This window comes from Schistocerca gregaria, chromosome 5, assembly GCF_023897955.1.
Source record: "Schistocerca gregaria isolate iqSchGreg1 chromosome 5, iqSchGreg1.2, whole genome shotgun sequence".
Lineage (NCBI taxonomy): Eukaryota > Metazoa > Arthropoda > Insecta > Orthoptera > Acrididae > Schistocerca > Schistocerca gregaria.
In genome coordinates, this window is record NC_064924.1 from 492,131,056 (window position 1) to 493,094,228 (window position 963,173).

The 963,173-nt window shown below is 42.2% G+C and overlaps 3 protein-coding genes, 1 long non-coding RNA gene, 3 other non-coding genes and 1 pseudogene across 17 annotated transcripts; 4 read left to right on the forward strand and 4 right to left on the reverse strand.

Moving 5' to 3' along the window:
- Positions 1-101,539: 101,539 nt before the first annotated feature.
- LOC126272719 (zip homologous protein 2-like) lies at positions 101,540-238,506 on the forward strand. Of its 5 annotated transcripts, none has more exons than XM_049975764.1 (10): positions 101,540-101,636; positions 102,407-102,471; positions 103,623-103,742; positions 104,469-104,551; positions 122,982-123,096; positions 177,503-177,660; positions 219,361-219,438; positions 224,173-224,280; positions 233,789-234,037; positions 237,885-238,487. In XM_049975764.1, exons 1-9 carry the CDS (start codon positions 101,615-101,617, stop codon positions 234,024-234,026), a joined length of 987 nt encoding a protein of 328 aa, XP_049831721.1. In that variant the 5' UTR covers positions 101,540-101,614; the 3' UTR covers positions 234,027-234,037; positions 237,885-238,487. The 5 variants fall into 5 exon arrangements, with proteins under 5 accessions (XP_049831721.1, XP_049831717.1, XP_049831718.1 ...); XM_049975760.1 differs by lacking the exon at positions 101,540-101,636 and adding an exon at positions 101,663-102,043 and having other exon boundaries at positions 237,885-238,506; XM_049975761.1 differs by lacking the exon at positions 101,540-101,636 and adding an exon at positions 101,663-102,043 and having other exon boundaries at positions 237,891-238,498.
- A 44,200-nt stretch (positions 238,507-282,706) lies between these two features.
- On the reverse strand, positions 282,707-283,363 carry LOC126272720 (uncharacterized). Its single transcript, XR_007549252.1, has 3 exons — positions 283,298-283,363; positions 283,029-283,139; positions 282,707-282,850 (listed from the first exon to the last, which is right to left on the reverse strand). It is a non-coding gene; the product is annotated as an uncharacterized LOC126272720 (long non-coding RNA).
- A 39,546-nt stretch (positions 283,364-322,909) lies between these two features.
- LOC126272722 (V-type proton ATPase 116 kDa subunit a 1) lies at positions 322,910-933,686 on the forward strand. Of its 7 annotated transcripts, none has more exons than XM_049975767.1 (19): positions 322,959-323,170; positions 446,669-446,738; positions 604,918-604,982; positions 662,997-663,175; positions 781,710-781,839; positions 816,957-817,133; positions 832,921-833,150; positions 845,936-846,062; positions 847,160-847,336; positions 863,167-863,379; positions 877,082-877,232; positions 886,842-886,981; positions 891,788-892,021; positions 895,131-895,243; positions 901,544-901,668; positions 902,408-902,646; positions 910,931-911,159; positions 911,844-912,015; positions 931,613-933,686. In XM_049975767.1, the coding sequence occupies exons 5-19, from the start codon at positions 781,723-781,725 to the stop codon at positions 931,707-931,709; spliced, it is 2,541 nt and encodes an 846-aa protein (XP_049831724.1). In that variant the 5' UTR covers positions 322,959-323,170; positions 446,669-446,738; positions 604,918-604,982; positions 662,997-663,175; positions 781,710-781,722; the 3' UTR covers positions 931,710-933,686. The 7 variants fall into 7 exon arrangements, with proteins under 7 accessions (XP_049831723.1, XP_049831724.1, XP_049831722.1 ...); XM_049975765.1 differs by lacking the exon at positions 662,997-663,175 and adding an exon at positions 373,487-373,521 and having other exon boundaries at positions 323,024-323,170; XM_049975772.1 differs by having other exon boundaries at positions 323,024-323,170; positions 910,934-911,159.
- On the reverse strand, positions 354,385-377,349 carry LOC126273395 (ring-infected erythrocyte surface antigen-like). The gene is made up of 3 exons (XM_049976947.1): positions 377,308-377,349; positions 362,384-362,934; positions 354,385-354,400 (listed from the first exon to the last, which is right to left on the reverse strand). The coding sequence occupies exons 1-3, from the start codon at positions 377,347-377,349 to the stop codon at positions 354,385-354,387; spliced, it is 609 nt and encodes a 202-aa protein (XP_049832904.1).
- On the forward strand, positions 461,398-461,472 carry Trnat-ugu (transfer RNA threonine (anticodon UGU)). The gene has a single exon. It is a non-coding gene; the product is annotated as a tRNA-Thr (tRNA).
- Positions 626,042-626,159, reverse strand: LOC126274575 (5S ribosomal RNA; annotated as a pseudogene).
- Trnaa-agc (transfer RNA alanine (anticodon AGC)) lies at positions 791,074-791,147 on the forward strand. Its single transcript has one exon. It is a non-coding gene; the product is annotated as a tRNA-Ala (tRNA).
- On the reverse strand, positions 920,984-921,056 carry Trnat-agu (transfer RNA threonine (anticodon AGU)). Its single transcript has one exon. It is a non-coding gene; the product is annotated as a tRNA-Thr (tRNA).
- Positions 933,687-963,173: the final 29,487 nt, after the last annotated feature.

Consider the following 963,173-nt stretch of genomic DNA (forward strand, 5'->3'; position numbering starts at 1 on the left):
TATCAGAAAACCGTTTAACAGAGTGTATTCTTAATTTCTCACAACAAATACCAGTTGTTGAAGGTAATAGCTACAGAATCTTTTGGTGTCTAATATTTTGTTTCTTTAAATTTAGTAAATTAGTTCAACCGTTACTCTGATTACGTATTCATTGGAGGTAGATTTTAAATCGGAGGTCTGAATGGGATTATATCATCTCTCCTGTTTAATGGTTTCAATGTTACCAACCTCTGCAGACTAAACGCATTACTTTTTGGATGAATAGCGACATCAAATTAAGGCTGAATAGGGACAACACATTTTGTTGAGTTATTTTGTACTGTTATCTCTCAGATCGGCATTGATAAAGTTGGTTGGACTGAAGATGCAGTGCGATTACCGCATACGTCATGCTGAGGAGCTATTTCGGATGCCTCGAGCATGTCGTCTACAAAGTGGTAATGATGATCAGCTGAAGGATAAGGTTGGACGACACATTGTGTTGAACTATTTTTTACTATTATCTCTCAGATGGGCATTGATAAAGTTGGCCGGATTGAAGATGATTACCGTCAAAAAAGTAAAGCAATTAGGAGAAAGGATGCTTAGGTTGTCGGCTTGTGAGCTCTGACTGGAATCCAATGTTGCAATGAAAGCTGCCTTTTTTCTTCGCAGAGCTAAATGAAATCGAACATAACTTTTCGCAATACCATGAAATGGCAGTAATCGACTGACCAGCTTTTCGTAAGTGCAGTCCAGAATTAACATCCAGAAACGCTGAAGGTCTGTCTTCGTGTATTTGCAATGGACTTAAAGGCACGGCGTTGAGCAACATTGTACATTATTGGGTAAACCCGTTTATTTATTTGATAACCCATAACTGATTTAGAGATGTGATGAATCAGGCTGTCAAATGGATACTAAACCAAACAGGAACATATTTTCAGCGAAATACAGCAAAACTTTCTACCCGCAGAGAGAGGGGTGAAAACTGAAAGACTGGATTCAGTACCAAGTAAGGGAAAAGGAATGGTACTGTGGAAACTGTGGAGGGGCTCAGAGAAAGAAGTTTGTTTTTGGTAGATGTGTATTTACAAAATGACATTCAAAAGTTCGAAAGTTGTCTTGAGACACTCAGTATATTTCCTTAATACATATGTACAGTATATGATAATTAAAAGAAATTGTAACGCTTTCCGGATTAGTCTAGACGAGTGTCCCGATTCAGCCTCACTGGCAAGAGTTCAAAATGGTGCAAGCACTATGGGACTTAACTGCTGAGGTCATCAGACCCCTTGAACATAGAACTACTTAAACCTAACTAACCTAAGGACGTCACACACATCCATCACATCCATGCCCGAGGCCGGATTCCAACTTGCGACCGTAGCGGCCGCGCGGTTCCAGACTTAAGCGCCTAGAACCGCTCGGCCACACTGGCCAGCTCGCTGGCAAGAGTAAATAGGGACATGTGGTACCTAACTGTGATCTTTGATACATTGTCTATGTATTTGATCACGAAATCAATATGCCCTGTAATTTGTTCCTTAAATATTATGGTAAAGAACGAACTAGAAACTTCACAGTTTCTATTCATAATAAATAGAGTATTCTAAACTTTTGTCCCGATTCACCCGAACTTACCCTAAATGTAGATGTAACTTCGGGGAAAAAGAATGGAAATACAAGCAACGTTAATAACACAAAATAGCAGAAAATGGGACCCTATAATTCGTTATGAGAACATCGGTACATCTAACCTACAGTTAGCAGTTTTGGAAATTTGTGGTAAGGTCTTATGGGACCAAACTGCTGAGGTCATCGGTCCCTAAGCCTACACACTACTTAATCTTTGATTAACTTACGCTGTGGACAACACACACACACACCCATGTCCGAGGGAGTGTCCATGATACTCGTGTCACATGGCGCCTGGACTGGAGTGAACTGTTCTCAAGAAGCGGGACCGTTAAATGCTGCTGTTTGAGCACTAAGTTTCTAAAGTCATTTTCTGACACACAAGCATAAACTACGATTCTATATAGGTCTGCTAGCGGCCTCAGCGTTCGGCATCAGTTCACATTACCGTCTCCTTCATACCTTTATACACACTGTCAGCTATCGAAGTTTGGCATATTCAGTTTGCTCTGTTTAGAAACCAACATATGGTGGCAACAATCGCTATCTTTTGCTCTCGGCTCCTGCGCAAGCATCTGGCCAGCGTTTCTCACGAAGAACTGGCTCAGAGTCAAGCGATCGTGAAGCTAAGCTAATGGTAACACGTTGCAACCATCAGATGCACTCGTGATCCTGTTATTTCAACAGTTTCAGAAAATATCAAGAATTAAAATAATTGTAAGCGATGCCCTGACCAACTGTACACTGATATAGTTCTTGATTAATGGAGTAACTGGTGAGAGCATAAGCCTTACGGTTATTAACAGAAGTAGGTTATGGCAAATTGTAATTGTGTTAGACAATACTTGGAATGTTTAACAGAAAGGACAATGTCTTGAAAAGAGCTCATAAGATGGAAAGCGAAACAAGGGTAATGGAATGTAGCCGAACCACATGAAGAGATCCTTAAGGAACTAGATTAGAAAATGATACATTAAAAGGAGTAGAAAAATTTTGCTCGTCGAGCAGCGAAATAATCGCAGCCGAAGTATATATGAATTAAAATGCAGACTTGATATGGCAAAAAATGCATGTCTCAAAAGGAGAAATTTGTTATTGTCGAATAGAAATTAATATTTTAGGAATTACTCGTGTGCAGAACTTATGGGTGAAACGATATTTCACATGATCTGTCAGAGCCAAGTAACATAGCTCGATTAAATTAATTTTTTATTTGAAGACAATAGTTACAGTGAAGTCACAGCAATTTCTGATGGTTCAGTGGATGATAAAAAACGCATGCGAGATATGGTTCTTAATAGGGTATGTGATCACCATGGACGGTGGTGCATGCTCTGCAATGTGCCTCCATACTGACCACAAAGGTGGTAAACAGTTCATGTGGTAAGGAATTCCATTCTACCACCAGCGTGGTTGACAAATGGTCGTTGGTGCATCTGGACTTGCTGCAATGCATCTCCACAACACATCCACACATGCTCGATATGACATAAGGAGGGGAGCGGGCTTTCAATTATTAAATGAAATGATGTGTGGTGGCCCTCAACTAAGTACCGTCAGATTCAAGAGTTGAAATATTAAAGGTTTTGGCTGATTTCGTTGTCTAGGGGCTGGGATACGTAGTTGCTGCATTACAAGTCAAATACCGCTGAGTCTACAGTATACAATATGAATATACACATGAATCGAATGGTCGAAGGTTCCTATCACTCGGCAATTGCGAATTTTTAATGCAGCATAGTATTTTGTAAATGAAAGATTGCAATTAAATAAAATCTACAGGTACTATCTTAACGACTTTAAATGACGAGTACTATAGTAGAAGTACTTTTGAGAATGTGGTATACTTCTGCAAAACACTTATTGGTGTCGATAGTCCAGCAATTAAATAAAATACGTATAAGTTGAATAACAGGGAAACAATAGATTCCTACTGCACATAATTAGTTATGAACGACAACATAGCTCGTGAGACATTCACTTCTAAACGGATATTTCGGCCCCACTGTAGAAGCCACGGAAATCTCACAAGTGCAAAAGTCGGCACTACGAAATATTTCTATCTCCCGTACCATGCATCCGTCGTGCCATACTGCCCAGCACTCTCTCCTGTCCTCTCCCATATCCTTCCTCGTGCCGCACTATCCAGAGCTACACCCTCCATTCACTTCGGTAGTGGCCTCCCTTAGTAACGAGCGCTGTGATTGGCGATAGCACTCCCGTCATGTCTCCAAGCCAACACACACTCACAGACATTTAGAAATACATTCGAGGTACTGGATTTACATTTAAATAACTTGAAATTAAATAACTGTTCTTATGGCTGGACCGTAAACACGCTCTAACACACAATATTAAATACATAAACAAATTAAATAAACATATATCAAGGGAATAGAAACAAAAGGTAGGCCAGTAGCCTAATGTCTCTGTGCTTCCTAAAACTCAGTAAATATTTAACCAATTTCTTCATGAACAGTGTATATCTTCTTCATGAACAATGTATATCGGATATAAACAAAGACATAGACGAATAAATACATTTATAAGCATGCTGCTACCGTTTTTTCGTGTAACTGTGGAGTGCTTATGGCCTGGCGCGGTCGATAGTAATCGGCCACTTTGACCTCTATATACTATTCAAGCTATATGCCTGTAATTTATACCAATTTAGGTTTACACTAATAGCTTTCTAAAGACACATCGATCGACAAAATCGGATGAACCGTTTAGATTTTGGAAATTCGTTGCTGAGTGTTAGTTGTATAATTTATCGCCAAATACTAAACTTTAAACTAATAAAGATATTGAAAATCTGATTACACCATCAGAATCGTCATGCAAATAATGATAATGTACATGTTTCTTTTTGAGGTATCATGATTCATCTGGCTACTATTAACTTCTATACAAACTATGAAATGTCTGCAATTAAGGTTTCACAAAGTCCGCCATCTTTGGCACTACTGGCATGTCTTCTTCATCGACACAGCGTCGCCATGGAATTCCCAGCCATGCGGTCGCTGGGGCTACCACTCTTGTCTAGCACCATGCGGTCGGCCTGCCGAGCAGCATGCACGGCCACGCCAACTCCGAACTTAAAATATTTCCAGAGCGCCACAACTCGCCCGTTACATCACAGGGGAAACAGGTAGGCCAATCCATTCGCCGAATATCCTCTCGAGCTTTTCCATCTGAGGTGGAGCATTTTCATCCGTAAAAAAATGAAGCAAGGAGCGAATGCGCCGCGCCCCTGAAAAGACGCTCACAGGGAAGGTGTCACATTAACGTTTAACGGCGAGCGTACGGTGTTCCATTGGCGGTCAGTGCACCCATAAAACAGTAGGCCTCCCACAGCGCAACACCTGGACTACCAAAACGATCACCAAAAAAATGGCTCTGAGCACTATGGGACTCAACTGCTGTGGTCATTAGTCCCCTAGAACTTAGAACTACTTAAACCTAACTAACCTAAGTACATCACACACATCCATGCCCGAGGCAGGATTCGAACCTGCGACCGTAGCAGTCGCACGGTTCCGGACTGCGCGCCTAGAACCGCGAGACCACCGCGGCCGGCAAAACGATCACGTTTGACAATGTTCCTTGGTGCATAACGTCGTTCCCACCTCTCGCCATACGAGGGTACGTCTAGAATTACTACTGAGGCTAAATCTGCTCTCTTTCCAAACTCAATACTGAAACTTCCTGGCAGATTAAAACTGTGTGCCGGACCGAGACTTGAACTCAGGAACTTTGCCTTTCGCGTGCAAGTGCTCTACCATCTGAGCTACCCAAACACGACTCACGCCCCGTCCTCACAGCTTTACTTCTGCCAGTACCTCGTCTCCTACCTTCCAAACTTTACAGAAGGTCTCCTGCGAAACTTGCAGAACTAACACTACTGAGAGAAAGGATATTGCGGAGAATGGCTTAGCCACAGCCTGGGAGATGTTTCCAGAATGAATTTTCACTCTGCAGCAGAGTGTACTCTGAAGTTTGGAAGGTAGGAGACGAGGTACTAGTGGAAGTACAATTATGAAGATGAGTTGTGAGTCGTGCATGGGTTGCTCAGATGGTAGAGCACCAGCCCGCGAAAGGCAAAGGTCCTGAGTTCGAGTCTCCGTCCGGCACACAGTTTCAATCTGCCAGGAAGTTTCATATCAGCGCACACTTGCTGCAGAGTGAAAATCTCACTCTCGAAACCTCCTCCAAGCTGTGCCTAAGCCATGTCTCCGCAATATCCTTTCTTTCACGAGTGCTAGTTCTGCAACGTTCGCAGGAGAGCTTCAGTAAAGTTTGGAAGGTAGGAGACGAAGTTCTGGCAGAAGTAAGGCTGTGAGGACGGGGCGTGAGTCGTGCTTGGGTAGCTCAGACGGTAGAGCACTTGCCCGCGAAAGGCAAAGGTCCCGAGTTCGAGTCTCGGTCGAGCACACAGTTTCAAACTGCCAGGAAGTTTCATATCAGCGCACACTCCGCTGCAGAGTCAAAATCTCATTCTGGAACCTCAGTACTGGTTGGTCCAGTCTGTACGCTCTTGGCACCATCGCAAACGGTGTCGTTGATGCGAGGTTGTCAGCGGAGTACAACATGGTAGTTTTCGAGGAAAGAGACAACTCCATTGAGTCGCCGTGTCACTTTGGTCAGACAGATTGCGTTGCAGTCCTGTTAAATGTGGTTTCAACTGCATCCGCTGTCTGATGTGTTCCCTTATTGCCCGTTGCACAGTTTAGCGGTCATATGTTGCTATAGTTGACCTCCTCTGCCTCGGGGAGCAGTGTTGTAATGAAGAACAGACAAAGTGCACAGTAAATGCTCGCTGATTGACACATACCGACTTTTATCGCTCCTTCAACTGCCAGCTATATTTGGCGCTATCGTCACTCTGATCTCACGCCACGGGACGTCCATTTTTCTGTACACGACAATGAGATCTCTGGTAACACGCACTTTGATTAACTTCCACGGAGTTGTTAATTCGTTATGTTACTCTATCTATCTCTTCCTTACGTTTTGCAGTAATGTGTATATGTCCGGTTTCTAGCCTCGTACGATATGTTAGATCATTAAAGACTAGTCGTACGTTTACAGCCGCATTATAAGCACCTCTTATTCCCATAAATAGTATCGTAAGACACGTTGTCAAAGTCCAAGATTAAATGAGATTAGTGGATTAGTCATTATGTAAGATTCGTTGCCGGCTAATACACGAACTTCCTAAGTACGCGAATTGCCCACGAAAAAAGTTGATAAACTGTTCAGATAAGAAGAGAAAAGCAGCTTTTGAAATGTGATATTACAGAAGAGGTCTGAATATTAGGTGGGTAGATTGGGCTACCAATGAAGAGGTAGGGAATCGAATCAGGGAAAAAAAGAACGTTATGATACAAATGCACTAGAAGAACATCCTGAGGCATCACGCAAGCTTCAAATTGGACGAAAGTATTGGCGGGGAGGGGGGAGGGGGGGGGGGGGAGCGACCGTCGAGGTGATACGAAATCTTCGAGTACATTAAGCAGGTTCAAGTAGGTGGAGAATTACAGCAAAACCTTCGACTGGAGACCACAACAACAAAACAGCGGAAAGAACGTGGACACGCCTACTGCTCTAGTTCCAGACGACTGAGTGTATATTATTCACGAGTGGACCGCCTATAGGGCGAGCAGTCATTGATCGTCGCATTGCGACTGTAGTTCGAACTAAGACCATTGTTATACGCACAGTGTTCCTCTCGACCCTTAAGAATGGTTTGCTGGAAGTGCAGCTACGAACAATGATTCTTCTTGAAAGCCTCCGTTTTACATCGGATCACTGTCCTCCCGATCTCCGACATCGTCGCAAAAGACGCAAAAAAATGGCAATCACGTAGTAGACGAAGTGAAGGAGCTACACTAATTCAGGAGAACAATGACGCATTACGAATGAAGCGAGGAGGACATACGAATCAGATTAGCACAAGCAAAAAGGGTATATCCAGCTAAAAGAAGTCTGGTAGTAAAGAACATATGATTCAATTTGAGAATGAAATTTCTGAGAACATAATTGTGGAATACAGCAGGTAGGTAAGTGAATCATGGATAGCAATACTATCGAATATTTTGAAATGTCAGACGAAAATTAAATGTACTGACAAATTCTTCCGCAGAATCGATGAGGAAAGAATATGTGAAAAACATTGAGAATAATGGGACGTTGGTTTAAAGATCAGCGAACAAGTCCCACAGAAAACATGTAAAACACAATAAGTACGATATGTAATTCAGGACGTTGAGTGTAAATCATTCTCTGAGACGAAGAGGTGGGTACGGAAAAAGGGTCATGGCGGCAGTCATCAAACAAGTTGACGACTTATGAAAAAAAAGTACCGTAGTCTCTGGGATTCATCTGGCCCCTACGCGAAGTATACAGTAGTATTGATTTTGGAAATAATTCCACACTACACTGTTCTTATTTTATTTATTTTTCACTTATCTCTCGTTCTTTGCTGCTAGTTTTGGGGTCTTAGCCCCACTCCCAAGCAATTATTCCTACCATCAGTGAAGCCGTCAGGCTAAGATCCGGATTCGACACTGAATTGCACAACCGGTAATTTAGACTGCTGACATTACATGTCAGACGTGTTAAGGCCAGTGACTGCGTTCTGTATTCGAGGCATTTGTGACGTTCTGTCAACAAGATAACGCAAGACCGCATGCTGCCTGTGCTGTCCGGATCAATCTCGATACAGAGGGTGTTCGTCTGCTGCTTTGTTGAGCGCTTTCTCCAGATACCTCACAAGCTGAAAACGTCTGGTCAAGTGCTACAGACAGACTGGCTCGACAGCCACCACGACAGACGAACATCTATGGAATGACGTAATTGTGTATCTCTCGTGCAGGCTGTTCTACTCCATGCCAGCCACACTAGAACTGTTGTTGCTGATGCTAGACGTAGCAAAGTGTATCCTCAAGTAAGCTACAAATTCAATAATGCGCTCTTACTACATACATCAAAAAAAGTTTTACATCACCTCTGTTCCGAGAGTGTCGGAACCTGAACAGAAACTTGGAATAGAGGTCAACATAAACATCATTTCCGCCCTTTTTACTGCTCATTAAAATCACACATGACATGTTGTACCACCATACAGCGAGATCTTCAGAGGTGGTGGTCTGGATTGCTGCACATACCGGTACCTCCAAGCCAGTAGCACGACCTCTTGCATTGATGCATGGCTTACTATCCACAAATTCATCAAGAGATTCTCCCACTCATCAGCAGCGTTTCGGCGTAGATCCCTTAGAGTGGTTGGTGCGGCACGTTGTCCACAAACAGCACTTCTCAGTCTGTCCCACGCATGTTCGATAGGGTTCATGTCTGTAGAACATGCTGGCCACTCTAGACGAGCGATGTCGTTATCCTGAAGGAAGTCATTCACAAGATTTGAGCGATGGGGACGCGAAATGTCTTCTATGAAGACAAATGCCTCCCCAATATGCTGCCGATGTGGTTGCACTATCGGTCGAAGGATGGCATTCACATATCGTATAGCCGTTATGACGCTTTCCATGACAACCAGCAACGAACGTCGGCCCCACATAATGCCACCCTCAAACAGCAGGGAACCTCCATCTTGCTGCACTCGCTGGACAGTTTGTATAATGCGATCAGCCTGACCGGGTTGCCTCCAAATACGCCTCTGACGATTATCTGGTTGAAGGCATATGCGACACTCATCGATGAACGGAACGTGATGCCAGTCCTGAGCGGTCCACTCGGTATGTTGTTGGGCCCATCTGTACCGCGCTGCATGGTGTGGTGGTTGCAAAGATGGACCTCAGCATGGACGTCGGGAGTGAAGTTGAGCATCATGTAGCCTATTGCGCACAGTTTGAGTCGTAGCAGGACGTTCCGTGGCTGCACGAAAAGCATTATTCAACATGGTGGCGTTGCTGCCAGGGTTCCTCTGAGCTATTATCCGTAGGTAGTGGTCATCCACTGCAGTAGTAGCCCTTGGGCGGCCTTAGCGAGACATCTCATCGACAGTTCCTGCCTCTCTGTATCTCCTCCATGTCCGAACAACACCGCTTTGGTTCACTCCGAGACGGCTGGACACTTCCCTTGTTGAGACCCCGTCCTGGCACAAAGTAACAATGCGGACGTGCTCGAACCGCAGTATCGACCGTCTAGGCATGGATGAACTACAGGTAACACGATCCGTGTACCTCCTTCCTGGTGGAATGACTGGAACTGATCAGCTGTCGAACCCCTTCCGTCTAATAGGCGCTGCTCATGCATGGCTGTTTACATCTTTGGACGGGTTTAGTGACATCTCTGAACGGTCAGACGGACTGTCTCTGTGATACAATATCCACAGTCAACGTTTATCTTCAGGATTTCTGTTAACAGGGGTGATGCAAAACTTTGTTTTATGTGTGTATTATACTGTTTACACACAAAAAGTAAAATTTCGTCATTTACTTCAGATTTACATATAAGTTACTTCCGGATTGGATCTTCTTATAACTGATCATTTAACGCGTTCCATCAGTCATCGTAATGACAAAGGACCACCGAGGAGGCGGTACGTTCTATAGCGACGATAAGTGGCACTATCTGTCCCGAGAAACAGCTTCGTAGGCAATTCACGATACTTAGCAGATACATGTATTAGCTGACTTCAGTTCTTAATCAGATAATGACTAATCCACTAATCCCACTTAATCTTGGACTTTGACAACGCCGCTTACGATACCTTTTATCGGAATAAGAGGCACTTACAGAGCTGCAGTGAACGTAACACTAGTCGTTAATGATCCCACATATTTCTTCACTTGACTCCAAGCTACCTTGATCTAATTAAGACCACAAATGTACAGCAGAAACATGTGGTCTCGACTCGCAGTCTTCTGGCTGAGCGTATTTGTGTGAAGCGTGCACATTATCAAGACGACTCGTTAGAAATCATGGAGTGTCTTGTCAACAAACCAAGCATTTCTCTTTTTGGTGAACTTTTCGAAGGTAGTTTGTCGTCCAGGATATCAATAATTACAACAAATTGCGTTTGAAGTTTGCCTAGACTGAAACTGACTTTCTCCTTCACTTTTCGAAATTAGCTTAGTTAATCTGCCCATTCATTGGCAGTAGCTGTTCCCGCATTCAACAAACCCTGAACGTCATCTAAACCAACAACAATCACAGATCCTATAAAGTTACTACGTTCGTGACACTATCTGCTACTTAAGTCTCCATCAACACAAACCTCAACGACCTAAAGTAGTACCTACTGTCTCCTTTTAATTTCCATGTCTTCTGCAAATACATTGCTGGAAAAAAAATCAGTACACCTACACTACTGGCCATTAAAATTGCTACGTCATGAAGATTACGTGCTACAGAAGCGAAATTTAACCGACAGGTAGAAGATGCTGGGATATGCAAATGATTAGCTTTTCAGAGCATTCACACAAGGTTGGCGTCGGTGGCGACACTTACAACGTGCTGACATGAGGAAAGATCCCAACCGATTTCTCATACACAAACAGCAGTTGACCGGCTTTGCCTGGTGAAACGTTGTTGTGATGCCTCGTGTAACGAGGAGAATTGCGTACCATCACGTCTCCGTTTGTGTAGGCATATTCAGAGGGATACGTGGATACTGTCTGCAAAATGTGTTACGAATAGAGTTAGTAGCAAAGAAGTAACACATTTAAACACACATTGCCGGAGGTATGGCCGAGCGGTTTTAGGCGCTTCAGTCTGGAACCACGTGACTGCTACCGTCGCATGTTCGAATATACATCGAGCATGGATGTGGGTGATGTCTTTAGGTTAGTTAGGTTTCAGTAGTTCTAACTGTTACTCCATTGTATACCTTGCACCCTTACAAAAAAATAAATTGCATTTTATGAGTAATAAATATTAGTTGTTCACGTAACTTCTGCGTTTTCATGTAACCAAAGCAATTACTTTTGACGCAAGTATGGTTTACATGCTGAAACATAAAAAAATTACATAATTGTTTTCTCGTCTTGTACACAACAGGATGCTCTTGATCAAAAAATTGTTCAAATGGCTCTGATCACTATGGTACTTAACATCTGAGGTCATCAGTCCCCTAGACTTAGAACAACTTAAACCTAACTAACCTAAGGACATCACACACATCCATGCCCGAGGCAGGATACGAACCTGCGACCGCAGCAACAGTGCGGTTCCAGACTGCAGCGCCTAAAACCGCTCGGCCACAGCGGCTGGCACTCTTGATCAAAGCCATGAGTTTTCTGTTATTATTGATAAGTGCAAAAGTTCTTTATGAATAACAGAAACATATGAGATCAACAAGGTACTGAAGTGATGTTTGACATGTTTTGTTTCGCGTTTTTTCTTTTTTAATTTTACATTTTTTAGGAAATTTCGTTTTCTAGCATTATAGGATAAATCTGATTTTTTTTTATTACACCATCCCTCTGTTTCACATTACCAATCAACAGTTTTCGAATAAAACCTGAATTAAACAATGACAGTTTCAATTTTTCTATTAATACTGTTTATTTTTAAGTAACAGAGAGGAGGAAGAAAAGTATTCCATACGCTATGCAGGCCTTTATACATCCTCACTCAGTTTCTAAGCGGTTCACCACGTCTGTTTTCTAGGAGAATCCAGTAAGACACTGATCGCATACGCAAACAAAGGGATCTAAATGACATAACGCCTGATAGGTATGCAACACACGTAACGTACAGGTAACGCGGTTACCATCTCAATTGACCGAGGCTACTAGGAAAACTACGGTATTCTACGATTACTTTACGGTAGCCTACAGTAGTTTTACAACTCTAGCAAAAAGTTTCGAGCGTTAGAGTTTAAACATAAAAAGGTTATGGAAGAACGAAGTTCTTTCCGGGTCATACTGAGACGGAGATAAGGACAGGGATAAATGAACGTCGAGGAACAAACGTGAAGGGGCCGTGGCTGCATCAGGAAGTGCGGGCAGAGGCGGCGGCCTATCAGCAGCTGGGCTGCGCCTGCCGACTGGCCCGCGTTGCCCCGCCTTATCTCGGCCGCGCCTGACTCAACACGCCGGCGCGTGTCCCTGCCAAACCGACAGCCGGCGCAAGGAGGCGGTCAGTGGCGCCATCCCACACGACACGACACGGCACAGGCCGCACTGCAGCCCGCCACACCACAAACGACTGGGCGACGCCGGCGCAATCTGGAGCAGCTGTCTGTCGCCACCGTCGCCCCAGGTGTGCCGAATGCCGCCAGGCCCTCCCGCACGGGAGGAAACAAACCCAGCGTCGAACTACACATGGACCGGAATAACAAAGTGATTGACAACTGCTTGTTTACAGGGCAGCTACTACCAGTAAACTCCAGGCTTTTTAAATCACGGTTGGGCAACCCGTGGCCCGCGCGCCGGGTCAGGCACGCGACGAGTTTCAATCCGGACCGCGGAAGAAATTCTTGGTACAGTATACTCCGCCCACGACGCGTTTCGCATATTTGCATTTTTCCAATTTGAAGTCTCTATAATATATTCGATTTATATTAAGTACAAGCAATTTAAACTTCTATAAAAAAAAAAGCACTCCGTCTTCAGGCCACCAGTGGCCTACCGGGACCATCCGACCGCCGTGTCATCCTCAGAGGAGGATGCGGATAGGAGGGGCGTGGGGTCAGCACACCGCTCTCCCGGCCGTTACGATTCTATTCTTGACCGAAACCGCTACGATTCGGTCGAGTGGCTCCTCGATTGGCATCACGAGGCTGAGTGCACCCCGAAAAATGGCAACAGCGCATGTCCGCCTGGATGGTCACCCATCCAAGTGCCGACCACGCCCGACAGCGCTTAATTTAAACTTCTATACGTTTTGAAATGAACAAAGAAATTTTGTCTTCACAACCCACGCTTACGTAGTCAGTCATTAAAACTACTTTCGGAGAAATGATTAAAAATTGTTTGTTAATACTGCTTGTAGAAAGTCTGCGTGTAGCCAAGTTACTCCTTGTCAGCTGGGACTGCCTGTCTGATTGTCGTATTTTGTTTAAGTGGTTCGAATGGCTCTAAGCACGCTGGGACTTAACATCTGGGCTGGCCGGTATGGCCGAGCGCCTCTAGGCGCTTCAGACTGGAAACGCGCGACCTCTATGGTGGCACGTTCGAATACTGCCTCGGCCATGGATGTGTGTGACGTTCTTAGGTTAGTTAGGTTTAAGTAGTTCTAAGTTCTAGGGGACTGATGACCTCAGATGTTAAGTCCCATAGTGCTCAGAGCCTTTTGAACCATTTTTGAACTTCACAGCTGAGGTCATCAGTCCCCTAGACTTAGAGCTACTTAAACCTAACTAACCTAAGAACACCACATACATCCATGCCCGAGGCAGGATTGGAACCTGCAACCGTAGCAGCAGCGCGGTTCCGGGCTGAGGCGCCTAGAACCACTCGGTCACAACGACAGACCCGTATTTTGTATTTCTGTTCTTTCTCGTATTAAAATTATTAAATAATTCTCGTCCATTTTGGACGGATTGCAACACTGCAAACTGAAGGTAATTTATAGTAAACCAACTGCAGTCAGTTGCTTTTATACGCATTTATATTACCATGATTACTCTTCACGATGCTTGGCATCCTATCTTCATATGTTTACATTTATTTATGTGTCGTGGACATTGATTACTAAAGGAGTTTCAATGGAATTCTTTAAAACACCTATTGTAAACCATCGTGAATAAACAATGTTCATGACGCGTAAAGAAATGTAGACATACGAAGAAGGGATAAACACAAATATGAAAGCACGAGTTTGAGGCATAGAGGCATAATTTGTTGGCGTGGCGTGTCGGAAAATGGGTACCATCCATGTTGATTCGTTACCCCATTAATATCAACGTCGACCGAGCGCAGTGGTTAGCACACTGGACTCGCATCTGGGAGGACGGCGGTTCAAACCCGCGTCCGGCCATCCTGACAGATTTTCCGTGATTTCTCTAAATCGCTTCAGGCAAATGCGGGGACGGTTCCTTTTAAAGGGCACGGGCGATTTCCTTCCCCATCCTTCCCTAATCCGATGGTACCGGTGACCTCACTGTTTGTTACCTTCCCGCAAATCAACCAACCTACAATGCCAACTCACAGGCGGTATAGTTCTGACTTCATGTGGTAGGAACGCTACTGTAGCTTCACGTGACCATCCAGCCCACGAGTTTAAATTAGTATGCAAATTAGGTCCGCACGTTACCAAAGGCTGCCCATGCCTGCTTTAAATAATCGAATTCCCATGTATAAAACTGCTTCAGGCGTCTGATTAAAGGTATGTTAATGTGTTAAATAGTTCACTTTAAGCACATAAGCGATAAAAGGTTTCAAATTATGCACACTGGGTGATTATATTCCGGTAATCTGCGATCCATTTTCATCAAAAGCTGGGTTCTCACGCACCTCCTTGTTAATGATGGCATATCTCTTCAACATACGCGTCGTACAATGATATTACTTTGCAAGTATATTTAAACATATATTTAGATATTTTGCTAAGTTTGTGGTCAAAAGAGTTAGTAGTAAATAAGCAATAAATTAAACGTCATGCATGATGTTGAAGTTTTACTGCACACCATTTTAAACAAACACTAGTTTTTCACGCATCTCAACGATTATGACTTCATGTCTTCTGAGCTGTGTGTCATACTGTGACATATTTTGCAGCTACTTACAGTGGTATATGTGGATACCCTCTGCAAACTGTGTTGCGGACAGAGATTGTGGTAAAGCAGTAATACATACATCAAAAAAAGTTTTCGGTCACCCCGGTTCTCAGAACTCCTGAAGATAGACGTTGACTGTGGATATTGTGTCACAGACACAGTCCCTTTGACTGTTTGAAGATGTAAACAACTATGCATGAGCAGCGCCTTTTAGACGGAGGGGGTCCCACAGAAGATCAGTTCCAGTCATTCCACCAGGAAGGAGGTACACGGCTCGTGTTGTCTGTAGTTCAGTCATGCCTAGACGGTCAATACCGCGGTTCGATCACGTCCGCATTGTTACTTTGTGCCAGGAAGGGCTCTCAACAAACAGTCGTCTCGGATGAACCAAAGCGATGTTGTTCGGACATGGATAAATACAGAGAGACAGGTACTGTCGATGACATGCCTCGCTCAGGCCGCACAAGGGCTACTACTGCAGTGGATGACCGCTACCTACGGATTATGGCTCGGAGGAACCCTGACAGCAACGCCACCATGTTGAATAACTTTTTTCGTGCCGCCACCGAACGTCATGTTACGACTCAAACTGTGCGCAATAGACTGTATGCTGCGCAACTTCACTCACGACGTCCATGGCGAGGTCCACCTTTGCAACCAAGACACTTTGCAGATGGGTCCAACAACATGCCGAATGGACCGCTGAGGATTGGCATCACGTTCTCGTCACTGATGAATGTTGCATATGCCTTCAACCAGACAATCGTCGGAGACGTGTTTGGAGGCAACCCGGTAAGGCTGAACGCCTTAGACACACTGTCCAGCGAGTGCAGCAAGGTGGAGGTTCCCTGCTGTTTTTGGGTGGCATTATGTGGGGCCGACGTACGCCGCTGATGGTCACGAAAGGCGCCGTAGAAGCTGTACGATACGTGAATTCCTTCCTTCGGCCGATAGTGCAACCATATCGGCAGCATATTGGCGAGGCGTTCGTCTTCATGGACGACAATTCGCGCTTCCATCAGCACATCGTGTGTTGACTTCCTTCAGGATAACGACATCGCTCGAGTAGAGTGGCAGCATGTTCTCGCTTATTGACGAAACTGGAGGCGGCGGCAGTATACAAGACAACTGTGACGGTCATATGCAGGCGCACTGCTGTAGGTTGGTTAGGGCCCACTCATTTTGTGAACTCAGTAGCTTCATACATCTCACAATAAATAACTGCAGTGAGCTTTTACTTTCAGTACTTGCATGAATTCTTTTGCCCATGCTTTAAATCTGTTACTCTGTCCGGGGTAATAGTAAAGAGCATAAACCACGATAATTTTCAAATACGCAGTGCTTTCCTAAAAATCAGATAACCTCCTTTCACAGACTCAAGAATATTAATCAGAATCGTGCTACAATGCACCTAGAAGGTTGTCTTTGAATTTAAGAGTTATTTTAAGCCATTACAGTACACTTAACGTAGTTGTCACTCGTTCTGTATCATTTCGAGCATGGGAATGAGTGTATTTGTGTAACACGAAGGCATGAATGATTGTGTTTCTGTCTTTTGCTCTGATTGTTGTGTTTTTTTCCCGAGATACAGAGTGAGTAACAACAGTATTCGGGCGTTATGAGATTTTTGCTTTGTAGCATCATAACGTTAATCTTAAAGAGAGAAAATAAAAAATAATCAAGTTTTATATTAAGGTAGATGTCTAGTAAATAATAGTCTAACATTCTGCGTGGTGTCTGTTCTAAGTTGTGTCTCCCTACCACTTTCGCGCAACGACGCTCTGAGCGTGTTTTTTAGGGAACTGACTAGTTTGAACCTGGGACCTGTTGCTGGTAAGGAGACGCCATACCACACATGACATGTAGAGTTCAGTGAGACTAGCGACGATATAACCAAATACTTAATGATTTCAGCGCCAGCTCCACTGCACTCCTTGTAAAAGAATCTTAATACTAACTAAATTTAGTGGAAGGGGTTAAAGGCTTTCCTATTTTTAGTTAGCTGGTAAAATAACGTCGAAAAGGCAGTTAAGTTTACCATTGGAAATTTTATTCTACTCACAAAACATTGTTTATAAATGGCACTATTGATAAAAGGAAATGTTTTAATACAGGATGATAAAAACCAACTGCGTTCAACAAAAGTGTGAACGAATATTCCCTGAATGGGTTTCCAATTTCTACAATGGATCGAAGGATGACCGTGTGGGCTGCAGATTCCTCGGCTTGCGCCATAGGGTGGTGGGGTTTCGGGTTCCGCTGGATAGGTCATGAGTCCACTACACGCAACAGGCGGCTACACGGGTAGCACAGGTTGTGTGGCGTGGGCTGGGCGGTTTTTTAGGTTAGATGGCCTTGGGCAAGTACAGAAAGGGCAACAGCCTCAACGGGTGCGGGGCAAAGTCAGGACATGCGGGGACTAAGCAGCAATCGGTATTGTAACTGTAAACTGTCGAAGCTGCGTTGGTAAAGTGCCGGAACTTCAAGCGCTGATAGAAAGCACCGAAGCTGAAATCGTCATAGGCACAGAAAGCTGGCTAATGCCAGAGATAAATACTGCCGAAATTTTTACAAAGGTACAGACGGTGTTTAGAAAGGATAGATTGCATGCAACCGGTGGTGGAGTGTTCGTCGCTGTTAGTGGTAGTTTATCCTGTTGTGAAGTAGAAGTGGATAGTTCCTGTGAATTATTATGGGTGGAGGTTACATTCAACAACCGAGCTAGGTTAATAATTGGCTCCTTTTACCGACCTCCCGACTCAGCAGCATTAGTGGCAGAACAACTGAGAGAAAATTTGGAATACATTTCACATAAATTTTCTCAGCATGTTATAGTCTTAGGTGGAGATTTCAATTTACCAGATATAGACTGGGACACTCAGATGTTTAGGACGGTTGGTAAGGACAGAGCATCGAGTGACATTATACTGAGTGCACTATCTGAAAATTACCTCGAGCAATTAAACAGAGAACCGACTCGTGGAGGTAACATCTTGGACCTACTGATAACAAACAAACCCGAATTTTTCGACTCTGTATGTGCAGAACAGGGAATCAGTGATCATAAGGCCGTTGCAGCATCCCTGAATATGGAAGTTAATAGGAATATAAAAAAAGGGAGGAACGTTTATCTGCTTAGCAAGAGTAATAGAAGGCAGATTTCAGACTACCTAACAGATCAAAACCAAAATTTCTGTTCCGACACTGACAATGTTGAGTGTTTATGAAAAAAGTTCAAGGCAATCGTAAAATGCGTTTTAGACAGGTACGTGCCGAGTAAAACTGTGAGGGAAGGGAAAAACCCACCGTGGTACAACAACAAAGTTAGGAAACCACTGCGAAAGCAAAGAGGGCTTCACTCCAAGTTTAAACGCAGCCAAAACCTCTCAGAAAAACAGAACCTAAACGATGTCAAAGTTAGCGTAAGGAGGGCTATGCGTGAAGTGTTCAGTGAATTCGAAAGTAAAATTCTATGTACCGACTTGTCAGAAAATCCTAGGAAGTTCTAGTCTTATGTTAAATCAGTAAGTGGCTCGAAACAGCATATCCAGACACTCCGGGATGATGATGGCATTGAAACAGAGAATGACACGCGTAAAGCTGAAATACTAAACTCCTTTTTCCAAAGCTGTTTCACAGAGGAAGACGGCACTGCAGTTCCTTCTCTAAATCCTCGCACAAACGAAAAAATAGCTGACATCGAAATAAGTGTCCAAGGAATAGAAAAGCAACTGGAATCATTTAACAGAGGAAAGTCCACTGGACCTGACGGGATACCAGTTCCATTCTACACAGAGTAAGCGAAAGAACTTGCCCCGCTTCTAATAGCCGTGTACTGCAATTCTCTAGAGGAACGGAAGGTTCCAAATGATTGGAAAAGAGCGCGGGTAGTCCCAGTCTTCAAGAAGGGTCGTCGAGCAGAAGCGCAAAACTATAGACCTATATCTCTGACGTGGATCTATTGTAGAATTTTAGAACATGTTTTTTGCTCGAGTGTCATGTCGTTTTTGGAAACCCAGAATGTACTCTGTAGGAATCAACATAGATTCCGGAACAGCGATCGTGTGAGACCCAACTCGCTTTGTTGTTCATGAGACCCAGAAAATATGAGAGAGAGGCTCCCAAGTAGATGCTATTTTTCTTGACTTCCGGAAGGCGTTCCATACAGTTCCTCACTATCGCTTGATAAACAAAGTAAGAGCCTACGGAATATCAGACCAGCTGTGTGGCTGGATTGAAGAGTTTTTAGCAAACAGAACACACCATGATGTTCTCAATGGAGAGGCGTCTATAGACGTTAAAGTAACCTCTGGCGTGCCACAGGGGAGTGTTATGGGACCATTGCTTTTCACAGTATACATAAATCATCTAGTAGATAGTGTCGGAAGTTCCATGCGGCTTTTCGCGGATGATGCTGTAGTATACAGAGAAGTTGCAGCATTAGAAAATTGTAGCGAAATGCAGGAAGATCTGCAGCGGATAGGCTCTTGGTGTAGGGAGTCCCAACTGACCCTTAACATAGACAAATGTAATGTATTGTGACTACATAGAAAGAAGGATCCTTTATTGTATGATTATATGATAGCGGAACAAACACTGGTAGCAGTTACTTCCGTAAAATATCTGGGAGTATGCGTGCGGAACGATTTGAAGTGGAATGATCATATAAAATTAATTGTTGGTAACGCGGGTACCAGGTTGAGATTCATTGGGAGAGTCGTTAGAAAATGTAGTCCGTCAACAAAGGAGGTGGCTTACAAAACACTCGTTCGGCCTATACTTGAGTATTGCTAATCAGTGTGGGATCCGTACCAGATCGGGTTGACGGAGGAGATAGAGAAGATCCAAAGAAGAGCGGCGCGTTTCGTCACAGGGTTATTTGGTAAGCGTGATAGCGTTACGGAGATGTTTAGCAAACTCAAGTGGCAGACTCTGCAAGAGAGGCGCTCTGCATCGCGGTGTAGCTTGCTGTCCAGGCTTCGAGAGGATGCGTTTCTGGATGAGGTATCGAATATATTGCTTCCCCCTACTTATACCTCCCGAGGAGATCACGAAAGTAAAATTAGAGAGATTAGAGCGCGCACGGACGCTTTCAGACAGTCGTTCTTCCCGCGAACCATACGCGACTGGAATATAAAAGAGAGGTAATGACAGTGGCACGTTAAATGCCCTCCGCCACACACCGTTGGGTGGCTTGTGGAGTATAAATGTAGATGTAGATGCCATATCACATCTATAATCTAGGTTTAAATTAAGTTTCACAAAAGAGAAAACTATCAAAATGGTCTACAGTGACCCTCAATTATCTTTAATTACTTATCTAAGTTGTCGTAAATTACATTGGCTGATGTGGCTTCTCAATAATTATATAACAGAATAATCATCGCGTTTCAGATTTTAACTTACGTAGCAAATGTGAAGATCATGAGCTTTAATTGACGATCGACACTAGTATTACGCAAAACGGGGATGTAAGACTTCTGCAGTTCTGAGTGAAGCTTTATGCGCTGTTATGTGGCATTGTGTGCGTTCATTACCTTGTCGTTGGTTAGGCAGCGTCACGAGGCGTCGGTCGGCTCAGCTCCACGCACTTCGCCGACTCGGCAGGAACTCACTCCTAACTTCTCCTTACCACCATTTACCGAAGTTGGTTTTAAAAAAACTATCTGGCTGTGTTTTCATCTGACCAATCAAGGTCTCAATGTTAACCTTAAGCTCCGCCTACTAAAATTCTGTCTATCCAATGAGAAACGTTATACTTTTCGTGGTGGGGGATTTTTTTTTAACGTTTGCCACTTGTTATCGTAAGATCTATACTGTTCTTCTGGAGGGCTCTAGCTTTTAACATGGGCTGGGGGGTGGTCCTGGTGGTTAGCTGGTAACGTGGGTGTCCGTCCCTTATCGTAGGGCCTTCTTGCTTAACACGGTTCTGCTCTCGGCTTCTGTTCTCGTTTCTCCCCTCGGGACTGCGTCTGTCTCACAGTGGGAAGGTATGATATGCATTTAGGCACTCTTGTGTTAGTCTGTGGTATTCCATTTGCTCACTCGTTACTCGTATTACTTTGGTTAATTTAATGTCACGATTTATTCGGAACTATGTGACACACTACTGGATTTGCTTATCATGTCAGGGTTTTCACGGGAAGTGTTGGATTTGCCTGACACCTTACAATAGTATGACCGTTTTTGTACAACTTATAACAGTTCCTAAACAATATAACTTAAATAAAACACTTCGATTTTCACTTTACTCTGATATTCGGACAGTCGACAGTGTAGTACTTGTATTTACTGCCCCCGCCAATTTATATATTGTGAGCTAGAAGGCAGTGTTTCAGTGTTTGTTTGCAAGAGCGGACAACTGTCCAGACCGTACAATGTCGCGCAAAACTAATACCAGTTGAAGCACACAACTAGTGGTTCAAATGGCTCTAAGCCCTATGGGTCATCAGTCCTCTAGACTTAGAACTACTTAAAGCTAACTACACTCTCAACAGGGCAGTTGCTAGGTGTTTTGCTGCCTTAGGCGACAGCTGAAAAATAACGCCCCCCCTCTTTTTTATTATCATCGGTCTTATCGATATCTCCCCCTCCACTAACACAAACATCGAACGGCACAACAATGCAAGTCTCCTATTATCCTTTTAATCATTAAAGTAAGATGACCAGACATCCTCATTTTCTGGGGACATTTCTCAGTTTTCATGCTCTGTTCTCAATTTCTTTAAAACTGATTGAGAACAAGAACTGTCCTCAGTTTACTATTTATTGTCCTCAGCTTTTGATAGTTTCCAAAATAAGTGAAATAGGAAGAACTAGTTGAACATTTTAAACTAGAAGCCAATCGAATGTAACAGTGCAACCAAATCTGGCATCAATTACTTGCAACAAAATCGACTGATACAGGTGTGGAACTATTTTAAAGCTCGAATTAATTTTTCCTTGAATTTAGAAATTACGCTATAGTACGTGAGACATTCCAAAGCTTCAGACTTCGTCAATTGAATAATCGTGGTGTTATTTTGTTTCTGTTTTCCCTTAAATAGTTTTACATTGAGGAATAACTCATCTTTTTCAGCATCTTCTTTCTTTCAGTTATATAAATAAATGACGTATTGTCTGCATTTTTTATTGATAGTTCTAGAACTTTTATTAGCAGCTCCGTTTGTGCAGTGGTCCAAGTGATTGGCTTTTGATCATTCGTCTGAGATAGATCCGGGTTAGAATCCTGGCATGGATGTTGTGTTTGTCTAAATGCAATGGTTATTTCCCTCCCCTGGAGTTAGTGCCCCTAAGTTAGAGACGAGCGACTGCTTATAGCCCATTTAGTTTCTCACGGTCGTTAAACCCTAAATCAAAAGTCTCAGTAGCGGCTGCTTTAATTTCGAGGTAGGCAGAGGGAATGTGTTTACTTTCGTCAAAGTGATCTAACTAATTTTTCCGTATGCTTCGGTGTTTTAATTCTTCCTCTTTTTCATTTTTCTCCTCGTTTGATCAATTGTTTTCACTGTTTGTTTCGAAATTAATTTTTCTGCCCTTTGCCGCCCCTAAAATTATGCCACCATAGGCGCGCACCTGATCTTACCCAATGGAAGAAACGGCCATGTCGCTCAACTGAACATCTCTTTCTCCGTTTCTGCCACATTCTTCGCCCACATTACATTTTCGTTTTGATTCTGCTTGCTAGCAGTCGGACAGAGGCATTCAGTAGCAGCAAGGTAATGAGAGACTGCCGTGCATTGCAGATGGGAACGCGCCTGCTAGTATCATGATAGAGAACCGCACAGACAGCAGGGAATCACAAATACAGCGTGACCTGAAGCAATACAGTATTTTCAGTTAATATTTGCTATTGAAACTCTGCTTTGCTCTTCCAGCCATAACGAGCGAGGCAACACGTGTCGGGGCGGTCACATGGAATACGGTACCGATAATTATTCGTCGCAATTAACAGTGCCTCTGAAACCGTTTGTGTGTAACAGCTCACTAGAAGCTTTGTATGACGTACGAACAAATGCAACAAGCGTTTTCGACAGTATAGTGTAAAGAGTTACTGAATATCGTTTGTCGTGTTGAACAGTGCGTTGGTGAATGATAGGGCGAAGTTTTGAACATATTTTAACAATGAGAATCATTATATCGTGTCGTGTTGCGGTGCTCTGAACATAGTTATCTTTCCGGAATTTGATTTAATGGAAGAATACAATCAGGCTCTTACTTGCGATTCTTGATAATCGCTAAACGTTAAGGGATAAAAATAAGGCAGTACCCTATCTTTTGGTAACTTTGTTTAGTAGCACTGTATTTTCTACCACTCTGCCAATCGAAACGGGATCTAAGCGATGTAAGCAAACCAAAGTCATTGGTGCTAGGAAAGCGAAAAGACATACCCTCATTAATTGTACTATTGATAGAACCTGGTAACTCTACAAGGTGGGTAGAGCATTTTATGAAACGCACCATTTAATGTTTAGGTAGGTGAACACTGTAACGATAGTCCACCGTCGCTAGTCTTACTTTTTATAAAACGTTTCACTCTCTTCTCAACCAAAAGTATGAAGCTTGTCGAAAGGTCTTACGATACGAAAGTATTATTCGCCTGATTTCCAGGGAAAAATTCATCAGAAAAGTCAATGCAAATGATCCAATGTCGCAACGAAGATTGTCTGTTACGGTGGCCAGTAACTGCTTCTGATTTATGGTAAGTAACGAGCAAAATATTATGACACACATCCCCACAGAATCGCCTTTAAACGAGTCACACGTGTTTAACAGCTGAGAGTGACTTTTCTGAATAGGTAAGGAGTGCCTGCCTTGCTTGTAAACGACGCAAGAAACAGCATGTCCTGTAAGCATATTCTACACGTCATGCATACACAACAGACATTCAAGTCGACGTGAATGGGCCACTTTTACAGACGGCGTCTCAGCCGACGTTACATAACGCAACGCCTCATATGGTTAAAGGCGGTGTTACCGGGCGGCGTGACGAACCGCTTGAACGTTGATCTTTTAGAACAAATGAAGACGGGATCAAAAACTCCTTCGCTGTCCCTGCACCATATCCATGGTTCCGTGATATTCATGTACACTGAGCAAGTTATGAAGGAAACCAAGGAAAAATTTAAAACGGGGATTAAAGTTCAGAGAGAGGAAAAAAGACTTCGCGTTTTGCAGATGACATAGTAATTAGATTTCCGGGAGGCTTTTGACACTGTACCACACAGGCGGCTTGTAGTGAAATTGCGCGCCTGTGGAATATCGTCTCAGTTATGTGACTGGATTCGTGATTTTCTGTCACAGAGGTCACAGTTCCCAGTAACTGACGGAAAGTCAGCGAGTAAAACAGAAGTGATTTCTGGCGTTCCCCAAGGTAGTGTTATAGGCTCTTTGCTGTTCCATATCTATATAAACGATTTGGGGGACAATATGAGCAGCCATCTTAGGTTGTTTGCAGCTGATGCTGTCGTTTATCGAGTAGTAAAGTCATCAGAAGATTAAAACAAATTGCAAAACGATTTAGAAACGATGTATGTATGGTGCAAAAATTGGCAATTGACCTAAATAACGAAAAGTGTGAGGTCTCCATATGAGTGCTAAAAAGAAACCGTTAAACTTCGGTTACATCAGTCAAATCTGAAGCCCTTAAATTCATCTAAATATATAGGAATTGCAATTACGGACAATTTAAATTGGAAGGAACAAAGAAATTGTTGTGAGGGAAAGCTAATCAAAGATTGCGATTTATTGGCAGGACACTTAGGAAATGTAACAAATCTACTAAGGAGACTGACTACACTACGCTTGTCCGTCCTCTTTAAGAATACTGCTGCCTGGTGCGAGATCATTACCAGATAGGATTGACAGAGCACATCGAAAAAGTTCAGAGAAGGGCAGCACGTTTTGTATTATCACGAAATAGGGGAGGGAGTGTCGCTGAAATGATGGAGGATTTGGGCTGAACATCAATACAACAAAGGCGTTTTTCGTTGCGGTGGAATCGTCTCACGAAATTCCAGTCACCAACTTCCTCCTCCGAATGCGAAAATATTTTGTTGTCACCGACCTTCATAGGGAGAAACGATCATGATAAATTAAGGGAAATCCGAGCTCTTACGGCAAGATACAGGTGTTCGTTCTTTCCGCGCGCTATACGAGATTAGAATAATAGAGAAATGTGAAGGTGGTTCGATAAACCCTCTGCCAGGTACTTAAATGCGATTTACAGCGTATCCATGTAGATGCAGATGTAGATGTAATTGCATCACAGACCGTTTAAGGACTTGGAACATCAGTCGAACGGTGTCTTGGAAAGAGGCTGTAAGATGAACATCAATAAAAGTAAAAACAAGATAATGGAATTTAATCAAATTAAATCACTGAATGACATACTAAATATTTCCCGTCTTCTGCCGCACGATGATTTCTTTAGCTTGTTATGTACATACACGACGAGTCTCATTTTGGCAGTTTGCCATTTTCAAGGAATTCTACAATATACAACACAGTTGTTTTCGCATAAAATTGTAAAATATCACATACATGCCTTACGTCTATTTTTGTAGATACTTACGTTTTTATGCGTCACAATACAGTATTCCGTATAGTCTATTCAGTCTGCTTCACAGTTTATTCATTGCGGTTCCTTTAGGTACACAATGTATTTTCAGGCTGTTCTGCTTTGCGTTAATTGTCGCTTAAGTGTACGTAAGATGTGGATTGATCACTTTCACAAATTCGCTTGTGTTCTTTAACTCTAATTGAGAAGTGTCCACCTGTTTGTCCAGAGTTAAATTAGTTAGAATTATTGTACGATATTTTATAAAGTCTTGAGCTCGAGAAAATTGAGATTTTTCTTTTTAGTGATTGTATTTTCGTTTGTGAAGGGTGTGGTACGGAGCGGCATGATCGTGAGAAATTTTACTTACAACGCACAACAGGTAGGAATAAGCTTCGACAGCACGTAAACTAATAAAAAAAAATCTCAATAGACAACCCAAAAACCGCATCGTGACACATAAAAACGTAAATATCTACAAAAATAGACGTACGCCATATAACATATTTTACGATTTCATCCTAAAAACTCTACATTGTATAATGTAGAATACTTGAAAATACAACTACGGAAATGAGACACGCCATGTATGTAAACAGCGATTTAATAATATCATCGTGCAGCAACAAATGGAGAAATATTTACTATATCATTCACTGACCTAATGGATGTTGCGGGCCCATCGGAAAAGAATGATTTCGAATTAAAGTGGGTGATGCTGAGGGAATTAGATTAGGAAATGAGATACTAAAAGTAGTAGATGAGTTTTTATTTGGGCACCAAATTAACTCATGATGGCCGAAGTACGGAAAATACACAATGCAGACTAGCAATAGCAAGAATAACATTTCTGAAAAAGAGGAATTTGTTATCATCAAATATATATTTACGCGGTAATAAGTCTTTTCTGAAGGTATGGTTTTCTGGAATGTAGCTGTGTATGGAAGTGAAACGTGGACGATAGGCAATTGAGACAAGAAGAGAATAGAAGCTTTCGAAATGTGGTGCTATAGAAGAATGCTGAAGAATTGGTCGGTGGATCTTATAACAAATGTGGAGGTATTCAACCAAATAGGAGAAAAGATAAGTTTATAGCACAATTTATATAAACGAAGGCATCGGTTGAAGAACACATGCTGAGACATTATGGAATTGTCAATTTTGTATTGAAGTTAAGTGTAGAGCTAAAATTGAAGAGGAGGAGTAGGGCTTCAATACCGTAAGCAGGTTCACGTGTATGCAGGGTGCGGTAGTTTGGTAGCAATGAAGAGGCTTGAACAAGATAGATTACCGTCGCAAGTTGCAACAAGCCAGTCTTAAGACTGAACACAACAACAATTCCCATATTTAAACTTAAACAAGATTTTTTCCTTGTCTTGTGAAAACGGATGCAGTGTCGGCGCATTCAACAGGAATTTAGCCCTGGGCCGATCACTTGGATTTAACGTCCCTTCGATGACGAAGTCATTAGAGGCGCAGCACGAGTTCGGATTGTGGAAAGACAGGGAAGAAAATCAGAGGAGTCCTTTACGAACAAATCACCATAGCATTTCCCTTAGCGGATTTAGAGAAACCGCGAAAAACGTAAATCTCGCTCGGTAGGGAGCGAGAACAGTGACATAACGACTAACAAGGCAAGCACTTACCCAAAGGGTCACGGGGTTTTGCTCATATTACGCACGACTGCGGAGCACACTTACCTTTAACGAATGGTGCTCTAGTACGATGCGCATCTCTTGTGCTTTCGAGGTTCAAAGTTTTACAGACCTGTTGAATACCGAAAGAACGCCAGCAGTCCAGCACCGGCCATAGCATAGCCGGCTAAGGCGAGTGACGAAGTCTGTCCGCACTGCGCTCGAGTCACACCAGTAAACACCCGTATCTTTAAAGAACCGAACTCTCTTCAGACGTGTGGATACTTAACAAATGAATTAATGCGTTAAATATTTGTTTTAAGGACGTAAGCGAGTTAAAGTTTACGAAAGGTTTGAAATTATACACACCGGATGATTATAGCCTGGCTAATTTGCGCTGTATTTTAAGAAAACTCTAGTTTCCTGGCGGATTTAAACTGTTTGCTGGACTGAGACTCGAACTCGGGACCTTTACCTTTTGCGGGCAAGTCTTCTACCAACTGTGCTACCCAAGCACGACTCACAACCGGTACCCACAGCTTCAGCTCGGCCAGTAGCCCGCCTCCTACCTTCCAACCTTCACAGAAGCTCTCCTGCGAACCTTGCAGAACTAGCACTCCTGGAAGAAAGGATATTGCGGAGACATGGCTTAGCCACAGCCTGGGGGATGTTTCCGGAATGAGGGTTTCACTCTGCAGCGGAGTGTGCGCTGATATGAAACTTCCTGGCGGATTACAACTGCGTGCCAAACCAACGTTCCACACGACTCACTAGAGTTCGAGTCTCGGTCCGGCACGCAGTTTTAATCCGGCAGGAAGTTTCATATCAGCGCACACTCCGCTGCAGAGTGAAACGCATTCTGAAAATCTAGTTTTTTACGCATCTAAATGTTTATGACGTCAAATATGGTTCAGATGACTCTAAGGACTATGGAACTTAACATCTGAGGTCATCAGTCCCCTAGAATTAGAACTACTTAAACCTAACTAACCTAAGGACATCACACACATCCATGCCCGAGGCAGGATTCGAACCCGCGTGGTTACGGACTGAAGCTCCTAGAACCGGTCAGCCACATCGGCCGACTTATGACGTCATATCTCCTGAACTATCGGCCATGCAATGATATAATTTTGCAGGTGCAGTCAGTGTTCCATATAGATACTGTTTGCAAATTGCGTTGCGAACAGATTTAGTAGTAACGAATTAATAAATTAAAACGTCACGCCTTTCGCTGAAGTCTGCATGAACGGCGAAAATATAGTAAGCGATAAAGTTTTTCTTTGTTTCATCATTTAGTGGAGTTAGCCAGCGAAAAAAGTTTCGAAAAGGTTTGAAATTATGTGCGAAGTTTGTTGAAAGTCGCTAAAATTCTTTCAGTCTCAAGCGCTCTGAGTATACTCAGTCCGGGTATTTGCGCTCCGTCACCTACGCTGCCTCAAAGCAAACACAGAGTTTCTAACTCTAATATCTGTCTAGTTGTGCGGAACGTTTGACGTAAGATCGACAGAATTTTATTTCTTTTTAATTTTGTCAATTACACAAAAAACTGAGATCAAATATTTGTTGTCTCTGGAAGTCGTTAGAAGGCATCTTGCAACTAGTATCGAATTCCCTAATAGTGATATAGTAAAATAGATCATTTTCGTTTTCTCTCCTGGTTTCCCAACAAACACATGTATCGCTACAACGAAGCATGTTTCTTCGGAAAGGAACAACAACAACAAGGGCCAGACGTAATCGAGGAATAATAAATAATCGTGTTGACGTGAACATTTGAAGAGCGAAATATCGAACGCTCTAAGTGCCATGTTTTTCATTAACGTGTTGTGTACCTTGTATTCTGTTGCATGACCCTAGACTTGGTGCAAGTGCTGTATAATGGCCAAAATGCTTCAAGCATTCATTACTAGATGGAGCACGAATTTAAAGCTGTTTCTTTCTGGGTTTCTAAGTGCCATGTGTTAAGGTCTCCTCCATTACCTGATGCACAGTTTGTGTGGTAGACAAAATGCATGTGAGGTTTTGTTGTATCAATAAAATAAAGAGATAATTTGGATTTCAAAATAGTAAAAGAAACTGGAGAAGTGAACAAACAAAACAACGTGTGTTTGTAAATTCTTGTGAACGCTAAAGCTATGAACTCATCCATGCAATTCCAATGATTTCTCTGATTTTAAAGATAGTGCTGAAACATTGTTGCCAGTGCAGGGGTGTAATATCTCCAAATACAGTATGATTAAACAGCTGTTCCTCTGAAACAGCCAATGAGTTCGAAAGAGGGAAGACCATGGCTGATGTACTGCAAGACGTGTTTTATTTGGTAAACTACCCATGTTTATCGGCTGCTAAATAGAAAGGCCTGTCGTCGACGTTGCTATTTCGACCTCAAGAGCACAGGGAGTTTCATAGCAAAAGTTGCGGCACCTGACCCCAAGAACGGAGTTGTTGTTGTTGTTGTTGTTGTTGTAGTCTTCAGTCCTGAGACTGGTTTGATGCAGCTCTCCATGCTACTCTGTCCTGTGCAAGCTTCTACATCTCCCAGTACCTACTGCAACCTACATCCTTCTGAATCTGCTTAGTGTATTCATCTCTTGGTCTCCCTCTATGATTTTTACCCTCCACGCTGCCCTCCAATACTAAATTGGTGATCCCTCGATGCCTCAGAACATGTCCTACCAACCGATCCCTTCTTCTGGTCAAGTTGTGCCACAAACTTCTCTTCTCCCCAATCCTATTCAATATCTCCTCATTATTTATGTGATCTACCCATTTAATCTTCAGCATTCTTCTGTAGCACCACATTTCGAAAGCTTCCATTCTCTTTTTGTCCACACTAGTTATCGTCCATGTTTCACTTCCATACATGGCTACACTCCATACAAATACTTTCAGAAACGACTTCCTGACACTTAAATCAATACACGATGTTAACAAATTTCTCTTCTTCAGAAGCGCTTTCCTTGCCATTGCCAGTCTACATTTTATACAGAACGGAGTTCTGTAAAAAAAAAAAAAAACAGAAGTCTATACTGTGGGATCTTTTTCCTTGAGTCTAATTTTGTTCTTCTCTTGCAAAAAATTTAAAAGAAATGAAGAATGATTTTTGCTGACTACAGTTCTACCCGTTAAAACATTGCTCTATTACTGTACTTGTATTATCAGAAATAAAATATAATGCCTCAGTATTATTGGCACCGGAAACAAAAACTTCATTATTGGCACTTAGAACCAATCAGTTCCCTGGCATGGCACCTACAATGGTTTCAATAAATTATTTTCTAATTTGTCAAATAATTTTTTGCAATGTTGAGTCAAACAGCATAATTCTATAGTATTAGAATACCTTCTCAGTTTTTTATATAGAAATGAGTTATGTACAAAAAGACAGACATTGTTTTTTGATTGTCCGGCAAAATTGAGATTGGCACTTACAATGTTTGACATTTCCACTCCTCATTTATTTATCAACACATTTATGCAGTTCAGAGTTCGTCAATCAAAACAGTTGTAGCCCAGTATGAATTTACTGCAGTACTTACGTACAGGATGTACATCCATGCATTCTTGCACGTATCGCAAAGACAGTGTACTTCATTCAAAGCAGGTGTAGCCCGATAAGACTAAATCTATCGATACATTCATGCACGTATCGCAGTTATCATTTCATCACGATTCCTTATTACATCATAATTACAGGTCCTAAATAGTGCAGCACAGTGATTATTATTATTGTTGTTATTTTTGTTTCTTTCCAAAGAAACATAACTGCGCTGTAGCGATTCAAGTGTTTCGTGCAAGATTAAAAAAAAAAAAAAAAAAAAAAACAAGACAACGTGACCGGAACGTACAATGGCGCTTGCGAACAGGTTTGTAACACTTTGGATCTCGATATCTAGAAAATGCTTGAGAAACCTGTTGTACTACGTCAGCACTTGCAACATCTGAGAACGTGCTGTAATCGTGCAGAACAGGAGCAAAATCAGTAATCCACTGGCCATATGCTTTCCTTTTGAACCATCTCTCTCGCATGTAGGCAATAGAATTCATTACTGGAGACTTAGCCTCGAACTTTGTGCGCATATAATTCCCAGGAAATTTGTCAATTCCCCAGTGTCATAAAGACTGCGTCATGTTTGCTAATGTGCTCTGTGACAGACAGAATTTGTGCAAGATGTCTACGACTTTTCCGATAACCCACTTGAAATATTACCATGACTAATAAATGACTAATAAGAAGAGTGAGGTGACGTTCCTTACTTTCTGACTGTGTAAATGCGGCTGTTTAAGAGAGCAATCTTTGCAGTCTTTCCGCAATGCTTACTTAACTGCGGAACATTATCGTTACTTCCGGATTGTTATCGCCATGCGCTATCGCCACGCAAGTAACTGAATGATGCAATATATACGACCAGAAGCGGTGAAGGAAGGCCAAGGATACAACGCAGTAGCTTGACAGGTTGGTGATTCGATCATATTGGGACAACTTGTATTGGTAAACACAAGTCTTGCGCCATTATGGTTTCAGAGACGTAAGAACAATTACGCACTGTCAGTCACAATTGAGAAACTGTAGGCGCAAACGCACCGCGAAGCTGGAAAGTAAGTCTTATTATCAGACGTGAAGAGAGCTTGTCATCCAAGCACGTAAGTATTAGCTATTTAACAACTACTCGATAATTTTCGAAGAATAGCCAGCATCTAATTGTAAATGAATGCAAACGATGTTTGTACAGAATGAGTCCAAAAACCATTAGCTTAAAAACGATTACCCTGGCAGTGTACTTAATGAACTTTTATACACTGGTTGGTGATAATCCTTTTCAATATTTCAGTTTATTTATTGGTGTGGTAGATCCCAGCAGTTTAAAACATATGTAAGGCGCAGGCTTTCGTGACCAAAGTCACACATAGTAGCTAATTTAGGACCGGCTCGGGAAACACTAATGAGACTGATAGTTAATGTATCATCTTTGAAGTCGATTTTAATGGGTTGCAATAACATGTGCACTGTCAAAATACGCCAAATGTACTTTAATCCTAACAGTCATATTTATAAAGTGTTTTTAAGTGAGCGAGCATCGTAATGCTATGTCAACTCGCATTTGACAGCAATTGTAACATACCACATGTCTTAGACGAGGCCCATGTGATGCACATGGAGAACAAGACTAGTGCAATACTTCAATACTTGTTTCAGAGATGAACGTAATTTGATCTTTTCTATGATGGGTTAAGGAACATCGTAATTGTAGGAAGGATTTACAGCTTATATATTCAAGCTTAGCTGTTATTCTCGATCCCTCTACTACATAGGGCCCACAACAAGAAATTTTAGTAGCCGGTACAGGTGACATGCAGAAGCACTAAGATAAAAACAAACCCTAAGCAGCTTCCCATTTGGCTGCGAGTAAGCATACAAGTACCGGTATTCGAAAGAGCAATGCAATCCAAAAAGACGGATTTGTAATAAGAAATTGATTCTACATAGCCAGATGTTCAGCATCATTAGTCTAAATGAAAGAAATAGAGCTAGCGATCAAAAATTACATTCGTAACTTTCAAGATGTTTACTTTAAAATATAGCATCGCTTCTTGAAAAAAGGAAAATAAAATCTAGTAATCGATATTCAGCGACAATGAAAGCGCTATATGTGCTCTTAGGATTGTAACAAGCACTGTCTTTGCCTCGTAGTATGTAAGAAAAGAACTTTCGTTTCTTTGTGTTCTGCTTCTCATTCGTCTTCTTGGTTCTGACGTCCTAGCTGAAGGTCGCATATAGATCGCGGTCTGTGATTAATTTAAGTATATATACTGTAATTATAATTTTTGTTAAATATATACATCAGTATCCTATGTAGCACGTGTTTTTGTTAGTAGCAAGGTAGTATCTTCCCTACCCCTTATTTATTTACGTAACAATTAAATGTTGCCCTGGCCATTTTGTGTAAGTGCATTACTCAACCGACGCCATTGGTGTTAAAATGATACAAACTTCCTTAATAGTCATTTAATTCTGATAGTATTGGAAGGATTTAATCTCAATAAACAGAAAACGGCGTCTTATAATATTTTCTTTTCATTTTAGGCCAGAGGTACAGTTTTATTAAAAACAATTATTTCAATAGTATACGCTGCCATTGCACCATAGGCGTCTATAATGGGGCATCAAGTCCCACAGAGAAAAATAAATAATTAATTGAGTGTTGTGTTTAATTTGCTTATTGCGTAACATTAAAGAAAGACTTTTTTATCCATCGTAAGACGGATGTCTTCACGTTGGAATACGCATGATATTTCTGGCGACAGCGCACTGAAAAAAATTAGCACTGGCTTTTAACGAACATAAATGAGATTTTTTAACAAAACATTCCATTCCAAATTTAACAGAATAATTTACTTCATTCATTTTACAAAAAGTTCGCGATAAAAGGAAACAAATTGCCCGGTGCAAGTAGGACTCACACTCTGAAGGTTCCTTAACAAACTGAATTATGCATGTAGACAGTACATCCATCACAGGAATCGAGAATCTCGACGATTTTTCTCGTTATCGACATTGGTAGTGGCCGGATATCGATCCCGGGAAATCTAAGAATTTCGAGAATTTTTTAATTTTTGAGTCGGATAACAAATCACGAAAAATGTTCTCATGGTATATTAACTATATTCGGATTTTTTTTTCCTTTAGTTGTATTGCGAAAACTTGCTTCCTGCCAAATTCCATTAGTCTAGGCCAGCGGGAAGTATCATATAGGTTTTGATGAGTGTATCTGCGAGTATCAATATATTTTACATAAATGGCCGTACCTTATGGTTAATTGACTTACAAGCTTAAATTTTCTACGTTGCCAAGGAACCGGATAACTTAGGCTGCTATGTGCTATAAATTTCAGAGGAAACATCTACCTGTTCCTGATGAAACTGGTTTTTAACCGTCGGACAGACAGACAGACGGACAACAAACTGATCCTACAAGGATTCCATTTTTACTGATCGAAATAGCGCACGCATGCACGCACGTACGCAAACACACACACACACGAACAATGGCGCGCGCGCGTTTGATCTAGCAATTCAGTCACCATGTTCATCAGCATGATTTCAGTGTCATACACTTGAGCTTACAAAAGATATGGGATACCTCATTTCTCCCGGTGTAGTGCAGCAACTCGACGTGAAAGTCAGCTGCAGAAATATTGAGCCATTCTGCCTCTACAGCCGTCCATAACTGAGAAAGCGTTGCCAGTGCAGGATTTTGTGCACAAACTGATCTCTCGATTACATCCTATAAATGTTCGATGGGACTCGATGACTCCCAAGTAGCCGAACATAACCGAGAACCCAGTCCATTCCATGTAAACACGGCCCACACAATTATGGATCCACCACCAGGTTGCACAGGGCACTGCTGACATGTCCATGGCTTCGTAGGGTCTACGCAACATTCGAACTTTACCATCAGCTCTTACTACCCGATATCGGGACTCATATGACCAGGCCACAGTTCTCTAGCCGTCTAGGGTCCAACCGATATGGTGAGCCGCTGCAGGCGAAGTTGTGCCTGCCGAGAATTCTTCCGGGTTATGTGGCCGTGGTCCACGGAACCACCGGCGAAACTCACCACAACCAGGAGCACCTCCGAAGATGACCAACGTAGCTTTGGACGAAACGTCAGCGATAGAAGAGTACCATGGACCACGGCCATACAACCCGGAAGAATTCTCGGCAACATCCGGTCGTGAAAGCCTTCATTGTATGATTAAACGTTGTGTCTGTTGGCAAAGGCATTCATATCGGTCATCTGCCGCCTCAGCCCATTAACACCAGATTTCGCCGCACTGTCCTAGCGGATATGTTCGTCGTGGCTTATGAGGTTATTTCACGCTGTGTTGCTTGTCTGTTAGCACTGACAACTCTACGCAAACGCCACTGCAGTCCGCTGCTAAACGAAAGCCGTCGGCCACTGCGTTGTCCGTGATGAGAGGTAATGCCTGAAATATGGTATTCTCACCATAACCGTGGTATTGTAGATGTCGAGACACTGAATTCACTAACAGTTTCCGAAATGGAATGTCTTGGGCGTTTAGCTCCAACTACCATTCCGCGTTTACAGTCTGTTTATTCCTGTTCTGAGGCCGTAATCACGTCGGAAACCTTTTCACAAGAATCACTTGAGTATAAAAAACAGCTCCGCCAATCCACTGTCATTTTATATCTTGTGTACACAATACGCGATGAGTACGACACAGCATGCGGACGCGTGTGTAGATCGTAGAAGCGGACCCATCCACTATATTGGAACCCGGCTGTTTTATTCTTTAAAAAAGAAAAAAAAAACTGTTATGCGACTTAATATCTGAGGGCATCAGTCCCCTAAAACTTAGAACTACTTAAACCTAACTAACCTAAGGACATCACACACATCCATGCCCGAGGCAGGATTCTAACCTGCGACTTTAGCAGCAGCGCGGTTCCAGACTATAGCGCCTAGAACCGCTCGGGCACACCGACCGGCCTGTTTTATTCTATTGCATACCGCTTTTTAACGGTGTTTTGTTCTCACCGACACCGAGTGTTGGGTGTAAAGTTCTGAGCTTTCCCGCTCTAATGTTTTAGTTCACCTGAAGATGTGGCTTTTAGTGACAAAAAGACTAAATACAGCTGGAGCGGTTTGTTAATATCCACGATGACTAATCATGGCTGTGGTTGCCTTATCTACAAGGTTGTCTGCACTCTCCTTTCTACTATATTTGCATTTCCCCAGTATTGTACGAATGAGCGAAAGTCTTCCACTAACTTTGCATACGAATCATCATCTTCGATCATGCCATCGCATATTCCTACAAATTGTTACAGCCAGGTAATTCTGTGAGCTGACTGCAACCAAATGTGGTTCATCGATAATGCCGTCAGAGCATACTACGTGTTTTGATTTTGCGAAGTGCAAGGTTACACTATTATTAATGTTTGAAGCGAGTTCTCTTGCTATACACTACTTCGAGATCTTATAATGATCCGACGGAATATTTGTTCAAGATTTTTCACACGCTTCTTTATTATACACAGCGCAACAAAATTAAAAGGTCACTTGTTTGAAACCCGGTTATGGTCTACCATTGCGACGCAAAAGTTTGGAATCGGGGTCGGAGGTGTCTATAACCTTCCTCTGTAATTGCGCAAAAATGTAGCGCCCTGAGATTTCACCCTCTGGCTAGGCATCTCTTCAGACAACAACGTGTCGACACAAGCGACAAAAAGCCCAGAGCTCTGAAATTCATGTGAAATGCCGTTGTTGTTGTTGTGGTCTTCAGTCTTGAGACTGATTTGATGCAGCTCTCCATGCTACTCTACCCTGTGCAAGCTTCTTCATCTTCAAGTACCTACTCCAACCTACTTCCTTCTGAATCTGCTTAGTGTATTCATCTCTTGGTCTCCCTCTACGATTTTTACCCTCCACGCTGCCCTCCAATACTAAATTGGTGATCCCTTCTTCTGGTCAAGTTGTGCCACAAACTTCTCTTCTCCCCAATTCTATTCAATACTTCCTAATTAGTTATGTGATCTACCCATCTAATCTTGAGCATTCTTCTGTAACACCACATTCCGAAAGCTCCTATTCTCTTCTTGTCCAAACTATTTATCGTCCTTGTTTCACTTCCACACATGGCTACACTCCCTACAAATACTTTCAGAAACGACTTCCTCACACTTAAATCTATACTCGATGTTAACAAGTTTCTCTTCTTCAGGATCGCTTTCCTTGCCATTGCCAGTCTACATTTTATATCCCCTCTACTTCGACCATCATCAGTTATTTTGCTCCCCAAATAGCAAAACTCCTTTACTACTTTGTCTCATTTCCTAGTCTAATTCCCTCAGCATCACCCGACTTAATTCGACTACATTCCATTATCCTCGTTTTGCTTTTGTTGATGTTCATCTTATATCTTCCTTTCGAGACACTGTCCATTCCGTTCAACTCTTCTTCCAAGTCCTTTGCTGTCTCTGTAGAATTACAATGTCATCGGCGAACCTCAAAGTTTTTATTTCTTCTCCATGGATTTTAATACCTACTCCGAATTTTTCTTTTGTTTCGTTTACTATTTGCTCAATATACAGATTGAATAACATCGGGGTGAGGCTATGACCCTGTCTCACTCCCTTCCGAACCACTGCTTCCGTTTCATGAACCTCGACTCTTATAACTGCCATCTCGTTTCTGTACAAATTGTAAGTAGCCTTTCGCTCCCTGTATTTTACCCCTGCCACTTTTAGAATTTGGAAGAGAGTATTCCAGTCAACATTGTCAAAAGCTTTCTCTAAGTCTACAAATGCTAGAAACGTAGGTTTGCCTTTCCTTAATCTTTCTTCTAAGATAAGTCGTAAGGTCAGTATTGCCTCACGTGTTCCGATATTTCTACGGAATCCAAACTGATCTTCCCCGATGTGGGCTTCTACCAGTTTTTCCATTCGTCTGTAAAGAATTCGCGTTAGCATTTTGTAGCTGTGACTTATTAAACTGATAGTTCAGTAATTTTAACATCGGTCATACCTGCTTTTTTTGGGATTGGAATTATTATACTCTTCTTGAAGTGTGAGGGTATGAAATGTAAGCCGCGTTAATGATGATACTTTGGCACCCCGTAATTCTGTCTAGTGCCACCGTGAATGCGTCACAAGATTGGAAGTCGTCACGCCCCTTATTACCCACATTTCACCCCATCTTTTGACGCATCTTTGATGGAAGTCAGAACCGCGGCGCCCAGCGTTCACGTCACGTAGTTATCTTGTGGGTGGCAGTGGAAAACTTTTCAGACACAACGCTGCTCAGAACATACACAAAAAGTCTCTGGAGGTGGCATAAGGGGTGTCAATGAAACCACCCTTTCCTTGGGGCGATGATTCCCAAACATTTCACAATCGAAAACGGCAGTTTGCAGTGAGATGTGCAACAGGACGACGTTCTTGACAACGTTCGCCACTGCTGAGACCACCCGGGCAATTCAATCTTTCTCTAAGGACGTCGTGAGGCTGCAACCCTATTGACCGGTGTGTAGTCCGATCGCGATTTTTGCTCTATTGCACAGAGTGGAACGAATCGAAAATTGAACGTGATCCCAAATGTTCAAGCCGGCAGTGTGGCCGAGCGGTTCTAGGCGCTGCAGTCTGCAACCGCGCGACCGCTACAGTCGCAGGTTCGAATCCTGGCTCGGGCATGGATGTGTGTTTTGTCCTTAGGTTTGTTAGGTTTAAGTTTTTCTAAGTTCTACGGGACTGATGACCTCAGATGTTAAGTCCCATAGTGCTCAGAGCCATTTGAAACATTTGATCCAAATGTTAAAATGTGTGAGATCATCGGACCCTAAGCTTACACACTACTTAATCTAATTTACGCTAACAACAACACACACACGCATGCCCGAGGGAGGACTCGAACCTCTGGCGGGAGGGGCCGCGCAATCCGTGCATGGCGCCCTAAACCGCGGGGCCACTCCGAGCGGCAACGAAATACGAAGCAGCAAAAGGTGTTTATACTTTTTCAGCCCTGCTGTAGCATGATAATGACAACGGGTGGTGCGGGGTGGAGGCCGGGGGGGGGGGGGGGGGGGGGAGGGAGGGGAGGGTAGGAGGCAGGAGGCGTAATCCTGTGCAACACTTGTAAGTGGGCTGTTTACATCTTTATGTTGGTAACGCCACGTAGCGCTCTGTATGAAAATCATTGTCTCTGCTGTGTGCAGTCTGTGGCTGGTTGGCATTGTTGGAATATTCACTATTGTAGTGTTGGGCAGTTGATGTGAATAGCGCGTGGCTTTGCGCAGTTGTAGCCGCCAGAAGTGGTGCATGTGGAGAGAGAGATGCCAGAGTTTTGAGAACAAACGATCTGGACGTGTGTCCGCCAGAAAAAGGAAATTTGTAAAGATGGATGTCATGAATTGATTGATACATTTGAACACTATTAAAGTAAATACATTGTTTGTTGTCTATCACAATCTTTCATTTGCTAACTACGTCCATCAGTAGTTAGTGCCTTCAGTAGTTAGAACATATCATTTAGCTGGTAGTATTGGCGTTCGCTGTATTGCAGTAGTTCGAGTAACAAAGATTTTTGTGAGGTAAGTGATTCATGAAAGGTATAGGTTATTGTTAGTCAGGGCCATTCTTTTGAAGGGATTATTGAAAGTCAGATTGCGTTGCGCTAAAAAAAAATTGTTTGCCAGTTTATTGATGATCAGAATAAGTAAAGAGAGAAATGTCTGAGTACGTTCAGTTTTGCTCAGCTGTTTGAAAATCAAATAACGTACGATGTTTACCAGCACAGGAATTCACAATTTTCCAAAGGGGATGTTTCACACTGACACATACAAGAGTTAAAGAATACAACGGCAAACAGTCCCTCTAAGTGCCCACCAGTTCGGAAGCATCCTCCGTGCCACCCGCGGATGTTTGTTGACCGCCTTAAAAATGTACGTGCACAGTGACTTCCACTCACATTCAGCTGAGTGGCGCTCCGGTGCCACTCCAGCGCCTGCGTGCAGGCATGCGGATTCCAAACAGTATCAAAGGGATCACCTGCCCTCATAAAGAGGTCAACGACATCTAACACAGAAGAATTCACAAATAAAAGGAAAGAGGGCGCCGGAATCGACAGAAGAAAGAAACGAGAAGCAGAGAAGAAATGGATTTCGGAGCCATGAGGAGAATATAACGACTCAGAAATAAGAAATTCTACGAAAGAGTTCAGGAACTGAAGAAAGGCATTCAGCCACGTCATGCATTCCGCAGGGATGAGGAAGGAAATGATACAGAGGAAAAGAGATTCTACACCTGAGGGCAGAATACTTCAGCGAACTGCTGAATGCTACTGAACCCCTAAAGCCCTCCCCAACAGGCCACGAAAGACCAACGGTACCAACCGGCCGCCGTGTCATCCTCAGCCCACAGGCGTCACCGGATGCGGATATGGAGGAGCATGTGGTCAGCACACCGCTCTCCCCGCCCTATGTCAGTTTCCGACACCCAAGCCGCTACTTCTCAATCAAGTAGCTCCTCATTTTGCATCAGAAGGGCTGAGTGCACCCCGCTTGCCAACAGCGCTCGGCAGACCAGATCGTCACCCATCCAAGTGCTAGCCCAGCCCGATAGCGCTTAACTTCGGTGTGTTACTACTGCGGCAAGGCCGTTGGCGCTGAATGCTGCTATGGAGACCATAATGCTGGCAAAAAAATGAAAGAGAGCGAACAGCTATGACACAACGTTAGCCAGGATGAAATAATTGTACTTACACATGTAACAGAGGGATTTTTAGGTTGGTAATCAAAAGCCTGACTCCAGAAAACGATAGCACTTCAGCAGAGATGATCAAGTGTGAGTATTTCCCCATCTGTAGCCCATATCTTTGCTAGGGTGATCCCCCGTTCGCTTCGCTTACATACTTTTGCTACCGCGTCATTGACCGCAATGCGACCAGGCGGCATACAACATAGCGACGGGCAGCGGTCATAATGTTCTGGCTTATCGACGTATAATGATATCGCTTTTACATAACTACACTAATATGTGTCACTAATATTCAAAATATAATACCTTTCATTAACAAATATTCATTTACTTATTTCTCCATTACTATGTTACCTACTGGTCACTGATCAGGATAGAGTACGAATTATTTGCACGGGTCATCAGTTTAAATTATGTCCATCAGCTAACATGGCGTAATGTAAACCGTAAACAGCATCGATTCCTGTTTATCGATATCACCATATGGAGACTGGCATGGTGGAGACGTTGCTTATCAACACCAAATCACTTTGTTGCGGAAACCTGAAGAGCATTCGATGCCACATTTCTGTTGCTAATTACACAGTTACAGTCTTAACGCCAATATTTTTATTTGAATATAAATACGGTAAAACTAAATATAAGGATGATTGTAACTGATAGCTTTGAGTAATTTAAAATACTCATTTGCACTATAGATACAATGTCATGGTACACTACAGAATCAATATGGTATATTAATTCTCCGATTTTTCCTCATCTTGTGTAGTCATCTGCACGGAGATACACCACGTACAGCCGACTCCTAAAAAACCGGCAATCGAAGCTCAAAAACTATCAGTGTTACCGATTCACAAAAATTCTGTGTTCAAGAACGCAACTGTTTGCACCGTTTAAATAATCTCCTGTAACTAGTTAGTGTAATGGGATACAATAAGGAAGGTCACACCTTCGCAAAGTGTCGCTCGCCTGTAGGTGTCACAGTTTATACTCTGTGTGCGAAACCACGTTGCGTAATTGCCGTGAGATGACATATTGAGCCATATGGGAAGTCGTAGAAAAGACGTCAAGTAAGCTAGTATTCAATATATTCTTTATTTTGCGACCGGTTTTGGTCAGAGATTATTATCCAACACCTGTCATACACACGTCCAGGTGTTTGAAAATTGTAGTAAAAAATCAAGCAGCAAGTATTTGTTACCAGCAAGAGATGAAAAAAATACAGTGTAAAAAATTCCAAAATGAGAGAAGGCAGTTACTGGTTCGTGCAACACATCTACAACTATATCTACATAGATACTCTGTAAATCACACTTAAGTGCCTCGCAGAGGGTCCATAGAACCATCTTTACAATTCTCTATTATTCCAATCTTGTATAGCGCGCGGAAAGAACGAAAGCTTGTATTTTTCCGTACGAGCTCTGATTTCCCTTATTTTATCATGGTGATCGTTTCTCCCTATGTAAGTTGGTGTCAACAAAATATTTTCACATTCGGATGAGAAAGCTGGTGATTGGAATTTCGTGAGACGATTCCACCGCAACGAAAAACGCCTTTGTTTTAAAGATGTCCACCCCAAATCTTGAATCATTTCAGGGACACTCTCTCCGCTATTTCGCGATCATAGAAAACGTGCTGCCCTTCTTTGAACTTTTTCGATGTACACCGTCATTTCTATCTCGTAAGGATCACACACTGGGCAGCAGTATTCTAAAAGAGGACGGAAAAGCGTAGTATAGGCATTTTCCATAGTATATCTGTTACATTTCCTAATTGTCTTGCCAATAAAACGCAGACATTGGTTAGCTTTCCCCACAACATTTTCTATGTGTTTCTTCCAATTTAAGTTGTTAGTGATTGTAATTCGTAGGTATTTAGGTTAATTTACGGCCTTTAGATTTGACTGATTTATCGTGTAACTGAAGTTTAACGGATTCCTTTTAGCATTCAAACTTTTCGTTGTTTAGGGTCAATTGCCAATTTTCGCGCCATACAGCTATCTTTTCTAAATCGTTTTGTAATTTGTTTTGATCTTCTGATGACTTTATTAGTCGATAAACGATAGCGTCATCTGCAAACAACGTAAGACGGCTTCTCTGATTGTCTCCCAAATCCATAATATAGATAGGAACAGCAAAGGGCCCATAACACTACCTTGGGGACCGCCAGAAATCACTTCTGTTATACTCGATGACCTTCCGCCAATTACTACGAACTGTGACCTCTCTGACAGGAAATCACGAATCCAGTCAAATAACTGAGACGATATTCCATAAGCACGCAATTGCACTACAAGACGATTGTGTGGTAGTGTCAAACGTCTTCCGCAAATCCACAAATACGGAATCAATTTGAAATCCCTATCAGACTGAGCGCGCTTGGAAGGCGTTCTAGAGGCAGCAGTAGATTACAGGTGGCCGAAGTTGAATGTCAGCCTGCGGCCCAGAATCGGTGTAAGGTGTTATAGTTGAGGAAATGTCTGGTGGATTGAAATGGCGGGAAGTATCTTGAATAGAGAATGTGTCTATGAACACGCGGAAGAAGATTTTTGAATTTATAACTGAAGCATCTAAAATTATGAGTAGTAAAAGATCATGCAAAGCGGTAGCCATTGATGACGTACAGCAATTTGAATATTTTAAAAGTCGCAGAAAACGTAACTGGGTATCGGAAGAAGTCAAATGGTTCAAATGGCTCTGAGCACTATGGGACTTAACTTCTGAGGTCATCAGTCCCCTAGAATTTAGAACTACTTAAACCTAACTAACCTAAGGACATCACACACATCCATGCCCGAGGCAGGATTCGAATCTGCGACCGTGGCGGTCGCGCGTTTCCAGGAAGAAGTCATTTAACTTGTTGAACGAGCTAGACACACAGTTAAATCTTTCTGAATGTAAACTGCTTGATGAATGTTTTCGTTGTGGCTAGACAGAAGGAGTGACGTACGACTGTGTGACACTGACTTGGGACCGTATACTAGTCTCAGGGGTAAATAAACTGTATTAAAGTTGAGTGACTTTCATAATTCTAGTATTGTCGTTAATCGTAGATCCCTATATGCACAGGAAGTAGTGGGTATGACGGTTTAGGGACACGATAAAATGCAGTAGCTACCAGGATGTCTAATGTAGTAGCCACAAGTTTCACTCGTCCGATGCCCACAAAAGTACAGTAACCTATCATTAATAAAATAAATACAAAATTGAACAGAAAAAGAAACAGCAGTCGATGTAGAAGAGATAGGAGGTCCAGTACTAGAATCAGAATGTAGAGGAGCTTTGGGAGAAGGCTTAAGATCAAATGTGGCGTAAGAGATACATAATTTTCCGTCAGAATTTCTAAAACGACTTGGGTGCGTCACAATGAAATGTCTACTTACGTTGGAGTGTGGAATGTGTGAGTTTGGCGATATACCATCTGCCTTTTGGAAAAAAGGTCAACCTCACAACTCCGAGCTGACAATTGCGAAAATTATCGCACAATCAACTTAACAGCTCATGCATCCAAGCTGATGACGAGAATAATGTACAGAAGAACGGGAACAAAATTTGAAAATGTGTTATATGACGATCAGTTTGGCTTTAGGAAAGGTAAAGGCACCAGAGAGGCAATATTGATGTCGCGGTTGATAATGGAAACAAGATTAAAGAAAAATCAAGACACGTTCGTAGGATTTGTAGATCTGGAAAAAGCATTCGACAGCTTCAAACGGTCCAAGATGTTCGAAATTATGAGAAAAATGGGGGTAAGCTATAGGAAAAGATGGGTAATATATAACATGTACAAGAACCAAGAGATAACAATGTCACTGTAAGATCAAGAACGAAGTGCTCTTGATTAAAAAGGGTCTAAGACAGGGATGTAGTCTTTCACCACTACTGTCAATCTATACATCGAAGAAGCAATGACGGAAATAAAATAAAGGTTTAAGAGTGGAATTAAATTCGGGGTGATACGATATCAATGATAAGATTCGCCGATGACATTGCTATCCTGAGTGAAAGTGAAGAAGAATTACATGATCTGCTGAATGGAGTGAACAATCTTAAGTGTACAGAATTTGGACTGAGAGTAAATCGAAGAAAGACGAAAGCAATGAGAAGTATCAGAAATAGCTGAAGTTACGGAATTCTGCTACCTAGGCGGCAAAATAACCCATGTCGGACGGAGGAAGGAGAGCACAAATAGCAGACTAGCACTGGTCAGGAAAAATCCACTAATATCAAAAATCGGTCTTAATTTAAGGAAGAAATTCATGAGAAAGTACATTTGGAGCACAGTGTTATGGAAGTGGAACACGGGCTGTGGGAAAACTGGAAAGGAAGAGACTCGAGGCATTTGTGATATGGTGCTACAGAAGAACGTTGAAAATAAGTGGACTGATAAGGCACGCGATGAGAAGGTTCTCCGCAGAATGGGCGAGGAAAGAAATATGTGGAAAACACTGACAAGAAAGGACAGGATGGTAGGACATCTGTTAAAACATCAGAGGCGATACCTGAGGGAGCTTAGAGGGTGAAAACTGTAAAAAAAAAAAAGGAATACATCCAGCAAATAGCAGAGGTCGTAGGTTTAGAGTTGTACTCTGAGATGAAGAGGCTGGTACAGGTAAAGGTTTCGTGGCGAGCCGTATCAAACCAGTCAGAAGACTTCTGACCTAAAAAACAATAAATAATAAGGGAAGCGTTTTACACTCTACAGGCAAGCACATGAACCGGCAGCTTACAACTGAAACCAATGCAGAAACTTAGTTTCGATACGTAAGTTACAATTTACCCAAAGTTCTACCTTCATTCGTGTAAATGATATATTCTCCTGAGATGAGATGAATCTTTTTGAAATTCGCTGTAGATCTCCCGCAGTTTTCACGAAATAGGGCAGCGGTTGTCACGAAAGTAGTAAGTGGGTTGGGATGTCAATAACTATACAAAGCTGCTTTTTGTTGCGGCGAGATCTTTTCACGAAACTTCAATTATCAACTTCCACTTCTGAATTTAAAAATATTTCACTGTAGCCCGTAAACAAAGGGGGAAAAGATCATCATGATAAACTAGAAGAAATCAGAGCTCGTACAAAAATATTTAAGGATTCTTTCTTCTCGAGTGCTCTTCGAGAGTGGAACGGTAGAGAAATAGTCTGAAGGTGTTTCGAGGAACCCTCTGCCAAGCTCTTAAGTGTGAATTGCAGAGTAGTCATGCAGTTGCAGACGTAGATGATGTTAAATGAATATTTCGTCGGTTTCTTGTAGAAAAACATTAAAATAAATGAAATGTGCTAGTTTGCTTTTGTTCTACAATACTTCATGTATTGTGTTAACCAGTTTTCGGCTTACAAGATCATCTTCAAACATTTATTAACTATTGTCGCCAATTTTACAATGTCGTTGACAAACATTGCAACTTCTTTGGCAACAATAGTCAGTAAATGTCTGAGCATGGCTTTGTAAGCCGAAAACCGGTTAACTATCGCTTTTCATTTATTAGATGTAGATGCAGACGCTCTAAAGTTCGAGAATTCGTTCCGGCGAACCTTCCGCGAATGGTGCAGAAATGGGAAATTACTCTGGTAGTTAAAATATCCTCCGCCACACACAATGTATAATAGCTTGCAGAGTACAGACGCAGATGTAATTAAAGTGTTGATCAGAAAGGCTCCCTGTGTGTTTTAAGTTAGTGTACTAAATTGCCGATACACCAAACGCCACTCTAATCGGAAACGATTCTTTATCGGCAGTTCTGTCGATGGCGTTTCGGTAGGATAAGCTGCGGCAGTAGCTCCGCTCCCTTAATCTCCGGGGAAAATTGACATTTCGGCAGTAAAACATCGAAACGAACAGGCAAGCTCTTCGTCAGTCACTTCCAGAAGCCGACGTCAGGCAGCAGTCGATTCTTTACTCTTAGTGGAAAGTGTCACGAGCTGGAAACATTGGCAACAGCCAACTCGACTACGGTGAGATGGAGAAAACTAATGCCTGCATAATAGTCAGTATTTGGTAATTGAGCAGAGCAGAGGAAATGCCGAAATTACGTTGTCTGTTCCATTCCTTATTTTTTTCACACACGCCTTTGTAAAGTATGGTCTCAAGGTTTAGTTGTGTGGCAGTTTCTTAATTGAAGTCGTCGGCAGTGTGTAGTAGGACAGTCGTTGAGAAACAGAGTCGTTGCATGTAAAAAGGGGTAGCTTATGTGCTTTGTTCATGTTAGTTGACAGTTCCTTGATAAACGAAGAAATGGAAGTTCTTTCACGAATTTCACATTTTCACTAATAGCGACTTCGTCAGAATGTGTGTGAGTAAACAGTTGTAAGTCACGAATGTAAGGATGATGTTGAATACTACAGTTCAGATCAAGATCCTAAATACGGCTCTAAACGCAAACGTGCTTCAAAAGGTGTTGCTTATCAGGTAAATGTGAATATTTATTTCAGCAATTAAGCAATGTTAAATTGCATCACTTAGGACCGTTTGTGTGAATTTACGTGACCGGGTAATGGTAGAAATGTTAGGGGCCATTCCTAACATTGTTTCGAGCTGCAGTAGGGTGCTTGCTAAAACTAATTTTATTTTGAGCTACCCACTGACTAACTTCTAAGAATAAATCGCGAAGATGGGCTAAAACTTACAGACGCGCGAAATTTGGCACGTACTTCGATGCGAGATACCTTTAATAGGTTCCACAACGAAACATTGTCTCGAAATTTGGTAGAAAATCCGAAGAAATTCTGGTCGTATGTAAAGTACACAAGCGGCAAGACGCAGTCAATACCTTCGCTGCGCAGTGCCGATGTTACTGTTATCGACGACTGTGCCGCTAAAGCGGAGTTATTGAACGCAGTTTTCCGAAATTCCTTCACCAGGGAAGAGGAATGGAATATTCCAGAATTTGAAACACGAACATCTGCTAGCATGAGTTTCTTAGAAGTAGATACCTTAGGGGTTGCGAAGCAACTCAAATCGCTTGATACGGGCAAGTCTTCAGGTCCAGATTGTATACCGATTAGGTTCCTTTCAGATTACGCTGAGACTATAGCTCCCTACTTAGCACTCATTTACAACCGCTCGCTCACCGATAGATCTGTACCTACAGATTGGAAAATTGCGCAGGTCGCACCAGTGTTCAAGAAGGGTAGTAGGAGTAATCCATTTAACTACAGACCTATATCATTGACGTCGGTCTGCAGTAGGGTTTTGGAGCATATACTGTAATCAAACATTATGAATCACCTCGAAGGGAACGATCTATTGACACGTAATCAGCATGGTTTCAGAAAACATCGCTCTTGTGCAACGCAGCTAGCTCTTTATTCGCACGAAGTAATGGCCACTATCGACAGGGGATCTCAAGTTGATTCCGTATTTCTAGATTTCCGGAAAGCTTTTGACACCGTTCCTCACAAGCGACTTCTAATCAAGCTGCGGAGCTATGGAAAATCGTCTCAGTTGTGCGACTGAATTCGTGATTTCCTGTCACGAAGGTCGCACTTCGTAGTAATAGACGGCAAATCATCGAGTAAAACTGAAGTGATATCAGGTGTTCCCCAGGGAAGCGTCCTGGGACCTCTGCTGTTCCTGATCTATATAAATGACCTGGGTGACAATCTGAGCAGTTCTCTTAGACTGTTCGCAGATGATGCTGTAATTTACCGTCTAGTAAGGTCATCCGAAGACCAGTATCAGCTGCAAAGCGATTTAGAAAAGATTGCTGTATGGTGTGTCAGGTGGCAGTTGACGCTAAATAACGAAAAGTGTGAGATGATCCACATGAGTTCCAAAAGAAATCCGTTGGAATTCGATTACTCGATAAATAGTACAATTCTCAAGGCTGTCAATTCAACTAAGTACCTGGGTGTTAAAATTACGAACAACTTCAGTTGGAAGGACCACATAGATAATATTGTCGGGAAGGCGAGCCAAAGGTTGCGTTTCATTGGCAGGACACTTAGAAGATGCAACAAGTCCACTAAAGAGACAGCTTACACTACACTCGTTCGTCCTCTGTTAGAATATTGCTGCGCGGTGTGGGATCCTTACCAGGCGGGATTGACGGAGGACATCGAAAGGGTGCAAAAAAGGGCAGGTCGTTTTGTATTATCACGTTGTAGGGGAGAGAGTGTGGCAGATATGATACACGAGTTGCGATGGAAGTCATTACAGCATAGACGTTTTTCGTCGCGGCGAGACCTTTTTACGAAATTTCAGTCACCAACTTTCTCTTCCGAACGCGAAAATATTTTGTTGAGCCCAACCTACATAGGTAGGAATGATCATCAAAATAAAATAAGAGAAATCAGAGCTCGAACAGAAAGGTTTAGGTGTTCGTTTTTCCCGCTCGCTGTTCGGGAGTGGAATAGTAGAGAGATAGTATGATTGTGGTTCGATGAACCCTCTGCCAAGCACTTAAATGTGAATTGCAGAGTAGTCATGTAGATGTAGATGAATAAAATTTTGGGTAGCATTTACCATTTTAAAAATATATCTTTACTGTAAAACAAAGACCAATCTTAATAAAAAAATCATACTGAACGTACTTGAAATATCATATTTATGAGACTTAATTGACACTTTACTGTGAAGTATCTCAAAACAACGAACTTGTCCCTCACCAGTGTTGACAGCTAAGGTATTCGTTTATTTGCCTAGAATATCCCTAGTCAATAAAGCGATCTTGGCACACTTCCCTCAGGCACTCCTAAGAAACCTTGTTTCTAATGGACACTCGCCGTCGAGGATCTATTACTTCAAGCCACTCAAATATCTGGGAACCTATTCCGTATCCTCGTTCCTTTGTTAAAAGTCGGCGGTGAGGCACCATGTCAAACGCTTTCCGGAAATCATACAATGTAAGCTCTCACGGCCGGTATTGTCTTCACTTAAAACTTCCGGGCTGATAGGCTGTGGTCGAAGTATAAAGCTCTCTCCTGACGTTTCGTCTCCGACTGCGGGAGACATCCTCGGAGGTAAAGTGGCGAACTGCGAAGAGAACTCGAGGAAGCGCTGATTATATAGGCAGTACAGAGGGCTTTCAGGAAACTTACGTGGGGCGTTCGATAAGTAATGCAACACCTTTTTTTTCTTGGCCAACTTCAGTCGAAAAAATGAGGAACGTGTTGTGGGAACATTCCCGCTTCAGCCTACAGAGTTTCGTAAAGTTCCCATCGGTGGGGGCACTACACACAGCCTTCAAAACGGCATCTGTAACGGATGTGCGTTCCAAGCTGAGAGCTGTCTTTGAGGTTCTTTTGGTGGAAAAAAGAGTATCGCAGATATTTATAGACGCTTGAAGAATGTCTACGGAGACCTGGCAGTGAACATAAGCACGGTGAGTCGTTGGGCGAGGCGTCTGTCATCATTCAATCAAGATCGCGCAATCCTGTCCGATGTCCGGCGTGCCGACCGGCTGCACACACCCTCTGGAAATGGAAGAAACAAATACAGCGTGTTCGTCGACACAAGAATGCAATTGAACTTTTCCTTCTCTATGACAACGCAAAGCCTCACACAGTGCTACGAACCCGAGGGGAACTTACGAAACTTCATTGGACTGTTGTTCTTCATCCACCCTACAGCCAGGATCTCGCACCTTCCATATGTTTGGCCCAATGAAGGACGCACTCCGCGGGAAGCAGTGCACGGATGATGGGGAGGTTACTGATGTTGGCTCTGACGTCGAACAGTACAGTGGTACCATGCGGGCATATAGGCCCTCCCGGTAAGGTGGAGTATAGCCGTCGCACTGAACGGAGATTGCGTGGGGAATAATACAGTGTATTGGAAATCTGAGTAAAACAAACCTGCTTTCAGAAAAAAATGTACTGCATTACTTATTGAACGGTCCTTGTAGGAATAGGGAAGCGGCCTGTTACCCATCATCTACGGTTCGAAAGATCAAGGTGAGTTTCGCACGAGCGATACATTCTAAAGCTAATTCTTGCTCCAGTCTCCTCACTCACAAATAAATGAAAAAGCTGCACTCTTCAAGCAAAGATATTGGGAGAATTATGACATTACATGATATGGCTCAGAAACACAGGGAACAAACTTACTAATTTAAATAGAGATGACGTACGGGTTGAAACAGACATTTTACAGTTGCATTACTTCAACACACTGCACTTTGAGCACTTAGGTAAGAAACAGGAACAAAGCAAATACACACACCAAAAAAAGTTTTGCATCACCTCGGTTCCGAGAGTTCCAGAAACTGTTCAGAAGATTCGAATAAAGATCAACATCAACATCATTTCCGTCGTTTTTACTGCTCATGAAAAACACACAACGCATGTCGTACCACCATACAGCGAGACATTCAGAGGTGGTAGTCCAGATTGCTGTACACACCGGTACCTCTAATAGCCAATAGCACGCCCTCTTGCACTGATGCATTCCTTTATTCGTCGTGGCAAACTATCCACAAGTTCATCAAGGCACTGTTGGTACAGATTGTCCCACTCCTCAACGGCGATTCGGCATCGATCCATTAGAGTGGTTGGTGGGTCAGGTCGTCCATTAACAGCCCTTTTCAATCTATCCCAGGCTTGTTCCATAGGGTTTTTTGTATGGAGAACATGCTGGCCACTCCAGTCGAGCGATGTCGTTGTCCTGAAGGAAGTCACTCACGAGATGTGTGCGATGTGGGCGCGAATTGTCGTCCATGAAGACGAATGCTTGGCCAATATGATGCCGATATCGTTGCACTATCACGTATTGTACAGCCGTTACGACGCCTTCCGTGACCAGCAGCGGCATACGTCGGACCCACATTTTGCCACCTCAAAACAGAAGAGAACCTCCACCTGGCTGCACTCGCTGGATAGTGTGTCTAAGGCGTCCAGCCTGACCGAGTTCCCTCCAAACACTTCTCCGACGATTGTCTGGTTGAAGGCATATGCGACACCCATCGGCGAAGAGAACGTGATGCCAATCCCGACCGTTCAATTCGGTATGCTGCTGGGCCCATCTGTACCGCGCTGAACTTCGCCATGTACGTCAGGCAACGCGGGATTAGCCGAGCGATCTAAGGCGCTGCCTGCAGTCATGGACTGTGCGGCTGAGCCTGGTGGAGGTTCGAGTCCCCCCTCGGCCATGGGTGTGTGTGTTTGTCCTTACGATAATTTAGGCTAAGTAGTGTGTAAGCTTAGGAACTGATGACCATAGCAGTTAAGTCCCATAAGATTTCACACACATTTGAACATTTGAACATGAACATCGGGAGGGACGTTGCGCATCATGCAGCCTATTGCGCACAGTTTGACTCATAACACGACGTCCTGTGGCTACACGAAAAGCGTTATTCAACATGGTGGCATTTTTGTCAGGGTTCCTCCGAGTCGTAATCCGTAGGTAGCAGTCATCCACTGCAGTAGATCCCTTGGACGGCCTAGCGAGGCATGTAACCGACAGTTCTTGTCTCTCTGTAACTGCCACATGTCCGAACAACACCGCTTTGTTTCACTCCGAGACGCCTGACACTTCCCTTGTTGAGAGCCCTTCCTGGCACAAAGTAACAATTCGAACGCGTCAAACCGCGATATTGACCGCCTAGGCATGGTTGAACTAAATACAACTCGAACCGTGTACCTCGTTTCTGGTGGAATCGCTGGAACTGATCGGCTGTTGGACCCCTCCGTCGAACAGGCACTGCTCACGCAAAGTTGTTTACATGTTTGGGCGGGTGTAGTGACATCTCTGAACAGTCAAAGGGACTATGTCTGCGATACAATATCTACAGTCAACGTCTATCTTCAAGAGTTCTGGGAACCGGGCTGATGCATAACTTTTTTTTGATGTGTGTTCTTCTTTGTGCTATACGAATGTTGAGTTCTCTAAGCAATTTTACACACCTACTACTTGCATGAGTCAGAGAGAAGGTTTTATAGTCCATAACTGTGATATTTTGAGTGCATTACAGTTCACGGCATCCTGCATACAAGTTGTGTCTAAAAAAAGTCTAGTGAGTTCTCAGATATACAGATGGCAGCAGTACTTAAATATTCGTGCGTGCTTGCTTATGCTTATGCAAAGGCATGTCTAGTAATGACACGTAGCACCGAACGAACTCCTGTGTCTGTGTGATGCGGTCAGTCGAATGTAGCGAGTGTGGAGTACGTGTCGTAGTCCAGTAGATCAACACAGAACATCAAGGTTTTTTTGCAAACAGAAAAACAAAACAAACGCAAAGAAAACGCAGAGATGTTAGTGCAGGTTTACGAAAAGTTCCTGCAGCTAGTTCAACTGCTCTAGGGATGGTAACCCCAACTTATTTTTGATTCACCACGGAACTGTCGCTGGTCAACCGGCTTTATCAAAGGCAAATCAAGATACTGAAACAGGTGCTGGCACAGCGACTGTCTCTGGGATTGGTCTCTAATGAACAGAGAAAAGTATCTGGATTCTCAAAACTGATTACTCGCACAATGTATCTATTTAAAAATATCGTCTTCTTTTTCTCCTGGCCTTACAGGTTCATGCTAATGTATACGCGAACGACTGGCAGACCTCGGGGAAAATTATTTTGACGTCCGGAGAAATGACATGAAGAGAATAGAAGCGTTTGAAATGCGGAATTACAGTGTAATGCTGACGGTTGAACGGACCGGGAGGACTACGCTTCGAATCCACGTCCAGCCATCCAGATTTAGGTTTTAGGCGATTTCCCTGAATCGCTCCAGGCAAATTCCGGGGTGGTTCCCTTGAAAGGGCACGGCCAATTATCTTACTCATCCTTGAAACATCTCGAGATTGTGCTCTGTCTCTAGTGAGGTCGATGTCGACGAGACTTTAAATCTTAATCTTCTTTTTTTTTTACCGATACAAACTGAGGATGAAGGAAATTTATTGCACTAATTGACTAAAAGAAGGCATCAGTTGATAGGATACATCTTGTGGCATGAAGCAACAGTAAAATTGATTGTGGAGGTAAGTGTAGATGGCAAAAATCAAAGCGTTTGAAATGCGGAATTACAGTGTAATGCTGACGGTTGAACGGATCGGGAGGACTACGCTTCGAATCCACGTCCAGCCATCCAGATTTAGGTTTTAGGCGATTTCCCTGAATCGCTCCAGGCAAATTCCGGGGTGGTTCCCTTGAAAGGGCACGGCCAATTATCTTACTCATCCTTGAAACATCTCGAGATTGTGCTCTGTCTCTAGTGAGGTCGATGTCGACGAGACTTTAAATCTTAATCTTCTTTTTTTTTTACCGATACAAACTGAGGATGAAGGAAATTTATTGCACTAATTGACTAAAAGAAGGCATCAGTTGATAGGATACATCTTGTGGCATGAAGCAACAGTAAAATTGATTGTGGAGGTAAGTGTAGATGGCAAAAATCAAAGCGTTTGAAATGCGGAATTACAGTGTAATGCTGACGGTTGAACGGATCGGGAGGACTACGCTTCGAATCCACGTCCAGCCATCCAGATTTAGGTTTTAGGCGATTTCCCTGAATCGCTCCAGGCAAATTCCGGGGTGGTTCCCTTGAAAGGGCACGGCCAATTATCTTACTCATCCTTGAAACATCTCGAGACTGTGCTCTGTCTCTAGTGAGGTCGATGTCGACGAGACTTTAAATCTTAATCTTTTTTTTTTTACCGATTCAAACTGAGGATGAAGGAAATTTATTGCACTAATTGACTAAAAGAAGGCATCAGTTGATAGGATACATCTTGTGGCATGAAGCAACAGTAAAACTGATTGTGGAGGTAAGTGTAGATGGCAAAAATCAAAGCAGTCATTGTACTAGAGACTCCAACAATTATGAGGTGATGCAGTTCTTCGAATTCTTTTTTCTTAGGCTGTAAAACATAGTCACTGTCACTCTCACGCTGATGTTCGATGAGAATTCTCATCGCGTTTCTCTTGTTGGTGATTACGGTGAAGAGGGTACGAACAAGCCTTCACCATTCCTCTGCCGATGCTGCAGTGTGGAGCACGGGTTCGTCTGCTGCCCCTGACGGGATGCTGTCCCGCCAGGCCAGTGTCTCGCTGAACCCTGAGCGCTCTCCCGCCATTTGCGCCATTGTCTGGTAAGAGTGGGATTCGTTCGCTACAGAGACTCGTCTGCAGCCGCTGAGTCGGGTAACATCTTTGAAATGGTACAGAGCGTCAGAGGGGAGGGCAGCCGTGAGACTGAAACTATAAAAATTAAGGACCGTTTTAACAAAACTCAAACTGGAGGGAAGCAGACAGCTGAAACCATTTATGAGGTTATTAAAGATTACTGAGAGAGTAAAAAAAACCACCGGACGACTGGAAACAAGTCATAATCCATCCACTACATAAGGGTGACAGGACAGACAACAACAATTACCGAGGCATATCTCTAGTTCCAGCCACCTACAAAATTATGTCCAAAGCTGGCGAGAACCAAGCAAGGTTCAGAAAAAATAGATCGTGTCTAGAGCAAATTTTTAACCTGTAAACAATCGTCAGGATGAGAACAATGTGGAATATTAGCACAGTCACATTCATTGATTTCAAAAAAGCATACGATTCTGTAGACAGACAGACAGTATTCCCAACACTGGAAAATGCAGGTATCGACAAAACCACCAGACAATTAGTCGAACAGACGCTCACAGACACAATTTCAAAAATTTAATTTCTAGGAGAAGTTTTTTCTGAACCCTTCAGAATTAACATAGGCGATCGATAGGGCGATGGGCTCTCACCGATTCTCTTCAATCTGGTGTTAGACAAGGTCATTAGAGAGTGGGATAAAGAACTACAACAGAAAAACATCGAAAGAATGCACTAGGACAAGGAAGAGGAAGATCTGAGGTGAAATGTCTCGCTTTTGTGGACGATATTGCAGTAATTTCTAAGGACAAAACAGATGCAAAGATAATGACAGAAACACTTCACAAAACTGCAGATTATCAATATAATATGAGAAAAACGGAATAAATTGAACGTAAACACAACAGAGGAAAATATGTACAAACGTGGAAACATCAAAAGAGTTGATACGTTTAAGTGTTTGGGAGAATGAATGCAATGAAATGGGTTACATAGCACCACAAGTAACGAAAGAGCGAAGAAAATGGAATTAGCGTACAAACTCAGCCAAAACCGATGTAATAAAAGATCAGAAACACTACGCAACAGTAATTAAACCGGAAGCATTGTACGGATCCGAATGCCTAACCCTGAATAAAAGAGGTGAACAAGAAGAACTGGAAATAAAGAAAGCACTCAGAAAAATTTTAGGACCGCAAAAGAGCAAAGAAAACTGGACGAAGAAGAGAAATGAAAACCTATTTAGAAGCATAGAAACTACCATAGACACAATAAGATACAACAGATTAAAATTTTACGCTCATACACTAAGTGATCAAAAGTATCATACCCTCAGAACATACCTTTTAATTGTTAGGTGTATTATGCAGCCGCCTACTGTACGGTACTCTATACCAGCGACCTCAGTAGTTAAATATCTTCAACATTTCGCGTCCCTGTCAGCAACTGTATAAATTTTAATATTAATTTTAATAATCAGCGGCCTCAATTGCACCGTTTACCTAGAATTTACCTAGGTTTCAGTTGGGATAACGCAATCTTCTGCAGAACAACAGTAACCACCGTTTGTGAAGTCAGTTCCAGTACAGCACTCGTGGCTGCCGCATCGTGGTCGCGAAGTGGGGCCGACGCAGTTCCAGATAAGTTTTACCGTCTGACGATAATTTATGAATTTGTAGTTTTTGCTTGACGATGTCCAGTATGGACAAACGGTAGTTACTGTTATTTTGAAGAAGGTTGGGCTATCCCGACTGAAACCTAGGTAAATTCTAGGTAAACGGTGCAACTGAGGCTGTTGATTATTAAAATTAAAATTTAGACCCAAGTAGCCATTAGACATCGTGACAGAGCAGAAGGGGCGTTCCGCGGAACTCATGAACTTCGAACGTGGTCAGGTGATTGGGTGTCACTTGTGTCATGGGTCTATACGCGAGATATCCGCACTCCTAAACATCCCTAGGTCCACTGTTTACGATGTGACAGTGAAGTGGAAACCTGAAGGGACACTTACAGCACAAAAGCGTACAGACCGACCTCGTCTGTTGACTGATAGAGACCGCCGACAGTTGAAGAGGGTCGTAATGCGTAATAGGCAGACATCTATCCAGACCATCACACAGGAATTACAAACTGCGTCAGGATCCACTGCAAGTACTATGGCAGTTAGACGGGAGCTGAGATAACTTGGATTTCATGGTCGAACGGCTGCTCATAAGCCACACATCACGCCGGTAAATGCCAAACGACGCCCCGCTTGGTGTAAGAAGCGTGAACATTGGACGATTGAACAGTGGAGTGACGAATCACTGCACACAATGTGGCGATCAGATGGCACGGTGTCGCTCTGGCGAATTCCCAGTGAACGTCATCTGTCAGCGTGTGTAGTGCCAACAGTAAAATTTGGAGGTGGTGGTGTTATGGTGTGGTCGTGTTTTTCACGGAGGGGGCTTGCACTCCTTGTTGTTTTGAGTGGCACTATCACAGCACAGGCGTACATTGATGTTTCAAGCACTTTCTTGATTCCCACTGTTGAAGAGCAATTCAGAGATGGCGATTGCATCTTTCAACACGATCGAGCACCTGTTCATAATGCACGGTGTGTGGTGGATTGGTTACACGACAATAACGTCCCTGCAATGGACTGGCCTGCACAGAGTCCTGACCTGAATCCTACAGAATACCTTTGGGATGCTTTGGAAGGCCGACTTCATGCCGGGCCTACCTCTCCTCAGTGCAGCACTCCGTGAAGAATGGGCTGCCATTCCCCAAGAAACCTTCCAGTACCTGATTGAACGTGTGCGTGCGGGAGTGGAAGCTGTCATCAAAGTTAAGGGTGGGACAACACCATACTGAATTCCAGTATTACAGATGGAGGGTGCCACGAACTTTTAAGTCATTTTCAGCCAGATCCCCGGGTACTTTTCATCACTTAGAGTATCTATAGCCTCCTTGTGTCGCCCACCATGTGTTATTTGGCTTCCAAGGTAGCAGAGTTCCTTCACTTCGTCTGCTGCATGATTCCAAGTTTGTATGTAAAGTTATTCAGTGATATGCAACTTCTGCTTCCCCTCATTACAATCGTTTTTACTCTGTCCATACTCTGTGTTCATCAGAATGTTCAGTCTATTCACCAAAGTGACTGGACAAAATAATGTTGCGTTCATCTGTTATACATGTCCCTATTATGAACAATTTTCTTGTTGTGTTCGTGGAGTCGTAGTGCATGCTCCGTTTACAGCCACCATCTACCATCATGGTGTGAGGTCTGAAGATGGACTAAACAGAATGAAACCGGTAACCTCACACCAAAAAAGCTTATTTCTGTTTGACGGTGCACGTTTATTTCTAAGCAGTAAAAAAAAAGCTGAACTCCAAGCTAAATGTTTTCAAAAATACATCTTTTTCTTATTGTTACTGTTATTATTATTATTATTATTATTATTATTATTATTATTTCTTTCTTATCTAAGACGTTATGTCTGGTCAGAAGTAGAAAGTGACGCGGACCTTGATCAAGCGTGACTTCCTTTTAACTGTACGGTATATGTTATATTGCATTTAGGAACTTCCGGGTAATTGAACATGTATCAATAATTACGGATTTCTGTAGTTGTATATATAAGTTTGGATGTAGCTGTATTGCATTGATGTACTGGTGGATATTGTGTGGTATGACTCCTGTAGTTGATAGTATAATTGGTATAATGTCAACTTTATCCTGATGCCACATATCCTTGACTTCCTCAGCCAGTTGGACGTATTTTTCAATTTTTTCTCCCGTTTTCTTTTGTATATTTGTTGTACTGGGTATGGATATTTCGATTAGTTGTGTTAATTTCTTCTTTTTATTGGTGAGTATGATGTCAGGTTTGTTATGTGGTGGTGTTTTATCTGTTATAATGGTTCTGTTCCAGTATAATTTGTATTCATCATTCTCCAGTACATTTTGTGGTGTATACTTGTATGTGGGAACGTGTTGTTTTATAAGTTTATGTTGTAAGGCAGGCAAGCTGTTGATGTATTATTTTTGCTACATTGTCATGTCTTCTGGGTATTCTGCATTTGCTAGTATTGTACATCCGCTTGTGATTTGATCTACTGTTTCTATTTGTTGTTTGCAAAGTCTGCATATATCTGCTGTGGTATTGGGATCTTTAATAATATGCTTGCTGTAATACCTGGTGTTTATTGTTTGATCCTGTATTGCAATCATGAATCCTTCCGTTTCACTGTATATATTACCTTTTCTTAGCCATGTGTTGGATGCGTCTTGATCGATGTGTGGCTGTGTTACATGATACGGGTGCTTGCCATGTAGTGTTTTCTTTTTCCAATTTACTTTCTTCGTATCTGTTGATGTTATGTGATCTAAAGGGTTGTAGAAGTGGTTATGAAATTGCAGTGGTGTAGCCGATGTATTTATATGAGTGATTGCTTTGTGTATTTTGCTAGTTTCTGCTCGTTATAGAAAGAATTTTCTTAAATTGTCTACCTGTAGTTTTTTATGTCGATAAATCCCCTTCCTCCTTCCTTTCTGCTTAATGTGATTCTTTCTGTTGCTGAATGTATGTGATGTATTCTATATTTGTGGCATTGTGATCGTGTAAGTGTATTGAGTGCTTCTAGGTCTGTGTTACTCCATTTCACTACTCCAAATGAATAGGTCAATATTGGTATAGCATAAGTATTTATAGCTATTGTTTTGTTTCTTGCTGTCAATTCTGTTTTCAGTATTTTTGTTAGTCTTTGTCTATATTTTTCTTTTAGTTCTTCTTTAATATTTGTATTATCTATTCCTATTTTTTGTCTGTATCCTAGATATTTATAGGCATCTGTTTTTTCCATTGCTTCTATGCAGTCGCTGTGGTTATCCAACATGTAATCATCTTGTTTAGTGTGTTTTCCCTTGACTATGCTATTTTTCTTACATTTGTCTGTTCCAAAAGCCATATTTATATCATTGCTGAATACTTCTGTTATCTTTAGTAATTGGTTGAGTTGCTGATTTGTTGCTGCCAGTAGTTTTAGATCATCCATGTATAGCAAATGTGTGATTTTGTGTGGGTATGTTCCAGTAATGTTGTATCCATAATTTGTATTATTTAGCATGTTGGATAGTGGGTTCAGGGCAAGGCAGAACCAGAAAGGACTTAATGAGTCTCCTTGGTATATTCCACGCTCAATCTGTATTGGCTATGATGTGATATTATTTGAATTTGTTTGGATATTAAGTGTGGTTTTCCAATTTTTCATTACTATGTTTAGGAACTGTATCAATTTAGGATCTACTTTGCATATTTCCAATATTTGTAGTAACCATGAGTGGGGTACACTATCAAAAGCTTTTCGGTAATCAATGTATGCATAGTGTAGCGACCTTTGTTTAGTTTTAGCTTGATATGTCACCTCTGCATCTATTACCAGTTGCTCTTTACATCCTCATGCTCCTTTGCAACAGCCTTTTTGTTCTTCATTTATAATTTTGTTCTGTGTTGTATGTGTCATTAATTTCTGTGTAATGACTGAAGTTAATATTTTGTATATTGTTGGTAGGCATGTTATGGGGTGGTATTTAGCTGGGTTTGCTGTGTCTGTTTGATCTTCAGGTTTCATGTAAGTTATTCCATGTGTAAGTGTATCAGGGAGTATGTATGGGTCTGCACTGTAACTGTTAAATAATTTAGTTAGATGTGAATGTGTTGAGGTGAACTTCTTTAGCCACAAATTTGCTATTTTATCTTTTCCAGGGGCTTTCCAATTGTGAGTAGAATTAATTGCTTTGGTGCTTTCATGTTGCAAAATTATCACTTCAGGCATTTGTGGTATCAACTTGTATGTGTCTGTTTCTGCTTCTATCCACCGTGCATGCCTGTTATGTTGTACCGGGTTTGACCATATGTTGCTCCAGAAGTGTTCCATGTCTGTTATGTTTGGTGAATTGTCTATTTTAATGTGTGTGTTATCTACTGTCTGGTAAAATTTCTTTTGGTTTGTGTTGAATGTTTGGTTTTGTTTCCTTCTATTTTCACTTCTTTTTATATCTTCTAAGTCGTTTGGCCAAGGCTTGTAATTTCTGCTTCTTTTCATCTAATTGCTCTATCGCTTCTTGTTGTGAGATTTTACCTAACCTTTTTCGTTTTTTTCTGACATTTGATGTCTTATAAATTGTGTTAGTTGTCCAATGTCTTTTCTCAGTTTTTCTATTCTGATCTGTAGCCTGTGTTGCCATGCTGGTTTTGTGGGTTTCTTATGTGTTTTGGTTTGTTTCTGATCTCTGCCTAGTGTGTATATTTAGTGTAGTGAGTGCTCCTATATAAACCAGTAGTTGTAACTCTTCCATAGTTGTGTTTTCATTTATTTTGTTGTGTATGATTGTGTTGACAGTTTTTATTGTTGTTTCGACTTGTGGGTTATTTGGCGGTCTATGCAAGAATGGTCTAATGTCTGTATTTGTGTCTTTGTATTCTATATATGTCAGCTGAAATTTTTCTTCTACATCTAACATGTGTGTTATTTGTGTGTTCTATTTGTACTTGTTCTGGTGGCAGTCTTAAGATTTCGTTTTCCTTTGATTGTTTAATTGATGTGTGTTGTTCTTTGTTTGTTTGCTCTGGGATGTTTGGGTCCATTACTGTATTTTCTTCTTCTTCTGATTGCACATTATTTTGTTCCAGTATTTGTTGTACTTGTTGTTTGATGTTTTCTAATTCTGACTGGGGTATCCTGTTATTTTTTATTATTACACGTATCTGATCAGCTAGTCGTTGTTCTGTTAAAAATTTTAATTCTGGGTATCTGGTAATAAATGTTGTGCAGACTTGTGATCTGTATCCAGTTGTGTTGGTTTCCTAGGTTTGTTGCTTGGTAATAACAGAACATGAGGTGTCGATTAACTTCATATGACCATCTCATCCTCTGTCTTTGTTTTCCTTCTAAGGTGGTTGCAGGAAGCATATCCTGCAAAAAAATCTATTTGGATTTAAATCATTTTCCAGTTGGCTAGCAGTGTCGTTACCATTGTTGGCGGGCATAGGGTTCAAACGTCGTCCCAGACCATAACAGCGCTTGTCTGAGGCTTCTTTAGTTCTGTCCTGAACCAACTAATCACACTAAAAGGGGGGTTAGCCCTATTAGTGGTTTGTTCTTTTCGTCGCCTTTTACGACTATCAGAACATACCAGAGGCCTATTCTTTTCCCGGGCCTCCAAGGGGTTTATTATTATTATTATTACTGTTACCTACGATTTTCGGAGTATGTAATATATTTTTGACTTGTCTAAAGACTTACGCCCTCTGAATCTAACTTCAAGCCTTTTAAGTCTTCCCTGCGGCGACTCCGACAGGAGATCGTTTCGTGTGGCTGTAACAGTCTTGCAGAGACTAATGAAATCCATCACAAATCGTGCAGCTATTTTGGAATCTTCTCTGTCTCTGTTGTTAACATAAAACGGTAGAAAGTCCACACTAGCGAACGACATTTAGCAATTGGTCGGACGATTATTTTGTAAAGTAGCTCCTACATAGCTGAACTGGACTTTCTTCCAATGAATTCCACCCACTTTCCCCACAATCAGAAGAACATCTTTGGCTCTCATTAAATCATCAGTTACGGTTCTATAAATTAATCATTCCCTATATAATATTTTCCCCGATTTATTACGTTGAGAGTCAGTTGACAATCTACGACCAAACGTTGAACATCGGCAGGTCTTTCGCTGTTCCATAACTTTCTGGTGACGCTAATTCCCTGTATACAACAAAGCTCTACAACATTATCTACCAGATCATGTAGCTACATAGCAGTAACGGTCTTATCACAAATCCTTGGTGTATGCCAGATACCATCTTCGTATAGGACATGCGTACCGACTTTCTCTCTCTCTCTCTCTCTCTCTCACACACACACACACACACACACACACACACACACACACACTATTAAAAAGATAATGAAAATTAATTTCCCGCTATTGACAACGTTATTATTTAATATGTTCTGTGCACTTTTTAGCGTATTTGCTTACTTCAAAGTGTACAACGTTATGTGACATTGTATGCGATGTAAACACTACGAGAAGAGAAGTGATCACTGAAGGTACTTAAAGTTATATTACTGTTTATCTTTGTAATCAAAGACTTCCACAAACTTTGAGCGTGGTTCAAATGGTTCAAATGTCTGTAAGCACTATGGGACTTAACATCTGAGGTCATCAGTCCCCGAGACTTAGAACTACTTAAACCTAGCTAACCTAAGGACATCACACACATCCATGCCCGAGGCAGGAATCGAACCTGCGACCGTAGCAGCAGCGCGGTTCCAGACTGAAGCGCCTAGAACCGCTCGGCCACAGCGGCCGGCTGAGCGTGGTACCAAAGTCATGTTTTCTTTTATTCCGTTATCAGACAGTGCCACAGATTACACGATAATCGTACACACAACTCATGCTAGTCCCATTAATTAACATAAACACACCTCATGCTGGAAGTGAAACGCGCAGTGGGAATAAAAACAAATTTTAATTGGATACAACAACTTGTAGTTTCAATTAATATTCAATTAAGAAAAGTCTCCACTTCAAATTCCTGGTATGGAATTCCTTTCTTTTTTCTAGGCGCCCGACAGGGTGAAATTGTATGTACGGCTTTTTGAAAATCTAGAAAGGTTTCACATATTGAGGAAGCAGTTACTCGGTCAGAAGTTAAACTTCGTATTATTCGATGCGCATTCAATGCTACTACTATTTTACCACTACTTCCATCACAGAATATCTTCCACGAAGTCAAAAACATTGCTACAATTGCTGCACGTACACATTACACTATAGATAATTGTGGGGCGAACCGTGTGACGTGGATGCTAGTAAGGTAACATGCGAAAGAAATGACAGAGGAGAAAAAAATTCTGTTCTTCTGCATGTCACTTTAGCAACAGCCACGTCACACGAATAATTTCAACGCAAAGTTGCCGCTGCCCTTTGTTAAGTTATCTCGCGGTGATGAGAAAAGTCCATACGAAGAAGGGCCCTCGACCTAACCGTAGGTTACCTCCCGGCGCCACGGTCTCTGTATATTCCAGTGGTCATGATTTTTTCCAGTAGGTCGCCCTTTCCTCTTTGCTCGTCGCTCCGGCAGCGCCTTCCCTCCCCGTGTATACCCCGATAAAAGAGCGCAGCTCCTTTCTCAAACTCGAATGTTTACTTTTTCGTTCGGAGCGTGCTCCCGCCGACGTTGCTGCGATTCCTGCCATCGCCTGAATTAATATCTTTCACCCTGCAGCTTTTCTTCTTTTCTTTCGTGCCACGTTGCGATTCTTTGTCATACTGGCATAAAGGGTCTACTTCTCAATCAAGTACAAGCACTGCCTTCTCCTGAAGTCATTTTGTTAAGTGCCACATGCAGTTAGAAATCTCTGTTTCTATAAGAGTGAACACTTGTAAAATCGACAAACTGCGGGGACGGATTTCAGACTGAAAAAAGCTGTTATGATCATGTGTCCGGGAATGAACGGTGTGTGTGCAAAGACAACAAATCGTCCCAGAACACTGTAGAAAGCTACATCGCATCCAAGTCACGACATATGTTCAAAGTGTCCGAAATGACATGCAATGCACACGTCACATCATAGACTACCGGACTCTTTCGCATGTTCCGGCCTCTCGTCGAATAGCGTCACAGCCGTCGTAAACACGCTGTGGAATGGTTTGCATATTAGTAACTCGTTCATGATACACAACGATTTTCAGATGCCTCCAGATGCAAAAATTCAGGGGGGTTTAATTCCGGTGATCTAGCAGGCCATGCTTCAGGGCCTCCGCATCCTATCCAACGGCTGGGGAAGATGATCTTAAGGTGTCGGCGAACTGTAATGCGGAAGTGGGCTGGTGCTCCGTCATGTAGGAACCACATAATCTGTCGTACTACTTAAGGCACATTATCAAACAGCCCATGCAGAGTATTCCGCAGGAAGTCCGAGCACGTTCCACCGTCGAAGCGTTGTGGAATAATAAATAGTCCAAGTACGTGGTCGGCAAGAATACCTGCCCTAGCCGGCCGGAGTGGCCGAGCGGTTCCAGCCGCTACATTCTGGAACCGCGCGACCGCTCCGGTCGCAGGTTCGAATCCTGCCTCGGGCATGGATGTGTGTGATGTCCTTAGGTTAGTAGGGTTTAAGTAGTTCTAAGTTCTAGGAGACTGATGGCCTCAGATGTTAAGTCCCATAGTGCTCAGAGCCATTTGAACTTTTAGAATCCCTGCCCACACACTAATGCTCAACCATTCTGCGAATACTGTCTGTAACCCACGGACGACGATTATGCAGATTGATGTTGCCAGTTCTGATAAAGGCTGCTTCGTCGGTAAAGAGAACTGAGGGCAGAAATCTCATAAAGGTGCTGGTCTGGTGCAACAACCATCGACAAAATCCGTCCCGTAGGGGGAAATCCGCTGCTGACAATCCATGAACTTGTTGCAGGTGGTAGGAACAGTAGCGATTGTCAGGCAGGATACACGTAATCGTATTTTGGCTTACACCATGTCGTCAGGCAACTTGCCTGGAGCTTGTACTAAGGTTCATCTCAAAATCTTCTACAACCCGGTTCTCGAAATCTGATGCAGACACAAAAAATATGGTTCAAATGGCTCTGAGCACTATGGGACTTAACATCATAGGTCATCAGTCCCCTAGAACTTAGAACTACTTAAACCTAATTAACCTAAAGACATCACACACATCCATGCCCGAAGCAGAATTCGAACCTGGGACTGTAGCAGCCCCGCAGTTCCGGACTGCAGCGCTTTTTTTTCTTTTTTTTTATCGTTCATTGTTGATCGTTGTGTTTGTTCGTTGCGGACGTCACATGACATCCGTTCAAGTTCGTTGTTGATCCTTTACTCAGTTTTTTTTTTATTACAGAGGCCAGCCAGCTCTCTGACCGAACACGCTGAGGTACCGCGACGGCATGCCTAGAACCACACGGCCACCGCGGCCGGCGATGCAGACACAGTCCGCCACCTCCCTGCATTTTCGTCTGTCTGAAAGGACCCACTATCACACAAACGCCCGAAAAGGGTATAAAATGTTGTGTGTTGTGATCCGTATCTGTGAGGATACTTGTTTTGGTATAACCGTGCTGCCTCTCGACTGTTCCCACATGCTTGATCACACACAAACACCGTATCGGCTTCTTCCCGACATGAATTTCGGGCCATTCTGATGTTTACAGTACGCTGCGTCAATCACACAGCGCCCACCACACAAGTAATGCACGGCACGTGGTCAGAGGAACTTTCATCCCGTCAACGCCATCAAACGTGGCACCGACGCATTTCCGACACATGTTCAACATACCTTTCTTCCTTCATTTGCAGTTAGGAATCCGCCTCTGCTGTTTGTCGGTTTTGTTAATGTTGAACCTGTACATGTAAATCAAGCCACTTCCTCGCGTCTGTCTGTACGTGCAAATTAATCTGAGGACCTTCTGTAGGGACTTTGATCCGGTTTGCACTAATAGATACATTGAAATACGAAGAAAGTTTTTGTTTATAATTTATGATGATTTCGTACAAATTTTCAGAACATTTTTTTTATTTCTAAGCCAAAAGTCTTCTGACTGGTTCGATGCCTCCCACCACAATTTCCTCTCCTGTGTCAACCTCTTCACCTCAGAGTAGCACTTGCAACCTACGTCCTCAATTATCAGCTGGATGTATTCCAATCTCTGTCTTCTCCTACAGTTTTTCCCACTACAGCTGCCATCTAGTGCCACGGAAGTCATTCCTTGATGTCTTAACAGATGTCCTGTCATCCTGTCCCTTCCACTTGTCAGTGTTTTCCACATATTCGTTTCCTCTCCGATTCTGCGCAGAACCTCCACATTCCTTACCTTATCAGTCCACCTAATTTTCAACATTCGTCTGTAGCACCACATCTCATATGCTCAGATTCTGTTTTTTTTCGGTTTTCCCACAATCCATGTTTCGCTACCATACATACAATGCTGTGCTCCAAACGTACGTTCTCAGAAATTTCTTCCTAAATTTAAGGCCTGTGTTTGATACTAGTAGACTTCTCTGGGCCAGGAATGCACTTTTTGCCAGTGCTAGTCTACTTTTTGACTTTCTTGCTCCTTCTCCATTGGCTATTTTGCTGCCTAGATAGTAGAATTCCTGAACTACTTCTACTTCGTGACGTTCAATCTTGATGTTAAGTTTCTCGTTTTTCTCATTTCTGCTACTTCTCATTACTTTCGTCTCTCTTCAATTTAAAAATTTTGAAAACATCATGAGTCATATTTTAAAATCAAAATTTAAAGATTAAAAACGGTCTTGATCGCAACTTTTTATTTTTATTGGAGTGGCCGGTTTCGATTCTATTTAAGCACCATCTTCAAACTATGAAAACACATATTACCAGATAGAGTCTAATTTCTGACGGCATTATAGACTGCCACACTGAAATAGGACGCCGTTGCCACAGCAACCCTCGATGTATCTTTGCTACTACCGTCTTCCTTTTGATTTAGCACTCTTTGGTGCATCTTCGCATAATAGACGTTAGAGAGCAGCATACTTTTAGTAGATTTTAAACCAAGGAACCTTTATATTTTATGAAGAATAATCACTTATAATGATGTTACGATGTAATTTAATTATAACTCACTTTTTAATCTACTTCTTGTGTTTACCTAATCATAAACGTCTTTCTGATTGGCTAGAAATGATGTCACACTCACGACGGTGGGCGTGACCAAGCCTATTTAATAACCGTTCCCTTCTTGTCCGATTAGAAAATTCCATTGTGGAAGGTCGGCGCAACTTGCTCCACGGAGTCCACATACCGCTATGGGTATATTTATTTATTAGTTCTACATTTTGCTATATATTCTTACTATTATAACGATCCCTCTATCTGTTAATATGTTTTTTTTCAGAGTCTGAAGATGGTTCTTAAATAGAATCGAAACCGGTCACTCCAATAAAAATAAAAAGTTGCTATCAAGACTGTTTTTAATCTTTAAATTCTCTCCAATTTATTCTCAATCCATATTGTGTACTCATTAGACTGTTCACTCCATTCATCAGATCATGTAATTTTCTTCACTTTCACTCAGGATAGCAATGTCATCAGCGAATTGTATCATTGATTCCTTGAATTTTAATAACACTCCTGAACCTTTCTTTTATTTCCATCATTGCTTCTTCGAAGTACAGATTGAACAGTAGTGGCAAAAGACCACGTGCCTTTGTTACACCCTTTGTAATAGGAGCATTTCGTTCTTAGTCGTCCACTCTCTTCGTTCCCTCTTGGCTCTTATACATATTGTATACTACAATATTACCAGTCTTTCCCAGTAGTTTAACTATGTTTCTCAAAATTTCTAATACCTTGACCCGTTTTACATTGCCGAACGCTTTTCCAGGTCGACAAATGCTATGAAAGTGTCTTGATTTTTCTTTAGTCTTGCTTCCATTATCAACCGCATCGTCAGACTTGCCTCTCTGGTGCCTTTGCCTTTCCTAAAGCCAAACTGATCGTCATATAATACATCCTCAGTTTTCTTTCCTATTCTTCTGTATATTATTCTTGTCAGAAACTTGGGCGCATAAGCTGTTAAGCTGATTGTGCTATAATTTTCGCACTTGTCAGCTCTTCGGAACTGTGTGGATGACATTTTTCCGATAGACGGTATGTCATACATTCCAAACAGCAACGTAAATAGTCGTTTTGTTGCCAGTTGCCCCAAAGATTTTAGAAAGTGTGATGGAATGTTATCTATTCCTTCTGCCTTATTTGATCTGAAGTCCTGCAAAGCTCTTTTAAATTCTGATGCTAATAGTGGATCCCCTATGTCTTCTAAATCGACATCTGTTTCGCCTTTTATCACATCAGACAAATCTTCCTCCTCATAGAGGCCTTCAATGTACTCTTTCCACCTATCCACTCTCTCCTCTGAATTTAGTAGTGGAATTCCCGTTGCACTCTTAATGTCACCACCTTTGTTTTTAATTTCACCAACAGTTATTTTGACTTTTCTATACACTAAGATAATCTTTCCAGCAATCTTTTCTTTTTCGATTTCTTCGCATTTTTCTTGCAGCCATTTGGTCAGAACTGTGACGAATTAAGTTAAGTTGTGAAAACAATGCCACTGCCAACTAGCAAAAAGCAGCCATAACTCGAGAGAGCAGCATTGCCTTGGTTTAGCAGACAGACTAACTAATTATTCATCTGATGTGATGGTCTAGTTGTTTGGCTAGAAACCGAAAGGGTGTAGAATCGAATCCCGGATGGGTTACTTTTTTTTCAGTCTGCCTTTTAACCTAGCACAGTGGATCATTTTCTTGGACTGCGCCTTTTAATCTAGCGTTCATCTCTCAATGATGTGGAGATTCGCCAAAACGGATTCCCCGTTACAGTATAGGCCCCCTTTCCGCTGTTGGATAACTAGTTATGGATATGCAAGTCGCCTAAGTGGCATCCAATAGACTGCAATTATTGCAGTAGAACTTCATAACGAAGAAACAAGAGAGTCCAAAATAATTGGTTTTCAGTAGTTCATGCAGAGCGTAAAACGCAGCATGGAATGCAGCTTTACTTAGTTTATGTAACGGAAGTTTTGTAGCAGCGCAGCAGGCAACTCAACCCGCGAATGGCAAAGGTCCCGAGTTCGAGTCTCGGCCCGGCACACAATTTTAATGTGCCAGGAAGTTTCATATCAGCGCACACTCTGCTGCAGAGTGAAAATCTCATTCTGGAAACATCCCCCAGGCTGTGGCTAAGCCATGTCTCCGCAATACCCTTTCTTTCAGGAGCGCTAGTTCTGCATGGTTAGCAGAAGAGCTTCTGTAAAGTTTGGAAGGTAGGACATGGGACACTGGCAGAAGTAAAGCTGTGAGGACGGGGCGTGAGTCGTGCTTGGGTAGCTCAGTTGGTAGAGCACTTGGCTGCGGAAGGCAAAGGTCCCGAGATCGAGTCTCGGTTTAAGCACAATAATTATGTTGGTTACATTGGTAAGATTATAGATAAATAACAATTTTGATTCGGATTCAAAGATAGGGATGAGAGGCTGCAGTCAGAAGGGGACGAAGAGGAAGAGAAAGAAAGAGGGAGAGAGAGAGTGGAAGGAATGATTGGATGAGAGCAAACCTTTCAAACTATGTGGTTCTAATATTATATCTGTTATATGTAACTAAAGGTTGCGGTAATACATTGGTTAATCCTTTAAAATATGCAGGTAGTTGTACAATTTGTGCCATTATTTGATGTGCGTACAGTGTCAAGCTGGTAGGCAGTATAAGACACACACACACAAATTGTAAATTTAATAACGTAGGCAGCTGCTGAAAACAGAGACGATACTATTGAAAATATTGTCATTTTCGTCATTTAAGATTGATTCAGGTTCTTTGGTTTCACGCCTTTTCTAGACTTTTTCTCGCTTACACGCTTAACGTCAAATATTTAACACATTAATTCTTTTGTAAAGTAATCAGAGAAGTTTGAGGCTGTTTTATACAGAAGAGTTCGATTTCTTAAAGAATCGAGGGTTTGTTGGTTGCTTTATTATATGGAAAGAAGCACTGTGGCGGCATTGAAAAGCGGGTGACGTTGAAGCATAACTCAGGAACACCTGGGGAAATTTGAACCAAATTTGTTGCGTACATGTCTTACTATTGGTATAAGAGTATTGTGTAAGATTCACACTACCACTACGCGTGGGGATGTGAATGAGAAGGGGTGACAATATATTCGAAAACGACCGGTTGGTATTTGCTTCCTGTATTTAGTTGAATTAGAATGTTGTTATAAGCTGAAGTTCAGTTTATCCCTCGTTCGACGGAAAATCCGTATGCAAATACTGGAAAGTTGCACAGATCACACCAATATTCAAATAAGGAACACAATCCACTAAATTACAGGCCCATATCACTGACTTCGATACGCAGCAGGATTGTGGAACATATATTGTGTTCGAACGTTATGAATTACGTCGAAGACAACAATCTATTGACACAAAGTCACGCGGATTTAGAAAACGTCGTTCTTGTGACACACATATAGCTCTTTATTCACACAGCGTTTTGAGTGCTATTGACAAGGGATTTCAGATTTATTCCGAATTTCTAGGTTTCCAGAAGGCTTTTGAAACTGTACCTCACAACAAACTTGTACTCATACTACCAGGTTATGGAATATCGTCTCAGTTAATGTGACTGGATTCGTGATTTCCTGTCAGAGAAGTCACAGTTCGTAGGTTTTCGTTGTCTTGCATTCTCTGTAGAGCTGTACCGTGGTAGCAAGGAGATTATGTTGTTTGGTGGCCGGTATCCTCTTTCTGTAACACAAACTGCACGCAATTATTGACTGGGTTCTTCATTAACATAAACAAAGAGCTCCTTAACTTAGGCTTCCATGTGCTGCTCTATGTTCTAGTGCACTTTAGCCTCGTGGCTGGAGAAGTTCACTATAAGGTTGTTACGTGATGCCTTCTCTGTGCTAGAGGCTAAGACTGCGGCTCCGTCTCAGCGACACGCTCTATTACAGACTCGAACTAACTGACCCTCCGGTCCAAGGCAGCTATCTAAATACTGGCGGCCGAGAGGGCGTTGTCAGCGTGTTACCTGCGAGGCTGTTTTTGGGCTCTGTCGATCTTCTTGTAACCTCTGCGCCGCATGGTGTGCTGGCGCCAGCTTACGCCAGCACAGTAGAAATTGAAAGTCTTCGAGTAAAACAGAAGTGATTTCTGCCATTCCCCAAGGTCCTGTTCTGGCCCTCTGCTGTTCCTATCTACGACGATTGGAACTTTAATAGTGGCAACTATTTATTTACAGCTCGTACAAAATAGATACGTGTTTCAAAGTTTTACTGACCATCAGAGTAGTCACCAGATTTGTGGCTAACCTGTTCCTAGCGATGTGGAAGTCGTAGGATACTCTTAGCGGTGTCAGTTGTGTTGACAGTTCGAGCGGCGCGGTCTACTGCCCGACGAATTTCTAGCAGTTCTGAAGAGAATTCCGTTAAGTGTTCCCTACAATTTAGAAATCGAGTTGAACTTAACGAGGGCTTAAGTCAGGGGAGTGCAGTAGGTGGTATAGCATTTAGCAGCCCCATCAGTCAAACAAATCAGTTACAGCTTGTACTGTACGTGCTTGAGCATTGTCCTGCAAAATGATGGTCAGGTCCTACAGAAAGTGTCATCGCTTCTGTCTCCATCTGTTCATTTTTAGAACACTATCTACGACCAGAACAGAGACAGAGGCGATGACACTTTCTGTAGGACCTGACCATCATTTTGCAGGATAATGCTCAAGCACGTACAGTACAAGTTGCTACTGATTTGTTTGACTGATGGGTCTTCTAAGTGCTATACTACCTACTGCACTCCCCGGACTTAAGCCCTCGTCTGTTCAACTCGATTTCTAAACTGAAGGAAACACTTCACCGCATTCGCTTCAGAACTGCTATAAATTCGTCGGCCAATAGACCGCGCCGCTCGAATTGTCAACAGAACTGGCACTGTTTACAGTATCCTAAGACTTCCACATCGCTGGCAACGGGTTATACACAATGCCGGTGACTACTTTGAAGGTGAGTAAAACATTAAAACGCGTGTCTATTTTGTAGGAGCTGTAAATAAATAGTTGCCACTATTAAAGTTACAACCAACGTATATAAACTATTTAGAACACAATCCGAGCAGCCACTTAGATTGTTTGCAGATGATACTGTTGATTATCGTCTGGTAAAGTCGTCAGAAGATCGAAACAAATTGTAAAACGATTTATAAAAGATATCTGTATAATGCAAAAAACTGGTAATTGATCCTAAATGCCGGCCGGAGTGGCCGTGCGGTTCTAGGCGCTACAGTCCTCGAACCGCGAGACCACTACGGTCGCAGATTCGAATCCTGCCTCGGGCATGGATGTGTGTGTTGTCCTTAGGTCACGTAGGTTTAAGTAGTTCTACGTTCTAGGGGACTGATGACCTCAGAAGTTGAGTCCTATAGTGCTCAGAGCCTTTTTCATCCTAAATGATGAAAAGGACGAGGTCATCCGTAAGAGTGTTAAAAGAAATCCGTTAATCTTCGGTTACACGATAAAACAGTCAAATATTAGGCCTATAAACTGAGATAAAGAGCTAAGTATTACAATTGCAAGCAACTTAAATTGGAAAGGACACGCAGAAAATGCTATGTGGAAGGCGACCCAAAGACTCAGTTTTATTGGCAGAACACTTAGAAGATGCGACAGATCTACTAAAGAGACTGCCTACAATACGCTTATCCGTTCTCTTTTGCATTACTGCTGCGCGGTCTGGGGTCCTTACCAGATAGGATTAACGGAGTACATCGAGAAAGTCCAAAGTAGAGCAGCATGTTTTCTATCATCGCGAAACACGGGAGAGAGTGCCACTGATATGATACAGGATTCGAGGTGGACATCGTTAAGACAAAGGCGTTTTTCGTTGCGGCGGAATCATCTCACAAAATTGCAATCATTAGTTCTCCTCAGAATGCGAAAATATTTTATTGACGCCGACGTACATCAGGAAAAATCATCAACACAATAAAATAAGGGAAATCAAAGGACCCACGGGTAGATACAGGTGTTCGCTTTTTCCGGGCACTGTTCGAGATTGGGATAACAGAGTAGTATAGTGAAGGTGGTTCGATGAACCCTCTGTCAGTCACTGAAGTGTGAATTGGTTCAAAAATGATTCAAATGGCTCTGAGCACTATGGGACTCAACTGCTGTGGTCATCAGTCCCCTAGAACTTAGAACTACTTAAACCTAACTAACCTAAGGACATCACACACATCCATACCCGAGGCAGGATTCGAACCTGCGACCGTTGCAGTCGCACGGTTCCGGACTGCGCGCCCAGAACCGCGAGACCACCGCGGCCGGCTAAGTGTGAATTGCTTAGTGTCTATGCAGATAACTTGTAGATGTGGATATTTATGCTGTTCAGTGTATCAACCAATTCGCGAGAATGAGCACTGCAGCGTGTTTTGAAACCTAATGCCGAATGCGACAGATAAATTTAACATCTCTCTGGAACACAACAGCAAAGAATCACACAAATGTCCGCAAGAAACGTTACGCACGCATATGTTCAAAATCACCTCCTAAGACCCTGGATCGATTTAAAGCAAACTTGGGACATCTATTACTTACTACCTGAAAGAAATACTTTGGGAGTAAAAGCCACCAACCTCCCATGAGGAGGAAATGGGCCAGCAGCGAAGGGGTCAGGAGGAGGCAGCAGAGAGTGAAGGGATGAGGAGATGGACAGACAGAGAGGGACAGAGGGGTGGAGAAAATGGACAGAGAGAGGGGGACGACCACGTGGGGAGAGAGAGAGAGAAAGAGAGAGAGAGAGAGAGGAAGAAATGGATGCACTTATGTCCCTTATGTCAATCATTCGACCTTCCTCGAAGTCCAAAATACGGCGATAAACTGCATCTGCACATCCTCTGCATTCTCCACCTGAAAAACTTCAGAAGAATTCAACATCGCATCCTCACCGGACTCATCAGGCATAATTTTCCCAAGTGAACACGGCATCGGACTTACGACACCGCACCCTCAGTCACAACGATTAACTTCAGTTATTATCTGTATTCTATTAGCAGCTCATTTGTCTCTAACATTCAGTAGAAACTTCACTACTTGTATCATTGGACAGACCACGTCTTGTTCTTGATCTTGCAGCAAAGGTTCGGTCACTCACTCGGACTGATGTCTTTATTTCCTTCAGAGTTTGTCCCACATATGACAGGATCTACTAACTGCGTGCAATCGTCCATCAACAATCAGTTTGAAACTTCCTAGCAGATTAAAACTGTGTGACGGACCAAGACTCTAACAGAGTGAAAATTTCATTCTGGAGACATCCGTGGAAATATCCCTGGCTGTGGCTGCGCAGAAGCTTACTTCCAGGAGTGATGGTATTGTAAATTTCGCAGGCGAACTTCTGTGAAATTTGGAAAGTACGAGAATACTGGATGAAGTAATGCTTTCAGGATAGGTCGTGCATCGTGCCCCGAGCTCCAGCCTCGGTCCACCGCTTAGTTTTAATCCGCCAGGAAGTTTAACTGCAGAAGGGTTGTTCTGCAATCTTACACTGAAATGTGAAAAGGTTACTATCTCACGAAAAAGTTTTCGCAAATTTTCTATGACATTCTAAATGATTTTGCTGCTTTCCGTATATGCTTTGCATCACAGGCTGATAAGACAAGTAGCTGTTTTCCCCTTCTAATCGTTTACCTTTGTGCGCACAGTCAGTGTTTCTCCGCGGCTCGTTGTTGTTTTCTAGTTTTCATTTTAGTGATTTGTAATTTGCGTCACCTGTAGTGCCACAGTAACGTTATTTGATCTTGTTGTATGGTCTATTCAGGGTTTGCATTCAGCACCCGATTCGTGATCATACATGCCGACCACAAATTGATATTCATACAGATACCGTCGGAAAATGGAAAATTGTAAACTTTGGTGGCCGACAGGTGAATGCCTGACGCTGCACTGCAGTTTCACCTCGCAGCTGGCTAGGGTATTAAACAGAGGCATTTCGATACAGGGGCATAAAGTCTTCGTGAATTTTATTCCGTGTTTTGAGGTGGACAGTAACTACACGTCGCAGACAGGTGCGAGAAATATATACACAGATTTCAGCATTTGAGAGAGGATGTATAGGTGAGCTCGAAAAAGCTAGTTGGTGTAATCGGTGAATCGTTCGACATTTTAATAGGAGTGATACCACTATTCGACCGGGTTGACAGGAATGGGTGAACCATGCGTCAAGAAAGAAGCGGTCGACCTACGAAGGACATTTGAAAAGTCCGTGCAATAATAAAAGCTACTTACGTGTTTGAGGTAAACCTTTATTTTTGGACATATTCTCCTTTTAAACTTATACACTTCGTCCAACGCTATTCTAATTTGTTGATCCCTTCCGAATAATAGGAATAGTGCAAGTTTGCAAAATAGCTATTAGTTGCTGCAATCACCTCCTCGTTTGAATAAAATCTTTGTCCCGCCAGCCATTTCTTCAAACTGGTGAACAAATGGTAGTCTGAGGGAGTCAAGTCTGGAGACTAGGGGATGTGAAACGAATTGGAATCCTATCTCCATTAATTTTGCGACCACAACTGCTGAGGTGTGTGCTGGTGCATTGTGATGAAAACTACTACACTCCTGGAAATTTAAATAAGAACATCGTGAATTCATTGTCCCAGGAAGGGGAAACTTTATTGACACATTCCTGGGGTCAGATACATCACATGATCACACTGACAGAACCACAGGCATATAGACACAGGCAACAGAGCATGCACAATGTCGGCACTAGTACAGTGTATATCCACCTTTCGCAGCAATACAGGCTGCTATTCTCCCATGGAGACGATCGTAGAGATGCTGGATGTAGTCCTGTGGAACGGCTTGCCATGCCATTTCCACCTGGCGCCTCAGTTGGACCAGCGTTCGTGCTGGACGTGCAGACCGCGTGAGACGACGCTTCATCCAGTCCCAAACATGCTCAATGGGGGCAGATCCGGAGATCTTGCTGGCCAGGGTAGTGGACTTACACCTTCTAGAGCACGTTGGGTAGCACGGGATACATGCGGACGTGCATTGTCCTGTTGGAACAGCAAGTTCCCTTGCCGGTCTAGGAATGGTAGAACGATGGGTTCGATGACGGTTTGGATGTACCGTGCACTATTCAGTGTCCCCTCGACGATCACCAGAGGTGTACGGCCAGTGTAAGAGATCGCTCCCCACACCATGATGCCGGGTGTTGGCCCTGTGTGCCTCGGTCGTATGCAGTCCTGATTGTGGCGCTCACCTGCACGGCGCCAAACACGCATACGACCATCATTGGCACCAAGGCAGAAGCGACTCTCATCGCTGAAGACGACACATCTCCATTCGTCCCTCCATTCACGCCTGTCGCGACACCACTTGAGGCGGGCTGCACGATGTTGGGGCGTGAGCGGAAGACGGCCTAACGGTGTGCGGGACCGTAGCCCAGCTTCATGGAGACGGTTGTGAATGGTCCTCGCCGATACCCCAGGAGCAACAGTGTCCCTAATTTTCTGGGAAGTGGCGGTGCGGTCCCCTACGGCACTGCGTAGGATCCTACGGTCTTGGCGTGCATCCGTGCGTCGCTGCGGTCCGGTCCCAGGTCGACGGGCACGTGCACCTTCCGCCGACCACTGGCGACAACATCGATGTACTGTGGAGACCTCACGCCCCACGTGTTGAGCAATTCGGCGGTACGTCCACCCGGCCTCCCGCATGCCCACTATACGCCCTCGCTCAAAGTCCGTCAGCTGCACATACGGTTCACGTCCATTCTGTCGCGGCATGCTACCAGTGTTAAAGACTGCGATGGAGCTCCGTATGCCACGGCAAACTGGCTGACACTGACGGCGGCGGTGCACAAATGCTGTGCAGCTAGCGCCATTCGACGGCCAACACCGCGGTTCCTGGTGTGTCCGCTGTGCCGTGCGTGTGATCATTGCTTATACAGCCCTCTCGCAGTGTCCGGAGCAAGTATGGTGGGTCTGACACACCGGTGTCAATGTGTTCTTTTTTCCATTTCCAGGAGTGTATTTTGCGGTCCAATCGCCGGCGTTTTTCTTGCAGCTCAGTTTTCAAACGGTCCAATAACGATGAATAATATGCAACTATAATAGTTTTCCCCTTTTCCAGATAGTCGATGAGGATTATCCCTTGCAAATCCCAAAAGGCACTCGCCATTACCTTTCCAGCCGAAGGAATGGTCTTCTCATTTTTTGGTGGAGGTTCTCCCTTTGTAACCCATTGTTTAGATTGTTGTTTGGTCTCAGGAGTATAGTAATGCATCTATGTCTCATATACAGTGACGAAACGACGCTTAAAGTCCTGCGGATTCTTCCTGAACAGCTGCAAACCATTACTGCACACTTCATACGATTCCGTTTTTGGTCAAGTGAGCAATCGCGGAACCCATCTTGCGGAATAGCTTTCTCATGTCCAAATGTTTATGCAAAATATTATGTACCCGTTCATTCGAGATGCCCACAGCACTAGCAGTCTCACGCACCATAGATCTTCTCTCATCCATCGCCATATCATGGATTTTATCAATGATTTCTGGAGACGTAACCTTCACAGGGCGTCCAGAACGTTCAGCATCACTTGTGCCCATATGGCCATTTCGAAAATTTGAAACCACTTACAAACTGTTCTAATCGAAGATGCAGAGTCACCGTAATGTTTATCAAGTTTCTCTTTAGTCTCCTGCGGCGTTTCGTCTTTCATAAAGTAATGTTTAATCACCACACGAAATTCTTTTTCGTCCATTTTGTTTTGACAATCACTCGACGTACTTAATTGACACGAATGCCAAACACAAATACATAGACCAATAAGGTTGAAATTTGGTGTGCGTTCTTTCCAAAGATGATACTAACTAAACATGACCTCCATACGCGTCGATGGTGCCATCTCTCGGACTTAGCACGTGCTTGCCAAACGCCCTTCGTAGATTGACGACAGACGAGAAGATGAGCAATCGTCGGCGAGGCATTCACAGCCAAGGATTCATCGTTCTCATCGATCCGACGCGCAACTGGTGCTTCAATGGCCACGGACCGTCAATAGGTGGCTCATAGAAAGAGGACTGAGTTACACCGACTGCCATAGAACTCCGTACACCAACAAGCCGGCTTGAAAGGAGGATGTAAGATGAACATCAACAAAAACAAAACGAGGATACTGGAATGTAGTCAAATTGAGTCGGGTGATGCTGAGGGAATTAGATTAGGAAATGAGACACTTAAAGTAGTAAAGGAGTTTTGCTATTTGGGGAGCAAAATAACTGATGATGGTCGAAGTAGAGAGGATATAAAATGTAGAAATGGGAAGGAAAGCGTTTCTGAAGAAGAGAAATTTGTTAACATCGAGTATAGATTTTAAGTGTCAGGAAGTTGTTTCTAAAAGTATTTGTATGGAGTGTAGCCATGTATGGAAGTGAAACATGAACGATAAATAGTTTAGACAAGAAGAGAATAGAAGCTTTCGAAATGTGGTGCTACAGAAAAATGCTGAAGATTAGATCACATAACTAATGAGGTATTGAATAGAATTGGGGAGAAGAGGAATTTGTGGCACAACTTGACAAGAAGAAGGGACCGGTTGGTAGGACATGTTCTGAGTCATCAAGGGATCACAAATTTAGCATTGGAGGGCAGCGTGGATGGTAAAAATCGTAGAGGGAGACCAAGAGATGAATACACTAAGCAGATTCAGAAGGATGTAGGTTGCAGTAGGTACTGGGAGATGAAGAAGCTTGCACAGGATAGAGCAGCATGGAGAGCTGCATCAAACCAGTCTCAGGACTGAATACCACAACAACAACATCCCTACAGTTGTTAAAAATCAAGTACTTGTGTGAGTTTAGTGATTGTAACATCTACTTCTATGTGATTACTCTGCTATTCACAATAAAGTGCCTGGCAGAGGGTTCAATGAACCACCTTCGAGCAATCTCTCTACCGTTACACTCTAACGACACGCGGGAAAACGAGCGCTTAAATTTTTCTGTGCGAACCCTGATTTTTCTTATTTTATCGTGACGATCATTTCTCCCTGTGTTTTCGCAATCGGAGGAGAAAACTGGTGATTGAAATTTCATGAGAAGATCCCGTCGCAACAAAAAACGCCTTTGTTTTAATGACAGCCACTCCAGTTCATGTATCATGTCTGAGACACTAACTCCCCTATTTCGCGATAATACAAAACGAGCTGCCCTTCTTTGTACAGTTATTGTAGTCATAAGATACTACTTTTTTCGTTGTTTGTAGTGCATAGTTTTACATTTCTGTATATTTAAAGCAAGCTGCCAATCTCTGCTCCACTTCAAAACCTTATAGAGATCTGATTGAATATTTCAGCAGTTTTTCAGTCAGAACTTCATTACAGATAACAGCATTGCCTGCGAAAAGTCTGATGTTACCAGTAATACTTCATGCAGGTCATCAGCGTACAACTCGAACAATATTATGTGACAACAGTTCAGAAGCCTGAATAACCAACTTTTGCAGCACTAGACGTGGAGGATGGAAGTCTGGAAGGTACTGACAGGGATGTGGAATCATTCCGACTCCAGTGCCGTGACCAGCTGCGTTGGATTTGTGGGCTGAGGATCCATGGCCCCAATAGCTCGATCGAAATGGTCCGGCAGATTATCGATTGGGCTTAAATCGGGGATGTTTGGTGGCCATGGAAGCACGGCAAACTCATCCTGGTGTTTTTCAAACCACACACGTACACTGCGAGCTGTGTGTCACGTTGCATTGTCCTGCTGGTAGATGCCATCGTGTCGAGGAAAAACAAACTGCTTGTAGTGCTGAACATGGTTCCCAAGGCCAGATTCTACTTGTGTTGATCCAGAAAGATGAGATCACCCAGGGAATGCCACGAAAACATGGCCCAAAGCATAATTCTCTCTCCTCCAGCCTGTACCCATCCAAAGATTGTTTTAGTTTGCTTTCAGACGTTGCTCGCCGTAAACCCAACAGCCATCTGTCATCTGGAAAGGCCACCTGCCACCACGTCTGCTTGTGGAACTGGCGTACATATTACAGCCTTCGTCGCCGGTGAACAGCAGTCATCATGGCCGCATGAACCAGGTGCCTACTGTGGAGGCCCATCACAGCGACTTTCGCTGAACGGTCGTTGAGGAAACAGTGTTAGAAGACTTGTTTCATCTGGACGGTCAGTTGCGCGTCTATTCGCCCGTACATATTTCCGCAGCCGTCGTTCACCCCTGTCATGTATGGCCCGTGGTACAACGCAGTTCCCTTGGTGCCGGTTTTGGATAATGCCATTTTCCCATGTACGGTATACTTTAACCAGGGCGGCACTTCAACATTTTACTAACTACAGCCGTTTCAGAAATGCTTCCGCCCTTGGCACGATAGTGATCATGCCCTATTGGACTTCAGCCAAATCCTACGTTTCCACATGACGACACGACTGCAATGTTTTCCGCGTTCTCCGACACTCGTCGTACCCCTCCACTGCCAGCTGTAATGGTACTTGAATTACGCAACCATTACGGCACCTCACCTGAACCTCTCGATACCAGTAATATTCTACTGTGTTTCTGTTAACTACTTAACATATTTCTGAGACAACAATCAGATTTGATTTCATTTGTGATACATCGATATGTTTATATTCCAATGATATTATTCTTAAGTGTATTCTTCCTTTGTCACCATGATCTTTGACGTACTTGTAACTCTGATTTTTGGGCGCGTAAGCGATTATTAGTTAGTTGTTAAAGGGTCGGACCTTGAGAAGGTAAGTCTTGGACATCATGTTGAAAAGACGTATATTGTAGTCAGCTTATAAAATGTGAACTTTAACAGCGAGGAAGATGTTTTCAATTATGTTTTGTATTGTGAAGTGATGTTTTGTGTGTTACGTGATATTGCAATAAAAGCAATTAAAAGGAAGTGTAACTTAAATTAGGAGCGCAGATTTTTTTTTTTTTTTTTTTTTACATCACTATTGTGCTAACTTTGAAAGGTTTAAACTTCAAGAATGGTTTGTGAAGCGCATCTACCAAACTTTTGAATATAGCAGAATAAAACCTAGGCCTCTTTGCATCCGAGCTTGGAATCATCACCACCTATATTTTCGACGATTGGGCCATGATTTTACAACGAGACCAGCGTGGGAAACACGAAAAGATGAGTGCCTAGTTTATTGAATATTACATGAAATGACTTTATTAACTGTGCTCTAATGACACCTGCCACATAATAACTTTGTTGTTGCCCGAAAATGCAGTATTTAGCAGCGTGAGCAACACCACAACCATTAAATTTTGACCTTTGTTGTGGTAGGGTTGATAGACAGCACAGCCACCGGGCGCCTGCGAGTGGTTGTTACACGTTGACGTCGAACACAGGCGGTGGTTACATTAATATCACTGGACCGCGTACTTCTGCCGATGACTCTTGAGCCAAGATAATATGCTGCGCGTCTCCACTTCAGCCTACCCAAATAGTTCTACTGACAAAAGGGGATCTACGGTTAATCGTCGAATCTGAACCACGTGTCGTTCCTGGCTTAACTTCACACGACTCAGAAGTCAAGCTGAGAGTAAAAACAGTTTGAAAAATTCCGATGTCCGACCGGCATTTGGTGCAGCAACCTTATGCTCTCCATGTATGCACTTTACCACTGGAACACCAAGCCCGGCCTCGCCAATATATCCTCAATCCGGACACAAATTTTGTTTAACACCAAATATAAATGAACTATTATTAATAAGCGTTAATGTGTGGCCGAGTCAGTGGAGACTATTGGTGATCACTCACTGAAAACAGTAACAAACCGTAAAATGTGTAGACGTTCCCATCAGAAGGAACAAGTGGAAAGACCATGTAAAAGTAATTGTTTGAGAAGTTCAGTAAACGGCCGGCGGTTCGTTCAGTAAACGTGAGTGTGTCACCAAGATGTTCATCCAACTCCGTACCTAAGTTACAAGACATGCGTTGCGCATCACGGAGAGATTCTACATCCACATCTACATCTACATAAGTACTCCGCAAGCCACCGTACGGTGAGTGGCGGAGGGTACCCTATACCATTACAAGTCAGCCGGTCGGTTCTAGGCGCTACAGTCTGGAACCGCGCGACCGCTATGGTCGCAGGTTCGAATCCTGCCTCGGGCATGGATGTGTGTGATGCCCTTAGGTTAGTTAGGTTTAAGTAGTTCTAAGTTCTAGGGGACTGATGACCACAGATGTTCAAAAAATGGTTCAAATGGCTCTGAGCACTATGGGACTCAACATCTTAGGTCATAAGTCCCCTAGAACTTAGAACTACTTATACCTAACTAACCTAAGGACATCACACACACCCATGCCCGAGGCAGGATTCGAACCTGTGACCGTAGCAGCGCCGCGGTTCCGGACTGCAGCGCCAGAACCGCACGGCCACCGCGGCCGGCATACCACAGATGTTAAGTCCCATAGTGCTCAGAGCCATTTTTGAACCACTACAAGTCATTTCCTTTCCTGTTCCGCTCTCAAATAGACCGAGGGGAAAACGACTCTCAATACCCCTCCATATGAGCCCTAATTTCTTGAATCTTATCTTTGTAATCAGTAATGCGCAATGTATGTTGGCGGCAGCAGAATCGGCAGTCAGTTTCAAACGCCGGTTCTCTAAATTTTCTTAATAGTTTTTCTCGAAGAGAACGTCGTCTTCCTTCCAGGGATTGGCATTTAAGTTCGCGAAGCATCTCCGTAACAGTTACGTGTTGTTCTAACCTATCAGCAACAAATCCAACAGCCCGCCTCTGAATTGCTTCGACGTCTTCCTTCAATCCGATCTGGTACGGATCCCAAACACTTGGCAGGACTCAAGAATAGGTCGCACCAGCGTCTTGTATGCGGCCTCCTTTAGACATGAACCACTATTTCCTAAAATTCCCCCAATAAACTGATGACAACAATTCGCCTTCCCTACCACAGTTCTCACATGCTCGTTTCATTTCAAACCGCTTTGCAACGCTACACCCGAATATTTACCCGAGTTGACTGTCAAGCAGGACACAAGTATTACTGTAACCAAACAATACAGGATTCTTCTTTCTACTCATCCGCATTAACTTACATTTTTCCACATTTAGAACTACATCTCATTCATCACACCAAATAGAAATTTTGTCTAAATCGTCTTGTATCTTCCTACAGTCACTCAACTTCGACAGCTTCCCGTACACCACAGCATCATCAGTAAACAACCGCTGATTGTTGTTCACCCTGTTCGCCGCCAAATCATTTATGTATATAGGAAATAACAGTGGTTCTAACACACTTCCCTAGGGTACTCCTGGTGATACCCTTGTTTCTGATGAACACACGCCGTCGAAGACAACATACTCGGTTTTGTAACTTAAGAAGTCTTCAAGTCACTCACATACCTGTGTGCCTATACCTATTCCACATGTTCATGCCTTCTTTAACAGCCTGCAATGGGGCATCGTATCAAACAGTTTCCGGATATCTAGAAGTATGGACTCTGCCTGTTGCCTTTCATCCACAGTTTGCAGTGTATCATGTGAGAAAAGGGCGAAGCTTTTTAAAACCACGCTGATTCGTGGACATAAGCTTCTCAGTCTCAAGAAAGTATATTATATTCGAACTGAAAATATTTTCAAGGATTCCGTTGAAATTCCGAGAGCGTGCATTGAAGACTGAATAATCTGGCAACATACTATTTCTTCCCTCATACGACTCGTAAAATGACCATGACGAGAAAACCAGATAAATTCATCGTTCTACGCAAGTTTTTCTTTCCGCGCACCAGTCACGAATGGAACGGAAAACAAGTAACCTCCACCTCACAACGCACGGTGGCTTGCGGCGTATAGCTGTAGATGGAAAGAGATAATGGCGAAAGCATAGAGATGACAGCTTCCTGTGCGGGCAGCTGAGCAAACGCAACAGGCGATACTGAATTATCCCCTGAATCCACCCGACCGTGAAGATACAGGTTAAGCCAAGAGATTAGGAAACAAATATGTACACCTAGCGATGTATTGCCGTCAAGAACACAGATCTTCCTTTATTGTGTGTAGGTGAACCTCGCCAATAACTGAGTAAATATGTCAGTTACACTTCGGCTTCTAGATGTGGAAAAAGTGTACCAGCTTAGCGAAGATGAAGAATACACGGCGGATCGTAACCGTTTACTTCAACAGCTGACGTTGTTCTGTGATGACAAGAGACCACTTTATCACTGGAGAAATTAAGTCTCGCCCAGTGAAACTGATTTGAGTCCAGTGCTATCGAAGAAAGGGAGGTTTGGGTTTGAAGCCTACTCAGAAGCGACGTCGTTAGAGATGGACGTCGGTCTGCGTACTCGATAGCCAGGTGTTTAGCACCCGTTGTATTATCTCTTATTAGGCAACTGTTTAAAGTGAAGCGCCACCCTAAAACTTCAATTTTTTTCCAAAAAACATTTAATTGCTGTTTCACATCTTTGGAGTGTTTACTCTTAGAAAAATGGTTCAAATGGCTCTGAGCACTATGGGACTTAACATCTGAGGTCATCAGTCCCCTAGAACGTAGAACTACTTAAACCTAAGTAACGTAAGGACAACACACACATCCATGCCCGAGGCTGGATTCGAACCTGCGACCGTAGCGGTAGCGCGGTTCCAGGCTGAAGCGCCTAGAACCGCTCGGCCACTCCGGCCGGCGTTTACTCTTAGATCTTTTAACGGTTTGGCTGTATTGGAATTACAAATACGTCTAAAAAATATTTGTAATATGGACCGTGATAGGGACCGTGGCACACCGATAGCTGCCAAAGTAGTCAAGATAGTATCTGTCTATCAGAGACTTGCGTCTGATGCGCTACTGGCAAGATGCACCGACGGCAAAACATGAAATGCAAATTAAAGTTAGCGCAGTGCCCTTTGATCCACGTGTCCCAAAGAAAAAAAAGAAAGAAAAAATACTTTTGCGTCTTGTAGAAGCTGTATCTGAGTTCGATATGAATGGTGCTGGTGAACTTCAAATGCGTATGTGTCTTGCACTAGCATTCATTTTTTAATAAAATTTTAAAATCAATTTTCCTGTAAGTTCGTTTTTCTAAGTTGAATGTCAAATTTTTTTCTCCTGAATAGTAACCCATCTCAATGAAATTTTTGTATTAATATTGCATTAATATTATCGAAAATGTGCTGTGACTATACTATTATCACATTTACCTGCCGATAATTAAAGAAAATTTAAGTTTTAAATTTGAAAATAATACTGAAAGTAAATAATGTCTCATAAAATTAATGTGCAGAATTGTTGAACAATGTCCTGTGGATGTAAGCCTACCTAAAAATCTGGAATGTTAAAATCGAGATCTGAGTACCAAAGGTTGGGTTTCAAAAATACCATTAAAAATCTTATTAAAAATTCGGACCTCATAAACCAATGACGTTATGGGCTTCAGATATTGGATATTGCTACATATTTAAATGATACACATGATTTTAAAATCCAGTCTCTCGCATCAACACAAACACACACACTAAAATTAAGTCAGCTGTAAAACTTTCGGAAAAAAAACAATTTCAGTGAAAAGATATAAAATACTACAACAGATAAATAGATTAGATTAGATTACATTAGATTACATTAATACTTGTTCCATAGATCATGAATACGACACTTCGTAATGATGTGGAACGTGTCAGGTTAATAAAAGATGTCTGTACAAGATATTGCATTACACAAAATATTGCATGACACTAATGTTTAAACTATTTTTTCCTTAATTTATATCTAAAAATTCTGCCAGTGAGTAGAAGGAGTTGTCATCTAGAAATTCTTTTAATTTATTTTTAAATGTTGGTTGAATATCTGTCAGTCTTTTGATGCTGTTTGGTAGGTGACCAAAGACTTTTGTGGCAGCATAATTTACCCCTTTCTGTGCCAAAGTCAGATTTAACCCTGCATAGTGAAGATCATCCTTTCTCCTGGTGTTATAGCTTTGCACACTGCTATTACTTTTGAACTGGGTAGGATTATTGACAACAAATTTCATAAGTGCCTGGCCGATCACGGTACTAAATAAAGCATGAGAAGTCAGCAGCAGTTTCATCATGGCACCGTTCAACAATCGTCTCAAACAGTTTTTCGGATACGAGGAACATTGCATATTGTGACCACCGGAGAGGGAGTGGTTTCAAACCCTGTTTCTAAAAAGTCTGTCCGGTGCCTTAGTTACTGTGACTCTTCTCTTGGCAATAAATTCCGCCGAGTTGTTTCAGGTTACAGGCGATAGGGCATGAGAACAACGACGTTTCGTGGCTTCTTGCCAACTACGATACAGCTTTTCTGTCTCAGTGACTAATACAGCAAGTCCCATAAATGCCACAAAGGAACAGAAAGGAACGCGAAGCTACCTTACTAAACAGAAGATATTACGACCAAAATCTGTTTGTATATTCTAAAAAATCGCTACTTCGAAAAAGCTGTGGGCTTTGCAACTAACCTGATGTGTTACCGTTAACTTGCTGCAGAGTAAACGAATTTTTACGAGTATATGGATGATTTTCGGGAGAATACAATTATATACATACAGTATAAACGAAGATAGCTCAGTTACACAAGTATGGGGAGGATTTAGCTATTCGCAAAACGGCCATTTCGTACATCGACAATACAACTGTGAAATTATACAATGGATACAATAAAACAAACAGTTGTGGCTTACAAATCGAGATACATTTTTATTCAATACACACGCAATCGTAACAAATAAGTAACAGCTTTCTTAATCGTTACGTCCTAAGAAATTTACCAGTGAGCGGCATTCTGTCGTTTTATTTTTGTATTGGAAGATTCACCTCATCGTTCTGTCTTACATTACTCTGAACTATCGCGTTAAGGGATACGAACGAAGTCATGCTCTAGGGATTAATCTGTGTAGCATCTCTAGAGTTCTGTTCTACTAATGGACTGCACCACAATTGACAACTACAAACAGCGATATCGCAGTTTACTGAGCCACATACCTCCAAATGCCACATCGTGTGTTCTTGAACCGTTGACAATACTGTCCATTTCCAGGTTGTATGCTTCCGCCAGTGGTAGTTTGGACATTGATTCCCTGACATTTCGTTCTCTGTATATCGATCGACGCTCACAAATGTCAAAAATATGATTATGATCAGTCTTGCTCTGTAAGTTCGCTTAAAAACATTTTTTTTCTCATTGCCAAATACTCCCATGCTCATAAATTAAGGATAATGCTGATACATGGTGAAACAACGCTCTGGTGGGCGATTTGCGGGTGTAAATCACCCCGGGGTATGGCCATGCGGTGCATCTGACATGCAGTCGTCTCCCGGTGGCTCTGGCAGCAGTCCACATACGCAGAGGTGTGTTGGTGCATGTCAGAGTGCAGTACAGCGAGTAAGTGTACAGACGTTTTCAGACGTGCTAATGGTGTCTGTGTGTTGAAAATAGCTAAAAGAACACATATTGATAACGTTATGAAGAGTAGAATGCTATGACGACTGAAGGCTGGTCAAACACAGCAGGACGTAGCACAGGCTCTCTATGTGCCACAAAGTGTGATCTCAAGATTATGCCAGCGATTCCAGCAGACAGGAAACGTGTCCAGGCGCTACAGTACGGGACGTCCACAGTGTACAACACCACAAGAAGTCCGATATCTCACCATCACTGCCCGCATACGGCCACGGAGTACTGCAGGTAGCCTTGCTCGGGACCTTACCGCAGCCACTGGAGCTGTTGTCTCCAGACACACAGTCTACGGTTGACTGAACAGACATGGTTTGTTCGCCTGGAGACCTGCAAGGTGTATTTCACTGACCCTTTGTCACAGGAGAGCCCGTAGAGCATTGTGTCAAGAACACAGTACACGGTCATTGGAATAGTGGTCCCAGATTATGTCCACGGACGTGTCCAGCTATAGTGTGAACAGTGATTCACGCCGGGTTTTCATCTGGCATGAACCAGGAACCAGACATCAACCCCTTAATGTCCTTGAAAGGGACCTGTATGGAGGGTGGGATTATGATTGGTGCACGTACACCCCTGCATGTCTTTGACAGAGGAACTGTATCAGATCAGGTGTATCGGGACGTCATTTTGCACCAGTGTGTCTGCCTTTCCAAGGGTGCAGTGGGTCCCACCTTCCTCCTGATGGATGATAATGCAAGCCCTCACCGAGCTGCCATGGTGGAGGAGTACCCTGCAACAGAAGATATCAGGCGAATGGAGTGGCCTGCCTGTTCTCCAGACCTAAAACCCATCGAGCCCGTCTGGGATGCTCTCGGTCGACGTATCGCTGCACGTCTTCAAACACCTACGACACTTCAGGAGCTCCGAAAGGCTCTGGTGCAAGAATGGGAGGCTATACCCCAGCAGCTGCTCGACCACCTGATCCAAGAGTATGCCAACCCGGTGTGCGGCCTGTGTACGTGTGCATGGTGATCATATCTCATACTGATGTCGGGGTACATGCGCAGGAAACAGTGGCGTTTTGTAGCACATGTGTTTCGGGACGGTTTTCTCAACTTATCACCAATACCGTGGACTTAGATATCCGTGTCATGTGTGTTACCTATGTGCGTGTGCTATTAGCGCCAGTTTTGTGTAGTGCCACGTTCTGCAATTATCCTGAATTTATGAGCATGAGTGTAGATATGGGTCAATGCTGTGAACACGTGCCTTTCGCTGGAACGGTCATATCCTACGGCAAGAAAGCAATGAAAAACGAAACGTATACATAGAAACAGTATCTACAAGACTGGTGCAGTCATTTTCACTGCGTCTCACCTCCAGTCCGCAACCGTTGATGAACATCTTGGGTTATGGTAAGACTTCGTACCACTCGCCACATACAATGGCCTTCTATCGATATAAACCGTCCAGGCGACAGCAGCGTCACCTGGCGAGGAATAACTGCTAGGCTGACACAAGCACGTGGCATGTAGTATCACTGAAAGTACCGTCCGTGTGTAGAAAGGCGAAGGCACGTGATCTATTTGAGTCTGACCGAGGGTGGATTATGATGGCTCGGAGGCTCGGCACGAGCATTTCGGAAACTGCACAACGTTACTGAGTGCTGTGGTGAGCGTCTTCTACACGTGGCGAAACCAGGGTTAAACCACGTCCACACGTCGTGGTGGCCACCCCTCATTACAGGCGTCGGACGTTGTAGGCTGTGCAGACTGGTAAGACGGGACAGCCGGCTAGCTGTGGCGGAACTAATACCAAACTTTAATGCTGGGCAGAGTACAAGTGTGTCTGAACACACATTGCTCAGAACACTCCTAACGATGGGCCTCTGCAGCCGACGACCCATACATGTGGCCATGTTAACCCCACGACATCGTCAGCTACTACTGAAATGGTCACGTGACCATCGGCACTGGACGTTGGCGCAGTGGCAGAGCGTTTCATGGTCTTCACCATGCCGATGGGAGGGCGCTACTTCGTCGTCTTACAGGGGAACAGCTCCTTAACACCTGTACAGCGGGACGGAGACTAGCTGGCGGCGATACCTTTATTTTCTGGGGAACATTCACGTGGGCATCCAAGGGTCCAGTGGAGCTCATGCAAGGCACCTTGACGACCAAGGAGTAGCGTACACTAGTTGCAAACCACGTACATCCTTCATGATGATCATGTTTTCCGATGGCGGTAGCATTTTTCATCAAGATAATGCGCCATGTCACAAGGACTACTTAAACCTAACTAACCTAAGGACACATGCATGCCCGAGGCAGGATTCGAACCTGCGACTGTAGCAGCAACGCTGTTCCGGACTGAAGCGTCTAGAACCGCTCGGCCACAATGGCCGGCCGAAGAACACAGTGGTGAGTTCCAATTGATGTACTGGCCCCCCAACTTGGCAGATCTGAACCAGATGGAATACATCTAGGATGTGACTGAATGTGGTGTCAGAGCTCACCGCCACCTTCCGTGGAATTTACGTGAATTAGGTGACTTGTGTGTGCAGATGTGGTGTGACTCCCTCCAGCGACCTACCAAGGTCTCATTGCTTCCATGCCACGACGCGTCGCCGCTGTTATCCGTGCCAAAGGCGGACATACCGGCTATTGGGTAGGTGGTCTGATCAGTGTATGTTCTCAGCTGTACTCAGTCACTGGCACGTCATTGTTTCAGCTGAAAAATTACAATAGGCTCCTATCCTACGTTCTCACCAAAAATTTCTCAAGCTTAAGTTGGCTGCAAGGCAGATACCAGATCTGCGCATCCGTTCCCACACTGTCCCAACTCAGTAACTCGGTCTCCCCGCTGCTCCAGTTCGCAGAGCAGTTACACACTGAACGGTCTTGAATTTCCGTAACCTACAGTCCTACACATTCGCATGGGGGAGGGGAGGAGGAGTTAGTTACTTGCCCCAGTCTGGAAGACTTAATTCTTTATAGAATGCTCTCCAATTTCTAGTAACCAAACGAAGGCTTTTCACTGCGTGAATCACAATATTCTCCTAGATAAAGTGACGTTTTATGGAACTGACTGTGTAACCAAGCAATGGATGACACAACTAACCAAAACTAAAACTTAGTAAAACAGACAATGTAAGCAGCGGAGATTCTTATGATTGTGGTGAAGTCGCTTATGGAGTTCCATAAGACTATCTTAGGTCCACAATTGTTTCTCTTAATTATTTGTAGAAGACCTCCCGTCAAATACGCAATAAGCACAATTACTTCTTTTTGCGTATGATGATAGGATTATAATCAGTCCAAATGTACATATGGCAACACATATAATGATAAATAATGTTCTTAACCCTCCGTTACTCGCGCGTTAATCCCCAACATGTTCACTCACATGGATCCACAACACAAACGGTGTATTTGGACACTTGGAACGATGTATATGAATGATTTTAGGAGCTTTTATAAATTTAAATCTAAATATAATACACCTATTACACAAATACAGTAAGGAATATACTATGTGATAAATATTTTTGGCAACTGTTCTAGTACCTCTCTGACAGCAGTCAATTTGTCATTTTCTCTGCGAGGACCTCTATTAAGTGTACTATGAAACGTCAGTCATCTAAAGTTCAACTTGAATCGGTTTTCACTCGTAAGTAACATGATTCTAGTTCGTTGCCCTTTTATTTGCCGGCCGGAATGGCAGAGCGGTTCTAGGCGCTATAGTCCGGAACCACGCGACCGCTACGGTCGCAGGTTCGAATCCTGCCTCAGGCATAGATGTGTGTGATGTCCTTAGATTAGTTAGGTTTAAGTAGTTCTAAGTTCTAGGGGACTGATGACCTCAGATGTTAAGTCCCATAGTGCTCAGAGCCATTTGAACCAACACTTTGATTTGTGGGATAACTTTGATAAAATCTTTGTAGAACGTCTCAAAAAAATCGCCCTGAGCACTATGGGACTTAACTTCTGAGGTCATCAGTCTCCTAGAACGTAGAACTACTTAAAGCTAACTAACCTAAGCACATCACACACATCCATGCCCGAGGCAGGATTCGAACCTGCGACCGTAACGGTCGCGCGGTTCGAGACTGTACCGCGTAGAACCGTTCGGCCACCCCGGCCGGCCAGAACGTCTCAAAGATCCACACAGATATTACAAACCAATGAAAGCTCTGATCTCTGTAACAGTTTCCTTAGCATTTTTTCCCCAGGAAAGTTACCACGAACTTCAGGGACGTATAAACATTAGTACATGCTGTACTAAACGGTATGATACTGTCATCCAAAAAGTACTTAGTAATATCTCTTTGTGTCTAGGTTTTGCGGGGTTCATTTCTGGGTCTAGGTCAATGCTCCTATAATTTTACAAGACCTTGTTCTAATATTGGTAGGATATTTAGTTTTCTTCCATTTAGCTAATTCATCTTCTCCTAAGAGAAATACGTCCTCTTGAATTACTTCTTCCTCTGATTAATATTCATCATTTTCTGACACTTTTTGTTCTGTTCGTGAATCATGAACACTTTCATGCACATAACCATCTTTCTCTGAGTCAGCAATATCACTAGCACGATCTTCATCACTCAGCTCATGGAATCATTCCAGCCATCTCTCACCAATTGAAAACGTCTGGTCAATGGTGGCCGAGCAACTGACTCGTCACAATACGCCAGTCACTACTCTTGATGGCCGGCAGAGGTGGCCGAGCGGTTCTAGGCGTTACAGTCTGGAACCATGCGACCTCTACGGTCGCAGGTTGAATTCTGCCTCGGGCATGGATGTGTTTGATGTCGTTAGGTTTAAGTAGTTCTAAGTTCTAGGGGACTAATGACCTCAGACGTTGAGTCCCATAGTGCTCAGAACCATTTGAACTACTCTTGATGAACTGTGGTATCGTGTTGAAGCTGCATTGGCAAGTGTACCTGTACACGCCATCCAAGCTCTGCGCTAGTTCTTTTTTTCCTTTGACATTTATTCCACAAAACAAAAGTATAGATAATGTTTACTTTTCGTAGGTGCATATTCTAGGTAAAGAGCAAGAGCAAATTTAATTGTAATTGGTTTCGATACGCCTAAAATTACGCATATGAAAGTTGGATCGAATCTAGGAAAGCAGTAAAGGAAGATCCAATTACTTTGTTTCGGATTGTAGGACTAGTGCTCCGGTGGATGACCAGTTCCTCCAAGCTACAACAATGATTCATAACCAACGCAATCCTGCTTAGCTGAAAGCCAATGACGGACGAAGCTAACGCATGGAGAGTTGAGGAAAGGTAATGGAAATGGCGCGAACTCAGTCCAGCCCAGTCAGACATAATACAGCGGGAAAAATCACGTGGAGGACAAGTGTCTCAAAATCAGAATCGCACAACGTATTCAGTTCTGCACATCTAGAGGTACTACACCAATGAGACGTGTAACACAATGTAAAGAAATAACAAATAGGGTGGAAACTTCCATCATGTTTAGGCCTCCATAATAATGGGAATTTCAACTGAAAAGAAAAACACTTTTTCAACACCCAAAACAACTTAATTCAGCCACATTTGCACTTCGAACCGTTGCCGCTTGTGGAAAGGTAAATCAGTAAGTTGAAGTATTTTCATTCATGAATGTCATATTGAATGATTTTCTGGGGAACTCATACACTACTGGTCATTAAAATTGCTACACCGCGAAGATGAATTGCTACAGACGCGAAATTTAACCGACTGGAAGAAGATGCTGTGATATGCAAATCATTAGCTTTTCAGAGTATTCACACAAAGTCGACGCCGGTGAGGACACCTACAACGTGCTGACACGAGGAAAGTTTCCAACCAATTTCTCATACACAAACAGCAGTTGACCGGCGTTGCCTGGTGAAACGTTGTTGTGAAGCCTCGTGTAAGGAGGAGAAATGCGTACCATCACGTTTCCGACTTTGATAAAGGTCGAATTGTAGCCTATCGCGATTGCGGTTTATCGTATCGCGACATTGCTGCTCGCGTTGGTCGAGATCCAGTGACTGTTAACAGAATATGGAATCGCTGGGTTCAGGAGGGTAATACGGAACGCCGTGCTGGATCTCAACGGTCTCGGATCACTAGTAGTCGAGATGACAGGCATCTTATCCGCATGGCTGTAACGGATCGTGCAGCCACCTAACGATCCCTGAGTCAACAGATGGGGACGTTTGCAAGACAACAACCATCTGCACGAACAGTTCGACGACGTTTGCAGCAGCATGGACTATCAGCTCGGAGACCATGGCTGCGGTTACCCTTGATGCTGCATCACAGACAGGAGTGTGTACTCAACGACGAACCTGGGTGCACGAATGGCAAAACGTCATTTTTTTTTGTTTTTGTTTTTTAGAATGAATCGAGGTTCTGTTTACAGCATCATGATGGTCGCATCTGTGTTTGGTGAAATCGCGGTGAACGCACATTGGAAACGTGTATTCGTTATAGGCATACTGGCGTATCATCCGGCGTGATGGTACGGAGTGCCATTGGTTACACGTCTCGGTCACCTCTTGTTCAAATTGACGGCACTTTGAACAGTGGACGTTACATTTCAGATGTGTTACGACCCGTGGCTCTACCCTTCACTCGATCCCTACGAAACCCTACATTTCAGCAGAATAATGCATGACCGCATGTTCCACGTCCTGTACGGGCCTTTCTGGATACAGAAAATGTTCGACTGCTGCCCTGGCCACCACATTCTCCAGATCTCTCACCAATTGAAAACGTCTGGTCAATGGTGGCCGAGCAACTGTCTCGTCACAATACGCCAGTCACTACTCTTGATGGCCGGCCGTGGTGGTCGAACGGTTCTAACCGTCACAGTCTGGAACCGCGCGACCTCTACGGTCGCAGGTTAAGTCCTGCCTCGGGCATGGATGTGTGTGATGTCCTTAGGTTAATTAGGTTTAAGTAGTTCTAAGTTCTAGGGGACTGATGACCTCAAATGTTGAATCCCATAGTGCTCAGAACCATTTGAACTACTCTTGATGAACTGTGGTATCGTGTTGAAGCTGCATTGGCAGGTGTACCTGTACACGCCATCCAAGCTCTGTTTAGCTCAATGCCCAGGGGTGTCAAGGCCGTTATTACGGCCAGAGGTGGTTGTTCTGGGTACTAATTTCTCAGGATCTATGCACCCAAATTGCGTGAAAATGTAATCACATGTCAGTTCTAGTATAATATATTTGTCCAATTAATATCCGTTTATCATCTGCATTTCTTCTTGATATAGCAATTTTAATGGCCAGTAGCGTATTTGCGGAAAAAAGCTTTTCATTGTTCGTAAACCAGCCGCAAGAATAATATGTAGTGTTCACCCACGATCATCTTGCAGACATTTGCTTAAGGCGTTATGCATTTTGATTACTGCATTACAGTACATTATCCCCTCATTCAGCTGTAAATATCCACTGCAGGAACAACGAAGTACATAATTACAACACCAGAAGGAAAAAATGACATTCAACAGTCCACACTGAAGCTGTCTTTAGCACAAAATGGGCTGCACTATACTGCAACTGGCATTTTTTTCACTTACCCAGTGACATAAAAAGTCTGATAGACAGCGAAATTAAATTTGGAAATAAACTGAAACAGGTTCTCCCTGATAATTCTCTCTATTATATAGAAGAATTTCTATTTTTGTAATCGTGAAAAGTAGATGGAAAGTAAGTACTGACTCACATCAGTATTTAAAAAAATTGCAAATGTTCAGCATGTAGACATAAGTGGTACCACATCGTTACGATTAGTCGTACAAATGATACCAACCACCGAACTAACTTAATGTCTGCACATGTTACTAAACCGCATATTTAGCATTGCTGGGCGGAACGGGGAATGCTGTGACTGCAGAATATATAACTTGGGTTTGTTTTCTCGTCAAGCTGCTCAGGAGAATTTGTGCCCTGTCCTTGGCATCGCTGTTTTCCAATTAATGCTGATATGAATCTTCATAGAACAGTGCCGGAGTAGTCCCCAATCCTTTTCTCTGTCGTTTTCGCCTCCTCATATGCCTTTTATCGAATTGCAGGAAAAGACCGGTCCAACGCCCTGATACCCAGAGCCTGTCCCAAATTCTGAAGATACTCCCCTCTTCGGTCAACAGCACAACAATACACGAACAGGACTGTAGTACACCTGGCCAACATGTGTCTCCGATTTCCACAAAGACGCTCCAGCTCCGTGCTGCACAACGAAATCCTTCCTTCGTGATCAAACACTGCCTGTGGTGGTTTCGTGAGACAAGACTCAGTCTTATACGGTAAAACGACTTCAGTCGATCTAGTAGAAAGCTGTCAGTGTATACAGGTGGGTGTGCTGCTCATGCTTCATGTGTGGATCCAAATGGAATGGTTGCAATAGAAAAGAGAAGAAAAGTGTGAAATTTGGAGGTCGAAAATATATCCATTCCTACAGAAGGCATCTTCTCGAAATCTTTGGAGCGCGACACAGCAATACAAAACAGCGACGCACGTACGAAGTTTGTAAGCGATTTAGCATAGTTGCAGAATAATGGGCCACAGCGAGGATACAAGGGCCATCTTGTTTCAGCCCTAGGCTGTTAGGTCAGTTCTGTCTAGGGCCGTTGCTAGGTGTTACAGCGCAGTAGGCGAGAACTAAAAAATGACGCCCCCTCGTTTTTACTATCATCGGTCAGTCCGATAACACCCACCTCTTCATTATCATCGACATCCCATGACAGAGTAATACAAGTTTCCTATCATGGTTAATCGATGACTAATGTGCCCAGACGTCCTCATCTTCCTGGGACAGTCCTCAATTTTCACGCTTTGCCCTCAATTCCGCTAAAAGTGACTGAAGACAAAAACGTTCTCCGTTTTTAAAATATCCCAAAATAACTGAAATAGCGATTAAATAAATGAATGACGCCTTGCTTGCATTTTCTATTAGGAGTTCAACAATTTTTTTTTTAGCCCTCGTGGTGGTGCTGTAGTCTAAGCCATTGGCTTCTTATCAGTCGTCCGAAATGGGTCGGTGTGCTAATCCTAGTAAAGGCATGGACGTTGTGTTTGTCCAAAGTTTCTGGTTCTTCCCTTCCCTGCAGTCAGTGCCCCTAAATTACGGACGAGTGACTGCTTATAGCCCTCTGAGTTTCTCATCTTGGTCATTAAAACTTTAAAAAAAGGTTGTGAATATAGGCTTTCCCGGTGTGTACTGCTGGTGAAACCTTCTCGGGCTTCCATCCGTTTAGCTGCGTCGAAAATCCGCGACATTGTGTCATTCTCATCATCTTCTAGAAAAGATGAGAATGACACTCATCGAAACGTCGCGAATTTTCGACGCAGCTACTCTGATGGAAGCCCGAGAATATTTCATCCAAAAAAAAAGTTTGTTTCCGTTTCGTAGTCACTAGCGGCTGCTAGAGGTAGGTAGAGCCAATGCGTTTACTTTCGTCAAAGTAAGTAAAGACTTATGAAGTAATTGTTCCATATGATTTTGAAAACAATTCGATGTAAATTTTCATCATCTTCATTTTTTCTCGTTCGCTCACTTTTTTCTCTGTTTGATTTGAAATTATTTTTTTCCGCCCTTTGCTGATCCTAAAATTTTGCCGCCCTACGCGGCCGTTAGTCTTGCATAATGGTAGAAACATCCCTGGTTCCGTAGGCCAATTTCAGTATGGTTTTGGAAGGTTTCCCACATTCACCTAGTTGGATGCTTGCTATGCGTTGCACTTTACGCAAACAACACAAAATTTTAGGTTTTATAACACATTTTGTTCAAGTTACGCCAGTTGACACTGAAGAACAGATGACACGAAAATAATATAAGAAATTTTTTAACATAATGCGATGTTATTTTCATAAGCAAATTAAGTTTTATATATAGCATCAAAGTACTGGAAAATTTTCAAATATATTTCTTTTTTTCTCTTTGTTTTTCACGCTTTGCCCTCAATTCCGCTATTCGGCTGCATATTCTCTATTCGGTAACTAGACAACAAATGCGTTTCTTTCATTTTATTTGAGGAAAAGAGTAAATAATACCACAGGTACACTAATTTATTCTGAAATGAAATATCTACGTTAGGTTGTGGTTATACGTGGTAATAGAAACTCAGTTACATGTCCAGGTTACAGTGTCTTAAGAAGTTCGTGATGATCTTCATGTTTCATTTCCTGACACGAGGACAGTGGCAATTGTAGGAGGCACGAACAAGACTGAAAGTTTAACCCCCCGACCTGCGAAGTTGTCTAGGCAAGTTGCCGTGAAGTTTCACGTGTTATACGCCCTAGTTTTAAGTTTGCAGATGTAGGCGGATGTACTGACGTGGGGGTTAAGCAAGTGTTCGCTGTGTCCCCGACTAGTCATTTTGTTGAATGCCTTGGCATGCTGGTATCCAGAGAAATCTCACCGAAGTTGGATACCGCTGTAGCTCATCCAGCTTCTGAATTCTGGTCATCAGGTGAACTGTGTTATCTCTTAGGATTTGTAGGGTGTTGAGAGCTAAAAATAGAGCTGACGAGTCAGATATGGTAAGGATTTCGTCCAGTTCTACTGGCCCGACGAACTGATGGGTTTGCGTGGTGGCCACTGTCTCTGCCGTGGACGCTAATCTCTTCTGAAGGAGACAAAATGGCCGAACTGCTTGATGAGAAGGACGAAAGAAGGCGTCACCCACAAAAGTCTGATGAGTACATCCGGCACGTCAGTAAATCTTTATTCGAATCTGGCCACTGCTTGTGTACATTTATAGCGTATCTGTTGTTAGTGTCACTTGTAAGAAACAGATGGACGTGTAGGAAGCGAGTAACTGAGAAAATGTTTTTTAAAGCGCTCATTCTCCGTGGAGTTGCTTCGTAAACAAACGTTCCTGTTAAGTAATGGCTACTACTCTGCACCGCGCTTTTTGTTTCAACAGCGAAACGATCATGAGACGCTCCTACAGATCTGTTAATACCTGAGCAACCGTGGTGTCCAGAGAGCGACTGCTTCGTTGGTAGGAACGCAAACGATTCCATCAATCCTTAGAAACTTAGTGATCTCGCTGTTAAGAAGAAAGATCTCAACCAAAACCTTCTTCTTTCTTTCTCCTACAAGAGTTGATCGCAATCTGTACAAAGATGTAACACATAACGTTTTCCGGAAAATTATTTTCTTTCTGAATCCACACACACACACACACTTGGTGAACCGTTACTAAGTACCTTGGTTCAGTTTATTCACAGTATGTCTTGTCTACGCCTTGAGACTAGGCATCCATATTCCAAAAAGTCAGTTCAGTGCCTGGCGCTTTTTATTTTGCAGGCATTTTTAGGCTCTCTCGAAGCTGCCACATCCGGTTAGTTGACAAAAAGCAGTTATTTCGGAAATAAATTCCAACAACGTTTATATTCTTAGCGAATCTGCAGATTTGCTACCCGTTTTTTTTGTTTTACTGAACAGAAAAGTGCACGTACTTTTCTTCATCCAAGTAATCCATCGAGATACTTGTTTCCCCGGTGTGGTCCTGTCAACTTTAAGAACTCTGCGGATAACTATCAAGAGCCAGCCATAATCTCTCCTACCAGTGGACCGATATGCGCCTTCTTTGCAGTCGGGTCCCTGAGTGTATTCGGTGATTGTTTTCTGCTATCAGAAATGTTACATGACAGTTCTCACAAAAACTGAGAAACATATGACGGTGTTTTCTGAAACAGGCATTTGCCGCCTTACACGGTAAGTTCCTGTTGCTACTCTGTCAGAAAATGGGTGAAGGTTTTTTTTTTTTTCTTTTTTAAATATTCGTCTACAGCTGGTTGTCATTACAAGCACCAAGTGGCTCCGTAATCATATCGACGTCCAGTTTTTCTATTAGTGTATCAGCACTTTTTCAACATTACCTACTTTCATAAACCAGTTTTTCTATTAGTGTATCAATCCTTTTTCAACATTATCTACTTTCATAAATTCATTGAACTATGAACACCTTTAGAAACAGTTGTGCTAATTTGAAAATTCCAGAAACTGTAAAGATTACTTGTGAATCGTTCTAAGGTGTGTAAAAATAAATGAGAAACACATTTAACTGAAACCAAGTGTAAGCTGAGCCTCCTCTGAGTGAGGGTAGCTTCTAGGTCGTTGTATGAGAGAAATTTTTTTTTATTGTGCTTGAACTTCTCCGTGAGCGTTCCCCAACACATCAACGTGCGGCTTCTCAGATTACAAAAGTCCAAAACCATGCAACCAACGGACAACCTCAAGATAAATAAATAGACGTACTTTACAAGGAAGTAGAGGAATTCTGTATCACACTGGTAGACAACTGTAAAGTGACAGTACCATTGTCTTTTTTGTCAACGTTAAAGGTCGGTAAATTACTTATACTAAAAATGTGTAGTCTGCAACTCGCTTGTTCTAAGCTACACTGATATGTTTTATTGTGGATGATAATTTTTCGGTAAATGGTCCTCGGAAACACAGAAACACATTACGTGCCGCTACCTCTTTGTTTGAACAAGAAGTACCGACTGTGATTGTCACTAACAGTATGATGAAAACATTACTCGAGCACCTGTATTCAGTTTCGAGAAGACGTGTTGCTTTTATCTTGGCCCAAAATGTATTAGTATCCGAATGTATTAGTATACTTGGTACTCGAAGCGCCCAAGTATGTGAATCATACAGACGGTCCGTGTAATTCGCATTTCATCTAAATTGAAGTATCTCGTCCGTAATTTAACTGAAGACAACGTAGAACCTCTCAACTTTATCTTCTTTTCAAATTTTTATTATGTGATTAAACTCACATGCCGGTATAGCTGAACCGATGTAGGTGTTCGTTCGTTCTATGTGTTATAAAACATTCGAAGATTGATCTTAATGAACAAGAACGATGTACAAAGTACATTTCACGATCAAGTTAGGTAGAAGACAAAAATTTTAGGAAACTCAGTAAAATAGCAAGCGATGCGCTTTCAAGCCTACTACAGCTTTGTAAACTTTAACAAAGTTCCACTCAGGAAGCACACATGCTGAAATTGAACCTGAGATACATCAGAAAACACTAGCATCAAACCATGCAAATTGACATTGCCATAAATGTATATAATTTTTCTTTCGTGTGGCGAATCCGCAGCTGCATCATTTGCCGGTGGACGCTAGGAAGAAGCGCTACATTCAGTTTTGGCGGGCTACGCAACCCGCCGCTCAAAATGAAATGCCACAAGCAAAAGAAGAATTTTTTTACAGAAACGTTAATAATTATGAGCATGCGATTAATAGCGAATATGTTCGTAGGAATAACGAAGAGGAGCAAAGTGAAGGCGAAAAGCAAGAATGAAGTACAAGAATCTCTACACAAAAAGAATGAACCTGGTAGCAACAGGAAACAATATAGACTCAAAATTCTAGTTTTTTTCTCCATTTCAATAGTTTTGCTCCTACCGATCGTTTCTTCCGCAGAACTCCCTTGCTGTTTGACATCTGAGCCGCCCGCCAGCTTACCATGAACGTCGTCTGCATCTACACCTGTGGTAGCGCCGTAGTTGGGAAAAGTGGTCGGGTCTTCCGACTTCGTCACTTTGAATCGTTCCGACATTTCTGTACGAGACTATTTACGCGATTACAATGTCGCACACACGAAGCTCTCGCGAAGAAGACGCACATGCAACTTCACGCCGCTCTGTTGGCAGCCTTACACCGGCTAAGCACAGTGGCGATCTGTGCGCCACTAGCGCTCCTGGTGTCAGCTGTGAACATACATCCCCACCACACTCCGTGACGTTTGTTAGCAACACTTTTTTTGAATTTCAAGAGATGTGCCGTCGTGGTGATGGACAGATATGCACTGTATATCGTTGTATGGTAAAGTGATGTTTTATTTAATCGAAAATACACATTTGACAGGTTAATTTTAGTTCTAAGGACAAAGACGATTCTCTAATGCAATAAGCAAATCAGAGATTTATCTACAAGATAATGTGAATTATCTGTGTGATTACTCTTTGGCATGTGTTCTCGTCCGAAAAAGTGTTGGAGGGAAGTTTGAAGTGTTATAAACTTCGTCATTCTAATACAGCTGTTCTTTCAAGTGTGCAGGCTGTATAAACTAAAGAGAAACCCTAAATGTGCTTTAAATCGTTCTCTCTAATCGAAGAAGATGGACTGGATACACTGCAATTCTTGTTATACACAGCCGTCAGAAATTCGTGAAAGAAAATTCTTACTAACTAGCTGTGGTCACATCTATTGCAGCGAGTGTTTAAAATCGAGTAATTACGAAGTTTGTATTTAAATGAATAGCGTCACATTATTGGAACTTGAGTAATCTTCCTATGATTGTAGTATCGTGTTCTGAATCAGAATCAAAAGAGAAACTAGTTTCCTAGTTTTCTGCAATTACTTACTAGAAATACAGCATTTGTATATATAAATCATTGAAAACTGAGTAACTATTTGATATCACGATATTTCGGTTTGACATTTTTGCAAAGTCATCAGCAGTAGTTTTGCACATTATCTACTTCATTCTGCCATTTCTTGAGTTAGACCTATGTGGAGCGACTGTGAGATTTATCTATATACTTAAACCAGTGTGATTAAAGAAATAATGTGATCTCCTTTATTAATTACAGCAATTTTGCAACAGAAATGTGGCGTATGTGGCAATCAGTACACAACAACTCAGTTAACATCGAAAGTAAGTACTTGCGTCAGATTTAAAACATTCAGTTACGTAAACAAACACCAGATATATCTTGTACGTATTTCTCAACCATATATGACAACATTATTCGAAAATCCTGTTTATCACATTTAACTTAAGTATTAGTTGTTTTCCTTTACTTTATTCATATTTAGATGACATTGTACAATCACTCATTGTATATTAGTCTGTACAGCAACAGAGTGAATAATCCAAACCAATATTTACAAAATGTGTTGGGTACTTCCAATATTGTATACAGTAGGATAGCTAATAAAGATTTAGAAAGGAGAAAGCAATGATGCTCTGGTTTACTTCTCATGGCCTGTTGAACCAGGCATGTCATTAGCAGATGGCAACAACAACTGAAATATTGTTGAGCAATCTAATCATCATATTCCTGGAACATTCAAATGCATTCAAAAAGTTAGTAGGCCTGCACAAGAAGAATTTCACTCTTAAGTAATATATGATAATGTGCCTAGTATCTGCTCATTGTGGTATGATGAAGAGGCTGGATGAAATGTGAATACCTCTCACAGAAACAAACAACAAGAACATTGCAGATATTGCTGTTCTCCCATAGCAAAATTGTCACGTGTGGCTAGCAGAGTATGTAGACCTTTCTGCTGTGTATACTACGTTTTTAAAATAGCAGTTGCTGTTGCCTATTTTTCTGTGACTTTATATATGATTTTGTGTGTGTGTAAAATGTATAGTTCATAAATTTTTAAAGTAAGATAGAAACACTGAACCAGACAGTTTGTTGTGATAACATCTCAAAACTATAAGTTCTTTACCTTACTTTCGGTTGTATTTAGCAAAGGCAACTTACTGTAGCTCTTTGCTGCATGTTTGTGAACATTCTTCTGTAGGCTACTCCATTTCCTCAGTACAAATGCAAAAAACGTAAAAATAATATATTTTTACAGTTCCTCTTTATGTATTTTCATCACTATAGCCCTGTGTTTTCTCTACCTCTACAGTTATTTGCACAATTTTTAAGTTACTCTATCGATCTGCAGAAATTCAGTCACATTAATGTTTTATTAATATTTACTCATCTGGTCACAAAATTTAGTCACCCAGGTTAACTGCCCTCGTAGTAACAGTGCCTCATTTATTTATCACAATTTCTGTTGCAGATGAGACCAGATGTGCAAGAATATTTTACTTCACCTGATGAATTTCTAAATAAACTGATTCAAATACTTGCATTTCAAAATGGGCACCGTATGCGCATGATTGCTCATCTTAAGGCTCTGGTAATACAACTGAAGCTACAACTCATCCTGTTTTTAGTACTTTATATGAAATTCCATTCAATTTAGAAGCTTTTAATTTATGATCACAGTGTCAGATAAAATATTAAAAGCTATAGTTACTGACAACATTGAGGGAGGAAATGTTGAATTGTCCTGTATGCAAACCCTTCACAAAACACAATCTATTCAGTAATCAATGTTGACATAGAATGCTTTACAAAAAAACAAAAAAAAAACAAAAAAATCAACTTAAAGGCAAGTTGTCCATAGTCAGACTCATTTAAAATAGCCTAGCAAATTTCCTTTCATGGTTACTCAATTAGTCTTAAGTACTCCACTTCCCATACCAAAGAATACCATCGCAATACTTAGCAACATTGTTATACTTATTCTGCATCTATGTAGGGAAATAGTTCTACTTAAATATAAATACAATGGACACTCCATTGCAAGTTTTGTTGATGTATTATCATTTTTAAATATAATCTACCAACAAACATTTTCCTCCAGACATTCAATAAATTTGTATTTCAAAGCTATTTACCCTGAAAGACATGTCTTCAATGAACATGGCACCATGGAGAATACATCACTATTATAATTATTTCTCATGCCGAAAGTTGAACGCAAGGCACACTGTATCTTAAGAAACACTACATTTGTTTGAAGTAATTAGAAAATAAGACATACACCAGAAAAAAGTAATAGCTTTTTCCTTATCTACAGGATCTTAAGTATAAAGCAGCAAAACAAGAAATCAAACGACTGCATGATATCATACGATCATTCCAGAAAAAGCTGAGTAATATGTAAGTATTTTACATCTCTGTGCAACACTTTTATTACAGTGATGATTGTTGGAGGAAATCAAGGATTGTTTGTGTGTGTGTGTGTGTGTGTGAGAGAGAGAGAGAGAGAGGGAGAGAAGGGGGGAGGGAGAGAGAGAGAGAGAGAGAGAGAGAGAGAGAGAGAGAGAGAGAGAGAGAGAGACCACTGGTGCAGTTACATTATGAGCTTCACAGAAGTTATCAGCGGTTGATTACATATTTCCTATTCCTGTTTTGAATACTAAGATTTAAAAAGTAATAAAGCAAGCACTTTAGATAACATAAAACTGATCAGTATACCTGAATATTGTCTAACTATCATTTTTGTCTGCAGATGCTCTTGTAAGGCCTTCTTTAAACATTGTAATTAATAATTTACATCATAATTTGAAGCTGTAGTCTGGTAATAGTTACTGGTTGCTGTTAAGAATTTATATACATACATGAATGTGGAACATAACAGTGGTAGATAAACAGTAGCACAGTAGTGTGAAGTCCATGCTGAAGTCATTCAGCTGTTGGTGCCCATATGGTATCCATTTAGATGGGTTCTTTTGTGAGGGAAATATGGAAAAATATGTACTACTCGCCATCCTACACAGCATACTGTGAGGTTGATCACCATCAGTAACCCTCCAGACTGAAATGCTGTGAATATGCCTTGACGCAGCATAACTCATGTTGCACAAATTCCATAGACCATAGTCATCGAATATTTAAGAATGACAACATTAGTGACTTACAACAGACTTAGTACAGAGTTTCAAAACTTTATGAAATTTTATTGTTTTCCTTGCTGACACCATACTAATTGGTGAAAGAAAATATGTTTATCTCTTACTACATTCTCATTGTTTATGTAATAAAATGGCAGCACCAGGCATGACTTTTAATTTATTGCTTCTTTATTACCAACTCTATTCACAACACATTTGCAGATGTTATCAACATATACCACAGAATGTCACTGAATAATTGTATCAATGGATGATGCAGAGGTTTGGAGATATGACTTTTTTTACAAGTGTGAGTTCAGTTCTCAAAAGGAATGGGGGTTGTAGTTTACTGTTACTCTGCTATCTGAGTATCTGCTCTCATTTTGTGATGCATTCCTAAACTATTGAAAGTGGCTTTACAATTAGCCAAGTGTTAGCAGAAGTCAAGGAATCAACATTCAAGACATTTAATTCTAACTTGTAAAAAAATTATAAATAGGTAAGTTCTAACAACCAATCTATTGAACTTAGACCACATCTGTTAGTTTATCAGGACTGAAGGATAGACCCAGTAGCATACTAAGTGGGAAGATATCTTGCTTTAAATTTTCTGTAAGGTGCCTATAATTTTCTATTGCAAATGACTATCTGTTATTTCAACTCACTCCAAAGTTTCATGAATACAGCAAATCTCTCAATCTAATACTCAGTAGAGTGTATGTTATCAATTTTGTGAAGCAGACAACCAATGTATTTTACATCCAATAACATCTCTAAAACTTTTTTTCTATTACATAACTGCTTTGCATGCTCAGATATATTGATCTATGAGTTATGTTCATACTAAATTTCACCCAGTAAACTCCTTTACTCTTGCATCAGCTACTGTAACAAATTATACAATTTCACAAGCTTCAGAATGGTTGCAAATTGAACAGTGATCCAGAAAGTGTAGAATGTATTTCTTTATTTTCATCTATGATCGCAAAGTGTTAAGTCCTCAGACTACCAGTTTCGGTCATCAATGACCGTCTTCAGATAAGTTTTAAAAACATGCCCTAATGCAATGGAGCCATAGTCACATCATAAAAAGATATATCCAGAATCAGCCCAGTATTATCATACATAAATGAAATAACGTATATGCTAGAGTCATTTTGTTAACAGTGCTAATATGGCAGTTTGTTTTGAACAGAAGCAGTGGTAGTAGAAGTATACATTATATTTCATTTATGCTGAGTTGACGTTATATTTATCTTTTGACAATGCCACTATGGCTCCATTATATTAAAACAAGTGTTTAAAACAAGTCTTAAGATGGTCATTGCTGACCGAAACCAGTAGCCTGAGGACATAACATTTTGTGATCATAGACAGAAATAAAGAAATTCATTCTAAATTATACAATAATTCACGGCAGCTAAGAACTCAAGCTACTCTTCGATGAGTGTTTTCTCTTTGCACATGGTTGGAGGACCCCTGCCACAGGTGGACAATGAATGGCCAGCAGCAGTAGCTTCGCATCAGTCCCACCATGCATTGCTCCTCCCTGCTCTTTCTCCAGATCTGAACTGATACAAAACATCACAAACTACAGCAAAATATTGCTATACAAAAATATAAGTATTGCATTGTTCCACCTGTTTGTATATGAAAGGAAAATTTCTTGTTCTAATCACTGTCAGAAATTCTGTTCTTTGATATATTTCTCTGGTATAAATTAACATATGTTCCAAGGCACATCAAAACATGAGTTAAATCACATAACCCTTGAGTTATAATAACCTTTAAATTCTAACATAGTAACTAAGGGAGATGATGAAGAGACTGAAGAAATGTATGATGGGATAAAAGAAATTATCCAGATAATTAACGGAAACAGAAATTTAATAGTCATGAACTGGAACTCAGTCGCAGGAAAACGAAGGGAAGGTCAAAGAGTAGATGAATATGAACAGGAGGGAAAGGAATGAAACAGGAAGCCACCTGGTAGAATTCTGCAGAGAGTAGAGCTTACATCATTCATCCAAGCCTCAGGCCTCAGTGGCGTGCAGTTGGAGCTGTAGCGGTTATAATGCTAAGTACTGACAAAGTTATTTGTGCATTGTTATACAGTTATTAAATTTAATAGTTTTCAGCAGTGTTTTGTGCTGTTTGTGGTGAAATAATGATTTAATAATATTTTGGAAACTTATGTTCACTGTGTGTTTTAGAGTTTTCTATATTTTGAAGTCATTTAGTAACTTTCTAGCTTTAGTTTTCAACTGATGTTTTATTGTTTCTAGTGAAATATTTCATTAAAATTTTCATTCATGTTTTAACCTTGTTGAGTGTTCTAGTGGCTGCCTGAATTTTTGGTTTTAGCTAATAATTTTGTTAAGTTTTGTTAGTGTTGGTACCAGCTGTGGTGTAGTAGTATAATACAATTAGTTGCTTTCTTAGTAGACAGAGAATTTCGAGATTGTTATTGTTAGTTCTATAAATACTTCTGCTGGTATAACTGAACTTAGGTAATGTAGACATGTAGGTTTTTTTCAGTAACTGTAAAAGTTTACTGTGAATGAGAAGCGTGGGCTCTGTCATATCCTTGTGAGTAGTGGGTTACGGTGTGGGATTTGTTCAATGTATTTTCATTGGGGAGAATGCAGTGGGGAAGCCAGTGGGCATTCTAACAAAATCCTCTCATAGGAATGCAGAATCTGTAGTAAAAACAAGTTGATAGAGGAGCAGGGGCATAAGATCTGTGCTCTTCATGTGCAGTTACAACATGCAAAGGAGGAACCAGATAGGTTGAAGAGGGTGAAAGGTGGTGGGCAATGGGAACTGGCAGTTGGCAAGAAGGCAGCTAGTAAGAGGAGGTATTCAGACAGTCATACTTTGTGTATATGCAATAGATTTGACCAGCTGTCAGATTTGCGTGGAGAGCAGCCTTTTGTAGCTGTAGATGTAGGTAACATGCAGCAGTCCTCAGCAGTTAGGGGGCTTAGGTCAGTTGCAAAGTCTAACAGAAAGAAGAAGGTTCTGCTGCTAGGTAGTTCACACGGTAGAGGTGTGGGCCAGCAGTTGCAGGAAGTGTTGGGGAGTGAGTATCAGGTCACCAGCATTGTGAAGCATAGTGCAGGGTTGACTCAGGTGACTGATAGCATAGGGAAGCTACGTAGGAATTTTACAAAGGAGTATCAGGTACTGACGCATTCCATGACCTTGGAGATTTGCTCCTCAATTTGGTCCTGTGGAACTTGACGTGTAAATAAATGAAAATAAACATAATTTAATCATTGCTAACACTTGGTTTAAGAATTATGAAAGAACGTTGGATACATGGAAGAGACTTGGAGACACTGGAAGCTTTCAAATTGATAGAGTTATGGTAGGACAGAGATTTTGGAACCAAATTTTAAATTGTAAGACATTTCCAGTTTCAGATGTGGTCTCTGACCACAATTTGTTGGTTATGAACTGTTGGTTGAAACTGAAGAAATTTCAAAAATGTAGGAATTTAAGGAGATGGAACCTGGATAAACTGGAAGACCTGGAGAATTTTGAGTTTCAGAAGGAGGATTAGGGAATGGTTGACAAGAAAAGGGGAAAGAAATGCAGTAGCGAAATAATTGGTAGCTTTGAGAGTTGAAATAGTGAAGGCAGCAGAGGATCAAGTAGGTAAAAAGATGAGAGGTATTAGAAATTCTCAAGTAACACAAGAATTATTGTCTTTCATTGGTGAAAGGAGAAAATATAAAAATGCAGTAAATGAAGCAAGTGAAAGGGAATACAAACATCTAAAGAATGAGATCTGCAGGAAGTGCAAAGTGGCTAAGCAGGAATGGCTAGACGACACATATAAGGATTTAGAAGCATATATAACTAGGGGAAAGACAGGTATCTCCTATAGGAAAATTAAAGGGTCCTTTGGAGAAAAGGAATCTACCTGTATGAGTATAAAAAGCGCAGATGAAAAATAGGTCCTAAGCAAAGAAGGGAAAGCTGAAAGGTGGAGAGAGTAGTATATAGATGGCCTATACAAGAGAGACGTACTTGAGGGCAATTTTACAGAAATGGAGGAGGACGTAGATGAAGATGTGATGGCAGATATGATACTGTGTGAAGAATTGGGCAAAGTGCTGATAGACCTAAGTCAAAACAAGGCCCAAGGAGTAGACAACAACTACTGAGCCAGCCACGACAAAACTCTTCCATTGGTGGGCAAGATATACAGAATAGGTGTAATACTCTCAGGCTTTAAGAAGAATATAATGATCCAACTCCAAAGAAAGCATTTGATGTCAGGTATGAAAACTATCAGTTTAATAATACATGGTGGCAAAATATTAACAGAAGAATGGAAAAACTGTTGGAAGTTGGCCTCAGTGAAGACCAGTTTAGATTCTGGAGAAATATAGGAACACGTGAGGCAGTGCTGACTCTATGACTTCTGAAAGAAGATAGGTTAAGAAAAGGCAAATCTATGTTTATGACATTTGTCGACTTTGAGGAAGCTTTTGACAGTGTGGACTGGAATAATCTCTTTGAAATTCTGAGGACAGAAGGAGTAAAATACAGGAAGAAATAGGCTATTTACAATTTGTACAGACACCAGACGACATTTATAAAGAGTTTGAAAGACATGAAATGGAGGCAGTGGTTGAGAAGGGAGTGAGGTTGTAGCCTGTTCCAGATGTTATTCAATCTGCACATTGAACAAGCAGTAAAGGAAACCAAAGTAAAATTAGGAATAGGAATTAAAGTTCAGGGAGAAGAAATAAAATCTTTGAGGTTTGCTGATGACATTGTAATTCTGTCAGAGACAGCAAAGGACTTGGAAAGACAGTGTCTTGAAACAATGATATAAGATGAACATCAACAAGAGAAAAAGAAGGATAATAGAATGTAGTTGAATTAAACCAGTTGGTGGGAATTAGATTAGGAAATGACATGTATAGCAGTAGATGAGATTTGCTATTTGGGCAGCAAAGTAACTGGTAATGGCCAAACTAGAGAGGATATAAAATACAGACTGGCAATGGCAAGAAATGCATTTCTGAACAAGAAAATTTTTTTAACATTGAGTGCAGATGTGTCAGGAAGTCTTTTCTGGAAGTATTTGTATTTAAGTGTAACCATGTATGGAAGTGAAGCATGGGTGATAAACATTTTAGACAAGAAGAGAATGGAAGATTTTGAAATGTGCCGCTACAGAAGAATGCTGAAGATTATATGGATAGATCACATAACTAATGAGGAGGTACTGAATAGAACTGGGGAGAAAAGAAAAATTGCCGTAACCTGACTAAAAGAAGGTATTGATTGGTAGAACACATTCTGAGAAATCAAGAGGTCACCAATCTGTTACTGGAGGGAAGTATGGGGGGGGGGGGGGGGGGGGGGTGATCATGGAGGGAGATCAAGAGATGAATTCAGTAAGCAGATTCAAAAGGATGTGGGTTGCAGTAGTTATTCAGAGATGAAGAGAAATGCAAAGTATAGAGTAGCATGGAGAGCTGCATTGAACCAATTATGGATGTAACAGGTAATTAACTGAAGCTGAAATTTGGTCTGAGAAAAAGGGAAAAAGACTTGAACCACTGTCACTTAATTTTGAAAATCATACACAATTTGTGTATGGCAGTGGTGTATCAGTAATCATTTCTAAATATGGAACTGGAATATCTGAACCTTCCAAAGATGACAGAAGAATATGAAAAACCCCCCATTAAAATATATTTGAGCTGGGGCAAAACAGAGCAAAGATGGGATACCTCCTACCACAGAAATATCCCTATCTCTTATGGCATAGTGGTCCTGTTTTCCACATGTTATATTTTCCAAACCTACTGGACAATAGACTGGTGCTCCCCAGCAATGCTGAAGAAACTTCAGTCCACTGCGTGGAGCACACTAAATCCAACATGCAAATGGTTTCCCTAGTTACTTGGATAACCTTTCCCAAAGGGCCAAATCTTGCCTGTCTGCAACATGACGTGTTGTCTTTATGGTAAGTAACTATCTGTCGTTTCCTACATTGTTGATTTTCCTACTGGGCCATAATATAATCTCTGTAGCTGTTAATACTTTGTTGTCTTGCATCCACTTGCAGCAGTTTAGGCAGAAAGTTATAATGTAGCAATAATCCCACATGATTTCTTTTACATTTATTGTTGCTAATTGATATGAATCTAATCCACCAATGCAAACTTTAAAAATGAAACTTAATTTCAGACATTAATAAAATTATACAATCATCAAAATTTAACATCTAATCCAGGTTCTGGAAGCTTAGCTTGAACTATCCAGAAGATAAATCACTGCAAAATGTAAAGCTTCATTCAAAACAGCCTATTAAATCGTTAATAATTTACAAAACTATAAAGTCTTTAAGTCGTCTAGTCTCGATGGAATGCTTCATGTGAAGTCAGTTTGGGTATGTAATAAACTGACAGTAGGGAGGAGATTGAGCTACAAGATCTATAAGTAAGCAGCCATTATGGTCAGTTCCTTCACTGATCCCTTGATTTTTTTGCTTTGCAAGACTTCCTCCCATACTAATGTGTATGTCCGCACTTTTTCTGTACTATATATATCTCCTGCTTCCCTACAATCCCCATTTCTGTCAATCAGTGGGAGTTGTTGTCCAGTCCTCTTTACTGGAATTTGATCCGAGCATTTCCAGTCTTAAGCTCTTAAGCTGCTGACTAGAGTTGGTTTAGGCTCATAATTTATTTATGTAAAAGCCATTTACAACATGGTACTGCCCAGAGAGACTTTTACATTACGCCAAAGATTTTATACACAAGGCTTACAAAGTGAATAAACTTTAAAATATAAGGAGATGAACTTCTGTACCTTTTAATTTTCAGTTCTTGATGAAAATTACAGTGCTGGTATTTGATGTACAGTACTCACAACAACTCAGTAAATTTGCAGTCTTGCATTCAGAGGACATTACAAACTATCCTTCGGAAAACTGGAAATTATGATTTACGCATCTGTATTTGTTGATTAATGTTTAATGTGCATCACAGAAAAAAATATACAGATATAATTTTTAAATATGCAAGCAGCACCACAGCATGAGGAAACAAAATGTAGTCAATTATTCACTATTTATAAAAAATTGAAAACAATAAATTTTCACATTTCCATGCCATAAGACATTACAGTATCAAAATATGTATTTTGCAGTATTTAGAAAATTTTTAGCCTTATAACAGTGTTGCCTGAGCTTAATAAAAGAGAGAGAGAGAGTACCAGTCTTGTGCTGTGTTTCACATATTAATCCTTCTTCAAAAGTAACATGTTTTTGTCAGTCATGGATACTTTATGCATAGTGAACCACTCTCCAAGAAATCACAGTTGTAATAGCAGTGAGGAGTGAAGTCAGGGATGAGGAGGTTCTCTGCAGAACTGGCGAAGAAAGGAACTTATGGAAAACACTGACAAGAAGAAGGGACAGGATGGTAGGACTTGTGTTAACACATCATGGAATAACTTCCATCTTACTGGAAGGAGCTATAGATGAAGACAAAGATTGTAATATAAACAACAAATAATTGAAGACATAAGGTGCAAGTGCTGCTTTGACATGAAGGGGTTATCTGAAGAGAGGAATCTGTGGTGTAGCACATCAACTCAGTTTGAAGATGGATGACAAAAAAAAAGTATATCAACTGGAACAACTTACACACTTAGCAATATAAACATACCAAAGGAGCAAAGGTTGATATCACTTGTGATGATAACAATGGCTTTTGGAAGCAAAACACTCATGTAGATATAAATTATGTTGTGCAGGGTAGTCATAATTAAACTTTTGCTACTTGAGCCAGTGTAGATAAAAAAATAGTTTACCATAGGGGTACCCAACTTTATAGGAACAATGTTGACGCTGTGCACTGCAGGAGTGGCATTCTAAGGAGTGTTAGTGTCTTGATTTGGCATTGCCAGAACACTAACACACATTGGAGGTTGAAGATGAGCACAAGGGGGGAGGGGAGTCAACACCCCATTGGAGACGATTAGGGTATCATTAGAGGAATCTTTAGTGTGGTTCCAGGCTGTCATGGATGCAGGTGGTAATCTCACTGCAATGTAAACATGTTCTTACAAAAATTTCCACAAAGTTTCATTGTCCTGTGATCAATTGCTTTTTATGGGGGCGCTCTTAAGCAGTGAAAGTTTAACTGTAACTATCCTGTATTCTGAATGGTTTGAAAGTTAAAAGCTTGTACATGTTTTTAATTTTATTTATTTGTTTGTCAGGTTACAAATTCATAAAACATTTTGAACACTTCACAATAAATTAATAACAATTCATGGTACATTTTTGACAGTCATTTTTTAATCTTAGAAGAATATGTCATATTATTTGTTTTAGCGCATCTTTACAGTCCATTAAGAGAACAGTAGTGACTGCGATGTGACCTAGCAGTTCATCTCACATATGTATCTATGTGTCTGTTTTCATCCAACCTCAAAACTGAAATTTAATTATGTTAAACCACAGTCACAGGGCAGGTATGACTGGCATTAGTTTTGGACATGTGCTGTTAGAGATATCATTGCTTCTATAAAACAATCCTCAGTGGAGAATTTTGTGCTGTTGTGGTTGTCAATGATTTGCGTAGCACGTAATGAATACACAGATACACTCATGCTGGTTAGGTGTTAATGGCTTCTATAATGATACTACTATGACCGCTCCATCGATTAGGGAAAGTGCAGTTGAGGTGAGAACTCATATGATTTGTAAAATGTGGAAGGATCCATCATTCTGTAAGTTCATTGCCATTTGTATGGCCAACACATAATCCTCTAGCCAATTAATAAATTTATTTTCTTAAATAATTGAACTGAATGAAATTTATTGTCATTTAGCTATTACAGCAATTGACAATACAGCAGTTATTGGGGAGCAAAATAACTGATGATGGTCGAAGTAGCGAGGATATAAAATGTAGACTGGCAATGGCAAGGAAAGCGTTTCGTAAGAAGAGAAATTTGTTAACATCAAGTATAGATTTAAGTGTCAGGAAGTCGTTTCTGATAGTATTTGTATGGAGTGTAGCCATGTATGGAAGTGAAACATGGACGATAAATAGTTTGGACAAGAAGAGAATAGAAGCTTTCGAAATGTGGTGCTACAGAAGAATGATCAAGATTAGATGGATAGATCACATAACTAATGAGGTACTGAATAGAATTGGGGAGAAGAGGAGTTTGTGGCACAACTTGATTAGAAGAAGGGATCGATTGACAGGACATGTTCTGAGGCATCAAGGGATCACCAATTTAGTATTGGAGGGCAGAGTGGAGGGTAAACATCGTAGAGGGAGGCCAAGAGATGAATACACTAAGCAGATTCAGAAGGATGTTGGCTGCAGTACGTACTGGGAGATGAAGAAGCTTGCACAGAATAGAGTAGCATGGAGAGCTGCATCAAACCAGTCTCAGGACTGACGGCCACAACAACAACAAACAGCATATATATATGAAGATCAGTGTGTCACTATTGGTTTTCCATAAAATACAATATTTAAAATCAAGTAAGATGAAAACATTGCATCATAAATTACTCAGTTAAAGAAATTATGCTGTACTCTCCAAACCGGTACCACTATATTTTAGTCATAAAATTCCAGAAGTGAGCAGCAAGGATTTGCAACTAACCAGCTGAATAATTTGTCTTTAAATAAATCAAATGGAGCTTCTACCCATTCTAGTGGCAGTTTGTTAAACATCTTCATACCCACCATTTCGTAGCTGTTCAGTGACTTGGATAATCTGTAGTAAGGTACGTCAAGAAGTCTACTATTTCTGGTTCCATGAGAGTGTACATCTCTTCTATGCTGGTATTCTGATAAGTTGCTCTTTATATGCACTAGGGCAGTGTAAATATACAAGTTTATAACAGTTAATATTTTTAAGTTGATAAACAGTGGTTTGCAGCCTGCCAGTTTATCAATGATAATTTGAATTACTTTCTTCTGAAGTACCAAAATGTGCTGAAGGTGTGATCTATTGCCCCATATTAAAGCCCATAAGATATAATGCTTTGAAAAAAAGCAAAGTAGGCCGATCTTACATAGGCCACGGGTACATGGTTTTTTTTAAATTCCTTAACAAATACACCACTCTAGACAGCCTTGCACTAATGTATTTAATATGTGACTCCCAAGTCAATTTACAATCTATAACAATACCTAAGAACTTAAAACTATCCATGAAGTCTACTACTAGCAGATCTCTTAAACTAAATACAATCTTTTGAGTTTTACTCTCATTAAGCAGCAACCCATTAGCTCAAAACCAGACTGATGCTTGTGATATTGTGTCATTTGCCACAGTTTGGAGCGTATCTATGTCTGAGCTGATATTGAAAAAAGTGGTATCATCTACATAGAGAATGGAGTGAGTATTTATGTAAGATGGTAGATCATTTGTCATTAGGATAAATAGCAGAGGTCCTTATACTGAGCCTTGTGGCACACCGCACTTAACCTCAGCTAACTGTGATCTCTGTTTAGCAATACAAACAATTTCTTTACGCTTGCTGAGGAAAGATTCGAAGATGTTGTCAACTTCAATGTTTGTGATTCCATAATAAACTAGTTTTTTGAGGGGTGAAATATGCTCCACACAATCGAAGGCTTTGCTAAGATCACAAAAGGTAGCCTGAGCAAAATTTTTTCCTTCATAAGCATTAAGCACTTTTTAAATTGGGGAGTCAATGGCATGGACTGTGGATTTGCCCTTCTTAAAGCCAATTTGTACCGCAGTAATAATGTTATTACATGTCAGATAATCACACAACTGGGAGTTGATGATGGATTCCAAAACTTTAGATAAAATAGGTGTCAGAGATATTGGACAATAGCTAGATGGGCAATTTTTGCCTCCTTTCTTGTAAATAGGCACTACCCTGGATAATTTTAATACCACTGGGAATATTCCTTCAATTAGACATCTGTTTATACATTTAGTAAGAGGATATACTATGTGCCCAATTATCTTTTTTAATATATTGCAAGAATTAGCATATATCTTCACTATCAGAGGGCCTAATATTATTTACAATAGTTAAAACAACATCTGGTGTGACCTCTGTTAAAAGGAATCTGTCTTTCAGGGTGTAGTCTACATAATGATATTTAATGAGATCAGCTACAGTTTCTTGCAGCCTCCCAATGCCTTCCCTAATTTGGTTAACAGATTTTATACAGAAGTTATTAAATTCATCTGCTGAAATTTCTACCTCAGCTTTCTGCTTGCTTTTGGCCACTGAATTTATGATAGTCCATACTTTTTTGCATTTATTTCATGATGACTCAATGCTGACAAGGTTATGTAGTTTGTTGGCCTTGTTTGAAGCATACTTAAATTCCTTTTGTGCTATTGAGTACCTTTGTTTAGACATATCAGTTTTCTGAAGTCTGTAAGAATCTCTATACAACAACAACAACTTCCTTTTCATATTGGCTAGTTGAGCAGTATACCATGGATTCCTATCCATATGTCTATTATCGTTACTTTTAGGGTTAACTTTAAATTTGTATTGAGGGCAGTTGTTCTTGAATATATTTAAGAAAGAATGAAAAAATCTATCGAACAATGTATTGGCAGAGCCCTGGGCATTATTTTTAAACATATGTGTCCAGTCATAATTACTGAGTAAGACTATGAAATTAGACAATTTTTCTTGCATTATTGGTCTTGTGATGACTATTTTAGGCTCTTTAAACTCCTTATAGTCCATATTAGGCCTATCTGTACCTATTTTTACCCAAACTGCATCATCGTCTGAGAAATCGAAGACGGCTACATCTGAAGACAGTAACTCTCTATTGACATTTGTAAGTATGTTGTTGAGACAAGCAGACTGCCTCGTGGGTTTGGAGTTCTTAAAAATGAAGTTGAATTGTCATAACAGGTTTTTAAATTCATTTACGGTGTGCACGTCTTTGTTTACGTCAAATGCGACATTGACGTCACCACCAATCACTATACTATGTTTCTTCCACTGAGAACTAAGAAAGAAATTTAGTAAAGTCTCAAGTTTTTCTAAAAATATTAGTGGACTTCCGTCTGGTGATCTATAAAGAGATACAATAGCAATTTTTAAATTATCCAGATATACACCTGTGGCTTCAAAATGTATCCCACTGCACAAAATCCTAGATCTAGTTCATTACTACAATTTATTAATTCTTTCTTAATGTAAATTGATACACCACAATGAATATGCTGCTCTCTGCTAAAGCTGTTTGCTAAGTGGAAATCATCTAGTACATGAAGAGATATTTCATTTCCTTTACACTAGTGCTCACTTAAGTATAATGCATCAAATAAATTCTCATTTGCAAATTCATTTAAAATTATGTGTTTTCCACTTATACTTTCAATATTGAGATAACCGATCTTGAGAAACAAAGCTGGTGAGGACAATTGTCATTACTGCTATATTTCTCTCTAGTGTTAACGACATTTATTATATTATTCTTATCTTTAATCTGGTCATCCAGTGTGAATCTGGGCAAACCTGTTAGTTTCAGCCCTTCTTTGCTACCTCTAAAAAAAGAGTTTTCCCTAAATCTAAGTGGTATTGACTCAGAGCTATAGATTTTTGCTATGCCTAACTTATTGGCTACTTTTATGATTTCATTACTCACGCACTTCTTTCCAAGTTCATTCAGATAAAGACCATGAGCAGTGTGGAATCTTGTACCTAAGTTAATATATAATAGCAAGTAATTGTGTCCTATTAATGATTATTCTCCTCCAACTAACATTACTACTAGGAAAAGCATTATACTGGAAGTATTGCTAATACAGCCCTTGTCCATATGAACTCCTTTGCTTCAGATACTTTCATCTGTAGTGTCACAGTGTTGGAGAGAGTATATAGGAAAATGGAACAGATAAATGTAGCTATTAACATAGGGAAGCAGCTATTAGAAAGCACATTAATTAAGAACTGTTTTTAAACAGCGGCAATGTGTTTGTGTTTATTTGGGCTAAATTTAACTTTGTATAATCAGCTAGACAGGCACTACTTTTTGCTGCCATATATCTTCTGCTACCTGCTGTAAAATCCTGGCAGACATACAAACACTGGAAATAGCAACAATAACCACTAACTATAAAGTGCAAGTATTGAGTGGTAGACGAGCACCTAAATAAGTATGTGTTGTTTAGATATCAGACAGTTTTCTTCAAAGATAATACTGCAATGCATTGGAATTTCATAAGGCCACTTCTCACAGCAGCACATAAAGGCAACATGAATGGTCACATGTTTATCTGACCCATGTGAAAGTGTCACAGAAATACTGAAAAACCTGAACTTGGAGACACTCAAAGATAAATGTCAACTGTCCTACTGTTTTGAGAAACAGTATTAAGTGAGTAATTTAGAAACTTACTACAGCTCCTGACATGCTTCTCCTGTAGGGACTGTTTAGACAAGATTGGACTAATCAGAACACGCACAGAAGCATTTAAGCAGAAATTACTCTCACACTTCATATGTGAATGGTGAAGGAAGAAACCGTAAAGTACAGTACAACAGTACGTACCCTCTACCATTTACTTTGTTGTGTGATTCTTGAAATTTTCCCAACATAAAGAGTAGTTCATGAAGGTTTGGTATTGCAGCTCTCTTGGGTAAAATATTCCGGAGGTAAAATAGCCCCCCATTCGGATCTCCATGCAGGGACTACTCAAGAGGACGCCGTTACCAGGAGAAAGAAAACTGGTGTTCTACGGATCGGAGCATGGAATGTCAGATCCCTTAATCAAGCAGGTAGGTTAGAAAATTTAAAAAAGGAAATGGATAGGTTATAGTTAAATACAGTGGGAATTAGTGAAATTTGGTGGCAGGAGGAACAAGACTTTTGGTCAGATGAATACAGGGTTATAAATACAAAATCAAATAGGGGTAATGCAGGAGTAGGTTTAATAATTAATAAAAAAAATAGGAGTGCAGGTAAGCTACTACAAACAGCATAGTGAATGCATTATTGTAGCCAAGATAGACACGAAGCCCACACCTACCACAGTAGTACAAGTTTATAGGCCAACTAGCTCTGCAGATTACGAAGAAATTGATAAAATGAATGATGAGATAAAATAAATTATTCAGACAGTGAAGGGAGATGAAAATTTAATAGTCATGGGTGACTGGAATTCGAGAGTAGGAAAAGGGAGAGAAGGAAACATGGTAGGTGAATATGAATTGGGGGTAAGAAATGAAGTGGAGCCAGGTAGAATTTTCCACAGAGCATAACTTAATCATAGCTAACACTTGGTTCAAGAATCATGAAAGAAGGTTGTACACATGGAAGAAGCCTGGAGATACTAGAAGGTATCAGATAGATTATATAATGGTAAGACAGAGATTTAGGAACCAGGTTTTAAATTGTATGACATTTCCAGGGGCAGATGTAGACTCTGACCACAATCTATTGATTATGAACTGTAGATTAAAACTGAAGAAACTGCAAAAAGGTGGGAATTTAAGGAGATGGGACCTGGATAAACTGACTAAACCAGAGGTTGTACAGAGTTTCAGGGAGAGCATAAGGGAGCAATTGACAGGAATGGGGGAAAGAAATACAGTAGAAGAAGAATGGGTAAGTTTGAGGGCTGAAGTAGTGAAGGCAACAGAGGATCAAGTAGGTAAAAAGACGAGGGCTAGTAGAAATCCTTGGGTAACAGAAGAAATGTTGAATTTAATTGATGAAAGGAGAAAATATAAAAATGCAGTAAACAAAGCAGGCAAAAAGGAATACAAATGTCTCAAAAATGAGATTGACAGAAAGTGCAAAATGGCTAAGCAGGGATAGCTAGAGGACAAATGAAAGGATGTAGAGGCTTATCTCACTAGGAGTAAGACAGATACTGCGTACAGGAAAATTAGAGACCTTTGGAGAAAAGAGAACCACTTGTATTAATATCAATAGCTCAGATAGAAACCCAGTTCTAAGCAAAGTAGGGAAAGCAGAAAGGTGGAGGGAGTATATAGAGGGTCTATACAAGGGCGATGTACTTGAGGACAATATTATGGAAATGGAAGAGGATGTAGATGAAGATGAAATGGGAGATATGATACTGCGTGAAGAGTTTGGCAGAGCACTGAAAGACCTGAGTCGAAACAAGGCCCCGGGAGTAGACAACATTCCATTAGAACTACAGACAGCCTTGTGAGAGCTGCCCTGACAAAACTCTACCATCTGGTGAGCAAGATGTATGAGACAGGCAAAATACCCTCAGACTTCAAGAAGAATATAATAATTCCAATCCCAAAGAAAGCAGGTGTTGACAGCTATAAAAATTACCGAACTATCAGTTTAATAAATCACAGCTGCAAAATACTAACACGAATTCTTTACAGACGAATGGAAAAACTAGTAAAAACTAGTAGAAGCCAACCTTGGGGTGGGGGTTAGTGTTTAACGTCCCATCGACAACGAGGTCATTAGAGACGGAGCGCAAGCTCGGGTTAGGGAAGGAATGGGAAGGAAATCCACCGTGCCGGCATTTGCCTGAGACAATTTAGGGAAATCACGGAAAACCTAAATCAGGATGGCCGGAGATGGGATTGAACCGTCGTCCTCCCGAATGCGAGTCCAGTGTGCTAACCACTGCGCCACCTCGCTCGGTACAACCTCGGGGAAGATCAATTTGGATTCCGTAGAAATGTTGGAATACGTGAGGCAATACTGACTTACGACTTATCTTAGAAGAAAGATTAAGGAAAGGCAAACCTACGTTTCTAGCATTTGTAGACTTAGAGAAAGCCTTTGACAATGTTGACTGGAATACTCTCTTTCAATTTCTAAAGGTGGCAGGGGTAAAATACAGGGAGCGAAAGGCTATTTACAATTTGTACAGAAACCAGATGGCAGTTATAAGAGTCGAGGGGCATGAAAGGGAAGCAGTGGTAGGGAAGGGAGTGAGACAGGGTTGTAGCCTCTCCCCGATGTTATTCAATCTGTATATTGAGCAAGCAGTAAAGGAAACAAAAGAAAAATGTGGAGTAGGTATTAAAATCCAGGGAGAAGAAATAAAAACTTTGAGGTTCGCCGATGACATTGTAATTCTGTCAGAGACAGCAAAGGACTTGGAAGAGCAGCTGAACGGAATGGACAGTGTCATGAAAGGAGGATATAAGATGAACATCAACAAAAGCAAAACAAGGATAATGGAATGTAGTCGAATTAAGTCGAGTGATGCTGAGGGAATTAGATTAGGATTGAGACACTTAAAGTAGTGAAGGAGTTTTGCTATTTGGGGAGAAAAATAACTGATGATGGTCGAAGTAGAGAGGATATAAAATGTAGACTGGCAATGGCAAGGAAAGCGTTTCTGAAGAAGAGAAATTTGTTAACATCGAGTATAGATTTAAGTGTCAGGAAGTCGATTCTGAAAGTATTTGTATGGAGTGTAGCCATGTATGGAAGTGAAACATGGACGATAACTAGTTTGGACAAGAAGAAAATAGAAGCTTTCGAAATGTGGTGCTACAGAAGAATGCTGAACATTAGATGGGTAGATCACATAACTAATGAGGAGGTATTGAACAGGATCAGAGAGAAGAGAAGTTTGTGGCACAACTTGACTAGAAGAAGGGATCAGTTGGTAGGACATGTCCTGAGGCATCAAGGGATCACAAATTTAGCATTGGAGGGCAGCGTGGAGGATAAAAACCGTAGAGGGAGACCCAGAGATGAATACACTAAGCAGATTCAGAAGGATGTAGGTTGCAGTAGGTACTGGGAGATGAAGAAGCTTGCACAGGATAGATTAGCATGGAGAGCTGCATCAAACCAGTCTCAAGACTGAAGGCCACAACAACAACAACTATTGGACATTAAAACCATTTCCATTCAACAGTTAAAATCAAGACTGTAATTGTGTTACTCAAAGATCATAGGGCTATTTGCATCTAGCATCTACAGCATCAGTAACAAGTGTGGTATGCAACTATACTTGTTGCAGCACTGTTCAGAAAATGTGAGGAGCATTTGCCTTGGCCTTAGTCATAATGACAAGTCTGCAGTGGGAGAGCACAGCACTCCACATCCCCAATGGATAAAAGGATTGTGGTGCACAAATGCGTTCTGGAATTTGGTCGTCAAAGAGGCAGTGGAAATAAGAACACATAATAGTCTTGTCAGTCAGTAGTGTCTAATATGATCTGTATGAATTGTGGCATTAGCAAACATATACTTCAGGGATGTTCTGATGCAAAAGCAGCAGAGGAGGCAGGCAGAATAGAGAGGTAGCCCAACAGAAGGCCCACCTATGAGCCCTCGGCAGAGGTTTCTGCAGTCCAGTGACTGGGAAAGAATGAACTGGACATGAAAACAACACCCTAAGATGACAAGTAGGATGCTCAACTGACTGATAACCAGAGGAGGTTTCATCAATGATATTGTGCAAGACAGCAAGCACTCCCATTGCTGTTACTGTGTTACTAATCACACCAGGGAGGATGCTGCTGGACCTATCTCTCTGTTTCATTTATCACTTATACAGTTTTTTAAATGTGGTCTAAGTCTAAATCCATGTGGGTCATACTTTCTGGATTGTGCAATTTTCACAAATGTATGTGTATATCATTACAAATGTTATAGCAGTAAATATGAGATTTATGTACAATAAAGCTGACTAAATAAAGTATAAAATACTTTATTTTTCAGGGAAAAACATATTGAGCAACTGAAACATGGAAGCCCTACATCTCCTACTCATTCCACATCGCAGTCTTCACTTTCTGCAACTACTCCACAGCAAAGATATTCTCAGCCAGTACAGGTAAATGTCAATCTTTTTAGTGGATTATCCATTCTCAGTTCAACCCAGTGATTCTCAACCTGTGGTGTGCACCCCTTTGCAGGCTGGGGGCATTAAATGGTGGGTACAAGCACAAAAATAAAAACTATGAGTAAAAAAATGATAAATATACTGAAAGAAAGCAAAGCAAAATTCATTCTGACATTTAAAAAAATTGTGGTTCCACTTATACAAGCAGTTATAAGCAGGACTGTATTAGTACTGCACAATGCATTTCTTATTGACTTTTCAATATTAAATTAAAAACTATGAGTAAAAAATTGATAAAATATACTGAAAGAAAGCAAAGCAAAATTCATTCTGACATTTAAAAAAATCGTGGTTCCACTTATACAAGCAGTTATAAGCAGGACTGTATTAGTACTGCACAATGCATTTCTTATTGACTTTTCAATATTAAATTAAAAACAAGTTTATAATTAAGTTTTCAATTCTAAATTAGAAACAAGATAGGTAATTAACTTTTCAGTAATTAAAGGAAAACAAGTTTCATAATTATTGTGACTTCTTTGGGCCTGTCTTGCACAGCAAAGTTTTTCAAAGGAGAGTTTAATGTTACAAATAGACACTGTGAGTTCTTTTTTTATGTTTGGCTGAGACATATATTTTGTATTCAAACTAACCAAGACAGAAAACCCAGTTTCGCAAAGGCAGGATGTTGAAAATGGTAACAGCATATGAAATGCCCTTGTTTTAGTGCAGAACACTAATCATCCATTCCTGCCAAAAATTCAAAGAGCACTAAATACTAAATTCTCTTCTGATTTCGCCATGTGCTATGAAGTCCATCAAGATATGTTTTTAGGCAGCCTTCAGGATTATTTTAGAATGGATCCCTAACCCACATGTAACATTTACCAAGTTTTTGTCAGCAAGGAAAAACTTTTTAAAATTCTTTTCCAGCTTGATTAAGTGGTTTTCAATGGCTATAAAACAATAGTTTTGACATTATTTTCTTCGGCTGGTAAGTTTATACATTTTCATCTACATTTATGAACAGTTCTAGGATTTATAAATTTCTGCTCCACAACTTAAATTTTCTACAGAAAGTATCAACTTTATCACTCATTTCCAAATATGTGTATTTGCCTCTTAGAGTTGAAGGTTAAAGGCATTTCCTCATTAGTAAATCATCTCAGAAATTCTCAGATTCAGGTTGGTTTTCCACTTGTAGAAAAATGTTGTGAAACAGCGATAAATTCTTGCCAACTTGTAATATTTGCAGGTTTGTAGCTTTAGCATTAGTACTCAGAATACAGCATTTTTAATGTATTGTTACCACATGAGGAAGAGAGGGGGGGGGGGGGGGGGTGCAATGATAATTATGGCTGAAAGGGTCACAACTAACTCTCATAGTCAGCTACTGGGAAATGATGCTGCATAGCATCAGAGCCTATATCTTACACATTATAAGTACAGCAAAATATGCTTATTTAAAGTTAAAATAACCTCAGATTAAGCTCCTGATAATCTTAACTAGATGATTGTTATTAACATAATGAACTGGTTATAAATATTTTATGATGGGAAGGAAGGAGCAGTATGAATTTTCAGAAAATTAGCACACTCTCAATCCAGTACACAGAAAAAGATAGAAAGCCTTCATGCTGTGAAAAAAATTGGTTAGAAGTTGGTAAGGGTGAAAAATCCCATTTCACTGGACATGCTTGGTTTCAGTTACGGAAGATCAACAACAATACTAATTTTCATCATGTAACAAGGTAAGCTAAATAACAATATTCACATTCTTGTCTCTGTGGTTGTATGGATTCTGCACCTATTCTGGATGTTGACTCATTATAATATCAATAGGCAACTTGTTATCATCTCAAGCTACTTGTTCATAAGTTTTTGAATTTATGGCAGTTGAAGACAAAGCTAGGGTGGGCAGCAAATAATAATAATAGTAATCTTTATATATAAAAGGTAATGTCCTGACTGACTCATTCACTCACAGACTCATTGTTGCCCAGTCCAAACCGTTAAGGGTAGAAACTTGAAATTTGGAGAAGGTGTTGATCTTGTACTGTAGACATTATTTAAAACGGGATTTTTCTTAATTCCACCCCTTAGGGGATGATATGTTTTTCGAAAATATGTTGCTGTTAAGGTAATTTTGAAGCCAGACCTATGAAAATTGGTATTTGGTTTCTTGACCAAAAATAAAGAAATCCATGTTTCAGCATTTTTGGAAATTTAACCATTACGGGGGTGAAATAGTGAGTGAAAGATTTTTTTTTTTAAAAATAAATCATTATTGAAGACGTGCTAAAGTATTTTTAAAACTACATCTATGAAAATTGGTGTTTGACTTCTCAGATGGAAATAAAATAATATGTGTTTCAGCATTTTTAGAAATTCAATCCCTAAGGGACTGAAATGGGAAAAGAAATGTTTTATGAAATATTTCATTGTGTATTAATTTTCAAAGCTAAATCTATGAAATTTGCATTTGGCTTGTCAGTTAGAAATAAAAAATTGTTTGTCCTTGTTTTGGAAATTCAGTCCCTTAGGGGGTGAAATGAGGGTTGAAAATATTTAAGAAAATAGTTTCTGCGTCAAAAAATTTGTAAAGTTAAATGTACAAAAACTGGTATTTCTCTTCTCGGTTAGATATAAAGAAATACTTGTTAGGGGATGAAAGTTCCTGTTGAAATATCACCACAAGAATCCACAAGTCATGATTAACAAAAACTTTGGACTCAGCTACCAGAATTGCTTTTTGGTCAGAAGTGCAGTTGGTGAACAACACAAGATCTCGATTAAAGAAAAACAAAAAAAAAAAAAAAAAAAAAAAACCTCACAGACCACATAGACTACACGAGTGAGGCAGTGGGTGCAAAGCTAGTAAATAAATAAGTAAACAGAGAAGTAAAAATTATGTGGAATCCTTCCAATAAATTAAAAAAAAATCAGAAGTGAGGTCCCATTGTGTCTGAAACAGTACATTTATAATTACTGTATGTTACCAGTTGTGACTTACAGCAGTGAGACACAGATTTTTAATATAGATACCATTCAAAAGCTGAGTGTTGCTCAGAAAGCAAAGAAAGGTATCATTCTGGGAATATCTAGGAGAGATAGGCAAGTTAACAAATGGATCAGAGTACAGATTGGATTGCAAAATGTCATAAAGGAAATTCTCTTTCCACATTACAGAAGATATGAAAATATGTAAGTGAAGCTGGACAGATAGTATTATAAAATCAATAGGTACAACATGGTTGTGTATATCTGAAGACTGCAACGAATTAATAAGGCTGGAGGAGATGCTCAACCAGCGAAGAAAGCTGGATGTACGATGTTAATGTTCATCATTACAGTCATCTCAAGCTCAACACAAAGCAAATCATGCAACTTAAGAATTTCTGTCTTAGACAATATTGGCTGTTTTATCCATGGAAGGAGTATTAATATAAAATGGACTCCACATTATAATTCATATGATGTTTATTGTATTTCGCACACAACATTAATTTTATGCATGTATTTCAATCCACGTTCTAAAGTCAGAGGAATGTAAGCCAACTCTTGTTGAATTCTTTTTAAAAATACTTGGTATTTCAGAGTGATTTTCTATTAAAGACCCCAAAGACACTAAATGGACAATATTGTAATCCAAATGATTCACATGACATTACTTGAAAGTGGCATTTCAAACCATCAAAGAAGTAGCAGGATGATGGTTTTGTAAACAATCTCTCGCCTGTGTGAATTTCACTTTGGATTTTCCCAATAAAACCAACTTGGCACCTGCCTGTCCTAAGGCTATATTCATGTGGTCATTCACTATTAAGCCTTTTCAAATGCATATTCCTAGATAAATACTAGATTACGGTAACTTTTTCTGGTGACTGATTGTTAATCATGTAGTTAAATATGAGCTCTTTTTCAAGTCTCTCTGCACTTACCAACAATTTCCTAAAAAATGTCGCTTCCCTATACACAGCTGTCATCTGCAAATAGCCTTGTAGAGTTGCAGATATCATCTGTCTTGTCATTTGCATAAACAGGAACACCTTCAGTTATTTATTGCAGAAGAACCAAACATTGTACAGATATCATACATATATCATTTTGAAGAGAAACTTTGATTTTTTTTTTCTTTCCTTTCTCTCTCTCTCTCTCTCTCTCTCTCTCTCTCTCTCTCTCTCTCTGTCTCTCTCTCTCTCTTTGTCTCTCTCTCTTCCCCCCCCCCCCTCCCCCCGTGTATACCACCACAGTGTAGTTTGCTAATTTGCCAATACTCAGTGCTAGTCACAAACACGGCGAGTTCAGGTGCGGAGCGAGCTTTTTGCGTGTTGGAGCTTGACAAACACAAGTGTGCTACAGCTGTTCAATGGATGTTTAGAACCATGTATGGTAAGAAGCCACCAACAAGGAAGACCATTTACCACTGGCACAACAAATTCATTATGATGGGTTGCTTGTGCCTGGCAAAGAGAAGCGGACATCCCAGTGCGAATGAAGTGAATGTGGAGCACATATGAGAGACATTCATAAGGAGTCCAAAGAAATTGGTGTGTCGTGCTTCCCATGAACTTGAAATGTCCCCAGTGACAGTGTGGAAAGTCCTATGACAGAAGCTGTCTATGAAACCATTCGAATTGGAGCTAGTGCAGAAGCTCAATGACAATGGCAAAGACAAGCATTTGGAGTTTTGTTTGTAGTTGCAACAATTGAATGAGGATGGGGATCACATTGTTGATCGCTTAATTTTTAGCGACGAAGCCACTTTTCACACTAATGGGAAAGTGAATAGGCATAACTATAGAATTTCAAGTACAAAGCATCCACACAAATGCATTGATTTTGAGCATGATCCCTCAAAGGTAAATGTTTTTCGTGCCTTGTCACATCAAAATCTGTATGAGCCATTCTTCTTCACTGAGAGCACTGTCACTGCATATTCCTACTTGGTCATGTTGCAGCAATGGCTGATGTCTCAAATGCAATTGAACTCTCCGCTCATCTTTCAGCAAGATAGGGCTCCACCCAATTTTCGTCGTGAAGTTCGTGGGTTCCTGAATATGGAGCTGTCGCATTGTTGGATCAGCCGTGCTACAGAAGGGGACTGCGGTCTCATGAAATGTCCTCCCTGACCACCAGATCTCACTCCGTGTGACTTTTTTCTGTGGAAACACATCAAAGATCTGGTGTATATACCACCTGATGTAGCAGAGCTCCGGGAGAAAATATGGGACTGCCACAGTCAATGATGCCATGCTGGGGTGGCAAGAATTCGATTACCATATTGACATCTGCCAGGTCACTCATGGTTTGCATATTGAATGTTTGTAAAAAAACTTTCAGAGTTCATCTTCAATATGCAATATGTATGACTTCTGTACATTGTTTAGTTCTTGTGCAATATGTTGTTGTTGTGGTCTTTAGTCCTGAGACTGGTTTGATGCAGCTCTCCATGCCATACAGTAAAGCTGCATGCCCTCGGGAAAAATTACAGCTGTAGTTTCCCCTTGCTTTCAGCCTTTCGCAGTACCAGCACAGCAGGGTCGGATTGGTTGGTGTTACAAGATCAGATCAGTCAATCATCCAGACTGTTGCCCCTGCAACTACTGAAGAGGCTGCTACTCCTCTACAGGAACCACATGTTTGTCTGGCCTCTCAACAGATACCCCTCCATTGTGGTTGCACCTACGGTATGGCTATCTGTATCGCTGAGGCACACAAGCCTCCCCACCAATGGCAAGGACCATGGTTTATGGGGGGTGGGGGCGGGGGCCTTGTGCTATAAATAACTGAACATGTTCCCGGATATTATCTACACCCTATATTGTGACCAGTAGCTGTCCTTTCACATTTCCTTGAAGTGCATCAGACACTAATTTTACTTCTGATCATTCTTCCTTATTAAGAACTATGTACTTGGTTTTCTTAGTTATGAAGTATCCATTACTGTCACACATCAATTGAAGATATTTTGTGCACTCTTACTCTGTTTATTATATAAAACTGTGGAACTGTATGAAAGTATTTCTGGCAGTGCAGAAATGTGATATCAACCTAAGCTCTACTATCTGCTGTCCTCTAGATCTCATGAACAAACAGAGCAAATTAGTTTTCAAATATTCTTGATAGTCTGCAAATATGAAATATAAGATGTTGTGACCATTTTGCACTTCAAAACTTCAGTTATCACAGCCACATCTTTTCCAGGATGAAAATCCTATGTCTCTGGATATTACAGTATTTTCAGCAGCAATTTAGCATGAAGATTTTTTTTTATATTTTTAAAAATTTGATAAGATTTCTCCATGAACTTTAGTAGATTCATTGTGACATTTTGGCTTGTATTGTTAGCCAATAAACAGATTGTAATAATACTTTGAAAGTGTATTTTTCTGTAAACGTACACTTTTTAAAATGGAACAATGTCTATTGACATTAACAAACTAAAAGTAGGGTACATTAGAATATCAGTTGTGTTTGTTGCAAGAGTCTAGTTGGAGAAGTCATTTATGAGCTACTGTATATTCAAAGTTTCCTACACACTGACACTTTTTCATGTACTTCAACATGTGTAGTTGCTGGGTACAATGTTGTTATGTTTGCTTATAGTGTGCTAGCGTATCCCTTGAGTGCACCACGACTTGCTAGGCAGTTAGTTTGTGACAGTCCAAGCAGTTGGTCATGAGTGGATGATGGGATTCACCAATATAGAAAAAGCCAACATTCTCATGGTGTATGGATAGTGTAGGAAGAATGAGTTTCTTCATGCATGGTACATGCGCGATATTTCCCAATAGACATCAACGATCTTGGCAATTAGTTGTCAATCTCTTCAACCAGTTATGTTAAAGTGGTAGTGTAACAACTACACAATGTAACAGAAGGAAACAAGCAATGACAGGAGAGAGGGAACAGTGTTCTTACTGGTGTTGCAGCTGATCTGCACTTTAGCTCCCATGCAATCACATGATGAAGTAGACGACTCAGGCAAGTGTCCTACACATTCTCCATCGACATAGGTTCCATCACTATCATATCTCTCATCATCAAGAGCTCCGTGGAAATGATTATGAAGATCATGTTAACTTCTGTACATGGGCATTAAGACATGATACTCCAGATGTATCATGTATCTTGTTCAATGATGAAGCCACATTTAGCAATCGTGGCCAGGTAAACCGTCGAAACATGCACTATTGGTCTGTTGACAATCCCCACTGGCTTTGTAAGGTGAACATCAGCTTCCATTGCATGTAAATGTGTGGTGTGGGATAGTGAAGCACCAGCTCATACTCACTGGCCTGTTTTTCATAGATCGAACACTGAACATATGTAAATGCTGCTACCTCCTAATGGACCATCTTCCATGGGTGCTAGAAAATGTTCTACAGCAGGCTAGCAGGAACCTGTGGTACCAACATGGTGGCTGTCCAGCACATAATGCATGAAGTTTTCACAAATTGTTTCCAAATCGTTGGACAGGACACAGAAGACTTGTTTCTTGGCCAGCCTGTTATCCATATTTGATACCTGTAGACTTTTTTCTGCGGGGGAAGCTGAAATACGCTGCTACAAGTATATACTAACTACACTCAATGATATGCAGTTACATCTTACTGCAGCCTGCTCAGATATCTCCTCTAGATATATGCAGCAGCTGTTCCTCACCAGAGTGGAAGCATGTATTGCTGCTGCCAGTGGTCAATTTGCGATGGTCAGTCGTCTTGTTAGTGGTCAGGATCTGTGTAACTAGCTTGTGCCCTTGTATTGTTCTTTAGTGTGTGCTGCCACTGTTACTCTACAAGCCTCATGTGGGAACTTTTCAAAATACGATATCTCATAAATGGCTCACACTAGACTCCTGCAACAGACACCACTGACATCTGATTTATCCTACTTTTAGTTTTTTAATGTCAATAGACATTGTTCCATTAAAAAGTGTATGTTGGCACAAAAAAATAAAGTTTCTAAGTATAATTACAATCTGTTTGTTGGCTAACAGTATGTGACCCTGACTACCAATTCGTTCTGTGAAAACTGCACACCAATTCCTGCAGTATTTACAGTGTAAGTTTTAGGTGATTCATCTGTATTCTTCTTTGTGCCTTTGAAAATTATGTAATATTGAAATGCACAAGGCAATTTTCATACATTGAAAAGGGTGTCTGAGGCAAGTGAAATTTTCAAATAATTAATGTTGGCAGAAATCATGGTGATCCCTATAGAGGACTTGTTTGTTGGCACAGAAAAGATATCATACATATTCACATAGTACATGCCATAATACTACAGCATAATTACATCAGTGAGATAGATCAAGACCTGCATCTTTTCAAGTCATGTGGCACATTTCATTGGTCTAGTCACATAGCATAAACTGTTGCTTTTAGAGGGACAAATTATTAAAAAAACAGACATCACATTAGAACCAGTGGCTCTTAACAAAATGACTTTATTTAATTTTTTAATTCCCATTCACTTGTTTACACATCATTCATTTTTGCATCTGTGTACCAGCTGAAAGCAAGAAATGCACACTGATCTTCTTCAGTGAAGCAATTTTGGGAGGTATACTATAATCTCTCAACCTACATAATGATAAACTGCATGTAGACATCAAAACATCCCAGAGAAACAGTCACTGGAATGAAGTAACCTATTGCCTCATGGTGTCAATCAAAAGAAAAGAATTAGCCCTTGCCGGATTTGGACAAGCCATATAATCCTTCCATAACAGAGTATCTAAAACACACCATTACCTGACCATTATAGGCATTAATTGTTTCTTCACAGAAAATTTGATTAAGTTCATTACAATGCAGATTAATCTATACATAGACCAACAAGAGAATTTTTACATGTTACCTATGATGAAGTACTCACTGTGGTAGCTGTCATGCTTTCACCAGTATATTATGAGTCCCTAATATGTGAATGTATCAACAGACTGTAACATAAAAATTGGGAGTGATGCCATTCATATATGGAGGTTTGAAGAAATTCTGAAAGATTTGCATTTAAATGATGACACACCATAGACTGATTATAAAAAGATCTACTTCTCCTAAAAAGTTCTATTTTCTCTTTGAATTTATCAATGAGGCTTTCAGATTGATGCTAAAGGGCAAGGAATTGTCAATGGATGAAAGTATAATACCATACTATGGGCATCACAGAGCCAAACAGTCCATGGGAAGTAAACCTGCTAATTTCAACCTGTGGATGTTGGCCGATTCAAAAGGTGATGTATTCCATGCAGAACTTTTCTGTGGAGACTAGATTTGTTTGGGGCAACATACAGAGTGCCCATAATTAAAGTTCCAATTTTAAAATGCTGTACAACGAAAACCATTACTAAGAATGGCATCAAATTTGAACAACATATTATTGATACAGGGGGAAAGGCCATGGAACCAAAATAAGATGTTAACGAAACTTGTACCTATTGATGGTGCTGTAAGTGTCTTAAAGTAAGTGGGTTTAGCTACAAATGACAGATGAATTGCAATATCATGGCTATGGTTCAATTTGCATATTACGCCATCCATGCTGTTCAGTATGCATGACTGCACAAGTTCAGCCGTCAACAGTAGTAACACTATTAATAGATAGGTCCACCCATGAAAGCAAGATCTTACCACACTGGGTGGGAAACATCAATTTTTAATTGTCCTGAGGCAAAAAGATTAATCAAAAAGCAAACTGAGACCAGCTTTTAATTGTCCTGGGGTCAAAAACAACATAAAAAAGCAACATGACATGGGTTTTTAATTGTTTTGGGACTAAGAATCACATAAAAAGTGAAATGAAATCAGTTTCTAATTGTCGTGAGACTGACGCACAGCATGTTCCACAACAGAACAGTATCTCAGGGGTCACATTCAGAATGCATTGCACTATGTGTGTCTTCAATTCAGCTACATTCATAATTGGAGCGCTGAATACATCTTTCAGATAACCTCACAGCCAGAAGTCATGTAGAATAAGATTAGGTGATCTGGATGGCCAGGCTGTAGGGAAATGACAGCTAATAATTCTGGCATTTCCAAAATGCCTGCACAGCAGCTGCTTCACGGGCTGTGCAATGTGAAGTGCCAGCTTGCATAAAAATGATTCTACCCACACATCTGCACTGTGGAAGGTATGAAATGATGTTTGTGCAGAAGAGACACTCTTAGTGTTTATCTGTGATAGTATAGGTAACAAGACCTGCAGGACTCCTCCTTGGAAAAAAATGGCTCTGCCACAAACGGTGCCGTCAACTTGTACACAGTTATCTTGGCAGAATGAAGTAGTATCAGTTGATGTGAGAATGGATTTTCTATCACCATATTCTGCACTTCTCTGGATCGACATGTCCTTGAAGGTGGAAATGAGCTGTTTGTCTACAGAGTATTCCAAGACCATTCATTATCCACATCATGTGAGCAAGAAATACTAGAACAAATGTTTTTCTTACTTGCAGGTCAGCATGAAGCAACCACTGAACTTGGGTAATTTTTTATGGATAGCAATGCAGTATGTTTAATAGAATTTTGTGCACCATGCCCACGGGTATGTCTAAACTCTGGCCAATTTTCTGTGCACTCTGTGCTCTGCATGTTTGCACACTGCCACTCGATCCCTCTTGTAGTGTTGTGGCCACATCTTCTACTGATGCTGGATCAATTGTTTTCCTCCCTCTGCCACATTGCACTTCAAAAGCATCTGTGTTTTCAAACTCTGTAATAATTTTTGGCAGCCCCTTAGCAGACAATGGGCCAACACCTTTCATACCCCTGAATGTCTGGAATTTCTGCAGAGCCTCTTTCACACATTCATTGTTCTTGTAAAAGAGCTTTACCAGTGATGGTTGATCATGCATTGAGACAGTCAAGCCAAGCACCTCAGACAGAAACTAAGGTACAGTCGTGTACCCTGCCTCTTTTGTTTTGTGTATTCTTTTGCTTACAGCATCACCTAGTGGTCAATTTTTGTTAAACATTTTATGTTCCATGACGTTTCTCCTTGCACCAGTAATATAAAATTCAAATATGATGTCATTCAGAGCAGTTGTTCTCTTTCTATTGTAGTTTGAAACTGGAACTTTAATTTTGGATGCACTGCATAGTGACTGTTCTGACTAAAGTTCAGATGTTCCTAGTGGTTTCAAGCTATATTTTGACAATTTATTTACATATGCTCCATTGCAGGAGAAATAGTCCAGATGGAACATAGCTGGAACTGGCACTCTAAAGGATAACAATGCCAGTAAAGCTATAAAATGTGCCAACAGCACAGCAGTTCCAGAAATCTAAAAGAGAGAGTGTTTGCTATTTAATACCCCGGTTGCAACTAACCTGTGTAATGACAATACTAGTGTCACAGTACTTTCTAACTTTGATGGAAATGAACCAAAGGAAAGTTGAAAAACAGTCTGTGGAGCTGAAAGGAAGAAAAGGAGCAGTCACGTGCTGAGTGTGTTTGCACTGTGCATTACACGGGAGTAGTTAATCTGAACAATCAATTTACAGTTCAGTACTGGACAAAAATTCGAATAAAAAAAATGGTGGTGGAATATTTTTGCCAGGCTGTTGATGCATGTTGTGTATGAAGTTGGTTAGTTTTTAGACAGATAGGATATGAAATTCTGAATCTTCAGTTCAGAAGACAAGTGTGTTCCAAATTCTGACAGTCCATGACCCCAAAAACGCGAGACCTGAACCATCACTCTTACCTTTCCAAACATCACTGAGTGATGTAGGGCAACTCAGAACTGATGATTTGATAGAAAAATGAGTAATGAAATACCATAGGTGAAAGATCTGCAGTACCTACACAATGTAAATACGTATGAAATGCCAAGTTCCATTTCATCTGTATTGCATTCAGACATCTCACAAATTTCCAAACTGTTGTGGGCAATTTGTCATACATTTTTTCTGTTTTCTTATGTAACAAATGAAATAACAAGAATTGCAATAGAAAGTATTGGAATTATTTTCTCATCGTTGAAACAAGTGCTCAATGGCAACTAAAGTGACCATAAAAATTTGAAAATGTTGTGCTGTGCAAACAATTTTCACATACAACATTCATCCAGTCATGTTCCATTGATCCCATTAAGAAAGGGAACCTTCAGAGATGTGGAATGATAGACAAAGACATCATAGAGAGTTCATCTGCATGCTGTATTAACAATAAAGTGTCACTATACTGAACTACACTGCTATTCACACTTACGCCGTCTAAATTTGAGGAAATAAGTAAGAAAGCCGCTCCTTCAAAAAACTCTGCTGCCTCCCTAATTTTATTGTATGCTGCTGTTTTCCTGCTGTTTGTAGCTTAATATTTACTTATTACAATAGTATTTTTCAAAGAAAATATTCCGTCATACAGAGATGTGGATATCTGTAATTGTTTTGAAAACACAACATTTGTGACATATACATTTCAGGGAAAAGTTTCCTCGCTACACATGGTTTCCACATAAATAGACTAGGAAAAAAATGTTAAAATAATGAAAATTTTAGAAATTGTAAATAAGATCTCAAATGTGCTGAGTATGCTGCAGAGATCTTACCCCGCATGAACAGAAAGTATGTTTACCTGGAGAATAAAATTTAATTTCTGGTGCCACACTGCTCCAAGCCTACTGTGAGATTTCACTAAAGGAGGTAACATCCCAAATGACACCAGTTCACACAGAAGAATCAGAACAACAAGATCAGATAAAGTACCTAATACAACATATAATGGGCTACTGTTTATTTTTCAGCTTCCATAAACATCTCAAAGAAACACCAGAAATTCACAGGAGAACACCATAGTAGTGGCATATCAAGCACCCAAAGTATCTATAACAGCAGCACCATCATCAGCAAAAACAAATATTGGAGAAACAGCAGTGGGAGCAAGCTACTCACCTCAGCATAGGGAATGAATCATGAGGTGCAGAAAACCTATGCTTCTCAAGGATTTTTGGAATCTCACCAGGACACAGGATAGAACATGACACTGAATACTGTAAATATGACGAAAAACATCCACATATTAATGTGATGCAAGTGAATTCATGTAACACTAAGAATAAATTGTTGGATGTGGAGCATTTGTGCAGTAATGAGAAAGTAGATACTTTGTGTGTATCAGAGCATTGTCTGAGAAGTAATGAGATAGATTTCTTTATTCCTCAGGTATATGTTGCTGCAGATGTAATGCGCGGGGAAGTGAAAAAAAATGTTGGGGCATGCACATTTCTTACAGAGGATACAAGATTCACAAATGTGTCAAAAACCAAAAAAACATGTTGGGGCATGCATATTTGTTAAAGAGGATACAAGATTCTCAAAAATTGATATTAGCACATACTGTTCTGAAATAGATGGTGAATTCAGCTGTGTAAATCTTGTGTGTCACAATCTGGCCATTGAAAGTCTCTACAGCTTCAAAACAGACATGGAAAACAAGAGTGAGCAAGTCACTACATCATGATTCAACCTCCTTAGAATGTTCCTTCTATATTGTAGCAATAGAAATGTTACATGAGGTGGAGCAGGTATAGATAACATAATTGTTAACTTTAAAGGGATTTGCTCACTATCAGTATCATTGATGGGGGATTTGCAGGCCGTGATCCAATACTCCTTATGCTTAACCAAAACAAAACTGAAGGACTCCCCTCTAATGCAGATGCCACCACTAAGGAAGAGGTGACATGGGCTATAGCCAGAAGGAAGAAGTCGTAAACCAATTCATTAAGAAATTTAGAAATATTAAGTGGGACTATATATACCAGTGTCAAAGGGACTACATGAAACTGAAACTGCTATTGAGAACTTCATTTAAATTTATTATTTATTTAGATTGTGGTATACTTTTTCCAATCCTATAAAAATCAGTCCTAAAACCAAACCTGTAAGGAAGAACATTAAGTATACACATATGAACTTACCAATATTAGGCAAAATATGTTATCTTTGTACTGTATGTAACTTTTCCTGAGTATGTAAGTGAGCAGAAAGATGAATTGTACAAAGCTTATCGTGAATGTAAGAGAATGTATGTAACTAATTTTAGAATAGCAAAAAGAACAGTGTATGAAAGGTAGACTGAAGGTGTTCCTAATAAGTGCAAAGCTGCCTGGAATGTTGTTGCACAAGAGCACCTATCATGGACGTAACACAGCTCTTGATCTGGATAAAGTTAATATTTCTTTCATGGATTCTGTAAGTGAAATTAGGAACAAAATTAAAACTATAAGTACTAATGCAACATCAACATGAAACTATAACTTTAAACAGAGGACAATCACATCCATTGAGACTACAAAACTAGTGACAAAGTTCTCAAATTTCAAGAGCATGGATTACTCCTGGTTGACTAGTTATCTTATTGGAAAAACAATGCATATACTCAGTGCACCATGGCCCTGTCATTTTAACAGGTGTCTAGAGTTTGGAGTATTTCCTACAATACTAAAAATACTGTAAATTATTCTAGTGTACCAAGAAGGGGCAAACATGGTCTCAAACATTACCAGCTAGTTTCAGTAGTTCCTATTTACTCCAAAATATTTGAACTTCTTATTTATGACCAACTAAACAACTACTCTGAGTTGCATAATCTACTTTCTAATAGTCAGTTCGGCTTCTGCAAGGAAAGAAATACTGCCACTGCTGTTCCCTCAAATGTGAATTAAGTAGTAATAGTCTTTGAGAATAAAAATAAAGCTTCACTTCTTTTGTGTGATTTAAATAAGGAATTTTACAGTATTTCTCATAACACTGTGCCTAAATAGGAAGGGGAGAGATAAGTTAGCTTCTCTAGTAGCAGATACTGTAAGGGGGCCACAGTCACACGAGGGGTGATCCCTGTGCTTAATGGGAGCAGGCTGAGAGTATTTTTTTTTTAGGTTAAAACCAAAGTCCAGACAGAAAACAATCAAGAAAAATAGAATAAAAGAAGCTTCATGTACACTAAATAGGGATATAGCTAAGGTTAGTATCAATTTGCTTCATCAAAATACCAGTGGAATAAAAAATAAAGCAGATGAGCTGTTAGTGCGTTTAGATGATCTCAAAAATATGAATGAGATTGATATACTTTGTCTGTCTGACCACTAGGTGACTGTAGGGATGGAAAGTGTCAGTATAAGCCGGCTGGGGTGGCCAAGCGGTTCTAGGCATTACAGTCTGGAACCGCGCAACCCTTACAGTCACAGGTTCGAATCCTGCCTCAGGCATGGATGTGTGTGATGTCCTTAGGTTAGTTAGGTTTAAGTAGTTCTAAGTTCTAGGGGACTAATGACCTCAGAAGTTAAGTCCCATAATGCTCAGAACCATTTGTCAGTATAAATGGGTATAATTTAGTATCATACACTTGCGGATCTAGCATGTTATAGGAGGAGTTACCATTTAAATAAAACAAGGGTATAAGTAAAAAAAATTCTAAAAATAAGCAAATTTTTTGTTGATCAGCACTTTGAAGTTTGTGCATGTGAAATACAGCTAGATAATGTAGTGTTGATATTATCAACAGTGTACAGGTCCTCGTTAGGAGATTGGGAGCAGTTTATTAAAAACTTTGACTCCCAATTATTTTGTCTGTCAGACAAAAAGAAGTAGTTATTAATCTGTGGTGATTTTCATGTATACTTTCTAAGTGATTCTGATAGGAGAAGTGAACTAGAAGTTATTAATGACGTATAACTTAGAATCAGTGATCAACATTCCTAAACATACAGCTGAAGATAGCACCACTCACATAGGTAATGTATTTGTACAGCAAGAGATTGTAAAACTAACACATGCTTCCCCTGTGATAAATGGATCATCAGACCATGATGCATAATTGATTAATTTACAAAACATAGCAGAGTGTACAGTTCAGAAACCATATAGTAAAAGTGTAAGGTTGGTCGACCCGGTATCTATAGAGCACTTCAGAGAAAGTTTAAGAAATGTTAATTGAGGAGATGTATATACTGAGCCAAATGCTAATGATAAATGCAACATATTTCTTGATAAATTTATATCCCTTTTTGAACACTGTTTCCCCCTAAAAACTACTAAATGTAATACAAACAGTTTTCAAAGAAACCTTGGATTACTAGAAATATTGAAGTGTCTTCAGAATAGGGAAACATTCCACGTGGGAAAAATATATCTAAAAACAAAGATGATGTGACTTACCAAACAAAACAAAAGTGGTGGCAGGTCGATAGACACACAAACATACACACAAAATTCAAGCTTTTGCAACCAACGGTTGCTTCTTCAGGAAAGAGGGAAGGAGAGGGAAAGACGAGAGGATGTGGGTTTTAAGGGAGAGGGTACGGAGTCATTCCAATCCATGGAGTGGAAAGACTTACGTTAAGGAGGAAAAGGACAGGTATACACTTACACACACACACACACACACAAACACACACACACACACACACACACACACACACACACACACACACACACACACATCGATCCACACATACACAGACACAAGCAGACATTTGTAAATGCTAAGAGTTTGGGCAGAGATGTCAGTCGAGGCAGAAGTACAGAGGCAAAGATGTTGTTGAATGACAGGTGAGGTATGAGCGGAGGTTGAGGCCTGGTGGGTAACAAGAACTCCAGAGATGGGAACTTGCCCTTCAGTATATCCTCTCTTCTTGTTACCCACCCTGTTCCACAGGGTTCTATCATGGGTCCCCTTCTGTTCTTGATATATGTGAACGACCTCCCTTCTTATCTGAAACAAGAAGCTAAACTGACACTGTTTGCTGATGATACAAGCATCATTATTAATCTAGTAAAAGAAACTCCAATAGAAAATGATACAAATAATGTCTTTCAAAAAGTTATTGATTGGTTTTCTGTGAACGGGCTTGCTCTGAACTTTGAAAAATCACAGTACTTCCAATTTTCTACTGCGAGGACTACAGTTCCTCCAATAAATATAACATATCAATAGACGTCAGTAGCAACAGCAGAGCATACTAAGTTTTCAGGTGTACATATAGATGAGAATCTTAATTGGAAAATTCACACTTTGGATCTCCTAAAGTGACTAGGCTCAGCAACTTTTGCAATCAGAATAATTGCTAATTTAGAGAACTTAGAAATTAGCAAGCTAGCAAACTTCACATACTTGCACTCTCTGATGTCTTATGGAATAATGCTTAGGGGTAACACAACACTAAGGCAAAAAGTATTCACCGTTCAAAAGAAAGTGGTTAGAATAATGTGTGGAGATCATAGTCGCACATCCTGTAGGCATCTGTTTAAAATGTTAGGAATTCTTACAACAGCCTCACAGTACATTTACTCAGTATTGAAATCATATCTCCTTGACAATTCCTTCTGTACCATTGATGAATTCTTGAATAGGAATGAATAAATCTATAGGTGTACCTTACGCATTTTGTACCATTTAAGGAAATGGAGTAGGTAATAAAAATTGAATATTTTAATTAAAAAACCTTGATTCATTTGTGCATTTCTTATGCACTTGACACATTCCACATCATAATGGTTTCTGTGAGACTGATCTATGGATCATGTAACTAACCAACTAAATAACTAACTTGCAAAACTCTTCATCAGCAACAATTGTATCATACCTAAACAATGGGAAACAGTTTGTCTCTGTCAGAAACAGGCACACACAGGTGCAAGAAGTTAAAACAAGGGTCCTCCAAGTTTTTTTCCTTGGGCTCTTCTTTTTCATAACTGCAGCAGTCAATGATTTCACTGTGTTCCCAACTCTCTTATTTGATATGCCGATGACACTATTTTGATAGCTGAGCATGAAACACATTAGTTCTGCGAGATATTATGCAAGATGGCATGGAAGCAGCATTAAATTGGATCTCACAAACACACTGCATTGCAACCCTGATAAATGCCAATAGATTAATATTGATTGTCAGAAGAGGTAGAAGAGAAAGCAGTTTAAATTCTAGGATTTCACTTGGGAAATACACATTAACCATACCTGTACAAAGTTATCCCAAGTCACTTATTTAGTGTGGAAACTGAAAGGCTTAATAACAAAAGAATATTTAAGAGTTATTTAATTTGGACTATTTAAGTCACATATAGACTATGGGGACATTCTCCTCATATCAGTTATATTCTGTAGATTCAAAAGAAGGTGGTCCTGGCAGTGAAACAATGCCAGCAGCTAGAGCACTGCCAGCCACTGTTCATAGAACCAAAATATTAACTGTCATTAATCTCTCAATAACTGTCTCAGCACATTATGGGAAATACACTCCTGGAAATGGAAAAAAGAACACATTGACACTGGTGTGTCAGACCCACCATACTTGCTCCGGACACTGCGAGAGGGCTGTACAAGCAATGATCACACGCACGGCACAGCCGACACACCAGGAACCGCGGTGTTGGCCGTCGAATGGCGCTAGCTGCGCAGCATTTGTGCACCGCCGCCGTCAGTGTCAGCCAGTTTGCCGTGGCATACGGAGCTCCATCGCAGTCTTTAACACTGGTAGCATGCCGCGACAGCGTGGACGTGAACCGTATGTGCAGTTGACGGACTTTGAGCGAGGGCGTATAGTGGGCATGCGGGAGGCCTGGTGGTCGTACCGCCGAATTGCTCAGCATGTGGGGCGTGAGGTCTCCACAGTACATCGATGTTGTCGCCAGTGGTCGGCAGAAGGTGCACGTGACCGTCGACCTGGGACCGGACCGCAGCGACGCACGGATGCACGCCAAGACCGTAGGATCCTACGCAGTGCCGTAGGAGACCGCACCACTACTTTCCAGCAAATTAGGGACACTGTTGCTCCTGGGGTATCGGCGAGGACCATTCGCAACCGTCTCCATGAAGCTGGACTACAGTCCCGTACACCGTTAGGCTGTCTTCCGCTCACGCCCCAACATCGTGCAGCCCGCCTCCAGTGGTGTCGCGACAGGCGTGAATGGAGGGACGAATGGAGATGTGTCGTCTTCAGCGATGAGAGTTGCTTCTGCCTTGGTGCCAATGATGGTCGTATGCGTGTTTGGCGCCGTGCAGGTGAGCACCACAATCAGGACTGCATACGACCGAGGCACACAGGGCCAACACCCGGCATCATGGTGTGGGGACCGATCTCCTACACTGGCCGTACACCTCTAGTGATAGTCGAGGGGACACTGAATAGTGCACGGTACATCCAAACCGTCATCGAACCCATCGTTCTACCATTCCTAGACCGGCAAGGGAACTTGCTGTTCCAACAGGACAATGCACGTCCGCATGTATCCCGTGCCACCCAACATACTCTAGAAGGTGTAAGTCAACTACCCTGGCCAGCAAGATCTCCGGATCTGTCCCCCATTGAGCATGTTTGGGACTGGATGAAGCGTCGTCTCACGTGGTCTGCACGTCCAGCACGAACGCTGGTCCAACTGAGGCGCCAGGTGGAAATGGCATGGCAAGCCGTTCCACAGGTTTACATCCAGCATCTCTACGATCGTCTCCATGGGAGAATAGCAGCCTGCATTGCTGCGAAAGGTGGATATACACTGTACTAGTGCCGACATTGTGCATGCTCTGTTGCCTGTGTCGATGTGCCTGTGGTTCTGTCAGTGTGATCATGTGATGTATCTGACCCCAGGAATGTGTCAATATAGTTTCCCCTTCCTGGGACAATGAATTCACGGTGTTCTTATTTCAATTTCCAGGAGTGTTCAATACAGCAGATTTCGATATGAGGGAAGACCATAACACCAGATAGAAAATGAAGTCAGTGATACCTAGACACAGGCTGGCAAGAACAGGGAATTTCCATCTAATCAATAGCTTAAGAATATTTAATAAACTTCCATTTTCTGCTCAGTCAGCTCACATAAATAGTGTCTGAAGCAAGCTATTAAACTGGTTACTTGTAAATCCTTTTTATGATACAACTGAATATATGAATGTAAAAAATCATTTGACATTAATTTTTTATTGTTTTGATTGTGTGATATCATTGATTGTATTTATTTATTATTTCACTGTGCAAGGTGTCATTTCTAGGTTATGTTTGGAATATGTAACGCTCATTTAGTTTTAAGGCACTATTGAAGGAAAGTGTAACATGCTATCAATGTAAAATGCCTATTTCACCTTAGCTGGTCAATGATAAATAAGGAATCTGAATCTGTAAATACTGTTTATAGTACATCATTAGTTGTTATACACTTTTATAACAAAGACTGCTACTTGTCATGTAGCTAAAAAAATTTATATCCCTGTCTCTAGGTATTCAGGTAACATGGCTGATGAGATGTTTTTTCTTTTCTTTATGAACTGGTAAGGATTCCCATTTTCTTGCTTTTTGTTATACAGGAGCTTGTTGACTCTCTTTCTACAGTAGCACTTTTCTTGAAAAAAATACCAGTTTTTTTGAGTAAGTGCCAAACTACCATAATGAGCAGTTATTTTGCATAATTGGGGAGGCAGGAGGATATCCCCCTCCCCACCAAAGTAGCTGTTTCCCTGCTAATTGCTGGATCACTTAAGTACTATAAGCACAAATAGTATTAGCACTATAGCGATAATTTACTTTCCATAATGTGTACATGAAGTTATTAAAATTTGCCTTTTTCTTAACCTTGACTGATTTCACATCCCTGGAGGTTCTCTTGCTTGTTGGAATCTACATGACACAATGAATAACTAAAAGTAGTTGAACTATTGTACACGGCACTTCTAAGATCTGATGCATCACCCTAATCCTTGTAAAGTAATCAAACAATAAACAATTAGAAAGCTCTACTGAACACAAACAAAAATCTTTACAGGATATTTCCACACAGCAGCACAAAGTAAAATGAATAAATTAAACACTGTATGAACCAAAACCATTGCCTGCTGATTACTGATTCATGCTTCTACAATGTAGAAGTCAACAACCTGGTGCACCATTGGATATGTTGGTGTATTGGTGCCTGGCATTTGATGGATCGTGCGAACATATGAAACTTCCTGGCAGATTAAAACTGTGTGCCTGACCGAGATTCGAACTCGGGACCTTTGCCTTTTGCGGGCAAGTGCTCTACCATCTGAGCTACTGAAGCACGACTCACGCCCGGTCCTCACAGCTTTACTTCTGCCAGTATCTCGTCTCCTACCTACCAAACTTTACAGAAGCTCACCTGAGTCGTGCTTTGGTAGCTCAGATGGTAGAGCACTTGCCCGCAAAAGGCAAAGGTCCTGAGTTCAAGTCTCGGTCGGGCACACAGTTTTAATCTGCCAGGAAGTTTCACATCAGCGCACATTCCGCTGCAGAGTGGAAATCTCATTCTGGTGCGAACATACATTTACAGGCTATGTAAGACCTGGTTGGTAGGTAACCAGAGAGCACACAGGATAAGTTTAAGTTTGTGGATGGGGCCGTAAACAGTTATTGTGCAAATCAAACACACAGTTTTATTTTCTAAGAACCACTTATTCCCACATTGGCTTAAGGATCACAATTAAACAATGCAGATGAAGGCCTAGTTAAAGAAAACTTGAGATGCTTTCTGGGCTGAAGGCCCAAAACCACACAGCGAACGCAAGAACAGCTGAAGGCCTGGCTTATAAATCAGAAGCAATTAAAGTTAGAAGGTAAAAATTAAAAAAAATTATGCAATGAAAACAATTAGCGGCTGAAGGCCTACACTACACATCTGAAAGACAAGTATAATTAAAGCACATTCATAAACAATTTTTCTAACCAAGAAATTTCTTTTTGAACTTACAAAAGAACGGCTGGAGCCTGATTAAGGAAATATTAACTTATTGCACATCTGCAGGCCACAAATTTGAAACAATGGCTGAAGGCCTGGGCAAGTTAGATAAATAATTTTGAATTATTAAAAACATTTTCCTTCAAAGAATACACACGGCTGAAGGCCTTATTAAGGGGTTCACACAAATCCACGACTGAAGGCCGCACAGAACACATGCAACAACTAATGGCTTAAGGCCTGGATTACAAACAATTTCAGATTTAACAAGAAAAAAAAATCTAAAAGAATCAATGCCCAAAATTTTAATTTAACGCGGCTCAAGGCCTTTATGTAAAATTTTACAAAGCTGAATTAATACATGGCCAAAGGCCTCACAAATACTTCAACTAAAATGAAAATCACAGCTTAAAACAAACAGAACGAGTGGTGTTCAAAAATGATCCAAGCGTCGACCTGGGACGGTAGCTCAAATGTAACATGAGGTGAGACAGGCAGCCAAGAGTTGAAGTTAGGTAATCAGATGGCAACCCAAACTAGGGACGGCCAAAGGGCCGACCAACAATTTAACCAATTCCCTTCCATCTGACCAATGGCACAACGATGGAGAATATTGGCGGAGGATGAGAATTTGAACAGCACTATGCCTCCAGAAATCGGCATGTAAAAACAGCTAGGGAAACAATAGCCACTGTGCAAAAACATTTCCACAAACAACTCGAACAATACTAAAACCAGTGACTGTGGAACAACAAGGACAAATCACAATTCAACACACACAGGTAACCCAGAAGCAGTTGGCGACCAAATACACATCATGTGATGAGATGAACAACCAAATGACCAACCAAGATCATCCCCACTCAAGTTATGTTTTTTGGCAATGGTCAGGTGAGTCATGGCTAAACGGACCTCACTGCTATTCCGTCCCGACTCCCTTGATGTCCATTCGCAACTTGGACACCCAATGACCTGAAGACATTGACTTGGACCCAACCATGCAGAGGGAACACTTGCCCATTGGCCAACCAACATCTCTGCACAAGGGAGGAACTGACCCACATCCCTATAAGGTGACCAATTGAAGGGGCCCAGAAGCAGTTGGAAGACCAAATACACGTCACCCAATGAGACAACCGTCTGAACGACCAACCAATGGTCATCCCTGCTCAAGTCTCCTTCTGTCGAACAGTGCATGTGTTTCGCCAGTGGTCAGGTAGTACTGGCTGTGCAGACCTCACTGGAGCTCCATCCCGACTCAACTCACCACACACCACGACCCGGAAATACTAGAGGTCGCTCCAGAGATAGTACAACAGTGCTCTTATCGATAGCACTGCTGCTGCCACTCACAGGCAGGCAGGCCAGCAACTTAGTGATGCCAGTAAATCGAATAAGAAACGGGACAACAATACCACAAAGACAAGATGTCCAATAATAAACGGCATGAACCCAAGTCGTGCACGGCTCACTATGGAATGCAAGAAGGAACATTTCCATCAACTTATGTTGTTTTACTTTTGTAATGGGAAAACCACCTCACAATGCTGGCAGAGGCTGCATGCTTTATACGGGGATCATGCAGTAATACCTAGAGCATGTCAAAAGTGGTTTAGTCAGTTTCAAGCTGAGAATTTCACTCTAACAGACAAACCTTGATCTGGATGGCCATTGGTTAGGGATGTGGATTAGCTTAATGACAAAATAGTCAACAACCCATGAATAGCAATGCAGTGGAGGTGGAACTCAATGTCACTCATGTGGTTGTATCCAGGAACTTGAAGAAGCTTGAGTTACATAAAGATGCATGCTGTAGAAACAGCCGGATTTGGGAGACATGTTGTCTTTCATCACAACAACGCCACACTGCATGCCTCTATGGTGACCCATCCAAAGTTGTGTTCTTTTGAGTGGGATGTGTTGCTGCAACTGCCGTATTTGCCAGACATTGCCCTTTCAGCTTCCATCTATTCCATTCCCTGCAGAATTTCCTGAATGGGAAATGCCTCACCTCCTTGGAGGACTGCAGACTGAACCTCAAAGAGTTCATAAACCTGAAAACCTCCACAATTTGGAAGAATTGCATTTATAAGCTTCCAGAGAAGTGGCAGTATTTTGTCGACAGTAATGGTGTCTACTGCAGGAAATAAAAGTGTATTTACAAAACCATTCCACCTTGTTTAGTTACATTGTGCACGTCCTTGTGTATGAAGTGTGTAAGCAGACAGGATGGAAAACACAGTGTCATAGCTGTGCTGTGGGTAGATGTGTCCCAAGACATTGTTTGTGATTGCCCTGTAATGAAAAGTAAATGTACTTATTAGGCAACCCAATATTTGTAACCACTCAAACTATGTATAACATAGCAAAATTCAAACAAAAATACTTTGGTTTAAAAAAGTGCTGTTGATTTCTCATCCAATGGCTAAAGGAAAATACATTAGGTGGAAGTTAGAGGGAAATGGAGTTATGCACAAATATTAAAAATAATTGGGATTAATACAGAGCAATACTCCAATTTAGGAAAGAAAGTGATAAATGCAAAGAAACATCCCAAAGTAGAAAACAAAAGGTTTAGAGATATTGTAGTGGAAGGGTGCCAGGAGTTTCCACATTAAAACTTGGCAAAAACTTTGCACCACAGAGCTTCGTTCACCTTGGTCTGCATCACAGGCCCCGCATTGCTGAGCAAGTACCCCAGCGGCCTGTGCAAGGCAACGCTGTATCGTGCCAGCCTTGTTCGCCAGCTGTAGAGTTCCGATTACTTTAGGATGGCTGTGCCAGCAGCCGACTCAGCAGCCACCATCCCTGTTGACTCCGCGCTGCTCCGCCGGGAGCCTTAGGTAGGCCCCACTGCTGCTTCTTCTTTAGTTGGCATAGCTGGGAATGCGGCGGCAATGACCACCTGCGATACGGTATTCGAGCTTGTGGCCCTCGTCTCGGGAGTCTCCAGCGTGTGTCGGGAGCAGAGATGACTGCCCACAGTAGCGACCAGAAGAGTGGCCTGCCCTGGCTGGCTGCGGACCCTGCGTCAGCCTCGAACCAACGACCCACCGCGGACTGGGACGCTGTCGCCCCATCTGTTGCTGCTTGTAGCCCGGCAGTGTGATAAGTGTCGCCATCCAGGAGAGCTGCCACACTCGAATGAACTCATTAGAAAACAACACCTATTTATATTCGACTGCGCACCTCTGTTTTGCTAACCCATCGCTCCAAGTCCCGTATGCCCCACATTCCAGTTGCGACAGTGGGCCTCTTCTTCCTGTAACTTGCGACATGCAAACCTCTGCGTTTACACTTTTCAGTGGTTCGATGGCCCCTGTGGCCTCCATTCCACTTCGCAACCACTGGTCAGCGTAACTCATTGCAATCTGGCTTGCATCTGGCTGTAACATGTGGTCAGAATATCACACAACACTAACTTTCCCTATCCTAAATGGTGGTGCCATTACATTATTCCCCTCTTCAGAAAGACCTGGTCGCCGGTTCGTCCATTAACTAATTTGTTTGGATAGGCGCTTATGACATGCTTACTTACTACTAGAAAAGTTAATTGAGGTCTAGTGCTCTTTTAAAACCATGAAATGAAACAAAACATAAAAATTCCTTACTGGACGACCACTGCTTGGTCAACCCATTACCTACTCATTTCACACCCTCAGTATCCTATCCACTGGGACTTGGACCACCCTCGGATCCCTCTTGGAATTAGCTCTCCACCTGATCAAAAAGAAAACAACACATAAAAAAGTTAAGGCTGCAATGACACGTGGCCCAGAAGTGCTCAAAATGATTGTTATTTGCCGTTGCCTTTCCCTATACTGCACGACATGTTGAACAAGCTGTTCAGCTGATATATGCCCCTCTTGCTCTATAACAAACTGGTTTACGGATCTCAACAGACCTGGCTAGAGAGTTTGATTTAATAAGGTCAGATTCTGCCTCAGAAAAACTATAAAGTGGTTTCTGGCCAGTACAGCTGTGGCTGCGTAACATTCAATTGTGTGTCTTCTGAAATTGACGCTGGCAGATGGAAGGTTGGCCCTATTATGTTACACTTAATTTCATTGATAAAAATTCCACTTCCTTCGAGTTCTACACGTTTCGCTTCCATAAACACTCCTTGCTCAAAAAAAAAATTGCTACCACTACCAAATTCCCTTAGGTGGAGAAGATACAATGCATCCCGACTCGTTACATGCTCAATTTTGGCTACACAATGTCATTGAACAGTCTATTCCTTTCCCCCTGGCTAAAAAATAACTGCACCAGGCATGTGTTCCATATTTGTAGCTTCACAGATTTTCCTCCAACATTAACCATTTTTGATTGAAACTCATCACTGATTGTGTGACTACTTTTATCCTTAAATTTACATCATATGAACTGGTGCAATAAACACAAATTTTCTGACCCAGCACAGTCGATAACAAAAAATTTAAACAAGAAATCGTATGACTCTGACATCGTTCAACACATATTTATTACAGCTTTGCCACAAAATTTACTCTGACGCACTTATTTCACAAGAACTGCATTTTATTTCTCCTCCAACAACACTCCACATACATCAGACGCTACACTTCCCCTTTCAGTAACCTGAGGACAGGGATCACCATCACTCTTCCTCCCTCTTCAAAAAGACTGCTGTCCCTAGCAGGCTCCCAATACTCAAAACACATACAACCCATAAAAACATACTGCCTAATGAATCTACACAAACCTAACGATACATGACACAAAAACAAACAAAAAAAAAAAAAAAGAAACTACAAATACTCTTCTATCTTATAGATCGCAAAGCATCTGGTACTTCATGTTGTACTCTATCTTCCTGGTTTTCTCTTTGCTTAGCACCTCTCTTTACTCTCTCTTTCGTCCTCTTTCCTTCCTGTGACATGCCTGGAATCACATCCGGGCAACCCTTAAATGGCCGTAAACCCCCAAAGTGTACTATTGTTGTTCTTGTTGGCAGCTGAAGCTTTATATTAAAGGGAGATGTAGTTTCAACAACTTGGTATGGCCCTTGATATCTCGTGAGGAACTTCTTCGTTTTCCCTGTTTGCGTATAGGGGCTGGACAGCCTTACCCACTGCCCCACCCTGTACTGCGGTAAACTTCCTTTCCACTTTACTGTGTCTTCCTGCCTTTCCAAAGCCTTTGTATTCAGCTTTTGTACCCGTTTCCAAACATTCTGAACTGTTCTAGTGAATTGATGTGCAGATTCACCAGTGCTTCCTTTCTATAGCTTCACTAAATCAAATGGTGACAGAATTTTTCGCCCGTACACTACCTCATATGGAGACAAACCAGTATTTGTATGGATTTTTGCATTGTATGCGCATACAATGTGCTTCAAGTGATGAGAATCAACATATAAACTCAGTATCTTCCCGATTGTTCTGTGTACCCGTTCTGTACTTCCATTGGCCTGTGGATGCAATGCGCTCATCCTCAACTTCTTTATATTCAACAATTTACATAGTTCCTTCATTAAATCTGACATGAATTTGGTCCCTTGGTCAGTAATTGTTTTCTCTGGTACACTAAACTTCAAAATCCAGTTATTTCCTAACGCTTGTGCGACCATTGCTGCCTGTTGATTTGTCATAGCCACCGTCTCCACATACCTTGAAAAATCGTCTATTATTGCCAGAACAAATCTGTTCCCAGATGGTGTTCGCCTAAAAGGTCCTAAGACATCAATCCCCAGGAAAGAGAATGGACATGTTGCCTCCGGTAATTGTTGTAGCTGTATCTGTTTCTGACTCTGTGCGCACATGGTATGCAATTCTTGACATACTGACACACATCTCCTTTCCTACCTCTCCGCCACTCTCGTGTTTGTCACTCTACACCCTCCATAACCGGATAATACGTGATCATGTGCTTTCTTTAAAACCTCATCCCTCAGTTTCGCTGGCACTACTACCCTTGGCCCTAACTTCATTTCCCTGCACAGAAGACCATCATACAGATTAAACTGTGGCTGTGTCTGATACAATTGAAATCATTGTCTGCATCCTGTAATTTTTGCCATACTGCTAGGTCATAACCTATGACTTCTACTTTTGCCACCTTCCTGCTTCGTGCATCCGCATTACCGTGTTTCTTCCCCAGCTTGTGCACCACTTTGTAATCGAATTCACTAAGCCTCACAGCCCATCAAGCGAGTCTAGTAGATGGACCCTTCAACCCCAACAACCATTTGAATGCAGCATGGTCTGTCATTACCCAAAATCTTCTCCCATATAAATAACATTTCAAAGAAGTGATTCCACAGATTACACTAAGCATCTCCCTCTCTATTGTTGAGTAATTCCTCCCTCCTGCATTCAACTGCCTAGACACATAGGCTACAGGATGTTCTTTCCCATCAATTTCCTGATTAAGAACCACCCTAATGCTTGATTTGATGCATCACATGCTAGTATAAACTCCTTTTCAAAATCTGGAAACACAAGAACCGGACTTGATGTTAACACTTCTTTCAGTTTGTCAAATGTTTTCTGACAGTCTTCTGTCCACCCAAATTTCTCACCCTTCCATAACAATCATGTCAACGGCTGTGCTAAATCTGCAAAACCCTTCATGAACTTTCGATAGTAATTGCAAATTCTGATGAATGACTGTACTTCCCAAACTTTTTTTGGTTCCCGGAAATCCCTTACAGCCTGTACCAACCTCAGATCTGTTTGCACTCCGTCCTTACTGGTCATATGACCCAAATATTTTACTCCTTCTAACACAAAATACACTTCTCCAGACTCAACATCAAACGAGCTGCTCTTAACCTCATAAAGACTTCCCTTAACCGCTGTCTATGTTGCTCCATACTACTTGGAAACACTATAATGTCATCCAAATAGATAAGACACTGACGTGGTTTCAAACCCCTCAAGACACTGTCTAGCAACCTCTGAAACATTGCCGTAGCATTTTTCAAACCGAATGGCATTCTAATGTACTGGTAATGGCCTCCATGTGTAGAGAAAGCAGTTTTTGGACGATCCTCTGGAGCCACCTCTAACTGATGATAACCACTTCTCAAATCCATCGTAGAAAAGTATTGGCATTGTCCTAAGTGATCCAAAGTCTCCGATATGTTTGGAATGGGGTATGCGTCCGTTACTGTCTTGTTATTGAGGTATCGGTAGTCACAACAGAGCCTGTATTTCTTAGTTCAATCCACAGATTTTTTAGGCACAATGACAATGCCTGCTCCCCAGCACCTATTACTATGATCTATAATACCGTCAATAAGTTGCTGATCAATAAAATCCTCCACTGTCGGCTGCAAATACCTCGGTATTCTTTATGGTTTATGGTAAACAGGTGCATCATTCCATGTTGGCATCCTATGTTGAACTAATAGAGGTGCTGGTAATGGCCCTTGTGGAAAAAACAACTCCTTAAACTCCCACAATAATTCTTCCATCTGCTCTCTTTTTCCTCCTTTCAAATACTTAATTTTATCATGCAATTCAGTTCCATTGGCAGTTAGTGGTTGATCACTTCACCTACCTCTTGAACACCAGTCTTCATCATCTGGCACATACTAATTTGCTACTAAAACTCCTTTCTTGAAATTCGCATCTACAGCACTAAAATTATCCACATTCACGGGAACTACTCACCCGTTATTCCCCTCCTGTATGCGTACAACACTATGTTTCACAAAACAACCCAAAGAACCCAAATCTTCATTATCCCCCAGTGGTTCAATAACACATACTGTACCCACAGGTAGATTCGACTCCACACTTACCCAAATCGACTTTCCGGTGCCACTAGATACACACTCATGCAAATTAAGCCTCAATACTAATGTACGTGGTTCAATTGGGTTGTTCATTACATTGAACGCCCCTCGCGACAGCTCTGCATTGACAACAGTTTCCCCTAGTGGAAATAACATTCCACCAAGTTCCACAGTTCATTGTCCAAGGTCAATTGTGGCATGATGTTGATGCAAGAAATCTATTCCTAGGATCATGTCGTAGCCCTCGCTCACCCATGGTACTACCTCCATACATGCATTAAATCGGACTTCCTCTAAGCGAAAGTCAACTGTCACTGATCGCAAAGGTGTGACCTCTAACTTTTTAGTTCCTACAGATCCTACCACTGAACATTGCACCTCTGAATATGTATTCGTAAAATTTAAATTAAACGGGAGCTCCTTTAGGTGGGTCTTGGACTGCCTCTACCATTTAATGCTTGTCCAACTCTCCTATCTCCATTTCTCCATCCTCCTTGCTGCTGATTTCCACCCCTTCCTCTATTCCTTGGTGACTGGGTACATTGCCTCTGGACATGTCCCGTGCGACCACACTAATAACATTTTATACCTGCTGCAAATACTGTTTGCTTCTCACATACCGCTGTTACCAAGCGTATTTCCTCACACTGAATTGCCAGCTGAATGGCCAAATACAAATCTTTCGGAGTCCCTTCACGCACTTTCCGTGACATATGCACTGGTAACCCTCTCAAAAATACATGAAGTGCCCTTTGCTCGGCCTCCTGCAACAGAACACTATTCGCTTCATCGCTCTGACCCAACTCGTAAGTGTACTCATTAATTTCCCTTATCCTGTCCACAAATTTCTCCACCGTCTTCCCCTGTCTCTTTGCCATTGTACTGAACCTCTCCCTAAAGTACTGAGCACTATTCTATTCTAGTACCTTTGTAAAAGCCCTTCCTTTAACTTCTTTAACTGTCCTGCCTTCCTTAAGGCCTCATAACGCCTTACATATGCTTTCGCTTCACCTGTTAGTCTAATCTTGGCTACATGTAACAACTGCTCATCAGACCAACCATTCATCACCATTGAAGTCTCCAAGTCCTCCAGAAACGAATGCACATCCTCAAATGCCTTGCCAGAAAACGGAACAATCAAACTCATGGCGGCTGGATCAATCTCCTGCTCCCTAGGCAACAACGACTGATGAGATGCGGTTTCCTGCTCACTTCTAGATGTTAATTCATTTCTCAACTGCGAATTGTCCGCTGTCAAATGTGCTATCTTTTCCATTAAAATCCGTACCGCTTCTGGTTCCAACACACCTTGAGTCCTTGACTCTGCCATTGTATTGCTTTCATTCTCAGTTAGTCGTTTTGTTTTGGGACTAAGTACAAGAATAATCTGACTTCCTACAACTCCATAATCATCATACTCAGTAACATCATAAACCAATACAAAGTATTCAAATACCATGAAAAACAATATCTTACTGTCCCAGTTTTGCTGGGAAGCCCTTGCACATCCACCATACAGTCACTATCTGTCCCATGTGATTTCCATATTTTTGGAGTCCTGAAGAAAGACATTCATGGCCATTGATTTGTTTCGAATGAAGAGGTGCACATCTGGGTCCAATCATGGTTTCCTGGGCAACTGCAAACATTTTTCTATGAAGGTATTACCCATGCAGTTTGGGAAAATATGTCAAACTGTAAATCTCAATCTGGTGTCGGGTGACAAAGCCTTAGACAGAGTGACATTCACAAAATTGCTGGGGATTCATGTAGATGAAAACTTAAATTTTAATGACCATGCAATAAAACTTGCACAGAAACTTAATTCAGCCTGTTTTGCCCTCAGAATTATTGCAAATGTTTGTACCTCAGAGGGTGCCAGAATGGCATATTTCAGCTATTTTCAATCTCTTGCCACATACGGAATAATATTTTGGGGTTCCACAACGGGGCACCTAAAGCAAAGTTTTTTGATGCAGAAGAGGGCCATCCGAATAATAACTCACAGTCATCCACAGACACACTGCAAACCCATATTCAAAAAGCTTAGAATACTTACTATACCATCATTATACATATACAAATGTGTATTGTATGTCAGGACCCACGTTGCAGATTTTCAGACAAATGCCAACTTTCATAACTACAATACCCGTAATAGCGCAGCACTCCATACTCAGCAAACAAAAAGAACAAATACACAAAGGCATGTGAGCCATATCGGTGCAAAACTGTTCAACGCACTGCAAGTCAACATCAGGCAGTTAGAAGATAATAACAAATTTAAAACAGAATTTAAAAAATTTCTAGTAGAACAATGTTTTTATTCTGTAAATGGCTATGTAGGTCAATAAATTTTTTCTGATGATATTTATAAAGGCAAAATGGAAAATACTCTATCTGTACCTAGTCATTTATTACATTTACATACTTAAAGGACAGCTGTTGTGTGATGTAAATATATACTTAAGCAGTGTTGTGTACATAAGGACTTGCCGTTTAGGGAGGACAAAACTAAAGCCTTGTGAAAAACAGACTATGCATTTGAAATAACAAGCAGGGATGTATATAGGCTATATTAATTTCATTGTATTATTATTAACTTCATTTTATTATTTTGTGTTGTACTTTGTTACGTATATATTGTTTGTGTCCCATTTCTTTAAAATGGCTTACATGTACCCTTGACAACATCCATACAATATTTATTGTCAACGGATGGATAAATGAAATAAAATAAAATATATCTTGTCTCACAGAAGGATTAATGTATTAACAGATGTGGTGATTACTTTTGAACTAATAAATAGTTTACTTACTTTTTTCCATCTTTCCTTTTTCCATTTGGCTGCTTCTTATACTGCAGAGGGTCAATTGTACTTGAAATTTCAGGACAGAAGGTGAGTACTCAACATTTTTTTTATCTCTTCTGTGGGAGAATATAACTGTTAGGAATCCAAAAATGTTGTGTAACATATTAATAACCATGTCCTCAGTTATTCTTTTTAGTACTTCTTCATTTCATACTTTACCATTCCACTTACTTTCTGACATTCTTTGGTAACACAGTGTTTCAAAAGCTTCCAGTTTCTTGTCCTCTGGATTTCTGGTACAGAAGAACATCTTCAGTACTTCAAGCATCCAGTTCATCATGCCAGAAAAAATCTATGAATTCTAAATTAATTTTCCCAGATGCTTTTGGTCTGTATCACTAATGTTAGGTGTCACATGAGCCAACAATGAAAGTGATTCACGCTCTGGTTGGTCTTGCTTGCACAAGTTCTGTCTTCGTTATGCTGTCATGCCTTGACTCAGATAAAGATAGCTGATTTCTTATAACCACGCTTCTTATTGTGTTCACAGCTAGAATATAAGTGGCAATGAGAAGATTTTTTTGTGTACACAACTTCTGTGAATGTTTCTTCTTGTAATTTCTCCATGGAAGTGGTGCTTCAGTCATTTCTTCACCAGCAGCAACTTTCTACAGCACCTTGGAAAAACTCGTGGCTACATTAACTGTTCAGACTCCAGTGTCTCAGTTGTATCTGCTGCCATTTGCACCATATGGGTACTCTGCTGAAGATTGGGAAGCTTATGAGAAATGGCTCTACCAAAATTCCGTTGCAGTTAGGGTGCAGAACTAGGACATTTGTAAGGCTTTGTTTTTGTCGTAGATTTACCTGCACATGTATCAGTTATTGTGTCAGCTAGCCACCTTGCAGTAACTGGCCTCAGTTTTGTTTGATGAAAGATTTAGTTTGTTGTCTTCTTATCGTTGCAAGTGCACCTATGTTACTGCCACTTGCATGGAGTTTTACTAGTGCCTCGAGCAACCACAGCAGTCACATCGGGCTTGAGCAGCAGAGCTCCAGGGTCTAAGCTGTAAGTGTCACTTTATTGGTAAGAACTCCATGGAATCCCATGCCGACTCCATGGTTCATGACGCAGTCCTCTGCCTCGCACCCAACAAGGAAGTAGGTTATAAGACCCTTCAATCTGAAGTTCCATCCCTGAACAAAGTGTTGCACATTGCTCAATCTTTCGAGGTCTCCTGCATAGCGGGCCACAAAATCAGAGCATTGGGTAGATGTCACTGTCATTGGTAGTGAACTACAATGGTGCATAGCAACTGGCACACTGAGTGAAGAGGAAGTTGATGCCGTGCAAACCAGTAAACCTGGCCACAATGGTCAAACAAAGCAGCAACCACAACAACAAGGACTAAATGCAGCCCATCAGTCCAGTCTTTCTTGCTTTGTGCAACATAAGAGATGGCATGTGTGATATTGTTATATTGGCTGAAAAATGGGGGGGGGGGGGGGGGGGGGGTGGAAGTTCAACACTGACTACTGTAAATGATGTAGCTGACAGTTGCACAATCATTTTTCACAGTTCTTTAGTTTCACTGCTCACAAACCCCCAATATTACACAATTATATGGCCAGTGCCCTGTTGGTAAATGTTGATAAGCCTCATTAATAGGTCAGAGGCAACATTAGTATGGTGCTACAGTAGTTTGCTGTTGAACATCTACGAGCAATAAAAACTTAACAAGAGAGTTCACAGTTCTTGCATAATAATATGGTACGTGTAACACATTTATCAAGTAAATTAAACAGACATTGTCATTAATTACCTATTTGTGTAACACTTATTCCACTGTTAAGTTAATCCATTGTTTTTAATCTAATCAATACATTTTTCACATCTGAAAATCAGCTGTGGACTGACTGTCTCATTACCAAAAATTGGTTCTTTATACATGGTGGAGAAAAATTGTGTCTCGAAATTTTAAACCTGGATAGATGATGCCAGTAGGAACCAAAATTATTAATGTTGTGTAGGTCGACAAAGCACAACTTTTAAACTACAGAAACTTGGTGCAACAAGCTCCAATTGGGCATGGGGTTGTCCTGCTGCGAAGTATCCAAGGCGGCCCGCACGCTCGGTGGTAGCTCACCAGCCTTCCACTCTGGGGGCCTGGGGGCAAATCCGCCAGGGTACCGACACATCTGTTGTAGTTTCATGATAAGACGTACTGGGAACAAACTCATCAACAGCTGTTAGTTCGCATACTGGAAGTCTTTTACAAATTGTGTCAGCCCTGAAAAGGGCCTTTTTTGTAGCTATAACATTGTTTACTTAAAGCTGGTGCTCAAACTGGTGACCCCTGATGTGACACAAGCTTGGTAATGTCAACTAATTTCACAGCACTTATCATGCTTAAACCTCCAGCTTGGCCATGATTTTTGCAGGTGCAGCTCTCACCTGTGTCTTTACGTGACCGAGTTAAGTCTGAATTGGATAACCTGATGCCATTCAGCATCAGTCAATTGATTTACATGAGTGAATGGGCTGTGCCATGAGTGATTGTAAAAATGCCATCAAGTCAGCTCTGGCTTCATGGAGACTTTAAAGTTATCATAAATACACAGTTTGTTATTGACACATACGCCATGCCTCCACCAGATGAGTTACTTGTGAAACTGGCTGGAGGCCAATTCTTTTCCTAGGCTGACTATGCTGAGGCCTTCCTGCAGTTTCCGTTAAATGACAACCTGAAACAATTGCTAGTTGTGAAGATGCCTTTTGATCTTTATCAATGTCAACATTTAATGTGTGGTATGACCAGTGCCCCAGCTATAATTCAACAGTTTTTGGAACAACTTACAGCTGATGTTTCTGCTGTACCAACTATCTTGATTATGTCATCACTGGTGCTACATTGGAAGAACATCTACATAACCTCTGTCCTCTCTTTATTGTTTTTCACATCACAGACCTTAAGTGTAATTTTAATAAGTCACAATGTTTTCAATCCTCTGTTGAGTATCTCAGTTATGAATTTTCCTGTCAGGGTGTTCGACCCACAGAACAGCATGTCGTCACTATTGAGGCTTTGGCTCATCTGTCCAATTTGCAGAAACTGCAGGTGTTTCTCAGTAAGGTAGCTTACTATCACATGTTTCTTCCAGCTGCAGCCACTCTGGATCACCCTCTGAACCATCTGCTTTGTAAAAATGTTCCTTTCTAGTAATCACCAGCTTGTGAGCATTCATTTGCACAACTCAAACACAAGTTACTCTCTGTGTCTTGCCTTGCACTCTTCCCACATGGTAGACATTTAGTCTTGGCTACAGATGCATTCCAGTATGGGATTGGTGCGGTTCTGACCCATCATCATCCAGATGGCTGTGAGCAATCTATTGCTTTTGTGTTCAAAATGCTCACTGCAGTTCAGCAGCACTATTCACAGGACAAAAAAGAATTTTTGTCAGGATATAATTATGAGATCCATTTCAAACCCTATGTCACAGAACGCAAATGCAGGCACATTGTCTTGGCTGCCCATGAGCACCGACATGTTGTTTGATCAGGAAGAACTGTGATGTTTTCAACTTGGCACGGAAGCTCAACAGGCCATAGATTGTTTCCCCAGATCTAGGACTGTATTGTCAGTAGCTGCAGATCCAGTGCTTAAATAAGTTGTGCACCTGATTTGACATGGGTGCCCTGGTCGTCCACCGGGCAGGACATTCCATTCATATCAGACCTTCTACACTTTCCATCAACACCTTTCCCTGTTGCTTGGTGTCTCTCACTAGTTGATGGATGGGGCACACCCCAGGTTGAGATTCATGTGCTGCTGCACGGAGAGGTTTTCATGCAGTTACATCAAGGACATTGGAGAGCTTCCAACTCCAACAGGTAGCACATAGTCATGCGTTCTAGCCTGGTGTTGACTGTGAGGTGGTTTGCATGGTCATGGCCTCCCGCCAGTGTTTGAATGTACAAGCAGCACTGTCCACTGTTTTTTTTCACTGGGTCAGTGCCCATGCTACCTTGGGAACACTTCCTGGCTGCATGTTGTCAATGCCATTACCAAGTTTCCTATGTTGTTCATTGTCTGTGTAACATGGCAGAAGCAACAGTCAAGGTGCGGTCAGCAATTTTTTTCTATCGAAGGCCTGTCCTTTAGGGTGGTTTTGGATGATTGTCCTCAATTTATGGCTCAATCCTTTAAAGATTTTTGCTCCCGCAATGGCATACACCATGTCAAGGTGCTACCTTTTCATCTGCAAACCAATGGCAAGGCAGAATGCCTTGTGCAGTTGTCCAAAATGCAAATGCCTAATTACGTCATGGACTTCCTGGCAGAAGAGGCTCTTACATTTGTGCTCAGTTCTCACAGGATGACTCTAATCAGAATTAAAAGCCCAGCCGAACTGCACAGCTGGTGACACATGAGCAGCAGGGTTTGGCCTCACATCAACCTTCAGTGCCACTAGCGGAGGGGGAGGGGGGAGGGGGGCAAGCAGAGGGCTAGCCAAGGCTTCATCAATGCACCCACAGGTGCCTCCTACGCTGCCATGGGCAGCTTCTCCACTGGTGACAGTGCCACCTCCCCTATCCCCCCTTTCTATGTTGCCTCTGGACACCATGGCTCTCTAGGTCTCAATCCCCAATCCTCACCTCTGCGTTTGTCGCCAGTGTGTCTGCTGGCTACGAGGAGCCAGGCCCCTCTGCGTGCTCTTCAGATGGGGGTAATGATGCATATGTCCACACTCACACCATTTCTACCCCTACTCCATGCATTCGTGTGAATTGGGACCTGCTCATGCCTAGGATGGATGCACTTGACACCATGGACTTAACAGACGTCAGAGTGTCATGGAGGAGCCAGCATCTGGGCTTTCTCTCTACCACTATAGCCATGGTGTGCATTTCATTCAAATAGCATGCCATTCAGCAGCTCGAGGCAGTTCCACCAGAGGCCACCAACCATGGACCATGACTCAATTATCAGCGACAGGAAGCCAATGGCCCCTGGCAGGCAAATACCCATTATAATGTCTTTCACCAGCTTCAGCTGACCTGTCTTGTACTACACTCCTGGAAATTGAAATAAGAACACCATGAATTCATTGTCCCAGGAAGGGGAAACTTTATTGACACATTCCTGGGGTCAGATACATCACATGATCACACTGACAGAACCACAGGCACACAGACACAGGCAACAGAGCATGCACAATGTCGGCACTAGTACAGTGTGTATCCATATTTCGCAGCAATGCAGGCTCCTATTCTCCCATGGAGACGATCGTAGAGATGCTGGATGTAGTCCTGTGGAACGGCTTGCCATGCCATTTCCACCTAGCACCTCAGTTGGACCAGCGTTCGTGCTGGACGTGCAGACCGCGTGAGACGACGCTTCATCCAGTCCCAAACATGCTCAATGGGGGACAGATCCGGAGATCTTGCTGGCCAGGGTAGTTGACTTACACCTTCTAGAGCACGTTGGGTGGCACGGGATACATGCGGACGTGCATTGTCCTGTTGGAACAGCAAGTTCCCTTGCCGGTCTAGGAATGGTAGAACGATGGGTTCGATGACGGTTTGGATGTACCGTGCACTATTCAGTGTCCCCTCAATGATCACCAGAGGTGTACGGACAGTGTAGGAGATCACTCCCCACACCATGATGCCGGGTGTTGGCCCTGTGTGCCTTGGTCGTATGCAATCCTGATTGTGGCGTTCACCTGCACGGCGCCAAACACGGATACGACCATCATTGGGACCAAGGCAGAAGTGACTCTCATCACTGAGGATGACACGTCTCCATTCGTCCCTCCATTCACGCCTGTCGCGACACCACTAGAGGCGGGCTGCATGATGTTGGGGCGTGAGCGGAAGACGCCCTAATGGTGTGCGGGACCGTAGCCCAGCTTCATGGAGACAGTTGCGAATGGTCCTCGCCGATACCCCAGGAGCAACAGTGTCCCTAATTTGCTGGGAAGTGGCGGTGCGGTCCCCTACGGCACTGAGTAGGATCCTACGGTCTTGGCGTGCATCCGTGCGTCGCTGCGGTCCGGTCCCAGGTCGACGGGCACGTGCACCTTCCGCTGACCACTGGCGACAAAATCGATGTACTGTGGAGACCTCACGCCCCACGTGTTGAGCAATTCAGCGGTACGTCCACCCGGCCTCCCACATGCCCACTGTACGCCCTCGCTCAAAGTCCGTCAACTGCACATACGGTTCACGTCCACGCTGTCGCGGCATGCTACCAGTGTTAAAGACTGCGATGGAACTCCGTATGCCACGGCAAACTGGCTGACACTGACGGCGGTGGTGCACAAATGCTGCGCAGCTAGCGCCATTCGACGGCCAACACCGCGGTTCCTGGTGTGTCCGCCGTGCCGTGCGTGTGATCATTGCTTGTACAGCCCTCTCGCAGTGTCCGGAGCAAGTATGGTGGGTCTGACACACCGGTGTCAATGTGTTCTTTTTTCCATTTCCAGGAGTGTAGTTACTAAACGATTATGTTTGTTATGCTGTCATACCATAACTCAAATAAAAAATGTTGGTTTCCTATAACTGCATTTCTTATTGTGTTCAAAGCTAGATCACCAAATAATGGGTGAAACCATGAACTATGGTAACATTTCCAGAACTAAATGCATTTTTATCATCACTGCATTTGCTTTTTCACCTATTCTCCCAGCTGAAGTTGAGCAATGGGAAATTGAATTCCATTTTATTTAACTGAAAAAGTAAGACATGGCTGCTGAGCAGCTGCAATATGGTCTCACTTAATTCAGTAAGTTGTTTCAATTGCTGTATCATCATCTAGTCAGCATGCTGGCAAACTGTGGCAATCTGCTGTCATTATAGTAAGTAAAACATTATAAATGATTGTGTTAGTGCCAGAATATCTGGCATAGTCTTTGACGTTACAATAAACAGGTTCAATGTTCAAAAATCAAAAAACCTTTTTAAACTGAGAGTGGAAAATAAGTAAATAGCTTTTCGGAACCTTGCTATGAAATGCCTTGTGGGCCATTAACAAACTTCATCATACACATTGTGTGTTGAGTTTCAGTCCACTGTTGCTTTAGTAATGTGATGGTAGTCACATGATAAATAAATAAGTCTGTACACAGCTGCAAACATTTTTAACACTTCATAGAACTATTGTACCACAGTGCAACAGTAATCTTTAATATCGGAAGGAATGCAACTGATTTGCACAACAAAGCAACCAGGAAAGATCTTATGGTATTTATGCAGATGTATTGTGCATAAAAGGACATCATTTGGAAGTCACTGTAATGTATCAGAGTACCATAGGTGGATGTAATGCAATATCATGTTACTGTCAGCAAAATGAAAGGAAAGAGGAAGTGGCCCTACACACAAAAAGTGGAATAAAGTCACAGGCAACAGACCTAACTGAGCACTGCACTTCAGTAATATACTTGGAAATATAAAAGATAACAATTCTTACTCCTTTTGAAAGACTGCATACTTGCCATCAAATATAAAAATTAATTATATTCACTTTTGCAGTTTCTGCCTTATGGCCATTCTCAAGTGGTGAACTGCAGAAGCTAATGTAAAAGGCTTCATATAAATGTCTGAAAGGTACAGTATGGCGAGGTTTCCTTATTGGTTTCATCTTGGATTGTTTTGATGAAACACATTAGAGCTACTGATGTGCAGCTTTCGTTTGTTCCTCGCCATAATGTTTACAATGAGAATTAAATGACATAGTGCCACAATGATTGATCATTTATTTCTAAATCCAACTATCTTTCAAGAGACGGGTGTGAGGCCCATAATAAATGTTTCATCCAACTGTTGTGGTCAAATGACAGCAATTAGGCATCTGCAGCAGTCAGATTTCACTAAGGAGGGAAAAGTACAATTTTGGAGAGTAAAAAATGTTGCTCCACCCAGAGGGAACTAAGAGGATGAACAGTTCAAAGAAGCTAATCAAGAATACACTGCAGATGAAGAATTTAATTATTTTCTAAAAATATTCTTACAACACTATGAATCCAATTTCCTTTACAAAGGGTCACAGCAATTACAGTGCCCAATATTTGGAACCAGAGTATGGAATGTCAAGAAAAGAGAGTTCTATTGACTACAAATGACTAGCTCCAATCAAGTTGAGAGCACTACAAGAAGTATTGCAAAATTCTTCTCCATGCTATCAAAAAAGTTAAAACTACGCCCTGTGCACAAAAATTTCAAAATTCTAAGGACAAAGCAAAGTCAGCTGGGAGCACAGTTAGGCTCAAAAGTGAAGAAACATGGGAAATTTAAACAGTTAGCTGCAAAATTCAATGAATGCTTCCTAACTGTAATTAAAAACACAGGGTCATTAATGAACCATCAAGATCAGATCCATTAGACATACTTAAAAAGTCTTTGCAAACTCCACCACCAGTCATTTGTTTTGCCAAATCAACTGATAGATAGATCACAAAACCATAATTTCACTTAAAATCAGTAACTCCCCTGTCTTTGATGCTACTTCAACTAAATTGTTATGCTGATTTGGAAGGATTCTGTTTTGAGCTCCCTATGTAATCATTTGATGGTTAAGACACTTCCAAGACATAAGTATGCAATAGCAACACTCATTTCTAAAAGAGGAGGTAAGAAGATGATCTCTAATTAGACATCCCATGTTGTCAAAACTTGATGAAAAATTAGCTTACAATAGAATACTGAAACTCTGCTCTGAGGGTGAAATTTCAATAATAGCTCAGTTTGGTATCTGTAAGGGCTTCTGTGTTGAAAAAACAATAGATGATGTAACAAACTCATTTCTCATAGAATTAAACAAGAAAAATTATGCTGTTGGGGTTATTTGTGGGCTTGCCTTGCCCTGCAGTTTTGTAGATCACAAAACTCTACTATATAAACTAAAAACACATCCCCCTTGCAGAGGATAACATTAACAAGTGATGCTAGAGGAAACAGACTAAATTCGAATAGGGATAACATTAAATATGGTGTCCTGCAAGGTTTGCTGCTTGACCCACTGTCTTATAGCTTTTATTATTGTGGTCTTCAGTCCTGAGACTGGTTTGATGCAGCTCTCCATGCTACTCTATCCTGTGTAAGCTTCTTCATCTCCCAGTACCTACTGCAACCTACATCCTTCTGAATCTGCTTAGTGTATTCATCTCTTGGTCTCCCTCTATGATTTTTACCCTCCACACTGCCCTCCAATACTAAATTGGTGATCCCTTGATGCCTCAGAACATGTCCTACCTACCGATCCCTTCTTCTGGTCAAGTTGTGCCACAAACTTCTCTTCTCCCCAATTCTATTCAATACTTCCTCATTAGTTATGTGATCTACCCATCTAATCTTCAGCATTCTTCTGTAACACCACATTTCGAAAGCTTCTATTCTCTTCTTGTCCAAAGTATTTATCGTCCATGTTTCACTTCCATACATGGCTACACTCCATACAAATACTTTCAGAAATGACTTCCTGACACTTAAATCTATACTCGAAGTTAACAAATTTCTCTTCTTCAGAAACACTTTCCTTGCTATTGCCAGTCTACATTTTATATCTTCTCTACTTCGACCATCATCAGTTATTTTGCTCCCCAAATAGCAAAACTCCTTTACTACTTTAAGTGTCTCATTTCCTAATCTAATTCCCTCAGCATCACCCGACTTACTTTGACTACATTCCATTATCCTCGTTTTGCTTTTGTTGATGTTCATCTTATATCCTCCTTTCAAGACACTGTCCACTCCATTCAACTACTCTTCCAAGTCCTTTTCTGTCTCTGACAGAATTACAGTGTCATCGGCGAACCTCTAAGTTTTATTTCTTCTCCCTGGATTTTAATACCTACTCCAAAGTTTTCTTTTGTTTCCTTTACTTCTTGCTCAATATACAGATTGAATAACATCGGGGAGAGGCTACAACCCTGTCTCACTCCCTTCCCAACCACTGCTTCCCTTTCAAATCCCTCGACTCTTATAACTGCCATCTGGTTTCTGTACAAATTGTAAATATAGCATTTCGCTCCCTGTATTTTACCCCTGCCACCTTTAGAATTTGAAAGAGAGTATTCCAGTCAACATTGTCAAAAGCTTTCTCTAAGTCTACAAATACTAGAAACATAGGTTTACCTTTCCTTAATCTTTCTTCTAAGATAAGTCGTAAGGTCAGTATTGCCTCACGTGTTCCAGTATTTCTATGGAATCCAAACTGATCTTCCCCGAGGTTGGCTTCTACTAGTTTTTCCATTCGTCTGTAAAGAATTCGTGTTAGTATTTTGCAGCTGTGCCTTATTAAACTGATTGTTCGGTAATTTTCACATCTGTCAACACCTGCTTTCTTTGCAATTGGAATTATTATATTCTTCTTGAAGTCTGAGGGTATTTCGTCTGTTTCATACATCTTGCTCACCAGATGGTAGAGTTTTGTCAGGACTGGCTCTCCCAAGGCCGTCAGTAGTTCCAATGGAATGTTGTCTACTCCGGGGGCCTTGTTTCGACTCAGGTCTTTCAGTGCCCTGTCAAACTCTTCACGCAGTATTGTATCTCCCATTTCATCTTCATCTACATCCTCTTCCATTTCCATAATATTGTCCTCAAGTACATCACCCTTGTATAGACCCTCTATATACTGCTTCCACCTTTCTGCTTTCCCTTCTTTGCTTAGAACTGGGTTTCCATCTGAGTTCTTGATGTTCACACAAGTGGTTCTCTTATCTCCAAAGATCTCTTTAATTTTCCTGTAGGCAGTATCTATCTTACTCCTTGTGAGATAAGCCTCTACATCCTTACATTTGTCCTCTAGCCATCCCTGCTTAGCCATTTCGCACTTTCTGTCGATCTCATTTTTAAGACGTTTGTATTCCTTTTTGCCTGCTTCATTTACTGCATTTTTATATTTTCTCCTTTTGCCAATTAAATTCAACATTTCTTCTGTTACCCAAGGATTTCTACTAGCCCTCGTCTTTTTACGTACTTGATCCTCTGCTGCCTTCACTACTTCATCCCTCAAAGCTACCCATTCTTCTTCTACTGTATTTCTTTCCACCATTCTTGCCAATTGTTCCCTTATGCTCTCCCTGAAACTCTTTACAACCTCTGGTTCTTTCAGTTCATCCAGGTCCCATCTCCTTAAATTCCCACCTTTTTGCAGTTTCTTCAGTTTTAATCTGCAGGTCATAACCAATAGATTGTGGTCAGAGTCCACATCTGCCCCTGGAAATGTCTTACAATTTAAAACCTGGTTCCTAAATCTCTGTCTTACCATTATATAATCTATCTGATACCTGCTAGTATCTCCAGGGTTCTTCCATGTATACAACCTTCTTTCATGATTCTTAAACCAAGTGTTAGCTATGATTAAGTTGTGCTCTGTGCAAAATTCTACCAGGCAGCTTCCTCTTTCATTTCTTAGCCCCAATCCATATTCACCTACTACATTTCCTTCTCTCCTTTTCCTACACTCAAATTCCAGTCACCCATGACTATTAAATTTTCGTCTCCCTTCACTATCTGAATAATTTCTTTTATTTCATCATACATTTTATCAATTTCTTCGTAATCTGCAGAGCTAGTTGGCATATAAACTTGTACTACTGTAGTAGGTGTGGGCTTTGTATCTATCTTGGCCACAATAATGCGTTCACTATGCTGTTTGTAGTAGCTTACCCGCACTCCTATTTTCCTATTCATTATTAAACCTACTCCTGCATTACCCCTATTTGATTTTGTGTTTATAACCCTGTGGGCACCTGACCAGAAATCTTGTTCCTCCTGCCACCGAACTTCACTAATTCCCATTATATCTAACTTTAACCTATCCATTTACCTTTTCAAATTTTCTAACCTACCTGCCCGATTAAGGCAGGTAGAACACCAGTTTTCTTTCTCCTGATAACGACATCCTCTTGAGTAGTCCCTGCCCGGAGATCCGAATGGGGGGCTATTTTACCTCCGGAATATTTTACCCAAGAGGATGCCATCATCATTTAATCATAGAGTAAAGCTGCATGCCCTCAGGAAAAATTACATGCGTAGTTTCCCCTTGCTTTCAGCCGTTCACAGTACCAGCACAGCAAGGCCGTTTTGGTTATTGTTACAAGGCCAGATCAGTCAATCATCCAGACTGTTGCCCTTGCAACTACTGTAAAGGCTGCTGCCCCTCTTCAGGAACCACACGTTTGTCTGGCCTCTCGACAGATACCCCTCCGTTGTGGTTGTACCTACGGTACGGCTATCTGTATCGCTGAGGCACGCAAGCCTCCCCACCAACGGCAAGGTCCATGTTTCATGGGGGGGTTTATATCTAAACAAAGTAATTAACCAGGATAGTGGAGAATTCTTAAAAAACTTTAAAGTTTAGCTCTTGGCGCAATTTTATAGCTAAAGGGGAAAACATAACCAACCATCACTCAGCCAGGAGAATAATGGAACAGGCTCACAGCAAACAGCTTAACCCTTAATCTTCTAAATATCCATACTCTCATATTCCAAACAAACAAAAGTGGCTTGCTGGCACCAGAAATAGAGATAAATAGGCACACACTGGATAGGGCACCATGTGTGAAGCTCTTAGGCATCATAATATATAATGACTTGAAATAGCACCAGCATATGGGTAAGTGAATCAAAAATCTCAGTTCTGTTTTCCACATGGAAAGTTCTCTCTCATTGTGTGCACATAGGATTGTACTGCATGTACTTTCACTCAATATTATCCTATGGCATATCATTTGTGGCAGTGCAGCTAATGTCAAAAAAGTATTTGTTCTACAGGAGCCTGCTGTAAGAATATTGTGTCATTGATGATTGTTGTTTCAAGGGTATTAGGCCATGGTCCAATGCATGTTTCTGTGCTTGTATTGTGTAAGAATTTTGTATTAACTTGATAACTGCTCATCTTCAGAAGTCTCTTGAGTGATCAGGGGATTCTTATACTTACATGCCGTACACGTGGTCTACGGTACTGGTGCAAAACTTTTTGAAAAGTTGCCTGTGGGCAACAGATGGCAAACAAAAATCAATGTCGTTCAAAAACAAATGAAAAGAATTCCTCATTAGCTACTTACAAAATTTATTAGAATATACAGGTTCAGGAATATAAATCCTGTTTAATGATTATATTAAACAGGTTTACACTTTGCCAGTATTTAAATAGCTGATGGTGTCAAAGTTACATAAATGCTTTATTTGGAGTAACAGAAAAAACAGCAGCTGAGTTGTATAAACAGAGGAGCAGTGCATCTTTTTTTTTAAAAAAAAATTAGATTAATATATGGACACATAGACTAAGTTATCTCCATAATTATCAGTGTAGATAGATTACCATTGGCCATAATTTGTTGCTAGTGCACTTTGTGTAATTAGCCTGCAGTGGCTGTTCTGCCTGCTAATGTAAAGTGGACATGTTGCACATCTCTGAAGACTCTCCTTCATAACTAGATTTACAAAACACAGGGTATGAATGAATTGTGGAACTGACAACAGATTATGGAGCAGAAATGTATTTAAAACAAAGATTTTCTGTTGATCTTATGGTGGGTCAGATACTGGTGCTATTGAAAGATCATGCGCCTTTCAGTGGTGAAATGTTCTGATAGATAACTTGTACTGTTCTGTGTATTGCCCTTCAAAGGATCTGATTGAAGTAGAGTAGAGAGTATCCACCTGGTATGTGATGCTTTGAAGTAGGATTGGCAAAGTGCTCTGTTCTGAACATGACAGAGGACTGAAATTTTTAAAAAATCAGATGATGTTTGATGGCTCTTCTTTATTTCTTCATTTGTTGTCCTTGGTGTCAACGTATTGCATTGTGATACTGACTGAAAAATGGGGTGTGGAAGTACAACACTGACTACTTTAGATAATGTAGCTGACAAATGCACAGTTGTGTTTCACAGTATTTTACTTTCCCAATAATACACAGTTATATATGGCCTGTGCACTATTGTTTTAACTTTCCATAAGCCTTACAATAGTTTTCTACTGAACATCTATGAGCAGTAAAAACCTAACCATAAAGTTCACAGTTCTTGAAGAACAGAAAGGTACATATGGAGCAGACACTGTCATTGTTTTAACACATGGTCTATTGTGTAATACTTATTTCACACTTAATTTGAAGTGTTGTTGTTGTCTGAAACTTGGCCATGGACTGACTGTCTCGAGACCAAAAATTGGGCCCTTATATATCCTCACAATAATAGGTACTGAAACTATACATTGTTCGAAGTTTAATTTACAGAAGTTACAATTAAAACTTAACTCATTAAATTAACAGAATACATAGAAAACTTCCTTCTTTTTAAAAAGTTTCTTCTACTACAAGAGTTAAGGCGAGTTATTTGTTTAAATCATGAAATTAACAAATATAGTTACACAAACAATACTTTTGACAAAACTGTTAATTTCTTGGGAATTAATAAAGGGCTAGCTTTGCTAACTTGTTTTCGAACAGAGCCAAATAGATCCTTTAAGAATATTATTAGTTGTCCCTCCAAATGTTTATAATTAGTACAGGGTTTATATTTGTTTATATGTCAACAATAGAATTTAAGTTACGAAACAATCGCTGATTTCACCCTGTAATGAAAGTATTAACTAGGAATAGTCAAAATAAATTATAAAATCAATTACATGCATAAAACTAAGCACAAAATTAGATTTGGTGTTATATTCTTTAAAACTGAGGTCAACCTTTCTCTGTAATGGAATTGCGGATTATACTTGCTTATGTTAATGGTAATTAGTTAAAAATGAAAAAACGAAGTTAAGAAGGCAGATGGCAAAACAAGAGGGGAAGTAAAATTAACACGGCTTGCTTTCTCACATCATCCCCTCATTGGATTGACCAGATAGATATTGCAAATAACTAACTGGGCAATTCAGTGACCACAAGTGACCCTAGACAGTGGGTTAAAATTCTACACACACACAAAATCTTATCAAAACTACAACACACGTTTTTTTTTTCCAAATTCATACTTATATGAACTGGCCATATGAAAATCCCCATACAAAATATTTACATACAGTGTATTGCACAAAATATCCACAAGTTATACTTTTACAAAAAATTATGCATCTTCATCATAAGTGATGTCCTTTTTGGGTAAACAAAGATTACATTCAAAGATACATTTCACTTCATACATGTCCTGTCTTGCAAACAAAGTAAAATCCTCGTGGGTTGCAAAAAAACTATACAGTGCACATTGCATCCTCTTTTTTTAAAGGAAATTTCACTTGCTCAATGTTTAGTATTTTCCACAAGCACTTTCACACTTTTAATGAGCTTCAACAGGTCCAAGTGGCAGTTAGTAAGGAAATGCACTGCTATCAGTTCCCTGGGAGGTGGCTCTCCTCCGTCACAGTACATGAAAAAAATCAGACAAAATATCCTACTTTAGTACACTTATTTTTACTTCTAACTTGAATATAAGAAAAAAATTGTTTAACACTAATGGCAAATGATAGACATTACATCATAAATAAATACATTACATAGTTCTCATAACATTACAATAATTAGCATTAAATTTGACTGTAGTACGAAAGGTGAGGACTAGAAATTTTTTTAAATCAATTGCACATTACACAACAAAGCATTACTCTAAGTCATAACTGTCTGAAACTGGTTAAACTTGAAAGATTTGGGTTTATTTACCATTTGCGAAATAGCAAAAACTCAAGATGTGCAGTAGCATAAATATACTAATCATTATGTTATGAAAAAAAGAATAGTCACCATTACATAGCTTAATTACTGTTCAAATCAAAATTGGGCACTGATGACCTAGCTGTTTAGCGGCCTCCACTATAAATCATCATCATCATCAAATCAAAATTAAGGGGATGGAATTTGTACCAAATCATTGCCCCACTTCTTTACTCCACTCTGATCACTACTCTCATTCAACCAGAAAATTAAATCCTCACAAAATGTTACCAAATGGTTGACCTGTCAGAATATCCACACCAGTTTAGCAACACAGTTATCAGTTAATCAGCAAAATTACTGTTCTTTGTCCCAGTATTGCCACTTTAAGCTCATAATTCCTCAGAAAACAAATAGACATTTTCAGATAACCTATAGAGATCCAATGATGCTGCATTATATGACTTGTACCTTATTAAGACATTGCTCTTTCTGCATTCCAGCTGCAGTGTCATGAATTGTACAATATAAACAGTACCCAATGTTGCCTAATTCAAAAAGTAGATCATCAATACAGTTACACCACATTTGTTTGTAATAATGTCTGTTAGCACATTACTTTACTTGCCTTTCTTACCTCATTAGCTAGTGGAGTGCATTCTCAAAAAATATACCTACTGCTGAGACAGGCTCCTTAACCATTAAGACCCTAACATTATACATTATTTCATTATAGTTTTATTATCTAATAAAAAAACACCTGCTCTGCTTATGTAACGTACAATTGATTCTACTGAAAAACACTCCCCAGTAACAGATCCTTATGCTAAGGCAAACTTATCTCTCATTACCGGTCAGACAAAATTATCACTTAGAGAAACTATTACTTCACTGTATTCCATCTAATATATTTGCCTTTACAAATGTCTGCTTGTGTGTGTGTATTACAAGACTTACCAAGCGGGAAAGTGCCGGTGGATAGGCACAATAAAAAAATACACACACAAAATTTCAAGCTTTCGCAACCAGCGGTTGCTTTGTCAGGAAAGAGGGAAGGAGAAGGGCAGATGAAAGGATGTGGGTTTTAAGGGAGAGGGTAAGGAGTCATTCCAATCCTGGGAGCGGGAAGACTTACCTTAGGGGGAAAAAAAGGATAGGTATATACTCTCTCTCTCTCTCTCTCTCTCTCACACACACACACACATATCCATCCATACATATACAGACACAAGCAGACATATTTTTTTAAAAAACAAGAATTCCAAGACTTACCAAGCGGGAAAGCGCCGGTAGATAGGCACAGTAAAAAAACACACAAAATTTCGAGCTTTTGCAACCGGCGGTTGCTTCATCAGGAAAGAGGGAAGGAGAGGGAAAGATGAAAGGATGTGGGTTTTAAGGGAGAGGGTAAGGAGTCATTCCAATCCCTGGAGTGGAAAGACTTACCTTAAGGGGAAAAAAGGACAGGTATACACTCACTCACACACACACACACACACACACACACACACACACACACACACACACACACACACACACACATCCATACACACAGACACAAAGGACTAATTCACTATGATCCGAAATGTGGTTCTCAACAGTTCCATCTACAAGGTCCTCCTTACTTAAGTTTGTAATAACATGGTCAGTACATTTGTGAGAGTCACCTGTAATTCTTGTTGGTGTTGAATTCACATGGTTGTAATTATAGGACTATAATCTATCAATATATCTAAGGTAACTTACACTATTAGTTAAGGAGTCAATGTTCACATCCCCTACTATTATAGTCTGTTTTTTATGAGGTGAGAGTTTATCAATAAGTTCCTCTAAATGGCAAATGAATTCTTCCATGTTACTGTTAGGGGATCTGTACAGGCTAGCTATTATTAAACTGTTATATCTGAGCTTTATTCTTACGGTACTCTTTGATAGCTTGCCAGTAGCATCAATAATATTTATTCCAGAAACATGCATCACTACTTTACCCTCTGTTTTCTTAATAGGTTCAAAAAATGCCTGTGAAATGCCATTCAAGTCACTACCAATGTCCAGTAAACACTTAACATGTATACATTGTGCACTTGCTGTTATTACAGGTTGATACCCTTCAGTACACTTTTTTTTACTTATCATGTGATCTTCTTTGTGAAACAAATCCTCATTAATCTTTTCTCTGGAAAAACTATCATCCTGCTTACCAAAATGATTATCAGACTTACTTTTTCTGTGCTTTAGATTTTGTACCTCTTCCAAGTTTTTCTCCATTTCTGTCAATTTTGAATCTACATTTTCATTTACTTTTACCAGTTTTTCCTCTACCACTACTGCACACTTGGTTTCTACATCCGTTTCAAAATCATTTTTAACCTGATCAATTTGGTTCTCAAGTGTAACCCTATTTTCAGCACATTGTTTCTCAAAAACCTCCACCTTCCTACTACTGTCATCACAAAGTTTATCTCTCTCTTCTACACATTTACAACTCAATGTTAATTTCTTATTAGTATTGAGTATTATTTTCTTTATCTTTTTGTCACAATCTTTCCCTAATGCCTCAACTTTCTTATTTAATTCTCAAAGACTAGAGCTAATTACCTTAATTTCCTTTTTAATTTCAGTTCATCTTTTAGGCTAGTCATGTCAGTCTTAATACTACGAATGTATCATAATATTTTCAACCCTACTAATGTCTTTTTTCATACTACTAATGTCTTCTTTTGTACTAATATTATTCAAACTAATCATAATTTGCCTTAACATCGCTTCCAAATTTTCGTCTGCCATAAACTTTTGCCCTTGCTGACTTTCGCTACTAGGTTCCTCCTCCTTAACCTTAATGATTTCAACCACTTCAGTACTGTTTTTGTCCGTTTTCCTCACATCACCACACACTTTAGATGACGCTTTTATCATTTCATCTACAATACGACTTTTGTCCCCATAATTCAAAGTTACATTCATGTCTGATTTATGAGCACTGTTGTCTACTGAACCAAGCCACTGCTGTGCCTTGCCTCACATCACACTGTCTTGTACATTAAGGCCACTCATTATGTATCACTTAATATGAAATGGCTTTTGGTATGAAATTACCTTGTTTTTAAATCATTCGGCTGCTGCTGCTGCAGTTGTCATCTTGATTTGTAGTCTGCTGCGAGTTGAAATTCTCTTGGTGAGGCATCTTGTTTATCTTGGTGAGCTGTATCCACCTGCATGCTGCTTGACTGCTCCTGTACTCAATAGCTCCTTCCATAGAACCCGCTCACTGATTGGTTGCTATTATACTGTGGCGATGAAACCCATGCACTGATTGGCTGTTGCACCACTGCACTGTAAACCGCTGTTGAGTTCACTGTTCAAAATTCGTGAGTCGTCTTTTATAGTGGCTACCTACAATATTCCTCACATTGGGGCACGATATGTGACAGTTCTACTTCTTTATTTCTTCATTTGTTGTCCTCAGTGTTGACATACTGCATTGTGATACTGACTGAAAAATGGGGTGTGGAAGTACAGCAGAGACTACTTTAAATAATGTAGCTGACAGGTGCATAGTTGCATTTCACAGCATTCTTACTTTGTCACAGATGCAAGAGTCATTGTGGAAGACATGGACTCTAATGTAAATAATTTAGCAAATAGGGGATTCAGTTTGTGACACAAAACTCTTTATTATCAGGAGATAAATCTCAAATCTGATCACACATTTTAAAGTCTTAGCACATAAAGTAAACAAATAGCTTTCTTAGATACATCACATTAATACTCTACAGAAGAAACCCCATGCTTCAGTTTTTTGTAAGAATAATCACCATTCTCTCTGATGTTGAAATGTGAATCATCAATGGCTTTGCTTACTTTCACTTTATTATCTCCTGTGGACTATGTTTTGGCACAACTCTTTGCCCTTACATAAAAATATTCTCACCTCAAGACATTTTCTGGTGTCAGTTCATAAACTTCATGCAGACCATTGTTTAACTGTCTTGGAATTCTAACTTTGCCATTTCTGACACATACATGTTCATGGGCCTGTGGTTAATAATTTAGACATATTCAAAAATAACTACACAAATCAGTCATTGAACATTCAACACAAAAACAATGTACACTTTCATAACACTTCCTTAACTTTAGTAATACAGGTGTTTACTATTTTGTTTGTTATGCTTTCAGTAGATTTCCTGGAGACCTCAAAAAATTGAGAGATAAACTTCAGATTTTAAAATATAAGTTGAAAAGCTTCTTTCTAATAACATTCCTTTTCTTTTGTAAGGAGCTGTTAATAGTAATTCAAAGCATTTTGGTGTAATGTGTTAATCATTTGTGCATATTATCACATGTATTTAGTTTTCTTATTTGTTTTTTAATGTTTTGAAGAATTATGTATTGTCGTATTTCATGACTGAGATATTTTGTCTAACTTACTCCCAAGGAACATGAGACAAATAAATAAGCTGAGAATGAAATATAGTGTATGAGAGGTGGAATTAAGTTGAATTAAATGTCTCATCAACAATGTACTACTGGAGTCATGATACAAAATAAACTGATGGACAGAGAAAAGCTTATCACTTCCTAAATTCTTGCTGCTCATGCTGCCACACCAAGCATGACCTTTTAATTAATTAGCTTTTTACTAACATTATTTCCAATACCTTTTTCAGACAATATTCACATATACTGCAAAATGTACCTGCAAAAATATAATTGTGTGACACATAGCTCAGGGGATATGACTTCATAAACACTGAGATGTATGAAAAACTGCTGCATCATGTATTACATTTTGATTTATTACTTCTTTACTACTAACTTTATTCACAACACATTTTGAAGACATGCTTCACGTTCACCATTGGATGTACCTGCAAAATTATATCATTTTATGACACTCAGTGCAAGAGATATTGAGTATAAACATTGAGCTGTGTAACAATGGAACTGCAGGGTGAAATTCACAAGAGATAGACCATAAATGTGTGTACAAATATGAGTGAAATATGTTAAATATATATGTGACAAGTAAGTAGATAATAAGAGCTGTGTGTTTGAGGTGGGGTTGGGGGGGGGGGGAGGGGGGAAGTTCCTTCAAAACCTCTGGATCGATTTGAACCAAGCTTGGTATTCTTATTACCTGCTGTCTGGAAAGTAATATTGTGGCATAAGAATGAGCAACCTCCTATTGGGGTCAGGGGTGATAATGTGGAGAGAGAAAGGGGAGAAAGAGATGGAAGGGTGGGGAGACAGACAAACAGAGAGGGGGAAGGAGGAGGTGGGCACAGATAATGGGGAGGGGAGGTGGGACGAGATGGACACAAAATGAACTGAGAATGGAAAGTGGAGGAGGTGGACAGAGAAAGAGGAGGAGATGGTCAGGGGAAGGGGTTGGAGGAAATGGAAAGAGAAAGGAGATGAGATGGACTGGGAAGGGGGGAGAGGGGGTGGATAGAGAAAAGAAGGAAGATGAGATGGACAAAGCGAGGGAGATGAGAAACTGAACAGAGAAAGGGGGAAGGAGGAGAAGGACTGGGAGGGAGAGGAGGAGATGGACAGAAGGGGAAGGAACAGATCGACAGATGAGGGAGGAGCACAGATGATATAATAGAGAGGGAGGAGCAGACGGACAGAGAGATGGGGTAGCAGATGGACAGGGAGAGGAACAGGAGGAGATGGACAGAGAGTGGGAGCAGGAATAGACAGACAGGTGATGAGTGATGAACAGGGAGAGAGGGGAAGAGTAGGTGAACAGGGAGGGGAGGTGGAGGGTATAGTCAGAGAATGGTGGTGAGGAGATAGGAGAGAATGAGATGAGCAAAGGGGAAGGAGCACATGAACAGAGGGAAGAGGCACACATGGAAGCAGAGAGGAAAAGAAGCAGATGGACAGAGAGAGGGGCGCTAAGAGATGATTTCTTACAGTTGGGGATGGACAAGGTGGATAGAGACGACGGAAGGAAGAGATGGACAGATAAAAGGAGGAGGAAGTGGGCAGGAGAGAAGGAAGGAGGAGGTGGATTAAATAGACATCAGGACACTGCCTGGTATTCGGCTAATAATTTTTTTAAACTATAAGGTATCAAAACCAGAAAAGCAAGTTGAAGAAGTGAAAATGTTTAAAGCATATTCACTCAGTCAATTTTCAGTTTTAAGTGATAGTTCATGGCTAATACAAAGGGATAACATATAAATCTAAGTTACTTTGCTGTGTCAGGAGAATGTAAATTTGTGTAAATACATGTGGATATGTATGCTCTGAGGAAGAGACAAAATTCATAAGCTCAGCTACTATTTTCTTTTTGTTAACAATAAGCATAACTATCATCCCACATATCCACTATACTTCCATATATACACTAATTTAAGTCCTTGGACATGATTTCTTACGTATCCTTCAACTATTGTTTTCCTGAATCCTTCTACATTTTGATTTATATTTAGTACTGATTTTTAGGCATCACAGCTACAGAGAACCCTCATGACAACCAACAGGATTTCTCTTCCACGAAATTTGTCTCCAAACACGTCATTGCCTGAGTTTTCACCTTATAGAATTGGTACACTTGCAACATCCACGCCAGTCAGCAGAATCAACTGTGGTTCTGCAACCAGGTAAATCTCTCCAGCATCAAACCAATCTAAAAAAGGACCAGTTTTCACTTGTAGTATATATTTCTATTTATTTTTAATATTTGGAATAAAAATCACAGAATTGGTGCAAATATATTGTTTTTACAGAAATCCATCTCATTTACATAATGTTTCGAATGACACTTAAACATTGCTGTAACCTTTAATTAAAGGATTAGTGAAACTGAATTTTAAGAAGCATCATACAAATATAAGAGAGTACTAACATGAGAATACATCACATGGGCAGGTAACACTTACTTCATTATACATAGTACAAATAGCATACCTTATTTCATTAACAGAAAATTAGGAGTTGCTAATTATTTGTAAAATTGTTTATGAACTGAATACACACACTTAGGTTGTAGAATAATAATTCAATGTGTGAGGTTCTTCCCAGATTGCAGTATTTTAGGGGTAGTGACCATGTAGAGCTGGTGACACTCTTGGTATACAACAGAGTTAAAAAAGTAATAAATAAAAGTACATACTAAAACAACAATGAAATTATCTTGTGAGTGCTTATAAAAAAGGCAATATTGCAGCATAGAACCTAGAAATATTTTTCTTTTGTCTCCTACTATTCAAATGTGAATTATAAAAGAAAGATTTCCTGCATTTATGCCCAGTCTATATAAGAAATAGGTTCTCCAAAATTAAATTATCTTCATATACTGGGACAATATCCAGTAAAAGAGAGGACCAAAATGGAGGAAAATCACAGTGCGGTAGGACAATATGAAAAGCAACAATCAAATGGTGAAAATCAACGAGAATAAAAAATGAAAAATTAGGTGTGGCATTCAGGACAAGAGAGATCAGTTAAGACAGGGCAGTCTGAACACTGCAAACAAAGATGAAGGATAAACAAGTAGTAATGAATAAAGAGAAAGATGAAGTAAATGGTATTACTTTTACAGAGATAAGATCTAACAGACAGCATCAAAAACATTCCATAATGCAGACATAAGCAAAATTATGCTAAAACAGTTCTGCAATTAAGCTATTTATATTAACACTAAAAGAATTTTTTATAAATAAAAATATTTTTAAACTTCTATTATCTACACAGAATTGCAAACAGCCATTTTTTCACTCATCCCATATGCTGAGTCTTGTTACCACACTTTTTCTTTCTATCTCTTATGAACAGAGTGTCACTTCTCCCAAGCATTTGAAAAAAGAGAAACACCAGCAGAAAAATTCTCAGACAGCTCATTGTGCCTGTCAGCATCTCATCGTGTTATCTTTACGATGACTATGGGGAAGTTATTGTGTGAAATGCAACATGCAATTACAAGCACTTTGTTGGTCAAATTAAGCTGTTTTTCATGTGCTAGTGATTCTTAATTCTTGGAATATAGTTACATATATCACTGTTCAACTATGCAGAACAATCAATTTTTATATGTATGATTTTTGCTAGTACTTCAGAAAAAAAAAATTTACTCAGAGAGTTCTGATGATTTGAGATATTCACACACTCTTCAACATCAATGATCTCAGTGGAGGATTTGGAAAACTGAGCCAGTAGGAATCTGGAAATTTTAGAGAACATAATTTATTGATCAACAGGAAAAAAACTAGGTGTACCAAATTTTGAAGCAAACAGAACTAATAGCTCAGAGGAATTTCTTCTGAGCATTGTGATGCAGACTTAGAAGAAGTAGACTCTAATAGGTTTCTGAGAATTGAGGTGGACGAATTTCTGGCATGGGAAAACCAAATTGATAAGATCTGTTCAAAAATAAGTACAAATATATTCTTAATGAAAAGAATATGCTACATGGTGAACACAGAAACCTTGCTAAAGTTTAGCAAGGACTTATCTTCCCTCACTAGACCAGTATGGGGAGGAGCAGCAGATGTACACATTCAGATAATCTTAAAACTTCAAATGAAAGCCATCACATGCGTATCTAAGCTAATGCCATGGCAATGCTACATAAACAAATTCAAATAATTGAAAATATTGACTGTGCCAACTTTGTACATACATGATACAATACTTCTTTTAATGGAAAACTGCACAGCACCTCTAAACAGAGATTTACATGACCACAACACAAGAACTAGAGATAACTACTATATTTGCAGCAAAAGTTTGAAAATGACAGATAGAGACCCTATAAATGCAGGAAGCTTATTTTATAACAGATTGCCACTTAGCATAAAGAGCATAAAGGAAGTGAGCACCTTCAAAAGAAAACTGAAGGAACGTCTCATCTCTGGATGCTGGTATAAGGTAAAGAAGTACTTGCAGGCAAATCCATGTGACAAATGTTAAGTTGGAAATGGAGTAAAACACTTTCTTTTTCTGTGGAAACAAATTTCCTGGAAGAAGGAAGTGGAAAACAAAGTGTGGTGCAGAAAATACAGGAGAGAACATAAAGACTAACTTTATTGGTGCAGATATAATTTAAGTGAGTTTTCTCTATGTGTACATGTCAAAATATTTTCTGCAATGTAGCTATCATATATGACCTAAAAATTAGTTTTTATTTTGTCTAAATATGTTAGTATTTTTCAGCAGTATGGCAAAAAATATGTAACTTTGTAGTCTTTCCTTAAGTATATAAGACTGTTACATAAATTAATGTAGACTGTTAGTACATTTTGTCATTGTATGTTAATATTGATTATCTATGACACATTATTACACAAAAATTGTTTTTGTGTAAATGACAAATTTTAGAGAAATTTGTTTTATTTCTGTATAAAACTGCTAACATGACATGTCTAATATCATTGTAAAATATGATTTATGGACAGAATAGAAAAGAATAGAATAGAAACTTTATTATCACATAACATGTCATATAAAATCAGGTGATTGGAACATAGGTGACTCGTCATTTGAAGCTACTTCTAATTGTAAGTTTACAGAATAATTACAGGTATTCTGTAATTTTAAGTACCACAAAATCATTTAAAATAATCATGTTGAAAACAAAGTAAAATTAAGAATAAGTATTAAAAGTACTTTTTTAGCCTGACAGAATAAAATGTAACATCAGGCACAGTTATTTGTGACAGTCAAGTCATAAATTCTACTACACTGTAATAATGTTTACTTGCTAGGTATTTTTTTAAGTTATGTCCAAATTCTACTGGTTCATATTTTTAAAATTTTTCACAGACTTTATTTCCCAGTGTCATATCCATATGGTAAGATGTCTTCTCCAGCAGTTTTAGCCTGTGAGTTGGTAACTTATTCTGTATTTGTTTCTTGTTTCAGAATTGTGCTTAAACAGGTTATCCTCAAAATGTTGTGGGTTTTATTTAGAAAACTTAATTGTCTCATAGACATATAGCACAGAAACATTCATAAGATCAAGGGCCTTGAACAGATGTCTGCACAATTGTCTTTTTTCTGCACCTGCCATGGCTCTGATGATTTTGTTCTGTAGCTTAAAGACTCTCTGTAAGTTTGTTTTCTCTGATCCCCCAAAAATTATACCATATCTAATCATAGATACAAAGTATGCATGATACACAACTTTTTTGACTGGTGTTTCTGTTATACTGCTTATAACATTCATTGCAAATATCAGACTATTTAGACAGTGACACGTGGCATCTATGTGGTCTGTCCATGATAAATTTTTGTTCAGCATTACACCTAGAAATTTGGTACACTTTGTGGTGGTGAGATGGTTGTCCTCATATGGTATTTCTAGTATATCCTGTAGAGCTCGTTTTGTGGTAAAGTGAATGATTTGTGTCTTTGTTAGATTTAATTTCAGACCATTATTTCTCACCCAGGCTTCAATTTGAGCCAGAGATTGCTGAAGATTAATTTTCACTTTGCTTGCAACAGACTATTAAAAAGTAAACTAAATTAATCTAAGTTAAACTGGACTTCAGGAGTTGGATTTGCTGTTCACAATAAAATAATGCTGGCTGTGGATAAATGGTCTCCACTAAATGACTACATCTGCTGGATGATTTTAAATGCTAAACCATACAGGACCTGCTCAGCCAACTGTCATGCTCCTTCAGAGGATGGTGATGAAAAAACAAACAATATTTTCTACCTTGAGCTTGAGAATGGATTACCATGACAATCAATCCTGTTGGTAATAGAAGACTTTGGTACCCAAGTGAGAACAGAAGATGAGTATTGTCCAACAGTTGATCCTGACTGTATCCATGAAACAAGCAACGAAAATGACATCAGGTTGAGTAACTTTGCCAAAACAATGAGAAGGGCCGTTAGAAGCATGTACTTCCCTGAAAAATAGTTCAGGAGGTTACCTTGATGTCCCCAGATGGGAATACAATGAATGAACTTAACTATGTTCTAAATGATGAAGGACATTGTACAATGAACGAACTTAACTATGTTCTAAATGATGAAGGACATCATGGAAGTGTTGAAAATGTAGAAACCTTCCTTGGGGTATATATGAATTTGTCTTTCTTGGTGGCAGTCAGACAGTCTGAAACTGTTTATCAAGTGGCAAAGTAATGCTGAAATTATGGTCTGCTTTGAAAAAGATAAATTGGAAGATGTCAAAGTGTGATAGCACTATGAAGATAAAATCGCACAACACCAAACAATGTCAGAGGATCCTAACAATGTCAAGGGCACAGGGTTGGTATTGTGAAATGCAATGTCAGTGAGTGCACATGAAGAGTTCATTTGCAATCCAAAAAGCAGAAGCAAACCTTGGTTCAAAGAGGAATGTCAGGAATCTGTAGAGACCAGAGCAGCAAACAAACCAAAATAGTTGATTGTAGGGGAGGCATAATACAAATCAGTTCATAAGGAAGAAGGAACAAGAACACCGTGAATGTCTGTTGATAGCAGTTGCAGGAATTAGTCATCATGTTCTTATTTCTAGGCCTGAAGATTTTCCAGAGGGGTCTACTGACAATATACTGTTGGTTCTAGAGAATGAGACCAGTGAAGTGGTATGACCATCAGAGCAGGCAAACTTTTTTCGAAACCATTTTGAGAAATTACTGAATCATGACATTTCAACAAATGTGACAACTCAGATGTGGGCTGAGTTTGATACAGTAAAATTCTCTGAACCATTAGAAGAAGGAATCTACAATATTATGAAATGGATAGACTACTACTCACCATAAAGATGACATGTTGAGTTGCATACAGGTACAACAAAAATACTGTTGTTCACTTGGATTTCAACCAAAGCCTTCTTCGGAAAAGAAAAAAAAAACACACACACAAGCAAGCACACCTCACACATACATGACTGCTCCCCCCATTTGCAGTGGCATTTTCAGTCAGCTTTCTAACACATCCTGGGAAAATGTCTTCTCTTGCAAACTGAAAAAGTGCAGTTTTTTTTCTTTTCAAAGTTGCATTTTTTGGGACGTGCACTTAGCAAACCCTCATCCCTGCAGGTGACCACATCAAAGTCATCATTAACCTGCTGGCGCCCAAGGACTTGAAGGAGCGAACTTTACCAGGAGGGCATTAAGTTTTTCTGGTATGTGGATTGTCAACAGGCTTTTCAGTCCCTCAAGCAGTGCTTGTGCTCTGCTCCCTATCTGGCTTCTTTTACACCAGGTAAACCTTTAACCTTGGGCTTCCATGTGTCCCAGTATGTCATTGGTGCAGTCGTGACACAACAGAATCCAGATGGCTCTGAAGACCCCATAGCTTATGTGTCAAAGATCCTATCTACTAGGCAGCATAATTATTGACTTTGTGGAAAAAGGGTTGCTAGTAATTATGGTTGAAGTTAAAAAGATTCCTCCTCATCATTGGCGACAAGCTACTGGTTTCCTTATATGGCCCTTTTTCCAAGCTGCCAGATAGTACTGCTCACTGATTGCAGATGTGGGCCCTCTTACTCAGTAGTAATGATATTCAATACCACTCCACCACCTGGCATATCAATGCTGATTAACTCTCACAGCTACTAGTTGCACCTGGTCTGGTGTTTGATTGGTAGGAGGCTCTAGTGTTCACATTAGATGATACCTTGCAGCAAAATGTTCAATTTTCTCTTGACAGCTCTTGAGGTCATGACTACCATGACCACTGATCCGCTTTCCTGGACAATTGTTTTGGCTGTCCAGAGTGTGTCTCTTTTGGTGCAGATCCGGCATAGCATATGTTTTTTCTCCTATGAGATTGACTCAATGTTGCCTAGGGGGTCTTCATGCTTGCCATGGAAACACAATGCTGCTCAGTGATCATCCCCCAGAATTGCGTCCCTATGTACTCCAGGTCTTGAGATATGACTCGCATGAAGATGTTTGTGTGACATCACGTCTACTGGCTGGTGATTGATCATGACATCGAACACCTGGTGTGGGCTTGATGGGCCTGTGCACAGTTTTCTTTTTAATTGATCCAGGAGCACCTTAGGACAGAGTGCATGTTGATTTCACAGGTTCAAATTTGAGCAGCATGTCATTTTTGGTTTTAAATGCAGTATCCAATTTCCCGTGCATAGCCAGGCTGTCCTCCACATTATCGACTGCCTCTGTACATATGTCATCAGTTATTTTTGCCATCGAGGGACCCCCAGGAACCTTGTATTTGATAACGGTAGGCAATTTGTGTGATGAGAGTTTGAAGACTTTTGTGTTTGCAGTGATAACCAGCATCTGAAATCTGTCCAATTTCACCCAGTTTCTAACTTGGACATGGAGTGCTTCTTACCTACATTCAAAAGACCCAAAGAAGAAATCTATGTCTGCCTCTTCCCATAATGATGCAATTGTTGAAAGTTTGGCAGAATGTCTACATGGGAGCCAGACACAGCATCTCCTGGGTTTGTTGCATCACTAGTTGCATGCTATGAGCCACTGAGGCCTCTCATATTTTTCTTTCAGGGCTACAATTTAGGCCTGGTCCTTTGGCAAGCAACAGGAGTGACTGCAGGGTGTTGTGATCCATCACAAAGGTTAGCAGTTGTTTGTGATGGATGTCAGTAGAGAGCAGCTAATCCACAATGAAAATTAGTTGTTCCTGCACCCTATTAGGGCATCACCACCATAGTCTTGCATTGAGCTGGGACATAACTGGTCGTGATGTTATTCTGGGGGCAGGCTCCCACTTGCAGTGTTGTGCCTCCCTGTTGCTGCCAATCTAGCACCCACCACAGTCCTCCCACTGCCTGAAGCTTTGGTCCCCAGTGAGGCTCATGTCTGTGCCTGTCAACGTGGAGCCCATGGATTTTGACCATTCTCCTCCCTCTCTGCCTCATCCCGAACCTCATTGGTGGAGGTGGCCTCATTTCAACTGCTGCTTGTGGGCCCCATGTTGCCCTAGACCCTGTCCTTCCAGCAGAGCCAGCGGCACCAACCTTACTTCCATTGGTGATCAGTCCACTGCCGGGTTCTCTGGTGGCCTTTACAGTCCTGCACCACAGGTTACACCTCAAGACTGGTAATTTTTGGCCCTGTGGCCATTTCAGGAGAGAGGGACTTAGTATCCCTTCCAGTAGACATAGTGTTGGAAGTAGATAAGTTGCAAAGGGTATCACAGCGGAGTAGTGTGGAAACCTGCCATGGTGGGCACATGTGATGTGTAGTATGGGCAGAACTGCTGACAACAGTGTTTATCCACATGCAGCAGTAAGCTGAGCAGGCCAGTGCTAATGCTGAGTTCAAACACCACGGAACTCACTTTGCAGTTCACGCTGAGTGTTGCTGAGTGATCAGTCGTCCACTGCCCATGCCAGCTGTGTGTTTAGTTTTTCCCCCTGCACATCTCTAAGTGGCTTCAGATACTCTGCTTCCCCATAGATTGACTCACACAGCAAATATTTTTCCCTCCCCAGAGTTCTGTTCCTCAGTTATTGTCAAGTCATCATTGGCCAACAATGTACCCACCCTGACAGAAATGTATAGCAGTGTTATCATGCCTGTGCAGATACTAAAATTCAAATCATGTCTGATATCACAGAAGAATAAGATTGAGCTGTACATAACACCAGTACAGCCAGTACTTTTGTATGGTTATGAAACCTGGGCAATATCAGCAGTGACTGAAGAAATAGTGTGCATCTTCAAGAGGAAGTTCTTTTAAAAGATCTATGGAGGGAAGGGGAAGGTAAACAAGAATGAAGAATGAAAGGAAGCCACACAATGGCTGACTATTAGGTCAGAAGAGGTTACAGCGATTTGGCCACATCTTTCAAGCTGATGGATTCCTCCCTCAGTCGTCCCTTCTCAACATGCTGTGAAAGGCCCAAGGGATCATCCTTAAACAAGTGGAGCTGATAGTTGTGATAGATTAAGCTTGAGGCCGGCAACAATAGACTACCTTTTGCAGTAGATATGTTCGCTGTTGCAACTGGCTGACATTCCTTCTTTATTGTGCTTTTTCTAATGTATTCTTTAATAATATTTTTCATAGTGCACAGTTTATTAATTTCCTTCTGTAGAGTTTTTTCTTTTGTTTTCCTGATGATGCATTGATGCAATAAATGGTGATGATGATGCTGAAGGTGTCTGTTTCCAATACAGGGTGATTATAATTAAAGTTCCAGTTTCAAAACACCATAAAAAAATTGCTGTTCAGAATGACATCACATTTGAATGGAATATTGTCAAAGAAGGGGGGAACATTGTGAAAACAAAACAAAAAAATCCCACTAGATGGTGCTGTAATCATCATAATGTAAATTGGTTCAGTTACAAAATCGTAATACGAAGGCTATGGTGTGAGTTGCACATTAAACCAGCAGTACTATGCAATGTGCATGACAGCGCATGTTTGCCATTCAATGGTTGCTGCGCTGTTAGATAGGTAAGCCCTTCCACCATAGCAGGATTGTGCCACATCAGATGGGAAAAATCAGCTTTTTAATTGTCCTGAGGCAGAAAACTTTATAAAAAGCAACCATAACATCAACTACAAATTTTCCTGAGGCCTGAATATAAAGCAACAATAAGTTGCTAGTTGTCATGAGAATGGTACAAGACATGGTCAATATGCCATCTCCGTTTTCTGCCACAAATTGCAATTGAGAAGCAGCACGCTCCACAACAGATCAGAGTGTCTCATGGATGATATTCAGAATGTGTTGTGCAATTATTTCCTTCAGTTCAGCTGCATTTGTAATTGGAGCAGTGAACACAGAATCTTTCACGTAGTCTCGTAACCAGGAGTCACAAAGCTTAAGATCATGTGATCCAGACAGCAAGGCTGTAAGGAAATGATGGCTGATAATTCTAGCATTTCTAAAATGCCTCTACAGCCGCTGCTTCACTGGCTGTGCACTACAAGGAGGAGCATCATCTTGCATAAAAATCATTCTACCCACACATTCGCACTGTTGAAGGATTGGAATGATGCTCAGGTGCAGAAGACTCTCATAGCATTTAACAGTGATAGTACAGATAACAGGACCTGCAGGAGCCATTTCCTCTTTTTTAAAAATCCAGAATGGAGCAATACTAAATGATGTGATGGCAGATTTTCTGTTGCCCATATTTTGCACTTCTCTGTATTGACATGTGCTTGGAGATGGAAATGAGCTTTGTTTTGTCCACAGAATATTCCATGGACATACATTGTCCACTTCCATATAAGCAAGAAATTCTAGAGCAGACATTTTCCTTACTAGCAGGTCAGCATGAAGCTAATTTTGTATGGATAGCAATGCAGGATGTTTCATAGAATGTTCACAGGTAAGTCTAAATATTAGGCAATTCTATGTGTACTTCATGTTTGCACACCACCACTCGATCCATCCTGCAATGCCCCATTTTCTACTGACATGAGATCAGTTGTTTTCCTTCCTCTGCCACACTGCACTATGAAAGCATCTGTCTTTTTTTAATTTTGTAATTAATTTCTCCAGTCCCTTGGCACACATTAGACCAATGCCTTTTTTCATACCTTGAGTGTCCAGAACTTCTATAGAGCTGCTGTCCCACAGTCACTGTTCTTGTGAAAGAACTTTACCAGCAACATATGATCATCAGTGAGACAGTCAAGCTAAGTATCTCAGTTGGAAACTGAGGATCAGCCATGTACCCTGCATCTTCTGTTTAGCATATTCTGCCACTTATTACTCCATCTAGTGGTAACATTTTCGTTAATTATCTTTGTTTCCATAATGTTTCCCCCTTCTTCAATAATATTCCATTTAAATTTTATGTCATTTTGAACAGTAGTTCATTTTTAAAGCATTTTGACATTGGAACTTCAACTGTGTAGTATGTATGTAATGTACCTACAGTGGTGGAACTGTTAATACATTTGGTTCTCTGTATACTATGTTGAAGGATTGTCATGGTGGCAAATCAGCAATGAAACTAATCACTTTCTTTTGTAGTTTAACAAATTGTTGTATCTCTTACATGCTGTGATTTGTTATACTAGAATAATAATGCAGTTGATGTGGTTATTAATGCCACAGTACTATGTCTACAACGGTTCAAAATTTTCTTAAAGAACCACTCATTTTCATGTAATTTAGAGTAATTTTTATTTTATAACTTCATTGCTTTAGGATTCTTCATACTTAGTAAGTTTTTGTAATGAAATACTATGAAATACACAGTAAAAGTCTTAGAAAAACCCAGAAATAGACTACGTACCATGGAATGTGATTGGGGAGTTGAGGGCTGGATTTTACTGACTTATAGTCAGTTGAGCTGAATATTCTTTTTTATTTAAATGTTTAACAGAAAATATGTCAACCTGTGTCTTCGGGACTTCTGCTTCTTAGCCTGTGGGGGCAATGATGGGCAAATGCAGAAAGGCTGCAAATGGGTGGAATGCAACCAGACATGACAAACACTTTCCTCTGAAACAGTGAACTGTATAAATAATATGCCCATTTTTAACTGACACACACCTTTAGGCGACACTGATGATCTGACAAGTGACAATATTGTAAGTGATACCGTAAAAGAGATGTAGTCCATGAATTTTAACGTTTTAAAGAATTAATTAAAATTTTTCAATATCCTTTAAAACAAACAAATTTACATAAAACATTAAAAATAACTGCCTTTAACAATGTAATTGAATTTTCTGATGGATGGCATCTTTGAACACTTAATAAATCATTTCCAACCTCTCAAAAATTTGCAAATCAGCACACGCTGCCACGCACAGACACGCACCCAACACAAGGCAGCACAGACAGATAATCAATACATTTAACCACTGGCCAAACCATCAGTAATAAAGTTCTGCCAAACAATGTGAAGTCCATGGTGGAATAATGACAATATTATAAAACAAAGGATAGATTGCTACTAACCGTATAGCGGAGATACTGACTCACAGACAGGCACAACAAAAAGACTTCTAAATTTGTAAGCTTTCAGCCAGAGGGCCTTCTGAAACAGACAACATACATACACACATTCACACAAATGTAGCTCACACACATGACCACTGTCTGTGGCTGCTGACGACAGATTCTCATCAATCAGCTCTAAAAACTATTAACAGTTTAGAAGCTTCATCTAAATGTATCAGATAATATTTATTTATTTAGCATTCATGTCATCGTACAAATGATATTGGACTTGTCATACATAGAAATTAACAATATAGAATATACTAAATGAAATTGTCTACAATTGGATTTGTCACACACAGAAATTAAAATATAGAATGTACAAAATTAAATTGTCTATAATAAATGACAGCAAACTTACAGTTTCTTTCCACATGAATGGTTTATAGCAGTTTGTTTCTCAGTAACAATATATAACTAGTACTACAGATGGTAAAGTATAATAAAAGCTGAAACAAACGAAGATAGAAAATTTTGGAGGTTAGTTTGTAAAGTCATTTTCTTGGTCTTCAAGATATTCATTTACTGAGTAGCAACATTTATCAATTAAAAATTTTCTAAGTTCCAATTTAAAATTCGTATTGTCCTTTAAATCTTTAATGTACTGAGGCAGTGCATTATAGAGTTTAATGCCCATGTGGCTTACATGCTTCTGAGTCCGTGTTCTTCTTACTTGCTCTATGTGGAGATGATTATTGTTCCTTGTGTTATAGTTGTGACCGTCTGCATTTGTGTGGGGATTGCTTAGATTAGCTTTGGTTAAGAGGGCACATTTAAGTATATAGACTTATGGCAGAGTAAGTATTCCTAACTTTTTGAAAAAGAGGTCTGCAGTGAGCTTGTGTCGGACTGTAGGTAATTATTCGAACACCACATTTTTGTAAAATAAAAATGTCTTTCAAATTAGATTTTGAGCTGGCCCAGAACACTATTCCAAATGAAGCAACAGAATGAAAGTATCCGAAGTATGCCATTCTGTTGCCTTCTAGAGCGCAGACATTTGCAATAACTCTCAGTGCAAAGCAAGCTGAGTTAAGTCTGTGTGTAACAAATTTTACATGGTATTTTCAATTCATAGCTTCATCTATATGCATTCCTAACACTTTTGCAAAATACACTCTCTCTATTAGTCTGTCATCCAGTTCTAGATTAATGTCTTCATCCTGAATTATTTCACCAAACTGTATGTACTTTGTTTTCTTTGCACTGAGTTTAGTTTATTTGCACTGAACCAAGTCTCAATACATATTAGGATTTTGTCAGTAGTTGACTGTAATGAGTTTTTAAAGTCGCTCGCTATCAGACTTGTGTCATCTGCATATAGTACAATTTTGGCTGTATCATATTGTAACTGTAAATGATTGACATATATGAGAAAGAGTAGTGGCCCTAAGATGCTGCCCTGGGGTAATCCTAAAGGAACTTCTTTTGCTACTGAAACTAACCTTATTTTTTTATTTGAATTTACAGTGGTGAGCTCTACAATCTGAGATCTGTTTTTGAGATATGACTCAAACTGCATTTTAACTCTTCCTCTAATACCTGCTGCTTCCAGCTTATCAAGGAGGATTTCATGGCAGACCATATCGAAAGCTTTAGATAGGTCTAAATTGATTCCTACTACACTTTTGTTTTTCTCCAAATTTTTAATTACTTCTTGGGTGTAGTCTATGACTGCAGCTTCTGTGCTTTGTTTTGCATGAAAATTATGTTGATTACTATTCAAAAGTTATGCTTAGTTCAAATTCAGAGTTGTAAAACCACTGGCCCCTGTGAACTAAGCAAAAGATGAGTGGAAATGTGGCAGAAGGAATAAATGCAAAATGATCTTTCTGTTGAGTTTGTGGTAATTAACTTCACCTTGTGGCTTATCTACAGTAAATATCAAAGCTGAGTACAGTGATGATGATGGGAAAGTTACCCCTTGCTGAATAATCTTTTCAATCATTTGCTTTAATTAGTTCATATGTGGCAGGGATAACTCATAAGATTGTTTCCTAACTGGTATGGAATGTTTCACTTTAGTTTTATACTTAATAAGGTGTTTGAGGCCATCTTTGGTCATCATGTGTTACATCTCGAATATGTCAAATTAATTTGTCTAGTTGTTGATACGTAACTGGTATTGGACATAAAACTACCATTTGCCTATAAGTAGGTTTCAAACCTTCCACAGCATGACTGACCACTTGTTGTTGTTCACTATAAACTAGACTGAGGGTTCTAACACTCCATCTAATACTAAGGACATAATCTCCTGTAGTTTCATTCAAGCCTTTCTCTTGTCCATGATGGAAACATCCTAGCTCTGGCAAGGCTCACCAAGGAATCGTATCCACAACAACTTGGCAAATTACTTGCTCTAATGAATCACCCATGGCTATTTTTAATACACTGGGGCAAACCTAACTTCAACCTTCATGGCAATTAATGCTAGAAAATCCTTATCATTGACCACAGGAACCTCATCTTTATCCTGTAGATCTACCAATGTGCATAGAAACTTAACAATAATCATAATGAAATTATCACAAGAGGGAACAGTGCTTTTAAAGAAAGAAACTATGCAGAGTATTTGTAATTTTAACATAGTATTAGCCTTTTGCAGTCACTTGCAGCTGTGTATCAGTATTCAGCTTCTGTCCTACCTCACGCATTCTACCAATACCTTCTTCCATACATACATTTAATCCATCAATTAAATCACTCAAACATTATTCCAACTGTGCTTGGTGAAGCACCTGCCGCCCCCCCCCCACCCCCACCCTTTACTATATCCTGTAATATGTTTCGATAATGCATGATTCTAGCTTTTAACCTTCTCTGTTAAACTATTGACATGGGTACTCCAGCAAATAACTCCATAATTGCCTGTATTTCCACAATGACCACTTGGACAGGCACCAGCACCTTATTCACATTTTGAAGAACCTTTCAGGATTCATGATCAGAGCTTTTATCAGCTGTCTTAATGTTTTTTGTTGTTTAGCTATGGTACCACCATAACAGCCTCTCCTGCCGCCGTTGGATAAGCAGCTGCAGCAGCAAGTCGTATAACCCTAGCTTACTTATTTGTTACATAGTTTAATTAATTTCTTTGCGTGTTTTGGGTACTTGCATTGTTTAATTCATACACTCCTGGAAATGGAAAAAAGAACACATTGACACCAGTGTGTCAGACCCACCATACTTGCTCCGGACACTGTGAGAGGGCTGTACAAGCAATGATCACACGCACGGCACAGCAGACACACCAGGAACCGCGGTGTTGGCCGTCGAATGGCGCTAGCTGCGCAGAATTTGTGCACCGCCGCCGTCAGTGTCAGTCAGTTTGCTCCATCGCAGTCTTTAACACTGGTAGCATGCTGCGACAGCGTGGACGTGAACCGTATGTGCAGTTGACGGACTTTGAGGGAGGGCGTATAGTGGGCATGCGGGAGGCCGGGTGGACGTACCGCCGAATTGCTCAACACGTGGGGCGTGAGGTCTCCACAGTACATCGATGTTGTCGCCAGTGGTCGGCGGAAGGTGCACGTGCCCGTCGACCTGGGACCGGACCGCAGCGAAACACGGATGCACGCCGAGACCGTAGGATCCTACGCAGTGCCGTAGGGGACCGCACCGCCACTTCCCAGCAAATTAGGGACACTGTTGCTCCTGGGGTATCGGCAAGGACCATTCGCAACTGTCTCCATGAAGCTGGGCTACGGTCCCACACACCGTTACGCCATCTTCCGCTCACGCCCCAACATCGTGCAGCCCGCCTCCAGTGGTGTCGCAACAGGCGTGAATGGAGGAACGAATGGAGACGTGCCGTCTTCAGCGATGAGAGTCGCTTCTGCCTTGGTGCCAATGATGGTCGTATGCGTGTTTGGCGCTGTGCAGGTGAGCGCCACAATCAGGACTGCATACGACCGAGGCAAACAGGGCCAACACCCGGCATCATGGTGTGGGGAGCAATCTCCTACACTGGCCGTACACCTCTGGTGATCGTCGAGGGGACACTGAATAGTGCACGGTACATCCAAACCGTCATCGAACCCATCGTTCTACCATTCCTAGACCGGCAAGGGAACTTGCTGTTCCAACAGGACAATGCACGTCCGCATGTATCCCGTGCCACCAAACGTGCTGTAGAAGGTGTAAGTCAACTACCCTGGCCAACAAGATCTCTGGATCTGTCCCCCATTGAGCATGTTTGGGACTGGATAAAGCGTCGTCTCACGCGGTCTGCACATCCAGCACGAACGCTGGTCCAACTGAGGCGCCAGGTGGAAATGGTATGGCAAGCCGTTCCACAGGACTACATCCAGCATCTCTACCATCGTCTCCATGGGAGAATAGCAGCCTGCATTGCTGCGAAAGGTGGATATACACTGTACTAGTGCCGACATTGTGCATGCTCTGTTGCCTGTGTCTATGTGCCTGTGGTTCTGTCAGTGTGATCATGTGATGTATCTGACCCCAAGAATGTGTCAATAAAGTTTCCCCTTCCTGGGACAATGAATTCACTGTGTTCTTATTTCAATTTCCAGGAGTGTATATTTCGGGCGTATTATAGTATTTGAGGGTTGTAGCATCGCGCCTTAGTACCTGAATATTGTAAATTCGCGTAGTCGTCTGTCTTCTCTTTTTGTTTTGAACAGCCAGTGTCGGTTGGTCACAGCCATTGTGCTCCCTGCCGCCGTTGGATAAGCAGCTGCAGCAGCAAGTCGTATAACCCTAGCTTACTTATTTGTTAGATAGTTTAATTAATTTCTTTGCGTGTTTTTGGGTACTTGCATTGTTTAATTCATATATTTCGGGCGTATTATAGTATTTGACAGTTGTAGCATCGCGCTTTAGTGTTTACTTGGTAGATTCTTATTTAAATTGCGTGTGAGTTTCGTATAGGAGGTGCAATTTCGAGTTTTTGTTACTGTAATCGTAAATTCAGCAGATTGTAGCGCAGTCGTTTAGGCATTTGTACAGGTTAGTTGATACATTCTTTGCGTGTTTCACTTGCGTTATCTAGGCACGGACTCGTGTTTCAGTAACTGTTGTTCAACATCGATTAGAATGGACAGGGACTGCAATTGCTGTGTTCGGATGAGGGCTGACTTGGCATCCCTTCGCTCACAGCTGCAATCGGCGCTGACTTCGGTCGTGCAGCTGTCCCCAGATCGGTTTGCCACTGTGGTTGCCCCGGTTGCTGCCCGCAGTGGGGCTGAGCCCTCGCCTGTGGTTGATTGGGAGGTCGTTCCAAGGCGTGGCAGGCAGTGAAAGGCGTCCCCGGAGGCTGATCAGAAAGCCTCCCCGGTGCGTCTGACAAACCGGTTTCAGGCACTGTCTCTGGCTGAGCCAGATGCAGCTGCCTGCCCTGTTTCACAGGATCATTCTCAGCCTTCAAGGTCCGGGCAATCGCAGAGGGTGGGCTTACTGGGTAGTTGGGAGCTCCAATGTTAGGCGCGTAATGGGGCCCCTTAGGGATACGGCAGCTAAGGAGGGGAAGAAATCCAGTGTGCACTCCGTGTGCATTCCGGGAGGAGTCATTCCTGATATGGAAAGGGTCCTTCCGGATGCCATGAAGAGCACAGGGTGCAGCCAGCTGCAGGTGGTGGCACATGTCGGCACTAATGACGTGTGTCGCTTTGGATCTGAGGAAATTCTCTCTGGATTCCAGCGGCTATCTGATTTGGTGAAGGCTGCCGGTCTTGCTTACGAGATGAAGGCAGAGCTCACCATCTGCAGCATCGTTGACAGAACCGACTGCGGACCTTTGGTGCAGAGCCGGGTGGAGGGTCTGAATCAGAGGCTCAGACGGTTTTGCGACCGTGTTGGATACAGATTCCTTGACTTGCCCCATAGTGTGGTGGAGTTTCGGGTTCCGCTGAATAGGTCAGGAGTTCACTACACTCAGCTGGCGGCTACACGGGTAGCGGAGGCTGTGTGGCGTGGACTGGGCGGTTTTTTAGGTTAGAAGGCCTCGGGAAAGTACGGAGTGGACTGCAAAGTCAAAGGGTGCATGGCAATTACAGGACGTGCTTGGATCAAGGAATAATCGGAATTATAGTTGTAAATTGTTGTAGTTGCGCTGGAAAAGTCCCTGAGCTTCAAGCGCTAATAGAAAGCACAGAAGCTGATATCGTTATAGGTACAGAAAGCTGACTAAAGCCTGAAATAAGTTCTGCAGAAATTTTTACGAAGTCTCAGACGGTGTTCAGGAAAGATACATTAGGCAGAATTGGTGGTCGAATGTTTGTGTCTGTCAGTAGTGGTTTATCTTGTAGTGAAGTCGAAGTAGATACTCCGTGCGAATTGGTATGGGTGGAGGTTATACTTAACAGCCGAATTAAGTTAATAATTGGCTCCTTCTACCGACCCCCAGACTCCGATGATACAGTTGCGGAACAGTTCAGAGAAAGTTTGAGTCTCGTAACAAATAAATACCCCACTCATACGGTTATAGTTGGTGGGGACTTCAACCTACCCTCGGTATGTTGGCAAAAATACTTGTTCAAAACCGGTGGTAGGCAGAAAACGTCTTCCGAGATTGTCCTAAATGCTTTCTCCGAAAATTATTTCGAGCAGTTAGTCCACGAACCCACGCGAATTGTAAATGGTTGCGAAAACACACTTGACCTCTTAGCCACAAACAATCCAGAGCTGATAGAGAGCATCATGACTGATACAGGGATTAGTGATCACAAGGTCGTTGTAGCTAGGCTCAATACCATTTCTTCCAAATCCATCAGAAACAAACGCAAAATAATTTTCTTTAAAAAAGCGGATAAAGTGTCACTAGAAGCCTTCCTAAAAGACAATTTCCATTCCTTCCAAACTGACTATGCGAATGTAGACGAGATGTGGCTCAAATTCAAAGATATAGTAGCAACAGCAATTGAGATATTCATACCTCATAAATTGGTAAGAGATGGAACGGATCCCCCGTGGTAAACAAAAAAGGTCCGAACGCTGTTGCAGAGGCAACGGAAAAAGCATGCGAAGTTCAGAAGAACGCGAAATCCCGAAGATGGGCTAAAATTTACAGACGCGCGAAATTTGGCACGTACTTCGATGCGAGATGCCTTTAATAGGTTCCACAACGAAACATTGTCTCGAAATTTGGTAGAAAATCCGAAGAAATTCTGGTCGTATGTAAAGTACACAAGCGGCAAGCCGCAGTCAATACCTTCGCTGCGCAGTGCCGATGGTACTGTTACCGACGACTGTGCCGCTAAAGCGGAGTTATTGAACGCAGTTTTCCGAAATTCCTTCACCAGGGAATACGAATGGAATATTCCAGAATTTGAAACACGAACATCTGCTAGCATGAGTTTCTTAGAAGTAGATACCTTAGGGGTTGCGAAGCAACTCAAATCGCTTGATATGGGCAAGTCTTCAGGTCCAGATTGTATACCGATTAGGTTCATTTCAGATTACGCTGATACTATAGCTCCCTACTTAGCACTCATATACAACCGTCCGCTCACCGATAGATCTGTACCTACAGATTGGAAAATTGCGCAGGTCGCACCAGTGTTCAAGAAGGGTAGAGGAGTAATCCATTTAACTACAGACCTATATCATTGACGTCGGTTTGCAGTAGGGTTTTGGAGCATATACGGTATTCAAACATTATGAATCACCTCGAAGGGAACGATCTATTGACACGTAATCAGCATGGCTTCAGAAAACATCGCTCTTGTGCAACGCAGCTAGCTCTTTATTCGCACGAAGTAATGGCCACTATCGACAGGGGATCTCAAGTTGATTCCGTATTTCTAGATTTCCGGAAAGCTTTTGACACCGTTCCTCACAAGCGACTTCTAATCAATCTGCGGAGCTATGGGGTATCGTCTCAGTTGTGCGACTGGATTCGTGATTTCCTGTCAGGAAGGTCGCAGTTCGTAGTAATAGACGGCAAATCATCGAGTAAAACTGAAGTGATATCAGGTGTTCCCCAGGGAAGCGTCCTGGGACCTCTGCTGTTCCTGATCTATATAAATGACCTGGGTGACAATCTGAGCAGTTCTCTTAGATTGTTCGCAGATGATGCTGTAATTTACCGTCTAGTAAGGTCATCCAAAGACCAGTATCAGTTGCAAAGCGATTTAGAAAAGATTGCTGTATGGTGTGTCAGGTGGCAATTGACGCTAAATAACGAAAAGTGTGAGATGATCCACATGAGTTCCAAAAGAAATCCGTTGGAATTTGATTACTCGATAAATAGTACAATTCTCAAGGCTGTCAATTCAACTAAGTACCTGGGTGTTAAAATTACGAACAACTTCAGTTGGAAGGACCACATAGATAATATTGTCGGGAAGGCGAGCCAAAGGTTGCGTTTCATTGGCAGGACACTTAGAAGATGCAACAAGTCCACTAAAGAGACAGCTTACACTACACTCGTTCGTCCTTTGTTAGAATATTGCTGCGCGGTGTGGGATCCTTACCAGGTGGGATTGACAGAGGACATCGAAAGGGTGCAAAAAAGGGCAGCTCGTTTTGTATTATCACGTTATAGGGGAGAGAGTGTGGCAGATATGATACATGAGTTGGGATGGAAGTCATTACAGCATAGACGTTTTTCGTCGCGGCGAGACATTTTTACTAAATTTCAGTCACCAACTTTCTCTTCCGAATGCGAAAATATTTTGTTGAGCCCAACCTACATAGGTAGGAATGATCATCAAAACAAAATAAGAGAAATCAGAGCTCGAACAGAAAGGTTTAGGTGTTCGTTTTTTCCGCTCGCTGTTCGGGAGTGGAATAATAGAGAGATAGTATGATTGTGGTTCGATGAACCCTCTGCCAAGCACTTAAATGTGAATTGCAGAGTAGTCATGTAGATGTAGATGTAGATGTAACTCATAATACAGTTCCTCTTGCCTGCCCATGCCAGCCACATGATGATTTCAGGTGAGTGGGCATGCTGCCTCAATTACACCACAATTTCATCTTCACATAATTATCATTTTTAACCAAACCACAGGGTAAAAGCTGAACAAAACAACTTTTCATTGCATTAATTATTTATTTGAGATGAAAAAGCTGCCACATTATAAAAATAATTCACTTTCTGAGAATTGATCCACATGATTTTATGCCTTTCTTCCTCAGTAGAATGAGAGGAGCTGCCTTTTGCACAATCCCAGGAGTAAACACGCAAACTAAATTTGCAATCCAGACAAAACATGTAACTTAGTTATATCAGAAGGTGCTGGAAAATTATCCTCTCTGTATCTATTGACAAACCTTCTGAAGAGACTACATGGCCAAAAAATTGCATCAATGGGCTCTATTCAGCAGTGATAGAGGAACTCCCTTCCTCAGCAGAGTCTGTTCACAACTCTGGGGACATGGGCATTAGGATGTGCCACAGCTGTCAGCAGTGCTGCACATGATTAGCAGTGGTAGGTCAAATTCCTGCAGACATTGAGCACTTGTCTCAACTACAATTTTTCTTTTTTTCTAGTAAAGTTTCTGCAGTACAAATTAAACAGTCTCCTATTGTTATGTTCGCAGGTCTTGCTTGCTTGTACCATAGTGTGTCTCATTTAAAGTGCTTTTCTTTTCTATAACATATACTAATATATGTCGCATTACAGTTTCATTTATTTTTGATATGACACTGATAGTGGCAAGCACGAGGACAATGCTTAATTTTCTGAGTAGATATACAGTCCACTTTTAAAGTGTTTTTGCAGTTCAGACTATGTACTGGTTTTGCTACCCAGATAACAGAGCACATTAACATGCATGCTTCTCAGATGTGAGGAGATTGAATCCACCTCATGGATTAACAATGGAGACCAAAACGCCATTCTGTCAGGAAATGGTTTTTAGGGGGCTTTCCATATCCATCTAAGTAAATGCTGTGCTGATTCCCAAATCTGCCCCCACATACATAATGCACAAACATTTTCAAAAACTATGTTACATTTGATTGTGGGATTACACTAGCTGTAGACAGAAGGGGTAAAAGGTGTACACTGATTCCTTCCCTAGGGGTGGGAGGTGGGGGGGGGGATGGAGGAGGGAATGAGCAGAACAGATGTAGTTGGTTCTCCACGAAATTGGGGACAGATTGTGCCAGTCATGAGCCAGTATTGACAGGAGAAAGGTCACTGGAAAGGGAGGAAGGATCATTTTTTCTATCTGTAATATTTGTATTTGGAACAACAAGAGCCATTTTCTCACAGGGGGGATGTTGTGTTATCTTTTAACTTCTGAATTACAGTTATTTATGAATTTGTTTGCTACCTCCGCACAGTACTGTTTACAAGTATTAGTACTCCTTTTAAGTCTCTACATTGTTTCCTTCTTTATTCTGTATTATGTTTCAGTTATCTGTACTGTTTCAACCTTTTCTATTTTTACTTATGTGAGACTGTATTCTCTTAGAAGCATATTTTGAAACAACAAATTTCATTCTTGTAGAAGTAATACATATTTTCTATTATCAGTATAGTGTTTGTTTGCATCATTTCTTTGTAAGCATCACAGCCTAGCCTTTGATTTGTTTGTTGTATTTGCCTTCTCAGTGCAATTCAGAGCTCCATTACTGTGTACAGTTGGGCATGTTATATTTTCTAATACATAAAGTTGAACAGAAATATTCCCAGTTTGCTTCTGTATTTTCAGCTATGTACATAGGTTCCCTATCCGCACACCCTAGTAACACTTCTGTATTGCCTAAGTGAGCGGGTTTTATTCTCTTGCCTCTATAAAGTACTTCCATTAGGCTATGTTCTTTTACGGTATTCCAGACATTTGTCTAGTGACACCCACACTAGATTTATCCATTTGTCGACTATAAGGAATATAAGTTATTCAATGATATAACAGTGTGTTTGATTTTTTTATTATAAATTGATGGACTCTTAATTCTAACTTCAAGCTGTAAATGTTGAAAAACAATCACAAAAAATCTTTTAACACAACTGTCTTTCATTGTAATTTTTAATATTTATATCTCAAACCAAAAATTACCACTTAAATTAATCTTCTGCTAACTTTAATGAAACACATATTTTGCTCTACATCATTAAAATCCAGTATGCTTGTGAGAAAGACAAATGGGTCAATTCTGAGAAATATCCCTTGGCAACTCTGTTTATGCATCATGTAGCCAGTCTACAACCAAAAATAATACATTTTTATGACATTCTAGGCTGTAAAGGGGAATGGGTCTTCCATTGCAATCTTTTTGTTTGTTGTTGAGCCTGACAAGAAGGCCTACTGCAGTTAGGAGAGGGTCAGTAATAAGGCAGAGGTCAACATTGAGTTTCAGAAGAAAATCATGTGAATTTTATATGAGAACAGAGAACAAAATTTCAATTAATGTATTGGAAGCAATTGATTGACTAATGGACACCAAAAAACACTAGACTCACACTAATCCAGCCCTCAGTAGTTCAGCCTCTCAGTAATCCAGCACACATCCAAAAACATGTGCACAATGAATTATCATGTGCAACAATGCTTTATATACTGTACTGAAATTGTGGCTTTCTTTACAGTTCGGAATCATGCCTTCTAAAAGGAAACATGTTATGCTAGACCTCAAGCAGAAACTCGAAATTTTAAATTGAGGTTCTTCGCAGAAAGCCATTGATGCTGAATTAAATGTTGTATGAGCAACTACACTCCTGGAAATGGAAAAAAGAACACATTGACACTGGTGTGTCAGACCCACCATACTTGCTCCGGAAACTGCGAGAGGGCTGTACAAGCAATGATCACATGCACGGCACAGCGGACACACCAGGAACCACGATGTTGGCCGTTGAATGGCGCTAGCTGCGCAGCATTTGTGCACCGCCGCCGTCAGTATCAGCCAGTTTGCCGTGGCATACGGAGCTCCATCGCAGTCTTTAACACTGGTAGCATGCCACGACAGCGTGGACGTGAACCGTATGTGCAGTTGACGGACCTTGAGCGAGGGCGTATAGTGGGCATGCGGGAGGCCGGGGGGACGTACCGCCGAATTGCTCAACACGTGGGGCGTGAGGTCTCCACAGTACATCGATGTTGTCGCCAGTGGTTGGCGGAAGGTGCACGTGCCCGTCGACCTGGGACCGGACCGCAGAGACGCATGGATGCACGCCAAGACCGTAGGATCCTACGCAGTGCCGTAGGGGACCGCACCGCCACTTCCCAGCAAATTAGGGACACTGTTGCTCCTGGGGTATCGGCGAGGACCATTCGCAACCGTCTGCATGAAGCTGGGCTACGGTCCCGCACACCGTTAGGCCGTCTTCCGCTTACGCCGCAACATCGTGCAGCCCGCCTCCAGTGGTGTCGCGACAGGCGTGAATGGAGGGACGAATGGAGACGTGTCGTCTTCAGCAATGAGAGTCGCTTCTGCCTTGGTGCCAATGATGGTCATATGCGAGTTTGGCGCCGTGCAGGTGAGCGCCACAATCAGGACTGCATACGACCGAGGCACACAGGGCCAACACCCGGCATCATGGTGTGGGGAGCAATCTCCTACACTGGCCGTACACCTCTGGTGATCATCGAGGGGACACTGAATAGTGCACGGTACATCCAAACCGTCATCGAACCCATCGTTCTACCATTCCTAGACCGGCAAGGGAACTTGCTGTTCCAACAGGACAATGCACGTCCGCATGTATCCCGTGCCACCCAACGTGCTCTAGAAGGTGTAAGTCAACTACCCTGGCCAGCAAGATCTCTGGATCTGTCCCCCATTGAGCATGTTTGGGACTGGATGAAGCGTCGTCTCACGCAGTCTGCACGTCCAGCACGAACGCTGGTCCAACTGAGGGGCCAGGTGGAAATGGCATGGCAAGCCGTTACACATGACTACATCCAGCATCTCTATGATCGTCTCCATGGGAGAATAGCAGCCTGCATTTCTGCGAAATGTGGATATACACTGTACTAGTGCCGACATTGTGCATGCTCTGTTGCCTGTGTCTATGTGCCTGTGGTTCTGTCAGTGTGATCATGTGATGTATCTGACCCCAGGAATGTGTCAATAAAGTTTCCCCTTCCTGGGACAATGAATTCACAGTGTTCTTATTTCAATTTCCAGGAGTGTATTTATGATATCAAAAAGAAAGAAGATGTTATTTGACAGTACCCAACACAAACCGATAATGAGTTGGGAAAACAGAAGGTTATGCGAAAGAGTGAAAACGAAGAACTGGACGTAGCTGTTTATAGATGTTTCATACAACAACAGAGTAAAGGAATTCCAGTCAGTGGCCCTATTATAAAGGGAAAAGCAGTGTATTTAACAAACAGTTTGGTGGTAGTAACTTGTTTGCAGTGAGCAAAGGTTTGCTATCAAATTGGAAAAAATGACATGGCATTCAGCAGCTGATAGTCATAGGGGAAATCCGCTAACAATAAATATGCTGATGGTCCTGTAAGCAAGATACAAAAGATAATAGAGGAAGAAAATCTAACTACTGATGCTTTGCATAATGCTGATGAAACAGGGCTCTTTTACAAGATGCTACCTTCAAACACATTAGCTGCCAAGAACGAGAAGGAAGCTCGTTGTTTCAAGCAAGAGAAACAGTATGTAACATTAACGGCATGTTGTAATGCAAATGGGAGTCATAAAATACTGCTTATGGTGATTGGAAAATCCCAACATCCACATTGTTTTCAACACACTGACATAAATACTCCACCAGTGCAGTACTGCACTCAGAAGAAAGCGTGTATGGACAGATAAATATTCTCTCAATGGTTCCATGAAACATTTGTACCAGCAGTGAGAAAAGAGCTAAAAAAAAGGAAAAGCTTCCAGTCATCCTTCAGATTCTTTCTCTAAAGTCCAATGATATACAAGCACCCAATGTAACAGCCCTAATTCAGCCCATGGACTAGGGAATTTGGGGATCAGTTAAACATCATTATCGACATTCACTTCTCATCTCCTTGCTGAACGAAAGTGAAAACAACTCTATTGAGACTATGCTGAAGGCAATTAACAAACCTGATGTAATTTTCCAAGCAGCTCAAGCTTGGGATAAAGTGGAGAGCGCTACCATAATGAAGAGCTGGAGAAAATTATGGCCATCCATTGATGCCGAGTTGGATCCAGTCGTGAGTGACAGCGATGAGCCAGTCAATTCGGAATTATCAATTACTTTGTACACTGACACGTTCCACAACGTTCCAGGAGGAGAAGAAATTGATGATGAAGATGTTACTAAGTGGCTGAATGAGGAAAACTGTGATGTGGACCAAACTTTAACAGATGAAGAAATAATCAAAAGTGTGCAAAAAAGTAATGATGAAAGTGCTGAAGAAGAGGACACAAGAGGAGAGAGCATGAAGATTTCTCACACTGCTGGTGCTGAAGCTGCTGAGGTCTTCCTGGAGCACATTACACCATAACCAGATACATGCAGTACCAAGGTAATTCTTGTAAAGTGGTTGCGTGATAAAGAATGCCATCGTCGTGTAGCACCATTACAACACTTGAAAATTAGTGACATGCTTCATAGTGAGTGGTATGACTGTATAATGATTACAGAATACACTTTGAAAATTAATGTATTTTTGGATTTAATAAAGTATATCCTCTATGTTTTAAAATAGTATTCTTCAGTTTAAGAAGCACAGTACACTATATCCCCTATGTTTTAAAATAAATGAATAAAATAAATTTCAGGGACTCAACAGTCCGGTGCTTCCATTAATCCAGCACCCTTATGTGCCAGGAATGGCCAGATTAGCAAAAGTCTAGTGTATTAGTAAAGAGGCAACTTCATTTATGAATGCTGTGGTTGGAAGTGGATGAGACCAAGTGCAGTTTTTACAGACACTCCATGAAACATTTAGCATTTTTAAAATAAGAATAAAATACCCCAAATATTTCACGGACTACATGAAATCTGTCTCATTAGTATTACACACAAAAACACAATCAGACTTTCATTAACAATCTTCTGGAAGAGTAAGAAAATTGTATGAAATGTGTGAAACTACACAGGAACAAAGCTTTATGGAGCTTTGGCAATTGCACTAGTTGATGATAAGTATTTTAGTTTCTTTTCCTTTTTAATTTTTTGTTTATCTTCTGGTTATATAAATGAAAGTCAGAAGACTAGTTATAAGAATCCACAAAATGCTGTTTAAATAGTACATTAATGAATAAATAAACAAACTAAGGAAGATAGAGACAAAGAAAATAACTTGAAACCTGGAAAGGAACTAAATACACTAACTGTTTAAAGCATACATAAATCACTTAGCAAACCAGTTTCCATATGGACATAATGATACTGGGGGATGAAATTCTTTCACTCTTAGTGGAACACACCCTGTGGTAATCATTGGCTACAAGGTAAAATTGTGTTCCAAATTGGAAATCAGTCCTAGACATCTGCCTTTTGCTGGCAGTGCTCTTCCAAATGAGCTACTGGAGTATACCAGTATCTCTTGAACCTGATTCAAAGCTGCAGTTCCTCATTTATTACTCTATATTCCATTCAAGCTCCAAACAGCTCTACCTTAATCCACCGCACAATACAATTAAAGGATCTTTTTTTCAAAGCCCAATACTTGTCTCCCAGTGTGACATAGGAGTTTGAAATTTGGCTCAAAGGTGCCTACAATGACCTTTTGTAATGGTGCAATAGTGTGGCATCCTGTGACATCACCCTCAGGATCAGCAATGCTTCAAACAGCAAAGTGTTCACATATGAAAAAAAAAAAAAATAGAATATGAGGTGGATCGGAGGGGGGTTGGCAAAGCTCAAATGAGGTGTTACACCAAATGTCATTGCAATTCTGCCCAACATCATTGTGGAGGTGTCATATGATATGAAGGTCATTACACTCACTTATGACCACATTTCACCATTTCTTTTGACGCCACTGTGTTGAAGGTAGAACCACACAGTGGTGAAATCATGTGGTTTTCTTTTGGGTGGATAAGGAAAACATTTCAGACACAACACCACTCAGGATCGACACAGGAAGATTCCATGGAATTGCATGAAGCATGTCAGTGAAACCATCCCTTGTATTGTATACTGGGTGGAACAACTAGGATCCTCTGGTAATAACTCCCTCAGTTTGGCAGAGCCTGCTGTGCCATCCACTTACCTTTGTTGAGCACTTTAAAAATGTACCTGTACAGAGATAGCCAGTCACTGATTACTATATGCTTGTGTGAACAGTTGTCTAAACACTGCTGAGCTGACTGGCACTATGTTTCTGAACTTCTGGCTGCTGTCCCCAAGTGAAATCTAAGGAATGTCAAAACGGGTGTCTGTCATGCTCATGCTTAGTAATCACCAACAGGCTGTCTCTGTACAGATAAATTTATAAAGTGTTCAACAAAGGTACACAAGTGGCACTAAAGGTGTTGCCAAACTGAGGGAGTCAAGGGCTAAGAAAGCATAAACATCTTTTGTTGCTTCAGATTGCATTCATATTTCATTGAATTGGTTTAATGGTCCCTAGTGGATTCACCCTGTACACCAGAGCAAACATTGCAGTCACTTTATACTCCAAAGAGATGTGATCACGTTCAGTGAGATTGCAGGCCCACAATGTCATTAGGGAAATGTTGAAAGATTAGATTAAATTAATATTAGTTTATAACTATGTGCAACCCATTAGTTTGACATTGCCTGCCATAATTCCATAATTTGAGTTCTCCCTCTCTATCTCTCTTTTAAGATTACTAATTTATGTTGAAAAGTTCATCTATTGAGTATAAGGACTTGTTATTCAGAAATCTTTTAATTTCTTTTTAAGTGTTGATTGGTTACCTGTCAGACTTTTGATATTATTTGGTAGATTACCAAAGATTTTTGTGGTAGCATAATTCACCCCTTTCTGTGCCAGTTATGGAAAGCACAGGCCAAACTTTACTAAAATGCTCCAATATACATGGGTACGCAAATCAACCCTTGCTGAGGTGTCCTATTAATTAGAGTTTGGAACTAACTGTAAATGCCCCTGGATACCACAGTATTTACGTTTGTATCTCAAGGTTTGGGATCGACTATCTGTTTGTTTATGCATGCACAATTACTTCCCTCTCCCCCTTCTGTGCACTGTGCCATACCAACCTCACAATCAATTACAAACGTGAAGGCATCAGGGCAGAGATTACACTAGAAGAATACACTGACATGCACTTCACATATGGCAAAGCTAACTGCAGTGCCCTTGAGGCTGCGTGATTGTATGAAGAAGCTTTTCCTCTCTCACACAGCCTGACAGGCATACATTTAGCCAGTTACATCCATGCCTTACAGAAACTGGGTGTTTTGCACACCTTGCACGAGAAGAGTGACCCAGATCCATAACACCTGATGTTGAGAAAAGGGTATTACGCATTGTACACAAACGTCCAAGTACTTCGGAAAGGAGGATTGCTACCTAAGTGTGTCTACTGAGTAATAGCATTTTACATTGGCAAGTACTCTGCCCGTATCATCTCCAGCGAGTGCAGACTTCTCCTCGAGGGAATTTCTGCCAGTGGGTGCAACAACAGTGTACTCTGAATCCCCTGTTAAGCAGTATTCTGTGCACAGATGAGGTTGGATGTAGCCATGATGGTATTTTTAACTACCATAACTTTCACATTTGAGCTGATGTCAGTCCTAATGCAACACATATATCATGACATGAGCAGCATTATTCATTGCATGTCTGGGCAGGACTGCTCAGAAATTGCATAACTGGACCACACTTCCTACCACAAAGACTGACCAGACAGCAATATATGCTGTTTTGTGGTATGTACTTCCATATGTACGTGGTGATGTCCCACTGATCCAATGCCTGCACAAGTGGTTCATGCATGATGGTGCTCCGGCATTTTTCATTTATGAGTGCTTTGGCTTCTAACTCAGATGTATGGTCAACATTGGATAAGTAAAATAGGGCCTGTGCCATGACCTCCAATGTCTCCAGATCTAAAGCCCATGTATTTCTGTGTGTGGGGTTATGTCAAAAGCCTGGTCTATGTTCTCAATTCTGTTGAGGAATTACGCTTGTGGATCGAAGCAGTCGTCCACTGTTTACAGAATTTCCCATGACTGCCTGAGAGGATTCACAACTCATTTCAGAGATGAGTTCAATGTTGCATTCAGATGCATTGACAACATTTCAAACACCTACTTTAACGTTTAGAGATGCCATGAGTTCCTAGAAACTGATGAACTACAACAGAAAATGTGTTGTATATTGACAACGGTTGATTTGTGGACCCATGTTTACTGGAGCTTCTTAGCTACTTTTGGTGTGTACTTTCCATGTGTGAATTGTTGACCATAATTCGTGAAACACCCTGTATATATACCGGGAATATACCTAGTTCCATAAATAAATGTCTGCAAGATGATCTAGGCTGGGCTCCAGCTATTATTCTGATTACATGCTTTTGTGCAGCGAAAACTTTTTCCTAAATGATAAATTATCCTGAAATATAATGCCACACAAAAGCAGTGATGAAAATAGGCATCATAAGCTTATTTACTTATATATTTATCACAAAAATTTGCAATAACCCTGATAGCATAAATAGCTGAACTCAGACGTTTCAGCAGATCATCAATGTGTTTCTTCCAATTCAATCTCTCATCAATGCTCACACTCAAAAATTTGGAATATTCTGCCTTCACTAAAGACTTCTGTTAAAATTCTACGTTTATTAACAGTGTTTTGCCATTTACTGTATGAACTGTATATACTGTGTTCTACCAAAATTTAATGAGAGTCCAATTTTCTGAAAAACATTATCTTCAGTTTCCTCAGCTAATTCTTGCTAGTTGTGTGTGATTGCTATACTTGCATCATCAGCAAAAAGAACTAGCTTCATATCTTAATGAATATAAAGTCTAAATCATTAGCATATTTCAGAACAATAAGTGACTCAAGACTGAATCTTGTGCTGACCCATACTGGATTCCTCGCCAGTTTGAGGAATCTGCTGATTTTCACACATTATGTGAACTCTTTATTTCAACCTTCTGTACTCTTCCAGTTAAATATGAATTAAACCATTTGTCCACTGTCCCAATCATACCACAGTACTTAAGCTTAGCTAGAAGAATACCAGAATTTACACAATCAAAAGTCTTTGACAGACAGGAGAAAATCCCAGCTGGTGATGTTCAGTTATTCAGACCATTTTCAGGGTGTATACGTGGACAAGGAAAAAAATTTCCGGATTTTTTTCCCGATTTCTCGTTTAAAAATACTGTTTCTTCCGGGTCAAAATACACTTTTCCGTGTTAAGTGACAGTATACACTTCCTTGCCACTGTAAAACTCACCAGTCCTTTTGATTGTTTATGGTTTCATATACCGACGTAGAATTTCCTGGCACTTTATAAAACGAAACGCAGGGAGGGGGGCTAAAAAAACGTTTTGCCAGAGCTTTCATGTGCACCAACATGTACGCTGCATATGTTCGTATTAAGAAGGTATAAATTCGGAGTCCACCAAACACCGCATCTTACTTTCCCGAAGCATTGAAATCGATTTGCGCTGCGCATTTGTAAGCCAGTCATAGCTCATGTCACGTGATCTCATCAGCTGATGACAGTACGCGACACGTGATGTAGTCAGCCAATAGCAACATCACTCTTAAGTAGCGCGAACACACAAACAAGAAAAGTTAATATACATAGCATTCACATACAATATTGGTCTCGAAGATTAATAATCTGCAAGAGAAGCTAAGTTTGCACATATAATGTTGATCTTATTTGCGCGTGTTATACTTTAAGACACATCACACAAATGTGCCAGTAAAATGTTTAATACCAACACAAATCTCTGATCTTGTGTGCTCGAAATTTTTCTTAATGGCTTGTCATCAAAGAGTTGATTTTTAAATGAGAGTCAAACGCTATGGGATTTAAGAAATTGATCGTAAATATTTGCACATAGTTCATCTTGCGTAAAAGGAAATTGCTTTGAATGTAACGCTTTTAAAACCACCTTTTGCAGTATTTTCCCGCGTCCTGTTAGAAATAGGTTCGTTTCGGCAGTTGGCAGAGAGCGCCAGATAACAGGCATCACTGCGCTTGCGCAGCCACGTTGACGCATGAAGCCCGATATTCCCGCGTGTAAAACATTAAAAGATCTTACATTATGTCATAAAAGAAACAACACATCAGGGGATACTTCAAGAGCATCGAAATGTCGTGCACCATACTAAAATGCATAACTCAGCTTAAAGTGCACATTCGTTTGTCCAGATTCGGATGTAAATTTTCTTGGAGCACCCGTACTGTATTATCTCATGTTCGGTTCTTTATTATGGCGTAATGCCATAAGTGTACTTGAAATACAGCGAACAGTTAAAACTAGCCAATAGTGTGAAACTAAACACTTCGTTTCAAATAAATTGACTGCCTCAGCAGAAAAGATTAATAAAAGCCAAATCTCTTTAGCAAACATTCAAAAATAACCTCATTGTTCTGCAAGGCAGTTAATGCTTCACTGTCAGAAAGGTGGAAATAAAATCTGAAACTAATAACATATTTTAGCCTTCCGTAATTATGCGAACGTATTTTAATTCATTTGATAGCTCCCGATCACAAAAATCCGTTTTGTTTTCATTTAACGTGAGAGCCATAAACGAAGAGGAAACAATAAAGTCACTGAACGTATACACAGGTCACGTCGAGACGACACACCTCCCCATCACAACTCAGACTGCCCTGTGTATCAGTCCCGGATCTATGATATTTCCGAACTCGGGCAATATTAGATAGTGGCGGCCAGCCACACTTCTGTAAACAAAAGCGGGAGAAGGTATTACTCATACGCGACTCAACTGCGCATGCGCAAGAGCCCGCCCGCAACAGCTCAAACGAATTTAATTTAAACAGTTATCACGTCACGCTCATCGGAGGCAGTTTGTTGTTATAAAGCATTGCATAGTCTTCCCAAAGCCTTTGACACACGCAGACGCTTGTATGAGCACTGTCTTTTGTTGGTGTATACGGCGCATTTCCTTTGCAACTTAAGTTTCATTATCGTTTACTTTTTTCCCTCGTTCATGTTTAGTTGCTGCAGTATTATTCTGCAGTAGCGGGTTACAATAATATCTTTTGTTAGAGTATTGGTTCTTACCAATCAAAATCACAAAAATTTAACTGAAAACTAAAACAATGAAAAATATACGGAATTCTAAACAATTCCCGGCTTTTTCCCGGTTTTCTCCCGGGTGAAGAAAGTCCCGGGTCGTATACACCCTGATTTAATATTTGATCAGTGAAAGCACATGCAGCATTTTCTATTGAAAAGCCTTTCTGAAAGCCAAACTGGCTTTTTGTATTATTTTACTTTTTACAAATATGTGAAGATACTCGTGAATACATTACTTTTTTAAGAATTTTGGACAAAGCTGTCAGAAGTGAGATATATCCCCCTTTTTATGCAATGATTTAACAGTAGCATAATGCAGTATATCAGAAAAAATGCAGTGTTTCAGTGAGCAATTAAATATGTGGCTGAGAATCCTATTTATCTGTTGGGAACAAACTTTTAGTACTTTGTTGGAGATGCCATAAATTCCATGTGAGATTTTAACTTTTGAGCAAGTTTATTTTTTTCCTAACTTCAGGAGGAGCAATGGGTAGAATTTCAACTTTATGAAATTGCATAGGTATTGCCTCTTCCATATACAGCTTTCTCCTTTCTAATGGACATCTGGATCCTATTTTCAACGTCTGGCATTTTGTTAATAAACTTTTGATTCTGTTTGATGGTAATACAGTCCTCCTGTGCTCTTGGTTGACCTGTTTCCCTTTCAACAATATTCCAAATTGTTTTAATTTTATTTTCAGAGTTGCTAATCTCAGACATAATACACATACTTCTGGACTTTTAACAACTTTCCTTAATATAGTAGCTTTTATAATATTTGACTCTTTCTGGGTCGTTACTCTTTCCTGCTGTAGATTCAGCTCTCTTTCCCAGTTACAAGGCATTTTCATCACTTTAGTAACCCATGGCTTTTTAGGTGGTTTCTTACAATTGAATTTAGAAATAATTTATATTTTAAATTAGTGTCAGGTTCCTTGAACACTTCACCCAAGTCTAACTACTAGAAGCTTTTCCTAAAATTTGCAACCACTAAATAGTTAATTGAATGCACCATTTTGGAGGACTGTTTTCCGTTACTGTACAGAGCTACGTCATCTACTGTAACTACGTGTAGATAATGAGAAGAAAGACCATTCTTAATAGGATAAATGTTTATTTGATCAGATTCATCTTTGTCTGTGAAAATATTATCTATCAGTGCGCTTCTTTCCTGTACTACACAAGTAGGAAAATCAGTAACTCACGTCATATTGCAAGAAGTAAGTATTACTTGAAGATCATTCTTCCTACCTTTCAGAAATTCTACATTGAAATCCCTACAAATAATAATTTTGCTTCCCTTTGTCTGATAGATAACACAACAAGGAATCAATTTTTTTTCAGAAATAGTTTATTTATTTATTTATTTATTTATTTTATCCATCTTTCAGCATTAACATGCAATCGATGTTGTCAGAAGAGTTACAGCTATTTGTACATTATGTTATACAAACTAAAATATTACATAGTAAAAATATAGCAATGTTGCAAACTATTGGCTTACAACAGCCTCTACACCTAGATCTATACATAACAGTAAGCCTTTTTTTATCAGCATTAACATGCAATTAATGTTGTCAGAAGTATTATAGCTATTTGTACATTATATAACAAAAATATTACGTGGAGAAGAAAAAAATGACAGTGTTGTACCCTATTAGCTTATAGCTAGCTGCCTCTACATCCATAACTATACATAACAGTAAGCCTTAGTTTATCAATAAATTAGATCATCTTTACAACTATTCTGAAATTCTTCTATACTGTAGAAAGTATTTTTCTTCATCCACACTTTGGTTTTAGTTTTGAAAATATCCATTGAAACTAATTGAGCCTGTACAGATAAAGTGTTGAATAATTTTGTGCCTATGTATTCATAGCTAGATTGGGTTTTCTTAACCCTGGTTGTGGGTATATCAATCATATTTGTTTGTCGAGTATTGTGTTGATGAACTGATTTCCTTATAGTGTAGTGGTTTAAGTTTTCTTTTATGTTTAATAGGCAACAATATATGTAAAGAGATGGGACTGTGAGAATATTTAAGTCTTTAAAATAAGGTCTACATGAGGTCTTGTTGTCAGTGATTCCGTAAAGACGTCTAATTGCTTTCTTCTGCCAAGTGAAAAATTTTTTGGCTCCTGGAGAGTTACCCCATAAAAGAATGCCATATTGTAGATGGCAATGAAAGAAGGCATAGTATGACTGAAGCAATAAATCTTGTGTAACACATGTGTGTAGTTTGGCTACTAGGTAGATAACTCGTGATAGCTTTCGACATACATAATCTGTATGTGTGTCCCAAGTTAATTTTAAGTCAACGTGTATTCCTAGTAGTTTAACAGGTGATAACTCCGTGTTACTGTTTGATAAACTGAAGATTATCTTGACAGTCTTTTCATGGTTCATAGATAAGTCATTAGCTTTAAACCAGATATTAGACATTTTTAGACACTCTTCACTTTCCTCCTTCAATTTGTTTATATCCTTTCCAGAATTAGCTAATGTTGTGTCATCAGCATAGAGGATAGATTTACAGGGTAAGTTATTCGGAAAGTCATTTAAAACAATATAAATAGTAGAGGGCCAAGCACTGAGCCCTGCGGAACACTTCGTTTTATACTTAAAGTCTGTGACTGTTGGTCATTATGCTTTACTATTTGTTTTCTATTGCTGAGGTATGATTCAATTAGTGAGAGTTCCAAGTGTTTGATTCCATAGCAACACAGTTTATCTAATAATAATTTGTGGTTAACTGAGTCGAAAGCCTTACTCAAGTCAATTAAAATGGCTTCCGCAGATAATTCTGACTCAAATGCGCTTAGTACAAAAGAGATAAGGTTTTCAACTGCTTTGACTGTTGATAAGTTTGACCTAAATCCATACTGAGAATCATTTAATATATTATTGTCTGATAGGTGTATGCATATTTTCTGCAGTATGCAATGTTCTATTATTTTTGAGAGAATAGGCACAAGTGAAATTGGTCTATAATTATTGATACAGGACTTGTCACCCTTTTTGTATAATGGTATGACAACTGTTTTTTTTTAGACATTCTGGAAAGTGTCCACTCGAGAGCATCCAGTTTATCAGTATGCAAAGAGGATATGGTATGAGATCTACAACTTTTTTAATTACATAGTTTGACAGGCCATACACATCTTCAGATCTAGAGTATCCTAATTTAGAGGTTGCTTTAATTATATCAGTTACTTGTACTTCTCTCCATTTACAAGCTGACACTATGTTTGTAATGTTTTGTTGAAAATTTCTGCCAGATATGGGGTGAGAAATAGGTGTATGCGTTGAATTGGAATTCTGGTTGCTGTGGTTTGGAAGGCTAAGATTGGCAGAGTTGACAAAATAGTGATTGAAATCATCAGCAGTGATGTTAGCAGCATTTGTGTTGTCTTTGTAGTTTATATCCATACCTAGCTCTGCTTTTATTACTTTCCATGGAGCCTTTACATTTATTGTGTGATTTTCTAATGAAATCACCATTTGCCTTACACTTGGCTATTTTAATTTCAGATCTATATTTTCTTTTCAGGTTTTTGTAAGTTTCTTTATCTACTGCTCCCCTTTTGACCTTATCATGACAAGTAATTACCAATAGTCTCAGTTTTTGTAATTGGGGTGAAAACCACTTCTGTAAAGTTGAGTGGCTAGGTTTCCTAACTTTCTTGTTTTTTAACCAGTGGACAGCATACATGGAAGATTTCAGAAATGATTTTGAGGAATGTGCTGAAGGCTTCATTAACATTTCTGGAGGAATGTATAACAGTATTCCAATCTATAGACTTAAGTTCTTCTCTACACTTGCTAATATTTGTATCTGTCGATAGTCTGACACACTGAGTTTGTTCCTCGTCTTCTTTTGGTTTTTTAGTAATTAGTTTCACCCATATACCTCTATGGTCTGACACGTAATCGACATTAAATAAGCCTAGCTCTAAATCACATTTGTTATTAGATTGTCAAGACAGTAGGAATGCCTTGTAGGATTTTCATTAGCACAAAAGAGATTATAGGATCTTAACATGTTTACTAAATTAACATTTCTGGCTGTCATTTTCCTAATGTCTATGTTTAGATCCCCAAAGATTAAAATTTTTTATTTAGTATATTTTTGTATACTGATCACAAGTTTTTCTAAATGTTCTATAAATTGTTCTACATTACTTTCAGGAGTGTGATATAAAGACACAGTTATGAGCTGTATACTAGATATAATAAAAGCAGCTGCTTGAAAAACACCTTTATTGCATAGGTCACTAACTTCAAGAACAGATAACCTTAAGTCTAGATCATTGCTAATATACACTCCTGGAAATTGAAATAAGAACACTGTGAATTCATTGTCCCAGGAAGGGGAAACATTATTGACACATTCCTGGGGTCAGATACATCACATGATCACACTGACAGAACCACAGGCACATAGACACAGGCAACAGAGCATGCACAATGTCGGCACTAGTACAGTGTATATCCACATTTCGCAGCAATGCAGGCTGCTATTCTCCCATGGAGACGATCGTCCAGATGCTGGATGTAGTCCTGTGGAACGGCTTGCCATGCCATTTCCACCTGGCGACTCAGTTGGACCAGCGTTCGTGCTGGACGTGCAGACCGCGTGAGACGACGCTTCATCCAGTCCCAAACATGCTCAATGGGGGACAGATCCGGAGATCTTGATGGCCAGGGTAGTTGACTTACACCTTCTAGAGCACGTTGGGTGGCACGGGATACATGCGGACGTGCATTGTCCTGTTGGAACAGCAAGTTCCCTTGCCGGTCTAGAAATGGTACAACGATGGGTTCAATGACGGTTTGGATGTACCGTGCACTATTCAGTGTCCCTTCGACGATCACCAGAGGTGTACGGCCAGTGTAGGAGATCGGTCCCCACACCATGATGCCGGGTATTGGCCCTGTGTGCCTCGGTCGTATGCAGTCCTGATTGTGGCGCTCACCTGCACGGCGCCAAACACGCATACGACCATCATTGGAACCAAGGCAGAAGGGACTCTCATCGCTGAAGACGACACGTCTCCATTCGTCCCTCCATTCACGCCTGTCGCGACACCACTGGAGGCGGGCTGCACTATGTTGGGGCGTGAGCGGTAGACGGCCTAACGGTGTGCAGGACCGAAGCCCAGCTTCATGGAGACGGTTGCGAATGGTCCTCGCCGATACCCCAGGAGCAACAGTGTCCCTAATTTGCTGGGAAGTGGCGGTGCGGTCCCCTACGGCACTGCGTAGAATCCTACGGTCTTGGCGTGCATCCGTGCATCGCTGCGGTCCGGTCCCAGGTCGACTGGCACGTGCATCTTTCGCCGACCACTGGCGACATCGATGTACTGTGGAGACCTCACGCCCCACGTGTTGAGCAATTCAGCGGTACGTCCACCCGGCCTCCCGCATGCCCACTATACGCCCTCGCTCAAAGTCCGTCAACTGCACATACGGTTCACGTCCACACTGTCACGGCATGCTACCAGCGTTAAAGACTGCGATGGAGCTCCATATGCCACGGCAAACTGGCTGACACTGACGGCGGTGGTGCACAAATGCTGCGCATCTAGCGCCATTCGACGGCCAACACCGCGGTTCCTGGTGTGTCCGCTGTGCCGTGTGTGTGATCATTGCTTGTACAGCCCTCTCGCAGTGTCCGGAGCAAGTATGGTGGGTCTGACACACTGGTGTCAGTGTGTTCTTTTTTCCATTTCCAGGAGTGTATATGGATGAACCCCCATAGGATTCACCGGGTCTGCAGTAGTACGTAGCTAATCTGAAACCGATGGTATATACAGTTTTACATCCTCTTCCTTTAACCAATGTTCGTTTGGACATAAAATCATTCTTTTGTTACTTTTTAATAGTATACCAAGCTCATCAGCTTTATTTTTCAGAGACCTGACATTTAAGTGCAGAAATAAGATAGAGTTACTGTCACAGGAGGGGAGGAGTACAGTATTATGGGGCGATGGAGAACATTTAATTGTTTTTTCAGCCCTGGAATCTATGTTAGGTGGCGTTTGGACTTCATTGGGATAAACCATAAAAAATCTTCATTTCTCTTTGGTAATTTTTTGGGTCTGTTTGAAACACGGATGGAAGTTTGTTTCACTTCACTGTCCACAAGTTTTATAGGAACATGTTTTCCCAAATCATTTGGTATCACTTCATCATGAGACAAATATGATACTTTACTTACTGCGACTGGTCTATTCTTTTCTGCTACTATTGAAGGTGATGGAGGAGGAGCTGGTACTGTTTCTGCTCTTGGTGAAGTTGGTTTAGTTGCTGCTGGTGGAGGAGTTGTTTCTCCTATTACTGGTAAAGGAGTTGGTTCTGCTACTGCTGGTGTGGGAGATGGTGCTGCTGCTATAGGAACTGGTTCTACTGCTGGAGGAGTTGCTTCTGTTGTTGCTGATGGTGTTTCTTCTGCTATTGCTGGTGGAGAAGTTTGTGCTGCTACTGCTGGTGAGGGAGATGGTGTTACTGCTGTAGGAGCTGGTTCTAATGCTGGAGGAATTACTTCTGCTGTTACTGAACGTGGTTCTTCTGACGCTGTTGTTGATTCTACTTCTGTTAGTATTGCTTCTTTGGGTACTTCTGCTGCATTTTCTGTTACTGTATCTGATTCTGCATTAGTCATTCCTAGAGATAATTTCTGTGATGATGATACAGATACCACTGATGATGTTGTTGGTAAGTATTGCAGTCTCTGAATAATTTCCATTAGCTTTAATGTAACAAGTTTCTTTCCAAGGCAATTTAAGTGCAGCCCGTGAGTAGTGTGGAATCTGCGTCCAATGGTATTAATATTAACAACAGAAACATTTCTATATTGTTTGCATATACTGGAAAAAATTTCATTGATGGCACTAATTTCCTTGTTTACACGTGACCAGGATATCAACTCGTACCTTGTGGTATATTTATGAGGATAACGTTTGTATGACTTAGTTCAGATAAACACTTGTTTAATTCGCAGCAGGCTTTAGATGTATCATTTTGATAAATGTCATTAGATCCACCAAAGAGGACAACAAAATCTTTCGAAGACAGATTTCTTATTTCTTCAGAAAAAACTAGTTTTCTTATTTCTCAGAGGGGCGCCCCAGGCTTTACAAAGCTCGCCGATTTCACATTTGAAGCTTTATTTATGCGTGAGACAATAACGCGGCTGTGGCTATCGCCTAAAATATAAAGTTTTGGAACATGGTCGGGAGTTTTAGACTGATGTTTTCTTTCGCACTCGCAACAGGTTACACCACTGTTTGTGTTTTTCCCGCACTTTCTACAAACATAAACAACAGAACTGTTATTAACAAAGGTTACATTATCTTGAGGTAAAACGCTAGGCCTCTTTGCTTCTTTTTCATACTGTTCGTGTTCGTGATGTTTTATAACTGAAAACTCTTCCAGTAGAGCACTGATAACTTCGTCTTTGGTGTTTCTCATATTAGGTTTTTGGCCTAAGTCTCCTTTGAAACAGCTATTGCAGAACCATAGTTTCCTTTTAGGATTGACATTAACACACGAATAATGAAAAACCGTTTTACAATTTAAGCACATTATACCTTTTACAACACGTTTCTTGCAATGGCATGTTGTATCACAGTTCACCATTTCCCACGAATGAGTTGGAAGTGCTTGCTGCACGAGATGCCTGATAATAACATTTTTCTGTTACCAGGTTTTTTTTGGCGTCTACTTTTGCGATAATATAACATGGCATACATGTACTGTCATAATACACACAGAATTTGTTGCATATCGAACACTTTTCCTCGTTATTTTTTAACTGTTGTACGGGACTAACATACTCCCGATCTACACTAGGCGCCATCTTGAAAATTTCCCAGTGGGGACCTATACACAGTTACAAAAACTATAAAATTACCATTATTTAGTTGAAGTTCACAGGCACTTGCTTCTATGTGTTGCTATAAACATTTTTTTATTTCTAAGTTTTTCACACTGTGATAGCTTTTAACCTATATGGCTACTCCTCCTTTTTCCATATCATCTCTACTTACATGTGCTGAAATCTTATGTCCACTTACATTTATTTTTCCATATCTGTGACTGTATGATGTTCAGACTGGCATAGTACATCTATTCCAGTCTTTGTTTCTAAATCTTCCAAACAAAAAAGGAGGTCATCTACTTTGTTTTTAATCCCCTGATATTCTGATGCAATGTACTAACAGTATTTATTATTTTTCACTGTACTGCTATGAGAATATTGTGATATTTTAACATCTCTAATCTGAGCTACACATTATGCTTGATTCCTTTCAATGTTGTATCACTAGTGAAATGTGTGTGGGTGGGTGGGTTAGTATGGGGGAGCAGTGTCAAAGGTCGTCAAGCACAAAATATCAGGTGTCAACGTCCCAAGTGAAGGAACAGATTCATTATACCACCGCCTGAGGCCTTTCCATGTTGATACTGAGTAGTGGTGTGTCTGAAATGTTCTCATCGACCACCTACAAGAAAACTATGTGATTTCAATGCTGGGCATCATGTTTCTGACCTCGATCACAAACAAAGCGATGAAATGTGCGTAAGGCTAGGTGTGATGGCCTCCCTATCAGGTGACACATGCACGGTGGCATTGGGCAGAATTGTGCTGAAATTTGGTGCCCCTGTAGCATCATTAAGCGACCTTACATCTTACGTGATGGTTTGACTCTAGGCCTTTTTCTAACATGTGTTGAGGCCTCCCTGTTCGAAGCATCACTGAGCTCAAGGCTGATGCCACGCTTTTGCTCAGTTACATAGGAAGATTGTAGACACCTTTGAGTCAGATTTCAAATTTCTGCAACATAACTGCATACAGTTACAGAGTTTTGAAAAAGTGACCCTTTAATTGTGTTGGACAGTGTACTAAGGAAGTGGCAATCCCATGGGAATGGGTACAGAAGGGAGTTCCAACTTCACCACCGCCTTATGATTTTTACTGAGGATTAAATTATTTTATTTTTCGTGGAATGTTCACTAAATATGAAAAGTTCAAATTATGTCATGACTGGGACTTCAACATGGATTTCACAGAAAAAATAAATTTAGAAATTATTTGTATGTAATTAGAGCTAAGCTATTTGTTTAAGAGACAAATTTAAATACTGAATTCTGGCTTATACATCTAATAGTCCTTCAAACTTATCTTGAAATAATATACTTATTTTATAGTAGAATTGTAATTTTTCTTCCTTATAACCAATGATATTTTTTAGTTTTTTTTATAAAAATAAAAATTCTTTTACTTTAAATTCTTTTAAATTGTAATTCATGTAAACCAATGTAATCTTTGCAGGAACTCAGGTCATGGACCTGGAGATTTTAAATCCCCTGTGTCACCTGTTTCTCCTTCAGATGTTTCTACACAATACAGGTAACAGATGATATATTTAATGTACCTTTTCTGGGTGTATTCAGTTTAATATTGGGCACAAGTGCTGATGATGCCTCTGTTTTTTCAGTTAGACCCCTTCTCTGGGACTATGTGAGAACTGCAGTGTATTCTAGCACTGTAGACCCAGAGAAGGAATTAGATTACAGAACATGCCACACATTTTCCTTTGAACATGACTAACCTGCCATGCAGACACTGGCTCTTCAGTTGTTCAAGTTGATGGTGCTCATTTTGAACAGTCTTTTGTAATATTTATCAGAGCAGCAAATAACTGAAACACACTGTTTTATTGTCAATCACACCCATTGGTCTTGAGGATACTCCAAACTCACTTAGCATTCAATTTTATGGATGGTTGTTGAATGAGATACATATCTTGTTCTCTCCATTATCATGTACTTCAGTGTGGGCATTGAATTTTTGAAGCTTGTATTTCAATCATAGATTAAAAACCTTGACTTGGATCTTTTGAAGACGAAGTATTAAAGTTTTTTTAAGTTATTGATGCATTAGTAAAGTTCTTCTAATTAATTGATATTAATTGAAGTATCATTTTTTGGAATAAACAATTTACATGCATCAAGGTCTTTGATCTTTTGGATTGACTTTGGCACTTCAGTTGTTTCAGAATAATTTTGAAAGAATGTTTTGAAAAGTAAGTTGAGCACTGCTTAGATTTAAAGTTTAGTGAGATTGGTTCATAGAAGGTCTCTGCACAAAACCTATTACATCACTGGAAATAAGATTTGGTTCTGACTTCCAATGAAATTATTAATGCCATGGATAATTTTTAAAAAGAAATCTAGTATGAAAACTTGATCACATGAAGAAAACTGATAAAGAAAATATAAGTGAAAAGATCTATTTGGAAAGGAATCAATGTCATGTTGTAGCCAAAAGGGTTGTTTATGTTAAGAGTCCACATTTGCAATGGGGAAACTTGGGTTATGATGAACAAAGGGCCTTCCTTCTGGAGCTGTTGATTAGGTATAGATCTAGTGCTTGCTGTTAGAAAATATATCTATACTATTAATTAACAATAAATTATCATTTCACTCCTGTATACTTCTTCCAGGGGCTGATATTTTTAGGAATCTACAGTTTTATATCACAGTAGAAATGACAGATTTGCTACTTTGAGAAATCTCTGGCTACCTATTTTGTATTAAATACCTGTTACTTATCTTCTGTTACTGAAGTCCTTGATGGAGTAATACATAAAATAAGGAAAAGACAACCACTCACCTGTAGTGGCTTGATGCATGGAGCACAGAAACAATTAACAGAAAACAACATTCATGTTAGCTTTCAAAGCTTGCTCTTTTTGTAGCCATTCACACACATAACAACACAGAGGCCCAAATGCACACTCCTAAGGTCATGAAAAACTGATTTTAGTGAATGTGAATGTTTTTTGGGAGTCTGTATGTTTGTGTGTGTGAATTTGTGTACTGTTGATAAAAACAGAGCTATTGTTAGTGTGAATGCTGTTTTCTATTATGTGTTTCTGTGTGACATACATCAATCCACTAGACGTGAGTGGTTGCCTTTTCATTATTTTACTGTAACATAACATTTTCATAACCACATTGCTATTTATGAGTATCAAATTCCTAAATCATTTCTTTGATGATATTCTCTAGAAAGCCTTAGAACTAGCTGTCTCATTAATTTAACACCATGCTGTTACTGTAATTATAAAATTAAATTCTTCCAGAATCTATGGCATAAAATAAGGCAATTTCCATGTACCTTAAGACTCTGCTTGATACAACATTAATTACTTCTCTGGGAGAGGTGTCAGATAGTTATTATGAATAGTGTTTTTCTCTCTTATGCTGGTACATAGTAATCATTTTATTCTGATGTCAAGCATTTCTTCAGTAAACTTTCCTCAGCGAATTACATATTGATGTTTTCCATGTTTAATTTAAGCAAGAGAACTGGTTAGTAAAAAGAATTTTCGTCATTGCACAAATAATAAGATTCCTACAGTAGTTACAAGCAATTACATTTTATTACTATTGTTTGTTATCTTCCTGTACCTTCATTTTTTCATATGACAAGATTACTTGTTTTGAAATACAGAATTTCAGTTGCCACTACTAATTTGAACTCCATTGTCCATTAAATACACTCCTGGAAATGGAAAAAAGAACACATTGACACCGGTGTGTCAGACCCACCATACTTGCTCCGGACACTGCGAGAGGGCTGTACAAGCAATGATCACACGCACGGCACAGCGGACACACCAGGAACCGCGGTGTTGGTTGTCAAATGGCGCTAGCTGCGCAGCATTTGTGCACCGCCGCCGTCAGTGTCAGCCAGTTTGCCGTGGCATACGGAGCTCCATCGAAGTCTTTAACACTGGTAGCATGCCGTGACAGCGTGGACGTGAACCGTATGTGCAGTTGACGGACTTTGAGCGAGGGCGTATAGTGGGCATGCGGGAGGCCGGGTGGACGTACTGCTGAATTGCTCAACACGTGGGGCGTGAGGTCTCCACAGTACATCGATGTTGTTGCCAGTGGTTGGCGAAAGATGCACGTGCCCGTCGACCTGGGACCGGACCGCAGCGATGCACGGATGCACGCCAAGACCGTAGGATCCTACGCAGTGCCGTAGGGGACCGCACCGCCACTTCCCAGCAAATTAGGGACACTGTTGCTCCTGGGGTATCGGCGAGGACCATTCGCAACCGTCTCCATGAAGCTGGGCTTCGGTCCCGCACACCGTTAGGCCGTCTACCGCTCACGCCCCAACATCGTGCAGCCCGCCTCCAGTGGTGTCGCGACAGGCGTGAATGGAGGGACGAATGGAGACGTGTCGTCTTCAGCGATGAGAGTCCCTTCTGCCTTGGTTCCAATGATGGTTGTATGCGTGTTTGGCGCCGTGCAGGTGAGCGCCACAATCAGGACTGCATACGACCGAGGCACACAGGGCCAACACCCGGCATCATGGTGTGGGGACCAATCTCCTACACTGGCCATACACCTCTGGTGATCGTCGAGGGGACACTGAATAGTGCACGGTACATCCAAACCGTCATCGAACCCATCGTTCTACCATTCCTAGACCGGCAAGGGAACTTGCTGTTCCAACAGGACAATGCACGTCCGCATGTATCCCGTGCCACCCAATGTGCTCTAGAAGGTGTAAGTCAACTACCCTGGCCAGCAAGATCTCTGGATCTGTCCCCCATTGAGCATGTTTGGGACTGGATGAAGCGTCGTCTCACGCGGTCTGCACGTCCAGCACGAACGCTGGTCCAGCTGATGCGCCATGTGGAAATGGCATGGCAAGCCGTTCCACAGGACTACATCCAGCATCTGGACGATCGTCTCCATGGGAGAATAGCAGCCTGCATTGCTGCGAAAGGTGGATATACACTGTACTAGTGCCGACATTGTGCATGCTCTGTTGCCTGTGTCTACGTGCCTGTGGTTCTGTCAGTGTGATCATGTGATGTATATGACCCCAGGAATGTGTCAATAAAGTTTCCCCTTCCTGGGACAATGAATTCACGGTGTTCTTATTTCAATTTCCAGGAGTGTAGATCTACAAAGAATGAGGTTTTTCCTCCTGTTTTCTCTGATGTCATTATTTTTAAAATATAGTTTTATAGTTTATTTAATGAAGAGCTGCAATCTCCTCTACACTTCTCAGACATCTTGAAAACTTATAAATTTATTTTACAAAGGTAGAGGTGGTATATATGAAGGAAACAATACCCTCATATATCTTTTAGAGTCATAGATTCTTTTCAGGTACTTATTTCTCACTACTCTTCAGTTCTCATCTTTTTTTGTAGTAGCGCATTTTCATACCCCTGCTTCAGTATTAATAATGAGTCATTTCCTGTACATTGTTGAAATGTTAATTAGACCAGTATTACAAGCTTGTAGCAAGTTGTATCAACTCAAAAAGATTCTTCACTACTCACTTGGAAGAAAATATAGTTTATATTAATAGGCTGTACAAAATTATTACTTATAAATTTTGAAGAGTAATAGAGAATGTCTCGAAGAATAAATTCATGTTCAGAAACATCATCTAGTAACAATCCAGAGCATAGAAGGTATAGGTTGCAACACCTGCCACTAGGTCAATCCTTCTTCATCAAACGTGCATTTCAATGTTAGTAGATCAGAATCATAATTTGTCACAATGGGGCTGAATGTTAGATGTCATCAAACATGTTCATGCCTGTCATAACAACACTGTAGGGACTGCTAACTGAAATCATAGTGCCGGCTGTGGTGGTCTCACGGTTAAGCCGCTCAGTCTGGAACCGCGCGACTGCTACGGTCGCAGGTTCGAATCCTGCTTCGGGCATGGATGCGTGTGATGTCCTTAGGTTAGTTAGGTTTAAGTAGTTCTAAGTTCTAGGGGACTGATGACTGCAGATGTTAAGTCCCATAGTGCTCAGAGCCATTTGAACCATTTTTTTGAAATGATAGTGGAGACATCAATGTATAAAATCACATTTATTGGAGAAGAAGTTACCTAGAGGTAGGTGTTAGACACCATAAGTTTGGCATGCTATTGTTATGTTACATGATGTTTCTGGACAAGGGTTCCTAACAGTGACTTCTTCCCCACTACCTCCTCTACAGCCTCTAAACATCTTTTGATGTTGTTTTGATGCACCCTATATCTAAAAACAGTTTCCAATCACATTCTTCATTTCCAATTGTGCTTGGGTTTCAGAAAACCAGGACATTATTCATCTCAGTCAACGACTCCTGGAACACCAAAAACTCCATCCACTCCAGGATATTCCCCACATCTGCCCGAGCCTGCTAATCTTATGAACAGGTATTAATCTAGATTTTTCCCTGACTCACTGGAGATTTAGTATTTGTTATTTATTGGTTAATATTTTCAGTCAGTGGACATAACTTTTTACTTGTAAAGCTATGAATTACTGAAGTAATACTGATTAAGCTTTGTGAATTGGTATTACAAGCACTGCTCATCGTTTCTTACACTATTATTGTTGTCATAATTCGTATCACTGCTTCAATGTAGGCTCCATGTTCCAGTGAAAACAATATATTTAAGGGAGAAAACTCAGTGCTTATACGTATATTGTCTCAATACTGTGAAAACAATTGGGATTCTTCAGATATATTTAAAATTCATTAGTTGCTGACTTTAGGGGTCTATAGCTCTTGTACCTTCTGTGAAGCCTGTTGTGAAGGGAAATAGGAAGCAATTTTGGACTGGCAGACTTATGAAGTTCTGTCAGTCTTACAGCATTTTTATTTGTTCTTTTGTGTTGGGTATACTCTCTTACTATCATGTAGAATGATAGTTCTTCTATTATTTCACTATTAGAGTTCCCATGTAGAACTTTGACATTATCCTTGGATCAATTTTCATTGATTTGTCCATGGTAGTTGACAAAAGTGAATGATTAAGTATCATTTACTAAATTTGTAACTGGTTATCTCTCAGATGGAATTGGTAGTGGAGTTTGATATGTTTCTGTTTATGTAGAAAGCGGTGCTAAACAGAGAACTGTTTCCTGTTAGCCACTTGCTGCCTTCTCATTTGAAGTCCACTGCTCTTCACCACATATACTATTTCCTTCTGTGAGTCTTTTTTTATTGAATTGGTGGTATTGGATTTCTCTTTTTTGCAGTATTAGCTATAATTTTTCCGCTTTGAGCTTCAAATAAATATTTAATCCAAAAACATGTTTTTTTTTTTCTTTTTGATTTTAAGTTTTTTAAGAAACTTCAATTCATATCTGCTTTTTGTTTTGGCATTTAAGAGGACATATGTACAATTGTGTTGCCTTTGGTAACAGTGGATGTTTCAATATATTGCTGTATTTCCTTTGACAGTTTTTATGATAAACATTTGTTTTGAGTTTTAATTTGGAGATAAAATCAAAGAACTGTGCCTTGTTTCAGTGTTACAACTACTTCTTTACATCCTAGCACAGAGATTTTATTTTTTATTGTATTCTAGAATTTTGCCCTCCTATATGTCAAGCAAGTCGTGTAATACATTTGTAAAATTGAAAATTCTCTACAGGATTTTGCTTTTTTTCCAAAAAATCTTTATCATATAGTGCAATAATAAATATTTTATGTTATGCAATGTAAATTAACAATAAGTAAATATGTAAAACATTTCGTGTCCAGCATGTGTAACATCTTGGTTACAATTCCACAAATGTTGTAACAATTTTGAAGAAAATGTCCACATCAATTGCATTATTCGTCTTATTTTAAACACCAACCGGTTTTTGTCCCCTAGGACATTATCTAGTGGCACATGTGAGGCATCCTGAGAGGGCACAGGAAGGGATCATCCCATGCGCTGTCTCAGGATGCCTGACCTATACCATTACTTAATGACCTTGGGGGTCAAAACTGGTTATGGTTTTCAATAAAATGGGCAGAAGACGTCCTGTGCCCTCTTTGGACACCTGACGCATACTGCTAGATAATGATATTGGATTTATTTAAGTAAAAAGAAAAGTGCAACTGTGCATAATTAATTAGACAGAACATGAAATGAAATCAGCTGGAGAAATGAGTGTATCAATTCTTCTAATAAGAATTTCTCTTGCTACTCTTTGGACAGTAGCTACTTTGGTACGTCCAAGTAGCCCTGAGACTGAAATATTTATTTGTTATTAGTGTATTTGGCCCTTATTATCTGTAACTGTAGCTAATCTCCCTGACAGGATACCTTTCTTTAGGACCAGGTGAATGCTTCTCATCGGACATTACGCCTCTCCATCCCCTTTTCTCATTTACGTTCAAACTGTGGGAGATAATGTACAACTTAATATTATAAAACATGTAGTTTTGTCCATTTGAAATTTCAAGTATTAGTGCAGAAGTGATATACACGTTAAACAAAGAGAAATTACATCACAATAGCCAATCTCCACAACAAAATTAACTTAGAAAGATATTATTAATAATTATTATTTTTGTAACATTGTTAGACATAGTTTCTGGTCTATACTTACCTTCAAGAGATAATTGCTCCACTATTGAATTGCTCAGCATCTACACTGACATCATGTCCCAGGATTTTCTCTCTGGCAAAAAAATCTCTTCTTGTTCCTGGCTAGTACAGCTCCCACATCCAAAAAATCTGAAGCAAGCCCTTTGTCTCTCAGCATAATCCAGACCTCGAATGCCTCAGTGTAACACTATTCCAATGCTCTGATTTTCTCAAGTCAAGCCTTGAAATGAGACTCTCTCTCCCACCAGCTGTCGCCTTCCACCACCATTCTAACTTCCTTTAAATCCTTGTCAAACATTCTAATGTATGCATATCATGATGTTGACCAAAAGCCCCACCACTGATAAATCCTACACAATCAAAGGCAGAGCAACTTTTGAAACCACCCATGTTGTTTACTAACATGTATCTGCTGCACAGTGTTTCATAAGTGAATGGTAACCACTAAAATGGCTGAGTGGAGTGATGGTCATAGAAGAACTGCCCACCCTGGGAATACTCGCGACTCAGTTGCTGAACATCCTCTACAGTATGACTCAAGGGACCTAAGTGCCTGCTGTGTCATGTTGGCTATTTGGATCCTCCCACCAGACATCAGTTTCTCAGAAAACCAGATGGGAACTTGTCCTTCAACGTATCCTCACATCCTATCACCTTCTTCATCTTAATCACTATTTATGTACAAATCTCCTTCTCTTTTTGACTGTTTTTATTGTTTTATTATATATTATTTTTGTTTGTCATTTATGTCTTTTTAATTATTTACTTTTTTTCTCATCTATGTTCTTCGCCCTCTTCACCCCCAATCCCCCTGATGGTTCATTTCATGTCTCCTTTTCCTCCTGGTTCTTAATTATACTACTTGTTTCATTTCTTGTCCTGTTAATCCATCTTTACTTACCACTTTTGTCCACATCATCTCTGGACTGAAGAAAGCACAGGGCTTACCATTGTACTATCTTTGACCTCCTACTCTCTCTGACCTTCCTACTCCTACAAGCTACAGACAATACTGCTAGCTTATTTTGCATACTTTCACTTGTTGTACTATAGAATTATCTCCTGCAACAATGTTACTAAAGCCAATAAATATTTATTCTGCAAAGTTGATCAATTAAAAAACTGTATAAAGTAGATAAACACAGAGTCTGTTGAGGTCTCTGAAATTTTTTTCATTTCTCATGTTCACTATCTAACATATTTACTCTGTAATGGTTTTTGTGGCTAACAGTGATTACAAAAGAATCAATTTCAAGTTAGTTGAAATTTACTCCATGAGGGTACTGGGTACAAAAATAATGTTGATTGACTAAAACTGAGACTGAGATTCTGTATTCTATTTCAGACATCCTTAACTACCTGTAAACAGATAGCAAGAGGCTGAAGATTCTTGAACAATAGAAGGAAAGTGGGAAGCATGTTTCATTAGGTACTCCCTGTAGGAATTATCATATCATCTACATTTTTAACAAAAATCCCTGTTGGACACATTGTTGAGTTATAATCCTCATTAAAAATAGGTCTTTAATCTGACTGCAGAGATAGATGATTGTCATTCTTTGACAGTTACCAGAAAACTAATGAAATAGTAAGAAAGAAGTAAGAGATAAACAACAGCTATGTAATTGCTGTCAAACAATCAGCATGGCTTCACGCAATCTAGAGCCACAACCACAGCAGTCTATGAATATTTGTACTTCAATCTAAAAGCTGTATATGAAAATGAAATGGCTACTGGAATATTCCTGGACCTATCCAAAGCATTTGACATTTTAGATCATGTTATTCTAATATGTAAGTTGGAAAGAAAGGGAATTAGAGGTATTCCAAATGAATGGATTAGATCATATCTTACTAGCCGGCAACAAAAATTTGTTCTCAAACGAGACACAATAGCTGATAACATTTCAAGAACAACAACATACACATAAAAAACTACCATCAAATATGGTGTGCCACAAGGATCAATATTAGGTCCTATCCTCTTTGTTATGTATACTGATAACCTGAATGACACTGTCCATGCCAAAGAGAAAACTTCATTTGCGGATGATGCCAGTATTTTGATTACAGGGTCAGACCACAAAGAACTTTAATTAACTACAGATGCATCATTGCGGAGCTAACACACTGGTTTGAAAAAAATAAACTTATAATGAATACTGGAAAATCGATGGCCATGAACTTCCATATATACCCCTATAAACAACAAAGTTGTAAAATTAGTTGATGATGTTAAGTTCCTAGGAATATATCTGCAGAGTGATCTCAAGTGGAATACACACATTAAAGCTCTTACAGCCAAGCTATCATCAATCTGTTACATGCAATGGATACTAAGCACAAGCTGTAATAGAGAAATAGTAATACAGGCATATCACACACATTTCCAGTCAGCAATACGATATGGAATAATATTTTGGGGGAATGCACCCTGTAGTCAATCTGTTTTCAAAACGTAGAAACGAGCTATCAGAATAATCTGCAACATAAAGAGGCAAGGTTTATGTTGTTCTCTTTTTCCTACTCTAAAGATACTGAAACTTCCATGCCTATATCTATTTGAAACAATAGTTTTTGTAAGAGAATATTTAAGAAACTCCAATGGCTATCAGCTGAACAGCTCTGTGCACAATTACACAACAATAAATGGCAATAACATTCATGTCTCATATGCCAGAACATCAGCTTACCAGAAGAGTGTCCTTCATAGAGGCACACAATTGTACAACCATCTTCCTAACAACACCAAGTTGGTAAAGCACGACAGCTTCTTAAAAAAAAGCTGAAGTCATTTCTGGTGGACCACAGTTTCTACTCTGTATTCCAGGGGCAGATGTGGACTCTGATCACAATCTATTGGTTATTACCTGTAGATTAAAACTGAAGAAACTGCAAAAAGGGGGGAATTTAAGGAGATGGGACATGGATAAACTAAAAGAACCAGAGGTTGTACTGAGTTTCAGGGAAAGCACAAGGGAGCAATTGACAGGAATGGGGGAAAGAAATACAGTAGAAGAAGAATGGGTAGCTTTGAGGGATGAAGTAGTGAAGGCCGCAGAGGATCAAGTAGGTAAAAAGACGAGGGCTAGTAGAAATTCTTGGGCAACAGAAGAAATATTGAATTTAATTGATGAAAGGAGAAAATATAAAAATGCAGTAAATGAAGCAGGCAAAAAGGAATACAGACGTCTCAAAAATGAGATCGACATGAAGTACAAAATGGCTAAGCAGGGATGGCTAGAGGACAAATGTAAGGATGTAGAGGCTTGTCTCACTATGGGTAAGATAGATACTGCCTAGAGGAAAATTAAAGAGACCTTTGGAGATAAGAGAACCACTTGTATGAACATCAAGAGCTCAGATGGAAACCCAGTTCTAAGCAAAGAAGGGAAAGCAGAAAGGTGGAAGTAGTATATAGAGGGTCTATACAAGGGCAATGTACTTGAGGACAATATTATGGAAATGGAAGAGGATGTAGATGAAGATGAGATGGGAGATACAATACTGCGTGTAGAGTTTGACAGAGCACTGAAAGACCTGAGTCGAAACAAGGCCCCCGGAGTAGACAACATTCCATTGGAACCACTGACGGACTTGGGAGAGCCAGTCCTGACAAAACTCTACCATCTGGTGAGCAAGATGTATGAGACAGGCGAAATACCCTCAGACTTCAAGAAGAATATAATAATTTCAATCCCAAAGAAAGCAGGTGTTGACAGATATGAAAATTACCTAACTATCAGTTTAATAAATCACAGCTGCAAAATACTAACGTGAATTCTTTATAGGCGAATGGAAAAACTGGTAGAAGCCGACCTCGGGGAAGATCAGTTTGGATTCCGTAGAAATGTTGGAACACGTGAGGCAATAGCGACTTACCACTTATCTTAGAAGAAAGATTAAGGAAAGGCAAACCTACGTTTGTAGCATTTGTAGACTTATAGAAAGATTTTGACAATGTTGACTGGAATAACTCTCTTTCAAATTCTAAGGGTGGCAGGGGTAAAATACAGAGAGCGAAAGGCTATTTACAATTTGTACAGAAACCAGATGGCAGTTATAAGAGTCGAGGGGCATGAAAGGGAAGCAGTGGTTGGGAAGGGAGTGAGACAGGGTTGTAGTCTCTCCCAGATGTTATTCAATCTGTATATTCAGCAAGCAAAAAGGAAACAAAAGAAAAATTTAGAGTAGGTATTAAAATCCATGGAGAAGAAATAAAAACTTTGAGGTTCGCCGATGACATTGTAATTCTGTCAGAGACAGCAAAGGACTTGGAATAGCAGTTGAACAGAATGGATAGTGTCTTGAAAGAAGGATATAAGATGAACATTAACAAAATCAAAATGAGGATAATGGAATATAGTCGAATTAAGTCGGGTGATGCTGAGGGAATTAGATTAGGAAATGAGACACTTAAAGTAGTAAAGGAGTTTTGCTATTTGGGGAGCAAAATAACTGATGATGGTCGAAGTAGAGAGGATATAAAATGTAGACTGGCAATGGCAAGGAAAGTGTTTCTGAAGAAGAGAAATTTGTTAACATCGAGTATAGATTTAAGTGTCAGGAAGTCATTTCTGAAAGTATTTGTATGGAGTGTAGCCATGTACGGAAGTGAAACATGGGCAATAAATAGTTTGGACAAGAAGAGAATAGAAGCTTTTGAAATGTGGTGCTACAGAAGAATGCTGAAGATTAGATGGGTAGATCACATAACTAATGAGGAAGTATTGAATAGGATTGGGGAGAAGATAAGTTTGTGGCACAATTTGACCAGAAGCAGGGATCGGTTGGTAGGACATGTTCTGAGGTATCAAGGGATCTCCAGTTTAGTATTGGAGAGCAGCGTAGAGGGTAATAATCATAGAGGGAGATCAAGAGATGAATACACTAAGCAGATTCAGAAGGATGTAGGTTGCAGTAGGTACTGGTAGATGAAAAAGCTTGCACAGGATAGAGTAGCATGGAGAGTTGCATCAAACTAGTCTCAGGACTGAAGACCGCAACAACAACAACAAATTAAAAAACAGTTTATGGCAATGATTTGTATATTAAAGTGTAATAGTTGTACATGTAACATTGTATTAATGTAGATATTTGTAGTCCACAGCACTGTATTTATCTATGTGTGTGTGTGTGTGTGTGTGTGTGTGTGTGTGTGTGTGTGTGTGTGCTGTATCATTTATTGATCTGTCCTATAAATATATGAGAAAGTATCATCATTTTTCAGTCTTGAAGATTTCTTTTCAGTATTTATAAGTAAAAACTGAGTATAACACTTTAATTTTTGTTACTATTTACTATAACAATATTTTCCAACAAATACTTTGTTCTGTTAATGCACACCTTGTTTCATTAGAAATGCCTAAAGGGTTTTTCCACATGATATGTTTTACAGAATAGACTTCTTTTCTTATTGATCATTCAATTTAGTATCTACCTTGTCTCTTATTTGTTTTTTAATCTCCTTTATTACATGTTTAATTATTATCTTGGTTTCTCACCTCAAAACACTCAAATAAAAGTATTTTCTGTTTCCATTGATGTTGTTAAATTTAATTACCATTTATTTACTTTTCTTGATCCTCCATAATTTATGGGCTGCTGTATGGCGAAATATCATCGTACCCTCAAACAGTACACCATTCACATTTTGTATTTTGCATTGTACTCAACACTGATTACGTGTACTAGTAGGTAATTAGATGATATCATCTAGAGCAGGAAACATATTACTGAAAAATTTGTAGTTAAAATGCTCAGTTCAAGGTGTCCATTTTTGATATTCAGTTTAAAACATTATCTTCATTCACCGCAGGAAGTATTTAGGTGAATCTCTTGGAGTTCTGTTGCATTTCTACAACTTAATAAATGATTTTCCCATAAGAATTACTGTTTCTCACTGTCAATGATTTATTTGTAATTTTGTAACTTTACATTTACAAACAGTAATTATAACTGTCACAAAATGTGCAAAAACTTGACAGAAACTGAATTGAAAACTGTACTGCCCTGAGTAGAAACTATTGTGGTTCTTTAAATAATATTACTGTAATGAACGTAGGTGTTGTTAACATTTACATGATATTTTAATTACAATGGAAAGAGAACTAAACAAGCAATTTCACACAAGACATCAAGCTCAACAGAGAACAAAGACATATTTTAAACAAGATTTGAAAGATCTTTGAGTATAGAATATTGCAGTATGAGTGCCTATAATAGTTAATATCACATATACATTTTGGTGTTGAAGTACATAATTATTTTGATCACTGTCAATTACAGAGACTTTGATACTAAAGTTATATTATGTGGTACTGCCAACTTTAACTAATCTCTATTAAAGATTATTATTTACTGAACAGTTTCAGTAATGAGCCACAACATTACAACTTATTTTTCTAGATTTTCTCTCCATTAGTTGTAGAAAACTGTATTATACAAGTGAACCATCATCTTTCTGGATTAGAAATTATTGTTTCAACAAAATGGAAAACTGCCTAAATGAAATTCCAAACTACTGTAATTTTGTGAATGAAATAATATAACTAACTTTTCATTTACAGAACATTTAATTATTCCAAATAGTGTTAGATAAAGAATAATAACTGTAGAAGGAATAAATACATTTGTAATTACAGGGTGCAACTTAATTAATGGTGTAAATGTAAACAGCTGAAATTACCTGACAATAGAAGCAAAAAGTCTCACTAAATGTGGGCTCTAAAATGCATATCTTAAGAGCCATATGCACTTCTTCATCTTTTACTATAATCTCTGTGCTCTTCAGAATCTGAGTGGTAGCAGTGTGAACAATATGGACTGAGACAAGATAAAATTGTCCAGTAAATATGTGCTCTAAACCCCATACCTTACGAGTTACTGTGAAACACATCTCTTGTACTGAAAAACTGCTCATAGTTGTAGAGCCCAAGTTTACTGGACATTTTGTTCTTGTTTTGGTCCATGTTACCTCCTCCCAAAATATTGAAAGCAAAGGGCTTGCTAGAGAAAATATTTGTTTCAATGTATTGAAAATGAATAAATGCTCATAGCTCTTCATGTATGCATTTTAAAGCATGTAATTACTAAGACATTTTTGTTCAAGTATTGTATAATTCACCCTGCATAAGTTTATGCAATAAAGGATATAACATATCAAGTATTACACTAAATACCTTGTACTGTGATGATAAGTAATGAGATGTATTGTATATTACTATATGTGAGTCTTTGGCTGTTACATTACAATGGGAAGGAGAGTACTTAACTACTTTTCAACAACTAATGTCAGAATCTTTTCATTTTATGATGCAAAAATTTGTTATAGGATGGATCACATGACAGAAATGACATTGAATCAGAACACCTTGCTGAATGCCTTAAATAATCCAAAAAGAATATCTCCTCTACAAACTAGAGTATCTCCACAGCAAACAAGAATATCTCCACATCAGACTATGAGAATATCACCTTTGCAAAGTCTCAATGCCAAAGGAAGCCAGTCAAGTATTTATTCAAGCCAAAATGTTTCACAGAGATCACACAGGGGAAGCAATTGCTCATAGACATGATCAAGGTACTGTATTGTAGTTTTCTTAATTGCATCAATTTCTTTTATTAGGGAAGAGGTATTGATGTTTACAATACTCAAGACATGGATTTAGTATCACTGTATCCTGATATATTTTTGTACATTATTGAAGCTGATGTTCTGGCCGTCATTGTGAGGACTAGTTTGGTGGAGCCCTCCATGCTACTCTGTTCTGTGTGATCCTCTTTATCTCTGAATATCCAGTGCAACCTACATCTTTCTGAATCTGCTTACTGTATTCATCTCTTCGTCTTCATCTATGTGTGTGTGTGTGTGTGTGTGTGTGTGTGTGTGTCGCAGCACTTTCATCCAAGGCTAAAGTGGTAATTCCTTTATGCCTCAGAATGAGTCCTATTAACTGACCCCTTCAGCGGTCTTGTCACCCCAAGACAAGACTCTTCAGTACATACTCATTATTTACGTGATGGATCCATCTAATCTTCATCATTCTTCTGCAGCACCATATTTTGAAACCTTCTATTCTCTTCTTATCTAAACTTTTTATTGCCCATGTTTCACTTCCATACATGGCTATACTCCAGACAAGTACCCCCAGAAAAGACTCTAACACTTAAATCTATATTCACTGTTAACAAATTTCTCTTCTTCAGAAATGATTTTCTTGCTATTGCCAGTCTACATTTTATACCCTCTCTACTTCAGCCATCATCAATTATTTTGCCACCCAAATAACAAACTCATTTACTACCATCTCATTCCCAATCTGATTCTTTTACTGTTACCTGATTTAATTTGACTACATTCCATTAGCCTCGTTTTGCTTTTGTTAATGTTCATCTTATATTCTCCTTTATTTATACTGTATGTTGAAGTAATTCATGCTCACTGACAAATCTGATTCCTTTCATGCTCTTAGTGAGTGAAACAAAAACAGTTACATTACTTGTTTTGAAAGTGGTCCCATTATATGATCATTCTGTGTTACTTTGTGTGACATATTCTCCTTATTATCCATCCATTTTTCCAACAGAATGTATGTGGTAGCAGTAAGTCTAGAATTCTTACACCAAAAGTCAGGTACTGTAAGTGTTGTTCTCCCTTGGTGTCACCAAGATGTTAAACACTAGAAAATTAGAAAATTATGTCATACTTTTTACTATTATTTAACTAAAAATTTACTCGCCATTTATGCAACAGAAAATCTGCTTTTACCTTAATCTATCATATGACGAAACAAATACTTCATTTGTACATGTTTACTCACTACACACATTCAGATTCTGGTGGAAATATCATCACTTATTATGTAAAATATCACAGTTATGTTTTTGCTTTAAATTATTTTTTCCACACTTTTTGTATGTTTTTTTTTTAACTTTCCACCAGACAGTCACAACAGGAAATGTTGCTCTTTTCTGTCAAATATCATCAACCTCATAGTACAATAAATGAAAATGATAGTTGTTACTCACTACATAGCAGAGATGCTGAATCACAGAGAGGCACAACAAAAAGTTAATCTCTTGCCAACAAGGCCTTTGTCAAAAATAGGGAACACACACACACACACACACACACACACACACACACACACACACACACACACACACACACACACACAACACACATGCACACACACACGCAAATGCAACTCACACATGCATGACCACAGTCTCTGGTAGTTAGAGTCTGTCTCTTAGTACAAATATTCTGCATCAGTGAGAAAAGTGCCATGTTCAGTATTGTGGCCTTGCAACTGGATGATGTTCTCTCATACGAAAGCTCTACAGTTCTGATAGCACTGTATGATTTTATGTTTATCGCATCTTGTGTTCCAGTCACATTCAACAGTTTTTCTGTTACTTGAGTTCCAAAACTGTGGTTATTTACAAGGGAGATCTTCTTATGCATAATCCTAATGTAGTGATAACTGATCTCAGATCTAATTAGTGTACGTATCTTTATGTTATTGGCAACGAGTGTTATTTTCTCCAAATTTCCTTCAAACACACTTTTCAAACCTAGATAATCTCTAACATTCAATATTTTACAAATGCTTTTACTACAAATTTATTAATAATTTATTAAACAATAGAAAAGTCAGGATGGAACATTACAATTTTATGAAGACATTACCTCCAAACAAATACAGGGTATGGCTATGGGCAGCATCCTATGCCAACCTATTCGTGGGTATCTAGAGGAATACTTCGTAAACAGCTATAATCCTAAAACCCTTACCTGGTTTAGATACATTGATGGTATCTTTGTGATCTGGACTCAGGTGAGGACATCCTACACATTTTCCTCCAAAACCTCAGTCGCTTCACCTGGTCCTACTCAATGCAACAAACCAACTTCCTATATGCTGACCTCCATCTCAAAGATGCCTATATCACTACCGCTGTCATATCAAACCTACTAAACACCAGCAATAACTCCACTTCAACAGCTGCTACCCGTTTCATACCAAGAAGTCCCTTCCATACAGCCTAGCAACCTGTGGTCATCGCATCTGCAGTGACGAGTGGTCCCTCTCGAAATATACCATGGGTCTCACTGAGGCCTTTACAGACCATAATTATCCTTCAAACCTAATAGAAAAACAAATCTCCAATTCCTTATCTTTCCAGTCACCCACCACCTCCCAGAGTCTCACCGAGGACTGGAGCAACTGAATTACATTCTCCGCCAGGGTTTCAACTACCTCTCATCGTCCCCTGAAATGAAAAATGTCCTGCACACTATCCTTCCTATCCCTCCCACTGTCCACCAAACCTAAACAATATGCTTGTCCATCCCTACACAGTATCTGCTTCCAAACCCTTACCTCATGGCCCGTATCCCTGTAATAGACCTAGATGCGAGACCTGTCTCATATATCCTCCCACCACCATCTACGCCACTCCGGTCACAAACATTATCTATCCCATCAAAGGGAAGGCTACCTGTGACACCAGTTATGTGATCTACAAGCTAAGCTGCAACTACTGTGCTGCATTCTATGTGGGCATGACAACCAACAAGCTGTCTGTCCACATGAAAGGCCACAGACAAATTGTGGCCAAGAAAGAACTCGACCACCCTGTTGCTGAGCATGCCGCCCAACATGACATCCTTTATTTCAATGACTGCTTCACAGCCTGTACCATCTGGATCCAACACCAGCTTTTCTGAATTACACAGGTGGGAACACTTACTGCAATATATCCTATGTTCCCGTAACCTTCCTGGTCTCAACCTTCATTAGTCAATGTCCTCACCCGTCAGCCCCTTCCTTGCTCCCATTCCAGCACTACACAGTCCTCTAATACAGTAAAGCACTTTTTACTTCTCTCCTTCTCTGTTACCCCACCTCTCCCCCCACTCTCCATCTTATCTGCCAAATGCACCTAGCTGCTCTACCCCCTCTCCACCTCATCCCTGCACACTCCCCAGCAGCACATCACTGTCCGTCGTCCCTACACTGCTTTCCCACCCCCTCCCCACCCAAGCCTCCTCCTTACACCCACCCAGTTGCCTCTGATCATGCACTGCTGCTGCTGCTGCTGCTGCTTATAGTGTGGCTTCAGCTGCCACAGACTGTAGTCATGTGTGTGAGAGTTGCACTTCTGTGTGTGTGTGTGTGTGTGTGTGTGTGTGTGTGTGGGGGTGTGTGTGTGTGTGTGTGTGTGTGTGTGTGTGTGTGTGTGTGTGTGTGTGTGTGTGTGTTCGTGTTGTCTATTTTTGACAAAGGCATTGTTAGCTGAAAGCTTATTTTTTGACAGTCTTTTTGTCGGCCTATCTGTGTTTCAGCATCTCCTTAATAATTTGTTATTACTTTGTAAATATTTGCCATTCTTTGTAGAAAATTTTATTAGTAATCCTGCAGTTACAGGGTTCCTAATGTTGTGATTATGATGAGCCAACTTCGTATGAATGGTGTGCGGCTTCTGAAGCATCTGGGCTAGTTACAAGAAGTTTGGTGACACAAGCTAATTTCCATTCCAATAAATGCAACAATTCTCATTTTATTTCAAAGACAACCACATCAGTTCTAATGGTACATTTGGGCACTTGACATACACATTGTGAACTGTCCAATGTGATGTGTAGCATAATATATGTGCAATGACACATTGTAAGCAAAAGATAACAGAACATGTGTTTTATGAGAAGCATTGTTCTCCAAAATTCATTTGTCTTCCTTTTGTAATGGGAATTCTGCAATGGCTTCCATATAGGTTAGTGTAATAATAGCCAATGAATAAAATTCAAGTAATATATTTGAGTGTTTCTTTAGCTCTCATAGGACTTCTTTTCCAAAAACCAAAATGAGAATTTAAAAATATGTTAACTTTGAATGAAGTTTTGTATTATGGTATGTAAGTGAAGTAACAGATACAGAACAAATCTTTACAGACTACTGTTTTATACAAGAAATTGCCTCATTATGTATTAAATGGTTAAAATGTTAAATATATTGGCTGAAGAGCCACCAAATGATATCTAGACTATTGGTATTTAATTTATTTTAGGTGCTGTCTTTGATGGCAGCAGGGCTGATATGTGCCTTCTCATATTTTTTGTCACCTACAGTGACACTTTATCCACAGCTGTGATTTCATGGTTAAATTAGTAAAAATTCAAGGGACAGCATATATTTTAATCCAGGGAAAAGCAAATGAAAGATACAAATGTATCAAATTGCAAAACATCACCCACGTCTGAGTAGGGTACCTGCAGTGGGAACACCCATGATGACAGGCTGTTCACACAAGCTTCCATAATGGGAAAATCTATGGCAATCCATTGGTGGATTTGTTTTATTCAACTTTCGCTATAAAAGTGAACTGTTATTGCTACTGCTGCTTACTAGGACCATTTTGGACTTGTGGTATAATGCTTTGGGCTGATGAGTGCGTGGCTTCTACCACCACAAGAGTTAAGTGGAACTTTGCTTAATATTATTATTTCAATGTGTGTCCATAATCAAGTAGTAGTGCTTGCACTTATATCAATTTTAGTCAGGTATTGTTGCATATTTGTTTCTGTAAGGTTCTATAGTTTACATCAATTTCCATCAAGAACTGATATTATCTAGTTTCATGAATTACTGGACCATTTTAATCTGCTGTAGCAGAAGTTTATTTGTGTTCAATAAATATTGTCGCCCCTAAAATGAAAGTTACAGTATTGGTGACAAGATAGCTGTGTGTTTGGATTTTCCAAGCTCTATCGTGGAGGAAAAATTGGTTTAGCTTTCACAGCAGCATCTTAGGCAGCATCAGGAATCATAAAGAAATTAACTAGTTATATACTGCAGCAGTCCCAGGTGCTGCCAGTTATCCCAGCATTTCAGCCATTCAACGAGCTCAAGAAGGTTGGTAAGTACATCAAAAACACCTCCTGCCACACTTTGTGACAAATGATATCAAATTTCCAGATCATCAATAGCATTTTTGTTGTCTACAAATCCACAGCTACATTCTTTGGTTCAAAGTTGGCCCTACTGTCTGATCATCTGTGTTACTGTTGTCTGACATATTCTCTTTATTATCCAACCATTTTTCCAACAAAATGCGTGTGGTAGAAGTTACTCCTGAATTCTTACAATACCACAAGTTAGTTGCCATATAAGTCACATATTTTGCATTGCAGATTCGAAGGGCTTCAGTAGAAAATATAAATTCACACTTTTCTGTGGTAAATCACATGCAGAAAATTTGATATACGATGTAGTAAGTACTTTAGCTCCAGGTAAGGAGATCTGCACACAAGCCTTAAGACAGTCTGACCCGTTCTTGGCTGAGGTACTACGAATTGTGCATGCATTTGAGATATTGCATTCTGCATGACAAACATTTTCAGCACACACTGACATTTCACATGTGACCCATAGTCATAGTCATACACTGCAGTGGCTTCTATAACAGTCTCTCATGTGGTAAAGAAGTTCATTACAGTGGTGACCACCCACTTGGATATCTGCAACCCTAGATCAGCATCAGGCAACATTTGTGTTGATACACTTTGTTCCCAACTCGCCCAGACTGTTTTTCCTTGCATCCCAGATGGAAATGACTACATAACGAGGATAAGTGTTTATACAGATGTCACATCACGGAAGTAAAATTTTGTTACATTCAACAGTCCATGACATTCCAGTGACTTTTATTTTTTATTTTGGCACATCAGTTTCAGTCATTAACCAGTCTATATACTTTAGTGCTGGTGATCCTTCCTCAGCAATGTTCAGTCAAAGTTTGAGCATAAGTCACCATGAGGTGCCACTTTTATGTCATGTATACCTGATGGTCACTTCGAATCAGTGTCTCAAATGTTGTCATTTTTGCATGCTGGATCCACTGATCAAGAAAAGTTTTAGCCTCCACATTCCACATTTGGATTTTCATTACATCATAAAGGCACTCCATTGGCTTGTCGATATCAGAGATCTGCACAGAGCGTTTATGCTCGGCCAAATTACTCAGTGAGTGTAGTTCCACGAAAGTCTAACTGATGTCAGTACAGCCACTTTGAACGTGGCGAGCAACTGCACTCTAATTCCTCCCCACTCATTCGAGCATCCCACCCTCGAAAGCCCCAACTGTCTACTCTAGTTACTCAAGTGCCGAACATTCGCCCGTTTCCGGGTCATGACACGTGAATGATAGATGAAGGAGAGTGTGAAAGTGAAACTTGATGCGAAATAATATATCCCAATGCGAAAGGCGCTGTTTGTAGCTGTGTTTGAGAGAGGTTTGCTTTAATGGCTAATAAGGATGGGAATCAGTTATGTTTACTGTGGCAGGTGCTCTGCTCTCCTGTCTTACAGGCCCGCCACCAAATGAAGACACATATCTGAAGAACATGGAAAAGAGTAAGTCCGGAACCGAGTTTCACCGAAAGATACGGCAAGTAAAATGTGTCTACTAATGTGAGCCAGATATCTTCGTCCTTTACACTGATATCAGGTGATGGATGAAGCATTGAAAGACAAGCCAATGAAATACGAGCTCTATGGTCCCCAACACTGTACAGGCCATAGGCGTGAATGCATTATGCATGCAGTACACACGTTTTGAACACAGTCGCGAAACGACGCGATCATTTGAAACCTGAGGTTGTAGTGGTTTATTCCGTGATTTATTTTCCCAAAGAAACTGTCCATTACAAATTGGTGACGTAAATTAGATACAAACATCTAGACACAAGAGAGCATGTGGTACAGCTGACTTGTTTAAATGCTATAGTTTGTAGTCAGGCAGTACGATGAAACCGTGGAAATTTTCTGCCGAGAAGGGCATCTCCAAAAAGTGTTCTGGTTACGACAATAACATTTTTAGATCTATTCAAATAAGCAACAGAAGGCGAGAAGTGTCTTACAATTCAATCTGTTATAGGTGCATAAAGTAAAAAGTCATTGTAAAGCAGGGCCCGAAGACACAGAGGTACGTTTAAATTACGACAGACCTAGTCTTCTTGTTTAATACAAGCTGTGTGTCAAACAAATGAAAACTGTACTTACAGCAGAGCATCGATTATCCGAACGTCGGTCAACCCAACGACCGCGTACGGCTTAACCGAACTGTACTTGTCTGTAAGATCACTTGAGTCAATGCTAACGGCGTAAAGTAAACTTCCGATATAAAATGCCCAAATGTAAATTTGTGTCCTTCCTATGAGAGGTAAATACGAGATTATTAAAAGGTTAGAGGTAATTATATAATAAGTACAAGGTTGGTAAGTCGGCAATTACGGATATATTAAAAAAACGACAGAAGAACAGCATCACAAATTTTATATCTGGGCTTCATTCTGTGGTTGGATCGGCAAGTCGTAAAATTATGAAGCTCACCATGACACGGATCTAGATGATGCTGTTGCCGTTACACAAAAAGACCACAAGGAGAACCCATCTCTGGTCCCATTCTGCGTGAAAACAGAAATCAATTTAATGAAAACCTTGAAGGGCCATCGAATAGATCATGAATACAACGTTTCGTAATGATGTGGAACGTGTCACTTTAACATAAGTTTTCTTTACACAAATTCTTTTTTTTTTTTTAGTACTTCATATCTAAGAATTCATCTATTGAATAGAAGGAGTTGTCATTCAGAAATTCTTTTAATTTGCTTTTAAATGTTGGTTGGCTATCTGTCAGATTTTTAATACTATTTGGCAAATGACCAAAGATTTTTCTGGCAGCATAATTCACCCCTTTCTGTGCCAAAGTGAGATTTAATCCAGAATAGTGAATATCACCCTTTCTTCTAGTGTTGTAGCTATGCACTTCGATGTTATTTTTGAATTGGGGTGGATTATTAACGACAAATTTCAAAAGTGAATATATGTTTTGTGAAGGTACTGTAAATATCCTGAGTTCCTTAAATAAATATCTGCAATGTGATCTTGGGTGGGCTCCAGCTATTATTCTGATTACGCGCTTTTGTGCAATGAATACTTTCTCCCTTAACAACGAATTGCCCCAAAATATGATGCCATAAGAAAGCAGTGAATGAAAATTGGCATGGTAGGCTGATTTAATGATATGTTTATCACCAAAATTTTCAATAACACTAATAGCATAGGTAGCTGAATTTCTTCCAATTCAATTTCTCATCTATGCACACACCCAGAAATTTTGAGTATTTAACCTTAGAAACAGACTTCCATACATAGTCTTTATTTGTCAATGGCGTTATGCCATTTACTGTACAGAATTGTATAAACTGTATTTCTCATAATTTAGTGAGAGTCCATTTGCAGAAAACCACTTAATAATTTTCTGAAAGACTTATTTGCAATTTCCTCAGCTGATTCTTGCTTCTTGGGTGTGATTACCATACTTGTATCATCAGCAAAAAGAACTAACTTTGCATCTTCATGAATACAGAGTGGCAAGTATTTAATATAAAGAGGGGTCCAAAAAATTTATCCACTGTTTAAAAGTCTATAACTGGCAAACTAATTGACGGAGTTGTCTCATCTTTGGTAGTGTAATAGTTTGTAGTTCCGGCAATCGCCACACAAGCGTTGTATTGCGTTGTTTTGTTTTGTCAGATGACGGTCGCCTGATAGTCAGTGTTCTGTTCTTAGTTGCACCTAGTTACTCAAGTAACCATGGCTGGTGCAAGGCTTACATTCGATGAAAGGAAGTCAGTTTTGAAGTGATATTTTAAGTACGAAAACACTAATGAGGTTCAACGGCAACTGCGAAATGAGTATCAAACAGAGCCACTGACACGTTTAATGATACGTCGCATTTGAGACAAATTTGAAGCCGAAGGCTGTGTTAAAGATGTACACAAACAACGATCTGGACGACCTGTAACAGTAACAATTCCAGCTAACTCCCGTCGTGCGTTACAACCATTCATCGCTCACCACAGAATTCTGTGAGACAGTGTGCTCGTGAAACTAGAGTGAGTCGCTCAAGTATGTGGCGAATTTTGAAGACAGCAAAGTGGAAGAGCTACATCCCATGACTGCTACACACAATGAACGAGGACGACTCAGGTCATAGAATTGAGTACTGTGAGTATTTTATTAATATGGTGTGCAACGATGAAGAGCTTGCATAGATGATAGTGTGCTCTGATGAGGCACAGTTCAAACTCAATGGTACAGTAAATCGCCACAATTGCAGCTACCGGGCCGAAGAAACTCCGAATGTCCATGTAGACAAAGTCGTGAATTTGCCAGGAGTAAGTGTGTGGTGCAGGTTGTCTTACCGGGGCTTAATTGGGCCATTCTTCTTTGACGGTACAGTTACCGATGAGGTGTACCTTCAGAAGCTTCACACATCCGTTTTACCTGCTATCAGAGACTTGTATGGAGACAGAAGAGTTTACTTTCAACAAGATGGTGCCCCAGCTCACTACCAAAATCGTGTTAGGGCGTATCTCGTCGAAAATCTACCAGGAAGATGGATAGGCCGTAGAGGTGCTGTGGAGTATCCACCACGTTCCCCAGACCTAGCTTCTCTGGACTTTTACCTGTGGGGAACACTAAAGTAGTTCGTTTATCGACAAAAGCCATGCACAATGGAAATCCATCGTACATTCATGTGCAAATATCCAACTGAACAGTTACAGTCAGCAGTTCGTGCTGCAGTTCGGTGGCATCGTTTGTGTGTGGATGTTAATGGTGACCATTTCGAACACCTACAGTGATATCTTTAAGTTGGACTTTAAGCTATACTTTCACTAAAAGTGAGACAACTCCGCCAATTAGTTTGCAAGTTATGGACTTTTAAACAGTGGATACATTTTTTAGACCCCTCCATATATTAAGTACAATAAGGGACCAAAGACTGTACCCTGTGGGACACCATTCTTGATACCTCCCCAGTTAGAGGACTCTGCTGGTTTTTGTAGACTATCTGTACTGTTAATTTCAACCTTCTACATTCTTTCAGTTAAGTATGAATTAAACCATTTGTGCACTGTCCCAGTCATACCACAATACTTAAGCTTATCTAGAAGAATTTCATGATTCACATAATCAAAAGCCTTTGAGAAATCACGAAACATCCCAATGGGGATTAAGTCAATGCACAGCATTTGTGAGCTTCAAATGTGTGGAGACAAAGTGTCTGCTGATTTTTCAGCAGCTGGTTCTTCCAAAATCAATCTAAGGGATGTATTGAGGGAAGAAGATTATGCTTTACGTTTACAGTGACAACGAAAATGGGCTCAAGTAGAAAGCTTTGCCAAGAAAACTGTTGCTTCACGTTGTGAATTAGCAGCACCTGGTCCGAAAATAAGAGCAAGGATCGTATTATTGATATAGCTTTTGCTAATGTTCCTGGTAGCCACCGATTGCCTATAGTCGTCAATGGTAAAAGTAAGAAACCGCGTTGTTTCAAACACATAAATATGTCTACGATGCCCATTCTTTGCACCTCACAAAAGAACACCTATATGAATAGATCGATTTTCACGGAATGATTTATGGAAGTTTTTGTACTCTCTGTAAAAGCTCACCAGTTAAAGAATGGCAAAACGGAGAAAACATTACTGCTCGTTGACAACGCACCAACTCATCCACCATGTGATATCGTAAACGAATAGGTCGACTTCATAAAAGTGATATTTCTTCCACCTTAACGTACAGTAACCTTATTACAGCCCATGGATCAAGGTGTTACTGAGACTTTCCACGATATTACGGAAATGAATTTTAAGTTATTGTTAGAAAGAGAAAAGGAGGGAGAAGAAAATCCGTTAAGAAATCATAAAAATATTGATTTGAAAGATGCGTCCCACATTATCGAAGCAGCATTGGATAGCGCAAAGAAATAGAATATGAAAAAAAACTGGAATAAAATTTCGGGTATGGCAGAAAGTTTCCAAAGTCTAATTGAAAATGAAGAAGAGAATGATACGTCCACAATGCACAGTGTGCTACAAGAACTCAGTTGCCATGAATGTGATTGGAGAGTTACGTTCAATAAAGGATGAGTGTCGACGATGCTGAACCAGGGCACCAAATCATACAGGATAGCGAAATTGTAAACCACATCAATGATAAAACTGATCCCGCCAGCATCTCATCAACTAGTGGTGCAAAAAATTAAGGTGAAAATATACTGGTTGCTTCTGAAAGCATTTACATAGTTAGATACTGCCTTGCGATTTTTTGAAGCTCAAGATGAAAGTGACCAGTATCAGACATCCGCCCTGAAAAATGAGTGTGACTTAGCTGCTCATAAGCGGGTAGGCTTGCTTAGACAGAGCAAAGGATTTTTTAAGTGTTAATTCTACACACATGTACTGTACATGAAAAATGCATATTTATTTCAAATATCTTATTTAATGAGCTGTACTACATAGATTCCTACTGTACTTGCCTTTGTAACAAGAGATTATTATAAATACAGGATGGTCAGAAATAAGATGAAAAGCTTGTAATGCTGTTGCAGGGTAGGTTGTGCTGGTAAGTAATTGTTAAGAAAAAATTCTATACATTTCACCGTTTCCGATTGGGTTAGCACTGAAGTTAGCCAATCAGGTGGTTGCGCGCAAACTCAGTGGCCCGCCAGAGACGGTGTCACCAAACGTGTCGTTCATTTGGTTTCCTAAAACCTAACAAGAGAGAGATACAAAAATTACACATGGGATGGTAGTAAGGATCGAAACCGAGCCAAAGGCTAAGCAGTCACGTGCGCTATCACCTACGCTATGAGAACAATATAATAATTTTATCTGGCGTGCCGCTTGAATTTTCGCTATTAACTCGGAAACGGTGCAAAATGTCGATTTTTCCTAGCAGCTATTTCTCTGCACAACCTACCCTACAACACCTTTACAAGCTTTTCAGACTGTTTGTGATCACCCCGGATATGTAGCTGTTATTGGTAAATAAAAGTATACCGTTCAATTATCCGAGTGAACGGGTTTCCGAACATGCATGTCGCCCAATTAGTTCGTATAATCGACGCTCTACTGTAAATGTTAAACGCCAGTTTCGTTGGCACGGGCAGTACAACTGCCGTATTAACCGTAAATGAAAGAGCGCTGTCTCCGTTTCGTAGAGGAGAAAGTCGAAATTCGGATGGTCCACTGAATAGTAACATTTCCGTGAGTCCCTGTCCTATTATTATAAATAATGTCCGTTTCTGACAAAGAGATCTTTGGAGAAAAGCGAACCCCTTGTATGAATATCAAGAGGTCAGATGGAAACCCAGTTCTAAGCAAAGAAGGGAAAGAAGACAGGTGGAAGAAGTATATAGAGGGTCTATACAAGATCGGTGCACTTGAAGACAATACTATGGAAATGGAAGAGGATGTAGATGAAGATGGAATGGGAAACATGATACCGCGCGAAGAGTTTGACAGGGCACTGAAAGACCTAAGCCGAAACAAGGCCCCGGGAATAGACAACATTCCATTAGCTGATGCCTTGGGAGAGCCAGCCCTGATAAAACTCTACCACCTGGTGAGCAAGATGTATGAGACAGGCGAAATACCCTCAGACTTCGAGAAGAATATAATAATTCCAATCTCAAAGAAAGCAGGTGTTGACAGATGTGAAAATTACCGAACTAGCGGTTTAATAAGTCACAGCTGCAAAATACTAACGCGAATTCTTTACAGACGAATGGAAAAACTGGTAGAAGCCGACCTCGGGGAAGATCAATTTGGATTCCGTAGAAATGTTGGAACGCGTGAGCCAATACTGACCCTACGACTTATCTTAGAAAATAGATTAAGGAAAGGCAAACCTACGTTTCTAGCATTTGTAGACTTAGAGAAAGCTGTTGACAATGTTGACTGGAATACCCTCTTTCAAATTCTGAAACTGGCAGGAGTAAAATATAGGGAGCGAAAGGCTATTTGCAATTTCTACAGAAACCAGATGGCAGTTATAAGAGTCGAGGCACATGAAAGGGGAGCAGTGGTTGGGAAGGGAGTGAGACAGGGTTCTAGCCTCTCCCCGATGTTATTCAGTCTGTATATTGAGCAGTGAAGGAAACAAAAGAAAATTTCGGAGTAGGTGTTAAAATCCATGGAGAAGAAATAAAAACTTTGAGGTTCGCCAATGACATTGTAATTCTGTCAGAGACAGCAAAGGCCTTGGAAGAGCAGTTGAACGGAATGGACAGTCTCTTGAAAGGAGAGTGTAAGATGAAAATCAACAAAAGCAAAACGAGGATAATGGAATGTAGTCGAATTAAGTCGGTTGATGCTGAGGGAATTAGATTAGGAAATGAGACACTTAAAGCAGTAAAGCAGTTATGCTATTCGGGGAGCAAAATAACTGATGATGGTCCAAGTTGAGAGGATATAAAATGTAGACTGCCAATGGCAAGGAAAGCGTTTCTGAAGAAGAAATCTTTGTTAACATCGAGTATAGATTTAAATGTCAGGAAGTCGTTTCTGAAAGTATTTGTATGGAGTGTAGCCTTGTATGGAAGTGAAACATGTACGATAAATAGCTTAGACAAGAAGAGAATAGAAGCTTTCGAAAAGTGGTGCTACAGAAGAATGTTGAAGATTAGATGGGTAGATCATATAACTAATGAGGAGGTATTGAATAGAAGCGGGGAGAAGAGGAGTTTGTGGCTCAACTTGACTAGAAGAAGGGATCGCTTCGTAGGACATGTTCTGAGGCTTCAAGGGATCACCAATTTGGTATTGGAGGGAATCGTGGAGGGTCAAAATCGTAGAGGAAGACCAACAGATTCAGAAGGATGTAGGTTGCAGTAGGTACTGGGAGATGACGAAGCTTGCGCAGGATAGAGTAGCATGGAGAGCTGCATCAAACCAGTCTCAGGACTGAAGACCACACAACAACAAGAATGAGACGTTAAACAATGTGTGTCAAATTTGTGATGAAATATTAGTTCTAGATAAGGTACAATAAAATTAGCTATAACGTGATAGTAACATCTGTAAAAAATTATCTAGGGTGGCTTGGAGAATGTCAGACGCAATTACCAGCCAAAAAGTGGAGTCTCTGTTTTTTCGGAGAGATAGCTAGACTGTGGACCACGTCATATTTAATTTACCGAGGAGATTGACTGGTGTTGAATTCGAGTGGATAGTGGTGGCGACGACGATGCGCTTGAGAGACGGAAGCGTAACTGCAGTCTCTTTCCCAACCTTTAACGTTTAGCGAGAAGAATGTTTTGTGTTTCAGGCTCATTGTGGCTAGAGAAAGAAATTTTGGTCGGCATTCAACCGTATCTCAGACAAAGGGCCGGTTCGAGAACATTTTTCGACACAAGCGAGTTTTCATTTGGCGCTGGCACTCCTTCTCCCCCTCTCCCCCCTCCGTCCCTCCTTTCATCACCCTCGTACACTTTCACCAATGTCCGTTTTCGCTGCTAGTTGTGGTATGTGCTTATAAAAATCATGCATTTGGAACGTCCTGTATAAAAATCTTACAATATTGTGGAGGGTTTGGCGGCTCTCTCAGCTTGGAGCCCCAAGCGGCAGCATGTGTGGCTTGAGCCATAAACTGCTCCCTGCTCAGACAGACGAGTCGATGATAGATCACTCTAACTACAACGGTACAAGAGAACTTTTGGAAATAATTTTGTTCATGTTAGAGCCTAATTCCTTAGGTGGCGAAATTCACAAAAACAATAAACCATATGGTGTTATAAAAAGCAGCTATGTGGTTTTCCTAACTTTCGTTAGCGTATTAAACATCAAGAGATACCGCCTGGATCAGGAACTGTGTTGGTAGAGCGCTTCAGAGAGAACTTGCAAAATATCGTTAGTAACTTTCCTAATCATGGCGTTGTAAAAGGGGGTGACTTCAAGTTGCCAGGTACAGTACGGGGGAGTCGGACTATCAAAACTGGTTCCATAGACAGGAATATGTGTGACATTACTCTGAATGTCTTGCCTGAAAATTATTTCGAGTAAATAATTAGAGAATTAACTCATGAACGTAACGTCTTAGACATAGCAACAAACAGTCCTCGTATTACCGAATCAGTTAACTTACAGGAAGGTATCACTGACCATAAGGCTGTGATAGCAACTACGACTGCGTGTATTGCAAGGAATGTTAAGGAAGCTAGGAAAAAATTTTTGTTAGCAAGAGTGACAGGATACAAATTGTAGAGTACATGAGTAGTCAGTATCAAATATTCAGCACTGAGGATGAAGATGTGGAGCACAAATGGAAAAAATCTCAAAAGCGTCCTTTAATATGCCTTAGACAATTATGTCCCGAGCAAGGATTTTAGACATGGGAAAGATCCAGCGTGGTTTAGTAGCCGTGTTAAAAAACTGCTACATGAACAACGAAGCGAGAAATGAGTGAAAACAGAGCAATGAGAGATGCGTTCAATGACTTTGGAGGTTAAATTTTGTCAAAGGTTCTTGGTCAAGAACCGTTCGAGATTTCTGTCTTACGTAAAATCAGTAGGCAATTCGAAATCCTCTGTTTAGTCATTCAGTGACCACACTGGCACCGAAATGGAAGCTGAAAGAGACAAGGACGAAATGTTTCACCGCGGAAGATCCTAGTGAGATCCTGTCCCTCCTTTCAATCATCGTACGAACATCGAAATGGCAGATACAGAGACAATCAGTAACGGAGTGGAAAAGCAACTACAGTCGTTTAGTAGTGGACACAAGTCAGAACCAAATGAGAAACCTGTAACATTCTACAAATTTTATGCGAAAGAACTTGCTCCACGTGTAGCCGTAGTTTATCGTATGTCGCTGGTCCAACGTAGGGCACCTAGCGACTGGAAAAAGTGCAGGTCATTTCCGTTTACAGGAAGGGTCGTTGGACAGATGCACAGTATTACAGCCCTATATCGCTGACGCCAGTATGTTGTAGAATTATGGAACATGTTTTACGCTCATCATTATAAAAATAACATGGATTTCGCAAACAGAGATCTTCCGAAACTCAGCTCGTTCTGTTCCTCCAAGAGACGCGTAGCGTGGTGAATAACGGCTCTCAGGACGACGCCGTATTCCTTTACTTCAAGAAGGCAACTGACACAGTACTGCACTACCGCTTAATGAAAAGAAGTACGAGGTTGCCGAGTATCGGACCAGAGTTGCGACTGGATTCAAGAGTTTCTTGCAGATAGAAGTCAACACGTCGTCCTTAGAGGAACAAAAGTGACAGATGCACTTAAATGTAGTTTCGCGAGTACCCCAAGGAAGTATGGTAGCAATGTTACTGTTTACAATGTATATAAATGATCCAGTAGAAACCGCCGGAAGCCCTTTAAGACTGTTCGTAGATGATGTGGTTGTCTATAAGAAAGTAGTCTCGTCAGGAGACAGTACCGTTTGCAGAATGCCCTACAGAAGACTTGTGAGTCGTCCAGATTCTGGCAGTTGATTCTGAACTTAAATAAATGTAACGCACTGCGCATACATAAAAAAGGAATCCACTGCTGCACAACTACCAACAGTTACATTTCCATCACATTCTGCAAGCCACCTAATGGTGTGTGGAGAAGAGTACTTCTGTCAATACTAACTGATCCCCAACTACCCCTTACCACTCGTGAATGGCGTGTGGAAAGAATGATTCTCGGTAAGTGTCTGTACTGGCTCTAACTTCCCGAATTTTCTCATCGTGGTCATTATGCGAGATGTATGTGAGAGGAAGTAACATGTTGTCTGACTTCCCAGGAAATGCTGTCTCGAAATTTGAATAGCCTGCCGCTGTGGCCGAGTGGTTCTCGGCGCTTCAGTCCGGAACCACGCGGCTGCTACGATCGCAGGTTCGAGTTCTGCCTCGGGCATGGATGTGTGCGATGTCCTTAGGCTAGTTAGGTTTAAGTAGTTCTAAGTCTAGGGGACGGATGACCCATAGTGCTTAGAGGCAATTGATTTGAAATTTCAATAGTAAACCTCTTCGTGCTGGACAGCTCCTCTCTTGTAACGTCGGCATACACGATCCCGAGACGAAACGCACAGCTCTTCGTTGGATCTTCTCTGTCTCTTCTACCAATCCTACCTGGTAAGCATCCCAGATTGATGGACATTATTGAAGAATCAGACAGCAATAACCTTCGTGGACTTCACAAAGGCATATGACCCCATCGACAGACAGACTCTTGTTAGGATCCTGAAGAACAGAGGACTTGATGGAACTACACAAGAGCATATAAAAGAAATTCTGACAGACACGAAAGCAAGGGTGAGATTCAGAGGAGCACTGTCAGAAGAATTTGAGATCAAGACTGGTGTTAAACAGGGAGATGGATTGTAACCATTGTTGTTCAATATAGCACTTGACGAAGTGATCAGGCACTGGAGAGCAATACACGTGGAAATGGGAATACCAAAGACCCATGTGGGGGACAAAAAGGACAACAGGGCTCAAGTGGACCGCCTAGCCTTTGCAGACGACATAGCAATAGTAAGTGAGACGGAAGAAGACGCAAAGACACAACTCGATAACTTAAGTTAGGGAGCCAGAAAGGTGGGTCTAAGGTTCGCGTATAACAAGACAAAGACATTAAATACCACTGCAGACTGGGAAACACCGGAAGCCACTGTGCAAATGGTGGATAAAATTAAATACCTGGGAGAATTGTTAACAGGAAGAAACAGGAGCAAGGAGGGAATAACAGAGAGGATAAAGAAGATGAGGTCAGCCTTCTGCATGACGAGAGACATATACAATAAAAAGAATATATCCACAGAGGCAAAGATAAGCCACTACAGGGCAACAGTTGCTGCTGAGACGATGACACTAGGAAGAAATAGGGCAGAACAGCTAGAGAAAGAAGAGAGAAAAATACTAGGTCCCAAAAGAGGTGGCGAGAGATGGATGCGAAGACCTAGGGAAGAATTGTACCGGAACATGAGAACAATATCCGGGGAAAGGTTTGCTGGACATGTAGTTAGGATGAGTATGGACAGAATGATGAAGAGAATGTGGACAACAACAGGGAGGACAAGGGGAAAGACAGGAACCAATGGGTTGCTGAACTTCGGAAGGACTGGTTGGAATTGGGGACCAAGGTCGAAGGAAAGGAGAATTGGAGGAACAAATATACACCGACCAATATGCCGGAGATCAATGACAGAGAAGAATACAGGAAAAGATTAGAGTGTCACCAGTCTAGCCAACAGGAGAAACGGAAACTGAAGATCTCGGAAGAAGAGCGGGATAGAAGAAGAGAAAGAATGAAGAGGTTCTGGGAGAAGAAGAGGAAAGTGCAGTCCACGAAGGGGCTACCCGTGGCCCTACAGAGGCCGTAACGCAAGAAGAAGAAGAAGAATCGGTCGAACAAGGGCCTTATGAGCCACTCCCTTCGTGAATGAGTTACATTTCCTCAAGATTCTCTTTATGACTGAGACTGACATCTGCTTTACCTACTGTTTGTTTTACGTGGTTGTTACTTAAGGTAGCTCTGGATAGTTGTTGATGACAAGCTGCTGGAAGCAATACCTACATAAAATATCTAGGAGAAAGTATGCAGTGCGACCTTAAGTGGGATGACCACATAAAACAAGTCGTAGGAAAAGCAGATGCCACACTGAGATTCGTACGAAGAATGTTAAGGAAATGTAAATCACTCACGAAGGAAGTGGCTTATACGGCGCTTGTTCGATCGATTCTTGAATATTCTTCGTCAGTCTGGTATGCTTACCAGATAGGATTGACAGAAGAGATAGGGAAGACACAGCGAAGAGGGGCGCGTTTCGTCTCGGGATCGTTTGGTCGGCGCGATAGCTTTACAGAGATGCTCAACAAGCTCTAATGTCAGACGCTACAGGAGCAGTTAGGCATAACTCAGATGTTTGCCACTGAACTTTCGAAAGAGCTATTTCTGGGAAGAGTCGGACGATATATTATTTACTTCCACTTCTCGCTAAATGATCATGACGAGAAAATTGGAGGAATTAGAGGCAATTCAGAGGCGTACCGACAATCATTCTTCCCACACACCATTCGTGAGTGGACAGGGCGGAGGGATCAGTTAGTGTTGTCAGAAGTACCCTGCACCACACACCTTTAGTTGGCTTGCCGAGTATAATGTAGATGTATAAAGCAAGTTGTTGTCTCATATCGATCATAATGACGTCGCAATTAGACACTACCATCCAGTAATGCAAGTCCACAGAATTGGTTCCCAAACAGTGATCCGAAAGAGCTAATTATGGTCCCCCAAAAATTGAAAATTTCAAACTTCTTTTCGTTTTACATAATTATTAACCGCTTCTTGCACAGGCATATTAGCCCCGAGTGACTTGAGTATCTTATAATTAATGTAGAAGTACACATGTTTCTATGTTAAATCTTTTAATCAAAAGTGAGCAAAAGGAAATACAGGTGTGTGTGTACGTACGAGGGTGTATAAAAGGTAAAAAATAAATAAATAAATAAAACATTGCCGTAGGTGGAGCTTGTGTAGTACGCATTTCTGCCGCTACACGTATATCCTGTATCTAACATCTGGATCTCTGTGTTCGTCTGCAGTGATTGTTTTTGCTAGCTCTGTTTTGTTCTTGTTTGATTTTTTATGATGGCAAGTTTAAGTGGCCAATATACAGATTTGAATTTTTTTCTACATGGTAAAAATGCTGCTGAAACTGCAATGTCGAAAACAGCTTATCAAGCTGACGCTATTGGAAAAAGGCAAGTGTACGAGCGCTTTGCTCGGCTTTAAAACAGCGACATGTCGAGTGATGACAAACCTCGTTCTGGAGGTCCATCAACTGCCCGAATCGACGAAAATTTGAAGAAATTCCAGAGCTTGTGCTCACAGACCGTCGACAGACCATTGATCAATTGTCAGAGATTAGAGCGTTATCGTGGGGCTCGGTTCAGCAAATTTGTGGCAGACAGGAAACCTGTTCTTCCACTACGATAACGCACCTGCGCACACAGCCATTTCCGTTAGGCAGTTTTTGGCAAAAAATAGCACGATTCCGCTGCCACACGCTTCTTATTTGCCTTGCCTTGTTCTGTGGGACTTTTTCTTATTTCAATGAATGAGAAGCAGCGTAAATGGACACCGATTTGACAACACTGAAAGAGTAAAGAAAAAAAGGAGGGAGGAGCTGTCAGCCATTTCTAAAGATGACTACAGAATATGTTTCTAACAGTGGAAGCACCGGTGGGAGAAATGTATTAGCTGTAATGAAGAGTATTTTGAAGGAGATAAGGTTGTTTAGCAAACAGTTTGGAAATTTATAGCTTTTCAGAAGTAATTCCGGTTTTTTTTCTTTTGGATACCCCCTCACATGTGTGTATTGCAAAAAGTTCACAACAGTCAGAAGCATTTCGTTGAAACCTAATATGAGTCTATAACGATATGTTTACGTAATGTGTATACATAAACATACGTTATAAACGTCCCCGTTCGTAGTCGCTAATTATAACAATATGTTTCTTTTGTGCTGCAACATATAGCTATAATCGGCGGTGGAAATATATTTGCGAACGCGGACCGTGTGCGGCTGTCTCTTGTTGGATCGTCTGATCAGTCGGAAGTTGCATTGCAGAGGAGAGTAAATGCCTATTCAAAATATAATTACTTTTGGACAGCTCAACACGAATTTCCTAAGGGACCGTAGTTTATCATGCATTTACTAGTAGAATGAGGCGCGGAAAAAATATTTCGCCGCATACAACTTCCGTCCGATTTCGACAAAAGAATTCGAGACTGTGAACTCTCTATTTGGCAGAAACATAAAGAAAATTAAATAACTTAATGAAGGAGTGAAACATAGATTCTACACTAAATAAATAGTCCATACACCAATTCCATTTAAATCTGAATTTATGGCAATTAATAGATGAACTTACACTACAATGAAGAATTTTAACATGGATGCCGTTTTGACTGGCACTTCACTTCTCGTAATGACAATAATTCCTTTGACGTTTTCACATACACGTCGCACAATAAATTTACTGGTGTGCAGTATTGCACTTTTACTTTACACTAAAATAATATTATTTTTAACGATAATAATAATACGGCGCCAAGACATGCGCGTCCGACACAAGTTACAAAAGACAAGTGTTGCTTCTAATGGGAAAAAATGGAAGATTTACTAGAGCAGTTTTCTAATCTGACATCTCAGATATATTTGTGTTGTCTTGTGGATATTTTCACACAGTTGAATAAGTTTAACTTGCAATTGCTAGTTTCCAGAAACAGACATTTAAAAGGCGTTCTAAATATATTTATCATTTGTCTTTATACGCAAACTACAATTATGAAGAGGTAAAATTGGTGAAAACAATTATTCTCCATTCGTACCATTAAAAGCACCTGTTGATGATATAAAGTATGACATGATTAGGACAAACATAAAGAAAACATCGAGGGTCGTCTGCAGGTACAATACCGAAGCATTTTTTTCGCGTAGGCTCAATCTGAACTTCGTGATGTTGCCTTTCTCGCTACGTCCTTGTAACTACTGTAATATTTACAATGTTTGCTTCTTCTTCTCAACTTCTTTCCGCCAATTCTGGTGTTACGAGGGTGAGCTGGAGGAAAGGCAGGGTGTAGCAGGAGACAGTAGCGGATTCAGGGCAGGGGCTAAGAGGCCAAGCCCCCAACCCCTACCCAGAAAGCATCTGGATCCACCCGTGACAGATCTCAAATTAAACTTGATATTATCCTACTGTCTTAGTACTATAGTACCCACAGTGCAATTTTCATCACTTGTCCATTTTAAGTAGATGCAGTATGGCTTCAAATGGCTCTGAGCACTATGGGGCTTAACTTCTGAGGTCATCAGTCCCCTAGAACTTAGAACTAATTAAACCTGACTAACCTAAGGACATCACACACACCCATGCCCGAGGCAGGATTCGAACCTGCGACCGTAGCGGTCGTGCGGTTCCAGACTGTAGCGCCTATAACCACTCGGCCACCCCGGCCCGCGATGTAGTATGTTTTCAAATTTTACATTTTTCTAAGAAGGTGCTTACGCGACTAGTTTTTAAATCGCACGCCACCTATTCAGAACTCAGGTGCATACATACTCCACTGTCACCGCCACCCGCCCGCCCGATACGAGTGTGAGGTTTGCGAGTGCGCGCGCCGCGCTGCTGTACACATAGGGCATTGTTGTATGATTTGTCAAATCAGACACAACAGAATGCGCTGTCCAAGTAGTTTTTAATTGCAATCAAGGAGTGCTCTTGTTTGTATTTGTCAGATTTTTAAAAAAAATGACTTCGAAACGTAGACAAGGATTTTTTTCTGAAAAGGATGAGAGAAGAGGTAGAATCGAGCGAAAATGACCCAGTATTACCTCGAATCAATCTCGGTGACTTCATTTTCGCCTCAGCGTTCAGTAGATACATCTTTCTGATTATTCTGTATGTACTTAATGAAATTCATACGAACACTATTAGTCGACTTTGTGACTTTTTATTGGGTTGTGTTCGTTGATCTTTTGGTCGGTGTGGCGTGTGTGGCTGCCGACTGGACTTTTAATCATTACTGCGAAGTTAGTGATTTTTCCCACTAAATTTGGTGATTCAATACCTCCTCATTAGTTATGTGATCTACCCATCTAATCTTCAGCATTCTTCTGTAGCACCACATTTCGAAAGCTTCTATTGTCTTCTTGTCTAAACTATTTATCGTCCACGTTTCACTTCCATACATGGCTACACTCCATACAATTGCTTTCAGACACGACTTCCTGACATTTAAATCTATACTCGATGTTAACAAATTTCTCTTCTTCAGAAACGCTTTCCTTGCCGTTGCCAGTCTGCATTTTATATCCTCTCCACTTCGACCATCATCAGTTGTTTTGCTCCCCAAGTAGCAAAACTCCTTTACTACTTTAAGTGTCTCATTTCCTAATCTAATCCCCTCAGCATCACACGACTTAATTCGACTACATTCCATTATCCTCGTTTTGCTTTTGTTGATGTTCATCTTATACCCTCCTTTCAAGACACTGCCCATTCCGTTCAACTTCTCTTCCAATTCCTTTGCTGTCTCTGACAGAATTACAATGTCATCAGCGAACCTCAAAGTTTTTATTTCTTCTCCATGGATTTTAATACCTACTCCGAATTTTTCTTTTGTTTCCATTATTGCGTGTTCAATATACAGATTGAATAGCATCCGGGATAGGCTACAACCCTGTCTCACTCCCTTCCCAACCACTGCTCCCCTTTCATGTCCCTCGACTCTTGTAACTGCCATCTGCTTTCTGTAGAATTTGTAAATAGCCTTTCGCTCCCTGTATTTCACCCCTGCCAGTTTCAGAATTTGAAAGAGAGTATTCCAGTCAACATTGTCAAAAGCTTTCTCTAAGTCTACAAATGCTAGAAACGTAGGTTTGCCTTTCCTTAATCTATTTTCTAAGATAAGTCGTAGGGTCAGTATTGCCTCACGCGTTCCAACATTTCTACGGAATCCAAATTGATCTTCCCCGAGGTCGGCTTCTACCAGTTTTTCCATTCGTCTGTAAAGAATTCGCGTTAGTATTTTGCAGCTGTGACTTATTAAACTGCTAGTTCGATAATTTTCACATCTGTCAACACCTGCTTTCTTTGGGATTGGAATTTTTATATTCTTCTCGAAGTCTGAGGGTATTTCGCCTGTCTCAGACATTTTGCTCACCAGATGGTAGAGTTTTGCAGGACTGGCTCTCCCAAGACTGTCAGTAGTGCTAATCGAATGTTGTCTACACCGGGGGCCTTGTTTCGGCATAGTGCTACATAGGGCAACTAAAATACCATTGAACCAAGAAAACATGCAACAAGAAATAAACTCAGTGAAAAATATTGCAGATTAAAACTGTGTGCCGGACCGAGTCTCGAACTCGCGACACATAGTTCCATGGTTGACACAATCGTAGACAAAGTGAAGAAAGAACCAGGTACAAACTGCACCACAGAAGAAAAAGAGAAAAAATGTATATCAAGCATCCCATACATTGGGAATGTATCATTCCTGGCAGATTAAAACTGTGTGCCGGACCGAGTCTCGAACTCGGGACACAGCCCGAGTTCGAGTCTCGATCCGGCACACAGTTTTAATCTGCCAGGAAGTTTCAAAAATTGGGTTTTCTACATCTAATAAACTACAACAAAATCTAATACACAGTAACAAGTGCAAATATGATTCATACTCAGACTCCGAAATATTCAAGGTCACATGCCAGGAATGCTCCATGTTCTACCTAGGACAAACAGGTCGAAATTTCAATACCAGGTACACAGAGCACATAAAAGCCTACACACACAACAGACACACTACATCAACCATAGCAACACATGTACATAATACAGGACACCCATTTGGAAAAATCGAGCAAAATGTGAAAGTACTCCACCGACTTAATAAAGGATATAAAATGGATTTACCAGAAGAACTCGAGATATATTCACATTACGGAAAATATGAAGATAAAATATTAAACGAAAAACTTGAAAGTGAATCAGTGAATTTCTTCAGAATTTTCGATAGTGTACTTAAATAAAAATAGTAACACATAGAAACAAGTACAATTGTAAAATTATGAGCCAAATTGTTAAGGTAAATAACCTCTGTACAAACGCATATCATACTCTGTAGAAGACCTACAATGTCATCTCTGTTGACTACTTGTAAGAACATCTGTGTCACTGTTTTGTTTATGTAAAATGTTTTCGATGTTTAAAAGTGTACAACAAGTTGTGTGATGTTTAGCCTGTGTGTGAGACTCTGCACAAATGGACCATAAGGAAACGGTAAGTACAAATTCTTCTAAATTTCGCCACTAACTTCACAAAAAAATAGACAGCCAACTAAAAATCGCCTTTTTTCTTACATATTGCAGTAAAGTCAACGAAATGAAGCAGAATCTCATGCATCGACAACATCACATAGGAATGACGTATAAACACAAAAAACGCACTTGAAAATGGGAATCGTTTCCCGAAACGCGTCGTGCTAAAAATAAAATAAAGAAATACGTGACTGGTAGCATATGACTTCTTTATAAACTAACCTATACGGTGTTAGCGAGTTACAGGTGGAACTTGCGGGGGTGAGAGTTGAGTTGTATTTTAGAGAACACGAATATGTTCGCATGCCAAAATATTTGGAAAATTTTTTAAAGGTGCTGAGGAAGGTAGAATGAGGCAGCTGGTGCCCCACTTTTGAGCCAGAGTCTATTTTAAGCAGGAGCATATTCGCCTCTTTCGTGCTCCGACATGAGCATTTCACGGTGGTTCTTAACGGTCAGGAAAAAAAAACATGTGAATTGCGCAAATGTTTTCTGCCATGCAACCAGTGACTAGAATTTCATCAAGGTAATTCACAAATTATCGAATCCCTAAAACAATCACTATCAACTTCGAAAGACAGCTTCTTCAATTAATACGATCGAATCAGTGCGGTCACGACTAAAATCTACCTTGAGTCATCGCCAAGAGACAACTGAAAATATGCTTCCACTAGATCAGTTTTAGAAATGAGTTTTCCTTCTGTAAATTTTAGAAAAAAGTTCATCTCGATAAGTAAGGCAAAATTATCAATGCTTGAAGTCTCCATACAACCAAAGAGAGCACCCAGGCTCCCAAACCACCATTAACGGCAAAGATCACTGACTGCAGGGAACTGTGACAAAAGTTGTTATTGGTCTTGTCTGTCTAGTTCAATGTTAACAGAACTGATGTGGAGCCCAGCTACGGGATTTGGCCCGTTATTTTACAAGTAAAACTAAAGAAAAAAAATTCATATAAACGTAGGTCCGCAAATGTTTAGTTACTGGGTTACGGCTAATTAAAAATTTTGCAACTTCGGTAATATGAAGCCATCGCAAAATTATACGAGGTTAAAGTAAAGTATGATTTCCAATTATTTTGTTGTTATTGATCTGGTGAATCTAATAAAACATTTCCCAGACATGTATCTGCAGTAATTTTCCGGAACATACAGAGAAGCAAAGACATAATTTCGTAATATTTTTAATTTATTAACTACTTGGCCCAATTTTTTTTAATTCCATCCAATTGTACAAAATTTTCAACAGAATTTGTAAAGAATTTAATCTTGTAAAATGTTGGTAATAACGTTAACTGAAATTGTATGAATGTGTCAGATAATCTGCTTTTATTAATACCATAGCAAAGGTGAATCCATGTTAAGCCGAAAAAAAAAATAAAGTTCAGTGTTAAGGAAGCTGTGCAGTGTACAAACAATTTCACAATACATTCACAATAAATGTTCAAAAATGCCTCCACCGAGTTCAACGCATTTAGCTGCATGTATAGAAACAGATTTAGTTGTTCGTTTCAGTTTCACAGGGTTGTTCTTAATTTCGTCTATTGCATTCATAATGCGAACAAGTAGTGCCTCACGTGTATTGACTTTGTCCTCATAAACTATGTACTTCATCCATCCCCATACATAAAAATCCATTAGTGTTAAATCGGGCGATTTGGGTGGCCACAGATGTGTAGCACCACGACCAATCTATTTCTGGGGAAAATGTTCATTTAACCCTCTAACGGTAAGCTTGGGGTTGGATCCGACGCCAGCGAGTCTGTTTTGCTTATAACTCCCCCACTCCCTTTTCTGAGAGCGCTGTGGTTCCAGCTACCCTACCAGCCAGTCGTCCCGAGAACGCCGAGGAGGCCACGTCAGTTTGGTAAGTGGCCTGCAGCTACCCTCTCTATCCGAAACCTACATTACCCTCGCTCGGGTTGGATCCGACCCCACCTTACTGTTTACATCACACTTATTAGTTTCTTTTGTGGGGAGGATTCAACCCCATATTGATGTTTATATTACATCTAAGTTTTGTTTTCTCTTCTAGTATCTTCCTAAAAGGCGAACCAACTCCTTAGAACTCTTGAGGAGATATACAACGAGTTTCTCCGACAGGAGACTGAGTCAGAGGATGGCTACAATACCGATGCAGAAAACTGTTCAGAAACCGAGGATGATACTGATGACGAGGATGAAGTATTTCATTGTGTGGCAGGAGCAGTCGAGTTTGATAATTCTCAGTCAGATGTAGATGGTGAGAGAAATTTTGAGCTAGGCAAAGACTTCGAGACAATATGGACCAACAAACCCATCCATTCAAAATTTTCTAGGACACCAGCGTCAAATATTATTACTCTTCTCCCTGGTCCACGTGGGGAAGCAAGGGGGGTCACTAGTGAATTGGAAATATTTTTGTTACATATAGATTCGAAAACTATAGAAAAAATTGTTTTGTACACAAATCTTGAAATCGAGAAACCTAGGCAAAAGTACAATATAGTCCAGTGGTTTCATTCACCAACAGACAGCGTTGAAATAAAAGGGTTGATGGGCCTTCTCTTCATAAGAGGTGTCCTAAAAAATTCTATGCTCAGTGTAGATGAGATGTTCTCAGCAACCTACGGACCTCCGGTATTCCGTTGCACTATGTACAAGGAAAAGTTTGCATTTCTTCTAAAAACCTCCGCTTCGATGATAAAGCCACCAGAAAGGCAAGAAAAATCAAAGACAAATTTGGGGATTTCAGAGAAGTGTGGGACATGTTTGAATCTAACAGTGAAAAAAATTATAGTGCATCTGAATATGTCACACTAGATGAGACTCTACTGAGTTTTCGGGGTGCCTGTCCATTCAAAATGTATATATCATCCAAACCCAACAAATATGAGTTGAAAATAATGTCACTATGCGACGCAAGGACATTCCATTTTTTGTGTGGCTTTCCATACACTGGCAAGGACAACAGAATAAAGAGTAGACCTGGAGATTTGCCTTTACCTGCCTAGTATGTTTTGCGCCTGACGAAATCTATCAGGTGTTCTAATAGAAACATTATAGCGGACAATTGGTTCTCCTCACTGAAGGTGACTGACGCCCTCCTCCAAACGAAACTCACCTTTGTAGGTACATTGAGAAGGAACAAACCGCAAATACCACCATCAATGCTGCTTTCCGCTCCAGTAGGCTCTTCAACATTTATGTATCAGGACGACAAAACTTTGGTGTCATTTACCCCGAAGAAAAACAAAAAAGTTTTACTGATATCGTCTATGCAATTCTCTGGAGAGATAAGTGAAAAATCAAATAAGCCAGAAATTGTGGAGTTCTACAATCTAACTAAAGGAGGGGTCGATGTATTAGATATGCTTTGCCACAGCAGGACCACAAAAATAAAATCGAGAAGATGGCCCATGCGGTACTTTTATGCTATTTTAGACGTCGCTGCTATAAATAGTTTTATCATTTACAAAAGCAATAGCAAAATGGACAGCATTTCAAATGACGCGAGACTATCATTTCTCAAAAATCTTGCGCTCTCTTTGACAAAACCTCTTATGGAAAGAGGTTGAATAACACACATCCTCCCCGTGAGCTCCGTTTGTCTATTGGAAAACTTTTAGAAAAGGAACCAATAGAATTAGACAAGCCCACCCAAGCACAGCCACTGAAGAAAAGAAGATGCGATTTGTGTGACAGATCAAACGATAGGAAGGGGAATGCTTTTTGTAGTAAGTAAAATCGTTCTATATGTGGGGAGCATAGAGTTATTATATGCCCTGGCTGTAAAGGAACTGAGATGTGATAAATTGTGCCAGATATGTATTTTCATGGCTGTATGTGATAGTTTCCAGGATAACATTATACATTTATTATTTGTTCCTATTACATTATGTGTACAAAGACATTTATTATTGAGAACTTTATATTTCGAAACTGCTGAAACTATAATTATTTTCTACAATTAGTAAGAGGTGTTCCTGATTTAGTTCCTATCTTTAGAATTTATAAGGGTTTCTATCTTTAGAATTTATAAAGCACTCAAGTTCCTAGTTGATGACTGAATCTATTGATTTGTACTATGTTTTCAATAATTTTATAGAGCACATCTCTATTAAGGTTATTTTTTGTAATCAAGTTCCTATTTTTTTCCAAAGTACTTTACATTCTTACTTATTAACTATAAAAATAAAAAAACTTGTTGTTATAACAAATATTATGTGTGTTTAATTGATAATAAAACTTTTCCCCATTACTCATATTTTATTTTACCCCGAAAAATCGATATTTGGAGGGTGGCGTCTCATCCAACCCCACCTTACCGTTTATGTTAGGAAACTTCACCTTACCGTTAGAGGGTTAAATGTGTAGTAACGGCATCGGTGAAATTTGGAGACTCGCCGACATGTTGAAAATACATTTGGAATCGCGTACGAAGTGGAACAACGAGCAAGCGGGGAATATCTTCTCGAAGGAATTGTAAGTACGATGCGCCAGTTTGGAAACATTTTTAAAACTGCTGAGAAAGATAGAATGGGGCACCCACTTTTCAGTCACAGTCTTTTTTAAACAGCAGCATATTCACCTTTTCTGTGCTCCAGTAGGAGCATTTTTATGCTTGTTCCCGCCTTTTCCCTGCTACAGCAGTGCATGTCTCTTATATGAAGCTAACAGTGTGGGTCAGTGAAAAGAAACAATGTGTGTGAATTCCTAAGGGACCAAACTGCTTAGGTCATCGGTCCCTAGACTTACACACTACTTAAACTAACTTATACTAAGAGCAACACACACACACTCATGCCCGAGGGAGGTCTCAAACCTCCAGAGGGAGAGGTTGCGAAGTCCGTGACATGACGCATCATATTTGGCGGCCAGTCCTCATGGCCGAGTTGCGAAATTTTGATATTTTACTTATGTAAAACTGAAATAACACAAAAACTAATTTTACATCTCAGGCCAAATTTTAAGCGCAAAAGAATTTTGCTTGTGCTTCAGTACCCTTCTGATGATAATGGAGACACTTTACAGCATATTTCTCCGTGCTACGCTACTTTATAAACTACATTTTCACCTCACACCGGATTTTACGAGCCTATAAGAAAATTTCAAATTTTTCTGAGGTCGGGATCTTAGGAACATATCACAAAAATTTCAGCTGTTTGTTGTACATAACCATCTTTGAATCTGCGACCCAGTTTTGGTACCCAAAAATCACGTTTTCAGAATGTTTTTCGATAACGGATAATGATTTTTCAAAATGGGAAAATGGCACTCGCAGATAAATGTCTAGAGAATAAACCGTTAAAACCTGAGCAATTTGCCGCTGTTAGCTGTTGGGATATCCACTAATGTCGGTGTGAAATGGTGAAAAACGCTTTTTTCGGGTTTTCTCAGAAACCGTCCATGAACAAATGTTGCCTTAATAAGCCGCTTAAGGTGTATCGTAGACCACAACTAATGCAAAGAAAATAAAAAAATAAAACCAACTGATTTGCCTAAGCTGGAGGAGTGTGTAATATTCAACCTTTGACCCTGTACAGGAGAACAGTTACAGTAAGACGATTCTTCAGTTTGATATACAAATGGTCTGTAGCCCTAGGCCTATCGAAAATACTTGACACTACCTCTCTTTCTTCAATAGAACTTGGGTATGAACTTCAGAAAAATCCCGTTTTAATGTGCAGTGTTTTGGAATGTGTTGGTAATGCATGTGACACTATGTGCATCGATTAAATGAGTCTTCCAACAACTAGGAGTTACTTGTTGCTTATATCATGAGACGTTCTGATGCAGTGGCGAGATAAGACGCCGCAAGGGCGGAGACACAGAGAGGGGGCAAAAACTCACAAAAAAGGATGTAATGCCCAATTCACACGGAAATGGCGTGGTGCGGACTTGGCACTGTTTCGCACCACCTCCACGTTAACAATTGGAGCAGTTCACTCAGAGGTAGCGTGGCGGGCACACGCCACTTCATGGTCCACGTCACGTCCGTTTGTCGCCACGAGCTGCCCGCCTAAGGGGCGCGTGGCGGAGACGTCCAAGTATCGCGCTGCTGTTTCATTAATTTGAAGTCATCCACTGTTTCTAAAAAATCACTTTATGTAGATGAAGCAACGACTTCTCAAGCCTTATCTTGTGATCCATTTGATTAATGGTTACTCACTTATTCTTCCTCCAACAGAAAACAACAAAGACCATGGTGGAAGTCTTTGAACACATCTACACAACAGAAGTTGTCATTCCACACGCTGGTGACCGACAGTAGGCCCAAGTCGCAGTGATCGATTTCAAAGATTTTGCATCCGCAATGGAATCAAACATTTTACGACACCTCCTTGCCTCCCAATCCATGGGCTAGTAGACTGGCTTGTGTGTACATTCAAGGTTCAAATGTTAAAATCCTTAGGGTCTAATAAATCAGCTGCAGCACTAAACGCTTTCGTAGCTTCTTGCAGAACCATGCCCATCAATGGTTAAATCTCAGTGGAGCTCCTTCAACGGCTGCTTCGCGGAACACTTCTGGATCTTATGTCTCCACCTCTGGAACACGAGGTAGACACATCAAAACCAGTCTGTGTAGGTGTCTCGGTGTGGGTACACTAATTTGGGTAGAATCTGGTTGGATCCGGGTATCTGTGACAGAACAGCAGGGGCGCCAGCTGCTGACCCTACATTCAGGTTCAAGGAGGATTTAATAATTCACTCAGATGCGCAAATGGAAGATAGAAATTTACTGGTCTGCATAACATCGCCCGCATCCGGCGAGGGCGCCTCAAAGATGAACACAGTTGATATCAGATGGTGGTGGAACATGTTCCTGAAGCATTTTGACTACCGTTAACAGTTACATCGAGGATACTGTTAAAAAGTGGCTGATGGTTTTTGTAGACTGTCAGCTGGTGGGAAATGTGTAGGAGACAAGAATAGGAAAAAGAGACAGTGTCAATGAAAAGGCCCTAAACGTGGTGTGCAAGGGTATAAACAGATCACAAAACTGTGATAAAATATCCATTTAATAAATAAATATTTGGTGACCAAACAGATGGTTGCATTTGTGATAAGGGATTTTGTTCAGTAAGAAGCACTAGGATAATGAGGGAGAGATGTTGTTGTTCTCTGATGGTTATGTGAATCAGTTACTTGGCTATATCAATTAAAGTTACAAATATTATTTTCCACAGAAGAGAAATTGAACTCTTGAAAAAAAAGATAATCTTCAGTAACATGGCCAGGACAGCTAAGAAATAACTTGGAAGCTATACTAAATACCAGAGAGTAAACGAATCCACAGCATATAAGCCGAGTATTGTGCTCGAAAAGTCCAGTAGTTTAGTGGCAGTTGATGTATTTGGTCCACTGCCAAATGGCAAAGGAACCTGTACATACATATTCGTAGTAGTGAACAGTTGTAGATGTATTCGCACTGCTGACAGCATTAGCTTCTTCTCAAACAACAGTCAGTAATTTTGTTAGGCTGTACCCCATTAAGCATTTTACCATCAGATGTTTGATATCAGTGTTTGACCAAGATTACTTTGGTAACCAACGAGTAGCTGAATCAGTGCTTCCAATAAAAGGGAACACAGTTGATCTCATAGCAGCACACACACAGAAAGCATCAAACACATCAAGATTTCTGTATATTGTCCTGCTAGCAGTGTTGCCGAGTGATATGTGACAGAGACTGGCAGCCTCTCCTCAACATAATGTAATCACAAACATAACTTCTAGGAGCACCACTTAGATAATTTTGAAAGGTATGGGAAGGAAGTAACACAACATAATTTGCATGCAGTTTAATATGAGCCCTCATAACCTCATGGCAGAGTATGTAGAGTTTCCACCAGAGAAGGAGTGGTGGAGCCATTCATAGAGAACAGAGCTGCAGAAAGGAGGACAGTACACAATAAAAAGATAATACACGTTAGTTTCGTATCAGTGTTGTAGAGTTATAGTCTGGTCAGAAGGTGCATTGGATCTTACAAAAGGTGTGAATCTTATGGACTTTTAGTATCGTATGTAGATGACGTGTCGTGGAGAAAAAGCTTTCGATAACGAGAATCCAGAGCTAAAATGGGAGGAGCCGAAAAACCGCGAAACTAGTCATTTTTTCAGTTTTTTCTCTAAAATTTTTTTTCCTAAGGTCTTCTGACAAAAAGTACTGTGACCTTTCTCGTAGAGCATAAATTTTCTACAATTTTCACTGCTGAAAAGTAACCTTTACAACTTACAGTAACCTCGATACAACGTTTCAAAGAAACAGCAGAATTATCATATTATCAGAAATAGTGCGCGAGGCACAGGTTTTACACTATAATTTTAACTATGTAACTTTTTTAAAAGGATATTGGTAGATGTCTCTCATATTGTGATATCAGGTGTTCCCCAGGGAAGTGTCCTGGGACCTCTACTGTTCCTGATCTATATAAATGACCTGGGTGACAATCTGAGCAGTTCTCTTAGACTGTTCGCAGATGATGCTGTAATTTACCGTCTAGTAAGGTCATCCGAAGACCAGTATCAGCTGCAAAGCGATTTAGAAAAGATTGCTGTATGGTGTGTCAGGTGGCAGTTGACGCTAAATAACGAAAAGTGTGAGATGATCCACATGAGTTCCAAAAGAAATCCGTTGGAATTCGATTACTCGATAAATAGTACAATTCTCAAGGCTGTCAATTCAACTAAGTACCTGGGTGTTAAAATTACGAACATCTTCAGTTGGAAGGACCACATAGATAATATTGTCGGGAAGGCGAGCCAAAGGTTGCGTTTCATTGGCAGGACACTTAGAAGATGCAACAAGTCCACTAAAGAGACAGCTTACACTACACTCGTTCGTCCTCTGTTGGAATATTGCTGCGCGGTGTGGGATCCTTACCAGGTGGGATTGACGGAGGACATCGAAAGGGTGCAAAAAAGGGCAGCTCGTTTTGTATTATCACGTTATAGGGGTGAGAGTGTGGCAGATATGATACACGAGTTGGGATGGAAGTCATTACAGCATAGACGTTTTTCGTCGCGGCGAGACCTTTTTACGAAATTTCAGTCACCAACTTTCTCTTCCGAATGCGAAAATATTTTGTTGAGCCCAACCTACATAGGTAGGAATGATCATCAAAATAAAATAAGAGAAATCAGAGCTCGAACAGAAAGGTTTAGGTGTTCGTTTTTCCCGCTCGCTGTTCGGGAGTGGAATAGTAGAGAGATAGTATGATTGTGGTTCGATGAACCCTCTGCCAAGCACTTAAATGTGAATTGCAGAGTAGTCATGTAGATGAATAATCACCAATTCATATAAGTAATCTCCTACTCCCACCCTCACAATCAATGGCATGCTTATTTCTGGTAAGGCTGCTTAAAAATGGCAGAAAACGCAATTGTTTCATAGTAGGTGCTTCTAATTGTCAAAGTTTATCAACCTATAGAACAGCTGCCCTCCTCCTAATTTCTTACCAACTAAATGTACATTTAAACAATAATTAATACCCAAAATTATTTTATTCAATATTTTTTTATTCTTCCCACTATTTCACAAATAGATTTTTGAGAAGAAGCTAATGCTGTCAGCAGTGCGAATACATCTATGTCTTCAGTTGGAATGGTAATACTTTAAAGCAAACTTTGATATAGCAGTGCTCATTATCGTCACATTGATATCTTCAAATGCTGTTTAACCACAATGCCCTTTGCAGCCATTTCAGTCATCGACATTGAAATGAAGTTCCTTTCCTTAGTTTCGTTCCATAAAAAAACTTTCTTGTGACACCGTAACGGTTTTAATTTTGAAGAAGACTAATTTTGTGGGTGGATGCTATGCTGCTTTGACAACTGGCGTCACTGGTACACCCAGACACCGTTGTCAGTGAAGAGACACTTTGGAAAGGTTATAAGCTCAAATTTGAAGGATTCTTTCAGGCTATCATCAGACTGTTTGGCAAGGAAGAGAGTAAAAAGACCGACTGTACCTTTTTGTCTGGGATGTGCAGGGAACATGAAACAGAGGATAGAGTAGCAAGCTTAATGTTTCCATCGAACTTCAAATCTTCAAAATTTTCTCTCGCCATATGCTTCGTGCAGTTGCTGCTAGTTCCTTGAACTAAAGACAGTTTAGATTAGTACTTCTACCATTGATCATGAATACGACACTTCATAATGATGTGGAACGTGTCAGGTTAATAAAAGGTGTCTGTGCAAGATATTACATTACACAAAATATTACATGACACTCAATATTTTTAATTTTTTGTGGGGGTAGGGAAATTACCCACTTACTATATCCAAAAATTCATCTAATGAGTAGAAAGAGTTGCCATTAAGAAATTCTTTTAATTTCCTTTTAAATGCTATATGGCTATCTGTCAGACTTTTGATGCTATTAGGTAAGTGGCCAAAGACTTTTGTGGCAGCATAATTTACCCCATTCTGAGAAAAAGTTAGATTTAACTTTGAGTAGTGAAGATCATCCTTTCTTCTAGTGTTGTAGTCATGTACACTGCTCTTACTTTTGAATTCGTTCGGATTGTTAACAACAAATTTCATAAGTGAGTATATACACTACTGGAAATTGAAATAAGAACACCGTGAATTCATTGTCCCAGAAAGGGGAAACTTTATTGACACATTCCTGGGGTCAGATACATCACATGATCACACTGACAGAACCACAGGCACATAGACACAGGCAACAGAGCATGCACAATGTCGGCACTAGTACAGTGTATATCCACCTTTCGCAATAATGCAGGCTGCTATTCTCCCATGGAGACGATCGTAGAGATGCTGGATGTAGTCCTGTGGAACGGCTTGCCATGCCATTTCCACCTGGCGCCTCAGTTGAACCAGCGTTCGTGCTGGACGTGCAGACCGCGTGAGACGACGCTTCATCCAGTCCCAAACATGCTCAATGGGGGACAGATCCGGAGATCTTGCTGGCCAAGGTAGTTGACTTACACCTTCTAGAGCACATTGGGTGGCACGGGATACATGCGGACGTGCATTGTCCTGTTGGAACAGCAAGTTCCCTTGCCGGTCTAGGATTGGTAGAACGATGGGTTTGATGACGGTTTGGATGTACCGTGCACTATTCAGTGTCCCCTCGACGATCACCAGAGGTGTACGGCCAGTGTAGGAGATCGCTCCCCACACCATGATGCCGGGTGTTGGCCCTGTGTGCCTCGGTCGTATGCAGTCCTGATTGTGGCGCTCACCTGCACGGCGCAAAACACGCATACGACCATCATTGGCACCAAGGCAGAAGCGACTCTCATCGCTGAAGACGACACGTCTCCATTCGTCCCTCCATTCACGCCTGTCGCGACACCACTGGAGGCGGGCTGCACGATGTTGGGGCGTGAGCGGAAGACGGCCTAACGGTGTGCGGGACCGTAGCCCAGCTTCATGGAGACGGTTGCGAATGGTCCTCGCCGATACCCCAGGAGCAACAGTGTCCCTAATTTGCTGGGAAGTGGCGGTGCGGTCCCCTACGGCACTGCGTAGGATCCTACGGTCTTGGCGTGCATCCGTGCGTCGCTGCGGTCCGGTCCCAGGTCGACGGGCACGTGCACCTTCCGCCGACCACTGGCGACAACATCGATATACTGTGGAGACCTCACGCCCCACGTGTTGAGCAATTCGGCGGTACGTCCACCCGGCCTCCCGCATGCCCACTATACGCCCTCGCTCAAAGTCCGTCAACTGCACATACGGTTCACGTCCACGCTGTCGCGGGATGCTACCAGTGTTAAAGACTGCGATGGAGCTCCGTATGCCACGGCAAACTGACTGACACTGACGGCGGCGGTGCACAAATGCTGCGCAGCTAGCGCCATTCGATGGCCAACACCGCGGTTCCTGGTGTGTCCGCTGTGCCGTGCGTGTGATCATTGCTTGTACAGCCCTTTCGCAGTGTCCGGAGCAAGTATGGTGGGTCTGACACACCGGTGTCAATGTGTTCTTTTTTCCATTTCCAGGAGTGTATATTGTGAGGCTACAGTGAAGATTTCTAGCTCTCTAAATAAGTGTCTGCAGGATGATTTGTATGAGCTCCAGCAATTATTCTGATTACACGCTTTTGTGCAATGAACACTCTTTTACTCAATGATGAGTTACCCCAGAATATGATGCCATACGAAAGCAGAGAATGAAAATAGGCGTGGTAAGTTAGTTCACTCAGATGTATATCGCCAAAATTTGCATTCACCATAATAGCATAAGTAGCTGAACTCAAACGTTTCAGTAGATCCTCAGTGTGTTTTTTGCAGTTCAACCCCTCATCAACACATACAGCTAGAAATTTTGAATATTCTACCTTAGCTACCGATTTCTGATCGAAGTCTATATTTATTAGTGGTGTGATTCCATTTACTTTGTGGAACTGTATATACTGTGTTTTGTCAAGCTTTAATGAGAGCCCATTTGCACAGAACCACTTAATGATTTTCTGAAAAACATAATTTACAATTTCACCAGTTAATTCTTGGCTGTTGGGTATGATAGCTGTACTTGTATCATAGGCAAAAAGTACCAGCTTTGCATCTTCGTGAATATAGAATAGCAAGTCATTAATATATATTAAGAACAGCATAAGACCCAAGACCGAACCTTGTGGCATCCCATTCTTGATTGTTCCCCAGTTTGAGAAATAACCAGTTTTTTGCATATTGTGTGAACCGTTTATTTCAACTTTTTGCACTCTTCCAATTAGGAATGATTTAAACCATTTGAGCACTGTCCCATTCATACCACAGTACTTGAGCTTATCTAGAAGTATTCCATGATTTACATAATCAAAAGCCTTTGATAGATCACAAGAAATCCTAACGGGTGACTTCCGATTACTCAGAGCATTTAATATTTCATTAGTGAAAGTATATATAGCATTTTCCGTTGAAAAACCCTTCTGGAAACGAAACTGACATTTTGTTAAAACTTTATTTTTACAAAGGTGTGAAGCTACTCTACAATACATTACTTTTTCAAGAATTTTGGATAAGACAGTCAGAAGAAAGATTGAGCGGTAGTTGTTGACATCAGACATATTCCCTTTTTTTATGCAGTGGTTTAACAATGGCATACTTCAGTCTATCTGGGAAAATACCCTGCTTCAGAGAGCTATTACATATGTGGCTAAGAATCCCACTTATTTCTTGGTAACAAGCTTTTATTATTCTGCTGGAAGTGCCATCAATTCCATGTGAGGTTTTATTTATGAGAGATTTTATTATCTTCCTAATTTCAGAAGGAGAGGTGGGTGGAATTTCAATTGTATCAAATGGTGTGGGTAACTGCCTTGGTTCTTCTAATGAACATTTAGATCCTATTTTGTCTACAACATTTACAAAATGATTATTCAAAATATTTCCGACTTCCGGCTTGTTGTGTATCAAGTTTCCATTCTCTTTTATGGTGATGTCGTCATCCTGTACTCTCGGTTGCCCTGTCTCCCTTGTAGTAATATTCCAAATAGTTTTGATTTTGTTATCAGAGGTATTAATCTCAGACATGATGCACATGCTTCTGGACTATTTAATTAGATTAGATTAGATTAGATTAATACTTGTTCCATAGATCATGAATACGACACTTCGTAATGATGTGGAACGTGTCAGGTTAATAAAAGATGTCTGTACAAGAAATTACATTACACAAAATATTGCATGACACTAATGATTAAGTTTTTTTTTTTTTTTTTTTTTTTTTTTTTTTTTTTTTTTTTACTTTATATCTAAAAATTCAGCCAATGAGTAGAAGGAGTTGTCATCTAGAAATTCTTTTAATTTATTTTTAAATGTTAGTTGGCTATCTGTCAGGCTTTTGATGCTGTTTGGTAGGTGCCCAAAGACTTTTGTGGCAGCATAATTTACCCCTTTCTGTGCCAAAGTCAGATTTAACCCTGCATAGTGAAGATCATCCTTTCTCCTGGTGTTATAGGTATGCACACTGCTATTACTTTTGAATTGGGTTGGATTATTATCAACAAATTTCATAAGGGAATATATATACTGTGAGGTTACTGTGAGGATCCCTAGATCCTTAAATAGATGTCTGCAGGATGACCGTGGGTGGGCTCCAGCAATTATTCTGATTACACGTTTTTGTGCAATGAATACTTTTCTACTCAACGATGAATTACCCCAGAATATGATGCCATACGAAAGCAGTGAATGAAAGTAGGCATAGTAAGCTAATTTACTGAGATTCTTATCACCAAAATTTGCAATAACCCTAATAGCATACGTAGCTGAACTCAGACGTTTCAGCAGACCATCAATGTGTTGCTTCCAGTTTAACCTCTCATCAATGGACACACCTAAAAATTTTGAAAATTCTACCTTAGCTACAGACTTCTGTTCAAATTCTATATTTATTACTGGAGTTTTGCCATTTACTGTACGGAACTGTATATACTGTGTTTTATCAAAATTTAAAGAGAGTCCGTTTGCTGAGAACCACTTAATAATTTTGTGAAAAACATCATTTACAATTACATCACTTAGTTCTTGGTTTTTGGATGTTATTACTATACTTGTATCATCAGCAAAAAGAACTAACTTTGCATCTTCATCAATGTGGAATGGTAAGTCATTAATGTATATCAAGAACAGTAAAGGACCTAAGACCGAACCCTGTGGGACCCCGTGCTTGATAGCACCCCAGTTTGAGGAATCAGCTGTTTTAACATTACACGAACCACTTATTTCAACTTTCTGCATTCTTCCAGTTAAGTATGAATTAAACCATTTGTGCACTGCCCCACTCAAACCATAATGATTTAGCTTATCTAAAAGAATTCCATGATTTACACAATCAAAGGCCTTTCTTAATGTAGCATAGTAGTTTTTATAATATTTGGCTGTTTCTGGGTCATTACTCTTTCTTGTTGTTAGATACAGTTCCCTTTTGTGGCAACAAGATATTTTTATTCCTTTAGTAAGCCAAAGTTTTTTTACATGGTTTTTTATAATTAGATTTAACTACTTTCTTGGTGAACAGTTTTCAAATTCTCTTACAAGTGTATCATGAAATAAGTTATATTTTAAATTAGCATCGAGTTCCTTGTACACCTCATCCCAGTCTAACTGCTGAAGATTTTCTCTGAAATTTCTAATTGCTGAGTCATTAATTGAATGCTCAACTTTGGAGGGTAGTTAGAATTACTGAATGGAGCTATGTCATATACTGTAACTAGCTGAGTATCATGATCAGAAAGGCCATTCTCAACAGGACAAGAATTTATGTTTTAAACATATCTTGGTCTATAAGAGTGTTGTCTATCAATGTGCTGCTGTCCTTTACTACCTGAGGAGGAAAATTAAACACAGATGTCAAATTGAAAGAACCGAGAAAGGCTTCCAGGTCATTCTTCCTATTAGACTCTTTCATTGAATCAACATTGAAGTCCCCACAAATAATAATTTGCTTTCCCCTATTTGACAGATAGCACAACAAGGCATCCAAGTTTTCCAGGAATAAATGAAAGTTTCCTGAAGGGGACCAATATATTGTTACAATTATAAAAGAGCCCTCCTTCAGATTAAGTTGACAGGCACGTGCTTCTATATGTTGCTCTAGATAAAACTTTTTTGTATCTAAGCTTTCTACACAGTGATAAGTTTTGACATATATGGCAACTCTTCCTCCCACCTTATTGTCTCTACTCATATGTGCAGCTAGTTTACAACCACTGGTATTTACCTTTTCCATATCAGACACAATGTGATGCTCAGACAGGCATAGTATATCTATTACATTATCAGACTCAATGTCATGTAAACAAACCAGGAGCTTATCTACTCTATTTTTCAATCCCAGAATATTTTGGTGAAAAATGGTAACATAATTTTTTACTTTACTTTTGTGAGAATCTACTTTTTTCTTAATTCCACCAATATTTTGGTTAAATATGGCAACATTACTATTTACTTTCCTGTTGTCAGAATTTTGTGAGTTTAGGACCTCTTTAGCACCTGGCTGCCTGAACTTCTCATTCGACATTATATTCCACTCCTGGAAATGGAAAAAAGAACACATTGACACCGGTGTGTCAGACCCACCATACTTGCTCCGGACACTGCGAAAGGGCTGTACAAGCAATGATCACACCCACGCCACAGCGGACACACCAGGAACCGCGGTGTTGGCCGTCGAATGGCGCTAGCTGCGCAGCATTTGTGCACCGCCGCCGTCAGTGTCAGCCAGTTTGCCGTGGCATATGGAGCTCCATCGCAGTCTTTAACACTGGTAGCATGCCGCGACAGCGTGGACGTGAACCGTATGTGCAGTTGACGGACTTTGAGCGAGGGCGTATAGTGGGTATGTGGGAGGCCGGGTGGACGTACCGCCGAATTGCTCAACACGTGGGGCGTGAGGTCTCCACAGTATATCGATGTTGTCGCCAGTGGTCGGCGGAAGGTGCACGTGCCCGTCGACCTGGGACCGGACCGCAGCGACGCACAGATGCACGCCAAGACCGTAGGATCCTACGCAGTGCCGTAGGGGACCGCACCACCACTTCCCAGCAAATTAGGGACACTGTTGCTCCTGGGGTATCGGCGAGGACCATTCGCAACCGTCTCCATGAAGCTGGGCTACGGTCCCGCACACCGTTAGGCCGTCTTCCGCTCATGCCCCAACATCGTGCAGCCCGCCTCCAGTGGTGTCGCGACAGGCGTGAATGGAGGGACGAATGGAGACGTGTCGTCTTCAGCGATGAGAGTCGCTTCTGCCTTGGTGCCAATGATGGTCGTATGCGTGTTTGGCGCCGTGCAGGTGAGCGCCACAATCAGGACTGCATACGACCGAGGCACACAGGGCCAACACCCGGCATCATGGTGTGGGGAGCGATCTCCTACACTGGCCGTACACCTCTGGTGATCGTCGAGGGGACACTGAACAGTGCACGGTACATCCAAACCGTCATCGAACCCATCGTTCTACCAATCCTAGACCGGCAAGGGAACTTGCTGTTCCAACAGGACAATGCACGTCCGCATGTATCCCGTGCCACCCAACGTGCTCTAGCAGGTGTAAGTCAACTACTCTGGGCAGCAAGATCTCCGGATCTGTCCCCCATTGAGCATGTTTGGGACTGGATGAAGCGTCGTCTCATGCGGTCTGCACGTCCAGCACGAACGCTGGTCCAACTGAGGCGCCAGGTGGAAATGGCATGGCAAGCCGTTCCACAGGACTACATCCAGCATCTCTACGATCGTCTCCATGGGAGAATAGCAGCCTGCATTAGTGCGAAAGGTGGATATACACTGTACTAGTGCCGACATTGTGCATGCTCTGTTGCCTGTGTCTATGTGCCTGTGGTTCTGTCAGTGTGATCATGTGATGTATCTGACCCCATGAATGTGTCAATAAAGTTTCCCCTTCCTGGGACAATGAATTCACGGTGTTCTTTTTTCAATTTCCAGGAGTGTAGTTTAAAAAAGAGGTACATCCATGAGTGCTAGTGTCCCCCCTTATGGATTTCGCTAACAACCCTGCCAGTTTACCCTTCCCTTTCCTACTGAAATGTTCACCTCTTAGCGCTAAGTGTCATTATCCCTCTAGTTTCAAGAAATGATGGCTGCTTAGAGAACCATGGTTACATGGGAAGGTCTCATATCTGCACATTGTTCAGGTGTTGTTGAATGTATTTGTTTACAGGAGTGCTGGAGGCATACCACACCCAAATTCTATTGAGACCACATGTTGTTGTTGTTGTGGTCTTCAGTCCTGAGACTGGTTTGATTCAGCTCTCCATACTACTCTATCCTGTGCAAGCCTCTTCATCTCCCAGTACCCACTGCAACCTACATCCTTCTGAATCTGCGTAGTGTAGTCATCTCTTGGTCTCCCTCTACGATTTTTACACTCCACGCTGCCCTCCAATACTAAATTGGTGATACCTTGATGCCTCAGAACATGTCCTACTTACCGATCCCTTCTTCTGGTCAAGTTGTGCCACAAACTTCTCTTCTCCCCAATCCTATTCAAAACTTCCTCATTAGTTATGTGATCTACCCATCTAATCTTCAGCATTCTTCTGTAGCACCACATTTCGAAAGCTTCTATTCTCTTCTTGTTCAAACTATTTATCGTCCATGTTTCACTTCCATACATGGCTACACTCCATAAAAATACTTTCAGAAACGACATATTCGATGTTAACAAATTTCTCTTCTTCAGAAACGCTTTCCTTGCCATTGCCACTCTACATTTTATATCCTCTCTACTTCGACCATCATCAGTTATTTTGCTCCCCAAATAGCAAAACTCCTTTACTACTTTAAGTGTCTCATTTCCTAATCTAATTCCCTCAGCATCAAACGACTTAATTCGACTATATTCCATTATCCTTGTTTTGCTTTTGTTGATGTTCATCTTATATCCTCCTTTCAAGACACTATCCATTCCGTTCAACTGCTCTTCCAAGTCCTTTGCTGTCTCTGACAGAATAACAATGCCATCGGCGAACCTCAAAGTTTTTATTTCTTCTCCATGGATTTTAATACCTACTCCGAACTTTTCTTTTGTTTCCTTCACTGCTTGCTCAGTATAGAGATTGAATAGCATCGGGGAGAGGCTACAACCCTGTCTCACTCCCTTCCCAACCACTGCTTCCCTTTCATGCCCCTCGACTCTTATAACTGCCATCTGCTTTCTGTACAAATTGTAAATAGCCTTTCGCTCCCTGTATTTTACCCCTGCCACCTTCAGAATTTGAAAGAGAGTATTCCAGTCAACATTGTCAAAAGCTTTCTCTAAGTCTACAAATGCTAGAAACGTAGGTTTGCCCTTCCTTAATCTAGCTTCTAAGATATGTCGTAGGGTCAGTATTGCCTCACGTGTTCCAACATTGCTACGGAATCCAAACTGATCTTCCCCGAGGTCGGATTCTACTAGTTTTTCCATTAGTTTGTAAAGAATTCATGTTAGTATTTTGCAGCTGTGACTTATTAAGCTGACAGTTCGGTAATTTTGACATCTGTCAACACCTGCTTTCTTTGGGATTGGAATTATTATATTCTTCTTGAAGTCTGAGGGCATTTCACCTGTCTCATACATCTTGCTCACCAGATGGTAGAGTTTTGTCATGACTGGCTCTCCCAAGTCCGTCAGTAGTTCCAATGTAATGTTGTCTACTCCGGGGGCCTTGTTTCGACTCATGTCTTTCAGTGTTGTGTCAAACTCTTCACGTAGTATCGTATCTCTTTTGTAGCGACCAGAAGACAGTCTTCCATAACCTTCATTAGGATTTTCCAGCATGACTAATGGTGAAGTAGTCATCATCGTGAATTTGTGAAATTCTTCAGGATCCATTTTGTCGTTTAGACTGATTATGTCCTTGTTCTATAGATGTGAATTGTAGGGCAAAGTTTATACAGTCCCACTCTGCAGTGTTGCCAAATTTATTCAAGATGGCGGATCCAAAATCGAGGCCACAGATGTGGCAATGTTGCAGTGACGCCATGGCAGGAAGTTCAAATGTTGTTGGGAAAGTAAGTCACCCCCTCCCTTCTACCCTCCTCACCCCTCCCCATCCAGAAATTGGAGGGAAAAAAGAGTCAGCCTGTGCTGGCCTGCCAGATACAATGGACCTAAGTGCGCATTGTTTATTTAAACAATTTGAGTTTTTGTAGACAGTAGCTCCATTCGGTGTGTTCACCATGAGGTCTGAAGTCCAACTGACCTAGTTGACAACATCACCACCAGAGGTCTCTGTCAGCCCTCCCCCTCTCGCCCTCCATGACGTAATCCAAGATGGCGAACTGGTGAAAACAATGGTGGGAAAAGGACTCTGTGTCTAGATGCTGGCCTGGAAGGACGAATATAATTGTTTACTGTCTTCAATGGATGAGATGTCTGTGCCGGATAAGGAGTGTATTAGCTGCAACCATGCATCTGAAGACAGCATCAATAGCAATGATATTCGTTGCATAGCACACCATCTACTGTAATGTGTTAATTCTTGATCAAACATCGGCTATAACCCAATGGATATATCGTAGAACCTGTGATACGGCATTGGATTAAAATGCATTACAAATACTGGAGAAATATCTAGTGACAGCATGAGGGAGTTGCAAATACCAGCTTCATACGATGTTCCTTAGGTGTATCACTTTCTAAATTCGGTGGTTTTATTACGAACTTACACTGCCTGCAACATTTCTCATTGTCAAACGTTGTCAGATTGAGACTGCAATCATAATATTTAATTGTAAGTACAGTGATAAAATATATGTGGCTGGTTTCCTAGGACGATTCTATGTGGGGTGCGGCACCGTGGATTGCGGCGGTAGCCTGTGGCCAGAATGATTGACATTTCCAGCTTATGGCAGGAGCCATCCGAACTGGAGAGGGCAGCTGGAGTACAGCAGCTGACCTAACCGTGTCGCCCTCTAGGCAGGTGAATAGCGAACTAATACAATGTGTTGGGTGGCCTTCGTGATCGCATGTGTTCTCTGTGGAAATCTGAGAAAATTCAATACGGACGTGTGTTTGTTTGGACCATTATTCCCTCCTGTGTAAATTGTCCGGTTGACTGCCCCTGTACATTTGCCGTCTTTATTTGGTTGAGAGTACATCGATTTTTGTGTGTTGCGTGCATCTAGATGGTGAACAACGGGTGGATGACATGGCTGTTGGTTCTCTAGACATGAGAAACAACTGAGTTGACTTTGTAAGGTAGAAGGATGATTTGGCATCTGTTATATCATTGAAATAGGTATTTCTTTAGAAAATAGGACTGGAACTACCAGTTTCCTCTTTTTTTCGAATTTTCACATAAAGATCTTCGTAGATGAGATAAGTTTCTAGTTACTCAATGATTTGCAGCACATCCCATTTCATTGCAACTCGCTTAAGTTTCCAGTTTCTTGAGAAACAACTTCTACTCTTTATCTTAGGAATTATACTATGCAAGTGATCGGTAGCTAAATGGTACGACATCGAGAACTATCGCGTAAATGGTATGACATTCTGGCAAAGCAAGTGAAAATACATATGTTCTTGTAATCCCAGAGCATGGAGCAAAGTTATAGAGAAAAAAATTGAAAATTTTTCGTTTTACCCCAAGGAGAAAAAGTGTTGGATTCTACACTATAGATAAGTTACATACAACATACTAATAAGGCAGAAAATTAGGACTTTTAGAGTGCATGCCGACTGAAGAAAAGCCATGTAATTTGATAAATGAATCAATAATATTTTAACCTCACTAAGAACGCAATGCCTACAATCTGATTAACTCTCACTCCAAGAGGCTGTTAGGTTTGAGAACTATTTATGACCCTCTTGTTTTGAAACCTGAACGGATGATGTTGTGTGAGAGTATAGACAAACCATATATGAGCGATGATTAACGAGACTTTATTATTTATATATCTTTGTTTGATTTCTAGTTTTATTAAGTGATTTATTTTGCAAAAACAGACATAATGTCTTATGGGACAACAGCAATCAGTGAAATTGTACTGTTACTTAAAAAACGTCTTGATTGCAAATATTTTTATTCATATGACCGGTTTCGGTTCATTCAGAACCATCTTCAGATCTGATTTTCAGTTACAGGAGTAACCCGTCCAAGTCCAGCAGTTTTCACATGCTATGTCACATGTGAAAACACATGTGAAAACTGCTGGACTTGGACGGGTTACTCCTGTAACTGAAATATCAGATCTGAAGATGGTTCTGAATGAACCGAAACCGCTCATATGAATAAAAATATTTGCAATCAAGACGGTTTTTAAGTAACAGTATGATTTGTTTTGCTTCACTGGGAACGTTCACTGAAGAAATTTATGCTCAAATAGATATTTTCAAGTAAAAAACTTTTAATCCTTAGCTTTAGCCTAAAATTCAATCATCTGATCTAGAAAAACGTCTAAGCAAAAGTTTGCTATTTTTAAAACGACCTAATATTTCACACATTTTGCCATTCAGTCAGTCGTGCATAAGAGTTTACGATTATGACATAGCGAGTAGAAGAGAAAGATTACTGACACCACGCCTGGAAACACAGGTAGCATAGGAAAGGTGGCGTGTAGTGGTGGGCAGGAAATCACGTATCTGTTAGAAATCACAGTGATTGAGAAGTCACAGATATCACAGTAACAACTTTACAAAATCTAACTGCGATTTCAGTCACAGTTAGCAGTCGCAAGTAGCATTTCACAATAAAAGCCATGAGCCATCTGTTGGCCCAATTCCATACTGCTTTCTGCGATTTCAGTGACAAATCGCAACTAAGAGTCGCAAGTAGCAACTAAAAGGCGCAGTTAACAGTGCCATCTGTTGGCCAAAGTTTGTACTACGCTCATCTCTGCGACACGCTATCGAGTGTAACTGCGATTTCCGTGACAAGTCGCAAGTAGCAACTAAAAAGCGCAGTTAGCAGTGCCATCTGTTGAGCAAAGCTCATACTATGCTATTCGCTACCGAGTCAAACTGCGATTTCCGTGACAAATCGCAACTAAGAGTCACAAGTAGCAACTAAAAAGCGCAGTTAACATTCTTTTCCTACCGCCATCTGTTGAACGACGTACATACTTCGTTATAAGAGCCTTGTGACTCACGAGATCGGTGTGCTGTGTGTGCGTATGAAGGACTTATTTCATTAGTGGTACAAGTCCATTTTTGTTAATTTTGAGATACGGAGTCGTAAAGTTAAATGAGCGCTGAAAAATCTACAGTTGAGACACCAGAAATATTCAAGATTATGGCTTCTTGCTAGAAATGAACCTTTATTAATGTTTGTTTGGATCATTAATTTCAGAAGCATTATAGACAGAAAAGTGGAGGTAATGGACTTGTACCACTATTGAAATAAGCCCTTCACATTATATGACGACATGCACATTCAACATCAGTTATGATTGGTCAAACACAGCTGTGACTCTGAATGTATTACAGTATATTAATAAGAAGCAACATTGCCCTTTTCTCCTGAAAATATCAAGTAACGTAACAAATGTGACTCTGCTTCCAATATGACAATTTTGGTTAATACTCCACATGTCTACAGGACTTTGCAATGTTAACACAGCAGAACTCAGACATCTGTATAAGTGTAGTGAAATAAAAACAGAATTATTCCGGCACAGTTCAAGACTCGGGATAAAAGTTTTGCCCCTGGTGCTCTACATGGCAACTTCACAAACACGAACTTTTTGCCGACACTACAACCACCTACATAAATAAGCTTTTCGTGTGCTACTTTCAAGTACTGCACTTAAGCTATTCCTGATTTAACTGGAAGATCTGTACTTCCCACTTTCATATCAACAGCCTCAAAATGCATATTCTATACCTCGGGCTATGTTACAGGTCAGTGTCACACCAAGATAGTGGTGAAAGGGGGGGGGGCATGTCACTCTTCAACTAGTGTTTACCAGTAAATATGTGGCGGAAAATTATGGGTATGGGAAGGCTTAAACATGTGGAAAATGAGATTTTCATTATTCACTCACTGTATTTAACATTTATTATTCCTTTAAAATCGCATAAAAACTTCAATAAAACACAATTTAATCACTCATCTGCACACTTATTTCACAATTATGTCACTTTTAAACTGCAAATCCTCTAAGAGCTGTCTTGAATCTTCACGAGTCTCTCTCAATAGCCTTGATGTGGATAGATACGTACAGCAACCAGTAATCAAGAGTCAGAACTGTGTCTGCAAAATCACAAGGATTATTAAACAATTTTTGCTGTCACTAATTACAAGCAATATAATTGACAGAGTAGATTGCTAATATTTGCTGTAATGAAAGCCACTCAATGGGGTATATTTCACATTTGCAAGAACGATCTCACTGAAGTAATTAAGCCCATCGAAACACTTAGAAACCAACCTCTCGTCTGACGAAAACGGTCTAAAGACGCAGTGGCAATTTCTCCAGATCTGTTGACAATGATATTTTGAGTTATCAATTTACTGAGTGACTGAAATGTAGTTCGGGTACCTGTGAACATAACAATATTTTAGAATTCATTTTCTAAACACGAACTATTACGCTACTGTATGACGACTTACATATTAATTACACTATTAATATTTTCACAGTTGTTTCTTTAATACATAATTAAAGCCAACGGAAGAACAAACGTAAAACTTACTTACCAATGACAGATTTGTTGAGATGCAATTTTCTGTGTGGGCAGATGTAACTTTTTCATATGGTCGTAAGTCGCAGAAATCGCAGAAGTCACAGAAATCGCAGAAGTAGCAGAAGTCACAGAAATCGCAGAAGTAGCAGAAGTCACAAAAATCGCAGAAGTAGCAGAAGTACCAGAAATCGCGGAAGTAGCAGAAATCGCAGAAATAGCAGTGGCGGAGGGATACGCGACCTAAGTTCCTTAACTGCGACTCTTAACTGCGACAAATCACAGTTAAGAATAGCAGATACTGAAAAGTAGCATTCACAGAAATCACTGATATCGGAAAATCACAGTTTAGCCCATCACTAGTGGTGTGTCTGCGAACTACGAGCAGCACTGTCGCTTGAGACAAGTTGAGGTGCAGTCGCACAGTTTTTGTTGCTTTTGTGTACATTTAACTTTGTATGCTTCTAAAGGTGTAGTGAGTGAAACTTTAAGAGCTGAAGGCTGCGATGACGAAGAGGTGTTAAAAGTTATAGTTAGTCATGTTTATAGAAAAAAGAACACAAAGCGCCCATGGTTTTCGTGCAGCGTACGCATCTGTCTGCAGAAAAAATAAAGGTAAATATTTTTTAGGCTTCTAAAAAACGAAGTAGAATTTTCAAAATGGGGACGATTTTTTCCTCGAAAAGATAAAGATCTGACTCACAATAGTTTAGTGTGAAATTCTCATTTCTGTGCGGAGAAACATCAGCAGACTTCTTTAATATCGATAAACAATTTGAAATTCCTTGACAATGGTGGAACAAGGAGCGGTCCAGCGGTTACTCATTTATTTCCCAGTTTACTGAAATATGTATCAAAAATATTACGCAAAACCGCCAGTAAAACACTCGCAAAGAATCTGAGAAAAGAAGGTGGTAAACAAAATGAATTTTGATGTCTTCTGGTATTTCTTCTGTCGAGAAAAATGTAGAGAACGGATCTGTACCGGACGGAGCAGTTATTAAGAACAGCATCGAAGAGCAAAACTGGAAATTTTTATTATTATCTATGAAATTAAGAACAGCGAATGCCGAAACCAATTTCCTGCGTAAGCAACTCAGATGAAAAGCGCAGGACAGCCCAGTCAAATGTCCTAAACCATTGTAAACTTAGTAAGAGACAAGAAATCGTAGTTAACACTACGTTAAGGACGGAGTGCTCTTAAAATTTAAGTAGCCCAAAGGATGCAGACGTTGTTTGAGGTACGGATTGTTGCAAGAACTTTCCGAATGAAGTCCTCGAAATTTAGTAAATGATCTCAAATGCTCATGTAGTATTAAAAACAGGCTGTGGAATCAATTAAGAATTATTTCGGGAAGAGCAAGATGAAAACAAAGGTGTGCTGATTTTGATGAAGTTAAGCTCCAAGAAAAGCTGCATTTCAATGGTACATCGCTGAAATTTGACGGTTTCGTCGATTTAGGGGAATATATTCCAGAGGATTGTAATAATAATCTTGCAAATCACGCTCTGGTGTTCATGTTTGTTGCTCTGCTGCATAATTAGATTTAACCTCTTGCTTTGCGTGTACACCGTAACGCCGCTCCTAGTGAAGTTTTGTTTATATTGAATCAAGTAATTGATCAGTTAAAGCAAGCCAGAACGAAACTTATTGCATTAGCTTCTTGTGGTAATCAGCTAAATAAAACAGTCTGGCAATGTCTAGGAATTACTGGCATAAAATTAGTTACCTGCTTTATATCCAATCTAGTTGACGAAACCAGTAGAATATGGGCATTTCCAGGCGCTATTCATGCCAAAAGTGCGTAAGAAACAGTTGATGTTATAAAATTGATGTACTTTTCAACGATGACATCATCAACTACGATTTTGACCAACAAGATACTTGCTCATAATTCGCTGGATTGGAAGTTTGCCACAAGTTAACTTCCACTCACGTGGATCCAAAGTCATTTCAGTGAATGGGCGTAAGATTGGCCCTGCAGTACTCAGCAGCCAATGGCATAACATTAAAAAAAAGGCTCAAATGGCTCTTTTTTTTGTGGTTTTAGGGCGCACAGCTACAGTGGTCATTGGCGCCCATAAATGGCTCTGAGCACTATGGGACTTAACATCTGAAGTTATCTGTCCTCTGCAACTTAGAACTACTTATACCTAACTAACCTAAGGACATCACACACATCCATGCCCGAGGCAGGATTCGAACCTGCGGCCGTAGCGTCGCGCGGTTCCTGACTGAAGCGCCTAGAACCACTCGGCCAGACAGGCCGGCGGCATAACATTCTTCAAGGAATTTAAAGCAATATGATTCGCAGATAGCGAATCAACGGGACCATTCATTAGATGTATGAACAAGTTGGTGGATGCACTTTTATTTTTGTAATGTTGCTTTGTACACACAAACGCAGAGGCTCACAAAACGTGAATGGAATGGAGAAGCATTCTCGCCGATACAAGTAACAGCTTTGCTTCTGACAGAACTCTCCTACTTCTAAAACTAATTACCGGCACTACGACTGGAATAGCTCAGTACTTACGAAAAAGAGGTATCATCTGTTTCCTGACAGCAACATCAAATTTGCCAATGGTTTCCCAATGCACCAGTTAGGGGTGGATCGTGATACACTAGTAAAGAGCATCCACACTAGAGTTGGTCGATCCATTCCTAAAATGACTCGAAGAGATGGATCATCTAAGTAGTGAGCAATCAGTGATTCAGAAAAGAAAGGAGCAGTCACTCGTCTTATCTGAAATGTCTCTCTGGTAACATTAGTGACCAGAATATAGGTTCTACAGCAGGCTGCTCCATATCTTACTAATGTCTGCAGCTTTTCACAGTCATGAACCGAACAGAGAATAAATATAGATAAGTTCTTCAGAACACTGCATTAACACTGGAAACACTTTGCCATTTTATACTGTTTACAGCGTATCGCAGTGGTGTAAACGAAGCCGAGATGAACAGTTTGATATGGGACACTTGTGGCCTACCACGTCGGGAAATTGCCTCAAACTGACCTACGATGACTACCTGAGCTATGTTGTACAAAGGGCGTTCAAAAAGTTTTGCACGGTCGTCTCTCATTTTTTATCTTTTCCAGGAGGAGAAAGAAATTTTTTGTGAACATACTTGGAACATTTGGCTATACATTGAGCCTACTCAGTGTAGCCTCCATCAGCTGTGACGCATCTGGCCCAACGTTCTTTCCATTATGTAAATGCACTTAGGTAAAATTCTGGGAATTGACTTTCACACCATCGCTTGACACAGGAAATAAGGTCTTTCTCACTATCAAATGTTTTACCGCGCAGGTGGACCTTCAGACGACCAAAGAGGTAAAAATCAGACGGAGCCAAGTCTGGACTGTAGGGAGGATGAGGAACAATTTTCCAACCCATTTTCCTGATTTTCTCTTGCGTCATAAGGGCTGTACGGGGTTTGGCATTGTCATGGTGTAGTCTGATGAGCTGACCCTGAAGCTGTGGTCTGTGGGTCTTGATGGAACGTTTCAGCTTATCCAGTGACAAACAGTAATGGTCCCAGTTAATTGTGGAGCCAGGTTCCAGTCAATGAAAATAACATCACACTGATCCCAGAGGAAGGAAGCCATCACCTTTCGCTCTGCTGTTCGTGAAAGTCTTGGTTTCTTCTTCCGAGGGGAACCGGGATGACGCTACTCCATGGATTGGGTTTTGCTCTCAGGTTCGGACAAAAACAACCCTGCTTCATCCTGGGTAATGACGTCATCTAAACACTGTTTCCACTCTTCAGCAAAGGTCTCCATGAGGCCCTCGCAAACATTCTTCCTTATCGTTTCCATTTCTCTTGTCAATAATCTAGGCATCCAATGTGCACAGATTTTTCTGTACTCTAGTAACTGTACCAGTGATGCCACACTACCCAATGACAAACGAGTCATTTCAGCAAGCTGTCGTGTCGCCACACATCTGTCATTATGGATGATCTGATCAACGGTCTCCTTATTCACATCACTCACTGCCGTCAATGGTCTACCGCATTGTGGATTGTCCAGTAAAGAGAAATCACCTTCTTTACACCTCTGCAACCACCGCTGGATACTGCTGCGATCCAGTGTGTCCTCCCCATAAACAGGGAGCAATTTCCTGTGAATCGATGTGGCAGAGTCATAGCCGGTCTTGAAGAGGAACTGCATCACCAACGTTGTCGCAAGCTGACACCTACTTCACGGTCCATTATGGCTCACCTGTAAATAAAAGGAAACACTTTTATACACCAACTTGTAGCTAAATGTTCCAAGTATGTTCACAAAAAATTTCATTTTCCTCCTGAAAAAAATAAAAAAAATTAGAGACGACTGCAAAACTTTTTGAGCGCACTTTGTATGCTGTAAATATATATACCTTACACCCAGTATTTCCGCTCTTTGTTTGAAAAGAAAATCTCAGTTTTCAAAAGCCCAAACGTTTACATACTTTCGAATGAGTTGTTACTTCTTACTCTTCGATGTACCATTACATTAGAAATATGTCGTTGGCGATCAAGTGAGTCACAGGAGTCTTAAGCCAGTGCTTCCCTGGAAAGGATCACAAAGCGACTCAAGAGTCTCTCCGCTCTCTGTGCTCTTGGCTCACTCACTGATTCAACTCACAGCTCCCTTTTTTGACTCAGTGCCTCTGGCTCAAATGGATATTGTTCTTTGTAGTAATAACTAATGTATACTACACAATTATTTTTCCATACATGATACTGCATGTATATATTATTTGTTTTTATTTATTGGTTTATTAAGCTAACCTTTAATGCCTTCAGAACCCTCTTACATTGATTTAAGGTTTTATACATAATTATAACACTTACTAGTGAATCCGGCAACGATTCACAATTGATAATGATGTATGGGAATAGGACTGATGTCCTAATCTCCTCCTCCCCCTCTCTCTGTCCATCTCCTCCTCCTCACCCTGTCTCTTTCCATCGCATCCCACCTCTTTCTGTCCACCTGCTCCTCTTCCTGTCTCCCTCAAACTCCTCCTCCTGTCTCTCTCTGTCTGTTCATCTCCTCCTTCCCCCTCTCCATGGCCTTTCCTCCCCACTTTGTCCGTATCTGCCTCACCCTTCTCTGGCCATGAGCCTTCTTTATTGTTACTGCCAATTAAATCTTGATTGGGAACTCAAGTTACATAAAATGTATGGGTAAATCGTTCAGGAATATTGGTCTATGGGATATGAGAGACTTCTCCAAATGTTAGATCTGTGATGGTGGCAGCTTCAACAACAGTATCTTGCGCATAGTTTTAATCTCCAAAGGGGTAGGATTACAAAGTTTTGGACAAATCAGATTCTGTATTAGAATTTTATATATATATATATATATATATATATATATATATATATATATATATATATATATATAAAACAGAAAGAAACTTCCACATGGGAAAAATATATTAAAAACAAAGATTCCAAGACTTACCAAGCGGGAAAGCGCCGGCAGACAGGCACATGAACAAAACACACAAACACACACACAGAATTACGAGCTTTCGCAACTGGCAGTTGCTTCGTCAGGAAAGAGGGAAGGAGAGGGAAAAATGAAAGGATGTGGGTTTTAAGGGAGAGGGTAAGGAGTCATTCCAATCCCGGGAGCGGAAAGACTTCCCTTAGGGGAAAAAAAGGACAGGTGTACACTCGCGCACACACACACACACACATATCCATCCGCACATACATCCTTCCCTCTTTCCTGACGAAGCAACTGCCAGTTGCGAAAGCTCGTAATTCTGTGTGTGTGTTTGTGTGTTTTGTTCATGTGCCTGTCTGCCGGCGCTTTCCCGCTTGGTAAGTCTTGGAATCTTTGTTTTTAATATATATATATATATATATATATATATATATATATATATATATATATAATAGGAATTGTCTAAATATATACATAAAGCTGATAAGCCATAAATGCAACTTTCCTGTTTTCTCTTAAAAACAACTGCGAGGAAAAAAATAAAACAGTACATAGTTGTGTGTATTGTTGTTGTGTGAACTAATTTATAAGGAGAAGTAGTATGTGTGGAAGAAAAATATTTCTAATGGTTTAAATGACCTATTACCATAGTTAAAACTAATTGTGAGAAAGAAAACAAAACCACACATTTTTACAGCAAAACATAGCACAGCGTTTTTTTTTTTTTTTTTCCTCATTTGGCTTTAGAAGTAAAAGCCTTCATGTATTCGTTCACTTCCCAGTGGCGAAGAGATGAGCAAAACAGTTCTTTTCAGAGATGAGATCAAAAGTGCTTAGTCAGTGGAATGAACTAGCTTTTTTTATGACTCACCACTCACTAATCACTCGCAAAAATCAGTTATAAGAAAGGCATCTTCCGTTGTTAATTTCGGGCACTATGTCTGTGTTTTTATCTTATTTGGGCGTATTTTGAAAGAAATTGTAAAGAGGAGTTATAAGTTTATGTTACATTACTAGCTGTTTTGAGATATAAAAGTTACATATTTCGTCTTCTGTAAAAATTCAAAATGTTACAACAAAATCCCAAATATTTTAAACACATTGCTGAAGGTTCCGACTGACGCCTGAGCGCGTATTTCAAACTCCGTGTAGCAGTCTGGACTCACTTATATGAAATAACTAAATTAATTCAACACCAGAACAATTACGCAGAAAGGAGGTAATGGTACACCTCATCTAATTCTGATACACCCCGCTACATTAATTTCGATTATTAATGTTTCTTTCCTTATACTTTACGTTAAACGATTCGATCTTCCTTTGCAGTCAAAGTTCTCCAGAATTAGTATCTCCTAATCCTCGAAGTATCAGCTTGTCTTATTTTAGTGAGATTACTATTCGCTGAATGTCATTAATTTCTTTACGTTGTAGGTTTGCTCTGATTTTGTATATATCACGTCGTTGTAATTTCATATGACCAAAGAGGCTATTTACTTTTCTTTCTGCATTTAGGAAATAACGAACATGATAATTTCTCTATATACGATTTCACAGATAATAATGCTTACAGTGTATTACTTCTCTTCAATATACTTCAAAATATTTGTATTCACTTGTCATTGAACAAAATGTTCACAAGTTATTCTGTCACCTACTCAGAACTTTAAACTGAATTTCTGTATATGGAAAACATATATAGGGTGTCCCAGAAATGTTGCGACAACAGCGCCTGTCACCACAACACCCCTTCAGCAGCAAACGTGACTTTGTAGACTGATGGACATCTGTAGATGGAAACCTGTGTCCGAAACCTCCATCCACCGAGGCAACAGAGCATCGCGTCCTTAGGAGACAAAGCCTTCTCACCCAGCAGCTAACTCGATCATCTCCACTGGCTGTCGTGGCACTCAGCCAGGATCACTGCAGAACAAACAACATTGCGAGACGTTCCGCCTACAGTCCATCAGTCTACAAAGTCACGTTTGCTGCCGAAGAGGTGGCATAGTTGGATGGCGTTGGCGCCTGTAACTTTGACACTCTGTGGTGTCGCTGGATGCCATTTCTGGGCAAGGGCTCCTACCTTCGATTTGTTCCTCAAGACACCCTCTATAACATGTCGAAGTTTGTTACACCATTTATGAGACACTATGTACAAACTTGTGTGCCATATTCTAATGCAATAATTCACAAACACAGAAAACTCAATTTTCACAAAGTTTTAAGCAAATAATCATCGCGTGAGATGTGGCAATGCTTCCAGCATCCCTCTGCACTGGATAGGTCGTCCACTAAAGCGGAAACCACGCCTGCCTATGATAACAAAATACTGCATGAATTAGTTGTCAGCACTCTCAAGATCTCTACGGTGTACATGCAACGATAAAAACATCCATTTTTTGTTTTAAATAAAACGAAGTATGGTACCATAATCATCTCAACCCATTAATTCTGTAAGTTACCGTACATCATGCAGGCGACACGGTCTTCTGTGGTTCTGTTCCAATGATGTATCACAGCAGGGGATGGCCACAGAGTAACCGATCCAAGCACTAGCCACAGTAGATACGAGGGTATGGAAAGGAGGAAAACTTAGTCTTCCTAGATTGCAATACTACTCACTTCGAAATGAAGGAACAGGCACAGATCTATCGATTCGAACACCAGCAACGGAAGAGGTGAGTGCACCAACTAAAGGACTGCCTAGTCGCCATCAACTGCCACCCAACGACGTTCCAACCGACGAGAAACGCGCAGATTTACCGTTTGGAACAACAGCCCCAGGAGGCGTGAATACATCGACTGGAATACTCCCTAATTTCCTTGAACTACCATCCAACCGACCTCCAGATACAAGACAGGCTCCGCTTTACCGCCTCAAATACTGGCAGCTATGGAGACGACTGTGCAACCTGGAGAAAGCCCGCGTCTCCTTGATCTCCCACTAGACGCGCTTCGGACTGAACGAATAAAGTCAAATAAAAAATTGAAGACTGCACTGACATTCGAGCCAGCGGCGTACAGAACACACGGTTACCATAATCCTACGCAACCGATTTAGACACGCATCTGTTAATAATAACGCTTTAACTTTATGTAGTAAATATCACTGGAAAACGTGAAACCTGGATTTCTCTGTAAACTGGTGAAAAACATGAACAACGTGCTTGTCGCCGTTTTTAACGGTGTTCTAAGTGCGTGTTTCACTTTGGAGCAGGAAAAACCGTTAGCTGTTTTCACAGTACGTATTAACAACGCGACAATCTGGGCAGAACTAGCGCTTACAGAGAGTACGACTGTACGATATTTTCTAAATAAAAACTACATAGCTAAAGCATGATTTAGGAAAACTTTGGTACTGCGTTCATCATAAGAACAAACCTGATGTAAACATTACACTATGTGATCTTCAGCGTCCCCTGGGATCTCATTGGATATTGGTTCACGCGGGGCAGAAGCCAACCTGTCATGAGTACAGTCAAGTGCGGTAATAATGATGCATTTTATGCTGTGCAATACGCCCACATCGATTCAGCAACAACACAGGACAACAGATTTACCGGCGAATTTAACTTGGAAGCACAGGCCAGCAAGCTGGGCCAATCAACCTGCAGTGATGTGAACAGTTGCAGTTAACTCGTAAAAAAAGAGACGAGCAGAGAACTAATATATCTTCGAATGTCATTTACTTTGTAAACAGAATGAAATAATATCTGGCAAAACTCCGGCAATACGCATCTGAGGCTACCAGATGGGAAACATAACACACTCCCGTTCTTAACTGACATAGTGCTTTAATTAAAAACAAGAGTAACGAAAGTTCCTAACTTAAACACGGGGTAATTTTTCTGCTTGGGCTATTGTGACGTAAAAGCACATTGCAGGGATCCACCATACAGTTAAATATTGAAGCCACTGACGATATTACTTACAGTTGGCCATCTAGTAATCTCTGAAGTTCTTCCATTTCCGAATCCGAGGAACACATTTGAGTACTTTAATTGTGACCTGTTACGTTGATAGCGAGGCGATCAACAACAGAATCCAAGAAGCCACGCAAGAGCCACATTTTCCTCTCTTCTTTTATGACGAGCTCTTATGCATCCCGCCAATTTCGGCATTGACGTGTGACAAAGCTTCGTACATTAGTTTCAGTCAACCTGGCAGCTTCAATGTCTTGTTATTTCTTGCGAAAAATCCATTAACTTGGATCCAAATCAGTTTTATTGAGTTCAGATGGCAATGGTACGGTAGCAATCGTAAAACCGCAACGTTTGTGCGGTGTACTCGAAGCCGTGAAAACTGTTTTCCATGTTTCTACGACGCTTATCACCCTGGCTTGTACGAGAACTCATCTGTGGTGAGAAACAAACGGACATAGTCCAAATAAAGAGTATTTGATTCTTCATGTTTGTCGAAAAAAATTAATTTGTGATGTTTTCTTAATTTAAACTATATTTATGAAGACTTTTATAAAACATCGTTAACTAAGAATTCACATTTGCGATGAAAGCTGGAATTTTGGATGTGATATATAGAAACAAGAGGACGTGGATGTTTCATAAAAGATGATGTCAGATACGGATTAATTAACATATATTTGATGAATTTTTATGTTTAGATGATGTAGGTATTCGAACTGAACGAATAAAGTCGAATAAAAAATTGAAGACTGCACTGACATTCGAGCCAGCGGCGTACAGAACACACGGTTACCATAATCCTACGCAACCGATTTAGACACGCATCTGTTAATAATAACGCTTTAACTTTATGTAGTAAACATCACTGGAAAACGTGAAACCTGGATTTATCTGTAAACTGGTGAAAAACATGAACAACGTGCTTGTCGCCGTTTTTAACGGTGTTCGACGTGCGTGTTTCACTTTGGAGCAGGAAAAACCGTTAGCTGTTTTCACAGTACGTATTAACAACGCGACAATCTGGGCACAACTAGCGCTTACAGAGAGTACGTCTGTACGATATTTTCTAAATAAAAACTACATAGCTAAAGCATGATTTAGGAAAACTTTGGTGACTGTGAATACATTGGAATATCTTAATGTTTCATTTACATTAACGTAGTAACAAGATATGTAACACATAAATAGGGCCTGCTTCCCAGAGTATAATAACACCAGTGTACGTGTGCTGCTGTTCACCAATCATCGTGTTGGTGTTTGTTGATACCAGGTTTTTTTTCTTACGATGAACGAAGTATAGCCAGTATAGAGGTGACTACATCGATTTGTGGACTGCCTGATACCCTTGAATGGCCATCCAACGCACAAAGTCACCAATTTACAGCCACAAGTAGTACCTGCGTAGGGGCGAACGCATCAACTGGAATACCGCCTAGTTACTTGCACCACTGCACAATGTACTTCCAAATGAAGATAGAGGTGCAGATTTACTGCTTTATCAGCTGTCACTGTCGAAGCAAGTCCATGAATTCAAGGACTACGTAAACAGCTTAAAAATGTGCCCAAGAATTCTGCAAATGAAACTCAGGCCCAGGCTGACCTTCTCAAACACTATTCGCTACAGAAACGAATATGTTGATTCGAAATTCATTTATACTGCTCGAACAGCTACCCAGCGCAGCCCCAAATGAAGCGATAGACACATATTTACATTAATTTATCCATTTTACTTGTTATTGTGTTTACTTTGAGAAATATAATAACCAACCATTTTTATGTATTTTTATAGACACCAATATGCGTTCCGGGCTTTGATCGAATTACAGTTTACGTCATACATATTTAACTCTTCAATTAGTACAGCGTTAAAAATGAGCTTAGTTACCTTATGCCAAATAACAATTTGGTTTCACTACAACACTTCTTGAGCTCTATATTTACAATACTGGGTGATCAAAAAGTCAGTATAAATGTGAAAACTGAATAAATCACGGAATAATGTAGATAGAGAGGTACAAATTGACACACATGCTTGGAATGACATGGGGTTTTGTTTGAACCAAACAAATACAAAAGTTCAAAAAATGTCCGACAGATGGCGCTTCATCTGATCAGAATAGTAATAATTAGAATAACAAAGTAAGACAAAGCAAAGATGATGTTCTTTACAGGAAATGCTCAATATGTCCAACATCATTCCTCAACAATAGCTGTAGTCGAGGAATAATGTTGTGAACAGAACTGTAAAACATGTCCGGAGTTATGGTGAGGCATTGGCGTCGGATGTTGTCTTTCAGCATCCATAGAGATGTCGGTCGATCACGATACACTTGCGACTTCAGGTAACCCCAAAGCCAATAATCGCACGGACTGAGGTCTGTGGACCTGGGAGGCCAAGCATGACGAAAGTGGCGGCTGAGCACGCAATCATCACCAAACGACGCGCGCAAGAGAGCTTTCACGCGTCTAGCAATACTTTTTTTTTAGGTTCTAATAAAACCCCATGTCATTCAAACATGTGTGTCAATTTTTACCTCTCCATCTACATTATTCCGTGGTTTATTAAGTTTTCCAATTTATACTGACTTTATATATTACTTGTAAGCTGCACTTACAGGTCGTCGACAATAATATGGAAACACCAAAACCGTAACACATTACCATGCCTAACATGGTGTAGGAAACCCGTTGGTATTCAAAACCGCTTCCAGGGATCTCGGAATGGAAAAATACAGGTCATGTATTGTTTTCAGTGGAGTCTTATACCATTTTTCCTGCAACGTAGAGCAAGTTCAGGTTGCGTTACGATCAAGCAGCTTTCTCTGCAAAGTAGATTAAAACGGCTCGATAATGTTGAGAGCTGGTGACTGGTGACCAAGGGAGATGCTGAAACTCATCCTCATGGTCACCAAACCAATCCTGCACGATGTGAGCTGTGTGAACAGGTGCTCAGTAGTCTTAGAACACAGCATCACTGTTTGGGAACAAGCATTCTACCATCGGATAGATCTGATCAGCCAAAATGGTCACATAAACCTTTGCAGAGAAACGATTGGGCTCACGAAATACCATGGAATGGTTGCCTACCATAGTTCGCTCTTTGGACGTAAATTCAACCAGAGGGTGGAAACAGTGTGAAACAAGACTCATCCGCGCAAACGACTTTCTTCCATTACTCCACAGTCCAGATTATATGGTTTCGGCATCATGTTTTCCTTTGAAGGACATTTGCATCACTGACGAGTGGTTTTGGAATTCCAGCTCGCCCTCAAATTCCCTACTTACGGAACTCCCCTCGTGTTTTTTTAGATCTGACAGGATTTGCAAGTGCGACTTTCAGTTCTGCAGCGACTGCTATAGCTGCCGTCCTCTTATTTTCCGTTAGTTAAGCAATGTCGTGTGTGGTCACTTTTGGATGGGTAACTGTCTGGGTACGCCATGATCTGTTTGCAGCTTTCCCTTTGCCTTTCCGGAAGAGGAGGTGAGGGGGGGGGGGGGGGGGGGGAGGCGGATGGCGTATAGTGAGGAATAGGCTACATGCCAGAGCTGGGTTTCACCTTCTCCTTTCTTCATCATACAACACAAACGTGACACCACACCACGCAGCCCATTACAGTAGCTCCGGCCATGGCGTGCCAAACGGCAAGCAGTCCACACGTACAGGCCGAGGCTCGGCCTATCTTTAATTTGCTCGGTCCATCTAGAAAGTGGCAGCGGCCTTGCCGCAGTGGATCCACCGGTTCCCGTCAGATCACCGATGTTAAGCACTGTCGGGCGGTGGCCGCCACTTGGATGGGTGACAATCCGGGCCGTCATGCGCTGTTGCCATTTTTCGGGGTACACTCAGTCTCGTGATGCCAATTGAGGAGCTAATCGACCGAATAGTAGCGGCTCTGGTCAAAGAAAACCATCACGACTGGGAGAGCGGTGTGCTGACCACACGCCCCTACTATCCACATCCTCAGCTGAGGATGACACGGCGGTCGGATGGTCCCGATGGAACACTTGTGGCCTGAAGACGGAGTGATTCTAGGAAGTATGCGGTACAGCGCGACATTTTAATTGTTAATGCAGTGTTTCATTTTTCGACGACAAGACTGTCATCAGGTTCGACAGAAACGTGGTGTCAGTGTTGTTTGTACTTCGCTATTTGTTGGTCGCATGACGGATTTCAACAGGCCCAGTGGCTCTTTGCGCAGAAAGAGGCAGACTACTGATCTACTTCAATAGCTCGCACGAATGGGTGTGACTGGAGAGAGGTATTGCAATTCTCAATGTGTGTTATACAGGTGCTTAGTCGACGAGGGCTGCAAATTTGCTTCGGAACGTCATGCAGAAATAATTTAAAGACTTGTTTGACAATGAAAGAGAAAAAATTACAATGATCAATAGACAGTGTTCATTGTTCTATAGATCAAGGAGCTCTTTCTGTTAAATTTGTAGGCATGGAACACGTCATGAAAGTGAACCGAATTTCTGAAGTCGCATGCATTATTCCACTGTCTATTGCAACGGTTTTCTTTGGAATTGAACAAAGAATTTGTGGAGTTTGTACAGGGTGATCATTAATAATACAGACAAACTGCAGGGACGTATTCCTGACTGGAAACGGAGGAAAAAATGTCCTATGAACATGCGTCCGGAAATGGACGGTTTGTGTGCAACGACAACTAGTCGTCCCAGAACACAGAACAGATCCGCATCGCATCCGCGTCATAACATAAGTTCAAAGTGGTCTCCATGGGATGCAGCGCACGCGTTCACACGTCGCATAATGGACTGTCACACTCTTTCCATGTTCTGGCTTCTCTCCGAATAGTGTCACAGGCACCGTGAGGGCGCTGTTGAAGGGTCTGCACATCAGGGACTGGTTCTCCTATACAACGCTCATATGCCCTCGGAGGTAAGAATCCAGTGTGTTCGAAAGTCATGTGATCTAGCAGGCCATGCTACAGGGCCTCCGCCTCCTATCAAACGTCCGGGTAAGATGCTGTTGAGGTGCTGGAGAACTGTAATGCGGAAGTAGGATGGTGCTCCGTCATGCAGAAGCCACATAACCTGTCGTATTACTAAATGCACATTCTCAAGCAGACCAGGAAAACCAGGTACATTCCTTGGTCGAGGCGTTGTGGAATAATAACCGGCCCAAATATGTGGCCACCAAGAACCTCTGCCCACACATTGATGCTGCACTGATGCTGATAAGAGGCTCAATCTTTCTCCAAGGATTGTCTGTAGTCCACAGATGGCGATTTTGCAGATTTATGATGGTGGTTCTGGTAAACGTTGCTTCGTCGGTAAAGACGTCTGATGAGAGAAATCTCATAATTGTGATGGTCTGGTCCAAAAATCGACAAAATCCTCCCGTAGAGGGAAATCAGTTGTTCATAATCCTTGCACTCGCTGTGGGCTATAGGAATAGTAGCGGTTGTCATGTAGGGTACACATACATGATCGTACTTTGGAATTCACCATGTTGTCGGGTCACTTGCCTGAAGCTTGTACTAGGGTTTGCCTCAATATCTTGTATAACAATGTCCTCCAAACCTGGTGTACGCACTGCCCGCCGCCTTCCTGCACGTTCTTCCGTCTGAAAGGACCCATGATCAAACAAACGCCCAAAAAGAGCTTAAAATGTTGTGTGATGTAGTTGGTGACAATGAGAGTGCTTGTTTTGGTGTAGGCGTGCTGCCTCTCAGCCGTTTCCATATGCTTGGGCGTGCATAAAGACCATTGCGGCTTCATCCCGACATGAATTCCAGAGCATTCTGTTGCTTACAGTATGCTGGGTCAACCACGCAGCCTGCAACGCGCAAGCAACGAATGGCGCGTGGTCTCAGGAACTTAATTCGCCAGTGACATCTAGCGTGCCAACGATGCATTTTCAGACTCATGTTCATACGACGTTTTTCCCTCCATTTCCTATCAGGAATCCGTCCCTGCTGTTTGTCGGTTTTATTAATATTCACCCTCCATACTGCTGCAACGTACGTTGTTTAAGTCAAGGGGCGTGTCTGGAAGGACTTTTCGATTTGAAACCTGCTCTTCTTGAATTTATGAACGAAAAAGAAGTGCAGGAACGAAAATTAGAACATTCGGAAGGGATTGCAGGCCTCGCATTTTGAATGGACTTGACTGCACACTGCGCACAGTGCGACATTGCAAGGCTAGAAATAACTTATTTCTTGTTTGATGAGGACGAATTTAAGAAGATAATCGAATTGTAGCAGGGACAAATTCTGCAAAAAATACAGTCTAATTCCCTAAGGTCACTGGCGTTAAAGAAAACATTAGGTTTGAAGAATTCATTATGGTCAAGGAAGACTTGCAAGGATAGTTTTCTCAACGTCTTACGTCCGTGTTTTCTAGACTGTTTGCCGTTTGAGCTGAAAACGCCCTTAAGCATGTGCAATGATTCATCTGATTCTCTGCAATGTAATTGCCGTTTTACAGATAAACCCTTTTATGTTACTGAAATGCCCTGCTTAACTCGCAGGACAGGACAGATAGAATAAATTGTGGAAAGGGGCCAAAATAAGGGGCTGTCAGTTACTCTTGAACATAGAACTTTATTATTTGATCAAACATTACAAGAGCCCAAAGAAATTTTTAAACACACAGCTTTAATCTTTGGGACTTAATTATCGGCTGCAGGCCAATAACTTAAAACGCAAGCATAATCAGAAATTTTAAAAGGCAAGCTTTATCTTAAAACAGTTCTTTAGTTAGGCTTAAGTAAACAAGTTAAATTCAAACCGGCTGAAGGCCGAAGACTTAAAATTTCCAAAAAGTATTAAAATGCCAAAGGGCTTACGTGAAACAGTACTTTATACTAGGCTGAAGGCCTTAAGAGTAAAACAAGTCTAATTTAAAACACAAAACCGGCTAGAAGCCATACAAGTATCAACAACAAGAACAATTTTTTAAAAAAATAAGGCAGTACACACAAGGGCGCCCAGATGTTCGAGGGTCGGGCTGTAATTCAAACACTAACGCTCGCTTAGTTGAGACAGGCAGTCAGGCCAACCATTCACGATCCGACGACAACCCAACCGACCGACAGTCAGCGGACCCACCGACAAGATAACTTCCACCTCACCCGACCAGGGCACAACAGGCAGTTCAACGGAACATTCTAGAAGATATTGGCGCCCACAGCCAATCATACACGGAGCTGTCAAACTACACCTCGTGCTAGACAGCAACTACACGATGAGGAAACTACACTGCCTCAAATTTACTTCAACTCCCAGGTCAGGTAACCGGAACGTTACCGGCCCCAAGGCAGAAGATACCGCTGGTGCACTTCAATTCAAATAACCAGATATCATGAAACTCCACCGGAGGGTGGCTAGAATTTTCCAACTTGAAAACCACGTTGTTGATCGTTGGAATATCCCAACAGCCGACAACGAACTCCAAACGACACAAGGTGAACAGTCTTGAGTTGCTGGTAGGTTAAATCAATACTTAACTTTCATGTCCAGGGTCGGTGAGCGAGTGACCTCGTAGCAATGGGAACAGCGCCACACTCACCGACACCGCGTGGAGACCGCCAGCGGGCCCCGGCCAAACTACGCTCCGCCGAGAATTCCTCGCTGCTCCACGCCAACCGACCGACTGCTCAGAGCCAGTACGCCGACAACATTTAAAATAACTTTTCAGTCAAAATACACACAGTTTCACGAACACTTGCACGAAGAACTAGTCAATGCTAACGGCAGTGACTGTACAGTAACAGGTACGAATTACGCGTCGGCACGCACAGCCAACCCATAAGCGATCGCCGTCCAAATACAGGTCGTCCGGCAAGACGACCAACCGACGACCAACCAAAGTCGTCCCCACTCCAATCATGTGTGTTGGCAACCGTGGGGCGAGTCATTGCGGTCTGGACCTCACTGCTGTCGCGCCCCTACTGAACTTGTGCTGCGTGCCAACTCAAACACTGCCAGGTCCGAACTCACAACACACGACGACCGGGAAGTAATAGCAGTCCAGCAAAGATAATACGGCACGGCCTATACCGATAAGCGCTGCTGCTGCCGCTCACGGGCAGGAAAGGCAGCAACTCAGTGACACCAGTAATTGAAAATTAACATAACGAGGTGGCAGCACGGTAAAAACAAAATGTAAAATAAGAAATGCCACGAACACCAGCCATGCACCGCTCAGTTACAGCTGTCAGTCAACATTGTTTTGCTTAGGAAGAGTCCCCACGTCTCCATAGTGAACTCGCGACTTGACAAAATATTTCTATCAACATTGTGTGAAAGGTTTTTCCTGGTTATGAAACCAAATAAGTCTCGAATACACGGCAACCTGAGTGCGAAAATCTGTGAAATAGTTTATGTCTGTCCATATGCCGACAGTTTGTAGCAGTCAGCCGGCCGCGGTGGTCTCGCGGTTCTAGGCGCGCAGTCTGGAACCGTGCGACTGCTACGGTCGCAGGTTCGAATCCTGCATCGGGCATGGATGTGTGTGATGTCCTTAGGTTAGTTACATTTAAGTAGTTCTAAGCTCTAGGGGACTAATGACCACAGCAGTTGAGTCCCATAGTGCTCAGAGCCATTTGAACCATTTTTTTGTAGCAGTCAAAAATTGTATTATGTCTTCAGAATGCCAAAAATAACTACGTAATGCTGAAAATTTGTTTCGTTTGTACAACTCTCACACTCTGCAGAGAAAAGGTGCATAGTGCGCCTTGCCAATTAGGCGACTGAGCCTGCCTAACAATGCCATACGTCATTACTTTATACTTTTATGTCTCAGCACAATGATTTTTCCTAATTTGTATTTTTAAGTGTTTGTAGTTGTGTTAAAAAATAATGCAAAATCGTTGTGAAAGCGTTTTCTTACCTGCAAAGCTGTAAATTTCTTCACATGTTTCAGGTATAATTTTTCAAGCGCGTGAGATGATATCTCAGGTCCTCCAAAAGCCATAGCTAGGAACCTGTGTTGCTGTAATTCATTGATGGGAACAGATCACATTTCTCACCATCGTATTTTTTCTCAATTATGTCTCCACTAATGACAACAGTATTTGTTAATATGTACTTGCATCCATTTGTAGTTGTACAAGTCTTCTGAAGCCAGATTCAGTTTCTTGAGAAATTCCACATCTCTTCTACAGCCATTTTTTACAACAAAGGTAACGTATTTTCCTTCTTTTTTTTCTTGTTCTGCAGTGACACAAAACTACACATACTGCCAAAAAAGTGAAGGATCTAGAAGACAGGATCTTTTGTCAATGTAACTTCGTACAGCTACACTACTGGCCATTAAAATTGCTACACCACGAAGATGTGCTACAGACTCGAAATTTAACCGACAGGAAGAAGATGCTGTGATATGCAACTGATTAACATTTCAGAGCATTCCTACAAGGTTAGCGCCGGTGGCAACACCTACAACGTGCTAACAAGAGAAAAGTTTCCAACCGATTTCTCATACACAAACAGCAGTTGACCGGCATTGCCTGGTGAAACGTTGTTGTGATGCCCCGTGTAAGGAGGAGGAATGCGTACCATCATGTTTCCGACTTTGATAATGGTCGGATTGTAGCCTATCGCGATTGCGGTTTATCGTATCGCGACATTGCTGATCGCGTTGGTCGAGATCCAATGACTGTTAGCAGAATATGGAATCGGTGGGTTCAGAAGGGTAATAGGGAACGCCGTGCTCGATCCCAACGGCCTCGTATCACTAGCAGTCGAGATGACACGCATCTTATCCGCATGGCTGTAACGGATCGTGCAGCCACGTTTCGATCCCTGAGTCAACAGATGGGGACGTTTGCAAGACAACAACCATCTGTACGAACAGTTCGACGACGTTTGCAGCAGCGTGGACTATCAGCTCGGAGACCATGGCTGCGGTTACCCTTGACGCTGCATCACAGACAGGAGCGCCTGCGATGGTGTACTCAACGACGAGCCTGGGTGCACGAATGGCAGACCGTCATGTTTTCGGATGAATCCAGGTTCCGTTTACAGAATCCTGATGGTCGCATCCGTCTCTGGCGACATCGCGGTGAACGCACATCGGAAGCGTGTATTCGTCATAGCCATGCTGGCGTATCACCTGGAGTAATGGTATGGGGTGCCATTGGTTACGCGTCTCAGTCACCTCTTGTTCGCATTGACAGCACTTTGAACAGTGGACGTTACATTTGAGATGTGTTACGACCCGTGTCTCTACCCTTCATTCGAGCCCTGCGAAACCCTACATTTTAGCAGGATAATGCTCGACCGCATGCTGCAGGTCCTGTACGGGCCTTTCTGGATACAGAAAATGTTCGACTGCTGCCCTGGCCAGCACATACTCCAGATCTCTCACCAATTGAAAACGTCTAGTGAATGGTGGCCGAGCAACTGGCTCGATACAATACGCCAGTCACTAGTCTTGATGGACTGTGGTATCGTGTTGAAGCTGCATGGGCAGTTGTACCTGTATACGCCATCCAAGCTCTGTTTGACTCAATGCCCAGGCACATCAAGGCCGTTATAACTGCCAGAGGTGGTTGTTCTGGGTACTGATTTCTCAGGCTCTATGCACCCAAACTGCGTGAAAATGTAATCACATGTCAGTTGTAGTATAATATATTTGTCCAATGAATACCCGTTTATCATCTGCATTTCTTCTTGGTGTAGCAATTTTAATGGCCAGTGGTGTACATACCATCTCACTGGTACGTATGTAAATGATCTGAGTTGCAATTCGCTCTGACAGTTAGGACAGTCTCTAGGATGAGCTTGTTTAGTTCGTAGTCAGTGTTGTCAGCAGCTCTGATAGGGTATGTAAGGGGCATGAACAGCGTCGGATGTTGAATTGACACAGTGAAAAAAACCGAGAAGCTACAAATTCATTTGTGACAGCGTTATCGGTATCTGAGACAGAATGGACAGCCATTTGGCCAGCTGGTCAATCGAGCAGTATCCAAATGGGTGGGGCATTCGGATGTAACAGTGGCCCAACGTCGGACTGAATGGGTACGTGAGGGTAGACATATCGGCCGTGAAGCTTCCGAACGACCACGTCTGACCACTACGAGGGAGGATTGCCGATTGTACCCCAAACACACCGTAACTCCTTTGTATCTGTGCCTGCCTTCAGAGAGCAAGTAATGACTGCCTGCAATATTCTGCGTCATCCCGCAGGATTGGTCGCAGACTAGCAGGGGCTAGACTTAGAATTACCGTCCCATGCATAGGCTGCTGTTAACAAAACACATGCGGAGGTCCCATTCTTCCAATGTTTTGGAGAGGTGTACCAGTGTGGCTAGCTGGTAGTGGGAACTCTGACATCACAACTGTAGGTCACGGACATCCTTCGTCCTCATGCTTCCCTTTCGTGAGACAGTACAGTGATACCATTTTTCAACAGGCCGATGCCTCTCCACAATGGCGCATGTCTGTATCAGCTGTCTGCTTGATGTTGAGGTTCTCCTGCGGCCAGTACTATCTCCAGATCTGTCCCTGATAAAATATCTGTGGGACCTTCTGAGACATCAGCTCTGTCCCAGCGCCAGTGTCCAGGATATCAAGGACCAGTTACAACAGTAGCCGGCCACCTTGTCTCAAAAATGGATGTAACAGCTGTATGACATCCGAATTAGTGCATGCATCCTGGCTGATAGGTGGACTCATACCGACAAGTTCTCCGAACTTTGCCTCGATACTGTAGCCACTTCAGTAACATCAGATACCTTCTAAACCCGCGTTTCTCTTTGTTGTCAGGCAGTGTAGAGCTGTGAGCGCATCTTTATCGGTGTGAGACATGACGACAGACGATCTCGTCTGCTTGCCGGCCTAGGTTCAACTGAAAGTTTGTGCTGCGGTCAGTTCGTCGGGCCGCCGATATTCCGGTGGACTGTTCAGGCGTAACAGAAAATGCCTGACGGTGCTTATGAGGCGGCCCTGTAGTAGCTTCTAGTTTTTAAACTATGGTGGGTCCTTCTCGCGTCTCTAGCAAATCCCCGTCGGGCCGTAAAAATTTATATTTTCTGTGATTTCACTAAATTACTCCGAGAAAATGCTAGGATGGTTGTTCTAGCTTCCATCAATTGAATTTCTTTGCAGTATATACAGAGGGAATTACTTAAGGATACAGGAAGATTTTCCGGCTCAATATTATGTAAAAATCAACACCAACTTCTTTTTATAATGTACATGTTTTACAGGTTTTTTGTTGATATCAAGTGATGCAGCACACCTTCTAAGCAAATCGGAAGTATTTTTAATATTTTTGAACCTGCTTAGGGTTATTAAAAATTACAAAGAAATTGATGCAATTGTTTTTCCAATATGATTCCTGAAATTGAGGTACCATTTAAATCAATGTTATACATTTGAAGGAGACCAAATTTTCACCAGATATGCATGACATGATGGCTGAGGTACTAGACCTATTTAATTCCACCTATTGTGTATGTTACAAGGATAAAAAGTATCACATCTTACTTTTAATTTTTATATATTTTTTCCTAATAAAATGTCATTTTTTCTATAATTTAGTTGATTCTGCAACAAAGCTTAGATCTACTATTGCAAATTACAGAAAAAATTAGCGCAATGCTTTATAAACTTTAGGAAATATTTGTACATGAGTTCTGAAAAACACAACTCGTGGGAAATTGAGAATGAAGACATGAATCCAATTAAGCTGTGCATCAGAACATTCCTGAAGCATAGTCTTCATCCTGCTGCATTTCTTTGTCTTCAAGCTTCCTCTTGGCATTCCTCTTAGCACTTCTTGCTTCTTTGGTAACTTGAAGAGCGAATCTTTCACTTTCATGCTCCCGTTGTCTGTCACATGCAAGCAATTGATATTCCATATTAGAGCTACATTTTATGCCTAAATTTCTCAGGACTTCCAACCTTCTTACCACTTCATCATTGAAACATATCACTGCATGTAGTACACCAAATTTTAATGTATTTGGACCTACAAAAACATTCTTGGGTAATCTTTCCCACAAGCAATGTTTTAAACTTTCATTTGTATTCTGAGTGCCCCCATGAAGACATTTACTAAGCAAGACAGGGTCACTCAGGTCTCTAAAAATTGGTTTTATTTCATTCATAACAGGAAGAGAATGTTTATGGTGGTATATTTGACCACTTTCTTTTGATTTTTAGTAATCACACCAAGTATCTGCTCCTTTACGGCAAAGTCTGTGAAGTAGGTGACCCATACAGCTTTTCTCATTGCTGTAACATCATTCACAGGTGCAGTTCTTCTAATGGCCAGTCCATAATAACTCTGAAGAAGGTCATTTCAGTTTCTGTCAATCTGCCTCGGCCAGTCAGAGATTTTCCACCAGATAGCAACTTTCCTTTCATTTCTTTTCGTAGCTTCCTCAATGTAGCACCCATCCTCTTTTGCACATGTCCACAACTCATCAGTTTTGTTATCAAGGTATGACCATAAACATTGAACTCATTAATTTTATTGAACGCTTTAGAGTCCCCATCACCTAGATAGTTCGTGTATCTAACGTTATACACGGGCACCTACCTGTGAAATATTTTTAAAGCTCCATCACACCCCATAGCTCTACTGTAACCATCATAATTCTTAGAACACTGATGTTCACTATGTCCTTCAGTGTTACCATGGCAGGTGTGGCAGTACTTAGATAAGCACTCAACACCAACAACTTTTCCATTCTCCAGAGAAGTAGCACAAGGAACGATGTCCTCGACGTTGCCATGTCCCACCAAGTGCAACAGCAATGTCCCTGGTTCCACTAATATTTACAGTTTCTTCTACTGCGTGTTTCATAGATGCTTTACACACATGGTTTAGTCAAGGCAACTAAAAGTATTTTTATGTTCTTGCTGAGCCTACTGCGAGGAGAAAGGTCCATCAAACCACAAAACGTTTGCGCAGCCTTTTTTTTCCTTTTCCTATTGCACGCATTGAATTCACTATCTTCAAATTCACATCATATGAATTATGCATAATGCTCGAAGTCATTTTCGAGGTAGATTTATTGCAGGATCTACACAGAACAACTAATTTTGACGTTAAACCTTTCCTGCTACTTCGTTGTTCGATCATTTTCAGACAGCCTACACCATCACATTGTTTACATTTCGCCACTTCCTTTATCAAAGAAGATAAGATGCCCATATCAGCAACAACAAATCCACTACAAACAGTTTCATTGTTAACACAAAAAAATTGAATCACCAGGAGCCGTGCCATGTGGGAATATCTTTCAACAGTGTGACTTGCTTTGTTTGTGAACCGGTTACCACGGAATTTCCTTTTATTGAAATTCTTGATGCGTGGCATAGTTCATATTTATTGCACACTAACGGATATGTATTTCCACCACTCGGTCAACAAACATTCAGTAACAAGTGAACGAACTGCTTCAGCGAAACAAAAGTAAATACTAGCAAAGGTAATTATTTACAAACAATAGAAACCTGCATTATTACCAACATATACAATGTATCATACGTATAATCGCTGGAAAGTTCACAGTTATTTTCGAAATAATACTGATTTGTGTAACAGAAATAAAGGGGGCGTGCCGGCATGCATAACTGTAACTTTAAAAATTGGTATATACAGAGTGGTCCATTGATAGTGACCGGGCCAAATATGTCACGAAATAAGCGTCAAACGAAAAAAACTACAAAGAACGAAACTCGTCTAGCTTGATGGGGGAACCCAGATGCCGCTATGGTTGACCCGCTGGATGGCGCTGCCATAGGTCAAACGGATATCAACTGCGTTTTTGTAAATAGGAACGCCCATTTTTTATTACATATTCGTGTAGTACGTAAATAAATATGAATGTTTTAGTTCGACCACTTTTTTTGCTTTGTAATAGATAGCGCTGTAATAGTCACAAACGTATAAGTACGTAGTATCACGTAACATTTCGCCAGTGCGGACGGTACTTGCTTCGTGATACATTACCCGTGTTAAAATTGACGGTTTACCAATTGCGGAAAAGGTCAATATCGTGTTGATGTATGGCTATTGAGATCAAAATGCCCAACGGGCGTGTGGTATGTATGCTGCTCGGTAACCTGGACGACATCATCCAAGTGCCCCGATAGTTACGTTATTTAAGGAAACAAGAAGTGTTCAGCCACATGTGAAACGTTAACCACGACCTGCAACAAATGATGATGTCTAAGTAGGTGTTTTAGCTCCTGTCGCGTCTAATCCGCACATCAGTAGTAGACAAATTGCAATGTATGCTGATTTCCTACGCAATGTTCTACCGGTGTTACTACAAGATGTTTCCTGCATGACAGAATGGCGATGTACTTCCAACATGATGGATGTCCGGCACATAGCTCGCGTGCGGTTGAAGCGGTATTGAATAGCAAATTTCATGACAGGTAGACTGGTCGTCGAAGCACCATACCATGGCCCACACGTTCACCGGATCTGACGTCCCCGGATTTCTTTCTGTGGGGAAAGTTGAAGGATATTTGCTGTCGTGATCCACCGCAACGCCTGATACATGCGTCAGCGCATTGTCAATGCATGTGCGAACATTATGGAAGGCGAACTAATCGCTGTTGAGAGGAATGTCATTACACGTATTGCCAAATGCATGGAGGTTGACGGACATAATTTGGAGCATTCATTGCATTAATGTGGTATTTACAGGTAATAAATGACAAGTTCACAAAGGTACATGTATCACATTGGCACATTGGAACAACGGAAATAAAATGTTCAAACGTACCTACGTTCTGTATTTTAATTTAAAAAACCTACCTGTTACCAACTGTTCGTCTAAAATTGTGAGCCATATGTTTGTGATTATTACAGCGCCGCGAAAATAGTGGTCCAACTAAAACATTCGTATTTCTCTATGTACTACAATACGTAATCAAAATGGGGGTTCCTAAAAAAAAAAAAAACACAGTTGATATCCGTTTGACCTATGGCAGCGCCATCTAGCGGGCCAACCATAGCGCCATCTGGTTTTCCGCTTCAAGCTAGACAAGTTTCGTTCTTTGTAGTTTTTTCGTTTGACGCTTAGTTCGTGAGATGTTTGACCCGGTCACGATTAATGGACCACCCTGTGTAGATCATTTTTCATTTGAAACCCTATAATGTATACATCATTGTAATAAGGAAAGACTGTAGAATTTACTAAAGTCATAAAAATTTGGATTTTTCCACCATTTATAAGTACCCTGTATCCATAATACTTTAACCGCAAATATTACGGAGGTGTAAAGTGCTACTGATAGGCGGTTTTCACAGAATAGACTGGTAGTCAGGACCTCATATTGTTAGCCAGTAAACAGTTTGTAGTAATACTCTCAAAGTGTACTTTGTTGTGCAAACATACACTTTTTCAAATGGAACAATGCGTCTTGACATTAACACACTAAAAGTAAGGTGATCTAGAATTCAATGGTGTTTGTTGCAGGGGAGTAGAGCGAGATGTTTACGAGCTATCGTATTTTGAAAAGCGTCCACACTGACGTTTGTTTGCGCCTGTTGCTGGTAAGGAGACGCCAGACCACACATGACATGTAGAATTCAGAAGAGTTCAGTGAGACTAGCGATGATATAACCAAATACTTAATGATCTCAGCGTCAGCTCCACTGCAGTCCCTGTAAAGGAATCTTAATACTAACTCAATTTAGTGGAAGGGGATCAAGGCTTTCCTATTTTTAGTTAGCTGGTAAAAATAACGTCGAAAAAGCAGTTAAGTTTACCGTTTGAAATTTTATTCTACTCACAAAACATCGTTTATAAATTGCACTATTGATAAAAGGAAATGTTTCAATACAGGATGGTAAAAACCAACTGCGTTCAAGAAAAATGTGGACGAATATTCCCTGAATGGGTTTCCAAGTTCTACAATGGATCGAAGGATGTCCTATGCTATATCACATCTATAATCTAGGTTTAAATTAAGTTTCACTAAAGAGAAAACTATCAAAATGGTCTACAGTGACCCTCAATTATCTTTACTTACTTATCTGACTTGTCGTAAATTACAGTGGCTGATGTGGCTTCTCAATAACTACATAACAGAAAAATCATCGCGTTTCAGATTTTTACTTCAAGTGGCAAATGTGAACACCATGAGCTTTAATTGACGATCGATACTAGTATTACGCAAAAAGGGGGTTAACAGATGAGACTTCTGCTATCCTGAGTGAAGCCTTATGCGCTCAAATATGCGGCATCGCGTGCGTTCATTACCTTGTCGGTGTTTAGGCAGCGTCAGGGCAGCGGCGGTCAGCACAGCTCCGCTCACCTCGCCATCTCGGAAGCAACTCTCTCCTAACTTCTCCTTACTACAATTTACCGAAGTTGGTTTAAAAAAAAACTATCTGGCTGTGTTTTCATCTGACCATTCAGGGTCTCAATGTTAACCTTAAGCTCCGCCTACAAAAACTCTGTCTATCCAATGAGGAACGTTATACTTTTCGTGGTGGGGTAATGTTTTTAAAGTTTGCAATGTAACAGAGACACGAAAAAGTCTCACGCTAAAACCTGCAGCTGGTGTGGTCCTTTTAGCGTTATCGTGAGATCTATACTGTTCTTCTGGAGGGCTCTATCTTTTAACATGGGTTGGAGGGTGGTCCTAATGTAATAGACACGCGAAAAAGTCTCACGCTAAAACTTGCGGGTGGTAGTGGCCCTTTTTGTGTTATCGTAAGATCTATACTGTTTTTCTGGAGGGCTCTAGCTTTTAACATGGCCTGGGGCGTGGTCATTGACGTAACAGAGACGCGAAAAAGTCTCACGCTAAAACGTGCGGGTCATAGTCTTAGCGGTAGGCTGGCGACGTGGGTGTCCACTCCGTCCCTTATCGTAGGGCCTTCTAGCTTAACACTGTTCTGCTCTCGGCTTCTGTTCTCGTTTCTCCCCTCGGAACTGCGTCTGTCTCATGGTGGGAAGGTATGACATGCATTTAGGCATTCTTGTGTTAGTCTGTGGTATTCCATTTGCTCACTCGTTACTCGTATTACTTTGGTTAATTTAATGTCACGATTTATTCGGAGCTATGTGACATACTACTGGATTTGCTTATCATGTCAGGGTTTTCATGGAAGGTGTTGGATTTGCCTGACACCTTACACAATCTCGGGAGATATTTATCAACTTCTTTAACCAGTCACGCGAAAGCGATAGTGTGACACCTAGACAACATAACAGAAGAAAACAAGTGTTGACAGAAGAGGGGAAGCTACGCTCTTTCTGCTGTTGCATTTGCTCCGCACGTTAGCTATGGTTTCCATCCCTATCACATCTCTCTCCATCAAGAGCTGCATGGAAACGATTATGAAAATCGTGTTCCGCAAGGGCATTAAGACGGGATTCTCCAGATGTGTCCTATATCTTGTTTAGTGATGGACCACACTTACCAATCATGGGCAGGTAAACCGCCGAAACATACACTATTGGTCTGTGGACAATCCCCGCTGGTGTAACGTCAATGTCCATGGAGTGTAAACGTGTAGTGTGAGATAGTAAACCATCAGTTCATAGACCTGTTTTTCATAGACGGAACGCTCGTCCTAACAGACCATCTTCCATAGATGCCAAAAGACGTTCCCCTGCAAGCTAGCAGGAAGTTGTGGTACCAACATGATGGCTGTCCGGCCCATAGTGCACGAAATACTACAGCATGTCTTCACCAGTTGTTTCCCAATTGTTGGACTGTACTCAAGAGGACCTGTACCTCGATCGGCCCGTTCCCTAGCTTTGAAGCCTGTGAACTTTTTCCTGTGAGGAATGCTGAACGACTTTGTCTATAGGGATATACCAGCCACACCCGATGACATGCAACGACATATTACTGCAGCTTGCCCTACGGTCTCGGCTCAAATGTTAGCACGTATGCAGCAGTCGTTGCATACCAGACTGGAAGCGTGTGTTTCCGATGCCGGTGGTCATATTGAACACAACCTATGATGCTCATTTGTCTCGCTACTGGTCAGGAGCCACGCAACTAGTGTATGCACGTGTGTTGTTCTTTAGTGTACATTACCGCAGATATTGTACAAGTGTCGGTGTGGGAACTTTTCAAAATACGATATCTAGCTAGCAACCGACTCGCGCTAGAACCCTGCAACAAACACCGCTGACATTCTAATTTACCCTATTTTTAGTTTGTTAATGACAACAGGAACTGTTCCACTTAAAAAAGTGTACGTTTCTACAAAAAAAATACTTTTTGAATAATATTACAGTTAGTTGAATCGCAATAAATACGAGCCCCTGACTGTCGATTCATACTATGAAGCAATAGTTCTTACCAATTTCCGCAACATTCGCTGTGCAATTTTATGGGAATCATGGTGTATACTTGTTGCGTCTGGCTGTCTATATTATATCCGAAAGAACTGATGGTTATCCACTAAGTAAAATAAAATAACTGTGCTCCAGATTTCAAGGTGGGGAGGGGCAAGTCCCCATATCTTGGTGCCCTCCCCCTCCCCTCACTTGCGGATCCCATGGAGTTCTTGCTGCTACATCGTTACAGCGTTGTAGCATGTCTGTCTGAACAGATACGATACATACACTCCTGGAAATGGAAAAAAGAACACACTGACACCGGTGTGTCAGACCCACCATACTTACTCCGGACACTGCGAGAGGGCTGTACAAGCAATGATCACACGCACGGCACAGCGGACACACCAGGAACCGCGGTGTTGGCCGTCGAATGGCGCTGGCTGCGCAGCATTTGTGCACCGCCGCCGTCAGTGTCAGCCAGTTTGCCGTGGCATACGGAGCTCCATCGCAGTCTTTAACACTGGTAGCATGCCGCGACAGCGTGGACGTGAACCGTATGTGCAGTTGACGGACTTTGAGCGAGGGCGTATAGTGGGCATGCGGGAGGCCGGGTGGACGTACCGCCGAATTGCTCAACACGTGGGGCGTGAGGTCTCCACAGTACATCGATGTTGTCGCCAGTGGTCGGCGGAAGGTGCACGTGCCCGTCGACCTGGGACCGGACCGCAGCGACGCACGGATGCACGCCAAGACCGTAGGATCCTACGCAGTGCCGTAGGGGACCGCACCGCCACTTCCCAGCAAATTAGGGACACTGTTGCTCCTGGGGTATCGGCGAGGACCATTCGCAACCGTCTCCATAAAGCTGGGCTACGGTCCCGCACACCGTTAGGCCGTCTTCCGCTCACGCCCCAACATCGTGCAGCCCGCCTCCAGTGGTGTCGCGACAGGCGTGAATGGAGGGACGAATGGAGATGTGTCGTCTTCAGCGATGAGAGTCGCTTCTGCCTTGGTGCCAATGATGGTCGTATGCGTGTTTGGCGCCGTGCAGGTGAGCGCCACAACCAGGACTGCATACGACCGAGGCACACAGAGCCAACACCCGGCATCATGGTGTGGGGAGCGATCTCCTACATTGGCCGTACACCTCTGGTGATTGTCGAGGGGACACTGAATAATGCACGGTACATCCAAACCGTCATCGAACCCATCGTTCTACCATTCCTAGACCGGCAAGGGAACTTGCTGTTCCAACAGGACAATGCACGTCCGCATGTATCCCGTGCCACCAAACGTGCTCTAGAATGTGTAAGTCAACTACCCTGGCCAGCAAGATCTCCGGATCTGTCCTCCATTGAGCATGTTTGGGACTGGATGAAGCGTCGTCTCACGCGGTCTGCACGTCCAGCACGAACGCTGGTCCAAGTGAGGCGCCAGGTGGAAATGGCATGGCAAGCCGTTCCACAGGACTACATCCAGCATCTCTACGATCGTCTCCATGGGAGAATAGCAGCCTGCATTGCTGCGAAAGGTGGATATACACTGTACTAGTGCCGACATTGTGCATGCTCTGTTGCCTGTGTCTATGTGCCTGTGGTTCTGTCAGTGTGATCATGTGATGTATCTGACCCCAGGAATGTGTCAATAAAGTTTCCCCTTCCTGGGACAATGAATTCACGGTGTTCTTATTTCAATTTCCAGGAGTGTATATACACATCAAAATTTTTTTGCAGTACCCCAGTTCCCAGAACTCCTGAAGAGAGACGTTGACTCTGGATATTGTATCACAGACACAGAGATGTCACTAAGCCGGCCGCTGTGGTCGAGCGGTTCTAGGCGCTTCAATCCGGAACAGCGCGACCGCTGCGGTCGCAGGTTCCAATCCTGCCTCGGGCATGGATGTGTGTGATGTCCTTAGGTTAGTTAGGTTTAAATAGTTCTAAGTCCTTAGGCGCTGATGACCTCAGATGTTAAGTCCCATAGTGCTCAGAGAGATTTGAACCATTTGAAGATGTCACTAAACCCGCCCAAAAATGTAAACAACCATGCATGAGCAGCGCCTATTAGACGGAGGGGATCCGACAGCCGATCAGTTCCAGTCAGGAAGGAGGTACACTGTTCGTGTTGTCTGTAGTTCAACTATGCTAAGACGGTCAATACCGCAGTTCGATCGCGTCCGCATTGTTACATTGTGCCAGGTAGGGCTCTTAACAAGGGAAGTGTCCAGGCGTCTCGGAGTCAACCAAAGCGATGTTGTTCGGACATGGAGGAGGTACAGAGAGACCGGAACTGTCGATGAAATGCCTCGCTCACGCCACCCAAGGGCTACTTCTGCAGTGGATGACCGCTACCTACGGATTATGGCTCGGAGGAACCCTGACGGCAACGCCACAATGTTGTAGTGCAGCCTCAGGACGTCATGTTACGACTCAGACTTGCGCAGTATGCTGCATGATGCGTAACTTCACTCCCGACGTCCATGGCGAGGTCCATCTTTGCAACCACGACACCATGCAGCGCGGTACAGATGGGCCCAACAACATGCCGAATGGACCGCTCAGGATTGGCATCACGTTCTCGTCGCATATGCCTTCAACCAAACAATTGTCGGAGCATATTGGCGAAAAATTCGTCTTCATGGACGACAATTCGCGCCCCCATCTTACATGTCTTGTGAATGACTTCCTTCAGGATAACGATATCGCTCGACTAGATTGGTCAGCATGTTCTCCGGACATGAACTCGATCGAACATGCCTGGGATACCAGAATGAGGTTTTTACCCTGAAGCGGAGCGTGGGCTGATATGAAACCTCCTGACAGATTAAAACTGTGTGCCGGACCGAGACTCGAACTCGGGGCTTTGCCTTTCGCGGGCAAGTGCTCTACCAACTGAGGTACCCAAGCACGACTCACGTCCCGTCCTCACAACTTTACTTCTGCCAGTACCTCGTCTCCTACCTTCCAAACTTTACAGAAGCTCTCCTGCGAATCTTGCAGAACTAGCACTCCTGAAAGAAAGGATATTGCGGAGACATGGCTTAGCCAGAGCCTGGGGGATGTTTCCAGAATGAGATTTTCACTCTACAGAGGAGTGCTAGTTCAGCAAGAGTCGCAGGAGAGCTTCTGTAAAGATTCGAAGGTAGGAGACGAGGTACTGGCAGAAGTAAAGCTGTGTGGACGGGGCGTGAGCCGTGCTTGGGTAGCTCAGTTGGTAGAGCACTTGCCCGCAAAAGGCAAAGGTCCCGAGTTCGTGTCTCGGTCCGGCACACAGTTTCAATCAGTCAGGAAGTTCATGCCTGGGATAGGCTGAAAAGGGCTGTTTATGGACGGCGTGACCCACCAACCACTCTGAGGGATCTACCCCGAATCGCTGATGAAGGAGTGGGACAACCAACAGTGCCTTGATGAACTTGTGGATAGTATGCCACAACGAATACAGACATGCATCATTGCAAGAGGACGTGCTACTGGGAATTAGAGATACCGGTGTGTACAGCAATCTGCACCACCACCTATGAAGGTCTCGCTGTATGGTGGTTCAACATGCAACATGTGTTTTTCATGAGGAATGAAAAGAAACGGAAATGATGTCTATGTTGATCTCTATTCCAATTTTCTGAACAGGTTCCGAAACTCTCGGAACCGAGGTGATGCAAAACTGTTTTTGATGTGTATAAAGCATTCTACAGGTCTGGTTGCTATCATATCCTCAGTGTGGATGTACAACAGAGTCCGAACCTATCGCGAGAATACAGAAAGCGATGCGAGTAAATGGGGGGTACGTGGCCAGCGACTCTGCTTCGTAGTGTGCGAGAAGTCGAGAGTTTGGTTCGGATGAAAAGAGTGCTCAGATAGCCGAAACGGTTAAAGTGGCCATTTGTGTAAAGCGAGAAAACTGGGTTTAAGTCCCGATCCAGCAGTAATTTTCAGCTCTCGTCACTGAATTGTTTCAATGCCCGATTGTTGCTGACAACAGTACCTACCTCGAAAGACTGAAATTCTGTCAGTGATCCTCCATATTCTCTCACCCACAGCTGACCTTTTGTTGCTGACTGCTGAAGTAGTTTCTGCTCATTTTGCTATTACATCTGTTAATCAAAAATATCTTTCACCCTTTTTCAACTTTTATTTCGCGGATAACTAGTGGTCAATGATGCTGTGACATCCATGCGCTCGCTGATCGCTAGCTCTACATACATTGAATCGTTAACCTCTGGCCTGTTCGTTGTCAACAGATCTCTTTCCTTCCCTGCCAGATGGGCTATCTAATCAACTGCTGTAGTTTTCGAAAAATATATGTATGCGGCGCTTCAAGACTCATTGTGCGTGCCTTCCATTCTAAACGTGTCCGTTTCCCAGTTTGTATTTGGCAGATCGCAATATTTACGATCAACATTCTCCAGGATTTCCATGAAGCGTTCCACCATTCCGATACTTAATTTATAAGGACGATAGTAACATACGATTACTATTTTACACCCGTCTTCGCACTAAAGGTCACCGAAATTCTCTCTCAGTCTGACTCCGTATGTATCTAATGAGACATTACAGAGCTGTTTCCGGCAGTAAATACGTCGCCAACTTTACTATGTCTTTCCTTTCGGTACTGTATATAGTTCATTCTGACGTTCATAGTTCACTGTTATTTGATTATAGTTTCGATCGAATTTCTTTCCAGAGTAATATATGTATCCCACGATTTTTTTTCTGCCTCCAGTACTGGACTGTTGCATGCAAATAGTACCTTGCACTTAGCCAATTGCACTAGCAGTGTGACCAGTACATTGTGATAACACTTATATGGATAGCTTGACTATGGAGTACGGTCCGAAACAGGTCGCTATTTAAATTAGAACAAACTTCTGAGCAACTTGACGGTTGTACTTTCATTGTATCGTATTTGATTCCAATGTTCTGAAAATGAGTATTACATGCGTGATAAATGGGGTATGTTTTGATAATTCTGCTTCGAGCAAAAGGCAATATTTTGTTCCTTTGTCCAGCCAAACATGTTTTTGTATATCTGTACCATGCTAAGTAGATTACCCTTGATGTAGCTTAACAGCACATGTAGTTTATATCGCTGTCTGTCTTCTGCGCGTACAGCAGGTATTTCAATGAAGTTTGTGATTTTTGTTCTTGAGGTATCAATTTTCAATATTTCGAAACTGTACATCGCCCAAATACTCAGAGGTGAAGAAAAAAATAAAAGAATTTTCCAGGCATACTTATTTTTAAAGCAAACACAGACACAAATAATGAGCATTCATTACACACAAAAAAACGTGAGATTTATATTACATGTGTGTTTTCACTGTTAATGAGTGACAGGGACTTGGGGGCCCTTAGTCTGGACGCTTCTGCTACAAAGTAACATTACATTTTAATTTTTTTCCTTGCCTACAAAACTTTTATTCCACATTATTACTTCAGGTAATCGGCACATGGCATGCGGGATATGTACCCACTAACACAGAAAAATCTATGGGCCTGGAAGGCATAAGCTGGCCGCTGTTATCGAGCGGTTCTAGGCGCTTTAGCCCGGAACCACGCTGCTGCTGCGATCGCAGGTTCGAATCCTGCCTCGGGCATGGATGTTTATGATATCGTTCGGTTAGTTAGGTTTAAGTAGTTCTAAGTCTAGGGGACTGATGACCTCAAATGTTAAGTCCCATAGTGTTTGGAGCCATTTGAACTATTTTTGGAAGGCATTATAAGAATGAGACGGAAATCGGTAGAAGTGAAGTAGATGTACAAACAAATAAATATATACAATTTCAGGAAAAACTGATGATTTATTCAAAAGAAAGAGCCACACAAACTAAGCATGTCAATAACGCCTTGGTCCACCGCTGGCCATTGTGCAAGCAATTACTCGGCTTGGCATTGGCTAAGAGATTCTTAGATGTCTTCCTGAGGGATATTATGCCAAATTCTGTCCAACTGGCGCGTTAGATTGTCAAAATCATGAGCTGCCCATAATGCTCCAAACGTTCTCAACTGGGGAGAGACCCGGCGACCTTGTTGGCCAAAGTAGGGTTTGACAAGCACGAAGACAAGAAGTAGCAGCTCTCGCCGTGAGCGGGCGGGCATTATCTTGCTGAAATGTAAGCCCAGGATGGCTTGCCCTGGAGGGCAACAAAACAGGGCATAGAATATTGTCGACGTATCGTCGAGCTGTAAGGGCGCTGAAGATGACAACCAGACTGATACTGCTATGAAAATTAATGGCACCCCAGACCATCAATGATTCAAATGGCTCTGAGCACTATGGGACTCAACTTCTGAGGTCATAAGTCTTCTAGAACTTAGAACTACGTATACCTAACTAAGCCAAGGACATCACAACATCCATGCCCGAGGCAGGATTCGAACCTGCGACCGTAGTGGTCTCGCGGTTCCAGACTGAAGCGCCTAGAACCGCTGGGACACCACAGCATCAATCCTGGTCGTCTGGCCGTATGGCTGGTGAAAGTCAGGTTGGTATCTTACTCGTGTCCGGGGCCTTTCCAGACACGTCTTCGGCCTGGAATCTTATTGACTGGAGTAGAATTGTCTTCAGTGATGAGTCGCACTTTGAACTGAGCGCCGATGACCAACAATGACGAGTTGAGAGAAGCCCCGAACAATGGTGGGATACCAAACTGACTGTCGCTCGCCATACGGCCCAACGGCCAGGAGCGAATGTCTGGGATCTACATCTACATCTGCATGGATACTCTGCAAATCACATTTAAGAGTCTGGCAGAAGGGTTCATCGAACCACCTTCACAGTTCTCTATTATTCCACTCTCTTATAGCGGGCGGAAAGAATGAATACCTGTATCTTTCGTTCCGAGCTCTGATTTCCCTTATTTTATCGTGGTGATCGTTCCTCCCTGTGCATGTCGGTGTCAACAAAAAAGGAGAAAGTTGGTGATTAGAATTTCATGATAAGTTTCCGTCGCAACGAAAAACGCCATCCCATTAATGACGTCCAGCCTAAATCCTATATCATTTCTGTGATACTCTCTCCCATATTTCGCGATAATACAAAACATGCTGCCCTTCTTTGAATTTTTTCGATGTACTCCGTCAGTACCACCGCCCATCAGTATTCTAAAAGAGGACGGACAAGCGTAGTGTAGGCAGTCTTCTTAATACGTCTGTTACATTTTCTATGTGTCTAGCCAATAAAACGCAGTCTTTGGTTAGCCTTCCCCGCAACATTTTCTATGTGTTCCTTCCAATTTAAGTTGTTCGTAATTGTAATACCTAGGTGTTTGATGGAATTTACGGCTTTTAGATTAGACTGATTTAGCGTGTAACCGAAGTTTAACGAGTTCCTTTTAGCACTCATGTGGATGACCTCATACTTTTCGTTATTTAGGGTATACTACCACTTTTCGCACCAGTCCGATATTTTTTCTAAAATGTTTTGCACTTTGTTTTGATCTTTTGATGACTTTATTACTCGTTAAACGGCAGCGTCATCTGCAAACAACCGAAGACGCCTGTTCAGATTGTCTCCCAAATCGTTTATGTAGATAAGGAACAGAAGAGGGCCTATAACACTACCTTGGGGAACGCCACAAATCACTTCTGTTTTACTCCATAACTTTCCGTCAATTACTACGACCTGTGACCTCTCTGACAGGAAATCACAAATCCAGTCACATAACTGAGACGATATTCCATAAGCCATGTCTTTTCATAGAAGGACCCCTTTGGATGCCCCGCCCGCACGCTGTAAGAGTTCTACGGTCGCAGGTTCGAATCCTGCCTCGGGCATGGATGTGTGTGATGTCCTTAGGTTAGTTAGGTTTAAGTAGTTCTAAGTTCTAGGGGACTGATGACCTCAGAAGTTAAGTCCCATAGTGCTCAGAGCCATTTGAACTTTTTTTTTGCTGTAAGAGTTACTGTTGCTTGTTTTCGTGCTTAACAAACTCTACCTTGGCCAGGAAGGTTGCCAGGTCCTTCCCCATGGAAATTGATCGGCAGGCCCCTCCAACCAGCTTGGAATTTTGATGATCTAATGCGCCAGGCGGTCAAAATTTGGAACGATATCTCTCCGGAGGAATGCAACAACCTTATCAATCAATGCCAAGCCGAGAAACTGCGTGCATAAGGGCCAGAGGTGGACCAGGGCTCTATTTGTGAAGCTCTTTCTCTTGAATAAATAATCCAAGTTTTCTGAACTTGTAATCGTATGTTTCTCTGTACCATACATGTACGTAACGTCTACCTTTTTCCGTCCCATTCGGATAATTGCTTACTATTGCATCTTTTTTTTTCGCGTGTATGTAAATGCAGGGCCGTAACGAGAGCGCCATTGGTGCAGGGACAGTGTGGGAGCAAAAATACCAAGGCAGAAAAACGGTTTAAAAACTTACCGGGAGTGGTAGACGTGAGTTCTCCTACCCCACGTGTTCCTACCTTTTCCCAACGCGTAGAAGCCTCTCCGTCGGCCCACGGCAGTAGGCACACATTGGTGTCACAGTATCATTTTGCAGTGCGCTTTCCCCCAAGCAGCATAATAAGGAAACGACTACTACAGTACAGAGCCTGGTCGCTAACATGGTTTATGTGGCAGCAGTGCGCTTGGTTCACACAGCTGCGTCCTACTCAAGTCTTTCATATTCGACAATAATGCAGTCATGAGCGTATGCAGAAATTTATCCGCGAGTAGGGTAGGAAAGATTCTATAATTTGCACTTATTTTATACAGTAGTTGGTTTCGGGACGTATAATGCCACAAGAACTAAGTTTTATAGTTGACACAAAAAACTTATTGTATCCGAAAGAACTGTACGTCATCCAGTCAGTAAAATAAAAAAAATCTGTACTCCAAATTCCAAGGGGGAGGGCAGCAAGTGCCCCCTTTTGCGCTCCCTCCATATCTCCTTCCCTTATTTGCGGACGCCTATGGAGTTCTTGCTATTTCGCTACGGTATAACGTCTCAAAGGTTGTTGAGCGAGTGCTGAAGCCGATATGCTATTTCATCGAAGGTTTCCGAATTTTTCCGATTTCTGCCGACTGAGAACTGTTGCGACACCATTTGACCCACCATGGCCCGAAGTAGTGTGTTTCAGCTTATTTAACAGAATATTAAGTGAAATGGAAAATATATATCGCAAGTTTTCATCTGAATTTTCTGAACTGCCAGGAAATGCCAAGTTTAAGCTCTGTAACTCGTAAACTGTGCAATTTTTTTTAGTGCCAAAGGTAATAGAGAATTTGATACAGTAGTGCTGCTTTCAACTTCCAGGTGAACAGCTTCCCATTTGGCTATTTTTCGATGTATAGGTTAAGAGATGTTTATTCAGACTTCGATGTACCTTTGAGGATATTTAAAGGAATCTCAGTGACTGCAACATATTGTAGAACACAGTTTCAGCAAATTAAAAAAGATATCTAAACGTCGAGTGAAAACAGACTACTAGATTTGACTACCTTGTCTATATGATATGATACAGCTGCTACTAGACTTCAGTGATACAATCAATAAGGTTTTTTCGCTCGAATCAGGAAAATTCACAGTCAGATTACAGACCTCACTATATTATTTCTAATTGGTAATTATGATTGCGGAACAAATAAAATATGTTCTTTATGATACTTCATGTTAAAGCCAATTTTTAGTAACTGCAATTAACAATAACATGTAGATTTCATTTTATTTAAAAAAATTGATTTACTTACAGTATTGATGAATTTAATTTGCTGTGTGTAATATTTTATACCAACGTCGCTAATTTAATTAATGTTGTTGTTTTTGTTGTTGTCTTCAGTCCTGAGACTGGTTTGATGCAGCTCTAATATTTTTCAGTAATTCGTGATGATTATAATAACTATTTACAACTCTACAAAATGTGCTATATCTGCATAAAATATTGCGCTAATATACCGGGTGATCAAAAAGTTAGTATAAATTTGAAAACTTAATAAACCACGGAATAATGTAGATAGACAGGTAAAAATTGACACACATGCTTGGAATGACATGGGGTTTTATTAGAACCACAAAAACCCATATTCGGAAAGATCTCTTGCGCGCGTCGTTTGGTGATGATCGTGTGCTCAGCCGCTACTTTCGTCATGCTTGGCCTTCCAGGTCCCCAGACCTCAGTCCGTGCGATCATTGGTTTTGGGGTTACCTGAAGTCGCAAGTGTATCGTGATCGACCGACATCTCTAGGGATGCTGAAAGACAACATCCGACGCCAATGTCTCATCATAACTCCGGACATGCTTTACAGTGCTGTTCACAACTTCCTCGACTACAGCTATTGTTGAGGAATGATGGTGGATATATTGAGCATTTCCTGTAAAGAACATCATATTTGCTTTGTCTTACTTTGTTATGCTAATTATTGCTATTCTGATCAGATGAAGCACCATCTGTCGGACATTGTTTGAACTTTTGTATTTGTTTGGTTCAAACAAAACCCCATGTCATTCCAAGCATGTCTGTCAATTTGTACCTCTCTATCTACATTATTCCGTGATTTACTCAGTTTTCAAATTTATACTGACTTTTTGATCACCCGGTACTTTTGGGGAGAAAGAGTGGGAGGTGGGCTGCATCTTTCTCAGGTCTGCCGGAACTCTGGATCAGCTCACTACGGCTGCGTGTAAATATAGCGTATTATGACTTAACTTGTTTCGGATAATTGACGATTTTGTACATAGGAAGAATACAAGCACGTAACGTTATTTTGTAGCTAATTAGTTGTTGCAGTTTTCAACCCAAAAAGAAGATATAGCGTTTACAGTAGCTATATTCAATTTCATCTTCACGTTCTACAATGAATTTAACACAACACGTTCTCTTCATTCTTCGTATGTATTGTGAACTCAGAGAAAGAAATACGATTGCATAAAGTTACCAGTTTGTACATTACTTTCATAAGAGTTCTGGGGAGACTTTACGCCACTGCAAAAAGTTACAAGTGTAAATTGTGAGAACAGTGGAAAATTTTTTCCTTGGAACAAGGGACGTAAGCTGACCGTTGAGACGCGACCTTCGGTGGTGAATGTGGTTCCACTTGTTGCCGGTAGGCGCGCAGCGCTAGACGCGAAAGGCAGTTGGGCGACTGTGGCGCTGCAGCGGCCAAGGGTGTAAACAGCTGGAGCGCGGGGTCCTCAGTTGTGATGTGGGTACGGTGCTAGACGTTTGGCCACGTGCGTACGCCGCGTGTGTTCTGTTGTGTTTATATTTTGCTCCGTTACTGCATTTGCCATCAGACCGTGATTAAGAGAGCCGCTGCCCCCTGTCTCTATTACAGTACAACACGGGTGAGTGTACTTCTTAATGTCAATTGCAATTGTATACGAGTCACAGCGAAGATTCAGGTAGCACAGTACAGTAAAAGTGTTTGAAAATATTGCTCAGCACTTACCATTCAGCTTATAGCAGTGATACATTCAAATATTTTCTTTATAGTTTATAAGAATCGACAAAGATATTCCAAATTTTATTCAAAGCACTGTCATTGGGATATAAGGGATAACATAGCGCAAGGCTCGTTCGTTATAGCTTTGTTGTTAAAGGAAAATACCCTTACTTCATAACTGCTCCAAAACACCACCGTGTAAAGGTTTTCACTGTTTAAAGCAGAGCAGAAGCTTAAGGAACTTTGTCAGCTGCACGCCGGATGACCGCCGCAAAGCAATTGGGAGACAAAACTACGACAGTTTTCTCTGATTTAGTGAGACTTGTGTGTTTACATTTGCATCAGTTTCACATAAAGCTGCTCGAATGTTTGGTTTCGCACTGGCGGGGCTGTTCTCACACGTACATCTAAAATCAGCGCACACGCACTACTTTAGGACGTTGACAGACAGATGTATACATTCTGAAGACAAGCTTTACCGCTGAAAGTATAAGATAGCAGACATGTGCAAGTTGTTCAGAACCGTAAATAGTACGTCTAAGAACAAGGATCAAGATCTGTTCACGGTTTGCTAGATGTAAGTCACTCATTCGTGGACAGTAAATAATTTGTTGCGATCAGCTGGTTTGCGCGATATTGGCGGCCTTTAACTGTTCCACGGAAATTTGGCGTTCGCGAACACAGCGCGCGCGTTTGTGTGTGTCTGTCTGTGTGTGTGTGTGGGGGGGGGGGGGGGTGTAAATCACGTTACTTAGGATATAGCAAGGTAGTGGAAACTGAGATGTCTCGTACAAAGATTTTTCCCTTTGCGGTGATGATACACTTGCAGTGTTCAGCAAGCTTTGTTATAAGAACGACGTAATGCTACAGCCTCTTTAATAATTCGTGACGCTATAATTGTTTAGGAAAGGTTCCGTCATTAGAAAAAGTTCGGCGTCGCTGATCTTCACTTCCCTAACGACACTGTACACCATACTAGATACACGAAACAAAAATGTTGCACCACATTAACTCTCATATTTAGAACTCTTACGTTTGTCTTACGACGGCAGTGTCATTAGGGACGGCTCACTCTATACATTGCTTGAAATGGAGATGGTGTCGCTGAAGTTGAGAAAGATACAAGAACCAGTGAAATTTAAACAGCGCATGACGTAGAATATTAAAGTGACCTAGAAGTAGCCGCTGCAAAAATTTGCAAGTTTTGTGACTCGTGTTCACAATGATCCAGGATCACACAACCGTTTGACGTTACCGAGTTTATTCTCGTTCTGCTAACCATCACTTCGGGCGACAGCAGTTTACTATGACTTTCCTCTCGCTTGTAAACAATGACTTTGCCAAAGGTCTTCGAAAGTCCGCCTTATGTATATGCATGAAAACTGTTTCGTGTTACAACTATCTCAGTCAGTCACCAAATGACTCGAGGCGCCACAGAGATAAGGGGGAAATATACTATGAGAGGTACGTACAGATACATACCTTCCCAAGAGGATTTAGAGAAGTGTGCAAGACTTATCGCTCATATACACTTTTTACGTGAAAAATAAACATTTTAAAGGCTCCCATTTTCACTTGTTACTACGAGTACGCGTTTTGGAGAGAAAATTTCACTAACACCTTTTTCGCTGTCAACGACGCATAGCCCGAGGTTCATGACATCTGCTGATTTCCAGTCTTCCAGTAATGGCTGTCACATACAGACCGTGCGACAAGAGGGGACGGGGGCGAGCGGAGGCGATTTCACCCTAGTTTTTTGGGGGAGAAGCAGGTCATTTTTAATAGTAGTAATTGTTGTAATATTAATGATTACCATTGCCACAAGCAGTTTCCTGCTGTCCCCTATGTTAGTGTACCCTGTACAGATTTTTTTCCTGTCTACGTAACTTCTCTACACTCCACATCCATTTGAACGTGCTCTCTACATTCAAGCTGTGTCCGCCTCCTGAAATTTCCCCCTCTCCAGCCACCTCCTTCCATTACCAAAATAAGTATCCCTTCGTACCTCAGAATATGTTTTATCAACCTACCGCTTCTTTTTGTATGTCCATCCTTGTGATTGGAGGTCTGCGGGACTTTTCCCGTTCACTTATGTAAGAAAATGAAACACTTACAGCCGTCCTTATGATGTCGTTTATTGTATGGCTACAAGATTTGGTGCTTCAGTGCAGCATCCTCAGGCCTTAGTTGATGCCGAGAGGATTAACACCATCCGTATACACGATGTGTCAGAGGCCAACATCTATAACTGGTTTTCGCAGATTATCTGTAACTGCAATATTCTCTCTCCAATCATCAACTATCAACTTGATAATATATCGCCTGAGAGACAAAATTGCGGTTACAGGTAATCTGCGAAATCCTGTTACAGATGTTGGCCTTTGACACATGATGTATACGGATGGTGTTAACCCTTTCGGCATCAGTTAAGGCATGAAGATGGTGCACTGATGCACCGAAACTGGTAGCCATACAATAAATGACATCATAAGGGCGGCTATAGGCGTTTTGTTTTCTTACATACATACTCCTTTGTTTTGTCTAGTTGCGCCGTAAAGACGTTTCCTCTCCAAAAATGTACGCTCTTATTTAATTAATCTATCTGCCCATCCAAATCTACAAGGTATGCTGACAACTACGTTGTTAGGCGCCCTGAATCAAGGTGAATTTCCCCATCTCTAATGACCTCGATATCGACGGAGAGTTACTGGTTTTCCTTGGCTGAATTTAGGAGCCTGTCTATAATAGACTACTTCCAATGTATTACATTTATGCAAAATTGTCGAAAGTCATATGTGCCACCATCAACTGCAACGAAAAACGATTATCAGTTTCGATACTCACAAATAATCAGGCACGAAATGACCTACATTCACTGTATATGTCTGGGTACAAGAGCAGTTGAACAGAATGGGTGATCTCTTAAAATAGATTAGGGGATGAATATCAGCAGAAGTAAAACAAGGGTAATTGAATGTAGTCGAATTAAAAAAGGCGATGGCTGGCAATTATTTTAGGTAATGAGACACCCAGCCGCGCGGAGTGGAGGTGCGGTTTGAGGCGCCCTGTCACGGAGTAGCAGACGAGTTTTGATTTTTCTCCACCAGAAGCACTGATGGTCCGAATAGAGAGGATATCAAATGCAGACCGGCAACAACAGAATTGCATTTCTGAGAAAGAGAAATTTCTTAACAACAATTATAAGTTTAAATGTTGGCATGCTTTTCTAGATGTATTCGTCGTTAGTGTAGCCTTCTACGGAAGTAAAATGTGGATGATAAACAGTTCATAAAATAAGATAATAGAGGCTTTTGTAGTTTGGTGCTTCAGGAGAATTCTGAAAATCAAGTGGGAAGATCGAGTAAGTGATGAAGAGGTACTACAGGGGGAAAACTGGCCAGATGCGAATAGGACTAGTGCACTGAGGGTTCCGTACAAACTTAATTATGTACATAGACAGTTCAGCCATTCGGGCAATCGAGGAGAATCTCCATCACTTTCACCCGTTAGTTATTAATACTGGCAGGATATCGGCCTCAGGGATTTAAAATTTCTCGATAATGTTTTAATTTTAATAATATTATCGTGGCATACAGTCATGCAGGAGGTAGGCAAATGTTTATTATAAAAACCAGTAGGTCTCCATTCCTGCTGACCGAGTCGCAATGGTAAAACATCAGGCAAGAGATGACTTTTATTGCTCGTATGATGCGTTGGGGAATTCGGCCATCATAAAGTATCTAGAAGCGATTGCTGCACGTTGATATGGCGTTTCACACACAATTTGAAATGGCATGTCTATTTACAGTAATCGCTCCTGGATATCTGATGATTTAGATACTTTGAAATGTGTTACGAACAATAGTCATTCCTTGTCTGATGTTTGACTTTCACGATTGCGATCCGGTCAGCCTAATTGCAGAACTACTGACTTTTTAAATTTCAAGTTTTGCGTCGGACAACAAATGACAAGACATATCTTTCCTTGTGATATAATTACAAATTAACAATTATCGGATGTTGTCCATCACTTGTACTGTGAAACCTTACTTCTTGACAAATGTCATTTAAATCAAGAGGAGGTAGCCCGTAGGTTTTTATGAGTGAGAGTATCAAAGTATGTGACGTTAATGGGCCAATCGTTTGATCGCATTGTCGTATAAATTGACGTTTATTATACCGCCAAAGGCCCAGAGCTCAGTATGTGGCCTAATTTCAACTTGATACTCAACCTATTCCTTAGAATAAGGGGTATTACCAGACTACGAAGAGACAGAATGTCCGATGAGCAATGACAAAAAGATTTTTTTTCGTTTGATATAATTTCAAATTTACAGTTTTCTGGGTTTTCATTTGGTTCCACTGTGAAATGTTGCTTTTTGCCAGATTTAATGATTCTAGGGCAACGGGAAGTACTGTGTAGGTTTTTATGAATGAGTTTGCGAGTATCAAAATATGACATACATGGATCTTTTGGCTGCAGTGACTTAGAAGCTTCAATTTTGTACTCAGCCAAGGGACAATAGACCTCAGTATGTGACGTACATTTCAACTTGATCCGTCTATTTGTTGCTGAGAAGAAGGATTTTTAACAGTCGAACCGACAGATGGACGGGCAACATAACGATTCTGGAAGGGTTCCGTTTTTACCGATTGAAACATGGAACTCTAAAAAGAAGTGTTACACACCTGTACTAAAAGAGGGGATGTGTTGGTAGAACACATTATGTGACATCAAGGAATCGTGTGTTAGTACTGGAGGCAAGTGAGCTGGGTAAGCATTGAACAGGGAGACCTAACAATACAGGAAGCAGGTTGTATCAATCCAGTCTACAGATAGACCATAATAACTGTATACATAATGTGCAACACCGTTGTACGTAACGTCAACAGTGCAGACAGAACGTTAGAATACGGTAATATAAAGTCTAAACGCTGCAAGGTTATAATGTTCAGTTTGCTAGGACCATGCCTAGTAGGGTACAGCTATGTTCAAGACAATCCTCGGGATGAGAACAGCTTTACTTATCACATACAAAATGCAAGGCAAGGGCACCATGTAACTCTTACCGTAGTTGTGCGTATGCAGAATGATTAGCTCTCCTAATTATTTCAAGTAAATAGTAGATCCTCCCCGCCCCCCCCCCCCCCCCCCACACACACACACACACACACGGAAAACAATGTGATCCTTTCGTGTGTGAAAGTCGTCGACTCAACACTGCTCCTACTCGGTCAGTGGTCTCCGTAACACCTAAATTACATACATTGTGCCAGAACTTTCGTTACAAGATTTACTGTGTTAAACTTTTGACGTTAAGCATTTTAGCGAGAGAAAGTTTAGAAAAGGTTTGAATTTGTTTGAAGTTTGTTGGAAGTAGTTAAGAGCTCCCATTGTCATATACTGGATGAATTTAGTCTGGTTAATTTGAGTTAATGCTGCCTCAAGACACACATGGTTAGTAACTGTAATGTTTGTCATAATGTGTTAAGGTTTTTAAACTCGGGGTCCCAGAAATGTTGCGAGAAGCTTCTAGGGGTTGTAGAGGGTGGTGTCTCTAGGAAAAATCGAGGATGGGGTTTCCGGAAAAGTCGTGCAACGACGCCTGTAGAGCGTCGAAGCAACAGGTATTGGCGGCTGCCACTACGCCACGTTTCGGCAGCCAACCTGGTTTTGTGCGCCGGCGCGCCGTATTCGGAACGTCTCACAAGTTGTTTGTTTTTCATTGATCCCGAATGATTGCCACAATCGCCAGTGACGTGGATGGAGCTACCTGCTGCGTGGGAACGTCTTGTCCCCTGTCAATGTGATGTCCAGTTGCCTCAGTGGATAACTGTTTCGGACACGGATTTCCATCTGCAGTTTAATTTTCTCCTGTATATAAAAATTAATGGACATTTTAGATGGTTCCAGGAGAAAAACTTCAGATTGACAAGTGTCCGAAACTGTGATCAACCGAGGGAACTGAGCTTCGGGTTCACAGGAGACTAGGCATGTCTACGCAGCCGCTAGCTCTATCTTCTCCAATGGCGTTCGTGACAATAAGTCACGATCACTGAATAACAACCAACATTGCAACACATTCTGTCTAGGGCAGTGGTTCCCAACCTTTCGTCGACAGTTACTCGTGAGTGCAATTAGACATTAGTTAGTTCCCCCCCCCCCCAAATTGTCACATAATTTAGCATCTGACTAAGCTGTAAAATGAAAGACTTTTCTTGGAACACTTTAATTTTTTAAATTAGAATGAATGACAAAGGAATTCGTGGTGCATCGCAAGTGCTACCCACAACTCCTTCTCAGATACGAAAGGTAACTATCCATACTGAGGGTTGACAAAAAGTCTTCCCCCGCATTACTCCTGTCCATTGCGGGGCTTACACACTGCAACCCCATTTAAAATCAACCAGGTTAAAATGTATGCACTGTACTCAGTGTTCGTAACCATGTGATTGCTCCACTCCTTACTTCTGAACTTGCAGAAATTGGAAGACTTCAGACTGTTAATGGTGTGTCTGACCACAGCCACTAACAGTAATAATAATAATCCGCCAGATGTTCGAGTCCACCCTCGGGCATGGGTGTCTGTGTTGTTCTTAGCGAAACTTGGTGTACGTTAGTTTAAGTTGTGTGTAAGTCTAGGGAATGATGACCTAAGCAGTTTGGTCCCTTTGGAATTCACACAAATTTGAACATTTATTATTGTTATTGTACAGCACTATAGTAGCCCTTATGTAGTTGCTGCCGTGTAGTGCTGTCAATTCTTTTATCTGTTTCGAAGCGAGTACTGAAACAATTTCTGGACTATTGCCGGTACTATCTGCAACTTCCAGAAGATATTTTCTTGAGATATTTATTATAATCAATAAGTCCTACAAAATTGTGATAATAGTAATGATCATTTGAAAACAGTTTAGTTTTGTGACTGAAACAGAATCGAATAGTGTGGCCTATTGACAGGCGCCAGCGCCTGTAGGTTCAACACTCTGTAGACGTCGTTGGTTGACGTTTCTGGACACTGTTCCTGCCCTCGATTTATTCCACAAGACACCATTTACAATTCCTCGAAGTCTGTCACAACATTTCTGGGCCACTCTGTATATGAAACACCGGAAAACAAATTTTTGTTGTCCCTGGCAACTGTTACATACGCAACCTGCAACTGGGTACCGTGCACGATGCACCGTGAATTGCGTCAGCGGTTCAGTAAACTCGTACAAGGGGTGGGGAAATCCAAACCGTTAAAGAAAAGATCGCCAGTTCATTAACAAGCGGCAATGTGAGAACAATGTAAACGAACTAATCTTTTGCTTAGCTAGTAGTTCACTTAAAGTCGCATGAGAGAGTGAGTCTGTCCCAAAGAAGAATGGAATGATCATATAAAGTTGATTGTCGGTAAAGCAGACGCCAGACTGAGATTCATTGGAAGAATCCTAAGGAAATGCAATCCGAAAACAAAGGAAGTAAGTTACAGTGCGCTTGTTCGCCAACTGCTTGAATACTGCTCAGCAGTGTGGGATCCGTACCAGATATGGTTGATACAATAAATAGAGAAGATCCAACGGAGAGCAGCGCGCTTCGTTACAGGATCATTTAGTAATCGCGAAAACGTTACGGAGATAATAGACTCCAGTGGAAGGCTCTGCAGGAGAGACGCTCAGCAGCTCGGTACGGGCTTTTGTTGAACTTTCGAGAACATACCTTCACCGAAGAGTCATACAGTATATTGCTCCCTCCTACGTATATCTCGCGAAGAGACCATGAGGATAAAACCAGAGAGATTAGAGCCCACACAGAATCATACCGACAATCCTCCTTTCCACGAACAATAAGAGACTGGAATAGAAGGGAGAACCGATAGAGGTACTCAGGGTACCCTCCGCCACACACCGTCAGGTGGCTTGCGGAGTATGGATGTAGATGTAGAAGAAAACACACTAGTCCTAAAACATCAGTCCCTCATTTTCTTGAAAGAGTAAAATGTTATTTGGAAATCTAACACCAGAAACTGATGTTGCTTTCCTCCAGTTACACAGAACTTCCTAGAGGCAGAGCTGACCTTACATTATTGGTGCTGTCAGACTGCTGTATGTCTGGCCCTAGCAGCAAGTCCATAAGCGTTAGAGTTCTCGGTAGTGTGTTCTATTCTTCTTTGCTCTCGATTACTTGAAGTTTGGCGGAAGTACTTCAGAACTGCAGAGAGCGTGACATAACGTGCCCTACTCGTACCCGCGCTGCTTTTCGGTTACGACACTTGCAACGTGCTAGCGAGCCTTGTCTGCGAGATCTCGAGCGGCTGAGGTCATGTTTTTTTGTACTCCGGCGCTGATTTTGCTCTAAGTCACGATACTAAGTTCGTGTGACACTTACTACACACCCAGTTTATCACGGTGGTTCCTCGGTGACCATAAACACATGTCATAATTTTCTTTTATCTCTTTCAGGGCTAGTCAAAATTTCCTAAGGTCATCTCCATCTACGTTCATACTCCGCAAGCCACCCAACGGTGTGTGGAGGAGGGCACTTTACGTGCCACTGTCATTACCTCCCTTTTCTGTCCCAGTCGCGTATGGTTCGCGGGAAGAACGACTGTCTGAAAGCCTTCGTGCGCGCTCGAATCTCTCTAATTTTACATTCGTGATCTCCTCGGGAGGTATAAGTCGGGGGAAGCAGTCTATTCTATACCTCATCCAGAAACGCACCCTCTCGAAACCTGGCGAGCAAGTTACACCGCGATGCAGAGCGCCTCTCTTGGAGAGTCTGCCACTTGAGTTTAACATCTGCGTAACGCTATCACGGTTACCAAATAAACCTGTGACGAAACGCGCCGCTCTTCTTTGGATCTTCTCTATCTCCTCCGTCAACCCGATCTGGTACGGATCCCACACTGATGAGCAATCCTCAAGTATAGATCGAAGAGTGTTTTGTAAGCCACCTCCTTTGTTCATGGACTACATTTTCTAAGGACTCTCCCAATTAATCTCAACCTGGTACCCGCCTTATCAACAATTAATTTTATATGATCATTCCACTTCAAACCGTTCCGCACGCGTACTCCCAGATATTTAACAGAAGTAACTGCTACCAGTGTTCGTTCCGCTATCATATAATCATACAATAAAGGCTCCTTCTTTCTATGTATTCGCAATACATTACATTTGTCTATGTTAAGGGTCAGTTGCCACTCCCTACACCAAGTGCCTATCCGCTGCAGATCTTCCTGCATTTCGCTACAATTTTCTAATGCTGCAACTTCTCTGTGTACTACAGCATCATCCGCGAAAATCCGCATGGAACTTCCGACACTATCTACTAGGTCATTTATATATATAGTGAAAAGCAATGGTCCCATAACACTCCCCTGTGGCACGCCAGAGGTTACTTTAACGTCTGTAGACGTCTCTCCATTGATAACAACATACTGTGTTCTGTTTGCTAAAAACTCTTCAATCCAGCCACACAGCTGGTCTGATATTCCGTAGGCTCTTACTTTGTTTATCAGGCGACAGTGCGGAACCGTATCGAACGCCTTCCGGAAGTCTAGGAAAATAGCATCTACCTGGGAGCCTGTATCTAATAATTTCTGGGTCTCATGAACAAATAAAGCGAGTTGGGTCTCACACGATCGCTGATGGTGAATACAGACCCAGCCACTTAATTACAATCCGCAAAGCAACAAGCAACCAAGATTTTTCGCGTCATTGCTTAACCAAGCAAATGCTACTGCTCATCAGTATCAGAGGACTGAAGTCGATAGACGAGAATGCAGAAAAGTTGTGGATTCAGCAAGAAGTGTTTACAGTACGGAGGTAGCATCGTGATCATAACCATATTGTATTCTACTTCTAGTGCCGCTTCTAGCTTCCCTTATTCCATATCCTCCGAATACGCCAATCGCCTCCTTGTAGTCCTCTGGCATCCATCGCGTCCCGGACATCTCGACCCCGACTCCTCCCAGGACGGCCAAGCTTTGCTGTTTCCGCTGATGTTCGCTGCCACACTTTCTTTGGCCACAGCCTATCGTCCATTCTTACCAAACGTCTACACCATTTTAGACGTTTCGCTTCTACGCTGTCTATTATTGATTTATCGATACCCATTTTCTCTTGTTTAGTATTTGGTGCACGTCCAGCTTGAAGATGCCAAAACTTCGCCCTCAAAAACCCATACCTAGTGCAGGCAACCTGTTCCTCCAACGCTGGTTTACTATCTACATTTCTGCAATAACAACTGAACGATTTTTTCAACAACTGAACGATATTTCAACCGTCTAGTCCTTTTTGTTATTCCAAAGGACCGAGTTGTTATACGGGCCTCTTGCCCTGCCCTATTTTATCATCTATGTCGCCTTCATTTCTTCTGTTTAATAATATCATGACTCCCTGGTTACTTGCTCGAGTCTCCAGATCCTCTATGGTGTTATATGCCAATTTAGACTGTCTCGGCGGAAGATGTCAAGTGGGAAAGTTGTTGAAACGTTGCTGCAGAACGACACCTTGACTCGGCTGATAACCCGTGAAGAGTTCATCACCTCTATGGTATTGTCGCCAATCTTCAGATATTCCGTTTATGTCAAGCTAATTGTGAGGCCCCATCATATTCATCTATAACTTCAAAAGCATATTATCACGATCATACAGGTCTCCTGCTATGATGCCTTGCTCATGGGCGAAGAGAGGTGTGTACTGAATTTCATCTCCCAGGGGACTCCCATGCCATGGCTTCACATTTGGTCCTCCAGGCTTTAAGCGCTCCATCCACATAGATTTTAAATAGCGTCAGTTGTACAGCATAACCTTGGCGTAACCCTTTTGTATCATAAAACTACGGTGACACTGAATCTTCTACCTTGAAAACACTCACACCGCCCTAACAGAATTGTTTAACTGCTTTAATGTAATACGTTAAAATGTAATTAATACGCCATTTATTCCTCAAACTGTTCCACAGATTTTTTTGTGGTACTGTATCAACAGGCCTAAAATCCACGAAGAGTGGTAAGGTGTATCCCATGAGCGGCTGTTTCGTCTATTAGATTCAGTAATATGAATATTACATCAATACGTGTGCGCCTTGGACTACAAGCAGTCTGTTCTTCGGATATTATAACCTCCGTAGCTATTCTTTCTTTTAAGCTCATCCCATATACTCCTACTAGTAATCAACATCTACATTCATACTCCGCAAGCCACCTGACAGTGTGTGGCGGAAGGTACCTTGAGTACCTTCATCGGTTCTCCCTTTTATTCCAGTCTCATATTGTTCGTGGAAAGGAGGATTGTCGGTATGCCTCTGTGTGGGCTCTAATCTCTCTGATTTTATCCTCATGGTCTCTTCGCGAGATATATGTAGGAGGGAGCAATATACTGCTTGACTCGGTGAAGGTATGTTCTCGAAACTTTAACAAATGCCCGTACCGAGCTCTCCTGTAGAGTCTTCCACTGGAGTTTATCTAACATCTCCGTACCGCTTTCGCGATTACTAAATGATCCTGTAACGAAGCGCGCTGCTCTCCGTTGGATCTTCTCTATTTATTGTAGCAACCCTATCTGGTACGGATCCCACACTGCTGAGCAGTATTCAAGCAGTTGGCGAACAAGCGTACTGTAACTTACTTCTTTTGTTTTCGGATTGCATTTCCTTAGGATTCTTCCAATGAATCTGTCTGGCATCTGCTTTACCGACGATCAACTTTACATTATCATTCCATTTTAAATCACTCCTAATGCGTACTCCCAGTTAATTTATGGAATTAACTGCTTCCAGTTGCTGACCTGTTATATTGTAGCTAAATGATGAGGGATCTATATTTCTATGTATTCGCAGCTCATTACACTTTCGCTGAGGATAGCAGCGTCATGAGGCAATCTTTTCATTGATATCCTTTCGCGTTTAATTTTAAACCCAATATTCAGACTTCCTGTTATTTCAATTATTGGTTCTGCGATGTGTAGATTGAAAAGTGGGGGCGAAAGGATGTACCTGCCTTACACCCTTTCTAATATGGGCACTTCGTTCTTGGTATTCTACTATTATTGTTCACTCTTATTTTTTGTACGTATTGTATATTAACCGTCTTTCCTAATAGCTTACCCCTATTTTCCTAAGGATTTGCGACATCTTGCAGCATTTTACATCGTCGAACGCTTCCTCCCGGTCGACAAATCGTATGAACGTTTCTTAATCTTGCTTTGGTCTCGTTTCCATTATCGACTAAGTCAGAACTGGCTCTCTGGCGCCTTTACTTTTCCTGTAGCCAATTGACTGTCATCTGACACATCCTGTTTTCTTTCTCATTCTTGTGTATATTAGCCTTTCCAGCAACTTGGATGCACTAGCTGTTACGCTGATTCTCTCACTCAGCGGCTCTTTCTGGCATCGGAATTATATGGATGAAGGTTTTTCGAAAGTCAGATGATATATCGCTAGACTCGTACATTCTTCACACCATCGTGGATTACGGTTTTTTCGCGACTTCCCTCAAACACTTTCTGAAATTCTGATATGGAATGTTACCTATCCCTTCTGCCTTATTCGATCTTAGTGGTCCAAATCTCTCTTAAATTCTGCATTGATTATCTCTTCTGTATCGACTCTTGTATCTTCTTCTATTACATCAAATTTTCCCCCTTATAGAGGCCTACAACGTATTCTTTCCATCTAACCGCTCTTCTCTGCAATTGCCAATGGAATTTCCATTGCACTCTTAATGTTACCACCTTTGCATTTCATTTCACCCAAGGTTGGTTTGATTTTATAAGAGGCAGTCCCCCCGACAGTCACTTGTTTTTCGATTTCTTCATATTTTTCATGTAGCCATTTCGTCTTAACTTCTCTGCACTTCCTGTTTGTTTTACTCCTAAGTAGTTTGTATTTCTATGCTCCGGAATTTCCCTGAACATTTTTGTAGTTTTTTCTTTCATCAATCAAGAAAAGTATTTCTTCCGTTATCTACAGTTTCTTCGCAGTTACCTCATTTGTATCTATGTTTTTCTCTCCAACTTCTGTATCCGCTCTTGGATACGCCCTACAAACCAATATCTCGTTCGGATTCCATGACCATGATATTATCTCACTGGAATTTTCCTGTATCTCCCAGCGTTTTCCAGGCACACCTCCTGTTTTTGTGAGTGTTGAACAGAAAATCCGCTATTACTAGCTGAAATTTATTGTAGGACTCAGTTGTTCTTCCCTGTCATTCCTACCACAAAGCCGGCCGGTGTGGCCGAGCGGTTCTAGGTGCTACAGTTGGAAGGACACACTTAGGATAGCGGAAAAGGATCAATAGGTCGTTGTGGGACCCATTTCGTCTGGCTTCTCCCCTTGGGTGACCCTTCTGGCAGCTAAGCTACCGCCGGCATAGGTCTCCAGATCCATAGCATGCATTCCAGTTTCTTTTGTTTCCTCGTATTTTGTTGAGAATGTTAAATATTTTCGTCTTCTTTAAACGTAGCGGCTCATGTGCATCCCTTTACTGCTCTTACAAACTCCATCTCCGTGCTTGTATGCGACGTCTTTGACGTTTACTTGTAAACATGTTTCACTTCTGTAAACAAGCACTGGAACAGCCAGTGTCTTGTCAAATTTCAATCTTCATTGTTTCCTCATTTTATTTTTTAGACAATTGTTTATTCTACAGATATCTAAAAAAATAAAACGAGGAAACAATCAAGATTGGAATTTTATTAGACAGTTCCAATGCTTGTTTACAGGCGTGAATCGTCGTTACAAGTAAACGCCCAGAAAGTCACAGACAAGCAACGGAGATTGGGTCTCCAAGAGCAGTAAAGGGATGAGCCTACATATTTCGAAATACGGAAGAGCTGAACATCTTTGACAAAATATAAGAAATAAAATTAGAAGGAAGGTCAGCGTTGGCCGTAATTTTGATGATTTATTAACAGCAAAATCTATTTCCGATCACATAATGATATCTTCAGGGCTGGAAGTTAAAAATATAAGAAAAATAGAAGAAACTGGAATGAACATCTCGAAAGAATGGATGGAGGAATCCTACCTCTCCAGATAAGAAGATTTAAGCCAGTTTGGAGAATAAGTCAAGGAAGAAAGAGGAAGCGATGGGTACGGCAACATGAAAAACAAAGAAACGGCCTAATGAAGATGAAGATGGTGATGATGGTTTGGAGAACATTCTGGGCAATTCGAGTGAATGATTTGACGACCGAAATCGCCCGACATGAGCCCCATCGAATATTTATGGTAAACAGTCGAGAGGTCAGCTGGTGGACAAACACTTGCAGCGGCAATACATTGCAATTATGGACGGCTGTAGGAGCACCATGGCTCAGTATTTCTACAGGAGACTTATTGAGTCCATGCCACGTCGGGTAGCTGCACTAATCCGTCCAAAAGGAGACCCGACACGATATTAAGAGATATCCCATGAGCTTCTGTCACCTTATTGTGTAAATGTATAGTGGATTCTTCAAGGAATATAAGTAGTGATGGCGAATTGTATCAGTGCCATGTTATAAGCCTTGTATCATCACGTAGGGCTTCTTTACTTTTTCTGTCCTATCATTGTAGCACTTTTTCTAACCAATGTTTTCTTTACTCGCTTCCCTCAGTGCAGTGCTCCCGACGCACATCTCAGAAATTTCTTTCTAAAACTGAAACCTATGTTTGATACTAAGTAGGCTTCTTGCGACGAAGAATGCTGTCTTTACCTGTACTAGTTTGCTTTGTGTGCCCTTTTTTCGCCCATCAAGCGTTATTTTGTTCCCAAGGTAGCAAAGTGCCTTGATTTCGTCTCTCTGGCGCCGTCCTGAATTCTGATTTTGTTTAATGCGACGTTAATAATTTTTCTGTCACTCCTCAGCACTTTCGTCTTACATTAGTTGTTCCTCAGTCTACATCCTTGTGCTAAGTAGAACGGTCAGCAAGTTCAACAAACCGTGTAATTCTTCGTTATTTACGATTGCAAAGACATCAGCCAATCTTTTTATCTCTATCTTTTCAGCGTATATTTTAGTCTCTGTTCTCAAACGTTCTATTCCCGTAATTGATTTTTCAATATGCACGTTGAACGTTAGAGTGGAGTAACTGCTCCCTGCTTTAACTCCTTGCATTCTTAGTTAGTTTCAAGCGCGAAGGCCTATTTGCACTATTATCGTTCTCTTTTGGTTGTTTCAAATACGTGTGCAAAGAACAACACGTACAAGGTCGGTACACGACGCTGTTCTAACACCAGTAAGACGTGTTTTGTAATTAGTAATTTGGAGATGGTGAATAGATACTTCAGAAACATGTTTCTAGAAAGTGACGTGTTGTCAGTTGGTTGTCCTGATATCGAAAGGTAATCAAAACACTATAGTTTTCTGCTATTGGTTCAAATGGCTCTGAGCACTATGGGACTTAACATCTGTGGTCATCAGTCCCCTAGAACTTAGAACTACTTAAACCTAACCAACCTAAGGACATCACACACATCCATGCCCGAGGCAGGATTCGAACCTGCGACCGTATCGTTCGCGCGGTTCCAGACTGTAGTGCCTAGAACCGCTCGATCACTCCGGCCGGCTTTCTGCTATTGGCGTTCCATATGGCAGCACTTCGGCCCTCCCAAACCTTCTTGTTCACGTCACGGGTTCGATTCCCAGCCAGGTGGGGAACTTACTCCACCCGGGGACTGGGTTTTTGTGGTGTCCTCATCATCTCATCGTAATTCGGGAAGTGCCGAGACGAAATGGAAAGCTTTGAACTTATACGGACGCTGAAGAATCATGTTGAACGCCCCCAAAATCACCACCACACACCACCACCACCACCACCACCACCACCACCACCACCACCACCTGTGGACCACTGAGTCACAACGGTAGAGTTTGTGCAACGGTACAGCATGTAGTTGCCTTGAGTAACATACTTTTGTGGACTGATGCAAGTATTGTGAATACGAAATAAGCAAAGGCATTGGCTGTGCCAAGCGCAATTATTTGTATGTCTGATGACTATGGTTGAGGGGAACGTATTACCATGTTTGTACAGAACAGGTTGTGAGGTCACAGGTTATAGCATAAAGGTAGCAAACTGTAGGCGTAGTAACAGTCGAGAGAACAACGTACAGCACAATAAGCGACGATACAGCCGCGCTGCGGCTTCCTTTGAGAAGTGTTGGAAGCTACGCGACTTCCTGCGTATATAAATGCCGCCCGGGCGTTGAACTGACTCAAAGGAAACAATACGTTACCTGCTTTATAGCCCTTCCCTAAATAGGTAAAATAATCTCCTACTTCACAAATACATAATAAAACTAATAATGCCGTATTCCCGGCTCATACGGGGATATGCTGCGCCTACACTCGTTACGACAAGTCCATTGCTTCATAGGTTGTTAGAAACACGAGCTTACCCAGGATATTAGCTAGGAGAAATTCAGAGGGAGTAACTAAGGCCAATTACGCGGTGAATGACGAAATTTCATGAAAAACAGCTGTGGGTGCACTTGTTCCGACGTGGTCGTGCGGTATCGTTCTCGCTTCCCGCGCCCGGATTCCTGGGTTCGATTCCCGGCGGGGTCAGGGATTTTCTCTGCCTCGTGCTGACTGGGTGTTGTGTGCTGTCCTTAGGTTAGTTAGGTTTAAGTAGTTCTAAGTTCTAGGGGACTGGTGACCATAGCTGTTAAGTCCCACAGTGCTCAGAGCCACACTTGCTCCGATTCGACGTCAATTACGCGTTTTGGCCTTCTTTAGACACCTGTTTCGGCAGAATGCTAGTTCTCTTTGCGACTTCCTTCTATATTCGTGGAAACCGAGCAGCGCTTTTAACTCCCTAATATGTTGCTATAAGGGGAATGATACCTGTCGAGTGAAACCGGCTGTAAAGAGTCAAATTGCGCGTGTCCTTTAGCTGTTCTACGAGGAGACTTCAAAAAGTAAGTTACTCGTTATTATGACAAGCCAAGTAACTTTTATTAAATGCTGCACTAAACTCCAAAGTTACTCGTATGACATATTTTTGCGACGTAGTCTCCAACTCTCTGCAAACAACGAACGAAACGTTCTATCACGTTAGCGACTGGTTTCGGCCCTTTCCTCAGACCATCTTCAGGCTTTTCTCTGTTTTTATTTGATTTTTAGCTTATTATACCGATCGCTGCTTAGCTCCAATTACATAACGTTCCCTAAAATTTTAATTTTGTAGTCAGTGTTGTGACTATTTCTCTACGGCTGGTCACATTAGATGTAGTCCATATACCGCCAGAATTTCACGGTGAATCTGTGTGCGATTTATACGTTTCGCTCTCAAGAATCGTACTGTTCTGCGTACTTCAACTTTGGAGTACGTTTCCACTTACCGCAGCATTTCACTCGGTGTTGTGAACCTGCTAACCTTGCCGCAGCAGAACCGAGGAAAATTTAGAACATGTACTGTCTTCTGACAATGTGTCACTGTTGTTTCGCAATTATCTTGTGTAACTCATTTTCTGAAGTCTCTATGTAACTGAAAATTAATGAAATGTAAATTTTGAGACTAGAAAAATTGTGAAAATATTTATCTCGTGCTATGAACGCGAAACTTGGACAATGGAGAAGACAAATGAAGCAGTTAGGAAAACACTGAGTACAGGCGTGTATTAAGATAAGATTTTGCGAACGTGCAAAAGTCTCAGAAGGAAGAAATCGGAGAGAGGTAAGCCGAGGTATGAATTTATACGGAAGACGGTTGACGATATGGGATGCAAAATTCAGACCAAGATGAAGAGGATGAACGCCGGGAATGAACAATTGCATCACATCAACCTTAGGATTGATGGACAAAACAACAAGTGAGTATAAAAATACTGTGAAGTTCAGGTATGAATAAAACAAAGGCAAAATGCCGAAAATTTGAAGAAAAGCACTTGTGTAGTGGGCACTCTAGCAAATGAGAGAGGTGTATCCGAAAGTAATTAAAAGTTAAGAAATGAAATGAATGCGAGCATGTATGAACGAAGAACTAATTAGGAAAGCCATAAAAAGATGTATAAAAGAGTGAATTAATAAATTTTTGTTGAGGTGGTGGAGAATAATGGTTAAAGAAGAGACCTTACGACTTGAAATATGGAAGCAATTGCAACGCCATGTAGATCGTAATCAAGCAGGAGGAGGCGAAAACAATATTTCAGCGATCAGTTATTGCCAAAAAAAAGTAGTTTCCTTCCGTTAAATATCTAGAATCTGCAGAATAAAACGCTTGTAAGTATGTTTTGTTGATAAGAGCTGCTAGTGATGAGTAAAGCGCACATAACATTCATGAATTACTAATCAGTGGTTCCCGTCGACATGTCACTACAGACGAAGCAGCATTAAAGTACGAAGTTAGGTGATTAAGAGTAGGTAGAATAACAATTAGATGCGGAGAGTCTACAGAAGTATTGAAATATCAACTTCAACTTAAGGAGTGGGGAAAGATACTGGTCTATTGGCATCGCAGCTACATTGAAGTAAAAATATTTTAGAATGCGAATCGTGTCAGTGCACTAATTCCAAAAATGAAAACCCTATGTTCACGCAAAAAATTAAATCGCAAATGCAACACGCAAGGAAATCAGCTTGACGTTGATCGTGGAATAAACTACGAAACCTGTAGTGAGCGAAGATGAAGGCGAGCGACGGAGATAAGTGCTGTTTCATAGTTCATAGTGAGCTCAATTTCACCACACGCTAAAGGCAGCGCTTATTGCTCTTTCTCAACGAAACGTTTCAGTAGAATGCACACTTCTCAGTTGTTTTCCCTTGTTCTTAACATGATAGTAGAAAATTATTGAATCATGTTTCAGAAGTATGTTCGGTACAGTCAAATGATGCACACAAACATTGAACACCTTACGTTATCAGAAAACGTTAGTGCAGTGCGTATCTACATCTACATCTACATCCGTACTCCGCAAGCCACCTGACGGTGTGTGGCGGAGGGTACCCTCAGTACCTCTATCGGTTCTCCCTTCTATTCCAGTCTCGTATTGTACGTGGAAAGAAGGATTGTCGGTATGCTTCTGTGTGGGCTCTAATCTCTCTGATTTTATCCTCATGGTCTCTTCGCGAGATATACGTAGGAGGGAGCAATATACTGCTTGACTCTTCGGTGAAGGTATGTTCTCGAAACTTTAACAAAAGCCCGTACCGAGCTACTGAGCGTCTCTCCTGCAGAGTCTTCCACTGGAGTTTATCTATCATCTCCGTAACGCTTTCGCAATTACTAAATGATCCTGTAACGAAGCGCGCTGCTCTCCGTTGGATCTTCTCTATCTCTTCTATCAATCCTACCTGGTGCGGATCCCACACTGCTGAGCAGTATTCAAGCATTGGGCGAACAAGCGTACTGTAACCTACTTCCTTTGTTGTCGGATTGCATTTCCTTAGGATTCTTCCAATGAATCTCAGTCTGGCATCTGCTTTACCGACGATCAACTTCATATGATCATTCCATTTTAAATCACTCCTAATGCGTACTCCCAGATAATTTATGGAATTAACTGCTTCCAGTTGCTGACCTGCTATTTTGTAGCTAAATGATAAGGGACCTATCTTTCTATGTATTCGCATCACATTACACTTCGCTACATTGAGATTCAATTGCCATTCCGTGCACCATGCGTCAATTCGCTGCAGATCCTCCTGCATTTCAGTACAATTTTCCATTGTTGCAACCTTTCGATACACCACAGCATCATCTGCAAAAAGCCTCAGTGAACTTCCGATGTCATCCACCAGGTCATTTATGTATATTGTGAATAGCAACGGTCCTATGACACTCCCCTGCGGCACACCTGAAATCACTCTTACTTCGGAAGACTTCTCTCCATTGAGAATGACGTGCTGCGTTCTGTTATCTAGGAACTCCTCAATCCAATCACACAATTGATCTGATAGTCCGTATGCTCTTACTTTGTTCATTAAACGACTGTGGGGAACTGTGTCAAACGCCTTGCGGAAGTCAAGAAACACGGCATCTACCTGTGAACCCGTGTCTAAGGCCCTCTGAGTCTCGTGGACGAATAGCGCGAGCTGGGTTTCACACGATCGTCTTTTTCGAAACCCATGCTGATTCCTACAGAGTAGATTTCTAGTCTCCAGAAAAGACATTATACTCGAACATAATACGTGTTCCAAAATTCTACAACTGATCGACGTTAGAGATATAGGTCTATAGTTCTGCACATCTGTTCGACGTCCCTTCTTGAGAACGGGGATGACCTGTGCCCTTTTCCAATCCTTTGGAACGCTTCGCTCTTCTAGAGACCTACGGTACACCGCTGCAAGAAGGGGGGCAAGTTCCTTCGCGTACTCTGTGTAAAATCGAACTGGTATCCCATCAGGACCAGCGGCCTTTCCTCTTTTGAGCGATTTTAATTGTTTCTCTATCCCTCTGTCGTCTACTTCGATATCTACCATTTTGTCAACTGTGCGACAATCTAGAGAAGGAAGCACAGTGCAGTCTTCCTCTGTGAAACAGCTTTGGAAGAAGACATTTAGTAATTCGGCCTTTAGTCTGTCATCCTCTGTTTCAGTACCATTTTGGTCACAGAGTGTCTGGACATTTTGTTTTGATCCACCTACCGCTTTGACATAGGACCAAAATTTCTTAGGATTTTCTGCCAAGTCAGTACATAGAACTTTACTTTCGAATTCATTGAAAGCCTCTCGCATAGCCCTCCTCACACTACATTTCGCTTCGCGTAATTTTTGTTTGTCTGCAAGGCTTTGGCTATGTTTATGTTTGCTGTGAAGTTCCCTTTGCTTCCGCAGCAGTTTTCTAACTCGGTTGTTGTACCACGGTGGCTCTTTTCCATCTCTTACGATCTTGCTTGGCACATACTCATGTAACGCATATTGTACCATGGTTTTGAACTTCGTCCACTGATGCTCAACACTATCTGTACTTGAGACAAAACTTGTGTGTTGAGCCATCAAGTACTCTGAAATCTGCTTTTTGTCACTTTTGCTAAACAGAAAAATCTTCCTACCTTTTTTAATATTTCTATTTACGGCTGAAATCATTGATGCAATAACCGCTTTATGATCGCTGATTCCCTGTTCTGCATTAACTGATTCAAATAGTTCGGGTCTGTTTGTCACCAGAAGGTCTAATATGTTATCGCCACGAGTCGGTTCTCTGTTTAATTGCTCAAGGTAGTTTTCAGATAAAGCACTTAAAAATATTTCACTGGATTCTTTGTCCCTGCCACCCGTTATGAACGTTTGAGTCTCCCAGTCTATATCCGGCAAATTAAAATCTCCACCCAGAACTATAACATGGTGGGGAAATCTACTCGAAATATTTTCCAAATTATTCTTCAGGTGCTGAGCCACAACAGCTGCTGAGCCCGGGGGCCTATAGAGACATCCAATTACCATGTCTGAGCCTGCTTTAACCGTGACCTTCACCCAAATCATTTCACAATTCGAATCTCCGTCAATTTCCTTCGATACTATTGCACTTCTTATCGCTATAAACACGCCTCCCCCTTCACTGTCCAGCCTATCTCTGCGGTATACATTCCAATCAGAGTTTAGGATTTCATTACTGTTTACGTCTGGTTTCAGCCAACTTTCTGTTCCTAGTACTATATGGGCGTTGTGACCGTTTATTAATGAGAGCAGTTCTGGGACCTTTCTATAGACGCTCCTGCAGTTTACTATTAGCACATTAATATTGTTATTCCTTGTTGCATTTTGCCTACTCCTGCCTTGCCGCGTCTCAGGAGGCGTCTTGTCGGGCCTAGGGAGGGAATTCTCTAACCTAAAAAAACCCCATGTGCACTCCACACGTACTCCGCTACCCTCGTAGCCGCTTCCGGCGTGTAGTGCACGCCTGACCTATTCAGGGGGACCCTACATTTCTCCACCCGATAGCGGAGGTCGAGAAATTTGCACCCCAGCTCTCCGCAGAATCGTCTGAGCCTCTGGTTTAAGCCTTCCACTCGGCTCCAAACCAGAGGACCGCGATCGGTTCTCGGAACGATACTACAAATAGTTAGTATGGAGTCAGTAGGCTAGAACTCGGGGCATAGTTCTTTGATCTTCATTTGTTTGACGAATCTTTCAGAGATATACAGTCTGTATATCGTAAACTCACTTCGACAATATACGCAATCTTTGTATTATCAGCATACTGATGGAGAGTTAACATACATTGATGCCGACATTTGGCAGTTAGGTGAACGTTTCTGTGTAACGGAGCATTTAGCTGATGAGTGATTCAGTACGTGCTCAGGAACTTTCAGTGTAACCTAGTTACATCCGTAAAACTGTTTGTTCACCAAATACGCAGAGCCGACAGGGTTGGGACTGACGATTGCTATTGTTTCCCAAACACAATGAAATCGAGGCCAGAGAAGTTACATAATGTCAAATATTCAAACTATCTCGGTTACGTTATTTCCAACAGAAAACGAAAGCTCCCGTGTAGATTACATACAGCTGTAATGGTGACTCCCATCTATGGACGTTACAACGTTCGCGTGGCGAAGAGCCTTCCCCTTCGGACTTCATAAGAGTGACGTCGACCGTGTATCGATGTACACGGTATAGGTGGATGCATGCTTATCGTTGTGTGAAGTCCTCTTTTTAGAACAAGCTAAGGTCCCACATCCATGGCCTCGGCAGATTTTCATCCTGGAGAGCTGATAACATTGCCGTTGAATTTCCCTTCAGCAAAAAGCAAATTCTCAACTTCCGTTTCTAACAGTCCTCATGAAACAGATCGCTACGAAATGCAGTATTGATTGCCAAAGCAAAGCAACCAGACAAAAAATAAAACCCCTCAAAATATGCTGCTATCTTCTTGGTGTATTAATGACTTCATAGTCCGCCCTGGTAGCTGAGTGGTCAGCATGACGGAATATTATACCTAATGGCCCGGGTTCGATTCCCGGCCGGGTCGGAAATTTTCTCCGCTGTCCTTATCATTATTTCATCCCCAGCGACACGCAAGTCGCCGAAGTAGCATCAACTCGACAGATTTGCACAGGCGAACGGTCTACCCGACGGGAGGCCCTACCCATAAGACATTTCCATATACTGACTGCATAAACTGCGAGATACTTTTAGATCAGAGGAGAGGGCCAGAAGAGAAGACCCAGTTGATTACCACGAACGCGTCGCTTTCTAGACAATAAAATTGTTCTATCGTCTCTCTCTCTCACACACACACACACACACACACACACACACACACACACACACACACACACCAATGGTGACTTACGATCAAAAATGTTTATTGGGTGCGTAAAATAGATTGCACATCGGTTGAGAGAGCATAATTAGCCGTTTTGAATCTACACTCTAAGACAAAAGAAAGAGGCACCACAGAGGAGTTGCGCAAATTGGTCACATACTTATACAGATATCGAGGAAAATGCACAATTGTAAACTGTGGCGGCCGATGGATGAATGTGTGACGCTGCAGTGCAATCTCATCGCGAAGCTGGCAAGGACAGTGAACAGGGGACAATTGGTTACCAGGGAGTCTACGGTAGTTTCATTCCGTGTATTCAGTTGGACAGTAAGTATGCCCTGCAGACAGACGCGTAAACAATATACGCGGGTATCATTAGAGAGAGAAGATGTAGTTGAGCCCTAAGAAGTCGGTTGGACTAATCGTCGAATCTCTCGATATTTGAATAGGAGCGATGCCTCTATTCCTTGAGCCGGCCGGAGTGGCCGAGCGGTTCTAGGCGCTACAGGCTGGAGCCGCGCGATCGCCAATGTCGCAGGTTCGAATACTGCCTCGGGCGTGGATGTGTGTGATGTCCTTAGGTTAGTGAGGTTTAAATAGTTGTAAGTCTAGGGGAATGATGACCTCAGATGTTAGGTCCCATAGTGCTCAGAGCCATTTCTATTCGTTGATGTTGGCTGGAATGCATGAACCTTGGCTGAACCCAGCGTCAAAAAGGAAGTGGTCACCTAGAGAGGCGACAGAACGAGAAGACCGAGCTATCGCCAGAGGGGCACCAAGAGCCACGGATTCATCATTACCATCGATCAGACGTGTATCTAGTGCTTCAGCGACCACAAGGATCATCAATAGGTGGCTCACAGAAAGGGACTGAGCCCACGGCGCTCTTTGCGCCGGATACCATTACCTGTATACACCAAGCAGCCGGTTGCAGTGATATCGGACACATTCGTCCTGTAATAGCAGCTAGTAGCGTAACAGTAAGTGCTGTGCTCCGTAGATAAGATGTCGTGAGTTCGAGTACATTCACTGCTGCATTTATTGCGAATACATAGAAAGAAGGATCCTTTATTGTATGATTATATGATTATATGATAGCTGAACAAACATTGGTAGCAGTTACTTCTGTTAAATATCTGGGAGTATGCGTACGGAACGATTTGAAGTGGAATGATCATATAAAATTGTTGGTAAGGCGGGTGCCAGGTTGAGATTAATTGGGAGAGTCCTTAGAAAATGTAGTCCATCAACAAAGGAGGTGGCTTACAAAACACTCGTTCGACCTATACTTGAGTATTGCTCATCAGTGTGGGATCCGTACCAGATCGGGTTGACGGAGGAGATAGAGAAGATCCAAAGAAGAGCGGCGCTTTTCGTCACAGGGTTATTTGGTAAGCGTGATAGCGTTATGGAGATGTTTAGGAAACTCAAGTGGCAGACTCTGCAAGAGAGGCGCTCTGCATCGCGGTGTAGCTTGCTGTCCAGGTTTCGAGAGGGTGCGTTTCTGGATGAGATATAGAATATATTGCTTCCCCCTACTTATACCTCCCGAGGAGATCACGAATGTAAAATTAGAGACACTCGAGCGAGCAAGGTGGCTTTCAGACAGTCGTTCCACCCGCGAACCATACGCGACTGGAACAGGAAAGGGAGGTAATGACAGTGGTACGTGAAGTGCCCTCCGCCACACCGTTGGGTGGCTTGCGGAGTACAAATGTAGATGTAGACTGGATTGCAGTTGTTTTCAGTGATGAGACCCGCTTCCAAATGATCCTCCTCCTACCGCCCGAAGATCTGCCTTGGGATTCTGCAGACAATGGTGGACTGTCGCCCGCTGTATGGCTCGCCATCCAGGAGTGGTGGTCTGGGATGCCTTTTCATTTCATATCAGGACTTCACTCGTTGTCACCCGCGTCATCCTTACACCTCAGCGGTACGTCGACCATACCCTACGCCTCGTTTTGCGGCCATACACGGCAAGCCATCCGGGGCTTACATTGTAGCAAGATAATGCCCACCCGCTTACGGCGAGAGTTTTACTGCCTACCTTTGTGCTTGCCAAACCCTACCGTGGCCAGCAAGGTCGCCGTTTCTCTTCCAACTAAGAACATTTGGAGCATTATGGGTACGGCCTTCCAGTCAGCTTTTGACGATCAACGCACCACTTGGATACGATTTGGCACGATAGCCCTCAGGAGGACATCCAGCAACTCTGTCAATGGCAAGCTGGGTAACTGCTTGCATAAGAGCCAGCGGTGGACCAACGCGTTACTGACTTGCTCAATTTGTGAAAATGTTTCTCTTGAATAAACCGTCAACCCGGCCGCTGTGGCCGAGGGTTCTAGGCGCTTCAGTCCGGAACCGCGCTGCTGCTACGATCGCAGGTTCGAATCCTGCCTCGGGCATGGGCATGTGTCATGTCCTTAGGATAGTTAGGTTTAAGTAGGGGACTGATGACCTCAGATGTTAAGTCCCATAGTGTTTAGAGCCAATAAACCATCCAGTTGTCCTGAAACTATAATCATTTGTTTGTCCGTAGATGTATATCACATTTAAAGGTCAAATTTCGGTCCCATTCGGATGTTTCCTTCGTGGTACGTCCTATTTTTCTTCTTCCTTTTTTCCTTTTTTTAGGTGTCTTGCGGTCTTTAGCGATATGCATCCATGTCTTCTGTCTTTTGAATAATACAGAAAAAGAAAGAAAACCGGGTGACGTGACGTACTGCTAAAAGCTTGTTCCTGTAAGGGCACTGGAATGCATTGTGCGGGCAAACAGTTTCCATCTGTATCATGTCACTCAATCAGCAGGTTAAGCAGCGGTACTGCAGAAGGAAATAAGAGGAGGAGGAGATTAGTGTTTAACGTCCCGTCGACAACGAGGTCATTAGAGACGGAGCGGAAGCTCGGGCGAGGGAAGGATGGTGAAGGAAATCGGCCGTGCCCTTTCAAAGGAACCATCCCAGCATTTGCCTGAAGCGATTTAGGGAAATCACGGAAAACCTAAATCAGGATGGCCGGAGACGAGATTGAACCGTCGTCCTCCCGAATGCGAGTCCAGTGTGCTAACCACTGCGCCACCTCGCTCGGTAAGGAAATAAGAATTCGGTCATCTGTTCTGATGCAATAGTATGGAAACAGGTTCTTTCTTCAAATGTATCTGTTTACGTATCAAATCACCTTTACACACTATCGAAACCTGAGTGAAACAAATACACATTATTAGGCCAGCTAGAATCTGAGGGAGGTTGAACATGTGTGGTAATGATGTGTGAACGTTTAGTATGAGAGTGTCGGAGTGTGTGTGTAACTTGCCCTTCTCCTTGGAGAAACCTATACGGATAACAGATACCTTACCTCTTCATCAAAGTGCTACTGGCTCTCCTAAAAGGGCCACATGAAATACCTAGATCGTAGCAGCATGATGGGCGCCCTTTTAAATTCTCCCTCGTGGCTGTCAAGATGGTCACCCTCTCTTTGCTGCTCTCTGGGTAGAAGGTGAACAGGCATTACAAGATACCCTATAATTTCGCCTGATTTGACGCAACTGGACTTTTCTCTGTAGGGAACTCAAAGATGAAGTTTCGATGGCCCAATGGGATTCAAAGAACAGCATTATCGCAGCGTATATAGTGATATCGAAGGAATGTCTTCAGTCTGACCCGAAGTCCTTGCACCAGAGACAGACGGTGGGCATTTCGAACATTTGATGACATAAATTACATGTTAAGGAAATGTTTATGACCATGTTCTTTTGTGATTTACTTTTTGCTGTTGATGGAATTCTTCGGTATAAATATATATATTGACATTAAACTCATGGTCTGAAGTTAGTATTTAACAATATTTTTACTCAGTCATTGTTTAACGAATCCGTTCGATTTCTGACGAATACCTTTTTTCAAGATTCAGGCGGAAACAAGATGAGAACTGGAATGTAACTCTCGCTCTGTAGCGAATGTGCGCAGATGTGAAACTTACTGGCAGATTGAAACTGTATGCCGGACCGAGACTCTAACTCGGGACCTTTGCCTCTCGCGACCAAGCGCTCTACCGGCTATTTTTTTCGATGTAGTGAAGAGGCGCAACGATCATCAGGGGGTAGGAGGCTGAAGTGGTCAAGGGTCGCAACCCGAGGCCTCGCCACGACATCCTCATTACCAATGGCGAGCGCTGTGTCAAGTCAGGAAATGAACAGAATTTTTCTTTTTTCTCTTTTATTTATTTTATTTATTGTGACCCATCTGTGCTCAATAAGGGCAGCCCTAACGGCTTGAGGCCCGCAAGCTTTTTGAGCATGACAAGGAATAGAAACGAAAGGGAGGAATAAAGGAGGAAATAAAGATAAGTTGGGAGGCATAGCACGCACTCCTTTGAGCGCGTCTCCCGCTCAGTGGCTGGACTTATACTGGTACACGGTACTGTATCGAAAAAGTGTGCCGTGAGGTGTCAGACACGTCGAATCTCGGATGTCGGATGTACCCTAACTGACGGAGGGAGGAGGGGGGCAGGGGGGGGGGAAGGTCGTAAATTACAGTGTATAAGTAATTAACAAATGGAGGCTGTAATATAGCGTTCGTTAAAGTGCGGTGTGAGCATCCAAAACATGGTACCAGAAGTCGATCTTGGAGTGCGCCCGGTCGCTGAAGAGGTATGCAATCGTCAGGTCCTGGAACCATGTGACAGCGTGATGCTCGGTAAGTGGAAATGTGTCTTCGGAAGAAGAACGAATTGCGGGCTGACTGTCATTGGTGGAGCACGGAGGTAACATACCAGTATCCGTTGCACGAGTTGCCAGACATGTGAGAAGATGCTCATAAGTATCTTCACTGTCGCAACGGTGATTCGGCCAGTTCAATACTGTGAGGACGCTGGATTGTCGGATATTGACATGACTCGCTACCCGACCTCACAACTTCACTTCCGCCAGTATCTCATCTACGTTTTTTACAGAAGCTCTCCCGCGAAACTTGCACTACTGGAAGAAAGGATGTTGCGGAGACAAGACTTAGCCACAGCCTGGAGGATGTTTCCAGAAAGAAACTTTCGCTCTGCAGCAGACTGTGTGCTGATATGCTGTCAGGCCGGGTCGTGGATCGTGCTTGGGTAGCTCAGTCGGTAGAGAACTCGTGCGTGAAAAGCAAAGGTCGTCGGTTCGATTCCCGGTCCGGCACACAGTTTTAATCTGCCAGGAAGTTTCAAGATCAGAACTGTTACCGTACTTAACTAGTGTGTCATCCCTAGATGCTACGCCTGGCCGCTCTGGCCGAGCGGTTCTAGGCGCTTTAGTCCGGAACCGCGCTGCTGCTACGGTAGCACGTTCGAATCCTGCCTCGGGCATGGATGTGTGTGATGTTCTTAGGTTTAAGTACTTCTGTCTAGGGGACTGATGACCTTAAATGTTAAAGCCCATAGTGCTAAGAGCCATTTGAACTATTTTGAACCTAGATGCCACGCTCCTACCCTCCCAGTTAGTGTGTAGGTCCAGCGACACATAGCCAGTTGTGAACAATTTGAAGTTTTGAATTAAACTCTGATCAGCAGTTCCGATTTTGTATTTGCCGCCGCTTAATTCATTCAAACTCCAGCTCTCTATCGGTCGCGGACGCGAAGTTCTACTTGATAGCGTCCGCCTAAGATAGCTATCAGTTTGATGCTCAGGGCAGGTAGATCCTATATTCTAAATATACGATTAGCTATGGTGATTTTGGGGAGGAGACCAAACAACAAGGTCGTCGGTCTCGTCGGATTATGGAAGGATGGGTAAGGAAGTCGGCCGTCTCCTTTCAGAGGAACCATCCCAGCATTTGCCTGAAGCGATTTAGGGAAATGACGGAAACACAAATCAGGAAGGTCGGAGGCGAGAATGAACGGTCGTCCTCTGGAATGCGAGTCCAGTGTGCTAATCACTGCGCCACCTCGCTCGGTTTTAATGCTACCTCTGAAACTACTTGTCTGCTTTCGGAGGACGAGGTGCATTTGAGGTCCTCTCTTTGAAATCTACAGTACTAGCAGCAGAAACTACTATAGACTATAGTTGTTAGAAAAAGCGAACATGATACCGATACGTCTGTAAGTAATACTGCTGTGGCAAGAGCCAATATTGTTTTGCGAGGAGTGTCTTATAATTCATCTGGGTGAAAACAGAAAAAGATATTTTAAACCAGGCCTGTTCAGGAGGCGGCTAGGCAAGTACGAACGCTCACGCTCGCTGTAATATGTGGCTGTCAGACGTCATTATGTAGAGTGGGGGAAGCACAAACTGTGAGTTGTCGTCAACCTTCATACTTAATGGTGCAAAGCTTAAAGTTGTGAGTCACTCATTTAAAACAGATGAAAAGCAGCACTACGCCCGGGTTAGGATCTTCAAAGCCAAGGTCAGACCCACCAGTATAAATTTATAACAAGTCAGTAGAGGACGTCTAGCTGCAGTTACAACTTACAGACATGCATTGTACAGTCAGTTGCATGAAAATAATAGAACATCCAGGGAAATGAAACTTCCTGGTAGATTAAAACTGTGTGCCCGACCGAGACTCGAACTCGGGACCTTTTCCTTTCGCGGGCAAGTGCTCTGCCAACTGAGCTACCGAAGCACGACTCACGCCCGGTACTCGCAGCTTTACTTCTGCCAGTACCTCGTCTCCTACCTTCCAAACTTTACAGAAGCTCTCCTGCGAACCTTGCAGAACTAGCACTCCTGAAAGAAAAGCTCAGATGGCAGAGCACTTGCCCGCGAAAGGCAAAGATCCCGAGTTCGAGTCTCGGTCGGGCACACAGTTTTAATCTGCCAGGAAGTTTCATATCAGCGCACACTCCGCTGCAGAGTGAAAATCTCATTCTGGATCCAGGGAAATATTTCTGCCGGCGGCCGCATTAGGGTATGATGCGAGGTGAAAATCTGTGTATGACTGGGAGTCGGTACTCTGCTTCTCTAGAACGGTTGCTTCATCTGCTCTACCATCCATACAAGCGTCCCGACTGACACAGATTTCCAACTCGTCATACTATGTACCCCTCGATCGCAGTGCGACTTGTATTCTCCCGAAAGGAAACGAAACCTGGAGTGCATCCGCACTGAAGAAATCATGTTTAGGCTGTCAATTGTGAACAACGCTGCACAAGAAGACGTTTATTTGGTTTCCTTTACCGGTTTCGACAGCGTAAACTGTCACCTTCAGAAGTTAAATTGGCTCAAGTCATTGATAAGCCAACGTTAAAATAAGAATCGGACGGTAGTGCCCTGTGATACAGAACCGCTAAAATAGTGAAATCGCTAAAAATATGATACGATAAGCAGCAAACAATACTGTATCAGTATATTGGTAGACTGTCGTCGCACGTATTAGGTACGATTAAAAGCTTATGGTCGAATCAGCAGTTCAACGAAAACAGTACCAGACATTGATGCTTTAGTGAACAGCAAAATAAGTTCATAGTATTCTTTGACATGAATTTATTCTATGTTAAACGCGTGAGTAAAATACTGACGAAAAACATGTTGAAACCAATTTACACGTCGTCCGAAAAAGACATTCATCGTAAAGTTGCATCGATCGCAACAAATATCACGTTTCGTATTTATCTTTCACATGTTCGTTACCTCATCAATTAAAAAAATGTCTCATTTCATTGTCATATCTCGTCAGTGCAACAGTTTCAGGAAATAAATTTGCCACGAAAGACATGAATTTGACGCCATGAAGCGATACGTCTCCGTCTCCGCAGGACTATGAACGACCGTAGAATAGACTTGAAAAAGTTTCTTGTGCCACGCTACGTCGTTCCAATTCTTGCCCTTCCATTTCTCGGAGTGAGCCAGCGGATTGCTCACTGCTGAGGCGTGAGCGCGATCCAGCTAGCCCGAGCTGATACGTAGAACAGGCCGGTCTTAAACGGTTCCGGAAATATTTTACGTGAACAGTTTAACAATCTCAACTTCTGCAGTAGCTGTAAGAATTTTTCACCTCTTAATTATTATATACAGCATTCTTTCTTTTACGACACCAGGAAGTTCTGAACCTGGTCACGAAGGTAACGACGTAGCGTGTCCACCATTCACGAAAGCGCTGATAGCGCACTGTGTGCGACTAAGGTCTTTGACCGAACGGCGTCGTGTTGGTCAGGGTATATCGAAGTTCCGCATTCACTGGACTGGCGGGTGAGAAATCAATGACCTCAGTTTTCTGTTTAGAATGATTCTACAGGAACGATGCAGCAGAATAAGAGAAGAGACATTTGGTGCAGATGAGCCAACATTCCAATCTAATTGCTTGGGTTTTCTAGCCCCTAACAGTTTGTTGTGAATTACACGTGTATGTAAACTTTTAGCTCCACAATAATGGCCTATCACAATTTGCTCTGCAGTTTTGGAAACAAATGGTTAGTTTGTAAGCTTTCTAGATAACTTAATCTCTCCTGAAATACTGAGTTTTCTTAGAAACTTTCTCCTCGTGTAACGTGTCCTGTCGTATTCAGCCGCTGAGCTATACTGACTGTTCATTGGCACGTTACTGAGCTTGTGAACAGTGCCATGAAACAAAACTGTAATATCTGGGCAATGCTGAATTTGACATACTGAAAATAAATCCGAAAAGAAATTAATTTTGTACTCAGTGATAACTATTTAACGGAAATGTAATACTGAAATGCGTTGTGAAGGTTACATAACATGAAGTACAATGTCTGACTTGAAATACCCACAAAATAAAATACTGCTCAACTCTTAAGATAATATCTGTTTAAGGGTGCTTCACTGTTCACTGTAAATTAGCCTGCTTACTAAGCACAAGACCTGAAAATTCTTACTACGTAGTACGTACCATCTGCTCACGATAATGCAAGGAGAGATTTGTCCTGAAAGCAAATTAACTCACCTCATTCTCAGTATGGTATTTTGTTTCTGCTATACTGACGCTCTCGAAAGCAAATTGAAATCGGCAAATGCAGCAGCCAAAGAAAAATAATTTACTCACTACTAAATTTTTCTTTGCTCGTTAGAATCAACCTGTGGCTGCATGTCGCGTAAGATGCAATGTACACACGACAAAATATTTCTCACTCCGCAAAGAATGAGAGTAGAACGATTTTACTTCAAATAAAATCGCTCTTGAACAATTCAAACTCTAATTACGGTCAAAAACAATTTACAACATAACGTAATACTAATAATTACGAAAATCATTCGTTACAAAAATTAGACATTTAAAACAAGTACATTGTCTTCGACATATCGGAAACAAATAGATCAAATTAATACCAATCATGAATGTCACTAGTTATCTGAAGGACAAAGATTGCGTTCAGTTAATAGTTCCGTCAGTTCCTTCACACAAACATTTCATCCTTGGGCATGTATTGGTTGCCTTGAAATATTCCTCCGAAAATCTTCTCCAACCATACTGTCAAGAAAACATCTTAACAAACAAGTTTTCATCTCCATAATAAAATATTCCAGATAACCTCTCCAGATCCACACATATCAGATCTCATTCTCTAAAACTCAATTGCTCACTGCTATGCATCAAGTAAGAAAGTCTTAGCGCACCACAGATTACATTAAAGACATGAGTCAAAGATCTTAAGCCCTACTCGTGCAGTGCGTTCATGTATCTTTGTCCCAGTAACAGTCATAGGCTAACATAACCTGCGACACTTCGCCTCGTTTTTGCTAGCTGCAGTTACCAAGCAAACGACACTTCTGACTATGAAATCGGATGTGCGCTAATACTAACATTTACACTGATTTGTAACACAGTTTTTAAAATAGGGAGTGTATGTAGTGCCATAAAAATCGCCAATAACAAAAAATGACAAGATTTTTCATTCTTTGGTTTGAGGTACGAAACGGTAGATTACAGGACAGTTTATTTATGATTCTCTTGTAACGTAGACTGCAATGACGGATAGAGCAAGAACGGGACGTCAAATGCGAACCAGCAATGGCAATGGCTACACTAGAGAGCCAAAGAAACCGCATTCCATACCTAATATCGTTAGGGACCCCCCGAGCACGCTGAAGTGCCGCAATACGATGTGGCAGGGACTCTGCAAATGTCTGAAATAGTGCTAGAGGGAACTGACATAATGAAACCTGTAGGTCTGTCCCTAAATCCGTAAGAGTACGAGGGGGTGGAGATCTCTTCTGAACAGCGCGTTGCAATGCATCCCAGATATGCTAAATAATGTTCCTCTCTGTGGGGGTTGGTGACTACCGGGAGTGTTTAAAATCAGAAAAGTGTTCTTGGAGCCACTCTGTAGCAATTGTGGACGTGTGTGGTGTCGCATTGTCCTGCTGGAATTGCCCAAGTCCGTCTGAATGTACAATGGACATGAATGGCTGCAGGTGCTCAGGTATTATGCTTCCGTACAAGTCACTTGTCAGAGTCGTATCTAGACGTATCAGGTGTCCCATATCCCTCCAACTGCACACCCCCCACACCATTAAAGAGCCTCCACCAGCTTGAACAGTCCCCTGCTTTCATGCAGGGTCCATGGATTGTTTAGATACCCATCCACGTCCAACCGCTCGGTACAATTTGAAACGAAACTCGTTCGACCAGGCAACATGTCTGCAATTATCAACAGTCCAATGTGGATGTTGTTGGGCCCAGGCGAAGTGTAAAGCTTTGTGTCGTACAATGATCGGCTCCGAAAGCCCAAATCGATTATGTTTCGTTGAATGGTTCGCATGCTGACTCTTGCTGATGGCCCAGCATTGAAATCTGCAGCAGTTTGCGGAAGGGTTGCACTTGTCACGTTGCACGATTCTCTTCAGTCGTCGTTGGTCCCGTTCTTGCAGGATCATTTTCGGCCGCAGCGATGTCTGTGATTTAATGTTTTACAGTATTCCTGATATTCACGGTACACTCGTGGAATGGTCGTACGGGAAAATCCCCACTTTAACGCTACTTCAGAGATGCTGTGTCATATCGCTCGTGCTCCGACTATAACACCACGTACAGAATCGCTTAAATCTCGATAACTTGCCATTTTAGCAGCAATAAGCGATGTAACAAGTGCGCTGGAACTTGTTCTCTTATACAGGCGTTGCCGACCGAAGCGCCGTATTCTGCATGTTTACATATCACTGTATTTGAATACGCATACATATACCAGTTTCTTAGGCACTTCAGTGTATCATCAATTATTGCCCGTAATTTGACGAATAAATTTATGAGAATGTATGTTTGGAGCACAGCATTGTATGGTAGTGAAAAATAACTGCGGAAAAGCGGAACAAAAGAAAACCGAAGCATTTGAGGCGGGGTGCTGCAGACGAAATGTTGAAAATAGGTGGACTAATAAGATAAGGAATGAGGATGTTCTGCGCAAAATCGGAGAGGGGGAAAATATATGGAAACTACTGACAAGGAAAAGGGATAGGATGATATGACATCTGTTACACGAGGGAATGACTTACATGGTACTAGAGAGAGCTGTAGAGAGTAAAAACTACAGCGGAAGACAGAAATTGGAGTACAGCCAGCAGATAATTGAGGACGTAGGTTGCAAGTGTTTTGCTGAGTCTGAAATGAAGAGGTTGGCACAGGAGAGGAATTCTTGGTGGGCCGCATCAGTAACAAGACATACGACGACAAAAAAGACAGGTTAACCAGCCATCAAGGAACGGGACGTTAAAACATTCCACAGTGACCTTCAAGTTGCATCTGCACAGACCATTGATGGAGATCAAAGGGGTGGAACTGGATGTCAATGTCAAGGATTCTGGAGATGTAACTTTCGACTCTGACCTGGGCCGGAGGAAAGTGCCGGAGTCTTAAGCTATTCTCGCAGCGCTCGCTCACGTTTTGGTTGTGGAGTTGCTTTTGTGTCTTCTTCATCCTGCTTGCTTAGATTTCATACCACATTGTGGAAGTTGCATGTGACTTAGGTTTTGTCCTTTGGGCGTTCTTCCGCAAAAAGAGACCTAAACTCTGAAAGCTAAAAATAATGTAGGTTTTAAAATTCATAGATAAAACATACACTTTGCATAAATATCATAAAGAGATAAACAGTGGTTATTAGAAGGCTTTGAAACAATCAAATTGTCATCTCAGTTGAAGGAGAGAAATAGTTGTTTTTGATACTGGGAAAGTCTGCAAAACACAATAGATGCGGTAAAAAGGCTCAGTGTGTTGTATTTCGTTGTCCAGTGGGAATCTACCTTGACTGCTGTACTTAATTACAAAAAGGTAGTTAAATTTTCCACTAACATAATGAGAGAGCGCTGTGGTTAGTGCACTGAACTGGCATGTAGGATGACTTGGAATCAAATCCCTGTGCGCCATCCAGATCCAGGTTTCTAGTGAATCATGTAATACCTTTAGAAAGAAGCCGTGCATTTGTCCACGGCTATTTCGGAGTCATCAGTCATGTAACTGATTTGATGCGGTCCGTCACGAATGCCTCTCCTATGCCAATCTCTTCATCTCGGAGCAGCGTTGCGACCTATGTCTTCATTTATTTTCTGGATTTGTTCAAATTCTTGTCCTGCTTTGTAGTTTTTAACCTCTACAGTCTTAACAGGCGTTCCATCAATCTATCCCTTCTTCCTGTCAGTGTTTCTCATATATTCCTTCTCTCTCAGATTCTCCGGAGAACCACCTCATTCCTTATCTTATTAGTACACCTAATGGTGTACCATAGAGCGCGGTGCTCCAAACGTACATTCTCAGGAATTTCTTCCTCAAATTAAGGCCTATGTTTGGTGATACCAGTAGACTTCTATTGGCCAGGATTGCCCCTTTTTCGTAGTGCTAATCTACTTTTTATGTCCTCCGTGCCACGTCCGACATGGGTTATTTTGTTGCCTAGCTATAAGAATTCGTAACTTAAACTACTTCGCTATCACAAACCCAGATGTTTAGTTTCCCTTTGTTCTCCAATTCTGCTACTTCTCGGTGCTTTCGTCATTCTTCGATTTACTCGTAATCCATATTCTGTATTCATTAGACTGTTCGTACCATCTGGGAGATTTTGATAATTCTTCTCTACTTTCACAGGGTAACAGTGTATTCAGCGAATCATATCATTGCTATCCCTTCACCTCGAATTTTCATTTCAAGACTATAAGAGTACTCAAAGAAGGGTACATATTTAGCAGCCTCAAACATATTCTAAATAGAATATAAGGAAAGGTGTCGCCACGTGAACAAGACAAGGAGAAAGACCCCACAGTGAATGCGAGTGAAGTGGGAATATGTTGTCTTGTATATGTATCATTGGCAACACTCTCACTTAAATGCAGCTTAGAAGTCAGTCCGAGGAGAGTGCGCAAATAGCAAAGTGGTGAAGGTGAGCGCTCACCATAGGCAGGAAATACAGGATTGAGTCCCAGTCCAGCACTGATCATCTCTTATCACTATTGCATAGTAGAACTATACCTTACACAGCAAGGAAGTAGCAGTCAGCGAATTAATTTCGAAAACAAAAAAAGGTGTGGTCCCCGTGGTCTAGGGGTAGCGTCTTTGATTCATAATCATAAACGTCTTCGGTCCCGGGTTCGATCCCCGCCACTGCCTAAATTTTGATAATCAGCGTTGGCGGCCGAAGACTCCCGGCATAAGAAGTCAGCCTCATTCTGCCAACGGCCTTGTCAAAGAGGGCGGAGGAGCGGATAGAGGTTCAGGGAACTCTCTTGTCCTAGGGGTGGGAAATTGCCCCTAAAGGTGGAAGAATCAGCAATGATGAACGACATGAAGATGCAGAAGGCAATGAAACCTCTGCATTAAAGACGTAACGTGTATCCACAGGACATGTGGTCTGTAGTTGAAGAAGTGTCATGATGATCTCTCCATTGGCAGAAGATTCCGGAATAGTCCCCCATTCGGATCCTGAAAGAAAGGATATTGCGGAGACATAGCTAGTGCTAGTTCTGCAAGGTTCGCAGGATAGCTTCAGTAACGTTTGGAAGGTAGGAGACGAGATACTGGCAGAAGTAAAGCTGTGAGCACCGGGCGTGAGTCGTGCTTGGGTAGCTCAGTTGGTAGAGCACTTGCCCGCGAAAGGCAAAGGTCCCGATTTCGAGTCTCGGTCCGGCACGCAGTTTTAATCTGCCAGGAAGTTTCAGATCAGCATTATGTTCCATAGTGAGTACTAACGAGAGCTCTGTAAGCGAAATAAAGGCTCTACGTCTTTCTGAGCCAATTGTGCTAGACCGCACAGAAGTGGAAACAATAATGGACGCCACGTATATACCACGACCATTACCCAAGGCTTCTGTGGTGGGGCCTTTACCATATCCCTCCTTATTTTCTATACGTTTTTCCTTCTTAACACATTTCCTTTGTTTTCAGTTTCTCTCCATTGAGTATATCTTTCGTGTGAGGTCATGGTATACCTCCTAATATCCTGTTGGACCTCATTTTCCTCGGCGTAGTGCAGCAAATGAACGTATCAGACATATGGAGCCATGATGCGTGTACATCCTTCTACAATTGCAGAAGTGTCGCTGGTGCAGAATTTTGTGCACGAACTGATCTCGCGAATATGTCCCATAATTGTTCAATGGGATTCATGTCGGGTGAGCTGGGTGGCCAAATCATTCGCTCGAACCCTCCAGAATGTTCATCAGACCAATTGCGAACAGCTGTGGCCCGTTGACATGGCACATTGTCATCCATAAAAATTACATCTTTGATTGGAACAAGCAGCCGAACATGACTATTTCCAGTCAATGATCGGTAAAATTGAACCAGAGGACCCATTCTATGTAAACACAGCCCACTCCACTATAGAGCCACCGCCAGCTTGTACAGAATCGGCCGGCCTCTGTGGCCGAGCGGTTCTAGGCGCTACAATCCGGAACCGCCTGCTGCTACTGTTGCAGGTTGGAATCCTGCCTCGGGCATGGGTGTGTGTGATGTCCTTAGGTTGGTTAGGTGTGAGTAGTTCTAAGTTCTAGGGGACTGATGACCTGAGATGTTAAGTCCCATAGTGCTTAGAGCCGTTTGAATCATTGTTTGCACAGAGCCTCGTTGACAAATTCGATCCATGGATTCGTGCAGTCTGTGCCACACTCGAATCCTACCATCGACTCTTACCAACTGAAACTGGGGCTCGTCTGCCCAGGGTACGGTTTTCCAGACGCCGGGGTCCAACTGATATGTTCACGAGCCAAGGAGAGGCGCTGTAGGCGATATGCTGTAACCAAAGACACTGGCGCGGATCGTCTGTCACCATAGCCCACTAAGGCCCAAAATTCGCCTAACGGATACGTTCGTCACAGGTCCCACATTGATTTCTGCGATTGTTTCACACATTGTTGCTTGTCTGCAACGCAAACTCCGTTGCTTACGGTCGTTAGGTGAAGCCCATCTGTCACGGCGTTGTCCAAGGTGAGAGGTGATGCGTGAATTTTGATATTCTCGCCACTCTTCGTGACACTGTGGACCTTAGAGTACTGAATTCTCTAACGATTTCCGAATTGAAATATCCCTTGTGTCTAGCTCCAACTACCATTTCGCATTGAAAGTCTATTAATTCCCGCTGTGCAGCCATAATCACGTCGGAAGCCTTCTCTCACCTGAGTACGAACACAGCTCCTCCAATGGAGTGCCCTTTTGTAAATTGTGTACATGATACTACTGCCATCTGTATATGTACGTATTCCTATCCCACGACTTTTATCAACAGATCTTCAGTCTGAGTCGTATGTGCAAGACTGCAGTGATATAAAAACAGTAATCCAATGTATGTTAACTAGCCGTGGCGTGTAGACTCGACGTGTATTCCAATGCCACAACCCAATGGTTGCTGCGATGGGGCCTTGACCACATCTTTCTGTCATCTATTCGTTCTTGCTTCTTTCCGTCCAATAGTTTGTAATTAGGCTGTTTCTGTTTTTATGTTGGTAACGCCACGTAGTGTTCTGTATGGAAATTGCTGACTGCGCTGTGTGCAGTCTGTGGCTGGTTGGACTCGATGTTGGACTCGATGTTGGACTCGATGTTGGACTCGATGTTGGACTCGATGTTGGACTCGATGTTGGACTCGATGTTGGACTCGATGTTGGACTCGATGTTGGACTCGATGTTGGACTCGATGTTGGACTCGATGTTGGACTCGATGTTGGACTCGATGTTGGACTCGATGTTGGACTCGATGTTGGACTCGATGTTGGACTCGATGTTGGACTCGATGTTGGACTCGATGTTGGACTCGATGTTGGACTCGATGTTGGACTCGATGTTGGACTCGATGTTGGACTCGATGTTGGACTCGATGTTGGACTCGATGTTGGACTCGATGTTGGACTCGATGTTGGACTCGATGTTGGACTCGATGTTGGACTCGATGTTGGACTCGATGTTGGACTCGATGTTGGACTCGATGTTGGACTCGATGTTGGACTCGATGTTGGACTCGATGTTGGACTCGATGTTGGACTCGATGTTGGACTCGATGTTGGACTCGATGTTGGACTCGATGTTGGACTCGATGTTGGACTCGATGTTGGACTCGATGTTGGACTCGATGTTGGACTCGATGTTGGAATATTCACTTGTGTAGTGTTGGGCAGTTGGATGTGAACAGCACGTAGCATTGCGCAGTTCAGGGTGTATACGACCCGGGACATCCGGGAAAAACCCGGGAATTTTATCGTCTGGGAAAAACTCGGGAATTTTTCAGAATTCCGGGAATTTTTCATTGTTTTAGTTACCGTTAAATTTTTGTGATTTTGACTGGTAAGAACCAATACCCTAACGAATGATATTACTGTATCCCGCTTCTGCAGATTAATGATGCTGCAGCAAAACAAAAGAGAAAAAAAACGAAAATAAAACTTAGGTCGCAAAGGAAATGCGCCATATACAACAACAAAACACAGTGCTCATACAGGCGACTGCCAACCAAAGTGTGTCAAAGGCCTTAGGAAGAATATGCAATGCTTCCTAACAACAAATTGCCTCAGATGAGTGTGACGTGACAGCTGTTTAAATTAGGTTCATTTAAGCAGTTGTGGGCGGGCTCTTGCGCATGCGCAGTTGAGTCCCGTATGAGGAGTACCTTCCCTCGCTTTTGGCTACAGACGTGTGGCTGGGCGCCACTATCTAAATTTCTCCGGTTCGGAGATCTGGGGCTGATACTCAGAGCACTCTGAGTTGTAGTGGGGCGGTGGATAGTCTCCACGTGACCTGTGCTTACGTTTAGTGATTCTGCTCTTTCCTCTTCGTTTATTGCTCTCACATTAAATGAAAACAAAACGGATTTCTGTGGCCGGGAGCTACCAAATGAATTAAAATACGTTCGCATAATTACGGAAGGCTAAAATACGTTGTTAGTTTGAGGTTTTATTTCTACCTTTCTGACAGTCAAGCATTAATCGTCTTGCAGAACAATGAACTTATTTTTGTCGGTTTGCTAAAACGATTCTGCTTTTATTAATCTTTTACGCAGAGGCAGTCAATTTATTTGAAACGAAGTGTTTAATTTCACACTGTTGGCTAGTTTCAACTTGCATTTCAAGTGCACGTTTTCCATCGTCCAGCTCGTATTGCATTATGCCATAATAAAGAACCAGACAAGAGATAATACAGTACTGGTACTCAAGAAAATTTACATCCGAATCTGGACATAACGATTGTGCACTTTAAGCCGAATTGTGCATTTTAGTATGGTTCACGAAATTCCGATGCTTTTGAAGTATCCTTTGATGTCTTGTTTCTTTTAGACATAATTCAGGATCTTTTAACGTTTTACTACGTACGAAGGTGCGGGCTTCCTGCGTCATCGTATCTGCGCAGGCGCAGTGACGCCTGTTATCTGGCGCTCTCTGGCAACTGCCGAAACGAACCTATTTCTAACAGGTCGCGGGAAAATATTGCGATTGGTGGCTTGAAAAGGGTTACTTTCAAAGTAAATTTCCTTTTACGCAAGATGAACTATGTGCGAGAATGTACGATCAATTTCTTAAATCACAGAGCGTTTGACTCTCATTTAAAAATCAACTCTTTGAGGACAACCATCTAGTCGAATTTCGAGCCTAGAAGATCAGACATTTACACGGACACATTTGTGTGATGTATCATAAAATGTAACACATGCAAAAAGATTAGCATTATATGTGAAAGCTTAGCTTCTCTTGCAGCTTATTAATCTTCAAAACCAATATTATTTATGAAAGCTTTGTTTTTGTTGTAGCAATACTGTGTGTATTATTTCAAACTATTAACTTTCCTTTTTTGTGTGTTCGCGCAACTTAAGTGATCTTGCTATTGGTTGACTACATGAAGTACATAAAGTGTCCTGTGATCAGGTGGTGAGATCACGTGACATGAGCCATGACTGGCTTACAAAAGCGCATCGCAAACTCGATTTCATTGCTTCGGAAAGTAACATGCAATGTTTGGTGGAATTCGAATTTATACCTCCGTAACACGAAACAATGTAGCGTACATGTTGCTGCACATCAGATATTTCCAAAACGTGTTATTCCTTCTGGGTTTCGTTTTCTAAAGTGCCGACAAATTCTACGCCTGTGTAGAAAACCATAAACATTCTAAGGACTGAGAAGTTTTACAGTGCCGAGGAAAAGTATACTGGCACTTAAAACGGAAAAAGTGTATTTTCACCCGGGAGAAAGCGTATTTTCAACTGGGAAATCCGGGAATTATTTTTTCCTTGTCCATGTATACACCCTGGGAGCTGGAGGTGAGCCGCCAGCAGTGATATATATATATTATTATTATTATTGTGCTTTTACGGCCTCTTTGGACCACTTCAGTCAATTTCTTTCCGGTCTTACTAAGATTCCTCATTGTTTTTTCCTTCTTGGCTTTCCAGTATTTCTTCATTCTATCCTATCTTTGTTTTCGTTCCTCTTCTGAAAATACCCTTTTAGTTTCCTTTTAGTTGTTTCTCTTTTATCAAATATTGGCAAGAATCTAATATTTCTATTTTTTAATTTATTTACTTGTTTTGATTTGGTTTTCAAGTCCTCCAGCGTTAAGTCTAGTTCTTTCATGTCTTTTATTTCCTTTATTCAGACAAGTTGTTGTTTTTGTTTCCAGAGATTCTCCAAAATTTTGATTATTAATCTGTCTTCAGGTGTTCTCAATAGATGGCCAAAAAATGATATTCTCTTCTTTCTCATGGTATCCGTTACCGGTTCTATCTCCTGATATACTACTGCATTTGGGACAATACGCCATTCTCCCGCTTTTTGGTACTTTTTATTGATGCATGTTCTTATTATTCTTCTTTCTATTTTTAGAATTTATTTGTGTTGTTCTTTTGATTTAGCTTAAACAGGTTTTCACTTCCATAGGTTATTTCTGGTTGGACAACAGTCTTGTAATGTTTTAATTTTGTATTTATTGACAAACATTTTTTGTTGTATGTGTTTCTGGATACTTTTTGGGCTCTTGATAATTTATTAGTTCTCTCTGTTCAGGACATTTTTTTCATTTAAGTTATAGGTTACATTTTCTCCAAGGTACTTAAATTGTTTTACAATTTCTATATCAGTCCAACACATCTGTACACTATTTATTACAAGGGGGTATGTTGCCATTTTTGTTTTTTTTCAAATGAAATTGTTAATCCCACTTTTCCTTATATAATATACTCCTGGAAACTGAAAGAAGAACACCGTGAATTCATTGTCCCAGGAAGGGCAAACTTTATTGACACATTCCTGGGGTCAGATACATCACATGATCACACTGACAGAACCACAGGCACATACACATGCAACAGATCATGCACAATGTCGGCACTAGTACAGTGTATATCCACCTTTCGCAGCAATACAGGGTGCTATTCTCCCATGGAGACGATCGTAGAGATGCTGGATGTAGTCCTGTGGAACGGCTTGCCATGCCATTTCCACCTGGCGCCTCAGTTGGACCAGCGTTCGTGCTGGACGTGCAGACCGCGTGAAACGACGCTTCATCCAGTCCCAAACATGCTCAATGGGGGACAGATCCGGAGATCTTGCTGGCCAGGGTAGTTGACTTACACCTTCTAGAGCACGTTTGGTGGCACGGGATACATGCGGACGTGCATTGTCCTGTTGGAACAGCAAGTTCCCTTGCCGGTCTAGGAAAGGTAGAACGATGGGTTCGATGACGGTTTGGATGTACCGTGAACTATTCAGTGTCCCCTCGACGATCACCAGAGGTGTACGGCCAGTGTAGGAGATCACTCCCCACACCATGATGCCGGGTGTTGGCCCTGTGTGCCTCGGTCGTATGCAGTCCTGATTGTGGCGCTCACCTGCACGGCGCCAAACACGCATACGACCATCATTGGCATCAGGGCAGAAGCGACTCTCATCGCTGAAGACGACACGTCTCCATTCGTCCCTCCATTCACGCCTGTCGCGACACCACTGGAGGCGCGCTGCACGATGTTGGGGCGTGAGCGGAAGACGGCCTAACGGTTTGCGGGACCGTAGCCCAGCTTCATGGAGACGGTTGCGAATGGTCCTTGCCGATACCCCAGGAGCAACAGTGTCCCTAATTTGCTGGGAAGTGGCGGTGCGGTCCCCTACGGCACTGCGTAGGATCCTACGGTCTTGGCGTGCATCCGTGCGTCGCTGCTGTCCGGTCCCAGGTCGACGGGCACGTGCACCTTCCGCCGACCACTGGCGACAACATCGATGTACTGTGGAGACCTCACGCCCCACGTGTTGAGCAATTCGGCGGTACGTCCACCCGGCCTCCCGCATGCCCACTATACGCCCTCGCTCAAAGTCCGTCAACTGCACATACGGTTCACGTCCACGCTGTCGCGGCATGCTACCAGTGTTAAAGACTGCGATGGAGCTCCGTATGCCACGGCAAACTGGCTGACACTGACGGCGGGGGTGCACAAATGCTGCGCAGCTAGCGCCATTCGACGGCCAACACCGCGGTTCCTGGTGTGTCCGCTGTGACGTGCGTGTGATCATTGCTTGTACAGCCCTCTCGCAGTGTCCGGAGCAACTATGGGGGTCTGACACACCGGTGTCAATGTGTTCTTTTTTCCATTTCCAGGAGTATATAATATGAGTTTTTATAGGTTACTATAAGCGGACGATCTGGACGTGTGTCCGCCAGAAAAAGGAAATTTGTAAAGATGAGTCATATATAAAGGCTTTTCAAAGCCTCGCATTACCAAGCAGGGTATTCTGACTACCCCAGGTTGATCTTACATTCTGACATTACACGAGTCAGTATTTCATCAGCAAGTATGGATGTCCAAAGAACTTTCTAGCAAAGAGTTCATGGAAATTCTATACAATTCTGACGTCAGTGACGAAGAAAATTAATGGGACATTGATAATGAACTGAATGAATTTATAGAACCTCTTGACAAAGACCAGACCATATCATAGCATCAGATGAAGCTGATGATGAAATATCAGAAGAGACTACTAATTCACGTGAACAAGCAGTAGTAGTAGTAGTAGTAGTAGTAGTAGTAGTAGTAGTAGTAGTAGTAGTAGTAGTAGAAGAAGAAGAAGAAGAAGAAGAAGAAGAAGAACTGGAGATTTGTTTGTTTCTAGAAGTGGACTACAAATTTCTAGTGAACCACCAAAAGGTGGGCACCATCGACGTCACAACATTTTGAACGTAACACCTGACCCAGTGGATGATGGAAAAACAATCAAACAATAACAGACATTTTTAATATTTATCTCACCGGAAATCATGAGCATCATTGTAGAACAAGCGAACAGGGAACTCAAACGAGTAATTTCTTTGTGTAATGCAGCTCATTCTTCGAACAAAATGACATGAATGACATGGAGAGATATAAATGCAGCTGAAGTGTACGCTGTATTAGCAATTCCTTCAGGAGCTGGTCGAACTCATGGACATCGCACAAGTGCTTCCGATCTGTGGGGAGGTAATGTTGCCTTTCGGCAACCATTCTTTTCTGCTGCCATGTCAAGAAACCGACTTTGGATATACAGAAATTCTTGCGATTTGACAACAGAGGCACAAGAGCATAGAGAATTAAAGAAACCAAGGACAAGCTACAAGCCATCAGGGTAGTGTTCAACAAATTTCATTCTAACTTGTGCAACAACTTCTATTCTTAAGAATACGTGACTATTGATGAACGATTAGCAACCTACCGATGAAGCTGCCCATTTAGGGTTTATATGAAGATAAAGTCTGGCAAGTATGGCATTAAAATTTGAGTTGGTGCTGATGTGAAGACATCTTACCTATTACGGATCCAGATTTACGCAGAAATGGTGGACAATACTCGGGAAGTGAAACAAGGACAGAGAGTTGTTTTGGATCTGATGGAACCGTTTCTGAATAACGGTCATGGTGTAACAACTGATAATTTTTTCACCAGTTTTCCATTGGCTGTTGAACTAATAAAACGAAACACACTGGTTGGTACCTTGGGTTCCAATAAGAAAGATTCCGAAGGAATTCTTGCCAAACAGAAAGAGAGTTCACTCTTCAATGTTTGGTTTCACAAATGACTTGACTAGTTTCCTATGTTCCAAAGAAGGGAAAGGCAGTAATACTACTCTCTACTCAGCACAATGAGAGACACTTGAGTGGTCAAGAAAGTGAACACAAACCCGACATCATACTTCACTAAAACAAAACCAAAGGTGCTGTAGATAATGGGGACAAAATGACAAGAGAATACAGTTGTTAGAGGAACGAGGCGATGGCCACTAAGAATCTTCATGGAAATGATGGATATTGCAGAACTGAATGCATAGATTCTGTACACTCAAAGATTTCCTGAATGGCAGAAGAATAACCGAAGCCGGAGTAAACTTCACGGCTGAACTGGCATTTGGACTCAGCAAAGGCAACACGGAAGAAAGAGCCAGAAATATCAACGGTCTTCATAAAGATGTAAAAGACGCACTGAAAGCTTGTGATATTGCAATTCCTACAGCAGTGATCCAGACCCAGTGTCCCAAGTTACCAACGCCACAACGATGTCAAGATTGCAAGAGAAACGATGATCGTAAAACAAGATTCTGTTGTGTAATGTGCAAGAAACCTGTTTGTAATATACACAGAGAAGAAACTGTTACTGCGAAGTGCATGCAGTGCAAAAATGTACTTGACTGAAAAGTTGAAAAAGTCTTGTGTTATTTTACTGTAGCGACTGTTGAGGTACATAGATTATTAATTTTCTGTTCGTTAAGTACTAAATCTAGTGAAAGACATAATTTTTTTGTACTTTGTAATCTGATTAAATACTTCTAATAACCTGAAAAGCTGTTTTTCAATACTAAATAAATCCATTCAATGGAAATAGCAAAATCTGAGAAATATTACAATGAAACACACAACTCTTTTGGGGTAGTCCAAATACCCCGCTTGGTAAAATAGAGGTGTGAAAAAGCTTGGTAACGTGAGGGTTAAGGTAAATACATAGTTTGTTCTCTGTCTAAATCTTTCCTCTGCTAACTATGCCTATCAGTAGTTAGTGCCTTCAGTAGTTAGAATCTTGTACTTAGCTGGCAGTATTGGTGCTAGCTGTATTGCAGTAGTTCGAGTAACGAAGATTTTTGTGAGGTAAGTGATTCATGAAAGGTATAGGTTATTGTTAGTCAGGGCCATTATTTTGTAGAGATAATTGAGTCAGATTGCGTCGCGCAAAAATATTGTATGTCAGTTTAGTGATGATCAGAATAAGTAAACTGTTTTGAGTACGTTGAGTTTCGCTCAGTTGTTTGAAAAGCAAATAACGTAGAAGTTTACCAGCATAGTCATTCATAATTTTTCTAATAGGATGTTTTAAGTTAAATGTCCCCAGTTTTGCTGCATAGTTCCTATAGTTCGAATTAAGTGGTAACAGGCTGCACAAAACACGAACTGAGCTGTCACTGATTCAGTTATTGCACTATAAAATAACATAGAATACACAAATAGTTAATGAGTGTATTTATGATTTTCACTTCTGTAATTAATGGAATGTAAGAGTCCGTAATAGTATCTAACAGCTGGTCTTGAAGTTAATTTGAAAAACAAGCTAGCCGGCCGGAGTGGCCGAGTGGTTCTAGGCGCTATATTCTGGAACCGCGCGACCACTACGGTCGCAGGTTCGAATCCTGCCTCGGGCATGGATGTGTGTGATGTCCTTGGGTTAGTTAGGTTTAAGTAGTTCTAAGTTCTAGGGGACTGATGACCTCAGAAGTTAAGTCCCATAGTGCTCAGAGCCAAAAACAAGCTCTTACTCCTTCAGTAATGACATTGTTATTGACGAGACGTGTAAGCGTAACTATCTCCCGTTGTTCCCTTGGTGTCCAAGAATAGTACAGCGTTTATGTAATCGGCAGCATCGCTAGGCGTTAGTATTTGAAAACAGCGTGGTATGTTGGTTCTTCTGTAGCGCCTGTTGCTTTCTGTCTCAGGCTTGGTGGGGAAAGGAGCATCCGCTGCCTTGAGCAGCTCAGAGTGGAGGGGGAAAGCCGCGCGTCTGCCCTAACGGATATTCGAGTCTGCAAGGCGACCGCCGGAGACAGGAAAGCGCATCGCTCTAACCTGAGAGAGAGAGAGAGAGAGAGAGAGAGAGAGAGAGAGAGAGAGAGAGAGAGAGCGCGAGCGGTGGGGGGGGGGGGGGGGGGGGGGAAGAGCGGTGTTATCTTCCTGTGTCAGCCTACTGACAGCGCTCGTTTGCGAGATGAAGACATTCGCCTTTCCTATTCTCTCTTTCGCAACGTTTTGAGCTGTATAAGCCTTTACAACTCCAACTCGTTAAACGCTACATCGCCGAAAGTCTCCAGGCACTCCTGACAGGCTGTGTGTGGCGTCAGTCTACGCGTCTGACAATACAGCAAGCACCAAAATAGTACAACGTCTCATGAAAAGCATCTGGGCGGCATATAGCGTATTGTGTATGGAACCGGGGACCTAGAAACGGCCGAGAGGCTTCGCCCCGGCGAAGCCCTCGGTGGTAAAGAAAATAAATTGTAAAGAAAATAAATTGCGCATATCCGTGAAGCTCCCTACGAGCTAAGCGATATCTAAATTTATTATGCAGTAGAGAAATTAACAACCACCATTGCACCCAGAAGCTCCGACGTCACTGAATGGATTGGTGCCATGCGGTCATACAGGCACTCCCATTAAGGTGGCGTAAGGCCATCGCATTGAACGGAGATCACGCTGAAAAATAGGATTTGTAGCCAAAAGAGCTGGGAAGTAATATCGCGTACTGTAATCCAGAATGAAGCCAACCTGCTTTTTGAAGGAAAAAAAATTGTTGCATTGCTTACAGAATGCCCCTCGTAGGTCCCATTTTCCTTTCAGGTATTAGGTCTTTCATGTGGCCGAACACTAGTAGGAAAAACTCCAGGCTCTTCTGGAACCCCCGCAGTGTGTCGGTGTGTCACGAAAACAAATCAAAATAATGATTAATAAGACGTAAAGGCACAAGATAAGTTTCTGTAGTAGGAGTGAGCTCGGCGAGAATGGATCAAGTTTCGTTGTTAGCAGACGATGCCACAGTCGCTCGCATCTGCGCATTCGCAGTGTTCAGCATAGTCAAGATTTAGAACTCTACACTCTTCACAGTCAATTGATAATAGACGCCCTGACCCACTCGCGACGTGGTTGGCCGCTGATCTACACGTTAGCAGGTGACGCGCATCCGCAACGAGTCACTTTTGTCTTCAAGGTTGTTCGTGTCAAAGGTTCTCTAAGGCGGACCATACAAACCAGTTATCAGACATCCTTCTCAGCTATTCATTACACATCAGGTGGAGAGTTCAATGACAGAATCATTCATAGACGACTACAGTGTTCCCGTGGTCGTTCTAAGCAGATGATCTACAAAGACGAATGAGCAACGTCCCTTATCTAGATCTACAGAACGATGTCACTGGTTTGTGCAGCGCTGGAAGGCACCGAGTTCGAGTCTCGGTCCGGCACACAGTTTTAATCTGCCAGGCAGTTTCATACCAGCGCACACTCGGCTGCACAGTGCAAATTTCATTCTAGAAACATCCCCCGGTCTGTGGCAAAGCCATGTCTCCGCAGTATCCTTTCTTCCAAGAGTGCAAGTTTCGTAGGAGAGCTTCTGTGAAGTTTGGAAGGCAGGAGACGAGGTAATGGCGGAAGCAAGGCTGCGACGACGGGTCGTAAGTCGTGCTTGGGTGGCTCAGATGGTAGAGAACTTGCCCGCGAAAGGCAAAGGTCCCAAGTCAGAGTCCCTGTACGTCACACAGTTTTAATCTGCCAGGCAGTTTCATACCAGCGCACACTCCGCTGCAGAGTGAAAATTTCATTCTCGATTGTCGGATATGATCAGTCTGGTGGTCTAGATGTTATAGTAAGGAGAAGCACAATGTTGCATGGGCGTACTGATCTCCATATCTTTGAGCACGGTACAATCAACAGCGTTACTGCGACACTTTACTGCTTCCTATGTTCAGGGGTGCACTCGGGAATCGCTTCATTTTTACGCTCCTAGAATAAAAATCCGCTTCAGTTGTCAATAATTTTCTTAATTTATTCCACGACCAGTGTCACACTTGGAGATGAACCTTTAAGCTTCGAAACCGGCCGTCGAATAAACTAAGAAAATTATTAGCGACTGAAACGGATCTTTATTCTATAAATACGTTTCTCAGTTTCCGATGTCCACCTGATCAAATATTTTGTTCTATGGATGACAGCACGGGATCATGTCGAACTGCACAGGTGAAGCAGCTCGTAGAACGAGAGGATATTTGGCGAATGGCCGCCTGGCCTTCCCGTTTTCCGGACTGAAATCACGTGTAGCATTTGCGGGGATGCGTTGGAGAGAAACACTGTAGCACTTCAACATGCACAAACGACCATTCGACAGTTGTCAACCGCACTGGTGGAGGAAGGGGACGGCCTACCACGAGAACACCTTAACCAGTCTTGCGGCCATGGAGCCACGTTGCTGAGCATGCATTGCCGTCCGTGGTAATCACACAACCTATTAAGAACTATATCTCGTCTATTCTTATCTTTGATTAGTGTCTTTCCTGTTCATCCCATTGCATATGTCTGTCAGTTATTTTCTGTATTATATTTTAGCATTTGTTTCTGAGTGGTCCAAGTTTTATCTAGTTATGTTACTTTGCAGTGACGCATCACGCGGAAGCTACTCTCATCCTTAAGGTTTGTACACCAGTACTATACTTCAGATGAATGTGTAAATCTCAAAATATTTATAAATGTTCATGTGTCATCACTAAAAAAAAGAACAGAATAATAATGGGAAACCGCTTATTGCAGTCACTAGTGCGCTTTGCTTCAAAATGGTTCAAATGGCTCTGAGCACTATGGGACTTAACATCTGAGGTCACAGTCCCCTAGAACTTAGAACTACTTAAACCTAAATAACCTAAGGACGTCACACACATCTATGCCCGTGGCAGGATTCGAACCTGCGACCGTAGCGGTCGCGCGGTTCCAGACTGTAGCGCGTAGAACCGCTCGGTCACAACGGCCGGCGCTTTGCTTAAAGTGTTTCTGAAACTGGCCACTAGATTGCAACACCGACCAAGGAGCTTCAGCTCGATAGCCGCGCGGTTTCAGGCGCCTTGTCACGGTCCGTTTGGCTGCTCCGTTCGGAGGTTACAGTTCTGCCTCAGGCATGGGTGTTAGTGTGTTGTCCGTAGCGTAGCTTAATCTGTTAGTTGAAGTAGTGTGTAGGCTTAGGGACCTATGACCTCAGCGGTTTGGTCCCATAAGACGTTGCTGTTGTTGTTGTTGTTGCTGCTGCTGCTGCTGCTGCTGCTGCTGCTGCTGCTGCTGCTGCCTTCAGTCCTGAGACTGGTTTGATGCAGCTCTCCATGCTACTCTATCCTGTGCAAGCTGCTTCATATCCTAGTACGTACTGCAGCCTACATCCTTCTGAATCTGCTTAGCGTATCCCTCTCTTGGTCTCTCCCTACGATTTTTTCCCTCCACGCTGCCCTCCAATACTAAATTGGTGATCCTTTGATGCCTCAGAACATGTCCTACCAACCGATCCCTTCTTCTAGTCAAGTTGTGCCACAAACTACTCTTCTCCCCAATTCTATTCAATACCTCCTCATTAGTTATGTGATATACCCATCTAACCCTGTCTCACTCCCTACCCAACCACTGCTTCCCTTTCATGTCCGTAGAGTCTTACAACTGCCATCTGGTTTCTGTACAAATTGTAAATAGCCTTTCGCTCCCTGTTTTTTACCTCTGCCACCTTCAGAATTTGAAAGAGAGTATTCCAGTCAACATTGTCAAAAGCTTTCTCTAAGTCTACAAATGCTAGAAACGTTAGGTTTACATTTCCTTAATCCAGCTTCTAAGATAAGACGTAGGGTCAGTATTGCCTCACGTGTTCCAATATTTCTACGAAATCCAAACTGATCTTCCCCGATTTCGGCTTATGCTAGTTTTACCATTCGTCTGTAAAGAATTCGTGTTACTATTTTGTAGCTGTGGCTTATTAAACTCCTACTTCAGTAATTTTCACATCTGTCAACACCTGCTTTCTTTGGGATTGGAATTATTATGTTCTTCTTGAAGTCTGAGGGTATTTCGCCTGTCTCATACATCTTGCTCACCAGGTGGCAGAGTTTTATCAGGGCTGGCTCTCCCAAGGCATCAGCTAATGGAATGTTGTCTATTCCCGGGGCCTTGTTTCGGCTTAGGTCTTTCAGTGCGCTGTCAAACACTTCACGCAGTATCATATCTCTCATTCAACTTCATCTACATTCTTTTCCATTTCCATAATATTGCCCTCAAGTACATCGCCCTTGTATAGACCCTCTATATACTCCTTCCACCTTTCTGCTTTCCCTTCTTTGCTTAGAACTGGGTTTCCATCTGAGCTCTTCATATTCATACAAGTGCCTCTCTATGATCCAAAGGTCTTTCCACAAATTAAAAAAAATGCAAGTAGCTTTATGCGTTTCTAGGTACATTATTCTCAAGGTAAATACGAGAATGAATTGTATCCGCTGTTCTGAAATTTGCTGTCAGATTAAAACAGTGTAGCATCGGGAAACAGAATCTGAACCTTTGCTTTCACGGGCGAATATTCTAATGTTTGAACTATCCAGGAAAGATCGCGACCCGCCCTCGCAGATATGAAAGCTTCCCTAAATTTTGCAATATGATGAGTCATGTGTGGATAGCGTAGTCGGTGAGAGCACGAAACGCAAGGTTTTGGGTTCGTTCTAGGTCCATCAAACTGTTCTAATGTCAGCATGTTTCCTATAAGTAATTTAATCGTTTCAAAAAGTAACGTATGTTAAATTCTTCTTATGAAATGCTGAATACAGTACAGTAGCATCGTATTTTAACGTACGTCCAGTGTTCGTCAGATTAAGTACTTCAGTGGCAGACAACGCTGAAATCAGCTAGGACACAGCTTGGGACATAGAGCAGACATACTAGCAGACCAAAGTGTTTGATCGATTCGTCAAATGTGACTGTATACGAGGTGAGACAATAAAGTAATGAGACTGATTTTCTTTGCAAGATGTGGCAACCCTGCAGGCTTGCGTAGGCACAATATCTTTGACCTTGGTCTATAAGCTTCTTCTAGTCCAAGCAGCACGTCGATGCAACTGCTCAGTCGTGAGTTGTGCTGTAACAAGTTAAGACGTGTTTGTGTGTCTCATCATGGAAATGGAACCGCATAATATTGCGCAACGATATGCCATTGCTTTTTGCGTTAAATTGGGTGAAAACGTGATAACGTACAGTAAGCCTCAGAAGGCTTTTGGAGAGGAAGTTGTCAAGAGCTCAAGTGTTTCGTTGGTATAAAATGTGTAGTGAAGGCTGAATGAATGCTGAAGATGGAGACCGCAGTGGACGACCATCAACCTCATGGACGGGTGTCAATTTGGCCAGGGTGCGTGTGAACTCGTATGATCTGATGGAAGATTATCCGTGAAAATGATTTCAGAACTGAACATTAATCGAAAAACAGTTGGTTTAATAATAACTGAAGATTTTGGTATGAGAAAGGTTTGTGCAAAAATTGTCCCCAAAAATCTCACACCGCCACAGCGAGAAACACGGAAAAATGTGGCAGCCGATCTGTTAGAGCAAACGGAAATCACTCCAGAATTATTGAGCCGTGTTATCACTGGTGATGAAAGTTGGTTTTTTCAGTACTATCCAGAGACAAAACGCTAAAGTTCGCAATGGCGCTGAAAGGGATGACCCAGACACAAAAAAGCTCGCATGTCAAAGTAAAAAGTGAAATGTATGCTTGTGCTTCTTTGATTCGAAGGGAATTGTTCATAAAGAGTGAGTTAACCAAAGAGTGGGTTAACCAATATTACTACAAAGGAATTTTAGAAAGAATTCATCTTCGTGTCCGGCAACATTGCTGATAATTGGATTCTGCATCACGATAATGCGTCATCCAATACTGCTCTGTCAGTACAGCAATTTTTAATCTCGAAACAAATTTCAGTACTACCACAGCCACCTTATTTACCAGATACCGCTCCGTGCGACTTTCCTCTATTTCCATGAGTCAAATCGGCGGTCAAGGGACACCATTTTCAAACATGATGTCCAAAAAGCTGTAAAGGGTCGTGGAGGATATTACAAAAGATGAGTTCCAGAAATGTTACCAACAATGGAAGAAGCGCTGGAAAAAGTGTGTGCAATCAGGAGAGAACTACTTTGAAGGAGACAACACTAAACTTGACTAAAACGGTAATCAGCATTTTTTTCCACATCAGTCTCATTACTTCATTGCCGCACTTCGTAGGTTGGTTGGTAACAGAATTTCCTTCGAGAGGTAAGATTTGGGTTAGAGCTCTGTTCAGGCTTACGGTTTTGATCCCTTGGGACTATTCATAGCTGCACTTTTGCTTTTCCACCCGGTTTCCATGGTCTTTGGAAAGGGAGGTTATTATAAAAAGGCGGAGAAGAAGCGGAGACTAAAAGTATTACGTTCCGCTGTATCTGGATCAGTTTGACAATAGCTGCATGCATGTTTGAGAGCGGAAAGCGCATTGGTTTCTGTCTTGTTTCTAGTTGCCGTCCATTAACGGCCACCGCCTCGCGGCTGGTGTAGTAGTGGAGTGAGCTTTTTAACGGTCAAACCCGACCAGGCGTGTCACAGTGTGCAGGCATTTTGCAACCGGCATCTCCAGCTGAGCGTAACTGTAGAGCAACAGCGGAGAATGTGGCGCACAATAGCGTTCCCACCCACGCGGGCCTTTTGCGCCGCTGCTGGCAAAGCCGCCACAGAAACCCCGCTGCGATCAAATCACTTCAAGCTTACATAGACAATGCAGTGCTCACACTCGTGCAAGGAACGACCGCTACTTCAGATGAAAACGGTCACTGGTTACAATGCAGAATATGCAGCTGATCTTAAGTGAATCTGTTGTAGGAGAATATTGATTTTATTTTCTTTACATATCTCTGCCGTGGGTCACACAAGTGGTTTTGACTTCATAACAGGTCTCCATCATATGGTGTATTGAAATGAAAGTAGCAACTGAGAGTAAATGAAGAAAAACTAAAGTAATGAGAAGTAACAGAATTAGAACAGCGAGAAAACATCATGACAGATGATCACGAAATAGATGAAGTTAAGGAATTTTTCTGCCTAGGCAGAGAAATAACCCATTACGCACGGAGCAAGGAGGCCATGAAAATAAGACTAGCAGTAGAAGTCTACTAGCATCCTAGGTCTCAGTTTGAGTAAGAAATTTCTGAGAACGTACGTTTGGGACACTGCGTTTTACGGTATGAAACTGTGGGAAAGCTGGTACAGAACAGAATCGAAGAATTTGAGTTGTGGTGCTGTACAAGAATGTTGAAAATTAGTTGGACTATAAGCAACGAGGTGATTCTCCGCAGAATCGGTGAGGAAAGGAATGTATGGAAAACACTGAGAGGAAGAACGGCCGGGGTGGTAGGGCATCTGGTACTAGAGGCAGGTGTAGAGGATAAAAACTAGAGGAAGATAGAGATTGGAGTACATCCAGCAAGTAATTGAGGACGTAAGTTGTTAGTGCTACTCTGAGGTGAAGAAGTTGACACATAAGAGGAATTCCCGCGGGAGTGCATAAAATCAGTCAGAAGACCGATGGATTTTTTTTTTTTTTTTTTTTTAAAGGGGATAGCAATAGTCATCCTTTCGGAGGCTAGTTCCCTTGTTGAATGGCTAGTTAGGCCTACGCCAGCTTCACTTTCAGCCGACAATTTTCAGTGTTACTACTGGCCCTCAGAAATACTGTATCGATCCCGGGGCACTCAGTCCCCACTGTACTTCACCCCCGTAAGCCATCTTCTGCTTTGCGGCGTTGCCCGCCTCCCGCGACTTGGACGAGATGTCAGTCTTCTTAGAGACCAGACCGGAGTGAACACAGAAATACGGTGCGAAAAGAGGGCCTATGTTCCAATCAGATCCAGGCTGGGGCTGGAAACTGTTCAAGATGACGATTATGACAAGAAAATACTAGGAAACTGAGTTACGGACCAAAGTTATTCACATAACCATAAGCACTTGAATACCTTGCATAGTTTGTCGTAAACTGAAAAAGTAGAGAGGTGCGCCACTGTGTGAAAGTACCTGTGCTCTGATTTTTGGAACTGGAGGCTTCATTGATTACATAATAATATAAAGCTGGTAACTCTCAAATCACAAGAATAAAATTAAGAATAGAATACAATTATTGCGAGAGTACGCCATCTAAAATTGAAAAAAGTGACCAATGTTGTAGAGAAGCTAGAAGTGCACTAGAAACTAGAAACATCACGGCAGTTTGCAGTGGAAAATTACCTGGAAAATAACAAAGAAATAGGGCAAAAAATAGAACGAAGAGACTTCTTAGGAGATCAGAAGATTCTCCGAAAAATGCCTTGTTACTAAAGCCTACATATTTATGTAACAACTAAGAGTATTTCTTCTTAAATTAGTAAAGATTCAAACTCATACTCCCAGATCTCAAGACATTGCTCTTAGCGTCCGACTATATTTTTAAAAATGAGAACCAAAAGTTGCCCTATTACTGCCTACGTTTTAGTGTTCTCTAACGCGAACAACAAAAGATCTGCCAGTTCGTCTACACCACGCGTCGAAGACGTTCCAAGCGTGTTTCTATTCCCGGCATACAAGCGACGTCAGTGCAGTGACTGCGGTGGCAGCTTGAACTAACAACTGTAAACAGCAGGTGCGCATTTGACCAGTCAGTTGCTTACAGGCAGTGTTAAGGAGTGGATATGTGGCCGTAATGTGTTTTATGTTGTCTTGTCACAAATCGCAACTGAGCGAAATTTGTAAATAAAGTGTTCTAGACATTCTCCAGAATGTTTTGAAGAAGAATGCCCGAACGAAAGCAACAATGCGTGGACGCCTGCCGCGGCCTGATTGAAATGCGGACAGTTCTTTTCTCGAAAATATCATCGCGGCTCCGAGACTTGGTGTTACTAATACGAACTCCCCACAAAACGACAGGGTAAAGAATCGCTCCCCGATGGTTAGCAAATTCTGAACAAAGTTCGAATGTGACGCGGGAGTTATACACTCCTGGAAATTGAAATAAGAACACCGTGAATTCATTGTCCCAGGAAGGGGAAACTTTATTGACACATTCCTGGGGTCAGGTACATCACATGATCACACTGACAGAACCACAGGCACATAGACACAGGCAACAGAGATGCACAATGTCGGCACTAGTACAGTGTATATCCACCTTTCGCAGCAATGCAGGCTGCTATTCTCCCATGGAGACGATCGTAGAGATGCTGGATGTAGTCCTGTGGAACGGCTTGCCATGCCATTTCCACCTGGCGCCTCAGTTGGACCAGCGTTCGTGCTGGACGTGCAGACCGCGAGAGACGACGCTTCATCCAGTCCCAAACATGCTCAATGGGGGACAGATCCGGAGATCTTGCTGGCCAGGGTAGTTGCCTTACACCTTCTAGAGCACGTTGGGTGGCACGAGATACATGCGGACGTGCATTGTCCTGTTGGAACAGCAAGTTCCCTTGCCGGTCTAGGAATGGTAGAACGATGGGTTCGATGATGGTTTGGATGTACCGTGCACTATTCAGTGTCCCCTCGACAATCACCAGAGGTGTACGGCCAGTGTAGGAGATCGCTCCCCACACCATGATGCCGGGTGTTGGCCCTGTGTGCCTCGGTCGTATGCAGTCCTGATTGTGGCGCTCACCTGCACGGCGCCAAACACGCATACGACCATCACTGGCACCAAGGCAGAAGCGACTCTCATCGCTGAAGACAAGTCTCCATTCGTCCCTCCATTCACGCCTGTCGCGACACCACTGGAGGCGGGCTGCACGATGTTGGGGCGTGAGCGGAAGACGGCCTAACGGTGTGCGGGACCGTAGCCCAGCTTTGTGGAGACGGTTGCGAATGGTCCTCGCCGATACCCCAGGAGCAACAGTGTCCCTAATTTGCTGGGAAGTGGCGGTGCGGTCCCCTAAGGCACTGCGTAGGATTCTACGGTCTTGGCGTGCATCCGTGCGTCGCTGCGGTCCGGTCCCAGGTCGACGGGCACGTGCACCTTCCGCCGACCACTGGCGATAACATCGATGTACTGTGGAGACCTCACGCCCCACGTGTTAAGCAATTCGGCGGTACGTCCACCCGGCCTCCCGCATGCCCACTATACGCCCTCGCTCAAAGTCCGTCAACTGCACATACGGTTCACGTCCACGGTGTCGCGGCATGCTACCAGTGTTAAAGACTGCGATGGAGCTCCGTATGCCACGGCAAACTGGCTGACACTGACGGCGGCGGTGCACAAATGCTGGGCATCTAGTGCCATTCGACGGCCAACACCACGGTTCCTGGTGTGTCCGCTGTGCCGTGCGTGTGATCATTGCTTGTACAGCCCTCTCGCAGTGTCCGGAGCAAGTATGGTGGGTCTGACACACCGGTGTCAATGTGTTCTTTTTTCCATTTCCAGGAGTGTAGTATTCCATACAAGGATTTTTATGCCAGTTTCACATGGTGGTATGGAAGTTTTATGCGTTGTACTCAGAGGGGGAGACTATGTAGAACACACAAAGCATTAAAGCCATTATTTTAAGGTTTCTGTGAATTTTTATTAATGCCTTCTCGAAACCTTTTGGACTGAGAGGGCATGTAAAATTCCGGACAGGCGCCAGTTTTTCTCACACTCGCACCTGGCGTAAGACGATGTGTAGTACCTACTCTTTGCAGTTTTATGCCAGAGTTCGTTGTCTGCACGGAAACCTACGCTCATTGTATTGTTAGGGAAACAATGATAAATCTTTTCAGATGTTTCAAATTTAATTTTCGTTCTTGTTCCACCAAGACACGACGAATAGTGGGCTCATGGATGACTCTGGACATGGCGCAGGTCGGTGATTACGGCTACCATGGAAGCAGAAAGAGGTTAAACGTAATAACAAGAAGTGAAGCAGCTCTGATCTTGAAATACCCTTAAACATCACAGATATCTTTCACATACGAACCGATTGAAGTTGGTACGCACAGTACCCCGCTCTGAGGCACATCGTCAGGATTTCCCATTGTATGCATACGTACGACTACTTTCCCAGGGGCTACACACTGCTGGAGACTAAAACTTCACAATAGAAACAATACCAAATACGGTGAAGAAGTTTCCCGAGGGTGTGCTTCCGAATTTTTATATGAAAATTCCTAACGCTTTTAAAATAAAACAAACGTCGTTAACATTCTACATCTTTATGCTTCATGTCTGTGTATTTGTTTCTCACCATAGTCAACCTGTCGACGAACCCATTTCTGGCTCTGCCATCGAGAGACCTGTTTGTTGATACCGTGACAGTGGAATGTTTCAGTAAGTTCAGAGCCACAACCTCAACTCTGGTTGCACCGCTTCTTCACTATCAAAGTGAAATGTTTTCTAAGTTTGGGAAACAGATGAAAATCGGATGGTACCAAGTCGGAACTGTAAGAAGGGTGATCGATGACAGTGAACCAAGGCGTCGGATTGCCAAAGACGTCGCAGCGCTCGTTTGTGGTCTCGCATTCTCATGCTGAAAGAGAGGACGTTCCACATGGGGACGAACTCTCAGAATTCGAAACTCGATTACAGGATGGTGTTTGTCACGCAGCGCTTTAGTTACGTTACACAGTTCGATATTACACGCTACAATTCGGAGCCATCTAGGGGCAGAGGGCTGCAAATATGTGGACACGAAGTCTAAAAATAATGAATGTTGATAATGTTTCTTTTATTTAGAAAGCTTTAAGAGTCGTTACGTTTCAGCAGCCCCTCTTATTTATTGTGCAGATAAAGTATTGTAGGAGGAATATGTGATTACAGTTTTCTAAGTGATTTGGGAGAGGGGGGTATACGAGTGGAGAAATTTAGTACACAGAGATACCACCTTTGACAGCAAAAACAGCGCTAGGCCGGCTGGACGTAGAGTCGAACTGAACCTGGATGACACATACAGGTACGTCATTGCAGGCCTATGTTGTTTCCACACGATTCCAGCGTTCATCGATTATAGTGCCTGGCGAGTGGTACCATGTGAGTCTCTGAACAGCTCACAGCCATGCTTTCAGTGGATGAGATACCTGGGGAATGGCAACAGGCAACCTCGTTCTTGATCGAGGTGGGTTAGGACAGCATACCCAACATCCGCTTTTGAGTTCTGTTGAAAAATATCATTAATACCTCAATTACAGGACATCATCAGCCTTAACACATCAGAAATGTAACGCCAACAGCTCCCAAATAAGAACCATAGTTGATACAAATAAAATATAAAGCGTAAAAAGCACCTTCAGCTGTCTATATTTCGAATGTAATTTATTTATGGGACCAGTTTCTGCGTTTCACAACGCCGTCTTCAGGTCCGCTGACCTCATGTGCTACTGAAATAGGGGATAGCGTTCGGTAACTGTTTGGTCATGGAGCCTGAAAACGACTAAGTGAAACGTCGAAACTGGTCCCGTAACTAAATTACATTCGAAATAAAGACGGCTGAGCTGTTTTCGATTTCATGTTTTATACTGAATAGCCGAAGTCAGTATAACGCTAACAACAGCGACACCCAACCAAGACCGTAATAAAATGAGTAGTTAAATTCAGTTACATTTTCACATTGGAGTTTATCGTTGCTGTATTGCGAGTCAAAATATCATGTTATATACGTTTAGTGTCATCTTGTCCGCCTCCGTAGCTTAGCGGTAGCGTTGCCGCCTTCCCGGCACGGGACTAGGTGATGTCTGTCCATCATCAATTTCATCAACATTGACTCGCAAGTCGCCGACGTTGCGTTACCTAAAAAGAAAAAAAGTGACCTGCAATAGGGCTACCGAAATTCCCCGAATGGGGCCTCCCGGCCAACAATGTCATACGATCATTTCCATTTCCTGTGTCACCTTACTCATTGTTCAGTTAAAAATATACCACGCCAACGGAGGCAACTGGTCAACAATGACGATACTAAATTAAATGAAACAACAAGTTCACTGTTACCAGTCACCGTTTTATTTATTTCCACGACGCGTTTCGAAGGTTTAAACTCCCATCATCGGGTGGATTTAAATTAGTAAGTATTAAATTTGTATGTGTGTTGTGTTACAATTTTTGGAGGAACTTGTGACACTGCCTTCAGTTTTCACAGGTTCCATTTGCTGTCGTAACACATCACGTGTATACTGAATAGCCGAAGTCAGTAGAACGCTAACAATAGCGACACCCAACCAAGTCCGTAATAATATGAGTAGTTAAATTCAGTTACATTTTCACACTGGAGTTTATCGTTGCTGTATTGCGACTCAAATTAAAATATCATGTTATATACGTTTAGTGTCATCTTGTCCGTGTGACCTACTCCTGCATTACTCCTACTTGATTTTGTATTTATAACCCTGTATCCACCTTTTCTAACCTACCTGCCCGATTAAGGGATATGATATTCCACGCTCCGATCCGTAGAACGCCAGTTTTCTTTCTCCTGATAACGACGTCCTCTTGAGTAGACCCCGCCCGGATATCCGAATGGGGGACTAGTTTACCTCCGGAATATTTTACCCAAGAGGACGCCATCATCATTTAATCATACAGTAAAGCTGCATGCCCTCGGGAAAAATTACGGCTGTAGTTCGCCCTTTCTTTCTTGCTCAGTTTTTTCACGCTTAATATGTGGTCTCTGTCAACTTTCTCTAGCACTCATATTACGGTGCCACATTTTTTTGTAAATCGTTTACTTAATACACTTCCTCTCTCCAAAGTTTTCTCAAAAAATGAATAGAACAAACTTTTTTTTCTAAGGTAACAGCCTTAAAACAATCATAATACATTTTAAATATACTACATGAAACTATATGCCAACAACGACATACTTAAAGCTGTGTTACTATGAGTATTAGTACGTCAGTCTAAATAGGTGAAGTAATTGATAAAATTAAATTCCATCTGTATACTACTGCAAAATATGTAAGTGTTAGAGACATGACCACTAATTTTGTCTTGCTTGAGCATTATGTAATATAATTTTTAGTTATAATGCAACCTCTTCTTTGTTTTGAGCTAACCATCCCATTCAATGTGGTAAGGTGTTGATTCAGCTTTTTCAGACGTGCCAACGGTACAACATTAAGAACGTACGAGAGGCGTTTGAGAAGTCTGAGCAAAGTCCGAGAGATGGCACCACCGGCGCGTATCGAGATCATGTTTAGTTAGTATAGTCTGTCTGTAAACTGAAGAGCGAGCAGCGCTTTTGGTGGGGGAAGTGGCCTTTCCCGGAAGAACCCTGCCACTGGCCTACAGGGCAACCCAAAATCAGTTGCCCATTACCTATCTAGCGGTGTAGTTCGGCGTGCAGTGAGATACGTCGTTTCTGTTCGTGGGATCTTAGTTGCCATCTGAGTCAGTTGACTCTGAGTACTCACTGATATACTTCAGTATCCGGAAGTGATGGATAATCGCCCTGCATTGCAAGAAAATGTGCAGAATACGAAGGAGATATTTGCGCAGAACGAGCGTTCGATCGTCTCTAACGTCATTACAGCTTGTGTTAAGGAGGCTACATAAAAAGAGCTGTTGGCTAATAGTACCAGTCCCAATCAAAGGGCTGCAGTTTATGCAAACTTCAGCCTCGCCAAAATAGGACGCATAAGGAAGGAGCGCGAAAACAAGGCGCATGGTTTACTGAAATCGCCGCGAAGAAAAACTAATAATTCAGGTAGGGAACCCATCGTTAGACAGTTTCACAAAATCGGTCATTCGACATACTATGGAGGACTTCTACATAAACCAAAAAATAATGCCCACGTTACGGAAATTACTCACTGGCGTGAAACAAAAAATACATTTTCGTTGAAAAAAGATGTTTTACACAAGACATTGCGTGAAATGGGATTTACCTGGAAATACTTTTCACACATGTTTACGAAGGCAATGCCAAAAAGGCAGTGCGAATCGAACTAATACAACACACGTAATTATAATTTTCTGATTAATTTTTGAACACTCTTCGTGTTGCAAGAATTATTAAGTTTTAATGCAGCCCTTCAAAGAAAACTTTTATCTTTTAGTAGAAACACATAGTAAGAACAAGCCTTAAATTTTACAGACTGATTGCACTATATCTGGTTCGTCTTACGAATAGAGGAACATATATTCATATGAATACGCATTCGGTTCTATGTTTGTAGTAGAATCCTGACTTCCGTTCTTATGTTAATATTAGCCTATAATGTTTTGTTCCGAAGAAGCTATCGTCTTTTGTTTTCCTTATACTTTTAACGCATTTGTCTAAAAATAAACGCAGACGGGTCGTATCTGTACACGGCGTAGCCACAGATTTAAAGCGCGCGCCGCGGCAGGGACTGTACTACGTTGTGTAACAGCCTGTAGAAGCGCCCTGTGACGTAGCAGGGCAGGCAGAGTGGCGACTCGCGCGCCCGCTCTTCAGTTTACCGACAGACTTACGTAGCAGCTTTGGAAAGACCGCACACCAACTTTCAGCCATATTGATCAATTTCTTTGTGTTTGGCATTCGTGTGACTCAAGGAAGTCGAGTGATTGTCAAAAAAATGAACGAAAAAAATTTCGTTTGGTGATTAAACATTACTTTATGAAAGGCAAGACGCCTCTGGAGACTAAAAGAGAAGCTTGATAAGCATTATGGTGACTGCAGCTTCGATTAGAACAGTTTACAAGTGCTTTCAAAATTTTCGGAGTGTTCATACCGAAATTTTTGGAGTGTTCATACTAGCACAAGGGATGCTGAACGTTCTGGACGTCCTGTGGAGGTTACGACTCCATAAATCATTGATAAAATCCGTGATGTGGTGATGGATGACAGGAGAGTTGAGGCGTGTCAGATTGCTAGTGCTGTGGGCATCTCGAATGAGCGGGTACATAATATTTTGCATAAACATTTGAACATGAGAAAGCTATCCGCAAGATGGGTTCCACGATTGCTCATGCTTGATTAAAAATGGAATCGTGTGAAGTGTTGCAAGGATGGTTTACAGCTGTTCAGGGAGAATCCGCAGTACTTTAAGCGTCGTTTCGTCACTGTGGATGAAACATGGATACTTACTACACTTCTGACACCAAACAACAATATAAACAATGGGTTACCAAGGGAGAATCTGCACCAAGAAAGGCGAAGACAATTCCTTCGGCCGGAAGTTATGGCGACTGCCTTTTGGGGTTCGCAAGGGATAATCCTCGTCGACTATCTGGAAAAGGGTAAAAGTATTACAGGTGCATATTACTCATCGTCACTGGACCGTTTGAAAACAGATCTGCAAAAAAAACGCCAGCGATTGGACCGAAAAAAAGTCCTTTTCCATCACGACAATACACCATCAAACACCTCAGCACTTATGGTTGAAAAATTAATGGAAACAGGATTCCAAATCGTTTCACATCCCCCTATTCTCCAGACTTGGCTTCCCCAATTTGAAGAAATGGCTGGTGGGACAAAGATTTTATTCAAACAAGGATGTCATTGTAGTAACTATTAGCTTTTTGCAGACTGGGCCAATTCCTATTATTCAGAAGGGATCAGCAAATTAGAACAGTGTTGGACGAAGTGTGTAGTCTAAAAGGAGACTGTCGAAAAATAAAAGTTTACCCCAAACACAGAAGTAGCTTTTATTTTTGCACGGACTTATCAAACGCCCCTCGTATAATGATTAGCCAGAACATTATGATCACCTACCTTTAGCACGGATAACAGCGACGACGCGTCGTGGCATGGAAGCAACGAGGCCTTGGTAGGCCGTTGGAGTGAGTTGACACCACAACTGCAGACGAGTCATCTAATTCTAGTAAATTCCAGGCAAGGGACAATGTACTCTTACGCCGTGTCCCAGGTGTGTTCGATTGGGTTCAGATCTGGCGAGTTGGGGGATCAAGACAATTGGAACCCGTCACTATGTTCCAGGGACCACTCCATCACACTCCTGGCCTTCCAACATTACACGTTACCTTCTTTAAAAATATATCTGCCGTCAGGAAACGTGCTCTGTAACCAGTCTGCGCTACTCCTTGGTCGCCATGGTGCCTTGCACGAGCGCTACTGTGCTCATGGATGCCCATGTGAATGTTCCCCAGAACATAATGGAGCCGTCGCCAGCTTTTCCCCATCTGGCAGCAAAGTTGTCAAGGAGCTGTTCCCTTGGAGACGACGGATTGGCGCCCTCCCATCGGCACGATGAAAAAGATGTCGGGATTCATCAGGCCATACAACACTGCGCCAACTTGTAATGCCAATGGTCACGTGCCAATTTTAGTTGTAGTTGCCGATGTCGTAGTGTTGGCTTTGGCACACGCATGGGTCGTCGACTGTAGTTACTCATCGTCTGGGGTGTTCCATGCACTGGATGTTCAGATGCGCTTGTGCTCTGCCCACCATTAAAGTTCGCTTGATACAATGATTTACCAACAGCCGTATGTATTGTAGAAATTTATTTTATAAACATGTTATATGTACCAGTATCGGCGTCACACTGATGACCATCTTCAGGCCCCAAACGTCGTAGTCGTAAAATCGCTGTACATGGAAGGAGCCATATAACTGGATCCGTGAATCACAGTCCGTGTCGCCTGGCCACCAAGAGCTGTTGCATAGCGATTTGATTCACGGATCCAGTTATATGGCTCCTTCCATGTACAGCGATTTTACGACTACGACGTTTGGGGCCTGAAGATGGGCATCAATGTGACGCCGAAACTGGTAGCATATAAGAATTTCTACAATACATACGGCTGTTGGTAAATTATTGTATCAAGAAATACATGCCAGCCGTTGTCTCACAGTCCATAATGGATCAACAAAGATTAAAGTTTGCAGTTACTTCCGCCACAGTTCGCCGCTTGTCCTGTTTTGCCAATCTGCACCGCCTATGACGTCCGACCTGTGTAATGAGGGATGGCCGCTCAACCCCACAACGTCCGGACGTGGTTTGACCTTGGTTTCGCCACGCGTTGAAGACACTCACCACTGCACTTCACGAACTCACGGCAAGTCGTGCAGTTTCCGAAACGCTCGTGCTGAGCATCTGCGCCATCACTATCAACCCTGTTTCAAAGAGAGTCGCATGCTTTCCCCACTCTACACACGAACACACGCTTACTGTTGCTACAGGCACCGTGCGTGTGTCTGAGTAGGGGTCAAGTGACGACGTTATCGCCTGGATGGGTTTATATCAGTAGTAGGTCATAGTATGAAAATGACCTGTTGTGACAGACTAATTGATTTGTCCTATTTTCTTGCGACAACAATCACAAAACCATTTCCGATCTAGTCAGTGGTCTTCGCCAGACGGTCTAAATGCAGTGCAATGCTGCAAATGATGGCGTAACGTTTTCGTTGCGTTGAAAAGAAAAGAGACGTACGTTCTGCCTGTGCAACTCAAAAACAAGCAGCTCAGGATCCTTGCCTTGTTTTTCCAAATATTTTTGATGCACTATATATATTTTTTTCCAAAATTTGAAACTGTGCTCCGTTTCTCATAAGCTCGTCGCGGACAAAACGTTAATCCTCAGCCTTCCTCATCGAACATAAACTGGACCTAAGGTCGAATTGATTTTATGCCAGGATGGACATTCTGTATGCACTCCTATCAAATTCTGTGGAATGTTGATAATGATCCCACTGACATGCACGTAACGCCGTCACCGTAATGAAATGCTGTCGCATTGTGCTCAAGTTCTTCAGTAACAGCCTTTCTGTTATCGATATCTGATAGTGCGCAGTTTGAACTTGTCTGCGTCCAGTTGCTGGTGACGCAGTGTACAATAGTCAGCTGTCGACTGTGTGCCAGCACTGGAGTGAACTGCAAAGAACCAAATGTTGATTTGTGGAAATTGACGTAATAGGGGCTTCCCGGAAAAGCCAATTACATGCTGAGGAAGTGGTACGCCGGCCGGCGGCGTCTTCCGTATCAGTGAACTTGAGGAAAAGACGCGTCATACAGAAGTGAAACGTACGGCAGATATGATTGGAAGCATTTTGTTGCGGACGGAACAAGAGCTACGTAGCGAACTTGAAAACGCTGAGGTCTAAAACATTGCGTATTATCTTTTGCAGATCTATTATTTCCATCACTTAAGTAGGATAGCTAACACATTAATGCCGGAACGGTGTCGATGAGTACAGATGTGCAAGTTTCAGGTAGGGACGGCAAACATTTTGATCGATATGTCGATTTCCTGAAATCTTACGAATGATATCGATGCTGGAGATACAATATTACGACATTAATTTTTCGTTTTATAGGATTATGGAATATTGTCTGTTATGCGACTAACGGGTGTCCAGGAAGTAAGGTCGAATTTGAATTTTGCTCCATTTTGTCGTGGTTGGCAACCTTGGTTTTTTTTCATGTTTATCTGCGGTCCTTCCCATTAGTACCCTGATAGACTGAATAACCAACGAAAGGATAACGTTCTACGAGTGAGGGGTCGAATGTCAGAAGCTTAAACCTCGCAGGGAAGCTAGAAAATCTGAAAAGGGAAATGCGATTGCTCAATCCAGATACAGTAGGGGTCAGTGCAGTGAAATGAACAGAAGACGAGGATTTCTGGTCGATGTGTATAGGGCAGAAAATCATATAATGGGAGTAGGATTCGTTATGAATAGGAAGGTAGGGCAGAGAGTGTTACTGTGAACAGTTCATGACAAGGTTGTACTTATTGGAATCGACAGCAAGCCAACGACAGTTCAGGTACTCATGCCGACGTCTCAAGCTCAAGATGAAGATATATTTGAGGATATTGACAGCGTAATACAGTACTTAAAGGGAAACGAAAATCTGATAGTTATAGGAGACTAAAATGCAGTTGCAGGGGAAGGAGTAAAAGAAAAGGTACAGGAGAATATGGGCAAGAAATGAGAGAGGAGAAAGACTAAGTGATTTCTGTAACACGTTTCAGCTAGTAATAGCGAATTAGCTGTTCCAGAATCACAAGATGAGGTGGTATACTTGGAAAACGCTGGGTGATAAAGGAAGACTTCAGTTACATCATGGTCGGTCAGAGATTCTGAAATTAGATATTGGATTGTAAGGCATTCCCAGGAGCGGATAGAGACTAAAGTCAATATATAGTAGTGATGGAAAGTAGACTGAAGTTTAAGAGACACGTCAGGAAAAATCAACACGCCAAGAAATGGGATACAGAAGTACTAAAGTAAGACGAGATCTGCTTGAAGTTGTCTGAGGCTATAGATGCAGCAATAAGAAATAGGTCAGTTGAAGAGGAAAGGACATCTCAAAGAAGGGGCAATCACACAAGCTGGAAAGAAAAACACAGTTACAAAGAAGGTAACTGCGAAGAAACAATGGGTATCAGAAGAAATACTTCAGTTGATCGATGAAAGAAAGATGTACAAAGATGTTAAGGAAAATTCAGGAATACGGAAATACAAGTCATTAAGGAATGAAAAAACATGAAGTGCAGCAAAGCTAAGACGAAATGACTGCAAGAAAAATGTGAAGAAATCGGAAAAGAAATGATTGTCGGAAGGACGGACTCAGCATACAGGAAAATCAAAATAACCTTCGGTGAGATCAAAAGCAAGGGTGGTTAACATTACGAGTGCAACTGTAATTCCACTGTTAAATGCAGAGGAGAGAGCGGATAGGTGGAAAGCGTACATTAAAGGCCGTGGGGGAAGATCGGCCTGATGTTATAGAAGAAGAAACACGAGTAGATTTAGAAAAGATAGGGAATCTGGTATTGGAATCAGAATTTAAGAGAGCTTTTGAGGACTTACGATCAAATAAGGCAGAATAGATGATAAGATTCCATCAGAATTTCTAAAATCAATGGGGAAGTGGCGTCAAAACGACTATTGACGTTGGTGTATAGAATGTATGAGCCTGGCGACATGTCTTCCGATTTTCGAAAAATTATCATCCAAACAATTCCGAAGACTGTAAGACCTGACAAGTGCGAGAATTATCGCACGATCAGCTTAACTGCTCATGTTTCCAAATAGCTTCAAAGGATAATGTACAGAAGAATGGAAAAGAAAATTGAGGATTAGTTTGGTTTTAGAAAAGGTAAAGTACGAGAGAGGCAATTCTGACGTTGCCGTTGATAATGGAAGCAAGACTTAAAAAGAAAAAGCATACACCTTCATAAGATTAGTCTACCCAGGAAAAACATTCGACAATGTAAAATGGTGCAAGATCTTCGAAATTCTAAGAAAAAGAGGGGTAAGCTATAGGAAGTTTGTAGAAGAGCCAAGAGGGAATAATAAGAATGGGAGACCAAGACGGAAGTGTTCGGATTAAAAAAAGGTGTAAGGCAAGGATGTCGTCTTTCGCCCCTACTGTTAAGTATGTACATCGAAGAAGCAAGGAAGGTTCAGTAATGGAATTAAAATTCAAGGTAAAACAACATCAGTGATGCGATTAGCTGATGACATTGCTATACTAAATAAAAGTGAAGAATTACATGATTTACCGAATGGAATGGACAATTTAATGAGTACAGAATATGTATTGAGAGTAAATCAAAGAAAGACGAAAGTTATGAGAAGTAGCAGAAATGCGAAAAGCGAGAGGCTTAACATCAGGATTGATGGTCACGGCGTAGATGAGGTTAAGGAATTCTGCTACCTAGGCAGTAAAATAACCATTGACGGACGGAGCAAGGAGGAGATCAAAAGCAGACTAGCATTCTACTAGTATGAGACATAGATCTTAATTTCAGGAAGAAATTTCTGAAAATTTACGCCTGGAGCACAGCATTGTATAATAGCGAAACATGAACAGTGGGGGAAATCGGAACAGAAGAGAATCGAAGCATTTGAGATATGGTGCTACAGGCGAATATTGAAAATTAGTTGGACAGATAAGGTAAGGAATGAGGACGTTTAAGCAGAATCGGAGAGGTAAGTAATGTGTGGAAAACACAGACAAGGAGAAGGTTCAAATTGCTCTGAACACTATGGGACTTAACATCTAACTTAAACCTAACTAACCTAAGGACATCACACAACAACCAGTCATCACGAGGCAGAGAAAATGCACCCCTCCGGGAACCGAACTCGGGCGCGGGAAGCGAGAACGACCGCACGACCACGAGCTGCGGACCAAGGAGAAGGACAACTTTTACGACATCAGGGAATGACTTATATGGTACTAGAGGGAGTGTAGAGGGCAAAAACTATAGAGGAATATTCCTAGTAAATAATGGCGGACGTATGTTGCTAGTGAGGTTGGAACAGGAGGGATATTCATGGCTGCTTGCATGAAACCAGTCAGAAAACTGATGACTCAAAGTTTTTGCGTCGTGACTATTGTCGTTCGCTTATTTTCGTCATGGAGCAGATGCCAATTGAACCACGTATCCAAGTGATAAAAAGTTACTACAAAAACAGTAAAAGCCCCATTGTGTACCGTTCGTGAAGTGCGTGTGGCACTCGGGCGTAATGCTACTCCAATCGAATCATCAGTTCGGAAGTTGATCCGGAAGTTTGAGACGACGGGTTCTGTTTGAAACACAGGACGACCACATTCTGTTCGAACACAAGAAAGCGTTTCTGTCGTGCGTGATAATGTGATGGTAAGCCCCAGAAAATCGGTTCTCCGACGAGCTCAACAATTGATTTTATCACAAAGTTCACTGCATGGAATCCTTCCAAAAGATCTGCAAATGCATAGATACCAGAGTCGATGTAGATAAGAGTTGAAGCCTGCAGATCATGAAAGAGACCTCGATTTGCTCAGTGGGTCTTGGCTCGATAAGCGGAGAACGAGAGCTTCACAAAAAGAATAATTTTCTCAGATGAGGCGCCCTTCCACCTCAGTGGGTACGTCAGTAAGCAGAACTGCAGAATTTGGGGTAACGAAAATCCAGGAGTTACTGTGGATAATGAGATACATCCATAACGCGCGGCTGTGCGATGTGGATTCTGGGTAGGAGTAGTGATCGGCAAGTACTTTCTTTCAAATGAGCGAGTTGCCGTCACTGTGTATGCGGCCATTGCCGATACATACTATCTGATTCGTTTCTCCCTCTTATTGATGAAAGTAACGATTTCTGGTTTCAACAAGATAGTGCGACATGTCACACATTGCGTGAAACAATTGTCAGCTTAATGAAAAGTCTGCTCAAAAAATTTTCCCTTTGCGTGGCAACCAGTAATAGCCTGACACATCATGCTATCTTAGGCCTTGTGACTTTTTTTGTGGGGATTTGTGAAGTCGAAAGTGTACATGAACAAAAAATACTCCAATTGAAGGATGAAATTGAAAGGATTATTAACGGCATCCCACTAGATGTTTGTGAACGTGTTATAGAGAGCTTCAATCAACGCATTGCTCGTTGCCGCGCGGCTTTAGGTGGCCACATGGAGGATATAATTTTTCGTACATAAATCGCAGAAGTTACTTAATGTGTTTGTAAAACAAATTAACATTTTCAATAAATTTTGTGTGTACTATAGCACTTCAATATCCGTTCCTACTTCCCAGACACCCTCTATATTGATTTCCTGTCGGAGAGACCACTAATTAGTAGTAATCGACGAAGAGTCATCGAGTAAAACAGAATTGATTTCTGGCGTTCCCCAAGGTTGTGTTACAGGCCCTTTGCTGTTCCGTATCTATATTAACGATTTAGGAGACTATCTGAGCAGCCGTCTTAAGTTGTCTGCTGATGATGTTGTCGTTTGTCGACTAGTGAAGTCATCAGGAGATCAAAACAAATTGCAATACGATTTAGAACAGATATGTGTGGTGCAAAAGTCGACAGTTCATCCTAAATAACAAGTGTGAGGTTATCCACAAGAGTGCTAAAAGAAATCCGTTAAACTTCGGTTACACGATAAATCAGTCAAATCCAAAGGCCCTAATTTCGACAGAATACCAACGAATTACAATTACGAATAGTTTAAATTGGAAAGAACACACAGAAAATGTTGTTGTGAAGGCGAATCAAAGACTGCGTTTTATTTCAGTTCACTTACAAGACGCAACAGAGCTACTTTTTGGAGACTGCCTATACTACGCTTGTCCGTCCTCGTTTTGGAGAACTGCGGCGTGGTCTGGGATTCTTACCAGACAGGATTAACCAAGTACATCGAGAAAGTTCAAAGAAGGACAGTACTCTTTTTTTTTATTATCGAGAAATAGAGTTAGTGTCACGAACATGATAGAGGATTTGGGGTGGATATCGTTAAAACGAACGCGTTTACCGTTGCGGTGGGGTCTTGTCAGGAAATTTCAATCACCAGCTTTCTCCTCCGAAAGTGAAAATATTTTGTTGATATTGACCTGTCCAGAGAGAAACGATCATCGCAGTAAAATAAGGGAAATCGAGCTCACACGGAACGGTTAGGTGTTCTTTTTTTCCGCGCGCTGTTTAAGGTTGGAATAATAGAGAATTAGTGCAAAGGTAGGTCGATGAACCATCTGCCAGGTAGTTAAGTGTGATTTGCAGAATAGCCATGTAAATGTAAATTTTTGATCTATCAGAACGAATGATTCTTAGTTGAAAAATATTACATTAGAAACGGACGCTCATTCTAAAGGGTAAAGCTCACACAGGATACGGTGGCCGATGCGCAGTGATCAGTTTTCGTCCAAAGCGATGGGCGAGTTCATCATTCGTTTATGTGGAAGGGGAGGCTGACAGTGTCGGAGACCTTTCGGAAGGTCGGCTATGACAGATCGAGGTACACGCCATGCAGTCTTGAAAAAGATTTTACAGAAACTATTCAGTAAAAAAGAAAATTTTTGCTTTACTTATGACTTTGTGTCAGGTTCATGATGACATCCTCGTTATTTCGTTAATGGTCATAGTTATTGTGATATTTACATGGAAGTAATACACTATGCGAAATTCGAAAAAGTTTGCAATGCAAAATAGAGGTCGCTATGATTTTGTGTTCGGTGCATATTACACAATACACTACTGGCCATTAAAATTGCTACACCAAGAAAAAATGAAGATGATAAACGGGTATTGATTGGACAAATATATTATACTAGAACTGACATGTGATTACATTTTCACGCTATTTCGGTGCATAGATCCTGAGAAATCATTACCCAGAACAACCACCTCTGGCCGTAATAACGGCCTTAATACGCCTGGGCATTGAGTCACAGAGTGCTTGGATGGCGTGTACAGCTAGAGCTGCCCATGCAGCTTCAGCACAATACCGCAAGAGTAGTGACTGGCGTATTGTGACGAGCCAGTTGCTCGGCCACCATTGACCAGACGTTTCCAGTTGGTGAGAGATCTGGAGAATGTGCTGGCCAGGGCAGCAGTCGAATATTTTCTGTATCCAGAAAGGCCCGTACAGGACCTGCAACATGCGGTTGTGCGTTATCCTGCTGAAGTGTAGGGTTTCACAGGGATCGAATGAAAGGTAGAGCCACGGGTCGCAACACTTCTGAAATGTAAAATCCACTGTTCAAAGTGCCGTCAATGCGAACAAGAGGTGACCGAGACGTGTAACCAATGGCACCTCATACCATCACGCCAGTATGGCGATGACGAATACACGCTTCCGATGTGCGTTCACCGCGATGTCGCCAAACACGGATGCGACCATCATGATGCTGTAAACAGAACCTGGATTCACCCGAAATAATGACGTTTTGCCTTTCGTCCACCCAGGTTCGTCGTTGAGTGCACAAATGCAGACGCTCCTACCTGTGATGCAGGGTCAAGGGTAACCACAGCCATGGTCTATGAGCTGATAGTCCATGCTGCTGCAAACGTCTTCGAATTGTTCCTGCAGATAGTTGTTGCCTTGTAAACTGTTGTGGTTGGCAGGAGAGCCAACTGTGTTCCTAAAGGAGGCCGAAATGCACGCGTTTTATCTCACGCAGTCTGGCGTGAGGTCTGGAACATGACAAGGGAATTAGAATTGAGAAAAACGGACGTAGCTGGTAGAATACTTAACTTTAATCCATTAATGACGAACGTCTCTCTTTATGGTACATGATTAACAATATCAATAGTGCGGATACCGGCGCCTTGCTAGGTCGTAGCAAATAACGTAGCTGAAGGCTATGCTAACTATCGTCTCGGCAAATGAGAGTGTAGAAGTCAGTGAACCATCGCTAGCAAAGTCGGCTGTACAACTGAGGCGAGTGCTAGGAAGTCTCTAGACCTGCCGTGTGGAGGCGCTCGGTCTGCAATCACTGATAGTGGCGACACCCGGGTTCGACTTATACTACCGGACCGCGGCCGATTTAAAAGCTACCACCTAGCAAGTGTGGTGTCTGGCGGTGACACCACAAAAACGTCCCCATCTTTTGACTCAGGGATCCAGACGTGGCTGCAAGATCCGTCACAGCCATGCGAATAAGATGCCTGTCATCTCGACTGCTAGTGATACGAGGCCGTTGGGATCCAGCACGGCGTATCCGTATTACCCTCCTGAACCCATCGATTCCATATTCTGCTAACAGTCATTGGATCTCGGCCAACGCGAGCAGCAATGTCTCGATACGATAAACCGCAATCGCGATAGGTTACAATCCGACCATTATCAAAGTCGGAAACGTGATGGTACGCATTTCTTCTCCTTACACGAGGCATCACAACAACGTTTCACCAGGCAACGCCGCTCAACTGCTGTTTGTGCATGAGAAATCGGTTGGAAACTTTCGTCACGTCAGCACGTTGTAGGTGTCGCCACCGGCGCCAACTTTGTGTGAATGCTCTGAAAAGTTAATCATTTGTATACCACAGCATCTTCTTCCTGTCGGTTAAATTTCGCGCCGGTAGCACGTCATCTTCGTGGTGTAGCAATTTTAATAGCCAGTAGTGTATTTTGCAGTGCATGAAATTTAACTAACATATTGAATTTTTCTTTAGACTTGTGTGGAGGTGACTGTCACCAGACTCGAGAAAAGTGATCGAAGGTAGCACACTCGTTTGCTATCGCGCAGCGTAAATCCTGACTGTAATATCGACAGCATTCCTTTTATTATATAAACGGTTTCAAATATCGAAATGAGATTTTGCCAAATGGTATCAAATAAAGAGGAGAGTATTTTGCTACGTGGTTATTATGCAAAACTTCATTACCTACTTTGTTATTCCACTAACTACACACTTTTTCGATGAAAGAATGCAGTTTTTATGGGCCATCGATAGCTGGTGAAATGAGAAATGCTATGAGTTTAGGAACAACGTAAGTGAAGATATGACACTTTTATTTTGTACCGAGAATGCACTTTTTCATAAGCTACAGACCTTACTTTTCCTCAGTTCCTCTCTTAATACGAGGTGCTATCCAAAATTTTCGGGACTGGGGCTGCCATCTGTAGAAAACCGTATCTTTGGACTAATGGTCACCATCACCCTCGAAGTAGTTCCCGTCCGCACGTACAACTGGTCCCAGCGCTTCTTCCACTGGTCAAAAGTTTTCTGGAAATCCTCTGAGAGTGTTTATCACCGCCAGCGATGCTTCTTGAATCCTCTAGAGTGTCGGACCAACGGCCTTTCAACTTGAGCTTCAGTTTTGGGAATAGCGCCTAAGTCGCAAGGTGCCAGATCTGGCGAGTGCGGTGGTGGTGAGCGAGGACGTGTGACAGGGCGCGTTGTGGTGATGCAGCAGCCAGTTCCCTTGGCGGCAGAGTTCGGACCGTCGTCGCCGCACGTTTTCACGGAGCCGTCGCAAAACGTCACAGTAGTACGCGGAATTCACTGTTGGGTTGCGTGGGGCGGATTATTTGTGCACAGTTCTCTTGGTATCAAAGAAAACGATGATCTTGCTCTTCACGTGTCTCGCTTTTTTGAGTCTTGGACAGCCCGGGCTCTTCCATTGGGACGATTGTTGCTTTGCCTCTGGGTCATAACCGTATATCCAGCTCTCGTCGCCGGTGATAAGCCGTGACACTTTTCCCGAGATTTGCACAGAATTGCCGGCCCTGGTGGCCGAGCGATCGCAGGTTCGAATCCTGCCTCGGGCATGGATGTGTGTGATGTCCTTAGGTTAGTTCGGTTTAAGTAGTTCTAAGTTCTAGGGGACTGATGACCTCAGATGTTAAATCCCATAGTGCTCAGAGCGATTTTTGCACAGAATTGGATACACACTAGCATTTCTTTTCGCGGATCCATCGTAAAATCGCCACACACCAAACACACAGTATTACGGAAATCACTGTGGACACACGTCTTCCCAGCTGAATGCCACTCCGCACAGACTCATCAGATATGCAGCTCTCGCCACCTAGCGGTGCAAAGATCTGCTACTCCTACTTTCCAGATGGCAGCACCAGTCCCGAAAATTCCAGTTCGTATACTTAATAAACCACTTTTTCAAAATTCTTTTGCAGCTGTGTGTGCGCAACATGTTAATGAGATGAGACTGTCTAAACTCCGCTGTGTTACGGCAAAAGAAGCAAATTCTAGCATGATTATTAAAGAAATGTGCGGGTGTTGATCAAAATTCGCCACTCACGACGCTTCTATGAAAGTTGCAAATGGTTAACAAGCCAGGCGAAAATAAATCGCTGCAGCTTTAGCGAAATTCATTTTAGATACTAACTAAAGCATGGGTGTCAGATGATTTGAATGGCCACCATGCAAGTGTGGGCATGAGGGCTCCCACTTAATATTTACAGAATATGTGAGTGTAGGTTTCAGTTTAGAACGGCACTTCTCCTCCAGCACTCGGCATTTCACCTACAGTGCCTGCCACCTAACTCCCACCACTACCACACTCCGAACGCATGCTTTGCCGTCTGCGCATCCGCTGGCAACACTATTCTGTGTGCACTACAAACCCTTGTCGATGCAACAATTCTCTTTTGCCATTAGCTGTTCGTTTCAGTTCCATGTAATTGTTAACATCCTATCCTCTTCGAGATGTCTTCCAAATACTTCAGCCTAGATCATCATTTTCCTCTCATTGCAGCACTTCACCTTCAAGAATGTTACTCATGAAAGTTGTGTGTCTGATGACATTGCTAGTAAATTTTATTTTCCTCTTTTGCTTTTCCTTTAATAATCTTTTCTCTTCATTCACTTCCAGGTTGGTTTTCCTTTTCGTACAGCTCGTTCTTGCCATTTTCAGCTGCTTCTTAATTTATCCTGAGTCCAACTTCCACTTCCTTGTAGCAGTGTACACCGCGTAAATGATTTTTCAGAGAATTTTCTGACATGTACATTGTTATGTTTGCTGGTTAAAAAGTGATCATAAATGGCTGTTTCACCAATGCAGTCCTTCCTTCACTTCCATTAAGCAGTCGGCGTTTCTGTTATTATACTACCGAGACAACACAATTGTTTTACCTGCTAAGTTCTGACGTCATCAACTTTTATATTGGTTCTAATATCTCCCCTCTTCTTCTGTACTGCCATTACTTTCGTTATCCATTTGTTCACTTTTTATTTCCATAGTTTCAGTGTGCGATTGGACTTGGAGCAGTGTGTTCATTTCTTTTCCGGAGTCCGCTACTGTTACGATGTCATAAGCAAATCGGATACAATGTATCCTTTCACCATTTACTTACATTCCTTTTGTCTTTGAAACAGCAGGTATTATTATTTTAATTTTTTTATAAGAAGTCTGCTGTTAACTTGTACAAAATTTCTCTCAAATTTATTACTTTTCATAAAGATGTTTCAGCGTTTTCAGTGTTAAAGTTTTACCGTTTTTTTGTATCTTTGTACTTCAAATTTAAGGGCCACACACCACAGGGTACACCAGACACTTGAATGGACAACCGAACTGAACACATGGAGAGCATTACTGGCTTGAGACAACTGATGCACTTACGAAAGAGCGGACTTAAACAAAGAATTCGTAGACTGGGCTGTATCAAACACATTGGGGGACCGACAGAATTGTTCAGTGTTTGTATAAAGTGACATCCAACGTATATGTGATACACTAGCTGAACCCAAACTGATCTGACAGTTTCGGAGGTTGTTCAAGAACATTTTCTGAGCGTTTTACAGTTAAGTTCGGTTGAGTTCAGCGTCAGTATTGTATGTGAATTAGCTAGACTGCGAAGAAGTCAAAATGAATTAATTAAAAACAACTAAGCACTTAATCGTCTAGTTTAGCTGAGGCATAATGTAGGACTAGGGACCCGCCAGGGTAGCCGAGAGCGCTAACGCACTGCTTCTTAGACTCGGGTAGGCGCGCCAGCCCCGGATCGAATCCTCCCTGCGAATTAACTACGAGGCCCGGTGTGCTGGCCAGCCTGGATGTGTTTTTGGGCGGTTTTCCACATCCCGCTAGGTGAATACCGAACTGGTCCTCACGTTCCGCCTCAGTTACACGGCTTGCAGACATCTGGACACATTTGCAGTATTCCATGGATTACACTAGACACAGACAGTTGGGGTACACTATTTCCTTCCCCAAGGGGGGGGGGGAGGGGAGGAGGTGCGGGGGTGGCAACAAGGACATCCAGCCACCCCTTCAAATTAACATGCAACATCCGCTTAACCAGCAGACCCCGCAAGTCGGGATTAAATGCTAGGAAAGAGAGAGACAATGTGGGACCAGGAATAATGAATCATTATTTTGTCAAGATTTTTTAAACAGTGAGAAAAACTGTGATTTATTATAAAAAAAGTATTCAGAATACAGAAGGGAGGAAGCACGATTTGTTGGGGACATGTACTGATATGTTTAATATTTGCAATATATATGTGCAGTCCTAAAGCATCGACTTCACTCCGACTACCGCAGCGCCATGAAACGGCATCAAGGTGGTGCTGACCGGCGCGCCAATGGAAGGAGCAGCCAGCGCCCCACCTCCAGGAAGCCATACAGCACCCGCTGATTTAACCAGCCGCCCACCGCTGGTCGGTCCCAGTTCGGTCGCAGACTTAGAGAGCATCAGTACTGAGCAATAGGAAGACGATACTTAGCCTACGTTGAGCGAGTAATAATAGTGTAATCCTGGAGCTCTCGTAGTTCTGCCTAAATATGAGCCCTGTTCCTCTTTGATCTTACGTCGTATTCTTAGCAAAGCCATTAGGGCTTTCTTTTTTACTCAAATATAATAATTGCGAGTTTGTCGCTTTAAATGATGACGCATTTTACACATTTCAATGTAGCTATAAAAGAAAGGGGGGGAGGAGTTACCCGCATAACGTCCGCATTCCACGTTGGTGTATATTTTTTAAGCCTAATAATTTTACTTGTATTTTATAAAAAAAAAGTTTTCTTGCTAGACGTTCTAGCTCCGAATGACGCAGTATTGAATGTTGTATGGGCGGCCTCTTCATTTCAAATTATGGTCCTGTGTTTTTAATGTTCTTGTTCTAGTGGTATATGTTACGAAAAATCTGTTTATGTACTGCATCTGTGTGTTTATTATACACCTTGTTTTCTCATTTAAATTTTACCGCCTTCATTTATATTTTACTTCGTCAAAATTTCAGGATAAGTTAAGATCAGGTGTTGCCCCTAGTAATTCCATCTTATCAATGTTTTATGTGGATTACATTTATAAAGTTTTAGTTGGTATGTATATCCAGTTTATGATCTCTCATTTTTAATCACTTGCGTCGGAGCGCCACCTCTTGAGGTGATTCTGTATTAGAGGCTTCAGTACTGGCACACGACGCTATGGCGCATTATGCTTACTACCTGAGCCCCATCTTACTGTTACAGGAACGCGTTACGCAGATCTTGGTGCCTCTCACGTCCATCTCGAAAAATTACTTACTTTACTATTTTATATTTCTAGTTTTTACCGAGTTTAATGAAGGCAATGTTGGCGTGATATATTCGACGATACCTTTGGCTACACTGACTAAAGGATTCTTAAGAAATACCAAATTAAGATATTTGCTCTAGTTAGGTTTAAGTAGTTAGGTTTAAATAGTTCTACTTTCTAGGGGACTGATGACCTCAGATGTCAAGTCTCATAGTGCTCAGAGCCATTTGAACAATTTTGAACCAGATACACAGCCGAGCAGAGGGGTGTCACTTATGTGCTAGATTGGACTGCCATTGTAAACTTTGTAGTTAAAGAGAGGAGTTTAGTAAATGTGTGTGTAAGGTGAGCTTTAATATTCAAAGATTGTCGTAAATTTTCGCCACATTCCTGTGCCAGCGGACTGTATGAAGTTAAGAAAATCTTCTTACCTTTCTTGTAATAAAGTGAACTAATATTTCATATGTTTAGTTCCATTGCTTCATATTCGAAAGCAATCAAACAACCAACAGCTGTAATGCACGATTCTACTTTGTTTCGTCAGGCCATAGCAGGTAATTCTCATATATTCTTCCGTCTCATTTGCACGTTTTAAATTAGGTTACATGTTTCGATCCCTTTGCATTATCTTCAAATGTAAGTACACTGCTGGCCATTAAAATTGCTACTCCAAGAAGAAATGCAGATGATAAATTGGTACTCATTGGACAAATATATCATACTACAACAGACCTGTGATTACATTTTCACGCAATTTGGGTGCATAGATCCTGAAAAATCAGTACCCAGAACAACCACCTCTGGCCGTAATAACGGCCTTGATACGCCTGGGCATTGAGTCGAACAGAGTTTGGATAGCGTGTACAGGTACAGCTGCCAATGCAGCTTCAGCGCGATACCACAGTTCATCACGAGTAGTGACAGGCGTATTGTGACGAGCCAGTTGCTCGGCCACCATTGACCAGACGTTTTCAGTTGGTGAGAGATCTTGAGAATGTGCTGGCCAGGGCAGCAGTCGAATATTTTCTGTATCCAGAAAGGCCCGTACAGGACCTGCAACATGCGGTCGTGCATTTTCCTGCTGAAATGAAGGGTTTCGGAGGGATCGAATGAAGGGTAGAGCCACGGGTCGTAACACATCTGAAATGTAACGTCCACTGTTCAAAGTGCCGTCAATACGAACAAGAGGTGCCCGAGACGTGTAACCAATGGCACCCCATACCACCACGCCAGGTGATACGACAGTATGGCCATGACGAATACACGCTTCCAATTTGCGTTCACCACGTTGTCGCCAAACGTGGATGTGCCCATGCTGTAAACAAACCTGGATTCATTAGAAAAATGTGACGTTTTGCCATTCGAGCACCCAGGTTCGTCATTGATTACACCATCGCAGGCGCTCCAGTGTATGATGCAGCGTCAAGTGTAACCGCAGCCATAGTCTCCGAGCTGATGGTGCATGCTGCTGCAAACGTCATCGAACTGTTCGTGCAGATAGTTGTCGTCTTGCTAACGTCCCCATCTGTTGACTCACGGATCGAGGCGTGACTGCACGATCCGTTACAGCCATGCGGATAAGATGCCTGTCATCTCGACTGCTAGTGATACGAGGCCGATGGGATCCAGCACGGCGTCCCATAATACCCTCCTGAACCCACCGATTCCATATTCTGCTAACAGTCATTGGATCTTGTCCAATGCGAGCAGCAATGTCGCGATACGATAAACCTCAATCGATCTTCTTCCTGTCGCTTAAATTTCGCGTCTGTAGCACGTCATCTTCGTGGTGTAGCAATTTTAATGGCCGGTAGTGTATGTATTTTGACTTTTTTTTGTATTACCATTTTGACCTTCTTTTTTTGGAATTACGATTTTGACTAATTTGATGACGACGTCAAAGTGGATCCCGCCGCGCCCGAAACTGATAAGTAAAGAAGTGAAAGTTGCAGCTGCGGCTGGTTTTCCGTTGTACTGATCACCAGAGAAACTGCTGACCTGAAATTATTCCAGCATCCTGGGAGTTCGTAAAAATTGGGTCACGTTTTAAAACAGATCTGAAGGTGGTGATTGTTCACCGAAACCGGTAGTCTAAGAACCTGCTAATTCTGAGACTAAAATAAAGGAACTTACTCTACACTTTCGGGATCAATGTTCTATCGGCGATGTCGCAGCTTGTGAAGCAACAAGAAATTTCGTTCATCCGATCAGGTTACCTGATGTCCAAACGCGATGATACTGTGCCCAGTGCAATCAACATCCACATAGATACTCTGCAAATCTCATTTAAGTGCCTGGCAGAGGGTTCATCGAACCACCTTCACAGTTCTCTATTATTCCAATCTCGTATAGCGCGCGGAAAGAATGAACAACTATGTTTTCGTACGAGCTCTGATTTTCCTTATTTTATCGTGGTGATCGTTCCTCCCTATATAGGTCGGTGCCAATAAAATATTTTCGCATTCAGAGGAGAAAGTTGGTGATAGGAATTTCGTGAGAAGGTTCCGTCGCAACGGAAAAAAAACGCCTTTGTTTTAATGAATTCCAGCCTAAATCCTGTATCATTTCTGTGACACACTCTTCCGTATTTCGAGGGTAATACAAAACGTGCTGCCTTTCTTTCAACTTTTTCGATGTATTCCTTCAGTCCTGTCTGGTAAGGATCCCACACCGCGCAGCAGTATTCTAAAAGAGGGCGGACAAGCGTAGTGTAGGCAGTCTCCTTAGTAGGTCTATTACATTTTCCAAGTGTCCTGCCAATAAAGCGCAGTCTTTCGTTAGCCTTCCCCACAACATTTTCTGTGTGTTCCTTCCAATTTAAGTTGTTCGTAACTGTAATACCTAGGTATTTAGTTGAATTGAGGACTTTTAGATTGGACTGATTTATCGTGTAACCGAAGTTCAACGAATTTATTTTAGCACTCATGTGGATGACCTCACACTTTTCGTTACTTACGGTCAACTGCCAATTTTCGCACCATTCAGATATATTTTCTAAATCGTTTTGCAGTTGGTTTTGATCTTCTGTTGACTTTATTAGTCGATAAACAACAGCGTCATCTGCGAACAACCGAAGACGGCTGCTCAGATTGTCCCCCAAATCGTTTACATAGATAAGGAACAGCAATCGTAATTAACGCTCTCGTTGGCTCAGTTTGGAGCCCCGTGTTCATCAACGTGTGCTGAACAATGTGACCTGAAACTCTGGTGCCTGCACGAGCATTATGCTCTGGTGTCAGGTCTGCCACACGTGGCCACGTGTACCACTGTACAGAGCCGGCAAACCTACAACCTTCCTGTTCTGTGATGAGGCGTGAACTTACACCGTTCTTCATCCATTTTCTATAGACGAAACTTCGTTGAAGACTAAAAATGTGTGCTGGACCGAGACTCGAACTCGGAACCTTTGCCTATCGTGAGCATGTGCTCTATCAACTGTGCAATCCAACCGCGGCTCACGACCCGTCCCCATAACTTTACTTCCACCAGTGCCTCATCTCACTTTCCGTAGACGCTAGCGATAGTAGAATGCGATCATCCCACCAGCTTCGTCGATTCAGAGACGCTGGTTCCCAGTCGGCCAGGCCATAATAACCTGCCACTTGTCAAAGTCGAGTTCCTGTTTGCTGCCCGCGTCAGTGCCAGAATGGGGATTTGTCTCTTCTGTGCTCATACAGGCTCAACGTTAATAAAACAAACTGCAGAGACGGATTCCGTAGACGCTAGCGATAGTAGAATGCGATCAGCCCACCAGCTTCGCCGATTCAGAGACGCTGGTTCCCAGTCGGCCAGACCGTAATAACCTGCCACTTGTCAAAGTCGATTTCCTGTTTGCTGCCCGTGTCGGCGCCAGAATGGGGATTTGTCTCGTCTGTGCTCATACAGGGTCAACATTAATAAAACAAACTGCAGAGACGGATTCCTAACTGGAAATGGAGTAAACAAGGTCCAATGAAAAGGTGTCCGCAAATGCGTCGTTGCCACAGTAGACGGCGCTGACGAATGAAAGTTCCTCTGAGTACGTGCCATGTGTTCCTTGTGCGTTGTAGGCTCTCTGATCGACGCATCGTACTGTAGGCAGCAGAATGGTCCGGTATTAATGTCGGGAACAAGACGAAATGGTGTTTGTGTACGGCAGAAGGCAGAACCCTGTACTCAAAATTGCTTAATTTTTACCCTATACATAGTGGTCCATTGATCGTGACCGGGCCAAATATCTCACGAAATAAGCCTCAAACGAAAAAACTACAAAGAACGAAACTTGTCTAGCTTGAAGGAGGAAACCAGACTTCGCTATGGTTGGCCCGCTAGATGGCGCTGCCATAGGTCAAATGGATATCAACTGCGTTTTTTTTAATAGGGACCCCCATTTTTTATTACATATTCGTGTAGTACGTAAAGAAATATGAATGTTTTAGCTGGACCACTTTTTTCACTTCGTGATAGATGGCGCTGTAATAGTCACAAACACATGGCTCACAATTTTAGACGAACTGTTGGTAACAGGTAGGTTTTTAAAATTAAAATACAGAACGTAGGTATGTTTGAACATTTTATTTTGGTTGTTCCAATGGGATACATGTACCTTTGTGAACTTATCATTTCTGAGAACGCATGCTATTACAGCGTGATTACCTGCAGATACCACATTAATGCTATAAAGCTCAAAATGATGTCCGTCAACCTCAATGCATTTGCCAATACGTGTAACGACATTCCTCTCAACAGCGAGTAGTTCGCCTTCCGTAATGTTCGCACATGCAATGACAATGCGCTGACGCTTGTTGTCAGGCGTTGTCGGTGGATCACGATAGCAAATATCATTCAACTTTTCCCACAGAAAGAAATCCGGAGACCTCCGATCCGATGAACGTGCGGGCCATGGTACGGTGCTTCGACGACCAATCCACCTGTTATGAAATATGCTATTCAATACTGCTTGAGCCGCACGCGAGCTATGTGCCGGACATAAATCATGTTGGAAGTACATCACCATTCTGTTATGCAGTGAAACTTCTTGTGGTACCATCGGTAGAACATTACGTCTGAAATCAGCATACATTGCACCATTTAGATTGCCATCCATAAAATGGGGGCCAATTATCCTTCCTCCCATAAAGCCACACCATACATTAACCCGCCAAGGTCGCTGATGTTCCACTTGTCGCATCCATCGTGGATTTTCCGTTGCCCAAAGTGCGTATTACGCCGGTTTACGTTACCGCTGTTGGTGAATGACGCTTCTTTACTACCTAGAACACGTGCAAAAATCTGTCATCCTTCCGTAATTTCTCTCGTGCCCAGTGGCAGAACTGTACACGACGTTCAGAGTTGTTGACTTGCGACTCCTCGTACGTAGAAATACGGTACGGGTGCAATCAATGTTGATGTAGCATTCTCAACACCGACGTTTTTGAGATTCCGATTCTCGCGCAATTTGTCTGCTTCTGATGTGCGGATTAGTCGCGACAGCAGCTAAAACACCTACTTGGGCATCATTTGTTGCAGGTCGTGGTTGACGTTTCTCATGTGGCTGAACACTTCCTGTTTCCTTAAATAACGTAACTATCCGGCGAACTGTCCGGACTCTTGGATGATGTCCAGGATACCGAGCAGCACACACAGCACACGCTCGTTGGGTATTTTGGTCACAATAGCCATACATCAACACGATATAGACCTTTTCCGCAATTGGTAAACGGTTAACCCGGGTAATGTATCACGAAGCAAATACCGTGCGCACTGGAGAAATGTTACGTGATACCACGTACTTACACGTTTGTGACTATTACAGCGTCATCTATCACAAAACGAAATAAGTGGTCCAACTTAGATATTCATATTTCTTTACTATACGAATATGTAATAAAAATTGGGGTTCATGTTTAAAAAAACGCAGTTAACATCCGTTTAACGTATGGCAGCGCCATCTAGCGGGCCAACCATAGCGTCATCTGATTTTCTCCAAGCTAGACGGGTTTCGTTCTTTGTAGTGTTTGCGTGTGATGCTTATTTCGTGAGATATTTGGCCCGGTCGCTATCAATGGACCACCCTGCATACAAGGTGATTTACATGCTAGATACAATGTATTCAATAATACATTGTTATAGAGACGACGGTCTACTACCCGCTGTACGATGCAGCCACAGTTACAGTATGTGCTGAAAATGGCTTCCATGTGCCTCAACGCATACGTGTATGCGCTGTATGTTATGTCTCACACGTTCAGATCGGCCAGGCTGCATACGAACAGTGTCAAAGGCAGCTTGAATACGCTGCTCCAGTGTTTCTACATGTGATATGGGCTCTGCATACACGATACCTTTGACCTGGCCCCTTGACCAGAAATCGCACGAGATCCGGTGAGCGAGTACACCATGCAACTGGACTCCCTCTTCCGATCCATCGGCCAGGGAAGACAAGATGGAGATGCGTCTAGATTTTAACGGCGAAGTGTGCTGGAGCACCATCTTGTGGCAGCCACATAACCCTTCGAATCATCAGTTGCACTTCTTGCAGCAGGGGAGGCAAAGTCACCCGCAAGAAACGTCGATAGTTCCGCCACGTTACACGAGGTGCAAGGAAGACTGGTTCCAAAATACGGTAACCAGTTATCCCGACCCATACATTCCTGTCGCAACGATGCTGACGATTCGCTGTCACCATACCATAGGGGTTCTGCATACTATACCACAGGTGACTGTCATGAAAGTTGAAGACACCACTCCGTGTAAAGGTGGCCTCATCTGTGAGCAGGATGGATGACACAAATCCCGGAGTCGTGGTTGCCTGGTGAAGAACCTTGAGACAAAACTGCTCCCGATGCGGAAAGTCTGTCGCCAGTAAGCCCTGCATAAGCTGCAAGTGATACGGGTAGTAAAAACTGTCATGGAGAAAGTTCCACACGGTCGTCTGGCTTAACCTGTGCTGGCGGCCAACTGCCTGGTAGTGACACGCCGGTATCCTTCCTCAGTGTTAACCTTATTATGCTCCAATTTCGAGTACGTCCTTCATGATTTCCTGCTTCCTGAAACGACTCTGTCTCAAAGGGGGGAGACACTGTTACAACATCGACTGCTGAGGTTGTTGTTGGCGGGGATATGTGTGCTGATCCAACCTCAGTACCCACCGCCCGCTGTCATTTGTCTCTCCGTAAGTAAATACCAAGCCGGCAAGCTCTAGATTCATCATATCCACTGCAACGTTAGTCAACAAGAGAAGCGAGTCGGACACGTTACCAACTGTAATGGGAGGAGAGGGCGCTGGGCCATGACGTATAAGGAACAATACCACACTCTAGGAGGAAACCATGCATACTGTAATAGTGATTGCATGATACAGTCATTATTAGACAGCAGTCACTGCAACAAAGTATGATTAAATAAATGGTGTCCATTATGGAAGCCACGCATTTCCGTTCGTAAGTTCACTGGACCTTTTCTGTTCGCTTACCTCTCATCGATCAATCCATAGAATTTGTATGCAGTGGAAAAAAATCACCCTGTATTTTCCTAATCGCTTCACGTGCCTGCAACGCCACCTAGTGGCACACAGTTTCGCGGTGGGTATTGATAACAATGTTTTACTCATCTGTGTGTGTGTGTGTGTGTGTGTGTGTGTGTGTGTGTGTGTGTGTGTGTGGTGTGTGTGTTTTTCGAACATTGTCAAGAATAAAAACTACATGTAAAAGATTTAAGCAAATAAAAAAAAAACGTAACCTCAGAGTAGTGTATACGATCATCAGTTACCAATTGGTCAACATACTGCCAAAATCTCGAAGAAAAAGTTTATAAAGGTCGTAAAAATGGTAGCGTGACATCGTTAACTAACAAGACGACCACAGTGCAAGTGTTGCACCTTGACTGTCACCTAGGGAAGTACTTATATGGATATGGTGTTTGTTCTTTCGGACATGTCCGATGACCTGCAGCCGTCTGGAACGAAATTAGAATTATATATTAATACTACCTTCAGTTGCTGTCGGTGATGTATATCAACGGGGACAGGTTGAAATGTATGCCCCGACCGGGACTCAAACCCGGAATCTCCTGCTTATATGGCAGAAGCTCTATCCACCTTTTTTATCTCATTTTCTTCTATATTGTTCATTGAATTGGTTCGTGGCGGACGTCCGATGACACCCGTTCAGGCTGTTCGTTGATCCGTTCAGTCAGTTCATCTGAGCGACCGAGGGCACAGAAGTTCAGTGCGACTGCAGGGACTATCTCGCGCGCACCTCCCGCGAGACCTACATTCTCACCTGATACGTCCACACACTACATTCGTAGCACACTCATCACTCGTGGAAGACATTTTTACAAAGTCCCGTAAGAGCGGATGCACACACAATACCTGAGCTATTACGGGACTTGCTAAGGATGTCTTCCACAGGTAATGTGTGTGTGGGTAGGGACACCATGAATGTAGTGTGTTAACATACAAGGTGAGAATGTAGGTCACGCGGGAGGTGTGCGCCGCGAGATATTCCCTGTAGGCGCAGTATCCTCTGTGCCTTCGGCGGCTCAGATGGAGCCTGCACGGTATATCAGCGTGTTTGGTCAGAGAGCTAGTTGATCTCTGTAATAAAAACTGAGTGGAAGGAGCAACAAACGAACTTGAACGGATGTCATGTGACGTCTGCAACCACCAAACACAACGAAAAAAAAAAAAAATGGATAGAGCGTCTGCCATGTAAGCAGGAGATCACGAGTTCGAGTCCCGGTCGGGGCACACTTTCACCTGTCGCCGTTGATAAGTATCAACGCCCGTCAGCAGCTGAAGGTATTAATATATAATTCTAATTTCAACCTAGGAAAGTGTTTGATAGAAGTTGAGATACCAGAAACTGTCATTCGTCATCGTTGCAAACTTTTAAAAGGAACCGAATTAATTGCGTTTTCTTTTATTACTGTAAAGGAGACGTGGGCACACTGCTTAATGACAGAACTGGAATGGAAAGAATTAGTTATATCGCTGTGTTCGCTACTAATATTTACATAAAAATAGAAATTAAATGTTGCAACACGGATTCCTTCATGTTTTGTCCTATAATACGTCTAAGCAATTAAAAATACGGATTCCCATTAAAAACTGAGTTCTCATCTACTTACCCCACAACAGCGCAAACTAAAAGTGGATATTTTCATCTCGTTCGCTCCTTTCATTCATGCGAGTTCAGTTTCCATTATTTCCGTTTACGATGCGCAGTTCTCGATATCTTTCGATGTATACGCTTAAGTAAAAATCCTCTGCATTAATAACGAACAGTAACGATTTATCTAATAAGGAAGCTTAGAGTCCAATTACCACCGTGGTCTGATACTTTGCAACCACAAATTCTGTGTGATAGTTTGTAGTGCGAAACCGTACCGAAGACTACATTGAATCAACAAAATTCGTTACCACTTATTTTCCGGTTTTCGCGTTGAAAAATCCTCAAAGCTAAGTTTTCGGAGTTGAAGGTATCGAGGGTTCGAAAGCGTCAAACAAGAGAACTGCTTTGCAAGGAACTCCGTGTTATTTTCACAGAAAAGTTTCTCTTTATTAACGAAGAATAAATTATGTGGATAGCACATACACTTGCTTACAAGAACAGGTGCATTTTGAGTTGTTAGTGCGTTTCTCTGTTATGAGCAGTTAAACGTAAAACGCTGTCTTCTTCGCTGTCGTGACAGTGACTCACATTGCTCTCCGCTTATGTAGGCAAGCATTTTTGTTTGTGTAACGACGGGCAGACACCCATGATAGCTTGTGCGCCTGCTGTTGTTGTAAAATATAATTTTTCAATTCTTATCGTACTGTTGAAAGAAATTCTGGTTGTTCATTTGTGTGAAAGTAGCGTTGCCGTAAAGGCAACGTTGTCAGTCATTGTTTTCTACTACTTTTTCTGCCGCTTTCAGCTATACGTTACGCAAACCTATATTGTTATACCTGAAACTCGTTGACTGCAGTGTCAGACCTAAGTAGTTCGTAAACCAACATCGAGGCTGGTTGTCAATCTGTTAAAGTTCATGACAGATTTATTGCCATCTAGAGAACAGTTTAACAGTTTCCTCACATCACTTTTTCTTATGTCCGACCACATTCTGATCTGTATTACATTGCGTACGTATGTAATACGTTAGTTTCGACATTACCTGCAAATGGCGGCACATAACTGCCAATGATACACGGCTATGAAGAGACGTGAAATTGTGAGGTAGACTATACAAGAATGTAAATGGTTGCTAATCTCAGACAGACATTATGTCAACGTTCGGACAAGTTATTCGTTCGTTTGTACGTAAACAAACATCCGGATCAAACAGAGTCGGGCTTGAAGTGTCAGAAAGCTGACTGATAGCGCTGTTCCGGTGTATTGAGGACGAATGGGAACCGCTAGGCTGTTCATGTTCGAAATAGGTCGCGGGAAACAGACGGAACTTGAGAGGCGAGAAGAACATCACCGTCTACCAAATACAGACGTCGTCGCCAGAGCCGAATTTCTTTCTGATTACTATTGACCTCATACTCTGCAGCCGCGCCGTTCAAATTTCCGACATCCCTCCTTTTTCACTTTTTCCGTGGTTTCCCTAAATTAATGCAGACGAACGTTGGAGCTGTTGCTCAGGATACGGCCCTTCTCGTTGTGCCTCCGTTCAATAAGAGCGAGAGCGTTCTCAGCATACGGTTTGTGCATCACGAAGTGGATTGCTATTAAAATTACTAGGGCGGACGCTTCAAGAACAGCCAAGCAGCATATTACACCCTCCCACCTATATACCAAGGAATAATCAATACTAGAAAATCAGATCAATTGCAGTTCAGGAGATACTTACTGACGGTAATTCTTACCGCACACCAATCGCGAACGTTACGGGGAATGGGGTGCCACAAGTACCCTTCACCACACGCCATTACATGGCAAGGGGAGTATGGACAGAGATACCGCTACGGTCGCAGGTTCGAATCCTGCCTCGGGCATGGATGTGTGTGATGTCCTTAGGTTAGTTAGGTTTAAGTAGTTCTAAGTTCTAGTGGACTGATGACCTCAGAAGTTAAGTCCTATAGTGCACAGAGCCATTTGACCCACTTTACAGGATGTGCATGTTAGTGACCTACTACATGATGCATGTCAAATTGCGCGCAAGGTACAGTGGATTACAATGACTTCAAGGAAAACCGAGCGAGGTGGCGCAGTTGTTAGCACGACGGTTCAATCCCGTCTCCGGCCATCCTGATTTAGGTTTTCCGTGATTTCCCTAAATCGTTTCAGGCAAATGCCGGGATGGTTCCTTTGAAAGGGCACGGCCGATTTCCTTCCCAATCCTTCCCTAACCCGAGCTTCTGCTCCGTCTCTAATGACCTCGTTGTCGACGAGACGTTAAACACTAACCACCACCACCACTTCAAGGAAAGCAGTGGATTGTTGCATAACTTCAAACAGTGGAGCAGAACTGGAAGATGTAAGATAAGGAAATTTCAAACAAAACGTCAAATTGGCGATGCACGGTAAACGACGGAATCTGCCCGAAATCTTGTAGATGGGATAAACAAACTTACCCCATCGTTCAATAAGGAATTTGTTTTCAACTCCGACCAGTCGGGATTTCAAGAGGAGATGCATTGAAAGGAACGCTGGAAATTAGAGGCACCAAGAGAGTCGTATCAAGATCAATTCTACTAAATAACATAGGAATTACAATTACGAGCAACTTAAATTGGAAAGACCACATAGATAATATTGTGGGGAAGGCGAAACAAACACTGCGCTTTGTTGGCAGAACACTTAGAAGATGCGACAAACCCACTAAATATACAGCCTACATTACACTTGTCCGTCCTCTGCGGGAATACTGCTGCACGGTATGGGATCCTTACCAGGTAGGGTTGACGGAGGACACTGAAAAAGTACAAGGCCAGTTCTTTTTGTGTATTCGGGCAATAGGGGTGAGAATGTCGCTGATATGACACGCGAGTTGGGGTGGCAGTCATTGACACGAAGGCGGTTTTCTTTGCGGCGAGATCTATTTACGAAATTTCAATCACCAACTTTCTCTTCCGAATGAGAAAATATTTTGTTAACACCCACCTACGTAGGGAGAACCGATCATCATAATAAAATAACAGAAATCAGAGCTCGAACGGAAAGATTTAGGTGTTCCATGTAGATGTAGAACATCAATGCTTTAACGCATTCGTGTGGCCGAGCGGTTCTAGGCGCTTCAGTCCTGAGCCGCGCTACTGCTACGGTCGCAGGTTAGTTAGGTTAGATAGGCTTAAGTAGTTCTAAGTCTAGGGGGACTGAAGACCTCAGCTGTTAAGTCCCTTAGTGCTCAGAGCCATTTTAGCCATTTTTTGCATTTGTGTGCAATTATGCCGACTGTTAATCTGGATGGTAAATTGGCTGGGAAGTTCTTTTATTCGCTCCGGGAAGTTGGAGGTGTTCTGCTCCCCCCCCCCCCCACCCTCCCCCCTTACGATTCTTTCTCGTGTACGGTATTTTTCAAGGGCAGTACGGAATATTTGTCACAGCAAGCAAGGGTTTGAATACGGGCTTAAAAGAACAACAACAACAACGGTATGAACGCTGCTTTTGACCAGTAGCTGATCAAAATAACTTGCTTTTGCGTGATTTCTGGCCTACGTATAAAAATCATACTACTCTAGAGCCAACTATCCCTCCCGAAAAGTGTTGGCTCTGAAGTTCAATCCACCTGGAATCACTGGACAAATTCGGGTTCTGGATGTTTGCTTTTCCCGTGTCTATAAAACGTACTATCGCGCTAGCTACACCGAAAGAATAGCCAGTTACACGACAAGCTCCACGACAGACTGTTTCGTGTTCCGTTGCATGGCAACACGTTCCATCAGTTCTCATCACCCCGTACACCAATATGATTCTATATGAATTCTTTAAGAGTGGCTACCCAGCTGAACGCACTGCACGATTTGTAACTCCCAAGGATTTCGCCTTCGATCTAGATAGTACGAAGCTTTGTCATGACTGTGGCGCGCTATTTTTCGTTCGTGTTCATGGTGCAAGATAATGATTAGTTTTGAACATTTCCTGAATGTCGACGATGCCCATTTAGAGAAGTGCAGAACTTTAATCGCATAGAAGGTTGATCTCTGCACCCTCCGGAAACCATTTTCTGTCGCCCTCGTGGTGCACATGGTGAGTCATTAGTAGCTGTATTCTTCCGGTCATAACTTTTAAGACAACACTTTAAATTGAGCCTTACTAAAGATTGAGACCTTGCACTTAAGGGGTTCCTTGTATGACATCCGACAGTGAAATACTACACTACTGGCCATTAAAATTGCTACATCACGAAGACGATGTGCTACAGACGCGAATTTAACCTACAGGAAGAAGATGCTGTGATATGCAAATGATTAGCTTTTCAGAGCATTCACATAAGGTTGGCGCCGGTGGCGACGCCTACAACGTGTTGACATAAGGAAAGTTTCCAACCGATTTCTCATACACAAACAGCAGTTGACCGGCGTTGCCTGGTGAAAAGTTGTTGTGGTGCCTCGTGTAAGGAAGAGAAATGCATACCATCACGGTTTCCGACTGTGATAAAGGTCAGATTGTAGCCTATCGTGACTGCGGTTTATCGTATCGCGACATTGATGCTCGCGTTGGTCAAGATCCATTGACTGTTAGCAGAATATGGAATCGGTGGGTTCAGGAATGCCGTGCTGGATCCCAAAAGCCTCGTATCACTAGCAGTCGAGATGACAGGCATCTTATCTGCATGGCTGTAGCGGATCGTCCAGCCACGTCTCGATCTCTGAGTCAACAGATGGAGACGTTTGCAAGACAACAACCATCTGCACGAACAGTTCGACGACGTTTGCAGCGGCATGGACTATGAGCTCGGAGACCGTGGCTGCGGTTACCCTTGACGCTGTATCACAGACAGGAGCGCCTGCGATGGTGTACTCAACGACGGACCTGGGTGCACGAATGGCAAAACGTCATTTTTTTCGGATGAATCCAGGTTCTGTTTACAGCATCATAATGGTCGCATCCGTGTTGGCGTCATCGCGGTGAACGTGCATTGGAAGCGTGTATTCGTCATTGCCATACTGGCGTATCAACCGGCGTGATGGTGTGTGGTGCCATTGGTTACACGTCTCGGGCACCTCTTGTTCGCATTGACGGCACTTTGAACAGTGGACGTTACATTTCAGATGTGTTACGACCCGTGGCTCTACCCTTCATTCGATCCCTGCGAAACCCTACATTTCAGAAGGATAATGCACGACCGCATGTTGCGGGTCCTGTACGGGCCTTTCTGGGTACAGATAGTGTTAGACTGCTGTCAGCACATTCTCCAGATCTCTCACCAATTGAAAACGCCTGGTCAGTGGTGGGCGAGCAACTGGCTCGTCACAATACGCCAGTCACTACTCTTGATGAACTGTGGTATCGTGTTGAAGCTGCATGGGCAGCTGTACCTGTACACGCCATCCGAGCTCTGATTCAATGTCCAGGCGTATGAAGGCCAGAGATGGTTGTTCTGGGTACGGATTTCTCAGGATCTATGTGGCCAAATTGCGTGAAAATGTAATCACATGTCAGTTCTAGTATAATATATTCGTCCAGTGAATACCCGTTTATCATCTGCATTACTTCTTGGTGTAGCAGTTTTAATGGCCAGTAGTGTACATTGTTTGATCAGAGGAGTAGACAGGAAGAATAGGTCAAAATCAGACGCCTTCTACCTCTGAAGGTTTCTAGCGCAGCACTGGACGAAACGAGACTTTAGGGACGAATAAGTTTCATAGACCACCACTATAAAACAGCGAAGGTTCATCAGCGGCTAATGATTCCGGGTGTTCCAACTATAGTAGCGAGCAGTATTGACAGTACAGTCCTGGTTAGTGGGTAAATGTTGAAGCATTGATGTGACTGCTTCTCTCTCTCTCTTTGTTTGCCAGTCTCCCAGACAGTGGTTAACGTTCGGAAACCCTTGCATTGGCAAGTGTCCGCTTGAACAGCGTTCTGCAGTCCCGCAGCAGCGGGCGGGTGTGCCGCTTCGCGCCTCAGTGGTTAGCTCGTGTAACTGTACAGGAGCTGCTCGGTATTCACGGTCTGTTTCCGCCATTACGGACGGACAGCGCCGGGCGTCGCGTGTCGGGCAACCTTGTTAATATTTATGAGACTATTAGTTTCGGTAGCGTCAAACGCGTCCACAGTAACAAAAGTACACCTTCACAAACACCGGGAGCCGTGCGTCAGAGGTCATTGCTCGCGTCGTAGTTTGCAAACTACAGAAAATGACTGCTGTTTAAACAGAGTACTATATTATGTCACTGATAAGTCCAGATCACAGTTGTGTTCTTTCTCCATCATTCTTCTAGCTGGTTTTGTGAGGCCCGTCTCAAGTTACTCTCCCGTGCCAGCCTCTTCATCTCAAAGTGTCACTTCCACCCATCGTAACTACTGGTTGTGTATATTCAGATCTCTGTCTTCCCCTACTGTTCTTAGCTTCTACACCTTTCTCATGTATCGTATCTGTTGCTCCAAGGTGTCTCTTGTATCATGTTGCCCCTTCTTCTTGTCAATATTTTCCGTAAGTTTCTCTCCTCGCCAATTCTGCAAATTACCTCTCCAAATCTTACTAGTCTACCTAATTTTCAACATCCTTCTATAGAACCACTGCTCAAACGCTTCAATTTTCTAGTTCTATCCCAATTCATGTTTCGCTTTCATACAGTACTGTACTACAAACGTACATTCTGAGACATTCCCTTCTCAAATTAAGACTGCGGTATTTTACTATAAAGAAAAGACCTGATCAGCTTCAAAAGTTAATTTTGATAGCACGGTGCTGTATTAGCGTGGTAGTTGTATGTATGTATTGAACTGGGGATCTAGACACGACGGAGAGGCTTCGTCCCCGCCGTAGCCCTCAGTGGTGCACAACCCCACAACAGGCCACAGCAGTCCACCCACCCCACCGTCGCCCCTCACCGAACCCAGGGTTATTGTGCGGTTCGTCCCCCAGTTGACACCCTCCACCCCCCCCCCCCATCCCCCCTCGCCCCGGGAACGTCTCATTCCCGGACGAGTGTAATTGCAATGTTTGCGTGGTAGAGTAATTATGGAATTATAGTGTACGCGTATGTGGAGACACTGTTTGCACAGCAATCGCCGACTTAGTGTAACTGAGGCGGAATAAGGGGAATCAGCCCGCATTCGCCGAGGCAGATGGAAAACCGCCTTAAAAACCATCCACAGGCTGGCTGGCACACCGGACGTTGGCACTAATCCCCTGGGGGGATTCGTGCCGGGGACCGACATGCCTTTCCGCCCGGGAAGCAGTCCGTTAGACTGCACAGCTAACCGGGCGGGCTAGAATGGTAGTTAATAGGGATTCTTCAGAACGAATTTTCACACTATCCAAGAGAGTGCCTTGACCGGAAACTTTTTGGCGGATTGAAAGTCTGTGTCGCAATGACATTTGAACCCGGAACCCTTTGCATTCCGTGAGCAAATGCACTAAAACTGTGCTATTGAAGCACGACCCACGACCCGCCCTCATAAGTGGTTTACCTATACTCCACTAGCCATTTAAAACCTGGTGTCAACTGGGGCGATAGAAGCTAACACAACCGAATGCGCATTTGCAGACTGTTCGCCAGTTGTCACTACCGTTTGCTCATATCTATGAACAGGCGTTTGTACGTGAGACTGGTAGAGAACGGGCGTTCCATATGAATGCTGCATCAGTGTTTTTTGGTGCTAGGGAACCGCACATCGGATAACAGTCTGTAGGGAAGCAGCCTACTCACGCCTTATAAAATTCACACCAGTCTTTCCATTGTGTGCCAGCCTAGTCAGCTGTAACTAGCTCTGACGTCATAAATAATGCGCAATACTTTAAAATGAAGTAAATAACCTGAAACGTTTCTAGCATGTCAGGAGTAATACTAAATCAATATGTGTTGAATATCAGTTCATTAACTTTAACCATTTTCGAAAATTGGATGTTTTTCTGTAAAAATCATTGGCGCAACAGAAAAGAGCTAGAAACTTAAAAATTTATATTTAGATTCCTTTTGCCTAATAATTTAGTAGAAACAGTATTCTGGATCTCACCAATTATAATTTTAGTTGAAATTCATGATTTTCTGGTTTTTATCTCAAACAATTAAGGAAGCAAGATAGATTAAGTAGGCAAATAAATAAAGCTACGATGTTTAAATTTAAGTAAAAGGGAGATCAGCTTTGATCATAAAGATGTGAGAAGTTTCAACTGAATAACTATAAAACTGTAGCGATAGCGTATCTCCAAAGGGCAAGTTCAGAGCTCGTCTACTGCCTGTAGTGTGATTACATTAATTATCTCGCCCAAAATATTTGACTTAGCCACGCCAGACTTGTATTATGATTACTTAACCGTGTGCTGATTGCACATTTAAATTGAAAGCTTCATCGGCCATCAGCAAAGGAAGCAATGATATATTCGATAACTTAAAGTGGTGCATTACTAGCCCAGCGGCTAGTCGGGAGAGCCGATTTAATCAGGCGTTCCCTTAGCCGTCCGCACCGCGGCTTTATATATAAGAACGCTGCGCGAGAGAAAAAGGCCCCAGTTCTCCCCAGACGCTTATTAGCGCACCACCTATGCCGGGAGTCGCGTCGCGTCGGTATCGTTCATATAAACAGCCTCGGATGCAGTTATAAGTTACTCGGGATACGCGTAACCATGAAATCGTTTTCGAGTGAAGTGTTAATTCTGGGATGACGTTAATGATCTATCTTTAGTTTGCGTATGTCATATTTTCACGTGCCGCCGCAGGACAGACATTCTACCATTATTTAGCGTGACGTTTGATGGACATTATCATCTAATTATGGCGAGCATTCACTTAAACATTTAATTTGAACTGTTATAGTTGCATCAGCGCATTAGACTCTGAACTGCTCTGGTAGTTGGATTGTGTGGATTCTTTTTGGTCTGTGACTTTCAGAATATAGTGAACATCTTATAGAGAATGGTTTTTGATTATGAATCCCAGACAATCTCCTAATTCCTAAGAGCTATAATCTGTAGCTATAAATGTATTTCTCAGATGAAGTGGGCACTAGGAATTCTAATTACAGGCTTCACGTTTTGCTAATCACTTTCTGGATGCTAATATTGTAGTTAGAGACCCAGTGTGGAGAACGGCAAACAGCATTAAATAAACAATAGGAACATTAACAATTATTCCACCCGCCGCCCCACAAGTCGGTCAAAAGGGTTAGACGGGGGGGGGGGGGGGGGGGGGGGAGGCAATGGAATATCGCTTAACAAAAGGAGAGTTGGCAGTTCTCCACCTACAGATTGATAAAATTTGGTCTTGCTTAAAGTAGTTTTTGGTAACTGTTTCGGAATTCAGGGTAAAAACGTGTCTACAGAATGTTTTTGTCTGGGGTCAGAAATTTAAGTGTTGGTAGGCATACCCGGCATATTTAGCTTTCTTGGGTATTTTAAATGGTACTCGTACATAAATATACATCCAATGTATATTAATAAATTATAAGATGTCCATTTTAAGTTAAATGTTATTTATTGGTTTAGATAGTAAACTATTTGCCTCTCTTATTCTTTTGTTAAAATGAATTTGAAATACATTGCAACCTATATTATACATAATTATAAAAAAGAGTAGATCTTTTGAAGTAATATTTTCGCTGATTTCTGGAGTCATTTTATCCATTGTAATACGATACTCCATTTGGGGGGGGAGGAGGGGTGCTATAGTCCCCATAGCCCTTCCCCCCCCCCCCCCCCCCCTCTTGCCATCGCCCCTGAATAACACTCTGTAGTTACAGACACTATTCAAAACTTCGGTATTTACAGAGGAAGGCGATCGCACTGGTTTTGACGAAATAAATGGTTCAAATGGCTCTGAGCACTATGGGACCTAACTGCTGAGGTCATCAGTCCCCTAGAACTTAGAACTACTTACACCTAACTAACGTAAGGACATCACACACATCCATGCCCGAGGCAGGATTCGAACCTGCGACCGGAGCGGTCGCGCTGTTCCAGACTGTAGCGCCTAGAACCGCTCGGCCACCCCGGCGAAGACGAAATAAGTAAAATGGAGTAGGATAGGAAGAATTTGTGTGTAAACATGAAGTGCGTGGAAATAGTGCACTCAGCACTGAATTACAGCTCCAATTTTTATTAACGTTACTGCAAAATTCCGTACATGTGGTGTTTTTGTTTTATTTGGATTCTGATGGGAAGGGTGTCACAAAGCCGTTCTATCCTCTCCTGTGCCAAGCTGGCTCACAACCGATACACTTCATATTCTGAATACTGGCATTCCGACGGATTTGATGTCCGTGACAAGGCGCCACAGACCTCGCGGCTATCATGTGGTTGAGAGTTAGTTTTTCGCCATCTGATTGTTTTTAGTAATTTGTGGTAACGCATGATGTGGCAGGATGTCCGTGCTGTACTGTTACGCTGTCAGAGTTCTCTCTGTCACTATCAGCTGTGACCTGAAGTCTTAACCGATGGCTCCCCACACATGGCGCCAGAAGGGAAATCACAGTGCTTCTACTATGCATTATAAGTATTACCATCCGAAGCGTAGGCTGCCGTTACCACTACGGTTGCGTCTGGAGTGGCGTTGCGACTGGGAAGCATGGACTGCTGATCAGAGAGATATTGTGCCCAGCGAAGAATCGCGGTTCTGCACTTCCCTGAATGACTATCCTCAGTGTAGCCGTAGACATCCGGGGTAGTGCACAACGGCGATTCTTCGCTGTGTCCTACCATGGATACATCGACGACAGTCATCCGGGGTAATGCAGAACCGCATTCTACGCTGGGCACAGTACGTCTCTGATCAGCAGTCCATGCTTCCCAGTCGCAACGCCATTCCAGACGCAGCCGTAGTGGTAACGGTAGCCTACGCTTCGGATGGTAATTTCCTAATTTGGCTGCTCTGCTAGTCTCTTGTCAGTGGTGCAAGATGACACAAAATATTGGAGAGAAATGCATTACTTGTTCTCACATGACAGGCGCAGATGTGGACAGGTTACGATGTCCTTGATGGACAATCAGGCGATCTTCCTGTGTTGTGGTCAGACGTTGTTGACAGGAACCTTGACGATGAGTATGCTACCCTCGAATCCCTTTGGGGTCCGTATCGGACCACTGTCACATCAGAGTGCCGCATAAATCTGAATACTGCCCGATTCGACTATCCGGCCAAATGGCGACGCTCAATGGGATTGCTTTCAAAACCTGTCAGGTACTGACAGCGCTGTCGCACTATCCGAGTACGTCGCATATCCGTGTGGTTCACAATGATCAGGCAACATCTGTCGCTGTTCATACTTTCTATATACCCTACAAGACCTGCTAACAACACGAACAAAACTAATGCACTTCGAGCGCCGTTGTACCTGTCACAGAGAATTGCAATAAAAACAGTGTTGGTTACAACAACGCCTTTCGCCTTCGTGGGCCATCTTCAGATTATCTATAGGAATGACAAAATAAGCAAAAAATAAGGTACGTTCCTAGTTTGCACGATAGAGTACTTTTCTGTGTTCAAAACATGGTTCGGATTGTTGTTATTCTGACTGGTTATAACACTTGAACAGCATTTAGGTCAATATTGTCTCACAATTTATTTTTATGTAATTAAAGCTTAAAAATCATTAATCATCAATATCTGGGCACGTGATCGAAAACGCTCTGTTAGTGGCTGACGCTTTGATGACGTCACAGACAAGCGGTACAACTTAGTGGAAGCCTTGCGAAACGAAAATTGATGCGTTTATGCTCCCACATTCTTGATTGAAGCAGAGCGGAAATAATTTTACATTATGAGCGCTCGTATGGTCTGTTCAGTTGCACTTCGACGAGTTAAAGAGTTCAGTGGCGTTTAGCTGCATGTAGATGATTATTTGAGTTTGTAGTTCTATTTCTTGTATTATACTAGCCCCTTACTTTCGTTGTTTTCAAGTCAATACCGATCTTGGCATGGCTTGTGAACCAGAGGCTGGAAAAGTCAATAAAATAATTATGTTTACAAGACGGTCTGTACCCATTGGACACCATGGACCGGCAGGAAACCCGTGGACTGTTTGAACATGAAAGAAATGTGTTGTGATTCTTTAGTTTCTCCTGGCGTATTTGTTGATATAACAGTCCACGGGATTTCGATTCACCGCACTACAAGACGCGCTGAATCATTGCTTCAACTGCGCTCTATCAACAGTTGCAACGGTTTGGCGCTGAAGGTAACTTTCTGATGTTAAAAGTTACCTCATCCTTCCCTAGTCTCCAGTTTCTTATGCGAGGTGCAGTCCACCAGTGCTTCCTGCGTCTACTGAAGAAATACGTTTTCAGTGGCTGGAGGGTGTTACATCACTAATCTACATTTACATAATTAAATTACATTTAAGTATCTGTCAGAGCGTTCAAATATCCACTGTGACTATTTCTCAACAGTTCCACTCTCGAATATCGCCCGGGAAAAATGTACACCTAAATCTTTTCGTGCGATCTCTGATGTCTCTTGTTTCATTACGATCGTCATTTATTTCTCTACAGACCGGAGTTAACAAAATATTTTGGCATTCGAAGGAAGAAATAGGGCGTCGGAGTTCCTCGCCCCCCAATGAAAACACCTCTGTGTTAATGATCGCCACAGCAACTCGCTTATCACATCTGTCACACGTTCCTCCCCATTACGCGATAATACTCCTGGGGGTCTTTAAAGTGACAACGTATAATCCAAGCGGCTGTTGTCCTCACTACAAAATAGTCTGTATTTAAATCTAATTTCCATGTTAACAAACTTCTCTCATTTAAAAACGGTTTTCTTGCCATTGCCAATCTACATTGTATAACTCTCTACTTCGTCCCTCATCAACTGTTTTGCTGCCAAATAGGAAAATTCATCTATTATTTCATTCTTAAGATAATCACGGAATTTATAGAGACCTGCTATTGGACGAGTGATTGCACACTCCATGTGAGGAATCAGTGCATTAGAAAGTACCAGTGATATATCTGTATTTTCACACAAGAAATTGTAAATAAACTATGTTGGCTCCATTACAGAAGGAATAAAAAGTATGAACTTGCTAAACTTCCTGTGATTTCCTTGAATGAAATAAATTTTCTTTTCGTCTATTTGGAAACATTCTAAAACGAAAGCATATGTGTTTTTTAACACAAACTTATGCTTTTTTAAATGGACCTATATTTTTTCTTCAGCAATCCATAGCATGACAAAGCACATACACAATGGCGTTGATTGCAACGCAATATTCCCATTACACCCCGAGATATTGAGACGCGAAGTTGACGCTTGAAACACCCGACATGCGCTGCTAGCGCACGTCCTGAGGCTCAGGCGTGAACCCCATGCTGCCCGTAATCGCGATGTGATTGACATGCGTAATCGCACTTCAATACTTATCAAGAGGTCCGAAACGAATAATACGGTCTGCTGCCATCCTGCATTAACGTCGTACATTCCAGCAGGTATTTATCCCATAGGCTAGGGGTGATGCGGTTCTGTAACATATCTGTGTACCGCAACGTTAGTCACAAAGTTAACTTCGCTTATCGTTAATCCGTTACTAAAAAGGTAATCCCGTTCAACGTTAAAACTTTACTTTACTGTAGATCTAGCGCAAGTGACAGTTAATCATTCACTCGTAATAGTAAAATTCATGTTGATGGTTTTAGTGAAACGAGCAAGCGGACTGAGTTTTACCGTTGTTTCGGACCTCTTGATAAGTATGGAGGTGTGATTACACATAATCACATAGCGATTAAGGGCAGCACGGGGTTCACGCCTGAGCCTCACGGCGTGCGCTAGCAGCGCATGTCGGGTGTTTCAAGCGTCAACTTCGCACCTCTGTATCTCGGGATGTAATGGGAATATTGCGATGCAATCAACGCCATTGTGTATGTACTTTGTCATAATATGGATTGCTGAAGAAAAAATATAGGAGGTTCATTTAAAAAAACATAAGTTTGTGTTAACACATATTATTTCGTTTTGGAATGTTTCCAAATATGTACATTCATGGGCCCCAGCCCTACATTGATACCGGTGAAAGTCGTTTTCCAATAGCTGTTATTGTTCCAGAGATATTTTGGGTGGACAAGATAGCTGGGACACCCTGCATATAATGAGCACGTGCAGGAGGAGGAGGGGAATAAAACTATCTGCATATGTGTTTATAGAGAATAGAATGGACAATTTCTAAAAACAAAGTTCTTACAACTATGTCTTCAGTTCGTAGTGGGTTTAGATATTTGGCAGTTGTACATTGGACAAAATTCGCAAAAAATTCTTGAACCAAGCAACTGATGCAGTTACAATAGTAATAGGAATAATTTCCTTTTTGAAACCTCACTACATACTACGACGCACTTTCCAGCTCTCTTTCCCACGCGTAGCCCATCTGTGCCTGTGCAGCCGCTATAAATTGCGTCTCCACACGAACTTTTTAACTCGATATTGTAAACACATCCACCTCTCTAGATCAGTGTTCCTAAAAGAGTTTACACGAAACCACCGACGCCGCTCCTGAAAATAAGATAAGCTGCAACGGAAGATACAGAATCGTTGGGTTGCGTGACATCATTTCCGCTGGCAGATATCGCACGGCCACGGTGCTCTGTGCGCAAAAAAGACGTGCTTAGCCAGTCGAAACATTCTACTGTTATTGGAAAAGAACCCGTATTCGGAAAGAAAATCAGCCGTGGAGGAACGATCCTGGCAACTGAGTTACGCCATTGACGGAAGTCGCGAAAAACACATGAGAGGTGTCGAACTGGTATAAGAGGCCAATGTCTCAACCACTTTGCCACATCGCTCGGTGCTGGCGGTGAGGGGCACATTGTGTTGTGATAATATTGGAAAAAAGGACAGATGGAACTGCTGTTGTGAAAATTAAAAAAGGGTACCCGTATGGTCAAGTCGTAAAATCGACATTAATTCAGGGAGAGCCAGGTAATGTAGGGGGTAACGTCTTTGACTACTAATCGAAACTTTTTGAGTAAAAATAATCAGGAGTGTGCGGCCGTAGTCTTACTCTTGCGGTGTAAGTTATAACCCCCATTCTGTCGACCTGCATGTATACGAGAGCGGTTTTCTTGAGTATGATAAATCCCTTCCCTCGAAAATTTCTTCTCTTCATATCTCCTCCGTGTTGGATGATATGTCATAAATCTCATTTGTACTAAGACTGCACTACACGAGAGGTGCCTAGTTGCTTGCACTGTCGTAAGTGGAATGCGTTAAGTTCTGCATAGCGTTCACCAACCGTGCGCAGAAAACACGTGAATCCGTTTCGTTGACGCTGCAGTAAACTCTTAGCGAGAAACTGGTATTGTACAAATAATTAAATTTTCAATTTGTTTATATGGGATGCCACTCGCTTCTTAAAGGCAGAATTCAACTTCATGAATCACAAATAATTTCCATTCTTCACACTATCATCGAAAATAAACAAAATAATGAACTGCATACTTGCGTAATTACTATCAAGCTGTTCTTAATTACATGTCCAAATAATCAGAGACGGCTAATTACGTTCTTAACCGATGCGATCAAGACAGACAACATGTCTGTCCTCCGAAGTTGCCGAAACCGCTCTGATCATACAGCCGAACCGCTTCGCCCACCATCCAAGATAGCTGCGATCTGAAGATATCCTGAGTGCTTCGTCTGCCTTCTGGTTTAGCAGTTGTTCATTATTCTACTAGTTATCAAAACGTTTGAAATCATTGAATGATAGCCTGCCATTGAGAGATGCTTTTACTAGAAACGCAAGAAAATTCCCTGGTTCAAAATGGCTCTGAGCACTAAGGGACTTAACATCTGAGACCATCAGTCCCCTAGAACTTCGAACTACTTACACCTAACTAACCTAAGGACATCACACACATCCATGCCCGAGGCAGGATGCGAACCTGCGACCGTAGCAGTCGCGCGGTTCCGGACTGAGCGTCTAGAACCGCTAGGAAAATTCCCTGTTTCGTTTTTCTAATATTGGTAAAAGTAAACATTTCGGTGCGCTACTTCCGAAAGCAGTAGCCAATCACGGAGGAGGACCACCATTTAGACGGTCTTTCTCACGATACCCGCACCGAAAAAACTATCTGTCATCGGTACTTCACGCCATATACGTCATCTTTCCTGCTGCCTTCTCAACTGCCCTAGGAAGTACTTAGTGTAGCTGAATATGATGGCTGTAAAGCCATAAATATTACACGTCGACAGAATGAGGGTGACGACTTACATCCGAAGTCTTCGGCCGCACACTCCTCATTTTTACTCTAAAAGTTTCGATTAGTAGTCAAAGACGTTACCCTCTACACTACCTGGCTCCCCCTAAATTGATGCCCATTTTACGATTAGACCTTGAGGGCATTTTTTTTTAAATTTTCACAACAGCTGTTCCATCTGACTCTCTTCCACCTGCCGTCGGCATTTGTCAATTTTTGAGAGCTCAGAATTCGACAGAAGTGAAACGTGAATTGTGGGGAAACTGGGAAGTAAGAGAATGGAAGCCTTTGCGGTATGATCCTATTGAAGGATGCTGAAAATTGAGGTGGTTTTCCAGAGAATCGGTGAGAAAGTAATACACGGGAAACAATGACAGAAAGAAGGGAGACGATGATAGGACACACATTAAGAGATCAAGAAACATCCGTAGTAGAGCAGAGTAGAGCAAAAAACGCGGGGCAGACTAAGTTTGGAGTATGTCTAGCAAATAATCAAGGACGCTGGGTGTAAGCGCAACTGTGCAACGAAGAGATGTGGACACACACTGTATGCTGGGACATCAGCACAACATGTGTATGTTTTGGATGTGAGATATTTTGTGACATGCTGATGTTCCTCGCCATTTTTAATTACAATCTGACACATCACTACGTGACTTTGTGTTGTAAAAAGCATGAGTATCTAATAACGTTACAAGATCCGATGATGACAGATCAGATCTGTCGAAATCTAAAATAGTAACAAGAATTACAAGCGATATAAATGAAATATTGACTAGTTTAGATAAAATGAGAATAGAAGTTTCCGAAATGTGATGCTACACAAGAATGCTGAAGTTTAGGTGGGTGGATCGCGTAACTACTTGGTGGTACTGCGTGGTATTGGGGAGAAAATAAATATGTGGCACAACTTGATCAATAGAAGACATCGCTTGACAGGAAACAATCTGAGACGTCAAGGAATCAACAGTTTAGTATTGGAGGGATGTGGAAGGTATAAAAATCTAGATACAAAAAGCCGTAGACAGCAGTAGTTATTCGAACGTGATAAGCCTTGCACACGATAGAGTAGCATCGAGAGCTGGAACAAGCCACTCTTCGGACGAAGACCACAACAACAACAACAGCTTAAGAATGTTAACATTTTTTTAATTGGTGTGTAATTTGTGCGCGAGAGATATTAGCTATCACTGGACTAGCATTCGGCCGGTTCGAATGTAAGTTTTTCATGTTTTTTGTCAGGACAAATGCTAGTGTGTTTACCCTTAAGTGGCCAGGCCGATTTTCCGCACGCACCAATGTCAAGTCATCTCTTTAGCGATAGGACATTAAAACCTAACATTCCCCTTCCTGTAGCACTTCAGGTGAATCCCATAAAACCCAAATATATCACAATCTTACGTATGCAGTACTGTGGCACGTAAGTCTACATATGCATGACTACTCCACGATCAACCGTCCCACTCTTGAGTAGTATGTAGGAAAAATGAACACCTAAATATTTCCTTCCGATTTCTCTTATTGCATTACAGTGGTCACTTCTCCCTATTATATCTATGTCAACAAAATATATTGGCCTCCAAACGAGAAAGGGGGTTATTAAAATTTCGGAACTTCTCGCTGCAAGAGAAACACGTTTATTTAATTATTGCCTCCCCAACTCGTACATCGTATCCGTCACTCTCTCCCCCTATTCTGCGACAATATAAAACGAGCTATCCTTTTTTGAATCTGTTTAATGTGATAAACATCCCATACCGCTCAGCAAAATTCTAGAAGAGGACGGAAAAACATAGTGGAAGGAGTCTCTTCGTCAGTTTCGTTGCATCTTCTGAGTGTTCTGCCAATAAAACGTAGTCTTCGGTTCGCCTACCTTACAAAATTTGTGCAATGGTTCCAACATAAGTTGTTCGTAACTGTAATCCTTCAGTATTTAGTTCACAAATTTTAAATATGGGTCGTCCCTCGTGTTGCAGAAATTTAATGGATGCTTTTAGTATTCGTGTATTGGATCTCAAACTTCTTTGTTTTACACTGAAGAGCCAAAGAAACTGGTACACTTGCCTAATATCGTGCAGGGCGCCCGCGAGCACGCAGAGGTGCCAAAACATGACGTGGCATGGACTCGCCTAATGTCTGAAGTAGTGTTGGAGGGAATTCACACCATGAATCCTGCAGGGCCGTCCATAAATCCGGAAGAGTACGAGGGAGTGGAGATTTCTTCTGAAAAGCACGTTGCAAGGCATCCCAGAAATGCTTAATATTCATGTCTGGGGAGTCTGGTGGCCGGCGGAAGTGTTTAAACTCAGAAGAGTGTTCCTGGAGCCACTCTGTAGCAATTCTGGACGTGTGGGGTGTCGCATTGTCCTACTGGAAATGTACACCGGAATGCACAATGGACATGAATTAATAAATGAAGATTATCAGACAGGATGCTTACGTACATAGGCATATCAGAGGTCCCGTATCACTCCAACTGCACATGCCGCACACCATTGCAGAGCCTTCACCAGCTTGAACAGTCCCCTGCTGGCATGCAGGGTGCATGGATTCATGAGGTTGTCCCCATAACCGTACACGTACATCGGCTCATTACGATTCGAAACTGACTCCTCCGATCAGGCAACAGGTTTCCAGTCATCAACAGTCCAGAGTCGCTGTTGACGAGCCCAGGCGAAGCGTAAAGCTTTGTGTCTTGCAGTCATCAAGGGCACACGAATGGGCCTTCTGCTCCAAAGCACACATCGATGATGTTTCGTTGAATGGTACGCCCAGCATTGAAATCTGCAGCAGTTTGCGGAAGGGTTGCAATTCTGTCACGTTGAACGATTCTCGTTAGTCATCGTTGGTCCCGTTCTTGCAGGATCATTTTCCGGTGGCAGAGATGTTAGGGATTTGATGTTTTATCGGATTCCTGATATTCACAGTACACTCGTGAAATGTTCGTACGGGAAAATCCCCACTTCATCGCTACCTCGGAGATGCTGTATCCCATTGCTCGTGCGCCAACTATAACACCACGATGAAACTCACTTAAATCCCGATAACCTGTCATTGTAGCATAAGTATCCTATCTAACAACTGAACCAGACACTTGTTGTCCTATACAGCCGTTGCCGACCGCAGCGCCGTATTATTCCTGTTTACATATCTCTGTATTTGAACGCGCATGCGTATACCAGATCCTTTGCCGCTTCAGTGTAGATCAATTTGCACTTTTCGCACCATGCACAAATCCTCTCTGCATCATTTTGCAATTTGTTTGGCTCTTCTGATGAATTTACTAGACTGTAAACGACAGCACCAGCCGCAGCCAGTCGAACAGGACTGCTCAGTATGTCTCCTAAATAGTTTACATTGATTAGAAACAGCAGGGGACGCATAACACTTCCATGCGGGATCCCAAGTATCACGTTTCACCCAGTGAATTGCGACCTTTGTGATAAGAAATCACGAATCCAGTCGCACAAGTGAGACGATACTCCATAGGCACGCAGTTTGTCTAGAAGCCTCTTTCGTGGAATGTTGTCATAAGCCTTCTGAAATTCTAGTAATTGGAATCAACTTGGGATCCTCTATCGATAGAACTCACTACTTCATGCGAATGAGGAGACAATTGCGTTTCACATTAACGTTGTTTTCTGAGTCCATGCAGCAAACTGAGGTACCATAGATATAGGATAACTCTTGTCGGATCTTTTTTTTGCACGAGACAGTGCAGCAGCTCCACGTGGCATGGACTCAAAAAGTCGTTTGAAATCCCCAGCAGAATATTGAGCCTGCTGCCTCTATATCCGCCTATAATTGTGAGAGTGTTGCCGGTGCAGGATGTTGCGCAAGAGCTGACTTCTACATTATATTCCATAAATGTTCTACGGGATTCATGTCGGGTGATCTGGGTGCCCGAATCATTCGTGAACAGTTTTGATCCAGCGGCATGGAACATCGTCATCCGTAAAAAATCCATCATTGTTTGGGAACATGAAAACAATGAATGGTTGCAGATGGTCTCCAAGTAGATTAATATAACCATTTCCAGTCAATGATCGGTTCAGTTGGAGCCGAGTACCCAGTCCATCACAGTAAACACAGCCCACATCATTATGGAGCCACCACCAGCTTGCACAGTGCCTTGGTGACAACTTGCGTCCTGGGCTTCTTGGGGTCTATGCCACTCCCGAACCCTACATAAGCCCTTATCAACTGAAATCTGAACTCATCCGACGAGGTCACGATTTTACAGTCAAGTCCAACATACACTCCTGGAAATTCAGCAATAACACAGGACAACAGATTTACCGGCGAATTTAACTTGGAAGCACAGGCCAGCAAGCTGGGCCAATCCACCTGCAGTGATGTGAACAGTTGCAGTTAACTCGTAAAAAAAGAGACGAGCAGAGAATTAAAATATCTTCGAATGTCATTTATGTTGTAAACAGAATGAAATAATATCTGGCAAAACTCCGGCAATACGCATCTGAGGCTACCAGATGGGAAACACACACTCCTGGAAATTGAAATAAGAACACCGTGAATTCATTGTCCCAGGAAGGGGAAACTTTATTGACACATTCCTGGGGTCAGATACATCACATGATCACACTGACAGAACCACAGGCACATAGACACAGGAAACAGAGCATGCACAATGTCGGCACTAGTACAGTGTATATCCACCTTTCGCAGCAGCAATGCAGGCTGCTATTCTCCCATGGAGACGATCGTAGAGATGCTGGATGTAGTCCTGTCGAACGGCTTGCCATGCCATTTCCACCTGGCGCCTCAGTTGGACCAGCGTTCGTGCTGGACGTGCAGACCGCGTGAGACGACGCTTCATCCAGTCCCAAACATGCTCAATGGGGGACAGATCCGGAGATCTTGCTGGCCAGGGTAGTTGACTTACACCTTCTAGAGCACGTTGGGTGGCACGAGATACATGCGGACGTGCATTGTCCTGTTGGAACAGCAAGTTCCCTTGCCGGTCTAGGAATGGTAGAACGATGGGTTCGATGACGGTTTGGATGTGCTGTCCACTATTCAGTGTCCCCTCGACAATCACCAGAGGTGTACGGCCAGTGTAGGAGATCGCTCCCCACACCATGATGCTGGGTGTTGGCCCTTTGTGCCTCGGTCGTATGCAGTCCTGATTGTGGCGCTCACCTGCACGGCGCCAAACACACATACGACCATCATTGGCCCAAAGGCAGAAGCGACTCTCATCACAGAATACTACACGTCTCCATTCGTCCCTCCATTCACGCCTGTCGCGACACCACTGGAGGCGGGCTGCACGATGTTGGGGCGTGAGCGGAAGACGGCCTAACGGTGTGCGGGACCATAGCCCAGCTTCATGGAGACGGTTGCGAATGGTCCTCGCCGATACCCCAGGAGCAACAGTGTCCCTAATTTTCTGGGAAGTGGAGGTGCGGTCCCCTACGGCACTGCGTAGGATCCTACGGTCTTGGCGTGCATCCGTGCGTCGCTGCGGTCCGGTCCCAGGTCGACGGGCACGTGCACCTTCCGCCGACCACTGGCGACAACATCGATGTACTGTGGAGACCTCACGCCCCACGTGTTGAGCAATTCGGCGGTACGTCCACCTATCCTCCCGCATGCCCACTATACGCCCTCGCTCAAAGTCCGTCAACTGCACATACGGTTCACGTCCACGCTGTCGCGGCATGGTACCAGTGTTAAAGACTGCGATGGAGCTGCGTATGCCACGGCAAACTGGCTGACACTGACGGCGGCGGTGCACAAATGCTGCGCAGCTAGCGCCATTCGGCGGCCAACACCGCGGTTCCTGGTGTGTCCGCTGTGCTAACCACAGCGCCACTGCGCTGGGTACTACCAAACGAGTTCGCGTCGGTCGTCTGCTGCCATAGCCCATTAACGCCAGGTCTCGCCGCACTGTCCTAGAGACTATGTTCGTCGTACATGCCAGACTGAATTCTGTGGTAATTTCATACAGTATTGCTTGCCTTTTAGTGCTGACAAATCTACGCAAACGCCGCTTCTCTCATCGTGCGACCATAATCACGTGAAAACAAGAGTACAGCTAACAGCTCTGCAGATGGAGTGCCCTATTATACCTTGTATATGCGATACTACCGCCATATGTATATCTGCATGTCGCTATCACATGACTGTTGTCTCCGCAGTGTATGTCAATAGATAGCTTTCTTCGAGGTACTTCACAATGTTCGCGAATGCATGTCAGTGATCTGGATCTATTATCAGTAGACTACTAGCTTTAGTCTTGAGGTACCGATACAAACTTTTTGTCTCCGGCGTAGAAGCCTGTTCTCATGGCGGTGGTGACGTTAGCGCTACCCAAACCGACCAGTCTGGCGAGAACAGTGTTGCTACATTCGTATATTGCGGCCACCGTTTATTTATTACCCTGAGTGGGGCTATCCGGGGATTAGGCCTTCCACGGCTCTGCTGTCTCCCTCCGGTGGCCGAAGATCGTGACTAGTCCACTCCAGTTTATTCCGCTCCAGTTCGTTCTCCTTACGACGTTATCGTACAACCCGCTAAAAGCTTTCACTATGATTCTCTGGTATCGTACCTACGACCCGTCTTGTAAAAGAGTACTGTCGCAATATCATTGTGAATTTCTCATGTGAGAAACTTTTTACCTGCAGCAATTACGATTATCTAACATGTTTACAAACTTGTTGCAGAACTTTAAAAGAGAGTCTCTACCAAGTTCTGTACGACCTGACCTGTTCTGAGTCAGAGAAGCATGGACCACAAAGGTATTGTTTCGGAGCGTCAGGGATTTGAAAGGTCGTCTTTAAGGTTGTAATTGTAGTGGGTACAGGTAACCACTAGCTGTTCCATTTGTCCAATACATTATTTTCTCAGTGAAGAGACAAATTCTCGAGATTTCTGAGACGCTGCAAAGCTTACATATCGCTCGCTCTGTATCTTCAAGACTATAGTTATTCTCTGGTAAACTATCACTGTCAACCAATCTGATTCTTTTGGCTTTCTACGCGAGACTGTTAACTTAACAGTTTTTACACGACATTCCGACAACGTGCCTAGCTGCTGTCTTCGTCAGGTGTCGAGTGCAGACGTGGCTGCTCGCTCTTCGAACGATACTCGTTGCGGAACGCGGCGCCTTCTTGATTGCTGCCGGTGACGTTAAACAATAAGACAACAGAAATTCCTAACCGACAGATGAGGCAAACTAAAATGTACAGAAGTTTAAGGAAAACATCGTAGCTGCCTGTGATATGATTCGAAACACACCAGGGATATTTGTCAGGGACAGAATCTTTTTCGCCGATGTCATGCTTGCACTGAGGTTGCTGACGTCAGTTTCAGCACATTTTGTAAGACACAGAACAAATGTGTCAACGGTGGTACGTACATTCAGCTGTAACTAATGTTAACAACAGTAATGTGAGTTCATTCCTATTATCTCCTTAAGCTGCTTTCTCCGACCTGAGGTTGCCTACCTCAAATTATTCAGTGGAGCATCCTCTATATCCTGTTAAATTTTATGTACGCTCTTAGGGAAACACCCTGTATAGAGAGACCTGAAGACGGCGTAATGCATCTCAATAAAATAACAATTATTGGAAACTTAGACGGCTGGAAGGTGTTTTCATTCGACATGCTGTACTGAACAGCCGAGGTCCCGTAACTATCTGTATAAAGATGGACATACAGAGACTTTCAGGAGTTTGTTTCCCGAAGTGTATTAGAAAAAGGCAGCCAGCCAGTGGGAAATACCCACCTCTGAAAATGGCCACGTCTAACCAGGTCACAACGCTTTAGCCGGATTAAGCAAGGACTGGCGCTGTCATTGAAAATAGCGACCAACACTCACAGACGGTCCCGGACTAGAAGTGATACGTATTACATCTTTCACTTTTTCTTCATGTTACGGTCGATATTTGCTATGAGCAGACTTCTTTTGGCCAGGTCTGTTATTGCTAGTATGTAATTGGTTTCCAAGGTGATTGAATTCTTTCACTCCTTCCAATTTGTGACTACCAATTTTAATAACCTCGATTTACTCTTAGTCCATGATCTTTCTAAGATGTTCAGTCCATCCAGCAGGTCCTGTATTTCCCCTTCGCTTTCACTGAGGACAGCAGCGTCCTCAGCCAATCTTACCACTAATACCTTTCACCATGAATTATAATCCCAGTCTTGAACGTTTCTTTTATTTCCATCATTGCTTCTTCGATGTATAGATTGAATAGTAGGGGCGTAAGACTGCATCCCTTTCTTACAAAGTTTTTATCTGAGGATTTCGTTCTTAGTCTTGTATTCTTAAGTGTTTCCTCTTGGTTTTTGTAATCTTATTTACTTCAGATCTTTACACTACACTCAACTAAATGTTCGGGCGGGCCTAGGGTATATATATCGACATCAGTGTACAGGTTTTCCGTTAAAACCAACCTTTACTAAGCTCTGCTGAAAACAAATTGCTGTTTCCAGAATGAGATTTTCACTCTGCAGCGGAGTGTGCGCTGATATGAAACTTCCTGGCAGATTAAAACTGTGTGCCCGACCGAGACTCGAACTCGGGACCTTTGCCTTTCGCGGGCAAGTGCTCTACCATCTGAGCTACCGAAGCACGACTCACGTCCGGTCCTCACAGCTTCACATCTGCCAGTATCTCGTCTCCTACCTTCCAAACTTTACAGAAGCTCTCCTGCGAACCCTTCAGAACTAGCACTCCTGAAAGAATGGATACTGCGGAGACATGGCTTAGCCACAGCCTGGGGGATGTTTACAGAATGAGATTTTCACTGTGCAGAGGAGTGTGCGCTGATATGAAACCTTTGTAATCTACCAGTTCGCAGATCAAAAGTATGTAAAATACTGTCATCGAAGCTACTATCCTCACAGGTTCAACAGCAGGGAAGGTGTCTCATACCAATGATCCCAACCGATTTACCCTTTTATTTTAAGCGACTCCCATTCTAATCCAAGGTATCGGATTTACAACACCAATAAACAAAGCTCAAGGTGAAGAAAAGGGGAAAGAGTAGGTGGACAGAGAGAGGGGGAAGGAGGTGGGGAGAAAGACATAGAGAGAGATAGAGAGACAGAGGAGAGGAGGAGATCGACAGCGACGAAAATCCAATTTTCATATATATTTAGGTATAGCGAAGCCTTGCTGTGTTCGCTAGTATTTTGTATTGCCCGTCTGTCCCCATAGATTATTTCTGTTGTTCTCAGAATTTCAAACATTTTACACCATTTCATATTGTCGAACGCTTTTTCAAGGTCTAGTGAACACCTAACCTAGGATAAAGCATCTGTCCATGTGAATTAAATTAACTGCCACACTAATTCCACACCAGGGCACTATCATGGCATTGTTTGAGGCGGTATATCAATACTCTTAGATTTGTTAGTCAGTATTACACTGTATTTAAATACTATTAAATTTGCTGTTAATTCACAAGTCAGCTACGATGACACGAAATTTTGTCTCGTAGGCGAACTTTTTTGAGCGTGTTTAGCAATCCGGTTTCTTCAATGATAATTTTGTAGCCATGTTGTAGGCAGGGATTTTAAGCATCTGCTGTAAAAAGGTGAAGAATTTTAGTTCGTTTTATTTTTCTCGATTGATTTACTTTATATTTACTAATACTTCTAAGAATATAAGTTCACTCCGGCTCTCTGCACATTAGCACTAATAAAATTGTACGTCCTTTAGATTTTATTACTAATGGTATTGTTGCACCTAAAAGTATCACATCCTGCTGCTGTCCTGTTTCTGCATTGCATCTAATTATATTAGAAAATTAATGACGTTAAGGTACTTTTCGCATCAGGGATAGCCAAGCGGTCTAAGGCGCTGCAGTCATGGAGTGTGCGGCTGGTCCCGGCGGAGGTTCGAGTCCTCCCTCGGGTGTGTGTGTGTGTGTGTGTGTGTGTGTGTGTGTGTGTGTGTGTGTGTGTGTGTGTGTGTGCGCGCGCGTGCGCGTGTGTGTTTGTTTGTTTGTCCTTAGGATAATTTAGGTTAAGTAGTGTGTAAGCTTAGGGACCTTAGTAGTTGACATTTTTGGACCGTAATGGATTTTACAGCCAAGCTATACCTAGTAACCACAAAAGAAAATTCTCATCTAACATAACCAGTCACAGATAGCAATTTAAAGTTGCGTATCTTTTTTATTTATTTATTGGCTTTCGGGACGTGGCCATACTGTCTTCTCATTTATGACGATGCGAAAGTAAGCTAACATCTAGTACCCGAGCGGAGTAAATGCCGACCCGGCTGAGACTCGAAGCCGGCCCGCTTTGGTTAGCAGTCCCCCGTGCTGACTGCAGTTGCCGAGACGGACGTCGCCTGTCCTTGATGACTCACCTGAAATCATCATCTTTGGCTGCTTTAATTAATAATTGCCCTCTAGCTGTTGCAAGGCAGTGTAAATGAAGACATTAAGCCAGAGACATTGCTGCTTGGCTGTCTTTTTACGGCCATAACGCCACAACGGTGCGTTTGCCACATGTGGTATACTACAAAATTTTGCGCGCGTCGATTTCCTCTGCTCTTCATACTCCTTATTAAAAGATTACACTGTCTGATCAAAAGTATCCGGACGCCGAGTAGTGAAAATTAATACGAGGTTTATCCAGCCTTCCTATTTTATAACGACGTGAACTATGCTGAGGACACTTTCAATACATTGTCCGAATGCCTGTCGAGAAATGGACCCACTCTTTCTACAGAGCCGAAACCACTGAAAGTGCTGAAGCTGGACGCTGGGATCTGGAGCGAAGTCACCATTCTATTTCATCCCAAAAGGGTTTCGCTGTGTGCACCTCGGCTCTCTGTGCAGTTCAGTGGACTTCCGGAATATTATTGTTCACAAACCCTTGCTTCAAAGATGCTACTTTATGAAACGGTGTATTGCCGTTCTCGTACAGTTACCATCTCTGCACTATTCCTATACTGTACGTAGTACACAATGTTGCAAAATGTGTTCTTATCCTTCCACAATTAAGCGCTATAAGGTGACCACGAGAAGCCCCGCCCATACGCTAACAGCACCTCCACTGCACGTGACTGTTGATGCTACAGTAGACGGCAGGTAGCGTTCTCCAGACATCTTCAAACCCAAACCCTTTCGTAGGGTTGCCACAGGGTATGGTGTGGTTCATCAGTCCAAATCATTCGTCCACTCTCCAGTGGCGTCGCACTTTACACCACCCCAAGCTTCCAGTTCACTGCAGAAATGTGTGGCCTACGAGGACCTGCCCGACCATTGTAAACCATTCCTTCCAATTCCTGACGCCCAGTCTGCGAACCGGCCTACTGGTAGCACTTCAGAACTCGCAAGTGACTCCTTCCGCTGATTTAATGAGATTTTTGCTACACCCTCGACCGTCATTGCGTGGCGGTACATTATGCCTGCCTGATCTTGAGTTAGCTGTAGTTATTCCTTCGCGTTTCCACTTCAAAGACGCATCACCAACAGTCGAACTGGGCAGCCTTAGTAGGGCTGAAATGTCACATGTGTTTGTGTACATCCATTTTCGAAGTCTACTCACCAACCCATTCTGCTGTTAGAGCTTGTAATCTTACGCTCCCACACATAACTATTAAAATTCTCATTATTTATACTGATTATGAAAGCTTCGAGTGGCGTAAGATATACAAAAGAATAACTTTTTACTTATCTTCATTATCTCGTTGTTGTTGTTGACTAGGGCTCAAAACCTTGTCTAGGGGTACATTCTTGCAGCTGAAATTTCGATTTTGTAGGTTCTTGATGACTAAATAACTGATGAAGATTTGCCTGTATTATTATTGAATTTTATTCTTTGTCGCGTCTTTCAAAATCACAGTTTTCACATTTTCCACATCCAAAAAAGCCTATAATTACATAGTTGCTGACAAACTTAGAAGACGTCTACTTCCATGAGAGTCATGCCCACCACTACTCAAATTCTACACATTATTCCAGAGAGTTTACAAAGCAAGAGAGTTTACAAACTTTCTTTAGCAAAGAAGAATCTTCCCTAAAATATATCATTATTTTGTAAATCAATCTACAAATAAATTTAAGAATTAGCGTTAGATTGTGCAGTTAATAGTATGAATTTTAAGTGTGCCACAAATTTTGTAATTTCAATTATTTTTAAAAGAAAATTAAATTTAACTGTCAGTACATGTCGATTGTCACACATTGATTCCTTTTTTTTATACATTTTAGCATGAAATGTAATACATCGTATACAAAATCATATGAATTCTTTTAGTGAAACCGCTGAGATAATTTTGACCTATGCAAGAATCGATAGTATACATGGTATCGGTTATCTCTATAAAAAAGGTTAATGTTACAGGAGGATGATACATTATAAGCTTCTCTGCGGCAACGTAATTCCCTCAGCAAGCCTTTATACTGGCCGCGTCGCCTCTTGTGACATCTAATGGTCAATTAGGTATCAGAACACAGTACTTTGTCCTCGTCGGCGAATGTCCACCACAGATGGTCAGGAGTGCCCCAGGGACGCCACTTGGACGACTTGCGTGTCGATGGTCGTGATGTGATAACGAAGACAGCACAACACCCAGTTCCCGAGCGGAGAAAATCTTCAACCCAGCCGGCAATCGGACCCGGGTCCTTTGCATGACATTCTGCCGCGCTGAATACTCAGCAATCGAGTGTGTAACAGGACCGCTTTCATTCTCTGTACACATAAATAACCTGATGGACAGGGTGCGCAGCAATTTACTCCAGTTTGCGGATGACGTTGTATCGTACAGAAACCTGTCATTGTCGATTGACTGTAGGAATATACAAGATGACTTACATAAAAATTTCTAGTTGGTGTGAAGAATGGCTGCTTGTTATAAGTGTAGAAAAACTGAGGTTAAGGCGGATGAGTAGGAAAAACAGACCTGTTCAAAAATGGCTCTGAGCACTATGGGACTCAACTTCTGGGGTAATTAGTCCCCTAGAACTTAGAACTACTTAAACCTAACTAACCTAAGGACATCACGCACATCCATACCCTAGGCAGGATTCGAACCTGCGACCCTACGGTCGCAGTTCCAGACTGCAGCGCCTAGAACCGCACAGCCACTTCGGCCGACCAGACCTGTTCAAATGTGTGTGAAATCTTATGGGACTTAACTGCTAAGGTCAGTAGTCACCAAGCTTACACACTACTTAACCTAAATTATCCTAAGGACAAACACACACACACACACACACACACACACACACACACACACACACACACACACACGCGCGCGCGCACGCACGCGCGCGCGCGCGCGCGCGCGCGAGGGAGGACTCGAACCTCCGCCGGGAGCAGCCGCACAGTCCATGACTGCAGCGCCTTAGACAAAACAGACCTGTAACATTCGAATGCTGTGTTAGAAGGGCGCAGATTGTGACAGTCACTTCGATTAAATATCTAAGTGTGATTTTGCAAAGCGATATATAATGGAATGAGTACATTGGGTTGGTAGTAGGAAAATCGAATTCTTGACTTCATTTTGTTGGAAGAAATGTCTGCCAGCGGTAGCTGAATGATCAGCGTGACCGCTTGTCAATCCTCTGGATCCAGGTTCGATTCCCGGCTGGGTCGGGGAATTTTCTCCGCCCGGGGACTGGGTGTTGTCCTATTATCATCATCATCATCAAATCATCCTCATCGATTGCAGGTCGTCGAAGTGGCGTCACATTGAAAGACCGGCACCCGGCAAACGGTCTGCACGACGGGGGGCCCTAGTCATATGAATAAATAAATAAAATTGAAAGAAATTTGGGAAAGTCGACCTCATACATAAGGGATACGGCGTATAGAACGCTAGTATTAGTGTTTGGTCAGATTAAAGGAAAACATCGAAGCAATTCATAGGCAGACTGCTAGATTTGTCGCGCAGGTAGGTTCGATCAGCACGCAAGTATTACGGAGGTGAATACAAATGGGAATACCTGGAGAGAAGACGTCTTTCCGCAAGGCACTACTGAGCACATTCAGAGAACCTATATTTGAGGGCGACTGCACAACCATTCCATTGCCGACATAACACATTTCGCATGAAACTTCTCCCTTTGTATGTAATGAATGACAGTGCTGGAAAAACTCGTACGTTATTTGATTTTCAAACAGGTGAACAAAACTGAACGTACTCTAACAGTTCTCTCTTTACTTATTCTGATCATCACTAAAGTGACACACAATATTTTTAGCGCAACCAATCTGATTTTTAATGATCCCTACAAAAGAATAACCCTGACTAACAATAACCTACACCCTTCATGAATCACTTGCCTCACAAAAATCTTCGTTATTCGAACTACTGCAATACAGCGAGCGCCAATACTGCCAGCTAAATAAAAGATTCAAACTACTGAAGGCACTAGAGATCAAAAAGTCACTATAAATTGGAATGACATGGGGTTTTATTAGAACCAAAAAATACAAATGTTCAAAAAAGTCCGACAGATAGCGCTTCATCTTATCAAAATAGCAATAATTAGCATAACAAAGTAAGACAAAGCAATTATTCCTCAGCAATAGGTAGTCGAGGAATAATGTTGTAAACAGCACTGTAAAGCATGTCCGGAGTTATGGTGAGGCATTGGCGTCGCATGTTGTCTCTCGGCATCCATAGAGATGTCGGTCGATCACGATACACTTGCGACTTCAGGTAACCCCAAAGCCAATAATCGCACGGGCTGAGGTCTGGGGACCTGGGAGACCAAGCATGACGAAAGTGGCGGCTCAGCATACGATCATCACCAAACGACGCGCGCAAGACATCTTTAACGCGCCATCTGTCGAACATTTTGTAAACTTTATTTGTTTTGGTTGTAATAAAACCCCATGCCATTCCAAGCATGAGTGTCAATTTTTACCTCTCTATCTACATTATTCCGTGGTTTATTAAGGTTTCAAATTTATACTGACTCTTTGATCACCCTGTATATATTCGTGACATCCATTTTGACAAATTCCCTTTTTCTGACGGACACACGACCAGATCGTCCGCTCATATTAACATCTCAAAACTCTGGCATCTCTCCCCCCCATATCTACCACTGCTGGCGGCTCACGTCCAACTGCCCAACGCTACACATCTACCTGCCCAACATTACACAAGCGAATATTCCAACTATGCGTCCAACCAGCCACAGACTGCACATAGCGCAGTCAGCGATTTTAATACAGAGCGCTACGTGGCGTTACCAACATAAAAACCTAAACAGCCTATTTACACGCTTCACGACCATGAAGATAAGATGAGAGAATTTAAGGCTCTTAAGGAGGCGTATAAACAGTCGTTTTTCCCTCGCTCTATTTGCGAGTGGAATCGAAGAGGAAATGACTAGTAGCTGTGCAAGATATCTTCCACCATGCACCGTAATGTGATTTGCGGAATATGTATACTGATGTAGATGAATTCCACACAGTATGCCCAGATATTTTCAACACGATAATGTATTCGAGAGAAAGTTCTCTCTGCCAGATGGTGTTACGCGTCAATTAATAAGACCCCATGTCTGATCCCGCACTTCAAGGTGAAACAGGAAGGCGAATTGTTGACAAATGTTTCGACTGATTTGGCTTTCAAAATGGCATTCACATTTTTTTGGGTCACACGGTAGTTGGATCTCAACTAGCGGCTGTTGGTGAATGAGTCGGTAGAATCGCCGAGCCATTCACGCATCTGGCCACATTCGCAGCCATAGGCGTAATGAGGCAATAAAGCGAGTACGCTTTCGCAAGCCGAGCAGCGCTAAGCGCCCTCCCATTCAGAGCGACATACTCGCGCCACGCTAGACACAAATCTTCGTACGTCGGCGAGAGAAAGCGGCCAGACACAATCTGTAACGACGTGTCGTGTCCTAGATTCGCACACTGGCCTCATTCAAATACCCCGACAACGAGCAGCAGGTTGCACTTTCGAAAAACATTTTTCATCGCAGCAGAGATCGAGCGATAAAGTGTTCGTTTACTCTGTCCCGCTTCCATCTCTTTTTGTTTTCGTGGTACCCAACTCGCGTATTCCCCGTAAGACTTACCAATGGACAGAAAAGGCGGTGGCTGGCAGATTAGATTGGTTGCCAAATGAAACAGAGATTGATTCATGGTCCGGAAATTCTGCGTTTACTTTCAGTTCCCTTAAACTAGATCTGCAGACGACGAGAGTTCTCTTTATGAAAGGCTTTGGACAAATTCTTCCCTCTTTAATCATCATCTGACTTGATGGTTCGTCACTTAACACACTGCCATTGTCATGCAGTTGACTTCGTAGCGCCGGGTCTTAGCACGTAATCCGATCAAAGAAGAGCACAACGTCGGATGCGATCCTGTACTGCTTTTACTCCTAGTTCAGTAAAACTATTTTTATTGAGAAGTGAGGAATCAAGCTTCTGAAACAAACTAACAAAAATCTACATTCAGATAAGACACCAGTGTTTTTCTAAGTCTGAAGACAAAGTCCATTTTATCGGTCACATTGATTATATCCAGTGCTTACTGGGACGTAAGAGGCTTTCTTCTTACCAATTGACTTTCAAAGGGTAGACCTAAAACCGTAACTGTTGGATACTAGGCAATGCTTGTGGACCGACAGGACAAAGAAATATTCGAGGTGACAGTTGCAGTGGGGAAGAACAGTGCTTTATTAGGACAGTTATTCATATTTCCAATGCGGTGTTTTGGCAATGCGAAAACTGAAGGAGTTAAAGTAACTACATATTTTTGAAACTTTGACAATGTTCACCAGAACTAGTATGTTTTCATCTCCACAAATTCCACAAGTGCATGTATTTGTGGCTGGAAAATTGTTTTTTGAAACAAAAGGCCAAGTATGGAATCTCCTTAGTGGGACAAAGTTTGTCGAAGTGCATTAACCGGTGACGGGAACACCTGTCGAGGGATTACTGGCAATTGTCGGGATATGCCTGATGGGGATCGTGGTACTTTACTGGGGAACGCTATATTTCTTGGGCCGTGGACCATACGATCACGTGTACAAGATCACGGGGACTCATACTAATGATAAGACATTTACGAGCCCAAGCCTGGGAGTCAGATGAGTGGCAGTCTCATTGGGACACGAGGCACTGCAAGGCAAGTTTACAGTAGTAGATTCCCAAGCATCAGGGACAGACTCAAAGTACGCGAGTTACGGTGCATTTATTAACGAGTCACGGACCCGGAGAGGAAGATGCCGCTGAATATGTCGTTTTCAATTGTCCCCTTTTCCAGACACAGAGAGAATGCAGACAGCTTGGTTGCGATCCGCAAACAGTTGTAAGTGACGGAAACTTGTGGACTACAGTTAATGATAGCGCGTAAATTATCTAAAAGACAACTGCTTAACTCTGTAAGATCAAGTAGATGTTCTGAATATCAAAATAGCGTTAACAGATAACAAGAAGCGTTTCCATATATATATTTTTTAAAAAACGGCATGAATGAATGCTGTGGCCACGCACATAATTATGCGGAGACTCGAGGATTCGTCGAAGATCGCTTGTATCAGAGTGGGCAATGTAGAATAGAGCAGCAACAATAGATTTACGAGTAGGTATAATTGTAGTTAGTCCGCAAACGTAGTTATTACGAGGTTTCCAGTACTGTATCCAGTAATATACGCTGGAAGTTCTTCCCCTGGAACTTGAGTCAATTCCTTTTATGTTGTTTAATTGATTCTTGTTTTCAATTTCGTGTTTAATTTTTACATTAATAATGGGAACTGTTGCCGTTAACATAATTTATACGTGTGAATCATTGTATGTAATCATGATTATTGAATATGTACGACCTGTTCAAAGGAAATTATCCGCTTTCGGCTGCAAAATCTGTATTGCGTTGTGTTATCGAAGGACCTTGGTAAGGTTCCACCTCTGGTGTTTCCACGTATTCTCAAGTGCTTTAGATGCCAACATAGCGTACTGCATCCTATTATGTATCAGCGGAGATGGTGGGTGCAAAATGGAATATATTACATGTTGGCACCTACAGCACTTGAGAAGGCTTGCAAGGCCAAAATTGGCCATTCCGGTGAAGTTAAATAAAGCAAATACGTTCAAACAACAGCTGAAATACGATCTTCGCAATGTCCTTCGACAAATAGACGGCTGTGGTAGCTCATATGAAGAAAATTGTGTTGTCGCTCGATTCCGACCAGCTGATTTCCATCATGCGAGTATCACAGGTCACGTAATATCGTCTCATCTTCCTGTTATTTTTCAAACCTCAGACTAAAGTCTCTTAATGAAATTATTACGTTTACGGAGCGCCATAACAAGAAAACGTTTGAAATTTCGTGTGTCAGAGGGTAGAAGTGGCTTATTTCCGAAAGGCATAGAGGAAGTGTTCAAATATGATAAAGTCGTTTCTCGCTCTTTATTGTTCACTCCACGTATTACGAGGTAACACAGAGTAATTTTTCATTGTCAACACTACTTAAGAGCCAAGAGTGCGTCGTCGCTCTTGCATACCGTGGACCAAATCTTTTCTTCTGCAAGCTATTTGCTTTGCGTATTGTGGGAGGAGGTAGTATGGACCAAACCAAGAAATAAATGTCTAGTGAACATGGATTATAAGAAATATGAGCACTTGTTCAGTACAAGAGGGGTGTTACCCACTATCGAAGATGGAGCAGTGCTTATAGTTCTCGAGGTATGCATTTTAGAGCTCATGTTTAGTCGACTTCCTTGCTTCGAATAATCGTTCCTAAATTTCGAACATTCCTCCTGGAATACTCTCTGTAATTCGTCCCACTAGTAGTACCTATCTGCGAAGCGTCTTTTGTTGTTACTCTGCACTATTTTGTGTGTTTATTGTAGAAGCAACACTTAACTTGCTTCTTTCCTCTTGAATGTACAGGTATGCAAAATAAAAACGTAATAATTAAAATTTCTGTTTGTGGTTTATTTCGTTACTTAAATTAACTTTTTTCCACAGGTTTCGAATGTAACGAACGGGGCCGCGTCACTTAACATCACTCTACCTAATTCTTGATCCAAGCTCGGTGGTAAGTATGTTCTGTTTGTGCAGCGATATTTTCGTCAATCGTACGTTTTATACTCTTGTTGTAAGTAAACATAAAAATTAATTTGGTGCCTGTGCAAGAAGCTCCAAAAATGTATCGCCAGTCGCGAACAGGAAATTTTAACACGTTGAATGCATTTCACGTTTTCTTCGGCACATTTTGTCTGCCTTATCAGGAGGAGCATGGTTATGTGGAAAGCTACTACAAGAGATCAGTTTCGCATTTTTTAGAAATTTGCTTAAAGTAAGTAATAAGCAAAGAAAACGACAAATTAAATAATTACTTAAATGTGTCTCCTTACATACTTACTACACGCTGCACAATATTTCTGGTGCAGTTTCCGCTTAACTTTCTAATGATTCGCAACGAGCTCATTGCAGAGTGCATACGCATTTAAATTACGACTATTTCAGAGTAATAAATGGAACATGTTGGTAGAATATCTGACGCGACGAATCTTTCGGCTTTTTAGACTGGTCTGAGAAGCTGGTAATACTTACGTAACTCTATTCACAGGATAAATCAGGAAACTGTTCATTTTATGCTCTGAATTAAAAAATAATCCAAAAAAATTGTTAACGTCGGTGTCCGTGTTGCAACCTTTGGTCAGACGTGGAGGAGACGTGGCGGAACGCTAGAAATGAGCTGTCGTGGTTGGACGTGTTGAAGTTGTCCGATTTGTTAGATTGTCCTATGTCTACGAGGAATGGTGCATCTCTCACAGTCATGTGGTGTAATAACAGTAGTCCCAGAGATCCTAACCAACAGGAATCCAGATGAGCGTAACGTCTTGTCGGCGACGGTCGACTTAAAACTCGACAGAAATTATTGCTGTCAGAGGATGCAGTTTTCCAGTGTACTTTGCAAAAGGAACCACATGCAATGGACATTTGAATTCGGGTATCTCGCAGAAGGCCATTGCTTACAACGGCACATAAATCTGCACGCCTTCAGTGAACCAAACAACTCAGAAACTGGACAGAAATTCACTGCAGATTTCAGGTGGGGTCGTGATTATTTCTCTATGTTCGAAGGCGTCAAGCTAACTGACGACCCAATGAGAGTTCAGCCCTCAGTACTCGGACGTTGTGGTTCAGGCCCTAGGTGGTATTGTTTTGTATGACTTGGGGTTGACTTGACTTCAGCTTATCGAGGGTTGGCTTGATTTCAGCTTACCGAGAGCGTGGACCAGGATGTTTATTTTACCATTCTTCGTGACCAATTGTTGCCCTTTCTTCTACCCCTTGTGGTGACTTACTGTGGACACTCTGGTGTTCCAAGATGACAATACCGTTTAATGTATGGCGAAAACTCAAGCATCTTAATGAACTTCGACTGGCCTATTAAATCACGCGATCTTAACCCCACAGGAAATGTCTTGGACTATTTGAAACTGTGTGTAACGTAGCAGTCAACATGCCGGCTATTTCGCTGCTCTACGAGATGTAGGCATCAGTGAGTAGCTTCATCTGGAAAAACTTTGGGACTCTCTTCCTCGCCGGACGCTATTGTTGAGATTAAGGCGGTGTTGTGTGTTAGAGGTGACTAAATTATTTGGCCGATATGCTTACGAAGTGTGGAAGGGGATTTGAAAGGTTTTTGGACGGTCATATCGCAGTATTCAATCGTTGCTGCGGGCACACTACAAGGAAATACCTAAGATTTGTGAACACTTCGAATGTCCATGTTCATTCCGCGACAGAGGCTGTATGATCGAAGACGCTCCGGTTGGAATGTTATTGCTCTTAATAATAGCGCAGATGAACTGCCATCCAAAAGGGTAAAACTTCCAGATTTGGATCTTAGCGGAACACTGTGGTGTATATTGTAAGAAAAATAATTAAGGAACATGTATCTTCATGCAGTACCTCGAAGGAATAGAGCAGTCCTTTTGCGAGAAAAATCCTATTCACGACCGTTCCGGATGGCCTACTTTGTTTCATACAATCCATTCTTTCCACTTCTTACGTCTTCAGTACGATGGTGTACCCAAAAGAAACAGAACTTATTTTTTATGTTATTCACATTTTAAGCACAAAGCTTCAACCCCCTTGAAAGTTATCTACACTTGTGTAATCCTTTATTCCATTTTTCAAATCATTATTTAAAATCATCATTTCTGATGCTCGACAGCGCCCCCGTCGTTTTTTCTTCACTTCAGCAACATCAGCAAAACTCTTTCCTTTCATGTCCGTTCTCGTTTTAGGAAAAAAAAGAAGTCGCAAGGACAAGGTCGGGTGAGTATGGGTTGAGAAGTAAGGGCCATACCAAGTTTGGTCAAGAATTGTCGTACAGACATGGCAGTGTGAGCAGAGAGATTGTCATGATAGAAAAACCAGTCGCCAAACTGCCACAAACCAGGCTGCTTCCTCCGCACACTACTGCGCAAATTTTGCAATACTTCCAGGTAGGAAGCCTGGTTAACTGTCTGAAACTAGGTAGCAAACTCTGAATGAAGACTCCTCTCACCTCGAAGAAACAAATCAGCATTGTCTTATTGTTTAATTTCACCTGACGAACTTTCATGGGGCGAGGCGAACTTGATGTCCTCCACTGGCTACATTGTTACTTTGATTCAGGACCGTAAACATAGCACGAAGTTTCATCACCTGTGATAGTTTTTGAATAAAAGTTTGGATCATTTCGGGGCTCGTCTTTCAAAGCACAGCGCACGCGGCCTAATTTTGTTCAGCCGTCACCAGTCGTGGCACGATGTAGGCAACCACCCTTTTCATTCCTAAATCTTCAGTCTCAATTCGCTGCACTGAATTCCAGGTTACTTTAAGCATCTCCACAATTTCTTCAGTGAGCCATCGTCGATCTTCGTTGATGATTGCACTGACGTTTTCAGCGTTTTCGTGTGTTCGGACTGTGGGAGGATGAGCAGAACGAGGTTTGTCATCAATTGTCATTTCATCGTTTTTGAAACTGGAAAACCACTCGCACTAAAGTTTTCCCCATAGCATTGTCCTTGTACGCCGTTTTAACATTTCTAGAGTTTCTGCTCCACTTCTTCAGAGCAAAAAGCAGAATTTCTCTGCCGCACTATGTTCACGAAAATCTGCCATTTCAAAAACGACAATCACACATAACAGTTGTCACTCTAAACTTAGCCTCCATCAGCAACGGCACTCGGCTTACTGACTCTAGAATGTTCACTTCATGAACTGCCAGCGGCAAAACGTGGTACTACAAAAGCTCTGCCAAAAAAAAATTGGTTCGAAATCTTTTGGGAAACCCACGTACCCGAAAGATATAAATAACTGTATGATACATGCAAAAAATCCATCTCAAAATTTGCATATTTCTCATTTCTGAAGCCAGTTTCTGTCATTACTTGATTGCTGTCGCTGTTGAAGACCACGTGCACGGATAATATATCTGTAGGTGTATTTGGCGCCGGTCTGATTATAGCCGAACCTGCGATAAATTTTATTTTTACCCTCAAACATCTAGTCTTACTAGAGGCATTCAGAACTGTCTGTCGAGTGCTGTATTTCTTTGGATACACTACATTAAAGCAAGCGACAGGAGGTTCAGCATACATAAAAGTACACTTTTCGAGATTCTTTGTCCTGAACTAGCCCGTGACCAAAATGCAACTGTAGGTTCCGTTCGATTCACTGATAGCGCTGAGAAGCCGGATTAGATCGACGATGTTCGAAAGAACCAGCACCAAAGAAAGCTATGCCAGTAGTCCTGCAAGTACATAGCGTACAGTCAGGTCTCATTATTAATTATTAAATGATTCCGAGGTCCATTAGATAGCGGATGTCTGGAGATGCGGCATGACCTAGAGATGCGTCTTTGCATCTTCATGAATTGAGACGGAGCTACAAAAATGGTTCAAATGGCTCTGAGCACTATGGGACTTAACATCTATGGCCATCAGTCCCCTAGAACTTAGAACTACTTAAACCTAACTAACCTAAGGACAACACACAACACCCAGCCATCACGAGGCAGAGAAAATCCCTGACCCCGCCGGGAATCGAACCCGGGCGCGGGAAGCGAGAACGCTACCGCACGACCACGAGATGCGGGCGGAGCTACACTTCCCAAGTCTCTCTCTCTCTCTCTCTCTCTCTCTCTCTCTCTCTCTCTCTCTTTCTTTCTTTCTTTCTTTCTTTCTTTCTTTCTTTCTACGGACGTCTCATTCAGATTTATCAACAGACTACCTGTAGGAGGCTGATTGCGTCATTTTCTCAGTAGTATATATAGCTACTTTTCAGTGCCTCGATAAAAGGTTAGGCGTTACTGAGGATTCAGACCTCGTCAGGATCGTTTGTTTGCATGGGAATGAGCATAAAAGGATTTCTTAGAAGATCGCCGTGATGCCAACGTTACTGCCATTAGTCATCGTAAGGAGAACTGTGTTCGGTGAAAGAAGTTACGGCGCAGGAAAGTAAAGTGGATGGAGGAGTGTAATTAAAAAACGAAGACCTGTTTTAAACACCACTACTTTATCTTTCGTAAGGCTGCTTTTTCTCGCGTGTCCTCATCCGTAGTGATAAAATAAAGAACTTACAAACCGTTAACTCCACATGTGGTGTCTGAGTATAAACCTAAGAACTACATTGGTCTGCGTTAATTATAGCTAAGCTTCAGTCTGCGGGACACGTAACAGCCCAAAAGCCCAATGAACCTCAAACATGCAATCAGTAGCTATGTCGGTCGCAGACTTGCGGTGTAAATAATCAGCCTAATAATGGTCTTAATAAAAGAAGCGAAGTATTGGATAGAGATTGAGGAACAGGTCCGGTTTAAGATAGCAGCGCCGGCCGATGTGTCAGAGCGGCTCTAGGCGCTTCAGTCCGGAACCGCGCTGCTGCTACGTCGCAGGTTCGAATGACGCTTCGGGCATGGATGTGTGATGTCCTTAGGTTAGTTAGGTTTAAGTAGTTCTAAGTTCTAGGGGACTGATGACCTCAGATGTTAAGTCCCATAGTGCTTACAGCGCAAGGGGAGTGCAGGACGTTGGGATCACTGATCTACTTAAAACTTCATACACATTTAATAGACCATACCCATGCATAGGGGCTGGATGTTGAGTTTTTGGTGGTCCAGTGGCTAGCGTTCGAGCTACGTGAGACGAAAGTATGTAGTTCACCTCCCGCTCACACATACTTTTTAATTTATGTTTTTATCATCACTGGTCATGTGATTTAAATTATATGGCATATGAGAGGTAATATGATTTAAAAAAAACACGTGAACTTGCAAGGTCTAGTGAATTTGACTACTTATCACATTTAATTACATTTAATTATTAGTCCAAACTTACTTATAACTATCGACAAGTAAATGAAGAAACGCATAGAGGTTTCCTGAAAATGCATGCATGTCGTGATTTTCGAAATCGCTTGTACGAGTAGTCTGGTAAGGTACCCGGACCTGCTTTGCACCTCGACGCTTTGAGCTGCAAACACAGACGCTGGCCCCATTTGGCAGTTAACCTGCGTAGCGGTGAGGCGTTGCTAATGTAGCAAGAACGAGTAGTGTAGATGCAATTTTTTTTAAAAAAAATATGACAGAATTCACGCTAGTACTACAAAAATCAGGTTTCAGCTGGAGTCGAACCGTCGCCTCATACACATCCGTCTTATGAAGTTCGAACGCTAACAACTTTTTTTTTTTCGTTCTGTTCGGTATTGTTGGTATCTGGTCATAGCAGGCGTCACGTGACATGCCTTGAACTTCGTTATTCATCTCTTCTCTCTCTCTCTCTCTCTCTCTCTCTCTCTCTCTCTCTCTCTCTCTCTCTCTCTCTCTGTGTGTGTGTGTGTGTGTGTGTGTGTGTGTGTGTGTGTGTGTGTGTGTGTGTGTGTGTGTGTGCGTGTGTGTGTGCGTGTGTGTGTGTGTGTGTGTGTGTGTGTGTGTGTGTGTGTGTGTGTGTGTGTGTGTGTGCGTGTGTGCGTGCGCGTGCGTGCTTTTTTTATTTTATCACAGAGACCACCCACCTCTCTGACCGAACACGCTGAGCTACGATGCCGGCTCCACTTGACCACCAAGAACTGAAACGTGCGGCATTAACACGCACAAATAAATCAGCACATAACAGACGCGTAAAGCTTCTCTTACCATTTTCTCGGAATTGCCAGAGTAGTGGACCTTACTACTTGCACATTATGTTGTTCTAATAGCCTATTAAAGGCGTACAAAGTTTGAAGTGACTCCGTCATCCTTTTCAGCACTGTAAGAGGATTGTCCAGAAAGTAAGTTCCGATCGTCTGCGAAATGGAAACCACAGTGAAAACCAGAAACGTTTTACTTGCAACAGTTAAGTACACTACCACCTAGTTCTCTACATAGTCGCCGCTCCATCTTCGAGCTATGTCGTGGTGATGCATGAACTTTCCAATATCAGCGTCATAGAAAGCAGCCGCCTGTGTTTTCGGCCAGTTACCTGCGCTGGTCTGCAGCTCGTTGTCTGTGGAAGAATGTTGTCTTCATAGTCAGCGGTTCTTGTGAGCAGAGATGACTCAGGGGGAGCCAATTACGGACTGTATTGTGGGTGATGAAACACTTCTATTCGGAAGCGCTGCAGGAGCGTCTTCACTGCCCCTACAGTGTGCGGCAGAGAATTGGCATGAAGAAGGAACTGCTCGACAGTTGCGTTATCCGGGCTGCATGACACAGGCGAAATCTCTAACCAGGCCCTCATACTTGGCGGCAGACACTATTCTCTACGCATCTTCACGTGCTCACTGCTCACTCAAAACTGAAAAGAGCGAAGCGACACGATCGACGGGCATACGAGAGAGACTGCCCAACACATCTGAGCAGAGCTTTAGCGGAATTTCCCAGTGGTTTCCATTTCGCAACCGATCGGAATTTACTTTCTGGAGAACCCTCGTAGGTCCTTTTTCAAACTTACTTTACTTCTGCGTAACACGGAAGGTGAGTCAGAACAATAGGTGCATGTTTTGATGGTGACTGTATTGGTGATTCTGAACAAAAAACGTATTATGGACATAGTCCCTCTTCCGAATAGCTTCTGAGATAGAACACATTTAATATCACTTGTACGTTTTTCTTGAATAACTCGAAAACCACCCGCACGCTCCAACGAAAACTTGTTGCACAACAAAACTGAACTACATTCAATCTCGTACAAAAAAGGTTCTAATCACTGTTTCTCTAGGATTAATAGTTTGAGCGAAAGGAGCGCGAGAATATTGTAGGTTAGGTAGTTTTTGTAGGCCAATTTCAGGTTGTCTCCCGACTTAATAGACCACAGTGTCCTGTATCAAACTGTTCGTCTCAACTTCCTCTACACTAATGACAGTGTTTGAATAATACAGAAAATAAATAACGATGTACATTTAATGTGTTATCCCGGAAAGCATTTGGAGTGGGATATATGCCCATACGAAGTTTTTTTTGTTCAGAATCACTAATTCTAATTCCTCAAAGCATGTACCGTTCTTCCTGACATATAGATGTCTTACAAAATGTTATTTCATTGATTCAAGCACGTGCATCTGCTATACATGTCGGGTTTTGAACGATTACCTCAGCATAGTCATTGTGATTCCGAATCATTAACGGACCTTATGGTGTAACTGTGAAGCGAATGTCTGGAAACCGAAAAATCGAAGGATCGAGTCCCGACGACATCACCGATTTTTTTACAGTTTTTAATCACGACTTCAAGTCTCACCGATGTGCTGATTTACCAGGAACCATACTTGGTTCGGATTCCACATTAAGCTGTAGGGCCTCTTTCCCCAGTAGGAGGGGGGTGGGGGGGGCGGAGAGAGGGGTGGGGGGTCTCAGGAGCACCTTAATCGCCAAAGGGACATCTAATTGAAACAACTGCACTAGGCCATTGAATCATGCGAAATTAATAGGGCTATTCAGAGCGTAAGGTCCGATCGTTCGCAAAATGGAACAATAGTGAAAATGAAAAATCTTTTATTTGCAACTGTAAGTTATACCTTTTAGCTACTTCTCTACACGTGCTCCGACTTAGACCTTTGTCGTAGCATTGTACGAGCTTCCCAGTACTCCCATCACAGAAGGCAGCCGCCTTTGCTTTCCGCCTTTTCTCTTTGCTGGTTTGCAGTCCACTGTCTGTGCCAAAATGTAGTCTTCATAGGCAGCGACTCACGTGAGCAGAGATGAACGTCGGAGGGAGCCAAGTCGGGGCCGTATGCTGGGTGATACACACTTCACATCGTAAACGCTGCAGCGGCATCCTCGTTGCCCCTGCAGTGTGTGGCCGCGAATTGTCATGAAGACAGCTACGTTATGTGGGGTAGCATGAAATCAGGCGCATCCACACTTAGCGCGAGACACTGTCGTTCTAGACATTTTTACCTGCTCACTGCGTGCTCAGAACTGAAAAGGGCGACATGACCTGATTGACAAGCATACTAGACACAAAACCCTGCACATCTTCGCAAAGCTTCAACGGATTTTCACTGTCGTTTTCATTTCGCGACCTCTCGGACCTTAGTTTCCGAATAGCCTTCGTATTATTATTATTATTATTATTATTATTATTATTATTATTATTATTATTATTATTATTATACACTCCTGGAAATTGAAATAAGAACACCGTGAATTCATTGTCCCAGGAAGGGGAAACTTTATTGACACATTCCTGGGGTCAGATACATCACATGATCACACTGACAGAACCACAGGCACATAGACACAGGCAACAGAGCATGCACAATGTCGGCACTAGTACAGTGTATATCCACCTTTCGCAGCAATGCAGGCTGCTATTCTCCCATGGAGACGATCGTAGAGATGCTGGATGTAGTCCTGTGGAACGGCTTGCCATGCCATTTCCACCTGGCGCCTCAGTTGGACCAGCGTTCGTGCTGGACGTGCAGACCGCGTGAGACGACGCTTCATCCAGTCCCAAACATGCTCAATGGGGGACAGATCCGGAGATCTTGCTGGCCAGGGTAGTTGACTTACACCTTCTAGAGCACGTTGCGTGGCACGGGATACATGCATTGTCCTGTTGGAACAGCAAGTTCCCTTGCCGGTCGAGGAATGGTAGAACGATGGGTTAGATGACGGTTTGGATGTACCGTGCACTATTCATTGTCCCCTCGACGAACACCAGAGGTGTACGGCCAGTGTAGGAGATCGCTCCCCACACCATAATGCCGGGTGTTGGCCCTGTGTGCCTCGGTCGTATGCAGTCCTGATTGTGGCGCTCATCTGCACGGCGCCAAACACGCATACGACCATCATTGGCACCAAGGCAGAAGCGACTCTCATCGCTGAAGACGACACGTCTCCATTCGTCCCTCCATACACGCCTGTCGCGACACCACTGGAGGCGGGCTGCACGATGTTGGGGCGTGAGCGGAAGACGGCCTAACGGTGTGCGGGACCGTAGCCCAGCTTCATGGAGACGGTTGCGAATGGTCCTCGCCGATACCCCAGGAGCAACAGTGTCCCTAATTTGCTGGGAAGTGGCGGTTCGGTCCCCTACGGCACTGCGTAGGATCCTACGGTCTTGGCGTGCATCCGTGCGTCGCTGCGGTCCTGTCCCAGGTCGACGGGCACGTGCACCTTCCGCCGACCACTGGCGACAACATCGATGTACTGTGGAGACCTGACGCCCCACGTGTTGAGCAGTTCGGCGGTACGTCTACCCGGCCTCCCGCATGCCCACTATACGCCCTCGCTCAAAGTCCGTCAACTGCACATACGGTTCACGTCCACGCTGTCGCGGCATGCTACCAGTGTTAAAGACTGCGATGGAGCTCCATATGCCACGGCAAACTGGCTGAACTGACGGCAGCGGTGCCCAAATGCTGCGCAGCCAGCGCCATTCGACGGCCAACACCGCGGTTCCTGGTGTGTCCGCTGTGGCGTGCGTGTCCGGAGCAAGTATGGTGGGTCTGACACACCGGTGTCAATGCGTTCTTTTTTCCATTTCCAGGAGTGTATTTAAGCACCATCAACAATAATATAAGCTCTCTATCATCGACACAAAGGATAGGTTTCGAGTTTAAGCCAGGACAGTGGTAAAATCTGTTAATATGGTGACCAGGAATTTTACGTTACCAATTCGCCTCGCCTTATCAGTCAAATATTGGCAATCAGGATTTCTTTCTCCACCAATAATCATACCAGGTACATGCGAGTGGGGAGCCAATGCACAATTGCGCATTAGTGGCTGTAGCTATGCAGGCAGGTAATATCGCATACTTGGATAGAAAACGAAAATCACCGTAAATCCGCTGTTCGATTTAGTTACGTCATCATTAGACTTGAGCTACGACTGCAGTAGCGTAGAAGGAAGAGTTGCTAGTACCGAAGCAGGGACTATCCTTTACTTACATCTTCATCTATCCAAGTACATGACAGAGGTACTTCTCATTCGATCACGTATCTCGGTTTCTTTCTGTTCCATTCACAAATGGGGCGCGGGAATGAGTGCATTTTGGTTTCTTAAGGAGCCATTCATAGGGGTCTCTAGTGTCTTCCGCAGTCTTTGGTGTTTCTTCAGTCTCTGTAAGCAGGTCTTCGCGGGATAACTGACATGTGTCTTCTAGTGCCTGTCGAAGTTTTTTACCAATTCCGGGTCGCTCTTACGTGACGTAAACTAATCTTTACCTACGTAACCATTTCCGAGAAGGTGCACGTATTACTACAAATTCTATAGTACTGTTTCTCCAGCATTCGGGTGTTTATCAGGTAGGCCTTGCAGTGACAACGAATTCAGGAAGATCTTCTGGGGTTGGAATAGGTCAGTGGGGTCCGTATGAAAGGTAATGGAGATGAAGTGGAACTTTAAATGGTAATAAATGAAAGAAAAATGACGTTGTTTTTGCGAACTTTGTTGCATATATATATACACACAGATACAGTGTTCGAGAAAGATTGTACGAAAGTATTGTTGATTCTATCGTCTATGTCGCAAAGGAATAGTGACAACGAGATAACAGTGATTAGGGCATGTTATGAGATCCACTGGGGTGACAAAAATCAGGGATAGCGATAGTTGTATACATATGGCAGTAGTGTCGGTGCATAACGTATAGACTGGCAGTACATTGGTGGAGCTGCCATTTGTACTCAGGTGATTCATGTGGGGAAAAAAGTCCTACGTGATTGTGGCCGAATGATGGGAATTAAGACATTCAACGCGGAATGGAGTATGGAGCTAGAGGCATTGGACATTCCATTTCGAAAACCGATAGGGAATTCATTATTCTGGAATCCACAGTGCCAAGAGTGTACGTAGAATACTAAAATCCAGGCATTCTCTCACCACCGACAACGCATTGGCTGACGGCCTTCACTTAACGACCGAGAGCAAGCGTTTGTATAGAGTTGTCAGTGCTAACAGACAAGCAGCACTGTGTGAAATTACCGCAGAAATCAGTGCGGGACGTACGACGAACGAGTCCGTTAGGGAAGTGCGGCGAAATGCGGCGTTAATGGACTACGTCTGCAGAATACCAACGCGAGTGCCTTTGGTAACAGCACAGCAGAGCATTGCTTGCAGCATCTCTTCTGGGCTCGTGACCATATCAATGGGCCGGCCTTTGTGGCCGAGCGGTTCTAGGCGCTTCAATCCGGAACCGCACTGCCCATACGGTCGCAGGTTCTTATCCTGCCTCGGGCATTGATCTGTGTGATGTCGTTAGGTTAGTTAGGTTTAAGTAATTCTACGTCTAGGCGACTGCTGAACTCGGATGTTAAGCCTCATGGTGCTGAGAGCCATTTGAACCATTTGGACGATATCGGTGGTACCCTAGACGACTGGAAAAGCGTGACGTGGTCAGATGAGTCCCGGTTTCAGTTGGTAAGAGCTGATGGTAGGGTTAGAGTGTGGTGCAGACCCCACGAAGCCGTGGAGCCAAGTTGTCAACAAGTCACTGTGCGAGCGGGTGGTGGCTCCATAATAGTGTGGGTTGTGTTTTCATGCAATGACCTGGGTCCTTTGGTCCAACTGAACGGATCAATTTCTTGGTAGTCGTTGTGTTCGGCTTCTTGCAGACCGTTTGTTCCCAAGCAACAATGGAATTTTTATGGATGACCGTGCATCATGTCACTGGGTCACAATTGTTCGCGATGGTTTGAACAACATAGACAGTTCCAGAGAATGGTTTGGCCACCCAGATCGCCCGACATGAATCCCATCGAACATATATGGGACGTAATCGAGAGGTCAGTTCGTGCACAAAATCCTGCACTGAGAACATTTTCTCAATTATGGACTGTTTTGGGTACAGCATGGCTCATTAATTCTGCATGGGACTTCCAGCGACTTGTTGAGTTCCATGACTTATGCCACTTCAGGCTGTGTAGGTAATGTTTTTCCGCTCGCTCCACAGGCGATTGGGATAGAACAGGGAGCCACTGACTTTAGTACAAAGTACCATTCGTCTTGCATTGAGCATTCTCTTGTAGAGTATACATGCACATTTAGTTACAGACATCCCAGTGGACAGTCAAGAAAATCGTCATGTGTATGATACGACGATGAAATCGAAATCTATATTACCAACCACATGTCCACTGGGAGGTCTCTTTCTAAATGACGAATATTTCCTTGACATCAAACAGGCAGTTCGAATCTTCTGCGTCTGGCTGGTACATGGAATGAACGCTGTTGAATTCTGGGTTATTTTTACACGGAAAACTTTACAGTCCTATTCTGTTAGTAATCAGGGCCTGTGAAATGCAAAGAAACTTAGGAACGATGGTTCTTTTTTGTGTCTGCGAATTAATATTACATTAATTTGTCTAGCAAACTATATTTTGATGGACTTTTTTTAGGTAGTCACAAACTGCCGTTCGACGTCACTAGATGCCGGAGTTTCGCAGTGAATGTTTGTCACAGATTTGTGAGGGAAGTCAAAATAGAATAATGGCTTCCTTGCAAGATTCGTTACTGGGGACGAAATCTGGGCTCACTTCCACCAACCGGAAACGAAGAAATCGAGCAAGGAATGGCGCCATTCCTCGTCACCAAAACCAAAGAAGTTTCGAACAGAACCATCAGCAGGGCAGGTTATGCTGCCTATCTTTTGGGACGAAAAAGGCGTCATTTTGGAGCACAACATGCCTAGAAGGACCACTGTCACCAGTGCATCATACACAGATCTCCTAAAATATCATCTGCGGCCTGCAATCAAATCAAAGCGACGTGGATTGCTGTTAGCAGGTGTCCTTTTGCAACATGACAATGCAAGGGCCCACGCTGACCGTACAACAGTTGCAACAATCACAGACCTGCATTAGGTGTGTCTTCCTCAACCACCACACTCACCAGACCTTGCCCCCAAGTGATTTACATACGTTTGGACCACTCAAAGACGCAATGGGTGGAAAGTAGTTCCGTTCTGATGAAGTACGCCACGCGGTGCGTGAGTGGTTGCGCAGACTACCAAAAGAATTTTTTTCTAAAGGAATTTATGCACTTTGTGAGCGCTGGAGGACTTGCATTGAGCGTGGGGAGATTATGTTGAAAAGTGATACAGCTTTGCACCACTTCTGCACAATAAATAATATTTTAAAAAATATTTAAGGTTTTCATTTGACTCAACCTCGTCTAAAGAAATTATACACTTGAAAATGGGAATCGTTTCCCGAAACGCGTCGAGTAAAATATTAATAACAGAAAACTGTGACTGTAGCAGTAAAGACTGTTGCAAGATTGATAATAAAAAGGCAGTCTGATGAAAAATGGAAAAATATGAATGAGTGCTTGCTGAAGCGTGATTATAATGGGGCGCGCTCCTCTCCATCTGAAACAATTCAACGGCCACAATGTCTTTCTTCAGTGCGGGCCCACATGTTGGTTGGCTTGTTTCGACTACGCTGCAGAACTTTCCCTGGAAAGTCCTTACAGATCTTCCGTACAGTCCAGTTCTCTCCTCATGCGACTTCCATACTTTTGGAGCCCTGGACAAAACGTTCGTTGCCGTCGACGTGCTTCGGACGACGGGGTGCACGCCTGGGTACCATCATGGTTTCTTAGGCAACCGCAAACATATTTACATGAAGCCATTGATCGTCGTGTGTCACAATAGAATGAATACACTGTAACGCCAAAGAAATTGGTATAGGCATGCGTATTGAAATACAGGAATATGCGAACAGGCATAACACGGCGCTGCAGTCGGCTACGCCTGTATTAAGACAATAAGTGACTGGCGCAGTTGTTGATAGGTTCCTGCTGCTACAATGGCAGGTTAACAAGATTTAAGTGCGTCTGAACGTGGTGTTACAGTCGACGCATGAACGATGGGGCACAGCATTTCCCATGTACCAATAAAGCGTGGATTGTCCTGTACGACCATAGCACGAGTGTACCATAAATATCGGGAATCTGGTAAATCATCAGATCTCCGACATCGCTGCGGCCGGAAAAATCCAGCAAGAATGGGACCAACGACGACTAAAGAGAATCGTTCAACGTGACAGAAGTGCAGCCTTTCCGCAGATTATATATGAAGGTAATAACTGTTCCCGAAAGAACAGTTACCGTTGATGGCCATGCAGCTTTCGTTAGAATGAAATGATGATTAAATGGACACCCTAGTTGCAGGCGTTGATATACTTTATTGGGGACATGCTCAAAATGTGTGCCCCGACCGGGACTCGGACCAGGGATCTCCTGGGATTTCCCTGCAGGCGAACTGTGCTCTGTGCCCTCGGTGGCTCAGATGGATAGAGCGTCTGCCATGTAAGCAGGAGATCCCGGGTTGGAGTCCCGGTCGGGGCACACATTTTCAACATGTCCCCAATGAAGTATATCAACGTCTGTTTGCCGCTAGGGTGTCCATTTAATTATCATTTCTTTCCGCAGATTGCTGCAGATTTTAATGCTGGGCCATCGACAAGTGCCGGCATGCGAAATATTGAACGAAACATCACCGATATGGTCTTTCGTAGCAGAAGGCCGACTCGTGTACCCTAGATGAGTGCACAACACAGAGCTTTACGCCTCGCCTGGGTCCTTCAGCACCGCCATTGGACCCTCGATGACTGGAAACGTGTTGCCTCGTCGGACAAGTCTCGTTTCAAACTGTATCGAGCGGATGGACGTGTACGGGTATGGAGACGACCTAATGAATCCATTGACCCTGCATGTCAACAGGTGGCTGTTCAAGCTGGTGGAGGCTCTGGAATGGTGTGGGGCCCGTGCGGCTGGTGTGATGTGGGACACCTCATACGTCGAGATATACTCGAGGCAGGTGACTTATACGTAAACCCCACACGTCCCGAATTGCCACAGTGTGGCTTTACGGAAATACTGTTCTGAGTTTAAACACTTCCGCTGGCCACCAAACTCCCCAGGTATGAACATTATTGAACATTTCTGGGATGCCTTGCAATTTGCCGTTCTGTAGAGAGCTCCACCCCTCTCGTATACTCCGGATTTATGGACGGCCCTGCATGTTTCATGGTGTCAGTTCTACTCGGCACTACTTCAGACATTAGTAGAGTCCCTGCTACGTCGTTTTACGGCACTACTGCTTGCCGAGGGGGCCCTACACAATATTAGGCAAGTGTACCAGTTTCCTTGGCTCTTCAATGTATATTAACCAATATGGTGATTACTTTTGATATAATGAAGTTTATTACTGTCTTCTATCTGTCTCGTTTTTATTTCACTGCCCCTCATACTTACAAAGAACCTTTTATCATCCTTGTCGTAGACGAACGCTGGTTGGGAGTGTGAAACCTTATCTCCAGGTCAAAGAAAATGCTAGTAACCCTTACAGGAAATAAGTGGTTCAGTTCACCATTCGCGAGTGGAGTAGATGAGTGCAACATTAAATTATCAGCGTCTATATTAAATTATACGAGACACTGCGAATGGGTATAGGAAAACCGAATGTTGGGGAAACTGAGCCATAACCGCTAAATGGCACGTGTTTTTGTACTTTTCCACTGTAGTGGTCAGAGAGACCTTGCGTTGTGGGGCCTTCCCACAGTCAGTTACGCAATCGCTGTCGTAAGAACTGTGTCGGGGAAGAACAGTTCTTTCTCATCTTGCTTAATTAAGACAATAGTGTTTATCCTGCATTAATTTTGCTTTGTGTTTCACAGACGTATGTAACCGAGATAGTTTTCACGATAAAATTTCTCATCAGGCGTTTGATGCGTCTGCTCACGCAAGATTACTAAAATTTGGTTTTAACTAGAAATCGAAATAAATTACTGGAAGGAAAACTGTTAAAATTAACTGGAGCAGACGGCCATTGTTGACGGCGGGTGCATTTTCGTTAGTGACCAAATTAACTTCTAGAAAACTGGTGTGAATTTTAGAGAAGATTACCTCTTTTAATACCAACATCAATTTTGCGGGGGCCGGAATCTGTAATTCAGGAGCGAAATGGAATCATAGCTTGGAGACTGTGGCCGGATCATTTAAGGCTCCGCGCTTGCATTCAAGTCTGCAAAACGCTTCGTGATGATCGGCAGCTAATTTCAGGGACGCTGTAGCAAGTTTCAAATGAATGAGTGGCAGAATACTAATCCGTTAAGCTCGTATTGGTCCTTGGATCAGATTTGTCTGCATAAAAGGAGGATTAATTGCTGATACACACGGAACGCATATACAATACCCTATATCAGTCTAAAGGCTAACAGATAATGGTGAGGGGGGGAGGGGGAGAGAGAGGGGGAGAGAGAGAGAGAGAGAGAGAGAGAGAGAGAGAGAGAGAGAGAGAGAGAGAGAGAGAGAGAGAGATATCCAAGTACAAATGCTGTTCACTTACAAAAAAATGGCTCTGAGCATTATGGGACTTTAATGCTGTGGTAATCAGTCCCCTAGAACTTACAACTACTTAAACCTAACTAACCTAAGGACATCACACACATCCATGCCCGAAGCAGGATTCCAACCTGCGACCGTAGCGGTCACGCGGTTCCAGACTGTAGCGCTTAGAACTGCTCGGCCACCCCGGCCGGCTGTTCACTTACATTCTATATATATATATATATATATAGTCGATCGCAATCAGCCACACGCTGACTGACACTATATCTCTGAAACATTACTTATGAAATAATTACATTTCACAAAATAGACGTAAGTCATTTACCTTGGAAGTTTTTACAGAAATAGACGAGTGCACATTTTTGTGCTTCTCGTCTTTTTTGCGACGTTAAATCTACATATTATTACGTGGGTCTGTCCATAAAATGCTTTACATTTCGCAAGATCCTGCTTCGCACCTTTATCTTGGCCTGCACTCTGTTTCTCTTCATACAACCGCTGCTACCTTTGTTTACCCAACCTAACGAACGTCACTCCGCAGATCCTTAACGAATGGGTTCCGTTTAACTGCCGCGTCATGAAGTTACGGAACTCGCCTCTGTGCCTGTTGATAGTAACTGGCTCCACTGGACCGGATCTAGGTAAACTTCTTCGAGAAACGTGAGCTGTTACTGTCTGCTTCACTTGTCTTACACATGTGGCACCGTAACAGCAGGAACACCACAAGGAAAGTAGAGTTTTTTCACACCAGCGCCGTTGATGAGTCTCTACTGTGATGAAGCCTACATTTATATTCCTGTCAGTTCGTTCCATCTCGTGGTGCCACCACCACCACCACCACCACCAGCACCACTATCACCTCCTCCACCACCACCACCACCACATATCCAAAATCTTTCCTTTTGTAGCTGCTCCCGTTTTGATTATTAACGGTCTCCTGCGCTACCGCTATTGCCGATGCTTCCGATAATGGCGTGGGAATAAGTCAGAAAACGCACGGAAACTGTACAGGAAACATTCTCTTCATAGCCTAATTAAGCTTTTGGCACTGAAGCTGCCGTCTTGCGCGAAATTTAAATTCTCTCTCTCTCTCTCTCTCTCTCTCTCTCTCTCTCTCTCTCTCTCTCTCTCTCTCTCTCGAGTGTAGCAAGTTCATACTTCATTCGAAGTACGATTCACTTATTAGTATTGATACGTTAAGGCTTGATAGTTGGTGTGTTATTACCATATTAAAATTAAATGTTGTAGTTACGAACGGTTCTAATTACCTAATCACAACTGCGCTCCTTTATAAAGCTCGTTTTTAAAGCATTAATCGCCCTCCGTGATGGTGATGTGCTAGCCCTGGTATTACACTGATACACGTAACTAAATTGCAATGGTCAAGAAAGATTATTAGCGCTATCTGACTCAGAATGAAGCATTAAGAGTGGACACCAAACGCACAGTAACATTTAATTAAGCGCAAAGGTTAATAAAGTTAGCATAACTCGTTACAAGCTCTAATACACAAGTAAACAGATTCCGCAAAGCAACAGGTGTGACTATCTCGTGCCAGCTTCACGCTTGTTGCGATCCGCACTGCAATAGAGGTGCTTCCCTGGCTACTCTTCATCTACTCACAGTGAACACAGTAGCTAAACTTTTGAATGAAAAAACTCAATAATACATCCGAATTTATTATAGTAAAACGCTTATAATTCATCAGGTTACCTCCCATTCAGAAGGCTGTTTCATGCAGCGACTTGACTTGTAAATAATAGATTTCAGCTACCAGTCGTCCTTTTTAAATTTTATTGGCACATCTAGATTTCAGCTAGAAACTAGCCATTCTCCATGCACTATCATCTTTGATCAATGCATGTAATACCTCTTGGTCGGGCTTCATCCATAGTTTATTGAACTGTGGATGAAGCCCGACCTACGGGCATTACACGCATTGATCAAAAATGATAGTGCATTGAGAATGGCTAGCCGGCCGCGGTGGTCTAGCGGTTCTAGGCGCTCAGTCCTACGGTCGCAGGCTCGAATCCTGCCTCGGGCATGGATGTGTGTGATGTCCTTAGGTTAGTTAGGTTTATCTAGTTCTAGGGGACTGATGACCACAGATGTTAAGTCCCATAGTGCTCAGAGCCATTTGAACCATAGAATAAACTAAAAAAAAAATGAGTTTAAAGAAATTGTAACCCATCAGTACACTTTGTGCCACCTTAAATTATCTATTTCCACCCTTACCTCATGGTACCTTCTCCTAATCACCAGTCATAATGCACTGTATCATGCAAAACATGAACAAACGAAGTGACCAGGTTGGAAATAACTGTTCACTATGTACAACTAAAATACATCAAGCTTCAGCTAAAAGGCAGTGTAAAGCTACAGTTTCATAGTGAGAATCGTCAGCGTGCTAATCTTTAAACACAATCTTGCAGATTGGAATCACAATGCGATATCATTTTCAGTCAACTGAAATAAACCTGAAAAATGAAGCAGCAACCAGCTTTTCGATATTCTCTCATGTTCTATAGTACTGCATATAAATACGCGTTCGCGAGAACCAGTCGGCACATGGACACAAGTTCAAGTTCTCGGCATGTCTTATTTATGCATTCTTCCGTAGCTTCTTGGCAGAACAGTTCCATATTTGAGATTGAATAACAAATGCATTGTTTCTGCCAATAATCCGAAAACTAGTTTGAAATAAACAAAAACAGTGGATTTGTTATTCAGCCTTCAAAATCTCGCCCTGTTGTTTACATCACACGGTGGCACAGAAACAGGCCACCTGGAGTTGTCTTTCCAGTAGTCAAAAGCATCTTAAAGTAATTAAGCATCATAGCTCTCCGACGGAACAATAATTTCATGAAAGTAGTGTGTTCTTCAAATATAGTTGCAGTATAAAACATATCTCATGGCTCCAAGATACACAATATGTCTCTCCACCTATAGGACCACTACCAGGAAGAAATAAAGAAGTGCTGGCATTCTTTTCGAAATAGAACACATGCCGTCAGCTATAGCCAAGGTCTGTGATTTGTTGAGAGCCAGTAGAACACCAAAGTTTCCGATGCAGTCATCATGCACAGAGTTTACGAATGATGGTTCAAATGTCTCTAAGCACTATGGGACTTAACATCTGAGGTCATGAGTCCCCTAGACTTAGAACTACTTACACCTAACTAACCTAAGGACATCACACACATCCATGCCCAACGCAGGATTCGAACCTGCGACCGTAACAGCAGCGCGGTTTCGTACTCAAGCGCCTAGAACCGCTCGGCGACAGCGACCGGCTACCATGCGGGCATACGGGCCCTTGCTTCAGGTAAATGTGGAAGGTTCCTGTGAAAGAGCACGTCCGACTTCCTCTCCCATCCTTCCCTAATCTGATGGGAACGATGACGTCGTTGTTTGGTCCCCTCCAACCAACCAACCTCCTACCTTAGCCACGTGTAATTTTTTACTAGCAGTCTTCTGAAATAAACATATATCTCTTACCCATCTCCGCGTTGGAAAATGAAATGGCAGGTCTTACCTTTAATTTAAATAACTGTACATTACCTTTCACTCCCGGAAAAAGAACTCTTAGCTGAAAGACTAAAGAGAATGGCATACTTTTTTAGTTTCATCACTTATTCAGTCGTCAAGTTACTCTTTCAGCATTCAATTACCAGCAGAAAAACCGTTGAAGCTGCTATCTCATCAGAAGTATCGGAGCAAACCAAAATAATGGAGAATTGATCACTACGAGGGGCGTGCAAAAATAAAAACTACTTCTGTGTTTGGGGTAAATATTTTTTTTATTTTTCGACAAAGTCTCCTTTTAGATTTACACACTTAGTCCAACGCTGTTCTAATTTGCTTAGCCCTTCCGAATAATAGGAATTGTCCAAGTGTGCGAAATAGCTATTACTTGCTGCAATCACCTCCTCGTTCGAATAAAATCTTTGTCCCACCAGCCATTTCTTCAAATTGTGGAACAAATAGTAGTCCGAGGGAGCCAAGTCTGGAGAATAGGGGGGACCTGAAACGAGCTGGAATCCTATTTCCAATAATTTTGCGACCACAACTGCTGAAGTGTGTGCTGGTGCACTGTCGTGTTCGAAAAGGACTTTTTTGCGGACCAGTCGCAGCAGTTTTTCTAGCAGCTCGGTTTTCAAATGGTCCAATAACGATACTTAATATGATGTTTATCCCTTACGAATCCCAAAAGACAGTCGCCATAACCTTTCCGGCCGAAGGAATGGTATTCGCCTTTTTTAGTGCAGATTCTCTCTTGGTAACCCTTTGTTTAGATCAGGGGTCTTCAAACTTTTTAGTCCGCAGGCCACATTGATTCCTCCACGAAGTCCTAAGGGCCCAGATCTACCTAGTGGGATTAAAGAACCCTAGCACCCCATGATCACCGTAATGTAAGGCTAAATGAAAGATGAAATCACACAAATCTAAGGTTGTGGGAATAGCTAGCACTGATACGAACTAAGATTTTTATTTAATTACATAATTTTGATTGGTGGACGTAGCTGATCGAATTTCTGGCATATTTTATTCTGGCGTATTTCACCGACAAAAAAGTATGTTACTGCATATTCTTCATGAAAACGTCCTGCAAAGTTAACGAAATCTCAATCTTTGTTAGCAAACACTATTACTACAAGACGTAACAGAGGTAGAGTATGTCAACGTATTGTTATTTGAAGCAGCGCAACAATAAGTTTAGTTGCGTAGTGTTGTAGCGAGCAGCAGAGCCGGAGCATATATTTGATTGTTCTGTTGCTTGATTGTGTCTATGTTGCTAGTGTCTCACGAGTTTTCTAGTGTTTCATGCGCTGTACTAGTTGGTGTGGGACAACTCAGAGTTTGAATTCGAAGAGACAAGGGAAATCTGAAACTCGAAATACGTAAAGAAAGTGAAACCTTGCTTAAGAAGCATCTTCCATAATGATTGATTACTAAGGCTAGTCGCCGAAGTCGCATCCATTTGATAGTCTGTTAACAGTTTTTTTTTTCTTCCCGCTATCGCACGGAGAATGGTCTGTCTGTTTATTGTGGATAGCCACAAGGTTAACCATGACCTTCCGCTATGTAAAGATCGAGCTCCGACAATGTCGCGGTGTATTGCTCACGATAGGCCTCGAAACTCAATTGTTGGCAGTATAGGCACCACCTCAAATATTTGGGGGGCCGGATACTAGGGATGTTTGTCCAGCTAACGCGGGCAGGTTTGCCGGCCCTCACGGGCCGGTTTCGGTCCGCGGGCCGTAGTTTTGCAGACCGCTGGTTTAGATCGTTGTTTGGTCTCAGGAGTATAGTAGCGTATCGATATTTCATCCCACAGTGACGAAACGACGCTTAAAGTCCTGCGGATTCTCCCTGAACAGCTGTAAACCATCCTTGCAACATTTCACACGATTCCGTTTTTAATCTAGCGTGAGCAATCTTGGAACCCATCTTGCGGATAGCTTTTTCATGTTCCGATGTTTATGCAAAATATTATGTACCTGCTCATTCGAGATTCCCACAGCACTAGAAATCCCACCCACCTTAACTCTTCTGTCATCCATCACCATATCATGGATTTTATCAATGATTTCTGGAGTCGTAACCTCCACCGGGCGTCCAGAACGTTCATAACTTGTGCCCATATGGCCACTCGGAAATTTTTGAAACCACTTATAAACTGTTCTAGTCGAAAGCTCAGTCACTGTAATGTTTATCGAGCTTCTCTTTAGTCTCATGAGGCGTTTTGACATTCATAAAGTAATGTATAATCACCACACGAAATTCATTTTCGTCAATTTTTTGACAATCACTCGACTTCCTCGATTCACATGAATGTCAAACACAAAGAAATACACCAGTATGGCTGAAACGTAGTGTGCGTCCTTTCCAAAGCTGCTACTAACCAATCATGACCTCGATAAGCTCCGGTGATGGCATTTCTCGGACTTAAGACGGACTTTTCAAACGCCCCTCGTAGATAACATGATCCTTATGTATAAAAGGAGGCGGGACGTATTGTGTTGGCTCTTTTTTGCTTCTATTTCGCCTTTTTTTGTTTCTATATTCCGCCATGTTATCTCCTTACACCGTTTTTAAATGTCTTCCTGTGTATTTATGCCTCTTGGCTGAAGAGCGGCTCTTACGCTGCTGCCAGCCCGACGCTGATGGGGAATGGAAATGACAAATTTAAAAAAAAAATTGTGTTGGCAATGGAGGCGCTGTAACAGCAGAATAGGGAAGCTCGGTGACTTCTAAAGTGTGCTAGTCGCTTGACTTATAGAGCAGTCCAGCTGGCTCAGTGACTTGCGTGTAGCGCAGTGGTCGGGCACCTCCTCGTGAGTGACACATTTCAGTAGTTAGTGCTGTGCGACGCTTGACGTTGTGTGTGCGGCGACGCTTCTGGACAGCGGATAACCGAAAACGAATAATTTGGAGTGATGAATCAGTCTCTAGCCTGTTGCAGTTTGATGGAAGGGTTACGTTTTGGCTAAAGCCTGGAGGAAAGTTTCCGGCGCGGCGTCTGAAATTCTTTTAAAAATGATGGGACAAGCAAACGGAATATGTGGTGCAGGTTACAGTTAAAATTAACAATAGCAGTACTTCAGATAGAAACTGGAGCTCACTGCTCAAATAACAAAACATATACGCACCTTACTATGTAGATAGCGCACAATGGCGTCCTATCCGAACAAGACAAAGTAAGAGAGAGACTGGCGATTGTTGTTCCACGCCGATACCAAGAACAACAAAGATAATAATACTTACATTACAGATAATAGCTTTTCCTTATAATCTCATCATTCCTTGAGTTTCAGTAGAGATTCTTTTACATATGGCAAATGTTGTTGTTGTTGCTGCTGCTGCTGCTGCTGCTGCTGCTGCTGCTGCTGCTGCTGCTGCTGTTGTCTTCAGTCCAGAGACTGGTTTGATGCAGCTGTTCTTGCTACTCTATGCTGTGGAAGCTTCTTCATCTCCCAGTACCTACTGGAACCTACAACCTTCTGAATTTGTTTAGTGTACTCACCTCTTGGTCTCCCTCTACTATTTTTATCTTCCACGCTGCCCTCCAGTACTAAATTGGTGATCCCTTGATGCCTCAGAACATGTCCTACCAACCGATCCCTTCTGCTAATTAAGTTGTACCACAAATTTCTCTTCTCTCCAATTCTATTCAGTACCTCGTCATTAGTTATGTGATCAACCCATCTAATCTTCAGCGTTCTTATGTAGCACCACATTTCGAAAGCTTCTATTCTCTCCTTGTCTAAACTATTTATCGTCCATGTTTCGACTTCCTGACACTTAAATCTATACTCGATGTTAACAAATTTCTCTTCTTCAGAAACGTTTTCCTTGCTATTGCCAGTCTACATTTTATATCCTCTCTACTTCGACAATCATCAGTTATTTTGCTCCCCAAATAGCAATACTCATTTACTACTTTAAGCGTCTCGTTTGCTAATCTAATTCCCGCAGCATCACCCGATTTAATTCGACTACATTCCATTATCCTCGTTTTGCTTTTGTTGATGTTCATCTTATATACTCCTTCAAGACACTGTCCATTCCGTTCAACTGCTCTTCCAAGTCCTTTGCTGTCTCTGACAGAATTACAATGTCATCGGCGAACCTCAAAGTTTTTATTTCTTTTCCATGGATTATAATACCTACTCCGAATTTTTCTTTTGTTTCCTTTACTGCTTGCTCAATATACAGATTGAATAACATCGGGGAAGGCTACAAACCTGTCTCACTCCCTTCCCAACCACTACTTAACTTTCATGTCCCTCGACTCTTATAACTGCCCATCTGGTTTCTGTACAAATTGTAAATAGCCTTTCGCTCCCTGTATTTTACCCCTGCCACCTTCAGAATTTGAAAGAGAGTATTGCAGTCAAATATGACAAATATAATTGGTTAATGTCATGGAAAAATATTTGATAATTTATAGTTCTCCTGATCCGGGCCATGGGACGTCATAGGGTGTGGGCGTCTTACCGCGCTTAAGAAAGCCCTAAGTACGGATCGATCCCTCACCCCTCGCAAGCCTTTAGCCAGCTTTAAGCGGCGAACGCAAACGAGTGCAGGCGAAGTAGTAGTCGTCTATAGCGCTGCGACGCCACTGGTGCGTTGCCATAGAGACGTTGACAAAATCGTCATTAGTTGGGATAAACGCGCAAAGCAGTCGCCACAAGTGCAATGCAACTGTCAGCCCTCATCTTTCGCTGTCTACTATATAGTATGTTAAGGGTTAGGGTGCGGTATTAAAAAAAAATCCGGTGTCTTCTTATAAAAAACCACTTCACAGACAAATCTTTAACCGCCTATTTTCTATCGTGCCTCATATCACTATTAGGTGAATAGTAGAAACCACATAATCGCTGCAAGTTGTACCGCTCCGTCCTGCATGTTCTCCTCCCAAAGAAAGTGGCATCCGAGTGCAGGTGAGTGTTTTAGAATTCAAACCACGCAGATGATAGTGTCCAATTTCAGGAAATATCTGTGATGATACTCCTCTTTGAGAAGAACCAGATGTTTGACTCTGGGGCATTTCAGACATTAGCATTGTTTGTATTTTGTATTACTCATCAGCAAGAAATATTCCCCTTGGCCCCAAAATTACATGTTAGTCATCGAAAGACTACATTTACACATTACAAGAAGAGCATGCCACATAACGGCAAACTACGGTTAATGAGTCCGTGGTATCTTACATGCCGGCCGGAGTGGCCGTGCGGTTCTAGGCGCTTCACCACGGAAACGCGCGACCGATACGGTCGCAGGTACGAAATCTGCCTCGGGCGTTAGTTAGGTTTAAGTAGTTCTAAGTTACAGCGGACTGATAACATGAGCAGTTAAGTCCCATAGTGCTCAGAACCATTTGAAACACTTGTATCTTACATGGTCATTTTTAATGGAGGTAGTCAAATGCGCATACACGTGCTCTTAGAAAAGCCTACTAGACTATACCAAACAACCGTAAATAATCCAGCTCAGCACAAATGCTGAAAACTATCGGTAAATGCTATTCTAAGGATGCTTCATAAGTGAATATATGTGAACTACTAAGACATTCGCTTAAAAGCCTTATTTAGTGGTAAAGTCTGCAACATAAGAAGAAAATCGGATTTTGAAGACTAATGAATGATAGTACACACACAAAATGAGTTTCGCTGTGGTGTACTACAGAGCTGCGCCACTTCCAGAAAACATACGCTCTTCTGTCGTTTACTCCGTGCTTACTAGAGGAATACACTAATTCTACGACATGACACGTAACATGTTAATATTGTTAATTTACCCCTCTTTTCACATTTCTTGGAACTTTTAATATGACAGCTTTTTGCAGAAGTTAATACCTCGCGGACAGAAAAATTACCACAATTCTGGGCTAATAACAGAGTAATCAGAGAATGGAAATACATACAGTTGAGTGTTCATGATACCCTGAAGCGCCAACGTAACTAGTACAGGAATGTGTATTAAAATACAGAGATACGTATACAGGCAGAATACGGCGCTGCAGTCGGCAACGCCTGTTTTAAGACAAGTGTCTGGCGCAGTTGATAGCCCCCGTTACTGTTGCTACAATGGCAGGATATCAAGATTTAAGTGAGTTTGAACGTGGTATTATGGTCGGCACGCGACCGATGGGAAGCAGCATCTCCGAGGTAGCGATGAAGTGGGTATTTTCCCGTACGACGATCTCACGAGTGTACCGTGAATACCAGGAATCCGGTAAAGCATCAGATCTCTAACAAAGCAGCGGCCGGAAAAAGGTGCTGCAAGAATGACGCTGACGTGAATCGTTCAGCGTGACAGAATGGCAACCCTTCAGCATATTGCTGTACATTTCAATGCTGTGCCGTCAGTGTGTGTCAGCGTGCGACCATTCAACGAAACATCATCGAAGGAACATTTGTGTACCTTTGATGACTGCGTTACACAGTGCTTTACGCCTCGCCTGAGCCCGTCAATACTGACATCGAATTGTTGATGACTAGAAACATGTTGCCTGGTCGGACGACTCTCGTTTCAAATTGTATCAAACGGATGGATGTGTACAGGTATTGAGACAACCTCATGAATGCATGTATCCTGCATGGCACCAGAGGACTGTTCAAGTTGGTGGAGGCTCTGTAATGGTGTGCAGCGTGTGCAATTGAAGTGATGTGGGACCCTTGATACATCTAGATACGACTCGGACAGGCGACACGTATGTAAGCATCCTGTCTGATAACTGGCATCCATTCATATCCAATTTGCATTCCATCGCTCTTGGGCAATTCCAGCAGGACAATGCGACATTCCACACGTCCAGAATTGATACAGATTGGTTCCAGGAATACTCTTGAGTTTAAACACTTCCTCTGACCTCCAAACTCCCCAGGCATGAACATTATTGAGCGTATCTGGTATGCCTTGTAATGAGCTGTTCAGAAGAGATCTCCACCCCCTCGTACTCTTACGAATTTGTGGGCAGCCCTGCAAGATTCATGGCATGAGTTCCCTCCAGCACTGCTTCGGACATTAGTCGAGTCCATGCCACGTCGTGTTGCGGCACGCACGATATTACGCAGGTGTTCCAGTTTCTTGGATCTTCAGAGTATATGCAAGACGACAGAATGAAGAATACACGTTTTGTCATATCAGCCATTCCTCACCCCTTTTTTCCACAAACGGATAGATTTAACATCTTCTTGAAGTGGAACATCTTTAGTTAGGTTTCTCGCTAGGTAGATCCTTTCATTTTGTGATTGTCTCTAAGCGCTAGAAGGTATTCTTTTTTCCATTGACACCAAACGTCATAATTGACATATTTGCCTGATATGGTTCTTGACGAGATCTTCCCTTGATACAGATCCTGCACCATACTTTTGAATTTCCACTATTTATGAAGTGGGCTGGTGTGATCTGCCCATCATTCTGTCCACCTTGAGCGACCGACCTTGAGTTCACAGTTGCATACAACGTGACGTGCAACATGCTAGTGTAGGCACTAACCGAAGTTCATAATCTCCTGTAGCCTTGCAAATTTAAAGTATTCCATGTTTCCCCGAAATAGGTTAAAGCTAATTCCATACATGCCTATTCTCAAAAGGATATGAACGATTTATTTCACTCTCCTGAGATCACATTCCATTACTAATGACACTGTCGTCGAGGGATGTTGGAACTTAATCTTAATTTCTCCCTTTTTTGGGGCTACACATTATAGAGACCTATTTCTGTAGCCATAAACAGGTCCGAAACTAAGCTGCTGCGTCGTTCAGCCACCAATGGATTCAAAAATTCCTTTTGCAACAGTGTCTTCAACAGAATATTGTCGAAATACATGTGTAACGGCCTCGGTAAAGCGATTTGTAGCGGGAATCATGAGGAACCAGTCGCTAATTCAGGCACCAGCCATATACGTATTGGCGTATGTTCAGTTTAGCGTCCTGCCAACCAGATTTCATTGTTTTCCCTGAATGACTTACGCCAACGCCTGGAGTTTCATTTTAATAGGGCACAGTCAACCGTTGCTTAGCTGTCGGTGTCGTCCCTAATGACAACGCCATCAACTGGATTTTTCTCCCAGTCAGCAGCTGACTACCTGTGTTCATGTGTTTTACAGTGAGCAAGGGGCATTTTGATTGACTTTCCTGACAACGGTTGACACTAAATTGAGGAATACATCGTCACATCTGTGTAAAAAAAAAAAAAAAAAGTTCAAATGGCTCTGAGCACTATGGGACTTAACTTCTGAGGTCATCAGTCCCTTAGGACTTAGAACTACTTAACCTAACTAACCTAATGACATCACACTCATACATGCCCGAGACAGGATTCGAACCTGCTACCGTAGCGTATCTGTGTCACATTAGATTCCAAAGGTAACCACGCCCTCCCGAACTGCAAGTGAATGAGCCCTCTGCCAACGCATTTCGTGGTCCACTCTTCCAACCGCCCATCTACCGCGGTATTGTGCGCTGTAGTGTCAACGCACAGAATTCCTATTCACGTGGGCACGGCGTTCGTCTCGGTCATATCTTCGTGGCTTAGCAGTACGTCGGCCTTTGCCGTCGGGTGCTGTGTAAAAGTTTAAAACTTGTTGACGTCTCTACGGCGCTTCAGAGACTCAAGTAAGCGCAGAACAAGGCGGTCGGAAAACCCAATGAAAGCTACTCATTTTCAGTCTCCCTATGTTCTTCTCTGCATTTCCCTTCCACATCTACATCTATACAGACTGAAACCGGAAAGCACCAGTAAAATTCCAGAGGTTGCTCACGAATATTTTTTGAGCATTTCGATGTAAGTTATCTGTGGTCTCCAGTGTCTGGTAACAGACTAATGATTCAGTTACGATTTATTCTATTTGTTATCCTAATAATCTTCGTTTCTGTCAAAATACCTTCATACCAGTGTAAAAGCCTGTAATACACTGATCATCCAGAGCATTATGACCACCGATCTAATATCGATATAAACTCGTCTAAGCTATAGCAGAGTCACATGGCGAGGAATGACTACTAGTCATATACAAGTACGGTGCATGTAGTATCAGTTAGCATGCTGGCGTGTGTAGAATGGGGAAGGCGTGCGATCTGTCGAGGTTCACCGAGAGCAGATTGTGATGACGATGGCCTGGAGACTCGGCACTGAATTACCCATTCAGTATACTCATATGTTTTCTCTCCCTGTTCATCTTCTACTGACGACGTCGCCATCTATACCCGAACTCTCGCAATCCAGATAAATCCCCTCTCGGGTGAAGGAAGGATAACGCTTAAGTCACGCTGCACCTCCAGCAGTTGGCACTTAGCATCGTTGACCCTAGATTTGCACTTAGCTTAGTCTGCAATCTGGCGTTTTCAGCAATTCCTGTAAATATTCCTACGTGGTTGGAGGAGCTTGAATTTTTCTCACGACTATGGTTTGCGTAATGTGTGAAGTCGTCTCTGAGTCACTAAAGTCTGCGAGAGAATTCTCTGACTGGTGACCTTGGTCGTCGGCCACGCGCAAAACACAGCGCTAAGTAAGGCTGTTCCTCAAGCATTAAAGCCTTCCGCCAAACGTTATGGACGGTGCATTTGTCGCTACTGCGGTGACTGTAGGATCAGAGCTACCAATGAAGACCCTTCGTTCCTCGTATGGAACAAGTTCTCGTTAGTATGTGCTCCCCCCCCCCCTTCTCTCTCTCTCTCTCTCTCTCTCTCTCTCTCTCTCTCTCTCTACACACACACACACACACACACACACACACACACACACACAGTTTTTATTGTAGACCAAGACAACACTACACTTGAAACCGTCTCGCTTAACGTACACCAATCACGCTACTCAACGTTGGGTGCAACGTTTCGTCGTCACAGAGTCTCCTTCATTAGAACTGGGAAATGAACATTATTCTGTGGCGTGATATTCGCGATCATACGAGATACATCATTTCCGTGATGTTCCTAAATATACGCAGAAAGCAAGAGGGTGGAGGGGGAGCTTAAGATATGTCACAGCTCAGCCTGGCGGTGGAAAAAGCCGCTAAAGCTCCACTGGAGAGTCATGCTGACAGTGTACTGTGAGGATGTGACGCGACCAAGGATGTAGGTGATGTCCCTTAAAACCCTCGCAGTATACTGGCAGCATGACTCTCCAGTGGAGCTTTAGCGGTTTTTTCCACCGCCAGGCTGAACTGTGACATATCTTAAGCTCCCCCTCCACCCTCTTGCTCTCTGCATTGCCCTTCAATAAACTTGGTTTCCAGCAATGCAAACCCTTGCCCATCGTGGCTGTTGGGGTGTTGTAAGAATTGCGCTGACTATGATAGATGTCAGGTGGAGTTTGCACATATTTTCTGGACTGGATATACAGTGAACTTGGCCCTCTCAAACCAACTTACGAGGCTGTGTCTGTCGCCATTCAAGTAGGGGCATCTCAGGATTTTACCATTTGAAATTTTTATCTTCCTCCCAATGGTGAAGTGCCTCGCAATTTATTGTCTGCATTGGTTTCTCAGCTCCACCCACATTTCCTAATCTTGGGCGACTTTAGCGCCCATAGCCCTTTGTGGGATAGAATCACGTTCACTGGCCATGGTAAGGACTTCGAAAACTGATGTCCCACACATTTCCTTGTGGCATATGGGAGTTAATCAGCCATTGACTTGCGTGTTTGCAGCCCTGGTCCCATCCAGTCACTGGAGCGTCCGCAGTGACCTGTGCAGCAACTAAATTCTCTTTTTCCTGTCCTTCCCTCAGCGTTATTCCCCTGTGCGCCCACCGCCCCCCCCCTCTCCCGCCCCTCTCAGCTGGACTCTCAACAGTGCCGACTGGGATGCTTTAACCTCCACTGTCATTCTTAACTCGCTGCTACACGTAGATATTGACACAGATATCCAGAGCACAAAAGCTCTATCCGCAACTGGCTTACTGATCCGCTGTTCTTTGCTCCATTCACTAAATAGGAATTCTTCAGTGCCCTAACCCGTTGTCCTGATACTGCATTCAGTGCTCGAACACCTGTGATGGATTTTCAGTCATCACCTTACCAACTCCAACCATATCTGGAATGAGGGGGAATTCCCATCTCAATGGCGAAAAAGCATCATCCCATCATTGAAACAAGATACGCAAGCCTACAAATTGACCAATTTGTCTCTGTAAGTTGCTCAGATGCATGTTGAGTTGGTAGCTGTGCTGGGTCCTTAAGTCTTGGGGCGTTCTGGCTTCGTCCCAGGGTGGTTTTTGGTAGGCCATTCTACTGCTGATAATTTAGTTCACCTGGAGTCTGCCATCTGGACAGCTTTAGATCGACATCAACACCTTATGGCTATCTACAAAAAATGTATGATTTCAGATGGCGACACCACCTACCTACAGTGAGTCAGGTCTCCGGGACCCACTTCAGATTTTTGTCCAGAACTTCATGTCGCACCATACTTCCCAGTTTCAAGTTGGTGCTTCCCACAGTACCCTCTATATCAGAGAGATTAGGATCCTGCAGGTTATGTATTGGGTACCCCTCTTTTCCTAGTGTCCATCAACGGTCTGGCGACAGCTGTGGCGTCTTTTATATTGTCCTTTCCTTATGCCAACTATTTTTGCTCTTACTATTGCTCCACTAGTGTATGTGTTACTGAACGCTGACTGCACGTCGCCATTCGAAATGTGAAAGCATGTACGCTCGCCTATGGCTTTCAGTGTTCAGCTGCCAAGACTTACATTATGCGCTTCTGTCGATGGTTGTACTGTTCATCTACAAGCAGAACGTGACCTTGACGACCAATTAGAGATTGCCTTTTGGGGCTGGTCTTCGATGCCAAGTTGACGTGGCTTCCCCATCTTCATCAGCCAAAGTTGGTGGCTACACCTTAATACAATTTGCTTCCCGAGTAATTCCCCAGCAATACGATCTGGTGTACAGAGTGCTCTGCCATTCTGTGGCTTTAAAAACCCTGTTCCATCTTGATTATGGAAGTCTGGCATATAGTTTAGCATCACCCTCAGCATTGTGGTCACTCGACATGATACAGCACTATGGGGTCCAACTTGTCACAGGAGCCTTTCGAACTAGCCCAGTGAATAGTTTACTAATGGAGACTAGTGTCCCTCCACTACAGATCAGGCTCCAACAACAGTACTAAACTATGCTTCACAAGTTCTCAGCTCCCCTGAGCATCCGAACAACCATTTCATTTTTCCTAGTAGGAAGATCCACCTCCCTTAACAGAGACTTAGAACTGAGGTCACAACTGCAGTTAGACTAAAACTTCCTCCACTGTCGTCTCTTATCAGGGAGCAATTGCGCATGCTCCCATTGCATGTATCTTGACCTCGGATCTGTCTTGATTTATACTTTGGATTGAAAGATTCAGTTGATCCCATGGATTTTCGCCACCTGTTCCAGTCTGTACATTTCTGGGTTCAGAATGATATGCATTCAGGGCTTAACAGTGGATGGATACAGCAGGTTTTGCATGCACACACGCAAGGATCTGTGAACTACACTCCCTGCCAAATTGATGCAGTATCTGCTCTGCTGATTTGGTGGCCATCAAACGAGGCTTAGTCTTTGTCGTTCTTTTGATCTGCAGCGACTCCACAAGTTGTCTTCAGGCTATAGACCAGAGCTTCCTCACTACCCATGAGTCACGACTATCCATCAAGCTGGATGAACAGTCGTCCTTGTTTGGACCTCCCGACAACTTAATATCTCAGGGAATTAACATGCAAACCAATTTGCATAGTTGGCTACCAGGATGCAGAGCTCGGAAATGGGGGTTCCAGAACTGGTCCTGTGGTCGACTTTAGGCATCAGTTGTTGGAGGCTTGGAGTGGTCTGCCTTGGGCTCACAAAACAACCTTAGGACAATAAATGAGACCACGACCATGTGACAGCCTTCCCTTTGCGCTTTTCAAAGGGAAACCACAATTCTTTGTCAACTACACATTGGCCACATTCTCTGACATGAGGACCCACCTTACTGCAAAGAAAGTGCCCGGCTGCCAGTGGCCCACATCCTAACAGATTGTCCAAATTCGGTTGCTTGCGACCTCTTAATCCTCCTGATACGCTGCCTCTGGTGATACCGGGCGACGCCAATGCGGCTGATCTGGATGTATGTTTCACCTGCGAAGTGTGGTTTCTATTCGTCTCAGTGAGGTGGGGCACTATGACCTCATTGACCGCCTAAGAGGTTGGAGGAGAACTCGTCTGCTGTCGCCCAGGGAACCCACGACGGCAAATGCTCGGTGGTCTGGCCTGGCTCGTACCCTTCCCACCTTTTAATTCTCTTTATTCATCTATATTTGCCGTTTTTAATGTCTGTCCTAAAATTTATCTTTTCCGAGTTGCTCTTTTTCTTAGGGTAACGGAGGGTGAGATAGTGCTGATCAGACACAGAGGGCGCATCTCCCATCGCATACCATGCCCCAGGACCTTCAACTGCATTCTGGGCAGAGCAACTCGCCCACATTATTCCCTCACCCCTCGCCTGCTCCTCCTTGATTCTGCATCAGTATCATGTCGTCTTTGGAAACCTAGAATCTACTCTGTAGGAATCAACATGGATTCCGGAAACAGCGATCGTGTGAGACCCAACTCGCTTTATGTGTTCATGAGACCAAGAAATTATTAGATACAGGCTCCCAGGTAGATGCTATTTTTCTTGACTTCCGGAAGGCGTTCGATACAGTTCCGCACTGTCACCTGATAAACAAAGTAAGAGCCTACGGAATATCTGTGTGGCTGGATTGAAGAGTTTTTAGCAAACAGAACACAGCATGTTGTTATCAATGGAGAGACGTCTACAGACGTTAAAGTAACCTCTGGCGTGCCACAGGGGAGTGTTATGCGACCATTGCTTTTCACAATATATATAAATGACCTAGTAGATAGTGTCCGAAGTTCCATGCGGCTTTTCGCGAATGATGCTGTGGTATACAGAGAAGTTGCAGCATTAGAAAATTGTAGCGAAATGCAGGAAGATCTGCAGCGGATAGGCACTTGGTGTAGGGAGTGGCAACTGACCCTTAACATAGACAAATGTAATGTACTACGAATACATAGAAAGAAGGATCCTTTATTGTATGATTATACGATAGCGGAACAAACACTGGTAGCGGTTACTTCTGTTAAATATCTGGGAGTATGCGTACGGAACGATTTGGAATGGAATGTTCATATAAAATTAATTGTTGGTAAGGCGGGTACCAGATTGAGATTCATTGGGAGAGTCCTTAAAAAATGTAGTCCATCAACAAAGGAGGTTGTTTACAAAACACTCGTTCGACCTATACTTGAGTATTGCTCATCAGTGTGGGATCCGTACCAGATCGGGTTGACGGAGGAGATAGAGAAGATCGAAAGAAGAACGGCGCCTTTCGTCACAGGGTTATTTGGTAACCGTGATAGCGTTACGAAGATGTTTAGCAAACTCAAGTGGCAGACTCTGCAAGAGAGGCGCTCTGCATCGCGGTGTAGCTTGCTCGCCAGGTTTCGAGAGGGTGCGTTTCTGGATGAGGTATCGAATATATTGCTTACCCCTACTTATACCTCCCGAGGAGATCACGAGTGTAAAATTAGAGAGATTTGAGCGCGCACGGTGGCTTTCCGGCAGTCTTTCTTCCTGCGAACCATACGCGACTGGAACAGGAAAGGGAGGTAATGACAGTGGCACGTAAAGTGCCCTCCGCCACACACCGTTGGGTGGCTTGCGGAGTATGAATGTAGATGTAGATGTATCTCGGTTCCAATCTGGCTTCCCAGGATTTGCCTTTTGTGTGCTTCCTCTGAGGATTATTCCTAATTCGAAACACATAGAATTAAGTGGCTGGCGACCTCACAGATAGGTCCCTTTAACTCCAAAAACCAACAAACGAACCAAAGCGAACACAGATCGTGTATATCCGCCGTTTGACAGCAGGATAACTGTAAACTGAATGCTTGTCAAAAACAGCCAAGATGGAAAAATTCAAAATGGCCTTTTTTGATCGGTAATGAAACCAGGACTTAAGAAAACTCATAACACTTCCATAGAACTTGTCGGCGTAGAAGAAGTGTTTGGTTACGTAAAGAACGGCAGTAAATTTGAAATACCCATAAAAATAAATGTGTGCTTTAGAAATAGACGGTTAATATAAAAATTTTATGAGAATCTAGAGCAGGGCTTCCATAAAGTTTCCTCTGACGGGCCTCATAGAGAATTCAGATACTTCCATGGAACACCTTGCTTATTTTGAAGTTTAATAAAACTTTTAAAAATGTTCTTATATGGATATGGTGTCGCTCACATTTTCACGTGTCTCTGTTTATACATATCAATGCCTGCCAGCAGCTGAAGGTATTAATATAATTTCGTTTAGGAAGCTGAAGGTCATCAATGGTGTATGTTCTTTCGGACATGTCCGAAAGAACAGACACCTATGACCTCCTTCTGTGCAGATGCACACATATTCCCTGAACTCTTACGGGACTTGGTAAGAATATCTTCCACGAGTAATGAGTGTGTTGGGGTGTGACTCTACGAATGTATTGTGTGGACATACAAGGTGAGAATGTGAGTCTGGCGCGAGGCTTGCGCGAGATAGTCCCTGCAGTCGCACTGTCCTCGTCGCCCTCGGTAGCTCAGCGAGTTCGCTCAGAGAGCTGGTTGGCCTCTGTAATAAAAAACTGAGTGGAAGGATCAACAAACGAACTTGACCAGATGTCATTTGACGTCCGCAACGACCAAACACAAGGATAAAAAATAGATTGATAGAGCGTCTGCCATGTAAGCAGGAGATCACGGGTTCTAGTCCCGGTTGGGGCACACATTTTCACCTGATCTCATATATATCAAAGCCTGTCAGCAGCTGAAGGTATTAATATAATTCTAATTATGTGACAGACTTGTTTTAATCAACGATTACTTAAATTTTAAATCATAACTAATAACTCATGAGTTACAGTTAAATACTTAAAATCAATTAGCATCATCAGACTGTCGAAAGAGAGAAACCCGCCATGTAATCAATAGTTTTTCGTAGAGTACTCACTTCCCGCGGAAACCACTCATCCGCGGAACACATTTTGGGAACTCCGATCTAAAAATGCACAACAACAATGTGACACAAAGAGGAACGTGCTAGCCTTAAAAAAAAAAAAAAAGAGATATGCTATGTTCAGTGTTTCTCCTCTGCTATGCAACCTCATACCGTGAATCAGTGAAACAAATAGAATCAAATAAAATACACGTTTAGTTGTGGATTTAAAATGCAGAATACAGGATATTACTGATTCGCTGATGATATTTTTATGCTCTTTGAAAATAAGGAAGAATTACAGGATCTGTTAAGTGAAATGGGCAACCTACTGGGCAAAGAGTACAGATTGAGAGTAAACGTAACAACGACGAATCCACAAGCAGCATAAAATAGCTTAGGAGCGAAGTTAACGTCAGATTGTAGGGTTACTGAACAGACGAAGTGAAGGAATTGTGCCACATTCGAAGCAAACTAACATGACAAACTTAGGACGACGACATACGAAGCAGACTGAAGAATTTGACAGGAGACGATAACAGGAAGTCGATATAAGTGGTCAGTAGTGGATGAAAGAATTTGCAGCGGTAATGGCCACGTTCGATCCAACAGACCATGCCGCCTTTTGATATTGGAAAGGAAATATTGTGTTTATTCGGGCTTTATATGTATAAAGGAGTTTCATTTTTGTGTCTGACAGCTAAGTGTATTATCGAAGACATATTCAGAAATATTTGTTCGTTTTCACATATTCTGAATGGACGTAAATGATTTATAAGTTAGTGCCAGTGGCTCTCTTGATTATTCGCTCGTTAGTGTTTTTACTTAATACGCCTATCTGAATGGAGCCCTCCTTAAATGCAAGCAAATGCGCGCTAGTACGTAGAATGCTAAAAAAACCGTGATAGGATCAGAGGGCAACATTAGCAATAACTCTTAAAGCATGTCACGTGCTCTCTGAAATAGCAACTTAAAACGGTACGAAGTCATATGGAAGTGAACGAATGTGTGAAATTATTTGTAGAAAAGGTGGGTTCAGGAAATTTCGGCAACATCCATAAAGTAAACCGCTGCGATATACTCTAGTGTATTCCAGATTTCGAATTCCAAGTCAAGCACTCACAACAGCATACGCGGAAAGTATTTAGAGACGCGCTGCAGACATCGTGATAGGTATGTATAGCCCATACGGAAGTGTAATGGAGATCCTGGGGAAACATAAATGAAAATCCTTGGAAGAAAGCCGACTTCATTCTCATGAAATTTAGAGAATGTTAATTCGATGTACGTCATCGGGAATACAAGTGTGCCCACGGTGAGTAGGAGGCAAGAATCTTTGCATCGTTCCTTGCACGCATGGAACAGACAAGAAAATGTATAATATTGGTCCTGAGTACCCTTTGCCATTCATTCACGGTACAGTGACTAGCGAGTGAGTATATAGGTGCAGATTCGAGGCCAGATATCACCAATGTCTGTAGGTTTTACGGAAAATTATCGTGGCCCTTTATGAAGAGGCGGACGTTCCATATCTATTCCTTAAAGTGAAGGTTGTGATAAAACTGCCTCGTGTGAAAAAATTCAAATATTATTAGCTGTTCTACCGTGAAGCATCGTAGCATAGTGACGGATTGCAGGAGGTGTGTGTACCGTATTACATGAGTAATGAGGAGTACGTCAGCATTCATTATCAAGATTTGTCAGATATGGGGATCAGTGTTCATCATGTTATGTTTGTAAATAGTTTTTTGACGTAAGATAGGGCATTTTTTGGCACCATGGTTGAAATCAAACACAAACGTTGATACATTTTTTTCGTGTCTGATAATGGCCTGTTATGGTTAAAACTGATTGTAAAATAAAATGATCTATCATAGTAACTGTTAGTGGTCCAATACGACGTTCCATATGTACTTTCCAAACTTCTGAGAACCCCCTGCTGAAAGATACTATGGGTAAGGACCCCGAAGTGGAAACTACTACTACTACTACTCAGGATTTGACGACGCTGTGCCACAGAGATCGGTTTTCAGTGAATTCTCTCTATATTTCACTTCCGTATTTTTTTGGCTCATTTATTGAATAAATTTTCTTTCGCACTATGCCAATCTTCTTAAATATTGTGTTTACTTCACACACATAGACTTACTTCCTAATTACCCCATTTGGTCTTAGGTAATGTTCATATTTTCTAGTAACTCTGCATCAGCATCATTTTGTAAAATCAGGAAGCAACGTTTCAACCTGAATTGCAAGGCGTCTTCACCAAGATAGGTAACAGGACAAGAGCAGTGCAGCATGCATTCTTATATACCTATTCTTGGATTGCAATTGAAGATGGACTTACGTTGGTTGGCCTTGGCAGATCGTAGCTATTTTTGTGACGTGGTGCTTCTCCCATGTCGTTAAGAGACGCTTATTAGGCTCTACAGCCAAGAACATAGAAAAAGAGGAAGTAAGTTGGACTCGAGTAGTCTTGCAGCACAGTATCGCTGAATGCCTCAACAAATTTGGATAAAATCCCAAGCTTTCCACGATTCCCTCGTTATCGGAAGAAATACGCCAGCTAAATCTGTTTTGAAATTGGCAGAGATCCCAGTTTTATGCCCATGGACTAGAGGTAGCCTTCTTGATTACTAGCCCTGGGTCCTGAATAAAGGTTGCAGAACGCAGTGGTAGCCACTGCATTAAAGACTTAAAATGCATGCCCAGGGATATGGAGTGTGTAATTGAAAAAGTGTAATGATGACCTCTCCATTGGCAAAAGATTTCGGACTAATCCTCCGTTTGGGTCTCTGGGAAGGGGCTGCCAACAGGGAGGTGACAATGAGAAAAATAGGGAACAACCAACGCAAGGGTAACTTTCTACTAGTCATTGTATGGAATGTCAGAGTTTGAACACAGTAGGGAAGCTGGAAAAGCTGAAAAGAGTAACACGAAGGTTCAGTCTAGATAAATGGTATCAGTGAAGTGCAATTGACAGAATATAAGGAAAACTTTGCGACTATCCTACTGTCACCATCGTGTATTTCGCGCGGAGATCATGGGAATAATACGAGGGAGATTAGGGCACAAACAGGAGTGTAATAGACTCACTTTTATCTTGCGCAACGCGCCGTTGGCTTAGGAAACAACATCCATAATATTGGTACAACTAGTTTTGTCCCCTGCAGTTTCGCCCGCATTTGCGTTGGACACATGTGCTGGACACACCTCCTCTTCCTCCATGCTGTGTTCACCTCTTCTTGCCTCTGTCCACCTCATCATCCCATGTCTATCGCCTCTGTCCCACTTTCTCTGCCTCTTAATCTCGTTCCTCCTGCTCTATTTTCTCCATTCTCTGTCTATGACCATGTCTTCCATCTGAAGTATCTTCCTTCTTTTCCTCCCCCCTCCCTCTGACCATATTCTCCTCTCCTCCCCTCTCTCCATCTCCATGTCCTTTCTTTTCTACCTGGCCACTATCCCTCTACACCTTCCACCTGCCTTGTCTTTCCTCCCCTCTCTTTGTCCATTTCCTCCTCCAGCCACACACTATCGATCTCCTCTTCTATCCATCTCAACCTGTCTGCAGCCATGCTCATTAGCATGTGTAGCCCTTGCAGTACAATCCAATAAAGTAGGCCAATACAACAACAACACAAGAAACTTGTCATGCAGGGCAGTCTGTATGTTGGGGCCCAGGAAAACGTTCCTTTGCTCCTAAAGTATAGGCTGCGCGTCAAAGTGGGTTGATTTGACCGTTCTCACAAAATATACCTGTGGTGAAAGGCAGCCTGCCGGATGGTGTAGCCAAGCGGTTCTAGGGCTTCAGTCTGGAACTGCAAGACCACTCTGGTCGCAGGTTCGAATCCTGCCTTGGGCATGGATGTGTATGATGTCCTTAGGTTAGTTAGGTTTAAGTAGTTGTAAGTTCTAGGGGACTGATCACCTCTGATGTTAAGTTCTTTAGTGCTCAGAGCCGTATTTGTGAAAGGCAGCCTATTTGCCAGGGGCTGGTGAAAACTTGTTTTTGCTCATTTCTCTGTCTGCAACTAGGAGTTTATAAACCCCATACTCACAAGGCGTGCTATTGCAGTGACAAATTTGATTGAAATCAATCCACGTATTTGGGAGGATATCCCAGACAGCCACATATACACTTTGAATTAATACCCAGTCTGAAGTTAACGAACACTGCATTATTAAATTTAACCATTTGTAATGAGTACAAATTGAATTTCTCCTCGATATACACTCCTGGAAATGGAAAAAAGAACACATTGACACCGGTGTGTCAGACCCACCATACTTGCTCCGGACACTGCGAGAGGGCTGTACAAGCAATGATCACACGCACGGCACAGCGGACTCACCAGGAACCGCGGTGTTGGCCGTCGAATGGCGCTAGCTGCGCAGCATTTGTGCACCGCCGCCGTCAGTGTCAGCCAGTTTGCCGTGGCATACGGAGCTCCATCGCAGTCTTTAACACTGGTAGCATGCCGCGACAGCGTGGACGTGAACCGTATGTGCAGTTGACGGACTTTGAGCGAGGGCGTATAGTGGGCATGCGGGAGGCCGGGTGGACGTACCGCCGAATTGCTCAACACGTGGGGCGTGAGGTCTCCACAGTACATCGATGTTGTCGCCAGTGGTCGGCGGAAGGTGCACGTGCCCGTCGACCTGGGACCGGACCGCAGCGACGCACGGATGCACGCCAAGACCGTAGGATCCTACGCAGTGCCGTAGGGGACCGCACCGCTACTTCCCAGCAAATTAGGGACACTGTTGCTCCTGGGGTATCGGCGAGGACCATTCGCAACCGTCTCCATGAAGCTGGGCTACGGTCCCGCACACCGTTAGGCCGTCTTTCGCTCACGCCCCAACATCGTGCAGCCCGCCTCCAGTGGTGTCGCGACAGGCGTGAATGGAGGGACAAATGGAGACGTGTCGTCTTCAGCGATGAGAGTCGCTTCTGCCTTGGTGCCAATGATGGTCGTATGCGTTTTTGGCGCCGTGCAGGTGAGCGCCACAATCAGGACTGCATACGACCGAGGCACACAGGGCCAACACCCGGCATCATGGTGTGGGGAGCGGTCTCCTACACTGGCCGTACACCTCTGGTGATCGTCGAGGGAACACTGAATACTGCACGGTACATCCAAACCGTCATCGAACCCATCGTTCTACCATTCCTAGACCGGCAAGGGAACTTGCTGTTCCAACAGGACAATGCACGTCCGCATGTATCCCGTGCCACCCAACGTGCTCTAGAAGGTGTAAGTCAACTACCCTGGCCAGCAAGATCTCCGGATCTGTCCCCCATTGAGCATGTTTGGGACTGGATGAAGCGTCGTCTCACGCGGTCTGCACGTCCAGCACGAACGCTGGTCCAACTGAGGCGCCAGGTGGAAATGGCATGGCAAGCCGTTCCACAGGACTACATCCAGCATCTCTACGATCGTCTCCATGGGAGAATAGCAGCCTGCATTGCTGCGAAAGGTGGATATACACTGTACTAGTGCCGACATTGTGCATGCTCTGTTGCCTGTGTCTATGTGCCTGTGGTTCTGTCAGTGTGATCATGTGATGTATCTGACCCCAGAAATGTGTCAATAAAGTTTCCCCTTCCTGGGACAATGAATTCACGGTGTTCTTATTTCAATTTCCAGGAGTGTATATAAGGACAAGAGAACAGAACCGCAAAATTACGGATCAGTAAACTTGACACTGGTTTGCTGCAGAATGCTTGAGTGTATTCTAAGTTCGAATATAATAAATTTCATTGAGATAGAAAAGCTTTTGTTCACAAAACTGCACAGATTTATAGAGCATCTCTCATGGGACACAGATTGTATATTCATCAATTTCTGGAAAGTATTTGGCACAGTGCTGCACTGTAGACAATTAACGGCAGTCCGAACGAACAGAACACATTCTTGGCCATATGAGTGGATGAAAAATGCCTTACATATGACATGTATTCATCAAACACAAGAGTATCGTCAGGAGTTCCCCAGGGAAGTGTCATATGACCGCTGCTATTCTCTATATACATAAATGATCTGATGGACATGGTGAGCAGCAATGTGTAGCTGTTTGTTGTTGATGCTGTGGTACAGACAAAGGTGTTAAAATTGAGAGAATATGAGATAGATAGAATTTCTATTCGGTGTGACGAGTGGCGGCTTGCTCTGAGTGGAGAATAATTGAAGTTAATGCGGTTGAGTAGGAAAAATAGTTTCACAATCTTCCAACAAATCATTCGTAGTGTGGTGGTTGACCCAGTCGCATGGAAGAAATATCTAGGCATAACATTGCGAAGCGATGTGAAATGGAATGAGTGCTTAAAGGTGGTAGCAGGGAAGGGGAATGGTCGACGCCAGTTTTTTGGGAGGATTTTAGGAAAGTGTAAATCCTCATCTATAAAGGAGACCGAGTATGGAGCTCTGGTGCCACCCGCTCTTTAGTACTGCTGGAGTGTATGGGATCCCCAACAGGTCGGATCAGATTAAAGGAAGGCATAGGAGAAATTCAAAGACATGCTGCTAGATTTTTTAGCGGTAGGTTCGATCAACGGGCGAGTATTAGAGGAAATGATCAGTGAATTCCCTGGAGGAAACGCTTTTCTATCACGAAATACTGTTAAATTTATAGAACCAGTATTTGACGTGAGTGCAGAACGATTCTATCGCCACCAACGTTCATTTCGCGTAAGGAGCCCGAAGTCAAGAAAAAGTAGATCTCGTACGGAAGCAGGTAGATAGTGTTTTTTTTCCTCGCTACATTTACTGGCGGAACAGGAAAGGCACAAAGTAACCTCTGCCATGCACCTTGTAGAGGCCTGGGGTTTACGTATGTAGATGATGACGTAGAAATACTCACAGGCTTGGGGAATAGCATACTATTCCTGGTAGGGTCTCAGTATTGTACTGGACTGTGAATATGTTCCAGAATTCTTCTACAAATAAAGGCGAGTGGTGCAGGACGGTTGTTTATAAACTTTCTTCTCTCTGCAGTATGCTAAAATATTAAGGGTACAATTAATTCGCTTGCACATTCTGTTAGAGCCTGAAATGAAGTCACACGTTTCCTTGAGCCCTTTCGAGTTTTACCGGAGACAGCTGCTTTAAAAACTGCAGGTTTTTTTGAAACGGAGTAGACGATTTATGGCAGCAGAGCAATAGATGTCCTTGGCGACCTAGTGCCGTGGTAAACGTGACTGTAAATCAGTGCGGAGAGGACGACAAATCACTGTTACGGGAGCTGTCAGGCGCGCTTCTGCTGACGTCAAGGCGCCCTGAAAGAGCAGAGCAGGCACCGCACCAGTTGCCAGAGGAACCAGCGCACTACTGTCTGAGCTCAACAATTCTCCCCTTATCCGATTTTGATGGTAGAAAATGGAAAGCTGAGGTACACAAAACGGAAATCAAACATCGTCTCTATGGTTCTCATGTCAGCTGATAGTGCGTGCAGTGTTATATTAGCAAACTTTGTATGTATAGTGTGTGCAGTGACTGGGAGTGAGAAAATGGACAGAGCAGCCCTAGCCTTTTACATCACTGAATACAGTAGAAGCCTGATACAATGCTGTTGTTGGAGGACATGCTTTTTACTACCGCCTTACAGCATACTCGCAGTACATCGAGAGTGAGCCTACTGACAAACTACGAGAGGCGTTTGAAACGTCCGTGCAAAAATAAAAACTACTCATGTGTTTTGGGTAAACCTTTTTTATTTTTCGACTTAGTCTCCTTTTAGGCTTATACACTTCGTCCAGTTTTTTGATCCCTTCCGAATAATAGGAATTCTCCAAGTCTGCAAAATAGCTATTCGTTGCTGCAGTCACCACCTCATTTGAATAAAATCTTTGTCCCGCCAGCCATTTCTTCGAACTGGGGAACAAACAGTAGCCTGAGGGAGCCAAGTCTGGGGAATAGGGGGGATGTGAAACTAGTTGGAATTCTATTTCCATTAATTTTGCGACCACAACTGCTGAGGTGTGTGCTGGTGAAATGTCGTGATGGAAAAGGACTTTTTTGAGGTCCAATCGCCGGCGTTTTTCTTGCATTTCGGTTTTCAAACGGTCCATGAATAATATTCACCTTTAATAGTTTTACCCTTTTCCAGATACTCGACGAGAATTATCCCTTGTGAATCCCAAGAGACAGTCGCCATAACCTTTCCGGCCGAAGGAATACATATATCCATTCATTGGAGATGCCCACAGCACTAGCAATCTCAGGCACCTTAACTCTTCTGTCATCCATCACCATATCATGGATTTTATCAACGATTTATGAAGTCTTAACCTCCACAGGGCGTCCAGAACGTTCAGTATCACTACTGCCCATATGACGACTCCGAAAATTTTGAAACCACTTATAAATTGCTCTAATCGAAGGTGCAGTCACCGTAATGTTTATCAAGCTTCTCTTTAGTCTCCTGATGCGTTTTGCCTTTCATAAAGTAATGTTTAATCACCACACGAAATTATTTTTCGTCCATCTTTTTATAATCACTCAACTTCCTTGATTTACACGAATGCCAAACACCAAGAAACAGACCAATATGGCTGAAACTTGGTGTGCGCTCTTTCCAAAGATGCTACTAACTAAAAATGACCTCGATACGAGCCGGTGGTGCCATTTCTCGGACTTTACATGCACTTTTCAAACGCCCCTCGTATGTCTGGAAAGTTAGGAAGAACATAAATGCAATATTGTGTGTACTGTACTACACTGTTGCCACCGTCCCCACATAAGCGGGACTGTCACCTTTATGGACCTTCCTGTCCCGACATGACCCAGTTTTGTCCCGATTTTGGAAAACGCTGTTACGAGCTTGGCTCAGCTATTGAAGTAACGCCATATGTTAGCGCAACATGTAAATGCAACCTCAGTTTTATATATCTCAACAAGTTTGTTGACAAGGTCTTCTACATCGAGAGCCGTCATTCCAGAAAATAATGTCCACAGTTGACAGAATATTTAAGATTTGGTTTCTATTACAATAATTCTTTGACGCCGAATTCAGGCCACCTAAGTTAATTTCAGATTTTTTTCAGTAGTCCCATCAGTGAAATTTACTTTACGTGTCTGCAGTCAAACTTCGCTCTGTTTGAAAAAGATATAAAAAGCGTGGAGATTTAAAATAAGAACTATATTAATCGGCACTCAAAGATGTCGTGATCAAAGGAAGACTGTCGATTTTATTGGCATGCAAACAGAGATAAATTTGAGCCAATTAAAGAATGACAACGTTAACCAAGAAATAACTAATTTGATTTCGGAATTTGCGAAAGAGACAATGGCTTTCTATACCATATCATTTGATTACTTGGAGAAATGGCCGATTTCTTTTAATAAATATCAGATATTTGATTGGATGGCGCTATCTGAAACCCCAGATTGGGTGGTGATTGGAACACTGTTATATGTCGGATTAAAATGGTGTGAAAATTTCTGGCGACAATAATTGTCTTCAGGAATGTGTGTATCTGACAACTTTTTAGAAACCAAGCATGACTCGGAAGAATGGAAGTCTAAACACTCCTTGGAAGAACGAAGGCGGTTGTATTTTCTTAAGGAAACGGAAAATCGTGAACGCAGTTGCCAACTGCTAAAATTATGCGAGTATTTTTGCTTTTCAATTCCCGCTTACAACGCGACTGTGGAAAGAGTATTTTCGCTGATGTCGGCCCCGTGGACTGGTGAAAGAAATCTTACAGTGCCAGTTTAACTTCAAATTGACTTGAATGGAGCTTTATAATACGTAAAAGGGAAACAAGAATTGCTGAAAAATGTGAAATCTTCCGAAAAATGTCCTGTATCAACTTCTTCTGCCACTAGTTCTATGTAATTGTGTTCTAAATAAATAGTATAGAAGTTCGGATAGTTGCACTACGTCTTGTCGATGGTGTTAGTACGACAACGTGCTGAAAAGTAATGTCTTCGAATTTTTATGTGGAAACTCTTAAAACATTTTAAATGAGAAACTTTATTAACATTTACATATTTATTCTTCAAGTCTACATCTTTATTTCTCATCATAATCATCCTGACGACGAGGTCATTTCTCCCAACGAGAGACCGGTTTGTTGATACCGTCTCTGTAGTGTGTTTTACGTTGTTGACGGAGCCAGAACGTTGAGGTTAGCGCCACCGTTTCCTTCATTACGAGCACGAACAGCTCAAAGTCGCACATTATGTAATAAATTAATGTACTTCGCTCTGCCAAAGATCAAGTCATAATCTGTATACTACAGTTTGGCAATAATTACTGTAATTTACTTTTACAATCTATTTAAACAACAGACACTAAAAGTGTCCTCACTATTCCATTTTCTTTTCCATCCATTTCCATGCAAGGACGTATTTCTTTTTTACTTTTAACTTTAGCAACAATAAGAATGATATTCGAGTTCATTATGATTTTATTTAGTACACAGACGGCAAAAATTCCTTTTGTAATATATGTAGAATTTGTTTATCTTCCAGCTATTTAACTACTTTGGGATGCGATTGGTTTGGCAACGTGTAAATTTCGCGCCACCGTGTGCAATATACGCTTTTTGCATGTCTATCCTTAAGTTTCTCATTATGAAGTCTGATTACTGTTTTGTGTTACGCAAACCCTTTGGGTAAATTACATTTCATACTGCATGTGACGTTCTACACTGCAATATTCATCTTGAAGCCTAGAATCGTTGGGTAATCGTCGTCGATTTAGGAGATCGTAGATGAAAACGATGTTTTTGATGCTGTTGGAGGTGACAGTAGTGTGACGACGAAGTCGACCAATCCAAATTGAGCTATTGCACCTGATGAACGTGAACCATTGCGCACTAAAGAAACTGCGTGATATGACCCCCAAAGAAAGCTGACTTCTTTAAAGCAGCAGAATAATGACGTACAGTAGCTTTCAGGCAGTGTTGCAGATTATCATACTGCATTTGACAGTGTACTTCGCGAAACACACTCCTGAAACTTCGTGGTAGATGTCAGCCTGACCATTACTCGCACCTGGGACCTTTGCCTTTTCGCGGCAAAGTAATCTACCTACTGAGCTTTTCGACACACGAGCCACACTCCCAGATTCACCTCTGCCTCTTCGGAAGCAAATGCAGCATTTTACTTAATCGTTACGCCGCTTCACAAAAACTTACGGTTGGTGCCATTCTGCAATACAGCGGATAAGAAACAACCATATAGACTAGATGGGGGCAAGACTTGCACACTGGACGTAACGGCATACCTCAAGCCACGATACACGGCGAGAGCGTCATAATTGTCTTAGCATTATTGTATCAATTCTTATACCACGTGTTTGTTGCTCGTTCCTGTCGGCATTGTTATTAAAATAGTTCTGATCGCATTTCTTATATCCATAATAACGCAATGTTTCCAACCAATGCAAGCTTTACTAATAAAATTTACTCTATTTTAAAAAAAAGTTAATTTAAAAACGAATAGTTTCAGCACTTGTGTTATAGCTAATTGATATTTTTGTTTTTTACTCGTTTATTAGTGAAAAATAAAATATACAGCTTTTATAACCCAGACCAAACAAATACAGCAGAATACCTGTTCCTCAGAACTAAAATACGGGTATTGGTTTTAACCGGTCGGTTTTTCCCCGTCCCTATTTTAGACAGCTATTGTTTCCCCTATAGGCGTTTGAGCTTCACGGTTGAAAATCGTCAAAAACGCAGCCGGATGTCAGGGATTTTCTTGAGTTGACTGGACGGTAGGAGTGCCTTCGTCGTAAGGAATAACTCTACAGAAACTTCATTCATGATACGGCAGTTTTTCTCGAATCTCAGTATTTATGACGCCGTATTTCCTTATCTATGATAGGCTTACCTCCACAGCAAATGTTGCCTGACGGTAAGGGGAATATGTACGAAGTTTGGTTGAAATCAATCATCCGGTTCCCAGAACTCCTGAAGATAGACGTTGACTGTGGATATTGTATCACAGACACAGTCCCTTTGACTGTTCAGAGATGTTACTAAACCCGCCCAGAGATGTAACAACCATGTATGAGCAGCGCCTATTAGCCGGAGGTGGTCCGACAGCCGATCAGTTCCATTTATTCCACCACGAATCGTGTTGTCTGCAATTTAACGGTCAGTACCGCGGTTCGATCGCGTCCGCATTGTTACTTCGTGCCAGGAAGGGCTCTGAACAAGGGAAGTGTCCAAGAGTCTCTGAGGGAACCAAGCGATGTTGTTAGGACATGGAGGAGATACAGAGACACATGCCTCGCACAGGCCGCCCAAGGGCTACAACTGCAGTGGATGATCGCTATCTACGGGTTATGGCCCGGAGGAACCGTGACAGCAGCGCCACCATGTAGAGTGATATTTTTCGTGCAGCCACGGGACGTCGTGTCACGATTCACACTGTCCACAATAGGCTGCATGATGCGCAACTTCACTCCCGACGTTCATGGGGAGATCCATATTTGCGATCACGACACAATGCAGCGCGGTACAGATGGGCCCAACAACATGCTGAATGGACTGTGCTCACGATTGGCATCACTTTCTCTTCACCGATGAGTGTCGCATATGCCTTGAACCAGACCATCGTCGAAGACGTGTTTGGAGGCAACCCGGCCAGGCGAGTCCAGCGAGTGCAGCAAGGTGGAGGTCCCCTTCTGTTTTGGGGTGGCATTATGTTGGGCCGGCGTACACCGCTGGTGATCATGGAAGTCGCCGTAACGGCTGTAACGTGAATGCCATCCTCCGACCGATAGTGCATCCATATTGGCGAGACTTTGGTCTTCATGGACGACAATTCGCGCCGCCCGCCCCCACCGTCCACATCTTGTGAATGACTTTCTTCAGGCTAACGCCATCGCTCGGCTAGAGTGGCCTGCATGTTTTGCAGACATGAACCCTATCGAACATGCCTGAGATAGATTGAAAAGGGCTGTTGATGGACGACTTGACCCACCAACTACGCTGAGGGATCTAAGCCGCATCGCCGTTGAGGATTGGGACAATCTGGACCAACTGTACCTTGATGAACTTATGGATAGTATGACACGACGAATATAGGCATGCGTCAATGCAAGAGGACGTGCTACTGGGTATTAGAGGTACCGGTGTGTACAGCAGTCTGGACCACCGCCTCTGAAGGTCTCACGGTATGGTGGTACAACATACAATGTGTGGTTTTCATGAGCAATAAAAAGAGCGGAAGTGATGTTTATGTTGATCTGTATTCCAATTTTCTGTTCAGGTTCCGGAACTCTCGGAACCGAGGTGATGCAAAACTTTTTTGATACGTGTATGATCTTCCGTGGTAATACTTCTCAATTTCCTGGGAAATCTGATTTCTGGTGCTTATAGTTTTATCACTTCAAGTATCCGTGACTAAAGTCCATAGCATGGAGTGCCGATGATCTTCTATAATTTCAATTTTGTTTCCTTCCGTATTTTGGCTTGCAATGTTTTGCTTATCATTCCACATATTGACAGATGTTTGTTAACCTAATTTTCTATATCTGTGTCCATATCATAGCTTATATTACATCCTACAAAATTAAAGCTGTGTATGTGGAGTATTACCTGTAGTTGTTTTTGAGCTATTGAGGTATTTCCCAAGATGAGCCATGATTTTAGTTTCAGTTACGAACGTTATATTCCGTTTTCTCTAATTAGTGTACTTTATACACTGTATTTTGTAGTTCATCTTCAGTTTCTGCCGAAATTGTGACATCATCTGCGTATATAAAGATATTAACACATTTATTTCTGTTATTCTTTTCGCTTGGATTTACGTCCTCTCTCCAGTTCTTAATCAGATAATTTTATAGAGAGTTGGCGATACGCTACAGCCATATTTACGTCCCACATTGATAGTGGCTTCAGTATTGCCAACTTTTATTATTATTTTTAAGTCATTGTATAAGCTTTTTACAGCTTAAACAAAATGTATGAAATAGCCAGCTTTAGTCATTGTCTGATTTTCGTATCACTTCCTCGACACCTCTCTTTCAAGGTTGAGTACTCGCTGGAGCACGTTATATTTGGCTTGTAGTCTCAATTAAATAAACTCTTAATATATAAACACCTCTAAAAGTTAAAGCGTCACTGTGCATATAATTAAGAAAGATTAACAGGCACACAAGGGATTAATTCTGTCTCAGAATGAGTACGCAAGCACCAAAATGAATGACCACTAGCTGTGAAGCGTGATGCCTTCCCAGTCGAATATATCTGGTGTCTGTAGACAAATTAGTGTGACTGTGGCTTTCGTTTGTTTATATGTTTATTTATTAGTCGTTCAACATGTTTACCGTGCAATCAGCTTTGTCAAAATACATTTTACATATTCATAAAAGTATAGTTGTTTCTAGTTTGTTTATATGTTTATTTATTAGTCGTTCAACATGTTTACCGTGCAATCAGCTTTGTCAAAATACATTTTACATATTCATAAAAGTATAGTTGTTTCTAATTTTTACACTATACATTATGCATGTACATCTTTTTAGTAGTTAATAATTTTAACATTTTACACACATCACCATTTTATACACTCCTGGAAACTGAAATAAGAACACCGTGAGTTCATTGTCCCAGGAAGGGGAAACTTTATTGACACATTCCTGGGGTCAGATACATCACATGATCACACTGACAGAACCACAGGCACATAGACACAGGCAACAGAGCATGCACAATGTCGGCACTAGTACAGTGTATATCCACCTTTCGCAGCAATGCAGGCTGCTATTCTCCCATGGAGACGATCGTAGCGATGCTGGATGTAGTCCTGTAGAACGGCTTGCCATGCCATTTCCACCTGGCGCCTCAGTTGGACCAGCGTTCGTGCTGGACGTGCAGACCGCGTGAGACGACGCTTCATCCAGTCCCAAACATGCTCAATGGGGGACAGATCCAGAGATCTTGCTGGCCAGGGTAGTTGACTTATACCTTCTAGAGCACGTTGGGTGGCACGGGATACATGCGGACGTGCATTGTCCTGTTGGAACAGCAAGTTCCCTTGCCGGTCTAGGAAAGGTAGAACGATGGGTTCGATGACGGTTTGGATGTACCGTGCACTATTCAGTGTCCCCTCGACGATCACCAGAGGTGTACGGCCAGTTTAGGAGATCGCTCCCCACACCATGATGCCGGGTGTTGGCCCTGTGTGCCTCGGTCGTATGCAGTCCTGATTGTGGCGCTCACCTGCACGGCGCCAAACACGCATACGACCATCATTGGCACCGAGGCAGAAGCGACTCCATTCTCCATTCGTCCCTCCATTCACGCCTGTCGCGACACCACTGGAGGCGGGCTGCACGATGTTGGGGCGTGAGCGGAAGACGGCCTAACGGTGTGCGGGACCGTAGCCCAGCTTCATGGAGACGGTTGCGAATGGTCCTCGCCGATACCCCAGGAGCAACAGTGTCCCTAATTTGCTGGGAAGTAGCGGTGCGGTCCCCTACGGCACTGCGTAGGATCCTACGGTCTTGGCGTGCATCCGTGCGTCGCTGCGGTCCGGTCCCAGGTCGACGGGTACGTGCACCTTCCGCCGACCACTGGCGACAACATCGATGTACTGTGGAGACCTCACGCCCCACGTGTTGAGCAATTCGGCGGTACGTCCACCCGGCCTCCCGCATGCCCACTATACGCCCTCGCTCAAAGTCCGTCATCTGCACATACGATTCACGTCCACGCTGTCGCGGCATGCTACCAGTGTTAAAGACTGCGATGGAGCTCCGTATGCCACGGAAAACTGGCTGACACTGACGGCGGCGGTGCACAAATGCTGCGCAGCTAGCGGCATTCGACGGCCAACACCGCGGTTCCTGGTGTGTCCGCTGTGGCGTGCGTGTGATCATTGCTTGTACAGCCCTCTCGCAGTGTCCAGAGCAAGTATGGTGGGTCTGACACACCGGTGTCAATGTGTTCTTTTTTCCATTTCCAGGTGTGTATATACATATAAATACATAAACTTCTTACTAATCAGAAGATTTCAGTAATAATCATTATATAGTTTCAAATGTTTTTTTAATCCAGTCTTTTATCACAATATCATTTCTTTTGACGATGACCGGTTTCAGTCAGTAATGACCATCCTCAGATCTACAGTATACAAATATATACACCTAGTGAGCAGTGTGTCTTTGAACACAATACAGCATTACGTATCACAATATACTATCATACAACCAGGGAAATGTATATATAAAATATGGTAAAACGTACCTTTTCTACACCATGTCCTAAAGTGACAGGGCTATATGTATTTCACCTAATGTGGTCTTATCAGTTGATGTTTCTTACGTAAGCGATGACTGCCCATAGTAGCGACATCTGTGTAGGATGTGGCAAAATATTTCTGGTAGCTAATGTACGTAAGCAGCCAGTTGCAATGATGACTGTGTGGACCATGTGGCCTATTTTACACCTTATTTTTGATCTATGTGACGATGCTGTGCTGAGTATATGTTTCGACGCTGCCATTACGGTTTTTCGCTTTAGGACATGGTGTAGAAAAGGTACGTTTTAACGTATTTTATCTGTACATTTAATCACTGTTCACATACGTGACTAGATCGCAGCTGGTGATTATATAGTTTACATTCGAGAATTAATTGTACAGTTTTACACATTTAGTTAATGATAGATTATTTTATTGTTTATACATTCCTTCCAAATTACTGCCAAGATATTCTTCAGTTGAGTAGTATGCTTTATTTTTAAACCACATTTCTAATAACTCCTTAACTTTAAAGAGGGTGAGGGGGTTGACTGATTCTGGCAGTTAACTTTAGACTCGCACGTTTGTGACCGTTGTTTGTCAGTGACAGCCTAGAATACGGTATATAACGCATGCAGTTGTTTGTAGTGCTGTGCAAATGTAAATTCATCCTCTGTGTAAATAGTTTAATATTTTCTTTTACGTATATTAAGCAGTCATACATATACAGACTTGGGAGGGTCGTTTTGTTTAATAGGCTGAAGTGCTCCTTTCAGGTTTCTCTTGGACTCAATCCTTTTACGCATCTAGTTACTTCTATTTGCCATTTAAATACACAGTTTGTATCTGTTGAATTATCCCATAACAGAATCCTATATTGCAGCTGTGACTGAAATAATGCATAGCAGCAAAGCATCAGTAAACTTTTACTGACAAAATATCTTAGTTTATACAGCAGGAATATCACGCGTGCAAGTTTGCCTGTCAGATAGCTTACATGGTCATCCCATGAGAGCCTTTGGTCTATTTTAGTACCAATAGTTTGACACTGTGATTCTCTTCTTTCCGTACCTTCAGATTAAAATAAATTTTCACCGTTTTTGTGTTTATACGACAGTTATCCAGAAAGTAAGTTCAGATAGGTTGCGAAATTGAAGCCGCAGTGAAAATCAGAAACATTTTATTTGCAAGAGTTAGCTACACTTTCCAGATACTTCTCTACATAGTCGTCGCTCGGACTTAAACATTTGTCAGAGCGTTATACCAAATTTCCAACATCATCTGCTGTGCTTCTCAGTAATTCTCTACGCTGGTCTATAGTACGTAGACTGGGCCCAAGTGTTGTCGTCGCATCCAGCGTTTCATGTGAACAGAGATGATACTCAGGACGAGCCATTTAGGGCTGTGTTGTGGGTGATGTAACACTTCCCATCGAAAAGGCTGCAGAGTGCGGCTGAGAATTGCCATGAAGAAGAAAGTGCGTGGCAGTTGTGTTAGGTGGGCTGCATTCATTAAGGCGAAGCCTCTCAGCAGGCCCTCCTACTTGGCGGGAGACATCGTTGTTCTAGGCACCTATACCCGCTCACAGTGCACTCACAACCGAAAAGAGCTTCTTGATGCAATCGACAGTCATACTAGACACACTACACAACACATTTGTGCACAGCTTCATCGGGTTTTCACTGTGGTGTCCTTTCGCAACCCAGCGATACTTACTTTCTGGACAATCCTCGTACATAATTGGTTAGCAATACATCACACGCTACATTTTTCAAAAAGTTCATTATTTTTGTTTACGACTTCTTGCACACTCTCACCTGTAGAGATCATGGTCATAGACTGTAATTTTGTTTTGCCAGAAAAACAAGGTAAGTGTAACAACAGAGCAATGAGTTGTCATTAAGTTGTGCATGAAACATGGAAAAACTAATAAAACCTATCTTTCATTAAAAGAAGTATTTGGCGAATACTGTTTATCACTTACGAAAGTTTTTGAGTGGTTCAGGCGTTTGCAAGTTGGAAGAGATGATGTTGAAGATGACTCCTGCCTGGGACGCCCTTCAACACCAAAAACAGATGCAGATATCGAAAAAGTACGTAATGCGATTCTATCTTACGGTCTGTTGAGTATTCTACCGATTCTTGAAACTGAAGGAAGTGACGAAGAACGGGTAAGGCAAATTTTACATAACCAGTTTAAAGTGAGAAAAGGGTATTCAAAACTGGTACCGAAACTCTCGCAATCGAAAAAAAAGAAGCTCGTGAAAATGTTTTTACTGACAGTATGAATACCACTGGAAAAAGATCCCAATTTCTTAGGAAGAGTGATAAGAGATGAATTTTGGTTTTTCACTTATGATCCTGAAACTTAGGATCAGTCCATGCAGTGAAAGGGCCCAGCTTCACCTAGAGCGAAGAAAGCTCTAAAGGGGATACCAAGATTCAAAGCGTTGATGCCTTTTTTCGATATTTATTTTTGGGTTCCTGAAGATCAAACTAATAACCAGCATTACTACCTTAAGGTTCCTGCTCAACTCCGTGGAAACATAAGAAGAAAACGACCTGAATTTTGGAAGAAAAAGTCATGATTGCTGCATCAGGAGAACGTATTGACTTAAACAGCATTGTCTGTTAACGACGTACAGCATCCCAGTATTAGCCCACCCACCGTACCCGCCTGAACTTGCACCATGTGACTTGTTTCTGTTCCCCAAGGACAAACCTGCATTAAAAGGACCAAGATTTCAGTCCGCCGAAGCTGTGAAAGAAAAAGGGCCACGCGTCATCAAGGAACGCACAGAGGAAGACTTCCAGCACTGTTTCAACCAGTGAGAAAGTCGCATGGAACCTTGTAGAAGGTAGTGTATTGGAGGTGACAGTAGCTAAATACGAGGGTGGTTTGAAAAGTTCTCGGAACGGAATAGAAAAATTATTTTTCAATGTAGTATCCTTGTAGATTAATGCACTTGGTGCAGTGATGTTCCAGTGCCTTGATCCCATATCGAAAATAAGTTTCCTTTCCTCCAGGACTGCAAAATAGTTGTCAATTCCAACTATCAATTCTTCGTGTAAAGTGAATCTTCGTCCACCAAGAAACATTTTCAGTTTTGGGAAGAGACGGAAGTCTGAGGAAGAGTGGCAGCCTGACGGAGGCATATCAGGTGAATAAGGCGAGTGTGACAACAATTCATGCCTTACTTCTTGTAATTTTGCCATGGCGACGGTACATGTGTGTGGGTGCGCATCAAGAGTCGCGGCACCCATCTTGCAGATCATATTTTCATTTCTAATTCTTCAGTTAAAATGTAATATACATTTTCAGATGACATCTGGCAAGTGTGAGCAATTTCACGCACTTTCAATCGGCGATCCTACATGACCATTTTGCAATGATTTCTGGGGTAGTGACGCATCTTGGTAGACCACTGCGCGGATCATCATCTAAGCTCTCTCGACGGAACTTAAATTCATTTGCCTACTTGGCAACAGTTGAACATGAAGCAGCAGAGTCCCCCAGTGTATTCTGAAAATCTGCATGAATGTCCTTTGCTGTCATACGGTACCTTTCTTTACGAAGTACTTAATCCCTGCCGGCCCATGTGGCCGAGCGGTTCTAGGCGCTTCAGTCCGGAACCTCGCTGCTGCTACGGTCGCAGGTTCGAATCCTGCGGATGTTAAGTCCCATAGTGCTCAGAGCCATTTCAACCATTTGAACTTAATCGCGGCTCGAATCTCGATATTTTTCCAGCTTCGCAAATTACTTCGGGGGAACGACAGAGCCACATCACCGCCACAGCTCTCTTCCAAGAGCACTGACGTGACACGTGTTTACCGGCAACAGTCCAGCGAATATCACGTGAGCAACTCGTTGCGCTAGCGCTGACCTCTCGTGGTGGTTCCGAGAACTTTTCAAACCACACTCGTATATATGTTTCTGAAATGAAATGTTTTACACCAGTAGTTTCCTTTTCTATAGGGACATATCGTAACATTTTGGCGCTCAAAGCGACGGCCGAGACGTATTTTGACAAGCGTGAGGCAGAGAGAGTACAGCGTTGTAAAATGAGTTTTGTAAAAAGTCATAAATTCCGCTTACGTAATTTCGTTGAAAATGCGAGATATTATCGTCACATTTCATACAAAATGGAGTAAGGTTACACCAGATTTCTTTCGAATGTCTTCATCAGGATTAGGCGTGTTGTAGAATTACCAGGATCTGTGTGAAATGGGGAAGATGTAATGCGTAATACAGTAGAATAGATATGGCTGAGCCCAGGCGCCGTGCCGCTAACTAAGGGATTGCCTTCGGTGACATCTTTTGCAATAACAACTGCGCGAATCGACGGTATCTCGTAAGATGCTGCTGTGGATTCTCTCCCGAGCATTTCCGATGACTTCTTGAGCTCTTATTCGTCATGCCATTCAGGCAGTCAAGGGTGCTATCGATTGTTGCACACGAATGCAGTGTGCGTTTCCGCAAAGTGATTTTTACGCCACAATGCCGATCGTCCTAGAAGTTGTATCAGATGTGGAGGGCAGAGCGTTGCAGTTTCCGTGGTGTAGCAGTTATAACGTCTCCCCAACACGCAGAAGTATTTGTATGGAGTGTAGCCATGTGTGGAAGTGAAACGTGGACGATAAATAGCTTAGATAAGAAGAGAATAGAAGCTTTCGAAATGTGGTGCTACAGAAGAATGCTGAAGATTAGATGGGTAGATCACATAACTAACGAGGAGGTATTAAATAGAACTGGGGAGAAGAGGAGCTTGTGGCACAACTTGACTTAGAAGAAGGGATCGGTTGGTAGGACATGTTCTGAGACATCGAGGGATCACCAGTTTAGTATTGGAGGGTAAAATCGTAGAGGGAGACCAAGAGATGAATACACTAAGCAGATTCAGAAGGATGAGGTTGCAGTAAGTACAGGGAGAGTAACATGGAGAGCTGCATCAAACCACTCACACTGAAGACCACAACAACAGATACGGCTACGCGGTGAACTGGAAACAGCTTTGCCGTTCGGTAGAAGGTCACAGGAAGAGCGACACTGGGACTTATCGCTGCTCGCCATTCGCGCGCCGGTCTGCGGTCGCCGAGGTCAGAAGGAGCAGCGGAATTTCGCCGCCGAAACGACGCGCGAGAACCGGCTGCGCGTGCGCTCGCATCGTCAGGCCACGGCGCAGACGGTTGCATCCCCCCCCCCCAACCCCCCTCCAAACCCCCCACCATCCAGCTGTCTGCCGCTTCCCCCTCTCCACACTACACAGCCGCCGGCAGTCCGGCGCACCGCCTGCTTCGTTGCTAGCTGTGACGCAACAGCGCCGGCTGCCCTCGACCTGGGCGAACTGGTTGCTTCTTACGCTCGACCGAAGAGCCGCGCCGCCTCTGTGCAGACTTTTTCAGCCGGCGTGCGTGAGAGCGCGCGACTTCGTGCCAGTGACCCGAGTCGTGTAGTGCCCTGTTGGGGATTCACTTCGTGTCTTCCTCCCTCCTACTCAAGACGAAGGTTTTCTGTTTTCAGTAAGTGCCGTTTGTCTATGGCAGACGTTCATTTCTTCTTTTCCTTCTGTTCTGTTTCAGTCCGTTCATCGCTCCGCATCCAGTTTTCTCCTCAGGTCTCTGGGACTTAACTTTCTTTTTATTGAAATTCTGTAAAGCGGGTGAACAGCCACTGCAAAATCTTCAAATAACATTTGTCGCTTTAGGTTGCAACTGTTTTTACTAATTGGTTACAGTGGTTTGTAGATAGTAGGGCGCCACCTAAACACGGAATGAACACTTTGGCGAGGCATCTCTGCCAATAACTAGATTGAGGTCGTCTTATACAGTCACGGAAAAAAGTATTCATACACTGTTGCTCACGTGCAAGAACTGTGCTTACCAGGACTGAAGGTCACAACCAGCTTAACTAAATATTGAGCTGGATTCCACAAACATTCAATCCACAGTGGTGGAGAAATTGTGGTATGAGCATGTATGGCTGCATCTGGTGTTGGGCATCCTGCTCTTGTTGAACATAACATGGAAAGATGTCAGTATTTAAATATCCTAAATGCAAATCAGTAAAAATAAGTTGATGACTTGTATAGGCACAGATTACTACTTTCAACAACACACAGTCCCTAAGCATACAGCGGAAATTGTTTGCCTGTGGGTGTTGTACCATTCGCCCCATGTTCTCACGTCTCGAGCGCAGGGCAGTGACCTTAATCCACTTTAACATTTGGGTTGTACGCTTGAAAGAATGGTCAGAAAACATGACATATTACCTCTGACTACCAAAACATGTTCAGTCCATTGGCAAAGAATGCAACAGAAGTGATACATAAAAGAGGAATTACTACAAAGTACTAACACTGTCATTTTATTTGTATTGTAATTTTCTTTGCGTATATGAATACTTTTTTCCCCACTGTGTGATGCCAGCCGGTAAAAAATATTTAATCACTTTTTGCAGGCGATTAATTCACTTAATCCTTTTATATGTACAGATTAGGAAGGAACCCCCCTCCCCGCCTCTTACAGTTAGTTGCCCAAATAACATATCTTGTGTGTATGAATACTTCTTTCCGTGACATTGCCAAGAATAAGAATCGCTATCGTGTTATGATATATAAACTGTTTAAAGAGACTCGAGTAACGCAGATCTACCTATCAAGTTAACCCGTATCATTGATAACAGCCCTTGACTGTATTACCATAAAGGAAGGCACAAACCTACAAGTACATTATTTTATTCTTTTGTTTTTATTTTTCGTGTCTTTTAAAACGAAACTGAAGAGTAAATCTTCATGGTCATTACATGAAATTAACACAAATAGAATGTAGACAAATCATACGCAAATGACAAGCTGCGAGTATGTATTACCATAGTCAACCATGTAACACAGGAATTAGTTTAATTTTTCCAGAAAGTCCCCCATAGGATAGGAGTGATCCACGATGAAATTCTTCAGTTTTGACTTGCATGTGCGAGGATTATAGCTAAGATTTTTTAATTCCTATGATAGCCGACTGAAAATGGTTGCAGCGAAATACTGCAAGCTTTTCTGCGGAAGAGTCAAGGAGGCATTATCCAAATGCAGACTGAATTTCCTCCTAGTTTTAACCGAGTGAAAGCTGCTAATTATTGGTTCAAAAATGGTTCAAATGGCTCTGAGCACTAAGGGACTTAACTTCTGAGGTCATCATCCCCTAGAACTTAGAACTACATAAACCTAACTAACCTAAGGACATCACACACATCCATGCCCGAGGCAGGATTCGAACCTGCGACCGTAGCGGTCGCGCGGTTCCAGTCTTCACAGCCTAGAACTGCTCGGCCACTCCGACCGGCGCTAATTCTGGGAAATAACCTCATATTGTTAACAACAAACGAAATTAAACAAAATGTATATTGAGTGGCGAATGTCAGAATTCTCAGACTCCTAAACAGGGGTGACATATTGCTCGAACTTTACGTTTCTGAGCCCAAAGTACCCTTCTTCAATGGGACGCGTTACCCCAGAAGATAATACTGTGTGTCAGAAGCGAATGAAAATAAAGAAAGTAGACTAATTTTCTTACAGGTCCCACACTTACTGCAGATAAAGTTCTAATAGTAAATATAGCAGCATTCAGTTTTTGAACAAGATCCTGAACGTCGGCTTTTCATGACCTAGAAGTCTGAATTGTTCAGATTCGTTGATCATATGTCCATTCTGTGTAATCAAAATGCGGTTTTAGTTTGATAGTGTGCCTTGAACTGCAAAAACTGAGTCGTACTGTGATCTTTCCACAAGCCATGAATATACACAGAAGTACCAAAGAAACTGGTATAGCCATGCGTATTCAAATACAGATATATGTAAACAGGCAGAATATGGCGCTGCAGTCGACAACGCCTATATAAGACAAGTGTCTGGCGCTGTTGCTAGATCGGTTGCTGTTGCTACAATGCCAGATTATGAAGATTTAAGTGAGTTTGAGCGTGGTGTTACAATCGGCGCATGAGCGATTGGCCACGGCATCACCGAGATGGCGATGAAGTGGGGATTTTCCCGTACGACCATTTCAAGAGTGTACCTGAACAACAGGAATCTGGTAAAACATCAAATCTTCGACATCGCTGTGGCCGGGAAAAGATCCTCCAAGAACGGGACCAACGATGACTGTAGAGCATCGTTCAACGTGACAGAAGTGCAGCCCTTCCGCAGACTGCTGCAGATTTCAATGCTGGGCCATCAACAAATGTCAGCGTGCGAGTCATTCAACGAAACATCATCGATATGGGCTTTCGCAGCCAAAAGCTCACTCGTGTACGCTTGACGACTGCACGACATAAAGCTTTACGCCAAAGGGGCGCATCGTCACCGATATTGGGCTGTTGATGACGGGAAACATGTTGCCTGGTTGGACGAGTCTCATTTCAAATTGTATCTAGCGGATGGATGTGAATGGGTATGGAGACAACCTCATGAGTCCATGGAACCTACATGTCAGCAGAGGACTGTTCAAGCTGCTGGAGACTCTTTGATGCTGTAGGAGTGATAGGGAACTCCTGATACGCCTAGATACAACTGTGGAAGATTACACGTACGTAAATATACTTTCTGATCACCTGCAGCCATTCATGTCCTTTGTGCATTCCGACGGACTTGGCCAATTGAAACAGGACTATGCACCACCATGTACGTCCAGAATTGCTACAGAGTGGTTCCAGGAACACTCTTCTGAATTTAAACAGTTCCGCTGGCCACCAAACCCCCAGACATCAACATTACTGAGCGTATCTGGGATGTATTGCAACGTGCCGTTCGGAAGAGATCTGTGCCCCCTCGTACTCTTACCGAGTTATGGACAGCGCTGCAGGATTCATAGTGTCAATACCCCCCCCCCCCCCCCCACACCCCCCAGCACTACTTCAGACATTAGTTGAGTCCATGCGACGTCGTGTTGCGTCCTCGCGGGGGCCCTACATGATATTACACAGGTGTACCAGTGTCTTTCGCTCTTCAGTGTATGTTTTGGTTTTCTGCATTTGATGCACTGCCTGTGCTGCGTCACTTTTCACTTCGGGAAATGTTTGCTGATGCGAAAAGTGTCGGGTTGCACTGTGGTTTGGAGTCCACAATAGATGGTAAGTCGTCCTATAACTGGATAAGTCAAGTCGGAGGAAACCGACGTATCTCCTCGAACAAGACCATATGTAAAAAGCACTGTATTGTTCAAACTAATCTTCAGAATGGTGACAATTTTACCTTTACGCCGTAATATGTCGTCGAATCTTATGCTTCACAATAAGCTGCAACAACACAGTTACAGTCTGAAAACAGAAATTAACGCCATTTGAAGTTTTCTTGCTTTAATTTCGTTTCAGACGAAATATAGACCACGTCAACAGTACTGTTTATTTCTCCTTTCCGTCACCCTTCTCCAAAAAAGTCTTGGATTTTCTCATAATGAGCTCTGTTCCTATCATCTAACCATTTGACGCCTGTGTTTCATCTGTCTGTTTTATCACCGTGAAAAGTTTTGAATGTTTTGGCTTCTAGTCTGAATTCGTGTCTGTTGAGGAGTGTCTACTATTCAGTCAGCATTTCTTCAGATCTTTTTTGTCTTACTTCCCTACCCATTTTCTTTGTTTTCCTGTTCTGGAAGAATATGCGAATCTTCTTTGCTAAACTGTCTTCTTTCATTGTCTCTGGATGACAATAGAGTAATACTAATTTTCGTGGTTTCATCGCTTATTTCGGGCCAGAATGTGAGTATACTTCATTTGTTACCAAAACACAATTGCTATTTTTGTCCTTGATTGTACCCAACGGGGAGTGGTGAAAAAGGGAAACAAACTAAATATTATATCTTTTTTTCTCAAATCACAGTTTTTACAGAAAATGTTCGACATTGTCTCCAACGTCGCTTCAAAGTTGAATCGTCGAAATTGTGATTGGCGCGACCTCTAGCGAATGATTGCCACAACAAGCGTTCTTGCGATCAGCTCTTTATACGTCGTGGTTTTTTTCCACAAGGTTCTTTTGCGACCTGTTGTTACGCTACCCTGCTATGACCTTACCACCAGGCTGTTTTTCTTCATCCTATGCATTTAGTTCATTTCTCCTAGCAACAGTTCTGATTCCGTTACTTCGTTTTCTTTGCTAGATACTTCACAGAAAACCTATCTTCGTCCTCTGCACACGCTTTATTGCATCTTGTTTATTGCTCAGTGATTGACTTTCAGACGAATATGATAGAGTTGTAGCTAAGCCCTCTTATAAAACTATAATCACGTGTTTTGGCGATAACTGCTTATTGTTTCACAAATAATACTAAACATAACTGCTCTAATTTGTTTGTCCTTAACGTAATCAGAAGTTATATCACAGCTATTTGAGTTTAAGGTGCGGCGTGAGGTCGCACAGGAGGCCTGCGACCATGCAGTTAGCTGACAACAAACAGATCAGGAGGTTTTTTGAAGCATATGTTTGGATTGTGGCACTGTATGGCTGAGACCGCGCCTCTGGGATCTGAGGGAAAGAAACGACAGAATTCTTGTGATATGTAGTGTCACAAGCGCATCTTTAGAATCAGATGTATTAACAGGTTTATGGACGACGAACTCCTTAAAAGAATGAGAGAGAACAATTCATGGAATATGCAAAAAGAAGAGTTCAGATCTGAGAAATTTCTTGGCAGATTAAAACCGTGTGCCACGCCGGGATTCGAACCTGCGACCTTTACCTTTCTCTGACATCTGCTCTACGGATTTCGCTATCCAAGCAAGATTCACTACTCGATCTCACAACTTTGCTTCCTCTAGTACTTCTCTTGACACTTCGAAGATAGGATAAGACGTTATTGGCGGTAGAGCACTTGCCCACGAAAGTCAAAGGTCCTAGGTTCCAGGACCAGCCCGGAACTCAGTTTTAATTTGCGAGGAGGTTTGAATAAAGCGCACAGTCCATTGCACGGTGAAAATGCATCAAGGGCTTCCAAGAGAGATTCTTTTTAGAAATTAAGATTCTTTTTAGAAATTAGCAGCTATTAAAAACGATAACAGAGGGGTATCTCAATGAGGATGAAGTCAGTGGAAGATCACGATTGAACTACGTAGATCATAAAAGATGTCGGATGTAGTTCCTAGACATAAAGTAACAAAAAGGCAGGCTGGATTTCTGCTGCCAACCAATCGTCGGATAGAGCGCTAAAGGAAGAACGGTAGCAATTCCAACGAGCGAGGTGGCGCAGTGGCTAGCACACTGGACTCGCGTGTACGACGGTTCAAACCAGCGTCCGGCTATCCAGATTTAGTTTTTTCTTGATTTCCCTGAATGCTTACAGGCAAATGCCGTGATGGTTCCTTTCCAAGGGCACGGCCGATTTTACCTCATCCTGTAAGCGTACTGTCATATCGCTGGATTAGTTGTGGAGTATCTTTGCGGCAGAGTCGAGCATGGGACACGGAACTGTTAGGTTGTGCTGTGGGTAGCTCTACATGTGAAAAGTATTGTTGTGAATGTTCGGGTGTTGCTGTAAGTGCTATTACAGTGAAGTAATGAGATATGGAGGTGAATTCAGTGAAAATGGTCGCGAAGCAGTAATGAAATACGGGCAGTGCTACCGATAAAGGGTTTGAGTATCCGCTCGTTGCGTGTCGTAGCATACAGCCTCAATCATCTGCGCCGTGTTCGGTCTCCCAGAATGAATTAAAGTAAATCAGTAAAACTTAGTTACTACCAAAGAGTACAATCAAGTGCTAATGTCTAAATCTACATGTATACTCCGCAAGCCACCCAACGGTGTGAGGCGGAGGGCACTTTACGTGCCACTGTCATTACCTCCCTTTCCTGTTCCAGTCGCGTATGGTTCGCAGGAAGAAAGACTGCCGGAAAGCCACCGTGCGCGCTCGAATCTCTCTAATTTTACATTCGTGATCTCCTCGGGAGGTATAAGTAGGGGTGAGCAATATATTAGATACCTCATCCAGAAACGCACCCTCTCGAAACCTGGCTAGCAAGCTACACCGCGATGCAGAGCGCCTCTCTTGCAGAGTCTGCCAGTTGAGTTTGCTAAACATCTCCATAACGCTATCATGTTTACCAAATAACCCTGTGACGAAACGCGCCGCTCTTCTTTGGATCTTCTCTGTCTCCTCCGTGAACCCGACCTGGTACGGATCCCACACTGATGAGCAATACTCAAGTATAGGTCGAATGAGTGTTTTGTAAGCCACCTCCTTTGTTGGACTACATTTTCTAAGGGCTCTCCCAATTAATCTCAACCTGGTACCCACCTTACCAACAATTAATTTTATATGATCATTCCATTTCAAATCGTTCCGCACGCATACTCCCAGATATTTAACAGGAGTAACTGCTACCAGTGTTTGTTCCGCTATCATATATAAAGGATCCTTCTTTCTATGCATTCGCAATACATTACATTTGTCTATGTTAAGGGTGAGTTGCCACTCCCTACACCAAGTGCCTATCCGCTGCAGATCTTCCTGCATTTCCTTACAATTTTCTAATGCTGCAACTTCTCTGTATACTACAGCATCATCCGCGAAAAGCCGCATGGAACTTCCGACACTATCTACTTGGTCATTTATATGTATTGTGAAAAGCAATGATCCCATACACTCCTCTGTGGCATCCCAGAGGTTACTTTAAAGTCTGTAGACGTCTCTCGATTGAGAACAACGTGCTGTGTTCTATTTGCTAAAAACTCTTCAATCCAGCCACATAGTTGGTCTGATATTCCGTAGAGTCATACTTTATCAGGCGACAGTGCGAAACTGTATCGAACGCCTTCCGGAAGTAAAGGAAAATTGCATCTACCTGGGAGCCTGTATCTAATATTTTCTGGGTCTCATGAACAAATAAAGCGACTTAGGTCTGACATGATACGCGAGCAAAAAAAAACGTACGTTCGATCATCGCGTTTCCGCGTTATCAACAATCAGCCGCCCGCATCTCGTGGTCGTGCGGTAGCTTTCCACGCCCCGGGTTCGATTCCCGGCTCGGTCAGGGATTTTCTCTGCCTCGTGATGGCTGGGTGTTGTGTGCTGTCCTTAGGTTTAAGTAGTTCTAAGTTCTAGGGGACTGATAACCATAGATGTTAAGTCCCATAGTGCTCAGAGCCAAAAACAATCAGCCGTGCCGCGACGGTTACTCGCGCACTCGTACAAGTGAGAACCGAGAGTTGAAAAATTAACTTTATGAGCAGTGTTGTATCATTACTAAGATCAAGGAAGACTGGTACAAAATATCTGTGTATGCGTGACGAGCATAAGAACTTTCGTTCGATCAGTGGGCTTTTGCATCAGTAGAGATCACCCGCGTCGCGTCATTTACGCTCGTCTAAGTGATATTGAGGACAGATAATCATCTAGAAGTTGGCATCAAAACTTACGACTTAAGAGTGTAAACAGTGCAACCTGCTATTCTTCTTATCGTCTCACAATACAGTTGTTCATACCAGCTAGACAGTGTTGTTTGATGTTGAGTGGCTTCCCTAAACCCGCTTGCATATTTGGATTCATAATTTCAGGCAAGCCAGCGGCAGTGTGGAGCAGAACAATACGACCGCCGCGGTATAATCAGGTACGTGGCGTGGACAGGGCGCACGGTCCAGAAGTGAAAAAACAGTTTAAGGGTCCCCCGCCATTTGTACCCCCAGGCATGTTACAATCCCTGCAACAATCCGAGCTTGAATTCAGTCTCGAATGACCTTGATGTCGGTAGGACGTCAAACCTCAATTTCCTTCCAATAGAAAGTCAAATTAAACTCTTGTAGTTCACTCTACTTATTATGTCGTGTGTCAAGTTCTCCAACTTAGTATTAGTGAAGAATGGGTAGCTGTTGGAGTATTAAACTAAAAGCTGACGTTATGTCGGAGAGTCTTCAGTTTGTCCATAATTTGAGGAGTAACGCGGCACGAGCACACCTCAGCTACGAAAAGAGATAGGGAACTGTAGTAGTAGCAGTGCAGTCTCCGCAACCTTTCTTCGCGCTTCTGCTTCAAGGCCATTCTTTAAAGTGCACTGATTCAGTTTTTGGTTGTTGGACGAAGGCAGGGATCCGGCCAGCGGTCGCTGCAGGCTGCAGGGAGAACAATGGAAGGCCTTCGAAACGGAAAGGGACGCCATGCAAGGTCAAGGTCCAATACCAGTGTCGTCGCGCTTTTCAGACCGAACAGGCCACTTGATATTAAACAATCGATTCTAGCTGCGTCTCTCTTAAATTCTCACACTTCAGAATGTTATTTGAAACCTTCTTTACGTATAAAAGACATTTTACGTTCACCGCCACAAAGCTGCTACCTTATTTTGCGGACTATAAGACGCTACAGACTATAAGACACTTCAGTTTTTAGGCTCTTTTAAAAAAATAACATTGTACCATTTTCAGTATTAGACTGCATAGCCAGACAGAAAAATTCTGAATTTAAAAAGCGGAACTGACCTTTACAATCCCTGAAAATCGTCATCTATACTTCCTTCTCCTTCATCGTCATCTCCATATATAAGATGGTCTTCACTGTAAACGAGAGCAGTATTTATGCCCTTCGAAAATTGTGAATGAATGTGCTGGTAAACGTCTATGTTATATGATTTTCAGACAGCTGAGCAAAACTCAACTTACTCAGAAAGATTTCTCTTTACTTAATCTGATCATCATTAAACTGACACACACTATTTTTAGCGCAACGCAGTCTGACTTTCAATAATCCCTACAAAAGAATGGCCCTGACTAACAATAACCTATACCTTTCATGAATCACCACATAAAAATCTTCATTACTCGATCTACTGCAATATAGGGAGCGCCAATACTGCCAGCAAAATAAAAGATTCTAACTGCTGAAAGCACGAACTACTGATAGGCATAGATAGCAAACGAAAGACTTTAATAGAGAACAAACATTGTATTTACCTTAATAGCGCTCAAAAGTTCTGTGATATCCAATTAAACAAATTTTCTTTTTCTGTCCAGATCGTCCGCTCTCAAAACAATGCCATCTCCCCACATCCACCACTTCTGGCGGCTCACCTCCAACTGCCCAACGCTACGCGCTGTTCACACCCAACACTACAATAGCGAATATTCCAACAATGCCAACCAGCCACAGACTGCACACAGTACAGTCAGTGATTTTCATACAGACGCTACGTTGCGTTACCAACATAACAACCTAAACAGTCCACTTACACCACTTCTTGAAAGATTTAACAATAATGTCTTCTCTCACTCCAGGCGTCGATTTAAAGCTCACTTAGCGTGAATTCGTGGTTTTCATCCATTTGTTCCATTTGTCTCTCACATATGTTGTAAATGGTTTATTTATCGAGACATCAAGAGGTTGCAATTGTGATGTAAGCCCTCCCGGCATAATAGCAAACTCTGTTTTTCCCTGTCTGTTTCTCTTTCGCAGAATTTTTCAGATGACTGCTAGATTGATTTAGCACAAGAAGAGAACTCATCTTCAATGAAGCACCTTCTCTTCCCTCCCACACTCTTTTAATCCATAATTTTACACCGCTGTCGTCCATCCAACCCTTGTCCTGTACGTGAACAACCTCCAACACGCGGTATTTCAGAAAGTTTTGCATTGTTTTGTTCTTGAAAATGATCATTGGATTAAGCGTTGCATCGTCAGCACAACATGAGAGGACAACAGTCCAATGCATTTTTTTCATGGCCACTTTTTTTATATTCACAGTTTTAGCACCTTTCAAGGCATCAGTTCTGTTACTTGACACATCAAATGCCAGAGGAGTGTTTCGTCCATATTCACTATTTGGCTGAGTGCCACACTTTCGATGCTGAATAATAAAGCGATGGAAAGATAATATTTTCTCTTCATACTCTTGTAGCATTTTCTGTGGTATTTTCGTTTTGGTTCACATGCTAAGTCCATGACGCTTCATAAACTTGCACCAGCCAACACCACCCTCAAAGTCTGTTAAGCTCCACTGTAGCCCTGGCTAAGGAGTATGTATTTGAATCATTTTTGGATTAATTTCAGTGCCATTTTGATGGTGTCCTTGAATCCATTTCCGAACACCATCTTCTAGTTTTGGCCATTTTGCGTTCAGTCCTCCATCTGCATATTTAATCTTCCTCTTTTTTTTCAGTTTTTCTTCACAAGCTCGCCAATCGCGAATCGTTTTTCTTTTGGTGGAATGCCGAAATGCCGTCCATCTGCCCTGTTTCCATGTTCTTCTGCATATGCAATTACTTTCAACTTATAGCTCGCATCTTTTATTTTTTCCATTACGAAGCTAGTTTCTAACAAAAATATTGTACTCCTACCTATAACACAGACCACTTTCAATTCAGGTCCACTAGCATCATAGACTGCAATGATGCATCATAGGCTAGACAGTGTTCTAGCTTCTCTTAAGGCAGGTCAAGTGGGACACAGTGTTAGCAAGCTTGTGAATCCCCGCAGCTCATGTTCGTCCCATTGACCTACTGCCGTTGCCAGTTGAATCCAATGATGCCAGATAGACAGATTTCCCACGGAATCGAATATATGACCCTTTTTAAGGCAAGTGGAAATTTTAAACCCGAAATTACGATAAAAATGTCCAGCGTTTAAGACGCACCTGAATGTTAAGAGTCAATTTTTCGAAGAAAAAAGTGCGTCTTGTAGTCCGTAAAATACGGTAAAATATTTATTACACTGCGACATGTTTCGACGATGTACGTTCTCATCTGGCAGAATTTAGAGTTTAATTTGTTGTATACCGCGTGTAGAATTTAGTATACCGCGTGTAGAATTTAGTATACCGCGTGTAGAATGGACATAGGTTAAACACAATTTTAATCTCTAAAATCTGCCGATGGTAACATAAATTGTCGGAATATGTGGCAGCATAACAGACGTTTTATTAGCTTTGTGGTGCACACAAACCCATTTAGAACTTTTTTGTGATGAAAAATCGATGAGACTGTGCGGAAAGAATAAATGATATGATGATGTACGGATTTATCACGGAAACTTCGCTGTGTTTTGTTCTGAAGTCAAGGCTGCAAAGAGCGTAGAGTGAGAGTTGTTCAACATATTAGGATAAAGAATAAGGAGAGTTGATTGTTTAAAAGCTTCAAATGGTCATCCAGTGCAGAGACTATATCTTCCTGTCACGCATTTAATGATGGCTTCTCGTCTTATTTGACCAATTATTCGTTGAAAGTCGCATGTTATATGTAGCTAGCTTAGTTTATATTCATTTATAACGTTTCAGCTACTGCCGTCCTCAGGTCAAAACTTACAACTCGCGGAACACTGTTCAGAGTCAGTTGCAATAAATGTATAGTTAGTTGAGGATGTAGGGGTCAAATGCGAAGGTTTTATAGCAGCTGAATAAGGACGTTGTTTTACGCGTTCTGATTTTTGATCTGATGATGCCAGTAGCCTAAACATCGTGCTAAATGAAAATACATGAAGCGGGCCTGGATGTCGTTAATCTAAAAAAATCTACGATGATCGCAGACTCATTTAATGAATTTATTTTCTTTTATTAATAACTGTTGCAGAATGAGGCAATGCGTTTTGTGCTCGCGATCATGATACACTCTAGGGGGAAAAAAAAGGAATGCGACGGAAATTGGTATATGTGATGTACATGTTCAAACAACTGATTACAATTTCAGAAAATTTCATGACTTGCTCAACAGAAGAACTTAACACATTGAGAAAGTCAATACGAGTTGGTCCATCTTTGCCCCTTGCGCAAGTAGTTATTCGACTTCGATTGATAGAGTTATTGCGGTATCATGCCAAATTCTGTCCAATTGGCGCGTCAGATCGCCAGAATCCCGAACTGGTTGAAGGGTCGTACCCGTAATGCTTCAGACGTTCTTAAGTGGGGAAAGATCCAAAATAATATCTTGCATTCGTGCTGGCAAGGCAAGGTTTGGCAAGCATGAAAACAAGCAGTACAAACTCTCGCTGTGTGCGGTTGTGCTTTATGTTGCTGAAATGTAAGCTCAGGGTGTCTTGCCATGAAGGGCCGTAGAATATCGTCGTCGAACCGCTGTGCTGTAAGGGTGCCACGGATGAAAACTTAAGGTGCCGTGTTGTGGAGAGAAATGGTAGCTCACACTCTCACTTCTGGTCGGGCCGTGTGGTGGGCGACAGTAAGTTTGGTATGCCAACTGCATCCGGGGCATCTCCAGACACTTCATTGGCCTGGTGTCTCATTGACTGGAGTAGAACTGCCGTCACTGTGGAGTCCCGCTTCGAAATGAGCCCCGTTGACCAATGATGACTTGTCTGAAGATGCCCAGACAGCGGTGAGATTCCAGCCCGACTGTCGCCCGCGATACGTCCCGTCATCCAGGGGTGATTGTCTTGGATGCCATTTCGTTTCATTGCAGGACACCTTTGAGTGTCATCCGTGGCACTCCTACAGTACAGTGGTACTTTGACGAGATTCCAAGCCCCGTTTTCCGTTTTGTTGCCCTTCATGGCAAGCCATCCTGAGCCTACACTTCAATAATGCCCACCCGCACACGGCGAGTGTGTCCATTGTTGTCTGCATGCTTAACAAACCCTACCTTGGCCAAAAAGATGGGAGGATCCCTGCCTAGTTGAGAACGTTTGGAGCATTACAGGCAATGCCGTCCAACCGTCTCGTCATTTTGACAATCTGACTCACCAGTTAGCCAGACTTTGGGACGTGATCCCTCATGAAGTCATCTGTTTCAGTCAGTGCCAAGCTGAATAACTGCTTGCAGAAGATAAAGAGGTGAAGGCAAGCGTTATTGACTCACTCAGTTTGTGAAGCTCTTTCTGTTGATAAATCAATTTTTTATGAAATTGTAATCCTTACTTTTTCTGCACATATACATGACAGCTACCGATTTAGATCCCATTCGGATAATACCTTCGTGGCGCGTCGTTTCTCTGTCTTACAGTTTATTTTCAGAAACCGAAATGAACCTTATTTCCAGAGAAGGTCAGCTCACGCTGTTCTTCCATTAAACTGAGAGCAGTGGAGTAGTAGAGGTGCGGAATAGTATACAGCACGGGCGATGTTCACTGCAGTGTTCTTGACTTTCTAAAAGCTTGCTATACAGTCCCGCCCTGCTGCCTAGTGGGGAAAAGAAAGATACGGAGCATCGGACGTGGTGGTGATCGAATTTTTCCTAGGCAACAGAACTCCGCAGACTTACTGAACGGGACGTACAGACAAATGTGAAAATTAGCTTCGGTGTGACGCAAGTGAGTGCTATAGGACTGTTACCGTCACGATGTAAATAAATCACCTGATGTATAGTGGTTCAAATGGCTCTGAGCACTATGGGACTTAACTTCTGAGGTCATCAGTGCTCTAGACTTTGAACTACTTAAACCTAACTAACTTATGGACATCACACATACATGCCCGAGGCAGGATTCGAACCTGCGACCGTAACAGTCGCGCGGTTCCGGACTGAAGCGCATAGATCCGGCTTCTGATGAATAAAGTAGGAAAATCCACAAAAATGCTGACTAGTGGTTGAGTTGTGCACAGAGAAGTAGCAACACAGAAAATTGTACCGAAATGCCAGACGAGCTACAGACGACGGACCCTTTGTGCAGAGATCTTAAGTTCACCATCGCCATGTACCGTACTGCGCATAATCAGGTGGAGAGTAAAGGTGGCAACATTGAGCAATGGGAATTCCTCTGGTAAACGGAGCGGAGAAAGCTGATGGGTGGAAAGAGTACACTGAAGGCTCCTACGAGAGGGAAGAGATGTCTGATGACATGATTAAAGAAGAAAGGAGAGTCGATGTGGAAGACATGGGGAATCCAGTCTCAGTTTAACAGAGCTCTGGAAAGCTTGCAGCCAATTAAGTTGAAAGGCATAAGTCATGAAATACTGAAATTTAAACGACAACTCAAGTTGGCACTCTGCAGTTGACTTAGTTTTACGTTTTTATTCGTGCAGGGTGTTTTTACCCCAGTCTTTGAGAGAGAGGGAGAGAGAGAGAGAGAGAGAGAGAGAGAGAGAGAGAGGGAGGGAGAGAGAGAGAGAGGGAGGGAGAGAGAGAGAGGGAGGGAGAGAGAGAGAGAGAGAGAGAGAGAGAGAGAGAGAGAGAGGGGGGGGGGGGGCACGTAACCTGACCGGCCCACTGAGTGATTGTCAGAACATTTTGTGGCCTCCTCTGCCCAGACAATGGTGCGGCTTTATGGGCTTCTTGGTCCAGCCCGGTCCTCACCTACCTGTTCTTCTACTCTTCCTCCCACCCTCTCGCGTGTTCATCTCATACATGAAATGTATTCGCAGTTGCGAATATGGACTACCATCAGCTGTAGTCCACATTCGCAACTGCGAATACATTTCATACACAGGGTGTATCAAAAACAATCATCCGATTTGGCACGTCTATATTTCTGAAACTAATAAACTTGTTTTTTGATGGACGGGAATCTCTAAAAGTTTCCTTAGGTCATCAATATGCCTCCCTTTAGATGCACGGAATACGTCAATGCGGTATTCCCACACTGCAGCGAGCATGTCGAGTTACATTTTCCACAGCTGCTGTTACGCGATGTCTCAGTTCATTCATTGTTGTCCGATGACCCGTTGTATGGCTGAGTCATTTGCTCCAGTGCGACCGACCCATCGTTCTGTAATCCTTTTCTCATGTCCAGATGTTTATGCAAAATATTATGTACCTGCTCATTCGAGATGCCCACAGCACTAGCAGTCTCACGCACCATAACTCTTGTCATCCATCACCATATCATGGATTTTATCAATGATTTCTGGAGCCGTAACCTCCACAGGGCGTCCAGGACGTTCATCATTACTTGTTCCTATATGGCCACTGCGAATATTTTGAAACCACATATAAACTGTTGCCGGCCGCAGTGGCCGAGCGGTTCTAGGCTCTACAGTCTGGAACCTCGCGATCGCTACAGTCGCAGGTTCGAATCCTGCCTCGGGCATGGATGTGTGTGATGTCCTTAGGTTAGTTAGGTTTAAGTAGTTCTAAGTTCTAGGGGATTGATGACCAAAGAAGTTAAGTCCCATAGTGCTCAGAGCCATTTGGACCATTTTATAAACTGTTCTATTCGAAGTTGCAGAGTCACTGTAATGTTTATCAAGCTCCTCTTTAGTCTCCTGAGGCGTTTTGCCTTTCATAAAGTGTATTTAATCACCACACGAAATTATTCGTCGTCCATTTTTTGACGATCACTCGACTGCCTTGGTTTACACGAATGCCAAACGCAAGGAAATTGACCAATATGGCTGAAACTTGGTGTGCGTTCTTCCCAAAAATGCCACTAACTATACATGACCCCGATACGCGCCGGTGGTGCCATCTCTCGGACCTTGCACGGACTTTTCAAAAGCCCCTCGTGTGATATTTTCTTCTCCGTGTATCTCGCGTTATGTCCTACAGTGTAAAAAATAATAAATTTTCGAAGGAACTACGGCTTAATGTTCAGATACAGCAGGATTGTTATCAAAGTTGTGTATCACCACCAGTTTATCCTCTTAATGACCATAGCATCTATTGCTGTGGCAACTACAAGTGTGTCAAATGCATAAAAAGTGGAAGATGAGGGCGTAATTGCTTCGGAATCATTGCAAGTAAATTGAAGTACTGATGATGAGTGGTATTATGGTAACAGACTATAATTAGTCCTCCACAAGAAACTGTTATACAGCTGTCCATGAGTGGTAGTATGGTAAGAGAATACAATTTGTCCTCGACAAGAAACTGTTATACAACTGATGTCTCCAATTTCCAGCGTCATGGAAACAAATGCAGACGATAAGACAGCAAGCAGTTCCCGAGAATCGGTTAGACGAATTGAAATTCTAGTATTCTTCTTGTGTCTGTCTAATATGTCTTCCCCACAATTTGATATCTGTGGTCGTTCCACATAAAGTTATTTGGAATATATTTAACGATTGCGAGTGATTCCACCTGAAATAAACCTGAACAAGGGCCGACTTGTCCCAGGTTAATACACTATTCTTGCGCGAGTAACAGTTAGTAGAAAACACTCATCTTCTTTTCATTGGCGAACTGCGGGGCTACAGTGGCTGTACAATTGTGTCCCTTCCACCAAATGTTCTGACACTAATCGAGCTCTTCACAGCGTTGCTAAGGACTGCGTGTGCCAAGAGATATTTTAAGTAATCAGGCTGGAATAAAGTTTCGCTTTTACAATTACATATTTTTTCGTCGATTGGTACAGCTTTCCCGAAAAAAGGGCTGTTAAAGAAGTGTCTTATTCATGAGTAATTCACGACTGCATATATCTGCTTATACATCCGTTTCAGTAATTACAGTTGCCGTCATCCATTATTATGTTGTCATCCGCAAACTGATAGCAGAATATTAAACAGAAATTTGTTCCCTTTTGGTTCGATTAATATGTATTTCCTGATTCTTAGTTTTTTAGTACCGAAGTTTACAAATGCATTCGCAAACAATCACTTATGTCATGAAAGTTATTTGCTGAAAAATATCTGGTGTTAGGTATAGACGGAAGGTACCCAATAATATCATCCGTTTCCTTGCAAGGAGTCTTCAGATCATCCTCCATCTGCGAGCGGGAGAGATGGAAAAGCCCACTGAGAGCAGTTGCCGACGCAAAGGAAATGACAAAACGCATCCTGATTTTAGCCGCTTATAACCAGAAGCTGCTGCTTGTGGTCGTAACGGGGTACTTGGCAGCGTTGTAAGGGCAAGAGAGGAAAAAAACCCTCTGTAAGTGCTACGTATGCCAACGTATCCGTGTGCAAAAGGTGCTTTTTAACCGCAAATGGTTTTACTGTCGACAAACTTGTGTATTCTGTGCTGCATTTATCTATCATATTGACAACGTGGCATGCAGTACCAACTCACAATGAAATGTTTAATAACAATTTTTTTTTCAAAATCGGAAGGTGACAGTTACAACCGTCGAGAGCGATTGTCAACAATAATAAAGACAAATTAATGCGATCTTAGCTGGTGAAAGTTTTTCCCCATGTAAAACATAGATCGCTCCTTCTAAATTCTCAATATAAGAAAAACCAGAAAAAAGTGCTGCACGCTGCGGGATTCTCGTCGTTGTTTTGTGTTCAGTAGACTTGTTTGCCAAATCTTCAAGCGGCTCACAAGTTGAATCGTAAAACTGTAACTTTGATACAGGAAGGTAAATGACTGAATACGAAATAACAATGTAACAAGCTACCACTACCAACGATTTGACTGCTTATGTAAATAATTGGTCGCACATGGTTCATTAGAGCTGTACAACTGTTGGTCGAATATGATCTGCGGTCAAATTCAATGTATAATCATCAAGCCCACGAATGAATCATTGTTTCCTTGTTCTTGTTACATAAAAGAAACAACCGAATTCTCTACAAGAAGTTTTAATAATATATCACGAATATGAATAAGGATGTAAGGTTTCATAACGACACACCCCTTACCTCTGAAAAAGATTTCGTCTTAGAGAGCTGAATATATGTAAAAAATTAGATGAAATCAGCACGTAGATTGTGAAGAATAGACCTTACAGTTTTTGCACATTTCGTCAGGTGTGTAGTTTTCATAACGATCATAGATAACAGCTACACAATACGCTTTACTTAGTCGCATACTTGTCCTGAAAACGAGCGTAACTCGGACTTTTCAATTTGCAATTCTGGGGAATTACTAAAAACTTAGTTTGTCAGCAGGAGATGTGGCAAATATTTTTCCTACAGTAAACAACGGCAACACCTATTGGTTTTCGTTTGCGCTGATGCAATTACTGAAGCTATGTAGACAGTTTGGTTAATGTTGCTATTGATATATTTCATAGATTGATATCCATAGTAATCATTTTTCCACTTGGCGTTTCGGGCCGGGCTTTATGACCGAGCGGTTCTAGGACCTTCAGTCTGGAACCGCGCGACCGCTACGGTTGCAGGTTCGAATCCTGCCTCGGGCATGGATGTGTGTGATGTCCTTAGGTTGGTTAGGTTTAAGTAGTACTAAGTTCTAGGGGACTGATGACTTCAGATGTTTGGTCCCATAATGCTCAGAGCCATTTTTTTGTCACACGAAACGTAGAAAACTTAAGATATTTGTGAAAATATTTTCTAAAAGGGGCATTTATCCTGTAGAATCTGGATAAATGTGTCTCAACAGAAATACGTATTACTTCAATATATATAACTAGAAATCAGGGTTTCAGCCTCCTACAGACACTGGAATAGATCAATAGTGAAGGTTGAAAATTTGTGTGCGACCAGCACTCGAACCCGAATGCTCCGCTTCTCCAGAACGGTTGCCGTAAGTGACTCGGCCATCCGGACACGGTTCCCGTCCAACCTAAATTTCTCGCCTTGCCACGCGCAAGTAGCGTCCCCTTAACATTCGTTAAGTTTCACAGGGATTCGGAAGGTATAGTGCGTCCGCCAGGTGTGTGTGTGTGTGTGTGTGTGTGTGTGTGTGGGGGGGGGGGGGGGGGGGCGGGCGGGATCTCTGTTCTGTCCTGTCACACATGTCCGACGGAACAGGCACCAGCTAGGTATAAGTACTGAAGAGCCAAATAAACTGGTACCTCTGTTCAGTATCGTATAAGTGCCGCAACACGACGTGCCATGGACTCGACTAATGTCTCAAGTAGTGCCGGACGGAATTGACACAAAGAATCCTACAGGGGTGTCCATAAATAGGTAAGAGGGCGAGGGGTTGGAGATTTCTTCTGAACACCACGTTGCAAGGAATCCCAGATTGCTCAGTTATGCTTATGTCTGGGAAGCTTGGTGGCCAGCGATGTGTTTAAACCCATAGTGTTCCTGGAGCCACTGTGTAGAAATTCTGGATGTGGGGTGTCGCATTGTCCTGCTGGATTGGCCAAAGTCGATCGGAATGCACAATGGACATGCTCAGACAGGATCCTTACGTACGTGTCACCAGTCAGAGTCGTATCTAGATGTATGAAGGGGTCCTATATTACTCCAACTGCGCACGCTCTACCTCATTACAGAGCCTCCACCAGCTTGAACAGTCCCCTCTTGACATGCAAGTTCCATGGTTTCATGGGGTCGTCTCCATACCCGAACACGTCCATCCGCTCGATACAATTTGAAACGAGACTCGTCCGACCAGGCAACATATTTCCAGTCATTAATAGTTAAATGTCTGTGTTGACGGGCCCAGACGAGGCGCAAAGCGCTGTGTCGTGCTGTCATCAAGGGTACACGTGTGGGCTTTCGGCTCCGAAAGCCCATATAATGCTGTTTCGTTGAATAGTTCGCACTCTGCACTGTTCATGTTCCAGCATTGAAATCTGCAGCAATTTGCGGAAGGGTTGCACTTCTGTCACGTTGAACGATTCTCTTCACTCGTCGTTGGTCCAGTTCTTGCAAGACCTTTTCCGGCCACAGCGCTGTCGGAGATTCGATGGTTTATCAGATTCCTGATACGGTACACCGGTGCAATAGTCGTATGGTTAAATTCCCACTTCATCCCTACTACGGAGATGCTGTACCCCATCGCTCGTCCGACGACTATACACCACGTTCAACTCACAACTTGATAAGCTGCCATTGTGGCAGCAGTAACGGATTTAACAACTGCGCCAGACATTTGTTGCCTAATGTAGGCATTGCAGACCGCAAATCCGTATCGTATTGTGCCTTCTTACGTATCTCTGTATTTGAATACGCTTGCCTAGACCAGTTTCTTTGGCGCTTCATTGCATTTACTGTACTAGTATTTTGCAGCGGGCTTCTTTAAGTAGAAATTGCTACTGGCCATTTGGAAATTACAAATCCATTCTTAGTTGTTCCTTCGTATAAAATAACTAAATTTTTACTTGTTTGCGAACAGTATAGCATCAAGAATACATGACTTGGGGTATACAGGTTGCGAAAGTGAGCTCACCTCTGGTAGTAGCGTTCCCTCTTAATGTGTCAATTAGACCTGTTCGAGGGAAAGGGGGGAGGGTGGAGCGAGGAAGACGGGACCCCAAAAAAAGTAGATTGTGTGGAGAAATGTTCACGAAGCGGCCCTGAGAGGAAACGTAAATATACTTTGGTGCTTTCAACATGTACTCGCACCAGTGGTCAAGCGGTAGCATTGTTGAGCAGTAACCAAAATATCTTCGGTCCCCGGTTCGAAACACACCATTCCTTAAATTTGAAATCGAAATGATGAGCAGTGGCGTCCCAAGACTTCCGGCGTAATAAGTCACCCCATTTCTGCCAACGGCATTTTCAAAGGGGGCGGAGCGCAGGAGCAGGCGGGGATTCTGGCACTCTCCTGCCCTTGGGGTGGGAAGCTGCCCCTAGAAGGCGGCAGAATCAGCATTGATCAACGGGATTAGGATGAAAACCACTGCATTAAGGAAAAGTCATGTGAATCCACAGGACGTGTGGCCTGTAATTGGTAAAGTGTCATGATTAACTTCGCTGGTAAGATTCCAGACGAGTCCCCCGTTCGAGTGTCTGGCAAGGGACTGCAAGAGCCAACAAGCGCGAGAACTACAGCACAGTCAGCTTAAAGCTCATACATCCAGGTTGTTGTCAAGAATAATACACAGAAGAACTAAAAGGAATGTTGTGGACGATCTGTTTGGTTTCAGGAAAGGTAAACGCACCAGAGAGACAGTTCTGACGTAGCTTTTGATAATGGAAGCAGACTGAAGAAAAATTAAGACACGTCAGTAGTATATGTCGACTTAAACCGTTCGACAGTGCAAACGTTTGAAAATTCTGAGAAAATAGGGGTGTGCGATAATGTAAGAAAGTTAATATACAATATGAACAAGAAACAAGAGGGAAAAACCAGACTGGAACACAAAGATCGAAGTGCTGAGATTGAGAAAAGTTCTATAACCGGCATGGAGACTTTCTCTGCTACTGTTCAATCTATACATCGAAGAAGCAATGAAAAAAAAAAAAGGTTCAAGAGTTGGGGAAAAATCCAGCGTCAAAGGATATCATTGTAAAGATTTGCTGATGACATTGCTATCCCGAGGGAGAGTGAAGACGAATTATAGGATTTGTCGAATGGAGTGAACGGTTCAAAGGACTGAGAGTAAATCGAAAATAGACGAAAGTAATGAGAAACAGCAGATGTGAGACAAACGAAAGACTTAATATCAGAATTGGTGGTAACGAAGTAGATGAAGTTAAGGAATTATGTTGCCTAGACAGCAAAATAAACCATGACCCACGGAGCAATGACGACTTCAAGAGGAGACTAGCACAGGCAAAAAGGCTTTACTGGCCAAGAGACGTTTACAGTATCTAACATAAACCTTGATTTGAGGAAGAAATTTCTGAGAATGTACGTTTGGAGAGCAGCATTGTATGATAGTGGAACATGGACTGTGGGAAAACCGGAACAGAAGAGAGTAGAAGCATTTGAGAACGTTGAAAATTAGGTGAACTTATAAGGTAAGGAATGAGGATGTTCTGCGCAGAATCAGAGAGGAAATGAATATGTGGAAAACACTGACAAGAAGGGACAACATGATAGGATGTCTGTTAAGACGTAAGGGAATAACTTCCATGGTGTTAGAGAGAGCCGTAGAGGGTAAAAAGAGCAAAGGGAGGCTGAGACTGGCATATATACAGCAAATAATTGAAAACGTTGGTTGCACTTGCTGTTCTGATATGGAAAGGAAAGGAATTCGAGGCGGGCTGCATCAAACAAGTCAGAATCCTGCCTCGGGCATGTATGTCAATGTGTATTTAGTATGAGTGAGTTTCTGCGTAAGTGAACGACAAGAAAACTTTAAGGGTTTTTTTTTAAATTCATTTTTAAATTCATTGCTAACTGTACATAAAAACCCACTACTTATTAGAAAAAAAGATAAATAAAAAATCGTGACTGGCACATAAACGCATTGTTTATACATTACTGGCCATTAAAATTGCTACACCACGAAGATGACGTGCTACAGAAGCGAAATTTAACCGACAGGAAGAAGATGCTGTGATACGCAAATGATTACCTTTTCAGAGCATTCACACAAAGTTAGTGCCGGTGGCGACACCTACAACGTGCTGACATGAGGAAAGTTTCCAACAGATTTCTCATACACAAACAGCAGTTGATCGACGTTGCCTAGTGAAACGTTGTTGTGATGCCTCGTGTAAGGAGCAGAAATGCTTGCTATCACGTTTCCGACTTTGATAAAGGTCGCATTGTACCCTATCACCATTGCGGTTTACCGTATCGCGACATTGCTGCTCGCGTTGGTCGAGATCCAATGAACGTTAACAGAATATGGACTCGGTGGGTTCAGGAGGGTAATACGGAGCGCCGTGCTGGATCCCAACGGCCTCGTATCACTAGCAGTCGAGATGACAGGCATCTTATCCGCATGGCTCTAAATGATCGTGCAGCCACGTCTCGATCCCTGAGTCAACAGATGGGGACGCTTGCAGGACAACAACCACCTGCACGACAGTTGGCAGCAGAATGGACTAACAGCTCGGAGAACATGGCTCCGGTTGACGCTGCATTACAGACAGGAGCGCCTGCGATGGTGTACTCCATGAAGAACCTAGGTGCACGAATGGCAAAACGTCATTTTTTCGGATGAATCTAGGTTCTGTTTACAGCATCATGATGGTCGCATCTGTGTTTGGCGGCATCGCGGTGAACGCACATTGGAAGCGTGTATTCGACATCGCCATACTGGATTATCACCCGGCGTGATGGTATGGGGTGCCATTGGTTACACGTCTCGGTCACCTCGTGTTCGCATTGACAGCACTTCGAGCAGTGGACGTTATATTTCAGATGTGTTACGACCCGTGGCTCTACCCTTCATTAGATCCCTGCGAAACCCTACATTTCAGCAGGAAAATGCACGACCGCATGTTGGCAGGTCCTGTACGGGACTTTCTGGTACAGAAAATGTTCGACTGCTGCCCTGGCCAGCACGATCTCCAGATATCTCACCAACTGAAAACCTCTGGTCAATGGTGGACGAGCAGCTGGCTCGTCAAAATACGCCAGTCACTACTCATGACGAACTGCACTATTGTGCTGAAGCTGCATGGGCAGCTGTACCTGTACACACCATCCAAGCACTCTGTGACTCAATGCCCAGGCGTGTCAAGGCCGTTATTACGGCCAGAGGTGGTTGTTCTGGGTACTGATTTCTCAGGATCTATGCACCCAAATTGAGTGAAAATGTAATCACATATCAGTTCTAGTATGATATATTTGTCCAATCAATACCCGTTTATCATCTGCATTTCTTCTTGGTGTAGCAATTTTAATGGCCTGTCGTGTAAAAGGAAAGGAATTCGTATCGGGCTGCAACAAGCAAGTCAGAAGACTGATGAATCAATGTAAATTGGCTAGGCGATGTGTACCTTAATATGTGAGTTTCTGCATGAGGGGACGACAAGAAAACCGCAAGTAAGGGTTTTTTAAATTCATTGTTAACTGTATATAAAAACCCAGAACTTACCAGAAAAACGATAAATAAAAAAATCGTGACTGGCAGATAGACCCATTGTTTATACGACTGCAGACTTCCGCCATCTCTATTGGATAAAATTACTGTGGAAGTATTTGCGGTATGTAATGAGCTACTATTTTCTGTTGATATTCCCATCAAGTGGATAGATCGTGCAGGTCTGTTGTGAAATTCGGATATTGAAGAGCTCGTTTCGGAACTGTAGAGCATATTTCTTTCATTGTGGTCCATAAATGTATGTATATTTTGCACGTGAGTCGGCACTCTCATATCGAAGGCTATTTGGTTGACTTTGTAAGTGGCTGATCTACGGCAGTGATCGTCCAATTGAGGAATTTCGCGAAACTACTGAGCAAGTAGCGAGCGCGTTCGCCTTGGCAGGTGGCTGCTTACGTCACGCGGCGGCACCATTTGGCATGGCGGTCGTGAGTCGACTGAGCCCCTGCGGCCGAGGTCGCCACTCTTGTAAAACGCGGCCTGGATCTGTCCGACCGGTTCTGCCCGGATCTAGGCTGCTGCCCATCTGCCGCTCGATTCACTACCGTGCACGAGGTCATCCTGTATTGCCACTAGTCGCTCGGTCCAACTCTACGTACAAACTCTGCTGGTGTGCTGAACCAGGTGGCTCTAAGGTTAACATACGGACTAGATGTCTTCCTTGAGTTGTCAGTATTCAAATGGTTCAGATGGCTCTGAGCACTATAGGACTTAACATCTGAGGTCATCAGTCCCCTAGAACTTAGAACTACTTAAACCTAACTAACCTAAGGACATCACACACATCCATGAACGAGGCGGGATACGAACCTGGGACAGTAGTGGTCGCGCGGTTCCAGACTGAAACGCGGACAGTATTCTGGCTGGTTTAATGCTGCCGACCACGAGTTTTTCTCCTGTGCCAACCTTCTCAACTCAGAGTAGCAATTGCAACGTACGTCCTGCATTACTTGTTGCATGAATTCCAATCTCTGTCTGCCTCTACAGCTCCGTCTAGTACCATGGAAGTTATTCCCTGACGCCTTACTACATGTCCTATCACACTTCATTCTTTTTGTCAGTGATTTCCACGTAGTACTTTCCTCACTAATTCTGCGTAAAACCACGTCAAGTATTACCTTACCAGTCCATCTAACCATTCTTCTGCAGCGTCACATCTCAGTTGCTTAGATTCTGGTTTCCCCCACGATCCATATTTCACTACCATACAGTGCTGTGCTCCAAACCTACCACCCTCCACTTAAGTCCTATATTTGATTCTAGTAGACTTCTCTTGGCCAGGAATGCCCTCTTTGCTACTGCTAGTCTGCTTTTTATGTCCTCCTTGCTCCATCCACCATGGGTTACTTTACTGCCTAGGTAGCAGAAATCCTTAACTTTGTGAACTCCAGTTCTGATGATACATATGTCGCGGTTCTCTTTTCTGATACTTCTCATTTCTTTCGCGTTTCTTCAATTTACTCTGTCATATTCTGTACTCATTAGACTACACGTTCCATTCAACAGATCCTGTAAATCTTCCATATTTTCACTAAGGATAGCAATGTCACCAGCGAGTCTTATCACTGATACCCTTCCCCACTCATGAAAATTTCTTTTATTTTCGTCATTGCTTCTTTGACGTGTACGAGGGCATGCTGAAAATTAATTTCACATTTTATGTGAAAACTCTAAAAGCATTTAAAATAAAACACACAATATTAACATTCTACATCATTATTCTTCAAGTCTACATATTTCTTTCTCAGTCACCCTGGAAACTAACACGTTTCAGACCAGTTTGTTGATACCGTAACTGTAGAACGTTTGACTTGATTGACGGAGCCACAGTCTCACCTCTGCTTGCACCGCTTCATCACTATCAAAGTGAAGTCACCGAAGGTGTTCTTTAAATTTTGGAAACAGATTAAAGTCGGATGGGGCGAAGTCGGAACTATGTGGAGGATAATCGATGCCTGTGAACCCAAGACGTCGGGTTGTTGCACATGTCGCAGCGCTCGTGTGTGTCCTGGCTTGGGCAGTGCTCCATGAGTGCACGAGTACTTCGAATTCGAAACTCAGTTGCTGCTTGCTGTTCTCACACCACAGACATAGTTACTTTACACACGACCGTGCTACAAGCCACTATTTGGAGCTCTCTAGCGGCAAAGGGCTGGAAATATGCAGGCATGAAGAACAAAGATCTAGAATGTTAATATCGTTTGTTTTATTTCAAAAGGTTTAAGAATGTTCTCATAAAAAAGTGAGGAAGCATTACTTTTCAGCATTCCCTCGTAGATTGAACAGTTGGGGCAGAAAGCTGCAGCCCTGTCTTACACCCTTTTTAATCCGAGCATTTCGATCGTACTCCTCATAAATTTAGGAAAATGCTGATACATGGTGAAACAACGCTCAGGTGGGCGGTTTGTGGGTTTAAATAACCTCGGCGTAGGACCATGCGTTGCATTTGACCTGCGGTCGTCGCACGGTGGCGATGGCAGCAGTCCACATAAGCAGAGGTGTGTTGGTGCATATCAGAGTAAGGTGCAGCGAGTAAGTGTGCAGACGTTTTCAGACGTGCTAATGGTGACTGTGTGTGGGAAATGGCTCAAAGAACACACATTGATGACGTTATGTGGGGTAGAATACTAGCGGACTGCAGGCTGGTCAAACACAGTAGGTCGTAGCACGGGCCCTCCGTGTGCCACAAAGTGTTATCTCAAGATTATGGCAACGATTTCAGCAGACAGGAAACGTGTCCAGGCGCTACAGTACGGGACGTCCACAGTGTACAACACGACAAGAAGACCGATATCTCACCATCAGTGCCCGCAAACGGCCACGGAGTACTGCAGGTAGCATCACTCAGGACCTTACCGCAGCCACTGCAACAGTTGTCTCCAGACACTTCGTCTACATACGACTAAACAGACATCGTTTATTCGCCCAGAGATCTGCAAGGTGCATTCCACTGACCACTCGTCACAGGAGAGCCCGCAAAGCCTGGTGTCAACTACATGGCCATTGGGACAGTGGTCCCAGGTCATGTTCACAGACGAGTCCAGGTATAGTCTGAACAGTGATTCTCGCCGGGTTTTCATCTGGCGTGAACCAGGAACCAGATACCAACCTCTTAATGTCCTTGAAAGGGACCTGTATGGAGGTCGTGGTTTGATGGTGTGGGGTGGGATTATGATTGGTGAACGTACACCCCTTCATGTCTTTCTGACAGAGGAACCGTAAGAGGGTAGGTGTATCTGGACGTCATTTTGCACCAGTATGTCCATTTTTTCAGGGGTGCAGTGGGCCCCACCTTCCTGCTGATGGATGGTAACACACGGCTTCCACCGAGCTTTCATCGTGGAGGGGTACCTTGAAACAGAATGTATCAGGAGAGTGGAGTGGCCTTCCTGTTCTCCAGACCTAAACCCCATCGAGCAAGTCTGGGATGCTCTCGGTCGACGTATCGCTGCACGTCTTCAAACACCTACGACACTCTAGGAGCTCCGACAGGCACTGGTGCAAGAATTGGAGGCTATACCCCAGCAGCTGCTCGACCACCTGATCCAGAGTATGCGAACCCGTTGTGCGGCCTGTGTACGAGGCTATACCCCAGCAGCTGCTCGACCACCTGATCCAGAGTATGCGAACCCGTTGTGCGACCTATGTACGTGTACATGGTGATCATATCCCATACTGATGTCGGGGTACATGCGCAGGAAATAGTGGCGTTCTGTAGCACCCGTGTTTCGGGTCGGTTTCCTCAACTTATCACCAAAACCGTGGACTTACAGATTTGTGTCGTGTGTTTCCCCTACGTGCCTATGCTATTAGCGCCAGCTTTGTACAGTGCCACGTCGTGTGGCACCGGTTCTGCTATTATCATTAATTTATCAGCACGGATGTAGAAACTACTCGTGCCTTTATTCAATAGTTCGTAGGATAGCGTGTGAGAAAAGGGCAGACTGTGTTGTGCTTGAGCGGAAAATTGAAAATTTGTCGTAAGATCTTATGGGACCAAACTGCTGAGGTCATCGGTCTCTAAACTTACACACTATTTAATCTAACTTAAACTAATTTACAGTTAGGACAAGACACGCACGAACACCCATGCCCGAGGGAGGACTCGAACCCCCGACGGAGGGAGCCGCGCCGACCGTGACAAGCCGCCTGAGACCGCTCGGTTACCCCGCGCGGCTTGCTTGAGCGGTTCTTTCTAAATTTCATCATAACGAGTCCGAGTGCACGACGGACTCTTCTGGTGAGAATTACAGGGTGAAATTGTAGAACTATACGAAAAGACGTAAATTAGCCGTAGCTACAAACTACGGCGGGCACACAGTTTATTCAACATGTAAACGTCAGTACATGTTCGATATGCTTGCCATCATTGGAGATGATGTCACGCAAACGAATAGCGAAATTCTGGATGACCCGCCTAAGTGTTGGAACATCGATGCTGCCGATGACCTCCTGAAAGGCTGTTTTCAGCTCAGCGACGGTTTTGGGGTTATTGCTGTACGCCTTGTCTTTAATACAGCCCCACATGTGAAGATCCGGAGAATATGGCGACCAATGGATGCTCATGCCAGTGGTCTCTGGGCATCCCAGAACTAGAATGCAGTCCGCAAAGTGTTCCTCCAGGACATTACACTCTCGCTTCGACGGGGTCGATCTTGGCCTTGCATGAACCACTTCTTGTCGAAATCGGGTTCACTTTGGATAGTGGGGATGAAATCATGTTCCTAAACCTTCACGTACTGTTCGGTGGCCGGCCGATGTGGCCGAGCGGTTCTAAGCGCTACAGTCTGGAACCGCGCGACCTCTACGGTCGCAGGTTCGAATCCTGCGTCGGGCATGGATGTGTTTGATGTCCTTAGGTTAGTTAGGTTTAAGTAGTTCTAAGTTCTAGGGGACTAATGACCACAGCAGTTGAGTCCCACAGTGCTCAGAGCCATTTGAACTGTTCGGTAGTCACCGTACGATCAAGGAATATCGCACCGATTATCCCGTAACCGGACACTGAAAACCACAGTCCCCTGTTTAGGGTGAAGAGACTTCTCGATCGCGAAATGCGGATTCTTAGTATCCCAAATGCGCAAATTTTGCTTACTGAAGAACCCATCCGAATGAAAGTGGGATTCGCCGCTTAACTAAATCATGCATGCACATAATAATTCCCATCATGCTGCGCGGCCAACCGTGAAGTTGAACATCCTAATGCAAACTGTTCAAAAGTTAGGACGATTTTATTTCATGTAGTTCAATAATTGTCACCCTGTAGAAAGAACCGTTCTTGCAAAGCTCAGTTTGTACTTTTCTCGCATGCTATCCTACGAACCATTGATAAAAGGCAACAGGTAGTTTCCATATAATAGTTTCCACATTTTTTGATTTTCGGAAAGTGACGCAGTGCTTTGCTTAAGGCAGTAAACGCATATTCGAGTATAGAAAATAGGTTCTTAGATACGTGATTGGGTTGGCGGCTTTTTAGTAATAGGGCCTAGTACATTATCTCTGATGGCGCATGTTCATTGGAAACAAAGGTCTCGTCAGGAGTGTCCCATGGAAGACTTTGACTGCTCTTGTTCTTTATATAGAAAGATGACCTGACGGAAAGAGTGAGCAGGAATCTGCTACTGTCCGCTGATGACACTACACTGTACGGGAAAGTAACGGAAGAACACTTCACAATCTAAGACGGCTAAAAAAGCATTTTACTGGATGACCTGTTTCGACGGAGCTATGCTGCCATCATCTGAGCTTAGGCTTAAAACATATTGTCCACTGTAATATTTTAAAACACAAGATGACACCATAGATCTGTCGAAACCGGTTACCCAATACAATGTTTTTTTTTTTTTTTAGCGATCTTGGATTATAAAGTTTTCTTCAGTTACCATGTATTGTAGATCGCCCCCATATTGCAAATGTGAGGAGTATATGCACGGGCGAGCGTCGCCGCTGATGACCGTAAAAGGGGTCAGAATTACAATTTGGAGTGATGAATAGCAGATTTCTCTAAAAGTGGAGAAATGAATGTTAATGCAGAAGAGCAGGAAAAATAATTGTTTATTTATCGTGTATGGTATTGGTGGTGTGCTACTTGGCATAGTTATGACTACTAAATATCTACCTGTCGCGTTGCAAAGCTGTGCGAAATGCAACGAGCACGTGAGGTCTGTTGCAGGGAAGGCAAATGGTCGCCAGGTTTATTTGACGAATTGTTGGGGAGTGTAGCTCATCGACGGAGAAGACCGCGTACGGGGCACTAGTGCGACCCACTCTTGAGTATCGCTGAAGTGTCTGGGATCCACACGAGGTTGGACGAGAGGAGGACATCGAAGCAATTTAGAGGCTTACTGCTAGATTTTTGTTGCTGCTAGGTTCGATCAACACGCGGGGGTTACGGAAGTGCTTCGCGAGCTTCAATGGGAAATTCCCGGGAGGAGGAAGGTGTTCTCTTCACGAAACAGTATTGAGAAAGTTCAGAGAACTGTCATTTGCGGTAGACGACAGAATGGGTGTACTGTCAACAACGTACACCGTCCTGTCAAAAAGTTCCAAGACTGATTTTATTCCTGGCGTATAAGCGACGTCAGTGCAGCAACTATAGTGGCAGCATGAACTACCATCTATAAACAACAAATGATTGCATGTGCATTCAACCAGTCGGTGGTGAGCAGGCAGCGTTAAGTGGTGGGCGAGCGGCCTTCGTGTGTCAACGTTGTGGTCACAAATCGCTCCCGAGCAACGTCTCTGCATCAGGTGCCCAAGACATTCTCCACAATGTTTTGAAGATCAGAAAGGTGTGTGCAAAGTTTGTCCTACACACACACACACACACACACACACACACACACACACACACACACACGTCACAACGAAAAATGACGACGCGTGGACGCCTGCTGTGAAGCGGTTGAAATGCAAAACGCGTACCGTTATTTACCTGAAAAAGTCATCATATGTGACAGGACCTTGTGTTATCAGTCAGAACCTACCACAGAACCAAAAGTTCAGAAATTCATAAGAAGGGTCATCGCTTTGACGACATTGCCGACATTCAAGCCAGTGTGGCATGCGAGCTGTGAACAACATCCCAGAGGGGGACTACTCTGGCAGATTCACATGGTTGTAAGAGCATTCTGCGCGTTACACTCAAATGTGCATTGACTATGTAGAACGTTTGAAGCATCAAAAGCGGCATCTTAACTTTTCTGTGCTTTTTGTTAATTGAATCCCTAAAACTTTTTGACTGACGTACGTGTCGCGGTAATCACCGCGAAGACAAGATGTGAGAAACCAGGTCTCGTACGGAAGCGTATAGACTGTCGTATTTACCCCGCTCTTCTGCGAGGGGGGCAGGAAAGTGAATGACTGACGATAGCACAAGGTACCCTCCGCCAGGTAAAAGACGATAAAGTAATAAAATCTTTTCGAAAAATCATGATTTGGGGCAATAGTTGTATGTCAGTTGCCAAACAGGCCATCATGCAATGGATGAGGTCATCGTTAGGCACAGTGATAACACATCAATGACAGTTACCATACGCCCAGAAACATTCCTCACATTAACTATACTTACAGAGAAGATACATTAATTAAAACTTCCGAAATAATAGACACCACGTATATATAATTAAGGCGAGACGGCCACTCATCCTTTCAGTGTAGATGCACCCACTCTCGAACTCTTACGGGAATGCGCAAAACCCCGCAAGTAACGAGAATAATGGGCAACGGGTTCTATATTACTAGTGTGTGGATAAGCTGAAAATTTGGGTCTTACGGGAGGCACGCTAGGGTAGTCCCATTTGTAATGACCACTGTGTCTGGATTACTTAGCGTTCAGAGCACTTATGTAGTAAAAAAGGAGGCCCCGGTTCTAATCCCTGTTCGGCACAAATTTTCAACTCCTGGATTTTCGGATTTTTAGCCCGGCACTGACGCATAGTCACACGGGGGTTAGATATTAAAACGGACAAAAACATGTTCGGCCAACGCTCCGTACGCGGTTCCCAATAGTGTATTGTAGCACTGGTCTTTCCCTTCCACTGTAAGCACCGCATTTCAGTCTTGGTTTTTTTTCCGTTTGTTGTCCAATGCTCGCCTTACGTGGGATCGGCATAAATACACATCCATTATAGGTGCGGCCTAAATGTGCGTTCCCATCTTTTTTCAGTCTCGAGTTTCCCTCCGATATGTCACCAAAAACAGATCTTGTGACACAATTACAAGAGACAGAAACTCGGCAATTTCTGAGTTACATACAGGAGAGCCCTTGTTTTACGTAATGTTTTTGGAATGTGAAATAAAAATTCCTGTCTCCTCAAAGAGTCTCCTGGTGCTAAATAAAGACATACGCAGTTTCGATTTTGCTCTTACTACCAGTCTCACATCAGTATCTGATTTAGAAATCAATAGTGAAATGCAATACAAAGAGAAATCAAATTGAGGCACTCTTACGAAGGTACTGAAATGATCTGGGTAAGTACGTCTGAGTTTCATGTCAACCAAATCATATAGTCCTGCTATTTTATTTATAATGCACATCCTAATCAACTGTTTTCTTCAGATTCCAGGGTCGGTTTATGCTCTACGCTAGAAATAAGCAAAACTGAACTCATTAAAGCTACGGATAAGGAACAAGCTCACCATCGTCATCTGCGATCAACCGACCCACGCCTTCGGAGGCACATCAGTCAGTGTAAACTACCGACGACACACAAATCCACGATAGCTAGCACGGAAGCGTGAGACGCTTTCGCATCCACACCCCGTGGGAATGTAGCTCAACACTGGTTCGTTGCCGGCAGCAACTGCGCAGAGATTCTTGCGTCCGGACGACGCGGTTAGGTTACGCGGTCTGGCCTTGATGGCAACCGAGCCGGGGCCGTCTTCGCTTCCCAGCCTTCATGGCGAGCCCCATGTTCCATTCCGTCAGAGACGAGGTCACTGCCGGCCGATAGGCGCGCCTGCCTTGACACCGTCCTGTCGTGGCTACAGTGACACGAGAGTTCTTGTAGGCCGCCTTCACTATCGAATGCAATCCCGGTACGCAGTCACCCACATCCATATTATACCACTCGCCGTTGAACAGGTTTTAGACGGCAGGTGCGACTGTTACGTTGTTAATCGCACCCTTGGAACAGTTTCCATTGTGTGAGGGAAGGAATATTCTATGTTGTTGTTGTTGTTGTTGTTGTTGTTGTTGTCTTCAGTCCTGAGACTGGTTTGATGCAGCTCTCCATGCTACTCTATCCTGTGCAAGCGTCATCATCTTCCAGTACCTACTGCATCTGCATCATCTCTTGGTCTCCCTCTACGATTTTTACCCTCCACGCTGCCCTTCAATGCTAAATTTGTGATCCCTACTAACCGATCCCTTCTTCTAGTCAAGTTCTGCCACAAACTTCTCTTCTCCCCAATCCTATTCAATAGCTCCTCATTAGTTACGTGATCTATCCACCTTATCTTCAGCATTCTTCTGTAGCACCACATTTCGAAAGCTTCTGTTCTCTTCTTGTCCAAACTAGTCATCGTCCATGTTTCACTTCCATACATGGCTACACTCCAAATAAATACTTTGAGAAACAACTTCCTGATAAATAAATCTATACTTGATGTCAACAAATTTCTCTTCTTCAGAAACGCTTTCCTTGCCATTGCCAGTCTACATTTTGTATCCTCTCTACTTCGACCATCATCAGTTATTTTGCTCCCCAAATAGCAAAACTCCTTTACTACTTTAAGTGTCTACTTTAAGTGTCTACTTTAAGTGTCTACTTAACAAGTCATTGGAAGTCTCCTGCAGAAATACTGAGCCATGCTGCCTCTATGCCTGTCCATAACTGAGGAAGTGTTGACGGTGCAGGATTTTGTGCACGAACTGACCTTTAAACTATGCCCCATTATGTTCGAGGGGTTTCATGTCGGGAGATACGGGTGGCCAAGCCATAGCTCGAATTGTCCAGAATGTTCTTCAAACCAGTCGCAAACATTAAGTCCACAAATGGCTGCAGACAGTCTCAAAGAAGCCGAACATCTAGAGGACCCAGTCCATTCCATGTAAACACAGTCCCCACTATTATGGAGCCACCACCGGTTTGCCTTGTTGACAACTTGGGTCCATGGTTTCGTGTGGTCTGCGTCACACTCGAACTCTACCATCAGCTCTTACCAACTGAAATCGGGACTGATCTGACCAGGCCACTGTCTTCCAGTCATGTAGCGCCCAGCCGATATGGTCACAAGCCCAGGAGAGGCGCTGCGGGCGATGTCGCACTTTTAGCAAAGGCACTCGCGTAGGTCATCTGCTGCCATAGCCCATTAACGCCAAATTTCGTCGCGCTCTCATAAGGGATACGTTCGTCGTACGTCCTACGTTGATTTCTGTAGTTATTTCGCGCAGTGTGGATACCTTCGTCGTACGTTCCACATTGATTTCTGTGGTTATTTTTACACAGTATTGCTCGTCTTTTAACACTGACAAAGGTACGCAGCTCTCCGTCGGTCGTAAAGTGAAGTCCATCGGCCACTACGTTGTCCGACACTGTGGATGTCGGAATATTAACTTCCCTAACAATTTCTCAGATTAAATGTCTCGTCGTCAAGTTCCAACTACCACACCGCGTTCAAAGTCTTTTATTTCCCATCACTCGGCCGTAATCCCGTAGCAAACCTGTTCACATGAAATCATCTGCACACAAATCACACTTTCGCCACTGCACTGCCATTTTATACCTTGTGCACGCTATACTACCTCCCTCTGTATATGTGAGTATCGCTATCCCGTGACTTTTGTCACCTCAGTATTATCTGAAATGGATGGCGAAAACGAAACTTTGCGCGTTGACAGGATATGTGATTTTGTTGCAGTGATCACAAAATCGAGTCAAATATACAAATAACCTAGCAGTATGAGCCCACTCATTCGTGTAACGTGGCACCCTCTCTGCCGCGGGTACATGCACTAATTGCGATGGGAAGGTTCCCATACAGCTGTTGTATCCTGACCACAAAAGTTGTATGTGGCGCTTGATATTCTTTATGGTGGCAATGGGATGGAGTTAAAATCCAAATTGGTCCTACACATCTCTGCTATCAGGGACAGCTTTTGATCGTGAGAGCCGGCCGTTGGTGGCCAGCGGTTCTAGGCGCTTTCTGGAACCGCGCGACCGCTACGGTCGCAGGTTCGAATCCTGCCTCGGGCACGGATGTGTGTGATGTCCTTAGGTTAGTTAGGTTTAAGTAGTTGTAAGTTCTAGGGGACTGATGACCTGAGATGTTAAGTCCCATAGTGCGCAGAGCCGTTTGAACCATTTTGATCGTGAGAGTAACTCAGTATGACGCAGAGAATTCATAGAAACTCGTCCCGTGAGTGGATGAACATTGGACTGTTGAAGAGTGGGAGGTAACACATCAGGACACAGGGTTCGCGTCACGTACCGTTGTGTAGTCACGTTCCCACAATTTGTAGTAGCTGTGACGCCAATAGTAACACCTCTGTGCCTCTCCAAAACATTGGAAGGATGGGACCTCTCCAAGTCGCCGCCATAATCGCCAACGATTGTCTTCCGGGACAGCGTAGAACCATGGTTCATCGCTAAAAACATTGAGACGTCATTTGAAGGGCTTATTTCAATAGTGGTACAAGTCCATTTCTGTTCATTCTGAGATACAGAGTCCTAAAGTTAAATGAGCGCTGAAAAATCTGCAGTTGAGATACCAGAAATATTAAAGTAGAGAATGAACAAAAATGGACTTGGACCACTATTGAAATAAGCCCTTCATTTATCGGTAGTCTATTTGTCCAGGTCGCGGCATCATTCCAAACGCAGTCATTTGTGTTGTGGTGTAAACGACAGTCTACGCATGGGACGGTGATTTCCTAGTCCTGCAGCAAGGGAGAATTCAGGCTGTTGCAGGCTGCCAATCTCTTGTTCTCGGGTGGCAAGTGCTCGTGTGAAGGAGTTACGGTGTGCATGGTGTATAATATGAATATCCTCACGTGTGGTGGTCAGACTTTTTTTTTAGTTGTCAGTCTTCTGACTGGTTTGATGCGGCCCGCCACGATTTCCTCTCCTGTGCCAACCTCGAGATCATCAGTCCCCTAGAACTTAGAACTACTTAAACCTAACTAACCTAAGGACATAACACACATCGATGCCCGAGGCAGGATTCGAACCTGCGACCATAGCAGTCACGCGGTTCCAGACTGTAGCGCCTAGAACCGCTCGGCCACCCCGCCCGGCAGTAACACTTGCAACCTACGTCCTCAATTTTTGTTGAATGTATTCCAATCTCTGCCTTCCTCCACAGCTCCCTCTAGTGCCACGGGAGTCATTCCCCCATGTCTTTACAGACGTCCTATCATACTGCCCTTTCTCCTTCGCAGTGTTTTCCACATATGCCTTTCCTCTCCGATTCTGTGTAGAACCTCCTCCTTCCTTAACTTATCAGTCCACCTAATTTTCAACATCCGTCTATAGCACCACATCTCAAATGCTTCGATTATCTTCTGTTCCGGTTTTCCCACAGTCCATGTTTCACTACCATAAAATGCTGTACTCCAAACGTACATTTTCAGAAATTTCGTCTTCAAATTAAGGCCTATGTTTGATACTACATACTCGTCTTGCCCAGGGAAATCCTTTTTGCCAATGTTAGTCTGCTTATTATATCCTTCTTGCTCCGTCCGTCATTGTATATTTTGCTGCCTATGTAGCAGAGTTCCTTAATTTCATCTACTTCTTGCTCACTAATCCTGATCTTAAGTTTTTCGCTGTTCTCATTTATGCTACTTCGTCTTCCTTCGATTTAATCTCAGTTCACATTCTGTACTCATTAGACTGTTCATTGCATTCATCAGATCATATAATTATTCTTAACTATCAGTTACGATCAGCTCATTGATATCCTTTCACTTTGAGTTTTACTTCCACTCGTTAACCTTTCTTTTATTTCCATCATTGCTTATTCGATGAACAGCTTGAACAGTAGGGGGGAAAGACAATATCCCTGTCTTACTCCCATTTTAATCCGAGTATTTCGGTCTTGGTCTCCGCTCTTATTATTCCGTCTTGGTTCTTGTACATGTTGTATATTACTCGTCTCTCCCTATAGCTTACCCCTGTTTTACTCAGAATCTTGACCCAATTTTAAATTGTAGAGCGAAAACCCAACAAATCTGCATAATGCACGATTCGACCAACCGGCCACATGCAGAATCACAATGCAGCCTCTTTAAAACCGTCGGGTACTGATAAGGATGTCTCCGTGTCCTTCACAACGAAACTCAACATCTGACGCTGTTCACTTCCCTTATACAACGTATTAACTGGTAGCAACCATAAACACGAGCAACACTACTATCACTCGGGTGGCCGTTTCACGTGTCAGAGAGGATTGCAAGTCTGATAATTTACGAGGGTGGTTCGGAAAGTAAGTTCCGTTTGGTAATAAAAAAGAATCGAATACAGATAACGAAAGCAGTTTATTTCGCAAAAATCTGTAACAGTTACACTGCTTTTTAACATGGCCTCCGTAATTTTCCGGGCATTTCTCATAGCGTGGTACAAGTTACGTATGTATTCCTTCGTCATAGATGTTGCCGCTTGTGGCAAAATGTTCTTTTGCCTCATCATTGTTGTTGAAGCGAGATCAGAACTGAACGGAGGATGGCCAAAAACGTCCAGTCACATTCACAACGTGATGGAGCGTTTTCGTGAATGAAAACCATAACTTTTGAGAGCATTCCTCTGCGCTTGTTCTGTATTGCAAAGCACAGAATCTTAAGCGTCTCGCAATGAACACCCTTATTACTTGTGTCCTACTTGTTTCACTTGGTGGTAAAAATCGGACAGTAAAATGCACGTCGAACAGATGTGCAGAACTATAGACCTATATCTCTAACGTCGATCAGTTGTAGAATTTTGGAACACGTATTATGTTAGAGTATAATGTCTTATCTGGAGACTAGAAATCTACTCTGTAGGAATCAGCATGGGTTTCGAGAAAGACGGTCGTGTGAAACCCAGCTCGCGCTATTCGTCCACGAGACTCAGAGGGCCTTAGACACGAGTTCACTGGTAGATGCCGTGTTTCTTGACTTCCGCAAGGCGTTTGATACAATTCCCCACAGCCGTTTAATGAACAAATTAAGAGCATATGGACAATGAGACCCATTGTGCGATTGGATTGAAGAGTTCCTAGATAACAGAACGCAGCATGTCATTCTCAATGGAGAGAAGTCTTCAGAAGTAAGAGTGATTTCAGGTGTGCCGCAGGGGAGTGTCATAGGACCGTTGCTATTCACAATATACATAAATGACCTGGTGGATGACATCGGAAGTTCACTGAGGCTTTTTGCAGATGATGCTGTGGTGTATCGAGAGGTTGCAACGATGGAAAATTGTACTGAAATGCAGGAGGATCTGCAGCGAATTGACGCATGGTGCACGGAATGGCAATTGAATCTCAATGTAGACAAGTGTAATGTGATGCGAATACATAGAAAGATAGGTCCCTTATCATTTAGCTACAAAATAGCAGGTCAGCAACTGGAATCAGTTAATTTCATAAATTATCTGGGAGTACGCATGAGGAGTGATTTAAAATGGAATGATCATATAAAGCTGATCGACGGTAAAGCAGATGCCAGACTGAGATTCATTGGAAGAATCCTAAGGAAATGTAATCCGACAACAAAGGAAGTAGGTTACAGTACGCTTGTTCGCCAACTGCTTGAATACTGCTTAGCAGTGTGGGATCCGTACCAGATAGGGTTGATAGAAGAGATAGAGAAGATCCAACGGAAAGCAGCGCGCTTCGTTACAGGATCATTTAGTAATCGCGAAAGCGTTACGGAGATGATAGATAAACTCCAGTGGAAGACTCTGCAGGAGAGACGCTCAGTAGCTCGGTACGGGCTTTTGTTGAAGTTTCGATAACATACCTTCACCGAAGAGTCAAGCAGTATATTGCTCCCTCCTACGTATATCCCGCGAAGAGACCATGAGGATAAAATCAGAGAGATTAGAGCCCACACAGAAGCATACCGACAATCCTTCTTTCCACGTACAATACGAAACTGGAATAGAAGGGAGAACCGATATAGGTACTCAGGGTACCCTCCGCCACACACCGTCAGGTGGCTTGCGGAGTATGGATGTAAATGTAGATGTAGATGCCCGTCCCAAACAACGTGTACGTGACTTTTGGAGGTGTCAAGAGTTGCTTGGGTTTAACCTTTCCTGGGAACGAAGTGTGACTCCATTCCATCGATTACCGTTTCTTTTCAGGGGTGTCACAAGGAACCCCCGTGACTATTTGGGATAAGAATTTCTCGCCATCGTCACTGTAAGTTGACAAAGAATAAAGTGCGCTGCCCTTCCTTTATTGTTTGTATTGTTCACTAAGAAGCTTAGGCACCCAACGTACGCAAAGATTATGAAACCCAGTTTCTCAGTAACAACCTTGTAAACTACTGTTCGTGAAATTTGTGGAAATCTATGAGCAGTAGCATTAATCGTAAACCTACGGTTTTTCTTAATCATTTCTTCGATTACACTAACGAGTTCATCAGAAACGGCAGATGGATGTCCACTTCGTTCTTGTCAAGCACTTGATCACTCTATGCCTTAAATTGCCGGACTCATCTTCTCACCACTGAAGAACTCATTGCATTTTCTCCGTAAACCTCGCAGATTTGTCGATGAATGTCACTTGGATTAACGTCATTCTTAGCATTCAGAAAACGAAACAAAGACCTCAGTTCGGCGGGATTTTCGATAAACGATGCCATCACGTATAAACAATGACTACGAATCACACACAACACAGGGCGATCTCGAAATGGCGGCATTTCCTTCTACATGAACCAGAGATACTACTGCGCATGAGCGAACTGTGATCGTAGCAGTGCCGCAGAGAAAAATCGAAACGGATCTTACTTTCCGAACTACCCTCTTATAAACCCGTCTATGGTGTGTACGTTTATGAAGTTACTTTGACAACTGGCCATGTCTTCTGGGTGCTTCGCATTTTTTGTCAGGCAGTTTACACATTTGGAATATTCCACTCAACGGTCTTTATGTAGCATATTAATACACTCCTGGAAATTGAAATAAGAACACCGTGAATTAGTTGTCCCAGGAAGGGGAAACTTTATTGACACATTCCTGGGGTCAGATACATCACATGATCACACTGACAGAACCACAGGCACATAGACACAGGCAACAGAGCATGCACAATGTCGGCACTAGTACAGTGTATATCCACCTTTCGCAGCAATGCAGGCTGCTATTCTCCCATGGAGACGATCGTAGAGATGCTGGATGTAGTCCTGTGGAACGGCTTGCCATGCCATTTCCATCTGGCGCCTCAGTTGGACCAGCGTTCGCGCTGGACGTGCAGACCGCGTGAGACGACGCTTCATCCAGTCCCAAACATGCTCAATGGGGGACAGATCCGGAGATCTTGCTGGCCAGGGTAGTTGACTTACACCTTCTAGAGCACGTTGGGTGGCACGGGATACATGCGGACGTGCATTGTCCTGTTGGAACAGCAAGTTCCCTTGCCGGTCTAGGAATGGTAGAACGATGGGTTCGATGACGGTTTGGATGTAACGTGCACTATTCAGTGTCCCCTCGACGATCACCAGAGGTGTACGGCGAGTGTAGGAGATCGCTCCCCACACCATGATGCCGGGTGTTGGCCCTGTGTGTCGCGGTCGTATGCAGTCCTGATTGTGGCGCTCACCTGCACGGCGCCAAACACGCATACGACCATCATTGGCACCAAGGCAGAAGCGACTCTCATCGCTGAAGACGACACGTCTCCATTCGTCTCTCCATTCACGCCTGTCGCGACACCACTGGAGGCGGGCTGCACGATGTTGGGGCGTGAGCGGAAGACGGCCTGACGATGTGCGGGACCGTACCCCAGCTTCATGGAGTCGGTTGCGAATGGTCCTCGCCGATACCCCAGGAGCAACAGTGTCCCTAATTTGCTGGGAAGTGGCGGTGCGGTCCCCTACGGCACTGCGTAGGATCCTACGGTCTTGGCGTGCATCCGTGCGTCGCTGCGGTCCGGTCCCAGGTCGACGGGCACGTGCACCTTCCGCCGACCACTGGCGACAACATCGATGTACTGTGGAGACCTCACGCCCCACGTGTTGAGCAATTCGGCGGTACGTCCACCCGGCCTCCCGCATGCCCACTATACGCCCTCGCTCAAAGTCCGTCAAGTGCACATACGGTTCACGTCCACGCTGTCGCGGCATGCTACCAGTGTTAAAGACTGCGATGGAGCTCCGTATGCCACGGCAAACTGGCTGACAGTGACGGCGGCGGTGCACAAATGCTGCGCAGCTAGCGCCATTCGACGGCCAACACCGCGGTTCCTGGTGTGTCCTCTGTGCCGTGCGTGTGATCTTTGCTTGTACAGCCCTCTCGCAGTGTGCGGAGCAAGTATGGTGGGTCTGACACACCGGTGTCAATGTGTTGTTTTTTCCATTTCCAGGAGTGTATTTACATTATATTATTGATGTAGGGTATAATGGTGTGGGGTGACGTTTGGAATAGATTGGCCCGTTCTTTCTGGAAGATGGCACCACGGGGCAAAGCTGCCTTAAGTTATTGAGGAATACTGTCATCCCAGGACTTCAGACTAAAGTGAACTTTGCGAACTGTGGTGTCAGCGAGATAGTGCTCTCGCACACTTTGCCGCCATTGTTTGGGAGTTATTGTATTGTTTCCTGAGTGCCCAGCCCCATCGCCAGACGTTGCCCCACCGTATTTTTTTCTGCGATGTTACCTTAAGGATAACGTGTACACTGATCCCATTGATAGTAAGCAGCATCTGCGTGAGGTGACAGTTCGGGAGTTGAACAGTGTGAACATGTGAAAGAAGGCCCGTAAAAATGTTTGTGCGTTTGCAAGACTGTGTTAACGGTAGAGGATGGCCCGGTCGACCACTAGATTGAAAATCGGTAGCAGTGTCATTACAATTAGGCAGCTATCCTTTGTGGGTTATCCCATTTTTCTAACTGTTACTGTCGTTTGTCTGTATTTTGCTTTACACACACGGATCTGTCGATGAATAACTGTGGACTTCAGCTTGATAAATTATTGTTAAAATGTCCAGTGTCTATGCACTTATCGCTGTAAAGTCATTGTGAGTTACTCTTGCTTCGAATAACGTACACTGTTTTTGTGTTGAGCATATAAATATATCAATATATAAATATTCCTTCGAAGACAGCTCCTGACTATCTCACCACGAGTATACCACTGTGACTACCATTTATATCGTTGTTTCTTTCCGAAGACACGTTGTTCGTAGTAGGGAAACATGGCTGGTTGGTTGATTTGGAGGAGGGGCCCAACAGCGTGGTCATCGGTCCCATCAGATTAGCGAAGGATGAGGAAAAAAGACGGCCCCGCCCTTTCAAAGGGACCATCCCCGCATTTGCCTGAAGCTCTTTAGGGAAATCACGGAAAACCTAAATCAGGATGGCCGGACGCGAGTTTGAACTGTCGTCCTCCCCAATGCGAGTCCAGTGTGCTAACAACTGCGCCACCTCGCTCGGTAGCAAAAGATGTGTTTGGTGGAATTTCAGAAAGGAAAAAAAAGAGGTTCGAACGTCGCAGGCGCACACATGTTGTCTGGTGCCTTTTAGCCCGTTGTGCTCAAGCCGCAGCTTGTTTTTCTCGAAAACTCATAATAGATGAGCACTTGGATGTAACAAGTTTGTACTAAAATTCTGCAAGAGATGAAAAAAATACGTGACCAGTTGGATACACAGGGTGGCGCACGAAATGTTACCAATTGTTTCTTTCGCAACTTACGACGCACATTAGATATCACGCTGGGATCTCTGCAGCAGTACCAGCAGAGTATGGAAAAACAAATGAGTTGCGAAATGACGTTAATTCAGGATACTGCCACTAGGAGACTAGTAAGCAGCAATTTCTGAAATGGAAAACCGGCGACGCAGCAGCGATCGGCAATGGTGTTACTTTTTCATGAAGCGAAAAGCCTTGTTGTGTCTCAGACGCGTTTTCGACAACAGTTTACCACACGATGGGTCCCTTGTAAGAAGACCATCCACAGGTTGTACGATGAATTTGTACAGGAAGGAACAGTATTTGAAGCGAAGCGACCTCGACTTAAGCCTGTTTGTTCGCCGGAGAATACTGAAGCGGTACGAGTTGCTGTAGAGAGAAGTCCCGGGAAATCGTGTAGAAAGGCAGCAGTGCAGCTGGGAATATCCAGACGCTCCGTTCAACGCATTCTCAAAAGTGACCTCCATATGTACCCATACAAGATGACCTGTGCACAGAAGCTCACTGAAGAACACAAGCAGCAGACACTACTGTTTGCTCAGTGGGCGGAGGATAGGGAAGAAACTCTCAACAATGTTTGGTTTTCAGACGAGGTGCATTTTTATTTAGACGGTGTGGTTAAAAAACAAAATGTACGCTTTTGGGGCACTGAAAACCCACAAGTGCTTCATGAACGACGACCACAGTATGCTCCGAGGATTACAGCGCGGGCAGCAATTTCCAGTCACGGACTTATTGGACCATTTTTCTTTGAAGAAACTGTGAACAGCGAGCGTTATTTGAGCATGCTTCTTGCTACTGCCTTGCCCTTCAACACGCAGTGGTTCATGCAAGATGGAGCAAGGCCACATACTGCAAACACTCTGTTGTCGTTTTTACACGAGCATTTCGATATGCGGATCATTTCACTCAGGCTTCCAGGTCGCTTCAATGACGGACAAAATTGGCCCCCAATAGTCCAGACCTCAATCCATGTGACATTTTTTCTATGGGGGTACCTAAAGAAAAAAAAATTCCCGAAACGTCCACGTGATTTAATGGAGCTCAGAAAACTTTTTCGTCAAGCTGGCAGTGTAATACGGAAGACATGTGCCGCAGGGTAATCACTAACTTTTCAGTGTTCGTTTGAAGGAAGTGACGAAACGAAATGGTGGACATATTGAGCATGTGCTGAGTTAGAACAAATCTCCATGGATGGCTCTTCATGGTGGTATATGTTCCTTTCAGAATGAGATTTTCACTCTGCAGCGGAGTGTGCGCTGATATGAAACTTCCTGGCAGATTAAAACTGTGAGCCGGACCGATTCTCGAACTCGGGACCTTTGCCTTGTCTCCTCATGTCTCCGCAATATCCTTTCTTTCAGGATTGCTAGTTCTGCAAGGTTCGTAGCAGAGCTTCTGGAAAGTTTGGAAGGTAGGAGACGAGGTACTGGCAGAAGTTAAGCTGTGAGGACGGGGCGTGAGCCGTGCTTGGGTAGCTCAGTTGGTAGAGCACTTGCCCGCGAAGGCAAAGGTCCCGAGTTCGAGTCTCGGTCGGGCACACAGTTTTAATCTGCCAGGAAGTTTTATGTTCCTTTCAGATTGTATTAACAATACAGTTTATATTCAAAAACAAAATGGTAACACATTTCGTACGGCACCCTGTATGTTTCCAATGTAAAAGGCAACACGAACATTTTCCTAGACTTAGGCTTGCCGTATTTTCAGAGATGATGAGAGTGAGATATCACAACGATACACCTGGCTCGGTGGCGCCGCGCGTGATTTCAACAGCTGACCGTGTGCGGGAGCCCCTCGCTATTGGCGCAGCTGCCAGCCGTCGCGAACACCTGTCCCCACTGACACCGCCTTGCAGCACAGTTAGCTTCTGGAACTAGGCAGAAAGTTGTTCATTCACACTGCGGTCAAGGCACGCGAAGTAAGCAACGCTTACCCATCAGAACTAGGGAGACAGTCTCTGAATTATTTTTCTCTTCGTCTTATTTAGATAGTCAAGAGGAGCGGAGTACCATCGAATTACCGATGTAACGTTCGTTTTCCGTCCCGATACCGTTGGGTCGTAGGAGTTGTTAATCGATCCGGGTTTCAAACCGGAGATTAATCTTGTGTCCTTAGGGTCCAAGGGAACAGAATGTGATTATCACTGAGAACAGGGCAGGGACCCGCGGGGAAATCAGGAAGCCTTTTCAAGCTGAACGAAAATTTCGACGCTCACTCACTTTGCCAACAGTCTTAGAGGGATGGAACACTTTCCTCCAGCCTCAGTCTAGTGTTATGCTCTTTAGTGTACCAGTATTCAGAGGCTTGCCACTTTATCATATTCGTTTACGAGTTGCTCATTTCAAGAGGCAGCACGAATATAGTGTTTTCTTGGGTGAAGATGGGACTGAAGATAGCAGGTTTAAAATAAAGCGAGCAGGTTATCCGCAACTGATAGAAAGACCAGATTCAGATCAACTATACTAATCTTGAATAATGACCATCTCTTTTATATGGCCCGTATTGCTGGATGTTACAGATTAGATGTAGACTTGTTCATAAGTTCATTCACGACCATTTGTGTGCTAATTCAGTAGGATGCTCATGCGTTGTAACCGTAGCTAAGCCAATGCTTACGTCTCAAATTTTTAGACCTATTCATAATAATGACGATGTTAGCTTTATATTATCCTTCCTACTCCGAAGTTCTTTTTAGGTGATTAAACTTCGTGCTTAAGCACAAAATTTTCCGAGACAGGCCATACGTTGTAAGCACGTGCTGTCTTCCTCATATCATGACCAACTAATACTTCATAAATGTTAAGACAGTCGATCTAAGTACGTTCTGCACCGGATAACATATACGCCCTTTTCCTCACCTGTACCTTTCTTTTTATTTCACTTCACTAGTAAATCCAAGGTCAGGAGTTAGGTTCGCGTCTTGTCCCAACAAGTACCCATCACACAGTTCATGCGCAGGCGCAAGGTATTGTGTCCGCCTAGGCGGCTCCAGTCGTACAGCACTCGTGGCTGCCGCATCGCGGTCGCGAAGTGGGGCCGAGGTAGTTTCAGATACCTTTTTACAGTCTGATGATAATTTACGGATTTGTTGTTTTAACTTGACGATGTCCACTATGGACAAACGGTAGTTACTTTTATTCTGAAGAAGGTTGGGTTATCCGGACTGAAACCTAGGTAAATCTAGGTAAACTTTGCAACTGAGGCTGTTCGTTTTAAAAATTAAAACTAGATTGCAATTGTAAGAACAGAAGTACGTGAAAGGGAAGCAGTAGTCGAAAGGACTGTGAGAGAGTCGCGGTTTTTACCAATGTTGCTCAGTCTGTGCATTGAGCAAACAGTAAAGGAGACAGGGGGAAGTGAGGTAAGAAAATTGAAGTTCATAAGGAAGAAATAAAAACATTGTGTTTACTGATGAAATTGTTGTTCGCCGATAACCTTGTAATTCTGTGTGAGGGACCTGGAACAGCAGTTGGACACAGTGGAAAAGTCTTGAAAAGAGGTTAGAATAATTTCAACAAAAGCAAAGCAAAGATTATGGAATGTGATCAAAGTGAACCATGCGATGCTAAGGGAATGACAGGAACAAATGAGGAATGTAATAGGTGATGTTAGTTAAGCAGCTAATAACTGACGATGGCCGATAGGATATAAAATGCCAACAACCAATAGCAAGAAAAGCGATTCAGAAAAAGATAATTTTTTTAGGAAGTCATTTCTAAAGGCATTTATTTGATGGGAATTTTAAAAATTTCCCTGCGATGTTGAAAGAATTTTTGGGCTTGCAGCCGGTTATCGTTAACTACACAATATTTCGACAAGGCACATGTGAGTCATCCTCTGGTGAGCCATCGAAGACTGACGACGATTTCCCAAGTTTCGCAATTTATTAGCGAGCTATGAGTGTTTCGCGCATGCGTCAAGATCGCGGTGGCAGACTGACCACAGTATTCACACCCTCACTTAGTACAGTTACGGAATTCAGCTGTCCTTAAGTTTGCCGGTTGCCGCTTCGGCGTACTATGATGTATCCGATTAAAGCAAATAGTAGAAAAATGGTGTTTTTCGATATTTCTATACTTTTTTTTGTATATGCTTTGGTTGGTTCTGGACGGCCTTCAAAGTACGAGCTGTTACCGACACAAAAGGTCGTTTGCTCGTTATTAAATGTCGACAGCTCAGAACAAAGTTACACGAATGCAGCTCTATTTATTCAAGTCAGTGTATTGATTCAGCAGTCTTTGGACAATGTATAAAAAAATGGCTCGAAGATCGTTTAGCCCCACCAATTACAAAGCGCGAGCTATAATTCCATTTTCGCGTGCAAAAGGATCTACATCTGCTGAAATCCGTCAGGAACTCTCCCGTTTGTTGGTTCGACGACGGTGTTGAGACTTTAAAAAGTGGCCGTGCAGATGTCCATGACGAAGAGTGAGGTGCCAGATCCAGTATCCAGATCGTTGAAATAATGCAATAAGTGGATAGGAAAGTTGCAATATCAGCGGAGATGAGCTAATGCTGATGGATTTCTTCATGTTGGACACACCAATCACGACTGTCACGGAAAAACTCGGATATCAAATGTGTGCAAAGAGCGTACTGAAAACTCCTATCGCTTTCCCACCATTATCTACATCTACATGGATGCTCTGCAAATCACATTCAAGTGCCTGGCAGAGGGTTCATCGAACCACTTTCACAATTCTCTATTATTCCAATCTCGTATAGCGCGTGGAAAGAATGAACACCTACATCTTTCCGTACGAACTCAGATTTCCCTTATTTTATCGTGGAGATCGTTCCTCCCTATGTAGGTCGATGTCAACAAAATATTTTCGAATTCGGAGGAGAAAGCAGGTGATTGGAATTTCGTGTACAGATTCAGTCGCAATGAAAAACGCCTTTGTTTTAATGATAGCCACTCCAGTTCACGTATCATGTCTGTGACACTGTCTCCCCTATTTCGCGATAATTAAAAACGATCTGCCCTTCTTTGCACTTTTTCGATGGCATCCGGCAGTCCCACCTGATGCGGATCCCACACCGCACAGCAATACTCCAGAATAGGGCGAACTTGCGTGATGTAAGTAGTCTCTTTAGTAGACCCGTTGCACCTTCTAAGTGTTCTGCCAGTGAATCGCAGTTCTACCCACAATATTATCTATGTGATCGTTCCAATTTAAGTTATTTTTAATTGTAATCCCTGAATATTTAGTTGAATTTACAGCCTTCAGATTTGTGTGACTTATCGCGTAATCGAAATTTACACATGTGAATAACTTCACACTTTTCCTTATCCAGGGTCAATTGCCACTTTTCGCATCATACAGATATCTTATATAAATCATTCTGCAAGTCGTCTTGATCATCTTATGGCTTTACAAGACGGTAAATGACAGCATCACCTGCAAAAAATCTAAGACGGCTCCTCAGGTTGTCTCCTATGTCGTTACCATAGATCAGGAACAATCGAGGGCCTATAACAGTTCCTTGGGAAACTCCGGATGTTACTTCTGTTTTACTCGATGACTTTTCTTCTATTACTACGAACTGTGACCTTTCTGACAAGAAATGACGAATCCATTCGCCCAACTGAGGCGATACTCCGTAGGCACGCAGTTTGGTTAGAAGACGCCTGTGAAGAACGGTGTCGAAAGCCTTCTGGAAATCTAAAAATATGGAATCAATTTGACATCCCCTGTCGATAGCACTTACTACTTCATGAGTATAAATAGCTAGTTGCGTTTCACAAGAACGATATTTTCTGAAACCATGCTATGTGTGAATAAATCGTTTTCTTCGAGGTACTTCTTAATGTTCGAATACAGTATATGTTTCAAAACCCTACTGGAAATCAGCGCTAGTGATATACGCCTGTAATTCAGCGGATTACTCCTACTTCCCTTTTTGGGTATTGGTGTGACTTGAGCAATTTTCCAGTCTTTAGGTACGGATCTTTCTGTGAGTGAGTGGTTGTATATAATTGCTAAATAAGGAGGTACTTTATCAGCATACTCTGAGAGGAACCTGACTGGTATACAATCTGGACCGGAGGCCTTGCCTTTATTAAGTGATTTAAGTTGCTTCGTTACTCCGAGGGTATCTACTTCTATTTTTCTCATTTTGGCAGTTGTTGTTGATTGGAATTCAGGAATATTTACTTCGTCTTCTTTGGTAAAAGAGTTTCGGAAAACCGTGTTAATAACTCTGCTTTAGTGGCACTGTCATCATCGACTTCACCGTTGTCATACCTTAGCAAAAGATCTTGCCAAGAACCCGAGAAAATTTTGGTTCTTCATAAAAACAGTAAATGGGTCTAAGGATTCTACCCACTCGTTCGTTGACCTGTATGGTACGGCAGTACAAGACAGCAGAAGGAAGCTGATGTTTCAACTTTCACATTTGAGAATTCATTCACGCAGGAAGATGGTACAAACATACTGTCATGCGACCGTCGCACGGACTCCCGCAAGGGAGACAGAGAAACAACTGGAAGGGTTCAAAAACGTATAAGTCTCCAGATCCAGATGGAATCGGAGTTCGGTTTTACAGAGAGTACTGTGCGGCCTTGGCCATATACATAGTTTGCATTCATAGCGGATCTCTCGCCCAGCGCAAAGTCTTAAGCGACTGCAAAAATGCACAACTAACTCCTGTACATAAGAAAGGTAAAAGAACGGACCGGACAATTACAGACCATCATCGGTTTTCTGTATAATTATTGAACGTATTCTGAGTTCGAATGTAATAGATGTCTTTGATATGGAAAAGATTTTGTCCACAAATCAGGAAGAATTTAGGAAGCATTGTTCGTGCGGAACTCGCCTTGCCCTTTTCTCACATGATGTACTGCAACTATGAATGAAAGACCACAGTAGATTCCATATCCCCGAGATCTACGGAAGGCGTTTTACACGGCACCGCACTGCAGACAATTAACGATGGTACGAGCATATGAAATAACTTCCCAGACATGGGACAGGCTCGAAAACTTCTTACTTACGTACGTTGTCCTCGATGGTGAGTGTTTGTCGGAGACAAGGATATAATTAGGAGCGCCCCAGGGAAATGTGATAGGACACTTTCTCTATATACATGAATGATCTGACGGACAGGGTTGGTGGCAATCTGCGTCTATTTGCTGATGATGCTGTGGTGTACGGGAAGTTGTCACTGTTGTGTGACTGTTGGAGGATAAAAGATGACTTAGACAAAATTTCTAATTTGTGTGATGAATGGGAGTCTGCTCTAAATCTAGAAAAATGCGTCATACGGTGGCTTGCGGAGTATGTATGTACATGTAGGAAAAAAAATGTGCAGCACTACATCTCAAACGCTTCGATTCTCTCGGCGATTTTCCACAGCTGTAATTTATTTCTGTACGATTCTGTAAAGTTTGTGGCACAACTTGACTAGAAGAAGGGATCGGTTGGTAGGACATGTTTTGAGGCATCAAGGGATCACAAATTTAGCATTGGAGGGCAGTGTGGAGGGTAAAAATCGTAGAGGGAGACCGAGAGATGAGTACACTAAGCAGATTCAGAAGGATGTAGGTTGCAGTAGGTACTGGGAGATGAAGAAGCTTGCACAGGATAGAGTAGCATGGAGAGCTGCATCAAACCAGTCTCAGGACTGAAGACCACAACAACACGATTCTGTACTTCAAACGTACATACTCAGATTTTCTTCCGCAAATTAAGGCCAGCCGCGCGGGATTAGCCGAGCGGTCCGAGGCGCTGCAGTCATGGACTGTGCGGCTGGTGCCGGCGGAGCTTCGAGTCCTCCCTCGGGCATGGGTGTGTGTTTGTCCTTAGGATAATTACGGTTAAGTAGTGTGTAAGCTTAGGGACTGATGACCTTAGCTGTTAAATCCCATAAGATTTTACACACATTTGGAAAAAAGGATTATTTTTGGTAGTTTTAGTATCCTCCTTGCTTCATCCGTCATGTGTCATTTTGCTTCCAAGGTAGCAGAAGCCCTTCATTATTCAAATGGTTCAAATGGCTCTGAGCACTATGGGACTTAACATCTATGCTCATCAGTCCCCTAGAACTTAGAACTACTTAGACCTAACTAACCTAAGGACAGCACACAACACCCAGTCATCACGAGGCTGAGAAAATCCCTGACCCCGCCGGAAATCGAAGCCGGGCGCGGGAAGCGAGAACGCTACCGAACGACCACGAGCTGCGGGCAGCCCTTCATTTCGTCTACTTTATGGTCTCCGATTGCGGTGTTGCGTTTATCGCTAATTTCATTTCTCCTATTTGTTATTACTTTCCTCTTTCTTCGGCTCCCTGTCTGTCCATTTTCCGTGCGCATTAGACTGTTGATTCCATTCAACACGTCCTGCGATTCTGCGCATTCACTAAGGATAGCGATGTTCTCAGCGAATCTTCTCACTGATATCCTTAGACATTCAATTTTAATACCACTCCTGAACCTTTGTTTCATTTCCGTCATATTTGCCTCGATATCTACATGGAATATCAGTGTAGAAACATACAACTGAGTAGTTTTCCGCTGCCAGAGTCAGTCAAGATCAAAGTTTTGTGGATATGCACAGGCCATGAAGGCCCAAAGATACCGACTGGCAGCCGTGTCATCCTCAGTCCACAGGCGTTACTGGATGCGGATACGGAGGGGCATGTAGTCAGTACACCGCTCTCCCGGCCGTTTGTCAGTGTCCGAGACTGGAACCGCTACTTCTCAATCAAGTAGCTCCTCAGTTTGCCTCACAAGGCATGGTCACCCATCCAAGTGCTAGCGCAGGCCGACAGCACTGAACGTCGGTGATCTGACGGGAGCCGGTGTTACCACTGCGGCAAGGCCGTTGTCGGATATGCACCTGTTCTTATTGTAAATATCTGTCACTGGTGAAACCAGTGAGTCAGCTGCGGCTGCAGTGGCCTCCTTCTGGGTTTACTGGTTTCTTTGCTGTATTATATTTAATTGGTGCATAGATTCGTAGCGTTTTTCCATAAGTTTAATAAGCAGAACAAATACACAAAACACCGTCATCAGTCATCAGTAGTGTATTCTGCTTCATTATTTACAAGTCTGCCAACGCTGAGGTAACTTTCTGATACAACGATTGTAGAAATCACGTGGTTTTGAGACGACGATCTCGTCGCGGTGTGTTCGGAGTGTCTTTTCATACAAAAAGGGAGTTCCTCGAAGGTTTTTCGATGCTTTGCTTGGGCTCAACAATTCGCTTCTTCTCCTTACGTTAGCATAAAAACACCATTTCTCGTCGACAGTAACGATAGAAGAAAGGAATGGTCAGTGTTGTTCACGAGCCAATTGATGACGAGCAACCAGAGATGTATGTAAGGCCACCCGCTGGTTTTTGTGATTTTGGCTTAGAGCATACGGTATAAACACAGCCGATTTTTGAAGCTTCCCCCACTGCATGCAATTGTCACAGTTCATCACATTCGTCAGTTCTCTAGTACATTGACGTAGATCACTATGGATTAATGTGTTTAAACGATCTTCGTCAAACCTCGAAGGTCTTCCTAAACGTGGAGCGTCATTAATATGAAAACGATACTCCTAAATGTAAATGTCGTGTGACTAGGGGTTTTCCACATCCTACTAGGTGAATACCGGGCTGATCCCCCCGGTTCCGCCTCAGTTACACGACTCTGACATTTGAAACACATTCACACTATTTCAAGATTTACACTAGACGCAGACAGCTGGGGTACACTAATTCCGTCCCAGGGGGGTATGGGGTCGCGGTAGTAAGAGCATCCGGCCATCTATTACAGTTAACCATACCAAATCCGTACGTAACCATGCCGATCATGCGCACAGTGCGGGATACAGGCGGTAGCAAAGAAAAAAAAGAAAATAAGTATCAGGGCACTACAAATAAAAAATAAGTCGATAAATAAAGCCATAGCAACCGGAAAAACAGCATGCGAGGCTAATTAAGCTACGAACCTATACACCAAACCTGTATTTCGTCATGACTGCTCTACTGAGCACGACAGTATGTCACAATTTTAAGAACTTTGATATAAACATTCTCGTATATTACGCCATAAGATACCAATAACATCAAAAGGAGGAGGCCACTGTAGCCGTAGTCGGAACGTTAGTTTGATCATTGTTATGTACAAAATGATACGGTACCATATCCGGAAAACTTACATCGAAATACGACATCCCTGTCTTATATATCCCTGTCTTATATATCCCTGTCTTATATATCCCTGTCTTATATATCCCTGTCTTATATATCCCTGTCTTATATATCCCTGTCTTATATATCCCTGTCTTATATATCCCTGTCTTATATATCCCTGTCTTATATATCCCTGTCTTATATATCCCTGTCTTATATATCCCTGTCTTATATATCCCTGTCTTATATATCCCTGTCTTATATATCCCTGTCTTATATATCCCTGTCTTATATATCCCTGTCTTATATATCCCTGTCTTATATATCCCTGTCTTATATATCCCTGTCTTATATATCCCTGTCTTATATATCCCTGTCTTATATATCCCTGTCTTATATATCCCTGTCTTATATATCCCTGTCTTATATATCCCTGTCTTATATATCCCTGTCTTATATATCCCTGTCTTATATATCCCTGTCTTATATATCCCTGTCTTATATATCCCTGTCTTATATATCCCTGTCTTATATATCCCTGTCTTATATATCCCTGTCTTATATATCCCTGTCTTATATATCCCTGTCTTATATATCCCTGTCTTATATATCCCTGTCTTATATATCCCTGTCTTATATATCCCTGTCTTATATATCCCTGTCTTATATATCCCTGTCTTATATATCCCTGTCTTATATATCCCTGTCTTATATATCCCTGTCTTATATATCCCTGTCTTATATATCCCTGTCTTATATATCCCTGTCTTATATATCCCTGTCTTATATATCCCTGTCTTATATATCCCTGTCTTATATATCCCTGTCTTATATATCCCTGTCTTATATATCCCTGTCTTATATATCCCTGTCTTATATATCCCTGTCTTATATATCCCTGTCTTATATATCCCTGTCTTATATATCCCTGTCTTATATATCCCTGTCTTATATATCCCTGTCTTATATATCCCTGTCTTATATATCCCTGTCTTATATATCCCTGTCTTATATATCCCTGTCTTATATATCCCTGTCTTATATATCCCTGTCTTATATATCCCTGTCTTATATATCCCTGTCTTATATATCCCTGTCTTATATATCCCTGTCTTATATATCCCTGTCTTATATATCCCTGTCTTATATATCCCTGTCTTATATATCCCTGTCTTATATATCCCTGTCTTATATATCCCTGTCTTATATATCCCTGTCTTATATATCCCTGTCTTATATATCCCTGTCTTATATATCCCTGTCTTATATATCCCTGTCTTATATATCCCTGTCTTATATATCCCTGTCTTATATATCCCTGTCTTATATATCCCTGTCTTATATATCCCTGTCTTATATATCCCTGTCTTATATATCCCTGTCTTATATATCCCTGTCTTATATATCCCTGTCTTATATATCCCTGTCTTATATATCCCTGTCTTATATATCCCTGTCTTATATATCCCTGTCTTATATATCCCTGTCTTATATATCCCTGTCTTATATATCCCTGTCTTATATATCCCTGTCTTATATATCCCTGTCTTATATATCCCTGTCTTATATATCCCTGTCTTATATATCCCTGTCTTATATATCCCTGTCTTATATATCCCTGTCTTATATATCCCTGTCTTATATATCCCTGTCTTATATATCCCTGTCTTATATATCCCTGTCTTATATATCCCTGTCTTATATATCCCTGTCTTATATATCCCTGTCTTATATATCCCTGTCTTATATATCCCTGTCTTATATATCCCTGTCTTATATATCCCTGTCTTATATATCCCTGTCTTATATATCCCTGTCTTATATATCCCTGTCTTATATATCCCTGTCTTTTATATCCCTGTCTTTTATATCCCTGTCTTTTATATCCCTGTCTTTTATATCCCTGTCTTTTATATCCCTGTCTTTTATATCCCTGTCTTGTATATCCCTGTCTTAGATCTCTTCTAAGGTGGCGTACTGTAAATAGGAAATACGTGTGACTGGCGTGCTAGTTTCCTTCACAGGGCACCTTCGACAGGCGGCCAGCGGACGATGAAAGCTGCGAGCCACTTCAGTAGGTCAACAGGCAGGGGTATCGAATCAGCCTCGCGGGTCGAGGCTCGGCGACTGCGTGCGTTGGATGCGCAGCAGCCGGCGGTGCGTCAGCGCGCGAAGGTCGTCTACACACACGGCGGGCCAGTCCCACTCATTGGACGCGCCGCCACGTTCTGCCCGGCGAGTCGCGCACGCGTGACGCTGGCGGTTACGTGGGGCCCGCTCACTATCAGCTGACTGCTACGCTCGCTGCGCCTACCTACCATTAGAAAAGTGTTTTTTCGCCATTGCTGGCCTTCAGCTGTTTACATTGCACAAGAGCAGAGGCAACATCACGTAACGTTCCAACTGTGGTCCAAAGTTCAAGAACAGTAGATACGACTAAGATTTTGTATAGGTATTTATGTAGATGAACTCTGAGGCCTTTACCAAAAAGGATTGAAACCTGGCAGTCAAGGGAAGGCAGGATTCGGTTACGATTGTGGACGGGGCCGTAATCAGTTACTATTGGCTGCCTTTTTCAGTTACACACAATTTATTTTAAATCAGTAATTCCAGACTCAACAATAAATAAATACCACTCTTTTTTAATGAAGGGATAAACAACAGTGTAAATAATAGTGTTTTCAGTGAGTTACAATTTACCAAATCACCATTAAATACAGATACAACAGATGTTTTAAAAGCAATCCACTGTGACCTGGGCAGAAGGCCTTACACGCCAGGAATGGCAATAAATAAAGAATTTTTTAACAACTCACCGCAATTTACAACTTACAGGTATTGAGATTTTAACGTAAGTCGCCACAAACACAGCGGAAAGCATAAGACGCCAGGAATGGCAGTAAATAAGGTCTTAAGGCTTACTGCTAAAATATAAATACAAAGTTAGAATTTTAAAGCAAAGGACCACAATCACGGCTGAAGGCCTTACACGCCAGGAATGGCAATAATATAAAAAAAATGATATCTGCTGTAAAACAGCAAATACAATAGCAAAAGTTACAAGAAAAAAAAGCAGCTGATGCAGATGGTGCTCCAGGAATCGACCCCTGAGGTCTGGCAACAAACACTTTCGCGAGCGATGAGATAGGCAGCCAAGAGTTGCATTCACTTCACAATTTGGTAACACAGACTAGTGGCAGTCTAGCGTATGACTAACGATTATCTTGCTGAAGCTACCTGACGCCCGATAAACCAAATGCAACGATGGAACAATACGCCAAAGCCGGAACCGGCGCTCTGCACTATGTCCAGAATACTGTGTTTAGAGCCCCCAGAACGAGAAAGGAATCACTACCAGTAGAGTAGAAGAATCTCCAACCGGCCTGCAATCAAGAAATCTGTCAAAACTACACGCCTTACCAGGCAAAAGAAGTTGAAGTTAACAAATAGTAACAAGTTGAACGCAGTAAATAGTAATAGGAAGTCTAGGAAAACTAATCAGATCCGCCTTCCCCAAGAGCTCCACTCGCTGCTCTCCGCCTCGGCGACACTACGAGCAGCAACACGAGCCCAAGTCACGGGAGAATCGCGAGCTGTCACAATGGTGGAGGTTTCTCTACTTGGTTTGAAATGCACTCATCTTAAAGCTTGCTGGATCCGATTTTGATGAAGTCGTGCACCTCATGACCACAGCCCTTCCATCTGGCAGTCCATGAGCGCCGCCAGCGGTCTGGGCGTGTTCTCACACTGCGTGGACCTCGCTCCCCCTGAGTCCCCAACCGACCTCGCACACACACTCACACGACCCGGCAAAACGCCGACGTCGCCCCAGACATAAGGCAACAGTTACTGCATATCGAAAACCGCCGCTGCTGCCACTGGCGGGCAGGCAACGCTTGCGAAACCGAGTGGCGCTAGTCAACACGAGAAGAAGACAAACAACCGCAACCATGGGGCGGAAACCTACAAACAGCACCAACGCGAGTCGCATCACCGCTCAAGGATCATTCCTTTCTTTCATAGTTAGGAAAAGGTAGTGCATAGTTGATGTATCTTTACGAAATCTGACGTTAGACTTTTTTAGGGTCACCCGTGATATTTTACTCGCTGTTTTCACAGAGGTGACTAAAGTCATGGTATGGCGATATGCACATCTACAGATAGCAACAGCATCGCGTACATGACGTGTAAGAGGCCAGTGCATTGGGCGGAGCCGTCATTTGTATTCAGATGATTCATGTGTCAAAGTTTCTGACGTGATGATGCCCGCACGACGAGAATTAACAGACTGTGAACTCGGAGTAGTAGTTGGAGCTAGACGTGTGGGACATTCCATTTCGGAAATCCTTAGCGAATTCAATAAATCTCACCACGGACAACGCAGTGGCCTAGTGACTTCACTTAACGACCGAGAGCAGCGGCGATTGCGTAGTGTTGTCACTGCTAATAGACAAGAAACTGCGTGAAATAACCGTTGAAATCAATGAGTGAGGTACGACGAACGAATCCGTTAGGACAATATTGCGAAATTTGGCGTTAATGGGATTTGACAGCAGACGACCGATGCGACAGTCTTTGATAATAGCACGATGTCGTTTGCGGCGCCTCTCCTGGTCTCGTGACCAAATCGATGGGACCCTAGACGACTGGGAAACCGTGACTTGGTCAGATGAGTCCCGATTCCAGTTGATAAGAACCGAGTGTGGCGCAGATCACAGGAACTCATGGACCCAAGCTCTGTGCAAGGCATAGCGAAAGCTGATGGCGGCTCCATAATGGTGTGAACTGTGTTTACTTGGAATGGACTGCGTCCTCAGGTCCAACTGAACCGATCATGACTTGAAGTGGTCACGTTCGGCTACTTGGAGACCGTTTGGAGCCATTCATAGGCTTCATTTTCCCAAACAACGATGTCATGTCACTGATTGTTCGCGTTTGGTTTGACGAACATTCTGGACGATAAGAGCGAATGATTTGGTGACCCAGATCGCCCGGCATGAGTCCCATCCAATATTTATGAGACATACTCCAGAAGTCAGTTTGTGCATAAAACGCTGCACCGGCAACACTTCCGCCGGCTGTAGAGGTAGCGTGGCTCAGTATTTCTGCGGGGGACTTCCAATGTCTGAGTCCATACCATGTCGAGTTGCTGCACTACACAAGACAAAAGCAGGTCCGACACGATATTTTATCACCTCTGTGTAATGTGTAAGTCCTTAGCTTTACTGGATAAGCGGTTTCGAGAGAATGACGTTCCAGTGTGTTGCCACCTGGAGGCGGTCATATGGTTGCGTTCCAGCTTCGTAAGCGGTGGGTCGCTGGATCGAGTTCCGCTTTTTTTTTTAATTTAATAGTTACACTATTTCGTTCATATTACATTTGAAAGGTAATACTATGAAAAGATACGTTTATTTGCATGAACTTCTATTAGATTTCCAGTATTATATGGCTTTTTGTTAATTTTTATTATTATAACATATGTAACATATGATGCGACTCTTATTTTTACTGGCAACTTAAAAAAACTATATCAGGTGACATCAAGATTCTTCATATTTGATTAACAACGAACAAGAAATTGCTTCTCGTGAAGATGCTATTAGAATACATTCAGTCGTACATCGCCAATTTTCGGCAAAGGTTATGAAAACGTTGCGTTACGCAGTAAATTGTTTGCACCCAAATTTTCGGAAGAAAGAGTTTTTTTCAAAATGTCAACGCGCTTTCATTTTCCGTAGAAACTCTGAAGATCCCCGGTCACTGTCCGCGCGGCTCCCCCGTCGGAGGTCGAAGTCCTCCCTCGGGCATGGGTGTGTGTGTGCAAGTTAGTTAGGGTAAGTAGTGTGAAAGCTTAGAGACCAATGACCTCAGCAGTTCGGTCCCATAAGACCATACCACAAATTTCCAAATTTTCTGAAGATCCCTTCAGCATGCGGGAAAACTGCATTAATTCGATTTAGTAGATGCTGTTTTAATTTATGTTTCTCGTTTCTGTATGAAAAACGTGATCTAGTATCTTGTAATGTCGAAAGCACATTCGCCGACTAATCGAACATTGCCCTCATATTCTGGCATGTTTTAACACACTTTTTTTAACGAATAAAGTTATTTATGCATCGTCTATTTATCAGCGTTTGTCTTGGGCTCTCCAAGCTTTAAGCTTGTCCTTGAACCTGTGTCTGCAGATCGACGAGTCCAGATCCAAAGCAGTTTTCGTTATCTTACACGATTGCAGGTATAAGTCATTTTCGGATGTCTCATCAGGTACACATTTTCAGGAAAACTTCAAGCTTTTCGTCGTTTACTTTTCGATAGAACTATAATATTCGTTGTGATGATAAAAATTAGTAAACAGCCAGGACCATTGGAAACTCGGTAAAAGTTCATGCAGGTACACCTGTCTTTCCATCATATTATCTTTGATACGTAATATGTACAAAATAATGCGACTAGTGTTGGAAGAATATAAACTGGAAAAAAGGAAAAATGAGGGATACGAACCAACAACCTACCTAATGCGAGCCGGCCCCTTTGTGACCGAGCGGTTCTAGGCGCTTCAATCCGGAACCGCGCTGCTGCTACGGCCAGAGGTTCGAATCCTGCCTCGGGCATGGGTGTGTGTGATGTCCTTAGGTTTGTTAGGTTTAAGTAGTTCTAAGTTCTAGGGGACTGATGACCTCAGATGTTAAGTCCCATAGTGCTCAGAGCCATTTGAACTACCTAATGCGGAGCTTGAACGCTAATCACATGACCGCCACCATCTCGTGCTGTGTCGCAACGCACTAGTACATCAGTGGCGCGTAAAACTTGTCATTACACTGCCCTAATGGACTACTAGAAGGGTACAAACGTTGAAGTGAAATAGCCATCTAATTGTCTTGGTCTCGCCTTGTGAGATGCTAAACGCTGTTACGGAATACAAAAAGTCACAGAAGAACAGCGTAGGCTTCTAAACTAAAGGCGAGATTAGAGTCGATACGTTGCGGACAGGTGCTGTTGGAGATAGGGTGCACAACGAAACATCTCATGGTAAGCTTACGTCAGCCTTAAGACTCTTCGATAAGGGAGTTCAGCCTACTGCATGAATCTCATGTGGTCAACACTCTCAGCAGTCGATGTCTCGAAGTCGGAGTTGAAGATACGAAAGACATTCCACTGCACACTGTGCATTCTTCCAATAGTTTTATGGAACCATCCACGACATCATCTCCTGTGCAAGTCTCTTGCCCTCTGCTTTTCCCTCCGCTGCCATGGAAGTACACTACTGGCCATTAAAATTGCTACACTAAGAAGAAATGCAGATGATAAACGGGTATTCATTGGACAAATATATTATACTAGAATTGACATGTGATTACATTTTCACGCAATTCGGATGCATAGATCCTGAGAAATCAGTACCCAGAACAACCACCTCTGGCCGTAATAGCGGCCTTGATACGCCTGGGCATTGGATAGCGTGTACAGGTACAGCTGCCCATGCAACTTCAACACGATACCACAGTTCATCAAGAGTAGTGACTGGCGTATTGTGACGAGCCAGTTGCTCGGCCACCATTGGCTAGACGTTTCCAGTTGGTGAGTTATCAGGAGAATGTGCTGGTCAGGGCAGCAGTCGAACATTTTCTGTATCCAGAAGGACCCGTACAGTACGGACCGGCAACATGTGGTCGTGCATTATCTTTCTGAAATGGTTTCGCAGGGATTTTCGCAGGGATCGAATCAAGGGTAGAGCCACGGGTCGTAACACATCTGAAATGTAACGTCCACTGCGCGAAGTGCCGTCAATGCGAACAAGAGGTGACAGACGTGTAACCAGTGGCACCCCATACCATCACGCCGGGTGACAAACCAGTATGATGATGACGAATACACGCTTCCAATGTGCGTTCCCCGCGATGTCGCCAAACACGGATGCGGCCATCATGATGCTGTAAACAGAACCTGGATTCACCCGAAATAATGACGTTTTGCCTTTCGTGCACCCAGGTTCGTCGTTGAGTACACCATCGCAGGCGCTCCTGTCTGTGATGCAGCGTCAAGGGTAACCGTGGCCATGGTCGCCGAGCTGATAGTCCATGCTGCTGCAAACGATGTCGAACTGTTCGTGCAGATGATTGTTGTCTTGCTAACGTCCCCATCTGTTGACTCAGGGATAGAGACGTGGCTGCACGATCCGTTACGGCCATGCGGATAAGATGCCTGTCATCTCGGCTGCTAGTGATACGAGGCCATTGGGATCCAGCACGGCGTTCAGTATTACCCTCCTAAACCCACCGATTCCATATTCTGCTAACAGTCATTGGATCTCGGCCAACGCGAGCAGCAATGTCGCGATACGATCAACCGCAATCGCGATAGGCTACCATCCGACCTTTATCAAAGTCGGAAACGTGATGGTGCGCATTTCTGCTCCTTACACGAGGCATCACCACAACGTTTCACCAGGCAACGCCGGTCAACTGCTGTTTGTGTATGAGAAATCGGTTGGAAACTTTCCTCATGTCAGCACGTTGTAGGTGTTGCCACCGGCGCCAACCTTGTGTGAATGCTCTTTGCATATCACAGCGTCTTCTTCCTGTCGGTTAAATTTCGCATCTGTAGCACGTCATCTACAAGGTGTAGCAATTTAATGGCCAGTAGTGTATTTCCCTGGTTGCTAAATTAGACTCCAGTCCCTCTTTGTAGGGTTCTGCGGAAAATCACATTTCTTATCAATCTACTTAATTTTCAGCATTCTCCTGTAACATTACATATCAAACGCCCAATACTACTGTATTCAATTTTGTCGACAAGCGCGGCAGTATCCTGTCCCATTGCCATAACCCTTCTAAGTAAAATGGTCCTTTTTCATTCTGTATTCCATTTCTACCTTTCTCGCCACTGTAGCATTCTGGCTTCTCATTAAACTGGAGCTCGTCTTTAAGCCTCAGATGTTCTCTTTAACATGACCTACAGTGGAGTGCAAAACTCGTTCGAAAGAATCTTTGGCATGACGTATAACATTGCTCTATGAAACTTGGACTCCACATAGATAAAACAGTTACTGCATAGTGCAGCAGGTAATTCTAAGAAATAAGCGATGGGACGAACAAAATGACTCTTTCATTCGAAGACAATAACTGCACTGGGGTCACCGCAATTTATGACGTCCTCATGGAAATGTCAAAAGGTATGACATGGTTCTTAATAGGTGTGGGATCACCACACACGACAAGGCCTGCTCTGTAATTTGGTGTCATGCTAGCCACAAGGCTGAGGAGGAGTCATTGTGATAGGGCGTTCCATTCCTCCACTGGAGCGGTTGGAAGCTGTTGTAGGGTCACCGGTGCATTTGGACGTCTCTCCGACGCATCCCACACGTGTTTAAGGCGGGAGAACCGGTAGGCCAGTCCATTCCCCAAATATCCTCTCGTCCCAATACCACCTCCACCAGCGCTATTCGGCGTGGCCACGCGTTGTCATCCATAAAAAAGGGTCAGGGTCGAGTCCAAGCCCGAAAAGACTCGGGTCGGGAATGTTTACAGCGTCACAATAACAGTGACCGCTGAGTGTGCCACGTTTAAAGATTTGCAGACCATTGCGCCCATGCAACATCATGACTCCCCAAACTATCGCGCTTGGACCATCAAAACTACGACGTTCGACGTAATGTTGCGGGGTGCACTACGTACGCTCATGTGGCGAGAGATGGAAAGAAGGCTGATTTCAGCCCCCATTGAGCACACTTCATGGCTATTAGTACGGCTAAAACGGTACATGGCTCTAGTTACGGCTTGCATATCTGATAATGGATTCCAGGAGCAACAGAAATGTTTGTTTTCAGTATTTCATAGATTTGTTGATGGAAATTAAAGATTTAAAATTGCGCTGTAATTCTCTCACTAAGAGATATAGACTTATCCTAAGGGTTTAAGACAGAAAGACAAGTATTGCATTTAGAAACTGTCTACATATTTTTGAGACAGCGTAACTAATGGCGCGCAAATTATCCAGACCATATTCATCCACTCTTTGACAATGATAGCACTTCGCGACTCGAACAAACTTGACACATAATTTCAATTCTTTTCTAATCTTTCTCTCGCTGACACCCCCACGTGATGAAAGGAAAAAAAAAGATTATCGCTTACTACATTTTCTTTATTCATGCTGTAAAACTTCATCAGCATCAGAGATTACGTTTTGTTACTACTTTACTACCGTAAACCAAGTACACATCAACCGATTTCCAGAGTCAGCCGGCCCCTCTGGCCGAGCGGTTCTCGGCGCTTCAGTCTAGAACCATGCTGCTGCTACGGTCGCAGGTTACAATCCTGCCTCGGGCAGTTCTAAGTCTAGGGGACTGATGACTTCTACCAATACGTCCATACTCCGCAAGCCACCTGACGGTGTGTGGCGGAGCGTACCTTGAGTATCTTTATCGGTTCTCCCTTCTATTCCAGTCTCGTATTGTTCGTGGAAAGGAGGATTGTCGGTATGATTCTGTGTGGGCTCTAATCTCTCTGATTTTATCCTCATGGTCTCTTCGCGAGATATACGTAGGATGGAGCAATATACTGCTTGACTCCTCGGTGAAGGTATGTTCTCGAAACTTCAACAAAAGCCCGTACCGAGCTACTGAGCGTCTCTCCTGCAGAGTCTTCCGCTGGAGTTTGTTTTTTGATCTCCGTACCGCTTTCGCGATTACTAAATGATCATGTAACAAAGCGCGCTGCTCTCCGTTGGATCTTCTCTATCTCTTCTATCAACCCTATCTGGTACGGCGAACAAGCGTACTGTAACCTACTTCCTTTGTTTTCGGATTGCATTTCCTTAGGATTCTTCCAATGAATATCAGTCTGGCATCTGCTGTACCGACGATAAACTTTATATGATCATTCCATTTTAAATCACTCTTAATGCGTACTCTCAGATAATTTATGGAATTAACTGCTTCCAGTTGCTGACCTGCTATGTATTCGCAGCACATTACACTTGTCTACATTGAGATTCAATTGCCATTCCCTGCACCATGCGTCAATTCGCTGCAGATCCTCCTGCATTTCAGTACAATTTTCCATTGTTACAACCTCTCGATACACCAGAGCAACATCTGCAAAAAGCCTCAGTGAACTTCCGATGTCATCCACCAGGTCATTTATGTATATTGTGAATAGCAGCGGTCCTATGACACTCCCTCAGGTGTTAAGTCCCATAGCGCTAAGAGTCATTTGAACCATAGTCAAATATGATCACGATTGTTTTGAATTTCTGTGAAATTTATTTAAAAAATGGTTCAGATGGCTCTGAGCACTATGGGACTAAACAGCTTAGGTCATCAGTCCCCTAGAACTTAGAACTACTTAAACCTAATTAACCTAAGGAATCACACACATCCATGCCCGAGGCAGGATTCGAACCTGCGACCGCTACGGTGGCGCGGTTTCAGACTGAAGCGTCTAGAACCGCTCGGCCACAACGGCCGGCGTGAAATTTATATTAATGACGTTACGGTCTTGGATGAAACAGTTACATACTAGTTAGTACAATACGTTTTCTAAAAGCAGATAAAGTAATGGAAAAATTTTCGATGGTCAAAGACGACGTGAGTCTGGAGATAAACTGATCGGCCTGTGCTGTCATTGGCATCAACACAGTTTAATAAATTGTGTATCTGTAAGCCTGATGTAAAAATAACCAGAGGTCAAAACCCTAAAACACAAAAATTACGTACATGACATCGGAAATCGTAATATTTTGACTTTCGTAAATGTACGCCGAATGGCGCCACGTAGTGCCGATTTTCTTGCGCAACAGTTAGCGAACACATGTCGACTTATCATTGTGTTAAAATCTGGTAGTTCAAAACCCACCGATATCATTCAACTGCAACGTGATTGGTGTTCTCAACTGTGTCATAGATATTACCCGAATATTTCTTAAAAAAAAAAAAAAAACACTGATAAGTCTATGTATATGTATTGAATGATAAAGAACCAGATTTTAACACACTTTTTCGTATACAATTATAAGTCGACACGTGTTCGTAACTGTTGCGCAAGAAAATCAGCACTACATAACGCCATTCAGTGTACGTTGATGGAACTTTGAACTTTACCACCATACAGTATATACTAAGCAACCAACTTAAAGAGCCCACAAAAAAAGAGAGAAATGGTAGCTGAGTGGTCAGCGCGACGGACTGTCATACCTGACGGCCTGGGTTCGATTCCTGGCTGGGTCGAAGATTTTCTCCACTCAGGGACTGGGTGTTGTGTTGTCCTTATCATCATTTCATCCCCATCAACACACAAATCGCTGAAGTGGCGTCAACTCGAAAGACTTGCACCAGGCGAAAGGTCTACCCGACGGGAGGCCCTAGCCACACGGCACTTGCAAACAACAGAGCTGTAAAATTTTCGATATACGAGTGGTCAGATTAACTACAACTGTCAACGTATAGGGACGGTATGGACTCGATTTCAAACACATTTTGCAGACAGTATTGACGCATATCACCGAATGTACTTGCAGTATTATGTCACTGTGCGTCAAATAGTTCAGGAGATAACACATTTTATACATAGCAGTTCGATTCATTAATGAATCGGAAATGTGGTTCAGGAAAGTGACTGGCTACTGGCGCGTCGTATCATTTGTCTTTTGAAGAGCTACAAAATGTCATTAAAATCTGTTGAAAATAGAAACATCAGGGTTGAACGTCACGTAACCCCGAAGCACAAGTTCGGTTTGGGGAAGTACGGTAAAAGAAACCGTTCCTCTCCGTTTCAAAGGGTCCATCCTGATACTGGCATTAAGCTACTTTTGGAAGAGCAAATCGTAGTTTCTGCTTGTACTGTACTCCTATACTATACAAACGTTATGACTGGTTTGGTTCTATTGAACAATCTTCAGATCTGAATATGTCAGCTAAGAGTGTAACCCGTTCATTCCTAAGAGCCGTAGCAGATAGGATTAGCAGAAAAAATAGAGAAGATACAAACAAGAGGAGCACGTTTCGTTACGGGTTTATTTTGTAATCGCGGAGATGTTCAGCTAACTCTAGTTTCAGACGCTCCAAGATTGGTGTTCTGCATCCCGTTGTGTTGTACTGTTAATGCTCCGAGAACGTATGTTCCAACAGGAGTCAAGCAGTATATTGCTTCTTGCCACGTATATCTCGCAAAAAGACCTTGATGAAATGGTCAGAGAAATTTCGAGTTCGCATGGAGGTTGACCAGCGATAGTTCTTTCCGCGATCCGTTCCGATTAGAACAGGAAAAGGTACACGAAGTGCCCTCCCGCCACACATCGTATGGTTGCTTGTTGTGTATGGATGTAGATACGACGCAGAAAAATACAATACTTCTTGTTCTACGACTTAGCAAGCAAATTGCTTGTAAAAACATCATACATTACTCTTGAAGATAGGTGGAACCGAAAGTAGTCACATTGGTGGAAATATGTGCGGTGCTGACAGACATTAAATTTGTTATGTAACCGTTTACTGCGGATTTTCTCAACCAAAAAGATATGTCAATTTTTGTACTATTTCGGGAGGCCAAGAGAAAATGAAATCCGACTTTGTGCTGCTGTCCTTTGGACACGTCGCACGATCCTATCAGAGGTGGGAGGGTTAGAGACAGGAAAGAAGAACGAGGTGGTACAGGACGAGTAATACGATCTTTTCGAGTAGGAAAGAAACTATTTGAAAGCAAGGAAAGCTACGAGGAAAGCAGGTGGACTCAACAACTTTGGAACTTTGCCTGCTTAACTGTAGTCCGATTACAATTACTTAATAGTTGACACTTCACGTGTTCGAGCGTGTTTCCGCCAAAGAGAGCGCTCAACGTTATGCCCGAACTGTTCGCCGTTAGCGAACTGCCACAGTTCACTTCCAATTCCTTGTGCGACGTTTTTTCTTGATGTGTCTGGGTTCCGCATCATGGGTTTGGCACCTTTATTTCGTATTTCATCGCACACGATATCACACACACACACACACACACACACACACACACACACACACACACCACAGTAATGAAATACACACGTATTATACACAGGACTAACCAATCTGGACTCTTGAGGGCAAGACGCGATTCAGCGTCACACATACAGTTATCATAATCAGAGAGATCTGCTTACATTGGATAAGCTTCACACTATAAAGCTTCGATGTGAAGCCTAATTTTTTAAGGGTGCAATTTGAAGGAGCAATTCGTCATTGTGAGTTAGTTACCACAGTCATGAATACAAATACCTTATGAACTGTTGCGGCGTAGCGTAATTGTTAGCGTATGAACGTGACGAGTAGGAAGCTGTAGGTTTGAATCTAGTTATATGTAGCGATTTTTTTTTGTTTCTAAATCCAGCCGAAAGAGTTTTATTATAATTTTCATCGTTTAATTGTTTTAAATGTAACTCCTTTTATTTCTAATTCTTTGTTGCGTCGTTTTTGGTCATCCTACTTACTTCTTTTTGCTCCTACTTTTCTTCCTATACTTATTATTTCCCCTGTAATCTGTGCCAAAGAGGACTGCTCATTGGTTGGTAACACAGTGGCTCGTGTAGACACTGTGAGAACAGTTTCAAATAAACAATTACGGCGAGAAATTAGTTAGTTTTTTAGTGATGAACCTGATTATTTTTTATCTTGCGTTTGCTCGTAGAGGTTAGCTTTAATCGACGTGAACAAAGCGATCGCGATTACAGTTCTGCCGCGAGACTGTCGACCACCGTGTTCTCGGGTACATTGTGCATCACGAGGTTGTGGTTAGCTTTGGAACATGAGTTTAATTTCAGGACTTTAAGACGCGCCGTCTGCTGCAGTTTTGTCAGTTATCCTCAGAGCATCTTCCATTTCCGTTACACCCTGCTGCAGCCGCTTCCAGCATTGCTCCGCTTACACATTGTCATCATTTGTGAAGTGACCCTCCGTGTTCGTATGTAGCCTATAACCGAACGGTAGCCGGCAGCCGATATGGCAAAACAGTAGCGCAAGTGGCAGATGTCAACTATCAAGTAATTTTATCGGACTATAGTCCGCACGCTTTTTCACATCTACTGCTAAATCTCACGAGGCATCGCAGAAGCTCGCATTTGTGTGTGGTAGCGATGAGCTGTGTCACCGTTAACTACGAGGGTTGGAACTTAAATAGTGGCAACTATTTATTCACAACCGATACAAAATAGTTTAATGTTCACACCTGTTACATCAAAAATGGCTCCGAGCACTATGGGACTTAACATCTAAGGTCATCAGTCCCCTAGAACTTTGAACTACTTAAACCTAACTAACCTAAGGACATGATACACATCCATACCCGATGCAGGATTCGAATCTGCGACTGTAGCGGTCGCGCGGTTCCAGACTGAAGCGCCGAGGACCGCTCGGCCACAACGGCTGGCTTCTCACCTGTTACTGTCATTCAAAGTAGTCACCAATGTTGTTTCAACCCATTGCCGGCGATGTGGAAGGCGTAGTTTACCGTTAGCAGAGGCTGTTGTGTTGATGGTGCGAATGGAGCGGTCTACTGCCTGTCGAATTTTTGGAACAGTTCTGAAGCGAATGTCACGAAGCTAAAGCTGAAACGCCAATCCAACAAATGGCGCCAATGTGGGTCGCCGCGAAAGACGAATATGCGTCAGAGCCGCAGTATGGTGAAAGTTACGTTGATTCTCGTGTACGACTGTGATGGTGTTACCCTAACGTATTACGTTCCTCCACGGCAGACCGTCACTGCACAGTATTACTGTTCTTTTTTGGAGCATCACATGAGAGCAGCTTTGCGAAAGAAACGGCGACACTTCCTGCGCAACCCACCCATCATATTGCACGACAATGCGCGGGCGCATACAGCACAAGCTGTGACTGCTCTGTCCGGTCAATGAGACTGGGAAGTACTGTACCATCCGCTATACTACCCGGACTTAAGTACTTGTGACTTTGGTTTGATTCCGAAGGTGAAGGAACCACTTCGTAGCATTCGCATCAGAACTGTTCCATTCGCACCTTGACACAACAGGCTCTGCTAACGGTATTCTACGCTTACCACGTCGCTGGCAACGCGTTCAACACATCGCTTGTGACTACTTTGAAGGACATTATCAGGCGCAAACATGTACCTCTGTTGTATCGGTTGTGAATAAACAGCTCGGACAGGAAGAGAATAGAAGCTTTCGAAATGTGGTGCTACAGAAGAATGCTGAAGATTAGATGGGTAGATCACATAACTAATGAGGAGGTATCGAATAGAATTGGGCAGAAGAGGAGTTTGTGGCACAACTTGACAAGAAGAAGGGACCGGTTGGTAGGACATGTTCTGAGGCATCAAAAAAGGTTCAAATGGCTCTGAGCACTATGGGACTCAACTGCTGTGGTCATTAGTCCCCTAGAACTTAGAACTACTTAAACCTAACTAACCTAAGGACATCACACACATCCATGCTCGAGGCAGAATTCGAACCTGCGACCGTAGCAGTCGCACGGTTCCGGACTGCGCGCCTAGAACCGCGAGACCACCGCGGCCGGCTGAGGCATCAAGGGATCACAAATTTAGCATTGGAGGGCAGCATGGAGGGTAAAAATCGTCGAGGGAGACAGAGATGAATACACTAAGCAGATTCAGAAGGATGTAGGTTGCAGTAGGTACTGGGAGATGAAGAAACTTGCACAGGATAGGGTAGCAAGGAGAGCTGCATCAAACCGGTTTCAGGACTGAAGACCACAACAACAACAATTTAAGTTCCAACCCAAGTACAAAGCCTCGCCACTTGCAGTAGTTGAGGGTACAGCGCCGCCTTTGAGAAGCTTACCCAGCACGTGTACGTCATTGATTCTCGATGAGCGGTGGAGTTGTAAAAGCGCTTTGAGTCCGCACAGTCCACTTCCCAGTCCGCCGTTTCCAGTAGAACCGCTGTTGAGAATATAAGCCAGCAGACGTTGCATCATTCCGTCCTGAATTCAAGAGCCTGTCGAACGGTCGATGCTAGTCCTAGGTAGAGTGAGGCCCCGTTGCCCACATAACCCAGTGACGAGACACGCAATCATGTTTACAAGTGAGTCAATCCGTTTGCTCGAAATGACGTCGCTTTGAAGTCACTGTGCAATTTTTATGTGTCTTCGTCCGCAGCAGCTTGCGCCTTGTAACATCGCTTTCGTGTGAAAATTGCATGCTTCTTCGCGTACTGCTACGTGCGTGGCACTGCCGCTACGCAAATTTCATTACAGGGAACCTTTCTCATTCTCATGACTCATTCTGTTTTTCTCTTAACCTCACTCTTTTCTGGTTTCACGTTCCCTCTCTGACAGTATCCGCGCAGACAACGACAATATTTAAACTTCGCAGTTCATTTAGTGATGTTATTGAGGTCTACAGTCCGAAGAATGGAGAAGTCGACCTGTTCGCACACGTCTGTATTGTGACAGCCTCTCCAAATATGCAAAACTACTACAACCTATATTAATTTGAGCATGCCTTGCTCACCCTCTACAATCTTTACCCTCCACACTTCCCTCCATATAACACAGAACTCTACACAGACATCCAGCAGGCTTTCGATAGTCTAAATAGGAAAGATATGTTAGAAGATATAAAACTGCTTAACACACTATTCAAATATATTTAGATTATTAAATCAACCTTGGCAGGTTCCAAGGCAGTGGTGAGAGTGGATGGGGAATCAACCGACCGTTTCGGTATCAATAAGAGTTAGACAAGTGTGATGCTCCTTGCACAGCGCTTTTCAATTTGACCTTGGAAGCAAAAATACGGAACTGCGGATCTCTGGACACACAAATATAAGAACGGCATAGTTGGCTGCATATGCTGGTGACGTTGCGCTTATTAGCAAACGATGGATTTTACTGGAGAGAGCAATGGTAGAATTGGAAAAAGCCGCATAGAAAAGGAGACTGGAAATTAACGAATCCAAAACTAAATACATGACGCTTAATAGAATAGGGAACAAAAATTACCTGGATAACTTGTCAGCAGCAAGTTTTAATTTTCAGCATGTAGAGGATTTTGAATACCTTGGGACTAACATTTAGAAAGTAAATTCCATAGCCACTAAAATAAAATCCCGCATTTTGAGTGGTAATAGCTGTTGTTATTCATTTAAAAAGCTAGTGACATGTAACTTGATAAACCGAGAGCTCAAAATGGCTATATACGAGATTACGATTAGGACAGTGGTTGCATATGGGTTTGAATCGTGGACGCCAATCAGCAGTGATGAACAAATCACAGTACTTGAACGAAGAACACCACGAAAATTTGTGGAAGATCCGAAATAATCATGGTACCTAAGGAGCAAGAAACAATTATGAATTGGATCATCTCATACAAGGAGCTGATTCTGTAAAGCTAATTAAGAGTTAAATAATGGCCTGGCTGGGACAGGTCCTATGGATAGAGGACACAAGAACTACAAATCAGGTCTTCCAGTGGAAACCGAAAGGAAGGTGATTAAAAGGAGATCACGCAAGCGACGGCGGGACGGCGTGGAACAAAACAGCAGAGCCCTAGGAATCAGAAGAAGAAGGTAGTAAACGAGAGGGCAGAATGGAAGGAAATAGTTAAGAAGACAGAGACCCACGCAGGGTTGTGGAGCCACAAAAACAACTAAAAAACTTCCCTCCATTACCAAACTATTTTTTTTATGCCTCAGGATGCTCGACTGCTCGCTTCTTCTATTCAAATCGTGTCATAATTTTCTTTTTCTCTCACTTCGATTCAGTACCTCGTTTGGTACTGGTTCTACCCATCTAATCTTCAGTGTTCTTTTATAGCGCCACATTTCAAGCAGCTTTTATTTTCTTCCTGTCTGAATTGCTTTATTTCACATTTCACTTCCACAGAAAGCTATATTCGTTAGAAACACATTCAGATAAGACGTCCCAACACTTGAATTAATAATGGATGTTACCAATTTATTTTACAAGTGCTTTTATTGAAATTACCAGTCTGCATTTTCTATCCTCTCTACTTTGCCGATAATCAGAAATTGCCTTGCCCTATCAGCACGACTTCTACTACTTTTTTTTTTTCACTCGGACAAACAGAAAACAATTGGTCCTCATATGACGTGCGTGTGCCACAGGCCACTCGCCTTCTAAAAGTCACTTCCTTTTCCGTTCATAGTCTTGTAAGAGCATTTCCGTGAAAGATTCCTGCTGGAAATTCAGAGCGACGCTTTCAGGCGTAGATCTGTGACACCATTTTGGAAAGGACTACGGAGGGCTGCAAAAAAAAGCGGCCATACTGAATATATTTCAATTTTCAATCATTTACTCATGGTTTCCTTTCCTCCATGTTTTTGTGATGTTTTGCGAAACTAGTAGCGTCATCTGTCAAAACTGTGTGTGTTGAACATGTCGGAATTCTTTCCTTGGGATGATTTACGCCACAGAAATCAGTAAACAAACATTTAAAAAGGTCTACAAAATATTCTCTTTAGAGGTTCGACCTAAGATTTTGAAATTGTAGTTACGATCTCCCATATATGTGCGGTTCTGGGCATTTGACATCGTAATGAATGTTCTTACATAAGAGCAGGAAGCCCTGATGATGCTTTGACTTCGAATTGTAGATTGGAATAAGAATTTTAAAAAAAACTAGCTACTAACTTGCACTCGACGCTGACATATTACTAATTTTATTCTACATTCAAACAAGGGCAATAGATACGTTTCGTGCGACAGGCTCCCAAACATTTATGACACAAGTTTAATTCAGCCTTCCCGTAAGCCGAATGGAAATGAACACCATTGTCAAGCATTTTACAAAAACTCAAGCTCGGAAAGTAGATTTTTTTTTTCTCTCTCTTATACAACTGAATGACTAATTATATTGTTTGGTTTTGAGGGGATATAAAGAACGAAAATTCTGCTAAATGTGTATCTCTGTAAATCGTAAAACAAAAATATTCCGATCTATTTTAGCTGTATTATTTAATCAACGTACCGGCAGCCGTGATGCTGGGTGCGCCACAGTAGTACTCGAACCCCGACGACGTGGAGGCAAGGGCTGTTCCAGTTACTGGCTGTTGTACACCGAAAACGGAGAACACTGTGTGACAGCTAGGAAATAGTTGTACCATGAAGTTGATATGTGAGAACAGTTAATTGACATATTTTCATGTAAGTGTTCAGAACTCGAATGGTGTTTTTGACCCAGAACTTTAGATGTATATGGTGTTTCTGAAGGTGACGTCATCAAAAAAGATTTTGTTGCCTGCTAGGCACGGTGCTCATGAAAAGCTGATAAGGGTCGCTAAGGGCGACTACCTTGTCGTGAAACTTAAAATGCTTCGTGTCTTCCTGTGGCAGTTGCATCCCGCACATTTTGCTGTCTGTTGATAAATATATCTCTCTCTCTCTCTCTCTCTCTCTCTCTCTCTCTCTCTCTCTCTCTCTCTCTCTCTCTGTGTGTGTGTGTGTGTGTGTGTGTGTGTGTGTGTGTGTGTGTGTGTGTGTGTGTGTTTGTGTGTGTGTGTGTGTGTGTGTGTGTCAAAGAGCTGCTGAATTCACAACGACTTCGTGTGGCCGTTCGTTTGAAGTCGCACAATTCTGTCTGTCGGTACTAGATTGCGACACCTGGCATTTAAAGCTCGTCTGATGCGCATTCGTGGAGCATAAACACCATTTCGTCGGTAACGGCTAGCCGGAAAGACTTACTTCTGACGTCAGTCTGGTGTGGCGTAAGACGTCTTTCTTTTGTTTCTAATTTTACACGGATAACCAACGAATGCGCTCTTTCGAGGTTTCCTGAACTGATTTCCGAAAAACTCCGAAAAAAGAAGCCCTTGGAAATACAAATACACAACAGTTCGGTCTCAGTTATGTTGGGGATCGATACAAGAAAATGAAGAAACGAAATAAAGCTAGAAGGTATGAGAAAGATGATTTTTCAACTCACAAGGGCACCGTTCGATTTTCCACTTTTCGATTTGATTCATATTGATGAGCTGTGTAGGACACGACTAGGACTTCAATGAATGTAAATAGCAAGATGCAGCTCTGAACCGTTTCACAGAAAATCGAGTTTTAACGCATGCTTGCATACTTACTTTTATCGCTAGTAACCAAGGATTCAACAGCCAAGGGAGTAAGCCCTTAGTTTCATAAGCGCGATATCTGTGGATCGAATCTCGCTTCCGGTACTCTATTCAAGTCCCACGTAATTCTAGAAACACTCATGCATGGTGCACAACGAAACTGTGTACTGACCGAGAACCGCTTACGAATGTAACGCAATACAGAAGTTGAAAAAATATTCATATGTGAAGATTCGACATTCATTGCAAGTCTATATGTCGCAATACTTATTGTTTCTCGTGTTTGGACTTAACTTATGAGGTAATCATTCCCCTAGAACTTAGAACTACTTAAACCTAACTAACCTAAGGACGTCACACACATCCATGCCCGAGGCAGGATTCGCGCGGTTCCAGACTGTATCGCCTAGAACCGCTCGGCCACCGCGGCCGGCTCTTTAGTATCAACCTGAATCGTACAGTGCTCCATAGGTTACACATTGCACTTGCTATACATGTAGATAAAATAAATAAAATGAGTATACTGATTCGATTGAAAGTTCTTGTGTATCCATTTTTTTTCAGTCTCATTACGAAAATTTTTTCTCCTTTTTTTTCAGGATAGATCATGAAAATAATAATGAATCATTCAATAAGTCAATTATAATTAAGTGGGAAGAAAATAAAAGAATTACAGAGAGAGACATTCGATCCATGGATCTTGCACTGCTGAAACTAACCGCTTAACACGCTCGATTGCGGGTTCTGGGAGTACTAGTGACCATATGAAATATATAAATACGCCTAAAATTTTCAAACTCAACTGAGTGTTGTCTCTTTCTGTTTGCTTGTGTTGAAGTCGTCGTCGTTCCCTACACATCCTATCAGTATGAATCAGATCGGTGAGGGGAAGCTCGTACGGCCCCCTTGCCAACAGCAGAAACATGTAAATTAAGAAGTACCGCGGAATTTAAACGTGAAGAAATTTTACAAGTTGGAGAAGTCAGAACTTATAGCACTTTTATGCTCCCACAACAAAACAGACAAGTAGATCTAGGGGTATTCTTTACAGCTTATTCATGGGTACAGTGTATACTATTGAACTTACTACACTAGCTTCCGCGTCTACCGTCGCTGTCCACTACATATTAAGTTACGTCTATACCTTCCGCAAGCCAGCTTACAGTATGGAACGGAGGGTAATTCTGGTAAGCCCATCATTATTAGCTCCGATTTCTCTGCTTTTCTCTTCACGTCGTGAGATGTATATTGGAGGAAGCTCTCTCTCGGAATTAGTGATAAACCTCCGCGTGATGCGTAACACCTGTCTTGTAGTGTCTGCCTCTGGAGTTCGTTGAATATCTACGTATCCCCCCTCGTACCGACCAAACGATTCTGTGACGGAACGCGCCGCTTTTCATTGGTCTCTCTCTCTCTCTCTCTCTCTCTCTTTCTCTCTCTCTGTCGCCCGCGCGCGGTTCTCCAACCTGTTACGGCTCCCAGACCTGATGAGCAGTACTCGAGAAAAAATCGAGCAAGTGTCTCGCAAGCCACATCTTTCGTTGTTGAATTACATTTCCTTAAGATCCTTCTTGTGAATCTCTCTTGCGTCTGCGTTTCCTACAAGTTGTTTTATGTGATCACTTCGGATGGTTACTCCTGTACATATTACGGTGGTTATTGTTTCAAGCGATTTGTCACCAACAGTGTTATCGTAGAGTAATGGATCTCCTCCCCTGTTTGTCAACACGCTACATTTATTTACGATCATAGTCATCTGTCAGTCCCTGCAGTAATCAGTTTCTCTCCAGAGCTTCGTGCAGTTTGCTGCAGTCTGCTGCAGTCTGCTGCAGTTGCTGTCTGCTTATAAGTCAACAGAATCAGCTGCGAGCTACTCCCGAACACGCCATGAAGGCCCAACGGCACCGACCGGCCGCCTTGTCATCCTCAGCCCATAGGCTTCACTGGATCCGGATATAGAGGGGCATGTGGTCAGCACACCGCTCTCCCGCCCGTGTGTCAGTTTCCGAGACCGGAGCCGCTGCTTCTCAATCAAGTAGCTCCTCAGTTTGCCTAACAAGGGCTGAGAGCACCCCGCTTGCCAACAGCGCTCGGCAGATCGGATGGTCACCCATCCAAGTGCTAGCCCAGCCGGACAGCGCTTAACTTCTGTGACCTGACGGGAACCGGTGTTATCACTGCGGCAAGGCCGTTGGCTGTATATGACCTAGTGGGTATAATTAAGGTGCAGCTACTCACGGTGGTCCAGTGAGAACCGTAACTATCGTAGGGCAGCGAAACTTAGCAGATATGTTAATGTGTTAATGCGGAACCAATTTATGGTGGAAATAATTAGTTTCAGCTTTGGACACCACGAGCAAATCGGGCGCTGTACATCTACATGACTACTCTGCAATTCACATTTAAGTGCTTGGCAGAGGGTTCATCGAACCACAATCATACTATCTCTCTACTATTCCACTCCCGAACAGCGAGCGGGAAAAACGAACACCTAAACCTTTCCGTTCGAGCTCTGATTTCTCTTATTTTATTTTGATGATCATTCCTACCTATGTAGGTTGGGCTCAACAAAATATTTTCGCATTCGGAAGAGAAAGTTGGTGACTGAAATTTCGTAAAAAGCTCTCGCCGCGACGAAAAACGTCTATGCTGTAATGACTTCCATCCCAACTCGTGTATCATATCTGCCACACTCTCTCCCCTATAACGCGATAATACAAAACGAGCTGCCCTTCTTTGCACCCTCTCGATGTCCTCCGTCAATCCCACCTGGTAAGGATCCCACACTGCGCAGCAATATTCTAACAGAGGACGAACGAGTGTAGTGTAAGCTGTCTCTTTAGTGGACTTGTTGCATCTTCTAAGTGTCCTGCCAATGGAACGCAACCTTTGGTTCGCCTTCCCGACAATATTATCTATGTGGTCCTTCCAACTGAAGTTGTTCGTAATTTTAACACCCAGGTACTTAGTTGAATTGACAGTCTTGAGAATTGTACTATTTATCGAGTAATCGAATTCCAACGGATTTCTTTTGGAACTCATGTGGATACGGTTTGTACGGCGGCATGACAACCACGCTGTCATTTAACAAGCCTAACGTGAATGAATAGTATGTCTTTAGAGAATAGAGTCCGTGAGCTGTTAGTCAAACTGTTTTATGTGAACGGCAGCATCTACAGCGCTGCACTGAGGGCGTATCGCCGACTAAAAGGTCTGATGAGAGGCCCGATGTCGTTACATGGTTTAGAGATGAGGAAGGCTTCCTATCCCGGTGGAAGATACTGATGAGGTTGCTGTTGCTGTAACAAGCGCTAGTGTTCGAGCAGTGTCGCGAGAATTGTCCATCACATGGTCAATAGTATGGAAAGTTTTGCGGTCTACACTGAACCGCCAAAGGAACTGGTATAGACATTCGTATTGAAATACAGAAATACGTAAACATGCAGAAAAAGGCGCTGCGGTCTGCAACGCCTATATAAGACAACAAGTGTCTGGCGCAGTTGTTACATCGGTTACTGCTGCTACAATGGCTGGTTATCAAGATTTAAGTCAGGTTGAACGTGGTGTTACAGTCGGTGCACGACCGACGGTACACAGCATGTCCAAGGTAGCGCTGAAGTAGGGATTTTTCCGTACGACCATTTCACGAGTGTAAGGTGAATATCAGGAACCATAAAACATTAACTCTCCGACATCGCTGCGGTCGGAAAGATCCTGCCAGAAGGGGACAAACGACGACTCATCCAATGTGACAGAACAGCAGCCCTTCCGCAAATTGCTGCGGATTTCAATGCATCAACAAGTGTCACGGTGCTAACCATTCAACGAAACATGATCGATGTGATCTTTCGGAGTCATAGGTCCACTCGTGTACCCTTGATGGCTGCACGACACAAAGCTTTACGCCTCGCCTGGGCCCACCGATATTAGACTGCTGCTGACTGGAAACATGCTGCCTGGTCGGAAGAGTCTCGTTTCAAATTGTATCGAGCAGATGGACGTGTTCGGGAATGGAGACAACCTCATGAATCCGTGGGCCTTACATGTCAGCAGGGGTCTGTTCAAGCTGGTGGAGGCTCCGTAATGGCGTGGGGAGTGTGCAGTTGGAGTGATACGGAACTCTTGATACGCCCAGACACGACTTGGACTGAGACGTCACATAAGCATCCTCTCTAATCACCTGCTTCTATTCATGTCCATTCCGCGTTCCGACGGACTCGGCAAATTCCAGCAGCACAATGCCCCACCCTACACGCACAGAATTGCTGCAGAGTGGCTCCCAAGAACACTCTTCTGAGTTTAAACACTTCCACTGGCCACCAAACTCCCCAGACATCAACATCATTGAGCGTATCTGAAATGCGTTACAACGTGCTATTTCAGAAGAGGGCTTCACCCGCTCGTACTCCTTCGGATTTATGGACAGCCCTGCGGGATTCATGGAGTCAGTTCCCTCCAGCACTACTTCAGACGTAAGTCAAGAACATACTACGTCGTGCTGCGGCACTTCCGCGTGTTCGCGGGGGCCCTATACGATATTAGACAGGTGTACCAGTTTATTTGGCTCCTAGGTGTATATTACACCACTACCCGTACAAGATTCACACGGTACAGTAACTGAAACCATACGACCCTTGCAACGTTCTGGATTTGTTCTTCGGTTTCTGACACGGATCGAAGTTGATGACATGTGGCCGGGAAATAGTCTGTGGAGCGACAAGGCACATTTTACACGACAGAATGCAGCGAACACACGGAACTATCGAATTTTGGATACTGTAAAGCGCCTGTTGTTCACGAAGAGCCATTGCACTCGCCGCCTGTGATTCTGTGGTGTGGATTAACAAATACTTCTATTCTCGGTCCGTTCTTCATTGAAGAGATTATACTCAGAGAGCCTGTCAGGTGTACCGTGACGTCTGCGCGTTATCGAGACCACCTTGTACAGCATGTGATTCTCGGTTTGGAAGAGAGCAACTTTGTGGAAACTACTCATTTTATGTAAGATGCTTAATAATAAAATCAACATTGTCTTTGCGTATGCCTCGCATTCACTGTCCAGCTTTGCACCTCGTGGCCAAAAGGGAACTAATTTTTTTCCCGCGCGACTGTTACGGTCGCAGGTTCGAATCGTGCCTCGGGCATAGATGTTCGTGATGTCCTTAGGTTAGTTAGGTTTAAGTAGTTCTATGTTCTAGAGGACATGACCTGAGATGTTAAATACCATAGTGCTCAGAGCCACTTGAACCAATTTTGGTACATGCAGCAGGCTTCCCCAGTATTCGAACCACGAGCCACGCCTGCCTGCGGTACCTCCTCAAATTAAGAGGGACGTTCATTGTTTCCTGAAAGCAGGTTGGTTTTATTCAGGATTCAAATAAACAATATTATTCCCCAATCTTTTGGCTACAAAACCCTGTTTTTCAATGCGACGGCCTAACGCCACCTGTATGCCTGCATTGTACCACTCTAGTGCACGCCCGGCAGATTAGCGGCGAGGTCTGGTGTGCCGGCCAGCCTGTGGGTGGTTTTTAAGGCGGTTTTCCATGTGCCTCCTCAGTTACACTATGTCGGCGACACCTGCGTAAACACTGTGTCCACGCACGGGTACACTATCATTACTCTGTAGCCTCCCCACAGATAACAAATATAATCCAGAATGAGATTTTCACTCTGCAACGGAGTGTGCGCTGATATGAAACATCCTGGCAGATTAAAACTGTGTGCCCGACCGAGACTCGAACTCGGGACCTTTGCCTTTCGCGGGCAAGAGCTCTACCAACTGAGCTACCGAAGCACGACTCACGCCCGGTACTCACAGCTTTACTTCTGCCAGTATCCGTCTCCTACCTTCCAAACTTTACAGAAGCTCTTCTGTTCTGCATGTTTCGCAGAAGAGCTTCTGTAAAGTTTGGAAGGTAGGAGACGGATACTGGCAGAAGTAAAGCTGTGAGTACCGGGCGTGAGTCGTGCTTCGGTAGCTCAGTTGGTAGAGCACTTGCCCGCGAAAGGAAAAGGTCCCGAGTTCGAGTCTCGGTCGGGCACACAGTTTTAATCTGCCAGGAAGTTTCAACAAATATAATGATATAATAACCTCCCAGCAGTAATATATAATTCACATTCAGCGTGACCTCCAAACAGATAAATTCCGTAATCTACCAATAATAAAAATGTGACTAACCTCCTAATTAAAAAATGTGACTCATATACAGGGTGAGTCACCTAACGTTACTGCTGGATATATTTCGTATACCACATCAAATACTGACAAACAGATTCCACAGACCGAACGTGAGGAGAGGGGCTAGTGTAATTGATTAATACAAACCATACAAAAATGCACGGAAGTATGTTTTTTAACACAAACCTACGTTTTTTTTAAAAATGGAACCCCGTTAGTTTTCTTAGCACATCTGAGCATATAAACAAATACGTAATCAGTGCCGTTTGTTCTATTGTAAAATGTTAATTACATCCGGAGATATTGTAACCTTAAGCTGACGCTTGAGTACCACTCATCCGCCCAGTGCAATGCTGGCCGATAGATTTGTCATGTATAAAAAGACAAGAATCGGTATGACGATGGATTGGAGAAATTAGTAAATTCTTTAAATTGAGATGAATGATTGTCAAAAGTTAATTTTTATAAGAAAGATTATTATTAAAAGATTTTTAAAAACATTTACGTGGGACTTGATATAACAATAGTACGTAAGCGCGAGGCTGCTTTTACCTTATACTACAAAGCTCAGGCACCGCCAATCGCTCCCCACGACCGGCCCAGCCAACTCGATATACATGACTGCTAGCTACAACTTATTCCTACAGTACGAACTATGTCACAGCTGACAACACTGCTCTGTGGTCTGACGTTCTCTTATAGCTTATATATCGCAGGCAGCGCGTGAGCAATCCATCAAAATTACATCTGCTCAAGTGCGCTTACAACAAATTCCTTAGTCATGGACCTCATACTACTCTACCACGCAAACTTTGGGGTTGCACTCCTTTGGTGTGAAGTGTTCCCGGGGGGTCCACTGGGGGCCGAACCGCACAATAACCCTGGGTTCGCTGTGGGGCCGTGGTGGGGAGAGTGGACTGCTGTAGCCTGTTGTGGGGTTGTGAACCACTGAAGGGGGGACGAAACCTCTCCGTCATTTCTAGGTCCCCCGTTCAATACAACACAATACAGTACAGTACCACTCTGCTGGTCGAAGTCGGAGCCAACTTGTTGCTGCATCAGTAACCTCCCCATCAGCTACGTAACGATCCACTCGGAGTCCATCCTCCATTGGGCCAAACAGATGGAACTCAGAATATACGAGGTCCGGGTTGTAGGGAGGATGAGGAACAACAGCTCCATGACGTTCTGTGGGTTCCTCTCGGATGCGCAGACTTCTGTGAGTCCTTGCGTTGTCGTGGAGAAGGAGAAGTTCGTTTGCATTTCTATGGCCACGTAGACGCTGAATTCGTTTCTTCACTTTCCTGAGGGTAGCACAATAAACTACAGAGTTGATCGTTGCCCCATGAGGAAGAACATCAAAGAGATGAACCCAGGTTTCATCGCCTGTCACGATCAGCTTCGTAACGCGCAAGCAGTTCCACACAGATGGTCCTTCGTTGCTCCTTATTGTCTTCTGCAACGCGACGAGGAACCCGGCGGAGGGACACCTTTGAGTATATAAACTGGTGGACGAGTGTGTCAGCACTACTAACACTGACGTCGAGGTGAGCAACGAAGTGTTTGATTGTGGTCCATCGATCATCTCGAATGAGAGTACCCGCACGTTCCAACATTGCAGGAGTCTCAGCTGTTGTGGGACCGGCCGGTACTTGGGAGACCGGACATGTTTGCGCGACCATGGCGCGATGATGACACGCCTCGCCCAACGACTCAGCGTGCTTTTGTTCACTGCTAGTTCCCCTCTAGATTTTCTGCAAGCGCCTATGAGTATCTGCGATGCTCTGGTTTTCCGCCAAAAGAAACCCAGTGACAGTCCTCTGCTTGGAACGTAACTCCGTTACAGTCGCCATTTTTAGGGCTACGTTAACGCTACCACCTATAATGTAAGTATGGATGTTCAAGCGGGAATATTCCACTATGTCCCATAGCAAATTCCGCATTTTTTCAACTGAAACTGCCCGAGTAAAAAAAAGTGTTGCATTACTTATTGAACCTCTCTCTTTTAGTTCTGTCGATTTTGTTTTGTTACGAGCGACGTGTTTTCTATCTGTAAGGAAGTACTGAATCTAGTCACAAATCTAGTCACATACTCCGTAAGCTTGTATTTTGTTCACTAATCGGCAGTTCGGAACTATTTCAAACGCGTTTCTGAAGTCAAGGAAATGACAACGAAGTACATACGTCTGTTCCGTAAAATTGTTCTGCCCCACTGATTGCTTCGATTTAGGTTCCTGTAACAACTAGTGGTTTGACCGATCACAAAATTCAGGGTTCTTTATCTTCTTTCGCGTTCAACAGGCTATTGAGCTGAGGCTATAAGATACCATTGCAGTTGCAATTCCTCTTACTGTCAGTATTAATCAGTTGTAGCGGCTGACGATAACGCCACGAGTCGTGATAGAACAGCTTTCCAGCGTGGTGGCACGGATTTCGCCCGGAACTTCGGCTTCCGTGGGAGCCTAATCTGGAGTGCTCACGAGGTCGCTTGGCTCTTGTCAGTTGCTTACAGGTAAACAAGCGCGCGTTTATTTGGTCTGGTAAAACGGGCCGTGGTGCAACCTGGCTACAGTTAAATCTGGAGCGCGCAGGTAGGAGGTGGGTGGGTGCGTTCTGTACTAGCCCTTCCTCGCGCCGTCTGCTCTTTCTCAACTGGGCACAGCTTCCCGTCCAGATCGTGACCTAGGCATCAGCTTCCTCTCCTACTTGCATGCGTAATTAATATTGGCCTCTAGCTTAATCTGCATCTAACATTTTAAAGAACAAGTTCTTATTATAGGAAAGAGCGATGTGTAATTATTATTAATAAACTGGCAGTCTTGATAGCATTTCTTTTTCTCTTTTTAATGTGGTCACCGGTTTCGATCTTTTTATAAGAACTGCACTTGGCAGTACACCACCAGCCACAAGCAAGAGGGTTGCCATGTGCCTTCCCCTCCGGCAGACATTTATGGTCTGAAGTTCTTATAATAAGATCGAAACCGGTAACCACATTTTAGAAAATGCGATCAAGACTGCTTCCAGTTTATTTATAATCTGCATCTATTACAATAAGACTACTCTGCAATTCAACACCAAGAGCCTGGCGGAGGATTCATCGAACAACTTTCAGATCATTTCTTACCTTTCCAATCTCTAGTGGCCCATAGGTAAAACGAACTCGTAAATCTTTCAGTCAGAGCTCTAATCTCTCTTACTGCATTGCGTTGGTCATTTCCCCTTTTGCTGGTGAGAGACCATAAAACATCTGCCCAGCTAGAGGAGAATGTTGGTGTTCCAAGTTTCTCGCTGCAACGAGAAAGACCTGTGTTTCAATGATTGCCACCCTATCTCGCGAATCGGAAGCATTCTCTTCCCTATTTCATCTGCTCTTATTTGAACCTTTTCGATGTGCTCCATCATTCCTGTCTGGTAAAGATCCCATACCGCGCAGTAATACTCCAGAAGAAGACGGACAACATATTGTAGGCAGTCGTTTTGGTATACCTGTAGCATTCTGTTCTGCCAATAGAATCTTAGATTCGCCTTCCACACAACTTTTCTGTGTGATACGAAGGTGAGGCAAATGAAATCTTTAAATATTTTTTAAAATATTATTTATTATGCAGAAGTGGTACAGAGTTGTATCACTTTTCAACATAATCTCCCACACGCTCAATGCAAGTCCTCCAGCGCTTACAAAGTGCATAAATTCCTTTAGAAAAAAATCCTTTGGTAGTCCGCGCAACCACTCATGCACCGCGTGGCGCACCTCTTCATCAGAACGGAACTTGTTTCCTCCCACTGCGTCTTTGAGCAGTCCAAACAGATGGAAATGACTTGGGGCAAGGTCTGGTGAGTATGGTGGAAGAGGAAGAAACACCAAATGCAGGTCTGTGATTGTTTCAACTGTTGTACGCGCAGCGTGGGGCCTTGCATTGTCATGTTGCAAAAGGACACCTACTGACAGCAATCCACGTCGCTTTGATTTGATTGCAGGCCGCAGATGATTTTTAGGACATCTGTGTATGATGCACTGGTGGCAGTGGTCCCTCTGACATGAAATGCTCCAAAATGACGCCTTTTCGTCCCAAAAGTGTGTCCGCATAAGCTTCCCTGCTGATGTTCTGTTCGAAACTTTTTTGGTTTTGGTGATGAGGAATGGCGCCATTCCTTGCTCGCTCTCTTAGATTCCGGTTGGTGGGAGTGTACCCAGGTTTCATCCCCAGTAACGATTCTTCCAAGGAAGCCATCACCATCTCGAACAAAGAGCCGAAGTAGTTCTCCCATTTCAGGAGTCAGCTGCCTTGGCACCCATCTTGCAGACACTTTGTGGAACTGGAGCACATCATGCATAATGTGGTGTGCTGACCCATGACTAATCTGTAAACATGCTGCAGTGTCATTCAGTGTCATTCGGCGGTTTTCCTTCACTGCGGTTTCAACTGGTGCAATGTTCTGTGGAGTCACAACTCGTTGTGCCTGACCTGGACGAGGAGCATCTTCCACTGAAGTCACACCATTTGTGAACTTCCTACTCCATTCGTAGACTTGCTGCTGTGACAAACATCCATCACCATACTGAACCTTCATTCGTCGATGAATTTCAATAGGTTTCACACCTTCACTACGCAAAAACCGAATAACAGAACGCTGTTCTTCCCTGGTTAAAGTCGCAAGTGGGGCGACCATCTTCATACTGACACTGCGACGGTATGTGTGCATCTGCACTATGCTGCCACCTAGAGGCCATTCTGCACGCTGTTTATAGCACGCTTACCAACTTAAAGGATATCGGCGCTAAATTTCTATTTGTTATTACAAATTTAATGTTTTCATTTGACTCACCCTCGTATTTCTAATTTACATTTCTCGTTACTTTAATCCTTAGGTATGTAGTTGAATTGACAGCTTTAAGATTTGTGTGAATTCTCGTGTAACCGAAATTTAACGGATACCTTTTAGTATTTTCAGTACATTATTTAGATTCAGTTTCCACTTTTCGCAGCATACAGATATCTTGTCTAAATCATTCTGAAATTGATTCGATCTTCTGACTACTTTAATACACTCCTGGAAATTGAAATAAGAACACCGTGAATTCATTGTCCCAGGAAGGGGAAACTTTATTGACACATTCCTGGGGTCAGATACATCACATGATCACACTGACAGAACCACAGGCATATAGACACAGGCAACAGAGCATGCACAATGTCGGCACTAGTACAGTGTATATCCACCTTTCGCAGCAATGCAGGCTGCTTTTCTCCCATGGAGACGATCGTAGAGATGCTGGATGTAGTCCTGTGGAACGGCCTGCCATGCCATTTCCACCTGGCGCCTCAGTTGGACCATCGTACGTGCTGGACATGCAGACCGCGTGAGACGACGCTTCATCCAGTCCCAAACATGCTCAATGGGGGACAGATCCGGAGATCTTGCTGGCCAGGGTAGTTGACTTACACCTTCTAGAGCACGTTGGGTGGCACGGGATACATGCGGACATGCATTGTCCTGTTGGAACAGCAAGTTCCCTTGCCGGTCTAGGAATGGTAGAACGATGGGTTCGATGACGGTTTGGATGTAACATGCACTATTCAGTGCCCCCTCGACGATCACCAGTGTTCGGCCAGTGTAGGAGATCGCTCCCCACACCATGATGCCGGGTGTTGGCCCTGTGTGCCTCGGTCGTATGCAGTCCTGATTGTGGCGCTCACCTGCACGGCGCCAAACACGCATACGACCATCATTGGCACCAAGGCAGAAGCGACTCTCATCGCTGAAGACGACACGTCTCCATTCGTCCCTCCATTCACGCCTGTCGCGAAACCACTGGAGGCGGGCTGGACGATGTTGGGGCGTGAGCGGAAGACGGCCTAACGGTGTGCGGGACCATAGCCCAGCTTCATGGAGACGGTTGCGAATGGTCCTCGCCGATACCCCAGGAGCAACAGTGTCCCTAATTTGCTGGGAAGTCACCGCAGTTCCTGGTCTGTCCGCTGTGCCGTGCGTGTGATCATTGCTTGTACAGCCCTCTCGCAGTGTCCGGAGCAAGTATGGTGGGTCTGACACACCGGTGTCAATGTGTTCTTTTTTCCATTTCCAGGAGTGTAGATCGTAACCGACAGCGTTGTATGCAAACTGTCTTAGAGGGCTTGTCAGATAGTCTCCTAAATCGTTCATACAGGGCGTGTCAAACCTTTCTGGTCTAATTGAAACAGAAGCTAGTTGCTCCACAACCGATTATATGGAGATAGAGAACCAATGGTCGGAAATGCATATTTATTGTGTTGCGCACATACACAGTTCATAGGGAGCAACACGGACGTAGCTTATAGTAATTGTGTTGAGACCGACGACCGCCAGTTTCTGTGCATCTATCGCAACGGCTCACGCAGTTCTGCCGCACTTTCGCAAAGATCCGGGGTGCCTGTTGTACACTGGAACAGACAGCGAGTGATCAACTGTGCGCGTCCCTGATCACGAGACAGACGTACTGTGCAAAGCTTAGCTCATGGCATATGTGTCATGTGGCGACGCATACATCACACCAGCGCACTGACCTGTTCCGCTCGCACACCACTATTCCTGCTGTCAGTTATCCTTTGCAACAAACAGCTTTCAGTGTGCCTATGGTGAGGTTTGCTACTGCATACACTGTATGATGCGTCGTCAAAGATCGAATTTTACTCGCCACGTGAGTTGGCTGCCATGCATTTCATGTACGATGCGGCAGGATGTAGCGCTCTTTAAGAATTCTTTCCCAACAGGTGTCGTCCTAATTGGAAGAGGTTTATCTCTGTGGATATCATCTTACGAGAGACTGGGTCGTTCACGCCACAGAGAACCGGTTAAGGTTTCATCCAAAGACTTGTCCGAATAGCAGACTTCACTTTGAGGAGATGGTGTTTGATCGCATGGCTGATCACTCAACAATAGGCACCCGTCAGCTTGGCCGTGAAACGCCCACCTCGAACGATGCTGTATGGGGAGTAGTGGAGGAACAGGTATTAAACCCGTCATAAAGAATGTGTTCAAGGGCTGTGACCAACGGATTTTAGCCCCGCGTTCACTTTTGTCAGTGGTTTATCCAATACAGCTGTAAACATTCATGGTGGTGTCTGTCTGTACTATATCGTGTCTCCCTACCACTTTCGCGCAACGACGCTCTGAGCGTGTTTTTTAGGGAATTGACTAGTTTGAACCTGGGACCTGTTGCTGGTAAGGAGACGCCAGACCACACATGACATATAGAATTCAGAAGAGTTCAGTGAGACTAGCGATGATACAACCAAACACTAAATGATCTCAGCGTCAGCTCCACTGCACTCCCTGTAAAAGAATCTTAATACTAACTAAATTTAGTGGAAAGGGTTCAAGGCTTTCCTATTTTTAGTTAGCTGGTAAAATAACGTCGAAAAAGCAGTTACGTTTACCATTGGAAATTTTATTCTACTCACAAAACATTGTTTATAAATTGCACTATTGATAAAAGGAAGTGGTTTTAATACAGGATCGTAAAAACCAACTGCGTTCACCAAAAATGTGAACGAATATTCCCTGAATGGGTTTCCAAGTTCTACAATGGATCGAAGGATGACCTATGCCATATCACATCTATAATCTAGGTTTAAATTAAGTTTCACAAAAGAGAAAACTATCAAAATAGTCTACAGTGACCCTCAAGTTGTCTTTAATTACTTATCTAACTTGTCGTAAATTACAGTGGCTGGTGTGGCTTTTCAATAACTATATAAAAGAAAAATCATCGCGTTTCAGATCTGTTCTTAAAGTGGCAAATGTGAACACCATGAGTTTTCATTAACGATCGACACTAGTATTACGCAAAAAAGGGGGTGTAACAGATGAGACTTCTGCAGTTCTGAGTGAAGCCTTATGCGCTCAAAAATGCGGCATCGCGTGCGTTCATTACCTTGTCGGTGTTTAGGCAGTGTCAGGGCAGCGGCGGGCAGCAAAGCTCCGCTCACCTCGCTGTCTCGGAAGCAACTCTCACCTAACTTCTCCTTACTACAATTTACCGAAGTTGGTTAAAAAAAAACTATCTGGCTGTGTTTTCATCTGACCAATCAGGGTCTCAATGTTAACCTTAAGCCCCGCCTACAAAGATTCCGTCAATCCAATGAGAAACGTTATACTTTTCGTGGTGGGACAATGTTTTTAAAGTTTGCAACGTAACAGAGACGCTAAAATGTCTCACACTAAAACCTGCAGCTGGTGTGGTCCTTTTAGCGTTATCGTAAGATCTATACTGTTTTTCTGGAGGGCTCTAGCTTTTAACATGGGCTGGGGGGTGGTCCTTGACGTAACAGGGACGCGAAAAAGTCTCACGCTAAAACGTGAGGTTGGTAGTCTTAGAAGAAGGCTGGCGACGTGGGTGTCCAGTCCGTCCCTTATCGTAGGGCCTTCTAGCTTAACACGGTTCTGCTCTCGGCTTCTGTCCTCGTTTCTCCCCTCGGAACTGAGTCTGCCTCACGGTGGGAAGGTACGACATGCATTTAGGCATTCTTGTGTTAGTCTGTGGTATTCCATTTGCTCACTCGTTACTCCTATTACTTTGGTTAATTTAATCTCACGATTTATTCGGAGGTACGTGACATACTAGTGGATTTGCTTATCATGTCAGGGTTTTCATGGAAAGTGTTGGATTTGCCTGACACATTACACAGCGCTGTAGTGCTGAACTTCGTACAGTTTGTATTGTTCTGGAATGAGGCCTTATTCACCTGTAACTTTGTTTTCAACAACCACATATGCTTTGAGGACAATCGCCACGACGGATACATCGGTGGCCACGAGCAACGATTTCCTGTTAGCGACAGAGGGGGAGCACTGTTAAAGATCGCCTTATAGGACCACGCCGTTTCACTCGTCCACCTTACTTGATGTTCCTGCGAGGTGTGCTGCCACAGTTCTTGGAAACTGTACTCCGTGTTGTTTGCGAAATGATTTCAACGCGACGGTGCACCAGCCTACTTCGACATTAACGTCCACGAGCACCTGAACAACAGTTATTGTCGTCATTGGATTGGAAGGGGAAGTCCCATCTCATGGCCAGCGTAATCGGCGGACCTCACACTCCGGACTTTGTCCGCTGGCGTTACGTCAGCTCGTACGTGTATGAAACCTTCGTAGAAACGGATGAAGAACTGTTTGCTAGAGTCCAACCTGGCTGTGCCCTGGTAAAACAGACACCAGGGATCTTTGGGAGAGTGTGACAGAACTTCATGCGTCGTTGCCAAACATGCATGAGACTGGCGGTCGTCACTTCGATCAGTTACCATGAGCTTCGTTGCTGTTACGAGTTGTACGCTGTGTATTTCATGTCCATCACATAGTCACTGCTGCGCAAGTTAGCCGCGCGGTCTAGGGCGTCTTGTCACGGTTCGCGCGGCTCCCCCAGTCGGAGGTTAGAGTCCTCCCTCGGGCGTGTGTGTGTGTGTGTGTGTGTGTGTGTGTGTGTGTGTGTGTGTGTTGTCTTTAGCGTAAGTGAGGTTAAGTTAGTTTAATTAGTGTGTAAGTCTAGGGACCGATGACCTTAGCAGTTTGGTCCCATAGTCCTTACCACAAATTCCCAAATTTACATAGAGACTAAGCATTGCTCACCATATGTCAGTAACTCTATATAATCACTTTTGGACCCTCTATCGCCTGTTAAATTTGACCCAAAAGGTTTGAGACACCGTGTATAGATTACGAACAAAAGAGAGCCTGTAACACTTCCTTGGGAACGCCGGATATCGCTTCTGTTTGATTCGATGACTTTCCTTCAAATACTAAGAACTGTGACCTTTCGGACAGGAAACCAAGAACCAGTCGCACGACTGAGACGATACTTCACAGGCATGCGATATGACTAGAAGCCATTTGTTAGGAATGATGTCAAAAAGCTTTCTAGATATCTAGAAATACTGAACCAAGATGAGCTACCATGTCAATAGCAGTCATTATTTCATGAGAATAAAGAGCCAGTTGTCTGAAACAAGAATGATATTTTCTGAATGCGTACGTATTACATGTCAGTTAATCGTTTTTTAACGTAATTCATAATGTTCGTACGCAGTATATGTTCCAAAATCATACTGCACATGGAGGCAGTGGTATGAATATGTAAGTCAGCGGACTAGTTGTTTCCTTTATTCTGTATTTGTGTTACCTGTGCAGCTTTACAGTCCTTAAGTTCGGATCTATCGACGAGCGAGTAGTTCGATGTAACTTCTAAATACGGAGGGCTTACATCAGCGTACTGCGAAAGGAACTTAATTCGTGTACAATCTCGACTAGAAGATTCGCCCAGTTAGGAAAAGGTGGGGAGATTTCTTAGCTAAGTAAATAAGTCATTGAAATAGCATTAAACCTTGATACCATAATATCACTTAATTAATTCGTGGTACTACTTAAATGAATAGCACAATGCATTTAAACTTGTAGAGGACCACAAGTCACGGCTCGATCGACAGAAGAAAATCACACAGGATAGTTACTGAAATATTTGAGAAATATATGTACCCGTGGTCTAGGGGTAGCGTCTTTGATTCATAATCAAAAACGTCTTCGGTCCCGGGTTCGACCCCCTCCACTGCTTAAGTTTTGATAAATAATCAGCATTGGCGGCCGAAGACTTCCGGCATAAGAAGTCAGCCTCATTCTGCCAACGGCATTGTCAAAGAGGGCGGAGGAGCGGATAGAGGTTCAGGTCACTCTCTTGTCCTAGGGGTTGGAAATTGCCCCGAAAGGCGGAAGAATCAGCAATGATGAACGACATGAGGATGCAGAAGGCAATGGAAACCACTGCATTAAAGACACGTAACGTGTATCCACAGGACATGTGGCCTGTAGTTGAAGAAGTGTCATGATGATCTCTCCATTGGCAAAAGATTCCGGAATAGTCCCGCATTCGGATCTCCGGGAGGGGACTGCCAAGGGGGAGGTTACTATCAGAAAAAGACTGAATAATCAACGAAAGGATAACGTTCTACGAGTCGGGGCGTGGAATGTCAGAAGCTTGAACGTGGTAGGGAAACTAGAAAATCTGAAAAGGGAAATGCAAAGGCTCAATCTAGATATAGTAGGGGTCAGTGAAGTGAAATGGAAGGATGACAAGGATTTGTGGTCAGATGAGTATCGGGTAATATCAACAGCAGCAGAAAATGGTATTACAGGTGTAGGATTCGTTATGAATAGGAAGGTAGGGCAAGAGGGTGTGTTACTGTGAACAGTTCAGTGACCGGGTTGTTCTAATCAGAATCGACAGCAGACCAACACCGACAACGATAGTTCAGGTATACATGCCGACGTCGCAAGCTGAAGATGAACAGATAAATAAAGTGTATAAGGATATTGAAAGGGTAATGCAGTATGTAAAGGGGGACGAAAATATAATAGTATGGGCGACTGGAATGCAGTTGTAGGGGAAGGAGTAGAAGAAAAGGTTACAGGAGAATATGGGCTTGGTACAAGGAATGGAAGAGAAGAAAGACTAATTGAGTTCTGTAACAAGTTTCAGCTAGTAGCGAATACCCTGTTCAAGAATCACAAGAGTAGGTGGTATACTTGGAAAAGGCCGGGAGATACGGGAAGATTTCAATTAAATTACATCATGGTCAGACAGAGATTCCGAAATCAGATACTGGATTGTAAGGCGTACCCAGGAGCAGATATAGACTCAGATCACAATATAGTAGTGATGAAGAGTAGGCTGAAGTTCAAGATATTAGTCAGGAAGAATCAATACGCAAATAAGTGGGATACGGAAGTTCTAAGGAGTGACGAGATAAGTTTGAAGTTCTCTAACTCTATAGATACAGCAATAAGGAATAGCGCAGTAGGCAGCACAGTTGAAGAGGAATTGACATCTCTAAAAAGGGCCATCACAGAAGTTGGGAAGGAAAACATAGGTACAAAGAAGGTAGCTGCGAAGAAACCATGGGTAACAGAAGAAATACACAGTTGATTGATGAAAGGAGGAAATACAAACATGTTCCGGGAAAATCAGGAATACAGGAATACAGGTCGCTGAGGAATGAAATAAATAGGAAGTGCAGGGAAGCTAAGACGAAATGGCTTCAGGAAAAATGTGAAGACGTCGAAAAAGATATGATTGTCGGAAGGACAAAATCAGCATACAGGAAAGTCAAAACAACCTTTCGTGGCATTAAAAGCAACGGTGGTAACATTAAGAGTGCAACGGGAATTCCACTGTTAAATGCAGAGGAGAGAGCAGGTAGGTGGAAAGAATACATTGAAAGCCTCTATGAGGGTGAAGATTTGTCTGATGTGATAGAAGAAGAAACAGGAGTCGATTTAGAAGAGATAGGGGATCCAGTATTAGAATCGGAATTTAAAAGAGCTTTGGAGGATTTACGGTCAAATAAGGCAGAAGGGATAGATAACATTCCATCAGAATTTCTAAAATCATTAGGGGAAGTGGCAACAAAACGACTATTCACGGTGGTGTGTAGAATATGAGTCTGGCGAGAATTATCGCACAATCAGCTTAACAGCTCATGCATCGAAACTGCTTACAAGAATAATATACAGAGGAATGGAAAAGAAAATTGAGAATGCGCTACGTGACGATCAGTTTGGTTTTAGGAAAAGTAAAGGCACGAGAGAGGCAATTCTGACGTTACGGCTAATAATGGAAGCAGGGCTAAAGAAAAATCAAGACACGTTCATAGGATTTGTCGACCTGGAAAAAGCGTTCGACAATATAAAATGGTGCAAGCTGTTAGAGATTCTGAAAAAAGTAAGGGTAAGCTATAGGGAGAGACGGGTCATATACAATATGTACAACAACCAAGATGGAATAATAAGAGTGGACGATCAAGAACGAAGTGCTCGTATTAAGAAGGGAGTAAGACAAGGCTGTAGCCTTTCGCCCCTACTCTTCAATCTGTACATCGAGGAAGCAATGATGCAAATAAAAGAAAGGTTCAGGAATGGAATTCAAATACAAGGTGAAAGGATATCAATGATACGATTCTCTGATGACATTGCTATCCTGAGTGAAAGTGAAGAAGAATTAAATGATCTTCTGGACGGAATGAACAGTCTAATGAGTACACAGTATGGTTTGAGTGTAAATCGGAGAAAGACGAAGGTAATAAGAAGTAGTAGAAATGAGAACAGCGAGAAACTTAACATCAGGATTGATGGTCACGATGTCAATGAAGTTAAGGAATTCTGCTACCTAGGCAGTAAAATAACCAATGACGGACGGAGCAAGGAGGACATCAAAAGCAGACTCGCTATGGCAAAAAAGGCATTTCTGGCCAAGAGAAGTCTACTAATATCAAATACCGGCCTTAATTTGAGGAAGAAATTTCTGAGGATGTACGTCTGGAGTACAGCATTGTATGGTAGTGAAACATGGACTGTGGGAAAACCGGAACAGAAGAGAATCGAAGCATTTGAGATGTGGTGCTATAGACGAATGTTGAAAATTAGGTGGACTGACAAGGTAAAGAATGAGGAGGTTCTACGCAGAATCGGAGAGGAAAGGAATATGTGGAAAACACTGATAAGGAGAAGGGACAGGATGATAGGACATGTGCTAAGACATGAGGGAATGACTTCCATGGTACTAGAGGGAGCTGCAGAGGGCAAAAACTGTAGAGGAAGACAGAGATTGGAATACGTCAAGCAAATAATTGAGGACGTAGGTTGCAAGTGCTACTCTGAGATGAAGAGGTTGGCACAGGAAAGGAATTCGTGGCGGGCCGCATCAAACCAGTCAGTTGACTGATGACAAAAATAAAAAAATAATAAAAAATAGTAATAATTGAGGCGGGTGAAAGAGAGATTCTGTCATCTGTCAAATGACGATAGGGCGGCAATATTAGCCTTACCTGATCGACTGCGTGGGTGACTGAGAGATTCGGTGGCAATCCGACCTAACGTTGTAACGTTCATTAGTTTATCGAGGTGAACGAGCAGCAAGAGGTTTCATAAACTGTTGATTGAAAACAGCCTTCCCTAAACGTCTGAGGCTTCAGCATCCAAGTATACTCGACAACATGAGGTTCTTTGACAAAACTAGCACTACCTATTTTAGACGGAACGTGCAGCTGTTTACGCAAACTTCTAATAATCCAGAATGCTAGTTTTTATACAGACGTCGAATATTCCGGAGCATACGAACACTATAAACAAATATATTTCAAGTAGCTTCCAAAAACGGCAAGTACCAGACCATTGTGGGTGGCCAGGCTTGAAATGACGACCCGCAGCACGGCTGATCACTACGCCTCAATCGGGCATCACAGGTATATCAGACATAAAAAAACCTTGTAACCGAAGTAGGTAGCGTAAAAAAAGTAAAAACACAGTAAAACGATGACAAACACGAAGTATTTGTAGTGTAGGTATTCTGATGGAGACCGAATGCTATGGCTCATTCTTGTTTATCACAGTCTGGTATGTTTTAAATTTGTTGTCAGTGCCCATCTTGGCTAAAAGTTGCTTTATTTTTTTTATATATTACAAGGTTATGGTTAATAAGTATTGCGCAACACATTTTATTGCCGGCCAGTTTCGGTTGAAAAACAGCGGAGCTTGCTGTGGGACATCGCAGAATATTCCCGCTTCAGCCTTTAAAGTTTCATGAAGTTCCGATAGGTGGCGGTATGTAGCCTTCAAAATGGAGGTGCGTTTCGAGCAGTGAGCTGTCATTGTGTTTCTTTTGGAGGGAAACGGGAGAACAGCAGGTACTCATAGGTCCTCGCAGAACGACCACAGAAACCTGGCAGTGAACGAAAGCACGTTGAGTCGTCGGGCGATGCAACTGTCATCACCACAACAAAGTCGTGCAAACTTGCTCGATCTCCTGCGTGCCATGCGGCCGCACACAGCTGTGACTCCTGCAGTGTTGGAACGTGCGGACACTCTCATTCGAGGTGATCGACGCATCACAAACAAACACCTCGCTGCACAACTGGGCGTCTCTGTTGATAAGGCTGACCAACTAGTTCACCAGTTCGAGTAGTCAAAGGTGTGTGCCCGCTAGATTCCACGCCGCAGAACAAAAGACCATAGAGAGCAACGAACAACCATCTGTGTCACGAGGGTGACCGTGACAATTTTTTGTCGAACATCGCCATATGCGACGAAACATGGGTTCTTCGTTTGGAACCAGAAACAAAACTCATATCCAAGAGGTAACGCCACATCACCTCTCTCCCTTACCCGGTATAGTCATTGCGACGGGCTGCCGGGACTCTGAAGGGGTTATTCTGTTTGTCTTCTTTCATTGTGCAAAAATCACCTCTGAAGTGTATTGTGCAACTGACAGAAAACCGAAGAAGAAAGTTCAGTGTGTTCGTCGCCACAAAAATGCAAACGAACTTCTCCATGGCAACGGAAGGTTCACAGAAGTGTGCGCACCCGAAAGCAGCTCACAAAACATCATTGAACTGTTCTTTCTCATCCATCCTACAGACCGGCTCTCACACCTTCCGAGTTCCATCTCCTTGGCCCATTCCGCAGGCCATGTGAATGATGGGGATGTTACTCAAGCAGCAAGATGTTGACTCCATCGGGGTCAGTACAGTGGTGCCATGTGAGCATACAGGCTGTCCCAGCAAGGTGGCGTAAGGTAGTCGTAATGAATTGACATTATATTGAAAAGTAGGGTTCTGTATCCAGAAGAGTGGGGGAATAATATGGTGTATTGCAATCCCGAATAAAACTAACCTTTTTCAGAAAAAAATGTGTTGTTGTTGTTGTTGTTGAACACCCTTGGTATTTACAGAAGATATATGAGCATGATTATAATGATCATGACGATGCGCCATCATACAGAAAAGAACAGGTCATAAAATAAATAATTTTGTAAAATGATAGTAATTGAAGCCCTCAGCTGCCGACAGGTGTTGTTGATATACCTCGATGGGGACAGCTGAAAATGTGTGCCCCGACCGGGACTCAAACCGGGGATCTCCTGCTTACATGGCAGACACTATATCCATCTGAGCCACCGAGGACACACATGAATAGCGCTACTTCAGGGACTTATCCCTTGCACGCTCCCCGTGACATCCCGGGTTCGAGTCCTGGTCGGGGCACACGTTTTCAGCTGTCCCCACCCAGGTATATCAACACCACCTGTCGCCAGCCGAGTGTTTCAATTAATTACCATTTTATTCCATAGAAGCTGCACGGTCATCAATGGTATCTGTTCTTTCGAGAACAGTTACTATCTTCATATATTAACAGTTCTGTAATTATTGGATTTCTTAAATTCTAAAAATTCTAACTATATTGTACAGCTACCGCAAGAGCCACCGGTGACTTCCAATGGCAACGACAACTAGTCAACTGTACCTCTGTGTATGAATGTGGTGAAGTTCCTACATAAACTTGAATTTCCATTAAGTGTCATCTCGGCGACAATAATTTTTTAAGTAAATAGGTGTAGGGCTGCAAAAAATCTGGGGGAGAAAGTCTGTACCTGTGTATTACATTTCTGTATGTATCATTCCTTGGCAGCAATTTATCCTACATCTAAATCACTGAAATTCGTAAATGATTTATTTTCTTTAGCGTAATTGGTACAACCATTATATACATTCTGCAAGTAAAGCTTGGCAACGGATGTGAAGTAAAGCAAATCCTATGGGTTTGTGAAATGATAGCATTTTCGGTAGGCGACTGTCTCTGGTGTGATATTCAATATATCCCGCTATAGATCTCGGTCAGCAACCATTAACAGGTGGTTTTGAAGCGCCTTCCGCTTTTATACACGAGAGAGAATTTTTGCCTTGCTATGTAATTTCCAGTAAGGTATACGGAACGTTTCCGACAAGGGCTCAGTCAGACAGCGTATCAGCAACAGAAAGTAAATTGAGGAGGAAGTTCTGTCGCCGGCGATAACTTTTGGGTAAGCAACAGAACTCACAATGCGAGCAGTGGCGTCGTTTACATGGCGCAACTCATCATTCACCAGATAAAGGGATTTTACCAGTTGTGTGACTACCGACTACCTAGGAAGGATACCTCAAATTGCTCCTCATCAAATTAATATATTTGGCTTCAGAGTGTTTTTTACCTTTATATTTTTATTTTTTGCTATGGTTGAAAGATTTTATTGATTTCATTTATTTGGTGAAATTTTTCGACAATATAGATAAAGCTATCGAGTGGTAAGAAGGCACTGAATCATTGGAAGATGTTGTTAATTTTTTATAATAATTAATAGGGGAACGTTGCAAGGAATCTATTCTTAATATTTTACGACCAAATGTCACAGTTGCTAGTGGGTTCAAGAAGAGGACACAAAAAAGCCTTTTTGAAGACTGAAGCAATGTGCCCCAGACTTTATGGCGTACCCAAAATTCACAAAATTGATCCTCCTCTGCGACCGATTGTTAATGCAAGCAATTCGCCAACATATCAAATTGCAAGATATTTGACAACTCGTATTGACAAAACTGAGTTCTTGAGAAACTAAAAGGACTAACTTGGGCTCCTGAAGATGCTCTTTTAAGTTTTGACATAATGTTTACCTAGGTCCAGCGATCGCTCATTTTTATAAAGGAAAATTCGAAGTCAGCTCTAGGTAAAGCAAATACAAAACCATTGCAATGGTATCGCTTTGTGCATGATAAATTCGTGGTATGATCATGTGGTTAAAAGGCTTTACAAGAACTGTTTTATTAAATTCGTGGTATGATCATGTGGTTAAAAGGCTTTACAAGAACTGTTTTATTACCTAAATGACATAAATTCAAATATCCTGTTTACCATGGAAATTGAAAAACACAACTAAAACATACAAGAAGGATATTGTATTATGAGACATATTGATGGAAGTCTCAGAAAGCCACACATACAGACAGATAATTGCATAAGAACTCCAACCATCATCCACAGCAATAAAGAGTTGTCATTAAAAGTGTTGTTGGCAGAGCCAAAACAAATTGCACGCTGGAACACCTGGACGCAGAATTACAACAAAAGAAGCAGGCTTTAGAGGAAAATGGCTGTTAAGGCAAAATTAGTGTGGTCCTGCGACCAAATAAAACAAGGCGATTGAAGAACACAGTTTCTCTCCGCTTTATCAAAAAAGTAACATTTTACAGGAACATGACATCAGACCGGTTTTCAGACCGCCGCCGCCACCACCACCACCACCACCACCACCACCACCATCATCCTTTCAAGAATTAGGTTGTTGCCTGTTCCAGACAAACAAACAAAATCATTTCCATATTTTCGAGCTCTTTCAAAATCTCATTTTATCATTCGGCTTGTAGTTGAGGGGGGAATCGAATCTCCGACGGGGAGAGCTGCGCGAACCGTGGCAAGGCGCCATAGACCGCGTGGCTATCCCCCACGGCTTGGCTCTGCGAAATCGATGGATAAGTTTTCGTCCCTGACGGGCGAAAATCAATATGAAGTTTCATCTCTGACAAGGATTATCTCTGCTGATCACGTGTAAACTAGACCATACCCGTATTAAACAGTTTTTAAGTCGCTCTCCGACGTCCGACTCTGTCATTGTAAAAAAAACTCGGCGTCGCCATAGGCATCTCCGTAGATGTCCAGTGCAGCTCTGTATAAAAAGTAAGGAACCGAAAAGTTTCATGGACCATGGCCATACAACCAAGAAGACACACCACCAACTTTAGTACTTGGCCACGTAAGAACGTGACAAGTTCTCTTGCATGAATGCGTGTTGTGGGTGTTAGGATGACTGCGGCTCCCTGATCGCTCACTTGTCACTATTCTGTGTTGCTGTGTGGTCTACAAAGCGGCAATGGGACTCAAGGAGACTAACACGATATTCGAATGTCGACAACTTGTAATCATTTTCTGTGCTGATAAACTGTCGTAGAACGGTTGGTAGTTTTCTGTGTATTCCCAGAAGTGCGATTTTTTTATGTTACGTGACGATATGAGAAAGAAGGTCGCCTAGCATTTATACCTCAAAAAGAGCTGCTCTGGAAGCTACATATTAGAAAAGGCGATCAAACAGAAAAATTAAGCGTAATCCTCGATTAAGTGTTCCTAAACTGCAATTCATCTACTGCAGGAATGTGGTAAGCAAATACGTGAACCAACTGTCGAGATGCTTGTCAGAAAGAAAAGGTGCGATGGAAAACTGGCACGGAAAAAAGTGAACCAAGGGAAACTGCAACACCTTGGAACAGACCGCGTATACAGAGGGTCAGGAATGATCGAAAGGTGTTGTTTATTGATAAAAGTAGATTCAGCGTCTTTTTCCAACACAAGGAAGATCTATGGCGTGGCGAAAACCAAATGACGATCTGCAGGCAGAACGTTAGTAATCCAACTATAAAACATGGGGGGGGGGGGGGGGGGTGTTTTGGCATGGAGCTGTATTGCGTCATTTGGTGTAGGAGTGAGAACTTGAAAAGACAGCACGTTAAAAAAAGTGTTATCTCAACGTGCTGAAGGAAAATTACACAGACGTGCGAAAAAGTAGGGGATTAGATCAACATTGATACTTCAAAGGGAATGATTGAAAGCAAAATGATACTTTAGAAAAGAATGGTTTGTTCATCACTGTCCAAAAGCTATTAAAGTACCATCTAAGTCGTTAGACTTTAGCACCATAGAAAACTCATGGCACGCACTCTATAAAAGAGCCAGGAGATCTCCAGTAAACTCTAAAAGAAGACATGAAATAGAAGCTGAAGCAAGAATGAAAACTAATTATGCCTGAGTTAACAACGAAACTGTTTGGTAACATCCCCTCTATTTGGGTCGCAATAATTTTGCTATTACTTTTTGTCTCTAATTTTCACTTAGCGTATTAAATAAAATTTTAACTTTCGGTACTTATATAAACTGCCAAGTATGTGTATTCTTATTTTCGTAGCTTAATATTATTACCCACGAGACATGGCCGCAGGCTACATTTATTTGGTGTTTCGCCTGTCACAAAAGGCTTAACTTGGAGTTTGTATAATTGCAGCACGTTCACCTCCATTCTCGAGTGCATACTGTCTTCTGTTGTATTCACACCAAATACGTTTTATAAGTGTTGTTTTTAACTACTACTACTTGTATAATTATAACAGCGTTGATATTTCTAGATTAATTATTGAGTTGTTGTCTTACCTGTTTGTTTATACCAAATGTTTAATTTTTTTCAGGTGATAGAGAGGTCTCGACGGCAGTCCTTGGTGTTGCAACTGTTTGTTGTCATAACATCTGAAGCGTAAGTACTTTCTAAACGACTTACTATTCACGTTTTTATTTTGATAAAAATGCACATATCGCAAACGCAAAGTCCAAGAAGTTCAAGAACTGCACTCGGGCTGTAAATGAATCCGTAGGTATAGAATATTGTGGAATAAGAAAGAAAAGTAGGTTAACGCACCGTCGACATATAGGCCATGAGAAGCGAAAAGGTGGTTCGCCACTTTGCAGTTGGTAGAAGGTATGGCAGAAGGGGGATTTTTGGTCCTGCTACTCCAGAATTCGTAGAGAAGTGGTTAAAAAAACTGCGGCGCATCACAAGATTCACTGCGGAATATTAACCAGACTGCTTTCTGTAAGTGGGCCAGAAGTCCAGGAGCTGCTCGTCGCTCTCAAACGACTGTAGTAAATTTCCCCACAGAATTTTGTGGTGAGTGGAAGATACTAGCCAGTACTTTCGAGACGTTTTCTTTCACGAAAATGACAAAGGTTACTTATTTCTGAGGATAAAGTAAGCAATCAGGAGATCCGTACAGTTAAATTTTAACCATCTGTCACTACCAACTGATCGTACTGTTGGTAGTCAATGGAGAAAGCATATGTACACCTCTTCTTGTCGGCAGACAGAAATACACTGCCTGACAAAAAAAAAATGAAGCACCCGTAAGATAAGGAGGGGAGTTCAGTGGTTCTTATTTCAGTGATAAAAAGATCGTGTCAAAGAAAGAGACCACCTGTCAACACGAAGTAGTTTATCCTCTGGCCTGAATGTGTGCAGTCTTTCGATTGGGGAAAGTGTCGTAAAGTCATCCTAGCCTCTCCAGAGGCAAGGTGGTCAAGCAACTGACGTCCAACCTGGTCCCATACATTTTCCACTGGGCACATATCAGGGGACTTCGTTGGCTGCAGGAGTACTTCAAAATCACTCAGATGTCCATAGACACACATGCCATGTACAGACGATCAGTGTACTGTTGAAAAATAGCAACACAGTGACGTCGCGTGAGTAGAAATGGTAATAAGCGTACGGCATCGTGGGCCGGGAGTCCCCCATTCGGGGCCGGCCGTAGTGGCAGAGCGGTTCTAGGGGCTACAGTCTGGAACCGCGCGACCGCTATGGTCGCAGGTTCGAATCCTGCCGCGGACATGGATGTGTGTGATATCCTTAGGTTAGTTAGCTCTAAGTAGGTCTAAGTTCTAGGGGACTGATGACCTCAGATGTCAAGTCATATAGTGCTCCGAGCCATTTGAACCATTTTCCCCCATTCGGGTAAGTTCGACCGCCGAGGGCAAGTACTTACTGCCTTCGACGCCACAATGGGCGACTTGCGCGTCGGAGATGGGGATGGAACGATGATGACAGCGCAACACCCATAGAAAATCTCCTGCCCCAGCCGGTAATCAGAACCGGGCCAGCTGGCGTGGCATTCCACCGCGCTGACCACTCTGCTAACGGGTGTGGACGCATGAATAGAAGTTACGCAGAAAGATGCAGGATGTCCGTGACGTTATGCCGTCATTTTCCCCAATCATTACTATTTGTGACGTGAAGTTATATTCCGTGGCTTCCTAACCATAAAGCCAGGAGTAACGCCACTGCGCCTCTCGAAGACATTGGTGGGATGTGATATCTAACCCGGTCTCGTTCATACTAGCTGACGACAGTCATCAGGAGTAATGCAGAACCGTGACTGATCACTGAAAAAGGCGACGCCATTTATGAGCAGTCCATGCTTCCTGATCACGGCACCATTCGAAATGCACCCGTTTGTGTTGTGTTAACAGTAGCCTTCGCATGGGATGGTAATTCCCTCGTCCATCTGCTGCTAGTGTCCGATCAGTGGTATGGGATGATACAGTATGTGGCAGTGAGTGGATCACTTTTTCTCGGGCGACAGGTGCACTCTTGAAAGGATTGCGATGTTCTTCGTGTCCAGTGTGGTGATCGTCAATTGCAGCGGCCAGTCTTTCTCGACCTGAACCTTGACTACCAGTATTCCTGGCCTCAAGTTCCAATCGGAGCCACTGTCTCATTTGAATGCGCCGTGAAATAGTGTTATTGCGCGATTCGGGTAGCCACCGAGATGATCAACTATGGCATCCCTTTCAGCTTCTTGTAGGTGCTGACATCGCTGTCTCCCACGAGATGGTTGGATGACCATCCCCATAATGCTCCAAACGTTCTCATTTGGGGAGAGATCTAGCGACTTCGTTCACAAATGTAGTGTTCGGCAAGCAGGAAGACAAGCAGTAGAAACTCTCGCCGTTTGCGGCGGGCGTTATCATGCCGAAATGTAAGCTGGGGATGGCCTACTACAAAAAAAAAAAAAAACAAAAAAACAAAAAAAACAAAAAACAACGCGGCCTAAAATGTCGTCAACGTGCCGCTGTGCTGTATGGGCGCCTCGGACGATAACCAAAGGGTTTTGCTATGCTATGAAATGAAACCCCCCCATGAACCATGGACCTTGCCGTTAGTGGGGAGGCTTGCGTGCCTCAGCGATACAGATGGCCGTACCGTAGGTGCAACCACAACGGAGGGGTGTCTGTTGAGAGGCCAGCCAAACGTGTGGTTCCTGAAGAGGGGCAGCAGCCTTTTCAGTAGTTGCAGGGGCAACAGTCTGGATGATTGACTGATCTGGCCTTGCAACATTAACCAAAACGGCCTTGGTGTGCTGGTACTGCGAACGGCTGAAAGCAAGGGGAAACTACAGCCGTAATTTTTCCCGAGGACATGCAGCTTTACTGTCTGATTAAATGATTCTGGCATCCTCTTGGGTAAAATATTCCGGAGGTAAAATAGTCCCCCATTCGGATCTCCGGGCGGGGACTACTCAGGACGATGTCGTTATCAGGAGAAAGAAAACTGGCGTTCTACGGATCGGAGCGTGGAATGTCAGATCCCTTAATCGGGCAGGTAGGTTAGAAAATTTAAAGAGGGAAATGGATAGGTTAAAGTTATAGTGGGAATTAGTGAAGTTCGGTGGCAGGAGGAACAAGACTTCTGGTCAGGTGACTACAGGGTTATAAACACAAAATCAAATAGGGGTAATGCAGGAGTAGGTTTAATAATGAATAGGAAAATAGGAATGCGGGTAAGCTACTACAAACAGCATAGTGAACGCATTATTGTGGCCAAGATAGATACAAAGTCCACACCTACTACAGTAGTACAAGTTTATATGCCAACTAGCTCTGCAGATGATGAAGAAATTGAAGAAAAGTACGATGAAATAAAAGAAATTGTTCAGATAGTGAAGGGAGACGAAAATTTAATAGTAATGGGTGTCTGGAATTCGAGTGTAGGAAAAGGGAGAGAAGGAAACATAGTAGGTGAATATGGATTGGGGCTAAGAAATGAAAGAGGAAGCCGCCTAGTAGAATTTTGCACGGAGCACAACTTAATCATAGCTAACACTTGGTTTAAGAATCATGAAAGAAGGTTGTATACCTGGAAGAACCCTGGAGATACTAAAAGGTATCAAATAGATTATATAATGGTAAGACAGAGATTTAGGAACCAGGTTTTAAGTTGTAAGACATTTCCAGGGGCAGATGTGTACTCGGACCACAATCTATTGGTTATGACCTGTAGATTAAAACTGAAGAAACTGCAAAAATGTGGGAAATTAAGGAGATGGGACCTGGATAAACTGAAAGAACCAGAGGTTGTACAGAGTTTCGGGGAGAGCATAAGGGGACAATTGACAGGAATAGGGGAAAGAAATACAGTAGAAGAAGAATGGGTAGCTCTGAGGGATGAAGTAGTGAAGGCAGCAGAGGATAAAGAAGGTAAAAAGACGAGGGCTGCTAGAAATTCTTGGGTAACAGAAGAAATATTGAATTTAATTGATGAAAGGAGAAAATATAAAAATGCAGTAAATGAAGCAGGCAAAAAGGAATACAGACGTCTCAAAAATGAGATCGACAGGAAGTGCAAAATGGTTAAGCAGGGATGGCTAGAGGACAAATGTAAGGATGTAGAGGCTTATCTCACTAGGGGTAAGATAGATACTGCCTACAGGAAAATTAAAGAGACCTTTGGAGAAAAGAGAACCACTTGAATGAATATCAAGAGCTCGGATGGAAACCCAGTTCTAAGCAAACAAGGGAAGGCAGAAAGGTGGAAGGAGTAAATAGAAGGTTTATACAAGGGTGATGTACTTGAGGACAATATTATGGAAATGGAAGATGATGTAGATGAAGACGAAATGGGAGATACGATACTGCGTGAAGAGTTTGACAGAGCACTGAAAGACCTGAGTCGAAACAAGGCCCCCGGAGCAGACAACATTCCATTAGAACTACTGACGGCCTTGGGAGAGCCAGTCATGACAAAACTCTACCAGCTGGTGAGCAAGATGTATGAGACAGGCGAAATACCCTCAGACTTCAAGAAGAATATAATAATTCCAATCCCAAAGAAAGCAGGTGCTGACAGATGTGAAAATTACCGAACTATCAGTTTAATAAGTCGCAGCTGCAAAATACTAACGCGAATTCTTTACAGACGAATGGAAAAACTGGTAGATGCGGACCTCGGGGAGGATCAGTTTGGATTCCGTCGAAATGTTGGAACACGTGAGGCAATACTGACCTTACGACTTATCTTAGAAGAAAGATTAAGAAAAGGCAAACCTACGTTTCTAGTATTTGTAGACTTACAGAAAGCTTTTGACAATGTTGACTGGAATACTCTTTTCAAATTCTAAAGGTGGCAGGGGTAAAATACAGGGAGCGAAAGGCTATTTACAATTTGTACAGAAACCAGATGGCAGTCATAAAAGTCGAGGGGCATGAAAGGGAAGCAGTGGTTGGGAAAGGAGTGAGACAGGGTTGTAGCCTCTCCCCGATGTTATTCAATCTGTATATTGAGCAAGCAGTAAAGGAAACAAAAGAAAAATTTGGAGTAGGTATTAAAATTCATGGAGACGAAGTAAAAACTTTGAGGTTCGCCGATGACATTGTAATTCTGTCAGAGACGGCAAAGGACTTGGAAGAGCAGTTGAACGGAATGGACAGTGTCTTGAAAGGAGGATATAAGATGAACATCAACAAAAGCAAAACGAGGATAATGGAATGTAGTCAAATTAAATCGGGTGATGCTGAGGGAATTAGATTAGGAAATGAGACACTTAAAGCAGTAAAGGAGTTTTGCTATTTAGGAAGTAAAATAACTGATGATGGTCGAAGTAGAGAGGATATAAAATGTAGACAGGCAATGGCAAGGAAAGCGTTTCTGAAGAAGAGAAATTTGTTAACATCGAATATAGATTTATGTATCAGGAAGTCGTTTCTGAAAGTATTTGTTTGGAGTGTAGCCATGTATGGAAGTGAAACATGGACGATTACTAGTTTGGACAAGAAGAGAATAGAAGCTTTCGAAATGTGGTGCTACAGAAGAATACTGAAGATCAGGTGGATAGATCACGTAACTAATGAGGAGGTATTGAATAGGATTGGGGAGAAGAGAAGTTTTTGGCACAACTTGACTAGAAGAAGGGATCGGTTGGTAGGACATGTTTTGAGGCATCAAGGGATCACAAATTTAGCGTTGGAGGGCAGCGTGGAGGGTAAAAATCGTAGAGGGAGACCGAGAGATGAGTACACTAAGCAGATTCAAAAGGATGTAGGTTGCAGTAGGTACTGGGAGATGAAGCAGCTTTCACAGGATAGAGTAGCATGGAGAGCTGCATCAAACCAGTCTCAGGACTGAAGACAACAACAACAACAACAACAACACCATGAAATGAAATAAAATGGCCCTCCAGTCTATCACGCCGTATGGCGGGCGTTGGTAAGGTTGATATCCCATAGCTGTCCAGGGGGTCTCCAGACACTGCTTCGGCCTGGAATCCCATTGACTGGATTAGAATTGTCATCAGTGACGAGCCCAGTTCGAAACGAGTCCCGATAACCAGCAAAGACGTGTCTGGCGACGCCTCGAACAGCAGTGGGATACCGAACTGACTGTCATCCACCATACGGCCTGACAACTTGGAGTGACGGCTTGAGATGCCGTTTCTTTTCATAGCAGGACCTTTTCGGTTTCCATCCGCGGTACTCTTACAGCATAGCGAAACGTCGACGATATTCTAAACCCCGTTTTGTTGCTGTCCGTGGCAAGCCATCCTGACCTTACATTTCAGAAGATAATGTCAACCCGCTCGTGGCTAGAGTTTCTACCTTTTGTCTTCGTACTTGCCAAATTCTAGCTTGGCGAAAAGGTCGCCGTATCTCTCCCCAATTGAGAGCGTTTGGAGCATAATGGGCAGGGCCCTCCATCCCGATCGGCGTTTCGATTATATACCCCGCCAATTGGACTGAGTCTGACACGATGTCACTCGAGGCGACTTCCAACAACTCTCTCAATCAATGTCAAGCCGAGTAACTGCTTGCATAAGGCCTAGACGTGGACCTAGGCGTTACCTGCTTGCTCAGTTTGTGAAGCTATTTCTCTTGCATAAAACATCAATTTTTTTCTGAAATTGTAATCATTTGTTTGTCTGTACATGTACATTACATTGACGGATTTCCGTCCCATTCGGATAATTTTCCTTCGTGGTATGTCTTTTTTTTAAGTGTATTTGTGCTGGGTATTACTTCGTGGTTACGAGGACACATGGTAATATTTTAATTAATGAAGCCCTGAAGCACTCAGTCTACTGGCCACTAGTGGCCTACCGGGACCATCCGACCGCCATGTCATCCTCCGAGGAGGATGCGGATGCGAGGAGCGTGGGGTCATAACATCGCTCTCGCGGTCGTTATGATGGTATCCTTGACCGAAGCTGCTACTTTTCGGTCGAGTAGCTCCTTAATTGGCATCATGAGGCTGAGTGCACCCCGAAAAAAGGCAACAGCGGTTGGCGGCTGGATGGTCACCTATCCAAGTGCCGGCCACTCCCAACAACGCTTAACTTCGGTGATATCACTGGAACCGGTGTATCTACTGCGGCAAGGCCGTTGCAATAATATTTTAATTAATACCTCAAAAAATCAAACTGCTAACATGAAGCTCGATGGTACAGTATTATTTCAGTGCGGTGCACTTTTGCCACCGATGTCTTACTTGACAGAGGAATTTGCATTTCGGCTCTTCAACAAACGTTCCTTCTCGAAAATCACTTTGTCGTAATTGGCTCTGAGCACTATGGGACTTAACATCTGTGGTCATCAGTCCCCTAGAACTTAAAACTACTTAAACCTAACTAACCTAAGGACATCACACACATCCATGCCCGAGGCAGGATTCGAACCTGCGACCGTAGCAGTCACGCGGTTCCGGACTGAGCGCCTTTGTCGTAATTGTGGAGAATGCATCCACGCGGTAATTTCTTCATCCAGAGAAAGAGGAACAAGTCACTGGGCGCTGCGTAGAGAATGTGGGGATGAGGTAAAACTTGATAGCACCAAGAGTGAGTTAAGGAGTTGTGTAGTAAAAGCACCTCCTGAAATAGCTTACTGCGACACGTCGTCTTAATTGACTACAGTAAACTCGTTAGGAGATTCCAGTAGTATACTGTGACAGTTAGCCACAGCGGACGCGCCTCACTTGGCGCCTAGGTACCACGCGACTCGCCAGGCGACACACCTTCCTAAACAAACGGCTGTGAACTAACGAGACCGGCCGCACCGAGCGCTGGTTGCACCTAGACGAACGGCAGTGTTTGCTCTTCCCGGTATGTTGCCGTCGAAGTTCATACTACCTGATAAAGGCTGCTCATTACGAAAGGGAACCGACTGAAGTTTTGCAACAATTAAATTTTAAATTTTGCATCACAGTATACAATTTTGCAATGATGGAAGTTCAGCTATATTTGGCAACAACTGTGCAGGAACAGAAGATTGTCATTTTAGCTTCTGTCAATGTCTTGCTCCAGTGGTGTTAATTCTCTTTTTTTTCCTCTCAAGGTTCAAAAACCGCTCGCTTTTGATTGTAGACACAATGGGACGCATTTTTCTGTTTCTTCTCTTTGGTACAGACTTGTGAACTATCTAAGGAACACAAGGCAATTCCGGAGACTGAATGTCTTCAAGCAACGGTACCACTTTTATCTGTTGTTGATTGGCTTTCACTTTTTAAGATACTACATTCACCATGTTTGGAGACGATAACTCTTCAAAAAGGCCCAAAGAGTTAGTGCAATATCATCAACTCCTTCCGCACTTCGTGGAGATACAAAGATATACCAACTTTGTAATTAGTATTTTGTTTTTGTAGTTTTTCTGTAATAGTCGAACGATTTTACAGTCATTCGTAAATAACTGAAATTTTTTTTTTAACTGCCGAAGTTATTTGTAAACATGTTGAATGCAGTCTGCAGCCCGTGGTCTAGTGGCTAGCGTTGCTGCCTCTGGATCACGGGGTCCCGGGTTCGATTCCCAGGCGGGTTGGGGATTTTCTCTGCCCGGGGACTGGGTGTTTGTGGTGTCCGCATCATATAATCATCATTTCTGGCAGTGGCTAGAGTGGACTGTGAAAAAACCTGGACTGTGTAACAAATGATTCAAATGGCTCTGAGCACTGTGGGACTTAACTGCTGTGGTCATCAGTCCCCTAGAACTTAGAACTACTTAAACCTACCTAACCTAAGGACATCACAAACACCCACGCCCGAGGCAGGATTCGAACCTGCGTCCGCAGCGGTCGTGCGGTTCCAGACTGTACCGCCTAGAACCGCTCGGCTACCACGGCCGGCGAATTGTGTAACAATTGGGACTTGGTACAAGCGTTGATGGCTGCGCAGTTGAGCGCCCCCACCAACCAAATATCATCATCATCATCATCGTCACGTTGAATTCACCACGTGCATTTCTCTCCAAGTTAATACACTCCTGGAAATTGAAATAAGAACACCGTGAATTCATTGTCCCAGGAAGGGGAAACTTTATTGACATATTCCTGGGGTCAGATACATCACATGATCACACTGACAGAACCACAGGCACATAGACACAGGCAACAGAGCATGCACAATGTCGGCACTAGTACAGTGTATATCCACCTTTCGCAGCAATGCAGGCTGCTATTCTCCCATGGAGACGATCGTAGAGATGCTGGATGTAGTCCTGTGGAACGGCTTGCCATGCCATTTCCACCTGGCGCCTCAGTTGGACCAGCGTTCGTGCTGGACGTGCAGACCGCGTGAGACGACGCTTCATCCAGTCCCAAACATGTTCAATGCGGGACAGATCCGGAGATCTTGCTGGCTAGGGTAGTTGACTTACACCTTCTAGAGCACGTTGGGTGGCACGGGATACATGCGGCCGTGCATTGTCCTGTTGGAACAGCAAGTTCCCTTGCCGGTCTAGGAATGGTAGAAGGATGGGTTCGATGACGGTTTGGATGTACCGTGCACTATTCAGTGTCCCCTCGACGATCACCAGAGGTGTACGGCCAGTGTAGGAGATCGCTCCCCACACCATGATGCCGGGTGTTGGCCCTGTGTGCCTCGGTCGTATGCAGTCCTGATTGTGGCGCTCACCTGCACGGCGCCAAACAAGCATACGACCATCATTGGCACCAAGGCAGAAGCGACTCTCATCGCTGAAGACGACACGTCTCCATTCGTCCCTCCATTCACGCCTGTCGCGACACCACTGGAGGCGGGCTGGACGATGTTGGGGCGTGAGCGGAAGACGGCCAAACGGTGTGCGGGACCGTAGCCCAGCTTCATGGAGACGGTTGCGAATGGTCCTTGCCGATACCCCAGGAGCAACAGTGTCCCTAATTTGCTGGGAAGTGGCGGTGCGGTCCCCTACGGCACTGCGTAGGATCCTACGGTCTTGGCGTGCATCCGTGCGTCGCTGCGGTCCGGTCCCAGGTCGCCGGGCACGTGCACCTTCCGCCGACCACTGGCGACAACATCGATGTACTGTGGAGACCTCACGCCCCACGTGTTGAGCAATTCGGCGGCACGTCCACCCGGCCTCCCGCATGCTCACTATACGCACTCGCTCAAAGTCCGTCAACTGCACATACGGTTCACGTCCACGCTGTCGCGGCATGCTACCAGTGTTAAAGACTGCGATGGAGCTCCGTATGCCACGGCAAACTGGCTGACACTGACGGCGGCGGTGCACAAATGCTGCGCAGGTAGCGCCATTCGACGGCCAACACCGCGGTTCCTGGTGTGTCCGCTTTGCCGTGCGTGTGATCATTGCTTGTACAGCCCTCTCGCAGTGTCCGGAGCAAGTATGGTGGGTCTGACACACCGGTGTCAATGTGTTCTTTTTTCCATTTCCAGGAGTGTACTTTAGCATGATGGCAGTTTCCACAACATTTCATATTTTAAAAAATAAAATAAACAAAACTGTGGGTAGGATTTTCTGACTCAGCATTAGAAAAGATATTTCCACGGTGCGAGCGAGCAACACGCCTATGGTTCATGCCATCGATGATCCGGTGTGGTCACCGAGCATCCAAGTGCTTGGCACCAGGTGAGTCTCAAGGTACCTCGCCGCCAAGCGAGCGCGCCCGGTGTGGTCGTAGTCTTGCGGACATAACCCTTTGTCACTACACCTTTGCGGTGCCAAGAAAACAGCGGCATCTTGTCCAACGATGGTTCTTCGCCCTTTTCGTTGGTGGTGAATCCGCACGTTCCCATTGCTTGCTTTGCTCTTCAGAGTCATAATGATACACGCAGCTCTCGTCCGTAGTGACGAAGCGACTGAACAGGTCATCTGGATTGGCTGCCTCGATTCTGTGGAATTTTTTGAACGTGTGTGAGCAGTCTAGGAACACAGTGTGGTCAGCTTTTTCATGTTCAAAATGCCATGCATGATGTCGAAAACAGTAATCCATGATTGATTTTCATTTTTCCACTACCGCATCGATCGCCAACAGCGAGCACCAGAGCATCCACTTTCCTCGCGATTCCGTATTCTTCATAGAGAAATGATCTGCCAATTCCTCGTTATTTACATGTGTTTGAAGACAGTAGAAAGGTCTCCACCACCTAACCACTGGATACGTACGAGGGCTATGTACTTTTTCTAAATCTCCGATCGGTTGGGAAATTAAAACCACAGTGAAACTCCGGTGATGTGTTACGCAGTTTCTCTAGTATGCCCGTCTAGCACATCACGTCGCATTCACTCAGTTCTGAGCGCACAGTGAGAACATAAAGACGTACAGGCAATACTATCTGCAGCCAAATTTGAAGTGCTTCTTAATGTAAATTCTCAACCGCATGCTGCAAGTGCGACGAAGACGCCCCTGCGCCGTTTTCGATGGGCAATTGTAACTTGTGTTTGTTGTGTTCTGAACTGCACTGGTGTGTCTGTGTTGAAAGAAAACCTGAACGAGCCCGCCGGTTGGCCGTGCGGTGTCACACACGGCTTTTCGGAGTGGGAAGGAGCGCCTAGTCTCCGGTACGAATCCTCCCGGCGGATTTGTGTCGAGGTCCGATGAACCAGCCAGACTGTGTATGGTGTTTAGACGGTTTTCCATCTGCCTCGGCGTATACGGGCTGGTTACCCTTATTCCGCCTTAGTTACACCATGTCGGCAATTGCTGCGCAAACCAGTTCTCCTCGTACGCGTACACCACCATTAACTCTACCACGCAAACATAGGGGTTACACTCCTCCGGTGTGAGACGTTCCCTGGGGGGTCCACGGGGGGCCGAACCGCACAATAACACTGGGTTCGATGTGGGGCGGCGGAGGAGTGAAGTGGACTGCGGTAGTCGTCGTGGGAGTTGTGGACCACTGCGGCTGCGGCGTTTCTGGGTCCCCAGTTAACATACAATACAATAAAAACCTGAACAATGCAATTGGTGCGATTATGTAAACGCTGTCTTATAAACTGAGTCGCCAAAACTATCTGAAACTGTAACACTGTATTGTAATGAAGTTGAAATTAATTTTGAAAGAATAAATGTCTAAAACGTTTCTGTGAAGATACCCTGTAAATTTACGTGCCCAGATTGACTAAATAAAATTCCAAACATTAAATAATAAAGATGCAAATGTAACAGTACAGTGTAAGAACAAGACTGTCTGACAAAGAAGCTAAATTTGAACTAAACTTCAGGTATGCTGAACCTGATAATACTTTTGAAATGCAATGTTCAACTGTGAATAATCTTATTATCTATTGACTGATGTTAACTGGCCCTAATAAGTTTTTGTGGCTTACTTTGTGGCAACAGAAACTCGTACTGCTCGAAAGTGGCGAAAAGAAAAAATTCAGCGCAGCAGGTAATCAGCTAAAGAAAAGAAAGCCTTGGGCAAGTGTAATGGCAGTACGTGCTGCTAAGCTAAGCACATTAAGGTTTAGTTTTCGCCGCTATGTTCTCGCAAGTGCAGTGCGGCGACACACAATTAAAAAACAAAATTTTTCTTGAGGAGACGGTGGTAGAAATTGGACGAATTAAATCATTGAAATAGACTAGCGTTCAAATTATATATAATGAATAGTGGAACTCATTAATTGACAGTTACAATCATCTTTACAAAAATTTCTAGAAAGAAAGAAAATTTGCCATGAAATTAATTACTGAAATGAGAAACATCTACAACTCTGAGTGCAAGCCATGTGAACAGATCATTTTACTTGATCTCAATTCGTCAATCGAACTACCTGACCCGAAGCAATAAAGAATACTCACCGAAAATTTACCTTTACAAACGTGTCGTACTTGCGCGCGAGTAGGCGATGCAGCGACAAATCTTCACGCTTCTCAAATCAGTCTTCACCAAATCATATTTCCAAACTTAAACATCCTCTACATTTTTATCTTTGGGCTCTGCTATCTGTTTCCAGTCCGCTCAGCAGCGTGACCAATAACCGACTCCTGCGCTTACTTCTCACTTAGTGCTATTCCCAACGACAATACTACTGGCAACCAAAGATCACATTGCTTATACTCAGAACCTCTGTGGCTAACAACCGACTATTGGAGTCTACTGTTTGAAAAAATGTCCAGAGTACAAATATGAGGTATAACACTGCGAATAATAATAGTAGAGCTCACATCGCTTTCATTGTATACCAAAAAAATAAGCTAGTAACCTTATGAAGTGTTTTATCACCACTATCCAGCTCCTTCTGATTTTTGTCTCTTCTCTCACATGATCAGCTGGCTCTGACAACAGCATTTTGGCACAGACAATGAGATGAAGACCAGCAACGGGAATTGGCGAATATCAAAAGCGGCTACGACAAACGTCTAAGTCACAGAGCCGACTGTCAAAAAATAGCGAAAGTGTAGCTAAATGTTGTAAATAAAGCATTTTTGGTTTTTCTGACGTGTCGATTACGCGCCCAGAAGAGACTGAAAAGAAAAGCCCTCTTATATTTTTTCAATTCACGTTCGCCAACTCATCATGGATCGTTGATTCGTTCCCACTCAAATGCAGAAAAACAATTACCGCACGATACTTCAACTACGCTAAAGGGCTGCGATGTTTCGTTTTGGGTCGTATAGCGTTGTAGTACGATAGTGCAGCACGGGGAGTTCAGTGTTTACCGAGACTGCAGACATGCAGCTGCAAAAAGGTTACTTCATTTTTTGAATTAATAATTAAATCTATAATTAAATCTTTTCTTATAACCGTTTGTATTTTTTAATTTGAAATGTGTCCTTTCGCCGTGACGAATGTATACGAAGTAATACAGAATCATGTTCATTTAGTAGTGGTCACCTGCAAGGTATAGTCTGATTCCACACACAACCATATTCTTTCCTTACACCAGTGGCAACTTTTGCCCATGTCGTTCCTCTTTAGACTGCGTAGGAGCTCTCCGTCTTTGCTATGACGCGACTGTAACACACTCTTCGTCCACTGCCATTGAGCTGTTATTTTGGTGAAACTTGTGAAAGCATTACCGCACATTTACACTTCGGAAACCAATCGCAAATAAGTATCTAAGCACAAATAGTTTCTTGGTACTTCCAACAGCGATGTAACTTTGTGTCTAAGTAGTACGCATCGACTGACGCAGACTGTCTTCCTCCGACAGTATTCTTAGTTTATATACCTCATATTATCGGAGGACCTAATGATATTTGTGAAATCTGCAGAATAATTGTGACATGTTCAGTAATGACGGTTCTATCTATGAGCCTCCTGTAGCAAGGGATTCAACATTATCGAAATTGGACTGTCACATCTTCGGGATTCCCTGACAATCATATTAATATCAGTTACTCATTTAGTCATTTCTAAATGTCTTCCAGATACTAGCATGCGAACAGGAGTAACGACAGTTAACTCGTGCTTAGTGAATAAACAATGAAATAAAATATTGTTGCTTACGCATGTGACGTGCTGGTCAGTTTGACGGTAGGGATTAGGCAGCAACGAAGGCCGAGAATGGAAGTGACCAGGGAGTTGTGAAGCTCTAATACACAATTCATTAATAACAGGAACACCAAAAACAACTCCAAACAATAAAAAATCTTTTATTACAGTAAGCGCAGTAATTATAAAAACCTCCACTGAACTAATTTTTAATAAATTCAAAAAGGAAATAGCAAAAAATTTCTTGAATGAAAAGACAATACCTGTGATTAAAAAAACAATAGAATGAAATTACTATTTTATATTTCAGGCAACCGCAGTTGTTGAAAGGCATGAAGTTAGGAAGAACTTCGCTTACAGCTGGTAAATTTGTTGTTTATTAAAACACAAACGGTTTAGCGTTAAAGCCGCATAATCATTTGCAACAACATTAAAAGATCTTAGGCATACCCTTCGCTCCTAGTCAAATTCTGTGACTAGTAAACTTTGAATAGGAGCGACGGGTATGCGTATGATCTTTTAATGTTGCTGCACCTGGTAATGCGGCTTCAAACCGCGAAACAGGTTTTGTTTGAATAAACAACAATTTTACCAGTTAGCGGAGTTCTTCCTAACATGACACATGAAATTACGCTTAAAGATCCGTGGGATGACTTAGTTACTGAATTTGTCGAAATCATAAAATAAAACAAAAAATATCACAAAATGGAAGCAATGAAATGATAACGTAAATCCATAACATAGCCCTTACGACTGAGATTTTAACTACACGAAAAAAATGTAGAGACGATGTTCTATATAATTATTGTAGATCCTTTAAGAGCTGAATGATCCAAGCGCTGGGAGCTAACTGGAAGAAATAAAAACAAATTTGCGAGTTGTAGTCATGGACCATCCTAGAAGATAGTGTAGAACATCTCGACGAGACCGCATAAGAAATACAACTAGGAAAATGACCCAGACTCAACAAAGCATCACAGGCAGAACATGAGTATCGCAACTCGCCTGGAATGGACATGTAATGCGAATGGTAGGTGACAGATGGCCAGGGAAGGTTCCATGGCCATATGGCGTAAAGTAGCCAATGAAACATACAAATAATAGAAGACGAGAAAGCATGGGAAGATAGAAACCGATGGCGAAAGATATTTGGGACGCGGAGTTATTTGTAAGAACTGCACATCATCGTCATTTATTGCACATACATACGACACTTAGACTTGGCAGAATACAAAACTAAACAGATACACAAACATAAAATATAATGGTATGACCAACACATACAGTCCATGTATAATTACTGGATGGAATTGTAACATCACGAAAATTGATTACATATGTTTGTTTAGTTCTGTCTCTGGCAACCTCAGTACTAGCTGTTGGATCTACTTCTTCGAGGGGAACTCAAGTTGTGTCTTTCTACCTGGTTCGCGGACAACCTCTTGGCCGTCTACCAGTTGATCCACTGTAATCTTCTGCTTGGAATCACTCTGCCAGCGTCAGCTTTTTTAAATTGCCGATGCAGATATTCACTGTGGCTTCTATCCTTTCTTCCAGTTTCTGTATTGTATAAGGGTGCACAAATTATCTTCAAAATGATCTCAAACGTACAGATGCGCTCTTCTATTGTCTGTGTTCTCTCGCCCATGTCTCACAGTTATACATTATAACCGGTGGAAGTAATGAGATACCTACGGATGTAACGTGCTTTTCTGTGGTACAATGCTTGACATGTATATGTGGTTCAACCTCTAGTAATCCGGTTCTTATTTATTATTCGTTGTCGAATTTCCTTCTCTTTCTCACGTTTATTGGTCAGTACTGACCCCCGGTTCTTGAATGTTTCGACTCTTTCAAAATAGTGACTTTCTATACTGCACAACGTTTCGACGACGTGAGATTACCACATACTTTGTTTTCTCATCGTTGACCAATAACCCTAGTTGCTCGCTTCTAGCGTAAATGGAGACGTATATACTGTCACCTCATTCAGAGTTTCGCCCACAATCCCATCATCTGCAAATGCAAGGTCGTCTCATTTCTGGTCAACTCCATCGCCCTATTACGGTCAAGTGCACGTCTCGCCTTTTCCAGCGCAATGATGAGGCAAAACTAGCGATAGAGGATCGCCCTGTTTCTACCCATTCTTAACTGTGAAGGCTGCCGACAGTTGATACACACAGCGTACTTAGCAACTTGATCCATCCGTTTTAACAAGCTGCAATCAACCTAACGTACTGTTATTCTTTGACATTGTCAGCTGGGGCGAGATATGCGATCTGTTGTTTTGAAACAAGTGTGGATGGAAATCCTGCGTCAACATTGCTAATTTTCTTTACTGATTACCGGTTTCGGTTCATTGTCAAGTCATCTTTAGATCAATCTAAAATTTTGTTCAGTGTAGGACACTAATACTTTAGAGTTAAGTTGCCGTAGTTAAATACAAAAATCTCAATATGAAAATCTTAATTGATTAGTGATTAACGTTGTCAGTTTACATAACCAAATAAGATTTAAACGTTAGGATTTATTTGCCTACAACGACTTACCTTTAAAAAAATTCAATGTGTAATGAGTGTCACACAGAACGACATTTTAGATTGAAGATGGCTCGGCAACGTAAGCGGTAAAGAGTTGGGAAAATTTGCTATCTTGACGTAGAATTTTCATCCACAGATGTTACAATGTAAGACATGGTTCACGGAACTCTTGGGTTATCTTCCAGAGGGGTGGTCAGTTAATGCTGTCGTATACATGAAGTCCGGTACATAACCAAAGAACAAATACAGAATTTGCTAGACACAATAATTTTTCGCAAGAATTTCAGGAAATAATGTCAGACTGGAGGCTCATAACCAAAGCGAAATAACAACATGCAAAACCAGTCAATGACATTGTCAGAACTCGGCCAGTTTTGTAACGAACCCCTAAGAATGTCCGTTACGTAGCACTCGTGTCTATTGTAGTTCCTGTGAGTAAGCAGAAGGGCGTATAGCGGGCGGACTTATAAATAAAACTCGCACTGTGTGGGACACCCAGAACAGGACGCCGTCACGGTCCGTGCTCTCTAGGAGCTGCTTGTGTCGGAGGAGAAGTGGGGGGGGGGGGGGGGGGCGGGGGGGAGGTTGAATAGAAGATTGACGAACGTAGCTGTTCCATCTCCTTAAACTTAGTCAGCAGCAGTGTCCAGCCTTGGCGCCACCTGTTGAGCGCTTTGAACTGCAACTGTGCCACGGAATCACAACAGGTCGGCATGAACTGTTCAGTACTGTACAATTAATATGAATAGTGTAAGGTGTACTCCTATCTTTCGTGTTGTGACGTGGTAATATTGTCCTCCTTGCGCATCACTGGTTTCTGAATCTTGGAAGCTGAGCGCGCGTTATCTCCGGCGGAGCCATTGTCTTGCTATTTAACGTCAACAGTGCCTCAGTGCTATTGATCTCGCGCGTGAATGAGAGTAGTTGTTGAGGTTACGTACGGAGCGGTCGCGGGCAGGTGCGTCGCGTATAAATGGTTCAAATGGCTCTGAGCACTATGGGACTAAACATCAGTGGCCATCAGTCCCCTAGAACTTAGAACTAGATAAACCTAACTAACCTAAGGACATCACACACATCCATGCCCGAGGCAGCATTCGAACCTGCGACCGTAGCAGTCGCGCGGTTAAGGACTGAGCGCCTAGAACCGCTCGGCCGCTGCGGCCGGCGAGTACAAATGGCCAGAAGATTTTACCAATAAGTGTAATGTGATATTCGCTATTTTTGCTTTCATTAAAAAAGCAAATAGTTAATACCTTCAGCTAGAAGGCGAATACTCGTTTACAAAGAATGATTAATGTGAAAAAAGGCGTCGCATAGCGACGGTGGAATTTCCTAAATAATGTAATTCGTCGTCTTTGGGCGGCAACATAAACAGAAGAATACGGATTGATATGCGATCCTTCACTATTTTGTTCGCTGGAGAACAAATGAAGCCGTGAGCGCTAAACACTTGTACTGTTTTTCTTAAGTAAGACGGACGCAGATTTATGGCGGTATGATCTAATTTGTACTAAATGTGTAAAAACATGTTCCGTCTAAGTTTGAGTTAAGTGTAAAAAAGAACTGTTACAACTTATCGTGACGACGCACGGGCGACTCAAGAGGACAATGACTGTATAAAAGAGCGCTCAATGGACATGAAACGGACATAAAAATGTATCTTTCTTGTAGTACTAAGCACAAGGTACGATAAATATTTCAGTTACTACAAATATTTGCTCTGGAAACATTGAATCACTTAGCAGTGCTCATTCCTATCATCTCCTCAGTATTATTTCCATTTTAATTATGCATTTTGCTAAGATTACAGGCACCAAGATCAGCAATCCATGTGCGTGTTACATTGACAAATAGAAAACTGTTTTATCGTCTTCTTGCGTCAGCTTTAATATCGAATTCCCTTTTGTGTGATGGTACAGTTGTTTTCGCGCCCTTAAGAACTTCCTGGTCCCTTAGGAAATTGTTTTGTCATAACAGTAACTTCTCGACCATTATCGTATCCTATGATCATGAAGTAATTAGAAAGACGATAACGCAATTTCTTAATCAATAGCACGCTAGCTGTGACTGCTTCAAGCCACGCGAAACTGCAAGTAAAGACTATTCACATTTCATAATGTAATATTTTATGACAATGGTCAATCCATGATTCTTACGCCAATTGTGACTGATAAAAGTCGGCCGGTGTCGCCGAGCGGTTCTAGGCGCTTCAGTCTGGAACCGCGCGACAGCTACGGTCGTAGGTTCGAATCCTGCCTCAGGCATGGATGTTTGTGATGACCTTTGGTTAGTTAGGTTGAAGTAGTTCTAAGTTCTAGGGGACTGATAACCTGAGATGTTAGGTCCCATAGTGCTCAGAGACATTTGAACCATTTGATTGATAAGATAGTAAGCGAAATTTCAAATTCCACCTTTTACATTGAATAACAACACTACTTTTATTTTGTTACATCACAGTAAGTACTACGCTCGTTCCCAGGGTGAAAATATTTTCGCGATGGTGGAAAGACGCGCGGGATTATTTATGAAATTAGTGGGCGAAACAGCATCATGGTTGATGGTCAGTATCTTCAGTCACTGGAACTTGTGTGAACTAGAACTGTCGGTATTTTTTAAAAAATATTTAGATATCTATTTATGAATATTTAAAACAATATCATTGTAAAAGATATCGATATATCGAGGAAAAAATATCGATGTACCGGCCTATAAAAATATTTGCTGCACATTGTAAATGTACTGCAGGTTTTAGAGCTATATATTTAAGTATTGACTTACTATTAGATATTCTGTACATCAACAAGCTAGCAGCCTTCTTGTCCCCTTAGATCAGGAACTGAATGGAAAACGATGCACGTTAAGGCTTGGCGATAACAACTTTGCTAACTGCACGTAAGTGGTACAATAAAAGGTGTCCGATGGGTCCGTCGTTCGGTTTCTTCACATATCGGATTCGTCCGGAACACTTCATGTCGACTTCCCTGATTTCTCACTTTTGCAAACGCCAGCGACCTAGCAGTCGTAGTGTCAAAATTGCATGTCTCGTTAAATGACTGCATGTGACACTGTGAGAGGACATCCGTCGTTAGGTGGGACGGTATTCTCGGCGGCTCCATTGGTGCTGCTTGAGGGGTAGGCAACGTGCCGGCGACCGCAGCAACGTAAGCTTTAGTGGCGGCTGACGTGAATGTTGCGTAGAAGCGGAAGACTCTCTGTACTGGGAAAGTGACTGCAGTCAAAACAGCACCTGGCTAATCTCAGCCTGAGTGATGTTTCAACACCGAAACTGCAGTGTGTATTATCCCTGTAGCCTAAATAAACAAACTGCTTCTAAATTTACTGTAACAAGTCTTTTAGCCACCACATTTTACTCTTAGTCGTTCTACTATATTTCAGACTTAATGCATAGGCGCCAGTTAATGTTCTTCACAAAATGTTTTCACATTGTACTTGACAGTCTATAATTTAACCCTCTGTTATTATAAAACGCCAAGCTCTAATAACATTTTCATTCGTGAACATTGTAGAAACAGGAAAGAGCTGTTTCGTAACGTTAATGCTCCATGGTGGTAATAATTATTTTTTTAAGATGCTGTCGGATGACGACTCCTTTCTTGCAAGCTGTGAACTGATGTTGGGCCACTCGCTGAAAACTAATGTGGTAAGGTGGTCGTATGCCCTCAGAGCTTGTACACTGTGTGGTTAAAGAAACTGCTCGTGTACAATTGACCACGCAGAAGCGAGGTTTTTGCTGTAGTTTATGAGCAGCTGTGGAGTCGTCACTCAGTACGTACAGTACTTCGTTCTTGGAAACGTACGAAGAAATTAAACTTTGCATTTGCCGATGTCATTGTAGTTCCGCCAGAGACAGCAAAGATCTTGAAGAGCCGTTGGGCTGAACCAATCGTGTGTAGAAAAGATATTGCAAGATGGAAACAAGTGTAATGGAATGTAGTCGAATTATACCAGGCTACGGTGAGGGAATTACATTAGGAATTGTGGCGCTAAAAGCTGTAGATGGGTTTTGCTATTTGGGCAACTCAGTTGCCGAAGTAGGGAAGAAGTAAGTGCACGTTGGAAATAGTAAGGAAAGGCACACCGTTTCCAGGCAGCGGGACCATCCGACCGCCGTGTCATCCTCAGCTGACGATGCGGATAGGAGGGGTGTGTGGTCAGCACACCACTCTCCTGGTCGTTATGATGGTTTTCTGTGACCGGAGCCGCTACTATTCGGTCGAGTAGCTCCTCAGTTGGCATCACGAGGCTGAGTGCACCCCGAAAAATAGCAACAGATCATGGTGGCCCGGCTGGTCACCCATCCAAGTGCCGGCCACGCCCGACAGCGTTTAACTTCGGTGATCCGACGGGAACCGGTGTATCCACTGCGGCAAGGCCGTTGCCCCAATAGTAAGAAAAGCATTTCTGAAAAACAATTTTTTGGCGTGTAGATTTTTTTAATAGAAGTGAAGAGTGGAGGATACGTCATTCAGATAAGAAGAGAATAGAAGCTTATGAAATGTGGTGTTTTAGAAGAATGATATAGATTAGATGGATGTATCGAATAATAAATGAGGAAGGACTGAATCGACCTGAGGAAAAATAATTTCTTGGCACAACTAGACTTAAGAGGGATCGGGTAGTAGGACATATCCTGAGGAACCGAGGAATCGTCAGTTTGGTAACGATGGGAAATGTGGAGGGTATGAAGTATAGAGGGAAACGAAGGTTTGCATACGGTACACATGTTCAGATAGATGGAGGTTGCAGTAGTAAAGCAGATATGAGCAGGCTTCAACAGGATGCAGTAGCGTGGAGAGCTACATCAAAGAGCCTACGGACTGAAGATAGCAACAACACGAAGCTCGATTAACTGTGTTAGTATACATTTCTATAGATTCCGTAATACATTTGACTACTGATGGCGGTGGCGCATGATGGACATGACAGGAAGAACGTTGCCATGTAAAATAATGTTAGCATACGTGAGATTAAAAGGAGATCGTAACAGATAGTAAATGAAAGACATTAGTACAGTACCTGTATTGTGATGCGACTGTACGGAAATAGCATCAGAAATTAGTTGAAATTTACCTTATTATCTTGTTAGAAACGGAATACTAATTACAATATGCCATTCATATCTGTCCTCCTAATTCTCTTGTAGGACGACCCGTCTTTCACTTTTCTCCGTCTGTTGAAAACTTCTTCAAGTTGTCACTAGCAGGATCAATTTACAAATTCGGCGATAACCATTTCGAATCACTATTGAAATTACTTCGTTTCGTAATATAATTTTAATTTCCACCCAAAAGCATATTTAACACAGCGCCAAAAAATACACGTCTTTCGTATGACGACGAGAGAGAGAGAGTAATCAATTAGTTGTTAAAAACAAACACCTGCGCAGAAGTAAAAAAAAAAGATCAAAATTATTTATAAAAATCGGTCGCTGGCGCAGCGCTCTTCCGCATGCGCGATCGTAAATCATATCTTTGTATTGGCGGAGGCGCGGTAGTCAAAGTACCATTACACCGTATTCACAATTTGTGAATACATTTAGTGAGTAAATGAAAAACTATTCATCGTCAGCTCTTCACGGTTTTGTATGTTTCAAAAATACTTTCATTCTGCGGGGTGGCTAGCATTCAGCCTCTGAATCACGTGGTCCCGGGTTCGATTCCCGGCCGGGTTGCGGATTTTCTGTGTCCGGGGACTGTGTGTTTATGTTGTCCTCATCATTTCATCATCATTCGTGAAAATAGCTCGATTGGACTGTGTAAAGATTGGGACTCTGTACAGGCGCTGATGCCTGCGCAGTGGAGCGCTCCACAAACCGATCATCATTTCTGCAGGAAAGAAACATTAGTCACAGGTTTGTTTGCTCTGGGACAGAGTATCACGGAAATGCCAAAGCACGTGATCTGTGGAAAGAGCTAGATGTGTGTTGCAGGACGATGCTGAAAAATGCTTCCAGAGATAAAATAAAAATGAAGTGGTGCTCTGAAGAATAGGTGACGAAAGAACTACAGTCTCCGCGCCAGGAGAGGTTGTAACAGCTGTTACTTTTCTGTCTTCCCTGACATTTCGGTATCACCATCGCCATACAGTCATCCACCACATACACACAGTATCATTCTTAATAGTTAGTCTAGTACTCCCTTCGTTAAATGCACTTGGCGCCGACGCTACAGCCTGACTAGCAACTTTAGCCCACTTGCCATTCGAACAATGAGACAGGTTGTGTTCGCAGAGTAGGTCATCTCTACCCGGGCGTGCCTTCAAGGCACTTTACTCTTGCCGTGATCCTCATCCCTCTGATAGCTTTACCATAGCACTGTACGTGGAAATAGTGAGTAAAGAGGCAAGTTGACAGGATGTGGTTTAGGATAACACGGAGTATGTTCAGCCGTGGAGGGCAAAAGTGATGGAAGAAGACAGAGGTCAGGATTTCAGGATTTTTGTAATGACAAGGCTCATTTAGACCGCAAAATTGTGTGTTTGAACAACCCGATATTGAAATATTGGTATTGTGGCCATTATAAAGTGGAATTAGTTGAGCTTTAGTATATGTCAACATCTAAAAACCGCTTGACATATTTACATGTTATCGTCACATCCGCAAGTTGCGTCTTTAATTTTTATCATTGGTAACATTTTCTACTGGAATCTCATCAAATAAATACCATTGGAAGCTGTATATATAACAATTGAAGTAATTCATGTATCCACAGCACACAATTAGTGATTTGATGTAATTCGTGGGAAAGGTGTTATTAATGACAAAATTAAACGCCCAACTTACGGATGCGACAGTGAGACTCATGCACGAGAGGACTTGAACGAGTAAGTTCAATTTTGTTATGGAAGACGCAGAAAGTTTCGTTAAATTCTGTACTACACATGAAAGTGACACAGATACATGACTCAGATTTTCAACACAAGTAACTACGTCTCTGTAAACCACAGTCAGAATGTTCTACCAGTCGTTCAGATTTTCTGCTATTGAACTCCTCACCTTGGTCACGGAACCATTCGGGAACAGCTTTGTTAACGTCCTCGTCATTCGAAAACCCCTTTCCCCCCAGACGTTCTTTCAGCTTGTACAAAAGATGGAAATCGCATGGTAAGATTCCAATTAAAAATTAACTAGAGAGAATTTCTGTATGGTACGAAAACTTGCAATTGGCATTAAACCAAAGTGCGAGGTCATCCACATGGATATTAAAAGAAATGCTATAAATTCTGGGTATACGATAAATCGCACAAATCTAAGGGCTGTCAAATCGGCTAAATATCTACGAATTACAATTACGAGCAACTTAAGTTGGAAAGACCACATAGATAATATTGTGGGGAAGGCGAAACAAAGACTGCGCTTTGTTGGCAGAACAGTCAGAAGATAAAACAAACCCACTGAAGAGACAGCCTACATTACACTTGTACGTCCTCTGCTGGGATATTGCTGCGCGGTGTGGGATCCTTACTAGGTAGGATTGACAGAGGACATCCAAAAAGTGCATAGAAGGGCAGCTCGTTTCGTGTTATTGCGCAATAGGGGTGAGTGTGTCACTGATACGATACGCGAATTGGAATAGCACTCACTGAAACAAAGGCGGTTTTCGTTGCGCCGAGATCTGTTTACGAAATTTGAATCACCAACTTTCTCTTCCGAATGCGAAAATATTTTGTTGACACCCAACTACGTAGGGAGAAATGATCATCATAATAAAATAAGAGAAATCAGAGCTCGAACGGAAAGATTTAGGTGTCCCTTTTTCCCATGCGCCATTCGAGAGTGGAATGGTAGAGAAGTAGCATGAAAATGGTTCAATGAACACTCTGCCAAGCACTTAAGTGTGGATTGCAGAGTAACCATGTAGATGTAGATGTAGATGGGCTACAACTGGACTGTATGGCGGATCAGCGCCACCAACGACTGCGGCCTCTGTCACACTGGTCGCCTTAGGGATGGGAAAAACTGACCGGTTAAAACCGATACCGTTATTTTAGTTCTGAATAACCGGTATTTTTTCGGAATTTGTTTGATATCGGTAATAACATGTGTTCTCCATTTTTAACAGTAATCGAGTAAAATACCGGAATATCTATTAGCTCCATCAGATGGGCTAAATTATCTCGTTTTTAAATAAATAAATAATTTTTTCGTAAAACCTGCATTGGTTTGATATATTTTCTTATTTTCAATGGGAAAACCGATCAGTGCTGTTTAAATATCAATACCGACACAAACGAGTAACACACACGGCATAAGAATTTGGATAGCATTACTGATACAATAACGTCCATGTTGCTAAATTACGTGGTTTAAGATACGAATTTATGTGCAGTGTGCAACACTTGGTCCCCACCTGGTCTCGCAGTATCTCGCTGCCGTCGCCGGACACCAGTTTTACTGCAGGACAGGTTCTAATGGTTTGATGCAGCATTGAAGTACAGTGCTTCATTTGCTTTAAAAGATTTAAACATTTGTCGTTTATACGAAATAATAATACAAGAAGAAAAGTATTGTAACAGTAATAAAATGAAAACTTAACAACAGTTCATCCATAGTATACAATAAAAATAGAAAGTGGCTGATCTGCTGTCTGTTTTACATAAAATGCCTTTATCTGCTTGTAGACCTTGAACAAGAAAACAAATTAACATGAAAAATAGGCTCCTTCAGCCTGATTTTTTCATCCTTTAGCACTGACTATCCGCGTTGTCCAAATAATGGCAAGATGCCCCATTAAAGCATGATTTTTGAGGAGAGTTTCTAAAAATTAGAATCAATAGGAGAATACTGGTGGTGTTAATATTCAAGCTCTTACCACAGAACAGCAGAGAACGATGGATGGGCTGCCAGAAATCGGTTATTTTTAGCAGTTCAAAATCTCAAGTTAAACTGGCAAGGATGAAAACTGGTGTAAAACAAAACATGTTGTTTCTGCGATAACCACCATGCCTAGTAGAGCTGAACGCAGCATTACATGTGGGCCATACATTGCTAGAACTCCTTTACAGTCTACATTGCTACTCTGCAAATCACACTTAATTGCCTCGCAGAGGGTTCATCGAAACGGATTCACATTAATTCTTTATTATTCCACTCCTGAACATCGCGCAGAGAAAACGAACACATACCAGCTGTAGAACTATGAAACCGGAATGTGGTTGCAATAATTACACGTCTGTTGTTAGAAACTGATAAACAAGATTTTATTCAAAATCTCCATTGCGCCGGCCGTTGTGGCCAAGCGGTTCTAGGCGCTTCAGTCCGGAACTGCGCTGCTACTACGGTCGCAGATTCGAATCCTGCCTCGAGCATGTATGTGTGTGATGTCCTTAGGTTAGTTAGGTTTAAGTAGTTCTAGGGGACTGATGACCTCAGATGTTAAGTCCCATAGTGCTCAGAGCCATTTGATTTTTGAATCTCCATTGCTATTTATACATTTCTCCCACCATTCCGGCAGGCTATGAATGCCACGCCAGAAAACAGTTACTCTTTTGAAGCGAACCAGTCAGGGAGCCATTTTCGTTTATTTTCATACAAACTGAAGCGTTGTTCAGCGAGAGCTTGTCCCAGTTATGCAAATAGATAATCGAACGGAGCCAAGTCTGAAGAATAAGCCGCATGCCCTAGTATTTCCCAACTGAACACCTCGATCGTTTCCCTGGCGCGTTTTGCTACGTGTGATGGGGCGTTATCATGGAGCAATATGACTTCGTGTTGCCGTTTTCCATATTCCGGTCGTTTTTCGTGTAATGGTCGATTTAAATCGATCATTTGCTGTTGGTAGCGATCATTGTTAACGATTTCACAAGGTTTTAGCAGCTCATAATAAAGGACACCCGTCTGATCCCACCAAACACAGAGCATTGTCTACTTTCCAAAGTGATTTGGTCTAGCAGTGGATTCGATGATTTGCCGAATTCACCCATGATTTACGGCTTAGGATCCTGAAAATATATTCATTTTTCATCACTTGTCACTATTCGAGTTTCTTTTGTGTCTGACGAGCAGCATATCACAAGTGGATTTGCTTATTGTCTTTCATTCAGTTCATGCAGAACCCATTTTCGTACATTCTGCACCTTTCTCGTAGCTTTCAACTGAACACAAACGGCATTTTGCATCAAGTGTTCCGCGAGTTCCTGTTAAGTCTGAGCATTATCTTCAACCAATGAGGCTTGCAATTCGTTGTATTCCAACTTTTTCGATGATTTACCGCGCTCGTCGTTTCTCACGTCAAATTCACCACTTTTGAATTTTCTGAACCATTCGAAACACTATGAGCATTTCCAAGAGCATGTTCGCAGAAAGCTTCGACAAAAATTCGATGCAATTCTGCAGTAGTTTTCTTCAAATGGTAACAGAAAACTCTGTCCGCAAATCGTAGTTCGTAGGCACAAAACTCGACATGTTTACGGGTTTGAAACAGATACCGATATACAGAACTTCGGTTACTGTGCGTTGACATTCGTTGTCAGCCGTTACAGGAATTACATGGCGCTGCAGATGCGGACTCACAGACGCTACACTGACGTCTAACACCATCTAGAGGGGAATTCCGGTTTCATACTTCTGCATCTGGTATATATTTCCGTGCGAGCTCTCATTTGTCTAATTTTATTATACTGATCGTTTCTCCCTATGCACGTCGGCGTCAACGAAATATTTTCGCATTCAGACGAGAAAGTTGATGTTTGAAATTTACCGAGAAGATCCCGCTGCAACGAAAAACACCTCTTTCGTGGCGAATCTGTGTCCAGTTTAGAGGTTTTGCCTACAAGAAAGTACAGGGTGTTCCGAAAAGAATGACCCGATTATAACTTGTAATAATATTGAGTCAAATGTCACTAGGCTCAATGAAACAGCGCTAGGTGTAATCGGCATGGTCTAGAGTTACAGAAAAAATTCGCTAGATGTCGCTACGAGCGCTGACCTGGAGCGTGCAGCCAGTCTCGCGCAACAGAAGGCGTATTGTGTTATTGAATTTAGTCGTACTCAATCAGTGATCGCAGTTCACTGGGCGTTTCATATTCGATTTCGTGTTAAACCATCAACACCAAAGAACATTCGACAGTGGTATAAACAGTTTGAAGAAACAGGAATATCAGCTGCTGTAGCTTCAGTGACAAAAGACACTTTCCGCTCAGTTTGGTTCGGCTATCGGCTAGATGTCGTCCGTGCAGCCAATGGAGGACATATTGAACATTTATGATGGATTTTTGTAAACTTCTGTCTTCTCTGAGTAATCTAGTATGCAATTTGTTGGTGTTAAGCTCTTCTTCCTATTCAATAATTCTATTTAAAATCGGATTATTCTTTTTGGGACACCCTTTACGTCAGCTTAGGGGGACGTTTCCAGTTGGCGCGGCGTTTCACGCCCATATTGTTTCGCTCTTGTTATCCGTACTGTTGTAGAACGGTGTGTGCAGGAAACTCGGAACATGTACTCTCTTCTGACAATGCTCCACCCTTGTTGCACAGTAGCCTTAGTATGGGACAACATGTGCAAATTACTTTGTGAAGTCCTTTCTTATGTCAGATGATTTTTACATTTTGAGAAGTGCTAAAGCACAATTATTTCCTCTTGATAATGGCTACACGGTCGATATTACATAAGCGGGTTGTACAAAAACAGTACTGGACATTAAAATTGCTACATTACGAAGATGACGTGCTACAGACGCGAAATTTAACCGACAGGAAGAAGATGCTGTGATATGCAAATGATTAGCTTTTCAGAGCATTCACACAACGTTGGCGCCTGTAGCGACACCTACAACGTGTTGACATGAGGAAACTTTCCAACCGATTTCTCATACACAAACAGCAGTTGACTGGCGTTGCCTGGTGAAACGTTATGATGCCTCGTGTAAGGAGGAGAAATGCGTACCATCAGATTACCGAATTTGATAAAGTTCGGATTGTAGCCTATCGCGATTGCGGTTTATCGTATCGCGACATTGCTGCTTGCGTTGGTCGAGATCCAGTGACTGTTAGCAGAATATGGAATCGGTGGGTTCAGGAGGGTAATACGGAACGCCGTGCTGGATCCCAACGGCCTCGTATCACTAGCAGTCGAGATGACAGGCATCTTATCCGCATGGCTGTAACGCATCGTGCAGCCACGTCTCGATTTCTGAGTCAACGGATGGGGACGTTTTCGAGGCAACAACCATCCGCACAAACAGTTCGACGACGTTTGCAGCAGCATGGACTGTCAGCTCGGACACCATGGATGTGGTTATCCTTGACACTACATCACAGACAGAAGCGCCTGCGATGGTGTACTCAACGACGAATCTGGGTGCACGAATGGCAAAACGTCATTTTTTCGGTTTAATTCAGGTTCTGTTTACAGCTTCATGATGGTCGCATCCGTGTGTGGCGACATCGCGGTGAACGCACATTGGAAGCGTGTATTCGTCATCGCCATACTGGCGTATCACCTGGCGTGATGTTATGAGGTGCCATTGGTTACACGTCTCGCTCACCTCTTGGTCGCATTGACGGCACTTTGAACAGTGGACGTTACATTTCAGATATCTTACGACCCGTGTCTCTGCCCTTTCATTCGATCCCTGCGAAACCCTACATTTCAGCAGGATAATGCACGAGCACATGTTGCAGGTCTTGTACAAGCCTTTCTGGATACAGAAAGTGTTCGACTGCTGCCCTTGCCAGCACATTCTCCAGATCTCTCACCAATTGAAAAAGTCTGGTCAATGGTGGCCGAGCAACTGTCTCTTCACAAGACGCCAGTTCACTACTCTTGATGAACTGTGGTATCGTGTTGAAGCTGGATGGCAGCTGTACCTGCACAAGCCATCCAAGCTCCGTTTGATTCAACGCCCAATCGTATCAAGGCCATTCTTAAGGCCAGAGGTGGTTGTTCTGGATACTGATTTCTCAGGATCTATGCACCCAAATTGCGTGTAAATGTAGTCACATGTCAGTTCTAGTATAAAATACTTGTCCAATAACTACCTGTTTATCATCTGCATTTTATTCTGGGTGTAGCAATTTTAATGGCCAGTAGTGTAAATAAGTTTAGATCAAAAGACGGGCGTGATGTCGTTGATGAAATTTTAAAATGTGACTGTGAAACTCGGGTACGAGAAGTTATTCAGAGCTCATGATGTACGAGTATCAGCTCGCAGTAGAAAACTCTCCGAAACAATGATGTTATTCATCTGGTGTCCTAGAAAGTTTCGTCAGTCATATCCTAACTATGGTTACAGGTAGGCCAGAAAAGTTGTTTCCTCAAGATAAAAATATTCGGCCATTCCAGAACCCGGTTACTCGCAGAGCGCAGAGAGGACTGGAGAATGCACAAGCAAAATTAAACTTCTCGGTAGCAGTCTTGCTGGAAGCGACCGGAGTCTGCACCGCTGCTCGTGGCGGCAGACGCTGGGCAGGTCCGCTGTCCCTCCTCTCGACGTTACGCCGTCATGAAGGCGAGACACGAATCGCGCAGTTAATGGACCCTCCCACGTCTCTATTAGCGCTGTGCGGTCGGCCGGTGTAGCTTAATTTCCCAGAAGACGCCGCGGTCCATGAAACGCGCTGTAGCCACAAGCGCGTTGGTCTCCGCAACCGCCGCAGGGTTCTCGATGAGACTATTGCAAATAAACACTACCTTTCTGCATCGTCAGGTTCCAACCAAGTAATACTTACAAAGGCTATTTACAATTTGTACAGAAACCAGATCGCAATTGTAAGTCGAGGGGCATGAAAGAGAAGCAGTGCTTGGGAAGGGTGTGAGACAGGGTTGTAGCCTCTCCCTGATGTTATTCAATCTGTATATTAAACAAGCAGAAAAGGAAACAAAAGAAAAATTACGAGTAGGTATTAAAATCCATGGAGAAGAAATAAAAAGTTTGAGTTTCGCCGATGACATCGTAATTCTGTCAGAGACGGCAAAGGACTTGGAAGAGCAGTTGAACGGAATGGACAGTGTCTCGAAGGGAGTGTATAAGATGAACATCAACAAAACAAAACGAGGATAATGGAATGTAGTCGAATTACGTCGTGTGATGCTGAGGGAATTAGATTAGGAAATGAGACACTTAAAGCAGTAAAGGAGTTTTGCTATTTGGGGAGCAAAATAACTGATGACGATCGAAGTAGAGAGGATATAAAATGTAGACTGGCAATGCCAAGGAAAGCGTTTCTGAAGAAGAGAAATTTGTTAACATCGAGTATTGATGTAAGTGTCAGGAAATCGTTTCTGAAAGTATTTGTATCGAGTGTATGGAAGTGAAACATGAACGATAAACAGTTTGGACAAGAAGAGAATTGAAGCTTTCGAAATGTGGTGCTACAGAAGAATGCTGAAGGTTAGATGATATATCACATAACTAATGAGGGTGTATTGAATAGAATTGGGGAGAAGAGGAGTCTGTGGCACAACTTGACCAGAAGAAGGGATCGGTTGGTAGGACATGTTCAGAGGCATCAAGGGGTTACAAATTTAGCATTGGAGGGCAGCGTGGAGGGTAAAAATCGTAGAGGGAGACCAAGAGATGAATACACTAAGCAGATTCAGAAGGATGTAGGTTGCAGTAAGTACTGAGAGATGAAGAAGCTTGCACAGGATAGAGTAGCATGGAGAGCTGCATCAAACCAGTCTCAGGACTGAAGACAACAACAACAACAACAATAATGCGGTATTATTGAAGTAAAAGCTATTTGTTTCTGCAGGCAATACTCTTGTGAGTGGTTGATTGCACTGCAGATGCCTCGAACTGAATTTCCGAACATCGGTACTCTACTGGTATTCAGGAAATAATGATGTGCAAATTCTCTCTCTCTCTCTCTGCCACTTTTTGTGGTGGAATCTCTCAGGTTTATCAGTGTCTATACATTATGGGCAATATTATTACTATTACTATTATTATTATTTTTATTATTGAAAACTGGAATACACGGTATTGACGCGTTGCAATGACGTTCATTTTATAGTTCGTTGTGAACACTTTCGGCTTTTTAGGCCATCCCCGGACAGCTTAAGACTAAACAATCTACACAACATCAGCGAGAGTATACAGAAGTACATAGACTGTTACTGCTAATATATGTGACCTTTCACGACGATATATGTACAGGAAAAACAGGACTATAATGACACAAAGAAGCTACGAACAAACAAAATTTGATTACATTACTAACAGAGATTAAAAGTATAGTAATGTACAGGTCAAAATAATGAGTACTGGCACAGACTGCTGTGTTATGTGAATTAAATAGTTGTTCAAGCTGATGGAGTGAAAGAGGTAGGGTGAAGGTGGTGAGGCACAGAAGGTAGGAAGCACTCAACAGACTGTGGATGGGGGACAGTTACACTATTTACAACAAGCATATTATCTTAAGGTGAGAAAACTATTAAGTGACTAGTGTTACTTAAACAAAGCTGAATATTTCTTTCACCTTAAGACAATATGCTAGTTCTAAATAGTATAACTGTTCCTCACAGACATTCCATTCACACCTTTGTTCCCTCTGCCCCTCATCTTCTTTTATTTACTTGCTCATCACATTCACTAGCTATTAATTTAGATAATGGAATAGTCTGCCCCACTGTTTACTGTTCACTGTGTACTGTTTTTGCCTGTTCACTATTATATTTTTTGTCTTTGAATATAACACTGAACAACAAATTTGAAGTGAAAGTGTGTACATTGCATGATTTTGAGTTAGCCACGTTTATTTCAGTGTAAAATGATGCAAAATCATCACCTTAATAAATATTTAGCTCTTTTTTTAAAAAAGTTCGATACATTTTTGTTTAAATAACTCATTAACTAAATATGCATTAAAGTTCCAAGCTTCAGCATAACAAATTTTAAGTGAATAATTAATAGAATTACGTAATGTGTTATGTATAATTTCAGTGCCATTCTGGAAGCACAAAAGCAAAATATTAAGAACAAATGAAACTATTATTACATGAATGAAAATACTTAGTAAGTCTAAGTTTTGCCAGAACTATGTAAAGCACAAAAGAAAATATACAAATTAACTGGTTCTCAAAGATATATAAAGGATTTCAAATGTTAAATTTCATATGTACAGTATATACAATTACATATTTTGTTCAGAGTTAAATTCAGAAGATGACCGTTTTCGCATGGCTTAACGTCTATACAACTCTCGGGAGTATCCCTTATGGCAGTCCAGCAGTAATCTGCTAAAATAGTATGGCTCCATTTTCCGGCATACCTCTTCTCAAAATTGGCAATATCTTGATGAAATCGATCCCCATGTTCATCACTTACTGCACTACTATCTTTGGGGAAGAAATGAAGATGGCTATGTAAGAAATGCATTTTCAATGACATGTTGCAACCAAGTTGTTCGTACCATGACAACTTGTCACCTACAATGGCCTTGTAATTTATTGCTCGTTTGTTCCCTAAGAACCGTAAACAGACGGTGTTAAAACATTCCCATGCGTGCTTCTCATCACGTTGTATGATTCCATCAAAAGCATGGTCTCTAAAAAGCTCTCGAATCTGTGTATCTACAAAGATCCCCTCCTTTACTTTGGCATCTCTTATGTAAGGGAACTTTTGCCTTCAGTATTTAAACGCGTCACCATCTTTGTTCATTCCCTTAACGAAGTTTTTCATGAGACCCAACTTGATGTGCAAGGGCGGACGCAGAATCTTTTTAAGGTCTACGAGAGGTTAACTCATAATGTTCTTTATAACTGGTTCAAGAGATTTTCTCGTGAGCCACTCATTTTTACTGTAATGAGATGCACTAGCTCAGCTATCCCATTCACAGAGAAAGCAGCAATATTTAGTATAGCCTAACTGCATACCTAATAGCAGTGCAACCACTTTCAAGTCACCACAAATCTGCCATTGAGAGTCATTATATTTGATGGCTTCTAGTAAAATTTTTGTGTTTTGGTATGACTCTTTCATATGCACACTATGCCCAACTGGAATAAAGGGAAGCTTATAACCAGTATGTAAAAGCACTGCTTTTAAGTTCAACGTTGACGAACCAGTAGAGTGTCTCCACTCATCAGTGTTGTAATTAATTCTTTGAGCCTTCATTAGACCATTTATGTCTACACATGCCACAAGAATATTTTGCATATTAAAAAAGGAGCCAATTGTTGCCCCCTTCTGCTGTAGAATGAAACATTTACATTGCTTTCCAGAAAATTTCGCTGCTGCAATCTTGATGCTAAAATCTGAGCCTTAGCTTTAGAGAGCTCCAAATCTCTAATGAGACCACTTAACTCATTTTGAGACAATTTTTGTGGATCATCAATTGACATATTTGGAAGAAACTCTGGATCTCGTGATGTACGTGGTTCAGGACATTCAGAAGCCCCATCAGAAGTAACCTCGTACTCCGTCCGTGGTTCAGTTATTGGCCATCTTTCCCCATGTAGAACATCTCTGAGGTTGCTATCACAAGTGTTGCAGATCACATGTGGAGCCCAGGGTTTATCCTGATCACCTATTTTGCACCCAAAATAACAACTGTAAGCTTTTTTAATCATTGGAGTTATTTGCTGTTTTTGTGAAGCAAATGTCGCTTTTCCACACACATAGCAAAATGTGTCAGCTCCGTTAACAAAACCTCGTGGCATTTTTGTTCACTTCAATAGCAGTCAACTTGAACAACTGGTAGTTATGAAACTTACTGGCAGATTAAAACTGTGTGCCGGACCGAGACTCGAACTCGGGACCTTTGCCTTTCGCGGGCAAGTGCTCTACCAACAATTTCATTCTAGGAACTGTTACTTAATCTGGAAACGGATGTGCAAAAGTGTTACATGCCTTGATAAAGTCACTGAAGTTGAAGAGGAGGGAGACAGAAAGATCACTAAAATTGGTATCAAAATGCTTATATCCAAAAATTGCACACAAGTAAGATCAGTGACAATAATATAATCCATTGTTACTAGTTATTATGACTTCATCATTCAAAAGTATCTTGTGTCCTTAGGTTGTATCACAATGGCCCATAAAGCCGAAGGACGGTTCACAACGGAACTATCAGTACTGTGTATTTAACTTTTTAATTTGCTATCTAAGTACCGATGGAACATTTCATAAATGTTATTATTACTATATTATTATTATTATTATTATTATTATTACTGTTAGTTGCGACTTGGTATTGATCCTGTAAACATAATGACAGTTTACCGTAATGGGATAGGAAAAATCCTTAACGAAATCTTCCTGTTTCTTCTGATGTGTGGATGGCGTTTGTCAAGATGAGCGTGAGGCAATTAGGCTGTCATTACACAGCTGGCCATTAAGAAAGCAACGTATGGAAGGATAGTAATGACGTAATTTTACTTAAGGTGGATATAAAATGTAGTTGGAAAAATACATGGTTAACTTTCTAGGTGTGGCGGGGGTGTAAAAGGTGAGAAATCTAGTACGCATCAACAATGACTGTTAAACACGGCTGCGCATCTAGTCGAACTGACCATAGGTGACAATAACGAATTTTTTCTTTACTGCTTCAACTCTTTATCAGATTCAGTAACCACCTCACTTCGTCTTAATTTATTTGTGATTGCATCCATTTAATAATTCGCTGAAGCATCAGTTTCGAATCATTTTGACCAAAACTATACGGGAAATCACAAAAAAGTCGTTGCACTGTTGTAACTGGTAAGTTCGTCGTGTATGCCACACGTTGATTTCTACGGTTATTTCCCACTGTGTTGCTTGTATGTTAGGAATGACAACTCAACACAAAAGACGTTGCTCTTGGTCGTTAAGTGAAGACCGTCAGCCATTGCGTCGTCAGAATAATTGCTGGAGCTCATCCAAGATCATCCTGCAGACAATTAAGAGTTTCTTAATGGCAACTCCTTCTACTCATTAGATGAATTTTTGGATGTAGAAAGTGGGTAACTTCCCCAACCTCCACAAAAAAAAAAATGAGTGTCATGTAATATTTTGTGTAATGTAATATCTTGTATAGACACCTTTTATTAACCTGACACGTTCCACATCATTACGAAGTGTCGCATTCATGATCTATGGAACAAGTACTAATCTAATCTAATTAGAGGTAATGCTTGAAATGTGGTATTCGCGGCACAAACTTGGCTGTGTGGATCTCGGAATATTGAATTCCCTAACGATATCCGAAGTGGAATGTCCCATGTCTCTAGCTCCAACTACCCATTCGGCATTCAAAATTTGTTAAATCCCGTCGTCTGGAAATGATCGCGTCGGAAACCTTTGCTCTAATGCATTGCCCTTTTATGCCTTGTGTTTGCATATCACTGTCCCATGACTTTCGTCACCTCAGTATATATTCAACTCATTAGTTAAGAACAGAAATATTTTCTCGTAACAATCAATTGCACTCTCTCGGAAGCAAATTATGTTCAGTGGGAATTGTAAATTTTAGCGACTCCACTTTTCAACATCTCACTGTAGCACCACGCTCATACTCTTCGATTGTCTGTTTTTCCTGTTTTTTTCCTCGTTCCGTGATTTGCTACAGTACAAAACTGGGCTGAAAACGTAATTTCTTCGTGAAATTAAGACTTACGTTTGATACAAGAAGGCTTCTTTTGGCCATCATTTCCCTCTTTGTCTGTGCTAATCTGCTTTCTGTGTCCTTTGCTTCCGAGGTAATAGAAATCCTCACTCGGGCTACATCTTGGTCCTTACTTTCGATTTTACAAGCGTTCACCGCCCATCTCCTCTGATTTCTGCTACTACCCTTTATTTTCGTTTTTCTTCGGTTTACTCTCAATCCATTCAACAGCACCCGTAATTTCTCTTCGCCTTCATTGAGAATAGCAATATCATCAGCGAATCCTATCGCTGACTTCATTTTACCCTGATTTTTAATACTACTCTTGAACATTTATTTTATATTCTTTATTCCTTCTTCGATATATAGATTGAACATTAGAAGGAAAGACAGTATCACTGACTTCCACCTTTTTTTTTAAATCTGAGCGCGTTGCTCTTGTTCTTCCAGTCTTATTTTTACTCGTGGTCCTTGTGCTGTGGTGCAGGTTTGGGGTGGAGTGGAATTCAGACTGGGGGTTGTCCAGCCATGCACCTACTTTATGACAGCATTTGTTAACGAACATGTATCATTTTACAGCTCAAATTGTATCAATAGAAATGGTTGGCACTTAATATTAAAACAAAGAGTGTTCTGCCCAGAAATAATTCTTAAATAAAAATAGGCACGACATAGATGATGATGATATGATGATGATATGATGATGATGATTCTAAGCAGAGGTATTATTTTCAGACACTAATCTTATTGAACCTGGTGACGTACAACACCGACACAGAACAAATGAACAGAAATCACAATATCAGAGAATAGTTACTCCAAACAGGATAACACTTAAATTAATAAGGGCTACATTCTATTACCAAGAATCCCCACTAGCTAATATTTCGGCTACACAACTATACGTAGCTACCTGATATACAGAGAAAGGTCAGCTGCGTAACATGGATAACGTAGACTATGTATTAAGATTAAAACACACCTCTGCCTGCATGCAAAACACAGTAGAGAAAGCACTCTCTTACGGCCTCGTCATACGTATAGATTTCACAACTTCTAACGGTTGCACTGTGTTCGCAAACACAACAGCCTCTGGCTGCCACCGCAGCTCCCGGTCTCGGCCACATTATAACTTGGCGTTGACATCACCTCTCAGATGCCCACCATGAGATGTGGGTCATAGAAGCTTAACACTGAGTACTCTGTACAATCCGATGACAACTAATATCTACCGTTGCTCGGCTCTGGCTGCCGTGTTCTGGACACTACCTTCTCTCCCAGTGGGCGATGTCCACGCACCTCATTAAGTGTTGCAACACACCTCACGCTGCCCGGTGCCATGGCACTCAATAATCCAGATTCTTCTTGCTGGCCGGCAAGGAATTCCTGCCAGCCACGACGAGCCCAAACCAATGGCGACGAGAGCCCCATAAAAGGCCCAGCGCCGTCCCAGACTTTACTATCAATAGAGAACCCAAACCAATAAATATTTTTAAGCTGAGACCCAATATAGCTGACGCTCTTCCGCTGTCGAGTCGGCCAGCCCAAACCCTTCCGCATCGGGAAAAACACTCGACTCAGTAGCCAACGCCGGTGGCTTAAGGATGGGAAAAACCACCGGCTGAAACCGATGCCAATATTTTAATTCTGAATAACGTTGTTTTTCGGTGTTCGTTTGGTCTCGGTTATAACAAATGTTTCCTTTTTTTTATACTAATAATCGGGCAAAAACTGAAATATCAGTTAGCCATAGCAGCAGTGCAAAAATTTTTGGTTTTTAAATAACCCTTTTTTTAAAAACTAATAATTTTATGAATTTTATCCGTAGTGGATGGTGTCGAAGTCCGTGACTGTTCCTTTATAGGGTGTAGAAGAATATCCGCTACCAGTTACAATAAAAGGTTATTTATGTGTCACACGACCAGTTTCGGGCTTGCGCCCATCCTCGGGTGGTTATGTTTATACTGTTGGAGATCACTGTATAAATACAAAAAAATTATTTGCTAGTGACTACACAGATACAAGTGGGACAATTGTAAGTGCCAAGGCAGCATTTGACGGAAATATATCTGTACTTACATATAGATGAAGCACCATTATTACAGTTACGTTGTGGTGACAGTTTGCCACTTAGTTACACACTTATCATTTTCACGTCCTAACTTCAGTTTTACCAAGTACAGTTTCATATTTCACTATATATAAATCAAATATCTATGGGAGATAATCCAAGAAAATGCTTTGCAAAAATCTGCAATAGCGGAAACGAAACAAAAAATGGGGAGAGTATATGGTATCACGAGAGATATCTCCAATATAAAGTGCCTATCCAAAAATGCAAAAAAATAGATATTACAACACAGTAGTGAAGCCAGAATGCCTTAGGAAAGCGAATGCCTGGCGTTAAACTAGAATTTAGTTAAGTTAGAAGCACTAAAAAGACGAATTGTAAGGAAAAATTAGGACCACAAAACGCAGCAGAGAGTTGGAAATTACAAAGTAATGCTGGAATATACAAAAATATAGAAATATTTTAAACATAATGAGAAAAAGTAGACTCCTGGGAACATTTATTTCGAATGCAAGATAGTAGATAAGCTAAGAAGAGTTTCAAATACTTGTGAGTTAAGAAGTCCACAACAAGCTGAGTAACGAAGTTAAGAAGGATTTAGAAAGAAACAATATATAAACGGAAGATATAAACAACAGAGGCCTTTTGGGAAAAAGTATTGAAAATGGAAGGATTCCAAGGCAGGTTGGTTCAAAATGGTCTGAAGACAGACAGCAGAAATATAGTGAACTGATGAAAGCAAGCTGGAAGAAAAAAAAAAAAAAAAAAAAAAAACAAAGAATAAAGAACTGAAGTTGGAGCGTGATACTCAGATGGTCTCTTCGCAGTAAAAAAACGTAAAAATTACCTGAAATTGTCTTCGCTGAGATTCCTATAGTGTATCGTGATTCATAATCAATCTCAAGCGCCAGTTTTCCGAAAAGTGATCCAATGTATGTGGTTTGCCGTGAAACTATTGCCACCATGTGAAATCTTCAGTAATGTTAACGACGTTTCTTTCCCGAATGAGATTTTTACGAGGAACATACTGTGGCAAACAAGCCTTCGGGCGATGCTCATGGTATTCTGGATTTATATGTTAAAAATGTTTCTACCATCAGTATCATCAAACGGAATGTACCAAACCTTCCTGAAGAGTAAACTGAAAAATAAAAATAAGAATTAAGAATTGAGATTAGAATAAACTAGCCGGCCGGTGTGGCCGTGCGGTTCTAGGCGCTTCAGTCTGGAACGGCCTGACCGCTACGGTCGAAGGTTCGAATCCTGCCTCGGGCATGGATGTGTGCGATGTCCTTAGGTTAGTTAGGTTTAAGTAGTTCTAAGTTCTAGGGGACTGATGACCACATATGTTTAGTCCCACAGTACTCAGAGCCATTTGAACCATAGAATAAACTAAAAAAATTAGAGTTTAAAGAAATTGTAACCCCTGAAAATACCATACACAGATATATGATAAATGTATGACGGTTATCTCCTAACTTGGTAAGAAACATTTGTGGAGTAACCTCCAACAGACATGGGTAAATAAATGAGAAGCATAAAATTAAATAAATAAAAACAGTAGTTGTGTTTCGAACACGGGACGCTAGCCACTATGCCACCAATCCGGCCGAGACTATCGCGCGTTAAAAGGGATCTAAATTACCTCGGTAACTTTGACTGTCGTTTCCTCAGAAACGGTCGATTACTTACGGATAAGCCGAGACACGTGTTCGCTTGTTTTGGCTCCTCTTCCACTGAGAAAAGTTTCTGGGAAATCGGGTTATGACACTAGCCATGTTTTCCTCGTCAGCCTCCGGCTTTGAATAGGTTGACTTGCATGCTTCTTCAGCCTTCTCGATTATTCAAGAACCGTAACTAGGGATCCAACTTTTTTAAATACGAATAACTTACCTTACTGTAAGGGCAGGTGACTAAACAGTAAATTTTTAAAAACAAAAATTTTCAAAACGTACATATTTATTTGCTTAAATACGAATTTTCCGTATTTCTGGCATTAGATATGAAATTTTGGTTGTCTTTAAAGGATTGATAAATGATGTTAAAATGAGAAATTACTTTTTTATTTAAATTTGTTGAAGTTCTGTGCCTTTTCGCGCAGTTTTGCATCCACTACCTTTAATTTATTTCAGTGAATGTTGATGTGGCATGAACAGAAAGCTAATAAGATACAATTTTTTAATTATTTGTGGCTTAATCACTTGCTTTTTAAGCGTACATTCTTATCACAAGGTTTTTTTTCTATAAACATACTTTCATCATTCATTATTTTTCTCAGTATTTCTTCAATTAATATAGTTTCAGAATGTCATCCTTGCAGCTACTGTATATCGCACTGAATTTGTCCTGAAGATCATATTTTATCTAGCCTAATCGTTTAGTCCTTTTCTCGCACCACTGAACGTCTTTTACCGAGACAAAGTTGGCTATTAAGTAAACGGCTGTCCATGGACGAGAAACTGAACTGAAACCTATTTACTGGGCGTCGTTAAGAAGAAAATACCGGAGTGACAGTAATAGGGAGACCGGTCAATAATAGACAACTGTCAATAATGATTTAACAACGCCTAAACGATTGAACGTTTACATTCGGTTGCTCTCACAGAGTCGGTAAATGAATAGTCCAACCACGAGCTACAACCGACCGAACCGGTTGTTTTCATTTGGTTGTTCGCATCACTAACATTCGATAGTAGCAGCAACTCTACAAAAGCAGTCCCCTTCCACCCCCCCCCCCTACCCCCTCCTCAAGGAGCATCTCAACCCGTTGCAGCCGCGGCCGTAACCAGTGAGGGCCTGGTTATTAGTCACCTCACTGACTTCCACTCTCAGTAAGGTTTCACATTTTGATGAGACTGTGCAGCAGGGTGTCCGAGGCAGTTATGCAGTTTACTCAAACAGCCAAGCTGGCCGATGCGTCCTGAAGCAAAGCCTCGCTCCGTTACAACCGCCTCTGTTCCCAATGAGGGCACGGCTGTCTTTGTTGTCTGACTGACTGCCGCTCTCGATAAGGTTTTATTCCTTGCTGAGACACCACAAAATCCACCACACACGATTATACGCAAGAACATCACCAAATAATTACAATTCAGAAATGTTACAAATCCCGTACACAGAACTGAAGTTCGAGAAGTCGCTCGAAATCAATCACCGCAATCATAGTCAAATAAAGTTAGTCCAGTGAATAGTAAATGCAACCCGTCCTAAAAATGGAACTGCTGGATGACGAAGAAGTCAGCGTGGTGTGGGATGTATATAATACGGATAGCTGATAATTAACATATTTTGACACTTAACTAAAGTTGAAAGTGTATGCCAAAAGTTTCGCGGCCACAGTAACTACGTTAACCGCAAGAATGTAAAAAATGCGCTTCCTCCAGCTGAGACGCAACTATCTCAACAACTTGATTGAACTAAAAAGTGCAGAACTGTTCATTACTTTAGAGATGAAATGATGTTACCAAAAATGTCCGTGAAATTTGCATAACTTGGCGTATCTTCATTCTTGAGGTGTAGCTTCGCTGCAAATACTCCTGAACTCATCGTGTACAAAACTCATCGTGTAATGTACGAAACAAATTTCAGCTTCAGATTTTCAACACAAAATTGCTTTATTTGCACGCAAGATATTCGGCGGGGAAAAATATGTAAACAGTATTCTACATGGTGTGCTGGTGGGTAACGAACTGCCCCCCTGTTGTGCGCAAACATATAGTATTAATAAGATTTACAACAATTATTAACAATCAGAAGTTACAAAATTATAAGAAATTGCCACTGAAGAAGTACTCCGAATTGGAGAAAATGAAGAAGATGTGTATGTATATGCATACGCTAACGACATAGCCGTAGGTTCAACAGATATACAGAAGCTGCAGAGAATCATTGAGAAAATAGACAAATGATGCATTGAACACAAACTACACATAAACATAACAAAGACAGAAATGGTAATTTTCAGAAAAGGAGGCAAAACACCCAAGAATGCGGAAATCAACATCAGAGGAAAAAAAATAAAAATCTCATCAGACTTTAAATACCTAGGAGTGACATTGCAACCAACAGCCAAATGCTTCACAAAACATACAACAGAACGTGCAGCCCAAGCAATAATAGCAATACAGGACATCAAAAACATCCACCTACTCAGTCTAGAAACAGCCATGAAATTATTCAACACAAAAATCTTGCCAATCCTGGCTTACGGGATGGAGGTTACATGGGACCACCTGACAGAAAAAAATCTACAAACACTAGAAAAGGTAAAATCGACCTATCTAAAACGAGCACTAGGTCTCTCAAAGACAAGATCTAGACTAGTGTATCTGCTAGCGAGAGAGACATTCCTAATTGAAGACATAAGACTACGATATATGATGCCACACACCAGGGCTTCCAGAAAGCAACTGAAGATCATAGAGGACAAACGAGAAAATATGCTCGGAATTCTATGGCACCGAAGCAATGACGAACCGCCCATGGACAGCATCAAACTTCGAACAGCGACATGTCGTAACTAGACTTTCTGTTCACGGCTTTCATCATCTAATCTGCAAAAACAAAACTTATCACGACCCAGCCACAACTTGTGTATGTGAACTGTGTAACGAAGCCTGCGAACGATATCACATAGAACTGTGCAGTAAAAGAGTGAAATCGATAAATAAATATTCAAACATGTAAAATGTAAATGTAAAATGTTAAGCAAAGTAACTGTATATTGCTATTTAGCTGCAATTTTATTAAATTAGAATTTTTTAAGAAATGGCGAAACTGTGTAACAAAATCAGTTCACAAACATAGGGAAAAAAACGAAATAATCTTTTACAGTTTTGTGTGGACGCGGATATAACGGACGTAAATTCGTTGTGAATTCCATAGTAACGTATAAGTTCTAGAACATAAGAATACATATTGCATTTTAGTTAATTACTGTCGAAAGAAATAAAGAAAGAATGCAAGATAGAATGGAAAGTATTTCTACTGTGTGTATGAATTCCAAATAATAGTCGGCCGTGTGACCGAGAGGTTCTAGGAGCTTCAGTCCGGAACCGCGCTGCTGCTACGATCGCAGGTTCGAATCCTGCCTCGGGCATGGATATGTGTGATGTCCTTAGGTTAGTTAGGTTTAATGAGTTCTAAGCCTAGGGGACTGATGACCTCAGATGTTAAGTCCCGTAGTGCTTAGAGCCATTTGAACCAAATAATATGTTTATCAAAAATAGCTAGTAGACTTGACGAAAATAAATATGTAAGCTGCAAAATACACGTTGTATTCATCGCCGTATGAAGTTTACATCATTTACTTAGTAATTATTGAATGCACAATATTCGTAGTATGTTCACAAACTTGTTATCGAGATCAGACACGAGGGCTATTCGGAAAGTAAGTACCGATCGCTCGCGAAATGGAAACCACTGTGACAATAAAAAATGTTTCACTTGAGACAGTTTGCTGGATATTCCAGCTACTTCTGTACATAGTCGCCGATCCCACATAGACATTTTCGTAGCGTTCTACCAACTTTCCAATACGTTCGTCATAGAAATGAAATGATCGTGTGGCATTGATGGCAGGGAGGCCCCATCCGGGGAATTTCGGCCGCCGGGTTGCTAATTTTATTGCACGTGACGCCACATTGGACGACTTGGGCGTCGGTGATGATGAAATGATGACGACTACACAATGCCCCGTCCACGAGCGGAGAAAAATATCCAACCCGCTCGGGTATCGAACCCAGGACCACTGTGTGGTGGACAAACAGCTAAGCAGACGCACCTCTTCACAGAAAGCAGCTGCTTGTGCTTTCCGTCTATTCTCTACACTGATCTACAGCTCGTTGTCCGTGACAGGACGTTGTATTCACAGCCAGCGGCTAATGTGAGCGGAGATGAAACTCAGGGGCAGCCATTTACAGGCTGTATTGTAGATGATCACTCTCCCATCGGAAACGCTGCAGGAGCATCTTCATTGCAGAGTGCTGCCGACAATTGTCATGAAGAAGAAATCGCATGACAGTTGGGTTATGTGGGCTGCATAGCCGTGTTTACATGCTCGCTGTGCATCCAGAACTGAAAAGAGCGACCTGACTCGATCGATGAGCATACTGCAGACAGCGCCCAACGCATCTGTGCAAAGCTTGATCGGACTTTCACGGTGGTTACCGTTTCACGACACATCGGAACTTACTGTCCGAATGGCCGTCGTACAATAGCAGACTGAGATTTTACATAAAAAAATGTTCAAATGGCTCTGAGCATTATGGGACTTAACTACTTATGTCATCAGTTCCCTAGAACTCAGAACTACTTAAACCTAACTAACCTAAGGCCATCACTCACATCCATGCCTGAGGCAGGATTCGAACCTGCGACCGTAGCGCTCGCGCGGTTCCTGATGTAGCGCCTAGAACCGCTTGGCCACTGCGGCCGGCCGATTTTACACAAGTTGCCTAAAACGGATTAATTACTTGTGCAGGTGGATTGTAGCATTGTAGTATTAAACAATTAATTAAGCATTAAATAAAGGTAGTCTCTTCAGGGGGTGGCAAAGGATATCCAAGGGGCTGTTTTATTACAGCATCACAAATTATTCTAATTCCAACGAAAAATTGGCCTTTGTAACACACTCGGACGCTCGGCTGCTCAGCCCACTCGACAAAATCACACCGACCACTCATCTACATCAGGCGACCAACTTACAGACACCAACAAAAAAGAACACACAGTCGAGGACCTTCTCGGGGGTAGGCCCAGTGTATCTAGCACGCAGAAAGGTTAGTTTCAGTCTCTCAACAAGCCTCCTCCAAACCAATGCTAGGTCATCAATGGCACCGAGACAGAACCAGCTTTCATCAGAAAACACAACAGACCTCCACCTTGCCTTTCAGTCAGCTTTCGCGTGCCACTACTGAGGTCGCAGACGGCGGTGGCTTCGGGTAGGTGGAAATCACGCTACAGAGCGTCTGGCTCGTAGCTGTCCTTGAACTAATCGATTTGTGACACTGTGGTGCCAACTGCTCCAATTGCTGCTGCAGATGCAGTACTTACGAGCCAGAGCCATACGGCGAGCACGTTGGTCTTCCCTCTGGGTAGTGCCATCTGGCCATGTGGCACTTGATCTCCTTGCAGCCACACATTCCCGTGGGCACCGCTTCCAGCAGTCGTGCACAATGGCCACATTCCTGCCAAGCAATATCGCAGAAAGAACATACAGTTTTTCATAGCCCTATTACAAGACCCCGTTAAAAGCCAGTGATGTGTTCATAATGGCGTTTTGTGTCGCCTTAAAGGTATTCTTGACTAACATCAAAATCAATACGTCCAATCTCAAAGGTAAGTAACGTTCACGACCGTTACAACGTGTATTTAAATCAAACCTGTCTTGTATGCTCGTAGTGGCGCTGCTAATGCTACTGTTATGAGACTGGCACGATAGTTCAATAAGACATCTTTCAGGTGTACAAAAACACGCCTACCACCTTTCATTTATGCCGCACAACTCGTTTTTGGTGTTGTGATTTTTTTCCGTCAGTTTATAATGGTAGAAGTCTGTCCTTCTCAAGAGCAATGAAATGAGATTTATGAATGGAAAGAGCGCATGTTTCACAATCTCTTTTAATACACATTCGATCAAAAGCATACTGGCACCTATCAGTGAACATCAATATGATGTCATGGTCGTGTGTGTTGTCCTTAGCGTAAGTTACGAGGGTCACTCCAAAAGAAATGCACATTATTTTTGTAAAAATGCAGTGGTCATTCTGCATGTGCGAAAGTTTTACAGTGTGTAGATACAGCATTCCCGCTTGCTTTCAAACTTCGTTCAACCTGTTCCCGTGAGTGGTGACGTCACAGCATGTCTTCAAGATCGCTGCTACACTTTACGTTCGTCACAAGCAACGTGCTGTCATAGAATTCCTGTGCTGTGAAAACGAGACAGTGGGAAACATCCACAAGAGGTTGAAAAAGGTGTATGGAGATGACGCTGTCGATCACAGTACAGTTAGTCGGTGTGCAAGCAGATTACGTCATGAAAGCGGGCACGCCAATATTGAGGATTGCCCTCGCAGGGGCAGGCCTCGTTCTGCAAACACTCCAGACAATGTGCAGAGAGTTAACGAATTGGTGACTGCTGGCAGACGTATCACAGTGAACGAATTATCACGCTACGTTGGGATAGAGGAAGAAAGTGTTTGCACAATACTGAAAGTGTTGGCGTTAAAAAAGGTTTGTGCCAGATGGATTCCCAGGATGGTGACAGTGGCTCACAAAGAAAGAAGAAAAACGGTATGCAGCGAACTTTTGGAACACTACGAGAATGGTGGAGAAGAATTTCTTTCAAGAATTGGGACATGTGATGAAACATGACTCCATCATTTTTCATCAGAGACGAAGACGCAACCAATGGAGTGGCATGATGCAAATTCCCCCAAGAAAAAAAATTTCAAAACCATACCTTCTGCTGGAAAAGTTATGGCTAGTCTTGCTTGTGGACATCATGCTGATGCTTATGTGAAGACACTGAAGAAACTTCAAGCTCGACTGAGTCGTGTTCGACCACATCGGAAAAAGCAGAATGTTTTGCTGTTGCTCGACAATGCACGGCCACATGTCAGTCAAAAAACTATGGAAGTGAACAGCCTAACAGTCCTGACCTGGCTCCATGTGACTATCATCTCTTTGGGAAACGGAAAGACTCTCTTCGTGCAACAAGGTTTGAAGATGCTGACTGCCATGTGCACGCTGCCAAACAGTGGTTTCAACAGGTTGGTCCAGAATTTTACCGTGCGGGTTTATAGGCGTTGGTTCCAAGATGGCGTAAGGCAGATGAGAGGGATGGAAATTATATGTATAAATGAAAATATTGTTCCTAAAGGATATATCTACACACTGTAAAACTTTCAAACCTGAGGTGAATCGTTCAACGCGACAAAAGTACAATCCTTTCGCAAATCGTTGCAGATTTCAATGCTGGGCCGTCAACAAGCGTCAGCGTGCGAACCATTCGACGAAACATCGTCGATATGGGCTTCGGAGCCGAAGGCCCACTCGTGTACCCTTGATGACTGCACGACACAAAGCTTTACGCCTCGCATGGGCCCGTAAACACTGACATTGGACTGTCGATGACTGGAAACATTTTGCTTGGTCGAATGAGTCTTGTTTGAAATTGCATCGAGCGGATGGACGTGTACGGGTATGGAGACAATCTCATGAATCCATTGACCCTGCATGTCAGTGGGGGACTGTTCAAGCTGTTGGAGACTTTGTAATGGTGTGCGGTTGGAGTGGTATGGGACCCCTGATACGTCTAGACACGACTCTGACAGGTGACACGAACGTCAGCATCGTGTCTGATGACCTAAATCCATTCACGTCCACTGTGCATTCCGACGGACTTGGGCAAATCCAGGAGGGCATTACAACGCCCCAGACGTCCAGAATACTACAGACTGGCTCCAGGAACAGTCTACTGAGTTTAAACACTTCCGCTGGCCACCAAGCTCGCCAAACATGAATATTATCGAGCATATCTGCGATGCCTTGCAACGTGCTGTTCAGAAGAGATCTCCACACCCTCGTACTCTTACGGATACATGGACAACCCTGCAAGATTTATCGTGTCAGTTCCCTCCAGCACTACTTCAGGCATTAGTCGCGTCCATGCCACGTTGTGTTGCAGCACTTGTGTGTGCTCACGGGGGCCCTAGACGGTATTAGATAGGTGTACCACTTTCTTCGCTCTTCGATGTATATTTTGCCTTTGTCTTTACGTAGTTTAGACTGCTTTACATATTTGTTCATTTTCTCACGTTGAGCTTATTACTGTCGTTATTTTGTTGTCCCTTCTGTGTTCACATAATATATTTCATAAAGTAGATAATCTTATTAATTCACTGGTACGAGGTTTTATCATTCCTGTCTTGGAACGGCGTGTCGCAGGATACGAGGCGCCCTCTGGCGGTTAAGTTCCTTTGATCGCCTCTTGCCTATGCAACATTTTGCTGGCCACTCCAACAGAGGGTGCTGACTACTTCCTACAGTCTTTTACTTCATACATTTGGCTTCTTTCCCCCTATATTTCATCATTTGTATTATTGTGCTCGATTCGTAAGCTTGTTCATTTGTATGTCATTATATTCTTATCTACAATTCGCTACAGGAGCTTACCATAGTTACTGTCACTTAACTGTTTTCTTTTTTATTCAAAGCGCATTTTTTCCATAGGTATGTCAGTAACACTTCTCACTATCGCCCATTTCATTGAGATGTAGACAATCCGCTAGCTGTATTTGTGTTTTTTCCCCCATGTCTTGCTGCAGAACTGAGGATGGTCTTTGCTGACCGAAACAGGTAGTCTAAGAATTTGAAATCATAGACAGAAATAAAGAAATTTATTCTACATTTTCCGGATCACTGTTCTTAGTCAGTTTTTGGTGGACTCACTGAGTTGTCTCGTCCGTGATGATTTCATTTCCAATGCTTGACCATACTCTCACCCCCAGCTTTCCCTTACCTACTCCCCCGTCATCCGTCTTTGACCTCCTTCCTTCCTTCGTACTCTTCCCAGCCTCAGAAAATCTGTTGTACCATCTTGCGCAAATATGAGATCGAGGAACTAGGCCCAGGTCAGGCGAATGGATCAGAAGGGACGGCTGCTGTTAAACATGGCCTCATTCGCGACTTCAATACGTCTTTCTTCAGCAGAGCTTGCTTTACGACACGTCATTAATACAGAGCTCTCATAACGGGCATGTTACGTTCCTGAGCGTGGCGCAACAGGTATCTCTTGGCCACTCATTATGCAAGTCCGAACATAACTGTCTGCGCACGAAAGAGTTTGATTTGCGTTGCACAATCTTTACGACGGATGCTAAATAACAATTGCATCATAGTGTGCTGAGAGAGAGTTTTACAGCTCTCGATCCCGGGTGGCAGCTTCTCCGGTTGCGCGTAAGATCCACCGACAAAATATCTGAGCTGTTGAGGCTTATTTTATGATCATTTTGCTAAAGTGGCCTTTGAATATGGTGGCCCATTACAATGTAACTGCATTTTGCTGGATTTCTTAACACATATTTTTTTATCCGGATTGCACTGAAAAATCCGCCCAACGGAGCAAATATCGTCTGCATGCACTGTGTATCTTATATGGAAACAAATTTGTTAGATTCACTTGCCGTAATTTTTGCTGACACACACACACACACACACACACACACACACACACACACACACACACACACACATTATATATACAATCAGTCGCGGTAGACACCGCAGTGGTCTTGGTGGTCGACATTTTAAATAATACCTGGAAAGGAACGCATATACGTTCGCTACGTAGGGTAGGCCTACTGTACGTTAACAACAGAATCAACACGCTGTGATAAGATTGTACGTGTTTCGTCTGAAGGTTTTTGTATTAATCTATGTTTCGTGTTGTGTGTTTTCGCGATGATATTTTACAGGCTTTTTCACTGTTTCGTTGTTATTGTGGTTTTCGGTGCGAAGGCTAGTTTGATGCAGCTCTCCGTGCTACTCTGTCCTGTGCAAACCTCGTCATCTCCGAATGACTACCACAGCACACATATATTTAAACCTATTTGCTGTATTGGACTCCCCCTACAATTTCCACCCTCCCCCACCCCCCGCACACACTTCCCTCCAGTAATAAAGGGTTGTATCGCCCACTGTCCGAACCAATTTGAAAGGAAATAAATAAAAATCGTTAACGGAGCTTCAAAAAAACAAGCCTCACTTTTGTGCGGAACATACTGGTGATCCGTTTTCTCTCTGAAAACTATACGGGGCGTTCGTAAGAGTGACAAATGGCTTTTCGTGACTTTGACAACCACAAAATTAGTTAATACAGTACCTATGACTTATTGAAATTGGAACAAGCTGCTTTTCAGTTCCGAATGAGTAGTTATCGCAGACACAAATTCAAAGGTCAAACAGCTTAGAGGTCTGACATGAAATTATAGTCAATATGGATTCAGAACGGAATATTTCTTTTCTTCTTACTATGGGTTGCTCGGCACACTACCTTAAAGTTCATAATAGTCTCGACAGAACTATTTAAATCTGAGTTAAGAGATACGTGATCACTGTGTGTTACCTTAGAGTATTGGTATTAAATGCACTAGAAGCGGTGTTTGTGTGTCCAGATTTGTCAGTTATTTCCAGTGTGTCCTTCGTAAAATATTTTGATTATCGGCTTGTTGTATTCATACGATTTCAATCAGTTTTTCATTTGAATAACTCATCGTACTCGTATACACAGGAATGACGAATTGATTTAGATTACTGTTAATCTTCTGTATAGCAAAGATCAGCATAGTTCTGTTAGTGTGGATGGAGATAGAAATCCCTACAGTGCATCTCTCACAGAGGAAACACAAAAAAATTTGGTCGGGGTAGGGATATATGAGTGGTTGAAAGAGAGAGAGAGAGAGAGAGAGAGAGAGAGAGAGAGAGAGAGAGAGAGAGAGAGGGAGAGGGAGGACGTCAGGTGTAAACAAGAGGACATATTCCTCGACGGACGGTCACGTAGCTTGTGACACCTCTTAACAGCTTAGGTAGTCTCAGTGCACCCACTAATATCTCCTATGTGAGGACAACCTATAGCTACGGTCGCAGGTTCGAATCCTGCCTCGGGCATGGCTGTTTGTGATGTCCTTAGGTTAGTTAGGTTTAAGTAGTTGTAAGTGTAAGGGACTGATGACCTCAGATGTTAAGTGCCATAGTGCTTAGAGCTTTTTTTCCTTTTTTTTTGTACAACCTATAAATAAGAATTCACACACTGTTCAAATGGTTCAAATGGCTCTGAGCACTATGGGACTCAACTGCTGTGGTCATTAGTCCCCTAGAACTTAGAACTGCTTAAACCTAACTAACCTAAGGACATCACACACATCCATGCCCGAGGCAGGATTCGAACTTGCAACCGTAGCAGCCTCACGGCTCCGGACTGCGCGCCTAGAACCGCGAGACCACCGCGGCCGGCGCACACACTGTGTATCGTACCTTCTAGGTCTAAATTATGGATACAGTAGAAGATTGCAAACCGTTTCGTGATTGGGTACAAATCAATGCTCACCGATGAATGGTTCAGGCGGTACGAAGTCTCGAATGGGCAATGTGTGAGAGATATGTGCTTCTAAACAATTTTGGCCTCATGACGTAGAGCTAGCGCTACCTTGAAAATTAGTACGCACAACAGTATTCACTGATGTTACTGATCTTTCGAACTATATTAGTATGTGGTTGCGTGCTACGAATGTTCCTCTAGTACGATGGGAGTTTCAGATGTTTCCTAGATATCGGCGTTTAGAGTATTACTAGTCTACTGAATATCATAGGAGAGCGCCAGTCGTTGGCCGTATCAGAAGTCTGCCCGTACAGTGTTCGAGCCTCGTCATTTCCCCCTCCAATCTTCTGCGCCACACAATCACTGCGTCGTATGATAGTACATAGTAGCCGCACACTTCCACCAACTTTTCATGCTTTGTTGTACGAGTTGGGGCATAGCGTATGCGTTTGCACAAGGTCAGTGGCCGGGCAGCCATATCTTAACTATATACACTCCTGGAAATGGAAAAAAGAACACATTGACACCGGTGTGTCAGACCCTCCATACTTGCTCCGGACACTGCGAGAGGGCTGTACAAGCAATGATCACACGCACGGCACAGCGGACACACCAGGAACCGCGATGTTGTACGTCGAATGGCGCTAGCTGCGCAGCATTTGTGCACCGCCGCCGTCAGTGTCAGCCAGTTTGCCGTGGCATACGGAGCTCCATCGCAGTCTTTAACACTGGTAGCATGCCGCGACAGCGTGGACGTGAACCGTATGTGCAGTTGACGGACTTTGAGCGAGGACGTATAGTGGGCATGCGGGAGGCCGGGTGGACGTACCGCCGAATTGCTCAATACGTGGGGCGTGAGGTCTCCACAGTACATCGATGTTGTCGCCAGTGGTCGGCGGAAGGTGCACGTGCCCGTCGACCTGGGACCGGACAGCAGCGACGCACGGATGCACGCCAAGACCGTAGGATCCTACGCAGTGCCGTAGGGGACCGCACCGCCACTTCCCAGCAAATTAGGGACACTGTTGCTCCTGGGGTATCGGCGAGAACCATTCGCAACCGTCTCCATGAAGCTGGGCTACGGTCCCGCACACCGTTAGGCCGTCTTCCGCTCACGCCCCAACATCGTGCAGCCCGCTTCCAGTGGTGTCGCGACAGGCGTGAATGGAGGGACGAATGGAGACGTGTCGTCTTCAGCGATGAGAGTCGCTTCTGCCCTGGTGCCAATGATGGTCGTATGCGTGTTTGGCGCCGTGCAGGTGAGCGCCACAATCAGGACTGCATATGACCGAGGCACACAGGGCCAACACCCGGCATCATGGTGTGGGGAGCGATCTCCTACACAGGCCGTACACCTCTGGTGATCGTCGAGGGGACACTGAATAGTGCACGGTACATCCAAACCGTCATCGAACCCATCGTTCTACCATTCCTAGACCGGCAAGGGAACTTGCTGTTCCAACAGGACAATGCACGTCCGCATGTATCCCGTGCCACCAAACGTGCTCTAGAATGTGTAAGTCAAGTACCCTGGCCAGCAAGATCTCCGGATCTGTCCCCCATTGAGCATGTTTGGGACTGGATGAAGCGTCGTGTCACGCGGTCTGCACGTCCAGCACGAACGCTGGTCCAACTGAGGCGCCAGGTGGAAATGGCATGGCAAGCCGTTCCACAGGACTACATCCAGCATCTCTACGATCGTCTCCATGGGAGAATAGCAGCCTGCATTGCTGCGAAAGGTGGATATACACTGTACTAGTGCCGACATTGTGCATGCTCTGTTGCCTGTGTCTATGTGCCTGTGGTTCTGTCAGTGTGATCATGTGATTTATCTGACCCCAGGAATGTGTCAATAAAGTTTCCCCTTCCTGGGACAACGAATTCACGGTGTTCTTATTTCAATTTCCAGGAGTGTATGAAGGTAGTATGTATCCCCGAAAGAACAGATACCACTTATGACCGTGCAGCTTCTCTAGAATGAAATGATGATCAAATCGACACCCTAGCTGCAAACAGCCGTTGATATACGGGAATTGGTAGATTAATCTGCCACGAGTAATGTGTATGATGGGCAAACATCTATTAGGCGCACTACGATTGTAGTGGTGTGGACATGTTGGGAATGTAGGTCTGATGGGGAGCCTGCAAGGGATAAGTCCCTGCAGGCGCAGTATCTTCTGTGCTCTCGGTGGCTCAGATGGATAGAGCGTCTGCCATGTAAGCAGGAGATCTCAGGTTCGAGTCCCGGTCGGGGCACACATTTTCAACATGTCCACAATGTTGTATATAAACTCCTGTTTGCAGCTAGGGTGTCGATTTAATTATAATTTCACAAAAACGTGTTTTTCAATTTAATGTCTGTTCATTGGGCCGGCCCTATGTCGCCTTGCTGGGAGGGCCTCTATGCTCGCGTGGTACCACAATTTGCCGACGCTCGAGCCAAAGTCTTGCTGGATCAGTACACTCCCCATCAACCACATACTTCTTCCCGTGGAGTGCATCCCTCAATCAGCCAAACATAGGTAAGTGGGAGGTCCAGGCTGTAGGATGGATGAAGAAGAACAGTCCAATCAAGTTTTGAGAGCTTCTCTCAGGTGAGCAGACTTCTGTGAGACGTTGCGTTGCCATGGAGAAGTAGTTCGTTTGCATTTTTTGTGGCGACGAGCACGCTGAAGTCGTTTCTTCCATTTCCTGAGAGTCGCACAACACCCTTGAGAGTTGATCGTTGCACTATGAGGGAGGACATCAAACACAATAACCGCTTCAGTGTCCCACAAGACATCCGCCATGGCTTTACCTGCTCGGGAGTAGCTTTGAACTTTTTCTTCGGGAGGCAAGTGGTGTGGCTCCACTCCATGGAGTACTGGATTTCGAAACGCTAAACCCATGTTTGATCACGTGTCAGGGTCTCCTCACGCACAAGCACTGCCTTACAGATAGTCTTACGGTCTTTGCTTGGCGGTGAGGAAATCTGAGGGTTCACACCTTAGAGTACCCCCAACCGGTGGACGAGTGTTAGCACTATCAAAGGAGACGTCCAGTTTCAGCAACGATGTGCTTAATTATGATCCAACGATCACCTCGTATGACTGTGTTTGCGTGTTCCAACACTGCAGAAGTCACAGGTGTGTGCGGCGGCCGGCACGCGGAAGATGGGACAGGTTTGCGCGACTTTGGTGCGATGGTGACAGAATCCTCGCCCAACGACTCATCATGCTTTTATTCACTGCCAGGCCTTCATAGACTTTCTGCAGGCGCCAATGAATATGTGCGATGCTCTGATTTTCAGCCAAAAGAAAGTGAATGAAGCCTTGTGCTTGGAACCCACCTTCGTTACAACCGCCATTTTCAAGGTTACGTACAGTGTTTCCCCTATTGGGAATTCTTGAAATTATAGGGGCTGAAGCGGGAATATTCCACTATGTCCCACAACAAATTCCGCACGTTTTCATCCTAAACTGGGCGAGAAAAAAATGTGTTGCATTACTTACTGGATGCTTCTCGTAATTGATTACGTTGGTTCTAGGTGATACGTGAGTAGTTCGTAACTGGCCGCATCAAACCACTTAGGTGACGACAAAAAAAGAGGCTTAATTTAAAATAGAATGAACCAGACTAAACCATGGTCATATCTGATGTTGTAAACGTCTGAGGTGTAATTACAATGAAATGAATACCCTTTAGCCGGCCGGTGTGGCCGAGCGGTTGTAGGCCCTGCAGTCTGGAACCGCGCGACCGCTACGGTCGCAGGTTCGAATCCTGCCTCCGGCATGGATGTATGTGGTGTCTTTAGGTTAGTTAGGTTTAAGTAGTTCTAAGTTCTAGGGGACCGATGACCTCGGATGTCAAGTCCCATAGTGCTCAGAGCCAGCCATATTGAATACCCTTAGCTGCATACAGGCTTTGATATATCATCGGGGACAGATGGAAAATGTGTGCCCCGACTGGGACTTGAACCCGGGATCTCCTGCTTACATCGCAGGTGCTCTATCCATCCTTTTTTTTCCTTTTTCATTTTGTTCGATATAGTTCGTTGCGTTTGGTCTGGACGGACCTCACAAGACATCTGTTCAAGTTGACCGTTGATTCCTTGACTCAGTTTTTTTATTATTACAGAGAGCCGGCAGCCCTGTTACCGAACACGCTGAGCTACCGTGCCGGCAATTTCATCTGAGCCACCGAGTACACAAAGGTTATTGCGACTGCAGGGACTTACCTCTGGCACGCCTCCCGTGAGACCCACATTCGCAACTTATTGTCCCGCACTATAAACATAGTGCCCCTGCCCATTATACTCATTGCTCGCGGCTTTACTGCCGATTCCCGTAAGAGTTCGGTCACTGTTTGTGCATCCGCGCAGAAGATGATGATCAAATGACCGGTGAGCCTTAACTATACAGGGCGTTACAAAAAGGTACGGCCAAACTTTCAGGAAACATTCCTCACACACAAATAAAGAAAAGATGTTATGTGGACATGTGTCCGGAAACGCTTACTTTCCATGTTAGAGCTCATTTTATTACGTCTCTTCAAATCACATTAATCATGGAATGGAAACACACAGCAACAGAACGTACCAGCGTGACGTCAAACACTTTGTTGCAGGAAATGTTCAAAATGTCCTCCGTTAGCGAGGATACATGCATCCACCCTCCGTCGCATGGAATCCCTGATGGGCTGATGCAGCCCTGGAGAATGACGTATTGTATCACAGCCGTCCACAATACGAGCACGAAGAGTCTCTACATCTGGTACCGGGGTTGCGTAGACAAGAGCTTTCAAATGCCCCCATAAATGAAAGTCAAGAGGGTTGAGGTCAGGAGGACGTGGAGGCCATGGAATTGGTCCGCCTCTACCAATCCATCGGTCACCGAATCTGTTGTTGAGAAGCGTACGAACACTTCGACTGAAATGTGCAGGAGCTCCATCGTGCACGAACCACATGTTGTGTTGTACTTGTAAAGGCACATGTTCTAGCAGCGCAGGTTGAGTATCCCGTATGAAATCATGATAATGTGCTCCATTGAGCGTAGGTGGAAGAACATGGGGCCCAATCAAGAGATCACCAACAATGCCTGCCCAAACGTTCACAGAAAATCTGTGTTGATGACGTGATTGCGTGCGAATTTTCGTCAGCCTACACATGTTGATTGTGAAAATTTACAGTTTGATCACGTTGGAATGAAGCCTCATCCGCAAAGAGAACATTTGCACTGAAATGAGGATTGACACATTTTTGGATGAACCATTCGCAGAAGTGTACCCGTGGAGGCCAATCAGCTGCTGACAGTGCCTGCACACGCTGTACATGTTACGGAAACAACTGGTTCTCTCGTAGCACTCTCCGTACAGTGACGTGGAGAACGTTACCTTGTACAGCAGCAACTTCTCTGACGCTGACATTACGGTTATCGCCAACTACGCGAAGAATTGCCTCGTCCATTGCAGGTGTCCTCGTCGTTCTAGTTCTTCCCCAGTCGCGAGTCATAGGCTAGAATGTTCCGTGCTCCCTAAGACGCCGATCAATTGCTTCGAACGTCTTCCTGTCTGGACACCTTCGTTCTGGAAACCTGTCTCGATACAAACGTACCGCGCCACGGCTACTGCCCCGTGCTAATCCATACATCAGATGGGCATCTGCCAACTCCGCATTTGTAAACATTGCACTGACTGCAAAACCACGTTCGTGATGAACACTAATCTGTTGATGCTACGTACTGATGTGCTTGATGCTAGTACTGTAGAGAAATGAGTCGCATGTCAACACAAGCACCGGAGTCAACATTACCTTCCTTCAATTGGGCCAACTGGCGGTGAATCGAGGAAGTATAGTACATACTGACAAAACTAAAATAAGCTCTAACATGGAAATTAAGCGTTTCCGGACACATGTCCACATAGCATCTTTTCTTTGTGTGTGAGGAATGTTTCCTGAAAGTTTGGCCGTACCTTTAGTAACACCCTGTAAATGTATGAAGATGTGCGAATGAACAGATACCATCGGTGACATTGCAGCTCGTTATAATGAAATTACAATGAAATGAATACCCTTAGCTGCGTACGGTAGTCAACGGGTACAGATGAAAATGTGTGCCCCGACCGGGACTCGAACCCAGGATCTCCTGCTGAAGTGTATTGTGGCGTGTGCGCCCGCGCGCCCCTCTGTGCATATAGAAGTGTAGGTACACCGAACAGATAAACTGGTACCTGTGTGGAAGACTGATGGGTCGTACAGGAACAACATCGCAGCGCGGCTGCCGTCGTTCGAGCGGTAAACAAATGGTTCAAATGGCTCTGAGCTCTGTGGGACTTCACTTCTGAGGTCATCAGTCCCCTAGAACTTAGAACTACTTAGACCTAACTAACCTAAGGACATAACACACACCCATGTCCGAGGCAGGATTGTAATATGCCACCGTAGCGGTCGCGCGGTTCCAGACTGTAGCGCCTAGAACCGCTCGGCGGGCGGTAAACAGTTGGCGACTACACTGGCAGCTGCTCGGTGTTTGCAAGTTTCGTTCTCCACAGAGGTTGCTGACTGCGTCTGCTTCAGCCGCCCCCGCAGCAACAGGTGCCTGTCGCGGCCGATAAGGCGTCACGTGGTCCCAGGAACCGGCCGGTAGGCGATTGCGCGCCCGGCGCAGGTCTCAAGGCGCCTCTAGTTCGCTGCTTGGCGCTGCCGCGCTACCACGTCCCGGTGTAAGCGCGTGAGTACTTCCTGTGTCCGTACCAACCTGCAAGCTCGCGCTGCGCTGTACTCTGAGATGATAGCACACGAACAGATGCCGGTAGTATAGCAAACACGAGGTGTAACAGGGCTGTGCATTTGTTCTCCGGTGATTCATATGAAAAGGTTTCCGACGTGATTATGGCCGCATGACGCGAATTAACATACCCTGTATGCGGAAAGGTAGTTGCAGCTAGTCGCATGGGACATTCCATTTCGGAAATCATTAGAGAATTCAATATTCGAGTGTTAAGAATGTGCCGAGGTTACCAGATTTTAGGTATTGCCTCTCATCACGGCCAGTGCAGTGGCCGACAGCCTTCACCTAAGAACCAAAACTAGTGGCGTTCGCGTAGAGTTGTCCGTGTTAACAGACAAGCAACACTGCGTGAAGTAACCGCTGAAACCAATGTGGGAGCCGGCCGGCGTGGCCGAGCGGTTCTAGGCGCTACAGTCTGGAACCGCGGTCGCAGGTTCGAATCCTGTCTCCGGCATGGATATGTGTGATGTACTTAGGTTAGTTAGGTTTAAGTAGTTCTAAGTATAGGGGACTGATGACCTCAGATGTTAAGTCCCATAGTGCTTAGAGCCATTTGAACCAATGCGGGATTACGAAGAACTTGTCCTTTAGGACTGTGGTGCAATTTGCCGTTAATGGGCTATGGCAGCAGACGACCGATACGAGTGCCTTTGCTAACAGCACGACATCGCCTGCAGCGCCTCTCCTGGGCTCGTGACCATATCGGTTGGACCATAGACGGCTGGAACTCGGTCAGATTTCAGTGCGTAAGAGCTGACGGTAGTTTTCGAGTGTCATGCAGACGTCACGAAGCCATGGACCCAAGTTGTCTTCACTGTGCAAGCTGGTGATGGCTCCATAATGGTGTGGACTGTGTTTACGTGGAATGGACTGGCTCCTAAACCGATGACTGACTGAAAATGACTGTGTTTTGCTACTTTGGTACCAAATATGGAATTTTTATGGATGAAAATGCGCAACGTCACTGGGCCACAATTGTTCGCAATTGTTATGAAGAACATTCTGGACAATTCGACCACCCAGATCGCCCAATATGAATGCCATCGAACATTTATGGAACATAATCTAGAGGTTAAAAAATGGTTCAAAAATCGCTCTGAGCACTATGGGACTTGAAATCTTTTCACCAGTCCCCTAGAACTCAGAACTACGTACACCTAACTAACCTAAGGACATCACACACATCCATGCCCGAGGCAGGATTCAAACCTGCGACCGTAGCGGTCTCGCGGTTCCAAACTGATGCTCCTAGATCCGCTCGGCCACACTGGCCGGCTCAAAAATGTTTCAAATGGCTCTGAGCACTGTGGGACTTAACATCTGAGGTCATCAGTCCCCTAGAACGTAGAACTACTTTAGCCTAACTAACCTAAGTACATCACATACATCCATGCCCGAGGCAGGATTCGAACCTGCAACCGTAGCGATGGCGCGGTTCCAGACTGAAGCGCTTAGAACCGCTCGGCCACACCAGCCGGCAATCTAGAGGTCAGTTTGTGCATAAAATCTTGCACCGGCAACAACGTCGCACTTATGGTCGGCTATAGAGGCAGAATGGTTCAGTATTTCTGTTGGTTATTTCCAGTGACTTGTTGAGTCCATGCCGTGTGGAGTTACTGCATTGCGCCGGGCAAAGAGAGGTCCGTCACGATATTAGGAGGTATCCCCTGAATTTTATAACCACTGTGGGTATGCTAGACGGTGTGGTAATTAGGGTAGGTCTGTATTTTGTTGTCCATCTTTCCAGCGCTCTTCAGCGTTCAGCTGTATTTTTTACTAATATACGTTTGGAATAAACTACCTGACAAGTGAACAACCAAAAGACTTGTTCGTATACCAATGTAACTTAGTCATGTACTTACTGTACAGGTTGAACGAACACTAGGGTAAATCAGTGTTGTTCGTGTTTAGTGTTGTTACCAGATCTGCTCGATCTGGAAGTGTGAACACCGTGTGATGTTGAGTGATCACCGTGAGCGACCCGGATATGCAATAACTCGTGTAAGACAGCGTTATGGGCAAATGAGAGAGATTGAACTGTGGCTACTTTGTGGGTCTACATTTGGCCGGCTGACTGAATTGTGCACTATCCAGAATTGTGAGGCATTGGGATGTGACAGTTGGCCGATATTGGGCTGCATGGGAATGTGAGGGCGTGCATACTCGACGTCAGTGTTCTGGTCGACTACAACGAGCGGGTATCGCTGTATAGTGCACCAACCACATCTAATCCTTTGACATATGCTACTGTCATCCGAGAGTCCCTCCAAAATTCTGTCGTCCCGCACTATTGGTCTGAAATAGTAGCAGCCGGAACAGGAAATTACCGTCTCGTGCATAGGCCGCCGTTAATAACAGAAATTTGTAGTGACGCCGTGCCCCAGAAATTTAGATTACTTGTGAAAGGTGTCGTAATGTGTCCAGAGACGAGTCGCTATTCTACACTATCCTGCATGACGATCGTGGTCTACTGTGGCGGCGACCTGGGGAGAGGTTCCATTCTTCCAAATTTTTTGAGGGTGGTGTTACGCCTGCTGTCATGGTGTGCGGAAACGTCAGACAGGCCTAATATTTCAGGTCCCTGCTGTTAGTGGGTGCGGAAACTCTGACAGCACACTGGTACGTATAGGGCAACCTGCGTCGCTCATTTGTTACCACTCATCCCACGTATCCTTCCTGGTGCCATATTTCAACAAAATAATGCACCTCCAAGCATGTCACGTGTCTCTAGGAAGTAAATGATGCTGAGGTACTCTCATAACCAACAAGATCGACACAATAGAACGTGTGAGGCCACCTCGGGTGTTGACTCTGTCCCAGTGCCAGTGTACAGAATATCAAGCACCAGTTACAACAGTTGCTGAACAGCTTGCCTCAGGAGAGGGTACAACGGCATTGACACCCCTCCCAGCCGGCCCTGGTGGCAGAGCGGCTCTAGGCGCTTCAGGCCGGAACCGCGCGACTGCTACGGTCGCAGGTTCGAATGCTGCCTCGGGCATGAATGTGTGTGATGACCTTAGGTTAGTTAGGTTTAAGTAGTTCTAGGTTCTAGGGGACTGATGACCTCAGATATTAAGTCCCATGGTGCTCAGAGCCATTTTGACACCCTTCCCAGTCAAAACAGCGAACGTTCATATCCCTGCCAGAGGGGTCCGGCGTCATACTGAAAAGTGGGTTAATATTGTCAAGTTCTTTCTAAATACTGCGCTGTTCTGTAGTCTTTAAAATAACGTCACATACCTTCTCAAACGCTGATGATTCATTTCGCTCCCTCTTCCTCTTTTGGGTGCTTCACTTTTTTGTATCAGATAGTGTATTTCACAGCTTTCTTTATCGTGTTGATATTTGCGTTATGTTTCTGATTTTGGAGTGAACGCCATCCTCAGACGTTCGTACTTCTAGGTGAATGGCCCGTGGGAACATCGATCTATTCGAATTCCATATTGCTAGCAAGCAGATGATTTGAGAAGACACTAGCAACGCTTTATGTTAAATAGGCGTCCATGTCTTGACGTCAGTATATCGGTATCCTCTTCTTGACTCATCTGGTTCTAAATCTGGTTTACACAGTGGATGTGTGCTATATTAGAGTTCTGAATGTATCACTTGTTCGACGTAGTTCGTTCTGCGATAGGAGGTCGGTGAACAGATAATGTCGGTTCTGATAATGTCGCCACCACGTCTTAGGGACGTGTGCTAGTATAGTTTTAACTGCCTGTAAACATCTAATGTAAGCTGGCGCTTCTAGTGTGTTCGGGAAGGTATTAGTTGCTGGTGAATCATCCGGTTTATTGATCGTGGTTCAGGAATCTTTTTTGTTTCTGATATTTCGTGCGGAACTGCGTGGAACGTCTTGAGAGATGGTGTTTGTCTCGTTGAGTCTTCTCGACTGTGGACGAGCGGGTCTAGGCGCTTCAGTCCGGAACCACGCTGCTGCTACGGTCGCAGGTTCGAATCCTGCCTCGGGCATGGATGTGTGTGATGTTCTTAGGTTCGTCAGGTTGAAGTAGTTCTAAGTCTAGGGGACTGATAACCTCAGATGTTAAGTCCCATAGTGCTTGGAGCTATTTGAACCATTTTTTTCTCGAGTGACCAAGAATTTTTCATGGACCACGACCATACAAAACGGGTGATTCACTAGACAGGCAACCGGTCGTGAAGCTTTGTGTGATCTATAGATATTGTTGTCTTTTATTTCTTACTTAACATGCTAAGTGATCACAGTACAATCCCCAACGAAGACTGTTCAAGTGCTGTTTCTTTCGCTGCCCAAGAGGGGCACAGACCGTTGTTCCAAGTTTTAAACTGATAATTTATGTGTCCGACAGCCACAGCAGTCTTTTATATACCACGATATTTCGTTCAAGGTTATTCATAGACAACAATAGTAACACACACGGAAAATAATCAATATTTCCAGCTGAAATTAAGTCACGTGTTGCACCGCGCTGTGTACACTTCATCGCAAGAGAGCAGCAGATATTCGTTTGGTGCTGTAAATATTGATGGCTTATAGCACTTTGTGGTCTCTGCCAGTAAAGGAATTGCCTCAGGTACCGAAGAAAATCCGCTGTAGGAACCATGAAAGAGAGTTACTAATACTGAATAGTGTGACTTCTGTCTGAGTTTTAAATATTTTTTATTGTGTTACTGAGATATAGATAAAGCAGCAACGCTTTCTTGTTGAAAACTGACATAATCAGACCTTGACTCCGTAAAGATAAAAGTTAATACTCACAAAGGCTGTAAAGCCATTAAGTAGCCACTGTTAAGAGTATGATTTATTAAAAATATAGTGTTGTTAGAGTTTCGCACAGGAATATGGTTCTTTATAGACATCATTGTCACGTTTAACTACTAAATTTATTTATTTATGGAATCCACAACTACAGCTTCTACCTTCAGCCATTTTCAAGTGGAATACATCGAAATTTTCGGCGTAAACGTATCAGACAGACGGTTGGTCGAGTTCATGTTTGTCATTTAAACACAACACGTTGGTTGTTTCTGGTTGTGTCAGTTTTTTGTGGTATTGGTGCGTCAGGAATATCGCAGTCTGAAACGGCTGGCATCTTGTGTGCAGCATAATTTAAATGACAATTAAAAAACTGAACTACTGTCCGGTAATGAATCAGCTGGTGCGAAGCAGGTAATGGTGCTTTATGTCACTAAAAAGCGTTGTTAGAAGCGGTTCATTCCCGAGATTTTTTTCGCGAGAATTAATCTAAAACTAAGTAACTACGTAGACAAAGCCACTGTTGAGGATCAATTGTAGTAATTTTTCTAAAATTGAGGAAAGGGAATGACAGCGAAAGGGGCAGGTAGGAAATCATGGCTTCCAGCAGCTCAGGGCACTGCGGTATTGCAATGGCGAAAGTTGAAAATTTGTACCGGACCGGCACTCTAAACCGAATGCTCCGCTTCTCAAGAACGATCGGTTCCCATAACCGTCCGAGCCACCTGGGCACGCTTCGCGCCAGACCCCAATTCTAATCGCACGCTGCACTGCGGCGTGCCTCGTCCATTGCATCTGCTACTCGCAAATTCTTGATTCCCGTAGTGGTACGAACGATAGTTCTGCACCCGCACTGAAACATATGTTACAGAGCATTAATGTAACTGAGTCGTGTTTGTTCTGCGGACATACGAGACAGACGACACTCGATTACATTATTGTATTACATTTGTATCTATCACCTTCCTGCATCGGAATCGAAGGATGTACGAGCAAGTATAACGGCGAAGCACTTCCACCAATTTGTATGACGGACAGTATGACACTCCATAGCACTTAGGAAGTGGGACTGAGTCCAGAATTAGCTCTACTTCGTTGAAAATGACGAGAAGTATTCCGAAGTAAGAGTGATTCAAGGTGTGCCGCAGGGGAGTGTCGTAGGACCGTTGCTATTCACAATATACGTAAATGACCCTGTGGATGACATCGCAAGTTCACTGAGGCTTTTTGCGGATGGTGTTGTGGTGTATGGAGAGGTTGTAACAATGGAAAATTGTACTGAAATGCAGGAGGAGATGCAGCGAATTGACGCATGGTGCAGGGAATGGTTATTGAATCTCAATGTAGACAAGTGTAATGTGCTGCGAATACATAGAAAGAAAGATCCCTTACCATATAGCTACAATATAGCAGGTCAGCAACTGGAAGCAGTTAATTCCATAAATTATCTGGGAGTACGCATTAGGAGTGATTTAAAATGGAATGATCAGATAAAGTTGATCGTCGGTAGAGCAGATACCAGACTGAGATACATTGGAAGAATCCTAATGAAATGCAATCCGAAAACAAAGGAAGTAGGTTACAGTACGCTTGTTCGCCCACTGCTTGAATACTGCTCAGCTGTGTGGGATCCGTACCAGATAGAGTTGTTAGAAGAGAGAGAGAGAGAGAGAGAGAGAGAGAGAGAGAGAGAGAGAGAGAGAGAGAGAGAGAGAGAGCGAGAGAGAGAGAGAGAGAGAAGATCCAACGGAGAGCAGCGCGCTTCGTTACAAAATCATTTAGTAATCGCGAAAGTGTTACGGAGATGATAGATAAACTCCAGTGGAAGACTCTGCAGGAGAGACGCTCAGTAGCTCGGTACGGGCTTTTGTTGAAGTTTCGAGAACATACCTTCACCGAATAGTTAAGCAGTATATTGCTCCCTCCTACGTGTATTTCGCGAAGAGACCATGAGGATAAAATCAGAGAGATTAGAGCCCCCACAGAGGCATACCGACAATCCTTTCCACGAACAGTAGGAGACTGGAGTAGAAGGGAGAAACGATAGAGGTACTAAAGGTACCCTCCGTCACACACCGCCAGGTGGCTTGAGGAGTATGGATGTAGATGTAGATGAAAACAGAGCGTAATACCTCGCTCCCGAGATATATTTCTCTGTCTCCAAGTGCTGTCTAACGTAACCAATACATCGCATGTGTTTTTTTGCCAGTTCGAGCATGAGTCAACGCCTGTCAGAATGGTAGACAAGTCTCGTGTCCTCGCTGGCTAGATTACTGCCAACATATTTTCCATCCAGGAGTTACAACACAGGAGGCTGACGTACCGCAGAGGTGTCTTAAACCAGCCGTCTCGCGCGAGTGGTGCAATCCTTTTATCTCTCAGATAATGGCTGTCCTCCTTCCCTCGCGCTAGCAACATTTCCTAGAACTTCTGAAAGGCTTCAAAAAATCCTCGGCATGTCGGCGGTTAAGGACTAAGCGTTTACAAATGACTGTGGACAGTATACTGTGTAAACGTTATCGAGCCTTTACTGTGGGATACCATTATTACAGACAAGACAAAGGTCTTGCAATGGGCAGCTGTCTCGCAGCCATGCTAGAAAAAATGTTCTCTCATAAAGTTCTATAAACGCGCATCATGGAACTATATTACCGCAGCTATGTTGACAGCACTCTTGTTCTAATCGATGGAACGAAATAACAAATATGCACATTCCAATTCAGCCAAATGCATTACAGCACTATATTCACAAACATGAAGAGAGCAACAAAATTAGTTTTCGAGACCTAGAAATTAGAAAAGAAAAATCAGCACATACCTTCAACATTTTCAGAAAATCTGCAAACCTACAAAATTTCAATGAGGGAACAATAATAAATTACACGTAAGTACTGAGCAGTCTAAAGCAAAATTGTGAACGCCTCCCGCGACACACACTATTACAAACTGATACCAGTGGCTGCGCTCGCATGTCAGTAGTTTCCCGAGTGGGAGTGATGTAGAGTAAGCAAGCTAATAATTCGTAAATAACTCGGTATATAGTGCAGTAGATATGTGTGTGTTGCATGTGCAAATGTGTATTGTTACAGTGCGGAATCGCTGTAACAAGTATTTATGAATAGGTCATGCTGAGAATCGCGCCCACGGGGAGGGGCGGTGGGAGGGTGTGTGTCACTGTGCTCGCTTCCTACTTAAACTAGGAACATGAGGTAAAAATGTTTGTTTTACCCCGAACCAGCGACCATTTGTGTAGCCATTCAAACATTTGTCTTACTGTAGCTACTATAATGCCTCTTCTTCTTGATGATTTGGTTTGATTTGTACTTGGCCTCTGCTAAAACTCGGCGACAGTCGGTAGTGTGTTGAGATCGTTATCAAGTTGCGAAGACGACATTACACAAAATAGCAGTACTGAACCGAAATGTCGACGTGCGTGAGATATTTACTTCACCAAGAATCGTAATTAATCGTTCGTAATCGATGTTTAACTGATTAATGATAAAATATTAATGATAAAATCAATACAGTCACATCAACAACAAATTCCCTACAGGCTGGTCGTAATTTCAATTATCTAAGAAATCGTAACAGTGGGCTTGTTATTTGAGTCAAAGATTCTACACAAGCGCCGAGCGCTACAGTCAAATATTACCGCTGCGCGTTATTATTGCTCGGGAGTTTCATGTCAATAATTTGATTGAATTTTAAATCACAAATGCACGACTTGGCACGAGAGGGTGTTTTATTGCACAGTATCAGTCACTTCCTAACCGAGCCTTAAGAAGAAAACTTTCCCAGGCGTTGGGGGGATTTAAATTACATGGTTCGGACCTGTCACTGAAGTTGTCTATCAGTGTTCGTTGCCTAAATCACTGTCTAAGTAATGTTTAATTCAATTATCTAGTTAAAAGTTCCCTTTATTCTAGTAGGTAAAAGTCCTCCGTTCGAATTCTAATGCCGTGATATTTGAAGTCAGAAGATTGTATTACTGCGTTATAACAGATCGCAGTTATTCAATCTCAAAAACAATTAAGCGCGCCTACATCTACGAGCATTCAAATATACGACCTGTTTCGGCCAACTCTCGTAACGTAATGACAATGCATTGAATTATACTTAGTCATTACTCACGATTACCAAAGAGTACTCACACGGAGTATTCTTTGGGATCGTTGGTTATACTTTGCGAATGTTAATTTATGCGAATTTTGCGATTTATTATGATTTTGATTTTAATTTTATTGAAATTTAATCTTTCTTTCGTAGATTGCTAAATTGTCAAGTCTTAGATTCCTTATTTAATTAGTTGTTACTGTCCTAATAATAGTGATAAATGGAACTTCGTTCGCTTATTCACTTTTCGGGGAATTTGGGACTCGGGGGGGAAATCTTTGCGGTATTGGGAGCTAATTTTTTTTTTTTTTTTTGTTTCTCGTCCGATGATGTGGCATTACACTATGTTACATTATATTAAACAAGGTTCGATTTAAACGACGAATCGGAGCTGGCGCCCAGGCCAATTGTGCGAATCGGTTAATTCCTTTTGCAAAAGATTTTATTTGGACTGAAATTTATGCTCAGCTAATGGCATCACTTGTATGTGCACCGTGCTGATTTTACATGCAAAAACTGTCACCCTTAAATAACTCCAGACTGGAGCTAGACAGATGCTTCAAATTTGCTCCTCCGATGTAAGGGTTGTTGGTCTAACAAGACAAATTCAAACCATTTGTTTCCGTTGGGTTTTGCGTGCATAAAACAGTTTTCCTTGGAGGTATTTGAAGCACACCACTTTTGTGAATCGGTCCAAATTTTGTAAGAATGTAGACAAACATGTAATTTATGGCCGTCCTGTTGTTTTTTGAAAGCCTTATCCATTTCCACGATATAAGCAACATTGTTCGAAAGACAACAAAATAAAACCTGTACCGAATCAGTCGTCGCAATAGTCGACCAAAGTCTACATCGGTTACCAAGCAATGGGTAGTCTAATGTCAGAATTACGGTAGAGTAAAATTGTGAACCACAGTGAAAAATACCCCTTTCGTAACATAAAAATAGCGAATATTTCTTGGGCAGAGTTAGGGATGTAAAAGAAGGGAACAAATTTTCGAATTATCTGGGGACTTAAAAGACATTTAAATCAATACATCTTCACATATTCGCACTTTTTTACGAGGTAGCTCTACTTCCCCAACGCAGTGAGCTCTCTTAGCTGCAAGGTGTTGGCACACCTGCATCTTCCACTTTATGAGATAAAGACCCTGATCCTGTGCCAAAAATCTAGAAGATTCGCTAACAACATATATCTTACTGCTGAACAGCATACGTATAATAGCTAAAAAAAAATATTCTGAAGGAATAAAGTATCTGCGGGCAGATTTGCTAATACTGTTGCTAATACTAACAAGTAAAAAAGCGAGGATAGGTCAAGATGATTTAATTGTCCTTGAAGCTGAAAAACTAGTTTTCTTCTTTAATACTCTGTCGAAGGCCTATTCGCCTTTTTTTTCTTTGCTAGGAGCATTTTTCATTCTAGTAGATATATAATGGACATTTTTCTATTGCTTTACCATTTTTCGCATCTTAGTTCAAAAAATTCATTCTCGTCAATTATTTATTGCACGGTCTTAACACAGTGGTACGAACTTTGTTTTTGGAGTCATCCCAAAACCAGTTATTAGTAGGACATGAAATGCAACTATCCATGTCAGAAAAATGTAGAAAGGTTCTTCTAAAAACTGAAAAGATTGAAAGCTATTAGAAACAACTAGATGCAGAACAACTACTAAATTTACTGGGATATTTGTAAAATTATACGAACAAAACATTGCTTACTTAACTTGTTAGCGATTACTTCCAAGAAACCAGAAAAAATATTCAGAGCGAAAAGGATCACGAAAACAAACACAATAAATTGCGAAACGTCTAGTTAGTTTCTTTCTGTATTATCAAAACTAAGCTAAAACGTAACAGAAAACTACAAAAATCTGTTATCTTCTACAAAAAGGTTACGTGTTGCAAGGAATCAAGTTGGACACTAAAAAAAAAATACGGACTTTCTAAATTATTAAATAGTGTTAAACTGACGAATAAAGAAAATCAATTATTTGTAGTTCTTACAGCGCAAATTACTGCTGGAGCAGTGTATTATACTATGTGTAAATTATACAACAAATTTAATAATTTTTAAATGGTTTATGGTAACAGATATAAAAAAATGTTTACATTCTCTACTTCAATTTCATAGGGGTGATTTCTTCTTCTTTTTTTAAATTTTATTTTATTTTTGACTTTCTAAACTAGGCTGTATTCTTCTCCATACTAGATTTTATCAAAATCAGTTCACAGATTTAATGGTGAAAAGGTAACAGTTACTATTGAATTTATAATATTAGTTGGATGTATTCTTTGTAGCCGACCGCTCTGGCCAAAATAATAACATTCAATAAAGGGGGCAACCTGACCTATGTATACAAAAACATATAATTCATCAGTTTGCAGTATAGGCTCCCTCACAATACAAGTAAACTCATTAATAAGTTGTTTAATTTCTGAGTTGATGCTGAGTGAAAAATAGTAACTGTGTTCATGAAAAGTCCCCACTCCGTACGTTTGAAGCAAGCTTAGGGAAATGATGCTATGGGTCGAACGCAGCCTTAAAAATATTTTCTGGGTTGTAAGAAGGCTGAAGAGCCAATTCAGAACGTTGCTGCGAATCATGGGGTTCCAGTTGCTGCACCGTCTGGATCTCGTACGGCTACTGCTGTAAAATAGATTGCAAAACTTCTCCGCACTTTCCATGATGAGATTGATAATTCTTGTAACACTCCACGAGCACTAGAGCCATCCGGGACACGTGCTGCATCGTCAGTCATAGCAACAGCAAACCTCGTCTATAACTTCCGCCTGGATGCGAATTCTCATCAGACCACTCCGTCGACGACACTCTCTCAGTGCAGCACTGTAATTGCTGCCGTTCACAAAAAACAGTATCACTAGCAGCTCACCGTCTTTCTTTTCGATAGCCATGCTTTTCACTCACATTTCTATCGCTTGTGCCTTGTCCCGTGGTTACGCAGGGTCGGCCATGGTTAATCAGATTTGGCATGTTAAGTGTAAGGGGTGGCCGGATGCCCTTCCTACCCCCCCCCCCCCCGCCCCCCCCGGACGGAAGTAGTGTACCCCAACTGTCTGCGTGTAGTGGTACCCATGAAATAGTGTGGATGTGTTAAGATGTGTGCGAGCTGTGTAACTGAGGTAGAACGTGCGGAGCAGCCCGGTATTCACCTAGCGGGATGTGGAAAACCGCCTAAAAACCACATACAGGCTGGTTTGCACACCAACTCTCGTCGGTAATACGCCGGGGCGGATTCGATCCTGGGGCCGGCGTGCCTACCCGAGTCCAGGAAGCAGCGCGTTAGCGCTCTCGGCTACCCAGGCGGGTATGCTTTTCACTCACATTGTGGCTTGTCAAATAACTGCGTGGATGCCATACCACCATGCAAACCGTGTGCAGCGCCGGATTTACGCCTGGTGGCCAAATCGGGATAATTCTTATTTTCTTCAACTTAAACTGGCTCCTCGTTAATGCATTAGAATATCTACCAAATTGCGCTGCCATATAATCACACTAGACCTCCGTGCGTAGCTGCACTTTAATTATAACCATCCGGTACGACAGTACGGTAATGTTAAAAGTCAACTGTGGTAGTGATCTGTTGGATAATTCTGCTGTATCGTTTAAGTATGCAGCACGTTCTTACAAACGCTGAGCTCCTCGTGTTGTGTTTGTGAACAGGTTTTGTAATGGAAACCATGCTGCTTCTACTTGTACAGGAGACGAGGGCGGATTTGCTGACCGCAGAGTGCCGGATTCCAGAGTGCTTACTCGTGTTTTCACTACACTGCATGAGACTGTTGCACTGCCCAGGCTCATGATTCACCTAAACGTACAAATAAACAGCGTGTAGATACAGTACGAGACATTATTCATTTGGTACAACGTAGTCCTTCAACAAGCATGCACATAAATTCTACACGTGTCGATGTTGCACGTAAAAGAATCTGACGTAGTCAACATACGCGCCGAGCGTTTCTAGGCGCTTCAGTCCTGAACCACGCGCCTTCTGCGGTCACAGGTTCGAATCCCATAGTACTTAAAGCCATTTGAACCAACATATGAAGTCTGTAACTTATTTACATCAGTTCCATCACCTGCGAGAAGGAGTGTATGTTGATTATCGGAATTTTTCCGTTAACTAATTGTAAATTGCTGATTAATCCTACTAACACTGTTCAATGATGAAGCCCATTTTGACTGGTGACGATATGGCTAACAATCGTTGACTCACTTCGATGGTTTGACGAAAATTTACTTGACTTGGTGCAGATGAGCTTTCAAGAACTCTCCTCTGTAGATGAGTGGTATGGTGTGATGCCCTATCAATTTGACTGGGCCAGTTGTGTTGGCACATTGTCTTGCAAGGTTCCCTTATCTAGGCTTTCTTAAAAAAGAGCTTGCATAATTACCGGAAGGCGTTCATTTGGTTTCTACGATGGGTATTATCTTCCAGTACGGGAGCACCCATGCTCCTTCTACTCGCCGAGTGGCACATCTAAACCAAATATTGCCCAGACGATGGAACGGCAAAAATGGTCATATTTCTTAGCCATCAAGGTCCCTAGACAACATCCCTTTACAATTTTGCCTGTTGTATTGGTTGAAAGGAGAAGTCAATAAATAAAAAGTAAACACAATAAAAGAATCAATCGGATTGTGAATCGTCCTGGGTTCATAAAAGAACGGCACAACGATGTCAGAGGAGCTACATGTGATGATGAGAAGAGAATGCAGTAATTCATTGAAATCTGAGGTGAAATTTATGAAAATCAACTTAGAACTTAATCAAACGTCTTTCATTATCATCTGATGTGAGTCTAGGAACTGTATCTCTATAACCAATAAAACAACACACATATTGTATGCAATGTTTCAGAAAATTTTATTCGTATAAGTCGGTACCAGCATCTTTTCGGCTGAAACCAAGGGGGGAACTACAGCCCGAGCGAATGTGGATCTACTGTGTTGCTTAATGCTGATGGCATCATCTTGGGTAAAATATTGTGGAAATAAAACAGTCCCCCATTCGGATCTCCGAGCTGGACCACTCAGGAGGAGATCGTCATCATGATAAACAACACTGGCATTCTACGGATCGGAGCGTGGGATACTAAATCCTGTAATTGTGTAGGTGGGTTAGAAAATATAAAAAAGAGAGTTTATTGGTTGAAATTAGACACAGCGAGAATCAGCGAAGTGCGATGGCAAGAAGAGCAGAATTTCTGGTCAAGTACAGGTCTATAACTACAGAATCAACCTACGTAGAGAGAATATAAAATACAGACTGGCAACAGGAAGAAAACGTTTCTGATACTAAGTCTTAGGAGGACTTTTATGAGGATATTTGTCTGAAATGTAGCTTTGTACGGAAGTGAAACATGGAAGATAAACAGTTCATACATGAAGAGACCAAAAACTTTTGAAATTTGGTGCTATGGAAGCACGCTGACGATTAGATGGTTCAAATGGCTCTGAGCACTATGGGACCTAATATCTGACGTCATCAGTCTCCTAGAACTTAGAGCTACTTAAACCTAACTAAGCTAAGGACATCACACACATCAACGCCCGAGGCAGGATTCGAACCTGCGACCGTAGCGGTCGCGCGGTTCCAGACTGTAGCGCCTAGAGCCGCTCGGTCATTCCGGCCGGCTGACGATTAGATGGGTAGACCGAATGATAAATAAGGAGGTACTGAACAGAATTGGGGAAAAAATTGTGGGATCGTTTTATAGGAGTCAGTGAACTACCTATTTGGTAATGGAAGGAGCTCTCGGGGGTAAAAACTGCAAAGGGAGATCAATGCTTCGTTATGGTAAGCAGATTTAAATGGATGTAGGTTCTTGTGATTGCGCGAAGGTGAAGCTTGCGCAGAAGCATGGAGTGCTGCAGCAAACCAGCTTCCGTCCTGACGACGACGACGACGACAAAAACAACGTTTTGAAATATTTTCTATTCCTTCGACAACACCGTGTGTCAAATGTGAATAAACCTTCGTTCATGTAGGAGAACTGCTATAGTGCGTCCATTTGTTACTTTTGATAAGTGTACAGCGCTGATCCAGGTACATAAGTTCATCACCTATACACTGTCATCAGTACCAAAGGCACCTTTTTACGACGCCAAAGTCGGTTTTGTCTGTGCTGCCGTCATATGCTTAGAGCATATGCCTTAAAAAGGGGGGGAAAAAAGCTTGTTGGTTGGTACTTGGTGCGAAGCCGGTATCTTTTATCGGCATCTGACGCAAGTGAATTTCAGGCAGGGCCTTTACATACAACTTATCTGATTACTGAAATCAGCACTGCATTCACATTGTCGCCAATAAATAAAATAAAATCCTACGAACACTTGAGAACCACAGTAATTTATGATTCTCTTTCTAGAGAAGTATGTTGCAGCTTGAGCAACAGTGGTTTGTGTTGAAATTAGACAGAGAAGTGGAGGCAAGCAGAGGGAGCATTTTATAGAAGGTTGTATGCGCCATTTAAGGCAACAAGCTGATAGAATTAATTCTCATTGCATGATACTTCCTGGCAAAGTGAAAATTCATTCTGAATTACTTATATGACTTTAATATGACACCACATCAGATAAAATCATCGCAGGAAAGGCACATGTTGAAGGACTTACTTGATAAGAAAAAATGGAATTTCGACACATCGCTGAATTTTTATTGGATAGTAAATATAATGGCCAACACATCTCGGCTTATCACTCTGAATGTGGAGACGTGAGGACAGAACGAAACACGAGACATGCGCCAGGATGGTATTAAAGAATTGACATTATTCTCACTTACGGCATTCAATGCCGATGAAGTCGATCTCTCTATAACTGTTTTTGCAAGCTGCGTCTATTTGCTGACAGCGTCATGAAAATATAGGGAAGTTCAAATGAACCAAAAAGGTGGCGCCATCATTGGCTGTTGATACAACCAGTAATAATACCCGGTTTGTAGTTCGATGCTGCATCGGTTACAAGGTATGTCCCTGCCCCCTTACGTCCCGTCGCAGCTGTTTGCGTGAGGCGGTTCACAGATAAGTTGGAGGCAAGAGAGTACTACTTCTGGTAATAGTGCGTACGAAAACTGGTTCAAAGTAACTGTGTTAATAAATGCCCTGTTTTTCTGTAATATGCACAAGCGTGCGGAAAACTCCCAGCGTCGTATAATCATATAAACGCTGCAAAATCTGCAGTTCATAGGATGCTCGCACCTGATGGCAAATTTAGGTCAGTCGAGTTGGTGCAGATACAGGGTTCAAATGGTTCAAATGGCTCTGAGCACTATGCGACTTAACTTCTGAGGCCATCAGTAGCCTAGAACTTAGAACTAATTAAACCTAAGGACATCATTACACATCCATGCCCGAGGCAGGATTCGAACCTGCAAGCGTAACGGTCGCTCGGTTCCAGACTGTAGCGCCTAGAACCGCACGGCCACTCCGGCCGGCCGCAGATACAGGGAAGGAAGCTGATCGTTTACATGTTTTCAGAACTATCCTATAATTCGCGTGTGGGGAATCTGAATTTGAGCCAGGGCCTTTACATAATACTTACCTGACTACTGAAATCAGAATGAATTTTCATTCTGCCAGAAAGTATCACGCAGTGAGAATTAATTCTGTCAGTTCGTTGTCTTAAACGGCTCATAGAATCTTCTATAAATTCCTCTCTCTGCTTGTTTCCACTTCTGTCTAATTTCAACGCAGGCTGAGAACCTGAATTCAAATAAGTGAACAGTGATTTGCAACTTGCAATCCCCTCCCGATAAAAACAATCTAGTGTCCTATCAATCGAGCCACAATTTGATGGAAAAAAGTCTGTTAGGTTTAGGAACTCTGAAAATATTGTCTGAGGAGAATTATTGACAAACTCTACTTCGAAAATTCTGACAACTGAGTGTCAGCGTGGAAGTCGAAAAATTTTTCAAGTGCTTCGTTCAATGTCTTTAGAAATGGTGAAAATACAGTTACGTTGACCTATAACACACTACAGTATTAAATTCTTCCGCGCATCGCCCGTGGAGGGTGCAGTAATAAGTACTTTCCACTAAATTGCACATTGAGGTTCAAAATGGCTCAAATGGCTCTGAACACTATGGGACTTAACATCTATGGTCATCAGTCCCCTAGAGCTTTGAACTACTTAAACCTAACTAACATAAGGACATCACACAACACCCAGTCATCACGAGGCAGAGAAAGCACATTGAGCCAATTTTCAAATTGCACATGTACCCGCCCTGTGTACGGTTGTAGGCAGTATGTGCTGGTAAATGTGTTAGTAAATATAGAATCACGTGTTACTTCTCATCAGACCAAAAGCGATGGTTTAATTAAAAATTCACGAGAGCGGCGTCGCTGCTTGAACACACATTTTATACAGGAAAGCAGAGTACTCGTACATTCGCACTGCATGTCTGGTAACTTACGGGAAGCCTGTGCTGTTGTAATATATTTGCCATAAATAAATCGCTTCCGCGCGCGACCTTACTGTGTTTGTGGGGCCGTTATTTACGACTGCTTGCGTGGCGTGAAGCTTTTTAAAACTTGCGAAATGTTTCTCAAGTGAGGCGTGGAAGCGCTGAGACGTACCAGTTCTGTACTGTGCTGCAGAGTTAAAAAGTGATGTGACCTGGCTTGAGGCACTGCTAAAGGTTTCCGAACCTGCGCTACTCATCTGAATACATACAAGATTGTGACATTTGATTTGGAATTATTTTGTCGGCTAATTTCACTCCGTTAACTTGAGAATCGGTCGTTGCGAACTACACTCGCTGTAGTCTGACAACAGCAACAGCAAAAACAACAACCACCAAGCGAGGTGGCGCAGTGGACTCGTATTCGGAGGGACGTCGGTTCAAACCCGCGTCCGGCCTTCCATATTCATATTTTCCATGATACCTCTAAGTCGCTCCACGCAAATGCCGTGATGGTTCCTACAAATAGAGCGCGGCCGATTTCCTTTCTATCCTTGACACAATATTTCTACTTCTAATCTTACACATAATTTGCTGCCCGTCACAGAGAACTGCACTATTTTGCCATCAGTGTTAGCACATTTGTGTGTTGGACATTCGTACGGGAAGCGTTCATCGAGTTCCTGTAGCACAGATTGAGCTCGAAGTGAAAACAGTTTTACATGTCGCTATAGTACAGAAATACCTACACACGTCAAAAAAAAGTTTTCCATCACCGCGGTTCCCGAAAGTCCGTAACCGGTACAGAAAATTGGAATAGAGATAAATATAAACATCATTTCCGCCCTTTTTATTGGTCATGAAAACCACACGTCGCATGTTGTACCACCATACAGCGAGACCTTCAAAGGAGTTGGTTCAGATTGCTGTAAACACCGGTACCTCTAATACCCAATAGCAAGCCCTCTTGTGTTGCTGCTTGCCTATGTTCGTCGTGGCATATTATCCAGAGGTTCGTCAAGACGCTGCTGGTCCAGATTATCTCACTGCTCAACGGCGATTCGGCGTAGAACTCTGAGTGTTTGGTGGGTCACTTCTTCTATGAACAACACTTTTCAATCTATCCCAGGCATGTTGGATAGGGTTCATGTCAGGAGAACATGCTGGCCACTATAGTCTAGCGATGTCGCTATCCTGAAGGAAGTCATTCACAAGATGTGCACGATGGGGGCGCGAATTGTCGCCAATATGCTGCCGATATGGTTGCACTATCGGTCGAAGGATGGAATTCCCGTATAGTACAGCCGTCACGGCGCCTTCCATGACAACCAGCGGCGTACGTCGGCCCACATAATGCCACCCCCAAACAGCAGGGAACCTCCACCTGCTACACGTGCTAGAAAGTGTGTCCATAGCGTTCAGCCTGAGCAGTCTGCCTCCAAACACGTTTCCGACGATTGTCTGGTTGAAGGCATATGCGTCACTCATCTGTGAAGAGAACGTGATGTCAATCCTGAGCGGTCCATTGGTATGTTGTTGGGCCCATCTGTACCTCGCTGCATAGTGTCGTGGTTGCGAAAATGTACCTAGTCATGGACGTCGGGAGTGAAGTTGCACATCATGCAGCCTATTGCGCACAGTTTGAGTCGAAACACGACGTCCTGTCGCTGCACGAAAATGATTATGCAATATGGTGGCGTTGCTGTCAGGATTCCTCCGAGCCACAATCCGAAGGTAGTGGTCATCCACTGCAGTAGTAGCCCTTGGGCGGCCTGAGCGAGGCATGCCATCGACAGTTCTTGTCTCTCTGTATCTTCTCCTTGTCCGAACAACAACGCTTCAGTCAACTCCGAGACGCCTGGACAATTCCCGTGTTGAGAGCCCTTCCTGGCACAAAGTAACAATGCAGACGTGATCGAACGGCGGTATTGACCCTCTAGGCATGGTTGAACTACAGACAGTACGAACCGTGTATCTCCTACCTGGCGGAATGGCTTGAATTGATCGGCTGTCCGACCCCTTCCGTCTAATGGGCGCTGCTCATGCATGGTTGTTCACAGCTTTGGGCGGGTTTAGTGACATCTCCGAACAGTCAAAGGGACTATGTCTGTGACACAATACCTACAGTCAACGTGGATCTTCTGGTGGAGTTCTGGGAACCGGTGTGGTGAAAACGCTTTTTTTAATGTGTTTATAATTTGTGAACATGGCTGAAGGTATGGGTCGACCACTATACGTATTTTAGATACTTCTGTTATGACATGGGTCACACTCTTCTAACCAGGACTCTTGTCGATAAATTCAGGTGTCTTGCACTGAATTGCTTCATTATTTTCGCGTGATTATTGTATTTGGGGAACTGTTACCCAATTTTATTAGATATTACGGAATTTATAGCTTAATTTTCAGCTACGATCTGTGTTATTCCACAATCTACTTCTTGGAATCAGTGTATCAAACCCCATCCCCCCACCCTCTCTCTATTCATTTATCCTTTGTTGATGACATCACCGAGATCTGCCGACCCCACATTCACACACGTTACACTGAGACACCTTCTCTGGAGATTGCAAGCACTTCGATCTCTCATGAGACGATGACGGATTCATCATCAGATAGCATCCATCTTTCCAGACAATGGTTTCTAGTATGGAACGTTTGTACTGTATTTAGCTGTCAATTAGTTGTATTCAAGAAACTGATTCTCGACTTCAGTTGTGGACTTGATTGGTGGTATCTATGCCATGAGCTACTCATGCTGCTACTTTTCGAAATAAATAGCTATAGCGCCGTCGTAAGTTGCATTGAGGAGTATCTTTCTTTTTATAAAATATGTAGCAACCAGTCGCAAAATGTTTCATTGATTCACTTTTGCAAATAGATTTCAACTGATTAACAGCCATCATCGGTGCTTTCAACCAATATGTGCCCTGATTAGTTGAAATCGATTTGCAAAAGTGAATATATAAAACATGATTTTGCGACTGGTTGTTGCATATTTGGTAATTTTGTGGTTTACGGACGCTGTGCGACATGGAAACACGTGGAGCCCACCATTCATATTTTTTTTTCATTTCTTGGTAGTGTCTAGTTTCGGACACGCGTGTCTATTTTCAAATCATCCGTAAGTGTGACAAATACAGCAATACAGGTACAAAAACTGCCCGTGCAGTGATAAAAGCTGCACTATGGCCGACTTAGCAACAGCAAAATACACCAAACAGGCCGGACATTAGAGAACTCTAATCTCATTTACTAAATATATTTTGCAACGTTCACACACAGACACACAATACTTGAGTTAGTACACACTAAAGAACAACAGAAGTCCGTACACTTGTTACGTGGATCCTGACCAGTAACGAGACAAACTGACCACCAAAAGTTGCGTTCAAAACGACCACTGGCAGCGGCAAATCACGCTTCCGTTGTGGTCTGGAACGACTTCTGCACACGTGCTAGTATTTCAGCGGAGATGTCCGAGCAGGCTACAGTAACATGTCGCCGCATATCATCGGGTGTAGTTGGTATGTCCTTGCAGACATCGTCTGTCAGCTTCCCCCGCAGGAAAAGGTCTACAGGCTGTAGTACTTTGGCACTATTGGCTGGACAGCTATCACGTTGGGACCGCAGATTCCTTCTAGTCTACGGAGGAACGTCTTCCAGCATCCTTGGAAGACGATCTGTTAGGAGGCTGTGATACTAGGGCACGTTTAGTGTTGCGTCTGTGAAAAACGGCGCCAAGAGACGATGGTTCCCCATCCCGCACCACACGCTTACACTCGGTGGGCGAAGCCAACGGGGGTTGGCAACAGACCAATAGGGCATGTTTTGGTGGTTTACCTGGCCATGGTTGGTACACTGGCTTTACCTCTAGTGATGATACATCAGGAGAATACTGTGGTAACGCCCATGTGCACGAGTTTACACGAATATCGTAGTCGCTTCCGTGCAGCTCTTGAAGGAGAGAGATGCGGTAGGGGTGGAACCTAATTTGATGAAGAAGGCGTAGGACACTTGCCTGACTCAAGCCACTTCCTCGTACTACTGCACAGGAGCTAATGTGCGACCACAACAGCAGCAGCAAGAATATTAATTTACCGCTCTTCCGTCGCTGTTAATTTCCTTCTGTTACGTTGTGTACGTGTTACGCTACCACTTTTACGTAACTGACTGAAATGGTTGATAAATCATTGCTGACATGGTTGACATGTATTGGGATATATAGCCGCGTACGCCGTACAAGAACTGCATTCTTCTTACACTCTCCACACACTACGAGCATGTGGGCTTTTCCTGCATTGATAAATCACATCGTCCACTCAAGACCTACGGCTTGGGTTGTCACATAGTGACTAGCAAGTCGTATTGCATTCAAGAAACAGACAAGCACACTGTAAGCAGACATAGCAACATCCTGCCTAGCAACTTCGCAATGTGAACGGCAGAAACAAGTGTCAGTGTGGAAACTTTCCAAAATACGACATCTCGTAAAGTACTCGATCTAGAATCCTGCTATAATCACCACTGGGATTCTAATTTACCCAATCTTCAGTTTGTTAATATCATTAGGCATTGCTTCGTTTAAAAAGTGTATGCTTGCACAAAAAATACTTTCCAAGCATTCAATCTGTTTATTGGCTAACAGTACGAGCCCCAAACTACCAATACGTTCTGTGAAAACCGCACATCAGTAGCACTTCACATTTCCGTAATATTTGCAATGCAAGTTTTAGGTGATTTTGCAAATACTGAAACGTTGAGAAACGCTGGTCTAGGGGACTGTTTCGAGAATGAATCTCTGCAGCAGGGTGTGTGCTGCTATGAAATTTTAACGACGCGTCAAAACTGTGTGCTACAACTCTAGCCGGGAAACTTTCTTCCAGGAGTGTTAGTCCCGCAAGACAAGCAGGAGATCTGTTAAGTTTGGAAGGTACTGGAGAGATAATGGTGGAAGTAAAACTGCTAACCCGGGTGATGACTAGTGCCTGATGTAATACGCATCTTCAATACTTAATATTCTGGGACCTGTCTTTGATCCAGACGTGGCCATTGTTCTGAACAAAGTTGCATCGAATCGCGAAAACACGTGTGAAATTCTATTATTTAGCTGATGAAGTCTTTAGTGTCTCGCTGTCTTCTGTAGAGCTCGATGCTCGTCGCAGATCCAATTCTCATTCGAAGAAACATTGGCTGCTGAAAGGGTAGTGATATTCAGGCAGCTTCCAAAGACTGAATGAAATAAAGTTTCTCAACTTCGAAGTAATTATATTCAGCAATATTTCATACTCTGAACTAGTGACACAAAATAAGTTTGCCTTTAGCGGTTCTACAAACACACACTATCTCCATTTACAACTTTACGACAACTACTGACCCACCAAGACGGTGCGCGACTAAGAAGAAGAATAGAGATCCATTCACATTACAAAAATGTGTGTGTATGTGTATCGATTCCAACGAAATTTGGTACACGCTTACCTTACAGTCAGGTAACAACCGCTGTGGGAGTAACAACCACCTAGCCATCAAAGGATGGGGTGGGGATGAAAAAGAGGCGTTGCCCGCGACACGTAAATTCTCAGACTTTATTTACCCAATAATTGAGAATAAGATCACTTAGCGACTTGCAACAAACTTTATCCATAATTTCAAACCTTTAAGACTCGTTTCCTCGCTGACAACTCTTACATACACCGTCTATGGCTTACTACTTTTCCGCTGTTGATGCAATGAGGGTACCGCGCGAGACATTACGTTATAACTTATTACTCCGGTTGTTACTAAGTGTATGCGTGACACACAGTTCAGAAGATATGACGTCATTAACAGTGGGGTACTGAAAAATTTCCACATCGAGCGTGACGTTTAAATATATTACTCGTTGCTAACTAACTCCATTCGCTACACATTTTGCCGACAGCGTCTACGTATATCGCTGAATATACCTACAAAATTATATCATTGTAGGACTAACAGTTCAGGAGCTGTGACGTCATAAATATTAAGCCCAAGGCCAGAAGCTGTGTAGTACGGGCGCGGAGGCAGAGCTACAAATAAATTCCTGGGGAACGCTGTATTTCTCTGCTAATATAGCATACTAGCTTAGCGACCGTTACTTCGCTCGTATAGACTATCATCTGCACAGAGTCATGTCTACTTTTTTCCTTAATTGAATTGTAATGTACGACAATGATCGAGGCAGACGAAATGAATTAAAATTTGTGCTGCGGCCGGGACCCGAACCCGGGTCGTCTTGCTTGCTTATCTTCGTAGATAATAAAAAAAGATCCTTAAATGTGTCAAGGAAACCTTTAATTATGAGAATTGTTATGTTGTTCACAAACTGTAAAACCTTCGAAACCTTTCACACTATTAAGGCCATAGAAACGTGGTCTTTCCCGAATAAGCTTCTGACCAAAATGCCATTATGGTAGCTGGAGTCTTGGGTTTTTGTTCGTCATGCCTTTTGCATTCTGGTGGTGACAGAGAAACATGTATTTTTTTATTTCTAATAGCAAACCCAAAAACAAAATTTCATCCATTTAGCTTTGAAAATACTTCGATAATGAAATAATTTCATGAAACTTTTCACTCCTTATTTCTTCCCTTTTGAGGGGGGAGGGGATTCAATTTCGAAAAATACTGGAACACGTATTTTTTTACTTCCAACTGTGAAATGCTTTAGTGCCGCTTAATAATGATTATTCTTAAAAAAAGCTTTCACCCTCTATTTACCCCCCTTAAGAGGTTGAATTTACAAAAATGCCGAAGCACGTACTGTTCTAAATTTCTGACTGAAATATCAATTACCAATGTTGGTAGCTTCAAAATTGCCTTAATAGCGCCTTCTTTCCAGAAAACCTTTCAGCCCCGATTTTACCCCTTACGAGTGTAATTTCGAAAAATTCCCTCTGGAACTACACCTACAGTATAAGATCAACACTCTAAAATTTCAAGTTTCTGTTCTTAGTAGTTTGAGTTGGGCGATGTTGAATCAGGGATTGAGTCAGTCAGTCGGAACATTCCCTTTTATGTACAGACATAAACAAAAAAAATTGAATTATATTAACACCTTCAGCTGCTGACGGGCGTTGATACATATCAACGGGCACAGGTGAAAATGTGTGCCCCGACCGGGACTCGAACCCAGGATCTCCTGCTTACATGGCAGACCCTCTATCTTTTTTTGTTCGTTTGTTCGTTTGGTCGTTGCGGACGTCACCTGACATCCGTTCACGTTCGTTTGTTGATCCTTCCATTCAGTTCTCTTATTACAGAGGCCAACCAGCTCTTTGGCCGAACACGCTGAGCTACCGTGCCGGCATCCATCTGAGTCCCCTAGGGCACAGAGGATAGTGCGACTGCAGGGACTATCTCGCGCACGCCTCCCGCGAGACCCACATTCTCAAATTGTATGTCCACACAATACATTTGTAGTGTCCCAGCCCAACACACTCATTACTCGTGGAAGACACTCTTACCAAGTCCCGTAAGAGTTCGGGCAATATGTGTGCATCCTCACAGGAAGAGGTCATAGCCGGTATTGCCAGAACTATATATTTATATGGATATGTTGTCTGTTCTTTCGGACATATCCATAAAAGTATATAAACCAAAGAGCTTACGTCTTTGACAATAACAGTCGCAGGTACGTCTTTTAAAATAGTTAGTAAAATAAATTTATACAATTTTAAGTTAAATGGTTCAACATCCATACAGGTATGTAGAATATGAATATTTAAATGTGAAATAAGAAATGTTTGCGTACATGTATTGATATGAAGTTATTTTTATATAAGCGAAGATATCGACAGGCTACACTCTGGTACCGTAGGACTCTTACTGAATGATTGGCTTGATTGCATTACACTGAACAGCTAGTTCCCTAATCGTGTGCATCTTCTACAGCTACATTTATTCTCCGCAAGCCACGCAACTGTGTGTGGCGGAGGGCACTTTATGTGCCACTGTCATTACCTCCCTTTCCTGCTCCAGTCGCATACGGTTCGCGGGAAGAACGAGTGCCGGAAAGCCTCCGTGAGCGCTCGAATCTCTCTAATTTTACATTCGTGATCTCCTCGGGAGGTATAAGTAGGGGGGAGCAATATATTCGATACCTCATCCAGAAACGCACCCTCTCGAAACCTGGACAGCAAGCTACACCGCGATGCAGAGCGCCTCTCTTGCAGAGTCTGCCACTTGAGTTTGCTAAACATCTCCGTAACGCTATCGCGCTTACCAGATAATCCCGTGTCGAAACGCGCCGCTCTTCTTTGGATCTTCTCTATCCCCTCTGTCAACTCGACCTTGTACGAATCCCACACTGATGAGCAACAACTAATTTTGTATGATCATTCCACTTCAAATCGTTCCGCACGCATACCACCAGATATTTTACAGAAGTAACTGATATTCATACTACTTCTCCTAGCATTTGTAGACTTAGAGAAAGCTTTTGACAATGTCGATTGGAATACTCTCTTTCAAATTCTGAAGGTGGCAGGTGTAAAATACAGAGAGCGAAAGACTACTTACAATTTGTACAGAAAGCAGATGGCAGTTATAAGAGTCGAGGGACATGAAAGGGAAGCAGCGGTTGGGAAGGGAGTGAGACAGGGTTGTAACTATCCCCGATGTTATTCAGTCTGTATATTGAGCAAGCAATAAAGGAAACAAAAGAACAGTTCGGAGTAGGTATTAAAATCGATGGAGAAGAAATGAAAATTTTGAGGTTCGCCGATGACATTGTAATTCTGTCAGAGACAGCAAAGGACTTGGAAGAGCAGTTGACTGGAATGGACAGTATCTTGAAAGGAGGATATAAGACAAACATCAACAAAAGCAAAACGAGGATAATGGAATGTAGTCGAATTAAATCGGGTGATGCTGCGGGAATTAGATTAGCAAATGAGACGCTTAAAGTAGTAAATGAGTATAGCTATTTGGGGAGCAAAATAACTGATGATGGTCGAAGTAGAGAGGATATAAAATGTAGACTGGCAATAGCAAGGAAAACGTTTCTGAAGAAGAGAAATTTGTTAACATCGGGCATAGATTTAAGTGTCAGGAAGTTGTTTCTGAAAGTATTTGTATGGAGTGTAACCATGTATGGAAGTGAAACATGCACGATAAATAATTTGGACAAGAAGAGAATAGAAGCTTTTGAAATGTGGTGCTACAGAAGAATGCTGAAGATTAGATAGGTAGATCAAATAACTAATGAGGAGGTATTAAATAAAATTGGGGAGAAGAGGTGCTTGTGGCACCACTTGACTAGAAGAAGGGATCAGTTGGTAGGACATGTTCTGAGACATCGAGGGATCACCAATTTAGTATTGGAGGGCAGCGTGGAGGGTAAAAATTGAAAAGGGAGACCAAGAGATGAATAGACTAAGCAGATTCAGAAGGATGTAGGCTGCAGTAGGTACTGGGAGATGAAGAAGCTTGCACAGGATAGAGTAGCATGGAGAGATGCATCAAACCAGTCTCAGAGCTGAAGACCCCAACAATAACAAGTGATCTTCTGTGAAAGGTTCCAATTTCAAGTCCCGGTGCGGCACACAGTTTTAATCCGCCAGAAAGTGTGGTTATAAGAACATAATTAATGAATGTTTCATGACCGGTGGTGCGTTACTTTCGGAACAGGCTGTTCGCGGATGCGTTGCTTTGATCACGAGTGCAGCAGTGTAACGACGAGCGGGTGTGCAGGTGTCGCCCGGTGGGGACAGTAAACAAATACGGGCGGCCTCGAGGAGAAGTCGGCGGTGCCAAGCCGATGTGAGGCCAGGGACCCTCTGCCGCTACTTTGGCGGCCAGAGCCTCGTCCTCACGTCGCGTGCCCAGCGCCATTGAGAGAGCGTGCGCTGGCGCACGGCCAGCACTGGTCACTGGCCTCCCCTGCCAAACAGCCTCCCTCTCACACCACACCACACTGCAGGTGCCGTCAGAGTTTTTAGTGCCACCCAGTTCAGGTTTTGCATTTCCCTCTGCGTGTCGCAGCAGCATTACATTCCACGCGTAAGTCGTAGGGCTGGGAAAAACCGACCGGTACTTTAGTTCTGAATAACCAGTGTTTTATGTTGGTTTGGTCTCGATGATGACAGATGGTTTTTTATTTTTTACTAATAAGCGTGTAAAAAGAACCCAAATATCAGTTACTCATAGCAGCAGTACTAAAAATTTTCGTATTGAAATAAAATTGGTTTTTTCCTAAGGAGCACTTTTTATTCGTAAAATTAGCATTGGTTTGAAATATTGCGTTATTACAGAAAATGAGGAAAGCGATCACTGCTATTTTAACAACAATCCCGACAGAAACGAGCACGCCCTTGGAATAAAAATAGATACAGCATTGAAACTTCAAAAATGGTTCAAATGGCTCTGATCACTAAGAGACTTAACTTCTGAGGTCATTAGTCCCCTAGAACTTAGAACTACTTAAACCTAACTAACCTAAGGACATCACACACATCCGTGCCCGAGGCAGGATTCGAATCTGCGACCGTAGCGGTCACGCGGTTTCAGACTGAAGCTCCTAGAACCGCACGGCCACACCGGCCGGCACTGAAACTTCCTGGCAGATTAAAACTGTGTGCACGGACCGAGACACGAACTCGGGACGTTTGCCTTTCTGGCGGTAGAACACTTGCCCGCGAAAGGCAAAGGTCCCGAGTTCGAGTCTCGGTCCGGCACACAGTTTTAATCTGCCAGGAAGTTTCGTATCCGCTGCAGAGTGAAAATCTCATTCAGGCACACCATTGCTGAGACAGTGTGTGTCTGTTGCCGTGTGTCGTGGCTTAACGTAACCACGTACGTGCAGCGTGCAAGACTTGGGCGCACCTGGTCTATATAGTAGTTTCTCGCTGTCGTCGTCGGGCATGCGTTGTATTGCAGAATGACACATGGAAATATTTTTGCGAAGTGACGGAGAAATAAAGTACAATGCTTCATTTCCTTTAAAAAAATTAAAAATTTATCTTCCATTTCTATGAATTAATAAAAGAGGAAGGAACTTGTGGTAACAGTAATAAATTAAAAACATTACAAGAATTGCTTCATAGTATAGGGTACAATAAAAATAGAAAGCAGCTGATTTGCTGTCTGTGTCTACATAATACGCCTTTATCTCCTTGTACCCCTTGGAAACGCACCAATTAACATGAGTTCCTCAATCTCAATTTTCACCCTATAACACTGACTGTTCGTGGTGTCCAGATGGTTGTATGATCCCCTATTATAACGAGATTCTTGAGCAAAGTCTCAAAAGCCAAGATGCACTACGAGAATACTGGTGATTTTTTTCTTTTTTTTGTAGTATTCAATCGCTTATCACTTTTAGAGCAAATCAGCGAACGGTGGACACACTTTTTTTATGTGCCCATTTAATTTAATATTTTGATTCTGTGTGCCTTGAAACTGACAGTCAAAATTTTTCTATAATAGTTCGGTTTCTACGTGTATTAAAGGAAATAATAGGAATGAAAAACCAAAAAAATCGATTATTTCAGAAACCGGTTGTTTTGAGCGGTTTTAACAACAGGTTCAACTGACGCGGAGAAAAACAGATATAAAAGAAAACCAGTTGTTTCAGCGATAACTGCCATCCCTAGTTACTCGTTGCCTGGACTCAGTCGGAGATCCTGGTCGATGTTTTAACATTCTAGAAAATCGGAATACATCGCACACGATTCGCAACACACAGTTCACGCACGATTAGTTTGTCCTCCCCAAAGATAAGGCAACAGAGGCAGTTCTGACGTTGCGACTGATAATGGAAGCAAGAGTGGAGAAAAGTCAAGACACAGTCATAGGATTTGTCGACTTATAAAAAATGCTGCAAATATATAATGGTTCAGGACGTTCGAAATTCCGAGAAAAACGGGAGTTAGGTACAGGGAAAAACGGGTAATGCATAATATCTACAGGACCCAAGAGGGGACGATATGAGAGAATGATGATAAACGAAATTCTCGGATTGAAAAGGGTGTAACACAGAGACGCTTTCTTTTACTCCTAGTTTTCAGCCTACATGTAGAAGAAGCAATGATGGAAATAAATGAACGGTTCAGTAGTGAAGTTAAAATTAAAGGTGAAAGAACATCAGTGATACGATTCGCTGATGACATCGCTATTCTCAGTGAAAGTGAAGCTGCGTCGCAGGACCTATTGAGTGGAATGAGCAGACTGAGTACGGAATTCGGACTTAGGGTAAAGAAAGACGTAAGTAGTTGTAGGAGTAGAAATGAGATAAGCATTGAACTTGTCATGATGTTCATTGGGCTCACGAAGTAGGTAAAGTGAAGGAATGCTGCTATCTTGGAAGCAAAGTAACGCATTACGGACGAAGCAGGGAGGACATAATAAGGACACAAGCAGTGGCAAAGACAACTATATATCGGTCGTAATTCGAGGAAGAAATTTCTGAGACTGTAAGTTTAGTGCGCGGCATTGTATGGAAGTCAATCGTAAGCTGTGGTAAAACGGGGGAAGGGGAGAATCGAAGAGTTTGGATTGTGGTGCTACAGAAGAATGTTGAAACTTAGCTGGGTGGCGAGGATAAGAAATGAGATGGTGTCCTCGCGGAATCGGTGAGGTAAGGAACTTAGGGAAAACGCTGACAAGAAGAACACACAGGACGATAGGACTTGTGTCAAGAAAGGAGCGAATAATTTCCATGGTACTAAGTGGAACTCTGGAGGATGAAAATCTTAGAGCAAGACAGAGAGCGGAAGTGTGTCACTCTGAGGTGAAGCGGTTCGTATAGGAGAGGAATTCTGGCGGACTTCATCAAAGCGGCCAGAAGATTTATGAGAAAATGGCCAGGGCACGTTGGGATCGACGTGAAAGAGGTAGGCAGCTAAAGCAGTCTCCCAGAAAAAGCATCATTGTTCAATAAACCGGCTCCCCACCCCCGCTACGGGCTGTAGTGACGGGTAACAAAGAAGGTATTGGCACGGTGGGAGAGCCAAACAAGGAAGGTGCGGTCAGTCAAACTGACAGTTCGACCATGACGCACTACCTTCCAATCTAAAAGGAGGGATGAATTGATTCTCACTCGCCTTTTTACCAGACTCGGCTCAGTGACACATGCCCACCTCTTTCGACAATGAGACCCACCGGAATGCTGTGTTTATGGCTTAACACTCACAGTGCATTATGGTTTAACCTTTTGTTTTTATATGCTGACAAGAGGGAAGCCTTTGGCCCAGCAAGGGAGTTACCCCAGTTTTAGGGGTCAGGGATTTTCTTTGCCTCGTGATGACTGAGTGTTGTGTGATGTCCTTAGGTTAGTTAGGTTTAAGTAGTTTTAAGTTCTAGAGGACTGATGACCATAGATGTTAAGTCCCATAGTGCTTAGAGCCAATTAATGGTACAATAAAACATCCATATCTACTACTTTAAATGTATGATAATAATACCGTCAAAGATACTGATGAATGTATGTACATCATCTGACCAGTGTCTATATAGATATACAGTCTTCCATTTTAATTTTAACTACGGCGCTGCTCGTTTCACTGCATTGGGAACGAAGCCATATGATCCTGTTCGTCAGCCAAAATTAAATCTATTTATCCTTTATGCTTCCAAGAAAAGGTCATACCTTGCGATTCGCCGATTTTGACAAGCTACGGCGTACTAATTCTGGGTCATTCGAAAGTAGTTCCTGTAAATGTGTTTAAGGGTCATGGTGCTTCCATTTTTGGCATTTTAGAGATCAAAGTTGTTGACGCAGGAACCGTTCGGGAACAACTGTAATCCTCAGAACATTGCAAGATCAGGAAATTTTATTTATGCATACCAGGCGCCCAGCCTTCTAGTTTCCGTCAAATCAACGATTTCTATTTGTTTTTATTATCGTCAGTATTTCCAATATGATCGTCATTCTGGAAACACTGGAAATCAGCAAAGACAGTGCCAGCCTAGTATTAAGTGATCAGACTCAATTTGCGTTTTGCCTTTTTTTAAATTGAGTTTACATTACAAATATTGGATTCAGACTGTAAAATCATCTTATTTCTCATCATATGTATGTATCTCAGCATAAAAACCTTTTTTACCCCCATTTTCAGTTAATGTAATTGTTGTAATGTTTTCCGATGTAAACACTTTGTCACTTTTGTATCTTCTGTACAGATAATAGCTGTAAGTCATGCATCATATTGATCTGTGTTTTCGACATTCAGTTCTCTTCTGTATATGGGCCGAGAAGCCGAAAGCCGGTTCGTGACCAAAGAAATATAATTTTGCAGAACATTTAGAAGTGTTTTCCTTTTGAACAGCCGGCCGCGGTGGTCTCGCGGTTCTAGGCGCGCAGTCCGGAACCGTGCGACTGCTACGGTCGCAGGTTCGAATCCTGCCTCGGGCATGGATGTATGTGATGTCCTTAGGTTAGTTAGGTTTAAGAAGTTCTAAGTTCTAGGGGACTAATGACCACAGCAGTTGAGTCCCATAGTGCTCAGAGCCATTTGAACCATTTGAACATAATTTAGAAAAAATGTAATACATCTCTCGTGTGTCCTGTAAGAAGACATATGCTGTAAGAGGGTGCTTGATGACTGACAGAATCGTTGACAACTGAGCATCCCACATTCGGGATGATGCTGTTTCTCATGAAATCACACTAAATTTTATTAGCCAATGGGTTTGTTTAATGGCAAACAATTTCTGGGTCTGTGTGAACATACTACTCTCTTCCTGGAAGGGGAACCTCGTAAACAGTAACCTGGAATCGGTTTCAGTACAGTGCACTAGAAAAGAGTCATTATTGAGAATGTCACGTTGTGGAACCACGCCGTTGCATACGGAAACAGGATTCACGCATGCGCGCATTCCTGCGAATACACGACAAAAAAAGATACAGTAGTGGTTTTATATAAAAGGTTTCGTCACTGATGTGACATTGCGTCACTCTGTCAAAGTGGAGGAGCCGTAACGGTTCATAGTAACAGAGGACGCTGAACAAAATGTATCACTTTAATTCCTCATAACGTTCGCTGCGATGCAATAGCTACTGTCCCATTCACAGTGCTGAAGTAGGAAGGGCGAGGCGAAATATCAACATGACATATCCCAGCCTCATAGAACAATTTCCATAAACAGCAGTTGCAGCAACAGATAACCGCTAAAGGATATACTTATTGCAGAAACAAACGTGTTAATCAAAAGCGAGTAACGATCAGAAGTTCTTTCCACTGAGCAGAACTAGCCGTATGAAAGGAGTAAAGTAATTCACCTGCGCCATACCTCCGCTACAGTCTTTCAGTCCGTCCAGCTTTTAGATGGTATACTTCAGGAAGCATCCCAATCACAACGTACATCCTGGTATTACTTAACCACTTCCATTACGAACACAACCGAATGGGGCAAAAACGGTCCTGAGCAGCAGGTAAACTTTTCGTGTGTAGTAGAACCCTGGCACAATTTTTTTCTCCGATTTTCCCCACGCTCAATTGGTACGTGCGTATTTATCATTATAGCCTGCGAATTTAAATGCATTAACAAAAAATGCAGTTTTACCAGGACTCCTCCGTTCATCAATTCTTTTACACGGCCAACTGAAATAATAGATTGTGCATTGGTGCCGCTTCTCATTTTGTAGGTTTGGAATCGATCCGCGACACAATATTGCTGCTCAACCCTGCAGTTAGGATCGAATCGGTACTCTTTGTTTCGAATCCTGCCTCGGACATGAATGTGTGTGATGTCCTTAGGTTAGTTAGGTTTAAGTAGTTCTAGGTCTAGGGGAGTGATGACATCGGAAGTTAAGTCCCACAATGCTTAGAGTCCTTTGAACCATTATCGGTACTCTTTGATCAAGAGCATTTGTATTTCGCTGAATGCTTACGGTTACTCTTTCAGAAGAATCGTAGAGTTGCATTAATCTGGCGACCGCATTTTATGCAGTTACTTAAGCTAGCCATTCAGTAACAGTCAGTGTCATGGGTAATTAACTAATCACAGGTGGAGACGGACGAAATAATAATGCTACAATCGTTGATTGTGAGCATAAATGGCCTATTACCGATCCTAGGGGTACACACAATCCTGCTGAGTATATACAGACCATCATAGCGTACTGGGTTATGTTTGATAGAAAATTCATTGAGCCAGCAGCACATCTTCAAAGATACTTTGCACAATATTTTTGTTACCAGTCTTTGACATTACAGACTGTGTATTACTAGAAGTGCTAAGTGCCAGTGAACAGTGATATTGGCCGCACGTAGATTCACCCAGAAGAAAGTGGTTGAAAGCGTGGGTCACTGGTCGCATCATTCTATGCGAATAAAAAACGCCTTGCAAAAAGCACTGAATGACTGGTTTGATGCAGTTCTTCACGAATTCTTCCACCGCGCCAACCTCTTCATTTTAGAGTAGCAACTACAACCGATGCCCTCAATTATTTGCTGAATGTATCGTAATCTCTGTCTCCCTCTGCATTTTTTAACCTCTACAGCTCCCTCTAGTACCATGGAAGTCATTCCCTGATGTGTTAATATATGTCTTTTCTTCTCAGTGTTTTCCCTCGTGGATTCTGCGGAGAACAACCTAATTCTTCTGTAGCACCTCATCTCAAATGCTTCGTCGTATTTTCCGGTTTTTCCCCACAGTCCATGTTTCATTAACAACTGCGAACGTACGTTCTCAGAAATTTCTTCCTTAAATCAAGGCCTACGTTTGATACTAGTAGCCTTCTCTCGGCTAGGAATGCCTTTCTCTTCCGTGCTGGCCCGCTTTTTATTTCCTCGTTCTGTCCTCCTCGTTCTGTCCTTCATGGATTATTTTGCTGCCTAGGTAACACAAATCCTTAACTTCATCTGCTTCGTGATCACCAATTCTAATGTTAAATTTCTCGCTGTTCTCATTTCTGCTACTTCCCATTACTCTGTCTTCGATTTGCTCTCAATTCATATTCTGAACTCATTAGACTGTTCATTCTATCAACCGATCCTGTAATTCTTCTTCAATTCCACTGAAGTTAGCAGTGTCATCAGCGAATCTTATCAGTGATATACTTCCAGCCTGAATTTTAATTCTACTCTTGAAACTCTCTTTTATTTCCGTCATTGCTTGTTCGATGTTCAGATTGAACAGTAGTGGCGAAAGACTACGTCCCCATCTTACACCCATTTTACTCTGAGTACTTTGTTCATCTTCCACTCCTGTTACACCCTTCTGTCTTTTGTACATTGCCTGTCTCTTCCTATAGCGTACCCATATTTTCCTCAGAATTTCGAACATCTTGCACAATTTCACATTGTCGAACTACTTCTATCCTATGAACGTGTCTTGAGTTTTCTTCAGTCTTATTTCCAGTATCAACTGCAACGTCAGAATTACCTCTCTGGTGGTGTTACCTTTCCTAAAGCCAAACTGATAGTCGTCTAATAGATCATAAATTTTCTTTTCCATTATACTGTATATTAAGCAACTTGGATCCACGAGCTGTTAAGCGGATGTGCGATAATTCTCGCAGTTTTCGGTTCTTGCCCTCTTCGGAACTGGCTGTATAATTCTTTATAATTAAACATCAGTTCATGGGATACCTATATTCAAGGCTTTGAAAAACGTGTAATATCAAAGACATGAACGCAATGTGACGTCTGTTAACTGTTGTTAGGGGACGAAGACGAGGTCTGTGGTCTGAAAGGTTGCTTGCTTGCGTCCTCTTCTCTGTATGAACTTTCTTTTGTTATTGACTTTCCTATTTCCTAAATGGTTCTAGGACTTTCTTGTTACTTTAATAGCATTATCTTCTGTAATACTCGATGTTACGTATCTGTAAGTGGGATCTCTGGTCAGAAGTAGGTTTGCTCGATTTAGTAAGTGTGTCACGGAACATGGTCCAATTAACGGCAAGTCTGAGGTCAACGACACACACACACACACACACACACACACACACACACACACACACACACACAGTTGGTACCACTGCAACCAGGTCCTTGGCTTCCAAAGAAACACTCTTTTTCAGAGATGTTTTTTCGTACTATTACTACGTCGCCCACAGCCAGTTTGATTCCTGCCCAAATAAAACGATGTCTAATTTAATTTCTCTAACATCCCCTGAACTAATTCTACTACACTGCATTACCCATGTTTTACTGTTGTTGATTTTCATATTATAACCTGTTTTCAAGAAACTGTCCAATCCGTTCAACTGACCATACCAATTCATTTGACACCTCTGGCAGAATTGCAATGTTATCGGCAAATGATAAAGCTTTTATTTCTTTCCGGTAACGATTATTGATAAATGAAGTAACTACTATTATAACTGAGAATTTGGAGATGCTTCACCAAGCTCGAATTTCAGCGTCAGGATTTTTTACTATGCTTGTCTGAAGTAAAAATGGCCTCATAGGATGTTCGCTAATGTATACTTGAAACGTTGAGTTCCACCAAGCTTCCTTAACTTCTAACCCTGTATAAATATTTGGATACACAAGACACCCAAGTACCGGATGGTTATAATTAACGTGCAGCTACTCACGGAAGACAGTGTGAGCTCTGATTATCTTAGGGCAACGAAACTGGGTAGATACACTAATGAGTTAACGCTGGACCGATATACACTGGAAAAGTTAATTCCAGTCTTGGCCACCTGGCTCAAATCTGGCGTTGCGAAATCTTAAAGGACCTTTTTTTTGGGGGAGGGGTGGGGGGGTCATCATTCTTCTGACTGGTTTGATGCAGTCCGCCGCGAACTCCTGTGTCGACCTCTTCACCTCAGAGTAGCACTTGCAACCTACGTCCTCAATTATTTCCTCGATGTATTCCAATCTCTGTCTTCCTCTACAGTTTGGCTCTCTACAGTTCGGCTCTCTACAGTTCCCTGTAGTACCACGGAAGTCGTTCCCTGATATCTTAACAGACGTCCTACCATCCTGTCCCTTCTCCTTATCAGTGTTTTCCACATATTCCTTTCCTCTCCGATTCTGCGCAAAACCTCATTAGTTATCTTACTAGGCCACCTAATTTGCAACAGTCGTCTGTAGCACCACTTCGCAAGCGATTCGATTCTCTCTGTTCCGGTTTTCTCACAGTCCATGTTTCACTACCATACACTGCCGTCTCCAGACGTACGTTCTCAGACATTTCTTTCTCACATTAAGGCGTATGTTTGATACTAGTAGACTTTCCTTGGCCAGGAATACCCTTTTTGCTGGTCCTAGTCCGTGCTCCGTCCGTCTTTGGTTATTTTGCTGCCTAGGTAACAGAATTCCTTAACTTCATCAACTTTGCGCCGTTCAGTCCTGATGTTAAGTTTCTCCCTGACGTATAAAAAGTTTTTCATATGGAATTGATTAGAAACGAGGCGTGGGCAGAAAAGGTAAAACAAGTGAGAAAGACTATGTTGATTTTGTTACTAACCATCTTGTATGAAAACATGGTTTTCACATAGTCCCGCTCTTCCAAAGCAGGAATCACGTGCTGGTGGTCTCGATAACGTGCAGACTTTACGGTTTGCCCGACAGGCCTTCTACGTGTAATCTCTTCAAAGAAGAACAGGCCGAGAATAAATGTGCTTGTGAATCTACATCTCGCAGTCACATACAGCAAGTACAGTGGCTCTTCGCGGTTGAACAGTACCCCAAACTCGGCAGTTCTGTGTAATCACTGCACCCTATAGTGTAAAATGTTTATCGTCACTTCATAGAATATTGTCCGGGTAAGTGTCACCAACTTCGATCTGTACCAGAAACGGAAGAGCGAATTCAGGTCGTTGCTGCAGTTCATGAGGTTTCAGTTGCTGTACTGTCTTCGTCGTGTACACGTATCAGTGTAATACAAACTAAAAAACTTGTTGTCCTGCTGACCAAGGGATGGAAAATTTACGTGGCACTGCACGGCCACTGCCACTCGTGGTAGCCGTGCGGTCTAGGACGTCTTGTCTCGGTTCGCGCGGTTGCCCCCGTCGGAGGTTCGAGTCCTCCCTGGGGCATGTGTGTGTTGAGCTTAGCGTAAGTCGTCCTTACCACGAATTTCCAAATTGCACGGGCACTAGCACTACACCGGGCATGTCTGCAAGGTCAGTTACAACATCCACCACCTAGCCAATAACGAGGATTGTACGCCTTCCTCTTCCAAATGCCACACCAAGCTTACCCATGTTTTCCAGTTTCATCATCATCTTTAAGCCTTCTAATGAAATTGGGTCTCTCATCAGATCTGTCAGTCGGCGATGCTGTCTCAATACACCACTGCAGTTGCTGCCGTTCACATAAAACCGTTCCACTAACAGCTTATGGTCTATCTCCTCGATAATTACACTGTCCACTCACGTTATGGGTTGTTAAACGACAAAGAGGATGTCATACCGGCACACAATGTACAGCGCCATATTTGCATCTGGTGGTCAAAGTTTCCCAGCGTAAATCGGTTCAGCGTTAATGCATCAACATATTTACCAAGTTCAGCTGTCATAAATTGTAGCCTCCATGAGTAGCTTGCACTTCAATTATAACCACCCGGTATTACGTGGCCGCGTTACCTTCCAGTGACCCAGATTTGCCACCGAGTGGTAAACTTACCCCATTTCGACAGAGATACGGCAGTTAGGGGCCACGATCAGTCGTGATGTCGTAGTCCTTTTGTTGGCTGGAAATGTAGTCATCTAAGTATCACCCGAAGTTAGAGAAATCCATTAAATGTTTTTCTTACAATGGACGGAGAGGTCACTTATCTAAAATCCATTTATTATTCCCGATTTTTTTATATACTTCATTGTGTCACTCTGTCAAGGACACTTTATTTCTACAGCGGGCTGGCTGTCCAGATTTTTCCTAAAACAATGAAGTCGAATATTGGGACGGTTCCTTCGAAAAGGACACGGCTCATGCCCTTCCCCATACTTGTAATATCTGAGCCTGCTCTCATCTCTAATGAATTCGTCGTCGATGGGACGTTAAATCCTTATATTTTTTCCACCCTGTATGCGATAACGATGTTCCCGTGTTCTATGGAGCAAAATTTGTGGGAACTAGTCCACTGATTTCCCAAGCGGCTGGAATTTAGGTGAGAAAAGCACTACTTCAAAAATGGCTCTGAGACCTATGACACTTAACATCTAAGGTCATCAGTCTCCTAGAACTTAGAACTACTTAAACCTAACTAACCTAAGGACAGGACCGCCCGGTTGGCCGTGCGGTCTAATAAGGCACGGCTTTCCGGGCTGGAAGGAGCGCCTGGTCCCCGGCACGAATCCTCCCGGCGCATTTGTGTCGAGGTCCGGTTATTTTCCACGACCTATTTCTAGACTTCTGTTGTAAACAAGACATATACATGGAGCAACCATTGTCGCTAAAAATTATATTATTTCTTCTGGTGATCATCAGGACCTTGGGCGATGACTCGAAAAAGGCTGCTTAAGGCTGAAATGACTTCTTCAATTAACTAGGGATAAGCAGTTTTTTGATTTATGTATTCGTCACCCAGGCCATTTCTTATTTATTTTTGTATATATCCTACTCGAGACTGTCCTCTCAGAGGAAGATATTTAGTGAGAATTTCGCTGTTTTTCACCAGCTCTTTGTGTGTTTCCTCCACCAGGCTCTAATGTAGAAATTGTCGTTAGAGATTATATTGTTAATGGAATATGTTGTATGGTACCACTGTCTTCTGAAAAGTTGAAGATAATTTGAAACCAAACTAAAGTTATCTTTAACTAGCACCTGATCCGCTCTATCTATGTCGTATACTGCCCCTTTAATCAGCGACAAATTCGAAAGTGGAATTGTTGTTCATTCTTGTGAAACCTAACCTAATGGTTCTGTCTTCTTCTTCTTCTCATAGACTGCCAGAGTTCCGTTAGCTCCGGGATCCATGGTGTTGTTGCCTTGCAGACGAACCTTGACAACCGACAGACAGCTGCGTTCAAAGCTGTCTTGCTAGACAGACAAGATTCTCTGCTACCTAATCAGTACTCACCAACATCCATTTACATCGGACTGCATTCTATTGCCAGGACAGGACCGCCCGGTTGGCCGTGCAGTCTAATAAGGCACGGCTTTCCGGGCTGGAAGGAGCGCCTGGTCCCTGGCACGAATCCTCCCGGCGCATTTGTGTCTAGGTCCGGTGAGCCGGCTAGTTTGTGGATGGTTTTTAGGCGGTTTTCCATCTGCCTCGGCGAATGCGGTCTGGGTCCCCTTAATGCGCCACAGCTCTACAATTTCGGCGATTGCTGCGCAAAGAAGTTGTCCACGTACGCGTACACCACTATTACTCTACCATGCAAACACTCGTCTGGTGTGAGGCGTTCCCTGGGGGATCCACCGGGGGCCGAACCGCACAATAACCTTGGGTTCGGTGTGGAGCGGCGGAGGGGTGAAGTGGACTGCGGTAGTCGTCGTGGGGTTGCGAACCGCTGCGGCGGGAACGGAGCCTCTCCGTCGTTTCTAGGTCCCCGGTTAACATACAGTACAATACAATACTGCGTAAGAAAATCACATGTATCCATGCCCGACGCAGGATTCAAACACGCGACCGTAGCGGTCGGGCGCTTCCAGACTGAAGCGCCTAGAACTGCTCGGCCACCGCGGCCGGCCAAAAAAATGCACTACTCTGTGCACTAGCTAACATACTACCAGCAGCATGATATTGATCAACCCGATGACATTCCAGTGATGATCATGCACCACACTTTCAGGTAAACACCCACCGCGTCACGTGCACGTGAGCAAATTCTTTGGCGTAACAGTCACACCAGTGGAGAGAGAGACAGCCAGACGGGGGTTTGTTGCTAAGACCGGGTGGTGTTCCTTGCTCCACCCACTGCGCTGCCGCTCGCGTGTTTGAGGTCAACTGCATAAGGCAGTCGTACAGAGGGCAGGCCTTTGGTGGCTGTTACATGATGCAGGACTCGTCTAGCTGCAAGAAAATTGGTCTTCGGATGCCGCAAGAAGAACGGTCGATTACTTTCTAGCATCGTAGTCTCCCCTTTTGTAGCAGACCGTTGAAAGTGACAAACATAGACTAAGCTGCGATTAACTGCTTATGAGTAAGCTGGCGTTCTCGCTTAAACTCCATGTGTTGCGCAATATACCTTCGTGGTTCACGCAACAGCACATTATCTTGTGCACGCTATTCGAAGACAAGCTAGGAAACTTCATCTCTTCATACAGAGGTGCACGGAGTTACGTCTGGTTCCTATCTATTTGTGTAACATGAATATACTGACCACTTAATCACAGTTTGCCATTATACGTCAACCATACCCCCCCCCCCCCTCTCTCTCTCTCTCTCTCTCTCTCTCTCTCTCTCTCTCTCTCTCTCATCGAAGGGGAAGGCGGGATGTCATAGGTGCCATGAGTTCCACCCTAAGGAACATCATACGAAAAGCATTAATATGTTTAGATTTATCAGTCCCACGTCTCTCAGCTGACTTCCGAGACATAATGTAGCGTGAAAACTAAGTATCTTCAGAATGGCGAGGAAATTCACAAAAACAGAAGCGGTGTGAAACAGAATAATTAAAAAAAATGAAAAAAACACCCCATTGAAGCAGGGTGGTACAGCAACCGGCTTCGAATTATTTTTAGAATAAAAACGGCCTTGTTTAAGAATTTATTTAGTATCAGTAACCTTTTCACCCTTTTGGTGCATCATCAGATTGTGTAAAAATAGTTGGATGTGCAAAACATCGTTCAAAAAACCATATAAAATGGAAAATGGCCGCAAAAGTTACTGGATGAACACACATCCACTTACTTTTGCGTCCTTTTTCCATGACTCTAAGACGAATGGGTTAGAAATTCAGCAACTCTTACACATTCAAATGATATCCCAAAAGGGGGAAACGTATTATTGATATTAAATAACTTATCAACGAAGACTGTTTCATTCTGAAATGGATACATTTCAGTTCTTAGTCTGAGGACTAGCTCACGTGGACAGGCTTGTGCCCTGACGGGATGCAAAAACATTCCTGCAGCTAAAGGCCGTGAGCAATAAACTGGGCCTAGTTCGATATGTGGAACTGGCGAGCTACATTAAGTTTATAGTGGCAAGAAACAAAGAGAAATGCCTGCCACTAAAGAAAAAATACCGTCTTTCTCGAACGTAAGCGAAAAAAAACAGCATTCTCACCATTATACACGCTCCTGTATTCAAAATCTTTTATTATGTAGTTATCAAACACGTGGTTTTGTTGCTATTATACACTGATGAGTCCGAACATCATGACCACTTACTTAATAGCCCGTACGTCCACCTTTGGCGTGTCGTGTCGTGGCAAGGGAGCAATGAGGTCTCTGAAGGTCGATGGATGTAGTTATCACCACATCTGCACACACAAACTATCTAATTGCCGTAAATTCCGGGGAGTGGGATGAAGAGCTCTGATACAACATTCAATCACATCCCAGATGATCGATCGGGTTGAGATCTGGCGTGTTGTGGGACCAGCACATCAACTGGAACTTACCACTCACTCCGCGAACCACTCTGGACCCATGGATGCCCAAGTGAATGTTCCCCAGAGCATAACGGAATCGCCGGCAGCTTGTCTCCGTCCAGCAGTGCAGCTGTCAAGGAGCAGTTCCCCCCTGGAAGACGACGGATTCGTGTCCTCCCACCGGCATGACGAAGAAGTTATCAGAATTCATCAGACCACGCAGCGCTTTGCCACTGCGCCAACGCCCAGTGGTGATGTTCTCGTGCCCATTTCAGTCGTAACTGCCGATGCCGTGGCGTTAACAATGACACGTGCATGGATCGTCTGCTGCGGAGGCCCATCGTTAGGTGTGTTCGATGCACTGTGTGTTCAGATACACTTGTACTCTGCCCAACATTAAAGTCTGATGTCAGTTCCGCTGCAGTTCATCGCCTGTCCTATTTCGCCAGTCTGCGCAGCCTACGATATCCAACGTATGTAATGAGGAGTGGCCTCCCAACTCCATGAACGTGGCTTCACCTTGATTTCGCCTCCTGTTGAAGACACTCACCACAACACTCCTCGAAGAACCGACAAGTTGTACGTTCCCGAAATGATCGCGCCGAGCCTCGGGGCCATCACAATCTGCCCTCGGTCAAACTTAGATAGATCGTACACCTTCCCCATTCTTCACACGAACAGCACGCTATTGGTGCTACAAGCACTGTCCGTGTGTCTGACTAGCTGTCGTTCCTCAACAGGTGAGGCTGCTATCGCATGGATGAGTTTATATCGATAGCAGGTCGGTGGTCATAATGTTACAGCTGATGATTGCAGTTCTTAAAACCGGATGACACATAAAATTCTCAAATTTTCTTCAAAATGATGATGCCTCCGAATTGCACTTCCTTGGAAGTTATGCTAAAGGGATGAAATGGGCACCGATGTAAACAAATTCATTATCATAATTGTGAAGTATACAAATGGTAAATCCATTGACGAGAGGTATTAATAATAGGAAATAAAATTCAGTTTTTATTGGTGTAATCATACTGTACTAACAACTTCACCTCACACCAGCTGCCAAAAATTACAACTATCGACCCTGCGTTGAAAATAATTTTCCCCTGTTGCTAACACTCGTTGTTTATGAAAGGAGTAAAATTGACTTACTCCTGCAGTCTTCGAAATGTGAATTTCATAGGCAAGTTGATGAGCCGTTGTTATGAATCTGTACCTACGTGATTAACCGACAGGAAGTAGATGCTGTGATACGCAAGTGATTAGCTTTTCAGAACATTCACACAAACTTGGCGCCAGTGGCGACACCTACAACGTGTTGACATGAGGAAAGTTTCCAACCGATTTCTCATACACAAACAGCAGCTGACCGGCGTTGCCTGGTGAAACGTTGTTGTGATGCCTCGTGTAAGGAGGACAAATGCGTACCATCACGTTCCCGACTTTGATAAAGGTCGGATTGTAGCCTATCGCGATTGCGGTTTAACGTATCGCGACATTGCTGCTCACGTTGGTCGAGATCCAATGACAGTTAACAGAACATGGAATCGATGGGTTCAGGAGGGTAATACGGAACGCCGTGCTGGATCCCAACGGCATCGTGTCACTAGCATTCGTGATGACAGGCATCTCATCCGCATGGCTGTAACGTATCGTGCAGCCACGTCTCGATCCCTGAGTCAACAGATGGAGACGTTTGCAAGACAACCACCATCTGCACGAACAGTTCGGCGACGTTTGCAGCAGCATGGACTATCAGCTTGGAGACCATGGCTGCGGTTACCCTTGACGCTGCATCACACACAGGAGCGCCAGCGATGGTGTACTCAACGATTTAATCTCAATTCATATTCTGACCTCATTAGACTGTTCTTTACCCTGCAGAAACACCAAATGTGACCTCCTGTTGTAATTTCTTTTTCCAATATCTTTATCAAAGAAATTTGATGGTGTAATAGCGAACTTTGTCAAATGTTGTCAGATATTTGATCAAATCGAGGGCCTCGCTGCAGATTTGATCAAAGAAGTCGCTCTTCTGTTCTCTGCAGTGTGACATGTTACCACGTGGAGCGCTAGCATAGCTGCAGTGTTCTGTCACCTGTAGTGTTTATACAAACATTTCCGGTAAATACAATTGGTGTGTACCGACAACTACAAAAGTAATAGAGATATATGAACTGATGAGGCACTTTACAACGTGAGGCACCCTGAATACAAAAATAAAGAAGATTGGAGACCTAAAGTAACGTAACTCTCTCCTGTAGCAAGGAATCGGAGTGTTACAGTGAGCCTGTATTCTGCAGATTTAGCAGTTCTTAAGTGAGTATTGTGCTTAGTTATAGGAGGCTAAACTTCACTGAGCACATACAGAAATGTATGCTCATCCAATCTTAAGTAATTGTTGTATGACTTGACGTCTTACACTATAAGCTCACGTAACAAGTTTTGTTGATTGCTTTTATCGTGTCGTCGTATAACCCACGGCTGCACCCATATACGTTTCCTTTTTTTTCCCCCGCTTCTCTTCCGTATGTGCGCACAGTGCAGTTGTAGTACATGCAACTGCTGCGGTTAATAACAAGTTGTTGTTGTTGTTGTTGTCAGCTATCTTGAATTTTGCCGAAAAATATGATGACAGTGTAATACCCCTTTTTAGCGCCACGTCAAAGATCTTTGTCAAATATATTTGACGTATATTTGATCACATCTTTGATCAAATCTTCGACAAAGAAATTTGATAGTGTAATACCAGCCTAACGTATGGCCCCACATCATGAAGCCAGAGATGGGACCTGGTTTGTCGTGGGCGAACGCATCAGGTCTACGCCGTATTCGTTAACGTTCATCGCTCACACACACACACACACACACACACACACACACACACACACACACACACACACACACACAGCGACGAAGTCAACAAAGCGCTGTTCCATTCTTGGTGTCAGTGGTACCCTTGATATTAGCCCAGATGCAAGCCCAGTGATGCCTGATGATACAGTAGGTGCAAGCTGTGCCCGTATTTTGTTCCTGGATAATGTTCATCAGTGGGCCACTGTTGCTCTAATAATGCGTCGATCTTGACGTGCGCATGTACTACGCATATATCCATTACCTGGTTTACGGGCGCGGGAATGTTCCACTGATCACTGTTGAAAGGAGCTGTATATTGTAGCCAAAACATGCAGCAACCCTTCGAGACGTCCATCCAGCTTCCCGCAGTTTGTTTCCGTTCGAATAGCTATTCAGCAGGAGCATGTAATCGTCGGTGGGGCACTGTTGTCCCCTAGGGCGAACTTTGCGAACACTCTTCACCTCTAAACTTATAACAGTTACTGTTGACAGCGTCAAAACAGAGGGTGCATTGGCAGGCCTGCTGAGCGCCCTCTGATCGCCGATGATCATGCCATACGACTCACAAAGCACTGCAACCCCTCAGTATGCACATATCAGGTGGCACTTAAAACAGTCCTTTAGGGTGTTGCATTTTTCCCGGCACTGCGTGAAGTTACAGTGAATGATTCTTAAATGTTAATCATTGTGTTGCCAACATTATTTTTCCTGTAAATCTATTTATTTTCCCTGTGGCAAGAATAGTTGTAGATTGCATTCACGCCACCCAATTCAGCAACTACCTTCTGTGGTATGCGGTTCACTTCCTGCTTCCTTTATTTATTTGACAAATATAACAGAATGCGTGTGTGAAAATATCTTTAAAGAATGATGTTACATTTTCGATAAGCAGTCATGAACCGAAAAAAAAAACGTTCAACTCCACTGTGAACACATCGCAGTCGATTGTGTATTGGTGTATTGTTTTTAGTGGTAGCATCATCAAAGCTGATTTACCAGGTATTCGTTTGTTGGTATGAAGCGTAAACAGTTCCTGAATTAACTTTTCACACACGTTGGTCATTCAACATCTCACACCTCCTGAAATGTACACTGCCGATAGCAGCGCCATCTTCGGGCCGTATAATTATGTGCGCAAGTGGAACAACCTGCGTCCTGTACATTTGCATATCTGATAGGACACGCAAGCAGTTGGCATGGTGTCCAGTTGAAAGACTCCTCAGTCATACAGAAAAGTCCGTTTTACACCCAATCAAATTTGATTCTATCACTTACCAATTTTGGAAGCTATACTATCCCGGGAACAGAATGTGGTACTAGAGATTAACGAAAGAGAACGGGTCGTCCTTGGACCACAGTGGAACTTACGATGGCACCTGAGAGTGCATTATACCACGAACTTACTGTTCCTATATCAGGCGTATTAAAGGGAACACGAAACTAGAGAACCCAAGATACTGAAGCGGATGACCAAAAAAAAATGTCCCCCTATATGTATGACCTTACGGTTCAGGTTATTAAGGTGCTTAGCGCCTGCAAGGTATTATTTTTTATTGAATAGAAAAGGTTCAGACAAATTGTTTCTGAAAGACATACGTGCCCATGCTAACGAAAATAAATTCAATCATTTATTCTAAAAGATACAGCATTCACTGCCGTTTCTTAAATGGATCTATGATGTACTCTTGCGCCAGAACTGCAGATGTGTATTGGTGTAATTCAATGATGCAACTATTTTGTAGGTATGCGGAGTAACCATACACTAATTCCGTAAGCTTATATCCCTCTCCATGGAAACTACCTCCGAGGCAAGCGATCCTGATGTTGACACCATTGTCGACGGAGTATTCCTTTATCATATTTTGTGCCGAGTGTACTCGTTGGGGTGTGGTTGCCATTCCGCAGGAATAAGAATCCAATGACATAAAAACAGCCGCTGAGGAATGCATAGTGTTATGTCGACTTCCGTGTGGGACTTAATGACAAACGGCGTGTCATCTGCCAGTTGTGGTCAATTCCTTAAATATGAAGAAAAATGAAAGAACCTGTAGCATTTCGCAAGGGCAGGCCACGACGTTGGGATCGCGGATTTATTTCAAATTTTGTACCCCTTAGTCCGGTATTACACCATCAATGTCTTCGACAAAGAAATATGATCAAATATTCATCAAATTTATTTTACAAAGATCTTTGGCGTAACGCTAAAAAGGGGTATTATACCGTCGTAATATTTTTCGTCAAATTTGAAGATGGCGGACAAAAACAGCTTATTGCTATGGGCTGCAGTTGCTTGTACCACAATTGATTTGTGTGTGTATTTGGAAGAGGAGCGGCGAAAAAAAAAAAAAAAAAAAAATACGGAATGAAACCGTGGGCTTTACGTCAATATAACAAAAGCAATCAGCAGAATTTTTTACGAGAGCTGCAAGTAGAGGACGTTAGGGCTTACATAAATTACTTACGAATGGATGAGAGTGCATTTCAGTATTTTCCCAGTAAAGTGGATTCCCGTATTAAAAAAACAAAATACTAAGTTCAGAAATGGTATATGTGTACATGACAAGCTCACCATAACATGACGATTTCTTGCTACAGGAGAGAGATATTCTATCTTCCAATACAGCACTCCTACATCACATAGCACATTAACCAAAGTAATTAAAGAAACGTGTTAAGCAATTTATAAAGCGGTGGAGGAGGAATATCTGAAAGCAAATAATTAAATGTCAGCACACACAATGTGGGCAATAAGAACCATTTTTATTTTTGAATAATTTAATTAATAGAATTAGTGTTCCAACAACTACAAACTGAATAAAATTACGAATCAGATGAAGTACTTTTCAGCTTATGGCATCCAGGGTACGAAAACAGAGTAGAATGAAGAGCTAAGATTTTTTTTATTTTAGTGTGTTTCCTTCTCCTCTACTCCTGTTTGCTGAAGAGCTGCCTGGATGTTTGCAGATGTAGAGGTGGATGGCTGTAGCTGTGATTGTGGATTTGAGATCGCCTGCAGCATATCCCACCTACCCATCAGCATACGATTAAAAGCGTGCGTTGTGCACCTTTCTCGACCCCATCCGAATCAAAGCAAGGTTATTAAAAGGAGTAGGCACTCACCAATTAAACTTCGCAGTTATGTCTACAAACATACTACAGACGTCAAATCGATGTAGCGATGCCTGGCTCCAAGCGGCTACATTTCAGATCACGGTGAAAGACGAACAACTTCTATGATCGAATCTACGGCAAGACTCTATATTCGGTCGTATTTCTTTGACGAAGGTGAGATTTGACAAATTCCCGATTACACTGCCAAATTTCTTTGACAAATAAGCTTTTACAAAGAAATACACTCCTGGAAATTGAAATAAGAACACCGTGAATTCATTGTCCCAGGAAGGGGAAACTTTATTGACACATTCCTGGGGTCAGATACATCACATGATCACACTGACAGAACCACAGGCACATAGACACAGGCAACAGAGCATGCACAATGTCGGCACTAGTACAGTGTATATCCACCTTTGCAGGCTGCTATTCTTCCATGGAGACGATCGTAGAGATGCTGGATGTAGTCCTGTGGAACGGCTTCCCATGCCATTTCCACCTGGCGCCTCAGTTGGACCAGCGTTCGTGCTGGACGTGCAGACCGCGTGAGACGACGCTTCATCCAGTCCCAAACATGCTCAATGGGGGACAGATCCGGAGATCTTGCTGGCCAGGGTAGTTGACTTACACCTTCTAGAGCACGTTGGGTGGCACGGGATACATGCGGACGTGCATTGTCCTGTTGGAACAGAAAGTTCCCTTGCCGGTCATGGAATGGTAGAACGATGGGTTCGAGACGGTTTGGATGTACCGTGCACTATTCAATGTCCCCTCGACGATCATCAGAGGTGTACGGCCAGTGTAGGAGATCGCTCCCCACACCATGATGCCGGGTGTTGGCCCTGTGTGCCTCGGTCGTATGCAGTCCTGATTGTGGCGCTCACCTGCACGGCGCCAAACACGCATACGACCATCATTGGCACCAAGGCAGAAGCGACTCTCATCGCTGAAGACGACACGTCTCCATTCGTCTCTCCATTCACGCCTGTCGCGACACCACTGGAGGCGGGCTGCACGATGTTTGCTGTAGCGTTGCTCCAACTTTCCAATTCCCTCGACGTAGAAGGCAGCCGCCTGCACTCTTCGCCGATTCTCTATGTTGATCTGCAGTTCATTGTCTGTGCCAGAACGTTCACTTCGTAGCCACCAGTTCATGACAACAGAGATGAAAATCAGAGGGACAAAGTTCGGGCTGTTAGGAGAGCGATCAAACACGTAGCACCGAAAACGCTGCAGGGGCGTCTTCGTTGCCCCTCTAGAGTGCGGTCGAGAACTGTCATGAAGAAGGAAATGAACGCCAGTTGTGTTGTGTGGGCTGCATGAGATCAGGCAAAATCTCCCGCTGGCACTTATGCTCGGCGGGAGACATTGTTTTTTAGGCATCTTTTACGTGCTCACTGTACGCTCAGAACTGAAAAAGGCAGACGTGACGCGATCAGCGGACACACTAGAGACACTGTCCAACACACCTATCCAAAGCTCTATCGCATTTTCACCGTTGTTTTCATTTCACGACCGATCGGACCTTACTTTTGGAACACGCTTCGTATGTAACTGATGTACCTCTGCAAAGGCGCCCAACGTAAGAAGGTGTTGTCAAGCTGTTTGGTTTTGGGCTAAGAGATGGTTCGAAACTCGCAGACTCTTATCTTTTTAAATTTTAGTTTTTTCATCACTGGTCACATTATTTAATTTATATGACATTTCAGAGGCAACAATTAATAATTGAAAGTCACGTGCATTTTCATGAAGTTGTAATGAATTTCATACGTTATTTCACTATTATTTATTTGTAATTAAATTTTCAGTGACGAGAGACAGGCTTGGAAAGCCTGAGTCAGTGCTCGATAAATAATGATGCGAATGACGTTATTCACAATCAGGAATGTAGTAAGTCACAATGTGCCAGACCACAAGAGTAGTAATGTAAAATTACTCGTTAGATGAGCTATCGACATCACATGTTGCAGGATAATATTTGTCAAACAGACGTGGAAAACATAACTCGAAACTTGATGCAAATACTTAAGTTCAAGTACTGGTGGTTTTTTCATTATATTACCTCTCAAATGCTATATAAATTAATAATATAACCAGTGATAAAAAATAGACTAGTAATTTTAAGTTCGAGCGGGAGTCGAACAGTTGCGTCATCCACGTTCGTCTTCCGCAGCTCGAACGCTAATTTCTTGAGGGCCATGAACTTAATATTCCAGTCCCTACGCACAGATACGTATGACACATAATGGACTCAGAAACTTGTCTTGCGATTTTCTCGGAATTGCCCGAGTACTGCACCTTACTATTTGCACGTTATCTTGTTTAATTGGCTTGATAAAAGTGTACAAAGCTTGAAGTAAATCTGTGATCCCAACGTCGTGGTGTCTCCTTGTGAGCAATGAAACCATTACAGGTACATCGCCGGCCGCGGTGGTCTCGCGGTTCTAGGCGCGCAGTCCGGAACCGTGCGACTCCTACGGTCGCATGTTCGAATCCTGCCTCGGGCATGGATGTGTGTGATGTCCTTAGGTTAGTTAGGTTTAAGTAGTTCTAAGTTCTAGGGGACTAATGACCACAGCAGTTGAGTCCCATAGTGCTCAGAGCCATTTGAACAAGTACATCTACGTCCGCTATTCACAATAAAGTACCTGGCGGAGGGTTCAATGAACCACTTTCAAGCTCTCTCTCTACCGTTCCACTCTCGAACGGCACGCGGGAGAAACGAGCACTTAAATTTTTCTGTGCGATCCCTGACTTATGTTATCGTGATGATAATTTCTCCATATGTAGGGGGGGTGGCAACAAAATGTTTTCGCAATCGGAGGAGAAAATTGGCGATTGAAATTACATGAGAAGATCCCGTAGGAACGAAAAACGCCTTTTTTTAATGACTGCCACTCCAATTCACGTACTTTTTCGATGTCATCCGTCAGTCCCTCCTGATGCGGATCCCACACCGCACAGCAGTACTCCAGAATAGGGGGGACAAGCGTGCTGTAAGCAGTCTCTTTAGTAGACCTATTGCACCTTACTAAGTGTTTTTCCAATGAATCACAGTCTTTGGTTTGCTCTACCCACAATATTATCTATGTGAACGTTCCAATTTAGGTTATTTATAATTGTAATCCCTAAGTATTTAGCTGAATTTACAGCCTTCAGATTTGTGTGACTTATCACGTAATCGAAATTTACTCATGTGAATAACTTCATACTTTTCCTGATGCAGGGTCAATTGCCACTTTTCGCACCGTACAGATATTTTATCTAAATCATTTTCGAAGTCGTTTTGATCATCTTATGACTTTACAAGACGGTAAATGACAGCATCATCTGCAAACAATCTAAGAAGGCTACTCCGATTGTCTCCTGTGTCGTTAATATAGATCAGGAACAATAGAGGCCTTATAACACTTCCTTGGGAACGCCGGATATTTCTTATGTTTTACTCGATGACTTCCGTCTTTTACTACGAACTGTGAACTTTCTGACAGGAAATCACGAATCCAGTCGGACATTTGAGGCGATACTCCGTAGACACGCAGTTTGGTTAGAAGACGCTTGTGACGAACGGTGTCGAACGCCTTCTGGAAATCTAAAAATATGGAATCAGTTTGACATCCCCTGTCGATAGCACGCTTTACTTCATGAGTAAAGAACTAGTTGTGTTTCACAAGAACTATATTTTCTGAATGCTGACTATATGTCAATAAATTGTTTTCTTCGAGGTACTTCATAATGTTATAATAAAGTATATGTTCCAATACCCTACTGCAAATCGACATTAGTGATATAGGCCTGTAATTCAGCGGATTACTCCTACCTTCATTTTTGGGTATTGGTGTGACTTGAGCAAGTTTCCAGTCTTTAGGTACGGATCTTTCTGTGAGTGAGTGGTTGTATATAATTGCTAAATATGGAGCAATTTTATCAGCATACTCTGAGAGGAATCTGACTGTTGTACAATCTGGACCCAAGGTAGACTTATGTTGGGTTTGTCTGATACTGTAGTCATGTCTGTTGGCACACTTCGTACGCTCTCCGGAGTGATGTCAGTCCTGTACAGGAAAGCTGCCAGACAGAACGGCTACATAACAGGAGTTGGCGTACGGCCGGCGATTGTGGTCTGAGCAACTTTCATTTTTTAAACCCTCATAAACGTCGACAGTAACAAGACGATGTCGACCCACACGAAGCATAAATCTCGCTCTCTTTAACATCTGTTCGTCAGTTCATGATGCATCGTTCCAGCTACTTATCTCTGCTGTTACATTCGCGCATGTCACCAGACGAAGATGACCGCATGCCTCTGCCCACGCCCTAATTACCCGTCTATTATTCTCTGTCCTGCGCGTTATACGAGTATGTACTATGGAAGCAATACAATTACTACAGCGCTGTCTACCAGCTGCCTATTTTCAAACAAGAAAAAGAAAAGTATCGCAGCAATTCCTTCTTAAGTTATCGAAGTGTGGTGGTGGTGGTGGTGGTGGTGGTGGTGGTGGTTAGTGTTTAACGTCCCGTCGACAACGAGGTCATTAGAGACGGAGCGCAAGCTCGGGTTAGGGAAGGATTGGGAAGGAAATCGGCCGTGCCCTTTCAAAGGAACCATCCCGGCATTTGCCTGAAACGATTTAGGGAAATCACGAAAAACGTAAATCAGGATGGCTGGAGACGGGATTGAACCGTCGTCTTCCCGAATGCGAGTCCAGTGTGCTAACCACTGCGCCACCTCGCTTGGTATCGAAGTGTATACACCGGTTTACAAAACTTAAAAACGAAAGTAACCTCCGCATGATAAGTGACTGCGAAGTAACGCAGCTCGCTGAAAATTGGACCATACAAATAAGGAACTCCTACGGCATAGTACACAAGGTAACTGATAGAAGTACACAATGAGACGAACAGAAATGACACGTATTCAAAGACAGCCGGCGGTTGTGGCCGAGCGGTTTTCGGCGCTTCAACCCGGAACCACGCTGCTGCCACGGTCGCAGGTTCGAATCCTGCCTCGGGCATGGTTGTGTCTGATGTCCTTAGGTTAGTTAAGTTTACGTAGTTCTAAGCCTAGGGGACTGATGACCTCAGATGTTAAGTCCCATAGTGCTTAGAGCCATTTTTCCGTGTCGTATCCCATGCAAAGGTTTATGGACCAGTTTTCTTTGCAGAAAGAACAGTAACAGGAATCATGTACCTGGACATGTTGGAACAATGGCTGTTCCCTCAAGTTATGGAAGAATTCCAGGACTTCATTTTCCAACAGGATGGAGCTCCGCCCCCGCAGTGATATGCGAGGCTTTTTGAATGACACTCTTCAAGTGCTGTACGTGTGTGGGACGAGTTTGGCTACCGCGTCAATGTTTGCCATGCTGCCAACGGTCACCACGTTGAACTTTTATACCATTCATCACATTTCGTATTATTAAATAATTATTAAAAACTAATTAATTACAAATAATTCAGTTTATTAAATTGGTATCAAATATTATGAAAAAACTTAGAAACTTCGACTTTTCATTGGTATAAAGATTGTTCATTTTGGATTTGTACTTGAATAAATACGAAGTTTTGAAAATGGGTCCATCATTTACAATAGCCATTTATTATTATAGGCGCGCCAGTGTTATTCGCGCTTGGCCATTGGGCTTCGTAGCGAAATAATAGCTGCGGGCCCTGAAAAAGTTCACTACCGTTAGTAGCAATGTGCATCGGACGTATAAAAGCCGTTATTCCAGAAAGCTTTACATGTACTTAGAGAAACTGGAAGCACCGTTTCCTCAGCTGTGAAAATGGTGATTATTACTCTTAAAATACACACGTACACCGTTTGCGATTATTATTAACTAACAATTACAAATGCTTACATAAGTAACGGCCAGTGCGGGAGAGAGTAGGCTAGCTGACCCGGACGAAAAAAATGTATAAAAACAATTTATAAACAACTTTCAAAAATCCAGAAATAATATTTTGCTCATTTTCATCGGAATTAGAGCTGTAAGAATCATTTGGCATGCACAGGAAAAGATCTATCGTTGCACTGCCCACCTTTCATTGATATGCGCAGTTTTCTTTACAAAATTACTCCGTGAAATGAAATGTTCCTTTCACTGCTTGGAGTATCTATGTAGGACATGTATTTCATACTTAGTCACTTTTATGCTCATCACACGTAAACTTGACACTTTTTGTCGGTTTTTGTCTGTTCACTTAAGATACAATAGAAAATTACAAAAAGCGCCCAGTCTCCTATTCATCCCCCCCCCCCCCCCCCTCCCCCTCAGATGGAAGCAGTGTGCCCATTCTGTCTGCGTATACAGTAAATTCTGTGTGCAAATGCGAGAAATTGTTTTAAATGCTTTCGTACTGAGTATCTGAGGCTTAACATGGTCAAATGTAGTTCATTTGTAGTGGATTGTGATTATGCTTCGTTTAGACGTGATACCAGGAACGACGAATCGTAGGTGCAATGGTAGAGCGACCAAGGACCTGTCGTCTGAAACAGGAAGCTCTAGAAAACATATTTTTCTCGACGATCAGGTTATATACTTCCGACTCGCTTTGTGTAGGACTCCAGGAGTCGCACTGTGTGAGCGCTAGATCTGTTGACAAAATATTGATACAGCGACGTCCTTTCCAAAAAGATATAATTAAAAGCGGCGATTTTTCAGCGGTATATCGGTGTCGAATTGGAAATATAGAGTGCCGATATTATTATTTTATATTTTTTTGGCAATTTTCGATAAGTACGAGGGTTGCCCAGAAAGTAAGTTCCGATTGCGAAATGGAAACCACAGTGAAAACCAGAAAAGTTTTATTTTGAGCAGTTAGTTACACCTTCCACCTATTTCTCTACATAGTCGCCGCTCCATCTTCGAGCTATGTCGTGGTGATGCATGAATATCAGCGTCATAGAAAGCAGCCGCCTGTGTTTTCGGCCAGTTACCTGCACTGGTCTGCAGCTCGTTGTCTGTGGAAGAATGTTGTCTTCATAGCCAGCGGTTCTAGTGAGCAGAGATGAGACTCAGGGGGAGCCAATTACGGACTGTATTGTGGGTGATCAAACACTTCTCATCGGAAACGCTGCAGGAGCATCTTCATTGCCCCTGCAATGTGCGGCTGAGAATTGGCATGGAGAAGGATCTGCTCGACAGTTGTGCTATGCGGGCTGCATGACACAGGCGAAATCTCTAACCAGGCCCCCATACTTGGCGGCAGACGGTATTCCCTACGCATCTTTACGTGCTCACGCAGAACTGAAAAGAGCGACGCGACAAGATCGACGAGCATACTAGAGACACTGCCCAACACATCTGTGCGAAGCATTATCGGATTTTAGCAGTGGTTTCCACTTCGCAACCGATCGGAACTTACTTCCTGGACAACCCTCGTATTTAAATTTGTTCATTTGAAATTTTCGTAGAATATAATTTTACTTTAATTGTGTGAAGGAGTCTTACTACTTTTTCAACTTTCATCACGTCCAGTCTTTCTCTTCGAGAGTGTGAAACAAAGTAGAAATCCGATTGAACTGGGGGTAGCGGTGCGAATGAAATAACAAGAAATTTTTTATCACAGCTAGTGTGCTGTTTCTTCGCATCGGCAATCTTAAAAAACAGCTGCTGTAACGGATGATCGAAACTCAAAATGACAAGATTGGTCTTTGCGGTGTGCGCAGACGTGTAACGGAAAATGCTGTAGTAAAAGGCGCTCGCCACTACCAACAGAAACTGCAACGTTTAACTTCGCCACGCAATGTTGACACTGCAACTGCTAGGTCGCTGGCGTTTGCAGAAATGAAAAAAAAAAAAAAAAAAACCAGGGAAGTAGACTTGAAATCTTTCAGACAAATCCAGTTTGTGACAAAACCGAACGACGGACCCATCGGACACCTTTTATTGTGCCACTTACGTGCAGTTACCGTTGTTAACAAAGTGCCTATCTCCAAGCGTAAATGTGCATCGTTTTCCTTTCAATTTTTGCTCGATGGGGAATAAGCATGCTGCTAGCTTGTTTATGTAGAAAATATCTAATAATAAATCAATACTTAAATATACGGCTCTAAAACTGGCAGTACATTTACAATGTGCAGCCGATATTATTTTCCGCCGATAATCGACATCTTCCCTGTCTTTATGTCGATGAATCGATATTTTTTTCGATATGTGGCAGGCCGATAGTGATGTTCTTTTTATAATTCAATATATGGAATACCCTACATTTTTAAAAATATCAACAGTCCTTGTGGGCTTGGAGCGGTCACCGGCACTATGTTCCGGGTCATGTTTACAGTTTGAGCGTGGTCTTACTCTACCCTGCTATGAATATGAATATGACCAATATCGCACGAAATAACCTGACGATGCCTCACCCGCGTGAAACGTGATGTTTCTGAGCGAATTAAGAGCATTGTGCAACCTGCGACCGTCTTATAATATTAATCACAATATAAGGTTGCCTTACCACCGCTCCGCAATGCACCGGAATAAAACTTAGGTTAAAATTTTAACACCAGAAGACTAGCATTACAGTTAGAAATTGTGTATTTGTCTTGAGACAGTGAACTAATACCGCGCAAATACGAGGACTTCATTCGTCCAGTATTTGAAAATAGAAACATTTAACGACTTCTATCCAACTTTACTCACAGTTTATAACATTTACAGGAAAACACAAAAAAACGATGAAAGGGAAAAAAGTTTATCGCTTGCTAAATTTTCGCTGTTCGTTCAGTAAAGCTGTAGCGTCAATCACGACGTTTTGATTTATAACTTATTGACTATTAATGTTTAAACCCAACGTATTTTGCAGACAGTTCGACAGAGATGATATCACAAACACGCTTTATTTCAAACATTTCCTAAACTTTTCCTCACTTACTTGCGTACAGTTAAATTTTTGCCACGTTAACTCATTCGTACAGTATCCAGACTTATGAAGTTTCGTTATACGTGGGAGTCAGATGCCTTAAAGAATCAAGCTTTTACTGGTGCAAGAGACAGAAGCAGGCACGGTAAGAATGGAAAGCAGAGACAAATGGTCATATTAATAGGAGCGTATGGGAGCCGGCAGGTATGCAATATTTTTCTCCTTTAGTGTTGAATCTGTATTCTGAAGTCGTGTCGTAAATAAAAGAAGGGTTCGTAAGTGAGATTAAAATTAAAGGGATACCAATGACCAAATTTGGTGATGATGGTCTTATCGTCGCGCGACCGCTACGGTCGCAGGTTCGAATCCTGCCTCGGGCATGGATTTGTATGATTTCCTTAAGTAAGTTAGGTTTAAGTAGTTCAAAGTTCTAGGGAACAGATGACCTTAGAAGTTAGGTTCCATAGTGCTCAGAGCCATTTGAACCATTTTTTGAGAGAATAATTTCCGTGATACTAGATGGAATCATAGAAGGTAAAATTTGTATTCGGTATCAGGTATATAAAGTATAATACGAAGTGTATCCGGAAAGTAAGTACTGTTTCGTTCTACCGCCACCGCAACACTAACGTCACAGTACCACAAATTCGAACTCGTTCCTCTGGTTCAGTGTCTTTGCACTGACGCCGTTACAGCCGTATTGTGTTGTCCTTACATTTGTTAGTAATAGTTCATACTGTTGTCTCTGAGCCCACCGAGTATGAAGTGAGTTCTTCATTACGGTATTTGAACGCAAGGGAAGTTCAGCAAGCCGAAATTCGTTGTCAACTTGTACAGACTTACGACCTTGTCAGCACAAAAATCATGTGCCTTTTATATTGGGATAGACAAAGCTTTCTGCTTGTTGCGTTTCTTCCCAGAGGTAGCCATGATACTGTGACACTTAGAGAAAACTTAGGCACGCACTTCAAAACAAAAGGCGTAGTATTCAGTCAACGGAGTATGTTGCTTCACAGGCAACGCACGTCTCCATTCCGCTGGTGTCATTCAAAACCATCCGCCTACACAGCCGAGCGGCCAGCGTGGCAGAATGCCATGCGAGGAGCCCTTGTTCGATTCCCGGTCGGGTCGGAGATTGTCTCCGCTGGGGAACTGGGAGTTGTGTTTTCTTCACGATCATTTCATCAACATCGACACACAGGTCGCCCAATGCGGCGTCAACTAAAATGATTTGCGCCAGGAGACCTGTCTACCCGACGGGAGGCCCTAGCCACACGCACACATAACATCACTCAAACCCTCACCCAGAAATTCGGTTAGGAAGAGTCCGATCACCCGCCGTACAGCACCGATCTCGCATAAAACGGTTACAGCAGCGGCTGTCTTCAGTATCAGCATGTTTCTATCAAGAGGGCTTCCAAACGGTAGTTTCCCGCTACGACAAATGTCTGAACAATAGTGACTACTATGTAGAAAAATAGAATGAGATTTTCACTCAGCAGCGGAGTGTGCGCTGATGTGAAACTTCCTGGCAGATTAAAACTGTGTGCCCGACCGAGACTCGAACTCGGGACCTTTGCCTTTCACGGGCAAGTGCTCTAACATTGAGCTACCCAAGCACGAGTCGCGCCCCGTCCTCACAGCCTTACTTCTGCCAATAGCTCGTCTCCTTTCTCTCAGGAGTCTTAGTTCTGCAAGGTTCGAAGGAGAGCTTCTGTAACGTTTGGCTGGCCGGAGTGGCCGTGCGGTTCTAGGCGCTACAGACTACGGTCGCAGGTTAGAAACCTGCCTCGGGCATGGATGTGTGTGATGTCCTTAGGTTAGTTAGGTTTAAGTAGTTCTAAGTTGTAGGGGACTGATGACCACAGCAGTTAAGTCCCATAGTGCTCAGAGCCATTTGATTTGTAAAGTTTGGAAGGTAGGAGACGAGGTACTGGCAGAAGTAAGGCTGTGAGGACGGGGCGTGACTCGTGCTTGGGTAGGTCAGTGATGCCCGCACGGTAGCTCAGCATGTTCGATGAGAGAGCTGATTGGCCTCTGTAAAAATAAAAAAATAAAAAAAAACTGAGTGGAGGGATCAACAAATTGAACTTGAACGGATCTCATGTGACGACCGCAACGGCCAAACACAACGAACAAAATGAAAAAAAAACAATGTCATAGAGCACTTGCCCGCGAAAGGCAGAGGTCCTGAGTTCGAGTCTCGGTACGGCACAGTTTTAATCTGCCAAGAAGTTTCATGTAGAATAATTGCTAAATAAATATCCTTTCTTGCAAAAATTTTGGTTTCGCAAAAAGTTTTATGCGTTTTTTTTTTCAAAACGGTACTTTTATTCCGGACATGTCCCTTAGTTGAAAATTGTTGTTGTTGTTGTTTTCAGTCCTGAGACTGGTTTCATGCAGCTCTCCATGCTACTCTATCCTGTGCAAACTTCATCTCCCAGTACCTACTGCAGCCCTAATCCTTTTGACTCTGCTTAGTGTATTCGTCTCTTGGTCTCCCTCTACGATTTTTACCCTCCACGCTGCCCTCCAATACTAAATTGGTGATCCCTTGAGGCCTGAGAACATGTCCTACCAACCGATCCCTTCTTCTGGTCAAGTTGTGCCACAAACTTCTCTTCTCCCCAATCCTATTCGATACTTCCTCATTAGTTATGTGACCTACCCATCTAATCTTCAGCATTCTTCTGTAGCACCACATTTCAAAAGCTTCTATTCTCTTCTTGTCCAAACTATTTATCGTCCATGTTTCACTTCCATACATGGCTACACTCCATACAAATACTTTCAGAAATGACTTCCTGACACTTAAATTTATGCTCAATGTTAACAAATTTCTCTTCTTCAGAAACGCTTTCCTTGCCATTGCCAGTCTACATTTTATATCCTCTCTACTTCGACCATCATCACTTATTTTGCTCCAGATCTAAGGGTTAAAGTTTTAAGAATGAGTAAGCTGTATTTTGCTGACATGTCATTTAACGCGCTGATATATAAATTGAATACAATAGCAGGTGATCGTTAACTGGCACCTCTAGCAGCTAACGTGAAGGCGTATCAGGTAATAATAAGGCGGGGCTACGGCTGCACTTATTGATGGCGACAGGTGTTGAGCGCCGCCTCCAGTCGGAGGTGGGTACTGCCACGGCAGTTCTCGTGGCGTTTCACTGGGCCGTGCCCAATGATATGCAAACATCGGCATGCAGGAGGCGAGTGGTTGCCGACCCTATCTGGTCCACATCTGCTGCAAGTAGGACGCGCCATGACGTCCCTCCGGAGAAATCAGCCGCGTCAACGCCCACACCCCACCGCTCACCCACAGAGTACCTTCTGGGCAGTCACTCTTACCGGATAAAGGCTTCCGCCACGACACCTACTTGTTTATATATTATGCACGTAGATTAAGAAGTATTCTGCGACGCGGCGATTGTTAGCTATCAGAAGTACCGGATGACCCAAAAGTCCGTTATCATTTGCAAATGCACATATTTAAAGACTAAAGTAGTAGGCAGAGGGGTAAAAACTGACGCACATGCCTGAAATGATATGGGGATTTATTGATGCCAAAAACGAGTGCAAAAGTCGCCAACATATGGCGCTGGACAGCAACGCATTACTACGCCGCAAGAGGATCGTATATAAAACGAGCTTTAATGATAGGAGGAGTCAGGTCATCCCTAATCTGGCTGATAAATGCGACTTTTATGCACGATGGCGCTCCTCCCCTTATTTATTTTGTCATCAGTCCTCGGACTCGTTTGCCACGAATTTCTACCCTGTGCTAACTCTTCATCGCAGACTAGCACTTGCAACCTACGTCCTCAATTATTTGCTGGATGTATTCCAATCTCTGTGTTCCTCTACAGTTTTTGCCCTTTACAGCTCCCTCTAGTAGCATGGAAGTCATTCCCTCGTGTCTTAACAGATGACCTATCATCCCGTCCCTTCTCCTTATGTCTTTTCCACATGTTCCTTTCCTCTCTGATTTTGCACAAAACCTCCACATTCCTTACCTTAGTATCCACCCGATTTTAAACATTCGTCTGTAGCAGTACATCTCAAATGTTTCGATTCTCTTCTGTTCGTGTTATCCCACGATTCAAGTATCACTACTACACAGTGCCGTACTCCAGACGTACATTCTCAGAAATTTCTTCCTCAAATTAAGGCCAATGTTTGATATTAGCAGACTTCTCTTAGCCAGGAATGCCCTTTTTGCCATAGTTAGTCTGCTTTTGATGTCCTCCTTGTTCCGTCCGTCACACGTTATTTTACTGCCTAGGTAGCAGAATCCCTTAACTTCACCTACTTCGTGACTATCGATCCTGAAATTAAGTTTCTCGCTTTTCTCATTTCTACTACTTCTCATTACTTTCGTCTTTCTTCGATTTACTCTCAATCCATACTCTGTACTCATTAGACTGTTCGTTCCATTCAGCAGATCATGTAATTCTTCTTCACTTTCACTCAGGATAGCAATGTCATCAGTGAATCGTATCATTGATTCCTTTGACCTTGAATTTTAATTCCACTCCTAAACCTTTCTTTTACTTCAGTCACCGCTTCCTCGATATACAGATTGAACAGGGGGGGGTAATAGGCTTCGCCCTTGTCTTACACCCTTTTTAATCCGACCACTTCGTTCTTGGTCGTTCACTCTTATTATTCCCTCTTGGCCGTTGCACATATTGTATATGACCCGTCTCTCACTACTTTATTCAAAATTTCGAACATCTTGACCATTTTCCATTGCCGAACCCTTTTTCCAGGCCGACAAATCTTATGAACGTGTCTTGATTACTCTTTAGTCTTGTTTCCATTATTAACCGCAGCGTCAGAATTGCCTCTCTCGTGCCTTTACCTTTCCTAACTCCAAACTGATCGTCATCTAGCCCATCCTCAATTTTCTTTCACATTCTTCTGTATATTCTTATTGTAAGCAACTTGGATGCATGGCTATTAAGCTGGTTGTGCGTTAATTCTCGCACTTGTCAGCTCTTGCCATCTTTGGAATCGTGTCGATGATCCTTTTCCGAAAGGATTGTAACAACAAAAGAAAGAAACAAAATACGCAGTAAAAACAGTAGGCACCGGATTTCGATACTTGTCATGGAGTCGATGCATACATACAGTACCTTACACTACCTGTGGTTGAACGGATGGACTGCGCCGTGTTCCCGCAGATTTTACGACGATAACCTGACATTTAAGTGATGGCCTTTCTGTGTCGTCACGAGGAGAACGGGGTGAAAGTTTGCGGAAGCTTGAGATCTCTTAAGCTCATCTTCTTACGAAAGAGCAGCGAAAGCTGTCAGGTCACAAAAGTTATGAAGTACTCACCTGCACAGAGTATTACGGAAATTTGTTCCGCTAAACAACTCGTCACTGTATCAATTAAGTCAAAGTACGACTGTATCATTGTAGTAGGTTTAAGTACATGGTCTCAAAGCTGTTTTGTTAATGGCAGTAACTAGCGTTAGCAAAGGCAGATCTAATTCTGTGTGCTTTAAAAACATTCATCCGATTTCACAAGAATGTTTACTGAAAAACCAGAGAAATTGGTACACCTGCCTAATGTTGTCTAGGACCCCGCGGGCATGCAGAAGTACCGCAACATAACTTGGCATGGACTCGACTAATGTCTAAAGTATTTATGGAGGGAACTGACACCATAAATCCTGCAGGACTGTCGATAAATCCGTAAGAGTACGAGGAGCTGGATATCTCTTCTGAACAGCATGTTGCAAGGTTTCTCAGATGTACTCAACAATGTTAGTGTCTGGGGAGCTTGGTGGCCAGCGGAAGTGTTTGAACTTAGAAGAATGATCCTTTGTACCTTTGTAGCAATTCTGGACGTGTAGGGTGTCGCATTGTCCTGCTGTAATTACCTAAGTCCGTCGGCATGTAGGTGATGAGAGAGGGTGCTTACGTGTCAGTCGTATCTATACGTATCAGTGGTCGCATATCACTCCATCTGCACACGTCCCACACCGTTACAGAGCTTACACCAGCTTGAACAGTGCCCTGTTCACATGCAGAGTCGATGGATTCATGACCTTGCCTCCATACCCGTACACGTCGATCCGCTTGATACAATTTGTTGCCGGCCAGGCAACATGTTTCCAATCAACGGTCCAATGTCGGTGTTGACGGGCCCAGGCGAGGCGTAAAGTTTTGTGCCGTGCAGTCATCAAGGGTACACGAGTGGGCCTTAGGCTCCGAAAGGCCTATCGATGGTGTTTTGTTGAACGGCTCGCACGCTGACACTTGCGGGCGACCCAGCATTGAAATCTGCAGCAATCTGCGCAAGGGTTGCACTTCTGTCACGTTGAACGATTCTCTTCAGTCGTCGTTTGTTACGTTCTTGCAGGATATTTTACCGGACGCAGAGATGTCGGAGATTTGATGTTTTGCCGGATTCCTGATACTCACGGTACACTCGTGAAATGATCGTACGCGAAAATCCCCACTTCATCGCTTCCTCGGAGACGCTGTGTCCTATCGCCCGTGCGCTCACTGTAACACACGTTCAAACTCACTCAAACCTTGATTTCCTGCCATTGTAGCTGCAGTAACCGATCTGAGAACTGCACCAGGCTTTGCGGACCGCAGCGCCGTATTCTGCCTGTTTACGTCTCTCTGTATTTGAATACGCATGACTATTTTTTTAATTTTTTTTATGTTCTACATGAAGATACGGGGTTGTCAAAAGGTAACTGACGCAGAGGATATTTATTAGACTGACGCAGAGTTGACCCTCGTTAACGAGCCGAAGAACTGCCTAAGGTGCTGGAAACCGTGATTCAGATGCATCCGTCGGTTACTGACACGTATCTACGCATGTGCATATCCAGCATGCTATTTCCCGGGCAGCTGACTGTGTCACTGTCCGTATGAGGGAGAGAAGTAGACTTGTTAAGTGACCAGGTGAGTGCAACACAAAATAGTGCTCGTTATTAAACAGCGTTTGTTCATTGTCGAGTGAACGCAAAGCACAGTTAGTGGAGAACGTGTCTGGAAGTGTATGCACAGAAAATCATTTTTTGTGTCGGAATTTGCGCGAAGTCAATCCGTTGTTAAAGTGCAGCGTGCATTCTGCCATCGACTGAGCAAGAAGCCGCCTCTGTAGACGCAGATCGATGACTGGCATACAAAATTCTTGGAGAGAATGAGTACTGGCAGAGCCTGCCGGAGTGACCGTGCGGCTCTAGGCGCTACAGTCTGGAACCGAGCGACCGCTACGGTCGCAGGTTCGAATCCTGCCACGGGCATGGATGTGTGTGATGTCCTTAGGTTAGTTAGGTTTAAGTAGTTTTAAGTTCTAGGGGACTAATGACCACAGCAGTTGAGTCCCATAGTGCTCAGAGCCATTTGAACTATTGGTTTAAACACATCGCTGGCCACCAAACTCCCCAGACATGAGCATAACTGAGCAATCTGGGATTCTTTGCAACGTGGTGTTCAGAAGAAATCTCCAACCCCCTCGCCCTCTTACATATTTATGAACACCCCTGTAGGATTCATTGTGTCAATTCCGTCCGGCACAACTTGAGACATCAGTCGAGTCCATGGCACGTCGTGTTGCGGCACTTATACGATATTGAACAGAGGTACCAGTTTCTTTGGCTCTTCAGTACTTATACCTAGCTGGTGCCTGTTCCGTTGGTCATGTGTGACAGGACAGAACAGAGATCCCCCCCCCCCCCCCCCATACACACACACCTGGCGGACGCACTACATCTTCCGAATCCTTGCGAAATTTAACGAATGTTAAGGGGACGCTAGTTGCGCGTGGCAAGGCGAGAAATTTAGGTTGGACGGGAAGCGTGTCCGGATGGCCGAGTCACTTAAGGCAACCGTTCCGGAGAAGCGGAGCATTCGGGTTCGAGTCTACGTCTACATCTACATCTACACCTACACTCCGCAAGCCACCTGACGGTGTGTGGCGGAGCGTACCTTGAGTACCTTTATCGGTTCTCCCTTCTATTCCAGTCTCGTATTGTTCGTGGAAAGAAGGATTGTCGGTATGATTCTGTGTGGGCTCTAATCTCTCTGATTTTATCCTCATGGTCTCTTCGCGAGATACACGTAGGAGGGAGCAATATACTGGTTGACTCTTCGGTGAAGGTATATTCTCGAAACTTCAACAAAAGCTCTCCTGCAGAGTCTTCCGCTGGAGTTTATCACCTCCGTACCGCTTTCGCGATTACTAAATGATCCTGTAACGAAGCGCGCTGCTCTCCGTTGGGTCTTCTCTCTCTCTTCTATCAACCCTATCTGGTACGGATCCCACACTGCTAAGCAGTATTCAAGCAGTGGGCGAACAAGCGTACTGTAACCTACTTCATTTGTTTTCGGACTGCATTTCCTTAGGAGTCTTCCAATGAATCTGTCTGGCATCTGATTTACCAACGATCAACTTTATATGATCATTCCATTTTAAATCACTCCTAGTGCCTACTCCCAGATAATTTATGGAATTAACTGATTCCAGTTGCTGACCTGCTATATTGTAGCTAAATGATAAGGGATCTTTCTTTCTATGTATTCGCAGCACATTACACTTGTCTACATTGAGATTCAATAACCATTCCCTGCACCATGCGTCAATTCGCTGCATCTCCTCCTGCATTTCAGTATAATTTTCCATTGTTACAACCTCTGGATATACCACAGCATCATCCGCAAAAAGCGTCAGTGAGCTTCCGATGTCATCCACCAGCTCATTTATGTATATTGTGAATAGCAACGGTCATACGACACTCCCCATCGGCAGATCTGAAATCACTCTTACTTCGGAAGACTTCTCTCCATTGAGAATGACATGCTGCGTTCTGTTATCTAGGAACTCTTCAGTCCAATCACACAATTCAGAAGTCAAGAAACACGGCATCTACCTGTGAACTCGTGTCTATGGCCGTCTGAGTCTCCAGGATATAGCACAGGACACTTTTTTCGAACGACATATGTTTTGAATCGACGTTCATCTATCGGACAAAGGAAACCACCATAATGGAAGAATTTAGCAGTCACAAAATCCTGGCGTCGTCTTCGTTGAAGTTGAAGGAGACTCGCCGAAACTGAATGTGTTTCGTGGTGTTTCTGTTCGCTAAGTTTATGGGCCTTTCTGGTCTGTGGAGGAAACTTTGACAATGTCGTATCTGGACATTATGCAATTCAAAATTCACGACGATTGCAATAATCACCAGCACTCACACCTTGATCTGTTTATGAGGGGGTACATAAAAGACAGGGTCTTTGTGCCACCTGGGCAGCTATTCTTAAAGAGCTGAGAGGTCGAATAGTTGAATCTGTGGGTTCAATAAATAGGAACCTGCTGATTCCTGTGTGGAAAGAAATGGATTACCGTTTCGACGTTTCTCGAGCAACGAGTGGATAAAAAGTGCATGTGCACTGAAGTGCCAAAGAAAATGGTTCAAATGGCTCTGAGCACTATGTGACTTAACTGCTGAGGTCATCAGTCCCCTAGAACTACTTAAACATAACTAACCTAAGGACATCACACACATCCATGCCCGAGGCAGGATTCGAACCTGCGATCGTAACGGTCGCGCGATTCCAGACTGAAGTGCCTAGAACCGCTCGGCCACAGCGGCCGCCGCACCAAAGAAACTGGTATAGACATGCGTATTCAAATGCAGGGATATGTAAACAGGCAGAATACGTCGCTGCATTCGGAAACGCCTGTGTAAGAAAACGAGTGTCTGGCACAGTTCTTACATCGGTTACTGTTGCTACAATGGGGGGTTATCATGATTTAAGTGTGTTTGAATGTGGTGCTATAGTCTGGCGCACGAGCGATGGGACATAGTATCTCCGAGGTAGCGATGAAGTGGGGATTTTCCCTAAAGACCATTTCAGGAGTGTCCCGTGAATATCAGTAATCCAGTGAAGCACCAAATCTCCGACATCGCAGCGGTCGGGAAAAGATACTGCACGAACAGAACCGACGATGACTGAAGAGAATCGTTCAACCTGAGTGAAGTGCAACCTTTCTACACATTGCTGTAAACTGTCAGCGTGCGAACCATTCAACGAAACAACGATATAGGGTTCCGGAGCCGAAGGCCAACTCGTGTACTCCGCACGACACGAAGCCTGTGAGCACCGATATTGGACTGTTGATAGCTGGAAACATGTTGCCTGGGCGGACGAGATCTCGTTTCAGATTTTATCGAGCGGATGGATGTGTACGGATATAGAGGCAACTTCATGAATCCATGGACCGTGCCTGTCCGCAGGAGACTCTTCAAACTGGTGGAGGCTCTGTAATGGTGTAGCGCGTGTGCAGTTGGAGTGATATGGGAACCGTGATGCGCCTAGATACGACTCTGACCGATGACACGTACGTAATCATCCTGTCTGATCACCTGTATCCATTCATATCCACTGTGCATTCCGACGGACTCGGACAATTCCAGCAGGACAATACGACGCCACCCGGCCGCGGTGGTCTCGGGGTTCTAGGCACGCAGTCCGGAACCGTGCGACTGCCACGGTCGCAAGTTCGAATCCTGCCTCGGGCATGGATGTGTGTGATGTCCTTAGGTTAGTTAGGTACTTAGTTCTAAGTTCTAGGGGACTGATGACCACAGCAGTTGAGTCCCATAGTGCTCAGAGCCATTTGAATTTGAAATACAACGCCCCATACGTCTACAATAGCTAAAGAGTGGCTCCAGGGACACACTTCTGAGTCCATACATTTCCGCTGTCCACCAAACTCCTCAGACTTGAACATTATTGAGTAGTCTGGGATACCTTGCAACGTGCTGTTCACAAGAGATTTCCACATCCTCGTACTCTCATGGATTTATGGATAGCCCTGCACAGTTAATGGTGTCATTTCCCCTCCAGTACTGCTTCAGACATTACTCGAGTCCATGCCACGTCGTATTGTGACACTTATGCGTGCGTGCGGTGGCCCTACACCATATTAGGCAGGTGAACCAGTTTCTTTGGCTCTTAAACGTGACGTTTCGAGCCTTTCACTATTCAGTGACATGTGCAATGTGTTTCTGTCTTTCGCAGTCTCTTTGAATCATCCTGTACAATGCACAGAAATGCAAAACTTGGTAATAGAGTGGAACGAAACGGGCTCTGTAGCGAATGAAAGACCATCCGAAAAGAGGTCGAACACCAGAATACATTGCTCCAGTGAAGGAAATCCTGCAACAAAGATCAACGAAATCTCGAAACGGGGTTGGGAACGTTCCGCTAACAGCTTTGGACCACATTAAAAGGTTTTTTTTTTCTTTGGGCCGAAGCTCGCGAAGTTCCATTTTCGGGAGGACTGTCTGAAGTAGCTCTGTCTGCCGCTTGCCCGCTTTTGTTCCAGGACTCTGGTAGGGAACGTGCGTCGTTGGCAGCTGCCGGCCGCGTGCGTGTGCTGCGTCGTATTATTTGCGTGTGGTCACAAGAATAGCGCAGCCGCGGTCGTGGCACTCCAACGATGCGCCACGGCCATCAGCTGCTGCAGGCCCAGGTCCCTCCTCAGGGACGCTCGCCGGACGCTCTACTCCCAAACAAACAGCCACTCTCCACTTCTCGTCACAACCGGTCGCTATTTCGGTCATAGCAAGTTGTTCGTAATGTATTCAGATTTAAATTACTTTTCATTTTTTCCGTAAGTATGTTGGAACTTCATAGGTTCAGATCAGTTGGTATGTCATGTTTAATGTTCCAAGCTGCGACGTTGTCGAGACACGTACTTCGGGTCTGCTGTTTGCTGCGATACAAAGTCGCTCTACACTGAGGTGACAAAGGTCATGGGACAGCGATATGCAATAATACAGATGGCGGTATTATAATCCCAGATCCACAGTTTCGAGAGTGTACCGAGAACACCAAATTTCAGACATAAGCTCTCATCATGGACAACACAGTGGCCGACGACCTTTACTTAACGACCGAGAGCAGCGGCGTTTGCATAAGTGGTCATTGCTAACAGACAAACAACACTGCGTGAAATAACCGGAGAAATCGAAGTGGGAAGTACGAAGACGTATGCGTAGTTTTCAGAAAACTTTGAACCAAATTTTGTGTATTATTGAGAATACTACTATTTTCCCGCACCATATTCAGTATAACCTGAATCGTAGGCATCTTCCATTCTTTTACCTTTGGCTCTTCTTTATTTTCTCATCTCTTTCGTGTAACTGAGTAAGCTCTGTCTACCTTAGGAATTCTTGAAAATCGATATTTCGTAACGCCTATCTTGTATGTGCACCTGACCTGACTCCAAGTCTCTCCAGCACTTCAGTTCATTCATATGTCGCCATTAAAGCATAAAACAGCATCCGATACATATTGTACAAACACATTTTTGGTAGATGATTCCAAATTAGAGTTCATACTTTAATCGAAATTTTGAGTTTTTCAATGTAAGCATCATTATAGCAAGGTCACAATAGATTTTTATTGCCCTCATAACTGCTGGTGGTAAAGAGTGTTTATGCTCAAAATTTTCGCCAGAACGTAATACCCGTTTATATTTGCACCAGCTTCAAGGGCCGCTTGGCCAAAGGCTGTGTTGTGGATCTTCATCACTTGATACGTTACGGAAAAAAAAACGCCGATAAAGCTCTTCTCACACTTTGTACATCATCACAGTTCCTTCTTATGCCTAACGTACACTATGTTTGCAGCTTTTCTGTTTCGGAATTTGTGAGACGTCCTGCTCCAAGATATATATGTATATATATATATATTTTTTTTTTACAAATAAACAAAATAAGCTGCGCGGGATTAGCCGAGCGGTCTAGGGGCTGCAGTCATGGACAGTGTGGCTGGTTCCGGCGGAGGTTAGAGTCCTCCCTCGGGCATGGGTTAATTTAGGTTACGTAGTGTGTAAGCTTAGGGACTGATGACCGTAGCAGTTAAGTCCCATAAGATTTCACACACGTTTGAACAAACAAAATAAATGTATCTTTAGCACTTACCGAAAAACGACGTTCATTTGGCACTTAGGTTATAGGCTGGCAAACCGTTGAAGTATCAATCAAAGATGCTTAAATCACGAGGAGACAGCACGAAGTCATTTGCCTGAAATCTAACAGCACCACGAAAATGAGCATGGCACTTGAGGTGCAATGCATTTTAAAATTGTTAGTATTGCCGAAAATAATCTTCAAATTTGCATGAAACGAAGTTAATTTTACAAAGAAAACTGCAGAGTATTTGAAATGACAAAGGAAATTTCAATTTTTTGTGCTGATTAAGCTCATGTCTCCCCTTGGGGAGTAGAGTTCTCCACAAGGCACTACGAATAAAACGTAAGGTACATCAAGGAACGAGGAAGACAGCATACAGACGTTTAAATGAATGGCTTTCCTGTAACATGAGAGATGCCTATCGTCACGAACATCTGCTTTCTTAGAAGTAGATACCTTAGGGGTTGCAAAGCAACTCAAATCGCTTGATACGGGCAAGTCTTCAGGTCCAGATTGTATACCGATTAGGTTCCTTTCAGATTACGCTGAGACTATAGCTCCCTACTTAGCACTCATTTACAACCGCTTGCTCACCGATAGATCTGTACCTACAGATTGGAAAATTGCGCAGGTCGCACCAGTGTTCAAGAAGGGTAGTAGGAGTAATCCATTTAACTACAGACCTATATCATTGACGTCGGTCTGCAGTAGGGTTTTGGAGCATATACTGTATTCAAACATTATGAATCACCTCGAAGGGAACGATCTATTGACACGTAATCAGCATGGCTTCAGAAAACATCGCTCTTGTGCAACGCAGCTAGCTCTTTATTCACACGAAGTAATGGCCGCTATCGACAGGGGATCTCAAGTTGATTCCGTATTTCTAGATTTCCGGAAAGCTTTTGACACCGTTCCTCACAAGCGACTTCTAATCAAGCTGCGGAGCTATGGGGTATCGTCTCAGTTGTGCGACTGGATTCGTGATTTCCTGTCAGGAATGTCGCAGTTCGTAGTAATAGACGGCAAATCATCGAGTAAAACTGAAGTGATATCAGGTGTTCCCCAGGGAAGCGTCCTGGGACCTCTACTGTTCCTGATCTATATAAATGACCTGGGTGACAATCTGAGCAGTTCTCTTAGGTTGTTCGCAGATGATGAGAGAGTGTGGCAGATATGATACACGAGTTGGGATGGAAGTCATTACAGCATAGACGTTTTTCGTCGCGGCGAGACCTTTTTACGAAATTTCAGTCACCAACTCTCTCTTCCGAATGCGAAAATATTTTGTTGAGCCCAACCTACATAGGTAGGAATGATCATCAAAATAAAATAAGAGAAATCAGAGCTCGAACAGAAAGGTTTAGGTGTTCGTTTTTCCCGCTCGCTGTTCGGGAGTGGAATAGTAGAGAGATAGTATGATTGTGGTTCGATGAACCCTCTGCCAAGCACTTAAATGTGAATTGCAGAGTAGTCATGTAGATGTAGATGCTGTAATTTACCGTCTAGTAAGGTCATCCGAAGACCAGTATCAGCTGCAAAGCGATTTAGAAAAGATTGCTGTATGGTGTGTCAGGTGGCAGTTGACGCTAAATAACGAAAAGTGTGAGATGATCCACATGAGTTCCAAAAGAAATCCGTTGGAATTCGATTACTCGATAAATAGTACAATTCTCAAGGCTGTCAATTCAACTAAGTACCTGGGTGTTAAAATTACGAACAACTTCAGTTGGAAGGACCACATAGATAATATTGTCGGGAAGGCGAGCCAAAGGTTGCGTTTCATTGGCAGGACACTTAGAAGATGCAACAAGTCCACTAAAGAGACAGCTTACACTACACTCGTTCGTCCTCTGGTAGAATATTGCTGCGCGGTGTGGGATCCTTACCAGGTGGGATTGACGGAGGACATCGAGAGGGTGCAAAGAAGGGCAGCTCGTTTTGTATTATCGCGTTATAGAGGAGAGAGTGTGGCAGATATGATACACGAGTTGGGATGGAAGTCATTACAGCATAGACGTTTTTCGTCGCGGCGAGAGCTTTTTACGAAATTTCAGTCACCAACTTTCTCTTCCGAATGCGAAAATATTTTGTTGAGCCCAACCTACATAGGTAGGAATGATCATCAAAATAAAATAAGAGAAATCAGAGCTCGAACAGAAAGGTTTAGGTGTTCGTTTTTCCCGCTCGCTGTTCGGGAGTGGAATAGTAGAGAGATAGTATGATTGTGGTTCGATGAACCCTCTGCCAAGCACTTAAATGTGAATTGCAGAGTAGTCATGTAGATGTAGATGTAGATGTCAAACATGTATCTTGGATCCTCACGAAGAAAAAGAGTTGAAGTGAGTTTTCGTCCTCTGCCGAAAACAGCAGCAATTTTGAGTTTCGTCAAAGATGGCTGGGATATACACCATCCTCTGCGCGTATGGCTTTTCGTACATAGTGCAGGCGACAAGCATAGTGTATGGAAGATGCAGGGAACACCGTGGTGCACACATATCTTACAATCCAATAAATCGGCTGCCTCGGAGCAGTGTATCGACACTGTTGATTCTGTGTTGTTTGAAAATGTCGAAATTCTAGCGGTGGTGGAAGAAGCAGGTGAAATTCTTTAGGAGAAGAATTTAATTCAAAGGGACACTCAGCTTGGACAAATCATGGAGTCCAGCGTTTTCTTTAATAACCCTGCAAAGGCGTCGCTGCAATGCAGTTAGTAATGATACGTCGATATCCCATCGTGGATCGACCGCGTAGCCACAAATTCATATATACGTCGTTGAGGCCGAGCAACGTCTGTGGCGTTTGACTATCTATGGTCACATGCGCTGTGGCGTGGTGCAGGATGCGGGATTATACTCGGTTATACTCTTAGAAGGACGGAGTGAGTGATGTAGCTTCAGTCTCCCCGCTCACGCTGAAGACGGCCGTAAGGCATATAGCCGAAGCACGGGATAGTTACCTAGTGCAGCTACTCACGGAGGTTCAGTGTACGCTTTAATTATCGTAGGACAGCGAAACTATGTAGATATTCTTTTCCGTTGATGCATAACCGATTTACAGAGGGAAAAAATTAGTTCCAGATTTGGCCATCAGGTACAAATCTGGCGCTGTGAATAGAAGAAAGAGGTATGGAAATGTTTCCTTATGTAGGTAATGGATTAGAAGCGGGACGTGGGCAGTAAAGGTCAAAGGGGGGATAATGGCATAATTTTGATTTTATAAATTAACTTCCGCTTGTACAATTTGTTCAATAAGTGCTCCGAAGACATCACGAGATGCTGTGCAGCGCCATTTTGCACCTGGTGGCCAAAATTGGAACTATTTTTTTCAGCATAAATTGCTTCCGCATTAACGCAACAGAATATCTACAAAGTTTTACTGCCATACGCGTCCGAAATTTCATGGATTAGTTGTAAACTTATCACGTCATTATCTCGAAAACTTTTGAATTCAGTGAAACACTTTTTCTCGTTGATTACCGAAATATCTCTCCCGACAACCGTTATTTCCATAGATATCTAACTCTTTCTGTTTACATATTGTCAGTTTTTAACTCGTGACATGTTCCAAGTTTTCGTTTCCTACAGAAAAACGTAAAAACTCTGCAATTCACGTATATTACAGATTTCTATGGAGCCCCTAATTCGACAACTTTCATAGCACATTGTAAGGCACACGAAACTAAACGATACACAGTCTCTCTTGAACATCTAACAGAGAACGGACAGACACAACATTCACGCGGCGAAGTGGCAATGCTCAGTGGGAGTCGAAAATGGCAGCGCTTCTTGGTTTACTGGAGGCAGGAGCAGTCCAGTCGTTTCGCTGTCACGTACCGACGACTTTAAATGGGGACACAGAAGACCATGTATCATTGAAATAATAAGCTATAAGCTTGTATTACAAGGTGGAGATCTTAGAACAACAGCAAGAGGATAACCTCATTTGTGGCCTAGATGAAGATGGAGTTAAGCGAAGTTTATGAGAACATTACACCCGAGCTAAGGGCCATTTATAATTGAATAAATAAATTAAAATCTGGTCGCCCAGCCTAAGTGCTGATTAGCCAGTTGAAGATTTTTTCCCACTGAAATCTTTGATAAGACTCCTAGTATTGCCTGGTCAACTGACGTGATCAGTGAACGGAGGACGCGATCTATAATCTCGTATTGTAGTCTCCTCGTGAGTCACCGGCCTTGTCGCAGCGGTGGCTCCCGTCAGATCACCGAAGTTACGCGCTGTCGGGCTGGGCTAGCACTTTGATGGGTGACCATCCGGTCTGCCGAGCGCTGTTGGCAAGCGGGGTGCACTCAGCCCTTGTGACGCAAACTGAAGCGCCACTTGATTGAAAAATATTGGCTCCGGTCTCTGAAACTACATACGGCCGGGAGAGCGGTGTGCTGACCACATGCTTCTCCATATCCGCATCCTGTGGCACCTGTGGTCTGAGGATGACACGGCGGCCGGTCGGTACCGTTGGGCCTTCATTGAATGTTCGGGAGGAGTTCAGGTATTTTTTAGTTTTCTTGTGAAAACCAATTTATTCGCCAAGACCGCCATGTAAACACCATTACTGAATTACTGGTATCGGCAGTATGTATTGCCATCCTGAGATCCATAAAACCGGTCAGTGGTATCTATACCATAGAATGCTTGCATAACTCTGTCACGTAAGGACCATATAGTGTGCGTAAAAGAGCCGACGCATTGAACACGAACAATACAGATACGTCCCACATCTCAGTATTGTGATTCAACATCAAGAAATTTCGTATGTCGATGAATCTCGTATGAACGGGTGAGCTGAATATAGTTCCGCTAATGAAGAAGCTGAGTACGCGCTGTGTGCTACCAGATGTGTTGAGTCCAAAAACTCATGACGAAAACAAAAATCATTTTTACTCATGGTTAGAGTAGTTGAAGAATAATGCGGAGAACTTCTGGCATAGTTATGCCACTCTCAGTGAAACGTGTCTTCATTATTATTTCTCGAAAGAAAAACTACAGTTAAAACAGTAGACCGGAGAAAATGGAATTACTCTGGGTAGAAAAATGTTTCATAATGCTGGATTGTTTGTAAAGGATAGAGACAGTTACTACACAAAACTAGCGGATCGTAAAAACAATGCACCTTCTCAAACATCGGCCATTATAATTGCAAAACTCCATGAGTGGCCTTAGTTGCCCAGCCGCTCCATTATATTGATTTGGTACCACCGGTTTTTCTAACTATTTTTGGCTCGATGGCTCTTTGGGTATCAGATTACCAATCCAATTTTCCAAGGTTGAGTCCTCAGACAGACCAAGGATATTTTTTTTTCAGGCACTTGCCTCTTCCTTGGAGATAGTATTGAGAGTAAAGTTTGTGTTTGGAAGTAAAATATTAACTAATTATTGTGTTTCGGTGTTTTTTCCCACATGTTTTAGCGCAGTGAAAACAAGACTCCCTACAAATTACACAACGGGTTTTTGTCTGAGTTTTCATAGCCAAGCGAAGAGTGGGAATTTGGCAAATAGTGTGTCAAATTGACAGCGTGAGGTCTAGAAAAGAAACGGTCAAATCTTGTGTAAAATGATTTGCCCCTAAAGTAAGAAATAAAATAGAGATTTACACGTCTTTGAATGAGGCCCGAAATCATGTAAAGCAAATGAGGTGCGTGGAATATTACATTTTTTTATTTATTCCTTTGGGAAAGTCATTTAAGAAAACATTTGACCGATATATTTTCAATTTTTTTACCGATCATAATAAAATAGGTAACTTTGTTTGGATAAACCATTCAGTTTTAGTTTGTCTAGTTTTATTGTGATCACACGTAACTGAGGTTCACGTAATTCACATCATATGATGTTGCACGTTTATATTCTTATGGGGCGGTATCCCAAGTACATGAAATTTGAATTTTTCATGAAAATGATATCGAGTACACTGAAACACCTTCAGGTGTCTCCCACAACATCGTTACTGAATCAGTGAGGCAAGTGGCTGCGAGATGTGAATGCTTTGGTTAGTTGCTGGTGAGCACATTTACACTGTCGTATTTTCATGAGTAGACTGTTTTGCGACGGCTGACCTGGAGGAGGAGTGTGCTAGTACAGAGTTTTGTTTACACATGTGGAAACCGCTGCAGAGACCTACCAAATGTGGAAAAACTTTTTGGAAAAAAATCTTTAGGTGAGACACAAATACACGACTGGTATAAGCGGCGAACGTAGACTGGCGTCGCACCAGAAAATGATCAGAAAGTGAGAGATCCAATTTTAAAAATCCTAGACAGATCTTGGGGGTAAGTTACGGCACATGTGAACCTATTCTGCCAGAGGAAATGAACGTGAGAACAAATTTTTTAATTTATTCCAAATTGACCCACAATGCACGAAATAATCTGATGACGCCCTTCCCCGGTGACAATGCGTTGTTTTTGAACCAATAAAGAACATAGTGCCACTTGGGACTGCTTATTAATATTAACTTTTTTTTTGTCCAGTATGTTGAACGTAAATGCACAGGGTCCACAGCTAATGACGGGGATTGTGTCGCAGTTTGTGCAAGACGATCAGCAGCAACACCACGCAGGAGTCTGCAGAGAACTTCTGCTTCAGAACGATCGAACTTTCTTTCATTGGTTATCGCTGGTAACGAATTTGGATGTATGACTGTTACCCTGAAACCAAGCAGCAGTCATCGCACTAAAAGATTGTTCACAAAAAGTTCGTCCGTCTTGGTCAAACGATGAACGAATAGTGCTGTCGTGATGATCTAGGGCGTTTGATGGAGGAAATGCAGAAAAAAAAAGTCCACATAACTGGCGTACAAACGAGTGGGGCTCCATTATGTCTGCAAGACGCCACATGACCTACTTTCCTCAGGAAAGTTGTACTAAAATCAATTGCCATTGTTCGCAACACGCCGTGCACACCAGACTTAGATTCGTATGCATTCTTCCTCGTTTAATAGTTAAAAGTTTGAGTTGGGATGATGCCCGAACCCAGGCAATCGTCTCCCGCAGAAGGTTTGTCCTCACTTCCCTCGTGGGGCAACTGAAAGTCGTAATTTGTTTCAGATGTGTCCTCTGCGCTCTCAAGTCGGACACACAGTTTAAACTTCTCGCAATGTATATAGTGCCAAAAGGAAAAAAAATTCTAATGATTTAATCTTTTGAGAGGCAAGTGAGATAGATTTGGAGTCTGTCCCTCGTATTACTCAGTCTGTGCATTGAACAAGCAAGATTTTAAGCTAACTAAGGAGAAGAAATAAAAACTTTGATGTTTTCTGAGGACATTGCAATTCTGTAAGAGACGGCAAGGATTTCGGAGATCACTGGAACGGTATTGATAGTGTCACTCGGTAGAATTCCGCTGCTAGGTTACTGGAATGTTTGGTACCTTGAAAAGACAGATTGACATCAACAGGATTAAAACGAGGATAATGGAGAGTAGTGTAATTAAATCTTGTGATGGCGGGGAAATTATATTAGAAAATGAGGCAACTGAAAGTGTAAATTAGTTTTGATATTTGAATAGCACAGTCAACTGACGATGCAGAAATAGAGAGTAAATGAGATACAGACTGGGAATAACGAGGAGAAAAATGTTGGCGTAGAACATAAATTTAAATGTTAATGTAAGTCTATGGATGGACGGAAGGAAGAATGGAGGGGTTTAACGTCCCCTCGACATCGAAGTCGTTTGAGATGGAACACAAATTTGGAATGTTTAAAGGATGGGGAAGGAAATCGGCCGTGCCCTTTCGAAGATAGGATCCCGGCGTTTGCCTGGAGCGATTTTGGGAAATCACGGAAAACCGAAATCTGGATAACCGGACGTGGATTTGAACCGTGGTCCTCCCGAATGCGAGTTCAGTGTGCTGACCATTGCGCCACTTTTCTCGATATATTTATTTGCGTGGAAGTGAAATATGGTTGGTAAACAGTACAGACAACAAAATATTAGAAGCTTTTAAAATTTGGTGCTACAGAAGAATGCTGAAGCTGTGTAGATCGAATAACTAACAAGGAAATACTTAAACGACCCGAGGAGAAAAGAATTTGCTGGCCCAATTTGATTGGAGGTGAGTTAGGGCGATAGGGCAAGTGTGGAAGGGGGGGAGGGGGGGGAGGTATAGTCAGAACAAGGCGCAATCACAAGAAGCACGATCAAGAAGCAGATGAGAACTTGTTCAGGACAGACAAGCGTGGAGAGCTGTATGAAATCACACTTGGGATAGAAGGAGAAGAAGAAGAAGAAAAAGAATGACAACGTTTTGGTGGTTGTTGCCAGCACTAGTGCCTATACTACCGCCGCTACAGAATTCAGCACAATATTATAGTGTTGCGTCACACTGCCATTCCATCACTTACGCGTGCGAGAAATCGCGTGTAATCAGGCCACAGCCGGGTTGCCTTGTAACATTTCCAGTCGCAAAGGCTCTGTACAAGGACGCACGTGTGCACAACTTCCCACCAGGAGGTAAGGTCATCAACAGAGTCACGTGCCTCTGCTCCTATGGGCCGCTACTGAGAGGTGTGCGACTTTTCCTACAATATCGGAACACAGTCTGGTGATCACGAACGGAAGAAGACCACCTTTGATCTCGAAAATATGCACCAACAACAGATTATTTCCTCTGGGCGGAGGACGGATATTCCTGCGTTACTAGGGGGCGTGTTGGTGATGCATCTAAGATACTACACCCAAAATACATCGACAACGAGTAAATACTTGTAGGTGCGCTTGTGGCTAAGTTACAGCTAACGATGAAGTCAATTTTCTGACTTACAACTAATTTATAACGTTAGGAGACACCGAATTATTACTCTTACATCTTATTTTCCGCCCTAGTGTACGAAACGTAAACAAATACGTAACTCAGGTATAGTTTGTGTATTTATTATTGCGGATTATATGAAGTGGACAAAATATTGACACTGTGCGCTGATGCACTGAAACAAGCAAATCCCAGACAGGCAGTACTGCACGTTGAATTTCACCTGAACTTATCACGGAAAAGGTCCGTCTTCGGCAAGCGTCGAAGTGCATCTGTAAATGTCTTGTTCAAGTTTTCCCGACAAATAAAAAACAGCGGGTGTGTATGTGTAATGAGCGGCAGACCATCTTGTTTTTCACGAGCGACCAGTCCAGCGATCTCAGATCTACCGTTAAGAACTTCTGTTGTTATTTGTCCAGAGTGGACAGGACATCCGCACTCGCCAGGATAGCCGAGTGCGCTAATGCGGATAGGCGCGTCGGCCCCGCATACCGGCGAGGACCGGCGTGCCGGCGAGCCTGGATGTGGTTTTTAGGCGTTTTTCCACATCCCACTAGGTGAATACCGCCTTGGTTTCCACGTCCCGCCTCAGTCACACGACTACATCTGAAAACGTTCCAACTATTTCATGGCTTACACTAGATGCAGACAGCTGGGGTGCACTAATTCCATCCTTGGGGGGGGGGGGGGGTGTCTGGGGTGGAGACAGGAAGGACATCTGGTTACCATGTGACACTAACCTCTCACATCCATAGCAACAAGGCCAACTCTGTGTTGAAATGGGACAAACGCCAAAAAAGGTGGTGGTGGTGGACATGGACAGGACATGTGTCATATTATTATCGCATGTTCATTAGGGTGTCCTTTAAAAACTGCAGTCGCATATTAGGAACTGTAGATTCTTACAGCTGCTTACACTCCTATCAATGTGGTGCTTGGCAAACCCACAAGACACGTTGACAGACCGAGGTAGTTGCTTATCCACTTAGCTGTGTGCATATTCAGCTGACCCATGGTGTATGCTGCAAAGATGAATTTGTCCATTCTTTGTAAACGATGCTGCAACCATAAATAGATACTTGCATAGAAACGCCGCATTCACTTTCGGTTTTCTTTCACCTACGTTTCTAGTCGGCAAGCCACCTTATGGCATGTGGCGGAGTGTACTGTTTGTACCACAGCAACTCCCACTTCCCCTGCCCCCTTGTGTGTTCTAGTCGCGAATGGTTCGCGCGAAGAACGATTGCCGGTAAACTTCCGTGTGGACTGGGAGTCTGTCTGATTTTATCTTCATGATCCCTTCGCGAGATGTAGGTAGGAGAGGGTACATTTGTTGACTCTTCTAGGAACGCTCTCGGAACTTTAACAGTAAACTACACCGTGATACAAAACGCCTCTCTTGCTGAGTGTGCCACGGGAATTCGTTGACCGTCTATGTGACGCTTTCGTTCTTAATAAATGAACCTGTAACGAAACGCGCTGCTCTTCTTTGGATTTGCTCTGTCTCCTCTATCGGTCCTTACTGACGAGCAGTATTCAACTGGCCGAACGAGTGTTTTGTAAGCCACTTCCTCATTTCCTGGTGATTCTTCCAATCTCGGTCTAGCATCTGCCTTACTCGCCATTAATTTTGTGTTGTTGTTCTATTTCAAGTAGCTCCACACACATACTCCTAAATACTTTGTAGAAGTAACTGCTTCCAGTGATAGTCCTGAAATACAATAAAGGGACTTTATGTCCATGTATTCGCCATACATTACATTTGTTTGTGTTGAGCGTCGACTGGCACTCCTTGCCCGCAGCGTCGGTCCTCTACAGGTCTTCCTGCATTTCGCTATAATGTAACACCGTCGTGACTTCTCTGTGTACAACAGCATCGTAGACGAAAAGCCTCATGGAACTTCGGACGTTATGTACTCGGTCAGTTATACGTGTTGTGAAAAGTAATGGTGCTATGGCACTCCTCAGTGGCACGCCCGAAGTTACTTCTAGTCCGAAGATATCTCTCCGTCCAGAATGACTTGCTAGGACACCGACCGTAGAACTGTAACCCGTTTTGAAAGTCACTGCCATGAAGCCCATGATCGAGAGAAATTTAGAAACGATTTAATACGTTGGAAGGTAGTATTTGCCGAATAATCGTATGGATTATTCCATTCGCACTTCTAAGCTGTCTAGTCGACTACGTGTTGCGTTACGGAAATGTCAATTACATTTCTTTCGTCAGCTGCTGTGCCCTTTTTCGCTGGCTTACATTATTCTTCACACCTCTAGTGCCTAGTTTTTTTTCCATATTGTTTGCAAAGTCATACGGTAAGGGCTTTTGCCGGGCGGGGTGGCCGAGCGGTTCTAGGCGCTACAGTCTGGAACCGCGCGACTGCTAAGGTGACAGGTTCGAATCCTGTCTCGGGCATGTATGTGTGTGATGCTCTTGGGTTAGTTAGGTTTAAGTAGTTCTAAGTTCTATGGGACTGGTGACCTCAGAAGTGAAGTCCCATAGTGCTCAGAGCCATTTGAACCAAGCCATTTTGTGGGTTTTTGCACCATCAGTATATTGAAATTTCGAGGGAACTCTTGCCGGGAATAGTCGGACAACGTGTTACTTCCTCCCACATACGTTTCGCGAAATGATCACGATAAGAAAACTCTAGAAATTAGAGCTAATACTGAGGCTTACTGACTGTCATTCTCACCACATGTCATTCGCTAGTGGAACAGAGAAACGGGAGATCCGTTAGTGGTACCAGAAGCACCCACCTCCAAACTCCGCTACATGGCTTGCGGAGTATGATGTAGATGTGTCGCTTTCAACAAGTAACCGCATCGTTGTTTTAACAATTTGCCGAAATTCACTATAAAGAAATTACTGTCCCCCGAGTTTAATGAACAAGTTGGCTGATCGCTACAACAGCAGTGTACTCACTGATCAGCTCTAAACTCACAGCTAAACACCCGAACTGTACGCTTGCATTTAGATAGTAGAGCCGGTATTTGTGAGACCTTTTCTCATTATAGGGGCGGGGGGAGGGGGGGGGGGGGGGTGGAGTGCTGCTGTCTTGTTACTATCTGACCAAGTTGTACATATATGAAATTATTGAATTATTGTTAGAGGGCCCTTTTTCTCATGTAAGACATAAAAAAACCTCATTCTGGATGCACCAGTAAACCATGATTGTCTAAGGAATCGGACTCCTGTATGTAAAACAGCTTTAAAGGTACGATCACCTTACACATGAGCGTTAAATATTTGATATTAAGCATGTAAACGAGGAGAAATTTAGAAAAGCTTTTAAATTACGCTTTTAAGTTTGCTGGAAGTCGCAGAGTGCTCTCGTTATGAAACACTGGATGAATACGAGGTCTTTTCTAAGAATTCCGGAACTTTGTCCACAATATTTTTCTGCGCTTACCCCTTACTTATTGTGCATGTTCTCCTTCGAAATGCTCTCTTCCACAATTAATACACAATTAATACAACGCTGTTTCCACTTCCGAAAGACTTGGTACGCCTCGTGCTTGATCGCACGAAGCGCCGTGTGCGAACCTTCTTTTATTTCGACTGCAGTTGCAAATCTTTGTCCATTCAACGGGTTTTTCAACTTTGGAAATGAAAAATGTCCGTCGGGGTGAGGTCTGGAGAGGGAGCACAGTGATTTCGTTTTTTGTGCAATAGTCACGCACCAACAGGGATGAATTTGCGGGTGCGTTATCGTGATTCAAGAGTCAGGAATTGTGTCACTACATTTCAGACCGTTTCCTGCTCACATTTTCTCTCAGGTGTCACAACACGTCCCGATAGTACCACCGATTAACAGTTTGTCCCTGTGGTACGAATTCATGATGGACTAATACATCAAAGAAGAAAACTGTCAGAATGGCTTTGACGTTCGACCTGACGTGACGAGCTGTTTTTAGGTCTTGGAGAACCTTTCCCGACCCACTGTGAAGATTTAACACTGATCTGAACATCATAACAGTAGACCCACGTTTCATCACTAGTCATGATTCTCTTAAGCGCGATCCAAACGCTCTTCACGGATTCTGAGGCGTAGATCTTTCTGGTCTTGACTCAGAAGGCGTGCGACGAACTTGGCGGCAACACACACATTCCAAGACGCTGTGTCAGGATTTCATGACATGATCCAGCTGAAATGTTGCATTCTTCTCTAATCTGTCGGGCAGTCTTCGATTGGCACGCACGATTCCGTTCGCGTTCCTGACCTGAGCGTCGTCCGTAGATGCCGAAGTGTGTCCTGAACGAGGGTCATTTTTAACTTCCATCCGGCCATTTTTAAACCGTGTGAACCATTCGAAACACCGAGCATGGATTAAGCACTAATTACCGTAGGCTTCCTGCATTTCGCACCAACACACCATTGACGCGAAATTACGAATGTTCCGGAGTTTTTTGGACATACCTCGTAGATGTCTGTGACGTACAGTGATGTAAATTTCCAGATACATTTAGTAGTACATGTGGAAACAGATAGCAGACATTGTTGCAGAAATAGTCTGTAGTAAAGAAGTGATAAATTATAGCCTGTCTGATGCTGAAGTTTCACTGCACTTACAGCGAGAATGTAAACTATAAGATTTTTTTTCCTTTCATATTTTTGTGGAGAGGGGTGCCGAGTTTCAGCGACAAAATGTGACGTAAAGGTTTGAAATTATGTGTAAACTTTGTTAGAATTCACTGATTGCTCTCATTTTTAACTATTCGATGAATGAAACTTCCTGGCAAATTAAAACTGTGTGCCCGACCGAGACTCGAACTCGGGATCTTTGCCTTTCGCGGGCAAGTGCTCTACCATCTGAGCTACCGAAGCACGACTCAGATGAGCTTCTGTAAAGTTTGGTAGGTAGGAGACGAGATACTGGCAGAAGTAAAGCTGTGAGGACGGGGCGTGAGTCGTGCTTCGGTAGCTCAGATAGTAGAGCACTTGCCCGCGAAAGGCAAAGGTCCCGAGTTCGAGTCGCGGTCGGGCACACAGTTTTAATCTGTCAGGAAGTTTCATATCAGCGCACACTCCGCTGCAGAGTGAAAATCTCATTCTGTATTCGATGAATGAATTCAGAGTTCTTGCTCTCCACCGGTTACGCTGCCTAAACAAAACACACACACACACACACACACACACACAGTGTTTCTAATTGTAATTTTTGCCTTATTGCATTAAATTTGTACCATAAGGTGATGCTTTTTAGTAAGTAGATTGTGATAGTATTTCAGATTTTATCAATAATTAGAGGAAAAATTGAGAACCAAATTTTTATTGCCCCCGAAAGCCGCTACTTAGATAACCTGTAACTTGTGCCTGATTCCGTCCAGAGTCCGGTATAGTCACTTAGTAATATACGAGTAGATTTGGAGCAGCCAGTCTTAGCTGCCTCACCCACCATGTATGTGGGGAACCTGCGAAGTCTTTTGCCATTGGTGTTTGTGCGGTTAGTTATAGGTATTTCTCATTACAAACGACAATGGAATTTATTGAGACTACACTAAGAGGAGGGCATTGTACCGAATTAGTCGGATGGGACGATAAGCTCCGAATCCCTGGAGATCAAATGTCTATGTACAGGGTGGTTATAATTAAAGAGAAGCTTCTCATGGAGATCCAGAATGGGTTGTAATTATCGTGTGGCAACGGAAGTTGGTAGATTTGCTAATGCGTCAATGCATAACCGATTTACCGCGGAAAAAATTAGAACCAATTTTGGCTACCAGCCGCAAATCAGGCGCTGCATAGGATTTCGTCGTCTTCTCCGGTGCTGTCTTGTGTAAGCGGTGGTTAATAATAAAATAAGCATTATGCGTTTCTCACTTGTTTGACCCTCTCTGCATACATCACTTTCGTTATCAATTACATATGGAAATACGCTGAAGAGACTAAGAAACTGGTACACCTGCCTAATATCGTGTAGGGCCACCGCGAGCACGCAGAAGTGCCGCAACACGAGGTGGCATGAACTCGACTATTGTCTGAAGAAGTTCTGGAGGGAACTGACTCCATGAATCCTTACGGATGTATGGTCAAGGCTGTCCATAAATCCGTAAGAGTACGGTGGAGTGGAGATCTCTTCTGAACAGCACATTGCAAGATATCCCAGATATGCTCAATAACGCTCATGTCTGGGGTGTTTGGCGGCCATCGGAAGTGTTTAAACTCAGAAATGTGCTCCTGGAGCCACTCTGTAGCAATTCTGGACGTCTGGGGGTGTCGCATTGTCCTGCTGGAATTGCCCAAGTCCGTCGTAATACACAATGGACATGAATGAATGGATGCAGGTGACCAGACATGATGCTTACGTATGTGTCACCTGTCACAGTCGTAATTATAGGTATGAAGGGTCCCATATTACTTAAACTGCACACACTGCACACCATTACAGAGCCTGCACCAGCATGAACAGCCCCTGCTGATAAGCAGGGTCCATGGATCCGTGATATTGTCTCCATACCCGTCCCGTACACATCCTTCCGCTAGATTTCAAACCAGACGTGCGACTAGGCAACATGTTTCCAGTCAGCAACAGTACAATGTCGATGTTGATCAAGGGTACACGAGTGAACCTTCTGCTCAGAAACCCCACATCGATGATGTTTCGTTGAATGCTTCGCACTCTGATACTTTTTGATAGCCCAGTATTCAAATTTGCAGCAATTTGTTGAATGGTTGCACTTCTGTCACGTTGAACAATTCTATTCAGACGTCGTTAGTTCCGTTCTTGCAGGATCTTTTCCGGTCGCAGCGATGTCGGAGATTTGGTGTTTTACCAGATTCCTGATATTCACGGTACACTAGTAAACTGGTCGTACGGGAAAATCCTCACTCCATCACTACCTCAGAGATGCTGTGTCCCATCGCTCGTTCGCCGACTATAACACCATGTTCAAACTCACTTAAATTTTGATAACCTGCCATTGTAGCAGCACTAACCGGTATATAGGCGTTGCCGACCGCGGCGCCATATTCTGCCTGTTTGTGTGTATCTCTCTGTATATGAATACGCATGCCTATACCAGTTTCTTTGGCGCTTCAGTGTATTTCTATACGTCTTTCTTGCATTCAGAGTGCCAGATTTGCACCCGGCGGCCGAAATTGCAACTATATGTTTTAAAGCGTTAATCGGTTCCGCATTAGCGCTTTAGAATATCTACAAAGTTACTCTGTCCAACGATAATTACAGCACACACTGGACCTTTGTGAGCAGCTGCACTTGAATTAATACCCTCTGTTATCTTCACTGAGTTTCACCTTCACCCTTCCATTTATTGTCAACACCCCGCAAACGTCGCTGCACTGTACTGCACTCAAGCTAATCTTCACGGTTTGCATCCACATCTGACGTTTCGTAGTATGTCGGAGACTGGCAACGGTGAACTAGCTCCTCGAGTATTTTCCCCGGAAGACGGCAATGAGAGAATACTGCATCGGCTCATCAAAACTTGTTTCCTGAGTGTGAGAGTGACTGACTTAGTTGATATACGTGACGCGTTTGCTAAACACGTTCTGTCTCGCACAATTCTTGTCTGATGTTACTGTCGCTCTCTTCAGTCATCCTTAAGAACAGTCGTGAAGCCGTTCTTTAGACTGCGCTCGCTCACCAGAATTAGTTGCTGTTGTTTGCTTTCTTATCTCCCCGCCAGTGTGGCTGCCTTTATGGCTAATGTGAGAACGTGTCGTCTCTTCGTTATACTTTACGTAATCGCAGCCGACTCAGTATTCACAGGCGTAACAGCTGTCGCGTTAGCGCACACACTGTGAAACCGAAATTCACGTACCCACGAAGTGGAGGCGGTACGCCGGTAAGTCTCTCAAGCCATTTTCAGCTACACTTACAATAGCGTCTCCTCATTTGGCAGTCCTGTTCCTCTTGCCTACAGGCAGAAACAAGGCTGTGCTGGAGCTCTCATTTACTGTGGCTGACTGACTAAAAGATGAACCTAGGGGACAAATTTACTGTTGCTGAGCATGTACCCAACGTTGTGTCAAGCTGTATTACTTTCTTCTTTTTCTTCCCTTATTGCCTCTGTCAAAGATAGCCCTTACCGTCTGCGTTTTCGTATCCTCCACGTTACCTTGTCCCCCCCCCATCCGCGATGGTCAGAGATCTTCATGATCTCCTCCTTACGTCTTCCCCAATGTCATAATCTAAAACTATTTCTCCCAGGATTTATTTGCCCAAGTAGCCCATATTTCTTCTGTCCGTAACCACCCTACTGATACGGTCATTCGTCCCCTTCTGTCGTCATCTCAGAGCAGCACTTGCAAGCTACGTCCTCAGTTATTTGCTAGAGGTATTCCAAATTCTGCCTCGTATACTGTTTTTACCCTTCTACAGCTACGTATAGTACCTTGGAAGCTATCCCTTGACGTCTTACCGATATCATATTATCCTGTTCCCTCTTCTTGTCAGTGTTTTATACGTATTCCTTCCCCCGCCGATTCTGCAAAGAACCTCTTCATTCCTCACCTTGTCAGTCCACCTAATTTCCAATATTCGTCTGTAGTACCTTCGATTCTCTTCTGTTCCGGTTTCCCACAGTCTATGTTTCACTACCATTCAAAAGCGTGCTCCAAACGTTAATTCTCTCCTGCTGCAGTTTTTCCCACAGTCCATGTTTCACTGCCGGCCTGTGTGGCCGAGCGGTTCTAGGCACTTCAGTCTGGAAGCGCGCGACCGCTACGGTCGCAGGTTCGAATCCTGCCTCTGGCATGGACGTGTGTGATGTTCTAAGTAGGCTGTTTAGGTTTTTATATTGGCAACGCCACGTAGCGCTCTGTATGAAAATCAGTGGCTGTGCTGTGTGCAGTCTGTGGCTAGTTTGCATTGTTGTCTGCCAATGTAGTGTTGGGCAGCTGGATGTGAACAGCGCGTAGCGTTGCGCAGTTGGAGGTGAGCCGCCAGCAGTGGTGGATGTGGGGAAAGAAATGGCAGAGTTTTGAAATTTGTAAGACTGGATGTCATGAACTGCTATATATATTTTATGACTTTTGAACACTATTAAGGTAAATACACTCCTGGAAATGGAAAAAAGAACACATTGACACCGGTGTGTCAGACCCACCATACTTGCTCCGGACACTGCGAGAGGGCTGTACAAGCAATGATCACACGCACGGCACAGCGGACACACCAGGAACCGCGTTGTTGGCCGTCGAATGGCGATAGCTGCGCAGCATTTGTGCACCGCCGCCGTCAGTGTCAGCCAGTTTGCCGTGGCATACGGAGCTCCATCGCAGTCTTTAACACTGGTAACAGGCCGCGACAGCGTGGACGTGAACCGTATGTGCAGTTGACGGACTTTGAGCGAGGGCGTATTGTGGGCATTCGGGAGGCCTTGTGGACGTACCGCCGAATTGCTCAACACGTGGGGCGTGAGGTCTCCACAGTACATCGATGTTGTCGCCAGTGGTCGGCGGAAGGTGCACGTGCCCGTCGACCTGGGACCGGACCGCAGCGACGCACGGATGCACGCCAAGACCGTAGGATCCTACACAGTGCCGTAGGGGACCGCACCGCCACTACCCAGCAAATTAGGGACACTGTTGCTCCTGGGGTATCGGCGAGGACCATTCGCAACCGTCTCCATGAAGCTGGGCTATGGTCCCGTATACCGTTAGGCCGTCTTCCGCTCACGCCCCAACATCGTCCAGCCCGCCTCCAGTGGTTTCGCGACAGGCGTGAATGGAGGGACGAATGGAGACGTGTCGTCTTCAGCGATGAGAGTCGCTTCTGCCTTGGTGCCAATGATGGTCGTATGCGTGTTTGGCGCCGTGCAGGTGAGTGCCACAATCAGGACTGCATACGACCGAGGCACACAGGGCCAAAACCCGGCATCATGGTGTGGGGAGCGATCTCCTACACTGGCCGAACACTGGTGATCGTCGAGGGGGCACTGAATAGTGCATGTTACATCCAAACCGTCATCGAACCCATCGTTCTACCATTCCTATACCGGCAAGGGAACTTGCTGTTCCAACAGGACAATGCATGTCCGCATGTATCCCGTGCTACTCAACGTGCTCTAGAAGGTGTAAGTCAACTACCCTGGCCAGCAAGTTTGGGACTGGATGAAGCGTCGTCTCACGCGGTCTGCACGTCCAGCACGTACGATGGTCCAACTGAGGCGCCAGGTGGAAATGGCATGGCAAGCCGTTCCACAGGACTACATCCAGCATCTCTACGATCGTCTCCATGGGAGAATAGCAGCCTGCATTGCTGCGAAAGGTGGATATACACTGTACTAGTGCCGACATTGTGCATGCTCTGTTGCCTGTGTCTATGTGCCTGTGGTTCTGTCAGTGTGATCATGTGATGTATCTGACCCCAGGAATGTGTCAATAAAGTTTCCCCTTCCTGGGACAATGAATTCACGGTGTTCTTATTTCAATTTCCAGGAGTGTACATTGTTTGTTCTCTATCAAAATCTTTCATTTGCTAACGATGCCTATCAGTAGTTAGTACCTTCAGTAGTTTGAATCTTTTATTTAGCTGGCAGTAGTGGCGCTCGCTGTATTGCAGTAGTTAGTGACGAAGGTTTTTGGTGAGGTAAGTGATTTGTGCAAGGTATAGGTTAATGTTAGTCAGGGCCATTCTATTGTAGGGATTTTTGAAAGTCAGATTGCGTTGCGCTAAAAATATTGTGTGTCAGTTTAGTGTTGATCAGAATAAGTAAAGAGAGTAATGTTTGAGTACGTTCACTTTTGCTCAGCTGTTTGAAAAGCAAATAACGTAAGAGGTTTACCAGCACAGCAATTCAATAATTTTTCTAAGGGGACGTTTCGATGTCCTTAGGTTAGTTAGGTTTAATTAGTTCTACGTTTTAGGGGACTGATGACCGCAGATGTTAAGTCCCATGGTGCTCAGAGCCATTTGAACTATTTTTTTCTATGTTTCACTATCAGTAAATACTGTGCTCCAAACGTATTTCTTCCTCATATTAAGGCCTGTGTTTGATACTAGGAGGTTTCTCTTAACCAGGAATGCCCTTTCTGCCGTACTAGTCTGCGTTGTATGTCCTCCGTGCTCCGTCGGTCGTGGGTTATTTTGCTGGTTGGTAGAACTTCGTCCACTTCGTGATCCCCAATTGTGAGCTTCACTGTTCTCATTTCTGCTATTTCTCATTACTCTCGTCTTTCTTCAGTTTACACTCAGTCCGTATACTGTCCTCATTAAATTGTGCATTATATTCAACAGCTCCTGTAGTTGTTCATCTCTTTCACTGATGATAGCAATGTCATCAGCGAACTTTAAGATTGACTTCCTTTCACCCTGAATCTTAATTCCTCTCTTGAGCGTTTCTATTATTTCTGTCATTGCTTCTTCGATGTATAGGTTAAACAGGAGATGCGAAAAACTACATCTTTGTCTTAGACTCTCATATACCTAGAGTCTAGAACCTAATATTCTTTTCTTAGTACCCTTCTCTGGTCATACTGCAGGTAATCCTCACAGTGTGATCTCCCAGGTTTTATCGGCGTGATAGACAAATAGTGTGCCTAGTTGGCAGAACACCAGGAAACATACTATTAATCCTCGTATTTTTCACTCACTTTGCCATTCTCTTTAGTCATGCTTCTTACTGGTCCGCCAAATCATCCAAAATTAATCCAGTAGACCATGTCTGGTAATATCTAAAGCAACCGGTAAAACGTAGCACTCAAGATCTAGCAGTTAGTAAGCTCTGCTGGATCTGACCAGCATAGAGTTGCTTCAGCGGGTATGGAACACGTGAAGAACATGAGGAATCTCTTTCTCGCCGGCCTGAGACCATCATTATTGCCTAGAAGCGGTGTTTCATGGTGTCAGCATGATGTCCTCTGGGGAAGGGGGGCGAGGGGGAGACGAGGATGCATAATTTTTATCTGGTGTGCTTATTCGTGTACACTAGTCGGTGGGTGCGATGAGTGAGGGGAAGTAGGACATCAAAGTCCACGTGCCTCGCACTACACTTCTGCTGCCACCGAGGGATCTTCCATTCTTTCGACACACATCAGACTGATGTTTCTCCCAAAAATTTCTCCGCCTGTAGCGTGCGTCTTGGCGAATTAGTGTCATTGTGACGGTGGGCCGTTGAGACCGCGTGAGTCTCCTTGGCGCTTTAACGAGGTTTAACAGGGTCAAACGGCGGCAGTCTCTGCTTTCTAAGGCGCCCCGTCGCGTGGACTTCTGAGGCGGACTCAGTGCTCCTCGTAGCCATTCTTACGCACAGGACGGAAAATCGTGCTACGACTGGCGCTCGCAGTTACGTCAGTATATTTATTAGCAGCCCATGGTCTGTTCCACTACGGTTAGCTGTCTTACATTGTTTCCGTATAATGGTCGTCAAATAAATATGACATAATTCAGCAATTAATTACGAAGCTGACATAAAATAATGAAGGGATTTCTTTGGAGATAGAAGTAGAAAAAGGTCCAAGCAAAACTAAAAAGAATGGAACAGTTACAGGAACTGGATCAACTGAAATGTTGAAATATGGTCCAGTTAAATTATTTTAGCTTTTGTTAAACCTATTTGAAAAAGTTTAATTGGCAATGCTGTCCCAGATAATTAGACTGTAAGATTTATACCAAAAATTCATAAGAAAAGAACAAAAGATGATTGTAAGAATTATAGAGGAATAACTGTGACTAACATATTTAGTAGACTTTTTGGAACAGTTACTAAACATTTTTATATCCAGAATTTAAGGAAATAGAGATTGAAAAAATAAAAAGGTGACTTCAGAGCAGGAAGATAAAATATAGACCGTATATTTTGTTTGCGAGAGATTCTTGAGAAGAAAAATACCCGAAATAAGCCCCTATATCTGCAGATATAGAGAAAGCTTAAGATGAGATCCTTTTAAGGGTATCGTGGAAGGCTATAAAATCGTCTAATATTAATCCTACCATAATTAAAGCAGTTGAGAACCTACGTCAAATCTCTACAGCAAGAATTCTAGCACAAAACTTTCTCTCGCCTGGATTTGAAGTTATAAAGGGATTATGTCAGCTTTGCAGCCTTTCACTGACACTTTATAAAATACGTACAGAGAAAGTATTAGAAATAGAGGAAAAAAGTAAGAACATTGGAATTCCAATAAATGATTAGTACTATATATTCACTACAATTTGCTGATGACCAGCTAATGTGGCACGAGATATGCGAGTCTGTGGACATATAGTGAGGAAATTAATCGAGCAGTATAAAATATAGGGCCTTCAGGTCAACATGAATACAACAAAACACAGGATTATGATAGGAAAAATGATCTGAAAACCTTACTTAGATCCTTCAATTTGGTCTCAGTAATAAACTTTCCAAAGGGGTTTGATAAAGACAGTAAGACCCTAATTGATAATGCTTTTTTATGAAGCTCAAAGTAAGAGAATAACTGTTTACCAAGCAACAAATACTCTCTCTGCTTATGATGCACAGTTAGTTAGGATAAATAACATAGCACCTTACAGTGTGGATACTCCTCAGTGGAAATCAGAGTAATTCATGACTCCAGGACAAATGTTTTTAAGTATAGTTTACATGAGATGACATGCGTTGTAATTTATAGTGAACATAATTCTAACATAAGATTTAATCTATTCCATCATAAATTCGTATCATTAATTTGAAAAGACTTTCCGCATAAGGTAGTCGAAAGGACAGTAAGCGGTCAGGTAGAAAACCATGGATCACTAGAGGGATTAGAGTATCTTGTGAAAGGAAAAGAGAAATGTATATTTTTGCAAGAACGAGTAGGGATTCTGCAGTCGTTTCACACTGCAAAAATACTTAAAAGTTGCTAAGAAAGTTATTAAAAATCAAATAACATGGACATAATTTCAGAAATAAGTACTTCCGACAACAGACTTAAAGCAATATGGAATGAAGTAAAGCGAGGGGCAGGACAACCAGACACAGCAGCACTATTGAACTGAATGGAAGGTCTGTAACTGACGAGTCAGAGGTAACATGTATTTAATAATCAATCAGGGACAAACAGTTCAAGAGCAAAATCACAGCAGTGTGTTGAAAATGTAACTTTCATAAAAGTCAGCCATATGAATGTATGATCAACTTCTCCTTCTGAAATTAAGAAAATTATACAGTCTCTCAAAAAATGAAAGCTCATCTGGTTTTGGTGGTGTTTCCAATAGAGTACTAAAAATTCCTTCACGTGTAGTAAGTCAAGTGTTATCTGAAATACATAATGCATCACTAACTCAAGGCGTTTTCCAAAGAGACTGAAATCTGCCATTGTTACACCCCCCCCCCCTTTAAGAAAGGCGATAAGAAAGAGACTTAAATAATTACTGACCTGTTTCACTGCTGACAACTCTCCAATATCTTTGAGAGGGTGATGTCTTACAGAATATCATCTCACCTTAGCAATAACAGTATGAAAGTTCGCGTTTCAGGAGTGTTGCTCTGTTGAGAAGGCATATACATGTGCATTCACCAAAATTTTATAAGCATTAAATTATAAAATAGCACCGGTTGCTATTTTCAGCAACATCTCTAAGGCATTTGACTGTGGGTATCACAGTATTCAACTACTTAAATTCAAATTTTATGGGATAGATGGTATAGCCACCCATTGGATAATGTCACATCTAACCAAAAGAATGAAGAAAGTTTTACTTGGTAATTCAAGCATTATAGTCCAGGTACATAATTCTTACCAGGGAGAAATCATGTCTAGGGATCCCCAAGGTTCAGTCTTAGGTCCACTACTGTTCCTCATATATACGAGGGGCATTAGAAAAGTCCGTGCAAAAATAAAACTACTTACGTATCTGGGGTAAACTATTTTTATTGGAACTTCCTGGCAGATTAAAACTGTGTGCCCGACCGAGACTCGAGTATCGGGCGTGAGTCGTGCTTCGCTAGCTCAGATGGTAGAGCACTTGCCCGCGAAAGGCACAGGTCCCGAGTTCGAGTCTCGGTCGGGCACACAGTTTTAATCTGCCAGGAAGTTTCATATCAGAGCACACTCCGCTGCAGAGTGAAAATCTCATTCTGGAAACATCCCCCAGGCTGTGGCTAAGCCATGTCTCCGCAATATCCTTTCTTTCAGGAGTGCTAGTTCTGCAAGGTTCGCAGGAGAGCTTCTGTAAAGTTTGGAAGGTAGGAGACGGATACTGGCAGAAGTAAAGCTGTGAGTACCGGGCGTGAGTCGTGCTTCGGTCGCTTAGATGGTAGAGCACTTGCCCGCGAAAGGTAAAGGTCCCGAGTTCGAGTCTCGGTCGGGCACACAGCTTTAATCAGCCAGGAAGTTTCATATCAGCGCACACTCCGCTGCAGAGTGAAAATCTCATTCTGGCTTTTTTTTATTTTTCGACATAGTCTCCTTTTAGACTTATACTCTTCGTCCAACGCTGTTCTAACTCGTTGATCCCTTCCGAATAATAGGAATTGTCCAAGCCTGCAAAATAGCTATTAGTTGGTGTAATCACCTCCTCCTCCGAATAAAATCTTTGTCCTGCGAGCCATTTCTTCAAATTAGGGAACAAATAGTAGTCCAAGGGAGCAAAGTCTGGAGAATAGGGGGGATGTGAAACGAGTTGGAATCCTGTTTCCATTGATTTTGCGACCACAACTGCTGACGGGGTGTGTTGGTGCAATGTCGTGATGGAAAATGACTTTTTTGCGGTCCAATCGCCGGCGTATTTTTTTTTGTTTTTTTTCAACGAGGTTTTCAAAAGCTCCAATAACGATGAATAATATGCATCTGTAATAGTTTTACCCTTTTCCAGATAGTCGATGAGGATTACTCCTTGCCAATCCCAAAAGACAGTCGCCATAACCTTTCCGACCGAAGGAATGGTCCTCGCCTTTTTTTGTGAAAATTCTCCCTTGGTAACGCATTGTTTGGATAGTTCATTGGTCTCAAGAGTATTGTAATGTATTCGTGTTTCATCCACAGTGACGAAACGACGCTATAGTCCTGCGAATTCTTCCTGAACAGCTGCAAACCATTCTTGCAAAACTTCACACGATTCCGTTTTTGGTCAAGCGTGAGCAATCGTGGAACACATCTTGCGGGATAGCTTTCTGATGTCCAAATGTCTATGCAAAATATTATGTATCCGTTCATTCGAGATGTCCACAGCACTAGCAATCTCACGCACCTTAACTCTTCTGTCGTCCATCACCATATCATGGATTTTACCAATGATTTCTGGAGTTGTAACTTCCACCTCCACATTGCATCCTATCACTTGTGCCCATATGGCCTCTCTGAAAATTTTGAAGCCACTTATAAACTGTTGTGATCGAAGGTACAGGGTCACCATAATGTTCATCAAGCTTCTCTTTAGTGTCCTGAGGCTTTTTGCCTTTCGTAAATCACCACACAAAATTCTTTTTCTTCCATTTTTTGACAATCACTTGACTTCCTTGATTCACACGAATGCCAAACACAAATAAGTAGACCAATATGGCTGAAATTTGGTGTGCGTTACTTTCAAAGATGCTACTAACTAAACAAGATCTCCACACGCGCTGGTGGTGCCATCCCTCGGACTTTGCATGGACTTTTCAAACGCCCCTCGTATATGTAAGCGATCTTCCGTCTAGTATACAAGAAACAGAATTAGTTCTTTTTGCATATGATACTCATGTTGTAATCAGTCTGAGCATACATGTAGAAACAGAAGAAATGGTAAATAATGATCTTAAAAGTATCATTGACTGGTTTTATGTGAATGGTCTCGCACTTAATTTCAAAAAGACACAACATATTGAGTTGTGCACATCTAGAGGTACTACAGTAATGAAAAGTGTAATACATGGTGAAGTTTTTATAGGATAGAAACTTCAGAATTATTAGGGGTCCATATTGTTGAAAATTTAAATTAGTAAAAACCACATTTGGAACTCCTAAACCACCGTAGTTCAGTCACATTTACAGTTAAAACCATTGTGAAACATGGGGAAATACAAATCAGTAAGTTGACAGACAACTGGTAAAATTTGATGACAAACTGAGAAAGGTGTTCCTTGACAGCTCCTTTTATTCCGTAGAAGAATGTCTATTATTGTACAGTGAAAGGTGGTAGGTAGGAATTACTAACTCACAGCTGTGTATCTTTTTTCTTTTCGTAAAATAAATAAATTAATTAATTTCGAAGTGTTCAGAATGTAATATGTACAAATTAATCTTTGATGGGAATGTGTAACACGTTCCACATCGTTACGATCTATCGTGCAAAATAATCTATCGAACATGTTACTAACTAACTAAACTAGCTATCATTGTAAAAGATGTCTGTGTTTAAAAATCACACGAAATGGTGAACAAGACACAGAAATTAATTCAGTTAGGGAAATTAGTTCAAGACCATTACGACATATACATGAGAAGTATGCACAGTTAAATCCCAGTAAATGAAAAGACTTACGGCAACTGAGGTAGGCTGCAGGGATATCCAGACGGAAAAAAGTCAGGAAGGAAACGGATGTTATTGCTTACTGATTTTTATGGAAGATACGGAATTTGTAAGATACACAGGTAAGAAGATGACGTCAGAGGAGAATTGTCACGACAGATCACTGAGTGGGAACCACCAGGAAGGAAGAAAAGACATAAGTCACCCGCCACATGGATACAAAGAATTCAGACATTACTTAGAAAAAGAAATACTGAGGAAAATTTATGGACAAGTAGGTACAAATGGTGAATGGTAATAACTTTTGATGTTTCATATTTGGTTATCGATAAATGTAAATACATTGTAAAACGAGGAATAAATAAATAACTCGGTAGCGGTCAGCACACCCATCCAAATATGTAACTGCCTTCAGTGCAACGTGAAGTCAGAACCACCGTACAGTTCGCTGTTTTGCGTACACGTCGTTACTTTCTCCGTTGACAGCGATTTCACAGGCAGAAAAACACTACGAACCGCTAGAATGGGGACCACAGACATGTATCAGCAACGTCATATTTATGGAGCAATCAAAGCAAAGAGTTTGCTAATATTAGGAAAAAAAGAGCGCAGAAAAATGGCAAGTTGTACTGGCTACATGATCTCATACTGGATGGGATGGTTCAATTTTCTGTCCCTGGAAGTTAATGTCCCTTCGTGTAAATATGATACGGTCCACAGCGGACCTACTCGCTTCAAAACTAGGACATAATAGAAAAATGAATATAAAGTCCTACAAAACAATGTTATTTTGAGACTCCGTAGGCCACTGATCAAAAACTGTAAATTTAGCGGATTCGAGTAAAACTTCGTACGTAAAATATTGCGAGATCGCTGATAACCAATTAAAAGTCAAAATTGCATTATTTTACATTTTTCAGTCGAAATCACAGTCAGATTCGTCGTTTCTATCGTTTTTGCTTTCAAAGGTGTCGCTGTCGGTTTGTGCACAGGGAGAGGGTTCGAAAAGCAGATCTTTTACCTGAGGTGGCATCTGTTAATCTTCTTGTCATTTTCTGGACTCTCAAGATGAATGGATCAGAAGAAGCCAAAAGCCGATTGCATGCCATATGCGTCGTTATCTCATGGGAATATCCGCGTGTAAAATCTTCTCGGTAACGCCGGGTGTCCTTATTCCTAGCTTCCTGAGCATCTTCCGATGGCCGACCAATCGGCAACGGAGCAACGACTGAGGCATATCCGTGCCTGAAAACTGTGTGCACTGATGTCGGCGTTGGGCAGTATTGCAGAATATTTTGAGTCCTATGAAATCGGCACCCGTCTTTCGAGAACTACACTTTAAGTGTTCTTGATAGATGTGTTTCAAAAATGACCGGTATATTTGAAACGGCAATAAAAACTAAACCAGCAGCGATAGAAATACACCGTTTGTTGCAATATGCTTGGGACAACAGTACATTTTCAGGAAGACAAACTTTCGAAATTACAGTAGTTACAATTTTCAACAACAGCTGGCGCTGCAAGTGATGTGAAAGATATAGAAGACAACGCAGTCTGTGGGTGCGCCATTCTGTACGTCGTCTTTCTGCTGTAAGCGTGTGCTGTTCACAACGTGCAAGTGTGCTGTGGACAACATGGTTTATTCCTTAGAACAGAGGATTTTTCTGGTGTTGGAATTCCACCGCCTAGAACACAGTGTTGTTGCAACAAGACAATGTTTTCAACGGATGTTTAATGTAACCAAAGGACCGAAAAGCTATACAATAAAGGATATGTTTGAAAAATTTCAACTGACTGGAATCGTGACGGATGAACGTGCTGGAAAGGTAGGGCGACCGCGTACGGCAACCACAGAGGGCAATGCGCAGCTAGTGCAGCAGTTGATCCAACAGCGGCCTCGGATTTCCGTTCGCCGTGTTGCAGCTGCGGTCCAAATGACGCCAACGTCCACGTATCGTCTCATGCGCCAGAGTTTACACCTCTATCCATACAAAATTCAAACGTGGCAACCCCTCAGCGCCGCTACCATTGCTGCACGAGAGACATTCGCTAGCGATATAGTGCACAGGATTGATGACGGCGATATGCATGTGGGCAGCATTTGGTTTACTGACGAAGCTTATTTTTACCTGGACGGCTTCGTCAGTAAACAGAACTGGCGCATATGGGGAACCGAAACGCCCCATGTTGCAGTCCCATCGTCCCTGCATCCTCAAAAAGTACTGGTCTGGGCCGCCACTTCTTCCAAAGGAATCATTGGCCCATTTTTCAGATCCGAAACGATTACTGCATCACGCTATCTGGACATTCTTCGTGAATTTGTGGCGGTACAAACTGCCTTAGACGACACTGCGAACACCTCGTGGTTTATGCAAGATGGTGCCCGGCCACATCGCACGGCCGACGTCTTTAATTTCCTGAATGAATATTTCGAGGATAGTGTGATTGCTTTGGGCCACAGACATGAACCCCTGTGACTTCTTTCTGTGGGGACACTTGAAAGACCAGGTGTACCGCCAGAATCCAGAAACAATTGAACAGCTGAAGCAGTACATCTCATCTGCATGTGAAGCCATTCCGCCAGACACGTTGTCAAAGGTTTCGGGTAATTTCATTCAGAGACTACGCCATATTATTGCTACGCATGGTGGATATGTGGAAAATATCGTACTATAGAGTTTCCCAGACCGCAGCGCCATCTGTTGTTGAAAATTGTAACTACTGTAATTTCGAAAGTTTGTCTGCCTGAAAATGTACTGTTGTCCCAAGCATATTGCAACAAACGGTGTATTTCTATCGCTGCTCGTTTAGTTTGTATTGCCGTTTCAAATATACCGGTCATTTTTGAAACACCCTGTAGATGTGTATACGTTCTAGAGTCGTCGGTACAGAATTTGAATAGTTCCGCAGCATCTCGCAAATAAAAGCAATATTACTCTGGGAAAGTTTAATTTTGTAAGAAAAAAATTATTTGCTATTTTGTGAAAAAAAATTCTAATGATCGAAATTCCGAATAGCACCCCAAGAATTCTACAGATAATCCTAAGGACATTTTTTTGTGCAGATGAGAATGTAAATAATAAGGGACCTGTTTTTAACGTGCGTCACCACTGCACTGTAAGAACATAATCATCCACTAAAAACGTGTAAACATGTGCACGCAAATACATTTGAACTCGTTTAATATACTATTAAGGTAGTAGGAGAACCACTTACAAAAGTGGAGCCACGCAGAGGATATTACGTAGCCAACGATTTCGGAAAATATTGGCAGTAATTTAATTTTAAGACGATATACGTCACTACACCGGTATAAATGTCATAAGCATAGTTTCTGGAGTGACAAGTAGGCACAATCGCTGTTACATACACTCATGTTCAGAAACAAACAGCACACCACGAACGACTAGAGATAGAACGTTCATACTCACAAGACACGTACAGTAATATGTTCTGCAGAAATGATTAGCATTAGAACCACGTCTGCCCGTGGGCTCAAGGTCAACATCGATATTGGCGGCGCAACACCACCTACCGGTAAAATGTGCCTGTGGCTCTCGACCGTATAAACCGGAGGTAATGGATCAGTGTGACTTGAGCAGACGTTCTGAAGTCCTTCCCTTGGCCACTAGAAAAATGATTAAGTGTTCCTGATAAGAGCAAAAAGAACAGAGAGGTAACCTCGAAACTTCCCGCTGCAAAATTGGTTGTAACTACTGTTCCCTACTCTTACCAGGTCCTCTTCCCTTCCTAGTATTAAATGATTTAAGTATCTATGTCCTTTGGTATTATTTTTGAATATGAAAACTGAAATTGACCCTTTCATCAAAAATAAAATATTTAGTGCTGTGGATCTTAATTACGGTCTTCTTGGCTGAAAAATAGTAAATTATTAATTTTTCGGTAATGCGTGGCGCCTCCACAATGCAGTCGAGGGCACCCAACGTTAAAGTTCTTCGCCATAGTCAGCGCAAGAAACTGCTTCTCAAGATCTGCGTCGTAATGTAGCTCTGAAAGATTCTAGACGGTGTTATTGGAGAGCAAGTCAGACGGATACGATTCTGAACAACTATGATAGTCTGTGTCAGTAGGGCAAGTTCCACACATTTTCACTTTTCACAAAAGAGAATCTGTTCATTCCAAAAGACCGTGTTATTAAACAGGGATCGCACAGTACTACCTAGCATACAAAATCCCAAATCTTCTGCTCGCTTGCACTTCGTATCGTAATTACAAGGAGAGGAAGGATGGGAATAGTATTCACTTCAGCAGTGAGAAATATTTTACTTTTTAAGATAACAATTATTTCATAAAAACGTTCTTCTCAGTGCTCAACTATTACAGTATATCTTTCTTGATTCAGCTTCTTACAAGAGCGAATATTGGCAAAAATTAATGTTTTCTAATATCTCGCAGCAATGTTCAGACTATACCTGGACTCATCCGTGAACATAACCTGGGACCACTGTTCCAATGACCACGTACTGTGTTGTTGACTCCAGGCTGTGTGTGCGTGTGCGCTTGTGTGTGTGTGTGTGTGTGTGTGTGTGTGTGTGTGTGTGTGTGTGTGTGTGTGTAACTTTATGGGACTTAACTGCTAAGGTCATCAGTCCCTAAGCTTACACACTACTTAACGTAAATTATCCTAAGGACAAACACACACACCCTTGCCCGAGGAAGGACTCGAACCTCCACACAGTCCATGACAGTAGCGCCTCAGACCGTTCGGGTAATCACGTGCGGCTGACTCCAGGCTTAACTGGTTCTCCTGTGATCAGGGATCAGTGTAATGGACCTTGCAGGTCCATGCCTGTTCAGTCGTCTGTAGACTCTGTGTCTGGAGACAACTGTTCCAGTGGCTGCGGTAAGTTCCCGAGCAAGGCTACGTGCACTACTCCGTGGCCGTCTGAGGGCACTGATGGTGAGATATCGGTCTTCTTGTGGTGTTGTACGCTGTGGACGTCCCATACTGTAGCACCTGGACACATCTCGAGTCTGCTGGAATGCCATAATCTTGAGATCACACGGAAGGCTCTAGTATTCTCCCCTCAAAACGTCATCAATGTACATTCTTTGAGCCATTTTCAACACAGTCACCACTAGCACGTCTGAAAAGTCTGCACACTTACTCGCTGCACCGCACTCTGACATGCACCTTCACACCTCTGCGTAAGTGGACTGCTGCCAGCGCCACCGTGCGACGACCGCAGGCCAAATGCACCGCATGGTCATACCCCGAGGTGATTTAAACCCGCCAACCGCCCACCAGAGCGTTGTTTCACCATGTATCAGCATTATCCTTAATTTATGAGCATGAGTGTAGTTGTTCAAGGTATTTCTTACTGAGCATGAGTGTGTTAAACAGGCGACACAAACATGAAAAATGTGTCGTCGTCAGATTCATTTTTGTCGTCAACTGTCGCGGCACGTATCATATCGACGTGGGACTGTATGACACCGCAGCACTGGGCACGTATAGTGCAATCTACCCAAGATACAGTAGGACTAAAATCGGAATGCGCATCTTTTTTTATATTCTGTCTAGGTTGTGAAGCGAGTTGGCCCACTGTGCGGTGCAGCATAACAAGCCAGTAAGACGCCGCAGACACCGCCGCACCTAAACTTCATGAGTTCAGTGTGAATAGGAACGTGTGGACTCCATTCACAGACCGACGAAGAGTCTCGAGAGATGAATTTCCCGTTCATTTACCCAACTTTGAGTGCGGAGTTAGTGTACAGACTGTGGAAGACGTGGTTACAGAAGTTGCAGAGGAAATGTCCTGGAATGAGTCATGGGACCGTATTCCAGTGTGTGAAGTACGATATTGCCTGAAATACTTCTTAACCAACTGATTTCACTTTCAGATCAACTGAAACAAGTGATCCGATGTTTAGAGGCCGCAGCCGGAAACCACCGCATCCCACACTTTAAATTTCTGTTCAAATGGCTCTGAGCACTATGGGACTTAACTTCTGAGGCCATCAGTCCCCTAGAACTTAGAACTACTTAAACCTAACTAACCTAAGGACATTACACACATCCATACCCGAGGCATAATTCGAACCAGCGACCGCAGCGGTCGCGCGGTTCCAAACTGTAGCGCCTAGAACCGCTCGGCCACTCCGGCCGGCTTAAATTTCTGTGTCGACTTCTTCTGGCCCCCGTCACTCCACTCACGTCCATTTGAATGTCACGTCACACTTTGTGACTTCCTACTCCATTAAGTCTAATTCCACTTCTCCATACACGAAAGACAGGGCTGGTTTCGCCTGTCCAATCGACGTCGCACATTGATTCCAGTATTACCAGTCTTACGTGGCAGCAGCACGACCCAAAAAAAGTCGTATCGCTTCTCGACGACTATCCATTGGCTGTTTGTATCGGAAAACATTTATTTTTATTTTTTGTTTCGTTCGTTTTTTAAAGGTACAGTGCAGGCTACTGTAGAATTCTCACTTCTTTTCAGGCAAGTCCCTGCGCCCTGCAAATGGATCACGCATTTGCAAGGTGATTACCGTTTGTGGCTATTACCTCACAACTAAGGGAATCGCCCAAATACTTCGATCGAAGCCGAGGAATTGTTGCTAGTTCAAATTTATTACTTGAGCAATATTGTGAGCCCAATGTGTGTGATGTACCATTAGTCTTTCGAATGAATGTCATCCATACAATCATGAACATGTCAAAGATAGACAAATGAAAAAACTATCTTGCAATCGGCGTAACAACTCACACGTCCAGGCTGACGACAAGAATAAAATACAGAAAGACGCAAAAGAAAACTGAAGGTCTTTTATATGACTATGAATTTTGCTTTAAGAAAGTTAAAAGTACCAGTAGCCAGTTCTGAAACAACTTCATATAAATGGAGGCAATACTCAAGAGAAATAGACACGGTAATCGTACTGGCCATCTTAGACGTAGTGTCGGATAACGTAAAATGGTGCAAGATGTTTCAAAGACGCAAAGGAGTAGGTATGATGAGTAGGTGAAGATGGGTAATATACAATATTTACCAGAACTAAGAGTCAACAATAAGAAGGGAAGACCAGAGTGCTCTGAGTAAAAAGGTCGTAAGACAAGAATGCAGTCTTTCTCCCTTGCTGGGCACTTACATCCAGACCGTGCATCACTAGCTTGGGGGCGCTATAAATTACCTGTAGAAACGTCTATTAGATGTATAGCTCGTAGCCCGCTAAGAACACGGAACTACGCAGGAAGCTGCATTCAGGCCGAAATTATTGCCTTAACCTACTCTCAAGGGGTAGTAATAATCTTGAAAAACCATTTTACGCATCGACACAACAACGTAGTCGTTTATAAAATTATGGAGCAAGTCAGTAAGGTACAAAATCAGCAAGAACTGTTAATCTTGATAGAAGGCCACAGCGGCATCTGCGGCAACGAACAGGCTGGTACACTGGCTAAAAAGGTTCAGCTTCAGGAACCCCATGTCATCCAATGGTATCGCATACAAACTTCACCCAGTGACTTAAAGGGACGATACGGATGATGTGGGATGAGTAATGAAGCAGAAGAACCAATGACAAGGGGAAACATTATAGAGCGATACTTTCTATCATCCCGTCATCGCCATGGTCTATGAAGCAGACGGTGTCAAGAGATTTTTATACAACCATTGCACGAATGGATTTTAATCACGGTCGTTTTGAAAAATGTTTACATTGCCTGGGACTGTTAGACAGCCCTCTTTGTACTTGCGGTGGAGAAGAAGAAAACAATATAATTCTAGTACGAGTGTGTTACGAAAAGAGAACGTTAAATCAACTAAGTACTGTGGGGTACAAAAACTGTCAATGCGTTATCACTCTTTTCGGATCAACAGACGCTAGAGTGTATAAATTTATACAGACAACTGTCGAGGTATTAGGAGTGTCCATATAATCAGGAAAATAAAAATCTAGATCCTGCGAATACGGTAGGATAGAAGAGCAGGGCGGCAACAACACTACTCCATACGCAAAACCGGCAGTTCTGAGGGGGCAGAGCCGTCCCAATTGCCCAATACATCAGAATACAAATGGGCCACAGTGAAATGTTGCGGAAAAGACAATTGGTAGCCTCAGTCGTAAGAAATCGATTTTAGTCACTGTGTGACCATCTTCAGTGTAAATATTAAAGTCTTGACGACTCAAGACAGTAAAAACACATATTACAATATCAACATGGTGTCAATACAGAACAACAATGAGCTAACGAACAATTTCTTAACTCCAAATGGAGGTAAAAATAATCCCTTTTTTTGTTTCAATTCACTTTAACTTAATTTTTGTACATTCATAAGCGTAGTGTGTACACATCACTTTTACAGAAATTTTACTTCCTTTGCTATAAATGTTGTATGGGAGCGAAAGCTGGGTGGATTCAGGTTACCTTATCAACAAGGTTGAGGTTACGGATATGAAAGTAGCTAGGATGATTGCAGGTACTAGTAGATGGGAACAATGGCAGGAGGGTGTCCACAATGAGGAAATCAAAGAAAAACTGGGAATGAACTCTATAGATGTAGCAGTCAGGATGAACAGGCTTAGATGGTGGGGTCATGTTACACGCATGGGAGAAGCAAGGTTACCCAAGAGACTCATGGGTTCTGCAGTAGACGGTAGGAGGAGTCGGGGCAGACCAAGGAGAAGGTACCTGGATTCGGTTAAGAATGATTTTGAAGTAATAGGTTTAACATCAGAAGAGGCACCAATGTTAGCACTGAATAGGGGAGCATGGAGGAATTTTATAAGGGGGCTATGCTCCAGACTGAACGCTGAAAGGCATAATCAGTCTTAAATGATGATGATGTTGCTATAAATGGTTTTAAATTTGCACACGGGTAATAATCAAAACAGACTGTCTCCTTCGATCCAGATTAATACTTCTTGCTGACTTTGTAGCTTACGGACTTGATCCATAATTTTATAAACGACTGGGTTGTTGTGTCGATGCGTATATACTATGGTTGGTTGCATGATCATGAAACCAAAAGCCTGTAAATAAATTTAGAAAAGAGCAATGACGGAAACAAGAGAAAGATCCAAGATTGGGATTAAAATTCGGGGTGAAAGGACATCAGAAGATTCGCTGAAGCCATTGCTATTTTCAGAATGTGAACGAGAATTACAGGACCTCTTGAAAGTGAACCGACTAATGTAACATAATATGGACTGCGCGTAAACCAAAGAAAGGCCAATTTAGTAGTAGAAATGAGATTAGTGATACACTTAACATTAAAGCTGGTGGCCACGAAATAAGCAAAGTGACGGAATTCTGCTTGCTTGGAAGCAAAATAATGCATGACGGATGAAGAAAGGAGCACATAAAAGCTGACTAGTACAGGCAAAGAGGACATTCCTGACTTATAGAAGTCTACTAGTATCAGTCATAGGCCTTAATATGAGAAGAAAATTTCTGGGAATGTACATCTGAAGCACAGCACTGTGCGGGAGTGAATCGTCGACAGTGCGAAAACTGGGAAAGACTAGAATCGAGTGAGTTTGGGGCGTGGTGTTCAAGAATTATTTCGAAAATTAAATTTACTGATTATAAATAGGGAAGTTATCCGCAAAATCGGAATATGCGGAAGTAGGACTGGATGGTAGGATATGTCAGGATATAACATTCATAGGATTAGAGAGAGAGAGCCATTGAGAGCAAAAACCGGAGCGGAAGATTGATATTGGAGGACGTTGGTTGAACTGCTACTATGAGATGAAGAGGACAGGAGGTTGTGGTGGGCCGCATCAAACCAGTCAGAAGATCGGCGACATAGAGAAGTGCGAGTACCTGACGGTACCTCTAGGACAAGAAAGTCAATAACTGTGAAGTTAATGCACTCTCTCTCTCTCCACTTAACACGAAGAACACTCTTCACGCTGTGGCGCACGGGAGTAACTGTTAAGGTTGAAGTCAACGGCTACGGTTGCAACGACAGCTTTCTCGGCGCAGCCAACCTAGTCGATGTTAGCTAGCGGACGACACTTCACTCAGTGCGTCTACTTATTCCTAAACAGAAATATATTATTAGTTCCAAAGACAGGAAAGCGTATTGCTCTGTACGTGGTAGTTATCAAAAGCCGACAGTGACGCGGAAGCGATATGTATGCGATAGTGTCAGTTTACTAGAACACAGTTTTGAAAGCTAACCTTGGTAGCGACCGGAAACAAAAGTGAAGTCACAGTGTAAGACAACAGGCGTGACACTACATCTTGTTTTTGTTACCCACAGCGGGAGTAACGCCCCAAGCGACCAAAAAGCGACACCTCTGAATATGATACCGGATGAATGCGAATACTAACATCAATATTGATTTGCAACATAGTTTTTACAATAACGAGTGTATGTAGCGCCATGAAAATCGACAGGAGCTAAGACACTACATTTGACTTCCTTTAGTTTCCTAAATACTCTGGGAGGTATGAAACGAACATTAGATAGCAGTTTATTTTCGATACTCTTATAATGAATAGATATTAACAGAATAATTTCGTTTTCGTTTAATAACAAGAAATTGCTATTAAACTCCAGAAGACTAGGTGTTTTATACAAAGACGTCGTATATTTCCCCAACAAAGCGGAGCTTTGTACACTTCACTTTCAGCCAAACCCGTGAATAGAGAATGTAACACCTACGTTATTTAATGTCCCAAATAAGCCACGAAGAACCAGACAGAGCTGATAGTAAACCGTCAAAAGGAATAAAACTGTTTCCCCACGCAAAGGAAAGCAATTCCACGATTGTTTGCTAAATCTGAGCTTCGAACGGCAAGAATCTTCAACACATCCGCTTTCACAGCAAAAGTAATTACATTGACCAAATTATTCCTGTGTTAGAAAGCCTAATGACGTATAAGAATGGGCGAACCATTAGACAGCATAAAAAATTGTAAGTGTTAAAGGAAATATAATAACAACTGAAATACATACGTCTCATGCATCAAATGTGTATTTACATTCTCTTACTTTCTGCGGAGTTAAGTTCCAAATGCACAAATTCTTCATGAATAAGTTGTAGATCATGTCTTTGAATCAGCGGGGCTCAGCTGTTTTAACATGTGTTTAATGATGCTTCATGTGTCTTGGTAACTTGCCAACCCATGGAACCCAAAAATATAACAACTATTTCGTTAATAAAGTAGAAAATAACTAGGAACAAACATTATCCTTACGATACTTGTGACTGACTGCTTTCTCACCGCTTGGAGCGCTAGTGTCGCTCCAGCTGTCTAACTGTGACAACTTTCACACCAGATAGTGTTGTGACTATATATAAAACTGAGGTGAAGTTACATACCGTCTTCCGACTCCTGTCGAAGCATCTAGTCCCGTGAGCCACCGATCCAAGTCATTCTAGAGTGAACAATTCATACATACTCTCGACTGCATAAGTAAGCGTCAGATACTGTGTTTGCAGCTCAGTACAGGATGCTTAAATTTACTTTCGCTGTTTTAGAGTGCCTCCATTAAAAATGACTGATCGTAAGAGAGTGAGACCTTGTGGAAATATCTGTAACGACACGTGTAAGAGAAACAACGAATAAACGATTGAGAGACACCCATTTTAATTTCCACGTTTGATGGTGAAATTTGTTAATTGAGTACCACGTTTACGATCCAGGTTAAAAATGGTCCTCACTGTGACGGCCATCTGCATTCATGGCAGCTTGGAACCGCACTAGATTGCTCTTCTGCAGCCCGAAATAGCTCATTGGCTCCAGCATCCTCAACCAAGGCAACAGTAACTTCCTCAACAGTTTGTTTCGCAGTCGGCCGTCGGCGTCTCCCAGGAGAAATTTCCGAATTGCCAGTTAATTCAGACTTAAGAAACTTGTACCTCAGCCCTTGTTTGGAAAGACGAACCAACCGTTCCGTATTCCTTTAATGCGTCGATACTCGACAACAGCAGGAAGCGCTATTGTTGTGGTGATGATGATGTCCCACACTCCGTGACGGAGCGTAGGGGAATGATTTGGGAGACCCGCACCGCCGACTAGGCAAGGTACCAGTGGAGGAGACCGTAATGGGGATGAATGATGACGATGAAGACTACACAAAAACACCCAGTCATCTCGAGGCAGGAAAAATCCCTGACCCCGCCGGGAATCGAACGCGGGACCCCGTGCTCGGGAAGCGAGAACGCTACCGCGAGACCACGAGCAGCGGACAAGTTGTAAAACTGATTTAAGAGTAAAGCCCTGCTCACTTTGTCCAGACCCATGTCGACTGTCCGCAAGTGTAATCCTTACTGATGTCTGTGTTTGAACCCTAATTCTGCGTTACAGTACCGGCGCCTAACGGCATGTCATGGTACTGACACTAGTAACAACGCAAATCCTGCTACGCAGGTCCTGAACAACATTCCTATAAAGTTACCCACACGGTAAATATCGGGTGAGACAACATTGGTCCGGACGAGTGGATACGATGGGCTTACCATTTGTGGCAGCATTGAGGAGGAAAAGACCTGCAGTTACTTCCAACAGGATGGGGCAACTGCCCATACAGCCAGCCGAACTTGAAGCTTACTTACACAGACAGAGTTAGCAGAGGTCAGTCAGGTCACAGCCGTAACTGGCCACCCAGGTCACCTGATCTGTTAGTGTGCGGTTACTTTGAGTGAGGAGCCCTCAAATCCAAGGTGTGTCGCAAAAACCGTCGTAGTCTTCAAGAACTACAACAGAACATTTCGGATGAGACTGCAGCAATTCCGGCAGTCCACCTTCGATCCGCCTTCAGCAAATTGCTGACCAGTTCCCAGAAGTGCCAAGAGATGGTTGATGGTCACTTTCCACGTCTGCTGTAGTCAGGCTAGTACTGTATTTCCTTTCCTCTGCTGCTTGCCTTTGTATCTTGGAACTCTGTTCTCCGGATCAGTTTTATTTGCCCTATCCTGTTGCGTTCCCACTACACTGCGTTAAGTAGCATCTTATTACCTCCGCATCCATAACGCCTTCACTCGCGTGTCGGAGCTGCTGATATCGCTGCAGTTCTTCTAGCCAAGACTTAGCTATTCTGTCTCCTTGGACAATTACAGGAACATTTTATCATCTGGCATGAACGCAGGTCATTTCTCCGCTGGAACAAGCTCAGCAAGCTTCTTCTCGTCCAGCTTATCGCGCGTGTAGTTAGTTTTACCTAGGCTGCGTATTGTTTACTGTCTGTTAAGCGGCCACCCAGCGTCACTTTGGTCTCAGTGAAATGAATCATTGAGGGTGCGCCACTTTCTATTATTTTTAACCTCTTGCGTTTCAATGAGCGTGTGTCATTTGACCTATCCGAGGTCTTAGCAGGTAAAGCATGGACTGCAGAACGCTTTCTAGTATTTACTAGCTTTAGCAACAAGGCGAAGGAGATTTAATTTTCGACCGTGCACGCCACTTGTCAGAGAATTCTTAACAAACGGTCCGTTAAAAAGGAGGGGCGTTCTAAGTGTTCATTTTACCTCTCCACTATGTTCATTGCTTTTTAACTAGCGTTCACCTTCGTTATACAGTTTTACATACGTACTAATCATGTTTAGGCTCCTACCTGTCTACTACCTCAAGAACCGCAGCGTGCTTTCGATAGAAAACGTGTCATTTAAAGTCATGATTGGGACACTAACGACCTTACTGTTTTTCGCCCTAAGCCAAAAGAATCTCTAGATTATGACAGCTCCCCCCCCCCCCCCTCCCGGCCCGACACACACACACACACACACGTGCTGTGCTTCGCGAAAGGCGCGGTGAGTTTTAAGGTCGAGGTTTTGCGCTTGCGGATCAGACCGGTTGCAGCCACCTCGCACAGTTGCCCTCTGCTGAATGACCTGCCAGAACGGTCGTCGCCCCCCCCCCCCCCCCCGCCTCCCACCCTCCTTGCCACAACTGCTTCCCTTTGTTGCTGCTGGCTGCTGGTTGGTCGTGCTTTCGTTAGCCGTCATCCACTTCGGTGTAGTGTGTGTTCCAACTGGGAGTGCTTTTCAGTGTAAGACGGCGCATGTTCAATAGGCAAAATGTTAAATACGCAAAAAGTTGACATACACGGCTGTCTTCTTGACAAGCAATACTGGTTTCCGTACACACCAGCCGTTTGAAACTCGCGTTCCTCGTAATATCCTGAAAGCAAGGACTAGAGCTAACTAGGATGATTTGATATGTTCGATGTTTCAAAATACCATACATTGCTGTGGTGGAGATATTCGTAACTAGCAAAATTTTTTATAACTTTATCGTTATATAGTTTAATGAAGCTTACAAAGTACAGCTGGGATAACATTGGGGGATAGGCTACAGCCTCGCCACTCCATGTCATATTCGACTCTCATAAATGCAGCCCGGATTCTCTGCAAGTTGTGAATAACTTATCATATTCTCTATTTTAAACCTGCTACCTTTAGAATTTCAAAGAGTGTAGCACAGTCAACACTGTCGAAAGCTTTCACTAACCTCTGCAAATGCTATAAATGCAGGTTTGCCCTTCTTTAATCTACCTTCCATGATAATTCGTAGCGTCAGTGTCAGATTGCATGCTTAATTTCCCCGGAACCCAAACTTATCTTCCCCGAGGTCGGCCTCCACCAGTTTTTTCCATTCGTATGAAAATAATTCACGTTAGTATTTTTCCATCTTGACTGATTTAACTGCTGATTCGGCAATATTTACAGTTATCCACATCAGTCTTTTTACGGTTCCGTACCTCAGTGGATAAAAACGAAACCCGTAGGACCATTTCGTTGTTTTTCCGCCTGTCTTTCTGTCTGTCTTCCAACTGTAAAGAACCCTTTTCTACGGGATCGGATAGACATAGCAGGTTAAAATTTGTCATGTACTTTGGTCTACGTTCCTTTGGCTGTGTAAAAAACTGAAGCTTCTAAGTCAATGCAATCAAAAGATACTACCTTTTATGCTACATGTCTTGATACTCATACACTCACTCATCAACACCTGTAGTGTACCTCCCGTTGCCTAGAATCATGAAATTGGACAAGAAGCAAGGTTTACAGTACAACCAAAGAAAGAAAAATCCGAAAATTGTCAATCAGTAATAATTACATACATGAAAATATTGTCATTTGTTATCAGACTCACTCTATGATCAACTGTCTTTTAACGCCTTTTTCTTGGGAGTGGGTAGTCGCTATTGTTGCTTGTTGTTTTTTGTTGCTTGTTTTTTGTTGCTTGTTGTTTTTTGTTGCTTGTTGTTTTTTGTTGCTTGTTGTTTTTTGTTGCTTGTTGTTTTTTGTTGCTTGTTGTTGTTGTTTTTGTTGCTTGTTGTTGTTGTTTTTGTTGCTTGTTGTTGTTGTTTTTGTTGCTTGTTGTTGTTGTTTTTGTTGCTTGTTGTTCTTGTTTTTGTTGCTTGTTGTTGTTTTTGTTGCTTGTTGTTGTTGTTGTTTTTGTTGCTTGTTGTTGTTGTTGTTTTTGTTGCTTGTTGTTGTTGTTGTTTTTGTTGCTTGTTGTTGTTGTTGTTTTTGTTGCTTGTTGTTGTTGTTGTTTTTGTTGCTTGTTGTTGTCGTTTTTTGTTGCTTGTTGTTGTCGTTTTTTGTTGCTTGTTGTTGTCGTTTTTTGTTGCTTGTTGTTGTCGTTTTTTGTTGCTTGTTGTTTTCGTTTTTTGCTTGTTGTTGTTGTTTTTTGTTGCTTGTTGTTGTTGTTTTTTGTTGCTTGTTGTTGTTGTTTTTTGTTGCTTGTTGTTGTTGTTTTTTGTTGCTTGTTGTTGTTGTTTTTTGTTGCTTGTTGTTGTTGTTTTTTGTTGCTTGTTGTTGTTGTTTTTTGTTGCTTGTTGTTGTTGTTTTTTGTTGCTTGTTGTTGTTGTTGTTTTTTGTTGCTTGTTGTTTTGTTGTTTTGTTGCTTGTTGTTTTGTTGCTTGTTGTCGTTGTTTTGTTGCTTGTTGTCGTTGTTTTTGTTGCTTGTTGTCGTTGTTTTTGTTGCTTGTTGTCGTTGTTTTTGTTGCTTGTTGTCGTTGTTTTTTGTTGCTTGTTGTCGTTGTTTTTGTTGCTTGTTGTCGTTGTTTTTGTTGCTTGTTGTCGTTGTTTTTGTTGCTTGTTGTCGTTGTTTTTGTTGCTTGTTGTTGTTGTTGTTTTTTGTTGCTTGTTGTTGTTGTTGTTTTTTTTGTTGCTTGTTGTTGTTGTTGTTTTTGTTGCTTGTTGTTGTTGTTGTTGTTTTTTGTTGCTTGTTGTTGTTGTTGTTTTTTGTTGCTTGTTGTTGTTGTTGTTTTTGTTGCTTGTTGTTGTTGTTGTTGTTGTTGTTTTTTGTTGCTTGTTGTTGTTGTTTTTTCTTGTTCTTGTTGTTGTTGTTTTGTTGCTTGTTGTTGTTGTTTTTGTTGCTTGTTGTTGTTGTTTTTGTTGCTTGTTGTTGTTTTTGTTGTTGTTTTTTGTTGCTGTTGTTGTTGTTTTTTGTCGCTTGTTGGTGTTGTTTTTTGTCGCTTGTTGGTGTTGTTTTTTGTCGCTTGTTGGTGTTTTTTTTTGTCGCTTGTTGGTGTTTTTTTTTGTCGCTTGTTGGTGTTTTTTTGTCGCTTGTTGGTGTTTTTTTGTCGCTTGTTGGTGTTTTTTGTCGCTTGTTGGTGTTTTTTTGTCGCTTGTTGTTTTTTTGTCGCTTGTTGGTGTTTTTTTTGTCGCTTGTTGGTGTTTTTTTTGTCGCTTGTTGGTGTTTTTTGTTGCTTGTTGGTGTTTTTTGTTGCTTGTTGGTGTTTTTTGTTGCTTGTTGGTGCTTTTTTGTTGCTTGTTGGTGCTTTTTTGTTGCTTGTTGGTGCTTTTTGTTGCTTGTTGCTTGTTATTTTTTTTGTTGCTTGTTGTTGTTGCTTGTTATTTTTTGTTGCTTGTTGTTGTTGCTTGTTATTTTTTGTTGCTTGTTGTTGTTGCTTGTTATTTTTTGTTGCTTGTTGTTTCAGTCAAAAGATAGGTTTGATGCAGCTCTCCATGCTCTTCATCTTTGAGTAATTACGGCACCCTACATCCTTCCGAATCTGCTTACTGTATTACCTCATGGTCACCCTGTACTACGATCCCCCCCCTCCACACTCTTCCCTCCAGTACTAAATTGGTGATCTCTTGATGCCTCAGAATTGTCCTACCGACCGACCGATCGCTTCTTCTAGTCAGGTTGTACTACAAATCTCTTATCCCCAATTTTGTTAATACTCGTTCATTACTCGTATGTGATGTACCCATCTAATCTTCAGCATTCTTCTGTAGCACCTCATCTCAAAAGCTTCTATTCTCTTCTTATCTGTCCAGAACCGCGCGACTGCTACAGTCGCAGGTTCGAATCCTTCCTCGGGCTTGGATGTGTGTGATGTCCTTAGGTTAGTTAGGTTTAAGTAGTTCTAAGTTCTAGGGGACTGATGACCACAGATGTTAAGTCCCATAATGCTCAGATCCATTTTTTTCTTCTTATCTAAACTGTTTATCGTCCAAGTTTCACTCCAATACGTGGCTACATTCCATACAAATACTTTCAGAAAGGACTTCGTACTCTTAAATCTATACCCGATGTTAACAAATTTTTCTTCTTCAGAAACTCTTTCCTTGCCATTGCCAGTCTACATTTTATATCCGCCTCTTCGACCATCATCAGTTATTTTGCTTCCCAAATAGCAAAATTCATCTACTACTTCAGTGTCTCATTTCCTAACCTAATTCCGCGAGCATAATCTGATTTTATTACGCTACATTCCATTATCTTCGTTTTCCTTTTGTTGATATTCATCTTATATCCTTTTTGCAAGACTGTCCTTCCCGATCAACTGCTCTTCCATGTCCTTTGCTCTGTCTAACATAATTACAATGTCGTCGGCAATCCTCGATTTTTTTTTTATTTCTTATCCCTGGACTTTAACTCCTACTCCAAATTTTTCTTGTTTTTCCTTTGCTGCTTCCTCACTATACAGTTTGAATAACAAGGGGATAGGCTACAACCCTGCCTCACTCCCTTCTCAACCACTGCTTTCCTTTCATGCCCCTCGACCCTCGCAGGTGCCATCTGATACAAACTGTAAATAGCCTTTCGCTCCCTGTATTTTACCCTTGCCACCTTCAAAATTTGATGAGAGTATTCCAGTCAACATTGTCAAAAGCTTTGTCTAAGTCTACAAATGCTATAAACGTAGGTTCAACTTTCAACAACAACAAAAAGTGTGTGAAATCTTATGGGACTTGAATGCTAAGGTAATCAGTCCCTGAGCTTACACACTGCTTAACCTAAATTATCCTAAGGATAAACACACACACCCATGCCCGAGGGAGGACTCGAACCTCCGCCGGGACCAGCCGCATAGTCCATGACTGCAGCCCCCCCTTGACCGCTCGGCTAATCCCGCGCGGAGTTCATCTTTCCTCAACCTATCTGCTATGAGAAGTTGTAGGGTCAGTATTGTCTCGTGTGTTCCTACATTTCTACAGAATCCAAACTCATCTTCCCCGATGTCGGCTTCCCCCAGTTTTTCCATTCTTCGGTAAAGTATTCGTGTTCGTATTTTGCAACCGTGAATTATTACACTGACAATTCGGTAATTTTCAGACCTGTGACCAGCTGCGTTCTTTGGAATTGGGATTACGTGTAGAATATTCTTCTTGAAATCTGATGGTATTTCGCCTGTATCATACTTCTTGCTCATCAGATGGAAGAGTCATGTCATGGCTGGCACTCCCAAGGCTTTCAGTAGCTCTGTCGGAAAGTTGTCTGCCCCGGGACCTTGTTTCGACTTAGGTCTTTCAGTGCTCTGTCAAACTCTTCACGCAGTATCATATCTCCCATTTGATCTACATCATCTTCCATTTCCATAATATTTTCCTCAAGTACATCGCTCTTGTATAGACCCTCTATATACTCCTTCCATCTTTCTGCTTTCCCTCCTTTGCTTAGTACTGGGTTTCCATCTGAACTCTTGATATTCATACAAGCGGTTCTCTTTTCTCCAAAGGTCTCTTTAATTTTCCTGTAGGCAGTATCTATCTTACTCCTAGTGATATGCGCCTCTACATCCTTACATTTGTCCTCTAGCAATCTCTGCTTAGCCATTTTGCGCTTCCTGTCGATCTCATTTTTGAGACGTTTATATTCCTTTTTGCCCGCTTCATGTACTGCATTTTTATATTTTCTACTTTCATCAATTAAATACAATATTTCTTTTGTTACCCAAGAATTTCTACTAGCCCTCGTCTTTTTACCTACTTGATCCTCTGCTGCCTTCACTATTTCATCTCTCAAAGCTACCCATTCTTCTTCTACTGTATTTCTTTCCCCCATTCCTGCCAATCGTTCCTTAAAACTCTCCCTGAAACTCTCTACATCCTCTGGCTCTTTCAGTTTATCCACGTCCTATCTCCTCAAATTCATAACTTTTTGCAGTTTCTTCAGTTTTAATCTACAGTTCATAACCGATAGATTGTGGTCAGAGTCCACATCTGCCCCTGGAAATGTCTTAAGAGTTAAAACAGGGTTCCTAAATTTCTGTCTTACCATTATATAATGAACCTGAAAGCTTCCGATGTCTCTAGGTCTCTTCCACGTATACAGCCTTCTTTCAAGCCAAATGTTAGCTACAATTAAATTGTGCTTCAGAATTCTACCCGAAGACACAATATTAAATTTTCTTCTCCTTAACTATCTGAATAATTTCTCTTACCTCATCATACATTTCCTCAATCACCACCTCATATGCAGAGCTAGTTAGCATATAAAATTCCTACACTGTGGTCAGTGTGTTTTTTTTTTCTATCTTGGTTACAATAAAGCGTTGACTGTGCTGTTCACAGTAGCTTACCCGTGTTCCTATTTCCATTATTAAACCTACTCCTGCATTACCCATATTTGATTTTGTGTTTATAACCCTGCATTCACCTGACCAGAAGTCTGTTCTTCCTGCCACCGAACTTCACTGATACCCATTATATGTAAATTTAACTTATCAATTTCCCTTTTTTAAATTTTCTAACATACCTTCCCGTTTAAGGGATCTGATATTTCACGCTCCTAACCATAGAACGCCAGTTTTGTTTCTGCTGATAACGACGTCCTCATGAGTATTCCCCGCCTGGAGATCCAAATGGGGGACTATTTAACCTCCGAATATTATACCCAAGACGACGCCATCATCATTTAACCATGCACTAAAGCTGCATGTCCTCGCGAAAAATTACAACTTTAGTTTCCCCTTGTTTCCAGACCATCGTAGTACAAGCACAGCAATTCCGTTTTGGTTGATGTTACAAGGCCATATCGCTGAGGCACCCAAGCCTCCCTACCAACAACAAAGTCCATGGTTCATGGGAGGCAGGTCGATATATTAAACTGAAATTTGAAATTTGTCACAGGCTGATGTGCATGGCGCCTTGATGGTGTATAAAGGTTTAGCTAGTAAGTCAGTGAAATCAAAGGATGCGTTCATTTATGTCACGTTTTGATACTCGCAAACCCTTTCCATAAAATCTATAGCGTACTTCCTGTTGGCCTAGAATCATGAAACTTGGCAACAAGCAAAGTTTCAAGCACAAGTAAAGAAAAAAATTAGAAAACTGTTACTCTGTAATTATATCACGTGAATAAATAGATAGTTTGTAATTTGTTACCCGACATCAAGCCTAAAATAAAACATTCTCGAAAGTCTTGGAATCACAGGGTCCCATTTCTTGCCAGTGCCGGTGTCGATAACAGGTAAAAATAGAGTATTCTCGATTATGAAATCAGATGAACTGTCTATAAACGTACTAAATTTGTACAGAATCCTCAGAGAGCGAGTCCAACTGGCACTTGGCCTGTTTTTTGGAGTTAGAATTAGCCTTCTTGAAGTTTCTTTTACTTGTCTCATATATCTAGCACACCAGATGCAATAGTTTTGTGATGGCTAGCTGTCCGAAGCTGTGAAGGAGACCAAGGAGAAATCTAGAGAAGGGAGGAGAGATAAAAACTTAAGATTGCTAATGACGTTATAGTTCTCTCAGAGATTGCAAAGGACTTGGAAGATCAGTCGAACGAAATGGATAGTACCTTGAAAAGAAGTTAAAAGATGGACATAGACAAAACTAAACCAAGGGTAATGGAATGTACTCAAATTAAATCAGGCAGTGCTGAAGGGGGATTGGATTAGGAATTGAGACATTAGAAGTAATGGATTAGTTTTTCTTTTTGGGCAGCAAAATAGCTAATGTTGGTCGAGGTAGAGAAAATAGAATTGCAGCAAGCAAAACGTTTTTAAGATAAATTCAAGTGTGTGGAAGGTATTTGTCTATAGTGTAGATTGAAAGTAATGGTGAACGTGGACGATAAGCAGTTCAGACGTGAAGGAAATAGAAGATTTTGAGATGTGATGCTACAGGAGAATGCTGATGATTTCTTGCATAGATAGACTACTTAATTTGGAACCACTGAATCTAGATGGGGAAAAAAAGTAATTTGTGGCTTAACTTGACTAAAAAGAAGGGAGCGGTGGATAGGACGCAGCCTGTGGCATCAATGAGTCGTCAGCTAATGGACGGAAGCGGAGGGGGGGGGGGGGATAAAAATTCTAGGAGACCGGTGACGAAATACAGTAAACAAGTTGAACTGGATGTAGGAAGTAGGTTGCAATAGTTACGGAAACGTGTGGAGCTTTATATACTCGTACGATAGACCATACTGGACTAAAGGTAACAACAGCAGTAGTTTCACGAAAGGTAACATCCCTCCCGTCTTGTATATACTTTTAACCTGCATATATATAAGTTGCTCTTTGCAGTCGCGTTCCTTGCGATATTTGCCCTCTGGAATACAAACTGAACCATATTAACTTTCCAAGACAATATTCATCTGAACCAGCTAAAACTTAGTATTACAGCAAATCGTTTGAAGTGTGCTAAGGATGCCTGTGATATTTGAACGCTGACGTAACATGTACAAAGAGGGGTCCTGCTATGAAATGATGTGGCACTAAAGACCATCATTCCTGGTGTCGGGCTGTATGGCGGGCGATGGTCAGGGTGGTAATCCACCGCAACGTCTCCAGACACGTCTTTGCTGGTCATCGAGGCCTAGTTCGAAGTGATACCGAAGAAAGATATATCCCGCTTCGAACAGAGCCCACATAACCGATGAAGACATGCCTGGGGATGACCCAGACAATGGTGGGATACCGACTTGACTGTCGCCCACCATACGTTCTGGAACTAGGATTGATAATCTGAGGTGGCATTGCATTTCATGGCAGGACTCCTTCGGTTGTTATCTGCGACACCCCCACAGCACAGAGGTACGTTGACGATATTCTGTTCCTCGTTTTGTCGCCATCTTGGGATTACATTGCAGCAAGATAATGCGCTCCCGCACACGGCTTGCCAAACCCTACTTTGCCCAGAAAGGTATACGGATCTCTACCCAGTAGAGAAGGTTTGGAGCATTATTGGCAAAGCCCTCCAACCAGCACGGGATTTTCGCGATTTAACGCGCCAGTTGGGCAGAATTTGACACGACATCCCTCAGGAGGACATCCAATAACTCCCTCAATCAATGCCAATCAGTGCCAAGTCGAACAACCGTTTGCACAAGGGGCTAGAGGCGGGCCAACGCGTTATTGACTTACTCAGCTTGTGGAGCTCTTTCTCTTAAATAAATCATCCAGTTTTTCTGAAATTGTAATCAGTTGTTTGTCTGAACATGTTCATCACATCTACCGATTTCCTTCCCATTCGGATAATTGCTTCGTAGTACGTCTTTATTTTATTTTGTTTATCACGCCAGCAGGCGACAGTGAGTGTATATTTCTAATTGTTGAGGGAGGTAACTGGGATTGATAGTGTAGGACAGTGTCACAGGGTGCGCTGGCGATACCGGCAGGTTATCTATCTGCGCAGAGCGCACCACGCAGCTGCCTTTTTACGTGCATACCGTACTAACGTCGTCTTTCTTTGCAGGTACTCCGCAGCCATGGGGGCAATGTTCCGCAGCGAGGAGATGGCCCTCTGCCAGCTCTTCATCCAACCAGAAGCCGCCTACCCTTCCGTCTCCGAGCTCGGTGAACTGGGCATTGCACAATTCCGGGACGTAAGTACTGTGCACCTGTATTTTGTTCAAGAAATGCCGAAATTTTTCGGGATATTTTCATCGCCATCATTATTTTCATCGTCATCATTTCCATTTCCATTGTCACTACCGTCATATCACCATTATCGTCGTCGTCGTGTTGTCCTCAGTTCACAGCACCATTTCAGTGATTGCTCTGTATAAGCCTCCCTTCTATCTGCCTTTAACGATAAATACGATTATTCATCGCAGCGTCCAGTGATCTTCCTCTCGCGGCAATGCCTATCTTTGTAATGTCCATTCACTACGTTCTTAAGCCCGCCCCGGTAGCTGAGTGGTCAGCGCGACAGACTGTCAATCCAAAGAGCCCGGGTTCGTTTCCCAGCTGGGTCGGAGATTTTCTCCACTCAGGGACTGGGTGTTGTGTTGTCCTAATCATCATCATTTCATCCCCATAGACGCGCAAGTCGCCGAAGTGGCGTCAAATCGGAAGACTTGCACCAGGCGAACGGTCTACCCGACGGGAGGCCCTCGTCACACGACATTTCATTTCCATTTCACTACGTTCTTAAATCCATCCATGTTACATGGAAATGTAAGATTTTGCGATGGCCGTACAAATTCTGTAAACAACTCACTTTCCTGCTTCAGTCATCATGTAATATTAATCTTCAGTTTTGCACGAAGCATTTAGGTATCGTACTGCCGTTATCAGTTGGTCATATACTGATCATACATTGTTTTGTTAGACAATTGCCGCTAAGTGCGAGGTTTTTGTTCGTGTTACGATGTGTGCCAGTGACGTAGCGTGGCACAGATCTGTTGGTTCTTTCAAAATATGTGATGTTTGTATTTCAAGTGGCCATTGATGTGTCGTCCTAACGAGACACAGACAGGCCAAAAGCACCACAGGTTCAAAGATGCGGGCTGTGCCAGTACCATGGACACTCGCCACGAGCGGCGCTGAGGATAAAGTATCGACTTCGGCCTCGGCCAGTTGCTGGCGGAGTACAATCTGTCAATGGTCGGGCGTCAACGGATAGAAGCCAACTCGGAAGATGGAAGGGCAGCTCTCGCCCACTTGGTTTCAGATCAATGTTTAGAGCTGACTTAGACAGGGAAAGACGTTTACGGAACTCTTACGAGTCAACAGACAGTTGTTGTAATTGCATTTGCTATGTATTGTGAAGTTTTCCTGATTATTTGCACTTAGCCATTGAGGGTCTTTTTAGTGTTATGTTACATGCGACGTTGCAGACTTAACCATTCAACTGGTCACAAAGTTAAGTAAACCTTTTTAAGTCGTTCGTGTGACATTGTTACTAGTTTTTTTGGAGTGTCATAGAACCTTCGTTCTCCTATCCTGTTACCTGACCCTGGAGCATATCTGTGTAATAGTGGCAGGGAGAAATTGTCTTAGCACGGTACTGCACCAGAAGCCGTTTCACGAACCCTCAAACTCGACTTACCGTAACAACAGTGGTCACTCGGCCTCCACAGCTTTAGCGACGAGGCCTTTACAAAACTGGCGACGAAGGTTTACAAAAGCCATAAGAAATTTAGCCCCTCAGGGGCCCAGCATTCGTTTGCTGAGTATGGGCATGGCAACCCTGGGCTTTCTGAGCTGCCATTCCCCTGTTACACAAGCTCGGATTGTTTAAGAGTAGACGCAAAGGTTGTAACAAACTACAGGGACTCTGGGATGGTACAAATCTCTCTAACAAAGACCCCTCAGTCTCAAGGCGTGCTGCTCGCTGATCATATGCCTAGCTATTGAGGTGGCATAGTAGCGAGTAGCCTCTGGGGAATCTACCTCACCTCAGTTGTGAAAGGCTCACCTGGACATGCGGGGCTCTGTCTAGGTGGGCTTTTATTTCCCTAGCTGCTTGTGGGACCAGCATAGATCCTTCGAAATCTTCTCTTCCTCCTCCCAGTGGAAAGGGCGGGCCACTGGTAGATACCAACACCCAATCAAGAAAGAGGGTTTGTATAGTCAGTCCTCCGGACTTGGGGATTACACAGACTCTTCCAGTATCGAGTAACAGAACACCTGCTGGTGGCCAGAATGTGTTTCTTATAATGAAGCAGAAAGAGGGCAGCTTTGACAAAGTTTCACCATTTTACAAGCGAAAAGGTAGAGAGAGAATCGCTGGAAACTTAAAATCTGTCAAGCGTTTGTAAAACGGGACCCTTTTGGTAGAAACATCGAATTCCCAGCATGTGAACATCCAGAAAGCTCAATACTTCGAGAAGTATGCAATAGAAAGTGAACGGCACAACACCTTGAACTGTATCAGAGGTGTTGTGACTTCTAGGGAGCAACATTCCCCAAAAATAATTGAAAGCTGAGTACTTCCAAGAAGGCGTTGTTGATGTACAGAACATAATGAATGTGAAATCCAACTCATTTATCCTGACTTTCAGAAGCACAGCACTTCCAGAGCATGTTAAGGCTGGTTTCCTCGCCAGTGCTTTGGGCACACCACCTCAGGTTGTAAGGGACCAACCATTGGCAAATTTGATAACTCTATGTTCACCTCCTTCAAAGTGTGTAAACTGCCCTGGCGATCACTCTATCTGGAGTAGTGACTGTAGTGTCTTCTTAAAGAAAGGAAGATACGAGAGATGAAAACAACTAAGTGTGTCTTCTATGGTGCGGCGGAAAGATCTGTAAGACCATGCAACCCCCGAAGTTTGCTACCTCTTTGCGTCTACTCTTAAACGACTTCAGACAGACTGATGCTGCTACCCAAACTGAGGTTGCTAGTGTCAGCACTAGCATCTACGTTTGCCAGTGTACTTGTGCCGCTACAGTACCTTCAAAGCCTACACCTCCTCCCAAAACATCGGACAAGTGTGTTGTCGCTAACGTTGCGGAGCTCCCTCACCATACAGAGGTTCAGCCTGGTCCACCATCCTGTGCTGCCACTAACACTGCCGCGATTTTGGCTCTGAAGCGTACCCAGGACAAAACATCTGGTCCAACATCCAGCGGTTCCTCTACCACTGCCGTCAAAGCCCAAACGTCCACCACCAATGGTGTTGGGAAGTAAACAATCCGATGATGTTGATGTCTTACTGTCTTATGTCTGCCTTAACTCTTCTGTAGAGCTAATAGAGAATGATGTGGGACTGGGGCAATAATTTCACCCAAGACTGAGCCCCTCACGCACTATGGGCTCCCATGATAGATGGCGCCCATATTACTGTGGAACATTAATGGGTTCAGGACACAGGTGGAGAAACTGAAACTTCTACTGCAGGAACGCCTCCTTTGTCCCGCCCTCCGTGACCCCCGAACAGAAACAAAGAGGCATGGACGCCTGACGCTGCTTGGTTTAAGTGCAAAACGCCGTCAATTCTTTTCTGGAAAAGCCATCACGACTGACTTGGTGTTATCAATACAGACCTACCACAAAACGACAAAGTACGGCAATTCACATGAAGGGTCAATGCTTTGATGATGTAACGGACATTCAAGTCGCTGTGACGCGCGAATTGAACATCATCCTTTACAAGACCTTTGTTTTGTGTGAACGTCCTGTGCATATTACTCAAGTGGGGGAGACTATGTAGAACATATGAAGCCTTAAAATCGACTTCTCTCTATTTTTTGTTAACCGGGTCTCGAAACATTTTAAACTGAAGGGGTTTAAGGTCTAGTGTATCGTATCCATACATGGTAAATGTAACAGGAGGTGGCCGAGCGGTTCTAGGCGCTACAGTCTGGCACAGCGCGAACGCTACGGTCGCAGGTTCGAATCCTGCCTCGGCCATGGATGTATGTGATGTCCTTAGGTTAATTAGGTTTAAGTAGTTATAAGTTCTAGCGGACTGATGACCTCAGCAGTTAAGTCCCATAGTGCTCTGAGCCATTTGAACCATTATTTGTAACAGGAGGTATTTATCATTTGGAAAGAAGTGTAATGACACATTCAGACGCAGAGAGAGACAATACTTCAAAGTCTGCGCAAAGATTAAATTGAGGGGAATGCAGAATATAATCTCTGTGATGTTCATATTTGATTCTCTTTTCTTTCATACTCCAAGAAGGAGTTTAGATACACTTTCGATTGTTACCTTGTAGTGGACGTAATTTTTGGCGTGTGCTGAAAGGCAGCCATCTTGTTAGTATTTATGATTTGTGCGACGAGCAGAGCAAGTCTTATTGTCTTGTGAATAAAAAATAGTGAAAAGTATCTAAGTTTTATGAGAATTATTTAAAGCGACGTAGCATTGTATTCCTTTGTTCGCACCGTCTTCGTGAAGGAAACCGATGCCGGCGTAAACTGCTGATGAAATCTTCCTGCGCTTCCATCCGGGTGGCTGCGTAGAAATTCCGTGTTTCGAGGGGTAGTCACCCTCATCACCGTATGACTTCGCCAAAAGAAACATCGTAGTATTTCAACGCAACCAGCCGAATGGAAAAGGTTTGAAGAGAGCACTGATGCAGCCTACAAGTGTGTTCCAAAAAATCTCGCGAATTTCAGATAGAAATCTTTAACAAGGTTGTATTGCGTCATTCTGTATGGTTCTCACATAAGTGGAAAGGTAAGAAACACGAATATTATCCAGTATAAGAGAAAAACACCGAATAATGAATAGGCAAAAATACAAGGGGCGATCAAAAAGTTTCCGTTCGAAGTATATACAGCCCAGAACCGGTATGCCAATCAGGTAAAATCGCCGTGAGCCCTAAGACAATCGTCCCATGATCGCACTAGGTTCGAACCCTGCCTAGGGCATGGATGTGTGTGATGTCCTTAGGCTAGTTAGGTTTAAGTAGTTCTAAGTTCTAGGGGACTGCTGACCTCAGAAGTGAAGTCCCATAGTGCTCAGAGCCATACCCGTTTGGTGAAACCGGTGTCCTGCTGCGTGAAGGAGTCCGAAACTGCCTTCTCCATATCCTATCCGACAGGAATCGTCGACCCTTTAAGGACTTTTTTAAAGGGCTGAAGGCGTGATAATCGCATGGGAAGGGCTGAGGACTATCGCACGGGTTTTCGAATGTCTCCCACCTGAATTTGCACAACTTCTGCATTACTATGATTGTGGCATGGGGACGCGCGTTATCATGAATCAGCAGCAGCCGTTGTCGGAGTTTTCCCGGGCGTCTGCCCTTCGGCGGTCTACAAAAGAATAACAGCACGTTGGTCGTGTTTGGACGCATTTGGTACCAACGCCCCATAGTTCGTGTTTCCACATTTACCACAGCCACGTTGAAAGGACACGAATGCCATAATAACCCCTTGCCTATATGTCGGTGCTTATATACCCACCTCGAAGTCGCAATACGTTGCATATACACTGCAGCAACGCCCTCATACAGTTCTTGATCGCGCCTCATACTACAGCCGGCCGTAGTGGCCGTGCGGTTCTAGGCGCTACAGTCTGGAACCGAGCGACCGCTACGGTCGCAGGTTCGAATCCTGACTCGGGCATGGATGTGTGTGATGTCCTTAGGTTAGTTAGGTTTAATTATTTCTGAGTTCTAGGCGACTGATGACCTCAGAATTTAAAGTCGCATAGTGCTCAGAGCCATTTGAACCATATACGACTACAAAGAAGACACAACAAAGAAACATACGTAACTTGCTTTCGCTAAGGCGACATACTTACTGAAAACTGATGGGAGACCGAAATTTTTGGGGTGACCAAGAACTAGCATGGCCGTTATCATCGTAAAGAAATTACAACTGACGTTAGAAGTGACGCGTTCTTTCGAAAGGAGTACACGCGAGGTGCGACAATAAAGTAACGAGACTGATTTTCTTCGCAAGATGTGGCAACCCTGCAGGCTTGCGTAGCCACAATATCTTTGACGTTGGTCTACAAGCTGCTTCTAATCCAAGTGGCACAACGATGCAACTGCTCAGTCGTGAGTTGTGCTGTGACAAGTTAACACGTGTTTGTATCTCTCGTCACGGAAATGGAAGCGCATAATATTGCACAGAATAAATCCAGAATTGTTGAGCCTTGTTATCACTGGTGATGAAAGTTGGTTTTTTCAGTACAAACCAGAAACAAAACGACGAAGTTCGCAGTGTTCAAGGGGTCACCCAGACCAAGAAAAGCTTGCATGTCAAAGTCAAAAGTGAAATGCATGCTTGTGTGCTTCTTTGATTCCAAGGGAATTGTTCACAAAGAGTGGGTGCCTCCTGGACAAACAGTTAACCAATACTACTACAAACAAATTTTAGATAGACTTCGTGTCTGTGCCAACATTGCTGATAATTGGATTCTGCATCACGATAATGCGCCACCCCATACTGCTCTGTCAGTACAGCAATTTTTAACCTCAAAACAAGTTTCAGTACTACCACAGCCACCTTATTCACCAGATATCGCTCTGTGCGACTTTTGTTTTGTATTTCCAAGAGTCAAAACGGCGGTCAAGGGACACCATTTTCAAACAACAACAGATGTCGAAAAAGCTATAACGACGGTCTTGGAGGATATTACAGAAGATGAGTTCCAGAAATGTTACCATCAACGGCAGAAGCGCTGGAAAAAGTGTGTGCAATCAGAAGGGAACTACTTTGCAGGAGACAACACTAAACTTGACTAAAACTGTAAGCAACATTTTTTTCACATCAGTCTCATTACTTTGTCACCTAGTATAGGTCGATGTATATGGAGCAGTTAAATAATCGATATTTGCAGTTCCACTTAAAAGTTTCAGTTTGAAGTCTTCGAAAGGTTCTTTTTTATTATTAGTGATTGTAGATAACGATACGCTTACTTTATTATAATTTAAAAAAGTAAGATTTATTTCACTAATCACTGGCGCGACAGCTCGCCCAGAACTTAAATGCTGCATCAATTCCATCTCAGATAAGCATCTGCGATATGTCCCACAACACGACAGCATTATTCCAGCTTGTCACCACACAAGTCTGTATTTTGCAGTGCCGGAGCTATTTGCAGGAACGACTGTTTACCGCAATATCTGTGTCTCGCCTTAGCCAATCCATGCTTGAGCTTGTAATATCGGTGATCAGATATTGTGTAAACGAGGAACAACGCTTATCTAATGCAAACAGATAGGCACCCAAAATATCCCATCGGGAGAGAGAGAGAGAGAGGGCAGACCTCTTTAATCAGCTACGCCATAGGCATCATTATACTTTTGTCCTATCTGCGTGTAATCGATATTGGCAGCGTCACAACGGAGAAATATTGATGCTTCTACTTCTACGTCTGTATCCATTCTTTGCAATCAAATCCAGAGTGCCTGGGAGAGGAGGCTTTTCATTGTACCATCTATTAGAGTTTGTTCCCGTTTCAGTCGTTAGAAGATACCGCTATATGCAGATCGCGATCTTCCTTTAGAGGTTGCACACCAAACTCCTGCCGTTCAACGGTTTCGTGTACGCTTCCGTCTTTTCTACGAAAAACGCAGGCGCTCGAAAGAAAGAAAAGAAATGTCTACTGGATGGAGAGATCTGCGTTTGGCAACCCCAACTAGTACCAGAAGACACAGAGATAACGGTCACATAAAAAATAAAACAAAAGTGAAGCATAACTAGAAAAAAACGAAACAAGAATCGGAGGAATAACCGCAGGGTTTAAACTTCTAAAACAGCAGAGAAGGGGAAATACCAATGAAGATCCGACGACGACGATGGAGAATCATTCTAGCGACGATATGGGCCGCAGATGGGGAAATTCACTGACATAAACAATCTTGAGAAAGGGCAGATTCTAAATGAAACTATATGGTTCCAGAGACATTTTAAAGTATCAGACATCTATGATGTATACACTACTGGCCATTAAAATTGCTACACCACGAAGATGACGTGCTACAGACGCGAAATTTAACCGACAGGAAGAAGATGCTGTGATATGCAAATAATTAGCTTTCCAGAGCATTCACACAAGGTTGGCGCCGGTGGCGACACCTACAACGTGCTGACACGAGGAAAGTTTCCAACCGATTTCTCATACATAAACAGCAGTTTACCGACGTTGCCTGGTGAAAGGTTGTTGTGATGTCTCGTGTAAGGAGGAGAAATCAACGTCGGAAACGTGATGGTACGCATAAGGTCGGATTGTAGCCCATCGCGATCGCGGTTTATCGTATCGCGACATTGCTGCTCGCGTTGGTCGAGATCCAATGACTGTTAGCCGAATATGGAATCAGTGGGTTCAGGAGGGTAATACGGAACGCCGTGCTGGATCCCAACGGCCTCGTATCACTAGCAGTCGAGATGACGGCATCTTATCCGCATGGCTGTAACGGATCGTGCAGGCACGCCTCGATCCCTGAGTCAACAGATGGGGACGTTAGCAAGACAACCATCTGCACGAACAGTTCGACGACGTTTGCAGCAGCATGGACTATCAGCTCGGCGACCATGGCTACGGTTACCTTTGACGCTGCATCGCAGAGAGGAGCGCCTGCGATGGTGTACTCAACGGCGAACCTGGGTGCACGAATGGCAAAACGTCATTATTTCGGATGAATCCAGGTTCTGTTAACAGCAGCATGATGGCCGTATCCGTGTTTGGCGACATCGCAGTGAACGCACATTGGAAGCGTGTATTCGTCATCTCGCCATACTGGCGTATCACCCGGTGTGATGGTATGGGGTGCCACTGGTTACACGTCTCGGTGACCTCTTGTTCGCATGGACCGCACTTTGAACACTGGACGTTACATTTCAGATGTGTTACGACCCGCGGCTCTACCCTTCATTCGATCCCTGCGAGACCCTACATTTCAGCAGGATAGTGCACGACCGCATGTTGCAGGTCCTGTACGGGCCTTTCTGGATACAGAAAATGTTCGACTGCTGCCCTGGCCAGCACATTCCCCAAATCTCTCACCAATTAAAAACGTCTGGTCAATGGTGGCCGAGCAACTGGCTCGTCACAACACGCTAGTCACTACTCTAGATGATCTGTGGTATGTTGAAGCTGCATGGACAGCTGCACCTGTACACATCATCCAAGCTCTGTTTGACTCAATGCCCAGGCGTATCAAGGTCGTTATTACGGCCAGAGGTGGTTGTTCTGAGTACTGATTTCTCAGGATCTATTCATCCAAATTGCGGGAAAATGTAATCACATGTCAGTTCTAGTATGATATATTTGTCCAACGAATACCCGTTTATCATATGTATTTCTTCTTGGTGTAGCCAGTAGTGTATATTTAGAACGCTGTACCAAGCGGGTTGAGGGCTGAATGGAAATTTGGATTGTGGAGGGAGGCGTGATAGGGTAACCTACGCAGTTATACAAGGCCACTTTGACAGGGTGGCGTAATGGTTAGCGCATCTGTCTAGCGAGCAGGAGACCCGGGTTCGAATCCCGGCCTTGGTTCAGATTTTCATTTATCGCTTTAGTCTGCGTATTATGTACATCAAATGGCAGACTGTTGTGGTCGGCGCCTGGGAACCCTCGTCTCAGAAACTGCTAACAGTCATCGGATCTCGAGCAGCAATGTCGCGATACGATAAACCGCAATCGCGATAGGCTACAATCCGACCTTTATCAAAGTCGGAAACGTGATGGTACGCATTTTTCCTCCTTACACGAGACATCACAACAACCTTTCACCAGGCAACGCCGGTCAACTGCTGTTTGTGTATGAGAAATCGGTTGGAAACTTCCCTCGTGTCAGCATGTTGTAGGTGTCGCCACCGGCGCCAACCTTGTGTAAATGCTCTGGAAAGCTAATTATTTGCATATCACAGCATCATCTTCCTGTCGGTTAAATTTCGCGTCTGTAGCACGTTATCTTCGTGGTGCAGCAATTTTAATGGCCAGTAGTGTAAATGACAAAATGAGAACAAGTAGAAAGCCGTTCGAAAAACCACGTACACAAGACTTAGATTTGATCAAACTGCAGGCTTCTGTTGGGTTCTTACATTTATCGGGGCGTATGAAATCAGGACAAGAAGATGTGGCATTATTTGCATCGGATAGTACTGGCAACCATGAATGTGACACCGGTTTTATTCATTCTGTCTTGTCTCCGATTTGATGATCATTCCTACAGACCAGAAAGAAAATTCACACACTAACAGTCGTGAGTGAAACATGGAATCTCTTTGTTTCTCACTAGTAGTCTTACTATGCACCACGTGAGAACGTCACTATACCGAAATATTGGTTCCATTTCGTGGACGATACAATTGATTTAAACCTAATCAGAACCGTCATGCCGGTGCAGTACTTTCTCGTCATAACGACAAAAGGCAGTTTGTTCATGTGTTTCTAAAAAGAATCGGGCAGATATGTAGCCGTCTACTATGTACCATGATCAAAAAGTAAGCAAAAATAATGGAAAACCAGAGATTTTAACTAACAATGCTAATGGTGGAGTTCACAGCATGGATCAGCTTCGTGCTCACTATTCTGTTTCCAGACGACCCAGGAGATGCCAAGTGGTCATATTTTTTGCGCTACTGAAGACTGTTGCTACAAATGAATGCCAGAGAAATGCGGACACGGAGATACGCGGACAGCAAGGTTTTCTGGAGATTTAAGAACACCATCTTTGTGGTCTAATGGCAGAGTTCAACAGTGCCGCGCTGCTTAAAACATTTCATTGTTTCTGATGCTCTCATTATTTTTTGTGTACACAGTGTTGCCAATTTAGCAACTTTGTCGCTAGAAATGGCGACTTTTGCCTTCGTCTTAGCGACAAAAAAAGCTTTTTAGCGACAAAAATTATTTAGCGACTTATCTGGCGACTTTTGGAGTACTGACGACTTTTGAAGTTTAAATCAAAACTATTTTGGGCCAGTATTTTCATTAACAAAACTAAGATTTTTAACTATATAATGGGTACTACACTGACTTTGTTCTAGATTTACTAAGTTAAATTAAGTTCTTAGCAGATCATGTAGCATTGTTCCACATTTAGTAAATCTGAATGTGGGAATTTCCTACAGCGTAAGAAAACCTTGACTGTAAAAAAAAAAAAAAATGGTTCAAATGGCTCTGAGCACTATGGGACTCAACATCTTAGGTCATAAGTCCCCTAGAACTTACAACTACTTAAACCTAACTAACCTAAGGACATCACACACACCCATGCCCGAGGCAGGATTCGAACCTGCGACCGTAGAAGCCCCGCGGTTCCGGACTGCAGCGCCAGGACCGCACGGCCACCGCGGCCGGCCCTTGACTGTAGAACAATTCATTATTCATTACTCACTAGCCTGTTATCGTCGATAGCGTATCGATCTATAATTCAGCTTTTGAACTCCCTTCATTTTTCGAATTGACAAAAAACATACATGATCTTAAGTATAATAAAATACATTTCTGTCCAGCAACCTCTTATTTTTCGAAATGTTAACTCGCAGTCAAATTATTACCACATGCACAATGGTAACGCAAGAACAATTCCGTGGTTGTATATCAGACATTATTACGTTTTAAACAATGAACAATAGGACTGATATCGAGTTACCGAGTGAGTAGATTGTTTCATGACCTCTAGTTCGCCTGCGTTTTGATGTATTTTCAGTGATTATAAATTGGTGAAACTTGTCTGGTGGTGGCTTACATAATGGATTTACCGCAAAAGAAGAAGCAGTACGCCCAGAAATATCGGGATGCGTGGGAAGCAGAACGTGAATTCAGTGGGTGGCTGAAACCAGTCGTTGGAGACTTATCCATGCCAAGATGTCAAGTATGTGCAACAGAGTTTTATGCGAAATTGTGTGATGTTAGAAAGAATTCGAAAACTATTAAGCATAAACAAAAAATTGATTTAATTAAAGAAAATACAAACCACCTCACCTGTGAAAATTGTTCCGAAAACTACAGTTAGAATAGCATTCAGAGCGGAAAGCGCTCTTTCTTTATTTATTACTGAACATTGTTCTATTTTAGCTGTAGATCATTTAGGATGATGAGGGCGCTAAAAACATGCAGTTACATCGTACAAAGTGCACTAATATTATAACTGAAGTTTTGGTCCACATTTTACACAATCATTGGTTGAAGATATAGGTAACCAAAAATACAGTGTACTAGTAGATGAATCCACAGATGTATCAATATCTAAAATGCTAGGTATCGTTATACGGTACTATAGTGTAAACAACCAAACCATTAGATCAGCATTTCTCAAACTCGCTGTAGTAGAAACTGCAGATGCAAGAAATCTGGCTCCTGTTCTTGTGAATTCTTTGAAAGATCTCAAACTTCCAATCGCTAATATGGTACGAATTGGCACATATAATGCATCTGCAATGGTTGGAATAAACAATGGGCTTTTCGAAAAACTCCAGAAAGAATATGGTTTGAAGCATTAGGTATTGATCCGTTGCATTTGTCACTCTCTTCAGATTGCAGTTTCCCACGCCTCAGTAAATACCATACCTAGAAACAGTGTTACCTGTACGGGAAACCTACGATTGGTTCTCCATTTCACCCAAAAGACAAGAGGAATATCAAAAGGTTTATGAGACAATAAATTGTGGAAAACAGCCACTAAAAATTTTGAAGGTCTGTGCAACACGTTAGCTTTCAATTGAACCAGCAATACGAAGAATTCTTGAGCAGTGAGAAGAACTAAAACTACATTTGTCACTTGGCATGGTTCAAGACAATTGTTACACTGTCGATCTTTTGTACAAGATGTTTTGTGACCACTCAAATCATCTTTACATGATTTACCTTAAACATGCTTTAAAAGACGTACAAATGGCAATAAAAGCTTTTGAAGAAGAAGAAGACAATGACCCCACTAAATTACTAGATACACTTGTATTTCTCATGCAGTTACTCGGGCAAAACCTAGTTTTTCTATATGTTGATTGCTTGACAACACCAGGTCCAAGCGAATGTATGTACGCAAATCCGAACCTTGGCTTTATGTTTGAACAGAAATTGTCTGAGTCAAGTTTGTCTGAAGAAAATAAATTTTATTTGAAGAAGAGATGCATTCAGTTTAGTCTGAAACTCATGAAAGAAATTCAACAAAGACTACCAAGTAACGTTACGATCCTGAAAAAAATGTCAATGCTGAATGTTGAAGAAACACTAAAAGTGAATAAAAATATTGCTGTAGCTGATGTAGCCAAAGAATTGGGTTTTAGCGGAGATTTCATAGACGGTATGCTGCAAGAATGGCATAATATCAACTTCATTAGGTGGAATAACACTACTAACACTGTTCGATTTTGGAGTGAGGTTTTGCAGTATAAAAATGCCGCAGGGGACAATCCTTTTTCTTTGATTTCACAGCTAGCAATGACTGTTCTATGCCTACCGCATTCAGATGCAGAAATGGAAAGAATATTCAGCTCTATGAACATTATAAAAACTAAACAACGTAACAGATTTTCGTTAAAGACAATTAATGCTTTGATCACATTGAGAGACCAGCTGAAGAAACAAAATAAAGATTGTGCATCTTTTGAAATACCGTCAGACGTATTGGAGCTTATTGGAACGAACAAAATTTTCTGTTTTGCGACAAGACCAGTCCAACTACATCATCATCTTTCGAGCGACGTTTAACCCTCTTCATCAACTACAGTTATGTCAGAGCATGAAACAGAAGAGCTATTCGATCTTCTGAGTGACGACGATGAATATCTCACATACCGATATGTATATATTTTGTAACTTAATTTGAGTTCTTGATTTCTTTTGCTACAAATATAGTCGTATATTTATAGTATATTTGACTACTGTGATTGAAACAACAATTTATGTGTTGCGTCAATTATGATAACATGTTTAATTAAACGTTAGCGTATTTTATATGTATGTATGTATGTTGCGTCATTTAGTTAAGATAATGTAGCAATTACGTATGAGACAATTTGTATTAATATTTTATTACACCCCCCCCCCCGCCCCCCCTCCCCCCTCCTCTGGCTTATTGCACCACTCACAGCACGAAATTTTCAGTACACCCCTAGTAAAAGCAGTTGGCGACTTTTGATATTGAATCTGTGGTGTCACCGCCAGACACCACACTTGCTAGGTGGTAGCCTTTAAATCGGCCGCGGTCCGGTAGTATACGTCGACCCGCGTGTCGCCACTATCAATTGATTGCAGACCGAAAGCCGCCACACGGCAGATCTACAGAGACTTCCTAGCACGCTCGCCCCAGTTGTACAGCCGACTTTGCTAGCGATGGTTCACTGACAAAATACGCTCTCATTTGCCGAGCGATAGTTAGCATAGCCTTCAGCTACGTTATTTGCTACGACCTAGCAAGGCGCCATTATTAGTACTATTGATATTGTGAATCATGTACCATAAAGAGCGACGTTCTCCATGAATGGATTAAAGTTAAGTATTCTGCCAGCTACGTCCGTTTTTCTCAATTCTAATTCCCTTGTCATGTTCCAGACCTCACGCCAGCCTGCGTGAGCTAAAACGCGTGCATTTCAGCCTCCTTTAGAAAAACACGGTTGGCTCTCCTGCCAACCACAACAGAATCTAGCGACTCGGATCTTCTAGAGTTGGCAACTCTGGCTGCATACAGTTATAAACAAAGAGGGATGTCTTGAGCGGCCCCTAGACGGTCAGTAATATTGTTTAATATTATTGACGTCCTCTTTAGACTGCCAAGTAATATTGTGGTTCCGAAAGACGCTGCTGATGTGATAGTATGCTTTATCTCAGATGTTCAAATGTGTGTGAACTCTTATGGTATTTAACCGCTAAGGTCATCAGTCCCTAAGCTTGCACACTACTTAACCTAAATTATCCTAAGGACAAACACACACACCCATGCCCGAGGGAGGACTCGAACCTCCGCCGGGACCAGCCGCACAGTCCATGACTGCAGCGCCTTAGACCGCTCGGCTAATCCCACGCGGCCATGCTATTTTCCTATGTTAAAAATGTTGTTGGGATTGTTGTTGCTCGAAATGATGACAACATTCAAATCGCATTATGGTCAATATTCTCATAAAATCTCCTATCTTTATTTAATTAAAGCTTTAAAATCATTAAATAATCAAAATTGTCACATGAGCGGAAACGCTCTGCGAAGCTCTAGTGACGTCACAGACGAAGCTACACATCTGTTACAGGAGTGTTAGCCGCAGTTAATGGACTTTTACGTACTGTTATGCAAATAGTTTATTTATTTAGTGATGGAAAACGCATTTACAACTTTAAATAACAAAAGAAAGGATTTTTATGAACGATGATAATGGAAACCTTACGAAAATTGATGCGTTTATGCTCTACTCATTTAGGGCGACAATAGGTGCAGAGACAAACATTCTTTTCCCTACTCCTTGCAACGTCATTAAACCGGATCGAAACTAAGTAATTGTGGAACTTTGACAAATGGGCCAGTATCTTATACACTATGTGATCAAAAGTATCCGGACACCCCCAAAAACATACGTATTTCATATTAGGTAAATTGCGCAGCCACGTACTGCCAGGTACTCCATATAAGCGACCTCAGTAGTCACTAGACATCGTGAGAGAGCAGAATGGGGCGCTCCGCAGAATTGGTGCACTTCGAACGTGGTCAGGTGATCGGGTGTCACTTGTGTCATACGTCTGTACGCGAGATTTCCATACTCCTAAACACCCGTAGTCCATTGTTTCCGATGTATAGTGAAGTGCAAACGTGAAGGGACACGTACAGCACAAAAGCGTACAGGCCGACCTCGTCTGGTGACTGACAAGACACCGCTGACAGTTGAAGAGGGTCGTAATGTGTAATAGGCAGACATCTATCCAGTCCTTCACACAGGAATTCCAGACTACATCAGGATCCACTGCAAGTACTGTGACAGTTAGGCTGGAGGTGAGAAAACTTGTATTTCATGGTCGAGCGGCTGCTCATAAGCACACATCACGCCCGTAAATGCCAAACGACGCCTTGCTTGTAGTAAGGAGCGTGAACATTGTACAGTTGAACAGTGGGAAAACGTTGTATGGAGTGACGAATCACGGTACACAATGTGGCGATCCGATGGCAGGGTGTGGGTATGGGAAATGCCCGGTGAACGTCATTTGCCAGCGTGTGTAGTAACAACAGTAAAATTCGGAGGCGGTAGTGTAATGGTGTGGTCGTATTTTTCATGGAGGGGGCTTGCACCCATTGTTGTTTTGCGTGGCACTATCACAGCACAGGCCTACGTTGATGTCTTAAGCACCTTCTTGCTTCCCACTCGTGGATGGCGATTGCATCTTTCAACACGATCGAACAGCTGTTCGTAATGCATAGTCTGTGGTGGAGTGGTTACGCGACAGTTACATCCCTGTAATGGACTGGCCTACACTGAATCCTATAGAACGCCGACTTCGTGCCAGGTCTCACTGACCGTCATCGGCATCTCAGTGCAGCAGTCCGTGAAGAAGGGGCTGCCATTCCCCAAGAAACCTTTCAGCACCTGATAGAATGTACGCCTGCGAGAATGGAAGCTTTCATCAAGACTAATGGTTGGCAAACACTATACTGGATTCCAGCATTACCGATGGAGGGCGCCACGAACTTGTAAGTCAATTTCAGCCAAGTGTCCGGATACTTTTAATCACTTAGTGTATCTACGTTGTCGGATATTAGTCATGAAATACAGCCCAAAGCACAATAAAATTATTCTTGCCAAATCTTAGTGCTTATTTCCGGTATACAAGATACTCAGTACGGATATCGCCTGAAGTATGGGATCAGTGGCACAACACACAGCACATGTAACTACAGAAAAGAATAATACAGGTTCGAATCCTGCACGGTTCATAAATTTTTAAAAGTTTTACACGAAATACGAAAATAGCGCTAGCAAGCATTAGCGTAGCATTTGTGTCGATGGTGGATGTATGTATATAGCTTCACATTAATCTTAGTCTGAGAAATAGACAACTGAAGATAAATGTATCTATTTTGCTTTTCAAACGATTGCATTAGAGTCTCGGTTATCCGACCTGTGCTACCCGTCCCTTTTACGCGCCGGCCGTGCGCCAGCCGACGACAGTTCTAACTTAGATCTGTAGTGGAGTGGACGTGTTGCACTTTCTTTATTGTAAAAATAAGTGGTGATGGCTTCAAAACGGAAAAATGTCGTCGTTTCAATGAAAGATAAACTTAAAGCTTTTAAAAGAATAGACAATGGTGAAACTTAAGTGGCGCAAGATTATAACTCCGGGAAAACAACAGTTGGAGACTGGAAAAGGAACCGCAATTAAATTGAAAAGTGTTGTTCTCAGCGAGCAACTTCGGCTGTTTCTCAAGATCGGAAAACCATGAAAAATGTGATTATGAAAAAGTAAGTGAAGCCTTGTTCCTATGGTCTACTCAACATAGAGATAAAGGTGTACCCATGTCGGAACCTTTTTTGCAGGAAAAAGCCTTGAAGTTTCGTAACGAACTAAACGAAGGTAAACCTGATTTCACAGCTAGTGTAGGCTGGCTCGATAGATTGGAAGAAAAGATACGGAGTTCGGCAACTTAATGTCTGTGATGAAAAGCTTTCAGCGAATTTTGAAGATGTTCGATTGTTCAGGAATAAACTTCACAAGGTATTGGACAAGGAAAACTTAACAGGCGAGCAAATTTTTAACTGCGACGAGACTGGTCTCAATTACAAAATCTTACCGGAAAAACATTAAAGTCAAAGGCCGAAAAGGCAGCGCCAAGCTGCAAACGTAGCAAAGAAAGAGTGACAATTTTTGCATGCAGTAACGCCACAGCTATTTTGAAAATGAAACTATGATAGGTAAGCCAAAAAAACGAGAGCATTTAAAAATGTATCTAAAATTGCTTTACTGGTGCAATATTACAACCAAAAAAATGCTTCGGTAAGTTCAGACATTTTTAAAGAATGGTTTTTTAACGAGTTCGTGCCAGAAACTGAAAAGGTTTTGAAAGCGAACAACTTGCCCCACAAAGCACTGTTGCTTCTAGACAATGCCACTTGTCATCATAATGAAGATGAACTTCAAGATGAAGATGTAAAGGCCATGTTTTTGCCACCAAATGTCACATCCTTATGTCGGCCTATGCACCAAGGGACCTTAGATACACTGAAGAGACACTACCGCAGAAACTTGATTTCATTGTTACGAAAAGTTCCGGGTTGTGCTGAGGCCACAGAAGATGACATAAATGAATGGATTGTCCAAGATGAAGAATTTGAAGTGACAGACGAAGAAATAGTCAACATGTTAAATGAAAAAGAAGACCACGAAGAAGCGGATGTAGTGGAGGAAGTGCTCCCAAGATTTCGCTCAACGAAGGACACAAGGCCTTAGAAACTGCTTTAAAATATGCAGAGCAACTGGAGGAAACATCGTCTACCAAGGTTTTACTTCTTAAGAGACGACGTGATTTAGCGGCAAAAAAAAAAAAAAAAAAAAAAAAAAACACAAAAAAAAACGGCAAACAGCAGGGAAACAAAAGACAATTACTAACTTCCTCACACAGTAAATATCTATTCAGTCTAATTAGGTTTGTATTTAATTAAATGTTTAACTCATTTGGCCTATTTTAGTTTAATTTTTTGTGTTCTTTTATTATTTTCCGTGTTATCCGACCTCGCTTATCCGACCTTGCCGCCGCCGGTTTAGGTCGGATAAGCAAGACTCCACTGTACTAGCAATATAAGGATTGCTAGTAGGATTCGTTATGAATAGGAAGGTAGGACAGAGGGTGTGCTACTGTGAACAGTTCAGTGACCGGGTTGTTCTAATCAGAATCGACAGCAGACCACCACCGACGACAATAGTTCAGGTATACATGCCGAAGTGACAAGCTGAAGATGAACAGATAGAGAAAGTGTATGAGGATATTGAAAGGGTAATGCAGTATGTAAAGGGGGACGAAAATCTAATAGTCATGGGCGACTGGAATGCAGTTGTAGGGGAAGGAGTAGAAGAAAAGGTTACAGGAGAATATGGGCTTGGGACAAGGAATGAAAGAGGAGAAAGACTAATTGAGTTCTGTAACAAGTTTCAGCTAGTAATAGCGAATACCCTGTTCAAGAATCACAAGAGGAGGAGGTATACTTGGAAAAGGCCGGGAGATACGGGAAGATTTCAGTTAGATTACATCATGGTCAGACAGAAATTCCGAAATCAGATACTGGATTGTAAGGCGTACCCAGGAGCAGATATAGACTCAGATCACAATATAGTAGTGATGAAGAGTAGGCTGAAGTTCAAGACATTAGTCTGGAAGAATCAATACGCAAAGAAGTGGGATACGGAAGTTCTAAGGTATGACGAGATACGTTTGAAGTTATCTAACGCTATAGATACAGCAATAAGGAATAGCGCAGTAGGCAACACAGTTGAAGAGGAATGGACGTCTCTAAAAAGGGCCATCACAGAAGTTGGGAAGGAAAACATAGGTACAAAGAAGGTAGCTGCGAAGAAACCATGGGTACCAGAAGAAATACTTCAGTTGATTGATGAAAGGAGGAAGTACAAACATGTTCCGGGAAAATCAGGAATACAGAAATACAAGTCGCTGAGGAATGAAATAAATAGGAAGTGCAGGGAAGCTAAGACGAAATGGCTGCAGGAAAAATGTGAAGACATCGAAAAAGATATGATTGTCGGAAGGACAGACTCAGCGTACAGGAAAGTCAAAACAACCTTTGGTGACATTAAAAGCAACGGTGGTAACATTAAGAGTGCAACGGGAATTCCACTGTTAAAAGCAGAGGAGAGAGCAGATAGGTGGAAAGAATACATTGCAAGCCTCTATGAGGGTGAAGATTTGTCTGATGTGATAGAAGAAGAAACAGGAGTCGATTTAGAAGAGATAGGGGATCCAGTATTAGAATCGGAATTTAAAAGAGCTTTGGGGGACTTACGGTCAAATAAGGCAGAAGGGATGGATAACATTCCATCATTAGGGGAAGTGGCAAGAAAACGACTATTAACGTTGGTGTGTAGAATATGTGAGTCTGGCGACATACCATCTGACTTTCGGAAAAGCATCATCCACACAGTTCCGAAGACGGCAAGAGCTGACAAGTGCGAGAATTATCGCACAGTCAGCTTAACAGCTCATGCATCGAAGCTGCTTACAAGAATAATATACAGAAGAATGGAAAAGAAAATTGAGAATGCGCTAGGTGACGATTAGTTTGGCTTTAGGAAAAGTAAAGGCACGAGAGAGGCAATTCTGACGTTACGGCTAATAATTGAAACAAGGCTAAAGAAAAATTAAGGCACTTTCATAGGATTTGTCGACCTGGAAAAAGCGTTCGACAATATAAAATGGTGCAAGCTCTTCAATATTCTGAAAAAAGTAGGGGTAAGCTATAGGAAGAGACAGGTCATATACAATATGTACAACAACCAAGAGGGAATAATAAGAGTGGACGATCAAGAACGAAGTGCTCGTATTAAGAAGGGAGTAAGACAAGGCTGTAGCCTTTCGCCCCTACGCTTCAATCTGTACATCGAGGAAGCAATGATGGAAATAAAAGAAAGGTTCAGGAGTGGAATTAAAATACAAGGTGAAAGAATATCAATGATACGATTCGCTGATGACATTGCTATCCTGAGTGAAAGTTAAGAAGAATTAAATGATCTGCTGAACGGAATGAACAGTCTAATGAGTACACAGTATGGTTTGAGAGTAAATCGGAGAAAGACGAAGGTAATGAGAAGTAGTAGAAATGAGAACAGCGAGAAACTTAACATCAGGATTGATGGTCACGAAGTCAATGAAGTTAAGGAATTCTGCTACCTAGGCAGTAAAACAACCAATGACGGACGGAGCAAGGAGGACATCAAAAGCAGACTCGCTATGGCAAAAAAGACATTTCTGGCCAAGAGAAGTCTACTAATATCAAATACCGGCCTTAATTTGAGGAAGAAATTTCTGAAGATGTACGTCTGGAGTACAGCATTGTATGGTAGTAAAACATGGACTGTGGAAAAACCGGAACAGAAGAGAATCGAAGCATTTGAGATGTGGTGCTATAGACGAATGTTGAAAATTAGGTGAACTGATAAGGTAAGGAACGAGGTGGTTCTATGCAGAATCGGAGAGGAAAGGAATATGTGGAAAACACTGATAAGGAGAAGGGACAGGATGATAGGACATCTGCTAAGACATGAGGGAATGACTTCCATGGTACTAGAGGGAGCTGTAGAGGACAAAAACTGTAGAGGAAGACAGAGATTGGAATGTCAAGCAAATAATGGAGGATGTAGGTTGCAAGTGCTACTCTGAGATGAAGAGGTTGGCACAGGAAAGGAATTCGTGGCGGGCCGCATCAAACCAGTCAGTAGACTGATTAAACTGACGTCAGTGACTGAAGCAGACTTTTGTTATGTTAGATGATGAAACTTCCCCGGCCGCTGTGATCGAGCGGCTCTAGGCGCTTCAGTCCGGAACCAGGCGGCTGCTACGTCGCAGGTTCGAATCCTGCCTCGGGCATGGATGTGTGTGATGTCCTTAGGTTAGTTAGGTTTACGTAGTTCTAAGACTAGGGGACTGGTGGCCTCAGATATTAAGTCCCATAGCGCTTAGAGCCATTTGAACCATTCGATAAAAGTTCAAAAGTTTAAACAATAAGGATCCTAGCTGGACAGTATGAAGATCAAAAACATTGTTTATAATAAAGTAATAAAGAGTGTGGTCATATTAATTCAAAAATATCTCTTTGAACGTGTCGTGTGAGCAGCTATTGCAAAGCGCATGTAAACGCCAAGGAAATAACACACTGTTTCTAATCGATGTGAAGTTTTGTAATTGTTATTTGGGTTTCATGAACCGGGCAACTAATGATATGCTAGGAAGTGGATATAACCATAATTTTTACTTAAAGTTTAATTTCGTCGACTGACGGTATCCTTGTTTGTAATCTCGGAGATAAATTGATATCAGCCTCAGAGTGCAAGACATTTTCAGTTAAGTAAGGGAACTTGGGGATCAAAGGTGGTAGGGCAACCAATTTTTACGCACCCTCTCATTCTCTGAAACCCTCAAAAATAATTTTTCAAGAGGTTTTCTGGTTATTTGTACAGTGTGGTACTACACACCATTTGTAAACCATCTACTGAAACGCAAAATCCAAAGCAAGACATCAGTTTGACTTAGCTTTATGACAGTAGCAACCGTAGCGATCTAGCCAGTGACGTCACAGGCATCATATGACCCGAATGGAGCATTTTACCGGGCTTTCAAATTATTTGAATTTAATTTCCGCTTTCATAGAAGAATACTGAAATTCAATAATGAAAACAGCACGTTATGACCATAAAATGACATAATTAACCATTTAAGAGGATTTCCAGAAAACAGTCAAATACCCCATTCCTCAACTTTGTTGCAACTGGAAAGAAAAGGTGGATGAAAAACTGGATCAAGGAGCATCGAAGATCACTCACGAAAACTTGAGGGAATTCAGACTGAACGAAAAGAAAAGTTCTAACTTTCTGTGTTTCGATGGTTCAACATCTGATACATCATTGGAAATGGTTGCCAACATACTTAGAAGTCGCCATAGATATACGCTACCCCCTCCCCCCCCCCCCCTCTTCCTCCTGGAATTCATTACCAAATTCATTGCAATATTCTCATACACTTCTAGAAGTGAATTTCCATGATTCCGCTAAACCTCTCGTTTAGCCAGTTACAGCTCTGCCTGCAGATCGCAATGTGACAATATTATGCGTTTAGTAATTACTGTATGATTGTTAGCTGTTTTAAATGTCAAAGTAATGTACGTCTAACAAGTGCTGAGTGGATAAGCATTAGATCACGGGGTATAATGGTTATTGTATCACTCATAATACATTCCTGGAAATTGAAATAAGAACACCGTGAATTCATTGTCCCAGGAAGGGGAAACTTTATTGACACATTCCTGGGGTCAGATACATCACATGATCACACTGACAGAACCACAGGCACATAGACACAGGCAACAGAGCATGCACAATGTCGCCACTAGTACAGTGTATATCCACCTTTCACAGCAATGCAGGCTGCTATTCTCCCATGGAGACGATCGTAGAGATGCTGGATGTAGTCCTGTGGAACGGCTTGCCATGCCATTTCCACCTGGCGCCTCAGTTGGACCAGTGTTCGTGCTGGACGTGCAGACCGCGTGAGACGACGCTTCATCCAGTCCCAAACATGCTCAATGGGGGACAGATCCGGAGATCTTGCTGGCCAGGGTAGTTGACTTACACCTTCTAGAGCACGTTGGGTGGCACGGGATACATGCGGACATGCATTGTCCTGTTGGAACAGCAAGTTCCCTTGCCGGTATAGAAATGGTAGAACGATGGGTTCGATGACGGTTTGGATGTAACATGCACTATTCAGTGCCCCCTCGACGATCACCAGTGTTCGGCCAGTGTAGGAGATCGCTCCCCACACCATGATGCCGGGTTTTGGCCCTGTGTGCCTCGGTCGTATGCAGTCCTGATTGTGGCGCTCACCTGCACGGCGCCAAACACGCATACGACCATCATTGGCACCAAGGCAGAAGCGACTCTTATCGCTGAAGACGACACGTCTCCATTCGTCCTTCCATTCACGCCTGTCGCGACACCACTGGAGGCGGGCTGCACGATGTTGGGGCGTGAGCGGAAGACGGCCTAACGGTGTGCGGGACCGTAGCCCAGCTTCATGGAGACGGTTGCGAATGGTCCTCGCCGATACCCCAGGAGCAACAGTGTCCCTAATTTGCTGGGAAGTGGCGGTGCGGTCCCCTACGGCACTGCGTAGGATCCTACGGTCTTGGCGTGCATCCGTGCGTCGCTGCGGTCCGGTCCCAGGTAGACGGGCACGTGCACCTTCCGCCGACCACTGGCGACAACATCGATGTACTGTGGAGACCTCACGCCCCACGTGTTGAGCAATTCGGCGGTACGTCCACCCGGCCTCCCGCATGCCCACTATACGCCCTCGCTCTTAGTCCGTCAACTGCACATACGGTTCACGTCCGCGCTGTCGCGGCATGCTACCAGTGTTAAAGACTGCGATGGAGCTCCGTATGCCACGGAAACTGGCTGACATTGACGGCGGCGGTGCACTAATGCTGCGCAGCTAGCGCCATTCGACGGCCAACACCGCGGTTCCTGGTGTGTCCGCTGTGCCGTGCGTGTGATCATTGCTTGTACAGCCCTCTCGCAGTGTCCGGAGCAAGTATGGTGGGTCTGACACACCGGTGTCAATGTGTTCTTTTTTCGATTTCCAGGAGTGTATTTAGTTCTTGTGGCTTGATACGTCTCAGAACTGATAAACTCATTTACATCGAAAATGGCATTGTTAGTCTTTCGCATCCCCCCCACCCACCGCCTACCGCGGATAAATTTCTGCTGATGTCCGTATGCCCACATTCCCAACATCATAAAACAAATTCAAATAAAATAGTACACTGAGAGGCGTAATTCCACCAAGTTGGCGTTTATTTATTACACTGCAAAACCTTGACACTGGCAGTTCCTTGGAAGACTTTAAACTTAAAGAACAGGTCCCCTTAATGTTTTTGAAACATAGTAATGTAAACGTGTCATGTCAGTCCAGTTGCAACAAAGTTGAGGAATGGGGTATTTGACTGTTTTCTGGAAATCCTCTTAAATGGTTAATTATGTCATTTTATGGTCATAACGTGCTGTTTTCATTATTGAATTTCAGTATTCTTCTATGAAAGCGGAAATTAAATTCAAATAATTTGAAAGCCCGGTAAAATGCTCCATTCGGGTCATATGATGCCTGTGACGTCACTGGCTAGATCGCTACGGTTGCTACTGTCATAAAGCATCTTTCATGGGATCTGACCGCATTTTATAAGCAAGAAATCTCAAGATTCATTTCTAACATTTCTAGTTTTGTATTCACTTGCCATAACATCCCACAATTACGGCAGTTGTTTATACATTTCAATACATTCTATTCATAACGCTCTCTCGTCTTGTTTTGATCTCATTTTCGACATCACAACACATTGAACAATCAACACACTGATATCCACAGTCTATAGCACGTGAGAGACAGTCTTGAATATTCTCAATACTACTCATAGGCGGCACTATATTTCTGGGTAACACTAAATGTTTCAAAAGTTTTTGCTGTTATCAGTATTATTGCACAATCCCTCAATCTCACTCTTACACGGTTAATATTATTGCGCTTCAGGAAAAACTGTGCAACATTATTGACCGCCTAGGGGCCGCTTTAAATATATACAGATTTAGATTTTCTTCAGTATATGACAAAATATTGCCACAATGTGATGTCCAGATGCCTTTATTATTTCGTAAGACTGACGTGCATTTCATAGACCACCAGTTATTGCATGCAAATGATGTGCTGTTGGAAGTGGGATCAGTTTTCTGCAGTTGCAATGTAGATTACTGCTTTAATTTAACTCGACAAACGACTGCCATATTCCAATATTCAGGATGAAAATAATGGCGGGCCGGTGTGGCCGTGCGGTTCTAGGCGCTTCAGTCTGGAGCCGCGTGACCGTTACGGTCGCAGGTTCGAATCCTGCCTCGGGCATGGTTGTGTGTGATGTCCTTAGGTTAGTTAGGTTTAAGTAGTTCTAAGTTCTAGGGGACTGATGACCACAGAAGTTGTCCCATAGTGCTCAGAGCCATTTGATGAAAATAACGTCCCAGAGATTCATTTATTAACCACATTACAAAGTGTTAAATATAATTATTGTTGTATCGGCTTATGTTACCAGAGAATGTTGTATTAACCCTTTCAGGCCCTGCGCGCACAAATATGCGTTTGTGGTCTTCCCTCCTTCATTTCCTTGTGATTAAAGTTCGGAAGTTCAGACCAGCACTGCGCAATTGTGTTTGGAGGGTTTTAATGTGTGCGACGTCGTTTAGTTCCATGACCCATCACTGGATGGCACCAGAAGTCGGCAATCTTGTAGTTGGAGGTATCGTGGCGGCCAGAAAGTGCACATTCAACTGAATCGGTGATCGCAAAAAAAACCTAAGTCACATTCACCAACTTTCAAAGAAAGTGACAAAAACAATATAAGTACTACATAAGTTACTAGAATAAGGTGAAACTTAAGCTGAAGATGAAGTATCACTCAGCAGGTTTATTGTCAACATCTCACACCTACCTGCTAACCCGTTGGCATTGCAAAAAGCTTTTTATGCTGTGGATTTAGGTTGTTTTGCAATCAATGCTTTTGATGATAAAAAATTTCAAAAAATACGAAAACGAATTAACTGTTTTTATTTAGAATACAGTGCATTGTTCCTATATTTCTTGCAAGCTGTAATACGACATATTGGAATGCTTTCGCTAATTAATACTGTTTACAGAAGAATAAAAAAGCAGGCAACAAAACAAAATAGTATTTAATGTTTACAGTAGAGAAGTCAATCCTACGTTTCTTGCATATTTGCTGTAGGTCAAGTTAATATTTCATTCCAGAAGGATGACACAATTTCACTGTCAGAAACAAATCGTACACATTATTTAATGTCTTCCATTTTCTCCATCCTAACAGGTACTTTGGTATTCTTATAACACTTTTCATCAGGTAACTGTGGTTTCTTCCTTTGGTCAGATTTCAAGGAGAAGTTACTGGTTTGAAACCCATTAATTAATGTTATTGCTTCCACAATTCCTGGCATTGATGATTTATAACGGAAATGATAAAACTTCGAAATATTTAGTGGAACCTTGTCGGCCCTTGCAATATCTCAGTTATGTGACTGGATTTGCTATTTCCTGTCAAAGAGGTCACAGTACGTAGCAACTGGCGGAAAGTCATCTAGTAAAACATAAGTGATTTCTGGCGTTCCTCAAGGTAGTGTTATAGGCCCTTTGCTGTTCCTTATGTATATGAACGATTTGGGAGACAATCTGAGCAGCCGTCTACGGTTGTTTGCAGATGACGCTGTCGTTTATAGACTAATAAAGCCATCAGAAGATAAAACAAACTGCAAAACGATTTAGAAAAGATATCTGAATGATGCGAAAAGTGGCAGTTGACCCTAAACAACGAAAAGTGTGAGGTCATCCACATCAGTGCTAAAAGGAACTCGTTAAACTTCGGTTACACGATAAATCAGTCTAATTTAAAAGCCGTAAATTCAACTAAATGCCTAGGTGTTACAATTAGGAACAACTTAACTTGGAAAGAACACACAGAAAATGTTGTGGGGGAGGCTAACCAAATAATGCCTTTTATTGGCAGGACACTTAGAAAATGTAATAGACCTATTAAGGAGACTGCCTACACTAAGCTTGTCTGTCCTTTTTAGAATACTGTTGCGCAGTGTGGGATCCTTACCAGATAGGACAGACGGAGTACATCGATAAGTTCAAAGAAGGGCAGCACATTTTGTATTACCGCGAAATATGGGAGAGAATGTCACTGAAATGATATGGGATTTGGGCTGGGCATCATTAAAAGAAATACGTTTATCGTTGCGACCGAATCTTCTCACCATATTTTTCCTCCGAATGTGAAAATATTTTTTTTACACCCACCTACATGGGGAGAAGCGATCACCACGATAAAATAAGGGAAATCTGATCCCCCACGGAAGGATATAGGTGATCGTTCTTTCCGCGCGCTATCTGATACTGGAATAATAGAGAATCGTGAAGGCGGTTCGATGAACCCTCTCTGCCAGGCACTAAAATGTGATTTGCAGAGTATCCATGTATATGTAGATCTCGTTTCGATAGAAAAGCAAGTCTTTTTATAAATTGATGGCCATCACTTCTTCACTTCTACTATTTCATCTCCATCCACCAAATGGATTGTGTACAGTCTCTCTCCTTTCTTGAGAGCTCTCTTTCTTACCCCAGATACCCTATCACATGGCAAGAATGAATGTCTGCGGATAGGGTAAAAATGTTCAATCTTTTCAAATCAGTTTAACACCACAAGAGCTAAATGGAAGCGGATCATTGTGTTGTGTTTACTTCTAACCCGGGCAGTTATCTGAAAATAGAAGGAAGTTATTCACATCTTGCGCTATATATTCATTGTTGTAGCGTAATAGAAAAGTACAAACTTCATTGGGTCCTTTCTTCGCATTCTCTTCGTGATAGAGATATAAAACAGATGACCTTGTATGCAGATTGTTTATACAAAATACTGCAAAAGTCAACTGGAGTAAGTGGAAAAGCTCTTGCACCGGGACACGAGGAAGATGAACATTTTACATGTAGTCAAAACAAAGCAATAGTTCTAGGATTAGTCTCCGACTATATTTCCCCATCTTGCAGATCTTCGGATATGGACAATCTTCTCTTCTACTGCTGCTCGTTTTGCTACCTCATTGAATGTTTTTGATTCAATCTTTAACATCAACTCTTCGTGGGTGCAGCAAGTGCCTACATTAGGTCTTCGGAAAGCAAATGTAAAGTTTTCACGAAAAATCTTACGATACTACTCGTAGTTCAGTGGCGAGTTAGGATGTATGGAAATAAAAAGTTGGTGCATTTTTTTCACACACTGTCACAGTCGAGATAGTGCATAGTGCGGCTACCATAATGATTTTCCTTAATGGACAATGATTTGATGTGATCTTTAATTTTGACAATTTCCTCTGACGACATAGCATTAACAGTCTTCCGTCTTTCGTTGTCTACCCACTACACAGCAGTTAGCGAATTCTTTTAACTCTCGCATCAGTTACTGCATAAACACTTAGAAAATGTTCTCTGCATACCTCAAATCATTTATCTCCAACGAGGACACAGTAGCTAAAAGATTTTTCACGCCTGCACCCCTTCTCACTTCTTGGGCGGGGCCTTATAACATCACTAGTTGTAATAAGTCTTTACAGGAAAAGGTCCTGGTCGTTCTTGCATTCCATTTTCAGAAAATGTGCAAAAAAAGCTTGAGTTCTGTTGTCTTGGGCAATAGCGTTACAACAGCTTCCTAGACATTTACAGCCTTCTCCTATCGCCTTTCTCGGAATTTCTTTGCTCTGTAATTCACATGTTCCTCTCCATGAATTTTAGCTTTCGTCATAATATTTCTTCGTTATTCCAAAGAATGTTTCACACTTTTCTTCTCATAACTACTGGTACACGCCACTTCCTCCATTTTCACAAGAATACTAAAATCAACAATGCCAATTTCTTCCGTACAGTTCTGCCGAACTTTACTGTAGTGCCAACAGCTGAGAAGAAAAATAACCGAAGTCCTGGATTTCGGCCGTTTCTGCACTCAGCTCAAACTTCCTACCTCTGTTTGAACGGCAACAAACGATGGCTTTGGGTGTTTCCGTGGACAGTCTGGTGGAGCTACATGCAGACTATGCATTTTTGCACCAGAAGTGTACGGAGGAGGTTTTTGCTATCAGTAATTCAACTGTTTGTCTCTATTGTCGTATATAGAGGACGAGGAATCCCGCCTTATGCAAGGCATCTTTTCAGTTTCGTTTTACCCGGACATGTTTCAGAACTTCTTGTGCTATCTTCAGTGTTTTACGAGGCGTGTTTTTTTAAGTATGTGCTGTACTGAAATAAAAAAAAGACGTGCCAAGATCTCAATTTTATTTTTATATAAAAGCTTGTACCTTAATCTACTTTTCTACATAATTTCCGTCAATGTTGAGGACTTGTCATAACGTTGTACCAGTTTTTGAATACCCTCCTCATAGAAGTCTGCCGTCTGACTTATTAACCACTGCATCACCACTGTTTTGACTTCGTCTTGAAGACGCTGACCGCCCAGGTGTTCTTTGAAGTGCAGGAACAGATGGTAGTCACTGGGCGCAAGATCGGGGCTGTACCGAGGATGACCTAGAGCAGGCTCGTACCCCTGGGGCGCTAGCGGCCGCCAGCGCCCCGGGCGAATTCGTATGTTGCTGCAGTGGCCGAACCGTGCCGCTTAGCTGACTGTGCGGACCGCCCGAACGCCAGCAGATAGATATACACTCCTGGAAATTGAAATAAGAACACCGTGAATTCATTGTCCCAGGAAGGGGAAACTTTACTGACACATTCAGGGTCAGATACATCACATGATCACACTGACAGAACCACAGGCAACAGAGCATGCACAATGTCGGCACTAGTACAGTGTATATCCACCTTTCGCAGCAATGCAGGCTGCTATTCTCCCATGGAGACGATCGTAGAGATGCTGGATGTAGTCCTGTGGAACGGCTTGCCATGCCATTTCCACCTGGCGCCTCAGTTGGACCAGTGTTCGTGCTGGACGTGCAGACCGCGTGAGACGACGCTTCATCCAGTCCCAAACATGCTCAATGGGGGACAGATCCAGAGATCTTGCTGGCCAGGGTAGTTGATTTACACCTTCTAGAGCACGTTGGGTGGCACGGGATACATGCGGACGTGCATTGTCCTGTTGGAACAGCAAGTTCCCTTGCCGGTCTAGGAAAGGTAGAACGATGGGTTCGATGACGGTTCGGATGTACCGTGCACTATTCAGTGTCCCCTCGACGATCACCAGAGGTGTACGGCCAGTTTAGGAGATCGCTCCCCACACCATGATGCCGGGTGTTGGCCCTGTGTGCCTCGGTCGTATGCAGTCCTGATTGTGGCGCTCACCTGCACGGCGCCAAACACGCATACGACCATCATTGGCACCAAGGCAGAAGCGACTCTCATCGCTGAAGACGACAAGTCTCCATTCGTCCCTCCATTCACGCCTGTCGCGACACCACTGGAGGCGGGCTGCACGATGTTGGGGCGTGAGCGGAAGACGGCCTAACGGTGTGCGGGACCGTAGCCCAGCTTCATGGAGACGGTTGCGAATGGTCCTCGCCGATACCCCAGGAGCAACAGTGTCCCTAATTTGCTGGGAAGTGGCGGTGCGGTCCCCTACGGCACTGCGTAGGATCCTACGGTCTTGGCGTGCATCCGTGCGTCGCTGCGGTCCGGTCCCAGGTCGACGGGCACGTGCACCTTCCGCCGACCACTGGCGACAACATCGATGTACTGTGGAGACCTCACGCCCCACGTGTTGAGCAATTCGGCGGTACGTCCACCCGGCCTCCCGCATGCCCACTATACGCCCTCGCTCTTAGTCCGTCAACTGCACATACGGTTCACGTCCCGCTGTCGCGGCATGCTACCAGTGTTAAAGACTGCGATGGAGCTCCGTGTGCCACGGCAAACTGGCTGACACTGACGGCGGCGGTGCACTAATGCTGCGCAGCTAGCGCCATTCGACGGCCAACACCGCGGTTCCTGGTGTGTCCGCTGTGCCGTGCGTGTGATCATTGCTTGTACAGCCCTCTCGCAGTGTCCGGAGCAAGTATGGTGGGTCTGACACACCGGTGTCAATGTGTTCTTTTTTCCATTTCCAGGAGTGTATTTGTCGCCCGTTTTCCGCTCGGGCAGAGGACGTCTCACAAGTGCTTCAACTAGATCTTACTGTCCTACAGTGCCATATCCGCCTGAAGGACCGCTTTCTTATGTGTAAAACATTGGATGACTTTTACAGCTGTCTTCCACGAGAGAAATATTCTCTTTTGCACAAGCACGTTGCCAAAGTTCTATCAATGTTTGGTTCCACGTATATTTGTGAGCGGTTTTTCTCTGTTTTAAAGCTTGCTAAAACTAAGAACCGTTCATTCCTTGGCGATAAAAATTTGAACAATTCCTTGAGGTTAGCAGTCTCATGGAATATTGTACCAAGCCTAGACAAAATCGTTTCCTCGAAAAAGAAAAACGTATAAAATGTTAATTGTCTTCTTTAACAATGTTGACTGTAAGCTTTATAACGTTAATTCTATTTTAATAAGTTTTCAAACTTGGTCAGTTAAAATTATTACGTACAAAACAGCAAACTGAGGATCCGATTTCTAAACTCTGAAAAGGGATACAAAAATTTGTAGCATGAAGTATAACAAAAATACTTAATTGTAACTACTAAGAGTAAGATTGAGACTCTATATCCTTTACATAAAATTATTTCTAAAATATAATATTTTGTCCAGCGCAGAGCAGTGCTCTCTCTCTCTCTCTCTCTCTCTCTCTCTCTCTCTCTCTCTCTCTCTCTCTCTCTCTCGCTCCCCTATGCCGTCACTAGCGACACACGGTCGCGGACGGGGCGCTGAACTACACTGTCTTGCGCCCGCGGGGCGCAATTCTTGGGTGAGCCTGATCAAGAGTTTCCCCCTCTGTTCATTATGCACATTTGTGCGGCCATCTTTAAATGCTCTCACCCACTTTCTTACCATTCCATCACTCATAATGTTTTCTCCGTAAACTCACAGATCACAACGATGAATATAGATCGCTTTTAGGCCTTTAGCACTAAGAAATCTCATAACAGCCCGTACTTCACCGTCGGCGGGACTCAAACGATTATCGGAGGCATCTTCAACACTCAGTACACAACGTAAACAAGGAAGAATCAGACTGTAATGGCGTCTGTGCATAGATTAAGGTACAGGCTTTCATTTAAAAACAAAATTGTTGAGATATCTTATCACGTCTTTTTTAATTTCAAAACGGCACTTACTTAAAAAACACGCCTCGTATATTATTTTCTTACTTACGTGAAGCTATTGGGTATTTATGTTCGTAGCTAGTCTGTCTGTCTAACGGGGGTACCTGATGCCCACCCAAGAAAAAATAAAATAAAATTCGTTAATTGTTGTTGACTTTTCCGTTCAACATAATTTTTAAAAAGAGAATGATGTGTAAGTAAAATCTTGAACCTGAAAATACTGAAGATGACATTCACTGTGGAAAGTGACATCACCAAAAGAATTAAATTTTTGGATTAAGTATAACTGAAAAATTTAAAGCATTTATGTAATATGATGAAAGAATTCATTAAAATATTAAATACTTTTTCAAATTTTAAGATGAAGAGTAACTGGCTGAATTACAATCTTCTCAAAAAAGTGCCCCCCCCCCCCCCTTTGGTGTTCCGAGGGTTAAATCTTCAGTCTAATAGTAGACGTCTGTTAGACCGAGATCAGAAACTTATCTGTATGAACTCTTCTTCATATGGAAATAGCATTCATTTATTTCACTTGAGGGGGAAACTTCACTAAGGACCGATATCGCAGCTGCCTCAAAATCATCATTCTTTTTTCTTGTACACTACTTATGTACTGCTTGTTTAATCAGACGAAAGTAGGCGCCTTTCTTCTTATTAGGGAGCAGGCCAATTACTATAGGAAGAATGTTTGTTTCGTCACTCTGGCCTTCTAAGTTTGCTTGTATGGTGTAGATTCATGCAAACTGCCTGCCGCAGCTCTTAAATGTTTCATCCATAAAAAATGGGAAGATGCTTTCAAGTCTTCTTTTTCTTTGCTTCCACTAAAGGCAGTCCCCATTTCATGCAAATATGTCTCGGATAACAGTGCACAAGAGCGACTTCTCACGTCATTTGAGCAGCGCACACATACATGTCTGTAATAAAGATGGGGTGACCACTCAAGGCAACTTCCTGTTTGTAGCTTACATGTCCACGCTGCAAATTTTTGTGTAACGTGTCCAGAAATCACCGATGTCCTCAAGTCTCTGCGTCCACACGTTTCTGGACACCAGTATAAACGGTGTGAATGTTTTGAAAGTCTTTTTTTTCCTTCGAGGAAACAAAACTGTAGAGAAGCACTAATGCAACTTGGTAAAGATCTACTTGGCCCGCATATGGAACCCAGGGATTTCAAGCATTTGCCTCTAAATCTGCAAGCCATTATACACAGTAGGGATGCATACCTGACATCAGTGAAGAATCGCTGATGGATATACAGATGTGAAATATGCCACTGACAGACCGACACAAAAACTAAAGGGCGGTGTTGAAAGTGTGCTGTGTTCATTTGAGGGCAATATACCCATTTTCAGTAATAAATTTGTCTCACGAGATACTAGGCCCATACTGGCTTATTTCTTAATATTGTGGTTTATAGATTACATGTGTTGTAACGATAGTTTGATAATATTTGATTTGGTTGCCCTGGGACGTCTAACTAATCCTGAATGAAATACAGTTTTTGTGCCACATGCGCTTCGCCTTTGTTCTTTGCAAGGCGTCTTGAGTAGCAGATTTCGGGGATGTTGGTGCACGGTACATGATGTATTCTTGTTCCTTTGTTACAGTTGTTCTTAAAACTGCCGTTTGCTGTATTAGTATTTGTGTACAGTCGGACAGAAAAACTGAAAATTCTACTTGTATTTACCCATTTAGTCTGTGAAAATTGTTAATAGCCTTGTCTCACCAGGAAATGTTGTATTTGTTCATAATATTATGATTTACAAACAGCGGTTGTATTTTACATTTTTATTATTATTTTTTTCATTTGAAGACCGCCACCAGCATAGTAGAGGTTTTAATTAAATCTGAACGACCTCGATGGTGGCCGTTAAAAATTGCTGCTTGAATGACGGACACACATTTATCTTTAGACATGTTAATTTATTAAGTGACTAACAATCACCTTTTGACGAAACTACTTATTAGAGAATACCGTACAACATTTATGAGTAATTACCCTAACTAATACGCCATATGAGCTTTAATCAGTTAAATATCAATGTTGCGATTGGAACGGGAAAAACTATTACATGTATCATGCTGAGTATCCCCTTGCCACGCACTTCACTGGTTTGCTGACTTTTTACATAGATGTAGAAGGGCAAGAGCGAACCTTATTACTCGCAATCTAGCCATCACCGGTCGTCGTTTTCTAGATCTGCTCTAGGACGCAGACTGCCGCAGCCACGTGTTAGAAAAGTATCTCGTATCGTTGTCGGCGGTTGTAGGTTAGTGGTGGACCATTCCGTGTAAGATTCAACCTGTGCAATGTGAACTGGTGTACAGTAGTAAAGAAGTAAGTGAATGCTATCGTGAGCGTGATATACTCTCAAATTGCCCGAGACAGCTTACTAATTTAGATGAGAAAAAATGATTTAAAAATAATTAACGGTGTCGCGCGAGCAATAGTGAAGCTAGCAACTCCTATGCTCCGTCTTTCGAAACAGCGAAGTGAAAGAATATGAAACTTTTTTGATACTGTAAGCGTCCGTCTGACGAGTGTCACATTGTTATTTAGAAACCTCGCAAAATTTTTTTTCTTCCAACGGAACCTAGCACTTCTGACTACGCAGTCATCCGTTCTTTCTCCATGTTTGTAAAGGTCATAACTACCTTTCTGTCAGCTTGTGCTTGTGTTCTTGATGAATGTGGACCTTTTCTACGCAGCCTTTCTGCGATGGCTTCTGGCTATCGACTGAAATAGTCTGAGAGGAAGAATTAAAAATAATTTGGGTTTTCTTCTATTTGCAGCTCAACAATGACGTAAACGCCTTTCAGCGCAAATTCGTCAATGAGGTGCGTCGCTGCGACGAACTGGAACGCAAATTACGATACATTGAGGCTGAAATCGTCAAAGATGGAGTATCTGTCCCAGAAATTGATGAAATACCCAAGGCACCGAACCCCAGGGAGATCATTGACCTTGAGGTGAGTGGCAGAATAAGGTGATATTGGTATCGGGCATGTTTTAAAATTCCATTTTTTTGTCGAAACTAAGCGTTAATGCTGAAAAGTGGAAGGAAAATCAGTTTTTAACGTCATGTGACTACGATTTCATTAGTGACAGAACACAAACTTGAACAGGACTTATATTCTGTTGAGGAGTTCCTTGAAAAATTATGCTAATTCCTGTGTTACATTATTGATTGCGTTTATATGAACATATAGCTTGTCGTCTTTTTAGAATTCATAAACATTTTATTTTATCTGTTATTACTTTTCTGTTGTAATTTTATGTACTGACACGTTTCATTTCCATGGAGATTTCCTCCTCAATTTTGGTCTTACGGAAGTAGACTTGAAAAATAAAATACATAAAAATAAACAGATTAACACTTCAGATACAATTTTTAGCCAGTAGTATACAGGAAAGGTAAAAACTGATCACTCAAAGATAATACTTTTCAACCCTTTTGCACTTCCCATCAGCCAGCTTCTTAATTCATAAGTTACTTAAAACACCAGAATTCCTTAAAACACCAGAATTCGTATACAGTACCAAGCATAGGCCCACAGGTTCAACATACTAAATTAGCTCCATGTTGGTCCACCATAAGCTGCCATAGTAATTAAACAACTAGTTTTGAATGCATGACTGTTCTCAAACTGACTCACATGGTAACAAAACAAAGAGTATGAGCACAGGTGTCAAGGACACAAAAGTAATATGACACCAGTGGAGCCTGCCGAAGTAGTATTTGTGTGGTTTCTGTAGAGTTACGTGTATCACTTACATTTTGTCTACATCCATAGCCGAAGTTGATAATGCGTGCCCGTGTTCCTGGCACTCGATTTGGAGGCAGCCTATTCAAATCCTGGTTGTTGTTGTTGTTGTTGTGGTCTTCAGTCCTGAGACTGTTTTGATGCAGCTCTCCATGCTACTCTATCCCATGCAAGCTTCTTCATCTTCCAGTACTTACTGCAGCCTGCATCCTTCTGAATCTGCTTAGTGTATTCAGCTCTTGGTCTCCCTCTACGATTTTTAACCTCCATGCTGCCCTCCAATGCTAAATTTGTGATCCCTTGAGCCTCAGAACATGTCCTACCAACTGCTCCCTTCTTCTTGTCAAGTTGTGCCACAAACTCCTCCCCAATTCTGTTCATTAGTTATGTGATCTACCCATCTAATCTTCAGCATTCTTCTGTAGCACCACATTTCGAAAGATTCTATTCTCTTCTCGTCCATGTTTCACATCCATACATGGGTACACTCCATACAAATACTTTCAGAAATGACTTCCTGACACTTAAAGCTATAATCGACGTTAACAAATTTCTCTTATTCAGAAACACTTTCCTTGTCATTGACAGTCTACGTTTTATACCCTCTCTACTTCAACCATCATCAGTAATTTGCTCCACAAAAAAGCAAAACTCCTTTATTACTTAAAGTGTGTCATTTCATAATCTAATTCCCTCAGCATCATCTGACTTAATTCGACTACATTCCGTTATCCTCATTTTGCTTTTGTTGATGTTAATCTTATATCCTCCTTACAAGACACTATCCATTCCGTTAAACTGCTCTTCTAAGTCCTTTGCTGTCTTTGACAGAAGTACAATGTCATTGACGAAGTTTTTATTTCTTCTCCATGGGTTTTAATACCTACTCCAAATTTTTCTTTTGTTTCCTTCACTGCTTGCTTAATATACAGATTGAATAACATCAGGGACAGGCTACAACCCTGTCTCACTCCCTTCCCAACAACTGCTTCCCTTTCATGCCCCTCCACTCTTATAACTGCCATCTGGTTTCTGTACAAATTGTAAATAGCCTTTTGCTCCCTGTATTTTACCCCTGCCACCTTCAGAATTTGAAAGAGAGTATTCCAGTCAACATTCTCAATAGCTTTCTCTAAGTCTACAAATGCTAGAAACATAGGGTTGCCTTTCCTTAATCTTTCTTCTAATATAAGTCGTCCCCCCATGAACCATGGACCTTGCCGTTGGTGGGGAGGCTTGCGTGCCTCAGCGATACAGATGGCCGTACCGTAGGTGCAACCACAACGGAGGGGTATCTGTTGAGAGGTCAGACAAACGTGTGGTTCCTGAAGAGGGGCAGCAGCCTTTTCAGTAGTTGCAGTGGCAACAGTCTGGATGATTGACTGATCTGACCTTGCAACATTAACCAAAACGGCCTTGCTGTGCTGGTACTGGGAACGGCTGAAAGCAAGGGGAAACTACAGCCGTAATTTTTCCCGAGGACATGCAGTTTTACTGTATGATTAAATGATGATGGCATCCTCTTGGGTAAAATATTCCGGAGGTAAAATAGTCCCCCATTCGGATCTCCGGGCGGGGACTACTCAGGAGGATGTCATTATCAGGAGAAAGAAAACTGGCGTTCTACGGATCGGAGCGTGGAATGTCAGATCCCTTAATCGGGCAGGTAGGTTAGAAAATTTAAAAAGGGAAATGGATAGGTTAAAGTTAGATATAGTGGGAATTAGTGAAGTTCGGTGGCAGGAGGAACAAGACTTTTGGTCAGGTGACTACAGGGTTATAAACACAAAATCAAATAGGGGTAATGCAGGAGTAGGTTTAATAATGAATAGGAAAATAGGAATGCGGGTAAGCTACTACAAACAGCATAGTGAACGCATTATTGTGGCCAAGATAGATACGAAGCCCACACCTACTACAGTAGTACAAGTTTATATGCCAACTAGCTCTGCAGATGATGAAGAAATTGAAGAAATGTACGATGAAATAAAAGAAATTATTCAGATAGTGAAGGGAGACGAAAATTTAATAGTAATGGGTGACTGGAATTCGAGTGTAGGAAAAGGGAGAGAAGGAAACATAGTAGGTGAATATGGATTGGGGCTAAGAAATGAAAGAGGAAGCCGCCTAGTAGAATTTTGCACAGAGCACAACTTAATCATAGCTAATACTTGGTTTAAGAATCATGAAAGAAGGTTGTATACGTGGAAGAACGCTGGAGATACTAAAAGATATCAGATAGATCATATAATGGTAAGACAGAGATTTAGGAACCAGGTTTTAAGTTGTAAGACATTTCCAGGGGCAGATGTGGACTCTGACCACAATCTATTGGTTATGACCTGTAGATTAAAACTGAAGAAACTGCAAAAATGTGAGAAATTAAGGAGATGGGACCTGGATAAACTGAAAGAACCAGAGGTTGTACAGAGTTTCAGAGAGAGCATAAGGGAACAACTGACAGGAATAGGGGAAAGAAATACAGTAGAAGAAGAATGGGTAGCTCTGAGGGATGTAGTAGTGAAGGCAGCAGAGGATAAAGTAGGTACAAAGACGAGGGCTGCTAGAAATCCTTGGGTAACAGAAGAAATATTGAATTTAATTGATGAAAGGAGAAAATATAAAAATGCAGTAAATGAAGCAGGCAAAAAGGAATACAAACGTCTCAAAAATGAGATTGACAGGAAGTGCAAAATGGCTAAATAGGGATGGCTAGAGGACAAATGTAAGGATGTAGAAGCTTATCTCACTAGGGGTAAGATAGATACTGCCTACAGGAAAATTAAAGAGACCTTTGGAGAGAAGAGAACCACGTGTATGAATATCAAGAGCTCAGATGGCAGCCCAGTTCTAAGCAAAGAAGGGAAGGCAGAAAGGTGGAAGGAGTATATAGAAGGTTTATACAAGGGCGATGTACTTGAGGACAATATTATGGAAATAGAAGAGGATGTAGATGAAGACGAAATGGGAGATACGATACTGCGTGAAGAGTTTGACAGAGCACTGAAAGACCTGAGTCGAAACAAGGCCCCCGGAGTAGACCAAATTCCCATGGAACTACTGATGGCCTTGGGAGAGCCAGTCATGACAAAACTCTACCAGCTGGTGAGCAAGATGTATGAGACAGGCGAAATACCCTCAGACTTCAAGAAGAATATAATAATTCCAATCCCAAACAAAGCAGGTGCTGACAGATGTGAAAATTACCGAACTATCAGTTTAATAAGCCACGGCTGCAAAATACTAACGCGAATTCTTTACAGACAAATGGAAAAACTGGTAGATGCAGACCTCGGGGAGGATCAGTTTGGATTCCGTCGAAATGTTGGAACACGTGAGGCAATACTGACCTTACGACTTATCTTAGAAGAAAGATTAAGAAAAGGCAAACCTACATTTCTAGCATTTGTAGACTTAGAGAAAGCTTTTGACAATGTTGACTGGAATACTCTTTTTCAAATTCTAAAGGTGGCAGGGGTCAAATACAGGGAGCGAAAGGCTATTTATAATTTGTACAGAAACCAGATGGCAGTCATAAGAGTCGAGGGGCATGAAAGGGAAGCAGTGGTTGGGAAAGGAGTGAGACAGGGTTGTAGCCTCTCCCCGATGTTATTCAATCTGTATATTGAGCAAGCAGTAAAGGAAACAAAAGAAAAATTTGGAGTAGGTATTAAAATTCATGGAGACGAAGTAAAAACTTCGAGGTTCGCCAATGACATTGTAATTCTGTCAGAGACGGCAGAGGACTTGGAAGAGCAGTTGAACGGAATGGACAGTGTCTTGAAAGGAGGATATAAGATGAACATTAACAAAAGCAAAACGAGGATAATGGAATGTAGTCAAATTAAATCGGGCGATGCTGAGGGAATTAGATTAGGAAATGAGACACTTAAAGTAGTAAAGGAGTTTTGCTGTTTAGGAAGTAAAATAACTGATGATGGTCGAAGTAGAGAGGATATAAAATGTAGACTGGCAATGGCAAGGAAAGCGTTTCTGAAGAAGAGAAATTTGTTAACATCGAATATAGATTTATGTATCAGGAAGTCGTTTCTGAAAGTATTTGTTTTGAGTGTAGCCATGTATGGAAGTGAAACATGGACGATAACTAGTTTGGACAAGAAGAGAATAGAAACTTTCGAAATGTGGTGCTACAGAAGAATACTGAAGATAAGGTGGATAGATCACGTAACTAATGAGGAGGTATTGAATAGGATTGGGGAGAAGAGAAGTTTGTGGCACAACTTGACTACAAGAAGGGATCGGTTGGTAGGACATGTTTTGAGGCATCAAGGGATCACAAATTTAGCATTGGAGGGCAGCGTGGAGGGTAAAAATCGTAGAGGGAGACCGAGAGACGAATACACTAAGCAGATTCAGAAGGATGTAGGTTGCAGTAGGTACTGGGAGATGAAGCAGCTTGCACAGGATAGAGTAGCATGGAGAGCTGCATCAAACCAGTCTCAGGACTGAAGACAACAACAACACAACAATATAAGTCGTAAGGTCAGTATATCCTCACGTGTTCCAACATTTCTACGGAATCCAAACTGATCTTCCCCGAGGTCGGCTTCTACCAGCTTTTCCATTCGTCTGTAAAGAATTCGCGTTAGTGTTTTGCAGCTGTGGCTTATTAAACTGATAGTTTGGTAATTTTCACATCTGTCAACATCTGCTTTCTTTGGGATTGGAATTATATACTGTTCTTCACGTCTGAGAGTATTTCGCCTGTTTCATACACCTTGCTCACCAGATGGTAGAGTTTCGTCAGAACTGGCTCTCCCAAGGCCGTCAGTAGTTCCAATGGAATGTTGTCTACTCCAGGGGCCTTGTTTCGACTCAGGTCTTTCAGTGCTCTGTCAAAGTCTTCACGCAGTATCATATCTCCCATTTCATCTTCATCTACATGCTCTTCCATTTCCATAATATTGTCCTCAAGTACATCGCCCTTGTATAGACCCTCTATATAGTCCTTCCACCTTTCTGCTTTCCCTTCTTTGCTTAGAACTAGGTTTTCATCTGAGCTCTTGCTATTTATACAAGTGGCTCCATTTTCTCCAAAGGTCTCTTTAATTTTCCTGTTGGCAGTATCTATCTTACACCTAGTGAGATAAGCCTCTACATCCTTAAAATTTCTTCTCTAGCCATCCCTGCTTAGCCGTTTTGCACTTCCTGTTGATTTCATTTTTGAGACTTTTGTATTCCTTTTTGCCTGCTTCTTGTACTGCATCTTTATATTTTCTCCTTTCATCAATTATATTCAATATTTCTTCTGTTACGTATGGATTTGTACTAGCCCTTGTCTTTTTACCTACTTGATCATATGCTGCATTCACTACTTCATCCCTCAGAGCTACCCATTCTTCTTCTACTGTATTTCTTTCCCCAATTCCTGTCAATTGTTCCCTTATGCTCTCCGTGAAACTCTGTACAACCTGTGGTTTAGTCAGTTTATCCACGTCCCATCTCCTTAAATTCCCACTTTTTTGCAGTTTCTTCAGTTTTAATCTACAGCTCATAACCAATAGATTGTGGTCAGAGTCCACATCTGCCTCTCGAAATGTATTACAATCTAAAACCTGGTTCCTAAATCTCTGTCTTATCATTATATAATCTACCTGATACCTTCTAGTATTTCCAGGATTCCATGTATACAACCTTCTTTCATGATTCTTGAACCAAGTGTTAGCTATGTTTAAGTTATGCTCTGTACAAAATTCTACCAGACGGCTTCCTCTTTCATTTCTTACCCCCAATCTATATTCACCTACTATGTTTCAGTCTCTCCCTTTTCCTACTCTCTAATTCCTGGTAGTGAAACTAAATTTCACCTGCGTTATGTAACTGGAAAAGATTAGCAAAGGTGGTGCCATCAAGTTCCCTATTATCAGATTTCGCCCAAATTTACAGGATTTAATTCCAACCCCCCCCCCCCCCTTGCCATTTCATGTGAAGTTAGGCCACATGACACCAGTTTCATAATCTATCAGTTAAATGGGGAGTCCAAACTCGTGTTGTCAACAACATAAGTATGGCACAAAATGTCACATGTACTCATCACAGTCACTCAAACTTGATCAGTACAATAAGACACAACTTTCAGCCTCAGCAAACAGAAGGTGCCAATGTGTGTGGAGAAAGAAATATGTTCCAGTTAAGTGGCTACCTTCTTCCAGCAAAAAATGCGGTAGAGTTATTTTTTCCACGTATATTTACATAACTTACAAATACACTCCTGGAAATTGAAATAAGAACACCGTGAATTCATTGTCCCAGGAAGGGGAAACTTTATTGACACATTCCTGGGGTCAGGTACATCACATGATCACACTGACAGAACCACAGGCACATAGACACAGGCAACAGAGCATGCACAATGTCGGCACTAGTACAGTGTATATCCACCTTTCGCTGCAATGCAGGCTGCTATTCTCCCATGGAGACGATCGTAGAGATGCTGGATGTAGTCCTGTGGAACGGCTTGCCATCCCATTTCCACCTGGCGCCTCAGTTGGACCAGCGTTCGTGCTGCGCGTGCAGACCGCGTGAGACGACGCTTCATCCAGTCCCAAACATGCTCAATGGGGGACAGATCCGGAGATCTTGCTGGCCAGGGTAGTTGACTTACACCTTCTAGAGCACGTTGGGTGGTACGGGATACATGCGGACGTGCATTGTCCTGTTGGAACAGCAAGTTCCCTTGCCGGTCTAGGAATGGTAGAACGATGGGTTCGACGACGGTTTGGATATACCGTGCACTATTCAGAGTCCCCTCGACGATCACCAGAGGTGTACGGCCAGTGTAGGAGATAGCTCCCCACACCATGGTGCCGGGTGTTGGCCCTGTGTGCCTCGGTCGTATGCAGTCCTGATTGTGACGCTCACCTGCACGGCGCCAAACACGCATACGACCATCATTGGCACCAAGGCAGAAGCGACTCTCATCGCTGAAGACGACACGTCTCCATTCGTCCCTCCATTCACGCCTGTCGCGACACCACTGGAGGCGGGCTGCACGATGTTGGGGCGTGAGCGGAAGACGGCCTAACGGTGTGCGGGACCTTAGCCCAGCTTCATGGAGACAGTTGCGAATGGTCCTCGCCGATACCCCAGGAGCAACAGTGTCCCTAATTTGCTGGGAAGTGGTGGTGCGGTCCCTTACGGCACTGCGTAGGATCCTACGGTCTTGGCGTGCATCCGTGCGTCGCTACGGTCCGGTCCCAGGTCGACGGGCTCGTGCACCTTCCGCCGACCACTGGCGACATTATCGATGTACTGTGGAGACGTCACGCCCCACGTGTTGAGCAATTCGGCGGTACGTCCACCCGGCCTCCCGCATGCCCACTATACGCCCTCGCTCAAAGTCCGTGAACTGCACATACGGTTCACGTCCACGCTCTCGCGGCATTTTACCAGTGTTAAAGACTGCGATGGAGGTCCGTATGCCACGGCAAACTGGCTGACACTGACGGCGGCGGTGCACAAATGCTGCGCAGCTAGCGCCATTCGACGGCCAACACTGCGGTTCCTGGTGTGTGCGCTGTGCTGTGCGTGTGATCATTGCTTGTACAGCCCTCTCGCAGTGTCCGGAGCAAGTATGGTGGGTCTGACACACCGGTGTCAATGTGTTCTTTTTTCCATTTCCAGGAGTGTATTTAAATTTTAAATCAAATATAACAGAACCTACAGAAAATATGTTCCTTGAATAAGTTTTCTTCATTGTATAGATCTACAAAAATTCTTTGGTAGATGTTGATATAATGAATCCATTACCACAGCTAAGGACGGATCAGACTTGCCAAGCCCAGCTCTTATCTTTCTTCATATGAATCTTGCTGGTTACATGGCATTTCCTCAGACATCTATCATGTTCATAGCTCACTTCGTGGTTGATGTGATTCTTTTGTGTGCATCAGACCATATCTTGCTGAAATAGAATTATTCTCCAACACCCTAGTTCTGTGAGGACTGGTTTCATATTTCTGATTTTGAAGGCTAGTTCCCTTATTTTTCAAAAAATAAAATAAATGGCAGTGGTCTTTTAACTGGTTTGATGCGGCCCACCATAAATTCCTCTCCTACACCAAAGTTTTCATCTGAGAGCAGCAATTGCAACTTATGTCCTCAATTATTTGCTGGGTGTATTCCAGTCTTCCATGGAGTGTAGCCATGTATGGAAGTGAAGCATGGACGATTAATAGTTTGGACAAGAACAGAATAGAAGCTTTCAAAATGTGGTGCTACAGAAGAATGCTGAAGATTAGATGGGTAGATCACGTAACTAATGAGGAGGTATTGATTGGAATGGGGAGAAGAGAAGTTTGTGGCACAACTTAACCAGAAGAAGGGATCGGTTGGTAGGACATGTTCTGAGGCATCAAGGGATCACCAATTTGGTATTGGAGGGCAGCGTAGAGGGTAAAAATCGTAGAGGGAGACCAAGAGATGAATACACTAAGCAGATTCAGAAGGATGTAGGTTGCAGTAGGTACTGGGAGATAAAGCAGCTTGCACAGGATAGGGTAGCATGGAGAGCTGCATCAAACCAGTCTCAGGACTGAAGACAACAACAACATTCCAGTCTCTGTCTTCCTCTATAGTTCTTACTCCCTACAGCTCCCTCTAGTACCAAGGAAGTCATTCCCTGATGTTGTTGTTGTCTTCAGTCCTGAGACTGGTTTGATGCAGCTCTCCATGCTACCCTATCCTGTGCAAGCCTCTTCATCTCCCAGTACCCACTGCAACCTACATCCTTCTGAATCTGCGTAGTGTAGTCATCTCTTGGTGCCGAGGTAGCAGAATACCATAACTTCATCTGCTTAGTTATTGTCAGTTCTGGTGTTAAGTTTTTCTCTGTTCTCATTTCTGTTTCTTTTCCTTACTTAAGTCTTACTTCAATTTATCCTTAATTCATATTCCATACTCAATAGACCATTCAGTCTGCTAATCATATCCCATAATCTTATTCATTTTCGCTGAGGATAGCAATGTGATCATCGAATCTCATCATTGATGTCCTTACACCTTCAGTTTTAACCCCCCTCTTGAACCTTTCTTTGTATTCCATCATTGCATCTTCGATGCGTAGATCAAACATTAAGGACGAAAGACTACATCACTGTCTTACGTCATTTTTAATCCCAGCAGTTCATTCTTGGTCTTCCACTTGTATTGTTCCCTGCTGGCTCTCGTATATATTGTATATTACCTGTCTTTCCCAATAGTGTACCCCTATTTCTCACAGTACTTCAAACATCTTGCACCATTTTACCTTGTTGATTGGTCATTCCAAATCAACAAATCCTATAAACGTGTCTTGATTTTCGTCTTGCTTTTCCATTATCAACTGCAGTATCAGATCTCCGGGCTGTTTGGTGCCTTTCCTTAAGCCAAACTGATTGTCATCCAACATATCCTCAATTTTCTTTTTCAATAATCTGGATATTTTTTTGTCAGCAACTTGCACTTGCAAGATTTTAAGCTGATTGTGGGATAATTCTTGTATTTGTTGTCTTTTGTTTTCTTCGGAATTATGTGGATCATTTTGCTCTGATAGTTGATGGTATATCACCAGTATCATACGTTCTGTACACAAACATGAATTGCCTTTTTGTTGCCACTTCTCTCTACAATTGTTCTGCCTTATTTGATCTTACATCATTGAAAGCTCTTTTATAATAATGGCTCCCCAATCTTTTCACTGTCGACTTCTTCTTCTTCTTCTTCTTCTTCTTCTTCTTCTTCTATCATACCACATACACATCCTTCCCTTCACAGAGGCCTTCAGTGTACTATTTCCACCTATCCGCTCTCTGCTCTGTGTTTAACAGTGGAATTCCCACTGTATTCTTAATGTTGTCACACTTGGTGTTAATTTCACCAAAGGCTGCACTGACTTTTGTGTATTCTGAGTTAGTCCTTTTTCTTCTTTTTTCCAGCCATTTTGCGTTATCTTCCCTACACTGTCTGTTATTTCATACCTAAGTGATTTGTATTTCTGTAATCTTGAATTTCCCTTAATATTTTTATACTTCCATCTTTCATCAATCAACTGATGTATTTCTTCTGTCACCCATGGTTCTTAGCAGTTATATTCCTTGTACCTATGGTTTTCTTTCCAACATCTATGATTGTCCTTTTTAGGGATGTCTATTCCCCTACAATTGAACTGGCTGCTGAGCTATTCATTAACACATTATCTACAGCCTCAGAGAACTTCATGCACAGTTAGTTAGGATGAATAACATAGTGCCTTACAATATGGATACTCCTCAGTGGCAATCAGTTTGAATAATTGACTCCAGGACAATTTTTTTTAGAATAGTTTATAGGAGATTACATAGAAATAATTTATAATGAACCAAATGCCAACATAAAATTTAATACATTCTATGATAAATTTATATCATTATTTGAAAATAGCTTTCCACACAAGCTAGTCAGAAAGATCACAGGTAAAAAACCATGGATCACAGGAGGGATTAAAGTATCTTGTGAAAGGAAAAGGGAATTGTATCTTTTGGCAAGAATAAGTAAGAGTCCTGCAGTAATTTTACACTACAAAAATATTCAAAATTACTAAGAAAGGTTATTACAAAATCAAAGAACATGCACATTATGTCAGAAATTAGTACTTCTGACAACAGATTTATGGCAATATGGAATGTGAGAGGCTGGACAGCCAGCCACAGAACAGCACAACAGCAGTATTGAACTGAATGTAAGCGCTATAAGTGAGTCGAAGGTAGCAAATGCATTTGATAATGATTTCTTAAATATAGTAGAAAGCTTAAGTACAGAAAGTTAAAGAGCAAAATCGCAGCAGTATGCTGCAAATGTAACTTTCGTAAAATTCAATCATATGAGTGTATCACAAACTTCTCCTTCTGAAATTAAGAAAATTATCCATTCTCTCGAACATAAAACCTCACCTGTTTTTGATGGTGTTTCCAAAAGGGTACTAAAAATTTGCTCCCAAGCAATAAGCCCAGTCTCGTTTGAAATATGTAATGCATCACTAACTCCAGCCATTTTTCCAGAGAGACTGAAATATACTATTGTTAAACCCCTCTGTAAGATAGGTTATAAGACAGATGTCAATAAAGACTGTCCTGTTTCACTGCTAACATCATTCTCCAACATTTTTGAGAAGGTGATGTATTCTAGAATGGTATCTCATCTTAGCATCAATAGTGTCCTTAGCAAATCACAGTTTGGGTTTCAGAAGGGTTGCTCCACTGAGAATGCCTGTTGCGTTTTCACTAACCAGATTTTAGAAGCATTAAATAGCTGTTGGTGTTTTATGGAACTTCTCTAAGGCGTTTGACTGTGTGCATCACAGTATTCTCTTAGATAAACCAAAATTTTATGGGATTGATCATGTAGGTTAGTAATTCAAGCAATATAGTCCAGGGATTTGATTCTGACCGTGGAGAAATCACATATGGGGTTTTCTAAGGTTCCGAGTTACGTCCACTACTGTTTGTGTAAATGATCTTCCATCTAGTATACAACAAGCAGAATTAGTTTTTGCAGATGACACTAGTATTGTAATCAATCCAAGTGTACAAACAAAAACAGAATAAATGGTAAGCAGTTCTTAAAAGTTTTAACTGGTTTTCTGCAAATGGTCTTACACTCGATTATAAAAAGACCCAACACATTCAGTTCTGCACAAATAGAGGTACTACAACACGTCCAGTGTACACATGGTGAGAAGTCCATATTGATGAGAAATTAAATTGGAAAAGATACATTTTGGAAATGCTTACTTAACTTCGTTCAGCCACGTTTGTGCTTAGAATGTGGCTGAACTAAGTTAAACAAGGAATTGCAGATCTTGGGGAGAGACAAATTGTTAAGTTCCATGTTTTGCATGTTTTCATTCAGTAATATCATACGGAATAATAATCTGGAGTAAATCATCTTTAAGAAAGAAAGTAAGCCCTCATTTTACATAAACGTACTGCGAGAATGATATGTGGTGCTCACCCGCAGTCATATTGTAGATGTGTGTTTAAGCAGTAGGTCATTCTGTCTACTGCTTCACATTATATTTATTCACTCATGAAGTTTGTTGCAAATAATTCACTACAATTCAAGAGGAACCATGAGTTACATAATTACAATACCAGAAGGAAAAATGACTTTCTTTAGTCCATGTTAAGGTTGTCTGCAGCACAAGAAGTGGGTAAACAATGCTACAACCAAAATTTTTGGTCATTTACCCAGTGATGCGAAATGGCTGACAGCAAGCAAAGTAAAATGTGATAACAAACTGAGAAAGTTTCTCCTTGACAGCTCCTTCTATTTTGTAGAAGATTTATGTTATTGTAAGGTGTGAAAGGCAGTGGTAAGAACTACTAACTCAAAAAAAAAGAAATGTTCAGAATGTAACCATATGTACAAATTACTTTGCAACATGATGTATGATTACTCACTCGACTTCATTATGCTCTATCGTGCAAATTGATCCACAGAATGTGTTACTAACTAACTGGCACAGTCCATGTCAGTTCAGGCAGCCTAGAAAAAAAATCTTACCTTCATAGTCTTGGATGTTGTTGAGTTTTTCATATGTTAGAATGAAGGACTAAGTAAGGAACACACATTTTTTTGTTTTCTCCATACAAATTTCTGCTTCAAGATACAGCCCCCCAAAGATGACATTGTGCATACCATTTTGAAGATGTAAATTTTTAAAAAATTATTTAAATGCTGATCTCTTGATATTTTGTTAGTTTTATGACTACAAAGAAATCCTCCATTTGGACTTATCTGTCAAATTCTTTTACTAAAGCGGTCTGAACTTTTTTATAATTTATGGAAAAATTTAATAAAAAAGCCAGTCCATAAAATTTGGATTTTTTTTTCTGTTGATTAGTACCATATAGTTCTACATTCCCTGAAAAGGAGAGCTTTCACTTTTAGATTGAACAGGTTTTGTAAACATTTGAAATTTTTGCACTTCATAAAACCTGTTTTATTGCCACATTATCACTTAAAGGGCTCATAAAAATCAAAACCTAGCCTTATTTAACATAATTTTGATGTTGAAAGATGAGTAAGAGACTCATTTTTCAAGCAAAATGTGTGTGAGAGGTCCAAAGACTTAAAGGTTTCAGTTTATACAGCTTCTGTGCACTCTGTTTTGTACTGAAATTAGCCAGTCAATGCACTATAAACGTGTTCCACTGCTTCAGTATCTTCCTTTTATATAGAGTGATGCCTTCCTGTTGAACCAATAGGAACTGGAGCACTTACAATCTTCAAAACACTGTGAACAGGAAGAAGTGAGCACTGATGGTGGTGTTGCTGTACTTCAACTAGAAACTTATTTCCAGCAGCTGGTCCATGTGGTAGCATAAAGTTCACCACAATTTAGTTTCAACTCATAACTGGTGTCTATAATCTCTGCAGTCCACCAGTCAGTCACACACACACACACACACACACACACACACACACACACACACACACACACCACAAACATCCCCCTTCTCAGGTTGTGAGTCTGAATATTATCCTGTTGTCTCTCAGATGTTGTCCAAATGAATGAAATTTCTTCTTTCTTGCATGCAATATGAAATTCGCCCATCACTTTGAGTCCAGAAACGTATCTTCTGAATTCCTTTCACAGGAGTAGTTTGTTTGGACAATTCTTCTTTTTTCTGCTTTCAGAATTCTTTCAGAACCCGGGGTCAGGGGAGACCTACTGGACAGGACTGATTGTTGGGGTCTGCAACAGATGAGATTTGAAAACCTTTAGAGATTAAAGGTGGAAGACAGGGTAATATGCAAGACAGATATTACCACTAACACATTGTGCACGAGTTGAGTGCAAAGTCAAGTGCATTGTATGTGACATAGATGGGGGGGGGGGGGCAAAAAATAAACAAGTCAGGAAAAGAAACATGAACAAAATTGAAAACTGAAATGGAGTGAAGAAAGTGGTGTGCTCCGAAGTTGTTTTTTGGAGGCTGAAGTGAGAGTGGTGGTGTATTTCTGTAAACAGTCTGCATCCAAACGAATACGTTTGCCTCGAATGCCAAGGTTGTATGGGAGGGAATGTTTGACAGTTGCTTTGATGTATTGGGTTCATCATGAACAATTGTGATCGCGTAAAACATTGTGTGCTGTCTACAGTGGTTAGATTTCATCATATCACAGTAATCTTCCTGTCTTTCATTGATATCATGTTTTTTTTATTGCTCTACCATGCGGAACACCACAAATCTACTGAAGCTCTAAATAGCCAGTACACAATTAATGTAGTGTAAATCTGTGGGCTTTTCCCTGTTACATTATATTTCTTATTCACATTATGTGTATGAATATTTCTTGACAAATAGGGATGATGAGTTGGGCAAACTTCTTAGCTTCTTGTTGCCATTCCAACGCATCCATAAAATGCATGATTCAGACAGCTATGTTGTCACTGTATTAAGGACATATCAACATTATTCTCTCTCTGTCTCTCTGTCTGTCTGTGTGTGTGTGTGTGTGTGTGTGTGTGTGTGTGTGTGTGTGTGTGTGTGTGTGTGTGTGTGTGTGTTGTGAGAGACTCTGAAATGGTATAGTTTAAATTTTCATAAAGAAACAGGCAGGCCAAATAGCCAATGCAGTTTTGCAGAGACGTGGGAGGAATTACCAGTGGCCTTTTTTAATCTGCTCTCCATGCATTGTTCAAGAATTATTTTGAGACACACTTAAATCAGAATTATGGACTAGGATATAATCCTGTCATTTTTCAGTGTTTGTTGTCAAGTGTTTGTAGTATTCTACTATTGCTCACTGCATTGTGCTTGTTTTCAGTAATGTGCATGTATCGGTAGATACTGCAGCAACAATTACTATTGTGATACCATAATATGTTAATTGTATATTGTGAGGATTTTTCCATTTTTCTATATATATTTATAGGTCCTTCATTTGATTGGAGATTTCAAGAGTGTAGCAGTAATTACACACCTGATTTTATTTTTTCTTTTGTTAGGCAAATCTGGAGAAGACAGAGAATGAAATAATGGAGCTGAGTCAGAATGCAGTAAACCTAAAGCTAAACTTTTTGGAGTTGACAGAGATGCGACATGTACTGGAGAAGACAGAGGGCTTCTTCACAGAACAGGAGGGCGTTGGAGCTTCTGACTCACTGACCAGGGCTCTCATCCAGGAGGAGAGCTCCACACAAGCTGGAGCAAGTGCATCAGCCAGGGGCAGACTAGGGTAAGCTTTGTGGCTGTTCTGGAAACTGTGCTATCTGCCTGCAAACATGTCTGAGTAAGACACAGCAATAAATTTTTGGTACGTTTACTAAAATATTTCATTTCAGCCATGACCATTTTATTTTTTACACCTTACAAATGAATATGTGGTTTCAGCCATTGGTTATCACCATACTACCATGGTGTAAACTTTCTGATACTTGAAGGTGAAGATAGTCAATGGCTGACATGTACTGTTACTGTGCGAAGTGCAGGAAACAAATTAGGTACAGACTGAACACTGAAATAAAAATGGTACTGTTTTTGTAAAATTAGCTATTAGCCTTCTACAATGCCAATACCACAGATCAACAATTTGTTGATATAACTGCACACAATCAAATCATATTACATTCATTGTGAAATTGGAAGACATGATATCATAATGTGCTGGCAAAAGTAATACCCACATCACCACCCATATTGTACCAAGCACTGGATGCACCAAATCCAAAATCAAGCTTAAGATGTTTATAAAGAACAAATCAATCAAGAAAACTAATAAATTATGAGGCAGAATTACTGAAAAGTGCCTGAAAAATATTATACTTCCTGAAGATAATTAAAGGCCAGAAGTTCTATACCATAATTTATTAAGATATTTTTACAGGAACAGTACTGTAATATGAAGATCGATTATTGTAAATCTTTGTAAGTGAACTTACACTAATTCTGCCTATCATTCCTTGGGCAGTTTCCTCCTGTAAGCTTCATATTTATTTATTTATTTTTTACCTGCTGAAATTTGTTGTCCTGTTGTCTGTCTCCTGTGAAGTCACCACCAAGGTATCATTTTTTATCATTTCCCTTCCTAATTCTATTAAGGTAAATGCTGATATGGCAGCTGTTTCCTTCTCCAAGATTGTCTAGTCACGCTTTTGCTCTGTCACCAGGATGTCATTGTTGCTGGATATTGATCTCTCTCTCTCTCTCTCTCTCTCTCTCTCTCTCTCTCTCCACTCCTATTCTATGTGCTTGACTGTGGAAACTGGACAATTTGGTCAATATTCAGATTGCTTAAGTTGCATTTGTTAACATATTTTGACAAATGATCGATCATTTAAACACTGCTTTTATCGATTACTTTTGAATCATGTTGAAAGAATTATGTTGGTTAGTCGGTTTTGATGATACTTAACGTAATCTGAAGCCATATTTGTGGAAATTTCAAAAATAACAGTGAAAATATTGTAAATTAGAAGTTTTTCTATCTGCACAGACATTGCAATGTTACAAAATTGTCCTGTCAGCAAAAATTTCGCAGATTTAGCTGACGATGACTGCTGGGCACAGAAATCAGGGAACTGAACCCTGGAAGAGGAAAAATTTGATGTGCAGATCACTCCATGGGAAAGCAGAGAATTCGAGCACAGCATAGAGACTGGAGAAAAGCATGAAATGTGACTTGTGAATGACTGGAACAACTAGCACACAGGATCAAGAACAGTGTGCTATGTGAAAACCAGGTCCATGTTTGTGTCAGGGTAAGGACTGACCGGCCCGGTCTATTGTCACTGGCAAGTAAACATCTTGGTCAGTGCTTCTGCCCATACAATGCTCTTTGCATGCCATTCATAGTAGTTTCCCACATTATTCTGCCGTGAGATTCATGCCAACTCATCTGTGTCCGTACATATGTCTGGTGACAAGGATACTAAATCCGTGCCTGCACAAAATGCCATGTAGCGTGAAAATTTCCTGGTTTCTGCATGACCTCTGTTGCAAAACCAGAGAGAGCACAAGATATGCCAGCATTGGGTCACTATTTAAGCAGGCAACAACAGCTGACTCCACTGGATTCCACTGGAATGGCAGAAGAGTGAGGAGGCTGGCACGACGGTGGGTCCAAGAGCTCTAGTGGGTGCAAGGACTCATCCATAAGACCAGTGAGGTGCTCACAGGTTCCAATTCCACTGGGAGTTGTGGGAGCATTACTTCCAGTGCCCTACTTCTCAGGCAAAATTATGACACTGGAGAATGCTGTGGCAGCTGCAGCAGGTGAGTATACTGTTGATACAATCAGGAGTTTCCTACCAGGCAAATACAATCGTCCATTGGATACAGAGATGGTAGTGCTCTAGGTTCGAATGGCTTGTAAATGCAGCTGATCTGAATGAGAGGTCAGCTGTTCCTGGCTGACATCCACCAGAAAAATGTGCTGACCTGTGTGATCTACCACCACACCTGGCACCCACCTCTCCCAGTGGCTGAAACACGGGGTCCCAAACAGCAGTTCTGCAAGAGAAACTCCGCAAGCTACATCCCATCAGTTCGTGCGAGTTTGAGGGTGACAAATGCACTAGGCCATATGGTTGTCACCCATGTAAATGGTTTGGTGGAGTGAACTCATTAACTGGCATCGCCCAGTATGTGGCTAGAAAGCTAGACAGTGCAGCATCAGGGAATGAAGCAGACACAGACTTCAGAAATTCGGTCTTGTGGGTCCTCATGAACTGCTCCAACTCTGAGTTAGAAGAAGGGTGAAACACGGTGGTGGTTAGATGCTGGATACCATTACAAATGCAAATATCGTCAAACTCTGACAATAAGAGTTGTTGATGCGATACGAGCGTCAAGGGGAAGCCTTCGATAGCAAACAAGACTGACAGTACGTGGATTGTTGATGTTGCTGTTGTGGAGAACAGTGAGCCACATACTGGAAATTGGAAAATGCATCCACCACCAACCACCATGTGCTTTCTAAAATAGGACCCAAGTCAATGTGCACCCTTTCCTAAGGTTGCTCTGGGACTGGCCCAGGGGAAAACTGGCAAGGCAGTGTGGCCTGTTTCTGTGTGCCCAAGTTAGTATGCACCCTTTGCAAAGGTTGCTCTGGGACTGGCCCATGGGAAAACTGACAAAACAGTGTGCCCTTTTACTGTGTGAAACTGCAGACCATATGAGCTTGATACCATTTTGGCAGATACACATGGCTGGGAAATGAACATAGCATAATAAGAAATCTTGCCCAAAAAGAACAGCAGCCCTTTTAGGTTCTTCAGCACTGGTAGATTGATGACTGATTTGATGTGCTCATCTGAAGGAAGAAGGCTATTTTTGCTAAGAGTACGTTACAAAAAGTGCACCTTTGAGGCAGAAAAACGACATTTTCAGTGGAAGCCATTCTCCAGAAGGTGTTGAGAAACCACCTGCAGATTCCGTAAATGCTTATCTTTCATGGGGCCTGTGACCCAGATGTCGTCAAGGTAGTTGAAACAACATTGAATGTTCTTAATCAAATTCTCCAAATACCTTTTATGAATTCCTGGAAGACAAAATTTCCAAGAGCAAGTGATTTAACTGGTAAAGTCCAGAGTAGTGTTGACCACGAAGAAACACTGAGAAGTGACGTGCATTGGCAACTGCAGGTACACGTCATGCAGGTCAATGCGTGAAAAATACTGGCCCTCTGACAATTTCACCACCAATTCCTCTGGATGCAGAATGGGATAAAAGGTGGCAACACATTACTGTTGGATGTCTTCCAAAATTGCCACAAGGGGCATGGCACTGTCTGGCTTTTAAATCACCACAAGAGGTGTGGCTCTTTGACGAGACAAAATGAGAGAAATGACACTGAATTCCTATCAAAATGCAGCTTGGCCTTGGCCTTGTGGCAGAAGGTGAAAGGGTTTGGGCTGGGGTGATGAAATTTAGATGTTGCTAATGGCTGAAAGGAGACATGATCTTCTTCCTACCTAATCCAATGTATTTTCAAACTTCTGTAGTAGAAGGTCTAGATATTGAAAGGGGACTGATTGGGCTACTAAGCAGACTTTGTCAAAGATCTGGAATCAAAAACAGAAAAGACACACAGCCCTAAAATATTGTGCACCTACAGTGAATTTACTATTGACAACAGAATTCGCCATTCCACATGCTTATTATGTGCAGAGATAGAGAATTGCCCCTGCAGTGGAATACACTGTTTACTATAAGATACTACTTGTTATAATAATTGTTTCAATGCAGGGGAAAGCTTGATCAGCCACAAATTCATGTCCAGTGTAACCATAACATGCTGAGGAAAAGCTTTTGGAACATTGGAGACAGCCTCTGAGTCAGTGGAAAACAGTGGGGCCTCCAGCGACCACCCTACAGCTTTCCAAAGGTCACAAAATGTACCAAATGGCCTATTTTCTGGCATACCCCTTACATGGCATGTACACAAAGGCAATCCTGTGTAATACACACCAAATGCGTCGTAAGCCGCACCCGTCTCTGGAGACCCTCATCGCCTTTAAGAAGCTCCGTGCCTTGGCCCGTCGTCTTATTGCACGTCGTAAGCAGGAGTGCTGGGAGAGGTACATTTCATCCTTGGGCTCCTGTGTCTCCCCGTCGCTCGTGTGGTCCCGCATCTGGCGGATTTTTGGATTCCAGACCCCTATGGGTGTCCCTGGAATCTCCCTGGACGGCGCTGTCTGCACGGGCGCTGCCACCATTGCTGACCACCTTGCCACGCACTTTGCTACGAGCTCTGCGACTGCAACTTACCCTCCTGCCTTTCGCTCTCTAAAGGAGCGCGCCGAGCGGACGCCGTTATCATTCCACACACGTCGTTCTGAAAAATACAATGCTCCTTTCAGCGAGAGGGAATTCCTCGCTGCCCTCGCCGATTGCCCTGATACAGCGCCAGGACCGGACTGCATCCACACGCAGATGCTGAAGCATCTCTCCGGGGACTGCCAGAGACACATCCTCACCATCTTTAACCGCATTTGGAGCGAGGGCATGTTCTCGTCGCAATGGCGAGAGGGTGTTATCGTCCCCATCTTGAAGCCCGGTGTGGACCCTCTGGCGGTGGACAGCTATCGTCCCATTACCCTCCCCAACGTTTTGTGCAAATTGCTCGAACGTATGGTGGGGCAGCGTTTGTATTGGGTCATTGAGTCGCGCGGTCTCCTCGCTCCATTCCAGGGTGGCTTCCGTCAGGGCCGGTCTGCTGCGGACAATTTGGTGCAGCTGGAATCTGCTATCCGTACGGCCTTTTCCTGCCGTCAGCGTCTCGTTGCTGTATTTTTTGATCTGCGGAAGGCATATGACACAACATGGACGCATCACATCCTTGCTACGTTGCGCGAGTGGGGTCTTCGTGGTCAGCTCCCAGCTTTTCTTCAAAACTTTTTATTGCACCGCTCTTTCCGGGTGCAAGTCGGTGCCGCCTCTAGTTCATCTTATATACAGGAAAATGGGGTCCTGCAGGGCTCGGTGTTGAGAGTTTCCTTATTTCTAGTGGCCATTAATGGTCTGGCTGCAGCCGTGGGGTCGTCGGTGTGACCTTCTTTGTATGCCGACGACTTCTGCATCTCATTTAGCTCAACGACTACAGGAGTCGCCGAACGCAGGCTGCAAGCAGCCATTCGCAAGACGGCATCATGGGCTCTGACTCATGGATTTCAGTTCTCTGCGGCCAAGACTCGAGTTATGCACTTCTGCAGGCGTCGGACGGTCCACCCTCATCCGGAACTTTACCTCGACAGTCACCTACTTGAAGTGGTGGACACTAGCCGCTTCTTAGGACTCGTCTTTGATGCCCGGCTCACATGGGTTCCTCATATTACTCAGCTGAAGCAAAAGTGCTGGCGGCACCTCAACGCCCTCCGCTGCCTGAGCCATGCGTCTTGGGGTGCAGATCGCAGCACGCTGTTGCGATTGTACAGAGCCCTTGTGCAGTCCAGGCTTGATTATGGGAGCCTGGCCTATGGGTCTGCATCGCCCTCAGTGTTGACGTTGTTGGACCCCATACACCACTGTGGGGTTCGGCTTGCAACTGGTGCTTTCCGTACGAGCCCCGTGGATAGTCTGCTGGTGGAGGCCGGGGTTCCCCCGCTGCGGATATGCCGCCACCGACTGCTCGCCGACTATGCTGTCCATGTGCAGTGCTCACCGGGCCATCCCAATCATCGCCTGCTTTTCCCTGCCAGGGTCCTCCCTCTGCCCGACCGGCGACCTAGGTCTGGGCTTTCCATTGCTGTCCTCGTCCAGTCCCTGCTGTCGGAACTGGGGTTGTTCCCTCTTCTGCCGCCCTTCCGGGCCTGTGCACCCACGCCTCCCTGGTGTATGACCCGTCCGTCCGTCCGCCTGGACTTGGCACGGGAACCCAAGGACTCGGTTCCGCATGTGGCCCTCCGTCACCGTTTTCTTGCGCTCTTCGCCTCATTTTCAGGCTGTGAGCCTGTCTACACTGATGGTTCCCTGGTGGATGGTCGTCCTGCCTACGCTTTTGCTCACGCTGCCCATGTTGAACAGCGCTCCTTGCCGGCTGGCTGCAGTATTTTTACTGCAGAGCTGGTGGCCATATTGCGCGCTCTTGAGCATATGCGTTACTGCTCAGGTACATCCATCGTCATCTGCAGTGACTCCCTGAGCAGCCTCCAGGCTGTCGACCGCTGCTATACCTCTTCTCCTCTGGTATCCTTTATTCAGGAGTCTGTTTTTGCCATTACCCGCTCTGGTCGTTCGGTGGTCTTTGTTTGGACGCCAGGTCACGTTGGCATCCCGGGGAATGAACGTGTCGACAGGCTGGCCAAAGGGGCGGTCGACGCCCCCACTTTGACGATCGGCCTCCCGGCTCGTGATTTGCAGCTGGCGTTGCGCCGTAAGGTGCTTCAGATATGGCGTGACGAGTGGCGTAGCCTGACTTCTCCGAATAAACTGCGGGCTGTTAAGGAGACGACCGATGTGTGGCGGTCCTCCCTGCGGGCTTCTCGCAGGGACTCTGTCATCCTGTGTCGGCTCCGCATCGGCCATACCTACCTGACGCACGGACATCTTTTGCGTCAGGAGGATCCCCCCCTGTGTCAGTGTGGGTCCCGGTTGACAGTCGCCCACATTTTGTTGGAGTGTCTCCGCCTGCGCACCCTCTGGCAGACTTTTAATCTCCCGGGCACGTTGCCTTTGGTTTTATGCGACGATGCCTCCATGGCTGACGACGTTTTAAATTTTATCCGTGGTAGTCCTTTTTATGGTTCCATTTAGGGGGGACCTGTCCCTTTCCCTTTCTGTGTATCTTGTCCTCGAGTGTCTCATTGGTTGCAGATTTTAATGTGTGTATTCGGATGGTTGACTCTCTCCCAATTTTTGTTCCCATGGTCAGTCAACCAGTCTCCGGCCCTCTTATTTTCTTCCGTTTCTTTCTGTCCAGTGTTCGTCTGTACTCTTCTTGTCTGTAGCGTTTGCTGCCACATTGGTGTTCTTTCAGTGACTGGGGGGAGGGGCGTCTCCTCCCCCCTTGGGGTTTTACCTGTTCTGTAAATTTTGTTTCGCCTGTTTTTGGAATGGGGGACTGATGTCCTTAGGTGTTTAGTCCCCCTTAAACATCCCAACAACAACAACACACCAAATGACAATTGGGGCACGACTGCCAACTTGCCCATTGAGCAGAAACAGGCGTGGAAGGATAGTGAGAGTAAGGAGCTCATTGGATTACTTGTACCCATTGAACTGACAGTGGGAAAACACAGGTGTGCCACAAAGTCATCACACTCAAATTGTCAATGGCATCATCCCATGACAGCTCAGCAGAAGGAAAGGTCACCTGGCCAACTTCTTGAGGCACTGGAACTTTCACTTGCATGAGAGACCTCGCAGGTTGGTGATCCAGACTTCATACAACTGCCTGGGCCACTTGTGGTGCTGGTTAACCTGAAACTGTGCCATCACTACATGGGTTTTGAAAGAGTAAGGATGCTGGGATCAGGGATTGGTTAGGTGCCAAGCCCACATTTATCAAAATAAAATTTTGCAATTTATTTCACTTCAGTGGTTTTATGCAACACACATACTGGTTTTCTGAGCACACTTGATTATTAAATTAAATGCTTGTAAAGTAATTACTGAATTGTTTAAAATCACCAACAAGTAAATCAGACACAACATAAAAATACTTTCCCTTAAAAAGATCTCTTTGTCATAGGGTTCAAGAGTTAAATTGCAGTAGGCAACTTCATTACAATATCAAACAGCAAGCCAATAGCCAGTGAAGGAAGTTAAAGATTCATCCAGAAACTCTTCTTTCAGAAACTGATATAAGAATTATTTACATTTTCCATAGATCTCAACAAAACTTCCCACCAGATTTAGATACTTGTAATGAAACAAAGAAAAAAAATCATTATTACCAGGTACGGCATAACATCTTAAAATGATTACAAAAAGCTATCCAATGGCTTTCAAAGATTATTGAATGAAATAAAGTTTCGGAACTTTGAAATAATTACATTCAGCAATATTTCACGCTCTGAGGTAGTAACACAAAAAACATAATCTGCTTTCAGCAGTTATACAAAAGCACACCAACTTTACTTGCAACCATTTCCTGCCAAGACCGTCCATTTACAACTGCAAGCTCTCCCCACCACCACCACCACCATTACTGTGTACAAAGAAGAACAGAGATCTAATGTAAACCAGAGAGGTCTAAAATCGTCAGTAACAATTGCTGGTACAGCCTTTAAAAAATTAATAAAAGGAATTTACAGGATTTTAAGTAAAATGCTTCAACGTTACTTCAGTTATGTAGAATATGAGTAATAAAATGTGAAATAACAAATTTTTATGAGCATGTATTTATATGAAGTTGCTTTTATGTAACCAAAGATATCAGTACTATCTGGTATTGTAGGATTCTTCTTTTGCAGCATGTCCCACATAAAACGGTCCACCTCACACCCGAGATTTGAGTAACAATGAACTAATTACAAAGGTAATAAATAATAGTAATGTTAAAAAAACATGTAGTTACCTGTTGATAAGAGATGCTGGAAGTGGTTGCCATGGGAATCTGTGACACTTCACAAGCAACTCAGTTAGGGATGATTAATCGGTACATGAGGTATACCATGTGGAACACTGTATACCATTGGCTTGATTGCATTGTGTGACGTCCCACATAAGTACTGCTAAACATCAAAGACAGTATCATTTTTTTTTAACATGATGGTGCAGCTGATCTCGCATGAGCACTATCAAGATTTACTCACACAAGTGGTATATTCACACCCTTTTGTACAACTGAGCTCCATTAAAATGTAACTTAGCCAACAGAAGCTCACCATAACATCCATTATACGTTGATAATCCCAGCCATAACAATACAAGCAAGAAGTACTTTTGTGGCAGGATCAGAATCTGGCTCCACTGCATAGAAACGTTCCAGATCAGTCATGGACACACCACAAAAGAATTGAAGAATTTTTATGCTGCTGCAAATCACATAGCCATCTGTAAACTGAAAAACCCACTGCCTTTCCAAGTTGGAAATCATCACTGTTCTTGGGTTATGTTGATGTGCTCACCAATGTTAGGAGATGCCGGAACCAATGTACTTTCAAAGTCCACCACCACTACCAAGCTTGCAACTGCCTTAAAACCCGCCATGCAGAACTCGTGCACTCTTGCAACATGCCAAGGAAAATCCAGATGCCACAAGTCGAGGTGCTCATGCTAGCTTAAAACACATCACAACGAACATTCCAGGTTTGATGCCAAAAATACCGTTGTGATAAACTGACAAAGTTCCACAGTGTTAAGTTTCTCAGGTTCAGTAGAGGGCTTCAAATTTTGAATGATTTTGTACAACCCTACACTGCACGACAATAATCAGACAGCCTTATCAGCAGGTTCAGTGATGCACCATACCTGGCAGTTTGGCAAAACTCAGCGCACATAATTGTCCCACCTTTCTGTAGACTTGTCAAAACCAGCAAACAGCATCAGGGGCAGCAAGGAAGAATGCTGCTCCGTAGATGCCTGTTCTGCCACCAGTGCAACGTGAGAGTGGATAAATTGTGCATGCTTGTTTGGTCAGCTCGTGCAGCTGCTCCTGCTGCAATTGCTTCTGAAGGCACAACTATTTCTGCCAGCACTGCATAAACGCCATGTCCATGGTATCCATAAATTAACACAGTGAAAAAAATAAAGATATTACTAGCACAAGAACATTCTCGGTCACCACTTTTGTATCTCTGAAGGTGTCACATCGTTGCAAAACTATATAGTTGTCACAAATGTCACAACTTGAGTTGCTAGTTGTTGCTCAATTGGAAACTGGTGAGCTAGATCTTGCAAGAGGAAAAACTCAATGTGTGGGTGTATCTACAGAGGAATGGAGAATACAAACACTGCATGTAGACTGGCACAGAGAAAAACACAAAATGCACCTCATCAGTGACTGAACAACTAGCATGAAGGAGCAAGAGCAAGCTGCAAAGTGAAAGCCAGATCCTCATTAACATCTCAGCAAAAGAACTGGCTGATCCAGCCTATTGTGGTAGCAAGTTCTGTTGATACAATGCTCCACACACCCCAACCGTGTTAGCTTTCCACATTACTCTGCTGGGAGACTCATGCCAGCTCATCTGTGTCCATATATACATCCAATGGTGGTGATAGTAAAGAAATATTACATATATTCAATCTTTGTATGACCCTTATCAGTTCTCGCACAGAACCGTATTGCTTTTTTGTATGGTATGTCTTAAACAAGTATCCATAGACAAAGACATTACTCATGCTGCTACCGTCTCTCTTTGAAAGACTCTTTTCCATTATGTTTCTTGCTCCTGGAGGTAGATATGTACCACACACATGCAGCATACTGCTTACATGTTGGTGGTAAGTCCTGCAGCAAATAACTGTGTGTTAATATGCCCACTGTTCCACTTTGTACAGTTGTAGCAGCAACCTGTTGCACATTGTCCTAAGTGAACAAACTCGGACTGCAGTGCTGTAGTCATGAACCAGTGCATGCTGTTTTATTGTAGTGCACTGAATTATACAAGACTAAATTTGACACTCCCATGAAAGTGAATGAATATACATCTTCTTCCATCATTTTACTGTTGTGCCAAAATACATTGTACTGGTCTACAAAGATCAGCTCTGGCATTGTTGCAAGTGCAATATAATACTAAAGTGACTTCAGTTTAAATGAACCATTATTTTCTTGTGTGTTTACCGAATGTTGGCTTATGGCTAGTGGACAATGAGTACACATCCTTGGCATCCTTTCATTTCATTATCAATACATTACATTTACGTCTGTCATTTCTCCCTTCTTCATTTTAGTTTCAGGCATTGAATTTCATGAGATGCTCAACAGCATTAGTTCCTGCTTGAGACAACTCCTGAAACAGATCTGGACAAGAAGAAAATCTGTCCAAATACATGGTCTTTATCCAATAGACAGTAGCCTGAAGACAACCGCTGATGATGTGTTGTTGAACACCTGCTTTCCAGCACCTCAAAATTGAGCACATACGCTTTATTTGCTTCTGCAAAAGTGTACAACTTCAAGCCATACTTGTGTTGTTTATTCTATATACAGGTTCAAAATCTCACACAAACTCAAATTGTGCATGTTTCTTCATCAGTTGTAAGTTCTTCAGCTGGACAATATGCCTGAATACATCTTTCTCTAAGCACATTGAAGACGGGATGAAATCCCGCTTTCCCCAACCTTTTTTTGTGTATGGTCTTCAATAAGATACAGGCAAGAAAGTACCCGATTACACTGCAAATTACTTATTATTTATTGGTAGAAATTGCAACTCGTCTAGATTAGAGCTCCAGTGACGTACTATTCTTGGCCTTCTCGAAACGCACACATGAGAAACAATGGATTAATTTCAGTCAGTGTCTCTGGCTTCCATGGACTCAATAATGAATGAGCTTTTAGGTCATTTTCACAATGTTTCTTTGTTATTATTTGCACTGAAAATTAATTTTTTGTGCTTTTAAATCTCTTGTGTCTTTGTTTGTTAGAAAAACTGTGGTTGAGTGCTGAACTCATGGAATCAATGTTCACAAGAATTTTTCTTGACACTGTTCTCTGGAGTCAAGAAGACTGAAAATTAGTTGCAATCAGAATTTAACTTCGCCAACAGAAGTAGCAAATAGCACATACTGAAATTCACCATTGCTTCCAGCTGTTCAATCACATCATCTGTTGAAAAGATGCTTGTGATTGTGTAGTCCTAGCAAAGCCACCATTTTCTTTTGAATCCTCTTCTGCTTTCTCTAATTAATCTAAAACCACTTCCATTGCTCAGTGTTTTAACTGCAAATTGGCTGATCAGCTCCTTAATCCTGAAACAGTAGAAATTGGAAGGTTTCAGACAGTAGCCCTTAGATTTTGGTTGCAGCAAATATTAGCTTGCTGGAAGTGATACATGAGCTATCATTGTTGCCTGCTGTGTAGCGTCTTCTCTTTTGTAGTTTCTGTTTGTTGCGATAAATGTGAGTTACAGTACTTCTTAAGTATGTCAATAGACAAAAAAATTTTAGTTTTAGTAATGATCAACACATAATCAATCTGTGAATGACGTCCAGTTTCAAGGAAGCATGAAGCACAGGTTAAGATGCCTGCACTGTGGGATGCAGGGATGCCCGCCCACCCCTTCCCCCCACATGGCTCTCACCACTGTGGTGATCTGTGTGGGACCAGGCTGGCTTCCTCTGCTCTCTGAAAACTCCTCGGTCAATCGGTCAACTTAAGCTTACACACTAGAATAAGTCAGCTATTTCCTGATCAAGTAATGTTCCTCACGCCATTTAAAACGGTGTTCAAAACCTACAGTGGGCTTTGGGCTGACTTTATGAAAAAAATATATATATATTATTCCTCAGTTATTTATGATAGAAATATATTTCTCCTGTCATCTGTGAATAAAATATGGGCTTGGCCCAGAGAATGTGTGCATGCGTGTGTGCGCGCGCGCATCTGGATGATACATTTTTAAATTGCAGGTTTGTTGCTGGAGTTGTGCCAAGAGAACGGGTCCCAGCATTTGAACGAATGCTCTGGAGGATATCACGTGGCAATGTATTTTTGCGTCAAGTTGGGCTGGATCAACCTCTAGATGAACCAAATACAGTGAGTGATCTGCCTATTGTACCCCATACCATGATGTGTACTAGTTATGTGCAACAAAAGATACTGTTACCATAAAAGAAATGATGAGATATTGTTTTACTTTATCTTTACTCACAATGATGAATTTAAGATTAGTCTTTAATTGCTTAAATCTAAGTATAGTGCTGTACATGAAAATTTGTAGTTCCCTGACGATCCACATTTTGTCATACAAGGAAGACCACACAGTTGGTAAAATTTGAATTATTTTGTTGGTAATGCTATAATGTAAGATACATACTGACTTGTCTGTTTCTCATTCCATGAAAGTCATGTTACAGGTTGCAGTTTGAGCATTTTACATTATTTTGGATTCAAAAGTTAGCAATGTGTTACGGTGTTTTTTCTCCAGTATGTTGTCAACAGTCATACTGGTTTGAATGCAGCCAAGTTATCACAATCTCTACAGCTGTCTCACTTTGTAGAGTGTTATTTGGGCAATGCACCAGACATTGTAACATTATGTTTTCTGACATAATACAGAGATATCACGTCTATAGGTGTGGTGCGAGCTCCCTTTCCTCTTTAATATGGTACACTAACGAGTACATATTTTTTCTAATTTTTATTTATTTATTTATTTATTTTTTTTTTTTTTTTTTGTTGCACTACCTGTCATTCATGTGAAAATTTGTGATTGTTAGCACTCATACTATATAGTTAATGATATAAAATTGCCTTCACATTAAGATAATACCCTGCCCCTTATAGGACAGAATGTTTTACAAGCATTTCATAATTTAATCTATGGAAATTAAAGAACGTGGATGACAGTAATTTTTGTATTAATTTTCTGTGCTCACTTTTTAGTGACTATACTAACCTGTGTTTTTGCAATATAATGCAACCATTCCTTCTCCTCTCACACGCTTTTTAATAACAGTTCTTTCCATTACTATCACAGTATTCAGCTTGCAGAGCTACATACTCTGGTGAGCCAGAACTGTTCCTTATTGTCCAATTTTAACTGAACACCAAGAATTTTTATGTCTTTAACTTAATCCAGTCAGTCCTTTACATTCCACGTGGTTCATACTGGTGATTCTTTTTATTTTCAGGGCAACTCTGTATATAAAACAGTTTTTGTGGCTTTTTTCCAAGGTGAGGAACTGAAGTCTCGAGTAAAGAAGGTGTGTGCTGGTTTCCATGCATCTCTGTACCCCTGTCCAAGTGTCGCAGGTGAGCGTGCAGACATGCTGGCTGGTGTTCGCACACGCCTTCAGGATCTCACACTGGTATGTACTTTCAAGTGGTTTAGTGCTTCGCACCAAAAAATGCTGTTGGTGTCAATGTGCGAATTGTTGTTGATGCCCAAAGGTAAAGAAAAGTAGGAAATTGGAATAAATGTCAGTGCTTTTACTAACAAGTACATTGTTCTTCAATGTATTTTAACCGACAAAAAAAAAAAAAAAAATGCCATAAAGCAGAATGTGAGGAGAATTACATTACCATGAAAGAGAAAGCAGTTCCCAGCCACACATTTGTGACTTTTCAAAACTGCATCACTTGTTGCTGTTTCATAGGTGTCATAGGTGTCAGTTGAAGTGCACTGGGAACTGCTACACGGAATTAAAGAAAACAGATGAATATATAATGAACACATAGTTAGAAAGAATATTTGCATTTTCAGCATTATTCAAGAAGAAACAGCAGATTTCAAAAGTTTACTTCTCATTAAATTACAAGAGGAAGTAACAAAAATGCAATATCTCTGCTCAGAGAAAGGTTCATAGTTTTATGCACTTAGCAGGAGCACAATATATGGGACAAGTACTACAAAAACTCTAGCCCTCTTCTTTGCAAACCCAAAGTAGATGATTATTAGTTATGGAATCATTGACTCTTCAGTTCAGTGGTGCATATTGTGAGTCATGCCAGGCATGAGTGGAACAAACATAATGTCTCTTACATACATTCACAAATAAAAATTTCTTTAGATAATGTCTGTTGCTGTAGTAGGATTCTGGCAATGAAAATCTTATTTTTTCCCCATCTCCTCCAATTCAGTGTTAAGCAACAACACTGTTTAGGTAGTATTTGAATAATCTATAGGTTGGGGCAACCAACTTTAAATCATTAGTCTCAAATTTTTGTGTGTGATAAACTTCTCATATAGAAAAGGCATAGAAGATGTTCTCTTCAATTAATCTAGTTCATATTTAATGGTGATAATGGTTTCCTATGCTACAGTCATAACACTGTGGCAATTAGTTTAACTGTAGCCTGCTTCACATAGGATGGCGCTTCCATGCTCAGAGGCAGAGCGATAGGGAGGTGTGGTGCAGACGAGGTTTGTGCATGCGTGGTGGCAGAGAGTGGGCAAACAAAGTCTGTATTTTTTATAACTGTGTTGCTGTGGACAACAATCGGGTTCATTTTCCTTCGGTACATCATATTATATGTTCAAATCTATGAGAGAAGAATACAGTATAAAACCAATTTCGATAATTCGTCTACATGAGGAAAATCTTACTTGTGAGTCTTTATGTTAAATCCACTGCTCCACAGCAATTGTCTGTGTGATGTCAGGAGGCAAGAACAGCTGATCCAGCTTTGTGAAGCCGTCAGGAACAATTTTTCTCAAAATTACAATTATCTAATGACAAGATCATTGAAAATACACACATCAAAAAAGAGCTTTGCATCAACCTGGTTCCCAGAACTCCAGAAGATAGAGGTTGACTGTGGATATCGTATCACAGTCCCTTTGACTGTTCAGAGATGTGACTAAACCTGCCCAAAGATCTAAACAACCATGCATGAGCAGTGCCTATTAGACATAGGGGGTACAACAGCACGTCAGTTCCAGTCATTCCACCAGGAAGGAGGTACACTGCTCATGTTGTCTGTAGTTCAACCATGCCTGGACAGTCAATACCGTGGTTTGATTGCATCCCCATTGTTACTTTGTGCCAGGAAGGGCTCTCAACAAGGGAAGTGTCCAGGTGTCTCGGGGTGAACCAAAGCAATGTTGTTCAGACATGGAGTAGGTACAGAGAGACAGGTACGGTCAATGATATGCCTCGCTCAGGCCACCCAAGAGCTACTACTGCAGTGGATGACTGCTACCTACAGATTATGTCTTGGAGGAACCCTGAGAGCAATGCCACCATGTTGAATAATGCTTTTTGTACAGCCACAGGACATCATGTTAAGACTCAAACTGTGCGCAATAGGCTGCATGATGTGCAGCTTCACTCCCGATGTCCATGGCGAGGTCCATCTTTGCAACCGTGACACCATGCAGCATGGTACAGATGGGCAAAACGACATGCCAAATGGACCGCTCCGTATTGGCATCACATTCTCTTCACCGATGAGTGTCGCATGTTCCTTCAACCAGACAATCAGCGGAGATGTGTTTTGAGGCAAACTGCTCAGGCTGAACGCCTTAGGCTGTTATATCCGCAGAGGGTTCACGTGCGGCGCATCCGAATCTTTCCTGTGCTTCGGGAATCAGGTGGTCGTAAAAATCGTCGTATCTCATAAACGGTTCAAGGTATTGCAATGACGATTTTTGGAAATGACAGCATGCAGAAAGGACTATTTTATCGTATGATTAATACTTGATATGTTTTGTAAACGCGTGAGCAGAGCGAAAACAAGACTCCCTATAACTTACACCCTGAGGTTTTGTCCAAATTTTCATAGGCAAACAAAGGGAGAGAAACAGGTACATGGGGTATCAAAGTGACCAGGGTTAGATCTAGTTTGGCATGAAAATGTGTAACTGCTTGAAAGTAATCAGGGTAATGAACTAAAATTGAAATATTTCATGAAAAGCTGCTACAAATGAAGTGTCAAAAATTTCATCTTGTCAAGATCTAGCTATTTTGCACATAAAAAGATACATTGGTGAGGTATTTAAATGTCAAAAAAGGCTTTCTTCAAATCAGGTACGTTAGGACGGCAAACGAGGAGTAAGAAAGATTGTGCTTTCTGAATAAAACTTGAAATTCGGAAATGGAATAAATCAATCAAATATTTTATGAAATGATTTGTGTGAAAGAAATAAGTAGATCAGAGAAATGTTCTACATGCCTTCGAATGATGCTCGAAATCATGAATAGAAAATGAGGTGCACCAATCGTTTACCTAATATTTTTTATTTCATACTTTTAGACAAAGCATTACACAAAACGTTTGACTTTCTTTCAAAAATTTTGGAAGTTTTACTTTTACAGACTACTTGGAATAATTGAAACACTTGGCCTTAACACTGATTGCTGATGAATTACGTTCGCAACATCAAATATCTATAAAATTTCATGGTCCATTGTAATTTATTAGGGATTTAACATTTGTGATATTCTGGGATAGGAGTGAAGATGAAGTTCTTTGGCAATACCTTAAAAATATACTTAGCATTGCACTGTAAACAGTATACATAATACTTAGTATACAGAATCACAACTGAGTCAGTAAAATTATGAAAACGGCCTGGAATTGAACCCAGGGCTTTTTACACACACATAATTACAAAATGAATACGCTACCACTACACCGCAGCAAGCTATTATTCACTGAAATCAATGTGTGTGCTTATGTTCGTATTTAGCATAGTTAGTTATGTAATAGTCATTCCTCCGCATTTATTGGCTGTTGAAAGTTCTTGATCATGTTAAAAAAATTCGCGTGTATTTGAAGAATTTGTCTGGTGATTTTCGTAATTGACGATACCTATGAAATTCTCCATGGAGATTCCTCCCTTTGTAAATTTCATGCACAGCATTCCTTTTCGCTTTATTTCTTAAGTGAACTTAATTCTGTAGCCTTACTGTCCAGCTACAGTATTCTACAGATTAAGGATGCCGTTTTATAGAAACAGCTGGTTGGCTCTAAGCAGCCATCTTGTAGTGCGACATGGTCACTTGCACACAGGACACCCAAGGTTGTCACCCGATAATGCTGCTTGTCGCTGGAGTGTCGCGTATCCAGACGTCGCTCACTTCTGTCGCTCACATAGGACACGGCCTTAGACACACTGTCCAGTGAGTGCAGCAAGGTGGAGGTTCCCTGATGTTTTGAGGGTAGCATTATGTGGGGCCTATGTATGCCACTGGCAGTCATGGAAGGTGCAGTAATGGCTGTACTATATGTGAATGCCATCCTCTGACCGATAATGCAACCATATCAGCAGAATATTGATGAGTCGTTCATCTTCATGGACGACAATTCGCATCCCCATCTTGCACATCTTGTGAACAACTTCCTTCAGGATAACAACATTGCTCGACTATAGTGCCCAGCATGTTCTCCAGACATGAACCCTGTTGACGTGACCCAACAAACACTCTGAGGGATCTACATCAAATCGCTGTTGAGGAGTGGGACAATTTGGACCAACAGTGCCTTGATGAAGTTGAGGATAGTATGCCACGACAACGACCTTTGAAGGTCTCGCTGTATGATGGTACAACATGAAATGTGTAGTTTTCATGAGCAATAAAAAGGGCAGAAATGATGTTTATGTTGATCTCTCTTCCAATTTTCTGTACAGGTTCTGAAACTTTCGGAACAGAGGTGATGCAAAACCTATTTTGGTGTGTGTTGTTGCAATAACTGCCACTTATTGTGATTTGGACTGTTTTGTAAGGAAAAATCTAATATATAAGAAACTAAACTCAAATCGAAATCATTAAATTCGCCTGACACCTGCTTCTACTCTCTCTCTCTCTCTCTCTCTCTCTCTCTCTCTATATATATATATATATATATATATATATATATATATATATATATATATATATATTAAAAACAAAGATTCCAAGACTTACCAAGCGGGAAAGCGCCGGCAGACAGGCACATGAACAAAACACACAAACACACACACAGAATTACTAGCTTTCGCAACCGATGGTTGCTTCTTCAGAAAGGAGAGGGAAAGACGAAAGGATGTGGGTTTTAAGGGAGAGGGTAAGGAGTCATTCCAATCCCGGGAGCGGAAAGACTTCCCTTAGGGAAAAAAAAGGACAGGTGTACACTCGCGCACGCACACACACACACACACACACACACACACACACACACACACACACACACACATATCCATCCGCACATACACAGACACTCACTCTTTGCCTTTAAATATGTCTGCTTGTGTCTGTGTATGTGCGGATGGATATGTGTGTGTGTGTGTGAGTGTACACCTGTCCTTTTTTCCCCCTAAGGGAAGTCTTTCCGCTCCCAGGATTGGAATGACTCCTTACCCTCTCCCTTAAAACCCACATCCTTTCGTCTTTCCCTCTCCTTCCTGAAGAAGCAACCATCGGTTGCGAAAGCTAGTAATTCTGTGTGTGTGTTTGTGTGTTTTGTTCATGTGCCTGTCTGCCGGCGCTTTCCCGCTTGGTAAGTCTTGGAATCTTTGTTTTTAATATATTTTTCCTATGTGGAAGTTTCTTTCTGCTTGTATGTGGGTGTGTTTCACTGATGTTCAATGTAAATCTCTATGTGTAAGGAAGAATTACTGGTAGCAAACACTAATGCAAAAGACTATCATAAAAATTGTCACTATGTTATCATATTTTTCGGTGTCAAGAGGCATTATGAGTTCAAACTAACTCATTCAACATTACCGTGTGAGAACGCATTTATGATCAATTGGACAAGCTAAAAATTGGCCATCTTGTGTGAATAACTTGACGGAATGCTGACCAGTAACATCAAAAACCTATGATATCTTGACAGGCAGCCCTCCATTTCATTTTAAGGCAATTTCAAATTTGTGCCTTGAAAATGACAGGGGTTTGTGTGTCAAAATACTGGAAGTTTTGGAAAATTTATCCAGCCTTATTCTCGCAAGTAATACAACAGGCTGAGAAAAGCTTAACTTTTCCTTGGGCTATGTGTTGAGCATTATAGTCTGAATACTTTACATGCTACATATTCCTAATCAATAAAAGCTAGAAAATTCTCATGTACAGTGTATGCAATTGATATATTAATAAAAAATGGTTTTAAACCACTAGTCTTTAGAACCAAGGAAGATCATTACCTTACTTTGTTTCAAAGTCTACAATGTAATACCATCTGCTATCTGAGTCCATGTCTGAACCATCTGATTGTAAGTTTAGGATTATACATTCAAGGCTTGTGTCTTCACCTCCCTATGAAAGTCTTATTTTTGAAACTTTTCAGTGTGACAGACACAGTATGCACACATAGAAGGGAGGTGCTGTCTGTTGCTTCATGCACAAGGCTTTCAGTGTTTGTTACTTTGAATGTTTAATTTTTTTCCTGCAGAGCTTGTAACTTGTGCACAAATTAATTCTATTGGAGTATATTGACAGTAATATGTGGATAAATGCAAAACTGTGTGACCACATTCACATGGAAGAGAGTCACATTTGTATATTCTGTCATGTGACATTTATAAATTAACAAGCTGCAGGAGTTTAGCACAAGTCTGGCTTATATTGTTTGGAATATTTTTATTTTTCAGCCAGAGCATGATATCCGCTTTTCTCGTGCTCATACTTGGTTATTTCTCCGTAACAGCTGAATGAGAAATGGCATGGTAATTACAATGACTGACTTCAAAGCTAGGTATGGCAAGAATAGTTCAGTGAATCACTTTTTGAAAGTGACGGCATTCATTTCCAAATGGTAGTCACTACTGTTTTTCTTACATCTAAATACAAGTTTACTCTCAGGAACCAAACCAGAAGAAGGGCCAGCGTGCAGAATTAGTATCCAACCACCAGTACCATCACTCATTTTCCAGCAGGTATTCATTAAATGATCTGAGTCACCCTGTTTCATCAAGGTAACATACTGAAGAGCTACCTCCTCCTGTTGCATCATGCATCTTCGTAACAGACGCACTTCGTGCTGCTTTTATGTCACTTCTTTCAATTAAAAACTCTCTAACGTGTTTAAAAACCAATGTATTTTAAAGTTCTTTACATAGATGGAGCACTACCTTTGAAGTCAATTTGCTCAGGCATAATTGTAAGAATTTTTTGTGATGTTGGGTATTCCCTTCTTATATACATTTCAAACACAGAGCACTTTAAAACATCATTCACAAAACCATCTATTTGTGTTAAAGACTTCTTGCAACTTTGATGATTTTCAGGCAATATGAAAAAAATTTTCCTGAGATTTCCACAGCTCTGACATTTTCCTTTACTATTCTCAGTGCAGCTCTCTTGCTGACACGTGCTTTTGCAGTTTGTTTTTGAGTCTTCAAAATACCAAAAATAGAAGTATCTCTTCCAGATTCACATTTGAAGAAGCTATAAATGCGGGATACAAACCACCTCAACTGCTTGTGAAGCATCTATATCTCCATGATTATTCAGTAATTCACAATTAAGTGCCTGGCAGAACCTTCATAGAACCACGTTCAAGCTATTTCTCAACCATTCCCCCCTCGAACAGCACGCATGAAACACGAACGCTTTTATCTTTCCTTCCGAGCTCTAATTTCTCTTATTTTATTATAATAAACATTCCTCCCTATGTAGGTGAGCGCGAACGAAGTGTTTTCACACTCGGAAGAGAAAGTTGTTGACTGAAACTTCATGAGAAAATCCTTCAATAACAAAAAACACCATTGTTTTGATGATTGCCACTGCAATTTGCATATCACATCCGTAGCAGTCTGTCCTGTTTCACGAAAATACAAAACAAGCTGCCTTTCTTTGAACTTTTTGAATCAGTTCTATATACTGTGGATCCCGCACCTGACAGCAATACTCCAGAAGGTGGCGGAAAAGCATAGTGTCAGTAGTCTCTTTAGCAGACACTACTATATTTTCTAAGTGTCCTACCAATTTATTGGTTTGCTTTCCACACAGTGTTATCCATGAGATAGTCGAATTTTAAGTTATTCGTAATTGTAATCCCTAAGTATTTAGTTGAATTTACAGCCCTTAGAATCATGTGTGTTATCCTGTAAACCGAATTAAGCGGATTCCTTTCAGTACTCATGTAAATGACTTCAGACTTTTCATTTTTTAGAATCAATTTCCACTTCTCTCACCATACAGGTATCTTGTCTAAGTTATTTTCTAATTTGTTTTAATCTTGATCACTTTATAAGACAGTAAATCGCAGCATCATCTGCAAACAGTCTAAGAGGGCTGCTCATGTTGTCTCCTAAATTGTTTATTAGATCAGGAACAGAGGAGTGCCTACAACACTTCATCACAAGCAACAGATATCACTTCTGTCATTTCTGTTTTACTCAATGATTTTCTGTCGATTACTACATACAGTGATCTTTCTGACAGGAAACCACTAAACCAGTTGCACGACTAAGACTATACTTCACAGACATACAACGTAATTAAAGTTGCTTGTGAGAAACTTCATGTTTATTGCCATCACATGACTTTTCATTTGGAAATCACGCTAAAACTTTTACAGATACACATTCACAGCTATACTGATACAAGAAAGTAAGATCGACATCTGAGTGAATAATTCGATTGCTCTGTGAATGAAACTGCATTGTCGCAAAATTCAGCAACAGCACAGCACTTGGAGGAGTGATCCTTGCATTCTAGTTTGTAACTCGTGGCTAGCTGCTCGGAAAGAGAATGAATCTTATTGGCTACTAGCAGTTCGTGGTGAGTGATGAGCAGAACAGCTGAAATAGGGCCTCCTTCCGACATGATGCGAACTATAGAAACATGAGACTTTGATTCTCTGGCGTTTCTAATCAATCGTAATTTTCCATGCAGTCTGAAATTTGTATCTTTTATTCTGCTCATGAAAATACAATATTTGACCACAGTGTGTGCAGACATACACACTAACAAGTCTAAACTTCATGACCACTGCCCACTGTGCAATTGAATGCCACGTGGCAGTGTTGCATGTAATGTTTTAAGGAAAGTATATAAGCAGAGCAGAGATAAATGGGGAATCATTCTTGTGGTGATACAGGCTGCAAATGGCGAAATCCTTTGGCATAAGAAACTTTGACAATGTGCAGATTTTTATGGCCCACCACCTGGAAAAGAGCATCTTGGAAACAGTGAAGCTGGTTTGCATCTATGGAAAGCAGTTAAAAGGTGATGAAGCCACTTGTAGGTGAGTAGATGTTGCAGGTTCTAACATCACCATCTGATAAGCTCAGAATAATAATAATCATTTTTGAGATTAGCAAATATTTAAGCTCTAGATTTTTCAGCTGATGCAATCAGAACAGCAAGTCTGTGAGTATCACTGAGAGAGAATTTTTTTAAGAAGCAATGGAGAAAATGGGCATTATTTTATAAACGTACTTAACTTCTGTGACAGAATAATGAAGTCCTGGATGTTATGTTGAAGTTAATAACCAGATGACTAATTCCATATGTTACTCTGCTTATTGTTTCCAGTAACACCAGTCACAAATAGAACTTCATATACTCTTCATTTCACTTTCAAATCCAAGACAATTCATATTACATTTTCAATGTTCAATAAATGTTGTGTGGTGCCAAATGTGATATGGAACTTTCTACATCTACATCTAAGAATAAATGAGCTATGGGTAATTTAACACAGCTAACAACTTAACTGTACTGAACTGGGGGTCACAGCTGCTTGAAGAACTTGTTAAAATGTATCAACACACTTCGATAATTCTGTTGTTGAAACATGCACATAATTAAACTATTAACTAAAAGTTTTGGGTTTACAGAAGTTTAGTTACAGTATTGAGTTTTACAGAAAGGAGAAATATGTTTATAGGGGTAGAATTTTGTTTAACTCTGTTCTTCATATTTTTTAGAAAATTAAATTTGTATACTCCAAAATGAAAATAAAATATTTTGAATTTAACATCCGTTGTAAATATGTACAACAAAATTTTAATAGTAGTTGTAAGACGTTAAGAGTATTTGTAGTTTTGAGTCAACTGCTACACTAGTCCGTTGCATTCTAATATTCATGCCTCGCATCACAGAATGTGTGGGTTGGGAGCTTGTCCATGTTTTTAAGGAGGGATAGGAGGCAATCTGTAGCTGAGTACAAAGCTGTTGCAGGCACAAGTGTTTTGCAGGACACCATTCAGTGCATATTCTTGAACATAAGGCTTTCCAGTAGATAGCTCCTACAGGTTCCTGTTGTATCCTGCCTACTCATCAAAAATGGGGTTAGGAAACCTGCTTTCTCAGATTGCTAGATAACAATTCAGGCAAATCATATTAATTAAGTTTATTACAAAAGGAAATGATTACAGTACTTAACATTGTGAAGTATAAATGTGATGCGAGCAAAGGTTGATAGGCAAACTAAGAATACTCTGCAGTATAGACAATGCTACGTTGTAGAAGTGAAACGACTAGTCCTGATGCTATTCTTCAACTCGCTGCTGGAGAACTCATAGAATTGGCTAGTCTTCAACTCAGCTGCGGCCAGTCGGGTGCAGCACTTACGTTCTCTTTGCTTAGAGGGCGCTGCCATTGTGTTGTCATCCTAAAGAGAGGTTGGGCCACGTGCAGTTGGCTTACATCTTCTTCACAGCCCCCTCTGCTCTAACGTTTCCAACTGGTGTGCCGATGCTTGACTTTATGCTGGAACAGTTCCCATGCTGATTCAACAACATTGTCATTATGATTGCAGTTGGTGTGAGATCACCAAGATTTGATCATTGAGCAATGGAACTGATTTGCCTGGACAGATGAATCACATTTCTTGTTGTACCTGGTCAATAGTCGTATATGGATATGCTGTCATCCCAGGGAATGGCTGCTCGAAACCTGCACCACATCACGAATACAGGGTGGTGGTGGCAGTGTTATCCTGTGGCGGATGTTCAACTGAGCATCCATCAGACCTGTGATAGTAATCAAAGGCCCTATGACAGTTGTGCACTATGTGAACATTATTGCAGTTCACCTGCATTCATTTATGTTTGTACTTCTGTGATGGCAGTGGCATATTCTGGGGGATAACTATCCTGTCATAAGGCTAAAAAATGCTGAAGTGTTTCGAGGAGCAGGGTGGTGAATGGTTGGTGATGTTTTCGTCACCAAGTTCTCCTGGTCTGAACCCAATGGAATACATCTGAGACCAGCTGTGCAGTCACAAACCACCAGTCCATAATTTAGCAGAATTTCATGATCTGTGCACAGACATCTGGTACCACATGCCTTTGGAAACCTACCAAGGACTTCTCAGATCTGTGCCACGCAGAATTGCTGCTGTATTGTAAGGCGGACCACCTCACTATTAAGGAGGTGGGAATAATGTTCCGGACCGTCATCGTGTACTGATTGTTTTGGAACAATCAACAATGTCTAATGTTCTGCAAGTGTTTTTCAAACAGATATTAGCAACTTTTTCACCAAAGATGACTTATAGTTTGGGAAGAGTTACCATCTTCCCTGAAGTTTCACTGCTGCTCATAAAGAAATTTGAGGGATTGGATGATAGAATGCAGAGTGCACTTTCACAGCTAATTTACACTTGCCGTTTTCAGTTCACCACGATTTTCTTACAGGCAGGTAACAACTTCACAGTGGCTTCACAATGAAGCTTCTGTATGAAAATTCTGGGATAGAAACAATGGACAATAATGAGTAAAGGCAACCCCTCAACTATTACTGGCCGATGCGTGGTGAACAAACACATGTAACAGTGCAGACACATTCTATCTTTCGAACTAACACTATTTTTCTAGTTCAAGGAAAGAAATTTCTTATGTCTACAGTAAAGGTAAATGGTTTACAAAAGAATATAAGTATGAATATGTCAAATTAATACTAAACAATCAAAACTGAAAAAAGTTGGAACAATTTAGCACATTATGTTTTAACACTTTGGGACCAGCAGGTTAGAACAATATCAGCCCTAGGAAACTGGCCATTTATGTAATTACTTAAAGCATTATTGCCACATATGAATGAATTCAACAATGTTATGAAAAGGATAGTTGCTACTCACCATGCTGAGTCGCAAATAGGCACAATAAAAAGATTGTTACAAAATGCCCAACAAGGCTACCATCAGAGATACGTAAGACTGCAGTCTCTAGCTGCTGAGGCCACACTGTGAGCAGATGTGTGTGACTGGAGATGCAGTTGGGTGGTGGGGGTAAGGAGTAGGGTGGGATGTGTGGAGGGAGGTGGAGAGAGGGTAGGGCAGCTACAGAAAAGACACCATCCTATGCCAACTTATTCATGGGCCATTTAGAGGAATCCTTACTAAACACATAGAATCTCAGACCCCCTCACTTGGTTCAGATTCATTGATGACCTCATCATGATCTGGATTGAGAGAGAGCACACCCTATCTCTATTCCTCCAGAACCGCAACACTCATTCACTGTACCTGGTCCTGCTCAACCCAACAAGCCACCTTCCTCAGTGTTGACCTCCACTCTAAAGATGGCTACATCAGTACCTCCATCCGTATCAGACTTACCAACCACCAGTAATACTTCCAATTCAACAGCTGCCACCCATTCCATACCAAGAAGTCCCTTCCATACAACCAAGCCATCTGTGACTATTGCATCTGTAATGACAAGCAGTCCCTCTCAAAATACACCGAGGGATAGAAAATTCTGGGATAGAAACAAAGGACAATAATGTGTAAAGGCAACCCCTCAACTATTACTGGCTGATGCCTGGTGAACAAACACACGTAACAGTGCAGAGACATTCTATCTTTCGAACTAACGCTATTTTTCTAGTTATGAGGCCTCAACCTTCTACAAAAACAGGTCTTCCATGCCTTATCTCTCCAGTCAACCACCACCTCCCAGAGTCCCACCATCTGGCCACTGTGGAGCATTCTGCTCATGACTTAGTACCACTCAGGAATGAAACAACTGAAACACATTCTCTATCAGATTTTTGACTACCTTTCATTGTGGCCAGAAATGAGGAATGTACTACCCACTATCCTTTCCACCCCACCCACAGTGGGATTCCACCTACCAGATCTACACAATATCTGCATCCATCCCTATACACCTCCTGCTCCCAACCCCCTTGCCTCATGTCTCATATCCTTGTAATAGAACTAGATGCAAGACCTGTCCCGTACATCCTCCCACCACTAACACCACCACCACCACCACCACCACCACCACCAACACCTACTCTCGTCCAGTCATAAGCATCACCTATCCCATAAAAGGCAGGGCTACCTGTGAAACCAGTCATGTGACTTAAAGCTAAGCTGCAACCACTGTGCTGCATTCGACTTGGGCATGACAACTAATGAACTGTCTGTCCGCATGATTCGGCACTGACAAACTGTGGCCAAGAAATGGCTGGACCACTCATTCCTGAGTATGTCTCCCAACACAACGTTCTTTATTTCAGTGACTGCTTCACAGCCTGTGTCATCTGGATCTTACCCACCAACACTAGCTTTTCTGAACTGCCCATGTAGGAACTCCCCCTGCAATATAATCCTACATTGCAATAACCCTCCTGGCCTCGGCCTTGGTTTGCCTTTGTACTTATTCTCTCACCCCTTTCCTGTTCCTATTCCAGCACTACATAGTCCTCAATTTCACCAACACAACAATAATCTTTTTACTTCTCTCCATTTCAGATACCCCCCCCCCCCCCCCCCCCCCCGCCTCCCGTCTCATTCTAACCTCCTGACTGCACCTAACTGCCCTACCCTCTCTCCACCTTGTCCTTGTATACTCCCATAAGCCAGCACTTTAATGCCCCCCACCCCTACCCTGCTATCCTCCCCCTCCCTGCCCAGCCCGATCCTTACCCCACCACCTGATTGTGTCTCCCATCATGCACAACTGCTTGCAGTGTAGCCTCATCAACCAGAGACTTTCATAATACTCAAATATGAACGAATTGTACATAACATATCTGACTGAGAACAGTACCCACCAGTACTTGTATAAGTTTATACTGTACTGATAAGCTGTTCCAGTAATGACTGAACAATTAAAAGAAAAAAAAAAATGGCAGGCAGTGAGTTAGTGATCGTCTACAAGCTGATATGAGAAAATCTGATTTATTTGAAGCTGACAAAGAGATGTGTTTAATAGACTTATCTTGCTGTGTATTGTTTCACTTCATAAAATGGCAGAAAAATCTTTCATTGTTTGAGTATTGTCAGAGTATGAATTTCTCTCTCTTAAATCTTTATATGTCCCTCCTTGTAGTAGATCATCACATGGACTTCAGCTGTTGAGCATGAAATGAAAATTAAAACACCTGCATCAATATCTTTTGCATTTAATTAATTTATGCAACCAATTTTGGCACTTGTTACTCCATATTAAGGCTCCTGCGTAAAAACAAAAATGACAATGCAGACAAGACTACATACATACTAGTGAAAGGATGAGCCAAAAATTGAGAGCAATAATATCCTAGCACATTTACAGTAAATATTTGTCAACAGCCAAATTGTACAGGATGTTGCATCAATGTTAGCGAAAAAAACTAAAATTTGTAACTAATATAACTCACAGAAACAAATTACCACTACACAAACATAATGTAAATATATTATGAAATCTAGATGAGTCCAATAATTTGATACTCTGTCTGTAAATAGTTCACTTAATAGGAGAGACAGTCAATAAATAATGCAACACTTTTTTTTCTGAATTTTTATTCAGGGTTCTAGTACACCATATCTCACTTGTTTGGCTACAAAACCCTATTTTTCCGCCTAATCTCCATTCATTGTGACAGCCTTACACTGCCTTACTGGGAGGGCCTGTATGCTCATATAATAACACTCTACTGGTCAACATTGGAGCGAACATCTTGCCAGATTGGTAACCTCCATGTACTTCGTCCCACAGAGTGCATCCTTCATTGGGCCAAACAGATGGAAGTCGGAAGATGCGAGAACTGGGCTGTAGGTGGATGAATGTGAACAGGCCAGTGAAGTTTTGTAAGCTCCTCCTGGGTGCACTGACTTGTAAGAGGCTTTGTGTTGTCATGGAGAAAGAGAAGTTAGTCCGCGTCTTTGTGACAATGAAGACATTAAAATTTCAACATTGCAGGAGTCACAGCTGTTTGTAACTGGCTGGCACACAGGAGAGTGGACAGGTTTGCATGACTTTATTGGAGTGATGACAGACACGTTGCCCAATAACTCACCATGCTTCTGTTCACTGCCAGGTCTCCCTTGGCTTTCTGCCAGTGCCTATGAATATCTGCTATGCTATGGTCTTCCCCCAAAAGAAACTCATTGGTAGCTCTTGGTTGGGATGCATCTCCATTACAGATGCCATTTTGAAGGCTCCATAGCATGCCACCACATATTGAAACTTCATGAGACTGTAGGGGCTGAAATGGGAATATTGCACATTGCCCCACAACAATTCCCACATTTTTTGAACCAAAATGGGCCGAGATAAAAAATGTGTGGCATTTCTTATTGAATGTCCTGAAGTAAGCCCACACATAAATAAAAAATCATAAATAAATTAAATGAAAAAGACATGGCTGCAGGTTATTCAATTTTAATGTCATGTCTGTGTTAATGTCCATTTAAATAATAGCATGCAGTAGACATGAAAACTAAATTTAGGATTCCTTTGAACAAATACAGCCCTGGCATGTGAAAGTTTGTAGTTCATTATTTATGTTCCCTAATTGAAAGTGTGTCTTGTTTACCGGTTATTCTATTTACATTTAAAACCCTTCTCCTCCTCCTCCTCCTCCTCCTCCATGAGTAATCACTGCAAAAACTTGCATTAGACAGGGCTTGTATTGAATCCTTTAGCAGTTTACATTCATGTACTGAACATTCCCAATGCTGCCAGCTACTAAATGATTTTTAAATTTGTGATAGTACAAACTTGTATTACAAAGAACAACCAAATTGTTAAAATACATGCTGATTATTTCAGATGATTATAGTGAAAGACAAAACACTGTGTTTAGTTCATATTATGTTGCTTGAATTTTTAGGACAAATATTGATCTCAAGATCCCATTATGCCTGCAGTTAATTTTATTTATCTATCCACTTTTTTTCCATTGAAATGCAAATATAGCATCCATGGCCTGGTTAGGAAACATTATTGTTAATAATTGGGTGTATTGATATTGTTCTCTAGCCTAGCTTTTGTTTTCTCTCCAATGTTTTGTCTTCTATCACAATATATTCATACAATTTTCAGGTTCTCAACCAGACACAGGACCACAGGCAACGAGTGTTAGTAGGTGTGGCTCGAGAATTAAACAACTGGATGGTAATGGTACGCAAAATGAAAGCTATCTACCATACTCTGAATAGTTTCAATATGGATGTAACGAACAAGTGCCTTATTGCGGAGTGCTGGGTACCTGTGAGTGACCTCCCAAAGCTGAGGAAAGCACTTCAAGATGGTTCAGTAAGTATTGAAATGCTATACACTATTACTAAGTAATAATAATAAAGATTTTATTGTCTTTAGGCCATTACAGCAATTGACAACGTCAAATGAAGTTAAAATTTATAATACACTGTGATAAGGTATTGACTACTGAAATATTTTAGCTTATATTACAATAAACGTACAGTGGGTCATCTGTTGGATTACTGCATTTTACAGTTGAAGAATTCATTGATATCATAGAACGGGTGGGCAATAAACCATTCATGCAGTCTTTCTTTGAATGTATGTCCAGGAAGATCCTGTATGGCATGTGGCAGCTTATTAAATAGTTTGTGCCCTGTGACTTAATAGCTATTTATTGATTTTGATAGTCTGTGGTAAGGCATGTATATGTGTTTGATGCTTCTTCTGTTGTAAAAATGTACATTTTCTCTATGTATCACATCTTGTAGGTTCTTCTTCGTAAAGATTAAGACATTGTATATATAGAGGTTTATTACAGTCATAACTTTTTGTTTAGTAAATAAGGGTTTGCAGTGGGCCTTATGTGAAGAATTTGTAACTATCCTAATGGCTTTCTTGTGCAATAATAGGATGTCATGTATATGACTACAGTTACCCCACAAGATAATGCCATAGGATATTGTACTTTGGAAAAATGCAAAATAAGATGATCTGATGTATGTTTCAGGTACACAATTTCTGAGTTGTCTTAATAAATAAATTACTCTAGATAGCTTACTACTAATATAGTTTACATGTTGGCCCCAGGATAACTTTTCGTCTAAATAAACTCCCAGGAATTTAACAGAACTAGGGTCATCAGATAGTGGCTTCTCTCTTAGAGTGAAGATTACCTGCTGAGTTTTATTTTCATTTAGCAGGAAACCATTTGCTCTGAACCAATATGCTGCATGAGTGAGTGTATTTTCAGCACAGGTTTTAAGATCATTAAGATTGTTACTGCTATGAAGAAAAGTCATATCATCTGCATACAATACAGTGGTGGATCTAATAAACGAGGGGAGGTCATTGATCATTATCAGAAACAGGAAGGGCCCCAGTACAGATCCTGAGGCACACCTACTTTAACATTTTCTATGTTTGACATTTTCTTACCAACACAAACTACCTGTTTACAGTTATTGAGATAAGCTTTTAATAGTGTGAGACTAGTTTCTGTAGAAGGCCATGCTTAGATCACAGAATGAGACCTGAGCAAAGCCTTTGTTCTCAAAAACTTTGAGGATGTAACTGACTACCGTGTTGATTGCATTAATGGTTGACAGATTCTTCCTAAACCCGTATTGTGTAGCATTAATTATTCCTAGGTTCTCAAAGTGAGATGATAATTGTTGGTACATGATGAATTCTATTACCTTGGAGAATGCGGGTACTTTTGAAATAGGCCTGTAACTAGATGGAGAGTCTGTATATCCCTTTTTGTATACTGGGACGACCCTAGCCAGTTTTAACTCATCAGGAAAATATCCCTCAAGTAAGCACTTGTTTATACAATGGGTTAAAGGGTACAGAATGCAATCACACACTTTTTTTAGCAGGTTGCATGATATGCCATATATATCTAAGCTATCAGATGATCTCAGTTGTTTTATGACCCCTTGTACATATCTAGGCGTTTCTTCGGAGAAGGTTAGCACGCTTGTATTTAGTGACTGTCCACCCCAATTTTGGGAGAGTAACTCTGATGGAATAATGTCTGGTTTGATAATTGCGTCTCCTATTTCTTTCACTGAATTAATAAAAAAACTCATTGAGTGTTTGTGGTGGGATATTAATTTTGTCTTTTTTAGTATCTGTGGCAGCACTGTTAATTACTTTCCAAGCGGTTTTGCATTTTTTGGTGGAATTATGTATGCTGTTGGCACTGTAGGTTTTTTTGGCTTGCAGGATAGCTTTTTTGTATTCATTCCTGCATTCCACATAAACTGATTTAGCACAGTCAGACTTTATACTATTTTATATGTTGTACAGTAACAAAACTTGTTTCTTTAGATATGTCAGCTGTTTAGTGTACCATATATTTTGTCTGTTTTGAGATCTGGATTTGTGGCTGCTGTCCATTATTTTGATTTTCTTTATGAAAATACTATAGTTAAATAGGGTCAAGAATGCATTAAAAAATCTATCAAATATTATTTTGGCTGCCAGGTCATTACTTGATGTGTAATGTCCATCAACACTACAATGGCCAAACCAGTCTCTGTCAGCAAGGAAATTACGAAATGTGTTAATTTTATCCTCAGTTATGGGTCTGGTAATCACAACTGCTGGGATAGGTCTGTTTGCATTGCTCCTATTGAGGGTAATTTTACTTGCATAGTTTAGAGATACGGAGTCATGGTCAGAGAATGGGAACACTGCAACTTCGCATGTGTTTTCAGTGGTCTTGAAGTTTACAAAGATGTTATCTAAACATGCTTTGTTTCTTGTGGGCCTGTTATTAACATGATGTAAATTGTATTGTCTTAGTAAGTTTTCCAGATCTGCAACACTACCCTTACATTTAGTAACATCAAAATCGGCATTCAAATCACCTCCTATTGCAATATCATAGTGTAGCCATTTAATATTACTTAATTCACTCAATAGCATGTTCATTTTTTTCTAAAAATATGTTAATGCTTCCCTTTGGTGATCTGTACGTGGATACTACTATTAGCTTGACTATTAATGATTATACCCATAACTTCAAAGTGCTGTTCATCACACAAGGAATTTAGGCCTAGTTTGGTTATTGTACAATTGAGTGACTGGTTGGAATAAATTGCCACACCACCTCTAATGTGCTCTTTCCTACAGTAGCTGTTTACTATACTAAAATTGTCAAATTTGGCAACTGCAAGTTCATTCTCATTAGCCCAGTGTTCACTCAGACAAAAAATATCGAACTGGTTATCAAGACCAAACTCATTTATGATAAGTTCTTTATCTTTCAGCCTTGAACGTTAAGGTAACATATTTTAAGATCCATGCTCTTATTGCTAACACACTGAACACTATGGTGATTGGTTTTCGAACCTTTTTCAGGGCTTATCTTCTGGATTTCTGCCTCTTGTTGCCTTTTACTAAAAAATTGTTCACTCGAAGTGGTAGCACATCTACTGTTGTATGCCTACTCTTCCCTCCTTGTGATGATATTGTAGATGAGGCTGCTACTACAGGAATTGATGGAACTGCTGTTATGGTGTGTGGAGGCACTGTTGTGGCATCTGGTGACTGAGGAGATAAGGTGAATGCTCCTTCTTCTGCTGCTGTTGAATCTTGCTGGTGAAGTGCGATAGGTGGTGGTGGTGGTGGTGGTGGTGCTGCTGCTGCTATAGGCATTGTTGTGGCAACTGGTGACAGTGGAGATTTGGATGTTGCTTCATCTTCTGCTGCTGTTGAATCCTGTATATGAAGTGTGGTAGGCACTGCTGCTACAGTGTTTGTTATGTGTGTAGGTACAATTGCTGCTTCCACCTCTACTTCTACTGCTGCAATAGAAGTAACTATTTCTTTAGGCTCTGCTTGTGTCAAGCAAGGAGCAGGAAGAGCAGCAATTACTTCTTGGTTGTCAGATGCTTTCAGTATCATGCTGATGTTTTGGCACAGAATCTTCTTGCCTCTGTTATTAAGGTGCATGCCATGTCTCATGTAACAGTCTCTTTGCAAGGAGTCCATACTTATAAAATATGCATTTTGGTAGGCCCTGCAAATCTTTGAGTATTGCCTGTTTGCTTTTATGATTTCCACATTCACACATGACCATTCCGAAAGGTCATGCCTATGTGGAATTCCGACGACAAAAACTGATTTCTCTTGTGTTGAATTTAGTATTGCTTTAAGGTTTCGTGTTGCACTGTGGAGGTCGTTTTTATATACATTATTGGCTCCAGCTATGATGACAATATGACGATCATTTTCAGTTTCTATGTTTCTAATGAGTTCTTGGATGGGTGCACCTGGTTTGACAATACTAGTTGCTTGTATACAATGACTGTAACGTAGTATTTTTGCGATTTCATGTCCATGGCTATCAGAGAATATTTTCACTTTGAGTTTGTCTTCACATTTATTGCGGAAGTTTCTGCTCATGTGCTTGTCACTATATAGATTTGGCGTGTTGTTGTTGTCACAGTTTTCCATTGATTCCACATTTATATCTGAATCTAGGGCACGAAAACGGTTTTTTGTTACCACAGGAATTCTACAGTCACTGGGTTTCACACGACCAACCCTGTTTGGCCTAGTAAACATATGTTGCCATGTTGTTTCTGCCTGTAGGCCTATATCCACTTCAGAGCACTCGTTTATTGTAGGTAGGACACTGAAACTGCTTTTATTGCCGCAGTTCATTCCATTCATTGTATTTATCACCTTTTCGCTTCTTTCTTCTGTGATCATGCTAGTCCTGTGCTCCCAGTTCCGTGTTTTACTTGCTTTGGCGATTGGGATATTACGCGCCTTTTTTCAGTTCGACATTTTCATTTTCTAAATTTGCAATGTCTCACCTTAGCACATCTACAATTAATTGCAGGCTTGGTACATGTTCATTTAGCTTCTCTATTTCACTGTTACAATTTACGTACGTTCCGTTTTTCACCACACAACTATAACTTTTGTTTACTTTCTCACTATAAACAACTCTACCGGATGCCATGTAGTGCTATAAAGCCCTGTTGTATGATGGCTTATATCAGATGTTTCCTGGTGTTACAGACTGCAGCCAGAGAATACTTATGACTACGTAAATAATAGTTGCCTTTTGTATTATGCACCTAAAATTCAGAACTCCAAGGAACTGAAATTTAGAACATCATTGGGTACAAAATGAATATACTCAATGACACAAATGCTGTTCAGCTCTGATGATGATAGCAGTGAGACAGATAAATTTAAATTAAAGTCATGTCATGAAATTCAATAAATTCTTGCTAATGGTAGCTGAAAAAAACTGGGACAAAAATGGGCTAGCAAAAGTAGAGTCTTTAGACCTACTTATTCAGGCATTATGTACTCTACATGCATACTTCATTCTTATGAAATCAACTTTTAAAGAGGTCACTAAAACATTTGCTCATTGGAAGACTGTAACTATTATGGAGATGGTGGTGCTAAAATTACATCAAAAGGTAAATTTACTTCAGAAAAGCATTTAGTTTTGTTATTTGCGTGTGCAGTGCACCGTTATTGGCATCTCTGGCTAAGAAGGGGACTGAGTTGGTTTAACTATTGGGACCCTTTCACGTGGGAGGCCATACATAAAGACGCAGTGAGCTGAAGCAATTTGCTTTACATTGAACCTTATGCATATAGATGTGACTGTTAGAGATATTGCAAAAGTTAAATTAACCCTTTCTTAGATCAACGATTGAATTGAAACTTAGAGCCCATTCCTACATGTTCTGTGCAGGTTTCTCACTGAATCAGTCCTTTGAGCTGTTATTGTAGCTCAGTTTAATTCTTTCAAAGATGCAAACAGGCTTCTTATGTGGCTCTGTAGCTAACCTACTTTAAATAAATCCCAGGATCTCTTTACAGTACATTTATAGACAAAGAACTTCAAATAGTTAATAACCATGCTGCTAACCAGCTATAACATTAAATTCACATAAAAGAGAGCATGGATTGCACAGGGATGAGGTCTGAATTGCATACTAATGCCAGTTGACTAGCTTGGAATGCAACAGAAATCTTTATTCCAACTTATATAACTTTGGAACTATTTGGACATTTTCGAGAAATTAATTATTGTCTTTTATATTCTGATATAAGTACTTTACTGAATGTTGGTATGATAGTAGCAAAGCCTTCATCTACATCTACATGACTACTCTGCAATTCACATTTAAGTGCTTGGCAGAGGGTTCATCGAACCACAATCATACTATCTCTCTACTATTCCACTCCCGAACAGCGAGCGGGAAAAACGAACACCTAAACCTTTCTGTTCGAGCTCTGATTTCTCTTATTTTATTTTGATGATCATTCCTACCTATGTAGGTTGGGCTCAACAAAATATTTTCGCATTCGGAAGAGAAAGTTGGTGACTGAAATTTCGTAAAAAGGTCTCGCCGCGACGAAAAACGTCTATGCTGTAATGACTTCCATCCCAACTCGTGTATCATATCTGCCACACTCTCTCCCCTATAACGCGATAATACAAAACGAGCTGCCCTTCTTTGCACCCTCTCGATGTCCTCCGTCAATCACACCTGGTAAGGATCCCACACCGCGCAGCAATATTCTAACAGAGGACGAACGAGTGTAGTGTAAGCTGTCTCTTTAGTGGACTTGTTGCATCTTCTAAGTGTCCTGCCAATGAAACGCAACCTTTGGCTCGTCTTCCCGACAATATTATCTATGTGGTCCTCCCAACTGAAGTTGTTTGTAATTTTAACACCCAGGTACTTAGTTGAATTGACAGCCTTGAGAATTGTACTATTTATCGAGTAATCGAATTCCAACGGATTTCTTTTGGAACTCATGTGAATCATCTCACACTTTTTGTTATTTAGCGTCAACTGCCACCTGACACACCATACAGCAATCTTTTCTAAATCGCTTTGCAGCTGATACTGGTCTTCGGATGACCTTACTAGACGGTAAATTACAGCATCATCTGCTAACAACCTAATAGAACTGCTCAGATTGTCACCCAGGTCATTTATATAGATCAGGAACAGTAGAGGTCCCAGGACGCTTCCCTGGGGAACACCTGATATCACTTCAGTTTTACTCGATGATTTGCCGTCTATTACTACGAACTGCGACCTTCCTGACAGGAAATCACGAATCCAGTCGCACAACTGAGACGATACCCCATAGCTCCGCAGCTTGATTAGAAGTCGCTTGTGAGGAACGGTGTCAAAAGCTTTCCGGAAATCTAGAAATACGGAATCAACTTGAGATCCCCTGTCGATAGCGGCCATTACTTCGTGCGAATAAAGAGCTAGCTGCGTTGCACAAGAGCGATGTTTTCTGAAGCCATGCTGATTACGTGTCAATAGATCGTTCCCTTCGAGGTGATTCATAATGTTTGAATACAGTATATGCTCCAAAACCCTACTGCAAACCGACGTCAATGATATAGGTCTGTAGTTAAATGGATTACTCCTACTACCCTTCTTGAACACTGGTGCGACCTGCGCAATTTTCCAATCTGTAGGTACAGATCTATCGGTGAGCGAGCGGTTGTATATGAGTGCTAAGTAGGGAGCTATAGTATCAGCGTAATCTGAAAGGAACCTAATCGGTATACAATCTGGACCTGAAGACTTGCCCGTATCAAGCGATTTGAGTTGCTTCGCAACCCCTAAGGTATCTACTTCTAAGAAACTCATGCTAGCAGATGTTCATGTTTCAAATTCTGGAATATTCCATTCGTCTTCCCTGGTGAAGGAATTTCGGAAAACTGCGTTCAATAACTCCGCTTTAGCGGCGCAGTCGTCGATAACAGTACCATCGGCACTGCGCAGCGAAGGTATTGACTGCGTCTTGCCGCTTGTGTACTTTACATACGACCAGAATTTCTTCGGATTTTCTACCAAATTTCGAGACAATGTTTCGTTGTGGAACCTATTAAAGGCATCTCGCATCGAAGTACGTGCCAAATTTCGCGCGTCTGTAAATTTTAGCCCATCTTCAGGATTTCGCGTTCTTCTGAACTTCGCATGCTTTTTCCGTTGCCTCTGCAACAGCGTTCGGACCTTTTTTGTGTACCACGGGGGATCCGTTCCATCTCTTACCAATTTATGAGGTATGAATATCTCAATTGCTGTTGCTACTATATCTTTGAATTTGAGCCACATCTCGTCTACATTCGCATAGTCAGTTCGGAAGGAATGGAAATTGTCTTTTAGGAAGGCTTCTAGTGGTACTTTATCCGCTTTTTTAAATAAAATTATTTTGCGTTTGTTTCTGATGGATTTGGAAGAAATGGTATTGAGCCTAGCTACAATGACCTTGTGATCACTAATCCCTGTATCAGTCATGATGCTCTCTATCAGCTCTGGATTGTTTGTGGCCAAGAGGTCAAGTGTGTTTTCGCAACCATTTACAATTCGCGTGGGTTCGTGGACTAACTGCTCTAAATAATTTTCGGAGAATGCATTTAGGACAATCTCGGAAGACGTTTTGTGCCTACCACCGGTTTTGAACAAGTATTTTTGCCAACATACCGAGGGTAGGTTGAAGTCCCCACCAACTATAACCGTATGAGTGGGGTATTTATTTGTTACGAGACTCAAACTTTCTCTGAACTGTTCCGCAACTGTATCATCGGAGTCTGGGGGTCGGTAGAAGGAGCCAATTATTAACTTAATTCGGCTGTTAAGTATAACCTCCACCCACACCAATTCGCACGGAGTATCTACTTCGACTTCACTACAAGATAAACCACTACTGACAGACACCAACACTCCACCACCAATTCTGCCTAATCTATCTTTCCTGAACACCGTCTGAGACTTCGTAAAAATTTCTGCAGAACTTATTTCAGGCTTTAGCCAGCTTTCTGTACCTATAACGATATCCGCTTCTGTGCTTTCTATTAGCGCTTGAAGCTCAGGGACTTTTCCAGCGCAACTACAACAGTTTACATCTTAATAATATTTAGGGTCACATAAGCATTTAATCTGCTGAATGTGACTTTTAATAATTAATTTATAGCGAAAAGTCTTACCTTCATGGCTAAATGTTGGTAGCTCCCCAGCATTCAGAACCTCCAAGAAGGAAATCCACTTACAAATGTTGTATGTTGTTAACTGCAGAGTCCCAGTAAAGTGTTAAAATAGCGAATAAAATTGTTGTCCAAACAAATGGAATGTCACAACTTTCCCAAAGTTCTCGCAGTAAGCCAGAGCTGATCATTCATCTTCCTTTTACCAGCCTTCTATGCTCGTTCCATTTCATATCACTTTGCAGCATAACATCTTAATATGTAATCAACATGTCGATGTCAGGCAATACACACTAATACAGCATTTAAACATTGCAGCATTGTTTTTCCTACACATCTGCATTAACTTATGTTTTTCTACATTTATAGCAACCTGCCATTCATTACACAGGACAAAAATTCGGTCTGTTGTCTTTTATGCTCCTACAGTCACTTCGGAACATTTTCCCTTGCATCATAGACTGCTTTTCACCTATTTTTCAGAAGATATATGTATATAGAAAGCAAAAGTGGTCCTATTACATTTCCTTGGGGCACTTCTCATGGTAACCTTGTCTTTGGTGAACACTCACCTCCCATGATAACCCACTGGAATTGATTGTCTTCAAGCTGCTTACCTATCTGGAATCCTATTGTCAGACCTTTGTAAAATGTCTATGTTGGGGCATCATGCCATATTCTTTGGGGAAATCTAGGAATATGGAATCTGCTTGTTGCTCTTCATCCATTGTTCGCAGGACATCATGAGAGAAAAGGGCAGGTTGAGGTTTGCACAAGTGATGATTTCTAATTCTGCACTGATTTGTGGGCAGAAGCTTTTCTGCCTCTGTATCTGAACTTTAGAATATGTTAAAGAATTCTGCAGTGAACTGATGTTAATGACACAGGTATGTAATTTTGCACATCTGTTATTTTGCTGTTATTACATACATTGACTGAATGAGAACGTTGTATGAATTTGTTGTCATTCAAGACAATCAAGTTCTTGTTTTAGGGGATCACAGATAGCAGCAGGAATAGGGCTAGCATGATAGAACTAGGGTGTTGCCATGGATCTATGTGTTATGTGTACAGTATAGTATAGTCCTTTGCACAACAAAGTTGAGCATTGAAGAGAGAAAAAAGTCATTGTATGACTCCTGTAACGTGTCTGATGGAATGCATTCTGAAGTATTATGGACTTCATTGTCAATTGGAATACCAGAGGCTTCAAAAGAGTCTAAACCAAAAATATTCTGTGCTCGGGCAGAAGAAACAACCAAGAAGGAAAGATACTTTTTTGACATTGTGACAGATTTGCAACCTCCCTTGACGGGGTATTTTACTCAAAACAACAATGACAATGCTGTGCAGTAGGTCTGATGAATGGCAGTCCCTAATTGTTGTATATAAGATCACTTATTATTGAGACAGTAGCACTCACTTCCAGCTGAAATTGATTTGGAGTCCTATTAATGGTAACCTGGGGGAGTATCTGCTTCGGTTTTTCTGTGAATAGTTGGGACCAATAGACCACATTCTCAAAGTCTGCTACTGGTGTCATTTGATATAGTTTGGGGGTGAGGGTCACTCTCACAGCCATTGTCAACTTTCTCAACGTTGGAGCTGATACTGCTCTTGCAAGTAGCTCCTGATTGGTGCCCTGGTTACAGGAAGCAGAGCTTTGGTTTTCTTCTTTCTGTGAATGTTTCAAGCTGCATGAATACCTTATTCAGATGTTTATGCTGCAATATTCATGACTGTTCCTACTGGGTGAGAGGTAGCTATGGCAGCAGCAACAATGGCTGTGTTGATGATCAAGGTTTGTGACAATAAATGTCAGCTGTGTTTTGGTTTTGCCTTTGTGATCACATTGCTTACCCCAGAAAGGGCATTGGGCATAGAATGGCAACATGGAAAACCTGTTCAGCGTACTGTGGAGGAAATGAATCACACAATGAAGTTTGTACTCTCCATGCAGAAAAGTCTCTTTTTAACAGAACACTGTGCTATATCACTCTCCACTGACGAACTCAACGAATTCCAGCTATACAAGGATCCGAGTGCGTAGGAATCACTGTCTGAAGACTGGTACATCAGCTTCGATCCCAGACACAGAGGATGCAGCATTTTTTAAAAGTAATCAGTCTTCTGGCTGGTTTAATGTGTGGCCCACAACAAACTTCTTTCCTGTGCCAACCTCTTCAGCTCAGACTAGCACTTGCAAATTACACCCACAATTATTTGCTGGATGTATTCCAGTCTTCTCTTCCTCTACAACTCTAAAATTTTTACCGTCTACAGCTATAGTACCATGAAATTTATTCCTTGATGTCATCTACATCTATGTGACTACTCTGCTATTCCCAATAAAGTGACCGAGCAATGTGCCGCAGTGGTTAGCACACTGGACTCGCATTCGGGAAGATGACAGTTCAATCCCACATCCGGCCTTCCTGATTTAGGTTTTCCGTGATTTCCCTAAATCGCTCCAGGCAAATGCCGGAATGATTCCTTTGAAAGGGCATGGCTAATTTCCCTCCTCGTCCTTCCCTAATCCAATCAGACCGATGACCTCACAGTTCGGTCTCTTGACTCAAACAACCTAACCCCCAACCCAGTAAAGTGCCTGGGAGAGGGTTCAATGAACCACCTTCAAGCTGTCTCTCTACCGTTCGACTCTTGAACGTCGGGAAAAAGAGTGCTGAAATTTTCCTGTGTGAGCCCTGATATCTCTTATTTTATCATGATCATCATTTTTCCCTGTGTAGGTGGGTGCCAACAGAATGTCTTTGCAATCAGAAGAAATTTCATGAGAAGATCCTGCCGCAACGAAAAACACCTTTGTTTTAATGACTGCCACTCCAATTCACATGTCGTGCCTGTGGCACTATCTCCCCTATTTTGTGATAATACAAAATGAGCTGCCCTTCTTCAAACTTTTTCAATGTCATCTGTCATGCCCACCTGATGCGGATCCCATACCACACAGCAATACTCCAGAATAGGGTGGACCAGTGTGGTGTAAGAAGTCTCTTTAGTAAATCTGTTGCGCCTTCTAAATATTCCGCCAATGAATTGCAGTCTTTGGTTTGCTCTTCCCACAACATTATCTATGTGATTGTTCCAATTCAGGTTATTTGTAATTGTAATCCCTAAGTGTTTAGTTGAATTTACAGCTTTCAGAATTGTGTGACTTACTGTGTAATCAAAATTGAGTGGATTTATTTTAGTACTCATGTGAATAACTTCACAAATTTCTTTATTCAGGGTCAGTTGCTACTTTTTGCACCATACAGATTTCTTACCTAAATCATTTTGCAATTCATCTTGGTTATCTGATGGCTTTACAAGACAGTAAATGACAGCATCATCTGCAAACAGTCCAAGACGGCTACTCAGATTGTCTCCTGTGTCGTTAATGTAGATCAGGAACAATAGAGTGCCTCTAACACATGCTTTGGGAACACCAAATATTACTTCTGTTTTACTCAGTGACTTTCCTATTACTACGAACTGAAACCTTTCTGACAGGAAATCACAAATCCAGTCACACAACTGAGATGATATTCCATAAGCACGCAGTTTGGTTAGAAGACACTTTTGAGGAATGGTGTTGAAAGCCTTCTGGAAATCTAAAAATATGGAATCAATTTCACATTACCTGTCGATAGCACTCATTACTTCGTGAGTATAAAGAGCTAGCTGTGTTTCGCAAGAACAGTATTTTCTTAATCCGTGCTGACTATGTGTCAATAAATCGTTTTCTTCGAGGTACTTCATAATGTTCGAATACAGTGTATGTTCCAAAACGCTACTGCAAAACTGAGTGAGATGGCGCAATGGTTAGCACACTGGACTCGCATTCAGGAGGAAGATGGTTCAATTCTGCGTCCGGCCATCCTGATTTAGGTTTTCCATGATTTAAGCTGCTTTGCAACACTGAGGATATCTACTTCTATGTTTCTCATTGTGGCAGTTGTTCTTGATTGGAATTCAGGAATATTTACTTCGTCTTCTTTGATGATGGAGTTTCGAAAAGCCGTGTTTAATACCTCTGCTTTAGTGGCACTGTTTTCAGTGACTTCACCGTTGTTATCACACAGTGAAGGTATTGATTACATCTTGCCACTGGTGTGCTCTATATATGACCAGAATCTCTTTGGGTTTTCTGCCAGATTTTGAGACAGAGTTACGTTGTGGAAATTATTAAAAGCATCTCGCATTGAAGTACGCGCTATATTTTGAACTTCTGCAAAACTTTGCCAGTCTTTGGGATTTTGTATTCTTTTAAGTTTAGCATACTTTTCTCACTGCTTTTGCAACAGTGATCTGACCTGTTTTGTGTACCATTGGAGCTCAGTACCATCACTTATTAATTTATGTGGTATATATCTCTCAAATGCTGACAATACTGTCTCTTTGAAATCATTTCACAATTGATCAGATTAGGAGAGAAGACTGTGTCTTAAAAAGGTGTTAAGAGCATTTTTATCAGCTTTTTTGAATAGATATACTTTGCCTTCCTTTTTGATAGTTGTAGGTGTTACAGAATTCAGTCTTAACTGATGTCCTACCATCCTCTCCCTTCTTCTTGTCAGTGTTTTCCATATTTTCGTTTCCTCACCGATTCTGCAGAGGACCTCCTCATTCCTTACCTTATGAATCCAACTAATTTTCAATATCCTTCTGTAGCACCACATCTCAAATGCTAATTTGAACTGTGACCACCTTCTTTTTATTGTGGTCCTAATTTTTTTTTGTAATGCAGCAATTAGAGGGGGGAAGAACATTGTTTACTATCACTAAAATTACAGTTCGGCTCAAAGATGTAGCACATGAAATGTACAGAACTACTTAACATACTTCCACCAAGTATTTTTAAATTGGTCTCATTACTCCTTTTTTTTAGTTGAGTTTTTACTATTTCTAAATGTATATTATATTTTGATACTTAAATGTATAAACTCTACTATGCCCTTCATAGTGATATGTAGATGTATGTTACTGACTGTGTCTATAGACAGTAAACAAATTTATACTGTTTACTTTCAGAAAGCCTGTGGCAGTTCAATTCCATCTTTCCTCAATGCAATTGAAACATCAGAAACGCCACCAACATTCAACAGAACAAATAAATTCACTGCAGGTTTCCAGAACCTAATTGATGCATATGGAGCAATAAGTTACCAGGAGCTTAACCCAGGTAAGTACATAAATATACAGTGGTGTAACTTGGTGGAGGGCCATGGCCCTGCTTAGCTTAGATTTGGGGGGGGGGGGGGGGTATAGTGGCTAAGCTAGCCCTGTCTGTATGGTCATTGTGACTGCATATGTACTTATACAGAATTTCAGGCCAACTGAACAAATAGTAGTGATTCAAAATAGTATCGTAACATCTGATCTAAACAAATGTAATGTGAGTTACTGCTACTTTAGCCATAAGGGTTATCTTCAGCCCAAAAAAGACATACTTTATATCATCACACAAAGTTATCTTAACTACATCTTGATCGGCAAAGCAAATAGTAAGGACATTTTTATCGATAGTTGTAGAAATTCTTCAAGATTCTCTATAAATTACTGGACAAGGAGATTACATCACAACTATGATGCCATTGATTTTAGCCCTATGTAAAGGAAAGTCTGTTTTCTCAGTCAACAGGCTTCTTCAGGTAACTAACACTTCTACAACCTACTGCTTGTCTGGCTTAAGTTAATACATACTCGCTCACAGTAGAAAATCAGAGCTATAAAAAAAGAAAGAAAATGTACCACATGTTTCCCATACCTCACAGGATGTATACTTTATTCTAGATAATGAAATGGTTCCTTATTAGGTCTTCTAAATTTTTGATTTGGAGGACATTTATTTTAGATTAAATGTTTCAGCCAAGAAGTGCTGTGGTAACAGACTAACTGGCATCAGCTTCAGTATAAGGATTCCCATTGGCTCATTCCCCTCTCCTGCTACTGGTACCCCCCACCCCACAGCACTTTCCTCCTTGGTGTCAGTTCGAGGCATGACTACGCATTATTATTATTTTCATCCTATCGTAATGAAAAGTTTATACATCAAGGTAAGTTCTTGTGAGTGGTGAAATTCTTGTGAATTCAAGAAATCCTGAACTCGGACTGTCAGGCAGTGGTAAGACAATGAAGTGGAGCATGACTGTCCATATACAGATTGGATGCATCTTGTGTAATGGGCAGTGGAAATGCCTGCTGAGTTCCTACTGACAAGGAATTATTGTAGATTGTAACATATATAAAGGTACTCCCCAAACTTAAATCAAAACAGCATAATTCATTGCTGTGAAAGCCCATTGACTGTATGTTCAGATGTTACAAATTATTTACTTATCAATAGATTAATTTGTATATATTCTTTGTTGAAACTGTGGTAAACATACGATGGATTTTCTTCGCTGTTATGGATAATTTGTACAAATAACTCACATAAATAACCCCCAAAAATGATTTAAAATGGTTTATTCAGCACAACAAAACCATAAAAGACCCCCAAAAAATTACACAAGGAAAATGAATTTCAAGGATATTGGTAAGTACTTGTCAAATATTGGTACATGTTGTCAGAGATGTGTCTTAAATTTTTTTCTTGGTTGAAAAGGGGGGGGGGGGGGGGACTGATTCAGGGCTCGCACCAGGTGGCAGAACCAGAACTCCACGCTATGGCACTGTAAATGTATTTCAGGTATCTGAATTTACAAGGAAAGTATTGAGAACTTCTTTTTACTGTGCTCATTACTGAAACCATATTGTCACACTGATAAACTGTCATGAAAAGAGACGTGAAAAATCTTTTACGTATTTAGACGTGTCAAATTTTAGAAAGTTGATTGCTTATCAGATACCCAAATTTTCATTCATCTTTATTTCTGTGTTTCATGCTGGTGTATGCAGTCACAGCTTAAATAACAACAAATGAATAAAATTATTATTCAAATATACAGGGTGAATCACCTAAAACGTGCACCACAAATATTGCAGAAACGCAAAGTGCTGTTGATGTGCAGTTTTTGCAGAATGTATTGGTACTCAGGGGCTCATATTGTTAACCAAAAACCACATTGTAATACTACTTAGAAAGTGTGTTTTTTGTGCAAACACACATTTAAAAAAAAATGGAATGATGCCTATTGACATTAACACACTGAAAGTAGGGTCAGTTAAAATATCAGTGATGTTTGTTGTATGACTCTAGTACGAGTCATTTACAAAACATCGTCTTTTGAAAAGTTTCTACATCAACACTTGTTTGTGCCATTCAGTCTCTGTAGTTGCTGGGTAAGATGATGTTAGTTTGCTTACAATGTGCTTGTGTGTTCCTTGGGTGCATTGCAACTTGCTAGTCAGTTAGTGTGTGACAGTCTAAGGTGCAGGTTGTGAGTGGACAATGGGATTTACCAGTGTGGAGAAAGCTGACATTATTGTGTGTGGAGAGTGTAGGAAAAGAATGTAGTTCATTCTTGTTCAATGCATGCGGCAAGATATCCCAAAAGACATCAGTTATTTATCAACCTCTTCAACCAGTTACGTGTAAGTGAAAGTGGCAGTGTAACACCTAGACATCATAATAGGAGAAACAAGTGACAGAAGAGGGGGAAATTATGTTCGTGCTGCTGTTGCGTTGATCTGCACATTAGCTCCTGCACAGTCACATGAGGAAGTGGTAGGAGTCAAGCAGATGTACCATGCATCCCCCACCAACATACGTTGCATCCCTATCACATCTCTCTCCATCAAGAGCTAAATGGAAATGATTATGAGAGTTGTGTCGACTTCTGTACATGGGCATTAAGACAGGATTCTCCAGATGTACCTTTTCTTTTATTTAGTGATGAAACCACATTTAACAAATGAGGCCAGATAAATCATCAAAACATGCACTATTGGCCTGTTGAAAATCCATATTGGCTTCGCCAGGTGGAACATCAGCACCCATGGAGTCTAAACAAGTGGTGTGGGTTAGTGAACCACGAGTGTGTGGGATAGTGAACCATCAGCTCAAAAGGTCTGTTTTTCATAGACGGAATACTGAACACACATCCTCCTAACTGATTGCCTTCCTTGTATGCTAGAAAACATTCCACTGCAGACGAGGAGCAGCCTGGGTTGCAACATGATGGCTGTCCAGCATGTCTTCACAACTTGTTGGGTTGGTTGCAGAGGACCTGTACCTTGGCCAGTCCATTCCCCATATTTGACACCTGTAGACTGTTTTCTGTGGGGAAAGTTGAAAGACTCTATGTACAAGAAATACCAACTACATCTGGTGATATGTAGTGATGTATTACTGTTGTGTGCTTGGACATTGTCACTGAAATACTAGCATGTGTGCAGCAGTTTTGCACTGCAAGTGTGTTTTGCCATTGCTGGTGTTCATTTTGAACACAGCCTGTGATTGTAAGTTATCTCGATACTGGTCAGAGTCCTCAAAATTATTGTATACTCTTGTGTTGTTCTTTAATGTGTGCTACCACAGATATTGTACAAGAGTCAGTGTGGGAACTTTGCAAAATACAGTAGCTTGTAAACGACTCACACTAGAATACTGTAACAAACACTACTGATATTCTAATTTATTAGCTTGTTAATGTTAATAGGCATTGTTCCATTTAAAAAAAGTGTATGTTTGCATGAAGAGTAACTTTGTAAGCAGTATTACAATTTGTTGGTTGGCTAACAATACAAACCCCTTACTACCAATCATTTCTGTGAAAACCACTCATCATTAGCACTTTCCATATTTGCAATGCAAATTTTATGTGATTCTCTCTGTGTTAGGCAGTGTGAGACAGGGAAAGTTAAAATCAGTCATAGTGTTAAAAATTTGGAAACTGAAAATTTTTGCGTAGAGCAACATTTATAAGCATGTGCATGTGACCTTAAACTAAATAATGGCACTTTTATAATGGTGGGCATGTATAGGTCCCCATTGGGAAATTTTCTACTATTTTTGGAAAACTTGGATTCTTTGTTGTGCTGTCTGTCAAACAGAGGAAAGCAAATTATTATTTGTGGGGATTTGAATATAGATTTTCTGAAAGAGTCCAATAGAAAGCTTGACCTTGAAGTATTACTTGGTTCTTTCAATTTAACATTGGTTATTGATTTTTCCTTCTCGGGTGGTACAGGAAAGCAGCACGCTGATAGATAATGTTTTCATAGGCCAAGATAAATTTAATCAAATAAACATTTTTCCTGTTAAGAATGGTCTGTTTGATCATGATGCACAGCTAGTTACAGTATGTGGATGTAGCTCTGTACAGTAATGCAGAACAGTTCTCCAAAATAGTGCACTCAGTTAATGATTAAACAATTCAGAATTTTAGGGAAAGCTTCCAACAGTTAGACTGGGATGAGGTGTACAGGGAACATGATGCTAATTTAAAATTTAATCTATTTCATGATACCTTTGTGAGTATATTTCAAAACAGTTTCCCTAAGAAAATAGTGAGATATAATTGTAAGAAACCATGTAAAAAGCCATGGCTTACTAAAGGGATAAAAAATCTTGTAAACGGAAAAGGGAAACGTGTCTTACAGCTAGGAGGAGTAATGATCCCGAAACAGTGAAACATTATAAAAACTACTGCACTGTATTAAGAAAAGTTATTAAAAAGTCCAGAAGTATGTGCTTTAAGTCTGAGATTAGCACACCTGATAATAAAATTAAAACAATTTGGAATATGGTGAAAGGGAGACAGGGCAACCAACAGCACAGGAAGACTGTATTTCAGTCCAACAGATTAATTCATAGACAGTGTAGGAGCAACATCTGATGGGGTGAATATCAGTAAATAGCATCATTTTCCTTCTCTCTTTTTACATCATGCACGGTAGCCCAGAAGCTTGAACCATATGTAAACTTCATATTTCATTTTTGTTTTAAGACCAACAACAGTCACATTCTTAATTTTGAAAACTGCCCCTCCTTCCTTTACACATGAAAGAAATGAGCCCGAAAGGCCCAAGAAAACTTTAATATGGAATTATTGGTTCTTCCCAAATGTTGTTAGCACATTTTCTTGTGGGGAAAGTATACCATCAAGGAAGAGGTGGGCAAAACATTACCAGAGAAACAAAATAATTATTGTAAGTAAATATGTGAAATAAACTGTGAATTGACAGATGAGCACTTCAGGAAAACCACTTACATATAATCCACTAAAAGTGTCACACTGGGATAAAATAATGTTTAATGTCAATGTATGTAAGTGAAATGATTAACAAAAACCTTAGGCTATAGAATATAATGATCTCTGTAACAGCAAGGGTTTTTGCAGCAGGTACCTTAAATATTGGGTACTGGTAGAGGTGATCTTATTGGCTGGGTGGAGGAAAGGTTTGAAGTGGTTAAGAAACTAGTGAACCAAGTGCCAAAGTGAACCTTGAGTTGCAGAGGTTTCAGCTTGGCCTCATGTATGGTGTGGTTGTGACATTCGCCTGTTTTATTTCTTCATTGATAGTTCTTGGTGTCGACGTACTGCGTTGTTATACTAGCTGCAAAATGGGGGGTGGAAGTTCAACACTGGCTACTGTAAGTGAAGTTGCCTACAGTTGCACAGTTGCATATCACAGTTTTTTTGCTTTCACTGTTTAACCCCCCCACCCCTCCCCCCAATATTAGCCAGTTATATGGCTAGTTCACTGTTGGTAAGTGATATGCCTCATTAATAGCTTGCAGGCAAACCTCAGCATACTGCTACAATAGTTCGCTGTTGAACATGTACAAACAGTAAATACCTAACCACCCAGTTCACTATTTTGCAAATAAGGTGAACAGACACTGTCATTGTTTTAACGTATGGCCTATTTATGTAACACTAATTCCATTGTTCAGTTGACGCATTAGTCTAATTGATACAGACTTCCTGTCTGAAAATTGGATGTGGACTTACTATCTCAGGACCAAACTTCGGACATGTATATATCCTCACAAAAATAGGCACTGAAACTATACATTGTTCAATGTTCAAGTTACAGAAATTACAATTAAAACATAATTCATTCAATTAACTGAATATATAGAAAAATTCCTCCTTTTAAACAGGTACTTCTACCGCAAGGGTTAGGCCAAATTATTTGTTTAAATAATGAAATTAACAGATATAGTTGTACAAACAATAATGTTGACAAACCTGGTAATTATTTTGGAATAAATTAAGAGCTGGCTTTCTAACATGTTTTCGAATAGAGCCAAATAAATAATTTAAGAATCATAGTAGTTCTTCTTCCAAATGTTTATAATTATTGCAGAATTTATATTTGTCTGTAAGTCAACAATAGAATCTAAGTCATTAAACAATTGTTGATTTCACCCTGTAACAAAAGATATTAACTAGGAATAGTCAAAATAAATTAGGAAACTGATTACATACAGAAAACTAGGCACAAAATTAGATACTTAAGACTGAGGGCCAACCTTTCTCTTTTATGGAAAATGCAGATTATACTCATGAATGTTAAAAGTAATCAAGCAAAAATGAAAATATGAATTTAAGGAGTCAAATGGCAAAACAAGAGAGGAAGTAAAGGGATCCCAGCTTGCTTCGTCACATGGTGAAACAATGAAGGGCTAAAACTGTAAATTGACTTCTCTGACTGTTGACATAGTCGACTGTTGATATAGTCACAGACTGTTTCAGTAAACTATACTATATGGTGTGCCTCACACTCATGCTGTTGTATTGTTTTATTCAGTGTATGGTGAAAACAGAACACTCAGTTCTTCACTAAACAGTTTTTCATTGCAATATACCAACTAAACAACGGAAAATCCAGGATAGAATGTAACAGTGTTATGAAAAGGAGAGTTGCCACTCGCCATATAACAGGGATGCTGAGTCATAGATAGTCACAACAAGAAGACTTTCATAAATAAAGTTTCTGGCCTGTTAGGACGAGACACACACACACACACACACACACACACACACACACACACACACACACGACTGAAATCTTGGACAACTGTAGCTACACTGCTTACAATCCGAAAGCTTTATTTGCGACAGTCTTTTTGTTGTGCGTACCTGTGACTCAGCATCTCAACTATATGGTGAGTGGCAAAATTCCTTTTCCTAATGTCAATATACCTATTAAGAAGTTTTATGATGATGAAATGTATAAGAACCTATTTTCACCATTAAAGTGTGTAATGCTCATATTCATAATATGATTATTGTTGCAAAATGATGAATTTGGTTTCAGAAGAGGAAAATTTAGAATAAGCAGTGTTGAAAATTGTTGGATATATTTAAATTTTATTTATGTTAGCTGCAAAAGTCCCAAAGTGATTCTTTCAACAGAAATAATCAATTTTTAATATATCAATGAAAAATCAACAAAAGGTAATACATTTTGTATTTTCTAAGATTGTACAAAACAAACTGAACATTGACAGTGCTCCTACTGATTGACTGACTGACTGACTCCTGCAGTCACCCTTTCTGCCCCATTTATAATATTTTAACAATTCACAAATTATTCACCTATTCATGAAGATGTAAGATATAATTACAGTTCCATAACTGAAGTGCTTTTCCTTCATGATTCCCATTAAAATTTACTTAACATTTTAAATCCATATGATTTTTAATTGGCTTTTTCATTGTATGATGGGAGTACTGGAGTTTACACATGTAATATAGTACAACTTTTTTTCTGTTTACTTTGAGTTTTGACACAAACCTACATGACCCAGAATAATAATAATAACTTCTTTCCAGTAATCCAAAATTTCCAAGACTTACTTAGTTTTAACATTTCAATATCTTACATATCTCTGTTACTAGTTCATCTGGTTTATATTTCATCTATAGACTTGTAGTGTCTAGAAAGCCTGCATACTCGGTTTGCCAGACAAACAATTAAACAAGTTGTACTAATGAGTTTTAGTATAAAAAGAAAATTACAGTGCTTAACTTTTGCAATTTCACAGATGTGTAGCAAGAAAAGTGCGACATACGAAATAATCAATCTTCTTCAGTATAGATAATCCCAAGTTTGTGCTACATAGACTCAACAAGTGAAGTGACTAGCATCGACACTTCTATCCAAGTCACTAATCTTGAAGCTGCAATTGAAATGGGCCATCACCAGTTGGTCTTGGCACTTTGTCCTCATCACATAGGGGCCGATGCAGTAGCATTGTCATCTTGGAAGGGGGTCAGACAGTGTGGGATTAGTTGACCCCTTCTCTCAGCCTTCTCTGCTTTGTCGTTCCTGACTGGCATGCAGGCACTTCACTTAATGCCGTAACAAGACTAATGAATGTAAATAAAAGAACAATTACAGGAAAATGAGTATAATTATAACCACTAACATAATTCTATGAAGCAACATAAGAATTTAAAGATTAGCTATAAAAATGAAATACACAAGTTTATTGTGATTCGTAGGTAAATATCATGTTGTTCATTTGACAAATCACAGTCTGTGCTTTTCCGATGCAGTTTAAATTTGTCAGTCTTTATCACTTTAATTGGAATAGAACCCAAGGGCCATATTATGAAAGAAATGAGGATGATAAGTTTTTTTTTACAGGACATATGGAAACGGATAGATAAATAACTTTGACATTGTGCAGAGTCGTGCTAACTGTTTATCAACAATGAAAATGTCCTGGACTTTTTGTCTCTTTCTTGAAAGGTGTTCACCACTAACTTAGATAAAAAGCAAGTAAGTGACCTTAAGCTTTCCCAGTGAATCATCTGCGTTGATTTCAGGTGTCCAGCCAGTTGCAGTCATTGACAAAATACTGCATTTCAGCTGTGTATTCTGCTGTCATCTTCAGGCAATACATGTAGAATGAGTATTTCCTTTCTTATGCTCTTATCCCTTCCCAGACCTCTCCCCACTGTCTGGCTGCACATCACAGCATGCACGTGTTGGTGGGGTGCGTCGATCCCCTGAGGTCGGGCATAGACTCCGATCTTTCAGTGAGTCTGTTGCCACTGACAGGCAAGGAACTCACTCTCAGCTGACATTGTGACTTCAGATGGCTGAATGCTGGTTCCCATACTTAATGAGAGTGAAGCCACTGTCCCTATTGATCATGCCATCAGCCACTTGTATCTCCATAGCCTCTTTTAAGACAGGATCCCAAAATGACAAGGTTTGTCTTGGCACTTTCATTTGCTCATATATCACGGAATGCCCTATAGATATTATGCAACCAGAGATTTTGTGGGTGGTTGAGTTCATTGTAACTCCTGTGCTCCAACACCTTTCTTCTTCTTTTGCACAGTTAGCACAATGTAAACCTTACACAGTTACACGGGATACAATCAACAGCTCAAAGTCATATTCACACTACCTAATAGCACCTTCATTATTGGAGGTGGATTGAAAATCCATTCATTGTTACACCAAGCCGTGATTCTACTGGTTTTATTTGATACTTTGCTGGCATACAGCAGGTATGCCATTGTCTTATTGTTCTCATTGTGTTCACACTCATTGCATAGATATTACCTGAAGTTGACCGTAAGATACACTGTTGAAATATTGTATTTCACCAAGTTTCGTCAGTTTACACAGTTGGAGATCTGAGATCAATACAAACAGAAAATAGGTAGATGACCAGATACATGACAAACTAAAATTAAAATTTTCTTTCATACTTATGTAGCCGCAAAGTAAGTTTGCCGTTTGGTCACAATTTACTGTCAAGATTATGTCATGTACATGTATTTGTATTACAGTTATGTTTCTCATCTTCTGGGAGACACAATATTCACTAGGCACACTCTTCAGGAACTTAAATTAACTGAAATATTGTTTACAGCTTTATACACAATCATCACTTTTCCATTCCTGTTTGCCATAATGTTTGGTGATGCTGGACATGGCCTTATCATGTTTGCATTTGGACTGTATATGGTTTTAACAGAGAAGAAACATATGAAACAGAAGAGTACTAATGAGGTATGTTACAAAGAAAAATGATGCATCTATAGTTCACTAACAAAGATTAATTAGCTTCATTAACTTACTGGACAAATAATTTGTAAAATAAAGCACATCTGGATACTTTGACAAACTATTTATGAACTCCCTCAATTCTTAAGCAAGTACTTGTGTTTCTAACAATGTAATGTCAGTCTCTTTTTTTTTTAAAAAAAAATTACATACCAATGGCTTCCTGTTATAAATGCTTGTGTCAGCTGGGAGGTTGTTAAAAGGAATATTTTAAGATGTCCATCTGGATTAATGGCTCAGTTTCTATGCACGAAGCCTTAAAGATCTTGTCTTCTTTCCATTCTGTAAGTAAAGGCCTAGGTGCCCACAGCGTAGACTCTTAACTGCACTACGAGGTGGTGTTAGAAGCATTTTGTTGTCTATATGTGAGTTATAATCCGTTCATCATAAGAATAAACCTGATGTAAACATTGCACTATGTATTCTTTCACGTTTGCTGGAACATCATTGGATTTCTGTTTCCCGTGGGCTGCAGCCAAACTGTCTATAGTACTATCAAGTATGATAATAAGGATACGTTTTGTGCTGTGCGTTACGACCACATCGCCTTAGGGATAATACCATACAACAGCTTTACCAGCACATTTAATTTGGACAGCAATGGCCGGTCAGCTGGTACAGCTAGTCTGCAGTGACATGGCCAGCTGCAGTTCTCATGTAAAAAGAGACGAGCAGAGGAGCAATAAAGTTTCGAATGTCATTTAATTTTTAAGCAGAATGAAATAATACACTGCAAATCTCCCACAATATGCTCCGTAGACGACTAGACGAAAGCCGCAACACGTTATCATTTTTAGCTAATGTACTATTGTAATTAAAAACAAGAATGATGATAATTCCTGACTTAACCACAGGGTAATTTTTCTGAATAATCTGTGTGTAACATAAGAGAGTATTGAATTATTTCACCATATAGTTAAAATTGAAGCCACTGAAGGTATTACTTACAGTCAGTCGTCTGGTAATCTCTTAGCTCCTTCCTTATCCGAATCCGAGAACCACCTTTCAGTTCTGGAAGTGTCACCTGCTACATTAATAATGAGCCTATCAACAACATAATCCACGAAGCCAACCACATGCAGCATTTTCTCTTCTTCTTTTATGACCGGCTGTGCTATATCCCCACCAGCGTTCGGCAGTGTCATGTGGAAAAGCTGCATGCGTTAGTTGCAGTACATCTGGCAGCTTAACAGTCTTGTTACTTCTTGGGCCAAATCCTGCAGCTTGTCTCCAGATTAGTACTGTTGGTTTCGTATTATAATGGTACAGTAGCATTTGTATGATGTGCTCGATGCTGTGAAAATGATTATTTTTCATGTTTCTACGATTCTTGTCTACCTCTGTTGTACAAGACAATGGACGTGGTCCAAGTAAAGAGGATTTGGTTTTTCATTTTTGCCTTAACACTCAACTTCTATTGACTGTCTCTTAGACTGCTAAAAATTTTTGTGTCGAGATATTTCTCACACCCTTGCAAAGCCAAATGGTCTCTCCCGTATCCCTTCCTATTGGCTGAAAAGCTACACGTGCCAGCATTCTTGCAATGTTGCTGCTCTTAGTTTAATAATTATTGGCCTTGAGAGGTCTCACAAAGTACCATAATGTTTGCATGCTGCGTTTTTGTTGCATGCTACTGTTCCTTCATGGCAGGGAAAGCTGGACCTTCTATGCAACGTGTGTTATGTGAGACAGATGTGGATGTTCAAGATCGTCCCGTTGAATCTTTGGATGAAGACTTTGATGACAGCGATAATGAGAATGATTTTGAGATATTTAGTGATCATAACACTTATTCAGAGCTGTAAACTGAAAGTGATGAAGATGTGACAGCTGATGACAATGGAGCTTCCTTTTTCGGTAAGCACGGATGTTTTCGGTGGAGAAAGAAGCAGCCACCAGCTAACGTAAGAACAAGGCAACACAACATTGTCTTGTAGCTTCCTGGACTGTGACAGATAGTGAAAAGTCTTAGAGAAAATCTTGCTGATATGGAGGTATGGAAACTATTCTTTACAGCAGACATTCTAGATGAAATCATTCGATGGACAAATCTGAAAATATCTAAGCTTAGAGCTCAGTATGCTCACAATTCCTTATCCTATCTACAAGATGTTGATGCCATTGAATTGAAGGCTCCAATTGGTCTGTTAGTGTATTCACTCATTTTCAAGTCAGGGAACGAGTCTGTTTACAGCTTGTCTGCAACTGATGGAACAGGCAGAGTTGTCTTCAGATGCACTGTTAGCAAAGAAAGATTTCTGTTTTTATTGTCTGCATTAGGGGAGGAAAGAAAGAAAATAGACAAATCAGCAGCAATTTCACAAATCTTTCTGCATTTCGTCAAAAACACAACTCTGCCACTCTGTAGGTGCAAAAGTGTGTGTCGATGAAATGCTTGTTCTTTTTCGTAGAAGGTGTGGGTTTAGAATGGTATGCCAAACAAACCGGCAAAGTATGGACTGACAGTTCACTGTGTGACTGATGCTCGTACAAATTACTTGTACAGTGCATACATTTATTCTGGAAAAGGAAGCAATGGTCACACCCTTCTCAGCCATGAGAAAGCTCACAGTGTTCTCACACAGGCTATTCTTCGGTTGATAAATCCCATTGAAAGCACAAGGAGGAATGCTACTGGTGGCATTTGGTACTCGTCAGTAGAACTAGTCAATGAACTTTCAAAAAAAAAGGTATCACATACATTGGTATGCAGAAAAAGAATAAAAAGGAGATCCCACAGAACTTCTTACCTAATAAGAAACGTGGTGTGAAGACATATGTTTAAGGTTTTCCAGAAGACATGACTCTGGTTTCCTTCATGCCCAAGAAGTCCAGAGTTGCAACACTGATCTCTTCTATGCCCCATTCAGTAAACAATGATCGTGAATCAGGAAAACTTGAGGTCACCCTATTTTATAACACAACAAAAGGTGGTGTGGAATGTCTACACCTAAGGTGTGCAGCTTATTCTTCAAGTCGCCAGACAAGAAGATGGCCTTTGGCCATTTTCTTCACATTAGTGGCATTTGCTTGCGGTGTAAATTGTTATGTGGTACATCAAGCTTAAACAAAGGCAGAAGTAATGACAAGATTGAGCTTCATGAAGACTCTGGCAAGAGACCTAGTTGAACCTCATCTGAAGCGTAGAATTTCTATTGGACACTTGGCACGAGAGTTGAGTGACATCACCAGAAGAATACTTCACTTACAAGATGAGCCTCAGACACCGAAAGAAGAATTTGAAAATCGAAAAACCTGTGCGTTTTGCCTTCCTCATCTGAAGAGGAAAACAAAATATCTGTATCAACATTGTGGTGGTCTGATTTGTTTGGAATGTTCCAGGAAGGTCTGCGTGAAGTGTCTGCAGGTGGAAATTGAATAAAGTATGATTCAGTGGCACATGAGAACACACATTAATTTTTACTTGTAATTATATAAATAAAATGTGCCAAAGTTTTTCCATTCATAGACTTGTGGATTGAAATATTGCCTGTACATTGCACAGAAGGGTTGTAAACTGAAAGTTGACTTCGCACACAATTTATTGTAAGTCTAGTTTGATTTTTCCACGTAGTTATATTGCCAATTTGTAATATAATCTCTCTGATGATAATCTGCGTGTGAGTAGAAAGCTAACTAACAATTAGGTGGTCATGAGATTTGCTTATGAAAAAATATTTTTAACTGCTGCATCAAAATAGAATATTCAGAAACACCTATAAACTGAAGTGGAGATTTCAGTTCATACATGGTTTGTTCCCCTGTAACAGTTTATCAGGTTTTAAAGGCCATAGTGTCTGTCAGACCTGGAAATGATGGGGGGGCTAAATGCTGTACAAATTACTAGTGTCAGCAGTGGAAAGCAATTACATACTGATATAAATAGCAATGAACCACCAATGTTTGCTCATAGTGTGGTAGGAGTCCACGCAGTGAGTAAGTACACCTAAGGCCATTGTTCAAAATATGTGATGGAACAATTTAAATCAGTCACAGAAGTCTCCTCCTATTATCTGTGCCTAACTCCTCCTTCCCTCTTATTGCCTATCTCCTTCTTCCCTCTTATTGCCTTCTCATCTCCTCATCCTCCCTTCTCTCTCCACATTAGCCCACTCACCCCAATAGAAGGCTGATGGTTCTTACACCTGCAATATTTCTTTCCAGATTGTAGCTAACATGTGTACCAAACTTGATTGAAATTGTTCCAAGGGCTTGTCAATGAGCTTTGCTCATATACGTACATGTGGGGAAACAGAGGACAAGGTGGTGAAACTGGAATAGACTTTCTTTAATCTAAACCTAGAAAAAGAGATCCATGTGAATCACAAAGATCATATGCATAGCATGGTTACTGGTTGAGGAACACATTCTATTTGTATTTTGTCTGTTATTTTGGACATGTTCAAAAGAACAGACACCATGGTGGATCATGACAACCATGAAGAATGAATTTTAATTGAACCACAATATACTGCCAAAGCACTAATATATGGATAGTTTTTTTTTAACTACATAACTTTTCCTTTAGCATAATAGCACTAAGAGAAATTGTCTTCTCTCCATTTTATTTTGGCAGCTGCAGTATTCAAATCATAAACCCTTGGGACAACAATCAAAGGATGTTGGTCTGTGTTTTCATCAGTATTGAAATGTATATTTTAACAAAAAAATAGTTATAGATGAAGGCACATGTTCAATCATTGTTTTCTCATTTGTGAGTCTTTAATTGTAACAATCATTCTTCTGTTGCAGATCTGGAACATCTTTTTTGCTGGTCGTTACATCATACTTCTAATGGGTACATTTTCAATGTACACTGGGTTAATCTACAATGATTTCTTCTCCAAATCAGTTAATATTTTTGGTAGCAATTGGAATGTGTCTTATGATGAATCAACTCTCAAAGCAAATCATGAACTTCAGCTAAGTCCCAAAAATGATTATGGTGATTCTATATACCCCCTAGGAATGGATCCTGCTTGGCAGGTGAGGTTTGCAGAAGTTTTACGTATGTATGAATATTTTTATGTTTAATGGTAGTGATAATACAGTACTTTTGGGATCCAGAACATTTAAAGCAGTAAATATTTATTGCCCAATGCTGCACATTCTAAGTAGATAGATACGTTCTTTGTTCCTTGGATCCATGGCTAGGAGATCCGCAAGGCTGTAGAACATGTCAAAAGTATAAAGATATATAATACACATTTATAAAAAAAAAAAAAACACGTTTTAATAACTCTGTATGGTGGAAATTGACATTAAGATCACAAACATACTCATGACATTTTACTTCACATCATTCACATGTGACATTCTGTTTATCTGTGCTATACGTATTAGTTGTCTTTTTAAAATTTCTTTTGACTTTTCACTTTCAGAGGCATATGCATAGAAAAAAAAAATCTTCTGCTTTCAGTGGTAATCTTGTGTGATGTTGTTTCTATTAGAATGTCAAAATATGAGGGACTCCTATACAACCATCTTAGAGGCTTCATCTTTCTTAAAATTTCCCTGTTATCTTTTACATGATCTGCAATTTTCAGCTTCTTTATCACAGTACTCTGTGAAAGTGGCTTAATGAAAAATATGGCGTTTTTTCCCCGTAGTCATTTATGCAGTTGTCTGTTTACAGTACTACTCTTAGTGCCTAGTTTTTTCTTTTCTTTTCTTTCTTTCTTTCCTTAAAAAGATGTGCATTTCTGTAAATGTTACCAGTGGTGATGCCCTCTTTTCATTCTGACAACTACTGTGCATTTTACATAGATTTTAACATTTCTAATGCACTTTTCTCTGTCTCAGAAGCCTAAGTTGACCATGACGCATTGTGTGACTGATAAGGTAAATCAGCATATCTTACTGCTCATCATTCATGAAATGACAAGAGTGAAACAAACATGAAAAAACATCTTGCATTCAGAGAGATTGCAAGTACATAATGCTGGGACATGATTGTTTGGTTGATTTGGCAGAGGCGACTAAATGTAAAGCTATTGGTCTCATCGGGTTAGAGGAGGGTGGGGAAGGAAGTCGGCCATACCCTTTCAAAGGAACTATCCTAGCATTTGTGTGAAGCAGTTTAGGGAAATCACAGAAAACCTAAATCAGGATGTCCGGATGTGGGTTTGAATCATCGTCTTCCTGAATGGTAGTCTAGAGTGCTAAACAATGTGCCAGAGAGAATTTTCAGTCTGTGTTATGCGGTGACCTGCAGTTGTTTCAATTTTATTAGCCTCTGATCCTCATTAGACTTGTATTACACAGACAGACCATCCTGATACAAATGTGTTACAACCATTGTTGTACTTTGCCAAAGATACAGAGATTTTCGAAGACACACCTTAATCTCCAATGTGCAGTTTTATGTTGTTCAAAAGCTGTAGTTCATGTTCTCCATCTGCTGCAAAAGATTTGCAACTTAATTACTTATAAATGCAAAATTAATACAGCACTTTCCTTACATTTCCCCTGTGGAACGACAATACCTCCTACCAAATTCCTTGGTGTTTCGGACATTAATTTCCAAGCAATTCCATATCTAGAGGCATCCTTGTCAGGCTTACACTCTTTTTGTTAGTCAGTTAGTTTCACATTCCATGGATCATTTTGCATGATAAATTGTAATGATATGGAATGAGTCATTTTACACTCACATCACAAATTAATTTGTAAACAAGGCTATCTGCTGAACCTTTATAAGTTTATTTAAAAAACATGCAGATGTGAGTTGGTAATTCCTGTCCATCGCCTTTTACAATAACTGAAATTTTTCTACAGAATAGAAGGAGATGTCAAGGAGAAACTTCTTCAAATTTTATTTTGCTGTCAGTCAGACATTTTATGTTCCTTGATAAGTCATAAAGAATTTTGGATGCACTATTATGCACCACTGTTTAGTGCTAGAGAGAGCCTTAATGTGGAGTAGTGAATGTCATTTTTCCTTTTAGTGTTGTAATTACATACATTAGTGTTCCTTTTGACATGCAGTAGACAATTTACAACAAATGTCTTGGGGAATAAATATACTGTGACGCAATAGTCGGCCAGCCCAACTCCTTGAACAAATGTCTGCAAGAGTTTCATGAGTGATCGCCACATAATATTCTGTTATGGAGCTCTGAAGACTTTCTTTCTTGAAGATAATTTACCCCAAAACATTGCTCCATATGACATTATTGAATGGAAATATACAAAAATATGGCAGCTTACTGATTTCTGTCTCCCCAAGATTTGCAGTTATCCTAAGTGCAAATGTGGCTGAACTAAGTTGTTTTAGAATTTCCAGAATGTGCTTTTTCCAGGTATATTCTCTTAAATATGAACACCTAAAAATTTTCAAGTTTCCTCACTCTATATTATATCTTACCGTGTGTTATACTTATCATTGGTGTAGTACCCCTTTTTACATATTCTCCCTCAAAACCAGTACCACTGGGGAAAAAAATAAAAATTTGAACACCCGTAGTTACCAAATGAATTAGTTCAGTTTCTTGCAGCTAACCATTCATAAATTTTTTTGTGTTACAGAAAGTAATTGCCACATTTTACACCAGTACAACGCTTTATATGTCTGCCTGGTTCAACATATGCAACAACTTTATAAAAATTTGATAAAAAATGTGAAAGACTGGAAAAGTAAACAAAAATCCATGGTCCCCCACCCATTCTCTTATTTGTACACATTGTTATGAAGTAATTTGCAAACTGCTCACTTGAGATCCAGAGTTAGTTAATAAAGGGACAACTGTGTAGTATATTATTCACATGAATAAGCCAGACAAAATATTCTCAATAGCTGCATTAGGTGTTCAATAAAATAGTAAATTGACTTCAAACACACAGTCTGTTGTGGCACCCTTTGACTATTTTTTCATCTTGGAGGATAACCTTTGTTTTTTAGATTGGTTAATAATTTATTTCATGAGTGATAATATTAATTGATGCCAGTATTGTTATTCAATGCTTACAGTCTTTAGGTATTGCAAAGTCAAATATTATTTTGCTGTTCACCCTATTTTGATACCTCTATTCTGCTTTTCATTATAATATTTTAAAAGATGTGCACAAATTTCAGTTTTGTGTTTTCTGTCTTTAGCTGGCTGAAGCAAACAAGATCATGTACCTGAACTCATATAAAATGAAGTTATCTATAATATTTGGAGTTCTTCACATGATATTTGGAGTGTGCCTTAGTGTAGTGAATCATGTGTAAGTACCTACTAAATTAATTTTCTGTACTTCCATATATACAAAAGTTAATATCAGTGTATTTGTTACTTGGAGTTATATTAAAATAAACAGCAGATCATTATATGGAACAACTGAATAATGAGAAAATGGGCCATATGAAGTGCTAATGATAAACCCCACTAAATATCTGCCGTGCTTATATTAGCAACTTCTTCTGTTTTAATAACTATTTGAGTATTCAGTTTTGATTACACTTATGTTATTGTTCCATGAAATATATTATACTTTGAATAGATGTCGGTGTTTAGGTTTTTATGTCCTGTATGCTGTACAAGATGAAATGATGAAATCATATGATCTTTTGCAGTATAGAGTGCCACGGTCGGCAGGTGGTTTGACACATTGTTACACAGTGCGCCTGTGAGGGATTATGTATTGGTACATTCTCCCTCCATTTGATCAGTTATGCTACATGTGAAAGAATGTCAACTAGTAGCAATCATAAGACAATACTCACATTTATCTGCTGTTGGTTTCCATCTGTTGCTGTGTTAGCATTTGCTATTGGAATTTTCCACAGGCTCTTGAAGTCCTATTCCTGTAATTAATAAGGATGAGTTAAACTTGTCCATATCCATATTAAGTTGACAGTAGAGCTGGAGATTGAGAGTCAGGTATTTTTTCTGGACCACATTGTGCAAAAAGTAGCAGTTAGCTCTTTTGGATGTATTGTCTATCACAAATGAATACATACAGATTTAATCACTCACCTGTAGTTGCCGTCACCAACCAGAGAAATCTGATGTGTTAAGCTGAAGATAATTGATCACAAGGCTCAATAATTTGGTGAGAAGAGATCCTAAACAGTGAATTATAGCAGCTGAGGGAAGTTTTCTGTAGAGACTTTAGTATACAGAGGATCCCATTAAAAGTGCTTTCCTCACAGTGTTATCAGAAAGGAAGAAACTTGAGTGATGCTAGGAGCTATTGTGTACTTACGAAATTGGAGCAATCTGTCAGTGAAAAAATGAAGGGCATTAGAAAATCATAAGATCACATCAAATTTCATCCCTCCCATCAAGACATTTAGCTTGTTCTGCTCATCAAATATTACCTTCTCATTTGGAAGTCAGTTGCTGAGCACATTCTTTGCAAAGTGGAATAGTGTACACCAGCCAGGGAAACAGCATAGTGAAGGAATGATGTCTGGAGCAATAACTTCAAACATGAAGTCTCCCACCCAATGATTCTGTTGTTTCACAACCTTACATTTCCCAGAAGCATGCAAGTAACTCAAACAATACACGGAAACAGCCTGAGGCCAGTTAGAAGCTCAACACCAGCCCAAAGAGAGAAAAAAAAAGAAAGGAAAGAAAGAAAGAAGGCTGGTGACCAGGACAGAGGTTGCAAAGATTCAATTCCTATGACCTGCTATTGCATTCAGTTGTACAGTTTTGCACCCACAGTGGTTGACAGCCTGATTTTCATTATTTTTATATGCCTTTGCGCATGCACCATATATTAGTATGTGAAATCTGACAAGGAGGCTTGGGCAAAACAATATAGGGTTTTTGTGGTAGCATCTGGCAAATCACACAGGATCTATATGGATATTTAATATGCCAGAAAAGCTTTAGATCACTGATATTGTTATTGAGGTATAAATTTCACAAAGAACTTGTGTCCAGTTTAGGACTGGCGTAGGTGTGGAAGGGAAGGAACAGCAGAGGAGGGAGTGAAGAAAGACAGTGATGGTGTGGAACATGTGTGTACAGATGAGGTTGGAAATGGCCACTGGGATGGAGGGGGTATGTGAAGGACACTGACTACTTGCCCGTAACATGCTGACGGCCGAAGTGTGTGTGTGTGTGTGTGTGTGTGTGTGTGTGTGTGTGTGTGTGTGTGTGTGTGTGGGGGGGGGGGGGGGGGGTGTTCAGTTCAGGAAAGCAAGCTCCTGGCTACAGTTTGATAGGCTCATACATCAGTGTGGATAGTTAGTTTCTTAATGACCATATCCAAACAGAACACCGTGCAGTTATTGCAACAACTTGGTAAATTTGTGGATGCTTTCACAGATTCATGGCATAAAGAGAATTTAGTTGAAGCCCTGGCCGATAATTAATGTGGAATGTGCATTTTATAGGATTCATTGGGCAACTAGATTAGATTAGATTAGATGAGATTAGATTAATACTTGTTCCATAGATCATTAATACGACACTTCGTAATGATGTGGAACGTGTCAGGTTAATGAAAGATGTCTGTACAAGATATTACATTACACAAAATATTGCAGGACACTAATGCTTAAGTTAGTTTTTTTTCCCTCCCTTAATTTATATCTAAAAATTCAGCCAATGAGTAGAAGGAGTTGTCATCTAGAAATTCTTTTAATTTATTTTTAAATGTTGATTGACTATCTGTCAGGCTTTTGATGCTGTTTGGTAGGTGACCAAAGACTTTTGTGGCAGCATAATTTACCCCCTTCTGTGCCAAAGTCAGATTTAACCCTGCATAGTGAAGATCATCCTTTCTCCTGGTGTTATAGCTATGCACACTATTACTTTTGAACTGGGCTGGATTATTAACAACAAATTTCATAAGTGAATATATATACTGTGAGGTTACTATGAGGATCCCTAGATCCTTAAATAGATGTCTGCAAGATGACCGTGGGTGGGCTCCAGCAATTATTCTGGTTACACGTTTTTGAGCAATGAATACTTTTCTACTACTCAACGATGAATTACCCGAGAATGCAGTGAATGAAAGTAGGCATAGTAAGCTAATTTACTGAGATTCTTATCACCAAAATTTGCAATAACCCTAATAGCATACGTAGCTGACCTCATACGTTTCAGCAGACCATAAATGTGTTGCTTCCAGTTTAACCTCTCATCAATGGACACACCTAAAAATTTTGAAAATTCTACCTTAGCTACAGACTTCTGTTCAAAGTCTATATTTATTACTGGAGTTGTGCCATTTACTGTACGGAACTGTATATACTGTGTTTTATCAAAATTTAAAGAGAGTCCGTTTGCTGAGAACCACTTAATAATTTTGTGAAAAACATCATTTACAATTACATCACTTAGTTCTTGGTTTTGGATGTTAGTACTATACTTGCATCATCACCCAAAAAGAACTAACTTTGCATCTTCATCAATATGGAATGGTAAGTCATTAATGTATATCAAGAACAGTAAAGGACCTAAGACCGAACCCTGTGGGACCCCGTGCTTGATAGCCCCCCAGTTTGAGGAATCAGCTGTTGTATTAACATTACATGAACCACTTATTTCAACTTTCTGCATTCTTCCAGTTAAGTATGAATTAAACCATTTGTGCACTGCCCCCTCAAACCACAATGATTTAGCTTATCTAAAAGAATTCCATGATTTACACAGTCAAAGGCCTTTGAGAGATCACAAAAAATACCAATGGGTGATGTCCGGTTATTCAGAGCATTTAATATTTGATCAGTGAAAGCGTATATAGCATTTTCTGTTAAAAAGCCTTTCTGAAAACCAAACTGACATTTTGTTAGTACTTTATTTTTGCATATATGGGAGGCTACTCTTGAATACATTACTTTCTCAAAAATTTTTGATAGAGCTGTCAGATGAGAGATTGGGCGATAGTTGTTGACATCCGACGTATCCCCTTTTTTATGCAATGGTTTTACAATGGCATATTTCAGTCTATCGGGGAAAACACCCTGCTCCAAAGAGGTATTACATACGTGGCTGAGAATCCTACTTATCTGTGGGGAACAAGCTTTAAGTATCTTGCTGGAAATGCCATCAATTCCGTAAGAGCTTTTACTTTTCAGTGAGTTTATTATTTTACTGATTTCAGAGGGAGAGGTTCGTGGAAATACAGTTGTTTCAAACTGCACAGGTATGGCCTCTTCTATTAGAAGCCTTGCCTCTTCTAGTGAAGATCTAGATCCTACTTTTTCCACAACATTTAAAAAATGATTGTTGAAAATATTTCCAATTTCAGATTGTTTGTTAGTACACTTGTCATTCAGTTTTATGGCACTAAAGTCTTCCTGTGCTCTTGGTTGCCCTGTTTCCCTTTCAATAATATCCCAAATTGCTTTAATTTTATTATCAGAGTTACTGATCTCAGACATGATACACATGCTTCTGGACTTTTTAATAACTTTTCTTAGTACCGCACAATAGTTTTTATAATATTGAACAATTTCGGGGTCAGTACTCCCTCTTGCTGTTAGATACAGTTCTCTTTTACGGTTGCAAGATATTCTTATTCCTTTAGTTAGCCAAGGTTTTTTATATGTTTTCTTGGAATTATGTTTCACTGTTTTCTTGGGAAAACAATTTTCAAATACCCTTAAAAATGTATCGTGAAATAAGTTATATTTCAAATTTGCATCGGGTTCCATATACACTTCATCCCAGTCTATCTCCTTTAGTCTTTCCCTAAAGTTTGCAATATTTATATTGTTAATTGAATGCACTGCTTTGAAATTCTGATTTGATATACTGCATGGAGCTATGCCATGTACTGTAACTAGCTGTGCACCATGATCTGAAAGACCATTCTCAACAGGATAAGCATTTATGTCCTTACACTTATCTTGGTCTATAAAAAAGTTATCTATCAATGTCCTGCTGTTCTTTGTTATCCGAGTAGGAAAATCAATGACGGAGCTCAAATTGAGAGAACTGAGTAATACTACAAGGTCATTCTTCCTATCACAGTCTTTCAGGGAATCAACATTGAAATCCCCACAAATGATAATTTGCTTTTCCTGTCTGACAGATAGCACAACAAAGCATCCAAGTTTTCTAGAAATAGCTGGATATTCCCTGAGGGGGACCTATACACTGTTACAATTATGAAAGTGCCATCATTTAGTTTTAGTTCAGTGGCACATGCTTCCATATGTTGCTCTACACAAAATTTTTTAGTTTCTAAATGTTTTGCGCTGTGGAAGCTTTTGACATATATGGCAACTCCTCCTCTCATCATATTATCTCTACTTACATGTGCAGCTAATTTGTACCCATTGATGCTAACCTTTTGCATATCAGTGACAATGTGATGCTCAGACAGGCATAGTACATGTATTACATTCTCAGTTTCTATATCTTCTAAACAAAGCAGAAGCTCATCAATTTTATTCTTCAATCCCCCAATATTTTGATGAAATATACTAACATTTTTCATTTTACTTTTGTGAGTATCTTGAACTTTTTTAACATCTTTAGTACTTGCCTGGCTGAGTTTCCCACTGGACACTGATCTTAAACTAAAAAAGAGTTACCACCATGAGATGTAGTTCCTCTCCCCTTTAAATTTCCTGCTCTAATCAACTTTGTGAAAAGGGAGTATTGGTTCCCTGCTGGTTCCATAGTTCCATCTATTTCTACAGTCTGTTTTGTAGCTGTTTTGAAAATGGTTTCACTTTCTTACATTATCTTTGACGGTATAACTGTTTCATAGTTTCCTTAATTTAGTGGCTGTTAAGAGGCTTTTTTTGTTTCTGATCATGATAATACATGGTGCTTTCATCAGTTGGTTTATTCTGTTAAGCCACTTAAGTTTATCCTGAGGCTACATCTCATGTTAAGATTTCTCTTAGGCATTTATATGTTCTCTGCAATCATTTCCTGTTCTTCTATCGTGATATTTTTAACAAGTGGTGGGTCAGATAATATATTTTCTGTTTTTTCCAAGGTATATTTTGAGGCCAATTTTCTGCACTGTTTTGTGTACCGATTTAACTGGTTTTAGAGTTTTCTGAATGTTGCTGAAAGGGAAAGTGACATCATCAGCAAATCCCATGCAATTCAAATTTGTTGTCTTTGAGTTCTGAAATGAGATGTTCTGTAAGGTAACTAGAACCTTCCTCTCATTATATATTCCAATATACAGTTGAAAAGAAGTGATGACAATCCATCTCTCTGTCTTAAACCTGTTTTTATGGGAATGGCATGGCATAAGAAAATTTTCATCAGAATTTAACTTTATATTCTGTGATTGTTAAGGTAATTTCTATCAATTTGACTAATTTTGTATTCATATTCCGTTATTATTGCAAGTGGTTCATTGTATTTCCTGTAATATATGATCACTAATTTGAAAGTAATGTTTTTTTTTTGTTTTTTTTTATTTTTTTTTTTTTTTTTCCGGCACAGCCTCCCTGGTATTTACTACTTTTGCTGTGGTTGATGGTTAACCCTACCATATAAAATCTTATTTCTTTTTTTATTGTTCAGGTGGAGTATCAGTACTGTGATTTCATTGGTTATGTTGTGCCTGAAGATGATTTCTTTTTTGCAGGCATTTTCGGAAGCGAATCAATATTGTCTTGGAATTTCTACCTCAAGTTCTCTTCCTCGTTCTGTTATTTGGATACCTGGTCTCTCTCATGTTTGTGAAGTGGGTTGTATACAGTGCAAAGAACGGTAAGTATTTCTGCATAAGCACTGCAAATGTAGTGTGGTAATAGTATCAGGAATAACAAAATTAACTGATTATTTTAAAAAGTAACAGCCATTTGAGTTTAAATAACAGAAAAAATGACATCTTTTAATTTAAGTAACAGTGATATATTTCAGACTTAAACAAGAGAGAATTCATATACAGCAAATGTCATTTTTAAGCAGTATGAACTTTTTTCTGTGTGAGAACATACATAACGCACAGTTTCTTCTAGGAGTAACGTAAACATAACATGAAATTTATTTTTTGCCTTATGATCGAAAACATCACCATGAAGAAAGTAAGGTAATTCAACATATTACCAAATTGAGAGACAATAAGGAGGCATATACTTTCCTGAAAGTAGGCCAGAAGCTAAAGCTGCAAGACCAGCCAAAATATGCTCCACCCAGAGAAATATGGAAAATAAATAAGGATAACACAGAATGGATAATATTATTGCTGCCATGTTTTTGTTTTAGTCTTGTTTCGTTGATGATATGTTTTCTTTTTTCTGCTGATGTAATAACATTAGACCTAGAATATTGTTTTATTATTGTATGCAATAAAAGGTTATAAGTCGTCTATGTTTAAGAAAATTTGCCACCCTAACTAACAGATTAGAAAATTAATTGCAGAATAGTTTTTCATAATATGTCAAAGTTCAGGTAAAGGTTAAAGATGTAATGAATATATTTGGGAAATGTCTTTGTCTGCTTCCAGAGCTGCTGACAAGTGAGCACTGTGCACCAAATGTGCTTATCACATTTATCAATATGCTGCTTTTCAAGCAAGCAGAGCCATTGTGCAATAGTGAGGGCAAAGACTGCTGCAACATATATATCTTTGAGAGTCAAGGAACAGTGCAGCAAATTATGGTGTTTGTTGCACTTCTTTGTGTCCCATGGTTGTTACTGGCGAAACCACTATACATTATGTGTTCTCGTAAGAAAAGCAGACAGGTATGTCATATTTGGAAAATATTATTTTTGTAATTGTGTTTATGTACAAAGTTTAATTTAGGTTTTGTGTACAGAGTTCAGGGAATTACGGGGGGGGGGGGGGGGGGGGGGGGGGTTGTTATGTAGTTAACATGAATGATGGGTGTAACCATGTTCAGTGGTGGTTAGTTATCATGAGGTAATGTGCTAAGCATATACACTAAACTTATGCCATTTCTCTTAAAGAGCAAGCCAGAAAGCACACTAAAATTATGCCTTCCTTTTCAAATGTGCACTGGTATGCAAATAACTTTGACAGAAACATGTTATGTAGCACTCTCTTCGCGATAACAAGAAACGCGTGTTGAGTGCTGAAATGATAGTCAGCCATTCTACAATTGACTCAGGGAGGGAGGGGGGGGGGGGGGGGGGGGGAGGGAGATAAACACACACACACACACACACACACACACACACACACACACACACACACACACACACATGTAGTTTTATTTTATTCATCGCAGTGTTAAACTATCTTTATATATAAAAATTCAGCCTGCATACTTTTGTATGTGCAAAACTAAAAAAGTAGTCGTTCAGTTCACTTGAAATTTTGACACCACTTCACATTTGAATATGTGCATGCTTTTATGTATTTGTTTCTTAAATACATATAACATATAAATAAGTATGTAATATATAAATGGGAATTGTTGTTACTAAAAATCTCGAAAAGTGTTTGATATAATTTCTCAAATTTTTAAATGCTACTCTAATTTGGAAGAATATAGGATACATATTTTTTAATTTATGTAATATATATAGGCACACACACACACACACACACACACACACACACACACACACACACACACACACACAATGAATATTAGTGAGATGTCGGTAGCAAAAATGTCAAAGTTCCTGACCAGTTTACTCCAAAGGTTAAATGCTACTCTATTAAAAATTCAGACTTACTTAGACTGTATATCTTATTAAACAACAAAGTAATTTTTTCTGTTAAAACTTATTGTGAGAAAGAGAATGCTCTGCTGTAAAAGTTTGTGATTCTGTTTCCTTTGTCACGGGACGTTTTAACTATGGTAGTGGGGCATTTAAACCATTAGGAAAATTATTTCTCCTGCGTGTATTCTTTCTCATTACATTCTCACATACTGTTTTTACAGAAAATAGGAAAGTTGTTTTTCTGTCTTATCAGCTTATGATCGGAATACTATGAGTACTGTAGAATCTGAATTCGCAGTAACAGTGGACAAGGCTGAAGGTCAGACGGGGCAGGAGGAGGGGGGGGGGGGGGGAGATGAACAGAAGGGTGGGAGGATATTGACAAAAAGAGCAGAAAGGCGAAGACAGGCAGAGAGATGGAGCAGGAGGATATGGAGAGAGGGAGGAGGAGAAGATTGACGGAGGGGGGGGGGGGGTGCGGCAAGGGTGGTGATGGATGTAGAGAGAAGGGAGGAGGAGGAGGAGGAGGAGGAGGAGATGGAGATGGATGCAAGTGAGTGAGAGGAAGAAATGGGCAGGGACAGGGGGAGATTAGGACATATATCCAATTTCCATGCATATAGAAATGGGTGCTTTCTCTTTCCTTTCTATTCCATTTAACCAGACTTAAATACAGCAGTCAGTGGCCAGATACAGCTACTGAACCACATAATTTAAATAGATTTAAACAGTTCAGTTTATAAATGTAAAAGTAATATATTCAATTCTGTTATGAGTACTGCCATTGTAAGTCAGAAGGCAATAGACAGTGGGAAATTTAGTATGAACATGTACTCTGTACATGATCTGCAGATGATCTGCTAAATAGACTGTTTTCCAGTAGAGATTTCGAGGCAAAAGTGAGATTTAAAGAGTTAAGTAGGTCTACTCTAAATGTAAATCTAACAGTAGGAGGGCATGCGATGTGGCTAACCGATTTAGCTCAAATTATGTTAACAGAACCAGATAAATGCCTCTCTCAAGTTACTGCAACTTTCCACTTGAGTGGGCAGTAGTGAAAAGTAAAATGCTCTCTAAAGATTTACATACAGAGATTTGGGTAACCAACATTTTATTATTGTTAATATTGTTGTTATTATTATTGTTGTTATTCTTATTATTTATTTGTTTCACCCTCTAAGGAGCACATGGAACCATTAGTTAGAACTGGTCTTCTTAGCTTTCTTGTTCTTATTTTCTGCCCAAAATGTCCTCATCCTTTCACTATGGGCCTGTCTTCTTTGTTGTGGCCATGCATTTTTCAATTTCAGATTCTTTTCCATCAGGTTTTTGGTTGGGAACTTCGGAGAGTTGTTTTTCTGTCTGTACGCAGTCTGTGTGGTTTCTAGTGGGTCAATACTGAGTTCTGTGAGGTCATTTTGGGTTTCTGATAGCCAGTGTGTCCTGGTTTGGTGAGTTCCTTTGATGATAAGGAAGATTTTCTTGGTTATTCTAGAGACATCCATTCTTGCTAAATGTCCGTAGAATTTCAGTCGTCTTTTCAGTGCAACTGACATGAAACGTTCAGCCCTTCAGTACAGTTCTTCAGAACTTTTGCACATCCAGATATCATCTTGAATCTTGACTCCAAATATTTTACTGAGTATTTGCCTTTCCATTTTCTCAATATCCTTGATGTTGATGGTTAATTACGATGTTTCAGTTGCGTAGAGCACTTCTGGAAGAGTGACTGTATGATAATGGTGAAGTTTGGCTTAGGTGGATAGTGATTTCTTATTGTATGTCATTGTATAAGCTTTAGGAAATTTTTCTGCTCTTGTTTTGTGAGGTACTTTTTCATTGCCAGTGTTGCTGATCATTTCACCCAAGTACTTAACTTGTTTGATGTCACCATCTTTTGTTGCAAGTGGTTTCAGATTTGAACTTTTGGACTCCATGAATTGTTTTTTTCTCGTAAGAAATTTGGAGTCCATCTAGCGGTTCTAGGCGCTCAGTCCGGAGCCGCGCGACTGCTACAGTCGCAGGTTCGAATACTGCCTTGGGCATGGATGTGTGTGATGTCCTTAGGTTAGTTAGGTTTAAGTAGTTCTAAGTTCTAGGGGACTGATGACCATAGATGTTAAGTCCCATAGTGCTCAGAGCCATTTGAACCAAATTTGGGGACCGGTTTTGATGGCAACCTCATGAAGTTTCTCAATGACATGTTTGGCTTACTAAGGAGTCCACATAATTATTGCTAGGTCATCAGCAAAAGCAAGGCATTTTATGTTGATTCATTTGTCCATTGTTCCCATATTTATTCCAGGTATTTCTTTCTCCCACGTCTTGATAGTCTTGTCCAGTACCAGGTTAAAGAGGAGTTGGGACAAACCGTCACCCTGTCTAACTCCTGTCCTAATTTGAAAAGGTTCAGAACTTTCGAAGTTGTGTCTGTTAAAGGGTGCTCAGTTAATGAAGTAAATATTGATACCTGCACCATATTCACAAGGTGTATTGAACAGACTGGTGCGATGAATTGAGTCGAATGCTTTCTTGAGATCTACTTAGCTGACTACTGTTCAGATCGACTGATGGTGTTACAGTGTCATCTTCAGGTTCCAAATCTGTTCTGCGCAGGATCAATGTGGGCGGAAGCCTGCCTGATAGTCACTAATCATATGCTCTGTCTGTTGTTCTAATCTGGTAAGAAGAGCATGTAAGAGCACTTTGTAAGCAACTAGTAGGAGTGAAATGCTTCGATAGTTGTCGGGATCAGTCTTGTCATCCTTTTTGTGTAGAGGGTGAATCAAAGCACTTTTCCAGTCTGCTGGTATGACTTCACTTTCCAATATATTTGCAGTGATAGTTGTTAGTCCGTCAATCAAGAGTTCACCTCCAATCTTGAGCATTTTGGTGCTATGTTGTTTTTTTCGGATGTGAAACGATGTTTCGTACGTCCTCATGCATAGGTAGAGTTGAATCCTGGTTTGGTGTGGCAACATAGAAGTCAAGTTTGTCTGCTGGTGGTTCACAGTTGTGTAACTTCTCGAAATGCTGTTTCAGGATTTCACATTTGGCCTCAAGTGTTCCATTAGGGTGTTGAAAACAAAGAGTGGGTGGCTTCCCTAAATGTTGTATAAAAGTTTCTTATGTTGTTTCTTTTGGAATCATTATAAATATTCTCTAATTGTTTGTGATGGTACATGCATTCAGTTTTTCTGATAGTTTCAATATTTTCTTCGATGTTTCCAAAAAGATCGGCCAATTCTCCAGGGTTTGATGGCTGTGCCAAATCTTCCAGACTTGAATACGTGATTAAAGTACTCTGTTGCAGTCTGTTGTCCACCACCTGTGTTTCCTTTTCCATGGTTATTAATATTATTATAATATTATTATTATTATTATTATTATTATTTTATTCCTTGCAATGTTAAACTCTTAATTATAAATTTTAAATATATCCAAAGAGCTCAATTTAAAGGTTTATTCAGAAAGTAAGTCATTTTGGTCTACTGCATTAGTGGTTGACCACTGTCTTGGTGTACCATAACATTCCTACACTCAGTATGCATCCAGCATGTGATCTGTGTGTCTGCTACTTTTTATGCCTGACATATTAAAATGAGCACTGCTATAGAAAAGCCCATCACTTGTAAGATGTGTTCTGTGGTAAGACATCTTTTGATACAAAACTGCAAACCAATTGAAATTTGTCAAACACCGACAAAGGTATGGTGGGTGATAAAGAACAAGTGTCAGAGAAAACTTAGTGCAAAAGATTTGTTTTTTCATGAAAATGCATTTCCAAGCATGGCTAGTCTTACCTGAAAGCTCCTATGGGGTTTTGGATGGGAGGCCTTCGGTTATCCACCATACAGCCTGGATTTGGTGATGAGTGACTATCACCTCTTCCCATCAAGGAAGACATGGATCACTACACAGCTCTTAGATACTGACGTTGAACTGTGTGCCAGTGTAACCAGTGGTTGTAATTGCAGGCTGCGAATTTTTCTGGAGACAGTATTAAAAAACTTGTGCAATGGTACGATAAATGCCTCAGTTTGAATGGCGATAATGTAAGGAAATAGCTTAAGGGTGTACCTTTAAAATGTATATAATAAAATTTGGTTTTTCCATATTGTTGATTTTTTTTTTTCTTTCAAAACATCTGCTACTTTCTGAATAGCCCTTTTGTATATTTAAAGTGGAGATCAGAATTGGGGACTAATCCACAATCTTTTGCCAATGGAGACATCATGATTTTCCCAGTTATGGGCCTTTTGTCCTGTGGATACACGTAATGTGTTTTAACAGAGTAGTTTCCATTGCCTTCTGCATTCTTATACCATTGGTCATTGCTCATTCTTCTGGCCCTTAAGAGCAGTTTCCCACCCTAAGGACAGGGACTTCTATCTGCTTCCCCACCCTCTCTGGCAAGGCCATTGGCAGTCTTTGCCTGCTGTCAATGACAACATTTGTTCAGAAACAACTGAACACTCAGTTGACCCATATCAGATCTCAAGAATGAGGCTGTACTCATTTGCCTTTGTTTATGAATCTCTTGTAATATTCAGTTCAGGTTCATTTACCAATGATGGCAGCAGATAAAGAAGAGTAATGAATGCTTCCAGTAGCAACTAAGTACAGTTGCTGTGCCATGAAATGCTGTCTTCACTGTTGAATCATATTTTGAATGCACACTGTCATTGAGTCCCATTACGATGCTAATCATTATGAAGTCAGTGTGACACAGTAGCTGTGCATAATTTGTTCTGGAAGCATGGACTACAATATTTACTTCCACGTCATGGTTGGTAAATACAACTGACTATAGAAAAGAAACACTTTTTGCTTTTGGTTCTCTAATTACTAATTTTCATTACATATATTCCAGGTTAATTAGCCCATTGTCTAGTGTTATTGGCAAAGATGTTACTGTGCATACTGATACAAATATTAATAAAGGAGATAATTAACATTGGAGGTATGAATTAAAAAACACCTTCAGTGTCAACTTCTCATGTTTTATTAACTACATGATGTGATCAGTTTATGTGATCTCTCTTAGGTTGTGGTTATAGCTTGACACCAGTGCCTACCAATTTTAATTGTATATTACAGCACTGAGGATGGTCACTAAGTGACCGAAAATCGATTTTGCTGACAATAACAACAAAATATGGCCAATGCTGATTTTCCTTCCAATTCTATCCACTACTTGGTCGTGGTGCACAGAATGCTCCATGGAGTCGCCAATCAGTATTGAATACAGTCACGTTTGAAGCTGTGAAATATAGATAAAATTAAAGAGAATTACGTCATCAAAGTTACTGTTAACAGTAAATATAATTATAAAGTATTCTATTCACTATCATGACTAATAAAATAAATTACTAGCAATTCCATTTACAGTGGTGCACAGCCTAACAAAAATGTATTGCATATGTTTGCCATTGTGTCAACCATTGGGGGCATACTGAATTGTTAAATTACTGTTAAAAATTTGGGTTTACCAAGGTCACATAGTGATGTTGCATCACTTTACAGTAAAAAGGTCAAGGAACATCAGCATGTCAAACATAAAATACCCCAAATATAAAACACAAATCATGTTGCACTGATGTCCTAGCCCACTCATTAACACCACAGTGGTGACTGAGCTAGTACAATGATTGCTCAGATCAGTCTGTATACAGTTGGTAACATTGCAACATCTGACAATCAATATGTACTTGCATAAATTTCAAACTACATGTGCCATAATACAAATTCTTTCTTCACTCCAATATCATTGAAATTACTTTTGTTAGAATATCCTGAAGATGAAGACTTTTGTCAGAATTAGGTAACATATTTAAATTACAAATTTATGATAAAAATTTAGTTCAGGCTACTTATCTACGCACAGTATATACAAGTACATCAACAGAAACTGATCACCATGGTAACTGCTTGCAAGATAGTGTAGATCACAGCCACACAGCAGATTAAATACAAAATACTGTGGGCAAGGTCAAGGCTGTCAGGTTGTAGAGCATGCTCTAAACAGAATATTGTGTGTTGCAATTATACACTCTCTGTATATGCCCATTCATCCTAACGGATAAGTTTTTGGTGATCATACCAGTGCAGAAGAATGAACAGTATTTTCTTAACATCTGGTACACAATGTGCTGTTTCTCCGGTGGCTCTCCCATTGATAGCATATGTTTTGCGTGTTACAGTACTGGTATTGGTGATTGCAGGAGAGTGTCTAAGATAAGTTTTACAATCGGGACAATCACACTAGATTGGGCCATAGGTAGGGGAAATGGGTGCAGAAGGAGCACAGGATCTGATCAGGATGTTCATGGGAGGGAGGGGGGGGGGGGGGCAGAAAGCTGTAGTCTGTTTGTGAAACCCAAATTTATTTGCCAATATTACTACATTAACACAATTAGCGGATTACTGATGTTGACAATACTTCTTGCCATCTTCGTATCCATAAAGCCGAGCAGTGGTAGTTGCATCATACAGTGCTTAAACTACTCTTGTCACGTTAAGACTATACAGAATCCATAAGAAAGTAGAATTGTATGTGTATTGTACAGTCCTAACGTCACAGAGTGGTTTCAGCATTACCACTGCCTGATTTTATGCATCTGAAGATGCAATACATATTGCCAAATTACTAATCAAGTTATTGCATTAACATAGCAATCTTGGCAAATAAATTTGTTTTCACAGGAAGGTTACAGTACAATATGCACTGAATGATCATGTTACGTATCCCTTACCGAAAAGTAGAAGCTTTGAATTGTTGATAAGCAAACAAAGGTGGGAACGAAAATTGGAAGAGGCTGAAAAGATGGAGGAGGGCGAAAGAACTGGGTGGAGGTGTGGGTGGAGCATGTTACTCGCAGTTGCATGCTGTTGTGACATTGGTTGGTCATATTTGTTCATAGTCTGACAGTGGCCATTCGTCATGGTGGGCAGCTGGTTGACAGTCCTGTTTTACTTCCATCAACACAGTCACCATTACTTGATATATCAGTGCACAAAAGGCACCCAAACCTGTACAAAGAAATTAGCATGCTCCTCATGTGAGAAAAGTTTACATTTATGTTTTTCTTTGCTTTATTTTAGTTTTTTAAGTTATTATGTATGTTACCTCACATTCATGATATTATTAAATGGAGAACAAAGCATTTTGTCAATGCTGATTAGTATGAGAAATAATAACGACTTTCTCAGAATAGCTTACATAACATTTGAAAGCTTTCATTGAAGACTGATTTTTGAGTGCAGTTATTTCTTTAGAACTTACTGTATTGAAATTTGTTGTATAGAAAGATTAATTTGTTTTCTGACTCATCAGCAGGTGTCAGCATCTGAGAATGGTGATGTAAATCAAGGCATTGAACTGCGTCAGGAAAATGAGGAGGTTGGGGCAGTTACTCCAGCAGATGGGCATGATGGCCATGGAGAAGATGATATGACTGAAGTTTTCATTTACCAGTCCATACATACTATAGAGTATATTCTCAGCACTATCTCTCACACAGCTTCATATCTGCGACTATGGGCTCTGTCACTTGCACATTCTCGTAAGTTCAAAGAAATAGAAATTTGATAGCTGGCACGTGCATGTACTAAGTTTTAGTATGATGACCATTTTCATACCAGTAAACTGAAGATTCTAATGAGTTTTGGTATACTGAACATTCATAATTTTAAAAATATGGAGTACAAAATGGTATTTTAAGGAAAGGCAAGTCTAGGTTGGAATATCAACGTTGATGAAAAGAATAGATTTGCTAGGCACCATAGGGATGACATGTTGAGTTGCAGACATGAATTACAGTAACACAGTTACATACTGAGCTTTCAGCCAAAGCCTTCGTCAGAGAAGAATGAAAAACGTGCACACATTTACACAAGGAACACACGCCTTATTACACCACTATCTCCAGCCTCTCTGCCCAGAAATTGTGTGTGTGTGTGTGTGTGTGTGTGTGTGTGTGTGTGTGTGTGTGTGTGTGTGTGTGTGTGTTCCTTTCTGTTCTGAGGAAGGCTTTGCCCAAAAGCTCAATGAGTAACAATCTCTTCGTTGTGCATGTCTGTAACTCAGTGTGTCATCTTTACAGTGAGTAGCAATCAATCCTTTTCATAACTGTTAAAATAGAACTACATGTGTAATTATTATTATCTTTCTATTTCAGTATGTGTGTTTCAGATTTCTTTGATGATGTGATTAACTTACTTACAAGTACTCCGTTGCTCTCTTACAGAACTTTCTGAAGTGCTGTGGACAATGGTCCTGCGGATGGGACTGACAGCAGAAGGCTATACCGGTGCAATTATTCTCTACATTATGTTCCTAGCTTGGTCTTTCCTCACTGTTGCCATTTTGGTTTTGATGGAAGGTCTTTCAGCATTTCTTCACACACTAAGGCTCCACTGGTATGTACAGAACTCACAAATATGTAAATTTGCAGTACTTTGAAGTTGTAAACAGCAAGAAGAGTCAATGAGAGTAAAATGAAGACTTTTTTTTTTTGCTTCAGTATTTAATTTGTTAAAGATTTGGGTATGTGTGAGGTATCACCAGGAACAGTAACAAATTTTACTGCAACTTCGCAGAAGTCATCTTCATAGAAGTGATTGTAAAAACGAAAATAATAGGCACTGGTTTATGACCCTACCCTAATGTAACAGAGGAGCTAAAATGGCTTAGAATCATGAGAGAAATTAAGGTTCCTGATGCAAGAGACAATCTTCATTCTTGCCTCAGAATCATTATGCCTCTATGTTGAGGTGCTGGACCTTTCACAAAAAAATCTCTCCTCTTGTGAGAGAGCTAAGGTTGTATGGCTATGTTCATCAATGTTGACTATCACAAGTCTCATTTTTTCTCATCACACACATGTTAATAACAGAAGATATGACATATAACATATATTTTGAGTTTATGGCCAACAGAATCAGCTTGTGCACAATGACCATCTGAAATTCTCTCTACTCATCCCCTTCCTCCTCCTTTCTAGACTTTCTGCACCTAGTATGTTCTAATGTACAGGATGTGCTTTGGGGTGCCTTTTCTACCTGTATCAGTAGTCTAGTCTTTGACAGGCTCATCTAGTTGGGCTAATGTTTCATCAGTACTGGGAGTACGCTCTCTCCCCTTCTGAAGCTAATGTTCAGTGGTAAATTGTTGGAGATATTTATTTAAACGGCCATTTCATCATCTGAATTTATTTATCAAATAAATCAGGATCCAAAAGAAGGCTGGAAAAATTTGATGTTAGTCTGACTAATGAATGCATATACATTACTCTGCCCATTAAAATGGCTACATCAAGAAGAAATACAGATGATAAACGGGTATTCATTGGACAAATATATTATACTAGAACTGACATGTGATTACATCTTCACGCAATTTGGGTGCATAGATTCAGAGAAATCAGTACCCAGAACAACCACCTCTGGTCTTAATAATGGCCTTGATACGCCTGGGCATTGAGTCAAACAGAGATTGGATGGTGTGTACAGGTACAGCTGCCCATGCAGCTTCAACACAATACCACAGTTCATCAAGAGTAGTGACTGGCGTATTGTGACGAGCCAGTTGCTTGGCCACCATTGACCAGACGTTTTCAAGTGGTGAGAGATCTGGAGAATGTGCTGTCAAGGGCAGCAGTTGAACATTTTCTGTATCCAGAAAGGCCCGTACAGGACCTGCAACATGTGGTCGTGTATTATCCTGCTGAAATGTAGGGTTTTGCAGGGACTGAATGAAGGGTAGAGCCACAGGTCGTAACACATCTGAAATGTAACATCCACTGTTCAAAGTGCCGTCAATGCGAACAAGAGGTGACCAATACGTGTAACCAATGGCACTGCACACCATCACTCTGTATGATACGCCAGTATGTCGATGATGAATACACGCTTCCAATGTGCGTTTACCACAATGTCGCCAAACACCATCATGATGCTGTAAACAGAACCAGGATTCAACCGAAAAAATGACATTTTGCCATTCATGCACCCAGGTTCGTCTTTGAGTACACCATCACAGGTGCTCCTGTCTGTGATCCAGTGCCAAGGGTAACCACAGCCTTGATCTTCAAGCTGATAGTCCATGTTGCTGCAAATGTCGTCAAACTGTTCATGCAGATGGTTGTTGTCTTGCAAACATCCCCATGTGTTGACTCAGGGATCGAGATGTGGCTGGTTTACAGTCATGCGGATAAGATGCCTGTCATCTCAAGTGCTAGTGATACGAGGCCGTTGGGATTCAGCACGGTGTTCCATATTACCCTCCTGAACCCACCGATTCCATATTCTGCTAACAGTCTTTGGATCTCGACCAACATGAGCATCAATGTCGCGATACGATTAACTGCAATTGCGATAAGCTACAATCCGACCTTTATCAAAATCGGAAATGTGATGGTATGCATTTCTCCTCCTTACACGAGGCATGACAACAACATTTCACCAGGCAATGCTGATCAACTGCTGTTTGTATATGAGAAATCGGTTGGAAACTTTCCTCATGTCAGCACGTTGTAGGTGTTGCCACTGGCACCAACTTTGTGTGAATGCTCTGAAAAGCTAATTATTTGCATATCAGAGCATCGTCTTCCTGTCGGTTAAATTTCGCGTCTGTGGCATGTCATCTTCATGGTGTAGCAATTTTGATGGCCAGTAGTGTAGTTTGTAGACAAAAGCTAGAGAGAGAGAGAGAGAGAGAGAGAGAGAGAGAGAGAGATTGATTAATGTATTAAGTTAAGTACTGTCAGCACAAGATGAAAGGACAACAATGTAGTGCATTTTTTCATGTCCATTTGTTTTTGTAGTTACAGTTTTAGTAACTTTCATGGCAACAGTTCTGTCACTTGGCACATCAATCATTTTCCCCATATTTACTATTTGGCTTAGTTCCACACTGATTTTCTTTTGTTGTTTAATAATAAAGTGATGGGAGGATAATATCTTCCCTTCATACTCTTGGGGCATTTTATGAGAGATTTTGGTTGTGGTCCGCATGCTAAGTCCATGGCGCTTCATAAATCTGTAGCGCCAACCAACTCCACCCTTAAAGTGTGTTAAGTTCCACTGTAGCACTAGCTTATGGGTGTGTATTTGAATCATTTTTGTATTAATTCCAACACCATTTCAACAGTGTTCTTTAATCCATTTCAATATGTCATCTCCTAGTTTTGGCCATTCTGCATTCAGTCCTTCATTTGTACATTTAGTCGTCCTCATTTTTTTCAGTACTTCTTTACTAGCCCGCCAATCGCAAATGATTTTTTTCTGTTGGTGGAGGGCCAAAGTGCTGATCTGTTTCCATGTTTCTCTGCATATGCTATTACTTCCAGTTAATAGGCCACATCATATGAATACCTTTTATTTTGTTTCATTATGAAACTAGCTACTAACAGTTTGGATTTCTGAAAGATTCTGATGTTGAGAAGGCTATCTACACGTACAGTGAAAATGTGCTTAATTCATTAGACAAAAAAAAAAAAAAAAAAAAAAAAAAAAAAAAAAAAAAAAAAAATTTGCAGGCAACTGGTATATTTTGTGATCTGTCAAAGGCATTTGACTGTGTAAATCACAATATCCTTTTAAGTAAATTAGAGTATTTTAGTGTAACAGGAAATGCTGCAAAATGGTTCAAATCTTGTATCTCTGGCAGGAAACAAAGGGTGTTATTAGGAAAGAGACATGTGTCAAGCTATCAGGCATCATCCAACTGGGAACTAATTACATGTGGGGTCCAACAAGGTTCCATTTTAGGGCCCTTGCTTTTTCTTGTGTACATCAATGACTATCCATCACTCGCATTACCAGATGCCAAGTTCGTTTTGTTTGCCGATGATACAAACATTACAATAAATAGCAGATCAAGCATAGTCTTAGAAAGATCAGATAATAAAATATTTGTGGACATTAATCACTGGTTCCTAGCCAATTCTTTGTCACTAAACTTTGAAAAACACACTACATGCAGTTCAGAACTTGTAAGGGATGTCCCACGAGTATATGTCTAACGTACGATGGCTAGAAGATAGAAGAAGTGGACAGTGTTAAATTCTTGGGATTACAGCTTAATAATAAATTCAAATGGGAGGAGCACACCACAGAACTGCTGAAGCTTCTTAACAAATCTCTGTTTGCAATGCAAATTTTGTCAGACATAGGGGATATAAAAATGAAAAAGCTGGCATACTATGCTTACTTTCATTCCATAATATCATGGGATTATTTTGTGGAGTAATTCATCAAGCCAAGCAAAAGTTTTCTGGGCACAAAAACGTGCAGTGAGAGTTATATGTGGTGTGAACTCAAGAACATCCTGCAGGAGCCTGTTTAGGGAACTAGGGATACTAACTACTGCTTTCCAATATATTTATTCCTTAATGAAATTTGTCATTAAAAATATATCACTTTTTCAAACCAACAGCCCAATTCATGGAATCAATACTAGAAATAAGAATAATCTTCACAAGGATTTAAAGTCACTTAGTCTTGTACAAAAAGGTGTGCAATATTCAGGAACACACATTTTCAATAACTTGGCACAGCCATAAAAAGCTAAACAACAAATGACATTCAGTTTAAGAGAAGCCTAAAGGGTTTATTGGTGGCCAACTACTCCTACTCCATTGATGAATTTCTCAGTAAAACCAACAGATAAAACTTCTGCGCAATTTCAGTGCAGTAATGTGTTCATTGTACACCCGTCAACTCCTATCCCAAATCAAAGTCCTCAATCTTTCCTCTCCCACATCCACACCGGCTGTTCATAGCATCCTCCTACAGGCCAACTGCAAATTAGAACAGCATGCCACCCTCCACCTCAAAAAACTATCCAATCTCCTGGTTTCCCACCTCCGGAAAGGCAACTCACTCACCCTCCACAGCCTTTCCAACAAACCTCAATCGCCTTTTATTGCACAGAGACCCAGTCTCTCCCATCTACTCAATCTCCCACTTCCAGCTACACTCCCCCCAACACCTCAAAATTCTAGTCAACACAATCTGGAACCACAACACCCCAATTCAGTAGTCTCCCAATCCGAAAACCTCTGTCCTATCCAAAGGCCTCACCTTCAGCCCCACTCCCAGATTCAACCAAACTGCCCTTGTCAAAGATTTACTGTCCCACACTCGTAGTCTCTGCTGGAAATATCACTTTGCCACGAAGAAAAATAATCCTGATCCCACTCCTAATGATCCAACTCCCCAAGACACTATCCAGATTGAACCCTGCATGGAACAGTTCCGTCCTCCATCACAGCAGGACCCACCTCCTCTTCCTCAAAATCACCCTTTCCAAACCTTCCAGGAATTTCTCACTTCCAGCCTTGCCTCTCAATCTTTCTTGAAAAACCTTAATCCTACTCCCAACATCACCACAGCTGAAGCCCAGGCTATCCGTGATCTGAAAGCTGACCGATCCATCATCATTCTTCCGGCTGACAAGGGTTCCACGACCGTGGTACTTGATCGTCGGGAGTATGTGGCTGAGGGACTGCGTCAGCTTTCAGACAATTCTACATACAAAGTTTGCCAAGGTAATCCCATTCCTGATGTCCAGGCGGAGCTTCAAGGAATCCTCAGAACCTTAGGCCCCCTACAAAGCCTTTCACCTGGTCCATCAAACTCCTGACCCCACCGACACCTCGAACTCCTACTTTCTACCTACTTCCTAAAATTCACAAACCCAAACATCCTGGCCGCCCCATTGTAGCTCGTTACCAAGCCCCCCACAGAACGTATTTCTGCCTATGTAGATCAACACCTTCAACCCATTACATGCAGTCTCCCATCCTTCATCAAAGACACCAACCACTTTCTCGAACGCCTGGAATCCGTACCCAGTCTGTTACCAACGGAAACCATCCTTGTAACCATTGATGCCAGTTCCTTATACATAAATATCCCGCATGTCCAGGGCCTCGCTGCAGTGGAGCACTTCCTTTCACGCCGGTCACCTGCCACCCTACCTAAAACGTCTTTCCTCATCACCTTAGCCAGCTTCATCCTGACCCACAACTTCTTCAGGCCAGACATACCAACAATTAAAGGGAACAGCCATGGGTACCAGGATGGCCCCCTCGTATGCCAACCTATTTATGGGTCGCTTAGAGGAAGCCTTCTTGGTTACCCAAGCCTGCCAACCTAAAGTTTGGTACAGATTTATTGATGACATCGTCATGATCTGGACTCACAGTGAAGAACAACTCCAGAATTTCCGCTCCAACCTCAACTCCTTTGGTTCCATCAGATTCACCTGGTTCTACTCCAAATCCCATGCCACTTTCCTTGACATTGACCTCCATCTGTCCAATGGCCAGCTTCACACATCCGTCCACATCAAACCCACCAACAAGCAACAGTACCTCCATTATGACAGCTGCCACCCATTCCATATCAAACGGTCCCTTCCCTACAGCCTAGGCCTTCGTGGCAAACGAATCTGCTCTAGTCCTGAATCCCTGGACCATTACACCAACAACCTGAAAACAGCTTTCGCATCCCACAACTACCCTCCCGACCTGGTACAGAAGCAAATAACCAGAGCCACTTCCTCATCCCCTCAAACCCAGAACCTCTCACAGAAGAACCGCGAAAGTGCCCCACTTGTGACAGGATACTTCCCGGGACTGCATCAGACTCTGAATGTGGCTCTCCAGCAGGGATACGACTTCCTAAAATCCTGCCCCGAAATGAGATCCATCCTTCATGAAATCCTCCCCACTCCACCAAGAGTGTCTTTCCGCCGTCCACCTAACCTTCGTAACCTCTTGGTTCATCCCTATGAAATTCCCAAACCACCTTCCCTACCCTCTGGCTCCTACCCTTGCAACCGCCCCCGGTGTAAAACCTGTCCTATGCACCCTCCCACCACCACCTACTTCAGTCCTGTAACCCGGAAGGTGTGCACGATCAAAGGCAGAGCCACGTGTGAAAGCACACAAGTGATTTACCATCTGACCTGCCTACACTGTGACGCTTTCTATGTGGGAATGACCAGCAACAAACTGTCCATTCGCATGAATGGACACAGGCAGACACTGTTTGTTGGTAATGAGGATCACCCTGTGGCACCGTCCGGGTTATCTGGATACTTCCCACCAACACCAACCTATCCGAACTCCGGAGATGGGAACTTTTTTGCCCTTCAATATATCCTCTCTTCTCGTTATCCACCAGGCCTCAGTCTACGCTAATTTCAAGTTGCCGCCACTCATACCTCACCTGTCATTCAACATCATCTTTGCCTCCACACTTCCGCCTCAACTGACATCTCTGCCCAAACTCTTTGCCTTTAAATATGTCTGCTTGTGTCTGTGTGTGTATGTATGTATGTATGTATGTATGTATGGATAGAGGTGTGTGTGTGTGTGTGTGTGTGTGTGTGTGTGTGTGTGTGTGTGTGTGTAAGTACAATCTAACTTCTGCCCCATTTCAGTGCAGTAATGTGTTCATTGCAAATAAGTATTATAGTAGTTGTATTACATGTTTATTACCTTATAAATAAATAAAAACCTTTTTTATTTTAAATTCAGTGCATTAGTATTTGTAAAATGACTTTCATATAGTGTTCATTAAAAATGACGCTCTTTCCACTTGGGACCTGTGGAATGGTACATTAGCTTATTTGTTTTAGTTGTAAATATTTGTCATGTATTGTTGTTTTTCTGACATGTTCCACATCCTGGAAGACCTCCTCACTACGAATCAATTGGAATGAAAGAAAAAAATATTGTAATGTTACTGATAACCTAAACCACTTTCACATTCACTGGTACTGTAGACTGCAATGACACATCGTAGGCGAGGCAGTGTTCTGGGTTTGTGATGGCGTGATGGAGGGAGGGAGTGTTAGGAAGCTTATGAATGCCCATAACTCATGTTTGTTGCATCGGTGCACTGCTGCTTCTAGTTGAATCCAATGTGCCATATAGAGATAGGTTTCCCATAGTATCGAATATATGGCCATTTTGAAGACTGGGAGCAATTTTAAATCAAACACAGGACATTTTTATATTAATTTAGAATATAAGATGCACCAAATTTTGGAGACAATTTTTATAAGAGAAAGTGCATCTGATAGTCCATAAAATACAGTAGGGCTGGAAGTTGGCGTGGCAGTGAAGAACCTGTCACGGGCAGATGCCTGATTGTGTGGCACCAGCCACAGGGGCGTTCTGGTATTGGAATTAGGTCCGAGTGGGCATCCAGTGCCTTGGGGTGAGAGAAGGAACTGGCTGACACAGTAATTGTGAACTATCCAGTTTTCCTGCCTGTCACATAAACTCCTCAGAAACCAGGAACTAACTCTCTTGTGGGAGGCTGGAAAAAATAGCAGGTGAGGTTGTGGTTGAGTAGGGAGCAGGAGGTTGGGCCAAATACAGGGAAGGTGCCCCCACAGAATTCAGGAGAACCCAAAAACTCCGACTCCAAGCTGGCGGAAGGCTTGAGAGGTGTGTGTGAAGGGAAGTGGAGGCTGATCGTCCACTTGCAGGTGTGGTTGGTTGCGACGGAAGGACACTTGTATGTCCTCCACCAGTGTGAGGACTCACTGAACCCCTGAGCATGGATGACCACCAGAATACAATGCTCATGACACCCAGAACTGCAAGCCGAAACAGGGGTCCCCAGAGTGTAGCATGGAGATGGAGGCGATTTAGGTGGGTGTGGGTAGGCAGCAGGAGGTGCAGTGCCATGTGCGGCTGGTGCCTGTGCAGCAGCTCAGACAGGTTCCCCTCACCAATCGGCATCGGCCTGTATGAACTAAGACAACATCAGAGTGCTTTTGCCATGAGGGTGTCTCCAATGTACTCCTTGAACAACATTTTGAAAGCTCTTCATCAGCATTCTGAAAGTCTATACAAGGCTCCTTTTAACTGAAAAGCCTGTGAAATAATATTTTGGCTGTTATCCATCACCAAGGTGTGGGGGAGGTCTTCTGTGGAGAAGATCTGGTCGAAGGCCACACCATCAGTTCCCCATCGTGATTGGGTGCTAATTTTGAATTTTATTTAAAGAAAATTATTGCTCTTTCTACTTTAAGACAACTTGGTGTGGAACAGAAGTTTAGAATGTATGGATGTCAGAAATAGGCTTCTATGACAGTTGATCAATATGCACCCAAAAGCAGCCTCAGAATCCAGTAAGATGCTCTCCGTGGCTATGAAGTTTCCAGCCACAGTCAGTAACATTCCATTCGCCTGCAAACTTTGGACTAGCAGCAATTAAATGTATATGAGGTGTCTTCTCTATCAGACATGTCCAAAAGAAAAAACACCATTTTTGATTCGGCAGCCGTTATGAATTAAGACACAGAGGAAGACCTCGGTTGTGACCGGGCATTGATTGACATTGATGGGAAAAGATGAAAATTTGTCATGGACCAGGATTTGAACCCAAGTCTCCTGCTTACTAGGCAGATGCTCTGACCACTGAGCCATCCAGACACAGTGGTCATTGCAACTGCGTGGACCACCATAACACAACTCCCATCAGACACATGTATCTCCAAGAACAGGCACCACATATATATACAAAATTAAGATGAGACAGCCAATGTCTCTTCAGTGCAGATGCACACCATGCTTGAACTCTTACAGGAATTGGTGAAATGTCATGAGTATGGGGGCAAGGGACACATTTCTAGTGTGTGGATAAGTTGAGAATTTGGATCTTATGGGAGCCTGCTTGATCTGCTGTCCCTTGTGGACAGTTGTGGATATAAACCAGTTATTTCATACACACACAGGCAAACCTTGCATGTGACTGTTCTGCTTTCAAGCAACACATGAGGTGTTTCCAATACTTATTACAAAGGTTGCTGAAAGAGGAAAAAACTACCAAGGTACTGTACTATGGTGTCTGTGTCATGTGGTAAGGTAGTCTCACAGTATTTGAATTTAATTTATGACTAATGTTTGTACATTACCTTTAGACTTCAGTCATATATATGCCTGTGTGTTTGTTGTACTCATGTCAAATTAATATTGCTGACATAGCATTGATGAAAGAATAAAATTATTGTCCTTTGTTTGACGTTCAGATTTTGATGTATTGAGGCGAACATACCACTTTACTTATAGCTTGTCATGAGCCTTCTACTTTTACATGTGCGTGCATGGTAAAGTAAAAGTTTTAATTATTAATGTCCTCTCAAGGTGGCCAGAAAGAGTAGGTGTCAACAATCGCAAATGAAAAATTGTGTCTCAATGCAGTGTATTTAATAGGGAGTGAACAGATAATTACTTTTTGTATTTTGTTTTGTTTGCTGTGAATCAATTGCAGCTGTAAAAGAATTTAATATCTGATGTCATTTTGAATCAAAGTATGCTGATTTGATGAAGATGGATGATAACGAGAGGAAAATCAAGGTGTCGAATTTGCTAAAATCTTTGTCTAGCCAACAGCAATATTTAAAGAAAGGAAAGACAGAGAGTGAAGTGGCTGCAAAAGTAAACTTCTTAATTTCTAAAGAAATTGCTGCCACTGGAAAACCTTTCATGGAAGGTGATTTCTTAAAAAAAGGGAGGGGGGGGGGGGGGGGGGGGGAGCATGATGATCATTGTATCAGAACTATATCCAGAAAAAAAATCAAATTTTTGAGAGTGTAAGCTTGTCCAAGATGACAATTCAAAGAAAAGTGCATGATATTTCTACTAACTTTTATGACCAGTTAAGAAAGAAAGCTGAAGAATTCAAATACTACTCATTAGCCGTGGATGACAATACTGACATAAATGATACTGCACAGCTTTTATTTCTCATCTGTGGCATTGATAACAATTTCAGTATCACAGAACAACAGGCTGGATTGTGTTCTGTGTAAGGGCGAACATCCGGCAGAGACATCTTCAGCAAAGTGAAAATATTTGTCACAAAGAAACTGGGTTTGAGTTTTGAAAATATTGTGGCCATTTGCACCAATGAAGCAGCTTTTATGTGGGGAAATAAGATTGGTGCAGTATCACTGCTGGAAAAATTGCCAGAAAAACAATAAGCAAATTCCACTATATTATTTGTCAACAAGTGTTACATAGCAAAGTTCTGGCATAGGACCATACCATGTCAATTGTGATTTCTGTTAGCAGCTTCATCCAATCAAGAGGGCTGAAACACTGGGTATTTCAGGAATTTATGTGGCACGAAATTTGAGGATTTATTGTATCATATGGATGTTTGTTGGCTAAGTCATGGGAAAGTACTGCAGCACTTTTTTTGCATCAAGAGTGGAAATGATCCAAAGAGCTTTCCTGAATTGAAAAATGAAAACTGGATCAATGACTTACCTTTTCTCCCTTATATGACAGCGCACTTATTTGAGCTGAACTTAAAACTACACAGAAAGCCACTGTTTATTTTCAATCTGTTGCTAACAGGATGTGCTTTCTGTTGTGTTGGCAGAAGAGCCAACACCGTGTTACTAGTGGGAGGCCGAAATGCATGCGTTTTAGCTCATGCAGGCTGGTGTGAGGAGGGAAGGACTATACTGACGTGAGGTCTGGAACATGACAAGGAATTCGAATTCAGAAAGGGGATGTAATTAGTTTGATTCTTAACTTTACTCCATTAATAATGCCGCTCTTGACGGTACATGATTCACAATATTATCTGTTCAGAATACATTCATAGTTATTGAATATGATGCCATACTAGGTCGTAGCAAATGATGTAGCTGAAGGCTATGCTAAACTGTCGTCTCTGCTAATGAGAACGTATGTAGACGGTGAACCATTGTTAGCAAAGTCGGCTGTACAACTGGGGCGAGTGCTAGGGAGTCTCTCTAGACTAGACATGCCGTTTGGTGGCACTCGGTCTGCAATCACTGATAGTGGTGACACGCGGGTTCGACGTATATTAACGGACCGCAGCCAATTTAAAGGCTACCACCTAGCAAGTGTGGTGTCTGGCAGTGACACCACACTTTCAGAATGAAATAGGACTAAGTCATAGTCGGAGCTGACTCTATGTTACATCCCATCACACTGTGTCCTTTCTCCCTGCAGCGGTACCAAGAAGTCTAATGCTTAGACAGGCTGGTAGGTCATGTTGAATGAAAGAAGCAGGGCAGGAAGGCAGGGGCTAGCAGGAACCAATCCACCACGCATGTGTTTCTGTGGAGCGTGGCAGCCAACTGTGCTGCAACACAGCAATGTCTGCTTCCAAAGTTGTACTGGAATGCCAGTGCCAAGTTGACAGTGGCCACGTCTGCCCAAGAATCCAACTGACTGCTGATCACATGAGAAACTTGAAACAGTTGTGCTACAGGGAGGACTTATCCCAAGATAGAATCTTCAAGTTGCAACACCTGTTGGTGGACCTCTTTATCAAGAGTCAATTTAATGATAGCATCCCTAACCATATTACCAGCACAAGACTGCTTATTGAGAAGCAACAAAACAGCAGTTTTTGACTAAGACCTTGCAACTCCTTAGCCCAAGCCTGGTACTATTGATGGAGCTGCTTCCTGCACTGATAAAATTCCCCTCTCATGGAAATAACATGAGTACACCAGTAATAGTAATTGGCATCCATTACCTTGAAGGTGTTTCTCGCATATCTCCCAACCCTAAGCAAACTCATAAAAGGTGGGGAAAGGAGGCAGGTGAGCCAGATTGCTGAGGCCTTTCTAATAGGAACGACTGCTTGTTCCTGCTGTTGCAACTTGAGAAGCCTCTGACTTTCCAGATGCTGCAGTAAAATTTTTGAAGTACAGTCTCTAAGGATGCACCTGATGACAATCACCAAATAGATGAAAAACCCACATGAATGTTCCACTGTGCTTGTCACCTCTTGCGTAGTAACTACACACACAAATAAGTGCACTCCTAGAGCATAATCACTTATTGAGAAAATAGTGTAGCTGTTCCATACAGAGTCATAGTACAATGCCACACCAAGTCCAAAAGAATGCAGAGTGCCTAAAGAGCAGAGTCAAGTTAATATGAGTAAACACAATAGCTAAATGAGACCAGTTGCACTTTGCTCAGGGATCATGTTAGGTATGCTGCTTGTCAGTCCCGATACAATAGTGTCTTCAACGTTCAGTCTTGTCGCCACCTGGTGGCCAGACCTGCACTTCTGAGTGCCAACTCAGGTGAGTTGAATCACGATGGTTCACGCCAGCACATCGCGTCCTGTTACTATAGCAGCTGCTGAGGTCTGAGCATGATAAAAGTGACAACATAGTGTTACCACAAATTTATTTGTATTATGTACAAGTGTATGTAATGAAGGTTCTGCTTTTTGATGGAATCTATGGAACATGGTGAATGAATGAAATCAAGGGTGTTTGTTAGCCCTTTTAGACACTAGGGAAGATGGTGGCATTTCCAGTTGAGTGAGCAAAATTGATGTTAATCATTAAATAAATCAATAAAAATTGTTACTTTATGTTCCTTGAATCATACACCTACCAACAGTTACATCAAAATGTGAACACCTATCAGGAGGATTTTCAACACACAAGAAAAGTTGCAAATACTGATTGTAATCGGGAGTGAGATAGAGGGTGGTTATACTTTAACTTTTACTACTTGAGAGGAGCCCCCATAAAAAAACAAGTGATCGTAGGACAATGAAACTATGTTGAAACATTTGCAAGGAAATGTGCAAGAGAAACAACAACTAAACCACTGAAAGAAACACTTTCAGTTTCCGTAGAAGTGTATGTTGTTTGATAATTGTAAACTATGTTTACATTCCAAGTTACAAACATTCTCAATGTGATGACCACATTGATACATGACAGCCTGCAACCTAACTAGAAATACCATTTTGCAATTGTTTTCAGCATTTTTCAAACGATGGATCACAGAATGTTAAGCCGACACGATATTGTGTCTAGTATTCTCAGCCATGGCAACAGCAATTTCAACAACAATTTGTGGTGCAATTGGCTCTGAGCCTCTTCCTGGAGCAATTCCCAAATCATCAGTTAATTCAAACTTCAAAATCATGTTCTTCAGCCCGATGCAGAAAATGGACCTCTCTATATTTCTTTAATGCATTGATACTCGTGAATAGCAGCACCACTATTGCTATTGCTATTGTTTTGATAAAACAGCTTTATGAGTAAAGCTATGCTCACCTTTTCCAGATCCTATTGATTATGGGCAACTGTAATGCATACCAATGCCTATATTTCAGCCCTGCGTAGCTGTACCAATACTGGCACCTAACATCAGCCATGATAATATCTACTAAGAATGCAAATCCTGCAGCACACAGTCTGAACATCATTCCTATAAAGTTTGACATCCAGATGGTAAATAGTTTTCCATCTACAGTCACTCAAGTAGCGAAAGTGTAATTATAACCACCTTGTAGTTTTAACTGGCCTCAAAGATACTGCACTGACAGTAATGAACATTATATGATTATATTGCCCGTATTTTCACATATACCTAGCACCAAGCCATTTATTAACACCCTCCCAGGGTAAGGGGGGGGGGGGGGGGGAGCATTGAGTACTTGCTTGGTTGCTTGGCCACCATTGCTTCCCGCCAGCCCCCCCCCCCCCCCCCCCACCCCCACCTTGCAGCACTACTTCCCTTTCTGTGCTGCAAGTCTATCTTTATCCTATTTCTTTTTTTTTTTTCCTCTCTACCTTTCCACTGGATGATATTCTTGGTACCAATTGTGCTTGATTCTGATTTGTGTTTTGGACACTCATTTTCTTACCTTCCGGCCTTCTACAGCTGTTAAATATTAATTATATGCTCCCCTTGTTGGGTGTGACTTCCTACTCCTTTTCTAAATTTTACAGACATGTAGCTCATGCAAGGAAGGTCACCCAGTGTGGTGTATATTCTACTTTTTGTGCTTTTTTACCTTTGTGCCCTTCTTTCTTGTAGTGGTACTGTCTATGACCAAAATGCATCATGGTAAACATTCCATTGTGGGGATTTCGACAAATACCTGCACAGTGCTGGGATCACATTGTTGGTGCCTGAGCTGGAAACTCCCCATGCAAGCAAAGGAATATGTGGCCACCATAGCTGGGGCATGGGGACTCCAGGGCAATGTGTACTGGCCAGGTTACTGTTGCTTTGGGTGGGTGGTGCCAGTGGGGAGAGCTCCCATTCAGAGTGGGTGGTACCAAGGCAGAAGACTTGCACATGAAGCAAATTAAACTGTCTTCTGCTGGTGGCCACAAGGCCCCAACAGTCTTTTCAGAAGCTAAGTCATATTACAATTCCTAGAAGAATGACCCCAAAATGTTCCCTTTCCTGGCTATGGCATGTGAGGAACATTGGGCTCAAAGATAAGGTGACAAATACCTCCCCCAATGTGTGGTTTGTTCTAGGGTGGATGGAGATTCTTTTTTGATTACAGAATTATCTTTCTTCATAGAACATCTCAAGGAAAGATTTGGGGATGTGGCAGCAATTTTAAAAGTGAAAAGTGGTTCCATTCTGTTTAAAATGGTCTCCCTTCTTAGTCGCAGGTGCTGTTCGCCTGCGACAAGCTGGGTGGCATTCCTGTAACTATAACCTCCCCCATAAAAATCTGAATATGGTACAGAGTATCATTTTCCACAGAGATTTCCTTTTACAGACTGCTGGCAAGTTGTATGCTAATTTGGAGCCATGAGGTGTGTGCTTTGTCTGGTGTGTCCACTGGGAACAAGAAGTCAACAGGCTGGATACTGGAGCCTTCCTCTTGGCCTTTCAATGTGACACATTGCCTTAGAAGGTGTATCATTGTGATGCCAAACTGTATATTCCTCCTCCTATGCAGTGCTTCAGTGCATGTGATTTGGCCACATGTCCTCACATTGAAACACCAGCCCCATCTGTAGTAATTGTGGCCATCACTTGCATGCAAACATTCTTTGGGTGTCTCTTCACATCTGTGGGGAGCACCATTCCTCCAATTCACAAGACTGCACCATTTTCAAATGAGAAAAGAAAATCCAGGATTACAAGACTCTTGACTGCCTCACATATCAAGAAGCCATGAAGAAATACAATCTTCTACATGCTACAAATGAGAACGCTGTATGCTACTGCTATAACATCATCATCCTCTTTAGTGATTGTGCCATTGACCTCCATGTATTCTACATTTGGTGCTCAGAGCCACTCAACTGCACCCACTCCCCTGCTGGTTGGTTGTACTTCTCCAATTGGTTCCTCTACACCCCCTTTGAGAGTATCAGCTCCCTATCCACTGAGGGCCAGCCACTCCTGTGGCACTCCTTACGAGGAAAGAGTTCCTCAGGGTGCTTCCTTCCCAGGACACTGGCCTGCAACTGGAGGCCAGCAGGTGGCTGAAGGAGCCACAAGAGGAGGTGCCATACCATGTGCCAGTTAAAAAGCTTTTATATAACAATGAGATCGGGGAGGGGGGAAGCAAAAGTAATGGTTTCTGGTTTCTCTAAAACTGAAAGCATATTTACTGCCACTTTGTGTGCTGATAAAAGAAATTTGTCCACTGCTATGCAGTTCAGTGAACATGTTGGTCACCATTGCAAACACCCATCCTGTGATGAGTGATAGGTGATACATACATGTTTGCTCAACATACATGCATAATACATTCATAGGAAGTAATTACACATGGAGGAATTTCAAAGAAGTGTTTAAGCAGCAGCTAAGATTTTCTTTGGTAGGATTTCCTGCTTTAACATAACAAGAAATAGTGCTGATTGTTGTAAAACATAACATTTGTCTTACATAGGTAGTCAGATTAAGCCCGCATGGAGCCTGTAGAAAATGCTAAGAAGATGCCTTTGGTTTTAGGATATAAAATGAAACAATACATTACAAAAATAACTTTTCTTGATTTAATTTGGACAAATTTAGAGAGAATACTAGTCTCATCATTGTTATTTAAGTTGAGATCATTTAGATATTCTTGTCCCATGGCATCCCTTACCTCAATTTTTATATGCTTTAATGTTGGAAAAGGATACTCCCCACTGGAGTTGGTAATCATGCTTAAGACTGTTTCTACATTTGGGAAACATGGTTCTGATGAATTTTTCATTAAAAGTTTATAAAGCTGGAGTTCCAGGGGCTCATGTTTTTTGCTGTCAATAGCAACAGCCACATTTGTTTTGAGCAGCTCAAAAAACTGCGCCAGTTCATCACCTAGGCTTTCTTCTATGTCATCTGGGTAGGCACTGACGATAATTGGAGTTCTTTTCAAGATCTCGTCTGCTGTTAGAGTCAAATTGCTGAAGCATTCCAAAAAACATTAGTCACTTGATGGTATGCATCAATGTGTGTAGCTTATACAGACCGGACATTATCAGTTATGACAGTAAAATCTGAATTTCAAAATTTTGGCCAGGTGTTTGATTTCCTTTAATTTCATTCAGTGTAGTAGAGCCACCAAAATGATCGTACTTTGTAATTTGCTTGTGTTGTCTTGAAGTTTGTTGCTTATATTCTTCACAGCTGGTCAGGACTTCGGCTTTTGCTTCCATATTAGAAAATTTGGACTGCATTGTTTGGGCACATGCACGTTATGATTTATAAAAGGCATATCCCGTGCTGAGGTCTTGATCAGATAACTGCAGCAAAGTACTAGTTAGTTACATATATCCCTTTCCCTTATTTCCATGACTATGTATATGTTGGGCAAGAAGAATGTCAAATTTCATGCCATTTCAACAAAATATTCATGTCTTCCAGTCATCTGGTCTGTCTTTCATAAACCATGACAAATCATCTGAATCTGTAACTTCACAAACAAAACAGAAAAGTTTCCCTTTATATGCTGAGCAACAAAACCATCCTCTCATGTTAGGTTTATTTGTTAGTTTATGACTGTATGTGAAAAATGATTTTTTACAGAACCATGGTTTAATTTCTTTGTTGTACACTTGACAAAAACTTACTGTTCATTTGTCGCACTTTGTTATCACTTTTGTTTAAAGGTTAGCTCATGGAATATGTAATAACATCACAAGCACATGTTATACTTTCCACCTCTCTTTGGCATAAAGAAGATATCTCAGGAGAGAGAGGGCTTGCCAAGCTTGTAACTTCACTTGGGATGGAAGACAATGTGTCTGAAGTGGGAGGACTTGCTATCTATTCATGTACAGTATCACTTGTAGAAAGTGTAGCTAAATTGGAAAAAGTTGCATATATTATGTAGTGAGTCTACTGCCATCATATATACAATGAGGTGCAGCTTCTATAAGTTTTCTACTTGAATTTATTTACATTCGGTAACATCATTCTGAACATTAAAAAACTCATAGTTTAGGTATTATTGATATAACAGGTCTTTTTTCAGCTTTTGCTTTGGACTTCGTCCTTCCAGATGCATAGTGTTGACCAGTATCTCTAAGCCTGCTGTTCATGACGGCTATCTTGATCTGCATAGGTGGGAAAATAAATTACAAAAAATGAAATGGAATTTTTAATTGTGTGGCATCACTCATCGGTATTATAATTTATATCAGTTTTGTACTGAAGCCAGTGCCAGTCGGCTGCATCAGATGTGAGAGTGAATTGGTTCTCTCCGGAGATGACAAATGGCATGAAATATACTTTCCAAACAGTGTTGTAAGGTGGAGTGCCATGCTCCATAGATTTCAGCCATTTACCCTATCAGTAGTGTAGTAACATTATGGAACAAATCAAATGCACCACCGGCAGGAGAGTGCAAAGGCCAGACCCAGTCACACATGGATGCAGCAACATATGTGTAGTCACCTGTGCTCATTCATTCCAGATTGGCAATAACTGTGGTAAAACTACCTGAAAATTACATTCATTGGACAAAGTCCTTGCAGAGAAAGATGTGCCTAGTCACCAATAGGTACAAATATTAAAAAATCTATCGACAGAACAGATCGCTTGAAGTTATGAAGGAGAAGGGCTGGGCCAAAGCAGTTGCATTTGTGTTAAACAACATATGTTTCATGATGGACATTTGTTATGGTAGAAATGTCACACAGAAGTTACAGAGTTCCATGAAAGCTCATTATGAATATGCTTATGTTTGTATGTGGAACTTACTTGTAGTGATGAATATGAAATTATATTGAACATGTCTACCCCCTCAATCAGACTGGCAGCAGTGAGAAGTGACAAAACATCTGCTGAATTCTTTCTACATCCACTGAATAGAAATAGGGTAACTAAGCTCACAAAAAGTTTTTCTAACTCAGTATTTGCCATTCATTGGTCCCAAAACAAAATGTACATTTTATTGGATGGTTATTGGTACACAAACATTTAAAACATAAATTCTTTCCTCATCATGAGAAAATGTAAACACAACCTTACCAAAATTCCATTTTTAATACAAATTCACTTTATTAAATTTGTGCAAAATAATGAAATTAATGCAATGATTGAAATTAGTCATTCAACAATCAGAAGTTAAATTTAAGATAAAGATTTACTTTTAAAAAATTACAATTTTGTAAGTACTGAACATGCAACTTCTTGGTTACAAGTAGAGAGCATTAGTCATTATGCTGTGGAACTGCTGGGTAAACTATTATTTTTTTTAATGGTTTAGCATCTCACGAGAAATTATTTTCATGACAATTTCACAAATGAGAATCCATCAAGGTGCTACTGTGTCCTCTAAGTCCACAGTGACCAGCAGTAAAGAAATATAGAAACTGTAAACTACGAAACGTTATACAACAATAGTTACCCAATAAGAGAGCAACCTTCACTCTAGACAGATTGTATCAAAGGTACTGCAGGAAAAGTACACAGACTGTAGAAGGAATGAATGATTTGTTAATTCTTGCCATAGCACTGGTCTTACGTACCTCTTTACTGTGAATGTTACTTGTTTAATTGTGTTATTGCTGTTTTTGTGATGTCTCTCCCAGCACCCACCTCCCCCCCCCCCCCACCACCACCACCACCAATCAAATTTATGGAAACAGGGCACTTGGGTTTTATAAATCAGGTAAATAAATAAGAATCTATTACAAAATGATTTTACTATTTATACAGTATTTTGAGAAATTATATCTTATTAAATAGAAAATAAAAAGTGTAATTTATTCTTTTTGTTGCAGGGTGGAATTCATGAGCAAGTTTTATTCTGGTGCTGGGTACCTTTTTGCCCCATTTTCATTCAAAAATATTTTAGAGCAAGATGATAATGAACAGTAGTGTTCACTATGATATAGAAATGGTATTGTATATAGTGTTAGATATGTGTAAAATATGTATTTATTAAGAACCATGTAATATAGTAATTAAGTACGAAAACAGATGATATTGGGATGGGTAGTGAAAAAGTCGCTTGGTTTTTAAAATGTAAGACATGATAATTGACATACTGTACAACAACAAGAAAAATTAATAAATTTTAACATTAGTGCTCTTAGCTGAAAGAGAGTTAAAGAAAGGTATACACAAAAAAGAAAAGAATACATCACTGATAGTTATTATTTCCATTTCCAATTTGAAAGCTGATGTTCAGATTGTTTTTCAGCCCCACACAATGTATTTATTTACGTAGTTTATAATATTCATCTCCTTCAGTTACAGTAATTTTACACTTATTTCCTTCACATTCACGCTGCTGCGTAGAATTGGTTTTCAAATCCTTTACGTGATGTGTCATATTAAGCTCATCTAACTTTGCAGGCTCTTTCATAAATCTGTTCTCCTGAGAGAAAGAGTAAATATATATTTTACATTATTGCAAGTTGTTTTTTATTCTGACATGGATTTAAATGAATTTTGAAAATCTAAGAGTAGTTTTTATTTCTTTTATTAAAATATCATGTATGCTGTCCCAATAGGGATTCTAAAAGACTGTTATACATTTCTGCTGTCATGTACTATATGAATCATCTTCCCAGATTTTCACATTGGATATATTTATATACAAAATGCATTTTAGGAATGAATCTCACTGTTCTACAGAACAGAAGACAAATGGAAATAGTCAGAAATCATAATGCTGTTTTAATAGAAGCATGAAAATCATTTTATGATAGGAGTAATTCATTTCCTGTATTGGGGAATATTTGTAAATAATATTCTCATTTTTAAGTGACAAAAATATTATTCGTCTATGTAAATACATATTTTATTGGTTATGTGTAGATTTTATTCACTCATAAGAAAAATGATGTGATAAAATTGCTATATGAATATTTAAACAGAGTTTTATACTGAAAATATGGAAAAAAAGTAGTTTGCAGTATTACTTGGCAACAAATCCGAATAAAATCTGCTTGTATAATTACATACTAGAAGTAGTTACTAAGGAGAATGGAAAACTACAATATGGCAAGTATTATATGATTTCCCAAATTTCTTTTTCAAAATATGGAAAGAAACTGCAGCAGTCCAATCCACTTAAGAAGTGAAAAGGTTCATGAATTGTTTTCTTATTGTTCTGGTAATGTGTAACAGTCCTAGATTAACATGAGATTTTAACACTGAATTGTTTGATAAACAATGTCTTTTTTGTTTCAAATGTTGAATTCTTCATAACATATTAACTGTATTCTCTCTGACATTGCATGAGCCCCAAGTATTGTCCAATTATGCAGATACTTCTATACCATAGCATTTTATATTCTTTTAACATCACATCAGAGATGGTTATTTGAGAGATGCCTCTGTTTCCAGTTTAGTCATACTGTATCTTTGTTGGACAAATTTTGCTCTTGCTGCTATCCAGGTTGCCTGTTTCTTTAAATGTTCATTGTGTTTGCGAAGTATTACTCAGTATAGTACAGTATTGTTAACATTTGAAAGACATAAAACCTACAATGGTTTGCCATAAGTGATGCCATTCACTATGTATATCTCTCTGTGTGTGTGTGTGTGTGTGTGTGTGTGTGTGTGTGTGTGTGTGTGTGTGTTTATGTATAAAGTTGTGAAAAAGAGGAAAGAGATAATGTTGTAAAGATGTATTAGTTTCCAACAAATATTTTCTATGTGCATGTATTTTTATAAAAATACAACAGAAGCAATTATGTTTTAAAATTAACTAAATGGCAGTGTAAAAAAAAGAAAAATAAATATTGTGATGAGTGATCATTTTGCTTAGGAGTTGTGGTTTTTGGAAATTGTAGACAACTTAGTGAAGGTCACAAATGTGCAAATAAAGCAACTGTGATACCTGTATTTTGTCATTAACTTTTGCCCTTCCCTGCTCTTTATATTTGTCTTACAAATGGGCTGTGATAAGCCAACTTAAATGTAGTAACAATGGTCACAACAAGCTGGTCCTTTGTATAGAGTGAAATGCCCAACTGAGACACAAGGAATGCAAATAGTTGGGAACTAAACATGTGATAAAAGGTGTAATGTTTAGCTTCTGTACTGTAATACACAGATGAAACTAGAGAAAACTCTGGAGAAGAGACCAATACTGCAAACACTAGGAAACACATAGGCTCTGTAGAAAATTGTATGATTACACATAAAACAAACATAACATTTTCGATGATTAAAAAAATGTCATCAAAAAAACAAAAAGGGAAAAATATTAGTGCATGCAGCTAGATAGCAATAATCTGTCTCAGCTAGATAGCAATAATCTGTCTCAAAACAGGTAGAGAATGGAAAGAAAACTAAATTAATTTGGAACACTGCAATACACTTGCCTGCTTGTGATCCTTATCTGTCAGTTACAATACACACAAATGTACCTTACAGGGATTAAAAGACAAATTTCCTCTGTAACATTGCACTATCCATATCTGCCAACTACATGTCAGCCCATCCTGGGAAAATCTGCATCAACCAGAAGGTAAATAGCCTGCACTTACTCCAAGTGTTGTCCTGCCATACTGGGTATTGTCCTGCTAAACCAGGTATGCACCCCATCAGGCTTGTGGCCTGCATCTGATCACCTTCGGAGTGAGTGTCAAGACAAAATATGTTTTAAAATATTTAGGCAGTGCAGAAAGTCCACTCCATAGTTGAGGACCCTAATACATTCTTGTGTTTTTGGCACTTGATATGCAGGTAGCAGGTTCGACTCCTGGCAGAGGAAGAAATTTTCGTTACTAGTATTTGGCTGATAAGGGGTGGAGAGGTAGAAGAGTAATGTTCATGATCAACAGACTTTGAACACATGTCCTGGTTAATTCCAAACTTCTCCACAGTGATTCATGAAGGGAGGGCATGTGATGCTGTTGATGGTGAATCTTGGGTTGGATTGGTACATTACACTTGACACCCCCTTTAGTACTATTTGAGAGGAGTGGGCTATGTTCGAGCTTTAGGTTTCATTTTCTCCCTTCTCTTTCATCATTAATGACAATACAAACATGGCACTAAACTCTACACACTTATATCACAGTTATCTGCACTGGAGAGGCACACTTAAGAATACTTGCACTGTGCAGAGGAAATATGTTGCTGTTGTTAGGGTAGAGATATTGATACAGTTCCTGGGGTTTTGAATCCAGCCCTTACTCATATTCTGCCAGAGCAGAGCCCACATGTGGCACCAGGATGCCCCATCATCTGAGTGTAGAACCAGTATGGCACCTGTCAACTTGACCCATGATGGTTGGTGTGAGGGAGTCTGCAGAGTGAGTTGCAGGTTAGTGAAGCATGCACAGTCACAAATCAGAGCATAGAAACTAGGCCCAAAAATTAATAATTGTCTATTCAGTTAGTTTTGTATGAAATGAGACAACATTTAATATTTTGTGGTAAAGAGACCAAATCAGAAAAGCTGTGGCTAACTTGAGAGCAGTTGTGGAATTGTGTGTAGGCTAATTTATTGTGAATGAACTTTGGACATCATAGGGGTGTTTTCTGTGAACTGAAAGTATAATAAATCCAGTGTCTAGTACAAAATGTTTCAGATTTCAAGAGACTTCCCTCTTCATGTTTTACTGACTTTAGTAAAGTTGGAGATTGATAAGGCAGGTGTCACTTCACCGCATGGCTAGAAACTTTACTATGATACTTGTACCATGTGTGTAATGTTACCCACCAATGTTGTCAAGATCAAGAGTCAGATGCCAAATCAATATGACATCAAAATAAGAAGCCAGTATTCAAGAACCAACATTAATTTAAAACCATTGTAGTGTTTTACACTGAATGTAAGGAAGGAAAGCCTCTCCAGTTCAGCAGCTGACAATCCCACAGGGATCTCCAGCCAATAACACTGTATGACTTGAGCTTTTTGTTCCTGCAGATTACAATGTGATACTTTTGAACCCTCTCAAAACATTCATTTGCATATTTATATTTTTGTAAGATAGTTTGGTGTTTTAGTTTTTGTGAACTTGTTTATGCAATTGGAGTACGCTAATATGACTGTTTGAGGGAATTGTAAAATTTTAAATTTTAACAGTTGCAAGATTAGAAAATTAAAAGTTGGATATACCAGTAAAAATCCACTTAAAGGAAATGATTCACTTATGATTCCACAATGGCAAACTGTTCCCATTTCCTTCGCTATCTTGGGTTAAATATTGAAACATTTCCTTAACATAGGGGCTCTAATTTATTATGTTCCATGACAGATTAAAACCTTATGCTTGGTGTTAATAAGCTAAGCTATGCAGATACAATTCAGCATTTACCTTATATCTTCAAACAGCAGTTGTGTTTGGGAAGTAGGAATGAAATAGGGAGGTTAGCTTTGAATCTTTCTAGGATAGTACAGTAGGTAGGAACATTAATCATTAAACACAAAGATCCAGCCGACAGTTTCAATTCATCAAGTTTACGTGAACTTTGCTGAAGCCTGGATACCAGTAAGCACATACATATCAGAAAATGAGGACTACATACTCCAGTCACAGAGCAGAGAATAGCATCAACCAGCAGCAGTAGTAGTAGCTCACATTGCAGCAGTGTAGATGATGTGGACACCAATTTACAATCAGGATGTCCATCTCTTAATCCAGGATGGCATGTACAGGACGGGGGATTGTGTAACATCAGAAACTTGACACTTGTGGAATTAGTGTAGTTCAATTGGAAAATACATTCTTTGTTCATCAAGACACCCATAGAGTGGTTGTGGGTGGTGACTCAATGGTGTGTGTTGACCAGGCAGCAATGGCTATCTTAGCATAACATAAGGTGGCTTGCTCGGTTGTGGCAGTGAGTGATCCCACACCTCAGCCAAGTGGCAGGGTCCCCATCAGCATGTGGATGTGAGGCTGATGTCAAGTGTTCAGCAGGCAGTGGGCACTTGTGTGCTGGAGAGCCAGCTGCTCTGGTAGATGGTGAAGTCCGTGATGTAGGAGCTCCAAACCAAAGATCCCTTGGTGATGCCTACAGACTGGATAAAGTACACCTGGAGATGGCACTCTCTTGGTAGCTCTGGCTCATCCCGAAATCATCAGGTCTAGCAGTGGCTCATAGACTAGTAGCTAACGGATGACAGGATTAGACACTGTCGGACCTGGTTGGCCTGCATGGCTGTCATGAGGTATGTATGGTCTCTGGTAATAGTTGAAATCAAGATGTTGCTAAGGTCTGTGTGGTAAGTAATTATAGTGGTTCTGCCCAATTTTGCTATGACTGGGGCTCTCCTTCAATGCTATATGGGATCAAGGCAGCCCAGCTTCTTGCCATGGCATGATGTAATTTGGCTCCTGCTTCAGCAATACTCTGACCCAGGCAGCACAATTTTACAGGCTGGTAGCTTGGCAACCTGCCACAGGATGTGAAGCCTGTACTAAGGAGTGTTGCCACAACAGTATTCGCCATTTAGTAGTTTTCTCATGTGTTTCTCAGAAGCGAATAATAACTGTTTATTTATGTCTTTTTAGTATGTTATTAATTTTGTTGAAAATGTTTGTGTATTTTGTGAGTGTTAATGTGACCTTAGCTGACTTCATAGTGTTAAAGCAGTGCAGCAATACGAAGATTATTTAATAATTTCTTGTTTTAATCATATACTTCTTATTGGATAGCATGTGTGTATGTGTGTGTGTGTGTGTGGGGGGGGGGGGGGGGGGGGGAGGGATTGGACACTGTCCAGAAACACTTTTTATGTTGTATTTGCTATGATTGGCAGACTTCAGGTTCCTGCTCTGGTTTATGGTGGCTTTGACACATCTCTGTGGTGCCACAGTTCCACTTGATGTTGCAACACTTCATGTAACGTGACCTGGTTGGCTCGCACTCTCCTGAACAGGAAACAGTGATGCACGTATCTCTGGATGGCAGGTGAAAGTTGGTGTAGACCATATGGTTATTCCATTATGTCTTAAAAACAGGCTTTCAAATCTTGTCCATTGCTAACACAGGACACCCCATCAGTTGCAACTAGGTCAAATGTTCATGATGTCATTGAGAGATCCATAATTTGGCAGGTCATGGAGTCCCAATGAGAACAGCAAGCAGAACCAGTTAAATGATGCTAGTTGTGCAGGAGGGGTTTACATCAATGGGGCAAGTTGAAAATTTGTGCCAGGCTTGGATTTGGACCCAGATTGCCTGCTTACCAGAGAGATGCACTGACCACTATGCCATCTGCAAAAAGTGGTAACCATAATCACATGGACTTCCCTAGCACTGTTCCTGTTAGACTCCACTTTTACTGCACACTACTGACGTAGTATCCTTGCTCGTTAGCTTCATTGCTGGCAGCATCTTTCTGATTCCTATAAGAGTTCAAGCTTATTGTACATCTACACTGAAGGGATCATTGCTGCACTTACATATTTACATCTGTTCTTTTGGACGTGTCTGAAAGAACAGACACCACACATATAATTACAGTGATGATGGCCAGTGATCCCTTCAGTGCAGATGCACACCAAGCTCGATTTCTTATGGGAATCGGCAAGACACTGTGAGTAATAAGGCTAATGAGCAGGGGCACTACATCAGCAGTGTGTGGTATAAGTTGACCCGATATGGGTCTGAAGGGAGGCTTGTTGGGCTAGTCTGTGCAGTTGTGGTGACCAGAAAGTGTCTGCACAGCTGTCTAAGAACCAGGAGACCTGGGTTCGAATACTGGTCCAGCACAAATTTTCAACTTGGCCCATTGAGATAAATCAGTGCCCACTGGCAGCTAATGTCCTTGATTCCTACATGTCTTGAGTCATCGTGGCTCTAGGGTCAAAACAGTGTTTGTTCTTCCACATAAATAATTCATTGTTAGTTCTAATTTTTCCTGTGTTTCCTGCTGGAGTTCTATGATGTCATGGTGTATATTGAGTAGTGTCGTGTCATCGGCATAACGCATTACTGAATTCTCTCTTACATGGCAAGGTCAGTCATTAACTGCAGTGAAGAAGAGAAATGAACCAAGGACTTGGGTCCTGTGGCACTCTAGTCCAAACGCACTTCGACAAAGAGCCTCTACTTTTAAGTGAAACAGAATGTCTCCTGTTACTTAAATACCACGTTACAGTTAAAAATGAGCTGTGAATAACATTCCAGTTTTGCAAGTAGGGTGTTCAGGGTTTTACAGTGATAGACTTTTCTGAGCTCACAAAGTTTACCTTATTGGAATCCAGTGTGTCTGTTGGAGAGCATAGCAGGCTTTGTGAAACAGTTATTTAGAATGTTGTAAATTAGTGACTCGAAAACTTTGGGAAAAACTGGGCCAGCAGAAAATGGTTGGTAGCTTTGGGGCAGACGCTATCTCCTGTTTTCAAGATTGGTAGCACTATAGTGGTTTTGAGTGTATTAGGGAAAACTCCAGATTCTAAACAAGCATAAAAAGGAAAGGAAGAGGTTGACAGATAAGATGTATTTTTTGAATTATTTAATTTGAGAACAAATAACAGTCCATGCTTGTGAAGTTAGAGAACCTTGACACAGCTGCTATTATATCTTTGGGGATGAAAACATTCCAGTGCAAGACATCCTTTCAATGTGGCTCAGCACCAAGGTGATCTAATGTATATGCCCATGCATCATATACAGTGTTGCCCTATCAGTTTGTTTAGACCTAACTATGGCTGCTTTTTAGTACAATTTAGCTGGCAAATGAGTGATTTAGCCTAACCGTTATCCGTAAGAGTGGCATTTTTTACAATCATTTGGCTTCCTTTGTAGATTTTTCCTTTGAGTGTAGGAATTGATTAAAATATATTTGTGTTGTACTAAGACTTCAAAAAAAACTGCAATTTTCCTTTATAATGTATTATTAAACTGATTAAAAAAGACAACAATGCAAACTATACTTGGTGTGTGTTATGTATTTGTGAACATACATATGGACAGTTGAGAGCCTTACTGGAAACAGCATAGCTAACATCATCAAAGTATTGCAACTTCATACTAATGGAGGAAGCTATTCTCAACAAAGCAGACTTTGATACATGCACGATGAACCTGAAATCATATGCTTCACATTTGCAATACAGAATGTGCCAGTGACTGAACTGAGGAGAGGAATAGCAAACTTTTGTTCAGTGCAGTAGTTTGCTAAGTGTGAGAAAAACCTCCGTCCTCCCAAATGCGAATCCAGTGTGCTACCCACCTCACTCAATCGAAAAATAGACTCTTGTAACCAAAAGAGTTGGAAATAATATAATGTTTTGGAATCCTGAATAAAACCAACTTGCATTAAGAAAAAAATATATGTTGCATTACTTATTGAATACAACTTATATAATTTGTTTGGTGTAGTGTACATTACATAAAATATTGCCTTCAGTTGTTATGTGATTTGTAGTGCATTACTCCTTCATCAAAATACCTGGGAACTGTGAGAAAATGGTCTTTTATTCTATGCAAATATGTTGACTTTATTAAAACACATTTTGGCACTCAGTCAACTAATGTGCTCAGTGGATATCCTGATGACACTTAGAAAGGCTACCAAGATCACAGAATGCATCTGCTGAAAGAATACTTATAGAAGCCAATGTGGAATGTGATACGACAATGTCACTGCTAAATGGAAAGAGTAGTTTATCTCCATCAAACAAGCTCATCATGTTTCTGGATCAATAAATGACAGCTGATAACATTACTGTTGACAAGCCACTTGCAATGCTGGCATAATCATCATCAACAAAGCTTCAGAAACTGCTCAATATGGTGCGTGTGATTGCAGTTTAGCAGCACACAGACCTTTTAGTCATTGTTACTGTTCTCACTTGATACAATAAGTGCTTTTTGGCATGAACTCAATAATTCCATTCTACATCTACATCGATACTCCGCAAGCCACCCAACGGTGTGTGGCGAAGGACACTTTACGTGCCACTGTCATTACCTCCCTTTCCTGTTCCACTCGCATATGGTTTGCGGAAAGAAAAACTGCTGGAAAGCCTCCATGTGCGCTCAAATCTCTCTAATTTTACATTCATGATTTCCTCGGGAGGTATAAGTAGGGGGAAGCAATATATTCGATACCTCATCCAGAAATGCACCCTCTCGAAACCTGGACAGCAAGCTACACCGCGATGCAGAGCGCCACTCTTGCAGATTCTGCCACCTGAGTTTGCTAAACATCTCTGTAACGCTATCACGCTTACCAAATAACCCTGTGACGAAACGCGCCGCTCTTCTTTGGATTTTCTCTATCTCCTCTGTTAACCCGACCTGGTATGGTTTCCACATTGATAAGCAATACTCAAGTAAAGGCTGAACGAGTGTTTTGTAAGCCACCTCCTTTGTTGATGGACTACATTTTTTAAGGACTCTTCCAATGAACCTCAACCTGGCACCCACCTTACCAACAATTAATTTTATATGATCATTCCACTTCAAATTGTTCCATACGCATACTCCCAGATATTTTTCAGAAGCAACTGCTACCAGTGTTTGTTCCGCTATCATATTATCATACAATAAAGGATCCTTCTTTCTATGTATTCGCAATACATTAGATTTGTCTATGTTAAGGGTCAGTTGCCACTCCCTGCACCAAGTGCCTATCCATTGCAGATCTTCCTGCATTTTGCTGCAATTTTCTAATGCTGCAACTTCGCTGTATACTACAGCATCATCTGCGAAAAGCTGCATGGGACTTCCGACACTATCTAATAGGTCCATTCTGTTCCACAGGAATATTAAAACACATTAAGCCTTTAGTGGGTGTGAATCTGTCTACCATTTTTAAGCAGACAAAAATGAAATTCACCAAGTCAATATAAAAAAGACAAAGAGGTGTAAATGTCCTCAAAATGAAAACTATCATGCTATTGGGAATGAAATGGATCCTGCTAAAAAAAATTACTTGCAGTTTTGTATGCCTTATCCTTTTTTTCTATTGAGCCCAATGAATAACATGTTCTTCATTCTATTCACCAAGCCATCTGCAATTCACCAACGTAGGCTAAGATAACATCGCTTTTCATTGGGGTCGTTCCTCTAGACACACTTGTGATGCAGGCATGAGCCGAACCCCACTCTTTGTGGCTGTAAGTTTCAGACTGTGAGCTGCTTCTCATCACATCAGATGAGCAAGCTCTGTTTTAATTATTTATTTAATAAGATCCAATTAGAGCCATCAGGTCCTCTCTCACATCAGGCTAGAGATTCACACATACAGTACCTTTTTTACATCATAGTTACCTAAGAAATAACAATTTTAATGTGACAAATAGTATTGAAATGGTCTGATTGACTATGACTGATTGTGAACTAATAAAGGTAATAGTGGCCATACTTCTGCTGCTGCTACTGCTGCTGCTGCTGCTGCTGCTACTATTAATAGTAGTAGTAATAATAATAATGACAGTAATAATAACAATAAATATTATTATTATTATTATTATTGTATCCAAGAGAGTACATTTATTTACAAATTCAAAGCATATCTACAATATATATCACTTTGTACATATCCAGTTGATTTTGAGGCCCAAAATTCAGCAGCCCTGATTGCTAGAACATTTGGTGGAACCAGGTCCTCCAGTGTGCAGGCTTCAGACATCTTGAAGTCCTTCATATTCGCAAGTTACATCTCTGTTAATGTAGTCCCACCACCTCAAGTTTTGTTTACGCTGAAGTTTGCAGTCTGCTCAGAGTCCTATACCTCTGATAGGACACTTGGAATCTAGCAGCAGATTCTTCCTTTTGGTTTTGGTTATTGTTTCCAGTTGTCTTGTTTCACTGCAGTTCTGTTCCACAAGCTTAAGGTGACTATGTAATGGCTTCAGCTGTTTGATGAAAACTTCTTCTCAACTTCAACCTAGGATGTGATACTTAGTATCCCCAAAGTTCACTCCGCTGGTAATATGCTATCACAGACAGTTGGACACACCCTGGGCAATGATAGGAGCTACCCTAGTGACAGAACCTTCCACTACCAGGATAACAACAATTATGATAGTGGCAGATATCAAAAGAATTTATAGATGTACAAAATAGATGTATTGTGATAGCGAGTCCTGGGGAAAGGAAATTTAAGGAGGCTGCACCAGATAAGAAACGGAAAAGAGGAAGACCAGCTAAGAAACTGGGAAAAGACAAAGATGTGGTTCACAAGAACGATGTACAGGGGTAAACAGTATGTACTGGATGTTGCTTTTGTAGATGTATTATTAACTATTTCCTGACGCTACTGGAGATGTTATTCAGTTCTCTAACATAATTCATGAGATTATTCTAGAGGCAGCTTCCTACTAATGCGAAGGGCACTGTGAAGCTGGCTGAATGATGGAGTGGGATTTTCCTCTGATGGGAAGGGATGTTTCTGTCAACCTTCGGTAAATGTTTCAAGGGTTGTAAAGGTACCCATAGTTGCACAAAGTGTTCTGTTATCTGCTGGAGCTGTAGGATGCATTATGCACCAACAATCCATAACTAGCTCAATTTAGTTGTGACAAGACTGTGGCTCATACTTACTACAATATTTGAGGCTACTATGACATGGTTGTCTAGTCTGGAATCTTTCATTATTTTTTTTTCCAACCGTGAAAGCTTACATTACTAGTCTGTGGCTGTAGTCATGGAAGAAGAAATCAAAGACTGTAGAGAAGTGGAAGAGCTCTAGTGCACTGCAGAAGTGAACTAATCTTCAGTGATACGAGAATTTATATTCATAAATCTGTTGTATTCCAAACTAAATACTAATCATCATTTCAATACTCATGATCATTTCATCATTTATCACACATACACAGGCCATTTAGGCCCATGGCACCAGACACAAATGTACAAACACAAGACATACATAGAACATAATGAAATTATTAACACATCAAGTCTACAAACCATGACAAAATAGTTTCAATGTCACAGAAATTTATTACAATGTTTGCCCATTTAATTCTGTCTTGGGCATCTTCAGTGCTGGCTGTTGTATCTGCTTTTTCCAAGGTTAAAAAGGCCCTGTCTCTCCACCTCGTTCACAGAAGACCTCTTGAACGTCTACCAGTTGGCTGGTGTAGAAATACTCTGTTAGGAACAGTGCCCTCTGCTTGTAGAACATGTCCTGCCCACCGTAGACTTCTTCTTTCAATCACTCTTCCAATATCAGTTTTCTTAAACTGCTGATACAGATCTTCATTGTGTCTTCTTTCCTATTTTGCATTTTCTGCATTGTATACTGGGCCATAAATTTTCCTTAAAATGTTCCTCTCAGATGCACAAATGTGCTCTTCCATTGTCTGTGTACTTGACCTTGACTCACAAGCATACAATACAACCTGTCACATTAGTGACGTATCTTGCGTTTGTAGGGTACAATGCGTGACATGTATAGGTGGTTTAAATTGTTGTACACCCAGTTCGCACTTATTGTATTTTGTCAAATTTTCTTCTTTATCTCATTTTTATTCTGCAATATTGATCTCAGGTACCTGAATTTTTCAACTTTTTCAAAATTGTGACTGTCTATGCTGATGGCGTTCATATCATTCTGTTGATGAGAGACTATCATGTACTGTTTTCTCATCATTGACAAGTAAATCTAGTTTGCTCACTCGTAGCACAAACTGAGAGGTATCTGCTATCCTTTCATTCGGAGTTTCTCTCACAATCTCCACATCACCTGCAAATGCAAAGATTGTATCACTTCCAACCATCTGTCCCTCCAGGCAGTGGTTTTAGTCAACTAAGTATTGCAGTGTTACACTTTATATTCTATTTCCAGCAGTGAGATTCCTTGATAATTATGAACTTTTGTGACATCGCCCTTTTTAAAAATTCTGCATATAATTGCCTTTTTCCACTCCATGGGGATCTTCTCTGCACACCATATTTTGGCCATAAAAACTGTCTGAGACCTTCTATTGCTGCTTCTCTCCCATACCAAAACAACTTCGCATTGATGCCACTACCACCTGGAGCCTTACTGTTTTTAAGAACCTCCATGAAGTTTTTATTTGATCCTGTGTTGGCTCAGGAACTTTTTCTGTTGCTTCTAGACTCTCCAGTTTTTTTGTTTCTACCAGATCTTTATGATATAATACTTCATCAAAATATATTACAAAGGCTTCTGTTTGCTCCAGTGAAGGACTCTCTCTTTCCTCATTATCAATTAGAATTAACGTTTGCAGTCTCTAGACCAAACTAAATACTACCTTTTGTGAAGTAATAACACACTCATCAAAATCAAAAGAATGACGAGAACTCATTTTTTGTTAGTTTATGCATACTCTCTCATTTTCTTTTAAAGTATGTAGGACAAAAACTTAGGTATGGAATTCCAGTTTGACTTTAGTGGAAAGATAAACAAATACTTCATTGTTTTTGTTTCCTGGCACAATTGCAGTTGCACATAAAAATAATTTTTTTTTCAGGTATTCTTCTGAAAGTGTTACCTGAGTCTTAATCAAGTGAAAAGCATGAAGTAATATGATGCAATAATTCACATTTATACATTGATACATTTTTACATATTTAAACAATGAAAAATCCAAGATGGAATAATTATAATATTATGAAAAGGATAGATTGGTACTCACCATATAATGGAGATGAGATTTCAAACAAGTAAGCTTTCAGCCAAAACATCTTCCAAATTAGACAAAAAACACACACACACAAACCACTGTCTCTGGCTGCCAAGGCCAGCCACAATATTATTACACCTAAACCATTGCGTCACGGATGACAATCAGTTATCGTCTCTGAACTGTTTCTCTACTATATGCAGTACACAATGCTATTAAATGTGTTCATATTATCCACATTTAGCTTTTTCATAAACATGATAAGGGGACCCCCCCCCCCTCCCCCAACCACAATTAACCACAATAAACACACTCGTATCGTTTTACTCAAGGAATTTTCTGAATCCAAACTTTTACAGCAGATTGCCACAGGGTATAGCATGATTCATCACTAATTTCCAGTAATCCACTGTCCAGTAGAGTCACTCTTTATGTCACCTGAAGTGTCGCTTAGCATTGAATAGAGAAATTTCTGGCTTACGAGGAACTGCTCAACGATTGACCCCATTCTTCCCAACTATATATGCACAAACATTGTGCTAGCTGGACTGTTGGTAGCACTTTGGAATTCACTAGTCATTACTTTGCTGATTTTATAAGATGTTATTTGTTTATTTTACAATCAACTATCACAGTGATCTATGTTTAGTTGTGGTTGTTTCCACTTCGCTATCACGTCAGCAACAATCATTGTGATTCAAATGGAAATGGCTCTTAGCACTAAGGGACTTAACATCTGAAGTCATCAGTCCCATAGACTTAGAACTACTTACACGTAACTAATCTAAGGACATCACACACATCCATGCCTGAGGCAGGATTCGAAGCTGCAACTGTAGCAGCAGTGTGGTTCCAGACTGAAGCTCCTAGAACCGCTCGGCCATAGCGGCCGGTAGTCAACTTGAGTAAGGCTGAAATTTCCCTGGTGTAGGAAAAGGGAGAGAAGGAAACATAGTAGGTGAATATGGATTGGGGCTAAGAAATGAAAGAGGAAGCCGCCTAGTAGAATTTTGTACAGAGCACAACTTAGTCATAGGTAACACTTGGTTTAAGAATCATGAAAGAAGGTTGTATACGTGGAAGAACCCTGGAGATACTAAAAGGTATCAGATAGATTATATAATGGTAAGACAGAGATTTAGGAGCCAGGTTTTAAATTGTAAGACATTTCCAGGGGCAGATGTGGACTCTGACCACAATCTATTGGTTATGACCTGTAGATTAAAACTGAAGAAACTGCAAAAATGTGGGAAATTAAGGAGATGGGACCTGGATAAACTGAAAGAACCAGAGGTTGTACAGAGTTTCAGGGAGGGCATAAGGGAACAATTGACAGGAATAGGGGAAAGAAATACAGTAGAAGAAGAATGGGTAGCTCTGAGGGATGAAGTAGTGAAGGCAGCAGAGGATAAAGTAGGTAAAAAGACGAGGGCTGCTAGAAATCCTTGGGTAACAGAAGAAATATTGAATTTAATTGATGAAAGGAGAAAATATAAAAATGCAGTAAATGAAGCAGGCAAAAAGGAATACAAACGTCTCAAAAATGAGATCGAGAGGAAGTGCAAAATGGCTAAACAGGGATGGCTAGAGGATAAATGTAAGGATGTAGAGGCTTATCTCACTAGGGGTAAGATAGATACTGCCTGCAGGAAAATTAAAGAGACCTTTGGAGAGAAGAGAACCACGTGTATGAATATCAAGAGCTCAGATGGCAACCCAGTTCTAAGCAAAGAAGGGAAGGCAGAAAGGTGGAAGGAGTATATAGAAGGTTTATACAAGGGTGATGTACTTGAGGACAATATTATGGAAATGGAAGAGGATGTAGATGAAGACGAAATGGGTGATACGATATTGCGTGAAGAGTTTGACAGAGCACTGAAAGACCTGAGTCGGAACAAGGCCCCCGGAGTAGACAACATTCCATTAGAACTACTGACGGCCTTGGGAGAGCCAGTCATGACAAAACTCTACCAGCTGGTGAGCAAGATGTATGAGACAGGCCAAATACCCTCAGACTTCAAGAAGAATATAATAATTCCAATCCCAAAGAAAGCAGGTGCTGACAGATGTGAAAATTACCGAACTATCAGTTTAGTAAGTCACAGCTGCGAAATACTAACGCGAATTCTTTACAGACGAATGGAAAAACTGGTAGATGCGGACCTCGGGGAGGATCAGTTTGGATTCCGTCGAAATGTTGGAACACGTGAGGCAATACTGACCTTACGACTTATCTTAGAAGAAAGATTAAGAAAAGGCAAACCTACGTTTCTAGCATTTGTAAACTTAGAGAAAGCTTTTGACAATGTTGACTGGAATACTCTTTTTCAAATTCTAAAGGTGGCAGGGGTAAAATACAGGGAGCGAAAGGCTATTTACAATTTGTACAGAAACCAGATGGCAGTCATAAGAGTCGAGGGGCATGAAAGGGAAGCAGTGGTTGGGAAAGGAGTGAGACAGGGTTGTAGCCTCTCCCCGATGTTATTCAATGTGTATATTGAGCAAGCAGTAAAGGAAACAAAAGAAAAATTTGGAGTAGGTATTAAAATTCATGGAGACGAAGTAAAAACTTTGAGGTTCGCCGATGACATTGTAATTCTGTCAGAGACGGCAAAGGACTTGGAAGAGCAGTTGAACGGAATGGACAGTGTCTTGAAAGGAGGATATAAGATGAACATCAACAAAAGCAAAACGAGGATAATGGAATGTAGTCCAATTAAATCGGGTGATGCTGAAGGAATTAGATTAGGAAATGAGACACTTAAAGTAGTAAAGGAGTTTTGCTATTTAGGAAGTAAAATAACTGATGATGGTCGAAGTAGAGAGGATATAAAATGTAGACTGGCAATGGCAAGGAAAGCGTTTCTGAAGAAGAGAAATTTGTTAACATCGAATATAGATTTAAGTGTCAGGAAGTCATTTCTGAAAATATTTGTTTGGAGTGTAGCCATGTATGGAAGTGAAACATGGACGATAACTAGTTTGGACAAGAAGAGAATAGAAGCTTTCGAAATGTGGTGCTACAGAAGAATACTGAAGATAAGGTGGATAGATCACGTAACTAATGAGGAGGTATTGAATAGGATTGGGGAGAAGAGAAGTTTGTGGCACAACTTGACTAGAAGAAGGGATCGGTTGGTAGGACATGTTTTGAGGCATCAAGGGATCACAAATTTAGCATTGGAGGGCAGTGTGGAGGGTAAAAATCGTAGAGGGAGACCGAGAGATGAGTACACTAAGCAGATTCAGAAGGATGTAGGTTGCAGCAGGTACTGGGAGATGAAGAAGCTTGCACAGGATAGAGTAGCATGGAGAGCTGCATCAAACCAGTCTCAGGACTGAAGACCACAACAACAACATTTTTTACCCTGACGACATATAATGACTAGATCACGATCCACTGAGTTATCCTAGCCGATTCTGCTGTTACTGATTTTCGGCTGGCAACAAAAAAAGACAACAGGGACTTCTTCAGGGGCTACACAATTACTGCAGAGTCAGCAGATTGTTGTTGTTAAAAACTTCATTAGTTGCAGTGTCATTGCAGGTTCCTTCTCAGGTGCGCCTTCATGTTGAAAGCAATGCTGACAGCTTGTAGACATTGTATCGCTGCACTTTGATGTTGTTGAGTGCAGGTTCATCACATCAACTGGGGAGCAGCCGACTTGACAACCTAGACTTTCTGCAGCATCTTGGCAATGTGAGAGACATTGTCAGTGACAGCAGAAAATGGGGTGACAAGAGCAGGAGCAGCCAGGTTGTTGGTAACTGCAGCTGCTTGGGAGGGGGGGGGGGGGGGGTTACTGGGTGCAGCACCGGCACATATGTCGGCTGGATCGTTTCCCTACCTGCAGTCTGCCACTAAGTTGATCTCTTTTGCATGGGTGTGAAATTTTTCACTGGGGGTCGACCCGCTGCCCTCCTGGTGTGCCATCTCGAGGACGCTTTTTGGCAGGCAGTGTTGGCAGCATCATTGGCCATCATCTGGTCGATGGCAGTCGCCCTCTGCTGTCTTTGCACCTGGGCTGGTGGAGTTGTCGGCCTTCTTCTTGTACGGCACATGGCCCTGGCGAGCTACCATTAAACTTCTCAAAGCCACGATAGCTCATTTCAGTTCGTATGTCTTCGGTAGCGGGCAACTGACACGGTAGTTACCAACACACGTCACGCATGCTTCAGGGGAAGTGACTGTGGTGTTCACCGGCCCCTTCAGTTGGAAGAGCGATGGTGATAACTAGGATAGATGATGACTTTTTCTGTTTTGGAGGATTTTATGCGTGACACAGTGCATATGCTAAATTCCAGCTCTTCCTTTAGAAACTCTGCTGATAGTGGGAAACCCTTGAACACTGCCTTGATGAAACATTCCAGATCGATTACACGAATGCAGAATGGCGGCGAGACTACTGCTGCCTCGCTTTCTAGAAATTTTCGCATTTCGTTAGCTGTAATCGCACAGTGTCGATAACCTGCAGAGACCTCACAATGTATTCATCTACATCTACATCTGCATCTACGTGATTACTCTGCTATTTACAATAAAGTGCCTGGCAGAGGGTTCAATGAACCACCTTCAAGCTGTCTCTCTACCGTTCCACTCTGGAACGGCTCGCGGGAAAAACGAGCACTTCAATTTTTCTGTGCGAGTCTTGATTTCTCTTATTTTATCGTGATCATCATATCTCCCTATGTAGGTGGGTGCCAACAGAATGTTTTCGCAATCGGAGGAGAAAACTGGTGATTGAAATTTCATGAGAAGATCCGGTCGCAACGAAAAACGCCTTTGTTTTAATGACTGCCACTCCAATTCACGTATCATGTCTGTGACACTATCTCCCTTACTTCGCGATAATACAAAACGAGCTGCCCTTCTTTGTACTTTTTCGATGTCATCCGCCAGTCCCACCTGATGCGGATCCCACACCGCACAGCAATACTCCAGAATATGGCGGACAAGTGTGGTGTAAGCAGTCTCTTTAGTAGGCCTGTTGCACCTTCTAAGTGTTCTGCCAATGAATCGCAGTCTGTGGTTTGCTCTACCCACAATACCGTATTATCTATGTGATCGCTCCAATTTAGGTTAGTTGTAATTGTAATCCCTAAGTATTTAGTTGAATTTACAGCCTTCAGATTTGTGTGACTTATCTTTCTTTTAGCACTCATGGGAATACCTTCACACTTTTCCTTATTCAGGGTCAACTGCCACTTTTCACACCATACAGATATCTTATCTAAATCATTTTGCAAGTTGTTTTGATCATTGATGACTGTACAAGACGGTAAATGACAGCATCATCTGTAAACAATCTAAGACGGCTACTCAGATTGTCTCCTATGTCGTTAATATCGATCAGGAACAATAGAGTATCTATAACACTTCCTTAGGAAACGCTGGATATTACTTCCGTTTTACTCGATGACTTTCCGTCTATTACTGCGAACTATGACCTTTCTGACAGGAAATCACAAATCCTGTCGCACAACTGAGGCGATACTCCGTAGGCACGCACTTTGGTTAGACGACGCTTGTAAGGAACGGTGTCGAAAGCCTTCTGGAAATCTAAAAATATGAAATCAATTTGACATCCCCTGTCAACAATCGTCCTCTGCTTGAGACGCTGCAGGAATCCTCGATAATCATCTTTCACCTCAATTATTACGGGAGGGGGAGCCACTCTGTGGCTATGAGTGGCGGGTGGGAAATGGCTACTTTCGGCAGCTGCCTGTGATGCACGTGTTTAGGGCTGCCTTCTTCCTGGGTAGCAGGCGGGGTCGGTTCCAGGACGTTTTTCCACATAAGCGATCATTTGGCCCACCTAAAATCGTAACTTCTCCCTCCCCTCATACAGTGACTGCAGGTTCGAGTCTGGGTGAGCGCACGTTTTAGTAACTTTCAACGACTTTTGAAGTATTGCGTAAGTGGCAGTAGGTTTCTTCAGGACGGACCTCTCCCAGTAATTCTGGATTCTAGTTCTGGCGATGTCATTTTTTCACAGTTTTCGCTAACTTCGTGATTTTTGCGTGCGCCAAGCATTGCACACGCAACACGTAGTTTTCCTGCTCGGATTTATGAGCAGTCTTTATTACACGTGGCCTTGTTGGTAACTACGAAGGGTAACCATGGTATCACGGGTGTCCGCAGAAATTTATCCTAGAGGGGGCAAAATTCTAAAACAGCCATCTTACTGATCCGGTGAATTGGAAAAAGCATCTTGCCTCAAGCATTAATAGTAACTCGAAATATTCGAAACTAATTTTACGGTGTCTAAAAATCAATTCAACAATCTGAAATTACTTGTATTTCTTCATATGATGACATCCAGTGTAATCAGTGACTAAAGAAACATTGGTAGAAAGTATTTACAAAAAAGTTATTTCATTAAAGTACTGTTACTTTGTCACTGATATTAATAACCTGAGATATAAAAATGTATTTCCACTGAGAAAATACTATCAGATATAAACAAAAATAACCGACCAAAAAGTGCCACGCTAATGTTCCACGAAGCGAGGGAACACAAAATATTCTTTTGACGACACTTATGATTATAGGTTTGTTTACAAACATCACATCTGATTTCGTTACTGGATTTATTGCTTTATTTCCATATTTTCATTATTTTTGGCTGGCACAACTAAAGTTGAATGAAATCTGTTTTGGAAGCTACATGTTTTGAGTTGGCTGGAAAGAGTATAATCCACGGCCAGTATTCGACTGGATGAATGTTGGAAATCTCCCAAAACAAACCTCTATTGGCGGTAGAATCGACTTTTAACAGTCTAGCACTACCACGCAAGGGGGCCCAGGTTCGATTCCCGGTAGGGGACTGGGTGTTGTGTGTTTGTCCTTCATCATTTTCATCATCATTGACACGTAAGTCGCTGAAGTGGCGTCAACTAAAAAGACTTGCAATTCGGCGGCCGAACCCCGAAGGGGATATCCCGGCCAGTAAATACAGTACGATCATTTCATTTTGTCCTCTTCCATTTAGTTTGTCTCATTATTGTGCAGTCAGGTACTGCGTTTTTAGTAGCACTATGACTGCGTTTGGTGCTGTATTGCAGCCCATAAACCTGAGAAGATCCCAGTTTTGTGAACGGATTTTGAATAGGATGCAGGACGGAGAAATTGACCCTGAGCGAACTCTTTTTTTTCGGACGAATCTTGTTTCAGCCTAAGTGGATACTTTGATCCACAAAATAACCGTTATTGGGGTTCTGAAAATCCTAACATAGTAGACGAAGCAGCCCCGTATGATCAAAAAATAAGTGTGTGATGCGCTATTAGCGGTGAGAGAATAATAGGTCTTATTTTTTTTCGGGGAACAATTAACAGTAAGAGACATGCTGAAAGTGTTTTGCGCCCGTTTTTGGCCAGTTAGCTGAGAGAGAACATGCTTGCCGGACATTAAGCTGGACTGTGCGACGACGCATACAGCCGACTGCTAATTACAGGAAATTCGTGACGCATTTCAAGATAGAGCTATCACTGACAACATCTGGCCGCCTAGTTCGCCGGATTTAACCCTCTGCAGTTCTTATCTCTGGAGAGAGGGGGGGGGGGGGGGGGGGCAGCAGTAAAAGAGAAAGTGTACAAATCAGATCCACGCACTTGTTGTTGTTGTTGTGGTCTTCAGCCCTGAGACTGGTTTGATGCAGCTCTCCATGCTATTCTATCCTGTGCAAGCTTCTTCATCTCCCAGTACCTACTGCAACCTACATCCTTCTGAATCTGCTTAGTGTACTCACCTCTCGGTCTCCCTCTACGATTTTTACCCTCCACGCTGCCCTCCAATGCTAAATTTGTGATCCCTTGATGCCTCAAAACATGTCCTACCAACCGATCCCTTCTTCTAGTCAAGTTGTGCCACAAACTTCTCTTCTCCCCAATCCTATTCAATACCTCCTCATTAGTTACGTGATCTATCCACCTTATCTTCAGTATTCTTCTGTAGCACCACATTTCGAAAGCTTCTATTCTCTTCTTGTCCAAACTAGTTATCGTCCATGTTTCACTTCCATACATGGCTACACTCCAAACAAATACTTTCAGAAACGACTTCCTGATACATAAATCTATATTCGATGTTAACAAATTTCTCTTCTTCAGAAACGCTTTCCTTGCCATTGCCAGTCTACATTTTATATCCTCTCTACTTCGACCATCGTCAGTTATTTTACTTCCTAAATAGCAAAACTCCTTTACTACTTTAAATGTCTCATTTCCTAATCTAATTCCCTCAGCATCACCCGATTTAATTTGACTACATTCCATTATCCTCGTTTTGCTTTTGTTAATGTTCATCTTATATCCTCCTTTCAAGACACTGTCCATTCCGTTCAACTGCTCTTCCAAGTCCTTTGCCGTCTCTGACAGAATTACAATGTCATCGGCGAACCTCAAAGTTTTTACTTCGTCTCCATGAATTTTAATACCTACTCCAAATTTTTCTTTTGTTTCCTTTACTGCTTGCTCAATATACACATTGAATAACATCGGGGAGAGGCTACAACCCTGTCTCACTCCTTTCCCAACCACTGCTTCCCTTTCATGCCCCTCGACTCTTATTACTGCCATCTGGTTTCTGTACAAATTATAAATAGCCTTTCGCTCCCTGTATTTTACCCCTGCCACCTTTAGAATTTGAAAAAGAGTATTCCAGTCAACATTGTCAAAAGCTTTCTCTAAGTCTACAAATGCTAGAAACGTAGGTTTGCCTTTTCTTAATCTTTCTTCTAAGATAAGTCGTAAGGTCAGTATTGCCTCACGTGTTCCAACATTTCGACGGAATCCAAACTGATCCTCCCCGAGGTCTGCATCTACCAGTTTTTCCATTCGTCTGTAAAGAATTCGCGTTAGTATTTTGCAGCCGTGGCTTATTAAACTGATAGTTCGGTAATTTTCACATCTGTCAGCACCTGCTTTCTTTGGGATTGGAATTATTATATTCTTCTTGAAGTCTGAGGGTATTTCGCCTGTCTCATACATCTTGCTCACCAGCTGGTAGAGTTTTGTCATGACTGGCTCTCCCAAGGCCGTCAGTAGTTCTAATGGAATGTTGTCTACTCCGGGGGCCTTGTTTCGACTCAGGTCTTTCAGTGCTCTGTCAAACTCTTCACGCAGTATCGTATCTCCCATTTCGTCTTCATCTACATCCTCTTCTATTTCCATAATATTGTCCTCAAGTACATCGCCCTTGTATAAGCCTTCTATATACTCCTTCCACCTTCCTGCCTTCCCTTCTTTGCTTAGAACTGGGCTGCCATCTGAGCTCTTGATATTCATACACGTGGTTCTCTTCTCTCCAAAGGTCTCTCTAATTTTCCTGTAGGCAGTATCTATCTTACCCCTAGTGAGATAAGCCTCTACATCCTTACATTTGTCCTCTAGCCATCCATGTTTAGCCATTTTGCACTTCCTGTCGATCTCATTTTTGAGACGTTTGTATTCCTTTTTGCCTGCTTCATTTACTGCATTTTTATATTTTCTCCTTTCATCAATTAAATTCAATATTTCTTCTGTTACCCAAGGATTTCTAGCAGCCCTCGTCTTTTTACCTACTTTATCCTCTGCTGCCTTCGCTACTACATCCCTCAGAGCTACCCATTCTTCTTCTACTGTATTTCTTTCCCCTATTCCTGTCAATTGTTCCCTTATGCTCTCTCTGAAACTCTGTACAACCTCTGGTTCTTTCAGTTTATCCAGGTCCCATCTCCTTAATTTCTCACATTTTTGCAGTTTCTTCAGTTTTAATCTACAGGTCATAACCAACAGATTGTGGTCAGAGTCCACATCTGCCCCTGGAAATGTCTTACAACTTAAAACCTGGTTCCTAAATCTCTGTCTTACTATTATATAATCTATCTGATACCTTTTAGTATCTCCAGGGTTCTTCCACGTATACAACCTTCTTTCATGATTCTTAAACCAAGTGTTAGCTATGATCAAGTTGTGCTCTGTGCAATATTCTACTAGGCGGCTTCCTCTTTCATTTCTTAGCCCCAATCCATATTCACCTACTATGTTTCCTTCTCTCCGTTTTCCTACACTCGAATTCCAGTCACCCATTACTATTAAATTTTCGTCTCCCTTCACTATCTGAATAATTTCTTTTATTTCATCGTACATTTCTTCAATTTCTTCATCATCTGCAGAGCTAGTTGGCATATAAACTTGTACTACTGTAGTAGGTGTGGGCTTCGTATCTATCTTGGCCACAATAATGCGTTCACTATGGTGTTTGTAGTAGCTAACCCGCATTCCTATTTTCCTATTCATTATTAAACCTACTCCTGCATTACCCCTATTTGATTTTGTGTTTATAACCCTGTAGTCACCTGACCAGAAGTCTTGTTCCTCCTGCCACCGAACCTCACTAATTCCCACTATATCTAACTTTAACCTATCCATTTCCCTTTTTAAATTTTCTAACCTACCTGCCAGATTAAGGGATCTGACATTCCACGCTCCGATCCGTAGAACGCCAGTTTTCTTTCTCCTGATAACGACATCCTCCTGAGTAGTCCCCGCCCGGAGATCCGAATGGGGGACTATTTTACCTCCGGAATATTTTACCCAAGAGGATGCCATCATCATTTAATCATTAGGTGAACTTAAAACTAACTTCGTCAAGAAATTGCTGCCATTTCTCAGGAGGAACTGCAGAGTGTAATGAGCAATTTTCTATGCTTGAAGAACGAAGGGAGGCGGTTCCATCATCTCTTTGGTTAATATACGCGAGTAATTTGCATTCCCTTTTTAACTGCTTACGTTATATATGTTAGAAATAACTGACGCGACAAACCGTACTGTTCTTACTGCAGAAGCCCCATACAGGTACAGTAATGACGGCCGGTAGTAGTGGGCAGTATTAGCCGTTAGTAATTATCCCTCAACTGTCCCCGTGTGTAGATGCCTCAACGTCCAGTAGGCTACCGGTGGCTAGCAAACTCAAGCAGGTTTGAGCTAAAGTGGACGCCAAAGGGCCAGTAATACGGTCACGTGATCCAGTGACAGCCACTAATGGACGTCTGTTGAAGGTACTGGCCGCCAGTAGAGCACTAGACGTATTTGAGGGAGAAATTACCGTTGTACGTACTGTTGCGAAACGTCTTCAATACCTTAAGAAGCACAGTCAGAACCAACTGATAGGGCACAATGGAGTGCGGAGACTGTAGGTATTATTTTTGGAAACTTGCATAAACTGTGAACTGTTAAGGAACTATTTTTTAAGAGCCTATATAAGGCTATAAAGGCCACGAATAGAGGCGAACTCTTGAAAATGAGTTCAAGGCCAAGCGGAATGGGCGCTGACTGACGATATGCACGTACCGAGTGCTACCGCAATTCACTGTAACCGATAGCTTCTTGAGAGATATAGTCAACACCGAATTTGGTTTTTTTTATCCTTGTGTGTCTCAAATCAGAACCATGAGCCCAAGCACATCAGTAAATGGGTATTCAATTAATTGTCACCTTCTAGTCTCTAGGACATGCGTACCAAAATGAAAACACAAGAAGCAAATGCATTTGTAAAAACAAGGAGAAAAGGATAATAACAGTTACTTCGGAAGAAAACACTCTCCAGAGTGTGTGATTTAATACGATACTAGGCTACCATCAAACGACTACCACTACGAAGCCATTGTCTTCTAAAATATTTTGCAATGTTGTTAATGTTACCACCTATTAACTTTTAAACAAACTTTGTGATTCACTGAACAATAACACCAGAAAGATGTTAAGAAAAAATTATTTTACAGAGTTCGTCATTAACTAAGATGGGTCCATGTACATTTGCTGTGCCATTTATTACATGCCAGTAGTCTTCATCTGCCAAGATACTCGACCTTCTCCACAGTTAATTTCTCCCTTCTTTCCAAAGCAGTTTTAGAATATGTGTTTTGTCGAGCGAGTCCCTCTCAATGACGGAACTTCTCCCCCAGCGAAACGACACTGGCTGGAGCGGAAACCTCCGGCATCAGTGTCCTCATTGTCAACCGACCTCTTCCAAAGCACTTCGATTCCTTTTCCAAAGATTAGAAATTTTGCTGTCATGTCCGTGCACGCTATAAACGACAATCGTCAGCGCTTCAAGTGATCGGGATGATTTCCCAAATCATATATATATATATATATATATATATATATATATATATATATATATATATATATATATATATATATATATATATATATAGGGTGAGTCCGTGATAATGTTACAGACTTTGAGGGATGATAGAGAAGGGTAAATGTGTCTATCTGAGGTAGGGAACCATTGTCTGTAAACAGCCGAGTCGAACGTTATGAGGGAAAATCGTTCTGATGTATCTGACAGTTGAATACATGTGCCAGCACTGTCGTTGATAAGATCGTAGGGTGGGCAGCCTTCACAGGTGGTGATATGGACCAAAACAAGACAATTTCCGGTAAATAAGGCTCGCCTTGGGAGCTATGGGATTTGTTCAGTAGAAGGGCTGTGTTTCACAGTACCGAATATGAACAAGTCCCTGTAGCTCTTACGGCATGCATTTTAGAGCCCATGTTTAATTGGCATTTATTCTTGTTTTGGTCCATACTATACCATTTCTGAAAGTTGCCTACCGTATAATCTTAGCAACAATACCGGTACAAATGTTCCACTGTGAGAGGTGTCCGAACGATTGTAGCTTATAAGTTTCGACTTGGTCGTTTCCAGAGCAGGGTCTTTTACCTCAAGTTGATACATTTACCATTCTCCATCCTCCCTGAAAGTATGTACGGTCATCACGGAATTACCCTGTACAGTGACTGCTACTAAAGTCACAGTATTTCCCAGTAGGCTCAGCACTGTTAAATCAGCAGTTCTGTAGAGTCACTGGTAATCATTGATAGAAACGCGTGAGAATTCTGTAATGAATAGACGGGCTGTATACTAGACACCAGGAGGGGGAAGTCACCCCTTTTGTACCCCCTCACCCCACCCCCACCCCCAGCCCGGGATTAGTATTTCCCGGGCAGTTATCAGTTTATATCCTGTATCTGGTAGAAAGAACTAGCTGTGTATGAGGGTGGTTTCATAAGCCTGGCAAATTTCCATGAAAGAATGGAACATCTGTGTTCCACTTTCATGGTTGATGTGCTTGATTATTCCAAGCATCGTATAAAGAATTTCAACAATGTACAGATTGCAGTTCATTGTTGACAGACGTCCTAATTGGTCAGTGTGCAGACTACGATTGTAGATGGAGAAAACTGAGCTTCGTACTGTTACGAAAGTTTTCATTTCAACAATTGGACTGGCGCACAAATCAGAACAGAATTGGATGAAGTTCGCGCGGACTCTTCACCATCATTGAAGACCATTAATGAATTTAAACGCGATCGGACAAGCACCGAAGACGAAGCGCGCTCCGGCCGGCGAACTGAGATCACCAAAAAGGGAACTGCCGACAAAAACCATGATACGGTAATGAAAGGCGACCGAATAAAAATTAGTAAAATTTCTGGGGCTGTAGGCATCTCAACTGAGCGAGTGTATAACAACCTGCACGGAGAATTTGTGTGTGCGAGGCGAGTTCCGTGACTGCTCACAGTCGACCAAAGCATCCGGCACACCTTTCTGCACAATGTCGGCGATGTTTAATCGCAATCCTCAAGACTTTTGCGCCGATTTGTGACTATCAATGAAACCTGGATCCATCAATACACCCCAGAGTCAAAACGCCAGTCAAGAAATGGACTAAGGCTGGTGAAACTGCAGCGAAGAAGCCAAAGATCATTTCGTCAGCTGGTAAGTTTATGCCACTGTTTTTTGGGATTTCCGAGGAATAACCGTCTTAGATTAATTCTAAAAGGCTGAACCATCATAACTGGATCCTATTATGCTTCATTGGTGGATCGCTTGAGACTTGCGCTGGCTGCAAAAAGACCAGATTGGCAACCAAAACAGGGTAACGCACCACTACACACATCAACGATAACAATACAAAAGTGCATGAACTGGGATTTGCACTGGTTCCCCATCCACCGTCCTCAGCAGATTTATCCCAAGTGAGTTCTTCCTGTTCCCAAACTTGAAACTTTGGTTCGCTAGGATGAAATTTTCATGAAATGAGGAAGTGGCAGTCGCAGTCAACGAGTATTTTGCAGAGTTTGACAGAATCTATTTTCCGATGGGATGAAAAAGCTGGAGAATCGCTGGGTCAAGCGTATATCCGTGAAAGGAGACTATGTCGAGAAGTAAGGTGGGTTGCTTACAAAACAAGCGTTTTTTCTTTCTTTTTTTCCCGCACTTTTCAAACAACCATGGGTAGCTCCTTGATAAACACAAGGAAATTTCCGCACAATTCACGCACATGGTGCATGTAAATTTAATGGTGTACGGTTTCATTCACAGGTGGTGGGGAGTGGCTTTTCCACTTCCGTACGACACTGGTAACTGGATAGCAGCAGCCTGTTGGCCGAGGGGATTATTTCCTTTTTGCAGTCTATGTCACGGATCTTTTACCTCGTAACGCGATACTGAGACGGTGCTCCTTGGAGTCTCACTACTGTCGCCAAGTGGATTCGATCACCGGAGACTGACGATAACTACTTTCAATGGGACTCTGTCAACAACAGGAAGGACATTAGCACGTACACTTTACTGGCCCTATGTAAAATCGCTAAGCGGGTCGAAGGCATCCGTTCTGCCCCTTGTTGACCAGTCTGGTGTAACAGCTGATGATTGCTAAACGAAAGCCCGAGATTTAAATTTCACATTCAAGAAATAGTTCGCACACGACAATCATACCCTCATTTGACCATAGGACAGATTCCAGTATCGACGACACAGTAATAAGCATCCCTGGCGTGGAGAAACTACTGAAAGATTTGAATGCAAATAAATCACCATGTCCGGATGGAATCAAAAAATGGTTCAAATGACTCTGAGCACTATGGGACTTAACATCTATGGTCATCAGTCCCCTAGAACTTAGAACTACTTAAACCTAACTAACCTAAGGACAACACACAACACCCAGCCATCACGAGGCAGAGAAAATCCCTGACACCGCCGGGAATCGAACCCGGGCGCGGGAAGCGAGAACGCTACCGCACGACTACGAGATGCGGGCCCAGATGGAATTCCTTCTTGGTTTTACGGCATTGGCCACTTATGTAGCTTGCATTTATCGTGAATCTCTCGCAAAGTCTCAAACGACTGGAAGAAAGCCCAGGTGACTTCAGTGTATAAGAAGGGTAAAAGAACAGACCCGCAAAATTACTGGCCAATATCCCTAACTTCGGTTTGCTGCAGAGTCCTTGAACATATTCTCAGTTTGAATATAATAAACTTTCTTGAGACTGATAATCTACGAATCAGCATGGTTTTAGAAAGCATCGCTATTGCGAAACTCATCTTGCCCTGTTCTTACATGATATACTGAGAACTACGGATGAATGGCAACAGGCAGATTCCTTATTTCTAGATTTCCGCAAAGTATTTGACACGGTTCCCCACTGCAGGCTGTTAACGAAGGTACGAGCATATGGAATAAGTCCATAGATATGTGAGTGGATAGAAGATTTCTTAAATAATAGAACCCAGTATGTTGTCTTCGGCGGAGAGTGTTCATCAGAGACAAGGGTCTAGAATGAAATTTTTACTGTACAGCGAAGTGTGCGCTGATATGTAACTTCCTGGCAGATTAAAACTGTGTGCCGGACCGAGACCATGTCTCCGCAATATCCTTTCTTCCAGGAGTGCTAGTTCTGCAAGGAGAGCTTCTGTGAAGTTTGGAAGGTAGGGGACGAGGTACTGGCAGAATTAAAGCTGTGAGGAAGGGGGCGTGAGTCGTGTTAGGGTAGCTCAATTGGTAGAGCATTTGCCCGCGAACGGCAAGGTCCCGAGTTCGAGTCTCGGTCCGTCACGCAGTTTTAATCTGGCAGGAAGTTCCAGAGACAATGGAATCATCCGGAGTGCCCCAGGGAAGTGTGATAGGACCGCTGTTGTTCTCTATACACACAGATGATTTGGTGTACAGTGTGGGGTAACAGTCTGCGGTTATTTGCTGACGATGACGTGGTATACGGTAAGGTGTCGAAGTTGAGTGACTGTAGGAGGATACGATATGACTTGGACAAAATTTCCAGTTGGTGTGAAGGAATAGCAGCTAGCCCTAACTGTGTAATGATGCAAGTTAATGCGGATGAGTAGGAACATCAAACCTGTAATGTTCGGATACAATATTACTAGTGTTCTACTTGACATAGTTCGTTTAAATATCTGGGCGTAACGTTGCAAAACGATATGAGGTGGAATGAGCTTTGATGAGATCTGTGATCTGGAAGGCGAATGGTCGACTTCAGTTTATTTGGAGAATTCTAGGAAAGTGTGGTTCATCTGTAAAGGATACCGCTTATGGGACGCTGTTGTGACCCATTCTTGAGTATTTCTTGAGTGCTTGGGATCCGTTCCAGGTCGGATTGAAGGAAGACTGTCGAAGAAATTAAGAGGCGGGCTGCTGGATTTGATACCGGTAGGTTCGAACAACACGCAAGTGTTACGGAGATTCTCCAGGAAGTAAAATGGGAATCTCTGGAAGGAACGCGAAGGCGACGTTCTTTTCGAGAAACATTACTAAGAAAATTTAGAGAACCGTCATTTGAAGCTGATTACCGAACGATTCTGCTGCCGCCAACATATACTGTGCGTAAGGAGCACAAAGATAAGATTGAGAAATTAGGGCATATACACAATCGGTCTCCCCTCTCACTGTATGCGAGTGGAACAGGAAAGGAAATGGCGAGCAGTCGTACAGAATATCCACCGGCATACACCATATTGTGGCTTGCGGAATATCTATGTTGATGTAGATCTAGTTGTAGATGGAAAGTGTTAAGTCACAATGTTAATGAAAATCACGAAAAAATTGCATCACCAGGACTGAAACCTACAACCTCTTGGATGTAAATCAATGAGGAGTGGATGGGGTGGGGGTAGCAAAAGTGAGATTGTTTGCCGTCAAAATAAACTAGGAAGTGAAAAATTAACACATTAAAAAAGTACTGTCACCAAAAACAGGATCTGCAACTTCCCAGGAATGCAGATGCGGAGGGAAGAGTCATGGCAGGTGTCGTTAGAAGTGTAGGAGCGGAAATGAAATCTGTGGGTAATTAGTAGCTATCACTTTTTGATACTTGTGCCATCAGCGCGAGGAGAAAGAGCAGTTGTTTTGGGTCAGAAATTTGTATAATATATATACTTTAAAGACACAATTTCCTCTGTTTGCATTGTCTAAAATCGAAGACCAGCATTTGAAAATTTTCATTTAAATTATATATCATTTATTTTCACAATTATTTCAGTGTTGTTTAAGTACTTCTCGGTGACTTTATTGCGCTAAATATAGCCTACAGTATTTTCCTTTTTCCCACATAAAATTACACACTTTCGTGCGGATTTAAAAAAAGTAGAAATGGACAAACTGAAGGAGAATTGAATTTTACATTCTGAAAAATTATGGTAACTCTTTAGTAGATAAATTTTCACGTTAAACTAAATTCCATGATTTTAAGCTTGCGCATATAAACTGCACTCGATAGGACAAAAAAGCAAGTCTGCAAAATTGACATTCACTGCTGGGATCTAGATTTTCCTTTACCACTACTCAGAACACGTTTATATTAACTACTGCTTTAAGTATCAGTTTGGAGAAACATGAAGGTTCCCAACATCACTGTTCCAAAGTTCTTCCTCTAAATGATAGTCTTGTTCGCCAGCGGAATTGTGAGCACTTGCTAGTGCAAAACTTCGTTTTTCTTTAACTATATCAGTGTCATGTTCCTCTATTCATT

Excerpts from the sequence above, each read along its gene's own strand:
- LOC126272719 (XM_049975760.1), top strand. The coding sequence starts at position 101,932 with ATGGACTGGATACACTGCAATTCTTGTTATACACAGCCGTCAGAAATT. Across the intron at positions 103,743-104,468 it reads TTGCTCATCTTAAGGCTCTG|GATCTTAAGTATAAAGCAGC; the intron begins GTAATACAACTG and ends CCTTATCTACAG. Across the intron at positions 219,439-224,172 it reads GATGTTTCTACACAATACAG|AAAACCAGGACATTATTCAT; the intron begins GTAACAGATGAT and ends CTTGGGTTTCAG.
- LOC126273395 (XM_049976947.1), bottom strand. The coding sequence starts at position 377,349 with ATGCATGCAGCTATTGTCAAACTGATCCAGATACAGCGGAAC. Across the intron at positions 362,935-377,307 it reads TGATCCAGATACAGCGGAAC|TCCAACATCGAGTCCAACAT; the intron begins GTAATACTTTTA and ends TCCAACATCGAG.
- LOC126272722 (XM_049975766.1), top strand. The coding sequence starts at position 781,723 with ATGGGGGCAATGTTCCGCAGCGAGGAGATGGCCCTCTGCCAGCTCTTC. Across the intron at positions 833,151-845,935 it reads TCAGCCAGGGGCAGACTAGG|GTTTGTTGCTGGAGTTGTGC; the intron begins GTAAGCTTTGTG and ends TTTAAATTGCAG. Across the intron at positions 902,647-910,930 it reads CTCGTAAGAAAAGCAGACAG|CAGGTGTCAGCATCTGAGAA; the intron begins GTATGTCATATT and ends CTGACTCATCAG.